This window comes from Drosophila kikkawai, chromosome 3R (genome assembly GCF_030179895.1).
Source record: "Drosophila kikkawai strain 14028-0561.14 chromosome 3R, DkikHiC1v2, whole genome shotgun sequence".
Classification (NCBI taxonomy): Eukaryota; Metazoa; Arthropoda; class Insecta; order Diptera; family Drosophilidae; genus Drosophila; species Drosophila kikkawai.
In genome coordinates, this window is record NC_091731.1 from 33,323,825 (window position 1) to 34,432,900 (window position 1,109,076).

At 40.6% G+C, this 1,109,076-nt stretch overlaps 140 protein-coding genes, 3 long non-coding RNA genes and 7 other non-coding genes across 224 annotated transcripts in view; 89 read left to right on the forward strand and 61 right to left on the reverse strand.

The window, feature by feature from the left end:
- The first annotated feature begins 11,709 nt into the window (after positions 1 to 11,709).
- LOC108073692 (uncharacterized) lies at positions 11,710 to 12,637 on the forward strand. 2 transcript variants are annotated; one of them, XM_017165425.3, is made up of 2 exons: positions 11,710 to 11,992; positions 12,067 to 12,637. In XM_017165425.3, the coding sequence occupies exons 1-2, from the start codon at positions 11,834 to 11,836 to the stop codon at positions 12,487 to 12,489; spliced, it is 582 nt and encodes a 193-aa protein (XP_017020914.1). In that variant the 5' UTR covers positions 11,710 to 11,833; the 3' UTR covers positions 12,490 to 12,637. The 2 variants fall into 2 exon arrangements, with proteins under 2 accessions (XP_017020914.1, XP_017020913.1); XM_017165424.3 differs by having other exon boundaries at positions 11,711 to 12,637.
- Positions 12,638 to 12,808: 171 nt separating this feature from the next.
- Positions 12,809 to 15,371, forward strand: PH4alphaPV (prolyl-4-hydroxylase-alpha PV). The gene is made up of 8 exons (XM_017165427.3): positions 12,809 to 13,356; positions 13,420 to 13,722; positions 13,784 to 13,971; positions 14,028 to 14,164; positions 14,330 to 14,788; positions 14,851 to 14,907; positions 14,977 to 15,142; positions 15,203 to 15,371. The coding sequence occupies exons 1-8, from the start codon at positions 13,172 to 13,174 to the stop codon at positions 15,265 to 15,267; spliced, it is 1,560 nt and encodes a 519-aa protein (XP_017020916.1). The 5' UTR covers positions 12,809 to 13,171; the 3' UTR covers positions 15,268 to 15,371.
- Positions 15,372 to 15,468: 97 nt separating this feature from the next.
- Positions 15,469 to 17,741, forward strand: LOC108073655 (prolyl 4-hydroxylase subunit alpha-2). Of its 3 annotated transcripts, XM_017165382.3 has the most exons (8): positions 15,469 to 15,594; positions 15,658 to 15,886; positions 15,944 to 16,246; positions 16,307 to 16,494; positions 16,552 to 17,075; positions 17,128 to 17,256; positions 17,320 to 17,485; positions 17,548 to 17,741. In XM_017165382.3, the coding sequence occupies exons 2-8, from the start codon at positions 15,693 to 15,695 to the stop codon at positions 17,634 to 17,636; spliced, it is 1,593 nt and encodes a 530-aa protein (XP_017020871.1). In that variant the 5' UTR covers positions 15,469 to 15,594; positions 15,658 to 15,692; the 3' UTR covers positions 17,637 to 17,741. The 3 variants fall into 3 exon arrangements, with proteins under 3 accessions (XP_017020871.1, XP_070142884.1, XP_070142883.1); XM_070286783.1 differs by lacking the exon at positions 15,469 to 15,594 and having other exon boundaries at positions 15,607 to 15,886; positions 17,203 to 17,256; XM_070286782.1 differs by lacking the exon at positions 15,469 to 15,594 and having other exon boundaries at positions 15,608 to 15,886.
- Positions 17,742 to 17,795: 54 nt separating this feature from the next.
- Positions 17,796 to 20,165, forward strand: LOC138927830 (prolyl 4-hydroxylase subunit alpha-2-like). Of its 2 annotated transcripts, XM_017165408.3 has the most exons (7): positions 17,796 to 18,001; positions 18,059 to 18,361; positions 18,414 to 18,601; positions 18,659 to 19,182; positions 19,237 to 19,365; positions 19,425 to 19,590; positions 19,653 to 20,165. In XM_017165408.3, the coding sequence occupies exons 1-7, from the start codon at positions 17,799 to 17,801 to the stop codon at positions 19,739 to 19,741; spliced, it is 1,602 nt and encodes a 533-aa protein (XP_017020897.1). In that variant the 5' UTR covers positions 17,796 to 17,798; the 3' UTR covers positions 19,742 to 20,165. The 2 variants fall into 2 exon arrangements, with proteins under 2 accessions (XP_017020897.1, XP_070142882.1); XM_070286781.1 differs by lacking the exon at positions 19,653 to 20,165 and having other exon boundaries at positions 19,256 to 19,365; positions 19,425 to 19,565.
- Positions 20,166 to 35,475: 15,310 nt separating this feature from the next.
- On the forward strand, positions 35,476 to 38,023 carry LOC108073669 (uncharacterized). Its single transcript, XM_017165395.3, has 2 exons — positions 35,476 to 35,744; positions 35,807 to 38,023. The coding sequence occupies exons 1-2, from the start codon at positions 35,622 to 35,624 to the stop codon at positions 37,802 to 37,804; spliced, it is 2,121 nt and encodes a 706-aa protein (XP_017020884.1). The 5' UTR covers positions 35,476 to 35,621; the 3' UTR covers positions 37,805 to 38,023.
- Positions 38,024 to 60,729: 22,706 nt separating this feature from the next.
- LOC108073689 (prolyl 4-hydroxylase subunit alpha-1-like) lies at positions 60,730 to 62,728 on the reverse strand. Its single transcript, XM_017165421.3, has 7 exons — positions 62,517 to 62,728; positions 62,305 to 62,456; positions 62,091 to 62,241; positions 61,845 to 62,032; positions 61,173 to 61,792; positions 60,931 to 61,099; positions 60,730 to 60,875 (listed from the first exon to the last, which is right to left on the reverse strand). The coding sequence occupies exons 1-7, from the start codon at positions 62,711 to 62,713 to the stop codon at positions 60,793 to 60,795; spliced, it is 1,560 nt and encodes a 519-aa protein (XP_017020910.2). The 5' UTR covers positions 62,714 to 62,728; the 3' UTR covers positions 60,730 to 60,792.
- Positions 62,729 to 62,854: 126 nt separating this feature from the next.
- On the reverse strand, positions 62,855 to 64,926 carry PH4alphaNE3 (prolyl-4-hydroxylase-alpha NE3). Its single transcript, XM_017165381.3, has 7 exons — positions 64,724 to 64,926; positions 64,460 to 64,611; positions 64,250 to 64,400; positions 63,989 to 64,185; positions 63,311 to 63,933; positions 63,065 to 63,233; positions 62,855 to 63,011 (listed from the first exon to the last, which is right to left on the reverse strand). Exons 1-7 carry the CDS (start codon positions 64,909 to 64,911, stop codon positions 62,929 to 62,931), a joined length of 1,563 nt encoding a protein of 520 aa, XP_017020870.2. The 5' UTR covers positions 64,912 to 64,926; the 3' UTR covers positions 62,855 to 62,928.
- Positions 64,927 to 65,092: 166 nt separating this feature from the next.
- LOC121501886 (prolyl 4-hydroxylase subunit alpha-1) lies at positions 65,093 to 66,989 on the reverse strand. Its single transcript, XM_041774413.2, has 7 exons — positions 66,804 to 66,989; positions 66,453 to 66,746; positions 66,200 to 66,399; positions 65,600 to 66,141; positions 65,484 to 65,540; positions 65,276 to 65,420; positions 65,093 to 65,206 (listed from the first exon to the last, which is right to left on the reverse strand). The coding sequence occupies exons 1-7, from the start codon at positions 66,971 to 66,973 to the stop codon at positions 65,175 to 65,177; spliced, it is 1,440 nt and encodes a 479-aa protein (XP_041630347.2). The 5' UTR covers positions 66,974 to 66,989; the 3' UTR covers positions 65,093 to 65,174.
- Positions 66,990 to 67,557: 568 nt separating this feature from the next.
- On the forward strand, positions 67,558 to 76,390 carry LOC108073724 (phosphoribosyl pyrophosphate synthase-associated protein 2). Of its 8 annotated transcripts, none has more exons than XM_017165478.2 (8): positions 67,558 to 67,673; positions 73,447 to 73,683; positions 73,738 to 74,026; positions 74,087 to 74,253; positions 75,366 to 75,422; positions 75,694 to 75,811; positions 75,873 to 76,019; positions 76,089 to 76,390. In XM_017165478.2, exons 2-8 carry the CDS (start codon positions 73,487 to 73,489, stop codon positions 76,245 to 76,247), a joined length of 1,134 nt encoding a protein of 377 aa, XP_017020967.1. In that variant the 5' UTR covers positions 67,558 to 67,673; positions 73,447 to 73,486; the 3' UTR covers positions 76,248 to 76,390. The 8 variants fall into 8 exon arrangements, with proteins under 8 accessions (XP_017020967.1, XP_017020959.1, XP_017020964.1 ...); XM_017165470.3 differs by having other exon boundaries at positions 67,583 to 67,879; XM_017165477.3 differs by lacking the exon at positions 67,558 to 67,673 and adding an exon at positions 68,442 to 68,661.
- LOC108073725 (cytosolic carboxypeptidase 6) lies at positions 69,132 to 71,979 on the reverse strand. The gene is made up of 5 exons (XM_017165480.3): positions 71,919 to 71,979; positions 71,047 to 71,612; positions 70,610 to 70,984; positions 69,905 to 70,268; positions 69,132 to 69,832 (listed from the first exon to the last, which is right to left on the reverse strand). The coding sequence occupies exons 1-5, from the start codon at positions 71,977 to 71,979 to the stop codon at positions 69,228 to 69,230; spliced, it is 1,971 nt and encodes a 656-aa protein (XP_017020969.1). The 3' UTR covers positions 69,132 to 69,227.
- A 6,359-nt stretch (positions 76,391 to 82,749) lies between the features above and the next one.
- On the forward strand, positions 82,750 to 86,362 carry LOC108073751 (sodium-independent sulfate anion transporter). The gene is made up of 4 exons (XM_017165519.2): positions 82,750 to 84,074; positions 84,877 to 85,179; positions 85,242 to 85,387; positions 85,552 to 86,362. Exons 1-4 carry the CDS (start codon positions 82,943 to 82,945, stop codon positions 85,882 to 85,884), a joined length of 1,914 nt encoding a protein of 637 aa, XP_017021008.1. The 5' UTR covers positions 82,750 to 82,942; the 3' UTR covers positions 85,885 to 86,362.
- Positions 86,363 to 89,832: 3,470 nt separating this feature from the next.
- Rpt6R (Regulatory particle triple-A ATPase 6-related) lies at positions 89,833 to 91,365 on the forward strand. The gene is made up of 3 exons (XM_017165491.3): positions 89,833 to 89,988; positions 90,046 to 90,205; positions 90,266 to 91,365. The coding sequence occupies exons 2-3, from the start codon at positions 90,046 to 90,048 to the stop codon at positions 91,315 to 91,317; spliced, it is 1,212 nt and encodes a 403-aa protein (XP_017020980.1). The 5' UTR covers positions 89,833 to 89,988; the 3' UTR covers positions 91,318 to 91,365.
- Positions 91,364 to 94,237, reverse strand: LOC108073731 (sodium-independent sulfate anion transporter). The gene is made up of 3 exons (XM_017165490.3): positions 93,592 to 94,237; positions 92,079 to 93,168; positions 91,364 to 92,015 (listed from the first exon to the last, which is right to left on the reverse strand). The coding sequence occupies exons 1-3, from the start codon at positions 93,961 to 93,963 to the stop codon at positions 91,441 to 91,443; spliced, it is 2,037 nt and encodes a 678-aa protein (XP_017020979.1). The 5' UTR covers positions 93,964 to 94,237; the 3' UTR covers positions 91,364 to 91,440.
- A 796-nt stretch (positions 94,238 to 95,033) lies between these two features.
- Positions 95,034 to 151,203, reverse strand: tmod (tropomodulin). Of its 15 annotated transcripts, none has more exons than XM_070287042.1 (9): positions 151,048 to 151,203; positions 150,131 to 150,564; positions 102,663 to 102,815; positions 102,079 to 102,591; positions 101,764 to 102,015; positions 101,555 to 101,702; positions 100,165 to 100,450; positions 97,602 to 97,855; positions 96,816 to 97,224 (listed from the first exon to the last, which is right to left on the reverse strand). In XM_070287042.1, the coding sequence occupies exons 2-8, from the start codon at positions 150,368 to 150,370 to the stop codon at positions 97,849 to 97,851; spliced, it is 1,599 nt and encodes a 532-aa protein (XP_070143143.1). In that variant the 5' UTR covers positions 150,371 to 150,564; positions 151,048 to 151,203; the 3' UTR covers positions 96,816 to 97,224; positions 97,602 to 97,848. The 15 variants fall into 15 exon arrangements, with proteins under 15 accessions (XP_070143155.1, XP_070143150.1, XP_070143143.1 ...); XM_070287045.1 differs by lacking the exon at positions 100,165 to 100,450 and adding an exon at positions 98,776 to 99,308 and having other exon boundaries at positions 151,048 to 151,200; XM_070287046.1 differs by lacking the exons at positions 97,602 to 97,855; positions 100,165 to 100,450 and adding an exon at positions 98,776 to 99,308 and having other exon boundaries at positions 151,048 to 151,200.
- On the forward strand, positions 118,482 to 123,908 carry LOC108073714 (uncharacterized). The gene is made up of 2 exons (XM_017165457.2): positions 118,482 to 118,727; positions 122,763 to 123,908. Exon 2 carries the CDS (start codon positions 122,989 to 122,991, stop codon positions 123,130 to 123,132), a length of 144 nt encoding a protein of 47 aa, XP_017020946.1. The 5' UTR covers positions 118,482 to 118,727; positions 122,763 to 122,988; the 3' UTR covers positions 123,133 to 123,908.
- A 6,806-nt stretch (positions 151,204 to 158,009) lies between the features above and the next one.
- Positions 158,010 to 169,826, forward strand: jdp (DnaJ domain-containing protein). Of its 2 annotated transcripts, none has more exons than XM_017165504.3 (5): positions 158,010 to 158,117; positions 159,086 to 159,224; positions 162,863 to 162,964; positions 166,961 to 167,116; positions 168,255 to 169,826. In XM_017165504.3, the coding sequence occupies exons 2-5, from the start codon at positions 159,138 to 159,140 to the stop codon at positions 168,507 to 168,509; spliced, it is 600 nt and encodes a 199-aa protein (XP_017020993.1). In that variant the 5' UTR covers positions 158,010 to 158,117; positions 159,086 to 159,137; the 3' UTR covers positions 168,510 to 169,826. The 2 variants fall into 2 exon arrangements, with proteins under 2 accessions (XP_017020993.1, XP_017020994.1); XM_017165505.3 differs by having other exon boundaries at positions 166,961 to 167,077.
- LOC108073740 (prolyl 4-hydroxylase subunit alpha-2) lies at positions 169,808 to 172,356 on the reverse strand. Its single transcript, XM_017165503.3, has 9 exons — positions 171,980 to 172,356; positions 171,773 to 171,924; positions 171,550 to 171,706; positions 171,164 to 171,491; positions 170,623 to 171,099; positions 170,468 to 170,530; positions 170,302 to 170,377; positions 170,145 to 170,234; positions 169,808 to 170,086 (listed from the first exon to the last, which is right to left on the reverse strand). The coding sequence occupies exons 1-9, from the start codon at positions 172,159 to 172,161 to the stop codon at positions 169,938 to 169,940; spliced, it is 1,674 nt and encodes a 557-aa protein (XP_017020992.1). The 5' UTR covers positions 172,162 to 172,356; the 3' UTR covers positions 169,808 to 169,937.
- Positions 172,357 to 172,523: 167 nt separating this feature from the next.
- Positions 172,524 to 174,597, forward strand: LOC108073687 (prolyl 4-hydroxylase subunit alpha-1-like). Of its 2 annotated transcripts, none has more exons than XM_017165416.3 (8): positions 172,524 to 172,741; positions 172,798 to 172,952; positions 173,004 to 173,154; positions 173,211 to 173,410; positions 173,468 to 174,063; positions 174,115 to 174,162; positions 174,224 to 174,389; positions 174,449 to 174,597. In XM_017165416.3, the coding sequence occupies exons 1-8, from the start codon at positions 172,542 to 172,544 to the stop codon at positions 174,511 to 174,513; spliced, it is 1,581 nt and encodes a 526-aa protein (XP_017020905.1). In that variant the 5' UTR covers positions 172,524 to 172,541; the 3' UTR covers positions 174,514 to 174,597. The 2 variants fall into 2 exon arrangements, with proteins under 2 accessions (XP_017020905.1, XP_017020908.1); XM_017165419.3 differs by having other exon boundaries at positions 173,013 to 173,154.
- An 89-nt stretch (positions 174,598 to 174,686) lies between these two features.
- On the forward strand, positions 174,687 to 176,798 carry LOC108073686 (prolyl 4-hydroxylase subunit alpha-1-like). The gene is made up of 8 exons (XM_017165415.3): positions 174,687 to 174,918; positions 174,975 to 175,126; positions 175,179 to 175,329; positions 175,394 to 175,596; positions 175,657 to 176,249; positions 176,308 to 176,355; positions 176,418 to 176,583; positions 176,636 to 176,798. Exons 1-8 carry the CDS (start codon positions 174,710 to 174,712, stop codon positions 176,728 to 176,730), a joined length of 1,617 nt encoding a protein of 538 aa, XP_017020904.1. The 5' UTR covers positions 174,687 to 174,709; the 3' UTR covers positions 176,731 to 176,798.
- A 242-nt stretch (positions 176,799 to 177,040) lies between these two features.
- PH4alphaSG1 (prolyl-4-hydroxylase-alpha SG1) lies at positions 177,041 to 179,033 on the forward strand. Its single transcript, XM_017165392.2, has 6 exons — positions 177,041 to 177,298; positions 177,357 to 178,032; positions 178,089 to 178,538; positions 178,595 to 178,642; positions 178,706 to 178,871; positions 178,936 to 179,033. Exons 1-6 carry the CDS (start codon positions 177,117 to 177,119, stop codon positions 179,031 to 179,033), a joined length of 1,620 nt encoding a protein of 539 aa, XP_017020881.1. The 5' UTR covers positions 177,041 to 177,116.
- A 514-nt stretch (positions 179,034 to 179,547) lies between these two features.
- LOC108073667 (prolyl 4-hydroxylase subunit alpha-1) lies at positions 179,548 to 182,555 on the forward strand. The gene is made up of 6 exons (XM_070286263.1): positions 179,548 to 180,038; positions 180,118 to 180,308; positions 180,370 to 180,531; positions 180,830 to 181,278; positions 181,347 to 181,545; positions 182,106 to 182,555. Exons 1-6 carry the CDS (start codon positions 179,548 to 179,550, stop codon positions 182,126 to 182,128), a joined length of 1,515 nt encoding a protein of 504 aa, XP_070142364.1. The 3' UTR covers positions 182,129 to 182,555.
- An 827-nt stretch (positions 182,556 to 183,382) lies between these two features.
- On the forward strand, positions 183,383 to 187,973 carry PH4alphaNE1 (prolyl-4-hydroxylase-alpha NE1). 3 transcript variants are annotated; one of them, XM_070287096.1, is made up of 9 exons: positions 183,387 to 183,466; positions 183,539 to 183,984; positions 184,976 to 185,130; positions 185,240 to 185,387; positions 185,901 to 186,106; positions 186,174 to 186,325; positions 186,674 to 187,183; positions 187,239 to 187,404; positions 187,851 to 187,973. In XM_070287096.1, exons 2-9 carry the CDS (start codon positions 183,806 to 183,808, stop codon positions 187,949 to 187,951), a joined length of 1,617 nt encoding a protein of 538 aa, XP_070143197.1. In that variant the 5' UTR covers positions 183,387 to 183,466; positions 183,539 to 183,805; the 3' UTR covers positions 187,952 to 187,973. The 3 variants fall into 3 exon arrangements, with proteins under 3 accessions (XP_017020912.1, XP_070143197.1, XP_070143198.1); XM_017165423.3 differs by having other exon boundaries at positions 183,383 to 183,984; XM_070287097.1 differs by lacking the exons at positions 183,387 to 183,466; positions 183,539 to 183,984; positions 184,976 to 185,130 and having other exon boundaries at positions 185,246 to 185,387; positions 185,888 to 186,106.
- A 2,290-nt stretch (positions 187,974 to 190,263) lies between these two features.
- Positions 190,264 to 195,285, forward strand: PH4alphaMP (prolyl-4-hydroxylase-alpha MP). Its single transcript, XM_017165437.2, has 6 exons — positions 190,264 to 190,444; positions 192,707 to 192,861; positions 192,926 to 193,082; positions 193,918 to 194,770; positions 194,836 to 195,001; positions 195,058 to 195,285. The coding sequence occupies exons 1-6, from the start codon at positions 190,272 to 190,274 to the stop codon at positions 195,156 to 195,158; spliced, it is 1,605 nt and encodes a 534-aa protein (XP_017020926.1). The 5' UTR covers positions 190,264 to 190,271; the 3' UTR covers positions 195,159 to 195,285.
- PH4alphaSG2 (prolyl-4-hydroxylase-alpha SG2) lies at positions 195,180 to 197,095 on the reverse strand. Its single transcript, XM_070286933.1, has 5 exons — positions 196,885 to 197,095; positions 196,667 to 196,830; positions 195,636 to 196,612; positions 195,412 to 195,577; positions 195,180 to 195,319 (listed from the first exon to the last, which is right to left on the reverse strand). The coding sequence occupies exons 1-5, from the start codon at positions 197,070 to 197,072 to the stop codon at positions 195,219 to 195,221; spliced, it is 1,596 nt and encodes a 531-aa protein (XP_070143034.1). The 5' UTR covers positions 197,073 to 197,095; the 3' UTR covers positions 195,180 to 195,218.
- Positions 197,096 to 197,554: 459 nt separating this feature from the next.
- LOC108073664 (serine protease 1-like) lies at positions 197,555 to 198,447 on the reverse strand. Its single transcript, XM_017165389.3, has one exon. The coding sequence runs from the start codon at positions 198,435 to 198,437 to the stop codon at positions 197,625 to 197,627; it is 813 nt and encodes a 270-aa protein (XP_017020878.1). The 5' UTR covers positions 198,438 to 198,447; the 3' UTR covers positions 197,555 to 197,624.
- A 1,851-nt stretch (positions 198,448 to 200,298) lies between these two features.
- Positions 200,299 to 201,194, forward strand: LOC108073665 (serine protease 1-like). The gene has a single exon (XM_017165391.1). The coding sequence runs from the start codon at positions 200,312 to 200,314 to the stop codon at positions 201,122 to 201,124; it is 813 nt and encodes a 270-aa protein (XP_017020880.1). The 5' UTR covers positions 200,299 to 200,311; the 3' UTR covers positions 201,125 to 201,194.
- Positions 201,195 to 201,281: 87 nt separating this feature from the next.
- Positions 201,282 to 223,378, reverse strand: PH4alphaEFB (prolyl 4-hydroxylase subunit alpha-1). Its single transcript, XM_017165464.3, has 9 exons — positions 223,011 to 223,378; positions 212,000 to 212,209; positions 205,340 to 205,648; positions 205,062 to 205,249; positions 202,996 to 203,165; positions 202,434 to 202,916; positions 202,289 to 202,354; positions 201,700 to 201,865; positions 201,282 to 201,640 (listed from the first exon to the last, which is right to left on the reverse strand). The coding sequence occupies exons 2-9, from the start codon at positions 212,194 to 212,196 to the stop codon at positions 201,555 to 201,557; spliced, it is 1,665 nt and encodes a 554-aa protein (XP_017020953.1). The 5' UTR covers positions 212,197 to 212,209; positions 223,011 to 223,378; the 3' UTR covers positions 201,282 to 201,554.
- On the reverse strand, positions 206,106 to 208,298 carry spdo (sanpodo). The gene is made up of 2 exons (XM_017165463.3): positions 206,677 to 208,298; positions 206,106 to 206,614 (listed from the first exon to the last, which is right to left on the reverse strand). The coding sequence occupies exons 1-2, from the start codon at positions 208,054 to 208,056 to the stop codon at positions 206,279 to 206,281; spliced, it is 1,716 nt and encodes a 571-aa protein (XP_017020952.1). The 5' UTR covers positions 208,057 to 208,298; the 3' UTR covers positions 206,106 to 206,278.
- On the reverse strand, positions 212,927 to 213,935 carry LOC138928870 (uncharacterized). The gene is made up of 4 exons (XR_011445274.1): positions 213,779 to 213,935; positions 213,274 to 213,330; positions 213,142 to 213,202; positions 212,927 to 213,053 (listed from the first exon to the last, which is right to left on the reverse strand). It is a non-coding gene; the product is annotated as an uncharacterized lncRNA (long non-coding RNA).
- Positions 223,379 to 223,928: 550 nt separating the features above from the next.
- CDase (neutral ceramidase) lies at positions 223,929 to 230,203 on the reverse strand. 2 transcript variants are annotated; one of them, XM_017165484.1, is made up of 6 exons: positions 230,101 to 230,203; positions 226,369 to 226,523; positions 225,987 to 226,310; positions 225,043 to 225,924; positions 224,373 to 224,980; positions 223,929 to 224,304 (listed from the first exon to the last, which is right to left on the reverse strand). In XM_017165484.1, the coding sequence occupies exons 2-6, from the start codon at positions 226,495 to 226,497 to the stop codon at positions 224,121 to 224,123; spliced, it is 2,127 nt and encodes a 708-aa protein (XP_017020973.1). In that variant the 5' UTR covers positions 226,498 to 226,523; positions 230,101 to 230,203; the 3' UTR covers positions 223,929 to 224,120. The 2 variants fall into 2 exon arrangements, with proteins under 2 accessions (XP_017020973.1, XP_017020974.1); XM_017165485.2 differs by lacking the exon at positions 230,101 to 230,203 and adding an exon at positions 228,616 to 229,329.
- A 724-nt stretch (positions 230,204 to 230,927) lies between these two features.
- Positions 230,928 to 231,792, forward strand: LOC108073699 (uncharacterized). Of its 3 annotated transcripts, none has more exons than XM_017165434.3 (2): positions 230,928 to 231,150; positions 231,304 to 231,792. In XM_017165434.3, exon 2 carries the CDS (start codon positions 231,329 to 231,331, stop codon positions 231,701 to 231,703), a length of 375 nt encoding a protein of 124 aa, XP_017020923.1. In that variant the 5' UTR covers positions 230,928 to 231,150; positions 231,304 to 231,328; the 3' UTR covers positions 231,704 to 231,792. The 3 variants fall into 3 exon arrangements, with proteins under 3 accessions (XP_017020923.1, XP_017020921.1, XP_017020922.1); XM_017165432.3 differs by having other exon boundaries at positions 230,930 to 231,134; positions 231,201 to 231,790; XM_017165433.3 differs by having other exon boundaries at positions 230,930 to 231,134; positions 231,304 to 231,790.
- Positions 231,793 to 231,877: 85 nt separating this feature from the next.
- Positions 231,878 to 234,684, forward strand: LOC108073750 (STAM-binding protein-like A). The gene is made up of 5 exons (XM_017165518.3): positions 231,878 to 232,259; positions 232,397 to 232,939; positions 233,434 to 233,749; positions 233,817 to 233,929; positions 233,996 to 234,684. Exons 1-5 carry the CDS (start codon positions 232,144 to 232,146, stop codon positions 234,159 to 234,161), a joined length of 1,254 nt encoding a protein of 417 aa, XP_017021007.1. The 5' UTR covers positions 231,878 to 232,143; the 3' UTR covers positions 234,162 to 234,684.
- Positions 234,685 to 237,554: 2,870 nt separating this feature from the next.
- On the forward strand, positions 237,555 to 246,138 carry aralar1 (calcium-binding mitochondrial carrier protein aralar1). Of its 4 annotated transcripts, XM_070286670.1 has the most exons (11): positions 241,201 to 241,372; positions 241,843 to 241,995; positions 242,694 to 242,856; positions 242,922 to 243,013; positions 243,086 to 243,280; positions 243,345 to 243,568; positions 243,971 to 244,006; positions 244,182 to 244,348; positions 244,405 to 244,523; positions 244,591 to 245,200; positions 245,263 to 246,138. In XM_070286670.1, exons 1-11 carry the CDS (start codon positions 241,346 to 241,348, stop codon positions 245,565 to 245,567), a joined length of 2,091 nt encoding a protein of 696 aa, XP_070142771.1. In that variant the 5' UTR covers positions 241,201 to 241,345; the 3' UTR covers positions 245,568 to 246,138. The 4 variants fall into 4 exon arrangements, with proteins under 4 accessions (XP_017020971.1, XP_070142771.1, XP_017020970.1 ...); XM_017165482.3 differs by lacking the exons at positions 241,201 to 241,372; positions 243,971 to 244,006 and adding an exon at positions 237,555 to 237,943; XM_017165481.3 differs by lacking the exon at positions 243,971 to 244,006 and having other exon boundaries at positions 241,202 to 241,372.
- Positions 246,139 to 246,788: 650 nt separating this feature from the next.
- On the forward strand, positions 246,789 to 247,665 carry Osi23 (DUF1676 domain-containing protein Osi23). Its single transcript, XM_017165442.1, has 3 exons — positions 246,789 to 247,200; positions 247,258 to 247,460; positions 247,522 to 247,665. The coding sequence occupies exons 1-3, from the start codon at positions 246,789 to 246,791 to the stop codon at positions 247,663 to 247,665; spliced, it is 759 nt and encodes a 252-aa protein (XP_017020931.1).
- A 680-nt stretch (positions 247,666 to 248,345) lies between these two features.
- On the forward strand, positions 248,346 to 262,567 carry LOC108073744 (corticotropin-releasing factor-binding protein). The gene is made up of 7 exons (XM_017165507.3): positions 248,346 to 248,713; positions 254,564 to 254,639; positions 261,168 to 261,481; positions 261,545 to 261,651; positions 261,715 to 261,833; positions 261,900 to 262,063; positions 262,124 to 262,567. The coding sequence occupies exons 1-7, from the start codon at positions 248,663 to 248,665 to the stop codon at positions 262,364 to 262,366; spliced, it is 1,074 nt and encodes a 357-aa protein (XP_017020996.1). The 5' UTR covers positions 248,346 to 248,662; the 3' UTR covers positions 262,367 to 262,567.
- Positions 262,568 to 262,596: 29 nt separating this feature from the next.
- On the reverse strand, positions 262,597 to 265,963 carry LOC108073743 (sphingomyelin phosphodiesterase 1). The gene is made up of 4 exons (XM_017165506.2): positions 265,837 to 265,963; positions 264,742 to 265,633; positions 262,951 to 263,818; positions 262,597 to 262,883 (listed from the first exon to the last, which is right to left on the reverse strand). The coding sequence occupies exons 1-4, from the start codon at positions 265,961 to 265,963 to the stop codon at positions 262,767 to 262,769; spliced, it is 2,004 nt and encodes a 667-aa protein (XP_017020995.1). The 3' UTR covers positions 262,597 to 262,766.
- Positions 265,964 to 266,639: 676 nt separating this feature from the next.
- LOC108073671 (sphingomyelin phosphodiesterase) lies at positions 266,640 to 269,118 on the reverse strand. Its single transcript, XM_017165397.2, has 4 exons — positions 268,094 to 269,118; positions 267,307 to 268,027; positions 266,939 to 267,088; positions 266,640 to 266,871 (listed from the first exon to the last, which is right to left on the reverse strand). The coding sequence occupies exons 1-4, from the start codon at positions 269,116 to 269,118 to the stop codon at positions 266,737 to 266,739; spliced, it is 2,031 nt and encodes a 676-aa protein (XP_017020886.1). The 3' UTR covers positions 266,640 to 266,736.
- An 830-nt stretch (positions 269,119 to 269,948) lies between these two features.
- On the forward strand, positions 269,949 to 272,496 carry LOC108073730 (RING finger protein 37). Its single transcript, XM_017165489.3, has 2 exons — positions 269,949 to 271,031; positions 271,084 to 272,496. Exons 1-2 carry the CDS (start codon positions 270,309 to 270,311, stop codon positions 271,870 to 271,872), a joined length of 1,512 nt encoding a protein of 503 aa, XP_017020978.1. The 5' UTR covers positions 269,949 to 270,308; the 3' UTR covers positions 271,873 to 272,496.
- LOC108073698 (transcription initiation factor IIA subunit 1-like) lies at positions 272,497 to 273,495 on the reverse strand. Its single transcript, XM_017165431.3, has 2 exons — positions 273,373 to 273,495; positions 272,497 to 273,292 (listed from the first exon to the last, which is right to left on the reverse strand). The coding sequence occupies exon 2, from the start codon at positions 273,283 to 273,285 to the stop codon at positions 272,626 to 272,628; it is 660 nt and encodes a 219-aa protein (XP_017020920.1). The 5' UTR covers positions 273,286 to 273,292; positions 273,373 to 273,495; the 3' UTR covers positions 272,497 to 272,625.
- Positions 273,496 to 273,695: 200 nt separating this feature from the next.
- LOC108073675 (uncharacterized) lies at positions 273,696 to 274,513 on the forward strand. Its single transcript, XM_017165402.3, has one exon. It carries the CDS (start codon positions 273,834 to 273,836, stop codon positions 274,482 to 274,484), a length of 651 nt encoding a protein of 216 aa, XP_017020891.1. The 5' UTR covers positions 273,696 to 273,833; the 3' UTR covers positions 274,485 to 274,513.
- mRpS18C (mitochondrial ribosomal protein S18C) lies at positions 274,507 to 275,148 on the reverse strand. The gene is made up of 2 exons (XM_017165403.3): positions 275,013 to 275,148; positions 274,507 to 274,956 (listed from the first exon to the last, which is right to left on the reverse strand). The coding sequence occupies exons 1-2, from the start codon at positions 275,044 to 275,046 to the stop codon at positions 274,577 to 274,579; spliced, it is 414 nt and encodes a 137-aa protein (XP_017020892.1). The 5' UTR covers positions 275,047 to 275,148; the 3' UTR covers positions 274,507 to 274,576.
- A 5-nt stretch (positions 275,149 to 275,153) lies between these two features.
- On the forward strand, positions 275,154 to 281,390 carry LOC108073745 (thyroid transcription factor 1-associated protein 26). 3 transcript variants are annotated; one of them, XR_005991361.2, is made up of 4 exons: positions 275,154 to 275,367; positions 275,429 to 275,662; positions 280,628 to 281,009; positions 281,079 to 281,390. XR_005991361.2 is itself a non-coding variant. In XM_070286362.1 (3 exons), the coding sequence occupies exons 1-2, from the start codon at positions 275,242 to 275,244 to the stop codon at positions 275,660 to 275,662; spliced, it is 360 nt and encodes a 119-aa protein (XP_070142463.1). In that variant the 5' UTR covers positions 275,154 to 275,241; the 3' UTR covers positions 277,390 to 277,531. The 3 variants fall into 3 exon arrangements, 2 of the variants coding, with proteins under 2 accessions (XP_070142463.1, XP_017021000.1); XM_070286362.1 differs by lacking the exons at positions 280,628 to 281,009; positions 281,079 to 281,390 and adding an exon at positions 277,390 to 277,531; XM_017165511.3 differs by lacking the exons at positions 280,628 to 281,009; positions 281,079 to 281,390 and having other exon boundaries at positions 275,155 to 275,367; positions 275,429 to 275,833.
- On the forward strand, positions 277,603 to 278,012 carry LOC138928762 (uncharacterized). Its single transcript, XM_070286363.1, has 2 exons — positions 277,603 to 277,758; positions 277,816 to 278,012. The coding sequence occupies exons 1-2, from the start codon at positions 277,617 to 277,619 to the stop codon at positions 277,830 to 277,832; spliced, it is 159 nt and encodes a 52-aa protein (XP_070142464.1). The 5' UTR covers positions 277,603 to 277,616; the 3' UTR covers positions 277,833 to 278,012.
- Positions 281,391 to 304,503: 23,113 nt separating the features above from the next.
- On the reverse strand, positions 304,504 to 306,503 carry Fer2LCH (Ferritin 2 light chain homologue). The gene is made up of 3 exons (XM_017165465.3): positions 306,348 to 306,503; positions 305,920 to 306,048; positions 304,504 to 305,441 (listed from the first exon to the last, which is right to left on the reverse strand). Exons 2-3 carry the CDS (start codon positions 306,032 to 306,034, stop codon positions 304,876 to 304,878), a joined length of 681 nt encoding a protein of 226 aa, XP_017020954.1. The 5' UTR covers positions 306,035 to 306,048; positions 306,348 to 306,503; the 3' UTR covers positions 304,504 to 304,875.
- Positions 306,504 to 307,446: 943 nt separating this feature from the next.
- On the forward strand, positions 307,447 to 309,870 carry Fer1HCH (Ferritin 1 heavy chain homologue). Of its 5 annotated transcripts, none has more exons than XM_070286727.1 (5): positions 307,447 to 307,581; positions 307,805 to 307,895; positions 308,493 to 308,600; positions 308,755 to 309,032; positions 309,100 to 309,870. In XM_070286727.1, the coding sequence occupies exons 2-5, from the start codon at positions 307,829 to 307,831 to the stop codon at positions 309,373 to 309,375; spliced, it is 729 nt and encodes a 242-aa protein (XP_070142828.1). In that variant the 5' UTR covers positions 307,447 to 307,581; positions 307,805 to 307,828; the 3' UTR covers positions 309,376 to 309,870. The 5 variants fall into 5 exon arrangements, with proteins under 5 accessions (XP_070142828.1, XP_017020956.1, XP_070142827.1 ...); XM_070286726.1 differs by having other exon boundaries at positions 307,479 to 307,677; XM_017165467.3 differs by lacking the exon at positions 308,493 to 308,600 and having other exon boundaries at positions 307,453 to 307,581.
- Positions 309,871 to 326,964: 17,094 nt separating this feature from the next.
- On the reverse strand, positions 326,965 to 420,576 carry LOC108073711 (hdc homolog, cell cycle regulator). The gene is made up of 6 exons (XM_017165446.3): positions 418,105 to 420,576; positions 380,933 to 381,029; positions 331,275 to 331,463; positions 329,434 to 329,522; positions 329,224 to 329,323; positions 326,965 to 328,983 (listed from the first exon to the last, which is right to left on the reverse strand). The coding sequence occupies exons 1-6, from the start codon at positions 419,340 to 419,342 to the stop codon at positions 328,798 to 328,800; spliced, it is 1,899 nt and encodes a 632-aa protein (XP_017020935.1). The 5' UTR covers positions 419,343 to 420,576; the 3' UTR covers positions 326,965 to 328,797.
- Positions 327,511 to 328,796, reverse strand: LOC138928736 (headcase protein-like). Its single transcript, XM_070286264.1, has 2 exons — positions 328,787 to 328,796; positions 327,511 to 328,694 (listed from the first exon to the last, which is right to left on the reverse strand). The coding sequence occupies exons 1-2, from the start codon at positions 328,794 to 328,796 to the stop codon at positions 327,511 to 327,513; spliced, it is 1,194 nt and encodes a 397-aa protein (XP_070142365.1).
- LOC108073712 (uncharacterized) lies at positions 383,309 to 385,776 on the forward strand. 6 transcript variants are annotated; one of them, XM_070286305.1, is made up of 5 exons: positions 383,309 to 383,435; positions 384,827 to 385,112; positions 385,188 to 385,270; positions 385,325 to 385,460; positions 385,518 to 385,776. In XM_070286305.1, exons 2-5 carry the CDS (start codon positions 384,992 to 384,994, stop codon positions 385,619 to 385,621), a joined length of 444 nt encoding a protein of 147 aa, XP_070142406.1. In that variant the 5' UTR covers positions 383,309 to 383,435; positions 384,827 to 384,991; the 3' UTR covers positions 385,622 to 385,776. The 6 variants fall into 6 exon arrangements, 5 of the variants coding, with proteins under 5 accessions (XP_070142406.1, XP_070142408.1, XP_070142407.1 ...); XR_011445084.1 differs by having other exon boundaries at positions 383,314 to 383,435; positions 384,827 to 385,122; positions 385,328 to 385,460; XM_070286307.1 differs by having other exon boundaries at positions 383,316 to 383,435; positions 384,827 to 385,122.
- Positions 420,577 to 445,350: 24,774 nt separating the features above from the next.
- On the forward strand, positions 445,351 to 446,190 carry LOC108073652 (phenoloxidase-activating factor 2-like). The gene has a single exon (XM_017165378.1). It carries the CDS (start codon positions 445,351 to 445,353, stop codon positions 446,188 to 446,190), a length of 840 nt encoding a protein of 279 aa, XP_017020867.1.
- Positions 446,191 to 450,574: 4,384 nt separating this feature from the next.
- LOC108073701 (uncharacterized) lies at positions 450,575 to 452,179 on the reverse strand. Its single transcript, XM_017165435.2, has 7 exons — positions 452,071 to 452,179; positions 451,925 to 452,005; positions 451,761 to 451,820; positions 451,142 to 451,318; positions 450,978 to 451,076; positions 450,802 to 450,867; positions 450,575 to 450,735 (listed from the first exon to the last, which is right to left on the reverse strand). The coding sequence occupies exons 1-6, from the start codon at positions 452,155 to 452,157 to the stop codon at positions 450,817 to 450,819; spliced, it is 555 nt and encodes a 184-aa protein (XP_017020924.1). The 5' UTR covers positions 452,158 to 452,179; the 3' UTR covers positions 450,575 to 450,735; positions 450,802 to 450,816.
- A 292-nt stretch (positions 452,180 to 452,471) lies between these two features.
- Positions 452,472 to 454,611, reverse strand: LOC108073684 (uncharacterized). Of its 2 annotated transcripts, XM_017165410.3 has the most exons (6): positions 454,506 to 454,611; positions 454,328 to 454,450; positions 454,166 to 454,267; positions 454,051 to 454,098; positions 453,968 to 453,988; positions 452,472 to 453,907 (listed from the first exon to the last, which is right to left on the reverse strand). In XM_017165410.3, the coding sequence occupies exons 1-6, from the start codon at positions 454,584 to 454,586 to the stop codon at positions 452,564 to 452,566; spliced, it is 1,719 nt and encodes a 572-aa protein (XP_017020899.3). In that variant the 5' UTR covers positions 454,587 to 454,611; the 3' UTR covers positions 452,472 to 452,563. The 2 variants fall into 2 exon arrangements, with proteins under 2 accessions (XP_017020899.3, XP_017020900.3); XM_017165411.3 differs by lacking the exon at positions 453,968 to 453,988.
- A 2,225-nt stretch (positions 454,612 to 456,836) lies between these two features.
- TRNAL-UAG (transfer RNA leucine (anticodon UAG)) lies at positions 456,837 to 456,916 on the forward strand. The gene has a single exon. It is a non-coding gene; the product is annotated as a tRNA-Leu (tRNA).
- Positions 456,917 to 457,855: 939 nt separating this feature from the next.
- TRNAL-UAG (transfer RNA leucine (anticodon UAG)) lies at positions 457,856 to 457,935 on the forward strand. The gene has a single exon. It is a non-coding gene; the product is annotated as a tRNA-Leu (tRNA).
- A 1,428-nt stretch (positions 457,936 to 459,363) lies between these two features.
- On the forward strand, positions 459,364 to 469,901 carry LOC138928811 (serine protease 7). Of its 2 annotated transcripts, none has more exons than XM_070286880.1 (3): positions 459,364 to 459,490; positions 467,142 to 467,751; positions 469,167 to 469,901. In XM_070286880.1, exons 1-3 carry the CDS (start codon positions 459,427 to 459,429, stop codon positions 469,759 to 469,761), a joined length of 1,269 nt encoding a protein of 422 aa, XP_070142981.1. In that variant the 5' UTR covers positions 459,364 to 459,426; the 3' UTR covers positions 469,762 to 469,901. The 2 variants fall into 2 exon arrangements, with proteins under 2 accessions (XP_070142981.1, XP_070142982.1); XM_070286881.1 differs by lacking the exon at positions 459,364 to 459,490 and adding an exon at positions 466,324 to 466,862.
- A 1,484-nt stretch (positions 469,902 to 471,385) lies between these two features.
- Positions 471,386 to 473,659, forward strand: LOC108085838 (CLIP domain-containing serine protease B8). The gene is made up of 4 exons (XM_041774452.2): positions 471,386 to 471,983; positions 472,043 to 472,139; positions 472,216 to 472,514; positions 472,995 to 473,659. Exons 1-4 carry the CDS (start codon positions 471,470 to 471,472, stop codon positions 473,372 to 473,374), a joined length of 1,290 nt encoding a protein of 429 aa, XP_041630386.2. The 5' UTR covers positions 471,386 to 471,469; the 3' UTR covers positions 473,375 to 473,659.
- Positions 473,660 to 474,513: 854 nt separating this feature from the next.
- LOC108085837 (uncharacterized) lies at positions 474,514 to 477,417 on the forward strand. Of its 2 annotated transcripts, none has more exons than XR_011445234.1 (4): positions 474,514 to 474,623; positions 476,142 to 476,778; positions 476,980 to 477,126; positions 477,188 to 477,417. It is a non-coding gene; the product is annotated as an uncharacterized lncRNA (long non-coding RNA). The 2 variants fall into 2 exon arrangements; XR_011445233.1 differs by having other exon boundaries at positions 474,518 to 475,276.
- Positions 477,418 to 500,563: 23,146 nt separating this feature from the next.
- LOC108085849 (cecropin-C) lies at positions 500,564 to 500,994 on the reverse strand. The gene is made up of 2 exons (XM_017182606.3): positions 500,834 to 500,994; positions 500,564 to 500,766 (listed from the first exon to the last, which is right to left on the reverse strand). The coding sequence occupies exons 1-2, from the start codon at positions 500,930 to 500,932 to the stop codon at positions 500,674 to 500,676; spliced, it is 192 nt and encodes a 63-aa protein (XP_017038095.1). The 5' UTR covers positions 500,933 to 500,994; the 3' UTR covers positions 500,564 to 500,673.
- A 3,294-nt stretch (positions 500,995 to 504,288) lies between these two features.
- LOC108085865 (cecropin-B-like) lies at positions 504,289 to 504,725 on the forward strand. Its single transcript, XM_017182623.3, has 2 exons — positions 504,289 to 504,458; positions 504,516 to 504,725. The coding sequence occupies exons 1-2, from the start codon at positions 504,360 to 504,362 to the stop codon at positions 504,609 to 504,611; spliced, it is 195 nt and encodes a 64-aa protein (XP_017038112.1). The 5' UTR covers positions 504,289 to 504,359; the 3' UTR covers positions 504,612 to 504,725.
- Positions 504,726 to 505,413: 688 nt separating this feature from the next.
- Positions 505,414 to 505,830, reverse strand: LOC108085845 (cecropin-A2-like). Its single transcript, XM_017182603.2, has 2 exons — positions 505,660 to 505,830; positions 505,414 to 505,601 (listed from the first exon to the last, which is right to left on the reverse strand). Exons 1-2 carry the CDS (start codon positions 505,756 to 505,758, stop codon positions 505,509 to 505,511), a joined length of 192 nt encoding a protein of 63 aa, XP_017038092.1. The 5' UTR covers positions 505,759 to 505,830; the 3' UTR covers positions 505,414 to 505,508.
- A 1,251-nt stretch (positions 505,831 to 507,081) lies between these two features.
- On the reverse strand, positions 507,082 to 507,513 carry LOC108085848 (cecropin-A2-like). Its single transcript, XM_017182605.3, has 2 exons — positions 507,338 to 507,513; positions 507,082 to 507,279 (listed from the first exon to the last, which is right to left on the reverse strand). The coding sequence occupies exons 1-2, from the start codon at positions 507,434 to 507,436 to the stop codon at positions 507,187 to 507,189; spliced, it is 192 nt and encodes a 63-aa protein (XP_017038094.1). The 5' UTR covers positions 507,437 to 507,513; the 3' UTR covers positions 507,082 to 507,186.
- Positions 507,514 to 508,609: 1,096 nt separating this feature from the next.
- Positions 508,610 to 509,028, reverse strand: LOC108085846 (cecropin-A1). The gene is made up of 2 exons (XM_017182604.3): positions 508,853 to 509,028; positions 508,610 to 508,795 (listed from the first exon to the last, which is right to left on the reverse strand). Exons 1-2 carry the CDS (start codon positions 508,949 to 508,951, stop codon positions 508,703 to 508,705), a joined length of 192 nt encoding a protein of 63 aa, XP_017038093.1. The 5' UTR covers positions 508,952 to 509,028; the 3' UTR covers positions 508,610 to 508,702.
- Positions 509,029 to 509,626: 598 nt separating this feature from the next.
- RpS7 (ribosomal protein S7) lies at positions 509,627 to 512,170 on the forward strand. Its single transcript, XM_017182675.3, has 4 exons — positions 509,627 to 509,776; positions 510,030 to 510,197; positions 510,260 to 510,592; positions 511,943 to 512,170. Exons 2-4 carry the CDS (start codon positions 510,030 to 510,032, stop codon positions 512,024 to 512,026), a joined length of 585 nt encoding a protein of 194 aa, XP_017038164.1. The 5' UTR covers positions 509,627 to 509,776; the 3' UTR covers positions 512,027 to 512,170.
- Positions 510,801 to 510,942, forward strand: LOC121501943 (small nucleolar RNA psi18S-1377). Its single transcript, XR_005990747.1, has one exon. It is a non-coding gene; the product is annotated as a small nucleolar RNA psi18S-1377 (small nucleolar RNA).
- LOC121501946 (small nucleolar RNA psi18S-1377) lies at positions 511,034 to 511,174 on the forward strand. The gene has a single exon (XR_005990750.1). It is a non-coding gene; the product is annotated as a small nucleolar RNA psi18S-1377 (small nucleolar RNA).
- Positions 511,205 to 511,349, forward strand: LOC121501942 (small nucleolar RNA psi18S-1377). The gene has a single exon (XR_005990746.1). It is a non-coding gene; the product is annotated as a small nucleolar RNA psi18S-1377 (small nucleolar RNA).
- LOC121501941 (small nucleolar RNA psi18S-1377) lies at positions 511,377 to 511,523 on the forward strand. Its single transcript, XR_005990745.1, has one exon. It is a non-coding gene; the product is annotated as a small nucleolar RNA psi18S-1377 (small nucleolar RNA).
- On the forward strand, positions 511,564 to 511,702 carry LOC121501945 (small nucleolar RNA psi18S-1377). Its single transcript, XR_005990749.1, has one exon. It is a non-coding gene; the product is annotated as a small nucleolar RNA psi18S-1377 (small nucleolar RNA).
- Positions 512,171 to 516,617: 4,447 nt separating the features above from the next.
- LOC108085871 (acyl-CoA Delta-9 desaturase) lies at positions 516,618 to 524,450 on the forward strand. The gene is made up of 6 exons (XM_017182629.2): positions 516,618 to 516,762; positions 521,711 to 522,112; positions 523,060 to 523,190; positions 523,261 to 523,652; positions 523,712 to 523,887; positions 523,948 to 524,450. Exons 2-6 carry the CDS (start codon positions 521,719 to 521,721, stop codon positions 524,109 to 524,111), a joined length of 1,257 nt encoding a protein of 418 aa, XP_017038118.1. The 5' UTR covers positions 516,618 to 516,762; positions 521,711 to 521,718; the 3' UTR covers positions 524,112 to 524,450.
- A 113-nt stretch (positions 524,451 to 524,563) lies between these two features.
- Positions 524,564 to 526,033, forward strand: LOC108085872 (acyl-CoA Delta-9 desaturase). The gene is made up of 4 exons (XM_017182631.3): positions 524,564 to 524,805; positions 524,892 to 525,022; positions 525,131 to 525,336; positions 525,392 to 526,033. The coding sequence occupies exons 1-4, from the start codon at positions 524,640 to 524,642 to the stop codon at positions 525,891 to 525,893; spliced, it is 1,005 nt and encodes a 334-aa protein (XP_017038120.1). The 5' UTR covers positions 524,564 to 524,639; the 3' UTR covers positions 525,894 to 526,033.
- A 4,534-nt stretch (positions 526,034 to 530,567) lies between these two features.
- Positions 530,568 to 536,937, forward strand: LOC108085870 (acyl-CoA Delta-9 desaturase). Its single transcript, XM_017182628.3, has 4 exons — positions 530,568 to 531,329; positions 534,402 to 534,532; positions 535,098 to 535,489; positions 536,072 to 536,937. The coding sequence occupies exons 1-4, from the start codon at positions 530,903 to 530,905 to the stop codon at positions 536,505 to 536,507; spliced, it is 1,386 nt and encodes a 461-aa protein (XP_017038117.1). The 5' UTR covers positions 530,568 to 530,902; the 3' UTR covers positions 536,508 to 536,937.
- A 4,853-nt stretch (positions 536,938 to 541,790) lies between these two features.
- Positions 541,791 to 543,093, reverse strand: Bet5 (blocked early in transport 5). Its single transcript, XM_017182611.3, has 3 exons — positions 542,879 to 543,093; positions 542,681 to 542,823; positions 541,791 to 542,562 (listed from the first exon to the last, which is right to left on the reverse strand). The coding sequence occupies exons 1-3, from the start codon at positions 542,975 to 542,977 to the stop codon at positions 542,367 to 542,369; spliced, it is 438 nt and encodes a 145-aa protein (XP_017038100.1). The 5' UTR covers positions 542,978 to 543,093; the 3' UTR covers positions 541,791 to 542,366.
- A 438-nt stretch (positions 543,094 to 543,531) lies between these two features.
- Positions 543,532 to 545,442, reverse strand: LOC108085852 (uncharacterized). The gene is made up of 3 exons (XM_017182610.3): positions 545,116 to 545,442; positions 543,929 to 545,057; positions 543,532 to 543,854 (listed from the first exon to the last, which is right to left on the reverse strand). Exons 1-3 carry the CDS (start codon positions 545,332 to 545,334, stop codon positions 543,781 to 543,783), a joined length of 1,422 nt encoding a protein of 473 aa, XP_017038099.1. The 5' UTR covers positions 545,335 to 545,442; the 3' UTR covers positions 543,532 to 543,780.
- Positions 545,443 to 545,529: 87 nt separating this feature from the next.
- On the forward strand, positions 545,530 to 547,177 carry LOC108085843 (pyridoxal phosphate homeostasis protein). Its single transcript, XM_017182601.3, has 6 exons — positions 545,530 to 545,716; positions 545,786 to 545,882; positions 545,947 to 546,159; positions 546,233 to 546,380; positions 546,436 to 546,677; positions 546,740 to 547,177. Exons 2-6 carry the CDS (start codon positions 545,790 to 545,792, stop codon positions 546,806 to 546,808), a joined length of 765 nt encoding a protein of 254 aa, XP_017038090.1. The 5' UTR covers positions 545,530 to 545,716; positions 545,786 to 545,789; the 3' UTR covers positions 546,809 to 547,177.
- Positions 547,178 to 548,811: 1,634 nt separating this feature from the next.
- Positions 548,812 to 551,135, forward strand: Mlc2 (myosin light chain 2). The gene is made up of 3 exons (XM_017182674.3): positions 548,812 to 548,939; positions 549,717 to 549,959; positions 550,159 to 551,135. Exons 1-3 carry the CDS (start codon positions 548,937 to 548,939, stop codon positions 550,579 to 550,581), a joined length of 669 nt encoding a protein of 222 aa, XP_017038163.1. The 5' UTR covers positions 548,812 to 548,936; the 3' UTR covers positions 550,582 to 551,135.
- A 1,414-nt stretch (positions 551,136 to 552,549) lies between these two features.
- Positions 552,550 to 557,929, forward strand: Rsod (Related to Sod; the record flags this gene model as incomplete). Its single annotated transcript, XM_070286365.1, is given in 11 exon segments — positions 552,550 to 552,708; positions 552,711 to 552,807; positions 553,751 to 554,663; positions 554,727 to 555,279; positions 555,338 to 555,994; positions 556,056 to 556,339; positions 556,394 to 556,715; positions 556,774 to 556,855; positions 556,918 to 557,110; positions 557,171 to 557,451; positions 557,515 to 557,929. Coding segments are annotated over 11 exon segments (3,651 nt in total), but the record flags the coding sequence as incomplete, so codon positions are not given.
- A 118-nt stretch (positions 557,930 to 558,047) lies between these two features.
- On the forward strand, positions 558,048 to 560,290 carry VhaAC45RP (VhaAC45-related protein). Of its 2 annotated transcripts, XM_017182664.3 has the most exons (3): positions 558,048 to 558,505; positions 558,815 to 559,620; positions 559,665 to 560,290. In XM_017182664.3, the coding sequence occupies exons 1-3, from the start codon at positions 558,179 to 558,181 to the stop codon at positions 559,813 to 559,815; spliced, it is 1,284 nt and encodes a 427-aa protein (XP_017038153.1). In that variant the 5' UTR covers positions 558,048 to 558,178; the 3' UTR covers positions 559,816 to 560,290. The 2 variants fall into 2 exon arrangements, with proteins under 2 accessions (XP_017038153.1, XP_017038152.1); XM_017182663.3 differs by having other exon boundaries at positions 558,815 to 559,887.
- A 4,923-nt stretch (positions 560,291 to 565,213) lies between these two features.
- Positions 565,214 to 573,053, forward strand: LOC108085917 (uncharacterized). The gene is made up of 7 exons (XM_017182691.3): positions 565,214 to 565,789; positions 569,570 to 569,648; positions 569,804 to 570,139; positions 570,224 to 570,997; positions 571,271 to 571,400; positions 572,538 to 572,862; positions 572,923 to 573,053. Exons 2-7 carry the CDS (start codon positions 569,626 to 569,628, stop codon positions 573,051 to 573,053), a joined length of 1,719 nt encoding a protein of 572 aa, XP_017038180.1. The 5' UTR covers positions 565,214 to 565,789; positions 569,570 to 569,625.
- A 51-nt stretch (positions 573,054 to 573,104) lies between these two features.
- LOC108085918 (B-cell linker protein) lies at positions 573,105 to 574,105 on the reverse strand. 2 transcript variants are annotated; one of them, XM_070287329.1, is made up of 2 exons: positions 573,673 to 574,105; positions 573,105 to 573,518 (listed from the first exon to the last, which is right to left on the reverse strand). In XM_070287329.1, exons 1-2 carry the CDS (start codon positions 573,890 to 573,892, stop codon positions 573,145 to 573,147), a joined length of 594 nt encoding a protein of 197 aa, XP_070143430.1. In that variant the 5' UTR covers positions 573,893 to 574,105; the 3' UTR covers positions 573,105 to 573,144. The 2 variants fall into 2 exon arrangements, with proteins under 2 accessions (XP_070143430.1, XP_017038182.1); XM_017182693.3 differs by having other exon boundaries at positions 573,105 to 573,521; positions 573,673 to 574,097.
- Positions 574,106 to 577,496: 3,391 nt separating this feature from the next.
- Positions 577,497 to 592,641, forward strand: AdoR (Adenosine receptor). 2 transcript variants are annotated; one of them, XM_017182599.3, is made up of 5 exons: positions 577,497 to 577,922; positions 588,746 to 589,537; positions 590,470 to 590,681; positions 590,746 to 591,241; positions 591,309 to 592,641. In XM_017182599.3, exons 2-5 carry the CDS (start codon positions 589,063 to 589,065, stop codon positions 592,439 to 592,441), a joined length of 2,316 nt encoding a protein of 771 aa, XP_017038088.1. In that variant the 5' UTR covers positions 577,497 to 577,922; positions 588,746 to 589,062; the 3' UTR covers positions 592,442 to 592,641. The 2 variants fall into 2 exon arrangements, with proteins under 2 accessions (XP_017038088.1, XP_017038089.1); XM_017182600.3 differs by having other exon boundaries at positions 590,746 to 591,235.
- Positions 592,642 to 596,372: 3,731 nt separating this feature from the next.
- Tpi (triose phosphate isomerase) lies at positions 596,373 to 597,956 on the forward strand. Of its 2 annotated transcripts, none has more exons than XM_017182626.3 (3): positions 596,373 to 596,678; positions 596,845 to 597,438; positions 597,500 to 597,956. In XM_017182626.3, exons 1-3 carry the CDS (start codon positions 596,430 to 596,432, stop codon positions 597,704 to 597,706), a joined length of 1,050 nt encoding a protein of 349 aa, XP_017038115.1. In that variant the 5' UTR covers positions 596,373 to 596,429; the 3' UTR covers positions 597,707 to 597,956. The 2 variants fall into 2 exon arrangements, with proteins under 2 accessions (XP_017038115.1, XP_017038116.1); XM_017182627.3 differs by having other exon boundaries at positions 596,376 to 596,709.
- A 536-nt stretch (positions 597,957 to 598,492) lies between these two features.
- On the forward strand, positions 598,493 to 601,542 carry LOC108085919 (uncharacterized). 2 transcript variants are annotated; one of them, XM_070287569.1, is made up of 3 exons: positions 598,493 to 599,067; positions 599,121 to 600,380; positions 600,445 to 600,757. In XM_070287569.1, exons 1-3 carry the CDS (start codon positions 598,634 to 598,636, stop codon positions 600,617 to 600,619), a joined length of 1,869 nt encoding a protein of 622 aa, XP_070143670.1. In that variant the 5' UTR covers positions 598,493 to 598,633; the 3' UTR covers positions 600,620 to 600,757. The 2 variants fall into 2 exon arrangements, with proteins under 2 accessions (XP_070143670.1, XP_017038183.1); XM_017182694.3 differs by having other exon boundaries at positions 598,495 to 599,067; positions 600,429 to 601,542.
- Positions 601,543 to 601,876: 334 nt separating this feature from the next.
- On the forward strand, positions 601,877 to 605,353 carry Ppi1 (Protein phosphatase 1c interacting protein 1). The gene is made up of 4 exons (XM_017182686.3): positions 601,877 to 602,569; positions 602,631 to 602,793; positions 602,848 to 603,073; positions 603,135 to 605,353. The coding sequence occupies exons 1-4, from the start codon at positions 602,044 to 602,046 to the stop codon at positions 605,235 to 605,237; spliced, it is 3,018 nt and encodes a 1,005-aa protein (XP_017038175.1). The 5' UTR covers positions 601,877 to 602,043; the 3' UTR covers positions 605,238 to 605,353.
- An 869-nt stretch (positions 605,354 to 606,222) lies between these two features.
- LOC108085864 (uncharacterized) lies at positions 606,223 to 607,173 on the forward strand. Its single transcript, XM_017182622.1, has 3 exons — positions 606,223 to 606,733; positions 606,793 to 606,934; positions 607,005 to 607,173. The coding sequence occupies exons 1-3, from the start codon at positions 606,223 to 606,225 to the stop codon at positions 607,171 to 607,173; spliced, it is 822 nt and encodes a 273-aa protein (XP_017038111.1).
- Positions 607,174 to 607,861: 688 nt separating this feature from the next.
- On the forward strand, positions 607,862 to 608,879 carry LOC108085863 (uncharacterized). Its single transcript, XM_017182621.1, has 3 exons — positions 607,862 to 608,119; positions 608,167 to 608,476; positions 608,539 to 608,879. The coding sequence occupies exons 1-3, from the start codon at positions 607,862 to 607,864 to the stop codon at positions 608,877 to 608,879; spliced, it is 909 nt and encodes a 302-aa protein (XP_017038110.1).
- Positions 608,880 to 609,353: 474 nt separating this feature from the next.
- On the reverse strand, positions 609,354 to 679,376 carry sima (HIF-1 transcription factor component sima). Of its 2 annotated transcripts, none has more exons than XM_017182624.3 (12): positions 678,509 to 679,376; positions 668,646 to 668,833; positions 668,359 to 668,588; positions 668,073 to 668,294; positions 667,790 to 667,956; positions 667,545 to 667,651; positions 652,284 to 652,425; positions 629,081 to 629,823; positions 623,265 to 623,749; positions 622,432 to 623,194; positions 620,443 to 621,110; positions 609,354 to 610,964 (listed from the first exon to the last, which is right to left on the reverse strand). In XM_017182624.3, exons 1-12 carry the CDS (start codon positions 678,682 to 678,684, stop codon positions 610,329 to 610,331), a joined length of 4,527 nt encoding a protein of 1,508 aa, XP_017038113.1. In that variant the 5' UTR covers positions 678,685 to 679,376; the 3' UTR covers positions 609,354 to 610,328. The 2 variants fall into 2 exon arrangements, with proteins under 2 accessions (XP_017038113.1, XP_070142397.1); XM_070286296.1 differs by lacking the exon at positions 678,509 to 679,376 and adding an exon at positions 673,051 to 673,535.
- Positions 665,087 to 667,648, forward strand: LOC108085867 (uncharacterized). Its single transcript, XR_011445081.1, has 3 exons — positions 665,087 to 665,221; positions 665,344 to 667,460; positions 667,523 to 667,648. It is a non-coding gene; the product is annotated as an uncharacterized lncRNA (long non-coding RNA).
- A 178-nt stretch (positions 679,377 to 679,554) lies between the features above and the next one.
- On the reverse strand, positions 679,555 to 680,146 carry LOC108085879 (mitochondrial intermembrane space import and assembly protein 40). Its single transcript, XM_017182640.2, has one exon. It carries the CDS (start codon positions 680,144 to 680,146, stop codon positions 679,676 to 679,678), a length of 471 nt encoding a protein of 156 aa, XP_017038129.1. The 3' UTR covers positions 679,555 to 679,675.
- A 4-nt stretch (positions 680,147 to 680,150) lies between these two features.
- Rpp14a (Ribonuclease P/MRP subunit p14 a) lies at positions 680,151 to 680,696 on the reverse strand. Its single transcript, XM_017182641.3, has 2 exons — positions 680,555 to 680,696; positions 680,151 to 680,454 (listed from the first exon to the last, which is right to left on the reverse strand). The coding sequence occupies exons 1-2, from the start codon at positions 680,584 to 680,586 to the stop codon at positions 680,151 to 680,153; spliced, it is 336 nt and encodes a 111-aa protein (XP_017038130.1). The 5' UTR covers positions 680,587 to 680,696.
- A 113-nt stretch (positions 680,697 to 680,809) lies between these two features.
- On the reverse strand, positions 680,810 to 681,803 carry Rpp14b (Ribonuclease P/MRP subunit p14 b). Of its 3 annotated transcripts, none has more exons than XM_070286297.1 (4): positions 681,667 to 681,803; positions 681,379 to 681,474; positions 680,996 to 681,299; positions 680,810 to 680,930 (listed from the first exon to the last, which is right to left on the reverse strand). In XM_070286297.1, exons 2-3 carry the CDS (start codon positions 681,408 to 681,410, stop codon positions 680,999 to 681,001), a joined length of 333 nt encoding a protein of 110 aa, XP_070142398.1. In that variant the 5' UTR covers positions 681,411 to 681,474; positions 681,667 to 681,803; the 3' UTR covers positions 680,810 to 680,930; positions 680,996 to 680,998. The 3 variants fall into 3 exon arrangements, with proteins under 3 accessions (XP_070142398.1, XP_017038133.1, XP_017038132.1); XM_017182644.3 differs by lacking the exon at positions 681,667 to 681,803 and adding an exon at positions 681,613 to 681,631; XM_017182643.3 differs by lacking the exon at positions 680,810 to 680,930 and having other exon boundaries at positions 680,971 to 681,299.
- On the forward strand, positions 681,749 to 683,015 carry spn-A (RAD51 recombinase homolog spn-A). Its single transcript, XM_017182637.3, has 3 exons — positions 681,749 to 681,888; positions 681,947 to 682,503; positions 682,561 to 683,015. The coding sequence occupies exons 1-3, from the start codon at positions 681,811 to 681,813 to the stop codon at positions 682,940 to 682,942; spliced, it is 1,017 nt and encodes a 338-aa protein (XP_017038126.1). The 5' UTR covers positions 681,749 to 681,810; the 3' UTR covers positions 682,943 to 683,015.
- Jasper (JIL-1 anchoring and stabilizing protein) lies at positions 682,988 to 685,293 on the reverse strand. The gene is made up of 3 exons (XM_017182636.3): positions 684,349 to 685,293; positions 683,419 to 684,219; positions 682,988 to 683,353 (listed from the first exon to the last, which is right to left on the reverse strand). Exons 1-2 carry the CDS (start codon positions 685,063 to 685,065, stop codon positions 683,461 to 683,463), a joined length of 1,476 nt encoding a protein of 491 aa, XP_017038125.2. The 5' UTR covers positions 685,066 to 685,293; the 3' UTR covers positions 682,988 to 683,353; positions 683,419 to 683,460.
- Positions 685,294 to 685,803: 510 nt separating this feature from the next.
- LOC108085878 (dual specificity protein phosphatase 18) lies at positions 685,804 to 690,138 on the forward strand. The gene is made up of 2 exons (XM_017182639.3): positions 685,804 to 686,107; positions 689,392 to 690,138. The coding sequence occupies exons 1-2, from the start codon at positions 686,025 to 686,027 to the stop codon at positions 689,981 to 689,983; spliced, it is 675 nt and encodes a 224-aa protein (XP_017038128.1). The 5' UTR covers positions 685,804 to 686,024; the 3' UTR covers positions 689,984 to 690,138.
- Positions 690,116 to 691,919, reverse strand: LOC108085876 (mitochondrial nicotinamide adenine dinucleotide transporter SLC25A51). Its single transcript, XM_017182638.2, has 3 exons — positions 691,172 to 691,919; positions 690,975 to 691,104; positions 690,116 to 690,911 (listed from the first exon to the last, which is right to left on the reverse strand). The coding sequence occupies exons 1-3, from the start codon at positions 691,693 to 691,695 to the stop codon at positions 690,594 to 690,596; spliced, it is 972 nt and encodes a 323-aa protein (XP_017038127.1). The 5' UTR covers positions 691,696 to 691,919; the 3' UTR covers positions 690,116 to 690,593.
- A 405-nt stretch (positions 691,920 to 692,324) lies between these two features.
- On the forward strand, positions 692,325 to 694,247 carry Sirt6 (sirtuin 6). Of its 2 annotated transcripts, none has more exons than XM_017182673.3 (2): positions 692,325 to 693,406; positions 694,112 to 694,247. In XM_017182673.3, the coding sequence occupies exons 1-2, from the start codon at positions 692,439 to 692,441 to the stop codon at positions 694,158 to 694,160; spliced, it is 1,017 nt and encodes a 338-aa protein (XP_017038162.2). In that variant the 5' UTR covers positions 692,325 to 692,438; the 3' UTR covers positions 694,161 to 694,247. The 2 variants fall into 2 exon arrangements, with proteins under 2 accessions (XP_017038162.2, XP_070143141.1); XM_070287040.1 differs by lacking the exon at positions 694,112 to 694,247 and adding an exon at positions 693,929 to 694,033 and having other exon boundaries at positions 692,325 to 693,332.
- LOC108085903 (glycine dehydrogenase (decarboxylating), mitochondrial) lies at positions 693,868 to 697,418 on the reverse strand. The gene is made up of 6 exons (XM_017182672.2): positions 697,204 to 697,418; positions 697,040 to 697,118; positions 696,297 to 696,823; positions 695,502 to 696,235; positions 694,110 to 695,439; positions 693,868 to 694,050 (listed from the first exon to the last, which is right to left on the reverse strand). Exons 1-6 carry the CDS (start codon positions 697,378 to 697,380, stop codon positions 693,940 to 693,942), a joined length of 2,958 nt encoding a protein of 985 aa, XP_017038161.1. The 5' UTR covers positions 697,381 to 697,418; the 3' UTR covers positions 693,868 to 693,939.
- Positions 697,419 to 697,578: 160 nt separating this feature from the next.
- Positions 697,579 to 719,015, reverse strand: LOC108085910 (microtubule-associated protein futsch). 5 transcript variants are annotated; one of them, XM_017182683.3, is made up of 11 exons: positions 718,810 to 719,014; positions 718,426 to 718,757; positions 709,024 to 709,412; positions 708,743 to 708,868; positions 708,538 to 708,657; positions 707,874 to 708,265; positions 707,098 to 707,298; positions 700,701 to 707,037; positions 700,545 to 700,628; positions 699,969 to 700,487; positions 697,579 to 698,065 (listed from the first exon to the last, which is right to left on the reverse strand). In XM_017182683.3, the coding sequence occupies exons 1-11, from the start codon at positions 718,812 to 718,814 to the stop codon at positions 697,925 to 697,927; spliced, it is 8,646 nt and encodes a 2,881-aa protein (XP_017038172.2). In that variant the 5' UTR covers positions 718,815 to 719,014; the 3' UTR covers positions 697,579 to 697,924. The 5 variants fall into 5 exon arrangements, with proteins under 5 accessions (XP_017038172.2, XP_017038171.2, XP_017038170.2 ...); XM_017182682.3 differs by having other exon boundaries at positions 700,545 to 707,037; XM_017182681.3 differs by lacking the exon at positions 697,579 to 698,065 and having other exon boundaries at positions 698,937 to 700,487; positions 718,810 to 719,015.
- A 120-nt stretch (positions 719,016 to 719,135) lies between these two features.
- Positions 719,136 to 719,809, reverse strand: LOC108085887 (piercer of microtubule wall 1 protein). Its single transcript, XM_017182650.3, has 2 exons — positions 719,561 to 719,809; positions 719,136 to 719,493 (listed from the first exon to the last, which is right to left on the reverse strand). Exons 1-2 carry the CDS (start codon positions 719,697 to 719,699, stop codon positions 719,288 to 719,290), a joined length of 345 nt encoding a protein of 114 aa, XP_017038139.1. The 5' UTR covers positions 719,700 to 719,809; the 3' UTR covers positions 719,136 to 719,287.
- A 51-nt stretch (positions 719,810 to 719,860) lies between these two features.
- On the forward strand, positions 719,861 to 721,013 carry LOC108085886 (multiple coagulation factor deficiency protein 2 homolog). Its single transcript, XM_017182649.3, has 4 exons — positions 719,861 to 720,129; positions 720,281 to 720,368; positions 720,424 to 720,565; positions 720,719 to 721,013. Exons 1-4 carry the CDS (start codon positions 719,972 to 719,974, stop codon positions 720,844 to 720,846), a joined length of 516 nt encoding a protein of 171 aa, XP_017038138.1. The 5' UTR covers positions 719,861 to 719,971; the 3' UTR covers positions 720,847 to 721,013.
- A 16-nt stretch (positions 721,014 to 721,029) lies between these two features.
- Positions 721,030 to 722,037, reverse strand: LOC108085884 (uncharacterized). The gene is made up of 3 exons (XM_017182647.3): positions 721,701 to 722,037; positions 721,272 to 721,582; positions 721,030 to 721,205 (listed from the first exon to the last, which is right to left on the reverse strand). The coding sequence occupies exons 1-3, from the start codon at positions 721,992 to 721,994 to the stop codon at positions 721,085 to 721,087; spliced, it is 726 nt and encodes a 241-aa protein (XP_017038136.1). The 5' UTR covers positions 721,995 to 722,037; the 3' UTR covers positions 721,030 to 721,084.
- A 1,149-nt stretch (positions 722,038 to 723,186) lies between these two features.
- Positions 723,187 to 727,286, reverse strand: LOC138928825 (synapsin-like). Its single transcript, XM_070286931.1, has 3 exons — positions 726,910 to 727,286; positions 726,633 to 726,854; positions 723,187 to 724,851 (listed from the first exon to the last, which is right to left on the reverse strand). The coding sequence occupies exons 1-3, from the start codon at positions 727,271 to 727,273 to the stop codon at positions 724,493 to 724,495; spliced, it is 945 nt and encodes a 314-aa protein (XP_070143032.1). The 5' UTR covers positions 727,274 to 727,286; the 3' UTR covers positions 723,187 to 724,492.
- Positions 727,287 to 727,681: 395 nt separating this feature from the next.
- Positions 727,682 to 732,290, reverse strand: LOC138928737 (synapsin-like). Its single transcript, XM_070286265.1, has 5 exons — positions 732,270 to 732,290; positions 730,209 to 730,426; positions 729,831 to 729,927; positions 728,196 to 728,363; positions 727,682 to 728,131 (listed from the first exon to the last, which is right to left on the reverse strand). Exons 1-5 carry the CDS (start codon positions 732,288 to 732,290, stop codon positions 727,682 to 727,684), a joined length of 954 nt encoding a protein of 317 aa, XP_070142366.1.
- Positions 732,291 to 732,714: 424 nt separating this feature from the next.
- On the forward strand, positions 732,715 to 744,108 carry Timp (Tissue inhibitor of metalloproteases). Its single transcript, XM_017182648.2, has 5 exons — positions 732,715 to 732,939; positions 742,499 to 742,685; positions 742,760 to 742,845; positions 742,959 to 743,177; positions 743,242 to 744,108. The coding sequence occupies exons 2-5, from the start codon at positions 742,553 to 742,555 to the stop codon at positions 743,434 to 743,436; spliced, it is 633 nt and encodes a 210-aa protein (XP_017038137.1). The 5' UTR covers positions 732,715 to 732,939; positions 742,499 to 742,552; the 3' UTR covers positions 743,437 to 744,108.
- LOC108085883 (synapsin) lies at positions 743,603 to 752,031 on the reverse strand. The gene is made up of 8 exons (XM_017182646.3): positions 751,982 to 752,031; positions 748,691 to 748,848; positions 746,968 to 747,044; positions 746,365 to 746,699; positions 745,557 to 745,720; positions 745,409 to 745,480; positions 743,791 to 743,934; positions 743,603 to 743,722 (listed from the first exon to the last, which is right to left on the reverse strand). The coding sequence occupies exons 4-8, from the start codon at positions 746,573 to 746,575 to the stop codon at positions 743,603 to 743,605; spliced, it is 711 nt and encodes a 236-aa protein (XP_017038135.2). The 5' UTR covers positions 746,576 to 746,699; positions 746,968 to 747,044; positions 748,691 to 748,848; positions 751,982 to 752,031.
- Positions 752,032 to 753,241: 1,210 nt separating this feature from the next.
- Positions 753,242 to 774,439, forward strand: LOC108085915 (uncharacterized). The gene is made up of 11 exons (XM_017182687.3): positions 753,242 to 753,368; positions 755,026 to 755,152; positions 765,756 to 766,016; positions 770,256 to 770,362; positions 771,959 to 772,068; positions 772,158 to 772,236; positions 772,360 to 772,457; positions 772,523 to 772,714; positions 772,778 to 772,920; positions 773,010 to 773,155; positions 773,733 to 774,439. The coding sequence occupies exons 2-11, from the start codon at positions 755,075 to 755,077 to the stop codon at positions 773,845 to 773,847; spliced, it is 1,329 nt and encodes a 442-aa protein (XP_017038176.1). The 5' UTR covers positions 753,242 to 753,368; positions 755,026 to 755,074; the 3' UTR covers positions 773,848 to 774,439.
- Positions 774,440 to 775,453: 1,014 nt separating this feature from the next.
- On the forward strand, positions 775,454 to 785,550 carry Best1 (Bestrophin 1). 3 transcript variants are annotated; one of them, XM_017182667.2, is made up of 7 exons: positions 775,454 to 775,863; positions 779,112 to 779,345; positions 780,422 to 780,532; positions 781,063 to 781,819; positions 781,881 to 782,294; positions 783,191 to 783,851; positions 784,760 to 785,550. In XM_017182667.2, the coding sequence occupies exons 2-7, from the start codon at positions 779,275 to 779,277 to the stop codon at positions 785,071 to 785,073; spliced, it is 2,328 nt and encodes a 775-aa protein (XP_017038156.1). In that variant the 5' UTR covers positions 775,454 to 775,863; positions 779,112 to 779,274; the 3' UTR covers positions 785,074 to 785,550. The 3 variants fall into 3 exon arrangements, with proteins under 3 accessions (XP_017038156.1, XP_017038158.1, XP_070142832.1); XM_017182669.2 differs by having other exon boundaries at positions 781,881 to 782,123; XM_070286731.1 differs by lacking the exons at positions 775,454 to 775,863; positions 779,112 to 779,345 and adding an exon at positions 779,723 to 780,367.
- A 321-nt stretch (positions 785,551 to 785,871) lies between these two features.
- Positions 785,872 to 787,864, forward strand: LOC108085902 (zinc finger protein weckle). Its single transcript, XM_017182671.3, has 4 exons — positions 785,872 to 786,133; positions 786,190 to 787,200; positions 787,261 to 787,610; positions 787,673 to 787,864. The coding sequence occupies exons 1-4, from the start codon at positions 785,960 to 785,962 to the stop codon at positions 787,827 to 787,829; spliced, it is 1,692 nt and encodes a 563-aa protein (XP_017038160.1). The 5' UTR covers positions 785,872 to 785,959; the 3' UTR covers positions 787,830 to 787,864.
- Invadolysin (leishmanolysin-like peptidase, invadolysin) lies at positions 787,850 to 808,998 on the reverse strand. The gene is made up of 9 exons (XM_017182670.2): positions 808,202 to 808,998; positions 792,855 to 793,006; positions 791,113 to 791,143; positions 790,958 to 791,040; positions 790,751 to 790,862; positions 790,038 to 790,423; positions 789,566 to 789,979; positions 789,210 to 789,502; positions 787,850 to 789,145 (listed from the first exon to the last, which is right to left on the reverse strand). Exons 1-9 carry the CDS (start codon positions 808,343 to 808,345, stop codon positions 788,688 to 788,690), a joined length of 2,073 nt encoding a protein of 690 aa, XP_017038159.1. The 5' UTR covers positions 808,346 to 808,998; the 3' UTR covers positions 787,850 to 788,687.
- LOC108085835 (uncharacterized) lies at positions 795,670 to 796,396 on the forward strand. The gene is given in 4 exon segments (XM_070287187.1): positions 795,670 to 795,732; positions 795,790 to 795,930; positions 795,996 to 796,172; positions 796,238 to 796,396. Coding segments are annotated over 4 exon segments (540 nt in total).
- On the forward strand, positions 796,890 to 797,600 carry LOC108085834 (uncharacterized). Its single transcript, XM_017182592.1, has 4 exons — positions 796,890 to 796,940; positions 797,001 to 797,147; positions 797,206 to 797,382; positions 797,442 to 797,600. The coding sequence occupies exons 1-4, from the start codon at positions 796,890 to 796,892 to the stop codon at positions 797,598 to 797,600; spliced, it is 534 nt and encodes a 177-aa protein (XP_017038081.1).
- On the forward strand, positions 797,801 to 798,652 carry LOC108085833 (uncharacterized). The gene is made up of 4 exons (XM_017182591.1): positions 797,801 to 797,863; positions 798,053 to 798,199; positions 798,258 to 798,434; positions 798,494 to 798,652. Exons 1-4 carry the CDS (start codon positions 797,801 to 797,803, stop codon positions 798,650 to 798,652), a joined length of 546 nt encoding a protein of 181 aa, XP_017038080.1.
- Positions 808,999 to 809,837: 839 nt separating the features above from the next.
- Meltrin (meltrin) lies at positions 809,838 to 847,017 on the forward strand. Its single transcript, XM_017182645.3, has 8 exons — positions 809,838 to 810,634; positions 838,190 to 838,311; positions 839,076 to 839,279; positions 839,496 to 839,647; positions 840,361 to 840,691; positions 840,756 to 842,115; positions 842,186 to 842,315; positions 844,067 to 847,017. The coding sequence occupies exons 1-8, from the start codon at positions 810,529 to 810,531 to the stop codon at positions 845,835 to 845,837; spliced, it is 4,176 nt and encodes a 1,391-aa protein (XP_017038134.1). The 5' UTR covers positions 809,838 to 810,528; the 3' UTR covers positions 845,838 to 847,017.
- A 625-nt stretch (positions 847,018 to 847,642) lies between these two features.
- On the forward strand, positions 847,643 to 849,528 carry Rad17 (Rad17 checkpoint clamp loader component). The gene is made up of 4 exons (XM_017182676.2): positions 847,643 to 847,710; positions 847,769 to 848,448; positions 848,516 to 848,979; positions 849,042 to 849,528. Exons 1-4 carry the CDS (start codon positions 847,696 to 847,698, stop codon positions 849,491 to 849,493), a joined length of 1,611 nt encoding a protein of 536 aa, XP_017038165.1. The 5' UTR covers positions 847,643 to 847,695; the 3' UTR covers positions 849,494 to 849,528.
- A 56-nt stretch (positions 849,529 to 849,584) lies between these two features.
- Positions 849,585 to 851,282, reverse strand: Hexim (Hexamethylene bisacetamide inducible). Its single transcript, XM_017182677.2, has 3 exons — positions 851,123 to 851,282; positions 850,394 to 850,951; positions 849,585 to 850,336 (listed from the first exon to the last, which is right to left on the reverse strand). The coding sequence occupies exons 1-3, from the start codon at positions 851,142 to 851,144 to the stop codon at positions 849,840 to 849,842; spliced, it is 1,077 nt and encodes a 358-aa protein (XP_017038166.1). The 5' UTR covers positions 851,145 to 851,282; the 3' UTR covers positions 849,585 to 849,839.
- A 286-nt stretch (positions 851,283 to 851,568) lies between these two features.
- LOC108085844 (serine protease easter) lies at positions 851,569 to 853,476 on the reverse strand. Its single transcript, XM_017182602.3, has 4 exons — positions 853,228 to 853,476; positions 852,997 to 853,169; positions 852,426 to 852,573; positions 851,569 to 852,361 (listed from the first exon to the last, which is right to left on the reverse strand). The coding sequence occupies exons 1-4, from the start codon at positions 853,292 to 853,294 to the stop codon at positions 851,661 to 851,663; spliced, it is 1,089 nt and encodes a 362-aa protein (XP_017038091.1). The 5' UTR covers positions 853,295 to 853,476; the 3' UTR covers positions 851,569 to 851,660.
- An 865-nt stretch (positions 853,477 to 854,341) lies between these two features.
- On the forward strand, positions 854,342 to 868,074 carry Nf1 (neurofibromin 1). Of its 3 annotated transcripts, none has more exons than XM_017182635.2 (18): positions 854,342 to 854,500; positions 854,741 to 854,884; positions 855,007 to 855,391; positions 855,452 to 855,593; positions 855,654 to 856,241; positions 856,305 to 856,626; positions 856,681 to 857,233; positions 857,294 to 857,831; positions 858,698 to 860,289; positions 860,359 to 860,965; positions 861,022 to 863,377; positions 863,432 to 863,689; positions 863,751 to 863,846; positions 864,370 to 864,459; positions 864,708 to 864,910; positions 864,996 to 865,182; positions 865,269 to 865,434; positions 866,904 to 868,074. In XM_017182635.2, exons 1-18 carry the CDS (start codon positions 854,441 to 854,443, stop codon positions 866,909 to 866,911), a joined length of 8,295 nt encoding a protein of 2,764 aa, XP_017038124.1. In that variant the 5' UTR covers positions 854,342 to 854,440; the 3' UTR covers positions 866,912 to 868,074. The 3 variants fall into 3 exon arrangements, with proteins under 3 accessions (XP_017038124.1, XP_017038121.1, XP_017038123.1); XM_017182632.3 differs by lacking the exon at positions 866,904 to 868,074 and adding an exon at positions 865,549 to 865,691; XM_017182634.3 differs by lacking the exons at positions 864,370 to 864,459; positions 866,904 to 868,074 and adding an exon at positions 865,549 to 865,690.
- A 738-nt stretch (positions 868,075 to 868,812) lies between these two features.
- On the reverse strand, positions 868,813 to 870,757 carry LOC108085836 (uncharacterized). The gene is given in 5 exon segments (XM_041774451.2): positions 868,813 to 868,944; positions 868,947 to 869,154; positions 869,524 to 869,572; positions 869,575 to 869,613; positions 870,742 to 870,757. Coding segments are annotated over 5 exon segments (444 nt in total).
- An 83-nt stretch (positions 870,758 to 870,840) lies between these two features.
- On the forward strand, positions 870,841 to 871,680 carry E(spl)mdelta-HLH (Enhancer of split mdelta, helix-loop-helix). Its single transcript, XM_017182615.3, has one exon. The coding sequence runs from the start codon at positions 870,851 to 870,853 to the stop codon at positions 871,382 to 871,384; it is 534 nt and encodes a 177-aa protein (XP_017038104.1). The 5' UTR covers positions 870,841 to 870,850; the 3' UTR covers positions 871,385 to 871,680.
- Positions 871,681 to 873,237: 1,557 nt separating this feature from the next.
- E(spl)mgamma-HLH (Enhancer of split mgamma, helix-loop-helix) lies at positions 873,238 to 873,915 on the forward strand. Its single transcript, XM_017182609.2, has one exon. The coding sequence runs from the start codon at positions 873,297 to 873,299 to the stop codon at positions 873,912 to 873,914; it is 618 nt and encodes a 205-aa protein (XP_017038098.1). The 5' UTR covers positions 873,238 to 873,296; the 3' UTR covers position 873,915.
- A 4,593-nt stretch (positions 873,916 to 878,508) lies between these two features.
- Positions 878,509 to 879,510, reverse strand: E(spl)mbeta-HLH (Enhancer of split mbeta, helix-loop-helix). The gene has a single exon (XM_017182597.3). It carries the CDS (start codon positions 879,394 to 879,396, stop codon positions 878,803 to 878,805), a length of 594 nt encoding a protein of 197 aa, XP_017038086.1. The 5' UTR covers positions 879,397 to 879,510; the 3' UTR covers positions 878,509 to 878,802.
- A 5,828-nt stretch (positions 879,511 to 885,338) lies between these two features.
- E(spl)malpha-BFM (Enhancer of split malpha, Bearded family member) lies at positions 885,339 to 885,977 on the forward strand. Its single transcript, XM_017182617.2, has one exon. It carries the CDS (start codon positions 885,400 to 885,402, stop codon positions 885,817 to 885,819), a length of 420 nt encoding a protein of 139 aa, XP_017038106.1. The 5' UTR covers positions 885,339 to 885,399; the 3' UTR covers positions 885,820 to 885,977.
- Positions 885,978 to 890,349: 4,372 nt separating this feature from the next.
- Kaz-m1 (Kazal-type protease inhibitor m1) lies at positions 890,350 to 891,091 on the forward strand. The gene is made up of 2 exons (XM_017182613.2): positions 890,350 to 890,655; positions 890,714 to 891,091. The coding sequence occupies exons 1-2, from the start codon at positions 890,445 to 890,447 to the stop codon at positions 890,971 to 890,973; spliced, it is 471 nt and encodes a 156-aa protein (XP_017038102.1). The 5' UTR covers positions 890,350 to 890,444; the 3' UTR covers positions 890,974 to 891,091.
- Positions 891,092 to 892,130: 1,039 nt separating this feature from the next.
- Positions 892,131 to 893,042, reverse strand: E(spl)m2-BFM (Enhancer of split m2, Bearded family member). Its single transcript, XM_017182612.3, has one exon. The coding sequence runs from the start codon at positions 892,946 to 892,948 to the stop codon at positions 892,274 to 892,276; it is 675 nt and encodes a 224-aa protein (XP_017038101.1). The 5' UTR covers positions 892,949 to 893,042; the 3' UTR covers positions 892,131 to 892,273.
- Positions 893,043 to 898,547: 5,505 nt separating this feature from the next.
- On the forward strand, positions 898,548 to 899,808 carry E(spl)m3-HLH (Enhancer of split m3, helix-loop-helix). Its single transcript, XM_017182596.2, has one exon. It carries the CDS (start codon positions 898,705 to 898,707, stop codon positions 899,386 to 899,388), a length of 684 nt encoding a protein of 227 aa, XP_017038085.1. The 5' UTR covers positions 898,548 to 898,704; the 3' UTR covers positions 899,389 to 899,808.
- Positions 899,809 to 900,922: 1,114 nt separating this feature from the next.
- On the reverse strand, positions 900,923 to 901,405 carry E(spl)m4-BFM (Enhancer of split m4, Bearded family member). Its single transcript, XM_017182620.3, has one exon. The coding sequence runs from the start codon at positions 901,376 to 901,378 to the stop codon at positions 900,923 to 900,925; it is 456 nt and encodes a 151-aa protein (XP_017038109.1). The 5' UTR covers positions 901,379 to 901,405.
- Positions 901,406 to 906,512: 5,107 nt separating this feature from the next.
- E(spl)m5-HLH (Enhancer of split m5, helix-loop-helix) lies at positions 906,513 to 907,385 on the reverse strand. Its single transcript, XM_017182614.3, has one exon. The coding sequence runs from the start codon at positions 907,211 to 907,213 to the stop codon at positions 906,656 to 906,658; it is 558 nt and encodes a 185-aa protein (XP_017038103.1). The 5' UTR covers positions 907,214 to 907,385; the 3' UTR covers positions 906,513 to 906,655.
- Positions 907,386 to 911,091: 3,706 nt separating this feature from the next.
- On the forward strand, positions 911,092 to 911,307 carry E(spl)m6-BFM (Enhancer of split m6, Bearded family member). Its single transcript, XM_070286343.1, has one exon. The coding sequence runs from the start codon at positions 911,092 to 911,094 to the stop codon at positions 911,305 to 911,307; it is 216 nt and encodes a 71-aa protein (XP_070142444.1).
- Positions 911,308 to 915,529: 4,222 nt separating this feature from the next.
- Positions 915,530 to 916,392, forward strand: E(spl)m7-HLH (Enhancer of split m7, helix-loop-helix). The gene has a single exon (XM_017182607.2). The coding sequence runs from the start codon at positions 915,617 to 915,619 to the stop codon at positions 916,175 to 916,177; it is 561 nt and encodes a 186-aa protein (XP_017038096.1). The 5' UTR covers positions 915,530 to 915,616; the 3' UTR covers positions 916,178 to 916,392.
- Positions 916,393 to 918,655: 2,263 nt separating this feature from the next.
- Positions 918,656 to 919,352, forward strand: E(spl)m8-HLH (Enhancer of split m8, helix-loop-helix). Its single transcript, XM_017182616.3, has one exon. It carries the CDS (start codon positions 918,736 to 918,738, stop codon positions 919,285 to 919,287), a length of 552 nt encoding a protein of 183 aa, XP_017038105.1. The 5' UTR covers positions 918,656 to 918,735; the 3' UTR covers positions 919,288 to 919,352.
- An 868-nt stretch (positions 919,353 to 920,220) lies between these two features.
- Positions 920,221 to 928,272, forward strand: gro (TLE family member transcriptional corepressor groucho). 3 transcript variants are annotated; one of them, XM_041775959.2, is made up of 13 exons: positions 920,221 to 920,371; positions 921,459 to 921,884; positions 921,998 to 922,092; positions 922,805 to 922,868; positions 922,929 to 923,111; positions 924,372 to 924,560; positions 924,612 to 924,710; positions 925,584 to 925,640; positions 925,790 to 925,966; positions 926,027 to 926,298; positions 926,378 to 927,051; positions 927,123 to 927,322; positions 927,392 to 928,272. In XM_041775959.2, exons 2-13 carry the CDS (start codon positions 921,849 to 921,851, stop codon positions 927,497 to 927,499), a joined length of 2,154 nt encoding a protein of 717 aa, XP_041631893.1. In that variant the 5' UTR covers positions 920,221 to 920,371; positions 921,459 to 921,848; the 3' UTR covers positions 927,500 to 928,272. The 3 variants fall into 3 exon arrangements, with proteins under 3 accessions (XP_041631893.1, XP_017038141.1, XP_017038140.1); XM_017182652.3 differs by having other exon boundaries at positions 920,222 to 920,371; positions 924,366 to 924,560; XM_017182651.3 differs by lacking the exon at positions 920,221 to 920,371 and adding an exon at positions 920,437 to 920,726 and having other exon boundaries at positions 924,366 to 924,560.
- Positions 928,273 to 929,362: 1,090 nt separating this feature from the next.
- Positions 929,363 to 931,886, reverse strand: Exo84 (exocyst 84). The gene is made up of 6 exons (XM_017182689.2): positions 931,735 to 931,886; positions 931,520 to 931,675; positions 931,125 to 931,455; positions 930,287 to 931,059; positions 929,699 to 930,228; positions 929,363 to 929,638 (listed from the first exon to the last, which is right to left on the reverse strand). The coding sequence occupies exons 1-6, from the start codon at positions 931,772 to 931,774 to the stop codon at positions 929,453 to 929,455; spliced, it is 2,016 nt and encodes a 671-aa protein (XP_017038178.1). The 5' UTR covers positions 931,775 to 931,886; the 3' UTR covers positions 929,363 to 929,452.
- A 309-nt stretch (positions 931,887 to 932,195) lies between these two features.
- On the forward strand, positions 932,196 to 933,947 carry LOC108085911 (protein groucho-like). Its single transcript, XM_017182684.3, has 5 exons — positions 932,196 to 932,449; positions 932,515 to 933,188; positions 933,260 to 933,459; positions 933,518 to 933,693; positions 933,876 to 933,947. The coding sequence occupies exons 1-4, from the start codon at positions 932,211 to 932,213 to the stop codon at positions 933,623 to 933,625; spliced, it is 1,221 nt and encodes a 406-aa protein (XP_017038173.1). The 5' UTR covers positions 932,196 to 932,210; the 3' UTR covers positions 933,626 to 933,693; positions 933,876 to 933,947.
- On the forward strand, positions 933,885 to 935,011 carry Vps2 (vacuolar protein sorting 2). Of its 2 annotated transcripts, XM_017182685.3 has the most exons (3): positions 933,885 to 933,947; positions 934,023 to 934,361; positions 934,417 to 935,011. In XM_017182685.3, the coding sequence occupies exons 2-3, from the start codon at positions 934,049 to 934,051 to the stop codon at positions 934,884 to 934,886; spliced, it is 783 nt and encodes a 260-aa protein (XP_017038174.1). In that variant the 5' UTR covers positions 933,885 to 933,947; positions 934,023 to 934,048; the 3' UTR covers positions 934,887 to 935,011. The 2 variants fall into 2 exon arrangements, with proteins under 2 accessions (XP_017038174.1, XP_041630497.1); XM_041774563.2 differs by lacking the exon at positions 933,885 to 933,947 and having other exon boundaries at positions 933,955 to 934,361.
- Positions 935,012 to 936,144: 1,133 nt separating this feature from the next.
- Positions 936,145 to 937,090, reverse strand: Cmpk (cytidine/uridine monophosphate kinase Dak1). Its single transcript, XM_017182656.3, has one exon. The coding sequence runs from the start codon at positions 937,021 to 937,023 to the stop codon at positions 936,265 to 936,267; it is 759 nt and encodes a 252-aa protein (XP_017038145.1). The 5' UTR covers positions 937,024 to 937,090; the 3' UTR covers positions 936,145 to 936,264.
- Positions 937,091 to 937,454: 364 nt separating this feature from the next.
- Positions 937,455 to 938,358, reverse strand: Sld5 (DNA replication complex GINS protein Sld5). The gene is made up of 3 exons (XM_017182657.3): positions 938,191 to 938,358; positions 937,675 to 938,128; positions 937,455 to 937,616 (listed from the first exon to the last, which is right to left on the reverse strand). Exons 1-3 carry the CDS (start codon positions 938,299 to 938,301, stop codon positions 937,495 to 937,497), a joined length of 687 nt encoding a protein of 228 aa, XP_017038146.1. The 5' UTR covers positions 938,302 to 938,358; the 3' UTR covers positions 937,455 to 937,494.
- Positions 938,359 to 938,429: 71 nt separating this feature from the next.
- Positions 938,430 to 939,126, forward strand: LOC108085894 (pre-rRNA-processing protein TSR2 homolog). The gene is made up of 2 exons (XM_017182659.2): positions 938,430 to 938,562; positions 938,621 to 939,126. The coding sequence occupies exons 1-2, from the start codon at positions 938,437 to 938,439 to the stop codon at positions 939,080 to 939,082; spliced, it is 588 nt and encodes a 195-aa protein (XP_017038148.1). The 5' UTR covers positions 938,430 to 938,436; the 3' UTR covers positions 939,083 to 939,126.
- PIG-P (phosphatidylinositol glycan anchor biosynthesis class P) lies at positions 939,102 to 939,593 on the reverse strand. The gene has a single exon (XM_017182660.2). It carries the CDS (start codon positions 939,591 to 939,593, stop codon positions 939,117 to 939,119), a length of 477 nt encoding a protein of 158 aa, XP_017038149.1. The 3' UTR covers positions 939,102 to 939,116.
- On the reverse strand, positions 939,559 to 940,057 carry Tcs6 (Threonyl-carbamoyl synthesis 6). The gene is made up of 2 exons (XM_017182661.3): positions 939,922 to 940,057; positions 939,559 to 939,862 (listed from the first exon to the last, which is right to left on the reverse strand). Exons 1-2 carry the CDS (start codon positions 939,951 to 939,953, stop codon positions 939,559 to 939,561), a joined length of 336 nt encoding a protein of 111 aa, XP_017038150.1. The 5' UTR covers positions 939,954 to 940,057.
- A 33-nt stretch (positions 940,058 to 940,090) lies between these two features.
- Trmt61 (tRNA methyltransferase 61) lies at positions 940,091 to 941,936 on the forward strand. Its single transcript, XM_017182655.3, has 3 exons — positions 940,091 to 940,349; positions 940,404 to 940,862; positions 941,569 to 941,936. The coding sequence occupies exons 1-3, from the start codon at positions 940,181 to 940,183 to the stop codon at positions 941,898 to 941,900; spliced, it is 960 nt and encodes a 319-aa protein (XP_017038144.1). The 5' UTR covers positions 940,091 to 940,180; the 3' UTR covers positions 941,901 to 941,936.
- Positions 941,898 to 944,004, reverse strand: LOC108085893 (uncharacterized). Its single transcript, XM_070286487.1, has 4 exons — positions 943,413 to 944,004; positions 942,688 to 943,352; positions 942,345 to 942,618; positions 941,898 to 942,287 (listed from the first exon to the last, which is right to left on the reverse strand). The coding sequence occupies exons 2-4, from the start codon at positions 943,100 to 943,102 to the stop codon at positions 941,951 to 941,953; spliced, it is 1,026 nt and encodes a 341-aa protein (XP_070142588.1). The 5' UTR covers positions 943,103 to 943,352; positions 943,413 to 944,004; the 3' UTR covers positions 941,898 to 941,950.
- A 14,261-nt stretch (positions 944,005 to 958,265) lies between these two features.
- Positions 958,266 to 981,093, reverse strand: dysf (neuronal PAS domain protein dysfusion). Of its 3 annotated transcripts, XM_017182598.3 has the most exons (11): positions 980,990 to 981,093; positions 978,789 to 979,182; positions 970,124 to 970,305; positions 967,087 to 967,157; positions 965,867 to 965,956; positions 963,289 to 963,603; positions 960,923 to 961,107; positions 960,750 to 960,856; positions 960,293 to 960,446; positions 958,838 to 960,135; positions 958,266 to 958,611 (listed from the first exon to the last, which is right to left on the reverse strand). In XM_017182598.3, the coding sequence occupies exons 2-11, from the start codon at positions 979,136 to 979,138 to the stop codon at positions 958,598 to 958,600; spliced, it is 2,766 nt and encodes a 921-aa protein (XP_017038087.1). In that variant the 5' UTR covers positions 979,139 to 979,182; positions 980,990 to 981,093; the 3' UTR covers positions 958,266 to 958,597. The 3 variants fall into 3 exon arrangements, with proteins under 3 accessions (XP_017038087.1, XP_070143440.1, XP_070143441.1); XM_070287339.1 differs by lacking the exons at positions 978,789 to 979,182; positions 980,990 to 981,093 and adding an exon at positions 975,311 to 975,554; XM_070287340.1 differs by lacking the exons at positions 978,789 to 979,182; positions 980,990 to 981,093 and adding an exon at positions 972,700 to 972,787.
- A 31,090-nt stretch (positions 981,094 to 1,012,183) lies between these two features.
- Positions 1,012,184 to 1,018,040, forward strand: Cipc (Clock interacting protein circadian). The gene is made up of 2 exons (XM_041774948.2): positions 1,012,184 to 1,012,364; positions 1,016,153 to 1,018,040. The coding sequence occupies exons 1-2, from the start codon at positions 1,012,184 to 1,012,186 to the stop codon at positions 1,016,785 to 1,016,787; spliced, it is 816 nt and encodes a 271-aa protein (XP_041630882.1). The 3' UTR covers positions 1,016,788 to 1,018,040.
- A 2,820-nt stretch (positions 1,018,041 to 1,020,860) lies between these two features.
- On the forward strand, positions 1,020,861 to 1,025,277 carry LOC108078788 (glucose dehydrogenase [FAD, quinone]). Its single transcript, XM_017172845.3, has 4 exons — positions 1,020,861 to 1,021,016; positions 1,023,079 to 1,024,287; positions 1,024,348 to 1,024,634; positions 1,024,702 to 1,025,277. Exons 2-4 carry the CDS (start codon positions 1,023,093 to 1,023,095, stop codon positions 1,025,068 to 1,025,070), a joined length of 1,851 nt encoding a protein of 616 aa, XP_017028334.1. The 5' UTR covers positions 1,020,861 to 1,021,016; positions 1,023,079 to 1,023,092; the 3' UTR covers positions 1,025,071 to 1,025,277.
- Positions 1,025,278 to 1,061,883: 36,606 nt separating this feature from the next.
- vrs (versager) lies at positions 1,061,884 to 1,063,182 on the reverse strand. The gene is made up of 2 exons (XM_017172874.3): positions 1,062,486 to 1,063,182; positions 1,061,884 to 1,062,432 (listed from the first exon to the last, which is right to left on the reverse strand). Exons 1-2 carry the CDS (start codon positions 1,062,996 to 1,062,998, stop codon positions 1,062,199 to 1,062,201), a joined length of 747 nt encoding a protein of 248 aa, XP_017028363.1. The 5' UTR covers positions 1,062,999 to 1,063,182; the 3' UTR covers positions 1,061,884 to 1,062,198.
- Positions 1,063,183 to 1,065,208: 2,026 nt separating this feature from the next.
- LOC108078848 (uncharacterized) lies at positions 1,065,209 to 1,083,405 on the forward strand. Of its 4 annotated transcripts, XR_011445144.1 has the most exons (8): positions 1,066,619 to 1,066,785; positions 1,067,210 to 1,067,370; positions 1,073,531 to 1,073,559; positions 1,081,932 to 1,082,103; positions 1,082,169 to 1,082,345; positions 1,082,410 to 1,082,524; positions 1,082,679 to 1,083,134; positions 1,083,194 to 1,083,405. XR_011445144.1 is itself a non-coding variant. In XM_017172946.2 (7 exons), the coding sequence occupies exons 4-7, from the start codon at positions 1,082,031 to 1,082,033 to the stop codon at positions 1,082,821 to 1,082,823; spliced, it is 510 nt and encodes a 169-aa protein (XP_017028435.1). In that variant the 5' UTR covers positions 1,066,619 to 1,066,785; positions 1,067,210 to 1,067,370; positions 1,073,531 to 1,073,559; positions 1,081,932 to 1,082,030; the 3' UTR covers positions 1,082,824 to 1,083,405. The 4 variants fall into 4 exon arrangements, 3 of the variants coding, with proteins under 3 accessions (XP_070142768.1, XP_017028435.1, XP_017028444.1); XM_017172946.2 differs by having other exon boundaries at positions 1,082,679 to 1,083,405; XM_070286667.1 differs by lacking the exons at positions 1,066,619 to 1,066,785; positions 1,067,210 to 1,067,370 and adding an exon at positions 1,065,209 to 1,065,405 and having other exon boundaries at positions 1,082,679 to 1,083,405.
- Positions 1,083,406 to 1,083,791: 386 nt separating this feature from the next.
- LOC108078864 (natterin-3) lies at positions 1,083,792 to 1,084,472 on the forward strand. The gene is made up of 2 exons (XM_017172976.3): positions 1,083,792 to 1,083,907; positions 1,083,980 to 1,084,472. Exons 1-2 carry the CDS (start codon positions 1,083,901 to 1,083,903, stop codon positions 1,084,417 to 1,084,419), a joined length of 447 nt encoding a protein of 148 aa, XP_017028465.1. The 5' UTR covers positions 1,083,792 to 1,083,900; the 3' UTR covers positions 1,084,420 to 1,084,472.
- Positions 1,084,473 to 1,085,314: 842 nt separating this feature from the next.
- LOC108078832 (protein HGH1 homolog) lies at positions 1,085,315 to 1,087,119 on the reverse strand. The gene is made up of 5 exons (XM_017172926.2): positions 1,086,955 to 1,087,119; positions 1,086,662 to 1,086,849; positions 1,086,094 to 1,086,597; positions 1,085,816 to 1,086,033; positions 1,085,315 to 1,085,757 (listed from the first exon to the last, which is right to left on the reverse strand). The coding sequence occupies exons 1-5, from the start codon at positions 1,087,037 to 1,087,039 to the stop codon at positions 1,085,646 to 1,085,648; spliced, it is 1,107 nt and encodes a 368-aa protein (XP_017028415.1). The 5' UTR covers positions 1,087,040 to 1,087,119; the 3' UTR covers positions 1,085,315 to 1,085,645.
- A 1,119-nt stretch (positions 1,087,120 to 1,088,238) lies between these two features.
- On the forward strand, positions 1,088,239 to 1,092,980 carry LOC121501843 (uncharacterized). The gene is made up of 8 exons (XM_041774331.2): positions 1,088,239 to 1,089,477; positions 1,089,534 to 1,090,171; positions 1,091,026 to 1,091,196; positions 1,091,263 to 1,091,832; positions 1,091,883 to 1,092,095; positions 1,092,166 to 1,092,441; positions 1,092,499 to 1,092,645; positions 1,092,699 to 1,092,980. Exons 1-8 carry the CDS (start codon positions 1,088,359 to 1,088,361, stop codon positions 1,092,835 to 1,092,837), a joined length of 3,273 nt encoding a protein of 1,090 aa, XP_041630265.2. The 5' UTR covers positions 1,088,239 to 1,088,358; the 3' UTR covers positions 1,092,838 to 1,092,980.
- Positions 1,092,981 to 1,095,143: 2,163 nt separating this feature from the next.
- Positions 1,095,144 to 1,096,238, reverse strand: LOC121501905 (uncharacterized). The gene is made up of 3 exons (XM_070286266.1): positions 1,096,185 to 1,096,238; positions 1,095,818 to 1,096,132; positions 1,095,144 to 1,095,758 (listed from the first exon to the last, which is right to left on the reverse strand). The coding sequence occupies exons 1-3, from the start codon at positions 1,096,236 to 1,096,238 to the stop codon at positions 1,095,144 to 1,095,146; spliced, it is 984 nt and encodes a 327-aa protein (XP_070142367.1).
- Positions 1,096,239 to 1,097,441: 1,203 nt separating this feature from the next.
- LOC108078807 (kallikrein-7-like) lies at positions 1,097,442 to 1,098,358 on the reverse strand. Its single transcript, XM_017172889.3, has one exon. It carries the CDS (start codon positions 1,098,321 to 1,098,323, stop codon positions 1,097,547 to 1,097,549), a length of 777 nt encoding a protein of 258 aa, XP_017028378.1. The 5' UTR covers positions 1,098,324 to 1,098,358; the 3' UTR covers positions 1,097,442 to 1,097,546.
- Positions 1,098,359 to 1,103,220: 4,862 nt separating this feature from the next.
- LOC108078816 (histone-lysine N-methyltransferase 2D) overlaps positions 1,103,221 to 1,109,076 on the forward strand; it is a 36,926-nt gene continuing 31,070 nt past the window's right edge. The window contains exon 1 of the mRNA XM_070287539.1: positions 1,103,221 to 1,103,377. The gene's annotated coding sequence lies outside the window, so the exon portion shown is untranslated. The remainder of the gene's footprint in view (positions 1,103,378 to 1,109,076) is intronic.

Below are 1,109,076 nucleotides of genomic sequence, written 5' to 3' on the forward strand. Positions count from 1 at the left end.
GTGGTTAGCCCAAAATGCCACATAATGAGGCGCACAAGTGCTGCCAAACACCGTTGAACATTGCCAGTCATTTGTCAACAGATGTGAACACAGACAGATCCCCCATATCCTTGCCACTATCCTTTCACGGCTGTGTGTGTGTGTGTGTGTCCTTGTGAGAGGCTGTTGAAAGCATCTAATTTGCTGTGAAGTGGCTTAAAATTCGGCCTTGACTAGCCACTAAGTGTGAATGTGAGCCGAAGTGAAAATTGTGTAAAGTTCTGGTGAGTCTTTAAGTAACGAAGGAATATTAAATGGAAATTAAATAGAAGAAGGTCATCCCAGAGCAATAAATTATTGGGAAAATGTACTAAAAGAGGCTTTAACTAAAGCACAAGAAACTTCTGCCAATATTTTTATATTACAAATAAATCTAATAAACAAACCACACTTTCCAAGACTGATTCCACCTGAATGTTATCCCTCTAATCCCTGTCATAATGTCCATAAAAATCCACACATTTCCCCTTAACATCAAATCGATTGCCAAACCAATTGCAGCTCAACTCGATGGGTTCACCCTCTCTTTCCCCATAAAAATCCTGGCTCCTCCTCTGCGGAAACTTTAAGCCAACTGACAAATGTGTCAAACGACATGTTCACATATGTTCCGCATCGATATTATCGACAGGCAACGAAAAAAAAAGCAGCCGAACTGAGGCAAACTTTGGCCAAACTTTGCTCCTGCTGCTGCAGTGTCACCTTTTCAATAAACTGGCCAGGACCTGGGCAAAAAAGGAGCGGAGCCAGGCGAGGCATTAATCCCACGACCGATGCGAGGATGCGCCGGCAGACAAAACGATTGGGCAACATCTGTCGCCCTCGACCTTTGTCTTTGTCCAGGGATGACGCCCCCAACTGTTGTAACGCTCCTGGTCCTGCTGCTATTCCCTGCAAAAACAAAAGCTGCAAAATGCCAATGGTCAGCAGAAATGCGCATAACTTTGAAAAGTTCACATGCTGGGCAGACAGGCGCAAGGACACATACCTTCCTGCCTTGCTGCGAAAAGGATTCGGAGGTGGTTGTCCTGATGGTGGTGGTGGTGGTGGCCATAGATAAACTTCGATGTGCCGTGCTAATGTTCACACATTTGGGACCAGAAAGGAGCAACTTTTGCAGGAGTTTAGCTACTCTTTCTCAGATCAGGTTAAAGAGATATTAAAAGGGGTTCCTTAAATCGAGTTAAATGTGTTTATAAATGTTATTATATTTTGTAGTTTATGAGAAAGATTCTATTAAAATATATATTAATTTTAAGAATATTTTCAGCTGTTGCTCTTAGTCAAAGTTACTCTCAGGAAGAGCATTGAGGTGAGGGAATTGCCAGGTTAACACCACATCGACTGGCTTATGAATTGCCGACTAACTTAAAGCCAATCCACCAGGGCCATCTGCTTATCGCCTCGTAACCACAGAGGGGTTACCTCCGCAATTACCTGCTTACAACAATATTAAAAGCCAGACAAGGTCCTTCCTTCCGCCACCTCATCATCGCAGCTCGCAAACTCCCTGACTGCCAACTCATCTCCTTTCAATTTTCCCTATCTCAGCGAGAGAATTTCTTGGCAAACTTTTTAATGTCGGCCACTAAAACGACGCATTAAATTATTATCTGCGAGATTATGAAATTTTTAACAGCAGGTAATAATCGTAGAGAATTTGTTAAGCAGACACCATCAGCCTGGCCCGGAGGGTTGGGCCAAATGAAAGACAAACATTGTGCCAAGTCCCCCGCGAAGGAGATGGAAACCCCGGATGCTTGGCTGAGCAACTTGAAAGGGCATAAATGAGACAGAGAATGTTGTAACCGTAGCAATTTCCATTCCCATTTCAACTCCTGGGTAACTGAGGTAATTCAAAAGTTTCTGCCAAGGCGGCTCACATTAAGTGGCGCCCCATCCAGTTCCACTTGGGGGTTGGGGTTCCTGTGTTTTCCTGGTTTTCCCGGCATGGAAATGACAGCGAGAGGTATTCACTTCAGACCAGCCAGCAATTAACTCTCTGCGGTGGTGAAAATGCTGGAGGAGCTATGGGTATGGGCTCTAAACTCGGAGATTCTCTGTTCTTCCTCAAAAAAAAAACAGAATGTGCAAGATACATTTGGTGACATTTCCTTTGCGGCAATTGGCAAATTGCTTTTACCTACGTGTGCAATTGTTTTTTTGCAACAGTTTTTTGGCCCTCGGCCCCCAATTACACAATTTACCTCCCTGACAGTCTAACCGAATGACATTTCTTATCACGTGTCACTGGGCCAGAGACTGTGGGAAGGGAAAAAGACTGGACCAATGAAAGGGATAAGACTAGAGATTACCCAGCTTAAAAATTGTAAAGTATCTTTTAAATACAATTGCAAAACTCGGTGTGCCAAAGTAAGCTTCCTTCTTGTTGAATTTCTTCTTGAATTTAAATTTCTATTTATTTATTTACTATATTGTCCTTGTTCCCATACCCTATATACCTTTCATCCTAAAAATAATACCCCTTAACCTTTCGTTACAATAAAACGCTGACATGTTGCAGGGGCCACAGTTGAGTTTCGACCGATTTAGAGTCCTGGCAATTTGCAACAACAGAGAACGCGGCCTGCAAGGACCCCCGAAGTAAAAAGTCCCTAGCCGCAAATGAACGCTTGTCCATCCTAGATTCCGAATCAGAGGAATTCGGGGGGAAAAACAAGGAGAAACCCCACTTTTGGGGGTTGCGTATGCAGCATTGACATGAAGTTAATGGATGTTTTATGACCGACTAACTTCGCCAACGATAAATCGGTTTTCCATGAGCCAGTAAATTGCGATTTGATTGTTTCTGTTGGACATGCAAACAATTTTCCTTTTGCTGTTCGACTCACTCTCACTCTGTCGATTGTGAAAATGAATGTGAAAAGGGAGCAATTTTCCCGGTGAAATTTTAGCTCTTTGATTAAAGGTTCTCTCCAGCTCTGACGGGAGAAAAAATAAAACTCAGGCAAAGATCAATGGCCGCCCACAAGTAAAATAAATCAAAGTCCCGAAAATTTATGAAAATTTATGCAAGTCCTGCCTTTCGCTTCGCTTTCGGCTTTTCGGTCAAGATTTGCATTGTCCAGCATTGGTCACCCCACGCCTCCTGGAAATATTGGTCCACTCCCCCTGAGGACCTCATCCCTCATTTCTGGACCGCCGCTCACCTTTTGTTGTAATACACACATCAAGTGGCAGCCGAATTTATGCAACATTTGGCTTTTGTTGTCCCTTACTTCTCGGGGGGAAAAGGGAACCCACTGTGACCGAAGAAAGAAATTCATATGATAATGCCTGAATGGGAATTTGTTTTGTCCATATTTTTTGCAGCTGTCTCGCTGACATTTTCCTTTCATAGGTAAATTTTGCGCTGTGATTTATGGGTCGCCGAGCAAACTGAAATGTTTATCCAACTTTAAGGGGCGAGCAGCGGCCTTCGTCGGTAATCGCCTTTTCAACATCAATTTATTTACTATTAATCCTTCACCTCTTTATCGTTGTGCCGAGACCCAAGGACTCAGGTCCTAAGTAGTCCCCAGTGTCCTGTTCTATTTGCTCTGTCCAGGCAATTAGATGTTTGCCTTCGTCTCACAGTTTGTTTCCTTTGGCGAGGTGAAATGAGTGAGCTCACGGCTATTGCCAATCGATTCGAGGCGAGTCCTTGGTCCTTTATTTTTCCCTCCTTCCTCTGTTACGTTACGCCCACAATCGAAACGTGTTCGCCATGGTTAGTTGCGTGTTAGCAGAGGAAAATCGAAGCAGCAGAAGGGATACCGGGGCCTGGGAAATCGACTTTGCTTTAATCTGGCTGCTTGTTTGACAAGCTCTTAACACTAATTGAAGACACAATCGAAGCACACTCCAGAAGCTGCTTCCTAACTCTTTTGTCTTCTGGCGGCCAACAAAAAATTCACTATGTTTTTGCCAGACTTCAAAAGGCTCAAAGGCGCGTGATTTATGCTGCATTTGCTTTGAGTTAGATCACAGAGAAACGCGAATCACTTGGCTGCTTTGCGTGCTTTCCGATAAATCAGTTCAATATGCATTATTCGAGTTAAGTGTGTCTTTAATAAAACACGGAGAAGAATATATTAAAAATTATAAATGAAGAGCCAGCTTTCTCAGTAATTTTAAAGGCTTTTAAAATAGATTTTAATAAACTATTATAAGTTCAGATTTATCTTATTCAAGTTTTAATATTTCTTTGGAAAATATGTAGGAAATTCAAACGAGTTCATTTAATAAATTGTTCCCGAGTGAAAAAATATGTTTTAAAATCTTCCAACAGCTTCGAGAAAAAACACACAAATTGACATCCGTTTTAAAAACTTTTCCTTACCTTTGTTCGCTCTTTTAAAGGTACAACTTCCTCTTCTGGCCGGGCAAATAAATTGCCTTGTGAACTTTATGAACTCACGCGGGATTAACTTGTACCTTTGATTGAATTTCTTTCACCGCCGCGACGAAGTTTCCACCGCAAACGTCTCAATCCGATAAAAGGCACTCTTCGCCAACTTTGCCTCCCAAAAAAGCGAATATTTTTGTGTGCGACTCGGCTAGGCTTGGTCCTGTCTGTGGAACAGATGCCAGACACCAGGGCAGAGCAGAGAGTCTCAAAGGAGCTGGCCAGGGGTAGCTCCAACTCTCAATCTCAGCAACGGGAATTAGTCGTTTCCGTTCAAGTGGCCCCGGCTAACAATTCCAAAATTTATGCCACCCAAAAGGAGACTGAGGCTGATTCTTGATTGTGCAATTGGGAGAAGTGAAAGGAAAGCACTGGGAAATAAAAATTAAAGAAGATTTAAACAGAAAAATTGATAGGTAAGGTAAGGTATTCTTTATTTATTCCTTAAAAAATCAAATAGCTTTATTTTCTTTATATTTTTAAGCTTCTTATTTAATTTTAAAAATTTCCCTTTTAAAGACATTTTTTCCCAGTGCAAATTCCACCTTTTCCTTGGGCTCAGCTTAAGTGGCTTGGAGGCCAACAATTGGTCGGGGACTTATTTCAATTAAGGCGCATTACGATCTTGGCTCTTTGGCTTTCAGCCTGGTCCACCGATTGGCTTTCGAGTCGCCGAATTTCGCAACCAAAGACTTGGGGGAGGTGGAAAGTTTTTCTGGTCTTCTGGCCAGGAATTCCATTAAAAAGTTTACGTTTAGGTGAGCTCGGTTTCGCTCTGCTCTAGGGGGAATATCAAATAGTTTTCGCCAGCGCGGCGAAAAGTAATTAAAATTCAAATAGCAGACAAACATTTACATTAGCGATTGTTGGTGGGATTTCCAAGGGATGGGGAGTAGGAGTGGTTGGAGGACTGGAGCAGATATATATATGGCAGTGTCTCGCTTTTGTTGATGGCTCTTTGTTTTGGCCTGGCGCCAGTCTGCGGCTCACAGTCTCCCAAGGTAAAAATCGACCGACTGAACAAGTTCAGTGTGTGGCTGAGTGGATGACTGATGGCTTTCGGCGGCTGCTGTCGACACTCCCTTCGGAAAAGTCACCCACCAAAAAGCCACCAACCCCATAAGTCCGTCCGCACATGTGAGATTATTAATATTGTATTTAATATCTGAGCACACGAGTTTTGTTTCAGCTTTCGCCTTTGTCTCCGAAGCCAAATGAAGAGCCTTTATTTCATACGGCCTGTATCTGTATGTGTATTTGTATTTCCCTTTCCTTTCAAGGAGTAGCAATGTGTGCGTGCCAGGAGCTATCTGTGGCTGCGTGTGCTCAGGTTTAATGACTACGTGAGTGCTTTCAGTTTGTTCAGACAACAGAAGGAATCTTTAAAGATTTTCACCCAAGTCGCGAGTTTATTAAGGGGGAATCTAGAAGTAAGAGTTTTTATCCTTAAAATTGAGTAACAGAATTTGTGGTTTAATCTACCCAAAAACCCAAATAAACTGCCGAAATGCGATCGTTCATCACAACATTCAATCAGGGTTGTGTTCCTCCTCCTTTGAGCATTTCATTTGGATTTCCAGCTTCCCCGTAAATCACTTTGAAACGGTGATCACGCCCATCTCTGCACTATCCTTGCATTTATGGGCCCGTGGTCAGTTTCCGTATTTCATTTCGCGGAAATTTCAATACCAAAAGCCGCCCACTAAGCGCCAAAGTTCAGCCAGCTGAACTCTCCAGGGCACAGCGTGCAATGTCCTCTCATCCTGATTTGGTCCTTCGCGTCATCGTCCTTCCATGCGCCACGTATGCAGAGCACGCGCTGATAACGTAAAGCAGGAGCGTTCCAAAAGGATGGGGAACCCCCGGAGCACAGCATGGACATAATTAATTTGAATCCTTTTTCCCGCTGCTGCTGCTGCTCCTCCTCGTCGCCGCCTTTTGCGGTCCTGTCTCTCTGTTTTGCTTTGCATTTTTTCGCGTTACTTTTGCGTGCAACCAAAAATTAATCAAGTGCTAGTTACGCGAACCGCGCAGTTTTTAATTAAAGCAGCATCAAAGCGAATCCCATTTTTTATTCGCGGTATAGTAAAATATTTTCATATAGGAAAATATCCTTTATGGATGCCTTAATACAGTGAAACAGAGAAAGAGAGAAAGAGAGTGTCAGAGCTCTTAAAGCTTAAAGCCTGACACTTGCTGAGGTGTTCGCCAAACGCCAAGGGCGAGCGACTGCAAAATCATAATACAAACCAATTTCATGCTGAATTAAACAGGAGTTGGAGGCTTTGGGGTCCTGCGAACAATAGTTGAAGTATCCTGTCAACAGGCGGCTAGCAATTACAACAACAACTGGCATCGCACAAAGGCAGCACGTGCATTTTGCGCTTTTTAACAAGGGGAATGCCACACACTTGGCCCTGGGCGAATCGAGCAGTCGCCACCACAAAACAGGCTTCTCTTTCCAGAGTTTTATTACAGGGTACTAGGGGTGATTAAGGCTATTGGAAATATTTTTTGGAATTATTTAAAATGCTTAAAGATTTCTTTAAGAGTGGACTAGCTTGAAAATTCTATCTAAAAACTCCGAATTTTTGTTCTTAGCTCCACAAAACCTTTGCAGACATACCGGTCTCCTCTAATTTTTTATAATATTTGTAGATTTTATAGATTTTAAATTTTCAGAGGTATCATCAGGCTCACTCCTCGAATTCTTGAAATTTCTTTCCTCTTTAGTTAAGAAAAACTTTAGCAGTCCTTGGATTATCACACGTAGACCAGTCTTTGGGGATGAGGCCGTGGCTAGCTGCTTTCTTTCAGATGAAATACACCTCAGGCACACCTCCAGACCAGAGTGTCCTGGCCTTTTCCACCGTTCGAACAAACGCAGCTGGGGCGACGTGTCTCGCATAATTTGCAGGCAAAGTGCACAACAATAGCTGCGCCCTCTGTCGCCTGGCATTAGCATTGCAAAGGGGTGGAGGGGGGGTGGAAAATCCAGAGGGGAGTATTAAGTTGTGACGCGTGAAATATTAGAAATTAAAAAACACATGACAAGCAATGTTGGCACTTTGATTTGTCTGCCAGCCGCAGACAATGTTGTTTTTTGCAAAGCAAAAACAATGAACAACCCCCAACCTGCACTTTTAATAATCATTTCGCAGGCGGAACAAGTAATTTCCAGGGGCGCTAAATAATGGGGGCGGGGGACTGTCTGCAGGCGCGGCCAATAAATTAGGAAACACCTGTTTTTAGCCGGCCAAGAGGCAACGTGGCGACAGATGTCTGCGAGGGAACGGGAGGACGTGGTGAATCGAAACTGTTTTCCTGGCTGTAATGAAAATATTATTCCGACTACATAATTTGTGGGGTTCCCCTGAACACGCACACCACACCCTCCCCGCCCTTAACCCCACCGTGGTCTTTGGGGTTTGCCTGTAATTTATGTTACTTTTTTCTGCTGCTACTTGGCCGCATTTCGCGGTTTTTTATTGCTACGTGAGGGGAGGGGAGAGGAACAGAGCAAAGGATATAGTACATCACATGGAGAAAAATGGAATGATGTCATTGTAGATATATAAAATCATCCAGGAGGAAGATAAGCTAAGAAAATAATATAATATATTTAGGAATTTTATATCAACTGACTTAAAATATCATTAAAAGATGGCCAAAAGAGAAATTTCTGTTGTAAGGTGTACGATTTTGTACCTTAGTTTTGGGCTTTAGCAAATTATGTATTTAAATTTTATGGCTTATCCATATCTTAAGCCTCATTCCCCATAGTGTCCAGTATTTCTCCAAGTGCAGAAAAAGAGAGGTATATAACGGACGGCAGAAAAAGGATGGGAAACAGGAGCAGACCACGCCATAATGTCGTCATGACAGACGCGGCCATAAAAGATAATTATGATTCCGGTAATAGGTTTTATTTTTCGCATGTACCTCTTTTGTTCATGGGCACAGGCTCCCAGTTCCCCATTCCCCCCTGTGTCCTGTTTCCCGTTACCCATTTCTCCTGCCCTTCGAAAACCCATTGCCAAAAGCCGAGGCTGTTGTTGTGTTAGTGGTTGCTATTGCTGTTGGCGGAGGTCCTGGCACAAAGGTCGACCTCGGTGGCTGTGTCGCCTCCATTCCGTCCGCACTTTGCTGTGTCTACATTTACTTTTCGGGTGACCAACGTGGCATAGAAATTATGCGCATTATACGCGTTGTGCTCCAGCGCCTCGCTAAAAAATTATATCCGCGGAATTATGCGAAACCCGGTGGAAAGCGAGGATGGACTAGTGGGAGATACAGGGAGATAGGGGATCACTTTTAACACAATCTTTTTGGTTAAACAACATTTGTAAAGAAAAATTAAGGCAGGGTAATTGGTAGAAAAACAAATTATATGAAATAACTTTACTTTGAAGTTGAGGGGTAATAAAATGATTAGCAACTCATTTGAGGATGTGGATATACTTAATTTAGGATTATTTATGGTTTCATCATACTTTTTTTTTTAATTTGTATTAAAATATTTCAACTATATCTATTTTTCTGACATATATTATACAGAGTCAACTTAAGCTCCCTTAAATCTATGTCCTCTATACTCTCTTCCTTTTGATAAATGGCAACCGATAAGCTTAAGATCCCTGTTACATTTTCAATTAGCAGCCCATCAAGGGGTAGCAATTTTCACACTAAGAACGGAGGAATCAATGCCGTGTTTGCTATTCTAATGAACTTGTCACGCTTATGAAGATTAATGCCACCTTGGCACAGCTCCCATTTGGCGGATTCGCAGTTTGAAATTTCCTCGGAACTCCCAGCAGTTTCTCAATCAAACTCGCTAACAAAGAGTAATTGTCCCAACATGATAATTGCTTTAATGACGAATGCAAAACGAGTCCTTGCCTCCGAATTTGATTAATGTGCTGCTGCCCCGGCAATTGACCCAGTTTCAATTAGAGGCGCAAGTGACAGGTCTCGAGTTATCCTGGCCAAACCCCAGGACACTCACTCGCCCATGCTGAGAGCTCAAACAAGGAAATGAGCTGGTTGGTGGGTGGGTGGTGAAGGGAAATAGGGAAATGACAGTCCTGTTGATGTCTAATGGAAAACGTGTGCGGGCATAAAAATGGCCGCTAAGAAAATGCATAAAAATGTGTGAGCACATGTGTGTGTCTATATGGAAGAAGAAGGACATGCAAGGACAAACGGAAGTCACACACACACGCTCGCTTATCGGAGCAAAGTAACTTTTCCGCAGCAAATGCCAAAGTCCATAAAATATTTTTACACACACACAAGATCTGGGAGATACTCCGGAATACTCTTCTAACTGGAGCAGGAGCCGAGTTTTGAATGGGGTCGGGGCATACCTACACGTAAAAGGAGCCGGGCAGCTGGAGCAGGATATCACTGAGGATATCTAAGGACTGTGGCGAAATTGTTTACACAAGTCATAAGCATTTTTTAGCGAGCCATCGCCTTGGACCTCCACGTTCTCTGTCTGTTTGCCAGTGTATAAAAGCCTCGGAATTTGCATAAACCTTTACTGAGGTCCACCTCCTTCTCCTTCTGCTACTTCTTCTCCTGCTCCTCCTCTGTTTGCCCAGCCCATTATGCCGGGGCTTCCCCCGTTACCATCAACCACTTGGAGGGAAAACTTTTGACAACTGCAATAATCATAACTGCAACCGCTCGACATTGATTTCGAATGGCAAAAGATTGGCGGGCGGGGGTGGTAGCATCATCCTCGACCAACCGACCGACCGACCGTTGGGCGCCATTAATGGGCCATTGTTTCACAAGTCGTTCCGAGTCCCGAATTCCAAATCCAAGTGTTTGAATTTCCGCTTGATTTGAGCTTAGTGGCCGGCCCATAAAGCATCGCGAAAACTTTCCTCAAAGTTTTTCGGCATTCCAAATGTTATGCCCGCAACGGATTTCATTGGGTCAGGCGGACGGAGACACCAATTGAAATTGATATCCAGCTCGGAAGGTGCCTCCATCACACCCCCGAAAATGCATTAAGTTCTGTGTGTTTAGGTGTTGTGATTAGTTGAGTCCGATGAGGGATGGAACAGGGAGTTTTTCTACAGGGTATTTATGGGATATACTAGGTGTAAGCATTAGCTTAAAATCTTAGACTAACATATTTGTTTATTATTATATATATTTAGGAGATGTGATCGATCAATGGGTATTAATATAACTTTAACTCTGGCAAATCTGAGGTATTCAGGAAGCAACTTCACGTGCGAGGAGCTAATGTCTATCAATGTCTGAAAGTAAATAGATTTTGTGGTCCTGACATTTTAGGTTAAACGATATTTTGTACCGTGACATGTTTGCCTGTCGCCGGAGTCGCTGATTTTGATCCATGCGCCGATGATTGATGACACTTAATTGATGAACATCCCCGTGCCTTCCTTTGATTTCTCTCCAGGACCTCCTCAAATGCTTAGAGCAAATATTTACTTTGTCTGGCTTAAAGTGCCTCCATGTCCGAGGGCAGCTTCAAGGGGGAGCCAGGGCCAGCAGCTGTTGACATTGGAGACAGTAAAGCTAAACCCTACCGGTCACGGATTCGTATTCGCATTCGGTCAGGAACCTGAACTGGCTGTCCTGGCTGGACATTTTCCAGGTCACAGGTGCTTTTGTTGTCCGCATTAGATTTGCCTTCCACAAATCTCCCGGTCCTGCCTGCCTGCCCGCCTGCATATGGTCTCATTGTTCGGCTGCCCTATGTCCATTTGGCTGTAAAATTTATTTCATTTGTCCAACAAACCCAAACCCGAGACCCGACCCCGCATAGGCATGACGCTGACAGTTTTATGGCAAAGTTAAGCCGATATCAACGGCAGGACATGCGAGTGTGACCGACCCAGCACCCCCCTCGGCCACAGGATGCTCCATAAAAGTGTAAAATTTAAAGCTCTTCCGCCTTTCTACCTTGGCTATATAAGCTACACAACAAGTGGGCTTCGTCGAACAAAGCGGTATTTAGGTTTTCCGCAAAAACCCTTTTCGCAGGATTCACAGGATTCACTCATGGCTGAAGCAGATAGCCTTGCGCCAGCAATTGTGCAGCAATGCGGATAAAGCAATTGTTATTAACAATATTTAATTTTTGGATTTTTTGCACTTTAAGGTTGAAATAAAGAGGTTGGAAATAAATATAGTTATTATTTGTAAATATTTTAAAGATCTTACATGATATTAAGAATAAGTTTATATTATTTTGTAGCAAATTTGAAAGCTATTTAGTCTTTCAGTTCCTTGTCAGCTCTAGCTCTAGTATTCAATAGTATTTAGTTATATTCCGTTTATAAACACCCTTAAAATTACAAATGGCATCCAGAAAATCGCTTTTCAATATACGAACGGCGCTCCGCCATGAGTCCAATACCGATTATATTGACGATATTGAAGAATATAGTTCCGGATCGTTGCGTCCAGTGCTCTTTGTGTTCTACACTCTGGAGACGGTGCTCAACATGCTCTGCATGGGCTTTCACGTCACCGGCTTCCAAGCCATCCAATTGGATCAGTTTGGTTGGGAGGAGCAGGCGATGGCCTCTTTTTACCTAGTCATATTCTATGTCTTTATGGCGCTTACCCTTTTCCAGAGCATCAACATCTGTACGGGCCACACCCCGACCATTACATTAGAATTGATTAAGACCAGCGCAGCGACCGTCGCCTTCTTGGCGGTATCCTTGGGAACGATGTGGGACGCCGAGCGGCAGTTCTATATGTTCGGTCACGATCCGGAACAGGAGCACAGCTCGACCAAGTATATCAACTATGAGCCGGTGCATCCGTTCTTCGTCTATATGCGCAGCCAGTCAATCTCCGCCTTGGCCTGTTCAGTGCTCTACTTGCTCCACACCTGCCTCATGTTCGATTACAAACTGACCCAGAAACGGTCGAATAGCGACGAGAGCTACATGCCCATTTCACTGTTTGTCTTTGGGCGCTGGGTGCACACCAAACTGGAGACATACGAGTGGTTCAAAGAGTTCTCCAGCAACGATTATATAAGGGTCTAGGTGAGGACTGCCACGATGGATAAAGCTAGAACAACCCATTTTATGTATTGATAAATGTCTCTAAATTTATAGTAGAAAAATTAGCATCTATTTTTGAATAATAATTAAAATAAATTAATACAAGTTAAGGTGAAATAATGACAAGACATGACTTATGCTCATTATCTGTAAGCTATAATTATAAAAGTCTCTTTTTCAAGGCCTTTACTTATCTCTTGGTATCTTTTCTTATGGCTATATCTGTCAAAAACTGTTAATAAAAGCATAAAATATACTCAAGAACAGCAAAGCTAAACTCTGACGAAGCATTCTCGCGTTGGTGGTTCCCCCAGGTGACCATTACCCACATTAGCTTACGATTCTTGGCGGTGGTCAGTGATCTCTCTGACCACGTTCTTTTCGATGACGCAGCTCTTTATGGGAGCACGTAGCCCCCCAAGCGCTCTATTTCAGTTCCGGTGCTCTTGGCTTAATTAAATCGCTGCGTGCCGCTATCAATGCGCCCCGCTTATCAGCGCCGAAAGCAAGCGGGCCAAGAATCATAATAATAATAGCGAAACAAGCCGAATATTTATCTCGGCCCGCAGTCAACCTGCCAACTTCGATTGGCAAGTGCTCCGTCAGTTGACGGTGGCACGTAGACCCAACCAGAAGCCCCAGTAGACACAAGAACCCAGCCAAGATGCGCTTCTCCCAGTGGCTGCTACCCTTGATGCTGCTTACCTACTCCTGCTCCGTGCTCGCCGAGGAGAGTCACTCCACCTCGGTGGCGGGAATGGTGAAGCTGCTCGAGGTGGAGGCCCAATTAATTGACAATCTCCTGGAATATGCCGACGAAATGGAGAGCAAACTAAAGATAGTGCGCAGGTGAGATAATTGTTGAAATGTTGGTTATTCCATTAATTACTAATTATATATTTTTCCCTTTAGGAGCATAGCCAGCATGTTGCAGGAGAATTTCAAGGCCCGCAGCTCCACGGAGGAGTATCTTTCCAATCCCCTGAACTCATTTTCCCTTATACGACGAATGAATAGTGACTGGACCGTGTGGCAGCTATATATGGAGGATCCAGTGGGTCTCAAGCAGGTGGACAAGATTCAAGAGCTAAGGGAACACATGCCCACCAGCACTGATGTGGAGGAGGCTGTGACCGCCTTGGATCGCATTCAGAGCACTTACGGCTTGAAGATAGCTGACATAGCCAATGGAAACCTAAATGGAAAACAATACAAGTAAGATAAATATTTAAAAAGTGTGAGAGCTTTGTTATCTATTCGTTTTTATATTTTCCAGTGTAAGCCTAACCATGCTGGACACCTATGCCTTGGGACAGATCCTTTTTGATCAAGGCAAGTATGTAGAAGCTGCTGGCTGGCTCTACCAAGCCATCATCACCATGGAGAAGTATACCCTAGCTGCTCCCATGGAGCTATCCAAGACCGAAGTGCGAAGTGTCTATGCCGAGACACTGTTGAAACTGAGTAAGTTGTATTAACTTGTCTGCCAAGTTCCAATTGTAATCGTAAAATCTCAACAGAACAGAACGCGGATGCTCTTAAAGTTATAAACATTGCACTGGCTGATAAGCCGCATGATATTAAACTATTGCTGAAGAAATCGGAAATAGAAACGCTGATAAGGACGGGAGCCAATGTAGCGCCGGAGAAACCAACGGTAGGTTGCCACTCACCTGGCTGGCTGATAAGGTCACCAGTCATTCAGATAGGGCTAAATTTAACTACAAGAAAAGCTACACGGAAAATAATAGTTGGGGTTTTTATATAGAAATATAAATGTATCATTCGATCTTTTATAATATTAAATTATTTTATATTTTAGACAGTAAGAACCGGCACACCAAATACCTACCAAATAGGCTGCCGAGGACAGTTTAAACAATCCGCAGATGCCCGACTTCACTGTCTCTACAACACCACCACCTCACCCTTTCTCATCCTGGCTCCCCTCAAAATGGAACTGGTGGGTCTGGATCCCTACATGGTGCTCTACCACGATGTGCTCTCCGCCAAGGAGATCGAAGAGATGCAGGACATGGCCACTCCGGGACTAAAGAGGGCTACCGTCTTCCAAGCAGCTTCCGGGCGCAATGAGGTTGTGAGGACCAGGACTTCCAAGGTGGCCTGGTTCCCAGACTCTTTTAGTCCTCTAACCCTTCGGTTGAATGCTCGTATAACCGATATGACTGGGTTCCAGCTCTATGGCTCCGAAATGCTGCAGCTGATGAACTATGGACTGGGTGGGCATTATGCCAATCACTACGACTTCTTCAATCAAACTGTGAGAAAAAACACAACTATTATTAATGAAAGTATTAATAAAAGTTTCTTTTTCTTTAAAAGGCAGCCGCAAATAAAACTGCTATTAGTGGCGATCGCATTGCCACGGTGCTCTTCTATGTAAGTAAAATATCAGGAAAGTTACATTCTATAGTTATTGATATTCCAAAACATTTATTTCCTTTCCAGCTAACAGATGTGGAGCAGGGCGGTGCCACTGTCTTTCCAAACATACAAAAGGCCGTCTTTCCCCAACGCGGATCTGCCATAATTTGGTACAATCTCAAGGACGATGGTGAGCCCAATATCAAAACCCTCCATGCCGCCTGCCCCGTTATAGTGGGTTCCAAATGGGGTAAGTAAAGCATTATTACTTTTCTCTCATACAAGTTAATGTAAATTTTATCTTAAATAGTTTGCAATAAATGGATCCGTGAGCGAGAACAGCTCTTCAGACGACCTTGCCTCAAAAGAAAGTAAATGTGATTCTCAATTAAAAAAGGTTTTTTCCAAGTGATACTTAACGCCCACAATGAAACTCAATAAAGTCAAACTAAAATCGATCAAACTGTCAATTAAAGTGGCGATAAGAACAATCAGAAGTCAATGTCAAGCATCACCTAGCTTGACTTTTTCCCAACCATTCATCATATTTATTTGAGGGAAATACCTGCCACATTCCACAATATCAGAGTTCTGATTCCCAAGCTTTTGGTTACATTTTTAGAATAGGTATTTCTGGGAGATAACAAAGTTATGTTGGGAAAAATTGAAAAAGAGAAGGCCCTCTATGAAACCATATTAAAGGTACAGCAAATCAAAACAAAAAGGCTCTAAGCAAGCCAGCATTTAAATTTTTTGACTAATTAGACTTGCCAGATTCAAGATTAGTAAGGAAACACGCAATGAATATCCAATGGATCCTACTGCCAGGTTTCTTCCTGGTCTTCCTCGCTCTGATTCAAGGGGAAGAGCAGAAATCTACCCACTCTTTGTCGGTTGTGACAATGGTACCACTTGTGAACCTAGAAGAGAAACTGATTGACAACCTTGAGGAATATGCCAAAGCCATGGATCACAAGCTACAGAATATACGCAGGTTTCTTTGGTGCTCCTGGCCGAAGTAAGATTTTGTTTAGTAATATTCAATTTTCAGAAACATACAAAAAATGAGAACAGAAAATAAGAAGGCCCAACTGGATGCCATAGGCTATCTATCCAATCCTCTGAATGGCTTTTCTCTCGTCAGGAGACTGCATCAGGATTGGGCTGGCTGGCGCCAGTACATGGAGCAGCCGGTGGGCGCTTCCAAAATAAGAAACTTGGATAACTTGCGGAGCAGGCTTCCCTGTAAAGAGGACCTGCATGATGCCTGTGAGGGACTAGTTCGTATTCAGGGCAACTATGAACTTAATATTACAGATATAATTCGTGGTAAGCTTCAAGGCAGGCAGCACAAGTGAGTGGGAGATTATATTCAATAATATATACTATGGTATATCTACTATCGTTCCTACAGTGCCAGCATGAGTGCCATTGATATCTTTGCTGTGGGTAATTATCTTTTAAACACATCTAGACCCGCTTCAGCTATTCAGTGGCTACAAGAGGTGGTTATTCACTCGCAGGAGTCATTTCTTCCCGCCGAGATTTCTGTCAAGGAAGTCGAGTTTCTTAAGCTCCTTGCCCTGGCCCACAAGGGGAATCGTAAATTGTTTTAGTTTTTCGCTGATGCTGATTATATAGTAAGCCCTGTTTTTGTAGAAAGCTTCCCGAATGCCCTGGCCTTGATGGAAAGTTGCCTTAAACTCAGACCCCACGATGCTGACCTAGTGCGAAAATGTCGCGAAATCGAAGAACTCATGGGAACACCTTTGAATGCTACATTGAAGGATGAAAAGAAATCATATTTATCACTGAAAGAAATGGCAATTGCCTGCAATGTCACCCTTAAGAATCCCGCCGGACTCCACTGTTTCTACAACTTTAACACCACTTCATTTCTCCGACTTGCCCCGCTCAAGGTGGAGCAGGTGGGACTGCATCCACAGGTGTTGCTCTACCACGAGGTGCTCAGCCCGCGCGAAATTACCTCGATAATTCGAATTGCCACACAGAGAATGAAAGTAGCGAAAACGACCAACAAGGTAAAGACTAATTCCAAGACACATTACCGAACTGCCAAGTACCATTGGATAGTTAAGGAGATGACTAAACTGGGTCGACGAATTAAAAGGCGAATAGGCGACATGACTGGTTTTGATCTCCAGAGTTCCGAGTCTTATCAGGTAAGCTATCGGTGAGTTTTATTAAAAATATCTGGAGAGCCTGTATTTAAAGGTAATCAACTATGCCATCGGTGGACACTATGGTCCACACTATGATTTCTTTAATTTCTCAACTGACCATTCCAAGAGGAAGAATGACTACAGGACTGGAGGGGATCGCATCGCCACAGTGCTTTTTTATGTGAGCTCTAAGATTGACCTTCTTTATGGTAATTAAAAGCTGAAAAATATTAACTCTCCACAGCTCTCCGACGTGGAGCAGGGTGGTGCCACAGCCTTTCCAACTGCACGTTATATCGTCTATCCCCGAGCTGGAACCGCTCTCTTTTGGCACAACCTGGACACGGAGGGAAACGGAGATCTCCTTTCAAGACACACTGCCTGCGCGGTGATTTCGGGCTCCAAGTGGGGTGAGTGCAGAGTCTGTGATTAACCCCAACGGATGACTATTTAACCCCCAATTTTGCTGCAGTGATGACCGAGTGGATAAGGGAACGAAGCCAGATATTTATCAGGCCCTGTTTGCCACGCAAAAATACAACCTCTCCCCGTCTGGGTTGAGGACCAAACGAGATCATAGACAAACAAATTTCCGGCATAATCACTCTGCACTCTTAACAGGAAACCCAACAAAATAAAAACAAAAAGACTCTTAGCAGGCCAGCATTTATATTTTTTGACTAATTAGACTGGCCAGATTCAAGATTTGTAAGGAAACACCCAATGAATCTCAAGTCTATCCTTCTGCCAGGTTTCTTCCTGGTTTCGCTGCACCTCCTCACTTTGATTCAGGGGGAAGAGCAGAAATCGACCAATTCTTTTTCGGTGGTGACAATGGTGCCACTTGTGAAACTAGAAAAAATACTAATTGACAACCTTGAGGAATATGCCAAAGCCATGGATCACAAGCTACAGATTATACGCAGGTTTCTTGGGTGCTCCTGGCCGAAGTAAGATTTTGTTTAGTAATTTTCAATTTTCAGAAACATACAAAAAATGAGAAGAGAAAATAAAAAGGCCCAACTGGATGCCATAGGCTATCTATCCAATCCTCTGAATGGCTTTTCTCTCGTCAGGAGACTGCATCAGGATTGGGTTGGCTGGCTCCAGTACATGGTGCAGCCAGTGGGCGCTTCCCAAATAAGAAACTTGAATTTTTGGCGGAGCAGGCTTCCCTGTAAAGAGGACCTGCATGATGCCTGTGAGGGATTAGTTCGCATTCAGGGCAACTATGAACTTAATATTACAGATATCATTCGTGGTAAGCTTCAAGGCAGGCAGCACAAGTGAGTGGAAGATTATATTCAATAAGATATACTATATATTTCGTTCCTACAGTGCCAGCATGAGTGCCACTGATATCTTTGCTGTGGGTAATTATCTTTTAAACACATCTAGACCCGCTTCAGCTATTCAGTGGCTACAAGAGGTGGCTATTCACTCGCAGGAGTCATTTCTTCCCGCCGAGATTTCTGTCAAGGCAGACGAGTTGCTTAAGCTCCTTGCCCTGGCCCACGAGCGGAATCGTAAATTGTTTTAGTTTTTCGGTGATGCTGATTATATAGTAAATTATATTTTTATAGAAAGCTTCCCGAATGCCTTGGTCTTGATGGAAAGTTGCCTTAAACTCAGACCCCACGATGCTGACCTAGTGCGAAAATGTCGCGAAATCGAAGAACTCATGGGATCACCTTTGAATGCTACATTGAAGGAAAAAAAGAAATCATATTTATCACTGAAAGAAATGGCAATTGCCTGCAATGCCACCCTCAAGAATCCCACCGGACTCCACTGTTTCTACAACTTTAACACCACATCATTCCTCCGCCTGGCCCCGCTCAAGGTGGAGCAGGTGGGACTGCATCCACAGGTGTTGCTCTACCACGAGGTACTCAGCCCGCGCGAAATTACCTCGATTATTCGCATTGCGCCACAGATAATGCAAGTAAAGACAACGACCACCATGAAAAAGACCAACTCTCAGACACATTACCGAACTGCCAAGTTCCAATGGATAGATAAGGAGATGAGTGAACTGGGTCGACGAATTAATAGGCGGATTGGCGACATGACTGGCTTTGATCTGCAGGATTCCGAGTCTTTTCAGGTGTGCTATTGGGGAGTTTTATAATAAAATAAGCTCGAAAGCATGTTGTTGCAGGTAATCAACTATGGCATAGGTGGACACTATATTCCACACTTTGATTTCTTCAACTTATCATCCGACCATTCCAAGAGGAATGAAGACTATATGATTGGAGGAGATCGTATCGCCACAGTGCTTTTTTATGTGAGCCTAAGATTGATCTTGTTTTTGGTAATTAGTTTAGAAATATTTACCGTACACAGCTCTCCGACGTGGAGCAGGGGGGAGCCACAGCCTTTCCAAATGCACGTTATATCGTCTATCCCCGAGCTGGAACCGCTCTCTTTTGGCACAACCTGGACACGGAGGGAAACATAGATCTCCTTTCAAGACACACTGCCTGCGCGGTGATTTCGGGCTCCAAGTGGGGTGAGTGCCGAGTCTGTGATTAACCCCAACGGATGACTATTTAACCCCCAATTTCGCGGCAGTGATGACCGAGTGGATAAGGGAACAAGCCCAGATGTTTATAAGGCCCTGTTTGCCACGGAAAAAGGCAACCTCTACCCGTCTGGGCTGAGAACTAAACGAGATCATAGACAAACAAATTTCCGGCATAATCACTCTGCACACTTAACGGGAAACCTAACCAGCTCAGCTTAAATTCTTTTTAAAATGCCAACACGGAAAGAATAAAGTGCTGAGTGGTTGATAGTCTGCCCGCTCATTGGGGGGCTAAGGACTGTGGACCTCTGCTCCAGGACCAAGGTAAAAACCAAAGGCCACCGCAGCCACATTTTAGCATACTCCTCCAGGCAGACCCACTCCCAGAATCCCGTCTCCTGGTGGCGTCTAGTGTCTGACACCGCGTACGTGATGTGCAACTTAATGTTTCAATTAGAGGTGAAGTGGCGCTTGAGCAGGGGCCATCGTTATCGTTTCCCTACACAGAGAGAAATTATTAATTATATTTTATAGAGCCTAAGCAAAGTCACAAACAATATGTGTATATTTGGGTTTTAATATAAGTATATTTAATAAACTTTTAATAAATCTATTTAGTTGTTATTATAGCTCAAAATAAACTAATTAATATAACCAATTATTAAATATTTCCTAGATTTTATTTATGCATTTTTTTAGTGTGTTTGTGACTCTGTGTTTGCCAAACTGGGATACGAGTATCTCTATCAGTCTGTGCACTTATCTGCTTTTAAAAACTTTTAATAATGAACTCTCGCTCACCGCCAAGCGACGTGTTGGTGTCAGACCTTTGGCCCTCTTTTTTTGACCCAGCTGACTCGGCAATTTGGCTGCCGGAAAAACTCGGATTTTCCAAACCCTAGTACCTATTCTGATGGTGTTATTTGCATGTTAGATGAGTCACTCTATCACCATTTTAATTAAAGTTATTTCAAAGTAAAAACTATATAAAAATAGAAACAAACTCACCTCAAAATCAATCCCAAGCTAAAGCAAAAAAAAAAAATATCCCTTAAGGTTAGCAACTCCTCTGCCTGACCGCCCAACACCTTTTAATAAAGCGAAATGTCAATAAATAAAAAATTGCCGACATATGCGAAAAGGTTCTGTTCGGGACCCCATCTACAACCAGGATTCGGCCACAAAGAGTTCACAATGACCTGCCTTATATTATTTTAACCAAAAATATAACCAAAGCGCATCTAAGACTGTCGTCTATAACCAAGACCCCGAAGGAGTTGTACCTAAAAACGAATTTCGATTTGATTGTGTGCACTTTACGGCGTGTCCTGGCCTCCTCACAGAGATGATTACATATGCGCAGACCAATAATTTTCCACACACCGGAGGGCGGGGTCAAAGGGAGAAAACGTATCTAACAAGGTTAAGAAATGTTCGAAGGCTGAGAACGCAGAGCATTGATTGTATAAATCTAGTAAAATGTTTTATATGCGCATCGAAGATGAATGTGAGGGATGTGGGTTGTGTGGGATGCGGCAAAGGGTTGGCCGCCCACATTTTGTGGTCAATGAAGGAAATATGATTTGGATTTTGTTACTTTGATTACACACATTACATGCGAAAAATGAAAAAGTAGCAGCCCAGGCCAGCCCAGGTCCGCCCTGTCCAGACAGACCAAAGGGGTCGGTCAGCCATCCCTGGGTTCGTTGTGTGTATAGAGCAACGTGTGTTAAATTTCAAGTTGCGGTCTGCCGTCGTAAAGCATTTGATGGGCCCCGAGTCTTCGCGCAGGAAATTGAGTTTTTCGAGCAGCTGCCACAGCCAAAAAAAAAAAAAAGAGAAGGAAAAAAGGCAGAGAAAGGAATTCATGTCTCTGCCTCACTCAGGGTCAGTTTGGGTAAATCGATAAATTTTACTTCGAGCTGCAAGCTAATTTAAATTTAAATCTTGATGTGCCACCGATCGCTCGATCAATCGATGGACCTGCCTTTCAACACCTTCACCGGCAAGGTGAGACATCTATTTATACCTGAGTCACAGTCACAGTAGGCAGAGCAGAGCCAATGCCCCCTACAGAACACTGGGGGAAAAGGGATATTGATTTTTAATTGAATTCTAATTTTTTTTAAATTATTTCAAGGCCTATTATACCACTTTAAAAATTTGAAGAAAGCAACCAAGGATTTTCTTGATGTTTAGATAAGAAAAACGAGAGACATGTTTACTCCTTCGCCTTATTGTAATCTGTAATCTTTTCCCACCGTGCAGATGTATCGCCTGATCGAAGGTGCTGACAGGTGCCAAGGCTTTGAGTACACCGAGTATGTTACATCGATCGACTCGTCGTTGGACTCACTCGGCAGCATCGATTGGCAGTTGGGCAACAAGCATAAATTGATTAAATGCCAGTGGATGCGCCCACGACAGACTCACAATCAATTACGGCAGGACGAATTTGACAGGGATATTTGAAGGAGCGGAGTGGAGTGAAGTGCAGGGGAGTGATTGCATAATCTGAACAGTTGCATGCAAATCGAAATCATCCCGGGACAGTCAGTTAGCCAGTGGAAATCAATGCCAAAGTTGATTTACGTGTGCGGACGCCAATTGTCCTCCGCTGGAGCGAAACAATTGCCAGTCCCCGGAGCCCCTTCTCTCATCCAGCCAATCCAGCTTTGGCCATATCGAAATGATTTGGGTTTCCACCCACCCCCTGGAACATGGAAGAGCCAATGACAAATGCAGCTAAACGAATTATGTCTAATGGCATTTCAGGTTGAAATGCGATTAAAATGCAATTTGAAATGCAAAACATTTCCCCTCCCGCCTCGATCCCTACTCGTCGTCGTCGTCGGCCGGCACTTTAAGAGTTTTCCCTGTCTGCATACTGAAAACTGCCTGGCTGTCAGCCAAAAGTTTCTATTCTGTTTTTGTGCTCTGTTGTGTTTTGTGTTGCGGTCATGTCTGGGATGCACTTGCTCCTCTGCGCCGGCTGGCACCTGGCTGACCATTAAGGGGCTGCGATAGATTGACTTCAAATGTCTTATAAAATCTTAAATCGCGCAGCCCAAAATTTATGTGGCCCCGTTGGACATTTAAAACTCCATTGGGCCTAGAACAATGTGGCCAAGAAGCCAAGACTTTTGGTAGAAAAGTGCAAGCATTTGCCGTCTGCCAAGAAATTTTCATAGAGCTTGGGGTACCTTTTGTCACCTCAGAGTTTAGGGGGACTCTACACAGAACGAAATATATTATAGTAAATATTAAAATAAAGATAATATTAAAATTAATAATAAAAGGAGAACCTTTCTTAACTTTTATATTATTTAAAAACAAATTGGGAAAGTCTTATTATTCTTATTATTATAAATTCAAGGTTATTTATTTTTAATCTTAAATTTATTAACTTTACATTTAATTTTGCTTTGTGCACTCTTTCAATTACACCTCACTTCATTTCACTATTCCTGCCTTTGCCGACGACAACGAAGCATAATTTATGCGTTGGCATTGGCCGGAGTCTGAGACTGGGACAGGGTATGGGTCTGGGTCTGGGAATAGGAGTGCGAATGGGAATGGGAATGGTACTGAGCAATGGAGCTGGTGTTGGATGCAGCAAAACCTGGCCATTGGACACATTGCTAGACAAGTGAACATGACAGCGGCTATGTCGGCGTCGTCTGCTTCGTTCCCTGGCTTTGTTCATCGTTGGAATTTCACGTGAAAAAAGTCGTAGCCGAGGCAAACGTAAAAATTATTTTAATTAAAGCAGAGGCAATAAAACAGGAATAGATTTTAGAGAAAGCCGAAGTCGAAATACTCTTCTAGAAAAATAAAGAGAAAATAAGAGGATCAATGTATTTATTTTAAAAGAAATATTGCAAGTTATTAAAAACTATCTAAAATCTACATATTAAATATTATATAAAAGGGTTTTAAGTCTACAATAATTTAAAAAATTCTGTAAAATTATCTAGCTAAATAAATATTTTAAATTTAATTTAAAGGAGTCTCTACCCCAGAAAGGGTATCAAAAGTAATGACTTTAGACATCGGACAATGGACGAGGTGTGCTCCAAGGGATAAATAAAAAGGAAAAGGAGGCGTGATCGGGGGGCGGCCATCTTCCTGCTCGATTTGCGCTCTGCATTTGTCATGATCTGTTTGTTTTGATGTATGGCCATGTGATTAATTTAGCCAGATCGCGGAGTTTGTCGCTCCATGTCGCATTGCCGTGATTTATTTCGCTCGATTTGCACTTTGTTAGCGAGCAAAACTCCTCGGCCGGCGCATATATATTTAAATTCATTTAACCAACTGCAGAAAAGCCAAGTAAATGCGAACGTAATGGCACACGTTTCTGCTGTCTGTTGGTGTCTCTGCCCCTTTTTCCCCGAAAGACATATTGATTACGCTTTTTATGGAGCCATCACCTGCCACTCGCCGACAAGTAATTTGCATATCCATGGACTCTCCCCGCAATAGGTAAAATCAAATCAAGGCAAATGCTCGCCGGCAGATGCGACACCTCGCAAGTATCTTTGTATCTGTATCTGAGTTCGCATCTGTATCTGTCTACCTACACACAATTCGATTTTATGTTTGCACACGCAGCAACAATTTCATTGTTTGCAAAATAATTGCAAACCTACCCAGCAGCTGCGTCCACAAATCCATCCACCTTCCCCCAAAAAAATAAGGCGGGGTATCTGGGTTTGGGTTTTGGGGAGTTGTTTGATAGCGAACAAAAAAAAAATAGAAGAAAAACCTCAACCAGGGATTTTCACTGGCAAATTGCTGGCGAAAAGTAGTCGTCCCAAACAATTAGCACGGAAACAAAGGATGAGCCAATATTTCGGTTTTTGGTTGATGGCCCTAAAAATGGATTATTGGCCAGTGAGCATAAATTCGGCAGTTGATGGAGGAGCCGTTGGCACACTCGATGCTGCAGCCGCAGCTTTCACCAACCGGAAGTCCACTCCATTTAATCCACGAATTTCGCGCCATTCGTGCTGGTCAGCCAGCAGCAGAGTGTGTGTGTGTGCAGAGTACCTCTTGTGAAAAGGGTATACAGGAATATTTTATTTATTAGTTTTAAAAAGAAGAAATAAAGGATATAAGTTGTCAACCTTTTCCTTATAAAAACGTACTTTTTTGTATAGAAAATTATGTTTAACAGGTTGATTAATGGGTAACCTTTAGTCTTATGAAACACACAAAAATCTCCTTTTTTTCTGTTGCTCATTTGAAAGTGCCTGCCGGAAGGGGGAGTGTCACAAAAAGGTACACCGCAAAATCCTGGAAGTACCAGCAAAAACCAAAAAACCAATAGTTGGCACTGGAAACGCTTCCGCTTTTTTGGGGCTTCCAACTGCAAACAGAGGCAAGTGTAGTTCAAACTCAAAAAACCTAGTTCGAAATCAATGGAAACTCACCAAAAACTAAGCTAAAGCCCCAATAAGAATAGTAATCCCCAAACAATACAAGCCACCTTAACAATTAAGCTTAATTTGAATAATCAAAAGCCAACAAACAAGAGGCAAACTTCGGGCGCGTGCTATAAAAACTTTGCCAGCCATCGAACCTGACAATAAATTTTGGAATTTTCGGGGGCGAAACAAAAACAAGGGCAACTAATGAAAGAGAGTCCGAGGGGTTGCTTTCTAAGAAACTTAATTGAAATAATTTCGGCAGGCGTTCCCCAGGAATCAAAGGGTTGGGCACAGAGTCCAAAGTTTTACGACAAACTGAGCAATCAAAGGGAATCGCCAGAAGGGGTAAGTCCTCCCGCCTGCAAGTTGGAGGATTTGGTTATACGAGTATGGGAATTACCTTTAATATGCGATAAACATCAGCAAAGTGAGGAACTCCGAGAGCTGTACACATGTAAATTCAAGTACTCTTCAAATCGTAGAATCCTCCTACGTTGAGGGCAAACTTTGGCAGACAACTCCTTGGAGCCTTTGGCTATTTGTGAGCCAAACTTTGTCCGCTTTAAATAGCAGCAGACGGCGCTCTCACCTCGCGGAGGAAACGCGTCGAAGCGCATCTCGTGAGCTAACGAATCGCCTGCAGGTTATTTGTTATATATACGCTACTTGTATCCTTCTACAGCTCATTAGAATTCATTATGAATTTACCAGGCAGCCACAGGAAATAAATCAAAAAAAGGAGGGGAAGGATGTCCAGACTGATAGGTAATCAACACCTGTTTCGGAAGGAAATTCAAAAAGAAAAATCTGTAAAATCCGAATCCTAAATTTAATCCTTAATTTTTGCTCAAATATTCCCTGATTTTCGTATAATTCTCCAACTGTCACAAGCATATCAATTATGTGAATCCTTCTCTCCCCAAAAGAATCTTAAAGACCTTCCAAAATTAGTCCATCAGGAAAACGAGTGCAGGAACAGCAGGACTCGCATGGCTTATTTAACTTAAACGTAACTCAAACAGGAAAAACACAAATAAAATAAAATAGAGCGGGGGGCCAGTGCCGAAAAAGTCTGTGGCAAAGTAAACGATTAAAATATGCACAACACGAGTAAACATATTTTCAAGAAGTAAATATCCTCGAGCAGCATTTTCGGAAGAAGAAAACCAAGCTCAGGAGCGCATGAAATGTATTTAAAATATGCCAAGTGGCAGACAGCCCCGTCTGCACTCCCCCCTCAAGGACTCGGGACACAAAACACGTAGCTGCAAAGCGACGACAGCGAAATTGGGAAAAGGAAACGGAGTCGGGCGGAGAAAAGATGAAGGACGAAAACGAAGACGATGGCGAAGAAACTGCACGTGGGCACAAAAGGCGCAAGGTAAATAAATATTGTAGCTGAGCAGGATGAGGATGAGGGGGGTGTTGGTCCTGAAAGGCTGCCTTTGCTCCTCTCACTCCCCTCACGTACTTTCCCGCTAAGATACTTACAAGGATTAAAGAGTCACTCAAGTTAAATGCATTGAAAATGAACCAAAAGGAGCGTAAAAATGTTGCGCACTCTGACGGAACTTGTTCACTTTCCAAGGAAGGAGGTGGGTGTGGAGTGTGTCCTGTAGGTGTGCGAGTATTTCTGGCAGTGGCTGTGCTATACTACAGCTACTTTCTTCTTGGCTCCTTGTGGCACTTTTAATTTTACTCACAGTTTATTCAATCTTCGGTAGCTTGAAGAGGGGTTTTCCCTGGCATTTTCGTATACTTTTCCTCACATTTTTTTTTTTGCAGCTCCTGAGTGGCAGTTGTTGATTTAGCGGTGTTTAAATTGAGTCGTATTAGTTGGATTAAGCCCGAGAGCTGCTTGAGGTTTGGGTTTAAGGCCAGTTAAAGCAAGGATGCCAGGGAAAGTAAAGCAGAAATTCTGTAAAGACCTAAATAAACCATTTAAAGAATTGTTTAAAAGCTCAAGACTGTTTTGTTTGTAAAGACATCATAGCTTACTAATAAAATACTTTTTAAATAATTTTAAATATTATAAAAGTTAGTTAAAAATATCACTTACTATTCCCATTTTAGAACCCTTTTCAATCCCTTTGAGAAAATCAGGTTTATTTCCCTCTTTGTCAGCGAGCCACAATTAATGGATTTTTATTGCCGTACATCATTCAAAAATTTGTCAATAGATTGGGCCAGACCGCAGCCCATTTAATATATATACACATATATATATATAAAGGGGTACGGTCGTAGGACCGCCCCACTGAATACCCACCTCTCGGGGGGATACTCCCTATAGGTATTTTATTATTTATCAGCCAGGCACGATCGAGGAGTGCCAGGGCCTGGCCGCTGTTTTATATTATAAAGGCAATATTTCTGTGAGCGAAACAATAAAGTCGCGCTGTCATTGATTTATTTGTCTGCCTCCGCGTGGCAACAATAAACTGTGACTGTGCAGCGAAATGCACTCGCACAATGCTGCACAATGGCCGCCACCTCAGCGGTGGTTCAAATGCAGGCAGGCAGGCAGGCAGGCGGTGGTGGGTTGGGGAAAAATCCAGGAAAAATCCAGGGGCAAGAGAAGGGTCTTTTGGGCTGCAGCGGTGTCGAGCCTCCAAACATAATTCATTTCCGCTCATTGTCAGCACGCCGATTTTTCGCATTGCATTTAAAATAAGCGAAGCCCTGAAAAAGAATCTCAAGTGTAAAAATACTCCCGAAAAAAAGTATATAAAAAAAAGCGAGTGCATTCAGCACAATGCAGGTAAATTGAGTGTGGATTTTGGGGCTTTGTTCTGGCCAAATTGGTTGACTGCAAAAAAAAAAAAAGAATCCAGCTCGACTCATTGAACAATTCGCCAGATTCAGCCCATACTCCAAGCACTGTCTCTCAGTTAAACCTCCCCCCTAAAAATAGTCCTGGACATTTGGGACTAAGCTCGACCGGGGATGACATAATTAAATCCTTGCAGTAATTAAATTCCCCAAAAAATCATTCCCCCACACAGCGGCAAACACACACAGAACCCTTCCAAAAACTACCTTAATTGCAGGCGATAAGCCAGAAGACGGGGCGCATACGTAATGCAAATTATTTTCAACATTTTCACATTTAATTGCAAAGCGGATAGGAAAATGTCTGGGTGGGAGGCGAACCGAAGGGACAACTCGGCACATTCATTAAGGCAACCCCAAGAGGGACGGGGGAATGGTCAAGTGTCCCGTGTCTCATGTCCAGTGTCCTGTGTCCCGTGTCCTTTATCCGAATATACACCAGCAGTCCGTGGAAAGGACAGTGGAATGCGGCATCCTCATACATGGCGTGCCAGCTGGAAATTAAGTTTTCGCATTTCCTACCTTTCTCGCCATATGGGACTTCGCTCTCTATTTCCACTTCGGACCTCGGACTTTGGACTTGAGTTGATAATCCAGCATAATGCGCTTTTATTTCGAATAATAATGTTGCTGTCGACATCGGTCCGGGCTCATTAAATGCCAGCGAGTCAACCCCAACGAAAAAAACAAACAAAAAATATTCATAGGAAACAAAAAAGAGCCAGTGGGATTCGCATAAAAGTTGCCAAGTCCCAAAAAGGTTTGTCCACCGCAAAATTGCTGCACGAGGTGTCAAAGTTCATTCCGTGGCTGGGAATTAATTCCTCTCACTCCCCCCTTGATTGCTTAAATTTTCCAGCAAATTAAGTAGGACTTTCCACATTTTAAAGCATATGTGTGTGTGTATATTTTCTGGAGGTGTGAATCCTTGGAATGCCTGTCGGCACCGAGATGACAAACGCAGTCGCATAAATTCCAACGAACCTCGGTTAACCGGAGCCGGGGGTGCCCACAATAAATCTCATGGAAAACGATTCCGGCATTTTTAGACCCAGAAAAGGAACACTGGCGGCGGCGCACACTTTTGGCTTCTTAACTTTTCAAGCTTGGCAAGCACAAAATTCTTGCGGCATTTGCTCAAAATAATTTATCATTTCCCCCAAAAATTCTGAATGAAATTTTCGGAGGGAAAACTACAACTACTCCGACTACCTTTTTGTGGCTTAAAGTTTGTGCCAACCGGTTTTTTTAATGGGCATTTAAAGTTTTTCGTGGGCAGGACGCCTTTTTCGTAATCGTAATTTGTCGAAAATTGTTGAAATTCCAGGAGCGAACCCCTGCCAGGTGGGTGGTGTGGGGGGGTGTGTGGGAATACCTCAACATTAAAATGCCATTAATGCATTTGCGTAATGTTTGAGCCCCCCTTTGCCACGCTTTTCCACTTTCCCGGGGCACACACCTCATTGAAAGCCCATTAAAGTGACTTATGGACCGATTCCTGTCCTCCTCGCCAGGGAGAAATGTACGTAAAAATTGCATTAAAAGCGTGGGCGGTGAACGGGCAACGAGGGTGCAACTGCATTTGTCTTATCAGCCAGGTTCGAGAGCCGGGTTTCGGTCCCCCTGTTACCATGGCCAGTCCTGGCAAATGGCAATGGCCACATTTGCCTGACCATAATGAGCGGCAATTACCGCATCGGCCGCAAATTTGCATTGCACACTGCGAAAAATGTTGCCTGAATGGTGGGTAGGAGAGGGCCAGCACAGTGCGAGTAAACATTGTGCAATCTTTTATCAACAGCAATAATAACAGGCAATGCAAATGCAAATGGGAAAACGGGAACGAGCAGGAAAATTCAGGGAAAAATGCAGGGAACTCGCAGGGTAAACGTAGGGAAAGGAGATATTTAATTGCGCCTACTTGAGCGTAAAGTAAAAATGGTAAAATTGAGAAAAGGTATTCAGGCGAAGGTTAATATTCGATAGGAGGAATTCGGGTTTTTGGAAATATATAAATATTAAGTCTTCTTATATTCATAAAATATTCTTTTGAACTTTCTGTACCTACATTATTTATATTCCATATTAAATATTTAATATTATTTTATTTTAAAATCAACTCCATCCATAGCTTAATTTAGCAATCCCTTCTAATTCGTTTATCAATTTGTCTAAGTTTCTGTTTTGCCACCACTTTCTCTTCCTCGACTTTGGCCAGCCCTTCCGGACACTTTCACTTTGCAGCCAGGCAGTCAGCCTCGAAAAAGGGAAACGGAAACATCTGCCAGAGTCCACTTCCAGATCCAGACCAAGCCCCAACCCTTGGTTACACTCCAAAGTAGTGCGGCACAAGTTTAGAGCTAAACAAACTCGACAACTCCAGAAACTGAAACTCAATTTTTCGCACAACAATGCGCTCATAATTACTACAGTCAGGCCGGACGATCGGGGAAAACAGGGGGATATATATACAGATGAAATCAAATCAGAAACTTTAAATCTTGAGGACGCCGCCTGGACGGGTCAGAGAACTCCGTCCTGCCATGTCTGCATCTCCTCCTAATACACGGGCTCATTCAATCGTCAGTTCCAGCAATTACACGCATTTTGCGCAATTTAAACCAAATGCTAACGACAGCCAACAACCGACAACCAACAGCCAGCAAACGACAGGCGGGCGACTTGTGACAACCTTTGCTGCACCTTGGACAGGAGGGATTTTTCGGAGGGGGGGGGGGGGGGGGGGGGGGGCAGGAAACTGGTCCAACGGTCAGGGTTCGAGCCAGGCAGCTAAGCGTTTGATGAACCACCAGTTAGAAATTGTTTAGAAAAGTCTTATAAATACGGAATACCCCGTAATCAGATTTCTCTTTTATAATTTAAGATACAAATTGATATTAAGTATTAAATAACTTATAAAACAGGTCAAATTATAATTTTAAAATTAGGAAATACGATTAATTGTTACTGCATTATCTTATTTATTAATGAGAATATACATAAAACTTATTCTTAATTCGAAATAAAAATGCAGTTAAGAACCAAATTTACCCTTTAACTTTGTTTCTTGTTAATTTTAAAAGATTTTAATGAAACCTCTCCCAAAAACCAATATACCCTTAACCCCTAGATGGCCAAGGGGCATAAAAAGTAGCATACTGTAAATCAAAAAGTAACTTGCCTGCCATACGGATGTCATCCGTTGCAGATCGTTCGAGCGCAAAATTTAACAATGACACAAACGCACACAAAGTTTGCTGTGGGCGGTGTTTGGTGGGTTGCTAGCTGGGTGTTGCCACATGCTCATCACCAGCCCCCACCTTCTCCCTGCCCCCTCAGTTCGTTCAGCACAAGATAATACCTAAACACACCTAAAAACCTACGGACAAGGGCTTTGGCTTTGGCTTTCGGCTTTCGGCCTTTTGGCAGCAACATGTTTGCCATAGGGGCCAGAGAGAGAGTGCGAGTTGCTCATGCAGAAGCTGTCATGTCCAGCACTCGGTACATCCCAGGGCAGGGAGGGTTAAATAGTGAGTTTAGAGGGTTAAGGGGAGGTGGCCAGGGTGGACCGTATACGGCAACACTTAAAAGTCACACGGGCGTGGCAAGTTAAATGAAATGCACAATTGATGTGGCCATTGTGCGTCTCCGCTGCCACTGTGTAGGTGATGTGAATGGTCCTTTTGGCGAAGGTCCTGCGAGTGACAGGATGTGCGTGTAGGCCAGCTGTACAACGGCAGAGGCCTTTGGGGGGAAACCAAGGAGCCAGACCAGGCATACCTGCTCCAGATGATAGCTGCTCGTTCCTTGGCTGGTTCAACTCTTTGTCAAATCAAGAAAAAACAGGGAGAAGCTGGAGCTCTGGCAACAGCTGTCGCTCTCTCACTTAACCCTTGGCCAAAAAAATAGAGGGTTAAGGGGAAGGCAATGTGGCAACAAGCAAAGTGTAAAAAATTTCAATCAATAACCGTAACGATAACATTGTCAGCAGGAACAGGGGACCCAGAAGTGAGAAGATGGGAGAGTCCTAGAAAAACACCTGGAATATTAGATACACTTCAAGGATTGGGTATAAAGGATATAGATTATTAAAATTATTAAATTAATTCCTAATCCTTTTCTAACTCGATTATTCTTAAATAGTTCGACCGCTTCATGATCCTCTATCTTGCCCAAAGATTCAGAAAATTATAAATAAATAGGCCCTCTTGCTTCAAATCAAGAATTTAACTCCCATTATCTACCTCCCTATAAACCTTAAATTCCTCAAACTTATACCAAAATCACTGATATAGCCAACACACCCCTCTAAACACACACACAACTCTCAAGTTCGTGCAACTCTTTTGGCGTACATTTGCAATAAATTTTGCCGCCTGTTGACAAGCCGCAAAGTATGCTTTAAAATGGCTAAACCCGTGTCTCCTGCAATCCTGCAGGACTCAGGTCGAAGGAGACGGAGCGGTTCAAAGGGGAGTAGCATTGGCAAACGCGATTTTTATCGCAATTCAATAGAGTTTCCGTTACATTACGCCGCCGTCCTTTGTCTCCAGCGAAACGGCGGAACTAACTGCGCCACATTTTGTATCCGTGCGACGTGTCAACGTGTATTGCTTCCGCTGGGATCCAGTTTCTCCTTCTCCTTCTCCATTTTCACCAGGAAAAGACACATCCTGTGAATGTTATTGCTTCTGGGTGTTTGTGTGTGTGTTCTGTGCACCTTGTGCCAGGAGGCCAAGACACGCCGGGAATGTTATTGAAATTTTACGTTGTCTGCGATTTCGTTTTTTTTTTGTCGGTGGATTTACATACATTTTTTGGCAGCTGATTTATGGCCTGATGTGTGCTGCTTAAAGAACTACTGAAAATGATGCAGAAAGGGAGTAATTAGGTTGAGCTCCTTATCTTTACCATAGAGTATTTCATAAGTTAAAGAAGTACTAACCTATGCTTCTTCAAGACTTCTTCAAGGGGTTGAGCTTGGCGTAATTAGCCTGCCACAAATGGGGTTCGTTAATATCCCCTTTCTCTAGCCGAAAAAAAAATCCATAAAAGGGGTTGACTGGATAAACTTTGTGCCTTCTTCTTTTATTTTTGTTTCAGCTCCCGGAAATTGAATTAACGTGCTCAGCCCCGCTGAAATGTCAATCCTGGAGACCACCTTGAGAGGCTCATTAGGATTCCGTTTCTGGCGGCAAAGTTATCTGCGCTTGTTTACCTTGAAATTAAAAATGCAAAGATTCCTTCAAGGATATTTCCTTTTCGGCAGCCTTTGGGCTTTCGGTGGCATCTGCAGCAGGCCAGTTGAATTATTTATGGCACTTGCCGAGGGAGAGCGGCGGCAGTCGAACAGAAACAGATTACAAGATTAAATTATTGTAACAAGAGCATTACGCAACTACTTTGCATAATTTACCGACCGCAGAAAGCAGGCAGCAAGCTGCGGCGGCAGAAATAAAAACATTCATCTTGGCCCTAAGTCGGTGCTCCTTGGCTCTGTGATAAAATATGTATACAATAAGGTAGAGTTCTCCTGCGAGCGAGACCCTTATTTCGTAGGTGACAGTCGGGGTCCCACGAGGCGTATACGTAACTTGCAGTGTTTACAACAATTTGTCACTTTTGCCTCTCAAGGACTCAAGGAGTTGGATGCCACAGAGCCAGACTCCTCAGGAATGCCTAATTTGCATTTTAATTTAATTTTTTCCATACCGCGAAATGTCAACAGACAGCGACTCGACTGCGAGTCACTTGCAGACATTTTCTCACCCTCTCGAAGGAGTCGTCGTCCTTCGTCTCCTTCACCGGTTTTTGTTTGTCTTTCGCTTTTTCTTGGCGCACTTTTAATTGAGCCCTGCATATGCATGAGCCTGCGGCAACTCAATTAAAGCGATGAAAAAGCTTTGAACTTCAGTCTTGAACTTTCCCCGGCGAAAAAACTCTTTGCGTGGCGAAAATCAATGCTCAAATGCCATCGATTGTCCGGCCATAAAACCAGGGATATTCTCTCGTAAAATAAAAAGTATAAACGGGAGCCGTAGACCGTAATCCGATCCAGGAGATACAGATAGCCGTCGCCTCGCTCCACTTGAGGTTGTAACATAAATTCAGCAGAAATTGTCGGGACCAACCAATCGTGCAACCGTTATTACCTGTTGACCTCCCTCCCGTGGTTCACTTCACAATGCCAGTCCTGGCGAGAGTCCTGGCCACTTGGCGACGGACGTGTTCCCACTGCGGCTGCATTCCGCTTCCGTCTGCGTCACGGCTCATAATTCTTTAAATTTATGAAGTGTAACCGGAGCAGAGTCTGGCTGAGTTTGGTCTGGTTTTGGTTAGGATTTAGCACAAAGACGGAGAGGGATGGGTACAGGGCCATCAAGGGGTTAAGCTTTGCATAGCCAGAGGTGGAAATGGAGACGAATGCAGCTTAGTTCTGATAAGATTCGTTGTTTAAATATTATATTTTTACCTTAAAAAAATTAAACAGACAAGTCAAAGCTTATCTCAGTTTAAATTTAAGCTCAAGTCCTTGTGAAGTCTGGTTCCTGTTTTTTGCCACCTTTTACCCCAACTTCCTTTTGGTTTGCCGCCTTCAGCTTTATCTTCATCACGTGACGACACTCACCTAATTTGAGAGCAGCTCTTAATCTACGCACAATGAGATAAATACCTTTTGTGGTGTCGGCGGTTAGCCCGTAAAAGCCTCCACCTTAACCCACGTCAGCCTTCCGTCGTTATCCCTGGGCTGTTACCGTTACCAAGGCACTTGGCACGCTCCCGAATTGCCACTTGAAGCAAATTGCCTGCGAGCGAAACTTTCGAGACTTTGGCACGAACATCTCGGCGTTTATTACCTGGGATTCCCCTTCCCCAAAGCTCGCTTATCCGAGGCTGTTAATGTATTAATTTGAATTCTTTATGAGCAGAGCAAGCAGGTTGCTGTTGTTCGGTTGGAAATACTTATGTTTGACATGGCAAATTTAGTGGAAAATTGCCGCATGTCGCAAGTCTGCATGCAAGTGAAAAGGCTACGTGACTTTGTTGGCAAATAAAAAGAACGGGGAGACAAATTGGCCAGTTTCTCGAGGAACTCAAAACCCCCCGAACAGCCAGAAATTTAAAAAACAAATCACACCTACAAGCGGCCAAGACAAATTTCCCCCCAAAAGTCCAAACGACCGGCTGGCCATACCTTAGTTGTGTTTGGCCGGGACTTGGGACAACCGAAAGTCCTGCCGGTAATGGAGTGGACTTTATTTGGGCGCCTTGTTTGCTGCTCCACGCTCGAATGCCCGAGTGGTCCGTACCTTTTGCGGCACGCTCCGGCGACGAGCGGCGCATTTGTCAGCCTCCGTCCGGATGTGGACTGTCACAGCTACGAACACGGACTGCCAAATGGATGAGGATTGCATGTGTTGTGCACTTGGAGAAATCTTTATGCTGGGACTCAAGGATAATAAATAAAGAATTTTGTGACATTTAAAAAGTGTTACCCTTTAGAAATATTTACAAAATCCCCAAACCTTCTTCTAGAAATAAATTTTTATATATTTTTCTTAGTTTTGTAGAAAAGCATGCCTTGCAAACACACTCATTTTAATCTGTCACTGGCTTTGGGTTCCCCAACACATTCTTTTACCTTGTATTCCATTCTATTACTTTACTCAACACAGCACACAAGTGAAACATTTCCTTAAACTATTTCACCGTTGAACACATAGAATATTTTATACTTGCAAATTTTACACAATGAACAACGAGTTCCGGCTGCAAATATCCAAACTTCTGGTTGTCCAAGAGGACTTGGACAGCCTGGGTGAGACATTCGAGTCGGCCTACAGCCTGGATGGGAAAAGCATTCTGCCGCCTCTGGTGGGTATTTCAATTAATTTTTATTATTTTAGTGGCTTAATAAATATATATTTAACACTCAGATGACCGACGTAAGACGACTGGAGATGCAGCAGCTGCGCCTGCGAGCCTTAACCAAAGAGGTGATCCTGAAGAGGAACAAGCTGAATGACGCAGAGAAGCAGCTGAAGCGCCTGATGCCACGCATGGTTAACGCCTCCACTAATACCGCACTGACTGAGAATCCCAATCCGAGTCCCAATCTTGATTCTATTCCTAATTCCAATACCGTTCCCGTTTCCACTTTTCCACTACCCATTTTCACACCTGCTCCCCTGATTGTGATGGGTCGCTTCCGGCAGGAACTGCAAAAATCGGAAACCGCTGTCTATGATCACAGCACAAAAGAGCTAGTAGAGATTGCTCCACCCAAGACGCTGCCCATTTCAACGGCAACCCAAGTGATTATTGAGGATGCACCGCAGCTAGCAGTGATCCTGCCTGTGGAGTTGGGTACCATGAAGTCCAGCTGGGTGCCCAAAACATTCTCCAGCACTACCATTGATCTGAGGGAACTGACCAGCCAGGAGCGATTGCCTGAGCGACCAGAGGTCTTTCCCAGCTCCAACCAGATCCCTGAAGCTTCTCCTAAGACTCCTGAACGTAAGTTTCGCAGCCAGATACCCGTATGGCGCCATCGAGCAACGGTCCTGCCCACGGTTCAGCCTCCGGAGGTTACTATAACGGCGTCAGGACATGGCTCCCTTCAAGAGCGGAACAGCATGAAGTCCGATAATGCCAATGAGAGGCGACGCAGCTATGGGGCCAAGGTGGCCTTAAAGCGCAATGAAATGACCAGGAAACGCGAGGAGCTAGCTAAATTAAAGCCACCACCAAGGACTACTAACTGCCAAGTCCCAAAGAGCATCAGGACTCCCATTAGACGAGTGGAAGTAGGGGAGTCTATGGTAGAGCAGCAGCGTTTTCGGGTTCAGGAATCGCCAAGGACTGATAACAATAATAACCAAGTTCCTAAAAGTATCAGAACTCCCATCAGGCGTGTGGAAGTAGGAGAATCTGCACTCGAGCAGCAACGTCTTCAAGTCCAGGAATCGCCGAAGACTGACAATAGTAACCAAGTAATCAAAAGTATCAGGACTCCCATCAGGCGTGTTGAAATGGTTTTTGAGAAGCCAGAGGTGGAACAGGAGAATACCTTTCAATCCCTTGATCAGCAGCCAATATCGACGAACACTTACAACAATCAAGTCCCAAAGAGCATTAGGACACCCATCAGGCGCGCGGAAGGAGGGGAGTCCAAGCTCGAGCAGCAGCGTCTCCAAATCCAGGAATTGTTGCGGACCAATAACAACAATGACCATGAACCTAAAAGCAATAGGACTCCCATTAGACGAGTGGAAGCCGAAGAATCTACGCTTGAGCAGCAGCATCTCCAAATCCAAGAATCGCCAGAGACTGATAATAACAATAACCACGTTTCCAAAAGCATTAGAACTCCCTTTAGGCGCGTTGAAGTAGTGGAATCTTCACTCGAGCAGCAGCGTCTCCAAATCCAGGAAACGCCAAAGACTGATGAAAATAATAGCAAAGTTCCCAAAAGTATAAGGACCCTCATTAGGCGTGTGAAAATGGGTTTCGAAAAGTCGGAGAAGGAACAGCAGGAGAGTCTCTGCCAATCACTTGATCTCCAGCAGACTTTCAACAATCAAGTTTCCAAGAGCCTCAGGATACCCATTAGCCGCGTAGACGGAGGAGAATCCCAGCACGATAAGCCTCTCCAAATCCAAGAATCGCCAGTGACTGATAATAACAATAACCAAATCAAAAGCATCAGGACTCCCATCAGGCGCATGGCAGCTGGAATCGATGAGCCAGAGCTGCTGAAGCAGATGCATCTCTTCCAGTCGCTGACCTCCCGCCAGAAGGCCGAACAGCAACGCCTCCAAGACCAATTGGAGCAACAGCAGCAGGGACTGATCGACCAGTTGGTCGGTCAACTAGCCCCCAGTGACAGTCAGGACACACCCAGCGAGGTAGTGGTGGATCCAGCGGATCAGTAGCCGATCCGCCTGCCCGATTCCCACCGTCAAATCAAAAATTCACCGTCGTTCATCGGGAAGTCAGAAATCAAACTCGGGGGACACATGATATTCAATGGACCGACCAGGATTTTAAATTTGTACACAGGATAAAATTTTGAATTCTGGGTCGGTCAGTGTTTTCAGTTTCGCCTACATTTTGGCACTAATCTCTGTAAATAAATATGATAAGTTTGGAAAGCGACGCGAGTGTCGGTATAACAGAAATAGTGTACAAATCGCAGGGATGTCAGAAAATAATAATTAATTGCCATTAAGAGTTTTGGTAATATTTTGTAAACATAACATTACAAATTCCATAATAAAAATTAACAAATTAGAGAAATGGTAGTTATTTAAATGAAATAGATCATTGCCTGATGTGGGAATACTTTTCCAGCCCAAAAGTGCATTTTAAGTGTCTGGAATTAGTCCTCGATTTGCGATTTTTTCATTATTTTTTGGGGCACGTGAGGCCCCGGTAGACTTATGGCATAATCCGCTGGTCCGCCGGTGGCCAAATATAGCGGGCACCGAGCGTCTCTAATTGCGCCCAACGTCTGCAACATTGCGCCACACAAGATGCCCCACTCCCGGAGGCGAATGCGAATCCGAACCGAATCCGGAGGTGGGGCCTCCTGCCCGGGCGTCTCACGATGATGATGTCTCTATAAGCACTGCCAGGCCGTGGTGAAAATTCGCTTGGGCCGTTTCACTTGGCGCGCCCATAACTCGGCGTGTTATTAAGTGTAAAAATTAAAATTTCATAAATTGTTATGCTTTATTTAGAGTGCGCCGAGCGCGGAAAGAAGGGAATTTCCCGCCTCTGCTTTTCCTGTTTTCCATCGCGATGTCGACGCGTGTGGCTCTTGTGTGTGATTTGCTCGCTTCGGAAGCTGGGCGATATTGAGACTTAAGTGGACATAATTAAAAGCACTTAAGAGTCGCCACAGATTGCACCAACTGAGATATATAGATGTGCGTCAGCCTGCTGACGGAATCGTGCATTGGATGTTGGCCAAATTTGCCAGGCAATTGGCAGATAGTGGAAAGATCACAGACAGGGCCGAGATAAGCGACTAAATTAAAGAGCTTTGTAGCAAGGATCCTGTGAACTAGTCTTAAATGGAAAGTAGGATGTTCTAAAGGGTTCTGAAAGATACCTTAAAATGAATTTGAATTTATTATTTCTTAAATTCAAAGATATTCAAGATTTATTCAACAAATCACCATACACTAATGACAAGTATATCCTTTCATCTCACCTCACTAAACTCCCATTCTCCCCACGCGTATGGATAATATCCACTCCCAAATGAAGTTGGAAATAGTTAAGCTCTAATCTCTTGTTTTTTCACTTGGCTAATCACACAAGAAATGAGGAAAACTTGAACGAGCTGGCAAAAATGCCATGGAAATCATTTCGCGCCTCCTTGCTCGCTGGCAGGGGTTTATTAAATGAAGTGCACATGAAACGGGCCTTTGGATTTCATGACTAGAATAAACATAATCAAAGTAATAACTCGAGCAGCTTTTCCACCCCCCCTGCTCCACCTTCTGGGAAACATGTGAAATTAATCTTGTTTATGTTTGTGGGGAAAAAGGAGGAACGAGGAGGCTTAAACTGAGGCAACCAAGAAAGTTTTCTCTAAAAGTTTTCGGTTGCCTTTTTGCGCAAGTTTTCTTTTCCAGGGGAGCAGTTGGGGTGAAAAGTTTTCAGTTTCGAGTGAAAATAAATAAAATCGAATGATTTCACTTTTGTTCGAGGCACGTAAATAGTTTTGCCTTGCCGCAGGGATAACCGTTCAAGTGCGAATGTGAAATTTAATTAAAATATTTTTGAGGCGTTTAAAAACGCAACCTAAAGGGTATACAAAATGGATGAAAAAATATTGTTTTAATAGAAAAAAACAGATATATATTAAAATACAATAAAAATCTAAAAAAGTTATATAAGATTTGTGTTTTAAATTCACAAATTCTCAAGTAAAATAAAAACCTTTTACCTCACTTTAAAGCTTAAACAATAAGAAAATACAATATACAATTCCGTATTATTTCCTTTCTCTGCAAATTTCCATATTTAAAATGCGATAAACAGGCGTGGCCTTCATATTTACCCTCTTGTGGGCGGTAGGTGTGTGCGATATATATGTCTTGTCTACCCTTATCTCGGCATAATCTGCTTATTCGGCAACATAAGTGAAAAGTTCTGTCAACAAAATGGAAATCAGGAAAAATTTGTTTGCCGTTTAAATTCGATTTTGATCCTATTTATCCAGTAAATTGCAGCAATTGAAAGGATTTGCCAAGGAGTCGCTGCTTGTTTGATTTTCAAATTACCTTTCGCCGGCAGTATATTGACTGATGTGTGTGTGCGTGAAAACACTTGTTAAAGCTGATCCAGGGCTTTAAGGAGCTGGCATACCATTGCCAACCCCCGGGGGATTTCCAGCTCCCCTGCTTTGGTGGAGATATTGAATTTCAATAGCTGCAGCTGCAGGAAATCACTTCCTGGCGACAAAGTAGACGAAATACGAATGGAAATCAGCCAGGACGATGGCCGGGGGGTGTGGTGGCGGAGAGCAAAAGCAAAAGGACGACGCGACAGTGGCCAAAGGAAAGAAATCCCCAAGTGCGGGTCAAAGAAAATAAAACTTTATGCAAATGCGCCACTTTGGCCGTAAAATGAAATAGTCCCCGGCCAAATTATACCTTGATGCCTGATGAGGAGCTCCATCCTCCTTGGTCCTGTGTCTGGGCCAATTGTCCTGGAATTGAAACAAAAGGGACTCCATTTCGATTTGTTTCCTCCCTCTCGTACAATTCCAAATCCTAGCTAGTTTGGGAACCCGAGCAGGTGACTTCAACTTGGCGAAACTTTTGCACTTTACAATTTACCTAGATTCGGCGGGGCATCGCTTTATTTTCCCCCCGGGGGGAAACTTTTCCGGCGACAATAAAATGTCAAACTTCATTCCGGAAGTTGTTACGGACACGTTGGCCGCCGTTTGCAGTCCGCCTTTTTGCTGCTGCTTTTTTGGCCACTCATTATTAATATTATTATTATAATTCCACAGGGTGGGCTTCCCACACCGACTTCCTCTCCATTTTTGACCGGAAACGGATGCTGTTATTAATTCACATGTCCGGTTAGCCATGTATGTGGGGGTGGACCCATCAGGTATATCTGGAGTAGGAGCAGCAGCAAGTCCTGCACTTCTTCTTTCTGTGCTGATTCCTAATTAAATTTGCCACTTTATTTGCTCTCCTTTCATTCGCTCTGAATCCGCCATTCCCTTTGCTCCTTGGCAGTGTTGTCTTAATTGTGTTTGTGCTACTCTATTTCATCCACTCGCCCCGCACAGACACTCACACAGAGAACTCATTTATGCCGCGCAGCTTCCTGCGTCTTGGTCCTGGACTTCAGGACTCTTGCTCCTAGTCTGAGGTGGCTGTTTGCGCTAAAATAATTGAATTAATAATTGCTGCGTGTGGTTTTCATGCTTTTCCAGCTAAGACAAGTAAGAATGCTAAGACGACCCAGATTGGGGGAGAACAACTAGGAAATACCTTAAAGAGAGGGAGAAATGATTGTGATTAAGGAGTTTTCAAACTCTCTTTTTAAACCCCTTACTATTTTAATATTGTTTAGAATATTTAAAGGCCTTTATTTTGAGGTTTTTTGATGCTCTAAGAAAATGTTTTAAAACATTCTAAAATATTAAGAATTAAAAAGGAAAACATTATGATTCTCCACTTGATATTGTTGGATTTTTATAAAACATTCTTACCTTTAAATTATCCAATCCAAATATATTTTTATCCTTAACCAATATACCCTAAAATCCTTAAATTCCAGGGTATGGAAAAAACCCAGAATGCTTAAGCCTGAGCTCAAGCCCGACGCCGAGTCGTGTGCAACTTTTATCTCCGGCAGCTCTTGGCGCTGTCTTTGCCCCCCATCCCCTCGCCCATCCTCCACAGAAACTTGCTCGGATGCCTTTACTTGCTCACTGATTTAATAAATTAACGTTAATTAGCTGTTGTGGTCGATGGCAGAGGAGGGGCAATGGGGAACTGGGTTAGCTCAAAAGACAATAATGCCAAGGATCCCGGCAACTTTCGTCCTGGCTGTACGTGATTTCCGTGGCTGTTCCTAGATTTAGACCGTAACCCCGCCAAAGTTCGATGTGTGAATTATGGGCTGTCAGAGCGGCGTCATCACGGTGTGCTATATAATTATATATATCCGCCGATAACTCACTAATGTAAATGCCTGACTAAGGAGAGCCTGTTTGTTTATGCCATTTTAATTAGCCGAAAAGTGGAAGGGCCCAGGATCAGGAGTATATTCAGGATTATTATTCCAGGAAGCCAGATTGAGTCGAGAGTCAACAGAATGAATTCATTTCCAACTTTTGGGCGGTCAAAGAATCCAATTAAAGTCACAGCGCCAGGGCCCCAGGCAGTGAGTGGTCTTTGGTCCTCGACAAATGCAATTGCAGGACAGCGTCAAAAGTGCGCCAAGGAAGTTGACCCGAGAGCCGGACAAAGTTGCTTGAGACATTCGCCTTCAGGGGCCGAGGACTCAAGGAGCTGGCCGGCATTTAAATTGAAATTAACATCCTGTCGGAGGATCCTCACATGCCACACACTAGCAGCAGATGTGTGTGCTCATTATACCAAAACCGGGCGAAGTCAAAGTCAAAGGCCGAAAGGAAAGAAAAGGAATCCAGAGGCTGGCAAAATGGCAAGAAGAAAAAAAAACGCAAAAGAAAACTTGCCAACAAGTGCTGGCCCAAAGGAAAAGCTGCCAAGCAAAGGCAGCCCAAGGAAAGTGTCAAGCAAACATCTGACTAAACAAACACTTGCACAAGCCTGCATTTGACACTGGAAAAAAATACAGGATTTTAAAATAGAAATTTTACAATTTCTTAGATTTTATAGACAATAAATCTCAGTATTTGAATTGAAATAATAATTATTAAGAATAATTAAATCCAATTTTTATTGATTTTACCATTAAAAATTCTCTCAATGTTCAATTTCCTGCACCCACACTCACTGCAAAAAATATACCCACATTTATTTTAGAGACAGCGACAGCGACACATACACACTCACTTTCACACACAGTGGTGTAATTAAGAGGCCATTGTTATTTCGCTGACAAAAGTGAAAGATCCTTGATGGATAACGGCCTGGCTGGCTGTGTTGTTGCTGTGTGTCGGTGTCTCATCCTTTTTTTTGGTTCGTTCCTTTGCCTGTTGACACTTCAAAGTGCGAATGTCTGTGTGTGCCCTGTGCTCTTTGATGTTATCAGCCATAGAGGAGTTCGCCTGCCACCGCCTCACATCATCCAACTTGACACATTATTCCCAATCTTGCAATTATTCTTACCTCAGCCTTTGACGACAGCAATTAAAAGTCCCTCATACACACACACACACACATACAAGCGGGCCTTGAAGGACTAATTTCTCCTGTGTGAGTTTATATGTGCTGATGTCTGCATAAATATTTAATGTGTTTGCCTTGTTAGTGGCGATATCACTTTATTCTGCGGAAGGATTAAATTAATGCCAAACGTGTGCGACAGCCCCCCAACCTTAACCCGCCAAAGCCCAACTCGCTGGTTGTTGTTTTAGGTATCGCAAACACACGCAGGATACACAGGACACGGCTAAGGGGTTAAGGCAACAGCAGCAGCAGGAGGAAGAGTCGTGGGGATTGTGTGAGTTTTAGTGGCTGGCGTAGGCAAACAGACAAGTGGAAACCGCTACTTACACTAGTTAGCTAATCAAATTAGTTTTATTAACACGTACGTACAACACAGTCACACACACGCAACACACATATGTGCCAGAGCTACGTGTTAATTGCCTGTTAAACTGTTTAATGCGTGAGTAAATTTACAGCTGCAAAAGTGTTGCCTGCTTTTCAGCGACAGATCCTGGAATTGAAATCGCCTATCTGTTGATATCTGCCAGCAAACGGGTTTGAAATAGGAATGTAAATTAAGTAGAAATACAAATTTTACTTGAATAAAATATTTTAAATATCAGCTAAGAAGCCTTACAAAAATGTATATTAACATCCCCATTTAGCATAAATCAAGCTTAGCCAAAACATAATCAGAGCACGCAGAAAATAAATCTTAGTACTTAACCCACTATGCTAGCAGCATTTAAATGAATTTTAAGTTATGCTGAGCATATCAATGTGCTTATTTCCACCAAGAATATGGTGAAAAGCATTCCCCTTTTTCCAATTTCCCCCCACAAAAACAAGTGTATGGCACACAAATGGCCAGTTAATTGGGCCGCTGACATCAGCAGCCGAAACCCGATGACTAGCCCAGCCTAAGCCCACAGACTTCTTCAATTACACGGACTGACCACCATAATTAATGCTAATAAATAATAAATTTACATATATAAATACGTCCCCGAAAAGCGAGGATGTGAGACGCAATCCGAGACATGCAGAGTGAAAGTGAAAGTCCTAGCCGGCATACAAATCTCCGTAATTAAGGGACTCCGGCGATGCCACTACTGTGATAACATGCAAAAGCGAAAGCGAAAGGAAACGGAAGCGTTTAATTAACTTGTTTTCTTCCGTCTGCCTCTCAAACTCGATTCATAGAGTATGCGAAGCGTATCGGGCAATTAGCCGGACCAAAGAAATCGAAAGGGAAATTGAAAGTGTGCGTATCATAAATTGCTGACCCACCACCAACCAAAGCCCCTCCACCGAAATCAGATAGAGCCCAAATTGCACTGACCAAGGCCTAAGAAAGAACCACAAAAACTTTTGCTCGTAAGAAAGTTCAAGTCGAAAATAAACCGCATCTCTCAAATGTCCAAATGCAACAGAGTTACACTCGCATCTAAGCGAATTGTTTCGGCCCTTTTGCTTCTGACAACTATTTTCGGTTGCACTGCCAAAGTTTTTCAATTAGACATGCCAAGGAAATCACTCAACAAAAGGGTAAAATTCGGGCATTCAAGCATTCATTTCAATCAATTTCAGTGTGTTTGTCAACCGTGAAGATAAGAAGAAAGTCTGCCAGCCGAATTAATTAGCATTCATTGCCTGCCCAATTGAGCTTGTAAATATTTCATTAATCGCCTGGCATTAATAAGAGTCCGCGTGATGGATGGCCCTGACCTTTTCGGTAAAGTGTGAGAGGAGCTGAGGAGGGTCCTGTGTGAAGCTCTTAGGAAGACACTTTGAGTATCTCCAAGGAAGACCCTACTTAACCTGCCCATTTCGCACATCTCCCCAGTTGGCCAACTTTTAATTTGCTCACATTCTCATTTGCGAGAACAAAGTCACTCCACAACAAAAGATGCCAATTTAATCTAGTCCCAGCTCCTGCTGGCCACATGGGACACTTGCTCGTAAAACCACTGGACAGGACTACAGGAAGGGAGCGAGCAGAGTGGAGCAGCCTGTGCACAGGAAATGACTTCAGTGCTGGGCCCTCTGTGTGTCTCCCTGTATGCCTGTGTGTAAGATGTTGGCGCCAGCAGGTAACTTCCGGCATAGTCAAATTGAAAATGGCTTCGCCTGGCCACAATCCCCAGCTTTTCCCAATGCCCATTTCCCAACCACTCCCCGGGGGATCCGGCCAGCTGCTCCACTTTGCTGTGGCCAGAGTGTAAAGTTGTCTGCACTCGCAAAGTGTGACAAATTAAATTAAAGCCAAAAAGCCCGTTCGAGGTAGTAGCTGTAATCGCTTAATGCCCACTCCCAATTAAGCTGCAGAAAGAGTTTCACTTCAGGGGAGTGGGAAAGTGGAGTAAAAGGAGTCCTTTAAGGTGGCTGTAGTCCTTTGAACACGTGAGTTCTTGAACTGCGACCGGCACTTGACTTATGACATTAGAGCGCAGACACAAATCTTTATGAGTCGCGCGCTCCTGCCAGGACATAAGTAAGAAAAACTACAGTTTCCACTTAGTCCAGAGACACACACACGCACGCACTCCTGCGAGGACTTGCTGCAAATGGCAGCTGCGAGTGGTCAGTGACAAAAACTCGAGGCATTTTACACTGGAGATAATTTCGAAAATAAATTTCAAGAATTTTTAATGTCTTTTATATATTTTATTAATTCAGTCTATGTTTTTGTGGCTGTCTTAATAACTTTTAAAAATCACGTAATGAATATATAATTAATTTCTCTCAGTGCCCTTCTAGGGCCAGTCAAGCAGCCAGACTGACGCATTGTTGTGGCCATAAGTCAGCGAGCGGACAACGGAAAAAAACCTGTGCAGTGAGTTGAAAATCTTAAAGATAAATAAAGACCGAAGGACTTTTCAGAGGATGTGGGAAAATCCCTGCCCGACCTTTGACCCCAAAAAGAACGGCAACCGCAAAAGGCAGCAAACAAACCAAAGACGGAGAATCCAGCGAGAAGATGATGAGCAGGACAGAGCGATTATGACGCTGCCGGCGCCCAGCGGAGCGCAACTGATGAAGCCCACTTAGAGGTGTCCCTGTTCCTCTACATTTTCCCTCCCCGTCTGCTTTTCCTGCTCATTTTCCCTCCACGGACAGTGGTCAGCAATGCCTGGCAACATTTGCCGTTGACAGAGTGCAGGAACATGAAGATGGAAAGCGAAGAGTAGAAAAAAAAGCATCCTAGAAGCAGCTGGGTGAGTCAGTGGGAGTGGGGGTACGTGTGTTGGGCTACTTGGGGTCGTCTGGACAAACATTACCCATCGTCGGACACCACCGGACATGACCAAATGAAAATGTGTAAGGCTGGCCCCTGGCGGCGTCGTCGTCGTCGTCGTCGTCGCTTTCGCCGCACAATTATTACTTCAACTTTTCATTTGGGTCTCTCCACTTTGCGGGCTTTTTGCCTGGGGTCTGGAGGTGCTGCTGGATCACAGGCAGGATGGCAGGATACTCCTGGCCATGGCTTGTAATTTCGCTTCCTGCGTCTCATTTTTCATATTTTACCGCTTTGAGTGCCATTTGGCAAACTGCAAGCTGGAAACGGCACTGGCGATGGCAACGGCGACTGACCAACAAGGTAAACAGACAATTTCTCAAGCGACTAATGCTCTGACTTATTGTTGAACTTAAAAGAAAGGCTTGGAGGGGGCGAGTATGAGGCATGTTCTGGTGCCAACAGACAAACCTCAAAGTGGACTTGGGAATGGGGAAAGGTGGGGTCAGGGAGAGGGTTTCAAGCTTTTGTAAAGGTTTTTTTCTCAGTTTAAAGGTAGCTTAAAAATTAGAGAAACCTGAAGTAAATATATACACATTGTATACAAATTAAATTATAATTAGTCATTAATTATTCTTAGGCTTTAAATTGCAAATTGAATTAATCACCTTTTAGTTAGATACTGAAATAAATTATTAAATAAAATAAATTTTAAGATGGGAAAGAACTTATAAGGAATATCATTTAAATTAAGTCAGTTGGCATTATGTTCAAATAAACCTAACAAAAATATTTCTTTAATTTATATTTAAATAAAAATAAATCTTTAAAAAATTATAGTAAAATCCCTGATAATTAACTTAGCATAAAAAATTAAATATTTTATAAATATATTTGTTTTTCACTGTCAAAATATTAATAATAATATTCCAAAAAGCTTTGAAGTCTACAGAAAGGCCAAGCCTCTTACTTAGATCAACCTTATACATTGATGATAGCTTGAGATATCTGTTTATGATGACCGCGTCGATTTCGATTCCACAAAGAAAAGAGTTCAATAGCTGGCGGAGCGATTGGAACTCCGAGTTCAATGTCAAATCGCTGACCTCTGCCAGAGGACGGCCAAAAAAAATGGGTGGCAACAGATTGCGCATACGACCTGTTGAAACAGTCGAAAGTCACAGTTGCAAACAAACGAAAAAAAGGCCCCCAGAGACCAGAATAAAAACGCAGCATTATAAACAAAAACTGCCTACGAGAAAGACAGAAAGAAAGCCAGAACGTAGGGTAAAAGCCGGCAAGAGGAGGCTGGGCCATAAAGAGCCTAGCAAAAGTACAGAATTTATGTGTATAAGTAAGCCACGAAGGTCATATTAAATTGCCATAAAGAGCTATCGATTTTATCTGCAACAATGAGCGAAGGAAAATCGCTGCGCACAAGAAAATGCTCCAGCATCCTAACGAGGACACTGACACCGCCGGGCGAACGGAAGGGACGCGTAGGGAGCAGGGAAAGCGAAGAAAAGAAACAAGAGGAAAATAAAGCAGCGGGCAGTCGAAAAAATCCATAAAGAGGCGCGTCTGTTGAGGGGGCCAAAGGAAAAGTTTTTTCCCACTGCTATTTTCTTACCCATCCTCATCTCCTACTATCCTACTATTTTACTATCTCCGGTTTTCCCTTTTCCACTGGCTAATTAGAAAAGTTTTCCCCTTTCCATCTGAGCGAGAGCTGAGCGCTCATAGGTGCGAGCAGCCGAGTCGCCATTTTTTAGCCCACGTGGCGTATGAGCGACGGAGACGGAGAACGCTGGTGTCACACCTACTTACCTACCACACGTAGCCAGGAGCTCGACCATTGGCTGGCATAAATCACAGTTACCCCCTGATCCCTCCCAGATTTCCCATCCTGACGAGCGGAGCACCTAACGCACTCGGAGAGACACACCTTCCGTTCGTTCAGGAGAGCACCAGGACCTGAAGCAGGAGCTAAAGCTGAAGCAGGAGCAGGAGCCGGTGCAGGGATGGGTTTTTAGTTAGCTCGAGTTCCCGGCGCACCTGCTCTCTCTCGTCTGTGTGTCTCGCTTTCTCTCTCTCTCCGCTGCCGCTGCTTTCTCATTTGTATTTACCTAAGACAGCAGTGGAAATAAAAAAGGAAAAGCTGGGAAAAAACCGAGTACCTAACGAGCGAAAGCTGCGCACCTAAAACCTGCGCTACACAAAAACTCCAGACGAGCTGAGAGCACCTCACCAGCACACACACACTCAAGCGGACACACATAAAGCGATGCTCACGCACACTGGGAAAACCGGAGGAAAAGCATAGGAAAAGGTGAAAGCCGAGCCACGAGACGAGACGAAATGAGAGGAGACGACGTTGACGAGCACACGACGACTATGGAAAATGACGATGACGTTGATGGAGGAAAATAAAGAAAACGAAATAGGCAACGGAAAAGCAGGAGGAGAATGCAGTGGAAAAGGGTGTGGAAAATAGGGAATATATAGGAGGTATAAGGTAATAAAAGAAGGCAGTAGAAATGTTCATAAAAGTATGAAAATCTCTATTAAATAATTGTCTAAACATTTAAGAGGGAATATTAGCTTTATGAGCTACACTTTGTTTTGAATTTTTAAGTGTATTTGGGAAATACATTTCGGGAAAAGCTTTTATATCATGTCTGATTTAAAAGGAAATTGCACAAATTTTTGTTTAATTTTAAAGCCTATTGCAAGAATGGAAAGCATTGATTTATATGCCATTTAAGAATAAAATTAAGATTTGTTAAATAAATTTCGCAGATTTCTAACTAAACAAGCATCTATTGTAAATAGTTTTATTTGGTTTATGGGTAAGTTAATATATTCTTTGATTTATTGTTTAACATTGTAGGTTTTAGCTCACTTATAAAATATATCTTAAATGCTAAATTAAACAGAAATTCCTTCTTAGCAAGCTTCTATGATTATAACGAAAGGGTTTTACACATTTAATATGCTATTTGACCTTAATCGCTTTCGCTACAACATAATTTCTTTTAGTTTTATGACCCTTTTGTATGAATAAATCACTAAGGCAACATTTTAGAGAGGAAAATCATTGCCTTAGCCGTCGGGAAAACCCATAGCTGGCCATAAAAGCACCCCTCCTCCCCTGTGCCCGTGGAAAACCCCCTCGAAGGTGCTTGGCTTTGGTTGGCTGCCAACATTTTCGTGCTCACCTTAAAAAGCGTAGGTAGGTCTCCCCCATAAGCCAGAGCGAGAGCGAGTGAGACAGCAGGACAGGCAACAACCTGGCTGTGATTGTGTATGTGTGTATCAGAGTATATTTCAGTATGTGTGAGAGCGAAGCAAACGAACGAAAAACGCACGACGAATAACAACTGTTACTTGCGGTTGAGGTTGCAGCTGGTACCGTTAGGGGGCGGGGGCGGTGTGCCAAGGGGGTGAGAGAGCGAGGTAGGTGCCCCCCGGTACAGGTGAAAGAGAGAGAGGTAGCAGCGCAGCTGGCACCTACAGCATGCCGCTCTCTTTCCCCAAGCAGGCGAGCACGACAACGACGACGACGATGGAGACCGAAGACGATGAGCCAACACCTAAAGCAGGTACATACCGACTTATATATACATGTACCCAGGGGGTGGGGGGCTCTGACGCAGGTAGATTGGTGGATGCGTAAGGTACATTATATATATCAGACTCAGACTCACGGAGCTTCCCAAGCACGTGTCGAGAATGCCTTGCTGCTACTCAGAGGTGTTTGCGGGGGGCACATGCGCAGTGTGGGAAGGCTCTCTTCTCCTGTTAACTCTTTACTGTTGGCTAACAGCAGGGGAAATGCAGCAGGGGCAACGTTAACAGAGATCTTTGGACGGTCGAGAAAATTCATAAATAATGTTAATTTATTTTAGCCACTGCAGCTGCGGCTGTCTTCGCCTAGCGAAGAGTGCTGACAGTTTTCCCAAGATATAGCCATAAAACACAACTCAGCCACACAGTTAAGGACATGCTCTGTGTGTGAGTGTGTGTGTGTGTTGTGGAGAGACATTGACCCACAAAGGAAATTAACATAATTGTTGATTCTTGCGTTTTATTGTCGAGTGCGTTCTCTGGCCTTGTCCTCGACTGAATCGATTTTGTGGAAAATATACAAAGGACCGAAAATCTGAAACTGATGATGTAGCAAAATAGCAGGGATCGTGGGAAATTAAAAGGGTCAACGGGAGCCCTTAAAAATAGGCAACATATGAAAAACAAAAGCAAGAACTTTTTCCTTTAAAAATTTATTTTAAAGTGGTTTTTAAATTTAACAAAGAATGTTAAGTCTTGATATTAATTTCTAAAATTTTCCAACCATTATATATTATATTTTTTCATATCTTAATATTAATAAACCTTAATATTTTCCTTTAGTTTCCTTCATTTGATTTAATATCCCCATTTTTCATAAATTTTAAAACTTCTCAAATTTGCTAGCATCTTTTGGGTAACCCTTAATTGAATTTTAATTTCCATTGATTGCACTTTTCGACCTTTGGCAGCCCCTTTTTCGCTGGGCAAACAAAAAAGTTGCGCATACGCCATGTTGCCCCCGAAAACAAGCCAACAAAATTTGCATTGTTTTCCCTTTTATTTTTACTCAGAGGTGGAGAGACCAAATGAACAGTGCCCGCAGTCGGGAAACTTTCCTCGCACTTTTCACGCTTCTTTTTAGGACCAGAGATGGAGCCAGCAACAGGAGCCACCGGACAGGACAGGACGGCAAAGGACTTTCCTTGTTGCTCTTTTGGCTGCTACAAATAACCGGCATCAACTTTAATCACCTGCTTAATTAAATCAGTTTCGTCCTGGCGCAGGTTGCCCAGCTCCAGCCCAGTCCTCTACCGGTCATTGTTCTGTTGTCCTGAGTCCTGGCTGCCTGCATAAATTATGTGCTGCATAATCACCTACAAGCGTACTTTTTAAGCTCCTGGCAAGTGTCCTTTGGCCTCCATCCTCTTCGCTCTGTGTTTTTGACCAGTTTTTATTATATTTTTTTTTGTTTTGGTCGCTGATGTCTGATAAAGTTCTTAAATCATTTACGTTTTCCTTGTCTTTTCTTTTGTTTTTCCCTCAATGTGGTTTTCATTTGCTTAATGTTTGCGTAGAGTTTTTATTTTATCATGAGTTTTAGATTTGGATTTATGTTTTTTAATTCTATTAGAGAGCCATTGTTGGAGGCGATGATTTTTAAGATATTCCAACTGGAAAGCTTAACGAGCTGTAAAAGGATTAAGAAAGGTGTAAATGTTTTTATGGAATGTAAAAAAGATATTTAGAAAAAGCAAGAAATATATTTATAAGAATTTCATCGCTCCACCATTATTATTTTATTTTCTCCCATATAAATTATCCTTCGATGTTTGTTCAATTCTGAACTGAACAACAAAAGCAATTAGCAGAGACACGAGGTTAATTGGTAACCCCCCGAAAATTCATTCCCCCAAATTCGCAGCTCCTCTCCTCCTGGTTAATGTAATGGACCGCAATTTACGTCAACTTAATACTCATTTCTGAGCAGGAGTTTGTTTGGCAGTGGCAAGGATGCTTTGCCAAGGATATGTGCTTGTGTATGAGAATGGGTGGTCCAAGGAGGTTGATTTGCTGCTCCATTTCTCGCACCACTCGCCCACGCCTAGGTAAGATTTATTAGAGGAATGGGGGAGACCACCAGGACTCGACTCGAAGGACCTCAAGTGAGCAACGCAATTTGGAGAAAGTATCGAGTTTCGCCCGCAAAACACTTTCACCATATGTGAGTGTGTGTGTGCGTAGTCCGTGTGTGTTCATCTCCTTTTTGATTTTTTCCCTGCTGCGGCTGCTGGACGTAGAAAAGTAAACAGAAGGTTAATGGATTTGACACACGGTTCCAAGGAAGCCACGGCACTTGGGCGTGAAATGGATATGCTTTCAGGCTACGCACACACACACAGGAGAACAGGACATGGGGGCGAGTGCCATGAAATTGGGTGGAAGACATTGTTTTGTTTATTCCCAGCACAAGTGAACTGTGCACGCAAAAATCCATAACAATTTCAGGGTCTTGGCTTTAAGCCATAAAGTTTTCATAACCTTTAGATGCAAAATAATTCTCAAATGAATTATTTATTTAGGATATGCTTGTGTTATCAAGTTTAATATTTTGTTGATATTAAATTCTAGCATATATTTGCAAGATCCTTAAATACCTTGTTACATTGGAGAATTTTACAACTTCAAAATAGAGCGACATTGCTGACATAACCTTGAATATCCTTCAGGAAACCAGCTTAAAATCTCGAGAAACCTTTAGATGTTTTAAAGCTTAATTTTAAAAGGTTAGTAAATATAAATAAATATAAACTCACCTCTTCGTCACTTCTAATTTCAATAGAGTAAAAGTATTTTAAGCAAAGATGCCAGAATTAAGGTCTTTCCCCGGCTGTGCTCGGAGTCCTGCTCCGTGCTTGTTTCAATATCAGCTTCCCGGAGTCATCACAACTCATATCAAAGGCTTCCAGCACCGATCGTGTTTGTAATGCAATCTCTTCCTGGCTTAGCTCCGGCCTCTGACAATTCAGTATGAAGGGTAGTATAACTATTATGCTGGCTAAGGTGACGACAGTCTGCTGCCAGAGTGACATTGGAACCAAGCATATAATCAAGGAAATTGCCAAGATCAGGACAGCAATTAGGTTGCGGTGGCGGGACCTTGATGAGCGATTCCCTGTCAGCACTTCTTGAAGGCGTTGCTCGAAGGCTTTGAGATCCTCATAAGGCAGCGATTCCATTTTAGGAAATTTCCGAAACTTTAACAAAAGCTGGAAGAATTTTACAGAATCTATACTCTTGTGAACATTCCCAGATATGGAATGGAGTTTCCTATCCTAGCCTTCTTTTGGGATTATGTAGAATATATAATGCCTCTTCTACTTAAATTTATATTATCCGATATTATTTGGTAGCTTTTCTTAAACTTAAGCTGCCTTGACTCTTTTTAAGCAACTTAAATTGGCTTTTTCCGCTTCTTTCCTTACTTTTGCCCCCCCTATTCGAAGTCCCATTGCAGGTCGTGTTTATTTAAACTTTCGCTGCACGTCCGCCGAGCCAGAAGCTGCAGGCTCAAAGTTCCAATCAGTCGGCCGCTGTCTGGCTGACAATTGGCCAGGACCTCCGCAGGACCCCTCGCTTCTCCACAGACTCCGGCATCCAATGCTCACTCCCCCATTGGCACGTGCTTGCCGAGGGGTTCGAAATAAGACGCAACAAAACTGCAACTGTTTACGGTGAATTTTGCGCAGTTTTTTGCGCCAATTTCACTTTCCGCCCCCACAAGCGTTCGAACGGAGCAAATAAATGCAGCCAGCGAATAAATCATGTGTGAAGGTGTCCTTAGCCACCGCAGGCAATCTGCGCCACTGACAGTTTTAATGCCGAATGAAGTCCTGGCTGCCCTCCCTCCTCCCAAGGTCTCTCGCACTTGTGGCATATGTGTGACGTTTCAATATCCTGTTGCGTGATTTTTATTTTCATATTTTTTTTTATATGGAGATTTTCCCCCCGTGTGCGTGCGAGTGTGTGTGTGTGTATTTTCCGGGGAGACAGGGAAAAATTGAGGATGCTACGTGAAAAGTCGCAAGTCACAAATCAAAATGCTCGCCATTGTACTGTGTTTGGCTTCGGTTTTTGGCTCCACTCGTCCTTGTTTTTGTTTTCGCATGTTTCGCCCCGTTTAGGCCTTTGAGCTGTCTACTTAGCAGGGTGTGAGTTTATGCTAGGGAGGGTTATACCTTCTATTAGGGACAGGGAAAGTCACGCCAGCAGCCAATAAATCAAAATCTGTATTGCCAGGGCCACCCAACCATAACTCGATTTTTATATCGCTCGGCGTTAGTTGTTGATTTTATGATTTATGTCACGGTGCTGGTGGGGGTTTTTTTTTTTTGCTTATCAAGGGGACAACATTCAGGATATAGTAAATAGAGAAAGTTAATAGAGGGAAAGTGTTTTAAAAGGGACATAATTGTGGACATCAAAATAAGAAGTTGGTTCTAAAGATACTTAAACTGTAAATAATGTTTGCACTTGAATTCGAAGCTTTATTTTACTTGATTTCAGATTTACTAGTCTTCAATTTTATTTAAAATTTTTTAAAATAACTAAATTCAACGTTAGACATCTCTAACTTATGATTCCCATACATTTTCAGCTCGCAAATCCTCCACACAACTTCCGCAATTTTCCGGCTACACCCTGACCCTTTCCCTTTGTATTTTCGCTTGCATTTTCCTCCCTCTCCCAATCCCCTTATTTAAGCTGAATTGTAATATCCATTTACTGCGGAGAGCTGGCAAAGTTTTCCAATACCATTTGCCATAATTCTGCTTTGCACATTGACACCTAACCGAAAGGCGTTCAATAAGAGCCAGAAGACAGGAAGCCAAAGCAGGACCCGGAGCCAGAGCCGAGGGTTGGCACTAAAAAATTGTGAAAAGCACTCGAAAGCTTGGACAAGACTTTTCCGACTTGGACATGGACACTTAACTGACAATGTCTGACCTTTTCGACGAAAAGTAAAAGCAGAATTTAAGCAAAAATCGTACAAAGACATAACAACATTTTTTTGATGTACAAATGTACGTATATGTAGAAAGGGGAAGGGGAGCCATGAAAAATGCTTACGTGATGTTTAAGTTTTGTGTGAAGGTCGCTGGTAGGTTAGAGAGAAAAGGAGCCACAAGGAGTTGGACAGGACAAGTCAGAGAACGCATTGTTGCATACAACTGGAAAAGCGAGGCAAGGAAAAGGGGTTTTGAAGCCGGCGCCTTTGTGTCACACACTCAGACTCCGGGAAGAGTTGCCGTCAAACTTAAAACTGTCAAAAAGTTGCTCCATCCATCCCTCTTATGTTTTTTAACTTCCATCTCTTTCTTCGTCGCTCTACCCTTCTCTTTCTTGGCCACTCTAACCGCCTCTGTCCCTACGTGAGGCGTCCACATTTTGGCTGGCTGTCAACAGCTGCTCCTCGGCACGCAGGCCGTAGTTCAATATTGATTCAACTTTTCTGGCCAACGACTACGGCGATTAAAAGCGCATTTAAAGGCGAAAAAGGTGGTGGTTTTTAGGGGGTTAAATCGGCGAGGGGGTTGAGTTGAGGGAGGATCCACCACAAGTTGCAGAAGAGGAGGCGCCATTGCAGCATCATCAAGTGGAAAAACCACACTGCTGCCTCAGGGGGTAACCTACCTAAAGGTATTAACCCTACGTTAAATTTATTTTAATAATTATTTAAAGGATATTAAGAAGTGATATATATTTTTTAAGGATTAAAAATGGAATAAATAAGTTAATACGTTTAAAGAAATATATATTTTGTAAAAAATACTTAAATTCTTTAGAAAGTAATTGGCTACAAGTCTTACTTCGAGATATTTTATTAACGTCTTTTGTATATTCCACTCTTACTATGTCGTATTTATCCCTTTAACCCACTTTCATACCCTATTATATTCCACCTTTAACCAAAGGGTTAAAGTAACCTCCATTCCTCCTCAAATCATCCCTAATCACCTTCACCTGCCCCACACCAATGCTCCGAATTGCCCCCAAGGACAAGCAAACAACAGCTGCCTGCAAGTGTGCTACAATAAACTGCACTGCAATAAGGTACAGTGGAGCCTACCTAAAAGAGGAAGCCATAAAAACACTCTCAGCAGCAGGACCTCCAACCAGGATGCACTGTTTTAAGTAAAGGAGAACGATGCTCCAGGGGTGCGAGTGTGTTTCATCCGCCGGTTGTTGCGTGTTTACGCAACGTAACCAAAGTCAAAACCTCGATTAGGATTCAATCTGCTGCTGCGGGGCCAGCAACACTGGCAACGTTGTTTGTCCTTGTTGTCCTGCCCCAGCTCCGCTCCACCAGATTGCTCCATGCATCTCCCTCCCAAAACCCACTTCATTTAACCCCACGCAGGTCAGGCAAAGTCAAACCGATTAAAACACACGCACGGGGACCGAGACAGACAGCAAGTCAGAATGTTGGGTAACTGAAATAAGGAATAGAAAATATCCTTTAAAATATGTTCAGATTAAATATTATTTATATAATAATTTAATAAATTAAAGTAAGTTCAATCCTGTCCTGAAAATTATATATTTCTAAATAAAACATCCTGCAAGTTAATACCTTACCTAGCATACCCTTTATTACCTTTCAAAATGAGTAACAGGACACAACAAGGACACAGCCGGGACCACAGCTTCATTGTCCGGCCCTGCCTTTGTGTCCACCTAGGTAGCCACTGCGTAGTCCACTCTGGAACTGGTTTGGTGTCCTGAAACTCCGGAGCGGTATTCTTCAAGGGGCAATTAACTGTTAAGCTTTCCAACAACAGCAGCAGCAAAAAAAGTGGAAAATCAGGCGCAAAAAAATAGTTGTCTCATCCGTGGGTCCGAGGGGGGAGTGCGGTATCGGAGGGATATATAGTATGCGGGGCTTGCATAGATTAGATTTCCACCATCACCCGGCCACGTCCCCTTTATGCTGGGATGCCCCTGTGCACTGGCGAAATATTTGCAGCTGCCGCAGCAACGGGGACCGCACAGTGGCGGCCATAAAAGAGCCATTAACGCCAGGAGCCAGGACCTGCCCCCAGTCCGCTTTCTATATATCCTGGTGGATATAATTTAAAGCGCTTTAATTCGGGGCGGTGAAAATGCTCAAGTGGAAACTGTCAGCCACATCAGCAGCGCATCCAATTGCCAATTAGCCAAGGTGCAAGAAAATCAAATTAAAAACCGCAGAAAACGGGGAAAAACCTAAGAAAAGCAGGAGGGTTTTATATTCTTTTTGTTTGCACTTGAATGGGTGTCCTTTTACCTTGAGAATGACATATATTTTTTGGACAGAACTCTAGAAACAAAAAATAGAAAGGAGAAGCAAAAACCACAAAAGAACACGAAACCAATTTTAGATTTTGGAAACGCAAAAAGGGAAAGTTTAAAATATCACACAAGTAAATACTCTACCTAAATATGGAATTTTAAGTTAAATTTAATTATAAATGGAATTAACATCACTCAGATTTATTAAACACTTGGCAACTTTAGTTAGTTTTGGTCTTAAAAATTCCATAAAAATTATTTAAAACAGAAAAAATCTTCATTATGTCATAAAAAATTCCCTTTAAAAAGGGTACAAGTAAAGAGCTGAAGAATCTTAGCCAGCACGAAGGACACTCATCAAGAAGCAAGGACAGGACCACGCCCACAGTCTTGAGCAAATTAATTTGCCGAGTGTCGACTGCAGCCCAAGGAGCCTTGAAACGAAGGCCACAACGAACGAAGGTGCATCAATGCGTTGAAAGTCTGGAAAGTATTTTACCTCCTTATTCTTCTTTGTGTTCCTCCCCCAATTCACCCCCTTTTCTCACCCATCCTCCTCCTCCGCCTGGCAAATCTTTCAGCGGAAATCTCAATCTGCGCTCGAGCAAATTGTTGTTTAAATAAAAATTTAAAGCAAATTGCTACGCGGAAGTAAATCGTTTTGTGGTAATGGCGGATAAAAAATGTAAGCCACAGCATATCAAATTACCCCCCCAGATGGAGAGATGGAACCAGATGACAAAGTGCGTCCTGAGAGCGGGGAGTGTAACAAGGTGTAGCCCAAAGTAAGTCAGCTCCTTGATAAGTGCCTGCCAAGTGGCGGTGGCTTGCCGGGGTGGATTTATCCCTGGATGCGGTTGACAGTCGCGTAGCGTTTTGATGCGATGCTGAAAAATTGTTGCTAATTTTTTAACAGTCAAAGGAGACGGAGTTCCGGAGTTTCAGAGTTCCGGCGAGAGATTGGAGCTGGGCATATCGCATTTCGACAGAGACGACGAGTGCAAATGGTTGGCATTTTAATTTTATTAGAACAGGAGCAACAAGCGGAAGGCGGATGAAAGGAAAGTCCTTTAAAGCGATTGCTGCCAGAGATTATGGGATGTAGATCTATCTCAGAGATTGCAAATGCTTTGCTTATGAGAAAAAAGTTATTTTGAATGACTTAATCGAATCAAAATGAATTGTAAATTAAACATGTGTGCAAATGTTTATTTTTAACTCTTTAAAAAGGATTTTAAAATACTTCAAGCATTAGATATATGAATATTTATGAGTCTAAAGTCAGAGGGCGTAAACAAATTTTAAATAATTTAGAGAAGAAGCTTTCTAAAGTTGCAAGATTCCTGGTTGATTTAAGGAATATTTGCTATAGAAGATTTATAAATAATCCATTTACTTAAAAATTTTTAAATTAAAATTATAATAATTTAGCCAAAAAATGTTTCTTGCTAAAATTATAACACCCTCAAAGGAGAATTAAAATTCAAATATTTATCCATCATTTTATATGATAATTTTTTTAGGAAAATTAAATTTAAAATTATTATAACTAAGTTAAAAAAGTATCAAATTCAATTCGGAAAGCTTTTCTGTGCTAGTTTTTACTAGGTAAACAAACCTGTATACAGAATTTTAAATTTTAAGAGATCAAAATTTTTGTTAAATTTTGGCAATTTTAATGATGTAACCCCTTATTAAATTTAAAAAAAAATTTATTAAATTTTTTTTTCTTTCTGAAATGGCTAGAAAGACTCGTCGGTTAATGCTGATCAAGAATATATATGATTTATAGGGTCGGAAATGATTCCTTTACTGCTTTGCAAGCTTCTGACTAAAATTATAATACCCTACAAGGGTATAAAAAATTAACGAAAAATCAGGATATTCAGACCGCTTTAAGCATTAAATACTTAAACTCAATATGGGCCAAAATCATATGCAGAAACTCCCCGGAAGTAACGAATGCACCTTTCACCACCGCCAACGACACAAGCTCATTGTCTTTTATTCAGCGATCCCCAACCGATTTCCCAATGCAATTTAAGCAGCCGCAGAAAAATGTTGCCAACATATTTTGCACAATGTTTTTCCTCTACGCACAAACACACACTCATAGAAACACACACGTAAGATACAGATGCGAACGCACATAGATACTCGAGAGCAGACAAGGCCAGACGAACGACTTGAGGGATTTTGCTGAAATGACATTTGGCTCCGCATGTGACAGCCTGTGCAGGAGGAGGTTGTGGCTGCAGATGGAGGACCAGGACGAGCAGGAGTGACTACAAGTACCGCAGGCAGCCGTTGGCATTGAAAAAAGCAATTTAAGTCAAGCACAGAGAGCAGCGAAGAGATGGGAATCACAGCCTAGAAATTAGCGATGGAAAGATGAGTAAAGGTGTAATTTTTAAAAGTTATTTAACTACTTAAATTAAAGAAAAAATTCAATATAAGTTCTATAAATAAGAAAGAATATTTTTAAAAGGCAAAGCAAAACCGATTACAAGCCAAATAAATTCTAGGACTTTTATTAAAGAATACCAGTTCTTTTCTTATTTTTCACACTTTAATTTTTAATTATTTTTAAGACTGAAAAGCTTTAAATTTTCTTTCTGCGTTTGTTAACAAAGTACCATCACAAAACGCACAGATAAATGCAATCAGGCAGAGGAGCAAACGCATGCCAATTGTTGCCTTCTTCCTGCTGCTGCCGCTCCTGGCCCATCACTCATCCGCAGGGTGGGTGTGTGTGTGCAAATTTTGATAAATTGCCGCCACTACCTTTCGGCTGGCACAGGAGCTAAAGAAGAAGGTACATATGTTGTCTGGCAGATGAAAGAACTCAATCCGAGAAGGTGAAATCAAGACAAATGCATTGCACTTCGCAAACGAAGACTTTTCCTAAAGAATGCACGCCGCCATCAATCTTAATTGAAAGCCAAGTCGGAAAAGTCGCTCCAGGAGCCATGGAATTGAAAAACTTTCCTCCTAGTGCTGAACACAAACAGGAAGCCGGCACAAACAATAAATCTGGCAAATTATTAGCAGCGCCAATCGAAATCGAAGTGCAAAACTTGCAGAGAAGTCTCGTAGGAATGGGGCTGAGGTCTCCAGCCAGGCGTGATAAATGGCAGCAAGAACCACCGGGAAGCTGCGAGGTGGAGTACTGGGGCTAATTGAATTTAATTGCCCACTTAATGGTGCAATGAGCTGCGGACCACTGCCAGGCAAGAAACTGAATCGCACTGCCAATCGAAGTTCAAGGTACGGAAAGCCGGAAAACTATCAAGAGATGGAGGAAAATCCAATAAATAAAGATGAGTAAGCTTCAGAAATAATTACATTTACTGGGTTTTGATGATTATTAGGGAAATTATTAATATAATTAAAAGAAATATGTACGGCTTCCCTCGCGGTAGGCAGGTTGGATAAACATCTGATTCAACTCTCGTATCCAAACAGTCATGACTGCAAGACAAGGAAAATGTAAGCCCAATTTTAAACAAATTCTCCATTTACCCACCAAATTTAAAGCCTTGAAAGACTGGACAAGCAGCATGGGTGGTGGGAAAGTCGAAATCGTGAGTTTCGCCTCTCAGATTATACCAGAACAGAACCTTTCCCCGCTCCGCCGGCACTTTTATATTTAAGTCGGTAAAAGCGGTGGCGCCGCCGTGTGGTGCATCATTTAGCTAAGGTTTTTACATCACAAAATAAATTAGCAAATTAGGAAAGATATTAAAAGATTTCCTAGCCAAAACTCACATAAAAGAGTGCAGTGGCAATTCGATCTCCATGACTTTCGATATCCGGAGCAGACCCGTTGAAGTAGTCGTGATGTGGACAGTAGTGAGCCCCGAATCCGTACTTGAGTAGCTGGATCTCATCGCTGTCGTCAACATTTAATCCGGTGATGTCTCGGATCTTATCATACAAATTATGGAAAGGCAAATCTGTCGAGTTCATGTCTTCTTCGTGTACCCATGTCCCCAATGCGGTGCGCGCAGGATGCTTAACTTGGCCTTCCTCTGGACTGAAAATATACGTGGGATTCAATCTCGGTTCTGCGAAGCGTATTATCTCCTCGGTTTTTTTCACTGAGATAACGTCATGATAAACTGTGATATAAGGATCCAGCGATATCTCCTCCATTTTGAGGGGAGCCAGGATCAGAAACGGCGAGGTGGTGTGGTTGTAGCGACAGTGGAGTCTCGAGGGACTCGAAACATGCGAGGATTGGCACAACTTTGAGTATTCCTCCGGCAGATGGGGTATGCCTTTTGGGGGATCACTGGAATAAGCCTTGAATAAGGCCAGGAGTGAAGTCTGATTCTCGGCTAGATCGGGATGTTTCTCTAGGACTTTGAGAGCTTCATTATCTTGTCCTGTGAATATCATTATCTAGAGAATTGATATAAGATCAGGGGAAAATCTTACCCAACACCGCCAGACTGCGTGCCAGCATCAAGGCCAAGTCCTTTGGATCCAAGCCCAATGTCTGAAATAAATTTGAGTCCAAATTAAACATCGAAGTGATGTATAACCACTGAGAGGCTTCGTTAATGAAACCCCACTTGAGGTAAAGTTTTCCAATCTCAAAGCAATCCAAAGCAGTTAGGGAGTTTCTAAAAAATAATGATCTTAATAATGTTACATAGCAGGATTTCCTTTTAAAAGGCTTACCTGTACTGTATGCCATCAATGAAACCGTGAGCCATATCCCAGGGCGTGGCATTGTAGGTCCTGGCCATTCGGAACATGGCCTGAGTGGCTTCATCGCCATCTGATTTCATGGGCAATTCTGGTAATGTCTCTTTGAGGAAATTGATTTGTTCTGCAATTGGAAAGCCGCTAGAGCTATTAATTTTTTTTTTGATTTAATTTCCAAGCCACTTACCTTCTCCCACTGGCTTTTGCATAAAGTCCTTCAGGTATTTCCAATCCTGATGCATGTGCCTGATGAGGGGAAAGCTGTTTAAAGGATTGGACAGATACTCCTCTTCCACACCCTTGGCTGTCTCCAGGGGCTGCCTAATTTCATCTACTATTCTTTAAAAGAAATATCTGAATATTATGGGAATAAAATATAATATCAAGTTTAATAAATACTTTCGTAACTTTGTGATTTTCTCTTCCAGTTTGTTTAGATATTCCTGAAGATTCTCAATCAGAACTTTATCCAATTTCATAAGATCCGTCTTAGCTTCATGAGAAATTAAGAGCTCCTTTGGCGAATTGTCCACATGTTGAGCTTCAGCAACCCAAAGGAGCAGCAAAAGAATGTGTATCTTTGCAAGTAAGAGCATTTTGAGACTGAGTAAATAAGATTGTAAATTGTATTGAGAAGCTTACTTAACAAGATTAAAAGCAGAAAACTGATTCGATTTGCTGTAGGGAAAAATAAATTAGCCAGACGAGTATAAATGAAAATATATTCACACTCTTTTGTTGTTGGAAGCAGCAGACAAATATTTATATTTCAGAAAATATTAAAACGTAAGGAGCTAAAAACTATAAAGTTTCAGTTAAAATGATGTCGGCTTCCTTGGCGGATGGTGGGTTGGATGAACATCTGATCCCACTCGTCTATCCAAGCGGTCATTACTGTAGGTAAGGAGGGTATTAGCCAAAAATTAAAGTCTTCTCCCATTACTCACCATATTTGAAGCCTTTGAAGACGGGACAGGCACCATGCAAGGTTTTCTCTTCGAAATCGTGCGTTTCTCCCTTCAGGTTATACCAGAAAAGGACCTTTCCTCGCTCGGCATTCACGTTGAGTTTTAAATCGGGAAAAATAGTAGCACCGCCATGTGGGGCATCATTAAGCTGAGAAAAGCAAATTTAATAATCAATTAATAAAAAAAAAAACAGAAAATTACAATAAAAATAATATTTAAACTCACATAAAAGAGAAGTGTGGCGATCCGATCGCCGTTTTTCTTGATGGATTTGTTTGATGTGTTGAAATAATCAAAATGTGGGGCATAATGAGCCCCGGATCCGTACTTAACCAGCTGCACCGCAAACAGATCCTCGACTTTAAGTCCGGATATATCCCGAATCTGTTGAGATATGTATCTCAATAATGGCCAATGGTGCCAACCCATTGAACGACGAGAAATCCAGGTACCCAAGGCTGTGCGTTCGCTGGACTTCACCTTACCCAATTTACTATCAAGGACATATGTGGCCTCTACACGAGGGTCCCCTAAGCGAATTATCTTCTTGGCTTTCTTCTCCGACAGAACGTCGTGATAGACTACAATGTAGGGGTCTAGTGAGAGCTCCTCCATCTTAAGGGGAGCCAGGATCAAAAAGGGCGAGGTGGTGCTGTTGTAGCGACAGTGGAGTCTAGAGGGACTCGAAACATGCGAGGATCGGCACAACTTTGAGTACTCTTCCGGCACGTACGGCCCCTGTTCACGTGGATAGTAGGACTGGTTCTGGTAAAGGGCTATTAGAGTAGCCGTGTTGTTTGCAATATCGGGCTGCTGCCTCAAAACATTTTCAGCTTCATTTGGCAGGCCTAAGGAAAGGAAGGTGTAAAGTATAACTTTTTCATATATAATGAAGAAACACACCCATTTCTACCAGACAGCGAGCCGTCATCAATACAGCGTCATTCACACGGTATCCCAAGACTTCCTGGGCATCCGCAAAATCCTCAAAGAGTGGGATGCTCGAAAACCATTTTAAGGCCTCCTCGGTTTGTTCCCACTGGAAGCAAAGTTTACCAATCTCAAAGAAATCCAGAGGGGTTAGAGGGGTCGTTGCGTCTCTGCAAAATAATTATCATGATTATTATGATTACATACACAGACTACTTATTTTTAGAGCACAACCCTAGGTCGACGCCATCGATGAGACCGTGAGCTATTTCCCAGGGAGTTGCATTGTAGGTCCTGGCTATGCGAAACATGGCTGTAGAGGCATCTTTGCTATCCTCCGATGTAGGCAATTCTGGTAATTTCTCTTTGAGGAAATCGATCTCAGCTGCAATTGGTAAGCACCTTGCACATTAGTTACTTAATTTAATTTTTTTTTAATTTTACCTTGTCCTACTGGTTTTTTCATAAACTCCTCCAGATAATGCCAGTCGTGATACATGTGCCGAATGAGGGGAAAGCTGTGCAAAGGATTGGACATATACTCCTCTTCCACACCTTTGGCAGCGTCCAGGGGTTGTCTGATTTCCCGAGCAAGACTTTAATAGAAAAATATTGGCTCTATTCATTAAATCCATTAAAAATGCATTAAGTTGTTAATTCTTGTTAATTCTCTTAAAGATTAAAAACTATATATTTGTGCTAGCTAACCTCTGTAGTTGTGTAATTTTCTCTTTTAGTTTGTCTGAATATTCCATTAAATTAGTGATCAGATCTTTATCCAGTTTCATGAGATCCTCTTTTGCTGTTTCCGAGATTAAAAACTCCTTGGGTTTCTCGGAGCCTTCAGCTCCTGAAAGGACCGCTAGAACTAGGTGGATACTTATGAGAAGCAACATCTTGAAACTAATTGAAATTTCTGGTAAATTGACTTGAGATATATAATTAAGGTAATTAAACTGTGACAAGAAATTCGTTACACCAAATCGAATTTTACGAGAGTTTAATGCATGGAGTTTTGTTTTATTTTGTTTTAAGAATAATATATTAAATTACTTCTAATATAAACACAAACAAAACTGCCATTTCAATAAGCTCAATATATTTCCACGAATGTATTTTAATTGCTTCTCTTTTAATACAATTTAAATATTAAACGTTCCTATTCATCATTAAGAACAAACTGGATCATAACTGAAAATAAAAATGGAAATTAAGTTAAAGCTGTGAAAAAATTACTGAAATATCATTTCTATCCCCCACCTAATCCACTGCCCACGACATTTGGACAAATTGTGGTGTCCAGCTGCATCTCATTTACGGAAAGCAAAACGTTTCCTCTTTTGGGTTGCACAAAAAGCTCGTAATTAGGCATGGTTATGGCACCGCCCTCAGGAACATCTCTCAACTGGAATTTTAAATATAAATTATTAAAATTAGTAGCTGAAGATTGCCTCTGAAAACCACTTACAAATATGATTGCCGTGGCCACCACATTCGTCTTTTCCATGACATTAAGATCGGGGAACTAAAAAAGAAACTTTTTAAAGATTCTTCTCCAAGAAAATTTTAAGAATATATAGAAACCTTCGTGGATTTCCGAAAAAGTTTAGAGATCTCCAGCGGTTTCAAGCTGTCGTTCTCCACAACAAAAGATCTATTCCATGTTTTAGTCATTCCCGTCATTTCCAGCACTCGGTCTCTGAGTCGCCCCATGGTGGGACTGTATCCATTGGATATGGAGCAGCCGGTGACTCCCTTTTCCAGGTGGAACTGATTTATAGGTGGGCACTGATTGTAGACCTTATCCACATGCCGGAGCTCTGTCTCGTAGACACTATTGGGATAAAGAACCGTGAACGGCTCTACCAACAGCTCGAAACGCAAAGGAGCCAGTTTCATAAAGTCCGAGCCCCAGTTTAAGACTTCACAAGCCAAGTTCCTCTGTGGGATCACATGACCGCGGCAGTGCCTCTCCAATTTGGTGGGTTTTGGCAAGGGATCGGGTACGGGATCCATGGGATCCCTCGTACTGGTCAACTCCCATTGGCCAATCTCGTCCATCAAGTGGACATTAAAAGGATTAAGATTGGAGGCTTGTTCATAGGTCTCTAGGAAGGCAGGACGATCTGTAAGGGATTATTTAGGGATTAGCTAAGATATTATCTATGATTAACTTTAACTTACTGAGCTTCAAGAGGGCTCTGGCCTGATCTCTGTACACTTGCCAGCGTGGAGCTCCCAGCAGGCCGTACAGATCACTGTACTCCGAAAGGGTGTAGTTTTCGGCTGTCACGCTAAGCCACTTGGCTGCTCCCAGGTAGTCCTCCTCCTCGTAACGCTCTAGTCCCAAGTGGTAGCAGTCCAGAGGAGAGAGATGCAAGGAGCTGGAAGGAAGAGGAGCTAAGATATCAGAAGATCTTAAATAATAGTATCCTACCTATTCCTCTCATTCTTAGCCACCAAATCACTGGGTTTATAGTCATAGAACTGGGTCAGATCATGCACATCTCTGGCCGCCTGCTTATAGGCCTCCTTCTCCGGTAACTGCGGCAGGAGACGCTCTAGATTCTCCACTGCCTCGGGGGCCACCGGCTTCTCCATGTACACCTGCCAGCTCACCCAGTCCTGGTGCATGTGTCGAATCAAGCGGAAGGCATTCAGCGGATTCGACAGATATAACTCCGGATCCTTGTTGGCCTCATTAATCTCCTCGGTGTATTCAGTAATGGATCTATGGGAAATGGTAATTTTTTGTTTAAAATTTAATAATTTAAACTTAAAAACTCACTCTTCTATGAGGTTTATTTTATCCTCCAGCTTGACGGCATATTTTTGCAGATTTTTGAGGAGTTCCTGTTCCAAAGCCATCATTTCTCGCACCTCCTTCTCATCCATGGCCTGGAAACAAGGACATCCCAGAATGAGGAGCAAAATAAGCGACTTGATTCCCCCAGCCATTATATTTAACTTAATTCTGGAAGTAGAACACCTGCTGGGAAATCTATTTATTTTTCACGGTTTAATGAGCGTAAATAATGCATTTGGCATGAATTTTGAACAGTGTAGAAGCCGCGAAAGCGCAAATGTTTGAAGATTGGGAAGCACTGTTGGCTTATGAACGCAAGCATGGGCAGCACTGGTGCGTTGCCAGACGATCTGGGACCGAAAAGTCTGGCAACGCTAATGTACGAGCTACCAGAGTTGCCAGACTCTTGATCCGAGCGACCAAATGTGCCAGATCGTCAATGCGTGGGCACCGGCGCTGCCAGACCTTTCGTGTATGCGGTTCGAGTATCAGATGTGGTTCGAGTATCGGGTGTGGATTTTTTAGGTGATCTGGCACTTTTGGTCGCTGGGACCGAAAAGTCTGGCAGCACTGTTAGCTGGGACCGAAAAGTCTGGCAACGCTGCGGCACGAACGACCAGCGTTGCCAGACTTTTGAGTCCCAGCGACCAAAAGTACCAGATCGGGAGATCTGAGTGTTTTCAATGTTTGAGTGTGCCCAGAAGCCGCAAAAGCGGAAATCTTCAATTTGGCAACACGCCAAGAAATGGTCCCTCTAAAGCAAACATCTGTTTTTTTTAATCCAATAAAAATAAAAATCTAATAAAATAAGGATTTCGTCGCAGTTTTCCGGCGAATTTCAATCGAAAAAGAGTAAATTGCGAAATCATTACTAGCTTTAAACAAGTGTGTGTGTTTGGGCTCTCTTCCTGTCCCTTTTGAACTCAATCTTTGAGCGTTTCTCTGCCGGTTCTACCAAAAAAAGACACAGAAAAGGTGTTAATTTCGAAATAAATCAATAAACGCCTGATAAATACAGTGAAATCTACCGAACTCAACATGCTGCTGCAGCGGAACAAGTAAAATATAATAAAAGCGGCCAATTTTTCGCTGTTTTCCCCCTATATTTCTGTGTTTTTATATGTATAATTTAATTAGTGTCTTGTGTGTGTGTGTGTGTGTTTGCTCCTTTTCCCACTGTATCCCTGTGTTTATCACCCATTTTCCCGTTTTCCACGTTTTTTTCCAGTGCCCACGAAGATTTTGGCCAGGTTGAGAGATTAAATGTTCAATTACACGTTCTGTTTGTCTAACCAATTTGTGTTGTTCAATTGCGTGCTAACGAGGCCCACACCACCCCCACCTCCCCCTTTTGCTGGAATTTGTGTTTGCATTTTATTTATAGCCCCAACGCCTTTGTTGTTGTTTTTCGCCGTTCTCGCACTTTGTTTTGTTCTCCATTTTCTAGTGCAGCTCTCTCTCTCTCTCTCTCTCACTCACTTTTCGCTCAAAAGCGGGAGAGAGCCAGAGAGAGTGCATATAAATCACTCATTTGAATTCGCCGTTCTCGCTTTGTTACTTCATCGCGCCCGTCCAGTTATCGCCGTGTGGCTTTTACGCCTTCTGTCTGTTTTGCGCTCCTCTCTGCCCACGACCATTCGCTTTTATTTATACGAAGAAATAACGTGAAAAAGTGCCGTCGCGGGGCTCCATATATTGATTCCGTGTTAATTGAAAGCGTTAATCAGTCCAGAAGCCAGCCTTTTCGGTCAGTCGCTCGCGAGTTCCGCTCTTATCAACACTTTTCGCGCGTGTTTCCCGTCGAGTGAGTGAGTTCTGTGAGTGGGAAAATCACGCAGAGGTATTTTCACCTATAGCCACTAAATACAGCTGATGTGGAGGTTATAGTTTACACGTATCGCGTCTGATAAGATAAAGGTGGCCCCGCAAATCCCGTTAATCACGCTGGAGTGCCGCGAGTGAGGGCCTCCCGCTCCCACTCACGTGTCGCCAGCACTCGCCTTCTTTGTTTGCTTGTTGTGGGTGTCGTCGTCTGCCCACTGTAAATAACCGCATTTATTTTGTGTGTGATATGCAAAGCTCACATGTCGCCAATTGAGCGCAGCTGGTTTTCTGGCTCACAGCCAAATTAAGAGCAAAAGGCAACAACAATGCCAGGGGCGAGATAAGCCAGCGGAACAACAACCCACTCACGCGGGGGGTTTCACTCAATCGCAAGACTTGTTGCCCAGCGTCGTGGAAAGAGGATGGAGGAAAGAGAGGTTAAAATAGTCTAATTAGGATACACAACGGGGAGTCCTTGCATTCTAATTGGGATACTTTCTTTTTATTAGAAAAACAAGCATGAAGCGTAGAAAAGACTGGATAATATCACTCTAATGGGCTCCTTATCAAAGGACACTTATTCTACCTCCGATCTGTTGCATCGAAGCTATTGGACTTCAGTTTCAGACTTCCTCTGGTCAGCTGATTCAGGTCAATGATGGAGAGATACGGCTTGGGAGGTACATTCACCGGCAAGGGAACCTCTATGGTGACCTGGGCAGCCGACTTCTTGCTCCTTCCTCCACCGTGGCCACCAGGTACTCCTCCTCCAGGATCACTCCCCGTTTTCATTGCCAATGCAAATGGCGAATACTGATCGTGAGCGGGATTCATGCAGGATCCAGCAGTGGCTGCTCTCCTGTAGTTACGATATCCACTAAAGCAACTGCTGCCCGGCGCCAAGGGACGAGTGGGCGAGAATCCTCCCTCATCCGAGGAGTTTCCTCCACCTCCAGAATCATAGCAGATACTGAGATTTGTGTAGGCAATGGGGGCATGGCAACGCGGCGTCTTAGGGCGTGGCTTGACCTCATAGCGTGTCTTGGAACGGGATCGGGAGTGATGGGCATGGCGGTTGCGCCCACGTCTCTTCCCTCGGACTTCTGTCACAATGGGCATGGGCAGGATGTTGATGAAGCGGTAGTACTGAAGCAGAGTCCTGGCCAGATTCCTGCCAACGCGGTAATCTTTAAAGGAAAGAGAGAATTTATAAGGAATTTTACTCTTTCTTATATTTCCTATCCAAAAGTCATACTCACATCCATCTTCGTTGTACAGGGAAATAGTCTTACCATCCTTGAGGTAGTGTCCTGCCATGGAAACCTCCAGAGTGTAGGCATTAACTGTGTCACTCAGTCTTTCGCAACTGAATCTCCGGATGCTGCCCGCCTTGCGCTCATCTGCATTGAACATGGTGTGATCCGCCACATAGTCTGGAGCATTGCTGGCAAAGAGTCGCGGGAAAACCAAATGCCGCTCGTATCTATAGACGTCTTCGTAGGTATTCCCATAGATAAAGCAGCCGTGCATGCTGCTGTTGGCATGCAAATCAATCACAAAATCAATCTGATAGGTCTGAAAAAAATATGGGGAAATTAGAAGAGGATCAACAATACTAAGCACCTTACAAGTACGCTCATAAAATATAAACCTTAATCGGAAGCTAGACTTCATATATCAACTTTACAAATTACCTGTCTATTTGATAACAAAATCTATCTATCTTTTCGACAATAATCTTTGATTTATTTTGAAAATATGCATCAAACGTCACAAGACGACTAGAAATGAAGAGTGCTATCAATGAATCACAGATTATATAGTAAATCAAACCAAAAAATGTGTCTAATTGATGACTAATTAGTATCAAACTGATAATAAGACCTTCAAATTTCTTTCTTTCAAACATTTTTAAAGCTTAATAGATTCTTGGAAGCTTAATAGATGGTACGACTTATACTCACATCTGAATTATCCAGTTCCTTTAGCATGCCCTTCACTGCATGCAATTCCGGCTGCGTGAACTCTGAACCAATGTGCCAGTTTCGATTCATATCCTGACCCATCAGATTACAGCGATTATTGCCGAGAAAGACCCCATCCGGATTCACCATGGGCACAATCTTGAAGACGAAATTATCCCTAAGGACGCCGGCAATGGGATGATTACCCACCAGGAACTCAATCAGACCCTGGCACACATGAGAGGCTGGAGCTTCGCTAGAATGCGACCGGCAAAGGATAACAATCACGCGGATAAAGCTACGGTCTAAGCGATTCGTGGAACGCTGCTTGTGGGTTACATGATCAATGGTCAGCAGGTCCACATTCCTATTTTGCTGGAATAATACAAAAGATTATGATTAATTTTAGCTTCAAGTTGGTTAATATCAATACTCACCAATGACTTAATGAGCACACATCGCGTGAACCTTTTATCCGCTCCTTGTCTAGCATCAATCACATTCAAATAGGACTGCAAGCGGGAGTAACTATATGGCCAGGCCAAGCAAAACTGGTACACATCCTCCTCCTTGTCAAAAATGAAGGCAAAACTCAGCACATAGTGACCCTGATGCATGGCCGATCGGTAAAAGAACACTTGTCGCTTGGGCAGACGCTGCCACTTGGGCCGGCTGGAGCTCTTTACGAGCGGCGTGAGTCCCGAGGCAAAGAGATTCCTGCTCTTGCTGATGTTTACAATGTTGAAGAGCACCCGCTGATCCTGTTTTACATTATCCACGGTAAAGTTGAACCAAAAGCGGAAGCGGGGATTGCAAGTATCGGGTCTTAGAAAGAGATCGTATTCGAATTCCCCTACTAGTTCAGCCTTGCCCAGATTCCCCGTTTCGAAGGCCGCATCGAAGCAGAGGTGACCTCTCTTGGCCTTACCGCTCTGACCTGGTGGACGGATGATAACCCTGGATACGTTGCCCAGACCACCTTCTCCATCGCTGTCTTCGCTATCTAAAAAGAAGAATTTAAACAAAGAGGGATTAAGCAAACTTTGTCCTTAAATAATAACACAAATCTACAATTTCTCTTCTAGTAAATTATTTATAAACAACCTGGACAAAAATAATTGAAAATCAAATTGATAAGAACTGAAAGTGAAATTACGCGATAGCTAAATATAAGATTGTGTTCTGTTGCAATAGTTTCCTAAGTTCTTGACCTTAGAAATTATAATCTACATTGACTATTTGATTATAAGTTCTTAACACTGTGCTTTTTAATCTCCTTAAACAGATCTTTCAGATCACTTTGTAGTACCATCTGAGCCGCGCTCGTACATGCTCGTATGCTGGAGCGGATCACAGGCAATTCCCAACATCTTGTGGCTTCTCCGCTAGTGCGTCTTTCTCGGGCAAAATTATACTTTCTTCTAATGCAACTCACCAGGCTGGAGTGGCCCTAATCCTTCTAGGTTTTCAATTCAGCTCAGCCTGTCATAACTTTCTTAGCCTGAGGTTAGGCGTAGCCTGTAGCCTGCTCCTCATCCCACCCAAGAAGCTATCTTTAAATCAGGGCCTCATTCTCCTCATCCTGATTGTTACCCTTCATGTGGCACATATGCGTGCCGCAAGTTTGCAATGCATTCGCTGCAACTGCCAACGCCTTCAGCTAGGCTTTGAGCAACTCGAGAAGTCAAATGTCTAAAATTGAATAGTCGCCTCGCGGTTGCGTCGGCCCCCTCAGACCAAGCCGAAGTTGAAAAGCCGGAGGCGAATGTCTTGGGGCTTGAAGGGTCTTGAAATAGCTTCATCAAATACTCTTACTTATCAAAGTATTACATTTGCTTGGAGGAATAGGATAAATAATAACTTTAGGTAGTTAATTTTAATGTCTTTTTGAACTCTGAAATAACTAAACCATAACTGTTCAAAAGTTAAGAAAATAACCCTTCGATGAAACTTATTTAATCAAATTTAAAGAGTATTCAAAATTGTCATATACTCATGCTATTTTCCATGATATTTTTTATCGCTGGCTCACATTTATGCCCATTTAACTTACCTGAGTCGCCCATGCCTTGGCTGAAGTGTTGACTGCCTCAATCCATGCACTTCTTCCGGTTTTGAGGCTGCTTCTCCTTGGAGTGGCGGCGTCGTTGGCTCAGTGACCCGGAGCAGGATCAAAAATAGAAATTCAATTAGCCAACACACGCCTCCTCCTTCTGGGTCGGCCGTCTTGGCCTTTCACTTTTCTCGAGGTAGTCGCGTGCGAGAGTTGGTTCGATCTGTATCTGCTAATCCTGGGCAGCAGCGGTCGCTTCTCGCCGCTTCCTCCGCGCCGACAGACTGCTGACTGCCTTGGAATCCGGGCTGCGGATTCCGGAACTGTGATTCTTCGCATGTTGGCACTTTGACGTTGCCACGCCACTCACGTGTGTCGCCCTGTCTATGTTTGGTCGATATTTCGCAGAAGTTTCCTTCGCGTTTCGTTCGCTTCGGCTGTGGTTTTACCATTCGCGGCGGGCACACACAGTTTCCACAAGCTGGGCAGCAACCGAGACGACGAAGGGCAGGACAACTAATTGCGTTTGCCGTTGGGGCTATTTGGTTCACTGGGGCTAATCGATACGTAACGTGGGAACCGTAACGACTGCGTGTGTGTGACTTTAATGGTTATGGCAAGCACCCCAACATCGCTTAACCCTAAACCCGAGTCCCCTTCAGGCTTAAAGCATGTCCAAACGCAGGTACCTAGCTATCTCATAACCCCCCAGTAAATGTTTTTGGTTTCTGTTTAAAATATCTTTAAGAATTCTGTAATTAATTCCGAATGTTATACCTTACAGACTAGGCAGCGTACGGCCACCGAAGCGTTGCAGGAGCGACATGGACAACATCTCCACCTCGGACATTGTCATTATCAATGGCAACTCGCATCCGGATCTGGCCAACATGGTGGCCGAGCGCATGGGCCTCAAGAATGGCGGCTGCTCCGTTTTCCACAAGTCCAATCGGGAGACCATTGTCGAGATCAGTGACTCCGTAAGAGGCAAGGACATTTACATTATCCAAACAGGCACTAAGTAAGAAGTAATTTAATAGTATATGAATTTTAAATGTAATATAACTTCTTTCAGGGATGCCAACAACAACATCATGGAGCTTCTAATCATGGCCTATGCCTGCAAGACCTCCTCGGCTCGTTCAATTGTCGGAGTAATTCCCTACTTGCCGTATTCCAAACAGTGCAAGATGCGCAAGCGTGGCTGCATTGTGTCCAAGCTGCTGGCCAAGATGATGTGCACCTCGGGCCTCACGCACATCATCACCATGGATCTGCATCAAAAGGAGATCCAGGGATTCTTTGACATACCGGTGGACAATCTGAGGGCATCGCCTTTTCTGCTCCAATACATTCAGGAGAGCGTAAGTACTTAAATTTAAATTTAATAAAAATTAATAATTATAAAAATATATCTTCTTTAGATTCCCGACTATCGCAACTCGGTGATTGTGGCCCGGAATCCTGGAGTGGCCAAAAAGGCCAACTCTTATGCGGAACGTTTGCGTCTCGGCCTGGCCGTCATCCATGGTGAACAGAAAGAGGCCGAAAGCGACGAGGTAGATGGTCGCTATTCTCCACCACCGACCAGGTGAGTTTCTATTTTATGATTTTGTAATTCCAACAGCAGGCCAACGCTGATGATCCTCTTCTTGAGTTCTCTTGAGTTCTTTAGTCGTGAGGATATTGTTTTGATTTCCAAGTCATGTTTTTTATATAATTTGCTGCCAGCTTTGTTTTGTTAGTTTTTTGTGCGTTTAAGGCTTCTTTTATGACTGAAGCTGCACTCATTTCGATTGATTGTCACTTTGCACTTACATAGATTTTGTTTCATTTGAATATCCTTGCAATTTGAGTCAGAAGCTTAAAAAGCAGTGAAGAAGCCATTTCCGACCCCATAAATCATATATATTCTTGATCAGCGTTAACAGGCGAGTCTTTCTAGACATGTCGGAGAAAATTTTTTTTTTTCAATTTTTTTTTTTCAAAATTTGATAAGGGGTTACATCGTCAAAATTCTCAAAAATCTTAATTTAAAAAAAATTTTTAATTAAGTATGCAGATCTATTAATCTTCTAAAAACTAACACAGAAATGCTTTCCGAATTGAATTTGATGCTTTTTTGGCTTAGTTATGATCAATTTTTGATTCGATATTATGTTCATATGACAAACTGCAAGTATATACAAATTTCGGCTTGCCGAAGTTAGTTTTCTTTCGTTTTTTTAACTTTATATCGTTCATACCTCGCTTTTTGAGTACTTAAATTATTTTTAATGCCTGAAAAACAAGAAAGTGCCGACCACTGTCTTAAATTATTAACTTATAAAGACTTTATAACATTGTTACATCTGCAACACATAGTAGTTATTTGAGTTTACAAAGTTTGTCTTATAAAAACGCACTTTCCCATTAAAGCTTGCTCATCGTTTTGTCATTTTTATCACTGCTTCTGTCCTGTGCCTTTTTGTTTGTACTTCACAGCCAAGGCAGAAAGACACTTTTGTAGATTTTCGAGCTGTTTTCCGCTAGTTATTATATTTCCGCTGTTATGTTTTAGCTCTTGTATTTATTTGTATGCTCCACTAAACTTGCCATAATAAAAACTCGACACTTGTTCGTGGTAATGTCAAAATTTTCAAAATCAAGCAAAGAAAACGAAAAAACAATCGAAATTTCTCTTTATTTTTGTGTTATATGCAGTGCGTATAGCAATTTATTAGGAAATTCAGTTGAAATGTGCTTACCAGCGATGCCTAGGTTCGTATTTTTTTAAACTATTGTTTCAATTTCAGTTAAATTTATGATTTTTAATCGAAAATGCCATTTGTACTTTTTCCCCCCGCCACCTCCCACAAACCCCACCCACCCACACGATTCTTCTCTTTTTTGGTTTACGATTACAATCCGAAATATACGAAATGCACCAACACCTTGCACCACATTGCACACCACTCGAACCACGATCCATGTGAAACTCTGCTGCCACACTAACCACTAGAAACTCTACTCCACAACACGCCCCGATCAGCAGCAGCAACAGGCAGCGCACCACCTCGGTGTCGGTGGGTGTGCCGGAGCATATTTGCAAGGTCAAGCCACCGCTGACCATAGTGGGAGATGTGAATGGACGCATTGCCATCATGGTGGTGAGTATAAGCTGGGATTTATCCAGATTTATGTGTAAACTAATCCCAAATTTAAATGCAGGATGACCTAATTGATGATGTCCAGGCCTTTGTGGCCGCCGCTGAAATGCTGAAGGAGAATGGAGCCTGCAAGATCTACGTGCTGGCCACGCACGGTCTGCTTAGCTCGGATGCACCGCGTCTGCTGGATGAGTCGCCCATCGATGAGGTGGGTTTTAAGAGTTCCTTTCTAGAAATATATATTCTATAATCTTATTTTTTCCTTAACTTCCCTTAGATCGTTGTAACCAATACCATTCCACATGAGATCCAGAAGCTGCAGTGCCACAAGATCAAAACGATCGACATCTCCATACTGATTGCCGAGGCCATTCGCCGCATTCACAACAAGGAGTCCATGTCCTATCTCTTCCGCAATGTCACGCTGGAGGATTGAGGAGCAGTTCCCTCCATCTACATACACACTCACACAGCCTCCCAGTTCATAGCTATTGATGAAGTCACAAAAAATAGTTGTTTATTTTGTTTGTTTTTCCCTTTGGAAACCATTTTTTGCTCAAATAAACGAATGATCCCACACACTGTAGCATACTTTTAGGGCTCCACTATAGAACACACCACACTACCCAACAAGTCGTTCGTTCATTGGCAAGCTAAACCCACTTACTTCTAGCTCGTAAGTCGTAAGATATGCCGAAACTTTGTTTAAAATAAAAGCTGAATGTACTCAAAAGAGTGGAAAGTTTTCGGTGCATCATAAAGGTGCTGTTGGGCAATTTATGGTTCCTTTAATTTATGGCAGTTCTTCAGCTGAGAGCCTCCTACCACCTAGCTAAAGTATCAACAAATCATCATGAGCAGGGCACTTGTACCCCTTAAGAAATTGCCATATTTGCATTCTGCATTAGCCTGACAGATGTCTCGCTTCGCTTTTTATTTGACAAATATTTTCGTTGCGGAAACGAGTGCATCCAAGAGAGATAAGATAGTGTTGCATCTCCGTGCCATTCCTCGTGACAAACTAAAAACTGGAGAATCCCGCTTAGACTAGGTATGTGTGCACAACTCAGACATAACATAAATCATGGTCCATTAATCAAGCAATCAAGATATGCCAGTACCTTATCTCCGCCCATATAGGGTGCCGAAGAGGGCAAATTTGCATTGCTAAATACCCGAGGAATGACTGAAGAATGCGGTTCTTGGCAGTGACGAGTCTGGAAAGGAACTTGGTCTCATTAAGACAATATTTGGGCTGGCCCAATGCCGTATATTTGTGAGGTCTCTGCCTAGGCCAAGTGCGATAAACCGGCGCCGTGTTTGCTCCCTGAAATCCAAACAGAAATCGTGTTTTATTGTTCTGCGTGACACTTACTGCCGCTGTTGCTGCTGCTGCTGCTTTACTATCGCAAACAATAATAACAACATATAATATAAAGCCCAGGTTATCCCACAAATCTCAGGCACCTGCCGACTGGGAAGCGACATAAACATGCAAATCAGGCCCTAGCCTCAACTCAGATCGAACGGGTATCTAGTTCCCATTTGAATTACCAGACTGACGGCGACTACAATGACGAGTCACGTGAAGCTGGCGCATTGCGCATACGCCATGTTAGCCCTGCTTTTGCTTTGGCGTGCATTGAACCGGCTTCCGTCAGGCGTTTATAGTAAGTCTATTAACAGTCCATCACTTGCAACTTTTAATGGAGTCTGTCGGCTCGATTGTTTTATCATTCCGTTGGCAATGCCAATTGTTTGTTTCTGATAAGTACAATTTGCTCTTTTTGTGTTTTTCCGCTTGTGTTTGCCTTTTTGTTTATCACTCCGAAAATTGATTTGTTAATTTACTCGGGCTTGTTGGCAACTCATTAGCACGACACTTTGGTGGGTCCATAAATTGATTGGCCCCAGTTTAGCACCTTTCCTCTTATTGTCTAATTTATAATGGGCCATAATCTGGATTGCACGCTTCCGCGGCTCCTGTTTTTATGTGGGTGTAATGTCCATAATGATTATTAGTTGCCCCGAGGGGGGGAATGATATAGATGTATATATCATTTGTTGAATATTCCGATGATTTGCGTTTTGTGTGGCAGAACGAATCAATTTCGCTTTGGGGGCGACAAAAACAAACTAGTCACACGACCTGGCCACTCCGCTTGTTGGTCATTTCAGAATTACCATTTTGATGATTTTGAATATGCTTTACATTTCAATAAGCGCCGTTAGGGGTACTCAGTAGAGAGGCGGAGAAATAATTCTTGGAATAGATATTTATTTTATTTGGTTTCTTTATAATTTATGTTTCGAATCATTTGAGTTTCTTTTCTAAGAAAATTGAATAATAAAATTTAAAAAAAATATACAGAAATGTTCACTTAACTTATTCTTATCTTCTATTAAATTTATTATTTGGATTATTAAACAATTTAATTTTAAAATAGAAAACAGATGAATAATTCTTTAAAAATATTTTTTTTTCTATACTCCCTATCATTTTTATTTAGATAAATTTATAAAACATCTAGAACAATACTCTATTAATATTTTATTATTGATTTTATCAAACAAACTACTTTTGATTTCCCCACAACTTTCGCCCAAGATAATGAGTACCCCTGATGTTTGTGTGGGTAAAAATATATACGATTTGCCAGATGCTCATTTGCTTTTGTATTTCTTTTTTTTCATATGAATATATATCTCTACATTTTGTTTTCTTCTGGCTCGGTCATGTGACCAAATTAATTCAGTTTCGTTGCCATTTCTGCGGTTATTGCCGTGATAAAAGTAACAACAAAAAACGAGCTTCTTTCCACAAAGCCCCACCTATCATCACCCCCGCCTCTGACCAACTCATCAACTCACCGGATCAAAGCGGTTTGGATCACGTGAGCCCGAAGACTACTGATGCCTCATTAAGACGGGGATTTTCAGGAGGGGCTCCTCTTCTTCTCAAACTCTTCTTGGTGGGATCAATCTGGGGTATCTGCCATTGAACTTGGTCCCTGACACGGATTCGCTTCCTCCTCCTGCACAGGCTGACCTCAGACGGGGCTCGTATATTCATTTCGATCATGATTTTGAATACCAGATCGACGGGTTTGAGTCACGTGAAGCCTTACGTAGGGGACTTTACACGCCTCAATGCAGTCCCCGCTTCTAGGGGGGATGGGATTAAAACGAGGCGGCGACTGATCGTCTTGCGTAATGTTTGGGATCTTATACAATTAACTGAATGCACAATTAACAGTTTTATTTGAGCGACGATTGTCATTCATTGCAATTGTTAAAGCTTAACTTTAACTTTGTTTACTTGCTTGCCTGTCAATGCAGTTTCAGATGTTGAGATACCAGAGGCACAGAGAGAAATGGGGGTAAAGTAAATTAAAACCAAAAATTTAAAGAGACTTTCTAGTAAAGATACTGCTTCAAGGATTCACTTAAATTTAATTATAATTTATTATGTTTTTTTGGGTTTAAAAACCTTAAAAAACATATATTTATAGCCTTAATTTTTCGGTGTACTTAAACACAGTTACCTACCTCTACGTGCTGTCCATATTTGATCATGAGGAGAACTGAGCCCAATGCATACAAATGGACATGCCTTTCCGACATGTGACCCTCAGGGAAAGATGGAGAGTTTCCCCTTATCAGACCTACCTTGAGAGATTTCACCGGCAAACAGATAACTGCCGAAATCTGGCCATGGCTTGAGGCTAATCTCACCCAAACTAGGCCGCCCACGCGCACCAAAGATTTATGCGGTCCACAGAAGGCATTTATTTGTTCCACCAAAAGACGACGATGTGATGATGGATGTGAAAAACAACCGCAGGGAGGGAAGAGAAGTTAAACATACAATTATCCGCACGCCAGCGAAATTAAAAGCAAATTAAATTTGCTCAAAATTATAATTGACTTGCTGGTGCTCGCTATGTACATTTAATTGTTGTCTAATGTGCTTGCCTCTCGTTACTCTCCCTCCCGCTGGGGATTTACGCTGCGTATGAGTAATGCAAATTGACCGCACAAGTGTTACATATATCCCTCAGCGACGACGGTGATTATGTGTCCGTCCGCCCAATCACCTGAACAAGTCAGCGACCTATAAATATTCATAACAAATGCCGCGAAAGTATCCCAGCAATGTGACTGGATCGGAGATCAGAGAGATCAATTGTTTTGGAGAATCGATACAGTCTACGATTGTGGTCAAAATAATATATCTTTGAAAAGCGGTGTTCCCTTTATAGGCTTATATTTCAGTTAACATCCACATTTACAAGTGATTTATATTCAATGGATGTCTATTTAAGGGTAATTTTATATAAGCATAGCATAGCTTTTCTTTCTGGTTTATTAATAAGGGAATAACTAACTTAATGACTATTCAAATCGTCTTAAAAATTTCCATTTAAATGATAATTCACCAGCTGAATAATAAATATTTAATACTCATAGTTTATGATTTAATGCTAAGTTTTTTCCCTCAGCTGTTGTATCAAAAATTCCCATAGAGAAGGGTGCTTGGAAGACTGCTTTAATCTAAGAAGAGAAAGGTGGGAGTCAAAGCATTTCCCTGTAAAATTCCATCCAGAGAAGGGCAACCAATCTTCGTTCACTTTGCCAAAGGTTGTCTGATTTTCATTAGTCTATTGGGATCGTAGTTCGTAACCTATTCTGCGCCATCGATCAGCCGCTTGACGCGTGTTTCCCATTTGGGAAGAGAGAGAGACTTGGACTTGGCAGTGGACTTGGTTGTGTGATTAATAGTTGGGCAGTATTTGAGCTGTGATTTGGGTAAGCTTCCAAACCAACTCAGCAGATGCCATGCATTCGGAGCGTGACGTCAAGGAAAACCCCGACGCACAAAAAAAAAACCCCCAGCCAGTTTGGGATTCTGCAGAATAAAGGCTTTGCATGCAAATGGGTCGATGTTGGGGGAATAAAAACCGCAACCAGAAAAACTCTGGCCCGATCAAAACAAGTCCGGAAACGCGGCTCGTTTCAGAGGGCTCTCTCGATTGTCTAAGGCAGGGGGAATTAAATATATTAAAAACTACAACACGTAATTGTTGGCTGACAGACAGATATGGACGGGCTAAGCGGTTAACAAACTGGTTAGAGGTGAGATGCCAAAATGGTAAATATCTGCAACTACTCAGCGGCGAAGTGGCGCTCTCGAGTCCCGGCAAATTCCGGCCATTATCACAGCCGTATAGTTGATTTATGGGTAACACTTTTCCAACTGATTTATATGCGCCCTGCTCCTATATGGCTGATTGATTTCCCGTCGATTGTCGCCAGGGGCTGTAAAGATAATGGGCTTCCAAAAAATTGGGTCTTTTGTTCGAGGAGAAATTTTCACTGCCTTCAAAATTAGTCTACATCACTTGGCCCCATCACTCATCCGTAGCGTTAATAAATATTAATACTATTCTGGCTAAGTGATAAAAAGCCTGAGAAATGTGCAAATCTCATGGGAAGATAAAATCAGTCCAACAAAAAAAACCTGTTGAGCCTGGCCTCCAAAGCTTAACAAGAAATCCAGGGTGTGAAAATCCAATCGATTAGCATGCAATAAAATATACATTTCTCAATTCGCATTGTTTTCCAATTTTATAATGGCTCTTCCCAAGCTTGGTGCCAGCACGTGCGGAAAAATCACCGCACAGCACTTTGCTGATTTTCCAAAGCAGAAAAGTAGCTGAGCTTGGAGAACGACTGGGGAAATACCCTACTTACCTCGATTAAATGATGTTAGAACATAATTTTTTTAATTAATTATACTTGATATTTTACACATTTCGAGGATAGCAGGAAATATACTTCATATGATATAAATTCATTGAAAATATTTCTCTTTAAAAATTAATATAAATTTTCTATGCAAGGATTAATTGTAGGTTAGCTATTATTATAAATATTGAAAAACTGTTAAAATTCTGTTCCATTAATAAACTAATTTTAATTACAGGATGGTTGATTGGTCTATATTTTGTATTTAACCCAGCAAATCAACTTATTGCCTGTCACTTACGAGATTTATAGCCATCTGAAGTCTAACTTGAACAAATAGGTTGCATCATACTATATTCATTAAAAATGCCATAAATAATTAAGTGTTAAAAGGGCAACAAAAATCTGCTAAAATACCTTGGAAAACACTAAAAACTAATTGAATATAAGACGCATATTAAATAATAAATACTTAAATATAACCTTTGTCATATCTTCCTTCTTTTTTCTGAAAAGTTTCCAATAGTATTAAAATTATAAAAATAATTTCATCAGGTTCAGAGTTTAAACCCAATTTAGACGTAAACATATTGGAGTCGTAGTTTCTTCTCTGCTTAAAAGCCTCCCACAAGGTGTTGTCTTACATGCTGGGCCTGTCCCCATGTTCATCCCACTTGGTAGGCTGCGTCATTTCCATTTCTTTTGGGCGGTTACACGACATGCCCGTCGCCAAGATGAAAAGCCCCGATCCGAACCGAGGTGAGGTTCGTAGAGAGCCGGTTTGGAACTCGCCAGAGAAAAAAAGCACTGAAAGAAAATTTCCAAACTAAAATAAAAATTATGAAATATAAATTTAGACCTATAATATGAAATAATATAGGTAAAAACATATTTTTCAGATGTAAAGTACTTAAAAGAGGAGTTCTATATACATTTTTGCTTAGTTAGGTCTCCTAGCTACACGTTATTTTCTTCTGTGCACCGAGAGAACTGTCTACCCAAGATGTCTCAGACATTGAAAGTCCCGAGAGCAGAGAGAGAGAGTCGCAGAGATAACGTAACGAAAGCCGGCGGATAGTCTCGAATGCGCTGCCAGCGTTTCGCGAATCGCGATCTGCGACCCACGACGCTGCCTATTTATAATCGGTTCCCCAGCAGGCGGGCGGTGTTAGTGCTGCTCTTTCCGCAGCTCCAAATCATTCCCGTAGTGGATGGCCACGCGATCGGTTCGGTTTTGGTATCGGTTACCCCCAAGAGACAGTCAGTGTCAGTGTCGTTACAGTGAGAGTGCCATGAAGCCTTAGAGGCGATTGCAAAAAAAAGAAAAATATATATAAGAAGAAATAATACAACCCAGAAAATTCCCTCAAACCAAGCCTTAAAATGCATCAACGCGTGGACAATGGCCACACAAACAGTGCCTTCAATGGCGGCTCCGAGGTGTCCTTGGACATACCCACCAACACGCTGTATCACACCTCGCGGGACTGCATCGTCCAGGAGGAGCAGGGGCCCAAGGAGAGCTGTCTGGAGGGCACCCAGAGCTGCTGCTCGAATCTCTGGTCCAATATCTTCCGCAAGAAGACGCTTTACAAGCGATTCCCCATTTTGGTGTGGCTGCCGCAGTACAAAAAGGATTATATATTCGGGGATATAGTGGCGGGCATATCGGTGGCCTTGACTGTGATTCCCCAGGCCTTGGCCTACGCCGGCATAGCGGGCTTGGATCTTCAATATGGCCTGTACGCCTGTTTCCTGGGCTGCTTCATTTACATCTTTATTGGATCCAGCAAGGATGTGCCTATTGGACCCACGGCCATATCGGCTTTGTTGTCCTTTCAAATCGCCGGAGGCAGCTGGCAAATGGCCACTTTACTCACATTCCTAACAGGACTCATTGAGATCCTGATGGGTGTCTTCCGGCTAGGATTCCTCATAGATTTCGTCTCGGGTCCCGTGGGAGCAGGCTTCACTAGTGCCGTGTCCTTGATCATCTTCAGTTCCCAGATGAAGGACTTTCTGGGCATCAAGACGAGTGGAAATACCTTCCTGCAGGTGTGGATTAGCATCGTTAATGATATACACAACATCAGCTGGCCGGACTTTATCCTGGGCCTCATCTGCATCACTCTGCTCCTGAGCCTGCGAGCCCTGGCCAGCTGCAGTCTGGGTCCCAAGGAGGGAAAGACCACATCCCAGAAACTGCTAACTGGAATTTTCTGGACAGTTGGAACTGCAAGGAATGCCCTCCTGGTTTGTGGCACCGCTGGCCTGGGCTACTGGCTATCTATGAGCGGCAAGGAGAATCTGGTCAGGACTGTGGGCTTTGTGCCCAAGGGAATGCCCTCCTTTCAGCCACCACCCTTCCACATGGATGCTGTGGTCAATGAGACCACCGGAGAGATCCTGCAGAATGCCCAGAGCTTCTGGGATATGGTCAGCACCTTGGGTTCGGGCCTCATTGTGGTGCCGCTGATTGCTCTCCTGGAAACCATGGCCGTGGTTCAAGCTTTTGGTGAGTTTTACTTTTGTTTTTTAAGAGCAGGGAAAACTTGGTTTGTTTTATATAAAAAAATTAAGGGGGTTTTTAACAAAAATGTGACTGTGATTCATCGTTTTGCATAAAAATGCTGCTTAAAACAGAGCGAAAAAATAACATGTTGATATCGGATATTTGGAGAGCTCGTAGTTCAAGTTTTGTTATCTATTTTTTATGACGCCTGCTGCCCCTAGTTCTAGTCAAATAAATAGTCGTAAATCTTAGCTTTAATCTTAAATAAAGCAAAGATTTAGCATATCAGTTTTGAATAGACTAAATGTTCTTACTTCCTTAATGACATAAGTGACATTAAATAATCTTATTTCTGAGTTGAATCACCTTTTTAAATTGCTTACTGCTAAAATATAATAATCTATATTTTTTTTAGCAACTTTGGCTATATACTTCATTCGGACATTTTTTTCTTCCAAAGGCAATTTTGGCTGGGAAATTTTGTTAAAATTTGAAAACATATTTTTTGTTAAGAATTTCTTCCTTAAATGATTTTCTTTAATTTCCTTTTTTCAATTTAAATGTCTTGACCCAACAAGCTAAGAAAATTAATAAAACGTGACGGCAGCTACACTTTCACATGATGAGTCTTAATTAATATAATAATATGGGAATCGATTCTTTAAAGAGAATTTGGTGTTTCGTCATAGTTCCATTAGAGTCATGCCATTACTCACATTATTTTGTTTGTCATTAAAAATTTGTGAATGCAACAATAGTATATTTACTAATTAATATTCCTTCACGAATAATTCCCCTCCTCCAGCTGACGGCAAACCCACGGACGCCACTCAGGAGCTTATAGCCTCAGGAGTCTGCAATGTGGCCAACTCCTTTGTCCAGGGTCTGCGGAGCAATGGAGGCGTGGCCAGGGGCGCCATCCTCAATGCCAGTGGTGTGAGGACACAGCTCTCCAATCTGTACACCAGCGTGATCGTGATCATTGCCCTGCTCTACCTTACGCCCTGCTTCTACTACATTCCCAAGGCGGCACTGGCCTCTATTATCATAGCGGCGGTGATCTTTATGGTCCAGTATCGAGTGATCAAGCCCATGTGGCACAGCAAAAGTGAGTTTGAGAAGGGTTTATCCTTGTAAAAGAGTTGGTAAAAATGTTACTTTCTTCACCAGAAACCGATCTCATTCCCGGCCTGGGCGCCTTCTTTGCCTGTTTGGTTTTGCCCCTGCAACTGGGCATCCTGGTGGGCATTGGCATCAATGTGGTCTTTATTCTCTATCAGGCTGCGAGGCCCAAGCTGCGCATTGAAACGCTGGCGGTAAGTAATCTTAGAAAATATAAAATCTACTCTATATTCTTGACTATATCATATGTCTAAAAGTATGCTATGCAGCAGCACAAACTAGGATATCGTATACTTTTAAAAATATTATTTCATAAGGGTAATATTTAATTATATTTTTAAATTTAACTTATTTACAGACCACCACAGGCCTGAAGTACCTGATGCTCACTCCCGATCGCTGCCTTATCTTCCCCTCAATGGAGTTTGTGCGCAAGGTGATCAACAAGCAGGGTCAAAAGTCCACTCTGCCCGTCGTCATCGACTGCACTCACATATATGGAGCGGACTTCACCGCCGCCAAGGTAATCTCCACCATGGTCATGGACTTTGAGCAGCGTCAGCAGCCGCTATTCTTCTACAACCTGCAGCCGCGTGTGGCGCAGGTCTTTGAGGGATTGAACAAGGATCTGGTAGTGATCTATGACATCCACACGCTGCACGCCAAGCTGGCGGAGAAGTCGACGATCTGATGAGTTCCGAGAAAGAGAGAGATCAACGCTGCAACCTCGTCGTCATGCGATAGATAGTCTTAGTCTTTTAGTCTCGCCCTAAGTCTCCGTGTCTAGTTTGTGTCGCTCTGTTTAGTAGGTGTCTTAGTTCGATCTTTGCCAGCCGAGGCCAGCGACTAAATTTCTGGTGAGCCTGCGCCCACGCTCATTGCCTTAGTTGAAGGTACCATTCCATGGGCTGGCGTTCATCTTAATTAGCATTTAAGTTGCGGCAATCTCCCACCAATCTATCCACCTTGTCCGCAGGTACAACACATATCTGCACATATTTATTTTGGCCTCTGTCGAAACGTTGTGAATTTCGCTGAGCGAAATATCAAAGACAGAGCCCCCTCCCACCCGTGAGTTTGCCGCTGTGCATAATAGTATTATTTACGATTAGCGAACGAAGAGTATTGACATAAGTACTTAAATAAATCATGTAAATATTAAGGAGTAACTGGGTCTAAATAACTTTTTATTGGCTTTGGAAAGGGTGAGTAATTGGTTTACTTAAGTGTATTCTTCATGAATTATTAGGAGGTATTTCATTAACAATATTTATAAAATTGTAACCTGCAAGTTTTTAGAAACTAAGGCTTCCCGAAGCTAGCCTCCTTTCTTGTTTAAAACTGAAAACATTTTTAATCTTAAGAAAATATTGATGAAATTAAAAATTTAATAAAAAAATACATCATTTCCAGGTTACTATGCCTCCCCTTGTCTTGGTGATTAGGGATTACTTGCCTGATGAGTTTATGGCATGGCTATTTTTGAGTCCCTGATTGCCTACTTCTTCTAAATAAAATATCTAATCAATTTTGCTATGATTTCGGGCCAACTTTCAACTTAAAATGTGTTTTAATCTGGCGCTTGGTGTGGGCAGTAAATCTTCAAGCTCCAAAACGAATCAAAACTGGACCAATCACTCTGGAGATAAGATTGTTTAAGGCAAATCTGAAAGGTTAAGCTTAATAAATAATTTTTATGGTGAAATTGGATTCGGAAATAAATAATAATGATGTATTACCATTTTGGGTACTCGTTAACTATTTCCCCGAAGTTCTCAAAAACCTTTTGCTTACATTATTAATCATCTTCTAGTTTAAAAATTTACAAAATTATTGCCAATATTGTATTTTTTTAGCTGACCTTAGTAATTTCATTATATAGATTGTTTTTGTATCTATTCATTAGGGAAAATACCTATATATATTTAACAACTAAAGGGAATTCAAACTTTTAAATCAAATGTGTTGTACATTTTCTTTTTAACATGTTTTTATACCCTTGCAGGGTATTATAATTTCAGTCAGAAGTTTGCGACGCGTCGCAGTGAAGGAGACGTTTCCGACCCTATAAAGTATATATATTCTTGATCAGCATCAACAGCCGAGTCGATCTAGCCATGTCCGTCTGTCCGTCTGTCTGTCTGTCCGTCTGTCCGTCTGTCTGTTTCTACGCAAACTAGTCCCTCAGTTTTAAAGCTATCTGAATGAAACTTTGCATATAGTCTTCTATATACTCTCACTGCTATATATGTCGGAACGGGCCGGATCGGACGACTATCATATAGCTGCCATACAAATGTTCGATAAATTTTTAGAAAAAAAATTATAACTTGGCGGTTTTTCAATATTTTTGTATCATTTTTGAGATATAGCCATTTTATATTATTCCAGCTCATTACGCATAGAAGGAGTCATTTCCGACCCTATAAACCATATATATTCTTGATCAGCATTAACAGGCGCATCGTTCTGGCCATATCCGGCAAAAAAAAATTTTTTATCAATTTTTTCAAAATTTTATAAGGGGTTACATCATTAAAATTCTCAAAATTTGATAAAATTTTGAATTTTTAACTAAGTTTGCAGATTTGTTAACCTTATAAAAACTAACATAACACCGCTTTCCGAAAGCAAATTAAGGCATTTTTGACAGAGTTATGCCTTTTTTAGTTTTTAATTTTCTGTTTTTCTCATTTCAATTACCGACTTTCCATCGTCATTGCCATCGCCATCGCTCATCAGTACCACCCACCCCGACCAAAAACCAAGGGAAAGGACCAACGACACAGCGATCCGCGAAGCACAAGTTCATCCTAGTCATCATTGTAATTGTTGATTGATGATCATCGGATCGGCAGTGGTGAAGCTGGAGGAGCAAGCAGGTGGGATGGCGGAGCTCAAGCGAATGGCAGTGGTCGGATCTTGGCTTCGGGCTAGCTGAAGCCCAGCAGGCGAAAAGTATTGGAATATTTATAACTACATTTTAAATGTGTAAATGTAATTGATGGTACACACAAATTTGAAGCAATAAAAAAATGGAAATCAATGAGAGATTGTGTGGTTTAAGCGGCATTTATTTGGGGGCCTTGGGATTGTTTGGGGAAAAATCTGTTAAAAGCCAAATGTAATTTTTTTTTAATTTTTAACATCATTTTCTGAATTTTTTTTCTAAATTTCTAAAAGTTTTCCTGAATTTTTAAAATTTTTTTTCTAACATTTTAACTTTTTTTTAGATTAAAAAATTTTTTTTTTAATTTTTAAAATTTTTTAAAATATTTTAACTACCAAATTTGAATTTGAATTTAACTGCCAAATTTGAATTTGAATTTAACGACGATCAGTTTCAGTGTGCCCAGGTGCAGTTGTAAAATAACACCTAAATTTGGATTCAAAAGGTTTGAGTCTCAGCTTACGTGCGCCAGCTCTTAAATGGTTCGAAACTTGGATTTTTTATAACAGTTTATACCAGTTTTCAGTTGCTTGCTGCTGATTTCTGTTCGCCTGTTACCCCAATTTGGGAAACGGGAAATTTGCATGGAAATGTTCGGAAATTTGGATGGGCTGCTGTAGGGATGTTGTTGTAAAAAGGTTGTTGTTGCCATCAAGCTGTTATTGTCTGCAACAAATAGGTATAAATGCATAAAATGAAATATAACAGTTTATACCAATTATTATTTTTGCCCAAAAGTTTTTATAACAGTTTATACCAGTTTTCAGTTGCTTGCTGCTGGTTTCTGTTCGCCTGTTACCCCTGTTTGGAAAGCGGCCAAATTGAATGAAAAATTTTGGTCACTTCCATCAGTGATGCTCATCTGGCTATATTTCAATATTAGGGGGCAATGAAATCGGACATAATGGCAGTGATGCTCATGTGCATTAGTGATGCCCATCTAGCTATTTTGCATTATTGGAACAAAATGGCATCTCACTACCTGCCAGTGATGCGCATCTAGCTATTTTGCATTAATGGGACAAAATGGCATCTCACTAACTGCCAGTGATGCTCATCTAGCTATTGCTATATTGGGAGGCTATAAAATCTCGGTTAATACCATCTAGCTATATTGCATTATTGGGACAAAATGGCATCTTATTAACTGCCAGTGATGCTCATCTAGCTATTTTGCATTATTGGGACAAAATGGCATCTCACTAACTGCCAGTGATGCTCATCTAGCTATTGCTATATTGGGAGGCTATAAAATCTCGGTTAATACTAGTGATGCTCATCTAGCTATATTGCATTATTGGGACAAAATGGCATCTCATTAACTGCCAGTGATGCTCATCTAGCTATTTTGCAATATTTTATGTTTCTTTCATTTGACACCGCTAGAATGCTCTTTTATTGAGCTTATTTAAATTATCCCACCCAAAAAAAAAAACGAATCCTCCTCATAACTCCTCCTCGTCCTAATCCTCCTTGCCAACGCTCTCTGTCTCGCCGTTTAGTGATCAAATTGCAATCTGCAAGGGTATACACACTTTGGCTGGCCAAAGTTAGCTTTCTTTCCTGTTTTTTAATTTATTTTGTTGTCAATAACGAACAAGAATACCGTAGATATCGCTACTGTATCTGCTCTACTATCGTACCTTTTTATTTTGAAACCAAGTTGGCAGTCATCTTTCCCAGCTTTCCGCCCCTATCGACACTGAATAAAAACTGTCGTGTCATCACAAAAGCTCAGTAGGCCAGCCCGCTTCAGTTCGTTTGAAAATAAAACAAAATTAGAGCCACAGAGCTTGAATTGAAAAATATTAAAAATTATTAACACCAACGAGTTCATAAGGAAAGGTAAGTAAAAATACAAGAGAATATTTCCTGAATTTATTTACCAGAATGAAACCTCAGATGAATATTGATGTGGGACTAACTGGCGGTGATGGAGATGCCGGTGCTGGATTCAATTCCTACTTTACACAGAAAATTTCTGAACTGCAGTATATAGTGTCGGAGCGCCAGAAGAATCTGCTCCGCCTGCAGGCTCAAAGAAATGAACTCAACTCCAAGGGTAAGAATAATCCCCAGCCTAGTACCCTCTCCTCAAGCTAACCCCCCACTTCATCCCTAGTTCGCTCCCTTCGTGAGGAACTGATGCTACTCCAAGAGCAGGGCAGCTACATTGGCGAGGTTGTGAAGCCCATGGACAAGAACAAAGTCCTGGTAAAGGTGCATCCCGAGGGAAAGTATGTGGTAGATGTGGACAAGAACATCAACATGAAGGACGTGACCCCCAGCAGTCGGGTGGCTCTCAGGAATGAGAGCTACACTATCCACAAAATCCTGCCCAACAAGGTGGATCCTCTAGTTTCCCTGATGCTGGTGGAAAAGGTTCCCGATTCCACCTACGAAATGGTGGGAGGCCTGGACAAACAGATCCAGGAGATCAAGGAGGTAATCGAGCTGCCGGTGAAGCACCCGGAACTGTTCGATGCCTTGGGCATAGCCCAGCCAAAGGGAGTGCTCCTTTACGGACCTCCTGGCACTGGGAAAACCCTCCTGGCCCGTGCCGTGGCTCATCATACTGAGTGCACTTTCATTCGGGTCTCGGGATCTGAGTTGGTGCAGAAATTCATTGGCGAGGGATCGCGTTTGGTAAGGGAGCTATTCGTGATGGCCAGGGAACATGCTCCCTCAATAATATTTATGGATGAGATCGATTCCATTGGTTCATCCCGCATGGAAACAGGAACCGGTGACTCTGAAGTGCAGCGCACCATGCTGGAGCTCCTTAACCAGCTTGATGGCTTTGAGGCCACCAAGAACATCAAGGTTATTATGGCCACCAATCGCATCGATGTCTTGGACAAGGCTCTGCTGCGTCCGGGTCGCATAGATCGCAAGATTGAGTTTCCACCACCAAACGATGAGGCGAGATTGGACATTCTACACATTCACTCGCGAAAAATGAACCTCACCCGGGGCATAGATATGCGCAAGATAGCCGAACTGATGCCGGGAGCATCTGGAGCTGAGGTCAAAGGGGTCTGCACTGAGGCAGGGATGTATGCTCTGAGGGAACGACGCGTTCATGTCACCCAAGAGGACTTTGAGATGGCCGTTTCCAAGGTGATGATGAAGGACTCTGAGAAGAATATGTCCATGAAGAAATTTTGGAAGTAATCACATAATTATAATCACAAAAAATAATAAACAAAGACTGACAGCATAGTTTTCAATCATTTTTCTTTAAAGTAAAATACAAGTAGATAACTTAGCTAACTTTAATCGCAGGCAAAATACAGACTAACTTCTGGCCAATGACAATGTGCTGGCCATGCTAACGCACTCACTAGTTCCATTACCCGACTCCACATGATCCAGGGAGTCCACAGACCTCGAAAGATCGGGCTCATCGGGCCGAAGTTCCTGATTCAGGGCATGAGTGTTATAGCACAGCACTAGCTTGGTGTTCAAACCCTCAAAGACACTGACCACACTCGGCTTGAGATTGAAGAATATGATCTTCTGGTGCCTGCGGCGGAAGTCTTCCACCATGGAGGCGATCACCTTGGCTGCTGTGAAGTCTGCTGCATAGATATATGTGCAATCGATGACCACCGGCTGGGTGGTTTTACTGCCCGACTTGAGCACCATATTCCTCACAAACTCCACGGAGGGAAAGATCAGACAGCGGTCGGGGGTGATCTTCACAAAGCGTATTCCCTGCTGGGTCTCCAACTGCTCCAGGGTGACCTTAGGACGCGCTGCATAGTATAGGATGAAGAGTAGGTTGACGCCAATGGCCACCATAATGCCAATTTCCAGGGGCAGCACCAAGCAGGTGATAAAGGCCAAGATGCCAGGGACTAAATCAGAGCCTGTAAAATATTTCTGCTTATTTGGAAAATTTATTTTTAATAAATAAGATGTTCTCTACTCACGTTTGCTGCGCCACATGGGTGTGACGACTTGGTATTGAACCTGGAAGATCACCGCCGATATGATAATAGCCGCCAGAACCGCCTTGGGAATGAACGCAAAGTATTCGGTGAGGAAGTTCAAAGCAAGGACCACAATGACACCGATGTATAGGTTGGACATATTGGTGCGACACCCGCTGGCATTATTCACAGCCGAACGGGCCAGGCCACCATTGCATCGGTATCCCGAGAAGAGTGAGGTGGCTATGTTGCCCACTCCGCAGGCAATCATTTCCTGGGTGATGTCGATCTGCTTTCCCTTAGCGAAGGCCTTGCAAACGGACATGGTTTCCAGGAGGGCCATCAGAGGAACAATCAGGAGTCCATAGCCCATGCTCTGCACCATTTCCAGGAAGTTCTGTCCAGGAACAGGTGGAATTCCCGCCGTCTCATTACCCGGCTGTGCCTCAATGGAAAAGGGTGGCAGAGAGGGAGTAGGCATCCCCTTGGGAATATTTCCTGTGAGTCGAAAAGGATTCGTTCCCTGGGCATCCAAGTGCATGGTGATCAGCGTGAACACAATCACAACGGAGGCATTCCTCGACGTGGACAAGAACTTGATAATCTGGTTGAAAACTCGCTGGAAACCATTTCTTTGAGACTCATCCTTGGGACCGATGGCGAGTTTTCCCATACTTCTCATGGCCAACAGCAGGAAAACGCATCCGAAACCCAGAACGGTGTCTGCCACTCGTACATTCTCGATATCCCGGAACATGCTGATCCAGGTGGCCAGAAAGGATCCGCCATCGCTCTTAACGCCCAGCATTGAACGCATTTGGGAGGTGGAAACGATCAGGGCCACGGCACTGGTGAATCCTGCACTCACTGGTCCCGATACGAACTCCACCAAACAGCCTAGTTTGAAGATGGCCATAAAGATCTCAATTATGCCGGTAAGAAAGGTCAGGAGCACGGATCGCTGCCAGGAGCCTTGGGCGAACTGGAAGGTCATCAGGGAGGCCACTGCTGTACTGCCAATGGTGCTGTCCTTGCAGGTGCCCAAAAGGACATAGACGAAGCAGCCCATAAAGGAGCCATAGAGACCGTACTGGAGAGGGGAAAAGTATGGAAATTTAAGGTCGCTTAGTAAATGTGTTTAATATTTTTATAGTTTTCAAATGTTCTAGATTTATTCTCTATTTATCCTTGCACTTTACTTTGAATATTTTTAGGACTTCGCTTAAAGTTCTTTATATTCTTTATATTTTTAACGTAATTCTCAAACTGTATCTTCCGAATAGCTGCTTCACCTGTCGCGCACTTAAGATCACTGATCAAGTTGTCACTTTTTACTTATCTCGGTGCTTTTCCACTTCCACCCACTTGCTAATTTTATGGGAAAACATTTGAGTTTCTTGATGAGCAATCAAAAATAAGGCGATGAATTACCGACTCAACTTCTACCAAAATTCACAAAAAAACCTCAATGATCTTTGAGAAAGATATATGGAAAATAAAGCCCTAAACTCACCTCTGGTGGCAGACCGACCACGCCCGAGTAGGCCAATCCCTGGGGTATAACGGTTAGACCCACTGTGAATCCGGCAATCAGATCGCCTATACAATCCCGGGAATTATAGTGCGGCAGCCAGGTGAGAAAGGGCAGTCGCCGCTTAAGGGTCTTCATCCGGAAAATACTCCGGGCATAGCGAGAGCAACAGGATGAGCCATCCGACGACTCCTTGGAGGCCTCCAGCTGCTCGAGACTCTTGCTCTTGGAGGTGCGATGGTCGGTGATTAGGATAAAGTCCGTGGAGGAGTTGCTGTCCTGAAACTGCGCCTCCAGGCTCTGACTGACCTCCGCCTGCTTGCGGAAGGTCACCTCGTTCTCCAGCGTGGACATTCTGGGCTTAGATCTCTGGTCGAACTGATGGGGCGGACACGTCGCAGCAACCTGATGCTCCAGAGTCTGCGTCACGCGCTCTTATCTCCGGATGCTGTTTGCCCAGACCTCGACGCGTGTCGTGTGTGGGAGCGGGATACAGGTTGTGTCTTTCAGTTATATCCACAGCGCCTCCATAAACACGGCGGCGGCAACTGCTGGCGACAATGACCAGGTAGCACCGAACCCTCCTGCCAGCCTTCTTAGCTCTTGGCCCCCTCGTTTGCCACCTGTCAACTGGCACAAGTGTCCCCGATTGATAATCGGAATTTTTCCATTAATCAGGCGCGATCTGTGGAGAATCGGTAATCGAGTGTGCACTACTTATTCACCATGAGCAAATATTGATGTTCACAGTTATCCATCCAGCAGTGATTAGAGCAGCCACAGCTTATTTCTGGGGGGTTAAGAGCTCCGAATAATAATCGAAAGTGATGAGAGTGGAGATGTTTTTTACGGTTTCGTTGATAATATCTGATATCTAAGGTGGCTACTGTATGTAATCTTTTCCTATCTTTTCTAGTTAAGTCAGATTAGCAGGCGGAAGGAAAGTCTTACTATTTTTAGATAATATAAATCTCTGGTTGAGGAAAGCAGTAATCGCAAGGTTTTCAATGTTAGAACTTGGGATCAAAGTCGAAAATGATAAAAATTAAATTAGATTTAGTTAGAGTTTAAGATTTTTCCTAAAGGATACTGATTTAGGGCATTGAAGATGATGAGAAACAGCTACGTATTTAAGAATTCTTCTTGTGAGATATCCAGAAATAGGTGCTTAATAATAAAAAATATTAAGAAGTAACGGAGATTCACTACTTCTCGGGAAAGGACGTCAGTCCATAAGTGGCTGGCTGTCTCTTTGACGTCAAACTTAAGAGTCATTCCATTCGTAATTTTACCTATCTGTTATAATTATTAAATTATTAATTAATAATTTAAATGATTCAGACTTCCCTTTCTTAAGTAACCCCACGTACTCCATAGTTTAAAAAATGTCCTTCCTCCAATAAATCAACGCATAAACTGTTAAATATTTTTTGTAGTTTTTGTATTTTTTTTTTTTGTTTTATTTAATTTTAAATGTTTTTACATGATTTTTAAAAATTGTATTTTAAAAGCATTGCATTATGTCATATATGTATATATATAAAGTAAGATATATATCATTTTACATTATACAATCGTTTGTTTCTCAGTTTTTTATGTTGTGTGTATGTTTAACCATAAGTTAAATTTATGTTTAAGCATTTCTTCATAATTCAATAGTAGCAGTAAATTGTTTCAGAGACCATGGCTATATATGTATCATATATATATAGTGTGTGTATATAAGTATTATGTGTATGTGGTGTGTGTATCATGTATCCTGTGCATTAAAACACGACTAAAACTAAAAGTTGTGTGTGAAACATTACCCCATCCAGGGGATAAAAACAAAGGACAGAATTCAGAATCGATTTAAAATAAAATAAAAGATAAATATAAAAATTATGAGCGCAGAGGGCGTGAAGCTGCAGCGTAAATGTGAAGAATTTGCTTAAGGAAAGAATTACTTTAGCTGCCGAAACACATACATATATCGTAGAAGAAAGTCGCGCGTGTGTGTGTGGGTGTGTGCGTGTGTGTATGACAATGAACATTCGCCTAAACTCGTAACAAACAAATGATTATATGCTTATATGGTGTGAACCGAACACAAAACTCAAATCGAAAATCATCAGCAATCTGAAGAACGCAACAAACACTGAACGAAAACAGTATGAACAATTATTGTTTCTTGTAGTTTTTTGGGGATAGATTATTTTGGGGACTCCAACAATGAATCCTACTATTGCCAGACGCCAATGGTGTAATTCCTGCTCAGATGTCCCATGCGACGCTGACGTCCAACTGTAAAATATACACAAGAAACAGGATTAGTAGGATATTCCAAATACAAATTAAACTTTTGCCAAGGGAAAACACCAAACAGTGAAGCAAACTATATCCCAAGACGTGGCATGACGCACAACAAGTTGAACACACTTGGCAGTGTCCGCACAGAGACGTCGCTGCCGCTGCTGTTTATTGACTTAAGACTAACCTAAGAGCTGGTAGCTAACAGCTAGACCGAGTCGCTAACCAGATTTCCCATTGCTTAAATATTTATCCCCCCAGTTAGGATCTATTTTCGGCCAATCTTGGCAAGAGCAGCGCTAAAATTGACACTCATCTGCTGACGGGGTCACCAAGGAATCTTAGGTGCTAACTTAAAATGCTTGAATGCATATCTGGCGATATTCAATAATGGCTTAAAGGTGATTGATTAAATTATGATAACAATAATGCAAGACAATTGAGGTTGGTGTTATATAATTGCACAAAATCGTATAATGTAATTTTAAAAAATTAAGTAAGCTGAGATTTTACACATTAGCAAATATCCAAATTATTTTTAAGAATTTTTTAAATTGATTTAAATGAACATAAACTTCCGCAAATCAAAGTTTGTATACCGATCTCTCATAAATAAGTTTAAAATCCCTTAATTATACCCCAAAGAAATATATAATAAAGTTTGTTTTTTTACAACTAAACTTTAAATTAAATAGTCTTAAATAAAACCTGATAAAAGTGTTTAAAATCTACCAAATGAAATATATTCTTACATAACTCCCCGCTCACTTTACCTTAAATTGTGAAATTCATAACATTGACGCATCAGCATCATACATCACCCCTTATGAATTAACTTAATTTATTTGCTTATTATTTAGCAAGAATTAAACATATACTTTACGTACTTCATGTCTCACACATGTCATTCTTCGGTGTTAGTTCACAGCTGGTTGTTTTTTTGGTGGATTGTTGGATTGGTTTGGGTAAGAAACATAGGTTGTTTTCAGTTTTTGGGGATATTAGACATATATCTGTTGTTGTTGCTGCTGCTATATAGATGTTCTTGGTGCTGTTCGTGGTGGTGTTGTGGTTTCTGGCTGTTGGTTTTTCTTTTGCTGGGTTTACTTGTTAATTCATTTAATTAATCGAGAGTTTTTGTACAAACAAACAAGCAAATTAACGCACACGCACACACATTTATTGATGGCTTTCTTTCTGCTTGATTGTTGTTGTTCTTGGGGTGGTGGCATGTTGTTGTTGTTGGTTGGTTGCTGCTATATTTCGCTTTTTTTTTATTATTTGTTTGTCTTTTTTATTTACGCTGGTTCAGGCGTTTCACACGTACTGGAGACGACACACAGAGAGCAAGGATCAAGGTGGGTTTTTGTTCGGAAGAAAAGAGAAACAATAAAACATTTGGCATTAGTCAAGTGGTGGCAACAAAGAGTGTGATATATTGAAAAAGGGATTCAACAACTTTAGTTTTTTGGGGTTAGTTAAAAGTCAAGTCAAGTCAATAATCAATCAACAGTAGCACAGGGTACAACATTCAATTCAAGATCCTCCCAGTTTCTGGGTTTTACTTGGGTTTAACTTTCAGTTAGCTGGAAGCTTTTTTGGGAAGAGGTATTAATCGGGGTTAGTTGGTGCAATTTTCTTTATTTTTTTCACAGCGGCAGATCCAAACAACAAGTACTTAGAGACAGAAGAGGGGTACCAACTGGTTGTTCATCTGCGCTACACATTTTTCTGGTTCGAAATGGGTATCTTTTGTTTTCATTTATAGATTTTTTGTGTAGATCTCATGGCTCTTCTTGTAGGTGGTGGTGCTGCTGCTGTTATTAGTTGGTGGTTGGTCTTATTGAATCATAAAATCTATGCTTGTTATGACGGTTTTCTGCTACTTTCGTTCTACTTTCAACACTCGGTTCTGGGGGGGTAGGACTCTCTTAGATCATACATCGCAGTTTAATTCCTATACACGAAGAGAACTTTATTAGAGCCGCTGGATATGCTCACTCCGGCACAGGTGTGTGTGTGTCTGAGGTGTGTGTTGTGGATCGTGTTCTGATCTGAATTACACAAAACATGCAAATGGTTTGTTGTTTTCGATGGAAACATGCCAAAAGGGTGTAAATAAAAGCAAAAACGTGCAATATGAATGGTTAAACTTAAACAATAAAAACAAAATAAATAAAATTACTTAATGAGGCACAACATAAACGGCAATTTTGGATGCTGGGTGCTTTGAGTGTTTATGGGGCTGATCAGTGGGGTAAGTAAATAACATAAGAAGGAAATTTAGCTTCGAAAAAACCGAAACTATTAAGAATACCCTTGCAAATAAAAAACAATTTATAAATTCAAATTGTTAAAATTATTCTTAAATACTTAAAGATATTAGGCTGAATTTTCCTATTAATTTATTAGCTCACAGAAGTTGTTGTGAATTTTAAGTCATCTAAAAAACGATTCATTTTAGTTTTAAAGTATATTTTAAGATATCTTTTTAAAAATGTAGTATGTAGTAAAACTTGTAACTGTACAATTATTCTTTTAAAAATTGTCATAGTATTTCTTAAAGATTTTGCAAGGGCATGGAAAAGATCTTTGTTTAGTTTACAGTCAGTGTGATCGATATTTTCGATATATGCATATCGATTTATGCAAACAATCAGCCAAATGCACTTTGAAGGCTCTAAACTCTAATCGCATCGGCGGAAGCTCATTATAATCTCTATATATATCGAAGCCATATATATAGCAGAGTGCTAAGTAGTTACTAGTTGGGAAACTTGGTTATTTTTTATTTTTTTGCTGGCAAAATTCTTGCAAGTTAGCAAAAGTTGAAGAAGAAGAACTGAAGGGGAGAATATCCGTAGAATTTATAGATACCTGTGTTAAGCGTTAGATATAATTATACACGTGACACGCCTAAAAACGATTTCTGCTGGATTATATAGAACACCACTCACTCTACACTTTATTCGTGTATTCGTGAGGGTGTTCGATCTGCGCTTTATCGATATGTTTTATTTGTTGTATCGATATGTTTTGGTATATGTATATTTAGTTAGATATTTTCACTTCGTTTCTGTTTGGGTTTCAGTTTGCTTCTTGCTTAGTTAAGTCTCTCTAGAGTATATAGATAGTTATGTGGCTAGCTCGGTGGCTGCGTTATTATCTTTAGCTTAAACTTGTGCTCCTGCTTCCTTCTTCCTTTCATATAGACATATTATATTATACACGTTCTTTCGTTGTTATGTGCTTATGTTTTTCTTCGGTTTCTTGGGTTTTAGATTACAAAACGCTTTTAAAAATGGTTTAGTTGCTTGCTTTTCTGGTCTGCGCTTATTGAATTCTTGTCGACTTTCTATGCAGATTATTGAAAAATCTGAACTGCAGTCGCAACTCAAGATCTTTTCTTACTGAAAACGAGACGAGAAACAGAGAAAGAAGGGGAAGAGAAAGAGAACAAAAGGTGATATAGACAGGACACAAAAGGAAATATAAATTATAATGACTGTTGGAAAAACTGATTTGCTGAATCGTTTGGCTGATGTCTTTTCTTTTTGGAGAGGGCTTTTCGTGTTGAGATAGAAAGATACAAAGATACAAAACACAGAGAGTGCTGCCATGAGTGTGTGTATGGCGTGTGGTGTGCGTGTGTGTGGGTTAATAGCACGCATCTGATCTGAATGATATAGGATCTTGAGGATATATTATATACAAGGTTCGATTTCAAATGGCAAAAAGCAGCTGACAACGACGACATGGAAAACAGATAATAACAAGGAGGTTTTTTTTTTGTGCTGGGAATCTGTTTCCGGTTTTTGCACAAATGAGAAAAGATATGGCCAAGATCTATCACCATTTAGGTTACTTTTCATAGCAAAATCAAGTGCAACTTTAAAGCTGATATTCTGACTTGATAAAAGATACTTTTGATTATAGTTTTAGTTTTCCTATGAAAAGTAATCATCTGAAATTGATATTCTTGTGGCTTTTGATCTCCTTTTTCATGTTGGGGTATGTACAAATTCTTGGTCTGCAAGATCGTGGGACTATGGCATCATCCAGAGTCCACGGGGTGTTCGGGCAACATCAACAACGACAACATCGAGGTTATGCAACCAATGAGACGGAAAGGGGAAAGGCGAGAGTGGTGACTGTCTGTACATGGCTCGAACTTGTGGTTTGCTGTGGCTCAGAGTGGTTCAGAGTGGCATTCTGTGGCTCCGGTGGTGGTGGTGTTGGTGGTCGTGTGGCACTCTTCTCACTCACGTGTGCGCTTGGTAGACCCCCTCATCGTCGTAGTTTGGTGTCACGGAGCGACTGCCCGGCACCACCATGTTGTCCGGGTCGAATTCCGGATCGAAGGCCTCGCCGCCGCCACGGATAACCATATTATCGGGATCCTCTTCCACTTCATAGTCCGCCGGCGGCTGCGGCGATGGTGATGGAGAGGGCGTGGTCGATCGGTGATAGGCCACCAGATCCCGCTCAATCTCCATGTTGCCGGGCAGGATTAGCTTCGGGAGATTGGGCTTGAGTTTCTGAACGCGGAAGACTGTTGTCGGTGTGTTTTTTTTTTGAGTTCGAGAGTTGAGTTTTGTTGCAAAATTTACAACACAAACAAGTGGATAATTGGTTAATGTTCTGCTTTTCTTAGGCTTGGAGTCACTATGATAATTACAAGAGACAAGAGAGAGAAAGAGAACGCAGGGAAGGCACAGAATATAACACAGCGGGATCTCTCCTAGAGCGAGATCCTGGCTCTATTCCAAGGGGGGTAACGCATGGGTTAGCTTTGACGTGGACATGGAAGAATGATATACGTAGAACTGAACCCACTTACAATATATAAAATGCATGTAAATTATAATGTATTCTTTTCTAAAATAACCACCTTAATCCTGTCTAAAATACATCTTATGATATGCCCAACCAGGTACGATAACGACAGGTGAGAACGAACGATAACGAAACGTGAAACTGGTGAACGATAACGAGAACGCAACGTAGGCTGGTGAGACGAGGTGAGAATGGAGCACGATGGGGTTAAGACTGAACTGGACAAATCTGGAGCGATGATGAGAGGCAGATGGAGGCGAAGAACGGATTACCTGGTTACCAGACACAAGATAGATACAGAGAATAGTGAGAGAAGAGGGGGATACAGGGAGAGACAACGACGAGGAGCTTGGTTACCCAACACGGGGCTCGCATTCAGATCTTCTTCTCAGCTCCAGCTCCAGTTCCAGCTTCGGAGGAGGCCTGGAGATTGCGCACAAGGCGCCCTGCAGGTGGCAAGTCATGAGTAACTGTATCGGCCGGTTGGCTCCAAGTGCGCGCCTTGATGAACTTCTCGAAGGCAGCCAGGCTTCTCACCCGCGAGGGTGATAGCTCCTTGGCTGCCCCGGAAGAAGTTGAAGCATGAGATGATGATGCTAGCTGTGACGATATGCAAGCAGTGGTGGTGGTGGTGGTGGTGATGACGCTCGACATACCTTGTTGCAATTCACCTAAACGCGTGGGTGAGGCAACACTCGGTCAATAAGAAGAATACCTAAGCCTAACGGGTAAAAGGTAAAGGAGGAGTGGAACGACGCAAAACCCACGCTGCTGATCACCGCTGCTGAGGATGCTGGCAAATCCTGAAAGGTCAACTTACTTCTGTCGATGTTGCGCTGCAAATGCGCGGCCACTCGGTGGCGGGCATCGTTGAACTCCAGGTGCAAGCCGAGGCGCAGCAGCGACGAGTTCTTCTCCACCAAGTCGGTGATCTCCATCTCGATCTTGTTGCCCAGCACCGCAGATCGCTGGGGAAAGGAGGTTAATATTAAAATATTAATTCACAAGTCAAGACTGCAGTTCACTCACCTGATTGGAGGCCCTGAACTCCTCAATGGTGTGGCACTTGAGCAGGGCTTGCACCAGCTTGACGATCACGGGCGGACTGATAAAGTTGGTCTCAACATTTAATACTCTCAGGGTTTTGCTCTTCTCAATGGCCTCGGCCAGCAGGAGGGCTGTCTTGTCGGTGAGGCCGACATTTGTCAGCGAGAGGACTTCCAGATGTTCGTTCTGAGGCAGTGCGGCAAACAGTTGTTCGAGCTTCTCGTCCGAGATGTTCTAAGCGGCAAAAGAAAACATTTTAAAATATATTTATGAAAATCTATAAATCCCAGTATTAACCTTAATGTTGTTCAAGTTGAGGTCAATCAGCTTGGAGTCATCGTCCTTGACCCGCTTGATGGACTCCTCCACATCTGTGCTGTTGGGCGGATCCATGGGGAAGAGTTTCTGCTGGGTGGACTTTGTGATGCCATCCCAGCCCAGGCCCACCGGCTGGCCCTTGTTGAGCAAGGAGGCGTGGTACTGGTCCTGGTTCATCATCGAGTGGAAGCCCAGAATGGCAGCCAAATCGATAATCTCCTCCTGCGTGGCATCGTTCAAGGCATGCTCATACTCCTCGCCCATATCGATGGCGATCTGTTCCTCGGCCTCAATCTCGCGGGCATCCCTTGGCGGTGGCACCCATTTCTTGCCGCGCACCTTACCCTGCACAAAAGGCTCGAATTCCGGCTCATCCGGGGTCTCGATAGCCTGCTTGTTGATGTGCTCGATTAGCTGTTTGCGGTTCAGCGGCCCGGTGGCTTCCTTGGTGCACTCGTAACCGCAGCGCTGATCTGGCGGCAGGAAGTTGTCCTTGAAAAGTAAGGGAAAAAAGGAATAAGTTGAAGCCTTTGAAATATAATATAGAAAAAGGGAGAACTTACATCGGGATCCACTTCTTTGGCCAGTATGGTTATCTCCTCGGGCGAGAGCTGGGCCAGCAGGCTCTCCACATCCACATCATCGTACTCACTCAGATCCTTGCCATATAGCTTGGCCGGAGTGGTGAGCGTTGTTGTCTTTGTGGTGGCTGAAGTCTGAAAAGGATAATTAAATAATTAATAAGAATATAAATTATAAATAAATTAAATTGTATAAAAATTAATTAATTTTCATATTCATAGTTAATTCTAGAGTTCAGAAAACACTTTTTAATATTCTAATTAAGCCAAATTTCAAGTTTAATTATATTCCATTTCCAGATTTTAATTCACCCCAATTAATTCCATATAAATCTAGCTTTAAGCTCTAACTTTTCCCAAAGAAAATGCCATGCTAGGATCAGTTAAGATTGCTGCCAAATCGCAGGGCAATCTTCCCACGCTTTGCTCTCCTTTTCCTTCAGGTAAAAGCCATTGTTTTCACTTTTCACTTGCTCCCTTTTTAACTTGACTTTTTGCAGAGAGCGAAAGTTCAGTGCTTATTTCAAGAGACTTAAGTTCAGGGGTCTTTTGAGTAATGGCTAAAACTAGAGATACTTTGAGATACTTAATGGTATTTTTCGCACATTTTTCTGTTTCAGACGGAGGCTCACAGGCGGCTGGGGGGCGCGGCGCTTGACCTTTGGCACCGGACGCAGCTTTATCTGCTGGAACTCGGCCACCGGCAGGGCACTCTCCATTTCTATTATTATTATTCTGGATCACAGAGATCGATATGGAATATGAAACGACGCAAAATATACGGCAAATCCAATTATGAATGCAGCGCGCGCGACGACCTGCAGTTTTAAGTTGCGACTCGAGAGACTTGGGACTGGGTCTGCGTTCCACCACCGACTGACTGGCGAGGCGCGAGAGACACGCCGAAACACCACTCCAGCCCGGGACCAGACCTGACTGCCAAGACCAGACCAGACCGCACCACCAGACCTCCGAATTGAGGCGAAGGCGCGACAACAGCAACCACATCGAAAGCAACAGCACAAGTCCACAGAAACCGAAACGGAAAATAAAAACAGAAACGGCAGCGAGAGTCGTGCAACATTTGCTGTGCTGCGAGACAGGCTGCAATCGCTCAGCCACTCGGTTAGTCATTCAGTCAGTTAGCCAGCCATTCAGGCAGGCAGTCAGTCAGTCAGTCAGTCAGGCAGGCAGGCGGTTCAAGCCAAGTTAAGTCGAGTCACTGAGCCAGTTGGCCCGAAGAGTTGGCAATGTAAATTAGGCACACAGAGAGAAATGTAAGCAAACGAAAAAGAAGACAATAATGAGGCAAGAATCAGTTAAATTTGATTATAAATAAAACTATCTTAGGCTTAAATAAATCATTAAAAAATGTTCAGCAATATTACAAATAATCTTCAAAAAAATATATAAAATAAATTAATTATTTCAATCAATTTCAATCATTTTTCTCTCTGCAAATGAAGGGGTTGGAGAGGGGCAGCCAACTGTGGCACGACTCCGCGGTGTAGTGTCTGCACTTAAGCGACTTCTTGCTGGGAAAAACGTTGTGCAACTTCTGCCAGATTTCAAATAAATAAGTCAACAAATTGTGGCCCATAAACAAGCCGAGCGGAAGTCAACGTAAAGCCACGAAATCGACATTAGTCTTGGGGTAAAAGCGTCTACGATTTGCATAAGATTGTAACAATTGTAACACGGCCAAGTGGAGGAGGAGTTCGACATGCAGGAGAGGTGGAGATGTTCTAGCTAAGCGTGACCGAGAAGAGTATTTAGTGCAATGGAAAAGAAATAAAAACTGGTTTCCCCGAGGGCAGAGTGCCAGGAACCGCGACGGACAGTGGCCATAAAAGCGGGGCTTAAACTCCACTTTGGCCGTTTACTTAAAGCTCTTCTTAACCGAAACCGGTTTTGGCCACAATAGGTACAGCTACCAAGTGCGAGTACTAGCAAAACAAACCCACAAATGGCCAAGTTTGGTCGCGCAGATGACGCTCCCCGATACGTGTCTCTGATGGATACAGCTACACACCAAGCTCCATGGCTAAATGCCAGCCACTGACCCACTTCCGAGTGGAGAGGAGCTTCTCGATCTTCCAGAGGAGCGGAGTGGTGCCAGCGATTATGTCAGCTTCTAACGTTCAAGTTGCAGCTTTAAACGCTTCGACTCGAGTGCTGACATTTCAATTGGGGCCAGCTTGATTCATCGCCTCCACAGAACAAACACCCTCGATGACAGGGCCAAACTCCGCTCAGTGTGCGACACTCGACTCTACTCCCCACTCTACTCTGCCCCAATCCAATCCCATCCAATCGAGCTGGAAGGCCTCTGGAGGTGGAGCAACTGTAAACTGTAGAATCATAAAAAGTAATTGCAAAAATAATTGAGTTCACGGCACTCCAGAGACACCTCGAAACGCTAGAGAGCAGAGCAAATAAATTCAAGTCAAAACAAGAAATTAAATACATATTTTAGCAAGTCGAAGTGGGGAATACACTTGGCAGAAACATTGCACTGTGAGAATATTCTATAAAACAAAGTAGAGAATGGTTAGAAATGGGGAAAACCCTGTACTTTGACTTTAGATAAATATTTAAAAATTATTACAAGAATAGCTAACTCGTATATATTATCAACTTCAAACCTAAATCCCACAAACTCGACCTCAAAGAGTACATGTAGCACCAATGAGACCTGTTCTTTAATGCAAAAGTCAGCCCACCATGCAAAAATCCACACATAAACAAGAAGCCGAAATGTATCTGTCAGATGCGAGTCGTCAAACACATTAAATACTGTTAACTGGCGTGCATCTGTCAGCTCTTACGGGGTCCCAAGCCAATTAGATGTTGTGATGAGCATAAACTGTAAGTCCCAAGTATCGGGGCAATAGAGTTGCAGGCCCATTAATTGCAACGGGCCTTGAAACGGTACAGAAACTAAAACTAACTTTGCTACGGATCGAGATTCTCAAGATTCAAGATTCTCGCCCACTTAGCCTGCAGGTTGCTGTCATTTCATTCCGTGCAATTACAAAGCAAGTGCCTTGTCAAGAGATAAGGTTGGCTCTGAAAGGCACAGACTTAATAGGAGGCAACTGCTTTGGCAATGGTCTTTGGTCTCGAGAACAGCTTTAGCTGCATTTGTTGTTCCAGAAGCACATCCAGAATTAGTTGAGTAATGCAAATAAGACTACGCATTCAAAGTGAGTGGTACTTTGCTGTAGGAAATTGAATTTGCACACTTGCTAAAATCTTCGATGCTTGCTCAGTTGAACATAATAACCAATAATTCAAAGCAGAACTTGTTGGTTATTCAATCTTTAGCAACAATAATTGATAAGTGAAGAGGAAGTCTTGTTTATTTATTAAATAAATCAAGAGGATGTTGGGGCAAAGATATTAAAGGAAGTGAGTTAACATCAGAAATGGTTTATTTATGTTTCACTAGACAATCATCAATTGGTGGTCATATTTTTTGGAATTCATTTAAATTAACAAAAACTTTGTTTTGTAAAAATGAGATTTACAAAGTAAAGAACACCTTAATCAAAATAATAACTATTAAAGTCATATTTCAAAAATATTTACTGCTCCAACTTGACTTTAATTTATAGTGGCTATAATTCAGTTTCAAATTTAATAGCTACTTGTATTTATTAATTATAGTCGGCCATTTGTCATGCCATTTAATTACAATTTAATCCAAGTGCCGAGCTCCCAATTCAAACTTCTAGCATTTTCTGGTATAACGCCTGAGGTAGAAATCCATTCAATTTCATTCTAACCATAAAATCCGCTTGAGGCACAACCCGAAACAGGAATAAATCAGGCTTAAGGCAACTTAGCGGCTCCTGCTGACCAAATGTGTGACCCAGTAAGTGAGACCGAAACATGTTTTTCGGTGATTTGCACAAATGTATCTTGTAGTTCGGTATCGCAGTTGTATCTGACGGATGGTCGCCGAATGCGAAATCGGTCAAGGTGCTTAGGCGATTTAATTAAGCGGCACACACAACACAACAATATAACACACAGCGACGATGGCAATGGTCACGTTTACGGCGAAAAATTTCACATTGCCCGCGGAGCGGAAAAACTGTAGAAAATCAACAGAAGCAGCAGAAGCGGCTAACAGCAGGCAAAGTGCATGAAAAGTTGGTCGGGCACGTCCCAAAACCAGGTAGCAGGGGAGAGAGAAATGGGTTCCGATTCCAGCCTCGGCTAATGACCAACGGCTGGTGGAAATGGGAGTGGGAAGCGGCGGGAAATTGCAACCCGCGAGGAAATCGTAGCAGGAAATTTCGAGCAAAGAAACGTTAATTACATTGCGACCAGGCCAGGCTCGCTTTTATGGCCATCCGACAATTAGTCGCGCGGAAAACCAGAAACCGAAGGTGAAAAGATGCGTCCAATGAAAATGAGCGTGGAGTGTGCCCAAGTTTCAAGTGAAAATGTCTCTCCGAGGAAAGATTATCTCTCATGTTGGGGGAAAAGTAACAATGGCAGTCTCATGGTTTTATGGAAATTTATTTAATCTTATTTTACGACACAAAAACAAACGACTAAACAAAATGAATTGTTCATCAAAAAGCATAACTTGTTGGGATATTAATAACTGTTTTGCTGCTTTATTAACATAATTTGATAATTGAAGACAAAAGAAATATAAAAAATTGCTTTTCATACTAAATAATAGCTCGTTCATTATGATAAAGAATATTAAATTCCCTAAAGCTGTGTATTTTAATAAAAAAAACTAGAATTCAGATTTATATTTTCCACTGACAATGCATTTCTCAAACCATTGATAAGCCTTTGCAAAACCATATAATATTATTCGTCTACCTTACGTTCCCTTTATTCCTGTGTGGAATTATATATGTTTTATTGCATTTTCCCTGGCACTCCCCAAAAGTGGCTGCCATATAAATCTGAAATATGCCAGGCCACTTTGGCAGCTATTTTTCGTAAGGCGAAAAAGAAGTTTTCCTTCTAAGCCAACTCCCAGCGTCAGTCAATTGCATATTCAGTGAACACGAATATGCTTTTTATATGGCAATATTTTATGCAATTTGCATGCCAGCAGCAGGCAGCTTAGGGTGAGCCAGGAGAGCGAAGCTAGAGGTCAGGGAGTCATCCCCCTGGAAAGTTGAGAACACAGTTGGTCAGTGGGCAAAGCAAAAGGGGGGGAAAATTGGCTTCTGGTCGAGTTACTATAGTATGTATTCTGGTTCTGCCTTTAGTCAGGCGTTTCAACTGCTGAAAACTGAGACGCCGATAGTTCCGCCTCAATGCTCTCGCATTTAAAACAAGTGGTGATGGTTGGGACAAGTGATTGGGTATGAAAATACCCTGGAATTTAGACACCGCTTTCTTGAGGAAGTTTTGTTGAGTATCAAATAAGGAATGATCAATAATCAGCCAATAACCTGATGTGAAACAACTGATAGTTAAACAAACAAAATTTATGTTAGTCGTCTAATCTGTAAACAATTAAAAAAAACATGATTTAGCAAATTTTAAGGAGAACAAATAAATATAAATATATCTCTCACAAAGCAAATATTTTCAGATATGCTGATCTATATTATTTCACAGTCTGGGATAGAGGCAAATATCTTTAAAAACGTTTATCTGAGAGCGCGTGATGACAGAAAATATTTATAGAATTGCCTTCACTTTTGCGATGGAAAATATACCATAAGAATAGTTAATCTAATATATAGTTTCAGAGATTCTGATAGCAGAATGTGTATAAAGAATTGTGCAAGAATTTATTTAAATATATAAAAATTCGCTGTTTTGGTATAATAATTTATATAATACAAACAAAACTCAATCAATAATTCAAACTCAATCAAAATAATTCAAAATTTCCCAGTTTATAATTAGAATATACCCCTAAATCATTATTATAAACAGGGTATAGACCGAAGCCAAGTGTCTGCCGCATCGTTGCAACCAGAAATCTCCGATATCAAAGCGGGATTGAGGCGGAAGAGTGGAGGAGAATCGTTGGATGAGGCGGATGGCCACCGGGGTGCTGGCAGAAACTGACAGTTGGCATGGCCATAGAAAACTTGGTGCAGTTGGCGGCAACTTTCCCGATCTAAATTGAATCGGCACATAATGCACAGATGTCGCTATGATGCTTTAGCGGAGGAGCATTAGGGGCATTCGGGGGCATCTCGTAGAGGAGAGCAAGAGCAATGCTGTTGCAGAGGAGAGAAAAAGTGAAATTTGAGTAGCAGACGCATTTAGACAAAATGAGAAACGTGCGTCGCATTCTCAGTTGGAGACTTGAGCCCCAATCATCAATAAGATGCCCAAATAAGCCAGTCAGCAGTAGAATCATAATAAATTATGGTCTGTCCCAGGTCCCTCCTGCTCTCTTCCCTCCCATGCTCCTCTGGAAGTACGCAAATTTATGTAGTTTACATTTGACTTAGAATTTTAAAAGTGCCTTTCTGGCCTGGGTCACGTTTTGGCAAATGTTTTTGCTCAGGAATGTTGTAAATAATAGGGCAGGCAAACCGAGGGGGGCGGAACCTTCGGGGTGTTATCTTTTGGGGGCGGGGTAATGTGACAAACTGTCAAGACAGACCGCCTCCGCCGCTGCCGTCGCTCAGTGAAAGTTGAGTGCCAGACAAATTAAGATGTAAATTAATTAAAAATTCATGTAAATTTTCCCACTTTTCTTTTACTCCTTTGCTGTTTTGTTTTTTTCTCCCTATTTCTCCCGATTTCCCTTTGAATGAGATGGGGTCTTTGACTTTAACCACTGGGAGCGGGCCATAATTAACATTTGTTTACACTCACTCCCTGGGAATAGTTTAAACAATCGGCAGCAAGTGCACCCACGAGTTCAGTGACCCATTCCCCACCCTCAGTGACCGCTGAATTAGAATTTCTGAGGTAATATTAGCGAAGTAAAAACCACAAAGTGTGGTAATCATTGCATGCCATTTTTGTCGCCATACATCACGCGATTTTTGGCGGATTTGAAAAACGCCACCGCCATAAATCTCACATTTCAGTGGGCGCGGCACAGCCATTGTGGCATGCAACACACAGTGGAGGAGGGAGGAGGGTGAGGTATATGTACATACATTACAAAGTCAGTTAGTCAGCATGTAATGGTAAAGAGTGGCAAAATTAAAATTGCTGATGATGTTCATTGTCTTATGTAAGACTTGAAATTCCCACACATGTAAAGCTGACTTTGGCTATTCATAAATCAGTTACAAGATGCGCTTAATTGAAATTCATCATTGTAATACATCTTAATAAAAGGCGTTTGATTTATTTTTAGCAGGTGCTTGGGAATACTTCAGGGAAACTGATTTATTACTTTATTTAAACAGCTTTTAATTCAAGTTATGTTTTATGCTTAAAAGATTTCTGTAGTAAAAATGTGTTAAGAATCTTAACTTAAGATGAATCAAGGTCTACTTCTTTCTACTTTAAAAGGATCTCAAGTCACTTTACTTGCTTTTATTAAATTGTATACATTTTTAAACTCCTTTCCCTTAACCGCATTTCTTTTTAAATTCCCCCACATACTTTACCCATGCCTTTCCATATAAATTTAAAGCTTTAATTTAATTCAATCTGAAGGATGGTCATCTTCTGCCTTCCGAATCGAACTCACCTGCAATTAAAAAGTGAGGAGAACAAAATGCATTATTAAGTGAAAGGGGAAAACTCTGGTCGTAAATAAAAAGGCAATGTCAGATTTATGTATATGGTAAGCAGATAAAAATGGCAGCTGAAAACTTTCCCAGAAAAATGAGGGAACAATATACAGCAGGACACAATGCTCTGGCGAGAGGCAGGTAATTACATGAAAGCCACGCAGAGAAAATTATGTGAAGAGATTAAATTTGTAAGATAAATTGGAGTGGAGTGGAATGGAGCGGAGGCCTTGTCTTGTCTTGTCAGTCACTTCCCTGGGAATCATAATATATATACTTTTTTGATGGCAGATTTCAGAGATACTTGTACAAGGGCGCATAAAATATATATATAAAAAAAACGGTTGCGGTAATAAATGAAAATTATGCAAAGTTTCAACCGAATGATGAAGTAATGCCCATCCAAGCCAGAAACGGTTAACGGAGCGTGTTATAAGGCCAGAGACACACAGACCCAGACCCAGACTACAGACTTTCATCCATCCTCCTATCTCCACAGGCTCCTGTCCCCGATGAGTAAGTGGAAATTTATGAAAATGCGTAATGCCAGGCGACTCGAAGCCAACACCAAGTAATAAATGTGGGCCGGTGGCCGCCTGGCAGCTGCACTTTTGGTTCCACTTCCTCGGAACTCCCAGAAGTTTTAAGCCAGCCAACCAGCCAGCCTCCGACGACAAACAAAACCCACAAGCTTGAGTTTTTTGTTCGTGGGGACGGGGCTTGTTAACAACCAAAATCTAAGTGGGCAACAACTTTTCCGTAACTTTTCGCCGACAGCAGTTTGGGTTACGGGCAGTCTTAAAAGCTTTAATCGTGTCACGGCATTAGGCGGTGAATATTATCAAGTTTACTTGGAAATATATATAAAATAGAATATAGTATATAGAACCCATTGGGTGCTAATTGAACAGAGCAGGTTGATTTCGCTTGGTTAAATGTGCTAAGTGCGTGGGCAAATAGAAATGAGAATCCCAGAGAATCGAGAAATCAAGAAGCCTTTGCTAAATATTTATTCTCGGTGCTTTAAACCGCGCCACAAGATTGTGTCATGGTTAAAATGTGTGTCATCTCTTTGAGTCTTCTATTTATAAGAACAGCAAGTACAGTAAGGTTCTTTATTGTAAGGCACTTATGGTAATATAATTTATTGCCTGATAAGCCATTCATAACAAGGTAAGTTCATTGATTTCATAAATACAAATACAAGGGTGAATTTATCAGTTAAATATTTATTGTTCTCCATTTGAGTTGATAATAATTTTCATTAAATGTTTCAGTGTTGATTTATTTTCTTGGAAATGATTTATTTACATTTTGTTTAAATATTAGCCTTATTGTATCTTTTATCAGTTGACCTTTTCTTGTTTGTTTAATACATTATGCCTTGATAAGGCAAACATTGTATTTCGCTACATTGTTTCATTGTATTTATTTAAGTATTTATTCCCCTATAAATTAGCACATAAATGGTGTAGTCTTAAGCCCCTTTTACAATACCGAAACGCACTGTAGATAAGCACTAGGTTGTGAATCTTATTTTTATGAGCCAAACAGGTTTAATCTTTTTTGTGTCGTTGCTTTGCTTGCAGCCACTGATGGTTTTGTCTTTCATCAATTTTCATGTGTTTGGCGTCAATTAAATGACGGAAATAAGCAATTTTATGTTGCCCGACATAGCCTTTTCTGTGATTTTTGTTTTTTCATCGTTTTTGCGTATTTTTCTCTGGTTTTTCATTCTATGCCCCTATTCCGGGGCTGAGAAAAAGCTTTTCATGTCTGCTTTGATGGCTGTCCATCTGTCCCACGAAAAGTAAACGGGAAAGCAGAGCAAAGGCGATTAATTACTCAGCTCAGCGATGTTAAATGCGCTTTTGACGCCCCCGCGGCAGTATTTCCGCTTAAATAACGAAGGAGGGGGTTCAAAGTGGGGCTAAAAGAGTGGTCCGAGTAAGGTAAATGGAGGATCAGAAAGAAATACCCCCAGTATTACCGGAGGGGCTCGGTTTAATTGAGGGCAAGCGAGAACTGGGGATTATCCCACGCGTTTAGGTGAAAGGCCATCATCTAGCCTACGTTCGAGAGGAAAACTTAATTAGGTGAATCAGAAATGATGCATAAGCCTCGTCGACCACAGGAAATTAGCCTTCTCTTTATGTCCAACTAAGCCTTTGGATTAAAATCCATACTTTGTAATTTGCGTTTTAATTAAATATGTTTCTCGGTCAACAGGCTTCAGGTAAATGTTAAGCCACAAGGCTTCCATGTTGACGTTTGATTTGTTGAAGAGTTTTTAGTTTGAGAAGTTAAATAGTATCTTAAGGGATTTGTGTTAAGTTTATTGATACTTTTTGAATATTTTCTGATTAAATTTTGACTAATAATTCTCCAACATTATATGGTCTAATAGTTATTAAGGATTGTGCTGATTGTCTTTTATTTAGAGGTCAAAATCATAATTATAATTAACAGACATTCTCCTTTTTTTGACTCTAAAATAACCAAAACGAACTCTTGAAATTTCAAGAGCTTAAAAATGAAATAATGAGGTAATTTCAAAATATAAACTAATATAAGCATATAGCATATATAGCCTAAGCATATCAAGGGAATTATTTTGCGATTAAAATAATGCCCTTCATCAAGTTATAGATTAAAGAGCCCTGATATTATGAGTAGTTTTCATGGCAATGGGTTTTATTTACAAAGGGTTTATCTTTCGACGAGGTGTACGTTCAAGCTGAGGAAGTCGATATCTTGTATCTTATAGAACGTCACTTTTGCCGGAAAGTGACTAACTCAATTTCGCCGATAAGGTCGCGAAATAGCGGTAAACGAGCACCGAACAGCTGTTTCAATCGCGATAAGCAAACCTGTGCCAAATCGAAACATTATGTAAAAATGCAAAATATGCCAAAAACTGAGACATAAATTGAGAAAAACAAAGAAAAAGAAAGCGGCGGGGCGATGATATAATAAAAGTGATTAAATTAATGAATCAGGCGACATGGGAGAATCAATAACTAGCGGGGGGTGGGGTGGAGGGGAGGTGAGGTGAAATGGGGTTGAAGTTGAATGTCAAAAAAATATATTTTTGATGACGAAGTGAAAGAGAGTACCAGAGAGAGCGAAGCCGAAAGAGAGCGCAAACTCCAGAATTTTAAAAACAGAGAGAACGCCAGCGGAGAGAGCCACAAAACTGACGTAATCGCATTGCTGGGGGAGAGAGAGGGAGAGGGATGGCGAGATAACGAGAAAGAGGGAGAGCGGACAAACAAAATAATTTAAGGAATGAAAAAAATGAAATCATTCAAGGCAAACCAGCGCCGCTGGAAAAAACATCAATGAAAAAACAATTTAAACACTTGAAGCCCAGCAGCAGCGGCAACAAGCGCTACTAACCTCCATTGTTGTTGTTTTTGTTGCTTTTGAGTGCTCTTAGTTCACCGTTAGCTTGTGTTTTTGTTGTTTCCACTATTCTTTGTTGCTGTTTTTTGTTGACACGCACGAGAATTCCCGTTTGTATTCCCCCAAACTTCTTTTGTTGTTTTCCTTGGGCGTGACACTCGAAAACTAGCCGGATTTTCACGGGTTTTTCTTGACAGAAAGTCGCGTGGTGTTTCTGGGAAACTCTTTTCACTGAGGAACACTACCCACTTGCAGCCAGTGCAATTGTAACTTAATGAATTGTTGCTAGTAAACGCTAAACTGACGGCGAACAAATTTAATTTCGAAGTGGCAAAAAAACGTAAACCGAGCTCAATAGTGTGACCAAACTGTTATCGGTATGAGCAAACAGCTATCGATAGCAGTGCTGCCAACTTGACTTTTTTTGGGACAAATCTGGCTTTTTTTGAAACTTTGTCCGTACAAATTTTGAAACATCTGTCCTAAAAACGATGCCTTTTTAGAATATTTGGTTAATGCACGTTGCCACAATTAAATCGTTCCTGGCACATATCTCCAACTGATGGGGCATATATAGCACGATAAACTGATTAAACCAAAAATATAGCGGAAAAGCTGTTTAAAAACTAATTTAAATAAAAAAAAAAAAATTGGTTGGTCCTGTTTTTTGAGTATTTTTATAAAAAATTTATCCTTTCTTTTGTCCTTTTTTGTTTAAATGGATCTCTCTTTTTTTGTGTTGGAGCACTGCCAACACTGACCGATAGGCTTTTTTGTGGCTATCGATATACATAACATTTAACTACTTTTAAGGTATGACCTTATTTTTGCTCAATTATTTTAAATTCTTGTATACTTAATCTTATTTAATTTATTTTTTTAATCGTTTAACCTGTTGTTGTGTTTTTTAAGCCAAGCTGTGCTATTTTTTAGTATTTTTTAAAGAAAGAAAAGTTTTGAAGCCGCTGATAATTAAAATATATTTCTAAAATCTTTCAACAATTTAGACTGGAGATCGCTATTTAAACTAAAATTAAGTAACAAATACTTTAAAATTAGCATATATTAAATTGGTAATCAAACCAAAGTACCAGAAAATATTAAAACTGGCTTAGAGAAAAAAACCAATTAACTAAATTAATAAACATAAATTTAAAGTAGGCAAAAGCCTTGACAAAATAAAACCAATTTAACCATAAACCTCAAACCTCTAAAATCTTCGAAATGACACATTTTCCATACGGGTAATTTTTATGGGCAAAACATAAAATGAAAATTATCCAACATGCATACGTCCATAAATCAACCTGCAAAGGTCCCAGGAATCCAGATGCGCCCATTTTCCGCGATGTCCTTCTGCCCTTTCCTGCCCCTTGTCCTGCATATCATTTTCATTTCGTTTTTATCAACTTTTCTTGTGTAATTTTTGAGCGAATTGCGTTAAATTAATTAGGGTAGTGGTAAGCGAGGGGCGAAAAGGGAAGACAACGAGGTGCAGACGAGGGAAAAACTTGTGCGGAATTTCCATAAACAACAATAACAGGAGACACTGCTGCATACTTTCAGAGAACAAAAAGACCGGTTGACTGCACAGAGAACAAATTAGAGTAATACGGAGACTTTAAAAGAAAAATAGTTTCAAAAATTGGACTAAAACCAATTTAAAATATTATTTGTTTTAATAAATAAAAGAACTTAAAAATTGAGTATTTAATTTATAAAGCATTATTTCTGTTGCATAAATTGTAGTTTAGAAATTTTCCTTTAGGAAAAACCCAAAAATAAATATTTACGAACAATTTTGAAAAAAAGAAATGATAATAACTAGTTGAGCTATTTTATATACATAAATATTTTACAATAATTAACAAGCCAATATTTCATTTAATCCAAAGCAAAGCTTACTCCATTTTAACAGAATAATGAAATTTACTCACATTAAACAATCTTAAATTTTATTCTAATTTTATTTCAGTGCCCTAAGAGGGGTCAGGGGGCTAGGTCGGGGTGCAAACGTGATTCGCAGACAAATAGAAGACGTCATAAAAATGCCATTGTAAGTAGTTGAGTTTTCCTTTTTTTTTTTTTTTTTGGCTTTTGCTGGCAGTTGTGACAGGCGGCACTGGCAGCTTCTGCTTTTGTAGTATTTGTTGCTGTTATCCTTGTAGCTATCCTTAATGCTGTTGGTGTTGTTGTTGCTGCTGGCAAATCGACAAAAGGCACGCAAAGGAGGCAGAAACTCATTTCACTTGTGTCGAAAAGATAAATGCGAAGCGCTTAAAAAAGCAATTACCGCATAAATTGCGCTACAACCCGGTATGCCCATTCCCATTCCCCCCAACCTGATACCCTCCCTCCCTCACCCCACTCCCTGTCATTTTCCGCCCCGAAACTACGCCCCTGGCCTTTATGCCTTTATGTGCACAGGATGCGGCGCATAAAACTTGCTACAAAAGACAAGTCCTTCCTCCTTTCGCGACTCAACAAACCGAACAAACAAACGAACAACAAATGTTGGCAACACGCGAAAAACATGCAAAATGCATTGAGATGGCAGAGGGTTTTGGGGTTTGGGGGAAATGGGAGTCCGGCTTAATTGAAAAATCAATAGTGGGCCTTCTCCCCACGCCACTCCATTCAGTCAGACGCCCACTAAACTCGCGTAAATCAAGTTAAAAATCGCAGCAATCAAAGCACCTGAAGCGCAATAAAAACTCATTAAAACGGGCCCTTACCAATAGGGGACAGCACGGGGTGGCTGCACTGGGGGAAAATGTTTACTAAATAAATATTTAGTAGCTTTATTTTATGGTTTATTTGAAGAGAAATCAATTTCTAAGATTTATTTAAAGACTTTGAGAGAAGGGACAACGTTTTCCCCTTCATTTGTAATAATTTTATTTATAAGTGTCAGGAAATCCTAAGGCATCCTATATTATTGTTATTTATTGCTAAATTATTGATAATTATTACTTATTCTCCGTGTATCAAAACAGCATCCCGTGACGATTGGGGGCCAGGTGTGGTGTCCGGACTCCGGACTCCCGGTTGGAGACACGGCCGTGCTCCGAAATTGGATTTGAACAAATTACAACACATCGATTTCTCATTAGGAGACGCGGATGGAGCCTTTGCCGGGGCAGAGGAAATCGGGCGGCAAATAAAAGGAAAGGAAAAGCAGCGAGAAAAGGGGGGCTGTTCCCACTGGATGCTGCGACATTTGATGGCGACAGAAATCACTTAAAGGGAAAATTTAATTGACTCGACGGCGGAAGTCAGCTGCCAATTTGTTGGCCATGCCAACACTGGCACCGGAAATTTCGTCGACTTCCTGATTTAAATAATAACAAACTGTGCCAATGTCTGCTCAGCCTGCTCAGCTTGCTCAGCCTTCGTTTTCCACCTCCTTTCAGACCTACTCCTCCAGTTTTCCGCCCTTGGCTTCCTGTAAGTCGAAAGTCTTGCTTGTCACGCCAACTGACGGCAACTCAGGGCCACCCCAGTCCCTCTGCTCCTGATGTATCTTTTTTGATGGTGGGGCCAAGAACATGATTGGCGTCATCAGCGATGGATCTGCAAAAGCGGCGGGGCAGTGGGAACTTGGGTGTCAACGTTGATTTTGGTCAGCGTTTGCCTGCCGGCTTAGTTGAGTGTCAATATTTGGGCGCCTCCTGTGCGTGGGGGCGGCGCTATATATCCTTGTAGGATGGATGGAGGGGGCGTGGCAATGGCAAATTAAAATGTTTGCCTTATGATGCGGCTGGAAATATAAACATGACAGGGCGGGCAGGAGGCGTAGACAAGAAAAATTGCGAATATGTGTGTACTTTGGGGTGGCGCACACAACCTGGCAGATCGATGGGAAATTCTGTAAAGGATTAGATGGCAAATCCCTCAGGGAGGTTTACTGGCTTATGGCAAGAGATTATCGAGAGTTATCAAAAATAATGGATATTTCCGGCAATTAGGTAATTAACTTATAAGCTGGGAATTACATTTAGGCTGTGAATTATAATTATTTATGAACTGTAGAGTGAAAGTAACTAAATATGGATATAAGTTAACAATATAATAATATTTAATGCACTTTTTATTTATTCTTTGTATATTTCTAGAACAAAATTTGCTGCTAAGATTTCAAAAAGAAAGTTAAAATAGTATAAAAAATATATTGCACTTTAATGTTTAATTTAATAAAAACAAAATATGTTATCCGGAATGGCAAAAATATTCTTTTTACATAAAAGACCAGTCTTTGTTCCCTTTATTTTAATACAAACAAAAGCAGTTCATGTTTCCTCTATAATTTTCTGTGAACTTCCTTTATTATAACCCATGAAAATCATCCACGTGAAACCCGTAATTTCGAACTGCAATTCCGATAAGAGATCATTCCGTTCCAAGCTAACTGCGATGCCTTCACCAACGATGTGCCAGGACGTGCAGTCCCCCCGTCCGTGCTTCCTCCTTGTTTCTGCCTGTTGACTGAGAACTCTTTGCATTTGTTGAACAACAATTTCCGGCACGAAAAGGACGAAAGCCGAACGAATCGTGGAAACGAAGCGCCAAAGCCGAAGCCAAGGCTCAACTGGTGAGATTCGCCCGAATCAGGACGAAGGACGAGCCACGAACGGCAGCAGCAGTAGCGGCGGCTATAAGAAGCGGCTTCCTATTAAAGCCAACCGGAGTCGCGCCAGCAACGTCGAACGGCAAACAACGCGACTTTCGCCAAAAATAAAAACCAGAATCGAAATTCAAACGACGAAATATCACGCATACGCCACGTAGAACCGAAAATATACAAGTGAAGTGAAGCTACCAAAAAAAAGAAAAAGAGAAACAAAAACAAAAGCCAAAAGAGGGGAAAAAGAGTTTACCGCCTGGGCTCGTTAGTGGAATTTTTTGCAGCCTTTTGGCCAGTTTACGAGCGGCTCAGCATAAATTGGTAACGTGTATATCCTCTTTTTTTTTTTTTGGGGGGCAATTGGGGATTTTTAGGGGGAGAAATGGCTCATAAAAGTGCGTGAGAGCGGAGTATTTGGCCATGAATGGAATCCAAGCGAAAAACCCATGAATGAAGCTGACAAAGTGACGGGAAAATGCGGGCAAAGGGAAAACTCTTCCCTGCTCCGCCAAGGTGATTTATGCCGCGAGTTTGTCTGGCATTGTTGCTTTAATTATATGACTTCTCGGAAGACAGGAGAGTATGAGTTGAAATCCAGAAAAGGATGCGAAACTTGCCGCTTTGATGTTATGGTAGCCAAGCACGCAGAAATGCAAATGGAAAGCCGCAGACAATTTTTGGACATGTGTGTGAATGTGTGTGTGTGCTAAGGACAACACAGCACCTTTTCGGGGGGACAACCGAAACACCGCAGGACATTTAACACTTCATTGACTTTTGTGGCCCCTTTGACTCGCTGACTGACTGACTGTCAACATTCCGGCGAAAGTTTCATTTGCATTTCGTGTGCGCCGTCACTGAAAATTAATGGCCGCAATGCCTTGGCAAGTTTTCTTCCCCTTCCCCCCGCCTGCCACTTTCCTGGGCCATTTTGTCCCCCCCATAATTTCATCCTCCTGCCGCCTGCCTGCCAATTTGTTTGGCTTCGAACTCTTTAATAAGTTTGCCAGGCGCCGCAAACTTTTGCCAGCAACAGCGAATTCTTGGCCCAACTCCTTTGACAGCCTTTTGACCCTTTTTGCACACTCACACACACCCGCACACACCCGCACACACGCACAGTGCGGCAGCACGTGTGTGGCCTAGAGTCCTGTGTGGGTGTTGCCATGGCCGTCTGATCCTGGGCTTTGACATCTAATTTATGAAGCGCTCTTAAATCCAAACGCACCAAGTTTTCGTTTCCGCTCCAACAGCAACAGGCTGCAAGCTCCTCTCCCTGGCGACCCATTTATTTAGAGGGTATCACGTAGTCGTTCGTTTTTATTTACAGCCGCTTTATACAGCTGGGGTCAGGATAATAGAAGTCACTTGTAGAAGTTTCACAAGAGGTATGCCGAGCAATAAAAAAGTTTCTTTTGCAAGTGTGTGAGAGTTTCCGTAGTAAAAAATAACAGAGTTCAAAGTTGGCAAATGAATAAAGAATTTTTTTTAAACAAATGTTTGACTCAACCTTGATTCTTTTGAATTTTAAGAAGGGGAATAGATGAAGATTTGAAATTAATTTAATTAGGAATGGAATTCTAAAAAAAAACAAGGATTTATAAAAATGTGTTCTAAATAGTTTGAAAAATATTTAGTAAAAGTTGAGATTATATATTTTAAAAATAAAAAAATATATTTTTATTTGTTTTTACGTGAATTTTGTTGTAAAAAGACTACAATAAACTTTAAAAGTAAAAAAAAAATTAAAATTAAATTATTATTATAACACTTTTTTGCTTTGAAACTTTGTTTTACTTAATAATCCTGTCATCCTGTCATGTGCAAATATAATTTTATTCACAATATTAATTTCCCTTTTTTTACTTTACGAAAAAAAAACTCTATTAAATTGCAGCTTGTTTTTATATAAATAGTTTAGTTGCCTCTAATAATTTGTCTCTAACTATGTGTAAGCTCTTTATTTTATTACTATTTCCTTTTATTTTTTTGCACACTGAGAGCTAAAAATAAACAGCTTAAGTGAAGAAAAAACCAAATCCCAGTTGGGGCTTTTGGCCATTTGCTAGCAACTCGCCTACTTATTTTCAGCATCCTCCCAAAAGCCCAACCCCCTTTTATTAGGCTTCTTTTTTGTTATTGTTGTATTGACCGTAAGTTATGTTGAAAAAGAGGCGTTAGTGCGGGGGCGTGGCAGCTGCGTCACATTCCTCAGATTGTTAGATTTGTTGCCCCGCCAAAAGAAACTTTTTTAATGAGTTTCATAATCTTTGATGCGCTTCGCTTTGTTTCTAGCCCGGCTTTCCCGCCTCCCCGCTTTCCAACAATTTTCCCTGCCTTTTTCCAAAAACTCGGCCTAATGATGTGCGAGCCGTGGAATGTGGCCTTTGAAAATTGTTTTTCCCCTGCTGAGAAGGAACCTAGCTAGGGGCTCGAGGGCCAAAAACTTATTCAGCGAGTGCTAGGGTCGCGATAAGCGTTTAATTGAATGCGAGGCGACCCCTGGCTTTTTACCGTGAGGAGTTCAGGGTTCAGGAGGGCGTGAAAAAAAAGCAGAAATTAATCCAAATCTAAATAGGATTCCTCTGCCTGATGTCCGTTTCAGGTCGTCGGATACCGGATGCCTGCTGATTGCAGTTGGCAGCTCGCTTTTTAATCCGTTGCAGCGTCGAGATGCAGCTAGCTGACCTCATCGCCCTCTTTTTTGTTAGTTGGAAACGCTTAACGGGGCTTACACTGGGAGAATAATATATGTAAATCACATACAATTTATTATAAACTGTAATAAGTAGAAATTCCTCCAGTTTCCAAATTAAAACATAATTGTAAACTCTTTTTAGATTCCTTTTTGAAATTAACAAAGAGTCTCCTTGGCTTAATCTGCATTGAAGGGATTTAGCTTTTCAGAGCTTGCTTAATTTTTTCCCCAACTGGCTTTCGTTTAAATTATTTACCCACTAATTGAGAGCCTTTCGAGTGGATTGAGCTGGAAGGAAGGCGGCCTCGGAGTGGAGTATGGAAATTCGAGGGGTCAGGTCGAGTGGCATGCATTTCGGTGCACTTGTAGCCCCGTGTGTGCCACGCCTCCTGCACCGTTAAATCCGGGAATCTAATTCCCTTTGTGGGTTGCTCAATCGTCACTCAGCTTAAATTTCATTTGTTTAATTTCCTTTTCCCCAAAACTGAGCGCTGGGCTTCACTCTTCTTGGCCAGCGTATAACATATTGGGCAACATGCAGAGCAAATGTGCAACAATGCACACAGAGGGGAACTGGAGAAAAGGGGCAAAAGAACATCTGCAGCATCTGGCAACATGGAATGCAATTGTGCAACATATCCGTGCTACTGTGGGCGTGCTCTGAATGGGCCCTTGGATCCCTTCGTCTTCGGCTGACGCGGCGTATGCGTAATTTGTGTTCTGTTCCCTGTGTCGCGAGACTTTCCTTTCCCCTTTTTCATCTTTTCTTTTTATGCTGGTGATAAAAAATCGTGGCGAGAAGTTTTTCATGTAGCCACAAGGCTTCTAGGGGGGGATAAATGGAAGATTCAGATTCGCTGGGGAGAAGGACACACAAGGCAGAAACCAGGCAACCGGGATTCCTCGCCGGCCAGAGATAATCCTTTGTCCAGGCTGCGTCTTTATCTCCTTCTCGGTCTGCTTGTGCTTGTGCTTCTGGCTCTGGTTTTCTTCATTTTTTTTCTTCTTTTTTTTGTAACCTTGTTGGCATAATTTTGATAAATCACTGCAGTGAATACGCCACATTAAATACATATTTCTTATTTTGATTCGTATTCCGTTGGGTTGGGGAGTCCATGAGTCTTTTATGGCTGTGTTGCCAGGGAAACTAGCTATTCAGTGGTGGAAATAAGCACTTGGGATAATAATTAACTTTATCTTGGGAATGTATCTAGTCTACAGGCAACTACTAGGTATTTTTAAGAACATTGTTTTTATGATACAAAGTCTTTAATAAGATTTTAATTCCTTATAAAATACCTTTTTCGTTATGGGGCTATCTTCAGAGCTGTCTTTCAACTTATTCAATTTATGTAAAGAAAAAATTTATAAAAAATATATAGACGATATTAAGATATTTTATCCTAGTTTCAAATGGGAATAAATACAATGAAAAGACCATACAATGTAACTGCTAAATAAATAATATTTAGGGTATTAGCAGTCTTCTTAACTTTCCTGATGTGTTTTCCTCTTGTTTGGAATTTTCTACATTTGCTGTTCGTTTTTTGCTGCCCTCGTGTGCGTGTTGGGGGGATATGAATAATCTGCACGTTATTTCCATCTGCTTTTCACTCACGTTTCCCCATCTCTTTGCGCTTTTCCGCCTTTCATTGCAGCTGGTCTCCGCGTATAATACCCCCAACTCCGTTTCCCCATTTCCCATTTGCACGGCCGTAATGAGGCAATGAGACGGGTAGCCGGAAAAGCCACGTCGGGAGAAGCGGCAACAGCGGCGCAGCCATGACATCTGGATCTGAATCGGGATCTGGAGTTTTCCGGAGTCTGGAGCTTTGGCCCCTGAACGAGTAAAGGAAACAGAGCGAGTGACAGAGAGAGAGAGCAATGCTGCGCGATATCTTTCTGTATTTAGTTCTAATCGTTTTATTTTGCTTCATTTTCATGGCGCAGTTAATCGTCAACGTTTACGCCTTCCAGCGCCAGCCGTCGCCCCAAAAAGCGGAGCGCAATGAAATTATATTTGTATAGAAAAGAGACAGCCGCTGGTATATATATACACTGAAAACAATTCACACACACATCATAAATGAATACAAGGAGAAAAAGTTTCAAAATAACAGCTAAATATACCGAGAATAATCAGACATAAATGCAAAGGCATTTATTTATTAATTAACCTTTGAAAAGAAAATACACCTTACATTTCATGAAAAAATAGGCAACAAATAACAAAACTATTTACCAAATATTAATTATTTTAAACTACAAAAATGAACAACAGTCAAAAGTTGCTAAGTAAACAAGAACTTGTATTTAAAAATCAAGTTTTTGTTCTCAACAGAAAATCAATACACAAATCAAAATAAACCATAAACAAAATAACTATCATATAAAAGTCATATTAAATGAGGTCTAGAGTCTTATGATTTTCGTTCAGTGTAACCAACTTAAGGACAGAAAAAAGTAGATATGAGTTGGTGGCCCAAATGAAGATGCTACAAAGGCAACGGCGGCTAGAAGTCAAGCCGCGGAGGTTTCTATTTAATAAGAAGAGGAACTCAACTGGGTTCAACTTTCAGTTGAGCGGGAAAAGTGGGAAAAGGCGTGGAAAATGACGGCGTGGAAAATGCGGGGGGAAAATGGGGCAGAAGCGGATATCAAAAAGAGGGGGTAGATCACTGCTGAAGGAAGATAAACCCTCGAAGAACTGTTAAACTAGGTTGCGCGCTAATTAGTAACGGTAGTCTTGGGAGTGCACAACATACACACATCACTACACACCTAGAACACACACAAAACACTGAGAGAAATTAACATCAAGAAATTCATAAATTCATGAAGTAATCTTTCATATCAAAGTGGCTTCCATGTTTATTAACTAGATTTTCCACCTTTTGAAAATTTAATTTTGTAGAATAATTAATTCTTAATAAATTAATTAAATTCTTAAATTCTCGTTATAACCATAACTCTTCCAAAAAAATATTTTAAAACATAGTTAGGTATGCTTTCACCCTTATAACCGTTTAAGCCACAAAATAATGTGATAAGCCTTTAATCATTTAAGCATTTATTAAGGCTAGTTAAACCTTTAAATTAATTATTTTTTCTTTTAAATTAAAATTTATAACATCTTTTAATATAATTTTCTTTAACTGCAAACACTTTGGCTGAGGCACCCGCAAAAGAAAGTTTTTCCAGCAACAATAAACCACCGGCGACACGTCGCCAAGGGAAAGACAAAGGAAAACCACTGAAAAATCCCCTGAAACAGCAGGGAGCTAAGGAATTCAGCGGAGTTGTCAGCGCCAAAGGATGCTCCGGAAAATGAGCGAATTAATTTCATAATTTTTTGCATTGGCAGTCGCTGCCACAGCCACAGCTCTTTGTTTGCCTTTCATTAATTTTTGTCTGAATTTTTCTACTGGATGAAAAAGTGTTGTTTTTGTTTTTCTCACATTATTTAAAATGAAATCTCTTACTCAGATTGCCAGAATATTGGACACATTGTTACAGTAATTGATTGAATGTGACACCGAGCAATTTTCATTAAGCTTCTAGCAATTTTCATTGCCTACTTTATGGCGCTGGCGGCAATCAAGGCTTTAATTCGGAAAAATTGAAAAAGTACTAAGGGCGTGGCAGCTGGCTATAGTTGCAGACACTTTGTTGTGTTGCTTTTTTTGTCTTTCAATTTTTGTTTTATTTTGTATTCTTGTATTTTTTTTGTATTGATTTCTAGCCGCACTCGAGGCCTTTTTGGGTTGCGTTTTGTTCACGGGTGTTTTTCTTTCTACTTGTACTTTGTTTTTTGGGTTTTTTCTTTTTGTTTTTGTGTTGTTTTGTCAGCTTTCATATTTTTCGGTTGTTTTTCATTTTGGCACGCCGCAGCGTTTTATTGTTTTCTTTTGAGCTGTTACTGCCGCTGTTGCAGGACTTCAGGACTCGAGTCCTCGAGTGGCAAACACACTTGAACACTTGACCCCGTTCGACGGCGAGCATTGAAACTTTACAATGGGCCGGGAAAATGCGAAAATGTTTATGGGAGGGGGGAGAAGGGCCGGAAAAGCGGGCGGAAAAACCCGGCGTATTTAACTCTTGCCGGGGCGGTTTAACTTGATTGCTGTCAGTGTGTCCAAATGGAAATTAAAGTTTCATCAAAACGCTCAAAGCTCTAAGCGGATGTGGGCCAAGTTTGCCTGAGAGTCTTTCGAGGGGCTTCGCTTAAATTTAAATTGAAGTTTAAACTGGAAACCATTACACCAACACCAACACCCACACAAAAGAACACATACACCGAAACACTGAAGAAGAATCAAAATGTATTAATCGAAAATTATAAAAGTTTTACATATAAAGAATCTACAATAGAGGAACATTTTACGAGTACGGTTATATACTCTACTATACATACTTAGATATATGATATATACATTCGAACAATAATAGAGTTAGTTAACGATTGATAAGTGCTAAGCAGCCCCCAAAATTGTATCGAACTTGTAGTTAGATCTGAACAATGAAATCGAAAGAAAATCGAAGGAAATTAAATAAACCAAATAAATGTTCTTTGGCAAAAAAAGAGAAGACTTGAATGAGTTTTATTTGGGAGGAGATGCAAGTTTTTACATCAGTTACCAAGATAACTAAGAGTATTTTCATTCAAATCCTCCAATTGTACAACTCGGATATTTTCACTTCAAATTTAGCAATAGTTTTATTTAATGTAAGAAGCTTTAATTCAATTTTGCCTTTGTTGTGAATTCAAATCACAGAAATACCTTGTCTAGTTCTCATAAATAACTCATTTAAATATTTAGAAAAATTGTATTAAACTAAGACAAATTACACCGAGTTAAAGTTGGCATAAAATTAAATCTTGAATAATTAACAAGAAGGTTTTGTGGAATGCTGCAACTCATTTGAAATGCAACCGAACCGCAGGATCATCTCGGATTCCCTCTCAGAATTTTATGCATTCACTTTCTGGCATTCATAATTGGGGTTGCTTGTCCCAGCCTCTTGTTTCGGTGTCTTTTAACCCCTTGGGCTATGCCATTTGGACGCATTGAGTGACCAGTCCATTAACGTTCCCATTTCGTATTTTTCTGTCCCCTTGAGGAAGTGTTAAATGGCATTTTGGGCAATTGGCATGAGAAGAAATGAATACATTATTTCAGCCATTTAGTTGAACGGAGGATGGGGTTGCAAAGGGGCAGCTAGCAAAAAGGGTGGAAATCGCCTGTCATGTCACTGGGTCCTCTGACAAAACTTTTGGCTCTCGGCCAGAATGCAAAAAAGAAAAGCTGCCTGGGGGAGCAGCCACCTCCCTCAATTTCTTCATTTTTCGCCAGCATGCAACAAGCTTGAGAAACCCCCCTGACATTTTCTTTGGGACTGCTGCTGCATTTTCTCTGTGCCACTGGGGCTTGTTTTTATTGCATGCCAAGATGTCTGAGCTTTCAGAAGAACAACGGACATGATGAGCAACAAAAACAGAAGCTGCGGGGAATGGAAAATGGATTTTTGTTATTGTTATTGCTGCTACTGTAGCTGGTCGGTCTCGTTTGCTGAATTTTATTGCATTACAATGAACAGCGCCTTGACCAAATTTGGTCAACAAATGAAACGAAATAAATGCGAAATTGTAGAGAGAAAATGTGCAGAGAAGAAAATGAATAGTATTTTAATATTTAACATTTAAAATCCATATAATAATTTAGTGAGAAAACATCTAATTTAAATTTTAATATAATTTTTGGAGCAACCAAGAAGTTACAATATTATTTTCAGATAAGTCCCTTAAAATAACCCTTAATTTATTCACTGTGCACATAAATAAGAAATTTATTTTAAAGCTTTAAATCTTGAATAAAATTGGATTGAAAACATATAGAGCTATCTGGCATCGGAAATCGCTTAAAACAGACCCGCCGACAGTCGATTTTTCACTTGGCATTGGCCGACAGCTGTCGAAGGTTCTGTGGAACCATTCATAAGTGACGTTATGGGTGAAAAAAAGTGGACAACAACTTTTGGTATTTATTTAATATTTATTTTATATTTATTTTGTGTTATTTGCCCACTTTGATCTGTGCTGTTGCGACAAGTTCTTTGCCAAAGTCATGTCAGCTGAGGAAAATGCGGAAAGTTCGCCGAGAGAGGGCGGAAACAAGAGAGAGTTGGGGGGAAAAAACGAGTCCTTGTTCCAACCAATTGACAAACGAAAATCAAAACTAATTAGACGCAAATTAATGAGCCATGCCACAACACAGCATCAGTGAGAAAATCAGCAGCCGCTGTCGGGCGAGGAAAAACAAATGTGATGAAAATGCGAAGTGAAAATGTGAGAAGCTGACAAACAATTTGGCAGCGGGGACAGCCCCTCCCTCCCCTCTTCCTGCCTACCTGCCACCCTCCCTGACCTTTGGATATTTTCTTAAAGAAAATAAAACAGCAAACAAAAGAGATTCATTGGTTATATTTCCCTTAAATTCGCAACTAAAGAGAAAATTCTCCAGAGAAGAAAATTACCAAGTGAGAGAGAGAAAAAATTATAATACAAAGACATATTCAAATATCTACAAAATCACACACACACACTCACACAATTTTATAGAAATACGAATGGACCACACGGCGTATGCGCAATTCGCTTTGGCAACGAGCCAACGCTCTATACTTGGAGATCAACGGAAAAAGTTGCTGATTTTTTGCCAGAAATTATTTATAACTGCTTGTTCATGCACAACCACACACACACACACACCCGCGTGGTGTAGATATAGGTACAAGTATCTGTGTGTTATTTTCGAACAGCTCGCTCTCTTCCCTATTTCTCAGCTGTGTTAACTTGGCCAACACTAAAAGGTTTGTGTATAGTTTGAAATATTTAAAATATTTCCCTATTATTAAGGAGTAGAAGGGAGTCAGGAAATATCTTACGATGAATGACCAACTTACTCAGAAAAGTTTAAAATCAAGAGTAGAATTTGTAGCTTAGCTTACCTGCAAAGAGAAGAGAAATGGTAAAGAGAATTTGTTGATTATTTATGATATTATAGATAAGTAGGTAAAATATATGTATAAAATATATATAAAATACCAACAAGAAATAAATAAATAATTCAAACGATAAGTAGCTATTAATCTATACCTAAAAATAGTTTAAATTGTGGAAAGTATACGTTCTACAAAATTAGAAATACCATAGTTAATTGAATAATTAAAATGATGGTAATAAAATGATTTATGCTAAACAGAAGTGATATAAAAAAGGGGAATTTGTGGTAATACATTTAAAGGTTTCTAAGTACAATGACATATTTAAATATATAATTAATCACTAGGATTAATTATACAAAATCTACAACATTTTCATTTAGAATAAAACGTAATTTGCTCGTAAAGGATTTATACAAAGCAAATAACTCTTGCAAATGAATACACATATACACTTTTAATGTCCCTGTATATTGCGCCTCTTTCTACTGTTTATTCAAATTAAACCAATTTATATTCAGCATATATAATGACATGGAAATATACGCAGAAAAGAAAACAATAACAGAGATGGCCATGTGAATAAACGCCAAAAAGCGCAATATTTACGAATGAAGTGACACATTATTGAAATGTTCAACAGAACATTTAGATATGAAGATTCAATTTAATAAAGCGGAAAATAATATTAATGCAAATTTATTCAATTTTCACTTCAGAACCTTGAGAACGTTTTTTATTATCTGATTTTTCTTTTATATTTTTATGTTGGCCCCAATTGAAAACCCCCTTCTGGGGGGTGGAAAAGGCCAAGCCAGCTCAAAGTCAATTAGCCTCTTGACTGAACCCTAATGATCCCGGCCCCTTTGTTGCCCCTTCTGACCAAGTTAATTGCGCAAAATGAGTGAAAAGCAGCTGCCGCCATGCGCCGAGCCACTTGAAGAACATCTAATTAATTTTATTGCATATATAAACATTTATATATTAGAGTCGGCAAATAAAACAAAATTGCCACGAAGGCTTCACATTATGGTTCTGGTTTGGATTTTCTCAGCACCCCTGTTTCACATGAGAAACAATCGTAAAATGCTTAATTAACGCTCACCTACATACGTATGAGGACGAGCAGGTGGAAAAGTGGAACAGGACTCTCTCACCCTCTCTGTGTGTGTGTTTTTTTTTTTTACCCAGGAAAAGTCGCATCAGTTTTAATTAAAAGATAAAAATTCCCTGTCCAACAGTTTACGAGGTGACTGCAAGGAGCTGAGTTTCCCGCACTTTTTTTCAGGGGAAAACGAGGAAAGCGGAGTGACATGTCTGGAGGGGGACGACGCGTCAAAACGCATAAAACGAAGAACAAGAAACTGTTAAAGAAATTAACACACACAGCAGCAGCCAGGGAGACAACGGGAACAACGGGAAATTCAAGCTAAAGTGGAAAACTGAGCCGCAAAAGGAAAGTGTGCGGGGAAAGGGACAGCCACTGGAGTAGCAGCTGGGAAAATGTTAGTAAGAAAACAAGTGGGAAGAGCGTAAAATACGAACTTAAAACGCCTTGTGCTAAATCAATTAAAAATTTAATTCAATAAAATATGCAAATGATTGTAAAATGCAACCGGGTGTTTAGGAAATTTCAAGCACCTACTGATGAGGATGACAATAGCTCTAAAGGAGATTGAAGTTTAAGGGATATAAAAAGGAAAACAGTACTCGACTTTAAAGGGAAAATAATAAAGTTTTTATCATAGAATTCAAGGACACTAAGGAATTTAACACCGGTTAAAAAAAACCCATTATTTAAGAACTAAAGAAGAAAATAAAATTATTTAATTTTATATTTATAAATTAAAAAAGAAAAGCTATCATCCCACAAAGATCATCATTTATAATCATAATAAATTATCATAATAACATATAAAAATACCTCTCACAATTTATTGCTAAATTTTAATATACAAAACTTATTATTGCATTTTTTGCTGTTCAAAAAGTAACTTCATTCACAAAAATCCCATTTAAAGTCTGTGATGGCTTGCCATATCGGTTATTTGTATCCTGCAACATTCTCATCCCGGATTTCAATGCTGCCACTTCTTTTGCGATTTCCTATTTACTGCACTTTTTTTTTAATGGCTCAAACTCCTAAATCGATCCGCAGACTGCATTGACTGCCCTGCACTACCATTTTCCTGATAAACTTCGCCTTGCTGGAGGAAAACCCGGAGATGAAAGCGAGGAATAAGGTGAAAAGCGAAGCATAGGCAAGGGGGACAAAAAAAAAGGAAGGAAAAGTCAAAGAGAGCGACAGAGCGGAAGTGTGTGTGTGGGGATTGCTGTTGCCGTTGTTATTGTTGTGCCTTGATTGCTGCCTGCCATGAAAACCTGCGGATAAAAAGTCAACTATTCGGGATGTACACCGAGAAAAAAAAATTAAAAAAATCGAAATTAATTGAAGAGAAAAATAAATGAAAAGGATAACATTAAAAGTGAAAGAATTATGTTGTTTGCTCATTTTTTCATAAAGAAAACTTAATATTTAATAAATTTTTAACTAAAAATTTCACTTAATATTAAGAGATAATTTTCTTAGAGTGTACTTATAAATGTTAGTCCGTTGGAATGCTCATATCGACGCATTTTCGCGAAAGTATCGTATGTCGAAAAATCCAATTTTACAGGAGAAGCTTTTTTGTGCTTTAATCTCTTAGGAAGCTCTATAGAAAAGACAAAATTGAAACTTAATTTTTATCGGAACTATAGGGTTTTCAGTTATAATATTTCACAGGGTAGTGAGACATTAGGTGCCCAACAATTTTGCATTAAAATCTCAATTTCGAAAAAAAGCGACATACGATACTTTCGCGAAAATGCGTCGATATATAGGACTGCTCTGTGCCAGCTGGAGTCAGTCGGAGAATGTTATTTTTGCTTTCATCCTTGCTTTTTTTATTTTTCCTCTGCTTTTCCTTTTTCCCATACTTTTCCTTTTTTTTGCTGATTTGAGAAAGGCAGTGCCAAAATGCCGTTGGGCAAAGGCAAAACAAGCAGGCCGAGCGCCAAACAATGAAAGGTGAATGAGGGGGTGTGTGATATTCTCTCCCCTGCACCCTCCAGGACCTCCATCTCGAGGACCCCCTTCTGAGAGGTAGGTGTGATAGCAAGAACACACACAAGAGTGTTGGTACATTAAGTGAAATGAAATCCTGTTAAGCGAAACAATGAAGCTATTAAAAAAAATATGTAAGCCACCATCCAACACCTCCCACATCTCCTCCTACATTTTCTACAAAAGTGTGCGTGTGTAAGTGTGTGTTTCTTGGGGGTGGATTATGTATGTATGTATGTAGGATTTTCCCTCTTCAATTTTCTGCATTTTATCCCTGAGCCAAGGTAAACCTCATAATATCGTTTAATAAATACTTTACAGCTTGATTGATTGCTCCTTCAGCATTTTGAATTCAGCAGCAGGAGCGACAGGTGCGCCAGGATCTCTTACATCTAAGTAGCTGTTGCATCCCCTGGAATTACCACAGCTACTCCTCCTCCTCCTCCTCCTCCTCTTACCGAACTCAAGAGTAATTTATGCGTCCAGACTTGAGCCCCGAAGGAAAGCAAGCGAAACCACCAGATTGGGTCCCATGTGGCTGACTACAATCAAAGTGGCAATTGTGGGCTGGCCCGTTCTCCGAGATTATCCCTCCTCGAATTCAGCGACCTGGAAATGCTTTCTCTCTTACTCCCCGTTTCAAGTTTGGAACCCTTTTAGTGGTCCAGCAGTTCCTGGTCCCCGGCCACTGCCCCTCCTTCTGTCCCGAAAGTATGTGCATACATTAGGGCGAGAACTTGGCTGTGCCTTCGATGGTGATTAATGTGTCTTGGTTTTTGTTTGTTTTCAGAGGCTCAGCCAAGCGCAAAAGAGCCACTAAATGTTTCAGTTAATTAGCTATCGATGAATAAACTAAAAGGAACATAAGGGACATGTGTGCTTTGGGGTTTTATAGAGTTTTTGATATCCTTTTAGGTGAAAAATGAATAAAAATGAATATTTTCTTGGTAATAAATAACAAGCAAACTCTCTATAAAGCTACAAATTTAATGTCTTTGTTTTTCTACACTTGTTTCCTATGTTTTTTTAATTTTCTTGTTAGCCTCACGAGCATGCAAAATCTTATAAAAAATAATGCAAAGACGAACTGTCGCTTGCTCAAAAAAACAGCGAAAAAAAGAAGAAAATATATCAACGATGAGTGGAACTTTCAATCCGTCGGGGCATTTGTCAGTTTGACAGGCGAGCGGGGGCGAGCGAACGACGAATTTCCCCAACGAATTTCCACCCAATTTTCCACTTTACGTAGTCGTACCTTGGTGGAGCGGGTTTTGCGCCACTGCGAGGTTTTCTTGGTTGTTGTCGTCGTGGTGGTGGTGCTCTCCTCCTCCAGCTCCTCCTCCATCTCGTCTCCCGCCTCTTTTCCTCCCGCCCCCTCGATGACGTCATTGTCCTTGGCAGTGTCTGCCATGGCGAAAGCGTGTGTGTGCTAAGTGTGTGTATGTTGTGCGGCCTGAGTGTGCTGTAATCCTTTTAGCCCCGAATACTTTGCATAAATGATTCTTTTTCTCTCACTTTTTGCTTCACAAATATTTTGCTATAATTTTCTTGAAAATTTCTCTTTTTCTTTTCCTTTTTTTTGGGTTTTGAGTGATTCACGAACGTCTTTTGCTCATTTTCACTGGAAACACATACGATTTTTCACTTCGATATCTGCGCAAAAATATTAATAAAATATTATTTATTATTTATTTATGTATTTTGACCACTGATTTGTTATGCTTTCCCTGTTTTCTTTTTTTTTTCGCTCTCTTTCTCCGGTGCAAATTTATGACTGCAGCTGCCCCGAAAAGTGAGAATTCTTGGCTATAATTAATTAAACCCGTTCACCAACAACAACTAGAACAACAAAAGCGATTGCTATAACAAAACGCTGAATTTCGAGTGCAAATTTGTGCGCCAAAGTTTTTGGCCGGCAATTAAATTCAGTAATTATTTGTAAATAAACGGCAATGGACGCAGATTTATGAACTTATAAATCCAACAGAGTGTGGGCCAGGGGGCTGAGAGGATAATCCATAAATTAAATACGAATTTGACATTCATGAATTATGGAGAAAGCTCTCAGCGGCCAAAATCCCTCTGGCGCTTTATCCTTTTTTCTTTGGCAACCATATTCGTGGGTTTGTTGAGTGAAAACTTTTGTCTATAATTAAGCAAATTACTTCCTCAATTTTGAAAAGAAATTTTCAAAAGTCAAATCGACAATCAGAAGAAAAGGGGACACTGAGAATTGTACTGTTTTTTGAAACGTTTAAAAAAATATTATATTTATGATCTTTGATATGTGATTTTTATTATTGAATTGCTTAATGATATTTTTCTTTCATTTATTTTTTCAATTAATAAATACAGCTTTATTATTTCAGAAAATCTCTCTAAGAGTTTCTAAAATCTTCCTTTTTTTTGTGAAATTCTCTTTGTAGATATTAAATATCTATTGCTTTCTTACAAATATTTAAAATATATTTTTATAAAGATAATAAAGCAAAAACTCTTTCCAAAAATCGTAAAAAAATATATTTTCTATATCAGATTGTGTCGTAAAAAAATATCCATAAAAATCACACGACCTTTATAATTATTTTCTGTGCATTTGTGATTCACCCAAAAAATGTAAAGCAAGAAAATGGGCTTTTGAAATCCAATTCACATCCCAGAAATTTAAATTTGAAAGCAATAATCCTTGGGGTTAAATTTGTTCACAGTTTCTGTGGTAAATATGTATCCTTTTTTGGTTTTGCCAAATTATTTTTGTTAGAATAAAAGAGAAGAAGTGGCTCAAAAATGCACAGTAAATGAAAAGTGAAATGAAAACTTGGCCGAGTGCGAAAAGTTTTTTGGAATTAAAATGTTTTGTGGCCATTGTTTTTATTTGGCTGCCATGTTAAATTCATGGCTATTGAAAGAGGTGTTTTTTCTGTATTTTAATTGTTGAAATTGTGTTCATCGGGTCTTAAATTTGTGTCAGTTTTTGTGGTGCGAAAAGTGTTTTATATCGGAATGGCATAATAATGCACTTTTATGGACCACAGCAGGCGTGAATGCCGTTGAATATCATATGTGTTTGCATTGGAATTGTATTGAATTTAGGTATCACTATAGATGCTGTTGTAGTTGTTGTAGTTGTTGTAGTATTTTGTTGTTGTGAGTGTTGTTTTGGCAGGTGTGTGCATTGAATTATTATTTGTTTGATTTCAGGTTTGCATGTTTCTGTGGCGTGTTGCACTTTTTGGTTTTTTGTGGCTCGGTTTTGTGTGTTATTTTTGCTTGTGTGCCTGTTTTTGTTTCGGCTTCGATTTTGCATTGATAGCGCGTGGCCGCCCGTGTCTCGCTTGTCAGGGGGTATTAGATGGCATTATTATTGGCTGGATCTGGCCGGATCTCTTGCATGCAAATTCTGAAGTGTGTGGAACAAAACATTTGGTCGGTCGCAGTTTTTCAGCCAGCCTCAGCCGCAGACGCGCGTCGAACGAACTGAGTTGGCTCGAAAAATTTTCACTGGTCGCCGCGGGCTGAAATAAGTGGAAAATTCAGCCGACAGGGGGCTGAGTGCGCGGGGGGAGGGAAAATGCGGGAAAATGAGAGCCAGCTAATAGAGCGGCGCACACAATCAACACTTAATGTGGCCGCGGGGAGCTGAAAAATTCCGCAATTCGCTCATCATCATCATCCACATCGTCGTCTGCAAAACTGAATAGCAAGAAGAACACACTCTCTTATGCTATATGTACACTTGTGTGTGTTGCCATTTTGCCTTCACTTTTTGCTTTTTTATCATTTATATTTTTTTATGCTTTTTGCGACCACCACTTGCCACCACCCTTTGGTGGCGGCTCTTGTCAACGGTGCGTATGCGTAACGATGCGATACGTATGCGTAATATGACAGTTTGTATTCAACATTCTCCTCTCTATCTGTCTCTCTTTCTCTTAATATTCGCGAACTTGGCAAAACAGGTGAACGCGTCAGGCGAACACGAAAAAGAAATTACGAAAAATGGTGAAAAATATTCGCACACTCAAAATATGTGATTTCCAAATCGAAATATTTGAGTTTTGGCCGCCTCGATCCCGGTGTGTGGATGCGACTGCCTTCGTTGGCCAACTGATTGGGGAATAACCCCGCTCAATCGAATCTTACTTCGCCGCCTTTGTTGACGCCTTTGTTTCGCGCGCTGATCACCTTTTGTTTTGAATATTTCTGTTAATCAGTCAACCTCCCCGGATTTCCCGTCGATTTTCCATCATCCTTGTCGCGTGCTTATTGCGTTTTCCTGGCTGGTTAATTTTAGACTAAAATTGTGGACAAATGGCGTAGTTTGTGCACTTTTGCACAAGATTCATCTCAGGCGAATCACGGAAGCCAACCAAAAAGCGCAACTCTTGCCAAATCTCTGCTAATGATTTGTTTGCTTTTAATTATACAAAAATTTTTATTTAATTTAAATTGCATTGATTGGGGTTTTTTTTTTGGGGCTAAGCTGAAAAGGTTGGTATCGTTGGGGAAGGTTTATCTCCGAAAATGAATCCCCAGCTGTCCTTTTACCCGTGTAATTAATTGTTTCAGCTTTCATTTTTTTTTTGTATTTTTCCCCCGGCCGAAAGTTTTCCTTTCTTTTCCCAACAAAGTTTCAGCGTCCCCCCCCTTCGGCCACGCCCCTCTGGGCGACTGCTGTTCCAGCTGGGGCATTAAAAATAAACAACAACAAACGATTTGTAGGCACAACGCCTGCTAAAAATAACGCGTTCTCGGATATTTCCACCCAAAAAAGCAAGAAAATAAAATATTATTTATAGCCCAAGGCGGCTGAACATGTGTATGGTGTGTGTGTGTTTGTGTATGCAGTGAATCAATATGCAGTGAAATGATTTTTGAATTTCCAATTCGTAGCTGGATTTGCAGCATGTTGATGTAAATATCGCAGATGCAGATGCAGCGCAAAAAAATCAGAGAGAATAAAATGCACTGGAAAAATATTTGACTTAAGGGGATATTGATTATAAATATTTAAAAAAATAAAATAAATATTACTAAATTGTTTAACATAAAAGAAAATTTTTTTTATAAACAGGTTCACTTATATCATTAAAAGAAACATAATAAAGCATTAAAATTATATTAATTTAACTTTTTTGACTTTTCGTTAATTAAAGAACTAAAAAATTGCTTAAAAATTACCTTTTATTTTAAATTTTAATATATACTTATATTAGGTGGCTTTTCAGACAGATTTTAGCTATGCAAATCCTGCCTTTTTATTCCTTTAGGTGCATAAAAAATACAAATCACGTAAAAATGGTAAAAATCAGGCTAGATAAATGACGAACATCAACTGGGGCTGTCAGTGAGCGAGGGGGGCGGATGGGAAAAGTGCTGAAAGCGTATGTAGTCTGGCTGCATTTTCCGCTCTCCCTGTTCCAATCGATGTTTACAAACAAAAGGCGGAAAATAAATGGGCGGCACAGGAAGGGAGTGAGGGTGACAACAGGCGCCAAAGGTTCGCGTTGAGGGCTTTAACCCCGCCGATGCAAAACGAAAAAAAAACTAGAGAAAGTGTAAAAATCACCTGCAAAAATCAAGGCAGTTTGAGAGCCACTGACGAGGTGAGTCAAGGTGAGTTTCTATTTTCTTGGCAGCACGCCGCCCACGTCCCACAGTCCACCACCTCCCCATTATCCACTCATGTCAGAAATGATCATTGACATTGTCGCGCTGAAGGTGTTCCACGCACACACACAGAGGAAAACTCGCACACAATTACAGAACGATAGAGGAAAACTCTCAGGTGTTTGCCGTAGAGCACTCTCTTCGACTTGCGATAATTGGCTCTTCTGCACGCACACACACCTGCTGCTTCTAACGAAACAGAAAAAGAGAGCTAAAGGTGAGCAAACTGTTGCTTCCTCTTTCTCCTTGGCCTCTTCTATTTTCTTCTATTTTCCCTCTATTTTCTTTTTATTTTTGGGTGTGCCTGTCTCACTCCCACCTGATTCACACTTTCAGCTGAGTGACCGCGTTGCTTTCAAGGTAAATCATTTTCAATTTCGGCGTGGAGAAGGTGAGTTCATCGAGGTGAACTTGGGTGAGTTTTGAATGGACTTTCTAAGATGGCCTTTGGCCTTTTTTTTAATAAATATTTTAGGAATTTTATCTTTAAAGTATAAACGATATATATTTTCTTATCTATATTATATTAAAGATTTTCCTCCTGAAAGTAAGGTAAACAAAACCAACTTAAAGGTAGCTAAAGTCTCACATCCAAATAAACCATAACTTAAGTCCAAATCAAATAAGTTGGCCTGTACTTAAATGAAAATAATGGTTATGGGGCCGAGAGAATCCCAGGATTTCCCTTGGCCCCCGACCAACCATCCGCCATTTATTCTGCACAATCTTGGAATGTTTGGCTCGCCTGACCATGTGCCTGTCTACGCCCCATAAATATTATTTAATTTTATATATATGTATGTTTCTTTCCAAGCCATTAAAATTATGTAGGTTATAATTTAAATAATCAAACAAAAAGATGAAGAGCCGAGGCAGAGAGAGGCGAAACATCAAATGGAAAGCAGAAAATGTTGCCGAAGAATTTCACCTCGTCTGGGGTCGCCCTCCCAAAACACAAAAAAAAAGAAGAAGGAAAAGCCTAGTATATATAGCTGAGAGAGCCGAGTGTTATGCGGAATATTTATAGATTTTGTTATTGTCAAAGTGTGTTGATGGGTCTTGGCCTGAACCGCGGAACACAGGGGGGAAATCGGACGAGTGGCCGAGCACAACAAGTTCAGGGATTATGAGCTTGGGCCCACAGAAGCCTATCAATGAATCAATTTTTGTGTAATGAGTAATAGCTTGAAAATGTTTTAAAAAATATCTTTGTCATATATAAAAAGTTCAACTTTTTGGCTATGTTTTTTTACTTTTAACAATTTAACCCCCAAACACGTGAAATATATTATAGGAATTAAAAAAAAGAGGGGGATTATGAAGAAAAGCATTTATATTTCAAGCATATTGTTATGTGTGTCTTGTAGATTTTTATTTTTTATATTTTCTAATAATTTTATTATGTTTTGGTGTTTTTTCTTTCAACTTAATTTTATTATTTCAGAATTAAATATCACATTTCTTTTTGTTAAGAAATTGAAAGAAACAACAAGTGGTCTGTAAAGATATTATAAGTATTTATCTTTATACTTTTATATAATATTTTTTTTGGGGAAAATTTAAGCTTAAAAATACTTTTAACTGAAATTATAATACCCTGAAAGGAATACAAATTTTAAATATTTGTATATTCCTGTAACTTTATTTTCAATTTCCCTTGTTGACTTCTTTGTTATAAATTGATTTCCATTTATATTGCTTTCACATAAATTACTCGTCTATAAATATCGTGATTGTTTGCCTGGGCCTTGGGTCCCACAGAAATATCCATCAGCCAACGGCTATCCTATAGATTCCATTAGAAATGTGCCCATAAAATGATCGTCAAACGATGACAGCCATAAAAGCGAGACAGAAATAGATAAATGGCAGGAGGAGGAGAGACAGGGACTTCAATTTGCATTTAACGATCTGTTCGAGTGGTTTCTTCTGCATTTCGTGTAGGAATCGTGTAAATTAATAATTTTCCTCACTTTTCCCGGGGTCTCAGCTAATGGGCAGTTGATTTATGGTCGTGGGATACACAGCCACGTGACATTTTTATGGATGTTCTGTGTCCTCTGGTTATGTGCATTTCTGATTGTGCCTAATAGTCTTCAGCCCATGGGCCGCCTATCAATCATACGCCCTGTTGGACGCATTTAAACTTTGAATAGAGGTTCGCATTTGCATTAGTTTGTAAATGTTTTAAATAATAAAACAGGAATATTAATTTTCTGTTATATTTTAAAGGCTGTTTTCAAGAAAGTTTTTAGTCATTAGCTTGATTTAGAGAACGCGTGCCGCATCAATCATACGCCCTGTTAAACGTTCGCAAGAAGTTCCCAGAATAAATTCTCCGAATCGATTTAGCAATCGAACTGCAGTTGTTCGCTTGTCGTGCTGCTTAAATGTCATCGCCCACTTCCGGGATCAGTGTTTCTTTGTGCCTGTTTTTCTTACAACCCCAGTCCATTTTCCCAACCCACTTTTCCCCCCTGGTCGCTGGCAGACAACTAATTAGAGAGGCACATGTGGCGATCAACTTCTCTGGGACTTGCAGTTGGTCGCGCATTTCAGCTTTATTTCGTTTCATTGATTTTTGTGTTCAATACACGGAAAACAAATTTTGAAATAAATATTTGAGGGGAATGCTTGTTATAATTATATAAAAAATGAAATTAAATTAAAACAACCTAAAAACCATTTACAAAGCTTCAACTATAGTCCTTTTAATTCTTAAATAACAATAAACTATATCATCTTATTCTTATAAATATAAACTTTACAGTGTACATTCTATGTATATTTCAGCCTGGCCGAACAAAAAACCATCTCATTGCAAAACCATCATCATCATTCGCTGCCAGCAACAACAATCGAATGCACTGCCAACAGAGAAAATCGTTTTAGAGAAAATAAATTGAAAATCTTTTGGAACATATTTTGTATGTTGTGATAGATTGCGAGCATTTTCAGCTGTTTGTCTGTCTGTCCCCCTTGTGTGTGTTTGTGTGTTGCCTGTTTCATGTGGGTGTTTTCAGTGTTTGTCTTGCCTGTTGCCATTTCCTTCGATTTCTATGCATATCCGCAGTATTCGCTGACTTGGCTTTGTTTGTTCTACTTGGAGGGAAAATGCAGGCGTCGATGGGAATCGGAGAATAAGGACTGAGAAGAGTCCTTTAGAGTCATAAAGTTCTATATATACACTTTCAAGAAATTGCTGCCTTAAACTTTAAGCTCCTCTTAAATTTTCAGTGTATACTTTTGGGAGCAAAGATGACACAAGTCACTGGATAAAATCACAAATGCAACATGCGATTGGAGGGGAAATTTTATTGAATTACACATAATCTGAAAAATTTGTGGTATTTAATGAAAATTAATTAAATTGATTTTCAATCAAAAGTAACCAATTGAAAAATTCGTTAATTATGGTCATTATGGGGCAGCTTTGAATATTTTTCCAGTGCTGAGTGAGTCTCATTGTTTTAATTATAGTTGCCACCAGGAAATAAGCTATTGAATTGTCAATCAATGAAATTATATTACAAATAAATTGGCTTTATTAATTCATTGCCATTAAATAATGTTAAATTAACAAGCGGCAATTATTCATTTGCTTATTATTATTAGGAGAACAAAAATAAAAAAGCTTTATTTTGTTAATTTTTGAATTAATAACCAAAGTAAGCTTAAGACGGCCTTAATTAAATAACTTTAACTTTAATTAATTGATTATCATTAAAAAAGAAGTCGTATTTTCTTTACTAAATCTTCAAAAGGTAAATATTTTTACAAGACTTTATAAGAGCATATTTTTTATCGTGTCCTCCCGTAAACGTTAGTTTCATGTTTTCCCACTCGCCTTTTGTTTTCCCAACGCCGCCTCGACCTCCCTATCTATTTTTCATGGCGCATTTTGATTGATTGCGCGAACGCTGTAAGCTGAACAAGACAATGGGGGAAATGGCGCTGGGAAATGATTTTCCGAAATATTCAAATCCCGGGCGACAAGGAATCCCGTGGCATTCGGGGGGACCGCATTCGTGACAGCTGCAGTGCCGTGGCTATAAAGTTTGATATTACGTGGGAAAATCTGGCCAATGTGTGGGAATGGCCACGGGAACTACCACAATCCGCAGTGACCGCCGAATGCATTTAATCAATCTAATGGACCCTCAGGTCCCCAGACCGCAGCCTTTCCCCCCGCGACAAAGGAGGAGGGACCCATCAAATTATCACCTCCTAATCTAAATCGCTTGTGGGGCGCACTAATTAAAGAAAAACCAAAGGTGGGAATGCAACAAAGATCTCAGTCTCTTTTTCTTACAAGAAAAAGAATGAGCAATGAAACGGAAGCAATCCAAGGAAATGGGCAGCACGGCGGAAAGTCGAGAAAAGTGCGGACCTAGAAATAAATATTTGTTTCATCAGCAAAATTGAAGGATGGAGGCAGTTCCGTGATTCAGTAAGAACACTGAACGGAATCAAATAAAATTGCTAATATATTGCGAAAGTGTAAGTAAATGCCATAAAATAGCTTTAAGTAAATAAAGATTGTATATTGGTTGGTCAGCTATCATGGGTCCGATTCTACAAGGTCTTTAAAGAATAAATTTGTGGTTTTATTTGTTGATATTACATTTTTAATTACATTAAAATGGAAGTAATCAAGATCTTGAGTCCTTCCTTTTTTACTTTAAATAATTCTGTACATTTTCTTTTAGTGTAAAGTCTGAGCTGCTTAAGCGATACACTAAAAGAGAGACCACAAACTGCTTAAGAAAATTGCTAATAAAGCAGCACAAAGTGCAAATAATAAAGCGAAGGAAAAGCCAGGGAGCGAAGGGAAAACCTGGGAAAGGAAAGGCAACAAAGGCCGAGGGCAGATAAAAAAAATGTGTGTCGATAGCAGTGAAGCTCAGAGAACAAGTAATAAAGGAAGAAAACTCCGACAACATTTATTTTTAAACATATTGAAAAGGCAAGAAAAAAGAAGCAGAAGCAGTTAACTAAAGGCATCGGTCGAGGCGAATGAAAACAATTTTATTAAGTGAAAAATACGAAGGCAGAAAATAACCCGCAGCCAAAATAAACAGACCAAAGCCAAGGCAGAAAAAGGGGGGAAAGCGAAGAAAAAATAAGAAAAGCGGGCAAATCACGGAAAGAGAGAGGAGGAAAGAGAGCCAAGCGAAGCAAAGTCCTTGGCAGTGGGAAATTTTGGGAGGAAAATCAACGGGTTGCCCCACCCCGAGGCAGCAAAAGTGGGCGGGAAAATCGGAGGATATCTGATTGAAAGATGCGTCGAGGCGTTGTGGTTGTTGTCGCTCTCGCGTTGTTGTTGTTATCGCTGTCGGTGTCGACTCACCTTGAACCACAACAACAACACCGCAACACGCAGAAACGCACGAAGCGCAACAAAGGGTACACATGAAAAAATATTAGCTATATATATATTTACATGTTTTAAAGATTCAAATTAAAATATTTTCAAATATTTGTAGGATAATTAAAGGAATTTCTAAATGTCTTCAGATTTGCTTAATATTTTTATAATATTAAATTAAGTAAGCCGATAAATGTAGTACAATAATAATACGAGAAAACTTTATTTATATATTCTTCAAGAAATTTCCTCTCTTGGCTTGCTATTTATTATTAAAAAACTTTCAAAATTTTCCATCACTTTAAAAATTATATCTTATTTTTCCCAGTGCAGATCAGACACAATTAAGTGCAGAAGAAAAACGGAAGCAGACGACAAAATTTTACGAGCCAAGCAGCAGCCCCCCGAAAAGTCTCAAACAGAGGGGGGATTTTCTCAGAGAGCAGCAGGTGACAAAAGCAGCGACGACTTCTTTACATAAAAGATTGACAAGTGATTTTCACACCTAAGTGGCAAGCGCAGGAAAACACACAAAAGCAGCAACAACAACCACAACAACAACAACAAGGTCGGGAAAGTTTTGAGTTGTTTCGGGGCTTCCCCTCTTCTCCTCCCCCTTGGATTATTTTTTGGAAAATTTGTTGGGAGGAAATTGTTTGGGGGCCATTGTTGGTGTGGCTCAGTTAGCTAAGTCGATAGATTTTCTCGCCCTCGGGCAGTTTTAATTTGTTGAGTGGCGGAGAGGAGGGAACCATTGGAAATGTTACAGAATTTTGATCGAATGATTGAGTGGGGAAAACTTTAAGAGTTTATCCCATAAAATGGGATACTAAGGAGCTTGGAGCTTGGAGGGAATGTGAGATGGAAAATTCATTAGATTAATACCTCTTTTCTAACTAAATTCACTTTGATTGATTGACCAGGTAACCTTTTTTTTATAAAGGTAATTTATAAGAGATGATGTTGGCACTTTATTAAGAATTGAGGTAAATGGAGATTAAATTGAAGAAACTAAATATACTAAAATTATATTTCCAAAAATTAAGAGGAAGATGAAAATATCCTCTATTATGAAAATACATACTTTTAAAAATATTAAAAATACAATATTCCATTTCCATTTTCCATTTGTCAACAGCATACGTTTCTAAGACAAATCCTTGAGAGCATTTTGTACTTTGTATTTTGCACTATAGTGTGCACAGTATATAAACCTCTCGAGTCCGGCCCTGTGCCCCCCTGATGAGCGACTTACCGCAGCGTCTGTGATGGCCATGACGACCGTTTGGCTTCCTGGTGGTTTTAGTTGGGTTCTATTGGGTGCTTCTCGGACCGGAGCAGGAGAGGGGAGAATTTGGGTCTAATCCGCTTTTGCCAAAATCGAAATTAACTTGAATGGGAAGCAATCTTGGCTATTGCGCAGATTTTCAATAGAAATTTCGTAGTTTTGCGATAAATGGTAGAATATGTTTGATATATATGTATATATATATATATATATTCTTTGGATCGCACTGGCACTGACACTTGCACACACACACACCCACACACACACGCGGGATCGCACGTCACAAACTACGCAATTTTCGAAAAGGCTGTGGTGGACCGAGGGGAGGTTGTATCCAAAACTAATCTATTTATTTGGCTTTAGCTGACCGGACTGATTCCATTTCATTCCAGCTGGCCATATAGAAGAGCTATAAATCAATAGTTTCGGTTCGATTGCTCCGCGACTGATTCGTCGGTGCGCGCTGGTTGGGTCTGCTTTGTTTTGGGGTTTTGCAATGCAACTGACTGCGAATGCGAAGCGAATCCGAATCAAAGTCGGAAGCTGCATCGAAATGCAATCAAAGTGCCAATTGACGTCGAGTGTCTGTTTGTGCCGCCAGCCGCCGACGACGAGCGATATTACCCGGCTATATATATATGAAGGAACACTGAGAGAAAGGTAGAGAGGTCTAAGGATCATGAGGGTTTCATTCCTTAAACTATTTGGGTAAAAATGTAAAAGTAGATATAAATTTGTTACTATATGTTGTATTATAAAACTAAAGTCTTTATTAAGGAGCAAATATTTCTTTAAAAACTTTAAAGTTAAGGCTGATTTTATACATACAATTAAATCTATGAATTTTATATTTTCCTAATGACTGCCTATATCTCTCAGGAAAGTCTAGAAGAAACTTTTCAAATTTTCTTCCCAGTGTATATAAAATATATACGTGTAGGGTTTAACTTTCGATTTCTATGCTGTTGACAAATTCCTGGCATTCTCGCTAATATTCCTCGCGAGCTCTTTGCTCAGGAATTCTTCTTTTTTTCCCCCAATTGATGGCAGCCATTGTCACGGCCAAGTGGCTGACTTTCGAGAGGGCCTCTTAATTCGGACTTATGGCCACTTGTCCCCAATTAAAGCCGGTTTCGTTTGAATATTAATGGGCACATTAACCGCAAATTGCAGCCAGACTGTAGTAATTACATTCGTTTATTTAAAGCCCACGAATACAAAAAAATATATATAGCATTCAATTAAACGTAAACGAAATACGATAACTGAATTAATTATATGAACAGCGTGATTGAATGAGAAATTCAATATAAAATTTATACAAGTTTTCTAAAATAATGTAAAAGATAATTTATATTTATGTTTGAAAATTAGTTTTCCAAAATTACATATTCGCTATGATTGAAGTTCCCATAGGAGCTATTGGTTATCAATAAAATTGCACATTTCCATGGAAATGGGTAATAAATTGGGCATAAAGGGGTGTGGATGGAATATTTAGAATTAAATAAGATTTCCCAAAACACAGCCCACCGAAAAACAAAGTCAAATCGAGAGCATGGCCGTGTGTCAATTTTCGGCCTGTGAAATTATGAACCGGATTAGGGGTCAGTGCCTGTTGGTTGCTCGTTAGTTTTTGGTCATCATCCAAATGGAAATGTGAATTTATGGGGCTTATTTATTTGCACTTCATGGAAGAGGGGCGAATATAGAGACCAGCAGATGATGATTCTGTGTAAACAAGCAGATGTCAGTGTGTTGCAATGCTTGAGCTGTTGTTAATTTATTACTGGATTTGGGTTGGCCAAATGTTTGTTCAGCTGAAGTAATTTGCAAATTGCGCTTGGCCAGCCAAAGAAACAATTGCCTGTGTATTCTGTGTATATTAATTGAAGGAAAATGTTAATAACCTGAGGCAAACAGCAGCATTAAAGCAGGCTTGATCCTTTAAATACTGGCAATTTTCAGCTAATTGGTTTGTTTCATTTGCATTTGAAACTTTCCCAAAGGAGCTCTGTTTGGTCTGAGATCCCTGTTGAAAAGTGCTAGGGAAAATCTGCAAAATTTCCTCATTGAATTGCCAAAACAGAACCGACATTGTTGAGAGCTTCAGCCCTTCGCATCCCCCCTTTTTTCCTTTTAAATTGGCTCTCGGCACGCAGAAAACTACGCAAAACATTTTGTAAATTGAATTTTATTTGTTGAGATTTTTGCGGCGCGCTCAAATGTAATTGAAATAAATTTTCAATAGAATATCCGCCCGAAGAGTGGCGGAAGCTTATGGCAGGCAATGAAATTATTTGTTTGTTATTCTAGCTGAGCTGTAACGCTCGGCCAATTCCGTCCAGGAGGAGCAGGAGTGGGGTTAAGATGCCTCAGCAATCGGCGAATTTCCGTTGCGGCAGGTCAAAGCATCCTAAGGAAAGGGGCGGCGTTTTTAGATTTTGGATCTGGATAAATAAATAAGGCAGAGTGTTTTAAAATTACATGAAATATGTGCCAGAGAGTAAAGAGAGAGAGAGAGAGCTCACATAGAGCATATAGCTCGGCGGCATAAATGGCACGTTCATCATACGCCCCGTGTACACAATTTGGCAGCTTTATTTATATACCCCAGCATGAATGTGGGATCGCTGCTAGCACATATCAACCACACACACAGCCACATCGCCTTATGTTTTCACGCAAAACGTTTGCTTTTCAATTATATAAACATATTTCGATTGTATTCAGTCAACGGCTGGGCTCTGTGTGTGCATTAAAATTATAAATTGTTTGAACAGCCAAAGGCACAAATAAATAAAACACAGCCAGCGCCGGGCACCATGGGCGAGGCGAGGCAAAGCGAAATGAAACGAAACGAAACGCCGACGAAATGAAAGCGAAGCGCATAAATAACTGACCAAATGTACTCGAAATTTGGAATAAATATGGGCGGTTTTGTGTTTTCTTTGAATTCATGGGTGGCTTTTAGGGTGCCGTTGGGGGTGGTGGAATCTCCTTGGGAACTGCAACAAGTGAATGGAAGCTAAGCGAGCATCAAAGGCCAAGAGACGCCTGACATTGAATCGTCTTGTTGTGTCACGCCTTTAAAAAAAAAATTCAACACAAATATCAAACAAACGGACATACACCTATGTGTATTGGATACACAGAAACAGTTTAAGGAAATTAATTTTGTAGAAAATATTTTGAATAATCATTTGCTCTTTAAAAAAGCTTAAAAGGTCTATCTCGTCACGATTTTCTTACTTTAAGTTAAGTATTTTTCATTTGTAACAATATTTAACATACTTAGCTTATAATAATAATTTATATATTTCTCCTAGTGTACAAATATTCAACCCATACAGACAGCCAGTATGTGAAACACACGTTTCAATGGCTGCCAGTGAGATATTTGTTTGGACTTGAAGAGGCGCCACCGCGTTGACAGCTGTCAATGAATGGGGGTGAAGGGCGTTAGGGAACCATTTTGCAGGAGGAGGAGGTGCGATGCAGGGGGTGGTAGTTTACGATGGGCGCTCAAGGGGTGGGATATTGCAGAGACAGCTGTCCCTGCTCTGATTAGAGCTGTGGTTTTCCACAGTTTTGCGGAATGCGCTGGCGAATTTGAAAACAAATTAATATCACAGCCAATACAATAAAAGGCAACGAGGGGAAATTACTGTGGTGTACGATACCGATTCGTGGCCAGGCTAATCGCACGGAAAAGCTCGGAAAATAGTTTTCCCATCATCCGTATGCGCAACTAAATCCTCTCTAAGCCGGGAGCGGGGATCTGGTCCCCCCTCATGGATTTCCAATTAATCTCTGTTCAATATTATGATGTCTAATCAACGGTATCCTGGACGGGACAGGACAGGAAAGCAAACCAACGACAATGGGACCCACGGTGGCCACAGGAAATTCCATTATCCATGTGAGTGGGTTGAGAGTTGGGTTGTCTTTGGTTTGCCGCCTGGTTATGTGAGTTTCCGGCTTGTTGCACAAATTAGCATGGCCCATTTGAGCTGGACTGCGAGCTGAGCAAAGATTTGCCTAAATATATCCTGATTTGGAAAGGATGATGAATAACAACTGAGGTCACCGACTGAACAGTACCCAGTTGTGTGTATTCTCTGTTTATTTATAGTTAATAAGTACTTACAGCTTATTTGTTTGAGTTTATGCAGCCCTTTTTATGACATATGAGGCGTATACGCTATATTGCATTACTCATACGCACTGATGTCTTTGTTAAATTTGATCAGAAAACAGTGGGAGCTAATTGAATTTCACTATGGAATTAATTTTGTAATTTTTTTGGCTATATTTTTTATCCCTGAACTCTACTGTCCCTTTGTTTAATGTTATTTCAAAACAGTGGGAGGTTATTTGATTTCCCTTTGATAAGATTTAAATTTTTTATATATTTTTTCCATAATATTTTATAAATTATGATTAACAATACAGCTGCAGCCACAAACATCTCACAAAAGGTAAAATACCCCATAGAAAACCATCGTGTAATGAGCGAATCAAATCGGCAAACAAACGGACAATGGTTAAATCAACTGTGAAATTTATGACAGTTTTCCGGGTAGTCCGAATTAAGGATAAAACGGGGCAAGGAGCTGGGTGTAAGGGGAAGCGGAACAACTGTGACTTTATTTAACTAATTTTGCATTTTCAATTCAAAGTCGACTTGGGTCACGTAGCCCTGCGGCTGGAACTTTGACCTGTTAAGCGCATAAAAATGACAAGAACGCTACGTGACTCATTAGCCGGGCTTTTGGCCAGGAAGAGCCAAAGCCAGAGCCGGCGGGCAAGAGAGAGTGAAAGTGGAAAGTTCGCCAGTCCGCCAGTTCATGGGTTCAGCATGTTAGCAGTTCACGAGTTTAGCAAACGGATCCGGACTTTGGCAACGCAATTAGTTCGGTAAGCTGCTCCAGGCGAAGCACACACGCATTCCATATGCCACGCACACATGGACGGACATATGTGTGTACACACATCCTTATCCTTATCCACGGGACCCTGGCTTACACAGCTCATGCGTTTTCATTTCCATTCCGGGCCCCATAAAAACGAGAAAAGGCCGAGCCGACCCCAAAAAGTAAATTGCAATGCAAATTTAATTTGGCTGCCATAAAACTCGACGAAAGAAAAAAAAGAAAAACAAAACCAGGGGGGAGGAGGGAGCCAGACAGTCGTAAAACAGCGGCAGCAGAGAAATCGAAGATTCCCGGGCAACAACAACAAAAACAAGAAGAGAGAGAGGAAAATGCGGCAGCAGCGGAGGAAACTGCATGCGTGGCTGCCGCGCCAAGCCGGAAATGCAATTTGTAATTTTGTGCAACGATTTGTGGCAATTAATTGCTGCACCACAACAGCACCCCGTGTGCCACTAAAACCCGCACCTTCTCCCCATCTTGAGAACGCGCCAGACCGCAAGACACGGAAACCTCAATATTTATTTTTTGTTATTTGTTACTTTTTTACATACGCACTCGCCTGCTAGCTGGCTTTTCTTTTTATTTTCCTGTTTTTCTGATACTTGTTTCTCTGCAGAAGACTTTGCATTTGTTGGCGGCACAGAATTTATTGCATTTCATTTTTTTGCAATTTCTCTCGTCTGTCGGCCGCTTTTTGTTGAGGATTTTTTGGCATCGAGTATTTAAGTGATTTCTGCTTAACAATATTTAAATTTTCGTTTTTTTTTATATTGCCCCGCAAATTGGAATCTTTTGTGATAATTTGCGCCGAAATCAAACAGCTGCAAAATTTGTTTTCTCCTATGTTTTTTTTTTGTGGGTTCTTTGCTTTTCTTTCGACGACGTCGCCTATAGAAAGTGTGGCCGAACCAGTGAGATTTATATATATCCGCTTATATGTCCGCCTATATCGGTGCTGCAGTGTGTGTGATGTATAATGTAGGGGGAAGATTTATAATATTCGTGGGACCGTATAAACAATTTGTTAAGACGCACATAGAGAAATGGCATTTGGTATAAATAATATAGCCAGAGTTCGCCATGTTTTGGCCAATTTCACAAGCAAAGAGATCGGTGTGTTGGATCCCTTTTTCAGAACATATAAATAATGATTAATAGTGTTTCATAAGAAGAGCGCCTCAAGGGTGAGAAGTTTTTGAAAAAGTCATTCTATACTTGGTTTCAATTATTTTATATATATATATTTATTTAAAACAAAAAATATTATTCGCATGTCACCAAGTCATTAATCAACCATCGTGCGGCAAATAATGATTATTCTGGTTGAGAATTTTTCAAAGTAAACTTCTTAAAATAAATATAAAGTTGGCAGAGGAAAATACAAGTCAAACAATGTTGCGATTATACTTATAGTTAAATTTATAGTTGTTTAATAAATTCCTTAAGAGAAACAAGTGGTAAACAAAAACACATTTTGGAAATATTTCATGTTTTGCAAAAACATATTGCTCATTTTGAAGGCTTTAAAAACATGATAAATAATATTTTTCTTATATAAATCTTTTTAAAGGGAATATTACATATAAAAAATATCTATTTTATAAACCCAACTTTAACTTAATGAAAGTTTTTATTGATAAGATGTAATTACTCACCTCAGTGATCTTCATGGTGCGTTTCACAGTTTTGCGGGTTACTTCGGTGGTCTCCTCCACGACATCCCCGTCCTCGTCGATGGTCTCGGTGACCATTTTCTCGGTCTCGCCGGGAATCACCTCCTCGGTATGTTCGGTGACCACGCTGGTCTTGCTCTCGGCATCAGCATCGGGTTTGGCTTCGGTTTCGGGCTTGGTCTCCTCGGCGGAGCCACCGAAAACATCCTCAATGTCCGACATGGTTCTGGCTTCGAATTCCTACACGATGCGATTGCAGTTTATCTTTTTTTCACTTTAGCTTTCTTCTTTTCCTTGGCGTTCTTGTGTGTTCACTTTCACTTGGTCCGTTCCACTGGATCCACTGATCACTGATCACAAACAATAACACATATAACACGCAGAAATGCTCGGTTTTTTCTTGCTTTTCTTGTGGCCTGAAAAAATGAACGAAATGAATGAATTTTTTTTTCTTTTGTATATTCCGTTGGGCTCTTGGCAGCCGCCGATTATTATATAAACAAGTGGAATTTCGCGGCGCGATCGCTTGTTAATAACTTGTAGAGCGCTGGATAATGGTTTAGTTATGTGGTTTCGGTTTTTTAGGAATCCTTTTAGGACTGTGCCCACGATCCTCTCGGTAACTGATTGATTTTTAAACTGAGAGGGAGACTGGTCGAATGGCGGCGACGAAAGGCACGATAACAACGAACAACGGATACGGAGAACGAATAACGGAATAATGGAACAACGGGGAGCAACGGGACAACGGAACAATGGGACAACGGAACAACGGATACCCCGTGCCGATGACAAAACACACCGAGAAGGCGAAACAAATTGAAATGGCAATCAAAAACGCATCACTTCAACTTGTTTCGCAAACAAATCCGGAATAATTACGGAATAACGGAACGCACACGAGGCGAATTACACGATCACACGGGTCTTCTGCTTTCTGTTTTCTGCTGTTTTAGCCGCTGCTTCTAATTCTGCTGCTTCTGCCGCCGCCTCTGCTGCTGGCTAGAATTATTCTGTCTGCCCACCGGAACAGAGCGAGATGGCCTGAGCCGGGCATGGTGAGGCAAGTGGCTGGGCGCAAGTGCAAGCGGGACGGCCAGAGATCCCCACTCTCACTTGCCGCTCTCATTCTCCACGCCGCCTCTCACTATCATCTCTCCACTCTCACTCGCTGCTCCCCAACAGCTGCGCCGCCTTTGCTCTGCTGACGTCTGCTCAGTTTTGAATTTTGAATGTTGATCTTCGTCGTGTTTCAAAACTTTTGTTGGTTTTTTTTTTTTTTTTGGTAATGTCTCTACATGGGGAAAAATATTTCAGGATCTAAGCATCACGTGTACGTTTCTCTTTTTTAATTCTACAAAAAGCATTCCCCTAAACTAGACCTTTCGCTTTTAATTTAAATATTAGTTTAAAAAAATTGTTAGATATTTCTCAGTGTACTTGTGCTGGTTGTTGGTGTTGTTCTTTCTTTGAGCAAATGTGAATGTGAATATGAATGCGATTGCGAATGAGTTCGCTCGCTAATTGTCCGCCTGTTGCAATTTCTCCTTTAGGCCAAGCGAGTGCAATTAGTGCGGCTGCCCGACGTCTGAGGCGCGTCAAATTTGAAACTCGTCACTTTCCGTACTTCTGCTCTTTGGACACATAGAATCTCCTTTCTCCCACCTCTCCACTCCGTACTCCCCAGGGCAACCCCACGCATACTCCAAGCTATTTTTGGGCATACGCCGTACAACAATAGCCCAGAATAGAGACGCAGCAATAAAGAGTAAATGGAGAGAGACATACTTATTGTTGATTTCGAGTGGAGTTATTTCTGACTCTTAACTAACTGCAAGTATTAAAACATATTTCAAATATACTTAGTTCTAGATAATAACACTAGCAAAACTACAAAATTGCGTATACGACTAGATGTACTGTAAATAGAAAAAATTGGTTTATTAAGATCCAAATTATCCAGTATCCGTTATCCATTAACAAAAATTGCTTAAATTTTTATTTAGTTTTCTAGAAAATAAGATTAAAAAAAAAACTGCTTTATGGGTTATAATATTACGTATACGACTTATTGTACAGTTATTGCAAAATAGGAATAGATATGGGACAAAATAATAATCCATCAGCTCAAAAATTAAATCAAAGACATTAATATTTAAAAACAAAGATATTTTACAGTATAATTTTTTAAATAAATATTTATAAATGAAAACAAGTTAATATATGGCGATATCTTTGTGTTTCAATTTAATACATACATCAATATCCTTCATAAAGACCTGTTTATTATTCAATAATTTCACCATCCATTGTTATTTACTCATTTTTCCAACAACGTCATGTCCAATAGACCCCTTTCGCCCGCTGCTACCCCGTGTAAGCAAACAACTCTGAATCGGTCAGAATATATTGGGCCGATCCGGCTGGCCATTTGGCCGGGCGGCATTTGGCGTTGTCTATTCCTTTATTCCTTTTTTTTTCATTTTGCCATTTCTTGCTTTTTTTTTTTGGTTTTTGCTCTTAGTCTTTATTTTCTTTTGGCGTTGCCGGCGTTCGACAGCTGAGCGGAGGCAGTGCATCGGATGGGATCCATCCACCATCGTAATAGTGCGGACCATCTGTCCTTTTTTTTTTGACAGAAATGTATTCTTCAATAAATTTATATTTCTAGTTTTGGACTAATACAAATACAGAATAAAATTAGAGAAAATTCTAGCAATATTTATTAAAAACGTACTTATATTCATAAGAAATAATAGGAAAATGTGACTGTCAATGTCGTTATTAACTTAAACTTTAAATACAAATGTATACTTAAATATAATATAATATTTTGTTTCTTTTCCTTTTATTTTCCTTTATGGATTTTTCCTTATTAGTTTCTGGATCCTTCCTGTTTTTAATAAAGTCTCTTGCCATCACTATATCACGTCAATCGATGCCCATACAGGGTGCCCTGAGGGGCATCTGTCGGTGTAAAGATCTCAAGTGATTTTGGCCTCTGCCTTCTGTCCGATTTCTGACTTTGTGCTGATTCTGATTTAGATTTTGATTAGCAAACGTCTTCAATTGCTGGCATTAGGTATTAGGGGTTCTTGATTTGACAGCGAATTGCGGACTTCCTGTATCGCAACGCGACTGCAAGATATATGAAAGACAAGTGTTTCGAGAAAAAACGCAATCCCCCCACAGAATGGTATATATTCCCCGGCGATCGCTGTGTAAACAAAGCGCCAAGCACACGCAAGACAAAATATATTCTAAAATTAATTTTCGAAAATGTCTTTTCAGCTCAGAGCAAACGCAGCGACATGATGCGGGACAAATGCCTGTATATAGATCCATCCAATGGATGTGTCTCTGATGAGCAAATGCAATTATGTGGCATAGCCAGGAGGGGTGGTGCTGGTGGATGCTGGGGGAATGTCAGGGGGAGGACTGCAGGAGGACTGAGAAGCCGGGTAATGAATAGAGTCACGAAATGGAGCAAGACCTTTCATTTTCCTCCTCTTGCATCGCAATGAGTGTGTTTGCATGTGGAAAACCACGATGATGACAGAGGAAGCCGCACAGAGAAAGCCAAAGGATAACATGAGATAATACAGGAGCCATACTAGCAAAGATACAGCAGGGCCTAGGAAAATATGTATTCTTAGTAAGTTTAAAGCTGAATTTATACTGCAACTATAATTTTAAATCTTTACTTCATGCATCTGCGTAAAGTTTACTATATTAAAATATCCTTTTATCGATAAATTCCATCCTCACAATATTTAAAATGTTAAAGTCTCCCTTTTGGTAAATATTTTTCATAAGGATGGCTATAATTTTTGCGCCATCTGTTGATGCACGCATACGGACGTCCCATAGCAGCTGCTCGTGATCCTTTCTGGCGTCGAGAAATCAACGCTCAAATATGATTAATAAGTAATTTCTTTGTCAACATCCGATGGAAGGGAACTGAGGGGATGGCTGGCATGACGACAGCGGCGATAACGAGAACGACAACGAGAACGGCAACGACGCCATGGAAATCTTTAATAAAATACATGCATAAATAAATTATAGGGCGAGGAAAACAAACCGGAGCAAGATGAACTGCGCCGGAATGAAAACGGAGGCGAACGGGTAATAAAACAAAGCGACAACGGCGGGGATACAAAGATGCGGGCACCATGGGGTTAAGGAGGATAAAAGAGGGGATATTGTGTGCAAGAGGGAGCAGAGCATGACCGCACTTCCATTTTCCCCACCCCACTTTTGCCGGCAGCTCCTTGGCCTTGTCGCTTCCCTGTTTATTTCACAGTTGTAAATTGCACAAAGTAAATGAAGTACTTTTTATTATAAGCCAACAAGCTAACGTGGCCTCCCTTGTACACAGACAAGAATATATATTAGGGAACTTACTGCAAGTAAAAGTAAGATAAAGAAGTTGAATTTAAAGATAATTTGGTATATAAGAAAGGGAAAATATATCTTAAAATATATATATATACCTTTTCTTTCAGTGAACCCTTCCCCCCTTGCTTTCCCCTCACCGTTGTTCTTTGAATGCGCTGTCGTTTTGCCAAGTGTCGTTGACTCGCGCTGACCTAGAGGGAAAATAAAGGCAGTGGAAAGGCCAGGGGGATGAGGAAAACGCAGCCCCGACTCCCATGCCAAGATTCATGTGTGTTTGTGTAGAACACAAAGATAATTCTGGGAAATGAAGAAAAGTTTTCGCTTCAGTCTCGATTTTCTCCGGCATGCAAAAAAGCGGAAGGCCCGAAAACGATTTCTGTCAACTTATGGAGAATTTTCATTGCCTGCCTGTCCATTAATTGAGCTGTCCAAGGGAGTGGGGTGGGAATATAGGGGGGAGGGTGAATGGAAAATGGGGAAAATGTGTAAAAGCAGCTGGCAATCGAGCATTGAAAAGTTCAGATTGCTTGCGCACCCACGAACACACACACTCGCCTGCTCATACTCAGCCACTCGAGTTGTTTGACTTGCGATTTTCCTTTTAAGTCGAGCGAAATGCAGTTAGCAGCAGCCGGGAAATGAAGGAGAAGACACAGACGCACACACAGCAGTTGCAGGGGAAACTAAAACGGAAACTGCAAATACGAGAGATTTCGCACAGCATACTTTTAGGTGAAGCTTGCCGGCAGGAAGCATCGGAATGTCCCTGATCTGGTAGCCAGCCCTGGTGTGGTATGCATAAATCTGCAGCACTGTTGGCTAAAGAATCTTTCGAAGCACTGTCTCTCGTTGCCTTCTCCGGCACAGGCCCCGCACACCACACCATACACCACCGCATTCACACACTCCCACAGAGAATGAGCAATTTCCCAGCAATTCTTTGGCCACTGCCAATGTTTGCCCTCGCAAGTATGCTGCGCAAAATATGTTCGCTTATCAGGATCCAAGTGGCTGCCGCCACTCACCACAGTCAGTGCACTGAGAGAAAAGGGAAGTGAGTATTAGAAATTATATAAGTCCGAAATAATCTTGGATGATTTTCATTAAATAGCAAATTCAAAAATACAATGGTTTAGGTTTTAAATTGGAAATAATTGTAATTGAAATTGGAATTGTATTTGTAATTTTTTTGTTTAAGATTTCAGACTCTAGGTCCACTTTTAGGCACACATTCAATTGATTTCAAATCCATGGCCGTTTTTATGGTTCCCATGTAAGTAATAAATACTACAATTTATGTGAAAAAAATTAAAAAAAAAATCTTTGGTGAATCTCCAACGCTTTTAGAAAGTTTTAAAATTTCTAAAAATACTATGAACACTGCACTGAAAAAAATGACAGTTGAAAATACAATTATAATTATTAATATTTTTAAAACTATTTACTATTATAATATTTAAAAGCTAAACCAATAAATATAATACATTTTTTTCCTTATTTTCAAAGCTTACAATCTTAGTGGAAAATTAAAAGCGGAATGGAGGAGAACATTGCAATTTCTGTGGCCAAAGGGGGTTTTATCAGCGGCTGCAGGCCCCTGAAGCCAAGCCAAGCCAAGTGAGCGGGTTGCTCCGGAATAGTTGGCCAAGTATCTGTTGTATCTATATCTGCGACCAGCAACTGTATCTGTATCTGCAGCCTTGCTGCGGGCTGTGCGGACAGTAAACAGTCGAAGCAGAAATGGAAATAAATAGTTGCCCTGCTCTTTTGTCTAATTAAAACGTTTCATTTCGTTCCAGCTCCATTTGTTGACGTCACACGCACAGCACAGTGTGTGTGTGTGGGTGTGTGTGTGAGAGTGTGCTCTTTGTGAGAGTGTGTGCGTTGGCAACCGTTAGGTGAAGGATGCACGAATATATCAAGGGCCAGCAAAGGATCTTTTGGGTCAGATTGGTGAATGCAAAAGCCAAATTTAATTTAAAATTAAATATATATATAAGAAATAGTTTTTAAAATTTATTTATAACTTTATTAAACATTTAAGGGATTCTAAAGTATTTTGTTTTTTATCTTTTGAAAATTTGTATATTTTAGGGAGACCCACATTTCATTGGCATTTTCAATATTTTTATATTATTTCTAAAACTATTTATACCAGATATCTTTTAGTCGATAAATTCCAAACTTACATTTCCGTAACTATTCACTTTTCCCCTCTCTTGCCCTCCATTCCGCTGTGTGCGTGACAGACAAACGCACGGGCGCACTTTTCTACTTTTCCACTTGGCCCCCCCCCCCTGCCCGCCAACAAGGGGAAAATGCCCCATCGTTAGCTGGTCAAACGGTTTCGTCTTCATTTGGTTCTGGCCCCTAGTTCCCGCTTCTGGTTTTTGGCCATGTTTTCCGTACTTACATACTCCTGTGCTGGGTCCTGGCTTCGCCATTATGATGATTTATGAACGGAAATCATTTTTCGTTGGCCAGAGAGTTGGGCGTTTTTTGTGGGTTTTTCCGAGTGGGAAAACTCACCCTATATAGGGGTGTGTGGGCGGTATTCGGTATTTGGTCTATATAGGCCACTCTGCCCGCAAATATGCAACAGTTTTCCAATTTCCCTTCACAGTCGGCTGCCTCTTTTAATTTGAAAACCAATGCTCAATGCTGCTTTTTGGGCTCGAAGTTCGATTTGACTTCATTGGCGGAAAAGTTTTGGCCGAGCAGCTGCTGGCCACAGATTGATGAGTTTGCTTTCTTTCTTTTTTTTCCGGGGTGGCGAATTAATTTCCCTTTAACAAAATCCTGAAACTTTGATAGCCAGCGTATAGACGAGAAAATAAACTCGTTTTTGAGTGGGGCAAGTGGAAGCAACAAGTGGCAGATATGTTGGCATAAGTTGGTGTTTTTATGGCAGTGGTTTTATGGCAAAAGCTTTTTCTGTAAAAAGTTTTCAAGTGAATAATCGGGACAGAAACCGAATGTTAAAATAGCTTAAAAGGCTTTCATTAACCCAAGAAAATTCGTGTATTTATTTTTTTTAACAAATTTTTAGTTAGCCTTTAGAAAAATTATTGATACAACCATAAACATATTAGAATATTCTTCTAAAACGAAATATTTTAAGTAAAGTTTATCAAGAAAGAATCTTTATAATAATAAAAATGTAATAGCTGTATGTTGCTTTTTTTTTTTAGTTTTAAGAGCTTAATAATGGCAAATTGTTATAATTTTTATAATATTTGCCGGCTTTTTTAGCTAAAGGGTTCAAAAAACCCCCTCTGAGTCAACTTCACAGGTGACACATCTCAAGCTGAGCCTCTCAGAAATTCCCCGATCAACCTGTTCTTCTTCCAATAAAAACCAAGTTTAAAGCTATCAAAAAGCTCTCTTGAAACTGGGGATTGGGAGGCTGTGAATGCTTTGCGAGAAACGGAACTTTTCCAAGCTCTTCCAGTGCGTGAAGCCGAAGTGGAAATACAACCGAATCGCGTTTCTCTCTGTTGCGACGCTGGCAGTTCGACTTGCGACGCGCTGCCAGAAACATCGTGAGCACCTCAAAATCAAAACCAAAGTAAATACCCTGTGGGAAAGTCTAAATATATACCCAGAGAGAGAGGGGGAGTATGTGTGAGAGAGAGAGTTCTGAGCCAAGTTTAAGTTTTGAGCGGGCGCTGTAATAAACAAAACAATAGTTCAACAGTTTGCTACTTTATCTCAAGTGTTAACAAAGAAAACGCCGAAACCTCCAAAGGAAAACAACAACAAGTGAAAGTGAAACCGCAGCAAAGCAAACGAAAAACAAAATAAAAAAAAAAACCTAAAAACCAAAACAAAACCAGATCTTTTCCAGCTGATTACTAAGCGATTTCAGTTTTGTGCATTTGTGATTATATATTTTTAGCAGCTAAGTGTTCCAAATCGAAGGTCACGCGATCCCCTCTTAGTTTGCCTTCATTTTTAAAGCAATTATAGCTTTAAAAATATAAAATATCAAGGAATAATAAAGCATATGAATTACTTAATTCATTAATAAATTATAAACCAAAAACTGCTTTTGGTGATAAGAGATTAAGTGGCTTGCTCTGTGTATTTTTAATGAAATTATTATTAAATCTGAAACAAAAAATGAAATAAATAATTAAAAGTGTATTTTGCTACCTAATAAATTAAACACATAATTTTGAAATAAAATTACCGAAAAATAACTCCCCTAAATAATAAATATAAATACAAACCTACCCAAGGCTTGACCTAGTTATTTTTGGTGCACTTTAAAAACAATTTGGAAAAAGATTAATACAAAAAATAATGACAATAATATGCCTTAAAAATATATGAAAATAACAAAAGAAAAAGATAAAAGGATTTTGTTAAAATTAATTTATTTTATTAACAAAAGAGATATTATTGTTTAATTGGTATAATTTATGCAAATTTGAAGGGAAATCTTGTAAATTGATAAATTTTGTTTAGCTTCAAAACAATAAAATTAATTACCACCCCTAAACCTGTGCAAAAAACTCCTTTTTTTTTATATAGAACTTATATATAGACATATTCCCGACTGATCCCAGGAGAGCAAACTGACGCAATGAGCGCCGTGGATGCCATAATCAATTACAAGCGCAGTCCCAACGAGGACTTTTACGCTCTGCTCCATTGCGACGAGACCTCGTCGGTAGGTATACCACTAATTATCCAGAAAAATCCTTTCATTGTCTACCGAAAATCCATGACCACCCACTATCATTTTACCGCCCCTTTCCGAGAGGGAGAGAGAGCTCTCCCAAGGTCACCACTTCGCCCATTTAACTTTGCTGCGAATTAAATTTGGAGCTAATCGAGTTGCGGCCTTCAAAAAATTGACACTAATGGAATTTGGGGATTTTGGGTTTACAGTTTTTTTTAGGTGACAAACGAGATGAGGTGCCTTAATTGTTTAGCTTCTAAATAAGACTTAAGTGGAAAGAATCTACTAAAGGTTGATTTAAGCAACATGAACCTTTTCCATAAATCTATAAAAAACCGCATAAAACACAAGGGGGAGAGTCTGTCACTGAGGGAAAATAGTATTGAATTCAATGAATATAGTTTATGTTTTGAAAATTAGCTTTGTTTCAAATTATTTCAGAGAAATAGTGTTCTGTTTCCTATTCATCTATATCTAGGATTGTATTTTTAAATGTTAAAGCAAATTTATATTTTTAAACTAGTACTTGTTTCTCACAGTTTCTTTCTAGAGGCGAAAGAGGTTTGCTTTGAGAATTAGTTTCAATTACCCAGTCAGGCATCGTAGATTGGCAGAATTGGCGTTGATCCGACGCTGCCGAGATGCAGTGCCGCCACCTTATGATAGCTGCAGCGCTTTCAATTCAAGTTCGTGGGCGGAAGGAGGACTCACAACCAAGTCAAAAACCAAGTCAGAGCCCAAGAATCCAGAGCCTAAGCCAGGCAATTGTTGGGTATTCCCCCCTACTCCCTGTCAGGGGGGAATTAACGAGCTCGGTTTGGCAGGCAATCTCGGGACGGCTTAATGGCATTTACCCATCAGCAGGCAGTCTCCGAGTCTCACGAGTCGTGAGTCCCTCGTCCCGACATTCATCTTGAGTTGTCACATTTTTGGGATCAGTGGCTGTCTCTATGGCAGGTGGGAAAATCCTGCTGTAATCAAATTTATTGGCCCGGAAAATGTTGGGAGCACCAGGACAAGGCAGACAATTTGGCGAGCTGTCGATTGCATCAGGCTGAGTGCGGAATTCTATTGAATTATGCAGGAGTAGGAGGACGTCTTGGCTCCTACGTCCTGCAAATCGATTTTGCTTGGGCATGTAAACATAATCAAATATTTACCCCAAGAGACTCGGGAAGGGATATATGCTAAGCATTATGACCGAGCCCTGATCACGTAGTTGCCCGGGGAGCTGGCATCCCTGAGCTCTGACTCTGACCCCATCATCCCTGAACTGAACCGTCTCTCCATGGCCGGCAATTATCTCGACTACTTGAGAAGGCAGCTCAGTCATTCCCATTCTCATGCAGATTAGTTGGCAGTTGTTCTCGGAGCTGAATTTGCATACGCAAGCCAAACAATCCAACTAAAGCAACTAGAGCTGGGCAGACTTCAAATGTTTTCGGGACTAATTTGCACAGATCTCATCAGATGCGATTCTGGGCCATTTTAATTGGCCGGGTGCAATCCGATGGGGGAATTAATTAATCGAGTGGAAATTGAAAATTGGTTCGATGGTGCAACTGCAATGCCAATTAATTGCTTCCATTGGATTGTATAACGCCAGTGGGTGTGATGTCAGTTGATGAAGGCAATAAATGGGTGAAATCAGAGGATAAATTTAAGTCTGGTTTGTAGTATAAACGAGGGAAATATAACTATAAATGTTACATTTTAAATTTCGAATGGAAGAAGGTTATCCATTGTTTTCTTAGATAAATATATAAATTCTTTAACTCTATTCAATATGTAAATAGATCTTAAAAGAACACATTAACGCCTACCTTTGTAATTAATTTTACCGCAGTTCCTAATTAAATATTCAATTTATGATAATTCCCAAAGTAAGCAAGAATCACGCTCTTATTCCATTAAGGATATCCACAGGAACAGGAACATAAAAACCCTCGAATGCGTGTAGAACAGATTCCATTTCTCTAATTATAGGAACACATTGTGTGTGTGTGGGTGTTTTCAGGTGAGTGGGATTTGTGCTCCCCTCATGCTTTCTCATTTGCTGCTGCAGCGGCTGCTTTGGCCGCGTACACGCTGTCGTATGAGTAATATTAATTGCTTTGAAATTAATTATACGCCCCGTTGCAGCAGGGTTAGCACCGCAAATGAAGCTGCTGCTGCTGCGAGCACGGCGCAATGAATGCAAGTAATCCACTTTGTATTTCTGGAAGACCTGGCAGCGCAGCCCAGAAAAATAAACGGAGGAAAATACATGAAATTCTTGCAACATCAAAGGAACACGTTTTAGAAAATGTCACACAGGGAAAAATAATAATAAAGTCTGGTTCGTTGTTCAAATTTTATTTTAAATTCAATTCTAGATTAAAAATATTATAAATATATACGAATATTATAATTATTTATTGAGGCAGAAATCTATTTTTCATGAGTAACCATGCCATTTCTGATCAAGTTTTTTCTCGGTCACCGTTGACCTAAATATGTTTGCTCCACGGCAGCTGTTGCTTTTTGACGTTTCCCCTTTGAACAATGGACTCGCCAAACGAATAGAATAAAATGGAGCCCATGCTGGTCAGTGCCTCCTGCTCTCTGCGGCTGCCTGCGTCCTTTGTGCGTCGACCGATGGTGCGCGAAAAGCCATTTCCATTTACAAGACAATAAACAAGCGGCTATTGTACAGTGGCAGCCACCGCACATCATTGCTCCCATCGCCATTGCCTCCATCATGGCCATCATTGTCATCTCCGGTCTCGTCCCGGGAACAGACCAAACTCAGATCGTCGCTGACGGCTGTCAACTTGTTGCTCCGGCCGAAAGGCACTCGGGCTTAATTAATTTCAATTGTTTGCCAAGTGTCAAGGACAGCGTCGAGTGAATTAATTTGGCAACATCATTCTAAACCCTCAAAGTTTTCACTTTTCTCGTGCAAGTTTTCACTTTTCTGTTGGTTAGTTTTTTGCCTTGCACAGTGGTTAGAAGTAAAGGTTGTTTAAAAATGTATTAAAAAGGTTTGGTAATATTTTTCAAGATTAAAACTAGACAAGGATTAACTTTACCAAACGTTGGATACTCTTTATTTATGATCTCTCCTGAAGAAACGTATAAATTGTAAGTAAGCTTGTTCAATATTTTCTTATTTTTCAACTGTAAAAATTGAGTTATTCTGACAGCTTAGCACCGACACCACTGCTCCTCGCCGCAATACAGCCAAAGAACGACAGCTTTTCTATTACTTTAAGTGGTACTCAACTGCGCACGAACGTCAGGTTTTAATGTTTGCTTATTGTTATTTTGTTATTCGCTCGGGATGTTGGTTGATGGGGAAAAGGAGGTGCTGTCATGATATCCTTGCCAGCTTGAGTTGCCTCCAATTTGCGGAGAGAAGCGTCTGCAGACGACAGGCTTTACCTAGAGTTGCGGTCTCCTCCCTCTGAAACAATATATATGTCTTGTTTGTCCCGTAAAAGAGCATTTTAAAAATTCATGCCACAAAATACTTAGTTAATTTGGCGGGCAAAGAGAATTCATCATCGCAATTCACTTAACTTGGCCAACTAATTTTCCTTTTTTTTTTTTTGCCTGCCACTTTTCATCTCTCTTGTTTCTTGCAGCTCGAGCAGATCCAGGCCGAGTATAAGGTCCTGGCCCTTCAGTATCATCCCGACAAGAACAGCGGCGACAAGGAGGCGGAGGCCAAGTTCCAGCAGCTAAAGGTGAGCTAAAAGCAATGAAAAAGCAGGGGAAACACGACCAAAAAGATCCAAGGGAAAAACAGGGTCCGAGATATAAAGAAAAGGCAAGCGTTTCGGCATTTTACATATTTAATGAAGTTTCCCGATGGGTGGCAGCTGGGGGCGTGGTGGCGGGGGGTCGATTGTAAATTTGACAGCCTGTGGGGCAATATGTTCGAGATGAAAGTTAACGGAGCTGTCTTAAAATTAAAAGACGTTTTAAACCTGATACTTATTCAGCTTAAAAGTTCTCTGGCAGGAGGAGGGAAACACTTACCTCCAGGCGGAATATATATCTCTGATATGTGAGAAGGATAAAAAGATAATTATCACAGGCACACACAATTGTCTTTTACGGAAATTTGAATGTAAGCTGCTTTCTGATTCACAGAAAAAACAAGATTGTGTCTAATTTACATCTAGATTAAAATGGAAATTGTTTTGAAATGCTTTTAGCAGAGGCAGTTGTCAGCAAACTGGATTTATGCAAACAACATTCTGAAAGGGATAATGCCCTAATCATAAAAAAGTCATTAATATGTTTTTACCCAGTAATAATTATTTACATTTAATCCTTGTCAAAATAAGCAATAGCTGTCGAGTCTGCTTGTTTATTTGTCAGTTTAATTTAAATTGAAGAAAAAAGGACTTCGAATCATGTATTTTATATAAAAGTTTTAAGTGAAAAACATATTTCCTAATAGTAATGAAAAATCCTTGTAATTGAAAGGATGGGATAATATAAAAAAGGGATATTTTATATGATAACAAAAGTAGTTTTCATATTAACTAGACTCCATCTTAATTACAAAATGTTTATACTTGAAAACAACCTTTTAAACGTTTTTAATTCAACTTATACAAATACCACAGTTAAATTTTACTATAAGAATTCTTTCTCTTCTTGTTGTTTAATTAAACTCAAGTTCACTTAGGAAAATTCAAGTGAATTCCCGCAAATTTCGAAACAAACAATTGCGTAAATTTGAGTTCAGCAAAAGTTTGTCTACTTTTCAAGGCCACTGAAATGGTTTCTGTTCGCGTTTAGTTCGAGTTGCAAACTTTATTGTTTCTTATCTCAATAAGTTAGTTTGATTTTGCCAAGAGCCTTCAGAGTCTCTCGATAGTTGCCATAATTAGCTGGCAACCCACTCAACCGAAAGCATCCATTCAGATTTCTGTCTGTCAGTTGCTAAAAGTTATACCCTACATTTTTCCTATACCTCTTTTTTTTTGTAATATTAAACAATACCCTCTGCACACACACACACACACATGTGCACTTAACCCACTTACATACACGCACCCCGGCCTCAAATTGAATTTTCCGTGCGACAAAGGAAAAACAAGGCGGCAATGATGAGATAAAATAAATTACCCATACAAAAAATATATTTTTTGAAAACGTTTATTGATTTTCCCCATGTCAAAGCCATTGGAGGGCGGGGGAAAAGGCGTGGCAGGACCTGACAACTCATTAATGTGTGTGTGTGTGTGGCTAAAAACAAAATCAAATTGATGAGTCGAGTCGGGATGCCAGAGGTAAAAGCAAGTGTGCGTCTGGTTAGGGGTTGATTTACCTCGACGATTGCTCATAGGAAATATGACAATAAAATTAGAATTTTTGGGAGGAAAGGTAACTTGATTATAATGGTTTTTAGCGTAGATAATAAGTGCCATTAGCTGCAGATTTTTTAATATTTTGGGAATTTAATTTACACTTGATTAAATGGCACAAGATGCTGTATAAAATTACAAAGCTTGTTTATTAAATTTCTGGAAATTCTTAAATCATTACTGAAGGTTCCAAAAAATCTAAAGTTCTTTTGTTAAACCAATAAAAATGTTATAAAAAAAAACTTAGAAACATTAGCATACTTCTCCTAAGACTTTAAAGGTTTTTCATAAACACACAAACTGATTTTTAAAGCGTTTCTCAGAAATTACTCCCCAAACCTATCGAAGTATCCTTCAGTTCATTGAAATTCCCCCAAGGTTGTTGTTATGCCATATTTTCTTTTCACTTTTCCCATTCCGCGAATTTTAAAACATACTGAAATAACAAAACCGAAAATTAAGGAGCGAATGGAGGCCCTCGTCCTTGAATATGCAAGAGGGTCGCAATCATTCATGCGCCTGTTCAGGAGCTCGCCACGGACGAGGAGCTGTCCGGTGGAGGAGTCGGAGTGCCGTACAATTTACGGCTCGTAAAATTGGACGTGCATGTGTGTGCCGAGCTCGTAAATATGTCCCGGAATAAGCAGGAATATGCGGCACAAGGGAAGCTTACCTTTATGGTTGGCCATAAAACAAAACTGGTGCCTTGTGGTGCCCATGAAGCGTTTAAAATGAAATGTCGAGATTGCTGCAAAAAAAAAGGCCAGAACAGATTCCTAGGGAAATTCCAAAGCATTCCGCACATTTCCCGAAGGAGTATGCAAATGAGGCGGACTTCATCATGAGCCTTCAGTTCGTAGAACCCACAACTAACAGCACAATTTGCAGTTGACAAGCTGCCAAGTCCCCTTCGTGCCTTCAAGAGATCCCGGACGTCTGCCTATCATGGTAATCAAAAGGAGTTTATCCTTTGCTGCCAGGATCGGAATCTGAAATTTCTTTGCTGATTCTTGTCAGAAGCAGAGGAGAGCTCCGGCAGTTGTTAATTGGGCCCGTTAAATATTTTCGGAAGGCAACCAAATGATTGCCCTAATTGAAGACAAACAAGCTGCCGGGCTCCAAGCTTTGGCTCCTTGGTTGAGTATAGAAGAAGGAGTGAGTCCTGTTTGCTGACCCACATAATCAGTGGGTAGTGAAATAATTGATTATCATGTAAACAGGGGCCCGAAAAGCAGCCCCAGAACAATAAAACAGCGGGCCAGTGATGGTGATGGAATCTCGGAGCGTCAATTGTGCATGTGTGTTTATGAGTGGGTGTCTGTCTAGCTGGGTTTTTTACACTGAAAGTAAAATATGTAATCAAGAAGGTACTATAAATATTAGCTGTATAGAGAGAGATAGAAAATATAATCTTATTTCGAAAAATAAATCGATAAATATAAGTAAATAAAATATATATTTTTGAAATGTTTATTCTATATAGATTTCAAGATATATTATAATAAGCGGAATTCATCGTAAATTAGTATAAATATTTTCCCTCAGTGTACGTTTTTATGTTTATTGAACACCCACCAAGCCTGTCGGTGCCTACCGCTGAGTGGGTGTGTTGGGTCTGGCCCTAAAAGTAGTCAAGATACATATCAAAATCACTTGAGCGCACAAATATGTGAGAGCCTCTCCACAGATGAGAGTGTGTGTGTCTGTGTGTGGGTGGGTGGGGGGTGGTGGTGAATGCCAATAAGTGTGCTATAGTAAAGCATAGTATGAAATTGATTAACATGCAGGCTCGACCAGGACGAGGCAAAAATTCAAAAGGAGGGACAGAGGAAAGGAACCTTAGGCATCCGAAACCTGTGCAGCTGTTGATTTTGCACTTGAGCAAATCCCAATCCTGACTTTCATGGGGCTTTTCAGCATTTATAAGATATGTATGTGTGTGTGTGTGTGCATGGGTGTTGAAAATGGGGTTCAGTTGTGTGTGTGTGCCCCTTTCATGTTTAGGCATCGAGGAAAATAGATTAAATTTTGCTCTTCTTTACACACATTCTGTGTTGAAAAATGAGACTTTAGACTGATTTTATTGCAATTTCCACAAAGAAAATATAAAGGAAAGGTACTTTAGAGGTTATATGCCATTGAAGTCAGCATGTAGTTTTTCTGGGAAAATATTTTCCAGCCGTTTAGAGTTCATACTTTTCCCAGAAAGAAAACGAGAGAGAAAACTCCTCAAAAATAAGCTTGTTTTTCAAATATAAAATTCATTTGGTCATTTTCTAGCTTATGTTTTCCTCTTGAAGTGCAAGATGCTTCTCCATTTTGGCAATAAATTTCTAAAATAACATATTTTCCTTCCTCCAGGAGGCCAAGGAGACGCTGTGCGATCCGGAGAAGAGGGCCATCTATGACAAGTGGCGCAACAGCGGCATCTCCATGAGCTACAAACAGTGGCTGGGCATGAAGGAGCATGTCGGTCAGGTGAGAAGATACACGATTGCCGAGAAAGTGGATAAAGAGGTATGCGAACGGGCCGGGAACTCAGCGAACCAGAGAAGTAGTGGTCCATCAGTCAGTCCCCCTTTTTTCACTAATTTTTTATACTCTCACCCCTAGTCCTTCGGGCTCCGATCCTTTTGTTTATACCCCCCTCCGACCCGCTGTCCTTTGCTTTGCCTTCATTTGTTTGTTTGCCTTCGTTGTCCGTGCAGCTAATGAAATTTGTAAGCCAAGCCGGAGTTTGTTTTTGTTGTAGCACAATTAACGCGATTATTCATTAACCGAAAACCCCCTCACTCCATGGCCAAGAGCCCTATGGTAATTTCCGTCGCTGCCCCCAAGCGGAAATTGTCGCCATCCATCAGCGGGCGGACATTGTCCGGCCTTTAAGGAGATTATGAACGCTCCAAATCCGCATTTGCATTTCCAATTTTCAGCTCGGACGCTCACCTGAAAGGTCACGGTGAATGAAAGCTTCTAGATCTCGAAGTTAGGAGCTTGAAATTAATAAAATATGAGGCATAGAAGTATAAACAGGGTCCGAAATGAATGACACTTTAAGTAGTTTCCTAGAGAAAGTATTCCTCAAAGATGAAAAAGTAATGAAAATAAGAAAATATCATACAATGTTTGCTCGAAGATGAACAAATAAACAAATTAAGAAAATAGCATCCAGTATTTTCCAATTGGCAACTTATAAAATTTTGTAGCACACTTAAAACAATTTGTATTTTATTTCCTCCTTTAACCCTTAGAATTTTGATATTTAAACAAATGTAACTTAAGTTTCCAAATTGCTAGCTCCTCTGCAACCATTTCACATATATCTTTGTTGCTTATATTTTTCTCAGTGTTTTTCCATCTCAAGTAGCTTGCATATAACAAAACACACAAATCAAAGAATTTCCCAGAAAATCTCTCTCTATAAGCCCGCTCCTGAGTGCCCGAAGAACTCCACGGAATGTAAACCCCTATTGAATGTGCCTCTTCATCCAACTCTAAGTGTGTGTCCAAATGTGTGTGTGTGTGTGTTTTGCATGCTCAAAGAGGACCAATGCAACCTTGTGAGCTAACTACTCCAACCGGAAAAGCCTTGGTTCTCGTAAACAGCAAAGATTTAATTTAATTAAATGGTTTTCTTAAACTCTACCCCCATAAGTCCATGCACTGGGTTACACCCAAGACCAAGGATCGCATGCTGCCAGAGGCCGGAGGAGCTGGAGGCGCAGGTCCTGGAGCTGGAGCCGGTTCAGGAGCAGGCTGCAGCAGCGGTGGCTTGACCGCAGCCTCGCCCAATCCCGCCCATCGGCGGGCCTCGGAGGGCGGAGCAGCCTTGTACTATGGCAGTCGCAAGGCCGAATGGGGCACCGAGAACACCGATGTGGCCAACAAGTTCCGCAACTACGAGATCTAAGGATCTAAGCAAGTTTCAATTTAAAGAGCACATCCCAAGTCAAACCAGGAGAGGAAGGGGGAGAAAAAAGCTATGCAATTATATCAAAATATTCAGAATTCAGACATTATCGATGTGAACTTAAGCGTTGCGAACTACTGAGCACAGATACTCGGATACACTCGTATTTAGATGTTTATAGGTGTACAAAAAAGATATATATATAAATATATATAGAGAAAAATGGTAATTAACTAACGTATATATATATTTATGACAAAGAAGAAACTGTAATTTCAATAAACAAAACCCTAAAAGCGGAGCGGCAAGAATTTTAAGTTGCAAATATTGCATAATTAGTCAAATTTTAAACGCATAAACACATATATAACATATATATATATTTATGTAATCAGTGTATTTGTATATCGATGTTTCAATGTACCAAAAACATGAATGTACTACCCCCAAGACAATCCCTTGGCCGGGGCTCCCCCGAAAGGGAGCTCCAAACAAACAAAACTAAGCTAACAACTGTAACTGAGCAACTAAACACTAAAAACTTATACTAAACTAGCGACAGTCTAGCCAAATCACCCACCAGCACACGAAACTAGAAAACGACGAGGGGATGATATCCACATTTAAGCGAATTTAAACCTTTATACATTTGCATAGTCAAAAGAAACTTTCACTCGGTGTCCTTTTTAAGCGTGCAACATGAATTGCGAAAAAATCTCCACAACTGAAACTATTTTATCTACCTGAAAAAAATATAATGAAAATCTACAAAAAAAGCGACAAAATATCAAAGAAAGAAATCAAAAAAAAAAAAAAAGAGAGAAGAAAACAGAAAGAAAATAAATTTATATAAATGTTTTGATGGATAGAGTGGTGAACTTTTCAACGTATATACAGAATAGCAGAGAATTATTGTCATTAATTATATCGTACTATTGAGATATTATGCGCAGAGCAGAGCAAATAATTACTACATAAATGTTGTTGCTGGACTTAAAGGCATTACTTATATATACATTACACATATGAATGTTTGTTTTAAGACATACTATATATTGAATTTATTCAAATACACACATATTGCGGATTGAGCAGACCAGACCCAGAGATCGGATCGGATCGGATCGAGGCATGGGAACAGCTGCAAGCCAAAGGCCAGATGATCCCGTAATCCCCTTTGGGGACCGGGGTCCCAGCTAGTACAACTAAAGTACACAATTAATTAGTGTTGATTCCAACTCAGCTGGCGATTGTTAAGAGAGGAAAATAAAGCAACATTTTGAAAGGGGTTTCCCATTCCTGGGGGAACCTCAGGTATTCAATTTGGTTTATTTTTTAAGAGGTTGAGAGTGGAAAAAGTGGTGAGTATTTATTTTATATTTAAACTTAATCTATAGCTAAAGGGTTATAACCTAAGCTAAGCTAACTCTATTCACTTGAAGCTTGACTATCATTAGCAGCTTCCTTTTCTCGATTTAAAATTTCCATAATCTGAGTCCGGGTGGCCAAGGAATCATCCCAGAGTTCGCAAGGACGAAGATCTGATTGAAAGGCTTCACGGAGCCAGCGATTTTGTACTATAAAATAGAGAAATTTAGTGTTTTTATGAAATGCAGATGTTTTTTAGAACCTCACCCCACTTGGAACCGGTGATTATGGGGCAGGCACCATGTTGGGTGCGCACATCACCCACTCCTGAGGCATGCAAATTGTGCCAAAAGACAGCTAAAAAAGTGGTATATTAATTTATATAAATGTAGTGGAAGGTAAATAAATAAAAGCACTGAAATACCTGAGTATTTTATTGGCTTCAAAAGTTTCTTCAGATACGTAAAGGCAGTCCCGCCACCTTGTGTCACATCGGAGAGCTATGAATGGTATAAAATTTATTGAGATATATTGAAATAATTCAAATTAAATTTAAAATTCCAAAGAATTTCCAAGTATTTTATACTTACATAAAACAGAACAGTAGCAATGCGGTTGCCGTGTTCGGGATTACTGATAATGCCGTTGTTTAACTGTTAAATAATAAAATATTACGACTTTAAATTTCTTTAAAGAGAAGCCGAATATCCTGTAAGTTTATAAAAAATCTCAATATATATCTTACGGTTATATGACTAAACCAGTCATAGTGCTCTCCGTAATGTCCTCCTATGCCGTAGTTGGCAAACTGATGATCCTCCGCGGATTTCATGCTCAAACCAGTCATATCCTCCACTCTCCTGTCTATGGTTTCCAGGACCTTATGCTCAGTCACGGGTATAAAGGAGGTCTGGCTGGTCCTTACATTGGACACTATACTCGAATTTAGACCAGAAACCTCGCCCCGTTTCAAAGTATTTCTGGTCAACTCCTTGATGATATCAATTTCGCTCTGGTAGATCACGTCGTGGTAGTGCACGATGAGTGGGTCGTGGTTGAGCTCCTCCACCTTGAAGGGAGCTATCCAAAGGAAAGGATGTGTCTCCATCATGTAGCCGCAACGCAGGTTTCGCAGCTCACGGGGTTCGGGCTGCCAATGGCCACTGCAGGTGAGGCAAAAGGCCTGGAACGGGGTTACCATATCACCTTCCTTGGGAATGGGCTGTAAATAAATATAAATTTTAAAATATTAAACAAATCTGGATGTACATTTTCTATATACCCACCCCATGCTCTTCAATTATTTTGGACTCATTGAGCGAAACCTTATCGCCTTGGGCCTCCAGGAAGCTTTCATAATTCCGTACATGCTCTTCACTGGCTGGCTGGATTTCCAAAAGCTCCTGGTAGGTCTCATTCATACCCTGGAAGTCACCCAATTCAGCCTTAGCTTGAACTAGCAGAGCCAAGATTTGTGGCATGAGTTCTTTGGACTTTTCTCCGCCAGTCAAGCGGTCACTGGCCTCCAGCAGCCAGGAGTGTGCCAGTCTAGGATGCTGATCCCTCAGGGCCAATCGAGCTATGTCTAAGCAGTGCTCGGAATCCAACTGGGTGCTAGGGAGGGTAAGAAGCTGAGTTTAGATTGTCTTGGAGAAATGCTTTCTACAATTACCCATAATCCACGCCATCTAGGATGCCATTGGCTAGATCCTTGGTCTTTAGCCTGTATACAAACTGCAGACGCAGGATACCATCGAGAGCTCCCTCCAGATCACCTTTGCCGGGCATCCAATTGCCATTTCTTAGCTTCTGGAGGCGACTTAAAGGTTCTGTGGAGATAAATGTAGACAATTTTGGTTAGTACATTACAAAGATAGTAGGGTAAGGTAACCCACTTTCTCCAGTAGACGCCTCCATTAGGTTCTCCACCCTCTGCCAATCCACGGTCAAGCGCTTGTTGAGCAAATATTTGTTTACCGGACTATCGAAGTACGCTGGACCCCACTCACGAGCCTCGTTGCGTTCACTCTCAAAGTCCCGGAGGGTTCTATAGAAAGCAATAAAACTCATTAGGTTATTTTATTAGATATCACACAACTTACTCTTTCAGAAAATCCAACTTCCGCTGGTTGTCATTAAGGAATCTCTGCATTTGCTGGAGCATTTTCTGTTCGTAGCCAAAGACCTTTGTCATCTCGTGTATCGACGAGAAGAACTCGGCCCCAGAAGCGGCTCTGAGGCCAAGTTGGAGCATTAAAACTAAAAACCATTGGCCCGGGAACATTTTTCCGACTGAGATCTGCTCTCGAGAGCTTTGAAATTACGACTGATCCCGCCATTTGACCCCTCAGAACATCACATTAGCCTAAGCTTATGGAAGTCAGGGGTTCTTGTGCTAACAGAAACCAGTTCTTGCACGCACCCAAAGAAAGTCCATACGCCGGGTTTATTATGCCGGCAACTGGTTTTTGCCTTGATAAAGAAAAATGTTTTGTTAAAAATTAATATGGGTAAAAGCTAACGCTACAAAATAGCTTTAAAATTGAAATTACAGCTAATAATTAAATTAGTAACACAGAGTGGAACTAATTTCTACAATGTATAAATGTAATTAGCCAGCAAGTTGTATTTGCCTTTTTAGTTTAGATTTTCTAGTGGTATAAAATGAACACATTACTCCTACTGTTCATGATCCTATTCTCCCTCAGCTCGATCCTGGGACAAGGGTTCGAAAATGACACTCGCAAACGCTTATCATGGTCTGTGGCCAATATGGATGAACTGCTTAAGTTGGAGGAAGAACTAGCTCTCAATCTGGAACATTATACAAATGAGCTTATTAAAAAATATAATACTATTTCGTGGTGAGTTAAGAAGATACTTGCCCTGGAATACTGTACCAGCTGTATAAGCCTTAAAGGGGTATAAGCATGATGGATGTGAGACACGTTTTCCAGTCGGAGATGGGACCGAAAAAGTTCTGGGAGAATCCCCTGAACAGTTACTCCCTCATTCGGCACATGGAGTCAGACTGGCATATGTGGCAGTTATATATGGAGAAGCCTGTGGGTCTGGGTTGGTATTACCTTTCTAAAGATTATTTCAGAAGCTGAAGTTACTTTGCAGAACAACTAGCTTTTCTGGAGTCTAAGAAACCCACAATGCCCCAATACCATGACTTTTATGACGCTGCTGAAGGGCTTAGAAGAACCCAATGGACTTACGATCTGTTGGCACAGGACATTTCTCAGGGTTTGCTAGATGGAGTGCAGTACAAGTAGGTGTTATAACAATTATCCTTACGGAATATCCTTTAAGAGAGTCTATATTCAGCTCCTCGCTGACAGCTCTCGATTGCTTTGACTTGGTTCAGCACCTCATCAATGGATCGCGCTGGTCAATTGCAATGCAATGGATTGAAGCAACTAAACTTGCTTTGGACAGGTCAGACCCTCAACCGGCGATTCAAATGCTGAGAGGAATAACGCCAGCGCTACTCTACAAAACTCTGGCAAAGGCTCAAGTGGAACAGGGTGAGTAAACAGGGAAACCGATTCTCAGAGATTTCTATTAAATAAGTTTTCATTTAGGAGAAGTGGACAAAGCCCTGAAGGCATACCAGCTTGCTTTAATCTACTCTCCCAAGGATGCGGAACTCAGGCAGGAGTTTTTCGATTTGGAACTAAAATCTTTAATAATGCCTGGAAACCATTCCGTAAAACCCGAGCAGAAGGATGACGGCGAGGACATCAAGTTGCCCTTCTGCTGCAGTGGCCAGTGTGACCTCCCCTCAAAGCTTCAGCTGTACTGTTGGTGGAACACCCAATCGCATCCCTTCCTTCGCCTGGCTCCCATCAAAACAGAGTTCTTGTCACTTGATCCCCATGTGGTCCTCCTCCATGATGTGGTTTCTGCGGCAGAGCGCACCCGTTTTCAAACGACTAGCAAAAAGGATCTGCTGCCATCTGGCACGGTCGATATTGAAACGGACACCTTGTTAAACGAACAAGATCGCACTTCCATGTCCCTGTGGTATGATGAGCATCCCAATGATACCAAAAGGCTCAATGTCCTCCTGCAAGATGCTACTGGTTTGGATATGGAATACTCGGAGTCGTACCAGGTTATGAATTATGGAATAGGCGGCCTCTTCGAGACCCACATGGACTCTCTGCTTAAAAATGAAGTAATAAGTACTAATTTAGCTTCAACTCTATGCTAATTGTTATCTTTTCAGGACCGATATAGAGGAATCCCAGATAGACTCGCTACTGTACTCTTTTATGTGAGATTATAGTTTTTGAATGGGGTACATCACCTAATTTGTAATTAATTATATTCCACAGCTGAGCGAAGTTCCGCAGGGTGGTGCCACCGTCTTTCCAGAACTAAATCTCACTGTCTTCCCCCAGCCTGGATCGGCTCTTTTTTGGTATAATACGGATAAAAAAGGCTACCAAAACACACAAACGTTGCATGCTGGATGTCCTGTCATCGTGGGTTCCAAATGGGGTTGGTAAACTCATAGTTGAGATTTGATTTTGGTTTATAAGTTTCTTTTATCCTTGCAGTCATGAGCAAGTGGATCGATGATCTGGGACAGGAGCTAAGAGCACCCTGCAAAGTCAGCGATTAGTTTTAAAAGTAGGGAAACTATGTACCTGAAGCAGAGTGGAAATATTCTAAAGAAATAATAAAATAAAATCTTTAAAAATTGTAATTCTTTTAATTGCTTGGGAAACGCCTTAATGCATAACTAATTACCACAACTATATAATTATATTTATTCAACTGAACACCCCATTTCAGCTTCAAAGTTAGACTAGCTTAGAATGCAGTTTTTTTGCTTTCTACTCGTCCTTATTTATTTTTTTAATCCTTGCCAGGGCCAACTGGTGGAGAACTATAACTTTACCCTGCCTAAGGGCTTTGCCAGATCTGTGATAAACATGGACGAGTTACTTCATTTGGAAGACGATCTAGCTTTCAACTTGGAGCAATACGTGGAAGCCCTGTCCCAGAAAGCCAACACTATACGGATGTGAGTCATTGTCTCAGGACTCCCTAGTATCCTAAATCTTTTAAATCCTCTCAAAGGGGAATCCAAGAGATGACGACCAGATACGAAGAGAGAATAGAGCCTGAACTAAATCCCGCTTGGAACCCCTTCAATTCTTACTCCCTCATCCGACACATGCAGGCGGACTGGATGATGTGGCAGCTGTATATGGAGAAGCCTGCGGGTCAGGGTTAGTATAGCCATAGAGTACCTTCTAGCATCGGTTAATTCCTTCCTCTCAGAGAATCTTGATTCACTCAACTCTAAGATGCTGGAGCTGCCGGAGCACAGTGACTTGAAAGATGCTGCTGAAGGAATCCGGAGGGCTCAAAAAATATACAATATGTCAGCCAGTGATGTAGCTAAAGGATTGCTTGATGGTGTACAGTACAAGTAGGTGATAATGGAGAATATCTTCGCTACTTAAAAATTAAAACTGAAAAATATATTCTACAAGTGCCTCGCTAACAGCTCGAGACTGTCTGGAAATGGGCCGTTATCTCATGAATCAAACGCGCTGGATCAAGGCCAAGGAGTGGATTACAGCTGGTATGCAGGCATTGACACGGATAGATGACCATCAGCCGGAGCTGCAAGAGTTAACGGGAACCAGCAAAGTGGAACTGCTCACGACTCTGGGCCAAGTTCTGGTCAAGTTGAGTAGGTGAAAAAGGCAACTACTTAGCCAAAGATCTTAAACCTTTCCCTTCAATTATCTAGATATGTCAGAGGCAGCCTTGCAAGCCTATCAAGCTGCCTTGAAGGAATCTCCCTACGATGCCAAGTTATTGCAGGAGTTTCGCCTGGCGGAGACGGAGCTTCTAACTAGGCCAGCGATCCATGATTCCAGTCAGGATGATATTCCGGATGCGCATGACTTGCCCAACTGCTGCAGCGGGCGCTGTGAGTTACCAAGGAAGCTCCGGCTCTACTGCCTGTACAATACCACGGCTTCCTCCTTCTTGCGACTTGCTCCCATCAAAATGGAGATACTCTCCCTCGATCCGTATATCGTGCTCTTCCATGACGTTGTTTCTCCCAGGAAAATGCAACGAATTCGTGCGGAAACCAAGCCGTACCTAATTCCGTCCACTACCTACAACCCCCATTTGAACGCCTACAGAGTTATCAATTCCCGCACATCCAAGTCGGTGTGGCTGGAGTGGGACATGAACAATGACACTAAGGAGCTCACGATCATGTTGGAAGATGCCACTTCACTGAACATAAACAGCTCGGAGATGTTCCAGGTGATGAACTATGGCGTGGGTGGTCTCTTCAACATCCATGCGGACTCCCTACTAACGGACGAGGTGCGTACTAGGTACTAGGTATTTTTGTTTAGAAATGACTAAAGAATCTCTCCCCTAGGAACGTTTCATTGGCCCCGCTGACAGAATAGCCACCGCACTATTCTACGTGGGTATATTGGTTATTTAAAGACAGCAAGTTATTCTGACTTTTTGATATCTTGTTTCTAGCTGAGCGATGTCCCGCAAGGCGGAGGAACTGTCTTCCCATATCTGAACCTCACCGTCTTTCCACAAGCTGGCTCGGTTCTATTCTGGTACAATCTGGATACGAGGGGCAATGAGGATCTATCTACCATACACGGGGGATGTCCCGTCATCGTTGGCTCCAAATGGGGTAAGTGGAGATATTTCTAATGACTTTAAAATATTTATTTCTTACTTTGCAGTCATGAGCAAGTGGATTTACGATATGGGACAGGAGTTTAGGAAGCCCTGCTATGATTTAGGCACTCCTCAAAACAAAGACTTTGGGACTTTTTAATTTATTGCTTTCATTGTCAATTTCTTTTAAATAAAATATTAAATTACATGCTAAAAAGAATATAAAAATTCCAATAAATATATTTTATAAATGATTTTAAAATGCAATCAAGCCTTGCAAGGTGATAATTATTATTAGTTAATATTTTAGTGGGATTATGTAAAGGTATTATTTCATTCCCATAATTATTTTGGACTTCAAGTGTGTATATCTCTTTGTCCGGATGCTCATCTAAGACACCTACTTTTCCATGCCAGAAAAATTCCGAAAAACCGACAACTGTGTCAATATTTACTTAGCTGCACATCTCGCAGACGAGCCGTCACCAAAGGCGGCTGGCTACCCGAAATTCAGAGCAGTAATAAAACAAACTCAGAGTAGAAACCATGTCCCGGTTAAAATTGTTTCTATCAACACTCTGCCTGAGTATATTTTTGACCTCAGTGAATGGTGACTACTACTCGGCCATCAGTGAGCTGGAGCGACTCCTCGATGTGGAGGCTTTCATCATAGAGAAGTTTGATGAATACCTAGAGAGAGCCCAGCAGGAACAGCAGGAAATTAAGAGGTATTAAATAATTGCATATTTTAAATTAAAAGGTTACTTATATAAAATTTCCTCAAAGGTTCCTTTCTCAAGTAGAGGAGCTGCAACAGAATCGAGGTGATCTCGAGGAGTATTTCGGCAATCCTCTCAATGCCTTCACAACCATTCGAAGGATGGTTCACGACTGGAAGTTTAATGTTTTTGATCACATTTTGGAAACAAACAACTTTGAGACCTACAAGACTGCTTTGAGTGAATCTTTGGAGAAGGTAAATTTCAAGGGACCCACAAAGGAAGATTTTAAGGGCGCCACTCGTGGTCTGCTTCGCCTGCAAAAAATCTATCAGCTGCCCACAGCTCAGCTGGCAGATGGATATCTATCTGGGGAAGAGAATCCTTTAAATGCCACCCTTAGTGCCAGTGATTGCCTGGAGGTGGGAAAGAATCTCTGCGAGGTGAAGGAGTATACCTATGGCTCCGAGTGGCTTTTGGAGGCCAGAAAGAGATTCCATGCTGAACCTTTGGACTTTATATCACCAAATGTGAGCGAGGTGGAGATTTTGGAGCACCTCTCGCCCGCCTTCAAAGGTTTGGGCAATCTTAAGCTAGCCCACAAGCTCAACAATGAGATACTGGATAAGGAACACACTCACGAAGAGGCTCTAAAGAGCAGGATTTTCTATGAAACTCAGCTAGCCAGAGAGCGAAGTGGAAAATCTACCAAGCCAGAGGTTGTGCCTCAAATATCGGAGAAGGTAAGGTTATAACTAGCAAACTTCTCCCAACATAAGTTAATTCCTTACTTTACCAGGAACTCAAGGAGAGCTTCCAGCTCTACACCCGCGTGTGTCGCGGTGAACTTCGTCCATCCCCTAGAAAACAGCGTAAACTCAGGTGTTATCTGAGTCACCAGAATGTGTCCTACTATCACCTTTCCCCGTTCAAGATAGAACAACTTAGCCTGGACCCTTATGTGGCCTACATCCATGATGTAATTTCCAAAAGCGAAATGGAACAGATCATGGAGCATGGCAAAGGAAGCATGGAGCGTTCCAGGGTGGGTCAATCGGAGAACGCCACCACCACAGAGATTCGCACCAGTCAGAATACCTGGCTCTGGTACGATGCAAATCCCTGGCTTTCAAAGATTAAGCAGCGCCTGGAGGACATCACAGGACTAAGCACAGAGAGTGCAGAGCCTCTGCAGTTGGTGAACTATGGCATTGGGGGTCAGTACGAGCCGCACTTTGACTTTACGGAGGTGAGTCCAGGGTATGTACTTTTGTAATTAATATTTAATAATATTATTTTTGACAGACTACCAAGGACTGGAAGGGTAATCGCTTGCTGACGGCTCTTTTCTATGTGAGTTTGTGGGCTTTTATTTGAAATATAAATGCATAATATATTTAAAAATTATATGTTTAGCTGAATGATGTTCCCCTGGGTGGTGCCACCGCCTTTCCCTTCCTTCACTTGGCGGTGCCTCCTGTTAAAGGCAGTCTCCTGGTCTGGTATAATCTACATCGTTCCCTGCACAAGGACTACCGCACAAAGCATGCTGGCTGTCCTGTCCTTCAAGGCTCCAAGTGGAGTAAGTAAAACTTATTTACAAATAAATATAAATAAATATTTAAGATTAATTATTTATTTTTCAGTTTGCAACGAGTGGTTCCATGAAGGTGGCCAGGAATTTAAGCGACCCTGCGGTCTCAGCAGCGATGAGGGAAAGTTCAAAGAGTTTGAGGAAAAATAACATGCCTTTGAATTCAATTACTATTGAAAAATATTAAATGTTTTGTACAAATACAGTAACTTAAAATAAGTAAATCTTTGAACCTTTAATATATTGAAACTTGAAACATTTTTCGATTAGTTTTAGCTTTTTGCTCAATTTATTCTAGTAAAATTCTTTCACAAATTCAAATACAAACACAAACATAAAATGCTGTTTTTTGACCTTAGAAATTCACCACACAAGTCAGAGAATATACATATGCTTATACCATATATTAGATAATATAAAAGACCTCTATTTTGTAATCGATTGACTAAAAAACCAGCTTTACAACTTTCTTCACATTAATTAACCTCTAGCCTCTTTTGCACCTCAGCTTCCAGGTCCACGATTCTAGGCCTCAGTTCAGCATCAACAACCAAGCCGGACAGTCGAAGATTCTCCGTTCAAACATTTAAATAAAAAATAATTTCTAGTCATTGACCTGAGTGAAAAAAAAAACCAAAGAAGAGACATCTTAGTAATTATGCAAATGACCAAGCTTGCCGGCTTCTTATGGCTCCTCCAGTTGCTGCTTCTGTGTTCTTTCGCTGGAGCTCATTCGGCGAGGGGAGAAGAGCAACTGGAGGCTCTGCTGGACACGGAGACTCAACTCATCAATGAGTTGCGTGACTACATAGAGCGAATGGAGCTTCAGCTGGAGGAGATTCGCAAAGAGACCGCAGAGATCGAGGAGATTCACAGCCAGGTGGCTGCTGATAATGTGGAGGAGCACATGGGCAATCCTCTCAACGTGCTCACCATCCTTAAGAGATTTGAGACTGTGTGGCCCAAGCTGGAGCAGCAGGCAAATGCCACAATCCAGCTGAGTCTACGTGAGGGACTTATCACCCAAGGAGAGCTAACCCTGCCCACCGAGGAGGAGTACGAAGAGTCTCTCAGCCACCTGCTGCACCTTCAGTCGGTTTACGAGCTGGAACCCGCCAGCCTCTCCCTGGGAGTGGTCAATGGCCTAAAGCTGGGGTAAGGCAATCCCGAAAATTAAAAAATGCCAGATGAAGCAACATTACAAAGCAATCAAAAATTGTTTGCATATTTATAGTTCCGCCATGTCCTGGGGCGACTGCCTGGAACTGGCTCGCGAGTCGGACTTCTCGGTGGCTCGGTTTTGGTTAGAAACTGCTCTGAACAAGCTGCCAGGCACCAGCGAAAACTCCACAGAGTCGCAGAGGGAGCGGGAGAGAGGACGAGTCAAGATTCTGGAAACGAAACTCAACATGGAATACCGCGCTGGTGGGTTTTATTCTTAGATAAAACGAATTTTCCTTAGACTAACCACTGTTACTTCTCGTAGGCGAACATTCCCGAGCCCTGGCAGCCGTGGAGGAGCTCATCCTGCTGCTGCCCAAGGACCAAGGTTACCAGAAGGCCAAGGCAAAGATTGAGCAGGCCATGGCCAACAAGGAGTTGCCCAAGGGCAAAAGACGAAAGTCGAAGAGGACAAAGACACAGGTAAGTGGCTGCAGAAGTTTCAGGGTAAGCTGATAGCTCTGAGCCGTGAAATGAAAAACATTCTGGGGCCGGAGGTGCTGCCATCCCAACAAATCATAGAAATTAGAGAGGGGGATTTAAAAAACGAAAGTCAAATGCTCTGACTTTTAAGACTTCGTTGGAAATTGTTTGATTTTTTACTCTAGTTTCTTATTATAATCTTTATACCCTCTTGTAGTGTATAAAAACAAATCTTTACACAAAAACATAATAGAAATAACTTGTAACCTCCCACCTAAACCTCCTTCATTCTCCACAGAAAGCCAAGTCAGCAGAGCAGCTGCTCATAGAAGAGCTCTGCCGCGGGGCAGCCCAGGAAGCCACCACAGGAAGCCGCCTCCATCAGTGCCAGCTGGCGAGGAATACTCCTTGGACGCTCTTGCAGCCCGCTAAGCTGGAGCCCCTGAGCTCAGACCCCCACATAGTTCTCCATCACGACGTGTTGACCGCAAAGCAAGCTGAGCAACTGATGGAACTCATGGATGAGGAGGAGGAGAGTGCAGCAAGTCGAGGAGTCAGCTACCAGCCCATGAAGTTATCCAAGTTGGCGCAGAAGAAGTTGAAGAGCGTTTACCGAAGGCTGGGTCTGAGTCACCAGGCCGGGGAATCACCGAATCCCTGGCAGGGACGTCGCCATGGCCACGGACACGCCACCGTGCTGGAGAAGGACTCAGAACTTGGCCGTGGCCATGCGGCACGTGGCATGCTGAGCGTACGTGGTTTTGGCCAACCTGCCTAATTAATTGACTAATGTGTCGCTAATTAAATTCCGTGGCTCAGTTGCAGGCACCCGGAATGGGCGGAGCCGTGGTCTTTCCCCAGCTGGAGCTCGGCGTGAATGTCCCACGTGGCGACCTACTGCTGTGGCATACACGCACCGCCGGCGGTTTGGGATTGGGATCCGCATCCGGACATGGATCCGAATGGGACTACCGCAGTCGCCAGGCAGTCTGTCCCGTGCTGCTGGGCGCACAATTGTGTGAGTATCGAAGCGGAGAGAGCGCGTGCCGGGATTCAGTTTTGTGGCCCAAAGCCACTTCTCATATCCCGCGTCATGCTTGACATGCGAACGTGTCTAAAGGATACCGTGTTATGGGGGAGATGTATAGAAAGAGGGGTATATTGGCCTAGATAATATTTGCATAAAATAAGGAAGAGAATGAGGGGATTTATTTTTTAAAAAATTATTTTAAAAGCATCAATGAATTTAGAGAAATAATCAAATATTTAGCAAATCATCAACATATTAATTAGAAAATTAGCTAAAATAATAGCTAAGCTTGAACTTTATAATTATAATTTAATAGATGGGGGAAATTTATTATTTAAATTTGAATTTATAGTTATCAAAGTAGATGTACAAGAATTCTTTATTTATTTAAAGCCTTTCAATTATTTTATGGAATCTTTTATATTCCTTTTTAAATTTTTAAACTTAGATAAAAGAATGTATTACTATCACAGGGTATCTCCTAGTCTGATAACCTCTTCACCGCTGTATTAATTTCCATTTTTTATTCATCTTAATTTCGAATGCAGCCGCGTGGACGGGACTCAGTTGACAGGACTCAAGCGATGGCAGCGAGGCGGAAGGACTCCGCTGATTTGCTGATGCATGTTACATATGCATTAATTGCCGCCGGGGGGACTTGAATAAAGTTGACCTTGTCATTTGATTAAAAATCAACCTTTTATGGCGCTGCCGAGTTAATTTTATTGCGTTATTGCCACTCGGGAGCTGGGAGTGGTCGGTGTGAATGGGCTGGATAAACAAAGGCCAGAAATGGGCGGCATTTCGGCTTGAATGGGCTCCATAATTGCAGGCCATCCGCGGTTTATTTGTTTTACCTGTTTTTCTCTCTCCGTGTGTTCTGTTTGTTGTTAAGAGGAAACCGCAAAACTGAGCCAAACACTACGCGGCCATAAAACAAGTGAGCCTGGCCTGGCCGCCTTTTGAAGTCGGTAAATCAGCGGAGATTGCGAATCAAAACAATGTGAGTTATGGTGGATGTGGCCGGGTAGCTCATTAACAAATCATTGCTCCAAATTGGCGGCCCGAGGGGATAGGTATCGGATCGGATCGGAATCGGAATCGCATCCATAAACATAAACAATGGTCTGTCAATAAGCAGCCGGGAGTCCATAAACCAATATGAAATGTCGCGCAACGAATTGGAAATGTTAATTGGCCATCGAAATGGGTGATATTTGCAGCGTTTTACAGCACTGATTAAGGCAGTGATGACTGGGGATATATATCGAGAGGAAAAGTTTGATTTGATATCGAAAAATATCGTTTTTTATAACGAAAATAATGTAATGATTGATTTATAGACATTTACAAAATCTAAGAAAATTCAGATAGCATTTACAAAACCATATTATCTACAAATATCAATGCGATATTAATTTAAAATTTAAATATATTTAATATTTGTGAATTTTTATAAAAAATTAATATTTAAACCATCTTCAGGACGTTCTACAGTTTATAGAAACACTACAGAAAAACCTTAAGTGTTGCACGAATCCCCCAAAGACCCTATATAAATCCATATAATTTTGTCTTTCAAAAATACTTTTTAAAATATTTTTTACCCAATATATTTAACGTAGATCAGAGAAAAAACTGCCATCACTGCCTGCTCATACTCACTTGATGGCCAAACTGCAGTCTTAAATATCAAACAGTTAACTGCCAATTAGCCCGTATTAATATGCTCGCCTGCTCTAATCCAAAACGTACAAAGACAATAGCCGAGACAATCCGATTTTCGGCTCCAATTCCGATTCTGATTCTGAGTCCGAAGCGAATTTAGAATTCGAAACAAGCTCGACCGATAAGCATCAGTAAATCAGCGCAAAACAAGCCATAAAACACGCCCGGCTCCGAGAAACCCGTACGAATGGTTCCTCTCTGCGACGGAACTTGCACAGAACTGGCTAATAAAACAGTTTTCTTCAAATCATAGGCCAACACCGCCAACTAGTTTCGTCTCCGCGCTGCGACTTTGCACACGCGAAATTAATTCTCGCCACAGCGGCCGCCGGTTTATACTCCGTCTCTCCGGGATGTCTCGGAGATTTCAGAGATCGATATAGAGATCTCCATGGTGACATTATGATTCCCCAAATCAGTTCGCCACGAGACGTGGCCAGCGGCGGACATAGAGTTCTCAAGAGATCAGAGCAAGGATTTCTACAATATAATTAATAATACGAGGGGATAGTGAAGAGCCATGTGGATACATATTCTAGTCCTGGGACTGGTGTCCTGTCTGGTTCAGGACTCATTGGCCTCGGATTACTTTTCCTCCATCACGGGCTTGGAGCAACTTCTAAACACAGAGGAGTATCTCATCAAGGAACTGAGGTCTAAGCTTAATGGAGTCAGGACATCATTGCAACAGTTGGAGGGGTGAGTAAAGGATGAGCTAAAGAAACGTATAAAATGAGGATTAAGAATTAAAAGTTGTCTTAGAAATCTTAACTTGAAATGTGAAATCTAATATAAACTATACATCGATATCTTCTATTATCAGAAGCTACAGATCTGGCTATCAATATTTTTCAAATGATTAATGGAATTTTAAATGTCTAAATCGACTTAAAACTGCAGGTAACCGGTATAAATTTTGTCTGTAGACAAATAGGAATCCCATTATCGGGCCAATTAAGTCTTTTGTGAACTTCTGATTGATATGCAGTCATAAAAATAAAGCATTTAGATAAAGAAATACAGTTAAAAATGTATTAAGATCCATCTGTTGGTAGCAATCTTTTAAAATTATAGATTTATTACTAGAGGATATGGAAGAGTCGAATCTCAGATCACAGGAACTATTGATAGTTTTGCCAGATCACGATATTTGAAACAATGCTAATTTAATTACAACCTATTGTCGTTAGCAAATCCATTAAAGTATTTTTTTTTATGACCCTTTCGAGAACTAGTTTATATAGTTTTTATATTTATGTTGTTGCCCCACGAGGTGCCAGACTTTATGTCTACTTTCGATGTGTGAACATGTCATGCTTGCGGTTTTAAATTGGTTTTTATCATGGATAGCCATCTGTCATTAATCTCGAGGTAGTTAGAGCATTATCCACTATCTTTCGATGGAAATTGACAGACAGTTTATTCTTCGATCGGGTTATCGGTTCCTAAGCTGTTTTCATGGCATTTCGCTTTCGTTTTATGCCATTTCGCTGGCGGTTTTGTTATCGCCGCGATCGTAAAAACTATTATGAATATAGAATCACACATAAATTAGAATTAATTAAGCCGAAATACGAGTATGCGCATGCAAAGTCAACTCCTATGACGACACAGCGCTAATAAATCGGCTAAACTGGTAGGCGGCACTAAACTCTAATCCGAAACTCGTTCAAAATGGTTCAATCCGCAGCGAGCTGTCCTCCATCGAGCAGGAGCACTCCCTGGCGGCTGCCGACACGGAGAACTACCTGACCAATCCGGTGAATGTGTATCGCCTGATGAAGCGCCTCCACACGGACTGGTTCCTCACAGAAGGACGTGTTCAGCAGATTGCCGAGGATCTAAGTGAGTTTGAATGAATCAGGAAACGCAAATAATAATTTTGGTTCCCTTTTATATTTACAAAAAACCAAAAATATCAACTTTTATCAATGGTTCCCCTTCCTTTTCGCAGCCTTCAATACCACCAAGGATTATGGATTGAGCTTTCCCAGCCAGGAGGATGTGGAGGGCGCTGCTTTGGCCCTGGTTCGCCTGCAGAGCACCTACAAGCTGGATGTGGCCCAAGTAGCCGCTGGCATTCTGAATGGCGTCAAATACGGGTGAGAAAGAATCCGGGGAAAGGGGAAGTGCGGGATATGCGGAATTGAAAATAGGAAACGGGTAACGGGATAGCGGAAGCGAATAAGCAATAACCAGCCAGGCTTAAAATATAGAGCTAGATGCCCTCTAATCCAGGCCAAACGAGGTCCCATCCTCCCCCAAAATTACCCCAATCGAATTTACTATACTTGGGAATAGGGTAACGGAGGCGTATACTTAATTTGTGGTCATATTTTTATAGCCTTTCTTGATATTTATTAATTCCTAAAACAAAAAAAAAAGCTGTTTTAAAAAAGTATTTCCGTTAAAATAAATTTATGAATTTTATGTTTAACGGTAGTTAATAAATTAACATAATTTATAACCATAAACGTCATTGACTGCTCTAATATTCAAACTAACAAAAAACGTATAAGCACAAACACTAAGAACTAATTATACACTTTATCATATTTTCAGAGTATTTTGTGGTCGATAAAATCTTCTCTAACTTTGACAGCCTTTATTTTTAGCTCGGACATGAGTTGGCAGGACTGCTTCGAGCTGGGTCAACAACTCTTTGAAATGGAGGACTACAACAACACCAGGATCTGGCTGAGGGAGTCCATGGACCGACTGCGACGCCATAGCAGCGCCGCCCACAGCCACGCCCCCTCTGGACCGGATACAGAGACCCTCAATAAAATGGAGGCAACAGCCAAGAGTTTGTTCCAACTGGGTGAGCATCTCGTGGGACAATATTCGTTTTAGCCTTTATGAAACCAACACTCACATGCGATTTTTAGGCGACTTTGACACGGCCTACGAGCTCAGCCAGCGAGTGCTCCAGTTCGATCCCAAGCGCATCCGGAACTGGCACTTGGGCGACAAGGGGGCGGCCCCTCCTTCAGAGGATTCCGAGGTGGCACTCCTGCCCAAGCACTCGGATTCGTATAGTGTAAGTTTAATATTTATGTTTTAATGGAAACTCCCATTCCTTAGACATGACAATGACTTGACTAAAACGAAGCATAATAAATAATACATTGTCTGCTCCCTGGCTCGTGCGTAACTGGTTGGAAATTCAAATCACAAATGTTTTATACTTTAGTTTGTAAATAAAAGAGAGCACTTCAGAAATTATGTGCATGGAAAATATTCTAGAAAATTCCCAACAAAACAATAATCCTTTTGTTTAAAACTAAATAATGAAAAAGTAAACTTTTCGCAACTAAACTTTTGCCGATTTTAATTTATAAAATATTCTAAATAAAACCAGAACTAATTATAATTTATATTTCCACAGCTGACCCACGAGTTTGCACACTACGAGAAGGTATGCCGGGGCGAGGTGAATCCCAGTCCGAAGCAGGAGCGCAGCTTGCGATGTCGTTTGAGCCAAGGATACCATCCCTACCGCTTGCTAGCACCACTAAAGCTGGAGGAGCACAGCTTGGATCCCTATGTCGTAACCTTTCACGACATGCTGAGTCCACAGAAGATCACTGAACTTCGGGAAATGGCTGTGCCCAGGATGCGTAGGTCCACCGTGAATCCCCTGCCTGGAAGTCAGAATAAGAAGTCCTCGTTCCGGGTGAGCAAGAACGCCTGGCTGGAGTACGAGTCCCATGAAACCATGGTCGGCATGCTACGAGATCTGAGGGAAGCCACCGGTTTGGATACCACTTTCTGCGAGCAGCTCCAAGTGGCCAACTATGGGGTGGGCGGTCACTATGAGCCGCACTGGGACTTCTTTCGGGACCCCGATCACTACCCGGCGGAGGAGGGCAACCGCATGGCCACAGCCATCTTTTATGTAAGCCGGAATTAGCCTAATCCTTTGTATGATTTACTGACAGTAATTATTTCAGCTCTCCGAGGTGGAGCAGGGCGGGGCCACGGCCTTTCCCTTCCTGGACTTTGCCGTGAAGCCGCAGCTGGGCAATGTCCTTTTTTGGTACAATCTACACAGGTCCCTGGACATGGACTACCGCACCAAGCATGCCGGCTGTCCGGTGCTCAAGGGCAGCAAGTGGAGTAAGTGGTTAAGGAAAGGGATTATTGGGTTATTAGTTTTGTCTTCTTTGGAAGAAGTTTAGCTGATTATTAATTGGTTTGTATTTGGCCATTATTTCTTTATTTGAAGCAGGGAAGTCCAAGCAATAGTAACTAATTTCGTTGAAATGTAACTGGAATTCCTTTTATTCAAATGGAAGCCTTTTTCTGTTATTCAACTACAGTTCAATCTGCAAGATGACCTATAAAATACAGAACTCACTTCACCATTTAAGTTAATTTTAAAATCACAGATAAATGAAGATAATTTTCCTTTCCCATCAATTCGTTTAAGGCTCTTCAGTCGAACTGCTTTTTAATTTAATTGTCAATTTACGAGTGACGCGAATTAATCCCTGGTGTCATCTCCACCTGCTGTCTGGTTAAGTCTTTGCAATTAACTTAATTATTTGACTTGATCTTTGCAGTTGGCAACGTTTGGATCCACGAGGTGACGCAGACCTTTGCGCGACCCTGCGACGTTTTCCGGGATCACGAGGTCTCGCTGGAGTACGAAATAATTAAATAAAGATTGTGATATTTTTAAGATACTATTCCATGTCTGTTTTATTTGGTTGCGTTTTTTTTTTTTTTTTTTCTTAGTTTTTAAATAGAAGGATATATATTAAAAATACTAGAATATGAACAATAAAAACCAAAATTTAATAAAATATTGCATTTATTATTATTTTTATACCCTTGCAGGGTATTATAATTTCAGTCAGAAGTTTGCAACGCAGTGAAGGAGACGTTTCCGACCCTATAAAGCATATATATTCTTGATCAGCATTAACATGCGAATCTTTCTAGACATGTCCGCAAGAAATCGATTTTTTGGCCATTTTTGCGAAGTTTGATCATTAGAATTAGCAAAAATGCCCAAAAATTTAGATTTCTTAAAATTTTAAATTTGGTATGCAGTTTTTTTAAATTAATAAAAACTAACACAAAACTGCTTTTCGAATCGAAATTAATGCATTTTTGGCTAAGTTATGATATATTTTAATTGTTACCTGCAAGGGTATACAAACTTTGGCTGGCCAAAGTTAGCTTTCTTTCTTGTTAAACCAGATTTTAATGTTAATAGAAAACATTTGAAATTTCGATGCTTTTTAAATAAAAATATATTCTAATAATAATTAAATATTAAATATAAAGTAATAAAGAAACTAAGAGCAATTTAAGATGTTATAGCAGCGATCTATATAGAGTCTGTAAAAGTTTTATATAATTAATACAATAGTTTTTAAAACAAATAATGCCACTAAACATTTTCAAAATATTTTTATAAATTTTTAAAATATTCATATTAAGGATTTCAATGTATTTTCTTGAATTAAACCTAACCTTAGCCAAATTTATATACAGAAATTTATTTAAGGGGTTATCCGGGTTTAGAACCACAAAAAAAGGCCTATTTTCCAGAATTTTTTTAAAAGATCCTATGACAATTTTGCAAATTTCATTTATTCCTCATTAATACATAATGTTTGAACTAAATTCTGTAAAATTTTGAACAAGAAATATTCACAAATGAGCCGTTGAGGGAGGGTTGAACTTAACCCTAAAAAAAATTATGTCCTTGCGGTAGGCAGGATTTCTCCGTCAATTTTTATTTGAAATCAAAAAACCAAAATTTTTCTGTTAGCTTATGTGTCTGGCTTGTCTCTGAACGAAGGATTTTTTAAAAAATTAAAAATTGAATTTTTGGGAGCGTTTTTCATGAAAAATGACACTTTTTACGTCAATTTTGGCCACATTTGGGGTTATAAAATTGGTTCTAATTGAAGATATAAAAAATCCTTCGTTCAGAGACAAGAAAAACATGTCTAGAAGAAGTGTGGAAAATCTGAAGTCGATCGGTCCAGTAGTTTTCGAGAAATCTTGACTACCGACTTCAAGAAAGTGGTTTCGAGAAAAACGCGTTTAAAGTTTTAATTGCCAGTTGTGACTCATACGACGCGCTGGGCTTTAAATTTCTCCCATTCCTACAGTTTTGCTTCGATCGACTTGAAATTTTCGGACAACATTCCTGACACTTTGTACTATTATATAAAAAAGTTTGAAAAAAATGCATTGTTTGAAATTTCAAAACCCGGATAACCCCTTAATCAATAGATGACGTTCTTAAAAGGTCCCACAACAAACTCAGTGGGTTAACAGCTTGAGCTTTGAGTGCCTTTTGAAACTCACTCAAAGACTCAAAACAAACTCGACGCTTTGCTTTAAGATGAGCTAAAAATCAAAAAGCCAGTTTCGTATTCATTTGCCGGCATTTCATTCATTTGCATAAAGAAGTTCACGGGCAAAGTTTGAGCGGGCGATTTGAATATTTTGTGAGTTCTGTGCTTTGTGAAGTGACAACTGGTGCGAGCAGCAAAGTGAAAGTAATTAGCGGGGGAAAATTCAGTCCGCCGGCTGGGAAAATTAGTTTTATTTCATGTTATAATGCGGGAATAATTCCAGGAATAATTGCTAGAACTTTGGGCCAAAGTAAATGTGCATACATAAAGTGAGTTGACTATGTGAGTTTATTGAACCCCACCTTCTTTGGTTGAGTACTCACTTTGGTGTGCCTATTCAGGCAGAACTTTGGCCCTCGAGGGCAGTTCTTTGACCAGAGATTCCGCTGGTTTTGATTTCTGCGCTAACAACTGCTCGATCGACACCCGCAGCACTCACACGCTCCCAGCGCCTCGAGCTTTTTACTTTTTTTTTCATTTTTTCTCGAGAAGATCGCTGGCAGATTGCCGATTTGGATTCAGTTTCTAACGAATCGCGGCGGCAAGAGCAAGCAAAGCCGCGGGTCGCGATCTGAGTTCAGGTGTCGTTTGTCGGTCAAGTGTGTGATGTTTTCTTTCAAGTGTGTCCTTTTTGTGGTGCTCCAGGCAGTGTCCTGCTGGGGGGAGTTCTTCAGCTCCACCTCGGGTCTGGAGAAGCTGTTTCAAACGGAGGTTGTACTCCTGGAAGAGCTGCAGAGTTATGTGAATGGAATTTATCAGCATGCAGAGGCCTTGCAGGGGTGAGAGGATTATTAAAGTGGAATTAGATATTCTAAAATATTTAGAAAATAATTTAAGAATTTTGTGAAAAATTACAGAAGAGAAATTTAAAATATATGTTATCATTGCTGAGTGTCCAAAAACGCTTTGTTTTACTTTAACTCTTCAAAGCTTTAAATGAAAATAACAAAAACAACTAAAAACAACTACAACTGCCGAATTAGTGGCTAATATTATCAGTATTTAAAAATGGCAAGCTGAAAAAATTAATAAATCTTAAAACTGGTTCCAAAATAATGTTAAATATAAGGTGAATAAACACATAAAAGAAAGAACAACACAGAAGAAATTCCGATATGAATGAAACACAAACTTAAACAATAAAATTCCAATTAATGTAAACTAAAGTCTGGTTTTCGGTTATAGCCAGATGTCAGAGAGTTGGAGCCCATATAAAAATGGAAAGTTTAAGTGGTTCTGACCAGGCCTACTAATCCCTAAGGCCTATGGCCAAAACTTAATAAGATGCAAATGAGATTCGCATTGGAATTCGCAGAGCCGCAATCCAATAAATTTCCCATTGGCAAATATATATTTTCCAATTGTCTGTCCGTCAGTCAAACCAAAAATAATACGAAAACAATTGACAGATGTCGCCGTGGCATCCGAATATGAATTTTTCATATCAAATGCGTGGAGGCGCCCACGTTAGTTGTGAATTAATTGCCAGCTCGGTGGGTGCTTGTTTATATTTTTTATTTATTTTTTTGGCTAATGAAAGTGTGGGGGAGATTAAATTCTAGTTAACTTCTGTTAACTTTTATTACAATTATGCAGATTTCTGAATGTTCTCCCTTAGTTACCTGACCGGTTGCAGCCACCATGAAAAGTGAATGGCGAATGGACTTTTTTATTGCTGCCCAACGATTTGTTGCCAAATGTGGCTGTGTTAATTCCCCAACAGATGCCATTTGTTTTGGTCTTCGATGCGATGCAATTTATTTTATGAACCGCTAATTTCTCCTTTTTCTGGGCTTGATTTATTCGCGCCGGTTATTATACTAATTAATGGCTCCTATAAAGCACAAATCGTTGGCAACATTTGGCGGCATTTCCTAAGTTTGCATTTCATTATCTGTGACAATCGATTGCTACCACCGTCCGATATCGCCTTTCGGGATCTTTTTTAAATCGACGACGCTTGGCAGGCGGTTTAATATTTTTGTTTTTGCTCAGCCATAAGTGTCATCGACTTGGCGGTTTCTAGAATTCTAAAATATGGTGCAATCATCGCCGCAGATATTTTGTTTATCATGCGCACTCGGCAAACCGGATCGTTCGGTCTCTAATAATATATAAAAACCGTTAACCGAATTGTAAAGTATATAATTTATACTGACCTGAGTCATCCGCCGGCGGGAACGGGTCTGATCTTTTAAGGCCGTGTAAGAAACAATTGAGTTTCTACGGAAGGCTCCTCTAAAGTGAAATAATGTAGATTTATTGGCCACAATTGCCGGCACTCAATCATTGGCACAATAAACTCGCAGACAATAGAGTTGAGCTGAAATTAGCAGGGTCTCGCTTCTAGATTCGGATTATGGCTACGCTCCCGAACTTAATGACTTCTAAATGAGCTGCAATGCAAGCGACAGGCGTTAAAATAAATGCGTTAATTATACAAAACAGGTAACCCGTCGATAACCCAGTGTTTTTTAAATACATTCCTGGGTATTTTTTAATTTTTATCACAATTTATTCCACCATAATTCTGAAAAACGATCGCAATCAGCAGGTGTTTTAGGCCACAAGGCACTGAAGATAAAGTTTGGGTATGGTTAAATGTTTTAAGAAACACTTTAGCATATAATTTTATTTTTACTAAATCACTTTCTTATATAAATATATTCCAATGAAACCTTTAAGCTGCATTACATTGCAATTTGTTTCAGAAACCTTATTAAATTTTGTCAAGTGTACCTTAACTTATAACCTGCTTGGCATATATATTAAAAGCTGCACACTCACAAGACAAATGTTGGCGACCAACCCCTTCAATTCGTGGTGTTGCTAATAATTTGTCTTAAAATTTGTCGTTCTTAAGAGATACCATTAATCGTTCTCCCTAGCTCAACTTTCATTCGGTATGAGTAGTAAAAACTAAATATAGTTGGACCAAACTAACCACTGTAATATATGCAAATCCCCTTAGCTATGCTGCTTTGCTTGGTGAATATGAGTCTGATTAATGAGAACTCTGTTCTGTTTACTTATGATCTTAGCGAGATCGATGCGATACGTGTGGAGCATCAGAGTGCCGCCGATGGAATCGATGACTACCTCAACAATCCGGTGAACGCGTTCCGCTTGATTAAGCGCCTCCACAGCGACTGGGAGACCTTCGAGGGCAGCGTTGCCTCGGATACGAGCAGAGCAGGTCAGTTGATTTTCGATTTTTGTAATAGAAAATTAATTATAAATCTATTAATTATACTTTGTAGACTATCTGGAAGCCATGGCTGGCCACAGGGCAAACCTGAGCTTCCCCTCAGGCGATGACTTTGTGGGTTCCGCCATCGCCTTGACCCGACTCCAGCAAACCTACCAGCTGGATGTGGCGGAGCTGGCCAGTGGCATTCTAAATGGCGTTAAATACGGGTGAGAATCGGTAGATCTATAAAATCTTTCTAATCTCTTTAAAAGGTGAAAAAATAAAATCAATTTATAATTTAAATACAAAACAGAATGGCGCAAAATGTATCACCCAAATAGCCAATAAACCTGGCCACGACCACTTAACCCATATAATATTGTCGACTTAATGGAACACCAGATAAAGTCATTAAAATCCTATAAACGAAATATAAAACAAATAAAAACATGGACTGACAAGTTTTGTATGTTTTTTTTAATAGAATGAATTATTCTGCGACTAACCTTATTCATAAAATTGTCACAACATTGTGTGAAAATGACTTGAGCAAGTACTAATAGTTAATTAGTAAGCTTATGTCTTAACAAAGCCATAATAAACTTTTTTAGCTTCCGGTTGCCAGGTAGTAAGGTGAATTTTTAGTTGACAAAAATTTAAATGAAAGTGAAAAGACATAAGTGTAAGAGGAAGTGACTTAATAAAATGATGAGTTGTGCTATTGTTTGTTTTAGTTACTGTTGAAATTCAGCCTCAATGATTTGATGTTATGATTGCACAAGTTGTTTATTAATTATTTATGTTTAAGCATGTAAACTCTGTGTATTTAATCCACTTATGAGAGCTTTCTATTACAAAATCAATAGGATTAAATCAGATCTCTTTGTTATTTAGTTTTCCCTTTCCTTAAGATTCAATATATAATTTATAATATTAATTTGCAAAGTGCATTTTATTTATTTATTTAATTCTTTAGTTAGTTATTGTTATTTAGTCAATAATAACATTTTAGCCATTCCAATTTACCTCACATAGTTATTCTTGTAATTTTCCTTTTTCCAGCACCGCCATGTCCTGGCAGGATTGCTTTGTCCTGGGCCAGCACCTGTATGCCCTGAGGGACTACAACCACACAGTGCCCTGGCTGCAGCAGTCGATGCAGTTGCTCGGGGAACAGACCTATGGCCAGGAGTCCGCCTCGCTGGACTTTATGGAGGCAGTGGTGGACTACCACCGGGAGATGGGTGCCCATGAAAGTGCTCTCGGCTTGGTGAACCACGTGCTCTCCGTGGAGCCCGACCAGAGGAGTCATCTGTTAGAGACGCGTCAGCAACTGGAGCAGCTTATCACTGATGGAGACAAGAATGGGCTCTTGCACCTGACAGCACGGCGACCCGGGGACTATCACGCCTCCCGGGAGTTTCGCCTCTACGAGCAGGTGTGTCGCGGCGAACTGAAACCCCAACCAGCTGCCCAGCGTAATCTCAGGTGTCGCCTGCGGAAAAGTCGCTCTGGTTACGTGCCCTTTAAGCTGGAGGAGCTGCACCTAGATCCACTGGTAGTGCAGCTACATCAGGTGGTGAGTGCCGAGGAAGCGGACTTTATGCAGCGCACAGCTAGGCCAAGGATCAAGCGTTCCACAGTGTATTCCCTCAACACCGGAGAGTCCACTGCCGCCGCCTTTCGCACCAGCCAGGGAGCCTCCTTCAACTATTCGAAGAACTCGGTCACTAAGCTTCTCCGCCGGCAGGTGGGAGACCTTTCAGGCCTGGACATGGACTATGCCGAGGATCTGCAGGTGGCCAACTATGGCATAGGTGGTCACTACGAGCCGCATTGGGACTGTTTCCCAGAAAATCACGTATACGACGAGGGGGACTACAAGGGGAACCGTATAGCAACGGCCATTTACTATGTGAGTTTGTTTTTGAAAAATAGAAATGAAAATAGAAGAATCTTGAAGTAATATTGGTTTTGCAGCTCTCCGATGTAGAGGCCGGTGGCGGCACTGCCTTTCCCTTTCTGCCCCTGCTGGTGACCCCGGAAAGAGGCAGCCTGCTCTTCTGGTACAACCTCCATCCCTCTGGAGATCATGACTACCGCACCAAGCATGCGGCCTGTCCGGTTCTGCAGGGCAGTAAGTGGAGTGAGTAAAACTTTAAGATCTCAAACAGATATTTCCTATAATTATGTATCCAATAGTTGCCAACGTTTGGATACGAGAACGTCATCAGGACAGAGTCAGGCCCTGCGATCTCCAGCGTAACCATGAAATCTCATTGCATTACAGGGACTTTGACTGAAACAGTAATCAAAAAACTACCACTCATTAAAGTAAGGTATTAATTTATTTAAAAAAGCATTCAAACTGAATCCCGGTAGGCCAGGGATTTGTAGCTATCGGAGGTGAGGTTACAGGGCCGCCGGAACTCCTGGTAACCGGAGTGCATCCAGATATTGCCAACTGCAGGAAGGAACACAAAGTGATAAATAAAATAAAATAAATATTTAAAAATAAAATAAAAACTAAGAACAAGTAAATCAAGATAAGCTTACTCCTCTTGGAGCCCACAATGACTGGGCAGCCGGCATGCAAGGTGCGCACATCCACGTCCAGGGAGCGATGCAGGTTGTGCCACATGACCAGGGCTCCCTTGACAGGCGGCAGGAACAAATTCAGCTTGGTAAACACAGTATAGCCTCCTTGTTCCACATCTGAGAGCTAAAAACAGAGAAGAAATCAAAGAAAAGAAGGTTTGAAATTTAGAGATTCCACTCACGTAAAACATGCTGGTGGAGATGCGATCTCCTAGGAAGTCCTTGGGCAGATTGACCTCAAAGTAATCCGGATGAGGCTCGTATTGCCCACCAACTCCATAGTTGGCCACCTGCATCCACTCCGCTCCGGCAATGTCCAGACCCGAAACGAATTGAATGATTCGGCTGATGGAGCCCATCACCGGACTGGTGTAGTTCAGCCACGTCTGCTGACTCACCCGGAGATCCTTTACGGTACGTGCTCCCTCAGTTCCGGCCACAGCGGATCTAATCATCTCCAGCTTGTCTGCCTCCTCGAAGATCGATAGAATCTGTTCGGAGTTAAGCATTCCGTGATAGACATTGATATCCGGATCCAGATGCACTGGCTCCACTTGCAGGGGTGCCAAGGTGTAGTAGGCGTGTCTTTTTCCATCTAGGAAACACTTTAATGGGTGACCAGTGCTCTCCTCGGACAACCTTCTGCCCTGACACAGTCTTGTGTAGTTGGCAGACCAGGAGTGGGTCTTCTCCTTGAGATTCTTTCCCGGTTCTCTGTTCTCCAGATACTTAAGTGTCTGTTGAGCAGTGTGATTGGGTAGAGGTTCTAAGATTCTATTGAGTAGATTTTCCGCCTTTTTGGGGTTACCCACTTCAAAGTTAGCCAACGCGGCGTACTCTCGAATGTCTGACATATAACGAGCGTGCTGTTCCTCATCTTCTTCCGGATTTCTTCTGAGGAGGGTAAAGGCCTCCTGCAGCCACTCCAGAGAGCGTCTATAGTCGCCAAGATCAAAGAGTTGGACTCCAATCTCATAGCATTCTCGCCACTCCAACACGGAATCGTATATATAGCCACCGATCTCGCCCTCAGCCAAGTGGGAGGTGGAGAGATTGTAAACATTTTGCAATCTGGCCAAGCCCTTGACTGCGCCCTGGAGCTCCAAGTGATTCGGATAGCCCAGGTCAGTGGTTACGGCCTCCAGAAATTGACGGAACTCTTAAGGGAAATTAAACCTAAGAGGTAAGTTTATCAAAATAATTTACAACCCACCTTCTTTGGGCTCATTGGCGACTATGGGTTCAAAGACCACTGCATCCCAGTCCTGGACCAGTCGCTTGATCAACCTAAAGGCGTGCAAAGGATGACCCAGATACTCATCCAGGTGAGCCTGCTCCATGGCCCACTCATGCTCCTCCTTGATTTGCTCCACATATCTAAAAAATAAACAAAATCAAACTCTATATCGTAGAGAAAATATATACTAGTACCTGATGTATAGCTCAAGTTGCTGCTGCTGCTGCTCCAAATACAAACGCGTGGCATTCAGTAACTCCTGTTCCACCTGCGCCAGATCCTGCATCCTATCCACCGATGAGTAGAACTCTCCCCCGACTGCTTCACTCCAAATTAGAAACGAAAAAGATGCCACAACCCAGAACCAACTTTGATGTGCCATTTCGGGCAAGGAGAGAACCGTAAACGACGGCTGACTGATGGATACTGCCTCGGGCAGAGCTACCACCCGCTTTCGAGGTGCGGATGGGGCCAAAAAGTATGATATTCCATTTAGGAACTGTCACGTATCCGAAAAAACGCTGTGCAAACAAAGATGCCAGTCGCAGGCACACACAAAGTGATGGAGACAAGTGCTGCCGCTGAGCAAACAACTCGTTCCCTCTCACTGGCTTGGCCCACACTTCGAGACGTGTGCAGATGGACACTTTTATAAAATTAATTCTGGAGTATATGGTATTTATAAAACTAAAGTAAACGAAATCATAAAGTGCCTTAAAACACGCTTCTTGTTCAGATACTCTGGCATACTTATTGGAAGAATAATCTTTAAGAAAATTAAAGAAATTCTAAAACTTCCTTTACTATCCATTGATTCATAGTACAATAACCTCTAGTTTTCTAATACCATTTGTTAAAAAACACTTGTTTATGCTTTACCAATTTATTTTAGAAAAACCCATAAAAAATATGGGCAACAAAACTTATATGTCGCTTAGTAGGAAATGCCGGTGTTGTCGCGGATCCAGTCCAGGTATCCAGTGACGCGGGTGAAGACAGCGGGGTGACCGGCCTGGCAGCCAGCTCCGGAGACGAAGGAGGTCACTCCAACCAGACGGTTACCGTCGTGTGTGACCAGGGGGCCACCGGAGTCACCGCCGCAGGTCGACTTGCCGCCCTCGGTGTTGATGCAGATCATGTAGTCGTGCAGGCTCCAGAAGCGGCTGCAGTCGCCCTGGGACATGATCTGGACATCCACAGCCTGGAGCCAGTCGGGCAACGGGCTGCCGTCGTAGGTGCCGCCCCATCCGGAGGCCACAGCCCAGTAGCCGGCGTAGCTGTTGTAGCGGTCGTTCCCACCGGGCAGCTCCACCTTGTTGACCAGGTGCCAGAAGTCCACGTGCGGGGTGCGGATCAGCGAGATGTCGTTGTGCAGGTTGCCGCTGTTGTAGTGGTGATGCTGGATGATGTCGCCGCTTCCAACCCAGTGGGTGTACTGGGGCTGGGTGCGGATGCTGGCGCCGTAGTTGATGGTCACGCCGCTGGCCCCATTGGTGCAGTGAGCAGCCGTCAGGACCCAGGTGTTGCCGATGATCGAGCCTCCGCACCACCAGTTGCCGTTACCGCTGAACAACAGGCCAACAATGTAGGGCACCTTGCCCTCGTAGGCCGGGTAGCCATTGGTGATGCGTCCCTGGATGTCCTTCACGGGCACCGGGGTCAGCTTCTCCTTCTGCTCGGGAGCACCGGGAGCCGGGATGGCGGAGGCACAGGCCACGGCCAGGGCGAGGAATACGAACAGCTTCATCTTGGGTAAGTCTTACAACTCATGGTTTTCCCCACAGGCAGCCGTCCTTTTATACCAAAAGTAGAGCCTTATCTATTGGGAGAGATTAGGTTGGCGGAATGTAAAGTTCGATGGGGCTGTATATTCTGGCCGAGTTTCGGGCGTGACAATCACGACGGTTGATAAGTTCGGTGCAAATGGGCTCTTTGCTAAAATTATGGCTTCTACTTGGCTATGAACAGATGTCTATGTACTTTGTAATGAGTTAAAGACCAGACATAGGACTTAGTAGGTCCTATAAATTATCATACCAATGGAAGTTACCTGAAATTTTCCTTAAAGAAAAAATAGTTCATAAAAGTTACCCAGTTGATAGTAATATAAGCTTATACAAGTTGGTAGCTGTTACCTTAAATATTCAAAGATAGACCAAGCATGGAATGCACTTTAAATGTAGATATTTAAAATCACCTCAAGGCCATATCTAATGAATAATTATAATAATAACGAACGATAATTTATGTGCAGTGGAATCATTTGCACTTAACTCTATAGGTCTGAGGATTGCAATAAAGATTATTTAGATTATAGATTGTTATACCAACCACCATGACACTTAAGTTTCGCCGTGAGAATTTTGTATCTAATCAATTTAAAAGAAAATACTACACGCCTACGATTCATGAAACCATTATCTAAACCAATCAGTTTGATTTACGCAGCATATCAGTTAAGATGTGCCATAAATATAAACCTATCTTAGTATACTTACTTTTAAATAAATTTAAGAGTTCGACATCGCCAGCTGATAACGGCTTTCATTCATTCTTTTTCGGTTTTTTGATATACCTTTGCCAAAAAAGGCTTCAGTATCAATATGAGATCTCTATCTAAACATAACTTTGATAGATTTTGGCAACGGTTTCCGCTGCAATATATTCTGAGGCTTTGAGGCAGCTTTACATCCAGACAATTCCTTTTAAGCTCTACTATTATTTATAGTTAATGAAATGATCCTTATAAGTATTCAATGCTGAACCAAACCCTATGTGTTTTCTCAGTCTGTCAAATGCAATAATGCTGGCCATTTTTTTTGCCGCCGTTCGCTCTTTTCCCTGCACTTTTCCGCCTCTCGGGCCAAATCGAGTTTCGTTAGTGCTGCAGAGGCCGCAGGATATTCACAGGACTCTGTAGCTGCAAACACTAAGCCGATTTGTATCCACTCACCCATGCAAACACACACAGATACTCACGCACACTGCAGCACTGGCCCATCGGCCCAAAGCTGATGCAGCCGAGCTCCACTTACCGCACTTGATGGATGAGCCCTCCGGCTGATGAATCGCCGCCCACTAATCGAACATCAGACCAGGCCCTGGACAGGAGAGATGGCCCATAGAGGAGGGGCTTCAATTTCGATTTCGCTGCAGTTTAAGCACGTCTGATATTTAATAATGTATTTGCTTTTCAGGCAAATAATTTTATTAATTTAACTGCGAAAAAAGGGTTATTTTATTTACCACAATTGGGTGTAAAGTTGGTTGAACTTATGCAATAATTTTGCTAGAATTTGGTATATATTTTATAACCAAATCCATTATCCTTTGAGAACATTTTTAAATAATATTAAAAGCTGAGTTCATGATGAAATGAAGAGAGACAAATTGCAGTCTAATTTAAATTTATAAATTCGTTATAAGTGTTACTTTTAATAATAAAGTCCACTCGACTTATCAGCCGACTTGATTGTCACGCCCGAAACTCGGCCAGAATATACAGCCCCATCGAACTTTTCATTCCGCCAACCTAATCTTCCCCCAAAGATAAGGCTCTGCTTTTGGTATAAAAGGACGGCTGCCTCTGGGGAAAACCATGAGTTGTAAGACTTACCCAAGATGAAGCTGTTCGTATTCCTCGCCCTGGCCGTGGCCTGTGCCTCCGCCATCCCGGCTCCCGGTGCTCCCGAGCAGAAGGAGAAGCTGACCCCGGTGCCCGTGAAGGACATCCAGGGACGCATCACCAATGGCTACCCGGCCTACGAGGGCAAGGTGCCCTACATTGTTGGCCTGTTGTTCAGCGGTAACGGCAACTGGTGGTGCGGAGGCTCGATCATCGGCAACACCTGGGTCCTGACGGCTGCTCACTGCACAAACGGGGCGAGCGGCGTGACCATCAACTACGGCGCCAGCATCCGCACCCAGCCCCAGTACACCCACTGGGTTGGAAGCGGCGACATCATCCAGCATCACCACTACAACAGCGGCAACCTGCACAACGACATCTCGCTGATCCGCACTCCGCACGTGGACTTCTGGCACCTGGTCAACAAGGTGGAGCTGCCCGGTGGCAACGACCGCTACAACAGCTACGCCGGCTACTGGGCTGTGGCCTCCGGATGGGGCGGCACCTACGACGGCAGCCCGTTGCCCGACTGGCTCCAGGCTGTCGATGTCCAGATCATGTCCCAGGGCGACTGCAGCCGCTTCTGGAGCCTGCACGACTACATGATCTGCATCAACACCGAGGGCGGCAAGTCGACCTGCGGCGGTGACTCCGGTGGCCCCCTGGTCACACACGACGGTAACCGTCTGGTTGGAGTGACCTCCTTCGGCTCCGGAGCTGGCTGCCAGGCCGGTCACCCCGCTGTCTTCACCCGCGTCACTGGATACCTGGACTGGATCCGCGACAACACTGGCATCTCCTACTAAGCGACATATGTAGATACTTTTCTACTATTTTCTTGGGATGTTTTCTTAAATAAAAGTTTAAAGCATAAAACATATTTGTTTGAATTTAATACTTATATATTTAGTTATTTTATTTTCATAGCACTTACCTCTCTATTGAAAAATAACTATGTATAAATACTTTTTTGATTTGCTTTCAATTGGGATTTTATTGCAATTTTTTCTACTATTTAAACTAGGTAAATATACAAAAGTAGATAAATTCCATACGTGTCTAAGATATAGCTAGGTAGAGTGGTAGAGTGGGCTCCTTGGAGGGGGAACCGATAAGTAAAAGAGATGCGGCCGCCTCCGGGCTGTGTTCTGTGTATTTACAATAGGAATTCGATGGCCGAGAGCAGAATGAGATTCCGCATTAAGATTCGTTGCATTGCACTAACTACTCCAAGGCCTAGATGGCAAACTCGCCGTGGTCCTCGTCCAGGGAGCAGGGTCTGCGGAACTCCTGGCCCCTCTCATGGATCCACTTGTTGGACACTATTTAAATAAATTAAATCATATAATAAATTAAATAAATAATTGATTTTAAGACTCACCCCACTTGGTTCCTGTGAGGACAGGACAAGCTGCATGACGGGTCCTCAGATCTCCCTCGCCATCTCTGTGCAGGTTCATCCAAAAGGCAGCCGTGCCCTTCTTGGGAAATAGAGCTGCATGGAGGGATGTGAAAACGGTGGCACCGCCCTGCTCCACATCACTCATCTAGAGCAAATATTTGAAAATAAATTATTTTGTTGAAGTTGACCAAGTAAATCGTAAACAACTTGCAACCCTTAAGACTTCCTTTAAATTCGTTTCTCTGCTAAATTCAGTTGAATGATTTCCAGCAAATGAAACTGCATTAGAAGGAAAACAACTTTTGTGTGAATGTTTTCCTTTTCAATGATATTCCCTCCACTCAGGGCTTTGAAAATGCTGAATGAAATGCCACAGAGTTACAGCCCACGCTTATTTCTATTTATAAACAAGCTCTCACTAATGATTTCTGTACCTGGCCAGTGGAAAAAGGAAACCTTATGGAACGTTATAAGCTCCGGCACAAAAGGGGCATGTGTCTCGGATTAGCTTGCGTTTTCCCCAATTATTCTTGGAGCACAAAAACTTGCAATTAAATGAAAAACTTACGTAGAACAAAACCGTGGCAATGCGGTTGCCCAGATTGAGACCCTCAAAGGCACGCTTCTCCTCTTTCTGAAAACAAAAATACCAAAATATAAAAATGAACCAATTAATTTAGAATGCAAAAATAATCCCCGAAGGCAGCACTCACCCGGGCAAAGTCAAAGTGCGGCTCGTAGTGACCTCCAATGCCGTAGTTTACCACCTGCAGTTCCTCGGCAGAGTCCATGTCCAGCCCGGTCATGTCCGCCGTGCGTTGCACCACAGTTCCTATGACAGAATCCTCCTGGGTCTTCAGCCAAGCTGACTTGCTGATTCTATAGTTGGCCGTCTCCAGAGCTCCTGTTATGGAATTCTGGACAGTGGCTCGTCGGAATCGAGGGCGGGCCATCCGCTTGATCAGCTCAATCTCGCTGTCGTACATGGCATCGTGGTAGATCACAATGTAAGGATCCAAGTGGGCCTCCTCCAGCTTCATGGGACCGATGCGCAGGAAGGGCACATTGTTGGTAACATAGCGACACCTCAGGGGTCGCAAATCCGTGGGAGAGGGCTTCAGTTCACCACGGCAGAGCATCTCATAGGCTTTTCTTTCTGTGATGTCGTACACCCCAGGATCACTCTTGGCCACGGGCTATCATAAATAAAATTGAAATATTAATTAATAATTTAAATTGAAAATTTTCTCCTTTTGAGGTACTAAAATATCTTACCAAGTCAGACTTGGGCATCTCGTCTGTACCATCGTCTCCCTTCATCTTCTTTAGCTGCTCTTGGTTGGCAATCTCCTTCTCGTAGAAACGCTTGTTGCCATTGGCCCGCTCATGATGGGGCAGCAGTTGGAGCAGCTCGTTGGTCATGGTCAAAGCGCTCTCTATATTACCTGAAGGTCAAGAAAAACATAAAAATGCATTTCAAAAATAAATAAATTAAATGGGGAAGAGGATAAGCTATTAATATTTAAAGTCCGGAATTTATAGGTAATTTTTCATTATTGAATATAAAAACTATCCAATTTTACCTTAATACTTTCCAGTACACCATCTATGAAATAATTCTCCAAAATTTATAACCAAATGCTTAACCTTTTTTTCAAATAATTCTCCTTTAATTAGCTCTTCATTAATTAACAAAAACTTTCTAAGATTCCCCAACTAAACCCCAAATTCCCCCATTAAAAGTAAAAACATTAGGACAAACTCTAACATTAAATGGGATAAAATGCTGGCATAAATATTTAAGCAGGACATCAGTAAAAAACTTATTTAAAGTCAAGAGTTTTCCACTGGGGCGACCCGCACAATTAATTCATCAGGTTTTGGTCTGGCTGGGGTTAAGGGCGATGAGGGTGGAAGGGGTTAAGGTTAAGTGTGATGCGCCACTAAATAAACATGACTCCGCCCGAAAGTATGCCACAGTTTCTTCTGCTGCCTGTGGTGAGTTTTCCACTTTGAAAGTTTCTCGTTTCACTTTTTTATGTTTTGTTTTTGTCGAGGCCATCGAGTCGATTGGATTGTTGGCAAACTTTGCAAGCTGCGCACTTATTTATTCATTTGTGTCCAGGACCAGGCGACCATTTATCCCTGGTCTCTGCTAATAAGTTAGACAGAGAAGTGGTAAAAACAAAGTAATGGGAAAATAGGAGGAAAATAGAAGGATAAATAGATATATATCTATGATACTTACATAGATATATAAAGGCTTAAGAGAAAGGTTTTTGTGTTTACCTTTCAATAGAAAATTATATTATTATTTTGTAAGACAACTGTATAAAATTGTATAACAAATATATGTTTATACAGAGCTGGTTTCACCTCTATTTTACCAATTTTTAAGGCAATATACCGCAACAAAAAAGGCACATTTCCCTGACATCACTGAAACCGAGCAACCTTCAGCTTTAACCTCCACATCGACCTCCACTTTTGAGTCCCTGTCGGCGACAGGAATTTAAATTTGCATCTCCCGACACATGTGTGCCATGATACGGTAAGGGGAAAGTGGGTCCTGGAGTGCGGAAAAGCCTGTCACTTTCCTCGAGGGCGGGCCCATTTGTGTTGTTTTTCCAGCACAATATGGCGACACTTCCACTCCGCCCATAAATCGTGTTTCCTCTTTACAAAAGTGGTAAGGAGCACCTCCCCCTGAGGCCACACACAGATACGAGTACGTGGGCTCTGAGACAACTCCTTGATGAACGCAATCCGGGGTAATAAGACGTTAATAAACCAGCCAGGGTCTAAGCCGTAGACGTGCTGATCCCGGCCAGCTCTCCGTTCTACGTGATTGCTTCTGGCCGACACTACCGGAGCAACATTGTCGCTTTGGCTGGCTGCAGATGGCCAACACTTTATCGCACTTAATGGAGGGCCCTCTGGAGGGACTCCACCTGGCCAGAGTCACCTGGCAGAAAGTGGCGGCAGAAGTGGTAGGAGGGCCACTGGCTGGGGACAGAGTGCAATTTCCTGCAGTCAAATGGACCTCGAAAGTGCCATGCAAACGAGCTGGCACAGAAACGAGAATGAACAGCAAAAACACTCTGAGAATTTAATTAGCAACACTTAAGGACAAGCTTCTACTTTCAAGATGGATTCTATGAAGTTTTAAAAAACTAACACCAAACAGATTAAATTGAATATAATTCATTTAAAGAATTATTAAATTCATAAAGAACTGGAAAATCGTTTGCTTATTTTCTTACAAATATTTCTTAAAGTGCAACAACCACTTTGGGGACAGATAGAAGTAAGCACAAATGGACAATGCCGCCTGCACTTACCCTCCTTGTAGGTGGAGAAGGCCAGGTACTCGAGGACCTCGGCCTTGGTGAAGCTTTGGGTGTGGTTGTGCGGCTCCTCCAGCATGCGGGCCATCGCCTCGTTCATCCAGAGGACCGTGTGATGGTAGTCGTGGTTCACGTACGATTGTCGCCCCAACTCGAAGCAATCGTCCGAGGACATCTCCGTGCTGCAGGATAGCAAATTGGTAAGTAAAAATCCCGGGGATTAAGCGACAGTTATCCAATTTCGAAGGTGTCTCATTTGGGCAAATACAAACCTGTACTGAATCCCATTGAGTTTGCCGCGTGCCACACTGGAGGTATCCAGCTGATAGGTGTCCTGCAGGCGGAGCAGCGCCACCGCCGCCCCATTGAGATCCTCGTCCGAGGGAAACTTGAGAACGTTGCGATACTGGGTGATGTTCTGCACGAACTCCGTGCCCACGTCATGCTCCATAAGGTTCTCCACCTGGCGCCAGTCGGTGGTCAGCCGCTTGGTCAGCAGATAAGCGTTAATGGGATTAGACACGTAGGCGGTAATATCGCTGGAGGCGTCCGCGTGCTCCCTTTGGTACTCGTCCATTTTGCTGGAAGGGATCACAAATGGAGGGAGGGAAAAGTTAGCAGACAGTTTACTAAGTGCTTTCCGCGAGCAGGCAAATTGCATTAAAGTTGGTCGAGGGGAAAGTCCAAGTTTGAAGCAAGAAACCGGCCAAGTCCTTGGGCAAAATCAATCCAGGACTCAGGCGAGTTCGGTAACTTGAGTGTTTATCAATAAGTGAGCAGAAAAACAATGAACTTAAGAGGGAAAAATAAGCTATGTTTTTACTTCACTTAAATAATACTTGACTTTTAAGCGAGTTTTTCTTTTCTAGCTGGGATATTGTTTTCAAAGTAATTTTTTAAATATCACCAGCAAGCTTCCCCCATAAGTTCCATACAAAATGGTAATCAAGTGCCTTTATTTAATTATTTTCCTTAAAAACTAAAGGTGAACAATAAGTTAGTAGCGTGTAAACATTCTACAAATAAAAAATATATAATTTAGCATTAAGTACAACCCACTTATTATGTACAGTCGTTAGCGGATGGTGATCTTCCTTGAATTACAAATCTAATACTTTGTTTTTTGGTCTTTTAGCCGTTCGGTGTGCCAAGTTTTTGTCGAATTACAACTAGTTACAGACTAAGTTTAAGTATCTACCAACTCCCACCGATTAAACCACATTCACGCGGTTATCTGGTGGAGGACGGTGGCACCACAACGTTCCCAGAACGCCCAAGCCAATAAAGAACATGGTGAAGGTGGAGAGTCCCAGAATAACTCCAGTGGTCACATCGTGGAGAGGTAGACCCGGGAAAGGGTCCAGCACAAGTATCACCAGCAATCCACATGACTTGAAGAGACAGAACACGGTTACCAGGATGTAGCCGGAGCTATAGCTTCGATTGGGCAGCCACTCGCAGTGACGCGACTTGAAGCCCAGAAAACCAAGTCCTATGCCGCAAAAGGAGGCCACCAGGCCAAACTGGAGATAAAAGGCCTTGCCAAACTGTAAAAAAACAAAGAGAGGTTACTAAAAGGACACTATTCCAGAGTATTTTCAGGACTTACGTGAGCTATCATGTAGATAGTGAGGCCCGCGTTCATAGTGCTGCCCAGGACGAGCATAAGGGAGACCACTGCCAGGGTGATGGTGGCATTGGCCAGCTTTTGCGTATACGTATTATTATTCTTTGATGGCTTTCCCTGGATGCTGCTCATGTCCTGCTCGAGCTCCCGCTCTTGCTCTTGAACCCTAGGACTGATGACGGCCATAGAGCGATCGGTCATCTGCAGAGAAGCCGGCGGCTTCACCGTCTCATAGTGGAGTCTCTGCGGCGACAAGCGATTCTGGCGAAGCGGCAAACTTGGCGGCGGTCCTGCCGCCAGCTGGCTCTGGTAGATCTGCTGGCTCTTATAAATCTCCAACCGACGCTCCAGCTGCAACTGTTCATGGTGGGCGGCATTTCGGGGCGTGGAATGAGCCAACCTTGGCGGTGGCTGCATCTTCCTAGGTGTGGTAAGAAGCTCATGAAGTGCCCTCGTTGCCGCCGCTGCATTCCTTTGCTGCGGCGTCGAGGTCCTGGCTGCAAACTGCTGACTTAACTCCGAGTTGCTCAGGCAGGTCTCCTGCTGCTGCTCCTGCTCCTCCGGATAGTCATCGTCATCTGCATCTGTGGGCACCACCGCATATCGATGAGCTCGACCGTTGTGCATCTGTATGATCTCTTGATTCTCATCCACCAGCTCCTCATCCTCCGCCGTGGGTACCATCTGATACCTCTGGTTGCTGTTTTTGTCCACAATTAGGAAAGTCTTGCTGCCAAAGTCGCTACTGAAGGCGCTCTTGAGCTGAGTTTGATTGGGATTTGGGTTGTTGTTATTATTCCTATTGCTCCTGGGCTTGATGGGTTGGTTAAGGTTAGGTGGCAAGCTGGCAAACTGGGTCTCCTGGTGGGGCTCCTCATGGAATGAGTGCGGTTCTTCTTGCTCCTCATGCAAGCCATGCCTGGAGCTATAGCAATTGAGGTTGTCCTGTGATCTAGCCAATCTTTGGGCCGCCTGACCTGGGACAATGGCATATCGGCCAGCTCGACTAGTATTGAGTTCTTCGAGAGGCACCAAAGCATAGCGGCCAGAGGAGGATGTCTGCTGATTGGCTGAATACAACTGAGGTTTGCCAGGATAAGGATATTTCTGCTGCTGCTGTTGAATTATATGTTGCTGTTGCTGCTGCAGCTGCTGCTGCGGTTTCCTGGCCACCGATCGCGTGGAGAGACTTCTTTGTATGCGCAAAGGACCTTCGCGAGGATCACGTGTGTTACGCGGCGGAGCTGGACCGAAATTTAGCTGCAAACTTCTGTTGTAAATGGACTCCACTTGGCCACTGGGCACGGGATAGAACTCGCTGTTCTGGCAAAAAGCCGGATTGGTGTAATTATGCTGCGACATGGTGAACGCACTGTACTGGCTACTTTTTTTAGGGGTTGATCTTGAGTTAGTTTCACTTGGGTAATGGGTTTTACTTTAAGATCTTGTCAAGAAACTTTATTAAATTCACTTTGGTATTTAATTTGTTACAGTAAATCTCTTGAAGAATCGATCTTAGCTAGCTTCCACTTGGTTGCTGCCTTTCTTTAAATATTTTTTATAACTTTTAAGGAGTGTTTCCACTCTCGCACAACCGCTCGCCTCGAGAACTGCGACTCAACTGAGCTGAGGAGCCGTTCCAGGTCGCAGCTCCTCGACTTCCTCCACTTCCTGCGCCGGCGTGCAGCCGAGTGGATCCTCCCTCCCCTCTGCCACAGCCACTACTCACTCATTTACTCGAACTTGTACATAAGACACCCGTACTTTGGTACAATGAACGACTGTGTTTGGCGCGTTCCATTAGGCCAGAAGTTGAGGAAACATCGAAACATCTGCTCCTGCGCGACGGCGGCGGCGGCCACTATGAGGGTTGAAACGCATACGGAGCTCCGAACTCAGACTCGAAATCAACCATCAAAAAGGCAGGAGCAGCCGGCTTTCCATTCGGTTCGCTTTATCAGCGTTTTTAATTCTTATTTACCAACTCATAACTGCAGAGCGATCCCTCCAGGGCTTTAGTTCTGTTTTGATACCACTTACAGGGGAATTAGAGGGTATGATGTATGGGGTTCATCAACTTTACTCATATACCTATATCATTATGTAAATCTAGGGGAGTTTTGTATATAAGGTAACACCTTATAACTATCAAAAAGGCCTTGAAATATTTCCATATAAAGGAAGCAGCACCTTTAAGGCTAAGGTAACTATTATAAAAATAAGAAATGTTGCCTTTTTCATTCATCTACTTTTTATAGAAATACCAGTTGCTTGCTATGAATATAAGAAAATATTATTCAGTATTTATTATCTGACTTTCATTCATAAAAATTTTAATAGAAACTTGATTAACATTTTTGATAATTTATAAAGTTTGTTAGAAGCACCTTTTGTTTGTTCTTAGCAAATATTGAATACATATCAGGCTTTTATTTTTTAAATTTTTTAAGCACATTTTAAGTGCATAGTTTCTGAACAGAACAAAACAGTTCAATTTAATATGCACATATTTAAAACATAAACAAGTCGTGTCATAAACTAGAGCTACCAAAATTTTAAGCATATCAAGTTTTTCCATTTAAGTTTAATTATGACAAAACATCTTCCACTTCTGGAGAATAAATGAATTTAAAAATAAATAAGTAAATAAATCACTTAAGACTAATATTTAACAATCTTAAATCAAGTCAGAAAGAAATTCCATGGAATCATTTCCATAAATATTTGAACAAGAAAGTAAATATAGAATCGTTATTAAATTTATTTTGGGAAATATGATAAGGAATTTTTTGGTATCATTATTAAATATTATTTTTCCAAGAAACTGTGGGGTTTAAATAAATATATCAAAATATAATGCCTTAAGTTTTTCTACAAAATCTTAATAAAATATTAAACTTTTTATAATAATATTTAACATATTCTTTTCTAAAAAACTTTCAAGATTTCTTTATAACTTTTCCCCGATTCTATGAAATCTATTTTAAATATTAAGAGAAAATTATAAAATTTATCTAGAATCAGGGGTATTTTATTGTCGTTCATAATCCCTATCAAAATTATACTTGTTCGCTTCTGTTGTTTGTGCACACACAAAAACCTTCCCTTGAGGGTCGCCACCCCTCCTGCTTTTCGTTGCTCAAGCGACCGTTACATTTTGTATTCGTAGGCCACCTCCATCCAGTTTCAGGTCCACATAGGAGTGTATATAGATCCACATCCCTGTCCCTATACCAATACCCAATTTCCCATTTTCCCATTTCCCGCATGCATATGCATATTCGCGGCAACATCCTTTTGAGTCCCCCGCAAATTGGAAGAGCGCGCGCGCCTGTGGTCCTTTGTCCCGCTGCGTTGGCCAATTTAATTGGCTTTTGGCCAGGAGTCCTATAGCCCAAGGCCAAAGGACAGACGCTGCTTGACCAGCGACCAAAACAAATCAAAGTTACGGGGAAACTGTTAAATGGATTAGCCGCAAATTGCAGTCACTACACAGAAAGAAAATGTTGATCAAAAATGAAGATTGGTCAAATTTTAAGAGGTCATAAAGATATAAGTCAGTAAAATTAAGGATTTAATAGAAATATTTGAAAATACAAAATCTTGCGATTTAAAATTAAATTTAGATTTTGTATATTTCAGAAGTCTTGTTTCCTTAATTTTTTTTTTGCGTGCATGCCAGCTGGCCAGTTGGAACATTTAAAGCCGCATTAAAATTTAAACTCCGGCAGACGGCACGCGACAAGGCGGCTCACAGGGACAGATGACGAGAGGCTGCATCCGAAGGATTCGCAGAGACAGAGACAGGCAGCACAGGGCAATGACAGCGCACAAGGATAACGAGACAGAGACGGCAAATGCGAATGCAAGCGAGTCAGTGTCAAAGACAGAGACAGAGACAGCAGGCACACAGCTGTCAGCTGTTTTGTGAGGATCCTGTCTCGTCCTTTGTTGCGGCAAAGGGACAGCCGGAGTAACAGCAACAGCTCGAGATATAGAGATACAGGAACCGCCGCAGAGCTGCCAGATACAAGATACAAGATAGATCCTGAGTGCGCCTGGCATTGTGGCATTATTTGATTAGGGGAGTTGTCGCACCGCATCCTGCAGCTCCTTTGAGTTCTGAGCTGTGAGCTCTGAGCTCCCCCATTTGTTTCCGCCGCCAGTTGCACATACATAGATCCCCTCGCACATAAGCAAAAGATATGTATCTGCAATCATCGGATACAGATACAGATACATATGTATGTATATGGTACTAGGTGCTACGTGCAACAGCTGCCACTCGCACGTGGCAAAGGCAATTACCCTGAATGCAGGCGGCTACCTGAACCCGAACCCATTTCCCGACTAGAAACATCTTGGCACCATTTGCATAGAAATTATTTATGCTAAATTAAAGAGCTTGGGGGACCGCCTAGAGCCAGTTTTATGGTACCTTTCGTGGGCCCTGCACACGATCAAAAATCAAGAGAGTCTTAACTTGCAATAAATCGTAGAGAAAGGTTTTATTCCGCTTTAGTTGTTCATGCTGCTTAACCTTAATTAATGCATAATTATGCCTGTGGTTTTTAAATCATAAAATTACAAGCCTACTAATTGTGATTTGGATTTTATAAGCAAGTTGTAAGCTAAGCCATTACTAGCCACGACTTTAAATTGGATTTTCTAGAACAAGAACTTCAATTACTATTTAATAACTTCAATAAACCTCTATCTTTAGTATTAACCACTCTTCTGCTTATTAAATTGAACATTTTAAAGGTAATATTTACATAAAAATGTATTTTTTAAACCCTAATTAAACCCAATTTTTATTTATTTCAACTTAATAAAGCTTGAAAAATATTAAATTAAAAGCTATAAACATTTTGTGCAAGCCTTGCTGCACCCGAGAGTTCCCAACGAAAAGGTCAAATTCATTAAACGTAATTAAATAGAAAGGAAACCTTTATTATCTAATGGTAAACTAATTAGTAATGGTATTTGGATTTGAGTTTTTTTTTTGTAAATAACAAAATATCCCAAAGCACAAATGGTAAATAATTACTTTGTATTGGCAAATAAAGGCATGTGCTTTAATGTTGTAAATTAAATTGTGATTTGCCAACAGATATTTCTTCATTTTGAATGTTTACAAATAATTTCAAATACAAATAAGTGGCTGTAAATGCAGTTTATCAATGCTTACTAAATAATTTATAAACACATAAGCTTTAATGCCTTAAATTGAGAACTTAAAAGGACAAAGCTCAAGGCTCAATTAATATTAATAATATAAAGTTCAAATTGAGTGCCAACTTACTTTTTGAGGAAATTCAGCTTGTTCTCCTGCACGCGTATGTAGCCCTCGAGGTTGGTAATCAGTACAGATTCAGTCTCAAGTAATTCCTCCATCTCCGCCAGGGCTGTGTACACCTCAGCTTCCACAGGCACGCCCACAAAAAGGAGGACGATGAGGAGGACTCCATAGGGATTCATCAGTCGCCAGTCTGCTGCCATTTTTTAAAGTCTCCTGAAAAGCATAAAAAACACGAAACCATAAGCCACAAAGTTCGTTACAACAATACGAGGGCATTAAATCTCCGACCATGTGTAAAGAAGAAGCTCTCTCTCTACCCAAGCTCACTGAACTCGAAATCGAAATTGAAATCCACTTTCATATTGATTAATATCGCTGCCAAATAATATCTTTTTAGTATTCCCCCAGCCAACGGCATAGGAACTGGGACAAGCTGTTGCTTGGGTTTTCGACAGTTTTGGCAATTTATTTTAATGAGCGCTTTTTAATTTGACCTGCCATCGAGCGATTGTTTTATGGCAATGACTTTACTGCGCTCGCAACGCGCTGACGACGACAATAAAACGGGTCCGAATTGTGGGACACCATCCACCCAGCCGGGAGATGCTCTTCAAAATGCAAGTATCTGTACACAGAAAAAATTATCGTGGGTAAATCCAACCATTTCGTGGGTTAAAAGGTAACAACCAAAATCTTGGGTTCCATGAACTGTACGCTGCAGTATAACGACGTAACGCGTTACGTAACATGTACTGCTCTACAGTACATGGAACCACGATTTTGCGGTTAAAAAGCGCCAAACCACGAAAATTGTGAAATACACTATTTTACTATTTTACTGTAGACTACCCCCGACTACAGTAATTGCAGTTCATATTACCACCAAAATAAAACCAAAAATTATTTTAAAATTTTAATAGTATTTTTTTAATTACTTATTCTTTAAAAATATTTACAGAGGGTCTTAATTAATAATATTTTTTTAATTACTTATTCTTTAAAAATATTTACAGAGGGTCTTAATTAATAATATTATGGACTTATATATATATATTTCCTATATGATGAATAAATAAATTAAATATTAAAATTGTAAATTTATTAATAAATAAATATTAAGTCAAATGATGATTATCAATACTCACAAATATATATTAGTCCATATTTCACATCCGAACTGGTACTTTTGTCTCGACTATAGCTTTTCTGAAATAAAAATTGATTTAAGTAAATTTGTTTATTAAAATTAATAGAAAACGGCCAAATATTTTACTTACATTTTGTTGATTCCATTTACATAGTTATGTTTTATAGTTACATGTGTATACTCTCACCTGAAAATAAAATAGAAAAGTATAAAAGATTTAATTATATATGTATATCATAATAAGATATAAAACAAACGGTTTTTGGATGTCAGTGCCAGCTATCTTGCTCGCACTCGCCTGAGATGGTTGCCATCGAAAGTCAACAAGAAGCCAAAAAATACATTTGCATGCATGTACATGTCCGCTGATCGCTATTTAAATTGTAAAATAAAGAGAGGCAATCAAAGATCAGTGCCAAATATAAGATTTTACATATATGCATATATGTACATATGTATATATTTTAATCTGTACACTAACTTTACTTTTAAAAGCGTTACTTCTTGCGATCAGCGGCGTACGTGTACTTGCATATGTACATACATACATATATGTATATGTATGCATAAATACATATACATACATATGTACATTCGCCAATTGCGGATCTTTAAATGATTGTTTGGGAACTTACCGAGAAATGTGGGCAATAAGTCTCTGAAATCCCACTCCTCCAGAAGAAGGAAGGTCAATATCACTCATAACTTTTACTTTTAACTTTTTCACTTCACTTTTCGCTGCACAACTTCTCGAAACCGACGCCGCTTTTTAAGTGTGCCCGAAATCGTTTTTTCAAGAAACGTTTGCAATATACTAGAAGTTTAGAAATATATACCAGAATTATACCAGAAAGTATTTTAGTGGGCAGAAAAAGTTATGGATTTTCATAAAATATTTAATAAACTTATAAAATGTTAATGTTACTTACCTTGGGAATGCAAAAATACATACACGATACCAAAGAAGATAAAGAAACACATAAAACTTTTTACGTAAAACCTACAGTATTTTGACTGCAGCTGACAGTCACGACAGTTCGCAAAGCCAACAACAAAAAACACACAGAATCTCGTACGTAAGGGTGACTGTAATTGACTGTCATATAAACTGTCGTGCAGTCACCAAATCCAACAACAAAATACATTGACAGTAGCTTCACTGTTATTCAACCAAAAGAAATTGTTCATTTAACCCACCAGAATTTTTTCTGTGTATAAATTTACTTTGCCAGCATCAATTTGCAATTTAATATTCCCCTAGATACACTAGGAGGAGAGATACTTTACTTTGCATCTCAATAAGTTAAAGAAGCTCTTGCTGAGTGCCTTAAAAATGCAAACTTTTTTACTATTTCTAAATTGAAAGAGAGCTAAATTTGTTATACATTGAAAACATGTGTCAACCATCTTCCTGAAATATGGAAAGACTTGTCTAAAAATTGATTCAGAACCACTTTTAGTTTGCTTTTCCTTTTCTTTACTAAATTCACCTAATAAAAATTGTAATTTAAATATCATTTAATATTATTACTCAGTTATAACCCTGTTCACCTCACAAAACCGCTTTTGCTTAGCTCCCTCATCGCCTGATGAAATATCTCCGTGAGACATAATATCCCCATGTTTATTCCAGCCAATGTACCTCCCATTTATCTCGACTGACAGGAACAGCATTTAAAACATTCGAGTTTAATTCCAGTTCCGTTTTTGTTCCAAAACGGTACAAACACATAGATTGTGGCTTAGTTAACGTGCCAATAAATTTTAATTGATATTAATTAGCGGCGCGCTGTTAATTCGCATCTTTAAGATAAACGCGCACCGCCTCGTTGTGTGGCACTCAATTTGCATACCGAAGAGGCTCGACTCCTGCTTTCCTCCCACAAAACGAGAAGGACCTGCCCAAAAGCCACAAGGTCAAATTAAGCCCGCCTGTCTGCCGTTGCTGATGTATGCTCTTCAAGGAACGAAATGGCTCTGAATAATTAATCGACACTAATTTATTTGGCAAAGTCAAGACTCTCGTACTTGAGAAGGTAATTGCTCACATTAATCAGTCACTCGGAAGATAAGATCTTTTATTAATAAGCAGCATTTTGGCCAACACTCTTGGCCAGAATTATGGATGCCCTGGGCGAGTGCGATTTATGTCGGCTAACATGTGTTAAGCGACAGCGGAGATGTCAGCAAATATTAAATAATCCCGCCCAGTTTAGTGGCCCAACCGGTTGGCCGCACTCGGAACTATTTGAATTTCCATTTTTACACTGAGAAAAACAAAAATCTTTAATAAGAAGAATTCAAAACCTAAAATAAACAATATATAAATATTATTTTCTTGATTTTCAGAAGTGTAAAGTCACCACAAAAGGGCTTTAACCTTTTATTTAGCTGCTCAATTATTCTAAAGATTTCTTGATATATGTCAAGAATAAATCATTGTCAAGTCAGTAACTTTTTCTCTCCATCCACTTGTATTTTCTCGCTGTGCTGGCAGTCGGATCAGAACCAGGGCAACTTTGTGCGGCGACTGCCATTAAATTTTACGATCCGGTCATTCAATTCCATTTAACTCATCAGCTTTTTTTCAATTTTGGCTTGTTCCACGTTTAGATAGATATGGGTAGATACTGACTAACTTGGCCCTGCATCTGTTTCTGTTGTGTGGATTAATTGGGGTTCAAAGAACTCCGTTAGATATGCAAATGTATCTCACAGATACGCGTGGCTGCAGCCCAGATCAGAACCGAAAGCGAACAGAAACCTTTCATTGTGAGCGATGACCAAACCTTTAACGGTAAATCAAATTCCCAGTCCCCAAGCAGAGTTACACAATCAAACTTATTGAAATGCAAATATTATTTCATCTGGAGAGGGAGCCTCCCCGTCTCTGCATTCGGTGCAAATGAGCAATGTTTGCTTTCCATAGGGTCATTGAACTCTGCGGGGCTATCGGTGAATCGCTTTATGCTCGCCATAAACTGTGGACCAAATATTTTGCATTAATTTGCAAGAATTCCGGAGTGCAATTTTGAATGTTTGCTGGAATGAGTTGCAGTTTTTATGCCAGAGAACTTTAAAATACCGGAAAAAGAAAGAACACCCATGCAGAAATTGCTGATATAGCGTGGGTTTAGTGGCGCTAGGTAGTGATTTTTAGCCAGAAATATTCAAAGTATTTATATGCTCTGTAGGTTTGTAAATTTCATTGCGAAAATACGTACTAAAATACATAATTATATACATTAAATCCTCTAAATCTTCTTAATAAGGCAATAAGTACCAATAGATTCATCAAAAGCATTTAAATTTCAAAACCTTTGTTTTAACATTCTTAAACAAACTCAACTTTAAAACATTTCTATAAAATCTCCATTTATTTTTAAGACTAATTAAGACAGTTGCCATAAGCCATCGCCTGTTGAAATAATCTCAACTATAACTGTCAGTATATTAGCCTTAATTTGACTGTATAATGTATAACATCTTTATGGTAATATTCGAAAAAAATTGAATGAATGTCAAAACATTAAATTCAATTTACTGCAATAAATGATGAAATTTACGAGTGGCAATCCCGCTTATGTAGTTAGCACATTACCCTGGTTCCCGAGACCATAAAAAAAAATGCAAATAAAACTACCTGAGCGTGTATTTAAATATACATATGTATGTATACTTTTCGTTGTTTTTGTTATATGCAGAAGCACCTGCCAAGTTGTCTGAACAATTCAACGCCATTCGACACTGGATTACTCACATTTCTGGTCAATCAAAATTGATGGGGCCCCCGGTAAAGTCGAAACACGAATCGAACGGGATATGCAAAATTTAATTCAATATTTAACAGGGAATGCACACAATAAATTGAGGTGTGACCACCGAAAAGGGGCTGTTGAAATGTCAGGCGGCTCTAATTACCATAGACAGGCTTTGGTGGTGTCCAGAAATTCAGAAATTCCGGGCCAGGACAAAGGCTGAAATTGGATTTCACATTTTACCAAACTTAATTGGCAGTAAATTGCAAACGGCAGTCGGGCGGCAAAGAGCTGTAAGTTGATATGGTTACGGAAATTAATGCATAACCGAGGAAAATTCGATTTCTGAGATTTCCCATGGCAAGAAGCCATTTATTTTCCTTTTGGCAGCATTTTCATCGCATCTTCTCCTGTTGGCTAGTTTGGCAAAACTAATCTCTCAATCAATTTTCATTCACGCCTCATCATCCTCGCCACCTGCCCAGCAGAGTTTTTGCGGTGCGATACGTAATGGTGTAATGGAATGGACTTTCATCATCAACGGATTGCATTTTCACAGATGCAACAAAACAGCAGGCAGAAAATGCTGGTTGCAAATGAAAACGAAAACCCACAGAGAATTGCCTGCCTCGAAAAAGCTGGCTCAGCAATTTTGGTTTGCGTGCTGCGCTTCATTTTCGAGTATTCTGGCCTTTATGCAAGCCTCTTCTTTTCCCGGCACTGCACTTTTCCCGAAAGAAAAGCCAAGAGGAAAAAGTTTTCAGCTTTTGTTCAGCAAAAATTTGTTATCTGGCGCTTGCCTGCAATTAAGTTATGAAATATTTTTTGTGCAAAACGCTGACTAAGCTCATTCCACGACCCACTGACTTACTGTAGAAAAAAAACAAAGAAGAGTAGGAAAACTACGGTTGGAGGGTTGGTTCGCCCGGATACGTAGATACGCAGATACTTTTGTTCAATGTGACAGGCGCACCAACATTACTCGCCACGTATCTGGCCAGTCAGCACCTGTTTCCCTGTTCACCTGTGTGCAGATGGGTGTCCTTGCTGTCACAGTAAAGTGAGTATAAAAAAGGACTGTCCAATGGTGACCTGGCTGAGTGTCATTTCCCAGTGATTTCCATAGAATGGTTGAGTTAACATCCTTTAAGTAAGTAAGGAATTTTCTGTGGCATACAGTCTCTTGTCCACTTTGCGGAGGCTTAACTGTGGTTCACCTGCCACCACCCATTTATCGTGAACATTTTCCTATTTCCCTGCTTCCTGACAGTCGTATTTTTCCCGACACTTTCGCTCAAATGAAACTGTCAACAGGCGGCACAAATTCTGTGAAATGCAACGGGACAATTTGAGCACACACGACATCATTATTCAGGTGCAAATGCTAAGGGTTACTATGCAGGTGCCTTCCCCGCCACCAAGAGGTGGTAGCTCCATTGGCTGAGCTTTGGCTTTAGTGGGCGTAAAGCGTTGGCAAGGCCGACTGCGCTCTGTCGTGACCCCCCACAATGTCGTTCATCAATTTTATGACCGGTCCGAGGGAGTTGAGGAAGCTTTGGCCATAGAGGCTGTGTGGCCAAAGCAACAGCGCGTAGATGGACGGGGCCAAAACCATAACTCAACCAACAGTAGTCAACACTGACATTTATGAGCCACCGAAAGCAGACACATAACTGTGCATCCACAGACAATTTGGAACTAAAACAAAGCTATGGGTAAAGCACTGAGAGAATTATGTTTAAAAAACCATTTATAAGAAAAGAAAAGTTAAAGTTTAAAGGTTTAAAAGCCTATAAATAATTACTTAAACGTAGATGAACTTTTTAAAGATTTTAAAGTATTTAAAATATTATTTATTATTATTTTAAATATTATTTATATTGAGCTTTAAGTGCACCCATATCACGTTTTGGTCAAGACTGACCACTCACACATCTTCAAATTATAAAACTTTAAATATGATTGAGCACTTTTTTGGAGGAAAGCCAGACATTTGTCTGATAACTGCAAGTCATTAACATTGTTTGCTGAATTAAGTTTGGCGTCTTCTTGAAAGTGTAAATAAGACATCCGTTGCAAAACAAGTTTCCTTAATGACGTTTAAATTAATCTTAGTTGGAGCAAATTCAAGTCTCTTAATGTATTATTTATCTTTAATGGAGACGGACGCTGACCAAATATTATGAATATTAAATGTGTTGTAGAAACACGTGACAAGATAAAGGGGTCTTTAATTAATAAGTTCCTGATGACAAAATGCATTTTAAAATTGTTTAAACAACCTAAAAAGCTTTAGCCAAATGTAGTGAAATAAAATAGTTGAATTTAAAAGTATTTAATCCATATATTCAGCAGAAAAATGGAATTTCCAAAGAAATCTTTAAGAAACTAGTTTACTTTAATTTATGAAGCAAGTCAAAAATCAATTCAATGGGTAGAACATTTTACTCTCTAAGCAAACATGATTATCAATTCATGTTTATTAATAGTTGAATTAATGAATGCATTTATATTAGGATTGTGTTATTCTTGGAATATAATAAAGACATTCTGTAGAAAAGGTTTAAAGTTCAAAGTTTATTATAAGAATATTTCTGTATAATTTAAAGTAATAATTAAAGAATTTATTATGTTGTGGCATTTTTATTTCTTTTTAATATTTGTTTAATAGGTGTTATTATCTTCACTATCTTTTTAAAGTCCCATTTGCTGAATACCAGTTGTATTGCAAAATTTAAATCGACGTATTTTTAGGTGGGAAGACTTCTTCTCTTCTTTTTAATTAATTGCATATTATTAATTTGGCTGGAGGATTATTAAGTGGGAATTAAAAGTGAATACATTTTAATTTTAGAAATAATTAAGCGGTGTTTAAAACAAAACAAAATATGATAAGAAATCTTTGAGAAGACAAATTGAATCTTTGAATATTTCCGAAACAAATTCCATTTCAATGCCAATAAAAATGCATAATATATAAATGTAGGTGTTGTCTGACTTAATTTAAATATTTTTAAGACAAAATTCCTACGAAAAAGAGAGGTATTTATTTCAACATTTCTAACCATTGTTTTTCTCAGTGCACCTGCTCTTTGTGATTTTGGCATTTGTCTTTTGGTGGAAATCGTGGAAATTGTTTAGGATTGTCGCCTCTTTGGGCCAGTTGGCGTTAATGTGGCACGAAGTCTGGGTCTGAGTCTGAGCCTGAAGTCTGGCAGCTGCTAAATGTCAGATATATACGACTAGCATCCCCGTCAACTGACCTTCCCCACACCAACTTCTGCTGGCTTTTTTTTCGCTGTATTTACTGTGACATTTGCCCATTTGGAATTCGCGATGGGTAAGGCTTCCTCTGACCCCCTTAAACCCCCTTTTAACCCCCGATTTCCATTAAATATGGCCAATTTGCGTGGCTTTAACCGTCAATCGAATGCATAATTAAAATCGCATCGAATCGTTGATTTCTTCGTTGGCACTGTAATTTGATTCCGAGTTTTGCCGACTTAATGGGTCTCGTTAGACGCGCCTCGACCATAAGCACTTCATCATCGTCATTTGCTTTAATATCATCATCGCAGGTGGAAAAAAACGGACTTAAAATAACACAAAAAAGAAAAGAAAAACAGTTCTAAGTGGGGAAAATCACAACGCTTCTGTCTAGTTAGCGGCAAATTATGCAAACAATTTGGTTAAGTGTAATCGAGTTGGCCAGAAGCGCGTGCCAGTTTCCAGGCCACATGTTGCAGTTGCTGCTCTCCGGGATTAATTCGATTTTTCCGCTAGCAAAAGTTCTTTCGACTTCGACTAGAACTTCCACTTCTGCTTTCTGCTGTCCCAGACATGCGACATTGGGGCATAAAGTTTTCAATTCTATAAGCGTTGATTTGATTGCCACAACTTTGTGAACCCCAAAGAGACCCAAGAAAGAAGTCACACTGGGAAAAAGAATGAATGAGTTAATTAGTTTCAAGCTGAGAAGATTATGAATGCCTTTTAGTGGAAGTAAAACCAAATTAACATAAGAGAAAATGGTTTCTAAGAAAAAGAGGTAGATATTAGGTAGATATTTCATCCATTTCTTTGCCCTAGTTTTTTCCCTGTGCATTCGCATTACGTATTCAGCAGGCAGGAAGGAAGGAAGGACTTGCGGAAAGAGTGATTCAAGTGCATTCAGCGAGTTTGCTAATTAGCAATGAATGACAAATGTACGCTGCTCACCCTCAACTCCTCCCAATGCCCCTTAAAACGCCGCCCCTGCCAATGCCAGACAGATGCCGTCATGAAGCGTGTGCACACATAAATTTTACAATTCACCTTGAAAATGTAAGCATAAACGTCGTCCCAGATGGAAATCGCAATCCAAAACCGGTCCAAAGTCTATGCTGAGAGCATCGTTAAAGCGAAAGATGAGCTGGGAAAATGCCAGGGGGAGGTGCCACGGGAGGTGTCTTCCCAACAAGGAAGTGGGTTAACTACCTAACCACACATTTAAAAAAATGTCTGGTAATTATTATTCCTCTTTTGAAATCTTTTAAGGTATCAGTTTCAGTATCCCCTTCTCCTATCTTTTTCATATTTATTTTTATTTAAAATAAAATCTATTTTAACCTCATTTCCTATCAATATTTCTCTCTGTGCTCTAAGCTCATCTATATCCACATCCATTTGATGGATTGTCATCACTTTCATCTCGGGATTCCTGTATCCATCACTGGTTTTGGCCTCCACCAGGCAGTGACTTTCGTTTTCAAATAAATACATCGACATCTCTATTGCCAACCGGTTGCCATTGCGCGGTTAATTAGCACACAAATATCAGCTAAAACGCTTGGCTCAAATTGGTTCAAATGTGTACAAAAAAAACCTAAAAACGCACAGAGGGTTGGCTAAATTATAAATTTCATAAATTAACACGGCTAAATCGTAAGTTAATTGAAGCTATTCAAGTAGCTGGCCGATGGTGTTTTGTTTAAAAAAGCGAAACAAACGCATTAATCATCCAAACCTGACTTTAATTGGAGAAATGCTTCCAATTAGATAAGCAATTTAAAGCGGGCAAAGTTGCTAAACAGGGTTTGTGACCTGGATAAAAGGGGGAAATTAGAAAAAGGATATAACCTTGGTATGTTCAAGGGATATATTAAAGGGATATAATCAACAAAAGGACTCCCTTATATTAAAAATGTATTAAAATATTCTTCATTCCTAAAAATGTTTATAAACATTGTACAATTTTAAAAATTCCCCTCACAAAAAGTCCTTGTTCTTTAATAGTTGGCAACTCACAAGGAGAACCAGTTCCACAACCCTATTCCAGCTCTGGTTCCACTCTCTGTCCTCTTAGGGGTTGATTACGGTGGCTTTCCAGCGAAAAGGAGCACCATAACAGAGAGCGGAAAGTGCAGACGAAACGCAACCAAAACAAATGCCGACAATTGACTACGTGACTAAAAACGAGGCAGCTTCCTCCTGACTGCTGACCCCCCTTTATATAAACACACACCCATAGAGAAACAACAAAAAATTAAACTATGCGTTCGTCAATGCCTACACAGACTTTTACGAGTCCAGATATTTAGAGGCTTATCGCCAGGCCGCTGGAGATGGAAATGGGGCGCTGCAGGGAGATGGATGGCAGAGAGAGGTCCAGCGGACAGCGGTCAATTGAAACGCCGACCATGTGGTGACAGATACAGATACAGCTCGCTCTCTCGCTCTGGCTCTCGCTGTCTGAATGAATGAAAAATCACAGAATATGTCACACAGCACAGCATTTCTCCCTAATCAAAATCGAATATTCAATTTAGTTTTGTCCCAGATTCTGTTATCAGTGCAAGGCGGAAGCGGGACAAATACACGTCAGCCCTAAGATGACATTCTAGAACAAATATTTAAAGCAGGAATTTCTCGAGTGAAATATATAAAAGTATCTTGAAAATACCATATTTTCAAATAAAGAATCTCAGGGCAAGTGTCTGCAGTTCAAGGAACCTCAAATGAGCCTCGGGGATATCCTATTTCTGCTTATCTGGCAGAAGTGAGCTCATGGGAACTTACAAAATTACACTATAATTCTTCTTCAAGTATCCATTAGATACTCTGAACCTACCCGATTTCCTTTGGTTTTTTCTTTGCTGAACTTGTTGCTGTGTGGAAAATCTCTGGTATTTGCCGCTGTGCAAAATCACCTGCGACGTTCTTTGTTTACAATTCCTTGAGAACACCGTGATTGCATCGCCCCGGAACGCACTGCGATTGCGTATCTCACAGATACAGACACGCACTTAACCTAGACAAAAACCACAACGTATATGCGCGTATCTCGGGGATGTATTTTCGGTACGGTCCTGTGTGAAAATTCTGGAACCTGTCTTCCCGTCTTTCCCCGTTTGATTTTCGAACCAAATTCCGAACAAATTTTCAAACCAAGAATCTCTGTTTGCATTAATTGCGTCCGCGCGCTGAGCAAATTGGAATGGAACTGATGTTGTTGCCGCTTCGTACGCCCGTAGATAAAGATACATTTCCAGAGAGACGCACTGGGCGAGAGTGAGAGAGCGAGAGTTTCTTTTCTGGTTTCTGTTTTGTATTGCTTTTCTACACGGCCTGTAGAGTGAGAGAGAAGGAGAGACAGAAACACACCTACACTTCAGGTTGGAGAGCCGCAGATACATTCCACAGTACACATACTGGCTGCTCTCTCAGCTGTGGACTCTGTTCGAACAGCTGTTGAAGGCGCGACTGTTGAAGTTGACTTGAAAGTATCTTATGGATTTATTTCATTTTTAAATCAAATTAGACTTTGAACATTAAAGAAAATATTTTAAAATTAGTTTAGAAAATCAGAAAAATTTATTATAAAATAAGAATCCTTATGCCTCCACGTATGTTCTAGAAAACATAAAGAAAATGTATCTGGACGTGAAAAAAATAAAGCAATTTTCCACACTACTGTAGCACACTTTTAGGCCTTTTTTTTAAGTGTTTAGACTTGATATATCTTATAATAAAATCAAAAACTTCAAAGTTTATTGTTAACAAAATTTGGCATCTTTTTTTATTCGCGTCTGCAAAAATAAAGCTTTTCCTTCGTCACTTACAAATGGTAAATAAATACATGGATTCAGTGTTGGTTTTTGTTTTCTTTTTCTGATGGGCCCGACAACTGTCTGGCCAGGAATATTTATAGGACAGCTCCTTCTATTGTGATGATCCAATCCTAATCCTCTTTGACTGTGAAGGAGTGCGTTAAGCCCTCATAAGGATACTTTCCGCCTAGGATGTACTTGTACTCGCCCGAGTGCCGGATGCGATACTCCCCAGGAAGCGTTTGCGGACTAATGTTCCAGTAGATATCCAGCTCGCTGAAGCCCAGGATCGTGTTGGTCCGGTGCCAGATCATTCTGAAAAGAATAAAGAGTAAATTAAGTTGTAGTTAAATATAATTTAAATCCCTTTCATCTCTACTCACTTCGTCTCCCAACTGGCGTCCGTGTAAGCCACCTTCCATCGATCCTCATTGATCTTGCGCTCGACGGTGAAGTAGGTCTTCTCGGTGAAGAGGTTGTTGCGCGGATTGCCGGAGATGTAGGTGACCTTGACGGTGTCATTGATGCCGTACTCCTTGTTGGGCTGTGACTTGACGTAACCAAAGTCCGTGTTGATGGGATGTCCGTCGAACAACACTCCCGTATTTAGGGACAGCATCACATCGTTCATGTACGGCGGACTTGGACCCGGTTCCACTGTCTGGTTATTCATCATGGCCTTGGTCAGACGCTCAAAGACGTCCATGTAGATGGAGTGGGTATGCGGGCCAAAGATCGTGGAAGCTGCCTCGTAGCGCTGCGCCTGGTACTCCTCCGGAGTCACCGTGTAGCTAGTATAGATGTTGGTCAGTCCGGCAATGATCACCTCGGTGTCCGTTCCCGTGGCAGAGGCAGCTGCTCCGATTTGATTGCGCAGTCGACGACCCGCCATGGTGGTGAACTCACAGGGCACGGCGGCAATGATCACATCACCAATCTTCAGGAGCTGGTCGGAGACAATCTTGGGCTGCCACTCGTAGGGGAAAGTAGCCTGGAAGTTCAAATTTTTATTAAAAATTATATTCCCCTTAGAGAATCCCTGGAATTACTCACCCTTCCGGTGGCCAAAAGGATTGGCTTGGGCGCATGGCATGCAATGTCCTCCTGCGAAGGTGCCGCTATAAAATCACGCACAAAGTTCCACATGGCATTGTCCGTGGTCGTTCCCTGCTCGAAGCTAAAGGCGCCGGGACCATCGGTGGTTCCCGCTGCAAAGCTGTAGCCCATGGCCGGCTGGCAACCACGCACCTTGTCGATCTTGCGGGACAGAGGATTGTAGGTGCTGCCATTGTAGTTGGGCATGTCCACGAACTGGTGGATGAAACGCACATCGCCGGTCACCTCCCGGTTCAGATAGAACTTGTCATCAGGATCAGCCGGTCGTCCGTTAATCAATCCCAAGGCGGCGTCGGCCAGCCTATTGCCCAGGATCTGGGTACTCTCGAACATATCCTTGCCGGGTCCGGAGGCGAAGCACTCGCCCTCGCCGGAAGGACAACGGGAAGTGAGTAAATCACATTCATTTCCAGAAATCGAGCACTTGGGACCCATTATATTGGGCGAGACATCACCCAGATTGGAGGAGCAGAAGGCGCCCACGAACTTTCCCTTGCCGGGCATCTTGTTGGGATTGTATTCCTTCTCCAGAACCAAAGCAGCATAGCCCACATTGTCGCTAGTCACCAGCTTGTTGGTGTTATTCATCGAGGTGGCGTGCACCGCATACCAGTTGAAGGCACCCAGCAGGTTGTTCTCCATGTCCATAAATCTCAGCTGGGTCAGCTGCTTGTCCGTGTCGTGGGCGTACTGTGCCCGCTCCTCGGCAGGATTCCGCAGGTAAGAGCTCGGTGAGCGGTTGATGTTTACATCATAAACGGTTCTCTTCGATAAAAAGATCCTGCCGTCCACCAGGTTGTCCGTGGCGCGCTTGATGCACTGCAGGAGGGGAATAGATTGGGTAAGTTTGGAAGAAGAACCTATATCAAGAATGCACTTACCAAATATATTCCCTGAGCCATCACTTCAAAGGTCTGAGGCACAAACCCAAGAATAGAGATATCGTAGAGCAGGTGCATCAGGAAGCCTCCAGGTGCTCCATGGGTGTGGGTGCCACTGATGGCCACGTTGTCCGTGTGGTAAATGTTACCATAGCGAGCCTGCAGGCGCTTCACCACCTCTCTCTTCAATCCATAGCCCATCATTCCGGCATCGGCGCTCACAAAGGCCACGCGGTTGCCGTCCTCATCCTCCACGACGAAGGCGCGGGCAAAGACGCGGGTGTGGATGCCACGGCCAACCTGCTTGATGTTGGCATAGCCCATCTGTGAGAAAAGAAGTGTTATTTCCTGATCTTATTACTTAAAATTTAAGGATACTCACAAAATTGATTTCCACTGGGGGTCCAGTGATGTCCGCTCGACCCACGCCCACTCTGTAGGATGCACTGGCCAAGCCGCAGAGCGAGGTCAGGGCCACAATAACCAACAGAGCAATCTTGCTAATGGCCATCTTTAGGTTAAACTCTTAACTTGGGTCTGTAAATAAAAGCAGAATGGTAAATAAATGTTTTTAACCTTAGGAAATTCATTTTAGAGTTTTTTTTTATTTAAGTAAAAAATTAAGCTTAATTTTATTTTCAATGAAAAATGTATAAACCGTGTTACACCCCAATTAAAACGTAACTATTCGTGACATTATTCAATTTTTTAGATTGATAGATAATGGTTTAGAACATTTTATGAAAATCTTGTTTATATGTGACACAGATTTTTAACAATTAAAAATGTTTAAAAATTACGTAAACAGGGGTTAGCTTCTAATTACAGTTCAAAATATAAATCGCCTGAGATTTGGAGTAAGATTATTAAATTTCATAAAGTATTAAATAAAATCTGGTGGCTTGTAATGCTCAATATATACCTTAAGGCGTTAATTAATGAATATATGCTTATTATTTTAGTTTTATTGGCACTGTATTAAAGCCAATTAGTTTGTTAAGCTGCTGTTAAATCGATAATCTGTCTGTAAATGGTTGTGAAAATTAGTAAGCCTAATTATGTTAATTTTATTTATTTGTACTTATAATTACAACCTTTTTAAACTGTCTCGTTGAGGTAAAAATTGCTACTAAACTTTCTTACAATATTTTCCTGAAACTCTGATTAAAATATAGTATATTTTATACTATATATACTTTGTATATTTATTATAAAACGAAATCTCTATACTACTGCGATTTAATGCATTCAGCGCTTTGTGCGTAGATTGCAAATATTGTCAACAGAACAAAGAATGAAGGGAATTGATATACTAAATGCTTTTCTTAACATTAATATATCTCTATTAATATTTCCCTTTAGTTCTGATCAATATAGAAACCAAAGAGATTACAGATTTAAAGTATCTGACAATCTCCTGCCTATTTCCACTCAATCGCTTTGGCAATCCGCACGTAGATTGCAAATATCTGCAACACAACAAGACTGGTGGTGACGAAAGTGATAATCGGCTGATGGACAGCTCAAAAGCTATCAACAGCGCTCCGCTTGGCCATCATCCATCTATCAATCGGCTGTGGACACATGCGAAATACCCCCCTCAAGTCACCTCGAATGGAAATGGGTCTGAGGTTCCGATTGGGTTTCGGATTTGGGGCGTTGTGTGACCTCCAGCAATAGCAATAACAATAACAAGACGAGAGTAACAATAACAATAGCAATAATAATAATAATAATAACAAAGCAAACAAGCTACCCGCAGTTGGGCGATCAGAGCCGGGGAATCTCTTATCAGACTCGTCTCTGTTTCGGTCTCCGGAACCGGTTTTTATCAGTTGCGAAAGCAAAGCGGCTTCTTCAGCGGCTCAATGGCTAGCTTACAACGTCGAGATTGTGGAAACGCAATAAATATTTAGATACTAACGATGTAATATGGTGAAGATATTTGAGCTATTGAAATTATTTATATTGGTTTGCTAATAGCAAGAGGTTAATTTTGAACAACTTGTTAATAATTTTTAGTAATTACAAAATAATTTTCAATTATAACAACTTAATTTTGTTAAGGTATTCTTTAACTTTCCTCTATATTCTTCATTTTAATTTAATCGTAACCTTGCTCAACAAATACTTTTATGTTCACCGCGAGTGTGTGTCTTGAAACGAAAAGTTGTGGGGTTTTCCGCCCCCCTCCCGATCTTCTTCCACGTCCACCTGTCTTCCCCTTTCTTTCCCTTTTGTCTTCAAGTCGCATTTCATGATGAATCGACTTCTTTTGTATGCAGACAGGGTTCCACATAGAACTCTCAGTGTTCCCGCAAAAGGCGTTAAATAGGAAATCGAGTGAGTAATTGCCTTGCATGTAAAGCAGCTTATGGTGATGCCCCCGCTCTGCACTCCTCCATAAGCCTCCTCGTAAACCATACAACATAGTAAAGCCCCGTGGTGGTCACACACCACACTTTGCATAATTTACACTCCACGGGGCTGACATTGAAAACGAAAATTAAATAAATATGCTCGCAGCTGCAGGGCCATCGCACAAGATACAGATACATTTACGCATGTGCGGATTTCCAGATACTCCAGATACTTTTGGGCTTTTGCTCGAAATGTAACGCACACTTACACGCCGAAAAATGACGAAAAGATACAGATGAGACTGGATATCCAGAGCAGAAAGTATCTCTTGGATACAGGCCGCCAAACGCTGATCGCCGGACAACAGAACGCGCCAATTGAGCGAATTACAGAAGATTTCGGTTGATGAGCCTTTTATACATACACTTTTCGCACTTTATACCGCCTATATTATATGATTTATACTATATACATTCCGCGGAGGTTGCCTGCACTGAGATATAGGGATGCGCGAACTCGTTTTTCGGAGGGTTATGCAACGGACTGCTCCTGGACACTACACGCGTCTCGACTCGGCCACACTTCAGAGCGCATGAAGCATGGAAATGGCCGGTTTAAACTTGGCCCGGCTGCCAATTATCGTTATAATTATTGTTATAATTACTGGCAGCTTATCACACGCTCGCTGGCCTTTTAATTAGTGCCAAATGGGGGCGATTATCCGTGCGGTTCATGTACAGCATTTGCAGTTGCAGTTTCGGCGCTTGTCGATGCCAAAAACCGATTTCAAAACACGCTGGGCCCCCTCTGTGGGTTTTTTTGTTGTTTTCCTCTTTTTATTCCACTTTATTTATCTTTCCACGAACGCGACCGACACTGTAGTTAGTTGTCCCCTCCCCGAAAACGAAACTATCTCAAAGTTTGAAACGAAACGAACCGCTCCGAGATCGAGATCCGTGAAACTGTCGCCTGCTCTGCGCCCAAGCTGGCACTCGACTGATCGACCAAACCAAACCGATTCCAACTCAATCCAGAGACCGAATCCGAGTCCGAATCCGAGCTCGGGGCTTCGGCTTTCGGCGTTTTGCATCTGTGAATGGTATGGTTTTTCGGCTCTTTGGTTTTTATTTATTTCATTTTATTTATATCTTTTTTTTTTTGTGGCTCTTTGGGGGCGTACGTGCGGTCAGTTGGTCAGTTGTACAGGCCGTCAGTCTCTCAATTGCTGTTTGTTCACACGAATCCGAGTTTGAAAAGTAATTCAGGAAAAACATGTGAGAATACAATTCGCAAACATGTTTTACTACAACACAAGACTAATATTTTTAGTATAGATCTAAGATATTTTTGGCAATCTTTTACCAAAAGCAAATAATTTTAACCAGGCTTATTAGTTTTGAAAATATATAAACCATTTTGGGGATTTTATTTTTGAATATCTCCGAACCTTTCTTAAAACCGACTATCATAGTTCTTAGCTATTTTTAACACCTCCTCTAAGGTTGTTCAATAATCGCACCTGCACTGTTTTTGTATGGTTTTGCCCCGATCTGCATGCCTTAAATAATCCAGCGATAGCTTATCATATCGTGGCATTAGTTTCCGCAGATCAGGGTTTGGATTGTGCCACTTAATGCCAAATATTGGAAAGTAAACAAGTGTGAACTTTGACCCCTGCAAACAGGAGATTATCTCTGATATTGCAATATTTGTACAGCTAATTAAATTGGTTGCTTTCTAGCATTAGGCTTACCACAAAAAATGTAGTATTTAGAAAAATACTCAGAGAACCAGGAGAAGTCGGGCCGACTTCCTTCACGATCGAGCCACGCGCTACGACTGAATGGGTGGCCAAAGATTCTCCACAACCAAATCGAACCGGCGCTGAGGGGTCTTTTCAGTAACCAGCCGATAATGGGGTAACTATCGCCTATTTTAAAGTGTATTACCTAGATTAGCCGTGTTTTAATTGCAGAGCGATATGGATAAGGATTAGGTACGTGCAATTGGAAGGGGCGAAATAACACTTTCTTCTACGATTTTTGCAACGTTTGACTAGAAAGCGTTAATTCATAAAATCTCTATAAAATGATTAACCTTCAATTCATCTTTAAAACACCAGTTAACTTATTTAACAGGTTGTATTTAATTTGTTGTTTTAATGAATTCATGGGTAACATATGTATGTATCTATGGAATTCAACCTATGCAAGTCTATACTTTATTATATTCGTACGACACGTGTAGTAAGTAGCCTTAATTCATTGCCAAAATGATAACACAACACTCGGCTAGGCGCTAAACAAAGCATTTTAACAAAAAAAAAATTAAATAATTACGCCAGAACGGATAAGACTCTGATTCGTAATCAATGAACCAGTATAACAGTACTACATTTGTTAATATTTTTATTAAAGACTGTAACGACGGTCGTACATATTTTTTAAGTTTTTATTTCTCTAGTTTTTATTTATTTATTAAAATATATAAATTTCATAAAAACAGACAGCCAACCTGTAACACATTAAATCTAGTAATCCTTGCTCTATATTCAAGCAATTTAGACAAGGAAAATATTTATATGTAATTTCATTAACCGACGAGAGTTTGAACTGAGCAGATCCAGTCTTCAATATTAAGCCAAAACCAGCTTATTTAAGAAAAACATTTGTTTTAGCAAAGTAGTGATATTTTTGTCATCTTTGTTTTACAGAAGAAATCTTCATTCGAAGCAAAGTTCTCGCGAACAAAAGAGAACAGATACTTTAATCAATAACGAAAAATCGGGTAATTTTGACTTATGGTATGATTCCTCTTATGTATAACATATTATATATTCTCTCTCGTCTATAGAAATATAGCAATATAGAAATTAAGCTAAATTTGGTCTCAGCCCTGCCTTTTTTTCTCTCCTTTTTGGCAAGTATTATTTTGCTTCCTTTAATTTTTATTTAAGGAAACTGAAAAGCTTAAAAAACAAGATGCCCACGAAGAATAAGAATAATGCGCATAAATCCCAGGTTTCGGTGCCGAAGTTGTCCCAACCCGAAATCGAATACGTAATCAACGACGTAGTCGCCAACGTTCGTCAAGATTTTTTGGATGATGGCCCCGGAGAGCAGGCCCTGCGGCTATTGTTGCACACTTGGTGCTCCAAGCTGATGGCCAGCCAGTTGCCTAATGATTCACAGGGCTCCAAGGAGAAGGATAAGAACTCTAACATAAGTCCTGGCTTGTCCAGCCTCTTCTTCGAAGTGAAACAGGAAGGGGACGAGGAGCCTGTCTATGGGTCAGACCATGAGCCGAAGAAAGGGGTCTTCATGGAGATGCCCCTTAAAAAGGACGAAGCAGAATAAGGCGCTGGGAAAGAAGAGCCTCCCCCTTGAATCACCTTCTCAGCTGTAATTATCCAGAATTAGTTTAATAAAACAATGTCAAAACAACGAAACAAATTCTTAATATATAAAGATTTTGTTACCCAAGTTTCTCTTCATTTTGAAAATTCAAATTTAACAATATCGATACCTCGATTTCATTTTCCAGCATCGACGTATCGTCTTTCCTCAGAACATCGATAGCGTGCTGTCGATAGTGACATCGATACCTTTGCAGCTGGCGAACATATGTTCGGGGAAGACGCCACCTGCGAACCTGCGAAATTATGAGTAATAAGCGAGAATCTTGCCAAATAACACAACAACAAAAGCCACGACAATAAGCGAGGACAGCGGAAAGCGAGGAGCACCTGGCACGAAGGCAATAAACTGGAGGAATCGGAAAACCAGCAAGGGAAGCCATGTCGAAGGCGGTGAACAACATGAGCATGGGAGTCGTGGAGCCCACGGAGCGGATGAAGCACCTTTCGCACTGTGGGAACCAAATCGAGGTGGACAAGAACTTGCCAGTTACGCGGTGAGTCCGGACTCGGAGGTCCTTCGCCTCCAGGGTCGCGCCAGGCTCAAGCTCGCCCAAGGCCGCCACAGCGACCTTGCCAAGCTCGAAGGCAACCCAATGTGTGTATATGCGTGTGTGTGTGTTTGTCCTTGCAGCTATTACCGCTCCGGCACCGAGATGCTGCGCATGGCGAACGTTTACCTGCGGGAGGGCAACCACGAGAATGCCTTCATCCTGTATTTGCGCTACATGACCCTCTTTATCGAGAAGATCCGCCAGCATCCGGACTACGGCAGCGTCAAGGCCGAGGTGCGTGACATTAACAAGAAGATCAAGGACGAGATCATGCCCACAACGGAAAAGCTGCGTGCCAAGCTCCTCACACACTACCAGCGGGAGTACGAGCAGTTCCTGGCTAGCAAGGAGGCGGAGCGTGTGCGTGAACTGGAGCGGGAACGGGAGCGAGAACGACAGCGTCAGAGGGAACGAGAGCAGGCCGCCGGTGTACCCTCTTTGATTCCAGCCAACCTGCATGTGCTTATTGACGAGAGCAACCAGCCAACGGCACCGGATCTGGGTTTGCTGGATCAGGTGGTCTATCCCAATGACTTCCCCACGGCCGCCAATAGGAGTCTGCCGGGTTCGGGGCTCCTGCTGCCAGCTGCCAACCACGATGCAGTTGCCGATAAGACAGCCAAGTGAGTACTTGAGGATTTTTATAAGGGATCTTAATTTGAATACACTCTTAAAAGCTCCAATTCTGTCACTAGATTCCATGAGTAACATAACCGCAAACTCTTTATATGGAAAATTCCATGACACAACCATTAGTAATTGAAATTCAATATGGTTCTTCAAGATCAAATTAACTTAGTAATCGATCGAAGTGTTTACTGGTGCTGAAATTTCTTCAAGTTTAATGTTTTTCTATTGGGGATATCCCAACAAACATGCACCCTTATTTAGCAGGCAAGGTTTCTGGTTTATCAGCCGATCGTTTTTATGTGCAGTCGTAAAAACCGATCCCTGCTTTGATTAAACCTGATAAGGCGACTGATAGAGCCATTAAACTGATAGTTGCCTTATCTTTGCGATTTCCCCCGATATTTTTAATATCAGTTTAAGTTTTAGAAGCTTAAAATTCAACTTATGCAAGTCCAATTTAAATCAATTTCAATCTAATTTCTTTCAGCTCCAAGCCCAGCTTCGATCGAAACCAAAAGCCGGCTTATAACCGCACGGACTCACTGCTGGCGGGTTCTTTACGTCTCGTCCACGTGCCTGGGGATACAATGGAGGTGTTCCTGAAGCTGGCCCTAGCCAATACCTCCAAAAACATTGAGACTTGCGGCGTGCTGGCAGGTCATCTGTCCCAGAACCAGTTGTACATCACACACATCATCACGCCGCAGCAGCAGGGAACTCCGGACAGCTGCAATACGATGCATGAGGAGCAGATATTCGATGTTCAGGATCAGATGCAACTGATTACTCTGGGATGGATACATGTAAGTAGTTTTTAACTTTAACAATTCATGAGATTTTTAATGTAATTTTTGCTGTAATACTTGGCAGACCCATCCCACCCAGACTGCATTTTTGTCCTCCGTCGACCTGCACACGCATTGTTCCTACCAGATGATGATGCCCGAGGCCCTGGCCATTGTGTGCGCCCCCAAGTACAACACGTGAGTCATCTTGGCCAACACTCTGACTCATTTCAGATATCACTTACTTATCTTTTCCCCTTGCAGCACTGGTTTCTTTATACTTACCCCTCACTATGGCCTGGATTACATTGCCCAATGCCGGCAGTCGGGCTTTCATCCGCATCCGAATGACCCGCCGCTGTTCATGGAGGCGCAGCACATCCGAATGGATGGGCAGGCCAAGATCAAGGTCATCGATCTGCGCAGATAGTCAGCGGATGGCTGTCCAAACAGTGATGTAACCAAGGAAATTACAGAGATTTAATAGGGCGACAGAGAGAGAAAGATAAACTATTTTCGGCAGAGAGTTGTATTTTTGCAAGCAGTTGATCCGAGCTGATCGTCTACACGTCACTTTATTAGCACTCGGCGGCATTTGTTGTTATTTATTGCGTTTCGGTCTATCCGTTCTTTTGCATTCTTTCACCTAAAAGGACCCAATGTGATTTTCAATTGTGGCTTACCGTTGCGTTCGTTACTATCTAAATATATTTAATATGTTAGGCACACACACACCAAACACACTCACTCGGACACAGGCACTTACACCTACATATGCGCAGCTTACAGTGCAAACTATACGGAATGCTCTCTGAAAAGCGAGCATTTTCATCTACGGCTTACTACTTGCAATAACCTGTTGTTCAAAGACAAGAATCATCATTGAAAAGCTATTATTAAAACTGTGTGCATGCTTACCTATTGTACTAAACCGAATAAATATTTATGACTAAGCGATGGTGTTTTGTGTGGAGTTTTAGAGGTTCTTAAGATTGTAGATGAGCTTCAGGAATGAATTCAAAAATCTGATAAAAATATTTATAATTTAACTAAAGGAATGGAATGGACTTAATTATACGATTTATTTCTATTTTATATTTTCTTATTCATTTTGAATATCAAGGAAACTTTTACCAGATGGCGCTGCGCATTTCCCGTCCCTTAGCTCAGCTGGGAAATTTCCCTTAGTAAAAGCTTTACTTGTTTTCTCTGTCCATGAACAGCTGTAATTTAAACAAGGTTAATTTTTTACAAAATAAATAAATATTCGTTTAAACAAATATTATTTCCTTTAATAAAACAAAAGTTTAGTCTATTCATTAGTTTAAAATCTATAAATTTTCCAGCTCAAGCAAAGTGCTCAACTCAGCATTTCCCTACTGCCTTAACATTTCCCATCACAACCACCTAATGGGCCTCTCCGCTGTTAAGTCATGTTTTCCATGTTGTCGCCCCCCAGTTTAGCGCGTTTTCTCGACTTGCATGGTTGGTCCTGTTCCGTTTTCAAGGTCCTGTTCCCAGTGCAGCAGCTGTCACCTCCATACACTCGTTGTCCAAAGGAACAGGAACCTAGTGTGTGTCCACATCCAAGTGTTAATTCAAAGGCCGAGTCGAGATAAGCGGAATTTTGTGCGTACAAATCGATAAAAGAGCAGCTCCTTGAAACGGCAACCCACCCCTGGTCTTACTTCCCACTGAACTTGAACTGCTGAAGGTGAAGCAAAAGCCAAAAGCCAGCGCCCCCACACACATCACCCACCCGGAGAGCCGCCCACCCGGATAATGCCAATGCACATCCCGTGTCCGGTTAATTGGATACCCGCCCTGCCAGTCGCCCGATGCCAAGAAGTAAGTGCACTTTCCGGAGCTTAGTCTTTGTGTATTACCCACCATATATGGGCCCTGCATCCCTCCGGCTGCATCAAGTGGCCGCCAGTTTACGACTTAATTACCACCGCCACCCCTTGGGGGGGGGCACCGCCTAGGCAGAGCTCAGAGCTCACCGAGGATTAGGGGCTCGCGTCTAAAAATAAGTTTGTGGCTGGTAAAAGGAACGCGAAGAGCAAAAGTGCCGACTGGCGGAAAAGTATAAACAGATGGAGCACCTTTGGTGGCTAATAGGGAGGGATATATTTTCCTTTATTAGGAAATTTCATGTTCATTAATTAGTTATTTGATATTTATGGAAGATGTTAGGTTTTAAAAACAGAATACACTAGTTTATGCTTTAAATTTATATTAAAAACACAACATAAGTTTAAGTACTTATTCATCCACCAACCCATATACCCTCATATATTATTTTCTAAATAAAATCTTGCCACCCAAGAGCCATTAATTATGCTGTCTTGGAAATGTTTTCCTTTGATCATGAATAGATTGCACTTGGCAAGGATATGACGAAGAGGACTTACACATAAACGAAAGGGTTCTCAATCGAAATGAGCCATGCTATAAAATGTTAAAAGCTGACAGAGCTTCCGGCCGCCATCGTCCATCACTCTGCAATAAAATAAAACTAAAAAACTAGTATTGTTAAGCGAGCGAAGCCCGGTGTGTGACAACGCGGAAGTGGAGGAGGTTTGTGCCTGTCGTGTCATAAAAAGGACACCCCAAGCCTTGACAGGACTAACAAGGGGAATGGGGTCCTGAACTGACATTTGGCTAACCTTCATGGCGACTCTCTCGCCAGCTGCTGGTTCGTGCAGAGTAGTTGGCTGCTCATGACTGCTGCTCGTAATTGTTCATTTTATTTAACGAACTCAAAGGATGGCGGTGTTGGCCTTGCTAAAATTTAATCCGCGGCGGCGGGGGTGTAGCAAGGGGCAGACGACATTCCGCTGACGATAATACACAATAACACAATTTTCTTGCCCCGCTCGGCTATTTTTAAACTCCCTAAACACGCTTTATTCACGTGCCCTCGCCAGCTGGCCAACGATGCGTATACGCAATGTCTCTGCGGTGTCTTCGCTGCTCTCTTTGCCTGCTGTCGTTGTGTCTCTCTGCAATGTGTCGCTGTGTGCTTTTATCTTGCAATTTTCCCCCAGCACGTGTTTACATTGTAAACAAAGCGGTGCCAGAGCAGCTGTGAATGAAATGCAACTACTGAGTTTCATAAATTTTCACACTGGGAAATCGTCAACCACTTGGCACGCTCGAAAATTGCGACCTTGCCAGCCATGCATGTGAATGAACAGACGTGGTTAGCATAGTAGAGGTTGGGATTGGGAATTTAAGGATTTTTCCTATTTGGGTTTTTTCTAAATATAATATTTTATTTAATAAAAAACTAGATTTCTTTAACTTAAACATTTTAAATTATACAAAATTAAGTCTTATTCCTATTCCATTGACCTCAGCTGTATGATTCCACCTTGAAACCACTTAGAATGAAATTACTTCCGCGAAGACATTGCACCTTATGATTCGCACTGCAGTTCTATTATCAAATGCGTTTTGTTTTGGCTTAGGAAAAAGCCCCGTCTGGCCAATATCACACCACCCTGTTTAGACCGGGTCTAAATATTTTCGCTGCTTTTACTACCACTGCTGGCATGTTAATTGTGAAATTGCAGTGCCAAGAAAAAGAAGAAAACAATAACAAACTGAAATGAGAATCACAATTAATATGAAACCGAAATGTAATCGCCAGCAGGCTTCTCTCTATTTATTATTTTCTCTCTCTCTCTGTAAATATCTCTATATTGCCGTCGACGTTGCTGCCTCAGTAACTGAAAGCGGGAAAAGCTCTCGACAAAAAGCGGAATCACAATTCAGAATGGAAAAGCAGCGCGTCGCCAGCGGATGACAGACAGGGAAAATCGTGAAACGCGCGCGTCCCTCAAAAAAAATAAACATTACGAATCGAATTCGAAATCGCCGAACTTGGCGCTAAATATAACCGGAAAACTGTCCATAATTTAAACTGTTAAATAAATAAATATAAATAATTAGAGAAATTCTATAACTTTCAAATGAAATATTAATAAAACGCGAGTGAATATCAAACTATAAGAAATCATAAACAAAGTATTACTATAAATACCCAAAACCTAGTGCCTAACCAAAGGTTAAACTGCCTGTTAAATAAGCCTTCAAGATAATCACCGATATCCACAGATAACGTTAACCTGTCTGAAGTTCGCGGCTTTCCAAGAGACTTTTCGATTGTGTTCTATCAAATTAGTGAATATGCCAGATAAGGATGAGGTAACGTTCGATTCAGGAAACTAATTAAATATTTGACTGATAACTGACAATTCAAGGAAGTGACTTTCATAATTAATGCCAATAAGGAGCGCGTTACGAAATAGTCGACAGATAAATATTTGATATCTCGACAAAGCTCGCAGGCCAAACAATTATATAAAGAAATAAAAGAATATAATTCCAAGTGAAAAGCTTTCAGAGCATCCAGCGATTCAACGGTATTCACCTTCCGTTCCACGGATTTGTCGCTCTGCTCACGACTTTGGAAAAGTCACCGCCATTATCTCAGGCCGAGTTTCTCCGTTCTCAGTTTCTCCGCTTGCAGTCTCCGATCGTTCCAGTTACCTTACCCCTTCTATATAATATCTCTCTGCTGGTGATCTCCCTCTCTCTTTCATGCTGGGATTCTCTCTAGTCCATTTGCTGTCGTCAATTAGCCAGCTGACTCTGGTCCCATGGCTCACCCGGCGTATACGTAATGTGTGTCCGCGGTGCAGCTGTTGCAAATTCCCAGCATATTCGTCCGGAATAAATAGTTTGCAGTTAGTAAAAACTTTACTCACATAATTCGAATGCCTTCTTATTTTGTCTCGAACATCCAGCTGTTCAGTTTTCCTCTACAACTTCGGTTAACGAGGAGAGGGGTGGCAAAAATTACCTCATCGCCACAGCCATAGCGATAATGAACTGCCGGTTTGACCTTGAGGGAAATTGCAAATAAAAACAAAACTTTACCGCTCGTGCAACAAATTTCCACAGAGCCAGAACACGGAAAGAAACGATATTCACTTTAAAATTTCATATAAATTATAACACGTTGGAAAGTATATTCGGTTTGTGGCTTAGATTTTTCCTGTGTACTCACAGACACAGATGCCGAGATATAGTAACAGTGACAAGCACGTGCCAGTCGCTGTAGGCGGGGAAAGCGGGGGGAACCCCTGCAACCTTTAACTGGAGAAAGGCAGGGCGACGACCATGGCCAAGAAGAACTCATTATGCAAATGCAACAAAGCAGAGGTCAGGAGAAAATGTAGGGGGAAATGAAGAAGGAGAAGGAGGAGTAAAAGCCAAACACAAACACAGTGACAGCAGAGACACAAAATCCAAGCAAACAAACAAACAAATCGCTGCTGTCTGCCGTCACACGGGGCGTATGTGTAACATTTTCCGCTTGTTGGCGCTGCCCGAATGAAAAGAGGAGCAAAAAATAAAAAAAAAACAAATTCTAGCTTGCATGAATTTATAAACATGCACAAGTACATACATTTGGGGCTTTTCAAGTTCAGTGTGCAACGGCAACAAATTGAATCCGGGGGCTTGGGCACAACTTCCTTTGATTACATTCCCAGCTCGGTCGGCTTGGATTGGATTGGATTATTTCACGCCCACTGAAGCTGTCGCAAGGCAATAGTGTTTTCTCGGAAAGTGTGACGAGGAAAATAAGCCTGACCTCAAGGGATTGTGTACACAAAATTATAAATTAAATCCTCTACGTTGCTCCTTTGTTTGAAAACAAATTAACATGCCCATATTTACTCTCTGCGAAATTACAAATTCACAAACCATTATTTATTCAATTTTTAAAGTAAATACATCCGAAATATTTGTATACCTATACTTAACAACTTTATTTCTTTAAAAAACAACAGTGAATGGGGAGAATTAATATGCAATGAATATTAATTAAAAGCATTGCTGACCTGGATTGTTATGCATTGTTAATTAAAACGCGCTTAAAAACATTATTCCAACATGGAAATTTAATTGCTTTTTCATGAGGACACAGTACGAACCAGGATAAATATAAATAATATATGCTCATCAAGTGTATAAATCAATTTTCAAGTTTTCATTGCTCTCAATAAATACTTGATGGCATCGCAAATTGTGCAGCAAATTGCCGGCAAACGAATTCGTTTATAGCCACTGCCAATCGATTGGATTGATAAAGGTCAATGCGACACTTTGACGGATCCAACAGACACTATAACACAATTAGGGGAAGTGGGAAAAGTCGAATAAATCTAATAAATTCAATAACTAAATGAAAACAATAGGAAGTAGCTTCGAATATGTATGATGACGCTGATAAATATTATTTTTCGTCAGTGTAACATACTTAAATTAAGCTGTATTGGGCCCTGTTTTATCTCGGCTTTCAATCCGAATTAATCTCCGTTAATGAAATGCCTTGTGCCAATTTGATAGCATATCAATCACTGTTTCCCTGTTTTACCTAGGGTATTAAGTTCAATCAAACCAGAACCTAATTACATATTTGCAGAATTTCACTGTTGGGGGCGCCATAAATGTATTATTTCTTCGCTGATTTTATTATGAAATCTGTTTTTGTTTTTCGCAATTTGCTTCGGCACAAAAACAAACCGAATCTGGGGGACGAGAGATGAGATGTGGAGGAGAACCCCCGGCAACCAAAAGAGAAAATTACAATTTCATCGCGTGCTAATCGAATTACGTCAATGGAGCAATTGATAAATGCGAGCGTTTGAGTCTCGCGCATTGAATATATTCAATATTTTTCATTGTATGCTATATTGTCATCGATGTTGAACTTGTTGTTGACGGAGCTGCTGACCTTTTGGCGATTGTTCAGGCGTAATTGTGCATCGAACCATCGAAGAGAACGAGTAAACAATGTATGACAAGATATGGGCCCATTAGATACTCGACTTTTCGATACCCGGTACTTGTATTCCCTTGATAATATTTGAATTTACAACATTGTATAAATAATTTCAGTCTTATCAGGCGCTTGGCAGGGGATGTAATAGTTAATACAAGTATTAAAATTTCATTAATTATAAAATAATATTATATTATATACAAAACATAAGAGTTTAAGATAATAGAAATTTTTCTAGTACTTTTCTTAGATTTTTCCTTATTGCAAATTTAAGAAGCCAAGATATATGGCCCCTTTTATTTATGACTCAACTTTTAATTTATTTTAAAAAGCTTGTTAAATGTTGTATTTAATAAGTAAACTTCCAATTTAAAGTAATTTATTACAATAAACTCATTTGAATATTTTAAGTACTTCAAACATTTAAAATACTTTGCATTTACCCCTTTTCCCTTCCACTGAAAGTTAAGAGAGACATTAGAAGAGAATCGGCAAGCTGACCCTCAAAATAAAAGTTTACGCTCTCGATCTTGCTCTTTCCGTTACTCTCAGCGGGCTCTCTGGCCCCACAGATAGTGGTGGTTCTGGGCTCTGCTCCCCACTGGCAGTTAATCGCGGAAAAAGAGACGGAACGGTTGCCTCTCGGGCGGTGTGGATTAGATCGGTTTGCATTGATGAGCTAATTAGATGCGCCAGCAATTGTTTGCGGAAACAGCAGCAGTAAACCAAAAGTAGCAGCCACCGAAAAAACAGCAATGCCTCTGAGCAAAAGTCTGCCAAATGTGAGTCAAAGCTTGGATTCTTGAGCGGCTGACACGTGTTGCTTTTGCACTCGAGAGCTTGAGCGGCAGAGATGGAAGAGTTTTAAAAAGAGAGTGGAACAGTGGCGGTGCTAGGGGGGTGGTTTTTTGAACCCCTAAAACTGGATATAAAATGAATTTGATTGTGAAAGTGAAATATATTAATCTAGTGATCAAAGAAACATTTTTAAATTTGTTTCAAGTCAAAATTTTAAATGTATTCAAAATTCCTTATAAAATTTTTAAAATAATTTCTATCAACTTATTTTTAGATAATAAACAAGCTTATTTTTATCCTTATTTCTCTCCGTCTATATTATGTTTTTAATGGGAGACCCCGCGAATTTCTTGCGGGCTCCAACCCTGAATTGAATGTGAGATTTCTTCAGTGTGTTGTAATTTCTTCTTTATCCACACATTTCATTCTCTCTTTGTTGTCTTTCTTTTTGCAGACTCCCTCGCTCTTGAAGCGTGCCGGCACGGACAAGCTGCGCGAGGTCTTCCTGAAGTACGCCTCTCTCCAGAAGAATGGGGAGCACTACATGACCAGCGAGGACTTTGTGCGCAAGTTTCTGGGTCTCTTTACGGAATCTGCATTTAACGACGTAAGTACGGCGGGAGCTCTGGCTGCACACGGGTCATTGCAAGGTTATTTAGCATAGTTCCTACGTCCGATAAGGCCGTATCTTATCGCCAGATACCAAACATAGCCACTGCCACTGCCACCCCATGGGCGCATAAATCAAATCCCTGGCTCCCAACTCTGAATCACGGCTGACCTTGACCCACCCGCGAAGCTAGAAATAAAGAACATAGAAATAACCCGCCGGCAATCACTTGACTGCCTCGTGCCCGCCGCAGCGCCAACGTCACAGATTCTATTTTAATGGTTCCGCTTATCAGGTTTATGGCCTGAGAACCGATTCGAACCCGATCGTAGATGCCCCCGCCGATGCCGCCAATGGAACTGATTCAATCAGGTGCCGAAGTCTGCGGGGGCAGTTTCTTTTACGGCCCCCGTTTATCTCCCCATTATAGGGTGACTACCGGTCTAATGTCCAATTAAATAATAAGATTAACCTTTTATTTAGGGGTAAAAATATCAAGAAAATAATAGCCAAGACATCGCCATTCATTTGTAAACTTTTAATCTGGTATTCTAATATCTTCATAACACTATTCCACTTCCGGGAGATCTTTTAATAGAAGTTAGACTTTACCTATCCATATCTTATCTTACCTTTCTTCAATACCATTTCGATCTTATTAAAATAATCCATAATTCCTCTTTCTCTCTTGACAGGAATCGGTCCGGCTCTTAGCTGGCATTGCTGATACCAGCAAGGATGGTCTCATCTCATTCTCTGAGTTCCAGGCCTTCGAGGGCCTGCTATGCAAACCCGATGCCCTCTACAGGACCGCCTTTCAGTTGTTCGATAGGAAGGGCAATGGCACCGTTTCATTTGGTAGGAAATAAACCCAAAATTCTTTACCATACATTGTAATTAATATATATATTCTTCATTCACAGCTGATTTTGCTGAAGTCGTACAAAAAACCGAACTGCACTCAAAGATACCTTTTAGCTTAGACGGACCCTTCATTAAGCGCTACTTTGGTGATGTGAGTGAGGAAAAATCACAATGTCAAATAGTACATAATTCTAATCTGTATTTTGCATTCCCCGCCTGGCAGAAGAAGCAACGCCTTATCAACTATGCTGAGTTCACGCAGCTACTCCACGACTTCCACGAGGAGCATGCAATGGAGGCCTTTCGCACCAGGGATCCAGCTGGCACTGGGTTCATCTCACCCTTGGACTTCCAGGACATAATCGTTAAGGTCAAGCGGCATTTACTGACCCCCGGCGTCAAGGATAACCTGGTTTCGGTAGCTATCTGATGGATATATTTGGGAAATCTTTTTTTCTAATGAGTTCTTTCCATTCCGCCAGGTCACCGAGGGTCACAAAGTGAGCTTCCCGTATTTCATGGCATTTACCTCGCTGCTGAACAACATGGAACTGATTAAGCAAGTCTACCTGCACGCCACCGAGGGCAGTCGCACGGATATGGTCACCAAGGACCAGATTCTCCAAGCCGCCCAGACCATGAGTCAGATCACGCCGCTGGAGGTCGATATTCTATTCGATCTCGCCGGTGCCGTCCACCAAGCAGGGTGAGTCCTTCAACATGGAGAGCCTAGGGATTTAGTGTTGCCAACTTGTGATTTGTGAAAAAAACGTAGATACATTTGCATTTCCTTTTAAATAGTTTTATAAATTGTGCAATTATCTTTTGCCTTAACAATACAGGAAAATGATATTTTATATTTCATTAATTATTAATTAGGTAGTGCAATAGAGATTCATAGTTTTTTTCCAATTTTATAAAGGTTAAATAATTAGCTAATTTATTATTCCGTACAAATTTCATCACTTACTTGGAGTTTTCCTTAAAATATTGTCTGATTTATCTCATGTTAACTGGCGCTTGTTTTGTATATTTTCTCTTTGTGTGTCTCCCTTTCTCATTTTCTCTCCGCTGCACTCGCAATTCTCATTCCTTTCTCCGCTGCCAGCTGGTGGAAGCGCAGGAGAAAGATAGCTCCAAATAGGCAAGTGATATTGTCCTTCCCCAGCCTGAGTTTTGCTTTGTTTTTGTTCGTTTATCGATCCACCTCCAAAGAATCCCCGCCCTGAACCTAACCCAGTTGGTGTCTCTTAGTTACTCCCTTTTCTTTATTTTTTAAAAATATTAATTAATTCTTTTGAAATCCCTCATTTCTGCAGCCGCATCGACTACAGTGACCTGAGCAACATCGCACCCGAGCACTATACCAAGCATATCACACCTCGTCTAGCCGATATCAAGGTGGTGGAGAGTGCGGCCAATCGGTCTGCCTTTATTCAGATCCTGGAGAGCTCCTACCGCTTCACCCTTGGCTCCTTTGCGGGCGGTAAGATTGCTACTGAGAGTCCTTGGACACATATTTATAATATCTTGTAACTCCAGCTGTGGGCGCCACCGTGGTCTATCCCATCGATCTCGTCAAGACTCGAATGCAGAACCAGCGAGCGGGCTCCTACATCGGTGAAGTGGCCTACAGGAACTCATGGGATTGCTTTAAGAAGGTAAGAACCAAAAGCTAGGCTTCAGAAATATAAAATTTCTAACTCTGTCCCATCTTCATCTTCCCAGGTTATCCGTCACGAAGGCGTCCTTGGCCTTTACCGAGGCCTGCTGCCCCAGCTGCTGGGTGTGGCGCCGGAGAAGGCCATCAAGCTGACGATGAACGATTTGGTGAGGGACAAGTTCACGGACAAAAAGGGCAACATTCCTACCTGGGCCGAGGTTCTGGCCGGAGGAGTTGCCGGTGGCTCACAGGTTGTGTTCACCAATCCTCTGGAGATTGTAAAGATTCGACTTCAAGTGGCCGGTGAGATTGCCAGCGGGTCCAAGATCAGAGCCTGGTCTGTGGTCAAGGAACTGGGACTCTTTGGTCTCTACAAGGGAGCCAGGGCCTGTTTGCTGCGTGATGTTCCCTTCTCGGCCATCTACTTCCCGACCTATGCCCACGTCAAGGCCATGATGGCCGACAAGGACGGCTACAATCACCCGCTTACCCTGCTGGCCGCCGGTGCCATTGCTGGTGTTCCAGCCGCCTCGCTCGTCACACCCGCCGACGTTATCAAGACCCGTCTTCAGGTGGTGGCCCGGTCTGGGCAGACAACATATACGGGGGTTTGGGATGCCACCAAGAAGATCATGGCCGAGGAAGGACCACGTGCCTTCTGGAAGGGAACGGCAGGTAAGCAGCAAGGAAGAAAAAATAGAATTAAAATATGTATTAATTGATGTCTCCCCGCTCAGCCCGTGTGTTCCGTTCGTCGCCACAGTTCGGTGTGACCTTGGTGACCTATGAGCTGCTGCAGCGCCTCTTCTACGTGGACTTTGGCGGCAGCCAGCCCAAGGGATCGGAGGCGCACAAGATTGCCAGTCCCATAGAGACGGCGGCGGCAAAGACCACCTTCGAGAACCTCGATCACATCGGCGGCTATCGAGCAGCAGTTCCGCTCCTGGCCGGCGTAGAGTCCAAGTTCGGCCTGTATCTGCCGCGTTTCGGCCGCGGAGTTGCCGCTGGAACACCCACGACGACGACGACGACTGGATCCTGATTATACTGGCGTCACCGCCTGCCCAGCGCTACGTAGTCGATGGGATGAGCAAAAGTAGCAGCGACCAGATGAGAGGGGATATATTTTTTGCTAGGACGCGTTTACACAAAATACACACAGAAGCACTGAGGATATTTCTAACAAGAATCGGATCAGGGATCAGGGATCTGGAGCAGCGCATAATCTATTGTACTATTGTATCTGAAAAGCAGGGACGAAAGCCACGGACCCTGCGGCAGCCGGCTCTGAGCAACTGTTTTTACCACACCCAAAAATAAATAAGCAGAAAATGATAATTGTAAAAGCTATTAAAAAATATAGAAACGATTTTAGCGGGTGCATCAATATATATTTAGGCAAGTGTAGAACTGTTTTTTGTAAACTTTGTTAACTAGTTTAAAGTCTAGAGCAACTACCAATCACACTGAACGTCAACTTTTGCACTCAATGGAACTATTAAAGCGTATACCTTCTAATCTTAGTACGAATTTGTTCAAAACAATTATCAAAGCAAAGGAAATGCAATGAATGACCTCTTAGCTAATAAATATTAAACAAATTTAAAAATAAACTTGGTTTTTTAAATGGAAAGAAATGAAAAAGACCACTTATCCTTAATTGAGGAGAAAGCATTTATGGATTTAAAATCTTTGAAATCGTAAGGGTTCATGCCTTCAAATAATTTCAATATTGTAGTTTTCTCATACCTCATTATCTTCCATAAATACCTATAATCTTTAACATCTTAAAAAGGAAATTAATCTCCGCTTTCGGTCTCAAACTAAGAGTTACCTTTACCCACTTTGTCTTGAACTAGTCCACCGGATTTTAGGATCCGCCCCCTTGAAAGCTGCTGGCCAGCTCAATCGAGCGTCTAATGCGTGGCCAACTGTCGACAACAAAGGGTCGAAACGGATTTGATTAGAATCGTGCGTTTGCAAATCGCTGTTGACATGTTAATTTGAGGCTCCAGCCCAGTTGCCTTTCTAGGTTGCCCAGACTCGGTTTCGAAGTCACCAACAACTAACCGTAGACCATGACCAATGTCAAAGCCAAGGCGAACCGTTAGAGATCCGAGAAGAGGCTTCCCACATCTGCCCTAATGACCGGGTGCACTGGACTGGAGATCGGTTTCCAATCACTGATCAGCGATGGACATAAAAAGTCCAAGACCCAGGCCGAAATTGATGCAGTTTCGTTTTGAAATTCGAAGGGAAAACAATGCAAGTGCAGTGCAGTCTGATTGTGTTTTTACTCGGAGCTTGCCTCCTGATCGATCAGTATGTGTCCGGAGAGAATAAAACATGGATACCCCATCTCAAGAAGTTGCAGAGAGATCTACAAGAGTGCTATCAGTCTGGTGTCAGCCAGAGTCTGTGGTCATGTTTCCGTTCGAGGAGTCTAAACATCTTTGAGGGTATTATGACGGCTCCAGAGATACCCATTTACGATGGAGTTCGTCTGGTGATTGCCTTAGATGCTGGCAATAATTCATCAAGTTCTGAAGATGAACGCAAGGATTTAAAGCATTTGACCTTCTTCGACCAATTGGCTGTGAGTCTGGCCAAGGGCTTGACCACTCACACACTTCAGGTGAACCTAGGAAAACTCACAGAGCGATATCTCAGCAGTGGTTCGTCCAAGATATCTTCCATTACTTTGAAAATATTATTATCAATATGTCTTTTAGAGACTTCCACCGCCGATCAAGTGGGTAGTGCTCGGGTGAGGCGTCATCGCTACAACATGATCATCACCATGATGTTTGGAGTCACCGCTTTGGGAGCCATCTTGGTGCCCATGGGCTTCCAGATGCTGTCCATAGTGAGCGGCAAGGCTCTATTGCTGGCCAAGATGGCTCTGTTACTGGCCTCTATAAATGGATTAAAGAGGGTAAATATTATTTTCTCATTCTCAATGATCTCTTTCTGAATATCTTACATTTTTGTCACAGGTTGCCAACAGTGGCCTTCACTATGGACTCTATCATGTGCCAGGGGAGCATTTGGGAGGCTACTATGACAGAGGGGATGTGAATCATCCCAGGAATGTGCCCATTCCAGTAGCTGTAGCCCCTTCCCTGGATATGGGGCTATAAAGAGAGGATAACTCTTCACTTTTAGATAGTTTGTTTGAATAAAAATTAAAATCTTGAATCAATTGATTAATTAAAATAAAAATCTTCAAAAGATTATTAAAAATTTTAGTCTTTGCTATTCTAAAATATTAATAAAAGTCCAAGCAATCTATGAGCAACACTTAAATGTCCACTTTGGAAATAAATAATATATGAGCCTTGTTCAATTAATATTATTTAAAATTGGGACTTAGTTCTTAATAAAATATATTTAGTTAGTTTTAGGATAGTTTAAATATAAAACCGCCTTTCCATTTAAAAAGTTTTCCCAAGAGCTTTTCCTTTTCCCTATCTACGCTGGCAATGCCTCAACATAAAACTCACCAGAAAAGCCAAGTATGGTGAAAATCAAAGCAGCGGCAAGTATTTCAAATTTCTTCAATGAAAATCAAATGAAAATAGAACCTTTCAAGAAAACAAATATATATGATAATGGAAAAAGATTCTAAACAAACTGCAGGAAAAACTTTATAAAACTTTACAAACAAAATGCTCGTCAATAGCTGATAGAAATACCTCACAAGAAAAGTGACAGGGCAAAACAATCAACTGAAAAACCCCCTTTCAGGACGACCGCCTGAGAGTGGCTATAAAAGGAAATGCGGCGCTGATAAGGGCCAACACTCGGTCGTTGTGCGGCAGCGTTGACGCATCGTCCTCGTCGTCGTCCTGCAACGGTTTCTTGGTTTCTTGGTTTTTTTCCCAAAAACAAATTAAAACGGTTTCCCCGGCGCCATTCAAGCCCGCATCAAGTATACGCAGAGTGTGCCTAATTCCACGCTCTAATGAAGTTATAGGGTGCGTGATTCCTGTGCTAATCTCTGGTCAGCCCAAGGATCAAAAGGAGTCGCTCCGGTTTTCGACGGTTAATTGAAAAGTAGCCTCCAGACTTTAGCTTAAAAATCAACCCGCGGGTAAAGGAAATTTTGTTTTTTGGTTCCAAGAATCGGAAGTCGCGATGAAGTTGGTCGTGTATCTTTATTTGTCCATGATTGTGCTGGGCGTTCAGGTGAGTCGGTGTTGAAATCTAAACATCCAAAAAGTTATTGAGATATATAAAGCTATAGAAGTGTATTCCAAGAAATCGTGTTTGTTTGCCGTGAATTTGAAATCAATGGGAAAGTTAATATACAACAAAAGAATTAAAATAAAATACATTTTGTTGCCAACTTTTGAAGATTTTTTCAACTTATTTCTATATTTTCAAATACCAGAAGTGACAACAATATTTTTATTAAATTAAATTAAAAAGAGGTGTCCAAAGTAATGCTTTAAAATCAGTATAAATTCATTTACCTTTGCAAAGAAAGAACCGTATTTTAAGTGATTTAAAATATTTTGCAAAATTCTGTGACATCCCTGTAACTTATATTTTATTAAACTTGGATTTGTATAAATTCCCCAACTAATACAATTTCTCTCCGTGTAAACCTAGGTGACAGGCACTCTCTTGTAACACGTTGTAATTCGATCAACAAGTTGGGTGCCAACTTTTGTTTCCATGTTTTTTTCTAATGACTTGATCTAATTTGTTCCGGCCGAGATTTTGGACCTGATTGATTGATTCTCGCTGTCGCAGTTATTGGTAAACTTTTGGCATCCCTGTCGGCCTGGTTGTTGTCTTAGGCTCGACCAGATTACCTTCATTAGACTCACGTTTCAGACCCGGCTAGTAATCAATGGAAGGCAGGCCAAGCGGGTCAGCGGGTCAAACTTTCGGCCGGCGCAAATGAATATTTAATTCGATTTGGTAATGGGGGATAATCGGGGGAAAAGTTTTCCCTGACATTTGGCTGCAGCGGAACATAAATAGAATTCGTGCTGACAAATTGGCTAATTATGATGGAGACCCTTTCCCCAAGTCAGATAAGATAGCAGCCGCCAAAAATAACCAATCGAATCCATCTTCTTTTTGGAAAAAAAGGGTTTTGCCAATATATAGGCGGTGGATTACACTGGGAAAAATGTATTTATTTGACTGGAAGTCGTGGAGTCTTAAATATACTTGATATTTGAAATATATACATTTGAGTATTTATAATTCGAAGTAATTTTTATATGTAAAACAGAATGCGCAAGTTCCCAAAACACAAAAAGCAACAAATTTTACGACTTTAATAAATTCCCCAACAGTGAAACCCGGAACCCTATAATATATGCCATAAAATATTATTTTAAATTTGTGTACATCAAGATGGCAAGCCACAAATAGAATCCATTTCCATATGACAGTACTCCGTGACGATGGGCGATTTGCGTTGTATTTCTATGCCCCCAGCATATCCAGCCAGCCATCCATCAATTGCAGTAGCTCTCGAACTGTTTGCTTAATGGCAACATTGTGGGCCAAGTCAAGAGGCCAGGAATCCACATCAATGGCCAAGGATAAATGTAAATTTCGCACCTGCCATTGAGGCTTGGTGGGCGTTTGGAAAACCCAATGAGAAAAACCCAAACGCAGACCATTCTCACCAGAGCAGGGCAATTGCAATGAAACTGCAACTCTGCAGGCGACACCCATTCTTTGTGTGGTCACTCACTCCGACATGGATGAGATTTTCCTACGATTTTGCCAGCGCTTTCCGCTGAGCTTTCCCCCCCGGCAACCTATCCGCTTCCTGCTCGATTTCCAGCAAGAGTCCTGCACTTGATGTGCGCTTAATGTTGACACCGACGCTTTGGCACTTTACAGCCATTTAAGCCGGGACATGACAGCCACACCCCTGCTGTCCCATTTCCGTCCGGCATTTCCCCTGTTCTTTCCGCTTATCCCGTCTCTGCCTTCGTCGCCATTGCTTATTTTGTACTCTGGCAACAACATGTGAGAACGACAACAATTAAACCATGAATGTCACCGGGTGCTTGGCTTCAGGGAAAAGAGTTTTCAACGGGGAAAAGGGGAATATAAGCTACTGACTCTAATTGTTGCAACCACAAATAGGGTCGTAAGGTGAAACTGTATCTCTAAGTGGGATATAGCGCTTTTATCCCTCTAATTTCCATGCATTTTCCTTTGCCAATCTGGAATATATAACCTGCAGAAGATAACTTTAGTGAACTTATGAAGAATGGTTCCGTAATTGAGTCTAGCAAGAAGGGCAGCCTCAACCACATGTCTTGATGAATTTTCTAGCATCGGTTATGGGTTTCCCCCCAAAAAATTTCCATAAATTGCCCTTCGTCATGTAACGACAGCAGCCGCGCGAAATTTATGCCGGTTATTCAATTCCGTCCTTACGGAACTCTCTCTCTCTTGCATAAATCTGCACTGCAATGTGTCTGTTCAATAAAGATCGAGGGGGCAGAAGTGGATGCCCCGGCATTTAGGGCAGAACTAATTTCCGTGCTGGAAATGCGGAGAAACGCCTGCTGCCATGGGTGTTAGATTCCCATATATCGAAATCGATTCGAGTTTGCCTTGCGTCAACTTTTTGGCCAAATTGCATTTTACAGTTCATTTGCGGTTGCGGGAAATTAATTAAATGATTAAAGCCAGAAAAACACACTCGCCCATCCCAGCTTCAGCAGGGTAACGGTGCGTATGCGTAATCGAATTCATTTGCGGCTTTCGTCGTTAATCCTCGGCTCTCCACTTGATGGCTATGAGCTCTGGCAATCGCCTGGCTTAACTTTTAATCGGAAAGTCGAGCCTGGGTTTGGTCTGGGGGTTGCCGCCACAAATGAAATGATTTGCTGATAAACCAGAATGAATATATAAAGGGGAAATATTAAAATAATTTGATTAATCAAGTTGATTTTTTCATAATTATCAACAGATAAATTTAAGCAATCCTTTCTGTCAATAATATATTTTATTATATATGGTAAAATCAACACTTGAGCCTTCGAATTCTTAAAGACTCAATAGGCAAAAAGTTAGTTGACAGTCCTCTTACCCCCTTAGAAGCTTATATTCTTGAGACTCCCTGGAGTCTCCTTTTTCCGCATAAGTCCTTCCGCTCGCTGTGCCTATTTGAAGGCGCTTCATTTGACTTCATTCCGACTTGGGCAATGCTTAGTTGGCAATATTCCTTTAGCATCCGGCATTATGCGCATATTTGAGCCATCATCACTCAGTTAGACAAATCCTTTCAGAAGGACTTTTTCGCTGGCTCGCTGAAATTTACGCTGGCCATAAAGGCGTCTAAATATTTGATGGTCGCAGCCATTCAATGGCAGCCTGTTGCTCCGCTGGACTCTGGCAAGTGCATCACTTATTCATGGCCCAGAAATATAGTGTCTTCCTTCTCCAGAGTCCTCTACTCCTCTCCGTTAAAGCTGTCCCCTTTGAAGCTGTCTCATAACTTAGTCATTCTGCCACCGACATTGCCCACTCCAGGGTGAAAGTGTTTGACGTGGCCCACGGATTACCAACGGATCTCCTGGCGCGATGCCGAAAGTCAATATTTACCTGGCCTCCCTCGAAAAAGGATAGCAATCTCGCCAGGTGCTTCCTGCCTACTGCCTCTTGTCGTAGGTGTCGCATTCATCGTGCGAGCGAACTTTTAATCAAGTCACAAATATTTTTGGCATCTTAATTCCCAGTGGCAGTGGCGTGCGAGGACCTGATTCGCATATCCCTGGCTAATTAGCGGCTTCCGGAGTGGCGCGTATAAAGGACGACCTTCAGGGATCATCCCATTCCAACAAAAACCTCTGACAATGAGTGTTGGTGGAACTGATTTACTCTGCCGACGAACAACAAGCTCATTAATCAATTTACGCAGCCTACGAGCCACCAAAATTATGAATGAACATTTATAAAAACGAACCAAAAACAACAACTAATTGAGTATTCAGACTTTTTAATTTTTAAGCGTTAAGAATTCAGGTCATGCTTGAAGAATCAAACAACAATTTATAATAAACACAAACAAAAATGTCAAACAAAAACACAGAACTTGAAGTAATTTGTGTATAAAAGAGCCATTAATCATGCCGGTAATTAAGCATTAAACAGGAAAGGTTTTCAAGTCAAGAATATATGCAGTTAAAGTGATTTAAATTCCATAATAAACCTTAAATTGTATAAGTATTTTAAAAAAGACTTGAAGACTTCAATATAATTTTTATTGTTTTTAAACTATTCATAAACTTTCTTTACTGAAATTACCTCTACTATTTTCCCACACTCGCTAAAAAACTAAGAAACAAAAAAGGAAAGGTCTATAAATAACCGACTTTATGAAAAGTTTCCACTTTTATTGTAACCATTCAATGGGAATGCTAATACAGGCCGCTCCTTTAGTGGCCAATGAGTGCAGGAATGCAAGTTACACACACACAAGTGAAAGGGAAAGGACCTCGGCTTAGGCGGCTTCTTCGCACGTTGCCGCTATTCCCAAGGGACTTTTTATTCTATTTCTGAACCACAAAGTTTTGAATGGCCAGGATCTCCGTGGCAACATTCGGATAGCTATCCATCCCTTTGGGACCTTTCGAGGGGAGCAGCTGGCGCATCCTGCGATTCGCTTTCCTTTCCTTTTTTTGTATTTGTAGTTTGACAAAGGACCTCCCACCCGACCACGCAACTGAAAATCCTGATGGCGGCATTGTGATTATGCAAATGAGGCAACGACAAGTGTGTTCAAAGGGATCATGTTTATTATTTATTTACTGCCTGTTGACAGTTTATCCAGCAGACTCGCTTGAATCTCGATTCCCTCGATTCTCTGTCGGATTGGCCGAAAGATTTGTGCGCTGTGACGTCAGACCGAGGGAAGGGATATTTCAGGACTGAGGCTTAAAGCTGCTTTGGCATAAACCGCCACTAATTGACAGTTCCATAACGCCCCGACGACTCGTTAAAGCCAAAGCTCGAGTGTTGCGCAAACAAATGTCCCAAAGGCCAAAAACTTTTTGGCCTTAACTCAATTATTTGAGCCCGCGGCCAAAACGCGTCACCATTTATCAATCTCCTGTGTCCCAGCGGGGGCTGTGTGGGGGTCCTCCTTGGACTTCCTGGCGATTTCAATTAACAGGAAAATTTGCAACACAAAAAAAAGGCCACCTCTAATCAATCATAAAGCGCCAAGAATCAGGGCGCGCAAGTAACAAAAAAAATTTGCTCAAGGTTGGAGGTCTCCTTTTTTAAAAACTTTTTAACTTTGCCCCCTCGCATTTGTCATGCTTAAAACTGGTCCTGGCGGCCCCTCAATTTATATATATTTCTATACAGTATCCATCTTGGCTGAGCACGTTCCGGGCGTCATCTGCTCGATTCTTGTTTATTGGAGAATCGTGTGTGGTAGTTTAATTAAAACTGGCCATTGTCCTTTGTCCCGACTGACCTCTTGTCCCCGTTTCCCCCATACCACAAGTCGAGTCCCCTGCAGTTGCATTGTGGGCCGTGTCCTAAGTGCCGCATTAGCAGGACCCCCAGCGGAGTACTTTCTTTGGTTACAACTGCAAAAAGTCGACAGATATTAGTCGCGGACATCCCGCTGATCCGCTTGGCCAGGACGTGCCTCCACCTCGGGTTTCGATGTCTGTCTATTGTGTCGGAGTGACTGAATGGGAATGGGCCAGGGATGACTGCTCCTGATCTGACTGCCAGTTGCAGTTGATTGTCACAGGGGAGGAAGCCTGCCGCTTTCACTCTTATGAAATGAGGTTTACAAAAACATTATATGAGAAAAGAATGTTTGAGTAACTTTATACAGTTAAAAAAGTTATATTAAACAAACTATTTCATTAAATTGTCACTCAAAAGCTATTTTAGGTAAGACAAACAACGTTTTCTAGGAAAATTGCAAGACTTTGGTTTTCTTCATGTGTTACCATGAAGTACTAACATTTTTTGTAATATTTTTAATATTTTCTTGAAGATCTTTAGCCATTTTTTCTTCTTCCCTTTCAGGCCTGGCCCAGTGTGAAGCGTTCTTTTGAAATATTTCCCAACCCGGCGGTGCCACACAATGTGCACACGGTCTCAGGTAAGCTGACACACACTCACCCGCACCTACGCAAAGGGAAACTTCTTGGAGTCAAGTGCCTTGGGGGTGCTGGGCCAGCTGGAAAATGCACTTTGGCGGTAGCGACAAGTTTAAAGCGCTTTCTAAAACCTTGTTTACTTGTCTCTCAAATTGATTTTTGCATAAGTTGGGAGTGAGCGCAGCTCGCTGAACCCCCAGGCGTATACGCAATTTATACAACCAGGCAACACGAATTTATTGCCCCATTAAAATTCAAATCAAAGTGTACTCCACCTAGCTCTATCCCATCTCCTTTGGCCATTCATCCATCACATAAGCGACCCAAACTGACCAAATGGAAAACATAAAGATTACCAATATGTAAATCTGTGGTCACTCAATGGCTACAACAAAACCCAGGGATTCCGGTGAATGTAAACTTAATAAATTTTATGGATGTTGGCCAGCAACTCGTGCCAACTTCAATTGAGTTAATCTACCCACCCTCCATCCACTTCCATTTTCATTTTCCCAAGGGAGAAGAGTCGTCAAAGCAACCGCATCCTTGCTACAGAGATAACGGAAAGTTGCATCAGGTGAAACATCAGTAATTCTGTGGCTATGCCAATTTATAATTGCTTTTATTTATAGTCAGGACAACAGCCTGGGAAAACTTGTGGACAGTGGGTGGCAATGGGTTTTCCGGGGGGGTTGGGTCAGCTCAATGACGTCACTTCCATAAATAGAAATTCCGTTTTTGAACAGCAAATGGAAAAGCACTCTAATCCGAGGGATTAATGAAGACTCTGCAGGAATACAAAAGAGCTTCGATTGTATTGATAAATTGCAGCCATAGACAAAGTATCTTTGGGGTGGCTGGTAAATCCTCCGCAAAAGGATCAATAAAAGTTTCTCCCACGAAGTAGAAAAACGCAGAAAATTCGGGGGTCGAAAAATGACGTCGGCGGAGTGCCCGTAGCATACATATATTGTCGCAGTCGATTCGGTACTAAACTTAGCTTAGCCTAAGGGCCCGCTGCCGGCCGAGAAGCCCAGCTTAACGGCGCGAGAGCGGGAGAGCGGGAGAACAGTGAACTAGAGCGGCGTAGCCGTCCCTAGAAGCGAGCGACGATCGGGAACACGGGAGCGTGCGATCGGTAATACCGAGGAGCGGAGAGCGGGCGAGCGTTGCTAAGCTGGGAGCGCTTAAGCTTTTGGACGCTCGGTGGCCAGAGGGGGAGCAGGGGCCTCCTGGCGTAAACATTCTCCCCCCCCTTGCAATCACTCGGGTTGCAATAAACCCGTACAGGACGATGGTATGGAGGGGCGTCAGAGCGCCGCGTAGATCGTTGATGCTGGAGCGACGAGGAGCGATGAAGGACGGATGAGTGCCAAGGAGAGGCGGATGATTGCCATGGAGAGGCGGGAACTTGTCGCAAGGAGCTTGCTGAACAAGGCGGAGGCGTCGAATGCCGTGACCAGGACGCATCACTGTGCGCTAGAAGACGTCGAACTTTCCGTAGCGGACGAACGTTGGCAGACTCGGCAATGGTAGGACTAAGAACCTCGAGTACGTCTGCCTTCCAGAGCGATCGCGGTGTGTGGAAGTGAAGCCCTCGTATGTGATCTGGATGAAAGAAGATGACATGGAGATGAGTGATGGTCAAGTAAATGCGAACTAGAAGTATGGGGGTGACCGATGCTGCGAGCGGAGTGGATGCTCTGGACGGTCATGCGGATGCAGGAGAGTGTGGTGGTGCTGATTGCACGTCTTGCATCGGTCACCGCTGCGGCAGGTTCCCTCGGAATGTTCGTGGGCCAAACAGTTGGAACAATAACGGTGGTCGAGAACCGCTCGGAGCCTCTTCTCAGCGCAGAGTTTGAGGAACTGTTGGCACTTCCGGAGCGGATGGTTCCCTTGGCAGACTCGGCATTGGTAGGATACAATACCTCGGGCACGTCTGCTCTTGCTGTCGTCGTACGGAACCCAGTACTTGGAGGAATCGGCGGACGTGGTCACTCGTGTGGAGAACGAGGAAATTCTTTGGGTGGGTGCAGGTCGAGGACTAGATGGAGTGGAGGGTCTTGGAACATTAGTAGTAGGACTCTCGCGGTGCAGCAGAGTGTGATGCCGGCTGTGGCACGTAAAGCAGGAATGGGCACTAGTACAGTCCCGCTGCTGGTGCCCTCGCGAAAAACAATTTAAGCAGAGTTGCTTTCTACGGATGAAGTCTGTCCGCTCATTGACATTCATGTCCAGGAAAAACGGACATATACGGATAGGGTGGTCCTCTCTGGAACATAGAATACACCTTCTCGGTGTTGGAGCCACCCTAACTTCGTGTGAATCGAGCCTACGCACCGGTGGATTAGCAGTTGATGACTTTGGCGGAAGATGCCCAGAGCCGCTAGGCCTGACGTCGTCGATGGCCTCCAAAGTGCGATGGCGCTCAGTCAGAAACGCGTCCAACTCCCGCCAGGTTGGAATTTCGGCCTTATTATGAATTGACTGCTCCCACAAGGAAAGCGTAATATTGGGAAGCTTCGAGGAGACCATATACACAAGAAGGCAGTCCCACGCCTCGACTTCAATAGAGGACATTTGTAACGCGGTCAAACAACTTTGAATTGTGCCTTGGAGCTCTTTTAGAGCGACTCCGGATTCTTGAGGAACAGCCTGGATGTTAAAAAGAAGCTTTAACTGACTGTTAACTAACAATCGCTTATTTTCAAAGCGGTCGGAAAGGCTTCTCCATGCTGAGACGAAACCCTCGTTGGTCAGAGGGGCCTTTGAAACGATTGCATGCGCATCGCCGCTTGTCTTCGAAAGTAGGTGGAACAACCTCTCCACAGGCGTAAGTCGGGAATTGTTAATGTAAATCGCCGTGAAGAGGTCCCGGAAGGTGGGCCACCGAAGGTAATCGCCTGTGAAGACCTCGGTGTCCACTGGTGGCAATCGACAACCCATGGACGGGGGTGTGAGCGCAGGGGCGGAAGCCTGAATGGACTGGGAGGTGGCCTTGTCGATAATTTCCTGCAGCTGTACAAGACACCTCGAATATACGGAGTAGCACTCACTGTACTTGGATTCAAGCTCAGTGGCGGTGGCTGTACTGTCGGAGGACACGGAAAGAAGATCGGAGCAGCTTTCATAGCTTTTCTCCACCTTGTCCCACAGGGCACGGATTTGGTCCCGATGGACTCTGCACATGCCAGGGGAAAATCTCTCAGTGTCAGAAGCGCTCGGAGTGTAAAGGTTAGCTTCGAATTGGCTAACACGGTCCGCCGTGGAAATGAACTTTCGGAGGGCGATGTCTAGTGCGGATTGCGCCATCTTGGAAACGTAATAAGTCTTGGCGAAGGAACGGGACTAGAAAGGACGGACTTGTCGCGTTTTTGCCCTTGGGTTGGCAGTGGCTTTTTGTTGTTTCCCGTAGACAAACTCAATTTCAAGATCAGCGGTTGTCGACTGACCTGAGCGAAGGATGCCTGATTCGAAGTGGAGCAGAGTCGGGAACCAAAACGTAGACCGTACTGTCCGTGACCGTGGTGGAGTAGGAAGCAGAGATGTCTATATATATTCCGTGGCTCGGAAGTGGAGCTTGTCTAAATTGGAAAATTAATTTATTAATTATAATCCGTAATAACAAAAAAAAATTGATTAATAATTAATGTCGGAAATAATTAATGTGAATTATTTAAGGACTTGCACGTAATTATTACGGAGCCGGAAAGGCGGAATTAAAATATAAACCTTGGCCTTGACTCGGGGGAAACTCACTGGGCTATGCCGTCGGCCAAGCAGTGCATAAGTGAGGCGCCTATGAGAGACGAAAGGCACAGAAACCGAAACAACAACAACAACAGCACGGCTGATGCGGCGGTTAGTGCGGGGGTCCGAAAACAACCATAAATCGAAGTTTGGTTTAAGAAAAGCCGTCGGCAAAACACAGCCTAAGTGAAGAGCTCAGGAGAGAGACCAAAACGGAACTCGAGGAACAACAACAAGAACAACACGTCTGCTGCGGCGGTTGTGTGGATGTGGAGACAAAATCTTGGTTATTTTTGTTATTGTTTGATGGTTATTTAATTCCTGTATGTAAGGCAGAAAATTTAAATACGTATGTAATTGTATGAGCATGCAAATATGTATGGAAAAGTTGTCTTTATTTTGTACAGTGGAAACCCGATAACGGAACTGCTGAGGGCGTACAAAAAATATTGAAGGCAGAAAATATATTTTGTACAGTGGAAACCCGATAACGGAACTGCTGAGGGCGTACAAAAAATATTGAAGGCAGAAAATATATTTTGTACAGTGGAAACCCGAGAACTGGACTGGAGTTGTGAGGGCGTACAAAAAATATTGGAGGCCGAAAATATATTTATATATTGGCATAAGTACAGTAGAGCGTCGAGAAGTGGACTGTATTATTTGAAGTTGAAGGAATTGTGTTCAAGAAAATATCGAGGCGGCGAGAAACACACAGTGACCGCATTATACATATGAGAATGAAATCTCGGGTAGGGGGCCGAATTCGGCAACACGAAATATTCACTGTAGAATTTTCACTGCCGCGGCGCTCGACTTGAAACACACGTTCACTTATTATATTATCCTTTTTAATATATTGGTCGGCTGAAGGTTGCGGATGTCAATTACCACTCTAAGTAAATGACCAACCAACTCGCGGAGTAATGCGCGCCGATTTACATATGTACGTATGTATGTGCGTATATCAAGACCGTTTTAGTCGTTGATGTACGGCCGAATATAGGGACGTATGTATGTACATATGTACGGAGAAATGTACAACGGGCCGAAGAAGTGGAAGAAAAAACGGAGATAATTATGCCGTTGCAGAAAGAAATGCAGGCAAATGGAAGTGGAGAAAATTAGCTTTGGAAATGATTTTTAAGCTGTCTAATTGCCGTGGTGTCGGAAAACTCGGACGAGGAGTTGACAAAAAATCGTCCGCAGGTTGAGCGAAATTTAAATTTCGGACAACTGTTGACGACCGGCAATTAGAGACGGGAGGGAACTTTTTACTTATCTTTTTCTGCGGCGGCACCACCAAAGCTGCTGGGAAAAAAGGATTCCAGGACGATATCCTTATCCGGCTCGAAGGACCATGTTCAGGAGTGGGGTGGCTGGTAAATCCTCCGCAAAAGGATCAATAAAAGTTTCTCCCACGAAGTAGAAAAACGCAGAAAATTCGGGGGTCGAAAAATGACGTCGGCGGAGTGCCCGTAGCATACATATATTGTCGCAGTCGATTCGGTACTAAACTTAGCTTAGCCTAAGGGCCCGCTGCCGGCCGAGAAGCCCAGCTTAACGGCGCGAGAGCGGGAGAGCGGGAGAACAGTGAACTAGAGCGGCGTAGCCGTCCCTAGAAGCGAGCGACGATCGGGAACACGGGAGCGTGCGATCGGTAATACCGAGGAGCGGAGAGCGGGCGAGCGTTGCTAAGCTGGGAGCGCTTAAGCTTTTGGACGCTCGGTGGCCAGAGGGGGAGCAGGGGCCTCCTGGCGTAAACAGCCAATAAAAAAAAGCAAATCAATTTAAGGTTTCCCCCGAAAATTCAGTGAAAAGAAAATCTGTTTAAAGGACAAAGAACTCAAGTATTTCCATTGCCACTTAGCAAGCCAACATAACTGAATATTTTATGATTTCACTTGTTAACCGCCGCCGGCACTCTGCTTATGATTATTAAATCATTAATGTTTAATAAATTATGAATAAGTAGTGCCATTTTAATTGTCAGACACCACAAGTAGAGATGTAAAAGCCCGAAAAAAGCAGCCACTGGAAAGCAATTAGCGAGTGTCATAAACAAATTGGCGCCAAGTGCCGCCAGAAGGAGTCTTGGGACCCCAACTGTCTTCTTGCTGTCCTTCCCAGGACCCAACCGAACAAATTCCCCTTCGAGGAATACACGTTCGTAGCCAACCCACACGAGTATGTGACATGCATGTCAAGAGCTTCACAAAAAGTAAGTCAAATAATAGTTTAATTGTTTTTCGGGCCCCGAGACGAGGTCATAAAAAGCCAACAACACACATCTGTATTCATATACGTATGAGTGGGGTGACCCGGCTAATAATGCTGGCCATAAATCAGCCAATGATGGCCGGGCATTAAGTGGATGCGCATGATAAATTAATTGTTGCCAGAAGCCAAAAGCTAGTAACAATCAAAGGGGATTTCAATCGCTCACTCCCTTAAGCCGCGCCCACTCCTGCAACTCCTTCAAATTGGCCAAGACAAATTGGTTTCAGATTCGGTGGGCCACTCAGTTTTGGAAGCTGGTTTTGAGACTGCGGGGCATCAACTGCATTTAAGACACAAAGAAAAAAATGTTATTTCAGTCGGGGATTACAGGAAATAAATAAGATTTCATTGACATCTACTTTGTTCTTGATAATTGCAACTCAAAATAAAACATATTACATTTAGAAAATGTATTTCAAGTCCGCAATTATCTCCCCCTTTTTCCCCCAGTGCAATGCCATTAACTCACACCCCCTTCAACTTCATCCCTTCCTTAGATTGCATGCATGTGGCCTCTGAGGCAGGTGACTACATCTTCAAGAAACTCAATCCCCTAAGTTCGGCGTTGAATCGAGAGGCTGCTCTGCTAGAACTGGAGGCGGCAGGAGCTGGCGCAGGGGCTGGGGCAGAAGCCAGAGCTGGCGTGTTGCCCGGAGTGGTTCCAGGCGAAGGAGCAGGAACAGGAGCAGATGTCCAGGAAGTGCCGAGCCCCGAGGTGTGTGGACTTTATGTGATTGGGGAGCCAGACACGATTGTCGAGATTACAATGAAGCACTATGATGTGAACTGCGAGACAGGAGCCCTAATGGCGGTAAGTGCTCGGAAATGTCCTTTAAATATCCCCGTCGAATGTAACCCGCTTTGGCTGCTACAGTTTGTGGATGGCTGGGAGCTGAATGGCGAGTACTTTCCGGGCATAAAAGATCACCATCGTCCGCTGGAGGAGCGTGTTTACGAGTTTTGCAACAACTACAGACAATGGTGGGTATCCTAAGCAGGTTGAAAGATATATTTTTATTGGGATTATCCTGTGTATTTATGCAGGCCCCGAGTCAGCAATAAGAAGTTCTTCCGCTCCAGCCAGAATGCTGCCCTGCTTCAGTACCGGATTCCTGCGCGCGGCTCCTTTGTGGCCAATGTGAAATTCCACAAGATCACACAGCGTAGGTTTTATCTATAATAATAATATTAATAAAATTATATTTTTAATAATTTTCTTTATCCTAAAGCTTGCAATGTATTGGTCCAGGATGTAGCTGCCATGTACAAGATGACCAACTTTGGCCAGGCCCGGAACTGCACCATCTCGGCGCTCTTTCCGGCAGTGGTCTCCCTGGCCAGTCTAAGGATCGGTGGCAAGAGCGTGAGGGCCCAGCAAAAGGTCAACTATGATGTGAGTATTCCTAGAAATTATAACCTTTTCCAGCTAATCTTCTTTATACATCTGAAACAGTGTCAAATGCCCAGTGATCGCTTGGAGATTGGCGGATCCGCTGGCCTGGATGCCTTGGGAATGGAGCAGGCCAGCGCCGTTTGTGGGGCCTCTAGCGAGCCGGGACCAGAGCAGGCCATCTTTTGCGGGGTGACCACCGTGCGCCTGGTATCCTCCGGCCGTTATCAGAACCAGGCGGCTCTTGTCCTGCGAAAAGCCGATGTGCAGGACCTGGACATTGCCACGCTCATGTGTGCGCTCTAAGCGGCGAGCGGGACGCGGTCCAAGTGTGTAAATGTTTGTAAAAAAAAAAGAAAACGACAGAAGATATAGATTCCAGCAATGAATCGCCGTCAAGCGGATGCGGAAGCCACCTCCCCGGACTCCATCGTAGTGCTTAAACTTAACTCTTAACTTAATCCAGCTAATTCGCAAAGTATTCGCTACCCGAGAGGCATCTTAGGTAATATATATATATACATGTATATCGAACATTCTGAGTGTTGACTACAAGAATCGAGTGTGTTTATTGTTCTTCGGGTTAATCATCTATATCTCTCTCCAAATCTCCGGGCTATGTTGTTTTATTGCTCGTTTTATGGCTCCATTGAGGTGCGATTATCGCCAGCGATTATGGGGGCTATGAATAGCTTGATGATAAGTCTTAGTTGAGAATTGCGGATGCAGTCAGCAGGGCCAACAGGGAGGCCAGGCTGAAGGCCTTTAGACCAGCGGCACCGCCTCCATTGTCATTGTCATCGGTTTTATCCTCATTTTCCAGCTAAAATTAAGAGAAAATAAGAAATTATCAAGGTAAAGTAATTACGAGAAGTATCTCTGATACTTACACTATCCGCCAGGATTTCCTGCAGCTCCTTGCAGCGGGTGCGCTCCTGGTAATTGCTGGTGGCAATCCTACAGATGGTCTTGCTTAGACAGGCGTCATCACAGCCCTCTGCTATCTTAGGATCGGAACTGGTGAACTTGTACCGCCGGAATTTACGTAGCAAATCAGGTTTCTCGGCCATTTGCACCAGCAGCTTATCGATGCCCGCTGGGCTCGTGTCCTCGGTAAACTCCTTGGTGAACTCGTACTCCAAAAACCACTCCGGCTGCTCATCGGGCTTCTCATTGGCAGCCGTCAGATTGAAGATGTACGTGCTATGCTCAACCACCTGCTTTCTCTTTGGATCCACTTCGTACACCCTGTAGTTGGGATTCGTATCCGAATAGGTGGTCAGGCTGCCGCCATTCCAGTTCACCACCGTGGCATAGCCTTCCTCGGAGTAGTGCAGATTCATCTCGTCCTTGTGAGTGTGTCCACTGAAGACGCCAGTCACGATGCCACTGAACCTGGTCAGCACTCGGTTGTACTCCTTCGACCAGCTGCTCCAGCAATCGCCGTCACCCGCGGGAATGTGTGCCAGGACATGGACCGTTTCACCAGACTGTTCTGCTGCGAGCAGGGTGTCATGGAACCACTGCAACTGCTCCTGGATCAGTGTGGCGTTGTAGTAGAGCCACCAGTTGTACAAGTAGCAATCCATGCTGTTCAAAGCTACGACACGGAAGTCTTTGCTGATTGGGACGGTGTAGTAGCCACCACGAAGGACAGTGGTCTCCGCCTCCGCAGGCAGCCACTTGGACCACAGGCTCCACACATGCTCGTACAGCCACTTGACGCTCAATTCGGTGGGTATTTCGTCGTTGCCAAAGCTGAAGGATACAGAAAATAAATAATAAAATAATTAAAAGCTATTAAAATATCTTCCAAATATTTGAAATAATTAATTGTAGTCATACAAATTTCGGAATTTCTCTTTGACGAAAGCCAGAAGCCATTAAAAAACAATTATGTGCTTAAAACCTATAAAATAACGAGTAGTTAGTGCCCCCCAATTTATTAGCTTTATCAGTAGATTAGTCTAGATAAAAGGTTATTAGTTTGTTACCTAAAGTTGTACCTATTACCAGTAGTGAATTGTAGGTAATAAGTCACTTTATGGAAGTGCGGTTTTGGGGGGCTATTGTGGGAAAAATTTACCATAAACTTTATGTTGGTGGGAAAATACAAAGGTTTATGTTTGTTAAACATTTTACGATATCTAAGAGATTAGAAAGAGTTCATATAATCGAAAAACAACAATTTAACTCATTAACAAGCTCGTTTAAAATTAGTTTCCTGCATTTTTGAGGAAGTTATTCCTTTAAAAATACTTAACTGCATTGTAGAAGAAGGTATTTCAAGGGAACTTGTTATGAAATTATTAAGTTTTAATAACTTTACTTTATATACCTCAAATATTTATAAGTTTTTTAGGATATCCTTCATATTAATAAGAGTTCTGTAGAGTTCGAAATTTATGTAACCTCTAATATATTTTCTATATTTTTGTTTACTTCCATTCTCCACCTTATTGTTCTTACTTTTAGTTCAAAAATAATATTTGCTCTATACTTCCCTCTCTCTGCCAAGTAAAATTACTTAAAATTACCACCAAACCACTTCTCCACCCCAGCAATTTCCACTCCAAATTTCTGTTACCAAAACTCAAGTCAATTTTGAACTCTGACCATTCTGGGTCATTCATTACCTTAATAATACGAGTGCGAAGGGTGTGCAAATTACGGGTACTCACACGTTCGTGGGATGTGGCTCGTGGTTGCCCAAACAGGGGTAGATGGGCGTGTTCGGGAAGTACTCCGCCAGGAGTCCATCGATTTCCGTCAGCATATCCAAGTTGCCCTGCTTGGTGGTGGACCAAACATTGTGGGGCGGCACATCGCCAGTGTGGTAGATCCAGTCAATCTTATGGTTATCCTTGGCATGCTGGAAGGCACTGTGAATGAGGTGAATGGGAGTGTCGCAGGCTCGATAGTCCGACCAGTAACCAGCTGCGGATGAAGAATCTGCTCCCTCGGCCAGAGGAGTTCGGCAGCACATGGGCTCATCGCATTCGGCATTGCTGCCGGCGGCGTACAGGGGATCATAGTGGATGTCGGTGAATTGGAGGATCACTAGATCCTCCGAGCTGCGAGCGGGTAGCTCAGAGTTGTGTTCCGTGGGGGAATCCCCCTGAATGGTTAAAGTTAAGTTGTACTCGTCCTGCTTCACCTGGCAAATGTTAATGGGCAGCATGCTACAGAATGACTGCGAATCGGCGGCTGTCTCGTTGAAGATGAAATCGAAGATGGGCCAATTGAGATCAAAGAGTCCCGAGCACACCTCCTGGGTGGAGATGCCAAAGTAATCGCAGACTCCCAGGGATAGCTTCTTGGCCTCCGCCTCACGCTGCGGACCACTCAGCTCTCCCTCGGTGAAGGTGCGGACCAAGACATTGACCGTGGATCGACACAGAGTGCACACAAAGAACTGATCGGCAGAGTTAAGGTCAGCCATGGACTCAGTAAATATGGCCTTCCTGCTGTGACTGTTTCGCAGATCATACCCTATTTGCTTTAGCCTATCCGTCTGGACTCCCGTACGGTGGTACTTCAGGTAGTCGCGGCTTATCTCTTCCGCTATGCTCACTGCCAAAATTCGAATAAAAAACCAATAAAGGATGTCAGTCAATCGAAGCTGTCAGTTAGGAGTTATCTCTGGCGACAAATCCAAACACTTTCGCCTTAGCGACTATCAAAGCCATTCACATATTGATATGGATTTTAATTCATAACAAAAGAGGTGACATTCGAACTTGGCTAATTTTAATCCTCAATCCTTCTTGACCCACCTGATTGCAACGCAGCCAGGCGCTCCTCCTTGGTTAGAGTATCAGGAACATTCGGCAGGCTAAAGGCTCTGCAGCCTACCAGCAGGAGAGCTAGTCCCCAGAGAGCTGTACTCCAGATCAACTTCATGACGGAACTGTGCCCTGGGCATAGATCGTGCCTCTACTTATAGCCTTCTTAATTACTATATCGCTATCAGAACAGCTGCTTATCGGAAGTGGAGATAGTGGAGAAGTGGTATAACGATACCAGCGGTCATCAGCCCATACTTATTTCGGATCAGGGGCAGATTTTACAGACCAGGCTAATCGGTGAAGGGTTGCGTTTATTGGGGTACCTTTAACAACACGATTTGGCAAAGCAAATCGCTTGAAATATCCCCCCGTAGGTCACCTGAGTTCAAGGTCCAGAAAGCTCTTGACTTACAAAATATAGAACCCCATTTTGATTTTAGAAGCAATTTTTCTCGCATCTAATTCCAAGAAATCAAAGTTATAAAACAATGTTAGTAATTAAGATTAAAATTACCTAGTATTTAATGAGTAATAACATAATTTACAACTCTATGAAATTTAAAGACAAATAAACTATTTCTTGCACGTGCTTACCATCCATCAGTACCCTTAACATTATCATCATCGCCACTGCCATGACCATATATATACATATGTACCATATTTTATGACCAGCACATACCATTTGACTAATTTGCGCTAATCGCCATTAGCCGATAATGCAATCACCTGGAAAACAAAGTCTATATATCACGAGATAACCCCCCGAAAATAATATACACAAGATTAACTTCGATAGGGATAAGCGCATACTTATATTGACCACTTGAGACTAGGCACCTTTTTCGGAATGGAATCCATTCCCATTATATAACTTAGGGGGTACAATTAGAAGCTAAGACGAATGGACAGGACCAAGGCCAGCAGAGAGCCGATGCTGAGCAGGCTCATTGTGGCTGCTCCGCCACCGTTGTCATCATCTCCACCATCTGGGGGTTCCGTGGTGGGATCTTCGTTGTCCAGCTGGAAAATGGTTTAAAATATAAATTAGTTTTATGGTTTTTTGGGATTTTGTGCAAGGCTAACTTACAGCAAAGAACAGCTTCTCGCGGAGCTCCTCGCAGCGTCCTCGCTGGTTGTTGATGGTGACAGCAGCCCGGCAAAGGGATCCTGCTAGGCAATTGCGATCGCAGCCTCCATTAACCTGGGGATCCGCAGAGGTCACACGGAAGCGCCAGTACTGGGGAAAAAAAATCAAAGATAAGAAAGTGACAGGAAATATTAACTTAACTTGTCATTAAGTAGATATTTCTTTTTAGATTATCTAGGTAGGTTTAGCAAGAACTAATTTCCTATCAAAAAGATAATATTACTTTCAGATTAATGTAACTTTAAATTGTCAAGAAAAAACTAAAAATTTAATATCTGGATTGACACTTAAGTATATATTCAACCTACCTTCCTCATCAAAGCGGGATTCTCGGCCAACTGGTCCAGCAGTTTGTCAATGCCAGCAGGACTCATATCCTCGGTGAACTCCTTGATAAACTCATACTCCAGGAACCACTCGGGCTGCTCATCCGGCTTCTCATTGGCGGCAGTCAGGTTGAAAATCCACGTCCAATGGTTGGTCACTTGGTAAGTGCTGGGATCCACGGCGTACTGCCTATAGTTAGGGTTCTTGTTGGAGTAGGTGGTGACAGCACCACCGTTCCAAGCCACAGAGGTGGCATGTCCCTCCTCCTCCGAATAGTAGACAAAGAGCTCGTCCTTGTGCGAGTGACCGGTAAAGATGCCGCTAATGGTGCCACTGAAACGCGTGATGCAGCGATTGAACTCGCGGGCCCAGACGGACCAGCAGGTACCATCTCCAGACGGGATGTGGGTCAGGATATGGACATACTCGCCGGCCTTCTCGGCGGCCAGAAGAGTATCATGGAACCACTGCAGCTGCGGGATCTTATCAGTGCCGCTGTGGTACAGCCAGAAGTTGTCCGTGTAGCAGTCGTTGCTGTTTAGAGCGATGACGCGGAAGCCCTGGCGCGGCGACACCGTGTAGTAGCCGCCCTTGAGGATCGTCTCCTTGGTCTCTGCCGGAAGCCACTTGGACCAGTCGTTGTACAGGTGCTCGTACAGCCACTTGGTGCTGATTCCATCGGGAACGCCCTCGGGACTGAAGCTGGAAATCAAGAATTTAGGGATGTTATTATTCTCCTAACTAGGTAGCTTTTTCATTGAAACTTACAGGTTCAAAGGATGAGGCTCGTGGTTTCCAATGCAAGGATAGACGGGAACATCACCGAAGGCCTCAGCGAGGCGCTGGCTCACCTTGGTCAGAACACCAGTGTTCTTTTCCACAGATGTGGCCCACACCATATGGTCCACAATGTCACCGGTCTGGTAGACAAAGTCGCACTTCGTATTGGCCACCGCGCTATCCAGAGCAGACTCGAAGGTATGCCAGGGCAAATCGCAGTCCCGGTAGTCACCCCAGGCACCAGCCGCCTCGCTAGTCCCCTGGGCGGTTTCTATGTGCCGCTGGCAGCACATAGGCTCCTCACAGGAGGCCAGACTGCCAGCCTGATACATGGGATCGTGATGAATGTCACTGAACTGGCAGATCCTTAAATCGGAGTCGCTGAAGCGAGGAGTGTCCGCCTTGGGACCGGTCAACGCCTCGCCAGTGCTGTCCACGGGCAAGGTCCAGTTGTAGTCGGGATTGGAGCCCGTGTTGCAGAAGTTGAACTCCATGAAGAGCGAGCAGAAGGTCTGGGAGTCGCTCTCCGAGTTGCGCAGGATGTACTCCACGGTGGGCTCATTGAAATCGATCAGGCCCTCGCAAACCTCGTCCGTCTGCATGTTCATCCGGCGGCAAAAGTCCATGGCAAACTGCTTCATCAGCACCGAGCTGTCGTCGCCATGCAGTTCCCCCTCCTCGTCACGAATTGTCCGGATGAAGACCCGCATCACAGCGCGGCAGGCTGTGCACACAAAGAAACTATCCCTGGGCTCCAGATCGATCATGTTCCGGGTGAAAATGTCCTTTTGGCTGTGAGACTTGGCCAGCTGCTTGGTCAGTTTCTGGAACTCCGGCGTCTCCACTCCTGTTTTCAGGAAGGTCACATACTCGTTGGCCAGGCGCTCGGCTATGTCGTCCGCAATGGCGGAAAGCACATGATCATCCAACTCAAAGTCCACCGGCACTCCAGGCAGATTCACGGCCGAGGCGGTGGCCAGGACGACCGCTAACAGGAGCACGATTCCCCTCATGATTTGCAGGGCAACTGGAGCACATCCACGCCCGGTGGGGCCACTTATAGCCTAAGCTTATCTAGCCACCAGCTGGCCGAATCCATTGACAAGAGCGGGAAAACCCACTCAAAGGAAGATTAGCCTAATCTTGTGGATTCCAATTCGGGTGGAACTATTATTTTCGGCTCAAGAAGTGGCCATAATCTGCCTCCGGTGGGGCTCGAAATTCAACATCGTAAAAACGAAAAGTTTGGCGACTCAGCACTACTTGACAAAGGTATAAACTCTGGGTTCAGAAGGGTCCCAATAAAAGTAACGGTGATTTTTGTGGTTTATTTGCTTTTTAAACAGAAATACAGGAAGGTCAAACTTTTAGAGGTAAATGCCCTTATCATAGCTTTATCATTTTTTGCCAATTTAGGTATGCAAAGATTAAAGCACTTAACATACTTAATCTAAAATATAATACACCACATGAATTACTTTTATGGAAGTTTTGTGGAACCTTTTGGGGGAGAGAAAGTAATGTTTACTATTTAGCAATAACATAAAGAAGTCCTTATATATTTGTTGTATTTATATTTCAAATAGTAGAATCCAAATACAACCGATATATAATCAATTCTTTATGTTATTCCTGAAAGGCTTTCTATTTTCCTAAATATTTCGTTATATATTTGCATATTTTGGCATTCATTTAAAATTTGCGCTAATGCTAACGGTGGTGTTCGATAATTGCTTCGTTATCGATGCTTGAGTGTGACCATGTGCCGATTAAAATAAATCCCCTCCATTATCTTCCGAATTTCAAGAACACATTCAAATTTTAAAAGCGGTCACATTGCCTCCTATTTGCATTTATTATTAAAAAAAAATAAGAATCAGCAGCACCGAGTGTCAAGTGCCAGCCGAAGTCCAGGACAGCAGGACCCGGATTGAGGCAGATTAGGTAGCAGCGGCGGCAGAGCACATCAAGGGCACTGCTACGACGCCAGGATAATCCCCGCAGGCCAACGACAGCAGGCAGCAGCTGAAACGCAACAACAAAAGACTCACTCACTCGCCAGTGACGCCATTTTCTGTGCGAATAAAGAGCAGGTGGGGCAACGGCATAAAACAGATACGAGAAACAGGAAGAGAGGCGGAGACAATAGCCACAGAGAGCGAGAGAACGCGGAAGCGAGTGTGGAGCGAGACAGACCGCGAGGATGAGCAGCCTGATCAATTTCCTGAACCCCAAGCTCAAGCCCTCCGTGGAGAGTGACGCCGTTTGCGAGGATGGCTTCACGGCGGCCAATCTCATCGCCGACGATGCCGAGCAGCTGGAGAGGGGCTTCATGTGCTTCGCCGTCTGCAAGCCGCCCGTTGAGGTTGTCTTCGACTTCCCCAAGGCCGTCGACATGAAGGTCATCAAGCTCTGGCCCTCCAGCGGGGCTCTGCGTTCCACGGCCTTCGAGCTGCATGGTCGCCATGATGGCATCTGGGAACGCGTGGCTTTTGTTAGGGACCTGGGACGTGGCGTGGACTCGGTGACCTTTTGCTACCAGAGCGACTACAACTCGCGGAGCAGCTCTAATGCCGCCGCCGCCACCGGGCAGCCGCAGAGCGAGAAGGTGTTCTTCTTTAAGTCTGCTCATAAGATCCTGGCCAGCACTAATAGTGTCAAGGTGGTTATTCGGGCCACCGAACGCTGTCCTCCGGTGCTGCGCAAGGTGCAAATGTGGGGTCTACCCGCTCGCTCGCTGGACAAGGCTGACAGGGAGCTGGTGAAGAGCATCTGGAGCGAGATTAGCGATCCCTATGGCCAGCGTGATGCCTCACATGGCAATACAGGACAGCGTTCGCCGCCCAGACATGTTCCAGAGCTGAGAGAGCAATCCTCGCTGTCCATACCCGAGGAATTCCTAGACTCCATCACCTGGGAGCTAATGGTAAAGAGAAATAGAGTAATTTTGGCCCCGCAATTAACCTTCTCCCTTCCAGATATTCCCCACCGTTTTGCCCTCCGGCAAGGTGGTGGACCAATCCACCATCGACAAGCACGCCGAGGAGGAGGCCAAGTGGGGCCGCCAGCCATCGGATCCATTCACTGGCCTCGAGTACAATGCCCAGCGCAAGGCCATTATTAACTTGGCACTAAAGGCCCGCATCGAAAAGTTCCTCATGGAGAACTCGGAGCACTTTAAGGCTGTGCCGCGTTCCCTGGGCTCTTCCCGGCTGCGTCGCCGCCACGCCTCGCAGTTCGCCAGCAGCATGTGTCAACCGGGTCAGATCAGTCCGGCAGCGGGCACATATTCAGCGCTGAGCAGTGCCTACAAGCAGCAGCAGCGCAAGAGCCGGGCCACTGCCACAGCCACCTCCTCATCGGCTTCGATCAGTGGATCACCGCACTCGCCGCCGGCGGCCAAGAGGGCGCGGCATAGCAACCATGGCACCACGGCCTGTGCCACCGTTACAGCCAGCAGCGCATCTACCTCGACCTCAACAACATCAACATCCACCATTGACCAGGCTATCCAGCAGGCCCTGCAGAAGATTACGCGCTTCAGTCAGGTGGCAGTGGCGGCCGCCCCTAGCGCCGGTTTGGAATCGTCAGCGGCAACCGACAACTGCATCAACTGCCGTAGCGCTCAGTTTGGCTACGAGATTCGCACCTGCCGTCATTTGGTCTGCCGGGAGTGTCTGGTTTTGCTATCGCGAGATCAGGTGTGCGTCTGCAAGGTCTCCTTCCGGGGCGCCGACGTGGAGCGGTACCATAAGCTGGATCCTTAATTCTTCGCCGGCCGCTCTTTTCATGATCGGCCCGCCCGATCGCTGCAATAAGCTCGGTTCGCCACCTCCCCCCATTTTGTTTCAGTTTGTAAGCCAGTCAATCGCTTTACTTTAGCTTATAGTCATATCAGGAGTCGGTCTGAGTCTGGAGTCGTCGCCGTAGAAGAAGCCAAATGTGTACACGCGAGTCGTTCCCGATGATTCGGAAGTATGTATCAGTATCAGGTCACGTTTAGTCATAGAGAACAGATTACGATTAGCATATAGAGAGGAGTCCGCGCCTAGTTTTTGTAGACACTTTATATACACACAGTTCCCGAGAGGAAAAAAGGGATCGTTCAGCGCGAGTTTATATATGTATTCATAACAATTATGCATAGAATAAAGAGCAACTACAAATATAAGTCTCATGTTCTTCTAAACAATTTGCAGTTTAAGTTTTCTTTACTCTTATGCGAAATTCCAAATTATGTTCGTTTTTTGCTTGTCTTTGAAGCAAATTGTCTTTAAATTGGTTACTTTAAGTTTATAAAGTTCTTTCTTATGTACTTTTTTCATCCATTTAACTAATGTACGATTTATTTCTTTAGCTATAAATAAAAACTAAAAATTTACAAACAAAAATATGTGAAAATATGCTTTTTTATTGTTTTTTCTTTCTAGAGATCTAAACTTCTTTGAGGGTTTTCTTAGAGAGATCTTGAAGTTCATACAAAAACAATATATAATTACATTTAAGAGTATCCTGCTCCTTTACCACACGGCATCTCCTTCAGCTTTCTTGAACACAAACTCCTTGCCGTGAATCTTCATCATGCCATCGCGGAAAATAAACTTCCACTTGTTGCGCGAACGGCTAACGACATCGTACTGGCAGGCCACCATGTTCTCAGTCTCGAACTTTTCCTCGATTGCTTCATCGTCGGTTAGATCGTCGCCGCTATTGAGTGGCTCCTCCTCGTCTTCCACCTCGGCCTCTGCCTCAGAGTTCTCTGCCTCATCGTCAGGATCGTCGGGATCATCAGGATCGTCACCTTCATCATCATAATCCAAATAGTTGTCGAAAGTTTCATCATCAGAGTCGTCGAGTGGCCCGTCTAGCTGCCTGGCCGTTCCCAGAGTCTTGGATTTCTCCTTTTTTGAGCGCTTGCTGGTGGAGCAGCAGGGCTCTTCATCTAAATCTTCGACCGCTTCTGGTGTTGGCGGAATTGCCGGTGACAGATCGATGGACTTGCTTTTCATCATCTTGGAGCGCCACATGTGCAGCATGCGCTGCAGGGCCTGTTCGCCGACTCCATCGTCCAGGAAGGCTTGTCGCATATTGGAGACTACGTCGTCGATGACGCGTTGGCAGAACCTGGGTACTACAGCCTGGGACTTGGGGACCTTGGCCTTCTTTTTGGAAGGAGCCATCTTAGTTCTTTTCGGTGAATTGAAATAGAGAAAAATGAATTGAAGAGTTTTTTAGCCTTGTCAAAAATAATGACTTTACAAAATTACCTTCTCGTGGGCTAATATCGAAGTCTGATACGTTCAGGTCAAGCAATCGGCGTTAAATGACAATTTTAAGTTATTTTATGTCAAAAGTTTTGGAAAAAAAAGCAAGGATTACTAGATTTTGCTTTAAATAACAGTACATTTTACGTTCCTAACACTAAATTTTCTTGGTTTTTAAAACACTTTAAAATTTTTGCACACTTGTAATATTCAATATATTTTTTAAAATTATTTTTACATATTTTAACTCAATTTTTACCAGTTAAAAAATTAATAAAAATAAAATATTTTAAACCTTTAAATTAAATTCAAATATTGGTGGCGCCCTCTAACGGCTTTTGCTAGCACAGACAGTGGGCTGCCAACTTGTTCCCTGCCCAGTCTGGCAGCTCTTCTCGACTTTCCGTGAACTTTTGTAAACATTTCAAAATACTCCGCAAATTTGGACATTTTCCGGCTTTAGCATGTCCGGGGATATGCATGCCACGCCCCAATCTGGCCGCAGACCGCGGTTGGGCCTGGGAAGACGGACCTGTCAATCCACGCCTCGCCTGCGACTCCAAGGAGAGGAACCATCAGTAAAAACACCCAAAAGTGAGAGTCTGAATACGCCGTCGACATTTCCGCTATCCTTGAGCGCACGCAGGATAGGATTGTCCAAAAACAGGACGGAGCTGACCAAGAAGAAGTTGGAGTTTGCTATGGTCCAGGAAATCAAGGAGAACAAGCCTTCGGTTAGTCAAGAAAAGGCGAAGAAAACGAACGAACCCAAGAAGAAAAATCAGCGCAGAGAAAAGGGCAACAAACAAGAGGACGAAAAAGGCAAGAACAAGGAAAAAGACCTGCCCGGAAAGCAGAAAGAGGAGGCGCCCAAGAAGCGGGAGCAAGATTCGCCCAACAAACTGCAACAGGAATCGCCCAAGAACTTGGAGCCCACTCAACCAAAGAGCAGCAAAATACTGGAGCTGCAAGGCGACATTGAAATCTGGCGCAAGGGATTCATAGCTTCCGTGGACGATCTACAAGCCATGGCAGAGCCTGGACTAACGAAAAGGGAACTCCTCACCCAGCTGGGCATTCCCCTCGAGATGCTGCGCTACCTGGAGGAGGATTAAAATAAACGTAGACTTTAAGAAATTTAAAATTAAGAAATTGTATTCCCTTCAAAACGAGGCGGAAAATATAAAAAAACAAACTTAAACACAAACTAGTACTTGTGCGGCCGTACAGGTCGCTCTGGGTCGAAGAGCTTGGGGTCCGCCAGGAAATCAAGGTCCTTGTGGTAGCCCGGCATCAGCAGGCACTGCTGGGCCCGCAATATGGCCTGTTCCACCTGCTCCTGGCGGCGCTTGCATAATCCGGTTATGTGCCGGCCATAGATGCGACCGGTGTACGGCGACTGGAACTGCGACAGCAGCTTCACATTCTTGTAGTGCGGCGCAATGTCGTGCTTGCACAGGATGCACTGCTGGGGGTCCTTTTCATAAGGATTCGTTATGTCAATGGGCAGGTCGGAGGTGTCGGCAGGCTGCGGCGGCTGCGAGTAAAAGCGACTGGTGGTCGCCAGCTGTTGTCTGGCCACTGCCACTGAAAGAAAGTGATATTACCCAACTGATATTTGTTTAATTTGTTGTTTAACTTACCATTTTGAGCTATAAATTTACCAATTTTAAGCATTTTAAAGTAAATTTGCAGGCAGAAAAAGAATAACAGACTGTCAGTGTTGGTAAATGCGGCCTGAAAACATGTGTTTTCTTATCGATATACTGGTATCGATAGTACTCCAGCACTAGACAACACTATAAAATCGATAACTTTGTTCTAAAAAACACATTATTTTGTTAATAATTGTATTTACTTTAATTTGTTAGAATGGCACCTGCTCGTGGCTCACAATCACAAGGCAAACCTGGCAGGAAACCAGCTAAAGGTCCTGGCAAGGTGGCACACAAGCAAAAACCCAATTTCAAGAGCAAAAACCAGCCAAAACCCAAGGCAGTAAGTAGGGGATCCATCAAGACCCTACTGTTTCATTATTAAGAATTCCCTAATTTTTTAGAATAAACCCAATAAACCCGAGATTCGCAGGAATAAGCGAAATGAAAAGATTGCCCAGGAGAGAGCAGAGCAGGAGAAGGTGCGGGCGGAGCGAGATGCCCGGGTAAAGGCCTACAAAAAGCAACGTTTGGAGAAGACCAAGGCGATCAGTAAGAAAACGCAGCGTGGACAACCGCTGATGAAGGATCGGATGCAGCTCCTGCTGAAACAGATCGAGGAGATGAAACGTCGCTAAGTGAGTGTCGCATTGTGGTCTACCTTGAACACCTGTACCTTCAATGGCTACTGATTGCAGTGCCTTGTATTTGTATGAAATGTCGTCCTATTCTCAAAATTACCTTGCATCAAGGTTGATTTTTATACCTTCAAATGTCGAGAATTAAAAAGTAGTAACTTAAAAAAACAACCCATCTATTGTCACATCTTTATTATAAAGGATAGAAGTAAGGGGTTCATACATATATCTATGAATATATCTATGTTATTTTAACCCACCTATAAACTTAATGATTCTGATACTTCTCCAGGATTTCGCCTACCTCTTGGGAGATTGGAAATATTTAGTTTTCCGCACACGCGCCCTGCACGAAAATTAAATCTAATGCAACCTGTAATAAATTCGCTTGTCGCGGGCTTCCGGTCGTGCGAATCAACCCTTTTTACTTTTCTTTTTCTTTTGCTATGCAAATTTACGCGGCAAATTGCCTTAGCGCCTTATCATTCTGCATCCTGCATCCTGCTAGCTGTACCTGCAGGAGTCACCCTCGTAGATCCTCGTGATTCCCTCGCGATTTAGCGCGAACAAAGCAATTTGCTTGACAGGCAGGCAGGCAAGCGCGCGATTCAATTTTCACCGAAATATTCGCAATAATAGTAAAGTTTTATGCTCATTCCGGTGGCACAACATCCGCTTCCGCACCCACTCCATAGAGCCTGGCCAAGAGGGGGGTTTCACTTGGGTCAACTCCAACCCCTTTTCCTATTTTTTTTGGAGTGACAATCAGCATGCGGTCTCATATCCGCTGAGAATGGTTCTGGGGGAAAGGCAAACAATACTTTCACTTGTGCGATATTGCAAAACTATTGGACCGCCCGCCTTCTCCTTAACCCGCTGCGCAACCCGTTGACACAAATCGCACTAAATCAAAAATTATACTTTGCACAAATACAGCGAGCGGGAGGATGCCGACGCGCAGGAAGTCGCTTGGCGATGGCCCTGTGGCCATAAATCTCATCTAGTCAAATATTGAATTACGCCGGATGAAGGCAGGGATGTGAGCCGGGAAAGGGTTCTCCTTCGATTCGCAGATCCAATTTAGTGGGTCAAAAGGATGATGTCCTTCCTCCCTTTTTGCTAGTAGTGTGTGACATTGCTTTGTTCTGTTTATTTAATAAAAAAAATTTGAAGTTATGAGTGCTCTCGAGGGTCGTTTATGTGTCGATAATGAATAGTTATGGCCGCTGACGCTGCTCCGAGGGCTGTGAGATCCCATTCGATGCGATTGTTAATGCTTTGTTTTGGGTCGCTTATAATGCAATTTATGCATGTTTATATACTCGAGTGGGGTGACAATGGGTTAAGGATGTGGCGTTTCAGCTGTTTTTCGGTCTTTTTCACACATCACTTTTGGTTTCATTGATGAAAACGAATGTGAAAGCAGCTGCAAGTTTATTATTGTTATGTAAATATTTATATTAAAAGGCGCTTAAAATATATTTAAAATGAATTTATTAATGTTTTATGGATAAAATTAAATAAAATTAAAAATCCATTGTTAATACGTAAATATTTATTATTTTAAGTAGGACTTTTGTTTTATCCATAAAACATAAATAAGAGTTCTTTGTGAAATATCTTAAAATCTATGAAAAGTTAGTACACCCCTTACCAAAATATTTTTTAATAATTTTGTATTAACTCCCAATTTACATATACGTTTTACGAATCTATAAAAACCATAGATGTCTCAGATAAGCAAAAAAAATACAACTAAATTGCCAAAGTACCAGCAATGATGGGCTTTTCCTGGGATTCACTGTGGGATTCACAAGTTCACCGGCGGCAAATCCAAGCTGATAACTGCTGCCAAGTGATGTCATTTAAATTCCGAGTCATCCTCAACAGAGACTCAGTCGTTGTTCTGCTCTAAGCTTAATAGCAAGACATCCGCTTTTATTTAACTATTAAAATGAAATACTTCAAGTTATGTTGGGTGCTGGTCATTGTGCTCTTAATGTGTTCGGAAGATGTCCTTGCGGCCCCAAAACGAAAGTCAAGGCCCAAGTTGGGAATCAAGCTGCCAAAAATCAACATAAATATTCATCACAATAGTAAGTTTTGAAATTGAATTTTGCTTAGAAGATTTATTTATGTTCGTTTTTCTTTAGATATTCACATTGGCTAGAGCTGGATTAACTTAATTCTATTAGGATTCAATGAATTAAAGGCAGTTTAGTGATAAATATTTATACCCCGCCGCATATGTACAAAGACATTCATTCATTAATTAATTATTAGTAAAGAAGTGTTTAAATAAATTGATAATATAGTGAAAAGTGCAAGATCAGTGCTTATTTAAAAATAATCTACTTACTTTGTTTTTATTTGTGATGCTGCTGAAATAATTTTCTATGATTAACGATGGAGTATTGAAGATGTTTTTGTTGAAAACGGTGTGTAAGAGCTTGTGAAACCAGTAAATTATTTATTGTTAAGCTAATCCTCCACCAAACTCAGTGTTAGTTCAAGTAAAAATATAATATTTCCCTATAGCTGTTTGAAATATATAAAAGCTTTGAATCATACAGCTAAAACTGCAGTTCCATGTGAAATATTTAATCATAAAAATCATAAAATTCATAAAAGTGGAATTTGTTATGGAAGAATTATTCAAGTGATTCGTTTTGTTTTCGTTTATGATGGTTTTGAACTTAATAAACATATTTTTAAAAATGCTTTCACAAGTTGCTAAACAATTCAAAATAATATAGAATTATTAAAAAATCCCCATGGATCATAAGATGTTTATGGCTAAACAAACGCAAATAATACAAATAATATTGACAGTCTCGCATTTGTTTGTGGTTTTAGTCTAGGTGATAAGACTTCTGGGAACATATTATTTTATTTATATTGGGTGATTCAACAGCTTTATAAATATTAAAAAAAAACAAGAAAGGAAACTAACTTCGGAAAGTCGAAATTTGCATACCCTAGCATACCCACTACATTAATCGATCATAACTAAGCCAAAAAAGCATAAAATTCAATTTGGAAAGATTTTCTATGCCAGTTTTTTATAGGTTAATAAATCTGCTTACTGAATTTTAAATTTCAAAAAATTAAAATTTTTTCAAATTTTTGAGAATTTTAATGATGTAACCCCTTATCAAATTTTCAAAAAAAATTGAAAAAAAAAATTTCTTTCCAATATGTCTAGAAAGATTCACCTGTTAATGCTGATCAAGAATATATATGGTTTATGGGGTCGGAAATGACTTTTTCATTGCTTTGCAAGCTTCAGACTGAAATTATAATGCCCTGGAAGGGTATAAAATCTAAGAAACATGTGTTTGAAATACTGAGATTTCCCCAAAACAAAACGTTATTAAACATTTATATTTTAATAATTTATTTAATAGCCTTCCTCCCACACCTTTATTTGAAATTCATATGTTTCAATGAAGACCTTCCCTAGGACTTTGTTTAAATTCCTCCGCCACATTTCTTGATTCCCTGAAATTCCCTGATTGTGTATAGCCAAAAGGAGCAATCTCAACCCTTCTTCTCACCCTGATGCGGACATGCGAAACTTTTGCATAACTCACTGGCTTTCCAATCTTGTTAACGATTCGGTATGCTAATTAAATTCCTGCCAATTCTCTGGCAAAGGAAAACAAGTGCCAAAAAGGGGGGAATTTTCACTTTCTCTAGAGAAAAAAAAAATCTGCTGTGAAATTAACACCCGAAGCCGAATGGCTGAGTCGGAGAGATTCGCTTTCACCGAACCGTAAAATGTTTTCCCCAAACATTTGCGACTTGATCCTGGAAAGGACCAACTTTTTGGCCGTGAATTTATGGCCAGTGGCGGAAGGGGGTTGATGCAGTTGCTCTCTTATCTGGCTGAAATATTAACGGTTTAGGCTTAATTACAAATGGCGACGCTGCCGGGCTCCCAAAATTAACTGCGACTTCTCTGAGGCGGAATGAGAGATTCTCGAGAAGATGGGGGGCCGTGGCGGGCGCCATTAGGGTAATTATTTACAACAATTTCAAATTTTACACATGGACGGACCGAAGCACAATAAAATGGCGCCACAAAATGTTTTGCATGCATTTTCCGTGTTCGTTTCGCTTCGGTTTTGGGGGTTCTGTTCTGTTTTTCAAGTGCTGCGGCTCATAAATTACAAAAGTGCGGGCTGTAAATCACGGGACTCCGCCTCATCCCAGACCTTAGATCACACCCCTTTCGTTTTCTGCATGTAAATTTTCAAAATTTTCAACAATTTGCAACACTCTTTATTTTGTTTTTTGGCAAACACGTGACCGTCACTGGTCGGGGGGGTAGTGTGAACACCAAGAGAACCCTTTGAGGGCTGTGCATAAATTTCAATTAAAATTGAAAAGCCATGAAAAATAAAAACCCCCCCGGAGGAGCACCACAGCAGCAGTGATAGCCATGAAAAGTTTTTCGAATGCAGTCAAGTCCGGGGTTGCTGGGGGGCGATTTTAATTGTGGACAGCCAGCAGGAGCAGGTGCAGGCATGCATGAAAGTGGCCCAGAGCCACCAGTTTTTCAATTAAAACTCGAAAATATTTCCAATAATTGCCGAATAAGTGAAACTTTGTCAAGGCACCCCCAACACCAGAGATCGTAAAAAAGGGGTTAAACATGCTTTCGAGGAATGCCAGGACTTTGGTGAGAGTATCAACTGCCAATAGTGGACACTTGGCGGAGGATTTAAGACTTTATTGAGTGAAAGAAGATGACCATCTGTTTAATAAATGTGATTTCGAGCATTTTGTAAATAATTCTTCAGCTTACAAAATATAATGACACGTGCAAACTATTTTAAATATAATTAAAATTCTTTTGAAATAATTTTAAAGTCATTTCCTAATACAAAAATAACAAATTTCTACTAAAATCCAACTAATAAATATTAGGAATTCCTTGGTTTTTTTGTATTTAAATTCCAGCTAATGTATACGATTTTATGATGCTATAAAAAATACAAAAAATACACAGATAAGCAGAAAATATATACAATAAAATCTTCGATTTCCATGGAATCCACTAGAGAATTCAATTCCATCTACAATCAAAGCTGATAACAGCTCCTATTTAAATAGCAAAGCAATCTCAACCAGAAAATCATTCGTCGCTCAACACTCAAATCGAAAGCTTTTTTTTATTTATTATAAAACAAAAACTATTAAAATGAATTACTTCAAATTCTGCTGGTCTCTCGCTGTTGTGGTCTACACCTGCTCGGAAGATCTACTTGCCTTGCCCAAGCGACGATCCAAGCAAAAAGGATCCAGGCTGTCAAAAAAATCAACATGAATATTAACCACAAAAGTAAGTTTTAAACTTAAATTCTGAAAAAAAAGAGCAATGATTTATTTATTTTTCTTTTCTTTTTTTTAGAAATTCACATTAATTAAGGCTGGATTCTATGGAGTCACCTCTTACATTTCTAATTAAATTAAATAATTTAATTAAAATATATTCACCGCCACAAATGTACAAATATTATGTCCATTAATTATTAACTATATTAGTAAACAGTATTATAATTAATTAATTAAATAGTCAAAAATGCAAAATCAATGCATACTTATATAATATATGATGTAGTTTTGGTTTTATTTGTGAAGTTGCTAAAGTGTTTGAATGAGATTTATCAATCTAGAGAAATTAAAGAAATTATGTATTTTTATAAATTTTACTTTCCATTAATTAATATATTTCATTCCAATAATATCTTACAATGTTTAAAACTTCAAGCAAAGAATCAATTCTCAAATCTAAAACACACTCAAAATAGTAGAAAATCTCCCCCTTTGTTCAGTGGCATATTTCACACCTCAGCAGATCGCAGTAAATCCGGAGGACTTGCCATCTATCATACTCTTCAGCCAGGACTCACTTCCGATACTCATCTGCAATCAGCTTTGGCTCCGGCAACGACAAATGTCAAAACTATAAGCTGACACTAAACCAATGCGGCACTTCAGCAGCCAGCGGTAAACGTTGAGGAGCAAACATCAAACACTAGACCAGGACAAAGACAAAGGGGGTTGCTGCTGCTGGTCACCCCAGTCCATTGTCCTGCCCTCAGAAATTGCTCTTTAACTTGCAACAGCGAGCGGCTAACAAGCGACGCGTGCCGCTTCCTGTTTTCACACGCAACCAAAGACTCGAGTACAGTTGCCTCCGTCGATGAAAGCTCCTGAAGGCGGAGCTGTACTTTTTTGACAAGCATGAATGTTATATAACCTCACAACGAGGCATGACATAATTCACTTCCTGCCGCATCATCATCGTGTCGGACCGCCCCTAACTCAGTTTAAAGTCGCATAACTCTCAAATTAAAGTGACCATGCGACAATTTTCAATTTCCACATTGTCCATAAATCAAATTGCGTTTACGATGAAAGTTAGCCAAGGGGCATCAGCGGGAAAATCGGGGCGGCACTACAACACACGCACATTGGGGTGAGGGTTCAAAAGCGTCAGCACTCGTACCTTTTGATGGGTTTATTGAAAAACTGTCCTGAATTTGTTGTCTACTCTGTACGAGAGGGGATAATAGTTATGGAATACAGTTGGAAAACAATAAAAGGGGAAGTAATCATTGAAAAACTATGGTTTTTAAACAGGAAGATGGACTATTATATTAAATTGTTTGTATTTGAAGGAACTCAGTACAAAATACAAACATAACTTAATTTAAAAACCTTACAAAAACCCAATCTAAAGATCTAAGCTCGACGATTTTAAAGGGTATTAAAAAATATTCCCAATCTCAAAAACTTTCCACTCCTCCATCCCCGTTTTATTTGTTTGTTTTCATGTTTTTGTTCCTTGTTTTTTGGGTGGTTTGGGTGTTGACACAGCAAAGATAAGGCCCAGAGTGAAGGTCCTGTGGTCCATGTGCCATGTGTGACAGTTATGAGCATCTGCGATTCAATTTAATCAGAACTGCTGGCAAATAGCCCCTGACTTTGCCTGTTTTTTGGGGCAAAAAACACAGCAAATAATCGCATTAGGACCTCTCAAGAGAAGCCCGGAGATGTTATACTCCATGTGTCAAAATTTTCGCATCGATAAGAGATCTAAGAACCGCACGCACATGTGTCAGAGCCAAACTGAAATGTGATTAGCCGGGCTTTCTGGTGGAAAGTTTTGAAATTCAATTTTTAAATTGGCCCACAACTGGTTGGGGTATTTTACTCCCCAAGGAACCACCCCGGAGACACCAAGAAAGGTTCATAAATTTGGCAAAAGTCTTAACATGTCAGCGACACTTTTCCCCAAACAAGGTCCAAACTTTATTCAAATGCCAGGAAGCAACAGGAAGAGCCTGGGAATGGGCTGCAATTCCAAGTTGGACTTTCTTAATGTCTACAAATTCCTGTCGGCAAATCCAATACAAAGCCCACTGACTTTGATTTATCACGGCGGGGTGTGGTATTTTTAATTTACAAGAGTCGGGAGTCCGGAGTCCTCCCTTCCTGCCAGCAGTTAACCCTTTGAGACTGCCTGTCTGCATAATTATGTCTCTGGGAACCGCAAATTTATGGACCTGCCAACGTCTTGCTCCTGAACTTTGGCTCTATCAAATGGGCTTTCTTGTAATTGGCTATGGTCTGGGTTTACTTTCTGGTTGGAATATGTCTAGTTCGGATCTTAAGTAGGTGGTTTGGTCAAGTGGCCAGTCTGGGACATGGTTGATTAATTTGTGGTGGGATTTTGAACACAAATTGGCAGCTGGGATATTGTTCTTTAAAATAAAATCACAAATGAGGCTTCTGAACCAATATTTTTATCTAACTAGATAGATAGTCTCGGAGATCCAAGTGTTCCAGAACCAAGTACACTCTCAACCTGCTTACTTTTAATCACTTCTTAATTTTTTCTTTCCCCCAACTTGACTAAATGAATTGCCGCCAAGACTTTTAGCATAAATTAACAATACCTTGTGGCCATATTTTACACAACTCTTGGGCGGAATTTATTGCTGAGCTCTGAAAGGAACACCCACTCCAGGGGAAAAACCACAAATGATGACTGCATCAAGTGAGGGAAAACCCCTGGGTAGGGGGAATGACAATGCTCGAGAGCAATGCCTGTAAAATTCTATGACTTCGTAACTAATTAGCGCAGCCCATAAAAACAATGAAGGCACCGCAGCAGCAACCCTCTGCGCTCAGCAAAGCCATCCTCCTCACCACTTTTCTAATGAAGTTTGACGTGCTGATGTGCGGTGACGTTGACGAGGATTTTCCAGCAGCGGAAAATTCGCAGTCAACAAGTGAAAGTCAGCCCGCGGTGATGATGATGATGATGTCGCTGTGACGGAGGAGGACTTTGTTGAGGAGCCATAAAATGCATTAAAATTAAAAACGTGTTAAAATGCTCAAGAACAACTTGCGTAATATTTTTAATGAGCTCTTAATGAGGACGTTTGACCAAATCAAGGAGCAAAAACCCGCGCACCGAAAATAATTTGCGTCTCATTTGCTCCCAAAAAAAAAAAAAATCGTAAATTATAAACAAATTTTTAATGAAAAAAAAAGTATATTTCTATCCGGCATATGCTGCGGATCTACGCCCTTCGATTCGAATCCGTATCTGTGTGTGACTTTTGTTGCTGCCCATAAATTATGTAAATTTCCATTCGAAATTCAAAATTAAAAAAAAAAAAAGCGACGAAAAAAACGCTGTCCTGCTGCTCTAATAAGGGTGAAGGGTCACGGAATACACAGCAAATGGCAAAGGGGCTGAGGGGGCGTGGCCAGTAAACATCATAAAAGTGAGAAATATGCCTCTTATTTTTGTATTTTGTAATTTGTTTTGTAATTCTGCGCCTTTTTGTTCTGAAATATGAGGAAAAAATTGCCACATTTACCCGGAAAAAAGGAATGGGTATCCAGGGGCAAATGGATTTTTTATTCGATTTCCCACCCCATCGTGGGAATCCCCGCTTTCCGGCGGGGGTTAACCTTTACTAAGTCTGGGATTTTGGTCCTTTCTATCCTTCACTAGCAACTGTACAAATTGGATGAGACAACCTGTGCAGGTTTAGAGCGGCAGCGGAACAGGGAAAAGATGCATAGATACGTAGTTACTTTTCGGTAACCGCGGCAGCTCACATAAATTAAGGAGGCAGCCAAGGATGTGCCGGGGGAGAGACATATGCAAAGGCGTGACTACGCCAACTCTCAGGTAAAATTTATCGGGGAAAACGGAAGCCAACACGAACGAGGGACACTCGACTGCAGGGTTGAGAAAAATGGGTTTTAGAATTACTTGTAGTTTAAGTACAAGTTTAAAAAAATGGGTTTTCTTATAAGGATTAATTGAATTTACTAAATTCTTTAAAGATAGTTCAAAAAAGATCTTAAAAGAAGTTGAAATAATATTGCTAACACTTGTAATATGTGAGAAATCCTTTAGAAATCCTCTATTATTTCCTTAATATTTCAACATCTAAAGAATAAAATAATAAACAGTTTGTAATTTTATCTAAAAGTTCAAATCATAATTTGTTTTCTCGTTTGCAATTTTCTCTAAAAATTCAAATCAGAATTTGTTTTAAAGTTACAAATAAATACCACAAACACTAACAACTATCCTTCTGAAAATCTCATATGTATTTATTACTTCCCTAAAATTTTCCTTAATTTTTGTTGTCCTGTGTAATTAACTAACGGCTGCTGTGCAAAAGTCGACTGCAAGTTCTTTTGTGGCTGCGCTTAATTTTTAATGCCTCGCCATGAAATTTATTGGGCCGCCACAAATTTGAGTTAATCTGCGAGCTGCCAGCGGGCTTAACAGACTCAGGACAGACTGTACGCCAAGTTGGGCAAAGGATTCCGGAAGTTATCAGGGGGTTCTTCAACAGGACACGCCACCAAAGGAGTGAGACTTTCATGAGGAGGAGAAGCTGCTTTGCGACAGTCTCATTTAAAGTCCCAACTGAAATCAGCGTTGATTTAATTTCAACTGTCAGGAGAGTTAAGGAGTTGAGGCGTTGTCCTGCCGGAAGGGGCGAGGTGCGATAAGTGCTTTTCAATGCCCAGTGAAACGTTGGTATCTGGACTTTTTTGCTACGCTCTGCATTCCTAGTGAGAGATTCCTCGACATGCCATCAATCAATTGGCTGGCTAACGAGTGGCATGTCCTGTGTCCCCATATGAGTCCTCCATAGAGGGATTCTAAATGAGAAAAAGAGGAAAAAAAACAAACCAGCCAGAGCACGTAATTTCGCTTTGTCCTGGCTGAGGTTTCCAACTCATTCAACTCTTCATTCCAATCATTGACAGTCGAGCAAGAGCGATGGGTTCAGGCAGGACTTGGAGGGGGTAGAACAGGAAACTTTCACTGTTTAACCTTTAAAATTATTCCTTTAAAAGAGTAAGAATATTATTATTAAAATAACTAATTCCTTGGTAAAGAACTTACCCCAAGACAACTTTAAATTGCGTCGCTTAGCCCAGGACACCATAAATATTTATTAATGAAATTAACTGAGCTCGCAAAATTCAAATTGAAATATCAACGCAACGTAATTAAAATTCATGGTGAACTCCTCTCAGAGGGTGGCCTTCTGGCATTTGCTGGGAGTACACCCCCAACGCTTAGCATGATGGACGAGCAGAAGAAGGGTTCTGGTTAAATTTTTTGGCCCATTTGCATATGTCTTGCCTCCGGAATGATAGCCTTAATTGGTGGCCATAACGCGTTGTGTGTGTGTGTGTGGTGTGGTTATCCGCGTGTGTGTGGTTAAGTGGTTTTTCTGGTTGCCTAAAAAGCAGAGAAGCATCCCCCTGCCCCCATATTATTTACTATCCCACACCTCAACCTGGAGTGACGTTCATTTTAATGAGCAACAAATTCAATTTCAACTTTCAAGCGCCTTTGTTCCCGAAAATTAATTCATTTGCAATTCATGGCTTTCAATTGCGATTGTTTGGCTCTTTCGGTGGGAGGGGTAACAGTGTCTCTCCAGGGATCTGAAATTATTTGGTTAGCTTAAATTTATGCAGCCGGGATCATGAGCGCTCCAACTCCCCCATTTTACAGACATAAATCAAACGTTTACTGGCAGCCGGAAATGCAAATCAAATGCAGGTTGTGTTAGAGTATATTTTTGTTACGACTTTTAGAGTTTGAAGTGAAGGATATACTGGAAAGTTCACTAAAAAATAATAATTTTTGCTTCAATTTTAGAAATATGAATAATATTACGAATAAGTGTTGAATTCTTTGAAGTTTTGATATTTTTTCTAGTAGATTATTTTATTAAAACAATGTTTGAATGAATTTATTCTTTTAATTGTTATATTACAAATATTTCTGTAAGTATAATAAGGTTTAAAATTGAACATTCATGAATGTAAAGTCTTGTAAATCCTGTTTTTTGTAGATCTGACCAATATTTTTCATGAGTATCCGTTTGCTGAACAAACTAAAAATGATCTAGTACATGACTAATCTCTTAGATTATTCCGGAAAAATTATATATTTAAGAAACCAATTCAAAATACCTTACAGATTTTCCCAAAGTGCATTTCACAGCCTGTCCAGCTTGGTTTTTTCTTCTCCTCTAATTTCTTTTCCAGCCTCTGGTTTTAAATGATGTGCTAATGCGATACAAGCCATGAAAATGGGAATGGTCTCTACAAACGAGGGTGCCACGAGGTGCTGAGGGTTGTCTCTTATTATCCTCGTATCTAAACCATTGTTAGAATACCAACAGCTGTCCTCGTAAATCAAAATTATGAGTTTTCAATGAAAGCTACGGCCGAATGGAAACTTTTAAACAGCCTTTCAATCGCCACATGATAGATGCGCAAATTTATAACTATTACTTACGCACGATTAAATCATACATAGGGGAAAAATCTTACAGTCTTTCTTCTCTGTCCCAAATTGCAGTCATTTGTTGGGCTTAAACCCTTTGCAAACACAAAAGCAAGAATGGAGCCTAATGAGGCAGCCATAAAAATAAAGAAAAACCGAAATGGAAACATCAAAATATGGCAGGGCTTTTAGTTCCCGTCGCCTGATAAATGGCCAAGACTTTCTTTGAGGGCGTGACGAAAATCCAATCAAGCCGGACAAATATTCAGGCTCAGCACTTTCGGCAGACACTGTTGTCCAAGGAAAAACTAATATAGAAATTAGGTGTGTAATGTGCTGAGCGAGCCCATAAATATTTTCCCTATTCTCGATTCGCATCGCCTATGGAATATTTGCAAAAATGTTTCTACAAGACTAAGCCCTCCCTTCGGGGAGGGTGACTTTAGTGTCCATTTCGAGTGTTTGGCCACATCTGACATTTGTCATCATGATTCGGCCATAAATACAAACTGCTCCGAACATAAATAAACATTTTTTGGGAATTATTTTTAGAGGTGGAGAAAGGAGTGGTGAGTTTGGGAGGGAAAGAGATTGGTCATCTTGCTGGGAATTGAGATTATAGAATTGCGGAAGGAAATATATCTTAAGATTATTTTACTTGAACTATTTAAACTTTGAATAGAAAGCCTTGTTCAATTTTAATTTAAGATTTCTGTTTAGTTTGGCAATTTATTTAACCCTTTAAAGGCATTTTAAATATTACCGAATCTACTTTAAAGCTTCTTCCCTATATTAACCAGCCCCTTGATCCCCAAGGAGTAATTTAAATTTAATGATGTCTTGGCTGCTATCCTCTTCCCAGGATCTTAACCTGCTCAGGCTTCGTCTGCCTTTGATGTGTGTGTGTTTTCTCTCTCTCTTGATGGCATATCAAATGTGGAACTATCGATGGATAATGTGCATATATTCCTTACGTACGCATCGCTCGCCTGGGCAAACAAACAAGTTAACGCAATTAAGAGTCCTTGCCAGGAAACTTAATTAAGGATGCCGCCGTCGCCGTCGCCGCCTGCCAAGAAATTTCAAAATTTGTCAATGGCAACCAGGCCATCAGGCAGCAGCCGCAAAAGGCAAACACATCAATCGCTGGGACAAAAACCTCCTTCCTTCCTCCTTCAAACTGGTCCTTGTAAGGATACGTGGAACTATTCTAATGCGGTTGGTGTTGCAATTAAATTAACATAAACTTCGGGACCAGCGAGGGCACGTTTTTCACTCTTTTTAGCCCAAATTTGTAGGCCTTAAAAGGGGTTGGGTTTGAGCTTTTGATTGGGGTGTGCGAGTGTGTGTGTGCTGGTATCCTCCCCTGGGTAAACTGAGAAAAACGGATTAAAAACTGAATAATATTATAAGCAAAATATTTTATGAAAATCCAGGCTTACATTTGAAGTTATTTGTATAAATTTCAATAAATTTACAAATATAGAGATTAAGAAAATGTTGAATATTTCCAAATTATAATTACAATTCTTTCTTTTTAATCAGGTAACTTTTCCTTTAATTTTAAGCCTTATTTCCCCATTTTTCTCCCTGTGCATTCACATGCAAATCGGTCCCTGAGAAGCCCCAATTTGATTGACGCCGCACAACGCGTTAATAACTTTAGCAACGCCTTTGTCCTGCGGCGGACTTTGATGATGACTACGATGATTATGCCACGCCGTATATGAGGTTAAGGATTGGGAATGGAAATGAGGTCGTCCTTTCTCGGGTTCCTTTGGCGATGACGCCACTATCAGCAATCACTATAATTGCATAGTTTATCCGCGTGTGTGTCTGTTTGCTTTTAATACTGCTGCGGCTGCTGCTCTATTTGTTTGCTATTTAAGTTTCCTTTCCCCATTTTTCCCCGCGTTGATAGTTTCCCGGCTGTCACGCAACCCAATTATTTCCTTCAAACACATGTAACTGTTAATTGGCAGAGCGTCTCCCGGGCATCCAGCGTGTCCTGGTGTTTGTCCTGGTGGGTGCGCCACTTCCCCGTCATAGTTTAGTTACGAATAGTTGTGCCCCGCAGCTAGAAACAGAGATTGCTTTCTCCCCCCCGGAAAGGGTTACGATTAGTTTGTGGGGGTCTTCTTAGTTTTCCACTTAATCCGTCTGCAGATGAAAAGTAAATAAAGAAAATCAAATCAAAATGGAACGCGATTGGGGAAAATTATAGTTATGAAATGAGCTTAGCCAAATTCCCCAAGCAATTTTATTGCTTTTTTCATTATAGGAGACTTTAATGCAGACTTTAATGCCTTTATCTTAGACTATATATATAGAAATATATTTTTTTAAATATATTGAAACCTTATTTTTAAGTAAAAGTCCTTCTATATAATAGATATCTTGGCACTCTAATTTCTTTTAAAATTATACTTAAATTGTTATAATTTCTTATATCTTATTCTCTCCTTAAAATCATATTTTTTCTACCTCTCACCCCTTTAAAACCAAACTTTAAATAAGCAATTGGGGACTCCCTGTGGAGAAAGCGTGGAAAAGAAAGCAAAACGCTTTCTCCCGTCGAAGCGTAAAAATGCTCAGATATCCCTGGCTTCCGACTCTTCCCTCTCCTCCGTCCTGATACTTGGCTGCATATGATTTATGACACAGACAGGCGGTTAAGACAGAGAGGAAAAAACAGAAGAAGAAGCGGACGCAACGCCAAAAGATTTACGAGTCCTTCACACACAGGATATTCGCCATCAAGCAACGCAGGAAGGGAATGCAAATCGCGCACGCATGAAGTGAGTTTTGGGAAAGGGGAATTGCCTGCTCGAGTCAGTTTAAAAACCAGCAAGGATAATGCCACAAATCGCTATACATAGCCTGACATGTTCTTTAAAAAGTTACAAAACTTTAAAGCCAATTGGGAGAGAAGAAGATTATCCTTGGCTATTTCACAGGCAATTTGCAGCTTATTTATATCTCTTTTTCTCTAGAAAATAAAGATAAGAGAACTAAGCTTGAATTGTCCTGGCTAATTGCCTCCTTCTTCATTCGAATCACATCTAATTTGCGTGGTCGTCAGAGACATCCATTAGGCATTATCGAAGGCCATAAAAATCGGAATGGGCCAGAGCCCAACTGTGGGGGGATGGCCCCAGGACATGCATCCTGTTGTCAGAGGCTATCAGAATCATAAAACTATCCGCCCGGCAAGTTCTTTGTCCGCTAATAGAGCTGCCTGGATCCTGTCGCGCTCTTTGCCAATTTCGTCCTTCCGTCGGAGGAAATCATTTCTGTTGTATCGAATCTTTTGTTGCTTCCTTTTCGGCTTTTTGTCTCTGCTCTTGCCAAACGGAAAGTCTGATTTCTGAGTGTCCTTAAGTGCAATAGTCGTCTGCCTTGACTTTCGAGCTGCCTTCGAGGAACTCCAAAACAAAAAAAAACAAAAAAATAGCTAGCATGCAGAGATTAGTGTCCACTGGCGATGGCATCTTTAAGGACAGCGACATCCTGGCAGATAAAAATACACACAACAAACAGAAAATAATACAAAAAACAAGGCAGACAAAACTCATTTAAGCTAAAAATAATAAACGTATAAAAAAGGTACACCCTTGACCTCACCCGATCCTTGATTCTGAAACCCGGGAATCCCCCCCGCGTTTCACGCTCCACTTGAAAGTGTCACAACAAGTAAACAATTCTGTAATGAGAGCTCTCCAGCGTTCTCGCTAATAACTCAGACCAGAATAAATGAGAAAATCAAATAAAAACAAGTTAAAACTTCCGTGAAAAGCGAGGAAATGAAACGAAAACAACAACAATTAGAAATCGGGGAAGAAAAAAAACCCTCCTTGTGCTCGCATTTTTAAGCAGTCGAGTAATTACACATTTAATTGCAATGGCCCAGGACTTCAGAAAGGGAGTTCAGGATAAAAATATGCCAAGAAAAAATTACTTAAAATTCAGACATAATGGAAACTGTTGAGAGAATTATGCTAATTTCATACAGAAGGCAACGCCCCGACATAGAGTCCTTTCCTGCTTCTTTTCCTGTTCCTTGTCCAGCTTTCCAACCATTACGTGTCCTGCCTGCTAAAGTAAAAAAAAGGAAGAAATGGTAGAAAAGTGTAGCTGAAAAGTGAAAGTTCGATTTATGCAGCTAAAAGAAAATTCACTTAGCTATGCAAAGTTGCCACCCAAAAAATGCTCCTTGATGTACGCACATTTTTGGTTCCATTTATTAGATTTCCTTGCAGCTTCCTGTTTGGCGAGTCCTGTATTTTCACCCCTCTCTACTTGTATTTTTCTAACGCGCATTTTGCCTGAATTTGTAATTAGCCCACGGGATTATCGAAGGCTAAGAGGGGGTAGCCCAGAGCCTGGGGTGAACAGGAGTCCTTATAAAACATTTGAGAAAAGGTCGTTTCACTAATTCAGCTGTTGATTAGTGGAAGGATTTTATAGGGTGATCATAGGGTTTACTAAAAATAATATTTGTTTTAGAAAAGGGATAGCTTATCCTATGAAATAAATATTTAAGATTAAGTCTAATCTATGAAGTAAATTCTAAAAAAATATTGGAAGCCTGAAAAACAATACTATTTTATGTTATAAAAGTCTTATTAAATATAATATTTATAAAAATTTTTAGAATATTTTAATCTAATTTTAAAGGTTGGAAACAACTTCCAGAGTATCCTTAAGTCCTTCTCTTTTCCTTCATTAATTAGGCTAAGCTTTCCTTTCGCTCATTGCACTTGATAGACTTTCGCCCCCCGGGCAGTTTGATTTGTGTAAACATTTTTAATTATGAATGCGCTGCGTTGTAATGACTTGGTATCTTTTGGGCCTCTGGAACCCCTCTTCCCTTCAAGATTTCATAGCCTCTGGACAGCCTCCTGACCAGTTGGCGGTTTCCCACGTTGGGCTTATCGGCATCCGCCAGATATACGACCAGAATTAAATGATTAATAAAAGTTATCGTTATAGGGAAAGGAAGGAAGCGAGTCAAATTTGTTGCCAAACAAGGCAGATATACACTGCGCGTCACCAGATTAGCGCCCCCCTTGGTGCTCGCGTTTGAAGTAAAATATTATCAAAACTATTAAAGATTGAACTGTACAATTATTATCCAATATAATTCGATTAATTCTCTAAATAAAAACATATATTAGAAGGCAGTTGGTATTTGCATAGAATTGTATTAAATTAAAAACTAAAGAAACAGGTTTATTTGGAAGAAAAAACTGCGTCATCAGATTAGCGCCCTCAAAATATAAATTTAAATATCTTTCTTAACTTGCTGAGCACAGCAACCATTTTTTTTTTGCTGTTAAATTAATCATTTTTCTTCAATTTGACATACAATATGGGCAGAGGAGCAATCTTATCTTGGGAGGAAAAATCGAAAATCGAAGCGTTCAATGAATGTGGACTTTCTCTTCACAAAATCGCCGAAAAAACGGGAAGACATCGCAAAACCATTGCACATTTTCTTTAAAATAAGGAAAGCTATGGAAAAAATTACAAAGGAGGTAATAACAGTGTTGTTAGTTCAGCAGATTGCAGAGCTATACTCCGAGAGGCGTCCAACTCCCACGACTCGACCGCCAAAATAATAGAAAAAACTGGTGTTAAGGCAAGAAAATCGACTGTTTTAAGGGTGATCAAGAATGCCGACCATTTAAAGAGGCTAAAACTGAAAAAAAAAGCCACCTCTTAACCAAGTGCGAAAAGAAATCCGCCTAAAGTTTGCTCGAACGCATATGACATGGTCCAATGAGTGGCATAACGTCATATTTTCAGACGAAAAAAAATTTAACCTGAGGGTCCTGACGGATATAATTACTATTTCCAGGATTTACGCAAGGAAGAGCATCATCTGGATCGCTTACATAGCCGGGTTGGAGGAGTAATGGTATGGGGAGCCATATCCTATTAAATATCCCAAAGATGAACGCGGAAAATTACAATTGCGTTCTAAAAACTGCATTTCCCGTTTTTAAAACCTTATTTGGAAATCTCAAATGGCATTTTCAGCACGACAATGCCCCAATCCACACAGCCACGACCGTAAAAGCATGGATTCAAAAGGAAAATGTCAGTGTCCTGGAGTGGCCCCCATACTCCCCAGACCTGAACATAATAGAAAACGTCTTGGGATGGTTAGCTAGGAAGGTGTACGAGGCTGGCAAGCAATATGCTACCAAGAAGGATTTAATTCACAGTATAAAACAGGCCTGGACAACAATAACGTTGGAATATCTCAAAAACATGTATGACTCTCTCCCCAATCGAGTTTGTGAAGTCCTTGTAAACAAGGGAGGGACAACCCATTATTAAATTTCCTTAAAAATGCTTAAACTTAATCATAAAATTGTTAAAGATAGTATTTTGTAAGAACTTCATCAAAAAAAGTTATGTTAATGTAGGTGGCGCTAATCTGATGACGCAGTTTTTTCTTCCAAATAAACCTGTTTCTTTAGTTTTTAATTTAATACAATTCTATGCAAATACCAACTGCCTTCTAATATATGTTTTTATTTAGAGAATTAATCGAATTATATTGGATAATAATTGTACAGTTCAATCTTTAATAGTTTTGATAATATTTCACATCAAACGCGAACACCAAGGGGGGCGCTAATCTGGTGACGCGCAGTGTATATCCACGGTGACAATATTAATTTCTGGCTGAAACTGCGCATTAACAATTTTTGTGGCCTTTACTCTGTGAATTCCTTGGAAGGCTGCCGGGTCACGCCCCCCATTCAAATTGTGGCATAAACATGCAGAATCCTCTTGCATTTATGACACCGATGCGCGTGTCCCGGCCATAAGGCCATGGATCAAATTGTATAATATTAATTTCTAATTGCATAAATTTTGCCTCGTTACAGGGCATCCTTCTTCGCGTTTGCCTCGTTCTCCTTAGAATTTTTCCATTTACGATTCTGGGCCGGATCATAAAAATTAAAGCGCTTCAAGGTGTTTGAGTTCGCTTTGGGTTTAGGTTTAGGTTTCGTGATGTGTTTTTATTTGCCGGTCGCTGTGCCGCTCAAATAAAAATAAAAGCACCCATCAAATGTCGAGTTAAAATGTTTTATTATTTCACTTTATGCCCATCAAACGACGTGAGTTCGACCAGGAGAACACAAACAGAGACAGGATGTGGCTGGGATGGGATGAGAGGTCCCGAAGACAATTGCCAAATGGTTTATTGTTTTTGCGGCTGCTCTGCGAAGCGTTGATAAGTCCACCGATTTTGGTTGTGTGTTTGATGATGTCGCTGCTGGATAAACAGGGGTTTCTCCCTTAGCCCCTTGGGGCAATATATTTTTTTGAAATTGTTATTAAAATCGCAATGCGATAAGATGCCAAGCTGAAGGGGGAGTGCATTGTATCTTTTGGCAATTATTTCGATTTGCTGCGCTTGACTGGGAAATGTAACTGAATCTGCCAGTTCCACTGGATTTATTAATATTTTTTATTGAATTGCATTCATGGAGAAATTGTTGTGGTTATTTGCATTTTGGTTTAGAAATATTTGTTTATTTTTTAGTGAAAAAAGGGCACTACAAAGTCAATAGGATTTTTTGAGAATTCATTAAATTAAAAGCAACACCAGTTTACTTATTTTAGCGATATTAACATAATGTATTTAATATAAATATATCATAATTTTAGTTCTTCTAAGATTATTTCCTTCTAAATAATATAAAATAATAAATTTATTACCTTACCAAGACATCACGCTCTCAAACAATACAACTTAAACCTCAATTTTCATTTATTTTATTGATTTATTGGGATTGCAACAGTGTTGCGGCTTTTCTTTATTTATTTTAGTTATTTCACTGGCATGGAAAATGTTATTTTATACCGACTGATACGTGACAACCTGCGTTTCTAGACAACACTCACCTTCGCTCGACGTCGTCAATCGAACCGCGAATCACTAAATGCCCTGATTAATCCACTTCAAACACGAAGGCAATGCAGTCGCATACGTGAAAAGTTAGCTGCCGAAATGAAACAGTGACTGGGCTGGAGATACACTCCCCCCGTATCGCTACGTGCGCTACCGGCTGATTGCATTTACGTGTTCTCACCTGTGTCACCCTTATAGAGGCAGCCACTGCTCCACCCAGTCTGTGTCTAATGTGTAGGAGAACATTCGCATGCAATGCATTCGAGGGCAGACCACAGCACGCGGCTAGCCCGCCAAGTTGCAACTTAAACCCCCCTAAACTTCTCATCAAAACCCACTGAAAATCTAGAAAAACAACGAATAAAACCCCCCTTGGAACCCCCCTTAGAACCTCCCTTAGAACCACCTTAGTACCCACCTTTAGAACCACCTTAGTACCCACCTTTATAACCCTCCTTAGCACCTGAAACGTGGCAAACTTTGGCTAATCAGATGCAGTTGTAATTACAAAACTCCAGCGCTGAGAGCTCTGAAAGTAACGAGCTTAGGTTTCAACAGGGGATACCTGACTACCAAGACGAGTTAGTACTTTTAGGGAATAAAGCTTAGAAAGTGGTAAGCAAAGATTACACATTTTAATTAGACTTCTTAAGAGTTTTTCTGTTGAACTTAAATATATAATTTCCTATTAGGAAACATGAATTAATTAGTTATTTTATACCTCTTTGATACCATTTTAAAACCCTCCATCTAAAAGTATCTAAATCTCTGTAGAATCAAATATCCCCTTCCACAAATCGAACCTTTATTGGGTGTCCACATATCGCGAATTTCAGTAAACTAATGTTGGGAACTATGTATCTAATGGCTTTCCAGGAGGAGCTATCTCCGAATTGGAATCTCTGAAACACATATAGTGGTTGAAAAAGTGAGAGGAGTGAAAAGCAAACCCAGAATAGGACAGAGACAGCGGCACGTCGGGAATTCTAGACTTTGACTTTGGGCAAAGTTTAAGTAAATCTGCTTATCTTGTTGGAAAGTTTCGCTGTACGTGCCGCCGTCGCGTCGCGGTTGTGGAGCCAGTGCACCCACTCAGACCACTCTAAGCCTACACAGAAAAAAAAATATTATGTACAAATTGGGGTCAACTTAATGTAATTACATACAAAAAGATGAAATAAATATAACTAAGATCAAATTAATATTTTCCTTAGACAAAAAATAATATTTTTAAATTACATTTGATAAAATAATTATAAAATATTTCTAAATGATTTCTGAACATTTTTTTCTGTGTAAAATCTACCCCCTACCGTAATTCCCCTTCACCTAAAACTGGCCATGGAATGCAGAGTTGTCATAACGTTGACAAAGTCTGACACGTTGGCTTTGGGCCTGGTCAAAATGCTGGAAATCCGGACTCCTATCGCAAAGGTCGCTGTCAATCAGCCAAGTTTGTGGCCTTGGTTTAAAAGGGGAGGGATTTGGCAATGACAGTGGGCGTCGTCATATGTATACATATGTGCTGAATGCCCACTGTTGCCAGGCGTCTCCGACGAGTGAGAATTAATTGGAATTCCAGCTTGCCCGAACCCGAAATCCTTGGTAATGTCCTAGCTAACCCCAAATGGTTTGATCCTTGGCTGCTTGAGTGCCGGAATGATTTGCATGTGTGTTTGCTTACGAGACAGGATAATGGCCTGTCGACAAACGCATTCAGGTGGAGGCATGGCCAGAGGAATGGGTGTGATTAAGACAGCTTCGAAGGACATCAATATGGGAGTTTGTCCATTCCAAATTGTTGTTAACCTCTAAAGTTACTTAAACTGTTTTAAAATGTTTCTATATATAGGTTTAAATAATTTAAACCAATTTAATTTAATAAATTCCTTAAATTGTCTCTCTCAACGCCTTTCAGCGACTTTGGCCTAAAGCAATTCAACTCATCGCAGGCCATTCCTCTTGGCTGAAACTCTTTAAAAGCATCTGGCGGTGCCCTTGTGCTCTATCCCGGGATCAACATCCTGCTCCACCATCCTATTTGCAGGACTCTGCACCCATTACTGTTCCCTGGCCAAGTGCAAGTGCATGGCCCAATTTATGGTTAAATGCTAATTTTGGCCATGTCCTCGCACAAAGCGCGAATTGCTCGATTTCCTGGACGTTGAGCAGGAGGAGCTGTACTCCACTTTGTGGACTACTCCTCTTTGGAGTCCGTTGCGGGCCAGTGGCTGCAATAACTCTCGTCTGCCAGATGGCTCCGAGCTGGAAGCTCCGGTATCCCGACCATGGAATACAGGATCCGGGCAACTTTGTGGCTCCCGGTAATCCTTGTTGCCGTTGTTGTACTCCGTCTCCGGCGTAGCCATTAATGCCCACAAAAACGAGGCAGGACACCAGAGGAGGACAAAAAAAAAGATGCTATTATCTTTTTAAATTGTCTGCCAGGCGGCGGCGTTGGAGGAAAAGCAGCAGCAGCAACAACAGAAGCCACAGCAACATCAGTGTCAGCGGCAACATCAGCAGTCCAGTCGAGTGGCAGCCACAGCAACAGGGAGCAAAACACTGGAAATAAAATTTAAAAGAAAATATTATAATATTTTGTAAACTTATAAAGTTGTAAAAGTTGTCTAGAAGACATTAATTTGTATATAGAAAATTTCCATAAATAAAAAACAATGCTAATTTCAAAGTTATTATTAAATTCTCTTTAATTCTGTATACAATTTTTTCTCCGAGTGCATTAGCTTTGAAAAATATGGATTAAAATGTTGCCAGTGGAAAAGGCTGTAGGAAAAGTGAGGAAAACAGCGTAGGAGGAGGTTCCCTGTGTGGCTGCCGCGTTAACTTGATTTTTTAAGTGCCTCTCCGGCGCATTATGAACACGGCCCAGCCGATTACGGCTTCCCATTTTTCTCAGCATTATAATTTTTTCTTTTTTTCTTTTCATTTTTTGTCCCGCCTTTCGTTTCTGCTCATGCATACGAAATTAATGGCGATACCAGGATACGGAGGATGTGCAGAGGAATCGGGAGGAGGCTGCTGCCCGGAGAAGCGTTTATGGCTTACAGCGAGTTAATCGCGCTGTCATCATCCGTCGCTCGTTTGTCCAACTTTGCGGCAATTGTCGGAATCGCAATCGCAATTGTGTGTAGCCCAGTGTTTGGGGCACTTGAAGTAAGCGGCTTACGAGGCTCAAATGCCATTCCACTGGCTCTCAGAGATGTCCTGGCAGCAGGATGTTTATGAAACTTGAGACTTCAGACTTAAGGGGTATTTATAAAATACTTTTCATTGGGATCGAGTAACTATATACCCATTTATAGGGTATAACAGAAAGATATATTATATTTCATTACACAAAAAATAGAAAAGAACCTAAACACGACTTAAAATCTGCCCAAAAATAGGACATATTTCTGGCTTTGCCTGCTGATTTCCACCTTGCATACTTCTAGGCACCTCTCCAAGAGATTTCAAATCACATACCTATTTTTCCAGATTGAACAGATTTAACTAAATAAGAAATGTATTGAAGTCAAAATGCACTCAAGTGACTTTCACTCCCGACTTCCTGTTGATTTCTGTTAATTTTTAATCAACTGCTTACTGCCCGGCAGCACGTTCCACCCGAAATTCCACTAAGTGGGTGTGGCAAGGTCATAAAAACTGATTTTAATGCCCAGCCGAAACTATGGGGCAGTTCCCACCCCACCCACACTCTTCCGTATCCGCTGCTGCGTCTTTGTCTTTTACAACCTTTTGTCAGTCGTTAATTTTTATGTTTATAGCGCAAATTCTCGCCTTGCTGCACACACACACGCTCACTGAATTTTCAAAACCGCAAAATGGCGAGCCAATTGATGGGCGAGGGGGTGGATATTCGTGGTGGGGGGGACGAGGACATCGACGTCGTTCAAGGTAGTTAAAACAATAACAATTAGCTGCAAGCCAAGAGTCGTTGGCCACACGCAGAAATTAATTAGCGAGCAAAGGCGCCGCTTTTCGAGGTTAGATCGAGTCCCAAATTGAGGTTAGGTTGGCGGGGGGAGTGAGGTTAGGTTGGAGGGGAAAGTGAGGTTAGGTTGCAACAACTAAATCGGAAAAATTAAAGTTAAATTATTGTGCTGACTGGACACAGAATTCGGTGGAGTACTGGTTGGAAAATCTAATCAAACTAGTGAAAACTTTCGACCGGAAAAATTGCACACTGAAAGTTTGTCCGCCTCTTCAGAGAAACTTTTTCTCCTGCTTTCTCTCTCTCTCCTTCTCTGTCTATCTCTTTCCCGAATAATTGCCAAAATGGAAAGCCAAAACTTAAACAAAAACGCAGACGGTAATGAAATTTTGATAAACTTTTTCCAGCCACTCGACCTGAAACAATGAAAATAGTGAAAGAGAGAGCTACATATTGGCAGGATAGAATAGAGTGAGCGGAAGATAAGTGCAATTTGAACAGACAAATCAAAGCAAATTATGATTTATTGAATTTTAATTTAGTGCCGGTGCAGAAAATTTCCCATAAATATTTGAGAAAGCACCGCCGCCCGAAGCCAGAATCAGAATCAGAATTTACGCTCATTGCCAAGTTTGTGGGCTGTATTTTCAGCAACCCTCGGCTGGGGTGGCAACCCTCTGCTGGCACAAGTACAGTCGCCCCGCAGCTTTTTAGCTCTGCGCGTGCCTGACTCACGCATTATTCACAAATTTGGGGTGCAGCTGCCAGGAGTCGGATTCTGGATGGGTGTCCTGGGTGTGGGTTAGGCCCAAGGATTCGCCAATTGTGCGTGTGCGTATGCAAATTTGCCGGCCACATGTCATTTCTGACCATTTCCGCCCGAGGGATAAGCTCAAAAGGCACAAAGAAAAACTAAACAAAATATGCTAAAGAACTTCCGGAAGTGAAGATTAAAATACCCTAAAATATGGGTTACTTTTATTATGTAAAAATATTTAAAAAAAAGGATTTGTAATTAAGATGTATTTGTAATTGTCTTACGTAAATCTGAGTAAAAGAAGATCAAAATATTATGTACAGTATATAAAATCAAAAGGGATTAAAATATTACCTTTAAATATTTTCTAAAATATGCAAAGTACTTTTTGCCAGGGTATTAAAAACAACAATTACAATAGCAACCCCTTTTTTGGCGACTAAATATCAGGGTTGGCTCGCCCTTCGCAATGGGGTGCGATTTGCGAACTTCTTTTTTTTTGCAACTTGTTTTTACCCACTGACCTTGAAAAGTGAATTCATGCAAATTGAGCAGCTGAAAAATCAACAAAAACGGTCCATGGGGTGGTTGCGGATCGGGATCAGGTTGCTCGTGTCCTGGACATCCCATCCATACATCCATTCCCCCTGTGGAAACCTCAGCGAAATTGCGCAAAATTTCATTATTTAGTAACAGGGGAAAATAATAATAACAACAACATCAAGGGGGCGGAACTCGCTCGCTTATCACTTTTGCTGTTTCGCTTATCGCGAATTTCCACATGGAAATCCATTAGTCAATCCCCTGTCGCATTTTCCATATTTGTTTGCTTGTAAGGTAAGAGGTTTACCTCACCACTCGATTGCCTGGCTAATCGAGCATTCCCCTAGGAAATTTCTCCCTTTTTTCTCAAGAAGGTTGAACAAATTGCCCCGAGACCTATCGATTTCAATAGAATTTAACTCAACTCCATATGCAAATTGCTATATTACACACAATCTGCTAAACAGGTAAGGGTTTATTCGTATTTTATTGTATTTATTTCAAGGGAAAAGTATGACAGATTTGTGTTGTTTAATCTTTCAAAGGTATTTATTATTACCCTTAATTTTCTGTATAAGGTAATATTTCTTATTCTAGTCAAACAAAATCACAACGTCTTACTTTTAACTTTGTATAAGAACTAACCAATTGTATTGTTTGCTCATACTTACCAACAAATTATTAACACAAAAACCCTCTATATTATTTGTTTTAAACGCAAGTCGTGTGCACAATTATCTCTCCATCACAACAACTATATAAAAAGCTGATTAGATTACAGACTAAATTATAGAACACAATCAATACCCAATTAATATATTAGACAAACAACCAAAAATATAATTAATTAAATAATTTGTCAGAGGAAGGCGTGTCCTTTTTAACACATTTCCCTATTTCCCAAGGTTATCCATTAAAGTACTTTTCAAATATGTATTTTTTGACTGTTGATGAAAAGATGTGCAAGTGCACTCAACCCGGGAACAATTTGTTAATGAAAAATAGCGAATAATTCCGCTGGATGCTGTATCCTTGGCCCTGTCTGCCTTTGCCAGCGAAAAAACAGGGACAGGAAAAACAAAGGACAGGAGACAAGAAGACTTTTCATTAAAATTGCACAGCCAGGATGGGTGGTACATATATAGGGATTTCTAGGTAGGTGTGGGGCAGAGGTAAAGGATTATTTATTATGGGGATCCTGGCGGAAGCTGTCGGCGCAGCTGCCTTTCACTGGCTGCAAATGGCAATGCAATAAAACGAAATTAAATTGCTATTTTGCATACATATTATGTGTGTCCCGCATGTCCTGGACACGCACACACTCTGCACACTCGACTTATATTCATAGTTGTCTGGATGGCTGGCTGGCTGAGCTACGAACAATAACCGAAAATATCCCGAATCCTTTGACAACATCTGGCCTCCACAAATAGTTTTTAACCCCCACCACCACCCGTCCATATCATTGAGAATGTAACCTCAACCCTTTTGTAATTGCTTGAATGCTTTTATTAAAATGCATAAATTAATAGAATTTTGGGCCAAAGAGACGACACCTTTTTATGGCCGCCATTTAGGGCATGTGTGGAATCGTTTTGGGGGTAACCAGTTTTTCGGGCAAAATCCTCATAATTTGTGCGATGGCTTATGGCCAAACAATTACAAACGACAAAGTTAAGATCCTCGCCAAATGCACCACAAATGACCGCAATTAGACACCCTTCGCGAATGAAGGGTACAATGTACAGTGAGAAAAAAAAACTATAATTTATAATGTATAAAATTATAAAAGTGTTATTTATTTTAGGAAATGGGAAATTTATTTTAATATATTAATTAATGAATAAAATTAAATATCAGAGAAGCCGAATTTCCTAATTTCGGTAAAGGAAAAGTTCAATAAAGATAGAAAAATAACTGCGGTAAAAATATTAAAAAAAACCAATTTAATTCCTATTATTGGTAAACATATTTACTATTTTTTTAAAGAAGATTATTACTATATTAATAATATTTATTTAATTCTAATAAAAAAAAAATTCCATATATTCCTAGCCTTTTTTTTCTCCTTGTGCTCCAAGCATAAAGAGTCTCATTGAGGCCGCTTTCATCCGCAAATCAGGGCAATTAATATTAAGTGGATTATTACTTAATGACCACAGCACACACTCGGAGACACTGGTCCGCTTAGAAGAACCCCAGCAGCAGCCATATCATATCAACTCCAATCTCATTCCGTCCTAACTGTTATGATCCCGAAGAGGAGTTTTCCCCTTATGGCCGTCATATTCTAATTACACGAAAGCACGCAGTTATTACACGGATTCGCCTTTCGCTGCAGTTACGGATTCTGCGATTTGATGACCCCTGACCCCATCCCGTTGAGTAGTTATAGGCGGCATTAAAATGGCAAATTGACGTTCATTTCACGTGCTAGTGGACCGTATCCGGATGTGCGGAGTCCTCATTGAATGGGCGTCGCTAATTGATAAATTGCCCAGATGCGTGGCTTGGATCCATAGAGTAGGTGGAACCACTTGGAATAAATTGGAGTGTATATTCATACATAACATACGGATGTGTGTATTAATATTTCTTTAGAAATAAATATAAGAATTATGTGACAATTAAATAACTAAGAGATTTAAATTATTGTTGGATTGCTGTTGGATTTACAGAAATTTAGGTAAATATTGTACATTTTAGGGGTAAACATGATGATGAAAATGATTTTGTTTTTAATAACGTTTTAATATTGAACTTTTTATTAATAAATTACTTATAAAACCCTCATATTTTTGTTTTCTTAGCAATATACATAATCAGGAGTCCCCTCCATAAAAAAAACTGATAAGAAAAATGCGATGCAGCTTCTGGGGACTACAAAAATCATCTGAAAAGTCAAAGATTGCCTTGCCTTACGTAACAATGTGACACTGGGACTTTAACGTCCACGTCATCGGATGTTTCATACTTAGTCAACGGGTGTCCAAGATGGCGCCCAGACCCCACTCAGCCGGAACTGCTCCGGACGAAGCAGAAAAAGCCGTGTGTAGCAGACAGTGATAAGCCCACTCTGGAAGTAGGCATGATTCCATTCGTGACGTGGACTCTCTCTTGGAGTAGCAACTAGTTCAGGAAAAGTGGCCTTTTACTATCTGCCAGAGGAGCGTGTCAATGATAAGATTGTCGGGGTTCCTTCAAACATCGAAGATTCCCTACAGAAATAACGTTTTGGTCTCAATGATTTCATATTCTCCGCGATCGATTAAAGATGTAAACCAACCCCAGAGTAGAGTTATCAGGAAAAGGCGACATGAAAAACCATTTCTAGAGAAATATATTAATTTATTTTAAGTAGACAGTAAACATTTTCTAAGAATTTACTTTAGCTGTTAGACCCAAATTTATTGCATGAAACTACTCTCCCTATCCAGACTTCCTTCTACAGTAGTTTCCGACTCTTCAAAATGTATTTAAAAACAACCCTCTTCAAATTAGTAAACGAAATCCCTTACACTAACTGAAAGAACCCTCTGAAACGATTAAAAACACCCGTATTGATATCGCAAAACTGGGTAGTTTTTAAAGAATTTCTGCGATTATAAGCGGCATTGTTCCATGTAACAATCGTATCCAAAGTACACTAGCCAGCTGAGTGCTATCAGCATTCAAAGAAAGAAAAAACGCAAACAGACGCCCCACAATGAGGATAGCTAGAGCCCGCAGAGATCCAGTTCCGAGCTGAAAACCCAAACCGAACCTTATCGAAGAGGCATAAACAATCTGCTGTTTTTGTAGTTGACATTTAGTCACTTTGTTGTGTCTGTTTATTTGTTCACGCGGTAACGTACATGGCTAAAGATACATTTGCTGGGGCGAACTTGCTAACTTATTTATGATAACATTATCACAATCTCTGGTGTGCTGCTGGTTGGTAAATCAAGGTGAGCTCCGCATGGGTGTATGTGGTAAATCATTCATTTGGCTGCTTTGATAATGCTGCTGCTGCACTGCGATTTATTGGTGAACAAACCAAGGAAACAATTAATTTATAAACGATCGCAAGTACGCGATTTTCGCGGGTTGATGAGAGCAATTTTTAGAAAGGGAAGGAAGGGGAATATTATTGTATGAAGGAGGAGACAGTGCCTCGACTGATTTACTGCTTCTGCAAGTACTCGTCGAACAGGTAGACGGACAGGGATGGGTCCTGCACCTTCATCAGCTTGGCCAGGTCGTTGGCATATCCGGAAAGCGTGCGCACAGTATCGGCCTGCTTGGACAGGAAGTTCTCCTCCATGTAGTGAGCCAGCTCGGGATCATGCTCGTCACGGGCCTGGTGGGTGGCGCGGGTGTGAACGTGGGTGGCTCCAACGGCCAGTTGCTTCTCGTTATCCAGAGCCAAAGCCAGGGAGTGCAGTTCATCGACCTCCAGAGTGGGACGCTTGGTGAGAACGGAGGCCGGAGACTCGTGGCGAGTGTTGAAGTCCACAACGCCGCCGCGCTTGGTGATCTGCTTGATCAAAGCAATGCTGTCATCGAAGGAGCGGTCGGACAATCCCTGGTACAGCTTCTGGAAGCCGGGGCGGTTCTTCTGGTACGAGTTGAAGTGGGTGGCCAGCAGCAGGTAGTCGTAGGACTTGGTCAACTGGGAGTTGATGTAGGCCTGCACCTCGGGCTCCACATGGTCAACGCCGGCAAAGCGGGCATTACAGATGGAGTTGGCTATAGGAAAACACATACAAAATAATCGACATTACAATCTATTAATCTACAAACGGGGGAAACCACACTAGAAGGTTTTTTTTGTGTAAGCGAGTATTTTTGGGGTCGATTCATATTTAAACAGCAACAAAATCTTGTAACGTAATCAAATAATAAAACTTGCTTGGGAATGTTTTAGTAAAGCATATAGGATATTTATCATTATTTTGGATCTAAACTTGTTATTATTGAAACAATTAAATTAAAAGGAAATAATTCTCAAATGTGCATATCAAAAAATGTTACTTTAAATAACTATACAAAAAATGTAGAAGTTCTAAAAACATTTACTGCATTTTTCACTTACTTTTGCCTGTGAAAAAGCCCGTGAGCGCTTGTTTTTATTATTGAACAAAGATACAAAAACAACAACGCATAAACACAATTTAAATTCTCTTCACACATGCTCTTTTTCACTGCGAGCGCACTTTGTACTCACCGGAGAAGGTCGACGAAGAGCAGGCGGTAACCACGTTATTCTGGCAGAACTCTTCGTTTGCCGAGGCAAGAGAGCCGAGGCTCGCAATTAGAGCGAGTGCGACGAACAATTTCATTTTGATTGATTTTACTGCAAAATCGAAATGCAAAACGAAATTGAAATTAGTTTCACAATAATATAGAATATCTGACAAAGGAAAAAACAGCCACTTTTGTTATTATTTGCTGTGGAATTTTCCCTTTTGCGTCGCAAGGTTTTCTTGAATTTTCTGGCTCTCTCTTTGTTATTTCTTGTCAACAAAACCACCACCAGCGCAATGTTTTTGTTTTTCAATATTTATTTTTGTGTATATTGTATTTTCCAGGTACTTTTTTCGAGGTTCCTTGTTCTCCGCACCGCCTAACTAGCTAGTAACTGACTAAACTCACTTTAGTTGTCTGCTTTGGTTTCGCTTTCTGCGCCGTTTTTGTGTGCTGCTTGGTGGAATTCAAAATTTCAACTGCTGTTTATAGCGCCGCGCTCGTCTCTTTCTATGCGATCGATACGGCGCGTGTGAGTGTGCGTGTGGCGAGAGAGTGCATGGGTATTTTGCGCTCAGCTCGGTTGGGGATTTCGCTGTCATTCAAACATGGCTCTGGCAATATGGCCGCTGTGGTGTTGTTTTTGTAGCCTCCAGTGGGAGAGTGACTCACAACAGGGTTGCCAACGAGTGCAAAAAATGGCCACTGGACTCTGAAATGCACTTTGTGGGTGCGTGTGTTTCAAGGGTTTTTTAAGATAACTATCAGCTGAAGTGGGCGGATATGATTGTTTTTATTGCTTAATATTAATAATACTTTGCTAAAAATAATTGGTTATTTGGATGTGCACAATATTCTGCAAAAGAGTGTCAAGAAATTTTTCCGATTTGCAGTTTGGGAGTTTGGTGACCAGTTTTTAGACTTTACTATTTTAATCATAATATAAACTTGTAACAAATACATAAATTCCAAGATTTATAACATAATTTATATGGTTCGATTTCACCAAATCATACAACTGTTATGTAATTGCATAGTTCATTCCAGCGTTTATCCCCCTTATCAAGTGTCATTTTTAGTGACACCTAGAAAGCGCCGTCGCCATATTCAGTCAGTAGTTATCAACCATTCTGATTGATCCCCCGCCGAACGTGACAAATCAAGTCGGCAGAAAAAGAATTAAATTGTCAAGTGGAAATCAAAGGCAAATTAAACCGCCTGGCAACCCATGACGTGTTGCTCTCGGCCCTTAGCTCTCCCGCACACAACCAAAACAAAAACAAAGAACAGCTGACGCAGTGCGAGAAGAGCGGCCATATTGCATTTGAGGGCATTATCTGACTAGGAAACCCGACTTTCCCCAGTAAAACAGACCACATTGAGGACGTGTGTATTAAATTAAGGCGTCTATCATAGGGAATATTCAATTATCAGCCATTTAACCACACAAAGAATCGACGACATGTTGGAAAGATAACTGCACACTCTCCCACTCACACACAGGCGGGCGGCCAAACGAGAGCGAGAGCGAGCGTTTAAAAGTGTTTTGTGCGCCGCTTTTTCACACAGTTCGCATTCAAGTTCCACATAACGAACAAAGCAAGCAATCGCTCCGATCCGAGAAGATTACGCTGTCAAGAAGGTACTGGAAGCCATTAGGAATCAGCATTCAGAATAATCCCAATCAAAGCCCATCAAATTGAAGCAGGCGTCGCCTTCTGCGCCAGTGTGTGTAAAGGCAGCTAAATTCGATAAAGAGAGGCCTATTTAACATTGTCTCCCACAACGAGTCGCCTCATTCTCATTCGTTCGTGCACCAAGCAAAACACTCAAGTGACAAATTTGTTCTGTGATTTTGTGTAAAGACTTCCAACTCCCGACGAACAAAGATGGTGAAATTAATCGCTAGCCTGTTCCTGCTGGCCGTGGTGGCCCAGGCCTACGGAGACTTCAAGTGTGAGTACTATTATTAACCGAATTTACAAGTTCCAAACAAAACAAAGGCAGGTCAGCGGAAAAAAACAAAGTATATTTCGACGCAATACGCAAAGAGCTAGAAACGCAGTTGTAAACTGAGAGACGAGTGGCCGAAGAGAGCATGCGCCGCTCTTAAGTTCTCTTCGGTGCTCGGCCAAACCTGATATTTCACAAGTTGTTATTAAAATAAACTCATTTGCTTCCGTTACGCGTTTGGGAAATGGAAACCAGTTTTAATAATCAGTTTCCATAAATCAAATATTACGCGAATTTTGCTTTCGTTTCGATAAGCAAGTCCATTGTCACACTTCCAAGTCCGCTTCAAGCTCTTTGCACACGGCTTGAACTGTGTGAAAGAGAGACTGCTTTTGCACACGGCACGAAACCCAAACAAATCCCGTTACTATGGCGGCCAGAGAGCTGCGCACGGTACCAAACTGCAGTGAGAGAGTAGGAGAGTGAGAAACTGCAGTTTGCACACGTTCTGCTTGTTCTAGAATAGCGGTATTTCAAGCGCAATTTCCAAGTTTTATGCAATACTCCCCTTTCTTAAATAATCCCTCCCCCTTCCCCCAGCCAAGCCAAAAAGCAAAAGTGTGGTGAGAGAGCTAGGAAACGAGGCCGCAAAGCAAAGGCAAAATCCAAATCCAAACCATGTCGAAGGTCAAGATCAGGGGTGCAAAGGTTTTTAAAACAACGAAAGTTCCACATGTGTGGTTTTAGAAGTCGAATTTTTTGCAACTCCCCGAAACAAAATTAAAAGTTTTGAGTTGAAAAAGTTAGACTAATCAATTGTTTCCACCCATAACTAATCAACCCTTCACTTAATCCTTTACAGGCTCCCTGGAGGTGCCCGAGATCACAAAGGATTGGATTGACATGAAGGATGGCTGCATCAAGGGTATGCGTCATCAGATCCAGGAGGAGATCAATGCCTCCTACCAGTACTTGGCCATGGCCGCCTACTTCTCCCGCGACACCGTCAACCGCCCCGGATTTGCTGAGCACTTCTTCAAGGCCGCCAGGGAGGAGCGCGAGCACGGCTCCAAGCTGGTCGAATATCTGTCCATGCGTGGCCAGCTGACCGAGGGAGTGAGCGACCTGATTACTGTTCCGGTAAGTTCATTGATCTCCTGAAATTCTGAATCGCAGCAAGCTAATTGCGGTGAATCTCCTCGTGCAGACTGTGGCCAAGCAGGAGTGGACCGATGGTGCCAGCGCCCTGCAGGATGCCCTTGATCTGGAGATCAAGGTGACCAAGTCCATCCGCAAGCTGATCCAGACCTGCGAGGGCAAGCCCTACAACCACTATCACCTGGTGGATTACCTTACCGGCGTTTACCTGGAGGAGCAGCTCCACGGACAGCGCGAGCTGGCCGGCAAGCTCACCACCCTCAAGAAGATGCTGTCCTCGCACGGCGAGCTTGGCGAGTTCCTGTTCGACAAGAACATGGAGTAATTTGGAGGAGATGAGGGAGCAGCCCCAGTCACGCTTCAAAATTATCAGACAGTCGACATCAAATAGTGTTCTGTTATCTGTTATCCGAGAGAGCCTTCCCCGAGGGTCCGTCATTATAAATCACCAGCACGTTGAAAAGCCGCGGTTTCGCACTCTTTGACTGGCCAATAAATTAACCGTTCGACTGCGATCCCAAAAAATAACCAGCACATCAAAATTCCACGTCTGTTCTCTCTTGTTTCTTATCGTCGCACGCGAGGAGTACTATATTTTAAGTTCTTCAAGTTGTGATTTTCCATAGACCTCGGGCGGGGGCTCAGCATTATGCAATCGCCGAGATTACGCCTAGTTTTAAGCGGCGCCCATGGAGGCATCATATATGCATAGGGAGACACTCAAGCACAACCCATACAATACATCCAAATATCTTTATATTTTTCTGTCAATTAGACGAGCTAAATCTTAAATAAATAAAGAATACTTGTAAACAATAAATATTGGTGATTTTATTATTGGGGATTTTCTTGTTTCAGATGGGATGGAGGGAGATTTGGGAAAGATGAGTTGAATAATAGTTTAATTTTCGGAGGAACATATTTATTTTTTTAAGAGTTTAATTAATTCAAGGAAGAATTTTATAACTTTTTTTTAACAGCTATCTTGTGTACTTTTTGAGGGTTATCTAATCAAATAGTAAGGTTATCAAAGGTTTAAGAACTGATACTATCGGTGGACAAACCTTGCTGAGAATGCTTGATATTTATGGGAGTCTTATCAAATAGAAGACCCTTGATATTAAAATATAACACTGATTTAATTTTTAAAAATATAAGTAAGTCATAAGATACTGTCTGACGTAAAGAGATTAAAAACATACTTAAAACTCTTAATCATTAACCAAACTAAAATCTAGTAAAGTAGCAGCTATCGGATATTAATTTGTCTCTGGGGATTTCTCAAATAGAAGCTGATCATATGATACCGTAAATCAATTGATGCACTTTGTACTTAAGATCTACAGAGGGCTAATTTTTGCTTTCTCTCCATAGAAAATCCGCTTCAAGTAATCCCCTTCTGTTAGCCGATTAACCCTTTATTGTCCCATGACAATGCACTTGATGAGCCGTATCTGGGATCACGTCCCGCCTGTCCATCAGTGGACAGTGTCTAATGGTTCGTTCGCATCGCATATTCCGTTTGATAAACTTGAGCATCTTCGTACCAACTTCCATTATTGACCCTTTCATGTAGCCACCTCGCACTAACCCCCTTATGTTCCTGAGTCCTTCACCCCGCTTCCCAGTTTAATCTGATTTGAAAACACAAAAAGCCAACCATAAAGAGGAAGTTAAGGCGGTGATGGAAAATACACAGGGGAAAATTATGTATAAGAAATAGAAAAAAAAGGTAAAAATCCTAAGTATTATTGGATTTTTTGTTTAGAAAAGAATTTTAAACATAAAACATATATGTACGTGGGCGGGAATAACTAACCCCTTATTTCCCTCACTGTAAGATTCACAGATGGACTACAAAAGTACAAAGAATAATTCATAAGTCACTTGTAAAAATGTCCACAACCACCCACTGCATCCTATCCCCTCATCCCTGCCCGAGGCTAATGTGTGGGCAGGCTTCACCCTTTCGTTGCGCCGACCATGTCCATGGCCATGTCGATTCCAGTGATTGACAGGACATGCCATGCATTGAATTATGATAAATTGTGGCAACTGTCAAATGGCTACGGCTGGGGTTTCCTGCCCTCCACCCTGATTTTGCTACCGGAGCGTGACCAGAGTGAATGGGTTAGTGACTGGCATTTTAAACAATTTCATAAGCTAATATTTGAGCAGATGTCCTTGTTGGTTGCGGGTTTAAAATTGCATCAATCGGCTTCGACAATGGGCCGCAAATTTTTTGATAGGCGCCGCAAATATTTAAGCGCAATTCGTTCAACTACTGACCAGGGGAGGGGATGGTTTTTTCTTTCGCAAGGAGAGGGAGTCTGTGGGTGTGGTGTGTGCGGCATACAAATGGACCATGACACTCGGACCGACCGACTATCAATCTTGGCCAGTTTTGCCTCGAAAACTTTTGTTCATGGCCCTCGACCAATTTGACAATGATTTTTATTGCATTTTTTTGGGTATATATCTTCTTTTTTTACGCGTTAGAGTACCCTGTGGTGTCTGGGAAAGATAGGTAGTTTTGTTCTTTAAAAAATTCATATTTTTACCTTACCCTTGTAGGGTTTTAACTTTAAACAACGTGAAGGAGACATTTCCGACCCTATAAATCATATATATTCTTGATCAGCATCAACAGCGGAATCGATCTGACAGGCCAGCTAGAACAAATTTTTTTTTTAATTTTTCCAAAATTTTATAAGGGGTTGTTACATCATTAAAATTTTCAAAAATTAAACAAAATTCTGAAATGTTTAAAAATTAATATTAAGTATGCAGATTTGTTAAGCTTATAAAAATTAGCACAAAAAAACTTTCCGAATTGAAATTAATGCATTTTTGGCTGAATTATTATCGATTTTCGATCGGTATCTTACTATATAGTAAACTGCAAGGGTATACAAACTTCGGCTACTAGAAGTTAAATTTCTTTCTTCTTATTTATTACTTATACTTAGTAAGCTTGCAATTTGTTATGCTAAAGTGAAATGTAATTTTTACTTAATTTTTAATATTATTAATATTACTTATATTATGATATACAACTTTACGGGGTACTTTTTAGTCGACAGCTTTTACTTAATCCCTAGTCCTTGTAATTTTAGTTTGTGTACAAAGATAACCAGCCAATTTGGTATTGAAATATTCGGGGCAGAGACGTGCGAGTGATTCATCCTGCGCATATGTATCTCACAGATAAAAGTTCCTGCACGCTTATCTCGCTGACAGTTGTCCTGCTCCTCGTTCGTTGACAAATTTGCAACGCCGGGGCCAGGACAATAAGCATGAAAATGAAAATGAGAGATGTCAGCTTGAGCTCGAGGATCCGAGCTAACCGAACCTAACTGAACAGAACTGAACTGAGCTGAACTGAACCTCACCAAACTGGTTTTGACTTCAAGTGGCGGTGGCAGGACTGAGCGCCGCATGACATTTGCCGCCTGCCGTCGGGCCATGATTTATATACGTAAAGGTCTTTTGTCTTTCCACTTTCCGCTCATTTTCCACTTTCTCCGCGTGTTTGCTGTTCTCACCATAAATCTTTGGGCGTCCATTGAGAAGCGACAGGCATAGCCCCCGGGAAATCGTTTGGAACTGGTCGAGGGATCAGGAACTATGATCAAAAGGGTTAATAATAATTTTTAACAATTTTCAAAATTAAAAAAGAATATTCTAAACCCATTAACACATGGAAAATTCAACAACAAATTCTGTAAACCTTATAATTTCCCCCCTAAAATATGATAACCTCCTGGTTAATCTGCCTCAACTCATTGATTATGTTTAACCAACTCCTTAGCTGGAGTTGGAGTTGAACATCTGAGGTCCTTGCACTTTCCTTGGCTGGCAAAAGCAAACATCCAGCCATCCTTTACCTGCTCCTATTCTCCGTCTTGGCTTCACTTTCCCCAACTCTCGCTCTCGATGAAGTTGTACTATCTATCTCCTAGAGATGTACGCCACTTGAGGCTGCATCAAGCAAATGATTAAAATTCAACAAACATCGGGCAGGAAGATTCGAGGAGGAGCAACCAACCGGAGAACCATTGTCGCTCTAGGATTTCCATCTTTGGCTTGCAGCGTTATTGAAATGTCTTAGCAGCTGTCCAAACATACACCACTCCACACGCCCTGCCCATCCGATCCTTACAGGTCCTGCGGAGCAGAAAGTGGGGAGTGGGCAAAAAAGGGTTCTGCTGATTTAGCATATTGACTCCTTGCCAAGGAGCGAACTTATACAAGATTTATGCGCCCGACGCACGCCAGGCGACAGTCGAGATAAAAGGATTCGTATAACTCACGCCCAGGACGATGAGGATGGTTACACAGGGAGAAAATATGAAACCAGAAATTGGTATAGAGTGCTTGAATTTTTTATTTAAGATTAGTTTAAAGGATTATTAAATTATATTCTTGAGATATTCCATTAAAAATGTTAGCTTAAAATATTTTTAAAATGTATTCTAGCTAATACTTTTTTCTCTCTGCATTCAAAAAAAGATTTAAAAGGGAAGGGCAGTGCAATAAATTGGATTTGCATATTAGCACACTACGAGAAAGGGTTGGGGGCAATGGAGAGGTGTCTCTGCACCCTTTGGCATCTCAGGGAATTCCAAAGCAAGGACTCGGGGTGACCACTGACCTTGCATTCCGGGGGATGAGAATGCGTCCGGCCATTAGGCAGAGCATCTTAAGTACGAAATCTTTTGCCTAAATTGGGAATAAATCATTAAAAATATGTACCAAAAGGAGGAAACCCCTTGAGCTGTTTGCCGAAAGGGTTTGCAACAATTTCCAGAATCTGTGGCATTCACATGTGGACGGATGGGATTTCATTGGGGGTTGCGTCGTTATGGGCTTGTAATTCCCTTTGATTTATAAAGATAACGACACCAGTGTGTGTGTCGTGTCGTGTTTAATTTGCAGCCCACCTTCTACTCACACTCTTGCCATTAACATAAATCCTGGACGCCACAGGACTCCCGGTTTCTCGTTGGTCAGAAATATGACTTATGTGTCCCGGCCGCAAAGTTTTGTAATTATGCATGCCGACCGCCCCAGACATATTACTTTCGATATAGTTCGCTGCTCTTTGTCTTAGTTAGGAATCTTCAAAGGCCACCCAGGAGGGAGGAGGGTTGACATTTTTTAACTGACCACTTTCATTGGCACAAGGGAGCCGCCGCCGAGCAGCCAGAAAGTTTTGTGCCACAAACTTTGGCTTGACATCATGGCCTGAGATAAGGATAAACTCCTGTTCCCAGCACTGAAAATAAAGGAGAGTAATCATGGATAACATTTATATTTAAAAGTATTTTTATATATTTTAAGTAGATGATTTCTTGGAAAATATATTTATCATAGCCTTGCTGTTTAATTTTTTAAAGAGTTTTTGATTTTAAACTTTGGTTCTTTTTACCAAAAACCTTTTTAACCATTTTTTTATCAGTGCATTAATGCTATCCTTTGCCTGTTGTGTTTATTGTCTGTCCTTACTACTTTTTATAACCCCGAACCCGAACAGTTCAATGGCCACAAGTATCAACTATGAATTTCCCCAGAGGGTCATTCCATGGCGAACTTGGTGCACTCAGGTTGGTCGGGTTCGGGATCGGGATCGAGATTGGGCGCCCCCGTCTCTATTCAGTTGGGAGGCCAGTCGAATAAAAAGCTGATTTGCATGCTCCTCCGCTGGCATTAAAACTAAAGAGCAGCATCAGCATCAGCATAAGCGGGTGCAGGAACCAAAAAAGGACCTGCAACGTGTGAGGTTAAATAGATTTCGTGTCCTGGCTGGGGCTTGTGTGTCTGCCTGACGCGCAGTTATGCCGCAGACATGGCTCGCTTTTGATTTAAGCGCATTGTTTGCGTTAAATATTTGCCATGCCGGCCACGCAGAGCCACGTTCCCTGTTACCCAGTCCTAGTCCCATTCCGCGTCCCTAGCGCTGTCCCAGCATATCCTGTGGCCAGGACTCCAGGACCCAGGGCTAAAGCCAGAGAGCCACAGCTGCAACCAAGAGCCCAGGGCTGAACGGCAGCATAGTAAACCACCAAGTCCCATTTTCTCATCCACCACGTTGGCAGCTTGACATGGGGCACTCGAGAAGGAAACGTTTATACAGTTAAAGAAAAAAGGAGAACCAAGTGGTGAAATTTTTTGTATTAGAAAATGTGTTCCATTTATGATTTCTAAAGTTTCTTTTTCAGGTTGTTTAAGTTTTAAACCTATAAAATTTCCTGCAGTGCACCTGCATTGTTAATCGAGCGAAGGAGCCCCAAGGAGTCTCCTCCTTCTATTGGCCAAACGCTCATCTGCGGGCTAAGAAGCGAGCAATCCTCGCCTCGTGTTTGATTTCCGCTTTCAGCTCCTTGGCTCGCCGAGCACACACACACACACACATTCTTCGGGCATCGTCCTTCAGGCACTGCCGGCAAACAGCTTAAACTTCACACGCAGACATGTCTGCGTGAAAGTGGAAAAGTGGGTGGTGCCACCGCCGGGTAGGAATGAACTTCAGGAGGCTTCAGGGGGAGGGGCAGCTGCCTCGGAAGACGCATGAAGTGCATTAGTTGCAATTGAATTTGTACATTGTATGTGCCAGACTCCGTTCGAGTGCAATTTTGTTGCCGCACTGAAATTGGATTCCATATTGCCACTCAGCGAACAGCGAATAGCGAACATGGTGCAGCTGCGGCTTAGCCAAAGACCGCCTCAAACCCATCTCCATCCCCATCAGCTTTAGTTAATTAGAAAGCCAGGCAGGTACACTTTGTGGCTGGCTTGGAAGACGCTAATTGAACTGCCACAGCTGGACCTAAACTCCAATTATCGGCTAAAGGAATTGAGCCCGGATTTACCGATTTACCACCCTTGAAACCAAAGTGATTTAGTCCACAAAGGGGGCACTTTCTGGTTGCAATATGTCAATCAAAGTCATTCACTTGCTAAAAGGGAAACCTAAAGTTCATAAAAATAATGCAGAATTCCCCTCTAATACTTACGCAAATATTAAACAATCCAAAAACAAAGTAAACAAATTCGATAGCTTTGGGTTCTTGATGATTATAAGCGACAATGGTCGCGCTTTATTGAAAGTTTCTTTGGGTTCTTTGAGAGTCTGCTGGATCGAGATCCAACCCGATCGCTTATACAAAATATATATATATATATATTTTTAGGTATATATAATTAGAAGTGTTATCGATTCATAAGGTAGTACATAGTAAATGTTACATATTCCGTATATTATTAGTTTATTATTATTATTTTTATAAGTAGAGACAAATACGCATATCATGAGTGATTTATGTATGAATGTGTTAAGTGCTAAATGTGGGGAGTACAATATATGTTTTTGTGTATGTTTGTGAGTGTGTCTAGAATTATCCTTTTTACTTTATTTTTATTTTTTTCGTATTTTTTTTTTTTTAGTTTTTTTAATTTGATGATTTAATATGCCAATGATGAATGTGGATGAATGTGGATGAGGGTGTGATTGTGTGGGTGTGTGTTTTGTGTGTGTGTGCTAGTGCTAGCTTAGAGAGAGGCTGGCAAATGATTATTGCTGCTGTTATCGATAAACGATATTCGATAAGCGTCTACTGGATTGCATTCTCCAAGTTAAATATTAGTTTTACACAAGTTATTTTGGTAAGCCTTTTTTGGTTTTGGGTTTCGGTTGGTTTTTTCGGAAGCAAAGTTGGGCTGAAACTATGGATCGAACAGAATTCGCGATGTGTTCCTCAGACTCTGCCTGCCTATCGACACCAATCGATCGATATTTGTATATCGATCATCTTTCCATTCAACTTTGTTTCGATAAAAGATCCTCTCACAATAAAAACAATTTGTACTTTCGAAAAGGGGGAGGGGCGCTTTTGCTTTTGCTTCTGCTTTTTACTTATGCTTTGACTTTCTTCTCTACGGCTTCGCTTTCTTCTTAGCTTTCTCCGCTCTCTGCCTTCTGCCTTCTGCTTTCTTCGTTTGATTCGCTAGGATTTGTTTAGGGTTATCTTTTTTTGCATTTTCGTTACATTTTGTGTAGGATGCAGGAGTGCTGAGGTTCATGTTTTTGTATCTTTCAATGTTACTTTGTAATTTCTCTCCGCTGGCTCGACACTTTGTATATTTGCTTTAGTTTCAACAAGGAAATCAAAGGATGCTCGCTTTTAGTAAGAGATACATTAAATATTCATATTCGATTTGTTTGCTTGTTTAACGCAAAATCCAAAATGGAGGAGTGCCAATAGGACGGGGAAAATGGCGTTTCGGATACTGATTTCTTCCTAAGATCCTTCGTCTTACACTAACCCTGTCCTGCCGGCACATTTGTCTATTTTTGTTTAGCAAGTATTTGTTTGATTTCTTTACAAATGTAATTGTATTTTTTTGTGTTTTTTTTTTATAACTTTTTGTATTTTGTTTTTGTTCAGGTCCAAAATCAAATTTGACTAATTCAAGGAATTAAAGTTTCATTGCATCTAAATAAGGTAAAGTGTACTTTGTTTAATTATTATTATCTTATTATTTGCATAAATTTCCTTTTCAATAATAGAAACGAAACAAAAAACTTAAACAAAATTCCACTATGGCTCCTCTAATCCTTTTCGTGCTCTTTCGACTCTTTGGCTCGCTCTGGGAAGTAGGAATGAAAAGATATTTCGATATTTATCGATAAATTATCGCTGTTTTTCCATTTCTACCTAAAAGATCTTGAATCTTGATTGAGCTTTCGAGTTGTGAAAGAGACGGAATTCTAGTTTAACTAAACAAACGGAATTTTAACACAAAATCCTGGGCACAATACATCCTGTGTTGTTTTGTTCCATGAAAGGAGATGGCGGGGGTGGTGGGCGTGTCCCTTTGCCGGGCGGGGCGTGGTCAACGCCTTTACCTGAGCAGCAGAAATTCATCTATGTGAGTAGACGCGACCACGCCCACGCCGCAGGATCTAGGATCCCGTCCCGCCTCCCCTAAAATTCATGAAGAACCAAAACCTCAACAGGATGTCCAGTGCCAGTGTGTGTGTGTGTGTTTGAGTGTGAGTGTTTGTGTACGTGTGAGTATGAGTATGAGTGTGTTATGGGTATGAAATACTTATAACGAAACATACAAGGATCAATCTCCAATAGATTATTAAATAGTACAATGAAAAACTTCATATACAATATATGCCATATATAATAGATACTCGATATACGATATACGATATACGATTTACGATATACGATACTCGTAATAATGCAATAATAATAGCCAAGATCAATATACGATAAAAGATATACATGTATAAAGTGCCTACATAAATGGTAACTCCCCTTGTTTCTATAGCGGCTCTTGAGCTGGGATTTCGATATTTTTTTTTTGTATTATCTTGGGGATTTCTGTGGGCGTGGCAGCTTCGATATTTGGCAGCGATTCTTGGTATGTATATATTGAGTATTTATATATAAATGCGGGGGCAGTACTCTATATAATATTTAATAATCGGTTGCTTGTTGTGGGGAATCGTTAAAAGTTTGCTTTAGTTTAAATTTAATTTAGTTACTCGTAGTTTATATGACTATTGGTTTAGTTCTTTTTAGTTGAGATGCATGCATTTTGATGTATTTGTGTATTTTGCTTAGGTATTACTTGGTATTTTGTTGTTGCCATTGTATAATAAATTGCTCTTGAATTTTACTATTAAAATTTCTCATAACTCGCCATTAAAAAAATGCTCGTTTCGTTTTTAAACTTGTTTCTTTTCTTTTTTTGTGGAGTGTATAAGTGATTTTCATAATATTTTCGTTAGTTTTGCTTTTGGTTTTTTTCGTCATTTAACATTTATATGTATATTTGTAAGAATTAAACTAGAAAAATTCTAATCTGAGGTAATTATTCCATTAATTTGTATTCGTGTGTGTGTGTGTGTGTAAGTGTGTTGTTTAAGAGAGTGAGTATAATGAATGCCCCCCTTGATCCTTTTTTTTTGGGTGTCCAAGGGGGGCTAGTTGGGAAGCGTGCTTAGCCTAGAGCTTAGAGTCCTATGCCTGAGAGTCCTTAGGGGACCCGAAGCGTTTCTACTTAGCGATTGGTTACCTTTTACTTTATTTTATTTTATTTTACTTTTCTTTCTTCGAAGCAGCCACAAAACTGTTTACATTTCTTTTGTTTTCAATTTTTTTGTTAGTTTTTTTTTTGGTTAATTTTGATTAAACTTAGGGGAATTTTATGCAGAACGCCAGATTGTGTGTATAAATTTTGTCACAGTTATGAGTGTGTTTTTTGAGTGTGTTGAAAAGTGGTTGATTGTTTTTGCTTTTGGAAACAACTAAACCTAAGCTTACCGAAGTACAATATCCAAAATAGAGACGATCGAATTCGATTCCTATGCGAATTTTACAAATTTCAAGCCAAAAAATATACCACATATGATTTCCTTAAATTTCATTTGATTTCAGATCATCATCTTTAATGCTCTCACAGTTGGTGTTCCTTATCCGAATCCAAATACAAGTATATATAACCTTAAGACTCTTTCGAACTTAATTGCTAAGCCAATGCTCACAGATGTTGAGTTTTTCCTTTGCTTTTCCAACGCCTTCTCATTTACTTCTTTTACTTAATCAATTTCAAATTCAAATTTAATTTCGATTTTGTAATTACGAATTAAATATCACATATCGGGGAGCTCTTTTCGAATCGGAAATCAAGTGAATCCAAATGCAAATTAAAGTGTGCAAAATGATTGTATCCTGATCTCAAAAACCCAAGTTATACATAAGTTATAATGCCAATGGGTGCTTATCAACTATTTTGTGGCTGTCCTGGGAGTATTCGAATCGAGTATGCCTTAGCCTAAATGAGTGCGAATCGATTTGATTTGGTGTTGTCTTCTTGCGCGTGACTAACTCTAAAATGGAATGCGATGATTCGAGTTGGGTCCTGAGTCCTGTGTCCTTAGACTGTGGCGATGTGTGTGTGCGTGTTTTTCTGTTGTGTATGACTGACGTGACTGGACATGAGATGGCATGACATGACATGGAGATGAATGATGGATGCTGTACATTAACTACACGTAATACGTATTCAAATTTACACTGCAAGTCCTTCATCTCTTCTGATTTCCTTCATTTCTTTTCTCTGCCCCACCTAGCTTCGATCTACAATCATCGATCCTTGGCTATCGATATCGATTACTGTCTTTTCTTATCCTTGTTTTTTGTTTTTTTTTTTTGGTTCTGCATCTGAGGTATTGTCGGGTGCTAAAGAGCCACACACTCGGCTACAAACGTTTCAACAATGAGGTAGAGAGTTCTGTTTGCTTTTGTTTGCTTCGTAGTTAGTCTCTGTGTTCGCTGGAAGTCCTTGAATTCTTCTTGATTAGTTCGCATACCTGAATTGCTTGGATGTTCTCTATAAATGTAGTACTTATTCCCCTACGGATACGGATCACGCTCTTTCTCTCTCTCTCTATATAGACGTATTGGAGATAACTCATCAGATTTCTTCTTCAGTCAGTCAGTCGCTGTTGCTCATCACAATTTCAAATATCGACACACACTCGCACAGGATCAGTCCTTCGGTTATCGGTTATCGGCTATCGCTAATGCTAACCCTAAATATATGTGTATATATATTTTTGTAATGAAGCTTAGCCTAAATCTAGTCTAGGGTAATACATGATCCTACAGAGAACAAAACACAACATCGAGGGTTACAAGTTAAAACGAACTGTGTGTGTGTGTGTGTAAGTGTGTGTGGGCACTGCTAAAACCTAAGTACAACACATAGACACGACTTGGACTGGTGACTTATAGCGAAATAAATATGGCAACGATTGTTCGACAATTCATACTCCATCAGCACAAGTGCGCCTCAAAAAAGATGTATAATATATATAGAGATATATTGTATATAGAGGGGGAAGGTTTATACATTACGGAAAGTAATATATAAACACTGCCGTGTGTTGTAGTGTAGTGTAGTTGTTTGTGTTTCCTATTTGTAAGCCTATATAACCTATTAGCTAAATCAAAAAAGCCCTGATAGGGGAATGAGATTTATGGGATTTTCGCGAGTTGGGGCTTCCGCAGTAATGATGGCTGCCTTGTGGGGCCTTCGCTCGTATTGCTTGCTCAACACTCCAGTTTTTACTCCTATGTAGTTATAGGGGCATCCCGGTATGGGGGACCTGATCAACCGACTGTTGGTCCACTTTAACCAGCGGTTCCGTACCACATCGTCGGCTCTCTGCACTCGCTATAATGCTTAATGCTACACGTACTCTATAGGGATAATTCCAATACAATAATATTCAATACAATACAATACCAATAATAGTAGCAATACGAATACGAATGTACGAATAATGCTCGCAAGTAAACCAAATTCGTTTCTAGCAAAACCTGTGCAAAATGCCGCAAATAAAGTCACCTACGGGGGGGGATTTCAATTTCCATTTCGATTGAAGATCGTAATATGTGTTTCTTCTTGACTCGTTACTCGTTACTCGTTACTCGTTATTTATATAAATACACTTAGTTGCTAAACAAGTAGTGCAGCCCTCTCAAGCGAACTTAGGTTTTGGGAATCATAAAACTGGGGGGGTAGGGATGTGTTTTATTAGTTTAGGAAGAATTACGAAGAATTGATTTAAGGTTTGTACTTTGGCATGAAATCTTCAACTTAACGAGAACAAACGTGAACAAAAATTCGACTACAACATTTTCGACCTTCCTCAAAATACATTTTCGCTTTCACTTTCACTTTGACTTTCTCCTTCTCTCTCAGCTGCTTTTCGGCGCTTTTCAAATTAAAATTCAACTAAGAAATTGATTTAGTGCTGGGGAAGGATAGACAGGTAACTCAGTAAGCAATCAAGTTTGCTAAAGATCAAAGAAAAGGGATTGGGATTGGGGCCTTAAAATTCAGGATAATCTCTGGGGGGGTTAAGTCGGTTCTAAGCTATCTGTTTAAGCTGCGATTAACATGTTCCTACGTCGAGTAATTATGTACTTCAGTGTCATTAAGATCCTATATTTGTGTGTGTGTAGATGTGACTAACTGAGGTAGCTGCTAAATGCTAAACTAAGTGGCGATCGGAGGAAACTGGATCTAGATCGGGATTGTTAGCCGATCGGTGAAGGTTTCAGTAAAGATCTCTTCTCTTCCGTAAAGATCCTTCTCCTAGTCGGCAGTTTGTCGTCCGGCATTTACTTTTTTCGTTATCCTTTAAAACATATTTTTATCGAGGTATTATCTCAATCAATACAGCAGTTTGCAAACCAAAAGAACCAAAACAGAAATCAAATAAAAATACAAAACGCAAATTATTAAAAATATTTCATTTAATCATTTGAAAATTCAACAAAAATTCAATATTAATTGTAGTAATAATAATAGCAGAAAGTAATGTAATTTTTGTCCTTTTCTTGTTTGTTTTTATGTAGTTTTTTTTTTTGTGTTTGTTTTTTATTGAAATACAATTAAATTTATTTAGTGGCCCGTTCACGTAGCACGATGAACGGAGTACGAATAATAATAATAATAAAAATCAACTAAAATATTCAACTAAATTACATTAAAAGTAGACATTCAAGTTGAATTGCCAAAATGTATATATATGTATGTGTGTGTGTGTGTAGGAGAGAGGGGTGGGTGGAGCGAGTGGGGAAAGTGGAAAGGGGGAGGGTTGGAGTCGGGTGTATAACATAAGAAGGTACAAAGTATACATATAATATATTACACATTACAAATTAGGCATAAACAAAAGTGTGCTAAGTGTGTGTATATTTAAGTTAAACAAAAATTACAATCAGGATCAATCAATCTATAAATTTTTAGTTTTTTTGGGAGTCTTGGAAGTGGGATAGAAAATTGGGAGGGGGTTTTCATTTTGGGAAATATTTGCTGCGCTGCTTTGGGGAAAATATCAAGAGGTTCGGAGGATCGCGGTTGTTGAAAGTGCCTAAACTTTACCAATTTGTACATTGCGTCATCAGATGATCTGAGAGAGCTCGGAGGGAGCCATCAAAAATTGGTTTTTAAGAATTTTGGTTAAAGTTTAAACATTTTACACGCTCAGTAACTAAAGATCGTTCGAAATAATACCACAAATCAAATCAAGTTTGCATATTTACGGTTTGAGGGGAAAAGCGAGCAAATATTTCATTTCATTTAACATAAAATATATATGTCTATATATATATAGAGTGTGTTTGTGTTTTGAAGAGTTCTCTCGAGTACAAAAAAATTATAAACTAAAACAAAAACTGCTTTAAATTGTTTATAAATTGATTACTTTAAACGTACATATTTTGTTTTTTTATTTCGCCTTGATTTATCATAGTTTAATATGCATTTAGAAAACATTGTTATTAGTTTGTTATTTGATTTATTTTTGTTATTTTCATTATTTGTTATTGATTTTTGCTAAGGAGGTAATATAAATTACATTTTAATGTGTTTTACTCTCGCTCTCGTTGCTGCTATCAACGCCTCGTCCTTGCCAATTCAGGACGCCTCTATTCACTCTATCTCTTCATTAAGAGTTAGTTTAGTTGTGATCGGAAGTCTGACTATTATTATTATTATTTATAATTATTACTGTTTCCAGGGGTCTCTGCTCTATATACTTTGCTTTTTCTTCTTGGTGGCTGAGGTGGGCATAAGTTTTGTTGTGGTTTATCGACTGCGCATCAATCCTAGCACATTTAACTAAAAACAAAAAACACTGAAAATCAAACTAAAACACGGGGGCTGACTTACGTAAGTAGTTGGTGGTGCGGCTTGCATAGAACTTATTACCAATTAAATATCTATATAACTATATATGCTGCTTGGGGGGGAGGTTTTTGTGTGTTATTTGTTGTGTCATGTTTTCCTTTTTGTGTGTGTGGTGTAAGGGGGTTGGGTTTCCTATAAAATAAGTTCATTTTCCTGCACACTTTCCTCTTCTTCTTCTCTAGTTAGATTAAAACCTTAAATTTAGACGAAAATTATATATAAATTGTGTGTGCCAAACTTATATTATATATAATCCTCTCAAGTAAATGCCAAAAAAGTGTCGCTTGTCGTTTAGTTTCTATCAAATTTAGGTTTAGGTTTAGGTTTAAGGTTTAAGGTTCATAGGTTATAGGTAACTTAATGGTAGCTCTATATAATTATTCATAACGAAGTCCTCTCGTTACTGGTAGGTTGAGTGTGTGTTTGTGTGTGTAAGCAAAAAAATCATTTTCTATCACTCAGTATTACGCCTTCTGAAAAACTTTTGTCCTTTAAATTAACTTTTATTAAATATTTGGTATGTAAATGGCGGCAAAACTAAATGCCCAAGAATATTAAAAAAAAAACAGAGGCGGCGGTTATTCATTACTATTATTTTTAATTGAAAAGAAAAGGCAGCACAGGCAGTCCTCGTAAATCCCTCAAAAAGTAGGTATTTCAAGCAGTTAAAACCCTCACCAAAAGTCACCAAATATGGGGTAAAAAGGGATAATTTTCAAGGGTTTTGGGACAGCATTCACAGATATTCGAAAAGGGTTTTTATTTTTAATTTTATTCCCACAAAAATTCCATGCAATGCATCGATCAAAAACACAGAAATCCAGTTAAAAATAAACGAAAAACTGAAAGAAAGACAAACTCGCTTATACTCTAAACGCATTCACAGTTGCTTTCGGTTTTTGGGGTTTTTAAATTTTTCTGAAAAATTTGTTCCTACCGAACAGCAATTCACAGGAATACAAAAAATACATTTTCAATGTTCACAGGGGCTGAGCAAATATCGGGGTTCACAGTTTTGGCTGTCTTCATAGAGGCAATTTTGGTCTCGGGGGGGGTTTTAGACATTTTCTGAAAATGTTTGTTTGCAAACGGGTTTTCACGAGGGAGAGGGGCCTGGCCTAGTCACAATTTGGATCAGGGTTTAGTTTTTAGAATTTTTTATAAAAATTTCGTTCGTTTCGAACACTCACAGTGAAGTTGGTTAAATGAGTTTTGGGTTTTCCCCACTAATAATTATTTTTTCGAAAGAAGAAAACCAATTGGGGGAAAATCCAAACACTCTTCTCACAGATGATTTGACGAAACTTACAGGGTTCTAAGCTTTAGGGTTCGTAGCGAACGCGATAGGGGGATTGGGGGAAATCTAACACAGTTTCTGCTGGTCTTTTTTCGGGTTAAACACTTTTCACAGGATAGAATATCAGGGGATTTTAGTTTTAATTTTATTAAAATTTCACAAGGTTCAAAATTGGGAAATTAGGAAAACAGAAGGAGCAAATTTTAGCACAGTTTTAGGTAGCCTTAACTGCATTTCACAGATGGAAATATATCAAAGGGGGTTTTATTTTCAATTTTATTCAAAGTTTCACAGAGAAAAGACAAGGATTTTACTTTTAATTTCATTAAAATTTTCACAGAATTTTAAAATGGAAAATCAGGAAAACAGAAAGTGGAAAATCTAACACAGTTTCTAGTGATTGGTTTTAAGGTTCAGGTGGCCTAAACTGCTTTTCACAGATGGGGATTTATCAAAGGGGGCTTTATTTTCAATTTTATTAAAATTTTACACAGACAAGACAAGGATTTTACTTTTAATTTCATTAAAATGTTCACATTTTTAAATACCAAAAATAAAAGAACAGAAGCTGGAAAATTTAACACAGTTTTTGGTGTTTGGTTTCAGGGTTTAGCTGGCCTAAACTGATTTTCACAGAAGGGGATCTTTAAATTTGGGTTTTTACTTTCAATTTTATTAAAAAACTTCACAGATTTTGAGAGAAGAAATTAAAATTTAGAAAATTTAGAATTTAGGTGGCCTAAACTCTCTTTCACAGATGAATATCAAGGGGGTTTTTATTTTCAATTTGATCAAAAACTTCACAGATACAAGAAAATACGGAAAAAAAAAACCAAATAGGGAAAAGCCTTATTGAAACACAGATTTTTGCTGATCAAAATTTAAAGTTTAGAAGGCCTAAACATACACAGAAAGGGGGACCAAAATTTTATTTTCAATTCAATTGAAATTTCACAAAGGTTCTGAATTTTTCAAGGGAAGTAAAGGGGGGGCAGGGATTTTTTCTCAGGGAATTTGGTGACTTTTCAATGCACGGAATATATAAACACAAAAAACAGGAAACATTGAACCGCTCTATATAAATTGTTTGGATGTTTTGCTTGCATACCATTTTTATTAAAAATTTAGAAAAATCGATCTTAAAACCTACTAAGCCTAAAACGACAGTGAGGAGTGCCAAGGACTCGCCACCATTTTAGAGATCCATCACATACGGCTGCTCTGCTTTGAAAGAACCCTAAGACGTACCTACATACACGAAGATCGAAGATCTATAACCTAAACCTTAAGCTTACTAATTAATGATCACGCTGCGCCGAAAGTTCTATATGTTTTTTATACTTTAATTTTTTTTTTTTTATATATTTTTCTTTGTTTTTTTTAGGACTTACAACATAGAGAGTGAGTGGGGGGTCGTGGGCGAGGGTCAAAGACTGCTTGAAATACCGAAGGGAAACACTAGAAGGGGTTGCATGTGCCGCCTCTGGCTGCTGTTTGTGGGTGTTGTTTTTTTCGGAGGACCTAACTGAACTGTGTGTAGGGTGTGTGTATGTGAAGAGAGAAACTTAAACGGCCTAGAGTTTGTGTTTTTTGTGTGTGTTTTGCTTACTAAAAACTAGGAATTAATTACCAATCGCTTAGGTAAAGATGTGCAACTTATCGTTTAGGTTGTTGTTGTTTGTTTTTTGTTAAATTTAGGGTTTATGTTTAATTTTACGTTTTTTTTTTTATTAAATTGTAGCAAATGTTTCGTATGTTTTTCCCATTTATCTCGCTTTACTCGTCTTCTCCTACTTCTACTCTGTATCATCTTTATCTCCCTTTTGCTTTTCGTTTCCTTTCTTTTTTTTGTGTGTTATTGAGCAGCACAGCAATTATCATGATTTGTTTAAACAATTTATAATGCCCTGCCTTCAATTTATGCTAAATAAAAGTGTTTCCCTCGTCGTGATGTAAATGTTTCTTTCGTCCTTACTACCTTCTACTTTTTTTTTTTGCTTTTACATTTCGCTTGGTTTTTCTTGTTTTTTTTTTGGTAAAATGTATAAAAAAATTTGATTTAAGGAATAAAAAAAATCATTGCTTTTGTTTTGCTTTCCTTTTTTTTTGGGGTAGATAGGTGTAGTTGGGTGAGTGTAAATAAAAAAAAATTCTAAATAAAAAAAAAACTCAACAAAAAAATAACAAGAAATTTGTTTTTAGTTTTGCATTGTTTTCTCTCGGTGTTACTGTTGTTGTTGTTGATGTGTGTGTGTTTTGTGGGTGTGTGTGGCTTGTACATAAAAAATCAAATGATTTTAAAAACTAAACACTTCTTTCCTGCTCTCGGGGCTCTTCTTGTTGTTGTTAAATTTTAGCTAAAAATAACAAATTGCGATCCTAGTTCATGTTGAGATAATCGTTGAACAGCTGCATACAAGCGGCGCCCCCGCCATTGGCCACTTCCGCCTCCTGGAACAGCTGATTGCCATACAGCGGTCGTCCCCAGATATTGGCCGCCTCGAGTAGCTCACCCGCCGAGGAGGAGGAATTCGAGCTGACATCAGAGGTATCGGTTTTGGCCTGCTGATCCTGATTGATATTCAGGTTGCACAGGAGATCGGTGAAGATGTCGTGACTGTTTAGATTGGTTCTGGCCACGGCTGCCTGCTGACCCGGCAGCTCCCAGATATTCGGTTTGCCATAATGCGAGGCACCGCTCCATCCATTGGAGGAGGAACTGGAACTGGTCAGCGAGGCTGTCGGCGAGGCGGCATGCGGCTGATGCGACTGTTGATGATGTGGCTGCTGTTGCTGTTGATTATGCTGCTGCTGCTGTTGTTGTTGATCCCTGAGTGTAGCCGCTGCTCCTTGGCTATTCCACAACATCATCTTGGAGGTGTCGTTGCCATGATTGCTTACGGTGGGACTGAGCGAGGGCTGTGATCCGCTTCCAGAAGAGCAGCCACTGCTGCTGCTGGAGCAGCCCCACAGGGCCGAAATGGCATCGCTTTGTCCCCAATTGGACTGCATCTTGTTGTTGTTGTTGTTGCCGCCAAGATTGCTGGCTGCTGCTGAATTATGGCTAATGATTAAGTTACTAATACTGCTGCTGCTGCTGATGCTATTTGCTGTTGTGTTGGTCAGTAGAAGGCTCTCGAGTCCTGGCCCTGGTCCAGGTACTTTCTGTGTTGCAAGTTGTCTTTGCTGCTGCTGCTGTTGCTGTTGCTGTTGCTGTTGATACTTGCTCATCGCATCTGCCATGGCCATCATGTTTATGGTTTTATTGGCCTGCTGTTGGTAGTTATTTCGCTGGAAAGTGGCGGCCACAGGCTGATGTGGCTGCTGCTGTGATTGATGCTGCTGTTGTGGCTGATGTTGCTGCTGAGTCTGATGTTGCTGCTGTGCTGGCTGCTGCTGCTGCTGTTGCTGCTGCTGCTGTCGCCCTTGCTGCTGATGTTGCTGGGCATGTGGATGTGCTCCTATCAAGTCCGGATTTATTTGCTGCTGCAGCGGCGCCGAATAATCAATGGCTGCATTGTACAACTGCTGCTTGGACTGCTTGGAGCTGGATCCGCTCGATGCTGTTCCGGATCCGGAGGCCGTTGAAGCGCCCTGGGCACTTGGCGCCTGAATGGCTGTGGCGCCTGTTGCTGTACCCACTGGCGACTCCAACGGGGCCTCATGTTATGCGAGCGTTGGCAACCGCGTCGATGGAATCGGCACGGGGTTCTTGGCATAGCAGAAGCTCAGAGGCTTCACAAAGTGCGTGTCCTGGGTGTTGCAATACGGACAGGTCACACCATGCGAGTAGTCACTGTAGAAGCTAAGACGCTGCTGCGGATGCATAAGCATCTTGAAGCAGTTATTGCACTGAAATTGGAGTAGAGAAGGGGAAATAGAGGGTGAAATTAAAGTAAAAGTAAAAATTAAGGGAATTTATGGTTTATAGTGTATTAAATACAAATTTAAGTGTGTAAAAAATATCAAAACTTTTACCATTTTGGACTTTTAAGTATCCCAAGAGCTTTACAAATATTTTATATTTTATAAACTTTATTTTTTATATTTTTTCTCTAATATAAAATGAATTTTCAGGTTTTAAAAACTCACCTTGAACCGCTCGGCGCAACAGGGCATGGCCGCAAAGATATCATAAGCATACATGGTGCCCAAGACCAAACTGGAGCCATCCCAAGGCTCCTTGCAGAATCTGTGTGTGTAGGAAATCGAAAAGAGGTAAAGAGGTAAGAGAATATATCATTCAAATGTCCATTTCCCATTTCCCCAAAACTCCTCCATCTTTTCCTGCGCGATCCTTACCTGCAATTGATGATGCGATTGCTAGAGGTTCCATCCAGGCAGCTCATGCAAACACAGGTCAAGTAGAGAGTGCGTCCCTCGTATTTCACCTGCAAAAACGTAGTCGAAGAAGCGGAAGCGTTGAAAAAGGTGCAGACAAAAGGATAAAAAGAGGGCAGGAACCAGCCGCATAATTCAAGCAGGAGCCTCGGGGTCTCAGACATACACACACCAACAATGAGAAATTATGGCAGGAAAAAGTATAAATTCTAAGACCCTGGAATACACTTTTTGAAAGTGTATTCCAGTGTTTTAAGTATAAGGTTAAAGTTTGTTTAAGAATTTAATAAATAAAACAATTATTCCAACTAAGAAATATTCCAGTTAAGGAAAGATTTCCGATTAAAATCAAACCTTAAGTTTATAGTTTAGACTTTTAAGGGTAAGGGTAAGAGGCTAGCAAAGTTTGTTATATAAAAAAACTATTCTTAAATTAAAATATTTCTTATAAAAGTCTTAAAATTGCCTATTTATATTTACTAACTATCACAAATTCCCCCTTTTAATACTAGTTTTTCTTGCATAAAGAAAATCCATATAAAACCCACAGCAAACACCACAATTTTTATTCAAAGAAACTGCCAAAGTTGATTTTTATTCTTTTTATTTTTGCCTAGTTAAATACCCTTACAAAAAAACCTTAAAAAAAAACTCCCTAAAGCAAATAAAACTGCCTTTTGTTAGGGTATCAGCTTTCTGATTTTCCACTTGTGTCAAAGGGCAAAGAATAGAGCAGAGGAGGAGGAGCTCAAAGACCAAAAGAATTGAGCGCATTCTTGCATGCCTGACAAAAGGCAAAGGGAGATGGAGCAGGAGCAGGAGTTTGAGTAGGAGCTGGAGTAAGATCTAGAGCTGGGGTACTAACTGCAGCTAGGAGGAGCCCTGCCATTGCGACGCGACATAATAATTTCAAATAAAATGCAAAATGCATAAACTTGTCCAAGAGACGAGACTGAAGCCGCCGCCGCCCACGAACAAAAAGGCCCGGAGAGAGCAGACCGAGTCCAAGTCAAAGTCAAAGGGAGGAGACCCACCAGAAAGGCACAAAAGAGCCAATTCCAAGAGCAGGCAGCAGCAGCGGCAGCTGGCAATGAATTATAAATCCAGGCTTAAATTAAAGCCCACAGAGGAGTTGCAGCAGTCGCAGTTGCACTCCCAGAACCCTGTCAGCCAGGGAAAGCAGGGAAAATAAGCCCATGAAAGCGTAGGTCGTGCGTGCAGTTCCCCCTTTTTCTTTCTTTTTTTTCTTTCTGTGCAGACAAAATGCAAAATACAAAATGTGCAATGTGCAGTTTTTCCAACTCTTCCCTGGCGTAATTACGACGACTTAAATGGGTCATAAATTGCGGGGACAGCAGACATCCCAAAGCCAATGGGAGTGGCGGTGGCAGTGGGAGTGGGAGTGGGGGTAAACGGAGAGACATGGGAAGGTGGAGCCACCAAGTCAAGGTGGAGCTCTCTGCAAGCTCGTCCCGCTAATTGCAGCTGAAAGTTCTTTAGGGGCCACGTGGGCGAGTGAAAGCGGAAAGAGGTTGCCACGCGAGTGGGAGTTTGGAGTGAGCACATTTGACGTTTTATAAATGATGAGGATAAACTGAAAACTATTTTTAAAATTTTCTAAAAATTATCTTTTATCTAATAAAATATTATAAATATAATTTACGAGATCAATATATAAAAAAATCAGCTTCTTTCATAATTTTTATTTTCATTTTTGAACTCAAAATATTTAAAAAAAATTATCCTGTTTTCTCCTCTTTTACAATTTCTTATATATTTCTCAGTGTAAATTCGTTACTCACCTCAATGCAGCCGCTGGAATGCTGCTTGGGACTGAGGAAAAAGGAGCCATCGACCAGGGGATAACGATCGAACACCAACAGCGGCTCCTCGCACAGAATGCAGGCCACGCGGCTCATCTGGGATTGGGCCAGGGAGGAGAGTATAAAGAGCCGGGTCTCATCATTGCCATGGTTGCCCTCGTCCTCGATCTGGAAAACAAAATTTAAAAAAATTATTAGCGTCAAGTCTAGGCAACTTAACTTAACCTAAAGGTAAAATATTTTGTATAACTATTTAAACTTCCCGGAAAAGTAATTTTTCAATATTATAATATATTATTTAAAGGTATTCCTTGTAAGAATCTTATAAGAACTTTACAATTCTTATATTTAAAAAAACTTTAAATAATTCTCCCATAAAACCCCCAACTCCTAAACCCCCAAAATAAAATATTTAAAATTCAAAATAAGCAAAAGTTCGTTACCCCGCCACATCTACTCCTCTAATAAAGAGCCACTGAACCACTGTGATGGTGTTCCCACTGCCGCGAGGTGTGTGTCCAATGAACATTTCCAATATATGTCTGCCGAGGGACTAAACGAAGCAACCAGCCAGCGTCTAAGCGCCAACAAATGAACCATAAAATCCAAACGTGCCGGCACAACAAACGAAATACAAAAAAAAAAAAAAAACAAGAGTCGAGGAGCTGCTTCTCCGTTGTCTAAGCCAAAGTGGCTAACACGTTGCCCAAATTGAATGCACACACACAGGACACAGGAGGACACAGAGGACCACAACCAGGTAACCATCTAAGCCAAGTTAAGTCAGCCAGCTAGCAGTCCAGGCCAATTCCCAAATCGATAATCAATATGGCGAGCCGGCGGCAGAGAAGCTCACACTCCAGTTGGCATATTCCAGCGGTGGGTGGTAGAGGTAATAAAGCCGTCAAAAAGGCAAAAAGGTGTTGAAAGGATCCACGAAATATGGCTAAGGTGGGAATAGTTTCAGGGGCCATCGCCGCCAATCAAAGCCAACTAACCCAATGATGAGGGAATACATATACATACCTATATATATTTGTGACTCTGTTTTGGGTAATTTGTGATGGTCCGACCGGCACCTGACCAGACGGAATAACAGCACTCAGACTTGAATTTTTGTATATGTGTAGAGAGTATTATATGGACAGGTGAATAATTTAGTGAGTGTAACGAAATTAAGGCCAAAGGACACGTAGAACCAATCAATTGCAGCTGAGGAATGTCTTTCTTTGGTAGAGCAAGTTTAATGCACTTTTAATATGCGAGCAGGAGAAGGGGGATTAGGAGGAGTTGGTTGGCCAAACATAAACCCCTAAATCCCCTTTGGCAAACTTGTGCTAATATTTGCTAAGAACTTTTACCCAGGCAAAGGATGACACTTTCTAGCACTCGGCAACAACAACTCTTGGCTAAAATAATCAACAAATTAATATTTGCACGGTGCCCAAGGCCCAGGCCCATTGCAATTGTCTTTCGCCTGTTTTGTTTGCCAACTTCTTGGGGGGACCAGCTCATAAATCTTGGCAACAATAAAATCAACTCGTAACAACAGAGATTCGATTAATGAATGTTTGCACTCGGTATTCACTCCTGCTTGGGTAAGCGATACGAGGCACAATTTTCACTCATTAAACAAAGGAGTCGGAGTCTGAGTCTCTGTCCTCGTCCTCGTTGGAAGGGTGAGTTGCTAAAGCAATTAAGTTGATTGCTCAAGGAGACCATGTTGATCCTGGCCTGGGTGTGAGTCTTGTGCTCGTCTGGGATTACGGACGATAACAGTATAACCCAGATAGGAGAGGCAACTGCAGCAATAATGCTTCTCTCCGCCGCCTGTATTGCCTTTTCTTACAGGGCCAAAAAAGGAGAAAAAATAAAGAAATACAAGAAATAATAAAGGAATGCAGACGCACATGTGTAGTACATTTCATCACAGTCCTGGCAGGGCTTTCTCTGGGTTTTTAATGCACGGAAAGAAATTTTAGAAAATTATATTTTGGAAAAAACAATTAAGAACAAAGAAAAAACGAAATTATTATTAATTTTTAGACCAAGAAAAGTAACCTCACCACTTTAACATTAATTTTTTTGTAACATCCTTGAATATTCCTTCTAAAAATTATTTCTTTAAAAATCTCCCCTTAGTTTATTTCTCTGTTTCTTGTCATAAATATTTCGCATCTTCATGTTCGCTACGTGACGATTTGCTAATTTCTCAAGCTCGAGTTCTCCACAATTCAGTTGAACTCGCGCCCCCGAAAAAGAGAATGAACTCAGGACTCACAGGACGCAAAGGATTGAGGAGGATTGAGGACTCTGTGTCTGTCCTGCTCTTCATAATTTATGAGAGTGGCGTGTGCAAAGTTTTTTGGCAAAAACCGCAGCAGCAAATTATAAGCATGAAATTATTATTGCCGAATTTCGAGATTATTGTTAGGAGAGAACAAAACTTTCCATGTACACGAGACACGACCCCGTAAAAGTCAAAAGTCGAAGTGCAATAAACTCCTAACCTAGCACACTCTCTCGAATGTATGCAGCAGGACCTCCAAGAGGACACAGCACTAATGAAGCCATTGAGTTGTCATTTCCTTTGGCATAAATCAGGCACCACTTCCTTTTCCGCGCGGCCATAAATATCAACAACAACAACAACAAACGCCCAAAAACTCTGTGAGCCACAAATCAAAAAGGTTTCTTTTTCACTTCCACGGCGGAGAGAAGGCGGCCACACCCCGAAAAATCCAAGACAGACAATGGGCCGAACCAGCAAACTACAATTCAATGCGAATTCAATTCTCGTTAGTTTCGGGTTCAAAGTGCCTTGGCTTTTCATAAACACATTAAATTAAATGGCATTTGTTTCCAGTTTGAGGATGGAGTAGGAGGAAGTCGCTGCTGTTAGTTAATCCATTAAAAATGCCAGCCATAAATATTTCACTTCAAGAATTTTCTTCCCTCCTCCCCCCAAAAGAAAAATGTCTCCATTTGCCATTTGCCACTCCTCTCTTGGCCCGCTGGCTTCCTTTAAGCTTTATGCCCGAAAGTTAATAAAACTGCTTAATATTCTCCAATTCGCCTTTGTGAGTTTTTGTCCCGCGCCGAGTGTTTGTGCAGACAGTGAGCAAACACACATGTTGAGCCTCCTTTCTCCTCCTCTTGCCCCCCTTTTTCACCTTTTTTGGTTACCTTTTTTAGAGGGAAAAATCCTCATTACTGTTCAGTGGGCGTTACTGCGGAGAAAAACTATTTTATTAACCCGGAAAAACTGTTTACCCGACCATCATTCTCAATTGTCAATTGTCTCAGGGCGTGCGTTGTGTGCTGTGTGTGTGGGGAAATTGAAAAATTGTCTGCTGTTTAAATGGTTTTTCCCCGTTTTCCTCTACATTTTCTACGTTTGTAGAAAACCTATGTAGGCGTTCTTCTATTTGCCAGAGAGACAAAAGAAATGGCAGAATAAATTTGAAAATTGTCATCGGGAAAAGCTGACAGCTACGTGGGCGTGGCGCGATGCTAGGTGCTTAATTTAAGCAGCAGAAATAAGTTTGCTGTCTACCAGCGAGACACTTTGATCAATGGGCCAGATGTGACCTGTGGATTAGGAGTTAAAGCCAATGACAACAAGCCACCGACAATGGCAACAATACTATTATATATACTCTATGACGGTACAAGAGTGCAGAACAAGACACTGACAATGAAATTGCAACCAGAGAGGCAGAGGGAAAATCCTCAGGAAGGGGCGCGGGCACTTTTATAAATGAAATGGAGTAATAATATTTTGTGACAACAAAATGCAGTCAAAGCTAGGGGAGAAAGCAGGAAATTATAGAAGGATTCGAATTTGAAATACCTTCTTTTTTAAATTTTTTTTTAAATTTCAAAATATAATATTTAATTATAATACATGTATTCGTAATTAAAGTTTAATATATTGGCATTTAAATTAAAGAATTAATCAAAATCAATATTTCTGACGGTTTTAGATCTTTTAAAATGGCGTTTAAAAGTATGCAATAATATGTCCAGATATAAAAAACCTTTTTAAGCACTTTTAAATCTCTAGAAATTGTTTTCTGTAATTCCCGATAATTTTTCAGGATAAAAAATATACTCTATAAGACTCATATTTTCTGTCACTCTCTTTTTCTCAAAACCCAACATACCCTATACTACTATTTCCTAAATCTTTCCAGAAAGAATAACACTGCATACCGCCAGGCGCAGCTGTGCAGGATTCTAAGAAGCACACCGACTCCTCGCCGGAATTAATATGGGGTTTGGGGAGGGCGCATTCACAGAAACGCCAACAACAATGCAGCAACAACCCAGGCAACACACAACTACTATACAGCAAACATGGCAGACAAACAAACATTTCAATAAATTCAAAAAGTACCAAGCCAGACAATGAAAACTGCACCGAAGCGTTGCGGGGGGAAAAACAAGCAAAAGGAGTGCCCGCCGCTGCCGGGTGCCAGTGCCAAGTCAAAGGGAAAAGCCTGTGGAAAGGCAGAGAGTGAGCAGCCAGCGTTGCACTCACAACAACTGTGAAGTGGCTTAAAAGCTTGTCCAGGGAAAATGAGGGGGTGCAACTCCTAAGAGGCAGCTGCTATTCGCATTGTTTTCCTTCCCCCCTTGTAAAATCTCATGTCATTTGCACTTAATTCAAATGCGCGACACAATTGCAAAATAAAAGTATATATAAAATAGAACCAAAAAAAAAGTAGAAAAGTTTACATGGGAAAGAAGAGCTTTGCATATCTAGTCGAGGTCGGGGTGGCTTGTGTCTGGGTTATAACTTCATTAGGCGCAAAATGTCGAAATGTTTTTGATAAGCTGCGTTCCTTTTCGCGGGTTCAAGAAACTTTTCTTTTAATGCCCGGCGACTAGAGTCGTGTGCCAAGTTTTTGATGTCCTTGTCCCTTGGCAAGAGATTCCCTTTCAGTTGAAGAGCCTTTGCTCGTCTCCGTCATTTTAATTCCTACTCATCCTTGATGTTTGCATTTTTTTGCATTTGCTTTTAGCCATTAGCTGAAATGCTCTTGGCCAAGACCAAAAAAACATAAGAGAAATATCCCTCTTCTGACCTTTAAATATCAATTTGCAAATAAATTGTATTTGCTGTTGTTGTTGTTGCTACTGACTGGACTTTCGGGACGCAGGACCCTGGACTTTGGGTCTCGTTATTTATCGTGCGTTCAATGTGCTATGGCATAATGGCTTTCTTCGATTGGCTAGAATGGAGAGAGCGAAAGAGCTTTATGTACAAAAACAAATGCAATTTCCAATTTCATTTTTTCTGCCAGCGCCTTGAAGTATGCTTTTGCCTTTTTTACACAGTTTATTGAACTGCATATCCCGCCGCGAGGCTCCTTTCCCTTTCGCTCTCTGCCCTTCTTCACTTTAAACTTTATTCCCGGGCATAACAATTATTTTTATATGAAAAGCAAATTTCAAAGGCATCACCCAGACATTCGCCAGACATTGATGGTTATTGGATCCTGTGTGTATCCACGCCTCCCGCATTTTCTGCGCTAAATAAGCAATTTAAATGCATTCGGTGGCCGTTAATAGTTTTATTACATTGCCTCTTGTTAAACTTAATTGTTTAATTATTTTTTAAGGCACTCCCTTTACTGTTCTGATCTTTTTTTTTGGAACTGCATTTTACGAAGTCACAGTACATTGCTTTGATTCGAACTTAATCCCCACAACATTAGCAGCCGAAAAACTAAACGAACTGTAAGCCATTTCCCGCGGGTAAGAAAAAGGGGACAGCTGCGAGTAGAACTTGGAGTGTATCCTCTTTGGTGTAATTTCTTCCACTTAACTTAATCCCCCCTGATGCTTTAAGGCAAGCAAACATATGTATCGCTCCAATTGGGAGGTGCTGCCAGCCAGCCATCCAGCCAGCTCTCGTGTTTATATAGCAGCAAACACTGGGGTTTCTATTTATTTTTCTTCGTTTGCTTGCTTGCTTGAGCTCTTATCAACTGGCATACGGTGCGTATGCGTTATGTGCCTTGCGAGACTGATTAACTTAATGAAATTTAACCCAGAGGCTTAAGAGGAGTATTTCAAATGTATTGAGGTATTAAATATATTATAAATATGGTTTAAATTTGAATATATTAATATATTAAATTATAATAAATATTGTTAAAAATGGAATTTATAAATCTATAATAAATATTGTTTAAAATGGGGTTATAAGAGAAAAGTAAGCTACATTTCTTCTTAAAAAATTTACATTTGAATACTTAAATTATTAAAATTATTCAGCTTTACTTTTTCATATCAAAAACGCATTTACAAAAGTAATAACATATTTGTCTATTACAAAAATGTTAAGTCATATCAAATTTACTTCAGTAAATGTTTAAAGAAAACTCCTAGAACAAATAGTTTTTGCATTTGCAATTACCTTAACAATTTCCTAGCCTTTTCTAGGGTTAAGTCCATTCCACAGTTCTTATCGAGTCCATGGATCAATGAACCTCAACCGAACTACACTTTTTTCCAGCTCCAGGCGGCGATAAGTGCTGTCAACAACAGAAATAGTCGGACGACAGGCCTCCATTTCGAAGTGCAACTAGTGACAGAGGGAGAGGGAAAAGCCAAAGGGGGGAAAAGTGAAGGAAAACAGATAAGAGTAGGGCCAAGTGGGAGTCAACAAACTAAGCAACAAACGGCTGCATTTACCCACCAATTGATCGCTTAAAAAGGAAAGGGGTGAGAGGAGGCCAGTTGAACCTAATTAAATTTGCCTTTTTGCAGGCTTTTTATTTTTTATTTTTTTCTTTACTATTTCTTTGTGCTTTTTTTTTTTGTTTCCTATTTATTTTTCATTTTCTCCTCTTTTGTTGGCTGTAATTTTTATCGCGCAGCAGTGAGAAATCGCTTGGAATGGAACTCTCATTTGGAGCATATCTTTATAATTGCCAAAAGCCAGAGCAAAAAAAAAAAAGAAGTATTCCAGAATAGTAAAATAGCAAATAAGAAAAGCAGAGCACAGAGACAGCCGTCTGCATTTTAATTACAATACAAAAGAGGAAAATGGCGTGGAAATTCTAACCTCAGGGAAAAGTTATAAGCTGGGTAAGAAAAAACCAACCAAAGAAGGCAAAGAGTTTGAGGAAAAACATGGGTTCCACTGGCCAAAGTTTGATTAAAACAAAAGAGACAGAAAACTTTTCGCTTTTTGGCCAAAAAGGACACTCGATAGGCAACTCGGAGAGAAACTTTTAAGAATGGCATTGCAAATGCAAGGAATCTCCTGCCTCTGTTTTTGGTGGAGAAAAACTTTAACATTTCCAGGTTAAAGGTTCAAAATAATATAATTAAAAAGCGGGGTTTTCGACTCCAAACAAAAGCAATTCGCAACAGCTCAAGTGAAGGCCAAAAAGGAAAAACTTGAGGGTTTGAGGGGGAGTTGGGAGCAACCATAAAAAACGCAGCCAGACGCAGACAATGAACGGAATCCTGCACACCGACACACACAAACAAGATACGCACATAATGAAAATGTCAAAATAAACACGACATTAAAAACCTCGAAAAACCTCCACACACACACAGAAGAATACGGGTAAGAACACACACACACAGTCAGGACAAACAGACAGACAGACGGAGGGAGACAGCAACAGAAGAAGCCACTGCACTCGACGCCGCTTTAAAGGCCAATAAATGACGAGGGTCCTTGTGGCTGCACCTCAATGAGGGCTTATTTGGCACTCCAAGGATCTGCAAACTGAATCCACTAGGGGAACACCAAAGGAATTGCTGAATTTAAATTTGTGAGGGCTTTTTCTTGGAGTTTATACTTATGACGTTATGGCACCGCTTTTTTAAACTCCTAAATAGTAATTATGAAAATAATATTTTGAATATATATTTATATTTTTTAAATATTTATTAAACATACAAAAATTCTACAAAAGTATCCTCAATTAGCTTTTTAGTTCCTAAGACCTATGACATTATGACACCGCTTTGATTTTTCCTTAATAACTTTTCTTAAATTAAGTAAATATTAATTAAAACAAATATTTACTTATACTGGTTCCCCCTAAGACCTCTAGTTCGTAGAATCTCATCTCTGTTTTTCCAAAACTCTTCCACATGTGCCACCATACTGATGATATGCTGATGATACCAAGTTTTCAGCGCTAATCACGTCACAAAAGAACAAAAACCAGAGACAATGCTCTCGGTTTCGGTTCCCCTTTTCTCCTCGCTATCCCCTACCTGCGGTTGAAACACTTTTGAAGGTGTCACTAACATCGCTAAGTAGCTTTGGCTGCTCCCAAGCTCTCCTTCAGCTCATTAGCATTTCTAATTAAGGAGCAGCTACAGTCTCGCATATGAGCCGCAAGGATAATGACACCTGCCACACTCAGACGGCGAAATGAGAAAGGGGATTATCATGAAATGGAAAGTGTGCTTCTTTTTACCCAGCATTTTCCAGCAATTTTCACAACTGGCCGTTGGCCATGTAAGCTGCATGTTTAACGGCAATTAGAGAGCACCGCCCACTTTTCCACAACACCCCCAAATATATATATACTAAATATATATATAAATTTATAAAAGAGAGAAAAGTGACCCAGACAGTGAGGGCGCGGCTGAGCTTCTATTAAAAGTGAAAACATTTACATTAATAATTAGCCAGCCAGGACCTCCCTCCGCCCACAGCTCCCCTCTTTTGTGTTGAAAACAGAGCACTTTGTTGGACACTAAAAACTTCATCAAGTACAGCGCACAAATTGCAATTAATCAGAAGGAGAAGAGAGTGTGATGAGGCAGGTCGTCCTCGGAAGTTGGGGTTAAAAAACTGCTCTCGTCCAAAGTTGACAGTTTAACTGACTAAACAAGGTGCGATAAGTGCTTGCTCAGACAGGGGAAAACAGCCAAGTTGAACAGCCAAAAACAGAAATCAGCGCAGGACAATGACCAAAAAAGGACCAGCAGCTGGAGTTAATGGTGGTGTCGAGGAGGAGACAGGACACAGGACGTAGCCAACTGGAGGAGGATCCAAGGAACAAGAACAACAGCAACAGCTGCTGTCAGCGCTCAGCGGAAAATGAAAATGATTTAAAGCACATGGTCAGGGACATGGACCTTCCAAAGAGATAGACTTGGAGAAAAAGTGCTTAAGAATTGTAAAGATAATATCCAGAAATACTTTATTTTATTTGAATTTTAAATAAAATATTTTGATATTTGTTTAAGTTTGAAAAAAGTAGTTTAAATTAAGGTAACCCTATTTTTCTATCAGTGCATTCCCATTCCATTTAGTTTTCCCTTAAATCTCTTTATTCATTCCTCGAAAAACTTTCGCTAGTTGGTTTGGGCCAAGCTTTTGTCGTGTCTTTTTCATTGGCTTAAAGTTCAAAGTGCAATCAGGGTAAATTTCTGAATTTTTCATTGCATATGTTTTTCACCCTTTTATTTTCCCCTGGCAACTCCATTTTGGGTAATCAAACTAATGAACCTCCGGAGCTGAGCTTGGAGTAGGGAAAAATGCTTACAAATTGCATTGGTCAGACATGTGAGAGGGTCAGTCGAGTTGAGGTTGCGTCCAGTTGAGCTGAGTGGAGTCCTTCGGGTGCTTGACTCCTTCATGAAAAAACAAAAATTCCTGTAGAGGCACCACCTGGCAACCAAAGGATACCTGCCTGGACACACACACACACAGGTTACCTCAGAAAAACACACAAGCAAACAGTTTTCAAACATCAACCGCAGAGTAATTAAATTGCAGGCGACTCGTCTGATGGTTTCTCTACTCTCTCCTCTTTTCTTTTTTTATATTTTTTTATTTACCAGGCTTGAGATTCACTTACAGGATTGAAGGACGAATTTTGAACTTGTCAAGGGGCACACATTTCAAGCACGCATGTCGAGACCGAAGGATAATTTCATTACATTCACACAAAATGAGAGAAGACACTCTGAGCATGAATCCCTTCTAAATGAATCCCGAAATAAATAAATAAAGCTCACACAAAAATTCAGCAAACAAAAATAACAAAAAATCCGACAGATACAAGAAAAGGGCGTAGGGGGCGTGACCGGTTCTTAATTAATTTTTGCAATCACCACTGAGACGGCTGCGATTTCCAATTCGACTTGAGCTGCTTATGGCTAATGAACAGAAAATAACAAAACAATACTTAGAGATCGAAGGAAGGAGAACAAAACGAAAAGGTAAGGAACAAATCAAAAACCAATAAAAGGCAATAATGCCAAGTACCGAGGAGACAAGTTCAATGCACTGCACTACCACTTCCCTGCCTCTCAAAGGCCCCTCCATCCTTTTGGCTATTTATTTAAAAGAAGCTTAGGATCAAAGGAGAGGAGCGCTCTGATAGCAAGGGCAGCGCATAAATTTTGCCAGCGTTGCAGAAATAAAAAGGAAATCCATTCAAGGATACAAAAACGCGTTAAGTGCGCCAAATAAAGAGAAAAAGCGTTTGCAACAAAAAAAAAAAATATATAAAAAAAAAGTCGCCGAACAGAGAAAGGATATGCCAAGCGATATTGCAAAGTTAAATCAATAAATAAAGCATCAAGCGGGGAGAGTGGTGCCCCATCAACGTCATTAAATCAATGCTGCCTGTCGTTGCCAGCAATAGATAACGACCAGGACAAATCGGAGGAGTTCCCACTGCCAGGATTCAGGATCCAGGAGGAGGCACACGAGACAATGACGGCAACGGCGACGACGATGGCAATGCAGCGAAAGTTTGCCAAGTGACATTAGCACAGAGCATGGACAGGGCAAGAGTGGAGTTCAGGATCCGAAGGTGGCCTAGAAGGAGCCACGGCAAAACACTTAAAATTCTACAGGAAAAATATACACTGATGAGAAAACTTGTAGAAAGCAATAAAATAAAACTAAAAATCTATAAAAGAGGGATAACACTTCTACATATTCTCAAGACTTCAAATATACAATTTGAATTTTATCTAATATAAAATAAAGTATAAATCTTTACTAACCTCTATCCTTAATTTCCCTTACATGTCCATATTATAATCCTTTTTTTCTGTCCCTGCAAGCCAGGAACCTTCAAAAAAGAAGACTTCCTTTGAAAGAAAATTCTCGCTGAACTTTAGGTTCCAACTTCTAAAGGAATGGGGGCCGTGACAAGTGGCGTCTGCCGAGAGTTGTTGTCAGACACAGCCCGCGACAATGCCAAAAACACAATTGGGGCGTGTCCACGATGCAGGTGGCAAGAGGGAGAAGGAAAATGGAAGATAGCCTGCCTGGCCAGGATCCTAGAATCCTTAAGCGATGCCAGCAAAAAGCCATCTCTGTCTTTCGCTCGAGACAAACTCAATTGTTTTTGTGCAGAGCCAAGGCAAATTTTTGATTGAAATGCAGACAAAAGAGAGATAATGAGGAGCGGAGAGGGTAAGGTATCCATCACTGAGCTCCTGATGGATTAGTTTAATGAAATTTAAGCGACCGAACAAACGACTAGGAGCTTCAAGTAGCTGGAATAGGATTATGTATGAACCCTAGAATGGTTCAAGAACAAGTATTACGAAGAGAAATACATTTTGTGGCATAAAATCTAACTTTAAAAAGATTAAATCCATTTTAATTAAATTAAATATCAATTATAGGCCATAACTAGACGTCTGACCAGGGCTAATCTTATTGATTTGCGGCACGAAACTTGTGTCCTTGATGGCGGAGAGGAAGTGAAATCCGGACTCGGAACCGAAAGCCCCGACAAACAAAATCGAAGCCAAGTTAAATCCGACAGCGGCACGTGACCGTAGGCAGCCAGCAGAGCGGAAATGTTTGTCTGCCAAGGCTTTTCGCCTGCTGCCTCACTCTCTGATTCTTTCTGGCCCCAGACACCAGACTAAGAAGAAGACAAAGACCAAGATATAGCCATGTAGATGGGCGATAAGGCGTCAAAGTGGCAACAAAGTCAATAAGCAAAATGTTTGTGGTGCACAAAATGTTTTCTGCCACAGCAGCCGCCGACGGCATTGAAATCCTTTAATTTGCTGTTAACGATAAGCCAACAAGGAGCAGGCTAAATATAGTATATAGTATATATCCCCCTCGATATGCAAAGGACTTTGGCCGAAAACTAGCTAGAAAACGAGCAGCGAATATTAAAACAAATAAGCCGGCACATAATGGACTGCCCCAGGATAGCTTCAGTGAGAAAGAGAGAGGGCCATACTAGACAGTGTCCTTCCTCTCACTCTCGATATTTTTGGGCAAAGCTCTTTTGCGACCCATGTCAAATAAGTTAAACAGACATGAAAGGCTCCTCCTCATCCTGGGCTGTCCCTACAAACCAAAGTCCGAAAAAAAAGAAAGTGGACACCAGGGAAAAAAGGGAAAGAGACAGTCTAGGGATGGTAGTACTTAAAGCGATATATACCTATCGTAAGGGTAAAGATTAGGGTATAATATTTTCAAGATAAATGGAATAAAATGTACATCAAAAGTATATCTTTAAAGCTAAAATATATAAAATTAATATTAATTTTATTATGACATATCAGAAAAGTCACTTTCTATCGATATTTTCGATATATATTTCGATATCAGCTTTATAAAATATTTTTCTAATTATTTTATTATTGCAATATATTTTAAGTAAACAATATTTATTTTGTTTATTTTTTTCATAATTTCAAAAAGTTAATTAATATTCGATTTTTATAGACCTGCGATATATTTTCGATATATTTCCCTTTTCTAAAAAAAACATCCCTAAGCGAAAGGGAAAGAGGGATTTTAGGAGAACCCAGTGAAGTTGGTCAATGACTCTACAAAGTCTGGCCCGCACCGAAATTGAAGTTGAAGATTTGCCAACAAACATACGAGGAGCAAATAACATAAAAATTAAACGAAATTTATTTACTTATGCGAGGCAACGGATGCGACTAATTGGTAGTGGCGACTTTGGGGGCTAAGTTAATGAAAAAATATGCATGTGAGGGACCGTATTTTTTTCCAGATTCAGGTAGAAACAGAAACTCCAGACTCCCGTCTCTCATCCAGTTCATGTGTGACCGACACGTTAAGTTCGTTGAACTTTACCTTTGGCTGGCCCGTCGTAAAAATCAATAGGCGGACCCCATGCCAGTTTTTAAAATACATTTTACATTTCGTCCGCCAGCGAAATGAGCATCAAAGGCACTTCAAACAGCATCATCGGCATGCGAAAATGTTTCGACAGCCGCTTATGAATGAATATATATATGTACATATATAAAGCCAAAGCCAACAAACACATACTCCACTCAAAAAAACTCAGCAGCAGACTCACTTGAAGTGCAAGTTTTCGGCAGACTGCGAGTCGATTTCTCCACCCATTTCAGGTTCAGGCAGCAGTTTCCCCTCCTGTTATCCCGCCCATCTTCAAGCTATTTAAAGGCATCTTTACGAGCCACGCGATGCTGAAAACGAAAAAAAAATCTGCAACTGCAAACGAAGGAAGCCATTAAAAACGCCTCATAATTTAACGAGTAAGCACGTTTGATTGAAGCAGAAAGGGAAATGCACTCGCCAAGATATAATAATCATGGCATCTTTACAATTCTAATAAGCGGTTCTTCAAATAAGGCATGCCTTTACCCCATTAAATTATAAAAGATCTCTGTTTACAATAATAACATCTAATTTGCCTACATTAAAACTATAAAGTAGTAGGAAGGAAACGATGAAAAGGCAGTTAGTTTTAAGAGCCTTAATTAAACAAAAGTCTTTAATTAACAGCAAACTAGTTAAACTTCCAAGGAAAGGAATATAATTTATAATTTTTAATAATTTTTTTTTTTAATTTGCCCATACAATGTATGATAACCTTTTGAGTTTCTCTATGACCAATGCCTGAAATCACCGAGACCTATAATTTTCCACTGAGCTTATAAATAATGTTTGGTATTTGGTTCCCCACTACTTTTATTTTTTATGGGCGTCATTCTGATTGCCTTTGTGCGATAAAAAGCTTGCCACACGCTCGTGCCCCAAAGCACTGGCAGCTGTTGGTAATTGAGTTGTTGCAACTGACAGAGTAAGACTTATCGCTGATCTGCAGCGATTTGCATTATTAATTAGCTACGATTTAGCGAAAATATTACGCATACGTCCCGTGGGCAGGCGCATCTTGAAGCTTAAGCCCCCTCTTGTGATGATAATGATAATTTTGCTCTTGGCCAAACACCATTCATCAGAAACAGAGAAAAGCAACAGCAGCTAGCAGCTAAGTAAACGCTCAAAGTGGTAGGTGTTGAACCCCCCGGGGGAAAATTGCACAACCTTTTTGCGGGGCTAGATAATGGAAAATGGAAAAGCGACGTTGCTGTTGCCGTCGCCGTTGAGCGTCGATTCAAATTTACAAAGTCAAACAAACAGGCGGCGGAAAAGTCAATGAACTGCCGCGCAGTTGTTGTCATTTGACTGGAAATTAATGCTGCTCGTGTGCATATTGGGAAAAGCTTTGCCTACTTTGCGGCTGTCCGGTCAAAATATCCGAAATTAAACAGCTTTTCTCTCCTCTCTCACACTCTCAGTGTTTTGTTGTTTCGGCCATATCGGCGGGCTTTATCTCCCCCTTTATTTTGTTTGTTCGCCTAATTATTGTCTTAGGTTAGTTAGTGTGGGCATGTGGGCTATAAAAATGCTAACTGAAAAATGCTGAAAGCAAAAGTGGGTGTTCTTTTTGCCTTTATGGCATGAAAAACCAGACAGAAATACAAATTTTTAATGGCGTGACATCATTACTCGTTTAATAGAGGTACTAATTATAATTATAGCCTGTTTGGTGATATTATGAAATCAATCTAATTATATCTAAATTTTTTTCTTTTTAAAATATGTAAAAGTGGATAATAATTCACACAAAATACTTTACGAAATATAGTTTTTCATCACTTGAATTCTTCTTTAAACATTTTACCATGTTTATTTTCTGTTTTGCCCGTTTGGGCATTTATTTAAAACATATTTTCATACAAACAACGGACCACATTGGGCAATAAAGAAAATTATGTGTACGCTATGCCATGACATATCTCTTGGACTTTTCTCTGTTTGGGGTCTCTGGCTTTCTTTCTGTTTTTTCATATGGTTCTTCTTTTTTTGGGGTCTTTATTTTTTGTAGTTTTGTGGTTCCTTTTGTCGGTTTCTGCCTTTTTTTCGAGAATTATTTAAGTGCCGCATATGCTGCTGGCTGGTTGGGCATTTTTGTTGGCATTTTGTCAAAGCGAAACATGTGCAAGCCATCTTTGAACTTGTTGTCTCTGTCGCTCGCCGTCATTAGAATGGATAATTGTGGAAGACGACCACTTGATTGACAGGCTTGACAAACGAAAGGAAACTAAATGTTCGAGGGGCCTTCTTTTTGAAACAGGGGTGGCAGGGGGCAAGACGACAGAGCAAAGCGGAGCGTGTGGCAGATGTCAACAAATGTTCGCATTTATGGTCAGGCTTCTCTGAGTCGCACCGCATTCTTGGCAGGAGAGCCAAGGCAGAGAGGCAGTCAGCCAGTCGCTTTGGTGCAACCAAATGGCAGATTAAATATCGTTTACATGAGAACCAAGACGGGCTACAGTGGGAGTTATGGGTATGGGATGGCAGTTAAGCTAGACATAAGGTTTCTTATTAGTTAAAAATATTGTGAATATTAGCCAATTATCTTAATAAGTCAATTAAGATTATTTTTGCCAAGCTTTTATGGTGACGTAAGCACTATTATTGTTTCTAAAGATTTCCTTAATTGTACCAATTTGATACCTAAATATTACGTATACGCCATGACTTCCCCGTTACTTATTTTTTTGACTCCACTGTGCAACTTTAATTCTAATTTGCATTCATCAGCGCAACAACTAATTGCACAATATCTATGCATGTGTGTGTGTGTGCGTGAGTGCGTTTGAGTGTTCGTGCGTTTTGTGCATTGTGCTATTTTCTCGATTTTTGCCGCTCTTTCCACTCACATTCGTGCACAGCACCAGTCTCAGCGCCGCTGCTGTCGACGTTGCAGTCGAAGCGAGGCGGGTTAGCGACCGCAAAACTATCTGACATTAGATTGCGATGGCGGCCAAACGACAACAGCCGACGTCGGCAGCGACAGAGTTAGAGGTAGAGGCAGAGGCAGAGGCAGCACAAAACTGCAACAGCAAAAAACACAGCTGAAATTGCAGCAACAATTGCATGTGTTGGCGTTCACTGTTTTTTTTCCCCCCTTGTGCCGGCTGTCACGTATGCACTCACGAGAATGAGTAAGAGAGAAAGGAGAAAGAGAGGGTGGAGAGTAAGATTGGAGAGTGCACAACAACAACTATGGGCGATTATGACACCGCACGATGCCAAAAAACTAAAACAGGGGGGCCTGTGGGGGAGGTAAAATGCAAGGAGAGCTCTCCAACTGTGGTTAACTGTGTTTTTCTTCTTTCTTCTTGCCAGAGTAATGATATTGCAATAGATTAACCCTTAAGGTGATGACCCAATTATAAATGAGTTAAGTATAACGATATAGATTATAGTTAAAAAGTGAAAACAAAATACTAAATAATATAAGGTACTTAGTACACATCTTCTTAATGAAATCTTTATTTCCCAATAAATAAATCGACGCACCAAACTCGTATACCCTTTAAATGTTTAGCGCGAAAAAAAAACATTCACTCAGCTTTGGCATTCGGCACTCGACATTTTTAGCAATTTTCGTCGCAACGGATCAAATAAAGCAACGAACAAGCATTTTATTTCTATTTAGTTTTTCGCGCGAATTTTAAGTGCAATTTCTTGTCGATTGGCAACAATGTTGCTCAACATTTTCTTATCGCGCCGGTGGCATCTTGTGCCCCCCCTCTCTATTTGGGGGGCGCGGGCGTTGAGGCCTTTTTGAGATTTTCCAGAGAGATTGTAGCGCTTGATTGACTGCGTGCCTTTGCAGCCGCAACAAATCAATTTAGCCAGCGCAAACAGAGGGAGATAGCGCGATAATAGAGCTTGGGGCACTCCCACTCTCCCCGCTGTTATACCTCTTTTTGCTGTCCCCCCGCCCCCCTTTACTGCCTTCTCTAGACCATCGCTGGGGAAAAACTCCACCTTGTACGATGGCCAAATTAAATGGCCAACAATTTATTGTCTGCAAATGCAGCGAAAATTGCAAAACATTTTGCCATTTGCCGCTTTTGGCGGCAGCAGCAACTGCACACACGGGCAACTTGCAACGAGAGACACTCAAGCAATGATACACGGAAATTAACAAATTTAAATGTATTAAAAATATTTAAAAAATATTTTCAAGAGTTTTCAGAGGTTTTTCAATTATTTGTACTAGTTTTTATACGTTGTCAGAGCGCGATTATCTACAAACATGTCACCTAAATCGCACTTGGGAATTTTAAGAACACTCTCAAATTTATTTAAAAATATGTCTCTTTCTCTCATTTATTTTTCAGTGCACTATTGACGCGGCGCGTTGGTGGCGCCTGTCGATGATCGCAAATTTGAAAATTGCCAGTTTGCTCGCTCTGCAGCACTCCACCCCGCTTCCCTGGTCTCTTGGCCAAATTTACAGCTTGTAAACGGTTTTGGATCGGTAGGGGGACCAAGAGGCGTGCATGTCTACCAGTCAACTAAGTGATTTGCCACAGGATACCCCGCCACAAGGCGGAAATGCTGAGGTATCAACGTCACCGAGAGCTGCTCCGCCCACTCGAGATCAACTCACGTTAACGTGGTGGTTGGTCGGCCTAAAAACAAATCTCTCATAATTTCGATTCCATTTCGATGTCTTTGATCTGCTGCCGAAGGTCTACGAGTGTGTTTGGTTTTGGTTGTATTATTTTTTATTTTTTGTTCCCAGTATCATTTTAGGCAGCTGCCCGTTATTAATTAACAGCTGTGCGCTTATTATGCAAATTAGCCGCAGATGGGAAACACAACGATTGTGTGGGTAAAAAAAGTATATAAATAACAGAAAAAAAAAATCGTACGAGCTGGTTTTGATTCATCGTTTTGTCTCCGACTGACTGCCGGTTTGAATACTCACGACTTGCAGTAAATATATAGAGTGTGATCTATATAGGAAGTTGGATAAAGACATATTACATACCTGCAAAGATTTCAAACCGATTTATCCTAATAACAAAGACCCTCTTCCAATTATGTTAAAACGTAAACTAAACATAAATAATAATTTACATTCCCTCCTAAAAGAACCCACAATATATAGCTGTCTCCCAAGACCAAGTCTCTCTATCAAATTACATCTTAAAGCAATAGCTGAAACCCACAAAAAGCGAATCTCCTTTTAAGGAATCTTCAGCAGAACAACCATGAAATTTATTTACCCATTAATTGTCAAGTTCTCCTGCCTTACCCCCTTTGCCTTCTTTTTTTTTAACAGAATTTATCAAGTCTATAATTCAGCATTAAATTATGCAGATTATCCATTCTGTGTGCCACATGCCACATGCATCATCTTCGGACAATGTCAACTGCAGCCGTTTCTATGCCCGCTTTGCCCCGACTAATGAAGAAATCCCGCACTCGAATTTATTTCGCAATCAATTTGACAAATGTGCGGAGCCTACATGGACCGATGGCCAGTAAAGATAGCCCGATAAAATGGCCAAGAGCCAACTGCCAACAGACAACAGCCAAGAGCCAGCCAGGCCAACCAAAAAGCCAGAGCTAGAGCTCTTGGGCATTTATAGGTCTAGGATCCCAAAAACAAGTAGCCAAGTGAGGTAAGCGTCGTAAACACACACATTTTGTGGCCAATTGTTGTGCCGTACAGTGCGAGACATAAATTTGCGATTCGCTTGCATCGACACGACGATCAGCTGGCCAAACACGGTCAAACATTTTTATGGCTGCCTCATAAATGTCAGCGAATGTCTAAATTAGAAGCGCTTTTTAGGGAATTGGTTGGACTTTTCGACATTGACCTAATTCTTTATGTAAAAACAGAAATATATAATAAAACACACAATAGTAAATTATGCAAATGTGTGTCTGATGGGTGAAAATTATAAAAGGCACTTAGAGAAAAATGTAGCAAGGAAGTTGCTAGAGAGATAGTTCTGAAACTCTCACAAAAAGTATAACAAATTAAGTACATTTCTAAGGAAAATATTGTTTTAAATTTCTCTGCCATTTTAACTTGATATTTTATAATTTTATTAGTTTTTTAATGCATTAAATAATTTCTTGTGCACACATCAACGTAGGTCCACACCATTTATTTGTGTCTTGTAATTAAATTGCATTTTGAGCGGCAAACCACCTCATTAAGGTCAAATTACAGTCAAGCCCCACTTTTGTCTGTCGTCCGATGTCCGTTGTCAGCGCACCTGTAATTATGCACAGCCACGCCCCCTTATAGCTGCCCTGCTTCCCCTCCCCCTCCCCTTGGAATATATGTGTATGTTTAAATCGCAATTAATTTACCCGCCGCCAGACATTTGCAACTTTTCAAGTACAAATGCTAAAAAGCCGAACATATAAAATGTACGTACACTTTGCTTCGCTTCGATCTGCCTCGATCTTTATATTCTATACTCTATATTCTCCGTGGGTGTCACATGTCGCCCAAGTCGTGACCGAAGTCAATGCTGCCAATAGATATCGAGCCATAGGTTTAAAAGCCGATAAATGCCCAGCCAAGTACATTGGAATGCCATAATGAGAACATTTAATTAGGAGTTGGGTAGGGTCCGGGAAAAACCACATTTTTAACTTAAAATAAGTTAAGAGATTTAAAGATTTTACAAGTAAACATTTGCCATTTGGCTGTACCAAAACAGGCTTACCCAAAAAATTATATAAAATTTGCTAAAAATAATAAGTTCCAAGCTTTTTTTCGTTATAATTCCCAAAGGGTTCTAGGTTTAACCCTTGATCAAATCAGAAAAATATTAATATACTGACTTTACAGACTGTTTTTTATTTAATATTTATTGTTTATTTAATTTAAATATTTAATTTAGAATTCTTACTGATCATTCTCGCCATAAAAATTTGCTATTTAAAATTTTTGTTTATGCATTTAACATTAAGTATTATTGTTTGTTCGTACCCCTTCATCCCCTCTGGATGCCACATCTCTTTCGGCTGCCTGTCGTTTGTTTGCCGCTGTTTGCCTTTGTTATTTATGCATTTTTGTCATGGACACTTCGCCGGCGGTTGTCGCCATCGCGCAGCTCGTCGGTCATTACCACGAAAACCTCGAGAGTACGTTGTAGTTGTTACCCCATCGATCCCCCCCGCAATGGCAAACATTTTTAATTGATTTTTGCATTTAAATGTTTGGTGTGAAAAGTGATGGAAATGCGACAACGGCAACGACAACGACGAACGCCGTTGACAAAAATGGCAAATGCAAATTGCCAACAAACTGTGAAGGACGATTTGCGTCTGAGTTTCGAGTATGAGTCTGATTTATTCATGAATAATTTTTCAGAGTGCGTGTTTTCGTTGCGGGGGTGATCATTGATCGCTCAGACAGCGATAATTGCCGGCTTTATCGCCGACGAGTGGAGGCGGGAAAATTGCGAACATGATAAATATGAATAATAATTGGCAGTTAATTATGACATTGCACGAAAAAAGCGTTCGAATTATACAGTGGAATTTTTCATAAGGTTCATGAGGTTTTTATAAAACAATTATAAAGTGAATACCATCAAAACTAAAAATTTTAAAATACATTTTGCAATCTGATATATCTATAAAAAGCTAAATTCATACTTGTACAACTGTAAATTTTAAGTTCTAACAGCAAAAACCATCCTTTTTAATTACTTCTGCCATTATTTTTGTGGCAGAATTGTTACTTCTGAGCAAGTGCAAAGTAAAAGCGCGCTAATGCTGTAATCTGCACAATCGACACTCATAATTAACACATTTAGCTAATAAGTTGGCGCAGACTAAACAACATTAATCACGGTTTAATGGCGAATTAATCAGACAAACAACTTGAGCTCGAGCTTCTGATTTCCCGCCCAGTTCCCGTCGTCCCCGTCCAAGAGTTCAAAACCTACGGCAGCCTGACAACTTTTATTGAAAGTTTGTGTTTCTTTTTGTTTTCCTCTTCTTCCTCTCCAATAACAATAAAATAAATCTTGGCCAAGAAAAAAAAAAAAACAAACAGATAAAAACAACAGCTGGCCATAAAGCAGCCCAACTAAGGCATTCGGCCCACTCGTTGTGGTTCAAAAAGGAGAGGGTAGAGGGTAGGGGGTTTTGGCTGTCTGTCGGAGACTGAAAACTCAGACAAGTGCCAAGTTAATTGCATTAAAACTGAAATAAAAAGCGAAGCTCAGATAGCAGAAATTATGAAGTGCAGGCAGCGGCGACACAAGCAATGTTTGTCTCGCTGCTGCCTGCAGTTGATTGAGGCGCATAATCAGCGGGAAAAGTGAGGAGAGGAAAAGCGGCGGGGCGGCGACAAGCGCATTAAGTTGTTAACAGCAAATATTTGCTTCATTTGCGCTATGATTGCAACAACAACAAGAACAACAACAAAAGCAACAACAAATAGCAACAGCTGCAGCAGTACTGCAATGTGCAACATCCGGTCAGCAACATCTTCTCTTGCAGCAGCTCCTCCCCCTCCCTCAAGTTGTTCTTCCTCTTCTTTCTGGTTCCCATTGAGCGATGCGATCATCATCGTCTCGGGCTATAAAAATATATTAATAGGAGGGAATTGATAGATAGGCGGCTAAAGTCAACCCAATATGGCACAGAGTATGTGCTTTCCCCTTTTACATCGTCCAAATATGGGACACATACTATTTTCTGTGGAATTTTACTGAGATCACTTGAAAATTGTAATTACTTTTTCTAGTATTTAAAGAAAAATTTATAATTTAATTTACTTACAAGATCCTACATTTTTTTTAAGTCTTTAAATAAATAAATATGTTAGCCATAAATAGTTATTCTTTTGTATAAAATGAACTAAAAATTTAATATTATAATATATTTTATGGCTTTTAATCAAATTTATTAAATATTTCCTTTAATTATATTAAAATTCCTTCTTTAATTACCTCAATTCTAAGATATTTAATTTTAAAAATTCTCTTTCCAATGAAAAACGTACAAATTTCCTGAGAAAACTATTTTGCAAATATATTTTAAGAATTTTTCACCCGAAAAGCACTCGACGCTAATTTTCATTCGCTGAAAATTCCTCGAGTGCAATTTCTTTTAGTGCAATTGCCGCTTGCGCAACTCTTGCAGTTTTTGTTTTTGCTCCGGCCTTTTTTTATAGTTTTTTCTTTAGTCAGTTGTTGCTTTTTTTTTATTTTTTGCCACATTTTCTTATCTATTAATAGTTGGGCGTGCTGCCAACGTCGCTGCCTCGGTCGGCGGCTGCAGTAGCTGAGCTGCCCACGCGGAGCGGTCAATAAACTTCGCGAATTGCGAATCGCGACACATGCAAATTGCAGTCAGCGCAAACAATTAGCAAAGCGGCAGCAACAGCAAAAACACGCAGAAAAAAAAACAGAGGCAAAAAAAAATAAGAGGGAGGAAAAATGGAAAAGCTCACATACACAGACTGTGAAACTCCGACCTATCGCACATTTTTTGCTATTGGGCAGTCGCCTCGTCAAATGTTTTTGTTGTGTTACGTTTTTCCTCAGCTTTTTTCGATGTGCGCAGCTATTATCAGTGAATGTGGGTAGAGTAGAAAGGGGAAAAGGGCGTAACAAATATATTTTCGTTACACAACTAAAGCAAAGTAGATAAATGTAGAGAAAAAAGAAATTATTTTAATATTACAAACTTTCTTATTTACTCAAATAAGACTTGAGAGACATGGCTCTGGCCTAACCTTTAACTATCCAAAAAAAATTTGGCATTTCTGTCGCTGCTTGCTCACCTCTGGCTACCTATATCTTTTGCTCCCACTATCTCTATTCATCTATCGCACTATCGCACTATTGCTCACCGCTCTTTGATAGCCATCTCTCTCTGCTACGCCAGCGTCGTGCATTGCACTCTTTTTGCTGCGCTGGCAGCGCTGCTCTATTGGCAAATCAAATAATGCAACAACAAATAAAACAAAACAACAACACTCGTCATCTGTTGCTGTTGTTTGTTGGTATTTTGTTGTTGTTGAATTTGACTAATTGCAATGAGAGAACAAGGCGAACACGAAAGTGTTGCTGTGTTGCTTTTGATCTTTTTCGTCGATAGTTGCTCTCTTTTTTTTTCATTTGCTCTTTTTTACTTGCTCTCTTTTCCAAGCCATTATTATTGTTTTTGCTATTGTTGCTTTTTATGTACAACATGCCGCTACAATTTGTAATTAGCCGCTGACTTTTAGTGTTTTTAATGTTTAATGCGCTCGCTGTACACATTAATTTGCATTGTTTCTGTTTATCTATTTGTTTTCATTTCATTTTGCTTTTTTTTTATATATAGCTGCTATCTCATTTACACAACGGATGTTTGGCATCGTTTTTTTTGTGTGTTTGTGTGTGTGTTTGGGGGAGCAAGAGATATGGCTAAAAATCTGGCACACCGAAAAAATTGTAAATTCGAATTTCCATTTCGATAAAAGTAACCGAAAAAGAAACAAAACGAACAAAAATATAAAACACACCGCGGGAAAATCATATAGTGAAGTCCCTAAAAAGTAGTTTAAATATCTTTTAAAACGAGTTTAAATGGTTAACACCACAAACACACTGAGGTTCTGATTAATGGATTTTGCTTTGTTAATTATTCTATTAAACGTTTCGTAATGAAGTCATCACCCAATCAATGGATAATTAAGCCATTACTAAAGTAAATAAATTGAGTTATGAACAAGAAAGGAAGCTAACTTCGGCACGCCGAAGTTTGTATACCCTTGCAGATTGGTTTCGATGTTTATATTATAGATTTAAATGCTGAAAAGACTCACAAAACAGTGTTTCATTACATTTTACCTATACTTATTATGTTTACAGTTTGACAGTTACAGTTTTACATTCCCAGCTTTACATATTTTATACATTTACCGATCGTTCTATGGCAGCTATAAGATATAGTTGTCCGATTTTTATGAAATTTATACCAAAATTCTAGAATAATAAAAAAAGCTTATATCTTAGAGTAGATAAACATACGTTGAAAAACAACGAAGCTATAATTTTTTTCCTATTAATTTCCCGATCGTTCCTATGGCAGCTATATCATATAGTCGTCCGATTTTAATAAAATTTTTACCAAAATTCAGAAATAATATATAATGGCCACATCTAAAATATGGTGCAAAAATATTGAAAAACAGCAAAGTTATAATTTTTTTTCGAAAAATATATCGTACATTTGTATGGCAGCTATATGATATAGTCGTCCGATCCGGCCCGTTCCGACATATATAGCAGTGAGAGCATATAGAAGACTATATGCAAAGTTTCATTCAGATAGCTTTAAAACTGAGGGACTAGTTTGCGTAGAAACAGACAGACAGACAGACGGACAGACGGACAGACAGACAGACGGACAGACGGACAGACAGACAGACGGACAGACGGACAGACGGACATGGCTAGATCGACTCGGCTGTTGATGCTGATCAAGAATATATATAGTTTATAGGGTCGGAAACGTCTCCTTCACTGCGTTGCAAACTTCTGACTGAAATTATAATACCCTGCAAGGGTATAAAAAGCTGAATCACTGGTACCGACTTTGGATCTCAGAGATAACAGAATATTTGCTTTTTTATTATGAGAAAATAATCATAGTGAATAAATAATGGTTAATATTTTGTTTTGTATATTTTATTAGTAGTTAAAATGAGAATTTACAATTAAAACTTTGTTCTGAAAACAGTTTAGTTTCAACCCAGATATATTGATTATATTAATCAAAATGGAGAAGGGCATATAATCTCAAGATCTCAAGATTTTTTAAAGATTCTTAACTCAAATTTGGTATCAGGGTTTATTTAGATGTTTTAAATATATATGAAAATTTTTAGATCAATCCATAGATTTTTAAAGAAAGAGTTATATTATAATGAGAGAGTTAATTTTGTTAGAATAGAATTGTATTTGTTTTAAGATAATTTATAATTCATTTAACAATCTATGTGTTTTCATTTAAATTATTTTCACACTCCTAGCTATAGCCTCAAGATCTCTAAAGATGGCAAAGATCAGCAAACAGCGATCTGTGAACACTGCACTTCGGATGCTGACGATGATGATTCTAGCTATCTGATCTGCTGGCTCGGCCAAGAGTCAATAGCACAAACAAACTATCGCAGATCGGAATACCATATATGTGTATACATCCATACATATATCCACGTCTACGTGTATAGTATTGTATATATTTTGTGTAAAGATATATAGGCAGGTAACGAACGCACGCCACCACGTCCATTTCATTGAATTGGAGCGATGAACTCGGGTATTTAGCTTTTGTGAGCGAAGGGGAAATGCAAAAACGCATTTTCCAAAGCAACAAAAACAAAAGCGAGTCAATTGTTTAACGATGTGGCTAGCTGGCACTCCCGTACAATAAAGTACTCTTTATAAATAAATGTAATTAGCACTGAGCACAATAATAATAACAATTATGCTAAGAACTTTTACGACTCAATTAAGTGAAACCCGAAAGATGCACAACAATAGAGGCGGTGGGGATAGCAGCACACATAATTATTATTATTATTGTTGTAGTTGTAGTTGTAGGTATGCATGGTTTTTAATGTGCAAAACAACATTAGCAACTGAGCCACATATGAAAACTGCATAAAAACCGAGGCTAAGTGGAATGTATCCGCCTTCACGCCCACGCCTCTGGCTGGGCGGAAAAACTTGAGGTTTTTATGTGCCCCAGACGAGGTTTATGGTTTTGTTTTTCGATCCCCAACCCTCACACAAACACACACAGACACAATACATGTGAATGCTGCATAAGTCACGTCCTGGGCCAAAACATAACCCACTGCCACTATATAGTATTTGCGGATCCGATCCGTTCATGAACAACAATCGCAAATGGCATCCGTCCGCGATTATTTATGGCCACTATTTCAAATTACACAAGCTCTAACATATGTGCGAGCCTATAGTGATATGTGCCCCACTGTACGGTTTGCACTGTATTGTACATATCATATAATAATAAGCAGCAGCAAATATATATTTGAGTCCGAGCAACCTTCAGGGTCTGGGGACTTGCCCCCCTTATCGAACTCGAACTTTGTTGCCGCCGCTTCGTTCCATTTGCTGATTTTATTTTTTGTTGTTCTGCTTATAATATATATATATTTTACCTATAATTTCAGAGGGTATATTGGGTTTAAAGGATATTATTCAAATTATAAATGTTTCGTTAAAATAGCTATTGAATATTTTTTAGAATGTATACGATTTTACAGTGCTGGAATCTCTTTATAAAACTGTGTTATCAAGAATTAGGTTAAAGAATTTCCATCCAGTTTTGGAATGAGCATTATTTAATACCCTCTCCAATAGATTACAAGATTTCAGATCAATATATAAATTATTAAAGTCAAGATCAGAAAAGGAAGTTGAGAGAAAATATGAACTACTTGTAAACCTAGCAAAGGAATAGGAACTACCCATTTTTCACATAATCTTAAATATTTATATAAAATATAAATTATATAGGGTATCTTATAGTCCCCACACTTTTCTCCATACAGACCACCGGCCAAGACTCGAGTCCGGCCACAGTCTCTGATTTACTTGAGCTTAAAAAAGCAATTTACTCGCATTTTTATTACTTATGGTAAATATTGTTGGGGATTTTATGGCACTCGCATCCTTGAGTAGCACGACGAGTTTTTGCTGATTGAACCTTATCGGCCCGAGCCACAATATCAGAGGGGGAGGAGAAGGGGTGGGAGTTTGAGGTCCCACCATCAACAAGTAGAAATAGCAACAAAATCCCCCCCAAGGAATTTGCAGTTTGGTTGCAAATTGGGTCGCATAAGGAGGGAAAAAGAGGAGTATCGGAGCAGGTATCGAGAGGGAGAGTGATTTCCATGGCGTATGTTTTGTACATTTTTATGTATATAATAAAATAAACAATGCCATGACGCAATTTGGCTCAATCCCCCTCCATTATAGTCTGAATTTTTATGCAAATTGAATTGTTAAAACAATAAACACAACAACAACAACTGCAAATAACATGGCTCTCTCTGTGTCTTTGATCATTTGCATCTCAATTGAACATTTTCAGCTAGAATTGGACTGGATTACAGTGCACTTCCCTAATGCGAATTTGACATGCAAACTGGCAAAAAAAATATATATTTAAAAAAAGTCAAACAGTGGATTTCCTAACAGAAAGTCTAAAAGAAAATTACAACCAAGGTTTAATAAATTATTTAATGTGAAAAACGTTTTCTGGTTGCAATAAATGTTAACCAATTTGATAACAAATCAAGCTTTTCACGTTTTCCATCAATTTCATTTATTTATAAGTAGCCTAGTTAAAAATAAATCATTTTGTATGCCATTACAGAACCAATTTTTATTGGTAATCATACTTAAAGTTTACATTTTAACTTAAATACCAATTTATTTATTAAGAAATTCGCCTTTTTCCATCTGCAGGCAATCTTTATTGGGTTAATGTCTCATTGTCTCCCGTCGCTGCAGACGATTCAATTTCAGCGATAAATAAAATGAAATTATAACAGATGCCAGACAAGGCTCCTTCGACCTTAAGGTGCCTTAACAAGACATATGTGTGTTGTGTCTCTTGTGACCAGGGCAATTGTTTGATTTATTTTCGGGCAGATAGAACACAACGAAAAAAATTTATAAGAATAAATACTTAAGAAGAAATGAGTTACAGGCCATGTAAAAATCTGCCAGCGATCTTCTTGCTGAAGATAGCAGAAAATTAGCTGGAAAAAGAAGAACCCCCAACGAAGACGAATGTGCCTACACGTGTCTTCGATGACCCAAATCCGATTAAGGGGCCCTATAAAAAATCTAGTCAACAAACTAAGCTAAACTAAACTAATTGCCAGAAAAGGGCCAACACACATCTATCTTGATTCTAAAGTTCCCAACTGGGGAGGCATTTTCTGATAAATTTCGAAATTAATTATGTCACATTATGTAATCTGATCAGCTTCGTTGCGGTTGCCGCCGCCGTTGCTGCCTGTTGTCAACGCATTTCCAAAAAAAAAATACATAAATTTCGACCCTTTTCAGAATAAAATCGGGGAAGGGGTGGCAGACAGATCAATGAACAATGGGAAATGCGAACTGGGATCCGAGCAAGAAGAAAAAAATATATATAAGAAAAACAACTACCTCACGAATTCCAGTTCCTCAGGTAGGAAATAATCCCAAGAGGCGGTTGCGATCAGATATTTGTGTGTTTTTAGAGGTGAGGAGCTGTGCACTGGGAAAGTGATAGGGATTTTTAAGAAATATATACGATTTTAAATCGGAGAAAAAGTAGTTAGTTCTCTGCAGCATCTTTATACACTTTATAGCTAGAACTAGTTGGGAATTTTAGTGCACTTATTGTGAAATTTAGTTTATTATTATTTTTCATTTTTAATTAAATGCAATAATAAAGCATATAATCATTTAAAACATTTAAAACTCTTCAACTCAATTTTCTTTTGGAACATTTTGCTTGCAGTGTTCCTGCCTTTGCCTGTCACATGGATTCAGATTCGGATTCCGCTACAGCTTCAGGATTTGGCTTTTGTCTTTGCTCTTTTCATTGAGTGAGCGAAGAAGAAGCCTTCCGAATTATACTGGAAATTTAAGACGAAAACCCGAACCAACCAACGAATTCAGAGCAGGTAACGACGGTAGGGGCAGCCAACGCCACCAGCAGCAGTCCTGGGCTATATAATTAAAGGCTGAATTACGATCCCCCCTCGGCAGACTTTTTGCGGTTATCAATGCAATGAGATTTCGGCAAAGATCGGATTTTTTGGTAGGCGTGCATTGTCAATGAGGTGGAGAAATCCACAAAAGGGGGATAATTAAAGGTAATATCATAAATATGCCTTTCATTTGGGGGAAAAAAAAAGTTTATTGCTGAAATTTGAGTTGCAAAAAAAAACTCTGCTTAAGAAAAATGAAAATGAGAGGAAATAATTCAACCCCTTCTCCCATAAAAACCCATTCAAAAGGATTAGGCATCGTTAAGGACATTATAAAAATATAATTCGAATTTATGGACAGCAATGATGTAGTAATAACTTCCCCTTAATAACACAAAAGCAGGAAAAGTGGGGTAAATCAAATGATTTTCCAGAGTATCTTTGTCTCTCCACTTTGGTTGGTTGGGAAAATCTAGTGGAAATAACTCACGCTCTCCTGCGTTTAATCCCCCCTCTAATGTTCTCTAAGCCCAAATTATGAGTCCGTTTTCCGGAGAGTAGAAAACCCTTTCACTTTTACCATTAAGCTATTGATAAATCAAATTTCCATATCCTCTAAAGAAAAAAAAAAGGGAAACACAATGCGAAAAGAGCTTAAAATTAATTGAAAATGTATCCTTTTCTTTGGACATAAAAGTAAAATTGCATAATTGGGCAAAATTTCGCTTTAAGCCAACGTAGAGTGTAATTTGTGCAACATTTAAGCTGTGAGTTTATGGCGACTCCCCCTTCATGGGCGAAATAATACGCTTTTAATTGCATTTTTAGCGCTTCTCAGCTGGAAACTACAATTTCAATGGCCCAAAACTGTTAAAGCCAAGTCTGCGCTGCTACCGTTGTAGTTGCTTTTTGTTTGGCTTTCATGCACTGCAGACTTTGTCTGGCCAATTTAAATCCATTTTGCATTTGCATAAAGCCAGCAGAGGGAAAGGGAAAGGTCCCAAAAAAAGCGGTTGGCCATTTTTACTTATTTCAACTGCAACGATTTCTGACTGGAATAAAGTATACATATACATTATATATATATAAAAAGAGGGGTAAAAGTCTGAGGTCTGGAGGTCTGAGGAAGTCTCCAAGGAAATGTTGTCGTTTGTGTCATTTGCATCGGAGCTTCCAGCACAGCACAAAATGCACTTTATCAACTACTTGCAATCTGGCAGAAGGATGTCCTGGCTGGCTTTCAGTTTGCCTTTTTTCTTCCTTCTCTTCCAAGCAGTAAAAGAAAAATGGCCAAAAATATGATTATTTGCGGCGATTTATTAGCCGCAATTTAAATTCATAATTCCAGAGAACTTTCGTGCTGCAGGAAAGCAGAATAACACTCAAGGAAGAAAAATAAAATAAAATAAAATATAAAGAGAAAAGTGGAAAATATTAAAGGAAACCGTTTGTTGTATGTATATATAGACAGGCTAATCCCGGAACGACGTCTGTCTGGGTCTGCAAACTGCAGCTTAGTCTCATAATTGGCAAAAACTGCACAAGCTGTGTGAGAGACATCGATTTGCAATTTCCATATATGGGAAAAAAGGGAGGAAAGTGTTTCCTGGCAATGTGCAACAGCAATTAGGCAAACTACTTGCAACACTTCTGCACAGTGCCAACTCGTGCGGCAATTAAAAACGAGTTGCCAGCAATTCAGACGTAACAAATTAAAGCAGACGCAGACAGGATCAACTGCAACTGCATGTGCATCCCCACAAAAGGGGTTGCAACCCCTGGTTATTTTTTTTTAAATATACAAAATATATGTTTCTTTGAAGTACAGTATGGGGAAGTACAGAAAAAATAGTTAACTAGGCTTATTAAAGGTAGAACATGTTTTAAATATTTAATTGAGAGCTCAAAAACTCAATAATCTAAAAAATATTCTCGATTCATGTTACATTTTTTGCTGCCAGAATTTAAGCACAAAAGATTCAGGCAGCTGGAAAAGGACTTTAACTTGATTTTGCTTTTGTTTTCTGCCTCTTGTTCACCCCGATTTGATGATCTTCTATTGTTTGCCTAGCCCATTTTTTTTTTTATTTCCAACCAGATCCTGACTTCTTGAATGATAGGTAAGGTTGGAAACAATGGGCAAAGGGCGGCATTCTTTAAGCAGGCTAAACCTGCGCAGTTGGAAATTGCGTCTTCGAATCAGAAAGAGTAAAAAAGGATATAAAAAAGAAATCCTTGTTAAATGCGCAGTTTACTTGAATTAAGATTGACACAAGCTTGTCGAATAGTGCGTAGTTTTGCCGCAGGCCTCTGAGTGACAGCTCCATAAAGGACTCGACACCGCAGATAAGCCAACAGGACGAAAACAATCGAATTGAGACGCAAATAGAGACCGACACTAAGCACCAGGATATTTTTTTAGGGAAAGGGAAGAAGAAAAGCAAAGGGGTAAATCCTAAATGGCAAAAGAAAAGGGGAGTCAAACGACGTGGTTTGTTCACCTTTTCAGCTTCAGCGAGCTGAGCAAACAAACAGCCACAGCTCTAGGGGCAAGGCAATAAAAGCATACAAATTCAGTCATTGTTGGCCATCGCAGCTAATAAAATTTGCTCCGTCAAAAAAAGCATAAAGCCAGCAGAAACAAAAACAGAAGCTGCATGTAAAAAACTTCAATAAGAAAGTGCAAGGTGAGTAGCTATGATGGGAATACTCTAACCAAGAAGGCGAGAAGTTCCTTATCTAAATCAATACAATTGTCGATCAGGCTCGAAGGACCAACTTTACAACTGAGAATTTTTATGTATTTTCATTTACCAACCTCAGATAATCTAATATCTATTAACAATAATTGAAACCAACTTCCTAAACCTACTTTTTACCTTTACAAAAACCCAAATACCCCTTAAAAAGTGTATAAAATAGACAACACGTCGTATGAGCGATAGCTGAAGGTACTCCTCTGGTAACAAATAGAAGAAACTGCTGGCTGGGCAACTAATAAAGTTTTTCACCTCCTCCCTCGGGGCGAGTTGGCCAAGTTAATGCAGCGGAACTTCGTTTCAGCCATTTCGCCGTGTTTTACAACTCTTTCAGTGCAAATGCACATTCGCCATGTGCTGTTGCTGTTGCTGCAGCAGAAGCGTGTTTATTAAGCGCATTTATGCGTTGTAAATAAAAAGCCAAAAAATTACGCGCTCAGGAAATTGCATTTCGCACCGAGAAGAGAGAGCAGTGAATAGTGACACAATTTGGTCTATAAAAGTTTTGAATGGCCGCAACGTGAGCAGACTACACCAAAGGTGTGCTGTATGTTGTGTACTTAACCCCCTGGGAACTATGGCTAATTTTACAACGTATCCATAAAAAATAGAAGAAATATGTATATGCTTCAGCTTTTGAGTCAAGTAATTTGCAGGCAATGAATTGTGGTCAAAAAATCATAAAGCCTATCTGATCTAGATACTGATTAATGTTTCTGTTGATGGCATTAAAATTAAGGAATGTTAAGTGAAAAACTAGGTGTAAATTAGAGAAAAACTAGAGAGAAACTAGTTTTAATATACTAAGTTATGGATAAATTGGTTATCTAAGAAGTAAATCTGGTTTTAGAGGTAGGCATAAAATCTGAAACTAAGGATAATAGGATTCATCTTTTCTTTTACAGGAAATATTTCCACTATTTCTCATCTTCTCTAGGTATATATTCATCTTGTTTTGACTCAAAACTATTGCAGACCAACCTACTCACCCGAGAATCATCTCCCTTACAAAACAAAAAGCGTTAACTCACCTGCAAAGAGAAAGAAAACATATGAAATTAATATCAATTAAAGAGGATTTGCTTGTTTTGTGTGGAAGGAAAATTAAAATTTAAATACACTTGCGTCCAGACACAGACACAGCCCACAAAAGGTCAGGCGAACAAACGAGCGGGAATAAAAACCAAAATAATGAATAAGAACGAACCCAAACGAAGCTCAGTGAAAGTTTTGTTTGCAAAAAGGACTTTCCCCAACAGACAACAGGCACATAAGCTCGTAACTAACATAAACTCTTTTTTTTTCTGCTATAAATGTTTTTGCCACGACGACGACGACCATCATCCATTCTCTGGTCTGTTCAGTGCCCATTTTGTCCCGACGGAGGAGGAGCAGCGGCAGGAGCACCTGCAGCATTTGGCCAGGATTCTTTGTCTGGGCGAGCGTCATAAATATCACATTTGTGGCAGACATACACACACCCATATGTATATGTGCATTAAAACCCATATATAGACGCCGGTATACGACTGCAAACTTTCGTTCGCATTGTGCTGCATAGAGCAAGGCGCATTTGCCGCATTTTATGAGGTGCAAATAAAAAGTTTGCCATAAAAATTGCCATAGACATGTGAACACAACTCAGGGAAAAAGCTTAGTGTACACAGAGAAAATAATGGGAACTGAAAAAGAGTATACTAAGAAAAACAGGTGATTTATTATTACAAAAAAAAAAAATCCTCGATTTCAAATCTTATTTTTCAAGTGTCTAAAAGTATGCAATGATTTTTGTAGAATGATAAAATGAATGAAAAATATATTAAAATATATTTCTTAAATTAATAAAGTATATTTATAGCCTTTAAACTTTATTTACTTGACTTATAGACTTGGTTTCTATTAGTTGGTTACCTTTTTCATAATATTTTTATGTCTACAAATTGGTAAACCATTTAATTTAAACTTTTATCGCAGTGTAAGAGGCTCATGGGGAGGCGGAGCAGCTAAACTAAGTAGAAAAATGCATGTCTGGCACACTGTGGAGTGTGTCTAACAAGCAATCGGAAACACGCCAAAGGAAGTCGAAAAACCCGCACCGCTCCCCCCTACTAAAAAGGGTGTTCGTTCTCTCCTCTTTTGCCCCGTCATTTCCGCGAGCTTTAAGCAAACTGAAGAGCTTTAATTAATTCTGGAAATGGTTAAGAAAAAAGGTAAAGCCAAGGCATGGGGGAAGCAAAAACGCACGTCAGGCACAGGTGCAATTTATATATTGTGCTCGCACTCTCTCTGGAACAAGCAGTGCTTGAAACAATAATCCTTGACAGAGGAGCGCAGAGCATTTATTATTGAACTATTCCACGGCCAAGTCAAGTGGAGTCACTGCTTCAGCTGGTGCTACGTGCTGAGGGAACTAAAAAGCCAGTAGACGGAAAATAAATTGGTAAGGGGAACCACCGCTTTGCGTGTGTCAACGACACATTCCCCCATTCCTCAATCTTTGTTAGAAACGAAATTGAAATTGATTTGCAAGTTGATCTCCGGCATATTAAATAAATAAAAAACTGAAATCAAGAACTGGCTTAAAACAAATTCACTTCACTTTTCCAGTATATTATTTCTTACATTATTTTTCCATCATGTTTATTTTATTAACAAAACGCCAGGCACATGTTGCTTGGCCACTGGTGAAATCTCTCGATTTAATTGCCAAAGTAAACAGAATGTAATTAGGGGAACAAAAGTTGGTCTGCAGTTGAGAGCAAATCGAATTAGTTTCGTTTACATTGGGGATTAGGTGTACTTAGTAGGGGAGAGCTTCAACTTCAACTGAGGATTGAGAGAGAGCAGGTGCCACATAAATGCTATTTTTCCTGAGTCCTTTCCAAGCGGAAGTGTGCAAAGAACTTAACTTCAACTTCAAAATCGAATTTTCCAGCAGCATTTTATCAGCGAAAGGTCAGACTACTTCTTTTTGTGTGTGTGAGTGGCACCTACAAATTTCTTATGCACACAAAACTAACAACAAAAATATATAGAAAAGGTAGGGGGGAGAGGTAAGCACTTGGCGAGTCTATGGCCCAGACACTTGAGTCGGGTCGAGCAGCTATAAAGGTGACAATAACTTAACGAGCAATGAACTCGGGTTCTTGTAGCTGCTGCCTGTTCTTGATGAGCGAATTGTAGTTGTTGTACACGGTAAGAAAAATTATATAAAATTATTTAACTATAAATACCATACTTGGAAAAGGTTTTAGTACTAAAAAAGGATTTTTAAAATATTTTTAAAAGTGAAAAACATTTTAAAATATTATAAAGATATTCAATTATTTAATTTCACATATTTTCATATTTTCTTTAATATTTTTAAAATATTTGGCTTATTCCTTTACATTTTTTTGTATTTTTTAACATAAAAGTTTCTTTTTTTCCAGTGCCTTTCTTTTTTGTAACAACTTCTGTTACCGGCGACGGTTTTGCAAGGAAGTGCCACTAAATTGTGGCAGATAACAACTACTAAAAGGTATGGCTGGCTGAAAAACATGGAAAACAGCATGTGGTCAGACCTGGACTTCTTCTCCAACCATTTCCCTTCCGTTTTTTTTCGTGCCCTTAAAGTACCAGGCTGTTGTTCAACTTGTTCCCTCTCTTTTTTTTTGTGTTGTTATCTTTGAAGGCAGCCAAAGTCTTCAATAGGAATCCCTATCCCTTGCCCGAAAAAAAAACAAGCAGCATTTTTATAGTATATGCTTCTTGGGGACAACAGTGCGTATGATGAATGGCAGTTGAACTACCTGAGCTCTCTCAGCTGTTGATTTGCACGTGTGAACTGAGCAGCATTGAAGCAGAGAAGAGAAGAGACAACGAACCCAAAACGAAAAGCAGGAGCCAAAGAAATGAGCTGCTGAAATGGCAATTTAAGTGACTGTCGAGTTGAAGTGAAGCATTGGAGGAGAAGAAGAACTGTTTGCCAGATGCCAGGATAAAAGCTCAAAGGCAAACAGGATACTCAAAAGACCCAAAAAACACCACAACAACAATGCGAAATATTGAAACACAAAAGGAGCAGTCAGCTAACCAACAAAGATGAACAGCAATAGGGGGTTACATTATAGCGGATTAAGAGGTACTTTAATATGTAAAATATTTTAAGTAAAATTAAAATAAATTGTTTAAATTATTTCACATAATATTTATAAACTACTAAATCCATAAGAAAAAGTAAAACATATTTATAAACCTGAAAAATCCTAATTTCCTTCTCATAAAATCCTTCAAAAACACCCAAAATAATACAAAACTTTCCCAGAACCTAGAAATATAGTTAAAACAAGACTAAAACCAACCCAGAATGAATCTTTAGGTTCACAGTCCAACACCTTTTCTCCTCTTCATCAGCCCCACAGAGATGGCATCTCTCCACAGCTCATTCCCCCATTCATTCATTCAGTCATTCATGATGGATGCACTTTCAGGTGAGAGGCACAAGCTGCAAATGCATCAAAGTGGAAGACGTCGCTCAAGTGGAAGAGCAGCGGCGGAAAACTCGTGGAAAACCCGTGCCACAGGCGGAAAGATGAGGGGCGCAAAAAAAAAAGTCATTAAAATCGCATAAAAGTGAGCCCAGGAAGAAGGAGGTCCAAACACGGGCTTTGACACGGTCGGTCACTGGCCAGAATGATTAATTGTTCTACCAGTCAAGAGTTACCCCATTCCGTTTATTTAAATTTTTTTCTCTCCGCAGTGACCTCCCTCCTCCCTTTTAATTTTTGTATCAAAAAGTCGTAAAATCTCCTCACCTCAATTTATATTAATGACAAAAATGTTTGACAAAATCATTAAACGCGCGCAAGCTTACAAAAAAAGAGAATAAATAATTATAAGCACCCCAAAAAAGGAATATTTAAATATTAAATAAAGAAAACGTTGCTTTTTTTCACATGTCCAATGCTTTTTTAATAACTTTTGTGGCCGCGAAATAAATGATTCAGTCTGAAATGTGAACTGCTCCCAGTCGCTCATTAATTTCCCGCATTTCGTTATGGGACAGGGGGAAAAACTCTGTTGAATATCATTGTTCTCCTTGTGTTTTTGTGTGAAAAATCATCTACGCTTTTTTTCCTAAAGTGTTTTTTAAAAACCGCAATGGCAATCTCCCCAAACATGAACATGAACCATTAATCATCGCCAAATGTAAGCGGCAAGCAAAAACCACAGGCGAAAATCTTGTCGCAAAAGGTTTTTATTTTATTTTCCATTTTCGGGGGAAATAACATATTTATATGCACCCGCAATCAAAAATATAAAAAGTGTATAAAACTCTCACTTTCTTTTCACTTAAATGAGTGCCCTCCTATGTGAGTCACCTACTCACTCACTCTTTTACTTGCAATTTTTCATTAAGCGAAATTAAACTGCAGACAGTGATGATTGGTGCGGGGCGAGGCGGGGTGGGGCGTGTAAGAAGTGCAAATAAAACGCAAACATTGAAAAATGAAAACTCAAATACAAAAACAGAAAATTGCCAAGCAGCCAAGAGGAACAAAAACTTGACATTAATCATTACAAGCGCAGACAAAGAGCAAGGCAAGCCAACTGAAAAGAAGATTGTCGCGTGTGTAGTTTTTTTTTTTTTTATTTTTTCTGTTAAGCATATGGTAGGGAAAAGGCTAAAAGGAAAATGAGGAAAATGATAATATGCAGTAGAAATAACTGTAAGATTACCAAGAATTAAGGAAACTCTAATTAGGCCTGGGAAAATAAAATCAGAAATCATTTAAAATAATTTAAAAATCTTTCAACAAAATAAATATTCTTTAAAAACATCTGTTAAACTAGTTTCGAGTCACGAGATTAATTTTAAATATTAATTATTTATTAATTATGCACAAATTCAGTTACCAAAAATAACCAACACTTAAAAAGTGTATTAAATTTGCATGGAAATAAAGTTTAATAATGCATGAGGCCATTAGGAAGCCATAAATTACCTTTAAATTTATAACTTTTCTTTAAATTCCATATTTAATATGGCCATAAATTCAAAAATATATAAAGATATTTAATTTATAAGCAAAAATCCAAATGGCAAACGCTAATTAAAAAGGGGAATTTCGCCAAAAAAGCCTGATTTTGTTACTCTTTTTCGCACAATTAAAATATCTTTCTCCCGAAAGCCAAAAGATTTCTGAAATTCCTAGACGCCGTCGGCACCCTCCCTCCCAAAAGCGAGTTATTCATGGGTCAGACCCAGTATCAAACTCATTGGGAATTCAGCGGCGCCTGCCGCCGTCGCCTCGTTCTCAACTTTATTTTTACGGGGACGTTAAGCGCAGCAATTCCAACGCCATAAAGTATGCCATAAAAAGCCAAGTATTTCAAAAATAGACAAGGATAGGCTCAAAAGGACGACAGCACGCCCCCCAAGGCGGCACGCCATTAGTCGCCACATTAGTCACGGGGGATTTTCGGAGGCGCGCACACAGAGTCATTTCCACGAAACTTTCTCAATTTTCCCTCCAGCAACAGCAGGAGCAGCTTTGAAGCCTCGCTGAAATATATGCAGCGGTCGGTCTCTACACTCTACACTCTGCAAAGGACATTAAACCCATGTTGTCGGCTCCTACAGGAAATTCCACGCAGGCGCCATAGGCAGCACATCGGCTCCTACACTTCGGAGCTCGAGCTTTTCCGCAGAGAGTGGAAAATGCCGAAGCCGGCCGGCTTTTTCTCTCTCTCTTTCGTGTTTTACCATGGCCATGGCCGTGACAATGGCCCTGGCATTGAAGTGCCATATGGTTGACCTCCTACTGCCGACCATTTTATGCTCTCTGAATGGTTGTCCTTGCACTTGCCCTTGCGTAGGCGCAGGATATCAAGGCTTCAATACGGCCACCCACATTTAGGCTCCCTCCCTGTTTCAGTGCTTTTTCTTTTCATGTTCTCGGGGGGTTTTTAAGGGGGGGGGAAAAAGGAAGCGAGCCTAAGGAAAAGGTGGGGGTGTGTTTTTAATGTTGATATTCATATTGTGAGAAAATATTGGCCATTAAATTGGTAGTAACTTTTGGCTAATAATATTGATGGGAAAATTATGGGGGAGGTAATTATAAGGTAAATAGAGGTCATAAGGATATTTAAATAAATGTTTAAATATATTATTGTATTTATGGAATTTAAAGAAATATTATTTAATGATAAGACAAAGCTTTTTCTTGAATTTTAATAGAATTGTAGCTTTTTTTATTTATTAAAATAAAATTTATATGCATTTTCATCCATTTTTTTTAGTTCTAAACATAGTTTACTTATTTCTTTTTTTTAATTAATATTTTTCCCATCTAATATCCTATTTATTCCCTAATAATTCAACTAATTTCTCTCTCTGTAAGGAGCCTCTGCTTTTGAATGTTAATAAACCTTTGCCTGCACACTCGAGGGCGTGCGCAGAGGCCTATACCTTCACCTCCACCCCCCACTCTTAAACCTAAGCTTTGCCGGGTGCTTTGACCTTGTCCTTGCACCTATCTCCTGACTGCCTACCGCCGCCACGCCCCCTTCCGCCTCCTGTGGGAGTTATTTGGCAAATGTGCGGCACGCAGACTTTCTGACCTCCCTCCGTCTCCGAAAAACAGTCTGACGCATTTATATATTATTCAAGGCGAAGGTCGAAACAGAAAATGTGGGGGCTTGTTTTTTTTTAGGAGGGTTTTCCCTCTGTATATATGCGTGGGAAAAATCTCAGTTTTTGGGGGAAAGAGCTTCAGCTTTAAGTGGGATTTTATGGCATTCGGGGTAGACACAATTTAATATCGAAGGAGAATAAAAAATAAATACGGTAAGGTGTCTGAACCTGCTGCACACACAGACAATAAATAGCCGGGGTCTTGGGCAATAAAAGTTGATATTCCTTTCCCTTTTTTGCCGTAAATATTTGATATTTAAATTTGGAATTTCGTTGGTATAAAGTCAAGAGAAGAGAGAGGGCGGGCGAGAGACGAGGCTTTGTCATAAAATTGATTGGTTTCCCTTCTGACCTTCCTTGGCAATGCTGCTCCTTGTCCATTTTCAGGTTCAAAGCGCATTTTCAGAGGTCTTTCTTCTTTCTTTTTAGCTTTTTGTTGTACGACAGGTGTTGGAATACGGACGAACTGCTCAACGAAGCGGAGTGGCAGTAAGAAAAAAAAATATATATATGTATATTTAAGGTATATGTAAAAAATAAAATAAAAACAACAATTGCTCAATTGAACGAGGTCAGTGGCTGGACGAAAGCAGGCAACACAAAAACTGATAAAAGGGAAAAGGAAAAGGGAAATGGAAGTGGAAATGGAGTTAAGTTCAGGCTACTGCTGCTGCCACTGCAACCAGCTGCTGTTATTAAAAAGTTTTCGCCTAATTGGCAACTTTGTAGACAGACGCCGAAAAACCGCCAAAAGAAGCATAAAAATTTGACCAAAAAATTTGATAAAGTCAGGCCAAGAGAAAATTAACAAGGAGAAGGGGGTTCTATGCTTAAAATGCTCTGAAATAGGTTTAAAAATATTTTAGAATTTATATATAGATTTTAAAATATTTAAAAATTATGTAGAAACTTGAAAAATTACCATAAAACCTTAGAGTATAATAATAACAACCATTTGCCGAACCAAAAATAAAATAAAAAACCCCCCAAAAGTCTAAAAATAAAAATCCACAAAGTGTAAATCGAAACCCCCCACGAAAACCCATTGAGGATGCAAGTCCTTGGCAAGTTCACTTGGATAATGGCCAACATAAAGTCAGCTTAAGAACCGTTATGACTGCAACACCACCAAAGTGAGCAGCAAATGTTGCAAGTTTAAGGGATAACAAAAAAAGCAAAAAATACGAGTTGGGAAGGGAGACACAATAGCCAACTTGTTCTCTCTTTGATTTTATGGCCAGAAATTGGTAATTTCAGCGCACATCGGATAAAACGAGATGAGGCGAACAAGGATAATGACGTTGTCCCTGTCGTGCTGCATGGGAATGGGCGATAAAAAGCATTTTCCCGGCTCAGAAGCAGCTCAGAAATATCGTTCGATTATTTGGCCATAAGCTAGAGCCAGTCAACGATCATAGAGGTTATCGTGGGGATTTTCTTTAAACGAAAAACTATCACTATAATTTAATATTTAAGGATTATCCCCCCCACAGAGATGACTTCACACCCTTCACCTAGTTAATTCATAAAATTTGTAAAGGCCCTGAATTCAACTGCAATTTAAGTGTTTTAAATGCATAATTAACGTTTTCCATTTACCTTTTGTTTATGCGCCAACTGGCCTTGTTGTTTTTGTTCGTCTGTTTTCGGTTTGTTTGTTGTCGTCGTCATGACAGCCGAAAAACATTAAATTTATTTTTGCATGCCCCCTCGAAAAAAATTACTTTGAATTTTTCAATGTGCAAGCTGCTACTGCTGCTGCTGCTGCAAACTAAACAAATTAAGCAATTTATTTTCATTAACACAAATAAAACTAAAGAAACATTAATTTGATGCCCTCAAGCGTGACCACGCCCCAAACGAAAAAAAATCAAAAAGAACGAGAGAAAAAGTTTTCAAACTTGAAGAAAATTTTAATTGAATTTCGCTCACACATATGTTGACATGGAAAACCAGCTAACAATTACGAGAGAAAAATGTAACATAAATCAAAGTCAAATGGGAAAACATCGAACAACATGGTACATTAAAACCCCCAGCAAAACTAAAGCTGAACTAAGGAGATTTATAGGCCCGAAATGGGGGTGATGTAGTAGTAGGTGTCTCGCATTCAGTCTGGCAACAAACTTGAGGGTGTAGAGCGGTTTTAGGAATTATGTCATCGCCAGCAATGAAATCGATTCAATTAAAATGTTTTTGCGAAGCTCAGAAGAGGGACGATTGCATTAGGGATGGGAAATGTATTGATAAATGAGTAATATATTAGGAGAGAGCATTTGAAAATGTTCAAATTAACTAAATTTTTCATTTTGGTGTGATCATTTATCGATAAAATCGATATTTTTATACATAAAATATCAGCTTTTTGGATATTTTCAGTTTTAAATGACATATAAGATATGGAAAACGATTATTTCATATTTCAAAATTATATTTTCATGTAGTTTATATATTATCCATCTTAATTTATCGAAAATATCGATATTTATTTATATCGTCAACTCGAATATTCAAATATTTCTTTATATTTCAAAACCTATTTTTATCTCGATAAAATTGTTCTTCTCGAAATGCATATCTATTAAATGAATCTGGTGCCTCCGAATTACAATAATTTTCAATAAGCTTTACTTGATTGATATTCCACAGCGCACAATTAGACTGCAGTTGCGCTTGGCTCTCGACATCTCTGACACTTGAAAACGCTCAACGACGACGAAGATGATGATGATGACTATAATGATAACGATGATTGCCGTGGTGATGATCGTCATTAGCATCGAGCAACGGACATTATGTCAGTCAGGCAGCTGTCATACAGCCAGTCAAAGTTGTCTGTTCCCCCAGCTCAATTGTCCGGGCTCGAAGGCAAACAATCCCCGAAATTCACTCAAACAAATGAAATAAAATAAAGTAAAATAATGTACATATAAATTACATTTCCAGACTGCAGACTGCACCTCATCCTCAACGGTTTCATTTTATTTCTCCCCCCCATACATTTGGCCAATTTCTCTCTCTTCAAGGCAAATGAAGCGTTAAAAAAAAAGAAGAGGAAAAGAAGCGAAAATAAAAAAAACGAAAAAACACCAAACAAAATTGCAACCCGTTGCGGTTCAGTGGCACAACGGCAGCTGCAATTGCAACTGCAACATACACGTCAGTACAACGAAAAATAATTCCAGGCCGAGCCTTAAAAATTTCAATTAACTTTCGAGCGAGAAAACAATGCCAGAGAAATGCGGAAAATTGTTGGCGAAAATAAGTGATAAATATATGAAATATTTTCGTACATCATAATGGCAAACGAAATGGATTTTAAATGTTAAGCAGAAAAGCCCTCAATGAATAATAAAATAAGAATTAAAGTCTGCGAAATGCATGAGTTTATAAACATATTTATTTTGTCAAAGTTAATTAAATTTACACAGATTAAATGGCGTAATCAGGTTGACAAATATTTAAATTACTCTTTTGTCTCTAACTAAAAAAGCCATTTAAATATAATATGTACTTATTTTCTGCCTCCATAGCTTAACGGAATTTTAGAAATGTATTTTAGACAAACAATCAATTAAGTTGAATTGAATAAATAAATATTTAAAATTAAAATTGACTAGGAAAACATATTGACAAATGTGATTAGATTAATTTTTAGTATCTGTGAAATTTGAAGTTCAAATTTTAAACTTTAGGGGCTTTTAAAACCATGCCATTAAATAAACTTGTGAGATTTAAGTGGAAGCTGAATTGAAATGTCAGTTAACTCATTGACCTTGCTGCACTTTTAGCCATTTAAACATTTTAAACATTTTCGATTTTTATGTTCATAAAGGCCTCGATTTGGACTTGGGGCTCCAACACCTCCATTGCTTAAGTAAACTGAGTACAGTAAATGCTCTTTAAATTGAACGTAAGATTTTTTTAATAATATTTAATACAATTTAAGGGTTAGCTTATACTTGAAACAATTGTTTAATATCTTTAAATATCTCTGAAAATATAAAGAAATTTAATTTTGATTGATTCCCTTCATCTAGCACTCACTGTACCTTATAAACAAAGCCACACTTTTGTTTTTATACACATATAGCATATGTCCATTTGTATTTGTACAACTTTTCGTGTGTGTGTGCGATAAATCTAAATGAAATCATAAAATTTGAGACGCGAGACAAAGTTGATGTTTTGTGGGTGTGAGATTAACTCAAGCGAAGAAAGAGACAAGAGATCAGGCGTATATATAGTATATATACACTGCTGATTTTCTCACTCGACTGTTATTGCTATTATTGTTGTCGATTGTAAACAAATGCTTAATTGTTGAATGCAAATGACGCTGACATTTTTTTGTTGTATTTTTTATTTAATTTTTGTGATCTCTGCAAGTGTGGGCAGACTTTCAAGTGTTTGTGTTATTTTTTTTAGGTTAAATAAATGTGCGTGTATGTACAAGTGTATGCGTGCTCGTTAACATCAAAAGTCAATGCATTTTAAATTTGTTTAATGCGCGCCTTTTTTAGCATTTGCGGTTGTAATTAACGCGACCAACGAGAGTTCACTGTGGTGTGAGGACTAGTGAAAAATAAAATACTAAGAAATATATAGAATGACTTTAAATAAATAAAAATTTGAAAATTTTCAAAATTTTACAGAACTTGTTCAACAATTTTTTTAATATTTTACACATTTTCATATACTATAATAATTTTTGTACATTTCCCATTTTTAGTTACTTTATTAAACTCTCGAATTCTTCACTCTAGATCTCCTTCCTTCGTTTTATTTTAATACAATTTCCTCCCCTTAGCTCCACTGTACATCTTACAGCCACAAAGAGCTAATCGATGTGATAAAAGTAAATACTCAATATGAGATGACAGGCAGGACAGAAGAACGCGGGACTTTTGTTGAGATGTCTCTTGGTTGGGCCCCACCTTTCCTCCCTACTTGGTTACCTGTTGCCCCTAATCCTCTCTGCTCCGCCAGGTTGACATTTGGTTTACGCTGTTTATGGCGGCAGAAAACCAAGGCAAGTTCAACAACATTTCAATGTCGGTCGCTGGGTCTACTACTACTGTGTGTCTTCTGTCTTCTCTCCACTCGGAGCCCCTCTCTTTCAATCATTCTCAATGTCTGTCAGGACATGTCTTCGTCTTAGTCTGTCCAAGGACGGCGCCGACATTATCCTGTGCCTGTCTCAGCCAGGCGGCAAAACTTAACGACGGGAAATGCGGGAAAATCACCTAAATATATACAGAAAGAGAAGTGGGATGGATGGAACGAGAGCGAAAGAGACATAACCGCAATAAGTTGATGAGAAAATTGAAATTAAATTTTCCCCACAAAATGCCATTCCAAATTGGCTACCGAAAAAGGACCTCTAAGCCGATTGGGTCAATGAACTGTGTTTGGGGATCAGAGACAAGACAAGACACAAATGCGGTTAATGTTGTAATAGGTGGGGTTTTGTAAGTTAACTAACTAAGTTTAGGTAAAGAAATGTGAATAATTAAGTTAGAATATGAATAAATTAAATAGTTTTGAATTTTATAAAGTCCTATTTAAAATATTTTTCATTAAGATTAAGGTTTGGCTGACCTGTTTTGAAGAAAACAAAATAAATAAGTCTCCTAAATAATACTGATATATATAAATACATCAATTATATCTTAAAATATTATAAAATCCCTTTCATTTCTCCTTTTAAAACCCACAATATGCTCCTGTAAATTTCCCCCTTACTGTATCTGCATCTTATGCTTATTAGAAATATGTTTTTGTCACTGCCTCGAAGGCATTTAATTAAGCTTAGCAACCGACAACCACGGGGGCCAAGAAACTTGGATAGAAATACATATACAAAAGCCAGCACAAACATAATTATTCATTTTCATTGCGCACTTTGGAGGCACTTGAGCAAATTTTGTGCAATTTGCACCACGCAAAAGTGCAGAAATTGAAATAAATGGTTGATAAGCAAAAGGGGTTGAGCAGACAGAGAGAGAGTGCTACAAATGGAGTGGAGTTGTGTGCTTGCAGCAGCCACTGCAGCAACGGTGTCTGCAACATGTTGCCATGACAATGACTGTCGACGTTTGGCGCCGTCTGGCAAAAACATACACATATACACACACCCGTGGATCAACTATATAGTATAGTATAAGTACAAACGCAGACAGACATACCACAATGCATATCAAATGCTTAAATGACAACAGCAACATCTCCGCCTCCGGCAGCAAAAGCATCAGCAATTGCACAGAAAAAAAAAATATTAAAAATATAGAAAAGGTTACTTTAATAGTAAACAGGTATATCGAAGTTATAATTATCGAAATATATCGAATTTAACGTAAAGTATTGTTATTAATCGGTAAATATTCGATAATTACTTATATAAATTTTATTTATACCACTTTATCGATAATAGTTAATCAATATATGAAGCAGAATAACCATTGAATGCCACAATATCGATTTATACATAAATTTTTGCCTTAAGTATCGAAGAAGTATCGATAGATTGATATTACTTCCCAGCCCTCTTTCATAAAAACCATTAAACATTGACCCTTGACATACAGAAAACACTAAAATTTTAGTTTCCTTTCCCTTTTCAGTATTTCTATTACAAAATTTACCCAAATTTCCTCTCTCTGCATTAGCCACATCAACGTGTGACAAAGCTCGGGGGGCCAAAAGCGGGTAATGTGGCGGGAAGGCAGCCCCGAAAGACAGTTACAATAAATGTCATGTTTAAGGCAGTCAAGCGACGTACATCAGTCCTCGAGAAGAAGGGACTGGATGGAACTGCCTGCCCAGGCAGTAGAATCAGCATCAACAGCAGCAGCAGCAGCAGCATCAGCCAAACTCCATCAGCAACATCCGCGCTCAATGGCAACAACTTTGGCAAACATGGCCCGAAGCAATGCCACCACTCGTACCTGAGTGGGCGTAGACAAGTCTGAGACGTAGAGAACTTGTGCATAAATTTACTGGCTTTAATAAAAATTTAAATCCGCATGGAATTTGTACTGCAATGTCCCGACTATATAGTGTTTGTTGTAGCATATGCCACACTTTTTTTATATTTTTATTGCTGCTCCTTTGAGCACGGCTTTTGTAGACTGCATAAATTTTTGGGCCTGTCCAGTGGCGCCCCATCAACTGAATTTTTTTGTTCACCATTCCAGTGGAATTTTCAGTTCAAAAAAAATTCGCTGACACTTGCAAAGAACGAACTGAAAACACTTTGGAGGCAGAGAATGTGCAGCCATCAATCTGTGGAAGTGTCGCCCCTTCAGAGTTCAGAAAAAATATAAATTGAAAGGAAATTAAGGAAACGAAACTTAGGATACTCTTTAATAAATATTTTCTAGATATCTTTTAAAAATATTATAAATGGTTTCCCATAAAGCAATAGTATCCATTATGTCCCAAGACTTCCTTTCAATCGAAAAACTATCTTCTAAAGAGTGTCAGCAAAAGCGGAAATCAAAAACCAATGAGAGTGCCTGACGTTCTTCTACTTTTACTTCTGACTTTGACAACAAACTCGGGAAAATTTCCGCCAACGAGTGCCAAAGGAAATGCCCTGTAATGTCAGTTGAAAATTGCGAGAAAATAATAAAAATAAATAAAGAATTATCTCAAAGGTTTAGAGGAACATTTATTTATTTCTATTCAAAATTGAAATTTCAGACTGCGATTGCAGACACAGACACAGGAATACAGACACCAACATGTGGCGTTTTGCTCATCAATCATTTATATAAAAAAACTTATTTTCTTGCTTAAAGTTTGCTCTGCAAAAGAATTCGCTTCGCCCGAAAGACAAAGATTGATTGGCATATAAAAACGGCACCCAAAATATAAGAAAACAGAGCAGATCTCTCAACTGAATCATTGGACACACCCCTTTGAATATAATATTAACAAGAAAATAAAAAAGGATTAAGGAAGAGATGAAACAATTAGCAGATGTGCGGACTGAGTCCGAATTGAAGTTCAATCCCCGGCGTTCTGTTAATCATAATTATGGTGCTCGTCTCTCTGCCTCTTTTTTTAGCATTTATTTTTTGACACAAATCCCTTGACGGCCGAAATGTCGACAGCTGATTGGAAGATAAGATGAGGGGGTTAGGGTTTGGGTTAACCCTCTCGAGTCTATGATATGCTGATTAAAAAATCAACCAAGCCAAAGGCAACAACCCTTTCGGGACTCATTGCTCAAATTGCTTGATGATTAACAAGTTGACTTGTGTTAATTATGACGAACAGAGAGAATCCAACCGGTTTTTCTTTCGATTTGATCCGCCTTGTTTGGCTTTGGGCTTAGGGAAAGCCTTGGGGCAAACAACCAGAGGAGCCAGAGGATAGTCCAATCGAAAAACTTTGAAAACTTTTCTTGCCTGCATTTTTCGTCTTCAGTTGTTCCAGTTCTTTAAGCCAACAAATCCTAGACAGAAAAGAATTTAATACGCCAACGCGTTGCCTTGGTTTTAGGTTTGAGGTTTCGGGTTCGAGTTTGGGTTCTCTGGATTCTCAATTCTGGGGTTGCATGGCATTTTGAATGGCATTAAATATTTATAAATTCAATACGAAATGCAATTCGGAATGCATGCCAAAAAGGAGCAGCACAAATGCTGGCAACAACAACAAACAGATTGAATTGTAAAGTTTTTAAAAGCAATTCGCTTGCCAGACAATGCTTTCTCACTCACACTCTCAGGCTTTTTCTCCTTGGGGGAGCAGCTGCAGCTACAGATAGAGATACAGATACATATACAGAGATACCAGCTACAATTTTGGCCACACGCAAAACATATTCAAAGTCCTGGGAGACAGGTGAGAAGGGCAGAGACAGTGCCTGCGAAAATCCCTCTCCCTTTCCGTCTGATACTTATGAAATATTCAGGGGCGCACTCCAAGGATTTCTGCATCTCTTGGATGCGAGTGCGTTATGATTTCATGAGTTCTGCTGACCAGAGAAGAGATCCGCCGCTCGACTCCACACAAAACCACAAAACGGAGAGCAGTTCGCCTTGGAGGAGGCTCGCTAATTGCCACTTGAAAACAATCCCCCGAAGCCCGAATAGTCGGGTTCAGACTGCGGCTTCAAAAGGGGTTTACACTCGGTTCATTTGGTTTGCTCGGTTCAATACACTCGCCGCCACAGCCACAGCCACAGATTCAGCTTCAACCGCAAACCCAATCATATCAATCGAAGCAACATTACACAAAGGAGCCTATATATAATCCATAACAATTGTGCAGTTTGAAGGGCTTAAGTAGGCATCCTCCTTCCTTCGAAATGCACAGAAAATAATGAGTGTATTTCTAGGAATTTTTCTAGAAATAGTTAGGGTTTATAAACAAGACTCGGGAATAAATTATTTAAATACTTAACGACCTCATTTTGTAATAGATTTATTGTTTGATATTTATTTTCAAGTGCTTTTCTTTTTTCAGTGAAAATCATTTTACACTTGAGCCCTCAATGATACCCCCTTTCTTATACTCAACACCCACGCCCCTGAAATTGCCTGCGTTGGCATTACACCAAGTGTAAACAGAAATCCAAAACAATTCCAAAGGGGATATATAAAATAAAGTAAAAAGAAAATAAGAGGAAAAATAAAAACGATTGAATGAGAGGCGGCAAGATTGAAAGATAAGCAGGCAGACCAAAGACTTTTTCCTCTTGATTGGCTTCCAATGCACTCATTCACAATCGATGATCCCAATACACCGAAAGAAATGAATAGGTAAGTTCATTTTAGACTTAAAAATAATTTAATTAATTTTAAATAAGATTAAGCAAAATTTGTTAATAAGAAAAAGCTAACCAAAACTCTTATTAATAATATCTTGACTATTTTATTTTGATTAAATATTTTTCACATCTGTCAAAAACTCTTATAAAGAAAACCTGACCTGTTTTCCCACTTCTCAGCTTATTTTCCTAGCTAAAACTGCTGCCTCTCATGTGACTGAAAAAACAGCTTAGACAATGAATATTTGTATTTTTCTTAGCTGCATTTTTAGATCGCTTCTTCCCAAGAATTCTAGCTCAGCCAGCCAGCCTCCAGAGCAGACCAGCTGGAAATTATCTAATCCAGTAAACAGTCCCTCCCCCATCTCCTCCCTCCTCCTAAGGCATATCCAATTGCAAGTTTGCCAAGTCAGGCAGATTTTTGTTTGTGTTTCCTTCCAAGAAAGCAAAGTCAGGCACAAACTTAGCGGTTTCTCAATGAGTGAATACTAATAAGCGGAGTAGCAGTGAATGAACATATATATATGCAAAGATATATATATATTCAAAGATATTTATTCATGGACATAACTCACCTTGACTTGATAAGAATTCAAACGAGTCTTTGGCAGCAAATTGAACGACGTAAAGTCCAGGCGACGTGAAAAGATCCCATTGCAGCCAGATGTGGAGCTAAAAGTAAAATAGACAGACAAGAAAAAATATATAAGTAAATATATCATAGAAAAAGATAGATAAGCGCAATATAAATACGAATGCGAATTCCATCTCACTCTAAATAAAAATGTAAATTCGATGACAGCTTGGAAATTGCATATGACAAGCGAGCGGAAATTCCTTGGAGCTCGAATTCAAGCCGGATGGCTTTGGTGATAAGGATTTCCCCACTCTAAAGTATAAATTGGCTCTAAGCCACGTAACATTTCGCCAGGGAGCTCTGACTAATCGAATATATAAACACGAGTAAAAATATGCATTATTATTACGTGACTTTTTAGTTTTATTTCGATAACAGAAACAGTGCACGCTCAATATAATGAGACAAGGTCTTCAACTAAAAATATTTTAGTTTCAAATTTATTTAAAGTCAAATTAATTTTTACTTAGAAATCATTGAAAAAGCAAAAGTAAACGCTATAATTCCCAAGAGGTTCAAGCTGTATACAGCTGGAAACTATTTAAAAAGTACATTAAAATGTAAAATTTAGTTTATTTTTAATATTTTAAAATATATTTTCATGCCATTTCCTTTGTTTACTTTTTGAATGTTTACCCACAATTTCTTTTTTCTTTTTCATAATCCATTTTCACAATCTCTCTGACGTCATTGCCCACATAAAGTAAAACGAAATTTGTTTAAATATCTTAAGAGCTTACGAACGAAAGCCAACGTACAAAATTATAAAATTAAAACAAATAAAATTTAATTTAATTCCGTCAAGCTGAGTTGCTTTATTTGTTGTTGTTTTTTTTCGGCACGGGGTGCTGAGAATTTTTGGTATTCTTTTTTTTTTTTTTTTTCTTGCTGCTTGTTACTGCCTACAGCCAAAGCAAATAAAGTTATCAACAATGCTCAATATAAAACAAAAACAAGAAAGGAAGCTAACTTCGGCACGCCGAAGTTTGTATACCCTTGCAGATTGGTTTTGAGGTTTATATTATAGATTTAAATGCTGAAAACACTCACAAAACAGAGTTTCATTACATGTTACCTATACTTATTATGTTTAAAGTTTGACAGTTACAGTTTTACATTTTCTCTACATCTACCGATCGGTTTATATGGCAGCTATATGATATAGTTGTCCGATTTTTATGAAATTTATACCATAATTCTAGAATAATAAAAAAAGCTTATATCTCAGAGTAGATAAACATACGTTGAAAAACAACGAAGCTATAATTTTTTTTCCTATTTATTTCTCGACCGTTCCTATGGCAGCTATATCATATAGTCGTCCGATTTTCATAAAATTTTTACCAAAATTCTGAAATAATATAAAACGGCCATATCTAAAAAATGGTGCAAAAATGTTGAAAAACAGCAAAGGTATAATTTTTTTTCGAAAAATATATCGAACATTTGTATGGCAGCTATATGATATAGTCGTCCGATCCGGCCCGTTCCGACATATATAGCAGTGAGAGCATATAGAAGACTATATGCAAAGTTTCATTCAGATAGCTTTAAAACTGAGGGACTAGTTTGCGTAGAAACAGACAGACAGACAGACGGACAGACGGACAGACAGACAGACGGACAGACGGACAGACAGACAGACGGACAGACGGACATGGCTAGATCGACTCGGCTGTTGATGCTGATCAAGAATATATATACTTTATAGGGTCGGAAATGTCTCCTTCACTGCGTTGCAAACTTCTGACTGAAATTATAATACCCTGCAAGGGTATAAAAAATACAAGAAAAAAATAAAAACAACAACGAAAAATATTAAGAAAACGAAAACGAAAGCAAACAGAAAATGTGCAAAAACGGCAATAAGAAAGAGAGTGAGAGAAGAAACTTCAAGAGACAAAACAGTCGAATTTATTTGTTGTCTCGGTCTCAGCTGACCTTGACATTGAATAGATTTTGTTTTGTGTTTCAGAGTCTCTCTTTTTTTTTTTTTGTCCAGCTTTTATTAGCATTTATTTTAATTTTAATTTTATTTCCACAACGCTCTCCCTGGCTCTTATCAACCCCGCAGGGGGGAGTGAGTGAGTGGGAGTGCCATTGGCTCATGTGTGGAATTTCAACTTATCTGCTTGAGTTTCGAATTATAAAAAAAGCAAGAAAAACCTTATCTGGTTGTGGGACTTGAACTCACTTTTTTTCTGTCATTAGAAATGCTATAACAATACGTTGTTTATTTACACCTTGGCTTCGATTATATAACGTAAACAAAGCAGACTGAATGTCTCGTCATAGCAGCTTTGTTCCCTTTTTTTCTTAAAATTAGTCATCGGTTTTTGCTAATCACCAAAACGGGGCGAAATTTGTAATTTATTTTTTTAAAGCAGCAATTACAGGCGGCGGTAAGGAAATTCAATTTGAAAAGGTTAATTAACCAAACCGTACGTACATTCCACCCACAAAATGGCCCCTCGTAACCTCAACCCCATCAATAATAATTTCGAGATTCTGCTAATTTGGGCAATATATGAATTTTAATTCGAATTTTATATTGCCAAGCCAGCAGCAGCAGCAGCTGGCCGAGCTCTTTATTGTTTGCTTATTGATCGGATCTCGCACTCCAGATCGAGATGTGCACGGCTAATGAATTTTAATGGCCCAAATGCGTTGGCCTTTCCGCCTCTGCCACCACCACTGCCTATTATTTTGGCCGGAACACGTGCGGGGGCCTTCTTTCTCGGACCTTCTTTCGATATTATAGAACGAATGCGATCTCGATTTTAACGATCGCAAAAGTACACTACCCTTCCTTATGCGGTTCACAATGTGATACAATAAAGTCAGCCATCGTATATGGTTTGTTTATGAAAAGAAATATTGTTTTTATGCACCTATTTAATTTGGGCATCGAATTTATGGAGCACAGAGTAATTATAAATTATTATCACATCTTAGACACTCGCATTTAATCGTTTTTTAATTGAGAAACTTGGTGAATGAGATTTTTAGTTGGTCTGAGGGTCAAGAAGTTAATCGATTAAATTATTGCATTTATCGGGTTTGTATATCGTTTATACTTTTTCAATATTTTTTTTGTAAATGTTGAAATATAACTCCGATATATCGATATCCATTTATTTATTTAATGGATTTTTTCCAGCAAAATTATCGAATTTTCTTATATATTATACGCACAAATTTTAAGTATTTATATTAATTATATTTATATACAAACTTTTCTATAAAATATCGATAAAGTTAGGGTATTAAATTATAAATTTGGTGTGGCATAATGAACAAATTTGTGTATTTAACCAGACAATCGTTTCAAGATCTTTCAACTGACTCACAAGTCGGATCCGCCTCCTGTCATCTCCATCTATATAGCGTATATATGCCTGTCTGTCATAGGAACAATCGATACTCATTGGTTTAGTGGGCTGTGCCCGCTCTTCCTGTCTGGACTTGAATGGAGTTCAACTGAAGTGCAGGGCCAGCCAGCTGGATATGTCCAAAACCGAAACTGAAGCCAAAGAATCAGAAACTCAGTCCGATTCCAAGTCCGATGAATGCTGTAATTTATAGGCGGCGTCGCTTCCGTCCGACGGCTGTCAAATTGAATGGGCCGAGTTGAGTTGAGTTGAGCACCCAAGACAAAGGCGTTTCGAATTAGAATACCAAACATTATCACATGTTCCGAGCAGCTGACTCTGACCTTGAAATGGTCGGAAAAAAAAAACCACAAACGAAAAGTGTTGTCGAATTGGCTCTTTGGTAGCCAAATATTGGGGGGTTTTAAATGAGAATATATTTTCTAAATATATTTTTGTAGATTCTTCCAGAAGCAAATATAATAAATATTCAAGAATATGGTGATTCGGATATTATTTTCCACTACTTGTGAAGAGCTGATGATGGTCTAAGGTCAAGTACTAATCATTTTCGGTTTTGTTAAGATCGTTTTGGGGGAGGCCTTCGTCCAGCTGTCAGTCGAGAGATGAAATGTCGGGGACGAAGGCTAAAGTCGTGCTGCTGCTGTGTAGACTTGCGAGCGGGATGTTTCTTCCTGGCGATCTTTGAAATGTTTACGGCGGTCCTTGGCTTAATGGTGGGCGAAGGTAAGCGGAGGTAAGCTCACCTATTGGATTCGATTATGCACTTTACTTGAGAAACCCTATATCTTCCATCTGCAGGGAGTCGTCTACTTTTGATCGGTCGTTTTGCCTATATGCTGCATTTAATTGGGTCCCTTTTTCTGCTGATGAGCTGTTTCTGGGTATGTGATCTGCCTTTTTGTGACTACTCTCTGATCCCCTTGCATATCCTGCAGCAGATCGAAATCCTGGTGGTCATCTATCTGGGAGCGAATATCTTTCACCTGATCTTCTGCACTGCCTTTCTCATTGACTATGCTTTGAGTTGCCATTTTTGCGTATTCGAAGTCATCCCTTCCTGTGTGACATTAGGTGAGTATTTTTTATTTTTGAATATAATTAAATATTTAATATTAATTTAGTTTCCAGCATTTACTTCTGGATGGTGGCATTTGCCTACTTGCGACGCCTTCAATGGATGCACAATCCCGAGATCGACGACTAGGACTATAGTTTTCTCTATATTCTTCTAGACTGTATTTACATTAGCTCTATTTTCTATTTGGTTTTGGCCTTAATTTCACACTAATTTGTACATTTTTGCCTTTAATGTCAAAAGACAAAGAAAACAACAAACGAAAATTGCAGACAAAAGAGCAAAGTTCCGCAAATTGTTTGTCCAAAGAAATATTTTGTATTCGCCTGAAGGAAAATCAAATGAATTGCAGCCAATCAGAACTGCAGAGAGGGAGTGAGAGAGAGATGAAGGGGAAAACTAAACTATTTTACTTCTTGGAACCCAATCACTTCATTCCCGGGCAATTTTCAATCACGTGCTAAGTGCTGCCAGACGGAAAAGAGTCGATTTGTCTGCCGCTGCTGCCACGTTAGCATGCAACGATTGTAGCTGAGGGGGGGGAAAGCTCGGAGGAAAAACTGGAGCTGATTTGTGTGCTGCATAATTTTCCGTGCCACAAAAATGGAGGGATTGTTTAGAGAGTACAGAGGGAAGAGGCCAACGGCAACCATCAAGTGGCAAACTATTTGCCCTATCACGTACAAATTAAAAATGTGAAATGTTTCAATTTCTGTCTCTCGGTCTTCTCTGTGCTTTGGCGATTGCCACACAGCCAAAGCAAATACAACAGCAATGAGCTGTTGTTCCACTACGAGTTCAATATTGTGGATCCCCTTTACCGGCCAATTCCTCGCCACCTCTGTATAAGGCCCCCTCTTCGTCGGTCGCCATCTCCATCGGTTTATGTAAATTCATTTGCGGTGACTTTGCTTTGGCGCCCAATTAGTTTAATTTATGCAAATACAGAGCGGGCCAGTGACAGTGCGCGGCAGAGGTGTAAGGCGTAATAGATGAGAAAACAAAAAATAGATCGATAACTAGTTTAATTTCAAAATGTATATAATTGATAATGTAATTTATCAACTTGGTAATTTCTATTTTCTAGGAAAATATTTCAAGCTGCAAGTTTCAATCGAAAGGTAATCGATTTTTTCGATTAATTATCGATTATTAAAAATATTGATTATAATCATTGTCTCATTTAATTATTATGAATAAAATATAATTAATTTACAAATTACATTTTATAACAATATCTGAAACAATTTTATCGAAATAAAACAAATGTTTAAAGTAATCGATAACCATCACATTAATATTTTTTAATATTTTAATTTCTTTCCCATCAAATTTCAAGACTGACTTTATACTTATGCTCCCCACTGCTTTATATCTGCTATTCATATTTCGAGGCTGCTAAAATTAGATTTGTCTCCAAGCAGCTGTCGTATGTTGATGATTTTCGATGTTTGTCGATATTTCTCTTTGGTCAAACTTCGCTCTGCTCTACTCCAATCTCCGATCTTTGATCTGATCTCATTTCTGTTATTTCTTCGACCCTCCGTTGGTTATCTCATCTGCATTTGAATGCAAATCAGACCTCAACTCTAAGTCAGTTTCTTCTTCCGATTGTTTTGGCCTCCAAGCAAATGGCATATAACTGCGATTTGCGAATCGCAATTAATCGGTGAATTAGAAAAAAAAAAGTTCTGGGCGCCGCCGCCACTTGTCGAATTTATTTATTTTTTCGACTTTATTTCCCAGTACCTGCCCGTGCGATTCCCCAGGCTCGCTTCCAACTGTCATAGAGATTTGTATTTTCGATAATTTGATTGCGATAGCTGTTATTTCGGCTGTGATGGGGGCCACACCTCTCTCAATAAATTAGACGCTGCCCAAAATGCGCAAATAAATGCAAAAATAATAATAATAATGCCAAAAGTAAATAGACGAGAGACGTACACAGTTTTCGTGCAATAGTCTCGTCTCACGTTTTTCCCATAAACAAAACTGGCTTTGGCTGTGGTGGTGGTGGTGGTGGGCCCCCAACACCTGAAATTCAATTTTAAATATATAAAAAATAAATAAATTTGGATATATTTCTTGGTTTTGGCGTTGCTTCTGGTTATTGATTAAGTCTGGCAATCCCATACCGCCCTTCCATTCGGTCACGCCCCTTCATTTGTTTCGCCTATCATTTGATTGAACTTTTCCCAAAGCGAAATGAAATCCGAAAAAAAGAAAAACTGCAGTAGGCCAAAACAAAGACAAAGACGAGATAAATCAATGCAAATAGGAGAGTGAGTGGTCATGGCAGGGAAAATAAAAAAAAACAACACTTGAAATGGCAAAGTTGGCACCTCAAGCGACGAATCAAACTCGAAATGGGTTTCCATCTTGCACTGAACTGAAAACCAAATCAAATCGAATCAAAAATATTATACTTTCATTTCTCTTTAGCCAAATTTTCTCCTTTTTGTTCAGGCATTGGGGTGTGGTTGATTTTTCATAATTTTCCCAGGCTTACAATACCAATAAACGCACCCGAAAAAAATAAATACAAAATGAAATAATAAATAAAAACATTTAAATCGAATTTTCCTTATCGGTATTTTGGGCAGCAAGAGAAGGAGGTAATGCATTTCCATGTTGCAGACATAAAAAAAAAATTACAAAATATATGAAATGTGATAGCTGGGTATATGCAATCTCGTCTGCAATGGAAATTAGATACAGTGGCCACTGCGAAAGATAGTCGAAATAAATAAAAAGGAAGCTTTAAAATTATCTATAAGGGTAGAGATAATTTTTAAAATTAAAAAACCCATAAAATATACAAAAAATAATATATCTTGAACTATTTTCATTAGACTTTGATCTCTATATTTTAAAATTAAGTTTTTAATTATTAAATTAACTCATTTTCTCCTATATTGACTACCAACTGTACTGCCATCTGATCTCAGCCAGAAAAAATAAAAATAAAAGTAGTAAAAAACTGACCGCATCGAGATGCAAGATCAGCAGCGGCGAGTGCATATTGATTAATGGATGCTAAATATTTAAAACATTTTCCAGACTGTGTTGTAGTTGTTTTTGTTGCTGCTGTGTAAAGCGAAACCATGAAAAGTTGCTGGCTGCTGTTATTAATTGTTGTAGTTTATGCCTTAAAACGGCAACCAGTTTAGCTGAATGACTATCGCATCTGTTCGATCTTAGTAAACGATCTCAAATTGCTGTGGAAAATGGAAACGAACTTTTAGCTTCAGTTAATTGCGCAAATTTAGCCAAGAGGCTCTGATTTAATCCATGGAAATAGCAAATGTTAATCATGTGGCTTGTGGGTTGTGTCTCTGTCTCTCTGGCACAAAAAGACAAACAGACAGACAGACGAACAAAACTCATTTCTTGCCACACATTCGCCGCCTTTGTTCCAAGTACGAAGCGGGCAAATTAATTAATAAAAAATACAAAGCGCGGGGGTAAAAGTAATGGAGAAAAAATGAAACAAATCGAAATAAGCATAAACAATGCTGAGCTAATTAAAGCAGCAGCAACACAGCCCAGCAGCAACAACAAATGCCAAGCCAGTCCGACCCACATCTAAATAAATGTTGAAAAATTAACAGAAAAAGGGGTATGCTCGATTATGGAAATACTTTTTAGTTGGAGTTTATAAATAAAACTATTTTTTGGGTGAACATTTAGTTACTCAATGTATTAAATAAAATATAATTAATAACTTTAAAGGGTTTAAAATATTTTTAGTAACATCTACAAATTGGTATATAGTTTAGAAAATTTAATAAAAACTAAATAAATAATAACTACTAAAAACCTAGTCACAAATCGACTTTACAATCGTGCTTACCTCTGGTTAGCTCTCCCACTTATTATAAAATAAAAACTGTTGCACTTGAAGCGCAACGTGAAAACATAAATCATGGCAAATATAAAAAAAGTCATTTTCCGAATCGAAATCCGCGCGCAAAAGGCCAACTTTGGCTGATGGGGTAAAAGGCGGCGGAGGGGCAGACAAGCCACGCATGAACTCGAACTGAACCTGACCTGAACTTTAAGCCCAGTAGCAATTGTCGGAGGAGGGCGTGTGCCCGTGCCAGCAGCCGACAGTTGCAAATAGCGAAGGGAAATTATCTGAGTGCACAGAGAATAATTTAGAATTTATTATGAAGGATGCGAGGGATTTATTAAACATGAAACAAAAGGGATTTTGAGTTTATAAATATTGTAAAAAATAGAAAAGAATTTAAAACAATAGAAGATATATAAATAATACAAATATAAATAGAAACCCTATATATATTCGTGTGACTTTAAGTTAATAGTTTCTCCAATTTTCCTATTTTCAAAATATAAATAATATTATTTTAAGTGTCTCACAATTTATTCGTGAATGTCACTAGAGTCAAATCAGGTTGATGAGCAATTGCATGGACACTCGCTGAAAGTAAACTAGTTCTCGAGCCTAGAGTCGCCCCAGAGGAGCAGCAGCAGCCTACATTCTGGGTGCGGTCTCCTTTCCAACACGAACTCAAACTTTAAGCCAAGTTAAGAGTGCAAGGAAAAGGCTTTAATGCTTTTTCGTAGCAGCAACAGAGAGTAGAGAGTGCAAGAAACCCATAAATTAGCCAAGAGTGCGCCTGCCGCCTGCCTTTGCCTTATCCGTGTGTGTGCGACGTGGTGGTGCTCCATCTGGGTTTGTGGTCAAATAAATAGAAAATTAGCCAGACATTGGCCAGCCAAGCAGCACAAGAAACGTACAAATAATGTGCTGGATGTTGCTGCAGCATAAAAGAGAGCAATAACAGGGCAAATAACACAACCAAAAACAACAACAACCTCGCACATTACCCAGCCAACCATTTCAATCGCGGAAGAGTCGCCTGCGACTCTTCTAGAAGATTAATTTGATCGCCTGCGACATCGCATTCTGATCGCTTTCCAATCTTCTGTTGGGAGAAAGTGTACCTACGAATGCGACTCTTCTAAGGGAGTCGCGGGGGGCTCTTCTGAAGGAGTCCCAGAGGAGTCTTATGGAAGACTCGCGGAAGAGTCTTGTGGAAGAGTCGCGGAAGAGTCTTGTGGAAGAGTCGCTGAAGTGTCGCCTTAAGAGAGTATAAGAGTTTTTAATTTCTTTTTTTTTTTGTTTTTTTAATTTTGTCATTCTTTATTTAATTTCATAATTTTTCTTCATTTCATTTTTCGACTTAACTAAGCTTAAATTTAACATATTTATTTTCTTTTCCTTCATTTTTAAGTTCTTTTTGTTTCTTATTTATTCTATCCTGCGCATGAACAAATCCAAAAGAATTCGGGAACTTTCTTAAACCTACACCTATACAAAAGAAAATTAAAATTAAATTAATTTCAATTATTTATTTTACTATTTTAAATAATACCTTTTATCGTTGAAAATACGTTTTGTATTTGTTCCTCGCCAAGTCAGTTTCATTATTTGTTTCACTTCTTTCACTTGTTTCACATGTTTCTTTTTTTTCACAAGGTTTAAAACGTTTTTGTGGCTCAGGATAAATAGCATCAAACATTCGCTTAATTGCCTTAGATTAGGAACTCATTTTAGTTCCAAAGAATATAAAACAAAAAACAAATAAATAAAACAAAAATCGTTTACCGAACAATTGAAAGTTACATACAGATCGACCGCAAAGACAAAAGATCGAAGTCAGACTAAATGAACACAGAAATATTGAAAGACGTTCGGTTGTTACTCCTATTCTCACTCAAATGTAATGCAATTTGTTTTTGTATAACTCTTTTGCTTTCGGACGCATTCTCTGCTTTGCATCTATGTACGGTACTTTAATCCCTCATTCCTTCATTTCCTAGTTTTTAACGCTAAAAAAATCGCCAAATAATCGCCCCCGCGATTCCCAGAAGACTCTTCTTGGGGATTTTCGTAAATTAGTCGTCCAGCAATCGCCAAAGCGACTCGCAGACGACTCTTTTTGGGGATTTTCGTAAATAAGTCATTCAACAATCGCCACCGCGATTCCCAGAAGACTCTTCTTCGGGATTCTCGAAAATTATATCACCAATGATCGCCACCGCGACTCGCAGAAGACTCTTCTTGGCGATTTTTGTAAATAAGTCCTCCAACAATCGCCAAAGCGACTCCCAGAAGACTCTTTCTGGCGACCGGCGATTCTAGAATCGCCAAATGGTTGGCAGGGAATTAGTTGCCATAAACTGAAGCATACATACATACATATAGACTACATATAGCCCCCAACCAAAACTGAAACTGAAACTGAAGCTAACCCAACGGCGGCAGAGGCAACAGCTCATTGCCGCTAATTAATTGCGAGCGGTCAGGCGGGCCCCACAAAGAGGTGTTTTGGCCAAGACGAACAGAGAGAGAGAGAGAGAGGGGAAGGGGAAGAGGGGAAGGTTTGATAGGGGATCCTATAAATTCACCAACGTCAGCAGCTGGCGGCCAGAAATTTAAGGCTCCTTTCAGCTGGAAGGAAAGGAAATCAAGACAAATTGAAGAAAGAGAAAATTCTTCTTAACGATTTGTTGGAATTCTTTAGATTTAAATAGAAAATGGTCATTAAGAGGGTCTTTAAAATTAAAAAATATATAATAGGAAAATAAATTTTAACACAATATAAATTTAAATAGTGAACAAAAAGTTTAAAAAGAATTAAATATTAAAAAGGTATTTAAAAAAAATATTTAAAATGTATTAAAAAAGTATCAATAATAACAGGACTTAAAAAAATAGTATCAAAAAAATAGTGTTAAAAAGTATATATTAAAAAAAGTATTAGCTGTTACAAAGAATATTGATAAAATTTAAGAATTTAGTGATTTTTATTAATTTTTTAATTTAATATTAATGTTATATATGTAATATTTGTACAAATCATAAAATAAATGCTAAATGCCTTAATTTTTTGTTTAGTAATATTTCAATTAAATATCTAAAATAAGTAGAGCATCTTAAAATATCTTGAAAATATTTCTTACTCTTATTATTTTCTTATTTTACCTCTTTAATATCTTTTTTAAATCTTACCTTATCTGTAACTAGTATGATTAAACCCTCGTCAGGCTAGGCTCCCTCATGACTCACGCAAGACTCAATAACTTGGAAATATTTTTTACGCTTGCGTGTTAATCGCAAACAAATTAAAACTAAAACACACACATACTAAAAATCCATATGAAAAAGAGGAGGGGACACATAGTACTATACACTCGACGTTGCTGTTAATGAAAATGCCACAAAATTCCCATAATGCATTTCGAGGCTGTGTGTCTAGGAGACAACTACGACTTCACGCTGTGCTGGGTCTACGACGGCGGCACTACGGAATAAAAAATACTACAAAAACCACACAGAGCAATAACAAAAAACTAGCTGTGAAAAGTCTCATTACTTTGGACAAATATGCAGTGTTAGTTGGCAAAAGAGTTGGGGGGCAAATGTGCAAAGTTGCCAAGTTTTTTTTTTTTTGCACAGCAACTAGACCGCAGCAGTTCGCGTGTTGCGGTGGCAAGTTCATAGACACAGGCTCTAGGCTATAGATACTACACTACACACTACACACGATATGTGTATATATGGAGCAGGCCAGGCGGCAACTGTGACTTGATCCCTTTTCATTTCACATGCCACACGCACAGTTTTTGCAATTAAAATGGATTTTGTAGCTCTCTTGCAACACATGTGGCTGTCCAGAGGCGTCAAATTAATTGCCACAACTTTTGCCAGAAACTAACATTTTATTTTTTATTTCGTATTCAAATTATTCAATAGAAGAAACCACACAGAAAAATGTCCACAAGATGGGGGGAGAAAACTGGCGACGGATCGATGAGGAACATGTGTAAGCCAGGCCCAGACATGGACACATTTGAATATTATTTCTGCTTTAATTAATGCCTGACTTTCTCAGGGTAAAACACATTTAATTACATTTAACCCAAGAACCTGCCAACATGTGCTGGGTGAACATTTACATATAAATATGGGTATGAAAGGAAATAGAGAACTTTAAGGATCAATATTTGGGGAATATAGTAAAGTTATTTAGCTTCAAATCAATTTAAAACCCAAGAAATGTATACTAAATCCTCCCTTTTGCTAAAAATCTCTTTAAAAGATACTCTGTTTACCTTTCGCAGAATTTATGATTAATAAATATTTGTCTAACTCAAACAAAGTTGAAGAACAAACATTGGGAATACCTCTGAGACTCCCATGCGTAAGACAGGTGAGAAGATCATCTCTGGGTAAATATCAACCAGGGGAAGGTCGTACTTCAAGCATAAAAGAAGCCCAGAGACAGCCTCCGATCTAAAGTATATAGTATCTTTAAGTAACGTGTCTGTATCTATCTCTGCTTTTGCTCAAGACAAATTGACCTGTCAGCTGCGGCTCTTTTTGAGCCGCGCAAACTTCCTCTATAAATCAATGTATTTTTTCGGTGCCTTTGGATGCCTGGGACCAACCCATTCGACCAGCAAGTGCAAATAGCTGAGAAATATTCAAAAATAATTGGAAACATGTCCAACGACGACTGAGACTTAGCCGAAAAAATCTCATCGCGAGTGCTCACATTAATTCTAATTGGCAATATTTTTTCAGCGCTCTGTTGATTTTCGTTTCATTTGTTACTTTTTTGTGTATGTCTGTCTAGTCGAACTATTTCTTTGGTGAGCCGATAGACAAAGGCACGATTCGAGGTGATTTGAACTCCACCCATTTTATTCCACAATTTTCAACGTTTTCTGTAACTGACACTTGACATGCCGGGCTACGAGAGGGGCGGGAATTGAGGACTCTAAATGAATGCACTCGCTTGATTTATGCATTCAATTAGGCGGCGGCGGACCGGCCACAGTGCGTATGAAAAAAAAATCAAAATAAACCAGAAAATATTACGAAACTTTAAAATTCTTTACTACAAATAATAAAGTATAAGCAATGGCACTCTATGATTATTAAATAAAAAATTATCCATGTCATAAACTTACGAAAAATATATGGTGGGTATTATAAATAATTATATGTATATAGTTAAGAGGCTAACAAAAAGTTAATAATGTTTGTTTAGAGTTCCTTATCTTTAAATAATAATAATAATAATTTTAAAAATATTCCAAAACACTTGAAATGTCTATAAAGTGTTTTTTTAAATATCTTGTATATTTTCCTTGAATTATGTTTTTATTTTTAAGGAGAAACTATAATTATGTTTAACTATTTGAAGTTGTTGAACAAATTGTAATCATAATAAAGTTAAATAACGATATATTTAAAATTATAATTGCCTAGCGAAGGTAAACTATGTAACATAAAATTGTATTATAATCTTTTTTTTTCACTTTAATTTATTTTTATTTTTATTGAATAATACGAAATATTGTAAAATATTTACAACTAGTAATCACTAAACTATAAATCGTAGTTTTAAAGAGTTAGCGCCCCTAAAATTTGAATTACCATTAATCAATAGGCAAAACGTTAAAAAAAATATTTAAAAAATGTGTGCCTAGTTATCCAATCATGTTTCGCACTTATGTTTTGTAACAACATTTTTGTATAATTTTAATTTTCTTCTTGACGCTGTAGCTGTTGGCAAACAATATCATTGCTGGCCAGTGGCATTGTTATTATTGTGGCCGCGTCTGGCTTATTTATGGCCGCCAAGCTTAGGCTTAGATTTTTAATTAATTCAAGGCTTTTACGGCGCGAGCACACACACAGACACCGAGTACTTTATTGCCCCTGCCCCTGCCGTCTTTCGCATAATTGTGTAATTGTTGTCTGTGGTCAACAAAGTCCTCCTTCCACCCCCCTGTTGAGTCATCACCTCCACTCATCGCCACCATTGCCGGCGCTATTTGTTTTTCGTGGGCGTTGGCGAGAAAATTCTTTTGCGGAAAAACTACTGACCCGTTGCCGTTGTTCTAAAAGCCAGAAAATGTCAGCACCGCGAGGGTTAAATGCTGGAAATTCCCCCTTTTGAAGAGGGATCAGAGTGCATTACCTGCCAGATTGCAATTAAAATTCATTAGCAAGCAGCGGACACAGGTAAAAATAAAACAATAGTCAAGTTCCGAGTTCCAAAATTAGTCAAGTCACAAGGCAATGGCAATTCACGTTAACGACACGGCAGCCCACATGGCAGCATAATTAGACCAAAACCAAACACGTTAGCCAACTACAAAGGCAGCTCTGCCGCACTTTTTTTACACCACAAACAAACAAACTCACACCTGTATTCTGTGATAACTTTGATGGGGTAGAAAATATAAAATAGAAGGGGACAAACACCATCAACCACCATCAAACCTGACCGCAAAATACTGAGGGATACATCCTCGACTGCTGTTGATTGAAGACCCAAAAACTACCGCGCTATACCCCTATGGCAAAGGTGAAACGCACAGGTGCCTTAAAGTAAGTTTTCTTAAATAGTTGTGTCTTTAAAAAATGAAATCCCAGACCACCCAAGTCGCTGCTGGTATTTTTGCTACAAAAAAATATATTATAATATTTCCTACCAGCCAAAAAGTTCTCATAAACTCTGTAAATTAAATATAAGCCTAAAAAAATCAATTTAAAATATAAAACCCCTTTAAAAATATTTCTTATAAATTAAATCCATTTATTTAAAATAAAAATGTAATCCTAAATAATTTAATTTCTTATTTAAACCTCAAATTAACGCTTCACCTGAATTAAATGATAACGGACTTACTTTTACATGATCATTAATAAAAGAAATTTTAAACAAGAAGCCAGAAAAAAAAACCCTAGATGTGGTACATAAGATATCTTTATAGTACAACCAACTTTCTATCTAAATTATAACCACCTTTTTTTCAAAAGAGCACAAAAAACCCAGCAAATTTCGTATGAAATATGCTCGGTGAAAAAAAGGGAGAAAAAGGGGGAAGTGAGACAACAGAAAGGGACAAGGGCCGAAATGTGTTGAGACCACAACATGTTAAGTGTTATTTATGCGGTCGGAAGATTTCTTATTAAGATAGGGCTAGACTAAGGTCTCCTTTACCTGTTTAAGGGCCATAACAAATGTGCTGGGACTTATGACAACAAAAGGGGTTATATACAAAAACAAAATCTCCAAGAAATTTGCCTTTAAAATATAAAAAAAAAGTCAAAGAATGTTAGAAAAACAAAGTAATTCCCTTAGGGAATTGCGGAAATCTTGCCTCGAATCGAGAGTGACATAAGCTATAAGCGAGGCAGGAACTCAATGAACATTTCCGAGTGCACTCACATTAAGCATACGCCGGGTTTGCCAGCAACAGCGATAAGAAAACAAACCCAGTGGGTGCTGTGAAAAAGATAAGGCTCAATAAGAAAGACCGATATTTAATAAATAATAACGAATATAAGAAAAGCAATAATTAAATGGCGCACCGCTTGACATGACTAATTAGACAAGCATATAGAGATCTTGGTTATTAAGCACTAAGGCGTCAATGCCCATGTATTATTTTATATTCTATTCAAGACCACCAGACAATGTCATCATCATCATCACCACCACTAACAATCATTAAGTTCAGGGTGTAAAAATAGATCTCTTTCTATATATTTCTATCTCAATGCACAGTCCATAAATTACTAAGCGTTTAATTGTTATTCAAAGCAACTAGAATATTTTTTGTAATTACTGCAATATTCAATTAAGCCCATCTACATACGTCGTGCCTCAGCGCGAACACTATATTCCGATCCATTTGCCATCGTTCAACGATCGAATCAATATGTGTAGTGACATTTCATTAATTACAGTTAATTTGTGACTATCTTGGGCATGAAAATGAGAGAATAAATGCATTGACATCACAAGGAAAATATAAATAAAATTAAATGTTTATGGGTTATAGGGAAATATATGATTTATAAGGGAAGATGAAAGATTGATGTTGGTTTTAATTTAATAAAAAAAAAGTATTAGCAAATTGGTAAATGTAATTTTAATTAAAATATTTAAATATAAATAATATATATTTTTATATTTATTTCTGTTCACAATAAGGCACTCATTTAGGGCAGTGAATCATTCGGTATCGTTCGATTAAAGCTTCTGTTGTTGTTTTGTTGCTGTGTTTTTATTGCTACTTTTGCCTTTTTACTGTTAGAGCGACGACAAGTTGACTTAAAAGTGCATTGCAATTTCCAGCTAAATGCACCAGTAACAACAGCAACAATAACAACAACAATAATAATAGTATGATGTCAGCAATTCAGAGCTGTATCAATAAAGCAAAGGAGAAAGAGAAAGAGCACCGCCGCACACACACACTCTCATTGTGTGGGCGAGAAGCTTAATTTGGTATCATTTAAAGCCGAGCGAAGGAGACAGACAGACAAAAACAACAGCAAAAATGATACAAAAGAAAATGTATATTTTTGTGCTAAGTAATTTACAATAATTGTTGTTAACGATGACGTTCGCGTTGCTGTTGCGTCGCAAAGGCAATTTAAATGCAAATAATTTGTGTAAGAAATTTACATAGTTTTAAATTTGAATATAATTACACAAATTAGATGGCCACAATTGCCTCAAAGCAGCGAAACAAAAAAAAAAGGAAAGAGGCGAAAAAGCAAAAGCATAAAACAAAAGCCCACGCCCACAATTGCCCACTTGTTGTGAGCTTTCTACTTCCATACACATTTTAAAATTAATTTTGCAACAATCACACACAGCAAGCGAGCGAAAGACAGAAGCGAAAAACAACAAAAAATTACAAACGAGGTTCAACAAACGCAAAATTGTGCAAAAGCAACAAAAGGCAAACAACAAAAGTAACAACCACACAACTAGGCAATTGTTTAAGTAACTTGTAACAGTAGCAAAAACGAATTTATTTTGCCATTGCAGCAGCACGTCAGATGGATGAGAAGAAGCAGCAGCAGCAGCAGAAGAAGAAGGTGACGCAAACAGTGGGAAAAATGGGAAAAATAATGGTCAAATTTTATTTATATTAAAATAAGTAAAAACAATTAAAAAAAAAATACAAAAATTAAATATAAAAAAACTAAATGAATAAATAAAATAAAAAATACGATATACCTAAATTATAAAAAAAAATAATAATAATATACCTGAAGTGTTAAAAACAATTACAACAATATACAAAAAATCAATAACAAAACAAAAAAACCTTCTAAGTTATAATTGATTTAAAATATATTTTTAAACTGCAAGTCATGTTTAAGTAATTATTATTATTTAAAATGATATTAGACAATTGATAACTTTGTAACCACTGTTCAAGTGCTACCGATCGCTAACGCCAGGGGGCGCTCCTAATGAAGATGATATGGCAAAAATAAAGAAAAAAAATTATTTAAAAAAAAGCGAATACAGGTAATAGAAAAATAACGGTCGTTGGCAGCTGCCAACTCAAAAAAAAGGAGGGCGTGGCAGCCAGGGAAAGAGATGCCTACAACAAGATTGCACTCAAACTGAAACTATAACTTAAAATTGAAAGCGAATTCGCTTTCCATTTCAGCTTCGTTGCAGTTTGGAAATCCAATTTTTTTCAGGGTGACAGGTGCCTAAAAAAATCCAACAAAAAAAATTATAATTAAAAAACTTAAGTTTCATTTCGAGGAGAGCTTTTTTTGTTCTCACGCCCAGAGGGACAAAAAAAAAAATATAAAACAAAGAAAAACTTCCAAAACGCGCCCGAAATTTTAAACACATTTTATTTGCTATTATTATGTGGATTTTTGGGGGGATTTTGTGCTTTTGTTTGGCTTTTTTCGCTTTTATATATATTTTTTGTTCACCCACTTACCGCAGGAAACGTGCCAAGATCGGAGGTGCCTCCCCCCTTAACCCTTTAAAAATAAACAAAATTAATATGCAATTAATCGCGCATCACAAAGGAACATGCTGCCAATACAAACACATGGTTAAAAAAAAAATCAACAAAAAATACAAACAATTGCTGTACGTGCACATGTCGCTCCAAGGAGGGGTAGAAGGCACGATAAGCATCGGCTGAAAAGTCACCTACTCACAGCCAAAAAAAATACAAAACAAAAAACCAAATTGAAGCAGGCCAAAATAAACGAAAATCAGAGGGGAGGAGCTGAAGAGCCGCACCCTGAAATGTGTCAAAGATCAACTGACAAAAATCGTCAGACAACGACGATGGCAATAAACAAGAAACAAATGTTGCACACAGCCAGAAAAATAAAATAAAAATAAATAAATAATCAAAAAACTTTAACATTTTGAATTTTTAAGAGTTAAATTTTAAAGCAAATTTGTTCAAAAATTAAAAAATAAACCCTATAATTATTATTTAAAGCTTTATTAATATAACTTTACTTTTGTTTAAATAAAAATTTTCTTCAGTGTACCAAAGACATATGGAAAAGAGCAGGAAATAAACCGACAGCAAAATGCAATTGAAAACGAAACTGCAAAAATCAAGAGAGAAAACCAAAACCAAAACCAAAACTTTGCGCCGTGAGAATATTAATTTTGAAATCGGCAAAAATAAAAAAAATACAACTTTTTTCGTATCTTTATCTCATGTGAACAATCTGTACTTTTCTTTTCAGGTCGTAGGCGTAGCCAAAGGTTAACCCAAGTGACCAGAGGACGGCGCCAGGAATGGAAAGAGCAAAGCAAACCAAGTGAATACAAAGCGAATCCATTGATCGAGGGCAAACAAATAGCAAGTCCAGAACAATTGTCAATATAATTTCCCATTAATGGCTAGCTAATGAAAGGGTCCTCTTTCTTTGGCTGAATGCGAAATCTTGTAAACGAAAGTCAAAGTTTAAGTCCTGATAAGGCATCGATTTCGATTCCAATATTTGTCCAAGTGCCAGCTGCAAGCAAGCTAAATAAAAAAAAATATACATAAAAATGATAAAGCCCGGCCCCTTTCCTTTGTTCAACTCCTCAGTTTCTTATCAATTCTCCAACGCACAAGCCTTGAGCCTGAAAACTTTGCTATATACACACAGCTGCGGTTCAATTAATATATTCCCAAGACGCTATTTGTAAAATACTCGATAACATACCGTCATATTAGTAATTTGAAATCCCTACAATTTTTGGAATTTTTTAAGTGTTTATTTTTCTGTTGTTCAATTTTTTTGTGTACATTTTTTAATGTTTTTCTTTAGTGTTCTATTTGTTATATTTATTCTTTGGCTGATCATTTTTTTAGTATTTATTTCTTTAGTAGTATTCGTTTTCTTAGTGTTAACCCTTTTAATGTTCACTTTCCTAGGGTTCATTTCTCTTGTGTTCATTTCTCAGGTGTTCATTTTTCTGCAGGTAATTTTTTGTCAATTTATTCACCTTCACCAATATGTCATTAACCAAAGCATACATATATTATTGATATCACTTGTAAAGAAAAGGCAGAAGCTTTCATTTCTTAAGAATTATTTAAATATCAAGTTAGTAAGGCTACAATTTTCACCCCAATCGTGTCCATATATATGCAGGCATCAGCAATATATATAGCAATGACAGCTGATCTTTTCAAGTGACCCACTTAGCGTGTGTTTGCATATCGGCCAGCCAACACACACTTTCCTTTTCACAGCCCTCAAACCAACAAACAAACCAGTGGGGAAACAATGCAACTCTTTTGTGGCCACGAACTTTAAGTTTGTTTCATAAATATTTGCAGCAATCTGAGAGACTGAAAACCGAAAATAAAAACTAAACAATTTTCGGCTTGACTTTTTTCAGGGGCTTTATTTTATTTCTTTTTTTTTTTTGCATTTTTTTAAGGGGGCTGTATTTTCGGTCTGTATTTTTAGAAAGTGCGTGCGTAATTGAAGTTTTAGTCGCTTGGCAAATAAATTGCCACAGTCAAGTCAATAAATTAAGCAAAAGCAGGCGGACGCAAACCCAAAGCAGCGACGGCGGCAGAGACTGCAATTGCAGTTGCAACAACAATTGCTTTTGAGGCGAATGAACGCGCAATGCAACGCTCTGTTGGCGCTGACTGCGACGTTGACGTCGCTGCCGGCAATGCACTTTGCCAAGGACAGATCCATTGAAAAACGGCGAAGCAGCCGAGAGGCTGTTGCAACGGATCTCTGTTGGTTTACACAGAGAGAAAAAGTTATGACATCATAAAAAAATAGGGAAAAAAATTATATTTAAAAAAGTTATTTAAGAGGTAATTTCGATTAAAAAATATATGAAAAATTGAATAATTAGCATTGTTTCTATTATAAAAAAGCATATCAAACTTAAAGCCTAAAAAGAAAGGGCAAAAAAATAAGATGACAAGTATTTTTTTGTATTTGTAACTATAGGTTGTAATATTTTTTTTCTATTTGTATCTTATTTTTATAATATTTTCATTATAATATATCTTTTTTGCTGTGTTATAGGGAGGTACTATTATCTTTCTCAGTGTAATGGGTATGCGTGTAATTTATAAATATAATTAATAGAATTACACGGCATACGCGCGCAATATTGACACTGATATTGTGCTTGAAGTCTCCTCTTCTTTCACATAGTCGTAGTCGTAGTTTAATGCCCGATGAAACAAAGGTCCCAAGGCTGCAAAAGCAAAAGCAACAATCGCAGCAAACAGAAAAAAAAAAACAATACAAAAAAAAAAACACCAGTAATACAAGGAACAAAAGCCAGGAAAACCAAACATATGGATGGGCTCAGGCGGTGGAGTACAAGATTGGGAAACAATTTTTTTAAGACAGTGTTTACTTTTAAGAAAATTAAATAAATTTATAAACAGATAAGTATTACTTAAATATATAAGAACGAAATAACCTTTACATAATTGGATAAATTTATAAATATATTTCTTTTATAAAATCAAGTCATCTCTTAAGAAGCTCCACTGTACTTTAAAGTGGTTGGAAATAGAGAACTATTGACGGTACACCACTAAATCCCAATGCTTTGTTTTCGTTCTTTATTCATTCAGGGCACGTTCAAGGCTTCCCTACCACCGCCGTCACACCAACTGGCTTATCTAGTTGGATTTTTCCCTATACACTTGCCGCCACAGGTTATTTGCTAACTAGAAATTGACAGCTAAAATGGGATAGATTGAAACGAGCAGAAAGAGGTGGCTCCTCCCAAACTCTACTTCTACGTCTTTTGTATATTTATGAAATACAAAATTTTATTTCAATTACAGTGCATTTCTTTTTTATCTGCAACATTTCAATCAATATGCAAATGGCTATGAAAATTGAAAGTTTTTTTTGTATTTTTCTTTCGAGTTTTTCGTCAACTTGTTTGGATGGTTAATTAAAAGTCATAAATTGTCGCCTAATGCAATGTGCATATTTCATAAAAATTTGCACATTTTGTTGTACTTTTTCTTTGGGTGTGTAAGCTTTTCTGGGCGGTAAAGTGGGCGTGTCGGCGTGCGTAAAGTGCATTTACCTCTGACTGCAGTAAAGAGAGAAAAAAAAATAAAATAATAAATATACAACCGGCGTGTGATTGACTTTGATCAAATGCGTGGCACGTTTTTTTGTGCAATAGCTTTGTATTTTGGTCTGAGAAAAAAATATATATAGAGAGAGAGAAGGAGAGAAGGTAAGAGAGTTGGCTACGCACAAAATGTGTTGTTTTTTTACGCTCAGCAACTCGTTTCAAACGCGTTTTTCTATGGCCAATTTCAGCGATCAAGCGGATCGGGCGTATGAGTAATATTTCTGAGTGGGGCCACCAGCAGCAAGTTAATTAAATGCAATAACCGAAGCAATGTAATGTAAGAACTTTTACAAGGAAATCGTTGAATCATCAATTGTTGGAAATTGTTAGAAAAATTATAAATATATAAAAAAGGCATTTTTAAAAATATATAAAAAACCCAAAAAGGTTTCCAGAACAAAAAAAAAATGTAATAAACAGAACTCATATCTAAAATTCAGGAATTTATGACCTCTTCAAAAATTAACACTATTATTTGTTCAAAAAAAAACCAGTAAAAATCCAAATGAAATCAACAGTTTGAAAAAACTAGGAAATACCATTTGAAATACACAAAAAAACATATCATAAAGATAGGAATTTATTAATTTATAAAAGCATTTAACATACTGTTATAAAAAAATCTAATAAAATAAACAACAACCAGTATTAACATTTAAAAACCACTCAAACCAAAATAAAAACAAAAACACTTTGAAATAAAAACAAAAAAACACAGAAATTAAAGTCCCAAATTGAAATTAAAATTGCATTCTCATGTCTCTGGATGAATCGCCGTACAGCAAGTTGTGTGTATTTTTTATTTTATTTCATTTTATTTTATTTGTGCTTTTGACATTTTTGTTTGTGTTTATTTGTTGATATTTTTTTTGTTATTTCGCTGAGCTCTTACGAATTTGGCAACTGCAAGTCAAATTTAATTTGACAGGCCGCGTAATGAACGTAAAAAAAAAAAACAGAAAAAGCCAAAAACTGAAAACTGAAAACTGAAAAATGGCAGCTGGCAGCCAAGTGGCCAAAAACAAAGCTTTTTATGGCCACAAAACCGAATTTGAGCTTTGACTTTTATTTTCGCTATATACGATTTGGATTTTCTCAAATGTTTTTCCATTGGCAAAATGCAAATGAGTGAGCAATAGAGAGAGATAGAGAGAGAGAGAGGATGGGATGACAGCCCGAAATTAATGACGTCAATAAACAATTATTGAATAATTGAAATTGAGTTCGGACGTGGGGCAAATTGATTTGTGGATGCAACTGCATAATAGCCACAAAACTGTAATCATAAACACGGCAAAAGGATGATAATAGTTGAGGAAAAGTTGGGGAGGGTAGAAAGGAAAGCAGAGAAAAACCCAGACAGTCGAAAGGCAAAGCAAACAAAGCGGAAAATGTTGACAAAACATGGAAAACAGCAAAGGGAAAACAATAGAGGATGGAAAGTTCGAGTCAAGTGATAGAACTGGGAAATAGCTAGTATTTTTTAACAGTTTAAACAAAATATAATTATTAAAAGAATAGACTTAACGCCTAAAACATGACTTAAATTCAATCTCTTTTTCGTTTTTAAATTCCTGATATTTAATTTAATATTAAATTTAATAAATAATACAAATAATCTCCCAAAAAACAATATACCCCTTTTAATCCAACTTTACCACGTATACTATATAAAAAGAGTTGCGGGCTAAATTGAAAAATAAAAGTTACGTATTAGCCAGACGACTGTGGGGGAGTAGGGCTGCTAGATGAAGGAGGGGTTTTGGCCATAAAGTTGGATGAATGAAATGTCTGGCTGCCATTCCGAGTTGCCCCGGCAGAAGTTGAGTGGTTTTCCAGGAGGGACGACAGTTGATCGGGTAATTAGCGTGTCTGACCTTCTGCCAGTCCGCAACTCCACCCCATTTCCTCTCTCCCCTATAAATCACAATGCGACAAAAGGAGTGGGAGGAGTAGGCGGCCACTTGATACCAGGCTCTCGGAAAGTGTCTGCCAAGATGGCGCCAGGATAATGCCGTTCAAGCAGCGAGAAATGGAAATTGATTGTCGGCATTTAAATATTTTATCGATTGAGAGGAGACGCAGCTTAAGGGACACACAAAGGCTAGTGTAAAGCCTCAACAAATTGGAACATAAAGTCGCCTATAATTACTCTTGGCAGATGTTTATTTTTAAAGAAAATATATACAAGAAAATCTTAAAAAACAAGCACATCGTGCAGAAAAAATCCATAATAATAACGTAGCCAAAGTCCAAGGTAAAGAAAGATAACCCAAGAAATAAATAAGGATAAGAAGAAAAACCTCATGCTGTGAGGAGAAGCCTTAGAAAAGAAAGAATGACAAAAAATAAACATCAGCTTCAGAAGGCTTAAAGTCAAGTGCTTTCCTCTTACACTTAAAAAAATATAAAATATACATAAGTAGGGTAGAAACTTCACCAAACTTCACTATACATTTTTCAATATTTCTTTAAGAAAACTTCACTCCTGCTGCATGCTTTCAATATACTTGAAAAATGTATTCAATTAAAAAAGTTTTCACTTGCAACACGCCGGCACCCAGGAGCTTCTCCTTCCCCCATCCCTTCCCTGCTTGTCAAATGAGCCAAAAAGGGGTGTGGGTTAAAGGATGAGAAGGCCATGGCAACCACATTGCGGTTGCTTCTGTCTGCGGCCCAAACTCCCTTTTTGTCTGCGCGCCTGCTTAGCATGTAAATAATGTGCACGAAATTATGAATGCAGCTAATTAGCAAGGCAGCAGCAGACGACGACGGCGACGAGGAGGCAGAGTCCTGGCCAAAAGCACCTCGAGCCCATGCTCCTTGGAGTTACGCTTTTGTTAGCCATCTTCTTGTTGCAAGCTGCTGCTGCACAGAGAGAAAATGGATTACCAAAAGGGGTTGTAAATTTCTTATTAGATGAGAAAATAAGCTGGTATCCTAACCATCTTTATAAGAATGGTTCTTTAAAACCTTTTTTCATAAAATTAATATATTTTTAACTAATAAAATCTTAAATCCCAACTATAATCCTATATATTTCTCTCAATGAATATATATATTCATTATGTCATTGAACTGTTAAACTGCGCTTAAACGCTAGCCGCTTGTTTTTTTGTTTATGACGCCACGGGGAGCGTTTAACTTAAAGTGCCGACAAATAATTCAGGGAGTTCAGAAGAGAAAACACACCCTCTCCTCCTGATTCCACACTCCCACCTGGCCATAAACCTTAAGTTCTGCACTTGCCACTTGCCGCGATTTATGGCCTCTGCACTTGAGATGAAGAAAATCGCATCTTATTCCAGGTAGCTTCACTTACCTGCAAGGAAAAGAGAAAAATATATATATTTTGGGATTAGTTTAAAATTAATGGAAGGCTAAAGTTAAGGATAGTTATGTGAGTTTTTAGTGGCTATAAAAATAATAAAATTAGAGTCGTGTTTAAAAATACTTTAAGGGGAATTATTTATATTTTATGGCTAGTTCCTTTGATTTTGTATATTTTTACCTCTTAAAAACCCTGAGAAAATTCTTTATATATTTTTTCTTTAAGCTTTCTGTTTATTTTGTCCTTCATTAATTCACCTTGCTTAAAGGTAATTAAAAAATAAACAAAATAAAATCAGACAAGCCTGAAGATCCCGTTTTGTTCTGAAACTTGTTAATAGCCTAGGCCTTGACAAGTTCAAGTAATGATAAGAAATAAATAAAATTAAAAAAAGAACTGGATGTCAGGCTGCCCAGCAGATGCTACCTTAAGATTAACTTCAACTCCAACTTGGCAACGGACTCTTTTCAAGGCTTTTGTTGTTGGTTGCCTGAATTTACGTTTAAACATTTTTCGCTCTTTTTCCTTGGTTTCATTGTACAACAATTTTATCGCGTGCATAAACAAGATGCGGGACAGCAACGAGAAAAAAAAAAGATATTTATATATAAAAAACGAAACGAAGTCAACTCCACACTGAATATCAGGTTTACTACAAAGTCATGCAACACGGTCATGGTGTCTCCGTCTCTTTTTTACTTTTCTACCCATCTCACCCGCACCTTTTTCTTACTGAGATCACCCCGTCAGTTGAATGCTGCAAATTATTGCAGGACATTTGCCCGAATGGCCAAAGGGTAAACAATTTTTTGCATTTATTTATTTTACAGCAACAGGCAAAGAAGGTTAAACAGCAACAACAAAGGAAAGTGAAGAAGATAAACATTGTGGGTTATGAAGGAGGTCTTGAGATATTGAATACTCTTACGCAAATATAATTTTTTTAAGGAAATCTAATTGTAAGACATGGTATTATTATTATATAAAATTTTAATTTATTTTTTATTTATACCAGAATGATCTGAAATTTTATATTATAATGTATTTAGCAGAAACTTAGTTGATTTAAAAATTTTAGGCAGATATCTTAGGAGATCTACGAAATAATAGACTTTAAAACGTAATAGAACAGTGTGATATCATCTTAAATAAAAATTTTATAAAGAGAACTTCAATCTTTTCATCTAGTTGTATACTCTTTTAAAGAGTATTAACATCAATTTCAACAGCAAACCGAAAGAAACTCGTACATCAACTGCAAAGAGCATGTGCAAAAGAAAAAAAAAAAATAAAATAAAAGACGAAGATGCTGCAGTATTATCTTTCACAGCAATTACAAAAGCATCGACAGCTACAGCGATATTATAAAATATTCAGGGCTTTCGATTTTCCAGGTCAGCAATGGAAACAGGAACGAGGACACGGAGAGTAACCATTGAAGGCGAGAACAGTAAATATTTATTTATAGGCATTTTTTTTTCTTGCAGCTTTTAAAAGTGTCACTTTCTTTTGCTTTTTGTAAATTTCTTCCATTTTTGAATTTATGTATTTTTATTGATTTAAATCTCAGGCAAATGCAGTTTTTTTATTGCACTCACATTTTTAATAAAACGAAACGAAAGTAAAGTTGATCGAAGCAACGGTCATATCATCGATAAAATGCCCCGATCTCGGCGCTTTTTCCCCCCGTTTCCCAATAAATGTTGCATTTTTATTATCATTTGCTGGTTGGCGCTGTCATCAGGTGGAGAGTAGAAGGGAAAAGGAGTTGCACTCGAAAGTGAAAGTTAACTTTTTAAGGCAACACAAAAATCGAAACAAAAAAAAAAGATTACTTGGGTTAACACACATGTGTGTGTTTGTATCTTTCGTTGCTCTCTTTCGGACCCCGTCTTCGGGAGCCCAATTTTTGTTGATTAGTATTTTGTTTTTTTTCTTTCTTTTTTTTTTGGTTTAATTGAATCAGCGACAACATTTTGCCCGTTTAAGGTTGGACACACACTGTTGTAGTTGCCTCGTTCCCGCTCTCCCTGCAACATTTAACATTTAATTTTAATTGCCGCTGGCGCCGCCTGCCCAAGTTCAATAAACTTGTCTAAGTCGATGCTGCTGCTGCTGCTGCTGATGTGGCATGCTGCAATAGATACGTTGCAATTTTCACATGTGCAACGAGCCTTTCAGCAATTGCCGCCGCCACACAATGAAATAGAGCCATTGGCCCCCCTTCCATCATCACCAACAACCGATCCGCTTCGATCATCGGATATCAAAAAGCAGCGATCGTTGCCCCAAGTTGCATGTTGTACACACACATTACTTCTATATATATCTTTGTGTTATTGTTAATTACAAATATCGGTGATTGGGTTGCTCCTCGGCAACAGTGCACAATATTAAACACAGAAATAATGGCGTGAGAAAGTTTTGTGGCTCTGTGGGAGTATGTGGATCCCGATACTGATCCCTCGGATGGGGTTAGGGGAATATCTCTGGGGATCTGGAGTTGATTGGGAGATTGGATATTAAGAAGAGCTAAGGAATTTATTAATTAGAATTACATTATATTTAAGGGAACTTACATTTTCAATAGTTTATATCAGATTTTTGAGGGGTTTTCGAAGTAGTTCTGATATAACTTATTACAAAAATCTTAAATAATTTCCTAGTACTGTATTTCCAGTAAAAATATCATTATTATGCCAAACTTCCTTCCTTTTCTTCTTTCTCTTCACCTTTTTCCCCATTTTTTTACTGCTTTTTATGGGCCACAGGAAATGAATTTCGTGTGATTATCCTGCAATTAGCTTAATTCCTTTCCACACTCTCTCTCCCGGTTTTTTGTGTTCTTCCTTTCCTTGCATTTTCTCCCCATTTCCCTTTTTTTGTTTCAAGATTTTTATTTTAAGCGAATTTTGTTCCTTTTTTTTTGTGGCTTTTGCTAATGATCTGTCACGCCCCGGGGCGAAACGCATAAAAATGCATTTGGTGTCGTCGCCTCCGAAATAAATGGGGGCAAAAAAAAAACACGAAAACAAAAATAAAAACCAAAATGGGGATGGGAATAAGGATGAAGCTGGAGAGAGAAAACCTACAAAAATGCATTTATTTATTTGCGGCGGTTTGATCGTAAAAATAATTTGCTTTTATTGCCCAAAACGGGGCAAATGATGTTGCCGCCGTCGATGCTGTTGCATGCACCCAAAAAAGGGGAAACTTTAATGCGTTTTATGTCCTCGTCATGCTGCTGCAAAGTCGGTACTTTTGCTGGCTCCACATTTTTTTTATATTTTTCCCTTTATTATTTTTTTCGGACCGCAGCAAATCCGAAAATCAACACCAACATTGCTCGCCTCAAGCTCGAATTTTATATTTATTTTCTTTAACCGAGAGAGCCATTGACATTTGCCGGACCGCCCAAGCACTTATTCAATTAAACAAAACGCAATTGTTGTTAACACGAAACCAACACGGCCTCGCCCCGTCTCTTTCGATTAGTATGTGCCCCCAAGCCCATCACCATCATCTCTGTGTGGCATATTGTCCCTATCCAAAGTCATGAAGCGTCAAATTGTTATGGCCAAAAGATGGAAAAGATACAAATGGCAACGGTTATCGCACAACAAGCGCAATCAGTCGTGTCGCAGGATAGAGATAGAGCTAGAAATAGTATACTATATAAAAGAGGTCGCTCCTGACACAGACAACAAACAAACAACAGACAAAACTATGGGGGCGGGGTAAGCACTTGGCTGAGTGCAACTAAATAGATATTATATAAGCATAAAGAATATGTTTGCCTTCAGCTACGCATCCAAACACCAAAAAAATATAAGCTCCTAGCTACTTGAAAAACTGTTACAAAAAATTTTGAGACCTTTGAAATATCCTTGAATTTTACAAGAAAAATAAGAAACTACTTAAATTGTTATGAAATTGTATTGATAAACGTATCATAAGCCATTTTAGTCACATTTAAAATTATACATTTGTATATTTATTAATATAGGAATTATCAACATTTGAAAGTATTATAATAGAACCTTAGATGTCTTTGAAACCCGGCTATAAATAGATGTTATATATTTTTAAGCTCAGAAGATTGTGTCTAAACAGTTTGCCAAAATATTATACAATCCTTAAGATGATATCCAAGTTTCCTCTTCAACCATTCATCACCACATGTTCTCTGTAAGATTACAGGGTATCACCAAATGGGAGAATGAGAACTAAACAAGCTAATAATCATAAAACCAAATGACTTTGAACGACGTCGAAACGTTCTCGCCGCTTGTTGTCCTTTGACAGGATGCAGGATGAAGCTAAAGAAGAGGAAACTGCAAAGAAGGCAGGCGAAGCGTAGACAAACCCAAAACCGAGACGGTTGAAGCGTGAAAAAAATGAAAAGGGAAGGCGGGGCAGCTGGTGGAGGAGAATCATCAACATTATCGTCAGGGAAATGGCGGCAGAGTGACGATTAAAATTTAAGCTTCATTTGTTGCTCTTGTCTGACTTCTTTTCGTGGCTGGAAAAGCTGGATGCCGGGGGAAGGCTGTGCGGAAAATAGGAGAGATTGCGGTGTTACCAAGGATTTTCCATGGTTAAGTAAAGGGAACTGTGATTGAGTAGGTGTCAAATGTTGAATGGGGCAACGAAAAATGGAAAGGGTTCAAAATGTTGCAAAAACTGCCAGACTGTCAATTTTCCATTTCTCCTTGCCCGTCCCGTCCCTCCCATTTTTATCTAGCTCCCTCACGAAATGAAAATTGCAACTAATAAACAAATAAACAAGGAATACAGAAAAGGAGTGAAGGGAAGGAGGAGGAACTGCAAGCGACACAAATTGCAAAATGCAACATATCACAGAGTTCCGAGGGCACCACCACCACCACTACCGCCACGCCCACAAAAGACTGAATGCATTTGCAATCAGATTGAATGGGGAAAATCAAGGGGATTCCCCGCTCCCATTACGGAGGGAGAAAGTGGGGACAGGGTCAGGGTTCAGGGGCAGCAGACAGACACAGCCAAATGTGGAATCGTTTTAATGGATATCAAATAGGAAACAAAACAAACATTCCCACACAAATACAGTGGCAGTGCCTGCCTGCAAATGCATAAAGTGCACTGTGCGAAAAGTCTACTAGGTTTACCTCAAACACAATCATTATATTTAAAGAGTGTTAATATGTTAATATTTTGAAGTCATTAATAATTTTATTTTAAAAAATTTCCTATTAATATATTACAATTTTCTGTATAATATTTATGCAATCCCAATTACTCTACACTTTTATTTCCAGTAGCCTCCAATAGGAGCCCAACTGCGCCAGGCTGTTCCAATCAGAACTCCAACTGGGCAAAAGAGAGAGTAAGGAAAAGGGGGGAAAAAGGAGCAGGACGACTGCAGTTTTGTTTCATTTGCACAAACATTTCATGTTTTGTGTTCGTTCCTGTGTTCTGTTTTTTTTTTCTGTTTTACTTTTCGCTTTTCAACGTGTTCATCCACGCCCGCCCCATTTCCGCCTCGTCCTCTTCTTTTCACTCCTTTTTCCTTGCTCTTTCATTGCGCCAGGCTCGTTTTTACTGTTGCCACTCTTTTTTTTTACACTTTTTTTTTGCACGTTGCGTTTTATTTTTGTGTCTGGCAGCTGCTCGCCAGCCAGCAAGAACAACAACAACAATATTGATTGCAATTTCAGCCTGCAGTGGATAAAAGGCGAGGGGGTTCGAAATGGGGGTAAAAGAGAGCGGAAAGAGAGTTGGGGCCCGGTTCTCATTCTCATTCTCATTTGGCTGAATGGCCCAACACAAAAGCCTAAAAGCACACACACACACACATAAAGATGCACCGACAGAGGAGGCGGCAGACAGATAAACACGGCACAAACACACTTACAGACACACTCGCACAAAGCTTGGCTTATGAACCAGCAAAAACAACAACAGAGGACATCATGCTGGCAATATATCGAGGAAGCAGGGCGAGAGCAAGCAGTGGGCACAAACAGGGAAGCAGTGCACTGCGAGGAAAGGATAACGGAGGAAAAGGATAATACATGAGGAAGCAGGAAGGCTCTTTAAAAAAATATATTTTTTAAAATTAACGATTGGAATACCTTCATAAAATAATTTTTTTTTTAGAATTACAAAATTATATCTATTTTCACAATGTGTATATTTTTTCGCCAGTGTAGATTTAAGTTCTGCCCAAGAGTGAGCGAGAACGACAAAAAGTGAGAAAGAGAAGGAACCGAAACTGCTGAGCCAACGAAGCCTTTAAAGTTGGCAAAAAGCCTGCGGACGGGTGCCTGCACATGTGTGTGTGTGTGTGAGTGCATGTGGATACGGATGTGGGTGGCAAATGCAGGAGAAGGAAGAAGCAGAAAGAACGGAAGAGGCGGAGATGGAGTTGCCCTGGCATTGTCTGTTGGCAATGAAAATACGACAATAATGACGTCGAGGCAACTTTCCGCCAGGCGAGAAAGAGAAGGTAACGTGCCTCGTACGATAGGCGCCCACTGCACTACTCCTGTGTATGTGTGCACAGTGGGTGTGTGGATGTGCCAACAGCTGCAATGCATCAGATATGATGACATAGTAATGGGTTTCATAGAGTTCAGGAGGTGTACACTTAATATTGTTTTTTATCCAATTCTTGCTATCTTGAAAACATGTAATTCTTTTAAATTAAAAGGTATTTTCAATTAAATTACAATATAAAAAATGTATAATGAGCTTTACTGATTATAAACAGTAAACCAAAATGGCAACATGTAGTCCCTTCCATCATTAGGCTTACTAAAACCTGTTAAAAGGAGTGTTCTTAAAATTCCCAAGTACGAATTCAGACCCTCAGCAAATCATAACGAAGAGGCATGAGGAAACAAGTGTAGACTATAGCCTGAAGAATTTTCTTTACGGTAGAATTTCTATTCCCCACTGTAAGCATATACCTGGATATGCATATGTTTATTTAAGTTTCAGTGTGCGTATCGTTTTGGCAAAGATTTCATTAATAGCTCTTGTGGTTTCGAAAGGGGAACTTAGGAGGGAAATCGAGTAAGCAATGCATACTTGATTTGATACCCAACAAAAGGTGAGCTCTCTCCCCTGGAGGTACTCCCTTTGTGGCCTCCCCGCACAACATACTTTTTCACCAGGTTTTTGCTTTTCCCTCGACTACATCTCCCTATATGTATGCATACATACTCTGATATTTCCATTTCTGCCCACACATCGTTATGCGCTTTAATTTGCAAATGGTTTTGCAGATTTGGTTGCGGTTACAAATTTTGTGTGCGGGGGAGTCTCTGTCTCTACGGCGCTATAGTGGTAGCCCGCAGTGATGGAACTACTCAGCATGGCCGGCGACTATTTGTATTGTTTGAAAAGAACAAAAAGTGTCAGAAGCGGCGCTGCTACTTTTAATGTTTCCTCAATTTGACTGCCAAAAAAAAGGTCGTTAATTGCTCTCTGCCTCTCAGTTGCCCATCCCCCTCGAAGGTCTTTTATGGACCGTGTATATATTACACGGAAAATAACTATTAAGTACTAAATATTTACATCGAAATAATATATACAAATTCCTTACTTCCTTATTTCTTTCTTGTATAAAGGTAGGTTTAAAAGTTATTACATATGATTAGTATAATTAAAAAGCATCTACAAATATTAAAATTACTTTAAACTTTTTTTCTCTGCATCGCTGTAAGCCAAATGTATGCATATAGCCATCGAGATCCAAGTCGCACCATTTCATTTCATGCTCCGCTGCACGTCTACATGCGTCTTTTGTTTATTTATCACCGCGCCGAGCAATAAGTGAAACCCTAACCCCACACAGAGTATATGCCCAGGCTATATTCCACATCCAATACGGATGGATGATATGTGCCCCCCAAACAACATCGAAAACAATGGCGAGAACATCGGCAGAAACAAACAGAAATCGTAATCGACATGGCTGTAATGGGGGTTCCGCGTTAATAAAAATTTTACAGTGCAGAAATTTATGCTTCAAGTCTAGACGACAGTTTTTGGAACGTGCTCAATTAGTTGCACAGTTGTGCGGTGGCTTTTACGGAGTGCGGGGAGCAGAGGGAGGGGGCGATGGAAAATAACGAGAAAAACAAAAGCAGAATTTAAATGAAATTTTTGCCATGCCTCACGACTATAATTCAATCATATTTACTACTGAGTAGAAACCCGCGCAGTTTCAAAGATAAACTATGCACCGATATGGGGATATACTATGGACATCTTTGCATATTTCAACACCTCTCACTCGCACTTTTCTAGCAAATAGTATCCAACAAAAAGAGTCGTGCGAAAGTTGTTAATTTTCGTTTTAGTTTTGTTTTTGTATTTTTCACACTCACCACAGGGGGGAGTGGCATATTTGTCTGACGATCTGAAAACAAATATTACGCAATTTTTGGCTAGCGACTAGGAAATACTTTACTTGAGATATTTCCGACTCAGTTAAAAAGTCAGAAACTTCTCATTACTATGTATTATATCATAATAAACATAAAGATATAACTGAAATACCAAAATAAATTTTACAGTTTACTATTTAGTTATTAAATATAAATCATAGCTTGTATATTTCATATAAAAATACAATTTTTTGCTAAGAAATATTTAAAATGCCCAAAAGAATTCCATAAATTACTATTTGAAAAGGAATTTCACAATTTTACTGTTCCTTATCTAGTCGTTATTTACCCCATTGCACGGTTTAACTATTCGGTTAGTCACACCCTTTTTAGCCCCCCGTTGTTCGGGGTAAATGCAAATGTTAATACGCTGTCAGTGTTGTTACTTTGTTGTTATTACGGTTTCTAGTTGGAAATTGCAATTTTTAGTTTTTGTTGTTATTGTCTCTATGTTTCTATTCTTGGCGTGCCTTTCGCAATTTATTTGCAGTTGTGCGCGGGATATTTCGAACGTTCGGGAAAGTAACATATTGCGCCATAATTTGGAGATGGGGCGCGAAAAAATACAAATAATAGGAAATAATTATGGAAACCAGTATGTATAGACTTTTTAATACCCTTTACTTATGTAAAATATGTTTTTAATGTAGTTTACAATATTTTGTTTTGATTATATTGTTCCAACTTGTATTGGTATTTTTATTAAAAAATCTTATCCTTTTAATATGTTTCAAAAATATATTTATATACCCTTTTTCTTCAAAAGCATGGGGTATAGACAGAGGGAGGGCACCCTGCTCCTGAGATTTTGGGCCTATGGATTAGGAAATGTGCAGACAGACTGACAGACAGAGAGAGAGAGAGAGGCCGCGCAGGAAGAGCTTTCTGCAAATATAAAAAAAAAGTTCGGGAAGAGGCAGGCAAAACAAAAACAAACTTCCGCCTCATCCACCCACCGAAAATGAATACATAAAATGTGTCTTAACCTTGACATTGAACAGCAAAAAACACACTCACACACACAAAATGTGCCGGCAAAACAAGTTAAAAGAGTAAAAGAGATGCACAGAGCAGGAATTCATTCATTAAACAGAGACATAGCTATAAATTTAAAGGGAAAGGCAAGAATTCAACTTTTTTTAAATCAGCAAAGTTTGTTTACCAACACAATAACAATAACAATAAAACAATAAGTACAGTGCAAAATTTAAATAAAATAAAAATGGGCCGCGTGTGGCGCTAAAAATAAACACCAGTAAATGCAAACAAAACAAGAAATAAACAAGAAAAAAAAAACAAAAAACCAAAAAAAAAAAGAGCGATAAACAATTTTATGGACGTTTATTTTTGAATTAAACACAAATCATCACAGAAATTTGCTGATAAGCGGGAAGGAATTGCAGACCAAAGAGGAGCGAAAATTGCAGGCAAAATAAAACGAGAATAAAAAAGAGAAAGAGTGAGCAAAAAATAGAGCTTAAGACCGATCAAAGAGAGTGAAAACACACGCAAAAAAAAAAGTAACGCAAATATCGTGGCCTTGAAAAGTGGGCAAAAACAGAAACACACAAATAAAAGCAAAGCAAGAGCAAGAGAGAGCGCAAAAAACCAGAAGAATGAATGGAATTATGCCATAAAAGGCAAAACAAAGTTCTCAGCTTAGAAGAAAAGAGCGAAGAACGCGGCATAAAAAAGAGGGGTTGAGATTCTTATAAATAAAAAAAAACCTGAAGATCGCGTTCAAAACAACAAAAACGACCACAAAAAAAACGATCTAATTCCTTTTCGTGTTTTTTTCTTATGCTCTGTCTTTTTTATCGGGAAATCCAGAGATATACCGAAATAAATAATATTTTTTTTTGGCGCCGCTTGGAAACGGAAATATTAATGTTTTCAGGCATCTTAAATAAATAAGAGGAAACAAGAAACAGAAGAAAAACATGTGTCTGAATTCCAGATGATACATATGGATGGATCTGTTGCTATATGGCAGCAAATAAATTTTAATAATTTCCATTTTTTATGATTTATGTCTCACAAAAACAAAAAGAAAGAAAATTACAAATAAAAGTGGAGAAGAAAGAACGAACGAAAAACTGACATGGATAAAAGTGAAACTTTTTCACCAAGAAATATCAGAAAGAAAAAAGATACAATATTCCAAAAGAAGATATCAAAGAGGATTTCAGAAAAGGGAGACGACAGACAGCCTGTCTCTTGTCTTACTGCTAATTTACTGGAACAACAAAATAAAATTATCAACTTCCTTAAGTGAAATTGTTTGCCAATTTTTTCATTTATAAAGCGCATTTTATGTTTAAATTTTTCTGCAAATATTCGACTGCAGCTGTTCAGCCAGCGAATTAGTCAAAGGAAACAGAAACATCAAGGTTATTATATAATATATAGACGTTGGAGCCCGGCAAACGAACGAAAAATGGGCAAACAAATGCCTCAATTGTTGATAACACTCAGCAACACGATAATGGAATGAGAAAATATCAATCTAGTATCGAAGTGGGATTTTTAAGGAATTTTATAAAACCTCAGAGGTCGTAAAGAATTATTATAGGAGTAAAAAAAAGCTTACTTTCAGAAATAAAATTACAAGAACTTGATATGTTTATCTTAAAATCTTATAAATATTAAAAAGTATCTCCAATTTTACTTTATTCATTTATTTATAATTAAAATACTGTGGAATATTTGCACCTTTTATTTCTTCGCTATTTTCCCAAAAGTTTTCTGAACAAATGTAATAATTTTCGCTTTTAACAAGAACTTAATTTCCAGCGAAACTTATTGCAAGAACTGTTTTTACCCCTGGGCTTGCCTTGCCGTTCAGTGTAATTGATAAAAGTTTTGTGAATAAATATTGAAATTGCTGATGTGCGCCCCCCGACGACCACATGTTGGGGAATTTCGCCACACACATTTCATTCTTCTTTGTGTTGCCCCTTGGCCTCTTTTCTCTACTTTTTTTTTACATTTGTATAGCAAAACTTAAGAATATCAGTTTTGGCAATCAATTTTCTCTGAATTTTATTTTCTGTTATATTGATTTTTATCAAAAAAAAAATTTAATAAAATATATTTCGCTTGGGAATGTACCTTTTAATCAGCAAATTTAGTGATAAATATATTTTGAATTTTTTTTATAAATGGAAAATTACTTTAAGAACGACAACATTAATTTTTAGATGAGGGATACATAGAAATTGTATTAAAAATAAACCCCAATAAGAATAATATTTTCGCCACATTTAAAAAACGTTTTTAAGCGAATTTAATTTTAAATATTCCTACAAAAACTAACCGAAACTCGGCTTTAATTTTACTTTTTTCTAAAATTGTTTTTAAGGCTTATAATATTCAAAAATATTTTTGAACTCACCGCACTCTCTCTGAATACAGTTCAACCTCCTTGTTTTTCTGCTGCTGCACAAGTTGCTGCTGCTCGTAACTGGCCAATGGCTTGAAGTTGCTGATGTTGGCCAAAGCCCTTATGGGGAACTGTTGCTGCTGCTGCTGTGGCTGCTGGGGAGCGATCAGTAGGTTCTTGGATAGACCCAGTCCGTTTTGCATGAGCAGAGACTGTTGCTGCTGCTGCTGCTGTAGAAGCTGTTGCACCGGGGAAACGGATATCTCGCCGCTGGACTGCGAGGCCGAGGGCGACGTGGAGCCACTTCCGGCGCCACTAGAGGATAGACTGCCGGCACGAGCTCGTAAATCCAAGCCGAGGACATTATTCGGATTGAGGATGTTGCTCAGAGTGGCCACTACGCTGGGCTGGAGTAGATCCGAAGAGTTGGAGTTGTTGTTGGTGGCACTGCCATTATTGCCACTATTATGCGGCAATCCAGAGCCTATAACTCCCACATTGGGATTGGGAGTAATGCCGCCATAACTGTTGCCGTTATTCTGACTCAGTGGCGTCTTGGTGTTACTACCTCCAGCTCCTGCTCCTCCGCCGCCGCCTCCAGCTCCGCCGTTGTTGTTGTTGTTACGATTTCGCTTTTTCTTGGCCTTCTTCTTGTCATCGTCCTCGCTGAGGTTGCCATTGATGGAGCCCCTGTTAGTACCACCGTTTAGGTAGATCAGGGAATTATTTGCAGCCGAGGGAGCCACCCAGTCGAGGTCCTTGCGCAGCTGTCCCCGTCCACACTTGCAGCTGCAGGCCTTGTGGACCAGTTCGTAGCCCTTCTTGGTCCACAGATGCTGCAACCGCTGCCTTTCCGACCAGGATCTGGCCCTGCCATTGGACTTTAGAGTCTGCAGGACTCCCGCCTCCCAGAGTTCGAAGCACTCGCGATGCATATACTGCCCGGCCGAACAGTTCTCGTTGTTGCACAGAACTCGGATGCAGTCCGCCAATGAGATCTCGTTGAGGGCAATCAGTGAGTCCAGCTTGCGGCAGTCGCCGCTGGGCAGACAGCACCGTACGACGCCGCCTCCTCCGTTTCCAGAGCCCTGCATGGGCGCCATTAGAACGGAACCGGAAGTGGAGTTCTCTGAGTAAAACTGCAGCAGTTGCTGCTGCTGCTGATGCTGCTGCGTATGCTGGTGCTGCGTGTGCTGCTGCGTGTTGCTATTGCCACTGCTGCTAATATTACTGTTGCGACGCGGCGCCATAAATTCCCTTGGTTTTCCTCAAAATATCAAGATGCACGCAGGTTTTTTAATTTTATTTTTGTTTTTGTTTTTTTAGCAAAAATCGTACTTTTCTCAAGAGAATAAAAGCTCAATTTCTTTTGCGGATCAGCATTTTGCTATTGGGAATTTATATCTCAAAATATTGCTTGGAAATTTCCGATTTGATTTGTTGTTGTCGGCGTTCTATAAATGCTTGCAGATTTTTATATTTATTTATTGAATGTTTCCAGTGTTTTATTTATAGTGAATTTATTTTTGTATGGAGCTTGAAATTTGGAGGTTTATTTTCGTTGGTTTCTTGTATTTTTCGCGAAGTTTCAGTTATTTGTTGATTTTGCGTTGGAAATGCTCGTTATTTTTAGTTATTTATTTTTGTAAGATTTATCGGGCCAAATTTTCCATTACTTTCTGTTAGATTGTTTTTAGTTGTAGATTTTCTGAACAATTGTCGGAAATTTCTTGTATAAATGCTTAAAAATTTTGCGTGGTCGAGATTTTTTGTTGTTGTCGGAATTGTAAATTTTACTTTTTTGTATGTCGTTGATTGTATTTTAAATTGCTTGATTTTTTATATTGCTTATTATTATTTTTTTATCATACACCTCTTAGCCGTGTGTATAAAAAATATTTCCAAAAAAGAATTTGCGATTTGTTGTCTCGCGTTTTTTACGTTTTGCAGTCTATTTTTGTGGTTTTCCTGAGCTGAGTTTATTATTGTGGTTGTTTTTGTAGAACGTTAAGTATCAAAAATTGTCTATTGTTTATCTTCTTTGCTTCTTTTCTCTTGCTCTCTTCTACACACGCGGCGCCATGTTCGGCAATTCTTCACATCTTGCTTTGCTTCGTTGCTTTTGTTTTTGTCGTCGCCCGCTTTACCGTTTGTTTTCGCCGGCAAGAAAAGGGAAACCGGGAGAAGGAATAATGCAAAAATTGCCGACAGATGAATTGCAGACCGTTGTACTATTATTATGCTTTATGGATTTATTTAATTTTATTTGTCAACACAACCAGGATGTTATTTATTCGGCGAACAGTATTACAGGCTCAGCATAAAACACACCTCTACACACATCCAGTAACATCCAAGCTGTCCGAAAGCGAATAAACTTTACATATAAAATTTAAATGGAAAGCAAAATGAGTTTTGTTTTCTGATGTTTTCCTTCTTGGAAATTCACGAATTTTCCGCGGCACAACCGCTTTCGTTGGCTGAATTTTTTGAACTGTTTCCTTTTCTCTTTTCGTTTCTCTGCCTCTGCTTTGCTGCCTCGTTCCGTTCGTTCCAACTTCGAGCTGCGAAGCCGACGTCGACGCCAGCGCCAGCTGAGACTGCAAAGGCGACCGCACCGCTCTGCTGGCATTGGCAGCGCGTTCGGAGTTTTCCAACGTTGTTTTCCTTGGATTCCCTCGCTGTTTTTTCGGGGGTTGGTGGGTGGTGGTTGGCTGGTTTTCACTTTCCACCACCACCGCCAACCATCGCTTTTCATTTGACGTTCGAAAAAGAATGATTTTGGCGCTAAAAAGGGAAAATGGTACGGGAAAATGGGGAAAATTGGGGTGGTATGTGGGGGAGGGAGGTTATTTTGGAATATATGTTTTATGTTATGATATTTTTAAAAAATAACTCCATTTGTGATATATTCAGGAGGAAAATTTTTGCTTTTATTATAAATATTTTTACAAAATATTGTTTACAAAAATTTACTTTCTTGTGTTAGTTTCTTGTATATTTTGCTGAATTATTTTGATTACTAATTATTAATAATTAATTAAAGTAAGATGATAATGTTTAATTAAGGTTACTTCAATATTTTTTTTTATATTTAAAACGCAGTGATAAAGAAAAAAAACACTTTAAAGTTTAGGGGTATAAAATTTAGTTTAAAAAATGTCTCAAAATATCTTAACCAATCATTTTTACTAGTTTTCCCAGCATTTTCTTGCGACTTACACTTTTAAAATTCACTTTCGTTGCGGTTCGAAGCTGGCTCGAAGCGTGTTCGCCGCCAATCGTTTCCCCTCGAACGTGCTCGACCGCGGAGAGGCAGAACATCGAACAGGTTTGAGTTCGGTCACGCTGTCAAACGGTCGTGCTTGTGTGTGTGAATGAGAGAGCTTGTGCGAAAAACCGGCAAAGTAAGCAATATGGAAACAGGGTTGCCGAGTGCCTTGAATTTGCAGCGCACTTTTGCTTTCCTTGGCTAATCTCTTAATGCCACTGGAATAACTGTGCTTGCCATCTCTCTCTTCCCCGCCACTCTGGACCATCTGTCTCTGTCACACTCCAGTACATAATTCCTTATGTGCAGTCACATTTCGAGTGCGTGTGCATGAAACGCCATGCGAATGCCGGTAATAAAAGAGGCATTAAAAAAATACTCAAAGCAAAGACACAAAGAATGGGCAATATGAAATGAAGGTTAGATCAATGCGAAATACCCTTTAAAGATTAAACTTAATGGAGTTTAATAGATTAGTTTTTGAAAAAATATAATATTTAAAAAATCATGTACAATGCTTTAAAGTTTTAGTAAAATAATATTACGAAATACAGAGTAGGGTATTATTGTCTCTGTCAATATTGAATTAATTTTGTACGTAGAGCCTTTTATTGTATCCTCGTCAGGCTTCATGTACTTGTTTCCCACTCTCCCTCCCTCCTTTTATCATTCTCTCTGACTCCTTCCCTCTCTACTTCCCTCTTTCATGACTCCCTTTTTATATAAAATTCCCGCTGCGCGTGTTGCAAAAAAAAAAAATGCGAAACCGAATGGGAAGAAGCAGTGAAATAAGGGCACGTGTAGAAGAACAAGGGAAAAGGAGGTGGAACGCGGATTGGAACTAAACAATTCCAGATGAGAATTTCTTATAGGACTCGCAGGATCTAGGGTACCTTTTCTTTCAGGCGATGTGGCGCAAAGTCAAGGTCCAATTGCACTTATTTTGCGAGTCAAACTGCGCAGTTTCCAGCACTCCTTTTCGACCTGCCACGAAAAAGAAGAGAACAAGGAGGAGCACAAAAAAATAGGGTTAGTGATGAAGAGGGAAGAGAGGGAGTGGGAATAGCAGGGATCTCTGATATAATAATTAAGTCAGGTAGGCAGCCATTGCGTAATAAGATCATGCACATGTGTGCGTATGTTTGTTTGTTGTTCTAGCTAAAAGGATCGAAGTGGTAGAAAGAAAGAAAGGAAAAAACAATGAAGACCGAGAGGGAAGGCAGAGAACAAAGGAGAAGCCTGAACTAGTTTGTTCTTGTTGTTATTGTCATCTCAAGGATTTCGCTTTTGTGTTCCATTCCCGCTCTGACCTAATTTTAATGACCAATGCATAACGAAAAAAATAATAATAATAAGAAAGAGGCGGAGGAAACAGAAGAAGAAGCACAGAAGACCTGATGGCATGTGTGTGCGGTGGAAAGGGAAGAAATGTGTAGAGGAGGCGGTAAGAAAATGGAAGGAGAAATTCAGAGAGCCTTGGGCAAAAAGCTGAGCTCATAATTCTTCGGCGACACGCATCAAGTTAAATTTTGCATAATTAATGGCAGCTCTGGCAACGCCTCAAGGGTGACAGGGCTGCAGAGCACTGAAAGAAGTGCAAGTTGATAAAAGCTTTAAAAAAAAAGAGGTGGTCACTCTTTGAGTAGCCATAGTATTAAATAAGTTGTATTTCGTTATTATAAATATTTATATGAATTTACAATATTATCATTATATTATTATTAAAAAAAACTTTAGTTACAATTTTTTAAACTACTAAAACTTTCTAAAAACCTAATAAAATCATAAAAAAATATGTTTATGTAATCAAGCTTTAATGATGACTTTGGGCTTTCCAAACAATTTGCGTGTTTCTTGGGCTTCCTGTTATTTGAGTTCAAAACCAGGGTGTGAAAGTGTGTTCCTCGAAGGAACTCTGCGGTGGCGTAAGAAAATCCACAAGATATATCACACGGATGGTTCTAGATCCCCCCAACCTTCACTAACGTTTTAACCATCCGACCATTTATTTAGACCTCTCGTTCTGGCCTCGGTCGAGTCCTGAGGGTGTGTCGGGCAGATGTGTTCAACGCCAGCCCTAAACTCCTCCATTTCGTACCACTTCCTCACCATTCCCGAAAATTTTCTCTGACAGAGCAGGGCATTATTTGTAATTACTCATACTCCCGCATCTATCCAATCGGAAGCAACTTTGAAACCCAAAATAGGGTTTGAAATTCAACTGCCATGGCAACATGCCAAACCCAAGCCCCGTATAACTTTGTATATAACGGTAAACATAATGCTTGTATATATTGAAAATATATGTAGACATAAAAGAGACATAAAGAGGGAGAGAGTTGTGTGTTTTTCTGGCATCGCGTCGAAGGGTGTCGTAATTTCGTTTCGTTGCCAAAAATAACCCAAACTCCATTTTGTCCAAGCTTGCCGAAGGATGATGATGGAGCAGCAGCAGAAGAGCCCACAGGACTCTTTCTTCCCTTTCTCCTCTCAGGATATGGGTCTGATTCATGCTGCTTTGCTTACATAAGCGAAATGAAGTCAGCATTCGCCCTATAGACATACATATTTTCATTTAACGAAAAGGATATCATACACTCGCATCGAATTGGAATGATTTTTTGAATTCACGTAAATGTTGATTTCCCAAAAACAAATTCTTGGGACTAAAAAGACTATTGTTATATTACCTTTATGTTTACTAATTCATTCAAGGAACATATTATTTTCTTAATTTAAAATATACAAAGCAATAAATATGTATTTTTTTTATTTAGTTTTTTGTTTTTTAATCAGTTTTTTTTATTTTCATATTTTTTGTCGTCCTATGGAGTTCCATTTGTTCCCCCACAAATATTTTTAGGAGAGTCGGTGTACGCATTGTTCCCTCCCACTTTGCTTTGTATCCCGTATCCCTGTATTCCTGTTTTCCTCCTGTATCCTCCTTTTTGTGTGGACCCTTCTCAGTGGCGCCAAGTGAAAGTGAGCGAGACAGCAAATCCATGCTGAAATTTCATTTGTCCTTTTGTGGCAGCAACCACAAGGATATTTCTGGAAGGAGTGGGTGTGGTGAGCGGAGAAGAGCCGAAAAGTACGGATGACGACGAGGCGCACGCACTTTTTGGCTCAGCATTTTCGGGGGTATTTTTTATGTCGGTATACTCACACACATACGAAATAATACTTTTGTACATAAGTAATAAACATACAGGGTGTTCCACATTGCATGTTTCATTAATTTCAGCTAAGTCCCTAAAAGGAGTGAGAGACTCCGCCCACCAGACTCAAAAAATAATATATTTAGCAGGTAAGAGAGTACAGGTAAGCAGAAAAATAAATAATGAATAAAGGAAATGCTGGAAAATGGACATGTTCTGAGGAAAAATGGAGAAAAGTTAGTAAAATGGCGTGTGAGCTGAAAAGCCGAAATTTTCCTATTGAAAACAATTAAATTTTTTCAAGGCAATCTATTTTCTTTTTATTTGCTATTCCCTGCTTGCCAAATGACCAAACTGACTCCCTCAAAAAGTGCTATATGACCAAGTTTGATAAGCTGACCAATACACATGTAAATGCATAATGCAATATTTGCTAACACGCTGACCTTCAACATTGAATTAAAGGAAGGAGTGAGAGAGACTGGAGTGAGTTAAGAGAGGCAAAGAAACAGACCCAGGCAGCGAAAAAAAAGCAGACGAAAAGGAAGTGGCGGACTGACGGAGAGCTAAAAATATGCAACCATGCAGCACACACACACGCACACAGCCAAACAAGTCGCCGAACCACTAATACAAACGCAAATCGTGCGATTTTATAACATGAAATTGAAATTTGCTGCATGAAAACGAAATTTGCAACATGCCGAAAACGAAACGCAGCCGCTGCACGGCGTCGCAGTCGACGCTCGAGTTGGAGTTGCAACGAAGATGCTCTTTGGTTGGAAAGAGGGAGCGGGAGCTGCGCGCGCATTAGAATCGCTTGCAACAGCGACGTCGCCGTCGGCAGCGCTGCCCGTACTTCGGTTTTCAAGTGCAAGGTGCTTACCATCCCACCCCCGTCCTCGCCCTTTGCTCCACCACCACCACGTTCGAGTTTTTCAAGTTCCAAGGGCAACTGCAGCGGCAGCGCAGCAACTGCGCTTGGAAGGCGTCGGCAGAGGAGCGGCAGAAGAGCAGGTTCTGGAACTTCTCTCCACTTCACTCTCTCGGTGTCTGTTTCTCTCTCTATTCTGCAGACCTTGAAAGCAGCTTTCGCACACAATTGCAGTCCTTTGCTCTTCTTCTGTCAGCAACTCCTACACAAGAAAATAAGGATTAATACATATGTAATTAAAATTAGGTGTTGTTGTGTATAAAATATATGTTCTTCTGTGACTAGTTATGGGATTTGATCCTTGAAATCTTGATTACCTTTGCTATTGATTATTAGTTTTTATTAGTTTTAATTAAAAACTTAGAATCAGCTTTTCCGGCTTGTTTTCCAATGTTGGAAGATAATGAATGTGACTTGTATGGATACAAGTGTAGAACAGGCTTTATCGTCTTCTTCTACTCTGACTTCATCAAACTTTTAACAATTCTCTTGCACTGCCCACTTTTTGACATTTCGCCCACTTTATCCTGTTCTTCCGGTTTTTGTTTTGCCCGCTTTCCTGTTTTGGAACCGCAATCCTGCCCCGCAAAAGTCCATCTTCCAATCGGCCGTATTCCTCTTCCCCTTCGATCCCCCATTCCCCTGGAGATTCGCTTATGTAACGCCCCGAAACGTGTTTGCAGCTTGGGGCTTTGTGACGACATTCTATGTATCGAAATTGAATGAAATTTCTCTTCGTTTTGGATTTTTTTTTACAAAAGCATAGCAAAATATCGAATGGTGAGAGATGTTTTCACAAGGGGAAAACGTGGACAAAGTTCTAACATATTTTTATGGAACTCCTTTGGGGGCCCTTAGGTCCTCACCTTTTTTCACATCTTTTATTATTCAAGTTAAAGTACGATATTTATTTTGTCTTGTTTTATCAGAATATGATTTATATGAAGAATTTAATTTGTAGTATACATTTGGGGATTTATTTTTCACTTTCGCTTTGAAATGAATTAAAATATTTCGGACACTTCCACAACAATGCTATTTATTTAAATTAATGAAGTAAAACAAACATAATTCTCAATAAATTCATGTTTTTTAACAGATTTCAGATAACAGATTTCAGATAACAGATTTCAGATAAAAATAAAATATTCCAATTCTTCCTTGAACCCCTGAATGGGTAAAAAAATGAATAAACATTTGATAAGGTTATTTTATATTATTTTACAATTTGTTTTCTTATTTTATTAAAATCTTTCATAAAATATACCATTCTTTATCAACACATTTCATTCAATTGATTTTCCCATCTAACCATTTTGTTTTGCACTCCCTTTTTGACATTGGCAGGAACAAATGAGTCATTTGTTTTCCTTTTTTCGCAACTGCTGTCCTGTTGTCCTGCCGTTCTTCTTCCCTCTTTCCTCTCTCTTGCACTCTCCCCGTTTCAACTTTGCCATTATCTATGCCAACGTTTTCCTGTTGGCCCAAACTCCTGTGCCTCGCCTGTGTGTGTGTGTTTTTTGCAAACTCCAACAAAACACGTGGTATCAAATGCTGGCCGAAAAGCCGTGGGCCATAAATAAACCTCAATCCTGGAAACCCTGGAAACTTCGACTCCCAACTCCATCACTCCTCCTGCCCACTCTCCCAAAACAGGCAACAACAAAAGGCACCAGCTTCGCTTGAGTGGAAGCGAGCGAGGAATACAAGTCAAACTCCCATCGCACTCACTCTCACTTCTGTGGGTGCCATGGGGCCCCCACTTCCCAAGCTCCCTCCCACTCCCCAACTTATCTCCCACTCCTTTCGCTCTCGTTCGCTCTCAGCGCAGCCGCCGTACAAAAACACCACCAAAGGCAATCGACAACTCCGCCTTGTCTGCTCCTCTCCTCACTCCCACTCTTTTTTCCTTTACCCCTCTCGCTTGCTCCTCTTGCGAACATTTTTGCGCGTGTCGCTCTCTCGACTCGCAAACTCCAAAAGGAGCGAGGGAGAGTGAGATGGAGAGCAGCAGAGAACTTTCCATGTTCTTGATCGTGAATTTTCTATGCTACTGGGCCTTGAAACCTTGAAAAATTGTTGTGGTGGAGCGAAGGGGATGGGGAGTGGGCTGGCAGTGGAGATGTGAAAAAGGGGGAGAGTGGGAGCGAGACCGGGGGGAGTTTGGCGCAGCATTTGCCGCATTACGTCAGTGCGTCAAAAGGAAACTGCTGTCTCTGCTCCACTCTTTCCTCTTGTTCTCGCTCCTTTGGAGCTGGGAGTTTCTATTTGTTAGTGTGTGTGCGTGTGGAGAACTTTGCTGTACACTCGCGGCACAGAAAATAGCTTTTCATTAAAGTTAATGCAAAACTAGTTAACAACTAGAAAAGGTAGCTTTTGGAAACACTAATTTATAATATTTTTAAATCATATAAATTTTACTAAAATATTTATTGCAGTTTCCGTAATAATTTTTAAGGAATATTATTATTTCATATTTTTCTCTTTTTAATTACTCCTTCTATGATCACCACTGTAGGTGTATGGATATTCCTTATTGTGTGGGTGTGCTTATATTTGCACATGGAACATTTTTCCATTTTCCTAGGCCGGTTTTTTTTGCATTATTTTCCGCCTCTTGAGTTTCCTTTTCATCGCATTCATCTGGCTTCGCTTGAAACTCTCCAGCTCCCTTCTGCCCATCTCTCCCACCCAATTTTCTTTTCTATGTTCTGTGTGGAGTTTTTCCAGAAGTTTTGTGAACATTCTCTTCCTTAACCGAGGTCGTGTTTCTGTGTGTGTGTGTTTGGTTGGTGGGAGGGGAGTGGTAGAAGGCGGAGATGTAGAAAGATATGGAAAAGAGTAAAAGTGGGAGGCACAAGGTGTTCCATGTTGAGACTCTACACTCCACTTCCACTCTCTTTTCGTTTCCCCTGCTATCACTCTTTTCATCGAATTTTTTTGTTGGGATTTTTCTGTTTATCGGCTTGTTAGTGCACTTGGAGAAAATATATCAAGTACTTTAAGAAGCTGCAATTTGAATACTCTTGATTAAAAAGTAGTTAATAAATAAAAATATATACACATTAAAATAAATATTTTTGTATCTAAAAATGCAATTAAGGGTTATTAAATGTTGTCACACAGATAGGATTTTTTTTGGTGCATGTTCCTAGCATTCTGAATCTGTTTATTTTTACTGCGCACTTTGTTAGCCGATTTTGTTGCGTAGATTTTCTCTTTGTAACAGCACAAACATATTTTATGTCCATATTTATGCTCATATTTATGTTCGTATTTATTTCTGTGGTCGTCCGAGTGACTCATAAAAGTTCTTTGGGAGGCGGGAACTATGGTATTTATGGAATGGAGTGACTCTAATGCTTAGTCAAAGGTTTTTCCAAAGATTTTTACACGCCTTAATAAAGTTGGAAATGGGCAACATGGGCATTAAATCGGAAAAGAAAAAAGCTGCGCTCAGGGGAAAAAGTAAATAACACGGGGCCAATTGCCATTGCAACTTCAGGAATTCACTTTCAACGATTTTTATGTTTTAAAGTTTTAGAAATGGTAATATTTTCCATATTCTACGATTTCTACTTAGTCATATTTTAATACAAATTAGCTAGGGTTTGGTTTTGATTGCATAAAAACCACAGATACTTTTATATCTGTATCTCAATAGGTATGTATATATTTTTTTTATTTTAATTGTATTTCTAAAGTTTTCTCATTCATTCCTGAAGTCCAATCATAATATAAACTCCATCACCTCTGCCACCGTTATTAACTACCCCTTCTTCCATTGCAAAATTTATAGAAATTTGTTCTGTGCCACGTCATTCGCTTGGCTGCTTTTCCTTTGTTTTTCCGCTTTTCGTTTTTTTAATATTTTTTTTTGCCGCTTTTTGCGAATGAAAATGAAAGTTCTGGCAAATACAAATACACACTGGAGCAACCCCCAAAACACACACTCACAAGTGTACATGACACAGACACGGAGACATGGCATGTGGTTGTATACAGAAAGAGCTCCACAAAATATTGGAGCTCCTCCCATCAGGAAATTACCACTCCTCCGCCTCTGCTTAAAATTTCATTTATTTTTATTTTTGGTCATTTATTATGGCAATTTTAAATTTTGCGCTAGGGCCCCAGCATTGCTTCTTTCATCTCTGGTGTGTGCGTGTGTGCAGTCTGCGACATGAATATCAGGCCAGCTGGCGTCACAGCGGTTTAGCAGGTTAATTACATGAGACCAGACCACACCTCCCGAACTCCCTCATTTCCCACACCGACTTGCAACAAGTCTGGATGAAAATGGAGGTTTTAAGACTTGTAGATTCTCACTTTTTTTTATATTTTCAAGATTTATTTATCAAAAATAATTATCATCAAAAGGATTCCTTAGAAAATCATGCTTTAAACTTAGAAAGTTTACTTTATTTTTTTGTTTAGATATAAATCGATTATTTAAAGGAAAAGAAATCAATAAATATAGAATTTAAATAAATTAAAGTTACAATTTATAAAAAAAAACAGCTAAAGCTAATTGATAGATTTTCTAATTCATTAAAATTTCAATTATTAACCGAAATACCCTAAAATAATTTTCGATAAATTCGATATTCATATCAATAATGTATATCGACCTTTATTTTCATCAATTACGGGGTATAAAATAGGCATTGTGACTTCACTTGACTTCGTTTTGGCAACCGACTCTCACTCAAGCCCAGTTCCATTGTCATGCAATTCCATTTGTGGCAAAAAAGCGATGCAGAAGTTATATTAAAAAAAAATCGGGCAGTTGGACCTTTGTTGCACTTTCCACAAAAATCGCGTCATGCGATTTTTTTTTTCGTTTGTTGTTATTCGCCTGCGGACCGTTACATCCGCTCTCGTGGGGGGAAAATTGTGACAATTGGAATCGGAATTGGATTAATGCGCCTCGCTTGGTCAAAAGTTTCACCAACGAACTCAGCCCCCTTAAAACTCCTCCTCCTGCTAAAGTTTTTGCATGTCTGTTTAACCCTTCTGGGTGCAATTAGACCATGACCATCATCGATGCACGGAAAAAAGAGGGGGATAATAAAAAAAAAAAAATTGTACTAAAAATCCTGACTCTTGAAATCTTTAAAATTAATTAAAAGGGGTTTTTGATGATGGTTAGGTTGAAAATCTTATCCTAAAAAGCTAAGAAGCTTGATTATTTTGTATAATATAACAATAAAAATATTAAAAAATAATATTTTAACAATTACGATTTGTAGATATTAATCTAAATCATTCTAAATTCTCTTAATTTTTCAGTAAAAAATAAAAATATTTATGCACATTTTCTCCTAGTTTTCTTTAACGTGTCTTTAAATTATCTAAAGCAGACTTTCCCACAGGATTCCAATTACCCCTTTTATTATTTAGTTCAGACTTTGGAATTGCCTCAATTGTGGACTTACGTAATTTGTGGAGCTCCCCCCCCCCCAACATGTCAAAGAAAAGAATCATATAAATCAACACATCCGCTCAAGTTCCAGGAACCGCCCATTTCAGAAGGCCCCGTCTATTTCATTATAAAATGAAAACCAAATTGTTGCTATTCAGTTTGTAGAAGAGAGAGAATCTTCCCCATGGGGGAACCGAAACCGAAACCGAAGACTGTCAGAGTGCGTAACTACTACGCATTTGCCAGGCGGATTGGATCGGAGTGGATTGGAGTGGTTCTGGGATGTGGGATGCGAATGGAGGAGCCCCAAATGGCAGGCAGGCAAAAATTTTCGGGGGCATAAATCACATTCACATGGTAAATGGTAACGGTTATTGGTTTCTTAGAATAGGAAATACTCTTTAGAGAATAGAAATAAAGAAAATATTTATTATATTAAGATTAGAGAGGGGGGATAGACATAAGTATTAAAAAGAGAGAAGTCTAGAAAGACAAGTTTCCTTTTATTTATATTTTAACTTGTGATAAGTATAATCTTCTGATATTTTTTTAAATTTATATAAATTTCAGAATATATCAGAAAAAGGGCATTAAGAATTCCTTGTAAAATTCAGAAATATCTTCTTGGTTTTATCAGATCTCTGAGCCTACGATCCGGTATATCGAAGTATGTGAAAAATATGCCTTCCTTGGGAAGCCCTTGAAAAAAACATCTGCTTAATCAAAAGCTAGAAGATCCAAGCACAGCCGAAAGATACAAAAAAAAAAAAGCTTAAAAAGCGGAGACATTGTAGTAAATTAACAAATTAAAATGGACCGAGCTCAAGATCTCAGCGAACTTTGCTACGCACATATTGGAAATCTTTTTTCGGTGCGTTTGGTACCGTTTTTTATTCGTTTTTTTCTTTTCTTTTTTATGAATCTATTAATTTTCTACGACCATAGATTTTGTGCGCCTAAAGCAATCAAAGTGCCGCCTATAAAATAGGGGAGCGGGAACCAAAAAATTTGCGTGTGCCCCGAAAATTTGTGACTGCTCAGATGTTTAGAGGGATAGAAGGGTCAAGGCTTGACATCTATAAAACTATTAAAAAACTAAGCGAGTTAGAAATGTTTTCCTAGAACTTGAATCATTTGATTGGCTAAACTGAAATAGGAAAGCAGTACAAATAATCTGGATTTTATAATGATTTTATTTTTTATTAATTTTTATTTCTATTTTCTATATAGTTTTTTGTTCAGAAACATGAAATTTTCATATTTTAAATTAGAATTAGTAATAAATAAGAAAACTTCTTCCTTTCAGAGTTTAAAATAAATATGAATAAAACTTAAATTTATTTTTAGATATGCCTTATTACTAAATTTCTCTCTTTTAAAAGCATTAATTCGCTGTAATTTATTCATAGTATTTCCTTATTTTCATCAGTTATATAATTAATTTCACATTTATTAATTTATTTTTTCAACCTTTAAGCTTCCCGGTCGCCAAGTCAATTGTGAGTCATTAATTTTTAACTTTTTGGTTGCCAACTCATTGAATTTTTCCAACGAAAATGCTAAATTCATTAGCTGAGCTTGTGCGAAAAATGCATATATAGTTTGTAAATACATACATATGTACTTGCAGCACCCAAAACGGTGCAACGAATCAACTGGAAAAGGTGGAAATTGGCTAACGAGGCAGCAACGACCAGCAGCGGGTTGAATGGCCCACAATCTGTTGGCCGGGTTGTGTAAATGAGTGTTGGTTGTTGGGCTAGGTGGGGGCCTCAATTGGCCCAGAGCAAACAATGGCCACTTCGTTAGCCGCTTATCAATGGCAAAACATAACTGGGAAAGAGGGAAAAGAGTCGCAGAACATGAGGAGTTCTATATACCGAAAGCCAGCTGCAACAACAAATTATCTTTTGACAAATTGTTTGGTGTCAAAGCCTGGGGAATTGATGGGCCGTTGGATGGACATGGGTTTCTACACAGATAGAAAATATTATAGATAATTTAAAATATAGCTATTGATGAAAAATATAAAATATTATAGTATAATACAATATTCATGTAAATAAATCAGTAAAATGTATTCGCAACTCAATGTTATGGATTTATATATTTTAAAGATTTATTTTTATTAAGTTTATGAATTTTTAGCTCTATTTTAGACTGATTTTTCCGCAGTGCACTTATGGGGCGCAACAGGGCGTGGCCCTCGATGGCTAATCAGTTGGCAAACCAACTCGTCCGGCTATTAGCTAATAATAGGAGAGTCACAAGGAGGCGAGCAATACATTTCCCCCGGCCGGTTGAGGTGTTTAAACTTTTTCATGGCCAAACCCATGGCGAATGCAATTGCAGTTTGCAGTTGCAACAATTGCAGAAAGAAAAATAAAAACTCTAGAGGCCTTACATAGACGAAACCCGGCTAACAAAGTAAGCGATAAGCCAAAAGAGAATGCTGGCCCAAACAAAAGGCATGAAAAGTGAAACAAATGGCAGTGTCAACGTTGCCAATTGAGTCGTTTGGCGAACCGAACACACTCCACACACACCATACTCCTCCTCTAGTATAGGACCCATCTCCACCCGCAGCCTTGGACTTGACGATGGGCTTTGTCGCCGTCTAGGTTTCAAGGCCCGGCACCAGCAATCCCTTGCGGATTTGCCCTTCGCACCGCACTCTTTGACTCCCAAGTCATATGCAAATGCCTTGCAGCAAAGAGACTGAGGGCCTAGGCAACAACATCTCCAGCACCAGCAGAAGTATCAGAAACAGCACCACCAATACCACCACCACCCAAGCAACCATGCAACCATGCGGCCGGGCACTCAGACAACCGAACACTCATAGGCCACAGCCCACACGACTCCCCACAACAAAAGGCCGACAGTGAAGTCAAGCTTTAAAGGAAACATTCTGCATAGAATCCAGAAAAGAGAAAGATATTTTCCTTATTTTAAGCATGATTTTCAGGAAGACTTTTCTTACCAAGATCCTATAATATAATCTTCAGAATCCAATCTTTCTCTTGATAATTTCCTTAAAAATTCACTTTTTCCTTAGAGAGTTTTCCCTGTACTTCAAGTATGCATGGGTCTTTGGCTGTGCGGATTCTAAAGTTAACCGCATGACGAATCACTTCGCATAAATTGAAACGCTACGTTGCATGCACCGCGTCTGGTTAGAGAAAAGAGGCCCGGAAAAGGGGGGTTGACAGAGGGGCCATATAGAAAGGAACAGCCAGAAGACAGGGTAGTGGAGGTGCCTCTGGGGAGATTTGTAGCTGTGGCGGCTCCTTCGGCGAAATGTGCGTCGCCGTCGCCTCATAATTCTTCAAATGCGTGTGGTGGGTCTCAGGGGGTTGGTAAGAGGGTTGTGGGGGGCAAGGGCAACAGGGCAGTACACAAAAAGAAAATTTCTTAAACAATACAATTATATTTTACTAAAATAAATTTAGAATATAAGAGATTCTAACAAAAATGTAGAATAAATATGAATTCGCGTATCCTATTGTATCCTGGAAGTCACTGCTCGGGCGCCATTGTTAATAAGTCATTACTCCTATTTTTATATATTTCAGGGATGCATTTTATCCTTTAAAGATATATTTCTTCCCAGTGCAAAAAGGGAGTTCAAAAGAGGGGGAACCCAGGCACAAAACTGACGCGTTGATGAAAGCCCCCATATCTCCGTCTCTGTCTCGGTGGCTGTCGGCATAGGCCATCGTCGTTGCAGTCGCAGCTCGTTAAATCGAGCGGCAGACCCCCTCTGCCCCCTCTGTGGCACCACGCCCATGGGGCTTAACCCGCAACTGCTAACAATTTATTTGCGTGCATGCTAATTACGCATACATTCACTCACTTGCTGTGAGTGTGTATATGTGTGTGCCTTTACTTATCAAGATAACTATGATAATTCGTTCTCGACTTTTCCCTTGTGCAAAAAAAAAAAAGAGTTGCAGGTCTTAACCCTAGAAAGGGAAAAGCTTTCATGAATGAATTGTTCTCCAAGAGGTTCCTTTTGTCAAGGAACTCAGAGATGTTAATCGATGGAAAAGCGTTACATTTGAGATAATTAGGAGTTTATGTTTAAACATAACATATTAAAATAAGTATTTATTTTAAAGTGTACAATGTTTTTAATCAAAATTCCAGAATTATGACTCTTTTTATTTTAATCTTAAAATTATTTAAATACTACTAAATTCAAGTTTTTTTACCCTTTATTTCCTTATTCTCCATTAAATATAATCTGATTTAAATGTCAATTAAAATTCTTTATTTCCCCCTCCGGTCCATTTCTTGTTTAAATTATTTAAATCATCTCAATTTCACGTACTTCTCGGCTGCTTCATTTTCTGTCATCTGCTGCTACCTTTTCGAAGGTACATGTATAATTATTTCTGTCTCTTGCGGTTTTGTCTTTTACGTGGATTTCTGCATTTCTGTTTCTCTGCTTTTGCGGATTTTACCTTCACACCGTTTTGTCATCGAGTGGAGTGCTCTTGAAATGCGCCAGCAATTGCAATGGCAAGGAAAGTTGCATGATAATTTGCAACTCGTTAAAGTATTACTCACATCTCTCCCCTTAGTTTTTTTGAGTTTCTCTCATTTTTCCCCCATTTCTCCATATTTTTCCCATTTCTCCCTATTTTCCCCACATTTATCCCTATTTTCTCAGTGATTATTTAACCTTTTCTCTTAGTTGCTGAAGCACGCACTGGCCATAAAAAGGGTTTACCTTTCCAGTTGCAACAGTCGCAGTCACAGACGAGTAGTTCATATATCCATACTTTAATTGGATTAAAAATTGCTCGACTGGGCTTGGTTTTGGTGCACTGAAAATAATGTGATTCGGTTTAAAATAATAATTTAAGAAAACAAAAAATTATAATGAGGTTAATATTTAGGTATTTACATTAGAGTTTTGGCAATATAAAAATAGAAATGGAAATGCTTTGAGAAGCTTTGAACAACCATTAATATTTAAAAGTTAAAATTTAAATATATTGCATCGAGTTTAAGATCAGACCAGATCATTCTTAAAGTCATTAGTATAATACAATAAATAACCACTTGACTACACAGTCTTCTTTAGTTAACATATTACTAGTTTAATGTCAAAACCAGTTGGGAATTATAAGGTACAAGTGGCACTGGAGGAAGTACTTGAAAACTATGTTCAAAATTGTAACTTTAACATTAATAACTTCCAGAAAATCCAAAGTTTTTTATAATATTTATAGTTTCTCAATTTTTTTTCTGTGTATCTTTGAGCCTTTTGGGAGTGAGAAGTGAAGCTGGCTTGGGTCGTTGTCTCTTTATTGTCATAGGAGCAGCCGACTTGTCTAACAATCTCTACTCGAAGCGGAGTGAGACCCCGACCCAGACCGTGGATTGAGAGACAAGCCCGTCGTCGTCGTCGTCGTCTGGGGCTGGGTACAACTTTATTATCTAACTTGAGCGACATGTCGATACGGATTAGGGTCACACGTATCGCCGAGCAAATGCAAAGCCGACAATTGGGATTACGAGCGAGTGTAAGTTGCCGCCCCAGCTGCACCTACCTTAAAAAAAGAACTCTGAAAATGGTTAGAAAATAAAACCCGGGCCTCTATCTGAATTTATCTTCGGTGCATCCGGTGCAGGGTTTTGCATTCATCATAGGAGCTGCAGCGCGGTGGAGAAGTGGGGGACTCCTTCTGCTCGGTTCTGCTGGCGTGGGCCGAGAACCGACCAAGTGCCATTGTCTGGGCCCTTTTTAATGAACCCTTGAACTTGACACGGCCGCCAGCCGGCTCCATGTTGCATTGTCTGGCCGGACATAAACAATAATTAATGTGCAGCAGTGTCTTGGGGGCAAGAGCAGTGCCAAAAGGCCATGACCAAAAATGCAGGCAACCACAGGGATCCGGAGGAGAATCAGACCAAAAACCAGAAACAGGAACATACGAATCACACTAAGAAAATGATTTATAAATTTATAACTTTATTTATTTTAATATAAATTAATAAAATTGTATTTAAATCAAAATGTATGTGATTTTTAGGCCTTTTTAAGTTAGAGAAAAGTTTAATATATATTAAAAGTCTCTATATAGTTCTAGTCTTTATTATAATTATGGTTTTAACATATTTTCCTAATTTATTTATTAAGCTTACACATTTTTTTAAAGTGTGTGTGGCTTTGCCTTAACTTTGAAGTTAAAGCCGGTGCAAGGGAACCCTCTTTTTTCCCTTTTTCGAGTGGGTCAGTGGTTAGTTGGGGCACCTTTCGATGGGGACTGCTGACTTTGGTTTCCCAGATTTTTGGCAGTCCTCGGTCCTTCAAGCATTAGAGAAATTGCACACTTCAAATTTATGCCCAAAGGGGAAAAGGGAGAATCGGGAAACAGGAATATCTTCCATCTTGCATCTTTAATTTTGAGTGGTTTGTGTCGTGTCATGGCAGGCGAGGACATAAAATAAAAACATTTTGCGCCTGCCAAAGAGGATCAGGTATTTGGTTTTAACCCTAGAAAGATTTCAAGGTGATTTTAGCGATATATTAATTGTAAAATATATTAGAATGTTCTTATCTTTTGAGAACTTGTTAGACGACCACAGTAAGACTTTTATTGAAGACCTAACTACTTTCATTTTTCGAAATTCTTAATCATATTCCCAACCCATTTATTGAAAGCTTTTTCCTAGGGTTAATACTCTTTTCTTGATAGCCAAAAAGGAAGTTCTGCTTTTCATTTTCGTTTGCCATTTGCCGCTGTTGCCTGACTTCGGGCCAAGTGAGATTTGCCAGTTTCTCGGAGCCATTTTCAAGGCCAGGCCGAGCAAATGCAATTTCAAGTGCGGCCGCGCTCCCACGAAAGGAGATGAAAAGGCCAGAAAAGGCCCGGAAAAAATACAGGGGGGAGGCGGAACGGGTGGCAGGAAGGGGATATGCGGGCAGGAAGACGTTCTTATTTTTATACTTTAATGCCTTGGCGTATCTGTCGACACCAAGTAAAAGCAACTAGCAGAAAACCAGCAACATTCACATTGCAACTTCGTGCACCGCGTGTAAATATTGCCCCAAAGAGGGGGCAGGGTAGGGTTAAGGCAACACCAGGAAAGGGTTAAGGGAACGGGGGGCAAGACAACGACGACATTTAGTGCTAACAATGTTTGTTCTGGCCCAGGCGTCGTGCCAAGGCATCCCGAACTCCGCGGACCAAACTGCACAGTGTCTAAGGTTGTATCTATTTGCTGAAGATCTTCTAGATTTTTTGTGGTCACCGAATTTGAACTTGGGAATTTTTTGAAATTTAAGGATTTCTACTCTTTAATTACGTATTAAAGATTAAGATGAAGAGGTAATCAAAGCAACATTAGTAGGTAAAAAATGTAAATTATATCTATTGATTGACTCCTGAGAAAGATCACGAAAAGAGCATGAAACTAGGGAAATTTATCGATAAAAAGTCCGATAGATAAATATGAAGTTGAATTTAATTAAATATAATAAAATATTTAAACATTGTTAACAAAAAACATACCATAAACTATTTATATTGTTGGAAAAATATCTATATTTTTTTCCCACACAATATAAATTTATCGCACATATATCGTTTTGTTATAATATCGATTTTTGTATTGCTCTTTCTCTCAACTATCGATCAGTAATTTATTAAATTTAATATACAAATTCCTAAACTTGTAAACCACTGTACACTGCTCTGGCTGTTTACTTTTGCACACCGCCTTTGTGCTGATCCCGCGACCAAAGGAAGCAAGGGACCATCTCTCACATAGTGAAGCCAGGAGGGAGAAACGTGTACCATGGAGCTGAAAGACAGAGCGACAGAGAGGCCAGCCCTTTGGCTGTCGCTTGGGCTGTTTCAAGGTTTTGTGGTGGGGGGACCGCCCTCATCTCGGAGGCCTCGCTGGGGCTGTCTGTCGTACTTGTCTGCCGCGAAGTTCCCGGCATGCCGGCCGCACATTTCGATGTCATTGAGGATCGCAGCGGAGAAGCTGGAGTTGTTGCAGGCAGGCAGGCAGCGGCGATTGCATGACTGATGAATAGTTGCCCCGGGATTGGATGGGATTGGATTGGACGATGGGACGGTGGACTGTGGACGATGGGGATGGGGAGCTATAGCTATAGCCCCTTGCTGCAATTGTGTGTTAATTGGGGCGGGTGTGAACCGAATGGGATGCTGTGCTGTTTCCAGTGGCTCTGTAGGGGGAATAAAATAATGAAAATTATCCTTATTAAATGTCTGCGATCATAAATCATATTTATGGCAATTGAAAGGCGCGTTAAATGCGAGCCTAACCCCTTCCCCCCAAAAGGTTGCACCATAAATTCTAAAAACTAATTTCCAAAAGGCAACCCTTTGAACTTGCTATTGGACCTTGAACCACCCCTGAGGGGACCATAACCAAATTAGCCCACTTTTGTTGTATGATTTTTTCTACAAATTTTTCCCCGATTTTTCGCTGTTATTTTTCGTGGCATTTTTAAATTGAATTTTAATTTCCTCGGGAAGCCATAGGAAAAGCCTGGCAGCTAATTTAAATTGAGACACATGCAGGCGCCAAATAATTAAAAGAGCCCCTTTTTCTTTTCGTTTTCTTTGTCCAGTTTTTTTGTTGTTGTATATTTTTTTCGCATTTGTTATATTTTTTCGTGCAACTGTTGGTCCTGAAGTCGGAAAAACCCCTTGCTTTGCCCATGATGCAGTACATTTTCCACATGAAATAACCACAAAAAAGTGAAACTCTTTTTTTCGCATTGGAAATGGGTTAAATTTAATTGCTTTTGTCATTTTGATTTGCATTTTGCCCCGTAAGCAATTTGCTTGTGGGCGGGGATCGGCGGACAAAACGTTCCCCAGAGTGTCGTCCATCAAGGGGAGTCTTTGTTGCTGCCGCCGGAGAAAAAAAAAGTCGAAGAAGAAGTCGTTTCTCAAAAATTTATTTATATTTTGTTTTTTTTTTTGTTCCGGCCTCGCAGCATAATTAGTAAAAGTAGCGGGGAAGGGTTAAAGGTGGCCGTTGTCAGCACGGAATCGGAGGCCATAAGTTTTACTTGGGGATTTTGTTGCTGGCCTTTGATTTATCGAAGGTCGCTGTCGGGGATCCCGAGGTCCTTCGTTATCTGCCACTGCAGGCGAACCCTGAAATTGGGCTCTCTTTTTCGAACAGAAAACACATAAAAACATTATTGTTTGCTTCGATCCATGGTTGAAAAACAAACAGTCTGATTCTTCTGAGTTCGCGGAAATGGCGTTTTTGTAAATGCACAGAGAGAAAGCTATATTTCATAAAATTGTTTAAAACAAATTAATGAATAATATAATATATGAGGTGTCAAAAATTAAGATACAACATTTCTTATTGTAAAAAACAGAATTAATACTGAATTTGATAGTTAAAAATGTTTATTGCATACTTTTAAGCGCATTTATCAGAGTTTTGAAAATCTTAAGTGATTTTAAGAACATTTTATTTATAAAAAATGTTTATTACCATAAAATATATATTTTGTATTACTTTCAATACTTAAACAAAATTGAAATTGAAATTTTTATAATTTTTGTGTAAATGTTGAAGTTTCTCTCAAGTGGTTTTCGAAACCATGTCGTTATTTAAGGCCATCGATGATTCAAACAGAGCTCAGCCAGAACTTGACACTTATTTTATATTATTTTTTTTGGGGCTTGGACATTGTGTCACCATAAAATGAAAACCACATGCTTAGAGGAAAGGAACAAAAACTAGAGGGGATCTCTATACCGATCCCCGATCGCGTGACAAAAACAGAACATTTAAATGGCATTCGTTGGGGAGAGATTTATAAGGCCAGAAGCAAGTGTAAATATTTGGAATAAATCATTCGAGAATGTCGGCGGGGCGAGGACTCCAATTAGCGGACGTCGAGAATTCCATTTTCCCATTGCAGTTCATCAGTTGCTGACGACGACCCCACACCGCCCACAGGGGCCCAGGGCCATCATATTCTCTGGTTTGTACATATATCTTTGAGTTAAGATCTAAATACCCCGACGTACTATTTATAACGCAATCACGCAAAGGCTGGGAGGATCCTCCGCTGGCAGGGAGGATGGAGGATGAGATCTCAGCTGGAGTCGGAACGTGATCCCGAGCCGATAGCCCCATCACGATTCGCGATTAATCAGCCGGCAGCTGGAGAGGAGAGCTCATCATGGCTGAGAAATCACTTTTCATTACAATCGGTATGGGTAGAGGTTTAAAGGGAGTTTGGGTTAAGTTTGGAGTACAATATTTTATAGTATTTTTAAAGATGGTTAAAAGTAATAAAAATTAATAAAGAAAATATAAAAATTATATGTACTTCTAATAAATAATGCTTAATAACCTCTTAATCGTTTCATATAGATTAAATTTTGATTTCAAGATGAGTTTATAAATATATTTTACTACCTTTAATAAATGAAATAATAAAAAAAACTCCTTGAATAGATTTTCACAGCTTTCCTTAAACTTTTACTATGATCTTTTAATAGTATTGTTGTAGAATTTGGGTACCCCTTAGTCTACACAAAAAATTCTCTGCCAGATTGCAACAAAGTTGCATCCCGATGGAGTCGGTTAGGCTGTCTGTCGTGGCGGGGAAGTTGTAGAAGGGTTAAATAATTAAATGCCCATTGTGCGGTGGCTTTAAAAAAAAAAAAAGGTGGAAAATCGTATATGAAGGAAAGACGAGGGCGAGCAACTATTCTATCCGCACATGCCGGCAGTCCGAGAAACCTCCTGCCTTACTTTAATTTCAGCTCCTTGTGACACACATAGATGCACATGCCATTTACTACTTACTATATGTAGTGCAGAGATCATGATGATGATGATGATGATGATGATGATGGTCGGGATGGGGGTCTACCTACTGACACCGACTGTGGGCTACAATTGTGTCTTCTGCTTCATTCCGCCGCGATGCCCTCCCTCCTGGCATATACCCATCCCTCCAAAAAGCCCCTTTAATACCCCTGAAATCCTCCTGGGTCCCTCCTCTATCGCATTCTCCCTTTCAACGATCGTTGTGCAATCAGTGGAGCATTAAGTGCGATCGCCTTCGCTTTTGGCTGCTTCTTCTACAGATGTGGGTATTACAATATATATTCTAGGATGCCTAGGTTAATCTTATTTGTATATTATTTTGGGAGTTTACCAACCTTCAGGATGCTTAAGGCATTTCTATTGAGGTATTACCAACTTTAAGAATGTTCCTATAAAATATCGTATCGAAAATATCGTAAACGTTCTATTCTATGATTTTTTAAAAATCGAAAAATATTGAATTTTAAACTTTAAAAAGTCGATACTATCGAAAAATAACCTGAAAATGTTTCTTAATTTTTGTAGTATCTTTTTAAGATTAATACATAAATTAAGTTATACATATCAAACATACATAGTATCGATTTATCGCACATGTTTCGATATATTAAAATACAGAAACTTATATCGATTTAAATAAATAATATTACAGAATTTATTAATAACAAGGGTATAAATATGCAAATAAATAAATGTGTTTCAAATTAAATGTGTGTTTAGATACTAAAATTACAGTAAAAATTGTCTTATGCTATTATTATCGATAAAATTCGATATATACAAACTTTCTGACCATCTGTACTTGCTGCACCGATTTATTGATCTATAAATCTAACCATAAATCGATCTATTAGTAATTTATATATAGTTTTTAATTTTTTTTTAATGTTCCTACTAGTCCAACCACATCTGTATCCTCGCGTTCAGCTGCCTGTTCCATTTTTATGCTGTGGCACGTAAAGCTGGAACATTCGTTCGCATCGGTTGGATCGCCAGAGATCGGTGTACAATGTTGGGTACATAGCCCGGTTGCCTTGCTATATAAGGCTATACAGTATGTGGAGTGGAATTCTGCGCCAGTGTGACGGGGGAATCTGCAAAGTTGGCGCTGTTGTTGGGCACTAAATAAAAGCGAAACTTGTTTGCAATTTTTTATTTTTATTTTTTTCAGTACCCCTTTCAGTACGTCGCCCATTGTTCTGCTCCGGCTGTCTGCTGGTTTGGGGCCTTGAATGGGATCCTATCCTGCCTCTCAAACTTGAACTTGCCTCGATGTGGTTGTGTGTGTTTATGTGTGTTTTTGCGAGGAGTGGGGATAGAAATGAGTCTTTAGCCGTCTCTTTCGATTGTCAGTTGGGGTATGTACAGTTGGAAAAACAATATATGTAGTATCAGATAAGAAAATCCTTAAATTGTTCAAATATATATTTTGGAACTTGGAAGTATTAGTCTACAGATTTTTAAGGCACTTCTGTAACCTTAAATATTTCATTATATTTTCCTTAAATATATACTTTTTTTATTAAGTGACATTTAGGGATGACTTGATATCTATATATCGATATATTTTCGATAACAGAACAATATTTATATTTCGATATATAGGGTTGGTATCCTCCTTAACCGCAAAAAACCATTCTTGTTTTGTTATATTTGTGTCTATTGTAATAGATATTTAAAAAATATATATTTTATTTATTATTGATATTTTTTCTTCGTGTACTCCCCCTTTATTGACCCCTTCACCCCCTCTTTCTCGCGAATATCTGCTTCTGCGGTTTCTTTCGGTTTGCCTGCTTTTTTCAGTCTTCTTCGCTGCTTTCTGTTTCTGTTTCTTCGATGATATCATGGCTCTCTGTTACCGAGTGTGTGTGTGTGTGTGGCAGTCAGACAGTTGCTACTTCACTTTTTGCGAATCTTCTTCTTATGTTCTCTTCTCTGCGTTTTTTTGTGCAACATTATCTCTTTATCAGTTGACAGAGAAGACCTTGAGACGCCTGGCTGCCCATTAAGAATCGCTGCTTAGAAGGGGTCCCAAAAGAGTGAAACAAAAAGGAGAACAGGAAGCTGTGTCTCCCCAAAAAGAAAATGAAAAAAAAATTTGATAAATTAAATCAGTTTTATCCAGTACCAACTGCACTTGCCCTTGTTCTTGGCTAAAGGTCCGAAAGCCAAAAGGAAACCCCAAAAAAGCAGACACCAAATTATAATTATAATAACCATGATGATAATGAACCATGCCCACTGTTTTTTCGGGGGTTTTCGGGGGAAGCTTGCCCAGGTGAAACAGGTTGAGCGACCACAAAAAAAAATTATAAGAAAAAACAAGAAAAGGTGCATTCAAAACATAGTAAAAATGCGCCTTTGTATATCTGCACTGAAATAAGAAAAATGTATTTTAACTAAAGTATTTTTTGCCTCTAAAAATAAAATAATGGTAAAATTAAATTAGAGTAGAGATGCCAAAATATATATCCTGCATCGATTATTGCGGCGATAAATAAATCGACATTATGCGATATTTGTGCGATAAATCGATATTGAATTTTGTTTTGTTAAACTGTACCAACGATAAGCTTAGACTTAGTTTCAACAAAAATTTTAGGAATTGAATATAAAAAGAATATATATAATTTAGTTTGGACGATGTTTGAAATATTATCGGTAAAAAAAATATATTATGTATTATTCTGCAATTTTTTTTTTCGATTATGTCGATATTTTTTAATATTTGAAAATTGTAATGTAAAGGTTTTTAGCTAAGTAACTAAATATCATATCATATCATAAATTTTTATAAGAAAAGGTGAATTTGTTGCAAGGTTATTTAAATATCTGTCTTTAAAATATTTTTAAAAATTTAAGTTTTCAGTGTAAATTTATATACATATTATATATATGTATTCCACCATTTGCACACACTTGACATTTACTCATATTTTGTACATTTTTGGTCATATTTTTTTATGACAACGACAATTTGACAGGCAGACGACCAAAACCGCCAGGAAGGGGAGACGAGAAGTGCAAGCAAACGGAGCATAAAACAAAATTATAATAATTATCGAAACTTTTGTTTATGAGAAACATCAGGAGCTGCCTGAAGTTTAATATGTGTCTGTACATTCCAAATGTGTGAATACATGTGTAGAGGACGTGGATCCAATTTACTTAATTTTATGATCTTTCCGAGAGAAAACGATTTGAAAATATATTTTTTTAAATACGTTAAATTCGGGAATGAATATTTGACTATATATATATTCTTTTTTCTTTTGCTATTTAGAAAAGTCCAGTTTTGTTTTTTATGTTTCCTATTAACTCAATGTGTGTATATATATTTTAGTGGTTATTTTTATTATAATTATTACAATACATATTTATATAAATATATTTATATAATTTCTGTAAAGAAAACTATTAAATAAATAATCAAGCAAAGCTTATTTCTTGGTAGATGGCTTTAAAAAAAATCAATAAAAGTCAAGTTCTTTGGAAATGACAAAATAAATATATAAATTTGTCTAATCAATTCAAATATTTCGTTAATGAGTCTTGCTATAAATACTGTGAGTTATTCACAGTCGTTCCAGTCTTTTTCTAAGCGTTTAAAATGTTACAGTTTCGGGGATTAGTTTTGATTCTGTGTCTGGTCCTGGCCTCCTCCTGTGTCCAGGCCGGGGATTTTGGCATCGTCCCGGATGACAGGACTTCCAAGTCTCCTTGGCTGGTGTCTGTGAAAGAAAGTTGCGGTTCATCAATAGGCGGCGGATCCCTGATCTCCAAGTTTGTGGTGCTCACTTCCTGGGTAGTTATTGCATACCGTAATGCCAGCGAGCTCGTAGTGCGCATTGAAAATAGTCCTTCGTTGATGGAAGTGAGAGTCAGGTCGGTTGTGCGACATCCCAACTTTAATGTGACTACGGGGGTCAACAACCTGGGCTTATTGATCCTTAAAAAATCCATTGAATTTAACAACAAAATTGCTCCCATCAATCTGGCGGCAAGATCTTCAATGAGGATCTTGGACCTCTCTAGCTGCTTTGCCGAAAGTTCCTACAAGAAGACATTGCCGCTGCCGGTGGTGCAGACCGCGACCTGTGAGCAGGAGCTGCGACGATGGCTTGTCTTCTCCTTTCCGCTCGATGACAGCCTGTTGTGTGCCGGCGGTAGAATCGGAATCTGGGAAAGTGGCTATCCACTCGTATGTCCTTTGGCCAGCGAACCCTCGAGGTTCCAGCAGGTGGGCATTATTAACTGGCACCGCAACAGCGGAGACAACTCGACTTTCGATGTCTACACCAATGTGGTACGGCTTAGTGGCTGGATTTTCCGAAAAGTCATACAGCATTCATACGTTGAGGATCCGGAAGGAAATGAAGAGGAAATCAAGTGTCCAGATGGAGAGATCGCCGATTTTTTTTATTTCGGTCGAAGAGAGCGAGCCAACTAATGGAGCTGTTCCTGAGGGACCGGAACCTGAGGTTGCGAAAGCTTTCCCTTTAATTCTCCATAATTAGCCAAGTTAATATTGTGAACATTTAAAAAATATATACAAATTTGTGTATAATTAAAATATATTTGGTGTGGCTTACAATAACTCGGCTTAAGCGTATTTCTGCCTGTCATTGGATCTTTCTCTGATGAGTATACGAATAATCCTTTCGAATCCATTAATCAAGAGCAGCAGCACTCTCTTTGCAACATTTTCTGGCGAGTTCTGTTGAGTCCACAATTGAAATGAATTTTTTTTTTTCCACACTTCATTTTCATTTATTCTGTGTCATGCTCTATCATCATTAAAACGTCCAAATCGCTTCCTTTGTGCCTCTATTTTTCGGCAACAATTTGCTTATCTTGATTTAACATCAACAGGCGTAGACACGAGAGGGTACAGGTGACCGAATGGAGGGGGGTTTTTTTTTTGGTGGCAAGTTGGAAGTCACTTGAGCGTGTTTCCTTTTGACCGCCGGTGGGTTATTTCGGTGTTTTAACGTTTGCACTGTGAGCCATAGCCCCTCCCCTCTTTCCACCTGCAGCATTTTCACACTCACTTCATTTAATTTAATTTGTGCACATTTTTTTCGGCTGCCCCGACGAGGTACAAACACTGTAAACTGATATGACCCTAATGATGTCGATCCCCCAACACAGTTTTTTGGGTCTTTGGGGTCCTAGAGGTGTTTCTATGTGTTTGGTACACAAGGAAAATTGTTTAATAAATTTGTTTGATTATTGAAATAATATTTTTTTTTCTTAAAAAATTCATAAATATTATTCTTTAACCTTTATTTAGGTTTACTCTGTGTTGATTTATTATAAACAAAATTTTAAAAAAATTCTAAAAATATAAAAAACCAAAAATAGTTTTCTATTAAAATTCTGTATATTTTTAATTAATTTTTTTTTTATATAAATTATTTTTTAACAATTCTATGAGAAACATTAAACCAAAATCTAAAAAGCGTTTTTAAAATTTAACATAGACATTTTTTCTTAATGTTAGTTTTAAAACAATTCCTTTTTCATTGTGTACCTAAGGTGTGCCTAAGCATTAATTAATTTTAATGAAGCTGTTGCTTTGATGTGTGTGCGTGTGAAGTGTCGCAAATTATAGACAAAGGCCCCCCAAAAAGTTTTTATCTTGAGTGACGGCTGACAGTTTGAAATGGTGACGATTAATGCTGCAGTTAGAAATCGGAGACGTGGACGCGCATCGATAGTTTTGTCCCAAAACCGACTCGAATCTCCCTGGAGGATCTGGCATAGGGATCGGGATTTGGTTTTGCTTTTGCTTTTGGTCAAGTGCCTGTGCTTTGAGAATCGATAAGACAACCTTTGGCTTCACTGGCTGAAAACCCAAACGAAGGGGGGTGAGTGATACGACGACGTAATCGAAAACCAGTTTTGCGGCTGGAAGAAAATGTATGTATATATGTTTGCCATAGGGATTTCTCCTGTCCTGCGAGTGTGCAGTGTGTATGATGTATGTATTTATTATGTACTTCGAAGAGTGGTTTGGCAACCCTTTTTGACACACAAACACCATTGCAGTTCCCCTCCGATATATGCAGTTTTATTTTTTATTTAACGATGCACATATGCCTGTTTAGATGGTGCACATGCAGCTTTTTTTTTTATTATTGCTGCGTTGGAATCACGCCGCTGTTGCATGTTGCATGATGCATGTGCTGCGTGCCCCTTGCGAGGCAAAGCAGGGTGATTCGTCCTGTGGGAGTTGAATATTTTAAATTATTTTATTTATTTTTTAAAAGGATTTGCTTAGAAAATATTACAAAAATTGAAAATTCAGAAAATGCCTTTTGAAAAAGCTTAAGATACATAAATATAGAAATATAGATTAAAAATATTAAATGAATATATAAAAAATAGATAGATAATATACAAAAATGTTTAAAATATTAGATCTTTCATACGTTATAGCTTCCTACATGAAGAACTTATCATATAAAAAGGTAATTTTTGGCAAGAAAAATTTACTTTTGAAGTTTGAAATATTTTATACATTTTAGTTATAATAAATACAAATAAAATGGTTAATAAATGTAAGTAAAAATTGTATTTCTTCTTCAAAATAATATAATTTTAGACAACATATCGCTTTATAATTTATTTATATATCTTAAATATAATAATATGAAAATTCAGTTAGTTATAAAGAAAATATATGTTGTTTTTATATAAGAATAAAAAGCTGTTAGGGGCTCGGCAACATCCTAAAAATACATAATAAAAAATACATTAAAATCTATATTATATATATTTACAAAATATAATTTAATTTTAATATTTTCCCAACAACTTTTAAACAATAAACGTATGTATATTATATATTACTAATTCTTCATAATCTTTGTTTCATTTTCAATGTCGTCTTGAGGCACCCTAGTAGCTCCACTTGGGACTTTGCTTTATATATAACTCGATTTATGTGTATATATTTGTACATACACTCTGACAGACTTTGTACATACATTGTTTATGCAATTCTCGTGACTCCTTTTGGTTCTGTTTTCCGCTCGTTGTGGTTTTTATTGTTGTTGCCCATTTATATTCGCTTGGCTTTTTGCAGCTCTTCTTTGCTGCTGCTGCTGCTGCTGCTGCCTGCCTGCCTGCTGTTATTGTTTATTCCGCTTTGGCTGCATTACCCCCCCGGCCGCTCCTCCGGCTGTCCGACTGTCTGATGCTCCTTAGACCTTGACCACTAACATAGAAACTGGCCGAAACCGGTCGGCGGAGCCAGCACGATTTGCACATTTTCGCTGTCCTGTTGGCAAAGAGCGTTTTTTTTACTACCACACTCCCCCCCCCGGATGGAGTTGGCCCCTTTGTCCCAACTGAGCTAAGTGCATGTTTGGCATAGGTACAGATGTCGGGAGAAAAATAGTACCAAATCAGGTGAATTTAAATAGTTGATATTTTAAATTTTTTATTTAAGTACAATTTAAAATTTTTTAATATTTTTTATCAGTAGAAAATAGTAGAAAATTGACTAGAATAATTTGTGTAGACCTTTTAACAAGACTTTACTTTAGTATTTGTGTATTATATACATTTCTTTGAGGTCTTCCAGCTGTCAAACCGCCAATTAATGGCCGAAACACTGGCGGCCAAACTTGACTGACAAAGAGTGTCACAAATTATTAAAGCGATTTCTATTATCATATTTATACCCTTTTCATTTGGGGGGTGTTTTAATGGAGACTATAATTAGGCAGACATGGTTGGGTATAAAGTTACACTGAAATTGAATAATATTTTAATGTAAATAAAAGTTAAAGAATTAAGTTAAAGTTTATATATAAAAAATAAGCAGAGAAAGTGGCTAAAGTGATTCTAGAACATTTTTAAGGGTTAGTATTTACATTGTTGAAACTAAAATCTTAAAAGTTTTAGATATATTAACCATAAAATATATATTTTATTTAATAATTTATAGATATTTACAATAAGATGTAGTTACAATATTTTATTTTTTATATTTAGTCAGAAGGGTATTCAAAGCTCCCCTTTCTAGGTTATTTTCCGACCCGAATATTCATCTATTTTAATATTTATTCAACTAGTGGCCGGGTCGCACGCACCTCAGTTGGTCAGGCAGTCATGTTTTGTGGGTGGGGATTACGGACTGTGCATTTTAATTGATGCGGGATTATGGGTGCCACGGCGTTGGGAGGCAACCCTTTGGTTGGCCGAAATTAATTACCAAAATGTTTGTTAATTTTCATAATTACAGGTCTCTCTGGCGTCGTGCAAGCCGTGAGTCGTGAGGGTGACCACAAAGATCTTTTTGAAAACGGAGGCGTTGGCGGGAGGAAGAATTGAAATTTCCCGCTCGATAAAGCAACTTAATGGAGGGTGCTGGATACAATGCTTGTCTTCCGGAGTAGGGGCTCCCCCATATACCTTTACTCACTCCCCGCCGGATGACCTAATTCCAGAGGACCGGGGGAACAAAACAACAACCTACTTGTCATAATAAAAATTATACAAAAGCCACCATGTGTGTGTATGGCGCTTCCTACTTCTCCTGCTGGCTTTTATTTGTAAATTTTTTTGGGTAACTTGATCCCCTAATGTTGTTGGCAATCACGTGTTCCGATTTCGTATCATTTGACCCCTTTTCCATTCCATCCATCCATCCCTGGATATATAAGATCTCGGTCTTTGAGCAGATGCACGCATTTTTGAACTGGAACTCGACCTTGCCTATGGTTCTTAAATTTCAAAACAACCCAAAACAAACCCAACTAATTGATGCCCAACTTGTTGATGAACTCTGTGCCCAAATTGGAACACAAAGGAAGCCCACTCAGTTAAGTTTTTTAAGCGATTGAATATTTATTTGTTAATTGAACTGCTTGAAAGTTGTTTAGGGGGGAATCTTAAGCTTTATTTATCAGATCAGCAGCAGTTTTGGGGAGCCACTAACAGCCAGATCCAGCCCAGGGTAGCATTCAACTTCTTTGTATAAAGCCTAAGAAAATTATAAGGTAATTGTTATTTTTTTTGTAATATTATTTTATTTAGTATTTAAACTTACAGAAAGACAGAGAAATTACATTTGTTCAACGGCCTTCATTTGGGTTCCCACATTGGCAATGGAATTCTATAAGGATTTTAAATTAAATTAGAACATGACATGATTAGAAAGTACTATTATAATCTGTAAAAACTTTTACAAAATATATTATTTCTCTTTGAAAAATAAAGACTTACACCCAGCGCCTGAAGTCCATTTCCGATGCCATTCAAGACATCGCCAAGAACATTAGAAGAACCAAACTGTACATTACTTTCCGCAGTGGTAATAGAGGTCTACGAAAACAGTTTATAAATATATAATAAATTACAAAAAATAATAAATCCTACTCTTTACTTACAGCCAAGTCCACCAAGGCATTACCCAAATCGCTGAGTATATCCGCAGTGGTATTTGTAGAAATAGATTCCGTCTTTGAGGCACCAACAGCAACCTCCAGTTGAAGCAGGAACTTTTGTCCAGCCACAGCAACATCGGTCACATTGCCCATTAACTCGCCCAGGGAAGCAGCTGAGATCTGTTGGGCCACCAGAAGGATAGCGAAAATTGTGAAAATTTTAATAGACACCATGTTCTTTCCTTTGTTTCTAACAATAAAATACTGAATTTTTTCGGTTGCCTTCGCTGAATTTATAGGGGCCAAACATTATCTCTAAGGTTATGTGGGAGCTACAATATTACTATATAATTTTGTAGTTGACTTGAGTGATTAATGATTCCAAATCGAAGTGCTGGACTTTTTGATACTGATTGATCAGGCAAATTTGCTGTTTCCAGGAATATGTGGTTTGTACGTTATCTATAGGCTTATAAAATATATAATAAACAGACCACTATGCTTTTGAAATATTTAAAATATTCTGTTGCTGTTAAAATTTGTGTTTTATCTTAAAATTTTTAGGGGTTTCTACTATTAAGAAAGTCTTTGAGTATTTTTAATCTTTAAATTTATAACTTACAGAAATAGTTTTAGACTCCGAAACGGGCTTCTTTTGAACACTCAGACTGGTAATAGCATTCTGCAAGGAATATGTAATATAATATATATTAATATTTATTATAATATAAGATATATACATAAATATATAAACTAATAAAAAATAAATACAATTATATGACTTACTGCTAAATCTCCCAGCCCAGTGCCAACTCCACCCAGGACATCGCCCAACAGATTTCTGGCTTCAGGTTGGACATAGTCATTCTGTACATATAAAAATATAACATTTAAGAAAATAACATATAAAAAATATATTTTTAAATATTTACCTCCGACTGATCAATGAGAGGACTCGCTCTGGCCTGTTGGCTCACCAGGACGATTACGAAAATGGCTAAGACTTTTAAGGACTGCATTTTGGTTACTTTTCGTGCTGCCAATAACAACAACTGAATCATTTGGGTTGACACAGCTGCAATTTATAGCCCAACCTTATCTCTAAGACTATGTGGGAGTTTTTGATATCAGTGGTTCTTTGACGCAGCCAATAAAAACAAATCAGACTTGAGTACTTAATAATTCCAAATTGATTGGCGGCGTTTACTGTTTCTGATTGATCAGTTACTTTAAGTTTGGGTAATTCTCACCTTATCTCAAGCCTCAAGAGGGTTCTTATCTAGGGCAACCATAAATAAATTCTGTCAAATGTTCGGTAGTTTAAACAATTCGCTTTTGAAGATTTGCTCGTTAATTTGCTCGCTTTTTATTTGATTAAATAATTTATAAAGTGATTAATAAATGGCTCTCCTTTTCGGGTTCACTCTAAAGCAAGTTGGTAATTGAGTGGACCACGTTTTGGGCAGCATTAGCAGCATCGCCAGCAATATTGCCAGCGGCATTGGCGACATCACCAGCAGCATTTGCGGCATTTCCAGCAATATTACCAGCAGCATTGGCAGCAGATCCGGCGATATCTCCACCAGCATTGGCAACGCCTCCAAGGATATTGCCGAGAGCACTGCCTATATCTCCAGCAACATGGCCCGCATCATTTGCAACATTACCGGCAGCGTTGGCAGCAGATCCTGCTACGTTGCTAGCAACATTGGCAGCGGAACTAGCAACATTACTGGCAGCATTTGCAGCGGAACTAGCAACATTACCGGCAGCACTGGCCACATCATGAGCGGCATTGGCAGCAGATCCTGCTACGGAACTAGCAACATTTCCAGCAGCACTGGCTACATTGTGAGCAGCGTTGGCAGCAGATCCTGCTACGTTACTGGCAGCATTGGCAGCTGAACTAGCAACATTTCCGGCAGCATTTGCAGCGGAACTAGCAACATTTCCAGCAGCACTGGCCACATCATGAGCGGCATTGGCAGCAGATCCTGCTACGGAACTAGCAACATTTCCAGCAGCACTGGCTACATTGTGAGCAGCGTTGGCAGCAGATCCTGCTACGTTACTGGCAGCATAGGCAGCTGAACTAGCAACATTTCCGGCAGCATTTGCAGCGGAACTAGCAGCATTAGCAGCTGATCCTGCCACGGAACTGGCAACATTTCCAGCAGCACTGGCTACATTGTGAGCAGCGTTGGCAGCAGATCCTGCTACGTTACTGGCAGCATTGGCAGCTGAACTAGCAACATTTCCGGCAGCATTTGCAGCGGAACTAGCAACATTACCGGCAGCACTGGCCACATCATGAGCGGCATTGGCAGCAGATCCTGCTACGGAACTAGCAACATTTCCAGCAGCACTGGCTACATTGTGAGCAGCGTTGGCAGCAGATCCTGCTACGTTACTGGCAGCATTGGCAGCTGAACTAGCAACATTTCCGGCAGCATTTGCAGCGGAACTAGCAACATTTCCAGCAGCACTGGCTACATCGTGAGCTGCACTGGCTGCTGATCCTGCGACGCTACTGGCAGCATTGGCCGCGGAACTAGCAACATTTCCAGCAGCACTGGCCACATCATGAGCTGCACTGGCTGCTGATCCTGCGACGCTACTGGCAGCATTGGCTGCGGAACTGGCAATCTTATCAGCTGCCTTGACAACATTTCCGGAAACTTGAGATGCACTGCCATCGCTGCAGACACAAGCACAGGTAGCCTCAGTACCTGTTGTGGCCTTGGTAACAGTTTTGTCAGTCGTGGATTTCTGAAATACGTAATTAAAATTAGTTTGATAATTATTAAATGTTTAAATAGTTTGACTAACCGTAAGCAGAGCAAAGGAAGACTGAAATCAAGAGAATATTGAAGAAATGAATGAGTGAAATAATTTAAATTTACCTAACTTACAGAGTTTTGTTTTTTCGTAGAGCTAATTTCCTGACTCAGTGCGCTTTCCTAAAAATAAAAGTTGATTTATATTGTTTTGACAATATTAATAAATAAATTATTTAAAAAGACTTACCGCTTCCTGAGAGAGTTCATGTCCAAAGTTGATGGCACTATTGGAGGCTTCCTGTCCAAATTTGGTTAGCTCTGAACTGACTTCCTTGCTGGCTGCCTCTTCCTATTAAAAAATAAATAATTGGTGACTAAAAAATGTCTTAAAATATATTCCTTAACCTACCGCTTCCTGGGAAAGTTCATGACCTAAATTGATGGCGCTGTTGGAGGCCTCGTGTCCAAATAGAGTGCCCTCATCCCCTAGTTCATGCCCAAACTCGGAGGCATCCTGACCAATTTCGTTGGCCTAAGGTGGGATAATTATATCATATTCATATGAAGATCCCTTATAATTCTCTTACAAGGCTGTTAAGTACGCTTTTGGCACTGGTTTGTCCTAGCAAGGCAATCGCCAACAACAGACTGACTACTATTAATTTCATGTTTGAATATCGAACTAAAGAATTTATCGAGTTTTGCATGCCTTATATACCCACTAGATAGCACTTTCATTTTTATCTAAGGTTCAAAGTTCTTATCTAAGACCCACTTAGTGATCGATCCATTCTAAACTCTTAAATATTGTTAACAAGTCGGAAGGAAAGTACGCAAAAAATAAAAGATAAAAACAAGAATGTCTCATTTCGTGCGTCTGGCTTGCTATCTTAAAAGTGTCTGGTATTTGATCAAATACCTGTCATTGGCTTTATTTTGCTTACATGATAATTATTTTTATAATTAGTTTGCCCTTCAAAAAATTCAAGTTCAATTACCAATATTTACCTAAACATTCCACTTGATTTAATTATTATAGTATTCATTTAAATCTGTTTATGACTGATAACAAATTATGTTCCCCACTTTATAATAGGTTGTGACCACTTTTTCTTATCATTCTTTGCTTTATTTTGGGTTTATTTATTTGTTTATTGAATGAATAATCAAAAAGTGTTATTTTTATTACCTGTGAGTTAACATATTGGCTTGGTATTGGAGGTAAACAAAACAATATCTAGATAAATTTGCCTTAGCGTGAATAATCTTTATATGGGTTTGACTCTTTATAGGGCTGATATCTTAAATTTTTATTCAAGGATTTTCTGCGATTTTCGTTACCGTTAAAATTAAAATTGATGAAATAGTTTTTTCCCTTTTTCCTCCAGGTTAATGGTTTTTCTTGGTTGTCAGAATATTCATTGTGAGGGCCATAGTTTTGTTTAAACGGCATTTTGTTCTGGTTGCTGTGACCTACGCCCGTTAAAGTATCCTGGTAGTGGTCAAACACTTTTCTTTTCTGATTTCTCTGACCTCCGCCTGTTAAAATATTCTGGTGGGAGTTATAGTTTGGTTTAAACTCTTTTTTTCTTCGATATCTCTGACCTCCGCCCGTTAAAGTATTCTGGTGGGGGTCATAGTTTGGTTTAAACATTTGTTTCTGATATCTCCGACCTCCATAGTGGTGAACATAGTTTGGTTTAAACACCATATCTTGCTCGTTGCTCTGATCTTCGCCCGTTAAAGACACCTAAGATGGAAGAGAGTACAGGTTAATTAGTTCCGTTCAAATATTTTTTTAAAAATGTTTTGCTCACAAATTGATCCTCGAGTTTCTCAGCATTCCGTTCGCTAATTCTCATATTTTCTTCTACATAGTTTTCATTAAAAACTCCTTGACCCTCAAATTGTGGAACAAAGATGAGTACCAGGAAAATATTTGCTATCCAAGAGGCTGTCATTGTTCTGCTGATTTAAAGTAACTAAAGTTGAAAATGACTTGCTATAGGTTGCAATCTAATCCACTTAATCGCCAATTCTTCACAGTTTCGCTCCGTAGAATCATTTCCTTGCATCGCTTGAATCTTAGAATCACATAACTTTACCATATTTGCTTCGATTCTGAATCAAGTCATCGCTTTATGGCGTTTTTTATGCAGCCCGCCAGCAATTTGATAGATTTTTGCATAAAATGGTTCCCAGCACTTCCGTTACGTGACATTTCGCCTAATGTAAACAAGTTATAAAACGCTCGTAAAAAGGCCAAAGCGAAAGCGAAACTATGACCACATAAAAATGCCATAAAATCTGTAGCTTCTGCTACCGTTCTGTATACAAATATCGTTTTTTACGTCGTTTGCGAAATGCTAAAATCGTAAACCGACAAAAGTGCGGGCTGCGACCTCAAGAAGAGGGGTCAAATGCCAAGGGACAGGGGAAGTTTGCCTGTCAAAAGGTGTCCCAAATCGTTGTGGAAGCAACCCCCCCAATACTCATTATCGCAAAATCAAAATGTGTTTGTCAATGAATTAGAATCGCTTCGATGGCCCTGCCGCTCGTAAAGTACTATTGTTACAGCCTTTTTTTTTGCGAATTTTACTACTGCCAGCTACGCAATTTCTAAAATAATATTTTAGTCAGCGAAAAAATGCACTTCCTTATATTGTTTGTTTCCTATTAAGAATTATTTTAACTAAAAGTGAAATTAAAATAAATAAATTAAGTTTACAACATTGCGCCCAAGCAAAGACTACAGTATTTAGCTGACTACTATTTTCTACTTTTTCTACTACAGTTTACGTTTGAGCCACGGGAATACTGCTCCTGAAAACCACCCCAAAATTATGCCAAGCAAACGCCCACCCTATGACTCGTGGTGAGCTGCCTTCAAAGTGCGCATTTGACACAAACTGCCATGAGGCAGCGTGGCCGAGCGGTCTAAGGCGCTGGTTTTAGGCACCAGTCCGAAAGGGCGTGGGTTCGAATCCCACCGCTGTCAATGTTGATTATTTTTTGGCAATTAAATTAAGTTTTTATATTTTTTTTATAAATATATTCGTTGTTGTTCATAAAAACAAAAATTTCTTTATAATTTCTGGAATTCAAATTGAAGTCTGTATTCTTTATATCTTTTAAAAAATTAATTAATTAATTAAATCAAGATTTTTTTGTTGTTCTAATTAATAAAAAATGGTATTAAATATTATTTTATAAATTTATTTTTTTACGATCCGCTAATGTTACATATAGTTTTAGGGATTTGAATTGAAATCAGAGTTGGTTAAGAATATTTTCTTATATATAAATATGTACATATTACTTGTTATATAAGGTATAATTTATATGAGTAATGAAATCAAAATTGTTACGAAATATTTTATTATTTATATTACAATTTGTTTATATTAAAAAAGTGCTAGTAACTCCGAAATAAATAAACACATTTTAATAAATAAAGAATGTGGTTCGTGTACCAAATTAAATTGACATTTTGATAAATTACACAAGTCTGAAAATATTATACTTTATTACTGCGATCTTAAATAATATATTTATATATTTTTTTGCTAAAGCTCTCATTTTATACAGACAATCGTTATAATAACACATGTCATGTGCTATTTATTTTATTTTTCTTCATTTGTTAAACTGTAAGTTCTTATGTTCTTAATTATGTTCTTAATTTTGTTAAAAAATCAACTAATCTGTCTTAAGTTTAAGCATTTATGAGCACACAAAAGATTTAACAAACCTTCTACGCCTTCCCAAAGATTAAATGCTGTGTTCTTTGTTGGGAAAATGGGACTGGCATGAGTGTGGTAATTACACACGTACTACTTGTTATCGCCTAAAAATAGAATCGTACCGATTTTAGAATATTATTCAATTTTGTTGTTGTCGCAGTCGTTAGGAACCTTCTGTCTCGATGGCGCCAGACGGCAGCGTGGCCGAGCGGTCTAAGGCGCTGGTTTTAGGCACCAGTCCGAAAGGGCGTGGGTTCGAATCCCACCGCTGTCACAGAGGGGGTGTGATTACCCTTTTCCCTTTTTTTCTCATTTAGCAGCTGGATGCTGCGTCGTTTTCTCCCTCTTTTTTAAAGAAACATATTCCACGCCTAATTGGACATAGCGGAATGGGATAAAAGCCGCGACTCCGCGACCCGGGGTCTCTTTTTCCCATTTTCCCCTGACACAAAGACCCCGTTTATCTGGTGCTGACATTTTCCGCGTGCTGCCTTTCAACTTTAACCATTTTACCCCTTTTGCGGTAACATGTTGATCCCTCGAAATGCCAGGAAATTAAAGGGTTTGCCCTGCCAGGCCAGACTTTGAAATCAAATGGATAAAAGTATCAAATGTCCGAATTGTAAATAGTATCCCGTGGATATTTCCGGAGGCGCCCACTGACTCTTTAATACCGCAAAGATGGTAGCTAACAGATATGTATGGAAATAACCGAAATCCAAGCTCATTTACAAGGTATGGAAATATTTTCCAGAACGCATTAGAAACTGGTTTACATAGATGACACCCGGACTGAACTGAACTGAGCCTCGTTAGCTGGTAAATCACACAACGGCAGCGTCCCGGGGAATGACAGAGTTCGTTCTGCCACTTGATTTTTGCATTATATACTATATATAATTTTATAAAGTTAACAAATCTGATTTGCGTGTGCACAGGATTCTTGCAGATGATGCATCGCAAAATATGGGCAAACCCCTTTTGAGTTTAGCAATGTCAAGTGCCTGGTAATTGTTACTACCCCTGAATTAGTGACGACATAACTAAGTCGTGCTCATTAAGAACATTTATGGCAAGCCAGTTGGATGAGTAAGCTTTGAATTGGTCTAGTTCCTAGTTGGAAAATAGGACGGATATTGCAATTCCATGTGAATAATATTTATTGCCTAGAAAATGAGATTGTTAATTTGTATATAAATATATATTTATAATGATTAAGTCCCCAAGACCCTTAAGAAGTTCTTTTTTATTATCAAGCTCATATAGATCAGGTTTATCATATAGATCAGGTTTATCTGTAATAAAATCCATATTGACTCACCTATATCAACATGATCTCTGGTCAAATTCCATTTCATAATTGACAAATATATATGACACCCTCTGAAATTCCTAACCAACGTCATTGAAGATCTTGGACATCCTAAGTTCATTGCACTCTTTAATAACATATATATTTCTATGTTTTTCGTAGCATAATTTTTGGTTAGAAAAGCCTTCGGTGTCACCCAGTGACACGCATCTTTCAGATACTCTAGTGATCCACCGGTAAACAGTCTAACCGCAGAGTGGAGAACAGTGGCGCTCCGTTGATAAACCCGATCCGAGAGATCGGTTCTCGAGAGTGAGAGAAGTCCCAAGCTGGCGGCTATAAAAAGCTCGGCTCAACTCCAGGTATCGCACAGTCCGCTGGAAACCATTGAACTCGCGAGTGAATAAATACGAATAAAATACTTATTAAGAAAACGCAAAAATATCTGCAAAAATGAAAGTGTTTGCGGCGGTTTTTCTTGGCATTCTCTGCATTGCCCACGAGGCCAGAGCCCAGTGTAAGTGTAAAAAAAAATCCCAAAAATTGTGGGAAATTGCCCAAGTGCGAGGATGTCAAGTGCCCGGTTCTAATTGAGCCGGTTGGACCAGTTGGAATACGGGGGGAACACTGCACGAGTTATGTACAGATCCACTTCATTCCCAGTCCATAATACACAAACAAAACCAATTAGCCAGACAGTTCAAGAGTTATTGGACTCTATAAATGTAAAGTAAGCAATTTCGCGACACGAGTTAATAAACTCTTGTAAGCATCCGGTTTCGCAACCGTGACCTAATTTCATTGCCCTTTAGTAAACAATTTCGCGACATGAGTTATTAAACTCCTATATGCTTCCGGGTTCATAACGAAACCACCGCAGATAGAATAAGTCTAATCAGCATGTTTCGCAATCATATAGAATAAGCTAAATCATAATTCAAGTTAAGTACACCAACACCAACCAATTGTAACCCAAATGTAAAACCCTTTAAATACGACTTTTTGAATAAAGACAAATCAGTTATAATTCGCCACTGAAAAACTAAACGTCGTGTTCGTATTTAATTTTTTATTAAAACCCGTCCCGCAGTACAAAATTGGCGCAGCCGGTAGGATTCTTTTTTTATTAAAAAGGATCCAGTGATCGAACCGAATAAATAAATAAATTTAAACAAACGGAGAAACGGAAAATAAAAAAATTTTTTAAACTTACAAACGGCCGACAAAAACCAGTGCAGTGAAATAACTCACAAAGTGCAACTACAAATAAGTTGCCAAGGAATCCCAGGAAGATCAACTAAAAATCAGTTGACAAGGACTTAGAAGGAGTTTGACTAAAAATAAGTAGACTTCTAAAGCCAAGGAATTCCAGGAAGCTCAACTAAAAATAAGTTGACAAGGACGTCGAGGGAGTTCAACTAAAAATAAGTGGACTTCTAAGTCAAGCTAAAATTGACCCAACACCCAAGACGGCATCAAGAAGACGGAACCGAGCGAATAAATACGACGAGGCAAGAATGGCACAGGAAAACCCCCGTATGCCACAGGCAGACCTACTGGAGCAACTAGCAATCAGGGAACGGCAGTTGGAGCAACTCCAACAAGCCTATGTACAACTACAAAATAACCCTGCCAACTATGCCCAACAAGGAAGGCTGTTCAAAACTATAAACCATCTGGCGACGTTCACAGGAACAGGGGACATCTCGATTAACTCCTTCTTCAGCAGCGTCGAGTATCTGCTCCAATCCATCGAAGATCCGGAACTGAAACGAGAAGCCACCAGGACCATATTCTACAGGACGATTCAAGGACAAGCGAAGGATGTAGTAATAAACGTACCGGAACCCGACAACTGGGAGCTAATCAAGGCGACATTAAAACTACGTTACCGACCAGATACAGAACCACACCAAATCTACCGAAGAATCTGTGACCTGAGAGTGAACACGGTGAGCGAACTAGCAGTGGAGTTACAGAATATTAAATATAAAACTGATGAATTAATAGTCTACCATAAGCAAGACAACTTTATAGATTTAAGTAATGTAGAAAGCTTGCTAGTAAATGCAGCTAAAGAAATAACTCAGGGTACATTACTAGACAAAATATACGAAGAAAGAGGATTAGGAGAAATTTTAAAAATAATGATGCTACGTAGATACGAAAACAGTTGTATCAGATTCCAATATAGGAAAGGCAGGCCAAACCGAAACAATCTAGAGACAGGGACTTCCAACAAAAATCAGGGAAACAATAATCAACAGCAACATTTTAGAAATTTTAATACCCAACAAAATAATCAGATTAATCAACAACAAAATTATAGGAATTTTAATCAACAAAATCAACAAAATTCCAGAAATCAAGATGGGAATCAAAATCAAAGGAACTTACAACAGAATTACAGAAATAATAATTCAGGCCAATTTAGGCAAAACAATGCTCAACAAAATATACGAAGTAATAACTCAGGACAGAGTAGGCAGCAACCAAACTATCAGCAATCAGGTTCACACCAAACTAGGCAGTACAGGCCAGGAAATGTAGAACCGATGGAAATTGACAATTTAGAGACCGACCAAAATAGAACAAACGACGACTCTTACGATACCAAAGACTCAAACTATCAGTGCGACCAACAGGCAGAGGTGAATAATACAGTTTTTTTTACGAAACAGCCTCGGAATACCTACCACTAATAGAATTAAACATAAATAATGAAAAGTATATTGCATTAATAGATACAGGAGCCACTTTAAGTCTGGTAAATGACCAACTCAATGACTACCCAAAAAGAAAATTAAACAGACCAATACCTTACAGTACCATAAATAGCAAAGACGTTATAGAACACGAAATTCATACAACAGCACCAAAAGAATTCAATTTACCAGGTAACGCGAGGGTTCGATGGAAAGTAGCCCCACTTACAGGAAGGAAATATAATTTCATTATAGGAATAGACCTATTAAATTTTTTAAACGCCTACATTAATTTGGAACAAAGAACTTTAACGCTAAATCATAAAGAAAATTCAATAATAAATAACCCTTATCAATACAAAGAAGTGTGTACTTTAGAAAGTAACGAAGGAAACCTTGATAGTTTAAAACTTGATCATTTAAATAAAGAAGAACGAAAAGAGATCGAAATTATTATACAAAGGTTTAGTAAATTATTTTTTAAAGAGGGAGACATATTGACAAGTACGACAGAAATAGAACATGAGATACGGACAACCACGGACGAACAATTAAATTCAAAACTATACAGGTATCCACCTCAACATGAAGAAGAAGTAAGGAGACAAATTAAAGAAATGACAGAACAGGGTATAATAAGGAAAAGTAATTCAAGATATTCAAGCCCCTTAATAGTGATACCGAAAAAAATCGACAATTCAGGTAAAAGGAAGTATCGAATAGTAATTGACTATAGAAAGCTAAACGAAATCACGATAGATGACAAGTTTCCGATCCCAAATATCGAATCAATTTTGGACAAACTTGGAAGAGCTCAATATTTTACAACGTTAGATTTAGCCAAAGGCTACCATCAAATTTTAGTTAAAGAGGAAGATAGAAAGAAAACAGCCTTTGTAACGCCACACGGCTTATATGAGTTTATAAGAATGCCATTCGGGTTAAAAAATGCCCCAGCCACATTCCAGAGACTTATGAACGAAATTTTGAGAGACCACATAAATAAAAAATGTGTCGTTTATCTAGATGATATACTAATTTTCAGCACATCGCTGCAAGAACACATTCAGACAATCAAAGAAATTTTCAAAATTTTGGAAGAGAAAAATCTAAAGATCCAGATAGATAAATGCAATTTTATGAAAAGGGAAACAGAATTTCTTGGGCATATCTTGACAAAGGAAGGAATTAAACCCAATCCCAATAAAATAGCTATTATAGAAAAATTAGTACTACCACGGACAGAAAAACAGATAAAAAGTTTCCTAGGTATAACTGGATATTACAGAAAGTTTATTAAGGATTATGCTAAAGTAGCGCAACCTATAACAAAATATTTAAAGAAAAATGTGAAAATAAACCCAAAAGATCCAACTTATGTAGAAGCATTTGAAAAATTAAAACATATGATCAGTTCACACCCCATACTTAGATTTCCCAATTTTGAGAAAACATTTACACTTACGACTGATGCGTCGAATTATGCAATAGGTGCGGTACTATCACAAGAGGGCCACCCAATTTGTTTTGCATCCAGAACACTTAATACGCATGAAAGAAATTATTCAGCTACCGATAAAGAATTTTTGGCAATCCTTTGGAGCGTAAATTATCTTAGACCGTATTTGTATGGAAGGAAATTTAAGATACTGACAGATCATCAGCCTATAAAATTTTTGCATTCGAAACATAAAGGGAAAGATATCTCACCTAGACATCAAAGATGGTTATTAAAACTAGGAGAATACCAATTCGAGATTGACTACTTAAAAGGAAAGGAAAATAGAGTAGCCGATTTCTTGAGCAGACTCGATGACAATGACTACCTCATTCAGAACAAAAATGACACACTGGACGAAAAAAACGATAACATGTCAGAAATAAATATAATAGCAAACTTAGAAGACAAAGAAGATAATTCATCAAACGCGACAATACACTCAGCCGAAGAAAACCTTCACAATCATTTTTTCATAAAGGAGGAAATAGTTAATAAATACAGAACACAAATAATAATTACAAATTGTAAAACAGAAGAATTTAAAACCATAAAAGATAAAAGAATAATTTTTATAGCTAAACATGATTTTCCAACGATGGGAGAGATTTTTAAGAAATATATAGGCAAAGGAAGAATTGGAATTTACTCGTATCTACCATACCACGAATACAATATAGTACAGGAAAAATTAATAGAAATGTTTTCAAATGACAAACAAATAGAATTCATTAAATGCACGCTTAGAGCTCAAGACATGGAATCCGAAACAGAAGCAGTCAAACAAATATCGTTTTATCATGTAAAAGAAAGTATGCATTCAGGCATTCAGGAAACATACAACCAATTAAAAAGTAGAATATACTATCCAAAATTACTAGAGTTGGTGCAAATGGTTATTAACCAATGTGATTTGTGCAAAGAAATAAAATACGACAGAAATCCTATAAAGAACAAATTCAAAAAAACCGAAACTCCATCAGATAAGAATCAAATTATTCATATAGACACATACGTAGTAAGAAATACACATTTCTTAACAATTATAGACAAATTTACCAAGTTCGCAGCAGCATATTCACTAAATGATCGAAATCATATGACCATAGTAGAACAACTAGAAGAACATTTCACAAAGCTAGGTAAACCAGATAAAATCATAGCTGACAACGAATTCAATTCGATCAGAATTAAAGAATTATTAATGCAAGAAGGAATAGAATTACATCTAACTAAACCAAATAGTCACACGGGAAATTCTGACATAGAAAGGCTACACAATTCATTAGCAGAAAAACTTAGGGTAACACTAAAAACAGAAACATCAAACATGACAATAAAACAGTTATTGCAAAAGGCAATTAGAAATTACAATGACAGATATCACTCTACAATCAAATGCACTCCCAACGAAGCTCAGAATAATAAAGTAGAATTGACAAAAATTAAAGAAAATATTGAAAATGCTAAGGAGAAAATGTTAGAAAAGAACAATTTCAACAGGGAAAACTACGAAGAAAAACGAGAAGAAGGATTTATAAAAAACTACAAGGCAGTCAGACACAAAGAAGTTCCAAAATATAAAAAGGCAAAACTTAAAGGTATTGACCCAAAGAATATTAAACGAGCTTACAAATTTACAGAAAACGCTGATGACGACAATATTAATACTATTAACAATAACGACAATATCAGGAACATTGACGACTCAACAGATACTTGACCAAGACGGATACGCACTAATAGATATAAAAGACCAAGCTATAGTAACGACTACAGACATAATAGTTCACATAATTAATTTAAAAGACATTGACGACACGTTAGGTGATCTAGAAACCAACATACAAATGTTAAAAAACGACAACAAACATATATTAGAGACACAACTAACAGAGACAAAACATAAACTATACACATTATATGGAAATCATACACGTAAAAGAAGAGGACTGGTTAACGCAGTAGGCAGTGGAGCAAAATGGTTGTTTGGAACAATGGACGAAGAAGACAGAAAAGTTATAGAAAATCACTTATCTAATTTCAAGGAAAACATGCAAGAAACCAATGAGTTAGTAAACAAACAAATTTATATTAACACATACTTCAACGACACAATCAGTCACATAAGGTATCTAATCCAATCAGACAGGAGAGCTATAGAAAGTCAGTTAAGTTCAATTAACAAATATGAAAATACAAGAAATCAGGAGAACCTATATTATGACCAACAAATAAAAATTCAATTAATAAGAAATAAAATAGAACATTTACAAGACAACGTTGCATCCGCCAGATACAATATCTTACACCCCAGCATATTGACAGATATTGAGATCACAAAATATAATATAAATTTCAACAAACTAAATAATCTCAAGCTAGCTACAGCAGTTTTGAAAAATAATCTATTAATATTCGCTATCGAAATTCCTACAAACTTTATTACAATAAAAACCCAACAAATAATTCCCGTACCTAATTATGAACATTTTGAAATAGATCACAAGTCCGAAGTTATATTTAAATATAAAAACATTACATACACATACGAAAGTAATAAAAAATTAAAAGAAATGAAAAACAGCAAGCATTGTATAATTAAAAACAATTGTAAACTAATAAAAAGTAAAGAGATGGAAATAATAGAACTAGACGAGGAAACCATAGTAATAAATAATGCGAATAACGAAACATTATATCAAAATTGTAACAACAAAACAATACAAATTGTAAATAACACCTTAATACATTTTGTAAATTGTACAATAGGTATAGATAATAATTATTTTACCAACACTGTCGAAGAAGAAAATGAAAAAATATTATTCGAAAAAAAGGAACAAATCCAAAATTTTACAAAACAAATTACATTTGAAAGCATATTAGAAAACAATAAAATAAACTGGGTAAACATTAAACAATTAAAGACACACAAAGATATCATCTACTCCTTTAATGCCGCTGTAATTGTATTAATAATCATATTAATAACCCTGATTGTATTAAAACACAAAAAAATCAAAGTTCAACTGAACAGTAATAGAATTCAGGAGAATTCTTTTCTAAAGGGGGGAGAAGTTATGTACAGATCCACTTCATTCCCAGTCCATAATACACAAACAAAACCAATTAGCCAGACAGTTCAAGAGTTATTGGACTCTATAAATGTAAAGTAAGCAATTTCGCGACACGAGTTAATAAACTCTTGTAAGCATCCGGTTTCGCAACCGTGACCTAATTTCATTGCCCTTTAGTAAACAATTTCGCGACATGAGTTATTAAACTCCTATATGCTTCCGGGTTCATAACGAAACCACCGCAGATAGAATAAGTCTAATCAGCATGTTTCGCAATCATATAGAATAAGCTAAATCATAATTCAAGTTAAGTACACCAACACCAACCAATTGTAACCCAAATGTAAAACCCTTTAAATACGACTTTTTGAATAAAGACAAATCAGTTATAATTCGCCACTGAAAAACTAAACGTCGTGTTCGTATTTAATTTTTTATTAAAACCCGTCCCGCAGTACAAAATTCACGCGCCAAGCTCCAAGTGGGCAGTGCCCGGTGGTCAAGAGATTTGTGGTCACGATGAGTGACTGCACTTGAAAGTTTATTTTAAAAAAACCCAGAGTGTGGAAAATTGCAGTGACAATTAACAGATACTTTGTAAAAAATGTACAGGAAGTTGCATTCATGATTTAAGTATAATTAAGTAATATGTGAAATAATAATAATTAATGTTTTACAATTTAAATTTAAAGTCAAACCTAATTAATTAACAACTTTTTGTCGAGTGTGTCATAATCAATCTAAAAGATACAAGCCACCTGGCTCTGCCTAACCGCAAGAATGTCAGAACAGTGAAGGCGCGTGCATTTCGGGGCATCCCCTGGGGATCTGGTTCTTCAGCTTCTACCTCCTTTAATCTATTTTTATTTTTATATATTTCTGCAGATACACGTTGCTTGAATCCCAACCAGCGAAGTGGCTTCTGTGTGCACATCAAGCAGTGCCAGACGCTGTACTCCGTGCTCCAGCAGGACCGATTAACCGATTCGGAGAAGCAATTCATCAAGAACTCAGCCTGTGGCATGGGAGCGGATAAGCAACCTTTTGTCTGCTGCACTCAGGATACTGGATATACCAGAAGGACACAGAGATTGACACCTTCCTTCCCTGACTACGATGGTTTTGGTGGAGACTGGGAGGAGGAGCGTTCCACTAGGTTTACCTTTCCCAATCAACAAGTCAGTCGACCCTGGAGCTTTGGCCAGCAGCAGGCCAGCGATAGGAGCTCCGTTCAGACTTCCACTTTCAATGGAGCCGATGGCTCTAGATTGCTGCCCCAGCCCCCCAATTGTGGGGGTGTGGCCATTAAGAACCGGATCTATGATGGCGAAGATGCTGACCTCAATGAGTTTCCTTGGATGGTTCTGCTGGAGTATCGTCGACGCACTGGAAATGGTTTGGCCACCAGTTGTTCAGGATCGCTGATCAATCAGCGTTATGTTCTCACGGCTGCCCATTGTCTGACGGGAAGGATCGAAAGGGAAATTGGAGCGCTGTGAGTATAGAAAAGATGCAATATAATATAGGTTTAGGGATATAGGGATTTATATTATTATTATTGCTTAACAAAAGTATTTTTCAAAGATACAATTGGCCAATCTATATCTATGTGATCTTTGAATGATTTTGTCCAGATTTTATTAACCAAAAATCAAGTCACAAACAATTTATCTTGGTAAATTTCCATTATCTTTCAAAAGATCCCTAAGAACCCTGAAATATCTGATTAATTGCAACATTTCTTTTAAGCCCCAAGGGGGTTTTCTGTTTTGCATATATATATTTATTTTAACCACAATTCCAGAGTTCCCTAAGTTCACCTCAAAGGGGGTTCACCTCCTGGTGCCAGCCTTTGTGCCAGACTTCTTTGACACATCCCAAAAGATTCTGACACTTTAAGTGGGGAATTTTACTGGCTATCTCTTGTGTAAACATAAACATCTTTCTTTTTTGAGATCCAAAGCCAAACATGACCATATTGTTAATGATTTGTTGATGTTTGTGACAGTAGCATTAGGGGGATTTTTACAACCGATCTTCCACATATCGATTCATGAATGGAAACCAATGCTATAGGTGAATCAAGTTTTAGTATTACGATCTTATCGTGACTACTCTCCAATCCAGTTTCGTTGTGACGGCGAAAGTGGCTTATTCACGCTTATTGGCCCGATATTTCCACGAACCAGGCTGCCTTCTCCGGCTAAATCAGTTAACGAGGCCAAAGGGATCCCCAAGCTGAGTTAGACGCTTGTTTCAAGAATATTCATTAGAGACGGCTACAAAACCAGATTCGAGGTGTTTTGCCTCTGGTTAGCGTAGCTCCGATGATTCACTATCATATATCTCTCTGTGGGTTCTCGATTTCGGCGTTGGCCAAGCACCAATTAGCAGGCTAATTCTAGTGTTTAATTGTCGGCGTTTAAATGCTCATTCATTGAGTTTTGCTCCGCTCCGTTTATGAGTGGTATTTGGGGTATAAGGGTATATTGGTTTCAGGGAAGGTTGTGTAACAGGTGTAAGTTTATTTTCCAGGTTTATTTAATACAAATTTTAATATCAAGAGGTACACCATAATGAATAACTTATCGATATATTCGATAGTTATCGATTTTGTTAGATTTTTTATGATGAAATCGAAATATTATATTTTTAATTTTTTTTGAGGATACATTTTTAGTCAACATTTTTTAGATAATTTATTGGTATTATCAATACTTAATTGCTTGATTTCTATAGATATAAAATTGTTAATTAATCGATAATAGAATCGATATATTTTCAATCTTGACCTTTTAATATTTGTTAGGAATTTAATGAAATTTTCATTAAAAATATATACCCCCTATAATGCCAGGTATTTCATAGTCGTGACGTCTTATTATAATCTTTTTCTTTAAATTTTTCCAGTGCCTCTGTGAGACTGGGTGAGCATGACACACGTACCGCCGTGGACTGTCCCCCTGGCGGTGGCGGTTGCTCCCCGGAGGCCCAGCGTCTGGGCTTCGAGGAGATCCGGGTTCACGAGAGATACACGGAGAAGTCGAAGAACCAAATCCATGACATTGGTCTAATTCGCTTGGAGCGTAATGTGCGATACACGGACAGCATTCGACCCATTTGCCTGCCCTCGTCTGTGGGTCCGGAAATGCGCCAGTCTGGTCAGTCTTTTACGGTGGCCGGCTGGGGTCGCACCCTGAAGATGGCCCGGAGTCCCATCAAGCAGAAAGTGGAGGTCAACTATGTGGAGCCGGCAAAGTGTCGTCAGCGATTCTCACAGATCAAAATTGCTGTTGAGTCCACACAACTCTGTGCCGGCGGACAGTTTGGACAGGATAGCTGTGATGGAGACTCCGGTGGACCATTGATGCGATTCCGAGGGGATTCTTGGGTCCTGGAGGGCATCGTGTCCTTTGGCTACAAGTGTGGTCTGAAGGACTGGCCCGGAGTTTATACAAACGTTGCTGCCTACGATATCTGGATCAAGCAGAATGTGAGGGCTTAGAAAATGATTTCTTTTCCTGGGTTGAAAACTCAAAATGTGATTTTTATTGTTACAATTTAGTTAGGTAATTAATTTAGTTAGTTTAGATTATAATATTATTATAATAAAATTTGCCAATAAAGTACTTTATTAAAATGAGATTTCTTTGAATTTTATGACTTACAAAAATTAAACATTCTGTAAAGTTTTGGTGAAAATAAAAATATGGATATGTAAGTTGTCAACGTCATCATTTCTTATTTAAGAAATAAGAGAAGAATGCAGATTTCTTAACAGAGAATTTATTTGTATTATTGGCATGCTTTCACTTATCATAAAAATTATTAAAATATAACCACAAAAACTGAGAAAACCCAAAGATTAAACGTTGAAGCTTTCCTTTACCTGCTCAACGTTCGCTTTCAATATACATATATTAAAAACATTTTACATATTATTTAATTTATATTTAGCACACTTTTAAATATGAATATGTATGTAAATATTTTGTTTATTAAAAAATTTCCATTAATATTAAACACAAATATAGGTCAGGCAGAACTTGAAACAAGTAGAATGCTAATTGCAGCCGAGATGATTAAGAATAAATGAATATAAAGTTTAAACAAAATAATAACAGATGTTTTTTATACAATATACAATTCTTAATTTATTTCACAAGATCTTTAAATAACATAATTGAAATCTGGTTTCTGTTTAGACTTTTAACCCCTAGAAACTTTAGTTTTCAATTCAACCCACTAAAGTGATTGACCTGTTCGGACCTTTGACCTTTGGATTTCCCAGCAGACTCCGCCGAGTGCGACACCTCGAACAATCTCGCCAGCCAATGACATTGCCACCGCGCTTTAATTGGCGGCTTTTATGGCCGCAGAAACCACAAGAAAACTTCCGGTATTGGCAGGTGTCTTTTGTTGTTCCGTGGACTTTGGACAAAACTTAAATTGTGAGTGAGCTTTTTTCAGGGGATTTAAGACGCCTAAAAGTGTTGTACGAAAATATAAAAAAATTATTAAATAATTTATAATTTATAAGAATTGGGAATCTATAAGCATATAAATCCTTTACAGAGAAGCAAACTTCTAAATTTTCAAAACTAAAATCGTAGGAAAATATTCTTTAGAAATATAAAAGCAGGAAATTTGTTTAAAAACCTATATCTTCCCTTGGGAATTTTTTAAAATTTCTTAAGACATCAAAATTAAGCACAGTGGCACATTTCAAAACCCGGCCGAAAAGTTGGCAATACTTTTGAGCCAAAACCGGCACATCGTCACTCTCTCATCTTCAACGAAAGTGAAACCAGCTGGCCAGCTGAGTTACCTCGATTATGCAATATATTATAACCGGACCGTCCGGCCGATCGTTCGACCTGCCGACTGCACTTTTGGACTCGTTTCTTCTGTCGGCCTGAAACTGAGCTCTGCTGTGGCGCTGAAATGGGGCGGGGGCGGTGTCACCTGTTGACACCTGAGCGTAGCTACGGAGCCGGCTCTTCGGCTGATCGGCTCTTCCGACCTATCCGATCTTTTCGGGGTCTTCGGCTTTGAGTTCGGCTATTTTATATTTATGTTTTTTTATTTTTTTGGCACTCTGCTCACACGAACTGAGTTGCCATTCAGTTTCGATTCGTACGCCTTGGCCGCCGCTTCATCTCGTGGATACTGTATCTGCAGATAGTATCTATATCTTATATATACATATATCAATGCAGTTTAGTTCGGTTCTTCAATTATGGATTTTCTTGGGCTTTTGTTTCTTGGCGCTGGCTGAGATGGGTCACCAACAGTGCGATATTCCCAATGAATCAAAGAGGGGCATCTGCCTGGAGGTCAGTAAGTGTGCGGCATATCTGCAGGTGAGAAATGCCACCAATTTGCCGGCGGAGAAGGTGAACTTCCTCAAGAAGGTTCAGTGTGAAATGGAGCAACGAGTGGGAGATATTGAAAGTTCGTACGAGTCACTGGTGTGCTGCCCAGCCAATGGCCAGGATTATCTATTTCCTGTGCTGCAATTCTCCAAGTTCGAGTACCGGCGATTTCTGGATGTCACTTCTCGTTTTAAGCGTAAAAAGCTAAAGCGTCGTATACAAACTGTAGAGCCCAGCTCTGGGTTTAATCTGCTCAACGAGTGCGGCAAGCAGGTGACAAATAGGATCTATGGCGGGGAGATAGCTGAACTTGATGAGTATCCCTGGCTGGCGTTACTAGTCTACAATTCAAGTAAGTTTAAGAAAAGCTTTATTATATATAATATATAATATATAAACTCCTCATACCAGATGACTATGGCTGCAGTGGAGCCTTGATTGATGATCGTCATATCCTCACAGCCGCCCATTGTGTCCAAGGCGAAGGTGTGCGTGAGAGACGGGGACTGTAAGTAGCTTTAAATATAAAATTCTTAAAAATATAACCCATAAAATATCCTTTAAAAATCTCTTATAACCCTTAGAAAACATGTTCGTTTGGGTGAATTTAATGTTAAAACGGAGCCGGATTGCATTGAGGAACCAAATTATTTAAGCTGTGCCGATGCCGCCTTGGACATTGGCTATGAGACAATCCATGTTCATCCGGAGTACAAGGAATTCTCCAACTATAAATACAATGATATAGCCATTATTCGTTTGAAACATCCCGTATCCTTTACGCATTTTGTAATGCCCATATGTCTGCCCAATAAGACGGAGCCTTTGACCTTGGCCGAGGGTCAGATGTTCTCAGTTTCTGGTTGGGGAAGAACGGATCTGTGTGAGTATTAAATTTATTAAAAAATTCTTTAAAAATGTAAGAACAAGTAACCCTTCATTTTTAAGATCTACTTAAGTTTTAAGTTCCTTTTTTAATAGTACAAACAATATTCTGTCTCTATTTGTTTTGATTTCGTTAGAACAATGTCAGCTTGATTATATAAAACAGGAAAATATCTTTGGTATCATAATATTTACCACTTTTTAACTTCCCATAAAACAAAATTTGGATTTTCCACTTTGAGACTTGTTTTGTTTTCATTAAAATCATTTCGTGGTCTTGTTTAAATACAAAGTCTTCGCAGACAAAGAGAATACATACGTCAATCTTCTCAAGTTTGTCAAAGGTAAATACTAAAAATTCTTTGCCATTAGAATAACTTGGAACTAATGTTTGTTGATTAAGTTCAAGTAAAGTTTAATATAAGAATATATATTTCAAATCTAAACTATATATTTAAATTTTATTCTTAATTTTCAGTCAACAAATACTTCATCAACATCCATAGTCCCATCAAGCTGAAGCTGCGCATTCCTTATGTCTCCAATGAGAACTGCACCAAGATTCTGGAGGCCTTTGGTGTGCGTTTGGGGCCCAAGCAGATCTGTGCCGGCGGTGAGTTCGCCAAGGATACTTGTGCTGGGGACTCGGGAGGTCCTTTGATGTACTTTGATCGGCTGCACTCACGTTGGGTGGCCCATGGAGTGGTCAGCTATGGATTCACCCAGTGCGGAATGGCCGGAAAGCCGGCGGTGTACACGAATGTGGCCGAGTACACAGACTGGATTGAGGGCGTTGTCCAGATGGATAAGTCTAAAAACCAACAGACGCAATCCCTGCAACAGCCACAGCTGTCTTGACGTCAGATTTCTATATTTCCATATTTTTGTCGGGGGGGAAGAACAATCGGCGCCTAATTGAAATGGGCGGGGCAGCTGTTCTGATCCGATATTCAGATCTATTTGCATCCCGTCCATATTTGTACATATTTTGCTAATTACCTAACAGCCATCAACTATTTGGTTAAGCGTGTGAGTGAGAGTGAGTGCGGAATGCGAGTGATACCCAGAGAGTGCCAGTGTGTGGAAGCTAACAAAAGTCTGAAAAACATGTTTCTATTTAAATAAACTACTGAATTATTTACACGCTCTATGGAGTTTTTATTAGCGAGTCGGCTGGAAACAAGGAAAAACTGCAGTTGAGTCACGGAAATTATGCATTTTTCATGGGTGAATACAATTTTCCAGGGAACTAGTCATCGATTAGTGATTTATAAGGGTTTTAGAAATTGTTTAATATTAAATAAGTTTCTAGGAATAATAATGAGGTTTTAAAACTGTTATATACATATATTTTATTAAGTAAAAATAATATTATAAGGAAGTAAATTCTAAAGTAAATAAATAATTTCAAGATTAAATTTAAATTTCTTTAACCACAATCCACAGTAAAATATTAAGTGCTTATTTAAAATATTTCCGGATTATTTAATCACAATTTCAAGAACGTTATTTTCTGTTTATTATATTTCTATTTATTTATGTTCTTTTTAATTTTGAATTAAAGTATAAAATATTTCCTTTACTATAGTAGTTTCATTGTATACCTATATTAAACAATTATTTAAATATTTAAATTAAAATAGAATATATATTTTAAATATATATGTGCTCTAAAATATAAATTAATATATAAAAATATTGCCATATTAGATTATAACCCAGAACTTTTAGATCTGATACTCATACTGATGTCTAAATCGATTCGCCTGTTGATGTTGAAATCAAGAATTTACATACTTTATGTAGCTCTCTTCTTCCTGTTTACAGTTTGAACTAAGCTTTACATATTTTTTTTTATAATTTAAAAACAATTCCTTTATCAAATCATACATTTTTTCTTCAAGTGCATCCATTGAGACTTTATCGATCGATGGCTTTTGTGATCATCACCATCAGCTGTTTCGCTGTTGGCCAGTCGTCTCCGCCAGCTGGTCAAACCCGCTAGTGCAGTCCAAACTGCGATCAGGTTGATGTCGTCATTGATTGCCACACTTTGCTTTCACCCGCCATTCGCGTGCACTCGAAAACGTGGCCGAAAATAAAAATGGTCAAGTGATGCAATGGCTGCCAAAAGCCAGTTGACACAATAAAAAATAAACACAAACCCAAAATGAATCCAAATCGTATGCCAAAATCGATGCCAGGCCATTCATCAGGTCTCCTCCAAAAAAAAATCCAAAAATCAAAAGAATACAAAAAACTACGAAAAAATACATATCCGAAAATAGTCAGGCTCCCAATCCGCGCGAGCCATTTGTATGCGATGCGCAGGTGTTGTGTCCGATCGCCAGTGGGCCACTGGCCAAAATTGGCCAAAAACCAAGTGGAAAACGGTTAAGAGCACGGTGGCTCACGGTGCGTCATGCAGTGAAAGTGAACTTGACTCTCCTGACTCTTGTCTCTGACTCTGGCTTTGATTTAATGCCCACGGTGATTACTATATGATATATGATATATGCGTGCATTAATATTCATGATGTTTATCAGCTGGCAAAGCTCGAAAAAAAGGCAGATACAAGACTCTGAGGCGCCAGAGCAGTCAGAGATATATTTATATATATATTTATATGCTTGTGCAGCTCATTATCGGGCTTTTGGCGATTTTTGCTTAACCTTGAACCACATACACATAGATATGGAAATTGGCAAACATGAATGACATTGAAAGGCAGACGGAGTGTTACTCAGGAATCAGTTATGGTCAGTATATCTTTGATAACCGGTTTGGTTTTTTTTTACCACGAAAACCCTCTCAATGAAGTCAAGCTTTAGATTTTCAATTGATGGGTGGTCTTGGGGAATATTAGGGATAAATTGGGGAATAAATTTGTTTATAAATATCAGATGAATTGTAGATAATGTAGAGTTCTTCAAGTTTCTCAATACAGACTCTTATATCGCAACATAAAATGAGATATCTGTTTAGTTTGACAAATATTAATTCCCTTGTTTTTTAGGCAATATCTTTTCTCTCTTTCAATATCTAATTATAAGTACAAATTGCAGAGCTTAAAAAAAAATAAAAATCCCATTAATAAATAAGATTGGTATTTAACAACCTTATTAAAGACCCCAAAAGGTAATTTCACATCTGCTGTCCTATCAATTCAAGTGTCAATCAAAACGTTGGCCACCGCAAAAGCCTAGCATTTATTTTCCATTTTTTTTTTTTTTTTCATTAATGGGCGGCGTAATTCGGTTATGACCACGCCCATCTGGCAATTATAAAGTCAATTTGAGCTACTTTCCAGGGGCCAAAGTACAAAAAGGGGAAAAGTCCTCTAATCAATTTACTGGCAACCCCCCCTGAACTCGAGGTCGAGTTTTCAGTGAAGAGTTTTATGTTTGCCTTTGCCTTTCAGTTTGATAATTGCATTGTGCACTGGGCTTTGTGAAAAGTTTGTTTTTTCAAATTGGGAAATTAGAAGGCAGACCAGGAAATTAGCCATATGGCCAAGCCAAACTGGAAACCCTTCGTTTCCAGGTGGGTTTTCCTTCTAACTTTTGTTTTTCGCCGCCTTGTTTTTCCCTTTATGACACTGGCAATTGCATTTCCATTTCGCAGCTGAGACCCTCAACTATAAAACTTTATCGACTTGTTAACTGAGCGACGTATCAATAAATGCCAACGTGCCACACAGACGTTGACATGCCATTAAACGCGTCCTCAGAACAGGACATATCCTGGGTCCTTTTTGCTATTTTTGCATGGCGGTAGGAGGGTTGACAGAGGGTTGAGCCGTGTAACATTTGGGCCAAATTGTTGTATAAACTCAATGAAATTAAAATGCGAAAAAAGAGGAGGGAATTTGCGAGTGTATATACAAATAAATGTGAAATAAAAATGGCAAAGTATCCGGAGATCGCTTTCATTAGTTAATGGAATGGATTGTCCGCAGAGGCAAGAAATTACGCAAATGTCAGAGAGTCGATTTTACTTCCTCTTATCACTCCGAGTGTCATTATGTAGCAGAAAAATGCGCACTGAGACTAGGGAAATGAGGGAGCATCACTATCGGAACTGCAGTCTCGGAATATGCGTTCTTAGTGAGCTTCAGGCAGAGTCTTTCCTATCAAACCCGAAGTGCAGCTCGAGGGAAACGGTCAGAATGAAAAGCCACTACTACTCCCACGGGCTAATGCTGTTTATATTCAGCGGATTGTGTTTTTTACTCAATGGAGGGGAAGTGGATTCTACCAGGGTAAGTGACTATCTTAAAATTTAAATGAATTTAAAATTATTTTTGAAAGAAGAAAGAAAATTGCCAAAATTGCTATTTTTGAAGATAATGTAAAGCTTTATTCTAAGAAATATATATTTCTAAACATTTACTGCAGTCTAGATTAAACTTTAAGCTAAAATAAATAATATATAAATGATATATATGCATATTTTTATATAGGAAACTGTCTACAACACCAGGGAATCCCAAAATCGTATGCCATTTCGAAGAATAGTTAACTGCAAAAGCTCGGAATCTGCAGAACATCTTCCAGTAAGCAAAGACAGCCCATCTACAACACCAAGTCTTTTAAATATTTTATTTGAGGTATGTATTTATTTATGGTTTTCTGAAATAAATCCTAAAATTCTTAAATCGGTTTATGTAGGAGGATTATAATTCCACAAGAAGCCGTTTATACAGGTCTGGATTAACAGGAGCTATTCGAAAGAATCACTTGGGACAGCCTATTGTAAGACGTCAATGGAGAAGGAATCGTAAAAATAATAATAATAAGATTAAATAATGGATTTTTAAGGTACTTTAAAATCTTTTCTTAAGAGTACATAAATAAATAAGTTTGTATTAATATAAATAACTAGCTGGTAAGATTTACAAAAACGTTTAAATAAAATATATTAAGAAATATATAAAAAAATATATAAATAAAATATATAAAAAAAATGTAAAGAGCGAAATTTGTTTATAAAGAAATAATTGTATTTTTGCCAATTGCTTTTTATAATATTCTTATCAGAAACTTTAAGATTTAGACATTATTTACTTAGAGATGAGCACTACTATCTGCTTAGAGAAAGCAGCTTGTTTTTGCTTTTTTATATTCTTTTTTTTATATCAGAATGTCAGTTAAAGTTAAAGGAAGAATATAGAAAGTTGTTAAAATATATGATACTATTTCAAGTATTTATTTATTAATAAAAAATAAATATCATTATACAAATTAAAGAAATGTAAAAATAATAAATAATTCTAGGCAACTTAAAAATATACCTAAAAAATATTGTAGAAAATATTTTATTACTTTAAATAATTAATTCATAAATGCAATACATTTTTTTAATACATACTTTGTCTAGTAGTTCTAGGCAACTTTAAAATATCCTTTTAAAATGTTTTAGAACTTTTTTTATACTTGTAACACTTACTTCTTAAATCTAGTATTTCTTTTTTTTTTAATACTTGCTCATTCTACACTTAAAGTTAATTAAAATCCCCACAAGTATGCAAAATAATATCAAAAAAAAAAAAATTGTATAAGACCCACGACTGTACCAAGTTCCAGTAATAATAGAGTCATTTCATGCACGTGGCCACTAAATTAAACATAAATAATAAACTGAGACCAAAACTCAAGATCCTTCACATGCCAGCCCCATAATCGTTCCATAATGGAAAAACTGTCGCGATAATAATCATCGTCCTTGTACCTTTTTCCAGAGCAATAATCGCGCACGTGAGGCGAGCCTCATAATGACTTTCGTTTTATGCGAAAATTATTATTTCGGAAATTTGCATAGGGCCAAAGGGCAAAGCAACCCCCAAGAAAATCGCGCACTTCAACACGCGTGCTCAATATTTATTAAAAATTAGCAACAAGCTGTTGAAAAATCAGAGAACAACAAATACAAATTATTGCAAAATCAAGCAGACGTTCAGCTGTTGGTGATTTCCTTCCGTTTTTATAATTTTATTTAGAATTTTAAGGAGAAGGAGATGTTAATGAATTGGGGAGGAGGGGATTTAGGATTATTAAACTACATTCTCTCTATTAAAAGGGTCTATAATTCTCTATATAGGAAGTGTAAATTAGAAAGAAAATATATAGAATTTTCCACTGGTATTCCTAATATGGTATGCCTATAGTTTCATTATTCTTCTTACAAATTAAGCTTTAAAATGTATAGAAAAAAATTATTACAAATTAGAGAAAATCGTTCAAATTTAGCTCTGAAGAACGTAAACTTTATAAACTACCCACAAGTCGAAAACTTTAACTTTTCCTTAGGCTTAAATGATTTTTTATATAGGGCACTGTGTCAGGTTGCAGGTCAGAGCCCGGGGGCACCTCAGAGGTCGCGTAACAAAGGAATATTTAATTCCAATTACACAAAAGGGCAGCACATCTGCATACTCTTTCTCGTATAAAACTTAATTATAAGCATTTCGTAACTTTTTTTTTTCTAATTGAACTTTTCAGCCGCGCAGAGCAAACAAACCACCGCCCTAGGACTTTCAACAGGACCTTCTTTCGGTGGGTGTGGCTAAGCAAACAGCGACATATGTGAGTGTCAGAAGGTATGGGCAGGGGGTGGTGGTGGCCTTAACAAGCCGTTCGTGACTGTACCGAGATGACAAATTCGTGTCATTTTGCGCTGGGAAATAAATAAATAAGGTGAGCACAGCAGCGGCAATGTCACACATGAGGGTATGGGAAAACACTTGCAGGATTCCCAAGGACTCGAGTGGTTTTTTCCAACTCTCCTTTTTTTTTTTTTGTATGTAGCGAAACTTGAAGGACAGTTTTTGCACATTAGCACGCAGCACTTGAGATAATGCGGTGAATTGGGAAACACTTGTAGGAAAATAAAAGACGAAGGACCTCTTGAGCCTGTCAGTCAGACACTCTTTTCCCCGCATCGCAACAGATTTGGAAAGTCAAATACAATTTGATAGCCGTAAAAGACCAGTTAACGAGGAAGGAGAAAGGTCTGCCGCAGGCGGTTGGAAAACTTCAGACACAAAACCCACCAAATTGGACCACATGCGGACCTTACATCGTCCTTATATCCCGACAACCCACCAACTATGCAAATAACATTAATTGTTTCGCCAAACAAAGCGAATGCAAAACAATAATCATGGAAATGGGAAAACGAGGAAATGGAAACGATACAATTTGGATTTCGAACTGATGTTGGAAATTTATAATGCCCATAACCCTAACTCCGGGCAGTCTCCGCTAAGCGGAAGCGATTCGTTTAAATTTGATATGGGATATGGGATGTGGGACAGGACAAAAGTACGCGAAGGACTGTACTTCTCGATGGCAGGACCAACCCCATAAAGCGTTTTTCGGGCTCAGGGGTGGGAGACAATGGCGAATACATCAAACACCAACAACCCCGGCGAATTTTTGGGTTACGAGGTGAAAATCCCCCGGCTCCGGAGGCTCAGCCTCAGTTTCAGTTGAAACCTTCTTTAAGATGTTTTTTGTAGAGCCCTCGAAGGCTAAGAATACACTGGGAAATTAGGTTTTTGAAAGGTATTTTTGACATATTTAATAAACGTACATTTTTTAGGTTTTAAAAATGGGTTTTCTTTAACAAAAAATGCAGACAAGGAAAAGGTCAAAAAGCAAAACATAAGTTACTTTGTGTTTCTTGAAACAAAATCTTAAAAATTGTATATTTAACTTTTCTTTTAACTTTTCTTTCAGTGCTTCTTCAAGTTTTCTTTTAATCGCTCCCAGCGAATGCTGAACAATGCGAGGCAACCTCTGCCATTTTCCATTTCCATCTCCAAACTCCCCTTTCGAATTTCCATCTCCAGTGACTTTTCCCTCTTCACGGCCTGAGCCTGTGTGTGTGTTACAGTCCAGCGATTTGCATATGAATGAACGTAATAAGGCAGGGCACGCAAATTAAAAGTAAGCAGGAGCACCCAACTCCAACTCCAACTCCATCTCCAGCTCAGCATCTGAATCTGAATTCGAATCCTCACAAAAGAAAGGCACATGTGGAGTATCAGAAAGTGCTGCCTGGGTTGTAACTGGTAATGAAACATTCCACGAGTGCGGAATTAATAGGAATGATTTGTCTTTTGTTGTTGCCGCGAGAAGGATTCTCTTCAAATTGCATTCGAATGTTTAATTGAGCGGAAGCAGGAGGTTCCTATCGAGAGACACCGAGGAAAGGGGATATAACAATATAGGATATGCTTGATAAGGCAATACATTTTCCAAGGATTCGACAATATGCAATTTAGGGTACTTGAATGTAAAGGAAAGAGAGTTTTACTTGAGTTTACCGAAGGTGAAAGGTAGGGAAAATGTGCATGAGAAAGGGGTTCTTTAATTCCATTTCAAAACAAATAAATATAAGGTAACAAGGGGAAACATTATACAAGTAAGTGAGTTTATGATGTTTATTATTTGAATTTATGAATTTAGCTACCTTCCTTTAGGTAGGTTTTATTTTTTATTAAAATCTAGAAAACATATTATGTATCTCAAGTATCTTAAATTTCTGTTATGTATCTTTAGATCCTTATTTCATTAATTTAAAAATTATATTCAAGTTCAAAAAACACTAAGTAAGCTCCCTTTAAGTTGTTCCCTGGAGAGTGTCACTCTAGAACACGTTCAATTAAACTAAAACCCATCAAGTTGGACTAAATTAAGTCTTCCTAATGATGAACCCATCGCACAGAAAAAGGTCTTAAGGTCCTAGTACCCTAATTGCCAGAGAACTACTCACACTCTGAACTGTTACTAATCAAGTTCCATTTTCCACTCACGCCATTCCCTTGATTGACTCCAATTATCGGATAGGTTTTTCCTTTCCGTCAGATGCAGGGCTACAGACTACTTACTATACATATCAATGGCCATGCACGAATGCTAAAGAAGGAAATTACTTAAATCGAAATTACGCCGCATTAGAGAAGGGTCCTGTCTATGGTCCAAGTCCTGGCACGACATCAACATTGAAATTTAATCAAGTCCGGTTTTTCCGGCCAAACGATGTTGATTTTTTTATTATGCTAAAGCGTACAAGCGATCTGACCAAGGGTCTTTTCTTTCTCTCTTCCGTCTTGCCGGAAAATCGAGGGGCAGAGCAGGGCAGAGTCCTTGCACGCATGGAGTTCATTGATTAACGATTTCCAACAAAGGAGAGTTTTCTTCTCCCCCCCGGGGGAAATGCAGGACACGCACACACACATAATCAAAAAATTAAAATCTCTTTATGTTTTTATGCGCGCTGATTGAATGGTTCCATTGTTGTTATTGCCGGACAGTTTGATGTGCCATTGATGGACTCCACTAATCGTTAGAGGCAGCTCTTTTGGCATTTTCCTAGCTGAAATTTAAGTAGTTTCTCTATTATAACCTAGCTGGTTTTTCCAGGCTGCCATCACTCTTGGTCACCCCTCTGTGTAGCCTTCATTTCCGATCCCTGGTCATCGCCAGTCGAGTGTAATGGATACAAGCGATGAGCAGGACCAGACCACCGACCACCGACCACCAGTGAAACATTATCCTTTTTTGTGCGGCCAGCCGCGGGGCAGCGGGAAAAACCAGCGTAAAAGCAAATGGAAATTGTTGCTCTTGCTTCGCCTTTTGTGTGGCTTCACTTTCACATGTGTGGCAGAAAATTCCCTGGTCGCAGTTTTCCCAGGTAGCATTTAATTAAGCCTCAGTGCTGCGAGCTTCCAGCTAATCTCTAATCAGGTTATTAGCAGACTTTCCAGCGCTTCCCTTTGAGGTTCCTTTTTCCTCTTTTGATTCCCTAATTGGGGGTGAGTGTGTGTGGAATGGGAATGTCACACCTCATATCCTTGAAAAGACAAGAGAAAGGTGGTCTGACGGGTTTGAGGTCTTTGAAGTGGCCAAGGAACAAAAGCTGGCACAGTGGAAAGTTAGGGGGTTTTCACGTTTAAAATATGTAAATTCTTAAATTTCAAGGAGTCAAGGGATACACTTTTAAGTACTGCTAATTTTGTTAGATTTTTATTTAAAGGCTCTTAAAGTTTTTTAATTATTTCAAAAATAAGTACAAAATATCTTAGAAAATTCAGATACTTCTTCCCTGATTGATCCTGGTAAGAAAATGGAAAGTGCTTTCCTAAGAGCCTCAAAGTATCACTCCAAGAATCCAATAAGCCGCCCCAGGGCCAAGACAATGGCGCGCCAACGACTCTGACAATCATCGGGAATGATGAGGATGATGACTAAGCAATGTCCACCCTCGGGGAAAAGTCGTTACCCCCGCTTCCCGATTTCCCTTTTATTGCAATTTGCGAAAATTTACTGGCAGAGAAAGTGAAAGGAGCCCAGGACTATGCGTTATTTGATTACGAAATGCAAGGGGAAAACTAGTATTCACGAGTCAATAATGATAAACATAAACCCAACAGATTGTGAGTACCATGGAGTGCTGACATCTGATGCCGCAGGACGCGCAAGGACCCCCCCAGTGGACCTTGAGCCAGGGCATTAATTGCCAAAATTAAATTTATTTCCTTCATTAATACATGTTAGCCACCAGGCCAGTGTAGATGTCAAGTAATCAAGCGCATCCTGTGCCGGATATAGGATACATTTGAATGACAGCCGAGGTTTGACATTTGCAGCATGTCATGTTGCTTATTAAAAGCATAAATAAGTCCAAGTGGATATAGTTGAATGACAGCAAAGAGGGGAAGCAAGTACTAAGGGTAACCACCCTTAATAGTAGTAACATTTACGCCAAAAGGCTTGACCAGAGAAACCCTATATAAATACAGGAACCCAGGTACACTGGTTCTCGTAAAATTCCAATCAATTTGCCACAAAGAAAATGTCCAAGGACAATTTGAGCTGGACAATGGCCACAAATCACTGTGGAAATCACTGTGGAAATTTGTACAAATCTCTCTTACGGAAATGTGCCGACAGATAAACAGTTTTTCTTATGGTTTCCCTTGTCAAAATGTTCCATTTTCCAACTTATGTTCGTGTCGTTAATCAATTAACTTTGAGCCAGTTTCCCTTACAGACTGGACACGCCTCTTCGCTCTCTCTCTAAGGCTACTCCCCTCTTCATGGCTGACCACTTCAATATGTCAAACATATCAAGCCCACAAATCAAACGCACAGTTGGACTTAAAGCCAGACAAAAGATGTTGTCCGAGCAAATATTGAAAAGTGAAAAGTTTATATGCTGCCAATATGCGACTCCTTGTGGTCCTTTCATCCTTGATTTATGTCGCAAATTTCTATAATTTATGGTTGCTTAATAAAAGGGGAAGGAAATGGATGTGTGATATGAGTCGAATTGTTGGTACTTATTAGGGGGAAAATTTTATAAATATTATTTGAAAAAACTTTTAGAAATTATTGAAAAATAGAGTTTTGGGAGGAAGTTTAAAAAATACTTTCCAAGTAACTAGAAATAAACTATATTTAATTTCTTATATTATATATTATTTCTTAAGCTTCTTCCTTTTCTTTAAGGTCTTAAATGGCATACTCTGAATACCCTATAAACCACACAGACTCTTTACCCTGTTCAAGTGCTTGCTGGTTATGGTTTTGATAGATTTCTTTGTGGCTAAAACTGCAATGATTGAAAGTTGTAATTTGCAGAAGCCTTTCTAGTTAAACTGGATTATATTTATACCTCCTCCCCTTAGACTCCCCCCCTGACAATTAGAAGGATACTCCCCAGCACGCACTTGATTAGCAAATGAAATGTGCAAGTCAACGGAATGGATGACGATGACGATTCCATGCCTGATTAATTCGCCTGCCAGTAATCAACTGGTTGCCGGGGGGCCCCAGGACCAAGGACCAATCTGTGGCCAGCCCTAAAAGCCGTTTTGTGGTCACACACGCATCTCATCTTCAGGACCCTTCTGCGGTTTTTCGTACGTAATCCCATCTCGGGATGACCAAACCGACTGACCAAGATGAAGGGGTGGTGGTGTGAGTCGTAGGACATGGAAAGGGCGTTCTGGCGTTATGTAATCCGAAGCCGTCGTTTTCATTTATTACTAAACTACAGGACCTGGTAGCCGACCCTTACCCTTTTCCGTTTCCCCGGGAAACTTAGACTGATTGAGCCTGAGTGATGGCAACAGTTGGCATGATTGAATGCCTTTCGCCCCCGGAGAATTTCATTTTCAATCCTCTGGCCAAAATATATCATCGCCTTGGCAATGACGAATACCCCTTAAATTAGCCCCCAGTAATTCCCAGTAATTAGGAGCAGTTTTCTGTCTTTTTCGCAGCTCCTTGGCATTAGTCACGGCACCTTAAAATTCCATTTCACACAAATGGCCCATTTCCATGCACTTGGCACTCTATAATAATGAAATTATGAGTGCTTATGACCGTTCAGAGACCGAAACCCTTTTTGAAACTTTGAGAGACTCCCTCGCAGATGGTGTCTTGATCCGGAGAGCTACTTCCTTTGTCGGGGTCAGACGACAACGACAACGATGGCCACCATTAGTCTGCTGGCTCGTCTTCGTCTACGGACAACAAGGAATCCATTTCCGATATTGGGTGATAAAATTTTATGAATGTAATTTGCAGCGATTTGTTGCGTCGTCTAGAGCCACCCAGCTCGAAGGGGTTGTCATTGCCAAATTGTTATTGACAACATGACGGGCGAGTCGTAAATACTTATCTAAATATACATCTATGAATGTAATGTGTAATGTGCCATCTATCGAATGGACTTTTGCATTTTTCCCTAAATAATTGAAAGCATTTTGCCTCAAGAGAGAGAGAGAGAGAGGTTCGGAATGGTCTTCTTTCGTTAAAAGTTTTCTTGACATTTCTTTCTTGGCAAAAGTTCAGATGTTCAGATGCTTGAAAGATTAGAAGCAAATTAGCCACAAGTTCACTTGGAAAATGCAGACAGCACACAAAGGCCTGGGGAGTCTGTACTGAATTTCAATTGGAAAGTATGGAGAACTTTTACACAATCTGTCTTGTATTTGATTGGAGTGAAGTGCAAGGAAATATTTAAGGAAATAGAGGAAAGTTTAGCATACATATTACTGCTTATTACTTAAACTAACCCCTAAACTAATTCCCAAAAATCAAAAACCTCTTTCCTGTCAAATCAACTGTGCGCTTTCCTCAATTACCATTTGCTAATTTCCAACCGATAACCTTAATGCTTCCCAATAATAATTCATAATTATCTAAATGTGTTTTGGTTTTTCCTGCTTTCACTGAGCGCTTCCTGCCACGCCCACCAAAACGGAAGTCCTTCTGCATGATAAATGACGTCACCTTGTGTCAGCCAACTATTTAGCATAGAAAGCACATAAAATCATAAACAGGCCGCATAAATAACCACATTAAAAAATCGAGAACAATGGTTAAGGGTAAGGGAAAGCGGGAAATTGTGAGAAAATAGTGAAAATGTGCAAATTAGAAGGCAAACCGTGGAGAAGTTCAGTTTTATGGGCCATTTTAAAGTGGGGAAAGTGGGTGGAGGTTAGCTCATCTGCACGCATGTGTCCTGATTTATGAGAGCATATTTGTGATAAATGCGCAGGATTTGAAGGATTTCGCACAAATTACAATAAACGAAGCTAAGGAGAGTGTCCTGCATCCTCGAGAATCCCCCCAGTTTCTTCTATGGATTTTCCCATATGCGCATAATATTCTCAAAGTAAAAAATTCGCAATTTGATTTATTGGCTGACTTAGTCAGCGGGAAAATTCACCAGGGAAAGGGAGAGAACGTGCTCTGGCGAATGTTTTTGCAACTGAAATTGATTTACTTTGATTTTTTAGGATTTTGCATTTTAAATTGAGGGTTGCAGGGTTGCTGGTATTAGCCAACAACAACAACAAATGAGAATGGAAACCCAGGATCGATGTCAATTGGTGACGTCTTTTTGGCGCTTTTGTTTTGCCATCGCTGCCAATTTATTTTCAATATCACCGAGTGAAGTGGTGTGCGTCGAGCACTAAGCAGCCATAATACCCATTGCATTATGCGGCCCGGATGACAGGGCCACTCCATCCAGTAAAGGACACACGCGGCCTGCACGCAATTTTAAATGGATTTATTGATACGCTCCGGCAGCCACAACAACAGCAGCAGCAGCCAGGATCAGGAAATCGGAGGGGGTTACATGTTTGCAAACATGTTTTGGCAGCGGCTATTTTTCAATTGTCACCAAAAAGGACGATGGCGAATTAACCCATCAAAAAGGGTCCTAGATCCTGGGAAAGTCTCTCTACCTCTCCCTCTCTATCTCTCTGTGTATTGCTCAGTTGATTATGCGCATCATTTGCGAATTTTGATTTTAATAGAGAGAGACTGAGATACAGGACACCGAAATTGAATTTTGATTAGTTTTTAGCACGCGACACGGAGCAAGGGTCCTTTGATTGATTCCCATTATTTGTCAGCGCTGTCAGGATGTGGTTGCATCCAACGGTTCCATTTTGGGTGCTTCTTCATTTTTTATTTAGATTTTTTTCTTTTCTCAGGGAAAGCCAATTTGTCCGCTGCCAACTTATGCAAATTGCCACGTAATTGATATACTTTTTTTTCCAACTTCTCTAATTTTTAAATTATTCCACTTTTATGCGGTAAATTGGCTCGGAATCGGTGGCGGAAAATTTTCATTTTCCCTGTTGTGCTTTCCCACTTGAGAGTTAAATTGGATAAATTTGTTTTTAATGGCCATGGCATAATGAAGTTTTTCTTTCTTCTTTAATTAAATCAGGGTCTTTCGAGGATCGAACCTAAATGATGGTAAAAATCAACACACTTTAAATATTTCTTAAGAAAATTTAAGCAAGGAAAATGGTTTCCTTTTGGGTAAAGCACACATGTAAGTATCCTGTGAATGTTAACAAACCAATCTAAGGACAACGACTACGACCCTTCTTTTCATATGCATAGCTCATAAATGACCGAGCAGGGAAAATTTAATGGACCTCAACCTCAGGTTGAGGCAGCAAATTTCCAAAAAGGACACTCTCAGAAAGGAACTCACCGACAACATGTAATAAATAATAAATAATATTTCTCATAAATAATTGCTTCCCCTTGTGAGCTCCGCTCTTGCTCTCCCTTCCTTTGACTGGCGCCCCGACGACGAGGAAAAAATAAAAATATGTTAACTAATCACCGTAGGAAAGGATTTTTATGGGTTTTCATTTCCGCACATAATCGACTTATCCCAGGATTTTTTGCGAGGGCCAGTCAAGGGGAAAAACCAAAGGCGGATATGTGGGGGTCCTGTGGAAGGAAATCTTTCACATTCGAGGTGATATATGTCAGTTTGGTGAAATTGTCGCCGTAGAAAAATGTCATTTCCTTAGTTTTCCTTTCGAAATTCAACGGAAATGAGCGGCCATCGGGCGGGTCTACTACTTATATATATATAGTATAGTATGGCATAAACCATAAACAATCTCATTCCGGGTTTTGTGAAGTGGCCCAAAACTTTTGACACAAGCAAATCAAGTGAAAGTCGCCAGGGCAATAAAAACTGCAGGGGGTTTGGTTTAGTTTATCTCGCTTCGCATATTTATGGTTATTGAGCCAGTGGGTCCGATATGGTGGGTTTGGCAATTACAGCGGCTTAATGACTCGAAGAGACTTCTCCTTGAAGGTTGCCCAGGATATGGGGTATGGAAGCCAAGAAGCTGGCCAAAAAGGGCAACCAAGGCAACCGTGGCGGACGGATGTCACCAGCAGGGCTCTTGAGTAGCCTCCTTGAAGGTGTCCTGCACGTAATTAGAATCCTGAGACGCAATGCATGCCGATATTCCTACAGATTTTAAATGACAACACCGCGGTGGTCTCAGCTATACACTCGGAAAAATAAAGATTTAAATTGAAATTTAAATTGAAATAAATTTAAAGGATCTTCTTAAAAGTTTTGTAAGGTTTCTTCCTTTAAAAATTCAAATTAAATGTTTAATAATTAAGTCTAAGCTTAGTATTTTCCTCAGTGAACTTCCCTTGAAAGTCCTGCCTTTGAGTGGCACTCGTCAGTGACCTGCGAGGTGGAATAACCAACGAAAGAATAAAAAACGCACAAAGGAAAAACGCCACAGGACACTGGCTGAGGGCAGGCGCTGCTCTTGAGCTTTATCAATTGGCACACACCATGGCGACACGACCTCGAGGACTCCCGTTCGAGGCTAATTGTAAATTCAGGATTCTTTTTCCTTCCGGCCTGCTGCATTGAAATTTGACTAACGCGCGAGGCCAGAGAAATTTATTGCGTTCCCTTCTTGATAATGACATAATATTTTACGCTTCGACAGAGAGTCGAGGGGAGTTGAATTTTATTTAAATTTTATTTGTGTGTGTGTATGGCATTGGCTACACATTTCCATTAATTTTAAGTGCTTACAGTAGTAGCTGTGGGGGATATATATATTCCCCCCGGTCCATTGTATTCAGTCGCCTTTTGTGGCAAACTGTATCTGTATCTGCATCTGCATAATGTTATTGTTATTGACTTTTTGCGCGAGACCACGCCGCTCAATCATAATCATAATCAATTGTTGAGCAGCGTCTTACCTGCTGGAATCCTTATCGCCAGCTGCCATTTGCATAATGGAAAAGTTTCTGTTTTCGTTTCGCTTCTGTCAGAAGTGGACACACTTTTGTGGCAGCCATTTCAGGGAAATGGGATTCAATCTAATTCAATTGGTGAACGATAAACAAGTTTTATTTGGAATATACAGAGGCAGAAATGGGAAATAAATGTAATAAAATAAATAAGCAGTGAATATTATTTATTTTAAATATGTATGTTATTATTAGATATAATTTAGACTTTTAACCAAGTTAAAAAAGTTAACATTACTAATATTCTGATCTGTTTTGGTAATATTATGGAAATTAAAGAATTTAAATTAAAAATGTATTTAAAAAGGGGTTTGTTTTCTTTCTTTAAATTTATTATACTTGAAATTGTTTCTAAAATTGCCATAGTTTGCAATTTCTTTTTTAAAAAAGTGCCAATAAATAGGCTATATTTTGACTTAGAATGTTTTATTGCATACTTTTATGAGCATTTTCAAGAGATTTTAAATCGCAATTCTTTATATTTATCCTGAAATATTATTTAAAATCCATAAAATGTATAAAAATTATTTTCACTGCAATCTTAAGGCCACTAAAAGCTTCCTCAGGCGGTTTAGAACCAGCAAAAGGATATCCCAGAAGTTGATTTGTCAATGCCATCACGATAAGAGTCCGCCAGAGATAAACCGCTTGAAAAATCAAAGATTTGCACAACAAATAAAATTTGGCAACATGTTTACCGTTCGCCTTAAGAGGCCGCAAATAGAAGGACCACAAGGATTCAGTCAACGTGGCCACGTGAGCTGAAAGCAGAATCTTCAAAGGCCGCGGCCAAGATAGGCAAACAAAACTGAGTGAAATGCGCAAAATTGCGACCTTAATTTGCCAAAGTAAATACGAAATAAAAGAAAGAGAGACGCTGGGTGAAAGGATTTCCAAATCTAATTTCCAATTTTGATGGCGGAAACCGCCAAAGCGAACAAATAGCGAAGGCTGGGGGAACCCCTTTTTCGAGCGTCCCCTTTTTTTTCTGTGGAAAATTTACATGCCATGGCCACGCACTCGCTGGAAGACACACATGCATATTATTTGCAAATTAGCCCAGATGGAGAAGGAGTAGGATGAGGGCCACGGGATGCTCTTCACATGCCAAATGGAACCAATAAAGCGTAAAGCACGCAGGCGACGTCGCCGGTCTCTGGTCGCCAAACACCAGCCACGGCTCAATGGGCCTGATTGTTGTCCTGATTCCTGCCAGGATCCCACTCCTTTTGAAGCTCCTGGTCTCCGCGCTGGGATGTCATTTTGTCAAACGCATTGCAGAGCCGCTGGCCCGAGGGTAGGATAAAAGGTTGCCCGCAATGAAAGGGGTTGTGTGGCGATGCTGCCCTCGTATTGTTTACTTTAAAGTTTGCAAAATTTGTTTTTTTTTTTCGCAAATACCCTGGGATTTTAGGCAAGGGATGGGTTAGTTTTAAGCAGGCGATGGGGTTTTCAAAGGTTTATTTAACAATTTAATTGTTAAGCTTTTTAGATTGTTGAAAGTCTATTTTGGTAAAATTAAACGAAGAAATTTGTATAAATATTTAATTTTAACAATAGAACAGTTAAATAGCAATACCTTAGGTTATATCCTTAACATTATTACATAAAATATGAATTATATAATACAATTTAGTAGGTATCCCTTAATCCTTATATTCCCCATTGATAGGCCCAATTTTTTTCATTTATTTCTCCCGCTTTTGTCCTTTGCCCGGTTTCTGCGGCAACCGCACGTCGTTTCATTAAAGGGTTTGGCCTCCGGGAGAAGGAGGACTACTATCTGGTACCGCGCAGACTGACATTGGCCCTGTTTGACATGTGTGGCACACGTTTTGAGGTATTTCTGCTTCGATTGGCCCGAATGGGCTGTGCTCCAGTCTCGGCCAAAGGGAAATGATGAAAGAAGAAAGACCCTGTAAGCCATTTGCATGGCCCCCTTCGTCACTTTTTGTACTCAACTGTACCTCTCAGCTTGATTGTTTTTGACTTTCACCACTTGCTGTTCTTCTTTGACAAGCGGTCATAAAAATTATTAATGAATTATGTTAACACCGAAATGAATAATCTCTACTTGGAACCAATAAAGAATATACAAAAAAAAAAACATATCAAATTTCGATTGCGTGCGGAGGCCGAAAACAAATCATTAATCTTCGAAATGTTGCCATTTCTGTGGTTAAAATTAATTTCGAAGTAGAGTACAAGAAGCCTCGGGGAGCGAAACAACATTAAAAACTACTAAACAGTTGCAGACACAACAGCCCCCAATGGGGGTTCCTTTCTTTCCTTTTTTTTTTAGGAGAGGAACCCTTGAGCCTGTGGCTGACACATGCGGAGCTTCGTTTTTTATTTTCCCGGCTGCGAGACAGAAAAAAACTTTCACACATTGTGTTGTGTGTGGATTGAGGATGTGTAGCGAAAGCGCCGCGGGATATTTTTTTGCACCCCGCCCCTGAGCTTGGCCACACCCCCCGCCTCCTCCTCAACGGCGTGAAAACGCACACATTACGAGGGGCTGGGGTTCCTGCTAAGGGTGTGTGTGGGGTAGCACTCCAAAACGGTTTCCTTTTTTTAAGTCTTTGAAAGAAGGGTTTGCTTGAAGTTTAAAATTTTTTAAATTTAAATTTAGTGCTTTGCGAAGTGAGTTATTTTTTTACGAATTTTTTTTAGGATTTTATTCAAACTCTTGATATTTAAAATCATTAAGGTGTTTGTGAAATATATTTTAAAAATGTTTTTTAATATTCCAAAGTCTTAAAATTTAACTAAATATATTTCTGTAAAATATTTTAAGCCCTTAACTGATATATACAAATATTTACTAATAAATTTCTTTAAAAATAAATCCCTATAAAATCTTTATAATATATTTCCTAAACAAAACTAATTTTTCTCCTTAAATTTCCTTAAATTCCCAACTTTCTAATTTATTTTCCGAGTGTCTTATACCCTTTTGTTGTGCTGTAAAAAACGATTTGCGGCGATTTGTGTCATGTGTGTGAGACGATGACGCCGCCGTTCGAGGAAAAAAAGGGATCGGAAAACTCAGGACGACGGCGGGTGCCGTGTCATCGGCTATGGCATCGATACTTTGTCAGACGTGTAAATTACATGGCGCATTCCACATGCCAAATTCCGCGTTTCAATCTCACTCCCAAATTTGAAATTCACATGCAAATTTCCACCAAGAAGGCGGATGAAAAGCCCGCAACGAGGACGACGACGACGACATCATCATCATTATTCAAAGGACTCCATGCGGCAGGGAAATCCCAAAGGGTTCACAAGGCAGGATGAACGCGTGCATGAGCGGCAAACTACTTTAAATTTCAACCAATTTCAAATGACTTCTTGTCACACATGTGTGGATTACAAGGAGGAGTGTTATCCCATATAGGAATTGCTATTTCGCATTGCATCGTTAGTGCAAATCGCATCATCATCGCGTCGCTCGTCGCCTGTTTTGATTGATGTTGGACGGTTGTAAGTCCCCGAACCAATACCAAATCCTGCCACCCAGATTCCCCTTGATCTCCGTGCGGTTTGACTCCTTGGTTTAAACTTCAGCAGAGGGAAACTCACTTTGCATCCGCGTTCATATTTCGTAATTTTTCACAGGGAATCTTTCTCGTTTTCCCATTTGACGCGTTGATTTATCGCGGGAGCAAAAAGGGGTGAGGCTTTTGAGGGGGTTAAGGCTCTGACAGCTGTGACTTGTTTATAAGGGTTAAGCTGTTTCAATTTCACTCAGTTATTAGGTTAGATAAAGGCGGTAATGATAAGGTTGTGACAGGCCTGACACACTCCGCGATATGGAAAATAATAAGCAGAGATTTTCTTTTTCGAAAAATGTATTTATATGAAATGAAATATTTACTAACTGAAAATGGATTTAAAAAGTATCTTCAAAAAATGTTTAAACATTTTAAAATATTTTTTTAAATATATAAAATGTGTGTTAAAAAATAATAGATTTTTAAATAAATTAAGACTAGGCTTGAAGGCTTTCTGAAACGTTTTAAATTGTATTTCGATAGTGAGAGGCCTGAGTCCTGTCCAAAAGCTTGATCCTTTTTAAAAATGGGGTGTAGTTGTACAACTGTTTAACTTGTGTGCAATGACCACATGACCAGATAAAAAAAACAGCATCTGAAATTGCCCACTCATGCGGGACAATTGGACAGGACCAGCCCAATGCCGCGACCCGCTTGACCAGTCATTTGTCAAATTTGACAGTTGCCAGCGAGCTGGTGGCCATCCTGGACAGCTGGCCAACCTGTTCTGTTCTGAGCTGTTTGAGGTTGCAAGCTCATGCGACAAATGCGACTTTAAATTCAATGTTCAACACACACACACACAATGACTTTCAATTAGACAGCCCGGGGATGGTGTGACAGGGGATAATACTTTCTCCGGCTGGTCAAGTGGTCAACGGTCTGTTAATTGGCTAACACGCTTTTGGAAAAACAAGGAGGCGCGCAAGGGTTGAAGGTTGTCATGGGGACAATGATGATGATGATGATGATGCTGGCAAACTTCAAAACGCATTTTACGCTCGTTAGGTCCTGTTTGGAAGTTTTCAATTTAAAAGGGTTCGCAGGACATTTGCTGCTGGTCATTTAGGGTATTGCCTGTCCCCGTTTAATCAACGTATTCATGAGTTCTTGAACGAGTACAGTTGTGCCTTTGAGAAGCAGGAAGAGATTCTCCAACTCATTCGATGCGAATCAGTGTGTTAACACAAAGTGCAAATCTGATTTGCCTTAACTTGCCATTTTTCAAGCTGTCACTAGCACTCACGACCAACTTCCGTCCCCTTCGTCTTCCAGAGTCTCGCCCTCAGTTCACGAACTTCTCATGACACAATGAAGATACGGACAAACATATTGACAGCTCGTTGCCATTTAGCGAAATGTTTAAATAAAAATTTGCATTCATTTAGAGCGAATGCGAAAGGAGAAGCCAGAAGGAAGTTTTACTTTTGTCAGGGTTGTGTGAGTTGGCGGTTTTAAAGCTATTTTTAAATGGATTTTTCTTTTAACTGTAGATGGATTTATGAATTTATTATCTAGAAATGTTTTATAAAGCTTTAAAATATAAAAAATAATATATTTTTAATTAGTAATTTCATTTTTTAATAGGTTTATAATTTGGTGGGTAAGATTGTTCATTTTGGGGTTCATCCATTCATCTTGATGGTTGATTTCTTCATTTTGGTATTAATTTATTAATTTTAAAATTTTATTTTGTTATTCATGAGTTCAATGCTAGACTCATCTTTAAAATTAACGTTCATTCGTTCATTTTAAGTTTAATTGTAATTAAAACAACTTTTTATTTGTTTATTTTGGAGTTCATTTATTCATTTTGATGGTTAATATATTCATTTTAAGACTTATTTATTCCTTATTGCGTTCGTTTATTTAAGTTTATGTGTTATTTTGGGATTCATTCATTTTATAAAAATCGTAGCTAGATTCTTTTTGTAATTTCATATATATTTTCCTATCCCCAAATGCCATCACTGTTATATATACCCTCCATAAACTGCCATTGGCGCCAATCAGCAACACGTCAAAAGTAACAGGCTCTTCAAGACACTTACCGACTTCGGGGAATCCCCTGCTCGACATATGTTCCAGTCAACTTCCTTTTGCGAATTTATAAAAATTGCAAATGTCGCGGCAACAACAATGGCGGGGAGGATGCGGTGGATGGGTGAGAAAGTGTCCTGGCGTGACAGAAATGATTTGGGCGTTGATGTCATCAGCATCAGCATCAAAATTTAGACTCAGCGATTGTAAAAATTAATGATGTTTTTTCCCGCTAAATAGTTGGGCTGGGAACCAGGGCACATGTGCGACTGACTGACGAAAACCTGGGGGACTTTCCATATCCGTTTGCAATTTTTAAGCCCTGTGCAAAGTGTTTTCTTTGGCTTTTCTTTGTCCATTTTGGAACTGGCGCGTAAATTGACACGACTTTGCTTTCTTTCTCCCTTTTTCCCCTTCTGCCTCGTTATGCTAATGTCCTTTGGCCCGTGAAAAAAAGTAAAAAAAAAGAGTTTTGATTAATGATGCCACTGGATGACGCAAAGCCGCCACAGCTGCCCACCTTAGCCGACTTCCGAAATTGTTATTAAAAAATATATGTATTATAAAGTCGATTTGTGAGAGCTCTCCGCTTTCAGAGGGTAAGTCCGGGCCTCAAGTTACGCTACTTTACTCTTTCAATATTTAATCAATGCTGAGAGCAAACAGACCAAAGATGGGAAACCGAACCTTAATCAAAAAATCAAACAATTGACATTCAATATGGTCTAATTTTTTACGCTGCCATTAAACAAATTATTGGGGAAGCTGTTCCCGAGATGAAAAACCAAAAACGAAACCAAGTCCTGCCAGGACATTTTCCCCAGAGGACGGCAACGACAACATATCAATAAAGCAAACAACAGGCAGGACAAACAATGTGAAGTGGATGGGCAGATGATGGGCAAAGAAAGCGTAAACTGAGACCTAGATTGGTAGGTAATTGAAAAATGCGAATGAAACTCTATATATAGAGCAGGAGTCATCGAATAATTGGGGTCCATTCGGAGCGGGCACGACTGTACCTAGGGTAAGACTGTACCTGGCTCTGACAGCAGCATAAAGAGTGGAGAATAATCGCAGCAAATTTGGTGTAAAATGAGGCAGAAATGTTGGGAAAATTTGGAGAAAATTCACTGCAAGATTCACGCATAATTAAGTGCACTCAAAAGGTGGCCAAACAATACACTCGCCCTCTGGAGGCACTGAGAGAAATTTATATAAAATACTAATATATTATTTTTTTAAGCAAAATTCAAATATTTTTAAAAGCTAAAGCTTTATTTTTGTATAATGCTTTTTTAATAGTGTTAAGTTACCTTTATCTAGAATCTAAATCATTCCTTTTTCCCCCAGTGCCCTCTCAACTATAACCAGACCAGCAAAGGACTCAACACAGGACCAGAACAGGACAAGAGTTCACATTTACATAATGCTCGGCCGAAGGGAAGAGGATTTATGTGTGCCACTTGAGTGCCGCAAATTAATTCAAATGAAATTCGTCCAGAACTTAATCCTCCAGATCTATTGTTCGTCCTGGACGACCGTTGGTTCGTTGTCCCTGTTTTTGGCCGACTAATTTCCTGCAATTGCGACACCTAGAAATCGCTTTTTCTTTTCTTTGATTTGCGCTAATCGCCAAAGTGTCACCGACCGAGCGTCCGACCGGCAGAACCTGGTGTTTGCCTCATTTCCGCATTTAATCCTGGCCGAAAAAAAGAAAAATATCCTCCATTGTTAGAAGGGAAAACCCAGAAAATCCACATCCTGCGAGATGACAGAAATCAGAGCAAAACTAATTTCCCGTTAATGAGGGTCGCTCGCCCTGTTGCGTTTGCAACCATTTTCCTTCGTTTTTTTTTATTAAGAAATTTTCCCACTCACACATGCGTCTCATTAATAATTTTTTCGCCACTCCGCTGCCAGGAATCGAGATTAATTTACGCCTCGCCAGAATCTGACGTGTGCCTGTCAGACGGAAATGTCCCTTTCGGGCCGAGCGCCTTCATTTCTTTTATCTTTTATCTCCGCATTGAGGCCATGGGATTTGGAAGGAGGTCCTGGCTGCTGGAAGAAGGAGCTGCTGAGGCGTCAAATTGTTATTAATTGAAAGTCAAAAGATTTTGCGTGCGAAGCCAGTTTTAATTGGATTGTTCGTTTATTATCTTGGCGGGAATTAATTAATGAAAATTGTTTCAGAGGAAATTTGTTCTAAATATTGTGGTTAGAAATGTTCTTAAGAAGTTAGAGCATAGGAAATAAATAACTAAAATATAATCAACATTTTATAAATAGATATTTTATTACAGATTTATTTTTTCTTGACTCTGTTAATGTAGTTACTCAGTTGAAATTATTATGTTTGCCCTTTTATTTAGCTTTTTCCCATAAATCCTTTTACAACCCTTTAACTGATATTTATTACCATTCAGCTTGTAAAAGTAGTTTGTAATTTATAGCTGTAAGCTTTCAGATTTTTAGAGACATTCTGCTCATTAACTACGATTGTAAATTAAAATTATATGAGTTAACATTCCAAAAAGGGGAAAAGTTGTATAAAAACTGAAGCAGTTTTCATGAAAAAAAGTTGTTTAAAATGTTGAAAAAGTATAGATTTCCACTTTCAACTTTTATCCTTCAAATTTTTTCCTCTAAAAAATTCCTAATAATATTTTTAATAAAAAACCCCGTGAGTCCATAAGGTCAGCCAGTTGTGACGCATTTCATTGTGGAGGCAACACCTCCTTTCCTTAAATTCAACTTCAACCATCCATTGATTTCATTCATATTCATATTCCTAAGTGGAATTCCTGGCACTGCTGTGTCCTATCTATCCTCACGCGATCTGATCGGAAAGGATCTCATTGGCACTCAGTCGCCTGGAAGCTGGCAACAATTGAATAGATTTTATTGCCCCGGGAAAAGTTATGCGCTGACAGGACCTCGGTTCAATGGCAAGGACTCAGGATGCACAACACAATAAAAAATGCCTACATGAGAGATGTCGTCGTTGGGACAAACAATTTCATTTCGTTTTTGTCCTCAAAAAGGCACCCAAAAGCGCTGCCATTGTTGTTAGCCTGTTTATTAAATTGTTCGAAAGGGGTGAGGGGTTAAGGGTGACACACACACACATCCAAAGAGGGGGTCACATCCCGAGCCAGTTCCAGGGTCCACCTTTGTTAATCGTCAAGCTGGCAATAAATCTTGTCCAAGGGCAAGGGATTCCCAAATTGCGTATGAGATGTAATTCCCGACATCACATTTTCCCGGCAAACTCTATATTCTCTCTCTCGTATTTATTTGCGGCATAGACAACGAGTGCAAAAAGGGAGTTTGGGGGAAAATATTTCATAAATTGAATTGTTTTGCATTGTTCTCGCCCCGGCAAGAGCTGCTCTTGTTTCGCTTTGCTCCACAAAACCAAATAAAAAATAGAAAACCATCCAATATGGATGCTGGTGTGTGCTCATGTGTGTCTCGTTTCTGTCTATCTGTGTGATTTATAACGCGTTTAGAATGCCGTCTGAGTACTGGAAATGGAATCAAAGCGACTGTCTCGATAGAGGACCTTCACTCTGATTGCATTGCCGAGTTGATGATGATGAGAAAGTGAACTAACAAGCTGTGAAATCAATGTATTTATTTATTTTTCTTTTTAGCTTAAAGTATTTTGAACTTGATTTACATTTTCACAATATTTAATATTATATTTATAAAGAAAAATTAAAAAATCAAACTACCATGACATACACGGCCTTTAAGGCATAAAGGCTTTGCATACTTTGAGGCGCAAGGACAATTTTTTCTTAGTAAATCTGATATAAGTTCTTTATTTTTGTAAGAATAGTTTTTATTGTACTATTCTTAAATTTATAAGAGGTACATTTAAACATTTAAAGCACTTTTTAACTATAATGACAGTTCAACTTTCAGTTATTTTCCTTGTAAAATTCCAAGAAAGTTCGTCTTAAATTAGTTACATTCTTAAAGTCTTTAAAAATTATTTTTTAAATCTATTTTCCTTTGATATAAATATAATATTTTCTTAGAAATATTTTAAACTTGACACTCAACCTTCCCTATCATATCTTGCACTCAAAATTAAGTACATTTTCATTTCTTACGCTCCCTGACATTACTATAAAAAAATACCCCCCACACACAGATTATGACATTTTAAATATGATAAATTGTCGCACAGAGAAAAGGCAGTAAAACCATCCTCAAGCAGAAAGTGAAACCACAATTTACTTTTCAAATAGGACTGAGAAAATGGTTGACTGCATTTGACACTCGCCTGGCAACGCCCCTTTTTCCCCCCGCCCAACTTTAAACTCCCCTCGAAGGCGAATTGAATTTAAATTTGCTGATTATGCTGTTAGTAGTGCAAATAATGGTTATATTGAGCCATAAAAGAAATTAAGTCAAACATTATTCTTTGCACTCGAGTGGCCCATCTGCGTGTAATATTTTTTAAAACAACTTTCACCACCTTTGAACTCGCTTAGCAAATATTATTGATACATCGGCGGCTTCTCAATGGCTTGTAAACGATTTCTGAAGAGGAGAGAGGAGGAGGAGTGGGATTTCAAGAGGGGGAAGCCTAGCAGGGTGCCAGTCATATAGTATATATTCCCCTATTAGAAGCTGCGACGCACATTACAATTTTTACCAACAGATTCTCGAGTGCTGTTCGAGGGGCTTACGCATGATTTTTCCGGGATTTGTGCTTATGAAATTTTCAAATTTTACAATCTCCGCGCAACGGGCGGGCGGTAAAAGCCAGTCTCCTTTTTATGTAATTTCAAAATGATTATTACTGCGAGAGGAAATCAATGCATAAATTACAAAATACAGCCGACAGACAAAAGCTGATCTTTATTGTTATTCAAATCATTTGGCAGCTGCCAAGGTGGCTTCCGCGTCACAATCTCCTCCTACTCCGCCCTGAGTTGGATTTTCGAATGATAATGATTGACTGGCGGCAGAACGAAGGATGATGCCATTCTAATCTGTCAATAATTCAGACCATGTGCTCTGGCTTTTAGCGCTTTTCAGCCGGAGGCGTCGAGTTCCTCGATTGGCGGCCCAAGCTGTCGATTTCCCAGGCGAGTTGGCCTAATCCGATGGAGATGCCATGTAATTAGGCCTCAGCCAAAGGGCGACAACGGAAGTGTCTTTAAATTTGATTTGGATGCGGTTTTTTAAAATCGAATTTCAAAGAAAATTTAAAAGCCTTGAAATAGGAAGAAAACTAACGAATAAAATCTTATAAAATTCACATCAGAATGTATATCAATAAATCTTTAATTTAAATTACAAAAAATACTTTCAAAAACTCTAATTTTCAAGTAGTTTGATCCTCCGAGAATATTTCAATCTCATTACCCCCACTCTCTATGTTTTCTTTTCGCGAAAACTTGTATAATCATTTTCACAAGGAGCTCCGATAATTTAATGTAAACTCTGCGGTCACGTGTCGCGACCTCCGCTCATGTAAGTAAATCAAAGCAAATTACCAGCCGAACACACAAAACACAACACACACACAGCACACATGGGCCAAGGGCAAAGACCCATTTCAACTTCAACTTCCGCCCCAGAAAAGGTTCATTCTCACAAGTGTTTTGACATTTAAACGCGTTTTGTGCCCCTGAAATGACCACCAACAAGAGGTGGACCCGTAGAGCACAAGGTCTATGGCCCAGGGGAGCCCTTACACTTGCCGCCAGCCCGGGAAAACTGTGGGAAAACCCATAATGCAACATCCACCCTGGGAAAGTGTAATCAAGCCCAATAAAAAAATAGAAGACACATATGTAAATTACGGGGTTGTAAATTCTAACATGGTTTATTTCTATGTGATTGCAAATAAATAAGTGTTTATAATTAAGCAGGTTATCCTAGGAGAGTTCTCTCAAGGATATTTCATCCTCAACCTCTGGCAGTGGCTGCCACATTGGCGGCCTGTTGAGCAATTCCCAGGGCTTGGATGGTGGCATCACGAGTGTGCTGTCCAATGCGTTCCTGAAATTATAAAACGGTGGTAAGTTTAAGTAATCAAATATATTTTATTAAAAAAATTTCAACTTACAATCCTCTTGCCAAGCTTCTTAAGCCAACCTGCCTCCGACTGGCCCAAGCTAATGGCCAGGATGAGGGCCACAAAAACGAAGATCTTGTTGAAGTTCATGATGGATATTATTCCTGAATTATTGGAAGCACTAAAGCTGTGGATATGGCTGTTGGCTGTGGGAACAGAAAGCGACTGATGACTGGACTTGGAAGAGACAGCGCTTTTATAGCAAAGACAATGCCTGATGATACGAAGGGGATTTTTCTTGCCTACATAATGGAAAATATAAAAAGTGGATCCCCAGCTAAATAATAAAGAAGACTTTCTTCGGTTATCTGTTTGAGCAGCTGCCAATAAATATATAGATTTAATAGACATCAAATTATGGATTGAGAAAAGTTAGAAAGGTTGAAATAGGAAAATGTTATTACTTGAAAAATATTAGTTAAAATTATTACTAAAATTTCAAAATTTAAAAAATATCATTCAAGTCAAAGTGCCAGAGTAAAGCAGCTTTCTCAACTCCTGACTAATTTTTATTACAAGTTTAAGCTATTTTTTCAATAAAACCAATCTTAAATACATAATGAACTAAATTTCAAACTAACCTTCCGTTTCATTAATTTTAAATAACCATTAAAACTATAAACTTATAAACTGTAAAAACCAGATTAAACCACTGCCGCAACTGTACTTGATCCTTTAAGAGGGGGATGGATGGCCTCGGGCATCGACACATAATAATATACAACCACCACCACATAAATGTAACTTTAATTTCAACCATAAAAAACCAACAAGAAGAGGGGCAGACAATAGACTCGCAGCAAAGACAACAAATGAATTAAATCAGCAGGGAGACAGAAAACACATATATTTTTTGGGGGTGCAGGAGTCGGGTAAATAGAGACTAGAAAGCACCGAGGATGATATGCGCCTTGTCAGGATATGCCACTAATTTCCTTAACAAGTAAAAACGCTTTATTCATCTTGGGGCCCTGACTTTGCCTCGTTGTTGCTCCTTTCCGGTTCTGTTGCCCTTGCAAAATGTAAATAAAATCGCTCGAATTAACCGCTGAGTGACAGCTACAAGTGGCAGCCGGAGACACACAAAAACCAGGAGGGAGCGAGTCCTGCGTCATAACAGCCAGGACGAGACCACATCCTCAGCTTTAGACTCATTCTCATACCCGTTCTTGAGCTCATCCTTGGGTATTAAGTTGATAGAGCCCACAGGAGCGTGAGTAAGTCAGTAAATGCCGCAACTGGTACTGGAAAGATGCTCAACTACTCAACTACAAAAAGTAGAGGGAGCAGGAAGCTTGTACTCTATCAGGGAGAGCTATAAATTATCTTAGGTTTCAGGGATAGGTTAACTTTTATTTTACAAATTTTAGATGGGTATTTGGGGGTATTAAAAAAGCCTGTCTATAGTCTAGTTTATAGTTTGTAAAATATAAAATATATTTCATATATTTTTACTACCCTTTAAAGGTAAAACCCCAGCAGAATATGACTAATCCAGTAAACAGGCTTTCCCTGAAACCTAAATTCCCGCCTCTGATTGATTACCCAAAGCCAAGACCACCTGGAGACAATGCCTGAGCGCTCAATGTTTGAGCATCTTGGCCTTGCCTTGCCCTGCAGATAGGGAAGTAATCAGCAGATGGGGGAACTTTTTCCCTGGGATTCACAAATTGATAAACGAGAGAGCTGCTGATAAAGAAACTGCTACATATATAAAAAAATATGTATATACAGCAAATAAATAGCCAGAAGAAAGAATCAGGTTTGCCTTCCGCTCAGCCCTCAAGCTTGATCGATCACTTGAATCATAATGACAAAGCGTCATCGGATCTATATGACTTGAGTGCGGGTTCCCATTTCTGTGGGATCACTGGGATCACTCAGTTCTGTGCTTTTTTTGTTTACAGAAACAAAATTCACACGAGAGAAATTCCATTCATAAAACTAAGTTGTAGTAAAACTTATCTTATCGTTATAGTTGTATATTTTTTATTACAAGTATTACAAGTCCTAATTAAGCAAAGATCACCCAAGGGACTTTTCTTAACGAAGACAGTCCATTGATAGTTGCCAGCTGTTGACTAACATTTCTCCAAGTCATTAATTAAGTCTAGTTCGAGGTATTGCGTATGTGTCAGTAGATCGGAAGCTCAATTCTACGGATCGTTCAACCCATTGAGTAATTCGCATTTGTTGTGTTTTGCTTTTTGTTTTTGCTTTTCTGTTTTTTTATGGGGGAAGCCGAGTCAAACGTGTTTGCTGATTAATTCATTTCGCTTGCCGCTCGAATGTTTGGCGTTATTTCCCGGACTTTTTATGGGTTAAGGGGTATTTTTTTTTGTTCTTTGCTTTGTTGCGCACCCAAAAACTATTTAAATTAATTATGTTTGAATCAGGAGATTATAGACAAATGTGGTTTACTTTATGGTAATGTCAAAGCCATGTTGACAAAGGGGATTTCTTGAGTTCAGGAAATTGCAAAGTTCTTGGTTGCTATGTTCTATAATTTTAAAGATTTTGGGTTTACTTTCAATTATTATATGCTAGCTTAATAAAATAAAATATTGTTTTTGTTAGCAAAGACTTAAGAGAACAACTTAACTAAAGAGCTTTGCTAAATATGAATTTGTATTTGTAATCAATTTTCCCCTTTATTTTAATAGTTAAGGATATTATATTTTCAAATCTGCGAATTCCCAGTATAATCCCGACAAAGATTTTAATAATGTAAAAGTTTACAATACAATTTGTGGTTTATTCCTTTATTAAAAAAAAGTGCAAGTTGTTGACCCTTGTGTATAGCCTTTGTTGTGTGATACTTAAGCTGCTGATAACCGAACTAATAATAAACTGAATTATATAGAAAAACCATCCAGACAGAATCCTTGAGTGTTGTTGATAAGCCAACGAAGGGTGGAGAAAGAATTGGCATCTTGACTTTTATTGATTAAGTTGAGGAATGCTCAACAGGAGAAGTACTCATGAAAAACGTTTGGTCAAAATAATTTACATATTTCTAAAAATTTTAAAGATATATATGTGAAAAAAGTAGTTTGTTCTTTTATTTATTACTTTGTTTTATTTAATATTTATTATATTTATATAGAACCATGTAAAAAATATAAAGTCAGAGCTTTATAATCTTAAAAACTTGCATTCGTATTACGACTTATATCTAGATCCGAATATATTGATATTATTCCAAAATATTGCAAATATTTTATTATAATTTTGAGTGACTTACATCGTAAGACATTGAATTCTTTAATTACTTTGGAAACACCAAGTACCAGCATCCTATCTATGACTCTTCCAACTCTATCTGCTGAACTTTAGTCCCAGCAAATAAAAAAAAAAAATCTCCAACCTTGCAGCATCTCAGTATCTCTTCCTGCTGGCTTCCTATATAAGCTTAATCCCTTTGAGCTTCGAGCATCAGTCGTTCAGTTCTTACTGCAACAGCATCAGCTTTCATTTAAAATCCAGAAAAAAAAAACAAAACCAATTCCATCTCACCATGAACTTTAACATGATCTTTGTATTTGTCGCCCTCATCCTGGCCATCAGCTTGGGACAGTCCGAGGCTGGTTTGTTTGGTAAGATTGGCGAGACATTTGTAAGTATATTATTTAAAATATTTTAAGAATTATAATTAATATGATTTTCTCTATAGGATCTCATTCCCGAAAGCATTTTGAATATCAAAACCCAGGTCCTCTCAGGTGGCCAGAAGGAAGTTGCTAATGTGGCAGCCACAGCCCGCGTTTAAAGTCGAAAAGTCGAACATTATAGGGCTCCAGCACCTGATCAGACTGCCCTAGTTATTTCATTTTTATAAAATCAAAAAATTTAAGCAAATAAAACAAGCAAAAATATTTCTGTACATCTTTGTTTTAATATTTTTTTTTTAATGTTTTGGAGATACAAGACATAAATGTTTGAAAAAATTATTATTTAGTTAGTAGAAATTATAAATTTTTGGTTTTCTTTAAAGGAAATTTGAAAATCTTAATATTTAAATAAATAATATTTCCCAATTAAGTCTACAACTTCATTACAAAATTAAAAAAAATATATATATATCAATTTTAATTTCTCTTAAAATCGAAACAATGACTGAGACAAGAGCATATCAAAGCCAAATATTAAAATTTTCAACGCTTGTTTATATTATATTCTCAACTTACTTTCGCTTAAATACAATAAAAATAAAATAAATAGTATTTAGTTGGTCATTTTATTAAAATAAAAAAGCACAAAAGGTTGATAGTTCTGAGCGAAGAGCCTTTTACTTTTAAACATTCGCAACTTTGTTATATTAAAAGTTGAATGATTTTAATAAACATAAAATAAGAAACAGTTTCTTATTTCTTTTCATATTTCTAGGGATTTCCTAAATTTTTTAATTTTCCTAATAAATTTCAAATGTATTTTAAAGAAGAATGTTTTAGATATCAAACAATTTACCTAATTTTTGTATTGCTTTTGGATAAACCGTTTTGGTAAACAAGGATTGTATACCCTTTAGTAGAATATTTTGATTAATTTAATAATTTAACTTCATTAAAATGTTTTCAGTTAAAATACATTTTTATTTTTGACAGTTAAATAATAAGTTATTTAAATAAAATAAATAAGTTAATTGTATAAATTGTATATTCATAAATTATCCTCTGGCAGTAGCTGCAACATTGGCGGCCTGTTGAGCGATTCCCAGACCCTGGATAGTGGCATCCCGAGTGTGCTGGCCAACGCGTTCCTGAGGAGAAGGATGTCTATTAGTTTAAATACAAAATATTTTGTAAGGAAAAACTTACCAGTTTCTTCCCAATCTTCTTCAGCCAACCAGCCTCAGACTGTCCCAAGCAGATGGCCATAATGAGGGCGACAAAAACGAAGATCTGATTGAAGTTCATGATGATATAGCTGGATTAATCCTGGTTTTGAAGGAGTTTCGAAGTGATCCTTTTGATATTGCTGTGCAGTGAGTACTGAACGACTGATGCTGGAATAGTAAGGAGCTACAGCTTTTATAGCTGAACTGAAACATAGCTCGAAAGGCAAAGGCAGATAAGAAATGATCGGGGATTTTTCCCTAAAAAAGAACACGAGAGGAGCCCAATTCATTAGGAATCACACTAAATAAATCCATATCAAGATTTAGGGGGTTTATATTCTTTTGATTAAGGGGAAACACTCTCAATTTTCTGAGAAGTCGACCTATTTTGTTGTTAATGTCTTGAACTTAGAGAAGGAATTTAGTAGCTACCATACAAAACAATGTTTAATATTTAAGAATTTTGTTTAAAAGTCGACATTGTATGAATATATATATAACTATGTTGAAATGTTAAATTATAACGACTTAATTAACCCCTAAAACATGCTAAGAATTAAATTTGAGCTTGTGATAACTTTATGAATGTTAATGGTTATCCCCATTTTTATACCCTTGCAGGGTATTATAATTTCAGTCAGAAGTTTGCAACGCAGTGAAGGAGACGTTTCCGACCCTATAAAGTATATATATTCTTGATCAGCATCAACAGGGGAATCTTTCGAGATATGTCAGGACGAAATCAATTTTTTTGCCATTTTTGCAAAATTTTATAAGGGGTTACATCATTAAAATTTTTGATTTTGATAATAAATTGAATTTTCAAAATTTTTAAATGAAGTATGCAAACTTATTAACTGTAGAAAATCTTGCACAGAACAGTTTTCCGATTTAAAATTAATGCTCTTTTGGCCGAGTTATGATATTTTTAATTTAAAAAAAATCAAGAAGTTTTTTAATATAAAAAATCAGATTTTATAATACAAAATAATATTTTTCTAAGTCAAGGAATCATTTCCGACCCCATAAACCATATATATTCTTAATCAGCATCAACAGGGGAATCTTTCTAGACATGTCCGGAAGAAATCGATTTTTTGGCCATTTTTGCAAAATTTTATAAGGGGTTACATCATTAAAATTAGCAAAAATGCCCAAAAATGTTGATTTCTTAAAATTTTAAATTTGGTATGCAGTTTTTTTAAATTAATAAAAACTAACACAAAACTGCTTTCCGAATCGAAATTAATGCATTTTTGGCTTAGTTATGATATATTTTAATTGTTACCTAAAAGGGTATACAAACTTTGGCTGGCCAAAGTTAGCTTTCTTTCTTGTTAATATAATACAATAAATATTATATTTAAGTTCATAAAACAAATAATTTAAAAAAGCAAATATATTATGTTCATTTAAGTGTTTTTTTATTAACCAGGTTCAATGCATTTATCAAATTAAAATAAATAAGTTTTCTTAAAAATAGTTATAAATATATTCAGGATCATTTTTAGCCTCTGGTTGTGGCGGCAACATTAGCTGCCTGTTGAGCGATTCCCAGACCTTGGATGGTGGCATCCCGAGTGTGCTGGCCAACACGTTCCTATAGGGAAAGTATTCGTTATTTCCAGTAATAAAATTCAGGATTTTAAGGAACTTACAATTTTCTTGCCAATCTTCTTCAGCCAACCAGCCTCGGACTGTCCCAAGCAGATGGCCATAATAAGGGCGACGAGAACGAAGATCTGTTTGAAGTTCATGGTGAGATTTCTTGTTTTTTTTTCCTGGGAAATAGGCTTAAGCTGATGCTTTTGATATTTCTGTTGCAGTGGGAACTGAACGACTGATGATTGAGATAGAAAGGGCTCAGGCTTTTATAGGCAAACAGACAACCTGTAGACAGCGTAGAGATAAGGCACAAACGGGGATTTTTGCACAGAAAAAGTACACGAGAGGAAACAAATCTGCTTGGTATCAGTTTTTACAACTGTGACCATTTTCAGACTTTGGGGGTTTTCTTATTAATTTATTATATTTTATAATTTATTTATTGACAAGACTGAGCTGTATAAAGTAGCTTTATTTTATGGGTTAGAATCAATTTTAAATCGTATCTTAAAATTATTCTAGTATAACTTTCTGAGTTAAAACTAAGCGAAAAAAAATGAATAAATAGTTAAATATAAGTAAACTAAATAGTGTGAACATTAAATTCAAGACAATTGTCTAAACTAAGCGAAGATATATTTTATAAAACTAAAATTGTATATGATTTAGTTTCGAAATAAACTATTTTTTAGTGGTCAAAATATAGTTTCCAAAATGTAGGGGAGAGTGGGGATAGGTGAACCACTTTTTTTTATTAACATTATTATGTCTGAACAATTCGACGTAAGGGTCTGCTGTATATAGAAATCTATCCCCGTGGTTCACCTATCCCCACTCTCCCCTATAATATGTATGTTCAATTTTAAAGAAAATAATACGTAATTTAATTATTTGTTTTAATTAACGTAAACACATTCATGGACAAATTTTAGTCATATTAGCCTGCATAAGCATATTTTCATTAGTTTTGGATCATTTAAATCCTTTTTTGCACCTCTGGCCTTTGCAAGGATATTCTGTTTGCAAGATCAAAATAATATTTATAAAAGAAACAAATTATATTGGTTAAAGTAATCAGATTACAAAATAAAATATTGGCTTCTTGAAAAAAGATTTCCGTACCCAACTTGTACAGTTTGGTTTTGGTTCAAGGGTTTTTTAAATTAAAGATTGTAGATTTTAAAATACTTATTTTGTGTACTTGTTTATTTTATATTCTTGGGCTAAACAAAGTAACTAAACAAATTTCTTTGAGACTTTTGATTGAAAATTCCCAAATTCCCACTTGAGTTAAGCCTTTTAAATAATAGAAAAATAATAGCAAATTACATTTTCATACGTTTTATTAATTTATGTTTAAATAAAATAAATAAGGTTTTAAATATAGGTAGTTGTAGTCGGATGATCAGTGCTTGAATTCAGCCTCTGGCAGTGGCGGCAACATTAGCAGCCTGCTGAGCGATTCCCAGACCCTGGATTGTGGCATCCCGAGTGTGCTGGCCAACGCGTTCCTATAAGGAAAATCATATTAATTATAATTCTTAAAATATTTTAAATATTAAACTTACAATTTTCTTGCCAATCTTCTTCAGCCAGCCAGCCTCCGACTGTCCCACAGTAATGGCCAGGATGAGGGCGACGAAAACGAAGATCTTGTAGAAGTTCATGGTGGTTTTATTTAATTTATTGTTCAGTTAAAAAATAGCAAAATTAGCTGAAGCTGCTGAGTGCCTGTTGAGTGACTGATGATTAAGTCCAGAGAGACAACAGCTTTTATAGGTGAAAAGACAGACAACCGAAAGCGCTGCCGATAAGGTTTCAAAGGGGATTTTACTCTTAAAAAAGTACACCGGCTCTAAATCAGATTGTGGCAGGGAATCATATTCCGAGAGCTCCAAGATGGATTATATTTATAAGGGGATCTACACGAGTTTACCATAGATTTATCAACAAATTACCAGTAAAATAAAAATAGTTTAAAGAATAATACATTTACTTGTTGAATTTTAATACACTTATTTTAAATTAATTTGTTTAAATTGATTTATTTAGTCACTAAGAAGTACAAAATAAATCAGAAAATACTATAAATGTTTATAGCAAAGTTTTGCACCTTTTTTTGTTCAAGTAATCAACCTTTATCAAGTTTCTTTACCATCTTTTATCAATAATCGATAAGCTATTGATGGCACTAAAACTATCGATACGATAGTGTATCGATGTTTTGACAGTTTCTAGAGACTCGACGAGCTGAATTTATTGCCACTGCAAAATTGAAAGTAACTTAGAAAGATGAAATTTTGGCTGTAATTTATGTAAATATTTTCTGTTTAATTTTGAGAAAAACTTTCTTCCTTTTCCCCCGTTCTTTCCTATCGCATTGCTAAAAACCAATCGATAGTCCTGCTCTTATCGATAGCGCAATCGATATTTTGACAGCTCGGGGCTGTCACTTTCAGCGACTTCCTTTCCTGTCAAAATAGTCGACAAAGGTGGTACTTTTTCTTTAAGCGACGCCGAAAAATGGACGAAAACCGCGATAAACACAGCGCAGTGCTGCTAAATAATAAGTCAGAAAGTTAAAGTAATGAATAACAATGGAGATATTAATTGCGGCCCGGCGAGATGCTGGCGGAATAAGGCCGATTGCCGGCGATTTGTTGGCGGCGGCTGCGTTGTGCGAAAGCGGTTTTCGTGTTGAATTGTGTTTGTACCCTGTACTGACCTGCGTTGGTGCCCTTGCAGATGGCTATCGGCTCCAAGATTATCAAGCCCGGCGGCGCAGATCCCGATGACTTTGAGAAGTCCATCGCCCAGGCCCTGGTGGAACTCGAGGCCAACAGCGACCTGAAGCCCTACCTGCGGGACCTGCACATTACCCGTGCTCGCGAGATTGAGTTCGGCAGCAAGAAGGTATGTTTGCATAGCTGGCATTTACCCATTAACTCACACGTTTCCCTCCCTCTTACCCGCAGGCCGTCATCATCTACGTGCCCATTCCACAGCAGAAGGTGTTCCAGAAGATTCAGATCATCCTGGTTCGCGAGCTGGAGAAGAAGTTCTCTGGAAAGCACGTCGTTGTGATTGGCGAGCGCAAGATCCTGCCCAAGCCAACGCGCAAGGCCCGCAATCCCCTCAAGCAGAAGCGCCCGCGCTCTCGCACCCTGACGGCCGTCTATGACGCCATCTTGGAGGATCTGGTCTTCCCCGCTGAGATTGTGGGCAAGCGCATCCGCGTCAAGCTGGATGGCTCCCAGTTGGTCAAGGTGCACCTGGACAAGAACCAGCAGACCACCATCGAACACAAAGTGAGTTCTTGACTCAAGTAATTGGAATACGGAAGAGTGCATCGTGTTGGTTAGGTTGTTCCCTCGATATTTGCCCTCCTCTGCCATGGAGGGTAATCTTCGCCAGGGGACGCAGATTAGTTAGGGCCAATAACTCGTTATTGCAGGCATTAAGAAGCCTTTGCAGTCCTGCATCTCCAAATATTGGCCACATTTTGGTCACATTCAACCGTTCTTGTGTTATTTGCTGGTTGATTTTAACCAAAACCAGTGATTGTCAAACAGAACGCATATAAATCAGGCAACTAATCACTCCATAATGTTGAGCCGACTATCCAGGGCTTCAGCATTACTAAATGTATGCCACAACTGAAACATATTTTGATGGAGGTTATTGAAATAACATTTATAAAGGAATTTATAGGGTTTACAATTGTCTATACAAGTAAGATTTTGTTAATACCGTTTTTGTGTTATTTGCTGGTTGTTATAACCAAACCCAGTGATTGTCAAACTAAACGTAGACCAAAGGCAGCTAATCACTCCATAATGTTTATTCTACTTAAGCCAGGAATTGAGCATTACTAAATGTATGCCACAAGCATAAATCTGTTTTATATAAAGGTCTTTTCAACGTTCTTGTGTTATTTGCTGGGTGTTTTTTTATAAACCAGTGATTGTCAAACAGAACGCATAATAAACCCAGAAAACTAATCACTCCATAATGATGGGTCCATTTTAACCAGGACCACTTCATTACTAACTGTTCGCTACAGTTTTGAAATCTTTAAAATGAATATTTTCACCGTTCTTGTGTTATTTGCTGGTTGTTTTTTTTATAAACCAGCGATTGTCAAACAGAACGCATAGTAAGCAAAGGCAGCTAAATCACTCCACAATGTTGAGCCGTCATTAACCAGGGCTGCTGCATTACTAAATGCTTGCCACATTTTCTTAAAAATATAAATTTCAGAAATTATAACTATATAGTTACGTTCTTGTGTTATTTGCTGGTTGTTTTCTATAAACCAGTGATTGTCAAACAGAACGCAAACCAAAGCAACTAATCACTCCATAATGGTGCGTCCAATTTAGCCAGGACTACATCGTTACTAAATGTATGCAACATTCTTATATATAAACTCAAAAACCAATACACGATACACTTTCTATACCGCCTTTTTGCCTCCCAAGCACTGTTTTGTTCTGGTGGCTTGGGACTTCCTATATCGGCGGCAGATTAATCCAGCTTTCCGTACGCCATCTTCGCTGTAGTTTTCCTGCTGCAGTGGAGGTCACGGCAGCTGTACACCTAAAAAACTTATACCCAAATCTGAAAACTAATCTATTGCATTTTGTTTCTTCTACCAGGTTGACACCTTCACCTCGGTCTACAAGAAGCTGACTGGCCGTGACGTTACCTTCGAATTCCCCGACAACTACCTGAATGTCTAAGAGCGGGTTCTCGTAACGAATGTCGCGAGTGGGTTCGTTGGTTCATCTGGGAAAGTCACTGCGCTTCTGTTGTGCAGAAGATATGGGTTTTTTAAATGAGCTAGAGAGCGTAACGTGAATAAACATTAAACATTTAAAAAATAAGCTTACAATTCCAATTAAGTCAACTCGCTGTTGTGTTGTAATTAATCAGCGCTAAAAGGGAGGGGATTAAGTTCGATTTGTAATCCTCTGCCAAGCAGTTATCCTGCAGGGACAGCCATAAAAGGGGGGATTACACGGTTGACTGAGGTATCCTTTTAATGCCATGCTGTGTTTGATCATCCTCCTTAATTAAAAAGTTGGCGCCGTATGCTTTTTAATGGATTTGAATTGTAATTTCGAACAAGACCACTTCCTCTGATTAAAGAAGTCACACATGTGCCAAAAGGGGTTCATTTTGTGGCTATGTATTATACGAAAGAGCATCTCATTAGCATGTGTAGCCTTAATAACTGGCATTTTAGGATTTGGTTATATTACACGCATTGTGCGTTTTAAGAATCACATGCGTGATTAGGGGGTGGTAACCCTTTGAAGGGGTGTGAATTTCATGGTTATCATTACCCCATGGTTTTGGCTGAATTATGGTTCGAGGAAAACAGCTTTTGGTGGTACCCGAAACACCCTGTAGAAGAGCTTTTGCAGCGCCACATTTGAATTATTCATGATGATAAGGGAGGTTTATGTGGAAATATGCTTAAATTCGATTTTATAAATTCTTAAATTTGTTAAAAAATTGTTTAAACCTTATTAAAAAAGAAAATAAGTAATAACCAGGCACGGTTAGCTGAAAATTTTAGTTTTTCCTTTAAAAAAAGGGTATTTAACAATTTTATTTAATATTTTTAAAATACGATTTAAATTTAAATTTGTAGTACTTAAAAGGCAAGGCTTTTATACTAAAATATGGCCTTACATATCAAGGGGATCTCAATGGAAAACTGTCTTTTTAATAAACTACAATAGTTAGATAATCAATTTACAAATTTTTAAAATCGCATACTGAGTAAATATATCTTAACTCACATTATTTCTATATTAGATTTAGATTTTTAATTTACACTTTTAATTTAAAAGAATCTTTGCTTCGTTCGCTTGTTTTATTTCCATCACAATCAAGTCAGTAATGTCATCCCTTTGCCTACCAATCAGATAAGTTCAAATTCCCTCCTTTGTTTAACCACAATTATTTTTGGTTTATTTACGACATTAGTGCATTCCTGGTCCGTTTAAGCTGTCCAAGCCGATTGATTGCACTTTTGAAATTCAATTAGAAGCAACCGCGAAATCACGCAATTCAACAATTCCGAAATGCTACACGAGTTGATGGCAAACAAAGGAAACTAACCAACTAAACTAACGAAAGTTGGGAGTGAGGATTTGTGGGTCAAAGAAACTTCAACTGACAGGGACATGAACATGGGAATGAACACGGACTGGGCTTTAAGTTCGGGAAATATAGAAAAACTTTGTGGCCACAACAAGGATTCGAGTCCATGTCGATTTCGATTTCGGACAATTTTGTCGATGTTGTGGTCTCTGGCCTGTTGTTTTGTCTAGGGATTTCCCAATGGGAGGTGGTGTTACAAGGGGGCGTGGTTCCACGGGCGAGACAGGTGGTTCGTTGACAAGTTTGGGGTGCCGGCTATCGGCAATTCTATCTAAATGACCCCGCCGGGTCATCTATTATTGATGGTGCCTAATTGTGCGCGATTCGAGACGAATGGTTATCATTAAGGGTGGCATTTTGGGTGCTTGAGTGTGGGTGTCTGGAGTAGTGCGTCCTTGTCGCTTCCCTCGAATGCGTAAGGCCGTCTTGGGCAACTCCATTCCACGCTCTAATTAAAACGCTGCCCACACACTTCCACAAGTGGCCATGGAGGGCACTTTGTATGTAGATTTTATTTGACATGTTCTTGGCGAAAAATGTTTATGACAGTCGCCGCTCGATTCCCACCATATCCTGTTTGGGGTGGAGTGGGCAGCAGGATTTGGGAATGGGTGACCCTCTCCCAAATTATTATGTCATCCCCTGCCAACGCTGACGAAGACGACGATTTTCTGAGTCACGTTGGAACTTAAAGTTTTTCAGCGGATTCTTGGGGTTCCAGTCAAGCGATAATCACAATCTGGCAAGTATATTGAGTATAAGAATTAACCAAAGAGTTGCACTTTTAGTTATCGTTAAATTAGTCAGACATATATAGCTGGGTAACTACATATGTATATTCATAATTTAGAAATTGTTAATCATGGGGGAACCGTTTTCAAGTTCATAATCGAGTTCTTAAATTCAAAGTAAGCGATAATTGCGAGCAGGTTTAAGTGGGAATTAAATAAGTCGCCGAAATAACTTTATTTCGTTATAAAGTCAATTTCTTTTCAACCATCATGATTATGTTCCCCGAATACGTATCTGTTTCCTAAGCATACAAAAAAATTAGTCCAAGAAATTAGTTAGATATATATTTTTTTGTATACATATGCCTTGCTACTGATAGGATTGTAGATCATGATTATAGGTCACTAATACCTATCAGACTTGAAACGTGGTTAACAGTTATTACTTGCACTTGGAAAAAGTGCGATAGGTTGTCTAGGTATATTAATAACAATTTCATCTTTTTTCCATTGATAAAAAAAATAACAATTTAAACTGTATTAATAGGGGTTAAATATTTATTTTTCTCTCGCCTTGCTGCTATTTGCAGAGTGGCTATGGGCTTATCAGTTTATCGACTCGGTTGCGTACATTTAATTCCAGGAGTAGGATTCGGAGGGGGATCCACCTAATCAGCACGAGACTGTTCTGGGGCGGTTAAAAATGCCTCTCCACGATGACTGCCCTCGGCCAGACGGTGGCTGATAAGGCCCCCGATAAACCAAATATTATATATAGAGCAGCCAGTAACTACCAAGCTTCGTGTGTGAGCGTCTGTTGGATGATCGCATAAGTATTGCTACTCGGAATGTCTTGGCTCGCCGCTGCTGCTGTCTCTGCCTGAATGAGTTTTCTATATTTATCCAGAGCTAACGTTACATCATTTCTCACACCGCAGAGTTGTTTTTTTTTTTTTCTGAAAGCAAACAATAAATTTTGAAAAATTACTGGAAAGCTAGAGAGATGATATGTTATGGAAGAGAGATCGAGAGAGCTAATTTCAAAGCATGTTCGGGTTATCAGACCCCATGAAAATTTAAATTGCTTCGGCGATAAAGACAAACATTTGGTTTCCGCTTTTAGAATTCGGTTCCAAAAGAGCATAGTTCCAGACCATAATGCTCGCGCTCTCATATGTATTTACTATCTCTTTAAACAACAGGAAAAATCTCCCACCAACGCAAACAGAAAAACAGATAAAAGCGACCCAGCGATAATGATGCTATTGGCAGCAAATAATCAAGGGGAAGAAGCAACAAACAAATTGAGTAACAAGACCAAGAGAGAGGGAGATAAAAATACGGGTTTCTCTCTGGGAAAGTCGGCTAGCAGGTAAGAAAATTGAGCGACTGGGAACTTGGCCGATATTTACAGCTCTGGGATCTCACGCGATGACGAAATAAGTGCCCCACTCGCGGCCCACTACTCGTATACGTGTTGTGTGTTGCCCACCATACCATCATTGAGTATACAACCCGTTGCCGGCTTCAGTTCACGACTGTTGCTGCTCTGCCGGCGTCTGCGTAAGCGTCAGCAGCGACGCTGACGTCAACGCCAATAGCTCTGCCGCGAAACGACACCCACTTCTCAGTGGGATACTCTTTTTTAATTTAGATTCTGCTGGGTTTTATTACTTTAAGAATGTCTCATAAAAATGTAAGGGATTTATTGGGAAATTAAAAGGAGGAAATTATGAGTATATACAGAAATAACTACAAAAGAGATTAAATTAATGAATAATTTATTAGGAAAATACATTTAGACTTTACATTTAATATGCTTAAAGAAAATAAGTTCATAAAGGTGAAATCGAAATGATAATAAAACGAAATAGAATCAATGTCTTTATAAAATGTATAATTCAAAATTTATTATAATTATTTATTAGTAATTATATTTCTAAACCTATGTATTGTCATATACTAGTGGCATTGTACTCTAGTTTATTTAAACCTCGTAATTCCTTGCCAGGGCATCACTTAGTCGCCTATACCCTATAGTTTTCCCCTTGAAGGTTTCTCTTTTCGGAGCGGCAGCATTGACTTTGAACCGCGCGTGTTGTTGCTGTAATGTTTACGGAATGTGTGAGCACAACAGAGAATGGTAAACAGTGCGGTGGCCCCAAAGGGGGGATGGCGAGGCAGACGAACAGGGCGGCAAGACAGAATGGTAGATAATAACTGTAGACGCAGCTGCGGAGCACGCAGCCAAGCGACAACAAATAAAATACAAATACAAATTGGATAGTCTGCGTCTCGGTTGACGTCGCTGCCGGCAATAGTTCTGGGTGCCGCCAAAGGCAGTGACGTTGACGCCGGCGGCGACGTTGGCAGAGGGCACGCTCTTGGATGTAAATGTCGACCGTTTGCGGCGGGCGGCGTTAGTCACTTGAGTTCGTTCGCCTGGTCAACAACAGCAGAGAAAGAGGGACAGAAGAGTGAGAGTATCGCGAGGAATCCCGGCGCATCCCGAGAATCCGTAACCCGAAGTTCCACAGTTCCAAAGTTCCGTGAATCCCAGTAATCCAGCAAAAGTACGTCTCCCAAAAAAGTGATCTTTAAAGTAACTTTAAGGGGAATATGTGCCTCAAATTAGTTGATAAAACACTACTTTTTTCAAAAACTATTAGGGTGTTCTTTGAAAAGTTTAAATCGGTCGATCGTGCTTTATTCCAAGTTATTTATAATGAGAAAAATGTAGAATATTGTGATGTTGTGTAGATATTTGTGCTAACAACTTTAAAATTCCCTCCTTATTATAGAATTTGATTATAGTAAAACATATTTTCCAGAGTTTAAAATCATTTCTATTTACTTATTTTTACTTATTTACTTGAGTTTGATCTTTTACAAACAGTTCAAGGCCAAAGCCAAGATCACAACGAGAATCTCTAACTAATAGATTCCCTTAAAAACCGCATCTTAAAACCTGACGTCATGGAGCATAATATAATTAATCAGACACGCCTTCTCAGTAGTATTACAACTACTAGTTCCAATTCCCAGCTCCCCCTTTTCAAAACACGCTGCTCACATGCAAATTGTAACCCAATTGTTTGCTCATTTCTGTCATTACCGGCGTCGATTAGGGGACGGGTTTGGGGGCTGTCGGCCGGCTTCAGTGGGAGTCAACAGAGCGAATAACATGCACACCACCACCATTCAACCATTCTACCTCTGGATCCCAGAACCACCTTCGAAGCCACCACCCCCAGGTGTTGGCTCTAGGACTGTATACACATTATTATCCCTCACGATTTGATTGCCGCGACACGCGTTGACCCACATCAATAAGCCGACCAAAACAGACTGACTAACTCCGCCTTCCCCGGACTAAAAGGGGGTTTTCCAGAACCCTAGAACACTTTATAAATTGGGAAAATTCAAGGAATTAGTGGCAAACGAATAGTACATAAATGGGTAGCAATATTTAATTAGGGGATATATTTAGTGAAATTAATTTAAATTAAAATTAATAAGCTCATTATTTTTAAACGCTTTTGTTGAACTAATCACAAAAAATAGGGATTTAATAACCCAGAATATTTAACGAAACAGTTTTTTGCTCTTTAAAATTTTATAATAATATTATTAAAGTTTCTATGATTTTATTTAGATGATTATAATTTTTTTTTTCAATTTATTACTCTTTACTCTATGAAACTAAGAATCATTTTAAAACCATTGCTCTTGCCCCACTGTGCAAAATGCAATTTTCCCTTAAACAAATTTACATTGTAAATCGAAGCGTAGTTTCAAATATAAAACGAATTTAATTAAACAATATTCCAATTAAAAAAAAAAAACCGAATTGCCAACCTAAACTAAATTTTCCGAATCAGGTTAATGTTCAATTTCTCCTCATTGCCAAGTCAATAAACAAAATGCCAAGAGGGGTTCCCATAACCAATAACCCCACACACAATCTTGCTAGTTCAGCGGAATCCCTTATCGGCACCCTTTTAGCAAGAAATAAACATTAAACATAGCATTAAAGTACTGCGAAAAAGTCTCTGAAAATACTATATAAAAATATTTCAAACCATTAAATATAACACAAGATTTTGCGAGACATTTATTATGGTATTTTGTATTTTTGTTGTCGTTTGGAATGATTTAATACTCTTTGAAATACATCACAATATTTTCAGAATTATTCTTTAGTGTGAAACTCACATAATCTTTTCCTCAGTGTAATTATAGTTAGCTAGGCGATCTGGTCTGAATTATTTCTAGATAGCGAGTGCCTTCAATTACCCCACGACCGTTAAAAATGCTACAATTAAAGTTGCCAGCTGGGGAACAGGGCAACAAGTGGCAATACTTGATCTCTCGCCTTTTGCGGGAAATCTGTGAGGCTTTCCTCTCCGTCGCTCTCCCAAAAGCAGCCCATCTATATATTGTGGAAAATTTCCAATAAAATTCGGCATTTTGGCTTTAAAATCGGATCGGTCGGGGAGTGACGATATAGAAGCATAGTCGGTGATAGGCGACGTGCGAGCCATCAGGCAATTAGCCATGTCTAGGAGGGTTTAGAAAGCAGGGAGGTATTCGGGAACATACCCAGAACTTTTCGATGGGCGGTCAACTTTATCGCTGCTGGCACTGCAAACTAGAAATAAAAACACTCCACAGCGAACGGGGCGAATGCCAATAAAATAGTGGCTATGTGACGGGGGGGAGCGACGGCTGCTCTTATTGTTTATTATTATTTATTATTGGGGCGAAATAGATTGTTGCAGTGCGTTGCCAAGTTGCCATAAACACTGGGGAAAATGTTTGTGTTTTTATTTAAATAAAAGCCAAGATAAATTTTAAGGGGAATACAAGATCAACAAGCAAACAAATATCTTTAAAAGAGCTTAGATAAATATGAAATAAGTTTAATAATATTTTTTAACCGAGAACAATTAAACCTTTACTTTGAGTTCTCTGTTATATAGAGAACCCCTAGTTTTGAAGTGTTTTTTCGAGTGGTTTCCTCCAAATTTTGGAAATTAGGCAAATGGCCGGGAAGTGGCCTCCGAATATGGAATTTAATTTATGCATGCTCCAGTCGCGTGCTCAGACCCAATGAAAATGTTGATCTATTCTTGTGGCAGCGTTCGTCAAGAAGTCTGTTCAGATATTCCATATACCTCCTGATACATATACCATTCATATATGTAGATAGTTCCCCCCATCAAATTAGCCTGCGTGGCTACATTTTCTAATTAAATGGGAAATGCGAATGCAAAGCGGGGCGTGTTTTGTCTACCCCGTCTGGTGTGGTCGCTTTTTTTTATCAATATGTAAATTGTGATTCCAACGATTTCCCCGCCAATCTTATCTCCGCCAGACTTACGTAAGGGAAGCGATTCGTCGACACTACCAATTACTCATGGGCCATGGAACACCTGAAGGGGTCAGACAGAAAGTGAATCACGATGGCAATAATCGTTCTCGAGTATTTGCAATAGCTGATAGCCTCTTATCAACCATGTTAGCCCCCAAAAACTTTGAATGAATCAAGTGGCGGGGGCAGAGGGGGGGTCAAACAAGAAGAAGATGAAATGGAAAATGTGTGCCAGGTGTGCAGTGCTTATCAGCGAGGCAATATAAACCCACTGGTCGCACACGCACGAGGTATGGTTCGGATCGACCACCTTCCCCCAGACCGAGAATTTCCGAAAATTATAGGAAACGTTCTGCGGGAGCGTCGGCGTCTATACCTAGTGTTCTTCGAGTCCAAAGGTATATGGCTTTCTTGGCGGGGAGTGTGACACAATAAAATCAAAGGCTACAATTTTATTTTATGATTGTATACGATAAATATTTGCGCCAAACAAACAGTTGAATTTCTTTGCCCTGAAACAATAACTGCCATCATAAGAGAGATAGCTTCCAGATACTAAATAAAATAATTTATAAAATTATTAAAATCTTAAATGATTCAAGTATCATTTAAGATTAGGCAACAGCCTGATCTCCCCTTAAATGTAAATCTACAGAGTAGTCCCAAGGCATATTACCTTCGTTTATCACTCTCATAAAATCAAAAATCAAAAGCTCTGGCATGTTTAGTTTTCTCATCCACCTTAAGCTGTTTATACATATTTAAATTTCTATACCACAGAGATCATCACTGTATATTTTCCGTATAACCAATGCTATATTAGCCTCTGTTAAATGATTTAGTTTGAGAGTAACCAGACAATAACACTATTAAGTTGTGAGGGGAATTTGAAATAGGTCTTTAGATTCAAAACTAAATTCATATTATTATTTAATTTGTTTCTTTTATTTATTGTATAATACTTATCCCTAAAAAAACCTCCAGACACAGAACAATTCATTTTTATTAAGGGGTATTTCATGGTCAAAAAGCCACTTTATGGATCTTATTTGTTATGTTTTATGGTTAGTGGTAGTAGAGTTGGAGGTGGCGTTGAGATAAGAGAACTGTGGGGCAATTGGTTGTACGAGATTACGGGTTGCCTAGCCAAAATCCCAGCCACTTGGATAGTGCTAATGACTAGACAGAATCCTACATTTTGCCACTCGAGTATCAGACTATTCAGCCGGGAATAACTTCCAAATAAGCAGATAGATGCCCACCTGCGTGCACCTGCAGATGACTCACCATGTTTTCTATGGCGGCCTTAATGATGTAGTGTAGCTCTATTTGTTTTTTACCAGATAGTGCGAACTTGCAGATCGGTGATTGCAACACGGCACTCGCAGGCAGGCGATAAGCCACGATGCGGTATTGGCCCTGACTCTGCCGGTAAGCTTTAAGCATATATATGTTTGTCTATGGTGTACAAATATATATCTGTTAATATCCAGAGCAAACCCTTTTCGCGCCGTGGGCGTGGCACGTGAGGCTGGCAACAGTTTTCACACCAATTACAGTCGAAACTCTCTGAAAAGGCTGCTAATAGTGCGCGGTTATAGCCGTCCTAAACTTCAATTAGCAAGTCTCTGAGGATTTGCTTTGGGCTTTGATTGCACAGCGAGAAAAGTTCTGGTGTTTAAAATGGGCTTTTGCCAACAATAACTAGTCTCAGATGATTGTTGATCTGCAAATATTTACAAAATGAAACACTATTAGACCTGGATTGTTTACTTTGGTTTTGGTAAAAAAATGTTATATTCTTGAAGAGCTTGTTTAGGGAGACCTAAGTCTTAAGACAAGGAAAAGCTTAGCCACTGCTTACAGCTAAAAACTAAACAAATTAATTTGCTAATCATACCCCAAAGGGCAACCCTGCGTATGAGTGATATACCTTAATAATAATTGTGGAATTTTTAAACTATTTTTATATTGTTGTAATAACTTTTTTGTAAACCACAAAACTTTTGCATCTTTTGTCAATTATTTTCTTTATAAGAATTCTGGATTCTTTAAGGGGGATCACACTTTATTTTTAATAAATAATGGCTAGACTTGCTAACCTTAAAAAACAAATAATACTAAACCCCATAACAATCCATTCACAGACCTCGCCATGTGCCTTTCATCACCCATCCCCGGCCAGACTCAGCCACAGGCTGTTGGACATTGCAATGGCTCTTGCACCCTGGACAGAAACGGCAACCGCAGCACCACCACCAGCGTAGCCAACGGAGGAGAGCTTAAGCACAGAGGCAAGCACACCACCACAGACCTAGACGACGACAATTTAGGCTACAAGGAGGCGAATGCCGTCTACAAGGAGAATGCCATTGAGACGGCCAAGTTGCAGGAGGAGCAGGAACAAAAGTCAAAGGAGGTAGAGGAGGAGGAGGAGTACCGGCCACAGATCAGATGGCCGGATCTGGGTGCCCAGACCTTCCTGCATGTCGGCGCTCTTTATGGAGTGTACCTGCTGTTCTACGCAAAATTCTACACATTCCTCTGGGGTGAGTGTCCACTGTTTTGTCCATTGAATGCCCCCCTAATTAACATCTGGGGGAGGTAAATGGTGTACAGCCCCCTAGGCGGTAATTGCATCTGCCAACATGCAAACAGGGTTCAGATACGCGACTAGACTAGATATTTTGTAACTAACGCCTGTGTCTCTTAACTGGGCCAGTTTAAATTAGTTGTCATTAGTTTGAACAAGTCACTAGGGGCTGATGTAATCGATGGATATTGCATGGAGATTTTTAGAGGATAAAACAGGGGTACAATATATATTAATGGTTGTTGAAAATGGGGATAATATAGGGTTAAAATATTACTTATACTTGTAGGAATAGAAAATCATTTAAGTTAACTATTAGAATTTATATTTGTATATAGTAAAAGTCTTTTACAAAGTAACAAAGCCTTTTGGTTCAATGAAATCATAATCTATTACGAAGAAAAACCAAAGTCTTTCCAAATTTTCTATATTATTATATTTCTATATTATATTTCGGGTCATAGATGACACACTTTAGACTTAAGGTTTCGTAATAGATAAACAACCTCAGGTTATATGCATATTTGTTTGCCGGGCTCTGAACTTTGACCGGTGACAATTTTCAATTGAAGTTAACGAACGCCTCAATTGCTTTTGGCTCGTTCCAATTTCGAATAGTGATCGAGGCGGGACAGATTTCCCCGCGGGAGGCGTCCCAAATGGGCCACCTCGAAGAAACGGAGAGCGGAGAGCACAGAACTGGGAATAGATAGATATATTTAGAGCCCGGCGTTGTGTCATCCGCTGAGCAAATCAAGCGAGAAGCGTCACCAGTGCCAACTATTTGAATGGCCATATATATAAAAGCGTTCAGATGTATGTGAATATACATATGTATGTTTGGGATTGTTGTTTGTTTGTTTAGACAATGACAACTGACTGTTGGCTGTTTTTTTCTATCAGTTGTGGTCACCGTTTGGGTCTCCGGAATCGGCATTACGGCAGGAGCCCATCGTCTGTGGTCGCACAAGTCATACACAGCCTCGCTGCCTTTGAGAATTCTGTTGGCCTTTGCCTTCTCCATTGCTGGTCAGGTGAGTTTTATCTTTTACAAAATCCATTAAATTGTTTTCAATTAATTAAAAATATATTTTGTATTTGTAGAGAGATGCCTACACCTGGGCCTTGGACCACAGGATACACCACAAGTTCGCTGAGACGGATGCTGATCCGCACAATGCCAAGAGAGGCTTCTTTTTTGCCCATGTGGGCTGGCTATTTCTCACCCCACATCCCAAAGTGGTGGCCAAGCGCAAGGTCATTGACATGTCCGATTTGGAGGCCGATGCCGTGTGCATGTTCCAGCGCAAATATTACATACCCCTCTTTGCCCTCTGTTCCATCATTTTGCCGGTGGCTGTGCCCTGGTACTTCTGGAACGAGGACCTCTTTATGTCCTTCTGGATCAACTTTAACATGCGCTTTACTTGGACACTCAACGTGGCCTTCTTTGTGAACAGTGTGGCGCATATGTACGGCAACAAGCCCTACGACAAGTAAGAGTGATCACTTTGTGGTTAATAAAAATATCTAATAAAAATGTATTATTTTCCAGGAACATCATGTCCGTTGAGGCACCCATCGTCTCCCTGCTGGCCATGGGAGAGGGATGGCACAACTATCACCACGTCTTCCCCTGGGACTACAAGACGGGCGAGTTCGGCAACTACAGCCTCAACATTACCACTGGCTTCATTGACTTTTGCGCCTGGCTGGGCCTGGCCAAAGGAAGTAAGTTCTAGCCTTAATCCCTTGAAGAAACCCAACTGATTTTATTCTTAATTTCTATAGGGAAATCGGTATCTCAGGACATGGTTATCAGGCGAGCTGAAAAGTGCGGCGATGGCACTCGCTTCTTGAGCGATGATTTCGCCCACAAAGACTCAGTGTGGGGCTTCGGGGACAAGGACATTCCCTGCGAGGACCTCGTGGAACTGGCCAAGATGCAAAACTGAGCCAGTGTATCAGCCTGTGGTTTCATAGTATTAAGTTTGTAGCAGCACCACAAGTCGCCAAGCCATGCATGCCTTATAACCCATTTACCCATATACCCATGCCCATCCCCATCCCGGATCACTAGGATCCTTGTATTGTAAGCCGGAAATAAGAGGCGTCATCAAGTACCGAATGGATATTATATTGGGGGATGTGATTTATTTAACTAAACCTGCTTTTGAGATAAACTCCATTCGGTATTGCGTTGATACCCCTTGTTTTCGGTGGTGGGACGCTGGTCCCCCCCTTCGTTGCTTTCGTTACTTACCTGCGGGTCAATAAACTATGTTTTATATTAACCCACCTTTTAATTGAAACACTGCCGAGGTCCATGCATATGCAATTAACCTTTTTTGTTGTATGTAAAATCCGTACTTTCGCCTCATTGGATTTTGTAATTACGGCGGGGTTTTAGTAGACTCTAAACCGCCGTGGAAGTCGGTACGATTGCGATTAAGGACTACGAACTGGAATAAAGGATATCAAAAATGGAGCAGACTAAGGTTAAGGAGCAGAATCAAACCGGGGACTCTTCCCATAAGAAGCGCGATGCCATCTGGCCATTGGTTCTGTTTTATATCCACATGAATATCCTCGGTGTCTATGGGATCTATGTACTGCTGACCAGCGCTTCGTGGGCCACGATTCTGTTTAGTGAGTTCGCCGGGTTAATCAGCTCCATGTGCAGCTTAACAATTGGATTTTCGGCTGACCTTGTGGCCTCCAAATTTTTTCTGCAGCTGCTCTACTCACCCTTCTGGGCACCATGGGCGTTACAGTGGGTGTTCACCGTTTATGGGCGCACAGGACCTTCACGGCCTCCAAACCTTTAAGGGTTTTTCTTATGCTGTGCCAGTCCACAGCCGGTCAGGTTAGTTATTACCACTACGCCTCTGGGAAAAAGCTTTTAGTTGCTCTTAGCTAAGACATAAACCTAATCGGTTAAACTTTATATTTTGGTTTATTTGTTTCGTTTCAGGGCTCCATCTACAGTGTGGTGCAGGCCCATAGACTACACCATGCCAAGTTCCAGCAGGATGAGGATCCTTTCTACAGCAAGCATAGCTTTATGTATGCCCAGGTGCGAGGCGGCCTGCTGAAGTACTCGCCCCAGCAGGAAGAGCTACTCAAGGATATTGATATGTCTGATTTGGAGAACGATGCTATTGTGATGTTTCAGAAGCGGTGGGTAGACCTTCTATTCTATTAACTTAATCTGTACATTATCCTTTTCTTACAGTTTCTATGTTCTGCTATACATCTTCCTCAACGTACTGCTCTCGGTCAACACACCTTTCCAGTACTTTGGTGACTCCATTTCCTCGTCCATGTTTGTGGGCTTCTGGCTGCGTAGCCTTATTGTAATCAACCTGGGTAACCTGGTTCATTCCTCCCACTTCATCTGGAGCATCCACAAGGGCTTTAAGCCCACGGACTCGAACAGCATTTTCCTGATCACCAAGAGCTACTGGCCGCAGTACCATTACCTGCTTCCCCGGGATTATCAGAGCGGCGAGTTTGGAGACTATGCCTCGGGTATTGGTTCGGCTATGATCCGTGTGTTTGCCGCCCTCGATTGGGCCAAGGATCTGAAGACTATAGGATCCGTGGTGGTGCGTCAAGGACTTACAAAGGCAGTGGAAACGGGTCGACCGATAGTCGAGTGCATTGAGGAGGAGGTGCAGTTGGAGGAGAATGCGCTGCCCACCAATCATTTTCTTAATCGAGAGAAGTTTATGTAAAATATGTTGACATAAAGTAAGGGTATATTAAGCCTTATTTCAAGTTTCAAGTTTGCAAATGTTTATTTTATTTGTATATTATATTTTATTATAGAAATAATGAATTTCTAGTTGCTTGTTCTTTTAAGAGCTTAATTTAACTATCTTGCTTAGGGTATTTTTCTTTAATTTAGTTTATGTTTATTCGCATATTGCACAATTCGTCATCTACTAAGATGAAGCGACAAATGGCCGTCGTAAAAATAAATTAACCGCCAACAAATAAGGGGGGAGGGGTTCGGTGTAGAGTAAACTGAGGGCCTAATTATTGGACAGCATAAAAACTCGGTAAACAGAGGTGCAGTTCGAACTTCGTGGTTTTTTTTCGTGGGCTTCACCTGCCAAAGGGGGAACTGGAATTGGTAGTGGAAGTGGGAGGCCTGCGAGTGGGCGTGGCGGGATGCACATGGCGGGGCCTGCGGGTTTCCCAACACTAAACAAACAAGCTTACAAATCACAGGTCGGCCTAATTATGCATTTCCATTTATGCACAGCAAAAAAAATAGTGGGACTGATCTTACAGCAAATTTATAATGATTACAAATTATGATTTACGATAAAGTTGCAAAGTTTTTACGGGTTTTTTTTTTATCATATTTGTATATTTATATGTTTTTCAAAATTAACCTTGGATCAAAATCGTAAAAGCTTGAAATGCGAACTTATAAGATTAAAATAAATAATTAGATAGTCATAACTGATCAATAGTTTTGAGGTGGTGAAAGGACTATAGCTCAAGAGATTGAATTTATAATCAAAAATGTATATAAATAAGTAATAGATTTATTAGTTTATAATTAGAGATAAATTTATATCTAAAACCAGACAATGAATATAGTTTTCCCTACCCTTTTCTTTTCCTTATTCCATTTTCTTTTAGTGTATCTCTCCAATTCAATTTCGAACCCAAAATTCGAGTTCACCGCCTCTATCTATTTCGGATTGTTTACAAATGCCAATTGGTTTGGCAATCGCTTCGTTTGCTTTCCCATGATCGGTTGGGTTTCGGGATCCAATGTGGAAGTGGACATACCTATGGGCGGCATCGTCAGGTGCTTTTCGCCGGTTTAATGGGTTGCGCCTGATGATTTTATTACCCATACGCAATGTGTGCCCAGTGGCTGTGTCGCTGATTGATACGTCAATATTGACACCGCACTCAGTGCCCCAGTGCCTGCCCAGAAGCCTTTTTATCCAGCCCACCCCTTCGCAAACCCTAAGTTTTGCTCATTAAACTTGGTTTAGGCAAACTGCACGCCTGACTTGGATCACATCGATCGATGCTAAAGACTCTGGGTCTCGGGCCATTCTAATAACTCCGCCCCGCTAACACCTCGTAATACTGGCGGGGTCTGAGCATTTCACACTCAACGCAACTCCACTGACTCACATTCGAGGCGGCCACTTGTACCAATTCCTAATGACCCCAGCTCTCTGAAGTGATTACTAATGAATTTGCCTGCTAAAAGCTGGTACACTTGAAACATTTTTATGACCTAAAAAATAGATTTATTGGGAAGGGAAAAGGTACTTCATCTTTTTTGGTTAATTAATTTAAGGGTTTAATTCAAGGTATATTAATTCCATTTTTTACTTACGAAAGTCTTACAAAGAAAGAAGAATACCATCAATTGAAAGGATTTCGGAACCTCTCGTCCAATACCAGTTGGGAATTATAATTAATTCAAGGAAGTTCTAGGTTATATCTTGTAATCCCTATCCCTTAAGTTGTTACCTATATTTTCATTATATTTTTAATATTTACCTGAATAATAACTTTTCTAGCAATTGATTCCCTGACTTTCTGCCAGTGTATCCCTATTCACTTCACCGCCATTTGTGCTGTGGCAGATTCGAGATCTGAGATCTGTGATCCGCTCCGCTCTGTGGCAAATTGCAGTCGCGTCGCGTTCTGCGCTTTGTTTAGTGTTAATTTGTTTTCCATAAGCCGACTGAGCGACAGTTGAAGGTTGCACAAATACGTGAAGTACGCAAAATCGCTGTTGACTAGACGGCTTGTGAAATACTATGGCTATGTCTATGACTGTGGCTACCACATGGCCCAATGCCCAAGCCCGGGTTCGATTCGGACAGGTGTGTGTATTGGATGCTGAGGGGTCATACCAGACCCTGCTGAATTTGGTAAAAAGAGCCAACAATTCACGGACTAATCGATGGCAAATTGAAGTCTCTTGCGCATGAATGGCAGCCTTTTGAGCGTGCGGCCAAGAACAGTGGAACGGGGAAGCAAATTGGGCTTAAAAGATATTTATATATGAGTACTGAATAATAGAGTGCTGGCTTTGTTCGGGGAACTTTTTTCGGTCAGAACCCTGAAGCAGCCGCCAGCTCATATAAAACGCTGACGGTGCGAAAAGAGAGAAGCTGCGCAATATATCAAAGTGGTTTCCAATGGCTTCGAGTTTTGGGCTGTTTGTTTATAAACAAAGCATACTCCGGACAATTTCCAAGCGTTTTTCTGTGCCTTTTGCATAATTGGCTAATGGCCGGTGCTTACAACATCAGCACCTCATCAACAGCATCTTGCAGATACATACCTTCACAGTTCAACGCCATTCATCTATCTGTTCACACACTCTAACAAAAAAGTGCTTTAAAATAGATTAAAAATTTTAAAAATGTAAATACAATTTCAAACAATATAGGTAAGAATTCTGGCAATTTTAAAAATATTTCATATATGAAAAAAGTTCTAAAAACCATGCCTTAAATTTTGGATTTCATTTGGTTTATCCAGTATTTCCACTTTTTCAAAAAGTAAAAACATCTTTTATTATAGTACATTTTCATTTCAGAAAGAAATAAATTTTTGTAGTGCATTCACAGTGGGTCCAGATCAAAGGGTTCGGGTCGCGTGACACTCTGAATGTCCGCAGATTTGGATACGGATGGCAGTTTGGTTTTTTGGGGGATTGGGGAGCTGTAAACACACATTTTACGATGGGGCCAGGGCCAGGGCTTCCTTTTGGCCGGCGGTTTTATTTCGCCGCGGGTTCGCTGCTTTTGCTTTTGGATTTAATTAAGTTCGGTTTCTGTTTCTGTCGCCGCGGTTACATAAAGAGAAAGCAACTCTCGTCTTCAGTGGGTCTCCGGTCTGGAGTCTCTCGTCTCCACTACCCGTTCCCCACTCTTTCAGTCTCCAGTCTTTGGCTTTTTTTTTTTTTGGGGTTTTCGGCTGCTGAACTTCATGATCATCGAACGGCTTTTGACTTTGGTCAACACCACGCACACACTCACACCCGGAGATGAGTGGAAGCCCAGTTAAGCGATGATGACTGGAATCGATTTTTGTTGTTGTGATTTTTCAATAAATATCTTGGGCTTGCAAAAGGAGAGATTGTGGGTATGCAAATGGGCAGCAGAATGGCAGAATCCGCTGACTGCGTTTGAAAAAGAAATCGCCGGAATTAAAAGGTGTGTGTAGAGTCTCATTTAAATCTAGAATATAACGGGAATATGGTGGGTCTTAGGGCCTTGACAACAGTAGATCAAGATTGCTAATTTGTAGCTTTACCAATTGGCATGTTGAAAACTGATAAGCAAATCTTAATTCGAATTGGCAAATGTAATTAGAAGCGCCAGAGCTTCACTGATTGGAAAACTTGGATGAGTAATGGACAAGGAGTGCCGGCAGACTTCTTGGCGGTCACCTCGGTGGCGCAGCGATGGTCAAGTCGAGCTGGAAAGGTGCGAGGTGCGAGAATCAACATACATATTTTATTACAAATATGAGGGCAGACTTCATGGTACTGTGTAAGTTGAAGATGGAATAAGCTTTAAAGACTTTAAAGAATTTAAAGAACTCTTTTGTCTAATGCCTTGTAGCAATAAAGGACCAAGATAAATTATTTGAAATATAAATATAAAATAATATCTAAAACCAGTCTTTTGATATTGATAATATCATATCATATCATTATCTAAGGCTTAAGACCCCTTAATTTCCCTATATACCTAAACCAGTCCCAAGAGGTCTTATATCATTGATCTGTTGTCTTAAAAGTCCATTCAAATCCCCAATTAAATTTAATTTGAGGAAGTAAAATAGTGTTCTTCGCGTAACACCGCCCTGAGATTATTTATAGGGAAAGCAGCATGAAAATTACGACTGTTTAAGCCATAACACAAGTGAATGTGGCCATTCCCCCGGGTCTCTTTCCTAAGCCTCGAGTGTGACTTGAGTGTACCTAGGGAGACAAAGTTTGACCTACTGATGCATGACACCCAAAGCCCCGCACATTTCGCGTAAATTCGAGGTAGCGCCTCGACTGCGCTGCTGATTCTGCGACCAAGTGGAGCCGAAGTGGGGAGCCGAGGCTTTATGCTAAAGCCGAAGCTGGAACCGAAGTTGGAGCCGAAGATCGATGGCAGTTACAGGTGGTTGGTCGTGTGTAGAGTCTCCATGTGTGTGTGTGGTGGCATAATCTTGGCCTTCTTGCCTGTTGTCTCTCCATTTCTTTCTTCGCCTTACCTTTGTGCGTCGGAACTCCGTCGTCAGTCAGTCGGTCAATCAGTCAGCTAGTCTCTGTCTCTGCCGCAGTCGCTGTCTGCTTCGGCGCAGCTGCTTGCAGCTCTGCCCAGGTGAGCGGCCATAGGTAGGAACTTACGCTTTTGGCTACGATCATTTGTCTACGGAACGGCGCCGCGTTAAGTTCGTTAGACGCGAAAAAAAACCCAAGGCAAGCGCTCCCTTGACAGGAAAGCCCTCGAATCGACTCGATCCCGCGACAGTGTGTCTGAAAGAAAGCAAAAACTCCGCCAGAGACAGACTCCAAGCCCAAGGCTCACCAGCCAGCCAAGTACTCCGGCAATTAAGGCCTCTTGTGCGGTGTGTGAGTGTGTCAAGCTGTGAAGAAAGTTCGGAGTGTGCGCGCGGCATTACGAAACGCCGTTTCCGCCGGCAAAAGCCAAGCCCAGCGAGAGCCCAATAGTCCACGGAAGCCATCGAAATGGGTCACCTGTCCACTTCGGAGCGAGTTTGCAGCAAGACGCCGGTCATACCGGGCGATGCTAGTCCTCCGCCGCTCCTGGCCAGGCGCTCCAAGCTCCAGGCCAATGGCGATGCCCAGCAGGTGCGTCGCGGTGAGGACTCCTCCCCGGAGCTGCCGCCTCGCCCGAAATTCGCTCCACCCCGTCAGGACTCTCAGTCCTCGCGCGGCGTCATACCCAAGGATATCGTTGATCACGTGCCCAAGGATAAGATAAATCTCCAGGAGTATACCCGCACCTTTGTGGGCGATCGCGTCTTTGGCATCCAGTTCAAGGCCCCCCTCAAGTGGGACAAAGTCATCCAGATCTCGCTGCTTCATCTGGCGGCATTAGTTTGTCTGTTCACCTATCCGCTGCGCGAGCTCAACATTTATACCACCATATGGTGTAAGTATATCGAATCTATCGGGGTCATACGTGGTGTGGTCCGACCATCGTCCAACTCCAAACCCCATTCATCCCATCCGGCATTGCGTAATGTGGCTCACTCTCTCTTTCTATCAACTCAAGACCCGGGAAAAAGGTGGATGGGGGAATGGTGTGAAAACAAAGAGTCATCTCTGATCGATGCTGACCACTGAAATAAGACACTGAAAGAAATTAATGTTGTTTTTTACATCAGTTAGATTGTCTTGGGTTTGGTTTTAGTTTTATTAAAATTTAATTAAAAGGATTCATTAGAAGTTATTTGGGATTTCGGATGATTATAAATTCTTAAAGAAAAAATGAAACAATATCAATCTGAAATAGTTATATATATTTTCTCTGAGTGTTTCTGGTTTGTGGATGGTGTCGCTGATGATGATGATGTTGTCTTTACGGCCTCCACTCCCCTTCAGAGTGTTGCCCCAACAATTATTTGCAATTTAACGCGCCCTGCGCCCAAAAGCCCCTTTGGCGTTTTATTTCTTTGGGCCATTACAAAACGCGTCCCCTTGTTATTGCCTTTAATTGATTACTGCTTAACAAGTTGCTCTACCGTGTACTCTACCCCTTATTTCCTCAGCTGCCCTTCAGCTTCTGCTTTTTGTTAAAAGTCTGGGTGTTGAAATCTCTTTCATTGGCTATAGCGAGTCGCGAGTCTTCAGCTTTCTGTGCTTTCGGCTGGCATGCAATTTCAGTCTCAGCACAAAAATTTGACTGACACAGGTGGATTTCAATAAAAAAAAACTAAAATAATAATAATAATAAAAACAACAAAACGTGCTGGGCACAAATACGCGGCCAAGAGAGCAAGAAAGAGCGCGAAATGGAAACAAGAATCGCTTGACACAAATTTATTTAGGTCTTCGACAGTTCAGCCCCACTGTATTTGAACCTCGAACTTAATAGTCAGCCTTGGTGGCTAGAAATTTCGGGGATCTTCTATGGAAATAGGTTCTATGATTAGAAATATTTTCTATAAATTTTTAAAAACTTCTATCAAATATCTAGAGCTAGTAATCATTAGTCATTCTTCACCTAAGAACACTATTTAATTTTGATCTCGATTTTGCTTAAAAATCTGCTTCTTGGAACCCTTTAACTAACTTAAATTTCATGTTGATTTTAATCAATAAATTTATCTTGTTCCCCATTGAAATCCAAAATTGTTGGCTTAAAGATTTCGTAGATTATTAAGCTGTACCTATCCCCTTCTTGCCATAACTCCGAGTACTTGTTCCAAAGTCAAAGATTTCGTAAGATGATTTATCCGCTCGGTAAACACTGACTCGATTTATGAGCACTACACATGCGAGCAGGGCAAAGCAAAAAAATAAGTTGACATTGAAAAGAGCCGTCTCTGGTGGAATGGGGATCCTCCGTAACCGATTTCGTTTTCATTGGAATTACCAGAGCATACGATGCTGATGCTGGGGTACTTGGGTACTTCCCTCTTAATGGCAGCACAGCGAAAAATGCCTTAATACCTAGTCATTTTCAATATTTATTGCGCATTGTGCGGTCGGGACAGGTTCTGAATAATACAACAAAAAAAAAGGGCGAAATACCAGGAGTATCCTTGCAATAAACGATGTCCCTATTTGGGGCGTCGAAACTCGTAAATATTTTGGCAAATTGCCCGGCGAACGTGCAACGCCTAAAGATGCTGCCTGGGAATTATAATCTTTTTCCCGGTTTTGTAAATGGCGAAAATTGTCGTGCTTCGCCCCAAGATATTGATTAAATTCGACAGACTTCAAGGGAGAGAAAAAAGGCCGCCGCCAAAAGGGGACTTACATAAGAGCGTTAACATTGGGCGCTAATGAAGCTGGCCAAAAAATAAGCTAAGTCGAGACAAAGTCAACGCACCTTATTTTAGACTCAGGGACACATATTTGTTGTTTTGTCTATTTTCTAGTCGTGGGATCAATATAGGAATATGTAATGCAGCTAAGCGATTATTCAGCGATCTGCAAGTCAACTCAAAATCTAATTTCGGTGGAAATAACAAAAGAAGACTGTGAAATAGCCTGAACTTGAACCTTGCATGGGCCTGAACGCTGCACTGCATTTGAAATTCAAATATTTAAACAGGAGATTCCAATAACAACCGAAAAATATTCAAATGCAGTTGCAATAGAGTTTAAACAACGACCGGAAACAATGCATATTTTATATAAATTAGAGGAGAAACCAAGTAAGGTAACAAGAGAGCTACTTTGATTTGTAATTTACTAAACAAATGTCACAAATGTTACAGATATTTCTAAAATTAGTTAAATAAATACCAAACCCCCTTCTTTAAATGACCGATAAATCGATCTTTGATCTACAATTCACTCCAAAATCTTTGGTAACACCCATTTGTGGTCATACCAATGTTAAGTTTGATCATTTCCGCACTCTGTTGGCCTTTAATTGTTATTATTTTTATTATATTTTTTTGGTAAGGCGGAACTGGTTTCTGTCGCAACGTGTGGTGGAGGTTAATCTTTCCACCAATCAATCGATCGATGAAATTCCCATTCAGAGAAATCGTTAATAGTTCATTAGTGGGGATGCCGAAATGTGCGAGGCTGGGGAGTATAGCTCCTCTTCGATTAGGTGACGCGGAAAGCAGCCCCTCTCACAGGTGTAATGATGCTGGAATCATTACTTCTAATTGTCCCAAACAATTAACCGATTCAATGGGATGGGGTGACAATGGCATTTTGCATATTCTAATTGAGGAACTAATGGCAGAGTCTGGACTGGGTGATTCGGGTGATTCGCATATTTCTGATGATTGCCGGAATCGTGATCAGTCATTCACCGGAGATCAAATAGTTCCCCCTAAACATTAGACCTTGTGCGGTATCTTGGTTGTCTCTCTTTTATACTCCATTTGTTTGTCGGCGGAATTAGCACCCAGCCTCGAATAGCTCAATTTGCGGAAATGTAATTTCGGGTTTTTCATCTCGCATCCAATTAGCACGCAAGACACACTTTATAGCCCAGCAGCACTTACAATTATATATATTTTTGACTCTTCTTCAGCATTCTTCGTTGGCGGCGTGGCCGGTTTTGGAGTTACGGCCGGAGCCCACAGATTCTGGACCCATCGCAGCTACAAGGCCAACCCGGTGCTGCGATCCATTCTGATGGTCTGCTACTGTGTGGCCGGACAGGTGAGAGTCAATTTGATTTATATTCAGGGATCGCGAATGCCACCACCTGCAGACTCGTCCGCAATTTGCCAATTCATTTGACGCGCCACCTTCGGTTTGGTTTTATTTTTTTTGTCTCTCCGGTGTTTTTTTTTTCGGGTCTGTAATGCAATTAACATTAATTGCATCATTAACTATAACAACTTAATGCCTGTCGCCGCTGACAAACTGTAAAAATTGACAATTCAAACTACTCGTGGCAGCGCCGGCGGTTGGCAAAAGTCTTGCCTTTGTGTTCGAGTATCTCGCAGATACATTTGTCTTATTTAATGGCCGCAGCGATTAAGCGCAGCGGCTTAGACTCTGACTGGGAAAGATACAGTACAATGCGAGCACTGAGCGACTGAGCGACCTGAAGATTAAGAGGAACTATCAAATTTAATGACGTGTTAAATGAGCCCCGTTGACCCACAAAAAGGCACAGTCTCTGGGAGATTCGGAAGCTCCCAGAGGCGTCTCTTTATGCACTGGGGAAAATTAAGTGCAATCTTAACTGGGAAAACTAATCCCTTGTATTTCCTTTCAGAATACTTTGTACGACTGGGTGCGTGATCATCGAGTCCACCACAAGTACTCGGAGACGGATGCAGATCCGCATAATGCCAACCGTGGCTTCTTCTTTGCCCATGTGGGCTGGCTGATGATGCTCAAGCATCCGGATGTGCTACGTCGTGGTCGTCAAATTGACATGACCGATATTCTGGCTGATCCCGTGATACGTTTCCATCAGAAGTACTTTATACCATTGAAGACCTTTTTCTGCTTTATCCTGCCCACCGTGATCCCGGTCTACTGCTGGGGTGAGACCTGGGCGCTGGCCTTCATCCAGCAGTGTCTTTTCCGTTACGTGAGCAGCCTGAACTTTACGTGGTCGGTGAACAGCGCCGCCCACATGTGGGGATCCCGTCCATATGACAAGTGAGTATACGGAACTTTGGAGTTTGTAAAATATAAATATTATGCCAATAAGATGCTGACATGACATGGGTATTGTAAGCATGTATTTAGGTCGGTGAATGCAGGTCATTGTTTACATACCTTAATGGGTAGTATAGGTCAGTCTTTGGCACTACTTTTCTCATGGTTTTTATAGTATTTTTTAAACATTTCGATGACCTTGCTTAATAAGAAAAAGTCACATGTTTTAACACCTTCGAAATAGCTTATAAATAAAATAAGTTGATGAGAAAGACAAAAAGTTTCAAGAAAACTAAAAAATCTAGCTTAAATATGTCAGTTAATAGTATATTACATGAAATATTATGATATTTCTAATGTAATTTAAAGGTTTTTTCTTGTAATTATAAACAAGCAAAATTTAGTTTAAAGTCAGCCTCTCACAAAAACCTGTATTTGATTTATGTACGAGTATCTATGTATGACGCTATAATTTTATGTTTATAGTCTTGAAATGAATTTAGACTTGTGAAAGAGGGTTTTATTGTTTATATAATCAATTTGGGAAGATAAATCCAACTGATTTGCTCTTCTCCTCCTCAGGCGTATCATGCCCAGCGAGAACATCTACGTCTCCGTGTTGGCCATGGGTGAGGGTTGGCACAACTATCACCACGTCTTCCCCTGGGACTACAAAGCAGCTGAGCTGGGCAACTACACCGTCAACTTCACCACCATGGTGCTGGATGCCTTCCACAAGCTAGGCTGGGCCTGGAACATGAAGCAGCCGTCCAAGGAGCTAGTGCGTCGCACTCTCGAAAAGTATGGCGATGGAACGCATGCCTCTCAGGAGGGCAAGGATGGCAAAGATCCTGCCCAGGTGGCAGCCACCCAAATGGTGGGCCACTTCCACTATGCCGAGGTCCCCGATCCAGAGCTGGAGTACGATGCCGAGTCCAGCAGCACGGAGAGCGCCAAGCTGGATGAGAACGAAAACGAGGGCGAGCGGATGAAGAAGTCCAAGTCAAAGTGCGCCTAGGGATCGCAACTGTTATCGAGGGAGGGAGGGAGGATCGTCACTTAATCTTGCATCTATGTATCTGGACAACACCAGAGGGCGGGACATAGTCGATAATCGTTTTTTTAAATTAAACCTATACTATTTCTATCATTATCACTATCTATATCACACAGCACCGCAACGGTTAACACTCAGCAGACACGACACGACACTCACACTCACAGTCAGACACACACTCACTCATTCCAATATCGTCATTTCTGTAGGTTTAGGTATTTAGCAGCTTAGCACGGTACGACATAAGTTTAAGACACACACAAATTTGAATATAAAAACGACCACAAAATAGGCTCTTCGTCCCACAAAAAAAAATTCAAAAAACAAAAACGGCGAGACAAATAAATAAAAACAAAATAAATATTTACAAATAAAAATAAATATGAAAAAAAAGCCAAATTGCATTTCAATTAACTTATGATGAGTATCTGGGGAATATGTCTATGTGACATTGACAAATATCCACGAAGGAAATCTTCCATTCAAACCAAAAGATGATGTATATTTGGAGGAAATGTTTTCATGAAGCCTCGTTATATATTAAATAAATATTATTTATACATTTTTTGCATATGGCTCTCTGAATAATTGGTGTCAAGTGAAGTAGTTTAAAAATAAATCCAGCAGGTAGTGAGTGACTCATAAAAAATATAATTTAAAATTCCCCGTTTTTACCGAGAAATGATTCTGTTATTGTTTTTCTTTAGCAAATTATGTGCGACTTACAAAAATATTCAACAAACGATAGTTGAAGTATCAATTCCATTCCATTAAGTTGTTTAAACTATGTATTTCTTAGAAGTTTCTTAAGTTGTTTTTACTTTCTTAAGTATATGAGTATATTTGACATGTTTTTTAGAAGTAATAACTAAAATATCTTTTAATAGTTATGGCTCTCAAATGTTTATAAATAGAAAAATGACAATCTGACTATTTAAATATAGATTTTGTTGTACAATTTATAGTTTCTTATACAAGCCAACTGATTTACAGGTAAACAATACCTTTTTCTTTATAAAAAGGTAACGCTACCCACAATAGCAGCCCCAATAAACGTAAATTGTGCCAAAATAAATATGTATCTTAGTGGTTAGAGAAAAGATGGTAACTAAAGCGGGAAAAGGCCGCTTTGTGAATGTATCTCAGCAGGTATAATATCCATGAGATGATACTCCCACGTGGATTACAATTCACAGAAGTTAGTTAGCCAAGATCCATAAAAAATCTGTGGGACTTGCCTTTCACCCACCTAATCATTTGACCCTATTTACTTTCGGGGCTGTGACGAACTTAAATGCAAATTTAAATTAAAATGGGAAATGGAAATGGTAAAGGCTAATGCAATCGTCATTACCATCGCCATTATCTGTCATCTAAGTCACTATTATCACATCTTTGTGGGCAGAGGATGTGGACGTGGTGAAGTTAGCATCTGCTCAAAGGCGCCAACTGGTTTAACTTTGGACTACGTGACCATAGGAGCATCCAAAGCAGAGATCACGACTTTGTACAGTCGCAGGAACAGAGGCAAGGAACCTCGCTACTAGACGCTGGTAATTATAATCGTTCCTTAATCGATTTGCCACCACCACCACCACCTGTCCCTTGGCTCCTCCAATGGGACAGGCCTACGTGCGCTTGGCACGTACACTCCAAGCAGAACGAGAACCTTGAAAAGGTTCAAGCCTCCACGAATTCAAGGGGAATTCCTGGAGCATTCCACAACCAAGTGGAGGGGAGTTCCCGCTGATCATAAAAATTCATGACTCCTACTTTACTTTGTCTTTATGGGTTTCCTTAACAGACAAAAAAAGCATGTTAATTTTTTAGTTTATATTTAAATTGCAAGTTGAATTTTTCCGGAAATTGTTTCCTGATTGATGGGAGGAAGAATGAGTTTAAAATAAAGACATGTTTTATATAGAGGTGGTAACTGTGTCGCTTAAAAAATGTATACAATAAAAGGAACTTAAAGTAGACCTTCAAAATATTTAACATAGGACAAGTTATTAGTTATTTTTTGATTTCTTAAAACTTAAAATTTACTTTCTGTGTACCCTGACTAGCCGCCACTTGTATTACGAGAAGGTCAAGTGCTTTGCCAATATCAACAGTTTCAGCCAGTGAATGACCAAAAAACGCCCCGACCTGATCGTGTCATCGTCATCTCATTAAGGCACCCGTGCCCATGTGACAGTCATCGTCACCTAATTGGTGACGACCCAGTGGACACCAAACGAGCCCACCATTCAGGCTATTCTTGTGGGCCTAGTTAATTGAAGGTTGCCTCATATGGTATATGGTATCAAGTTTACATCAAGACTTTGGATAGTCACTCAATGGAAAAGATGAACGATGCTTGAGTGAAACTCAGTCGGGCCTTAAAGATAAATAAAAACCCTTGAAGGTAAGTTGGTTTTTTTTGGTTTTGATTGTTTTAAGTAAGATTAATTCGAGTTTTATTTAGTTATTATAGGTAAAGAAACGAAATAATTTAAGGTACTAAACCAAACTTCCTGTTTTAAATACAAGCTTCTTCCTTTATACAAATATTTCTGCTATTTTAGAAGTTACTACACCCACTTTTAACAATTTTAAATCTCTTTAAAAATATCTACTTAACTCTAAATGCGATAACTAATACTCTTGGTTAGTTGATTTTGGCCAGCAAGTATTAATTAATGCTGCCATTTCTATGGAGGGGCGAAGGCAGATTTTTCGCGAATTATAATTAACTTGTGGGAAATAATTGCATGGAAAACTTTAATGAATGGAAAAATGAACTTTGTTCAACAATCATGTTGTTATGAAGACTTAATCATTTTGTTAGATCAAAGTTAAACAAGTGTTTATTCAGATTAAAGTAACTGAAGTAAATTAATGTATTTAGAAAAGAAAGGGAAATTCTACGAATTATATTATATCTAAAATATATAAAACACGCATTAAATTATAATATTTCTAATATACATATATAAACCACATATCTACCCAACTTTCGTTTATTAACCCTTCTGCTTAGCTTAGTTTTTTTTAGCTGAAACTTCTTCCATTTATCACACAGAATATGGAGGTCTCGAAGCATACGGAATGATGTAGATTTGTAGATTAACATTTTCTGTAAATAGTAAAAATCAAAGAGCTTAGAAACCTAAGCAAATTATAAAAAGAAAGATATGCAAACTTAAGCATATATAAAACGTAAATCAGTTTTATTATCAAAATCTAACTATGCTAATGCTTAACTTTAAAATATTTAATGGCATCCTATTTAACATTCCGGTATTAATTAGTTTTTTTGTGAGCCAGAAGGGCATTCACCATATTGTGATATTTGTCCCTTGGTTGTAAAAACTGTTGACCCGCTCAGAACTCTTGATTTCTTGGCCAAAGATTAATGCGAAATATTTGGGATTGCTTTTCTAACATTTCCCCTAATTTGGCTCAGCAAAACAGCTAAATTTGGCTGGCAAATGTTAGGCCTACAAATTTGCATAATATCTAAACCCCGCATATGGTTTATGGTGGATCAGGTCCGCCTCCGGTCAACCGAAGGGCCTTGACTGGTTCAGATAGCCACGGGCAGTGGCATGTGGGTGGGCTTGGTCCGCCAACCGGAGGTGTCATCTCCTAAGATCTGCCGCACGTTGCTTTTTCTTTTCGATGAAAAAAAGTGGTAAATACCCGCCACAATTGCTCGTTAAGAGTTTTAATTACGCGCGGGAAAAGGTTGCAGCGGTCGTAAAGCAATCAAGATAGCGGTCATTTAATGACGTGACCGGGCGACAATTTCCAATTTTCAGGCAGCACTGCCCAGCAAACCGTTAATACAACTAACCTTGCTGCGATCTACGATGGAAGTTTGGTGACGAAAACCGAAAAACCAAAAAAAAAAAAACATACTTCGAGTGGCCCGAAATTTGCGTAACTTTTGCGAATGAAAACAGAAAGCTCAAATCTCCGGAGTCGCCGCTTTCCTAAGCTAATTGGAAGCTGAAGCGATGTCATCGAAGAAATAGACAAAATATACACAGTACAAAATATTGTAAAGAAATGAGGATGAATTGGGTTTTACTATAGGGAAATATAAATATGATTTTAATAATAGAAAAGATAGGTTCAAAATTGTAGAGATACAAATTTAGGAAGATATTTTCTTTAATAAATTTTTATTAATAATAATATCTACTTAACTTTATTCCCTGTGCATTGCTCACCTTTATACTTCAAAGGCTTTTACCTATACCTACACCTGTGATCGAGGCAGCCTCTCTGGCGACTTCGGAACTGGTATCCATAAGATACCCATCTACGAGGCGGAGAGTATCTATGCAATTGCGAGTGCCGATTTTGAAAGGGCGCCAGGGGTGTTGCAACCTGTGCGTGCGTTCGTTCGGGTTTTTCTCGGCTCCAAAGCGACCCATCATTAGCTTGATATTTGATTTATTTGTGCTGTGCTGCTGCTGCTGCTGGGGGACTGGGCGTATTTTTGGCTTTGAAATTGATTTCTTCGATCGCGGAGAAAAGAAACCGCTTTGTGGTTCCATTTTTATTGTCTCGCCAGCGGCTTTTGCAATGGAACGGCCTGCGGCGGACGGAGCTGTTGAAACTCGTTTTTAAAATTCGTCAAAGACAATGCGAAGAGTGAAAAAAAGAGCGCTAAAACCTACAAAACATATTTAGTTCAAATGTCTTGTGACTTGCACAAAAAATTTTTGAATAAGTGAGACATCGGGCAAGCATATATGTAGTAGGAAAGAGCCTTTACAGAGCGGTATCTCTCCATATTTTGTGGATTTTGAGCCCGCTCATGCTGATCCGCCGACCAGAGCCAAAGCGACTGGTTTCGACTGCCAGCAGCAGCAGCAGCGTCGACATCGGCTTCACGTGCTGCTCTGCTCCCCCGATTATGGATGCATTCTGCAAATCATTTTCCACAGCCGCCAAAATGAATAGTTGCGAAAACCCTTGACGATGCGGCGAGCCCAAATGGCCCGGCAGGCAAAATTGGTGGTTACACGGGGAGAAATGGGATTCGCCATGCTTCGAGGTCGGTTTAGGGTATTTTTTTAAGATCTTTATCATATTGTTATGAACTTGCCAATTTCGTATGAGGTCATAATAGTTTTATCAGCAAATATTTAATTTGATTTTGGGAGATATCTCCAATTAGCTTGAATACATAAATTGGAGGATATAGTTTTGATTTTGTATAACATAAATTAGTTATTATGATGGGAAAGATATAGGATTTAGATAATTTAAGATGTAAGATTAAACAAAATTGACAAAATTGTGTTATTTTATGGTATTTAATTCATTAAGCAATCTTTTGAAAAGTACCTCGTTTAAATTAATTAGAATTTAAAAATAAACCCTTTGTATGTCAAATTTTCGATTCGTGTAACCACTTGTACCTGCAGCAACACCCGCTCAGATTTTCAGAGTCTTTCCGTCAAAGTTTATCAGCTTTTGGAGCTTGTTGCTGCAACCGCTTTGACATTTGTCCCCCTTTGTCAGCGGACAGCCGGTGAGTGGACATCGGTCGTCAGCCTGACACCGGACAGTGAAAAACAAAGCAGCAGACCTTGCGCAATTCCCAGGCAAGTTTTTTGGTCCAAGCTTGGCGCAGCAGCAGCAGACATTTCTTATAAGTGCACACAATTTCCGGCCTCGCGAGGCGTGTGCATTGCGGCAAAGTTATTTGCAAATTCAGAGCTAATGACATAGACCTTTCAGAGTTTTTAGAGTTTTTGGAATTTGCATAGTATTTTCGCTTGGCAATTTGCCTTTGTGTTTAGGAATATGAGCTTAAAGCTATTATATATTGCGAATGCCAAAGATGGGCGACTGCCTGACGAACTCGTCCAACTTGGACTGGAATAGTTCCGAGGTGACCACCGTGCCGGGCGTCCACAGTGGATCGCGTACCACAAACTCCACCCACACTTTGGAGTACAGCTGCTGTAGCAGCTCCTTTACATTGATGGCTGTGGTATCGGTGTTGAGAACGAATCTGGAAGGAAGGGGAAGAAAATTTAGTTAGATGTCTTTTTAACAGACAAATTAATATAATGCAGAAATCTTTTAATGATTTTTGGAGTAAAGTTCCATGTGATTCCCCCCACACTTACTTCAAACCCGAAGGAGTTTCTAGGTAATGTAGGGCGTAGCGATTTGTTTTGTAGTAGAGAAATCCTTCACGCGGATCGTGTGGCGATATCTTGCTCACAAAGGACTTGATGGAGAACAGCATTCCATAGGTGAGTTTGGCCTCCTGGAAATTACTTTTATTAGTTTATTTTAAGATACATTTAAAGATACTTTCTCACCTCCTCCCGGGTTATGCCAGACTTCTTGGTGCGATTCCATTCGGCGTAGTGCAACAGGGTTCCATACTTGTCGAATATGTACAGATTGAAGATGGTCATCTTGTGGTAGCCAAGCGAAATGGCATTGGTTTGGTTTTCTTATATTATTTATCAAATTTAATACGTTTTTTCATTCACTTTTCCCTGCAAAACAAAAACATTCAGTCGGTGGACCTGCCAACTTGCTTTATTGTTCTTCTAAAAAAATACCTTAAACAGCTGATGGCAGGCGTTAGGCTATTTACGCAGGGTTGCCTTTTAAGGGAGTTTTTAAATTTTAATTTAAAATATTTATAATTTTCTATAATTAAAAATATTTGGTAAAACCATTTTTCAATTATATGTTTTAAACTTGCTTCTAAAAAGTATTTAAATAACAATTTTTTAAATTAAAAAAACATGACAAAATTTGTTTAAATAAATAAAAATTCCATAAAATAAAATGATATAAAATTGTATTTAAGTAATAAGAATACAATGTTCAAAATAAGCTTATTTTATTATCGACCTTGCCGCACTAGAAAATAAATAAAATAAAAATTAAATTAAATTTAAAAAGCCTTAATTAAAGGTTACTTTTATATAGGAAAATCTGAATTTAAAGGCCTTAAAACTTGTTTAAACAACACCCAAAATTTTATTTGGTTATTGGTTATTATGTTTTCACAGAAATTTGGCTAAAAGCTTTTCACAGAAATTAGTTTGGGCTTAAGATTCTTTGATTAATACACAAGGCATTGAATGAGGTTTCATTTGGTCCTTATTTGTATTTAAAAGCAACAGCCGTTTATCTTCTGTTTTTTAGTTTGCTTTTCATTTCGTTTTCTTTCCAATTTTTAGTAATTTTTTGGGCTTTTACGGATCTACTTTATGGAAGGGCTGGGGCTGGTCTTGCGATCGCGCCTGTTCTTGTTAGAACCCTCCTTTGGCGGGTTACCTGTTAATAAATTAAACAAAATTTATAATTTTAATTCATTTAAATTAATAAGTAAAATAAATCCCATAACTCACTTGATTTGATGTTCCTGTGAGGCTCCCGTCGATCATTGCGCTTGAAGCTGGCCACAAAGTTCTCCTGCTGGGTGAGCATTGCCCCCTCGGAGGTGGGATGACCGCTACTGGCCCCCAATCGACGGGCTTGGAAGTCACGGTTCTCCATTCTCAGCCGCTCGTAGTGATCGTCCGGATACTGGCGACGAATTACTCCTGAACGGGTGTTGTTGTTGAGGCTGCGACGGTTTTTAGTGGGACGATTGTCGTCGGAGCTGGCAATCACCCGATGTGGCTGCTGCCGCTGCTCATCCACACGGCGCCCCTGGGCAGGATACGGACGCTCTGGCGAACGCCTGTACTTGGCTTCGCCAGCACCGTGGACACGGTCCGGGCGTCGCGACTCACCGCCTTCTTGGGGACGTGAGCTTTTCGATCTCCTCCGGGACTCAGTCGCTCCAGCGGCCATATTCAGCCATCTTGGGGAATCGTTGGTGTGGCTTGTGATCTTGGGAACCCTGCGGTAGCCCAACTCGGCACTGGTGATGGTCGGCAATCTACGGGATTCCTCCTTGTGCGTTTTCCTAGACTCCCCACTTGTGATATTGGGCAAACGCTTCAGATCCTCACTCGTGATGGTGGGCAGTCGCCGGATGTCTACTGCGCCACTGGTGATTTTCGGGATGCGCAAGACATTAGGGGTGCGCTTGGCCTCATGACTCGCGCCCTGAGCACTTCGTCTGGAGGAGTGATGTTCCCGTTCTCGTTCCTTATCCGTATTAGTAGGTCTCCAGTAGTGCCGATGCTCCCTGCGGTGCTTCCCCGCCTCCAGCGTCTCCTTTTGTGACTCCGGACCCCGAGATCCCCGGAAACCGGTCTCCATTCCCAGTAGCGGCGAACCCACCTGTAGATTGGCGCTCTGAAACATTTTGTTGCTGTCCTGCAGCATTGGCACCAGCATTCTGGCTGGTTCAGTCAGCAAGTCGCCGGTGTACCTTCTGGAAGGGTTCACAATATACTCTCCCGTACCGGTGCTCTCCTCGCCATCTGAATATGTAAAGGGCGGCAGGTTGACATAGGTGCGGACATTTCGGCACATTTTTTTGCCCCTGTACCCCAGTTCAGCGATGCCAGGGAAGTAATTTTCCCACTGCAGGTAGCAAAAATTAGAAATGCTTAAAAAAAAAGAGGATCAAAGGATCACTTGCCAGGTAAAATATGCTGTAGGCCAGGACGATGGCTAGCAGCAGAATGGCAGCAAACTTTGTGAACTGCAACAGGACGACCACGAGCAGGCCCAGCAACACCTCCGTATGCTGCACCCCAAGAAAGTCGAGGCTCTGCCGGATCTCGGAGATACGCAGCCTGGCCAGCTGCCCGGCGGCAGAGTTCAGGGTATCGCAGGCGCACCGTATGGCGTCAGCCATTTCGTAGATTTAGGATAAGGCGTCTATGTAAAGCCCAGTGCTGGTGGCATTTTAACCAAAACAGGTGTCATAAATGCTAAAAATTGGGTAGGACTGACAGGCTAGGAAAAGGTAGTGGAAAAGTATTTTTTATTTTTATTTATTTCTAATTTGTCGTTGTATTTTGTAAACCTTTAATCACATTTTAAAGATAAACATGGTTTTACCTGGCAAAATTTGAATTCTAAGCTTTCGATATGTTATCGATAGTAATAACAGTCAATTAGAAAAACAGAAACATCGATGTTTGCGTGTGACCAGATGCAAAAAAACCCTCAATACAGCGAACAGCTGATTTGGATAAGTTTGTTTTCTTTTTTTAAGGCCGCAATTCCCCTTATCTGTAAGTTACTATAATTTCCTGTTATCTGGGTTTATATATACACCGACTTGATCGTTAAACCCTTTACAGTTAAATGCTTAGACGCACAATGGCCGAATTTGACGTAAAAGCAGGCCTGCAGCACGTGTTGAAGCGCATTGATGAGGTGCTCCTGCAGCGTCCAAAGGTTAGAGTCCCCAGAATCCCTTTCCTGGTGATCATAGTAGTGAAAGTTGCTATCTTTTCAACAGGAAATACAATCGGCAAAGCCCTTGCTGGTGGCTGTAAGCAAAACAAAGCCTGCGGAAGCTGTTATCGAGGCTTATGAAGCCGGACAAAGGGACTTTGGCGAGAACTATGTGCAGGAGCTGGAGGAGAAGAGCCGGCATCCGGACATCCTAGCCAAGTGTCCCGACATCAGGTGGCATTTTATAGGTCACATGCAGAGCAATAAGATCAACAAGGTCTGGCGTTGCTGAGATAAGATACCAAAGAGAAAGCTTCAATGCAAATTCCCCCCTTACCACCCCTCTACAGGTGCTATCGGTCCCCAATCTGCGTATGATCCAAACCGTGGAAAGCGAAAAACTGGCCAACAAGCTGGATGCAGCCTGGTCCAAGCAGCTGCCACCTCCTGAGCAGCCCCTACAGGTGCTCATCCAGATCAATACCAGCGGAGAAGATGGTGAGTATTGTTGTTTTCCTGCTGAAACTACTTACAAATAACCATAAACTTGCAGTCAAGAGCGGAATCGAGGCCAAGGATGCGCCTGCTCTTTACCAGTACATCAGGAACAACCTGAAGCACCTGCAGCTGCTGGGCATCATGACCATCGGAGCCTTTGGCTTTGACTACAGCACTGGGCCCAATCCGGATTTTGTGTCGCTGATGCAGGTGCATCGTTCCATCTGCGAGGCGCACTCCTTGCCCGCAGACTCGGTGCTCGTCTCCATGGGCATGTCCAACGACTACGACAAGGCGGTAAGTGAGCCTCCGTTGTTGACGTGGATCAAACCCCTCTAAAATCTGAACTATTCCCTTAGATTGAAATGGGCAGCACGGTGGTGCGCGTTGGCTCATCTATTTTCGGCCATCGGGCGGCCAAGGCGTGAGGAGATGGGGCCGGAATGCGTTGTGGACGCCGAATACAGTTGTTTCCCAATGACGTCCGACCAATCGACCGACCTCCCTTGTATGTGAGCAGCCTCCAAGTTCGCCGTGTATCAGGTGGAGACTTCTAATGTTGTGTATACCCAGAGAAACGCACATAGTAAATCCGTAAATGATGATTTGGCGTTTAAATTTAGAAACTCATGAGATAAACAAATGTTATGTGTAGGCTGTTATTATTATGTATGTATGTATATTCCCCTCTTCGATTGTTAACCTCTCTCCATAAACAAAGCTTCCAAAGTGTCAGAGGCCCATTAATTATTCCCAGATACTTGCTGCACCTTGGAAAAACTGAATACTCTTACATATATGCCGCAGTTTTCATTAATTTTAACATTCCTTTGACTCGTATTTTGCACTTTGTTCTATTTATACTTTCGCATACATTCAATGCTACATAATTGCGTATTAGATTGTGGGCAGTGTTCTTCTATATATATTGAGGTTTTTTCTTTTTTGTTTTGCTTGGCCCGAGGCCAAAATGTCGCCTGGTTATGTGCCAAAAATTGCATTGCCAAGAGAGTTTTTCACTAGAAAATCACTTTCAATGGAGCACGAAGAAGAAACATCAGCGGAAAAATCGATTTTCATTATGTCTGATCGATGAATTATGAAAGCCTTCACGCGGGGATCCCACTATTAATTGATATATTTTCCGTTTGATTTTCATTAATTGAAAAAACCTTCATTAATTATGTCATTAGCCAAGATGGAAATAGTTTGAAATGAAGCCAAATAAGGATGCGGTTGGGTTACCATTAATAATTTTAAATATTTCGGTGAGGGAAAGGACCTTAAAAATATTTGATTTTCAGCAGACAACCTCTAGATAAATGTATAATTCTATAAAAGCCCATATAATATATAGAGAATATTTGGTAACAGCTAATAATAGAGATTATTTTGTTATGTTACAAATGACGAACGCTTCAGATTTAATAATCCGATGTGTCATGGCAATTAAATAGTATTTTAGATATAATTTGAAGGACTTTTTCAGCCTAAAAGAAGTCTGGAATTCTTAAAAATATATAAGAAAAACCCCAAAAGGTACAAATAATAATTTTAAACAATTTTAAAGTTCAGCTGATCATTTAAAAAGTGAATATTAAAAAGTCTACCCATTGTTATGCAATGTCCAGGCCATCGGTCGCATATATGTAGATAAAGTCAGATGTTTATTGTACATTTGTTGCCGAAATAACTCTGGTCCAATATCGGGTTCGTTGGATATTTATGCGCCACGAAATCCGCCCGATCTCTGTGTATATATGCCAGAGATCTATAGATTTGGAATTCTCGCCGCTCTTCATATTGCACAATGTGCGAGGCACATTTCGAAAACAGAAAAAGAAACGCAAAATGCGAGGCAAAACATCGAGTATATAGGCATGAATAGATATATATATGTTATGTGTGGGATCTGGGATATATGTATGCATGTACTGCCAAGGGAAATGTAGGTGATTTCAGCGCAAGAGGACACCTTTGGGGAGGTGGCTTCAAGAGAAACCAAAACAAAACAAAATGTGAACCAAGACAGGGGGAAATGTATCCATCCATCCATCCATCCCACAAAACAGAGAGTGCGATCCGAACACCTAGCGGATCCCGAGCCGAATCGAACCGAATGGCACCGAAATAAATTCCGAACATATGTATAGGCTTCTGCTGCTGGCCCAAGAGCCAAAGCCAAAGCATTTCTCCGTCGTTATAATTAGATTTTTGATTAGAGCAGCGCCCCCCGATGAGTAAACCGCTCGGATACAGCTCTTATGGCCTATAGCCGTAGCGGCTATATGGCTATAGATTCCCCCTGTGCCCCGCCGATCGCCTGGGCGGACCTCGCCTTGCAGATACTAAAAAAGGCAGCACGAATATTGCGGATACAGATACGCGAATGGCGGCCGAAGATACCCGAAGCATCGCCGAACGGTGGCCCAAGGTGGAAGAAGCAGAGCGGCGCCGAGTTCTTAAAACATCATTGTCTTGGCGATAAAATCAGCCAGAGATTCAGTGTGCTCTGACCGCTCGACTCGATTAGACAACACATCAAAGTTCAGCACCATGGTAAGGACTCGTCTTTGGAGTACACACACCAGAACACCCGAACAGAACCGAACCGAGGACCTGGATATATGCAGCAAGGATACGCCCGTCCAACGTCCATTAGTGCAGTGAATCATATGCATTTTGAGATCTCAGAGATTAAGACATAATTCCGAAATGAATTGAAGTGAATCCTTAAAGTACAACTCCATGGTGACCTCGCTCACCTTCTCGTGTGAATAGTGTGAATATATAGAATCTATAAATGGATCGATCCGAGTGTTACGCGTCAGTAACGTAATCCGATATCCGTTGCGGGGAGCAAGCGAGACGGCGAGTGGCGCACACGGCGGCGAGCTTACGTAACAAGCGTCCGGTTTATTAATAGCCAAAGTGGAAAATTTTCTCGCCCCAGATACATTATAAATTTTCCTGCCTTCTAATTGGAGAACTTTCGAATGGATAACTTTAAATTGGAGATTCTTGCAATGAAGGAAACTCCAAGGAGATTAGATCCTAGATATGGATTATTGTCGATTCTTCTTTGGAGATCTTATAAAATACTTCAAGATAAAGATCTAAATAGGCATATCCTTACAGCTGATACTATCAATGGTTAGCCACCAGTCAGAGAACTTCCAATTAGATATCCTGACTACACGAACAGAAGAAGCCTTAGCAATGAAAGACCTTCAGACCTACTGACCCCAGACTTCTGGACCCTTGACCTGAGTTCCATTAAACCTTAAAACCCAATTGATTCCTAATCCTTTTTCCCCTTTTTTTTTGTTGCCACAGGCCGATGAGAAGAAGAAGGTTAAGAAGAAGAAGACCAAGGAAGAGGGTGGTACTTCAGAAACCGCTTCTGAGGCCGCATCTGAGGCAGCAACCCCGGCACCAGCCGCAACTCCTGCCCCGGCCGCCTCCGCCACTGGTTCGAAGAGAGCGTCGGGCGGTTCTCGGGGCTCCAGGAAGTCGAAGCGCGCTGGCTCCTCGGTCTTCTCTGTGTTCTCGCAGAAGCAGATCGCCGAGTTCAAGGAGGTGAGTGTTGGCAGACCACCCAAGACATTTCATCCTCCCATTTCATTCCACTCCACTCCGATCCAAACTCCCAACTCCAACAACATTCCCATCCCCAACCCCCCCATTGGCATCTATCACATCTTGTCAACGACCAAGTCACCAACCCACTCTCTCTTTCTCTCTCTCTCTCTCTCTATCTGAACGAACGAATGATCAGGCCTTCCAACTAATGGATGCCGACAAGGACGGTATTATTGGCAAGAACGATCTGCGCGCTGCCTTCGACTCCGTCGGCAAGATCGCCAACGACAAGGAGTTGGACCAAATGTTGGGCGAGGCCTCGGGTCCCATCAACTTCACCCAGTTGCTGACCCTGTTCGCCAACCGCATGGCAACCTCCGGTGCCAACGATGAAGACGATGTTGTTATTGCTGCCTTCAAAACATTCGATAACGATGGTCTCATCGACGGTGACAAATTCCGCGATATGCTCATGAACTTCGGTGACAAGTTCACCATGAAGGAGGTTGATGATGCCTACGATCAGATGGTGATCGACGACAAGAACCAGATCGACACCGGCGCCCTGATCGAGATGCTCACCGGCAAGGGTGACGAGGAGGAGGAGGAGGCCGCCTAAGGCAACCGTTCACATCCTAACTTCTAACTCAACATCCATATTACAGCCAGAAACCAATATCAGAAACGTTAAAATCAATCAGTCAAATCAGTAATAATAAACGTAATTAAAAGAAATGCTCGTTTACATATGTAGATTCTCAGTATCTTGTAATCTCTCTTTTGTTAACCATCGACATCGACACCGATACCGATCCGATTCAAGATCAATCGAACAACACAACAACATCCTGATCACTGATCACTGAACAACTGAACAACTGAACAACTGAACAACTGAAACTTCTTCAACAACACCTTTGGTAGCGATCAACAAGCAAGCAAGACCAACTCGTAGCCATTTACCATGTATCTGTCCATCATAGTTAGGGATACCTATTTACGATCACGTTCAATGTCACAGCACTAACAGCACTGAAACTGAAACTGAACTGACGCGTAGTTTTCTAGTTGATTTACTGTTAAATTTTACACGTAAAATTTATAAAACAAAAATGCAAAATCTATTTTATTTAAAACACCTATAAAATCAACAAAAAAACTTAAAAACAACAACCAAGCAATGTCTATTTTTATCGCTGTCCGTTGAAGAAACCGCAGAGAGATGACGAGATCGAGATCGAGGATCGAGGATCGAGGATGATGATGATGAGGTGGAGGAGATGATAATGATGATGTAGGGAGGAATGATGACGAATATGGATGCGATTATGATTATGAATATGATGATGATGAACAGGAGGAGGACAAAGATGATGATTAGTGGGTAGCTAGGTCGAGTTCGTTAGGCCTGCTCTCACGACGTTTTTGAATTGAATTTGAATTTGAATTTTGAACATGAACAATTTGTTTAGCGAGTTTTGTGAGTTTTGATGTTTTTCGTTCGATTTCGTTGATTCTCGCAGGACCAGGAGAGAGAGAGGCAAAACCTATATAAACTATATATATGTATATTAACTGAGAGCCAATTATATATATCCTTCTATAAACACTAAATATTTTTATCGTTATGCATATCTATCGTTCGTTACTCAGTTTCAATTTCAATATCAATTATCAATTATCAACTATGAGTTATCAATATTATTGCAAGTTATCGAGAGTTAGGCTAAAATAACAGAGAAACATTAAGTTCATTCACTGTAATGTTTTATGCGAATTTACATAACTAAATGACTTAACTTAATCACCAACCACCACCACAACATCTTTCTGCTTATGAACTATCAGCGTTATAAACAAACAAACAAACCAAGAACCCAATTATGATATCTGAAATATGAAGAAACGATCAAAACAACCAACCAACCCCAGTGTTTCTAGTTAAATAACTTCGAGGAGGAACCAACTCCGCCCTGGGATTTGGCGGGGCGGAGGCCAGGATTTGTCATCTGGTAGTTTTATTTTTGGGGCTCTCCCTATCGAGGGCCCAGACCATGAACCACTAGTACCTAGGCTGATCCGAGGATCAGGACACTAACACTCGACACGAGCACACATCATTACACACTCTAGACACACACTATCATACACTCTAAACACAACAAATGTTGTTAAATGCGAATCGAATCTTTACTTCAGTATAAATTAAGCTACACACACACACACATAAGGCAAGATGAGAAGAATCTAAAAAATTTTTAACCCGGTCAGAAATATTAACAAAACAAATTAAAAAAAAAAAACAAACAAGTATACAAAGAAAACAAAAAAAGATAAAAAAAAGGAAGAAAACTAAGAACTGTTTTTATACAACTTAATTAAATGATGATCATACAATGACGAAGTCTTGAAATAAAGCATAAGCGAGTCGTCTTGATAAAAAACACAGATCCACTTGAGTTTGACTTGTGGGGGACTTTGGGGGAACTTCGGGGGGCTTTACATGACTCAGCTGAGCTGTGCCGACAGGCCAAAACAAAACCGCTGATAAAGCAGGCGGACAAAGAGAACTGAAGTGCAGTAACTCCCCACACCCAGCCGAGTCGATGGCTTGGCCAAAAGCAAAGCCGAAACCTTCGAGCGACCAGTTTCCAGTCGAGTTTCGGAGCGCACGCATGCGCTCTACCATGTGAAAGTCCGCCACGATTGCCACATCTACCTGGCAGTTACTATTCGTTCGGGAAATCAGGGTTATTCCGGGAAGGGAAAACCAGAAGTATGGCTCAAGTTCGACACCTTTTGTGGTTCATTTCCGCCTGCTATATTGCATCATGTTCGAGTGGCGGTAAGTAGCTGGGAATCGATACCATTGTATGCAAATCTTTAGAGTCTGCGACACTTTTGCGCTGAAGAAATCGAAAGTACGAGTATCTCAGAGCTGTATCTCACCACACTCTTGAATGCACAGAAGAAAATTGGGTACACATTTTATTTATTTAGAAACAACAGACAAAGAAAGAGCAAGGAACATGCTATAAACTTTAAGACTTGTATTTAGATATAGAAAATTACTTCTTAACATTCTTAAGTGTTTAATATTTATGCAGTTTAATTTATAAATAATTAGTAAGTTATATATAGGTTTTCTTGTAGTAATTAGGTACAGGGAGGGGTTCCTTCATCAGACATCATTGTAACTTTGCAGGGTATTCCAATTTTAGTCGGAAGCTTGAAACACAGTGAAGGAGTCATTTCCGACCCTATAAATCATATATATTCTTGATCAGCATCAACAGGCGAGTATTTCAAGCCATGTGGGAGAGAAAAAAAAATGTTACAATTTTTTTTAAAATTTTATAAGGGGTTACATCATTAAAATTTCCAAAAATCAACAAAAATTCTAATTTCTTAAAATTTAAAATTTAGTATGCAGATTTGTTAACCTTATAAAAACTAACTCAGAACAGTTTTCCGAATTGAATTTAAGCCATTTTTGGCTTTGTTATAGATTTTTTAGTTTGTGATTTTCTCAAAAATTATATAAAATATTTAACAATTTTATTAAAATTATATAAGGTGTTGAAAATTTAAACAAATTTGTCAGAAAAGGTGAAAATAAGGAAAACATTTTTAAATATATTTAAAATTTTACATTATTTAAATTGTCATACAAAATGTTTTTATAATTTCTTTCTCTGCTTCTTTTATGATTTCCCACCACACTCGCTCTCTGCTCGTTCACCCGATGGATCGATCACTCTCACTCTCCGTGGCTTGGGATTCCCCAGCTGATGCCCAGCATCTGATCGCTTACATCTCGCAGCGCGGTCTGCATGGAGAGATTACGTTTCGGCAGTTAAATGCCACCACGGTGGAGATCAAGGCCAATCTAGAGGCCACTCTGCAGTATCCCGACCAGGTTTGGAGTTGGGCTGTTCGCCGGTTCCCCGTGGACTATTCCAATACGGATGCCGATGAGCGCTGCGAACTGAGTCGCCTGGGTGGCCAGGTCTTGAGTTTCGATGAAGATCTGGAGTATCTGGTGCTGCCGGGCAATGAGACCTCAACGTGGGAGCGCAACATGCAGTTGATCGGGGATCGGGGGATCTGGGGCAAGTCCCTGGTGCTCACGGAGGTCAATTCGAATGTCCGCATCTGCGCCACCATTACCACAATTCAGAGTTCCGTAGAGCACATGGCTGAAGCGCGCTTCAATACTCCCGTCGCTGGATCTGTTCACTTTCGCTGGCTAGCTCCTGCGGAGGGAGCCAGTGGGGATACGCTGATATACTCAGATTTGTATCACATCAGAGAGCAGCCAGCGCCGCTGGAGGGAAGCGGCAATGCGGAGGGATCCTTCACCCAGCATCACTGGAAAATCTTCGTGACGGACATCTTCAAGCACGATCATCACCGCACCGAGGACAACTGCAACTTCCTGCAGCTGGTCTTCGATCCACAAGGAGGTGGTTCTGGTCAGGGAATTGGTGACCTGGATGCACGTCTGGGCAGGATTGGAGTGGCCAAGAATGCTTTGCGGTCGCCACAGCGCAGTGTTTTTAGAGATGCTCAGCTAGCGCTGCTGCCCTCGGATCTTACCATTCCCCACAGGACTCTGTACTTGGTGCTTTTTGATAACCAACATCCGGATACGTACCTGGCCTGCACCAAAATCCGTCACGTTCAACCGTTGACGTACAAGTGAGTGGTATCCATCCTTGTCCTTAGATATTGCTTTCTAATGTATGTATCTTTTAAATCCAGGACCTTTATCAACTCGGGAGGTGTCAAGGGAGAAGTCACATTCACGCAGCGCTCCAAGTTTGATCCCACCTTTCTCAACTTCACCCTGGGAGCTCCTCTTTCCCAGCATGTGAGCCGCAAGTTCGCTGAAGATGTGGCCGCCTTCCGGATCCACAGCCTGCCGCCGGTGCCGAACCGCATGGGTCACGACGACTATTGCTGGACCACCGGGGAGATGCACAATCCCCGCGAGGTGACCGAAAACATTCCGCCTCCGGGTTACGGAACCCAGGAGCAGTATCCCATTGGCGATCTTTCTGGGAAGCTACAGGGTCGCAACAAAGGCTACTGGCACCAGTATGTCTTGCCCGGAACCAGCTCCGAGCTGAATGGTCTCTACTGGGATGTCTTCTTGCCACTTCAAGGTCGGCACAGTATAGATCAGAGGAGCCTGGTCATCTATACCTTCAACCGCACGGATGTGAACAAGATCACCCAGAACATATGGGGCTGCTCCAGTCTGGGACAGTATCAGCGGAATGGAATCTATCAGCAGAACATGGTCACGGCCCAGGTGAGGAATATTAATTTACTTAAAGGGAATAACTTTACGATTATTCTTCCTTTGTTAGGTTCTCTTCCGTTATCCAGTTGTGGGCCGAGTGATCTTCAGGCAGGCGGCGGAGCAGCCCTGGCAGGACACCACTGTGCTCTTTGAGTACCTTATCCAGGCAGATGGATCCACGCAGAACACTACCTCCGATCATCGTTGGGCCATCCACAGCAGTGCTCCTGGAAAGGACTTTTACGACTGGCAGCAGAGGTGTCTCTCTGCTGGACCCGTGTACAATCCCTTCCGCGTGGACTGGGGCAATCGCAGTGCCGATGACTTCTGCCAAGCCAACTTACCAGCCATGTGCCGCATGGGAGCAATGGATGCCAGGCTGGGCACGCTTACGATCGCCGGAGGCAGACGGGTTGCTCAGAAAATAAGCAGAAGGATGTTTGTGGATGGTAACCTTCCGCTCTCGGGACGTCACAGTATACTGGGCAAGTCGCTGGTCCTATACGAGGATAATGGCCCCAAGGCACGTGGGGAAAGGCTGGCCTGTTCCGCGGTCATTGGACACTTTCGCCGGAAGGTGGTGGCCAAGGAGTGGTATGCCAATGGAGATCCTCTGACGGTCAGCGGAAGGGTTGAGATTACCCAACAGTCGGAATACGATATTAGCAATGTGGAAGTGCAGTTCAAGGGGCTGCAGGATAACACGGGCTATCATATACATAGGGTAAGGGATCTAAATCCTTTTTGGTTTCTTGTTTATATATCTAAAATCTTTCTTATTACAGACACCTGTAGAGGCCAATTTGGCTTTTCCCTGTGAGGCTTCCACTCTGTATGGAGTGTGGAACCCCTTCGAGGTCAGTCCCAAGTCAGCGCCACCTTCCAAGCGGGGCACTACCGATCAGTACGAGATGGGTGATCTGAGTGGCAAGTTCGGGGACCTCAAGGGCGTTACCCACTTTGAGGATTCCTACAACGACACTCATCTGCCGCTGTTCGGCTACAACAGCATCATAGGACGATCTGTGATCATACAAAAGAGGCAAAAGAATGCCCGATGGGCTTGCAGGTGGGTTAACCCCATTTCTCCACAAGATCCCCTTCACTACACTAATCTTTGCAGCACTTTGGAGCGTGGCTACAGTCCCAGTGAGGCCAGGGAACTTAGGGCCATTGCCTCTTTCCATCATCCCACGGGCTATGCCTATGGCTACATCAAAATGACGCAGCTGATCCACAACGATGGCAGCCAGTCGGAGACGGTGATTGAGGTGAAGCTGCGGCATCCAGGCAAGAATGATCGCAACTCTACACAGAACCACAATTGGCAGATCTTTGTGAATCCAGTGGGCGTGGATGCGGCTGTAAAACCCACCAATACCAGATGTGTGGCTGGAGGTTATGTGTGGAATCCTTACTATACTCAGTTGGCAGATCCACTTAATGTGAGTTTACTGAAGTCAACAATTACAGATCGTTTCTATTAGGATCTTCCTTTTCTAGCTGGATCTCTATGAGCAGGAATGCGGTCCTGATAATCCTCTGCGCTGCTATGTGGGCGATGTGGGAGCTCGCTTAGGAACCATAGGAAAGTGATCTTTGATTTATCCACAAATCATTATCAATATTATTATCATTATTCCTCTGTAGATCTTGGAGGAGAACGTGTGGTCTTCACCGATTCGAATTTCCCTCTTGAGTCTCCTGTGGGTGCCATCGGCCGCTCCATTGTAATATTTGGACCCGATCACTCCCATGAACGCTTTGCCTGTGCCAACATAGAGCCCGATCACAATGTCATCAAGTACATCAATCTTCAGAAGCCGCCTCGCTTTGTGGTGTAAGTAACTAACCTACCAAGTATCTCCTTTATTAATATCATACAAATTCCCCAAATTAGTGCCCAATTTCTGGAGGAGCTGCGTTCCGTGATGGGTATCCCAGAATGGATGTTGGATGTGGATGCTCGCAAGACAAAAGAACTGCATGGCGGTGCCTGCATTCAAATGATCATTCACTTCAAGGGTCCCTTGGCTCATCGCCTGGAGCTGGATATGTCCCGATTGGTAGCAGCTGGAAGATTGGAGTCACCTAGTCTCTTCATTCCGGGTTATGTGAACCAAAAGCGCAAGGCGACCATCTCGTATCGCACCTGTGGAGTGAGGGATACCAATGAGAAGCGTGAGTTGTTTGTTGGTTTTATTATTTAATATCAATTAACTTATTTTTATATTTTTAAAACAGGCACCAAGAAGTTCAAGGGTGGCTTTTACTCCTCAAGCTTAGCTCCAACTGAACCAAAGCCCTTTGTATTAGCAATTGTAGTCATTGGCCTAGCCCTTAGGTTTTTGTAAATAGAAGGAATATTGAAACTGAATTGAAATATTTTTTAAAATTAATCAGTTAAAAGAATCCCCATATTTACTCATTATACAATTAATACTCAACTTGATCTAAAAATGTTAGTCATTAGTTTAGCATCTAGATGTCTGTAAATTTGAGAAATTATTATTTAATAATTTTTGTAAATATTTCATCAATATATTTACTTATGTAAACTGTATAGTAATTATTATTGAGATATTAGTATTAAAGAATATACCCCTTTAAAATATTCAAGTCAATATCATATTAACGTCTTTTGAAAAGACGTTACCTTAAAATACATGGAAAACTGACCTACAATATGTTAGCATTTCCCTATTTCCCATACATAATCCACCACCACTGTTCGCCTTTCGAGACCCACCACCACTTCTTGTTTATTTCTGCGCATGTGTCTCCCAAATCGAATTTTCAACGCATACATATTTACTCGTAAATTCCACTCCAACCCGGACAACTGGCAGTCGAAGGTGATAGAGAATCGCGTTGAGACGTATTTTTTTAACATAACACATCCCCGAGAATGAGATACATTCTCTGTTTAATTGGGCTTTGCCTGGCCATCGGCAGCTGCACTGCGTCCATCAGTGGACCGTTTATCCTGTGGGGTCACCCTAAGGTATCCGGTCTGCAGTCAGAGGCCTTGGTGGACTCCAACAGCAGGGAACTGCCGCTGACGCAACTCTTCGCAGAGGCCAGGGCCATTGTGTTGTTTGTGCGGAACTCTACCAGTCGATTGGAGGGCACCAAGTATCCCATGTTCGAGAACCTCGTCAAGAGCGGTGCCTGGACATATTTGCCTCAGCGGAGATTGGCCGCAGAGCCTTTTGGAAGCAATTCGCACATTCAGGTGAGTGACCAAACATAGAGAAAAATGGATACAGAAAATAATGTTTATATATAAATTCATAGGCTATTATAAATATTAAAAGTCGAATACATATATGATGGTTTTCATCTGAGATGAGATAGAAATCTTAAGAGTATTTCTTGAGAAATTAGTTAATATTTTGATAATCTGAAGAATGTGCAAATTAAAAAATTTATTGTATAGCTATTTATGGCTTCACCTTTTCCAAAAGGGAACCCTCTAAGATTTTCTGTAATCCATTACCTCTTAAAAAAATCAATACACCTCTAACCCAATTTCTCTGCGCAGGTCGTGAGCCTCTCGGGACGCGGCGAAGACGACGACGCCAAGATCCTCACAGCTTACAACGAGGCCCTGGCCACGTATGGACGAGGCGAGGTTCTAGGTATCCTGGCCAGCCGCGAGGAGGAGGCCCACTTCCTGAGCAAACGTGAGGCAGCTGCCGCAGAAGGAGGAGCCGAAGAGGCAAAGCCAAAGACGGAGGGACCCGAGGAAACCGAGGCCAGCTTCATCTACATAGCCGAGGGAAATAAAGCAGTTCTCAGCCTCTATGGGCCGCTGGAGCTGCGACTGAGCAACGAGACTCTTCGCCTGGTGGAGCACATCAAGCAGATCACCTTTGATGACCAGCGCCAGAAGGGCTACGGCAGGCTGAGCATCACCTTCATGCCTTCGGGAGAGAAGTGCACACTGCGCTTCAAGTTCTCGCTGGTTCGTGGCTCTTGGACACTGCGCAACGTGGAAGTGGAGTACAGGGAGCTGAAGAGTGTGCTTGTGGCCCGCGGCGATGAGTACTCCCTGCCCTCGGCACCGGTTGGGTTCTCCTATCGCTGCTCCGCCGAGAACACTACCTTCACGAATCCAATAAGGAACGAGACCATCCAGAGCCTGTTGCTCAGCGACTTCCAGGTAGAGCCGTGGCTGAATGGACGCACCAAGTTCGGCGAGGTCTACGACTGTGTGGGCTTCGTTTCGGCCCCCATTTTGGCGGGTTTGTTTGTGGTGACCCTGCTCCTGGGCATCCTGGGACTAGGCATCTCCGCCATGCTCAGCATGCACACGCCCAACAGATTCGAGAGCACGCGCAGCAAGCAGTTGACCTTTACAATTCAGGAGTAAGGGGGAGGAAAGGAATAAGTTCATCTGGAGGAGCCACTGCCATGTTCGTCCAGATCACCTATGTGGCGTTCAAGCCTCTGGCTTTGTTTACCCTGGCCATTGAGCTCTTCCTCATTCATCTGTTGTTTGTGCTCATCGTGCTATACGTTTATGTGCTTTGGTATTACTGACATCAAGTGAAGATTGTAATCCTATGCATAGAGTAATCGAGGATAAAACAATAAACATTATAAAAGTATAAATGTTGGTTATTAACAGCAATTGTGGTGTTACTGATAAACCTGAACATGATATAAAATACACACTAAAGACACAAAGATATTCATAACTTATTCCAGTGTATAGTTATATTAAAACACCTCTTTTGTCTGTCAGAACTATTCAATAACAAAAATTATATCCCATTATAACCGAACTCTTAAAAGTTGTCAACAACAAAATGTTAAACTTCATGAACTTCATATATAAATAATAAATATTCAGCCGATTGTGTAAACGATTTCAGCGAGAATACAAATTCATTTAAAATTTGTCTGCAAAAACCATGATAAAACTTATTATAAAAAAGATTATTTACTTAATCTGGCCTCTTCAAGTGAATGAGATATGGCACCAATAAAGCTTCATTCAACTTCATTCACTTTACTTATCGAGTGTTTCACTTGGGAAAAGGGCATTAAAAAGTATAGTAAAAATATATAAGGTGTGCCTTAGATTTCTCATTCTAACATTAAAATATTTAAATATAACATTTTAAACTTTACCAAAACTATATTTTCTTTTTAAGTAAAGCCAATCTGTTAGATTCCCATGCCAAAGTTCAGCCCACAAGAAAAAGTGAAAAGCATTGAAATTCTGCGCAGACTGCCAAAAAAGGATGACTTAAGCTTGTCTGGAAATTCTGGTTATCTCGACGGCGGTGTCTCACTTTTATTTATTTATTTTTTTTTATTCAATTTGCCACACACTATACCCCCTTCTAACCGAACGGCAGCTCACTTTCATTGGTCTCACAGCGGCAATGCGCGCAATTAAGCCGCGTTCACCGATAGAGATGCGTGCGAAGGCTGGGTTTTTACACTGAAAGGAAATAGTAGGAAGTAATGAGTAATGAAAATTTAAAAAAAGATAATCAATTTATCTTTTTGGAGTAATACAGAGGCTTAAAATGCTTCATAAAAGAGGGTAAAGGTTTTACTCTTAATTACAAAAACTAATTTACTTTAAACTTAACTTGATTTATCGAATATTTTTGATAGGAATTTGTACTACATACTGCTGTCGTCTTAGCTTGCTATTTAGTTACTAAATATTTTGTATCTGTACAAAAGTATCTGTATCTTTTTTGACTGGACCCCGACCAAGCCCAGTCTGCTCGCTGCAGCCTCTCTTATTTATGCATCATTAAGTCACGCCAATGGCTCGTTTGAGCCACTTTGGTTTGTTTTGCGTGTGCGTTTGTCCAGTCGGGGTTTTGGGTTTTGGTTTTTTGGGTTCGAATTCGGTTTCTACGACTGACACTCGACAAGGGGACAGTCGTCGGAGTCGCTGCTGGCTGTGGGCCACCCACTTTTCTCCACAGATTTTCCAAATACAAATTTTTGGTGTGTGTGCGATCCCCGGAGAGAAGAAGCGAGAGGAGATTGCGATCGGGGCACTCACCATATTGGCCATATTGCTGGACCCGCGGAAGTGGGTCGCCTTTCGGTCGATTGCGTTCACTTTTTTCCTGAGCGGCTCTTTACTTTTACTGTCAACCGAACGTGCCCCAAGTTGCAAGCAGTTCACTGACTCGCCCCAAACACAGAGATGGCAAGAGAGAGAGTGAGAGTCCCGTCCCGCACCTGATTCTGTAATAAGAATCGCGATCGAGCGGCCAAGCTGGCAAAAGTTTGTGAAAGTTGCTGCCAAACGGGCTGTCCAGGAGCCGGGCATATCAGCCACATGATGTGCAAAGCTAAAGAGACGATGCACTTAGAGAAATTTAAACTATAGGGGCTTACTTTAATCTAAATATATGTGAAATTTCTTAAGGGAATACTCTACCCTTTATGCTATTATTAATAACTTAACATAAATTGTTAAATTTTTACAATTATATAAACTCAACCTACCAAAACTATTATCTTTTCCTTCAGTGCATTGGGAATATCAACCGGTATTGGCTTAATTTCTCCCTCACTCAGCATCCATCCAAGTGATGAGTTTAAGCTTTAATTGCCACTTGCTGTTCGTAACCACAACTCTTAAGAAAAGGGAGACAAATCTTTGCACTTTCCTCCTCTAAGGGCCTTATATAAGAACCCAATCCACACACATAATGCGGCATGAAATTGAATTATTTTCACGGAAGCTGGACGTGAGAGACCCAAGTCGCGGATGCTCCACAATGGATTGGTCTTTGGAGTGGGGATTAATCAATTCAAAAGGGCTGCAAGCAGCGGAAATGGGCTTTGTATCTGTAACTCTGAATGTATCTCCGCATGTATCTGCGACGAGTGCACTGATGTTTATCTGCAAGATTCGTGCACTTGGCGGCGCATTGGTAGGTGATGAAATTCATGAGGATTACGAGTGCATCGTGGGATGAACTGGGGGTCTGCCCTCTATAGATGATTCCCCGCAGATTGACCAACTTCTCCTGCTGTCGGCAGCTTGAAATATGTTTCTTGTCATGGCTAGGAAATCGGGTCAAGCGATCAATCCAAACGATCGGCGGCACTCACTGAAAGTGGCAGTCATCCCGAGTCACTTAGGAGAGTCTGCAGTTTGCAATTTGCAGTTTGCAACCAGCAGCTAGCTAGTTGTGGGCCTCATAATTACTCCGCTCAATATTTGTGTTAAGTTTTACGATTATTGCCACATTTTTCCAGCGAAAGAGAAATCGCCAATTGGCAGGATTGGCAGATGTCTCAGCAGGGGGAAAAGCAGTCGAGGCATAAACTCAGTTGCCTCAGACCTGACAAATGTCGCAGTCCAAGTGAGTGCACTCTAAAAATATGGGATTCCTTGAAGGAAAATGGTTTATGAGCTGGGAAAATTAAAGACATTCAAAGATTGACAGTTTTCAGGCAAGTTTTAGAGTTATGTATGTCGAAGCTCAGGACATTATTTAATGTATTACTAAGACCACTTTATCACTTTTTTCCAGTGTAACTAACGCAGTGAAAAGTGCGCAGGCGCAGCTCTGGAGCACTCGAAACGAAATGAAAAAGCGAAAAATCAAAAGGCAAAGAGCCACATCAAATTGGCGACATTTCGCACACAAACATGAGGATCCATGGAGCTTTGGATCCATGCAACGGAGGAGCAGCCATCAAGCATCGAGCCAACACCATGAAACATTAAATATTGGCCACTGGCGACAATCCGATGCGTTTAGTAAATCAAAGCGTTAATTACTTGATTTGGTAAGCGGTTTCCCAATGCGCCAAAAAGCCCCCGAGTTTGCTTGTTTTTCTAGCGTTTCGTTTAACAATTTTCCCGCAAATATTTGCACACCTGTCTGACTGACTGACTACCTGTGCTGTTGCTGCTGCTGCGTTGGCGAAAAGTGAAATGCGCGTTTAGAAAGGAAAAGGAAGATTTGCTCTGGGAATATTCGAGATATAGATGTTAGCCCGGTTCGCTCCATTACCAGAGACCTTGACTTATTAACACCTGATTTCTAGCGGCTTGGATTACGGCTTGGATAAGTACAGCAGCAGCAGCACCGGAGATGTGTATTTTATTTTATGGCCGTGTCGCAAGCTTAACGCCCTGTTAAGCCGGCTAAATGCAAATGCCGCACACAGACCTGCCGCAAATAAATGGGCTCAATTCCATCCAAAGCATCCACATCTAGCATACGTAGTACCACTCACCTTTGGTGGGAGCTCGTTAATTGCTCCGCTTTGGTTACAGTTTGTGGAGCGTCTTCCAATTGCGCGCAACACGTGAAGGTGTCGCAATTTTCGGGCTCTCGCAGTCTCGGCTCTACTCTATATGCAAGCGATATGGAGATCCGCAGATAGACCATTTGCTCCGAGGCCGAATCTTTTGGCCAAGGCGCTGGCAATGGGCTCCAATCAGTGCCACTCGATCTCGGTTTAGTTCATCTTCCCTCAGCGGAACACGGAAAATAATTTACACATTTTGTGATAATCTAGTTGAGGGACTTTTTGATTAAGTGGGAAAATATAGAGAGATTTCTGGCAAGGTAATTTTATTTAATTAGGTTTAAAATTAATATAAAAGCCTAGTATATTAAGATAAAAAATCTAATTAAATACTAAATTATGTTGTCAATTCTTTGGAGCTTAAATTAAATAATGAAATAGCAAAAATATAAATGAAATTTAAAATAACTTGAGAACTAGATGAAGTTCCTGTTAGAAATCAACAAAATCGTAATAAAAGTATTCAAAATTATTTGAAAAATGTTATAAATTAAGCTTAGCTAATTAAATATCTATTTAATATTAAAAAATTTTCCTCTGTGCATGCCAAACGATTGGGAGTGGATTCAACACCAGCTCGCTTTTGTTTCAGCCAACATTTTTCACCGTTTGCCACCGGTGAAATTAATCCGCCTCTGGCATTGGGTAATTAAGCTAATTAGCTGAGACTGGGCTGGAACCAAAGTGCAGCCCACCCAAACGGTATGCAAAATTGAAGCCGAAACACTGACGAGGCCTTTCTCACAGTTGCATCATACCAAGAGTCATAAGTCGGTGGATTAAAGATTCTAAATTTGGCCATAGTTTTTTTTTTTTTTTTTTTGGGAACTTTTTCTTAGGCCAACCACCAGTAGAAAACTTGCTTTAAATGCGATTTCTTCCCCAACTTGCTGCGGCCAAAACCGCACACACTAACCCAAATTCCCCAGCTTCAACTCCAAGTTGAGGCCGTATCCGAATCCAAATCCGAGTCCCATGATGTAGAGCCCCCCGCAGAGGCGTCCATTATTGCAATTAAACTAACAATCGGTAAATGGCAGCAAAGCAGCTGCATCTTGGCTTGCACTTTCCGCTGCCAGTGCCTTAACTTGGCCAAAAACAAACAAACATCGGCTATTAGTTGGCTCAATTCAAATCGGCCGCCGGGCGGTGGAAACAGCTGCTGCTGTCTTTGTTACACTGTGATAAATAATGGGTAAGTATATAATATGAACTTTGGTTGTTGGAAGTAAAGCTGTAACAAGCCTTAAAGACACTCCTAATTTTTAAAGTAATTTTTTCAATCTTTTCCGCAGAATTCTTAACAGATTTTGTATATTAATATTTTTTTAAATAAAGTAATTTGTTTACCTTTTTTCTTGCAGTGTCCATCTCAACTTTTCCAGCCCGCTTTAGTGGCAGTCTTAATCTCGGTGGGGTTTAGTGGAGCTCCCAGCTCCATGGCTCTCTGTTGCCGCCTTGATCTTTGCTCTGTGGACTTCGAGTCGCGCGAAGAGTGTGCGCGCCTGCGCAGCACTCTAGCTCTCTCTTTCAACGCCAGTAAGCCGCTCTCTTTCGCTCCCGCTTGAATTCAAACAGAGCTGCAGCTGCCGCTTTGGTCATGACATTCGTTCAGTCGGTTTTGGACTTTTACTGCGATCGGTAGTGCTCCTCCGGATGGTTTTTCTTTTGATTTTCCTCAAATATTTTTTCGCGCGTGCTTGAACGGTAAACCACGAAATAGTGAGAAGAATTTAAAGAGTGAAGGGGACAGAGACCGAAAGAGACAGACTCTGAGGAATTTCCCGTGGCATTTGCACTCCACAAATGTTGGATGAGTTAATGAAGTGCAAAAATGTTTGTAGACGAGCTTGTCAAATGGAAATTGCCAGCCTGAACACGTAAAAAAAAAAACACGAAGGCACCGTCAACGCTTTGATTTGCGGTTGCATTCTGCAAGATACAAGCTCAAGCTCAAGCTAAAAGATACAAGATACAAGATACAAGTACAAGTACAATCTTAAGAAACCCCAAAGACGGTATTTGACCCTGTCGCTTTCGGCAGCCAAGTGAAAATTGCACAGCAGCAGTTGGGGAAAACGGGCAACCAAGACTTTTCCGGTGTCAAGTGAGAAGAAGACCTGGTGATTCCTCTCCTGCGGATCAGATCTCGGATCTTGGATTAGTGGCACACTTACCCACAACCAGCACTGCTGGTAAAAACCATGTAAGTGGCACGAAAACAACGTCTTGTGTGGGTGCCAACCAAGTGTAGCACCAATAGAGTTGAACGCTCCAAAGATGAAAACATTACCAGAAAACTTCACATGTTTAGTGGGAAGCCAAGCGCATAATAAGTAACTTTCCTCCAGCCGTTGAGCTTCTTCATAAGATACTTATGGTGTGATTAAAAATATGTTATTATGGAGATTGCTCGAGTTAATGGAGACTATCTTTGTAGGGGGCTTGAAACAATCACACCTTTTTCTTGTTAAAAAGAAGTAAATATACAATTAATATACATTTTAAAACAATTTATTAAAACATTTGCAGTCCTGAACATTTAATAAGTTACTAAAATTTAAGATACTCTTGTTATCAAGTGAAGTTACTATAAGATTCATCTATAAAAGTTAAACCAAATGTCGAACAATGAACTCTAAAGTTATACAAATATTATGCCACACCCCGGGAAAAGCTATAAAGAAAGACATCTTAATAACCACTGGCCAATGCTCACTATGTCATCCAAATGGCGTCGTTAATTAATTTTCTTTTCTAACCATCTAATTAGTGCCTATATCCGAAATTTCTTGCCATAAACCTGCGTTGACTGCTCCCCAAACAAGCCAAGATTCCGCGCATAATTAGATACTTTCCTCAAATCGGATGCTTAGTCTCTCATTATGGCTGCTTAGTCAAGGGTCGGGCTGTGCTAATTTATGCAGATTGTTCCAAGATCTTTCCCAGAAACGGAGCTAGTGACTCCAGCAGGCGACGCGTCGCCAATTAGCTGCCAAGCAGCTTGCAACCTGGCCATAAAACAACCAGACTCTACTCGCGGCAGTTCCTTTTCTAATTGAATGAATGAAATTAACCTAGTTTCGGGCTCAAGTTGTTCCCATCATAATTGAGGTGCTACTCCGAAAAAAAAGCCGAAAAAAGTTAATATGAATTAGATTGTGGCCTGGCGAGCTGTCAAACTTTGATGGGCGGCCAAGACTTTGGCCCAGAGCCCTGGGACCTAAGTAGGTCTCCAGTCAACTTCGAGGGCACCGCCTGCGGGGTCTTAGCCGCGAACTATTTGTGCTTTATGATGGAATCAATCAATGGGACTAGAATGGATATGGTAATTTCCACGAAGATCTCCGCACCTGGGAACTGAAAGAGGGCCGTTCTTCCCTTTGTGGATGGACGATGGTCAGGTAACTGTTAGGGAACGTTCCGCAAACAAGTTTCTTTGCAGAACTTGTGCGTTGTTCGCCTAACGACAATAAATTCGCGCCGCTTTGTCTCGCCTGGATTTTGAGGTCAACTTGATTGGGTCGCTTCGCTCTCTTTGATTAACGGCTTCCTTTTTGCCCATCTAGTGTTGTTATTCTTTTGGCAGTCTGCCCGCTAATTGCCACAGGTACGCAGGTGTCCGGGAGAGATAGTAATGAAACCCCAGCAGGCCCCAGATGCGAGTATCCAAGTTAGTTGATCGCAATCAAATCTTAATGGCAGCCGCACGCCATCTATGGGCTCTGTAAGTCCGACATCATCCCGAGCTCGTTATGAAAACCATTATGACAGAGCCAGAAATCAGGGAACAAGGTACGGGAAATGCGAACTAAAAAGGGGTCTAGACTAGGGAATACTTGGTACTAAAACACATTTTATATGGCAAAGAATAAAAGTATTTTAAGCTAAAATAAAGTAGATCCCTTAAAACTTGCTAAATGTTATATAAATTCTATAAAATCCTCTTTTTCTAGTCACGGTTTTGTTAAGACTTTAAAGTAATACAGGATTACCTTTCAAAATTTCTCCCCAATATACCCTTAAGAGGTATCAAATTGAGGCAAAATCAAGGCCCCTCTCTCGATTGCAAGCAGAGCACGGGGTCGCGGCAATTAGAAGTTTGTTGGCCTGCGAAAATCTACGGACTATCGCAGAGCCCAGCAACTTCATAACGAATTGCTGTAATAACAATAGTGGCGGGGCAGCGGCAGCCTGATGTTTGTCTTCTGGCCAGCACAACAAATCATTTCACATCGCCGCATTTCTATTTTCGCTGGGTTCATTAAACCAACTGAGACCAAAGATACAGATACAGATACATCTAGGGATGGCGATGAAGATACTTCATACACAGATAGAGATACACTCGGGTGTTCTGGCGTTCTGCGGCGACAAGTTTGGCTTCCGTTCTCAGCGCCCGCTCGTTTGTCACCGGCTTACATAACACACACACCGCACTGGTTTCCCTCTTAGCCCTTTTTTATTTCGGTTTTTGTTGTGGTGCGATGTGAGTTTCTGATGTGAGCCAACGAAGCGCATCCCGAGTGTCATGGCCACGTTTCTATGGCTTTCCCAGCCACCACCAGCAGATGGCATCTTTCAATTTGTCGCCCGTGTGCTCATAATTGTCGGGTAATATCACCATTTCCCTTTTGTGTCCGTCATGTCTGGAGATTCTCTTGGATTCTCGGTTACTTGCCACATGAGCTCAGCGGAATGCTGCGCATCTTTGTTTATCTCTCGGATTTCGCACGTTGCATGCGCTGGGAAAGATTGCGATTTGCGGCGATCACCGGCTGAGCTGATCCTTTCTGCTGTTTTGGCAACACGTACGCAGATTTGATCTCTTTCCCACAGTGCCACGCCCAGTGGTACAGTGGAGCATTCATTTCCAGCGGACACACCTTCCGCTGCCTGTGGCTAACGGTAACGGCACTTACAAGTATTGCCAAAGCGCACTTAGGCACTTGGTTACCTTCAATTAAGGCGTCTACCTGTCCGTTAAGCCGGTCCGCAATGCACGGCGTCTGACCTTTGCCGCGTTGGGTCACTGTCACCTCCGGCTCCGAGTCTGGGGCCTTTTAGCTGGAAGTACAACTTGGAGAGAGGGGCAGACACTCGGACAAGCTTTATTAATTGAAGTTTTTAATGAAAAACTATTACAGAGGCAGAGAAAGAAATTGTTGTGTTTAATCATAATATATATTTAAAGTTTATAAATAGAAATATACATTAATATTTATAATTGTTATGGATCTTAAAGAAAAAAGTTCCAAAAAAACAAGCTAAGAAGATATTTGAAATAATTTAAAAATATTTAAAACTAATGAAAAGGGTTCTTTAAAAAATATCATATAAAATTAATTATTAATTTTATAACTTTAAGAGTTTAAATTATCAATATTGTATAGGTATTTTCTCTCTCTGCAGACATATGAGTAGTTCTATATACCTAATCGCCGCTGTGGTCGGCTGCTTTTCTGCGCTTTTCGGCTGGTTGGTAAATATTTTATGTGCTCCTCCGCTCGATTCTCGGGAAGACAAACACGGTCCGCTCTTTTCGGTTCGGGTTGGTTGCTCTAGTGTCCATTTCCCGGATTCCGAGGGGAGGCAATAACCCTGCAGGTGTCCAGACATCCAACTTAAAATTTCTTTTAAACTTTGTTTATTTATTTGTTTCCCCCAAACATTAATGGAAAAGCATTATGTTTAAAAGGCATTTTCTTAGGGCCCCAAGAAATAGCTGAAATACGTGGCGGGGCCTCTAAGGAAAGCTGCCTTTTTAAAAACATTTTCCTAGTTGTCATTTCTGAGTTGGAAGCTCCCACCAACCTGTGGCATTGTATCTATACACATAGATATCTCGGGCTATGCGTGGCGCCTTAACTTATGATGGTGTTGTTGCTGCGGTGAAAGTGCAATTGTTTTGTGCGCGAATTCTTGCCAAAGAGATTTCCTATTTGTTATTAATCGTGGCATTGTGTCTGGCTGTTTTTTTTTTCAGACCCCAAACTCCCCCACTGACTGGTGACTGGAGCCCACATAGAGCCCCGCATAGCCATGGAGCCCACGCCCAATATGCTGTAAGCAGTCCCACTGAACCCGCATCTGCATCTCTCAGTCTCCGCATCCGCATCTGCATCTCTCAGTCTTCGCATCCGCATTTGCATCTGCATCTGTACAAAGCCATTCCATTAACCCACAACCGAGTAAACTGTGTAACCCGAGTAACCTGCAGGAAGCAGATCTTGCTGAAGAACCACCAGGACGCCATCCTCCTTTCGCAGGGCATCCAGCCATCGCCGCCCTTGTCTATTTGCAGTGCTTCCATGGCGGACAGCAGGGAACGGATTAGGGGACCTTCGCGGGATGGCCGGGAGTTCCTCACTAGTCCCAGGCAGGTCCTACGCCGCCTGATGCTCCTCTCGGAGGGCAGGCAGTACAGAGAGGCTGCCGGAGTGGTGGGGCGATTGGGTCCCTCGGTTCTAAGATCTGTTATAGCCGAGCTGCCTTTGGATCTCCTGCTGGAGCATCTGCCTCACAGTGCCTATTTGCTGGAGTCGTTTTTTACCAGGTAAGATAACAGGGAATATTTTCTACTCTGGGAATGCTCTTTTTCCCCTTTTTCTTATCCTTGAATCTTATTCTCTCCCTCCAGATTAACCACCCTGAACACCACTCCCAAGCCGGAGGTGCCCAGCGAAACCGTGGCCTGGCAGCTGGTGCGCCTGTTTGCCAATCCCCACGAATCTGGGCTGCGTCAGCGCTGCACTCGACTGCTCCAGGCTCTGGCCCAGTATGAGCCCGCTCTCCGGCAAACTGTAAGAGATCGCCGGCGAAGCTTTGACAATGCAGTGCAGGGTCTCGGAGTCCATGGACTCACCACCGATGCCTCTGGCCAGCTCATATCCCTGCATGTGGCTCTAAAAACGGAGTTGCAGCGCCATGTCGACACCTACAAGATGGCCATTCACAAGTTGGAGGAGCTGAGCATGGTGACTGTGAACCAGGATCCTGCCCACTCCTCCCACCAGCGTCTATTGGCCATTAATTACGGGGACATCCAACAGCGACTGATTGACAACAAGACCCTGCTCACGATGCTGGATAAGCCGGCGCTGAAGCAGCTCCACACGCTGGTGGAGAACTTGAGCACGCGAGTGGAGAATGACAAGGAGGTGTTGTCCTGCGTGGGTCAAGTGCGTCGCTTGGATTCACAGGCTCTGGTAGAGAAGCGTCCTGCGGCCGGCCTACTGATGAACTTCTCCCGCGGCTGCGAGGTGGTGCTCCATATGATGGGTCCCGAGGGTGGCCCACCAGGCTCACTGTCTGGTTCAATATCCATGGGCAAGGCCACGCCACCGGGAGGAGCCAGTGGAAGCAGCTGCAGCGATGGCTATCACTCTGATGATTCGGGCAGTGATGATGGGAGGTGAGCAATTGATTTATGTTTCAAGATTTATATTTCATGTTTAACAAGACTGTTTACAAACCCAATTATCATTCCCAAAACCTGGTTCTAACACTTGACCTGCTTTGAACAAGGTGGAACACCCACATCATAGTCTCAGCCAAAAAAAAATAACTCGAGACCGCAGCCAACTCTCACTTGCTGGCATCCCACGTTCCAATCTGTTCCTCATCTTTGGCTTCTCATCTCTCACTTTTCAATTCTCATATATGTTTCTCTCACTTTTCTCCACAGCGAAATGGTGTCGCTCTATCGGAGTCTCTACGTCGAGAACCGAGCGGACGCACTGGAGGCGTTGGACAGTCTGCCGCAGATAAAACATGCGCACAGCCTCAAGGGGAAGATACTCTTCTCGATGATTGTGGTGAGTCCGAGTTACTTGAGGTTCAAGATGAGATCTACGGCCCGAGGCCTACATAATGAACCGAAAAACATTTCGAGATTAACTCGATCGGGAGAAATTAGTGCCAATTGCATGTCAGACAATCTTTTCTCTTGTCTTGCGAAGATTAATAAATTTCTAATTGGGTGTGTCTCAAAAACATTTTTTATGTCAATTATAGGGTTTTTATGAGTTTGATTTTTATTTGTGTTGTGAGTTTATTGAATGAAGTTGGGGATAGGCCTTTAAAAAATATTTTAAGATCAAATCAAAACTAGAGAAAATATTGTAAATTTCTTGACAAGAGAAGAGGTGTCTTTGTAATATTCATTTTGGAAAAATGGGTTTCATTTATTAGGCTATTAGTGCCAATTTCCTGTCAAGTTTGTCAGGTGTTTTCAATGGCTATTTAAGTTAAAGAAGCTTTGGTCATAAAGAAGTTTAAATCTTATGGTTTTTAAATGGGACAATCGCGTGTTATAACCATTTAGCAATTCTATAGCTGTCACTATTTCAATGCAAAAATTTCTCTACACGACCCTTTATGCAAATGAGTTCAAAGAATGCCTATTCTTGAGACTACTGACAATAAATCATGTAAAAAGAATTTGTATTTTTACTGTTAAAGTTAGATCAAGGCAGCCCACAAAAGATTACTTTCAATTTTCAAGTGCTTGGCCATCAATTACCAAGACCAAAGCCGTGGGCCATGAAGCTTCAGATCCTGTCAGACCGCAAATTGCCGTTGCAAAATATCAATTTTGGCCAGATCGCAATCGCGCTTAGAGGATGATTAGGCGTTGTGGAAGCGAAAAGCGAGGGAAAGTGGAGCGCCGCAGGGTGCCAGAAATTACGTAGGCACTTGAGATTATAGCTGATCGAACCACTTTCGATCGGAGAGATGAATGACACTTTCCCAGAAAAGAAAAGTAAAGAAAACTTGGGCAAAGATGACTAAAATATCTCAATTTTGACAGTAAAGAGATATAAATGCAATGATGTACAAATATTTAATTATAAAACATTACTTGGGAATTAGAGAAACACATTTTATATATTCTTTAAGATCACTTTAATTCAATTATTTCCTGGAAATCATTGTACATTTTCCCCACTTAGCTCTCCTTCCGCCTGTGCCACGGTATGCGGGAGCGCAAGGTGCTAGAGGTGCGACGCGTCTTGAACTGCTCTTTGGAGGGCAGTAGTGAGACCACCTTGGCCCTGGACAGATCCGTGCGCCAGCATCTCCATGAGACCGCCGATAGCTTTCCTCTGGGCGAGATCGAGCGATCGGTGTTCAACCAGGTGCTATCCACGCTGCACGAGTACCCCTGCCTGGAGTCCTGTCCCCCGCTGACGCACTACGTCAGTGCCTGTGTGCGTCTGGCGTGGCGGATGATCAACCAGAAGTCGCCCTACTACCTGGACATGGACTTTAACCTCGGTGGGTGTTTGATGGTATTTTAAACCTAAGCTTATGGCTAAATATCAAACTTAATCCTAGGTTTTCTACGTCCCGAGAAACACGAGCGGCATCCCCAAGCGGACCGGCGTTCGGATCTGATCAAGGCCTTCCTTTGGCCCGCTTTGATGCAGAACAATCAATGTGCCTTCAAGGCGGTGGTGGCCACCTGAGGATCCAGATTAACTCTATTTGTACATACTCCCGCGTCTCTTACCCAATAAAGATTTAACCCCTAAACTCCTGAAGTTTTTGTGACCCAAACTAAGCGTAACTAATGGGACTTAGACGGATGCACTGGCTCACGCTCTTGTTGGTGCACAGCAGCGGGTGTTCCGAGTAAAATTCCACTATTTCGGAGGGGGAACCGAAGTACCGCTCTCCGGACTTTCGCTGGCCAATGGCATAGCGCTGTCTCCTGTCCAGCTGTCGGACAAACAGGTGGTAGTACTGGTCCGAGGCCCAAATGCTGACTATGTAACGGATGCACTGATCGGCTGCCTTGAAGGGACGAACCAGGCAGGAGCCATCCTCCCTGCCTTGGAGCATTCGTTCCGCAGTGGCTCGATCCACGGTGAAGTAGTACTGCTCCGTTTCCACATGCCGCTCCTCGATCTCCGTGTAGGTGGCATCATCATCTTCTAAAAGGATAAGAAATCATTAAAATATCTTAAAGGTACAAGTAATAACCGTTTAAGAAACGTTTTTCCTTTGTCAACTCTCAGCTGTTGCCTGAATGTTTATTGTTTTGAAAGTGATCGGCGAGAGAGATCTCGATCGGCTAGAACTCACCCACAATGACGTAATCTTGCTGGCGCTGATCGTCATCAGTGCTGGAAACCCGTTCCACAGCGGCAACGTCACCTTCGCCTTCGCCGGCCTGTCGCTGATAACCGGCACAACAGCCGCACATGACCATCGATCTCAGCCGCAACTCCATCAGACTGTCCAGCATCCGGAGCAGCAGATTATGCAGAACCGTCCAATAGACACGTGCACACCAACAGCACATGATGTCGAGGTATCTATCAGCTTATCTCCGAGGCCCTGGATTACTTAGATCGGTGGAGCCGCCGCTCCCCGGCGCACATCTTTCGCAGGCGCGCCTAGTTCAAGACTGAATACCAGAACCCACAGCCCAGAACTCGGAACTCAGCGCTCAGAACCCGAAACTGATCAGAAGCCGAGGCAAACTGGCGCTGCGTCTTAATTAAAATGTGCTTAGTGTGCGCTTGTGGGGCTCAAAATGTCCATATGTAAATGCCATCCAGATATGATATGGATATGGATATGGCTGGCAAAAAAAAATATACAAAGTTAAAAACTGCACTTTCAATAGGGGATATTGTTGGGGACCCGCGAAGTAACCGAATACTCAAAGTGCATGGCTGGGGAGTGCAGCCAAGTGCATACCGTTTCCGACTCGCAACTTTGGTTCCCATACACGACAAGAAAACTTGCCTATATACTTTTTATATAAATACAAAATAAATTTCTATAAAAAAAAATTAAAATTCAAAAAAAAATTTAATAAAAATATCACAGATAAGTTTATTTCAAATCGAAAGACTAGTAATTCCTTTGAATTCTTTTGTGCAAAAATATTTAATTACTTCAAAATTGTAAGGCTTTTTTCCAGTGTATAAATTGTGACAATTAATAAACGTTTTGCACCCGTGCTCGAGTCTCCCCTTCCTTCAGTATTTATTGCTGCTTATCTCCGTTTCTCTACTCTGTAGAATTCATTGAATGTGCCTGCAATTTTCGGAGGGGAGAGGAGCTTATATCACATTACTGTTGCTGCTACATAACCGAGACGATTTGGAGCCGAGTGGTTAACATATGGTTTTTTGGGGTGAAGCCTGCCTTATAGTTTGTTTACATAGGCAGAAATAAGGAAATTACTTTATATAAATTCTAGGTTGAACTAAAATGTGCAACATTTTAAATTAATAATCAACCTGCGAAAGTACCAAACTAAGAGATGCATCTTTAAAATAAATATCAAGGGTATTACCTTTTCAGGGTACTATAATTTCAATTAGAAGCTAGTAAAGCAATGAAGAAGTCATTTCCGACCCTATAAATCATATATATTCTTGTCCATATTTTTTTTTTTTTTTTCAAAATTTGATAAGGGGTACCATCATTAAAATTCTCAAAAATTGGCTAAAAATTGAATTTTAAAAAAACCTAAATTTAGTATGCAGATTTATAAACCTTATAAAAACTAACTTAAAAAAGCAATCTGAATTGAATTTAAAGCATTTTTGACTAAGTTATAGATTTTTTAAGTTTTGAAGTTTCCAAAAATTAGAATTTTCCTATAACATACATTAACGGATCGTTCCTAAGACACTTATATTTTATAAAGCTAGATAAAGATACTTTTTAAGCCAATGAAATTCAACAAAGATACAAAAGCTATCTGACGGATAGCTAGCCTGGACACCAACCACTATTTTTCAGATATTTTTCACCACACAAACATGTGGTGAAAGCTGCACTGAGCAATATTTTTATTTGATTCCTCCGTCTCTTTCCTTCCGTTGCCCATTTCCCTCGCACAGACTTTTTGAAATTCTAAAAATTCAAAAGCAATTAAATTTGATGCCGTAAATTGTGCGATTTGACGTCTTTTGAAGCGATTGCAGGCAAATCTCCTTATGGATCGCAGCAGGGACGTGCCAATGGACACCGAATGGCCAGCACGTGGGGCATATGCTTAAGTCAGTGGGTGCGTTTAAATCTGACAAATCCGGCCAGTGACTAGTGGAAGCGATTACAGTAAGCATTGGTTATGAGGGAAATATTTACAGAAGCAGCAAGTGATTTCAGTTAGTTCTGAATTCAAAAGAATAAATAAGGGTAAAGTTGAGTTTTAAAATCTATCTTGTAATGAGTTTTATTTATTCTTTTATGTACTTTAATTTTAAAATATATTTTTAAAAGGAATCAGGTGCAGCAGCGTTATTAGACTTGGCAATGTTTTATTTTAATTTATTTATTTTTATTTTAATTATTTACAATTTATTTTAATTACAAATAGCTTAAAATACAAGATTTTTTAAGTTTAACTAGAAGTTAATTATTCATAAAAATACAGAATTTATTTTACTTGGAAATCCCAATTTAAAATAAACAATTATTTATAATATAGACAACTTTTCATCAGATTTATGGGACGTTAACAAATCACCTAAAAAAAATCTCATAATTACATCTTTACTTCTGAATTATGGGACGACTACAAATAACAAGTAGCTTTAAAAAATTCTAAAAAAGTAACCACCAAAGTGATATTTGCATACGAGAAACGACTGTCCACTTGGGCGATATCTACGGTATCTTAGATTTTTCGATTTTATAACGTATACGCCGCATGGGCTGCAGCAAGCATGGCAGATACTGCTCTTCCCTGGGTTTGTTTGCACATTAAAAGCAGTGACTATTTGCTTAGCAGTAGACAAACATCTCTGCACGCTGGTCACGTGCGCCAAATGTCAATAAAGCGATATATTCCCGCCGATTCTGATGAGAGAGGCGGCAGGGGGGGCATTAATAACAATACTCGAACAATACGATCGCACTTCGCGGAACAGTAGCGAAGTGGCTGCGGCCACAATAACAATAATAACAACGGGCAATTAATATGCGGCAAACAAATTTGATGAACTGCTAACAAGCGGCCGCTGATGGAAGCCCAGGGATGCCGAGGGCGGGCCAGGGGGTTTATAGAGATGACAGACCATAAAGCAACAAAGTCGCACAAATTGATTTTTGGCCAAACGATTATTTTTTGGGGGTTGCGTGCTCTTGGGCACATCCGCCTGGAACTGCCTGAAGTGCCGTTCGCGTTCCCTTCACCACCCCGCCGATGCCAAGGATCAACCAGCTGGCCATCAATTTCAATGAATCGATTGATTGAGAGCATCGTCAATTCTTGCGGGCAGTCAAATTCATTTGTTGGTCAAAGAACCGAAAGTGCCCGGAAAATATTTATCACGCATTTCGGTTTACGTCTCAATTGTAGAGAAAGTTGGGTTGAGGAAAATAGAAACACTTGTAGAAGCTAGGTTTTTCAAGGGGTTCCTAATTTAAATTACTTTTAAAATGTAAATTTAAATTTGTATTTATTTATTTAATATATTTTTAAGCAACCAGACTTAAATTAAGTCACTAAATCAGTTTAGAGAACTTCTACAATTTTAAAATAAATATTTTTGATCAAATATAAATTTTATTATAATATTTCTATTAATTTCTCCCCCATTGTACATGTCCCTGGAATCCTACAGAAAATTTTACAGAGGTCAGAAACGGAAAAAAATAGAAGCACAATCTCGGCGGCGACCATAAGTCATAAGAATAAAAGCGGGCATATTTTATTTTAGCCATTTTATGATTATTTCCGGACGGAGAAGGGAAAGCCGTAGAACTGCCGGCCCAAAACTCACCACAATTCACCAGGCCTTTCCACCCACCACACTCAACAGGCGTCCGTGGTGGGAGGTTCGGGGGCTTGGCGACCCGAACCCAAAGACCCCGAGCCGAACCCGTAGGCGAAGCCGCCTTGCCTTGGTCCGTGCGAAGCGTTCGCGCATTTTGCCGTCGAGCGTTGGCCAGCTCGGTGGAATTCCGCACATCCGCAGATCCGCCCTCGAAATCGCAGACTCGAAACGGAATCGAAATCGAATCGAACATCGAATTTGAATTAAGTTTCTCCCTCGGGTGCCATACAAAAATTAATAAACAAATTAAAATCCAGTGCGAACCGATATGCGAGTGGAGTGCTAGTGTTGTGTGTGCTTTGTCTCAATGAAATGCCAAACTAAATAAAAAATAAATAAGAAATAAAAGTTTTCCATCCGCTCTTTTATGGCGAACCGAAAAAAGTGTCAATTTAATTAGCATCTCGGCGGTCGAAATAATTTGAAGAGATATCGGAGGCCGAACAGGTGATTGGAACCTCGGATTGGATTCGCAACTGCTACCTGTGGCTCCTCCTTCTCACACTCTCATCGATCCTCGTCCAATTCCAGGTAACTACATTGTGTGTTGGCCCAAACAATTTGCACTGTGCTCCGCTGGCCGCTCTAAATAATTAATTGTTTATGCCTAAATATTTATTTATGCGAACAACATATGCTAGACTCCCGAAAAAAAATCAATAAAATTCAGACTCTTATGTTTATGCTGACCGCAGAAATTAACTGAAAAGAAAACCATAAAATTTGGACCAACTAAATATTTGCCCTGTTGCCTTCCACCTGTTGCTCGTATCGCATGTCCTGCTGATTGGCTAATTGATGGCCAACACTTCCGCCTACCATTTGGCCATTTATCTAGTACAGCTATATACATCAGGCTGTATATTCCTAGTCACCCTTGACCCTGTCAGCGGGCTGTCCATTGAATCATCCTGAACAAACAAATTAGCGCAATGAGTGCATCAATAAACAAAGTTCACCTGTTGCCCTCCCACTGACTAATACCCCAAAATCCAAAAAAGACAACATTTTGAGAAACGTGCATCTTATAGTTTGCAGCCTCTGAATTATGGCTGATTTTATTTTGGAATAACCTGCGAAGCGAAACAAAAGAAAATAAAGCTAAATGAACCGAACCGAACCGAACTGAACTGAACAGAACCGAGCGAGTGAACATCAAAAGCGCTTGCTTTATCGCAACGGGGAGGTACTATACTATATGGTACTATATCTATCTATCTATCAGATGCACACGGCGCTTGTAACCGCAATTCGCATGGTCTCCTCAGCGATTCCCCCACGCCCTTCGCACTGCCGCGACCTCTGCCAGTCGCCGGTGCTCTTGATTGCGCCTTTGTGTATAAATTAATTAAATTAAAAGTTTCCGGTTAAGCCTCCAAATGCCGACAATTGCATTCGGAATGGCATAAGACACAATGCCCCCACAATGCTGAATGCACTTGAAGGAGCAGCCCCACGATAATCGCACCCCTTTCGAGAAACTTTCACTTGAATCTCAATTTGCAATAGTGCAAACAAGAGGCACGCATGTGTGTGATGCAAATATCGAGTGAATTTATTTATTATTAAATACAAACAGTATGCTGATATGTTCTCGGGGTTTCCCTGGTTTCAACAGGCTGTTTGATTGCGACGCGCCTTCCTTATCACAAAACTTAAGCTGGTCCAATGAACTGGCCTCATCAGCCACCAGGGAGGCAAATTACCCAGTTTCATTTCGATGAAGCGATAAATATTACAAGCACAATAATGCTGTTCAAAAATGGTAGTGCCCATTAGCTTTGTCATTTATTTAAATTGAATTCTGGGTGGTTAATGGAGGGTTAATGTTTGAACAGAGCCAAAATATTATAAATGTCTAATAAAAATTCATACAAATTAATATCTAAATCTAATAAAAATCTATATACATATCTAGTAATAATACAACACTGATAACTTTAATGATGGTTGGATCTGAATTTGTAATTAGCTTTTTGTTTATACAGAAGTTGTATATTGTTGATCAACTTTTACAGATTTTAATAAACATAATAATAATAATGGAATCAATAAGCGCCTTGAACATAAATAAACTCAAAATCTGACTTAAAATTCCCCTAGTAAACTCTGTAAAATTCTAAAAAAAAAACCAAACATTTCATTCCATTATTTAGCATGTATTTATTTATAAATTTCCATCTTGTAATATCCTGTACAACACAAATAACTTTCAGTGTAGCCAAGTGTATATTTCTGGCACGTTTCACTGGCCTTAGGCTCCCTGTGGCTCCCTCTATTTGACTCGCTACCTTTTCCCTGGACAACCCTTTATCCCGCTGGGAAACGTGTGCAGTGAGTCAAGAAAGTCATAGCCAGAGATAGATTCATTGGCCTCCTCTTAGTCCTCCTGCCTGGCACCGCCTGGCACCCCAATTGCTTCTATAAATATTCGGGGGACAGCAGCAGCCGCATCAATAAGCTCTCAGCACTTGCCAAAATCCAAAACCGCGACGCTGGCGATTTCCACACACAACAACACCGAGCAAAGTCAACAGGCCAAATCTGATTTCAATTCGATTATCCGAATTTAAAGTAAGTCACGCAGTGGCAAACACTCACCGATTTTAGCGGGATTATGTATATATATGAGCGTAAGTGGGTTGCGGCTGGGAATTAACATTCAATTAGAAGATAATCGCACGCTAATTCCCCCAGCAAACTGGGCCCGAAAGACGTGGCCCGAAAGTGTCGCAGATTTACGGATACACGGCCACGCCCCTAACGTTAAGAAAGCCTGTAACTCGTGTGTCCTTGAAAGTGCCTGCAGTTAATGTGCAGTCGACCTTCACGCCAACTAAAGACCAATTGTCAATATTTTGACAGGGCCCCATGTCAAAACGGGGTGTTGCGCCGCCGCCAGAGGGGGTGGCCAGAGGTGATGAATATGCTGGCGACATATTGCAAATCCCAGTGGATGAGTTCGACCCACGTGTGAGCGGACGGGCGGTGTTCGGGTGTGGGCGTGTCCCTCCTAATGTTGACATCACTTGGCCATTTAATGGCAGCCTTTATGGAGGGCTTTTACAACCTGATGATAAAACGTCCGAGTGATGTGAACTCAACTGAACCGGCGAGCAGTGAAGTGAAGCCAAGAGCCCTTGAGTGGACTCCAATTGGCGGCCAATTTAGCGCTTCTTGTGGAGACTTTAGTGGGTTCACTGAGGAAAATAAGAGAACTATAATAGTTGAAGGAGTTGTAAGTTGGGGATATATTAAAAGAGATACCCAAGAACAAATATATTATTTTTAAAAGCTATAAAATATTTGTTTCTTAGTATCTTCTTGTTTTGTTGTATATTAAATTTATATTAAATATTAAATTTCATTTTTCTTAAAATTTCTCTCTGTGCCCTCGCATTATTATTCGATGCTCCACACCCATGTCCTTTCATCCGGCAATCGCCATCGCATTGTCCTCGTATGGTTCCCCAGTCATATTGTTGTAACCCCTCAATTACATTTATCCTGCCATGAATTGACGAAGGATTCGTGCAACAGTTGCGGGGCTATTGGATAAATGAAAACGAAACCCAGGGACCTCCCCCGGTTGCTGGAAACATATTCCAATTGCATTAAATTTGCATTGATCAGAGGACGTCGTCCTTTTTCATTTGCCAGAGCGAATAAACTTTAATATTGCATTCACAGTTTTCCCCGAGTTGGATTAGTTCTTTTCGAAGTGGATCAGAGTGGATTGTGCCCCCCTTCCGCATCGGCCATTCGCTGCTTCATCCTCCCCAAAATAAGAAATTATTATAAGTATATTTCAGAATTTTACATAATACCAAAATAGAACCGAGTGTCGAGGCATGATTCAGGGCCAGCACGTGATGAGAGAGGGAATCAGGGGAAAAGGCAGAGGTGACGATGGAACTAGGAATGACAAAATAATATTGTATGGATGGAGAGTGAGAAATTTTGATATAAAAATTGATGGAAACTGAGAGAAATTGTATTTTTTGTTATTATTTTGATTAATTTAAGATTTATTTAAAATCAATAAAGGTAAATTGTGTATTTTATACATCTTTATTCGTTTTAGAAAATTACATATTAAATATTAATATTTTCATTATCAAATATATACATTTTTAGCCTTATATTTGACATATCTTAGACCAACGAAATTCTTACTTTTTCAATACGAACTAACTTAAAGATTTTTTAAAATATTCCCTCATCCCTAGTTTGTTCTGTGCAAATATTACACTCGAAAGTCACCATGAAAATTCACATTAATTGCGGCTCGGATTCAGGTTCAGTCAGCTGGTCAGATATGGCATTTGTCTGCCTGCATAATTAACAAGTTGAGGCGCTCACTCTGCATTAATTATGCTCGAATTGAATTTGGCGAGGAGAGCATATACACACACACACACACAGTCGTTGCAAGTGATAATTCCCCCTTTTGGCACCCTGAAGCGCCCCGGGAGACCGGTATATTCTCTGTTGATTTATGCCATTAGACTCCCAGGCAGCAAAGATCTGCCTCTAATTGATGACTCAAGTTGAATCCAACCAGACCAAGTAATGTTTTTCTGTTAAATTTGTTTTTATACAAACACTCAGCTAAAGTGGGATAGCAGATGCATATTTTAAATTGTTTTGCTATCGTAAAAATCAAATTAGAGTTCTATTTATTATGGAGATTATTTCGTACAAAAATAAGAGCCTCAGCAACAAGTGTGATTATGACGAAATATTTATATTTGAGCTATGAAATACATTCCTATATTTGTGCCAGAACCAATCTATCCAATAATATCCCATTATCCCATTGATCACATCTCCATCCGGTGGCTGGTTGGGTAGCTTTAGCCATGGCCATGGCCTACCTGCTCAGTTGCACGTCGGCACGCGACAATCCTTTCGGCCAACGTCACATTCCACCAAAAACGGTCGAATGCCAATGGAAAGCAAATCGGAACGCAATAAATTTTTATAACTGCGCATCCCTAAACGACAAAAACGTTGTTGTTAATGCCTTTTCGGTGAACGGTTCGGTGGACAGAAGCTGAGATCGTTTAAATGCAAATGCCCCTGACATTAAAAAGTATTCTTAATGGCGCTCGCCGGGAGGTGGCACGCAGCCTGCATTAATTTACTTGTGCAACTTTGTGGTATGGCCCGTGGACAATGCGAATCACATCCGCCGGAAATGAGCAACTTCTGTCCGAGGTGGCTAAGCCGGCTTCGAGTTGCTCCCGACCAAAGTTATTAAGTTTCAACAAAGTGCGGGAAGTTGTTGTTTCGAGTTCCTCTTTCAGGCTCTCTATCGGGATAATGGATGGCCCCGATGGTCACGTCCCCGGGCACTCCTAATGAACAGCTCCACACATCATTAGCGGCGGCCTACGGCCAGCGAGCGGCTCCTCCTGTGACTCCGGTTACAGGCCATTGAGAATGGGGGGGTAGCCAGTAGGAGGTCAGCGTTTTCGGGCAGTGTAATTAAATTTAACTGCCGGCCATGATGGAGACAAAAAACTTTCCAGCAAAGCTGACAAGTGGCTGAAAGAACTACGTTCCAGGATTCAGGATCCTTCCAACCTTGGCAAGGATAATGCGCCATTAACACCCATGCGAATGCCTTACCGACTCGGTCTCCCATGACACTCAACCCGCTCCGGGGTAACCCCTTTCAATGGCATTCGGAATGCAGAGCTGACAGGACATAAGCTTCCGAGCATAGAGACAGGTACACTCACAAAATTAATGACCTTAAAGATAAGAAAATGTAACAAACTTATGAGAATTAAATTTAGAAAGTAGAAAACTACATTTAACTAAAGAAAATTAACCATTTTGTAGGACATACTTAAGGCTTTAGAGATTCCTAGTTTCTAATTATTTTAAATAGTTCTGTTGTAATTCTAAAACTTCCCCAAAACAACGCTTATTCAAGTGTAGACCTGACTGCTGCGCAAATCCTCTTGAGGTTCGTGGGGTCAGGAGGTCGAAGCGAAACGGACAACTGGCCAGGACCAGTCAGCCGGCAATTGTAACGAGCTGCGTGTCATTGCGCCAAAATCAACAGAAATGCAAACGACGAAACGATGTGTGCTGTCGCCCGTCGCCACATACATATACACGAGAATGTGGACGGGGGTGGATGCTGTCCATGTCCATGTCCACCCCTGAGAAAAATAAAAGAGGGTCACCGCCTCGCGTCCTGGCCTGTTGACAATGAAATGCCAATCTGCCAAGCTTTGGGAAGCGCGGGAGTGGCCAGGACTGGTGTAGAACAAGCAAACATCAATAGAATCTTTATTGGGTCCATAAATATTTGTTCTCCACCTCTGGGGAGCCGGCCTCTTGTTCAACTCGTTTTTTTGCAGATTTTCACCCTTTAAAGCGGCATTATGCAAAGCCATGGATTTCCCTTCATTCTTCGACTTTTGTCCTTGGCAGCGGACGTCTTAAGCCGCTTTAAAACTTTGGCCACTCCGCTGGGAGAGCGGGCATCTGATGGATGCGACTGCTGACTCTTTGTGACTCTTCAAGCGTAAGCCGAATTCAATCAGAGGACCTCTTAATAGGCCACCAGCAAGGCAGGCAAAGCAAACAAGCCATTTCCATTGCCGAAAAGGCAAAGCGGAATGGGGTGGCGACTGGCTTTTCGGGGTAGCTCCTTTATGGTTTCCACTGAAATAGAAAATTAAATTAAGATGGCAGCTGGCGCTGGGTAGGAGGGGCAGCATCTGGGGAATACGGGGCGTATGAAATATTACGCATACGCAGCATGGCACGGCCATGATTACTATAATGCCTAGTATTGTGAAATATATGTCGAAATGGAAATGGAGGCCAGAGCTGTGGCTCCAGCTTGATTGATTCGACTGTCCACTGTCCCCAGTCCCCGGATGAGAAATAATTGGGAGACAGCCTGGGACCTGGCCCCGAAAAAATGCCTCGAAAACAAGGCACACAGATAACAAACTCATAACATTTAATTACGCACAATTTACTCATATGTTTACACCTCCCAAAAAAAAAGCCTAGATAAGCGTTTGGTCAAAGCTGATCTCGCAGTTCTAGCTGCTTCGTTAGCGATTGCTCACCTGGCAGGTGCAGGGGCAGAAGGCAGGGCACTATAACTATTGCTGTCACTGTGACTGTCATTGTGATTGGTGTTTGTCACTGGGAAATGTGGTAGCCGCCGGACTTTACTCGTGTCGCTGCCATATAACTCTTAGGCCGATTGGCGATTGTCAACTGTCGAATTGGGAGTCATCCTGCCGCCCAACTTCTCCTCGCACAGTGGGTTAAAAAGATATATTATAAATATAATAAGATACTAAACAACAAAAATTTAACTAAGAAATTTTATCTACAAGATATTTACCTATTGTTTCAATCATGTTTCCTAAGCCTTGGCACATATATTTAACAAATAATTATTATTGCGCCACTGTGACCCATACTGACTGGTGATTATTCACCCGGGACTTTTGCTAGTCCAGCGTATTTACTTGTATCTGCCAGACCGCCACCCGTCCCCTCTTGGCTCCTTTTAACAGAGTTATCTATCAACGTGCCAGCGCCTGACATGGGAACCTCGTCACTTGTTCAAGGGAGACAATGTAGGACCTGTCCGCTGGGTAAAACTATAACTATTACTCAGCCACTATTGAGCTATTTCAAGAAGTCAAGTTAATACACAGGAAATCGTATTGCAAAGATCCCGCTTAACGATTTCCGATACGTATTTCAATAGCTGATGCAATGGAAAGAGCCTGCACGTGATGCCAACGTGCCTTGTGAAATGGTAATGCAATCCTCGCCAGAATCGGGCAATCGAACAGGGCAGTAATGCCCCGGAATCCGATATTGGCCATCCTGATAAGCTACCTGTGACGCGTGAGGACTTGAGCTATTTATTGTTTGATTCCAGCGACTGTAGATATCGGTAGGATATATTTATATTTAGCTTTATGTCGGGCAGTTTCATTCACAACTGGATAGAGGTGGTTTTTGTTGATTTCCCAGTTGAGGTTTTTATATAATATTAAGTCTAATCACTTCATGATGTACCAAGAGATGTATCCATTAATCGAATCGATTGTTTATTGCCATTCTAGCTGACTCCTCTGATGAATTTGCCTCCATTTAGAAGGATTCTCAATTACGCCAGATCCATGCAAAGTGCAATGAAACCAGCAAGAAGTTTTCCCCAATTAATTTGCCGGCTTTCAAAGGCAGAAAAGAATGGCGTATCATTGTAGGGACTGTGTGCATCTCTAGCTCCTCGTTTTGCCGTAATTAAACGTGTGAAGCGAAGCCGGATGACCACGCACAAAAAACGCAACGAAGACAAATGGCCTGAGGGAAAAAATACATAAAGAATAAAGTGGAGAGCCCGCTTAAAGTTCAGGCAGCCGCAGGAAGATTTAGTTTTTGCCTCATTCCGGATACATTTGAATCCGAGCCAGCAGCAGCAGCTGGAGAACGTGTTTACTGCCAGTTCACAGCTATCGGCAACTCAACTTTTTCAGAGCATGCACGGAGTCTGGGTTCTTGGTCCTTGGACCTAGTGTTCCTTATCACCGCCGTCATTTTTCAGCACCCTCGCACAGATAGCGTCGTGTAATAGAAACGCACTTTATCTGCTGGCAAGCAGCTCAAATAGCACTCACACTGCAAACAAATAGCACTGAGTTCATAGATTAAAATATATAATTATTAAAAAAGTTTACTTAATAAAATAGGATGACTTACAAGCTAATAAATATCTTTAAAAAGTAGTCTAGAGTAACTTAATTAATTAATTACTGAGATTTTGTTTTAACAAATTAGTTTCTTCAAATATTTTTCTTAGTGTTTAAGCAAAAAAGAGGGGAAAAAACCAAACGCGTGCAGTGCCGATGCATCCAGCTGGAAACTCTTTTCTGGCTGTTATTCCTTGGCCAAGGCCAGCAATGTGGCCAATTCGATGGCGACATGGTAATAAACTTAATGCCAACTGATTTTGACAGCCCTTGTACACACTGGCTGTAGAGGGAGAGATAGGATTAGGCAGCGTAAAAGCCTGGCTTTGGGGAAAACTCTTTCTCATAACCTTCTTTCCCTGAGCCTGACAAATGCGCGAAAAGTTTGAACACTTCTTTTTTTTTTGAGGACGACGGGGCGTATGAGTTATGTGATCTGCAAAGGAGCACGGGGATTGGGATTGCCTTGAACTGGAGCAAGCTGCTTATGCTTGGGCTACTTAAATCTACCATCGATTGCGATTCCCAGTCACGTATGCCATAACTTGTCCTAGAGAGCGATTCAAATTATGAACGCGTTAGAGCCTCAGTCGTGGCTCGTGATTGAGCTACGGCTTGTCATTGGCAGCGTGTCATAATGAATTCGCCAAATGAATTCGAAGCAACTATAGATACACTGGAAGAAATGGGGTTAATAAAGCACAGAGTTGTTTGTAGAATTAAATAGAATTTTAGGTATAAAGTAAATACAAGTAAATAACCGCTTAAACCTATAAATATATTTACAAATATTTATATATTTCTTTTCTAAGTGTTTTCTAACTTTATAAACATATTTTTTCTCTGTGCATCCCATAAGATGGTAGGTGTCAGGTGCATTGACCAGTAGTCTCTTGTTCTCTCCTTTTGTTTTCTTGGGGACAACACTTTGGAATTGGCCTCACGCAGCCCTTGGCCACGATCACTAATTGCGTTTGCCAAATTAATTAAATCGGGCAATCGTTGAGCCATTTGTTGATTGAGTTTTTAACTGAAATGGGGGAATGGAAGTGGGAATGGAATTGGAATTGGAAATGGAAATGCAAATGTCGCTTTCGCTGCCTGTTGCGCCCCTTGCGATTGAATTAATTAGGCAAAAGGCAATTAAGCGAATCGACCAGCTCCTGGTGAATGTCGACCCGCGACCCAGCACGCGATTTCAGTCCTCCGGGAGACACCTCCCCTCACTGCCTCTTTCTCTTTCTCTCTCCCGCAACTCCTTTTTTTATATACATAAATTCCATTGCCAATAAGTTGGGCAATAAGTGGGTGTCTCCCATAAGGGCTGGCTAAATAACGGCGTTAATTCGTCAAGCCCTTTCCCCCACTCGAGCTTAACTACCGGGGCGCACTAAGTGCTCTCCGTTGATGAAGTACAATAACCACCCACCCTATTAACCGCCCCATCCCTGGCCGCTGCCTTTCACTTTTCCACTTTTCACTTGATGAATCGCAAGGTGGTTAGCTTGTAAGCTGGGAAAAGTGGCAAAGTAGCGGCAGCTAGGCAAGGTGGGCCAATTAAATGGAAAACGTTTTCATGTCCCGCGAATTGTTGTCGTGGCTTGATGGATGCACTCTTGCCGCCAAAACACTCGATTGAGCAGTCAGCCAGTCAGTTCTCCCTGCATCGCCCTGCTTCATAGCCCATTTCCCATTACCCATTTTCCATTTTCCGATCCAACTTCTGGCTCTGAATGACGGCTTCCGGCTGGCAACCGCGAGTGCCCAGCGAGCCATTCACACGCTCTTTTGATATCTCGCCGCGACTTCCTGCAGGACAAATCCCAGAGCCTGCCTCAGGCACCTCGCTCTCCGCTCGAGTTTGGTGCAAACAACAGATATCCTTTAGACAATGCACTGGAATTAATTGCTGTATCTATCAAAAACAAAGTCAAAACTTTCTACAAACTGAAAGAAATTATTTATAAATTTTAAGAATGCTAGGAAAAATATCTTTCCTCTTGGGAAAAATGTTAAATGTTTCTTAAACTATTTTCTAGTTTAAATTGCTTCAAAATTTTGTTCCCAGTGCAGGATGTTCTCTTATTTATGGAACGTCTGTTTCTGTGTTGTTCTCTCTTTCATTTTTGCTACATTTTTATTATGTTCCGCAGCACAGACGTTCGATTGTCTGGCAATTGATTGCGTTGCTGGCTGGACTTGTTTGCCTTTAGAGCTTGGTATTTGCTGTCAATCTGATAACTGCGTTTACCCGTGGAGTTGTGGGTATAGATACCCATACCCATCACCATAAACCCTTGGATGTTGTAACATTTTTCAATGTAATCCTTGAGCATTCTCGAAGAGACCTCTACAATTGATAGGCCACACACACGGAATAATAGACTCGAGGACACTCTCCGATTATCTAGGGTACAACATAGTTGGGTTAGTGGCTTTTTTGTTGTTTCGCCGCCTTATCGATATCGATGTATATTTTGGCAAATATTTATCAATTTATTACACTAAAAAATTGCTACAATTAAGCGAGTGTGTGTTGTTGTGTGTGTGACAAACGTGCCGAACGATGATTAAGTTTTCCCTTTTATTTATATACGCTTTTTCCAGCTAAATACAACACGCTGCCCATGTGACAACAATAAATACAGGAACAGAGAGAGAGTACAGAAAGCACACAGCAAAACAGAGAAAGCGAAAGCGAAGCGGCTGAAGGAGCGACCGCAGGGCGGTGGACATGGCGTATACGCAATGTGTTATTACTATCGCTGCTACTGCCACGGCCACCTCGAGTCAATTAAGAAATTCACACGCCAGCGGACACTGTAATTGAAACCCGCAACCGTCCATACCCACCTCTTCTCCACTATATTTTGCTACCCTAGAATACTCGATTGCAGAGGTTATCCTCTGAAGTACCTCCGAAAATGTCCGCCTTTCGCTACTTCTCCATCACGGACTTTACGTTCAATGGACCACTGCCGCCGCTGCACGCCGCCGCCACCGCGAGCCGGGAGGCCAAGGAGTCGGACAGCCCCAGCTCCGAGCTGAATATACCCTACACCGTCTTCGAGGTCCTTGTGGCCATTGTTAGTATCATTGGCAACGTTCTGGTGATCATCGTCTTCCGGCGCGAGCGGAAACTGCGACGGCGCACCAACTACTATATCGTGTCGCTGGCCATGGCCGACTTTCTGGTGGGCAGCCTGGGCATACCCTTCGCCATCCTGGCCTCACTGGGGCTGCCGCGGAACCTGCACGCCTGCCTCTTCACCTGCTCGCTGCTGGTGGTTCTGTGCACCATCTCCATCTTCTGTCTGGTGGCCGTCTCCGTGGACCGATACTGGGCCATTTTGTATCCGATGGCTTACTCCAGGAATGTGAGGACACGCACGGCAATAGGTGAGTGTGGGAGTTAAGGGAGATTCTGGGGCGTGAGGATCGCTTTTAAAGGTTTGAAAAATAAAGAAAAGGGAGGCTCAAAGTTGGTTCTTTGCACAATAAACCTCCTTGGCCATGTATTTCCTCTTTTGTCGGGATATTGTCAAAGTATTCAGGCCTTTTGCTGTCCATTGTTTTGCATTTCGCCATTGTTGCTGAGCTGCTAATGACTCTGGATGGCTAATATACGGCACATTGTTTCTTGCTCGCTTCTATTGGCCATGTTTGAGTTGTGGCTTGGCCAAGACAAAGGCCTGCAATTGAACAGATGGCAGCTATAGTAAGCTGGCCGAGAAATAGTCCATAAAAAAGCCCTTTAATATTTTAAATACAAAAGAATCATTTAGAAGAACAGAATGTATCACAGAAATTAAAGTTAAAAGTAATTATGATAAAGCTAAAATTATAAATTTATAAACTTGAAAATGATTTCAGTTTTTAATTACTTTACTTCTTCAAGCTATTAATAACTATATCGCTTTCTCTAAGTTTTTTTCTTAAGGAATCATTACTTTATATGTATATTTATGTAATTCTTTAGAACTAAATTATATTAAGATGCAGTTCAATAACCCTTAAAGGTTACAAATTATAGTTCCCCCGCGATTTGTAGCATTTCAGAGAAGTATTAGTAGCACAAATATGCTTCCAACTGCTGCTTCAGACCATGAGTGATTAAGAGACACATTATGTCCGTCATTTGCTACCCAGTTCCCTTTTGGCTTCGGTTCAATAAAAGTTAAGTTAGAGCTCAGCGAAGGAGAGGGATTGCTGCAATCTGCTCATATGACGTCCAGGGGAAGCTCCTTTACTCCCTTTTGACAGGCTTCGGTCAGTTGGTGGCCTCCGATGAACCCTTGTCCTTCATCTCTCTCTCTCTCTCCTCGTTGCAGTCATCATCTCGATGTGCTGGGTGGCCGGGACGATAGTAGGCTTCCTGCCCCTCTTCGGCTGGCATGCCAATGTGGGAGACAACCAGGAGTGTCTGTTTGTTGAGGTGATGGACTACGACTACCTCGTCTTTCTATACTTTGCCACGATCATCACTCCGGCGCTCCTGATGCTGGCCTTTTACACGCACATTTACAGGGTCATTATCAAGCAGGTGAGTCTTGGGTATGCCTCAAAAGAGCTACATATATTATATATCTTTCCTCTTTCTTCTCTAGGTCCGTCAGATCGTGACCATGAACCCCGCCTCGGATCTCAGTCGTCGCTCCTCGGCGGCGGCCGTACAGGTGACCACTGCAGGTAGGGGCGGCCATGCGGGCACAATGCTTCGAGTGTTGGGTGCTGCCAGAAAGCGGGACGTAAAGGCCACCCAGAACCTGTCCATCATTGTGCTGTTCTTTATGATCTGCTGGATACCGCTGTATACGATCAACTGCATCAAAGCCTTCTGTCCGCAATGCTACGTGCACCCAAAGCTAACTCTGTTCTGCATCATCCTTACGCATCTAAACTCGGCGGTGAATCCGGTTCTGTATGCCTATCACCTGAAGGATTTTAGGGCGGCTCTTAAGAACCTTCTGCTGCGGATGATGGGCGTGGATATCGACCAGCAGGCGGAGGCCATACACCGCTTTTCAATGGCCAGCCAGCACCGCCTGCAGTCCATGGACTCCAATATGCGCTCCACGCAGCCGCGCCTCTATGTGGGTGAGTGTGAGTGCGCGTTGTCCTGCTGGATGCTCTGCCAGTCTCTCTAATTTGGTTTTCCATACCCTTGCAGATTCACCCATCTGGCTGAGGCAGCAGCAGGAGGCGCTCAAGAACTCGCAGCTCCTGCCCAAGTGCGGTGTCGTCTCTCCGTGTTTTAATAACATCAACCAAACGGTGGCCGCTGTGGCCTCAGTGACCACGGAAATCGAGCGGGAGATGTGGAACATTGTGGAGGCCTCCAGTGGCGCCGAGGTGGGCGAGACCAGCTATGAGTTTCCCTCGCCAGCTCCCGTCTCGCAGCGCAGCAGCAGCTCTACGGCCCCGCCGGCTCCTACTCCTGCTCCCCCCTCTGGTCATCCTGTGAAGCCCTCTATTCCGTCCGCCTCGTATGACAACCATAACTATAGCTTCAGCCAGGATGAGGAGGAGAACGATGACGACGATGACGATCTGGAATTCGAGGATGTCTTTGTGCCAGCCAGCTCTGTTCCTAATCCCCCACAAACTGGCATCGATCCCGTAGAGCTGCGTCGCTCCTTGGCCTTGGTGATGCGAGAGAAACTACGCTCAGATGACACGGACTCCCGAATGCCAGAGAGAAGTCTGCAAGAGCTGTCCACTGAAACGGAGACCAGGGATAGACCCCTTTCCATCCAGACCTCACCTACGAATGGTCCCCTACCGGCTTTGCTAAGGGCCAAGCTCTTCGCCGGCAACTCCAATAGCGCCCACTGCCTGCCGGCAGCCTCCAGTCCTGCCGCCCAGGAAGGTGCGGGAGTCTTTGTCATAGACAGCGAGGCGAATCCTGGAGCCCAAACTGGTCACAAGCCCAAGTACCGCAAAGGCACGGCCATGACGAGGAGCTGCCTGAAGAAGAGCAGGTCGTGTAACTGCAATGCCAGTACTCCGGGGGCCAAGGGATCTGGAAGCAATCCCAGCGAGCAGCGGGAACAGCACCATCACCATCATCCGCCTCCTCCTCCGCCGGAGAACTTTTTCAGTCCTCTGCGATCGGTGGGCACCTTCATGCAGCATTCCAACCTGTTCCACTTTCTCCAGCCACACGCCCACACACGGGCTGCCTCATCCACGGCCTCCTCCTCGGCCTCCACACCCACACCCTCTCCGCCGCCCGCTGTCCAGGAGGAGTCGGTGCTGACCACCTCCTCGCCATCCCTGCTGGCGACCAGAGCAGAAAGTTGACCTCCAATTGAGGAGGTGGAGGAGGACACTCACCAGGTGGAGAAGGAGACGGGTCAGGACAAGAAAGGATGAGGAAATACTCGCAAGTCAAAGCTTTTACGTTAAGTACTTCCCAGCTCTCATTAGCTCTCTCTGTCGAATTAGGTAAACAGTTGTCAAATTCCATCGGATCTAGATCAATTAGTTGGGTAGTAACACACACAAAAACACACATTCTATCAAGGAAGTCACGGAAATCGCTGAGGATTTTAAAAACACCTGATATGGTGCTAGTAAATTTGTAACAAAATCATTTTATTAGACATTCTTTTGAGTGTTTTTAAACCCTTTACGATTTCTGCTACGCTTTTCCCTTACATGTGTTGAGATTAGAAGTTACGAGCATTTATTTTGGCGTTTCTATGGTGTAGTTAATTATATTATATGTACATAATGTTTAATGTTGTTAGAGTACCTTAGTGCGTACTGTATGTGCTGTTACTGTTACTGTGTGCCGTACATATGTTTATGTCTGCTTATGTATACCTGAACGTCTGTGAAAAGCAAGTTAAGCCATGCGACATGAATTTCATATGAAGTTAAATAAAGCGATTAAACAAGAATGTAAACAAAAAGGAAAAAGAAATTGTTTGATTTGTTCTAATGATATAAAGGGGATGAGGGTTTAGTATTTGTAATTACAATTATGGGACATTGTTTATAAAGAAATAATGTACATAACTCTATATCATACCCTAATATACGACGTTTTCATAAGTTATGGCTTTTCAAGGATGTCTTATAAGAGTCTAGACTTTAAAAATGATTTGTTTTAATAAGGTAAAATAGGTAATTTAACACTTAACCAAAAAGGAAACTAACTTCGGGACGTCGAAACTTGTATACCCTTACAATTTGCCATGTCAAAAATCAAACATAACTAAGCCAAAAATGCATTAATTTCGATTCGGAAAGCTGTTCTGAGTTAGTTTCTATAAGGTTAATAAATCTGCATTCTTAATTCAGAGTTTTTTTAAATTTAATTTTTGGTCAATTTTTTAGAATTTTAATGATGGTACCCCTTATCAAATTTTGGAAAAATGGTCCAATTTTTTTCTTCCCAACATGTCTAGAAAGATTTGCCTGTTGATGCTGATCAATAATATATATGGTTTATGGGGTTGGAAATGATTGCTTCACTTAATAAAATCAATTTCCTTTCAAGAAGACCGGAAATATTAAATATTTTTAAACGGATAATTTCCATATTTTTTATGATCATTTTGGGTAAAATCAAAGTTTAAAAATATCATAACTAAGCCAAAATAGCATCAAAAATCAATTCTGTAAGCATTTCTATGCTAGTTTTTTCTAGCTTAAGAAATCTGCATATTAAACTTTAAATTAAAAAAAATTGAATTTTTGGTCGATATTTGAGAATTTTAATGATGGTACCCCTTATCAAATTTTGGAAAAATGGGTCAAATTTTTTTTTCTTCCCAACATGTCTAGAAAGATTTGCCTGTTGATGCTGATCAATAATATATATGGTTTATGGGGTTGGAAATGACTCCTTCACTGACTAAAATCATTATACCCTTCAACTAGACCGGAAATATTTAATTCTTTCTGGGTATTTATCTATATTTTTATACCATAATTTTTTGATAAATCAAAGTTTAAAAAACCAAAACTAAATTTAAAAAACCTCAAATTCAATTCAGAAAGCTTTCTTAGTTCGTTTTTTTGAAGGTACGCCGAAGTTTGTATACCCTTGCAGATATTATTTTATTACATTTTAACTATACTTATTAATTCATGAAAATCGGACAACTATATCATATAGGTGTCATATAAACGATCGATAGATGTAGAGAAAATGTAAAGCTGGGAATGCAAAACTGTAACTGTCAAACTGTAAACATAATAAGTATAGGTAAAATGTAATGAAATAATATCTGCAAGGGTATACAAACTTCGGCGTGCCGAAGTTAGCTTCCTTTCTTGTTTTTATTTAAAGCTGAAATAAATAATAAACCTTAAAATGAGGAGGATGCGGTTTTTTTTTGGGTGGGATAATTTAAACAGGCTCAATAGAAGGGCTTCCTTGCGGTGGAAAATTAAAGAAGAAACATCAAAGCAAAATAGCTAGATGAGCATCATTGACAGTTGGTGAGATGCCATTTTGTCCCATTAATGCAATGTAGCTAGATGAGCATCACTGACAGTTAATGAGAAATAAATTCAAATAATGCAAAATAGCTAGATGAGCATCACTGGCAGCTAGTGAGATGCAATTTTCTACCAATAATGCAAAAAATAGCTAGATGAGCATCACTGATGCACATGAGCATCACTGCCATTAAGCCCAACTTTATTGCCCCCCAATATTGAAATATAGCCAGATGAGCATCACTGATGGAAGTGAGCATCACTGATGGAAGTGAGCATCACTGATGGAAGTGAGCATCACTGATGGAAGCGAGCATCACTGATGGAAGTGAGCATCACTGATGGAAGTGAGCATCACTGATGGAAGTGAGCATCCCTGATGAAAGTGAGCATCACTGATGGAAGTGAGCAAAAATTTCCATTCAATTTGGCCGTTTCCCAAACTGGGGTAACAGGCGAACAGAAACCAGCAGCAAGCAACTGAAAAATGGTATAAACTGTTATAAAAACTTTTGGGCAAAAATAATAATTGGTATAAACTGTTATATTTCATTTTATGCATTTATACCTATTTGTTGCCGACAACAACAGCTTATGGCAACAACATCCTTTTTACAACAACATCCCTACAGCAGCCCATACAAATTTCCGAACATTTCCATGCAAATTGCCCGTTTCCCAAATTGGGGTAACAGGCGAACAGAAACCAGCAGCAAGCAACTGAAAACTGGTATAAACTGTTATAAAAACTTTGGGCCACGAAAAACGTGCCAGTGTGACCATATTGTAAATTTTGTCCAAGTTTCAAACCATTTCGGAGCCGGCGCACGTTAGCGGAGACTCAAACCTTTTGAATCCAAATTTAGGATTTATTTTACAACTGCACCTGGGCACACTGAAACTGATCGTCGTTAAATTCAATTTCAAATTTGGCAGTTAAATTCAAATTCAAATTTGGCAGTTAAAATATTCAAAAAAATTTTAAAAAATCTTAAAAAAAACTTAAATAAATATAAAAAATCTGAAAAAAGTGTTAAAAATTCAGAAAAAAATGTTAAAAATTTAGAAAAATTTTAAAAATTTAGAAAAATTGTAAAACATCCGAAAAAAATGTTTAAAATTCAGAAAATAATTTAGATTTTGCTTTTAAAATAATTAGATTTCTCCCCAAACGATCGCAAATAAATGCCGCCTTTACCAAAAAAATTGCACATTGATTTCACCATCTTTAATTGATTCATATTTGTGTGTTCTATCAATTACATTTACATATTTAAATTGCATTTATAAATATTTTAATTGTCTACGCCTGCTGCAGGCTTTCATGTAGCCCGGAGCCAAGATCCAATCACCGTCCTCTACTGCCATCCGGTTGAGATCTGTCCAGCCATCTGCTCGCTCCTCCAGCTTCATCTCTAAATCCTAAAATCCTAAAATTATATAAAATTACGTTATAGGGTGGGAAAGGTCTCCATCACTTTCTTTCTTTTCAATATTAATTATAATACCTCTAGATTATTTTTGTATTTTCTAATTGTATTTTATTATTATTTTCCTTAAATTATTAAATGTATCTAAGAGATACAAAAAAGTATCTTTTATAGTATCTTTACTTTTTTGCAAAGGGGTGGCAAGCCTGCTTCGCCAAAAAAGCTCTTCCAAAGCTTACTGGAAGCAACGACAAAACCTCTCCATTGAGAACCACCCCCACCGGGTTCAAGCATCGACTGAAATACATTTTTGAAAATCCTAGCAAGCCGCTTATATAATGTTACTTTTAATGCCAACCGAATATACTTGGGAATGCTCAGGTAGATATCGGGAATTGTGAAATGCGATGCATTCAAAACTGGTACCCAAAGTCTACATTCAGAGTGTCCGTTGCATCCCAACCCATTACCACAGTCATTACCATTACCATTACTTCCTACGCTCGTGCAGCATGGACGCGAACCAACCGTCCGTGAGCGGTGTGACGGCGGACGTGCTGAAGGCCGTCGTTTCGCAAGCTCTGCTGGGCAAGTTCACAGCTGTTTTCCCAAAGCTCTTCAAGTGCCAGTGGAAGACGTACGAAGGTCAGAAGAAGGTTAGTACATCATCAGCAGACGGACTTCGAGGTGGGTGTGTGCCGGGCCGTGCCTGGCCGGGATTTCAGGGGACTTTCTGGCCCAAAGTTGGCTGCGAGTCTCCAGTCATTCGTAGCCCAACAGTTCCAGACCCAAACTCACTTTCATCCGTATCTTCTCCGGCAGTTCTTTGCCAATTTCAGCACCGAAAACATCATCACCGCCAGCAACAGCAACAACATGAGTGGCCGCAAATTCTGTGTGGGAGGCAACTGGAAGATGAACGGCGACCAGAAGTCCATTGCCGACATCTGCAAGACCCTGTCGGGAGCCGCCCTGGACCCCAACACCGAGGTGGTCATCGGCTGCCCGTCCATCTACCTGATGTACGCCCGCAATCTGCTGCCCTGCGAGCTGGGTCTGGCTGGCCAGAATGCCTACAAGGTGGCCAAGGGTGCCTTCACCGGCGAGATTTCGCCCGCCATGTTGAAGGACATCGGTGCCGATTGGGTCATCCTCGGCCACTCGGAGCGTCGCGCCATCTTCAAGGAGTCGGACGAGCTGATTGCCGAGAAGGCTGAGCATGCCCTGGCCGAGGGACTCAAGGTGATTGCCTGCATTGGCGAGACCCTGCAGGAGCGTGAGGCTGGCAAGACCAACGAGGTGGTGGCCCGCCAGATGTGCGCCTATGCCCAGAAGATCAAGGACTGGAAGAACGTGGTGGTGGCCTACGAGCCCGTCTGGGCCATTGGCACTGGCAAGACCGCCACTCCCGATCAGGTAGGTTTATAGACCTCCTCTTTGCTTCCCTTACTTACTTATTAATCTCTTCTTTTTCCAGGCCCAAGAGGTTCATGCCTTCCTGCGCCAGTGGCTGATTGACAACATCTCCAAGGAGGTCTCCGCCAGCCTGCGCATCCAGTATGGTGGCTCTGTGACCGCTGCCAATGCCAAGGAGCTGGCCAAGAAGCCCGACATTGATGGCTTCCTTGTGGGCGGTGCCTCCCTGAAGCCCGAATTTGTGGACATTATCAATGCCAGGCAATAAGCGCGAACTTCGATCTCCGATGAGCCACCGAACGCAGCTGGAAAGGATCTGAAATTAGGAGTCCTTTCGTAAATAGCATTACGCACACACCTCAACGCCACCAGGAGTGCAGTTCAAAATCCCTAGTTACCTTTGCGAGAAAAAAAGCTACACTTACATCCCTGTTGTTAAACGTATAGTCGTATATTGTGTACATCTTAAATTATTCTGGCAATAATTACACGCTACTCATTTACTCATAGACCAAAAATTTAAACCAAGAATTTTATTCTCTCGAGAATTATGTATGTTTTTGCTGAAGCTATTTATAGTGAAAGTGGCGGGTATATAGACAAGTGTCACCTGTGTGGACCTTAAACGGGGCTCGGCTATTACTTAATTTCTGATAACAAGTATTGATAATCGCAATCAAAACATACTGACCTCTTGAGCTGTAGAGGGTTTCAGAGAGAGGCAAGACTATATAGAAAGGCCTGAAGTACATAAGTTTAAGAGAACATATATTAATTTGTTTGTTTAATTATTCAAACTTAAGCAGATAACATTAATTGCGATAAGAAGGAAGGAAGAGATTTTTCTTATCTTGAATTGGATTTTTTAAAATTTTTGAGATAAGTCATACATGTTAATGTTCAAGTGAAAGTGTTGAGATTGAAAAACCTTCCTTAAACCTTTTTCTACTAAAAACTAATTCGAATTAAAATATATATCATAACCTTTACCTTTAAAGATCCAAGTAACCTCTGCCTATTCTATCTTTTAACCCCTCAGTTTAAGTTTCATTGTTTCCAATTTATAGTCTTAAACGTCCCCGCTCTTCTTTTGACTGGAGTTTTTATATATTAAAACAAATTTTAGCCAGTTTTAGCCAAATCCTTAGATAAGTAAAGAAAATTCGTAAATTTATTTTAAAACTTGTTGTTCAAAATGAAGAAAAACTACTTCTTCGACGCCATACTGGTGTCTTCCACGTTGCCGAATGCCGACTTCATGCGGGATACCATGAGAGCGGATGGGGGTCGTATCTATAGCATACGTCTATTTGACGACTTTGAGGATCTGCCCATCGATCGGTTGTTCGTGGAGGAGTTCCCTCCGGGACCAGCTTTGGCTCGGTTCACGGCAAGTCCCTGCGAACTGATCGGCTCACTAACCACCAGGGGCGTCTGTGTGGGTCTCACGGAGAACAATGAGCAGATTGCCGCTGGAAATTTCATGCTGGGACCTCCCATCCTGCGCCAGCTGACGGAATCTGCCTTCTCGGTGACGCAGAACATCACGGTGGAGCTGTTCGAGGGCAAAAACTCAAAGTGCGTTGTTGAGCTCATCGTGAAGATCAGCTCCTCCGATCCAGATATTAAGTGAGTAGTATGAAGTTGGGTTTCTTGCTTGCCTAACTCTTGATCCCCACCAGCCAAATCCTGGTACCATTCGGCAACTATGACGTGTGTCGACCCGCGGAGCGAGACATAAGCAAGAGGGACATCATCTTCACTTTGGGTCGCTCGGGTAAATGTGGCACTAGCGCCTGCATCACGGACGAGCGACTGATGTCGCATGCCGGGGCGCCCAACCCTTGTCCTCATGCGCCCACTGAGGGTGCGGAGGCCAAGGGAGGTGCCGCCTCTAGTTGCGGTTGTTTTGTGGCTGGCATGGAAGCACCGAATGCGGCTGAGGAGGCGAAGGAAAAGGAGCGGACTGCCCTGAAGCAGCTCATCGAGGAGCTGGGTCTGGACAAAGTCAAGGTGCCCAAGCCTCCACGAACATTCGAAAAGTCACGTCGTTGGCATACCTCCACTTCGAGCCTTACTCCGAATACCACCTCCACATGCCATCCCAACGAGTTCGGTCCGGAGACTGCACCCAGGAAGAGGAAGGCTCTCTCGTTGACCGCATCAATGGAGCAGCAGGCACGTCGCAGGATCCTGGGCCCGTATCCCGTCGCAGAGCCGGAACTGAAAAACGAGCCCTATAAGCCGCCACATCTCTGCCCGCTCTGCAAGTCGGACATCAGTTGGCTGCCCAAGATCTCGGCCTGTCCATATTGTGGCTACAAGACCTTCGAAATCATCGCCTCTAGCGAGGATCCCTACGATATGACGACCACGGCACAGCAACTGTTGCAGGATTGTCTGCGCAAGGAGGTTTGTGAGAGAGACTCCTTCGCAGGAATGGTGGATCAAAATGACAAAATAGGCGACGGATCTGATAAACTCTCCCAGCATGATGATCCCAATATACCAAACCGGTGCCTTTGCATATCCGGCCAGCCCTGTGCCCGCTGTCGCATTCGCACGCTCTGCGAAAACTACGTCAAGAACAACGAGGTTAAGCAGCCGCCGTTGCCCCAGGCCCAAGCTGGGTCCAAGGACCATTCCCAGCCTGTTCAAGGAAAGGAGCCAAAGCGGAAGAAGTCCACTACCTCACAGCGACATTCTCAGCTGGTATCCATCTTCACGGAGATGAGGAACATGTATGACCCGAAGAACGGCACCGCCGACAAGGCAGACGATCAGGCCATGTGCGAGGCTATCTGCCACGGCACCAAGACTTCCAAGGCCAGGAGAAAGGCCAGAAAGGAGTTGCAGAAGGCGCTCAAGGAGATAGACAAGGCATACCCCAGCCCGCCCAAGAAGCGTGTCAAGAAGCGCGTACAGCGACCCAAATCCAAGTGGTGAGTAAAAATTACCTAGTGACCTGAGTGACCTGTTTTACCCCACAGCTACACCTTCCTGAAGGTGCACAAGCGACCATCGAATCCCCGGATTGGGCACACGGACTGCATCTCGGATGGCGCCTGCTCCGGCTACTGCAAGGTACCCTGCCACATGGGCTGGATGTGGACCAAGAGTGAGATGGCGCGCTACAAGTCCTGGCGACCTGGAGCCATTGCCAAGCCCATTCGCCAGATGATGGCCTACTTCCTGCGCGACTATCCGGCGGACAACATCTGTCTTTCACGCTACCACTACCGTTGGAGGGGCAAGGGCAGTAAGGAAAAGCCCGAGGAGGAGCCGCTGGTGCAGCATCCTATGCTGCAAATCAGTCGCAGGGGCGACGAGTACATCATCACTCTGCGCCCTTTGAAAGATCCCAAATCTCTGTCGGTCAGTGCCAATCCGTTTGCGGACATGAAGCCGGTGGTCTTCCGCATCACCAAGGATCCCATGGCTGTGGCGCTAAGGGAATTGAGAGAGTTCCTGCGGGATAGTGGCTTTGCTCCCTGCACCTGTGGCCGGCCCCTGGCCAACTGCTTCTGCCGGACTCACATCGATAAGAAGCGCATTCAGTACGAAGTGGATCAGCAATGTAGCCGCCGCGGTTTGTCCTTCAACTCCGACACCTTTACGTACTCGGCCGAGAGCGATGGCGACGACAGCGATCGGGAGTACGAGTTCGGGGTAACTCCACCAGTCGCAGTCATCAAGCCGGAGCGCCAGCCAAGACCGGACAGGACCAATACGGAGACGCAGTACCTGGAGGAGGACTGGGCCTCACCCTCGGTGTATCCGCATCCGGCCAGCATGCTCGTCCAGTACGATGCCTGTGTGATGGCCGAGCGCAAGAAGAAGTTCAATTGGCTCTACGGCAAGGGCAACGTCCATGCGGAACCCAAGAAGCCAATCATGAAGAATAAGTCCACCAAGCCGGCCAAGAAGAAGCTGCCCTTCCGCAACGCTGGCGGCTTTGATGATCCGCGTCGCTTTGATCCCCCACCGCTAAATAGGCCGTGGAAAAAGAACGCCACAGGGCGGTAGAGTTAGAAACTAACTTACCAAGTGTTTTACTTAATGGACCTTATAATAAAAATAAAATCAGTTTTAGTGAAATGTAAACATTGGGTTTTTATTATGGGGTTAGGTAGGGGAGATTAGAAATAAGTACTATATTAGCTAAAGATATATCTTTAAAATTGTCAGAAATTTAAAATTCAGTGTGCCGATTTAATAGGCTTATAGTTTTTATAATTTTTTGGCTTAGTTAAGATCGATTTCCAATTCAAAACCCTGATCCTATTGCAAAATGCAAGGGTATAGAAGTTCCTGCTACCCTAAGTTAGTGTTCTTTCTCATTTTATTTTCGTTACAGCTTAAAAATAACCAATTTAGGATGCCATGAGATGGTCTTCGCCTCCACTTTCCGATTGTCACTGGCCAACTCCTCATTCTCTATTGAAAGTTCAGGTCGATCGCTTCAGGCTCTCAGGCCTGGTAAAAATTTAACATATTTTTGTATGTGAATTGTCGTGGATTTGCTCGCAGGTGCATTTTTTTTTTCAAATTTATTGTGCAAGCAAATTTTTTGGTTTCGTGAACGACCCGGTTTCCTGATTCAAAATGTGCGAAGCCGTTGATCCAAAGTCCAAGCCGGCGGAGAAGCCACGGGAGGAGCTGATGGACTGGAATGCCTACTACAAGAACCGTGGGCTGATCAGCACCCGGCTGGGCAGTAAGAAGGCAGAGTATATGCACTGCTCCACCGATATAACGCCGGAGAAGAAGGGCACTGGCCCCTCTTGCTGCTGTTCCTCTTGCCCCGTCAAGGATCGCTCGAACTACATACCAAAATGTCCGGGTCCCGGGCAGAAGGGCAAGCCCAATCGGGAATACATGAGATGTTTTGCCACCAATATGGTGGTCCTCAGGCTGGACATGCCTGGCTGGGAGTTCGAGTGCAGGGATCGACTGAAACTCAAGGCCAACGTCTGTAGAAAAGTCAAGCTATGTCTGGATGCCAGTCGCATCAACGTCAACGAACTGCCGGCGGAGGTCATGAAGACCTTCCAGATGGAGCCAGAGTGCCTGGCGAGGCAGCTAGACGAGGGCATTGGCATCTCCCTGGTTTACATGGGCAAGGAGATAGGTGAGTGCGAGTCCAGTTGAGTGGTATCCGCAGGTCCATACTCCGACCTAATCCCGTCCAGGTCGCGGCTGCTACGAGGTGCCCAAAGCTGTGATCAACCGCATGGTCAACCAGTTCGATGAAATCGTGCACGACGCCAACATAGAGCTCACCTGCCGCTGCTGCACCGTGGGTCTGGTCCACATCCGCTTCTCCATGATCATGCGCTGCCAGACCCTCAAAGAGTAAGTAGCGCCACGCGGGCCTGATCCTTGAATGCGATCCCTGAACCCCAATAGAGTTGCGGTCGAACGTTTGGCGGGCGGCCAAGAATGGGGATGTGGTTTGGCGGAGCGGAAACGGAAGGCAAAGGACAGTAACGTGAATCCGCAGGACCTTGCGTTCATGGCGGAGGGCAGCTACACATCCTCCTCCTCTCTCGATCCCTGTGCAGGATTCCTGCCCAGCGACATGGATATCCCTTCAATGAGCAGCCTGGAAGAGAATGTCCACCACAGCTCTCAGGTAAGATTAATGTACCCTGATGGATCCTTGATCCATTTCTATTGCCATTGATCTCCCGCAGGATCCGCAGCCGCAACTGATCGACATGGCGGGGCCCTTTCCCGTTTACTCCTGTCCTAAAGGGGATGATGTCTACCAAGATGTTACCATCGAGCCACCGGCTGGACCCTCTGCCCAGTTCTCGCCGGAGCAGCAACACTTTCTAGGCGATGGATCCACCAACCGTTTAGGCCAGAAGCTGTCGTCGCCGAAGCTGCTCCAGATGCACATTAGCGGCACTCGCACCTGCATACTCTGCGGTGAGGACGTGTCCTGGTTGCCCAAAGTGGCTGCCTGTCCTTACTGCGGCTACAAGGCCGTTCCAGAGTTTAAGGAGCGCGAATACGACGAGAATGCCACCGCCCGGCAGATCCTGCTTGATCACCTCGAGAACCCAGTGGAGGAACTCAGCTTTGATCTTGGGTCAGTGGAGGGATGTTCTGGCGATGGAGGCCTGGATTATGGCACCACCTCCGAGGCCTTTGAGGCTGTAGTGCGGGAATACCAGGCCCTGAAGCGCAGCATCCGCCAATCCCAAACCAAGGCCTGCGAGTCGGTGACCCAGAAACAGACCAATATGGCAGTGTCCGGAGATCAGCTGCAGGGCAAGTCCCGACCACAGGACCTGGTCAAGATCTTTGCCGAGCTGAAAGAACTGTTCAAGGTAAATGAAGTGCAGGATGAAAGGCAGAATATGCAGGAGATCTGCAAGGAGGCCTGCAAACTGGCCAAGGGCAAAAAGAGCAAGAGTCGCTTAGCTGAGGCAGCGAGCAAAACTAACGCGGTACCCTCGGAACCCAAGGATGCCTGCGAAGTGCCCAAGAAAAAGAAAAGGCGAAGGACTATAAAGAGGTCCACCAAGTCCAGGTACTACTCGATGTACTCTCCCCAGAACAGGATCAAAATAAGGCAGGATAGCATTCCCCCGGACGAGAGGGTGCCCGCTCACATGGGCTGGCTGTGGACTGCTCATCCGTTGGCCTCCAAGCCCGGCTGGCGACCTGGAGCCATCCGCCGCTCCATACGCCAACTGATGTGCTACTTTCTCAAGGATTATCCCTTGGACACCATCCCTGTCTCCAAGTACATGTCCTACTACAACCATAAGAAGCCACCGACCTTGACACCAGTTGGGACCTGTGAAGATCTCGTCCAGGTGCCTACGCTGCACATCGAGAAGAAACATGATGTTTACACCATCACCCTCCGGCCGCTGAAGAACGGGGACACGCTGGCCCGCTCCGCCAATCCGTACTTGGACATGAAGCCCGTACAATTTCGGATCGTAAAGGACCCGCTTATGAAGGAGCTGCGCGACATGAAGCGTTGCCTCAAGAACATGGGCTTCAGCAAGTGCACCTGCCACAAGCCGGTCATGCACTGCTATTGCCGCAGTTTTGTGGACAAGAAGCTCTTGGTCCAACGCATCCGGGAGGAGTGCGAGCGCCGTCACATCGATCCCTGCGAGGACGACCTGGTGTTGTCAGAGACCTCGGATAGCGAGGCGGAGTTTGAATTCGGGGTCACGCCACCTGCTGGCCTGATGCGTCCCGATCGGTTCAAGAGCAGCCACATCAAGCACACTGAGACGCAGTACGACGAGTCCGACTGGGCAATGCCCAGTCAGTTTCCACATCCGCCCCATCCCGAGGTTCAGTATGCCAGCTGTGTGATGGGCGAGCGGAAGAAGCCCTTCAATTGGGTCTATGGCAAAGGCGTTATCCAGGAGGAGCCCAAGCCGCCCAAGATGCGCAATATCCCCAAAAAGGGAAAGAAAAAGAAGGTTGAGCCGGGACGCGTGGCCGGAGGATTCGCGGGGCATGAATACCAGGACTCTAGCATCTACAGTCGGCTAAACAACAACTCTCCACCGAGGCGATTGATAACTCCGGAAAACCTTGTGCCGCCCAACTACTCCACGGACTCTGAGCTGCCGCTGAGTGGCGAGCACATGCGTCGCCTGGACCAGGCAGCCTATCCACCGACGGCCCCGCAACGCCGGGAGCCCTGGGCCCTGGAATTGGAGAAGGAGCGGCAGCGGAGAAGGGTCAAGCGAAGAGCCAAGAAGCTGGTCCGGTTCGATCCCAGCATTGGACCTCACTCCTCAGACAGCTATGATCCTTAGGGTCGTTCAATTATCCACATCTCCTTTTTAATGGTTTTAGCCCATTAAACACAATATTCCATTAATCTGTAGTAACCGCATAAAATTACAAGTTTTTTATAAAAGATATGGAATAATTTCTGGTAGTTTTTGGGGGTTTTCTAATTGGAATTGAATATTAAAAGTCTTTAATTTATAGTTTCAAATAACAAACAACTCCCATTGAAGACTTAACCCATCATCAAGGCTTTAAAAATCATTACTTTGCTTACCTCACCTTACAAAGACCTTTAATAGTTTACAAATCTTAACTGCAATATGCAAATCTTTGCTCACTAATAGTCTCATTGAGGTCGTTACTCCAAGCCCGGTTTGTTTATCTAACCTTAACACTTTAACACACATTTACCGGCTTAAATTGCAGCCGAAATGGGTGGTACTACCAAGGAAGTCTCAAAAAGATAATTCCCAGGGGCCCTTGCTCAATCCCGATTTGTTTATCTAACCTTTGTCGCTTAGCTGGTGACATAACTGCTTCACTTCATGGCATATGCTGAATTTTCCGGTCCATAGTCAACCACAAATGTCTTTCTAATAAGGCGACTTTGCGAGGGATTGAATGTTCACCGAAAGACTGCTGACGTTGCGGACTGCTGCTCTTGCTTTATCAGCAGCACAATCTGCGATAATTTAAATCTGTTGAATCACTTCTTTAAATTTGCTTTCTTTCCTTATCATTTGCACAAATCACTTATCGTTATTCAATAAATCGCTGCCCATTTTCCATTTTCCGTTTGCCATTTTCCAACCCGAATTGCAATCCGCGAAGCGTTAAAGTCGCTGCCGAGACTCAAAGTCTCCAAGTTTCGGGCTAAATGAATATCATATCTTGATTGCCAGAGCGTGGGCCATGTAATTCCCACTCGACGACTCCAGGGGAGCTTACAAAGCGAGCTTGGCGCTTTGGAGCGCGGCTCAGACGCATTCCAACTGCTCGGGTGTCAGCATGTGCGGATTGGTGCGGATCTTGTGCCTGCTGGGAATAATGGCTCTACTTCTGCCGCTGGGCTACCATGGTGAAAGCGTCGAGGGAGGCGACCTATTAGACCCGGCTTATGGAGACTTTTACGGGAATGCCAGTGCCCCCAGGTTGCTGCGATTCCGTGACTTTGAGCCCAGGGAGCCTAGAAATGTGGCCTATTCTTTGGTGGAGGATCCACTGCCAGGAGTAGAACGCGAGGGTCGCGGCTTCCATTTCCATGCTAGCGGCGAGGACGTGAGTGTGGAGCTGGAGTTTATTGTTCCATTCGTGAAGGTGCCTGTAAAGAGGAGCATGAACCTGGCCCGAGATGCGGTCCAGAGTATTCTCAATCTGCGAACGGGAGCTATTCTGAATACAGCTGTGGTGGTGGCCGCTGGAGCGGTTATAGCAGCTGTAGTGCGTCTGCTCCTGGCTCCCCTGGTGATCACCTCGCTGGGCAATGGTTATGGCTACAAATCGGATAACAGCAGGGGCAGTAAGTAGTTGGAACTCAGGTGACTTGAAGTGCATTTCAATTGGTTTCCTCTTGGATAGTGCGTCGACTTACCGATGTGGTGGAGTCCCAACTGGAAGAGCACAATATCGACATGACTGTCTGTGTCCAGCAACTCATCTGCCAGTATCTGCAAAGGAATTTGACTTCTGGTTATGCCAGGGTTCTCAATGTGTTGGCCAGGTAAGATAAGCTTTCCTTAAATATTTATTAATTCAAAAAATATTAATCTTGATCTTTATTATATTTTCAGCTCTTCCTGGCTGCCCTCTTCTGTGCAAGGAACAGCAGTCTTCCAGGCCATTCAATCTTCGAGAAGCAGTCGCAGTTGTTTCCAAACATATCGCAGCTGTCGATGGCCCAAACGCTTAAATTGGACGTCGGGATCTCTGCCGCAAATACTAAAGTTCTTTAATGGATAATAATACCTAGACTTTTATTATTATGATTACACTTATTAATTTATTTAATTTTATAAACCCATATTTTTTATATTAATAAAAAATTACCTGACATTATTGAATCCATTATCAGTAGTATCGCTATTTTCTTATGTAAACACAGTGCCGGAAAATTGGATTAAATGCCGCCACTTCTCCCCAATTAGAGAAGGTAGTCTAGTATGGCATCTTCCGCTTTCATCCAAAGCTCTGCCGGCTCCTCCTCCGGCTAATCGTTTTCGCACCTCCCAACCACTGGTTATGTCACACTCGCCACTTTGTTGCATTTTGTGGCTCACGACAAGAGTGGGAACCGAATTTTAAGTGTTCCCAGTCCAGGAGCAGCCAAGCGGGAACTGAAAAATACACAGAAAACAAAGGTGTATGTACTCAGAGAGTGATTTATAACATTTTTTAAGAAATATGCTTTTAATATTATTAAATAATAATATAAACTTAATACATACATTTAGCTTAAACAACGGAAAAGTAAGGACAACTTACTATATTATTTTCTTACTCAACTTACCGCTTATTTCTTCCAGTGCATAGGTAACCCAACGAAGCAGAGCGTCGGCATTGGATGAAAGGTCTACTAGTGACATCGCCTGGGAAATTCGGAGTCAGATACCCACCAGCAACGGAAGGCATCGGACCTATCAGCGGGAAAATGAAGCTGTACTACCTAACCTGCGCTCTCCTGGCCAGCTTTGCCGTCATTTGGGCCGGCAGTGGCGAAGAGAAGTCGGAGGCAAAGAAAGGATCATATAAGCTACCCAGGCCACAGCACCTGAAGCAGAATCATCATGGCCAGGGTTTCAAGCTGCTGTCCTTCGATGCCATAGGCAAGAACATCGCCTTGGGCCTGGATTATCTGGTGCCCTTTCTGGAAGTTCCTGTCAAGCGAAAGCGGAATGCTCCACCCAAGGTAGGTGAAAAGATCTGTAAAATATTCCATAATCACCTTTTTTTTAGCCCCTTGTTATAGTCAATTCTGCTGCCGTTCTTAGCTGTGGCCTGGTGGTTGCAGGAGGACTCCTAGTTGGTCATCTAATTCGCAGCATGGGACTAGAGGCAATCACGGGAGATGATCACAAGCCCATACTGGGAAATGTTTCCAGTAACAATACCAAGTCTTCGGAGGAAGAGGACACATCCACATCATCCTCTACTCTGAGTGCTAACAATGCCACCTATCGAGGAATATTCGAAGAAGAGCTAAGCCTGCCCAGGATCTTTGACAACTTTAAGCTGATATATCGTAACGAAACTGGAGATCGTGTGGGTGAGTTAAAAACCATAATAATTATTATTTTATTTTGCATTTCATTATATTTCCTCCCTTAGCTACCAGTCTTCCCAATATTCTGGGCACCATTGAACACTCTTTTCTAAATAACGATGTAGATTTGTCAGTTTGTCTGCTGAAATCCATTTGCTCTGTGACCCGCAGCGCTGGGGATAAAGTCCTTCAGGGTCAGGCCTCGGATATAGAGCACCTGCTGGATGGGGCCACTAGTTGGTCCTGGCTGCTGGCCTGGCTGGAGCAGTCGGCCTTCCGGGAAGCCATCGATGCAGGCAAGGTAATATCCCCGCAACACTGCAGCATCAAGTATCCGCAGTGCAAGTGGGCTGTTCCGGAGGAGGAAATCATAGAGCTATTTCGTAAAAATGTGCAGTTTAAGTAAGGTTTATTTTTTAACAAAAAACTAAATAAAATAAGATAACAAATTTATTTTATTTACATTTTATTGTTGGGATAAATGAATAGGAATAGGAAATTTTAAGACATCAGGCTCTATATGTAATGTATTTAATTTTGGAAACATTTTTAAATAATTTTTAAAAATAAATAAAAACTTTATAACTTTTTAAAAATAAACACTTACATTTATCTGAGTTACTAATTTAATTTTTTACATTTTACCTAGCCATGTTACTTACCCATTAAAAAATGTTCGTGTCTTGGCTAAAGGCGAGGGGCCAATTCGCCGCACACGGCGAAATTATATTTAATATACAAATTTTGCCTTAAAATTGTATATTCTCTGTCCATATGGCCATCAAAAAATATATCTTAAATCCCTGAAAAATCCCAAAAAATTTCCACCCATTAACAACAAACACCAACAGATTTTTTCTGCATGCAACTTTCATTGAAATGAATTTGTATATTTTTATTTAGCCAATTAATATTTATAAAATAAAAACAAAGTTGAATAAACACTGAACATTGATTGAATTTGGATTAGAGCAAGCAAACAATTCGTTTTGTATGATGCGGCGCCTTAAACAGAGAACTAAAAACTAATTTACATCAAGAATCAAGGTAACTGAGGGAAACATTACGAAAAATTAAAAATTGAGAGATAAATGGTAAAGAAATCGACACAAAAAGTTATTAATTAATTGATAGAGAAATGCACAAGGTATATAAGAATCGGGTCAAGATGTTTACTTAGTTCCAAGTTATTAAAGTTAAAGTATTGTGTAATTTGAAAACATTGAAAATAATGACTTAAATAACTAAATATTACATAAATGTATATATATATTTTTTTGTGTTTTTTCTTCTTTTTTTTTGTTTCCTTTCTAGTAATTATATTTACTTGTAAAACATGTTCAAAAACTCTTCTCTTTTTTTGTCGTCACAGCTTTGGCGCTTGAAAGTTATGAAAACGGGAATACAACCATCACCAAAAAACTTCTTTGAGCCTTCTTCTAGCGGAAAAACCATGAACGTTTTTTTCTTTTTTTTTTTTGAAATTTTAAATTTTTTTCGTTTACGTAGTTTTAGTTTTTTTCGACTGGTATTTGCTCCTTTTCCTTCTTTTTTTTCTGTGTAAAAACTAAACTATATAAGTGTATATTATTCATCGTCTGTTCTAGGCAGTTAACATGGCTACAAAACTATTCAAGTGTGATTAAACCCTTCCTGTTTGTAAATGTGTGTCGGTTAGCTTGGGGACTGGGAACTGGCCTGGGGATGGGGTCCTGACGGTTGCAAGGCTCAAAATCAATCTTTTGGTTAGCTTCCTTCTTTGATTCTCAGTTTAATTTCAATTTCCCCTCGAAAAATGCCATCGTTTTAGAAATGCAGTGCATGCCAGTGGGATCAAGGGATCCGTTGCCGTCTCCTAGGCTATCTCCGGCCAGCCCAGGACCTGCTCCAGCTGGTTATCGCTGAACTCGAAGCCGCCTTCGCCCATGATGTAGTCATCGTTGCACAGATCCATCATGGCTGGGGTGTGCAGCAGGGGATTGCTGCTGTCCAAAAAGGATATCGATGTCTTCCTGCTGGGCGCATTGCTACAGGATCCAGCTTCAAGCTCTTCATCTCCGGTCTGCACCGGGGACGACGATGGCACCACAGCATCTAGTGGTGGCGGAGGCTCACTGGCGGCCCTCGACTCCATGGCGATCCTCTTGCGCGACGAACCGGAAGGTAACCCTTCTACCAGACTGTTCTCATCGATGCCACTGTCGCTAGAGGCATCCGTATCGCAGCCTGTTAGGCCGGGAGGCACCGAGTCATCCAGGGAGACCACTGACCCGGTCTCACAGTCAACTCCACCGCCTCCGCCGGCATCGGAGCCACCGAAAACCGGCGACAGCTGGAAATTGGTGCCGCTGATCAGGGGATTGTGATGATAGTTCCTCAGCACCGCCGACGTGGAGGTGTGACAGTGCAGAGGCAGGCCGTACTTGCCCAGGCCAAGGGTCTGCGCCTCCAGGGAGTTGTCATCGATCATCATGGGCTCGGATTCGCTAACCTGATTTTTGGGGGTGGAAAAGGAGAGAAGAGAAAAGGGGAGATGAATTAGGAATATTTCAAAAGTTTATAAGGAAAAAGGAAAAAAGAGGGTCAGAAAAAGCTTTAATTATTAGTTTTTTAGATTTTGAAAAATATATAAAATTCTATATTTATTTATATCTAGAATTTTCTGTAATATCCTCTTTAAACCTTAATGAATCACAAACAGGAAGCACCACACAGCTGAAAATACATTCCTTAAATTACACAACAAATTGTCTTAAATAAATGGATCGATTTACATAATAGTCCTGACTTAATCTTAACTTATTGGCATTCATTATGAATGACCTACAATTGAAATTACAATTAAGTTTTAAGTACAGCAATCAGAGCATAAATTAAATTAAATTAACCAATTTGCTGCTTAATTACTCCCCGAATCCCCGTGGCAAGCCAGTGGAGTCCCCGAAGTGCGTAACTCCTGAACTGTCTCCCCTTTGGTATTTCCCTATTTCTATGCAAATGCTTGGCTATTAACTCGATGAAACCTGTGGGTGGCTTTAGATCCTACCGAAAATTGAGCGGAAAAACGCGTCTAAGCCGGTGTCATGAAAATGTTTAAAGTCACCAAAGACACACACTGTGCTTAAGCCTCCAAGTCCCTGTGGAAATGCCCCGGGAAGGCAATAGCAGCAGGAAGCTCTCAAGCCAAACCAAAGTCCACCCAAAAAAAAAAAGAAGGGGGCAAGGCAGGCCGCAATAAATCATATTTTAATGATGGCTGGGAATGGGTCCTGCTGCTCCTTCTTCTCGTTGAAACAGAATCCAGCGGCGGGACATTATTATGCTTTGGATTTCGGATTGACACAAAGAATGCCCCGCCTCCACTTTCGCTTTCGTTGTGGCCACCAGCCACCAGTCACCAGTCCGTTCCCATTTCCAATTCCGCCCAGACATACTGACAGGAAGTGGTGGGGAATACATCAGATTCGATGGGCAGACTGGCAGCTTGCAATGTTATTTTTTGGGCAGAGAAAAAACGAACAGTATCCTAATATTATCAGGAATCTTTCGTTATCATTGATTTGCCATTAAAATGATTGTATTTTTTGCTAAAAGGAAAATGTATAAATACGTTAAAATCTCTAAAGAGAAACTTACATTTTGAATACATTAAAAAGGAATATATTTTGTAATTAAAGTCTGAAACTTTTCCTCAGTGCAAATCATCGACAGCTGCCCAAAAATATCAACCCAACGGGTGTGAAGATGTGTCCTTTGGGCAAGAGTTCAAGTGCAGTCTGGTGAACCCTCTGTTTGCAATGCTTTCATCGCGATATTCCCACTCTCCGCCTGCCTGCAACTACGGCTAATTGCAGCAATTAGGAGACAACGAAAGCGAAAGTGCTGTAAGATGAGCAATGATGGATACATAAACAAACAAAACCTAACCCAAGTAGAACAAAGAAAGTAAAAGTACCAGTAACAGAGCTAAGGATGCTGTGTGAACTCGCTCCTCAGGGCATATTACATATCCTCATTGTACGAAAAAAAAAGAAAACCTAAAAGCTGACAGGGCGTATGCGTAACGAAATGGTGAAAAATTCCTGTGGCACGCGCATTGCCCCCTCAGGGCATCGATGTAGCCGCCGTGTAATAGGTTTATTGTTTGATATATTATAGGCTCTGCCCGCCTGGACATATTCTTCCAACCAATATGCTCTAATAAATTATTAAAGGCAATTGCTGCCACGCAAAACAAAACTATTAGATAAAGGCAACCGGCAGGCAGCAGGTCTTCCGGAAATGCCAAGGCATTACAATAATTGGCAGTCGTCCTACGACTCCTCCGTCACTTTGATGTCTTAGTCCTGGTATTAGTCTTTATGGCGGCTTTCCTTCCTGCCTTCTGCTGAGTTAGCTTGCCTCGGTTCCGTTTAAAGCCGTCTAATTGGATTTTTCCTTTTTTATGGCATCGCATTTCATCGACACCCCAACGCCTAGGCTCACGTGCCACGCCCACGGACTCACGAAAGTCCAATAGAAAAACAAAAGCAATTAAAGCGAAACTTTGCTTTCACTTTCACAGCCAAGTTTCTGCAGAAAAATCTGCTGTCACCGCATAATAAAAGCAAAAGTAGACAACAAATGTGCTTAAGGACCAGTGCTTGCTCCAAGGACCTCCTCCACTCTACAGTAACGTACTTCTCTTTTTCCTTTTAAATTCGACACTCGTTGCGCAACGACTTCAGGGAATACGCAATTGCTGCGGGCAGCAAAGGATTGGCATTGCGTAATCAGATGAAACTGAAATTGAAATTGAAAATTGAAACAGGTTTCCGAAATCAATAAGCAACAAACTTGAATAACTCAACCAGGCAGGACGTCAAGGAGACAACGTGACGTATACGTAATGCAATTGTCGCCAGGCATATTTTCATTTAGGAAAAGAAAAAACAAAAGAGGGCAATAAACGAAAAGAAAACCTTGGAAATTGGAAAACTTGAGTAGCAGATTTTTGTATACCCTTTCAAAACACTTTCAGCCTTGTCCTTTATCCCTAAGAAACCTTAATCAACTCATGTTTTAAATCTATATTTATACCCTTGCAGGGTATTATAATTTCAGTCAGAAGTTTGCAACGCAGTGAAGGAGACGTTTCCGACCCTATAAAGTATATATATTCTTGATCAGCATCAACAGCCGAGTCGATCTAGCCATGTCCGTCTGTCCGTCTGTCTGTCTGTCCGTCTGTCCGTCTGTCTGTCTGTCCGTCTGTCCGTCTGTCTGTCTGTCTGTTTCTACGCAAACTAGTCCCTCAGTTTTAAAGCTATCTGAATGAAACTTTGCATATAGTCTTCTATATGCTCTCACTGCTATATATGTCGGAACGGGCCGGATCGGACGACTATATCATATAGCTGCCATACAAATGTTTGATAAATTTTTAGAAAAAAAAGTATAACTTGGCTGTTTTTCAATATTTTTGCATCATTTTTGAGATATAGCCATTTTATATTATTCCAGAATTTTGGTAAAAATTTTATGAAAATCGGACGACTATATGATATAGCTGCCATAGGAACGATCGAGAAATTAATAGAAATAAAATTATAGCTTCGTTGTTTTTCAACGCATTTTTATTTACTCTGAGATATACGTTTTTTTTATTATTCTAGAATTTTGGTATAAATTTCATAAAAATCGGACAACTATATCTTATAGCTGCCATAGAAGCGATCGGTAAATGTATAAAATATATAAAGCTGAGAATGTAAAACTGTAACTGTCAAACTGTAAACATAATAAGTATAGGTAAAATGTAATGAAACTCTGTTTTGTGAGTGTTTTCAGCATTTAAATCTATAAAATAAACATCAAAACCAATCTGCAAGGGTATACAAACTTCGGCGTGCCGAAGTTAGCTTCCTTTCTTGTTTTTCTATATTTTTTCGTTAAAATTTTTGTGTTAAAATCTTGGAAAATCAAAGTTTAAAAATGCCATAACTAAGTCAAAAAAGCTTTAATTTTAGTTTGGAAAACAGTTCTGTGCTAGTTTTAAGTTTTAAGAAATCAAAATTTTTTCGATTTTTAGGAATTTTAATGATGTAACCCCTTATAAAATTTTGAAAAAAAAAATTACCAAAAATTTTTTTTCTGCAAAACATATCCAGATCGACTCAGTTTTTAATGCTGATTAAGAATATATATGATTTATAGGGTCGGAAATGACTCCTTCACTGCTTTGCAAGCTTCGGACTAAAATTAGATACCCTGCAAGGGTTTAAAAACATCGAAATTAAATAAAAAATTCAAATAAATAGCACATTTCGAACTCGCAAACAGCACCCTTTGCTCGCACAACCTTTTCCTAGAGTATCAAAAAAGATAATGCGCAGGTTTCAGGCTACATAAAGTAGGTAGAAGCTGGCGCGGAATTTAATTTCGTCACAGCGCTCGTGTGTGACGCAAATTCGTCATTTATTTACAGGCGAAACGAAGCGAAAGATTTAAATTTGTGTTCCCCGAAAAGTGAAACGAAATTCTCAAGATAAGGACGAAAGTTATTCTGGTGTATGTGTGTGTGTGCTCGGCATACTTAAGTGCTCGAACAGAAGAGGACAGGACAATAAGGAATCTGGGGATCTATATACACAAAAGTTTCGCTGGCAACTTGATTAGCTGGCAGCAGCATCATTTATTCCAATCAAAAGATTTTAATAAATTGCCAGTCAGTCGAAGGCAAATACAATGGCGAATGGAGATTAATCAATTCCCAGGCCGGCCTGTCAATACAAATATGCTCGAGGGCCCAATGTATGCACATAAATCGAGGAGGAAAAGTTGTAAACAGAGCAGGAACACGAGCAGAAAGACGTCTCCTCCTCTCACACTCCTATATAAATCCGCCAAAAGAAAACACACACAATTTCCCCAATCCTAAAAGTTAATATCTTATCTGGCTGGATCGACGTGGGTTCCAATTCGGCTTTATTTATGGTTTTATTGGATTTACTAAAATATTTATTAAAAGTTTATTAAAATACTTTATAATCCACAGATATCATATCATATCATATGCCATATCGTATCGTACGTACTACATTCGCATGTATATGTATAAGTTGCTTGACATCTTGTATATAATATATATATTTTTATTTATTTATTTATGTATATAGGTGTATATATGTATAATATTGCATACTTTGCGGCGTTTACACACTAGTTTGCCTTACATAGCTCATCGATTCGATAGCATTCGAGTCTAATTCAAGGCTAGTTTCTTCGCTCTACGCATTCAAATTACGCTAACATCTTGTGGGGACTTGGAGGTATTCTCGGTGTTGTGTAGTGTGTGGAGTGTTTGTGATGCTGGGTAGTGGCATAAGCAGCTTAGCTCACAAATAATTGCTGCAAATTAACCAACGGAGAAAGGTTCAGGATTGGTTGGCAGGCCAAATAAAAGTAATGCCCCATGAAAGTGACTCTCTGGCAAATGACAAATGAGCCCCGAGGCGGGGTCCTGTTCAAAGGTTACACTTGTAGACACAACTGTGCGACCTGTTGATTCCGGCAATCATAATATAATTTTGCATAATGCCAGCACAATTAATCAGGGCGAAACAAGTCGAGTGAGTGAGTCACAGGGCTCGGAATGAACTTGAAATTGACTGGAGAGGCAGCCGGCTCGGGGGATGACTCTCAGGTCCTGGGATTAGGAACATTAATCAAAATCAGCCGGCCGCCAAATCAATTGCAACGGAGCACAAAGTGCTTGTCACCTTCGCCTTGACTTCTCCTTTGAGTTATGAAGATGAGTTGGCCAAAATCGGGGGTTTATATTATTGTAAACGGATATGTCGTGTGTCGGTGTCGGTCGTCTTCATATATTTGCTAGTCGGGGAAAATTACAGCTAATAAAGTTGCACAATAAATCTGTATGACTGCTGCTTGACTTAATCTTTCACAAAATTTCACTAAATTTACTTTACTTTTCGTTTGTCGTTACTTTACTGAAGCTTTCTCCGAGGTATTGGTTATCTCTGCTGACGCACATAAGTAGGCTATAAAAATTACACAACATTTAGTTTAGTTTTACTTTAGTTTAGTTTAATTTACTTGCTCTAGACTGGCGCTAGCTTTAATTTAGGCTTAGCTTTAGTTTTGCTTTAGATTTAGCTCTAGTTTAGTTTAATTCATTGCTATAAATGCGAGACACACACAACAAGAATTTTGGAGGTAGTAAAAAACGCTCGTTATCAAAGGGGTTTTCGCGCACAACATTCACTAAGGGTGTATTGAACTATCAAAAGTCGGAATAGAGGCATATGTTTTTTTTTTTTTTGCTTTAGGATAGAGGTATATGTATGTATATTTTAGTTAATGTTATATGTATACACGAGGTATGTAAGTAAGCGGCGCAGAGACAGTGAGTCCCCGCGACCTACACGATCGTACTTATGCATGTACTGAGGTATATGTGGTATATTTGTGGTATTGTATGTACTTTCTGTTCGATTCTCGTTCTCGGTTTGATATATAATCCGTTCCCGATTTTGCACTCCGTCGCGATAAAGCTACCCATTATCTCTTCCCCTCACTCCCAACGCTCTCTGTCATACGTAAACACGCGAAAAACTTGAACTAAATGTGATGATTGGGATCCGTGTGATACGAAGTCTAATACCAAGTCGTTATCGTTATCGATATCGTTATTGTTACTGTTTATCTGTCTATCGTTAGTCGATTCGAATTTGCGTTAATACTATTATCGATATCGTATATAGCTAAATATTAGGCCAATTACTCACTAAACTAGTTTAAGTTTAGTTAAAGCCACATCGATTAATTTTTGAGAGTTGTCGTCTGGTGTTTTTCCGTATCCTTCTTCCATATACTATATATCCTGTCTGCTATTTACATCCCTGCTTAGATGCTATCTATAAGTTCCGCGCTATGTGTATATAATTTTTTCAGAGTTTTCGGCTCGCAGTCTTTTCGGGCTATATATTTATTTAATTATTCGAGTATTCTCACGTCCCCCTCCGTGGATCTGGAGCTCTGGCTAAATGATTATCGAGAGGAATATATATGCTAAGTCTGTCTAGTTAGTGACTACGATTACTAACTCGAGGATTGCTTGTCAATTTGCTAACAGTATAATTTTCTAAAATGGGTTTGGTTTTTTGTTTTATGTTGCTTTTCTATTTGGCCTTCGTTTTTGAGGTTGAGGTTCCTATATAGTTTTGTTGTCTGATCCGGAGGTAGTATCGGTTTCAGTTTTATCTTTCGTTTATGCCACACACGAGGTAGATGCGGTTTCCGATCTGATTCTGCTATGAATTTTTCTATTGGTCCAAAGAAGCTTTGTCCTGGGCACAAAATAAAAGCAGGTAAAATGTAGGAAACTCGGGAAAACTCAGATGAAAGAGGAAATAACAAAGTAAATAAAGTAAGTGATGCATAGCGGGGGCCCCTAAGTAGGCAGCAAATATTTGGCCACGTACACACATGTGTCGCCCGAGAATAATGCAAATTGGGGTTCCCAAGAAGCTGCAGCCAATTACGGCGATTCATTAATGCAGGGGGGAACTTTTGGACGGAGGACCACGGACACCGGAAAAGTGCCAGCCGTGACGCAAAGTTTGGTTCTTTTTTGGCCCCAGAGTGGGAAGCTCGTGTAGGCCATAAAACCGTCGGAGCACAAACCCGGGACTCTCGACTCTCGAGTATATAAGAGACACGTGCCGTGCCGCACACAACAAAAGAGAGTCTCGCTCTTTGGCCCAAGTGAAAGTCAAAGTGAGAGTGAAAGTGGAAATGGAAGTCGTAACCGAGAGCGAAGAGCGTCAGCTGTGCGCAGCGGAAAGGAAATAAAACTGGCAAAGGGATAGACCCTGGGTGGGTGGCTGTTGGGTTTTAGAACGTTTACCCAAGCCAAGTCGTTGGAGGTGCAAAATCAATACTCAAGCTAGAATGCGGCACGCGCTGCCTCCGGAATGTCAAAAGAGGAGGAAGGAGTAGGAGTAGGCCCAAGGAGCAGGCAGTAGGAATCCCACTCAATGGCCTGGCTAAAGTAGTGTCAATAGTGGGCGCTTTCGGGCATTTTAAATTCCCTTTTCCACCCTAAATAGGAGCTTAAGTTGCGTGTAAATTTGTTTGCCAGCTGGATATTTATGATTTTTGGATCCCTTTCGGTGCCATCGATGTGCGTCAGACACGCAAAAGTTAATTAAGCTGCCAGGCTTCAGCCACACACAACACCCACACAACCGCCCGCACCTTGTATGTAGGTCAGTACACGATGAAAAATCAATATGAGCCTTTGAAATATTCAAGGGAACACAAATCATACAAGGATACAAAATTCAAAACAAAACACAGCAATAGATAATGTTTTTCGGATTTTCTTTTTCTCTCATTCTTTTTTTTTTTCGTCTTCGGAAAGTGTATGTACTTTTCCGTCGTTTAAAAGTAAACTAAGGCTAATAAAAAAACAAAAACAAAAGTAACTACAAACTAAATTAAAAACGAAAAACTAATAAGAATCGAAAAAGCAGCTGCTATAATGCCAGGTTAAAGCTTCAGTGGCGACCCGAGGTTTTGTTCTATATACGCACTATGTATCTATGACTATGTCTAGGTTTTATATCTCTATATAATATATAATATATAAGTGTGCGGATAGAGAACGCTCACCGCCACGAGGATTGTTCTTTAATTGCTAATAGTTGCTCTATGTATATGTGTATGTGTGTGTTTATAGTTTTGACTCTTCACTAGAAATTAGTGTGCTTAGTTTTTGTCTAGCTTAAAGTGTTGATTTTCTTTTTCTCTTATAGGGATTTCTTCCGTTTAATTTCTTTCTCGTTTTTTTTTTGTACCTTCAGCGCTCGCATTTCGGTTTTCTCAATTTTGCTACACTTTCGTTCACAAATTTGGGACAATTTACATGGTTTTCTTTGGAACATAAAGGCCGAAACTGAACTCGAAACAAACGCATCATCCTTGCTGTCTTTGAATATTATTTAAAATCCGTAGATATCCTTGCTGCAGTGCCGCTTCTCCTCAGTCAAAGCTTACACATCTAACAAATTGCTCGAATAAGTTAACAGAAATCAAGGGGCTAAGGAAAGTAAACCTGATGATGGGAAACTCAATCAATCGATCAATCAACAAAAGCAAATGTTATCACAGTAAAAAAAACTTAAAGTTGCCATATTTTGAATTTGTTTTTCTTTTTTTAGTTTTTTCTTTATATAGTTTACAATTTTATTGCAATCGTTCTCTGATTCTCGCGTCTCTAAACTACGCTGTGATGCTCTACTAATCCTACCGCTCCTGGTTTTTATGTACAACAGAATTAATTGCTCAACAGAACAGAAGATTTAACAACATGCTGCTTAGGCTTACGGCTATGGCTTAGGGTCAAACTTAAAAAGAAATCAACAAATTGCGCCAAGCTACAAACTTAAGATTACGCTCCTCGATCGTCGATCGGATCGGTCAGCACTATTTTAAATAGTCTACGAAATTTATAATTTTAAAGTCCATCTCTTACACGTCTAGACTAGGAGCTATCCGCTATATATACTATAACTAACGACTATCGAGACTACGTCCTAGGCTTTAGGGACTACAGAAAACGGACTAAAACTAGGCCCGCCGCCGCCTTCCTCTCGCAGCGGGAGGAGGTTGCTCTGTTGGTTACACTTTACAGCTTACAATATATATTTATATATATAGTTTTGATGTTCAGTTATATAAAATCGATCCATTTACAAAAGACAAATTGTAGAAATGGGCTTGTCCAAGCAATCTTTCGCTTAACCTAACAATCCTTGGTTGGTTTGGGTTAATCATAGCCGGCTGTGGGGTGCTTCCATTAGCTAATTGAGAGGCGGGTGGTGAAGGTCTTCTCTTGCTAGAGTCTAGACCTTGGCCAGCTGCTTCTTGGGCCGCATGGGCACAATGCAGTAGCCGGCACTTACATCGCGTCCGCTGACCAGCAGGTTCTTCAGCACTGAGTTGGATTGCTGTTGCTGCTGCTGCTGTTGCTGCTGCTTCTGCTGCTTGCTCTCCGCCGACTGTTGCTGCCAGCGTTCGCTTCCCGCCCGCTTGGTGGCCTGATTCTGCTGCACCTGATCCTTGCCTATGAGCTGCTGTAGAAGCTGCGGCGACTGCACATCCAGGCAGATGGTTCCGCTCTTCAGGCGCTTCGACTCTACTGGGTTTCCAGCTCCTCCTGTCGCACTGTTTAGGTGTCGCTTGTTTCCATGCTGCTGCTGCTGCTGGGGTAGCATAAGCTTTCCCACACGCTGCTGCTGCTGCTGTTGCTGCGTCGTTGCTGGTTTGCTTTCCACCAAACGAATGGTGGCCTTGGTGGTTACCGGCGCAATGCTGGCTCCGTTCAAGATCTTTAAAGCGGGCTGCTGCAGCTGCTCCTGCTGCTGCTGCTGCTGCATTAATCCCTTGTTGTTCTGAATCGTAATCAATGGCACGGCATTCAGTATGATGTTCTGCTGCTGCTGTTGTAGTTGCTGTTGTTGCTGCAGCAACTGAATCGTGGTTACCTTGCAGGGAGCAGGCGAAGCCGTAGGACTTACTGGAGCCTCGGCCACGTGCATCTGCAGCAGATCCCAGCAATCCAGATTTGTAGCTACAAAAAAAAGAAACAAAACCAAGAAAAGTTAGTAAGGTGAAAAACATTCCTAAACCTTGTCGAAATATGCTAGCTAATCCTCAGAATTTATCGAATCAAAAATCTGGCTAAAATTAATTCCTTTGCCCATGACATTGGTGCTAATTTAAAACAATAACACAAACATTTCTTTTATTTTCGCACATAAATAAATTCTATATAGCCACGGGCAACAGTATCTATATCCTTAGCTTTGTATCTATACGTTGAGTATACCTTAACTGCCGGCTGGTGTGTGCGACATAAATCAGCGGGGATTTCACAGAAGGTGGAAAACTATTGGAAAATTCTAAAAAGGCCTTAGGCCTAGGCATCTGTCAATGGAAGCAGGCGAGGGGTACCGCCTGTCATATATCCCCCGGCACTTGCAGTCAATACAATTGACAGGGCCAGTGCCCGATTTCTGTCATTGCGCCAGTGCCAGGCATCAATCACAACATCACAGGGAACGTGCGGTGACATGTGTCAAAGGTAAGAGAGCAATGTGTGAAAATTACGCAAAAAACTGGAGGGGTAAACGAAAGCGAAAACGTTGTTGGAAAACTTGAACCCACATCAATTAGCTCTCCCGCAGTTCCCGTTCCTAAAACCAAGAGTGACATCTTCCGCGACACGCAACCGAAAATTCAGAAATTCTTTTTTTGGTTCTCCCTCTATTTTTACATGTAGGCGTTGGAGTGGCAGCGTGTGCGTGTGCGTTGGCAGCATATCATAAAAAATACAGCAAGTTTCCACCGCGGGTATGGATATTTTTAGTACCGCGCTCTGCCCATAAAATTAGGCCTCTCCGAAAAATGCAGGAGAATATATTGTGTGGAATATATGTATATTTTCAAAAGCATAATTAGCGCCCAAAAGGGAGGAAGGGCAGAGGGGATAAGTCCCCTAGAGGCGGCGGTAAATCAATCTATTCATGTTTTTTTTTTGTTGAATCTATTAAAATTCAAGAGTCGTAAAATGTTCACAAATAATTAGTTTGAAATGTCAGTCAATGGAGGCGATTTTCTGTTTTTATCACTGAAAAATTTCCAAGTAGTCTTTATAATTTTCTACAACTCTTTAAATAAACACAAAAACAAATATTTGATTGACTAAATTTTCCAAATGATAAGCTGCTTATTTATGTGTATCTCATAAACTTTTCTATGATTCTTTTAACACTTTAGCTCTCGCAATTTAGCTGTTAATTTACTTTTCTATATTAATTAATTGTAAACCCTTTTAATCCCTGCATATTTTAACGCTTTCTCCTTATATTTATCCTCCCTTTAATACTTACAATCCTTGCTGTAGTCATTCTCAAATGCTTCCTCCATGGAATGACACAAACTGGGTGCCATGGGCACTTCATATTTCTCCTTTTTGCACTCGATGCTGAGGCTCAGCAACTGCTGCTGCTGTTGTTGTTGTTGCTGCTGGCGCTGCTGCTGCTGCTGATCCTCCTGCAACTGCAACTCCTGCTGCAACTGCTGGAAACTGCGGAAATCATTGTTGCCCTGCTGCTGCTGCAGCCTTTCGTTGCACTCCTCCGCCACAGTCACACCACTGCCTCCCAGAATCGAAAGGGTTCCATTTCCGGATCCACACAACAAGGCTGCCAGTTCGCTCGAATCGGTGGAGAAGACTGGCGCCTGCTGCTGGTGTTGCTGTTGCACAGGCGATGGCGATAACGAAGACACTGTCGATGCAGGCGAAGAGCACAGAGAGTTGGAGAAATGCTGCTGCTGCTGCTGAAGGACACCACCCGCCGACTGCTGCTGCTGTTGCTGCTGCTGTTGGTAGCCACTATTGCTGGCGTACTGCTGGTGATGCTGCTGTTGCAGCTGCTGCAATTGCTGCTGCATGGCATCAATCTCCTTGGGCACCATGGTTTGCAGATCCTCTGGGGGACACCACATGAGATCCGTCTCCGTGAGCAGGGGCATGTCGTCGCCCATTGGGATATAGGGAGCACGCATTCCAAAGTCCACAAAGGAGAAATCATCCTCCTGGGTCAGCGAGGTGGGGCTGCACAGCGATGGCAGACTGCTGTCCTCGGGACTCTGCAATGGAAAGAGATGAAAACGGATTAGTTAGTCAAGGAATAGACACAAATTCTCATCTTAAACCCACCTTTGAAGTGATGCTGGGCGAGTGCAGGTGTTGGGAGCAGCTCGTGTCGTTCGACTCCTCGCGGTAGTTGAACAGCGGATCAATGTTGCTGCTGCTGTTGCTGTTGTCGTGGTGCTGGGGGTGATGTTGTTGCTGCTGCTGGTTGTGTTGTTGCTGCTGCTGCTGTTGCTGGCTGGGATTGAGGGACTGAGTGACCGCTGCCGGATTGGGATTGGGTGTGAGCGGGCTGAGCGGACTGGTGGCATAACTGTTGCTGGGACTGCTGCTGGCAGCCGAATTGCTGCTGCTGCTGTTGGGACTCTGATAGTGCTGGCCACTGGCCGTCGTGGAGCAGGTGGTCGAGTCCAGGGAGTTGATGTCGTCGGGCAGCAGGCAAGAGCCCATAAGGCCCACCAGCATGTCGCTAAACGGTGTCATCTCGTCCAGCTGAATGCAGGCGGTGGAGGCCAGGTGATGGGACAGATCGTCAGGTTCCTCCTTAAGCACTGAAAGTGACAAGAGTAAAAGGAGATGCAGTTAGTGGCGGTTTCACCTAGTTCGCAATGGGGTGCTAGATCTCAATTCGCTTTTTCGACCACGTTCACTGCCACTGTTAATTAACTGCTCCGAATGGAACCCTTGGCTTGTGCTGCCGAATTTTCAATTATCGCTCGACGGAGTCGCCTCTAATTGACAGCTCTCAATTGAATCTAATTGAACGCAACGCGCTTCCCTCGTGAAATTAGTCGCTCCAATTGCGTCCGCCCTGGAATCGAAGCAGAGCCATGATTTTTATGGCTATGGCCGGGGTCGGGGACTCATTATTCAGCATTTTGGAAAAGCGCCTATTGACGTACGCGGAATAAATGCAAGCGAAGCAGGCGAAAACAAACATTCTGGAAACGGGAACCCGAGAGGTTGGCTATTTTTATAGACTTGAATAACCAAAGGGGCGAGTCGAGTGCATCGCCGGAGGCCTATGGCAGTCACCCCAGATCAGGTGCAATACGGCTTATCAGTCGGGGTCTTGAACCCGGGGGCGATCTCCCCAGCTGATTCCACCCGGGATGCACGTCATCTGAGCCGATAGTCAGGCATTCCTAAAGCTCTCAACTATCGCGGGCTCATCTCATACCCAACCCATTCCATACCGATCCCAGCCCATTCCCGTCATGGGGTAAGCTATACTATATGGTATGCTAATAAAACTGGTCCCAACCGCCTCTGTGTGCCGACTATTAAGTTGCAAAATGGAAATGAAAAACTAACTAAAGCGCCAGAGACTCGACCGCAGGCCAAATAGAATTTGAAATGCAAGTCCAAGTTCGTGCGAGTGCATTGTTTGCTTTGGCTCAACCGCTTACTTCTATCAAAGAGTCATATACAAACGGATAAATCCCAACTGCAGCAACTGCCACCGGCAGCCATATAAGCCATAAAGTGGAAATAGATTCTCTGAGGTCTCTCTACTCCAGCCTACACATGTCTCAATTAATGAATATTTTAGAGAGATCAATTTAATTTAATTCAATGTCTCAGCTATTCAACCAATTAAGTATGAATCAGTTTAGTGTGTTCAAAGTCGTTTTACGATTTATCAAGGAAGTATCCTAATTTTAGCCTAGTTTTTTATGAGAAAATAAAACTAAATCCTCGCTATATTTTTATAGCATTTTTCCCCACAGTACAGGAACATATTCCTATTACATTTTCATGGCAGAAGCAATAAAGATGAGATTAGCGGTATATAAGGGATTTGCACAGCTTGTAGCTGCCACAGCTCCCTCTCCCTGACATCTGGCTTGCTCTTGTGGTCGTTGCATTCGACACAAACAAATTAATTAACAATGCACGCCCAAAGGTCTTACCTCGTCTCTGAGTCCTCCCTACCGGCCCCCCTCCCTATCCCGGCAGTGTGACTTGTAATTATGGCACTCGAGTGCTACTCAACGATACCGAACCTTTTTTTTTTGCGGAAAAAACAACAGAAATTATGGCGCATGATAATATAACACACTCAGCGCCTATTGGGGGTCTATCTATATCTAAGCCTATCGGAATCGAGTGCATTTTATGAGATGTTGGCAAAGTGTTTCCATATATTACAGCTCATCGAATGTGTTGTTTTTCGCCAAAGTGCAAGGCCGGGAATTGCATTTAGCGGCCAACTGGCTAACTGGGCCTACACGCAAGGCTAATACACAACAGCTGTAGTTTTACTGGGACTTTAACAACACCCAGTCACCCAGTGATCCAGTCACCCAGAAACAGGGTGCTAAAGGTGGCATATTTTCAGGTTTATTTTAATAAAATATATTAAAGTTCCCAGCTGAATTTAGCTTAAAGAAGCGTCTATCACGTCAACTTTTTTAAGGATAAATAAACATTACCTCCACTGGGAGACATTTCTAATCAAATATGGTGATATTGAATCGTATTTTTCTTCCTATTTCAAAACAAATATATATTTTTCTCAAATCCCATAACATTTTGCTCTGTGCAAAACCTCTGAGGTCGCTCGTGAGCCGCTTGTGAAAGGCATCTCTGTCTGCACTTGAGCCACATTCGGTGCACTTGAGGCGTGTGTATTCGAAAGTTTTCGAGGGAACAGGTTGCCACATTAGCACACACACACACACACACATCGAAATTCATGCTCAACGCGTGACTACTAGGGATCTTGGGCCAGCTGGAAGAACAACCCAGGCGAAAACTGCTTCAATTTAAATAAATTTATGTCATCATCTGCAATTGAAGAGGACGGCGACGGCAACGGCAACGACAACGCTTCGTGCTCGTGATGTGACGTAGTTCCAAATCAAAATCGGAATATGTAAACAACCAAGACGACGCAGAACGGACACGGGCACTTAAGTACCCGGAGAAGATCAGAGAGACAAAACGGGGACAGAGCGTGCATGATGGGCTGCTCCCTGATGAAGCTATATAGCTTTATGTAAGAGCCGAAAAAAATATTGACAATTTACACAGAGCAGCCAGACTCCGGTCCGGACTTGGACTCATCATATCAGCGCTGAACTTGAACTCGGGCGATTAGAAGAGAATTCATTCAACCAATCATCCGTCCGTCTGTTTTTTCTATTATTATTTGTGCTGCTGGTCGTGATGGGCGTGCTTATCACGCGTGCTAATCACGATAGGAGTGCGTTCCCTTGCCTCAACTTCGAACCCAAGCATAATTGCCACTGACTATATTCCCATTAAACCCGTAATGTATCGGGCCCAGTAACCAATTGATATTTATGACCAAGAGTTTTCCTGCCTGCCGCTGTTATCGTTACAAAAATATTAGCTTTTGTAGATTGCGGGCGGATAGCACAACAGCATAGGGTAATTACAGTGGGGCCTTTGTTTTTGTTTGTCAACGGGTTACTTCTGTTTGACCATCCCCACTCCCATTCTCAGTCTCCAGGCCCAAACAGCGATTATCTGTATCTGTGCTGTAACGCCTTGAGAACGCGAGTATCTGTATCTGACAGGCGGCAATCGAAGCGATCGAGTGTTACAACTGATTAGGCTAACGAATGGAATATTTGAAATGTTGGGAAAAATACCGCAGCAGCAAGCGAGGTGACAAGAATTACATAAAAATTCGGTCTACTCATCGCCCAACCAAGAGGGGCTCCCTCCCTCCGCAGAGGCGCAACCGAACCAATTCAAGAAGTGGCGTTGTTTCCCTGTTTATTTACGTTCCACGCAACGAAAATAAATATAGACGCGGTGGGTAAGAATAGGAAAAAGTAAAGTATCTATAAAAAAAAAAAGTGTCCGCCGAGTCTGTAAATGTATCTGTGTCTGCAGGCAGCGCAAAATGTCAACAGAAAGAGGCCGTACTGAAAGCGAGAGCGATTAGGGGCTGCAGGGCCACTTGACAAGAGTTAAGGGGGGCGGTCTCGGGAAGTGGAAGGTGTCATGAGGCATTTCGAAAATACCCATTCCCATTGCCTGCCAGAATTCAGAAATTCAAAATGGGCGGGGTGCTGGAAGGGGGCCGGGACACATGCGAGACAGCTCCGTTTGATCCATGGCCGGACCTTGGCACACGCGCCAAAATTCCTCTCTCTGCCGCTCGCCGCTTTTCACTCTTTTCGGTCCCTCATCACTTAGCATATTAATTGGCTCAAGTTAATATTCATATTTCTGCTTTTTTGTCACCAGGCAGCAACGGCGGCAGCCGGACAACGGAAAAATTCTCTTGCTCGTGAAGAAAAGAAAATAAAAAACATTTCAAATAACCATATATTTGAATAGAGAAAGAAAGAAAGACCAAAACAATCGATGACGAATTTTGGAACAAGTTAATTAAATCATATGATTTTCTAAGGAAATGTATGTAATTTTTTTTTTTATTATTATTATTATTTTTTAAGAGAGAAAAACAACAAATGCTATTCATTATCAAATGCGGAAAATGGCAAAAGCACTTTAAATACAGTTCGTAGTCTCATTTAAAAATTAAAACAAAACCTTTAGACTCTAATCTAATTAATTTAGTGCAGACTATCATTTATTTGCTATTTAGTTTTAATCAATTCCTGTTTAACATAACTGTCAATTTAACAAAGAAATCTGTTACCTAAAAAATATACAACCATCAAGTAGAAAACGTTTTTATAACATTTTATAACCCTGCGTATACTCAACCCATCAATACACCACTTTGCTGTCCCATATATTAAACGATTCCATAACCAACATATTTAGTTAAAAATAAAACTATATAAAAAAAACACATTCAAACTCTAATCTAGGCAATAAACGATCCCCTGGGGTTCCATGTAATACACTGCGTATGCGTAATGCCGGCAAAATGTGACATAAGATGCCGGCGCAATTGCATCGGCAACCGGCTTGCGGTTAAGTACGGATGGGAATCCGCCCCTTCCAACACCCCAAACCGTATATAGCCTCCTATATGTATATATAGCCCCTTATATATGAGCACGTTTATATATTATGCACTTATCAGGCGAGCGCTTTGAACATTGTTTACTAATGCAGTTTTTGAGCGGAAGGTAGGAGGGGCAATCATTTACTTTTGCGAACTGCAAATAAATAGTTTTATTTGCGCAAATTGCGGCCACAGATAAGCGGCACCGAACTGACGATCGCCTGAATGACTGACCAACGAGCGGAGCTGAATGACCAACTGATTGCCAGACTGACAGACTGAGCGACTGACCAACTGAGTGACTGACTGACCAATCAAATCGCAGTGCCCAGAATTACGACAATGCGTCAAATCACATCAAATACCGCGCGCGTCACTAAGTTCGCTGCCTTTGGTTGTTGTTTATTTTTGCATAGAATTTATAAACAAGACAACTACAACTGCATATGCATATGTATGAACAGTTGGAATTGTTGGTGTATTCGTTGGTGTAAATACTTTGGGACTATAGGTGAGTATTGTTGACGTTTATACGCTGACTTTAGCCTTGAACGCAGCACTGCACCTGATGCACCTCACACAGAAAACTACTGCAAAGTGGTTTGCGAAATCTTTCCTTTTTTTTCTATTATTTCTACACAACTTATCAGCTGATTGTGGAATAACGCCCTCCCTAACAACCAAACGAATTGAGTTATATATATATCGCTGACATCTATAATGATGGCTTTTAAGTCTATTGATTTGATAAAATTGATAAAGCTAGTATAAGGATTATTAACATCAGTCAATTGTTTTTGTAAAGACATTGTTGTAAATTAATCAGAAATGTATACATTTTTTTTAGTTCCCCATCTATTGAATTTTTTAGATCTTTGAAGCACCCCTGAGTTATAAGAAATTTGTAGGGAAATATTCTACTTACTTGTTAAGCCTCGTCCATCGTCAGCAAACAGCGAACAGAATCCTTTATTCATATCTTGAGCCGGTTGTGGGTTCTGTGTGGTGTGTTGCTGCTGCTGTTGATGTTGCTGGTTGCTTGAGGAGATAATCGCTGCCGTGGCGGTTGTTGTTGGCGGCAGTGTGGGCTCCACTGGGAGCTGTGGCTTCTTGCCAAGGAGGACAAGAGTCGATGATGGTGGTGGAGTCAAGGGTGGAGCTGGGCTGGGGCGGAAGACCGAAGCGGTCACCGACTTGGGGCGTTTCTCCTCGAGACGCAGACCGCCGCTAGTGCCGCTAAGCAGCGTTGCGGTGATGGTACGCGGTCCTGGCGAGTGGTTTTCCCGCTTGATCAGCAGCTCCGCTTGCAGGATCTGCTTGAGGGGATTGCTCTCGGGGAGCTGTCTTATCTGGGCTGCAGCAGTGGTGGCAGTCGTTACAGTTGCCGGTGGGTTTGCAGTTATTATTTTGGTTTCTGGTAGTTCCAAAGGAGTTTCCTCGTTCTTTTTCTCCGGTTCCTGTTCCAGTTCTAGTTCTGGTTCTAGTTTATCCTCAAGCTCTAGGGGAACAGCTGCCTCGATGGGTTCCTGGTTGGCTGGTTTGAGCTCGGTTACGGCCGGCTTTTCTGGGTCCTGCTCAGTTTCAGCTGGTTGTTGGTGTTGTTCCTTTTGCTCACTTGCCGCCGTTTGTTGAGCGAGTGAGTATATCTCATGTTTGTTCTCAAGATTACTGCAAGGCACAAAACGCGATTCGAATGGGTTTAATTGGGATGCTTATTGGTTCGGTAACTTATTCGCGTTGCACTCGTTTGTTACACCACGGCGAGAAAAGCGATTCGCGGGATTCGTGTCGTATTCAAAAGTATCTGAACATTGTTTATGCACACAATATATCTCGAAGAGAAAAAACCAACAAATATACGGCTCTCTCCTCAAGTAAACAGCAGCCACAACTGCTTGGCACTTGTTCTGGGTTAGTAATTACGAATTAGGCAGACTTAATTAACTCTAAGGGTCCCCTAATGAGCCGAATCGAGCTGGAATTTCCTAGGATCTACTAGAAATTTACTGTACCTCTCTTTACACCGTACAATTAATATTAATACAATCAAAAAAATTATTAAATCTTCTGGTTTTGGTACACCCATTACCTACTTTTAGAGTTGTTACTGTTAATATGATGTGTTTTTTTAAAGCAGTTTTTAAAAATTGTGAAAATTCATATTTCTAATATCCCACTTCCTTTGAAATCCGGTTAATCAAGCAAACAAAAAATTCTAAACATATGTTAGAAATTATCAAAGATTGTAAATGTTTGCTGTGTACAATTATGGCAGGTAAAAGTCCAAACTATTGTGGTCAAACGTGATTTAACGACAATACTCATTTTGGATTTAGCGACTTCTGGGCAATTTCCTACATTTCACAATAACTATAGGAAAATTTTGGGACTGGCGATAAGTCACGTTTCCCCAATGCCACAGTGAATGGCACACCGATGGAGGAGAATCACCGTCGCCAATGCCTTATCAATTATCCAGCGGGGCATCGGACGCCGTGTTTTTGCTCACCCGAGCCGAGTGATAGATAGCACGGCATTAGGTGGGTGTGTCCCAACAAGGCAATAACAAGAAACACACAAGAGCACCCCAGACCCAGATTGATAAGCCCCAGTGTCCCGGTGTAATCAGTAATCCAATGAAGCTACGAAATCCGGAGAGAAGCAGCGCGTCAGAGGAGCCCGGCAACTGGGGAATAGCTGTGGAGCAGTTGCTCCGCTCTCCGATAAGATACGAGCAAGCGATCGGCCGACACAGCCAGATCTACAACGGAGACTCCGGCTCCGTCTCCGGACGGACTGCTGCTACAATTTGCACGGCCGTAAAAAGTGTGCATGCGAGAAGCGAGTGATATTTGGTATAAATATCAAGCAGAGGGCGCGTGAAGCCCCCGTGGGGCCCCCGTGAAACCCCCGTGGAATGTAGTGCGGCGACTGATCTGGCGATAAAGGCGCCATCGCACGATACCGAGGGCTATATTTGTGCCCCGGCCTCGAGTGCTGGACATGATGAGGCGTAATATCACCAGCGCACCAAAACAAACAGACGAGTATTATTTATAATTTCCAGTCAACTCGAGCGGAGCGATTTTTGGGGGCTCGTCCCTCTGGTGAAATAGCCCAAGAACTCGGTGCTGGCGTAGTTCCAGAAGTACCAAACAGGGGCGGGAATTTCGAGTCATGTGCGAGTGTCATTGAAGTGAAGGGTCTGTCTTTGATGGGAAATCTAACGATCTGGCAGATACTCCATTTAAAAGGTGACCAGCCCACTTTTGGGCGGACGAAGGTCTCAATGTCACAACACGTCAAAGGTGTTGCGCAATGGGCCTGGATTTGATTAGGACAAACACGAACTGTATGGAAGGCCTATGGCAGGCAAACACACCCACCTGGCCAAACACACACGCGTCCAAAGCCGGAAGGCAACTGAGTGGACAACAAAAGATACAAATACTAATGCGGCAAGCCGGGAAGCACATATAGTAGTAGTAGCCTAGTACACTTAAATAATTGCTTCATCTTCATTGTTGAGCTCGCCAATTGTGGGGGTCTGGCTCTCTGTTCCCTCTGTCTGGTCTGACACGGGCCAGTTGCAACCAGTTCGAACCGCCCACCGGTGATCGGTTCGGTTCTTTTCGGTCGGTCAGGCCTCCTCCTCAGTTTTTAGGAGGCTTACATCACATTATTAATTAAAAGACCCAAAAAGTCGATAGTAAAGGGGTATAGCAATGGTTGAAACGATAGGAAACGAGATAGAATCCATCACTTAAAGATCTGTCATAACAAAAAAGCACTAGCAAGAAAAAAATATTACTTATTATGCCACCTTAAAAAGTTAAAAATATTTAATGTGGCTAACAAATTTTTCTAACTATGAACCTTTCAAAATAAACAGCTTTTAAAATAATTTATTAGAATCTTTTTTGTTAAATCATGAAATACTTCCGGGCCCACATTTCTCTTTCATTCATTTTTATCTAAAATCTTGGACATTTTTCAATTACACTTGATTTGTTTTAAGCTTACAGTAAATTTTCTAGGTTTATGGGAATAGAAAACGGAAATTCCATTAAATTTAAAACACTTAAAGTGAGTTTGAAGAATCTTTTAAGAAAAATCCAGTGTCTATTATTGCAACCGCTGGTGTGTGTAAACTGCACTAGTAACAAACACTCAAACAGGAGTGTTGATGAAGCTCTGAAATGTTCGAGAAGTTTCTGCCACTGACAAGAGAAACAGATAGAAACTGCACTTGCGATCTTTTCCCCAAACTCTTGAACTGTGCAACTCAAGTGTGGATCGTGTGTGTGGATCGTGGATCGTGAATCGTGACTTATGGAGTGCGACGCCGAAGTGCGAAGTCAGCAGCGCTGCCGCCGATCGCCTGATGTGTTGCCGCGCCCCTCTTCCACTCTTTACGGCCCTGCGCCCTTTCCCACTGATTTTCGCAAATGCACAAATTAATTACCGAGCGAAACTAAACAAGCTGCAAGCTGCAGTTGAGAAAAAAAAAAAAAAAAGTAAATAAATAAAAATAAACACAGTAGAAAAACTAAAAGCACAGTTCAAGTTTTCAATATTAACGAATTTTTTGTGGGAATTTAGTTACGTTTTTCTTGTTTCTGATTTCTTTTTTTAACTAAGAAATTATATGTAATTAAATTAATTACATCGTGTTTTTCAAAAGGTTTCTTAAAGACATTTGGCAATATCACAATATCAATTTGGAACAGGGTCGTACGTATACTTAATTTTTGTTTTAAATTTTGAATTTATCCCATTTTTACGTTTTGATTTTAAAGGTTTTGGTTTAGTAAATTCATCTGCTTTTAATTTCTTATTGTGTAACAAATTGCGTCGAAGAACGGAAGACAGAAGAAGAGATAAGAGAAATCAGCGACCATAAAAAGAGAGGAACAAAACAAGCAGACGACAACAAACACAAAGTGCCTGAAACAAAAAAAAGAAACAACAAAAGCCCGAGAGGCTGTAAATTTGCTCTTCTTTTGCTCCTCTTCTTTCAATTGCAGAGCAATAACGGGTACACTGCTCCCCCTCGCCGGCACAATCCTCCTGCCACCCCCCAAAAATAGCAGTAATTGCTTTCGCCTGTGTCTGTGTGTCTGTGCAGTAAATTGAATGAACGAAAAAAACAGTATAAAAGATGATCAAAAAGGAACCCAGAATTGTGCGCTGCTCCATGTTTACTGAGAGTTGTGTAATCGGGTGAACACTACAAGAAAATTTATAAATGCAATTACACGCACTCTTTAGCATAAATTAATTGCCATAAACAAATGCAAATGCGCTGGTCGATTTTATGTAATGCAAATTTGCAATTGCAATGTGGCGAAAACGAGTCGAAGAAGAATGGGGAGATAGAGAGAGCGGAGAGATTATTTTTGTTTTTGGACAACGCATGCAGAATGCAATTCTGCAGTCGGCGTTGCAGTTGCAGCGCCGTTGCAGCGCAGCAGCCGCAGTTTGCAGGTTAGGAACGAGTGTTGTGTAAAACTTGTCCCATCTTTTGTTTTACTCTCTTGTTCTTGATTCCTCTGCTGTTATTTATTGTGGCATATTTTCATTTTATCCGGCGATCAATTATGATTATTGTTATTATTTCGTTCGCGAGCGAGTGCTTTTCTAGCCGCGTGTAACAAACTTTTGCACACTTTTCTAATGATTGGATTCAGTTTTGTGTTTTTATTTTTTTTATTTTAGCTGATTTTGATAATCGCTCAAACACACGCACACATGCAGCGACCGATTAAAATAGCAATTATATGTGTTTTAAATTATATATTCGCCTGACCAAGTGAGTGTGTGTGTTCCACGCATAATAAAGTTTATTTTTGTCAATTTGTTGTTTGTGTCGTATTTTTGTTTTTTTGACTATTTATTCTTTTTTTTTTCTTCTTAATTTTTTTGAACACGATCACACAAATACAAAAACTCTACACTTGACGTTTTTATGTAATTTATTAAATTAACTTTCGTGTTGCGATGATGACAATCGTTTTACCTTTTGAACTTGTTACTTGTTTTTTGCAGTATTTACAGTTTAGTTAGGTTTTTTATTTTCAATTCTCGCTTTTATTTAATTTTCGCGACTTCGACTCGACTCGACGGCAGCTGGCGAAGTAAAACAAAACGGCAATCGGCGATTGTTTTTAAGCGCGACGATCGGAGAGGCTAGAGGCGAGATAGCAACGGCGGCGACAGAGTTTAGTTAATAGTTTTTTTTTTTTTTTTGTGTTTAGTGCGCCTCTCTCTGTTTCTTTTTATTGTTTTTCGGGCTTCAGTTTAAAGTTTTTTTCGGGGCAGTGCACGGAAAAAGTGAAGTGAGCGCTGCGATTGCTGAGAGACGAATGAGTGGAACGCCAGCGCAGGAATAACGGCGAGGCTTTTTTCGACGCGACGCCAAGAGCTCCAAGAGAGCCAGCGTGCGGTTCTGAGTGGAAGAGAGCGTAACGCCGGCGCACTACAGCTTGAGTGCTTTTCGCTTGAGTCATCTCTGCGTATGAGTGATTTTTTTTTGTCGCATAAGCGAAATATGCGACGACGATTTATTATTGTTTTTATGCCAAACAAATCAGCTGAGCGGAGCGCCACTCACTCTCCCACCAAAAGATGAGTGGAACGCATACCTATATTTAAGTAGGCCTAATCTGGTTTTCTCTTTATAATTCCTCAACTAAGCATTAAACGTTGAACCTCGTCAGCTGATTAGCCGGTGATAACGGCCGTTGCCAATGTCCAGGTATTTCTGTTACTATTTCCATTGCGTCACAGGCGCCTGGGAGTATGCCAGAAATTATCAACAAAAATAAGGAAAAACGGAAAAGGAAAGCGAGGAAAAGTCGTAAATGAGGGAAAACAGACGAATATCGACCTCAAAGAAGTCGTAAAAAAAAAAAAAGAAATAGCCACCGAAAATATCCATGTTTATCAGTCAGAAACAAGAACTTATTGCTTTTCCAATTTCCCATACAGTAAGCATTCGCTAAGAGTTGACAACTGAGGGACTTTTATAATTCTGAAGGGGTATTCACTGTACACAGGAAAAAAGTGGGGATATTTGACAAATATTTAGTTGTATTTAAGACATTTCAAACTAGTACCAAGTTTTTCACTATAATTCCCAACTGGTTTAAGGTATGGAAAATATGAAAAAGAAATGAGGAATGGCTCTACCCTGAAACCATTTGATAAATAATTTAAATTTACAGACAAAATTTCATAATAAATAAATTTCTTGAATGCTGGCAATTTGAGTAAGTAAATTATCCTTATGAAAGTTTATTTTTCGCTCTCTGCACAGCTAGGACATAATCCTATATTTCACAAATATGAGCTGGCATTGCCCAGAGTCGACATTCGCTAATTTCGCCATAAAACTAAAGCCATTGCGTGATGGGCATAAAAAAGGACACACGAATACACACGCACTTACACAGAGGCAGGCAGCGGGAAAAATAATAGGCCTGAAAGGACGAACACGAGCCGAAAAAGAGAAAGAGAGGGTGAGCACGAGAGCGTGAGAGAGTGAGACAAGACACGAGCTGAGTATTTGCAGAATTTTACGATTTTGCCTTGAAAACGAAATAAAGCGTTTAAGTGTGTAGGTGAGCCAGAGTGCGTAAGTGGGTGTAGGTGTGTGTGTGTGTTTTTTGTTTTCTCACTTTCGAGTGCATCAAATTTACACAACTCTCTGATGAAATCTCGTGAGCCTCTTCGTTAAAAGCTCACTTAAAAATGTCAGGGAAACAAGGAGGGGGAGATTTTTCCGGCTGTGTGGATGGAATAAAGGTGATATTTCCACCTCCCTACACGCCCACACTTGCCACTTGGAAATGTCAGAATGTGCGACGACCCAAACCAGAGCAAACAAATCCGAAAAGCGGCAAACACACGAAAATTAAAGTCGGAACGAGGGAATATAAATTCAAAATGTTTATGCAGTTTCGGTTGCTGCTAGCGACGACAACGACGACGACGACAGAAATAAATTCAAATTATATTCGGGCCAAACATTCTCCACAGCGAAATTAACAATAAATAATTGGAGGCTGAAGCAGATGCGAAAAAGCAACAAATTACTGCACATTGCCAACATTAAAAGATGTTGCTTAGTATAAATTCTCAAGATTTTCGCCTGCGGGATTTGCTGATGTTTCTTAGATTAACCTGAGATTGAATTTATATTTTATTTTGAGACAGAAAATACAAAGAAATTAAAATCTTTTGAATAATCTTCAAAAACATAATCTAAAATAATACAAAATATATTAAAAAATTATACAATTTATTTATTTAATTAATTCAAACCAATAACAGCCTTAAAATCTTCAATTTAATCCTTTTCAGAAGCTATCTTTCTGCGGTTAAATGGAATGCTGTTTGACATCTCGAATTCCCGTGCCCATTCAATCCATTAGCGACTCTTTGATGAATCGATTATTATTTATCTCGTTGACTGGACAAGATCGAGCAGTTATCACCTTGTCAGCACACCGCCACACATTTCCTGCATCTTTAATGGGAATATTTCGCGAATCCAAAGCAAACATACAGCAGTGGAAATTGTTTTAAAAATAAACTCAAAGTGTGCCAAAAGCAAACAAGACAACAGGGAACAGGGAGAAAAGAAAAACCGGACGAAGAAGACATCTCTAGCTGGCTGGAAAGGAATTTTCACCCCTTTTGAGTTTATTTCGGGATGATGCTGCATCTATCTAGGGGATTTTTCGGTGGAAGGAATGGAAATATATAAAAACTGGATGCCACCATACCGCAGACAAGCTGAAATGCGCTCAGAGCACTTCACGTTTACTTTGGCCACAATACAAATCAACTGTCGGACTTCAATCACATTAAAAGCATGCGGCCAGGAACTCTGTGCAATATATGACCCAAATAAATCAGGCGGCGTCCAGATAAACCGGTCTGCATACCATCATGCTCTGGAATATATGTATATAGTATTATATAGAGTACTCCCCACAATATGCACTCGATTGTCAGATCGCAAAGTGCCGCATCATGCTAGCTCGTCGTCACACGCCATGACAAGCCCCCAAAAAGTTGTAAAAAAAAAAAAAAAAATGTATAAGAAAGGCGACTGACTGCTAGAAGTTACTCGTAAGAATAACAACCCAACAACACCAACCCATTTGTATTTATATTGTATTTTTTCTTGTTTGTGACTCAAGACAATGACGCAGGGATTGGGCAAATCGGTGCCTTATCTCTGCTGGAATTTGAACGCAAAATATAATTACTAAGTTACCAGGGAACTCGCTTATCTTGTGGATTATATATATTTAAGTCAATAGGGGAGAGCCTCATTGATTTTGGATTTACACAGATACTCTCTAAGAGAATCATTCAAAAAACAAAACTTAATTGTATTTGAAGTCATTGTACCCTTTTTTTTAAATTCTTAAATTATGTTATCGATAAGGAAATCTTAAATAATTTAAAGAAAGCATTCAATAAATATAAATTGGGTTAACAGCTAATTAGATAATAAAGTTCACACAATACTAATATTAATTCAGCTTATTACAAGTTTTATAATTTTATAAATATTTTAAAATCCATTTATTTAATACACAGAAAACAGCTCATTTCCAAGAGTCATTGTAAAGCGATGAAAAATCATACGCAATGTATATATAATTTTCAGAATAGTGAATCAAGCTTATTGAAAACTGAAAAACTGTTTAAACTCAGTATATAATCTATGAATAAAACCATGAATGTTTTATTACCCATCTGAAAAAGGCAATGTTTGGCTCGCAAATTTCATGAAAGTAAATTCAAATCTTTAGTCAATTTTTGTACAGAAAGTTAAGTGCTATTAAAATGCTATTTAATTACCAATTTTTAAAGCTTTCCATGACAAGAATACTGTGTGAATTTTCCTAATGGTCCCCTGTAAAAATGCATCCGGCAATTAAATAGAAACCTACTTGACTTTTGTGCGCACATATAGATATATGTAGATATATAATAGATACATATAGTGTATGCCCACATCTAAAACCATGTCCATATCGAGAGCATCGAGTGAGTAAATCATTTTGCGCAGTTGCAAATCGGTCAGATACGCCTTTTTCCCCGTTGACCCCCATATTTTCCACACCTCTGAAATGCACGGCATCTGGAGAATTATTTCATAAGTTCCGCCGTCAGTTACAGGCCATTGTTGTTGTTGTTGTTGTTTTGGCTGCTGCCACGTAATTCTGCCAACAATTTGCGAAACATGCTCAATAAGCGTCGAACTCGTGAAATCGAAAGGGGCGACGCTGTTCCACTCACGTCGTGTCTAACAGATACTAAGATACGTAGATACATAGATACATACAGGCGAGGTTAAAATAATAGCTTGAAGTTTATGCTATTTATATAATACGGTTTTATACAATAATTCTTAAGAATTAATATATTAAAAATACTGTAATTGAAAAACGTAATATTTAAAAAAAATATATATATTAAATACTTTAAATATTATGCAAGATCACTCCTATTCTTCTAACCATCACTGTAACCCATAGACTCTATATGAGTCGGCAGGTGGAAACGCTTTTGGAATTCCACAGAAATGCCCCCGGTTGATTGTGGGTCTTGGTCTGGGGATAGTCTGGTCTGGGGATTTCGTTTTTGGCTTTTCAATCTGGCATACGTGCCAAGCCGAGCATAAAACCCACTCTAATATCGCTCAAGAGAGCACCGAGTTGAGTGTTTTGACGATCAATGAGGGTTGGGATCGAAAGAGTTGGGAGAGAGGAGTGCTTTGGATCGGGCGGGGAAAAAAAGTGCAAATACAGCAGCGGAGACGACGACGGCTGTTTCTCCGTTCTCCAAGTGCTTTGGTGCCCGTGTGCCGGCCGGCATCTGGTGGAACTGGTTTCTTCTTTGCACAGAAAAAAGCTAAAAAATAATAAAAACAAAAACAACAAATCGAAAACGAGAAAAAAGTCGGCGAAAAAAGATTTGGCAATGCAGACGGGGAACATATGATGATAAGGCGGACACGTAAAGAGGGAGAGAGTGGGCCGCAGAAAAAGACCGAAAATGAAGAAAAAATACAGGCAGAGAGACATAAAACAAATCAAGTTTTGTGTGCAAGTTTGGTAAAAAAAAAAAAAATAAAACAGAACAAAAATCACACAATGAGGAATGACGAGGCATGAGCAGATGAGAGTGAAGTTCTTCCAATGAATTGGTAGTTATATTCCCCTATCTTCCCATGTCCTTTTTTATCCTATTTGTTCACTTCCTTTTGTGACTTGAGCTTCCTGTGACTTGCCTCCTTTGAGGATGTTAGATAATCGCTCTGATAAATTATCAATCAGTGTTATCAAAAAGTCTTTGGCCAACAGGTGCCTTTGGAAGGCCAAGAAGTGAGGTATATTTGGGAATACTAAAGGAAAGTAGGTGCGTTTAATTAAGCTTGAATAAAGAAGATGTGATTTTTGTATATTAAACAATTAGGAAAGTAACTTGTAAAGATCCTTCTTCTTTTGAACATTATAATACTCATATTCAAAACAAACATATATTTCCCACAGTGTACACTCTACCACATCCATTAATGGGTTAGTAAGTACATTATAAATGGGCCATGAGTTGACCAGCAGCTAATTGCGGATTGGGGGGCCCAGAGATAAGATTATCAAAGTTGACGCAAATCGATCGGAAATTCGAGGGAGGCAATGGGAATTGGATAATCCACGATTTACGAGCCACCGAATCAACAGCGAATCAAAGGCCAAATCTTAGCTCGACCAATATTGATTTATCCTTTGCGATAAGCCAGAAGGTTTTTATGTTTTCCTTCTTTTTTTTTCTTGCTGGACAGCTACGACACGCCACTCAAGTGTTGACAACTCTCGGTGAAATTTGTGGAACAGGAGGAGACAGCTGGCTATTATATATCACACTTTTTGTGTGTGTGTCCTTAGCCAACAAAAAGCCAAAATATCCTCAGCGTCCTGCTGTCTCGTATCCGTGGTATCTGAATCTGTATCTGTATCTGTAAACCCAGCCTGCGCGGTGCTGAGTGTTTATCTAAGCGCCAAGCAATAAAGCCAACAAAAGGTACAAAAGCCACCGACAAAAAAAGTATAAATAGTGGCAAGAAGAGTGAGGAATCGGATGAGTTATAGCCGAGATACAGATACACACGACGATAATGATGAATGTTGTGTGCGAAATAGTGAGAACACAAATAAACAATTATCATCTGTTTGCGGAGCGCAGAGCAAAAACTGGCAAACCCTCTAAACGGGAGATTGATATGGATATATATATTGTCGTTGTGCACAGAAAAGAAATATGACACATTTTTGTATGAGGTTACAACAGCAATACGTTAGCGTATAAGATATCAGATATCTAGAGAACTTTGCATTTTTGTAGACTTTTTTATAGTTTAACATTTTCTCTAAAAAAAAATCTTTATAAAGGGATGCCTCTAGCATCAATGTTTTTCCATTGATTTAAATTCATAAATAAACATCTTTGTTAATTTCTCCCTGTGTACTTTGCATTTGTTTAATGCTTGCTGTCTGTCTGTCCATTTTTTTGCACCATGATGAGATGGTATCGCCGTCTAATAATTGTGAAAATAACAAAATTTGTGTCACACGTTTTGAAGCATTCTCCGGTAGCAACAGATTGTCATGTGCTTACTCGGCTTTTTTTGTATATTATATTTTTTTGTTTTTTTGGTTTAATTTCAACAAATTAGCGACATAATGAAACGCTTAATTAAAATAACAAGCTACCGCAAGAGCAACAAAGTCCAGACAGCTGACACGCAACAACAACAGCAATAACAATAATAATAATAAGTTAAAACAACATTTATTCTAAACAATTTGGCGTGGCATGATTGATGGCTGGCATGACGGAGATGACGATGATGATGGGTATTCCTCTACTGCGAATCGTTCATAAAAAGGCCAAAACGCAGCAATTGAAATGGCGGCGGTCGAGGAAATTGGCCCCATCAGTGCAGAGCTGCCCTCGAAACGAAGTCATCAAAGGAAAGCCATTTCCATTTTCATTTTCATTCACTCATTTATTTATTCATTCGGTTAGTTAGCCAGTGAGAAGACTAGTAGAACGCCATTGATTGCCGGCCTTCCTGTGGGCGGTTTTCTAGGGGGGAGGTCTGTCACGAATTAATATCAAACTCGCCGGGTCTGCTGTCCAAACAATGTCTGGCCAAAATAAAATAGAGTCCACTAATAATGACCAAATGGCACGCGATGTTCGAAAAAAGTGCACATAATCGGAGTTTTGGGAGTGTTTCGGCTGCTCAAGTTCTATTATGTATGATGGTATAGAATATACGATATGGTTAATTACATTTTAAATACATAAAAAACTTCTTTTTAAGTAATAAAAACCTCAAACTAACTCAAGTATCCCATAGAAATCGATTTCCATTTCAGATTCCTTGTCCAAATCCTATTATCTCTCCAAAAACTCTCATAAAAACTTCTCATAAAATTCTAAAAAAAAAAAAATCCCTCATATCCCAACAGATTCCACATCTGTCAAACTGATTTATGCTGGGCATTATGGGGCCAGAAATATAAATCTAGTTTGGGGCCCGGAAAATTAATAAACTTGCTCGCAAATTGATAAAAAGAAAACGGCCTAAAAAAAAAGGACAATGGTTTGGCCAACGGGAAAAAGACAGGAAGGAAAGGAAAAACAAATAAAAAAAGAGGAGTCAAATGTGAGGGTCCTGCAGGATATAACAGAGGCGTGGCATCCATCAAAAGTCACTCAGGAACATGTGTATCGAGACTTGTTCCAGCCTCTTGCCCATTTTCTCTTCCATTCTCCACTCTCTTTCTCTAGTTTTCCCCGGTTTCTCTGTGATAGAATCAGCCCACGTGCCTCGCTTTTCCCCCCCAATTTCCCTGCATCATTTTCATCGTTCTGCATGTGACCAAAATGGTATTCCTCTTTTCTTTTCTTTTTTTTATTTCGACTATTTTGGAAATTCTCATGCCACGCGCTGTTTAAACGCCACCCACTTCTATTTCCAATCGGATTTCTCACTGCACCGAAACAAATTTTCATTTAAGCAAGTTTTTAATAATATTTATTAATAATTTAAATATATTTATTAGCCAAGTTTTTGGTATATGAAATAATTTCTATAAAAATGAGAAAGGAAAAAGAGTAGGCTTATTTTTATACACTTTATAGCTAGATGAAATTGATCTTATTTTTTTCGGTGTGTGCACACGCTGGCCGCATGAAAGCGACAGTGAAAATGAAAATGAAAATGGCTTTCAACATCGACAAGACCGCGAACCATTCGAATCAATCTAGACACGGCGACAAAATTCATGTGACTCGCGATCTACTTTATATAATTGATATACGGTTCTAGGATACCCTGTAGAAATGAAATCAAAGAAAGATTTAAATCTTTATGTTTTAGATGCACGAAAAACTCTATAAAAATGAACTAAAATGTTAAAATGTTAAATAAATTGATTCTATAAATGCTGATTATCTTTATAACAAATAATAATATACATATTGTGACTCTTCCACCTTTCCTCTAAGTTAGTCAAACAATTTCTATTAATACAGGGTACCACATCCACATGAAAATAGACCTCTCGCCCAACCTATTCCACTTGATTCCGTGCGATTCGCCCCGAGGCTTTGTGTAAACAATTTTTTATTGAATTAGACGATGAAACAGAGCGGAATAGGATGGAAAAAAAGTAGAATGGAATGGGTTGGTTGTTTGTCACCACACAAACAAACAGGCACACACTCATGAGATTCTAGCGAATATTAAAATAATATTAGATTTAAAGCGAATTGCGTGGGATATCCCCGCGCTATCCTCATCTACAACAGGTCACATGTTGCAAGTGGAGCAAGAAGCAGAGCAAAGTGGCGAAATAAATAAAAGAATTAATGAAAGAAAAAGAAAATGTCCCCAAGATTTATGCTTCCCCCTGATCCGATTATAGTCAAGCGGTTTGTCGCCCGATGTCGAGCACGGCAAATTATCATTAATATAAATAGCTAGATCGTCCGGAATTTGTTTATATGCTCTACACCAAGCTCTCTGTAAAATCTTTTCTCATTAATTTTCCTGAATTTTAGGCCTTGGCATTGCTCCAGCTCACGTAGACCAGAGAAGAGAGCGGGAAAAAAGAGCTGACCTTCCATCGGGAGGGGGGATGGAAAATATATCTAGAGTTGTCAAAAAAAATATCAAAGCATTTTTTCAAAAATAGTTTCATTAACTAAGGTCATAGACTCCTTGTTTAGCTTTGGCATCAAAGTGGTTTGAATTGAAATTAAAACGAAAAAAATTAAAAATTAAAATACCCTGCAAGGGTCATAGATATACCTTACCTACTCTTTACAGCTTGTTTACTTACAAAGCCAATTTATAAAAATATTTTGCAATGTCTAACTCTCACACTGAGTCTCTTACTCCAATTTCTTCAGTTCTCTCTATATCGAGTCACTGTTTGTCTTGTTTATTGTCTTCGACAGCGGCTTGTGTCAACTTCGGGACCAAGTTCTTTAGTTTTATGCCTAGTTGGCGTGTTTTCCCCGCCATCCCTGCGCCTTTTTGTCTGCTTTCAGGGCCGACGCTTTGACGCCCCAAGAATGCCAAAAAACATTTCCATTCTGATAACTTGCTTCGGTCTCTGAGCTCTCCGGGTTTTCTCCATCTTCCTCCTCGCTTGCGTAATTTGCAATTACGATGGGAACTTTTACCGCCACTCTGGCTTTTTTGGTCCCCAAAACTCCAGCCTTCGGGGCTTCTGTACTCGAATATTTGTCAGCCGTTTGCGCCCCAAATTATGCAATGCCAAATGTTTGTGCGCGATAAGATGTTTGTCTCCGTCCCACACCGAGTTTCTATCCTGCTTTATCGGCCGTGCTCCCGTTTTTACTTTCGCCATTTCTTTCAAGGTAAATTTTACGTTTTTTGAGATTTAAAATCTGTAGAGCTTTGTGTAATTTAATAATATTTTATAGTATTTTTTAGTTAAATAAATTATGGAAATACATTACGTATACGTATTAAAATATTACGTATACGTATACAAATATTACGTATAGTCCTAAAATGGTTATAAACATACATATTTGTACATAAAATGATACTGATTTTACCGAAAAGCTAAAACAGTATTAGTATTCACTTTGTAACTCTTATCGAACATAAAATCGATATATTTATCAAGCTTTTATATCGCATTTTTATTTTAGTGCTATTATCGATTCTCGTGGAATTTAAATTGTCTCTCTTCAAGGCAAATCAAGGACTCTTAATCAATATTAAAATCACAAAATCACAAAAGTAAGTGAAAATGAGAAAAACGGCCTCTTAAAACTCCCACACTTTGCCAAATCTCCATTTCTTTGTTCTTTTATTGTCCAACAAAAAATAAATAAATACAAAAAAAAATGGAGCAGGAGGAAGTTAAAGGCAACAACAAAGGGCACCGCCACCTGGAGACAATTTGGCAGATAGCCGAGTTACCTGCAATCGCTCGCCATTTTGCTTAACGGTACACGTGCCGCCCCCGCTCAAAAAAAAAAAGGCAAAGGTTTTCACACCTCCACAGATTTCGGCCGCTCAGCTGTTTTGTGATTTTCTGGTGCAAGCAGGAACTTGTTACCCACGCCCCGGGAATATGGCACCGATTCACTCAATTTGCGGCCTACTTTTAGGCGTAAAAGAGCGAAATTCCAGCCAAAAGGCCTCTCTCATTACTTCTCTTGTATCTCTCTTACATATTGCTAGAACGCAATTTCTCTTGAGCATGCGGCCTACGAGAGACCTTGAACTCGAAATTTTTTTTTTGTTATTCCTGCCGCACCGTGCCGAGCACTTTCACTTTCGTTATGTAATCCTCTGGGGAGTGAAAGAGCGAGAAAGAGCGAGAGCCGGAGAGACCGTAAGAGAGCACGCTCATTTAGGCTCGTGCAATGGCATGGAAAATGAGCAAAACTTTCACTTTCACCAGTCAACGACACACAGAGAGAGAAAAGAATAATATATATATATATATGAGAGAAAGCCAGCCAGAACGTTTAGGGTACAGAAAAAAAAGGCAAACACAAATGCGACGCAAAATATTTGCAGGAACAACAAAACATATGATGATTTTGTTGTTTATTCTCCACCAGATCCTTCCTTTATACTCCTCTGTTTTCCCTGTTAAATCGAAGTGCCATAAAAAGCTCAGCGAACAAACAAATAAATTTTGTAATGGCGTCGGGAGGTGAGGCGAAATTGATTTGCCTTTTGCTTAGATTTTATTGTCCGACAAATGTCAGGGACAGCCCCCGAAAAAGTATGCTAGGTAATTGTCACATCATAAGCGTGCAAAAGGGGGGCCTGGTGCAGAGAGCTTAGTGAGGGGGGCGGTGGCATGGCACGTGTATTTATAGCTGTAGTGGAGTGGAGTAGAGAGGGGATTTCCCTCTGACCGAAGGAGCCTAAAAATATGCCACAAAAAAGGGTGTTTAGTACACAGGGAATTACAAGGACTTCTTCTAAATTAATATTTCTGGGTTAAGAGGGATTTGTGTTCAACATAATGAAAATTTGAATAAAAATATAATAATATCAATGCTAATTTTATACCATTTTCTAGATGATTTCCAACCAAAAAAGGTTCAAAATACAACCTTGACTTAAAGTACTATTCTCTACAATATTCTAAGAAATATTGAAGTTCCCATAGCCCTGTATAATGGCTGGGCATCCCTGATATCCAAATGAAGAGATATTTTCCCCCAGTGCATGCAAAAAAAGTGGGCAAACAAAGTATGAAATCTAACAGGATTGAGCGCTTAGAGGAGCTGCCGGCAGGGAAAAGGCAAATGGGCCGCATGAATAATGCTGATGGTTATGGCCGACGTCTACGCTGCTGCCTTGGCCAACTTTAAAATTATGGAAAAAGAAAATACATTTCTTGAGCTAAATTACGCAATTTGCTGGCCGGACGGAGGAATACGGATACGTATTGCGTATACGTAGTAGCCTGCCAGGACCAGGTGGAAGCGGAAATAAACAGGTAAGCACACGCGTGCACACACAAGGAAGGAGACACGCGTTCAGTTCGTTGACTTACGCTTGGGGGGAACAAAAAAGTGGAACCCCCCGAAGGCTCACCACCCCACGGGGGAAAGCCACTTTTCTTCGGCCCATTCTCGCTCATCTTTGTACCTTCACCACGCTCCTCGTCCTTACGCATTTTTTCGTTAAGTGTCAATTACATTGACGTTTATTCAAATATGCAACGCACGGCCAGGGAAAGCTCAACATTTTGGTGGAAGGAAGGAAGGAAGGGAAAGCCATTCTGATACGTATACAAAGGCCAAGAGGAAAAGTTCGGCAACAGCCTTCCGCGTGCGTTTCCCTTGCCGAAAAAGTCACCTCTTTGCGTGTGAAAAAGCCTTCAAGTTGGTAACATTTTGTGATTTTGGGCGGATTTATCGGGTTTTATTGTGCGTATCACACAAGGCCTTGCCGTTGCCGTTGCCGTTGCCGTTGCTTTTGCCTTGGCATTTGCCGCAGATATATGTTAATATGGTAATCCAGCACTTTTTCCCCCTCCATTCACAGCAGGCCACAAGCGAGCAGCACTCCATCAACTTTTAAAGCCTGCTCTTAAAGCGGCTTCCAATCAAATTATGAACTGCTCTCTCTCTCGCCCAAGTTGGGATGCAAATTTGAGGCCATCAATAAAGGCTTACAGCAGAGATGAAAGTTTCCATTTCTGGGAACAAAGGACAGTAATAATTTAGCCAGGATCATATTTAAAATAAATTTCCTTAAACGAAGCTAAGCCAGTTTCATATTTTAAAAGGTCATAAAAATGTTAATACAAGAATTTAAAATTTATTAAATGTCCAGCAGGCTTTTTTTTTAAGCTTTAAAATGATTATGCTTTAGATTTAAAATTTAAGCTTGATTTTTTTCTGTGTTTTGCTACACGATAACGTTGAAGATCCATTTTTGATGCTGGCAAATTTACAACGTTTACGTTTCGTTTGTCCGATATCCGAAAAAAAGAAGAGCGAAAAGCCAACGCAAATTTTATGCCAAGCATAAAACCGTTTTCATGTGCAATCAAACCAAACTCTTCGTAAAAAGCCAGAACGAAGCGTGCAAAATAAATAAGAAGAGCTCAAGATGCTGTCCTATCAGCGGCAGCAACAAGCCAATCAAAATGCAATTTCCACTCGTGCACAGGACATAATTTAACGACACACATGCGGGGGCTGTATAACCAGCAATGGCCCGCCCACTCGCTTTTCCTTGGCTTTCCCTACTTTCCATCAAGGTACAAATAATAAATATGCAAACAAGTTGATTCAGCGGGCTCAGCTGTGACTATGAATTTGTCATTTGGTTTGCGCATCAGCAACATCAGCATCAGCAGAGGCAAAAGCTACGAAGAAGGAATGAAATGAAAATATTTATACAAATAATAGCTGAGCGACACACGTTGGGTATACGCAATGTTGACGTTGATGGGGTCACAGCCCACATATAAAGATAAAGATAAAGAACGAGCAACTTCATCAAAACAGAATCAGCTGCAAGGCTCTCAGTGATAAGCAAACAATTGCCCCAAGGATCTGAAAAAAAAAAAAAAAGGAACTCATCCTTAAGCTGGTTTTCGCCCAAATTAAATTCGTCAGCAGAGAAAGAGAGATTCGGGGAGAGAAAAATCCTGTAAAGCTTCGTCTCGCCCTCGCACACTCCCCTGACGAATTTGATGGGCTTACATGTGTGTAAAATGTTTTTTTCCCTCTACTCCGCTTTTAAGGGCATCCCTTGAGTGTTGCCAGTTTCCAGTAAAAGTGTTGCCCCATTCACAGTTAATTATTGTGACGTCCCGTCCACTTGAGTCCGCCGGAAATCAACAAACATTTCCGCTCAACATTTCGGCAGTTGCAGGAAAAAAGGAAACATTAGCATAATAAATTGGCCCAGCCTGGTTTATCGGAGGCAAGTGAATAACTTCATCGCTTAGCCGCATTAATAACGCGGCTTTAATAAGGACTTGGCCAAAGAATTCCCCATCGAACTGGTGCTGACTACGTGACCAGATAACTAAGCCTTATCAGTGGGTGGAAAGGCGGAGGGGAAAAATATATAGAAAAGACCGTTATTCTTCATTCCGAGGCACACACAGAAAAAGAAAAGAAATATTTTTAAAATGAGAACTTGAAGTAAAATTTTGTTTACTCCTTAGAAAGGTTAATAGTTCTCCAACATGCTCTTTCATTACTCTAAAATTTTACAATTATTAATGTCATTTAATATCAGTTTATTAAGATTTCTCCCTGTGCAGTCATTTTGTTGACTCCCAAGTATAGTTGTCCCACCCATTCCCACTCCCTTGCTAGCTTCTACAACACATCTATCCTATTGTAACAGCCTTTAGGTAATTGTGTGGCCATAAATCTCTCCTTTGGCTTACTGCACTGACTCTCCGGGGCAATTTAACGCCTGTCCGGGTGTAGCTGCCAAATACCATTCCGAAGAGAGACACCCAGACGGAGTTGGGATACCGGAATGGGCATAGATGTGCAGGTGCGGATTGAGTGGAAAATCGATCCAAGGCAATTAAGGTCAACGGGGAGAGTAAAAAAAAAAGGTGAAACTGCCCTTCAACTTTTTCAATTAGCCAGGTGACCAAAGTTATCGCTCGGAAGAAATCAAAAGAATCAAAATTACGGCCACGCAAACAGCAAACCCTAGAAAACAGAAAAAGGTTAAGCAGAGAAAAGGGAGGGAAAACTTGGAGAGGGAGAGGGAAACCTTATATAAACATAGAGATGCCTTTCCCCCAGGCCAGAGAAGCCGTCAATAATCCCGATTAGAGCATGTGTATATGAAATATTTATGCTGCGGCTTGGCAAATGGAATTCCCTGCCAAAAAAGGTCGTTCGAAATAAAAGCATGAATAATGGAGGACAAGGGATGCGATGCCAAATACAAAGGATCACTCTGTAATTTGCTTTTTAAAGTCATCGAGGCGATTCGCAGTTCATTTTATGGCAGGTCGGGCAATCATAATGAAACCAGTTTTATTGCTCCAAAATATGCAACACGTTTTCGGCACTGGAATAATTTTTATACCCGAGACACAACCTCATCTCGCCTTCCTTGCTGGCTCTTAATTTATTGTTTTAATTTTTAGTCTTCGCCCGGCCACAAAATGGCGTCCTAAGCCCAGGGAAACCCGGGAAAACTTTCAGGGAAAGTGTTAAGAACTCGTGTAAATTCCATTAGGGCTAAAAAGTTTCGGGGGGAGCAGCAGGCAGAAAGGACTCCAGCCGAAGGCTCTGTCAAGTGCGATAAATCAAGGAAAGCAAGCAGCATCTACAAGACAAAAAAGGCCAGGCAACAGAGTGAGCGAAATTTGGTAATTAAAAGCAACGCGTGGCCGGAATTATGCAAGGCAGGCTATAAAAATGCAAATTTCCCCGGCTTAAAGCCTGGTTGGTACATCAACTAATCAATGTTAATTGGATTGGCGTGGGAAATTTGCAAAGTTATTTGGCGCTTTTCTTCTTGGCTTCTCGCAAAAAAATGTAAGAATCTATAAATATGCAGCGGCAATTACGCATCTGAAACAGATTGCTGCACCGCTCTCAAAGATAAGCGACCTTGAGCCAGCTGCCAACTGAGTGACAATCTCATTAGGGGAGAGAGGAAAAGTATACAATTTGCTGATCTAATCCGTTTGCTTTGTGTTTAGGGAAAAATTTAATAATTCTGATACTTTGTTTTGATATCAAGGTAGGAAAAGTCTTAGGTAGGGAAGTAGTAGGGAAATCTTTCTATTTTGATATTTCCTTTTTAAAAATCTATCTAAATTTAAAATTTAAAGAGATTATCTGGGTAATCTCTAGAAACTACAATCTTTCTAATAGTTATTCTTGGAATCTTCTGTATGGAAATTATTTGTAAGTGTTAGTTATCACACTTTTGTTACGTTTTAAAACAAAAAACTGTTATCAGAGAGTTATAAATCAGGCCAAGAGTAGAGTAAACCCCAACAACGTCTATATAACAAGTGAGAGAATTGAAAAAAGGTAAACAAAGTTCAAAGAGATTCTGTAGAGTTGGCACTGTGACAAAGGCGCTCTCTCTCTCTCTGTTTCTCTGCTTGTGTAATATTGTTTTTATTCAATTAGGCAAAAGGAAATTACAAAAGCAGCAACTACAAAGCAATACATTTGTTGTCATTTAAATGCACACGAGTGGAAATGGGATAGCAAATGCTAGGCAGAAAATAGTCGACTTACGGAGACACTTTTATGAAAGATAGAGAAATCTTCAAGAAATATGAATACAAATTTAGTTTAAAAATATTTTACGTTATTTATTTAATGTTAAATTATACTACCCTTAACATATTTTAGAATATAAACTCATCTTTCAAGTTTAATATCTATTAAAGAATTGTATTTCCATAGTTACCCGTACACCCTCATTTTGCTTTATAAATAATAATATAATGCTCTTCTTTCGCTCCCTCTCTCTTTTTTTTATCGGGACCTTTACGCATTGCGTAGTTACACAATCGATTTGTAAGAAGTTTAATCAAGAATTGAACAATTGAATCAAGTTGATTGACGCAGTTAAAAGAACACCAGAGAGGAATATATGTATGGGGGAGGCTAATCACATGTTGTGTGAATTAAAAGCAAATTGCCAGCATTCATTTGCACCGCATCAGTGCACTCGTCATCATGTGCGGGCGAAGGGGGGGTACAAAGAGTACACATAAAGAAATTGCATTGAATTTCAAAACTTTAAGCATCTGTGTACCATTTTATACCTAAATGCTCACAATGATTCAGATTTTTAGTGTAAAAGAAAATAGAGTTAACGTGAAATTTACTTTTTAAAATACTGGAAACTGAACTTTTCTTATAGAAAAAAATATTAAATCCTCAAAATGTTCTCTCTGTGCATAAAAACGAAGGCATGTCGTAAACGAAAATACATTTTAGCCAAGTGAAAGTGTGGTGGCTGACGATGCTGATTCCCATGAGCTAGTGAATTAACGAATTTATATGAAAACCGACACGAGGCTCTAACCACACACAAAAAACGGGTTACAATTAAAAATGAATTTGTACTTTTTTGGTAAAACAATCAAATAAGCTCATCCCCGAAAAAAAAAAAGCAAGTAGGATGTACCAGAACCAGTCTCATTCATTACTTTTTTACTGTTCAGGCAAGTGTGAAATTCAAACAAAATAACAAAAATAAACAAAAACAATGCACAAATATTTGCTCATACACGCTTAATTCAAGTAAATACAAATTCGTGAGGGGTACTTACCAGTCGAGCTGAAAAAGAGGAGCTTGATTGGGGGAGGAAAGAGGAGGTGGCCCGAGTGTCATCATCTACATTGTTAATTTATTATTCATTGTTGACCCGCACGTGGACACACGCAATGTTCATAAAAATAAATGGTATTATAGAGCAAACACGAATGGAAAAAGACCCGAGAGAAAACAGAAAGAAATATCGAATCGATTATGAATATGGAAATTTAAAGGAAAATTCAATTGCGGGATGCTAATTTGGTGGCTGTTATCAAATGGAAAAGGAGAAAAATCTGGGCCAAAGCCCAAACCAATCGTTGGTGACAATTCAATAAATGACGGATTAGAAAACCAAATCGATGCGAAGGAGAGAAGAAAATCTTACATAAAGCACCAACTGAGGCGCAGAATTCTTTATGCAAATGTCGAGCACACGCAGCACACCCTCAACCTCCCACTCTTCCGGCCACCCAACCCCATTTCAAGGCAGTACAAATATTTTCAATGAGAGGGAGAGGAGAAATTAAATTCGGTCGATTAATAATGGGTAGGAAAAAAGAATATGAAGAGAATTTCACTTTCCGCTTAGCAGCTTAATTAAAAGATAAAATGTAATGAGCAAATATCCGGCATTGTTTCCCCCAAAAATCCCACCCTTATTCCAGCTCAATTCGGACTCTTTGGGACCCCCATCATTATTCTACGGTTAGTATTAAGGAAAATATATGAACTGCAAATGACTCACCTTATCACGTAGTTAACGCAAACGACGCTCTGTGGCTTTAATTTATCATAGACGATCGTGGCCTGGCTAACAATCCAGCAATAGCCGCCATATTTTCCCAGAAATCGGTAGCGACAGGTCTCGCCCTGTCCCTTGCTCAGCACTGCAAAGATATGGGTGAAAAAAATATATAATTTAGTCAAAAAGCCTTCAAGAAAATGTGGTTCAAGTTCTGGTTTTAACTATAGGGTTCGCGCTCTTGGCAGGGAAATCAAATTACAATCGGATATTAACCGCAACCGAGACAAAAACAATAAATAAAATCTCTGGTTTACCAGAAACCGCCCACTAAATGTGTCATAATCGGAGCACGCGGCTCTTGACATAGATACAACCTCAAACATTGAGAGATTGGGAGATCTTTTGTCTTAAAAGATGGCCTGAGAGTATCATTATGGTAACCAGTTGGGAGTATTTAGCCCACTTTGAACAAGGATACACAGAGAAAATATTAATTAAACGATAAAAATAGCATTAATATAATATAGTTATTAAATTCCCTATTTAAATATCATTCTGCACTTTAAGAACATATTTTAAATCATTATAAAATCCTATTAAAAATTAAGCAAGCTTAAGAAAACAAAACTGTAACCATTATTTCCATATTTAAATTCTACCCCAGTGTATCTCTGAGCTGGTTGGCAAATTGTCAAGTCTCAAATTACGGCGCCGAAAGCGCTCGGGCATAAAAATTAAATAATAGCAGCTCGCTGCGTGGCAAGCGAAGGCCAAAAAATGTGGGTGTGGCACGAGGGTCTTAGGCATTTGATTGAGACTTTGCCTGCTCCTAGACAGAGGGAAAGAGATAGGGGGGGAAAGGAAAACGTTGCCAAGTAATTTAGCTCAACGAGGACGCCACATAAACTCGATTTTAATTAAAAGCGCCTCCTAAAAAAAAAAGAAACGAGCGAACGGAATAAAATAAATATAAAGGACCAACCACACACACACACACACACAGAGCTGAAAGCCAAGGTAAAAGCTTTTATCTGTGTTTTTGTGATGGCGACGACTTGGCCCCAAAATCATTTCAATCAAATTTTTATGGACGCCACTGGCAGCGACAAGAACATTAAATAAATGATGAAAATTCATAGGAATTTTGGTAAAGCAATTGAAATTCATGGATGCCTTCCCAAAACCCTGGTCCAGCAAATCTGGATTACCCCAATTGCATGTGGTCACAGGTGGAAGAAACAGGGTCATATAACGTTAAGGACATCAAAATAAATTTGCATAAAGTAAGCCAAGCATTAATTGAATTACTTAACTTTGCAAGTGCCAGGCGACCTTTGCAGCAATTAAACCACAAATGGCAATAACAGAGGGTTTCATAAATATAAGTCACTAAGCTTATGTCAACTTAAGATGTTGAGTAATGTTATATGGTCTATAAAATAATGCTTAAGGTCGTAAACTACAAAAATATGTTTAGGAGATTATTGTATTGTTAAAGAAACTAATAGAAAGTAATACATTTGGAAATAATCTAACGAAACGCACTGTAGCCTAGGTTCTTTCATTTATTCATTCAGTTAATTCGAAATCAGCAGCAGAAAATTAGTTTTTCTTTCTCATTTCTGGGTTGGCTTAGAGTGGTCATGTATTCCAACTTTAACAAAGAGAAAATAGCGAGCAAACGAGGCGGGGTAATTATGCGGGGTCATTAATAAGACAACATCTAAAAGGCCGTGCCGAAATTCCGAGACTCTGGTGACAGCTCAGCGAGATTGATGCCAGCATGACAGCATACATATGTGAAGGCTGGCGTCAAATCCTGTCCCTAGAAAGTATGCTATACAAAAAAGCCGTGGAATGTCTGGCTTAGAGTTGTCAGGAAGGGCTTTAAAAATAGCTTCAGATATGTTTAATTAAGATTTTGAAGACTTAATATATACAAATTATTTACATTTAAATATTTATAGTACTATTTATGAATATTTTTCTATAAAATACATTTTTCTTTCTTTGACAAACTTAAAAATCTTATTTAAACCACTCAAAACTTCAGCTAGAATACAACTAAGCTCACAACACCGAGACTCCAAGCTCAGACGATTGCCATTTGGCAGTGTTTATGTGGAATTAGCAAAGTGAGCAGACAGAAAAGCAGCAAAAGCAGCAGTAGGAAAAGCAGGAAAAGCAACTGCAGCCACCGGCAGCTGCAGCAGTGAACTTGATTTGCCCTTAGCCAAGGACTTTTCCCGGACTTTTGCCCGGAATTTGAGCTTGAGCTTGAGACGGAAAAATATTAAAATATCTACGCGCGGCAGCAAAGATCATTTATCAGCAATTTTTTAGCAGCATTCCTTGGCTGCTGCCAGTTTTGCAGCCATTTCAGCTTCCACAATTTATGAACACGAATGCAATCCGCTTTTCGCATGGCAATGGCAATGGCCATGGCAGTGGAATTGCCAGGACATGGCAGGAAGAGAGAAGCTGCCTGGTTGGCTGGCCATTTGTACAAATAATCAAACAGAGCAAGAGGATGCAGGATGAGCCCAGACTCGACTCTATTTCGAGTCGAATGCAAGACAAACATCAAAACCGCATTCAAGGTTATGTATCAAGCTGGTTGAGCAAGCACGGATGCTGAGGATTCGAAGGATGTCGGATGCACACAGGATGCACACACACAATGCGTGCTCAGACACGCTCGAGTACACGAGCAAATCCTCGCAGCAACACAACAGTAAATCATCATCAACGCAGTGCACGAACCGAGAGTTGCCAAAAGGAAGGACCAGGAATAGGAATCGGAACAGGAACAGGTGCAGCGACTCCTAAATAAGGAGAATCCTTTTCCTGATCAGTTTAGGATTTACACAAATCAAATATTTGTGAGCTATAAAAATGTTATATATTTTATAAAATGTCATAAATTGTTAAAAACAACCTAAATAACTTAAAAAATGGTACTTTATAAGGAAAATATATATATCTATATTTAACTTGTAATTTAATAGCATCTCTTAACCCCTTTTGGCCAGTAGTTACTGTAGCCCATTCGTTTACTCGCCTTGATTGCTTGACCAGGGTCCATGGCACACAGTGGGCAGTGGGGGTTAACTCAAGGATGGATCGAGAAATCACATTGGCACAAGTGGATAAGGAAATAAATGTTTGGCTTTGGCTGCCCAAGGATGTGCGCATAAATCAAGGATTTGTTTGCGGATTCTTTTGCCGCACAAAGGTAGTTGACTTGGAGCGTCTTAAATTTAGACGTAGCACTGACCTTTTGGCCTTCGCTTAGGGCAGCCATTCAGCCAGCCACGTGGCGTATACGTAATCTGTCCTAATTGAATTAAGCCGTGACATAATCCCCCGATCCACAAGGCACCTAGCTTAAAGTCAATATGTGCTGGGAATTTATGCAAATTTTACTCTCTATTTTATATATATATTTAATTTTTTTTTTTCCTGAAAGATACTCCCCTTCTTCTAGTCGCTTGCCAGTCGTGTGGAAAATTGCATTTCACTACCTTTTCTTTGGCTGCCAAGACGGGACATTACCGGGGATTGCAAATCCCAGTTAGTGGCCAACGACTTGAAAGGGTTTTCCTCGGGCATAATGCAAACTTAGTGCCAAGTCAAGCCATATTCCAACTCTTAAAGCTGGTCATTACAACTCTACAACAGCGCTGCCTGCAGTGCCCATAAATGGGTTAATGAATGTTACAGGACTTCGTTTCATCTAAAGGAAAACTTCTACTCGAGGGCCAAGAATAGGCCAAGTTCTGTGGTTTAAGAGGGAATATTTCATGAGCTTATTTTGGGGGGGACGGAAACCCAGGGACCACAAACACACACATGTGTGGCAGCTGGCCAGAGAAAGAAAGGACATTTTGTGTTTTCCTTGGACCGCCCGGAGCGAGGAAAGTCGACAAGTTTGTCGGGTTCGATGGAGCCCATTAAAAACTACTCAAAATGTCAGCAGGACCATAAACCACACGGGGGGATGTGCGAAAAGCAGGACCACAAAATGTAACAAATTTGCTTAATCTGCCGCCCGAAATATTCTGACATAGAAGACCGTTCGTAACGTTTTTTTACCTTTCTTTTTGCACAGAAAGAAATAAGGTTATTGAAAAAAAAATCTGATAAGTTTCAGAACAATTTCCTGAGTAACAAATTCGCAGTCATTACCAGAAAAATCTTGTACTTTTTTTCTTGTGTGACTAGAAAGTAAATGTAAAATTTCTAGAGGAAAACGCGACTGAAAAGACAGGAAAAATCGTAAAAGAAAACCAGAGAGAAGGCAACAACGGAAGCGGCAAAAAAGTTAATTGAAAACAAAAGTCAAAGAATTTGCATATTTATTTGCAGCCTCAGACATCGTTTTCTCGACTTGCCTCTGCCTTGCCTGCCACAAAAGTCAATATTTATTTATGCGTGCGGAAAATTTAAATGATTTAAAAGCTGACGAAGCAGAAGAAAAACTAAAGTGCAGTCGGGAGAGTAAAAGCGAAGATTTTCAGCGCCCGCCTTTCCTTGTGAGATTTTCTTTGTTTTGCATTAATTAGAATTTAACAAAAATAAATGCTCGGTAATTGCAAACTTTCTCCCTTTCGCGGCCCAACCGCCATTTAAGTTGCCTGAGATTCCGCCCATTATGCTCATTAATTCCATTCGCGCCAGGTGAAAATATACATCCCCCGCCCCACCGCCTGTCTTCATTTAATTAACTCAATTTGAGCGTACGGAAAGACATCATCAAGACATCAAGAGGGAGAACTAAGATTGAGAACTGCCTCCAGGTGTTGGATACATATATATGTATATGTATCCTGTGATACATGAGGAAGGAGTTAAGGGGAAGCTACCAATTTCCGCTCCTTCCTTTGGACTGTTCAAACAATTAAGTGCTGATGCTTGGCAGTTTTTTTCGTTACTTTTTTTTCGTGTTTGAGGAGCGGCAGCTGCAACTTTATTAAGCAAAATTTAATGGCGGTAGCTTTTTCCTACTTGTCTTTCCCCTCGAACTATGTCGCTCCCCTGAACTCCTGTCGTTTTTCATTAGCGCCACCAACTGACTTGCAACAATTGTTGCACACAAACAACAAAATCTCGCCAACTTTGGCTGCAATATTTTTCTTTTCTTTTCGTTTCCTCCTCTTTTTTTTTGCCGCTTCATGTTGAACAATTAGTTTGCCAACTCCGGCGGACGGACGCCTCTACGGCCGGACTTGCCGCTGCTGTTCTGTTGTGTCCATTTGCCAAACGTCTAATTGGACTTGCTAAAGATTTCTACAGAGATTTGGGGCAAGTTTTTTCATTTGTTCCGTTCTTTTTCTCCCAGCTCAAATGGTGGCTAATAATTCAGTGGAGAATGCTGCAGGGTGGGGGAACATTTGAGGGTTTCTCCCTCAAATCCTCTACTCTACTTAATTTTGTTTGGCTTTATTAATAATTTCAGAAAAGAATGGGGCTTTCGTTCATAATGGAATTACTTTCTTCAGTGGACAGGCAACCAATCAATACTGAAAGGGTCTCAAATCTTTTTCAGGCGGCATATTTGACAATGACCGGTGTTGTCAATCTTGGCTATTTTCTAGATAAATCCGAGTAAATTTTAAAATAATTATAAATATATAAGAGATTTAATTTCCTATTATATAATTTTATTTAAAAAATATGTTTTTTAATGTTATAAAATTATAAAAAGACAAAAACTATTAAATTTAAGAAAGAAATTCACCAGAAATTGAGTACTAGTCATTCTTTCTCGACTCAACTGCTTGCCATCACTGATTGTTTATTGATTGATAACCAATAAATTCTGGCAAAGAGAAGCCAGAAAGCCGAAAAGTATGCAACACTCTCGAGGTAAAGTGCTGCGGCCCATAAAAACTCGCGAGGAGAACACAAAATTTGATGGTGCGTCTAAATGCACCACAAAATAAGACCGAGACGGGAAATAGTTTAAAAGAAAAGACAGAGCTAGAGGGAAATGGAGAGCAGAGTGTTGCTTAAATGTCAATCTATCTGTCTGACTGTCAATTGCAGCAGCAACAGCAGCAGCGGCGACGACGACGTCGGCAGCGGCTAAATGCGTTGAAGGAAAATTTCATTTGCAGATATCGTGCTGTCATTTAATAAACGAAATGTGAGACAGAGACGGGCAGCCGGCGAAAAGAGACGGCCACAGACACACAGACAGACGAACGCAGCGATGCAGTAACAGATATCGGCAACACTTTCCCACAAACACAGTAAAGAGAGAACGAGAACTCGCACACATGTAAAGGAAGTGCGGCAGACTGTAGAAAAAACCAAAATGCTGAGCGACAGGCGGCGGTTAAAGGAAAGGCGAAGAGAGGGGACCGACCATTCCAGAAGCCAAAGAGAATGGGAGGAGAGAGGGACCTCACAGCGGGACATTCGCGTAGGTGAATGCACCCATTGTATAACTAAAACCATCGCCGAACACAGACAAGCTGCACAGATAGGCAAGAACACTGCGAAAATAGGGGGTTCGAATATTCTAAGATATTTATTCTTAAGCTTAAAAAAGTAACAAGAAAGAAAGCAAACTTCAGAAGGCTAATTGAGTGGATCAAAAACGATCAACGGAAATGACTCCTCCACTGACTAAAATCAATTAACCCTTCAAGAAGACCGGAAATATTTGAATTCTTCAACTCTTCATTGACTATATTTTTTTTCCCTTAGTGTATTCATGAATTTCAGAGTGTTCTCCTTGGGTGTGTGTATATGTATCCGCGAGTGAGTTTTCTGTAAATCCCGTTCGTCGCCAACTAAATGCCAATTTCAGAAAATGACGCGGAAAAAAGGAAGGCACACTGTGTTGCTGATACGCAATGCACAGCTCGAAGGGAGATGGCGAATGGCGAGCAAAGCCCGAGGCGCTTTCCTGATCCTCCTGTCCGCCATAAATAATTGACAATGACAGAGCGCCAAAAGACCAGAGCCAAAAACAACAAAATTTAAAATCATTTTCGTGTCAAACGACAGGCCAGAAATCAACGAGCAGCAGAAAAAAAAGCAGGTGGGAGTGTCGCCATCAATCTGTCAAAGATTTCCACCTTAAAAGTCAAAACTCCTTAACAAAATATGTGCGATTCCCTTGCTGGTTGCTGGAAATAATATGAAGGAAAATAAGAGACAGTTCGAGAAAAGTCCATTTACTTATTAAATATTATTGACATTACATTCATTAGGGAAAATAAATATATAGAAATAGACTTGAAGCCATAAACTTCCTCCTCCTGCCTTTAGTTAAAATTTATCCAATCCCCATAAACATTTACAGAGCCAGAAAACCATTAAAAATGGGTCTTACTCTAGAAAAGAAATAAGGACCCAATTACGCAATAAAAAAGTCATAAATATATTTCGATTGTGGCCAAAAAATGTGTCCCTCAGTGAGCGCTCCCACATCTTCAACAGAAATGGCAATGACCGGCCTCTCAAGGGTTTCCAAGAAAAACCAGCAAATTAAGCCAAAAAACCGAAATTGATATTGATGGAAACAGAGTGGGACTTGGGCATAATTTCAACATGCTGACCTGTCACTGCTGCCCACGGCCCATGGCAAAGGTTCCCGGACAGCAGTCAACACTTTATTAGAGTCCTTCGACGACGACGACAAGAAGCCGGAATTCTCCTGCCAAAGACCGCAAATATTTTGCCAGTTTACACGACTTATTTAGCAGTGGCGGATCAAAGGGGGTTCCCCTAAAGTCACAAGCGTCCTTTGATTGATTGAGCAGAGCCCCGGGGACCGAGGGACCCAAGTGAAAAAACAAGCCAAGAAAAGGAAAGCTCAAGTCAAAAGGTTTTTTGTTAAGCAAATTGTGGCTGGCATTGTGAAAGGCTTTCCCTGAGAGTTGGGAGAAAAGGAAGCAGAGGCCTGACATTTTGTATTCGATTGTGAAGGGATTTGTAAGGGGATTTCAAATGTGCAGGGAGAGAGAGAAAAAGGGGGGAGTTTGCAATACAGTGTGGTCAACGATAAACTAAACATGACAGCTATGGAAAGTTACACTAATTTGACTAAATATTTCTCCTAACTTCGAATGAGATCTACAAGGATTTAATATGAAATTTTATAAGCCGGTTTGGAACTAGACCTAATTGGGATTTTTTATAAAATGCAAACAGTACACAAAATGGCTTTCTTTTTTACTCGAGTTCCACTGTATCTTCCTCCCTGAAAACTGTTGCATAGTTTCAGGCTCATCACTTCTTTATCGATAAGAATTTCGCATGCAATTTCTGCTTCTTTCTTTCATTCCTACTTTTTTTTCTCGCTTGCCTAAGCACATTTATTCGTTTTGTCTGACAACCTTTTGGCAAAGGAGAGGAGTGTGGTGAGGTGGGGAAAATTGGGAATGACTATCATCAGCACCCACACAGAAGAAAAGCTCAGTGCAAGGAAAATCTCCGCCCGGCAGCCAAAAACATAAAACTTTGCACATTCATTGGGTTTGCTTTTGCAAGTCTTTTGGTTTTTTTCTCTCTTTTTTGTTGAGACAGTTTTGCAGTAGCAGGAAAATTGTGCGCTTTTTTAATTTAATGAAAATTTTCCACTTGGTCGATTGACATTTTCTCTGTTCTTTGTCGCACCTACTACCTCCCGCCAAATTGTGGGTGTTGCAAGCAAAGTTTCCTCTGAGGTTTTGGCAAATAAACACACAAATTTACTTAGCTGCTGGTGGGTGGGAAAATTTTCGGTGGAAAAGGCATCGCTGCATACTCTGCGGCGGCTGGCGCGCAACTTTTATCATTTTGCCTTTGTTTGGAGCGTGTAATCAAATGCATATTTGCATGCCACTCTTTCCCCCGGTAGCCCTGCAGCGAACTCCTTAAGCTTTTTGCCTTTTGTATAATTTTCTGCAAGACTTGCGAAAAACTTGCAAAGGCGGCAAAAGTTTCCTCCCATTTAAGCGCACAGAAGTATACAATACGAGGCCCCCGATAAAGGGAACATCGAATGCACACTGATGGAAAATACTTAATTTTAGGGAGAAGTTTGAATATTTAAGGATATGAGATATATATTAGCAAGAGTTTGCAGATGTCTTAATTAAAAAACTTAATTTGAAAAATTAAAAATACTTCACTAATTTGATATTTATATTTATGATATTATCAGGTTAAGGTTTCTTACTTAATGAGGCGTGTTTTTAAAATATTCCCTAAAATATTGAAGAACTCTTGAAATGTTTAAACTTTTGCCATTAAGACCAGTGTGCACTATAAGAGGGCTAAGATCAAGAAGGGATGCAAAAGCGATTGAGGCGACTATAAACTCAATTAGCCAGCCCCCCGGACTCTGGATGACGGCCATAAAAGTGTTGAAGGAATCGAAATGAACTTGGGCAAATGTCATTAGGGAAACTGGCAGGGGAGAAAAGGCGTTGCATGCGCACATTAAATGTTATTAACGCATTTCGCCTTTGTTGCTGCAGTTCAATAGAATGGTTATCTAATTTGAGATGAAAAGCTAGAGGAAATTGTTGCCACATTTGTGTGTGGAACGAGAGATCATCATTCCCCAACATTGTGACGTGACAATTGACTGGAACACGTAGCGGAAAATTCTGCAAATCGTTGTGCAGGTTTAAAGCGCGAAATCCTTCAGCGAAAACTGCCTGAAGGTACGAAAAGTGCAGCAGCATTTACATTCATCATCATAAGTCACTGCCCGGACACAAATGAAATGAAATATTTGCCAAGGTGCAAGAGATAGTCCAGGATACTACTACTACTGGTTTTTGGAAACCTGGAGAGAGTAGGTGGTGGCTTCGCCAAATAGAGCCATTGAGCTAAGCCGGCGGAGGAGCAACACAACAAAATGCATCCTCCGGGAATCGGGATCCCGGGGCTGAGCAGGAATTTTCACTTCCCCCAACTAATGGCATCCTCTGCAGGACTACTCGCTGGATGCAGCGCGGCACTCACGTAGAGGAGCTGCTGCTACTCCGGCATATTTAATAAACTCTCGCAAATTAAGCGGCAGCGCGGAGAGGGCGCCATAAATCAACAGGTAAGAGGTGAGCGTGCGTCCACCTGGGAGAAGGCTACTTCCTCCAACCAAAAGGTTGCAGTTCATTAACATTAGTAGCCAGCCAGCGGAATTTCAGAGGCAGAAAGGGGCAAGGACCTTTGCCAAATAGAGATTAGTTTCGAACCCTTTGGCGGTGCAAAAATAAATATTTGTTTAGAATTACTTTCTGAAATTTGAGATATAATTAATGCCTTTTAATTTTGAAACTTAAATAATATAAAACTCTTGACGACTTTAAGAAACTAAATGCTCATCTCAAAAAAGGATTCACTAACTTAGAAGGTTAAAAACCTTAAGCCTATGTAGCCAAGTGATGATGGATATCCACCAAGCTCAAGTTTTAAGCCACCTGTTGGACAGGACAGACTGCAGCTTGGAAAGTAATTTATTTGGCAGCTCTCAAAGGAAGTTGCCAGCAGTTCCTGTTCAAACTTCAAGTCAGCCACATCCGGCGCAACTTTAAGCCGCATTTCCGCTCATGCAATTTTAATTTGTCAAATGCAAGAGAGAGAGAGACGCGACGCGAAGGATGCCGGGGATGCGGACGATGCTAAAATTAACTGGAAAATTTTACAATCCTGGCGAGGCAGGATTACGAAGCAGGCAGCAGGAGTCAGTACGCTGCCGAAATGAGGATGCCGTCGAGCCACTCGAATTGGACCATTAGTTTCGACGGCATTAGTTTGGCGCTTTCATGGCCCAGACGATGCGAATAAATAAGAGACGAGCAGCGGGACGCAGATGGAGTTGGAAATGGATGTAGCTGTAGATATGGAGAAAGGATAGGGAGCTGGGAGCTAGAAACTAGGAGTTCCCAGGAGCACGAATGGACCACCGTCGATCCCCTGGTGGACTTATGCATGTAATAAAATGCGGCGGCGTCGGCATCGGCAAACTGCAACAACCCGTGCCCAGCCACGCCCCCAAAACGCCACTTTTGCCGCGAACTAAATTTAAGTGCATTAACATAAAGCGGTTTCAAGACAGTGGTATGGAATATGAATGAAGTAGCTTAGAAAATTCAATTAAACTAGGCACTTTGAGCCCTCAGATTTAGAGTTTTCCCTTTGATACAGAGTTTTCCTTGAATTATATTCAAAAAAAATTATTAAGCTTCCAAAATGTTGTTTATTAAAACTACAATTTCTTCTTGAATTATCAATTCAGAATTATCAAAAATCTCAACCACAGTGCATGACAGCCCGAACAAGATAAATAAACTTTTGGCGAGGCAACTGGTCTGAGTTCTCCTCAAAAAAGGAGGCGAGGTATCCTAAAAAGAGGGAGAGAGCTTCAGGGTGGAACCGCTCTGATGAGTGCAACGACTTTGGCAGCAGCGTTAAGCGTCAGCATCATCGACACTTTCGGCAGGAAGCGCTGGCGGGCCGGGCTCAGACATACCATATAGAACGTATAGTTTAGTTCAGGACATGGCCAGGAAGCGCTCGTCTGGCTGGGAGTGAAATCCCTCGAGCTGTGGCTGGATGTGTGTGTGTGGCCCCGGGTGTGTGTGAGACATTAACAGACTCGTAAACTGGCAGTTGCTTGTTATGTTGATTACACAAGCAGCTGAGAGCGTGGGAGAAAATAGAAATAAAGTTGCACTTGAAAACTGCAAATGCTAAGCAGCATTTAAGGTGTTATTAAACAGCTTCTAAATAAACATAATCTTAATATTTAAAAAATTTAAGGACTCAAATGGAAACCCAAAGAAGTTAAAGTCATAAATCAACAAATGTAGACATCAACTGATAGCTTAAGGACAGGAAAAGGATTAATCTATCAACGATCATTTTTGATTTAATCTTGATCATAAAACTTTGTATTGTTTTAAAGCCTATTTAGTAATACTGCTTTTACTTAACGTTTTAAAGTCACCTCGCGTAGGCTAGCCCCTAAAAAGTATGCAACACTTGGCGCCACGCCCCCCCACGCGTACGTGCCTGTCAGGGATCACACCAGCTCCTTGTTGCCTTATTCCCTGCCGAGAAACAAGTGTCAGCTGCCCTTTAGAAGAGCCGCGAAGGAAACACAACCAGAAACAGAAACTCTAACTGAAAACTGAAAACGGAAAATGGGAAACTAACAACAAACAAGCAGTAGCAGGAACAGGAGCAGGGGGAAAGCAGGAAAGGAAGTTGGCTTGTGGCAAGAGTTGAAAGTTGAATGTCTGGCAAATGCCGCGGCAATGCCCCCGAATGCAAGTCAGTGCAAAATGCAATTCCCACCCTCGCCATTGCATTGAATTTTCCAAGGGAAACTTTTCACACGCAGCCAAGACCAAATCTGCCAAAGCCACTTTTCGGTATTGTTTTTTGTTGCTTTTCACAAATTTATTGCCACACTCTTGGGCTCCCCACCTACTCCCTTCACAGAGAAACCGATCCTGGGCTTTATCTCTCCGCTGTCTGTCTGTCAGAGGATATTTATCTGGCACGTTAAGTTTACTTTTGCCCTACCCCTACCCCCATCGCCTTGAATCCACATATTTTTCCAGTGCTTTTCCCCCCCGAATTCGTTTCATAATTTTTCGCCTCGCGGCCAAATTGTCGTCTTTATTTGCAGCATGGAAATGCTGCTGCTCGAACGCAATTTCCCAGCTACATTTCCATTTCCATTCCATCGAGCTGCAGGAAAATGGTAAACGCTGCGCCCTTTGTGAGATTTTCCCCGCATGACATTTGCGATTTTCCGCACATTTTGTACTTTATTGAACTGTTTGTCACATGACGTTTAGTATTTTGCGAGCTGCGCCAGCTGCAGGCAAAAATGCTCGCAGATATACTCGCTCACATGAGTACAGTGTAAATTTGAAGGGAAAACTACTAGTAGAAGGACCTTTAAAAAAGGAACTTTCATTAAGGTAAATTCTCTGTAATTGTTGAGATGTTATTTAAAGATGAAAACATGTTAATAACACTCTAGTTTCTAATTTTAATAAATAAAATAAGAATACAGCTCTACAAATTCCCCATATTCCCACAGTTTACTGTCATTGGCTGCCCATCATCATCATTGAATTTTCATAAACGAAAAAAGGGGTGTTTTGATGGAGCCTTTAAAAAGGGGGACCACCGACCGACCGACCAAACGACCGACCGCCAGCTGACCCCCTTATTACTAAGCCATGTAAACTTGATGAAAATCAAATGGAAATAAAAACGGACAGCACTCATAAACAATAATATGGCGAGTGCAGGCAAGCAGCAGCTTTCAAGGAAAACTTTCAAGAATCCAGAGAAAAACGCGAAGCACACAACTTAATAAAAACAAAAATGTATGAAATACTTTTACGACTTTCGAAGACATTTTTACAACTTGCTGGCAAGTTTTGCTAACGATATGCGAGATGCAGCGAAAGAGGAGACTCCGCCAGCCGGACAGGATAGGAGGCAGCTGCATTCCGGGGGACCGCGTCCTGGTCAAATGGATACGTCGCATCATAAAACCGAAAGTCATTTCGCACAGAACGTGTCTACAGCAAAGTCATGGGAACGGGAAATGTCCGGCCAAGAAGCCAAAGTCATCGCAGCCAATAATAATTCCAATTGTAGTGCAGTGACAATTTTCCGTCTATTCTGTCCATCGTTGCTCCTTGGCTGCAAGGAAGGAGATGCTCTCTTTTGGGCACTTTTGGGTACAATGTACCCCGAACAATGGTCAGCAGAAGAGCAACAGCAGCAGCAGCGGAGTTTTTATTGCCCCAAGCTCTGGCATTTTAAGTGCAGAAAGCCAACGAAGCAGCAGCAGCATCGGCAGTGGCAACATTATTTGGTCAATGTAGACGACATGACGCGGCCATTAAGAGCAACAAATAAGCAAACAATAACTAGGAACCGCGCCCAGGATGAGCTTGGGAGAAATTAAGAAAAATGCTTAAGATGGCTGAGAAAACGGAAGGCTTCCCATCCTTTTGATAATTTGACTTGTCTTTACACAGTAAGAAAAACTGAATGGATATCATGTGTTTTGAAAAGAAAATTCCGATAAAATATCGAACAAAATGTATCGGATGAAGTGTAAAATATCGAAAAATTTCGTACTCTACGTTTAATGATTATCAAAATATATTAGAACATTTTATTCTATTCTATTTTCTATTAACCCGAATTTTCTTATCAATAAAACCTTCAGTATAATGAGCCTCAACCTTGCATTCCTGTACTAAAATATTTTTTTTAAAGCTAACTAGCTATTATCTAGAAATTTAAGTCACTAGAAGTTGCCATTAATTATCTACCTAAGCATATGTCAAATGAACATGAAAATAAGGCTCTTTAGTGGATAATTCTGTTAATCAGTTAAAAGAATGTTGAATATTCCCGCTTAAAATATTCATACACAAATTAATCACAAGCAATTACTGCTTGCCAAAATCGATAAACAAAAAGTTAATATCAATATCAACGCCAATGATTAATAATAATATTTATATTTGAACGATAAATACTTTTTTATGCAAACTGACTTGATAAACCCTGTAACATTTCGTTCTCTGTGGGCAGACACATTTATCTATCGATCGAGTTGGATATTTCGGGTGCGATAAAGATACTTTTGGCTTATGAAAATTGATTGCAAATGAGCAGGCGGGCTTTGGCTGCGACTTCGATTGCTAAGCAAGATGACATAGCTGGATTAAATAGATTCGGGCAGAAAAGAATGTGCTACGAACAAATAAACAAGGCTACACGCTACTAGGAAGTATAATTGAATCACCAATAAAAACTTCTTGATAAATTAAATGATAAAGATATGAAAAAAAAAGACTAGATAGAGCTGAACTGAGATTTCAGCTGTCTCGCTGCTGCCCTGACCAATTCATTCAGTTTCGCAAAAGCTAATTAGCAACTAAAGTGAAATTAAAGCAGAGCCAAGTCAAGCCAACGACTAATGGTCTTTGTGTTGCCGGCCCTTTGGGAGGAGAAAAGAGCGGAAGGAAGGTGCTACAACTAATTAAATGCAATAAGCTATGGCAACTGCTGGACGTGAACAGGAGCCGGGACAGGTTCCGCCGGACGAGTGACAACTTTGTTTTGATGTGCCGGGACTCTTCCGGCATCCAGCGACAACCCCGAGCGTGTTTTAATTTGCACATTAAAGTAATTAGTTTAGCATTAGTTAGCTGCAGTTTGTTTTAATGAGTCGCGAGTTTTTTTCGTAGGGACTACGGACAGCTCACTCACCGCTCTTGAAGGTGGCCATAAGGCGTTCGGAATCAGCTCCATGTTGGCAGACAAATAAAGATGTATCGAGCAAATCGCTGGGCGAGTAACCCAACAAGCCATGCATCCTGAAATATCAAAAATAAAAAGAGTTAGCAAGTGTTGACAGACTGTAAAAGCTATGCTCCAAATTCTAATTTAATTTCAACTTAAAATTGCAAAAGAAAATTTAAATCGGAGCACAACTAATTCAATATGAATCCTACTTGTCATCCACATAGGTGAAACGCATATCCAGCGAGTGCTTGGTAAGGAACGTGCTGGTTCCCAAAGGTATCTCAATGTTTGAGGGATGGGGTATGGGTCTTCCCACGGCGATCAGCAGGCGTTCGCCCTTGGCATTGATCACCAAGTGTCCGGTAATGTGAATGACCTATAAGTAGTACAAGTATAAGTGGTGATACGATAGAAAGCAAGCAGCAATCATAATAATAACAAAGTAAACAAGGTTTATTGTTATTATTTTGATTACAAATGATTACAAATCACCTTGTAGGAGGCGCTCTTGATGTTAATGCTGCGTCCACGATTGGTCAGGGTGCACTTTAAGCGCACAAACAAGTCCCTGTGATGGGTGGTAACCCCAGCATCCTGCAGCTGCTCATCCTTGACCTTGGCGGCAATCTCCCGCTTGAGGCTAAGGGCCTCCTTGATCTCGGCGTGATCGCACTGATGCGAGTACTCCCAGATCTGTTGGCCAAGAGTGTCGATCTGTAGAAGATCAGGAAAGAAGTTATTAATATAGATTTATTTTTTAGTAATTAAAAATACTTACTTTGGTGATGCCCAGATACTCGACCACATTCTCAGTGACATAGGTAATATCTCCCTCGTGGGACAGTACCAGCAAAAAACCATCCATGGTCTGCTTCAAAAGCTGACTGGCTTCGGCTCCATTGAGCCAATCCTCGCTACCAATTTCCAGCTTGGGCTTGACTTCCTGCTGCTGCTCTTCCACAGCATCAATGTCCTGCTTAATGTCATTGCATTCGCGCAAACTGGGAACTAAAGGAAATTCATAAGTAAACTTAATTAAATTTCTATAAAAATTAAATTACTTACCAAACTGCAGCATCTCGCGAATCTTTAAAAACGCAATGGTTATCCTCATCACAGAGGCCTTGTCCAGTTGGTTGACATCGTCAGTTTTCAGGGGCAGAGCCTGCGAGAGTTCCATGAAAATCTCAGTTTCCTTAGAGCGACGACACCTGGCCGCATCTCTGGATTTTTCCTTGCGCTTCTCATTGTTCCTGCAAAGATCATGGACAAATTTGTATTATTTGCTGAGATCACGTAGGCAGGCCAATGTTCAGAGGCAGAAAAGGGAGGGAATACGAGGGAGGCTGGCAGAAATATGCGTGCATTTCAATTGCACTTTCATTCCCGTTTCATTGCTTTTGATTCAATTCACGCGGCCAAAGCCAGCAATTTTCCAATTAAATGAGCACCGCCTGCAATTTTCGCGTTTGCTGCCCGGCCAAGCGAAAAAAAAAATAGAAGCGAACAAGCGAAGGCGATCAACACGGCGCCAAAGTTCATGGCAGCTATGTATTTAAGAAGGCTTTCTATGTATTATTACAGGGATATTTAAGATAGTGAATTAATTAATGAATGATTGTTATTACAAAATCAAAAAATAGGCTACTCTTCCGCCTATACCCAACTTCGACCTGATAGAAGTATTTCCAATGCCAATCTGTCCAGCTAGTGAAAGCAATATCACTTCCTGCTGAAGAAATTGATAAACAATGTCAAGTAAAAGGCTGTCTTCTTCACCTTCGTTCTCCTAAGGAATATTTTGCATAAATCCATTATTCATTATACATTGTCTGTGAGGATCCTGACCTACAACGGCGCCCCCCTTGGGAAAGCTGTCTGAAGAGCTGTCCGAAGAGGGCCCCCGGGGGGCTTTGGATAGTTTATAATGTCAGCTTTTGGGTTCCGAGAATAGCCAAGCAGTCACACGTTCGCCTGATAAAGTTCGCCTTGGCACCAATATTAATATCTATAATACAAAGTTGAAGACATTTTGGAAATTTCGGAATATTATGCCTGGCGAGACGATTGACGAAACTCCTCACCTGCACCACCTGCCCCGATGAGTTGGCAATTAGCGTCTTTGCAGAGTTGTGAGTAAGCCCCATTAAAGCCCGGGGGATTCGACTCGTTTCGATATTGGCGACAAGTTTTAATCGCTAAACAAGCAAAGAACTAATTCGCATACGCTTCTGCGGCAGAGCACTGACCTCACACACATACAGACACTATCAATTTATATATACGTAAGTATATATTTTGGGAAATTCTAAGAAAAGACGAATGACCCTCCCTCGGGAACGGAGGAAAAGTATAGAAAGTTTGCCAAGAAAATCTCGTGAGCAGCCACACATGTGATGGAAACTAATTCGGAAATTTATGCAGCAAGCTATAATATTTTATTTATTATTGAAATAGAGGGCAAACTTGTATAATCCGTGGGACACGCCACTTTTTGCACGTACTATACTGGGCTTGGGTTGACATAAAATCGCCAACTCTGCATTAATCGTCAGGTGTTTTTCGTTGCTGAAAATTCGCATGGCAACCGCAAACTAAAATTCAAAGCATTTTTATATAGATTTTTTCAAGACCTAAGTATCACCTGTCAACAAAGGATATCGGACGAACAAAGGGGCAGACTATCAGCCGCCTCAGACAGGGGAATCTGGACTCTTTTGAGTGATGTTTACGTCAGTCCAAAGGCTGTCCAATAAAGGCTTAAAAATACCCCTTTGGGAAAGGGTATTTCAGTTAAATCAAATTGTAACTCACAATCACTTTACTGATTGCTGTATAATTAAATAAAGTGTGAAATTGCCAATCAAACTATAAATGCTTGCTTGAATAGTTGCATCAAGTATGTGCCACTGACAAGTTTACAAATTACATAGCAGACCAGTTGAACGGCCGCACTCAACCATTAGAGGTTGATTTATAAAATTATTATTATTAAAAACACAACTATTAGAGGTTGATTTATAATAGTATTATATTAAATACAGGGTGAGGAATTTAAATGATATTTGTACCACATATATAAGCTTTTAATTAAGAAAATCTAAAAATAAATATCAGAAGTTTTTAATCTCTAAAATGAAGCATTATAATTTAACCAGGAACCCCATGTTCTTGTTAAAAAAAGAACAAAGCTTTGGCTTTTGGTTTCACATTTTTCCAACAAGCAAACAAAGCGAGAAAGAACCATACATTGGGATAATAATAATAATATCACAGAAAGAAACCGAGATAAGGGGGGTTTTCATTGTCAATCAAGACTGAATCGACTGATTGATAGAAACCAAGCAAACGTTTGAAAACAGAACTCAAAAGGCGGAATGCAGCCAGCCAGCCAGCCGCTTAGATAACTTACATACATAGTATTGTATTATTTCACCCGCTATATATACAATATATAATCATAGTGCACACAATAACAATCTTAAAGTTTGTGTTTATATATAAACCCATGTGCATTCATAAGTAATGTTTGTGCACAGAAATACGATAATCAGCGACGGGCCATAGAAAGCGGCTTAGAGCGGCTTTGATTGCATGCTAATGGCCTGCTTAAATGGAGTGATCGAGGGGTTTTATTTTTTATTTTTTTTTTTTTTTTTTTTTTAGCCAGGGGATGTGCGATCGGGCCATTGTCTGTTCATTAGAACAGAAGCTACACAACTATGGCTTGTTAAATATTCTGGCGGTGCCAGCAGAATTGCCTTGTTATTGGCCAGCAGCTGCCGTTGTTGTTGGTAAGTATTTCCGCTCCGAAGCGCAGCTCAGACTTTGGCCAAAATCCAAGTCAGAAACTGCATAAATTTGGCTAAACAATAAAACATTGGAAATTTCTTTAAATAAAAATATATATAATTTTGTATACCCGTTTAGGAGCCACTTTCATCCTTTCGTTTGTTTGGTTTGTTAACTTTCAACCCCAAAATTTTGATATCAAATCAAATCGAAGTTAACAACAAATCTAGGCACTGATTAAAACCAAAAACAATAGGTATTTAAGGCGCCAGATAACGCAACTTTATAAATTAAACAATGATTAAATAAAAATATTCTAGGATTACTTCACATCAAGACTTATTTTCTTATTTTTTTCTCGCTCTTTATACCTATAATATAAACCTATAAAAGGACTTCTTTTCAAAAGCAACAAAGAATGTTTCCCCAGTGCAGATAAACCCCAAAATAAACCTTGCCACGATTCCATCACGTGGACAGCTTTCACAGCTTATCCCTCAGACACCTTAGGATGCTGACCTGCCTCCGGAATTTCGAAACTCTTAGCCAAATGCGCCGTATCTCCGGGGCGCGATATCAGCGAAAACATTTGAGATACGTCTCAAGGTGTTAATGCCAAGTTCATGGGGCAGTAAATCAGGGGTCAGGGATGTTTGGTTTGGCCCAACATAAATCTGGGCGGGGGAGTCTTTGGGGTTTGGACTTTCTTGCGGAGCGTGTGCGTCAGTTTAGCTTTGACTCTCATTAGCATGGAAATGGGCAGTCGCAAATTTGGCATAAACGTGTGCAAAACGTAAATAAAACGCAAACCTGGCGACCATTAAGTTTCCGTGCACGTTGCATGCTAAGTTTTTTGTCGGACAAGGAAGCCGGCGAAAGGGGGGACCGTAATCTGCGTCAATCGTTAGGGAATCGCTTGTTGATCAATACGTATTTATTCAATACTCCAGGAGACCTTTGTCGGCCGCGCCACGTGAAGATAAACCTCTGGGAAATACCCAACATAAAGTCATCGTTGTCAGATAACAATTACACAACCGAACGACAGCCAAACAATTTTAAACTTTTATAAACAATATTGGGGCCATTAGGAAATCAAAAAGAGAGCGAAAGTCTATTTCAGAGCGGCCGATATATGATAAAAAAGAAAAGAAAAGGGTATTTTTGCTGGGGGAAACCCAGAGAACCTTGACTCATTCAAGTCCCCCACCTCTCTCCCACTCACTCCTATCTGCCTCTGCGTATCTAAATATTATTATAAAAAACGATCCACAAATAAGCATAGATAACAGCCCTGGCGTTTACTTTGGCTTTTGGCAACGGGCTTTACAAAACCAGGCACAACCAATTTCAACAGGTGAAAAAATATAGTGAAAATAGGGGAATAGAATTCTTGAAAATTATTTAAATGGGTTTAACATGGGAATATTTAGAACACATAAGAGGCTTAGGCTTGGTAAAAAGGACGTTAAATTGGAAAATTGTTTGGAAATTATAAGGAACTTTTTTAGAACTTGTTCCAGGATCTTTTTAAATTATTTAGCTTATGAAACATTTTAATACGTTGTTTCAATAAACACGCAATATTAAAACAAAGTAAACCTTTTATAAACCTTTGTTTGTTTGCTTTATAAACTCGACAGAAATTACGCAGCAGAGTTTCCTTAGTTGCACTCACATAAAGTCCTCGATGTCCACGAATTGGGAGAACTGGCAAGGTTGGGTGTTGGTGGGCGCGTAGCCGTAGCAATAAGCATAGCTCCAAGGTCGGGTCTCCCGGCATGGTGTTGCCACGGACAGAAGGCTGCCCCGTTGGCCATAGAAGGCCTCCTGCTGGGGGTGCTGCTGATAGGGATGGTAGCGATGCATTCCATAGGAGGCATTGGGCCCCAAAATGGCGCCCACAAAGGGTCGGGGGTTGGGTTGGGGTGGAGTCTGGTAAAAGGCTCCATTGTTAAAGTTCACAGAGGGTTCATTGATAGGAGCACGACCGTAGGCTGAGACTGAGCCATGGTTTAGCTGCTGATGCTGTTGCTGTTGCGGTTTCAGATCACTTTCGTAGAACCCGGAGTTGGAGGTCAGATCGTCGCCGTAGAAGGAACTGTCGCCGGGACAGGAAAAATCACAGGTATCCCAGGAATTAAACATTGCTTGCGCCGTTTCTTTCGCTGGAATCCGGCTAAGCCCATCGATGATGGCCACACACACGCGTCCCGATAACAGCTGATAACTTGGCTATTTAGTACGAGCAACTTGAAAGTAACAGAACAAGACGTCCGGGAGTTCGAGCCGTAAATGCGCGAAAGGTTCCATGGGTTTGAGGCCATCATATTTATACCCGGACAGCCAGCAACCAGCTATCAGGCACCATAGGGAACCATAGGAATCGCAAAGAGCGAAGAGAGCCGGAGAGCCAGACATTAACGTCAGATTCGTGGACTATCATCGGACAAGTTTGCCTGCCTATCCGGACAAGTGCGCTCCGTAGCGGAGCGATAAGATAATGGCCCGGGTCCGGGCCCAGAGTCGAAAACATTCAGGCCGCAGGGAGCTAACGCTTCGGTACGGCCCAATCGGGGGCGATAACGGCCGGTACCTATATGAGTGGCAGATTCAAATTAGATGTATATAAATTATGTCAGTGCGCTCCACTTCAGCCGATAATTATGGCGAATCGCATAGCATACTTTGCAGCTCTTCGCCAAATAGCTGCACGTCCTGGACTAATTTTCCGGTCATTTCCATTACCCACCAACTGCAGTGCACGTATAAATGCAGATTATAAATTATAGATATATATCTAACAATGGAAAAGGTTGGTAACTTCATCAAACAGAAGTCTTAATACCCTTGTAGCTATAGAGCATCTTTTATATTTTAAAATATCGACTTTAGGTTGAAATATTTTAACAAAATCAAATTTAGAAAATAATCATTTCGGGAGATCTTTTTAAAGTATTCCATCATCTTACGTGCCTTAAAATAAATAAAGTAATCAGCCATATTTCTTTCCCCAAAATAAAAATACCCTGTGCAAGAGCAAACTACTATTTTGATGACTAAATATTTTCGCCACCAACCTCTGAGATTTCCCCGATAAGAACTATAGCATAACAGTTAAATATTTAGATTAGTTGGCAAACAGGCGAGGAAAGTGAAATGAGATAACAGCGCGGAACAGAAGCGCTAGCTTCCCATCCAGAAGGTAATAAAAACCACAATGTAATCAGCTCGAGGAAAGAAACTGAGGCGATGGACAGCCGGGGTCAAGTTAAAATGTCAGCAAATGGAAGATGATAACCTCTTTGTTTGCCTTTTTATGCTACAAACGTCTGTCTATCTGAGGAGGCTCTTTATAGAAACCCTTTTTTTTTTTGCGGAAATTTTAAAATAATAATAACAGACAAAACTTTGAAGATTACTTATTTATTATATTTCTTTATTTTGATCTTGGCATTTTGCTTAGCTACAAGATACTCCCAACAAAAATGATCACTGTAACCGTCAGATCTTTTTGGCGCCATTTTATTTTACAAAAATATATTTTTAACTAAAGGCAGCCATAAATTTCCACTTTCTCTGCAAAAACAAAAATAAGTAAGAATCATAATTTACGCCAGATGGGATGCGATGCATATAGGGCCCATCATCATACTGAATGACTGAACCAGATTCGGAAGCTGCGTTGCCCTCGGTCTGCCTCTCTTCCTATAACTATATCTGTCTCTGTTGCTGCATCCCGTTCAATTCGATGCACAAGGAAAAACAGTTTATCGTTTAAGCTCTTTAAAAATTATAAATATATTTTGTAATATTTATTAATAATTATTCTAAAATATTAAAAAAAATCAAAGAAAATTTCCAAATAAATTCAGTATCCATATAACACTTTTTTTTATTTAAAAGAATACTACATTTCTTTAATAGCTTAATTTTTTACACTGTACTACAGCAGCAAAACAAAAATTTGTGTATGAAAATAAAGAGGAAGGCAAGAAGAAAACCAACAATACATAACTCCACAAGCCTAATATACAATACAATGCCAGCTCTCTTTCTTTCTGCCTCTCTGCCTCAATCTCTTTCTCTGTCACTCCCTTCAAAAATCCCTCCCCCTTGGGCGTTTCACACCTCCCCCCGTGTCGTCACATTTTTAGTTCGATTGCGCAAAAAGTAGGTCGTCGTGGCCAGACAACAAAAACAAACACAACAACAACAACATCAAGGCATATCATTTAAATAATTTACACACATGTAAGTATGTGTGCGTGTATGTAAGCGTGTTTGTTTTCGTTGGTATTGAAATAAATTTATAGTGCGAGTTTTTGTTTTTTCGTTATTTAATTTTTTTTATAGTTTTATTCATCGACTTCTGTGTGTTTTTTTCCTTGTTTTTCAGAATACCTTGGCACAGGTTCGACAGAGCAAAAAAAAAACTAATTTAAAAACAAACTATAAGTTTAACTGTCTGTAATAATTTACTTTTATAATACTGTTTAATAATTTACTGTTTAGGATCAGGGAGTTTTTAGCGAAAATAGGGTTTTTATTTTACTAGAAAAATGTGCGATTGTTAGATTTCAACTTCTTTATCATATTAAAATTTTAAATATATTTAAAAATATTTAAAGTTTAAATAATTTCAAAAATTAATATATGTAAAACATAAATTTTACAATTTAATTTCTCAATATTTTTATTTAACCATTTACTTTTTTTTCTCTGCAAAACTTTCCCTAAAGCTGGTCAATTTCACATTTTAGCCTAGTCGAAATCAATTGTTTACAGTGCTCACAAAAATATTTTGGAACCAGTTCGAGGTAAATGGGGAAAACTACCGCCAATAGTCAGTCGGTTAGTGGGTCTAATCGAAGTCAAATCGCTTGAAAATGGTTATAGAACCGCTTTTCAGCTTTTCGGCTATTAAACACATTGGCTTTATGGCTGTCACGTAGGCCAAAGCAAAGCATAGTTTCATTCCAATGTAAATGTCTTAAATTAAAACGTAAAAAAAACACAGTTTATGGTTTTATAAAACAAATAAATTTTGGGTTTTAAAAGGGGCGTAAGCAAAAATAAAAACGGAATCGAAAACAGAAGGAAAACAAAACAAAGCTGATAAAACGAAGCAAGAGGAATACAAAAAACTGGTTGCTTTTGGACTTAAGGGGAGCAACATAACAGGTTTTCCTTACTTTTTTTAATACGATTTTTCCCTCATTTAAAAATAACCCACAGTGCGTATGAAAACAGAAGAACAATGGAGTGGGCTAAAAATAAATCCAAGCCAAGGGGGCTTGGCCTTAATAACAGAGGACATGAACCCTTGAAGGATACAACTTCAAGGCGCGCAACAAGTGATTTGGATTGTGCACTTGCCTTCAATTGGTTTTTCTCAGATAAGGTTAACTTGTTTGGATTATTGTTAAGAAAGTTGTGATATGAAAAATATTAGTTTACTTATACATCAGGGGTTGGCCATACAGATATGCTTTTGGCAAGCCAAATCAAGGATGCAGATGCAGTGATCATCAGTGATCATAATACTGAAATATCCCTGAGCTTGCTTGTCCCACGCGTTTACCACTGATAAATATTTTAAAACCAAGGACTATCAAAAACATTGTTTTATACTTTCTTTGCAAGTGTTGTAAATAGTTGTCTACTCGTGTTACCTCTTTAATATTATATTCCATTGCGGAAACCCCAATGTGCATATGCAAACGGAGCGATTTCAGTTTTTTTTTTATTGCCAACTTGTCTTGACTTTTGTCTTTGAATCGCTGAAGGTCGTGGGTCTCGGTCGTTGCGTTCTCCGTCTCCGTCACAAGTTTGTATAATTACGGCGAATGCAAAAATTAGTTGAACGCGTGATTAATGATTGGCTTTTCGATATTTTCTATTCCCCCATTTGCTAGCTCTCCCTCTCTCTTTCTTCTCGTCTTTTTCGTCAGCCAGTGACGCCCATAAAGGGAAGCTAATGAAATCAAGCGCGGAATAAATTTAGTCAAAGAAAATCAAATAGATCCAGGAAAGGCTTTATGGTAATTATACTATATTTTCAGAATTGAAAAAGCGCTAGACTGGAATGATTAATATAGCAGGAAATAACCCACATCATTAGGGACTTGACACGAGTCTTCAAAAAGTTAAAAATCCTGAAAAGAAAAGCACCTTAGAAATGCAATCGAGGCGCCTAGAAAAATCTGAAGCGACTCGGAATACTTGTTGAAAACAAATTCCTCTCTAGGTAACGAGTTCATGAGTAAAGCTAGACACAAACAGTATGCAAATAACCTAGCGAATTTATAAACAAATGCTTCTGGAAAATTTTGATAAGTTTTTAATGGTAAAGTTGGATTAGGAATAGGAAATTATCCTAAAATGACAAGAAAAACATGGAATCACTATACGAAATATCTGATATTTTATGCCAAGATTAGGATGAACATTGGAATCTTAAATAGATAAGGCAAACCATCAGATAATGTTATTCTTTATCAATGATCCTTGAAGAATAAAGGTATGTATACCAGTTTTCAGAAGAAAATATCTGATACAAACATACATATGTGAGCTAAGAAAGTATTATAAGAATATGTTTCGGAAATTATAACATGTACCATGTATTAAGCTTCGTAATGAAAGCGCCAAATATAAGGCATAATATCCATAATCTAGCGCTCTCTTTAGATGATCATATGATCAATTAGGAACATTAACTACAATCTGTTTGACAAAAAAGAATGATATAATGCCCATAAGAGTGAAAAGCTTAGAAACCTCGCCTATTTGTTAGGCATATTATCTAAAAGCTGACAATAACTCAAAAGGATTGTTTACAAACATTATGGGCAATCCTTTTGGCGTTAAGTACGTTCCATTGATGATCCCACAGCTTGGGAAAAGTACGAAATACGAGACCTAGAAATTAGAGAAGACACGCAGAAAAGCGCGATAGCAACAAAAGCCGCTTCGCCGCAGCAGCAGCAGCAGCAGTAGAAGCAGTAGCGAAGAGGAGGCAGAAAAAGAAAGCAAACGCTTATGCAATAGGCAAAAAAGCAATTGATCTAAAATATATTCGAGGGATCGCAATGGATATGGTCACAGTGTAATTTGGGTTGCATTCCACTCACCTTCGTTTCTCCTTTGGCTTTCCGCTGGCCGTGAGATTGGATTTGGAGGCCGAGGAATCGGAGGAAACAGGAGAGGCCGATGATGAGGCCGAGGAAGATGTTGAGGTGGATGCAGCAGCCGCCAGTTGCTTCTGCTTCTCGGCTGCCGCATCGATTGTATCAATTAACGAAACCATTTTGTCGCCGGAGATCAAAATGCAGCAGCATTCAAAGATCTGTCGATGTGGAGGGTTTCCGCTTTGTTTTTGTTGTTTTTTTTTCACTTGTTTTCGCTTTTCCTTATCGCGAGTTTTTCCAGCACTTTTTGAGACTCTTCGTTGCTGTTGTTGTTTTTGTTTTATATTAATAATCGCTGTTACTTTATTTTCGTTATTATTAAAGAAAACTATGCGCTGTGCGCTTGTATTGCGTCGTGGTTGCGTTAGTATTGGTAGCACACTCTCGCACTCACACTCACTAGCACACACACAGACACAGCCAGCGTGTTTTTCCTATTAAACTTGTTGTTACTTGTATTATTTAACCACTAATTCGCCTTTTAATATTATGCCTTTTACGCTGGTTAACTATAATATTTCTGATCACGGCGTACAAGGTTATTTAGTAGTCGTCGATGTCGATTGTGTTGTTGTTTTTGTTGTGGTTGTAGTCTCAACTGGCCAATTGCACTTTGGTTTATTCGATATTTCGTTTGTTTTGTTATTGCACTTTAAAGTTCTGCACGGACTTGGTGTCGAACTCGCGTTTTAGCATCTCACAAACGCGATTTATCAGCACTATATGCATTTTACAATGCGCCTACAGCATTTTTTCGTCACGAAATATTATTTTTTACGTTCTTTCCTCTCGCTTGCTTCGTAAACAGTGTGGCAGCATGCGCCCGAAAATACCGCGGTCAGGTACTAGCGCGTAGCGAAAATACCAAAAATGCATTGGGAATGGTAAATTAATACGAAAAAACAGACTACACTGAGAAATAAGATGGATATTTTTACTTTTCATATTGATAACAGATAAGAAAGTAAACAAAACATAAAGTCACGATATTTAAGGTATGTATGATAAGTGGCTTTTTGGCCCACAACTATGACAAGCTTTATTTATTTTTTACGAAGTCACACCTAACTCTTATCATTAAGTAAGTTCAACAAGACAGATCTTCTTATTCTAGGACTTGGCCACCACCGAGGTGTTCTTGAGGGCCACCTCGTCATCGGTGGCTTCAGGAGCGCCCACGTTCGCCAGCGGATCTGCATCGCCAGCTGCACCCGCGTCCAAAGCGTCACCCAGGGCATCGTCATCGTCATCATCGGCGCCGCCGGATTTGTTATATACGGTGGGGTACATTTGGAAGCAGTCGCGCATCTTTGTGAAGGCCTCGTAACAGTCGGAGCCCTTGGGATCGGCCTTGCTGTACTGGAAGCAGGAGAAGGCCTCGCGGAAATCAACACCGCAGGGTCCGGTGGCCATGCCTCCTAGGCACGGGCAACTCCAGTTGATGTTTCCGTCTTTGGTGATCACACCCTCCGGCTGTTCCGGCGCCGGCAACTCGATTTTGCTAGGCGTGGCATGGTCATCCTTGGTGACAAAGATCACCTTGTCCTTGCCGAACTCCTTGCAGAACGAGAAGGAGGACATCTTTCTATATAAATGCTATGACTTCCTCCTCTGAATCCTCGAAATCAATCCGCTTGGGGGATGTGCTGAGCACTTGGAAATGGCAGGGCACCTCCTGGTAGTAACCAATCAAAGATAATGCAATGCGGACGCGTTGCAGGAAGTTCTCGGGCACCCGGAACACGGAACGCTGCTGCGAGGCGCTGAATTTCACAATCTTCACAGAGGTCTGGCCACCAATTTCCCCAAAAACACTCGCCAGGGAATTGAGAATGCAGCCGCAGAGGAAGACGGGCGTCAATGTTACCGACTCTGGATCACGGAGTTTTCTGGGGAAGGGAGAAAAACACAGGTATTAGCTTTACATCATCTTCGGCCTTTGGCGGCACGTGCGCACGTGTTGGAATTGACTTGAGTTTCCGCACTCACAGCTTCACGTCCAGATATTGGTAACCACTCATGCTTTGGTCACAGCTCCAAGTCTCCCGTAGGGCTGAGCGGGTCAAATTTTCTGCCGAAGCTTCGGGAAGTCCTCAAAAATGCCGGTCAGTGTGTATTTTTATGTAATTTCTCCCTTTTCACTGTTTCTTTCTGGCTTCGGAACAGCTGGGCCAAATCGGAGATGCCAAGTTGGCTATTTCACGCTAAAAGTGCTGAGTCGGTATTTTTAAATCCAAAATTACACTCAGAACAAAAATATGTAATTTTATAATTTTTACTTTAAAAAAAAACCCAGTTTATTTAAATTAATTTTGGCAATGAAATATTTTTCTTTGTGAATTTTCAAGTATTTGTAATGCTGAAACTAAAATATTAATTTAAACGAACGTTGACAGATTTGAAAATTGAAATTAAAACGCATGTATTTACATTCTAAAAGCAGCTGGTTATATCATTTTCACCAACTTTTTCAAAGTCTAGCATTGTCTTGGACGTTTCAAGGACTTCAAAATGACAGGGATTTTGCTGATAATGACCTATTAGTGGAATGGAAATTCGCGTCATTTCATAAAATTCCTCCGGGACCCGGAAAATAATACGTTGTTGGAGGGCACAAAATTTTACAATCTCGAGGACTGGTTTATCCTCACAAAAGAAGCTTTCCATAGCATCGAGAAGGCAGTTGCGAAAGAGGGCTGGAGTCAATACCACGTTATCCGGGTCTCGTAGTTTTCTAAGAAATATGAAAGGGTAAAATTAAAAATATATAAATAATTTAAGATATAAAAATGCATGTTTTACGAGCTACTTACAATTTAATGTCGAAATTGTGATACTGGCTCATGGCGATCGGCTGTCCTCACAGGTATTGTTTTAAGTGTAGCGACGTTGGTTGAAAGATGCACTTTCTGTTCGAATGGAAAATAAAAAAGGGTTGTAATTATTTAAGCGAAATCAAATTGAAGATTATAGAATTATAAAAGACGAGGAAAATAAGAAAAATAACGAATTTCCTTTAAAAGTTTGGTAGCGCCAATGATATTAACCCTTATGCGCGGCTTAAGTGTGGCCAGCTGCCTTGGATGTAAAAATCCTCTCACCTACTAGCCTCTGCGTTTTTGCAACTACGGTCCGTCTCCGGTGGCTGGCGGCAATCTTTTATGAAATTTCTGAATAACTTTCAAAACGGGGAATTTTAAGGGCAAACTCGAACTAATCCCAAAAGTCAAACTTTGCAACTGTCAATGGAGAAGCTGTCAAACGTCGAGGCGTCGGCGACGGAGGAGGAGGAGGGGGGACCTCTGAACGTTACCAAGTTAATAGTGAGCGTCGATCACTGATCGAGATGATGGCACCTTTTCTTATCGACGCAATTTCCAGGGCGGCAGCATCACGGCCAAGGACATCCGGCTGCTGCAGCAGGCCAGCCTGCACACCGTGGAGGCGGTGGCCAATGCCACAAAGAAGCAGTTGATGGCCATCCCAGGACTGGGCGGCGGCAAGGTCGAGCAGATCATCACGGAGGCGAACAAACTGGTACCACTGGGCTTTCTCAGTGCTCGCACCTTTCACCAGATGCGAGCGGATGTAGTGCAACTGACCACTGGCTCCAAGGAACTGGACAAGCTCCTAGGCGGTGGCATTGAGACGGGTTCCATTACGGAGATCTTTGGCGAGTTCCGTTGTGGCAAGACGCAGATCTGCCATACGCTGGCCGTCACCTGCCAGCTGCCCATCAGCCAGAAGGGCGGCGAGGGCAAGTGCTTGTATATTGATACGGAGAACACCTTCCGCCCAGAGCGGTTGTCGGCCATCGCTCAGCGTTACAAGCTCAATGAGGCCGAGGTACTGGACAATGTGGCCTGTTCAAGGGCCTACAACTCGGACCAGCAGACGCGGCTTATACAGATGGCAGCGGGCATGCTCTTTGAATCGAGGTGGGTTAGACTTTTAACCGAAAACGGAAAACATGTCTAGAAAAACTTCAATTTCAGATACGCCGTCGTCATAGTGGATAGTGCCATGGCTCTCTACCGATCGGATTATATAGGACGAGGCGAGTTGGCCGCTCGCCAGAATCATTTGGGCTTATTCCTGCGCATGCTGCAACGGCTGGCGGATGAGTTTGGCGTGGCCGTGGTCATTACCAATCAGGTGACTGCCTCGCTGGACGGCGGCCCAGGCATGTTTGCGGGAGACGCCAAGAAACCAATCGGAGGACACATAATGGCGCACTCCTCCACCACGCGACTATATCTGCGCAAAGGCAAGGGCGAGACGCGAATATGTAAGATATATGATTCACCCTGTCTGCCGGAATCGGAGGCAATGTTTGCCATCCTACCGGATGGTATAGGAGATGCCAAGGAAAATTGATTTCTAGCATTATTTAGTATTTAAGAAAGTAAAATATTTATAAAATAAAGGGTTTACGAATGCAGCTTCACTGCACATTTGTGTATTTATTGTTTATTCTAACCGAAGATTAATTGAAAACAAATGAAAACGATAGCTTCAATTAGATTATTTACCATCTCTGGTTGAATTCATTATTAATCATTGAACTTCTATGCACACATATGCTAAATATATATGTATGTACGGTTTAAAGGAAGCTGAAATATAACTACTTATTGATGTACAAGAGCGTAGATATGCTACTGGTATCCACACGGTATTCAGAGTAAGTAAACTGCATTAAACTTAATCCTAGAAAGTAAGCAATTAGCACTCGTCGTCGGGAGCTTTTTGGGGCTAGGATGCCCGGATCTTTACGCTTAGATCTAACTGAAAAATAAAATATGGAATTAAAAAACCAAAGTCCGATGCTATTTTCCTTATTTTCTGCTTACCAGTTGGACTTGCAGATCTTGTCCAAAAAAAACACTGATAATCTATTTTTGAGCCGCTTCCGCGGCGGCGCCTTCTTTGGCCTCAACCAGATTGTTGTAGCCACGCTCGTTCATACCCACTCGCAGGTTCTCATTCATATTCTTCGTGTACGTCTTGTAGATTTTCACCTTCTCACAAAACTCTATCCAGAAGTTGTCCTCGTATTCATTTTCCGAATTGAACAGCGACTTAAAGCCGTCATATATGGAGGCGGAAACTTTGCGTATGATCTGAGCCTTCTCCTTGAACTCCACCTCGTCGCAGAGGTCCATTTTCCAGAGTTCCAAGTTGCCAACATAGCGACGCAGGCGTCGCATTATGTCCACACACTCGGGATTGCGTAACAACATCAACTTGTTGAGCTCCACATCCTTGAACATCTCCAGAATCTCTAGGCACTTGCCCACATTGGCTCGCCGCAAGCCCAAGCATTCGCGCAGCTGCTGGGAGAGCTGGATGAAGTCACGTTCACTAAACAGTGCATCCTCATGATCAATTAGCTCCTCAATAAACCGCATGGCCTCCTGCTTCGGTATCTCGCTGCGTGCCGGCTCCACAATAATGCGTTCTGGCATGGATTCTGGCTCAATTTGACCACTCTCCAGCTTCACCTTTAGCTCCATGGCTTCTAAGCGTGACTTCTCTAACCAGGCCTGCTCGGCGGCGGCACTCTCAAAGATCTCCGGCTTGTTGTAGTTGAGATCAATGCCCAGGCACTTGGCCGTCGGCAGGTATACCATCAGCATGTCGTTCTGGATGTTCTGTGGAGTTGGAAGGGAAAATTGTAGATGAGTTTAATGCCTTCGAGATCTTATTAGGATATTTTTATTGTCCTAGGTCGCTTATGATATAGGAGAACCTTCAAGTTTTTCCCATAGATATTTACTCACATTTACTGGCCTGGAGCGCTTCTGGATGGGAGTTACAGCTGCTGTCGGTTTCGATTTCTTAACCGACTTCTGACGGTTGGTGGCGCCAGCAGCTGGTGTAGCAGGCGAGGCCGTTGCAGAGGCGGCATTGGGTGTTGCATTCAATCCCTCCGGCGGCACCCGACGCTTTGGCGGCGGCGGAGCATCGGCAGAACCCGAGGCATCCGGCACGGCTGCCGCATCAGTGTCGCCGTCCACATGGCGTGGAGGTGCCTTGCTCTTGCGGGAACCTCCTGGTGTCTTTTTGGGTTTTTCGCCTCCGACAGTTGCAGCGGAAGCAGAAGTCTCTGGCTTGGTTACCTCTTCGGACTTCTTGGCGGGAGCCGGGGTCTCGGAGCCAGCGGTGGCGGCGGCGGGGGTAGAGGCTCCCTCTTCGGCGGCGGACAAATCGATAGGTGCCGAGTCCTCGCCGCTCAAAGCACTTTCGATCTGGTCGATGGCGTCGCTGAATTTGGCGCGCTTCATATTCTTGTCTGTGGCAAACTTTTCCTTGTTGTCCACGTAGGAGAATAGATCCTCCAACTTGATATTGGCCGTCTCGCCCGTGCCATAGAAGTAAACATTGTACTTCTTGTTGTTGTACTTGGTGATCTTTGCCGGCCACGCGGGATAGCCCTTGACCTTGGCGAACACCAGGTCGCCGATGCTGAAGGACTTGCCAGCCTTTTCTTTTCCCATTGCAGTCGAATTGACTTTTAGATCCTGGATTGAAGAATTTTTAACCAATTTTGTGGCGTCTGCTTTCCTCTCCCGCTTCTCTTCTTCTTTAGTGTGGCCAACTCCCCGCGTTTTACGTGTGGCTGGCAGTTGTTGTTGTTGGTTGATGTTATCGATAAATTACAATCGAAATCGAAGCCGTTAAAATCGCTTCTTTCAAATTTCTTTCGAATTTGACAAATTAAATTTAAAAGTTGTATGAGTTTGAAGTTTCCTTGCTTTTCAGGAGAAATTTCTGGAAGAAATGGAAATAAGAATGACTTCTAGAGTAAAAAACTGTGGTTCTTGGCTTAAAAACTTAATTCATTTATAGGTCAATTTTTTTGATTGTGCTTAAATTTTTATTATTTTTTTCAACAATCGCAGAAAATTATACCTGTAAAATCAATATATATCACAGAAAAATATATTTGTAAAACCAATTATATTATTTTTATTTAATTTCTTTTTAATTAAATTATTTCCTTTTTTCTTTTTTTTTTCTTCTTTTAAGAATTATATTAAATTGATATGTCCTGGTTCACTTATTTTACTTACTTACTGTTTAGGAAATTGGCAATGCTCACACAGGTGGATGTTGTTCGTTGGCAGTGGATTTTTCACCTCAATTTTCACCCACACAACACCTTTACGCACCTCGGCATAATACCCAACTCACCACATCAACTATAAAATGTTTTTTTTGAAAGCATTTCGGTTCGCTGTCGCTCAGTCGTCGCTGGTTTGCCAAAAAGAATAGAATCACATTTCCCTCGGCAAAAAACCCGAGGAACTTCAGTTTGTTTACCGAACCACCGATTGGCGGAGATCAAGCGGAAAATAGTATATATTTGTGTTTTCCGTCTGGAATCTGAGGAATTTGTTTATTGCGGAGCGTAAATACTTAATTAAGTGGCGCGAATTCCGAGCGTAACGTAAACATGCAGGAGTTGATAGTTGGAGGCGGAGGCATCCGAATCCCCTATGATGATAATGAGAATGTCGAGAACGAGAATCGCCAAAAGTGAGTCATTTGCACGCATAATATATAGTATATAGAATTATATAGTACACCTTTACCATTTTGTTCTTGCCTAATGTGTTTTGCGGTGGGCATTTACGCCCCGTTTTAGTTAGTGGCAATCATTAATGGTTTAGTCAAGGTCGCACGGTGATGTCACCTATCCCGAACCTTTGTGACGATAGCTTGACGTGACCAAAACATAGTTAATTAGAGTAATGGTTTCAGTTTACTAAGCTTTATACAATTACATGGCCTGACATCATTGTAAACTGTAGAATTTTATAGATTCGCAACCTTTAAAACGTAGAAAGCCAATAAACTGATAATTCCAGCAGCTTAAGTTGACAGTTTTTTGTTAAAAAGTAAAATATTCTGACAATATACAGAAAAGCTGTATAATTTATGATAAAGTCGCTGTTAGCATCAATTAATAAAAGCTGTCAGAGATTTGGGGAAAAGCATATTGGTAATTTTGAACATAAATCGTCAGAAAATATATTCGATTTTGAAAAATATTCAAAGGAATTTGTATTTTATATTCAATGATATTTTTCATATTTTTAAAATTTAGGATAGGATAGGATAAACTAATAGCAAAACACACATATATTCTAATAGCTTTCTATAGCTTCTTTTTATGCACAATAGTTCAAAGTCCAAAAACCCCAACATATGCACCCAATTTGGCCACATGCGTTTTTCAAAACCAATGTGTTTTTTGAACTAAATTCCATTCTGAATTCCAACGTATTTACATATAAGTATTTCTTGTTGTGTGTGCATATTTCAAGCATGGCCCGCTTTTTCGCAATTGTCCCATTTTATACAACGCGGAAATCATGTCGGAACTGTATGTTTTACATTCGAAATAAAATGCAAAAAATATATGTATTCATTAAAATAATTCTTGGGTCCTCTGGCGCATTCTTGGCATTCTTTATCGGAGGCCCTGACTCTGACAATTGAATTCAAGGACACCATAATTGCTAAAATGAAATTAGTCATTTTTCATTTTGCGCAACTGAGGCAGGTCTGTCTACAAGTCCGTCAAAAAATTTTTGGCAGTCGAAATAATAATAAATAAAATGTGTGTGCGCCCCTGAGGTAATATTTAAAATATTGGTAGTAGAATATCATTATTTTGTTTTGCAAATTACAGTATAAACGCAGGATTTATAAATTTATAAGCATGGGAGTATCCACTGTCTTTTTTCGCGCCATTCCATTAACCTAGTTCCCCCCACAACATCATCATGTGATTGACAATGCAAAACTATTCCCGCCCAGAGACAAGGACTTGGAATTCATCCATTATACAGTGGATACATAAATAATGGTTGTGGAATTTCAAAAAAAACATCACAATTTGTTTTTGGTTTTTATTTTTGCATTTAGCAATAATAAAAAAGATAGAAACAAAATCATTGTGTCGTCCATAAATGCGGGCGGTGTGAAATATTTTAATTTCACTTATTTTCAAATCAAAAACATTTCTGCGCCGATGCCACTGGCTGGGGTCTAGTGAAAGTGACCGATGATTAATTTTGGCAACTTGCCAGCGGAATTCATGATTATTATTTAATGACGACGCAAAGTCGCCGTAAACATATAATAAAACCAAAAAGACATATATTTTCCTGTGTGACACACACAGGAGAACGTAATACTCTTACAGGGATATAGCAGACGTAATCAAGTTTAGTAAAATAATATTTATTTACAGCCAAACTGTTGTTAATAAATAAACTTTGGGTTATAAATAATCTTTGTTTTGAATACCACAAAAGATTTCTAGGACCAAAGACGAGGAATATCCAGAGAAATTATAGATGATATTTATTCTAAATATTTTTAAATATTTTGCTTAAAATTTCTTTTTTTAAATACTATAATCCAAATTTTATATATATTCTCAACATTTCCCTTAGATATTTCCTTTCAAAATTAAATTTAAATATTTTTGAGACATTATTATAGCGTATAATTGTTTCGTTTTTAAAATAAATTCAGTGTTTAATTTTACATTTACATTCCTAAGTGTCAGCCTCTTTGGAGAGTGCTGAAAAGAGGCGGAAAGGTGCCAAAGGAGGGGTCTTAGCCACCTCCATTTGATCTCTGTTGACAAGGGGCATTGACAGCGGGAGAGGGTGGTGGGTTGATGGATGAGGCGAATTAAAGCCAGATGTCATGTCTCTATTTTTTAATTATTTTGATGTAACCATATATAGGAGCAAGGGGAATATATCCATCTTAAATTGGGCAAATAAATATGGGATTATATGGGATAAATGTTGACTGACAGCTTTGGAAATATGGCTTGTTTACTTGGCATTATTCCATTTAATTCGATTTTCATTATAGAATATTTGATTATAATATTGTAGAATTCTGAAAATAACATTTTGTTTGCTCTTAAATTGTAATTTAAACACTCCAAAGCCATAGATAATGTGCGATTTCAGATACGTAAAATCTTTGTTTATCCATTCACCAAACACCATTATAGATCAATTCTATTTTCATATCGCATCCATTTATTATACACTCGGCGAAACTAATTATAAACAACATTTTTGAGGTGTACAGATACAAATTCGTATATATGTATGTGCAGATATGTGGCATATGTTTATTGTTTGTACGTTGCCTACGCAGCGCTAAAAAACCATGACGTCGCCTGATAAATACGTAGGATCTGTTGGGACTCTCGGTGGGAATGGAATGGGGCTGGTCCGCTGGCTGGGTGATGTGTTTGCCTTAGCTTCCATTCACAAAATTACCCTGCCCAATGGTGGGCTGTTTCATGTTGAGAGCTTTAGCAGTACTACGCAAAAAAATACACGAATACCTGCCATTTGTTTATGCGATATTTGTTGTTTGGCTTAACACCAAATGTTCATGCATACGTTCTCCTTTGTTCCCCTGAGAAATGTTCTTATTTTATTGGTTTTTTCAACCCACTCATTAAAATATATTAAATTTCCTTTAGTATCCAGCCGAAAAAGTACGCAGTATTTTTAACAAAAATATAAAAATATGAAAAGGAAAGAACCGAAATAGAATTTAGACAGTTAAGCTAGAAAAAATAATATAATAAATAAAATATAAATGGCATTAATAGCTGTATTTAGTATACAAATAATTTGTTTATGCTTTTTTTCAAGTAATTTATGAAGATAATTAAGTTGTTACAATTTTTAAATTAAATTTATAATTTTAGGGTAAAGTTTAGTGGTAAAAATATATTATATTATTAATTATATATTACTTTTCTTATTTTCCAGCAAACTGAGTCCTGAGAATCACACACCTTATCCCGGCCTGTCCCGTCTCACTCCTTCCCTGATCCTTTGCGGAGCTGCAGCGGTGGTGCCCGCCTACATGGACAAACTGGGCGTAAGCTGCGTCATCAATGTGGCTCCCGAGCTGCCAGATACACCACTATCCAGTGAGCGAAGTCCAGTGTACTTGCGCATCAATGCCCAGGATCGATCAGAGGTGGACTTGTCCAAGCATTTTGATGAGGTGGCCGACTTGATAGAGGAAGTGCGTCTCAGTGGAGGCTGTTCCTTGATCCACTGCGTGGCTGGAGTGAGTCGATCGGCCAGTTTGTGCCTGGCCTACCTGATGAAGCATGCGGGAATGAGCCTGCGCGAGGCCTACAAGCACGTCCAGTCTATAAGGCCGCAGGTTCGCCCAAACTCAGGCTTCTTCCAGCAGCTCAGGCGCTACGAGCAGGAGTTACGTGGCAGCAGCTCCGTGGAAATGGTTTACTTTGCTTCCTTGGACAAGGAAATACCCGACATACTGGAGCCCGAGTACAGAGCCATGGAGGACTTCTATCAGCGTTACCGCAGCTCACTCAAGAAGCGCTAGGTCACTCACCACACTCTACCCCTCTAATCTTACTTGTGATACTCGTTTCCTACCACCTAGACTGTAGATTAGCTCTTAGAAAGATAACAAATGCTGAAAAACTCACTCTATAAAGTGAAAACTAATGTATGATTAAACTTTGAATTACAAATACACTTTTATTTTAGTTTGTTTTCTTTATGTTTTATCAGAACATTGAATTTACAGCGTAAAGTATTCAGTTATTAGTAATTTCAATGAATCACAAAGTCATCAGCGGCGAACAAACAACACAATTCCATTATATTGTACTGTATCTAGTAAGTATTATTTACAACAAGACGTTATAGTAGCTAACTAAACCGTAAACTCGTAGATTTGGGTTCCAATAAATGCTCTCGTTTAAGTCCCTAGAAAACTTTGGCATTCGATGGGACAATAGAATCGATATACAGATATGGGGGATGGAGGATGTGTGTGTGTATGTACATTAAACACCTAGAATTCAGCACCTTAATAGCATCTCGACACGAGCAACTTAGACTTAGACTTAACCCAAAATGAAAATTGGCTAGCTAAAAGAAGGCTTATGTGTGTGTGCTTAACTAGAACCACCTTAGGTTTCCTCCACTTACTTCGTAGTCAGCGACATTTGCGGCGGCTGTTGGTGCATCAGCTTCTTCAGGTTCTCGTAGGCTGTGTTCATAATGCCCCAGCTAATGAAAGAGCGGCCTGTATTAAAGGCGCATCCCCTATAAAAGTGGCCAATGCGGCAATCCCGTTCTCTATAAATCCTCTTGGCTGCCTGCCAGCTGCCCTCCGAACGCTGGCCCATGTCGCTTTGCAGCGACACCTTGATCACGTTAAGCGGGTAGAAAATTGTGCTGATACTGGCACCGATTACGGCGCCGGCAATGAACTCCTGGGCCGTGCGACTGGACACGGATTTCTGTGTAGGAAAATGAAACGTATTAAAAACTCTTCAAATTGAAATATGACAATAAATACTCACCCTCTTTGGCAGTCTTGCACTGGCCTCTTCTCTGAGCACAAAAAAGAAAGCATTGGACAGGCCATTGCGCCAAAATACTGGTTCTATTCCCCTGTATAGTTCCCGGTAACCATGATGGGTTACCACATACCTAACAGATGATAAGATTAAGTATTAACTTTCACATTCATAAGCTAAAAAGTAAGGCAAACACTCACCTGAATGCATTCGGTGTGTTGGAAAAGTGCTGGTGAAACTTGGAGTCCGCCAGCAGGGTCTGCACACGCTCAAAGGGCAGGAGTATGGACTCGGCACTGCCCGCCACCACGCCGGCAATTACCTTGGCCCCATAATCATTCAGCCTGTAGTCCTCCACCAGGTAACGCCGCGTGCCATCAAACACGCCAAACATAATGGATAGAGAGATGGTTTTCTGGGCCAGCGGAGGCAACATTCCTCGATAGAGGAAACCCAAACCCTCGTGCCGCAGCTGGGCAAAGGCCGAGGTAATGGGCACGCCGTGCAGCATCTGCCGGAAGATCATCTTGTAGATGGGATAGGTGGCGGCGATGTTGACGAAGGCTGCGCCGCAACCGCAGGCGAACTCCTCCCACTGGAAAGCGCCAAAGAAGCGCTCTGAGAAGACGTTGGCACGCCGGGAAGTCGGCGGTCCCAGCCATTTTGTTGCTGTCGCTGTGGGAGTGTTTCCGGCTGTGGACTCCGCTTCGCCCTCGTCATCCATGTTGCTAAAGTTGCTGCTCTACTCTGCTGCTGCTGCTGCTGGTGCTGTTGTGTGGAGAAGTGGGCATTTGTCCGTCACCGCGATACCATCGTCCACAGTGGTAACACCCGCACACTCTCTCACACTTGTTTCGCGCTCTGCCAGGTTTGTTTTGATCACATCGAGTTGGAGTTTTAATTATATAATGATGAAGAACCACGGTACCAGAGTGGCCGGAACAGCTGTGCCAATGTTACCAAATAACTTCAACAAATATACTAAAATATTATTAAATAATACCAGAAAATATACTAAAAGGAAAGAGCTTAAAAAGAGGGAACTATATTTTAATTAAATTTATTTATGCATTAAAAAAAACCCAAAGTAATTATTATTTTAATAAGCATAATTAAAATATTTATTTTCTTACAAAATTAAAAAAATTAGACAAGACCTAAAATATAATTTAATACATACATTATTTATGAAGAAAGGTAACAGTTAAATAAAATGTTAAACAAAAAAATGTATACAAATTCTTGTAAAAAATAAATTACGAGATATTTGGTTGACTTAATCATTTACCAAAAGTACAATCCGCGAGGCTAGTGTAAAGGTAAGCTCTCCTTAGTATTTTTCACCTCCCCCGATATGGTCACACTAAAATAACAATAAACATCCATGGACCGCAAGAAAACGTAAACAAAACAATATTTTAGGCAAAAATATTGCATTTTTTAAGAAAATCAAAATTAAAACCCGGCATGAGCTGTAACTACGCGGAAGGACTATCAGCCTACGACGACAAGGGAGTCCTAGGAGCTCCCGAGACCTTCGACAGCGACGATATAGTGACCGAAAAATGCAAGGAACTGGTAGAATTAATCAAGAAATCCGGTCATGTGGTACTCCATACAGGAGCTGGTATTAGTACCTCTGCGGGAATACCTGATTTCCGGGGACCCAAAGGTGTTTGGACGCTGGAGGAGAAGGGCGAAAAGCCGGACTTCAATGTGTCTTTCGACGAGGCGAAACCCACCAAGACGCACATGGCGATTATAGCCCTGCTGGAGAGTGGCTTTGTGCAGTATGTGGTGTCCCAAAACATTGACGGATTGCACCTGAAATCTGGACTGGATAGAAGATTCCTCTCGGAGTTACATGGCAATATTTACATAGAGCAGTGTAAAAAGTGCCGGCGCCAGTTTGTGAGATCCACAGCTGTGGAAACTGTGGGCCAGAAATCTCTAGATCGTCCTTGCAAGTCTTCCCTGGAGAGTCAAGGACGCAGCTGCAGATCGGGTATACTCCACGATAACGTTTTGGATTGGGAACATGATCTACCGGAGAAGGATCTGGAAATGGGTTTGATGCACTCCACCATTGCGGATTTGAACATAGCCCTAGGAACCACTCTGCAAATCGTTCCAAGCGGCGATCTTCCTCTGAAAAACCTCAAACGGGGTGGTAAATTTGTGATTTGTAATTTGCAGCCCACAAAACATGACAAAAAGGCCAACTTGATCATCTCCAGCTATGTGGATGTGGTTTTGTCCAAGGTCTGCAAGCTGCTGGGCGTGGAAATTCCAGAATATTCAGACACAACTGATCCCACAAAGCTTCCAAGTCCGAATGAGTGGACCATACCTATGAACGAGGTGAATAACTTTCATAAACATTACAAGAGTCGCGTGAAAGAGTCGAAAATTGAGTCGAAAGCTAAGAAAACAAAGTATGTTTAAGGAAAGAGATTATTATATACAACAAAATTAATTTAAATTGAATCTAAAAATATTCTCAAAATTTTAATTCCTTAAATAACCTCAAAATACTGCCTTGCATGTTTTTAGAAACGCTTTAAAATGATTTTAAACCTCTGACAAGGTTAGGAGTATACCTTAATTCCTAAAATACCTCCTACATTTATGTTTAAATCTCTCGAAGTATTTGTAAATGTTTATTTAACTCATGGAAATAAACCTTAGTTAATTTTTAAAAACAAATGACCACCACTTTGTGTTTAAAATAAAATAATTCAAGTAATGTTTAAGTTTATGTTTGTAATGCGGAATTTGTAAACTTTAAATTGCATTTATTATAATAGTAAATGTAAAATGTATTTAATTGTTTAGTTTAACTACTTTCCCTTAAATTTCCTTTGTAAAAAAAGTAAACTTTGATAAATACAAAAGGTACTTTAGTTGTTTTTATTAAAAATTAAGTGTAAACAGATGGTTTTTAACATTTTCCTTAGGTCTAAACTCCTTACAAATCAGGCAATATGGGCGGACAGGTGCAAACGAGATGCTTGTCACCATAGGCATCATCGATTCTGCCCACAGTGGGCCAGATTTTGGCATCAGGCTTAACAAAGATCTGTAAAAAAATAAATTAAATTATTTAAATTAAATTATTTTAAAATTATTTCAACTCACAGCTGGGAAGGCAGCCTGCTCTCGTGTATAAGGCCGATCCCACTTGTCTGAGATGACCTGGGCCTGGGTGTGTGGTGACATCTTCAAAGGATTCACTGCCTTGTCCATGCGTCCTGCCTCGATCTCGGCTATCTCCTCTCGAATCGAAATCATGGCATCACAGAACCGATCCAGCTCTTCCTTATCCTCCGACTCCGTGGGCTCAATCATCAGCGTTCCGGCCACAGGCCAGGACATTGTGGGAGCATGGAAACCATAGTCCATCAGTCGCTTGGCCACATCCACAGCCTCGATGTTGGCCGATTTCTTCAGGTCGCGTATGTCCAAAATAAACTCGTGGGCCACCAGCTGCGAGTTGGGTGCCTTGTAGAGCGTCTTGTAGTGCTGCTCCAGCCGCTTGGACATGTAGTTAGCGTTCAGGATGGCCACTTGGGTGGCTCTCTTCAGGCCTCGGCTGCCCATAAGCTTGATGTAGGACCAGGAGATGGGCAGGATGGCGGAGCTGCCGAAGGGTGCGGCAGAGACCACGCCAAAGCTGTGCTCCTCGCTGCTCAGCGGACTCACCACAGGATGTCCTGGCAGATACGGAGCCAAGTGAGACTTGACGCCAATGGGACCCATTCCAGGACCACCGCCGCCGTGGGGAATACAGAAGGTCTTGTGCAGGTTAAGATGGGACACATCACTGCCGTAATCTCCGGGCCGGCACAAGCCCACCTGAGCATTCATATTGGCACCATCCAGGTAGACCTGGCCTCCATGCTTGTGGATCAGCGTGCAGATATCTGCCACCGTTTCTTCAAAGACGCCCATGGTGGACGGATAGGTGATCATCAGGCAGGACAGTTCATTGGCATGCTCCTCGGCCTTTGCTCTCAGATGGGCCATGTCAATGGAGCCATTCGACAAGATCCTAATGGGTTCCACCTTCATGCCTGCCATTTGGGCAGAGGCTGGGTTCGTGCCGTGGGCGGAAATGGGGATCAGACAGATATTTCTGTGTCCCTCGTTTCGGTGCTCATGGTAACTCCTAATGGCCCTCAATCCGGCATACTCTCCTTGTGCTCCTGAGTTGGGCTGGAAGGAGATCCTGTCGTAGCCCGTAATCTCACACAGATCACGCTCTAGTTCATTGAACATCTGATGGAATCCCTGGGCTTGCTCTACAGGAGCAAAGGGATGAATGTCGGTAAAGTGGCGGAAGGAGCAGGGCATCATCTCCGTGGTGGAGTTGAGCTTCATGGTGCAAGAGCCCAGGGGAATCATGGAGTGCACCAGAGAGATGTCCTTGTTCTCCAGTTTCTTCATATAGCGCACCATGCGGGACTCGCTGGAGGATGAAGAAGGTATCATTAATATCCCTTCCTTATATCATCCCTATACTAATCTCACCTGTGATAGCTCTGGAAAATGGGATGCTGCAGGTATGCAGAAGTACGCAGGAACTTGGAGTTTTCAATGGAATTTTTGAGAACATCGCGACGTGCCAGCAACTGCTCCACCGTAGCCTCCGCCTTGAACACCCACAGCAGATCATCCACATCCGCCACACTGACAGTTTCATCGAGAGCCACGCCGACTGTGCCATCTTCCAGGTACCTCAAATTAATGCGCTTGTGCTCGGCGCGCTCTTTAAGATCCTCCAGAGACTGGTTTCCAGCCAGTTTAATATGTAAAGTGTCAAAGAAGTTCTTGTTGATCACTTCGTGGCCTGCACCCAGTAGTCCCGTTTGCAGGGTCAGCGTAAAGTGGTGGATGCGATTAGCCATGGCCTTCAGACCCTCTGGTCCATGGTAGATGGCGTACATGGCCGACATATTGGCCAAAAGAGCTTGAGCCGTGCAAATGTTGCTCGTAGCCTTGTCCCTGCGGATGTGCTGCTCGCGTGTCTGGAGGGCCAGGCGATAGGCATCATTACCGTCCATGTCCCGGGTCACGCCGATCATGCGACCTGGCATCAGGCGTACCAGGCTCTGTTTGCAGGCAAAGAATCCAGCATGGGGGCCACCATAACCCAGGGGAACTCCCAGACGCTGAGAGGTCCCCACGGCAATGTCTGCTCCAAATTCCGCCGGAGGACGAAGCAGGGTCAGGGAGAGAAGATCGGTGGCTACCACCACAAGGGTCTACAGAGAAGAAACAGATTAAAATCCATCTTTTGTAAAGCTTTCCTTATGCAAAACCCACTCCGTTCTTTTTGGCCAATGCAGCAATGTCCTCAAAGTCCTTGACATCACCATAGGTATCCGGATACTGGAGCAGAATACCGGCCAGCTCACGACTGGGCAGATCCGCCTGCTCAATGGGTCCCACCACAATCTCCAGCTCGAGAGCTTCGGCTCTCGTCTTCACCACCGAAAGAGTCTGGGGATGTACTCTGTTGGAGAGGTATAGCTTCTTCCTCTTGTTGTGACGCGTGGCCAGGCACATGGCCTCGGCGGCAGCAGTTCCCTCATCCAAAAGCGAAGCATTGGCCACATCCAGACCCGTGAGATCGGATACCAAAGTCTGATAGTTCAGCAGAGACTCCAATCGGCCTTGGGCAATTTCCGGTTGGTAAGGTGTATACTGCGTGGTCCAGCCCGGATTCTCAAACATATTCCGGACAATGGTGTGCGGCACATGGCAGTTGTGGTAGCCCATACCGATGTAGGAGCGCCACAGCTGATTCTTCAGGGAGATGTCGCGGATACGACGGATTAGCTCGTGCTCGTCTGCGGGAGAGAGGGGAGTAAGAGGGAAGTGAAAAGTTGTTGTCAGCCAGACGAAGAAGATCAAGTCGGGGCGGCCACAACAGCGATAAGGAGGCGGGAGACCTCGATGAACCCGGCTTATCACCGCCTGCGAACACGCCAGGGGGTCCGTTGCCTCACCGACTGTTTTTTTTTTTTTTTCTAGCTATTTTGGGATTATAAAATAACACTACTTACTCAGGGGTTTGTCCAGGTCGAGTTCCCTCTTCAGTTGAATGCTCTGGGGCACAGCCTTCTCGGTGAGCTCAGCCAGGGACTAAAGGTTAACAATGAAGGTGTGATAGGTTGATACCTTTCCTTCTTTTCATCATAATTATAATGTTAAAATATCCTTATCCTACCTTAAACCCCAAGGTGTCCAGCATTGCCACAACATCCGTTTTCCGGGGTCCAATATGGCGACTGGGAAAATCGGATTTGGTGGGGAATAGCACCTCCTCCACGGGCGTGGTGGCCAGATAGCGGTGTCCACATCTCAGCAGCAGGCTCTGGCTGCTCCTTCCCAAGAATCGTTGCATGTTTAAGCGGTTTTCCAAAAGGCACGTCCACGCCACGCGGATTTCAATCAGTGACTGATTTCAAAGCTGGACAGATTCTCCCATTTCGAGGTGATAAGACTACCCACTGATCTCGGCTTATCAGTGAGTCTAGTCTCTCTCTCTCTTCCAAGCGATGGAAAAATTCAACCCTCCCTTATTATACAGACCACAAAAAAATTGTTTTTAAATATTTTCGTTTTATTTCAAAACTTAAAACTCTTCAACAATTTGTAATAAAAATATGTTTACTATTTTGTTTTAACTTTTTACCAATTCGTTAGTTTGTTGTGTTCTCAAATATCAATAACAAAAATTGTTTACAAAAACTTGTCAACAAGAGTAACAAAAAAAAATATTTAGAACTAAACTGGATTAACGAAATTTAAGAGAGAACATTATTTGGGATTAAAGTTATGCGTAAATAGTATATCAACTGAAGCCGTTATCGTCTTTTTGCCTACTTAACAATTGCATTTTGGTAGTTATTGTGGAAACTCGCCGATTTTGAATCGAAATACACTTGTCATAAAATTTTCCTAAGCGTTTTGATTAACTTTCGGGTCCTCTGCCTCGCCTGATATCTGTTTCTATAGCCACTATCCTTCGGGGTTACTTGCTTATTCGTTATCGTAAACGTGTCATTTGCATAATTGAAATTCAACAACTGCAATCGGGGTATATAACTAAATGTAATTTATATATATAATATATCGTTCAATTCGTATAGGTACACATACATATATCTGCGTGTCTGCGTGTATATTTAACAATGTTTTTCTGGTAAACTAATTTTACGGCTCTCGTGTCAGTCAGTTAACGTAATTTGATTAATTATTAGGTTTAGCTTCCTCGACTAACTCGGCCCCGAAAAATGCACTGAGAGAATTTTACACCGTAGCATAGTGTACATTATATCTGGTTGTGTAATTGGGTTGGCTAGTGTGTAAACCGTGTAAATTGATTATTTAATATTAAGGAAAAGTTTGTAAGTATAATTCAGGAATTAGAGCTAAACTTTGTGGTTAACGCTGAAAAAAGATGTTGGAATAACAATCTGCCCGATTCACATATTTGTTTTCTTGGTTACAGTTTCGATAGATATATATATATAGATGTATATATATTGTATAAAAATCTTTGCTAAGTTATGATCAGTTGAGTTGCCGGTGCTGTCAATGTAGATGAGGTAAGTTGCAAGAAGCCAAAATGGTTTGGTGCAAGAAGAGTAAATATCCGATTCGCAAGGAGTGTATATATATTAATAGAGATATATATTTAGTTGTGTTGGTATTTGTTGCCTAAAACTGTGTATTATAGTTAGTATATATATATATTGCTTACTGAGCATTAAGTATATTGAGAGAGAAGACTTTCTAAAATTAAGTTGAGTGAGCTAAATATAAAAGAAGTGAAGAATTAGGTAACTTTAGGCTTTAACCAGTTGGGAATTTTAATCATATACATATACTTAATACATATTTAATTTAAATAATAATAATTTTAGAAAACACCTTTTCTCTCAGTATATTAATTTTTGAGCTTGATTTCGAGTAACGTCATTTGAAAAATGTGTTTTTGTTTCTGAAAGTTTCTGCTTTGTGATGTTTATGGACAACCTTTGGTTAACGACTGATGTGGATTCCTTATTTCTTCTCCTGTTCCTTGTCAAAATTGGAAACGAAGGTGCGATTGAACTGAAACGGAGCCAGGGGAGAGGCACTTACAGCACCCAGGGAACTGCTGGCCAGTGGTTCCCTCAGTGTGAACGACATCATGGGATTGTAGACCCCCGTGGAAGTGGTGAGCGAACTAGTGCTCGCCGAGCACGTTGTTATGGGATCACTCAGGCGAGAAGTAAAGGAGCTGCTGAAATTGTACGGCACATAGGAGGATGTGGTGGTGGTGGTGGTTAAGGATGAGGCTGAAGTAGTGGTAGCAGTGGCAGCAGAGCGAAGATCAGAGGAGGAGGTGACCCGCGAATAGGGATAGTTGCTGCTGGTGGGCAGCGAAAAGGAGGTGCCTGCATAGCTGCTGGACATGAGTGAGTTTGTGGCGGTGGCAGTGGTGCAGGATGGGGCTGAGGTGGTGCTGAATTCCCCATAACTCCTGGCCGGAACCGAGGGCGAAGCCACCGGCGACCGGCTGTTGGGACGGGAATGGGTCCGCTCGATCTGCTTTTCGGTGAGGAAACGATCATAGAAGGTGGAGGTCACGGTGGTGTGGCGGATCTCCAGCTTGCCGGGCTGATAGACGGGGGCGGATGAGCCGGTGGCAGCCGATGGGCCGCGGGGTTCGTACGGCTGGCGATAGGGTGACACGGGCCGGGGGAAACTGTCCTGGACTGGATCTGTGTGGTGTTGGTGTTGTCGTGTGGCTGTGCTGCGGGACTCGTAGGGGTGGCTCAACGGGGTGCGACAGGCCGAGCGTCGGGCGTCGTCCGCGTACTTGGCGCAGGTCTCTTCTAGTTGTCTATCTACTTTGTGGTTAAACCCGGTTAAACTACTCCCGCTACTTAGTTCGCTACGATTATCGGCTGAATAATTTGGCAACAAGTTATCACGTCTTACCCTACTGCTCTCCCGCTCCCGTTCCCGCTCGCGTTCCCTTCGCTCGCGCTCCTCCTCTTCCTCCTCGAGGCGCCTCCTTCTCGGCGAGAGATCCCTGCTCATGTCCCGATGCGATCGGTAGTGCAGGGGACTCGTGTCCCGAGCCGAGCTGCCAAGCGGACTCCTTCGGGATTCCGCGGAGCCCAGAGACCTGTGCTCCGAGGTGATCCTTATGGAGGGGGCATAGTCACCGGATGCTCGGTGGATGCTCCTGCCACGGCTCTCGCTGCGGCTCAGACTCCGGCTGAGACTTAGGTCCTCCAGGGAGCTCTTCTTGCTGGCAAAGTGCAGGGAGTCCGAGAAGAGCGAGTCGATGTAGCGCTGGCACTTCTCCTTCTGGTAGGGAGGAGGCTTCTCCTCGCACAGGTTGTCGATGGACTTGATCGAGTTCTTGATCGAGCTCAGGCGGTCGTTGATGTTCTCTCCAGTTCGCAGTGGTACGCCGGTGTGGGTCCCAGTTCGGGTGATCGGAGAAGTCTCCTGGAATGCATTAAATTTAATCAGATTATTTTAATCCCAAAGATGCGGCAAACTCACCCTCATGAGGCGACTACCCAGGGCATCCAGACCCTCCGAGCTGCTGGCGTAGCTGCGAGTGGCCGATGGCTGATCTGCAAGAGTCTTCTTAAGAATACGTTGGAGAATTATAGCATTCTCCGCTAAACAGTCCAAAGCTTCATTAGTTCTGCCCACCATTCGATCGCTGGTCTGGCGCGACTTGGACCTGGGCGCCTCCTCAAAGTGGTCCTCGTCCTCGTCTTCGTCCTGGAAGCGTATCACCTTGGGGCTGGTGGGGCGGTAATAGGTGGTGGTCGTATTGGAGGTGGCCTCATCGTAATCGTCACGACGCAGGGCTGACTTGGGCGTGGTGGCGCCATGACGGCGGGGACTCTGCTCCCGGGACTTGGCTGCTCGGAACTCCTCGAAAGAGAGCGAGGGCGATATCACGTCCTTCAGCTTTTGATTGAATGCCCGGTAATCCTTCTGGGTCTTGAAGTCGAACGTGTGCTCCTGCTCCAGGATGCGCATGCGCTCCTCCAGTTCCGCGGCAGTGGGTGGCTCTGGTCGGCCAGGTGAGCTGACCAATCGTTCCAGATTGTGCACCGGTGTCCTGGGCTTCTGCTCATCCCTCATCTTCTGGCGTTTCATGTCTTCGATGGTAGGCGAACGGGAACGGGGCTTGGAGCGAGCCTTAGCCGGAGACTTGAGTTTTCCGTCGAGCACCCGTATCCTGTGCTCCAGCTCCCCAGTTGAGGGTATCGCACTGTCATCTGGACTCGGGTCGAGGAGTATTTCGAGTGGATGAATGGGCGGCTTTCTGTTGGGATCGTTCATGCGCTTGGCCAGGTTCTCCTTAGACTTGGATCTTACCAAGTCGAGCACTCGGTACTTGTACTCCAGGTCATCAGAGATGGGCAAGTCATTGGGATGCGGCTTGCGGCGGGCTGGGGAGGTGTAGGGACTCCGCTTGGACTTCCTTTCCGGCGAGCGGGTTGGCGAGGAGTAAGGCGTTTTCTCGCGCTGCCTCGAGGGCGAAGTATAAGGTGACTTGGTGGCAGCTTTACGGGAAGGCGATGTGTAGGGAGATTTAGTGGCCACTTTCCTTGAGGGCGAAGTATATGGGGATTTAGTGGCCGCCTTGCGTCCAGGACTGCGTGAGCGATCCCTAGCTCTAGCAGTTTCCTCCTCCTTGGTGGGGGCTTCTTCGGGTTGAGTTTCCTCATCATCCAAGCCCCTGCCTTCACACAGCTCCAAATACTTGTTCAAATCCTTCTCATGGGACAGGGAGTATTGCAGCTTAATCTTACGTTCAATCTCCACCAGCCGTTGTTCTACATCGATCTTTTCCACGTCCTCGAGCAGCTTGATCTGCCGTTCCAGGGAGCGGAAGCGTGCCTCCAATTCTTTGGTGGATGGCAGGTAGGCTGTTTTTCTTTTCAAGTGATGCTTCACCGGATTCGGTCCCCAATCGTAGTCCTCTTCGGGCTCCTTAGGCTCTGTTTTGTCTTCCTTAACAGCCTCCTCGGGATTATCTTCCTCCGGCTTGCCGCTTGTAAAGTCTTCGATTTGCTTGGTGAGATCACTGATGGCTTGAACTTGTTCCGCCTGCTCGGTACTTGGTTTGCTATCCGCTCTTATAAGACGACCATCCTCGGACTTGATGAGGTTTCGATCGCTCAGCTGCTTTTCTAGTGCCTGGAAAAGTCCCTCCAGCTCCTCGGTGTTGGCTCTCGTCAATCTCCTTACTCTGGAAGCTCGGGGTTCGTTGTCCATAAGGAGTACCACTGTTTTGTTGTTGGGATCCATGGGTCCCAGATCACTTGCATTGATAACCATTTTGTCTGGTACTTCTTTTGGTGCAGAGGAGTCTTTGGAGGTTTCTTTGGGTTTCTCTGGCAGTTGCTTGATTGTTTCTTTGCTGGCGGAGGCGGTTTCTTTTGCCTTGATTGTTTCAGCCTTTGGATTATCCTGTTTCATGTTGGTCGAAGCAGAATCCTTGGATAGGGGTTCCTCTGTTTTGGGAATTTCTTTCTTATTTTCAGGGACTTTCTGGGAGGAAACTTCTTTTGTTTTAGAGATATCTTTTGAGGGTTTTTCCTCTTTAGTTTGCTTAGGTTTCGTTTCAGAGGACCCTTCTTTGGTGGTGGAAACTTTGTCTTCCTTTTTAGTAACCTCTTCTTTTTTGTCTTTAATGATAGGCTCTGGTTTTTCCTCCGTGACAGTTTTCTCAATCACTTTCTCTACTTTCGGAGATTTATCTGTAACCACTTCCTTGGCTCGAGCTTGGGCTTTCTCCTCATTTTCCAGAGTCTTGGTTTCCTTGGCCATTTCGGGTTTAATTTGAGTCTTGGCAGGCTCCTCGACCTTTTGGGTTTCATCGCTTTTTACATGCTGATTGTGGCAGTTCTTTTCCTGCTTTTTGCAGGCCTCGCTTTCCTCTGGCTGGGGGACTTCATTTTCTGGAATATGAGAGCCATTTTTAGCCCGCTCCTCCAGCAGTTGCTGCTCCAAGAGCTCTAGGCGCCGCGTAAGATCCTCGGTTGTGGGCTTGGACTCGGCTTTCGGCTGCTTGGGTTCACCACTGTCCTTGTTGAGCAGCATCTTTATATTGATGCTTATGTTGATGGGCTTGTGGGCATCCACTTCCTCCAGCTCACCAATGTTCTGGGTGTACCTAACCAGCTCCTTGCCGGTGGCGTCGATAGTTTCCGTGCTCAGTCTTCGAGGACTGCCACCGCTGTCATCGCTTTGGGGAGCTGCTGCGATTCTCTCCCGATCCCGTATCGTCTCGAGCAGTTTGAGACTGTTCTCGCTTAGCTGCTTTTCCAGAGCCAGGACACGCTGCTCTAGTAATCCTTCGACCACGGCCCTGGCCTGGCGGGAGGTGGTCGGCATTTCATCGGGCGAGGGTGAATGCTTGACCTTCGATGCAACTTCGGAATCACTTGCACAGCGCTGCTTGTAGAACTTCGCGTAGAGTTGCCTCTCCAGGAACTGTACTCGGTTCTCGAGATCGGCCCGGGAGGGCAGATCAGAGAACCGACGCACCATGCGCTGCTGCCATTGTTCTTGGTTTGTCGCTCTGTAGTAAGCCGTGTTTGCAGGTGCTTCCGAGGTCTCATCGCCCATGGGCGTGGGTCGTTGCAATAGCTTTCGCTGCCTCCTTTCCGGATTGATCTCGCTGGGCTTAAGGTTCTCCTCCCCTGGGGATTGGCCGCGCATCTTCCGCTGCAGCTCCTCGATCAGAGCCTGCTGCTGGTGGAGCACGGGTGCAGGCAGAATGGGCAGCTCCTTCGGTGGAGGAGGCGGTGGCGGTGGCTCAGGAATGTGCGCTTCAATGGCCACGTCCACGTGCTTGGGTTGTGTCTGGGCCTTGGGTTTTTTCTCCCCGCCCTGCAGTGCCTCAAAGCGGCTCTCCAGATCCTCTGTGGATGGTGGCGGCTTCTTTTCTTCATCCGCGGAGTCTGAGATCACCTCCTGTTCAATCCGCTCCAGAGCCTCGTTTACCGTCTCGTTGGGAGTGGAGAAATGGTTCTTGCTGCTCATGCGACGCTTCAGGGTCTCGTAGCGCTTCTCCAAGTCCTCTGTGGAAGGCGGTTCAGAGGCCCTTCGCTTGTTCAGGTCACTTTGCTGGCTCTGGCTTGGTTCTAGCTCTTCTGATTGGATTACTTTCTTCTCTGGGGTTTTCTCTGACTGATCTTTAGGCTCAACTTTCGTTTGCTCCTTTACCAAAGCTGTGTTCACCTCTTTGATCTTGTCATCGAAGGATTTCATCGACTTTTGTACTTTTTCATCCTGTTGAACTTCTTGTGACTTTTGGGTCTTGGCTATGGACTTAGGTGGCTCAACCTGCTCTAAATTAGTGGTGCTCAGCTGCTTTTCCAGGGCATTAAAGCGCTTTTCCAGTTCTTCTGTGGAAGGTGGAGATTTTCGCGGTGTCTTGGCGGGCTCCTCTTTCTTAGTTTCTTCCGAATCTTTGGTGTTTTTAACATTTTCAGATTCAGTTTTATTGGTGGACTTTTCCGGTTTGGATTGTACTTTTTTTTGGTCTTCAACTTTTTTAGGTTCTGTCTTCTTAGGGCTTTCTTTTTCAGCAGGTATTTCAGGATCAACCTGAGTGGATTCAGTTTCCTTATTGACTTTAACTTTTGATGGAACCCCTTCTTCAATAGTTTCCTTTTTGGTTGATTGAGTTTCCGAATGTTTGGTATCCGTTTTTAAGTCAGAGCTTTCTTTTCCCTTTTGCTTTGGTGACACAACTGGCTTTGTTTTACTTTTCGGAGCTGGCTCTTCTGTTGGGGATGAAGCTTTCTCTTCAGGTTCTTCTCGAGTACTTTCTTTATGCTCTTTTGAGGCTTTCTTTTCGGACTCTTGTGGTTTGCTCTCCTGCTCGGTAGACTCTTCATCGGGTGGCTCCTTTTTGGCCTTGACTGGGCTGCTCTTCTGCACACTCATCTTACGTTCGAGGGCATTGAAGCGATCTTCGAGCTCAGCCGTGGAGGGCAATTTTTTAAGGCGTGGCTGGTCGGTTTTTCTGTCTTCACTGGCCTTTTCTTTGGATTCGCTGGCTTCAGTTTTTGAGCTCTCCTGGACTTCAGATTCCAGCTCCTCCGATTTGTGCAGCTTACTGGTTTTCTCGCTGTCCTTTTGCTCTTTGGAGCTGCCACTGCCACTGGGCTGTTCGTCGTCCTTGAGATCAATGGGAGACTTGGCTGTCGATTCGCTGGAACTCAATTGTTTGGTTAAGGCATTGAAGCGGGTCTCGAGATCGGCGGTGGAGGGAATGCGTTCGAATTTTTCTGGATGTTCGGAGTCGATTTCCACGAGTTCCTTACGCTGCTTGTCGGCACTTAGTTGCTTCTCCAGTGTGTTGAAGCGTTCCTCCAAGGCGGCGGTGCTGGGTATGTACTTGGATGGCCGCTCCGCCGTTGGCTGATCCTGGCTGATCCTCCGTTCTAGGGCCTGGTAACGCTCCTCGATCTCAATGGTCGACGAACGGGTCAGTGTCTTGCGACGGGGATCTCTCCTTTTACGGGCGGCACTACTCAAGCTGCTGGCTGTGGGAGGTGGTGGCTTGAAGTCTACTCTTTCCTCTATCGTCATGCTCAGCAGCTCCTTGTAGTCGTCCTTATTCTCACCTGGAATGTTGTCGTCGCGGATCTGAGGCACTTTGCCAGCTCCAGGAAGGGGATTATCCTCTGGGTTCATGGGAAGTGGCGGCAATGCTTGGTAGTCCCCATCCGCACTGTGACCCTCAACCTTTTCTCGTTCTTCCAGGTACGTGACGCTGGTCTCCGATTCCTCCTCGTTTAGGGAATAGGAGAGCTCCAGTTTGTTGGGTCGCTCGACGCTGTTGACCCTCTCGAAATACTGATTGGTCACCCCGCTATCACTCACATCGAAAGGCTTTTGCTTTTGCTCCTCCAGCAAATCTTCTTCAGAGCCACTCTTCTCCTTGAAGGTGGGTATGGGACTAATGGGTGTCAAGACGGGAATCTCTGGAAGTTCTGTGCCCTCGGAACCCGATTGAATAGCCAAGGGCTCTAGCTTGTAGCTGACGAAATCAAGTTCTTTCTCGAAGGCAAAGCGATCGCTTTCAGTGGCACTATCCTCCGCTAACTCAGTATCCTCCTTTACAGGTGGATCCTTCTCATCGCCACTATCAGTGCCCATTAGTATGAAGGGAATCTCTTGGCTGCTGGGTGCCCAGGACTTGGGTCGTTGTCTTTCCAGGCTCGCATCCCTAGAGCCACTCAATTGCTTCTGCTCCTTGAGTTTTCGGCCGAGCTTGGCCTTGTGCTTGGGACTCTTCTCGATTGACTTGGGATCATCGTCATCGCAGAGGCTGGTATCCGTGCTGGAGCCACCTCCTCCACTACCGCCTCCGACTTCCTGCTCTCCATCGCTATCCTCGCTGTACGAGGAGCTGTCGCTCTTGCCGAAGCGAGTGCGCAGTTTTTGGGTTTTAATGGAGCTAACGTCGACACCCTCCCGCATCATGGCAGCTCGATCCGCCTTGATCTCCTTCCAGGTCAGGCTGTCACGGCGTCTTCTGCTCGAATCCGTGTCTCGCCAGAGAAGGGTCTCGCCGCGGCGCAGCTGCTTCTCCGCCGCCGGCTTGGTATGGAGCACTGCGGGTAGCGAAGGCTTACGAGCTGGTGGAATGGCGCCCAAGGGAGCTCCAACTCTCTTGCCCTTGTTGGTCACGATGGCTGGTCGACCGAGTAGCAGTTGATTCACAGGCACCGCTGGCTGGGAGCTGTTCCCGGGACCTGATCCCTGTCGCGCAGCCGTAGAGCAGGCAGTGGTTAGGATGACATGAGCCTGCTTCTGGCGTTCCCTCAGCCGATCGTATTGCTTTTTCAGCAGGGAAATATCCAGTGCCAGACGATCCTTTTGCTCCGCCGGCTGCTTGCCAGCCGCCGCTGCAGGACCAACAGATCCACGTCTGCCCCAGTTTAAGCCCCAAACGGTGGCCACCGCCATGCGCTCTTCATCCGAGTGCGTATCCTCGTCGTCGTAGTAGAGCCTACAGAGGGGTAGGTGGAGTTATTAGTTAAAGATTAGAATGAGGTTTAAGAATACTCACTGCAATCCCTGCTTGTGACGCAATGGGGCAATGTTGTACAGGTGTTTGTCCCTTAGCTGTCGCAGATCCGCAATCGGTCCCAGCTTTACCACTCGTTCGATTAGGCCATTGGAGTCCACGAGATGCCCATTAAGCAGCTCACTGGAGTAGGAACCCATTTTGCCATAAAACTCGTCCGCGGAACGAACGCTGAGAACGCGCCTGAAAAGGGGTTAAGAATAAAGCTGGGTTACTCCTACTACATCATCATCATTATAGTGTTTTTAAAGCTCTGATTTCCCCAGCTAACCCTTGTCCTTGACCTCCCCTAAAACCCATTTCTGTAGTAGTTTACATTTCTACACATAGTTCAATGTCTTTCGCTTGCATTTCCCGCAAGCCTTGTTGATATTTGCAAAACTTGTTTTCCCACAGAGCCATAAAAAGCACCACCACGAACGTCTGAACATAAAAATCCTTGTGGGCCAAGGAGTGAGGGAAATGGCTAAATTGCATTTGCAAGAGAAAAACTCTTGCCAAAATTTTAGCAGCAACCTTGACACAAATTCACGCCTGCCACTGCGGCAGGGACCGCCCACAAAAGACCCAACCAAGAGCACTTGCCATGCCGCCTGGATGCACTTAGATAACGTAATAGTTTCGCATTCAATTGTAATTGAGATGCCACCGTAATTGCATTAAGTGTGGTTCTTTATCACTCATACGCAGTGGTGTCTGCGTCGATTTTATATTAAATCTAATTAAAATCAAATAATACTAAGTAAATATATACTCACTCTTCAAGCAAACTCCAAAGGACAAGAGCTGTTCGCAGTAGCACATCACTTCCCTCGATGAGGACCAAGTCCCACACTCGCAGCACACAGGACATGGGCAGGCAGGTGCAGAACATGGTGAGAAACCACTGCATGGTAAACACATTGGTCAGCGGCGGCTCAAAGGCATTCTCTACGGGTCCCTGAAGCCGCTGCAGGTGCTTCGCCAAACGGGGCAATCGGGTCTGCATCAGTTCCCGGAAAACGCCCATGTCCGCCTGCAGGCCGCCCATTGAGCCATAGAAGTAGCCCGTGGGCAGTACGCCCTCCACCAGATAGATCATGACCTTCATGGACTCCTCCTCCTCCTTGTCCATCACCTGCAGTATCAAGGCGCCCAGCATGTTGAAGCCCTGCGAGGAAGAGGCAAGGATAATGTTTAACCTTTTGAAGAGCAGAAAGCAGCAGGTCAGTGATGTGGTTTTAAGATTTTTAATGAATGATTTTTATGGTTATTTTTAGCTTTGAAGTATTTAAATGGGGAGACTAAGTAAATAATAATTACTTTACTTTTATTTATATAAATTATAAATATTTATCTGACTCTTTAGTCTGTATCTCTTTTTTAAAGCCACTTTTTACAACACTGCTGGAGCACACAAAGACTGTTTACGGAGGCACTCACCTGGCAATAGCCCACCTCCGGGTTGTAGCGCGCATAGCCAAGCAAAATGCGCTTCAGCTTGGCCTGGTTGATGGAGCCCGCGGGGCCGGTGCACAGATTCGAGCCAGTCCGGTGCAGATCCTAAACGGAAAGGGGAAGGGAGAGTGGAATCATTAAGCATTCTCTAGGGGGCGACAGCTCTTTGGTTCGTGACTGCAGCTCTCACCTTGACGATTTGGATGCCCAGCTCCTCATCGTCCTCGCGCCACTCCTCGCAAAAGCACTTCTCCCGCTGCTGGGCCCAGTCCACGTTCTTCGACTTGAGATACTTGTCCGCCAGCGAGAGCCACAACTGAGGAAGGTATCGAAGGTATTAGTAACCAAAGAAAAAAATTTCCAATTAAATTCAATGTGTTTTGTGATAGTTTTATCTTTAAACTAAATATTTTGCCTGTCAGTTTACTGAATCAGATTCCAAAGCTTTCTCTAATCCCCGTAAAATCTCACCTTGCGTCGGAACTCGGGCGGTGTGCCTCCGGGCAGGCGGGCCACCAGCTTCATGGCATGCAGCCACTGGTTGTAATCCGAGGCAGCTTCATCGTCGGCGGCAGTGGCAGCGGCTGCGGAGGCGGAGGCAGATCCGGACCCAGAGGCGGTGGCACTCGGGTTGACCTCGTGTCCTCCGCCGTTGCGGGCCAGCATGCTGCCGAAGGCTCGGGGGCTGGGGCTTCTATTGTTGCTGCCGGGGGAGGTGGTGCTGGGGCCGAGGGTGGTGCTCCGTGTGGTGATGGTGGGCGAGGTTAGGCGGGCGGAGCTACTGCTGCTGCTGCTGCTGCTGGCAATGGCTTTCTGTGGCGGTGGTGAGAGGCTAAAACGCATTTTAGGCTGTGCATCGTCTGCAAGAGTTAAGCAAAAATCTTATATAGCATACTTTGGGGCGGCGGGGCGGTATTATTCGATATGGATATATCTAGGTTAGGATCTCGGCCCTGGGCTGCTGTATCCTTTAGCACTTACAATATCCGTGCAGTATGCAAACTTTACATATATATAAGTTACAGAGTTAGTTAGTTAGTTAGTTAGTTGGTTAGTTTTAAGAGCGCGCAAAAGAGAGAAGAAGAAAGAATACAAAAGATATATGTATATATATATAAATTGGATATTCAAATATTGGTATAGCTTAGACACTTAATCAATCAAGTGCTCTGATCCAGATGGTTGCGAGAGATGGGGGTTTCTTGAGAGATTGAGATTGAGAGAGACGAAAACAATGGAGCATGCGATGCATTTGGTGCCTCGACGTCTTCGGAAAAGCGCGGGGAAAAACCAAAGTCAAGCCAAAGCGACACTGCTTCTCTGTGTTAAATTGACCATGACATTTATATCACTCGACAGAGTCATGTGTGTATGTGAAGTGCGGGCGAGGATGTTTACGTAAGTGTGTATGTCCTGAAATGCCAAACGAATGCGACTTGTTGTACAACATAGTTAGCTGCCGAGATCCTCGTCTCGCTATGCTGACATCCCGACACGAGAACAATATCCTCCTGGCTCAACTTTATCGCCTTCTAGGCTGGAGACAGCCTGCCTTCAGGCACATCCTTCCACATGTCGCCCACACACTTGGCACCAGAGATGCCATCAAAAAGTAAAAAAAATAAGGGAATTATTTATGAAAGAATAACAGGCACTACTTCTAAGAAACAATGGTATTTATAAGCATAAAAATATACAAAGCTTTTAAATAATATTAATAATATTTTCTTCTAAGCAAACATAAATCTTAAGATCAAACTTACAAATCTCGATTAAATATGTTTTCTGTAAGGTTTCCTTCAAGGAAAAGCTGGACAATCTGCCACAACTCACTCACAACACTAAAGGTCAAGTTAATATAGAAAATATGATGTCTCTGGCTGGGTTTATGATAGCAGCATAAATTCAGATTGCGTTCAGGCGGCAGCGGTTTAAGTTTTCTCCCTCCCCCCCCCCGAATCAATATTTTTCCGATTTTTTCCCAGCTTTTCGCTTGGCTTTCCGAGAGCTGCGCATTTGAATGCTCTCGTGTGGCCCATAGCCCAGCTCGCTTTATGGCTGATAATTTGATTTCCGTTTTTTATTTTTTGTACTTCCATTGCGTGTTTCAAGCTTATCAAGCGAAACGTGAGTCAAATTTTAAAGCTTAAAATCTGTTTTTTCCACCCGATATTCTGGGATAAAAATGGAAAAAATTGGGCATGGGCTTGAGCTATGTATGTATGGGAAAATAAAATTTGCTTTTTCTTAGGAATTCCTTGGGAAATTGGTGTAATTGTTTGCGTTGAATGTTGAAGGCTGCGTATGCGAGGAATTAATGTGAAGCCCCAAGAATGGGCAGTCAAATTTTTTTGCAAATTAAATTTGCAGACGGAAAAAAGCCTCTTTTTGTGATTGCTTTTACAGTGGAGCATCTTTGAATTTAACTTTTTATTGCAAAAAAGGGTTAAAAAAAGATTTAGGAAGAGGTTTTCCATAATAAATAATGCCCAACTATACTTAAAATAATAAAAAGTCAATGGGTAAACCCAAGAAAATATGTTTTCTTTCCGGGAATAGACTGTTTTTGCCTTTCCGTTTGATTTCCCTTAGCTACATCGATTAAAGGATGTTTATGTTGGGATACTTTCAACTGTATTTGCCCGCATGATTGCTTGGAATTCTTATTTACTTGCCTTGGCATCGCTTATTTACATACTTATGCAAATCCTCACATATTCCTTCCTATGTCTAGATGTGCGTGTGTGTGTGCTTTGCCCAAGATGTTTTGGTCCTTCGAAGGCATTTGCGTAATGAAGAGGCAGTTGGAAATTGCCTTTTGCTGAAAGTTAAAGCTAAGCAAACATTGCCTTGTTTACTCCCAGGAAATTGGAGAGAAGATCCTGGGTGAGAGAGGCAGAGATGGTGAGCCTCTTGAGCCAGGACTCGGCAGCCAGACCTGGGGGCTAATGAAATACTAATTGCACCGACTCTCTTATGTAATGGGGCCCCTAACTTCGCACCAATTAGGCGCCGGACGTAAAGCATTCTTTATGACCGTAGGAAGGACTACCGTCGCGCGGGACTCATATTTATTTTTTTTATTATTTATTTCCCGCACAGTCCAAGTGCATTTTCCATGAGAGATTTATGTGCGACTGACAATGGGAAGCCCCTCTTTTTCCTTATTGTGTGCAAGTGAGTGTAATTATTTTAAATGCTCCTCGGGCTGCCCCAAGGACGCAGTAGTGTGTATATGCCTGCCTGTGAGCGTGTCAAGGCTCGCATTTTGGCCAACTGTTTGGGCCTTGACCAAATCTAAACTTTGAGCCAGCATCACGTGCGTGCTGCCCGTGTGCGATGTATGCTTGTGCGCCCTGTGTGTGTGTGTGTACTCAACAAAGAAAACACGTAAAGCCCGAAAGTTGGTTTAATGAGCCGAAAAAATATGGGTCCTGTCAGCTATTTATATAGGTGGACAAAAAGGAAAAAAGAAGGACGGCATGTTGATGGTTATGGCCCTGGCGGAAAATCATTCTTAAATCAAGAATATGGTCCCTAGAGAAATATTACCAAGAGCAGCGAGGTGGCAAAAGTCTTAGAAATATGAGAGACTTTAAGAGGAAAATATATATTATCTTATTCTACAGTTATTTATATTTGCTGGCTAAAGAAATTGCTGAAAAATATATGTTTATGTAGTAAAACAATTAATATTCTTATCTTTCCCACCTAAAATCCTACTTAAATTCTTAATTTAAACATAAACTGCAACTTAAGCCATGTTTTATCATTTTATGCAAACATCTCCAGCATAATCTTAAACCAGAAACGTTGTCCTAAAGTTTTTATTGTACCCTAACTCTCCTTTGAAGCGAAACCGACGCAAAACATTTTTAGTACGCCAGACTTCAGCTTAACTTAAGTTCTGCGTCCCTTTTTATTTGCCACCTTTTTCGCCGTTCAAAGGAGATTTTCCTGACTTTATGTAATGCCCATGTCCCCCTATTCAGGCGCCTGAAAGAGGAGTCGTACTCAAAGAGTATTTATCCCACGGGATGGCATGACCCCAAAAACGAGGGGCGTCCGACTGTCTGGGATGTCCTGGAGGCAGCATGGCCACTGCAGTCTCCAATGCGCAGGCACGTTCAGGGCCATTAGTGTCAATTCGGGTGGCGGGAAGCTGCTAATGAATTCCCAAACGTCAGCCAGGATAATATATTTAATCCTGGTGGCTGGTTCATTAAACTATTGCAATGCTTAACCCAAATGATTATCGGCTTAGCGATTGCAATTCGCTTTTATCACGCGGCACCCAGACAAAAAGTCCTTCAGCATGCGATTATGCAAAAGGACGAGACGAGAAAATGGGGCGAAAAAAAATATAAAAAGGGGATTTGCGAAGCGCTGCTTTTGATGGCTCACATAACGGCTCCCCAAGGAAGAATCCTGTTGCTGCTGCATTTTTCGCAATCTCAACACGTGTTGTCCTGCGTTTAACTTTGATTAAATTTTTTTGATTGCCCAAAAGCAGCATTACTCATACGCCACGTGGGTCCGCTTGCAAAACGAGGGAACGAGCGAACGAGCGAGGGTCCTGCCACACGCAAAGCCAATCAATTTGCATCAGAGGAATGAGATCCCTGTCAATTCCAATAAGCCCGGCTCTCAAAACTTAAGTGAACAGTGTGTCCTGCCAAAAGCAAGCTGGTTTTCTTCTTTTTTATTTCCATTTTCCGCTCAATTTTTCCTGCTGCTGCAGCTACAGAAGTTTGATAAGGGATCTCTGTGCCGGTGACAGGCAACTTGGTCGTTCTTATTTGGCATTCTTTAAAACTTTTAGGGAAATGAGTTTCTTACCCAATTCAGAGCTGGTAGTTGAATTTCCATGAAGAGCCAAGCTCATTATGGGCTTGCCATTGGTTAAGCCTGAAATCTCTTTCAATCAACTTCAAGGTGAATGCAACAATTTCTGCTCACAAAAAGTCGTTTTGTTTGGGCTTAAGTTTTCCATTTGGGGGATTTACTTGATCTGACATTATGTTTAATGATTAAATGGTAAGTAAAGAATTAAGGTTTTAATGTAGGGCAGATAAATTTTTGTTTTTTAAAGGTTAAAGAATGTTTTTATCATAATAATATGGGAATTATAAACCTTTGCTTTTACTTGTATGATAATTAAGAGCATAATTGAGCCTTAAATTGGCCTTTTAACAAAGATATTATTATTATTCTTATGTGAAATATTAAATATTATTTCGAAAGCCTAAATAAAATATGAAAATTTCATAATCTTACTGCTTAATCGACTGAAATAAATGCTACATTAGTTTTTTAAGAGTTCTACTACAAACACTAACAGTCTCTCTTCTCCTTCAGATTTCCCTAACTTCCCAGCTTAGAAGATTATATTATCATCCCCTCGAACTAAGCGACTACCCACAGAAACCCTCACAACTGGCACACATGTGTGCACCTGTCGAATGTCCTGGCACCTTTTCATACTTCTCGCCCACTCGACACTCGTGTCACTTTGCATCGCCATAACTAACCTCGTTCACTCGGTGAAAAGCAAACTGCGACGCAGTAATTACAACTTGATGGGGATATGTGGGAGGTGCTTTTGGAATTTTGAAGGCAGAAAATAAAGAAAAATCGTATCAGAAAGCAAAACAGGAAGCACGGCAAACAAAAACACCGACACGTACACGCTCACAGGCAGAAAGGCAGGCAACACGCGTGTGTTTAGTGAAGGCAGCAGAGCGTAAAATGATTGCTGAAAAGGTGGCAAAAAAAAACATCAGGGAAGACAACAGCAACAACAACTTGGCCAACATGCAACAGATGTGTGTGTGTGTGTGATGTGCGTGGGGTGAGAGGTCATAGGACAACGATTATCGAAAAAGTACAACTAAAAACACAGAACAGCAGCAGCAGCAGCAGCGGAAAATTCAAATAAAGTCTGTGCACTGCCCCCGGGTATGAATAAATGGGTTAAATGGAAAGGGGCGTGGCATGCCTCTGACATGGCGAAATGGAAATTTATGCCCGGCAAAAAGGGGAACCGAAGCCCTTGCCCTACGAAAATGCAAATGTTAATTACAGGCGGCCGCCAAAATTAGAACTGTGCGCGTTTAGCATGAGTAATATGTACGAGTTAATGCCTCGATGTGTTTGTGGGTGGCAGGGGTGCCCCTAGGGCGGACCTTAGTTGAAAGGGTAAAATTCTAAAGACCATTTAAAAGTTTGTATAAAATTCAGCTAAAAATAATTTTAATCCTTGTATAAATTTGTTAAAAGAAATGTATGAAACTAATGGTCTAGAAATGAATTAAGTATGAAAAGGTATATCACGCATACGCAGTGTTGACCAAAGACTATTTACTGTAGTTAAAAACCTATTTAAGAGAGTTTAAATTCTGTCATAAATAGCTTAACTTGATTTTTTATTTAAATATCTGCTTTAAAATATTAAAATTCAGTTAAGAAATGGTTACTTTAGCAGAGTCTTTCTGCTCAAAGCTCCTTTGACCTTTTCAAAGGTTTAAACTACCAACTTCCTAAATTATAAATAAATATTCTCCAACATTTCCACAGAAAAAGCCATGAGATAACTAACCATTTTAAGTGGAAATTTAATTTAAAAATGGTTCCAGAAAATTTCTCGTTTATTTAGGTCCGCCCCAGCATTAGGATGTGTGCTCAACGAATATTGTATGAAATATGCAGCAGCTTTTCGCTTCAATTTCTTTTGCATAAATTACCTTTTCGTTGTTATTTGGTTGGTTTTTATCGTTGTTAAATAAATAAGGCGAAGAAAGAGAAAGACATAGAGAGAAGGCAAGAGTTAAGGCTTTGTTTAAAAACGAGCAAACAGATCGAAGAAGGCAAAGCAAAGTCGCTATGTTTTTTTTTTGTTGTTTGCTTTGAGTTGCGCTAAAAAACACAATAGTTAAAGTACATCGATCGGAGACATGGGAAGTATGTTAATATATATATAAATATACACACACCAAGAGACAAACAGAGAGAGACATAGGGTGGGTGTTAGCTGAGGTGTGTGCGACTTGGCATAGTTACCCATGTTAAGTTAACGTGCGCCTGACGGTATGCTATGCTTTCTGCCAGTAGTTGCCTGTAGTTATTGGTAGTTTTTTCTTGTTGTGGGGATTCTCTATTTATGGTTTTACATTTTTGCTTTTACGCTGTACTTGTTGTTGCTGTAGTAGTAGTAGTAGTAGTATCAGTTGTAGTAGTAGTTGTTGCTGTGGCCTATTGTATTATTTACACAAGATTTACATATAATGCACAGAGATACACTTACACATAGGCATGCACAGAAATATATATATATATAGGTGTATAGACGTATGAGATTATTGAGCTATTTGCATAGGTAGTTGTATCATGCTGAAGTTATATAAGACTCAGACACACACAGAGACAAACACCCCAGACTCGGCTGTCATTGAAAACTATTTTCTTTGCCTCGCAGAGGAACTCAGAAAACATTCACCAACAACACTCGCACGAATTCGCATACAAAAATGGGGGAAAACCTTGACAACTAAGAACTGCAGACCCAGTTCTCAAAGCTTGGCCAGGTGACTGCTGACTTGGATGGGGGAAAAAACACAGAAAAAACGGACACTAAAAACCGTCTTAGGGGTGCAGTCAGAGAAAAAGAGTTCAGCTATTAAACGAAGTAGATAAATTTTACTGAGTAATTTATGAGATTTTCTATGAAGCTTAAACTGTAAAATAAAATTATTAAAATTATAAAAAATTGGTTTTTAGAGGCAATAAATATTTTTTGAAATAAATATAATATTAAAATACCACAGAAACTGGTATAATATTTTTAGTGTCCTCTTTTTATTGTAAAAATCTTCATTTAATGGAAAAGTGGAACCTCTTCATAGATTTTTAAATTCTTTATAAATTTTAAATTTTAAATATATATCTAAATTAAATTTCTTTTGTTTTTTTCTCCCCGTATAACCATGCCATTGTACAACTTGTGTGTGGCACTCATCGATTGCCCGCCTTACTGGCCACTGTCTTGACCCACTTTTGTTGCTACGCTTGCGTTTACGTTCTTGCCAAGTAATTACCTGTGAGCCGGAATTCGCATTTTAAAATTTCATAGCATTTCATAGCATTGGAATGTATTAATTCTGCAGGAGCAGAGTCCTCTCTACACTGACAGGTCTTAGCAGCTCTAATGCCTCAGGATTGTGGCCTTGGGTTTTCGGTGGAGGAAAGGTAAACAGAGCTTGAAGCTCCACGTGGCATTTAATTAAGACCGGAGGAGCTCAGCAATAGAAAATGGAAACAGAACTTGTGGTATTTGTAATGCGGTTATTAATCGAGGGATGAGCTCAAAGTTTCTTTCAAGTTTGCCTTCATTAAGTCGGTTTTATATAGTCTATCTACGACCAACTGCTGCATAACGGATTGCCGTGGTTTGGCCCAGATATATGGATTAAAGCCGTGCGCGGCCTTCAACTCTTCCGTTTTGGTCTTTTTTTTTTTGTGGGACATTCTTTGTAGTTATGCAATCCACAATCAACTACGGCTCATGGTTTTTTTTGTTGTATTTTTTTGTAGCCAAACAAAAAGCCAGTTTGTGGGCCTTTTTGCAGGGCGAGTGTGAGAGTGAGTGTGAGAGGCGTGACATGAATCACACTCAGAATCGCATTCTGAACAACAATGGCCAAGAGTCACCTCACATGGATGTGTGTGTGAAATATAAATCGGAGGCTAGGAGGGGCACAAAATGGCGCGCCAGGTTGCAGTTTTAATGAAATTTTCGATTGCATGCTTTTAGGCACAGTGCCTCCCGAGTTTTTAATTGCATTCGTTCGATCGATAAAATTGCATTATTCAATTACCCGAAGGGGAATTCAATTAGGCGGCTGACTGCCACTGCCTTCCCGCTAGTTATGTTAAATAATAAATAAATAGAGTTTCTGCGGCGAATAAGTGAAATGATAAATAAATAAATACATGCTGAACGGTGGCACGCTACATTTTCCCATTTTTGCACGCGCTTCTTTTTTATTTTTATGGCTCTTGTTTGGTTACCACCATTGGTATTTTGGTCTGGGAATATCAAGGGTAACACACACACACCCCCCACGCACACACACACACCCCTAGAGATATAGAGACAACGTTAGAAGAGAGAGGCAGAGGAGAGATACAAAAACATAGATAAGACTGGCTAAAATGCTCGTGGAGGCCAACCTACACACGCTTGTTATTTCAAACCGCTGGCACACACACACACACGCACACTCATACACTGCCACAAGCACCCACACTTGCTTAGATATTTTTTATAAATTTTTTTTTGTACATTTTCTTGGTATTTCTGGCCCCGTCTGTGTCGTCATCAACTCAACCTCCTGAGCTTCACCTGCCCACACCAATACACACACAAACACACACACACAGGACACAACAAAGTTCATTCAATAAAAGACAAACACACACACACACACATACATGCACGTTGCGTGACGCTAGCGAGGATTTTTTCAGCGTTCAGCGTAGAGCTTTTCTTGGCTTTTCCGCCTTCCGAGTTCCGCACTTCACGATCCACACAGCTGAGAGTTCCGCACTTGACTGAGGACTGCGGCAGCTCCGGCTATAAGGCAACCGAGCCCCCCAGCTGTCAGTCTGGAGTCTGCGCAGTCCCCAGTCTGAATCCTCCCACTCACGCACACTTTGACATTTGATGTACTCGAAAAAATTAAGGGTTATAAAGAAATATTTGTCTTTTTTAGAGAATACTTTTTATGAAGTTTAACTAACTTTAGCTTTAACCTGAAGTAAATTTGTAACCACCTTAAAAATTTGATCTTAGCTTAAATCTCAGCTTGTTCTCACCACTCTCCACGACGAGCACAGCGGTAACGAATTCACAAAGCACCTCCTGATGGCGTTGCAAGCGATCCCTGGCTAACAGGACTCTTTCCAGCAGGTAACCGATCATCAGGATCTCCACCTTGAGAATGGCACACACATCGATGAGCTTGCGCACACTCAGGCGCTCCAAGGTGGACCGATTGCCGGTCATGCCGCTAACCATACGAGCCAGTTGTCCCTTCTGCTCCTTCGGACTCTGCAGATCCTTGCTGCAGTGTTGCCTAATCTGGGCCAACTGTTCCTGCCGGCCGTAGATCTCGCACAGCAATGCATCGAGTAGCTTCTTGTTTTCACTGGGAACAGCCCTCAGAGCTCAGTACTTATCGAACTTATGCTAATGCTCACCTCATTTCGGCTACTTGCAGATAAGACTCGGCGGTGGGTGCACTTGATTTACTTTAAATTTAAACATTTGCATTGAAATCGTGTTTTATGGTGTCTTTATGCTTGTTATTTTTTTGGTAAACGCAGAAAACTTAACGAAGAACTTGAAAAAACATAATAATCAGAGCAGGGAGACAGTTGTGCGTAGTAGTTTACATTTTATACTGATTAATATTTATAAGAGTGCTTTATGCAGGTAAAAGTTTCAAGGGAAATACCTCAAAGTATATATTCCCTTTTAAAATTATTATTAAAATTAAACACAACTTTTTGAATTTTTTAAGTGTTTTTAATTTTTATTCATTAATTTGTTTTTGCAGCTGCTTTTTGTGTTGGGCGAAGTTTTGGAAGAGAATATTTCACTTGTTGACCAGCAAAAAATTTGAAAATTGCATAGAAACCCATAAAATTGAGTGTAAACCATGAAGATTCCATGGGCTCAATAGAAAGTGCGATCGATGTGGGTGTTGAGGGAGAAATTGCGATACATGCCGAAGCGGGCCACTTCGTTGGAGAAAGTCTGGGGCAGCGGATAGTAGCGTTTGGGTATGGTATATGCATTGGGTGCATAGTAACCGTACTCCGAGTTGCAGGTGCGGTACATGGTATTGGAGTCCGTCTCCACGCCATAGCCCTTGAAGGCATCTAGAAAAGATAATAGAATAATTATTACAAGACCTTCTTTAGGCTAAATTCCAAAGGATTTACTCACAGGGACACTTGATATCCTCCCGCTTGTGCAGATTCTCATAGAGCTTGGCTGTCCTCACCACCGGCTTGCGTTTCTGGAACTTGGCAAACTCAATCTGAGGATTGAAGGTCTCAAACTCATCGCAATATTGTTCGCACATTTTTGGAAATTTAACAAATATTTAAACGCGTCGTGTTGTTTTTGGGGTCTACAGATCCGATACCAATTTAACTTTGGCTACTTCTTATTGAACAAACTTTTGGCACTTGCCGCCGAGGTTGCTAAGTTGTTTGAATTTTGACAACTCCAGCGCCTGCGCATTGCAAAACCGCTTTGACACTGACAGTTGGGGTCTGGCCAAAACCCACCCCGCAAAAGAAAAATACACAAATAACCAATTCAACACACAACACTTGGGTTTTGTTTTTCGGAATGTACAGGATGTGCAATTTCTCGAATCTATTGAACTTTATCATCTGCATTGCCAGCTTTAGCCAGAGCTTTGATGGCATTTTGGCGGTGAAAAGGGGTCCACATCATCCCAGGGGCGAGACCCGGAGAGTGGACCAGCATCTTACCCATGAGGAGCAGTGAGTTCGGGGGGGTCATTGAGACTTTATTAATTTGATTGTGGAAAAAAATTTTAAACTAAGTATCTTTGGAGAGCAATTAAGAGGAATTTCTTAAAACTTTATATATCTTTTGAATTTTAATAAAATAATATAAACACTTATCTTTCAGTCGCATTGATGATGACCTGAGGGACATGGGTGTTCAGGCCAGCCTGGAGGATATGAGCGAGGAGGAAAAGATATTCTACATGTTCAAGGTGAGTAAATTGCACTTTTAAAAGTAAATTCTATAGAGTCTATTTCCAACTTTAGGCCCATGACAATGATAATAACAATGCACTCGATGGCCTAGAGATGATTCAGTCTGCCATGCATCACAACTATGACTACTTCAAGAATAGCGAAAGGGATGAATACTTGCAAAATGCCACTGATGAGTTGGAACACTTTATAGGTAAACAATTTGTAACTTATCTAATCTGTAGAAAGTCAAAGAAAGATTTTAAAATAAAAATTCAGAAGCTTACCTTATTTGAATAATTTTAAAAGTCCAGTGAAACCCTTTAACTCTTTTTTATTACTAAATAAAGTTTTATTTCACCCACAGAGGCCATTGACAAATTTTTACTTATCGCCGATGACAACAACGATGGGCTGCTGCACTACCCGGAATTCGTAAAGGCCATAACCGGTGGCAAGGAGCAGCTGAATGTGGACCGTAACATCCTCCGCTAATCCTCTGACAGAATCTAAACTGGATTAGCAGTCAAAGGGCAACCAAAGTAGACACAATAATAGACATAGCTTAGTTAAAATATTTAGCAACTAATCTGATTTCCATGCTGAACCATTTGAGACTGTACACCACGAGCAGCTAACCGAGCACTAACCTGCACTTTGTTTTGTACTACAACTTAATGATTTAATATACATTTTAATTGATACATAAATAGTGTTTTGGTTTGAAGTAAGATCAGAGCATTCCATCGCACTTGTAGGTGGTATTGCAGTTGTCTCCCCGATAGCCATTGTGGGCGGATTTCTCCATCAAGACTATGAGATCTAAATATCGGGGTTTCTCTACAGGTGCCGAGCTGGAATTTAAATTATTTATTATTTATTATTATTATAATAATAAAAAATATTTTAAATTTTCTTACCCTTGAATTAGCTCAGTTAGTCCCAGCAAATGTCGTCCTGCCCTTGCATAAGCATAGGCTGCATTGGGACAGGCGCAAGATGCTGCTTGGAGGCACTCATCTTTGCCTGTTCCTTTGGCAGCTAGAAATCCTGTAATCAGATAATCATCTCCAGGGTTTAGACCCAGGGAATAGTCATAGCCTCCTCCTGCAGAACGTCCATAACCATTGCCATAACCAGTCCAGTGTCCAGCTCCCAGCATGCCAGCCGTAAAGATGAGCACTTTCAGTAAAATTATAATCAGCAGATTGGTTAGATTCAGACTGAGGACCTGTGGGAGGAAAAAGGTTATCAATATTTAAAAATTGTTTAAAAATTCCCTTATAGAATATTAAACACACTTTCGAACTGAATTTTAGGTATACAACATTCCACAACCCTTCACCTACTTGACTGTTTCCTGCAGACCGATGTAGCAGCTCCTTGGCCACTTGGATGACCACATGGCCTGCGGTGCCGCCCAGCATGCTGTGGGCATTCCTCAGCCAGGAGAAGGGTTTTTCCGTGACTACGATTTCTTCCCCATCCAGTTCCTCTTCCCCACTGATGTTGTTGCTCATAGTGTCATTATCCGAATCCAAGTCATAGGATTGCAGCTGATAACTGGCTGCCTTGGAAAGATGCAGGAAACTAAAGAAAACCAAGAAAGCAACGATGGTGTAATCCCAGCCTGGTTGTGGCATCTTGTAGATCGCGTGTGTCTGCAGCGAATGTGTCGTGTTTGAAGACTACTTTAAGCCCTGAAAAATACCCTCCTTTTATATGTCCGTAGCCCAGATGGCTAATAATTCCGCCATATAGCAGGTAGTCGAGCAGATCAGCGGCAGGTATAAGCACATTATATGGGCAGGCCTCGTTGCTCTGGAAAAGCGGATCAGAGACAGAGCTAGTGAGAGTGTTTTTCCTGGTGTCATCAGCCTAAGATTGCCGGCGTCGTCGTTTTTCCGCTAGAAGGATTTCCCACTAATGTCAATGCTAACTCGATTCCGCAGGTAAATGCACGCGAAATTGTGCGTAGAGTGGAAAACAATTTTAGTCTTTGCTTTTGTATCAATCATCAACTCATTTATTGTTACTTTGGTTTTGGTTTTGGGATTTGCTTAGCCATTGCTGTTCATTGGAGTAATTTATAGTACTTGTATGTATATATATATAGATTTGCAGTAAATTTTGTGAGTAGCAAATGGGGTTTATTTTTGGTTTCGGGTAAACGTTTTCTTCTGGAGTCTTTTGGGGTACGGGGGGAAGGTGAATCAATTACAGACAACATATAAATACATATATCTTCGCTATACTTTCACAATAATACGAGTATTTATTTTGTATATTTTGCAACAGATTAGAAGTCGTGTAAGTTATATGCTTTATGCTTGAGTATTTCGTTTGAATTTCAATTTACGTTTTCAGCACTTTCATTACATTTGGTTTCACTTGATGTACGATATAGTTATGGGGTGTGTGTGGGAGCCGTGGGGTCGAGTGCCATGATATATGTGTGTGTGTATGCTCGATTGATGCCCGTATTTATTTCCGTTTTGTTCTACATTTTTGTCGTTATAAATATATGTATATGTTTATAAAACATTTGTGAATATGTGCCAGTTCGATTAAAATGATGATGTTTACGATTACGAAAGTACGCGTAGCCAAAGAGTCACTTATAACTTACATATATATTTAATATATAAATATTTTTAGAGAGAGAGAGAGATGGTAGGATGATATAGCATGAAGGGGAAAATATCATTGTATAGTTGTAAATTTGTTTAGGTTAAAATATTTGTAGCTACAATCGAAGAGAACGTAACAAGTATTTATCTGCTTTAAAATTCTCTACCTCAGTAATTAGTTAGTTGATTAAAAGAGAAGTGGAAGTATACAACCCAATCGTAACTATATTTTCCTCAAATATATATAACATATGTAAAATTGTCTATTGCTCTAAATAATGCTCAAACATGTGCGTAACAGAAGAACATTCATTCAAACATTTGTGGCTAAATCATAGAGTAAGCTATTGTGTATACTTTGAATGTTTAATATGACTTCGTTGTCGCTTGCAACATTTATAAATATTTATTTATTTATGTATATATATATTATCTAAGTATTCGTCAATATCATTCCGTTCTCAAACCGCTTCCTGTACCGACTAAGCCGCGTTTATAGATCGCCATATTCGAATATGTTTGGTTCGTTATTCAGCCTAGGTTAACATTGCTTGTCGTGGTTGGTACTCTGCCATGTCTCTCATATACTCGTCTCCCGCATCTTCTTTATCGTTTTGAATGCTTGTAAACATTAACTGCTAATACATCATAATAATAATCATAATATTTGTGTTAATAAACATTTAATTTGTGTGTGAGTAGCTTTGTAGTCGTGTGTTTCCGTGTGTGTCTGGTATGTAACATTTGCTCATAGTAATTCCCGAATACATATATAGTTCGTTAACCGATTTATCCATTATAATTATGTTCGCATATAGATTAGTATTAAACATTCGCCCGTTTGTTATACTCTGCGCATATTGTCTTTAATTTTATATAGTATTAGGATTTTTTATACGTGTCTCATGTTGGTTTTTATATATAACAAATTCATTAATATTTGGATTTATTTAAAAGTTCTCCCATGTCAACATGTAATATACGCTTGCGAATATTTTGTCTCAATTTAATATGTTGGTATATAATTCAATATTCTTCTCAATAATATATGTGTATGTATACTTTCTTATTTTTGGAAAATCTTTCAAAATGCCTTCAAGTATGTGTAATTAAATAGGTTCCTCCTTCTGCCAGATTCCCATCTTCTATATATCATGCTGCAAAACCAGTCAAGTCATCGGTTAAGTCATTATCTAATGGGCCTTGCATTATTGTGTTGCTTTGGTGGTTATATTTATAGATTAGTAGTGTTCTACAGTGTCTACATAGCATTATCTGCTGATGAGGGTGAGTATCCTTATGGCTTAGATGAGGGAATAGGGATAGTCGATGGTCAAAAGAATAGTAACTAAATGAATGAGCGAGTGTGTGGATGCTTAGTGTTCATCATTCCCATGAAACCAGGAAACTTCAGAGGCAGAAAATAGATAGTTTTCCGTAGTTTGCTTGTGGTGTATAGTGTGTGTGTTATGTTTTGTGAGTGACTGGTGATACCTCCTCTACTCTTCCCTTCACTTCAAGTCCAATTCATCATCATCCTCCCTATTGGCACTCCAGCGCTTGGTATGCGATCCAATGCTGCTCACACTGCCGGAATCGCTAAAGTCGCTGAATGCTGCATTCTGAATGCCATCGTAGATCTTATATCCTCCGGCTCCGGATCCATTGCCGGAACCCACTCCGCTGGAGCTCATGCTCATGCTCTTGGCTGCCCCAAAGCGATCGGTCTTGTAGTTGGAGGGCGGCCCTCCAAAGATCATGTCGGCATCTGAGATGGATCCCGCTGCCCGGGTGTATTTACCATTGCCATAAGAGGCTGGCGTGGTCTTGCTATCCCCAAAAATCAGGTCCAGATCCGACTGCTTGGAGGCTGCAAGAATCGGGTTAAGAAATTAGTTAGGGAACGAATGAGTTTAGGGGGACAAGGGTGCACATCAATTTGGCGTGGGTGCAGTTTCTTTGGCACTTATCATTAGCACTACGTGAGCCAATAATGGAGCTTTACTTTTAGGTATGCAGGAGACGATCAAAGGGGGTAAGTACTATTATTAATAAATAATTAAAGTAGCCTCTTCGATCGTCTCCTTGTATTTTGATTCTTGACTTTGGTGATGGAGGATGAGCAAAATAAGCGTTACCAAAAACCAAGCTTTATCAATGTGTTTAGTGAATGAAAATGCCAACTGATTTGCAAGGTTTAACCCTCTTTTCCGGACTGATTGATAACTTTTTTTTTTTAGCGGGGAAAGGCTCATCTTTTTTGATAACTCTACATTTACTGCTATACACACACGCACACACAGACGCACTAAAACTGAAAAATGGTTGCACTAGTATTACTAAGGAAATTTTGATTTTTTTTTTATACTAAAAGCTTGGATTACTCTTGTGGTGTTATATTTTCTGGATTTTCTGGTTGTTTGTTGTTGTTTCTCTTGTTTCACTGGTTGCGTGCCCAAAAAGCCAGAACTGAACTCAGGTTTGCGGTGCACTCTAGCGAGTGTGTACTGTACTGTACTGTACTTCTGTTTGTATATATATTAGACTTCTGCATGAGTGTACTCATTTGTAGCATAACAGATCTGTACAGTAGTGTAGAGTTCTTAAAAATACTGCACCCAATCCTTTCTGTACAGTATGCTCTATAGGCCAGAAGTAGATAGCACAACACTTTTAGTGTGCCCACTTTACGTGAGTGCAGTATATGGTTGTACCCTTCGGGAGTGAGTACTATATTTGCTGTACAGCTTGTTAGTTGTACAACTTGTTAGTTGTATGTGTACAACTGTGCAGATGAGTTCAGTATTCTTCAATAAGTGCATAAAAATGGTACATAAAATAATGTTTCTCCATTCTAATATTAAAAATTTAAATATAAATTCTTTAATAAAATAAAATTCTTTATAAGAAATGCATAGTACACACGAGAACTCTATATGTGTGCATGTACCAGTCATGAAGTTTCACTCACTGTACAATAAGTCAACTGCACACCAAAACACTGTACAGTGCCTTGACTACTACACACCATTTTTGCTGTACTCATAAACAGCTGTACAACTATGGAATGAGTGAGAAAACTGTCTGTCAAAACAGAAAATACTACCCTACTCACTCACACCCAAGTATACTGTGCAGTAAAAAGTGTGTTCCCGTTTCTAGAATAAGTGATTCATTTGTCATTTTGGATGCATTCATGCAGAAGTCTAATATATATATAGTATTTATTTCGAGTGTGTGTCTGTGTGTGTGCAGGCAAGCGTTTTAGCATCGCTGGAGGAGACTTACAAACACTTGAGCGGCTCGCATGTCGTATACGTAATATTTGGCTTACTCACTGAGCTTGGAGAAAACCCGAGCTAGGAAAATCAAAAGCAGTTAGGCTAAATCATGAACACATGTATAACTCCTAATTGGTTCTCGTTACTTTTTTTTGTTTGGCTAACACTTTGACACGGCTGCCTACTTGGCTAGCTAGGGATTAATCGATTACACTTAGTTGGTCTCTAAATATTCATATATGGGGGTGTAGCTGATTAATAATGAGATTAAATGGCATGATATTATATATATATATGGTATAGATATATATCCTCTAGGTCTTTCGCAGCGTCAGGCTGACCAGCAGTACGCCCACGGCTAGATAATTACCATTGCTCTCGGATCGCGAGTACGAGGGCCGGGTGTACGAGGGCAAATCGCTGGGATTGTTCAGGCCGCCATCCTGCGAGGCAATCGAGTTGGAGTCGTAGCCGGAGGTGTCTCCGGGCAAACCGGTGGTGGTCACCGCAGCCGGTGCACTGTACACGCTGGCCGAGCGCATGCCAATGGCCGATCTCCAGTCATTGGTGGTGACCGAGGTGGTAATGGTACCTTAAGAATCCAATTATTTAATTACAAAATTTTTAATTTCAAGGATATTTCTTACCTGTTACAGGAGCTATGGTTCCTGCTCCTGCACTATTGCTAATATTGGTAATGGCCGTAATGCCACTGGCCTCTCCAGCCTCCGTGGCCGTGGCTCCTGTGTTCGTGGTGTTTGTGTCCATGCGCGTGATGGTCTCCACCGAAGTGCTGCTGCCATAGTTGCCATAGCTGGTCTTGTCCTTACTCAAAGAACTGCTGAAGCTGTTCCTATAGCCACTGGAGCTGTTGGCATTGCTCACATGGCTCACATGACTGGGTGGCGGCGGTGGTGGACCCGCCGGCGGTGGTGGACCCGCCGGCGGTGGCGGGGACTTGATGGGATTGCCATTCCGATTGATGCGCGATGAGATGGAGGAGGACGACATCGAGGATGAGGAGGATGCTGTATTGATGCTGGCTCCACTAGCCGACTTGTGCGGCTCCTTGTCAAAGGGATTGACCCGTTCTTGGGGCTCAAAGTTGGTCACCGGCTGATAACCGGCTCCAGCTCCGGCGCTATCTGTATTCGTATCCGTAGTTTTTGTACCGCTATCCGAAACGCTGCTGCTGTTAATGGCCGGCGGAGCAGCTGGTGGCTCCTGAGTGGGCTGGGTGGAGATCACTGCCCCACCGCTGCTGCCGCCACCGCTGGCGAACGAGAACTGCTTGCCCAGGAAGGAGCCACTGAAGCCGCCGCCACTGCTTCCCGGTCCGGCGCTGCTGGGCACACTGCCCGGCCCGCTGCCGCTGCTCGTCTCGCTGGCCGTTCTGCCGCGCTTCTTGTTAGCGATTTCCTACATGTCCCCGAATATCCCCGCAAAGGTCTTCCTCAGGTTCTTCATGGTATCCTCGGCGTCCTCCACAACCGAGCTCTGGGTCTGTGCCGGCGCTGGCCGCTGTCCTGGCGCCCGGGACACCGAGGAGATGCTCGAGGCCTGCGAAGTCTGCGAATCGCGACGCACTCCACCCACTGTGCTGGGTCCTGTTCCTGTCGAGGAAGAGGGCTCCTCCGGCAGCTCTGAGATGCTGCTGCGGCTGCTCAACCGCCCAATCGAACCCACGGCCGGTGAGGTGCGCTCCGGAATTGGTGGAGGTCCACCCATGGGCGCCGGTCGTGGGCCAGCCGGTAGCGGCGGAGTGGGTGCCATGCCCTCGTCCGTGGGACTCTCGGCCCGCGAGGAGACCGAAGAGCGGGAGGGCAGCTTGCCGGGTCCGGTCTGGGCCATGCTGGGGCGGCAGACGTTCTGAAAAAGTTAATGAGTCATATAAGAATATATCTAATGAATTTCCCTAGAGATTTCCACCCACCTGCATGCGACCTGAAACCAGATCTGCAATCTGCCTACGATCCTCCTCCTGAGTGTCTCCGATCAGGGCAAAAGTGCTGTCGCAGGCACTGATGATGTACTCGCGTCCATCCTTGGCCACCACAACGGAGAGACCACACACCTCCATGCCGCCAAAGAGCTCGGATATCTGAAATGGAAACCAGCGAGCATTATTATCCGATTAGAGCTCCAACTGAGTCATGACCCCAAAATGTGTTTTCGATTGCAGTTTGCAGTTTGCATTTTGCAATTGCAGGCGCAGTCACTCAGTCGCTCAGACGGGAACCAACGGGCTCAAACATTTCTGTGTGGGCTTCGCCTGTACAGCCGCTGCTGCCGGTTTTAATTACACAGTTTGTTTTGATTAAAGCTAATGCTAACGCTAATGTCGATGCTGATTCCGATTCCGACTTGCCCAGAAAAGCGCTGACGTCGACGCGCAACGTTGACGAAACACCCACTTATCAGGGCACTCAAAAAAAAATGTGTTTGTCAGATATTAAAAGGAAAATGTAGTAAGTATTTTAAATAGACATTACAACTTTTGATTTAGGTTTTCTACATTTTAAAAATATGTTTTTCCTTTGATAAATTATTTAAATAATATTTAAATGAAAAGTAAATTATAACACAAACATGGTATATGCGGAGGAACTTTGAAATGTAAATAATATTAATCATAGATTTTTTTTTTCAATTTATTTACACCATAATAAATTCTTAAACTTTCCAATGGCTCCCCTTTATGAATGAATCTGAGTTTTAAATTTATTTTCCGAAAGCTTCAACAAACATTAATTGTAACAAATTGCAGTGTCATTCTTTCAGCGAAAAATCAAATCGTTTTTCTCGGCATGTAACTCAAGCCTCCCGTCGTCAGTCTCTCTTATCTAACGAATGAATGAGAAATATTTCAGCGGCAGCAAAGTGCAATTAATTAATGCACATTGTAGTGTCGCTTATGCCACCATGTGACTCAGAGTAACCACTCAAAGGAAGTTGAACTGATGGCAGTTATGAGGCCTTGATAAAATGCCAAAACTGATGGGGTTACCGTGTTTCCGAATGCTTTGCACTTCATTTGGAAATGGCAATTATGAGGCGCCCATTGCCAGGAATTGTTTTGTGGGCGAGAGAGAGAGGAAATCCCGTTACCTCATCGCTCAAATCCGATTTGCATATTCATGAGAGCTTTAATTAAAGCTGTGCCGCCGCCGCCGCCACTCGAGGGCACTGACTGAGGACTGACGTCAGTCGGCTATGATTTCTGGTCTACGGCTTATGGTTCTCCTCCGCGTCTCCTTATGCTATGGAAGGCCCCTCGGGGATAATCGCAGCCAGGCCGAAATCAAAATTGTGCACCCAAAATGCCGCAAATAATTTAAAGGCGATTTTCCTTAGCCATATTGATTGGCCAAATTTGATAAATGCGACGGGCGAGAGAGGTTGTTGGGCTTGGGAATGGTTTTCCCCTGACTTGGCTTAGAATGTTGAAGGTAGTAACGGTATTGTGAGTGGGTCTTGGAATTGTGTCAGCCTTAAAGTTAAATTTAAATATAAATATACTTTTCCCTGTTTTTTGTTTTTAAGTATCTCTGAGTGTTTATTTACTTACCTCATCCACCCAGCTTTTGTACTTCTCGGTTAAGGTGATTTGCTCTAGCATGGCTGAGCCTTGATTGGTCTTCCAATTCCCAGTGATGGATTTGCGCCTATTCAGGATTAAAAAGCGAAAGCATAATGAGTACCATAAATTAAATGTAGATAATAAGATGAAGGAAGAGACAGAGGGAGATCTTTGAACCCTTCGCCACATTTTGGCCGGCAAACAATGAACTCTTGGGATAATTGCCAATTGCCAGGCGGCCGCTTTTGTCTGCTGACAGTTTCATTCGAAATGGAAATCAAACTCAAGGTCGGACCACTCTCGACTTTATCCCCACCAATTCCCATCCGCATTGCTGTCTGCGGTTGGCTGTCTGCGGTCACTTACATAAATGCCTTGTAGTTGTTGCCAATCTTCTGGATGTGCACACTGAACTTGGCATCGATGTAGGGCTCGATGGTGCAATAACAATGCGAATCGTTGCCGGCACCGCTCACCAGTCCGGCAGCATCTTGCAGGGCGCTCTGGTTCTCCAGCCGGGCGGTGGCCACTCCGCCGTGGCAATGTCCAGCCTTCAGCACGCTGGGGAACTTTGTGAACTGGAACTGCAAAAAGCACGGAGAAAAAATTATATTTCATATATATTTTTAAGGAAAGAAAGGAAGCAAATAAATTTTAAGAGCCTAGAAGCTCAGCTCAAATTATTTTCCAGTACTTGGTTACATGAATTAAACCCTGATTTATATTATCCAACTTGGAAAATATATTTCAAATATTTTTAATTCATTTATCCAACCTTTTTTCTGCGTGATAAATGCAAGAGACGGAGGCAATCTCAATCAGCATCTCGCTGTCTGATTTGCATTCTATAAATTACAATACATCGATGATGGCACTCAAGCTCTTTAGGTTTTTAAATTTATTTTTTTTGCAATTTTATTTGCTGCGGAAATCAGGGGTACTGATTATTACGAATCCATTGGATAAGTGCCAAAACCACTTTGTGTTTCCTCTGTGTTTTGTTTTTGGTCGACTTCCAATCACGAATCTGGCCATGGAAATTTCTCTTTGATTTTCCTGACCATTTCCCAGAATTCCAACGTTAGTCAGCCTGTGTACTATATTTATTCAAAATTCATTCCACTTTATTAATGGTGTATGCAAAATTGCTATTAAATATGTAAAGCTGCCAGGCCCTGTTCACATTTTATTGATGTAACAACCGTCTGGCTCATGGCTTATTATAGTATTTAAACATGTAAATCGACAAATGATTACCCGTGTTAATCATCTCTCCCAGAGCCCTCATATTTAAACAGCTGATAAATCACAAGCACAAACACATGGGTCTTATGTCGTTTATTCAATCAAAATAAAAACAAGAATTCAGAAAGCAACAGAGGAAAACCATAACAAACCATGACGCAGCCCGAAGAATTGTCGCAATTGCCGACGAGAGACAAGAGATCGTGATGACAGAATAACACACAGTCGAGTGAGAGAGAATTTCTCAATGAAATATCAACGATGGATGTGGGTTCAGACTTACTATACTATATAATATATATGTATGTATGAGCGGTGAGACGTCACACCCCCGCATAGCGGGCATTCTTGGAAGCTGCTACGTATTCCGCTTGAGTGGCCGCCGTCTAGGGGCCTGATCGGTCTCCTCCTGGTATTATATCAGCCAACTTAAAATATGCACTGTGACGCATCCGTAACGCCCTGCAGCGGGTGGCTGCAAAAAAGGGGGCAGGGGTTATGGACTGAGTTGTGCTCCGGTTGAGTGAGCGATATACGAGTGCAAAGAGGAAGGGCACTGAGAGAATGTGCAAGTTAAGTGAGCTTTAAATAAAGTAGTTCTTTACAATTGTAGGTTTTTAAATTAGTTTATGTGCAATTAATGTTTATACTTTGTTGTAAATTTTTTAGATAATTTTTTGAGGTGGATGAGACAATTATATGTCTTAAGAAAAGGTGCCTAGTCCTAACTCTTGGGTGCCTAAAGCATTCTGCTTGTTCTCAGACTCGACCCATAGGTGTTAAGAAGCTAAAAACTAAGGAAAAAGATACCTTCTCCATATTTTCTATTCTCTAAAAACATTACAACAAAAATTTTTAATTTAATCATTGGTTAAATAAACCTTAAATGAAAGAATTACATTTTTTTCTGAATTTTTTAACTATTTTTAAAGGTATCTTTACTTCTTCCTCTCTTCTCTCAATCTCAATTTTATTTTCCCAAACGTTTTTTATTTATATTAAATATTCCTACATTTTCTCCCTGTGCACATCTCCGTTTCGCTGGCGTTAGCCGGCAGCATGGATAGTATGCAGATTATGGCAACGTGCTGTAGGTGGAGCATGGAGTATGAAGCATGACATGACCAGTGCGGGAGCCGGGAGCAGCACGTGTGTGCGCCACATGGTCGTGGGCTATCTCACAGGGGAATAGGAAGTGGTCATAGGAAGTCGACTGCGCAGAGGCAACATAAGCTAAATTATTAGTTGATTTGCGGCCTGACAGATGCGCTATTTTCTGTGGTTTCGTGCGGCGATCTCTCTTTAGCATTTAGTTGTGGCGCCATGTATCTACGAGATACTCTCGTACTTTTATGCTCTCGGCATAAACCAGACCCGTGCACGCAATTAATAAAGCTGCCAAGGTAAAATAATGCACAGAAAAATGCAATCGCCCAGCGTTTCACTCACTTTCCACTCATTTGTGGGGGAATTTATGGGGGTTTTGATCGGCCGACCGACCGAGCGATCGAGTGGAAGCACTCAAAGTCTCAAGACCCGAGCAACTTGAGTGAATTCACTAGCCGTTCGTTCGTTTTCCGATTTCGTTTCGGGTTCGTACCTCTTCACTTCAAACTTGGCGATTCAGTGCAGAACCGCAAGCGCAACGAGCTGGAAGAAATCAATTGTCGACGGAGAAGAAATAAAAACGCGATCGGGAAGCCTATATAAGATCAAGTGCAGTCGATTTATGCGAGTGCCAGTGAAATTACATTCCCGAATTTAAATATCATTTCTGTGCCATCGGGTTCAAGTGTCCAAACAGCCCAGGAAGTGTACATACTTTAACTCACTAAGGAGATATTGAAAAAAGGTAAAAATACAGAATTGTGTTTAATATTTATAGAATTTGTTGTACTCAAAATTAAGTGAAATATTTTAAAAATGCTGAATGAAAGCCTTTAACTTTAGAATATTTTCAAGACCTTAAAATTAGTGTTTATTCTTTTCTTATAAAAAAAAATTAAATTATTTGCCATTCCTAAAATATTTAAAATTAATTTTTATAAAAGTTATGAAGTGATAAATGAATATAAATGATTTTCTATTTAGGTTCTTCTTGAAATAGGTTCTAGTTGAAATATTTCTACTTCTCCTCATTTTACTGTCTTTTATAGGCCCAAAAAGAACACATTTTCCACCCAAACAAGTAGCTTCAAGTGATTTAAAAATACCGTGCTCTGTTTATTTAGTTTTATTCTAACTTTGAAAGTTGTTTGTAGCAAAACTATTGGCATTTAGAAGCCTCAAATCGAAGGTATGCAAAACGCGCGACACAGGCGCGACATGCGCGCGTTTTTCGGGCTATTTAAAACGCGCGCGCGGGGAAAAACTTTTTATTTCGTTTTCATATGTGACGATGCTGACACAGCGACACAGTTTTCCAACCCAGAACTCACACACCCACAAAGCTGCCTCTATTTATTTGCGTTTATTTATAATTTGTTTTTATTTGCCTGTTTGGAGCTAGCCGAGTTTTCTTCTTGCGCCTCTCGATTCGTCTTAATAGTTTTTAATGTCGCCAATTTGTAAACAAACTGCAGCCATTAAAAAAAATATACACAAGTTGACTGGTTGTGCAATCGTAAAGCCCGTGCCCGGTCATATCAGTGATATATAGTAACTATAAATATACATATGTAATATTTGCTGGATGTCAAGGAAAGTTCTGGCCGAGTGGGAGGTATTTCCATATTACGTATACGTCATGTGTGTTTTGGCATTGGGCATTTAATTTCTAAAAATATGAGCAAAAACACATTAAATGTATTGGCTTTTGCCTGTTTTTCGTTGAAATACATAAACCTATAAAATATTTATAAGCGAATTCCCAAAGGGGAAGAAAAAACGGTGGGAGCCGCCACGGGGGAAATGCGTGAAAATGCATTTCAAGTGCTTTTCCATTCCCCCTTTTCCTTTTGCTTTGTTGCTTTCCATGACATTGTTTCGCATGGATATTCATAATTTTTCCTTCATTTGACTTTGGCTTTACTGTTGGCTTTCCAGTTGTTTGTGTGCGACATTTAAATGAGCTTGTATTTGTATTGCTTTTCTGGGAAATGTTCGGCAAATTGCTGTGCTGACTTTTATTTTCACAGCATTATCAGTTGGATAGTATGGAGGTGGTAGTAAGGGGGTGTAATTCGAGGGTATTTCTAGGGTATTTTAATGGCTTTTTGAAACTATTTTAGGGCACTTAAGATGTTTTTATTGTAACAAAATAATGTTGTTTTTAAACTGATTTATTCTATTTATCTTAGATAATATAAGCTCTTAATATAGCATAGAAAAACCCTTTTTTTAGGGGAAATGTTTCGGAATTTCTGTCATACAATTATTCTCTTTATAATAAATAGTTTAAGCTCTTTAAATTTCTATGATTTTCTTTATTTTATTTTATATTTCGTGCTACTTTCCTTGCCGATTTTTATGTTCAATTTTCCATTGTACATATCACCATATGGCGCCTAAAATAAAACCCATAACCACAATAGCTCATTGTCTGAAAGCCAAAACCCGGTTACCTATTTCAACAATTCCGAGAATGTAAATTCGATCAATGCGGTGGCTGCTCTACTAAGATTTCGCGCTAAGCCCAGCCACAGCCACAGCCCCGTAAAAGCCGCACAAAGTCGGTAAATAAAATTGTCACAACGAATGATTGCGATTGTATTTGTGACTTTTCCCTCGCACATCATTCAATTTGCCATATTCGGCCAGACGCAGGCTTTTAAAGCCCCCAAAAAAAAGTAAGTTGCCTTATACGGCCAACGCTACAGATACTTGGCATGTACAGATACATTTGTTTGGGATTGTTTATTCGGACGACACACCCACTGCTGGCTGGCTGGCTGGCTCATCCCCAGCACAATCATAATTTTTGCTGTGCAAATCTTGCAATTAAATATTATTGTACAATTAAGCAGAAATCGGCGACAAAGAGTCTTTGGTATTCCTGTCCATTAATAACATTTCTCCCTCGTCTTTATTATTTTTATTTGCCCGCTTTTTTTCCACCCTGCTGCAGTTGTGGTTATTGCGTAAATTTCTCAAGTCAGGCGGCAATTTATCGACAATAATTTCTTTTGAGACAGCAAGTTCCCCGGAGGTTCCTTCAAGTTCCTCCAAGTTCCTCGAGTTTCTCGGGTTCCTCCAAGTTCCTCGATTTGTGTGTGGGCCACGGGCCTTCAATTTGTCCGATTGTGTCACTTGGCGGGGCTGTCCTTTCCTTAATTTCCTCGACAAGATCTGTCACCCGGCGCGACTTGAATGGAGCGTGGAATGCAGAAATAAATCATTCGAGTTGACGAAATCTCTTTAATATTTAATTAAACTGTCAGGCGTTGCTATTTGAACATTTTATTGATTTTAATGCAAATTTTGCAATTTGATAATGAAAAGTCGGCCCACACTGAAGTCCATTGTATTCAGACCCCACATAGGTTATTTGCAAATAAGAGTACTATACATATGTTTGTTTATTTTGTCGTGGCATATGAACATTCCCAGAGTATTGGGGTTGAGCTCATTAAAAATGTATATTTTTATGGCCAAGTAACTGCAATGTGAGGCGACCCTGGGTCCGAGACGGCCGATGGCAAGGCTTCAGACCCTTGGATTCTTTCTTTAACCCATTTAAAGTCACTGAGAAAATAATATAAAACACTGAAGTAGGGAATAATCCTGAGATTATGACTTTATAAATATGTTCTTTTACTTTTAGAATTATTAAGAAAATTAAATACAACATTTATTTTGAAATTTTTACTGTTTAAAGCGCACAAATGGTTTTAATATTCTTGTATCCTCAAAGTTTATCCTCATGTAAATGTGTCCCCTTTTTACCCATATTTTTTCCCAGTTCAGGACCTTTGTTTACCCTCAGCCACATTAGCATTTTTAATTGAATCTTTCGTTACGCATCCTGGGCAATTTTATTTTTTCGTTTTGTTTATTTTCTCAAGACGCCGCCGCAAGACGATTTGTGTCATAAATTGCTTCGCTTTTTAATTTTTGAAGAGAGAAACCCTAAATGTGAGCCTGCGGAACGTGACGAATTTGGGTAGAAACTGTTTCGGTTTGGATTTTGCAAATTATTATTGTTTATTTTTCATGAGATGAGGACGAAGACCTCGACCCGGCGAGTGCATCGAGTGGCCAATAGCTGCGTAAGACTTTATTTTCGGCATAATGATGCCATCGCTCAGAAGCAGCCAAGAACCGCTGCTGGCATACTTGAGCATTGCATGAATTAATGAGGCGTAAGCCATAAACATTCCAAGCATAGTTGTCTGCCAGCCGGCTTTTCGGATTCGGTTTCGTCACCTTACACCTGAATGGAGCTGTCAACCGCTGAGCGAATGCATCTCGCTGGGTAACTCAATTAGAAGGGCACTCGGAGAAAATGTTGTATCTGATTGTAGAAGAAAATAAACTGGAAAAATTCCACTAGAATTATAATTTACAAGTCTCAGTAACATTAGTTCTAGGGAAAACAGTCTAGAAACGTGATATTTTTCACAACTTATACAAGCATCTCATTTAAATAAATAAAAGTAAGTTGTTATTTTAACTAATTTACATTCTTCTACAATAGTTTATAGTTTTATTTCGGTCTGTCAATAAAAGTAATTACACTTTTGTTGAATATTTTCACCCAGTGCATCTCTACTTCTTATCAACTCAAATTCCAACGTTTAACTATGTATATTCCACTGGCTTTGGTGTGTCACAGGTGTCGCTGAGTGCATGTAAATGCCAATACCTGGTATGTTTATCTCATCTGAGCTGGGTTGGCAATACAGCAAACACTCGGAGGTCAAAGAGCAAGCTGCGGCATTAATCAAAATACGGGAACCTCTTTGTTTGGGCCGCCTTTGCCAGAGCATTGATCATGCTGATTATGGTTATGGCAATTCCCATTGCCCATTGCAAGATCGTGACTTTGATATTTCTCCTTAATTTTCTTCCATTGTTGAAAAGGCAGCCGCCACCAAAGACAGAAATGCCGCTGGCCAAAGAAAGTTTTCCAGCAACGTTATGAAAATTGGCAAAACAAAAAAAAGTAGTAAAGGAAAAGCCCAAGTTCAACATGCAAGCCAGCTCTCATGGCATGTTTTCCCAGCAAATATATTTACTTAATTTAATTGAGAGATACTGTGTATATCTGGGGTTCTAGCTGATAAGCAGATTCTATATTTTATACAGATTCCCTAGAAATTTATACGGAATATTTGCCAAATCAGTTACGTATTGAATACTGCGCAGTTCGATCCCATTACGAACCCATTCCCGACTGTTTAGAAAGTCAATCAGCAATAACAAACAGACAGAAACGAATTGCCACAAAAGGTAATATCGAAAAGTAAATGACCGCTGAAAAAAAAGAGACATAGCATAATGTCATTCGACCCGAATTTCGATTACTCAGTACTTGTACTTCTACTTGTACTTTCTTTAAATATTTATTTTGTTACTAAGAAGATTTACATCAGCTTTTTAAAAGTATTTAAAGTGAATTTACAAGTAAATAGTAAGATTAAAATATGAATTTCAAATTAATTAAATTATAAATTAATATGTGTTAATAATTTATTTAACTATTTAAATATGTACAAATTCTCTTGGAATTTCTTACGAATTTTTATCTTTACTAAAACCAAAATATTTTAAGTATTAAAAAAGCTTTATCCTAGTGTATCTTTTACCTATTCTGTTTTAAAATATAAAAGTTCATATCTTCTATTATTTTTAAACAAATAAAAGTCTCATTATCTTAACTCCTCGAACTACTTACTTCACTTTATAGTTAACTGTCACAGTCTTAACAATTTGCATGTCTATTTGCACAAAGTCAATAGAATCATTGCTATCTAAAACTGAAAACAAAGCTAGAAATATATATGTGAGTTGACCCAATTGGGCACAAAACGCTAATTAGGTTTGAATGTGGTATGCTGGAAAATAAACATAAATCACTATCCAATTACTGAATGGAAAAACGCTGACAAAGCACTGGAGAGCTTCGAACTGGAGAAGTGTGATCCATCGAAAGGCGATCCGAGAGCCAAGCTAATTAGACACAATTTTTATGCCCACTTCGGAGGCGCAAAATATATAAGGCCTCGTAAATCGGAGAGCGTGCAGTGCAATATAAGCGGAAGATCCGAAAGCTATAAATACGATTTTATGTCGAATGCATTCTCCCCTCTGGCATACTGTTTTTCAGTTTTGTGGTGGGCAGAGTGGTGTCAATACTTTCGGGTGTCCGGACACACATTACGCGGCATTAGCAGCCATTAATGGGCCCAATTAAGTGCTCATAAAGCAAAACTCTCTATGGATAAGTAGCGTTGGCCGGGGCACTTCACAGATTTTCCACTTTCGGAAAATGCCAAAACAGCAACAACCAAAATCGCATTAATTATGTGGCTTTAACCAACGAGCCACGACCACCCAAAAAACCCAAAAACAAACAAAAAATGTATATAAACGGAGTGTAGCCAAAACCCAGCTCAGCCCAAAGCGCTTTAGAGCTGCTTTAGTTTGAAAGCCCGAAAATCCTTTATTTTTGTAGCTCACTTTCTTGCTTTTATATTTGCTGGTCTGCGGTGGCCTTTTTCATGTCTGACCTTAGCCAATCCTTTTGAATTCACCTGGGAAATCTCTTGGGTCTCGGCTTTTTACTTGTCTGCTTGTCTGGCCAAGTGTTAATCATAAAATTTGCATAATTCAAAATTGCTGATGCTTTTGGCAATGATTTCATGAATTTCATGAGGGCACGTTGCCGTAATTCAAGCATATAAATTGTAAACAATGAGAGTTGTCATGGCAACTTGACAAGGGAATGACTAAATTGGGTTATTTGCCAAGAAATTTAGGGAAAATTATAGAAGGGAGGGAACCAAGTTCTTAAGAAATTATATATATTTGTATATATTAGTCATAAAATATATACTTTAACTTTTGGTTTAGAATAAATATATACATATAAAATATATTTCAATCAATGGTATAGCATTTATGAAATATTTGTCATTGATTTTACATAAATGAGTAATGAGAGACATGTTTTTGTTTATACTTTGTTTATTTTGTATTCAATAGAATCGTTGTTCAATATTTTACGACAAATAAAATCCAAAAATATTACAGAAAATAGAAGGAAATGTATGAAAATATTTAACATTATTACCCATAAAAACGAAATTAACAAAAAGAAAACCAAAGTTTATTTAAAGGTTGTTAATAATTATAGTATTTTCAAGCTTATGGTGCCACATGTTATCATAAAATTCTTAGAAATAGAGAAAAAATAACACAAATTAAATTATTATATATATCACCAGACATATATTCCTCCTAAACGCAAAACTATCAAAGAAAATTATTAATTTGCAGTGCAAACAGTTGTCAAATTCCAGGAATTTCAATGTGTTTAATCATTTAACAGGTTCCTATTTTTAGCATTCTCCTTTAAATAATTTTTTAAATATTTAAAAACCTACTATATACCATTTTCCACTTAGTTATACATTTTTCCTCAGCTTGTCAACATTCTTAAAGTGGCCCTCGACCCGGGTAGAAATCAATGCTAATTGAACTCGAGCTCGATATTTGACTCAATATCTTTCGAAATTGTTTGCCCTTATTGTTGCTGTTGGCGGTGGCCCGCATAATTGGATGGCAGTCGCTCAAAATTGAAGGCAGTGTCAAGTGTCAACATCGATGATGGTGACGACATAAAGACTTCAGAGCGGCGGCGGCCAAGAGCAGCCGACAAGTGTGTCACATAGACGAGGCGTGAAGTGACGTCGAATGCAGCACGTTTGTTTTTTTCGGGGGTGGAGTGGGGTGGACGACAGCCGTGTGTGCCATAATATATAACATTTAATTGACATATGCTGCGCTTGTCAACAAACACGGCAGCATTTCCCTTTTTCCCTCAGACAGGAAAACTGTATACAAAACAACGCTGACAGCCTGCCCCTGCATTTTTCGAGGCTTTGGGCAGCTTTAAACTATGCCTGCCTGATATATCACCACGCTAATTGTGCATTCAGACATGTGTGCATATATAAATAAGGCGACTTGGACCGTCTCAGATGAAATCGTGCGAATTTTCAAACGCCTCTGAAACGCTTTTCTTGCTGCCAATTGGCTCTCGAGTTGATTTATCTGCTAAACGTTGATGACGTTTCCCCGCTAGTGTGTGTGTGTGTGAGTGTGTGCCAGTTTTTTGTTGCTCCTTGGCCGGCTGGTTGTTTGTTTGTTTTTTATTTATCTTTTTTTTTTTCGTTTTCCCCTCGTGTTGTTTTTGTTGTTGCTAGTTGCTGAGTTGTCGGCCTGTTTGTTAAACAAATCCGCGCCGTTAATTGCCGGGCAAAGTGTCACAGCAAAAGACAGGAAAACAAGGGGAGCTGCTTTTCTTCTTCGAAGAGAAATTCTCCCATGACATTACGACACTGTTTTTCTGTTCCTCGTACTTAAATATTTGATTGGATTTAAGGAAAAATGTTGAAAATATATGCGTAGTTAACCAAACTAAAGAGAGAAAGAATGAATATTATTATATTATAAATCAGTAGCTATCTAACTAGTTAATTCAACAAAAACTAAACAATAATTAACCTGAAATTGAACTTAGATAGCCTAAGCATTGTATCTCGTGGATGACCACGCAATGTAGACACATTGAGTCCTACAAAATTTATTGTAATATTAGAGATACTTTAAACTAAACAGTCACAGGAGCTCCCTTAACTCTGAACCTAATGAGAGATTTAATACACTTATTTTTACTCCCTTCAAAAGATAAGTTAATGCTAAATTAATAAATTTATTATTTATATCAGGGGTAATGACATTAAGACTCTACTCAAGTCCAAGAAGCCTTTATGAATATATTTTCACAGAGAGAAAAATACCTGGATATGAAAGCAATACAATATTTCTTAGATTAGTTATAATTGTTAAATAGAAAATTAATATAAAAGAAATAATGAGCTCTTAGTTGGAATATATCTCTTGTCTTGCTGTTTGTCACAGATACTTTCTCCTTTATTCAAGCATAAATAATTCAAATCAATAATATTTCATTTTAATGCTTCAATATTTCAAAATAAATGCTTAAAGTAGACAAATTTGGAAGATTTAGTATCTAACTCTATCTAAAAAACAAATAGAAACACCCTGATAGTTATCATATCAATTTGAATTGAGCACTTCTTCAGAAACATGCTCTCAATATTAAAAAGACTCATTTTCCCCAGTGTGTGTTCCAGTTTAACCCATTAGTCAGCGCGTCTGCTTGTCTGGCCGCCACTTGGACTGCCACTTAATAAATAGTTTGATGCATTACTCCTGCCCGCTATGCTTGCATTCAATCAATAGCCAGCGACCCCGCCACCCAAGACCTCTCCCCACTTGCTCCGACCATGTTGGTGCGTATGTTTTCCAGTGGCTTTTCCGCAAAATGCTTTTAATTCAATTTTATTTCAATTTAATTGCCACATTGCTGCCGCCACCGGGTTCGCTGTGTGTGTGCATCCAACAGAGCAGATAGGCTGGCAGGCATATGGTTATAGGAATGGAACCTGCCTATCTGCGTCGATCAGTTCGACAGCACAGCAAAGGCAGAGCTGCAGCTGATTACTTGCCCCAGCCACTCTCGATATTATACAATATTTCTGCGCTACTATAGAGTCTACACATATATATAGTAGCGAGTGCATCTATATCCAGCGTGTGGTATCGGATCGATGTGCAGCGGTTTTGTAATGGATTTCAATTCGATTTGTGCGTCTCAAGTTTTCTATGAATTTCCCATAAACAATTTTCAATTGAAATGCTTTGGCAATTGAACTACTTTTGTGAGATTTATGCATTCTAAATTGGCTGCTTTTGGCATAAGACTGAAATGAAATATAGACGAAAGCAAAAGCTGAAGCAGAAGCAGAAGCTGAAGCATCATCTCTGGCTTTATCCCAATCCAATTTAGCAGGAATAAATAAATAAAGTGGAAAATGTCTCTCTCATAACGCTCTTGATGTTCCCGGCTTGTGCGTGCCGTTGCGTTCATGTTTGTGACAGAAGGCGCGATTAATTGCTGTCATACAGGGCGTATGTGTAATATATTATATGCATAATTGAACAGTGGATTGATGGCTGGCTGGCTGGCTGAGAAGCTGGCCTCCATTGATAAGCACATTGAATGACATAAGTGAGACGGGCATAATTAATCTCCCAGTGACCTTCAGGTCCCTTACTCCCTCCCTTCGTCCATTATATAGCCTCCGATTTTCCCATTAAAACATTGTCGTCGCCGTAAAAAGTAATCACACAATTTTCTCAATTTTCCTCTCCCGTTACAGTAATCTCGGAGACCCACTGGCGGCGACATAAAGTCACTTTATCTGCTCGCAGCCATGGATTTTAGAAAGCATTTGGGTTTATTGACGCTCGTCCTGGTCGCTGTCCTTGCGTTTTACGGGCGCCCAGCGGACGCCTGCTCCTGCTATCCCGCCCATCCCCAGACGCATTTCTGCCAGGCAGACTACGGTGAGTTATTTCATATACATAGGGGGAGAATCCCTGCGAGAATTCAATAAATAAATGCCAACGCTTTCCGACAGTTGTGCAGCTGCGCGTCCTTCGCAAATCAGACACCATCGAGCCGGGCAAATCCACTTACAAAGTGCAACTCAAGCGCACCTACAAGGTAAACAGCAGCTGACATTGTCACTTGTTATACACAAAAAAAAAAACAGATTCCCAAGGGTTTTTATATTAACTTTCTTCGAGTGAACATGTAAACTAAGATCTGTACTTTAGGCTACTCCCGAGGCGCGGCGTATGCTGCGTGATGGACGCCTGGCCACACCTCTCGCGGACTCCATGTGCGGAATGAAGCTGGACATTGGAAAGGTGTATATTATAGCCGGAAAGATGCCGGCGCTTAACGTTTGCCACTACGTCAAGGAGTACACCAAGATGACCAAGACAGAGCGCCATGGCTTCAGCGGCGGCTATGCCAAGAGTTGCAGTTGCACAGTGAGTTTTGGGTTAAAGCTACCCATTTCAATTTCCTATTAAATTCTGGATTCTAAACCTTCAGGTGACTCCTTGCTTCCGTGATGATTGCCTGAGGGGACCGAACTACGCGGACGAGTGCAGGTGGTCGCCGCGCGCCAAATGTGAGACGGATTTCAGTGCCTGCATGCCGCACAAGATTAATACGAAGCACGGCATCGTTTCCCGTTGCCACTGGCGACGCACACAGCTCTACAGAAAGTGTAGGAGCGACCCATAAATATCACGGGAATCCCCCTTTAAATCCGCTCCCTCCCTTGTTACGCTACCCCGTTTCTCTCTGTCCAGAGCTTTAATACGTACGTTATGCCTAATGTGTTATTTATTAATTGATGCTTTTGAAAATGTAACCGGCTCCGAGCAGCTACTTAATTAGTGTCTAGCCTTTAATGTTCACTTACCAAATCGCGTGGATTGGGGAAGAACGTCTGTTCGATCAGCGGGAAGCCGTCGCGTCCCAGGCGCCGCTGCAACTGCAACAAGTGCGAGAACACCCAGGGTTTGTCCTGAAAAGAAATTCAAAAATAAAACCCTGGATAAACCCTTGACACATTTAAAATCTCCAAAACCTTACCTGGAACTGGTAGATCGAGTGCAGCGAGTTGATGCTGGGCACTCCGCCGTACTTCAGGCCCAGGATCGTGGAGCGGAAGTCGCTGGATCCGTCACGCGGCGGCTGGCGAATCAACACAAAGTCCGGCCGGAAGGAGCGCGCCACCTGGTTTTGTTGTTTTTTTTCGGTGTGATATTCCAAACAAAAATTTAAGGGATAATTAATAAACAGAGAAACTCACTTAGATTGTAGAATGCAAAACGCTTGAAACACGTTTTTTTTGTAATTTTTTTAAACGATAAATTCATGAATACAACAAATAAAAATAAATATTTAGAAGTGGAGATTTTTTCTTTGGGAAACACGAAATTTTACATTTTTCTGATACCTTTAATGTATATATTTTTATTTATTTTTTCTACTAATATTCTAGGAAGATTTTGAAATAAAATTAAGACCAAAGTACATTTTATGCTATGATGAACTGGCGCCACCTAGGTCTGGTTAAGCGCACAATACAGGCGGTGTACATTTTTTGCAGCATACTATCAGGCACTGCATAAAATGTTCGAAAATGGATTCCTTTTAATTAAACAACAAAATAATTAAAAACTATAAAATTTTTTAAAAATTCAGGAAGGTTTGCAAAGAATAAATTGAAAATTCTATGCTTAAAATCGTTTGATAACTAAACAAAGTAAATTCAAGATCTTAAGTAAATCTTCTTCGTTTTCCCACATAGCTTTTTAAGGAGCCACAAAAATCCAATTAACTGCTATAACTTTTTATAACCCAAGTAAAATATTTATAGAAACCTTAAAGAACAAGGTTCTTGGCCTATTTCCTCTGTAAACTTTACTTATACAGCATTAAATTTCTTTATATATTTATTATATTTCAAAAGTCTCTATCCTTAATCCATGTGGCGTCTAATTTCCTGGCCAACACAAGTGTGTCGCTTCGGTTGCGTATTTTTTGTAGAGCTACAAGTGTCTTTTATGGCCACTGATACACGCAAATGCAATGACAGCATCGTAAAGTCAACAAAACGACTTGAAATAAACAAGTGGAATTGGAGCGCCAGAGTGTCGAGCTCAGAGCTACGCAAATAGGGAAAAATGGGGAAAATGGAAAGCGGTCAAAGGCTGTTGATAGACTGTTGTGCCAAAGCCTAAGTGTTCCTTGGGTGGTGGACTAAGCACGCCCTGCTGGCCACCTAAAGTCCTCTTCCTACCATTCCATGTCCTTTGACGAGAGTCCCCTTCAATGTCTCTATTACTCTGCAGAGTGCAGGAGGACAATAAAAGCCCCGGAGCAGATAGCTCGGACACTGCCATTGCACTAATTAAGCGCAAACAACCCAGGTGGGGGCACTGCAAAAAACTGTTATTCATAAAAAAAGGATGGCTCCTAATTAAGACATAACATGTTGGCTGTAAAAATGATAATTTTGGGCCTCAGATCAGGTAATTCTGTTTAAATATTAGTCTGACTTTAAAAGGTAAATATTTACTTAGGATTATAAATTAGTTTTTGAAGAAGTAATAAAATTATAAATTTAATTTATATTTTTTCAAGTATTTCTTCAAGCTTTCTCTATTTTTAATAAGTTTTCTTTCCAGTGCCTAACATAACTCACCCGAGTGCCACTCCGATAGGCAGCCATGGTGACAACCGGTCCAGTGTCCGCGCTGGAGACCACCGTAATGTCCTGCCAAGGGACAACAGTAATTAGCCCGATTACCGGATGAGGAATGCTAAGAGTATGTGTGTAGGTAGGTACTTACCCTGAACTCGGCCTGCTCCACTCGGATGTCGAAGTCACCGTGCAGTCGCCTGCCGCGGAAATACTTGGACCAGTCCGTGTTCTGGTCATCGAGCACCAGCAGAGTGAAGTACTTGTCCTTGTTGAAGGTCGGAGCCCGCTGTGTGGCGCTCTGGACCGCAGCTCCTGTTTTATTATTTTTGTGTGGGGAAAGATGTCAGTCGAGACCATGTCCAGAAGCTAAAAGTTAATCCCTACACTCAGAAAATAAGTGCTCTTTTTGCCACAGGAAAAGTATTTATACTGATCACCAAATTTCTTTAAATCGAGCAAGTAATACTGGGTTTCAAAATGTTTTAAGATTTATTTAATATTATTTTTCAAGTGTCTTTGAACATGTTTTAGAGATTTTTAAGATATATATCTTTTTATTGAAGGAATTTCATTTTTTTTTAGAGTTGGATATATTTTTGGAAAGTAAAAGGTATGAACCTTTCGATTTTATACTTTTCCTTAACTTAATATATGTTACAGGAGCTAAAGGAGATTATTATTATTCATTTAAATGGAAATTTGATAATAGAAAACATCAGTTTCTGATCTCTTTAACTACTATTTATTACCTGCGGAACAATCAAATAATTTAATTATTAAATTCTACTCTACTTGAGTGACAAATAATGTGAATACCATGAAGATACAAAATTCCAATCTCAAAGAACACATGACTTGGAATGATTTAATGATTCCTAAAGAGTCTGCTTGTATGACTAGTATAGTATTTGTTCTGAGTGTAGGTGATTCCCCCCTAAACGCATTCCATTTCGTACCCAATATGGAGGCGCCCTGATCCCGGGCTGCGCCGGTCAAGCTTTGAACCCGCTGCAACAGAGACTCGCGCGACTTGGCCGGACTGGTCGGAGCACTCACTCCTCGCGGCGGAGCTGGTGCGGCCGTGGTCGGGGCCTTGCCGGCTCCAAAGCTCAGCGAGAGCTCCGGAGCGGCTCCAGAGGGTTGACCCGGAGCCGGGGGCGGTGGCATGTTCGGCGGACCACCGCTGGCCGCTGGCGGCTTTGTTGGCTGATCCTGGATGGGACGAGCCGCCGGCGGAAGGCTGTTGGGATCGACATCGTCTACCTCGGAAGACAAGTCTCCCGAGCTGAATCTGTTAGTAGTTGGGCGTGTGTGTGTGTGTAGTGTGTGTTCATGGTGTGGGTTTCATTTCCCGGACAAGTAAAGAGGTCACAGTGTGCGGTGCAGGAGGGTGAGGAGAGAGTTAAACAAATGGAGGGCGACACAGAGATCCGCCGGAGAGAAAAGATAGAGAAGGGCGAGAGAAATAGACGAACATATGAAATTTCAAATTAGTCTCGTTCAACTGGGGCCCCCGCTCTCTCTTTCGAGGGGGGCACTTCCTTTTTTAAGGTCTTTACCTTCTCTTCAGGAAATTAACATTGGAAGTGAAGCTCGATTTGAACGACGAGAAATTCAGGGTGCTGCTTTTAGGCTCCTTTTGAAGAAACATTAAACAGAAACACAGAGAGTAGAGTTAACGCTTAGCTAGAGTGCTTTCAATTTTGGGCATTCATTTGGCAAATACCAGAATTCACAGTGCATAGACATTAAGGCATACATATGTAGTAAGTTAAAGCGTCACATAAACATAAAATAAGGCATTCTCGGCAGATATATAACATATATACTATGTATGTAAGTCCAGCTATCTAACCCAATTCCCGTACCCTTTAGCTAATGGGATTCGGTGCTGTGGTCAGCAATGTTCACCTAGGGCAAAAGTTCTCCCTTTGATCCTGAACTTTCTCTAATTGAGTTAGCAGCGTTTGGCCCTCGGGGCGTATGCGCAATGTGGTCACTTCGAATGTGCATTTTCACAGTGAAAGATGGTAAAAATCGTAAAAAACATTACCGTCAGACGGACGGTAATGTACTGAAGTGGGTGGAAAACTCATTTCAAATTTCATATGTCCAACTGGTTTAATGATTAGTAAATTTGCATTTAATGTTGATTCGTTTACGAATCCCCTCTGTACATTATTTCACTTACAAAACTGCCCGGAAGGCAGAGTAAATGTGTTCGGTAGACCGTGAGATGGCAAAAGTTGCATTTTGCGGTTAGAAAAATGTCGTGAGATTGTGTGCAGCGGACGGAGATAGAGAGGTAGTCGAGAGTTAAGTGAAAACTAAAATTCCATTAAAAAATTTGCAATTAAGGTGGCTTAAACTGAGCTTTAATTAAAATAAGCATCACGAACGGGACATAAAAATAAATGGCATGAGGACAAAAGTAAGCTGATGGCAACAGGTGTACGAAACAAGGACACTAAAGGACAATGGCCATTCGATGGTATTTCGCAAAAGCTGCCAAAAGAGAACAGGGGAAATACACTGAAGATAAACTGGGGGAGTTTTAAGGCTCTTTTGAAGAGGTTTTAAGGAACTGGAATATAATATATATTTATTTAATATTTCTTTTAGAAGCTTTGCCAATTTTAAATGTATTTCTTTAGGAAAAAAGTCCTTAAAGTCCAAGCTCTTTGTGATTTAGGTGGCTTTTTTAGTGAGCCTTTTATATGACCAAGAGCCTTTTGTGTGGCACAAAACGTCAGAAATCAATTGGCAAAGATTGGGGCGGTGGCCTCCGAGGAAAACCCTGGTGCTTGGTGCTTGGTGCTCCTTACTCGGGCCATGTCAACAGTGTCAAACACTTGTGGCCAAAAAAACGGCGTTGTGCGTTTTGTATTTATTGTCGTGGCCCGCAGGCCTTTAGGCACTGCCAGTGCCACTTGAAACTTTTCAGTTTCCCCCTCTCTATATAGTATTATTATAACGGCGTTCGGTTTAGTCCCCAGCAAACACACAAGCGTAAAACCGACCGCCTGCGGGGCTATTTGTGTTTATGCGAAAAGGTTCGTGGGCCAAAAGTGGGAAAACAAAAGATGGAAAACTGAAAAGCAATTTGTTGATGAAAGCGAAGCCAGGCGTCGGCCTAATATACAGTATGTGTGTGGATGATGACGATGATGATGTGTGTGTGGCATATGTATTTTAGAGTGATATAATTGGGTGCCAGAGCCAAGCTGTGGTGAGTGAGCAGTAGCAGATGGATCCCAGATCTCGCTCTGGGAACAGTCTTACCGGTGGCGGGGCGCAGATTCGCCCACACCCTGCAGTTGCGATGGCGCTAATATTGACAGAGGTCGACAATTAAGTCGAGCAGTTGGCCTCCGTTACGCTTTTGGGGGTCTCCTGTGGTCCAACACAGAGTCGAAGGTCTATTTGGGCGCGATTTAAATCTGTAACAAAAGATAAGAGGATTATGTTCAGTCAACAAATAAATCAGCAAGCGGAAGAAACCTTTCTTCAAAGGTCTAGAAAAGGGAAAGGAAATGGCATAAAAAGGATTCATTTAATATTAGAAAACGGCTTCTTCTTTTCTAGGAAATACAAATTGTTTTTACATTTGTTTCTTAGGCAGAAATTTTAAGCCAATAAATAGCTTTCAAGATAATGCAAAATCATTATTTTTAATGAATTCTCAAGGACCTAAGCTATGCCATTCAATTAAAATTCATTATTTCTGCAAATATCCTTTTTTTCTATGCCAAACTTTAAGTAGGAAACCCTTTTATTCAGCTTCTTTCAGTTTTGTAACTTTTGGCCAAAAAGTTGTGCAAAAAAACTAAAGGAAAGACAGAAAGCAAATCAACTGGGACAGCTATCAGGCAAAAGGATGTCCAGCCAAGTGGACGAGTGGATGGATGAATGACTGAGCGACTGAATGACTGAATGAATGAAAGGACTGAGGAGGAGGCATCCCGAGGGACAGGAGCTGGGATGTCGCCTTTGTGGCTGCCAAACATTGTTTTTGGTTCATTGCACTGGCAGTGGCCGCTAACTAGGACAAAGCACACACAAACACGGATAGGGACACGGGCACGAACACATCCCCAGGCACGAAAGGACGCCGACCGAAACAAATCTCGAACACTTGCCACAAAATGTTGCATGTAAATAGCCGGCGTCCCTGGCACTGTGTAAATAACACCTAAACAAATCAGCAGGCCTAACCTTTTTTCTGTCCGTTCGTGTGCTTTCCCTTTTTATTTTTGTGGCCCCAGCTAAGTGCGGGAAAATTGCGTTAATGGGTCCCCGAGGGCCACGCGGCATACGAAATGCTGATTCACTTATCATAACTAAAATATTCAAGGCAGCGCAGGGTAGCCTACTTTCTTGCAGTGCCTCCGATTTGCGTGCTCCTCCGCCTCGGTTGGGATGCACATAAATTGAAGTTCATTACAAAGTCGAAACTATTAAAATTCGGCTATCAAAATCGCTTAGATTTTGGCCCAGCTTATGACATAAGCGCTCGTAATGAGTTATTGTGGCTAAGCATATTACGTATACGCAGAGGACGCCGCGCTGTCTGCGACGCCCCCACAAACACAAACACACACACACACACACGCGAACACCGGATCCTGGAGGCGGCAAAGGTTTCGTCTCTCGAGAGGATTTGCCCGAAGCTGTGTGTGAAGGCTGCACTTGCCACCAGGGACCGAGACAGGTCTGACATTTGGCATTTTCCTCTTCGCTCGGCCGAAATGTCAGAGTTCAGCGGCAAAGTGAACAGTCGAAGGAAATGAAATGCTAACTCGCAATCCACCGACTGACAAGTCTAACCAGAGCATATAGTAATCGATTTTAATATTGATGGCCCCGATTGTTTGTTTTCCCTACCAAAAATAGCAATAATAAAACTTATTCGGGCAACGTTGGCGTTGGGGCCAACCAACCGAAACTTTAAGCCTTATTAAATTATCCTCCTGCTTGGGCCTTGTTAGTTGCCAAATTAAGTTGGGCAGGCCCCATCAAATTTTCGGCTTTTCTTGCATAATTTATAAGCTTCTAAAGTCGGGTTACAGAGGAAGCTGTGAGGGAGGGAAGATTCGGTGGTTGGAATTTGTAATGTAATAAAGAATTTGTTATTAATAAACTTGGTTTATTTTTTCTATTTAAATAAAAATAAAATCACAGGACTAAATATTGATTTCCTTAACTAAAAACTAAAGTTTCTTATTGGTTTTCTTTACTGAGAGTCTCCTGTACTTTGTGGGTTTGTCAGTGAAACTGATTTGCGGAATACTTTTATACAACAACCTCGCTCTTCGTGTGTGCGAAAAGTTTTTGAATTAATAATCACAGTAACGTGTTGAGGGTCTCGGCAGTCGGTGCCTCGTTTTCTCACAGTTCTTGAATTCCTGCCGACTCCCGTTTCCCTGTTTTTTTCTGTGAGCCCGCAACTTTTTGGCCAGCACAAATCTGTGCCGGAAAAAGTTTATAGCCCGGCTTAACCCCTGCCTCGTGGGTGGTTTTGGGTTCGTTCTCGGTCTCGGGTTCCCTAGTTCAACTCACTGCGAACCACAATCCATCAACGTCAGTGGCAAATTAAAGTTCCTCTTTTTATGGCAGCTTAAGCAGTTGCACTGACTGTCAACTGGTTATATAAACTGCAGTGCAATAGAGGGGTTAAAAAACGGAGGAAACTCCAGCCGGAGAGTTGCAGCACCTGAAGCCACATTTAACCCATTTTCCAGTGGCATTTCCTTTTGAGGGAGCTTTGTGCTGACAAGTGCGTTGGCTCGTCATAAAACAGGGCTTAATGTCTTCTCGATGGTAATTAAAAAAGGCAACCATTCGAGACTAAACTGTGGCTCTAACTCAGGGAAAAGAAAGAAAGTTGTGGTTTCTTTTGATTGGGGTCAATGACTTGTCTTTGAAAATAAAGAACAGACAGTCTGGAGTCTTGGGACTTTTTATATTCTTAATATAATAGATGTTTCATGTTTGAATTCAAGTCTTTTCTTGGCTTTTCCTTGAATTCCAGGAACTCTTCTAGTCCCTTTTTTAGGAAGTTTTTATTCTTCTGCCTCAGGAAAATCAAGAAAACTAACCAAAACCCAAACCAAAGCCTCAGTGAAAACAATTTACCGTTGGATACTTCAGGGCGGTCGGTGGAAAATAGTTTCGCCACGACTTTTGCTGTGTGCATCTTGGATTTTTAATTAATTTTTACCAACCAATTAGCAGTATCAAAACCGCTACTCAGAACTGTTTGCCAAGCGACCGCCCGTTGGCAGTGGGTTTGTGGGTTAGCAGGTTGCCCTGGAACCTAGAATCACCAGCCACCCCCATGGAACACCATGCTCATCCCTCCCCCCTCTTGAGAACGCTTTAATCGCCTGCTAAGTCGCGCTCTTTGTTTTACTTGTAATTCAATAAAGCGCTGGAGGAGGTTCTCTATCCTCGGGGTCTCGGTTCGGTTCAGTTTTGTTGTTACGGCGTCTGTCTGCGGCGCTTATCACGTACCAGCACACACACACCCGCACACACACACACACACACTGGTAAAAACACACAGACACTCACACGCACACCGACTAGCTGATACAGAAATTCTTATATATTTTTTTCCTTTTAGCCGTGTTTCGATTTTTCTTTTTCAGCACTTTTTTCGTTTACCAAGAAAGCAAGAAATCCTTGGGAATTTTCCTGCCAAAAGCGCGTTTAAATCCTTGTAAGCGATGCCTTTCGATGACCAAAAGTGAACACAAACTTGCAGTTTAGATAATTTTTGTGATTTAAGCTAGGCGAATCGAAAGGAGAGCTAAAGGATTTTATTTTTTTGACTGAACTATTAACGACGGTGATGAAATTTTCACTGAGCGAGTTGGCTTTTTGGCCAAGAGTTTCCCACCAAAAGGAATGCGAGTGCAAAGGCATGTGGACAGAGAGAGAGAGAGAGAGAGAGAGTGAGTAAAGTAAGAGAGAAAGAAAGGGAGATTTGGAGAGAGAGAGAACCAAAATAAGTTAATTGTTTATAAGGACTAAACTTGAATAATGTATTGAAATTGACTACATAAGTATAAATATGTTTAAATAGTCGAAGACTCTATTAAAACTCTTGTTTTATTTAGGTTTTCATTGATAATTTCAAAAATATACCGTTATTTATGTCACGTTTTCCAACACTGACTACTCTCTTGAAATGGTTGACACCCCTTTGGGGGCACTGCGCATGCGTGGGCTGAGAGAAACCTGCGGGCGTATCGATTCATTGAAGTCTGCGTTACGCTACAAATGCTAACAACCACCGCTACACATGCACTGAGAGAAATTATTAGCACTTAAGAACAAGATAAAGGCTTGTCAGAAAGTGAATGATACATTTTTGTTAATTAAAATATGATTTAAAATAATTTAAACATTTATTGAATATAAAATTTAAATTTAATATATTATTAAAGGTTTTTGTTTGCTTTTAAAATTATTATTTCGCTTCTCTTATTCTTAATGAACCAAAAAAAATTAATTATAATATTTTTAAATTATATTTTCCTCAGTGTTTACTCCTCTAAAGGTTTATTTTTATCAGCAAGCGTGTCGAAGTGATAAAAATAGAGAGAACAACTGGGCCAATAAACCCGGAGAGCCTTCTTTACGAGCCAAAGCCATGGCTTTAAGTACTATTTCCGGCGATATGGCAGCGCTCTTGTTGGCCCGAAAAAGGCAGCAAAGCGTAAATGGCCAAAACACGAAGATGTGGCCAAAAGGGGCCGCAAGAAAATAAAGAGAGAAAAAAAAGCAAAACAAGCTGCCCACTAAAGCTTGGCTTAGAGCCGTTTCCGTCTCTGCGATTCAGTTGCCAACAAACTCTCGAGCCGTCAACGTGTCCAGCGGAAAGTTAAAAGCCAAATATCATTTGGACTTTGTGTTTTACGCGTTTCAAAAGCCAGAATTTCAGTGCGGAGTGCAGGTAGCTGACTAATAGCAAATAAAAAACAACTTTTCTAAACACACAAAACACATTAAACAAACGCCCCGATCGACAATAAGTAAACAATAAGCTGTTGCGTAAAACTTGTTTTCACGTGTTGCTCACACGTCTGCTCAGCAAAGAGCACAAAATTTATAAACTTTCAGAGCAGCAGAGTGTACAAAAACTAACTAAATAAATAAATAACTTTTAATAATACAAAATTACTGCTGATTATGGCCAACTTCATGCAAATCAAGTCAACTAAGTGTGTTTTATAGTTAAACTCCAAAAAAGTATATATTTTTTTAGTGGCTGGAATTTGCGCGAATTTGCGAGCAACATTCAGTTTTTCTCGCTGCTCTTCGGGTAACTCTCTTTGGATAACTTTTTACTCTCTTAGTTCAAGCAGATCTCGGTAGCCAAGCTGTTTTTTATTAACTAATAAAAATGACTAACTTTTTGCTAAAAGCTTTGGCACGACTGCAATATTGCACACAGATGCTGCTGCTGCATATGAAATCATTTAATTTATGAATGAGAATGGGAAAGACTATAACTTGTCTGTAGATATGTCTTTATTAATATTTAAAAATATCAGCTAGTAAAAGTAAGCTTAAATTTTTTTCTATTTTAAAAGGTTTTAGATTTTTATACATTTATTTTCAGTGCCATAAAATCTTTTTTTATACGTTTGTTCTCGTTCAGAAGTGCGTATGTGGGCGTGTCAAGCATTTCCGCTTGAGTTTGTGGCTAGAAAAGCGAAATAAATCAAATATGTGGGCCGTAAATAACTTCTGTCCGGAATAAATTAAGCTCAAACTCTATTAATTGCACATGTTCAGCATTGATTTTAATCTAAACTTTAATTTAATTCAAAGTCCAGCTAAAAAAAGGTTTAGCATTGATTTTAAACTAAGCCAAAATAATTCGCAATCTGGGATAACAAATGACACCTTTCAATATTGATTAGCTGCGGATTTGTAGCTTTAATGTCACATTTCGAGCAAATGACGTAAGTCTGGCTTTCGGTGCTTTTTTGTCCGGCAAAACAAACATATATATATATATATTTTGTTTTTCAAGCAAACTCGTTTGCGGCATTCCAACTCATTGTTTCATTTGAAGCGATTTGCGAAACCCTTTTTTCCGTCTAAGCCCGCGGCGCATTCGTCTTGATTTCGAAGTTTATTGGACGCGGTTCAATCGGGTCGGGGTCGCCTCGAAAACGAAATCACAGTACGTGAGAATCGGATGCGTTGCCCCAGATTGGAGGTTAAAGAGTTAATCAGATAAAAAAAGGGGCATATTAAAAGATTAGAAATCCGCTGTCCCGCTGCACTTGTGTCACGTTTGCGTACTTCAAAATTCCTAGAAAGTTATGGCCCTGGAAATCTTGAAATCATCTCAAATGGCTTAGAAAAATGCAGCTGCCGCGATGAAAACGAGGTGATAAATAACTTAGAGAAGCTCTAGGGGTTAGCTTTTTGTTCTCCGTACTCACTTTGAGTCACTGGAATGGATGAGTAACTTGGAAGGAATGGATACAAATAAAATACATTTGACTTGACAGCTGCGTGAGCTGCATGAAGTGGGCTATAATCAGGGCCAGACAATTGCTCAATTGGCTGATAAGTGTGTAAATGGGTAATTGCAGCTGCCCGAAAAGGATACGGCCCAAACGAAAGACTTAGGAAGCGAACGCGATGACGAAAGGCCAGAGCCCAGAAAGCCAGGGAAAATGGCTCCTGCCCATGCTGCTGCTGCTGTTCACTGCTGGACAGGTAAGTGAAAGATAATTAGACCACTTTCTGGATGTCCGGAATACCCGGACATTTCACTTTTCATTTGCATACAATAATGTTCTCTCTTTGCGGCCATAAAAACGAGGTTAACTGCCTGCCGGCCCGGCCCGGCCTGGCCCTACTTACTACTGGCTTCTATTTCCCTGACTTTGGTCTCAGGTCGCCGCGCTGTGCATTTTCCACGGCAATTTTCCAAGGCAGACAAATTAATGAACTCCACATCGACTGCAGCTGGGCCACTAGTTTATCAATAGCAATAACTCAGCGGGCTTAGTGCCCCCTGCCTTCGCTGGGTCTCACTCCGAATGTGCCACTGACCGATATCTTAACTTTTACCCAACTGCGACTGCCCAGTGCCCCCCCCTATAAATTGGTCCATTGTTCGTGAGCGCTTCAGGAATGCCTTTGCTCTTGGGCTTTCGGTTTTTTGGGGTTTTAGTTCTAATTTGATTTGGTTCGATTTCAGTTTTTCTCTATGAAATGGCACAAATCCATCATGGTGAGAGTTGTGCTAGGGCTTGGCATCATTTTGGAATTTAGTTCAAGTCTCGAGGGGATTTTTCTTGGGGTTTTGACGTCGTCAGTGCTTCTAGGAAACCAGGCTAGATTTATGTTTATATATATTCCGGAAAATCACTGGAAATATATTATTAAATATATTTTTACTGGATTTGATCTATTGACTTATGTTTGCCACAAAGAAAACTGCAAAGCACTCAGAAAACCCCTTCCAGTAAGCCTTCTTCAACCTCTTGACCATTTTATTGATTTCCTGACAATTTGTTTGGACATTTCCATACATTTTTTTGAATATCCCGCCCTTGTGTGCGCCCACTCCTGGTGCGGACCTGATAACGGGTCTATTGAACTATCCGTCGAAGTCAGCGGCCGACGAAGAATGACATCATAAGATGCCGGGCTTTATGGGCGTGGGTGCTGAAATTCGCTCTTTGGGCTTGGCTTAAAACAAAAAACACAAAAAAAAAGAGAATCTCAAGTACAGAAAAAACGCAGACAGGCGGCCAAGTTAGTTGGCTTTTGGTTAATGCAAAACTCACAAAACCTTGAAGTGTACGTAAAAGCAACGGCAAACAAAACGCAGTCAGTCTCTTGGTTAATTATCATCCCAAGTCGCATATAATGATGATAATGATAATGATGATGATGATGATATAAGTCTGGCCAAAAGGCAGACGAAAATACATGTGTAAGCTGTTGTTTGTGCGAAAGTAAATCTCTCAGCAAGTGTGTGTGCGTGTTAAGAGTGTGTAAAATTGAAACTTACTAAAGTTGGCTTACGGTACTCTGCCAGCCCGCTTTTCACACTCATTAAACAATAAATGAACTAGCGCCTTTTACGCTGTGTTTTTCAGTTACTCCACAAAGGTTGTTAACACTCAGGCAAAGACCAGAAGCCAAACATTTGCATTTTATTTATATTCAGCGAAGGTATCAAGTTTTTTGACTGGGCAAAATAATAACCAAAGTCGAGGAGTGACAAATTCAAATTTGTTTCCTTAGATTACTTCTGAAAATATAATAAATGAAGACCTTTCCTGATCTTAAGAAATAAATTCAGAAATTAACTGAACTTTTTGCACTTTAAAAACCTTTAAAAGTCAACCCCCTTTTCACACTCATTTATCAATAAACTTAAGCTTTTTCGGTGGGTTTTTGGTGTTTATTACCAAGCCCAGAAGCGAATCTTGTCAATCGATTAATATTCCCGCCATACCCTCCACTTGACATAGAGATGCCCAAAACAAGTCGATGGTTAACTCACTTTAATCGATGTGACGCCTTATTTCGCTTTTAAATATTTACTTGCACATTAGCTTGGTGCGAGTAGTTGTTATTTATTGTTTGTTTTTGTCATTGCCATGTTTTTGTTGTTACGGGCCATTAAAATCAGTTTCAATGTCACCGCATACCAACAGAAATCTGTATATATATACAGACAGAAAAACACGCTGAAAGCGAACGAAATATGCTAATTCTCGAAGCCATCCGATTCAATATGAATATATGGCAATCCATACGTATATCTGTTTATAATGAGCGAGCCATGTCGTCATGGCTCGGCCAGCAGCCATATACGACAATGCGAGCAGCCCACCAAGTAAAAAATTTATACAAAATAAGAGAAATAAAAGCAAAACAACAAACAAGAATCTGGCTTTTAGTATTTGGCGGGGGAATGGCGACCACAGGTAGCTTGTGTTGCGGTCAAAAGCTGTGAGGATTAACCCGAGCTTTGAGCTAAGTGCTCTAAATTTAAGAGTCTAGAAGCCAAACATACTCAGGCAAATTAAGGAAATATGATCCTTGAGTTATTATAAAGACTAAACTTTAAAAAACTGAGGTTAAAAGTTGGAAGAATATTAAATAAATGAAACTGTGAAGAATAAACTCACTTAACACTTAAGCAACTTAAAGTTTTGATATGTTTTATTTACTTTAAATCTTCAATTCATCTTTAAAATGTTTTCAGTTAACAAATTAGAACTCTAGACATAACCTGCTCTAGAAACAACACCCAAAAAAATCGAAGCACTCGAAAAAAACTCTTGCCTGGAGCAGAGAAACTTGAGCTACCCACTTGCTATATAGTATTCCCCCTGCGAGGGTATCAAAATAAACCGCAAAGCCATTCTTGACTGACAAGCACGTGCTCCATCACGACCGCTGCCAAAAGGCAATTGAAGTGCCCCACACTGGTCTTAAGCCCCTACCCCTAACTGCTGCGGTGGCCATAAAAACACATGGAATGCCTATGAATATGTACTCAAAAATATGATTCATTGTTTACTTTGACTTGGTTGCATATATTTTATTTCTAAGAACTTGAGATGAGCCAGCGGGTAGCACATAGTAACTGCTGAGAGAGAGAGAGAGAGATGGGGGTCTTGAGCTGCTAAACAAAAGACTTAGACAACGAACTCGTTGATTGTCTTGACCATTTCATTGAAATTCTTAAAGTTCTTGTTTATGATTCCGTATTTAGTTTTTGTTACCTCGTTTAAGAGTCTGTGTGCTAACGGTTTCATGCCAGATACAGTTGGTCGGGTTGGCTTTATCAAAAAGAGCTGGGGATTTATTTGCCGCCTGATAACCGCAGAATGCCAGAATGCATATTGGTTTTAAGTCGGGCTACAAAGCTATTATGCTCTAATTAACAGAAAATATGAGCAGCCCGAAGATGGTTACAAAGTGACCACAAATGCAATGACCGGGTGCAGTAGAGATGGAGGCTGGTCGGGACCTGCAGAGAAGAAAATAAAGAGTTAATTGAGTTAAAATTTTATGTTAAAATATTTTCAATACATTAAAAAATAAATTCGTTTTAAGCTTAGGTAATTTAAAATTTGGAAAACATTGATTTAATCTTCAAATTTTAGTATCTAATATTATTAGAGATTAAAATAATATTTCTTCAGTCCAAATAGTTTATTTTAATTTCCAAAATAAAGATAATAAAAGTTTAGCACGTAAAATGATTATATTTACTAAACCTCATAGGTTTGATATTTTTACAATATTTTTTTGTATGTGTTTGTGGCTTGGGGTTGTCCATAAACTGGCAACTGACGACTAGCAACTGGCAACTAAAGACTGGCGACCGGGGCAATTAGAAGAGCAACCAGTTTGGTCACTGCACGCAACGCCAGATCACAGCACTGGGTTAGTAGTATCGTCGTCTGGTGGATGATGTCTGGACAGGAAGCCGCTGCCATTGCCGTTCTCGTTGGCCGAATGGATGGCCATTAGATCGAGTGTGCGCAGTTAGATTCCATGGTTAGAACTCTTGGGGAGCGCCGGCAGCCAGGAGATGGCCAACAAAAATAGCATGTTTATGTCAACATCAAAACATTTGGCCACGCAAAGGTGTGCTGCTAGAGCAGTGAAGGCACCTTGAATTTATTTTTCCAAGGTGTGTCCTTTAGAAAAATATCTGTAAAATTTATATTTTTCTCTTGAAGGTTCTTAGATTTTTGCCATAACTTTTATCCTTTATTATTATTTGCTTTGGTCGAGCTTTTATACATTTTTCCCATATATTGCTGGTTTTATTGCAGGCGCTGGAAACTAGTCCGATGAGATCAAAGCCAAGCGGATTGGCATATCCGAGCCACTGAGTTGGCGCAATTTAACGCCGCACTGATCTTGCACTGTGCGAATTATTTCGCTCAATGCTGTGCGAGTTGGTGTAGCGTGAAATTCATTAAAATTTATGCAAAAGTGTTTGGCATATTGGGTCATCGGCGGTCGCCGGAGAAAGTTCTTTCTTTTGTTTGACTTTGGCTTTGGTTAGCACATTTCGTTATTTGATTAACTTGCATTGTTCACCTGCAGCCCGGTTTTATTTTGTATTTTTTCTAGATTTTTAGTTCTCCCGTCAGTCGTCGTCAGTCGACAAAAAACAATTTAGCAATTGTTTCTACCTTTGTTTTTCTGCTCCAGCTTTGGGGCCGGTGGGTAAAAGTAGGTTTTATTCGAAACTAATGGGAAAAACAATTTCCCCCACTCGCTGCACCGCGGCCTGTCATTGAGGCTTAGGCCCGGAAAGTCGCTTCGGGTAATTTTCCAACTCAGTATGGAGCCCAGTTTGCTTTCAAATTCTGTCCGAGATGATGCGCATGGAAAGTGCACATTTATGAAAATTGCAGACACACCGAGGGCTCTTTTTGTTTTGCTTTTTGGGCTGCTGGGAACTGATGCTCTATGGAATCGCTTTTTCGTGAAGCTAAAAAAAAAATACAGAAAATGTCTTTTGGCAGCAATTAAGGCGATGGTCAAAGAAAGTGTGACAACTTTGGAGGTAACTTGGCATCACGATAAGCAATTGTTTCAATCAAACAAATAATGACTAAGGGGGGCTAAATCAACTCGAAATGGAAAATGAAAGCCAAGTCTTGGAAATCATGTTAATGTTTTGAAATTTTTATAAATTTTAAAGAAGAATTTAAACCTAAATGGAAAGAAAAATAATTAAATAAAGAAGATTAAAATTCAATTCAATCAAAAACCTTTCAAGCCCAGTTTACCCCTTGAAAAGTCTAAAAGACTTTAAAAGGAAACTTTTAAAAGGCCTGCAATCCACCTAAATACCAAATAAAAGAAAGCTTTAAATTAATGAAGATGCACTGTAATTTCTGTAATTATCAAAAAAGATTTTGAGATCAAAAGTAGCTTAAAATTCTTACAAGAAAATTATCAGATTAACCTCGAGTTTAAATTAGAATTTTTCGATTGAGGGAGACCTTTTCCCTAACCTCCCAAAGAAGGCTAATTCAATTAAAGAAAACTTTCAAAACATGACCGGCCCTTGTAAGCCTTAAGGGGGGATATACATGTAAACCAAAATTTTTGGGCCAAATTTTTTTTTTGCTTTAAAATATAGTTTATTACTTAAAGAATATACTATATAAGTTTCATTATAAAATGCCAACTCTAAGTGCCTCAAATCAAGTATGTACGCAAGGTATACAAGTGTAAACGTGAGCGCATCAAAAACTTTAAACGTCTTTTTCTCAGCTTTAAATTCTTGAATTTTTACCTATGCTCTGGACACGATTCACAAAAAACTATGTAACATATCGGAGTGAATCAAAAATTATTATGATCAGCATGAAATTATCTTCTATTTGAACCTACATGGTTGTTATAAAACTGAGTATTACTATTTTTTAAGAGGGTGGGAAGTGAAAACTGATCACCTGAAAATGGCTTTTTTTCCTTCAAATCAAAATTTAATTTTTTTGTCTTGATTTCCTTTTGGTTTTTTAGGTTCAAATAGAAGATACAGGTGTAATGAATACAAAAAAATTTAGTTTACGGATTTCGGGCAGGAATTACGAGCTCTATCGTGTCCATAGCACGGCAACTCAAAGCTCGAGGCGCTACGGAATATGTTCCATAAATCCGCCATTTTGTAAAATATTGTTTATAACTAATTTTTTTTATCATTTCTGATTCTTCTTTTAAATATATCCAAAGTTTCACGACGATTGCTTGACTATTTCTTATAAAAAAATTCTCGAAAAATGGCCAAATTTTGACCGCTTACATGTATATCCCCCCTTAAGAATAGAAAGTACTTAGCATAATTTCCATGATGGTCAAAGCGAAACTCATTAAAAGTAGCTGCTGTTTCTTGGATTCTTCGGACATCGATAAATAAGCAACATAAATAACCAACAGCGAGCACCGTTTCGGAATGTTGTTCAGCAATATTTTTTGAAGAAGCTACCATACAAAAGCTTCTCTATTGAGAGGCCTTTCAACAAAAGGCTAGGCTAGGCCAGACCCATGATTTTTGGTGGCAAGGGAGCCCGCGGACGGACAAGTGCTTATTATTATTATTATATTAGTGCTACGACAGCGTTTCATTATGAGCCGCACAATTGACCCGCCGACTGGAGGCAGGTTCAGGTGGCAGATGGGTCGCCGTGGAACGTGCAGAGCCGCTGACAGGGTCCCAAATCCAAAAGGTGGGGCCAGGCAGGTACACTTAGGGAAAATGTAGAAAAGAAAAAAAGAATTTTAAGGCTAAAAATGCTAGGCAAAACAAGTGGAAATTGTATTTTAAAATGAAAGCTATAAGACCCCCAAAATATATTATTAAAATCTCCCTAGAAAGTTTATCTAGTTTCCATTCTTTTGTGGTTTTTGTTAGATTTTCCTTAAGTGTAACTGGGCAGAGGTAAAGCCCATGGACGTGCCATGGAATTAGCGCGTCAGAACATCAATGGAAAAAGCGCGCCGGCAATTGAAATTTAATTGAAGCCACGGCGACATTAATTGCCGGCTGCTTTTCTTCCTATTATTTTTTTTTCTCTCAAGGAAAGACCTCGACTTCGCCTTCGATTTGGACTCCAACTTCGTGGTTGTTTATCTCTGGACCCTAGGAAGATAAAACCGTTGGAAAACCCTTTCAGCTGTCACTCGGCTGGCCGCTAGCATTATATAATCAGGCAAAGCTCGGAACGGGTTTGGCCGCGTCCGTTGTCAGCTTCATTAAGCTTTTCGCCCAGGCGAAGCTCCACTGGAAACTGTGTGTCCAAAAAGCCAGCCTCAGCCCGGTCTCCAGCCTCGACCATAAATACGCTCCCATCTGGCGGTACTGTATAGTATGTTAAGCCAAGTTAAACGGCAATTTATGCGCTGCCAGCGAAAATACCGTGACAATTTGCAATCAGCAACAGTCGGAGCTGGACCCAAACTCACGGGCTCTTGGCCATCTGAGAGCCTGGCCCGGCTCAGTCCGGCTCCGACTTTATGTTATAATTTAGCCAGAGCTGAGCTTTATTGCCCGAGCGCCACATAGCGGAAATTCAAATGCACACGAAATATGTTTAAGAGCGGCCGACAGTGGTCAACTTTGAGTTGGCTCTTAAATATTTTCATTAAATTAAGAGTTTGCCATCTTAAGACAATATTTTCTCAGGCTGTCGATAAAGAAAATAGTTTAAAATAAGAGGAAAGTAAGGTATGAGATGTAGAGGATGCCTTTAATATCTCATTTTCTTATAGTTAATCTCAAATATTTGTTGACCACAGTGCAGCTCCGCTCCTTTTGTTATTCGCTGGTTTTTGGTTTTTCGCTTCTAATCCCAACTTGCTGCACATGCTTTTGGCATATGTTTGCCAATCTATTTTGGCCAACTATGCGCAGCTGCAGCAAAAGGCTCCCTGGCGATCGTATCGCTCAACTAAAACCCCCCAAAAAAAATAATAATAAAATCGGCGCGGGCTCTTGCGAAATATTTAAGTAAAGGCCCAATCGGGCACATAAAGGTAACACACCCAGACTGGCTGGCAGCGTACAGTAAATTGAGTGGAATTAGCCGTAGACATAAATCACAATCACATTTAATTGCCCAGCAGAAAGAGGTGATCAAATTTTAGTTACCAATTCGGCATGGGAAGCTGCGGCACTTGCCATATGCATGGATATTTTAAGGGAAGTCAAAAACCTTTTAGCTTCTTTACAAGATTTTAATGGCCCTAAATTAAATTCAATAAAACCTCACCATAAATCCCATTGTGGCTTTATGCTACTCCATATAACATTGCCTTTGGCTAAATTTCCCAGGCCTCCAAGTCTCATTTTTCACTTAAGCTCTTGCAGTTTTGTCATTCCTAAGCAGATAATTGCCTGCAAAAAACAAAAAAAATGCCAGGGAAACAGTCAGAGAACGAGGCAAACAAGTTGGCCTTCCTGTACTAATTGCCCACGTCACTTGGCTTAATAGTTAAACAGCTTAAATGCGGCGGGGCGAACACTTTTGGTTTATGGCCTGACCCCTTGCAGCCATATAAATCACCATTCATTCCATTGCGAGCTCCCCTTAATGATCCTGCCCAAGTCCAGCTCGGGTTCTGTCTCCAGCTGCGTTTGGATTTTTTTGCTAAGGTTGTGCAGCCAGCTAATTTTTTGCAACATTTTAAATATTAATAAAAGGAAAAACTACACAAGACTTGGCCATAAATATCGTATGTAAAATACATAATTCAAGATATGGGTGAAGTGGAAGTAATATTCTTTTTTTAAGGTTGAAACTGAAACAGCTTTTTCTTGCAAAACCCTCATCACTGGCTGGAATTTTTTTTGAATAATCACTCGAGACATTAGCTGCAGTGTCCTGCGGGGAAAATCCATCAAGCTGCGAGCTGCAACTTCGACTCCGATTCCGATTCCGACCAGCCGAAACTCATTGGCCATGGCGTGACTGGCAGCGCAAGTGTCTAATTGTGTTTGGGTTTCCATTTTTCCATTTTGTTAGCGGGGACCAGCCACAATCAGAGCGTGTTGCATAATACAATGGCCAAATGCTGTACGAATAAGTACGATTTGTGTATCTCTTTTTATATTGTTTTATTTTTTTTTTTAGCAGCAGTCTGCTATTTTAACAAGCCGCCGCACATTCGAAACGATAGTGAAACGAGCATGCAAAAAGTATTTTAATTGACTGCCGCACTGCAGTTGGCGAGAAAACAGAAACGGAAAAAAAATGCAAAAATCCATGCAAAACAATTGCCTTTTGGCGGAGCGACAAATTGTCATGGGAGTTGCTGGAGTTGCAGCTCCCAGCTGCAGGCTCCCAGCTCCATGTGACCCTCGCGGCGCATTGAACTCCCGATCGGTGCGGCGGAGATCCGTCGCAGGCCTTTCATTGTCTCCAATCTTGGATTAAAGTGGCCGGCGCATTGAGATGCAATAAATTGCTGATGGCATGCAAAGTGGATGTTCTAGTTGAAAGCCATAGAAAGTGGCACACTGGCCAACATGTTTTTGGCACTGTCAGCGCTTCCACCGTCCAACATCCAACTGGGTCACCTGGCTGCATTTCACCTGATGCACAGTAGCCGCCGCCGCAGCGGAGGAGGAGCTGGCCGAGCTCGATCGAGCGCGAAATTAATTGCTTCAATGACTGAACAAAATTTCATATCATATTTTTTGGTTTCGGGGTCGCTAAAGGGTGGACTTGCTGCTGCTGCCGTTGCTGCTGATGCTTTTTGAAAGTAAATATAAATCAAAGGCCTTTCGCCTTGGACAGGCTCTCTAAGGTGGAATACCCCAAGGGCCGGTGAAACGTGAGCCGAGTTGGACCACAAAAGGCGGCGTCTGGGCGATTGTCATGACATGACTTACTTAACTTTGGCGGGGCTTATCTAGCGCCTACACTCGAAGAATTGTCATGATTCGTTTCTAGACTTTATTAGAAATTTTAATAAATTTATTTGTCAAGAAATGAGGTATATTGGCCCGTTTCTGTACACAGAAAATAAGTTTGTGTCTTAAGTCTTTCGTTTTTCAATTTCTTATTCATATTTAAAAGCTAATTTGGTATCTTAAACTTATTTTAAGATATAAATTGGGACTTATAAATTGTAATTTAAATACAAAATGATGACCCAACTATTTACTAGTCTACATATACCGTGAGAAAAAGTCTTCGAAATAGATTAATAAAGTGAATCCCAAAATAGTTTCAAAATATTTCCAAGAATTTCTTAGGGGTTTTTAGAGGCCATTGTGTAACTTTAAGTGTATCAACTTCGTTCTCGGCAACTGCCGTGCCGTTCCCTAACGTTCTTGTGGCTCTGAAGCTGGAGCACAAATTCAATTATCACGACGGAGCGACAGCGGACCAAGTCGAGCTGGCCAATAAATTATCTTAGAGCCAAATGCCTTTGACAGTGCGCTGTAAGCCGAGAGCTGAAAGCCGAGAACTGACCCAAAACGTGCAGAACTTTGGCAGCTGTGTTGGCCCAAAGTTCTTCTCTGGGCAATCTCCGGGTCCAGAGCGCTGCCTTTGCCTTTTCTGCAATTAATTGCCACTACGGCCCGGACCCGGGACCGGGCTCGGTCTCGGGCTCTTTGGCTTCCCATTTAAAATTAATTTGAATTTTCCTCTTTGGCTGCTGTTTTCACTGTTTGTCCAATGAGTTGGCATTAATTTGCGAACCCATGTTTTTTTTGGTTGGTGCGTTCCCAGGGTCCAGAAATCGGGTCAAAGTTATTAACCGAAGAAGCTTCGCATAGTTTAACGCTTTTCGCATTTCGTATTCATTGCAGGTCACCACACAGGAACCGCCAGCGGCGCCGGGAGAGTTTGCTCCCCATGTCACCGCCACTTGCAAGGCGGGCACAATGAACATCAAGGTCAAGATGAGCTCCGGCTACACGGGCGCCGTTCATGTCCGGGACTATCGCACGCCCGGCTGCATGGCCATGGGCGATGGCAGCGACTCGGTGGCCTTCAGCCTGAATCTCTGGGCCAAGCAGGGCGCCAGCGACTACTGCGGCATCCTGGTCAGCAACGTGAGTGGAAGCAATGTAAGCATAACCCCCAGCGCTTTTCTAATCGAATTAATAAATTAACCCTGGCATAAAGTTGATGTTGAAAGGTGGAGAAAATTTAAGAAATCAGGAGGAGATGAGTGTTAGTTAGGGAATCGAAATGGGATTATTTCTTTAGAGATTTATATATTATATTATATTTTTAGTTAGACAACAATTGAGCTCCGTAAAATTATCTCAATTTGGAAGATAATCATAATGTATTTCCCTGAGAGACATTCTCTACACTTAATGCTAGAACATACACAAAATTACTGCAAAGAACATACGAATTTTAGAATTTAATTGAGTGCGAAATTATAAAGGAGACTGGAAGCACACTTATCCAGCTTTATCCGGTCTTGCCACCCAGTTACTCACGCAGCCAGCAAGTTCGTGTCTTAAGTCTTTCGTTTACCGCCGACCGCTTGACAAATGGCAAATTAATTTTGTCAGCCAGGCGACTGTAGTTTGCAAATTACCACCAAAATTCAGGCAGTCAACAAGAGAAGAAAGAAAAAGCCACCAACTGTGAACTATGAGGCAATCGCAGGCAGCTGGAAAACTGCCGACCCGAGACAGCATTCAGGGGCCACAGAACGAAGACTGGAAACTGCAGATGAAAGACTGAAACCTAGAGTCTGCTGAAAGACCTGAGTCTGAGACCTTGTCTGGCTAAAAAGGGCACGCATGCGCATAAATTTAAGCCCGCCTATCGGCCGTGTACTTGAGTCTTGGCCCCAAATCAACGCAAATCAGCAAACGGCCAGGGGAAACGATGGACTGGTCGGTCGGCTGGCTCGTCTATATAGTAACGATGGCAATAAAAATCAAGTTTAATCCTACGTGCATCACAGGCGTTGACAGGCAGCGACTGCAATTCCGTGTGGGTCTGGCCCTGGCTCCGGCACTCACTCACTCTGATCCGGCTTGGCTTTTCCACACGCACTCAGAACAAAGCCAGACAAAAGGCAAATCGCATTAGCCATAGTCATAGTCCAAGTCAGACTCATCCCGTCCTCAGTACCAGTCCCGGTGCGTGGAAATGCAAATTATCCAGAGGGCTGGACGCCAGATGCTTATAAGTACAAGCACATACAACATTATTAATTGCAATGTCAAATCCCACCGACCGCACCCTGTATTCCAATTTTGTTGCCTTTTGCCCTGCCTTGGATCCAGAAATCTAGAGCCCAGCTTCAGGGTCTGAACTTCCTCTCGCAAAACAAAAAAAAAGGGGAGGTCCCCCATAAAATTAAATCACGCTTATCGCAACTGCGGCTGGGATTTTATTTTTATATGAACACAAACACGCATATAGATAGCTGTTTATATATAAGGTCGTACAGTAAAAGGTCGGAAGAGTCAACTTTTTAAATGAGAAAATATAAATGAATTTATAGAAAGGAACAAAAGTTAACTTGAAATAATATTTACGAATCTTAAACTGAAAGGTTAAAGATTAAAGTACTGTAGATCATATTTAGCCTATTTTTTTAAATTATTTTCTTGAGGTTCCTCGAATTCTTAAGTTCCTTCCTGCCATCCTTTACTGTACCTTAATGTTTGTTGGCTTTTCTGGCTGGGAGTGCCCTGGCAGCTCGCGCCGGCGTCTAGTTTCAACTGCAGACTGCTGATTTCACATGCCCAGACACGGCTTTCCACGCTTCGGCTTTGACAGCATTCCAAGCCGTTGTCGAGGCTGTGATGTGGCTTAAATCCGAGTGGGCCATTGTTGTGGCTAGTGCGTGGAATTTGTGTCAAAAGAATGTTTTTGTGCGGCGGCAATTTTGATTCTATTTCTTCTCGCTTGGCGAATATTTTGCGAGCGACTTTAATTGCTTGCAAAATGCCTTTAGGCCAGCGACATTGCTGCTGGTCTGACCTTGGCCAGTTGAATGCAGACTGCAGACTGCAGTCTAAAGTCTCGGCCACTTTCGCCCTTGTTGATCCCACTCTGGCCAAAAAGCAAAACCTCGGCCTGCTAGCAGCTGGCAGAGCATGAAATTGGCGCTGACAATGGCCAAGACGCCCAGCTATTTTTACATAAAGTTCAAGACGCTTTGCGGCTGCTGCTGGCGTACTTGAACTTATTTCTTATTACCAGCACCATTATTGTTATTACTTTGAGTGGGTTTGCTTTGGCTGCCATAATCTGGCTTTGCTTTGGTTCTTTGCCCCAGCACCATTATATATATTTAAATGTTAATTGCAAATGCAATGGCCGGAGATAGAAATAGAGATGTAGGCAGAGAGGACCCAAGGCAATTTGCCATCAGGCAATTTCAACACATTTTAGCTAGGTAATGGGGAGTTACTCTTACACTGGGGAAATACAAAGTTAAAGAACATAAATTATAGATTAAGAAAAGTTCTAGTGTTCTAGGAGTAAAGTATATACTCTTAGCTAGATCTTTTCAAAGTCTTGCTAAAACAATATTTAAAATTTAAAAGAATAGGTTTTCAATAGAAGAATATAAAACTAGAGGAAATATATAGTTTGGCAAGGCTCTACATTAGGTTTTAAGAGAGCCTCTTTCTAGAATCTAAGATTTCCTCTGTGTGCATCAACTTTGAAATCAACTTTGCCATTTTCTTTTGGCTTTTGATAATAAGTTGATAATGAGCTCATCCGCTGCGGCATGCAACTGCGTGATGCATGAGTTGGCCAGCAGATTGTGACATCATTGCTGTTGGCCAACAGTCCCGCGATTCCATCCATTGGATGCCAGGTATTTATAACTGCTGCGATATGTTGTGTTTATTTGCTAACCGCTTCAACTAAGCCCCTGACCAGACACTAATCAAGCAGGCCCATTCATCGGCTCTGCTGGCCACATTTAATACCGCAAACATGTGGAGGCGTGGACCATTAAACCAATAACAGCGAGATAAAATAATAAAATAATAATAATATATATATTTATACCTAACCATTGACACAGAGCAAACTGGTTTGACTGGCAGCTGGTGGAAAATGTAAGCGATGTAAGCAAGCCACACAGAAGTGACAAAGAAACTTGTACTTTTTGTACATCTTTTTATGGAAAGCTGTTCGCTGTGTTCGATGGCAATTGCGATTGCGGGTCAAGGCCAATCGATATATAAATATAATATAGGAACGATCAGTAGTTAGTATTACAAAATATCTTAGTCGGGTTGCTTAGGCAAACACAGTTAGATAATCGCAATTACCGCTGAAAAATCTTGGCCAGCGAAGCGCAGAGATTCTTGGAAACGCCTTCCTCCATCTGCAGTCACATACCGCTGCACAATCCACTATCCGCAATCCGCAGCTGCATCTGCAGATGATATTCAAAATGAGCTTAAAAATAATTACCGAAAACCATGATAGCCATAATGGCTTGAGCATAATCAAGCAGCCGGCGGCAAAAGGAAGGAAAAGCAAATAGAGGGAAAAGCGAGGAAAGGCAAGAGCCAAGGAGCTGGAGGCGAAGAAAATAAACAACTTGAAAATGCGTCACACTTGGCGGCATTTTGCATTTCCTAGTTGTGCGATTGCATCATGTGACAATTAACATGCCACAAGTGCAAGTTGCAGCCATGGTCGCGGGGCAGCCACTTACACTTGAAGGAAATGCGTTAGGAATTATATTAAATGGGTGTAAGGGGCTAAAAATAAATTTTAAAAAATGAAGTAATATTTTTAAAACAATTTAGGGGGGTTTTTTTATAACTTTAAGGACTTTAAAAGTTTGGAAAAAATAGGCTAATATAAGGTTTCTACACATTATAAGTTTTGTGAATATTTTTTATATTTAAAAAATTAAATTAAACTTTATATATAATTTTTTCAAGTGATTTAACTTCACTTTAGTAATTTCATGGTAAATTATGTGTGTTCTAAGCTTGTCAGAATTAATTGGTTTATTTTTCAAGGAATATATTTATTTCTTTTGCAACCTCAGATGCAGTCATTAACAACTTATCAGACTCATAAAAAAGAAGTATATTTCAATTCCATAAATAGATATTTAATCCCAGAACAGTTTTTCTCCAAGTGCTAACAGTCGGCCTCGATCCTTTGCTCCTGTTTTATGGCCAATGCCTGAGCTGGTCTAAGCATAAATTGGAACCTAACTCGGGCTTTTCCAACCAATCAACATTAACGTCATGGGCATAAACTTTTAATAACCGGCAATTAAACGGTGATCTCCCCCTAAAAACCGCATCTCTTAACCCTTTCCTCCTCCTTTTGATTTCCATCCCCCGCAGCGAACCGAGGAGCGTTCCATTCAGCTGGCCGTGCGTGTGCACAAGACTCTGGAGCTGGCGGACGATAAGTTTTATGTGATTACCTGTGGCAAATCGGGCTTTGCGCGGTAAGTTACCTACACAGGAAAATATATTTTACTACGAATTAGAGTCTATTTAGTTTTAATTGTTATTAAAATCAAGGGAATATGCTAACATCTTTCTGAAAATTGGTTTATAAAACCAAATAGACATCGTTGAAATCACTTTAGAAGAATATATTATTTCCTTAGAACAAGTTGACTATTTTAAATATCATTTTGAGACCATGAAGATGTTATATTTTATGGTAGTAATATTAATAACAAGTTGATCTTATATAAAAAAAAGGTTCTCCCTTATATAGACCTGATCCATACTCCACTTTTCTTGATGTGCAATGCGAATCCAAATCCAAATGCGACTGCGACTGCGGATGCTTAGGCTGTCTAGACAATTGCACTTAAGTTCTTCTTAAGTTTCGACGGTAATTTTTTGGTCAGGCTTCCGTCAGTCCAAAGTGCTTGCCAATTTTAGGTGCCGGGCCGAGAACAAATGGACCCGCAGAGCAAATTGTGCTGACCAGCGATGGTTTTATGGATGCATGTAGGTGTTGCTCTGCCATTGTTCGCGTTTCGCTCTATCAAGGCCATTGAGCTCTTGGCCACAATTCGATTCTTTCACTCAATCACCTCATTTGTGCGGGCAAATCAGCACCAACAAAAAAAAGCTACACCCAAAGTAGGAAATTCCCAAAAAAAAAGTAGAATAATCAACAAAATTTTTAGTGCTCGCTTGGCAGCAGTTCAATTAACGGTAAACGTCTGGAGAGGGCCTCGATAATCATCTTGAGGTGAACGAAAAACAATTTAATTTACCTTCTCGCCTCGCGGCTCATTTGCATAATGCCAATGACTCCGCTCAACTCTTAGACTTGCGACTTACGCAAGTATTTCCCAAAGTAAACCCCATAGCGTCAATACGTATAAAAAACAAAAACCAACCTCGGTTGAGAGATGGGAAATAAAAATGGCATTAAAAACGGTTTTCCAAAAGCGATGCGCTCTGTTAAGCCCGGAAAAAAGCAAAGAAATTGTTAACAGAATATGTGTAGTAAACGCAAACATTAAAATCGTGCCAGTCGGTGTACAAGGCGAACAACAAATAGTTTTAGATATTTTGCCCACATGTACAGTGAACACATTCAGTGCACAGTGGAGCTAGACATTAAAGTATCACAAGTAGTTCAGTGACAGGCTTAAAATATGCTTTTTAGTGTCACTTGTATATGATTTTTATATGGCAAACATTATTTTTATGTCTCTAAATATATTTAAATATTCATTAAATTTCTTTATAATTATATTCAAAACTTTTCCTTTACTTCAATAAATTTTTATGAACTGTAAATTAAATGTTCTACAACTTTTTATTACCATTTTTTTGCAATCTCTTGTTGTTTTCCCACCCATCTGGCCCACAAAAGCAACTGTCTATAGCGCAATGACCGACAATTGCAGTTGCATAATTTGCGATTGCAAAGTTGGCAAAGCCCAAAGCTTTTGGCTCTATTGGTTATGCTTTTAATTAGCCCCTGGCGCATGGTGTAATTACAGAGCATAATTTGCACCGTTAGTAGCCAGCCCTCTCATGTTCGAACCCTCTTCTTGCTACCTCTTTTCCAGCGATGACAATGCCCATGTGGTGCTCAAGTTCCTGGAGAATGATCATCGGGTGCGTGAGACGGTCTATGGCCACCAGTACAAGATCCGCGCCGAGTTCTCCAAGCCAAACGGTGGGTAGTCTTGGCCCTTGGGCAATGCTTTCTAACTTGGTAGTTAACGCTATTCTCTATACCCTGCTATTACCATTTCCAATCATCAGATACCTATGGCCTGCGAGTGGGTAACTGCTTTGCCTTTGACAAGAAGAACAGGACCCAAAAGCTCACCGATGATAGCGGGTAAGTGGAAATACTATTTATGGGTCTTTAGAACTTGAATTACAATTTAAACACTTGACTTGGATAATAAAGAAAAGTTACAGATATGTAAATGTAAGCTTACACTTTGTTGTTCCCCTCTAGCTGCCCCTATGACACGAATATCATCAGTCGCTTTGTGCCCACAGCAGATGGACGAGCTGCCGAAGCGGTGCTTAGATCGATGTTCAAGTTTCCCGAGGGTATTTCCATCAAATCCTCGCCTGAGGCACCAAGACTCTAACTTCTTCTTCGACTTTCTCTCTAGGATCCGAGGTGCATCTGCAGTGCGATGTGATCCAGTGCTATGGTCGCTGCGTGGAGATCGATGACTGCAATGATGTGGCATTGGCTGGATTTGGCAAGGGCACCAATGGACCCAGAAAGTTCGGTCCCAACGAGGAGGGCTCCAGCCTGGCCGGAACCACGGTCTTTGTGCTCGATCCCAACGAGGCCAGATGTGAGTTTTGGCGCTGAAGTGTTTGTGTTATTTATGATATTTTAACTATCTGTATCTGAGCAGTGATCTCGGGCAATTGCGAGGATGGCATCCGACCCAGTTGGCTGCTGTGGCTGACCATTACCTTGGGTGTACTCTTCCTGATCATGCTGCTGATGAACATCTTCCTTTGCACCGCCATGAGCTGCAGTTGTGCTAACACAGAGGTAATAAATACTGAAACCCAAAAGGAAACATAAAACTATGCTACCTATTTAATGTTTCGAATAAATCTAAACGAATTAAATTTTTACAGATAATCGAGAAGGAGCCATCCATCATCGAGGAGTACGATCCGTATCGCAGTTGGCATGGCAGTCAGTATGGTTCGCGGTATTCGCTGCACGGCAGGGATGCCCACAAGGGATACACCAGCGGTGGCTCCACGATACACTCAAATAGGTCTGATAGATATTAAGATGCCTCTACAAAACACAAAAAAAAACGTAAAAAACCTACAGAAAACACACACACACGACACAACTCTATTCTACACCTCAAAATGCATCTATTTTCTGGTAGCTGCGGAGCCACACACACAATACAAAAGCATGCCAACAAAGTATCTTATATCTGCGTATCTCTATGTATCGTATATATATATTTATATATATCTGCCCAGCTGGACAACACAACCGATCACAAAAACAGAAAAAAAAATTCAAAAAAACCATAGAATGAACAACCATTTCGTGCCTAGTAACTGCAACTGTAATTAACCGATAGTAACTTGCATTTGTCTACCGGTAATCACTAACTCTCTCCCTCCCACTAAACCTATGCTACAGCGACTATAATTTCCAGCCTGCCCATACTTAAATTAAATTACAAAAAAAAAAAAGAAAACAAGAAAAGACAATCGGATGACTAACCGCCAATTTGAAAGAGTTGCTAACCAATCTGTCTTGACTCCCACTATCTGCAATTTGAAATTGTTTTTTATTGTATTAAATCCAACCTTATCCAACGTACTTCGAAGGTCAATGCCAATCGATAACGATAACGATTATGCCATCGTGCATTCGCGTCCAGGCTCTAGACATTCCACGTTACACGGACAGCGCGCCCATCGGGGACCGCCCAGTAATATTTGAACAGATCCCAATAGGAACGATAGGAACGCGACAATAATGAACGCTAATTCTTTAAGTTAGATTAAGTAAAGCAGGGGGTGTCAAGGAAATTGCTAGAAATTAAAAAAAGAGCACCTTAAAGGGTGTCTATTTCTAGCCATTTCTGTGATACCCCCCGCATACATATATGTATGTCCCCCTTTCCCATCTCTCGAACTTGAGTCTCAAATGTACATAACTAAGTGAAAATTCTCGCCCTGCCCTGCAAGTTTTCCAAATTTCTCCAAAACGAACGTTAGAGATGATGATGCCGCTGTAAAATACTAAACTAAACGTACTAAAGTTCTCTTTGCCTAATTGTAATTGAACAACTTAACATAAGTCATTAGTCTGTCATAAGTGCGAACGAATGTGTATTAGTGAAATGTTTCAACTACTTGTAACTTGTAAAAATATAAACAAAAAGCAGGCCAACAAAATTAATTTAAATTAAAAGCTACAGTATAGTCTAAAATGTTAAGAAGCAAACATTTGGCAAATGCGTTAAACGTACGAATTGTAATTAATTATAAATTTAATGATTTAATTTAATAAAAAAAAACTAAAAAGAAAATATTTAAGATTTTTATTATTGTTCTTTTTCATTTTTGAAAGGGGTAGAGAAAATATTACAAATAAAATATTTAAAAAAAAATTAAAAAATTGGGAGAACCTAAGAAATTTCTAAAGCTTAATTTATCTGGTTGCGGTGGTGTTTTTAAACTCTCATAGAATTGTTTATTTAAAATTTATTTCTATTAAATCAAAAAGAAGAATTTAAAAGTACCTTTTCAAAACATTTTTTGTGTTCAACTTGTCGAATACGTAATATGCATTGACTTATTTATGAATTGCTTTTCTTTAAATTTACCCAAATAAAATACTTATCACAAATTGGACATATGGTATATTTTAGTCAAAATATTCAATCAAAACATAGTTCAAATGTTTACCATGAGTAAGAGTAAGTACCAACAAAATGTATCTAGGAGAGACTGCATAAATTTGATTAATTACTACAATTATTGTATGGATTATGTATATTTTTAAATATTTTTTATTAAATATATTTCTTAAATATATAATTTAAATTTTAAACATTACCATTTCTATTCAAACCTTCCTCAAGCGCATTCAATGAAATAAAAGGCAGCTTGAATAACACGTGTGCCTGAAAGTATGCAATAGTTTTTCAAAATTCAGGTACTAGCGCAGCACAAGAGCCAAGGTGCACCGTCAGGCGCTCATAATAAACTAAAAATAAATGTGCAAATACAAATAAATTACAATCTGAGCGTAAATATGGAATATAATTATTTTGAAAAGGTTTTTATTAATTAATTTTATATATTATGCTTTATGATTCATCCGTTTTTTTTAATAAACAAGAGTGAGTAAGTACTTCCGGAGCGTCGGCGCCCACCCTTGTTCACTTCAAATCCCGCCCTGCGCTCGGCTTATCTTCCCCGCTCTCCGGCAACGAGTTTTTCGCTCTTTTCGGCTCTCTCCCTTCCGTGGGATTCGCACTCGCTTTCAGCACAGCTGTCGTTGCATGATTTTCGCAGTCTCAGTTTCAAATTCACAGTCGTTGAGCGCGGAAGTGGCAAAGGAGCCAAAGGAAAAACCCACACAGACAACGCGATTTTTGTTGAATGGCCGCTGTGTGTGCTTGTTTGTGTTTGTGTTGTTCGGCTAGTGTCTATGTAATCGCGCAAAGAAGTTCGGCGGCAGCGACTGTGTAAAATAGTGAAGCATAAAGGCCAAGCGAAGAAAACACATAAAACCAAAACAACAAAGTTCCCCTTATTCTTCAGAGTGTGTGTGTTTTCGGCTGTTATAGTGTTAGTGTTCCTTGTTTATTTCTGTTATATCTTGGCCCTTCCTCGTCTACCTTTTTGCTACCTGTGAATTGGTTAACTTTGTTGTTGCAGCGGCTTGCGTGCCGTCATTAAAGCGAGTTAAAACCAAAACAACATGCTCGAATATTAGTCGGCAAATGTAAGTACCAGCGTGAGTGTGGGTGTAAATGCAAATGTAAGAGTAAGTGTAAGTGACCGTGGCGCGATTTAATAACAATGCACCGTTGGGAATTACAAACTAAAATCACTCTCAAACGCGTGACTCGCGACTTCAAAATCGATAGGAACTCCCGAAATTCGCCAGCGTTGAAAAAACACAATGCTGCCCTTAAAAAACAAACACTATACAGTAGCGGTCAAAATAATAGTTTCAAGTGTCAGAAAGCCAGAATAAACATTTTTGTTTTTTTTTGTGTTTAAATTTTATATATGTGTTGATGTGTGTGGGATATCTTATCGCAATTTCTACAATAAAATAGTACTTTTTATCAAAACGTTGGCTTTTTATAAGTTTGTTGTCAAAACAATGTTTGTGATCCATCATTAAAGCGCCGTTTTTAATTTTAAAAGAAAATAGAATCACATTTAATTAGTTGAATTACTTAATTTTCTTGATGTTTTTAAGATGTAATTATTTTTTTACTAGCTTTAAGTAGTTTTGTTTAATAACTCTCATAAATACAGTGCTTGAAACAAAGTTTTTTACATTGACTTTAATTTATATTTCATTTTTCTTTTTAAAATATTAGCATTTTTTTTACCGCTGCTGTTAAAACCCAGATATGATATATGTATCATAAACAGTGACTCATTCGATTTGACTTTGCAAGTGCAATCTCTACGCAAATTAACTTTGGTGACCAAAAGGAAGCTATTTATAAGTCTAAAGATAAGAGACTATTGTCATGCGGAAGAAATCATTAGTCAAATCGAGAATGAATTATGATTTCCTATATAACCTTTAACCCCTTAAGTAATTAATTAAATTATAGAGTCCTCAACATAATAAAAATAAATATTAAATGCGCACTTTCTAGTTAAAAAGTTAAAGTGAAATACAAAAGAATACAATAATCTTTTCCCACATCAACTATTTCCTTTATTTCCCTCTCGAAATGTTGAGAATTTTCATAAAATGCAATGTGCTCTCAGTCGAGAATAAATTTAAATTTAGCCACGCGCCTTTCTGGCCCACTGACAACTCTCGAGATTCGCCGGCCGAATGTTCAGTAAAAATGTCATTAACCTCGCGGGCCATTTGAATTCGAATGTTGTCGCCAATGTTGAGACAGTGTAACGAATATTGAATATTATGCTAATGACACGAGATAACAATAAATGACATACGCACTCATATCTGTTTACATGACCGAGATATTTGTCTTTGTAGGTCAGCAATGTTGAAAGTTAGCTGTGCAAATATGATTAACCATAAAGTGAAATGCATTATAAAAGCAATAAGAAGAGGTCAGTTCTGCTGAATTGATAAGTTTGTTCAATGAATAGTATTGACAAAGAGAAAAGGAAAATGTCAGAGGATTGTTTATCACTTCGAGTGCCACTTTGTGGTGATGAAATATCGTAAAGGGTTCAGCAGGGGAATGTCAAGATCCCAGCTCAGGGTGCAAAGATTTTGGAACAAGAAAACAATAAATAATGATTCTCCTTTGTTGCTTTTTCGCGAAAGCAAATTGATTTACAGCGTTTCATATAAACAGCAGGGGTCAGTCAAACAGAACAACTGAAGAAAAAGTATAAATTCTACTATGAAGTCTTTTAAGTCTTTTATTTCTTTAAGTACTTGTAATTCTTTTATAAAAATCCATTTTTGAGCTATCATTATAAACTTATCATACAAAATTCTTATATATTTATATCTAAAATTGCGACGACAACTGTTTTACTTGCTTCTTATGTGTGATAAATAAGCTTGTTTGTTTTATACGCTCTATACATATATCCAGTTTAAAGTCTCGTTCTTATCGCATTTTCACTGTGTTTACCCAACACTTAAAACGCTCTCTCTGTTATATACTATTCCAATTTTAAGTTACATATAAATCAACAAACCTAGTTATTATTTAAATCGTTTGAAAAAAAATTAGTAAGCCCTCAAAAGCGATAAGTTACCTTGGTTGTTGCCTAATGAACTTCTGAGTACTACGTCACTGCATTGTTTTTTTGTTATTTTAATGGGTCTCATGAGCCGTACAAAAAATAAACAAAAAACCTAATACACACAATATACATTATATACGATCGGTTTTAAGCTCAACATACCTAACGTACCCCTGTAAACTAAAGCAACCGAAATAAATGATGTCATATTGGTCGAACCAAAATGGCCGGGATCACATGGCACAGAGTCGGATCGGCTGGGTCTTGGTAATATAATTTGAGCTCGACTCGGAGTCGAGTTCGTGGTGTGATTTTTGATCATTAGCTCACCGGTTCGCAGAAATTCTCGCATTTTTTGTAGTCTCTTTTATTACGGAAATTCATCAGTGTACATGGGAGATATATAGACATAATACACTGGAATAAATATCAAGATTAAATGGGTTATTTTACAGATTATTCTTAGGGAAATATTAAATTTAAAAGAATAATGCGTAACCTTTTTGTGGAAATTATTTATGGATTGTTTAAAAATAAAACAGAATAATATAAAATTTATTTCAGAAACAGAGAGTCTCGATAACATTATGAATCAGTATAATTTATGAAACTTTTCTCATAATTAAAATACCCTCAATAATATTTATAATTTAATTTTCATTTTACATGAGTAAATCATTCTTCTAGTGTACATTTTTCCTTAGACAATGAGCTCATCTTAGCTAAAGTCCCCTTTTATATAATGTATTTCCCTTACTTTGCCCACCAAAAATACCCACTAGTCAATAGATGTGGCATTCAAAGTTTAACTTTGAGTTTGTTTGGTTAATTGGTATCTAATCGCTGGAGGCTGACCCCCGGAGACACCTCTCGAAATCAAATGGAGACACCGCCCCACTCAGAAACGAGCTGACTTTGACATCGCCCACACGCAAACTTGAGCGATTCTCTCAGCTCAGAGCAAATATACTCGTAGTTATAGATATATATCTGAACATGCATTGGGGGTTTTTGTGTGGCATCGGCTATATAAATTGCTGCAATTAATATAATCAGCCCCGATGCTGTTGCATTTCTGTAAAATGTTAAATGCATTTCAATTGTTTTCCGCTACCTTCACTTCTCTAGTATTATTGTCGCATTTCTAATTGTGAAAAATACCGATTTTTAAATTTTAAATTGCATTTTTTTTGTGACGTTGTCAGCAATTCCTGGTACCACAATGAGTAATTACATAACATACCGCTGCTTTATCTCATTTCATTTCAGGCAAAGAGTTGAACTCTCTCATTTTCGACAAAAAACAAGAAACAGAGATGTGCAGACGCGATAAGACAGTCGAAAAAGAACAATCTCGGTTATAAGAGAGGAGGGAAGAGTGCTATAAAACCAACTAAATTTCGAGGAGAAGGTATCAAGAGTCAGTGGAAAAATGACAATAACGTATACCGGTGAAGTGGCCACTTGCCGCGGCTTTGGCTGTTTTCTCAAATTGCTGCTCAGGTGAGTGAAGTGGAGTGATGAGGTCTTATGTACTTCAGTCAGTTATTATTTATATATAGAAATACAGTGCGAAATTGTTAGCTAGTTTGCTAATTATAGAGCATTGACACACTTTGGACAATTGGATGGATATGGGATATGGATAGAGTCGCGAGGCACAATTGCGGCAAATGCAAATTACAGAACTTTTCCACTTTCATTGAAATAGTACAAACTGCACTGCAATTGCCACGGGGATAAACCCCCTTTCCCCGACTCTCGTTTACTACGATAGAGTATGTAATCTAGACCCCGTGTAGTCATAACTCTGACATCTGTCACGGCTTGTTGTCTGAATTATAATTTAATAATGAGACACCCGTGGGTTTAGTTTTCCCCCACGCTTTTCCCATTCATTGCTGATAATAAACTGTATTGTTATGACCAAAACGTAGTCAATGGACTGCCAACTAAATATTTTGATGATCTAATTAACCGCTGTCCATATCACCAAGAGTTTAATTGGCGTAGGGAATCTCCCGTCATGATTCACGTGCTCTTCTTCATAAGGCCACATTTAAAATTTCCAAAAAACCATAAAATATTGTTTTTGTTTGGTCATGCGAGGAACCTTTTCTTGGTGCCAAGATACCGTACAATTGTACCTTTATTCGGGTGATAAGCTGTATAAATATCGTCTGGACGTCTTGTCAAGCTGGCTAATAATGTGGAGGCTCTGCTAAATATGCTTTATGACGATTTGTGTCAACAACAAGTGGCCAAAAATTATCGGCTCCCATATCACCGGGAAAATTCGCCGTGACGTTGCCAATCATAATTCTACGATTTCCAGTTGAAGCTAATGTATCATCCTCAGACACAGTGCCGCTATAATCAAGGGAAACCGAACAGAGTCAAGTGGGGATCTGGAACGAAGCTATATAGTGGCAAATATTATTGCTTGATAAGGGCCTCTAGCCTGTATGCTGATTAGCTTGACGTGTACGGTCTATTTCTGTAGGCTGATGTATCAGATAGCAAGGGTATTAATATCAGCAGTTTAAAACTTACTAAACTTTATAACAAACTATTTTCAGATGGCGCGGAAGTATTTACAAGCTGGTCTGGCTGGATCTTTTGGCCTTTCTTATCATTTACTATGCAATAAATATGGTCTATCGTTTTGGTCTAAATCCAGGTCAAAAAGAGTAAGTATTAAGGAAGTTCCATTGGTGATCAGAAGAAAAAGGTTTATTAAAAAGTATTGCATTTGTAAAGATGACCTGGGAAATTCTGATTTAAAGTTTTAAATATTTTATAATATTTTTTAAACGAAATGCTCTTAGCCTTGAACTCTGTCAGATTTAAATGGCTTATCTTAAAACAACCTTTACAATTTTAATGTCAAGTTAAATGTATTTTTATAAATATAATAGATAAAGGAGACAGCAAATAAAGCTGTTGTTACCTAAGCTTGTATGTTTGTCTAAAACTTATCGGTTTATTTAATTTAATAATGAACATTTAACAAGAAAAGTATGACCTCAAAGCGTTTGATTATTTGTTCTGGCCAATTAGAACCCTTGAATCACAATCCCAACAACAATCTAACGAAAGGTGTTAATGAAATAAGTTAATAAAAAAGTTTCTGAAGAGATTTCTCCTTTGATAATTGTATTTTTAAAATCTTTATTAAATTTTATTTAGAATTTCTCTAACTTGTATTTTCTTTTTCCAGAACTTTTGAGGCCATTGTTCAGTACTGCGATAGTTATAGAGAACTCATTCCCCTGTCCTTTGTCCTGGGTTTCTATGTATCCATTGTGATGACCCGCTGGTGGAACCAGTATACCTCCATTCCTTGGCCCGATCCCATTGCCGTGTTCGTCAGCTCCAATGTTCATGGCCAGGATGAGCGAGGACGTGTGATGCGACGAACAATTATGCGATATGTCTGTCTCTGCCTCACCATGGTTCTGGCCAATGTATCACCCAGGGTGAAAAAACGTTTTCCTGGACTCAGTAATCTCGTAGAGGCGGGTCTCCTCAATGACAACGAAAAGACTATCATAGAGGCGATGAACAAATCCTTTCCCAGACCCTCGAAGCACTGGTTGCCCATCGTCTGGGCTGCTAGCATCATCACCAGGGCCAGGAAAGAGGGACGCATCCGAGATGATTTCGCTGTGAAGACCATTATCGATGAGCTGAACAAGTTCCGGGGTCAGTGTGGACTTCTCATAAGCTACGACACGATTAGTGTCCCGCTTGTCTACACCCAGGTGGTGACCCTGGCAGTGTACTCCTACTTCCTGACCTGCTGCATGGGCCAGCAGTGGACCGATGGCAAGGTGGTGGGCAACACCACCTACCTCAACAAGGTGGATCTCTACTTTCCGGTGTTCACCACGCTGCAGTTCTTCTTCTACATGGGATGGCTCAAGGTGGCCGAGTCGCTGATTAATCCCTTTGGCGAGGATGATGATGATTTTGAGGTAGGTCCTGGATTAAGCAATGCTTTTAAATAATATTTAAATATTTATAAAATGTAAACAGGTCAACTGGATGGTGGATCGCAATCTGCAAGTCTCCTACCTGATCGTCGATGAGATGCACCACGACCATCCAGAGCTGCTGAAGGATCAGTACTGGGACGAGGTGTTCCCCAACGAGCTGCCCTACACAATCGCTGCCGAGCGGTTCCGTGAGAATCATCCGGAACCGTCCACCGCCAAGATCGAGGTGCCGAAGAATGCCGCCATGCCCTCGACCATGTCGTCTGTTCGCATCGATGAAATGGTTGGTAATGCTAATGGCGCCACTGCCGCCGCCGCTGCCGCTCCGGACACGAAGGTCCCGCTAGCGGGTGTGGGTCAAGTTCCCGGCCAGGCCTCTGGCCAGGTTCCGGTTCCGGGTTCGGATCAGCAGTCCGTTACCTATGACTTTCCCAAGGGCTCGCCAGACGAGGAGGTTAGAATCAGAACGTTGGCCGCATTTCCTAGCGTTACGAAGCATTGGCACCCGACTCTCAATTGGTTAACCAAAGTCATCATCTCTCAACCAGCGACCTAAACCAAGTTCAAAATTAATCCAAATTTAAATCAAAAGTTTCTAACCTCTTTTCTCGTTTGTACTTGAAAGAACATTGCATTTGTGGCATCACAGTTCGCTCATTGGCATTCTGAATCACAAACGGTGCTTGGTAGTTATAAAACTATAATTTAGATGTACAGAGTGTCTAAAAATATAAATATTCTATATATAAATGTAAGGAGCAGGCACAGTGGGAGCTCTATTTATCTTTGTTTTATTTTAAGTTTTATTATAAAAGTATTCCCTATTTTTAGACCTTTGTATATGTTACGCTCAACTGTTACCTTTGAGTGATAGATAATCCTTTTAACACAAACCTTTTCCATACTATAATTATATTATAATTATAAGGTAAAGGTATCTTGATAATTCTTCATTTTATTTTTTATTTTTATCTATTATTTATATAATTTAAAAGTTTAAAAACCTATTTAGGATCACTTTGATCATATTTCATTATATTTTCCTTTCGAGTAAACACTGTGCCTGTTGTCCTCCCTGTAACCATATATTAAGAACGGTGTTTGTGTCTCTCTATGCTTTAAGAATATGCCTACTAACTTTTGATTCTAACTGTCTAAAAGATCTGTCTACAGCCTCAAGCCTCTCTAACAGCACCTTGCACTGCACGACTTTCAAACGCTTTCTGCTGCACTGAACCTAGAGCACTGAATGGTTTCAAGAGTAATCCAAGCACAGCGGACTTAAAATTATAATCTTTAAAAAACTTGATAAATTTTAAGCTAATGTAAACATTTTTTAACCCAACTCAGGCCGACGATGCCAGTGGCATTCACTTCTCAGCTGGCAATGGAAAAATGCGTTTGGGCTCCTCGCCTTCGCTGGTTAGCGTTTCGGGCACCTTGTCTCGGGTTAACACAGTGGCTTCAGCTCTCAAGAGATTCCTGAGTCGCGATGATAGCAGGCCAGGATCGGCCACGCCCAGTGAGGACCAGAAACCCTACAAATTTCCAGCCAGCGCCAGTTCGGCAAGTCTTTCGGGAGTGGCTGGATCTGCCACATCGGCGGGTAAACCAGCTGGTAGCATGCGGATAACCCATCAAGTTATCGAGGAGGTGGATGAGCAGGCCACCATCACCTCGATGAGGGCCAATGAGCCGCGGCCCAATGTTATGGATATATTTGCATCATCCTCGGGAGCTGGAGCAGCGCCTTCAGGGCCATTGCAGCCACCGCCCGCTCACTCGGAACCGGTGGACATTCCGGCACGTCCGCCCAGCTACAATCGTGCCCAGTCCCAGTACGAGCCCACTCTGTTCCCGCCCGGTGGAGTGGATACCCTGCTGAGTACTTCGGCGCCTGCAGGAGGCAGTCCCTCGCTTCTATCCAATGCTGCAACGGCGCCCAGCTCGCCGGTGGGCGACAGCTCCAAGTCCCTGTACGATCCCCAGAAGGCGGCCAGCCGGGAGACGGGTAAGTTAATGGTTCCATTACGTTGGAATGCCCGCCCGCTTCTTAAGAAAAAACAAACAACTCATTTTTAACAATTGTGTATCTTCATTTTCAACAAATTTCGGGAACTTTTAAAGAGAGGCCCGATGCACCGCAGGTTTTCAGGTGGTTCGTCACGCCCGGTAAAGTTCACATCCATTGATTGGCCCTATTAACTTGTTCGAATACTTTAGCTTGCTCTACTACGTAATCGTTGCTGGTTATATTCCCCCTCTCGTTTCAATATTATTTTCATTTTCTATTTTTTTCAACAGGTGTGCTGGATTTTTCTCACATAGTTTAGAATTTTCTATTGTAAAGTTCAGTTGGTAAATGATTTATATAGCAAAAATAGGAAGCCTTTGTTTATATATTTACAGACTACTGTAATTATTTTCATTATGGTATATGATTTATAGTTAACCTTTCTCTTTAAATATCTGTTGCTTAATTTATGTAGATTTATTTATTATATTTTAGTTTATATATTATTATTTTTCCAGAAGTTAGCTTACTTATTTGTTTTTATACTATTTTGGCAAGTGAGAAACCTAAAGCACACCTGGTTTTATATATTAATTTTTAATTATTTTTCATTATTTTGTATTAGTAAACAATTGGCATGTGCTTACTGAAAGTGCTGCCCAAAGTTTAAAGTACTAACCCCGGCTTAGCGTTACATAAACTGAATAATTATGAACTACGTAAGACGAACCCAGTAAAGTTTTCTGGGTAGCCAAAAAAAAAACCCCCCGTAACTCCAAATTCATATTGGTTCCCCCCGCCTAGCATTTAGTCCCTTAGACGTTTGCACGTTGCGTATTTCCCCCATTGATTTTTCTTTTTATTTATAAAAACAATTCCTAATCTCATATTGTATGTGTTTGCAGTGGAAAATATGGATTTGAGGGCTTCAAACGATTTGCTAAACCAGGCCCAGGCGGCCGTGGAGCCCGAAGACGAGGGCGATGACTTCGAGAAGCTGAAGGCGGCCCGAGAGAAGGAGAAGCTGATGCGCCAGCAAAAGAATCTGGCTCGCACCATCAGCACCGCCCCAGGTGTAGAGGTGCCCATGATCCCAGTGGCCGTGGCAGTGCCTCCGGCAACAGTGCCGTCCGTTCCCTCCAGTGCCGATCTCCTGGGAGGCGGGGAACTGCTGCCCAGCTCCACCATGAAGTCGGAGGATGCCGTCAATGGCAGTTGAACACACCTAGTATTTTGATTCGTACCCTTCCCTAGGCTAAGTCTAGTGCATTATTTAATTGTTTAATTAATTAATTACCTAAGCTGCTAAGCTAATACCAATACCTATATATACCATATACGCAGAATATGTGTAACAACGGACAGTCTAAGATGAATGCTCATAACGTCTCAACGAGCTTGAGTGAGAAAGAAGGACCTAATTAACGCAGTTAATAACACAAATACTAAAATCTAAGTAGAAAGTTATTTAAATTTTACAAATATAAGTTCTTTTTTGTTAAATGGCTAAGTGACTTGGATTTGATTTCTCATGGCCTGGTTTTCCTGGATATTGTGATCATGATTTTATATTCTGGTCTAAAGAAACCGGCATTCTAAGGAACTTGTTTAGAAATTATAAATTTATTGTGACTAAATAAAGAATTGATGGCGTTAAGCAAAATATAAATGAAAATAAAACAAAAACTAAAAGGAATCTGGGGATGTATTTATTTTTCTTATATTTTATTTTAGTTGTAGAATTTTGATTTTAAAAATTTTATCTTATAAGTTTTTGCTTTTAATTAATTTTTTAGTTAAAGGAAAATTGTTTAAAAATTTAAAATGGGTCTCAAAATATTTCCTTGCATTTTAAAAACTTAAAAATTATTTGATAAATTAATAAATTAATAAATAAATTAATAAAATTAAAGAAGTAAAATATTATAATATCAAAATCATAAATAAAACTGTTTGTTAAGGAACTACCCCTTAGTGAACCGGAACCAGCGTTGACAGCCACCATCCCTGCTTGCTTCCGGCCTTCGCCAGCCCTGGTCTTCTTGCAAAAGCAGAGTTGTCCATCAAAACAAACCAAAAAGTGATTTTTTAAATGATTTTTAAACATGACGACGTGCCTCTCGGAAACAGAGGCCACCAACGTATTTATTTGGCAGCGATGGTGTCGCCTGTGCGCCAAGGATCATCCCCAGAACCGAAATGTGTACTCCCAGGCGGCTGAATCTCAGTCCTGGACGAATATGCTGGCCATGACCATAGGAAAATACTTTTGGGTTGATGTAATTATTATTTGTTTACAACATAAACTGTGCTCCAAGTAAACCAAACATTCCAGATCAAACAGGTGGATGAGCTGAGCAATCACCTGTGTGTTGAATGCTTCACCATGATGGAGAGCCTCATGGAATTCTCGGAGAGAGTGCGAAGAGTCCAAACGCTTTTCAACAGACTGCAGACGGCCACAAAACCGGGAGCTTCAGTGGACTATGAGGAACTGCGACAAGATTGCGGCTTGGTGGACAACGACTGGAAGCACTTGATGTCCCGGGACACAAAAAGGATTCCTCTAAAGGAAACAGTAGAAGAAATAGTGGAAGAAGTTCCAGGTGAAGATGCCTTTTTAGAGGGAACAGTAGAAATTATAGAGGAAGAGCTGCAAACTGTAGAGGAGGAGGTGGAGCTGCAGGAGGCCCCCGATTGCATAGAGGAAGTGAAGCACATACCCGAGGAGGAATTCGATGAGGAGTCTGAAATAATTGAGGAAAACTACAACATTGAAGCCTACGAAGAAACCGCACAAGAGCAAGAATCTCAGGAAATACTCCAAAAAACAGAACTCAAAGCTAAACTCAGCCAGGAGACACAGGAAGCAGATGAAGAAGAAAACTTCTCCACCGAGAATCTCGCAGAGGAAGACGACGAGCCCGCCATCTACAAGTGCAGCATCTGCAGCAAACCCTACAAGAAGCCAAAGGCTTATAAGCGACACATGCTGGAAGTGCACAACGTGATGCCCGCGGATCTGCCCAAGCTGGAGTGCAATCAATGCGGCATAGAGTTTCCCACAAACAGCCAACTCCACATCCACTATCGCTCTCATTTGCCCGCCAAACTCAAGGCGGACAACTCCTGTCCACACTGCGAGAAACGATTCACCACGCCGGGCACACTTAAGCGGCACATTGAGGGCGTTCACAAGGGCATCAAGCCCTTTGTGTGTGACCTCTGCGGCAAGGGCTTCAAGTACATCACAGGACTCAAGGATCACAAGCTGGTCCACACCGACGAGTGTCCCTTTGAGTGCCCCGACTGTCACAGACGCTTTAAGAATAAGGCGAGATTAAAGGTAAGTAAAGAAGTAACCTGAAAATGCTACTTTTCTGAATCAAATCCCAACCTTTTCCAGATCCATTCAGATACGCACAGTGCCAACATCTACAAGTGCAACATATGCGGCATGAAGCTCAAGACCCGGCGTACCTTTAACAAACACAAATTGGTACACTCAGACGAACGGCAGTATAAATGCGATGTCTGCGGTTCGTCCTTCAAGAGAAGCAAAACCTTGAAGGCGCATCTCATCCTGCATACAGGCATCCGGCCGTACAAGTGCAACTTTTGCGGCAGGGAATTCTCCAATGGCTCTAACTGCAGATCGCACAAGCGACAGGCACATCCCAAGGAGCTGGCCGAAGAGGAATCACGAGGGGTTTCACGCTCCACACTGCTGCCCATGCTGGAGGAACTGACCAAGGCGTAGGTTTAACAGATCCTTCTAAGAACTTAGATTAGATTAGTAAATCCTTTTTTCTTCACAGTTCCAAGCTCATAAAGACACCTGCCAAGCCCAGCAAAACGAAGGGCAGTGTGCCAAAAGCTTCGTCTAAAAAGTTTCCGTTAGCCACAGAATCTTCCACCAAGGACACCGAAGGCGCCATTCTCTATGAAATAGTCGAGGAGCTGGATTACCCCTAAGTATTTCAATAAAAAGACACTTTAGTTTACAAGTATTAATTCTTGGTTTATTCACAATTCAAGTTTATTTCTTAAGAATACATTTTGAGGGCTGAGTTTTGGAAATCTTAAATGCTCGAGTTAGGCAGCGGGTAGACGAAAAAACCAAATGAAACTTAGGCAAAACTATATCGAATACATAAATCACAAGGCAATCAACGAATTTCGAAAACCATATTCATAATAAATAACAAAGTTTTTTAACAATTGTCCCAAATAGACTTTGGAATGTATTCAAGAAACTAAGATGCTCTTTAAAGCGTTTAGTTTGGAATTAAAGATTTCCGACTTACAAAAAAATACGAGAAAAATCCGCTGGGCACACTTAACAAAGATCACATATTGGGGGGATGGACCACATACGATTACGTTTACATAGCTACAAGTTTGGTAAGATGGGTCGATTTATAAGGAAGCAAAAAATTGGAAAGAAAAGATACAAAATACAAGTTATCTATGATATTTGAGCAATATTTGGGAACTTTCATCTTAATTATTTAGTTATAAACACTGGAACAATATAAATTTTAATAGAAAGATAGAAAGTAATCATGAAGCCTCAGCAAATTCCTACACATTTAAATTTAAATCTGTGGGTTTCTTGATAAAATATACATTTTTTGTTTGAAAATTAGTTCGAGTATCCACGATTCTTTGCTAAAACCGACCCTATCGTATGCTGGGAGTATTATTACACTTAAGACCGACCTACATTTAGACAAGTTGAGCTTATATCTTACAGCTAAAATGTACAAATTTCACTAAATACACCGAGAGAGCGAAGCGAGTAAATCTGCACACTGTCTCCCCCGAGTGAGCCTAACTGAGCCCACGTTGCAGGAGCAGGAAAGCAGCTGCGCTGATTATTATGGCCACGGAACTGGACAACTCGCTGGCCGCTGCACAGGCGAGGCTATCGCGGGGATACTTGTTGAGCGGATCGGGCTCCTCGCCCGGTCGACACTGCTTGCCCTGGGCAGCAAACTGCGCACCGCAGAGCTCGTGGCAGGGCGGGCACATGATGGCGCCCTTGTGCAGCCACCCATTGGCAGCTATCCTAATAGACAGCTTTTGCCCAGGGAAGGAGCACTTGTAGCTGTAGTTGCCCACCAAGATGTGGAGTCTGCCATCGAAGCAGTCGTACTTGTAGCAGCCGCTGCCCCAGTGCTGCCACTCGCGGGTTTGGTGGCAAGAGCGCTCCTCCCACATGGATTCGCTATGGTCGAAGCACTTGGCGCCATCGCCGTAGCTCTCCAGAGCAAAGTTCTTCTCGGGCTCTGGAAAGGAAATTCAGGAAAGAGTTAGCAAAAGTAGTTCCAGTTTCTTAAGTTCACCTCTTACTTGGATTATTCTCTGTGAAACGACAGTGGGAGCCCCTTACTATCACGTTCTTGCTGCGCCAGGTAAACTCCTGTATATAAGGACAATGATCCGCCAGGGAGACAGATCCACCATAGAAGCCTTCCTCACCATCCTTTACATGATTCAGGCTGTCAAAGTTCTGGTAGCTCTTGGGCAGCTCGAACTCATGACGTATAAGATTGCACAAGGCCACCGAGTTGCGGTCATCGGTGCACTCGGTCTGTAGGGGATCCTGCTTGACCTTCGAGCAGAATGGATGTATAGAGCGTCCCCTTTAACAGATAAACATTATAAAATGTAGATTTCAACATAACAACACACTTTCTCTTGCTCACCTGGCATGATTCATCTGTATCCAGTCCTTGCAGCTGCGCATGGCAAACGCACAGCCCAGATTCCTGCCCCAGGTTAGCGGTGTGGCCATGGAATAGTTGGCCCTATACCAGCCAGAGTCCTCCATCAAAGCCAGGGTGATGCGCGAGAAAACCGGCGACTGTGTGTGAGTGCCAGTCATGGCCTCGTTCTCGAGTATGCGCTTCTCCCAGTGGGTCAGGGCAGTGCCCTCGCCACCCTGATCCTCTAGCTCGGCGCCCTCCAGCTTCTCGCAGCCAAAATGGGCACGAACCTCGGCCACCACGCGAGGCGTGACCATCATGTCCACCACCTTGTTGACATGGCCGCCACGCACAGACCAGTTCTCCCGCACCACCTTGCGAATGGTGTCGTTGCTCCACTGATGGATCTGTAATCTGAAAGGAGATAGAATTAATTTCAGGTAAAATATTCCATCAAAAAGGCTTCTCTCACTTTTCATTCAGGTACGGTTTGCCTGTATCCGACTTTCTGGGCGTCCGGGGCTTGCCTTCATCATCCCTGAAAAAGGCGTACAGGCTAACGGAGAAGCCCAAGGCATGAAGAATCTCATGCTTGACGGTGGAGATCAGAGTCTGCAGCTCCTGCGGCTTGGTGCTTATGCTCTCCGGACACAGATTGGCATGTCCTGCAATTGGACGATCCAGTGCCGCCTCCTGTTGACAATGGGCCGCATAGGCCACCGTCAGGCCCTTGAAGCAACGCTGCGTCTGCCTGGCGGATACATAGAACACGAAATCTGCGTTCTCTATACCATCTCCAGGCTGCGTATTGCTATCGATCCTGCAGTTCTGACCAGTGGCATTGCAGACGCGACAGACCTAAACAAATTTTGAGTAAAAGAATAAAGAAAATATTATGTTATTCCTATTAAAACTATATTTTTTCAAGTGTCTTGTAGGCCACCAAATATACCACAAGTAAGTGTGGCAATTGCTCTCTTTTTTATGCTTAAACCCGTTTAAAACTCAACGAATAATTTATTTAAGCAGCAGGTATTTTGTTCAAGGTCTTTCTTGTAAATAATAGTTATTATAAATTGGTTGCCACAAGAGTTTTCCCCCAAGAATGTCTGCTCAATTATGTTGTGCATAGCAAATTTAAATATTAATTGGGGTTCTGGGGACACCTGGGCCGGGGATACTTACATCCAAGTGCTCGTTGGGAACCTGGACCTCGCCGCACATGGTCGTCGCCTTGCAGTGGTCGATGCAGTGGGTGTGGCCGTTCTTAACGTAAACCTGGGTGCTGTCGCATTTCCTGGAAACCGTAGCAGATTGCAAAACATATGAATAATTTAATACATTTTCGGTGTGCTGTTGTCTTTTGTGCAGGAACTCGAACCCAGAACCCACCTATTGAGGCGAATAACGCCCTTGGTCTCCCGCACCATGAGGGCCTGTTCCCAGAACTGCACGGCCTCCGGCAGCACGGTGTCCTGTAAAAGTGGGTGAACGGGTTAAATAAAATTCTTCAGCTCGGCTTCCAGGTATTATTAATGTCAACTCACATTTATTAAATTAAATTTCTCCTCTTCAAGTCTGCACAGCAGGTGGTTAGCCATGGAAAAAATAGGAAAATAGTTGTTTATTAATTCTGGGAATTTTCAGAGCAAAAGGATTGGTGTCAAAACATCTCAAAAGCATCTGTAGGAGGCATGTTTACTAAAGGTAAATTGCAAATTCCGGCAAAATCTGGCGAGCTGTGGCTTTGGTTTTTCATTTAAAAAGAAACCTTGGCAACTAAATTAATTTACGTGTTTTTTCTATTACTGTTTTCCGGTGTTTATAACTGGATTTATGGGTTTGCTTTATTACTTTGTTTGCGATTTATATGGTTTCTGAAAGATGAATTTTAAAACAGAGAAATATGTTGCTAAACATTACAAAGAACTTTAAGATAAAGTTTAAGCTTCAGTTTAAATCTGAATTCAACCGTAAATAAACAATTTTTAAGAGTTACATGAATGAATATGTGTTTTACGGGTGAATTTATGGGATGAATGCATGAGTTTACTTCGTTTTTCATGCTTGGATTCAGGGGTGAATAACATTTATGGGTTAATAATGGGCTTTCACAGCTAATTTGCATTAACAATTAATTCAGGGCGTTAACAAAAATACAGATAGCAAGCTTTCTTTTCTTTTACAAAGACTTCAGCTCTTTTTATATTAACAAAAACCCAAAAATCCTTTGAATTTACTCCTTAACAAGAAATGAAACTATCTTTAGGAAGCCGAAATTTTTCAGAAATTTTCGAAGTAACCCCTTATACTCTGCTGAAATGACTCCTTCACTGCTTTCAAAAGTATAAAAACTAATATTCCACATTTATAAAAATGTCTTAACCAATGTTAACCTTAAACTCATAATCCAATTACGAAGGCAAAGTAAGGAAGTAAAATCTCTTAACAAATTTGGCTTACAACTTTACACATCATTGTCACTAGATATTTGTTAACAACTGTCCACTTCGCGTAGCAGCTAATTGTGGGCCTGTTAGCACCTGTTTGAGTCACTTATTTGCGGCTGAATTATTCATCGCAACGAAACGATACTGAAACCCAAAATTAAAGCCAAGTGTAGCCAAGTGTGTAGAGTCAACTCTACGCTTTCCTGCTGACCTTGCCCGCTGCCAATCGATCGCGTGGATCGAGCGGATTCCGGAGCTCAACCACTGGCCATGTGAACGAAGCAATCGGTGGGGCTGGAACTTGGTCTGGGGACTGGGACTGTGACTGGGGATAACCTTAGGAGACACCTCGGCCCACTGTGTTGGTTTTTTTTTTATTGGGACAAATTGCGCACAAATACACCGCGCACACCTCAAACCAATTTTGGACCCAAAAGTGTTGTTACTCAACGACAGAGCGGCGGTAACGGTGCATGGCCAAATGGCCAAAACGGTTCGGAGAGTGAGCTGTTTCTCGCTTGTGCGCGGCTTTATGTTAACTTGACATTCGGCCAAGTCAAATTGTAAACTGTTTTTCTGTCTGCTTGGCTGGCTGCCATTAAAGTGCAATTAAAGCCAATTTTTTGTCGAGCTAGAGCAGGGATTTACACTAAGAAAAACTGGGAAATAGTAGTTACCTTATCTGTGGCTTAAAATATTTTATGTTGTAGCCTTTTAAAAGGGCATCTGCCCTTGCCTGGGTTTTGTTTATTATAAATTAATTTTAATATATTTTAGAACTTATTTAATTTACTTTTCAGAGTGTTTATATGTCTGACTACAACTGTAATTCCACTCACCTGTAAACGGAATCGTCGTACACCAGGAGAATGCGCAGCGGCTGCTCGGCGGCAACGCTGCGCCGGCGCACGCTATGCCTGGCTGAGTCCGTATCTCCAGCGACGGCGTCATCATCGCCATCAGCCAGTTGGATGCGCACGCCATGGACGACCTATAAAACGGAAGATGGCCAGATGATGAGATATTTATAGTAGATAGTTAAGGCAAGGCAAGGAAAGGCTAAGGAAAGGGAGAGTGTGAGCGGTGTAGAAATCAAGAAATCACTCAGCGGAGCTTAAACGAAAGCGAAATTGTTCGTTGTTAACTATTAAATGACGACATCTAGTCAGACAAAGGCCACACAAAAAGTAACATAAAAAGGCAGCTACACGACGGTAATTGGTCCGTACAAATTGCAGGGAAATTAATTTTAAATTGCCCCCCAAAATGTCGAACGATTGGCACATCCAAATGTCAATGATTTGCGCGGCCCAAGCTTATTATTTTGTTTTATTTTTTTGGGGGGTTTTTGGGTTTTAATTCAACCCATTGTTTTGTGCCTCGCATTGTGCAATGTGTGCCAATTATTAGGAATAAATTAGATGTCTTCGTTGAATATGCATGGCGGCCTTTGGGATGCTGCACAGATAGATAGATAGCTGATCTGATGACAGTCAGACAGACAGACGACAGAGAGACTGAGCACTTGACACTCATCAGCATAAATTTGTCATCGACGTCGCGACGTCTCAACATCTCGGAGATGATACGCTCAAGTGCGGATAAAATATGCTAAAAATATGCTGCCAAATACACTTATCAACTGTGTACATTAGAGGTTGTCTGTCCCGCCCCTTTTTAAGGACAGAAAATGGTCGTAAAAGGCTCTTTCCAGGGTTTGCAGTGCTGTCAAATTAGCTACTCAAATTGGTCAATTTTAAAGGCAGTAATTGCAGATAATTTCTGGGATATTTTGGATATCTTATTATAAGAAATATTCTGTCAATATATCTAAATACTTTATTTGATTGTTGCTTCTATTTAAGTCTAACTAACTTAAGCTTTTTTTTGCTGAATACCTAAAAGGGCAACACTGCTGGAAAGGTAATGGTCTTTCCATAAAAGCGAAAGCACAAGACAAGTATCTTTAGGGCTGAAAAAATAAACAGCAGCCATGAAAAGAGTGTACCTATGCTACATATATTTATATCAAAGGCCAGACAGCTTCGACAAAAGGCAATGGAAATGATAATAAAGCTAATTTGCACACAAGAACTGAATTGGCAGACAGCTTAGTCGCCTTAATTGATGGAGCACCACCATGTGTCCCTGCTTCGCCTCGAAGGCGATGTCGTGGGAAGTGGTTGTCGAGGTGTTCTCACTCTGTAACACTGCCGGCTAAATGGCAATTCAAGACACCTGCACGAACGAACCCGGTGTAAAAATTCCTATTTATCCAAGAACAACAATAGTTGTGGCAATCGCTTGATCTGACAAAAGAGTTTGGCATTGAAATGAGCTGAGCAAACAGCGGCGTGGCGGTGGTTCCAGTGCCACTCCAAGCCTCGAGATTTATCTTGAATCCCCATCATCAAAGTCATCGAAGCTCTAATGACTTGGGATCAGCACTGCACTGGGAAACAGTAACATGACATGACAATATCGATTTTTCATTTTCAAGACGTCATTGTTTACTTTTAAAACCATATTTGTCAAGTAAATTGATACCCAAAAATTATTTTGGGCTTACTAAAATAATATTGTAATTAAGAGGCTGAAGCTTAATTAAATTTGTGCCTGAAAAATTTAATTAAAAAACTTCAAAGCCTCTTGATCTTTGTTAAGATTAACCTCTTGTCATTAGGCTTCTTATCACGTGCTTGGCCAATGTGCCATATCATTTCCGAGATGTCATCCCCTCTGGGACAACGCCCAGCCAGTGCGATAAGTAATCTTAGCTCAGGCCATCAAAGAGTCGTATCTCCCTAAGCCGGCAATAATCGTGACAACGACCCTCGAAAAAAAACTGAATAAGCAACATAATGTACGATCTTCACATTGATCGTGCCCAACTTGGAGCAGCATGATCCCCCTTGGAGCATAGCCCGCCCCTCCTCTGCGGTCGAGTGCATTGAAAAAAGCGTTTGAAAAACCGCACAAATTACAAATCATCTGCGAAACGTTTGGCAGGTGAAAGATGATGACGCACAATGGTATTTAGACGGGCAGGCAGGCAGCTCGATGCGTTTGCTGTCATTGGCGGAGGATTGGTGTCTTATGGAGGAGGGGGATACTGTATGGCGGTGTCAATATCTCTGCGGCATTAATGCAACCCAAATGCATCGAGATGCGAACCGTTAAACACTGACTGCATTCATTAATGGACCCGATACTTTTACAATGGCCAACTCTGACATTTATGGCAGCATCATTAGTCACGAAAAATGCAGTTAATTGATTTTTTAATGACTTATTCGGTGGCTAAAAAAAAAATTTGGGACTTGGGGGATTTAATTATGAATAAACCAGGGAAACCTCCGAGATTTCGTAAGCCTAATTAAATTTAGCAACGCTTGCAATATACAAGATCTTGCAAGCTAAAAATAAAATCTATAAATATGTAAATTAAAAGTTTAATATAGATTCTAAATTATTTTGAATGATATAGAATCTATTTCTACCGTTTTAACTTTGATTTCAATATTTAAAAAATTGATACTGTTTGTTAAATGCTCGTGTCTTTTATAATTTGGACTATTAAAAACATATTTGGTACTCAACTAGCATGTCTCATCGTTTAAATATAAGCTAAAAATCGCAGTTTAAAACGGTAGAATGAACAGGTGGCAACGTTTTTACTTCTACCTGCGCTGTCTGAATAACATAGGTTATAACCATGTGGGTCTAAATGTAATATCATTGAGGAATTCAGAGTAAAAACCATACCGTTTCAAGGGTTCCTACAAATTCAATTCCCTGAGATGTGATCTCTATGCTCCCGGACTGGCTGACATCAAGCAGTGTCTCATCAAGGCCATCGATCGAAAGCACAATATGATAAACATTGAAGCTTTCTTAAATAAAAGCATTTCAGAGGTATTTTGAAAATCTAAAATAAACATTTTGTACATCTTTCCAAGTGTTAATATTGCATTTTGCAGTAAACTATTCATTTTAAAATAGTTAAACGAGAGAGCGGCGGTTGGCATCCGTTTATGTACGACATGACCGTGGACATTTGCAAATTCTTCAGGAACCCCAGGAAGTTCTTCGTTCCCAATTTTCTATATACGTTTTTAAAGCCATTCACAAATGTCAATCACACCTGTCCATATTTGGTGAGTCGCTCTGTGTTGTGAATTGCCTTTCGATAATAAATTATTTCATTGCCATTTTATTGAAGGCCGGCACTGAGATGCGTCTTTGGCAATGGACCCCAGACGAAGATGGAGTCTTGGCCAAACTGCCAGTGGATCATGGGCAATATGGTTTACACACCACTTGGTTCATCAACAAGAGCTCGGCAATGCAAATCAATGGTTCTGTTTTATTTTTCAAGTGACTCTTAAACTATATTATATTTTATGAATATTAAATCAGTTTAATTCAATTCAAAAAATGTCATTAATTGGGTTAATCATAATTAAAAAGCAATTACAAAGCCTTTAAAAGCAATTAGGGAACTGCACTGAAATATCTGACTTTGGGCTTACAGACCAACATTTCGATTTTAAGCGGAATGATGAGCAGGTCGCAGCGGATATATTTATATTTATTTTGGGTGAATACATTTGGCTTTAAACAAGTGAGTAAGCTTTCATAGAGTTTGAAGTTTTTTTTAAGAGAAAATGTGTAAAAGAAAAGTAGTCTGATGTGTCATTAAAATCAATTTCTTTGATTTATTGTTATATAAAATCAGAGCTGCCTTCAAATTCCAAATCAAAAATAAATAACCATTTATTATGTCATCACAAATTATAAACAATTAAAACGAAATTAACAAACTAAACTATCATGGATTACGAAGGCACCATATTTTAGTAATAAAGAAAGTCATGATCAGCTCGCTGGCTATATTTTTAAGTCTAGTTTGGCTGAATAACCATGTAGGAAAAATATCTAAAGAAAACAATTACATTTACGTTTAAAACTACCTTTCTCCCAAGGTCAACGGTTCATATAAATTTAATGCCCTGGTTTGTGATCTTCGTGCCCCGGAATTTGGCATCATCAAGCAGTGCAACATCAAGGCCATCGATCGAAAGCACAATATGATCAATATTGAAGCCATTTTAAATAAAACCATATCGGAGGTGATTAAAGATCAGTAAAAAACTATTTTCTTTATATAAAAACTAATCTGATTTCTAGTTTTCGATTCGTTTCATAATGGTTAAGCGGGAAAGTGGCGGCTGGCATCCATTTATGTACGACATGACTGTGGATATTTGCAAATTCTTTAGGAATCCCAGAAAGTTTTTTATTCCCAATTTGATATATTCATTTATGAAGTCTTTTACCAATGTCAATCACAGCTGCCCATATAAGGTATGTAGAGTATAGTATATTTATTATATAGTATATTAAATAATTTATTACATTTTTAGGCTGGCGCAGATTTGAGTCTTTTGCATTGGACCCCGGATGAAAACGGAGTTATAGCCAAGTTTCCGGTAGATCATGGACAATATGGCCTACAGACCACTTGGTACGTCAACAAAATTAGTGCGTTACAAATAAATGGCTCTGTTTTGTTTTTCAAGTGACTTTGGCTGTTGGAGTTCAGTATGCTTTAAATAAAATATTTTGATGAATATTATGTTAAATTTGAAAAAATAATATCTATGTTTAAATCATCATTTAAAATCAATTATAATTATAATTATTTAAAAGTAATCAGGGTACTGCTTTGAAATGGCTTACACTGGCCTTACTACAAACCAACATTTCGGTTTTAAACGGAAGGATGACTAGGTCGCAGCGGATATATTTATATTTATTTTGGTTAATTGCATTTGGCTTTATTCAAGTAAGTAAGCTTTCACAGAATAAATAAATAAAAATATTTATTTGATTTAAAAATTAATTATCAATAGCGAAATTAACAAACTGAACTATCACAAAATCTAGTAATAAAGAAAACCATTATCAGATCAGATCTGATAAATATTTACTTTTAAAAATCAAAACTAAGGATTAAAACTATATTTTTTTCCAGGTCAACGGTTCATACAAATTTAATGCCCTGGTTTGTGATCTTCGTGCCCCCGAATTGGGCATCATCAAGCAGTGCAACATCAAGGCAATAGATAGAAAGCACAATATGATCAATATTGAAGCTTTGTTTAATAAAACCATATCGGAGGTGATTGAAGATCAGTAAAAAACTATTTTCTTTATATAAAAACTAATCTGAATTCTAGTTTTCGATTCATTTCATAATGGTTAAGCGTGAAAGTGGCGGCTGGCATCCATTTATGTACAACATATCGATGGATATTTGCAAGTTCTTTAGGAATCCTAGGAAGTTTTTTATTCCCAATTTGATATATTCATTTATGAAGTCTTTTACCAATGTCAATCACAGCTGCCCATATAAGGTATGTAGAGTATAGTATATTTATTATATAGTATATTAAATAATTTATTACATTTTTAGGCTGGCGCTGATTTAAGTCTTTTGAATTGGACCCCGGATGAAGACGGAGTTATAGCCAAGTTTCCGGTAGATCATGGACAATATGGCCTACAGACCACTTGGTACATCAACAAAATTGTTGCAATAAAAATTAATGGCTCTGTTTTGTTTTTCAAGTGATTTACATACTATTTGCATTGATTCTTTAAACAAATTGAAATTAATAAAATAATAAAAGTGGGCACTGGGGTAAAATGTATTTTATTAAATATTTCTTATATCACATGAAAATATAAGCACACTCTTTTTTGTACATTAACCACAACAAAACCCTAAATTTCAAAGGCTCTATAAGGACTTTTAAACTAATTTTCAACTAAAAAGTAAAAGTTTAAATGAAAATTTGCATTTGGAGGAATCCAAAGAATAAATCCCCTATAACAATTGATGACATCACTGCCCTGGATGGACATGATCCAGTTTACCATATTTTTTGGCCACACTTTCTAACCATGCCGGCGGCATGCACATGGGCTGGCTTATTCAATCGCTGATAAGACGTAATGCCCAACCGGCTTGCATACTAACACAGATTCAAGCGGGGGCTAACAAATTTTTTTCGGTTTGTGGGCCACACATTCGAGCGTGTCCAGCGTTTTGGCCATGCGACTCACGTTTAAGGCAGAAACGGTAACAATTCGAAGAGGCCAAAACGCGAAAAAGCGCAAAACCGTCCAAAGAAAAGCGAGGAGGAGAAATGTTTTGCTGTTGGCCACAGTTGGTTGCGCCTGCGCCCGCCTGATCACTACCTCCCGTATTTACTTTTAAAGCAAACAAATAAGTGGTAGCAAAAAAAATAAGCGAAACTGTGCTGGCTATTTTGGCTTAAAAAATAAGTTAAAATCTTTGATAAAAATATTAAAAATTAGATGAAGGTAGCTTTTAAGCAAGGGTATTTAAGGGAAAAAACTTGTAAAATTCCTGCTTAAATTTATTTAAATTTTATTGTAAATAAAGCTGGTGTTATTTTCTCAAATAAGCTCAAACCTAGCTGAATTGGTAACACTTCAAGCCACGCATATTGACTGGTATTACGAAGTGCCAACGCGTTTGGCTTGGTTTGGTTCGGTTTGTCCAGTTGCGCATGCTAATTTGGGCGCGGGAATCGATCATCGACGGCGGTTGAGTAATTATTTACGAGTGTCTCTTGCTCGGAGGCAGTCACTCCATTCATTCCGTCCGTCAGTCGCATTTCTGCGTCTTCATGTCAGTCTTTTACACTCTCTTCCGCACAACAATGTTGCACAGAAAATAAAAAACATAATTAATTTATGGTTGGGAAAATTTCAAGTATAAAATCAAGATTGTAAAATCGGAAACAGACAGTTACAGAAAAAATATAAAATATGTTTATGATGATTTTGATTTGAAGGTAGAGTCATAATCAAAATACAAAATAATTAACACTATTTTGTACATTTTTTATTAGGATAATGAAGAAATAAATCGGGTTTGAATGTCAATAATTATTTTGAAAAACAAATCTGGTTATAATTCAAAACATATTTGATTTTCTGTTATTTTGATTCAATGACCTCATGAATATTTATAAGCTTTAAATCAAAACCAAAGCATTGCTGAATTTAAATTTGATAACACGATTAATTGATTTATATTCCTAAAATATATAATGATCCTATAATGTATAGGATCATTATATATTCATTTTCATCATTTATATTCCTAAAATATATAATGATCCTATAATTTATAGGATCAATTATATCAATTATATCAATTATATCAATTAATCGTGTTATCAAATTTAAATTCAGCAATGCTTTGGTTTTGATTTAAAGCTTATAAATATTCATGAGGTCATTGAATCAAAATAACAAAGGAATTTGCATGATGTTGTATTGTGTTGATATTAAATAATATAATCAGCCCTGTTTCTTTTTTGAATAACCTAATTTAAGATTAGCAAATAATGATTTCTTTGACCTTGACATTACAGTTTTGGTATAACCAGATTTTTAAAATATTAATAATCAATTTTTAAAAATTATATGCATACTGAAAGCATTGGCATAAGGCAGAAATATTTGCTTTAAATTTACATGATTTTAAAGAAATAAATACTATATAAATTCCCTCATATTTCAGTGTATTTTTTGAGTGCTTCCCAGCTGACTGTCACCTGCGTTCAACGCTCTCTTAAGTTCGGCAGATCAATCGAAGTCGCTGCTTTCAATCGAGCGTTTGCTTTGGGGCTTTCACTTTCCTTTGGGGCCGCCACTCTCACTCTTGGATTCTCTGGAGCCGCTCTGCTGCTCTTTTCAATCTCCTCTTTGCTCTTATTCATTATTATTTTTTGTATTTTTGTTGTAATATTTAGTGAGCCGGGTTTTGCCGATGGCTATTTTACATGCTGAGCCACTTTTGTAGAGCTTTATTGGCTCTCCATCTGTTTGTGACTCATCTGTTTGCTGAATACTGATTATTTTTACTCAATTCGTTCGTTACCTCACAGTTTGACCGCAAAATCAACGAAAAAAAGGAGGCTGTGTATATTACCTAATTGAAAATATGAACAACTGCAGCTAATCTGAGGCACTTGAGCAGCACTAGATCTAGCCCGGAATCAGGCCGGGATCAGCCGGAAAATCATGAGCTATTCAAGTGACACAATTTACGCCGCAAAACTCAGATGTATTCAATTGGCATGGTGGCAGTCTAGTAAATTGAATAATTGCATTAACTGGAACTAAAAGTGTCACAAATAGAGCTGGCAATAAAATGGTGAAATTCCAGCAATTTAATGTTTCGCTGGAAAATTCCCATTAATTTATTTTTAAATTATTTAATCTGTACCACAGAGTGAGTTTCTCAGTTAATAATAAATTATAAAGAAATAAAGTGAAGAAATGCTATTTTTAGTAAGAATAAAATGTTTTTAAATGATTGTGCATGAAGTCTTCTGATAAATGAATAAATTATAAGCTTATAAATGTTTAATTAAACGTTTAGGGAATTTCACAGAATTTATTATTACTAAACTAAACACCTTGTAAAATTCCTAGAATTCACACTTGCAGAAAATCCCTTAATGCAATTTAAGCCAGCCAAGCATCCCACGTGCCTTTCCATAAATAAATCATTAAAAATAGAAAAGCCAAGCTAAATAATTAATTTATTTGTATAAACAAGGGCTCATAATACACAAGTACATATGCTTTACTTCAGAGAGTAAGACAATGCCTAATTAGTTTGTAATTGAATTAAGACCCACACGTTCTGTTCAGGCCATTGAATTTGGAATCTGCAAGTGGCACGTTTTACTTCATGACAGTGAAATGTTATTCCAATTTGCAGTTGAAGATGCCAAAGATTGAAAACAAAAGCAGTGGTATGAACTAGGGGAGAATGAAACACTTTAAAAGTTTATAGCAAAATTTTAAAAATTATTTTAACAGTATAAATAATATTTCTCAGTTAACTTAATTGGAAAAAGAAACGTTTAGGCTTGATTTGTTAACTACCAAATTTATATAATAATACATAAAACCTATTACTATTAGGTACCTATCATTATCACCATAAATTTAGTCTTTAAAATAGTCTGCCTTATTTTTAAGCTATTGTTATTAAGGGCCAAAGATGATCCACTGTGCCAAGTACACAAGTCTTAAAGGGCTTATGCAAGGACCCCGCCCACTTCCACTTTAACCCATAAGCTCTTCCTGATGAAGACACTTGTTTGCTCTCTCGCTGGACTGGCTGCCTGGCCAGTTGCCGGACTTTTGTTTCAAAAGCGTTTCGTTTAATGGCCCTGAAGCGGCATTCGTCAGCCAGCCAACGTTGCGTTGCGTTGCGGCTCTCGGATAAACGTGTTTCCTCGAACTTGCAGCGGAGATAAATTCCAGATTTTTGCTAGCCGGCTGATATGTCTAGCCATTTGTCTATTTGCGGTGATTACCTCCGCTACGTAGTTGGCACTGGTGGGTAGCCATGGCAACTACTCTTACTTCGCATATTAGCTAGCTAGCTACCTGCTGCTGTTGCTTTCAGCATTTTTAATTGAATGGAAAGACTGAAGGCAGCTGCAACTGCTTTAGTTATGAACGAGCTGCTGGTCGTATTACTCACTTTCTAGTAATAAATGACACAGTAAACATTTACAAAGTGCCCGGCTTTTTGATTTAAGGGGGGATATACATGTAAACCAAACTTTTTTTGGGAATTTTTTTTTTTTGTTTAAAAAATAGTTTATTACTTAAAGAATATACTGTGTAAGTTTCATCATCGAATTCCAACTTTAAGTGCCTCAAATCAAGTATGAACGCAAGGTATACAAGTGTAAACGTGGGCGCATCAAAAACTTTAAACGTCTTTTTCTCAGCTTTAAATTCTTGCATTTCTACCTATGCTATGGACACGATTCACAAAAAACTACGTAACATATCGGAGTGAATCAAATTTTATTATGATCAGCATGAAATTATCTTCTATTTGAACCTACATGGTTGTTATAAAACTGAGTATTACTATTTTTTAAGAGGGTGGGAAGTGAAAACTGATCACCTCAAAATGGCATTTTTTCCTTCAAATTAAAATTTAATTTTTTTGTCTTGATTTATTTTTGGTTTTTTAGGTTCAAATAGAAGATACAGGTGTAATGAATAGAAAAAAATTTAGTTTACGGATTTTGGACAGGAATTACGAGCTCTATCGTGTCCATAGCACGGCAACTCAAAGCTCGAGGCGCTACGGCATATGTTCCATAACTCCGCCATTTTGTAAAATATTGTTTATAACTAATTTTTTTTATCATCTCTGATTCTACTTTTAACTATATCCAAAGTTTCACGACGATTGCTTGACTATTTCTTATAAAAAAAAATTCACGAAAAATGGCCAAATTTTGACCGCTTACATGTATATCCCCCCTTAAGAACATCACAAACTTAAATGATTTTCTTAAAATGAAAGTTTCCCTTTAAAAATTAGAGTTGCATTTAAATAAAGTTAGTTTTTTGTACAATTATAATAATTATAATGACCATCTAGGATTTCCCAAAACTCTGTTGTTGTTATTTATTGTTAAATTTTAATTGCTTAGTAGGAAACCCATGGTTGTTTTTAATTTAACTTTTTAATTGCTGATTCGTTCAATGGAAATTCAATACAATCGTGATGCTGCAATCAAATCGCTAAACATAAATCTAATATTTCAGGTAATTCTTTGAATGCCACAGCAGTGAAATCAAATTTTAAATTGTATGTAAATTAGCTTTTCGGAGGAATATCTGTACTTGACAGGCTGCAACTGAAGCTGCGTAACTGAAACTGCGTAATTCGCCAATTACACTTGCAATCCAATCAATGGGGTTGTCAGTCACAAAATTATCCACCTTCGCAATTTTTACTGAAGAAAAAAAAACCGGAAAATCCTCCGCCGATTCCCATTTCCCTTTTTCATTCCGAATTTTTCTTCCTTGCAAAGAAAAATGCTTCAAAGTCTTGTGAATGGCTTCTTTGTTGGCTCTGTCGCAACTTTTATATATATATTTTTTTATTTTTTCTACCTAGCAACTTGTTTGTTCAAAGTTTTGTTCCTCAAGTTGATAAATATTTAATCGTGAGGAATGGATGGGGGGCTCAAATGCTGTGGCATGGATAGACGGCTATCCACTTAAAATGTAAATGGAAATACATGTTTGCAAAACAAATCGCTGATATGAATGCATTTGCATTTCGCGTAAAAGGTTCCCATCGGGTGGTTGCAGCCCCAGGGATTATGATTTGATTTGACTTGCCACTGAAGAACAATGATTTGAGACTATTGAAATGTTGCAATCGCCGAGGCATTGGTAAAGATATGAAGAAATCTATATTTATAAAAAAAAAAATAATCTAAAGAATATTACAATGATTGCAGTGCAAATGGTAATAATGATTATTTTTAGTGTAATTGGTTTAGCGATAATTTTTCACCAAAAACTAGTTGAAACAGCAAGGAAAATGAAATAGAACTGGCACTATCAGAAATTATTTCCTTATTACATCATAAAGCTATGAATAATAATAGTTCTATATAATTTCTATATAATTTTAGGTCATGTAATAAGGAAATAACTATAAAAAGTCTATACATTAATTACAAATTCTAATATGTAAGCCACCTGCTTGTTATTAACAATAAATTAAAACCAACCTTATTTTTCTCCTGAATTTTTTGGATTGGCCTTATTCCAACTTTTTAATTTGCCAATTTTTTGCTAGAACAAAACACCTTTAAACCTTTCATAGAAAATCCGCTTAACAGCAGGGAGCAAAAGCGTAATTAGAGTAAAAAATTAATTTACGCTTTTAAAAAGCTTGAACGAAAATCTGTTGTAATTTTAGAGTGCCCTTCAGTTGCGCGTTCATCTGATAAGTACAGTCTGTAAAGTTTTATATTATTTAAAAGTATGCAAACAATTTTGTATATAATAATTCTTACCAAATTGTTTCTTAATTTTCAATGCCGGACATCCCTACTTACGATTAGCACCCATTTAAAGCTATCAACAATTTCGGGGATCTCAACGAATTTCCTTTTGTTATTTTTAAGTGCCCTTTGGACCTGCGTTTATCCGCTTATCATCCGGTCAGTACAGTCCGCGACATCGCTGTCAGTCCCGGGGAACACGCACACAGGCAACGTGACAAATGATTCAATTCGGAGCTCTTTTTACACATTACTTTTTCGTTGCTTTCTTCAATTTATATAAGTCTAATTAGAATTGAGTGCCCCCGGCTTCAACTGGACCGGTATCTGCGGGGGATTTTAGAGGTTACCAGGGTGCAAATCGGTCACTGGACTCTGCCCACATTTATTTACTCATTTATCCCGTCTGTTTGCGACAGGATGAGTTCGAGGGAGGCGGGCGCAACAGAAATTTATCCTCGAAATGGAGACACAATCTGGCGGATTGTTTTCATGTCTCTGTTTTTGTTTTTGCATTTACAACAGTTTAAGTTACAGATAATTCAATTAATTACACGCCAGGCGACCTCGACAGCATCGTTAGCTATCGACAGACAGTCGCTGAATTAATTTTCCCCTGCCTCCCAGAGTTCACTTTTACTTGCGGAAGAAGGGGGAAAACCAAAGTGGTTACTCGCTAATTAAGACTCTCTGGCTGAACGCAGTTTATCCACGATTTTAAGGGCGTTTAATTATTCGTGAAGTAGGAGATAATGTACAATGTGTGCACCTTAAAAGGTTTTTAACTTTATTATTCTGTCTGAAAGAGCAAACAAATATTTAAAAAAAAACCCCATTGATTAAAAGAGTTTCCTAGTTCACAGAATACATCTCTAAAGGTGAAGAAATTATTTTTCCTCTGCGAAATAGTAACAAATTGAAAGTTAACCTAAGGATGACAAGTATCTGGTTTCCCAGAAACATAATTTTCCCCACATTTTCCAAGAAGAGAAATTAATCAAATTCTTACAATAACAAGTTTCCACAAGCAGTAACATCTCAAGGACAGAAAGTTTCTTGATTCTCCGAATTAAAAGTGTCCTGAAAGGAACGTTTATAAATTGAAAAACATTTTTCCTTCAACGAAAGTTGACTTTGTGGAAATTGTAACTACGCCGGGGAACAACTGTACCGCCACTCGGCAGTAATCATGTAAATTCCCCCCTTTTTTGCGCAATTGACTGCGACCTTTATTTGTGGCGACGCGCCAATTAAAATGCCGTTGATTGGAAAGCAGCAAGATGTAAGAAAAATCCCCCCCCGGCAAACCCGGCGAAAACACAAAACCAGTAATGTCAAGTAAGACAAAGTGAGAACGGAGCAACAAGTTGGCGGACAGTGTCTGACATTAAACCTTAACTAGACCAGTGTGTATCGTGGTGGCTGCAGGTGGAGGCGGTTTGGTAACCACTGGTTGCCAGTTGTCTGTTGCCTGTTGGCAGTTGCCTGTTACCAGGTAATACCCATCGGCAGCACAGCACCACCACCGACCGACCACATTGCATAGACTGAATCCGAGGCGGAATCTTGAATGCGCATATGATTATCCGGTGGAATTAGTCAATAAGCTGCGGTTGCCATTGCCTCGTTATTGTTTCTGTTTCTGATTCAATTTCAGTTTCCATTTCAGTTTCTGTTTCTTGCTTTTTCATGAGAACGGCAATTTCCAGTGCTCAGTGCCCTAATTCCGCCCTAATTAGGCCGTTCTACGTAAGCACCAATCAATTATAAATTTCCTGTGAAGCCAGGACCAATTAGGAGCTTTCTCTAATGAGCACAGAGGACACAAATACAGAAGGGACAAGGACCTGAAACCAAAAATTCCATCAGTTCTGACGCTGTACTAAAGTGTTGCTCCCAAAGATGGATTTTGTGTTGCTCTAACAGGTGTTTCTATGTGAGCCCAGAGGGTGTTTTACAAATAAAATCATGTTACATTTAATTAGGTGTATTTCCAGGGATATTTAGCTTAACTTTCTAATGGCCGAAGATGTACAGTCTAATATAAAATTAATATTAATCCATAAAACTGTTTTAAAATGTTTCCAACTTGCCAAAAAGAACTAAAGCTTTTTATTATCTGCATTTATACTCTCCGAAAATGTGCAAACTTAAATTTTACAACATTTAAAACAAATAATAAATTAAAATAAATTTCGAGCTAACCTTTTCAATAGTTAAATTAGCGAAACAAGTAAATAAAACAACTAAAATAAGTAAGAAAAGCCTTTCATCTCGTTACTTATTTATTATTTTCCTGAATGAAATGACGGCTAAAACTTGTAAACAAAAATCAATTTTCGGAAATAGTTGCTAAAATGCCCTTAAATTATTTTGTATATGTAAAAAGTTAAAGGATCTGATGTTTTCAGAATTTATTTTTAAAGCCACGTCAAAGCGTCTTTTTGCGACATTATTAAACTATTTAATGAAGCCTTGATGAATATTGAAACGCTTTTTGATAAAGATTTATATTCTCTTACTATATATTATATTTTCTGCCTTCTATTGAAAGTATATTTTAACATTTTGTGGCTTCAATGTTCGATGAAAGATGTAGGGTTTCAAGAACAAAGGCCATTCATAAAAATATAATAAAACACATTTCCGGCATTCCAAATCTTGATTGAATTTGCTGCGGTTAATCCCTTTATAAAAATCGATTTGCTGAAAATAGTTGCGGTTGCGATTGTGATTGCGATACATTTATATATTAATTTGCCAGGTGACTAAAGGTCTTGACATTTTGGCATCGCCATCTCTCCAGGTCCTGAAATAGCCTTTTCCCAGATTTGTTTTTGTTTGGCAATTCGTTTGTTGTTGTTGCCAAGCAACATACGTATATGGAACACATAAACTAACTGGAAACGTAGCAAGTAGAAGTCTTTATACTCTACTTTTTATATTTAAATAATTCATTTTTAAGGCAGATATGGGATATAATTGTAGAAATCTGTCGAAAGTTAAGGTTTTGAAGTGATTTTAAATATTTAAAAAATATTTTAAGGGGTTAAATATATTTTATAGGCTTCCCTAAACACTCATAAGCTAAATTCTCACTCTATTAGCTGTAATTAGATCTAAGAGACTAGATCGACTTGTCTGGTGATCCTGATCAATAAGCAAAAAGGGCATATTTATATATAAACACATTCACATCGTGCTGGATTCGTGCACTGATGGACTCCGGGACTCACCTCATGGGCCTTGGGATGCTGGTGCTGACAGTTGTGAGCGGTGGCCGAAACGACGAGCCAAAAGCAGATGCCAAGGGCCGCCAGGAATTTGGCCATGTTGAGCGGGGAAACCAACGCAGGTGGTGGTGGTGGGCTTTTGGCCATATTACGTTTGCTAATTACACGGTATAACAGAGCATGGTTATGAGTTTTTGCCAAAACAGATTGTTGGTACAGACGAAAAACTCTGATTTGTTTGTTTCTTTATTTCCAGTGGTACATTCTTTGTTTACTTTCGCGCTGTTTGCTCTTGTTTGCCTTTGTTTGCTTTGTCAATTAACTCGCGCGAAACCGGCTCGAATCCCTCTCACACACACACACAGGTACGCTCACACCAACACTCAGGCGGTGGACTACTTTTTGTTTGTTGCTGTTTCTATTTCTTTTTCGGGTGGGTGTGTCCGCCAATCTTAGCCCACGCCAAAGCCTACAACAACAACAACAACACAAGCGAACCCAAACATAAACACCAAACCCAAAACACCAATCGAAAACTGCAAGTATCGCGGGGTAAATGTCAAATTCTCATGAACTCATGAGTGCATTCTGGCAGGGATTGCGAGTCGCCGGCACGTTCACATCCTTTTCGACACAATGGACACCAAATATCCGGGATATTTGTGGGTTTTCATTCACAAAAACGATGCCGAAAACACTCGCGAATTAGGGGTGTGCGATGTGCGGCGATTGGGGAGGGGGGGTGGACAACAAACGGTGAAAAATAACGCAGATAACGCGGCGTCTTTGCTTTCGAACAATTTTTTTTTTCGAACTCGAATTTGTATCTTGCACCCGTATTTATAGGTTTAGATACAATCCGAAGAGAGCCGACGGATGCCGAATGCATCCGAAAGATAATCAGCTGACCTGAAGTTGCGCTGGCCAACACTAATTTCAGAGGATTGCGCGCTTTGCAACACGCAGCGATAGGTTTGCGATAGGTTTGCTTGAGTTTTCCAATACTTTTGACCGTTGTACACACTGCATTAATCGCAGCATATTTAAATTATATTGATAATTTTCACTATAGTTAAATATATTAAATTAAATAATTAAATAAAATATTTCTATTTAAAACAAGTTTTACGGACATTCTGAAATTTTAAAATGTGTAAAACCCACACATTGGTTAGGTTTCAGCTATTGAACAATTATAGATAATTATAAATAAAAAAACAAATTTTTTTAAGAAATGCCAAACATAAAGCAAATTTAAAATCATATTAAATAAGCCAAAAATGTTTATGAAACATTAACAAATGAATTATTTATTTAATACTATATTTTAGCTGAGCAAATTGTTTTTTTTTTTGGCAATTAGAGTTTCTTAAAACATAATTTCTTTCGCTTTTCTTACTTGAGTAAAAATTATGCATTTGTATTTAAAAACAAAATTAAAAGGAATAAGTTTAAAAATTCCGTTACTCGAATCTGGGCGACCAGAGGTTGTAGTATCAGATGTGATTAGCGTATCAGGTTTGGTTCGAATATCAGGTGTGGATTTTTTAGGTGATAATTTCAACAATTTGGTATTTTTTAGGGGAAGAGCCAGATTTTCATCTTGTTCCACCTTGTTTTGAAACTTGCACCAGAACCCGTTCGGACGTGTTGGCGCTTGCCCGTCGAAAATCGAAATCGAAACACAGCTGGCCAGAGCGACGCGGTGCTGCTGCTCTCTGTGTGCGTGTGACTTGTGCGTGTGTGTGTGCTGGCGTTTACAGCGATTGTGTTAAATAAATTGAATTAAAGGCCCCCGAAAATAAATGCAAAACTGGCCACGCTTTAAATTGAGTTTGTGCCCCACTATTAATGTATGCCAAGTGATAAGGGGGAGAGACGCCACGGAAATCTACGAAAAATTCCAATAGGAAGAGCCAACAAAAAGTTCTGCACAACACAGTGAGAGAGTGGGGCGGGCGAAAAGAGAGAGACGAGATAGCAAAACAGAACACAAAGCCGTTATAATATCAGCAGTTTCGGCACTATTTGTTGCTATTTGTTTATTGTTTATTAACGCGTGTGATTTTGTTGTTTTGATCGGCCGTCGTACAAGTTGTTGTTGTGATAACAACCGGTGTTTTTCGGTGCAACTCCCCCTCCCCCCGCCAAGCATCCTGTTTGTGTAAAGCGGGAAGAAAATATCTCTTGGAACACACAAAAAATGCAGCAGGAAGTGTGATGTCACCGCATTGGCCCCACGCTCCAGCAACAACAACATTAAGATCTACAATTATCAGCAACAAAAGCAAATATCGCCCCACAGCAACAGAAACAGCAACAGCAACAAGATGAAGATGCAGTTGCACTTTGTGCGTTTGTTGTTGCCACCGCTGCTGCTCCTGCTGCTGCTCAACACATGTTTGCAAAACATTCAGACGGCGGAAGCGTCAAAAGGTGAGTTTTGTGCAGGGAAAAACTATGCTTTTCCGGGGGGAAAACTTCACTTTTTTAATTCAAGAAACTTTTGTGATTTACATTAGCACCCAACGAAGATGTAATTTGTTCTACCAACTTCTCGTAACAAACCCAAAAATGAGTTAAATTTTATAATAAATATTTATTATAAATGTTATTGTATTATGTTTTAAAATGTTTAGGTCTCAGATTAAGGTGAAAATTAAGTTTTTAAAGCTATTTTTACATTTGTTATAGTACAAAAAAGATTTATGACAGCAATAAAACTAAAACTAGTTCCCTATTATTTTTGTTATTAATAAATTCCCTATTTTGTGACAGATGGCAATCATTTTAGTGGTTCTTCAATTGGAAGCGATATCTAAAAACAAAAAAAAAATATAGCCAGATGCCAACACCAAACATTATCTGTAAATATGCATAATTATATTGGGATGTCCCCAGAGAATTCTAATAAAATGAGGGTTATTTTTTGTTTATGTAAATTCAGTTGATATGATTTTCCACATAGCGGCTAATAATGCTACTAAAAGTTTAACAAACTTAAATAATATTGTACATAAAGTACAATTAATTCAGGTATTTTGCTTTTTTTTCTGCTCACAATTTTAATTCTGGTTAGTTTTTTGCAACTTTAATCAAGTTTGTTGTCTAATCAAGTTCACTAAAACACCGACACACAAGTACCGTGGATAGAATAGAAAAAGCTCAGCACAAGAATGTGTTAACTTTATTTGGCCAGAATAGATAACACAATTTGGGCTAGGTGTTGGTCATATAAATTGTGAGAATCAGTTCGATAAACTACTACCGGTTAGTGATTCACTCGAAATGCTCTTAAAAGCTTTAACCATTAACTTTACATTATCTAAATGCTAATGGGGTTTCCCTGCAAGTTAATGATTTGTTTTAAAACGTGATACTGGGTAAATTGTAATTTAATAATATTTTAGCTTTCGTTAATAATTTCAGTGACATTGATTTATTTAAGTTTTATTGCAAGAGTCTTCAATTATTGTTAGAGACATTTTAGGCCAGCAATTATTCACTTTAGAAAAACACACTCAATTGTCTTTAATAATTACAAGGTAAAAACAATAACTAAAGATATTAGTTTTGTTGTAGAAATGTACTTTTACAATGACTCATAGGAAATTACTAAGCCGAAAGTTAGTGGCGAAATTGATTAGATGTCTTGATAAGTATAATAACGTTAAGTGTACCTTTTTCATTGATTAACTTAATAATTATATCTTAGATATTTCTAAAAATATTTCTAAAATAATTCTAAAATAAAAGGACTCATTTTGGCAACCTCAGACTAGAATGTTTTTCCTTAATAATTGATGTTATTTATTAATTACTCCCTTCAAGTAATAAATCCGTTTAAACTCGATTTTAAACCACAGTGCCCACTCCCATTGGCGGCCCCCTTTACACCCGTCTCGCATTTGTTAAACTCTCGCCCCGTCGTTGAACAACCTTGAAAAACCAGCTTCTCTATTTTGTTGATTTTGTCGAAGTGGCTGGCAGCTACTTCTACTACAACTCTGTTGTTGCAGGGCCTCGAATAGAGAGATTATGGATGGGCGACTGCGACATCTCCCTGGATTCCCACCTCAGCCCCTTGGCGGTGGCCACTTGGTTATCTGCAGAGTAGTTTTCGCTTTGTCTTGTCCATTTGCGGGGCGCCTGGCTATTGGCAGTTTGGGCGTTTGGTTTGGCTTATCTGACAGTGAGTGTTGTGGCTTTATCAAAATCTCACGTAGTGCCGAGATAGAGAGGCGCCCCTATGCAAATCCGTTGATTGCCTTCACTCACGTAGCGCTAACCAAACGCAAATGATTCGTTTGGCCCTTGCCGCCGACCAGAAAAAAGCGAAAAAATAACAACCGAAAAAGTGGCAAAAGTAAAAATCGATTTTAAATGCAGTGGCGTGCTTAACTTTTACTCTCATTGTGGCAGATTTATCCGGCACAGGTAAAAACTTTCTTCTTCGGCGTGTCTTGCCCCCACAAAAGGCCACTTTGTGGGTCTCAATTTGTTCCAACACTTCTTGTACTGTTCGCTCTTCTTTTCTTTTTTGTGCTGTTTAATGAATTTATTTTTTACGATTTTCATTGTCATCAATTCAAGCCCGAAAAGGTCAGCGCCTTAAGTGCACACTCCAACCCGAACTCGGTTCTGGCCAACTCTTCTTTTGGCAACTCGTTTCTTGTTCGCGGTTAGGCTGTTGCCATTGTTTGATTTTTTTTTTGTGTTGCCAACTGCTGGCGTTTTCCTTCCTCTATATGTATTTGTAGCTTAACAATTTTTTTATGTCATTTGCGCAATTATATGGCCAAATAGCAACCTCAGTCAGTGGTCGAAACGGTTGAAAAGTAAGCGGCTAGGTGAGGTAACGCTCGTTACTCACAAATGAGTAGGAGGTTCGGTAGATAATTGTCAAACAAAAATATTGCAATTAACTATAGTTTTTGGCCACATAAAAGTGGGTATTATTTTTTGAAAGCCAGATAACGGAGAAATATAACTAGATTTACAAAATACCTTTACAATTATGGTTTTTAGGCACAATTCCTATTCTTATCATACAATATATAAGATTATTTGAATAAAATATGACAAAATAAATACATAAAGATACATCATACATAAAAATTCATGTATTTAAAAAAAAAAACTTCTTAACCTTCTTTATATTATAGAACAAAAATTAAGAGTTAAATTAGTGTTCTCATTTCCGGTATACTTCCACCTTCTCTGTGTCTTTCATTGACAATTTCCCTTCGTTTCATTAACCTTCTTGAGACAGCAAGAGTTTCTGCAAAAAAAAAAAAAACACGCCTTCAAAACAGAGTCAGAGACCAGTCCGTCTGTGTTTTCTTTATCACGCCCTTTGTTTACCCATGTGGCACTAAGTTGAGCAATTTACCATTAAACATTATCACAAACACAAGGTAAGACAGGAGAAGCATCATTAATATGCGGCATTGTTGCGGCCTTAAATGGGCTTGGCTAAGAGCGTGGGAGCCGGCTCAACTTGGCCAGAATGACACTCCATCAGAATGCAGTTGCCAGGCATTTTCTCTAGTCCAAGTTAGTAGCGTCAGCTCAAGTGGTCATCGGACTTAATTGAGCCTCAACTCAATTTACAGAATTTACAGAACCCACAGAAACCGAAATGAACTGAAGAAGCTCTTTTCAAGCTCTTCTTGATTGAGTCAGGTCAAAAGAATTTAAATGGAACGAGCTTCTGCTTCTCTATTTTATTTCTCTACATTTCTCTCTATAGTCTCTGATTCTCCAGTTCTCCACTCGTAACGGAAGCCTCTGAGCATGCATATATTAGTAGTCTTTCTCCTGGTCTCGGGGACTCTGAATTGAACGACATTTGCATAAATTGCGTCGCCTCATAGAACGTGTTTAGAGAGCTTGACAAAAGGGTATATAGACTCCAGGAAATCAACTTAAGAATGAAGGTGGAGGAGAGCCAACCCTCCAGCAATTAAGAAATAATAGATGAATGAGGCAAAATGTCAATATATCAAGTAGTTGAAAAGGAAGGCAACGCAAAATGCCGCGAAAGTTCCATTTAGGCCGCCACAAAAAGAAGGAAAAGTGGTTGATTTCGTTTCTTTATCTTGATAAACTCTATAAAAATAAATCGATATTATTTAAATTGATAGAATTTTCATGTTAAATATAAAGCAGCAGCAAAAAATGCATAGCTGAATTAAATATAGATTTATTATTTAATTTTTAAACGTTTTTTAACTCCTCATTTATCCTTCTATAATAAAAATTATATAATATAAACGGTTCATAGCTAAGCAAACTTGATTTTGCCCTTTCTTCCAGCTGAATAATTTAGATAGAAATCAATATAAATTGATTCGCCTTGAACTGAGAGGGTCATTATCATATAATTGTTGCAGAAAAAGGACACGTGCGCCGTGACAAAGTCCTGATTCACTTTTGACCTGGACACGTGCTCGGAATTCCCCTCGATTATGGGAAGTAATAATATTACTTTGGTGAGGGGTTGCATCCCCGTGCAGGTTACGTGTACCAAGCATTGCGGAGATTAAGCCTAAATTAAAGCCAGTTTAATTGCACCACAAAAGCCGTCGGAGGGTGGTGCACCAAATAACTTTTGTATTTGTATTTACACCACTCGCGAGACGAAAACTGAAACAAAAGTGCGCCGAGGGCAGCTCATGTTATTTATGACTCTATTTCCCTAGTTAAGCCAGGGTGAGTTCACCAGACAACCCCGGAAAAAGTATGTCCTTAATGCATTAGTCATCAAGTTGGGTGAGCCGAGGAGTAAGAGCAATCCAAAAGGGGCAGGGCACCCTGTACACTAAGGCAGTGGAAGAATGCCCCAAGAAAGCACTTGAACAACTTTGTTTATGCCAGCAGCCAAAGGAAATCACGTTTGTTTGCGGCAGCAGCAGCAGCAGCAATTTCCTCTAAACAAGCACCCAAACAAATAACAAAGAAATGCCAGCCGTGGGAGATGAAATGCATTTGAAGTACACCGAAAAAAGAAATATAGAGCATTTTAGAATATAAATAAATACAAATTTGATTTTTTAGAAATTTAAAACACAACAAATTAGCAAAGAGTTTCATGTTTTTAAGTGCTTAAATTAAATAAAAAATTGTTTGCTTTAAAATAATTTTAGAAATATTATATATTATATAAATATATATTAGACAATATAATAAATATTTTGAAATATAAAAATACCCTTATAGAATCTTGAAAAAAATATATTTTTGAGAAAGTAGTAGTTAGCCCTTATCAAATTCTAAAAATATTAAAATGCAATATATAAACATAGAGCTTTTAAATTTTCTCCATTAAATCTCAAGGCAAGCCCCTTTTTTCTCCCTGTGCATTCAGTCAGGCATCAATTGTGCCTGCTTTTGTTGTTGTTATCGCTTGTGCAATGCCAATGCAACGCTTGATTGGGAAATTGAGGAGGGAAAATCAACGGGCAACGGGGGGATATAAACGTGAAGGCTGAGGTGAAGGAAAAGAAGAGCTCTGGCGGCACAAGGTAAGCCCTCTGGATGATTAATCAAAATAAAAGAAATGAGTCGAGTGGAGAGCAGAGATGCGGTTCAGAGGACAGTGAAAGGCCAAAAGCAATCAAGTGAATAAATAATCATAAAAGCGGAGGACAAATCGAGCTCAGGGGATCTTAATGGAAAATAGCACTCTGTAGCTCACTCTCTGTTCCGTTTCTGTTTTGGTTAATTTATGCATAGAGCTATTGGGATTTTTGTTGTGCACTGACTAGCATCAGTAATGGGATGCGACAACAACAATAACAACAAGCAGTGGCAAAAATATTCGCAACGGAAATGCGACAACACACCAGAGTGATTCTGGGAGGGAGCTATGGGAATGAACACTAAGAAAAAAAGTGACTAACAAGTTTTAAAAAGAAAATTATACCACAAAAAATTTAAATATTTAATGGGAACAAATAATGGAAGGAAAAAAATATACCAAAAGGTTTTGTTAGGAGATCACCTAAAATTCTCAAACAAGAATTTGTTAAAGTGCAAATGTTCAGAATCGATCAACAAATATCACTTTAATTTGTACTAAACCCTACTTTTATTATTCCCAGTGCAGGCAGCAAGCTGAAACCTCTTCCTGGTTATGGTCAGTGGGTTTGGTCCGGATACGGATTCAGATTGGGATTCGGGGTTCGTTTCGTGGCTGGACAGTTGCTAATTTACCATCATTGCGAGTCACTCAGAAACTCTACTAGTGTTGCAGTTGCAGTTATGGAGTATTTTGCCATCCCATGGGAGCGACGCACTGGGAATCACTCATGCAATTCGTTCGGAACGTAGAGATTTCCCCCAACACCTCTCTGGCCCTCTCCTTCTGGACTGCGTAGGTGTGTGCGCTTATTTTGAAAACTAAACAGAGGAGAAGGAGAAGAGCTGTATTGTGGCGACATCCACTACTGTGATGACGTCGCTTTTTCAGGTTCACTGAACTGAAAAATACCGAATTCTGTTTACGTTTCGTTATATGTAAGTTTTTCTCTCGTTTTTTTTACAAAAGTTTGTACAAGCTTTGGTTGCTCCCCCGGTAAATACGTTTTATTTGTTTGCATTGCGAGGGAGAAGGGTCTGTTTTTTTGGTACCTAATTATTTACACTATTATAAATTACGGTCCACAAAGCTTTGTAGAACCAGAGAGATTTTTTTGTAGGTGTCAGAAATGGGTTTAGGTGTTGATAAAAATAAACCTGGTTGCAGTTGTGCCTGATTAAAACGGTTTAATTGCTTTTCAAGTATTTGGAAATCCCTTTGAAAGACTCCCTAATATTAGAGGAAGATTATATCTTGTATTTTAGTTAGTCATTTAACAATGTCTTAAGTTATAACAAATATTACAATAATATATATATTTTGAAAAATAAATCTCAAGATTTCTTTATAAAAAACTTCGTATTCCTAGTGACTTGTTTATTAGTCATAAAATCGTAGGAATTCTTTCCATTCTCCATTCTCATTAAAATTCTCATTAAAATTGCATATCTATTATTAATTATAAAGAAAAGAACAATATTAAATAGATTTCAAAAGACCTCTTATCTTTTCCACATATTTGCAATGACTCAGTTTTTAATGGTCTAAAAGCAAAACTATTTTGCAGTCAATGAACTAAGCTTTATCGCCAGGGTGGGCCAGGGTAAATTCCTTACTTTTCTCCCATCAAAAGTGTGCTAGGTCAGGGAAATGTTGTCGCTTTATGTTTGGAATATGTTAAATGCTGGAGGTAAACCTCAAAAAGAAACTAAAAAAAACTTAACCCAAAATGTTTGACACATAAACACATAAACGAAAAAAGAAATAAAACAGCGTCAGCCAAGAGCTAATTGAATTAACATGCCGGCGCTAATATGTTGTATTTCGCTCTCGATTCTCTGGATTGTTTTTTTATTTTTATCTCAAGACTTTTTCGTGTGTCATGACGACTGCCGCGTTACACATTTCGGATTCCGGCAGCATCTTAAATTTTGTTTTATTTTACATTTTCATTCGGTGCCTGGCGAGAAATTCTAGACGATTTATCTGGGAGCGATAAGCAGATGGAGACGTCGCCTCTTTGCTACTTAATATACGTTATACTTTATATACTTTATATTGAGAGCAGAGCCAACGAACCATAAAGTAGCCCCCGTCGGTCAAGACGTATCTGAGCAGACAAAGCCCGAAAGATTAGAGCAACTGCTCCTCCTCTCCTTCAGCTGAGTGGCTGCCATTGTTCGGAGGCGTTAATTAATAAAGATGAAAAACAAAGAGGAAAGAAAATATGACAAGAGGAAAACAGAATGCATTGAAAGCTTTCGATACCCTACCTTCTCTTCAGAGATAATAACCTTCAATTTGCTTAGATTAAAACTCTCCTTAATATATTATTTGAAGAAAAAATACGCTTAGAATAGGAAACAAACTTTGAACTCCACTTTTCTTTGACATTTAAAATTTTTAACTTTTCTTATACATAAGTCATTTAATAATCTAACAAATGTTTGGTTATTCGCTGAATGATATTAAATTAATTAAAAATAATATAGAACTCGCTTAATTTATTTGTTTTGTGATTAAACTTATCGTAAACTTACTTTTTGTAAGAAAATCAAAAGAAAAACCAAACAAAGAAAAAGGGTAAATACGGAACAGAGTACCCAAGAGACCCGAGAGTCCATAAATTAATGACTTAATGAACAGACTTTATCGACACATACTTTTTAAAGTATTTTTAAAATTGTTTTCTCTCCGTTTTCCACTCTCAACTGGCCCTGTTTGTGCGGTCATAAGTAATAGTTTATACCTTGTTACCTAAGCCCCTGTGGCACTTGGCACGTGTATGAATTTTCTCTTTGTCGGTCACTCATTAACTGACATTAGTTAATTGCCGTTATGCAAAGCTCTGGAGTTTAAAGAGAAGCTAAAGAGAAACACTTTTTCTTGCTCTACTTGAGAAGTATATTTTATCGGGGTGTAATTTTCCCCTTGCACACACTCCATTCCCAGAATACTTGCAATAAAACTTTATTTTTATTAAAGCTTCAGCACGATATATCCGCCGGATGTGGCTCTATGCACTCCGTATGTGGTTACGTACGACCAAGTACGCAAGTACTTGCCTCTCATCAGGCACTCGACGTGCTGATAAAACACTATTTAACATCAAGGGAGCTTATTTATATAAATTATTCTTGAAGAATTTATGACATTAGGGTCGATTACATGTATGTGTTCAGCATGGTAGAGCATTGAGTGCGAGATCTAGGAAGGGAAAGTCGGTTATTGGGGGAAAGTCGGCTATTGTTTCTGGTCTATTAGGCAAGCAAATGGAAAGTCAATGTAGGAGCTGTGCTGTTTTGTATTTTGATTATTAAATAATCGATTGGTAAAAGAATATATTCTATATTTGATATGGATTATACCTAATATAACATCTGTGTAATCCTTGAAGAGTTAACCCCTCCACTTACACCCCTTTTATAATTCCACACGTGGCTTTATTCCCCATTGTATCCTTTACCTAAACAAATGTGGCAATCCATGACTCATTGGGCTTACCATTCACCCACAGAAACCAGCACCTTGAGCACGCTACCTTATTGTGGCTAACCCCACTAACTTGAATACTATATATTCAAAGTTTTAATAAAGACGCACAGTACACGTGCACTGAGTCAGCTGACAAAGTATCTGCGACTATAGAAAACACAAATGAATCACATGAAACTGTGACGCTGTGCATCGATTTGTAGACCTTTGTATTGTTTTCATTTTCTGAATTTATTAGTTAACTGCTGAATCGGCGATTCGAATGCTACTGTCATTCTTCCCAGTAAATTTGATTCGTTGCGCTGGGCAATTAAATCGGAATTACATAAAATGCCAATTACGCGTTGCAATTCCATCGACGCCTCGGTGGAGCGTGGAGCGTGGCCAAGAGGGTATGTAGAGCGTGTCCATGTGTCGTCCACTGCTAAGACTTCTCTCTTCTCGCCGGCTCTACCAATTCTTGCTGATCCGCTCCAATTTCCTGCCCCCAAGTCGCTCCCATTTTTGCAAATTGCATCGATTCCGCGGGCCTGCAGTTGTCGATAACGAGGCAAACGAAATATTTCTGCAACGACAAGCTGTCTCGGGGTCTCTCTTTCAATATGTACACGGTGAAAAAAATAATAGTTTCAGAAGGATTTTATTTTAATATAAAATAAATTGTACTTTTCTAATGTTTAATAATTCTTTAAGGATTTAAAATGCGGCCTGAATTTACTTTATAATGCTTTTAAAGTATTATTTAGGTTTCAATGGCGTTTTTTCTTGTATTTTATATATTTAGACACATTTTTTCTTACTGTTTACTATCCATACCCATATATTCCTTTGAAGAACCCCCACAGATTGTTTGTTATTTCGTGCATAATTGCTGGCACTGAATTTTCGGTTAGCTTGGCAGATTGAACAGTAGACAAATTGTCGATTTGGAATTCGAATTGGCAGTTGAACAAACACAAACAAACAAAGTGACACAATGTTTGTCCTGCGGCTCGTTGACTTGCCTCTGTGCATTTGCCATTAAACAAATGCCGGCATTATATACGTTTTATGGCATTCCCACTCCAATAAGCTTATCCAACTGTCGTAAAAAAATGTAGAAATGTTTCAAAAGAACAATTACCTTGCTTGTATTTATAAAGAGAATATTTTAAAAATCTGGGATTTCCCATTAATGAGACTGGGAATGGGTTTAATAATCGAATCATTTTGGGTTATTGAAAAGTATAATATTGTTTCTAAGAATTATTTCTGACTATTTATCTGTAAGATTTTTCAAAAAAAAAATCATGATTCATTTAAAACTGAAAAAATATGTACCTGTATGGGAAATATTTATAATTTGTATTATTTATTTAGATTATTATACATATATATATTTCTTTTGAAACCTATTTACCATCACAAAAACACTTCTTCACCTAGTCAACCAAGTATCTTTAAGATACTGCTAGCTGAACTAATAAATCTATAAAATGCCTGCTTCTTGTTTGGTATTCAGGGCAAACTTCCTGTATCTCGAGTGCCTGGAAAATAAGCTTAATTTGAACAAATTTTCCCCATCTAGATAATCGCTTTAATTACACTCTAGAACAAGGCATCAGTTACAAAGTCGAAGTATCTGGGAAATGCGTGCGGGCATCTGATGGATGCAAATTCCGAGCTGCTGCTGTTGACAAATCAAGCTTAGACAGACACAATTGCGCGCAGCATGAAATCTAATAAACAGCTCAGAAAATTGCTCAACTCAATTGGGTCAACGAGGTGACGAGAGGGCTTCTGCTGCTGTCTGTATCTGCCCCCAGGGTTCATTGACAAAGATTCATCAGAGAAAACAATATATTTTTTACGTATATAAGGGCATTTCCAAAGAAGTTTTCATACGAAGAAATCGTAAGAGTAAAGAGTATATTTCGCAGTAATTATAATTTTTATGGCTTGTTTTTGGCTGGCATAATTTTCATGATTTCAATAAAATTTCAAGAACATTTTGCAACTTGTGTCCCCCGCAAACACTCATATGATTCTCTTGCCACCTCTTCTGTATCTGAATCTCATTCATAGGGCGTAGTGTCGTCTCATCATCTTATTAGCATGACAGCGAATGTGGCGCTTCGTGGAACTGGCTGGTGAATCATTTTGGCTACAATTCTCGCAAAAAAAAAAAAGCATTATGGACCAAACTGGTCAGTCCAGTCCGATCGAGAATCAAGATCGCGATGGAGGGAATTCATTTAAAATATTATTTTCTTCCATTTTTGCCAAGCGCCAGCCAGTCCGAGAGACTCAAGTGATCGTGTGCATGTTCTTTCAACTTTTAGCGGGATTAATTAAGCAAAAGAAATAAGGTTAACCCAATTAGCTTCAATTACCTCCGCGGCCAAGTCATCACATCATCTGTGCTTTGTTGGAGGGAGCACTTCCGTCTCTCAACGTAATGGTCATGCAATTTTCCCCGGTGATCTTTGAGAGCTTTACGGTTTGGTTTTCCTCGGACTCACACTTTCCGCTCGTCATGGTCTTTGGCCTTCCAACAAGAAAGCTTTCAGCGAAAAGAAAGTTTCATTGATTTTGTAGATTCCATTTTTTACTTGATTTTCTTGCTTAGATTTCACTTTTATGATTTGTTTAGTACAGGCCGAAAATAGCTTAATTGGTTTGGATTCTTTTTACAGAGAAAAGTGTACTAGGAATTTTGAATTTATTTTTCTTTTGCAGGTTAGCAAGACGGTTGAGGTTTCATGTGGGTTAATGTTGTTCGTCATTTGATATTTTTCGGACACTGGCCGTCCTTGACTGTGCTTTTGCTGTGTGCTCAAGAGGGGAAACTTGAGTCTTAAGGCGTTGGATTTCGCTAAACTTAACCCTCATGAAAGGCCTTGCTCACTGTCTTACTTCAATGTTTGCCACTTTTTTTGCAGTTCTGGGAATTCCTTGAGCATTGATAAGCATACTGTAAAATGGAGCATCTTTTATGCTATATTTATTTTACATTTAAAATGTATTTTATACTTTTTACAGCCTTATAAAAAATGAACAAGTTAAAATAATGTTCTTGGTATATCAATCTTAAGACTTTAAAGAAAATTCTTGGATTTTTCTTTGCAGCAACAGCTGTTGCCTTTCTGTGTCCTTGGTTTTTCACGGAGTTCTAGGAAAAGTGTAGATACTGTATATTTCTGTATGTATATGCGGGTCCTTGTTTCTTGTCTGCAATTAATTTCCAACCATATTCTCGGCTATCGATTGTGTCAAAACAAAAACAAAAAACACGAGGAAAACAACATCCTAAACGGGCGTTAATTTATGCGTCCTTGAGGGAAGCCGCACCCTTCGTCTTGGTGAACGATAAGGGCCCCGATGCAGTTACCAGTTTATCTCCCAGATACATTTACCACGAATTTCTTGAGTGCAGCTCAAATTTGCTTTTCTCGTGTGTAGTAAGCCTTTAATGAGTGGTGTCCTTGCACAAGTTGCAACAGGGGTTACATGTCCGTGACATGCCCCACATGACCCATTGTTCTTGTTATTTTCTTCGTTGTTTTCTTTCCTTGCTATTTGTTGTTGCTATTGACGTTGCAGGAAATTTTCACCAGTGAACGGGGAGTGAAAAATTTGCATATAAGCGAGTTCTTTTCAAGGTGTGTTTCAATGCAGTGAAAGAAAAATGTATTTTAGGGATTTTATAATATAAAATTTAATTTTATAGAATTTTTAAGACCTCACTGGAGTTTATTCAGGCTTTCCTAGTTGTTTATTTTAGTTTAAATTTTCTCTTTAATTTCTTTGCATTTTGATTTTAATTTTTCCAAGTGTACCTTTCAAAAGTGGGTGTGGGGCGTTGTCTGGATATTTTAGTTTGCAAGTGTTTTCATTTGAGGAATTCTCAGCTTTTATTCGTTGCATTAAGCACAAGCTTGCAGCACTTACGCCCCCCGAGTTTATTACACTTTTCTGCTATGCGAATTCTCTCCTTTTCATTTAGTATTTCTTTTTTTTATATCGCATTTTATTTTTCTGTGTCGCGCTTTTAATTTATTGCGTTTCCAGTGGGAGGAAGGCTGCAGACGGGACGCCGCCCCTCGTTACCCGTTTAATCTTGGTCTTTAATTAATGTTTCACTACGCTCCTTGGCTCCTTGTCAGTCCTTCGGTCCGTTTGGGTTAATTAAAGCAAACGCATTGCCGTAATTAGCAATTATATGGCCGTAAATACAGAAGAAACCCATCAACTGGACATTCGGATCCGGCATTTCTTTTGTGCAGCTCCTGTTATGACAGATTCCATTGGAGCAAGCAATTAGTTGGACGCTTGACTTTCGCGATTTCAGGTCTTTCTTTTCAGCTTTTTTTTCCCCCCCTCTTGAAAAATGAAAAATATATAAAAGAGCAAATCAATTAAATTCGTTCAGTGAACCCGTTTCCGAACGCCTTTTTTGGAGCTTGTCTGTCTGTCTGCCCGCCCAACCGGATAAACTCTAATGGCTGTGGATGTCCAAACTCATATTTTTATGACGAAAATAAGGCAAAACAAAAATCCAAGCCATGACAATTAATTGGCAAGAGTTGATTTTCCTATAACCACACACGCCTGGCCGAACCTGAATGTGAAATTGTGTTTGGCCACAAACAAGGCGAAAATTTCACAAATTTTCAGCTGCCATGAAACATTTATTTATTATTTATACTGTTTAATAGAGTGAGACGCAATGAATACCATATCGGTATCGTTTTTTGTGCCATAGTTTTCTATTTATAGGAACTTTATGGGATATGGCCAAGTGTTGAATAAATCAAATGAAAGAAAATCTGATTGAAAAATTCTGTTTGTGGAAATTAAAGGAATGTTATCTATGTTATTTATCAGTTCTATGAATTTTTCTTAATTTATTATTCAAGAAATTAGTAAAGTTTTACATTTTTATAGGTATAATTTCACACTTTCTTAGTAATCTTCATTATTTTGTGGGATTCAAAATGCTCCTACTTGTTTTTCCCTTTAAATTATAAGCAATCGCATATGATTAATCACTTTAAACCACATTTTTAATTTAATTTGCATAAAAATGCATATCAACTATATCTTTATGGTATGTACACCTAAGCCATTTTGAAGGTCAAACTCATACAAGGCAGAAAACCTTCCATTCAACAGTTTTTTTTTTTTGCTCGTCTTTTGCATGTGGGCCTCAAAAGCACGAAAAATAAATAACATCATTAAAATAAATTTGCTTTCATTTTTTTGTGCCTGTTCTTTGCTTTAATATAAAGAGAATTGTTTGCTCTTTCAATTTGGGCAGTGGGCTCCACAGGCATGTATCTTTTTTGCCCGTCCTATCTGTATCTTTTTAGGGGAATGAACATATTCCTGAGGCTGGGTATGCTCCTGCTGTTGTTAATGCTGTTTTTTGTTGTTATTTTGCTTTACCCAAAGTTAATTGGCAAAAATTTTGCTCTTCCCATTGGCGACCGCAAAACTCAACGACCTTGAAAAGTTGTCTGTCGTTTTGTGGCTGGGAGGAGTGTGGGGTTTTCAGTTGCTATGAAAATGGTGAATGTGAAACCCAAACACCGCCCAAACTTGCCTCGAAAATATGTTCAACCGAAACCACTTTTCCGCTATGCGATAAATGATATCGATTTCACTTGAAGCTAAACAACAAGAAATTGTGGGCATTAATTGCTGTGGTGACACAAGTGAGCGAGGCAATACTAAAAATAATAACTGAAAATGTTGAAAAACGAATGGAATTCTAAAGGAGATTAGTTAAAAGTATTGTAAAAACTTTAAAATTATTTTTTTGGTTTCAAAATTCCTGTTTTCTGTTCTTTTAAACATTAAATATTATTTTTTCTTAAATTTTTTAAGATTTATATTATAAAAAAACTCTTAAAAATTGTTAAACTATACCTAAAATATTTTTCCTTCAGTGATTTTCCCCCAAAAACCCAACTACACATCTCAACTTGTTTCTCACATTTGTTGTCTTTTGGTTAAAACCCGAGGAGGGGAATCTGAAACAGAGACAGAGAGAGCTGTTTGACTCCATTTGTATGATTTATTTGAAACGCGTGTGCGTCTCGATTTTGATGGATCTTGGGAAAGTTGCAACAGGCCGTTGTACAGACTTCATTTTCTCGCCGCGGCGCCGCACCATAAGTGCTTATTAATCATAAGTGCAGTTGCCTGTCTGCCGCCTCTTAATCCTTTTCCTGAATGCTAATTTAATAATAATTTCTTTCCTTTGTTCTTTTGCAGGTAAGCCATCATCACATAAAACCGAACTTCCTGCTGTGAACAGAAGGGAAACCGTGTACGAAAGTCTTAAAGTGACTCACAGCCCACAGCAGATGGTAATCGCCCTCTTGGCCTCTTGCCCTTTTATTTTATTTTAACATAGACATTAAAAAGTTTGCAAAATCTTGGGAATAAGTGCTATATAGGAAATTTAGGTCGGCCAACGGGAACACACCCAAATTATAATGTCAGACAGAAGCAAACTACAAGAACCCTTATCAAAAATATAATCTGTTGTTTAGTCTGGCTTAGTCTATGTACAACTGAAATTTATGGGCAGTAGAAAAATTTGAATTTAATGGGACTTCTTTAAATACTCTTTTTAATATGATTTTTTAAAAGAAATATAAAGTTTTTCCCACAATTTATAGCAAAAAAACCATTCGGAAATATTTGAAATAAACCTTTTTTATATTACTAAACCTTTTTGAATTAAAAGAGTATTTTATTACTTTTAATAAAAAACAAACCACTACTTTAGCCTGAATAGAGTAAACTTATTTCCCATATAAAAACCAACCTTGGCAAGGGTAACCAAAAACAGTTAGCGAAATGAAAATGGCCAAATTGTTTTCTGGCCTGAATTGAGTCGTCATCAGCATAATTATTTTTGCTTTTCTAGGTGATATTGTGCCAGTTGTTGTGGTTGTTGTTGCACTTTTTGCCTGTCATTTGGCATTATTGCCTTTTGTTTTGGCTTAAACAGCTGTTAGTCATGATATGGCATATGGTTCTTATTTGTTTTTTATATTTCCCCTTTCTACACCTACACTTTACTTGTATTTACCACGAACATCTAAATGAAGAAGGTAGAAATTAAAAAATTTTTTTTGGGGTTTACCCATTTTTGCCGTTTTCATAAATCTTATCTGTGAGTACGAGTGCCAAATAAACCAAGTTTGACATGAGAAAAATCAATAAACAAGTATTGTGCTGATATACGCATATATGAATGTGTAAATATATATACATTTGAGTATATAAGGTCGTCCTTTAGCTCACAAATATTTGCAAATTTTCTTTTTGAGTCTCTTCTTTTTTTAGGATATTGAACTTTTGTTGGGGTAACTTTTATGGTGGAAAGTTTGGCCTTGTGCTTAAGTTTTATATGAGTTCGTTGACTTTTCTTTAATATACTCAATAGAAGAAGCCTCGAGAACGACATGAATAAACGTATAATAAGACACTTGAGCATTAATTCTAATTCAAAACTTGTTCAAAGTTTGCAAAGCATATGAATATGAAATATTAAATATGATGGCCATATATTCTGCTACCTAGAGCTTCATAAAAGATGAATTTCCCCAATTTAATTTAAATTTTATGGGATTAATAACAAATTCAAGTATTTCTTTCTTCTCTAAATGTTTTTAATAATAAAAAGTAAAATTGCATAAGGTACCATTCTGGTTTAACAACTTCAACAAATTCGCCGGGCCCAAATCTGGACGTGCTTTTACCAAAAATGGTCAAGGCCAAGCCATGAGTTAATAGCCAAAACTCGTTGGCAAAATTTTAATGAACTGGAAATGTTTGACACGGCCAGAAATGGAGTGACATGCTCCATTCTTGGACCACCCCATAACACACTGGACAGTCCCCGAGATGAATTCTTAATGTAAAACAATGTGAATCATGATTTAAAGTTGGAAACAATATTTTCCATTTTACTGGAAAAGTTTTCCTAGGCGCAAGTAAAAAAAAATGAACCGGAATGAGCCAGCGTTTGTGCTTAGTTTTCATACTAGTTTTTGGCACATAACTCAGTTTCTGGCCAAGGTTTCGGATGTGACCTAGTTCTGAGCCTGTGACTATGTGGCAGTGGCTGAGGGAAAAGTAAGGGTAATTATTCCCTGTGGAAAATGAAAACCAAGTAGCCGTAACATAGTGGTAATTAACATGAAAGGCGGAACAGGAAGACCAGCATTAGCCACAAAAAAGGCAGAGGACGATTGATCCACAGGACAATGACCAAGTTCTCTTCTCTATGCAGTTTCCAATATGCAACCAAAAACCTCCTCCTTTTGTGTTTTTTAGTGTGTTTTGTTCCCTGAGAATTTTATTCTTTCTCCTTCCGTTTTTTTTTTTATGCAAACAATTCCCTGTTCCCAGAGCCTCAGGCAAAGGGAATTCCATGGAAGCGGGTGCGTTGTTCAAGGATCATTGACCACATAAAAATCCGTTATGGCCACAGGAGAAAAAAATAAAGGGAAACACCAAGCAATGCCAACCTTCTTGTCCCCATGCATTTTATTCCCTTTTTTGGCCCGGCCAGCAATCTGCAATTGCTTGCCAATGTTGGCAATCAGCAGAAGTAGCCAGCTTTTACTTTGGTGCGGGCCAAGTTCTCTTAAGAGAAGTATATATATATACATATACATATGTATGTGTAGAACCAAAGGGTCGGGTTGCCACAACTCCTACAATATAAAGAAGGAGGGACCAAGTGCAACTGCAGTCCAAAAATGGCCAGAACAATGTTTATGTTCACATTCTCTCTCCTCGCATTGTGCGTAAAGTTGCAGCTAAAAATGGCCAGAAGAGAGAAAAAGTTACAGCCAAAGAGGAAAAATACCCAACAGATGGGGAAATGCATGTAAAAGTGCAACAAAATTGTGACCACAAAAATAGTTTGATCAGAGAGGAGACTGTAATATGAATTTTCAGTCTAGAAATTACCACTTTGTTTATGTTTTTTGGTATAAATAGGTCAACATTTGACAATATAAATATTTTTTATATTTAATCTTGTAAAATTTGTAAGCATTTCAACGAAAATCTGGTTAAAAATCTAATAAATAAAAGAAAAATAAATAAACGAAAGTATCTACCAAAGAAAATCGTTATTAAACTTCTAACAAACTTTACCTGTATTAATTCAAAAAATAATTATCTTCCCATGTTTACTTCTTAGAAATAAACCCAACATAACTTATACTTGATCACGAAAATATTTACAATTTAATTGGTTTATTTATCTTAGATATATCTCAAATGTTTATAAGAAACCTTGTGGCAAGATTGCAAGGCATTGATTCAGCAAAAACCATCGATTATTACTAGAAATTTTGTGCTGAATGAGCTCAATGACTTCTCAATGTTTATTGGCTATAAATAGACCAAACAAATCTGAAAAGTTAATGGTCTATATCTGCTACACTTCAAGTGAGATGTTGCCAAAGACTTTTGAAAATGTTGCTGCAACTTGAAATTATAGCTAAAGGGTAGAGAACGGAGGGCTGTCATTCGGTTTGGCGCCAGCTGATATAAATCAAGCCGGCAGCTGGCCATTGTTGTTTGCATACAAACACTGCACAATATATATTGTGCACTGGTGAAACAGCTCAATTGAGATTTATTTCAGCAATCACTCTGTCAGTCAGTCGGTCAGCAACATCATCATCATGATTGGCGGGCGTCATTATGGTCGTAAAGCAGTCGGAGATTTTATTCATTGGATTTCCTATATACTCGCACTTCATCTACAGCTGGCGACAGCCATAGATGTTGTAAATCTCACAGATGCTTTATGAAAAGGCGATAAGGAATGATACAAAGAGAGACAAAGAGGTGTAACCAGGAAGCAAAGTGAGAATGAAGCAATTTACTATATAGAAAATATTCAATAATTAATTGCTTTTTATAACAAAGAAAAAACTAGGACCTAGTTTCTTGAAAGTAAACAACAGACTAACTCTCTTGTGATCCAGTTACAAAAAAGAATATATATGTCTGTTATAACTATCTTGTTTACATCACATTTTTATCTATACATTGAAAGCCATTCAAGAAGGTAAAGTACGTATCTTCAATGGATTTAGAGCTATCTATCCCCCCACTTTCAAAACAAACCATACAACTGTTGATTTAGTATCGTATTCCAATTACGGTAAAGCTAAGTTTCCACCGACTTGTTGACCTTTTTGTCCGTCTGCCGCCTTAAATGCCAACCATTTCTCTATGCACTTTTATGATTTAATGACGGTGCCAAGACCGGTAAATGATATCTGCGCAATTGCCAACAAGTTGCACTCCGTTATTATTATTATTATTATTTTTCCTTTTTTGGTGTTATCAGCGAGCCATACCTGCGTCAGGTTGTTGCCTTTTTTATGAGCCAGAGCTGTGGCATAAAACAACACGGTCCGATAATAAAGTTGACAATTTTAATGCCCAAGTAAACAGTGTCTGATGAGGGCGAGCTATACGGAGGGGTTGGATTTTAGAGATGGGTAAATAATCGAAATCCTTTGGCAAAGAAGGATTTGTGCAAGGAACCTATTGGTGGTACCTGGGTGCTGCTGATGAGAATCAACCACAGCGGGTGTGAAATTTAACGGATTAGCTAAAGGTGTCTGTCTACCTGAATTTGACGGCAGTCCTTACACTTGGCAAAGAAAAGAAAACTGGATTTTAGAAAAAGGACATTTGCCACCAAACATAATTTATCAACTTTGTTCAGCTTTTCCTGAGTGTACATATATCGATTCCCGTGTACACACTGCACTTGTGCCGCTGGGTTTTCCCCTAGATAATCTTGAGCAGGAACAGATGCCATGCTGGGCAAAGTCACAAAGGGAATTTTAAGCCATGGGTGGTCCCTCACCTTCGCAGACACTTGCCAAATCTGTCGAATTTAAAGAAGTGTTTGCCCCTGTGTATGCTAACTGCCGCCCTCCGGAGCTCAGGGTGTTAATTGCCCAGATCCTTGACCTTGGTCCAGCTAAAGCGTAGGAGGAAAAACGGGAAGGACAGAAGAATGGAGGTCCTTGTCATTGAAGTGCCTCCAATGAAATTCCCCGCCCGCTGTGCTGCACTCGAAATGTAAACGCTGAATCTTTGCTTTGTTTTACTCGCCGTTGCACATGGCCAGTGTTGACCTGGCCAGAAATGGTTCTGACCACCTGGCGTTCTATTGTCTGACCCTGTCAGATGGCAGGTGCAAGCCCCGGGACTCATGATCTTTATCAAAATCATAGAAAAGATGCCTCCATGATTTTGCACAATGCAGATTATTGCATTTATCAGAGTTTATTTATCCGGGGGAAGTTTTCCCGCTTGGCGGAAGGTTTTTCACATAAAAAAGGGAGGGTGCAACTGATTTACCTCAGTGATGTGCGGAAATAAATGCAATGATTGACAAGCGAAGCTAAGATGATGGCAGACTCAATGAAAACTGGGACAAAAGAGCTCAAAAATGTATGGTAAAAAAGGTAATGAATGAAGAGCATAAACTGCAAGGCATATTTCCTGTCTTTTATTCATTTAAAAACTCGAAATTAATAAAACCCATTCAGTAAACACTGTTATTATTTATAAGCACGTTCATGAAAAATTCTTAAACAATGTACTCTTTTGTTATACACAAATTATTAGGTCACAAACACGAAATTTAACAATAGAATACTCGTATTTATTGTATAAAATTTGGTTTAACAATTGGCACGTTTTAGCATATGAGTACATTCTTTTCGTTTAAACTTTTTAAATATTTAAAGTGTATTTAATTTCCGTTTGCTATAAAAGCCAATTGCTACTGAAATCAATTTCCTATTTGTTTCAATCAAGACAGACCCCTTAACCCACTAAACACCGAACGCAAGCAGCGGCACAGTGGCGTACATAGGAATAAGGTCACGTCTGCTTAGCGTGCATCTTCAGCGTTTTCTTTAGACACTGCAGCGGCCTGTCAGCAAGTACAGGAGTATTGATTTATATAAATTGCCGCTTTGAGAGCATAATTTATGCACAACGCCAGCCAAATCCTGTCAGCAATTAATTTCCACCAACTGAGGGGGAGACACAAGACAGGAAAAGTAAAAAATAAAAACAAACTGCATTGAAAGTGCAACAAAAATAAAGCAGACGGTCTGCGAGTGGAGCCTGGGGTCTTCGATATTATTTATAGAAAGTATATTCGGGAAAAGAGAGCTAACATTTCCTTTGTGCGCTCTTTTGATTTTCCATTCAGATGTCTTGGTATTTTATGGCAGATCAGTGTCCGTTTTATGGCCTTCTAATGAAGGGATCTTCTCCTTGAATAATGAAGTTGAAATCGTCTTTAACTGACAGGTGCCCAGTTGCTTCAACTGGACCTCACACAGTCTCAACAGAACGAAAGAAACTGAAAGTCATGGGGATGATTGGAAATAAAAAAGGGCTCCAACTTCAACTTCGCTTTGTTTAATTTGATCGGATACGAGATCTAGAGTTACCTGTCTGGCGCCTTCCTCTTTTTGTTTTCCCAAATCTGACAGCAGAGATGTGGAGATCGAGAAAAAGAGAATGGTGAATCCTTCTACAGGGAGAGAAAAATGAGGTTTACAAAGGAAAATAATTAAAAATTTAAGTTTAAGGCTTATGAAAAAATATTTAAAATTTTGTAAAGCTCTTAGCAAGTCTATAAAATCATTTTCAAAATATTTGGCATAAGCATTTCACTAAAAGAATGACATTTAGAAGTTTACTTAACACTTTAAAAATGTTCTTAAAAATTATAAGTATCTAACTTTTCTGTTTTCCCTCAAAAAGATCAACCTTTTCTTAAGAAAATACCTCATGTTCTCCTGAGAAATTAAAATAGATTTTAATTTTGTAAAATGTACTCTGAGCATACTTAATTTCCTCAAGTGCATATTCATCTACAGGCCAAGCCCACTTCTGCTCCGGCCGCTTGTCAGTTGCTCAAGTGCTTTTCACGCCCCGGAATAAAAAGCCGGCAATGGGATATGGAATAAAATGGGAATAAAACCAACTCGAACAAAGCGGCTTTTGTGGCCTGCCCTGGTCCCCCATCATCCATCAGGCAACCTCATCCTCATCCTCATTCTCATCCCCATCCTCATGCTTAAGTTCCATTCCCCGGACCTCCTTTGTCCTTTTCCCCGAGTCGCGGACTCAAGTTACAATTTGATTTCTGATTCCGTTTGGTCGTGTCTGCAGTTGCTTGTTTTCGTTTCGTTTGGTTTTTGGTTTTGGTTTCGTGCCCTGACCAAAGTTTTATTTTTACTCAAGTAGTTGGGGGAGTGTGTGGAGCCGAGGGCAGCTTATAAATAATTCAGCCGATGCCCTTACCATACTATACTCTTCTATATGCAAGCCCCAGGAGCAAGTAGCTGCAGGCCAAAAACCAAAAACAGATGCCTGAAGCTAGAATTGAACTCTGACAAGAGTCAACCATACATATGTGCACCAAGGAAAAATTATAATAAAATATTAAGTTATGTCTTAAAAATAAAAATTAAAGAAAGTACAAATATTTAACCAAAAAAAAATTTTTTCTGGTGATAAATAATCTCTCTAAATTAATTTATTTATTTTGAAAATTTTCTTGTAGTTGTTATAATACCTATTTAATTTTTTCCAAGTGCATTTATAATATATACAAAATATGCAAAGGAAGCCTGCTTCTCGGCCATGTCTCGCTGGGATTCTCACCTGCACTGAAATCCATCAGGTGAGACGTGAGCCACATGCAAAGGTTAATGCTATATTAGAATCTCCTGAGAAGTTAAAGCTAAATTAAATTGATTCTTAGTGATTGTCTTACTTAGGAAATATATACAAACTCTTGGAGTTTCCAAAGATTTTCACCCTGAAGAACCCTGACTCACCGATGCTTATCTCCCGTTCCAGAGCTTTGAGCTGCACTTGCGCAGTTTTATCTTACTTTAACCCAGATTTAGGCAATGTTCGTGTCTGGATTTTGGATTGCGTGGCTTGTTGCATTTGTTGACTGGGCACAGAATTTGCGGCCTTTTTGTCAGGTGAAAATTAAGGTGAAAGGCGGTTTTTGCCAGCTACTGTTTGGTGTTCAGTGCGGAATAGAGAGATTTACTTTCGGATTTGCCTCATTTGGTAGATGGGTGGATAAGCGATGATTTGTATTCATAAAGAGCTGCTTTAGATGGTTAGCTGAAGATATACCATACTTAATGTGTTGAAAGTTTAAAACTTTTCGGTGAGGTATAAGATGATTTTATGCTTTACTTAACTACACTCCTGGGAATACATGTATCTTGGTGTTGAGATAAGAAACAAATTCAATTTTAGGCTGAATTTTATTGCTATTTTTATGACTATTAAATCGATTTTCTGGTTGATTTATAAGGAACAAATATATGTCTGTAGAGCAAAGTCTTGTTAAGAAAACAAGAATGTTTCCTGATTTAAAATATATATTTTTATGACATTTTTAAACAATTTAAAGGCTTATAAACTAAGCATATAATAGCAATGCTTGCTTTATAGTTCCTTTACCCATAAACATGTCTATACAATCCATATAAATTATTTGAATTTCCTTTTAAAAGTTTTCTTTAAATACTCTTCCATTAAGGCCTGGGCAAACTGTTTTCAATTTAGAACCCCTCTCTCTTTAAAAAACCCAAACAATTTAATTAAATTGTGACGAGTGTGTGTGTGTGTGTAGGCTTGTGGTGTCGTCTTGGCTTCAATTGAGTTTGGCTTTTGTTTTGTCGGAGGGGGTTTGTTTTGAATTTCTCCAACATTTAATTTCGTTTGCGCGCAACAACCAAAAAAACAATTGAATATTTTTTTATTATTCAATTATACTCAAGCGGAGGCAGTAAATGCATTTTTGGTGGGGGCACAGAGGAAAGACCTACGTATGCATTTCCAATTTGTATTCTACTGCAGTGCCAGGCCCCAAAAAAAAATTGAAAGCCAAGTTCCAGGCCCAAAACCGACTCCAAATCCATATCCCCAATCGACGTCATCGTCTCCTCGCCTTGTTTATCAAGTAGGCGGAGGCACACAGGCAGTTCGGTTCGATTCGGTTCGATTGGATTCGATTTTCGATTTGGTAGAGGAATGCATTTCCCATTTTCCTTTACCAAAATGTGTAGGGAAAACTCCGCCCTTCAAGCAGCACTAATCTGTTTATGGCAGCGAGATTCTATTAATATTTTTCCTTTCGGGGGCCCCGTTAAAGTGTTGGAAGTTTTATGATCAGAGCCCAGTGGAAACTTTGCCCAAATTGACTTTGGCATATCGCTCGGTCATAATTTAAAATATTTAAATGCTTCTGGCTATGATTGAAGAATGCAATCACCCGACGGCCACTTGAGAAGGTTTCACATTTTTCATCATTCAAATGGATGGATTTTCTGTCCCCCATTCTATTTCCATTTCAATGTGAAGTTCATTGTAAAGTACAATATATATCCATTGGTTTCATTTGGCGGGACTGAAATTCATATTTTAATGGCAGGCCAGCAGTTATTAATAAATTTTGTATTGCCTCCGTTGATTGTTATATGGAAATGGTTTCATCCAGCGAGGGTGGAAGAGGGAAGATTCTATTTATTAGCTAAGGGAGACCCCTTGGTGTGTGACAAGTGACAAATGCAGAGAAGATATAAAATTAAATGTGTGAGCCGAAATCAAAATCAGTTTGAAGCCTGCGGGTCTCTCTTTTTCTTTGTATTTTGCCAGCAGCCCCCCCGTTGAAGATTCAAACAAACAAACCCCGTGGGCAAGTCCAAACAAACAGTGTTTATGGCACCCATACCGGCACATCCTTGCAAGCATCCACTTCATCATCGTCATCATCAGCATCGACATATGGGAACATCAAAGTACGCGACGACATCAGTTCGTCAAAAAAGATGAGACGCGCGGCTTCGGGTTCTAATTTGTTCCTTATTGCAGTCTGCAGAATCTATCATCACTTCATGACCCGCGCGGTGATGGACAGACAGACGACCCCGTTTACCCTCGATTCGGAAATCCTACCATATGTTTGCCTCAGGCTCAAGACGCCGACTTGACTCGGTTTCAGCCTGCGATAATTTCCCCTTTTGTTGGAAAATGCAGTGGGAAAAATATCTTATAAATTTGCAGGCCAAAGGAATTTATAGAATATGGTATGATAACTAGACAAATTCTCTTTGTTGCTTAAAATTCCCAAATGGTTTAAGCAAACATTTTTATAATAAGTAAGCTCTCTCCTAAAAGATCTCTCTTTTATCAGGAAAGAAAATATTCCTGAAAACGTATTCCTCTATTTATTTAGAAAAAGGTAACCTATAATTTTGTTTAATCTAATGATTTTTTGATTTTTTTTTTCTCAGTGTCATATGCGATAATTTCCCGTTGTCTAGCGTTATCTACGTGTGGGTGCTTGTGTTATGTTCTAGTTTTAATGAGTTTCCACTCGACGGAGTATTTCAGGACAATAGTCCTTGAGGCGCCTGCTGGCGCCAGTTGCCCAACAATCTGTTGTGTCCTGGATTCTCGGATTGCCTGCAGACATGCATCCTTGTGCATCTTTTATCGCTGTTTTTGCAGCTGCTTATCAGCCGGGAAATTCGACACCTACTTGGCAGATTCGTGTTTACAACTTGAGGTTCTTTCTTGAAATAAAGTTCCACACATGAGAGGGAAAAACTTATTGAAGCATGGAAAGAGGCCTGACCCCTGGACTGGCAGAGCAACTCATTAGTCATTTCAGCCAATCAATCACTCAAGTTTGCTTTGGGTTAATTGTTTTCCGTAAACAATAAGCCAGAAATACCACGACCAAGCCCCCTTTCGCACATGGAGATAGGAGTCCAACAGATGGGAGAAGGAAAATTTGGGTCGATGGGAATTTTCATTAGTTCGAGACAGTCATTAGCTCGATTTTATGATGTCTCACCCATTAAGTAGTTTTTCCCCCATTCACACCCCCCATTTTCTCTTGGTCTTGGAATTTCTTTTAATTTCCAATTTTGCGTGAAAAACCCCAAAGTAAACAAATCAACCAGCCAGGCGTAAATAAGTGTGTGCAAAAACACAAGATTGTTTATTTTTCGTATATTAAATAAATCCATCAATCTTAGTTGCCGAATTAGTACTGATACCTTTATAGTTTTATGGAAAGAATGGTGGCAAAAGTATAGCCCACCTTGTTCTATATATTTTATTGCACGTGATCCATCAATTAGCTATATATAGAAAGGTTGGAATTAATGCCCCTACATTTTAGGCTTTCACTTTGGTTCTTTTCTTCCAAATAAAGCCCCTTGTTATTATGTTATTTATAATCTACACGTGTTAGTCACCTAATAAATGGGTTAAAGGCAATACGTATTTGGCTTTCAAGTTGGAAATTTAAGTAATAAATTATTAATAATTTAATATTCCACTCTTTCGCTCTTTCGTTGATCAAAATGGAGAATAAACCAGGTCGATAAATCGCCTGAGGCTTTCCGGAAAGACTTCAGTTCCTTGCTGTTTTCGCAAAAGAAGTCAAAAAGCCTCCTTTATTCCCAAAGAGACAGCTGCAAGCAAGAAGGAGAAATCCGCTTTACAACAAAGCAAAGAAAAAATAAAAAATATAAATAAAAAAAACATATTTTTATATATAAACACGCTCTCTCTCTGAACAACTTGGCGGCCTCTTCATGATTTTGCGTTAAACGGCGGGTGTGGTACAAAAATAAATACAACAGAATCTTGTGTTTTTTTTATACTCTTTTAGCATTTTGTGACGCGTTGCGTCGTGTAAAACAAAAAGCCCTGACGCGTGTGACATTTGGCGCTGGAGAGTGACTTTTGAGCAAGAGTTTCTCGGTCGCAAAAAGGGGAGAAGCTGGAAAACTGAAATGCTTTTTCGAGGGAGAAAAACAGAGGGAGTTACTGGGGGGCTGCTCGGGTTTATTGTTTTCTCGTGTTGGCCGCAGGAGTGGAGTGATTGTGCCTCCGGGGTCTGCGTGTCCACTTTTCAACTTGTACATACAAACAGTTGGGGTTAAGATAATAGGTCCGAAACCTTGACTTTAATATAGTAAAAACGTTTGAGAAAAGTTACTGTAAACTTATATTATTTAAAATTACAAATATAATTTTGGAATATTTTTAACGAAAGTATTACTTATCGATGGAGTTTTAAAAACATTAATTTGAGGCTCAAAAGTATGCTACAAAATTTTCAATATTTTGTTTTGAATTAATTATATAGTTTAATTATCTAATTATCCCTTTAGATAATATATTTTGATTAATTCCTTATAAAATATTTTAAATATTACATTTTAAAGACCTATTTGAATGACCCCATCTGTATCCTTGCCCTGCATGCAAGTGCGAAACGCAGCTGTATCTGCGAGATACTGAGACCTGCCAGGGTTGTCAGACATCTGGGCCGTCTGGCGGGTCGCATTAATTAGACGTGTTTTGTGCGAGATGTGCTTGTCCAAAAGTCTGGCCCCGTATCTATACGATATTATTTATGAACCTGCTAATTTTAGCCCTGCCCCTGGCCTGAAAAGGCTCCTATTGGTCCTCAGCGAGACTGAGTATGAGTGATGCTGCTTCTAGCCTTATCAGAGTATCTCAACAGGCCCGGCAACATGTTAGGTGATTATCAGAGAAGCAGAAACATTCACTTTGCCTTAATTTCGGGCTCAAGTTGTCGGCAATTTGGATGCCTGGCGGCGTTGACTTTAAGCCTATTAGACACACCGCCACAGCACCGCAACAAAAGCTTTGTTCAGCGGGGGAATCTACATAGGTGCGGCGACCCATTGCCTTGTACCGCAAAGTATTTTGTAATTAACAGCATTTACAACACCTTAATGAATGTCTCCTTGTTTCCTCTCCTCCCGTTGCAGCACACACCGTTACTGCTAAGCATTCTCCTGCCCTCGACGAGTTCTCAACTCACACTGTGATACGTCCCCAGGTGCAACATGGACGCACCAAGCGCAGCCTGCCAACCACTCTGGACGCCACCGTAAGTAGATAAGGAAAATATTTAATTATTTGGGATTAATTATAGGCATACTTCGGGAAATTTATGAAAAAGCTGTTCTTGGTAAAGATTTCAGTATTTTAATTAGGAAATTTGGCAAGAAAGTCTCGCCCGTTACCGCTGTTCAAGAAGATATTTATGGGGTCGAAAATGACCCCTTCACTGCTTTCCAAGCTTCTGACTTAAATTATAAAACCGTGTAAGGGTATAACAAAATTACAAATACAGCTTAATTTACCTTAAACCACAAACAAGCTGGCATTATCCATAAATCATGTAAATGTAATTTCTGCAATAGTTGGCCATAAATTTGCCATGTTATTTCACACATTTATGCTGCTGTAGATAATGAGTAAAGCCCCCACTTAAAATTCGTTACAAAATTACTCAGATATTTGGAACATTTTCAACAATTTTCACCCCCACAGGACGGTAAGGTAATTAAAATTAACCCGAAAATAAAGTCACGAAAAATTGCGCGAAATTCGTTGCATGCCACGGGGGCGCTGACAAAAAGCCAAGCCCCCTTTTAATTAGTTCCAACAAGCATCCACCCCACAAAAACACACATGTACATGTGAGGGGTGGGATTTGGGGTGGAATGCCAGTTAACCCCTGCGGCCAGCAGGACATTACACATTCGCACCTCGACTCGCCCACAATTTGCATGCGAAAATGAAATAAAATTGGGACTGAAAATGGCTTAATCCCCCGTTAACGCTATCTCTGGCTTTGCTCTTTTCCAGGACGGCCTTCACACGCCGCACATCAGCCTGAGCTACACCCATGAGGGCAGGCGAGTGACCATCGACCTGCAGCGAAATGATCGCCTGCTGCCGGAGCACCACTTCCTGCGCTATCAGAACTCGAGCAGAGCGGCTACTGGGGGTAAAGGCGGCGACGTTGTCCGCAACTTTACCAAGACTGAGGTTGATTTATGCCACTATCAGGTACGTTACAAGAGTCCTTTAAAGCACAGAGAAAAAAAGTAAATACTTAAGGATAACTTACAAATTATTTATTATTACAACAACTAAATTTAAAGCTTTTTTAAACAAATAAATATTTTTAAAATGTTATATTTGATTGTAAAGTTTATTTGAAATTTTCCTTACATTTTTTTCGTGTTATAATTTCTATTTCCATTTGGTTAACTTTCCCTCCAGGGACACATTCGTGGCCAACCGGACTCTGTGGTGGCCCTCTCCACCTGCGATGGTGCCTTGGATGGCATCGTCTTCGATGGACAGCACACCTACTTTATCCATCCCCATGTGGACAGCACGGGGCGACTGCAGGATGACCACTATCTGTTCAGGTGAGTTGCAGGTTTATTTTTTTTTTAGCAACTTAAATTGGTTTAGCAGAAGTGTGCAAAAGGTAGAAGAGGATAGGGCCCAGGGTATATTAATTACTGGGCTAATTTTGTTAGCTTTAGAGTGGCAGTTTAAGCATAAGTAACAAGACTTTAAACCTTTGTAATCTTACTAAACGATTATAAAGGTGCAAGTTAAAACAGAGGTAGGAAATTTATTTATATATATATTATAACAAAAGTTATAAGCTATTTCTTTAATAATCAAATTTAGTCTCAAGGTCTTAAAGTTATTAAAAATATTCCCTAATTGAATTTGCATTTCTTTACATCGATCTATACGTAATATATCCCATTTATATATCTTACCACCGCTTATCTAATCGCGTTTTTTCACCCTAAAAAAAGTATATATATTCTTTGCTCACTTGTCATAAATGTTTGCGGTTGATAGCCGCACGGGGGTCAGTTTTGGCTAGCCAAATGTTTACCTATTTGCAGGCCATAAATATTTGCCTTTTGTTTCGGAAATATTTGCCCAAGGCCCGAAACCAAACCCGTAGCCAAACCAGAACCAGAACGAGACCCAAAAACCCATAACCAAAATGCTCTCATTCATTATGTTTATGTGGTGCCAGCGCCACTTCCGTTATTAATTCCTTTTGTGGGCCACGGAAATATCAAATTACCTTCGATTTGTTCTTGTTTTTTTACAGACAGGCGGACATGGTCCCAACGAATGCCACCTGTGGCTACGAAAGCCATAATCATGACCAGAATGAAGAAGCGGCGGTAACCAATGGAATTGGGGAGAGTCCTTTACTGCCACACCGCCTGGATGGCGGTGAATTCCAACGCAACCTGCTCCGGAAGCGGCGCCAGGCAGACGACAGCAGTCAACTGATCCGGGGTCCGTACAATGCCAACAAATACTCCAGCTATGTGGAGTTGGTCATCGTGGTGGACAACAAGGTGTACAAGCACTTCCAGGAGAGCGCCAAGAAGGTGCACCAGCACTGCAAGAATCTGGCTAATATTATAAATTCGGTAAGATTTTCCATTAAAAGGATCCCCCAAGATCAAGGCTTATTTCCTTTACTTCCTCCTCAAGCTCTACGTTCCCCTTAACATCTTTGTGGCTCTGGTGGGGGTGGTTATATGGAACGAATCGAACGAGATAGAGTTCTCCAGCGATGGCGATGTAACCCTGCGCAACTTCCTCAACTACCGAAGCACCAAACTGGTGGTGGATCATCCCAACGACAATGCCCAGCTGCTGACCAAAGAAACCTTTGCCGGCGGCGTCGTAGGCAAGGCTCTAAAGGGTCCCATTTGCACATACGAGTACTCCGGCGGCGTGAGCATGCAACACAGTCCCAACACTGCCATGGTGGCCACTACGATGGCTCACGAGATGGGTCATAACTTTGGCATGGAGCACGATTCCCCCGACTGCAACTGTCCAGACGAAAAGTGTGTGATGGCTGCCTCGAGTACCTCGGTGGTGCCTGTAAGCTGGAGCAGCTGCAGCATTGACCAGCTCACGATAGCCTTCTCGCGCGGCATGAACTACTGTTTGAGGAACAAGCCGGAGAGGCTCTTCGAGTCCCCCACCTGCGGCAATGGCTTCGTGGAGCCCGGGGAGCAGTGCGACTGCGGGTTGCCCAAACACTGCACGAATGCCTGCTGCAATGCCGAGACCTGCATGCTGCACTCCAATGCCTCCTGTGCCACTGGAGAGTGCTGTGATTTGGCCACCTGCCGTCCCAAAATGGCGGGCAGTGCCTGCCGAGAGGCGGAGAACGAATGCGATTTGCCGGAATACTGCACCGGAGAGTCTGAGTACTGTCCATCGGATGTGTTCCGCCGCGACACGGAGCCCTGCGATGGGGGTCAGGCCTACTGTTATCATGGCAATTGCCGCTCCCACTCGAATCAGTGCCGAACTCTGTGGGGACCCACTGGGGACAACTCGGAGCATTGCTATGACAAGAACACCCTTGGCTCAAGGCTGGGCAACTGTGGCTATAATCGATTGAACAAGACCTATGTGAGCTGCCCTGCGGAGCATGTCAACTGTGGCATGCTGCACTGCATCCACTTGAACGAACGCCTGGAATTTGGTATGGAATCGGCGGCTGTGCTCTCCCATTCCTACATCAGTCACGACCGCAAGATTGTGGCCTGTCGCACGGCCCTGGTGGACCTGGGACTGCAGACCACCGATCCTGGCCTGGCGCCGAATGGAGCCAAGTGCGGCGACGACAAGATGTGCGTGGACCAGCGCTGCCTGCCAGTGGCTACGGTGCGCCAGAAGGGCATGGGTACGCCCTGTCCAGAGGATTGCAATGGGAATGGCATATGCAACAGTCGCGGGCATTGCCACTGCGATGTAGGATTCGGCGGCGAGTCGTGCTCCAGAGCGGGATCTGGAGGCTCCCCAGACAGTGGACCAGCCACGGATCCAAATGGTAAGCAAAGGGTTTTTCTTAAGATTAATTTGATTGAAACAACCTTGATTTCTCTTCGATTTTCTACTAGGCTCCGTTGGTCTCAAGCGATTCTTGTACGTGCTCTTCTTCTTCGTCCTGCCCGTGGTGTTAATCTGTTGGTTCCTCTTCAACTGCTACAAGAAGGGCTTGTTTGAACGCGGAAAACTGGCGGATAATATGTATGTATCGACATCCTCCTTCAGCAGCAGCAGCGGCTCGAAGGGGAGCAGCAACAGCAGCCCCGACAGCAGCAGCAGCCTCACTACCCCACTAGCATCCACCCTGCCACCTAATGCACCACCCAACACCTCACCCACTAAAACTGTCCCGGTTACGGTTCCGGCTCCGGCCACCATTACTAACATACACTCTACCCTGCCGCGCCACAAGTCCAACCCAGATGCAGTGCATCATGTCCACATTCAGCCGCCCAGCGTGCCCAAGAGCAAGAGCAGTCACGAGGTGAGGCGCAAGCTCTCCGCCATAACCACGCAAGTGGTGGACCTTCGTGGCTTGTGCTCCAGCTCTTCAAGCTCATCCACCTCAAAGAACAACAACACCGAGTCACTAAACAACAACAACAACAGCACACTGAGCGTGCGGCGCAAGCTGGACATAACGGCTCCACGGCTGCATGCCACCACGAATCCACTGGCCCTCACCGAGGGCGCCCAGTTCATACAGAGCGACCCCGCGAGGTGTGCCACCAACCAAACTAATACACAAACATAACCACAAAAGCTACAGTGAACGCTGCCTTAAACTGCCCCACAATACTCTGCATGATACTAAGCTTGGCCACTGGCTTTTTTCTATCCTTGCAGGGTTTTTATATATTTTGAGGAATTTTAATGAGCCTTAGATTTTATTTTATAGAATAGCAAACATTTAATGAGATATTAAGGGAACTTGATATATTCTTTGAAATTATTTTCAGAATATATTAAAAAACGTTCGTTTATGATATTAAAAACGATAGTTTTGTGGGTTTCAAGCGGACAAAACGCCTGTTTCAGGCTCTTAAACGATAATAACGATACTCGTTCGCTATTCTTCAGTTTGCGCGTCAGATTTTTAACATTTAGCGATACTATTTAATATTTTTAGCGGATATTTTTCGAATTCATTCTCACTAAGTCCGTTTTTTTGTCTGCTAGGTATTACATTGATTTTATCTAAATTATTTAAAATGATTATAAATTCAAGCTGAAATATATATATTTAGTTTTTTACAAAACGAAAAAGATTGTGGTAACTAAAAATCTCCAAAAGCTCAAGGATAATTATTTACATAGTTAAAATTACAAAAATATCTAGAAAAGGAACTATAATGATTTTTGAAAAAGGGGTTTGTAAATTTGTAAGGTATACAATTTTTAAAGTCTTCCTACTTATAAAACTTTTGTATTTAAGAATTTACTCAATTCAAACCTTTTTAATCTAGAGAGAGATAACAAGTTACTCAATCCAAACCTTTTTAGTCAAGAGAGAGATAACAAGTTAGGTACCAAAATTCAGGAATAATACCTGCAAGGATATTCCCCCAATTTCGTTGTTTCCGATTACAACTTTTTTTTCATTCCTAACCCAAGATACCCTTTTTTGCATGTTTTAAACAACCATAATAAACCCCACCAACTTTTTACTAACTCAGCCTTAATTTGTGTTTTGTTTCCTAGTTGTATAAGATCCTTGTTTTATGTGTTGTGCTTTCAATAAATGTTTACTGTTTTAATTGCTTATGGGTGTTGGCTTTATGTTTGTATTTGTCTTGCTATTTTGGAATGTTTCTTTACTATCGCCTAGCACTGGTTTTGGTTTTATGCACGATTACACTATCCTTGGTATGTTACACGAACTAGCACTTTAAACTTTCCCTCTTCATTCCCTTTGCTTCCCAACTAATCTCATTAATTCCATGTCCTTGCAGCTCGAAACCCTCGGGAGGCAGCAAAGTCATCACCACGCGTACCAATCAAAATGGCAGTGGTCCACCTCCCGGAAATGGAGGACTACTCAAGTCCACGCCCAGCAGCACCGATGACATGGATGCCGCCCTGCTGAAACAGCCCACTAGTGATGCAGTGGGTCCTGCGGGACTGTTTGGAAAATTCGAGGGCTTCACCCTGCGTCCGCTGAATGATGCCACCTCACCGGGCAGCAATTACAGCGGTCCGAATGTGGCCTTTGTGCAGCCCACAGTGCAGCAGGATACAGGACCACAACGAATGGCACCACCACCTCCAGCAGGAGCAGTCAAGTCAGGTGCAGTGCCAGTTCATGCGCCCAAGCCAGAGGCCACCTGGGTCAGGCCGGCGCCAGCCCTGCCACCCCCAAATCCTGGCTCCACGGCGCGACCCATTATCTCGCCACCCACCTTGGATTCGAGCACATTAACCATGGTGCCGCTCAAGGGCAGTGCAGACGAGGATCTTTCGCCTACGCGATCCGCGCCAGCTCCGCCAGTACCCCTGCATATGGATCCCAAGCTGAATGTCAAGAGGGACGGCACCATCCGACGCTTTGCCTCGTTCCTCAAGAAGGAGGAGAAGCCGCCGCTGAAGGAGAAGACCTACATTGATCGGGAGAGGCTGCGCACCCTGGAGATATCCGCCCCGATGCCCGTGCCCGCTGCACCCCAAACGGAGTCCTCCAACTCCGATTCGGAGACCACGCCACGCGAAGAGGAGACCCAGAATCTAGTGAAGCGCGCCCAGTCCATGCGATCGCCCACGAAAAAGACGCCACTCCAAAGCTTTGGCTCTATGCGTTCGCCACCGGGATTACCGCGTCCCAAAAGCGGTCAGGTGAACAGCAGTGGCACCTCCAGACCCAAGTCGCCACCACCAAGACCGCCACCGGTAACGATCAAGAAAACCAATTCCATTGGATCCACGGGCTACCAGAGACCGGTGTCCACGGCCCAGAGATCCGTGGAGAATACCTACGACGACTGCGAGTTTGTGGAGGAGGAGGTTCGGGCCTCCAACGATGATATATACTCCGTGATTGATGAGATTCCGCCGGCGGCCCAGACCCTCAAGCGGAGCGATCTGGTGGCCAATCGGGCGAGCAATGGCAGCGACATGGGATTACTCAACGAGATAGTTAACGAGCTGGAGAAGATCAATGGAGATTCCATATATTCGGGGAAACCAGTAGCCACAGGAGTTGCAGCTCCAGCTGATCCCCCAAAGAGTCCCCAACGACCGGCGCCACCCAAGCCGGCGAGCAGTGTCCTGGAGGAAAAAGCAGCCGCTGCTACCACATATCATCGCCCGCCGCCAGTCAATGCACCGGTGGCTCGGGTCAAGCCCACACTGGCGGAGAAAACACAGCCTCCGAGTATGTCCAGCTTCAAGCCGCCGGCAGGAACCGGTGGAACCATCCAGCCAGCGCCAACTGTTGTCCAGGACAAGCGGAGCAGCAGCGGCAGCGTTAACGGAGTAGCCTCCCGACCCAAGTCGTTTCTGAAAAGCACAGCGAAAACACTGCCCAATGGTACGGCGGGAGCGGCGGCCACGACTGCACCCTCGGCCACCATACAAAAACCGAAGCCGCTCTCGGCCAAGCCATCGTTCAGCGGCGGAGGAGGAGTCCTGGGCAAGCGGACAACGCCGCCCACAGTAAAGACGGTAACGGCAACGCCGCCAAAGTCCAATATAGCATCGCTGACACAGCGATTCGAGCAGAGCAAGTAGACTAAGGAAAAGACCGAGGAAGGGGGGGAAGAAGGGATAAGGAGCTAGACCAAGGGCATGGGCAGGAAATGTAGATTGGATGAGAAAGGAAGAGAAGATTCTTTTCCTCAACTGAAATTATTACTATTTTATTTATTATTCCAAATTTATATACTTATTTGACACCATTTATTTTATATTTTATTTTGAATTATTTTAAATTGTACATGAAATAGCTTAAAATCCACAAATTTATTAATTTTTAAATCCTTAAAAATTTGGCCTGCGGCCTAAAAAAACATGTTTTTTATTCTTTCCTCAAAATTAATATATTTATATTTATTTTTTAGTTTAACAAAGGACAACATATTTGTATGTATATACGCTTAGTAATACTCTTAATTTAAGACTTAAAATATAATTAAAATTAACCAGAAATCTTTATTTTTAAATTTATTATTTGTAAACAAAAACATTCACTATGTTTAAATAAGAGGTTCTAATATGAAAAGGCTTTAAAAAACCTTCTTGAAATGAATTTTAATTTAATTTCTTTAAAACAAAATTAATTTCTAGCCACATTGTGATTTTAGGCCCATGTCCTTGGCTTTGCTCCGCTCCATTTCGACTTTTGAGTTAGTTTTTAGTTAATATAACGATCAAAAAAATTTAATTTTGGCACTGACTATGCCTGAGACTACGACTGCGTCGTCCCTGATATTCATTCCTTTACCGATCGATGTGTCCCACTAGTTAGACGTTAAGGCTTTGCTTAACCCCTGTGCTAAGTATGAATGTATCTCAATTTGTTAATCTTAGAGCGCATTTTAATTTAGAGCCTAGCGTTAGCCGAGTATTTTATATGTGTATCTATAATCCTGTATCTATTACTCCGACAGTAGTCCATGTATTTATGTATATGCAATATGCTTTTGTAAATAAAAACCAAAGATGTTCAATTGTCACAGCAAATGCGCCGCCCCTCTCGAGGCAATCAATTATAAAGTGTTGTACAGCTGGGATATTGATGATTTATGAATAAAAATAGTACGAGAATTCGATGCATTAGCGAAATCAATTTTAAATGTCTAAATGTTGCAAAGAAAAACTACGTTGTATGCCCCTAAATATTTAAGAACGATATCGAAATGTGTATAGAGCCCAAGTTATGTTAATGAAATATAAGTTTAACTAAATTCAAGGAGAGTGTGTTTCGTATTTGTGGGGGGAAAATTATATTTGGGGAGAATAAAGTTTAAAAAACATTTTTTAACAAAAAGTTTATAATTAAAAGTACACATACATTTTGGTTTTTGGGGGAAAAAATTAGTAATTTTTGTGGGGAAAGTAGATTTAAACAAGAAAGAAAGCTAACTTTGGCCAGCCAAAGTTTGTATACCCTTGCAGGTAACAATTAAAATATATCATAACTAAGCCAATAATGGATTAATTTCGATTCGGAAAGCAGTTTTGTGTTAGTTTTTATTAATTTAAAAAAACTGCATACCAAATTTAAAATTTTAAGAAATCAAAATTTTTGGCCATTTTTGCTAATTTTAATGATGTTACCCCTTATAAAATTTCGCAAAAATGGCCAAAAAATAGATTTCATCCGTACATGTCTAGAAAGATTCCCCTGTTCATGCTGATCAAGAATATATATGGTTTATAGGGTCGGAAACGTCTCCTTCACTGCGTTGCAAACTTCTGACTGAAATTATAATAGCCTGCAATGGTATAATACATATAATACAATAAATATAGTTCAAATTTGGCGCTTCAATTTATCGAACTATCGATTTTTAGGAGCCATTTTTAATAACACAAAAAATCACCACCTGGTAACACTGCAAAACAAGAAGAAGAGCAAAATCTAAAAATGAGCGCACGAAAGGTAAACAATTTGAATTTACTGGCTTTTAAAGGTAAATAACAAAGAATTAACTGCACAGAAAACCTGGGCCAGGAGCGCCTTCAGCGAGATGAGCCTTTCGGTCAGTCCAGCCACCACAGAAGCCACTCCCGTCAAGCGGAGCAGAACTTCATCCTATACGACAACAACAACCCGAGTTTCCAGGTCTCAAACTGGAAAATCGACGCCAACAGCAAAACCCTTGGTGGAGGAGGACTCCGTGGATCTGACTGTTCTCTCTGATAAGGAGGAGGATTCCCAGGGACCCCCACCGGAAGTCAAGGAAAACTGGATGGACAGCTTTGCTCCAACAACCAGCGAGGACTTGGCAGTTCATCCCAAAAAGATTGCAGAACTTCGCGATTGGCTGCGACACTGCGTAGCCGTTGGCAAAAAGTTCCCCGCCCAAATGTGTCTGCTCACGGGACCCACAGGCGCCGGCAAGACAGCCACGCTGCGTGTCCTGGCCAAGGAGTTCGGCTACCAGGTGCAGGAATGGATCAATCCCGTCGACTGTGAGGTGGTCAATGCTTTGGGTGATCAAGTCAGCGGCAATGCCTATGTGGGTTCACACTTGGAGGCTTTCAAGAGCTTTCTGCTGCGCGCCTCGCGGTATAAATCGCTGCTGGAATCTCAGAATAAGAGACTGCTGCTTGTAGAGGACTTTCCCAATGTTTTGCTTGACGAGAAACAGGATGTCAACTTTGAGGAGTTGCTGGAGTGAGAAGCCTAACTTAGAAAAACTATGGAATAAGAGAAGTTTATGTATACTCCCTTTCCCTTCCAGTGAATACTCTTCGTATGGCAAATCCCCCTTGGTGTTCATTGTGGCCGATTCCAAGTCTCGTGGCCTGAACATCAGCTACCGTCTGTTTCCGGACCAACTAAAGGCAAAACATCGCATAGAGCACATTAGCTTTAATGCCATTGCCTCTACGATTATGCAAAAGTCTATGAAAGCCTTCTGTTCCGTGATGCAGCAGCCGCAGAACAAGGCCCTGTACAAGCTACCCTCGTCCTCTGTTGTGGACTCAATAGTTGTGGGCGCCCAGGGTGATGTACGTAATGCGCTGATCAATCTGCATCTCAGCTCCTTGAAGGGCGTGGCCAATATGCCCACCAAGAAACTTGACATAAGCGTGGCCAGCAAGGGTCGCAAGAAGAAGGCCACGCAGAGTACCCTAAAATCGATTGGAAGAGATGAATCCATTACCCTGATGCATGCCTTGGGTCGCGTTCTCAATCCCAAGTGTAAGTGGGATTTCCCTTCCTCAAATTTCTTCCTTAATCTTTGATTTTTTTTTTTTTTTCAGTTAATGATCAGAAAATGCTGCTGCACAGCCCCGAGGAATTAACCGAATCCTTTAGCACGGAGCCCAGAAACTTTGTTAACTTTGTGCATGCCAATTATCTGCCACATTTCAAGGACATCGAGGAGGTGGTATCTGCCATAGATGACTTGGGCCTGGCCGATGCCCTGCTCAACGAGTATCGTGAAGGTGCTGTGAGTGTAACGGGTTTGAATATTGCCATTCGTGGTGTAATGCTGGCCAACAGTGCCCCTGTCAGCGGTTGGATGCCAGTCAAGGGGCCAAAGCGTATAAACATCAAGTCGCTGGCCACTTTGGCGGAACAGAAACTGGTCGGTGTGGGATATGCTGGCATTTCCAGGACACACTATGCCACTGAATACAGTTCGTTTGTGAAAAGCATAGCCAGCAGGCTTTCGGAGGTTAATTCAAGCCAAAGTATGGAATTAAATTAGAAAAAATTAAATATAAAAAATTTGCTGAAAGTGTATTTAAAGAGAGTGATCTTAGAATTAAGAGTAAACCTTCAAGAAACAACAATCATAATTCACGATTCAACATTTTATTAACCTACAAATCGAGTTTTCATTATATAAAAAAATTCCATTAAAATCAGTAACGCGTCGGAGATAATGAACTTATGATTGGTATGCAGATGAAGGGATATCCAAACAATTGAAGCGCTCACAGATGATGTCTTAAAAACTAAACAGGGGATTTCTCTCTGATTCCATATATGTATGTCTGTTGCCACCACAATTTGGAGTGTTCTATGTACAAGGAGCAAATGTATCCACTTGCTTACTTAACCGCTGCATCGGCGGTGCCCTGTTTGGCCACATCACTAGAGTTATCCTCGTCCTCGTCCATTTGATTGCTGCTGTCCAACAGGCGCTGGCGCTCCTCCTCGTTGGCATGCCCATTTAAGTGAATCGGGGAACGGGAACGGGAGCGAGAACGACTGCGTTCATGGCCGCGCTCGGCATGCCCATTGGCAATGTTCAAACCAGCCACGCCCATCTCGTGCCCATCACTGCTCGACGAGGAGGATGTACTGGAAGTGGTGCTCGATGTTGTGCTGCTGCTATCGCTCTCGCTATCCTCGCTGGAGGAGTCCATGGGCGTGGGCTGAGGGGGCTGCTGGGGTGGCTGTTGTCTGGCCTGCAGCTCGACGGCCGAGCTGGGTGTGGGGGCCACCGCCGAGGGCGGAGAGGCAGCGGCGGCAGCAGCAGCAGCACCAACCGCTGGACCTGGTGTCGATCCTGTGGAGCAAGAGCGCAGGAAGTGGGAACGCAAAACTGTAAAGGAAATAAATATCAATATTTAGTTTAATAATGGGAATAATCGAGACTCACATTGATTCTCCCGCGTCAGCTGGCGCATCTTCTCCTCCTGAGCTCGAATCTTGACGCTAAACTCGTTGGATGTGTTCTGAGCCTTGGAGTAGCGGTCTTCGATCTGCAGGCACTCCTGGATTAGCTCCTGCTTGTTCATCGTCTCCAAGCGCTCCAGTCGCGCCCGCTCGTAGACATTGGAGAACTCCTTGGAGAGAAAGAGATCCTGATCCTCCGTCTGCGAATTGAAGCAGTTGTCATCGGAGTCGTCCTTGTTCAGGTCGGACATGTGCTCCTCCATCAGGAAGCGATTGGTGTTGTACGGCACGAGCAGCGACCGGGAGCGGACCAGTTTGGTGCGGCTGTTCGGACGCGGATGGGGATGCCCCTCGGCATCCGTTGGCATATCTAGCTTCCACTGGGGAAACTGATTCTTGGTCTTCTTCGGCAGGAGCTTGGATTTTTTGCCGCGGCGATGCTTTCGCTTGGGCATTCCTGATCCTACGCCGCCGCCGCTGCCTCCTCCTCCACTACCAGCGCCTCCTCCACCATCCAAAGGCCGCTGCTTGGAGTTGTTTTCTGAAAAAAATAAAAAAAAGGATATGCAATTTTAAATTTCAAACTAAAAACGGCCGCCAACTTCCCGAAATGCAACTCTGACGAACGCTTTTCGCGAAAAAAAAACAGTCCAATAGTCAGTCGCCATTTGTCTTGCTTTTTTTTCATCGCCCCTTAATTCCCGATTTTTACCTGTTTTTACCGCCTCTGCCATGTTGCCAGCTCAATTTATAGTTGCACAAACACTTGAGGTCCACTTGAAGCGCAAATTTCAGGTTCTGAACTTATTTTCAAGCTTGAGAAATTTGTTCTAAGCCAAATCTGAGGAAGTGTGGACAGGCACAAGTTTGAATTTCAGCCTGGCGTTATTGGGGAAGGTACAGACTTCAGACGGTCACTCTAGCCCTCGATAACGATAATATATCTGGGGTATTCCTCGTTTAAAAACTGGAATTGGTTTTTGAACTAGTTGAAATATAAAATAATAATAAAAACTTAGTAAGAAATTATTAACTTATATTTAAATTCCAAAGGGTATGATTTCCTGAAGCTTAATTCTAAACCAATGTCTTTGTTATTTCGTCTGAAATATTTATAATAAATAGTTGTGCTGTAAAGATCTTAAAAAACTAAAAATATAAGCTTAATCACAATCAAATCTCTTTATTTTTACAACAAAATGTATAAAATTTTTCTCTTAAAACAAAAAAAAGATATAAGTATGCCTCTGTTATTCCCTCAAGCTGTCGTGTATCCATTCGATGAAGGAGGCCACCCTTGTGTAGACATCCGGCCAGTCAGGATTCGGACATGGCACCGGTCCGAAGGATACCAAACCGCCCAGAAGATAGGCATCGTTTTTGAAAAGCATCAACGGTCCCCCGGAGTTGCCATGACACTCCTTCGAGCTAACAAAGCCGCAGAGCTGCGAGGCCTGAATGCTCAGCTTATGGGCCGAGTACTTAAGATGACAGTCTGCTATGGAGCTAATGGTCACAAAGTTCTTACGCATGCGCGGCGAGGTTTTGGCGAGCCAACCAGCCTGCTCCGTGACCAGACCCTCCAGCTCGTCCGCACGCAGTTGCTTGTTGGGCAGACAGATCGGCATCACATAGTCATTGAGCTTCGCAGGAGTGGCCAGGCGAATGAGGGCTATGTCGTTGACCTGACTAAGGTTGGAGCTATTGTACAGGGGATGCGACACGGCCTCCTCCACGTCAATGTCCTGGTAAGCCGGAGCACAGTCCGCCTTTTGGGTGTCCTCGTGGAACTGGCAGTCAGGATTAGTGCTGGTATCCCATTCACCCAGACGCACTGCGGTTATCCTTAGATTATTTGTCGTGGCTTGCACCACACAGTGGGCGGCAGTCAGAACATATCGCTCACTGATAAGCACTCCTCCACAGCCATGGATCTTCTCCCCGTTGGATGCTATGAGAGAGAGAGTGGAGGGTTTTACTGAGCCGTCTGATAATGGCAGAGACGAAAGACTCACCCTTCGTATACTCGATGAGAGCCAGCCAGGGAAACTCCCTGATCCGCGTTTCGGTGTCGTTGGAACGTTGCCACCGAGCTGCGCCACAATCAGTGGGCAGCAGGGGATGCGTCAAGGCCCCCAAACCAGCGGTGCTTGGACAGCAGACCTGGGAAGAAACAGGAAATGAGTTGTAAAATAATTTAAATATATTTTATAAGGATAATAATAATGAATTAGTTTAAGAGAAGTTTTAGAAGTTCAACTATTAATTTATTTACTAATCTAAATCACATCTAATCTAAAGCTTTTCTCAACTTTTCAATTATTACTTATAAAACACTTAAGAACGCCTGGGGAATCTTCCCGCTTTTGTTTAAACGTAGTTTTGTTGACATATATAAACTGATTAGATCACTTAAAACCAAAAGCTTCAGCTGCTATCTCTCCCGCATTTAAAAGACTCAATGAAAGTGAAAACCAGAACACAGACCGGGAAAAAACCAAGCTTTTTGGTCCAAGTCCTCAACGGAGTTGGACTTGAACTCAGGTGTCTTTCCAGTGAGTCACAATCGAGTGTTTTAGTACCTACCAACACATCCTTGCCCCGCTGACCGCACTGATTCTCCCGCAGTAGGCTACGGTCGCTGGCAGTTGGATTCCCAGAGGTCAAGATTCTCATAAAGTAATCGCACTCCCTGATCGAGATGCAGTTGCCTGTGATCCTGCCATTCTGCAGCTTGGACACGCAGTTTAGTTGTTGAGCTGGAAGTTCATTGCCAGACTTGTTTACGTCTCTGAATACCCAATTCCGTGCACTCACCACTCGCGCCCAATGTCAGCAGCAGCAGGCAGCTGCCAACAACAAGTACAGCTGGAAAACTTCCCATGCCGGACCGGATCGATCAGATATAGCGACTGGCGACGACGGAGACGTTGGGACAGTATCGAGCGAGGGAACGAATGAGACTGCGGCTGCGATCGAGACTAATGGGCAAGTTAGGCCCGATGATTACCGGGAGAGTGAGTAGTAGCTCTCCGATTTTGATTCTGATTCAGTTTCAGAGATAGATTGAGATTTAGAGCTGGAGGGAGCCGGGTCCAGATAACATAATCAAAGTTGAGCAACCGAAAAGTGTATTAGCTTAGTGTTTTTTTTTTTTTAATATTCCCATTGATTGTTTTAATCCCACGGGTTAGATTGTTACGATTAAGAAAGCTATAGTATACTATAGTAAGGTGTTCTCGACTGTGAGACACCCGGTAACCCGCGCTTAAGGGGAAATAAGTTTCTCTTTGCTACATTTCTTTAAACAAGTTTTTAAATAAAAGTTATAAAAAGAATGAAGAGATAAAATTATTTTAAAAATATTAATTCCTCCCATCACCTAATGGGCTTGACCACATTTTTCAAATCTTCTTACTTTACAGAGAAGATAGAAATGAAGTCCTGGCTTTAATTTTTATTTAATAAAAAAATACAAATTTAAAAAGAAATATAAATATATAAATATATTTTAAAGAATCAAACAATTAGGCTTAAAAATAAATAAATATAATAAAGTCTTAAATTCAAAAAGAAACACACAATAAATGTTTATAGATATAGTTTTTTAAATACGAATTTTTAAAGGTTATTATTATTTTTTTTAAATCATAATAATATACATGATTTTAAAGTTTAAACTTACTCCTTATGGTATCCTTGAAAGAAGGAGCACCTAAATTTAAAAAAAATGGCTTTTATAAAGTTAAAGTTTGGGTTGACGAGAAAGTCAGGGAACATGTAATGGGTTTTCAAGTAAATTGGGAAAAGTAAAAGGACAAAAGTCCTTCTGCCGGCAAACTCATTTGCCATCTCTCTCTTTCTCTCAAAAGGCGAAAATATCGATGTATCGATGTAGCGCCTACTTTACTAAAATCGATTGCACCGATAACAAGAGCAACATCAATGTTGTTGCACCTCTAGAGGTTCCTTTTTTTATTTACAAAAATGCAGTGAAAAGTGGGCGAAAACAAGTGAAAAAACACAAAAAATGGCCACCCAAAAGCCAGGCGAGTGGGCAAGTGCCCTTTTGGCCCGCTTCGAGGATCAGGCAAGTGTTTTCCGGACGCTTTTCCGGTGCTGCGTCTCGCGGAGCCCTAGCGAAAAAATGTACCTGCTGCTCGGCCACCATCCCGCACCGCCCCTCATCCACACTTGGTCGTGTTGTTTTGGGGAACTGCGTGGGCGCAGAGGTGGTGTGGAGGCAGGTGGGGAGGGGTGGTGGCGTTCCCAGCATGAATGAAATGGAAATAATCAATCAAATGCGTTGTCTCTGTGTGTGTCTTTGCAGCTGCCAAACCGAATTGGAGCCTACGGCACGCAGGCGAGGATGAGCCAGGACCAACTGGTGGCCTGTTTAATACACATTTCGCGGTACCGTTTCTCTCTGGTCATCTCCGGGCTGACCAAGATGCTGCAGCGCGTCAATGAAGCGGTGAGTAGATTGTAAACAAAGTCAGGCTAAAAGAGATTTTACTTTAAACTCGAAAACTTGTATGAATTAGGACATTTTAAATGATTTTAAAATCTAATTAAACTTTTCATAACCCTTTTTAGGCCCTCCAAAATCGCCATGAGCCGGAACGTTGTTACTTCGAGTCCCTGGTCATTATACTGACCACCCTGGAGCGCTGCTTGACCAACCAAACCAAGGACACCGCACGTTTTGAGGAGGCCATGAATGTTAAGCTCCTGCTGCGCGAAATCTCCCAGTTTGTGGACGTACAAAGCGATAGTAATCCGAATGCTGCCCAGCTCAAGGCTTTGGCCTCGAAGGTGCTTTTCGCGCTATCCCAGAACCACTTCTCGGCGGTGTTTAATCGCATCTCGGCTAGGATACAAGAGTTGACATCCTGCTCCGAGGAGAATCCGGACTACAATGACATCGAACTCATACAGCACATCGACATGGACATGATAAAGCTGACCAAGCTGCTGCAAGGTAGAGCAAATTAGTGTTTTTACCTTAATTATTATAATATTACCTTCATTATTCCTTTAGAAACCATCACAAAGTTTCGTTCCAAACGTGCGCCGCCTTTGATTTTGCTTTACTCGCTGGAGAAGGCCATTTGGAACTGGATTGAGTACCATCCGCAGGAGTTCCAGGACCTGCAAAGGGGCACCAATAGGGATATATCCACGTAGGATTAGGAATTTAATTTTAAAACTATCCAAATAACAACGATCCTTCCTTCCTTCAGCTGCTGGGAACCCCTTATGGACTTTGTGGAGTACTTCAAGTCGGAGAACAAGAAAAGCAAGACTTTGGTGTGGCCCTTGCAGATGCTGTTGCTCATACTGAATCCCTCTTGCCTGGAGGCCACTGTCAACGAGCTGCAGCAGTCAGAAAAGGAGAAGGAAAAGGAGAAAGTTCCCTCCAAGTCCGCTCAGTCCACCTCCAGGGACAAGGACTTTTCGGCCAAGCAGTTCATCGAGAGCATCAAGCGAGGTTTGGGCCAGCATTCGCCCTCCAAGCAGGTCACCGAGTCCTCGGCCATAGCCTGCGTCAAGCTCTGCAAGGCCTCCACGTACATCAACATCACCGACTCGAATAATGTCGTTTTCAAGCTGGTCCAGTACTTTATCAACGACCTCAAGGCTTTGCTCTTCAATCCGGCCAAGCCCTTCTCCCGAGGACAGGGCTATAACTTTGCAGACATTGAGCTGATGATTGACTGTTGGGTGTCCTGTTTCCGCATCAATCCGCATAACATTGAGGCATTGAAAGTGTGCCTGAATCTGTCCTCGCCGCAGGCTTACCACTTTGTGATTGTGTGCTCTTTGTTAAGGTGAGTAACAATGCCTGAAATAGTATTCAATATATTTAATAAGAATACTTTAATCCCTTCCAGACTGGCTCACATCTATGTAGACTTTCGCCTGCAGAACAAGAATCCTTTTCGGATTGTCAACCAACCTAGGTTATCCTGGTGGCCTCAGACAGATGTGGTTCACTATCGTTCTGCGGAGCTGCGGGCTCTGTTCACGGACACGCTCAACAAGGCCACCCAGGGCTATATAGCCCACACTCCCCTGCGCTACATCACCTCCCTAACGCTCAAGTCCAAGGACACCCAGAAGGGTTTAACGCGGGCCGAAGAGGGTCCTGCCCACAAGATGCTATTGCTGTTGCTTGTCCGTCTAATCCATGCAGATCCCACGCTTTTGCTAAACGTAAGATTTGCATCATTTAAAGCTTAAACTCTACTAAACTCTACTCTTTTTCAGACCCAGGGAAAGGTGGCCCACGAGGTGCAGAGTTCCACGCTGGAGCTCATAAACGGTCTCGTGAGTCTGGTTCACCAAACCACCATGCCCGATGTGGCCCAAGAGGCCATGGAGGCTCTTCTGGCTTTGCATGCACCGGAAAAGATTGAAGTCTGGAATCCAGAGGCCCCCATCAACACTTTTTGGGACGTTAGTTCCCAGGTGCTGTTCTCCATCTCGCAGAAACTTATCCAGCATCAGATAGCCAACTACACGGATGTTTTAAAGTGGCTGCGCGAGATCCTGATCTGCAGGAATACCTTCCTCCAGCGGCACAAAGACTACGCCCATGTGGGCAGCCAAATTGCCATTTGCAAGCAGGCCCACATCAAAATGGAGGTGGTCTTCTTTATGTATCTATGGAGCGTTGACTTGGATGCAGTGCTGACCTCGCTTTCGTGTTTTGGGCTGCTTTGCGAGGAGGCGGAGATCTGCTGCAGCTCCGATGAGCTGACAGTGGGCTTTATAATGCCGAATTATCACATCTATCAGGAGCTGGCACAATTGTCCTCATGTAAGTTGAATTTTTAAGAATTAATTTTAAATAAATTTATCATTTTATTTAACTTTTTAGCTGCCACGGATACTAGAATATGCTTCTTTGACAACACCCATGGCAATGTCCTCAGCCGACTTACTTTGCAGAAACGCATAATGACTTTACTGCGCAAGATCGAGCACTGCGTCCATGGTGTCCAGCCTGCCTGGGAGGAGACCTTCCGCAACTGGGAGGTTTCCAGCAAGGTCCTGCAAACCTATCCCAAGTGCAAGGGCGAGGATGCCCAGGCGGAGGTCTTTCATCGAGGAATGGGCAAGCGAAGAGCTAGTCATCAAAGCTCAGAGCATGATTTGGAAGAGCAGATCAACGAGTGGGCCAATATGACCTGGTTTCTGCTGGCTCTGGGCGGCGTCTGCCTGCACAAGCGTAGTAGCAGCCGGCAAATGCTGCTTCAGCAATCCCAAAACAATGCCTCTTTAGGATCCTTGGCTCAAAACTCTCTGTACTCCAGCTCTACCAGTTCCGGGCATGGTTCCCTGCATCCCAGCACTGTGTCTTTGTCCACCATACCGCCAGCGCCGCCTCAAGATGTTAGCTACTGTCCTGTGACTCAGTGAGTTCTTTGAAAAACTCATCCTACCTTTTTTATACCCTTGCAGGGTATTATAATTTCAGTCAGAAGTTTGCAACGCAGTGAAGGAGACGTTTCCGACCCTATAAAGTATATATATTCTTGATCAGCATCAACAGCCGAGTCGATCTAGCCATGTCCGTCTGTCCGTCTGTCCATCTGTCCGTCTGTCCGTCTGTCTGTTTCTACGCAAACTAGTCCCTCAGTTTTAAAGCTATCTGAATGAAACTTTGCATAGAGTCTTCTATATACTCTCACTGCTATATATGTCGGAACGGGCCGGATCGGACGACTATATCATATAGCTCCCATACAAATGTTCGATAAATTTTTAGAAAAAAAATTATAACTTGGCTGTTTTTCAATATTTTTGCATCATTTTTAAGATATAGCCATTTTATATTATTACAGAATTTTGGTAAAAATTTTATGAAAATCGGACGACTATATCTTATAGCTGCCATAGGAACGATCGGAAAATGAATAGGAAAAAAATTATAACTTCGTTGTTTTTCAACATATTCTTATCTACTTTTAGATATAAGCTTCTTTTATTATTTCAGAATTTTGGTAAAAATTTTATGAAAATCGGACAGCTATATGATAGCTGTCATATAAACGATCTGTAAATGTGGAGAAAATGTAAAGCTGGGAATGTAAAACTGTAACTGTCAAACTGTAAACATAATAAGTATAGGTAAAATGTAATGAAACTCTGTTTTGTGAGTGTTTTCAGCATTTAAATTTATAATATAAACATCAAAACCAATCTGCAAGGGTATACAAACTTCGGTGTGCCGAAGTTAGCTTCCTTTCTTGTTTTAATATAAATATTTCCCTAAAAATAGATTCATTGGCCAACTGTTGCGTCTGCTGGTCTGCAGCAATGAGAAAATCGGCCTCAATATCCAAAAGAACGTCAAGGAGCTTGTGGGCGAGGAGATGTCCACCCAGCTGTTTCCCATACTCTTCGACCAAATACGCGCCATCGTGGAAAAGTTCTTTGATCAGCAGGGCCAGGTCAATGTCAATGTCACGGACATCAACACGCAGTTCATCGAGCACACAATCTACATAATGAAGTCTATCCTGGATCCCAAGGCCAGCAAGGATCCCAACAACGAGCAGCCCTCGCCCTCAGAGCACCTGGGTGTCACCAGCATCGAGGGCATGATGCTGGGCATCGTTCGGTATGTCCGACATCTGGACATGACCGTCTATGCCATAAGGATCAAGACCAAGCTCTGCCAGCTGGTGGAGGTGATGATGAAGCGGCGCGATGATCTTGCCTTTCGCCAGGAGATGAAGTTCCGCAACAAGTTGGTGGAATACCTGACCGACTGGGTGATGGGCACCTCGCATCAGATAGCGCCGCCCAGCTCTGCGGATGCTTCTATACTGACCAACACATCGCTTATCTTTCGGGATCTGGATCAGGCCTGCATGGAGGCAGTGGCCGCTCTGCTGAGGGGTCTGCCACTCCAGCCGGAGGAATCTGATAGGGGAGATTTGATGGATGCCAAGAGTGCTTTGTTCTTGAAGTACTTTACCTTGTTTATGAATCTCCTGAATGACTGCATCGACAGCTCCGAGGCGGAAAAGGAGATGAACAATACCCCTTTGCTGCCACCAAGACCTAGAATGGCAGCTGGCAAGTTGACGGCGCTCAGGAATGCCACCATCCAGGCCATGTCCAATCTTTTGGGTGCCAATATAGACTCGGGTTTGATGCACTCCATCGATCTGGGCTACAACCCGGATTTGCAGACCCGGGCTGCCTTCATGGAGGTCCTTACACAAATCCTGCAGCAGGGAACCGAATTTGACACTTTGGCGGAGACTGTCCTAGCGGATCGCTTCGAGCAACTGGTCCAGCTGGTCACCATGATCAGCGACAAGGGTGAACTGCCCATAGCCATGGCTCTGGCCAATGTGGTGACCACCTCGCAGATGGATGAACTGGCCAGGGTTCTTGTCACGCTCTTTGATGCCAAGCATCTGCTGTCGCCTTTACTGTGGAACATGTTCTACCGCGAGGTGGAAGTCTCCGACTGCATGCAGACCCTCTTCCGTGGAAATTCGCTGGGCAGCAAGATCATGGCTTTTTGCTTCAAGATCTATGGAGCAAGTTACTTGCAAATGCTGCTGGAGCCGCTGATTCGTCCTTTGCTGGACGAGCAGGAGGAGACTTGCTTCGAGGTGGATCCAGCCAGGCTGGATCCCAGCGAGGACATTGAACAGCATCGCAATAACCTAATAGCGCTCACCCAAAAGGTTTTCGATGCCATTATCAACTCTTCGGATCGTTTTCCTCCGCAGCTGCGCTCCATGTGCCACTGCCTGTACCAGGTGCTGAGCAAACGCTTCCCGAATCTTCTGCAGAATAACATAGGGGCCGTGGGCACTGTGATCTTTCTGCGCTTCATCAATCCCGCCATAGGTGAGAGGTTATAAGTTCTTCTTAAAATTTTAATTTACTTTTGCAAAACCCATTTTCCTTTTTTCACAGTTTCCCCCCAAGAGCTGGGAATCGTGGACAAACAGGTGCACAGCTCGGCCAAGCGGGGTCTTATGCTGATGTCCAAAATCCTGCAGAACATTGCCAACCATGTGGAGTTCTCCAAGGAGCAGCACATGCTGTGCTTCAATGATTTCCTGCGCGATCATTTCGAGGCCGGTAGAAGGTTCTTTATACAGATTGCCTCGGATTGCGAGACGGTGGACCAGACCTCGCACAGTATGAGCTTTATTTCGGATGCCAATGTTTTGGCCCTGCATCGATTGCTGTGGACACACCAGGAGAAAATCGGCGACTACTTGTCCAGCAGCAGAGACCACAAGGCCGTGGGCAGGCGGCCCTTCGACAAGATGGCCACCTTGCTGGCCTACCTGGGTCCGCCAGAGCACAAGCCCGTGGACTCGCACATGATGTTTAGCTCGTATGCACGCTGGAGCTCCATTGATATGTCTTCCACAAACTTTGAGGAGATCATGGTCAAGCATCAAATGCACGAGAAGGAGGAGTTCAAGACTTTGAAGTCGATGAACATATTCTACCAGGCGGGGACCAGCAAGTCGGGATATCCCGTGTTCTACTACATAGCCAGGAGATACAAGTAAGTAAAAGAAGAAAGAGCTTGGTAGGGGATATATTATAAACCTCCTTTTCCAGGATTGGTGAAACCAATGGAGACCTGCTCATCTACCATGTCATCCTCACACTAAAGCCCTTCTGCCACTCGCCCTTCGAGGTGGTTATTGACTTCACACACACCTGCTCGGATAACCGCTTCCGCACAGAGTTCCTGCAAAAGTGGTTCTATGTCCTGCCCACGGTGGCCTACGAAAACGTCCATGCGGTTTACATTTACAACTGCAACTCGTGGGTGCGTGAGTACACCAAGTTCCATGATCGCATTCTGGCTCCCTTGAAGGGAAATCGCAAGTTATTGTTTTTGGAGTCGCCCAATAAGCTCACGGATTTCATAGATGCCGAGCAACAGAAGCTGCCGGGTGCCACGCTCTCCTTGGACGAGGATCTCAAGGTGTTTAGCAATGCCCTCAAGCTGAGTCACAAGGACACCAAGGTGGCTATTAAGGTGGGTCCCACAGCTTTGCAGATTACTTCCGCTGAGAAAACCAAAGTCCTGGCCCACTCGGTGCTCCTAAACGATGTCTATTACGCCTCGGAAATTGAGGAAGTGTGCCTGGTGGACGACAACCAGTTCACGCTGTCGATAACCAACGAGAGTGGTCAGCTCAGCTTTATACACAACGACTGCGATAATATTGTCCAGGCTATAATCCACATCCGAAATCGCTGGGAGCTCAGTCAACCGGATTCCGTAACAGTGCACCAGAAGATACGACCCAAGGATGTGCCCGGAACTCTGTTAAATATGGCTCTACTTAATCTGGGCTCTTGTGACCCGAATCTGAGGACCGCTGCCTACAATTTGCTGTGCGCCCTGACAGCCACTTTTGACCTGAAGATCGAGGGGCAGCTTTTGGAGACGCAGGGTCTGTGCATACCCTCCAACAATACCATCTTTATCAAGTCGGTGAGCGAGAAGCTGGCCACCAATGAGCCGCATCTAACCCTGGAGTTCCTTGAAGAGTCCATCCAGGGCTTCCAGCGTAGCACCATCGAGCTGAAGCACTTGTGCCTGGAGTACATGACGCCCTGGCTAAAGAATCTCGTCAAGTTTTGCAAGTCCAATGATGACTCCAAGAAGCTCAAGGTCTCCCAGATCCTAGACAAGCTCATTAATCTCACCATTGATCAGAAAGAAATGTATCCCTCGGTGCAGGCGAAGATTTGGGGCTCTATTGGCCAGATCCCAGAGCTCATTGACATGGTTTTGGATAACTTTTTGCATAAATCCATTACCTATGGCCTGGGGTCGCCCCAGGTAGAGATCATGGCTGATACAGCTGTGGCTCTTGCCTCGGCCAATGTCCAGCTGGTGTCCAAGAAGGTCATCACTAGGATGTGTCGCGTCATGGACAAGTCCTGCACGAATCCCACTCAGTATCTGGAGCAGCACATGATGTGGGACGATATTGCCATCCTGGGACGCTATCTGCTCATGTTGTCCTTCAACAATTGCCTGGATGTGGCCACCTCGGTGCCCTACCTCTTCCACACTATTACCTTCCTGGTCTGCTCGGGATCGCTTTCCATGCGAGCCTCCACCCATGGTTTGGTGATCAACATCATCCACTCGCTGTGCACCTGCACAAATCCCTCGTTTTCGGAGGAGGCACAGCGCGTGCTCCGACTTTCGCTGGATGAGTTTTCCCTGCCCAAGTTTTATTTGCTTTTCGGCATCAGCAAGGTCAAGTCGGCAGCAGTCACAGCCTTCCGCTCTAGCTGCCGTCATCCCACTGATAAGTGGCTCGGAAATGAGAGGGTCACGCAGCCTCTGCCTGCTGATCGCGAGCGCCTGTCCCTGCCCTCGCTGGAGGTTATAACGGATGCCCTTCTCGAGATCATGGAGGCCTGCATGCGCGACGTTCCCGACTGCGAATGGCTGCACACCTGGACCTCTCTGGCCCGCAGCTTCGCCTTTTGCTACAATCCTGCCCTGCAGCCAAGGGCTTTGATAGTCTACGGCTGCATCAGCAAAAGTGTGACCGACCACGAGGTGAAGCAGTTGCTGCGTATCCTGGTCAAGGCTTTGGAATCGTTCAACGATTTGATTCTAATCGAGGCTTTGGTCATGTGCCTGACGCGTATCCAACCGCTGCTGCGACCAGAGTCGCCCATCCATCGGGCTCTCTTCTGGGTGGCCATTTCTGTACTCCAGCTGGACGAGATTACCCTGTACGGAGCAGGTTTGGCCCTGCTGGAACAGAACCTTCACACCCTCAAGTCGCAGGGATGCTTTGACAAGAAGGAAACCATAGCCGAGGTGATGATGAAGACGCGCGAGAAGCTGGAATGGCACTTTAAGCAGCTGGATCATGCCGTGGGTTTGTCCTTCCGCAGCAACTTCCACTTTGCCCTGGTTGGGCATCTGATCAAGGTAAGCCGGGGAGGGTTTTGTTTTATAACAAAATATCAAAGTTATTTTTATTAGGGTTTCCGGCATCCCACACCCACCACGGTTTCTCGCACCTCACGAGTGCTGACCATGCTTTTGGGCATCATAGCCAAGCCGCTGCATCGGGACAAGTTTGAGGTGACACCGGATAGTGTGGCCTATCTGACGGCTCTGGTGGCTGTTTCCGAGGAAGTCCGCTCCCGCTGCCATGTTAAGCATGCCCTGCCCCGCTGGCCAGCCGATCTAAGCGGCAGTGTGGAGAATGGGGAAGCTTCCAACGGAGGAGTGCAGGCAGTAAGCTCTGGAGTTACTAAAAAACCATAAAAAAGTGGGCTAAATATTAACCTACCCTTAGATTGGCCAGCCCCTGTCGCGTAGGCAAAAGAGTTGGGACATCCTGGACCAGTCTGCCTTGCAGTTTGCCCGACAGCACAAGGTTCCTACTCTTCAGGTAAGTTTTTTGGGATAAACTGAGCTGAGCTAAGCCACCACTTACCCACTTGTTTGAAATTCGCTGTACAAAAGTTGTTATAACCATCTGCTATAGTAACTTTTGGCTATCTATTTGAGTTGATATACTATATCCCAGCCTATATACTCCACCTACTGTGATCAATCAGCCTTTTGCATAACTAATAATCGTTCAATGACTTTTCTTTTCTCTTTTTATGTTTGATTTGAATATGAAATATGAAAAATATGAAAACCTTGCAAACATATGTCACAATGTATACTCGTAATACATCTATCTGCCTGCCGACTCTTACATCTAATTGGTGCTTGTAACTCTCCTCCATATTAACTAAATGTATTTATGAACAACTATATTAAATATATAAACTATAAACTACCATTTCTATTACAACTACTACGCATGAATATTGTCATTTGATTTACGTTTGATTTGGTTATCGAAATCCCCCGCTACAACACTCTGCCAACACCACGAACATATCACATCAAAACATCCGTAGAACGCGCGAGTTCTGTTCAAGACTCAACGCTCTTTCTCGGTGCCAACGACCAAAGATCCGAACAATGCCACCGGCATCGAAGAACGTCAGGTACTGCTCTACAAAACTTATCTCTCTCTTAGCTTATTCCCCCCACTAACTCAAAGTTGCAAGTCTTTACAAGATTGCTACTAAAATTTAGTCTAAGCTAACATCAATGTTGCGCTCTGCATGGCACATCTCTTGCATTTCTCGTAGTTTTTTCATCTTCACTAGTAATTTTCAGTCCATATCTATGTGTTTTTAAAGTCTGGTTTAGTGTAATTTAATTAACAAATTCATAAAATATATTTAAACAGGAACGCGGCTCGCGTTCTTCGGTGTCCAACGAGTCGAATGTGCTGCTCGATCCCGAAGTCTTGCCCGATTTGTCCATACAGGCGCTGGTTCTAACAGTTCTAGCCACTCTGGTCAAGTACTCCTCGGATGAGGGTGAAACGCGTGTCCTGTATCAGTATTTGGCTGAGGGTTCGGTGGTGTTTCCCAAGGTGTTTCCAGTCATGTGAGTTTCTATCAAGGATCGTAACTCTTAACTAATTAACTGACTAACTCTAACTCTTAACTAATTATTAAATTCCTTTATTTAGCCACTCCCTGCTGGATCAGAAGATCAACAATATTTTGTCAGTGTCACACGATCAGGTAGTGCTCAACTCGGTGCAAAATATTATACAAAATATGTTGGCCAGTGAGGATCCCTCCCAGCAGCAGCTGCACTTTTTGCAGAGCTGTGGTTTTGGAGGCCTTTGGCGTTTTGCGGGGCCCTTTACCAAGGTGGGTGTTTATATATTTATCATAATTATTAACTATTTTTCCAATAAAACCGACCCAAATTTCATAAACAAAATCTATATTTCCAGTACAACATGATGGGTGAATCCTCTGAGCTTTTCGTAAACTGCTTGGAGGCCATGGTCGAGACCTGTTTGCCTGGCGATGAATCGGCGCCAGTGCCACCATCGCCGCGTCCTTATAATCTGAGTTCCAGCCTGAGCAGCCTGACCTTGGGCTCACCCACGGACAAGGGTAAGTAGCTGGTGGTAGTTAAACCGTAGACCCTAGACCCCATTAATATGGCATTGCTTAACCTTAGCGCAAACTTAATCTCTCTTTATATATCACACCAATTGCGTTATATAGCATTCTCATCGGAATCATTAGATTTTTATGACAATTGCCCGGGCAGCGTCAGCAGCCTGCGACGCGCCTCACACAGCAAATCACGCGCCAAACATCGAATTAACGACAGTCCATCACATTGAACGATCCACGACTAAAGACAAAAAAAATAATATAAAATATAAAAAACAGATAAAAGACAATTGAATAGCTGAGAGACAGCAGCACAACACCAAGATTGGAACCAAAATATGTATTTTGTAGTTATCTAAGCTATTCAAAACGACAAAACGAAAGCAAAATTAACTATGCAAATTGTTAAACACAAACCAAAAACTAAAAAAACAAAACCAATGCCACAAATCAATGCACTTTATCGTACACTTATTAGCGAATTAATATTCTAAACTTTGAGAATCGTATTGACAGTGTACCTGGTTCCTTGAAGCATTTATAACATATTCTCGAAACTAAATGCACCCCGAGTAGCGTATTATAGTAGTGTTGCCCGTATATGTATTTGTTCAATGCTTACTTACACCTTTCCTTTACAAACAATGGTGAAAATGTTAAAAGAACAAAAATAAACCAAAGTCCAAAGAATGACATGATGATTGGTACAGAAAACTTAAATATTTTGCATAAATTGTAAAAGAAATCCAATAAACACATACAAAATATTAAAAATGCATGGAAATTAGGAGGGGAAGAAAATATGATGTATTGATACCGTGTCGATATTTGACTAAAAGTCTTATATTCATTTTTTATCAATTCAAAAAATCGATATTCTGTTTGATATATTCAACAAATTTAAGTGTCTAATGCAGCCTTTTTGTTTGGTTTGCAATTTAAATAATATAGATATATTAACGATAAATTCGATATTTTTCGATATTTTAAATTTCAGTTTATCGAATTCGAAAATATTTATGATTGTTTATATTTATCGACCTGCGCTTGTTTGTTTTACAATTTTTTATAAAATTAATATTTTAACTTTATGTCCAATATTTATATTTCGATATATCAGACTTCGATATCCGATAATTAAGTCGATTATCATATCGAACTCTTCCCCTCAACAATGTACCTAAATGCATTTTAATAAATTGAAAAATTAATTAATATAAAAACAATTCAATTCCCAGTAGCTTCTTAGATTAGACTAGAACTCACAAGAGAACACACACAGAAAGTGTAACCAGATTTCTTTATTTTTTACACAAGCAACTTAATTTTGATACCAGCAATTAGATAATTTTATTAAGAAAATAAGTAAGCTGCTTCAACGCTTTGTGGCCCAGATTTTTAATTTCCCACCCAATTTCTCCCTTTCCCCCGATGTGTTTATGCAACTTTTGTCTTACTTTCAGCTGCATGAATAACAACAACAAACCCACGCACTAGACGTACCACACTAATCGCAAAAGTAATGCGTTTCCTAAATCTGTTTAAAAAGTGCTTTTAGAGACAGTGAAAACCCCCACAGAGAGTCGTACAAAGTCATAGAGTATATATATATGTATCTACAGTGGTAATTGTATAGAATGTCCAGCAGAGCGAGCAGAGGAAGTGAACGCCAAGATCGATAAATGTAAAAAGTGATTGTATATATGTGTATGTGTAGAGAGGAAGCGATCGAGAAGGATGCTGTGGGCCGAAGGTTAAAGACAGAACCGCTGAGAATAAAGAGATATCGAACGAAATATTTTTTAACGAATAACGATTGTACATTTTAAAGAGATTGTAATCCGCCATTAATAGTAAGCACTTACGTACACCAAGTCCACCAGTTCCTGAGCAGACGATGACCACGCGAAACGGAGTTAACCCAGAGAGCAAGCACAACGCATGAACATATATATATAAAACTGAGATCAAACTATCGAACAGAGGAATAACCAAAAAGCTTTAAGAAGGCGGCAAGCCTCCATTGATTTGTATTATAAAATAATCTCCCCGGTATCAGATGGCATTTATTTTTCCTATAATTATGTTTTTTTTTATACATTCTCATCCTTCATTTTGATTTTACTAATTTATTTTTCATTAGCTCATAGCCTCCAAGAAAATTTAAAAAAAAAAACACCAAAAATTAATCTACTATTGTTAAGCTGAAATACGACACAAAGTCCGCTTTAAATATAGTTTAAGTTTAGGCACCATCCAACAGGTTTTTAATCGAAATACAGTTGATAAGCGAACAGAAACGAAAATTCAGAGATTACGAATGTTACACATATGTACCTCTTATTAAGGAAAACGCAACAAATTAGTACATTTACTTTTTAGCACAAGAGAACACATTTTTTTTTTGTAATAAAAAACTAGATGAGCAAAACCTAACCAGTTACTTTGCATTATTAATCTAAATGTATATGTGTGTGTTGCTAAATGTGTATTAAACGAATATATGTATCTTTGTATATTAGAGCCATTTGAAGATATTTATGAAGTGTTAATGTCTTAAATTTATCAATGTACAAGAATATCGAACAAATTAATATACTTTCAATAAAAATGTTTACATGAATCGAAAATATAGATTGAGAGTTTGATTTGGGTTGGGGATAGGCTTATATATATGAATACACTAGTGAAAATTGCAGGTTAAACGTATATTTTATGTATAATAAATAGTGATTTATTATAGAAATTACAGCCAGGTTGGGATTTGTTTTCTTCGTAGGCAAATATTTCAGAATTAAATATCTTTACTACTATTTTGCTGACTGATCCTTTGCTGTTTTAGCTTTCGATGATCCTTCCACTCTCTTGAGATTGCGAAAACAAATCATGTGCTCTTATAATTTTGATGTTATTGGGAGCAACCCATGTACACTAAATCTTAATAGTCCTCATATGTCTGGTCTTAGACTTTATCATCAAAGATATTAAATTAAAGAAGACTTAAAAATCAACCCAACTCTAAAAAAATGAAATGATTCATCACTGCTACAAGCTTATCCCCCTTTTGAAATCTTGTTTTCCTTCCTTGCAATTTAAATCTTTGTTTTTGCATATGGTTGTCGTCTTCCTTCAGTCATCTTGAGAGACCCATATCAAAACAGTTGCACCGCTGATGATCTCAGAAACCTCCCCCACGACGAATACAAAAAACTGAAAACGAAATGTAAGAAATCAGTGCCATCAGATGTCAACGATGTCGTTGCTGGTGCCGTCTCTGGTTCTGTTTGTTAACTTCTCGATTTCATGGATGCGATTGCAGCGACCCAGACCCTAACCTGGCTCACTCACTCACCCTCGGGCAGGTGGATTTCGTCAATAGCCCAATCCCAAAACCCTGAACCCCAGACCCTGTTTCGCCAAATGCGCCAAACAAGTGTCACAGCTGACCGAGCTGAGCAGCGACCGGGAGCAGCAGGAGTGAGGCACAATCCCAATACTTGTGGGAAAATGCCTCCAGTCAACTTTCTCACGATGCACATCCACCGAGCGACCCGGCAGAGCACCGGCTGCCAGTTGCTAGCTGCTTGCCTGGGTGGTGTGTGGTGCTCGCTGTGGTGGTGGTTGCTGCTGCTCCGTGTCCGCAAGTGTAACGCAATGTCGCCCAAAGAGGAAATGAGGTCTGTGTGACTGTGCGCCAAAAGGGAAGAGCAGGCACTGGGAGAAACAATTTAGTGTAAAATGGGTAAACATATAAGTTGACTAAGGATATTATAATGCAGATTTTTATCTTGGTTTTTAATAAATTAACTTAAGGATCCTTTTTTAATATTTTTGAATGAATATTTTAACAATTGTTGGAATTTACAGAGCCAATTTATAGACCTCTTAGAATTTTGTTAAATAAAATAAGGATACAAACCAAGGATACAAATTTTCAAATAATATATTAAAATAATAAATAAATTATTATTCTAGGATATCTACATATATTTTCTTCTTGTTTTTATGAAGATTAATTAAAAATTACTGTAATATCTTTCCGCTCTGTGTACTTGTTGCACGCATACAGCTAGGGACACACACCCATGTGCAACAATGCCATCGCCATCGCAGTCTCGACAAGATTGGCTCTTGGCTTAAGTGAGGACGGCACGCATGGGGCACGGCTCTCTCCTCGCAAGCGGAGAGCGTGTGCGAAGAGCTGGGAGCAGGCAGGTCGAGGTCATGTCGCCGTCGCTCCCAAGCGATGTCGTGTGTGCGTGTGGTGCGCTGCTGGTGGTGGTGGTTGATTGCTCCGGCTCTTGTCTTTCCTGGCTCTTTCTCTTCTTTCCACGTCCTCCTTCTACTACTCCTCCTCTGTTTTCTCCACCGTCGCCGATGGTTGCGCAGGCGCACGGGGCAGCAGCATGAGGAAAAGAGACGCCGAGAGAGCGAGCGAGGGTCTTGCCTCGGGTGAAGATCCCAAGAACGTGTTATTGGGCCCTAGTCAATGCACTGGAAATAATTGTATATATATATATAGGGTATTAAAATTTCAGTTACATGTTAGAAACAAAGTGAAGGAGCTATTTCCGACCCTATAAATCATATATATTCTTGATCAGCATCAAAAGCCGAGTCGATCTAGCTATGTTTGGCCGAAAAAAAAATTTTTTAATTTTTTTCAAAATTTTATAAGGGGTTACATCGTTAAAATTGACCAAAATTGGCAAAAAATTGAATTTTTAAATAACTTAAATTCGATGTGCAGATTTATTACTCTTATAAAAACTAACCTAGAACAGCTTTCCGAATGGAATTTGAATCATTTTTGACTTAATTATAGAGTTTTTAAGTTTAAATTTTCCCCAAAAGTTACACAAAAAATTGAAACAATTTTTTATATTGTCAAAAACTGGCATTTTAATTTTAAATAAAATTAAATTCAGAATGCTTTCCGAATTAAAATGATGGCTATAGTTTAAGCATTTGAAAAACTTTTATTTGCCTAAAAAAATTATCTTCATATTTTATGATATTATTAAACCTTGATATATATTAAACCATATCTTATTCTCAGTGTAAAGAGAGTATCGTGGCGGCTTCCGCCCGATACAATTTGTTTTGAAGTTGCACACGTGCAGCGCCCCGACTGAATCTTGCCACAAGCAGAGAGTGACCCGATTGATGCTTCGTGGTGATCGCAGCTCGAGCTCGAACTCGGATTCCGTTGGCAGTGGCAGTGTCAGTTAGGGGAGGATTTCGCAAGTGTACGACACCGGCGACGAGACGCTGGTGCAGCTACAAAAAGGATCAGCTTACCTTGCGGCAAGATCATTTCTCAAGTGACTACCGTGCAGTGCGGAGCGGCAGCAGCAGCAACAGCTTTATTTAAAAAATTAACCAAACCGCTGAAATAGTAATAGACATCATGGCCGTGCAGGGTCAGAGATTTATGACCAAGACCCAACACTACCGGAAGGTGACCAAGCCTCTGCTGGAGCGCAAGAGACGTGCGCGGATGAACCTGTATCTGGACGAGCTAAAAGATCTCATTGTGGACACGATGGATGCGCAGGGTGAGCAGGTTAGCAAGCTGGAGAAGGCCGACATCCTGGAGCTCACCGTCAACTATCTGAAGGCGCAGCAGCAGCAGCGGGTGGCCAGTCCTCAGTCTCCTCCAGAATCACAGGTTAACCTTGACAAATTTCGGGCTGGATACACCCAGGCCGCCTACGAAGTCTCACACATATTCTCCACTGTGCCCGGCTTGGACCTCAAGTTCGGCACGCACCTGATGAAGCAGTTGGGTCACCAGCTCAAGGATATGAAGCAGGAGATGGAGATGGATGCGGAGGAGCCCGTCAACTTGTCAGAGCGCAAGTCAGAGGATCAACAAAAGCGCCCTTCATCGCCCCAGGCGGAAGAACCCCCCAACGGAGAGGATGTCTGGCGCCCCTGGTGAAGGTCCTGGTCGCAAAACTAAATAAACCCATTAAGAGAGCTTTACTACTCTGGATTCAGTTGATACTCATTAAGAAACGATCCAAGTTTTCCAAGGTCTAGTGTAAACATTTGCCTCAGTATCGTATTTAGATATATTCTATAGGAGTTGATAGTTGATATGATGTGATGTTCCTGTGATAGTTCTTAAGTTCGTATTTTGTATTTGATCTCCCCTAGGTTTAAGGATTTCATGTATTTAAATGATTATTTATTTTGAATTTATTTTGAACAACATTACAAAGAGCTTCCCCGCCGAGCTTCCACTTAGTTTTATCAAGGATCAATATTTTATATGCTTTACTTGCGCATCTATTGCCTGAATTTAATTAGAATAAGATATGAATACTTGAATAAAAGAATTTATATAAAACTGAATTTATAAAAAAGTATACTTTTTGTGAACTCAATATTTTGGGGTTGGAATGTAGGATATGGGAAAAATAGTTATCCATTTTCGTTATTAAAACATTGGTTTTATGCCTCTTTACATGGACTTAAAAAACAGATACTTTTTGGGTTTCCAATTGTCATAATCGTTGAAAACTATTTCCAATTTATTTCCAATTTAAATTTAAGTTCTGAAATCGAAACCGTTTTTTTGTAATAGCTTTCATAATTTTTTATTTCAATAAGACCTTAAATAACAATCCAAAAGTCACCCAAGATTTAATAAAAATTCTAAAAAATAGATTAACCTACTTAATTTTAGCAAGAATACACCCCATTTAGTATGCTTATCCTTCCTCCTTTTAGTTACTCCTTACAAGCTCCCACCCAATACGGCGGGATACCTATCTCATGTTACAAATCCCTGGCGTGCTCAACCCAACCGTCGATTACAAAGTCCTGGAACGCGAACAACTTACAGCCGAAAGTGTGTCCACCGCGAGCCATAAGCGGGCAGCGCTCCAGGAGCAGCATCGTTAGCCCCTTTTACATCGAAGATGGAGAGCCGAGGCAGAGGGTCAGGCAGAGGTAGAGATCCTGCCGGGTGAGGAGAATGAGAATGAAAGCCGAATGAACGCACATTAAGCACACTCGACGCACACGAGCAATGTTCCCACAGGATCATAACAGCCGACCAACAAGTGCAGGATGCCTCTGCCTCTGCCTCCGCCTCTGCCACAACTCGAACCCGATCCCGATGTCGATCCCTATGCCGATCCAATATGGAATGCCAACGGTAAACAGGAAGTTGTCGACGAATCGCAACGCCCGGTCCCCATTCCCCGGCCGAGGTCCTCGCTATCGTGGGAACTCCGAGTCCTCGTCCTCATCCTCATCCTTGTCCCCGATGAGACGGCATAATGCATAGCAGTTCATTATCCTTATTCCCCTCCCCAGCCCTACCCCTCTAGTCAAATCATAACACACAAATCTAGAAACGGCAGCTGTTCGCTCTGCAAATTCCCATGCTTATGCCCATGGCCATGCTCCGTTGGCTTTGCGGGCAGGTGAGCGAGTCGATGTGAGAAACCGAGGCGGAAAGTGTTTCCCACGATCCTGGCAGAGCGATCCTGCTCCCTTGGCCGCCGTTGATAAGGGTGCGCAGGGCAACAATAAGAAATCGCCTGAACAATAAGGAGCGGTCTCAAGGAGCGGAAGGGTCGCCGTCGCCGTCGTTGTCGTCGTCGAGCAACCCTCATGCCAGCACACGGAGCGTGTCTTTCGTCCCTTTTCCTCCGCATGCCGGCACACACACACGATCCTCGATCCCTTGGCCCTTTTTGGGGGTTGTTTTTGGTCCGCCTATAAAAGCCGGGCCACCGAAGGCCAGTCAACACACACCGTCTTCGGCCGTCAGAGCAGCAACAGCTCAAAGAACTTACACCAAATAAGAAATTAAAGAAGAAAAACCAAAACTACACAACATGTCGTCGCTACAAATGTCCGAGATGTCCAAGACCTACCAGTACCGCAAAGTGATGAAGCCCATGCTGGAGCGCAAGCGTCGTGCCAGGATCAACAAGTGCCTGGATGAGCTCAAGGACCTGATGGTGGCCACTCTGGAATCCGAGGGCGAGCACGTCACACGCCTGGAGAAGGCCGACATCCTGGAGCTGACCGTCACCCATTTGCAGAAGATGAAGCAGCAGCGCCAGCACAAAAAGGCCTCCGGCAACGAGAGCCTGAGTCCAGCGGAAGGATTCCGGTCCGGCTACATCCATGCCGTCAACGAGGTCTCCCGTTCACTCTCCCAGCTGCCCGGCATGAACGTCAGCCTGGGCACCCAGCTGATGACCCACCTGGGACAGCGCCTCAATCAGATCCAGCCCGCCGTCAAGGAGGTCCTGCCAGTGACTGCTCCGCTCTCCGTGCAGATTGCCAGCCGGGATGGCTACTCCGTGCCCATCTCTCCAGTGTCCAGCTACGCCGGCAGTCCCAACTCCAATGTCAGCTCGGCCAGCACCTCCCTGCTGACCACCATCGATGTGACCAAAATGGAGGACGACAGCGAGGACGAGGAGAACGTCTGGCGTCCCTGGTAAAGGGGATACCTCAGCCTGCAGATCGAGCGAAGGAGAGATTATAGAAAATACAAATCTTCCGAGTCGTTGGAATTCCCCAATCGACTCCCAACCTAGTTCTAAGTACACAAAAAACAGACAGCTTTAGACGAGGACGCGCAGTTCATGTGATAACTAAATAAATAATAAATTATATAGCTTAAATTGAATGATCACGACTTTTTTCTTGGCACTATTTACCGGTCATTCCAGTGACTCACTTGGAAGCTGTCATGCAAATTGCTTAGACACTCCCCAGGTCTCGGCAGTTCCCAATAATTCTATCGCCTGGCTGCGGTGTAGAACGGAAATGCTACAATCCAAATAGCACCTCTTTGTTGGGTTTTGTAACAATTCGATCGAACCAATGGATACCAATTCCCAATTCCCAATCCCAAACCCAATGCCAAACAAAAGAAAGCGAAAACAATGCCAAGGCCGAGGCAAGAAGAATTAGGTAAAAGAAGAACCCTGAGGAGGAGGAGGAGAAGCTACCGATGGACCCTGGCTGGCCCTCGAACACGTGTGCGGACAATAAGCGAAGGTAACTCAGAAAATTAGAGACTTATCTCAGCGTATCTAATCGAGTTACGACAATGTCGCTCAGACTTAGGAGAAAAGGCCGTAAAGAACAGAGGAGAGACAGGGTTCCGAAAAGGGATCGAGTCATCATTCATCCCGCATCCATCCTGATTTTTGGGTCGCTCTCCCCTGTGCTGTGATTCTCCCTGGCCACTCGGCTAGAAAATCGTGTGCACAATGGTCAAGGCGAGCTACGGGCACATAATTGCTTCGGATCAGGTAAATGAGTGCCTTGCCCTAGGGCAACCTTAAGATGGAGCTTGAGTCCGGGACAGGATATCGTTTTTTTTGTGTGCCATTTTTATGGGTTCTGCCTTGGGCTTCGGGGTATTTTTTTTGTATTCTCTTTTTTTTTTGGTTTTTGATTCGGCTCTGCTGACCCAGCATCATTTGGTTATCTGTGTGCGCCAAGACCAGTAGCCGATCCCCAGACGCCTCTGTCTTTAAAAACGACGGAGGGCATAACGAGGAAATTGTGGACGAGATCGGTATCGGGGTGACAGCAGCCTTGGCTCTAGGGATGGCTGTGTAATAAATTCAAAGGAATTGAATTTATAGAGATTTTTTTTCTTAGCTGATTAACAATCTGTTAACTTGTTAAGAGTGAATGTAGATTATCTTGTCGGATCTTTTTATTTAAGTGCTTTGCCTTAATTTTACATTTCCGCCCTAAGTATATATATTTTTTTGGAAACAGAAATTACATTGATCAACAGATTATACATATATTTAAAGCTTTAATTTGTCAACTTTATATAATTTTAAGAAGAAATCGAATATTTAAGAAGAACAATTCATCAGCAGTTACATTGTTTTAATTTGGATATATATTAAAAAAGGAGACTTTCAAACCTTAAAAAATTCAATAAATATTGCAACAAAAAAAGTCGTTTTGTTCGTTGAACTTTTGTGTTGTGCAAAAAGTGTTGGAACCTAATTAAATCTAATTTCGAATGACTTAAAGCAGGCACGTGTGTGCCCTCTGCATTCCCAATTGACATTGAAACTCTTCAATTCTATTAACAAGTTCTTAATTTAAATTACCAATTGAATTTTCTACTGCATTCTTTTCGGTGTGTCCGATTTTAGATTCCCTAAAATTACATATTAAAACCCCATTAAAACCCCCTCGAAAGTTTCTAAATGAAAATTTCTTCAAGGTCGCCTAACTGCCAGTGAAAACTTGTCACCCTTGAAAAGTGAAAGACAATCCCTAAAGGGGTCATGTCATGCCAAAATCTTAACTCAAGGCTTGTCCACTTCTTGATGATCTGATCACGCAGACAATAAGGGAGAAGCAACACACCAATCCGACCAGACCCAGTTACGACAATGGACAATAAGAAAAGCATGGCGAGGAATCGCATCGCACCCAAAATGCCAAAAGGAAATGCGGCACAAAAGATACTTAATCTTATAGGTAAACCCGATGAATGATGAACGAATGGCGGCGACGTAACCGAACCCCCGATCCGTCGATCCGGCGATCGAGCTCGAACGCAAGCCCAAGTCATTAAAAACTACAATACACAAACTGCATACGAATCACTCGAAGACCCTAAGAAAGGGTCTCTTAAGGAGAGGGGGAAGGGACGTCGCCGGAGACCGGGATACGGAGCCAGAAAAAAAAAAAAGAAATATCAGAAGCGAAGATCGTGAGAAAATGGTTTGGAACGTGGTTCTCACACGATCGACACACCTGCCCTTTTTTATGTGTGTGTGTGTTTGTGTGTGTGTGTAGCAGAGGACGAGAGGGGTTGGCTGTATTTTTACGAATTCAAGATACAAGACCACTTACGGGCAAGATCACGACCGACTCGAGCTGCTATGCTATGCCTGTGGATGTGGCTCTATACCTACACCCAAACCCGAACTCAGGCCATACCCACACAGCGTTCGACATGAAAGAGAAAAGCAGCGTGCGGTAAGTGTGTCTCACTGCTGACTTTTGTGCATTGGCCAACATTGTAATGACTGTGGACACACGATCGTTAAGAGCGCGCCGTGTGATCTGGACAGAAGGGGTTGGGTTGGGTCGGGAGCTGAAGCTGAAGCTGAAGAGCTTGAGGTTCGGATTGGACTCGGATTCGGCGCATGCGTCGCTGTTTTGTTGAACGAACTCAATTTAGTTGGTTTACGACCAAAAAGCAAGAGCGAGCGGGATGCAAGTGGAGATGGTTATGGCTATGGAGATCGGAGATTGGAGTGGGAGATGTGGTAGATCTGGTAGATGGACGCGGAGTTAGAGAGGGGGTCTCTGGGATGGCTCTGAAGCACACTTATATGGTGTGCTATTGACTCTGTAATATCTTTAATATGGGATGTTGTTACACTACATTGGCACACGCTCTGGCTGCCACTGGACGCGCTGCCTCTGTGTCTGTATGGGAATGGATGTTGCCGGACTTTGACTGAGACTGGAGTTTAAGGCACGAGTGTGTCCCATCCATTTCCATTCCCACCGCCGCGGCGGTCCGGTTTGCCGCCGCCTCTCCTTTATTAAGTGGTGGTCTTGCGCTCACTTTAATATCGCTGCATTAAACTTCGGACTTTGGCGGCAGCGTGTGGAGTATTATGACTGAAGTAGGTGGCCGGAGACCCGGTTCCCGCGGTGCCTCCGCCACACAGAGGTCATGTGATGGATGATGTGTGGCTCTACTGTACCTTGGGGGTTTACTGTGAGGAAAACAAGGTGATTTTGGGTAAGGTTCAGAAGCGGGAAATGGGTTAAGAAAGGATAATAAGTTGATCTTATAATTTTTTAATATTTTAATTATTATTTACCAATTACCAATTTAACAATTAAATTTCCTTTTAAGACTTGTCACTTTAGCTTTTTATCCTCCTCTACCAGACATTAGCTTGCTTTAAATTGGCCAGACAAGGCTAAAGTTTGCGCAGATAAAGTCTAAAAACGGACAAGTTCAATTGGAGACCCCGTCGTTCCGACTCGTAAACCAAGTCACCCAATTATCCGCCGGCTATTACCAAGGCTGCAGCTCTGCCAATCGAGACTCTACTCAGCTCGTGTCCAGTGATCGCTTTCCAAGTGCTCGATCACAAAATAGATCACCTATTTGAGCCAACTACCGTTGAGCCCTATAAATAGCCGTTTTGTAGCCCAAAAAAATATCAAAAAAATGGGTAAAGAAGAGCCACAAAAAACCCGAGGCGAGTCTCATGCCAAAGTTACGTGACTAATCACATTTCGCGAAGATTAACAGCAATCAGCGACGGCTTGAACGGTCCCAGACTCGCGGCGACCCGGTAAGTAGTCATCATCATAGTTGTCCACCAGACACAAAAGCGCTGAGCCGGGCCTCAAGTTCCGTAATCGAACCTCACTCAGAAACACGCATACTGGCCTGGACACATCTGAATGGAGTGGAGTTTTAAGTGGCGAGACGGTCGCGGTCGCGAGCTTAATTTGCAATGTCTGGCGGACCGTCTGACTGTCCGTCCGTCTCCGGCGCATGTGCCAAGCGGTCAAGCGCAGTTAAAGCTGTCAAAGCTTAAAGAAAACGAAAAAAAAACCACACAATGGCCACAATGCTGAGCCATTGACAGCGGAGCCGCGGTTCTCACACTCGCAGGCCTCATAATAAATGACGTTTCCTAGAACTGACTTTTTGCTTTATTTTTATTATTTAATTGCGACAGCGCCGGCGCAAAACTTCCCGCAGATATATGTTTGTCTGTGTACGTGCCCCCATGGAAGCCCCGATCCCCGCTAGCCCCACTTTGCGGGGCATAATGAGGCCAAGTCAGAGCCAGAGAGCCCAGACGATAGTCCGAGTGTGGGAAAATATTCAGCGACTTCCGGCTGTGGGCCGCCGCCGCGGAGTTTATCTCCAATTCGTTTCTTGTTTTATGGGATTTCTGGTTGCGGTTGGACGCCTACTAAGAGCTTGAGAACCCTCGGAGTAATCAGTGTAAACCCTAAATGAACTCTGGCTTAAAAAAGGAACTAAATAAGTGAAGGCTTTGGAATAGGTTTTGATTTTTAAAGATTTTTTATTTCTTATTTTGATTTCAGTTTTCAGTTTTGCATTTTCTTTAAGCAGCTTGAGCACTCTCTATAGCCGGAATTGAAGGCTCTGCTAGAGAGCACAGTCCAGGCTGCTGGGGGGAACCAATCCCGGCCAACAGCCAAGCTCTAGCTCCAAGGTGTGACGGTTCCAGCACCTCTTTGAAGATGACCCCCTTCACGGGACGGGGTGGCGTTTTGTAGAAGCCTTCCGCTCGAAGGCAATTCAGTTCCAGGTCCAGTTCGGACCGATAGCACCTTTCACCAGGGACGCCACATAGGTCCGGATGTAGAGCTGGCCTCGCTGGGCGCCGGACTGCAGGCACCGCTCTCCAGGCTGCCGCATTCCGAAGGCGGCGGTGTGACCATGGTTTGATCCTCAGCTTGAGCTTGAAGAGGCACTCCAATGGGCAGCGATGGCACCACCACTTGCAGGTAGTTGAGGCGATGGCCCAGGTGGCTCATCAGCTGAGTGCCCAAATCCACACTCACTCCGGGCACAGCGGCCAGCGTCTTGGAGACCTCGTTGGCTGCATGAACATAGCCAGCGCGGAAGCTCTCGGCAATGCTCAGCTTGGGATCGGCTCCAGCTGAGACTCCTCCACCGGCGGCAACACTGGACAGACGCAGCTGCTTCTGGGCTCGCAGTTTCTTCATGTGCTCCACGGTCAGCTCGAGGATGTCGGCCTTCTCCAGCCGTGTGATATGCTCGCCCTCCTGTGTGAGGCACTCCACCATGATGTCCTTCAGCTCGTCCAGGCACTTGTTGATACGCGCCCGACGCTTCCTCTCCAGCATGGGCTTCATCACCTTGCGGTACTGATAAGTCTTGGACATTTCCATCTCTAGCACCATGTCTCGCAGTCTCTTGATTCTCGATGCAAACTCGCGTAATCCACAGAAGTTATTGTATAGGAACAGGCAGACCTGTGTTCACGCAACGAAGTCAGAGCTTTGAATGAGTCGCTGCTGGCTCTGGGATCGGCTTTATATAGCCTCTGCCGTCCGGGGATCGCGGCATGAGTGCGAGCGAGACTGTCGTTTTGCCTCGTGCGCGGCCTGCCGCTGTTGCCAGCGGTGGTTTCCAATGGTGCCTGGTGATGGTGGTGGTGGTGGTGGTGGTGGCTTCTGTTTTTTTGTATGCTTTGCACACGCTGAGTGTACTGTGTGTGTGAGGGCAATAAAATGACTTGAGCCGAACCCCGCTGCTCCCTCTTCCGCTCTCACTCGCCCCTTATGTATGTGTTGTGATTGTTATACCGTGGGAAACTGTTTCGCAGCCGATTTCCACGACGACGATGACGACGACGACGGCTGGCCTGACTTCTTCTGATTGTGCATGCTTGGGGTCTTGTACGATCCCAGGTCTGTCCGCTGTCCCATGTCCGCCCCGCACGTCCCTCTCCCTCTCCCTCTCTCCTTCTCTTCGGGCACAGGCCGCCTTTAAGAGGTCTGTGCGACTCGGGATTCGAGATGCGATGCGATGCGATGCCACTCGGCAGCCGGGCGAGCACATGCCTTCCATCCATAACAAGATGTTTGCATTTCAATTCATTTGTATGGCTCGGGGTCCGGTCTTCGGTCTTCGGTCTTGGGTCTTGGGTCTTTTGGGCTTACCAGCGGAGAGTCTTTCGGGTCTGGGTCTGGGGTTTGCCATGTGCCTTCACCCTTTTGCAGTAGCTTATGGCACGCTGATAATTGTGGAATCGTCATCGGGCCAGCGTTGTTATTTCTTCTTTTTTAGCGCTTTATGGATCATTGATTGGATCGTGGTAGTCGTGGGTTTCGTGGGACGAGCATTACGCTTTTCGTTTACATGATTATTCTTGATTGTCGGTTCGGGGCTTTGGCTTTGGCTTAGGCTTTGGTCGGGGGGTTTTTGGATATTGGTTTGCTTTTCCTTTTGGGCTTTGGCTCTGGCTCTGGCTCTTGGCTCTTGACTGGTGTGAGAGTCGGGGCTTTTGGGTCGACGCTCGCTTCTATTTGTAGACAATTACCGGGCGCGGAATCGGTGGGAACCGATCGGAATCAGCTTGGACTTCGACTTTGGCTACGAGCGCTAGCACACGCTATGAACGCAGTGGCTCGTGGGGTCTACACGGTATATATTTAGCACATTGGCTATTATTATTTTTAGCGCTAAGTCCGTTCAGTGATTCATCAAGCTGAGAGAGAAAAGACTCATCCGCCGGCATCTGACACATCTTGAAGCAGCTCAGCTCAGCTCGGCTCAGGTTTCACTATATTTAATTAGAATGACGACGACGATGATGACGATGGGCAGCAGTGACACGAGCCCGGCTCATTGGCATACAAATAACAAAAGGCGGCTACATATAGCAAATAAAGACAAACACAAATAAGACAAATTAAGACTGCCCCTCGACGCATCCAAAATGAGCTACAGTTAGCGGAGACAAACGGCTATAACAATAAGCGGCCCAATACAATCAGTTAGCAACTTATCTAACCGAAACCGAAAACAAAACCGAAACCAAAACCAAACCGTTTTGTCAACTGGACTGGGAGACCGTTAATTTTTAAATGTCAGAAAGCTGAGTGCTCCGGAAATGTCTAATTGGATGTCATAGGTGGTCCTGTTTAGGAAAGTGTCAAGGGGTGGGAATTCTAGGGGAGGTTGGTGACACCTTTTAGGGGTGATATCGGGTAATATTTGCAATATTTCAGAACTATGGATTTTCTAATTGGATATTTATACGGAAATTACATTATTTTCCAACATAAGCAATAGGGATTTGAGATCCCTTAAGGAGGTGCCTGAAAGTATGCAATCAAAGCTTTCAGGACACTTCTTTAAAGAGATTTTCAAACACTAGAAGTTCTTTGTATCGTTTTTACCAAAGTCAACCTTCCAAATCCAAATTTTTTTCAAGAATAATTATATAAAACTATCTGGAAAATGAGAATAATATTTTCTTGATTTAAAAACCAATTTTATGGTAATATAATTGTATATAATTAACCAATTAGTAAGATTATTTTTGTGATCTATGATTTTCGAATACAATATTTTTTGAGGGAACTTTTTTCAACCATTATAATGCCTATACGGATTTATATATAATTTCTAAGCTTGACTACTTCTGAATCACTGCTGTAATTCGTATCATTAATGCCAATTGTCGTAATTAAGGAACCCAGTGGAGGGGCACGTGCCCTTAATAGATTAAATCAAGTGTAACAAACGGAAAATTGAATGCAAAAGCACAATCTGCTGGCTTTCTTAACTAATAATAGAACCCTATATAACTTATTTCTTAACGATGCAAATGCCACCAGCTGACTAATAAGGAAATGCCGCCAGCAGGAACTCTACTCCGCTCTGAAAGTGATTCATCCAGAAGTCGGTTCAGAATTACGCCAAGTTCTGCAACTCTCCTCATGTAGCGCATATCGCCCAGTCGCTTAAGACCAACTGGCATTTATACACCCAATCATCCAAAAACACATACACTCACTCAGCCGTATTCGTATATATCCGAAGACCTCATTTCTCTCGCTCGCTTTATTATTTCTCTGAGCTGCTGCCGCTGCTGTTGTTGCTGCTGCTGCTGTTGTTGCTGTTGCTTTTTGTTAAACAATTTTTTTATCGATGGCATACGCACGCGCGAATTTCAGTGCCCCCGCTGAGACAGGCGACCAACATTCGGGCCGCGATCGCCCCCGGGGGCCATTGTGGGGTTAAGAGGGGGGCGGCAGCTAGAGAGGCGGGTCGGTGAAGGGGCGGGACGGGAGCAGCAGCACGAGAGCGTGCAAAGCTCGAAGACCCAGAGTAGGAACAGTGAAAAAAATGTATGATATTTATAAGTTTGGGAGAATTAATATAAATTTTAAAAAGAAGAAATTGTTTAAATATTTAATTTTAATTATATTAAACATAGAACTCAGACCTTTAAGTGATGCAATTTTTCAATATTAATACTTTAAAAATAATAAAATAAATAAATAATAAAAAATAAACAAATTGTATGTTTAAACATTTAAAAATATTTTTGTAAGATTGCAGCTTAATTTATAAGTTCAGAAAAATATTTTTTAAAAATTTGAAATATGCCAAGAACTCTGCCTAAGCTTAAACTGAACTGCTTTGATATCTTTTGCTGATTCTAAATCACTTCAAAATACAAATTAAATAAAGTATAATTAATTTATTAACAATTAAAGCACCCAATTTGAATCTCAGTGTATCTGTAGCGTGTTGTTGAATTAATTTATATCCAACAGTGCGCTTTCAACTTTATTGCGCCGCGAAAAGCAGCCAGCCAAGTCAGCAGTCGTCGGTGCTCGGTGTTCGGAGCTCGGAGCTCCCCCCCCGCAAACCCACACAGTCCGTGGATACACCAGCTCACAGATACAGCACACACACACACACCAGGGCAGGCCGGACCGTGGGAAACAAACTCGTGCCAGTCGTTTCATTGCTGTCAAATAATATCTTGATGGGGATCAACTTGAAAAGATTGGTTGGGGCTTGGGCCCGGGTTCGGGCTCGAGCTCGGGCCGAGCTTGCCGTCTCTGTCGCCCTCCTCTGACGGTTGCCGCTGTTTAGGATGCGGTCGACGCTTTTGTTTTTTTTTTTTTACTTTTTACTCTTTTTTTTTTTTGTATTTTTTTTAGATCTCTTTTTTAATGCTTTACACATTTGTTCGTCATAGCCGAGCGTTAAGTATGTGTGTCCATGATGGGGACACTAAAAATAAAAGAGTTATAACTTCAAAGGGGTTACCTTGCGGTTCATAGATCATTGAGGGTCTTTTATAGTAATATTTATTTAATGTTTTCTTTAACTTTAACATTAAAAACTATACACAAAATAAAGCAAACAAGTATTTATTTCAAGGCAATTGTTGCTTTCTCGCACGTGCCTGCCTCGAGTTTGCATTAAATAACCCACATAAACGGCTATTGAACCCAAAATGTATGTGTTATTACACTTTTTAAGCATACATTATATATTAATAAACTGTATACTGATGGTTTCTCTCAGTGCAAACCAACTGGCATTGGCATCTCTTGTGGTGTATGTAAAGATCCAAAAAGCCAGAAACCAGTTTGCCATCCGCCAAAGCCAGTGGACTCTGCTCTGCGGCTGCTGGGATGCCGACACATACTCCATTCGGGAGATCACATGAAAGACCCGGCACACCTCCAACTGCAGCCTTGCAGCCTTATGGATGGATCCCCAGCCCCTTTTAACCAGCGGCTTGTGAATGGCTCCTCCGCCTGCTTTTATGCACTGTTTGTTGTGTGTACACACAACCAACTTGGGCACTTGGCACGTTGCCCATTATCTCGCGGCAACCGAGGATGAAGCTGTGGCAAGGGGCTTTTAGGCTTGTGAAGATTTCGAGTGCATATATCATATTACCACCACCACTACCACCAGCAAGCAGAGATGCACCATCATCATCATCATCGCAATTCCTGGAGCCTCCAGGCCCCCAGCCGGAGCTGTCAGTGGGCCCCTTGACGGGAGGCCTCTGCCTCTCGCTGGCAACGAGATCCCCCCAAAAGACTCCCACTTTAGATTCCGATTTCACATAAACACTGTGTCAGCTAGGCTTGGCGGGGGATCCATTAGTTGCGCAGATAAAAAGAGCCATTAAAAATGGGACGGGATCCCCCGATGTCCCCTAGGCATAGCTATAGTCATTCAAAGTATGCTCATATCTCCCCTAGCTCGCTTTGCACACACTTTATCCCCGGGCCTTATCGAGTAATCCTCGGCAACTTGAAAATCCTCCCTATCGCTCCACACTTTCAGCACACTTGGGCCGCAAGAAGGGAATTAATTAAAATATCTATAAGATTTTCTACACACACACACCCCTAGGGAGAGTTTTCCCAATAAAGGCCGAGGGAAGACAAGTGGCAAGGACCGTGTTTTATTGGTGGTGGTTTTGAGAACGATTCGAGCTCTGTGGGAAAGTTGGAAAGAAATCAAAACACCATAACAAGTGATTCGAGATGCCTATACAAATAGAAGACTCCAACCCCGTTCTGTTTCTCCCCCTTGGTCCCTTTTATATTCGAAACCAGAGACAGGACGAAATGTGTGGGAATGCGTGGGAATGGTTTTCAGTTTTCAGTTTTCTGTTTAATGTTTTTGGGTCTCGGGTCCCCTACCCGGCCTTTATGTTGATTGCCCATTAGGAATACAATTTGCAACTCCTTTTCCACAACGTGATCCCCTCGTTGATCCTGGGCTTCCTTCGGAGTCGTGAGAAATTTTACCAAGGAACACCTGCCCCTTTTGTCTGTGTGTGTGAGCCTGTATAGGATTTTTTGCTCCTCTCTCTGGGGATTTCTCGGCACTCGGCACTTGAATACGGTTTGGTTTCCGAAAATTTTGAGGCCAACGAAAATTGTTTCCCACACTCGACGGACAGTTGCAGTTTTTGCAGGGGTTTGTTTCCTTTAATGCACTCTCCCTCGCTCTTGGTCGCTACCTGCTCCCGATCTCGATCCCGAACCTTCTCCAGGAGCGTCGTATTTCAGGTTCTCCGCCCCGATTATCTCTGCTGTTCGAAGGGTGAGGGTCTTCAGGTCTTCGGTCGCCAGTCTTCTTTCCCTTTCCTCCTTGTGCCTTGTGCGGTGCGGTGCGTGTCTGTCGCAGGGGTCCGTTTCGCCCCTCTCTTTCTGGCCCGTCGCGGTTTCGAGTGCTCCGACATTTCGATGTTTCCCTTCCAGCGGCGCACAGGAAATGCATTTCGAGCCGGCCGGCTATAAAAGGCGAGTGGTTGTCGGTTGGGAAATCATTCTGACACCGTCAGCCTTTCAAGACACACACACGCACTTTAGCTCTACGCAGCTCAACTCAAAAAAATATTACCAAAAATGTGCCAACAAGTCGTCGTCGTGGCCACCACCAACAACAAGATGAAGACCAGCTACAGCATCAAGCAGGTCCTGCGCACACTCTTCAAGAAGCAACAGAAGCAGCAGCGCCAGCAGCCTCAGGGCTCGCTGGAGTCTCTGGAATCAGTTGACAATCTCCGCAACGCCCAGGTCGAGGAGGCATACTACGCCGAGATCGATGAGAACGCCGCCAACGAGAAGCTGGTCCAACTGGCCCACTCTCAGGAGTTCGAGCAAGACTCCGTCGAGGAGGAGGAGGAGGATGTCTATGTCCCCGTTCGCTTCGCCCGCACCACGGCTGGCACCTTCTTCTGGACCACCAATCTGCAGCCCGTTGCCAGCGTCGAGCCAGCTCTCTGCTACTCCATGCAGTTCCAGGATCGTTGGGCCCAGGCTTAAACACTACCATGCCTCAGCCATCGGTCTTCCTCCAGCTTTAAAAACACTCGACACTCATTGTGATAGCAGCAGCGGCTTTAACCCCCCATCTCAACGGCGATCCAGCGCTTCCATTAGCTAATAAGATATTGTGATAGAAAAAGAGAGCTTTAAAACAATCGTACAAAATACAAAAAACATGAAATATCAAAATCTAATTCAAACATCTTTGTAATTGGGAATGGGTCTTGGGGCATCTTGTTTCAGCACAAACAGAAATATCTTTGAATGGATATTTTATGACTCGAGAAAAGATTGCCTGGCATTCCATGTGAATGAATCTCTTGTTGTCGCACTCTAAATATTTTTCTCAAAGTCAACGTGACAGATAAGAGCCAACGCTCTCAGAGATCTTTCTAGTTATTTCTGGGATATGATAGAAGAAATAAAAACACTTGAATTACATCCCATATAAAAGCATTTTTATGACTGCCTCTAGAAACTGTGAGTAAGAGTTGCTTATTAGAAAGGAAATTCTTTTAAGGGTTTCTATTTGGAAATAATTATAGATTGTTTAAGGAAAATTCGTTGAATTATTTGATTTCTAAGTTAAAATTGTGAAAAATTTAAGGTTTATTTCGAAATTATTATTTATTTAAATACTATAAAGCTGGCTTTATATCCTTGGAATATTTTACAATGTGAAATTTGTATAATTTGGATAAGGGAATAATTATAATCCATTTGTATCTCTCAATGCAAATTTCTATTACATAAATTATGGACTTATAAATTTACTCATTATTCTAGCAACCCTTTGCTGCTTGTTATTTTTAAGAAGAAAAATAATCTGGGTATACTTTTAATAAAATTAAATGTCTTTTCATTAATACCCAAATATTTTAATATAATTTTAAACTCATACAATTTGAAAGGGAGTCATAAAATAACGTATTATCCAAATCGAAGTCCTTACAAATAAATTAAAATCTAGCCCATTGAATTTATTAAAGTCCCCTTTGATCTAGGTTGATCGCAATCAAAGAAATGGCCTTATAATTGACGCATTCACAATTAAAATACTGGGTCAGTGAAGAGTGGCGAAGAATAATTGCCACTCCAGCACATCCTGTAGAAAACCAGCCCAAGTGTTAGCCCCAAGAAAGTCCATTCTTTGGATGGCTACCTCCCAAAATGGACAACCTTGCGGACAGCCTTGGCTAGATGGCTAGAACACCGATAGGTGTGAGGAACGAGTGCCTGGAGAGATGGACCTGGGCGAGAGCCAAGTTGGCCCGTTGCCACGGCCTGTGTTATGGCTATCACCTTGGCCTAAGGCCGCCATCGCCACCTGTGCCTGGCCAAATATGGATGTCGTGCGCATAACTTCACGGCGCTCCTGGCCACGGACTGCGTCGGTCGTCGCATGTCGGACAACTTATTTATGAGCCGGAGCTCAGCCGAAGAGGGTGTGGAGAAAGCCGAGAAACAATGGGGAAAAGACCTTAGAACTTTGCTGGGATCTGAATCCCAACCGAAAACGCACAATTAAAATGCAACATGTAGACGTCAACACCTCGGAGACATCGAATCACATGCCAAGGCGTCTCGAGGCGGACGTTGGAATTGGGCATAAAAACAGTTGCCGCGAAAGATAATCGCCCCGCGGGATGGGCTAGGGAATCTCGGAATCACCAAGCAGGTCCCTCACACGATCCTCACTCCCCAGTCCTCACTCCTCGTCCCGCTCTATCAATCACAAACGCATTTCTCCTACACTAAAAATGCAAATTGATGTCGACAGCAGGAGAAGGAGTACCAAAAGAAGTTGGGAAAAGGAAAAAGCAAAGAAAAATAACAACAAGAATAACCAGAACAAGAAAGGAAGATGTCTTTGGTGGGTCGATTTTTCTATACCCTAAGATCAATCGATCGAATTGTAAAGACACATTTTACTAAGTCGAAAAAACACTAATTTTAATTCAGAAAGTTTGTCTGTGTTTGATTTTTGTGTGGGGTATTTTGTTAATAAATCGAATAAAATATACATAAATTGTTTAAGGGGGGGGGTAAGGTATTTAATTTTTTTTTTCGTAATTTTTTTTTTATTTTTTATTTTTAATGCCTAATATCTTAAGAATATTGTGTCCAAGTTTTACATCGATCATGGGAAAATTGACGAAGTTATGCAGAGTTGAACGAAGGTCGGTTGGTGTTAAATGCATGAGAATCACAAAGTTTAAAGCGCTCTCCTGAAAAATTCAATTTTTCAAATCGGTGTACACGATTACAGAAAAACTACTGGACCGATCGATTTGAAATTTGGCACACACATTCTTTAACTAATTCCTCAGGTATTCACGTCGGCCTTTTTTTAAATTTTAATTTTTATATATTTTTAAATTAAGAAATAAGGTTTTTTTTTTAGTCAAAAATCGGGGTTTTGACTTCAAATTTTGATAAAAAATAGGGAAAAAATTTTAAAAATAAAAACGCTTCGTGAATACCTCGGGACACTTATCCTTTAACGAATGAGGTATAATTTTTGTAGATCGGATGATCCTGTGGACTGTTAGGATGTACACCGCAAAACAACTTTTTTTGGAGGCGACTCGGGAGATTCCCTATAACTTCTCTACCTCTAAATATTTTTCAATACAAAATGTATCAAAAATTATTGAAATTTTGTGTTATTATATGGTATTTAATTCATTAAGCTAACTTTAGCCGTTCCGCCACAATAATTTAAAAATTTAAAAAGTGGCTTTTTTTGCACCGAATTAACCTTACCCCCCCCTTAAATAATACGAATATCAGCGATTTTAATGATCAAAACCCTTTACAATTTGGAAAAAGTATATAAAAATAATAATAATCCTATATCTAATATGATTTATTTGAAATAATTAGAAAATTTATAGGAAAGTGTAAATCATCCCAAAAAAGAAACAAAAATCCTTAAATGATGAACCCAAAGACCCTAAAACATTTTCAAAAAGATCCCTACCTATCTTATACCCTTTTGTAGAGAATAACAAAAAGTTCTGGTAGCGCCGTGACGTAAATTAAGTAGCAATATAAGTTTCTGTTAAATTGCCTTTGACAGCACATAATTAATTCCGTATGCAACGCGACGCTTGTCTGCACGAAAGAATTGAAAATTGGAAGAAAGAACCCATCATGGAATGCCGTTGATAATGCTGATGACACTGTTCATGCCGATGGTGATGATAGCATAGAGTCTGAGGAGGAGTTGGAGGAGCAGTCAGATAGGCATCTACATGGGCCGTGGCCGTGGCTCATTTGCATACCTGTGTACAGTGAGCCCCGTGCAGTTGAGAACCTGCCAACCCATTCCAACCTGATCCTGCGCCGAGCTGTCTTCGCCGTGGTTTGATGTTTGCTCTTGGCTTTTGGGTTTTTGGTTTGGGTTTTGGGCTGTGGTCATCGGTGGGTTTAATGGACGCGTGTGTACCCAATTCTCGACGACGACGACCGACGGAGCGGCCTTCGCGTGCGTGACGAGCATTCGCTCAGCGGTCATTGATTGGCCAGGCCAACACCAGTTGACTCGTTGGTCTTGGCCAGCTCTATGGAGGGCGCCGCACCGGTCGCAACAAGTGTGTGAACACCATTAAACGGTGATTAGGCCCGTCCGCCACCACGCTCCCTTGGCCATTGCCTCCTCCTCCTTCTTCGTAGCGAAGCGAAGCGGAGTGTGTGTGTGGCTTTCCGAGAGGCCTCAATTACCAACAGACCCGTTCCCGTACCCATATCCATGTCCATTCCCCATGGAGATTGGCGGTTGCGATGAACTGTTTAACAATGTGGGCGGCCAAGAATGTTGTAACCGAATTAGATCGAAGAAGTGTGTGGAAAGAGCCAAGATCATTTGTCAAAAATGTGCTAAGAGAGTGAAGGGAATTAGGGGATTTTTCTGTGAATGATATGTTAAGTAAACCAATTACATTCAAAGGAACAATGTTGAAAATTGATACAGATATCAAATTAATTAGCTAACGTAATGTTTGCCCAAATAATGTAATTCTTTCTCCAGAAAATTACTCAATTTTCCTTAAATTTGCCAAAATAAAGTAAACAAAAACTACGCAGTTCCTCAAAAGAGTTTAATCATCTCCAAAAAAAAGATATTACTTCAACTTGAAAATCTGTAAACAAAATTTATCTCGTTGTTAACCAAAACATTGATATCGAAAATAATACTTCCCCGATTTTATCAATACTACTTGTACTTGGAACTTTTCTTAGAGATACAAAAAACAAGATAGAAAAAAGACAAAGTTGATGTTGTGATAACCAAACTCTTCCCCAGATAGCAGACAAGGCAATTAGGCCAAGAAATTTAGTTAGTCACCCAAACAGAGAGCCAGCAAAGCGTAGAACTTTTTGGGCCACATAAACAAGTTTTTTGTTTGGTTCGCTGATAAGGAACCGGTGTTATCAGCACGCCGCAACTGATAAACTATCTATAGGTGAGTGAGAGTAGCTGCGGAGAGTCATAAAAATATATAAAAATCAATGGAACTTCAGACAGTCACGGCAATTGAAACCAATAGCTACTACAGAGCGAACGCCACGCGAAACTCTCCAAAGCAACCTAAATAAAAAACAATCAAACACTCAAAATGTTGAGCCAAACCTTAACCCTTTGCTGCCTGGTGCTGGTGGCCGCCGTTTCCGGCAACACAGTGTCCACAAACGACACAGCCTGTCCGCAGTTCTGTGCCTCCATCTACAAGCCCGTGTGCGCCACCGATGGCCAGAACTTCAAGGAATTCGCCAGCGACTGCAACCTCCTGTCCCACAACTGTCGCCGGGAGAGGAACAGCCTGCAGGGTGAGTCATAATTAATTACAAATTGTCCAAGAACTTCAATTAATATATCTTCCTTCAGCCTATGCCGCCACCGATGCCGCCTGGTGCAGCTCCGAGTTCGTGGAGAATCTCCACGAGAAGCTGGGTAGCTTCAAACTGGAGGTCCAGGAATGCTTTAAGCCCTGTTCGATGATCTACCAGCCGGTGTGCATCACCAATGGCAAATATCGTGCCGAGCTGCCCAACTCCTGCCTGCTGGAGAACTTCAACTGCGCCTTCCAGGTCTCCGGCGCCCAGGCCGCTGAGACATTCCGTGTCCTGCGCGACGATAAATGCTAAGGATGGGATCGAGGCGGAATACAATGCTGACCCTTCTATTGTTCAAAAATAGTCAGGCTATTGTCTGAAACGGAAATATATCCTAACGAATTTATGAGACACAAGGAAACGACTTGTTAATGAAGGTGTCGCAGTGGGAGGGAGTTGCGAAAGTGAAACGATTTTATGGCACGAGCAGTTGGGTTTTTTTCTTTGCAGTTAATTTGGCTTGTACACTGACTTTGGCAAAAGAAAAACGAAAGCAAAAGAAATAGGTCTGATAAGATTAGCATAGATTATAGGTTATAGGTATTCCGTCTACTAAGTCGACTTCCTGCAGAATGTTTTGAAATAAAAGTTAACAAAAAACTTGTATTAAAAGCTTAAAATAATCTCCAACCAGCTTTAATTGACTTGACACAGGATATACGCCTTGGAGTCATTGTCATTAAACTTACCTTTTTTATGTATAGCCTGTAAGCATCGATGTGACATCCTCTGGAAGATGACACCAGTTTGCAGCACATCTTCTTTTTATCGGTCTACCGAGTTGTCTTCTCAGGCCGTTCATCTGTCAAGCCTCATTAGGTTCCACTCATAACACTGCTTCCGTTATCCTTTGCTCTCATCTTCGTTCTTCCGTTATACGAGCGTTCACAGAGATCGAGTTCTCCTTCTTCTCCATGATCCTCAAATGATGATAAGGCGAAATAGAGGTGATCAAGTTCTTTTTACTGGCCTCCAGCCAAGGCTCTAACGATGATGGAAAAGCACTTACATTGTTGTATATCAAGCTCTAATAAGGAAAATCTTGATTTGGCTTTGTCATGTTGGATTTTATGATAATTAAATTGAATATAAAAGGAAGAGATATCTTTTGAAGAAGCTCAATAAAAATTCTTAAGATTCTTTAAGATTATCATAAAAATCTGTAAGGATCTAAAATATAATAATAATTAATGTTGCTTCCGTTTTCTAGACTCAAACTATATTTCCCATTAAGTAAACACCTTAAATCTGTAACTTTAAACAACTATATTCTCCTTTAACCCATATTAATTCCCCTTTGTAAACATTTCCCCTTCAATAAATAAATAATCTATCCAATTTCATGTTCTTTCCATTTAAATGGTTAAAAAATCAGTGTATATATTTTATTTTACATGCAAATTAGTATCACATTAACAAAGTAATTATATTGCGCTGGATAATAAATAGTTGAAATTACAATATCTAAGGGTATTATACCCTCTCTATGATTGAGATCTGTTAAGTTATATGAGTTCAGTGGGTGGGGTGTTGTGGGTGGAGTCAGTCCTCCTCAGCAGAGCGTTCCTGGCAACTGACTGAAGCTCTGGCAGAGCAGAGCATGCAGCAGATCGTCGTCCACTCTCTCCTGAGAATTGGTCCAGAAGAAGGTGCCATTATCCGTGCTGATGTACTGCAGCGGCAGCTGAAGATCCCACACAGAACTGGGCACCTGCGAGGGGGTGTTGCTGCTTTGAAGGTTGCTGCTGTTGATGTTGATGTTGCTGCTGCTGTTGTTGCTGCTGTTAGTGTGATGTGTGTGCTGGCAGTTGCGTCCATGCTGGCAGGCCCCACAGCTCCGGGCACTGACCTTCTCCACGTAGACACTGCTTATCAGGGTGGGCGTGTTGGGCGGCTGGGTGAGGGACACATCCTCCAGCTCCTCCTGGGGATGAGATTGTCTCAACTCCAAGCCGTACTTTTGTGTAGACTCCTCGGGTGCTGCTTTGCTCTCGTCTGTGATGAGCAACTCCAACTGGGGATGCTGCTGTTGCTGCTGTGTGTTGTTGAGATCCACGTTGTTGGGATGGGCCAAGGTCAGCTGGGCGGGTCGACCCTTGCCACCCACTGTCAGCAGACGTCGCAGTGGAAGCCAGACTTTGCGCATGCGTTTCGCAGGTGTCGCTGGCACCGCCGCTGGGCTGTTGCTGCCACTGTTGGCCGTCAGGTTTTTCGTATCCAGATACATGTTGATGCTAGAGCTTTGTGGCCAGCTTTTCCTGGTTCTTTCAATGGGTGTTTCTTTATGTACGAGTGCAGCGAGCGTTGCGTGTGCGCACCTCGCGAGACCTGCTCGATAACTGATGCTGCTGCGCCGGCGTCGCTCATATTTATATATGAGCCGCTGTCGCTGCGCTGCCGCTGGCCAGTCAAGAGTGAAATCGTACGCCGGCTGATCTCACGAGCGGCGGTAGTAACCAGCAACAGCAACAAGCAAGCACCGTACGAAATTTGAGTGCACTCTCACACACACCGGACCAAAGCCATGGCCGGGGGTGAGAGGTGAACCTTTTTATGTGCGCGTATTTCCCAAATAAATTCCAACAGGAATCCACAAGCTCCCCCCGCTTCTTGTTTCTGGTGTGTGTACTTTTCCCATGCACGTACAATCGACAAGGGCCGCTTGATGAGTTTTGGCTGCAGGTAGAAGAGAAGATGAAGACGACGCGGCTGCACAGTGGTAACAAATAGATGGAAGAGTAGGGAAAATATGACAATCGAATTGAGATCCAATTGTGGATGGTCTGAGGTACCTAAGCTGGAATTTCTATAGGACATAATGCGAATATTTGTCATTAATTTATACTTTTTTATCAATATCTTTTTAGGGGTAAATTTCATAATAAAATATCTTATGAAAGTTATTAAAGATATAATAATAAAATAAACAATTCATTGCTTTAAATTTAGTCAAGAATATAAACCAATCATAATTTTAAAATTATTATAAATAGTCTAAGTTTAGCAACACATATTGTTATACATTTTGAATAAATCACCCAAATCGAGGCAATGAGAATTAATATTAATTATATTTTGATATAAAAAACAGACAGTTAGTTAGTTAGATAGACAGATGGATAGATAGATAGAAAGATAGATAGATAGATAGATAGATAGATATATTAAAGATATATAGATTAAGAGATAGAAAAATAGATATATAAATATATATAGATACATAGATAGATAGAAATTCCTAATATATCAATTCCCCTTAATCCCAATCACCCAGAAACCCATTTAAAACCACTGTGCACATCGCCTGTTCCTCATTTATGCACGACTGACTTTGTTTTCACATTCACACGGTACCCAGAGCCCCGGAGCCGGAGCCCAGTAGTACTCGTCCATGGGTTGTTGTCCGGCCTGGGCTTCAGGGTTCGCTGTTCGCTGCTCGGGACTCCGGTTCAGGGGCAGGGGCAGGGGTGCCCAGTGCACCACAGGGCCGTAGTCACGAAGGGGCCGGGCCCTGGCAGCACCTGTTCCCTTCTGCGAGCGTGGGACTAAGACGCTGCGCATTTCCGTCCTGGGGAATTGAAGACAAAAACAGGCAAAGGCAAAGGCACAGGCGCAGGCGTCGCTGCTGTCGATGTCTTCGAGTGTGGGAAAGGGCTTATAAGAATTTCACTTGGTTTTCGGCTTTTTGGGCACTATTATTGTTGTTTCTGCTTCGGTTTCTGTTTCTGTTTCCCCTGCGAAGTGATTTTGTTTCGGGGCGAGCAGCTGTTATTGCTACTTGTTGGCCCGCTTGTTGTCATTTATAATCAAGGCTCGCAGCGACCGGCGCTGATAAGTTCATTTCGAGAGGAAACAGGGACTAGTCCCGCCAAGGGGATTATGACATGTTGTGGTTCACACGCTCGCTGGCAACTGGGATCTGGGAACGGGCTTGGGCCTGGGCCTGGGATGGTGTCTCGGTGTATGGAGGGGGATCTAATGAGGCCGTGACCTGATTCGGGCAGCAAGTCCTTGCTGGATTGCAGGTTCCCACACTGCACAACAATCGGAGTTAGCTGCCGCAACTAGTTAGGCCAGCTCTGCTACAAACCCGGTTTCGGTACATATTTTTCTTGATTTTTTTGTATATTTTATTTGTGGCCGAAACTCGTGCCAATCGCGTGTGCACCGCACGCTTGCGCCCAAGAGATCTCTAGCCTCGACTGCACTCCACTCCACACAGCCACTCGGCGGCCCGAAGCGGCTCTCTTGCCTTTGGCCGCTATTAATCTTGGCTGAAATCCCCCGCCATCACCCGCGCACTTTTGCCCCCAATCAGCGTCTAGGCTTTGAACTGCACGTTTGCTAAATTGAAAGCGACTGACTTGGCAACACACGGACAGCGTCTACGACTCCAACTCCAACTGCGAATCCGAATCCCAAACCAAGACCAACGATGCCAGCCTCAGCTGCGACTTCGACATCCAAGCTTGTGCCGGGGCTTGCGCCTTTTCAGCGACCAGACACTTTGAATAGTTAGGAGTTTATACACTGCTTTAAGGAGGGACTAATGGTTACAGGATGTGCTGGGGTTGTAGGATTAGGAGTATTGTGGGGTTTTTAAAAATTTAAATAATTTGATTTGTTAGCTAGAAATAAATATGTTGATAACATTTTGCTAGTTTAGAATCATATTTTAATTATGATTGAGAATGTTTAGCTACAATTATGACAATTATTCTATTAATAGGCTGAGTTCCCTTCCCTAAGAGCATCTCCTATTCGCTGCTTAGTGACCACTCAACATGAAATTTACCCATCGCCGACTATTTGGCTTTTAAGCTTTTGGTTCACACGGCCGGCGATGGCAACAAGTTTTTTCTTTTTTTTGTGCAAAACTATATACTATATAGACACGCGGACGGTCACATATGACAAGCAATTAGTGTGCATTGAGGTTAGTCGAAAATGGCTTTGCGGTTCGTCCGTGTCCGTGTGTCTGCGTCTGCGATGATTATTTTGCATATTCGCATTGCTCATACGCCACGTGTGCTGGCCAAGTTGAAAGTTGAGGAGGCATCTTGAAAGGCGAGCCATCGCAGCGAGATGCCTTGAGATGCTTAATTGTTGTGGCCACAGTGAGCAGTGAGCAGTGAGTAGTCAGCAGAAAACCGAGAGCCGAATGCCGAATGGCCGGCAAACGGCTAACGGAAGTCATGGCCAGAAGACAAACAAACAGAGCGATTCTGCAGCATCATGGGAAATGCTTAGCCAGGCAAAAAAGCAACAGTTTCAGCTCTGGCCACAACAACAAAAAATAACTTCGAGGCGTCCAACCACAAGTGTCATATTGCCGCCACGGCGATAAAGCCCCGCTCGAACGGCAGCTGGCTGCGAATAAAGAGCGACGCACATAAAAAACCAGGCAACATTTTATACACTCTGTGCTGACCAGTAGCCCTGAGATCAGCGAATTAAAAAATTTATATATGAGGCGGGGGAAAAACAAATCTTAGAACGACAACCGGATGTTCAAGTTTATGACGATTCCCCGGGTGGCAAAGGGTTGCTTTTCCTATGGGGTCTATTTATGCAAAAAAACAAAATTAAACAGAGTTTTTCGGAACCCCCAATGCGCCGAGATAGCGAAACTGTTACACTTAATCGATACGCTTCAACGAAAAGTCAAGCCAAAGCCAAAGCCATCATAGTGGTGGTGCACAGAGCGAAAAAGTCTGACAATATTGATTCAAAAGTATCATATTTTTTAATGCTAATAGCTGTTATTAGCTAAAAATTATAAAAATTAAGAATTATATCGACCTTTCTGTATAAAATGGAAAATCAATAAATGTTTGGATATTATTAAGAATTTTATTCATATTTTTAAACAATTTATACTTTGGCCCTAAGATGACTTTAGCCGAAAATCCTTATTTATATTTATGTAAAATAAAAGTATCTAAAAGTTAATAAGAAATAAAATAGCTTAAAAATGTATGCATAAATACAAATACGTCTTAAAGATTTATTTAAATATTTAAAAATATTATTTGTCTAAAATATATAAAAAATAAAACGTATCTTGAAAAAATAATAATGGAATCAGAATCGTCCTTCTTTTAGATCAAATCTTATTAATCTAATTACCTCCCTCCATGCCAATTAAATTTCTCTCAGTGCAGTTGTCGCAGTCATCATCATCAGCCAAGCATGCGACATAATTGCGCGAGTTAAGGCCCCTGTCCCCTCTTAACCCACTCCCCGGTCGCCCACTGCCCCCCTCATTGCTGGACTGAAAAGTCAACCCGCTTGAAATCAACCAGCAGCTACAGCAAGAGCACCAACAAAAGCAACAACAGCAAACAGCCGGAGCAGCAACAACATTTCAGCAATCCATCGGATCGCATCACAATCCAGCCATCCGTCCAACGTGTGGGAAACACACGACAAATCTGTTTCCCACGGTCTCGTAAAGTAGGCACCACACACACACACACACAGAGTGGTACCCTAGCTGGCACACTCGCACACACACCCCACAGTCACAGTCACACTCACAGTAGTCGGTGGTAGGCTCCCCCAAGTCTCCTTGTAGGTGCGAGCGAGCGGCAAATCGACTTCGACGAACGGCGAATGGGAGCCGAGCACTGTCATCATTGACAATAAGTATGACATGGGTGCGGGCAGCGGGGACCAGGCAGCAGGGGGCCCTAGAGAGAACGTCTGAGAGCCACGCGCAGTCGGTGAGAATGAGCTCCAATCCGAGTGGAGCACAGAGCTCCCTCTCTCTCTCTCTCTCTCTCTCTATGTGGCACTGCAATCAATTGAAGACGACGCGCGCCAGAGCACAGCCACAGGCTCAGTTACTTATACAGATGCAGAGACACTTGTAGCACGATCGCTCTCTGGGGCACAGTGGGGCAAGATTTTCAGGTTCAAATGAAATTTTAATGTTCAGAGGATAACATTGATATAAGTCTATAAATAGGGGTGATCTGTAATACGAAATTAAATAATAATTCCAGATATTCACAAAGGATATAAATCTATTTATTTCTGTATTCTTCATAGTCTACTTTTTGGGGAATACGCAAATAAGAAAAGGCCGCAAATCTCTATTTTATAAAAAAAACTCCAGAAGATAATGCCTGTATTTTATAAAAATATAAAACAAATACATTATATATTCCCTTTAATAAAATTGGCAAAACTGTTGGAGATCTATGAATAAATAAAAAAAAGCCTTATATCTGGATTCTAATAAAAATATTTAAATTATTTATTTAAAACATATAAAAATTGTAAGTCCATTTAGATTATATTTCTAAATGAGCGTTTATTCGATCGAAAGGTTTAATCGTCTTGATTTTAGGACTTCGTCTAATTCAGATCGCTTTTGTCAGAAGACTAGATTATTTAACCAGTGTGTTTACCTACCAATAGGACTTAAAGGTTTATACATACTGGAGTATTACAGAATTCAGACAAGATCTAATCGTTTCGATTTCAAATAATCAAATAATCAAAAGACCTATTGTATTGGAATTGCCTTACGTTATAACCAACCTGTACCCACTGTGCCTCCGCAGACGATCCAAATCCAACCCCAGTGCCTTGGCGGCTTACAGTAGCCTCTCTTAGTGCCGCTGCCGAGCGCCGCTACCGATCCGAGACCGAGTTCGGCTCGGGCCGAAGAGCCTGGGAACACGTGTGTGTGTGTGTGTGTGATCATGCGGGAGCTTTGTGGACGCGAGCGCTGCGATCCGGGAGAGTGGAGAGTGGCTGGCACACGGGTCGTATAAAAGTAGGGCTGGGAACTAGTTTGCCACTCATTTCGTAAAAGTGCCGCCTGTTGAACGCACCACAGTGCAGCAATCTCGTAGAAACCCATATGAAACCGACCGCAATCGGACGTGATAATGTGCCGTCGAGCGATCTAAGAAAGCCAAAAGAACAGTCCTTCGAAGAACCAAATTGAACCCGGGAAGCCGCCAACCGATCATGGTCATGGAGATGTCCAAGACGTATCAGTACCGCAAGGTGATGAAGCCCCTGCTGGAGCGCAAGCGCCGGGCCAGGATCAACAAGTGCCTGGACGATCTCAAGGACCTGATGGTGGAGTGCCTGCAGCAGGAGGGCGAGCATGTGACGCGACTGGAGAAGGCCGACATTCTGGAGCTGACCGTGGACCACATGCGAAAGCTGAAGCAGCGCGGTGGCCTCTCCCTGCAGGCAGTGGCCGGAGTTGCCGGAGGCACTAGCCCACCCAGCGCCACCAGCACCGCCCACGTGGAGTCCTTTCGCTCCGGCTACGTGCATGCCGCCGATCAGATTACCCAGGTCCTGCTACAGACCCAGCAAACTGATGAGATTGGCCGCAAGATTATGAAATTCCTCTCGACGCGACTAATCGAACTGCAGACGCAGTTACTCCAGCAGCAGCAACAGCAACAACAACATCAGCAGCAGCAGCAACAACAACAATCTCTGGGCCGCTTATCCTTTCCGCTGCTGGGTGGCTATGGACAGACTGCCGCCGCTGCTGCCGCCAGCTATAGTTGCTTCCTGACTGGCAAGGACGAACTGATCGATGTGACCTCCGTTGACGGGGCCGCAATGTCCGAGACGGCGTCGGTGAGCTCGCAGGAGTCCGGCGCCTCGGAGCCCGTCTGGAGGCCCTGGTAACGCCCTCTAGATCCTATCTTAGTATTACGACCGCAACCCAAAAATGGCTATTAACCGTTCAAGCAACAGGATCCGTTGTCTTCCAAAGTAAATCATAACAAACAAAGTACATTTGTGGTCGATTCGCTAATCGGCCTCAAATAGGTTTTGAAATACTTCTAGTTTTAGCTACGATAATTGTTTAATCTCAACTGTGATAAACCTAATGTACGATGATCGATCCAGTGAATGTTTTCGAGTGCGCAGATTTCCTACTTCAAACGTTTCCTAAGTTCATTAGTTGCGCTCTCTTAATTGTTTAGATGCCTATGTTAAGCTTTAAATAATTTATAAATGTTAATTTATGGTTACTTGTGGAGAAACAAATCAAAATATAAATAAATTAAAACTGAAATAAATCAAAAAAACTTGAAAAATTAATTACATTCTTTTCTTTCCTGGGAGGTGATGAATTACAGATTTATTTCAGATTTTTTTTTAAAGAAAAATGCTTAAATATATTTCTTAAAATATAATATAAAATTTAACAAAATTCTAATATATTTATGAATGAGCATATTCCGTCGGTAAAATGTAATTACTCCTGATATTTTTAATTTTTTAATTACTTTAAAATATATAACCCATTAAATCTTCGCCAATCAAAAACATAATCATATATTATATTAGATTACTTACCTTCTATTTACCTTCCATTTAATGACTTAATTACCCTTTAATTGTTAATTGGAAGCTGCTCCAGCCTCAATGTATGCAACAGTTTTGCGCCTTCACCCTGATTCATAAGCAGATCATCTAATTGGAGCTCGGGCCCGATTCCCAGCAATCTGATCGGCAATCAACGGATCCTCTCTCTACCTGCACGCACCGAAAACTGGTTGGAACTGCAGCCAAACAGCAACAGGCCAAACAACCCCCGATTATCTGTATCTTCCTACCTGCTGGCAGGTAAATTGATCAACAATAAGACCTGAGAAAAGGTTCAGGATCGAATCGGATTAGGGTCCCTGCTCGTTTTTCAAATGAGTCATGCCAATTAACAAAGGATCTCTCGCTGCCTATTTATTTCGTGTTGTGTTGTTGATTTGTAAAACGGAAAATAGTTGCCAGGAAATTCTGATTTATTCTCTATTGTTTTGGTTATAGTTTGTATTCTGAGAGAATGTTGAGTCAAATGTATCAGAATTTCTGTTGCGGTTGAAGTTCCCCAAATGAAAGGAAGCTGCCAATCACCAAGGGATTTCACTTCCCTTTAATTCCCATTAATTATTTTAATTGAGCTGAAAGGTTTTCAAGTAAAAATTGAAATAAAAAGCAATTGAAATTTCTTTTAAATTGTATATATATTTTGATTTGTGTTTTTTGTTTTTGTAAATGTTTAAAAATGTATCACAATTTTGTAAAGCTTGAGTTGATCGGCTTGCGTGTTAATTTTTGTGGAACGTTGTCAAAAATTAACGGAAGACGTTGTTTAAAGCTGGAGATCCCATGATGGAAGACATAGTTGCGAGTTGGAGTCGTTCTGGAGTTTCGCTTAGGCCTGAACCCAACGATCCTGGAACTGGGCGACGGCCACCTCGTTGGCGGTGCTGCAGCCAAGGGGCTCGACGAGATCGTTGTCGGCGGGCAGATCGGAGACGGCGGTCCAGAAGAAGGTGCCGTGAGCGGTGCGGACGAAGTGAACGGGCACGGTGGGCAGTTGCTCGAACTCGTAGTCTTCCATGTCGCAGGACTGGGAGAGACGCTCGTTGGCCTCGTTTTCGAAGGACTCGAGGGAGGCACACTCCAGCGAAGCGTTGCGGCTGTTCTCAATGGATTCGAGAGATTCCAGGGAGTTGGCCTTGATGGTGTTCTTGAGGTTCTGCTCCTCCTCCTGCTCGACCTGCTGCTGCTTGAAGATCTTCTGGAGCAGCTTCTTGACGCTGTAGGACAGCTTCTTGTTCGACTTGATGGTCATGGTGTTGGCGGTGTTGGTCTTGTTCTGGCACATTTTCGTGTAGATGAGATGTGGATGTTTACTGTACGAAGCGTTGAGCTCGAATGATGTCTGATCCTCCGAACTCGGGGCCTTTTATACCCGCAGGACGAGGGAGAAACCCGAGCCCAAGCAGGTCACAAAACACCGAGTGTGGGAAACTACAAGGATACGTGTTCAGAAAATCCTATACACAGTACGCAGCACAAGGCAGGGCAACAACAAAAACGGCAGGTGTGTTTTTCTGCCTTGTTCGAAAAAGGGACTGCATCGGCATTAACCTGCGTGCGTCGGAGTGTGACGGTATGTCTTGCCGCACTGCTCGCACCTGCTGGCGACTGGGGCAATTTTATCCTGCTGCAGGATCGTGAGAAACGAGACTTTCTACCAGTTCCCACAGTCTCGAAAGGATCCTTTTTGAAAAGGAGATTCGTTTTTTTTTCCTCCTTATTTTGTTGTCCCTCTTTTCTGCTGATCACTTTTGGTTTTTATGTGCACTTATCTTATCAAGGATATGTGCGTGTGAGGGGGACGCACGATGCTGGGGAACGGGGGGCGGGGAAAATCCCTTTTCCATTTCTCGAACACGTGTGCAGCTCGAGAACGTGGGAGAATATTTTCAATTTTCAACGCTCGAACGGAGGCAAACAATTAAGAGCTGCCCCGAACCGTACCCGAGGATCACATAGCTCAATAGGCAAACAATCTGACGATCCTCCGTCCCTCGACTCGAAGACTCCTCCTCGTTTAATGCGCTGTAATTTGAAATTTATCAAATTGTATGTGGAGGCGAGACGGGGCATAAATAATGGTCGGAGGGAGAGGGAGCAGTGCTGGAGCTGGAGGACAAGGATCGTCGACGAAGGAGTTGCTTTTAATTTCTGTTGCTGATGGCACACAATTAGCAGGGGACCAGCGCGTCTTATTGAGGGGCATTCTCTGCCTGTGCGATGAGTAAAAAAAGAAGAATACGTCAAGGAGGCGGAGGAGGACCACGAGGATCACGCTGGAGGAGCACACGCACAGCGAGCGTTTGTCCCTCTTTTTGTGGTTTCCTTTTTTTTTGTTGGGTCGGGATTGGACACGTGATGGCGCGTGAGGCGCTGAAGCCAAGACGGTTCCCAGGATCCCAGTGTGTTTTTTTATCTGCTCCTTTTTGGATATCTCTGGCGTACTTAATGGATTGTCCTTTGACTTGGCCATAAATATTTGGAACCCGGTGTGTGAGTTGGGACAAATTAAGCAGCGAGATCCTCTGAGCTCGGTGAGAAGTTGTAGGCTGGCGTTAACAGTTCGTCCTGGGTCCCCAGGATCTATTGATCCTTTGCTGAGGTGATGATGATTACTTGGTTGGCCTTTGTTGGATATGGGAGAGGGTTTGGTTATAGATTGGTGAGTTGAGATTCAGAGGTTGGGGGATAATTGCCACAGGGATCCTTGTATGGGTTTTTAATAATATAAAATTGAGATTCGATTATGAAAATGGAATAATATATCTTAAAGGGTCAAATAAAGAATATAAAATATAAATTAATCAATAGAGGGTTTAAAATAATTCTAATTAATTCATATTAGTAAGCAGATCCTATTTAATTTATTCCAATATTATTTTATTTTAGATTTTTATATCACAAAGCGAATAATTTTAATGACATTTTTCGTATAAAACTAAATACTTCTAGAAGAAAATATGTAAAAAGCAACTGAAGACGTTCTCGTATAAATTTTTAATTGTTTCAATAAGCCACTTTTCATTTGAACATTAATTTAAATTAGAGCTATGTTTAAGACTTATAAAATATAATATATAATATTTCCTTTTCTGATATCTTTATATATTTTTAATTTTCTTCAATTCCGATTAAGATATTTCCAGATACAAAGCTAACAAAGCCCATAGAACCCTGACCCATATATGGAATTAAGAGCTATAAAATCCAGGCACCACAAGGCCACAAAGTGGGTTTTGATTGAGAGGTAGAATATTTCTATAAAATCCCCTGGGTTTTATCTTCAATCTATTGAATATCCTTTGCTGGATCAACAGTACCAAATTATTGGATTACTTCTTGGAAATTGGCCCTTTATAGCCTTGGACATGTCGTCCGAACCCAAATCCAAACAAAAATCAGAGTCCGAGTCCCAATCCTAGCTCCGTTTTTCGGTTGACTCATGCTACCGCATTATTTGGACCTTATTATGCACGGATTGTGTCGATCTAATTGTGTTTTTGGTCCTGGATCTTTTCGGTTGACTCATTGCCCCCAGATTTCTCTGTTTTTTCTCGGGCTATGTTTTGTTTTGAATCTCTTTTTTTTCGTCTCGATTTTATTGTGTGCCCACGTGCAGGCCCAAAACAAATAAAAATAGTTAACCATTTCGGTTGGGAAACCAAACTAAGGCCCCGCTGGGGGTCCCTACATTTTTTTTCTGGTGGTGACTACTGTGGTGCCTTCCATTTCTCTCCGTGGCCTTTGTGCGAGTGTATCTTCCACGGAAATCTTTGGTTGGAACACGTGCACTGATTTCTTATCGCCAGACGATCACTTAAGGTCCCAAAACTGTAGATTAGCCCGACGCACACAAAAAAAAATTGGGATGCGAGAGAAAGAGAAAAATAAAATACAGTAAAAATAAAATCAACCTGACCCTGGCACTCCATTGTCTTTTCCCAATCCCAAAGGGGGTGGGTATGATCGTGTTTGTACACGTGACGACCTCGTTTCGCTCGCAGCAGGGTGTTACTGCTCGGAGAGCACGTCTCTCGGTCCACATCCACCCATCTGGTCATATGGTCATCCACCTACAGTTAGGGTCATATATATCTGTCCAAAAACACCGCAACGTGAGCAACTTGCGAACGTGAACATTTCACACATTTCACACATTTGCGGCGATTTGCAGCGGGAAAAGCCCCATGGCATCGATCATTGAGGTCGTTTCGTTACCACTCCTCCTCCTAGCTCGAAAAAAATTCCGCAGGTCCGGTTACACAGGACACGGGACTTTCCACACCCGCGAGGATGCGGACGAGAGGATGTGCTAACTGCCCGAATCTGTTACGGTATTTCCGTTTACATTTTCCGTGGTCAGCAGCGTGAACATCAAACGAGGCGTGCGAAAAATTCCGTTGAACGTAAAACGAGATGAGACGAACCTCTCTTGAGCTATGTGGATGGAATGAGGCAGAGGATGAGCCTCAGATATGGGACAGAAATAGGAGGAGCTCCGATTTGGGATGAGCTAGATGACTAGGATGAGCCACAGTCTTCTAGAGCGTCACATGTGTCGAACAGTTAACATAACAATAACTGAGCTATACTCTTTTTAAAATATTTATTAAATCGAACTTTGGGTGCCCTTTAAAAATTATAAATAAAATAACTTCGGAATGATTTCATTTACCAGTTTAAAGCTTTTTCTTTTAATTAATTTTAATGTAAACTTTAAAGAAAATAAATCGAATACCTCAAAGATTAATAATATAAATGAATATTTATATTATTTGTTTAGTGCACAATGTAATAAATATTATATCTAGTACCTGTATATCATATATCATATATATTACAAATTCTATTACCTAAACTGTCCTGCAAAGCCTCCCCAAATATTCCCAACTACAGGGTATTTGGGCATAACTAAAATTTAAATATGATCTATTCGACCCTCGTGGCGGTTTCTTTGGTTTTATAATTACAAAATAACACAGACAGTAATAAGTGTGGTGATACAACACACATGTGGGGTCCTTTTAGTCATCGAATTACACAGAGGGACGACAGTGCCTGCACTTGACACAAGACAGCGAGGCATTTAAAAAAGTCTTTTATGTTCGGTTTTATTTTTTAGTTTACAAATTAGTAAGTGCCATGGCCCGAATATACATATGCGGGAGGCCAGTTCCACGAATTTGAATATCGTGTTGGTTTAGGATATCCTTGGTACATTTCTCAATGATCAGGATCCCGTTGCTCGATCACCCGTCCCCGCCCATCACTCAACGCGCACGTGCAACGGACAAAAGGGGTTGTAATTGAGGGCTAACTGGATGGTCGGGGAACCTCCCCGGTTGAAAATAATACAATGGTGATATGTGAGTCTGTCCAGGGGTTCGGGGAGTATGCAGATTCGTTGACACCCAGCAACACGTGCACCACAGTGTTAAGCTGTTGATCGAGGCGTAGACAGGTCTCAGTTTTTCCTTTTCTTTTTTGTTATTTTTTTGTCTCCGCCACTCGGGGGCGTCGCTGGCCAGGGGTTTGTCTGGCTTTAAGACCCGGGACCTCCTACTTGGACCCGGGGGAGGACGAGAGCTCCGCCGAGGAGGTCTCAGCTGTGGTGTCACGCACAGAGCGGACTTTGTTTGGATCTTCCATCAGGTGGGGGAGGAATGGCTAATGTGAGCCTTTTACACTTGAAACGGGGTAATTATTCCAACGAATTGAGTTGCACTGCAAGGGGTAAGTAATCTTTCAAATTCCAAGCAAGCCGAGCAGGAATCTTTGTGGAAGATAATTAGGCTTGTATATATACATATTTATATAGAGAGAAGTACAAGGAATTTTGACTATTGTATCCACACAGCTAATTAGAAATATTTATGTACGACAAATTTATATTTTTGTTTCATCTTATGCTATATTCTTGTTTTGAGACTGAGTCGAGTTCCTAATTGGAAGACGTCAATGATTTTTATTAGTTATTAACAATTTTCTCAGGATCCATATACCCTATTTTATTATATATTTAATTCATTGCCAAATACATTTTAATGCTTTATTTTATAGTATATAAGCAGATTTAAAGACTTTATATTAAATAACACAAAAAAGCCTTCCAAATTGAAATTTATGCAGTTTTGGTTTAGTTTTGATCAATTTTAGATTGCAAACAATCTTCGGCTACCCGAAGTTAGATTCTTTCTTGTTTTTTTTAATTTGTAAATTAATTTCTAATTTTCCTATAGGTCATGTCTCATAATGTCAAAATCTGAAAAGGTTTACTAAAAAATATAACCCATCTAAGTTGCTTGCCAAATAATCAAGTCAAGGTATTTAGTTTTCTTGTATAATGTTTTTATTTATTACTATTAAAGCTTGAGTGTTTTTTTTATAGTCTAAATCTTATTAAACTAATAAAGCTGGAGGCGTGCTTATGTCCTAGGTAAAGCTGTTATCACAGTGTTAACGATTCAATTGGAAGACATGATTCGTTGTTGAAAAAGTTGCTGATGGAAGACAGGATTTGGAGTTGCTGCTGCTGATGTTGTTGCTGCAGGTCGAGGATGATTTACCAGGGGCGCCACATGCTGCTGGACTGGGCAGGTTTGGGGCTGGCGGCGGCCTCGGATTCCTCGGTGTCGCTGTGATAGCCCGAGGAGGCGGGACTGATGGGACGGGAGGCGGTCTCCAATTGGGATGTGGATGCGGTTGCGGAAGCTGACTGCTGATCGGCCTGCAGCATGCGCTGGAACTCAACGCCCAGGTGCGTCATCACCGTTTTGCCCACGTCGACGCTCATGGCTGGGGTGCAGGCCATCACACGGGAGATTTCGCTGACGGCGTTCATGTAGCCGTTCTTGAAGCTGTCCATCGGCAGAGGGGCCACTGGCGCTTGTTGGGCCACGACCTGTTTGCGCATGAAGACCAGGGCGGCCTCCAGCATCTCGGCTTTGTCCAGGCGCAGGATGGCGTCGTCGCCCTGGAACTCGGCCACAAGTGTCTTCAGTGTGTCCAGGCACTTGTTCATGCGGGCACGTCGCTGGCGCTCCATCAGGGGCTTCTTCACCTTCAGATAGTGCTGAGTCTTCGACACGAATGTAGTCTCGTTGCTGTTTTGAGGAGCCATTTTTATTTTATTTCGTTTGGGTTCGTTCTGGGGAACTGAGCGAGCTGTGGATGTGTGTGGACTGATTGCAGGATGCTGCTCGAATGATGCTGGGTTCGACGGCTGCACCGGCTTTTATACCCGCAGCGAGAAGGTCCTTACTGGAGGACCTGCTACCTGCGGGCACCGTGGAGAGATCTGGAAATCTTATTGCTGTGCGTGCGTGGGAAAGGAAATCGTTTGGCTGTAGTTTTTTGGGTCTCTTCTTGGGTCCTTTGTGTGCGTTTTGCTCCTTTCAATTGTCTAGCCAAGGAGTAGGAGGAGGAGGAGTGTGTGTCCTGGTCCTGGATCCTTTGTAGCTGCAATTAAACCGTAAAATGCTGGCCAAGACGTGAGAACGTGATCCAGGGAATAGGAGTCTGGGCTCAGACCCAATTGTCTGCGACAAACTGATTCGGTTTGGGCCAACAAATGAAAATCAAACTGGGTAAAATTGGTAATTGTAATTGTCTTGTTTGTGGCTTACTGATCCTTGGCTCGTTGAGAGGAGAACGAAGTAGCACTTGGTACCTACTTATATATATAGTTTCCAATCATTTTAGAATTAGAAAATTATCATAAATTTATGGTAAAATATATATATAAAATATATATTATAAGAATTTATATATATTTAATTTGGAAAGGATTCTCATATATATACATCAATGCAAGGTTCAAAAAAAGGCTCAAGCATTTTTAAAGTGTCTAAGAAAAACATTATTTTGATTCCCATAATCACATTAGTTCTTAACCCCGATATGACTTTTCAAATTAACGCTACCCGTTCTTTGGGATAAAAACTATTTAATCTTGAGTTGCCTACAAACAAGCACTCGAATCCTTTTTTTCTAAATGGATATCCCTTCTTAGCACATAAATCCTGGCCTGATATTAAAGAACAACCCTTAATGGTAACCCCAATTCCCATTCCAGATCCAATTCGAGTCCCGAGAAAGTGGATAGATTGGAGGGGTCTTCAGGGGTCCCTCTTGGTTTGTGTTTTGCTCGATTTTCATATCGTGAGAACCGCTCGAGACGCGTCGTGTGTTTCCCACGCGATGTGCACACCTGCCATTTAAGACGCTTATATGGTTACGATTACAAACACTCACACAGTGCCAGAAGACACCAATACCGGGGCACTCGGCAACACAGAAGCAACAACCAGATGAGGGCACTCCACTCCACTCCGTCGGCTGTCTGCTGTCGGCACACATTTATTGCGCCGGCGCGACGCTTATTATCAGCCCAAGTAGCAATCGTCGTGTGACTGACTGCCGACTGGCTGACTGACTGACTGAATGACTGGCTGACTGATGGGCCAACTGACTTGACTGACCTACGGATTGACGTCCCGACTGATTGCCGGCTGCTTTACTTTAGTTTTTCACTCTTGTCGCCGTCATTGACGATTGTTTAATTTAAATTGCCGGCTACCAGTCTGTGGGCTTAATGAGTATAAGCCAAGAAACACGGCAAGAAATTGCCACAAATTTGTGGTGATCATCATTACGCCAAGCTGCCTTTCCTATAATCAGTCCCTTAAGGTTTCAGGTTAATCCAATGAAGGGTTTTTAAGTAGCCTTAACATAAGTAAAAGGATCCTCTGTTGTTTTTATTTAGAAGGTTGCCTTTATCTTTAATTAAAATATTATAATAAAAATACTAGAAAATTTCTCTCCGTGCAGCGTCTACCCGATTCCGTGGAACTTGTACGCAATAGTTATTTGTAGTTTACGACATGGGCTAATTGAACGAACGCACCCGCAGAAGAAGTTTAACGAGCACTCTGTCATTGATTGGAGTTCCGAGGGCTTCCAAGGGGAGTCGGCAGTCGGTGTCCAAATTGGAGTTAAAGCCAGAGTCCCTGGCTCTCGGCTTGTCAATGGGCAATCAAAACATTAATGGGTCCCGCGACAAGGTGAGTGAGAATCCCCAGTAGCCGGCTGACAGCTTGGAGTGATCGCTAGCCTCGGCTCGGATGGATGGTTGGATATCAGTGATCCATTCGGTTGAGTGATCACTCGAATTATGTTGCCAACAGCAGCGGGAGATGGGGGACCAATCCTTTGAGGGATTTATGTATGCCCGACCACCAGTTTGTTTGTCAGGTAAATGTCGCGGGCAAATGTTTGTCCAGCTATAAATTAGCCGCACGATAAGTGGACAATTGTTGCGAGACATTAGCAACAAGCCAACGATCCATGAGATGCTTAGAATAACTCAGAGTTAGCTTAAAGACGAATGCCCACTTCCTGGTGTTAATGTAGATGTTTCTATCTAAAGAACCTCATGGGAAAATACTTGTAAAATATGCTTGGGAGAGGGGCAACTTTGTACTTTCCATTTTTATTTTAACAAGAACCGATGTCATTTTTAGTTTCTTGTTTAAATATAAATATAGGAATATTACTTTTGAAGACCTTAAGTTCCCACGAAAAAGTGTAAATTAAAGTTAATTAGAGTTACATATAAATTAAACCAAAATCTATACTTTAATTCGATTGAAATGTATTCGATATCAAGATATCAAGTTCTTCAATACCAAAGCCTCTAAGCAATTGCCCTTTATGGTAATTTCCTCATTAAGGATCAGGGACGAGCCTATCTACATACCTTTTCAATGACTCCCCTTTCACTTTTCCAAAGAGTACGCTAAAATATATCCAGGTAACTCCTGCATACGCTGATCTATTTTTCATAAACTGTTTTCTAATTGAAACAATCATTTCTTTTCACTCAACCGACTACCCCAACGAAAAACCCACCCAGTGAGACCCCTATTCACTTTGCATTCAATTACCTTTGACTCTGGGAATGTAATCAACCTCAAAACACACTTCATACACAGCTCGTGCCAAGAACCAACCCTCCTTGCCCACCAAACCAACCCAACCCCTCCCTGTTTGGGAGGCAAACACTCCACATTATGATCCCAGATAAATGCAATTCAATTAAAAGTCTATCAAAGAGGACACCTTGCGGACGGGAGTCGTGTGATGTCCAAGCACGTGACTAGCCCACGTCCAATCAGAGGAGCAGCAGCACTTGTCGCTGGCCACGCGTTCGCCAGCCGCCGAGCTTTTTTCCAGGCCGCCCAAAAGCAAATATCAATCAGGTGGAAAGCGATTGAGCAACGGACGCGTGACCCGGCGGCGGGCGAAGCAATTAAGCAAAGTTGAACCAACTCGGCTTTCGCCCAGCAGCAGCAGAGGCAGCGGCAGCAGCAAGTGCAATATGTGTCAAAAGGGGCAACAGCAGCAGCAACCATAAATATAAGGCCAGGAACAACCACCACCATCGCCACTGAGACAACGAAGTGAGCGGGGCTGTGGCCTAAATTGCAAACAGCTGCCACTCGAACCGTGGGATACTTTTTCCCCTAGTCACAAAAAAACGAGATGCTCGCAGGATAGGGGAAGGCAGACACACAGCCCGGGCCGGGCCCTTCATCGAACCTTATCCATGGGAACCACAACTGCTCAGCGCTCTCAATATTTACTCTGCATTGAAACAGAAAAAAACAACGAGGACGATGAGCAGCAGGAGGTGGGGGAGAAGGAGTACGCCAGGAGTGGGGGGTAAACGAGATTATCCTGCACGTGTTGAGCTTGCTTCGAAAGCGTGGCTGGCGCGGGATGAAGCTGCCGCTGCCGCTGCTGCTCCTGCGCAGAGTTTGCACATGTGGCAGGCACATGTGGCACTTGTTGTGTTCCAATGGGTGGTTGGTGGTTTTTTGGGTGGTGGCTATCCTCCCATCCAGGCTATAAAAGCCAGACACTTGCTGCCAGACCACAACAGTTGAAATTTGCCACTCAAAGCGTTGAGAACTCTGAAAGTGAAACCCAAAGAAAACCATGTCGAAAGTTAAGAATTTATTCGCCAAAATGCTGCAGCGCCTTGGCAAAAGCAGCAGCTCGCATAGCGACAGTCAGCGATACGACAGTCTGGAGGAGATTGCACAGAACCAGGCCAACGAGCGGATGCTGATGGCCACGCAGGCTGGGATGGAGGAGCACTTGGTTATTTGCCTGGAGACGGCAGCGGGCAGCTTCTATTGGCACTCGCAGTAGCAGCTACGGCAGGAGGAGCAACAGCAACAGGAGGAGCAGCAGCAACAGCAGAAGGAGAAGCAGCAACAGCAGGAGCAGAAGCATCAACACCTCTGAAAGCAACAGCCACAGCTCTGAGAGATGATATATTAGAAGAGGCTGCTAAGGAAAGGATGGTAGCTAGAGCAGCAACTTTAATTTCAACTGGAGCAGCATCAACAACTGTATTCATGCAGCATCCAGCACCCACAACAGCAGCTCAAGGATTGTTGGTATCCACAGCAGGATGTTCGCCAGAAGCAACTACATCGTTCAATAATATCCCAAAAACTCAACAAGAAATAAAGAAAACAGGAGCTACAAGAAACCAAAGCTCCCTCAAGCTATCAGCATCTTCAAAAACCAAATAATTGCAACAGTGTCACCAGAAGAAACAGTTTCCAACAATCACAGAATCAGCAACATCCCAAGGCAACCGTAAACAAAAGTCATTTCTATCTCAGCAAAAAACCGGTAGTTGAATGAATGAATAAGACTCCACATATCTTTCGATGAATGAATGGAGCTGCGAATCGAATCGAGTTGCGTGCCAGCTACAAAGAACAAGCATCCAACTAGGATCTTCCGCCAGCCTCTCCAGTTGGAAAAACTCGATAGGTGTTAATTAAAAGCCATAATAAATACGTTTGTGATATGCACTCAAGCTTAGTTAGTCTAGAATAAATGTTAATTAGCTTATAAGGGTACTAAATATATTTACAAAAAAATGATAATTGAAATTATTACTGTCTTGTTATTGGGTACTTGGCATTCAGGAAAATCTAGCCAATTGGATTCTGATTAGGTGAAATATCAACAAATGGAGGTCTTTAGACATTTGTTAAGTGGCTTACAATCTTTAATTAGTTATATTGTTAACTGATTGGTTATTGTTATGGGCGGTTAGCCATTAAAATTATGGTAGGTCTGGGAAATAATAATGTTACAATTAACAATAGCAATTCTCCAAAATATTAACTATAAAACATTATTAAAAGGTAAGCAAAATAAATATGGAGCTTTGGCAACTAAATGAAATCGAAAACGAATATATTTCAATCAAATAATAACATAAAATATATTAATTTAAATATTTTTCAGAATTTTTAAAATACCTTAAAAATATTTTAAATAAAAAAAAGAGTTTTTTTAACTTTTTAAATTTTAAAATTTTTTATTAACTTTTTTAGAATTTAATAATATTTTATATATTTAATTTATGAATTTTAAACCATTTAAATAAATTTAAATGAACCCATAAATATACCAAGCTCTTAAAAAAAATTATAAAATTATTCTCCCAAATGGAAATCAAAGCTCAACCCGCATATCCGGGCATCCAGGCTAATCGCAGCCCTGTCATTCCGCACAAAATGATAATAATTTCCTGTCGCAGATTCTCCTCAAGCTCCACATGCTAAAAAAAAAAAAACAACAAATTGCAACGTTTTTTATTCGCATTGCATTTCATTCGGTTTTATTGCGCATGCGTGGCAAGCTTCTGCCAGGCTGGGCCCTTTGCGCTTTATTTATTTATTTTTTACATTTATTTTTTGTGCTGCTGCTGCTGCTGCTGCTGCGTGCGTCAGTCGCGCGTTTGGCGTGCCAGGCATGCGCACACATATTCAATTACACGGCAGCAACATCCAATGCAGCAACTACAGCCAACAACAACAACAGCGATTAAAGCGTTGCATTGACAATAAGCCAACCCCGTTGCGTGCCCCTATTAAATAAAAAAAAAAAAATACAGAATTACAACAACAAAAAACCGAGCTGGCCATGTGCAGCTCAAAAAATTTTCTCACACTCGCCAGAAAATTGTAACGGCCAGCGCACACTCTCGGCACACCATCTTCCCTCTCGCGTTGCTCCGCTCTCCCTCTGGCGCGCACACTTCCTGCCAGCGTTCCTATATTGTTTATATAGTTAACGAATGCGATACATTTAATCTTTAGTGTGTGTCAATTTGCCGTACAGTCATTTAGTTTGCATGTCCCTCGTCGATCGACCATCGAACCATCCCTTTTTTTTCCCATTTTTCCAGTCCCAGGTCCCACGATGATGATGTCCCCGGCAATACGGCAATACGTGCCCAGGAATACGAATGCAAGAGTATATGTATGCCACTTAGCGATCCCCGTTGCCAGATCCCTGATCCCGAGCCCAAGTGTTCAACAGAAGCTACAATTCAGCATTCATAATTGACAACGAAGGAGGGGGGCCAGAGGGCCAGAGAGCGAGGCCCACGACTGACAAGGAAAAAAATTAAATAAAATAAAGGGCAGGTGGTAGTTTTTTCACCACTACCCGTGACTCGCACTCGCACAGCTCGGTCAGATTTACACTGGTTCTAGGACACTCCGAAATGGGATGAAAATGTTTTTAAGGGAATGATATGAATGTTTGAAGGGTAAAGGAAGAAATTAATATTTTTACTTAAATAAAAATGTAACCATACACAATTTTTAAGTCTCTTCCTTTTTTGTAAGTTTCAAATTTGCTTAAACTGAGGACTAACCTGCTGAGAACACCTTCCACAAATTTTCTAAACCTTCAACATCTGTTGTAAAAAAATTCCTAAAATAAGTTCCTGTAATTATACCGCCTTAACCTTCGCATACCCAACGTTTTTCCAAAATTCAGGTTCCCACACAGCCGGAAAATTAACCGTAGCAAGTAGAAAACAGGCAACCAAAAATCCGTAAGGAATAAAGTACAAAACCTGCGTGAAACACCTTCCACAAAACTCCACACAGTTCAACCATATACGCCTCGAAATCCCACGAACAGCAAGGACCTAAAATTTCTTTTCCCACAACAGTTTCTAAAATAAACCGTAGCAAGTAGAAAACAGCCCATAAAATATCCGTAAGGTACAACCAAGGCAAACCTGCAAGAAATGCCTCACACAAAACTCCTGAAAATGCACACATTTTCGACTAGAAAAACCGCATTTACAGGATACCAAAAACTCATGTTCACACGTTTCCCAAGAGAGCTTCGAAAATTATCCACAGCAAGTAGAGAACAGGACATGAAAATCCGTAAGGTACAAGGTATAAAACCTGCATCCTTCATGAATGTCCTTAAATTGCACACCTTGGAAAAACCGTAAACTTAGGTTCCCACGATCGCCAAGAGATAAAATTTACAAACTAACCGTAGCAAGTACCGGGACACGAAGCGTATAATCCTTGGTCCGTAGTTTGCACGTAGTTTGGAAAGGCCGTAAAAACTTAATTGAAACAGGACCAACCGAAAATTCCCCGCATGTGTTGCAATGGTTTGGCCCACTGTGCCATGTGCACAAGGGCTCGAAACTCAGTGCTCGGAGCTCCGAGCTAGGGACTCGGGACTCGCACACGGGACTACCTCCGATTATAACTTATAACACCAACGAGCGAGAAAAATCTTGTGGGAAACTTGAGGGCAAAGTGTTTCCCACGATTCGAATGTCAGTGGAAAGGAAAACAGAGAAGCAGCATGTGCAACCACCGTGGCCCTACCACCACCACAACTACAACTGCACCATCGCATCATCATCCCCTGCCAAGAGTGAGGCACACCAAACAGTTGAGGACAAGATATTAGGTTTTATTTTTTGGGTTTTTAAGCATTTTATTATTTAACTATTTTTTTAGATTTAAGTAAAATAGTAAATTATCTTTTCTGATACTTTGTTCTTGAGTTTATATATTTATTAAGCCTTACATAATTTTAAATAACATTTGCTCATAAAATAAGTTTCAAAAATAAATATTCTGAAAACGTTAAGTAGTTCTTTTCGGTTAAGTTTTTTGAGCCATTACCATCCGCCAAATATTCTCAATGTATATTTCCATTTTAAAATATATTTAAAAACTAAAAGATATATATTTTAATGACATATATAATTTATTTTATAAAATTTTCAGAATATAAAATCCTAATATTTCCAACCTACTTCTTTGACACTGTCTGTAGCCCAAACTTGTTTGTTTGTGAAGAAAAACCCACCACCGAAACTCCAGGCAAGAGGATCGTGTCCCAGTGACTGAGTAATTTGCTCGGCAGGTGGTGGCCACTCGGAGCTCTCTGCCGTCTCTCCAGCTCTCTGGTCGCTCTCTGGTAGCGTGCGCTGAGCACGAGACGCTCTCGCAGCGGCACGTGCAGCTATAAAAGCGGCGGTAACCGGAGACGAGGCAAACACTTCCAACTCAAACGTCGTGCAGTTCACATCTCAGGAGTAACTTTTCCAACGAGTTCTTCGCAAGTTAACTACAAAACCAATCACAAAAACCTCATCACAATGGCCACCAAATACGAGATGTCCAAGACCTACCAGTACCGCAAGGTCATGAAGCCTCTGCTGGAGAGGAAGCGCCGCGCCAGGATCAACAAGTGCCTGGACGAGCTTAAGGATCTGATGGCCGAGTGCGTGGCCCAGACCGGCGATGCCAAGTTCGAGAAGGCCGACATTCTGGAGGTCACCGTGCAGCATCTGAGGAAGCTCAAGGAGTCCAAAGTGCAGCCAAAAGCTAATTCCGAGCAGAGCTTCCGCGCCGGCTACATTCGGGCAGCCAACGAGGTCTCCCGCGCCCTAGCCTCCCTGCCGCGAGTGGATGTGGCCTTTGGCACCACTCTGATGACCCATCTGGGCATGCGCCTCAACCAGTTGGAACAGCCCATGGAACAGGCTTTGGCCGTTAACGCTCCACTATCCATCATCTGCGGCTCCGGCTCCAGCTCCAGCGCCAACTCCAGTGCCAGCTCCTGCTCCTCCATCAGCCCCGTATCCAGCGGCTATGCCAGCGACAACGAGTCCCTGCTGCAGATCAGCAGCCCCGGACAGATGTGGCGCCCCTGGTAAACGTCCAGCACGAGATCCAGACACAAATCCCCCTTCGGGCAATCGCGCAATGGAACTGCAGCTTTAGAAAATGCTTTACAATGATCCTCATTTATTTGTTACGTTACCAAGTTTTAGGTTTCTAAGTTAAGTCTGTGATAGGGCACGCTTTATACACTTTTGTCTGAACTCAATCGAGCAGAAGTCTGTTTTAATTCTACTTTTTTACAAATGTTTACCAGCTAAGAGATCTCAGAAACACACTAAGAAAATATACAAAACGAAAAAGAAATTAAATATAAAATGAAATATGAAAAGAAATTTACTTGACATCTTCTTATTTTGGGGGAAAATTCTTTTACAGGTATTAAGAAACACCAATAGGTCACAAATGGTATAGATCCTATTTCTAATAGGACAAGGTACTTATAGTAAACTCTCATAAAATAACTTTCTCATATAATAAACTCTCAGTTTAAGCTAGAAAACTTCTTAAAATTATTGCAAATTTAGTCTCCTCGGAGTTCTTAATAATTTAATGCCAAGTTTATAATAAAATATACACATTTATATGGAATTTTTAAGTAATAATGTTCTCCATTACTGAGCCTTGAATTGGAAACCCAAGTAAATATAAAAGAACTTAAGCTTGCAAATTTAATATTTAATATCCTGGCCTTCTTGAAAATTATATTCATTATGTTACAACCCATCATTATTTTAAACGAGCTAAATTAAAAGTAACAAGATAAAAAATAATAAGACAACATGATGCCTTAATGGGTAGTCAATTTTAATGTAATGCTGGCTTTATTAATATCAAACGACTACATCGTGCAGACCATTAATTAGGCTTTTGTTTTGAATCTATAAAACGCTTTAAATTCGAATTAACTTCCCTAATTAAATATATGTATAGATAGATATATGAAAGTACAGATACACATGTATATGAAAGTCAATTTGGGAAGTAATGAGAGCATTCAGCAGAAGGTCTAAAGAGTTTGTTCCTGTTTAACTCTTATTATCGGCTTACAGCATTCAAATACATTTGGATATTGCCTGCTTATTATAAAAAAAAAGCGATTAAGTTTAATAATGGATAATATTATAATAATAATCTAATAAATCATAAATTACTACTTAGGGGAAGCTCAGGTAAGACATATATATACCCCATAGGCAATCAATTCAAAATGAGACCTAACTTATATATCTTCGCTTCCTTTTGTCTACTTGAGAGGGTCATCCCGAAATTACAATCCAATAAGTCTCATTAAGGTGATATATCAGGGGGAGACCATAACCCAACCCAAAGGTAAACCTCTTCTTAAATCATTCTGAGATGTGCGAACATCCCCTGCGGGTACAAAAAGATCAATCAAATATTACTAAAACACCAATTAAAAGGCAATTAGTGGAGTTGTATAAGGAGATGTGCATATCCCAGGTAGGGACAAGGGACACTCGAACCGCCCTTCAGTAACTACACATCCCTTGTCTATTTTGAATAAGTCCATAAGGTATTGCCACCTCATACAAAGCAATCAGGGGGGTTCAATGGGAGGAACAAGCCCATCTCACGTGTATGTTGGCATTCCAGCACAAGCCTCACCCGGGGCCACAAGCACTCAACCTCAGCCACGAGCTGGGCACGCGGGGCACACTTCCTGCGCCCGTCCAACCCACCGTCCGACCTCGTCCCCCTGCCAGCCACCCGACGGCAGAGAGTGATCACGATTGAACAACAACAGCCAAGACGACCCAGCACGAAGCCAATATGCCACATCCACTAATTGTGTCCAATAAACACTCGTCAAGGGGCAGTGTGGGAACGGAAAGCGGAGACAGGAGTTCGGAGATCGTAGCCGAGAGTAGGGGCATTATGCCATCATCGTCTGCAGGCATTGATGAAACAATAAGCGAGTAGATGGCACGGCAGGATAACAATGCCAGAGCGGCCCACGCACAACCAGATATCCCTGAACCGCACACAATCCCCCCCACCACTCCAATTCCCTCGCCAGACTCCGACTCGGATCGGCTCTCACTCCATCGCTCCAGCGACAGGATGAGGCAGTGAAGTATGCATTAAGGATAATAACACCGGCCCAGAAAGCAATGCGAACAAGGGCCAGCCAAAAACAGCGACAGCTGCAAAAATGTGCCCTGATCCTTAAACTCGAAAAAAAAAAATGAGAAGCGGAGCGGAGCGAAGCATGTGGCCAAAAGGGAAAACAAACGAGAAAAAATTGTGTGAGAAACTTACTTTCAGCTCGGTTCCCACGCCACGAGCCACAAGGATTGTCCTCCGTCCTCCGAAGCGTGTTGCAGCTGTTCCTTCCGACAGAGACGGCCTGCTTCAGAGCCTCCCCTGTGCGCGACAGAGAGGGCACTAAGGTGCGTACAGGAGGGTGGATTTCAGGGCACCGGGGAGAGCTATAAAAAGGACGGCCTGCTCGGAGCAAGGTATCACTCACGATTCCGCCAGCAACAAGGCAACACAACGCAAGCAATTCGTTGCGAGAAGATATTTCAAATATTTTAAATATTACGTATTACTCGAACATCAACCAAAAATGGAATACACCAGCAAGACCCTGATCTACCAGAAGGTGAAGAAGCCCCTGCTGGAACGCCAGCGACGGGCCCGCATCAACAAGTGCCTGGACACCCTGAAGACACTTGTCGCCGAGCTGCGCGGCGACGATGGCATCCTGCGCATGGACAAGGCCGAGATGCTCGAGTCGGCGGTGATCTTTATGCGCCAGCAGAAGACCCAGAAGAAGACAGTCGAAGAGCCCGCTGCCGCCCTGCCCCTGGATGGCTTCAAGAACGGCTACATGAACGCCGTCAACGAGGTGTCACGCGTCATGGCCTCCACACCTGGAATGAGCGTCGACCTGGGCAAATCGGTGATGACTCACCTTGGCCGCATCTACAAGAACCTGCAGCAGTTCCACGAGGCCCAGACCACCACCACCACCAACGGCGACCTTCACATCCCGATGGACTGCTCTGCCGACAAGGCGCCCCTCAGCCCTGCCTCATCCGGTTATCACAGCGACTGCGACAGCCCCGCCCCCTCACCGCTGCCACTGGAAGGCGAGAAACTATGGCGCCCCTGGTAAAGTGGCAGTAGAGGTGGAGTGGGAAGTGAAGAGAAGGATCATCCAACAACGCAACTGTGATAGCTCAACTGTGATGGCAACAAAATAGCAAAATGAAAACCAATTAGCAAAAAATATAAAAAGAAATACAAACAAATTGAAAACGAAAATCAAAACAGCTTACTTATTTGGGTTCTTGGGGTGGGAGATTTTTCCTTTCAGCATTTCTTTCAGATTTCAGACTAGGACACTTTATTGATATTTATCAATTGTTCTAAATCGAATCATTTCTGAAATTTGTTACAATTGGTATAGACCTAATTGTAATGTAAAATCCCAATTAACTCATAATTAAAAATAAAGAATTTTTTTAATGTATTAGTTAAAAATAAAGTAAATAAAATAATAAATTTCAAAAAAAAATTCAATCGTTTAAATTATAAAAAATGAACATATCTTATTTATTAGAACAAACTATTATTTTTATAATGATTATATTATATATTTTATAAAAGATAATACTTTATGCAAAGGTTACTATTTTATTAACATGGCATTTAGCTTAATTGTACACTAAAATAAAAGATAAAAATTTCAAGACACTCTAGATATTTTTCATTATAATTCTCTATAATTTCTGAAGGCTTAAATTAAATAATTATAATCTAATACAAGAATATATATTTATAATTTTTAAAAATATTAAACAATTTACTAAAGTGATACGTTATCAATAGGTTGGCGCGCTTTTGCATTTTTGAAAATGTATTTTTAGTCCTATACCGCATCTGGGCACACTAAAACACTCGAGATACTTAGTCCGGCAGCACGACGAGACGAGAAGACAGAGCTCAAGGCGTTGCCGGACTCTTCGGTCCGAGCGCCTCAGTGTGACCAGCTGCCGCGGCGGATGAAATCCACCCCTTTTCCGACGAATTTCGGCATAATAAACGGAAGCAGAGAATAGTGTTAGAAAATCTGAAAAACGACGCGGTCGTGTCGAAGGAAAATAGGAAATTATAAATAGAAACGGGCAGTGCCGAGGCCCCCAAACCCCCGCAAGCGCCGGATGCCCCCGCCAGCAAGGAAATACAGTGCGATTGAGGTGAAAATCCGCGTGCAAAATTGTTGCAAAAATATTGAGGCGAGAACGCCATTTACAAGCCGCGTTTGCTGCGAGCGAGTGCGCGTGTAGTAGAACCCTTCGCCGGAGAGAGAGAGTGTACTGTTTGTGTGTGTGAGAGAGCGAGAGAGCGCCGCCGCCAAAGCTGCCCAACACATACACGCCGTGTCAGACACTTCGCGGTCGGTCGGCTAAAAGGCAATTTTATACGGGCGAAAAGTTGTAAAAAAAAGCATTACCACTATTAAATAAATTTCGGTTGGCTGCGAAAATAGTGCGAGAGCAAACGGTCGCGCAGAGCGACCCATAAAACGTGCTAATCCGGGGCATAAAACTGGTACTGCCATTATCTCGCTTTTTTTAATTGCTTTTGTTTATTTTTTGTATAGGACACAGTATAATTTTTCTTTTGCGCTGTGCCCGTGTCGGTGTGCGTGTGTGTGTGTGATTTGGCCACTCGCTGGTTTCTATGTATGTGGCCGTATCTCCGAGCAGTGTTGCCGCCCTCGGCTCGAAAACATTAAATACACTCTGCCTATAATTTAAAAAATTGTAAATCAGTTGAGCTTGCAGTTAACAACTTAAAAAACGCCTACTAATGGTAAACAATGGGCTGGACCAAATAGATTCAACGTGATTAGATACAGTTCGGTGTTTTGGCCAGGCCAGCATGGCAACCCTGTTTAATTGCAGTCTGTCTGTATATGTTCGTATGTTGTTTGTGCGGAGTGTGCTGTCTTTAGCAAAGAAAAGTGCTATATTTTCCACGAATAAATCCCGCCCTGGCCAGTGCAATAATTCGCATAAGCCCGCCGATCGGCCCCGAAAATCGAACTGTGATTTTGCGTAACAATTTCGGAGGCCACATGCAACTGTGCGCTTGATTTTTCGGCGGTAAACACTCACACTCGTACCCTCGCTCCCGTTTTTGCGGTGGTGTGCGTGTGTCTCGCTGGCTCGGCCATTGCCGTGTGCGTGTATTAGTGTGTGCGTGCGTGCGAACGTATCGAAAAAATGGTGCAAAAATATGAAAAAGCATAACTAAGCAAATGTAAAATTCCATTCGCAGGATATGCAAAATGCGAAATAGCCCGTACAAAACCGCCATGGAGTTCCACTAAGTGCCGGTAGTTCGGAAGCGTTCCGCCCGCAGATCAGAAAAGTAATCAAAAAGAGAGCAGCACACTGCCATCGAAAATATAAGAAAAGAAAAAAAAAACAAGAGCAATAAAACGCTGGCAAAAGAGGAAGTTCCGAAACGCTCGAGAAGAGTTTTCAGTGTGCGACAATAACCGGAAGGAAGGAGGGAAGGGAAGGCGGCCGGTGAAGAAGGCGGAGGAGAAGCAGCAGGAGCACGACGAGGACTTCCGCTCATCCGGGAAAACGGTGGAAACTGCTGCACTGGCTCCGAAATCCACCTCGGAACTATTACCAGCCGGCAACATAGTAGAATAACAACATGTATCCCTCACCGGTGCGTCACCCCGCCGCCGGGGTAAGTTCACCACACAGTCCGGTATCTTGACCCTGTGCCCGCTAATCATGTGTGTCTCTCTCTCTCTATGTCTCCCCCACCCCACGTGTCCACCTACCCACGCATTCCAATAGGGACCACCACCTCAGGGCCCAATTAAGTTCACCATCGCCGACACATTGGAACGCATCAAGGAGGAGTTCAACTTCCTGCAGGCGCAGTACCACAGGCAAGTATCCTGCATGGGGACAGTTCCCAGGCCCAAGACCCCAGAGTGCCGCCAAGCCTCATATAATTTCCCTCAATTATTATGTTTGGATTTTAATTAAAAGAACCTGATCGTTGTAGAGCCTAGTGATAAATAGGCTTTAAAGTTATTACACTTAAGCAGATTATAGATCTGATTTAATCAAATTAATTTAATGGTTCCACAGAAAATGTTATCAATTAAATCAGTCCAAGGAATACGATAAAATACTGTTAAATTTTTGTAAGAACAGAATTTCCAAGATATTTAAAATTATATCCAATTATTTCACTTATTGTAAAGGCAATTTAAAATAGTTTTTCAAAATGGAACACAAAGCCTAAGAACCATTTGAAACCATTAAAATCCCTTGAAGCCCACCTTATTGGCCTTACTGAAAACAAAAAAATCACATTCAAAACCTTTCCGAGCCTTCGCTGTACCAAGGCAGTACCCTACGAGTTTGTAGCAGTGTGAGTGTGGATGCTGCGTCTGCGTTTTGCGAAAAGTAAAACAAAAAGCTGAGCAAACCGGTTTGGCGCGCCATATGCGCCGCTGTCATAGGATTAACCTGCGCCGAAGCCGCCGCTTCATGCTCCATGCTCCAAGCTCCATGATCGCCGCTTCCTTGCGTTCAGTTCGCTTCCGTCGCCCAACTAATTTGCCCGTTGATCATTTTTCCTGTGAATTTCAGCATCAAATTGGAGTGCGAGAAGCTGTCGAACGAGAAGACGGAGATGCAGCGCCATTATGTTATGGTAAGTCGTCATGATCCTCAAATTATCAGAGCTTCTTAGCTAATGTTTTGCCCTTGGCAGTACTACGAGATGTCCTATGGCCTTAACGTGGAGATGCACAAGCAGACCGAGATCGCCAAGCGGCTGAACACACTGATCAACCAGCTACTTCCATTCCTACAGGCCGACCACCAGCAGCAGGTGCTGCAGGCGGTGGAGCGGGCGAAGCAGGTGACCATGCAGGAGCTCAACCTGATCATTGGGGTAAGTGAATAGAGGACGAATGGATTGGTGGATGGTCAATGATGGATTCCTCAACAACAGCAGCAGTAAGAATAGAAGATGGGGATGTAGGGGAATTCGGGAAACTTTAAATTTATTACATCATATTTAAAAGAATCACAGAAATCGTATAGAAGTTAATTTTTATTAGAGTTTTATTAACGTATCTCTTAGAAAGCTTAAATTTTTCAACGATTATGATTTATCTTCTAAATGGATTTGAATATAGGAAAGTGAATTGATTCAGATTTTTAAAAATGTGTGTGATTCCCTTTGTTATGATTAAGTGGCGACCACTTTCCGTTCGCGTTTTCGGGCAACATTTGATTTGAGTTTGTTTTTTCTACTTCCTAATTTGTTATGATTTCGCATTCGACCACTCTAAAATCCAAACAACGTTCTGCAGCATCAGCAGCAACATGGAATACAGCAACTTTTAGTAAGTTTGTTTCGTTGCAATTCATTTTCTTATTTTTGTTTGTTTACTGTTGCCGTCTGCCGCTGCATCCGCCGAATGTGCCACTGCCACAACAACTACTGCTCCAGTGCCGCCTCACAATAATCTTTCCCTTGTTCCAACTTTCTGATTGTCCATATTTTTATTTATTTATTTATTTTTTTTAATAACGCTTCAAATGCCGCCAAATTGTTGTTGCTGTTCCTATTAACGTTAGATGGTCTTCCCGCGATATATTTTAGTCATAAGAGCGGAAGTTGATTAAGGAGTGATACTTACGGTTCAGATGAAGTTTTTTTTTATACCTATTATACAATATATTTGATAAACAAAATTTATATATATTTTAATTATATTTCTGTAGACTTTCTGAGTACTTTCGATCCTAACTTAAAATGTTGATATCTATTTTCAATAATTTAAATATTCATTTTAATGCCAGGAATTTATTAAAATCAAATAATATTTAAAGACCTTAGTGATTGGGTCTTCAAAAACTTTAATTTTCAAAAGTCAAATACAAATATTTGATAAATTTTTCATGAACCTCTGACGAAAGGAAATACTTTAAGCTTTCGAAAACAACGGGTTTCTATTTATAGGCAAAATATGGTTTCGATAAAGATATAGACCATTTAGTGTTAATGTTGTTGTTGTTTACACACAAACATACACATTCCAAATGCTTTCATTTTTCTCACAAAGCACGATGTTAATTTTAAAAAAGCCACAGCCCACTCGCACGCCTGAATTAATAAGATCTCATGGTTCCATTGCAGCAACAGATCCACGCCCAGCAGGTGCCGGGCGGACCGCCACAGCCGATGGGTGCATTAAATCCATTTGGCGCCCTGGGCGCCACCATGGGTCTGCCACACGGACCGCAGGGTCTCCTGAACAAACCGCCCGAGCACCACAGGCCGGACATCAAGCCCACGGGTCTGGAGGGACCAGCAGCCGCTGAGGAGCGATTGGTAAGTAAAAGTGTTGCCACATTCGATCCCCTTTTAATGCTGATGTTGTAGCGCAATTCGGTTTCGCCGGCTGATCGTGAGAAGTACCGCACACGCTCGCCCCTGGACATTGAGAATGACTCGAAGCGTCTAAAAAATGAGAAACTGCAAGTGAGTATTTCGAGCTTTTGTTGGTATTAGCATAACGTCGGTAGTATCATCCATCCATCATCGATAACTACTGTCATCTCTCACCTCATCTCATCTAAGCTAAGCTGTTGCTGTCTCTCAACTCACCAAAAAAAAAAAAAAATAAATATATATAACTAAATCGTAGTCTATCTATCATTTTTGTAGTCGTTGTCTAATTCTGCTAACACCTTCCAAACTCATGCTAAACAAAATGTGTACTGCTAATTTATAAGAGACAAGCTAGAGAGCAACAAAATAATAACTAACAAAAAAAATCACGATTTAAGAGGCCGGATCCCTGTTTTACACTTGCCCTGAGTTTGATAGGTATTTTGTTTGTCTAAAAATTAAAATATTAATCAGATAACCCGCAAACATTTAAAGATAGAACCTTTCTTTCCGGGTTTTCAAGAGAAATAAATACGTTGAGACCATGGTTGTTCTAGTATTTCTTATAAAGTCACTTAAGATCAAAAGAATTAAGCTTTTAAATTTTTAAGGAATTAAATTAATTCCCCAAAAGACACTAATAATTAATTAAACATAAATTTTGCTATATTTTACTGCAAATAATTAATAATAATAATTATATAAAATACATGTAATTTCACAAATAATATTACTTATATTTTGAAATTCTTATTTCATTACAAATTCCAGAAATTATAAAATATATAGTTAGAGATTTAACGAAAATAAGTCCAACCTTAGGCAGGCCTGAATAAGTTATAATTGTTGTTGTGATTGTTATGGTTGTTGTTGCTATTGTTATTGCTTACTGTTGTTCTTTGTGGGTTTTTGTATAAATTTTGATTTATATTGTTTTTGTATTTTTTTCAAAATTATTTCCAGGACGATGAAGGCGAGAAAAGCGATCAAGATTTAGTCGTAGATGTTGCAAATGAAATGGTGAGTTGAGTGTCGGCCCAGATTCAATGCAACCATTCCCGAATTCCCCTTAAAAAAAAAAATTTTAAAGATCAAAGCCTCACCCTACCCCAGTTTCTTACCAATTTTCAATTAACAAACCAACATTTTTCCGTGTTTGTGCCTTTCAGGAATCCCACTCACCGCGCCCCAACGGCGAGCATGTGTCCATGGAGGTGCGCGATCGGGAAAGCCTAAATGGCGAACGCCTGGAGAAGCCCAGCAGTAGTGGCATCAAACAGGAACGTCCGCCCTCACGCTCCGGCTCCAGTTCGTCACGTTCCACACCCAGCCTCAAGACAAAAGATGTAAGCTTTAATTGAATAGCAATGAAAATATGGATATTAAATTTGAATTCACTACCTTAGATGGAGAAGCCGGGCACACCGGGCGCCAAGGCACGCACACCGACACCCAACGCTGCCGCTCCGGCGCCGGGCGTTAATCCTAAACAAATGATGCCGCAGGGACCACCGCCAGCCGGCTATCCGGGGGCACCGTATCAGCGACCGGCCGATCCCTACCAGCGTCCACCGTCGGATCCAGCCTATGGACGACCGCCACCAATGCCGTACGATCCACACTCACATGTGCGAACCAATGGCATTCCACATCCCTCGGCCCTGACGGGTGGAAAGCCGTAAGTGTTTTTCCTGTTAAAATAATTCTTTCCTTTTATAATAATAATAATTTTTAATGTTCAATTTTACTCTTTTCAGTGCATACTCTTTCCATATGAACGGTGAGGGTAGCCTACAGCCGGTGCCGTTTCCGCCGGACGCGTTGGTCGGTGTTGGTATCCCCAGGCACGCCCGTCAGATCAACACACTGTCGCACGGAGAAGTTGTCTGTGCGGTAACCATCTCCAATCCCACAAAATACGTTTACACGGGCGGCAAGGGCTGCGTGAAGGTGTGGGATATCTCGCAGCCGGGCAACAAGAATCCAGTCAGCCAGTTGGATTGCCTGCAGCGCGACAACTACATACGCTCGGTGAAGCTACTGCCCGACGGACGTACGTTGATCGTGGGCGGAGAGGCCTCTAACCTGTCCATCTGGGACCTGGCCAGCCCAACGCCACGCATCAAGGCCGAACTGACCTCGGCGGCGCCTGCCTGCTACGCCCTGGCCATTAGCCCAGACTCGAAGGTGTGCTTCTCATGCTGCAGCGATGGCAACATTGCCGTGTGGGACCTGCACAACGAAATCCTGGTCCGCCAGTTCCAGGGCCACACCGACGGCGCCTCGTGCATTGACATCAGTCCGGATGGCTCCAGGCTGTGGACGGGCGGCTTGGACAACACGGTGCGCTCCTGGGATCTGCGCGAGGGTCGCCAGCTGCAGCAGCACGACTTTAGCTCTCAAATATTCTCGCTCGGCTACTGTCCCACAGGTAATAAGAGAACTTCTGATGAAAAGTACTCAAAGGAATCCTATTCTAACGCTATTTAATTCACTTTTCAGGCGACTGGCTGGCTGTGGGTATGGAGAACTCGCACGTTGAGGTGCTGCACGCATCGAAACCGGACAAGTATCAACTGCATCTGCACGAGAGCTGCGTTCTGTCGCTGCGTTTTGCCGCCTGCGGCAAATGGTTTGTTTCCACCGGCAAAGACAACCTGCTTAACGCATGGCGAACACCCTACGGTGCCAGCATATTCCAGGTGAGTTTGAATAACCTTTTTTTTTCCAAGTGAAAGTCAGACCCTAATCCGTTATCTTTGTGGTTTCAGTCGAAGGAAACATCATCCGTACTTAGCTGCGACATATCAACTGACGACAAATACATTGTGACGGGCTCGGGCGATAAGAAGGCTACTGTCTACGAAGTTATTTATTAAATCCACAAAACCAAGCAGTTTTTTCATTTTGTAATAAGCTCGTATAGTTTTTATTACAACAACAGAAGCAAAAAAACAATTAACTACAACAAACAAAATGTTCGAAATCATGCAAATAATATAAAACAACAAAAAAAATAAACATCTACAGAAGGCAGCAGTAGCAACGCATCAAAAAGCGAAGCAAAAATGAAAATTCTATAATATATATATATACAAAAAGGAAAAACTAAAATTTTAAGCGTACTTTTAGCTACTAAGCCTAAGCTAAGTCCAATAAAAAAAAAGAGAAACCAACAACAAACCAAGTTGAACACACAAATTGCAAGAAAAGAAAACACTTAAAAAAAAAGAGAGAACAAGAAAGAAAAATAAAATTGATGATGAACGAGAGTGTGTTGTAAAAGAAACAAAAACAGTCGGCGATACCTACCTACGTTCATCTTGACATAAAAAACAAATAGAAGGATAAGTGCGCAGGGTCTGCCTGGATTATAGTCATTGCAAAAGCATGAGCGTTGAGATTATGATTACCAGCTGAGCGAACGAAGGAGTTTGAGGTGATGCGAGTGCTTTTAGTTTGTTTTGTGTGAGCGTTTTTTGTAATTTAGCTAGCTGAGAGTCGTCGTCGGACAGCGAATGCAACAACAACAAATGTAATTTTTAAGTTGTCAGTTTCCTTACCTCCCCCTCTCCCCCCACAAACACACACACATTTGCATAAAAGAAGGTATATATATATAAATATAAATGAATATACTTAGTAAGCATTTTAGTTAAGAGTTTTACATTATAAATTAAACACAGAACAAGCCACCCACACACACACACACTCCCCACCCCCATACATTCTCGCATTCTTGGGGGATCATAGAGCTCGAGCAGTCGGCTTCAGCTTGTTTGTAATTTGAAAATACGATGTAATGAGAGAGGAAACAACCTTTGTGTGAATCAAACTCTTTAGAACCAACTGTAAAATCCTATATTTTGTGCAGCTAAAAAAACAACAACCACAACAAAAGCCGCATCGACAAGCGAGAAAAATAGAACACAGCTAAATTGTTTAGTGTTTAGAGTATATATATATATGGAAACGAATCGATTTATATACAAAATATATATATATAATGCGAATGGCGAAATTGTAATAAGCAAGAGATAGAGTGCAGCACACGCTTCGATTTTTAATTTTACAAATATTATTATTGTGGTTATATATGTATATAATTATATTATAAATAATTGAAGCAAAACGAGAAAATAAAAAATTATATGTAATCGAAAGTAAAGCTTGGGACTACTTTTGTAAGAGAGTGCGGGGGTTATGGTTTTCAACTTTTGTTGTAATTTTGTTTTTATGAAATGTCCAATATCTTGGGAATATTTTGTCAAAGTTTCACACCAATCAGAGAAAAATTAACAAAGTTATGCAAAGTTGAACGTTTAAAGTTTAAAGCGCTCTCTTATACCAATTCGTTGTACTCTATAACTCAAAATGTACTGGACCAATTGTTTTGAAATTTGGTACATGACTTCTTTAACCAATTCTACAAACTTTTTTTAATTTGCAATTTTATAATATTTTTTAACAAATTAACTTAATTTTTTTACTCAAAATTAGGGATTTTGACTTCCAATTTCAATATAAAATCAGGAAAAAATTAAAAATATTCAAACGCCATGTGAGTACTTTGGCTCACTAATGCTTTAACGAATGCATTCTATTTTTTTGATATCGGATGATTTTTTGGGATGTAAACCGAAAAACCATCTGTTTTTGGAAGACACTTCGAAGATTCCCTATAACTCCTGTAAAGATTTAAAGATTTCTCAGTAAAAAATTAACACATAATTGTTTAAATGTTGGGTTATTATATAATATTTAATTAAATAAGCTAACTTTAGACGTTTCGCCACAAAATTTTATTTAAAATTAACCAAACTCCATCCCCATTAAAAGACATCTGTGGTATAGACACTGCGCTGGCGTGGCAGTGGAGCGCCCTGCTGTCGGGACATCTTGGTGTGCAGTTCGCGCAATCCTTCGCACTGGCGACCCGAGATCTGACGGAACTTGTCGATGGCAATGGGCAGGAGGTTATCCACCAGAAAGATCTTGTTTTTCATTACAAAGTTGGGCTTTAAAAAGAGGGGAAAATTTAAAATATGTTAAGAGACTTTAAGGAAGGATCGACTTACATCCACTGCCATGTCGCTGGGTGGCTTCAGCGAATGCTGGGCAATGAATAGCTCCTTCAGCAACAGTTCCAGACTCTGCAATAGGGTCTCGCACTTGGCCAGACAGCCGCAGTATTCGGTGAGCTGCAGGAAATGGCGAATAAAAACCACCGTGGATTGGGTGAGGTTCATCCAGGTATCTCCTGTGGCCTGGGCCCGAACATCAATGCCCAATACATCCAACTCTAGGAAAAGGCGCTTTAGATTCGACTTGGTCTGCAGGTTATACGGCTGCCAGCTCTCCTCCGTCCGGCCAACGGAATCCAAAAGTCGCTCCTTGGACTCCTCGATCAGGGACTCGAGGGTAGTGCGCAGCAGACCCTCCAGGTGATAGCTTATGTCCAGCCCAATCTCAGTGAGCTTTGTCGAGGGCTTGCGCACTCGCTCCACGCACTTGGCCACCGCCTCCAGTGAAGTGCCTTTGGTGAGATAGTGTTTGATTAGCTGGCTGGCAAAATACTGTAGCTCGGCGTTGCACCAGACCACGAGAGCTGCAAACATGAGTTTAAATCAATTAAATTTAATTAGCAAAGGTTGGCAGCAACTCACCACTGACACAAGCCGGCTGTTGCTCAAAGGCTGTTAGGAAATCGCAGGCCACCTGCGTTAGATCACAGAAGAACAGCTCCGATATATCCGCATTATTCCTACGCGCCTCCCGCTGTGCCACCCGCAAACTCACGGCGCACACCTTCAGCAGAGTGGCGCTCGCTTGGCGATAGCGTCCCATCTCCACCAGGATCTTCAGTGGCCGCTTGGCGGCCCGCAAAGCTATTTGCAGATTACGATTGTGGCTGTTGGACAGCTCCTTGAGCAGCACATTGATCAGCTTCAGCTCCTGCTGCTTCACCTTGCCCTCAATGATGCCCGCTTGTGGCACCTTTTTCCTGCTCTCAGTTCTCATAAATTCCTGGGATCGCTTGATCAGCTCCTGGGCGTCCTCGAAGTGACGCTGAGCCACCAGGGTTTGGATCTCCTCGCTAGCCGTGCTCAGCCACTCGGGTGTCTCATCCTCCAGGGATTTGGGCTCTCCAGGACTCTGAGGTGCGGTTTCCTTCTCGGGCGTAGCAGCCTTGGACTGCTGCTTGGCGCGCGTTGGCGGCTGTGGAGCTTGACCCTTCTTCGGCTTCTTTTGCTGGTCAAAGCGAAAGGCTTCCTCGAGTTTTTCGATCCACTCGGTTTTACCTGCAGCCGTGATGCTCTGGTATATCTTGGATCCATCGGGTGTGATAATATTTATGGCATTTTTAACGCCATCCAAGTCCTTGATGTTGATCACGGCTATTTTCTTGGGATCGTACTCGGTGAGAAAGTCCAGGCGTCTAAGTTAAATAAAAATATAATTAATATTTAAGCTGGAGGGAGAATTTCCTATGTAGAAACCCACTTATCATGCTTCACTTTGCACACAATTAGGACATCGTTGAACAGGAAGAAGAACACCCGCTGGATGGGTCGGTAATCGTTGCCATCCAACTCGATCAGGGCGCCCTCGTTGAGGAAGGTCTTCCCCTCCAGATTGCCATTGAAGCCCTGCACCATTTCCTTTACAGCCCTGGTGGCATGACTGTTTTCCACATCATCCGCTGCCGCACTGCTCTCCGCCTCCACACTGTCCGCCTTAAGGTGGCTGGAGGTCTTTCCATCCGTCATGGTGCCCAGAATGTTGCGCTGCTCGATCAGAATGTGGGATAACTGGTACATTTCCGACTCCAGATCTGTGGGGGAGGTTTACATATAACTCTTGGAAAGCACATATGTTTATTGGGGGGCGTAACCTACGCGATATCTCCTTGGCAGTCTGGATAAACTCCATGTAGTTTTTCTTGCATGTTTGCTTGAGCGTTGCGGCCGTGGTTTCGTTGTAAGCCTCGATTTCCTTCTTCCGCTGCTGCAAATCGCTGCCGCCCACGCATTCCCGGGTCAGCTCCTTGGTGTCTGTATCGAAATCAGATGATAAACGAGGGAACACACCTTAATTAATAGCCAAAACTTGCATTTATCAACGCTAAAGTTAAAATCGTCGAACTCCTTCATGGCCGCGTTTCCTGCTGAATGGCCGCAAATGGCTGGGAGGGAATGACATTCCCAAGGAAACGCGGCCAAAGAAGTCGTTATCAGAAATGGGATGTTCTCACTAGTTTGCTTTGATCAAAATATTTGATAACGGTACGAGTTAAAAATAGGAAATTGCTCATGATGTCTAAGATTTTCTGTAAAAATATTTGTAGGCAAATAAATTATATACATAAGTAACCCTATATTTTTCTTTTAGACATTATATAGCTATCTTATAAGAGCATTTTGGATAGTATGCAATCCACACCATTGACCCATAATCTATAGATTAGGAGCACCCAGCTCTTGTGTGTGTGTGTGTTGTTATGATTGATAAGTAATCTTCAAGTAATTCATTTCAATTCTTATCTATAATTGTTGTATTCAGATCGAACATTCAAAAAAATCCAGAAAAATGGACAGACTTTTCAGTCCCGACGAGATGCTGCGTAGAAAACAGAGAACGCTTAATACAGCTATGCGGGATCTGGATCTTGCGGCCGATCCCTCGCAGAGCGTTAATTCTAAACAAATAATTTCGCAGGGAGCACCTGCAACCGGCCATCGGGGGAGAGTGTATAGGCTGCCCACGTACTACAGACGACGACCATCAAAGCGAATATGTCCAAACCAACGACAAACAGATGGAAAACCGTAAGTGTTTTTGGTAAATAAAAACTGTTAAAATAATACAATATACTATATTTTCCCCACTGCAGTGGGTACTCTTTTTATACCAATGATGAGGGTAGCCTACAGCCGGTGCCGTTTCCGCCGGATGCGTTGGTCGGTGTTGGTATCCCCAGGCACGCCCGTCAGATCAACACACTGTCGCACGGAGAAGTTGTCTGTGCGGTCACCATCTCCAATCCCACAAAATACATTTACACGGGCGGCAAGGGGTGCGTGAAGGTGTGGGATATCTCGCAGCCGGGCAACAAGAATCCAGTCAGCCAGTTGGATTGCCTGCAGCGCGACAACTACATCCGCTCGGTGAAGCTACTGCCCGACGGACGCACGTTGATTGTGGGCGGCGAGGCCTCTAACCTGTCCATCTGGGACCTGGCCAGCCCAACGCCACGCATCAAGGCCGAACTGACCTCGGCGGCGCCTGCCTGCTACGCCCTGGCCATTAGCCCAGACTCGAAGGTGTGCTTCTCATGCTGCAGCGATGGCAACATTGCCGTGTGGGATCTGCACAACGAAATCCTGGTCCGTCAGTTCCAGGGCCACACCGACGGCGCCTCGTGCATTGACATCAGTCCGGATGGCTCCAGGCTGTGGACGGGAGGCTTGGACAATACGGTGCGCTCCTGGGATCTGCGCGAGGGTCGCCAGCTGCAGCAGCACGACTTTAGCTCTCAAATATTCTCGCTCGGCTACTGTCCCACAGGTAATAAGAGAACTTCTGATGAAAAGTACTCAAAGGAATCCTATTCTAACGCTATTTAATTCACTTTTCAGGCGACTGGCTGGCTGTGGGTATGGAGAACTCGCACGTTGAGGTGCTGCACGCATCGAAACCGGACAAGTATCAACTGCATCTGCACGAGAGCTGCGTTCTGTCGCTGCGCTTTGCCGCCTGCGGCAAATGGTTTGTTTCCACCGGCAAAGACAACCTGCTTAACGCATGGCGAACACCTTACGGTGCCAGCATATTCCAGGTGAGCTGAAATTCATTTAAAACTTTGCAAATTAAAACCTCTCTCTTAAATATTTTAGGCGAAGGAAACCTCATCCGTACTTAGCTGCGACATATCCACTGATGGCAAATATATTGTGACGGGTTCAAACGATAAGAAGGCTAGTGTCTACAAAGTCAGTTATTAAATCCATAAAATCCATACAATAATAATATTGTGAAATTGATATAAAGCAACGCCATTAATAGTAAAAAAGTAAGTTTAAAATGTATTTACAAATATATTAATAATAATACATGAAAATGAATCAAAATTTCCGTTGATATGGGTGTAACGGTATCTTTATTCAAATTACCTGTTTCTTGATTTCCACCTGTTGTTATTGAAATTTAAAATACATGCAGTGTGAACGCTATAATAAAATGTACCGGTCACAGCTTCTTCTTTTAAGGCCACCATTCGCCTGTAAGCGCGGACACACCTCCGCCACCTTACAATCACGCACCCTGGTAACTTATTGTTTTGGTTGATGAGTAATCTTTGAGTAACTCCGTCATTCCTTATCCCTCAATCGTCGTAATTAGAACAAACAGCAAAGAAACGAAGAAAAATGGACTGGCTTTTCGGCAAGAAGATCAGCCCGGATGAGATGCTGCGCAAGAACCAGCGGGCGCTGAACAAGGCGATGCGAGATCTGGACCGCGAGCGGATGAAAATGGAGCAGCAGGAGAAAAAGATCATTGCCGACATCAAGAAAATGGCCAAGGAGGGGCAGATGGACGCCGTGAAGATCATGGCGAAGGATTTGGTGCGAACGCGCCGCTACGCCAAGAAGTTCATGCTGATGAAGGCCAACATCCAGGCGGTGTCCCTCAAAATCCAGACGCTCAAGTCGCAGAACACAATGGCACAGGCTATGAAGGGTGGGTGGATCACCTGATTATTTAACTTTTCATACTGAATCCCCTTTTTTTTTAGGCGTGACCAAGGCCATGCAGAACATGAACCGCCAGCTGAATCTCCCGCAAATCCAGAAGATCCTGCAGGACTTTGAGAAGCAGTCTGAAATGATGGACATGAAGGAGGAGATGATAAACGATGCCATCGATGACGCCATGGAGGATGAGGGCGATGAGGAGGAAACGGATGCTGTGGTTTCCCAGGTGCTAGATGAACTAGGCTTGCAGCTGGGAGAACAGCTGGGCGATCTTCCTTCCGCTTCCGGATCACTATCCATAGCCGGCGGTGCCGGTGCTCAGAAGGCCCAGACTGCTGTGGCAGCTGGCGGAATAGGTGGTGGAGGATCAGGCGGAGGCGGCGGCGGCGGTGGGTCTGGAGGTGGCGGTGGAGCCGGTGCCGGGGCTGCAGGCGGCAGTGGCGCCTCCTCGCCCATGTCCGATGCAGATGCGGATCTGCAGGCGCGCCTGGACAACCTTCGCAGGGACTAAGCTACTTCTAAGAAAAACCTCCTGCCCATTTTATATAAGAGCCACCCTCCCCCCCGTTTGTATCTCCCCGAAAGCGAATGTTATATTAAACCGAAAATGCTTGCTTTCCATGCGTGTTCGAAAAATCGATGAGTAATTACCGCTAACGAGGTGTGATGGGTCAGTGTTATAGGTCAATCTTCTTACTTGTTTCTTCTTTTTAGGAATGTGTTTGCTACATCAAAACTAATGGTTGTGTTTAATGGTGTTTTAAAATGTATTTTATTTATGTTAATTTGTATTATTCCAAATTGTAAACCACAATTACATGTAGAAACAAGAAAGGAAGCTAACTTCGGCACGCCGAAGTTTGTATACCCTTGCAGATATTATTTCATTACATTTTACCTATACTTATTATGTTTACAGTTTGACAGTTACAGTTTTGCATTCCCAGCTTTACATTTTGTATACATCTACGGATCGGTTTATATGGCAGCTATATGATATAGATGTCCGATTTTTTTGAAATTTATACCAAAATTCTAGAATAATAAAATAAGCTTATACGTTGAAAAACAACGAATCTATAATTTTTTTTCTATTAATTTCCCGATCGTTCCTATGGCAGCTATATGATATAGTCGTCCGATTTTCATAAAATTTTTACCAAAATTCTAAAATAATATAAAATGGTCATATCTAAAAAATGGTGTAAAAATGTTGAAAAACAGCAAAGTTATAATTTTTTTTCTAAAAATATATCGAACATTTGTATGGCAGCTATATGATATAGTCGTCCGATCCGGCCAGTTCCGACATATATAGCAGTGAGAGCATATAAAAGACTATATGCAAAGTTTCATTGAGATAGCTTTAAAACTGAGGGACTAGTTTGCGTAGAAACGGACAGACGGACGGACATACGGACAGACGGACAGACGGACGGACAGACGGACAGACGGACATGGCTAGATCGACTCGGCTGTTGATGCTGATCAAGAATATATATACTTTATAGGGTCGAAAACGTCTCCTTCACCGCGTTGCAAACTTCTGACTGAAATTATAATACCCTGCAAGGGTATAAAAACAGAAGCTGACATAGTTTTGCTTTAAAATTTGTTGAAACATTTTGAAATTATAGTTTTTAGGAATCAACTTAGGACCCTTTTTGTATTACTTAGATACCTGCTCAAAAAACTATACCTTTCACCGTATTTGTGTATACTTCTCCTGTATATACACAAACATCCGATAAAAAAACATAAACTTCTCCTTTTACTAGTAACAAGCGTATATATATATTTGGAGGGGTACAAATGAAAATTTAAGAGATAACACTACACACAGAACCGGAAGTAAGCCAAATGACCGGAAGTAATTGACATAGCCTAGATTAGAAACCGCTGGCCAGGAACACACGCTCCACCTCACCAAAAACATTGTCTGCATCTGGACTGGCATCGATTCGCTTCACCTGGCCGGCGGCTTCAAAGAATTTGATGATCGGCAGAGAGTCGTTGTTGTACGTCTGGATGCGCTTTTTTAGGCTCTCCATGTTGTCATCGGACCGACCAGAGCCGCTCTGTCCTCGGCCCAAGCATCGCTGGACGCACACATCCTCGCCGCAGTCGAAAAACAGGACAAACTGCATATCCACCTTCTCGGACATCTGGCGGTTCCAGCCGTCCAGATTATCCTGATTCCTGGGGAAACCATCAATGAGGAAACGCGACTTGCCCGACGCCTTCATGGCGTTTTCCAGCAGCGAACACGTGACCTCGACGGGAACGATTTTGCCATTGCGGATATAGTCCTCGATCAGCATGCCGAATTCGGAGCCCTCGCGCGAACGCTCCTCTCGCAGCAGGTCGCCAGCGGACAAATGGGTGAACTGGAAGCGGTCCACGATCTTGGAGCATTGCGTGCCCTTTCCGGCTCCCGGTCCACCCAAAACGAACACAACCTTTGGCTTCTCAACGCTCATGTTTCCGTATTTGCTAGGTGGTTGATGGTTACGGCTGGAGGTGGAGGTGGTTATGTGCCTGCTGCCCTTGGAATGTCGCAATAGCTGCTGCGTCAGCGTGAATCCTCTAGGCCCGCAATCGATGGACACTGTAACTCCTCTGGCCGCTTGTGCTAAAGCCCGCCACATTGACGACTGGGCTAATTGATTCCGTGGTTTGTGTGTATAGCTGGAAAATGAGGTGGTGTGGCACAAGCGCAGCTGTTCTTCCAGCGGGAATTGACCAACACTGGTCGCTGCCAAGATACTTAGTAAGTGCGAGAGGAACGGCAATAGAATTTGTTGACTAACCCTTAGATGATGTAAGGGGTTTTAAGTTCCTATTTATAATTAAACGAGTTGAAATTTTTTAAATATTTAATTATTAACAATTTTGTGCTGCGCGTCTTTTGTTCTAAATTTTAATCCTAAAATATATTAATATTAAAATAGAAATAAAATCATCTCGCATAAGGGTTAAGGTTCGAGAAAAATGAATCTGCAGGCAACGGATTTGAATGGCATTTCAAAGATCTATTTATAAAAAATTCAATTTTAACATGATTAATAAACCATTAATATTTTTTGTATACTTCATTATCATTATTTATTAACATAATATTAAATTAACTGCGCCTGATTGTTATGTATCAAGTCAGCCACTAGTTGGTAGGGTATAATGTGCTGGGAGCCCGCCGCCATGTCCACCTCCTCGTCATCGACACCCACGATCACAGCGGGCACTAAATCAAGATTAAAGGATTAATAAAGCAGATTATAAAACCATTAAACTGTACTCACCCGCCACATTGGCCTTGAGGAAGACATGGCTCATCAGGTTGGGGGTGACAATACGCTGCTCCGCCTCTCCTCTCTGCTGGTTGGGCATATACTGGGTGGCCACTTTGTGAAAGTACTCGTCCACATTACTGGCGAATTCCTGGGCGAACTTGGTCTCCTCCGGCGACAGTCGCTTGTCGTCCGGTTCGCGAGCCTCCTCCTGGTTGAGTATGTGCTGAGTGTAGGTCTCTATCTTCTGGAGGCGACACCGCAGATAGCTGGCCATAATGTAGCGGACGCGTTCCAGCTCCATGCCATGCACCACGGCCCGGAAATCGTTCTTGTCCAGGTCGCGCATCTGCTCCTCCATATGGGCGACCTGGGAGACCATCAGCTCCAGCATGTCCGCCTGGCTGGGGAGGATTTCGGGGGCGCACATCTCGTTGATCCAGGCGGTCTCCAGGATCTCCAGGACCTTTGGGATGCAGGGAATGCAACAGGTTACTACCTTCTTTTTTTGCTGGATTGGGGGCTCACCTTTTGCGCTGTTATTTGTTCCAGGTCGTCATCATCCTCCTCCTCAAACGCAGCCCCGTCACTCTCCGCATTTTCCATCTGGGTTTCCGGCACCTCTTCTATATCGGACATGGTTTTAGGGACTTTTGTTTACTTCTTTATTTTGCTGCAGTTTTTGGCGCAATGACTTTATGACATTTTCGAACACTGGTTTCAGTACTTGAATGTTCTTTACACTCCCTATACAGCACTGGAACAGCACATGCGATGGCGGCCGCACAACAAACCGAGTTCCAAAAGAATTTTCGCCTGATTGTTGAAAAGATCTTCAACCACTGGCAGAATCTCCGGCTGGCCGTGGAGCATGGCATGGGCGGGCGCAATGGCCAGCAGGTGAGTCTTTCCTCCCACTCAAAAAGGGTAAATTTACCTTGTACGAACCGCTTGGCAGGTGGCCATAGAAATCATGGACTACACCTATCAGTACTGCGTGGCCAATGAAAACATCACCCAGGGCGAGCTGCAGGAGGTTCTGGAGGAGCTGATGGACCAGGAGTTCAACACGCTCTGTGACGACAACTCCATTCCAGAGATTTGCAGGAATCTACTCCGCTACAAGCAGCTGGCCCAGCAGAATCAGTATCCACAGATCGAGGCCGAGCTGAGTAAACTTCCAGCCGGCAAGGAGTGGCTGCGTCCGGATGTGAAGATCACATACACCCCTGTGGAAGGCGACTCCTCCTCCGACGACGATGATGATGACATGGAGGATGATGACGAGGACGAAGATGATGATATGGAGGAGGAGGCGCCTTCTAGCAGCGGACGAATGACCCGTTCGCAGGCCCGCAAACAAAAGGCTGAGGAATTCGTGGAACCCGAGGATGGTTGGACCACCGTGCGGAGAAAATGAATTTGTTTATAAATTAAACAGCTGTTAGTTTTTTTTAGTTGTAATACGCTGTATTTACTTCCTGGAGGTCCAAGAAGCGCAGTGGTGCGATGGGGGCACGCGTTACTGGCTGGTGCTGCGTCCGGCAGATATTACAGTTCACGGGAGAAGGGATCTCCTGCTTTGACTTCGGAGTCTTGTTCTTTTTTTGCAACTGTGACCAGGATGTGAACTTGGTTCCCTTGGGAAGAGCCAGTTTGGGATCTACCACAGAAGCAATGTCGTCCACATTCACTGTCATGGAGAGGTTGATGGCCGGATATATAAGGAAAGCGAAGAACCAGGCAAACACCAGCACCAGAAAGGGAATAAAAACGGCGAAATATTTATCCGGCAGATAGGAATGCAGACCGAACTCGAAGGGCAACAGAGCCCAGGCCACGTAGATGATGAACAGGACCGTAAATAGCATGTAGAAGGCGAAGCCGTAGATCGCCCTATGCGGAGTCGGAGCCGGACTGTGTTCCGGCATTGTCGTCGTTGTTCCCCCGGACTGCTGTGTCTCCTTTGGACTCGCCGAACTGCTTGATGGTGTCCTGGCAGAGGAGCAGGCTCTCGAAGAAGGAGGTGATTGCTGTTCGCAGGTTCTTCACTTGGTCAGCTTGGAATGTGACCACCAGGACGTCGCCATCCAGGCTGAGGGTCTTCTTGACGAAATTCCGGCGTGGCTCCTGGTCAACACTCAGCACTCTGTAGGCGATTTCAGCGAGCCGCGGCGTCTCGAATGGCACTCTTATTGTGCTGTTAGGTGAAGGACAGATTAGGTAGATGTCATTTGTCTAAAATGTTGATAAACTTACGATTCATTTGGTTTATTTGTTATTTGTGGCATTATTAAACTTTAAATGTTTTGCTTATTTCATTCTTTAAATAAGGAAAGGATTTCTGCACAAACTTAAGCTGGGCACACTGAAACGTTTAAGAAACTTTTATAAACTGTTTTAAAAGTGCGCTATCGGCTGTTATATCTCCCATCTCTACTTATAACTGCCATCTCTATTCCCCAACACGCGCTTATTTTGTAAATAAACGACTTTTTCGCAGTTTTTCGTAAAAATAATGAGTTTTCTGAAACCCAAGACTCACATCGAGAAGGGGGATGTGGTGATACTGTATCTGAGCGTTAGCTCCATGCACGCCATAGAGGCGGTGCCGGAGATAGTCAACAAGAAGGGCGAGACCATACCGCACATCTTCCAGACCAACTATGGCTCCCTGAAAGTGGAAAGTTAGTTAAAGTTATCAAGTTTTTAGCCCTTTCTGACACTCACCTCCATTACAGATATCATTGGCGTGGAGTACGGCAGCCGCGTGGAGCTCTCTAAGGGCTGGGCCCATGTCCTGCAGCCTACGCCGGAACTGTGGACCCAAACGCTGCCGCATCGCACGCAGATTATCTACACGCCGGACATCAGTATGATCCTGCACCAACTGGAGGTGCGTCCAGGTGCGGTGGTCATTGAATCGGGCACGGGTTCGGGCTCCCTGTCCCACTACTTCCTGCGCGCCCTCAAGCCCACTGGCCACCTGCACACCTTCGATTTCCACGAGTCTCGAGCGGATCAGGCACGCGATGAGTTCCGGCGACATGGGCTTGCCGACTTCGTCACCGTCTATCACCGGGATGTGTGCAATCTGGGCTTCACCGAGGAACTGGACGGCCAGGCTGATGCGGTGTTCTTGGATCTGCCCGCACCGGATTTGGCGGTGCCGCATGCCTTCAAGGCGTTAAAGCTGTCGGGTGAGTAGCCAACATCGCGTTGACAACAAGTTGTCAGCGCCCTTTCGCCGGGACAATCGGGCATGCGAGCCTAGCTCGTCGGTCATCAGTGTTGGGAAGGGTACTTTTGGTTATATTAGAGTTGGGTACAAGAAATGTACGAAGAATCCCATTTAAAGGTACCATTGAGCTTAGGTACAAGTTTTGTGGTACCTACTTTGGGCTTTACTTTATTTTATCTCTGGTTAAATATGATTCTTAAGAAGTACCTAACAATAAGTACCTAACAATACCATCGCTGTCGGTCACTCAGTCAGTGATCCATCCAGCTAGCCAAAGATCCAGTCAGCTAGTCAGTCGAGCTGCCATTTCACCCAGTTTGACATTGAATGAGCCCGCTTTTGACACTTGATGTGGCCAAAGGCAGGCTGACCGGGCGAGTTTGTCATTAGGCGGATGGGAACTTAAATTGTCCAACAGGTTTGTACCGGACCTAAGGTACAATGAAACGGCAGGCAAATTAAACAGGATTTAGGGGAACCCATTGAATATTATAATTTAAATATAAACAAAATACATATCAAAAAAATTTTAGCTTTTAAACGGAACCATCTGCCCCATGAGTGGGCTATAAAAACACTTGAATATATTGAGAGCATGATATTCTTAAATCTCAATCCGCCAAACTCTTGTAAACCTGAATTTCTCTTCCTCTCCGCACCCACAGGCGGTCGTTTCTGTTCGTTCTCGCCCTGCATCGAGCAGTCGCAGCGCTGCATTCAGGAGCTGACGAAGCTGGGCTTCAACGAGATCGTCTCCATGGAGGTGCTGCAGCAGGAGAGCGTGGTCAAGACCCGCACTCTGCCCGTCATCGATCTGGAGTTCCTCAAGCTTCCCAAATCGGAAGAGACAACGACGACTACAGCAGCAAATGCCGAGGAGAGCAAAGCGCCCAAAGAGGTGAAGAAGTACCTGACCTCTAGCAATCCCCAAGTGCTGCCCGGTCACACGGGGTTCCTTACCTTCGCCACGTTGCCACCGAATATACCCAAGGTCTGATGGTGAATAAAGTTGCATTTATTTTTATTACTCGTACCCGATTTCCATCATCATTCGTCGTATGAGTAGGAGTAGGAGAACTCCTCGAAAAACTTGCGCTCGCTGGTCTTTACAGAGCCACAGTGGTAGCAGCGTTGCTGCTTGGCCACCTCCTGGGTCTTGCGGTTCCAGGACTTTCTTTCCGGCGCCCAAGGTGTACGCTGCTCGGGTATGGCCACTTCGGTGCGTTCCGGATTGCCACTGCATGTAGGGCAACGACCAACGACATTAGGTTTGGGCAGCATGCCGTAGATGAGGGGCCCCGGCGGCTGCTTGCCGTAGATGGTAACAATTTCAGGGAGGCTGGAGTACGGGCGGGTGGGAAAGAGTTTCTCGCGATTGAGAAAACTATAAGAAAGAAAGGGATATATATTTATGGCACGATAAGTGAAGGATCCTACTCACTTGGGCCTCGGCTCCAGCCAGAGGTTGTTGATGCGCTTGGTGCGCATGATGTCGCCCAGCTTCTGCAGCAGCCTTAGGTTCTCTCGCTCGATTTGCTGCTGGCGCTCCCGCTCGACCTGCTGTTTCTTCCACTTGCGCTGAACGTGCTCGTGGGCACGCGGCGTATGGGTGTCGATGGCTGGGCGGGCGGACATGACCTTCTCGCGGTGCTGAGCATATCGCAGCTGCTCCCACGGCTGCTGCAGTAATTTGTCGCGGCGAGAGATCATCTCTTCTTCGGTGGTTGTTTCGATGGATAAGTGTGAATGGACTAGCGGTTTTTTTTTTTCTACACTTGATTCACCTGTATGTGTTTGCCAAGGCAAACAAACAAGCGGTGTGTGCGTCGCGTCCATAACAACCTTGCCAGGACAACGGACACTCGTCGTCGCCTCGTCGAATGTTGCACCATCATGCTGTGGGATTAAGTTCAACAGCCCACAGGAACGGCAGCCTAGGCGGCGGCCGCTTTGCTCAGCTGCTGTCCTGTCCGCCGAGTTGTCCATCCGATCCGCGCGCAGAGTGACATCTCCAGTGACTTGACTTGCAAATTTGCGGCCCAAGGAAGAGTGCCCCCAAGCACAGTTGTTACATAATTCTGGGCTGCTGCTTGTTAGGTCCCCGGATTTCTGTGTAGTAGCCGCTCCTCGAACTCGGGGACTTGGTGTGGCGGCAAAAGTTCCTTTCTTCTTTTTCAGCCGCTGCCGCTGCCTGCTCATATGTCAACCGGCAACTAGATGCTGCCGGCAACTTGTTGCCGCTACCACTGCCACTGCCGCCGTTCTAAATACTCCTCGTTTAGTGTTTTGATGGATGTTAAGTGCCAGCCTCATATTGGATTCAATCATTTTGCATTGATCGAAAAGGGGTTCTTGGTAATCGTTGAGCTTAGTTTCTTTCCTATTGCCAAGTACTTGGGGGGTTTACTGATTCAGCGGTCGATAATTGTTCTTTTTCTAGTTTGATTAGCTTTAATAATATCATATAAAATATATATAAGATAAATATAAAACAACCTGCTTTACAAACCTTGTGAATTTGTTTTTATTTATTTAAAAAATCCCCCCAAAACTGACTCATCCTATAGATCATAGATATATAGACTCTCAGCAATCACTCAAATATATATTATTTGTTTATTTCCCCCTCCCAGGCACTTGCAATTCCCATCGATCCTGTCAAAGAAACAAACTCGGCGCAATTGTTCTCGTTTGAAGTTGATTAGCCCCCCGTTGTTGCTTACAAAATGTATCTATTGTGTTTGCTTGCAACATGGCTAGTGGCAACATGTTGCCCAGGTGCGTGAGTCGGCAGTATTGGCCCGATATTGGGGGGAATTAAAGGGTCCACGCCGCATTATTGGCCAGTTAATTGGAAGATCCGTAATTTGATACCGACAATGGCAACGTGTTGCTTATCACAGCTCACCTTGTTATGCGGCGGCCCCAAACGAATTATCTTGTTTGATGAATCGACAACTGTATCGAATTTTCACCATGCAGCTCCGCGGGGGAGTCGGATCGAAGTCGATGTCGAAGCCTTTGGGTCTCCGGCGCTTTTCGGTTGTGGCTGCTTTTCACCTTTTGGCCGAAAAAATGCCTGTTGCCCCATCCGCTTGACTCCCCACTAAACACCTGCTTAGTTGTGCATAAATTTCATTTGGAAATGATTATTTTTATTGAAATTTTTTTTTTTGCTGTAAAATGGCACATAATTGTGCCGGCCTGGCTCTGTGGTCTCAGCATCGGGGCATTGCCATATCGTCGCTGTGTGTGTGTGTGTATTAGAGGGTGCAGCCTTACACCCGCCAGCTATATGGCCAGTTTCTCACCTTTAGAAGCCGGCCCCAAAGTTTCAAAAGCTCGTGGCGAGCGGGGGACGAGCGAGAAATTGATGGCAGCCAGTGCCTCACTTGGGGATTGCTTTGCTTGGTGAAATGGTGAATACTCTTTTAAGAATAAAAAAGGTATAATTAAATTTTCTAAGAAATTAAAAATTGTATTTTAAACGTAATTTTTAGAGTAGCCGCATTTACAATCTTAAAATTGATTTAAACATAATTTAATTTAGTCCTTTTTAGCTTCAATAAATATTAAATATTTTTAAAAATATGTGAATATTTCTGGTTAGAGTATAAACTATCAAATCTTAAATATTTAACTTTGAAATATAAATACAAAATCAAGTAGTAAACAAAACCTATCATAACTTACTTTAACTATTAAGTTTTGTAGAGCTAAATATTTTATATTTACCTCTAAATATCTTGCTCATTGTCATAAAATTCTCTAGCAAGCATCAATTTACAAATTGACCCTTTTTTGAGGCAGTGAACCCTTTTGTTTTTGGTCTAGCACTCTCGCATATCATACAAAGTGTATACACAGACAATACTTGGGGTCCTGTCCATTTATTACATGAGCCGGCAACAACAGCAACAACTGCAGAAAGTCAGTTGAAAACTGCGATTTGCTGTCAGCTAATAATAATAATTTCGATATTGAAAATACGTTTTCTTAGTTAGGTACGACACTAAACGATTTCGCCCAGTCGTCGGCGGTGCAGCAGTGCTAAAAGTCAGGCAAAGGCAACCCGGGACAGCAACAACTGCAGTCAGTAACAACCAACAGATGCACTGAAAAAAAATATAATTAAAATATACAAATAAGGGAGAAATTAAATAAATAGTTATAGAGTTTAAAGTATAAGTAGAAAATATAGAATATTCAAGGATAATCTCAGAAATTGTAATTTTTGATACTAAAGAATATGAAGATCTGGACTAAGCTCTATAGGTAACATTAAGTTTTGGTTTTAAAAACTATTTATTAGTTAGTTAATTTATTATTAAAAAACTGCTTAGTACGCCATACAAGTTTTTGAAATATATTTTCCCTAAATACCATCTAATTGTGATGAAGTTCATTCACCTAAAGAAACCATAATGGGATAGTAATGTTGGTTTTCAGGAGTTAAATTTAGCTTGCGTTTCTTTTCCACAAGTAAAATTATCTATCAACTACCCTTATATTTCATTATATTAATGTTTAAACATTTTAAAAAGAATAGCAATATTTTTTCTTAGTGCACAACTTGACCGTTGGTGGGGGCGTGCTATTTGCTGCCGCTGCTTCTTCTCTCGTACCCTTTGCGGACAGGTGGTGTGTGGTGTCGATGTTGGCCGCTGGATCCTCCGACTGCTGGCTGTGCTGTGCCCGTTGGTGTTCAATATGAGCCACAATTGAGGCATTTAATCGAGCATCTCTTAACACGCCTTGGAATGTTGACTTATTATTGGCCCAGGCAGGCGGACATACTAACGGACGGACAGTTGGACTCGAACTTCCCTCCTCGTATCTGTATCTTTTGGCGCGACTGGTACTGCGACTGGGCGCGCGAGAGTGTATCTGTGTGGCTGTGGTCCGCAGTTTGGTGTCCGGAGTACCGGAGTCCCGGGCCTGGAGTGTCTTGCGTCGGTGTCAGGAGTCTGTAGTTACCTCACAGTAAAAGCGTTTATCATCATTAGACTCAATCTAAAGACGTTTTTGGCCGGGGTTATCATGTTGATTATGTTGTGTGAAAACAAATTACATTTTTTCCCGTCCCCTCTCACTTTAACACCAGACCAGCCAGCCAGTCGTCGACCATGGTTCTTTTTGCTGCTGGCTAATTACGAAGATGATCGCTGATTTCAATTGTGCTTATTGACAAACCAATTGGGATAATGTTTTCTTAGTGAAAGGAAAGCCTTTTCCTAGCGACCCGTGAGAAAAAAACTATAAAGTCTAGCCACAGCACAGAAAATATTTCCAATTTGCTAATGGCAATAATTGTTTATACAACAATACTTTGGTATAATTTGTTTTCTATTTTTTTCTGTTTTTTAGTTGCCAAGCACAGCTGTGTTCTATATAGTTGTTGCTGTTGTTGTTGCCAAAGTTGTTGCAAGTGGCATTGCCTGCAGCTGCAACAACAATAGCAATAAACGCGGCACCAGCAGTGGAAACAACAGCAAGAATAACTGCTTTAGCAAGGTTAAGTTTGGCCCTGACTCTGCCTGAAATAACTGGCTAACAAAGTTTAGATTTTTGTATGTCGAAAAATGTTTAAAATTAGTATTCTTACTTCTTACTAATATTTAAAATTTGTTCAAAATGATAAGAGAAATTTAAGAAGTTTTTTAATGTTATTAAACATTGATTTATCCATTTATTATTAGTTTATTTTATATTTATTTTATTTCTAATCATTGCACTTCAGATATAATTCGTTTTTTCTATGACATCCCCTTTGCTAAAGTCCCCATTTCTTGCAGGCCAGTGTAGTTCATTTGTCGTGGCGTGGTAAACCGAAAACTGCAACTCCAATAAACATTTTATGCACTTTTAAATGCAATGCATTATTGTAGTTGCACCGATAACGTTATAATTTTTTTTTGTTTGTTGCTTTTGCCTGGTTGTTTAGATTTGTGCCACACACAGGCCTTGGCCAAAACCAATACAGAGGCATCCAGGGTCAATGTCACACCTTGACTCGTTATAGCCAATATATATATATGTATATAGAGTTTTTAGCCGACTTTTTGTCACAATTTATTGCATACGGGGCTGGAGTCGTGTATGTCGGTGGTCGCCGTTGCCGTTTTCAGTTTAAATTTTTATTTATTTTAGCTGAATCTGTGTGTGGCTTGGCCATTTTATCTTGTCAACGCAATCGTCTATGAGTATTTCTTTTTAATTAATTAACAACAATCGCATGGGTGTCAATGGCAGGCCTTATAGTGTGGCATACTTAGCTCCCATGAAATCCGATTTTATTGGCTAATGAATGCTGAAAGTGAGTGCTGGGGGGAAAAATGCCACTGCAGTGTTTTTTTTGGTTTCCGAATGCACAGCAAGTTTCTCCGGACAACTCGGAGTTATGCCGCAGCTACAACTCAACAGGTATGCAGTGCCAATCAATAAACTTTCGCAAGAAGAGAAAAGCCAAGCCGCGGGGAATTCGATTCTTGGGGTTCCATGAGAACTAATTGAGCCATTTTGAGGTCTATGATAATCGTTTTTGATGCAGCAGCAGCTGCAGCAACCACTGCAGCAATCCCAGCAAAGCCAACGCCTTCGCAGTTTCCAAGAGTCCGACCATGTCAACTTCACATGCACAGAGATAAATGGGGATCTAGTCAACTTACTTATATACGTTTTATATTATTTATAATTTTAAATATTTCTTAAAGGTTTCTTTTATTCTTAAAAGGGTTTCTATCAGTACAATAATTTGTATTTAAATTCTAAATTTTATTCTCTCTAAATAAACTAAGGAAATACACTCTATTTCCTCTCCGTGTTCAATAAAATTAAAGTTTTGTTTATGAATGGAATTACACGACGACATTTAGATGGCCCAAAGAGCAGCTAAGCCGGGCCAACGCAGCTGGAAACCGAGAGGCCGACGACGACTCGGCTCAGATTCACAGACACTTCATCTAAATGTCAGGCCATATCTAGCGACACTCGCAACACTCGGATTCGCACTAGCCACGGATCGGGATCGGAAACGGGGGACTGAGCCGACTTGGACACATCTCCTGGTCTCCGGCTAGCTGGCTGGCTGGCGGCTTGCTTTGGCGGCTGCTTTAACCAAATCAATTGAGCCGCCTTCCCCCATAAACGAGCCAAAACAAATGACTCCGACTTGCCACGAGGGGCTGCTCCGCTCAGCACTGCTGCTCCGGTGTGCTCTGCTCTGGGACCCGGGGCAGCACAAGATCATTAGTATAATTTAAGTAAATTAAACGCAGCGATTAGGTTCGGGATGCAGAAAGAAAAGCCAGCGGACAGGCTGAGCTGCAAACGGCACCAAGTATTCCCCAATCGTCCAGCCGAACGTCCGCTTCGTTGTCGGCGAAATGCTTGTGTTTATTTAAATTTATTGTAACATTTTCGTTGGCGATTTCAATTTGTAAAACAAGCGAGCAAACAAGCTGTTAAAATATAATGATTGGCACCACAGTCCGTGCCAGATCTGGTCGCGGGGACTGTGAAGCTCCGCGTCCACCATCCCAGATGTAGGTTAAACTGGCCGCATATGCTTATCGACGATTCCCGGGAGATGCTTAAAGCGAATTTATGCGGCGTTTAGGCATTGTCCAGGCCAATGCATTTTCGCTTTATGATTGCCATGAGCACTCGAATGCATAAACCATTTGGCATTGAAAACTATCGGTTAGCATACATTGTGTTGTGTTATTTTTTTTTTTTCAAGTTTTTTCTTATTTTTCAAGAAGTCGCGCTGGCTTTTTCCCACACAGACAATGGGCCACAAAGCGGCGACAACGTCGGAGTCTGGCCCAGGTCGGGTCTCCAGTCTCGGATCTTGGAAATCTCCTCCGCACCGCCGCGTGCATTGAGAGAGGAGCGCTGCTGCTGCAACTGCAACAAAAGCTGGCAAGGAGCCAGACAGTATTACAAGAGCGGAGCTGCGCGGAACAATGCCAAATGCAGGCAGTTCAATTGAATACAGTGGGTTGCAAATTTGGGTATTTACGATTAGTCAACTCTTCGACCAACTCATTTAGTTTTTATTAACTTTAAATAACTGTTAAGTATCTACGAAAAATAATCATTAAACGGTTTAACTTTCAGTGATTACTTTTATGATAAAATAAATACTTAAATACTTTCACTTGCTCTTTTCTTACAACCACTGTGCCTTGGCAATTGACAAAAGCCCCAAGTACTTGGGGCAACAACAACAACCCCTTTGGTGAAAAGAACAAAACGCGAGTAACAAACAAATAAACAGTCAGTAGAGTCAGACACAAACAGCAATTCATATTTGCTCTGATTTATATGGCGTCTAGAAGTTTTCCATTTTTATTATGTATCATTATTATTATGATTTTTTCCCAGGCCAAAAGGCTGAGGAGAGCACAGACTCGGTTTTCTGCTGTTGCTGCTGCTGCTGCTGCTGCTGGCCCCGACTGGCTTTCTGGCTTTCTGGCTGGCTGGTGTAATCAATCAGCACAAGGAGCTGGCTGGAACTGTGGAACGGCAGTCCTTGTGGTCTGGTTTCTCTCTTTCTCCCGCAAGTTGGGCGAAAATTAATGTTCTTTAATTTGCAAGTTTGTGTCCTAAGTCTTTCGTTTCGGCTTGCCACACACAGGCAGAAGTAAAGCGGGGAGGAGTGGCCTTTGAGTGCTTTGCTCTTGTTGTTGTTGTTCCTCAGAAATGTCATTAAAGCGCCACACAGAGATCTTGGTGTGCCTGGGTGTGCGAGTGCTTTTTTTGATCTCCCCTGAGCCAATGTCAATTGGCGGCATCGCCCGCCGATCGCTGAGACAACAGGGAGAAAGAGAGAGCGAGGAAGATCTGCATAGCTTGATATTCTAATTGCTGAAATTGTTTGCCACAGAGACAAGTGTGTCTGTGTGTGAGCCCTGGGACAGCCATGCCCAATGAATAATCATCGAAATCCGTTCGTTGACAAAAAGGAAAACAACAGAAAAGGCACTCAGAAAAAAGGGGAACTACTAATAATCAAGTATTTGGAAATTAAATTTGAATTGAGATAGCAAAAGCAGCATTGAGATAACCAGAAAAATTTAGAAAATGTATTATGAAAAAGAAAAGTTTTAGCTTAATTAGGAATATAATTATTAAGGAAAGAAAAACTGAATATTAAGAATTAAATTTCATTATTTAAAACTCTAAACAAACTCTCTCTAGAACGTACTTTAATTTAAGAATTTAATTAGATTTTTTCCGTGTACAGGAATGATATGCCTTTGCTACATGGCCCTGTGTCTCCTGCCTCTTTTGGTGGTCCCTGCCTCATTGGCCTCCTCATTGTGTCGCACTGATCCAAATCGCATCAAATTTTTCGCTGCACTCGTTTTCAGCTCAGTTTTCTTGTTCCCCTCGGATTTCTTTTATTTTCTTGTTGTATTTTTTCCCTTGCTGGCTGTGTCTGGTGGCCTCTTCCTCGCTGGGTCTCTCGGGCTTTTCAATCAGATATGAAAGCTGGAGCGCGTCTTCGCCGTTGTTGTCGCAACGCAACGCTCTTTTTTTTTTTGGGCCTTTGACTTGATTTTCTTAATTAAATTTCTTTTTTTTTTGTAGCTACGCTGCTGCCAAGGCTATTCGCGATCCCCCAGATCCTGCCGATGATGATAATGATGGGGGTGTAGGTGGAGATGGGGATGATGTGTGTGTTTATAAGTCGAATGTTGTTGGCTCAGCTCGCTGATTTGTGGCCCTTGATAGGCAGCCGGCGTTGTTGCCGCAGTTAACACACTCCCACAATTTTGAAGCCGGCCTAAAGTGCATTCACAAATTTTTTTTTGGCAATACAGCCTCAGAATCAGAATCAGCTTCTTCCGCGGCACAATCTTAGGAGCCATTACGTGCACTGGTCGCTCAACAACAAGAACTTGAACCTCATTAACCCATCAGCCCCGAAAACAATTTGACCCGGGCTCAACTCCAGCGTACTTCAGCATACCCAAAGCCAGCCACCACCATCCCAGTCTGGGCCAAGACTTGAATTCAGGCTTCCACTTGGGCCGATGCCAACATCATTTACATCATCATTCACAATAAAATAAAAGTGCACACGCCCACTTAAAAGGGCCCCATAAATTGTATGGAATAATCAGTTTCAACATAATTTATTGTAATTTACGAGTGTCGGCCAAACGGGCCATCGTGTATATATATAGAAATATTTATATATATATATATATTTTTATGCACTGACATTGCCAGAAGAGGAGTCGCCGTTGGTTTTTTATAGAGCAGCTAAATGCTACAAATGAAAATCCTAAACGAAACATTGAAAGCATCTTGATAAGAGCCCAAGAAACGGCAGGCGAACATTTTCAGCTGAAGGAGAGCCAAAGTTGAAGCTGAACTCGAGTTGGGCTCAAGCTAAACTTAAAGTTAAAGCCAAAGTCGAAGTCGAAATCGATGGCGATTTGAAGCAGAGCGTGCAAACACCTTGGAAGCTCCATATTTCATTGCCTAATAATATTTTTTGTGGGCTTTGCCTCATGTACAGCAGAAGTCGCAATGAAAGTTATAGGGAAAAATATAGTTTTGAATGGGAGATCTAATAAAAATCATATAAAAATAATAAACACTTCTTATTGCTCAATTAAAATTATTATTATAATTCAATTAATTAAACTAATCTAAACAAAGTTTCAATAAACTGATTTAAGTGAATTTTTAAAGAAATCTTCACATATTCCCCAGTATTTTGACTGCAGTTGTTATTACGATTTTCCTTTATAACTCCAACTTACATATTCAGCTTCTCCAGTTGAACCTTTTGTAATTGAAACTATTGTTTCTGGTCCAGCTCACTTATTTCCCCCAGCGCTTTATATCAATCACTCAATAAAAACTCAACGATCAATCAATTTCAACCGGAGACCGCGAGGAGGATGCAGATTCCCATCAAAGCCTGGGCTTTTGTTTGGCAACCCATCCGAATACCATTTCCAATCAGAATTGAAACGTCAGTGGATAATAAACTTCAGGTGTCAGTGCAATCTCCGCTTGACAAACTGACAGTCCGAATATCCTTATATCCTATATATATATATAGCTATTATCGCCACTTGGCAATCATTCAAAGTTTCGCTGGCGACTGTATCTGTATCTCTATTTTTACTTTTTCCGATTTCATTTTCAGATATCAACGGATATCTGTGGGTTTTTGCCTGCGATTGTGAGGCTCATTATGGGAGTGGGTATTTTTATAAGGCGGCGGGACACAAAAAGGTTTTTGCTATTGGAAATTTTCACTTTGTTGGTGCGACGTAACAACCTTGGGCTTGTGAAAGGGAAACTTTAATTGTCAGACAATTGGAAAAGCCCAATTAAATTGATTGTTTAAGTGGAAATTATTAGGAAATACTTCTGTGGTTTGTTTGAATGTATTTATAGATTTATTTATATTTAATAAAAACATGATAGTACTTATTTTAAAGTATTTAACATTCTCTTAGATGTATCCTATCAACTAAACTCGTACCAATTACATTTTTAAGCTCTCCAAAAAAACTCTACCAAAACTTCATTTAAACATCACGCAAATAGCTGGTAATTTGTCTAAGCGGCCAAAAAGGAATAGAGCCAAGTTGGAGAACGGTAAAGCTAACATTTTCCCCTTGTATCTCAGCTGACAGATCACTTTGCTTGAAGTATTGGCAAATATTTGTTTGTTTACTTTGATTAAATTTTGCCGTCTAAAGCGCTTTCATTTCGCAATTACTCAGCGGGCGTAATATATCTGTAGGATGTTCGTTCCAATGTTGGCTGTAATTTCTGCAAGTTCAAAGTGCTTAGTAGAGTCTTCGAAGAGTTCGAAGTGATGGATACACAGGAGGAAAAAATAGAGTGGTTTAAGAACTGAATTTTAGGTTTAGAATTCGAGATTCATAGGTAAATCAAATATTTAATAATAATTTAGGGGTGTATTTTCTAAAAACAGATCAAAAGTTCATATAATTTAATTCAAATATTTTCTTTGTTGTTTTCTTTATATTTTCCTCTCTGCAGGAATCTTGGTCTGATGCCCGCTAATTTGCCACTGAGTGGATGACTTGACTGGGGAGTTACCTTTGCGTTGACCGGGTCGCCGCTCATCTTCCCAGCGTAATTTAAACTAAATCGGTTCGCTGAGAGATCCCTGGCCTGGCCTGGCCTGGCTTGGCTTGGCTTGGCCTGGGCCTGGGCCAGGCTAACACGTACACGGAGACACACACACACGCAGGCGGTGGGAGCCCGTTGCATGTGCAAAAAGCTGGAGCCCCGTCTGTCCTTCTCCGTCTCCTCGTAATAATCAATTATTTCTGTGTAATTTATGGTAATGTTCAGTCATGATGGATTGACTGCTCTAATGTCGCTCTAAATCTTTGTAGCTCGCTTGCCGGAGTACGTAGTGCGATCCTACCGGAGCTGAAGCCGAAAACCAAAGCCACAGCCAATGCTGCAGCCAAAACCCAAACTCAAAGCAAACCAGAGCAACCAGCCAGACGCGCGGATCGGAGCAGATCAGGCCGGGGCAGGTGCAATTGCTCAGCGTGGAGAGATGTTTCTGCGTCTCCCACTAAAGGCCCGACTGTCTGCCAAACAGCCGAACTGCAACCAGCCGGGCAGGTCGTTGGACAATGGGGAATATTATAAAATATTTTCAAGGGATTTTGGGTTATGGAAAAATAAAGAATATCTAAGGAAGTTTATAAGAATAATTTTATTTCAATATTAATATAATAAAATAGATAATAATAATAGATAATAAAATATAAGATATATTTAAAGTAAAATGCCTCTTCATCCCATTGTACAAGTTCGCTTCCCTACTTCCGCCAGCGCCCCCCGCCGCTGTACACCTAGCCTTGCCCCACAGAGGTAATATGTAGCATATGTTTTCGTAAGTTTTTTCTTGTATTTTGTTTAATGGCAGCTTAGATTACACGGGACTGCAATGGGCAGGTGGTGGGGTGGGATGGTAAGAGGGTTTCGCATGTTGGCCGCAGCTTCCAAAGGGGATTCTCCTCCTCCTCCTCTCCCTCTCTATCTTCTTGTAACTTATGTTTAAAATTGCTCTGTGATTTTCGTGGCGAAATTAATGTTAAATAAGCTTTTAGTTTATGTCCCGCCACAGCGTTGATCAATTTCTCAGTCACCTGGTCCGCACTCATCTTCCTTGCTTTTTTGCTGCCTCTTTTTTTGCCCCTTCTAAGCCTGGTTCCTTGCAATGGTGTGTGTTTGTGTTGGCCGTTGTTAGTTGGCTTTCTGCCTTGTTTATGTGTAAATTATGCTTGTACACATTTTATCCACAATTGTGTATAAATTATAGACGAATTATTATGTTTGCTGTTTGGTTGTGGCGCAGCTTACATATTAATATAGCACCAAAAAGCCGCCTTCTAACATTTGAAATTCAAACGAAGGTAAGTGGGTTTTGAACTAAAGTTGAACTAAGATTTTAGCTAAGAAGGAAACTATATTATATAGAAATTCGTGTATTTAAAGTAGGTTACAGGATTTTTAGGGGTGCAATATAGTTTAAATTCATTTTAGTTTATTTAGTTAAATATTAAAATATTATTTTAGGTTATTATAATACTAAATACTAGTTAACATAAAAGAAAATAAATCTAATTAGAGCCGGTAAACATTTTTCTCTCTTATTTTTAAGACAAATATGCTCTGCAGCCTCCTTTGTAGGACATCCTAATGGACAGCCCTCCTTGGGGCTCTTGTTATTTTAGTTACGATATTCGCAAATGGCTCTTGGTGAAGGCGGAGCGGAATATATTTGGCTTTAAAGAGTGTATGGGCATTAGTTCCAATGGCAATTGCTGTGAACTGCATAAAAATGATTTGGCATGCAGTGGCAGAGAGCGAAGACAATGCGCAGACCCCCGAAAGGCCCTCAAGGGACTGCTTAGTACACAGAAAAATAATAACTAAAATAGGAATAAAATTATATAAAAAAATATTTAGAGTATCTAAGCCGTTTCCATTTTCTGACGTGTACTTATACAAAAATATTAAAATGATATTAAAATTCTTTTTTGTTTTATTAAACATTTACCTTCTTCAGTGCAGGTTGTTGTGGGTTAAGAGCTTCAAGTTTCGCTTTGCAGGAAGTAACATAAATGGTTAGGGCCTGGGAAAGAGCGATAGAACCAGGCCTTTATACATACCTAGGGGATCCTTTTGGCTGTCCGTGGTGTTATGCAAATACCTGGGGAGCATCATCGCCACCAGCATCAGCTTGAGGCAGATCCAGGCTCCTAGCTGCAAGGCACCACCCTGTGTGCAGCACAATGGCTACCGTGCGCGTGCAACAGAACACGTACAAAACAGCAGCTGTTTAACATTTATTTGCCTATTTATTAATTTCATGTAACATTTTTTCCTAGGAAAAGTTCCACAATGCGAAATCAAAGCCAAAAGGCAACAAGCTCGACGCATTCTCTTGACGCCAGGCAGTCGCCTCAGATAGGTTCGGTCTCGGATTCGGGTCCGGGTTCAGTTCCAGGGTCTGTGCAATGTCCAAGCTCCCAACTCCAGCCGGGGCCAACTGTTTTTTTTTTTAGCCAAGACAATAAGCCACGAGCCCGGGGGGGAAACTTCGGGAGGGACTCTTTGCCATACTTCTCCCACTATTAGACTCGGCCTGCTCTCTGCTGCTGCTGTGGCAGTGGCTGCTGCGTCTTTTTGCTGCCACAAAAAGTGTCGTGACCCCAGCCAAGGCATTGCATATGGCCGGGATTGTGGGAGGCTTTAAAGGCTCTGAAGCCTCTGGAGGCTCAGCAGGATGGAGGAGATCCAAGGGGGACAGTGGTACAAAAATTACATGTTGTTCCTGTTGAAATGTTTTGTTTTGTTTGCACAGCATTCCCATTGTCGTCGACGTTTATTTATAAATTTCTTTGCGTTGTTTACCTTTTTAAAATACACTTTCAAATGGAGTCCCTTGATCAAGTTGATGGTTAAGTTTAAGGATCAAAAGTACTGAGGAAATTATTATAATATTTTTATATATAGGTTCTTATTTATCTATAATTTATAATTCAAAAAAGCATTTAAGTTAATTAACTTATTTTTATTCAAAATAAAAATCTATAGAGATAAAAATGTATCGTCAGAAATAATTTTATACTTTTTAGTCTTCAAAATATAAATTAAATCATTATTTAAAACAAGATTCACTTTTAAACATAAAATAAAATAGCCAAGCTTCAGCCATTCCTTATAACTTTCAATTTTAATCTCTTTTGAAAGAGTACATAAAATTCGCTAATATATATCCTCAGCCATGACCACGGGTCTTTTATGTGATTTTAGCCTTTTGGCTAATATTAAAAGCCTAAAGGAAATATGTAACAGTCCTCGTGCTGCTCCTGCAGCCTCAGCCAGGAGTCGTCTCTGGCCGGTCGTTGTCGCTTACATAAGCATCTCTTCTGGCTAGGACAAAGGAAATGCAAAAATGCCAAAAATCGCACAACTCAAAAAAATCGTAAAAAAAAAACAAACAAAAAAAGGAAAACAGAAATACAGAAAACGCAAACGCGAGTAACTTGCACACAAAACGATTCTGGCACCCATGAAGAGCACCGGTGACCGATGGATGGCAGGGGAAGGATCGGTTAAGGAGGATCATCGGAATCGGCCTGGGCGGGTGGCGATCGTGGCACATTTGCATACAATGAGGCCAGGACTGCGGCCCAAACGGACACACACACAAACACACATAGACAGGCTCAATCTCCAGCCGAATTCGAATCCCAAGTCCAAAACCCAAGCCCCCCAACCCGAGCTCCTTCCCCAGCGCGTTATCTGCGACTGTGACCTACACCAATATTTCTGAGAATGCTGCTGTTGGCCGACGTCGTCGCCTGTAAGTGTGTCGTCGTCGTCCAGTCCCAGGTCTCCATCTCCATCGAAAGCCCAGACTTACACAGAGAAAAATGAATGAATATCCATGGGATATTATTTTTTAAGCAATAAAATAATATCGTCAAGGAGTAAGTCTTTCTTTAGGTTCGCTAAATTAATATACACTAAAAAGGGGTTTGAATTTTCCTCCAAAGAATTGATTTAAAATCTGAAAAATATCTTTACTTTATATCAAACCTGTATTATATTTTTTCTTAGTGCACTTTTTGGATCCCCATAGCCAGTCAGTATCTCAGACGACCGACGACGAGGAGTCATTCAATCGCGCCAGCTGCGGCGTCTACATCGTCAGCGTTCCGTTCCGTTCAGTTTAGTTTTTTTTTTCTCCCCTCTTGGTTTTTTTTGTTTGCTTTGTTTTTGGTTTTTGTACGTTATTTTGTTGGCCATTCTACTTACAATATTTGTTGGATATCACCAAAAGATCTCGGCAACAGCAGCAGCAGCAGCCGCAGCCGAAAAAAGGAGCCACAGCCTCCTCCTCGAGTGGGTCTGTGTGTGAAATCCCACTGAACGTCTGGCGTCTGTTCTGCGTCGTCGCTGGGGTTTCATCGGCGGTCCGTCGTCACCATGAAGTGGTGTACTCGTACTTGTACTCGTACTCGGACCCATACTCATACTTGCAGTTTGAAATTGAAAATGTCTATGAATGTCTCTATGGTGTGGGGAGTGGGAGTGGCTTTCAGGGGCTTTGGATTTTTCTGGGCGAAAGCGAAAGATTCGGATTCGGCGGCTGGTTCAGAGTGCAAGGCATTAATGGACCCAAAAAGAAAATCATGACATTTTCCCAGAGCTTTTCGCCTATTATGGTAATCGAATTTTCTACCCCTTGTGATCACTGATCGAATGCTAAATTGCTGAGATTTTCAGTTTGTTTATGATATGTTCAGGGATTTGTTTTAAGTTTTAAGTTATTAAAGGTTAAATAAGAGTTTTTAAACACTTGAATAAAATGGATAATACAGTTTTAAAACTCAGATTAGATTTTATAAGAATTGTTAATGGTTAAAAGCGTAAAAGGTTTACTGTCTTGAATTAATATCAGATGAACATATGTATATGTTTCTTTATAGATTAGTAAATATTTATTCATATATTCGAATAATTTCCATAATCCCAATTCCTTTCCCAAAGCTTCATCATTTTAAATAAACACTTCCAGTTTAAACGAAAATACTTTACAAGTTTGTTTATTCAATAAGCAAAATACGACAGCATAGTAATAAATATGTATATAAATAAATGTTTAATAAATAAAATATAATAATTAACCTAAATAGTCTATATGTATGCATATAGTTGCAATGTTACGAATACAAGATATAAAAATACTCGTAAAAACTTTAAGCGCGCGCCATAAAAATAACGCTAATAAAGACCCTACAACTAATAGAGCTCTCTTGGCTTTTTTATTTTTCGCATTTTTCACTTCAGTTTCCATTTATCGCAAAACTAATTTCCAAGTGCTACTCGGAAATACATATATATATTTTTAAGTGTTGGTTTTTTCCAGATTGCACGTACAAAAAGTTGAATGGTTGAAAACGTAAGGGCTCCAGGCTTAAATTAGTTGTTATATCGAGAAATGAATGTGTTATAGCGTTGTGTTTTCTTCGTTAGATAAAAATAATTTAAACGCTAAGATGACAAGTGGCAATTAATTTAAGTGTGATTATCACCTGGCCGCCGTGGCAGGCCGCTCCGCTCCAAACTCTGGGAATTTCCAAGCTTTGCTGGCCTCTAATTTTTGGGATCTGCAAAGAACGAGGAGGACGGGCATTAGGGGGGGCATTAGTATAAGCGTGGCATGTGGCTGGCGGAAGCTTATAGCTTATCAATAATTAAGATATCTTTTACTAGTATTCGGCTTTGTTTTGACTCTGGTGGAGGCCTTAATTACTTAGCGGCCGAGTGCCAATTGGCCGCTTCTGAAAATCGTGCCAATCAAAAAGAAACGCAGGAAAATAAAAACGTACTAACCTCCATCCTCAACCGGTTCCCCGGCATCCCCATGGCCCGTGGCCACTGGTATCGGTATCGGAATGGGTATCGACAGGGGTATCGATATGGGTATTGGCGGCGGCTGCACTACTACCACCCCCATACCCCGATCCGTCGTGGAGGAGCCCCCCTCCAGGGAGTTCTCCGCACGCCCGTGGTGAAGTGCTAAGTGCTGATGCTGCTGCTGCTGCTGATGGAGATGTGACTGCTGCTGGGATAGTTGCTGCTGCTGCTGTTGGACCAGATGCTGTTGCAGCAGAGGATTCTGATGTCCCTGGCTCTGGCTCAGGTGCTGGGAGAGATGCTGGTGATGATCACCCGAGGGCGGCCACTGCTGGTAGGTCACCGGCACCAGGGGATCGGACATCCACTCAAAGCTGAAGGCGGGTCCCATGCTCCCATGGGTGCCCAGTCCGCTATTATGGGGCGTGGCACTGGTGGGTGTGGGCGGCGTTGTGGTGATGCAAGGACTCAGCTCGTGCGAGGACCCAAAGCTATCCAGCGAGGCCTTCTGTGCCGATTCTGACCACGGCGGACTGGGGTTCCACTGCTCAATAAAGTCAGCAGGATCTGGCGGCAGCGTCTTGTTGGGCAGCCGTGGTCTTGTCGGCACTATTGTGGCATAGATGACAGAGGCATCGGAGCTACTGGCCACCGCCGAGGAGGATGTGGCATAGGCGGCCGCCGGATGGGAGTGCAGGGCGTAGCAGTCCGGCTCTGGGGTAATCGCCGCTGCTGGAGAACGCTCCGCGTGCAGGTACAGTGGCTCCAGCTTCCTTGCTCTCTTCTTTGGTGGCGGAGGCGTTGCGGACTTGGACACAGGTGGGTTGGGAGTACTGGCGGCATTCGGAGGGCTCACCTGACTGTTCACCTGACTGTAGTCCACGGGCTCTTGAAAACTGAACAGCGGCTGATCCTCCTTGATCTCTATGCCCGCCTCCGCATGATACACGCCCGTGCCGTAGGTTCCCATGTGCGGATGATGATGGTAGGCAGCCGCTGGATGGTGATGATGATGATGATGGTGCGGATGTGAATGAGGGTGGTGGGCATGATGGTGACTTCCAAAGGTACCGCTTATGCCAAGGCTAGGCGTGGCACCACCCGGCGTGGACGGCGGATGCGATGAGTGGGGGCTGTAGTAACCACCACTGGAGGGGGTGCCAGGTGGCACGCGAATACCGCTGTCCAGGGGCATGCCAAACTGTATCTTCGACTGGACGGTATAGTAGTGATACAGCCAGGAGTTGGCCAGCATTATAGAAGCCTCGCGATCGCTAAGGGAGAAGGTAAATCAAGGAAGTCAAGGGTTAAATTTATGCAGAAAGGGCTTTCAGATATTTTAAATAATTCAAAGAAAGCATAGAATTTAGTTTATTAACCAAATTTATATTTTTAATAATTAAAAAGTGGTTGAAATATTAACAAACTTACTTAAGCACTTGATTGGTGCATACAATGACAGGCTGCTGGGTGGAATCGGGACTGTCTCGCACCTGTAGAACCACATGAACCCAGGTATACTCGCCACTAGAGCGCTGCATTCGCACTAAAAGAATACAACTGCGATCCTGTTCTGATTGTGTGACTGTTAACAAAGAAAAACAAATACGAATAAGTTACAAATTAAGGTTCTTTCGCATTTAATTTATTTCAATTTAAATTAAATTCATTAGGCGACTTCAAAGGAAAACTGGTTTAAAGAATACAAAACTAGAAGTTTAGATATTTATTTAATTCACTTGGAAAAAAACCTGGATAAAAATTCAAAAATGAATACCAGCATATCCAGATTTTTAACAACTAATTAAGACAAGAAACCATATTAATTTACTTTATTCCCTCAAGTAAACTTTATCAAAAATATAATAATTACTTTACCCATACTTACTTAGCCTGTGCTTATTCTGCGCCTCCCTCAGATTCTCACTGTGAATCAGATTGTACCAGGAGGTGCCCTGTAACGTGCTCTTGTCGTAGCCCAAGTGAAACTCGCCACTGAAAGCAATATATATAATGCACATAGATATAATTAAGTTAATATGGGATATTAATACTACTCACTTCTTGTCGATGTGGGCTATTTTCATGTCCATCGAGTGGATCGTGGTGAAGACATTGGTGGCACCTTGCACCACACACTCCCTGGTCTCGGGCATGGCGATCGGAGTGCAGGTGGCCAGAAAGACGGGCTCGTTGCGACTGCAGAGCGGCAGGTATGACAAATAGTGACCCTGGACCAGGACAACCTGCAAGGCACAGAAAGAGGAGTGGAATCCAATGAGCTTTGTTCGCAGATTTTGTACATGGGCTCCCACGAAAATTGGCGCCCAACGTGGGGACAGTTGGGAGTAGTATGTGGTTAGTATGTATTATGGCCATTTTTGGGCCGGCATGCCGGCATAGACTCGCATAGACATTTTACTCTGATTCCATAATTTAAAAAAGGCAATCACAGAAATGTTTGTATGCCAACTCCTCCACAGAGACACACCAGGCAGTCTCAGGCTGGTCTGAAACCTAGAGACGGAGCCGTAGTCGGAGTTGGAGCTGGAGCCATTGTCTCCCAATTAAAACGTGCCTGCATTTATTTCGTCCCAACTTCAATTGCATTTTCGAGGCTTATGGGGTGCTGCTGGCGCAGCTTCTTCTGCTTAAATGCAAATGCAGCCCGACGATCCTGATACCGACTTCCAATCCGCCCGATCCCCCAAAAAAACCCGTCGGATGACGCAGACGCCACAGTCGTTTTGTGGGGTTTATTCTTTTTTTTTTTTTTGGTAAATGAGACGACCTTAGGCTGGGGAGCAGGCGCCACTGCTGGCGCTGTCGCCGTCTCTTCTTGTTTTTTTTTTTCTCTTCTGACTTTATTCGGGCCTTTTGTCTATGGGACTCGGTCGTCGTCGTCTGGCATACGGGGGTACTAGCTCTGAACTATGCCTGACCTCATTCATAATTATTTATTGGTCCATTTTTATTGCATATTAACGAGTGCCGGCCTGGGAGTGAATGTGCTTGGATTTGGCCCGGCTCTGGGCCCGACTGGGTCCGTGGGTTATCGCCAGTTCAGTTCATGTGGCTCTTAAGCCAAGGCACCACACTCGACTCGGATTAGATTAGGTACTTGAGCTGTGAGCAAGGCTGAGAATGGATTTGAAAGGCGGTATTTTACCGAAGCTATTTTTTAAATATTTTTTAAATATATGCAAAGACTATGAAAGATTTTATTATAGAATTTTGAAAGATTCTAGAAAGATTTCTAAGAGGGTATTACGTTTCTTTAAGTTTTTTTTATATAATTTTAAGCATTCTTTAGCATAACTTTAAACCTCTTTTTACTTCTGGTTTTTCCTTCTGCCTGTGAAAAATCTTCCAGCTGGCACTTCCTGCACCTTAACTGCCAACACTCAACTTAATTAAAAACGTTTCAGCCAACTGTCAACGCCTGGCCTTATCTCCATAATTCCGCTCGCTGCACATCTGTGCAAAAGAGGCAACAAAAAAATGGACGCGACGCGGATCGTCAGAGATATGAATAAAAGTGAAGCGACCGCCCACCACAATGTGCACGGTAGCAGCTCCAACGACCATGTGTCCCCGTCCCCAAACCCTGCCCCAGTCATTCCCAAAACGGGTAAGTGCTGATGCTGCTGCTGCTGCTGCCACAGCCAACGCGCGACTCAACACGTTGACAGATTTGGTCTTGTCTTGTTCAACCTGCGGCCGAGATGGCTGAGAAGAAGAGCGGCCAACTCTGACAACTTCATATGGTTGCCTCGTTTTATTCACATCATCATCAACTCAGGCTCAGTCGCAGTCTTCGGCTCAGTCACCGTCTCAGAGGCGGCCAATCAGAGCAGACTGTGGCACCCACCCGTTTCCCATCAACTGTCATCGTTTGTCAGCTTATGGAAACCCGGCTCGTTGCCAAGATGTATGACCAGTTGGCCGCCGGCATGCCGGCTCAAACGCATGGTGGAGCGACTTCTGCTCTAAGCCAAACCCGCAACTCCATCTCCATCTCCATTTCCATTTTCCCTACCTTCATGCATAATTCATGCCAGAGCAAGATGTCGAAGCTGGAGCTCAGACAGTGGAGCCTGCGGAGTGGTAAAGTGTTACACGCAACACGCTTCCCAGGTGATTCATTCATCAATTTCTGTCAGAGACTTACACGCGCTTACTCATCCGCACACAGACATGCACAGAGCGAAAAAAGTGGGTTATAGGAGAAGGTTTAAACTTAATTGGGTTAAGTCCCTGCCAGTTACTAAAGTATTTAAACTTTTGAAAACTGAATATATGGGCTGAGGAAGTCTTGTATTTATTTAAAGAATTTTTTATATATTTTACTAGCAAATAAGTGATATATAAATTGATTTATATTATAAAAATATATCTTCTTTCTTCTCAGTGCATCCAAGACTCACCTTTTGATCGCCGAAACGCATTTGCCGTCGCGCATTGCGACTAACATTCATGCGACAGAGGAACATGCGATGCTCGCCCTCGAGACTGGAGGCGCCACCACCAGCACCAGTACCAGCAGCACCTCCACCAGCAGCAGCTCCACCGCCGGCGCTGCCATTGCTGGACGTTGAGTCGCCGGCACCACCGTTGTTGCCCGTTTGACTGGGGCCACCTGGCTGCGGCGGCACGTTCCGATTTAGCTCCGCCTGGATGGTTGCGTGATCCTGTTTGTCAATGATATCGTAAACGGAGTCACCATGTATCAGCAGATCCTCCTGTATAACGAGAATGGCAGAGGGGACACATGGTTAACAAGGGATTACAACGGTCAGCAAATAGTTTGGGCATTACAATTACGATATAAACAAGTGTCTAAAAATACTTATTTGACCTTTAAACTATTTTATATATTATTTTTAACTTTTAAAATATAACCTTTACTTTATCATAATCCTGTTTAATGAAAATCCTGTGAATTTAAACACTTTCCCCTGTACATTTAATTTCAATTAGTCAGTCGATTGCCTTAATTTGTTAATGATGTGTCAGCCGGCTGCTGTTGTTTTTATTTGTAATTTTTTTTATTGGCTTTCGCACGCTCATCGGCGATGTTTGTTGCCAATTGCCTGCTGGCCGTTTATGTCATGAGCTTTTATTATTGTTGACAATTATGGCCACGGATAGGAGATCTGACCAAAAGAGAGAGATGAGGAGAGAGCAAGCCGAAACTAACCAAGCGATCGGCCAATTTATAATGGCAGGCAGCCGTTGTGGTTGTAATTTATTTATGGCCACTGTCGCTACATGACACATGACAATGGCAACTTGTTATGGGAATATGCAAAAATCGAATTCGAATTATGATGCCCAACAACAGCGGCAAACAGCATCGGCAAAAGCAAAAGCAAAAGCAGCAACAGCATTTACAATGTGGCCAAGATCTATTGACATTTTTGGCAGTTTGTTAATTAACTTGGTCGGTGGCTGTGGCTGCCGGTTTCTCAGCTTTTCCCGCCGCTAACTAACTCAGAGCCTTGCCACAAATTAAAAGGTTGGGCAGTCCACTTTTGGGCCCTGTCCATGTGCACACCAATTGCAATTCCGCTGTTGCTATTGTGCCCGTGTCCGCGCCCGTGCCCGTAATTATGCCAACACATGGCATACGAGCGAATTTATGAACTCCACTGACCATTTAGCTTAGTGGCTGCCAGTCCCACTCCCACTCCAAGTACCAGCCTCCTCCGAACTCCTGATAAGGCCCGGCACAAAGGCCAAAAGGCTGTCAAATGTCATGGTTTTTTGTGTGTGCCCCTGTCCCGCTTTTGGCTTGTTCTTGTCTAACTTATTGACTTGGAGCGGGGGCAGTGCAACATTTAGTTGATATGAAAGGTTGTCTGGTCGAATAAAAAAATATACAAAAATAACAAGTGGAGGAGGGTTTCCTTTTCGATCAAGGTTTTAGTTCGTTCTGGCCAAAAAACTATTACCCACATTTTTGGGATCACACAGGCCAGTCTCTGATTTATGGCATAATTTTCGTTGCACATACGCCCCGTTGCCCTCGTTGCAGTCGAAGACTGGAAGAGCCCGACAATCACCTGGGCTTTAATCTCGCGTACCTTTGTCAATGTCGGTTCTACCATGTGTTATATATGTGGAGCGGAGATATGTCACATGTGCTCGCTCGGGTCGCTTAGATTTATTTAAAAACGTTGGTTCAAATGCAAAGTGAAAGGCCATAGATACACTGAGAAAATATTGATAAATAAATGCTTTGAATGATTTTAGAACCTTTGAATTGAATATGAAATATATTATGAATAAATGAACAAAGGAAAAAATACTTGAAAGAAAGAATCGATTTTTAAATAAAGTACAAATTTAAGATTTCAAATACTATTTTAAAATAATTAAATTTTTACTAAATAGTAAAATTTCTAAGCATTTTAAAATTGAATGTTTCTGATTTCTTAACATATGTCCCTGTGTAGATATATCATAGTCTTGCATATATATAAATGTATATATATTCCGACATGTATAACCTTGCTATTTAAGCGGCATAAACGTGCAATAAACAAAGCTTGAAACACAAACAGCAAAATCGAGCAGAGGTTTTTAAGGAACCAAACCAGCCAACGGACGGATTTATATAAGCTCAATGAATCGGGCCCCGTGTGTCGCTCTTTGGGCTCTTTAGACAGTTGCTAACTTGTCAACGGGAGCAGCAACAACATCAGCTAGCAACTAGCAACTAGTACAGCACAAAAAGTGCAACAAATATGTTGCTGCTGCTGTTGTGCCGATGTTGCTGCTGTGCTAATGTTGCTGCAGCACTAATGTTGCTGCTGCTGCTGCTGCTGGGAGACTATGACATGCTCTGACGACGACAGGCATCGTCGTTTGCTTGTTGTCGCTTGTCAGAGATTTGTATCAACGGTTGTAACAATTCCGGCCCGCCGAAAAACCAAAAATCCAAACTACAAACTAAAACTTTCGCAAAATGGCCCAAAAGAAGTCAAAGTCAGAGAGTCTTACCATGGAATGGCCCAAGTACTCGGCCGCATTATCCGATATATAGAGCAATTTGCCATTCTGTGTGAGCATCATCAAAAAGCCGGAGAGTGCCTGAAAATAAAAATAAGTGTGTGAATACAGGGTGCTTGGGTTGAAATAAAATAAACTTAAAATTATTCTCAAACCAAACCTCATTTTCCTTACTTAGAATTTGGATAAAGAAAACATTGCCTCTGTGTACATATTTACCATAGAAACCCAAACAATTTACTGTCATTTATTGATCCTCCGTGATTGAGACCAATTTATCTATAACTGTAATACAATTTAAAGTACCCATGTTAATAGCCGGCTACTTATGGGAAAGAGCCTTATCATGCCTCCGGGTAACTTCTCGCTTAACACCCTCTATTTGAAAAAGCATAAATTGAATCTTGTGTTGAAAATGCAAATTCATTTTCGCGTCTCTGCACTAATAAATTGTTAGCCCAAAGCCCAGAGACCGGAGACGAGAGTCCGGAGACTGGAGAGCCAAAAGCCCGGCCAAAACCCACGTTGACAACTGGCAACAGTATTTAATTCAGTCACGAGTGTGCACAGGTATGTAGATCAATCTCGGCCGACTGGAGCAGTCAGTGCCAGGCAGGCAGCTTGACTGACTACCGACTACTGTCTGGTAGATGGTGGCTAGTGGCTGGTAGCTGGTGGCTGGTGGCTAGTAACTGCTCTCTTGCAAATCTCTGGCTTTCCCGGGCATTTATTGTTATTCGGCTTCCTCTTCTCGCTTTCGGCAAAAGGCGCAGCAAGTGGCGGCGAGCAAAACGATTTCTGACTTATGATATGGCCGGCTTTTGTGCCATTAATAGAGTTGTTTTCCCGGGAACTTTCGGTTGAGTTGTCACCGAGATTGCTTTTGCTTAAAATGAGTTGTTTCTTTTGGTTCCGAATCGAAATGTCATCGCAAATGGAAGACAGGCGGCCACAAGCTATACTCTAAATGAACTCAGATAGGCCAATCGGATTCCTAATTACGCTCTGATTGAATATGAATTGTACACTATGAAAAAATAGTGACAGGATAGGGAAATAGTAATGGTAATAAAATATAAGTACCTGGAATTTTAAAGATTTATATAAACCATAAAGATGTATCTCTAACTTTACTATTAAATTTAAAGAGTAATTGTATATATATTTTTATAGTGTAGATTCTATTTCCCGGGAAATCCATATCCGCTTACCTTTGAGAAGCCAATATTTGGTGTTGCTGTCTGGTGGTGTAGATGATGCATCGCATTGTGACGTTTAAAAACTGCAACGAGAGGAAAGACGTTAAACGGATTCTTTGAAAATAATGCTAATTAAGTTAATTGACCTTTTGTAAGCTGCGCAGGCGCGGCCTGCCCAAGCTGGGGAGAGCTCATCCACTAAGTGGATATATGAGTACGTATTGAGTATTTTCCCATGGCTGCAATTTGTATGCAAAAGCCTGGCTAATTAAAAAACTATCTGTTAATAATAGACTCGGACTTGGGCTCCGTCTCCTGCCCTGTCTCACTCGGTGACGCCAATTGTTAGATGCATTTGATAGTTAATTCATTGATTATATTCTACATACAATGAGGCGGCGATGTTTGTCGCTTCGCAAAAACAAGTGAATCACAAAAAGAAAATGTGTCATTGTCAGTGGAGACCAGGCAGCAGCAGCAGCAACGAACAGAGCAACATCAGGCTGCAATCTCCAAGTGCAATTGCTGTTTTGCAGCTGCATTTCAGGCGGCATCAAGATCAATTATTTTTAAAACACTACGAGATACTCCCGCACCTGGCAAACAAAACAAAACAAAAAAACCGAGAAGAAACGGCCGCAAAATCAGCATCAGGCCACAATCACAGAGGCAACAGCAACAGCAACTGCAACAGCAGCAGCAGCCACTGCAACTGGTAATTTCATTGAACTTGAACGGAAAGGCCATGAATGCAGTCAGATTTTCGCTGGGCCTTAATATTACCCACTGCACTATCCGGGCAAAATACTCAGAAATCCGTTTTGCCAAGAAGTCTCTGTCGTCAGCGTACCTGATTCAGCCAAAATAAAAATAAAAGGGGAGTGGCCCAAAGCGCTCAATGCTTTTCCACTTAGCCGCAATGCACAAGGGCAAGGGAATGTTGTCGGTACTACTTTGCCAGTACATAACCCTGACAATGGAATGCTTAAATTATTGACTTTATTAATTAAGCATTAAAATAATGGGATTTTTTTTTAATTTTAAAAATATTTGTACTAAGCATAAAAGGCTTAAAAAATCAAAATAGCTGTTAAACAATCAAGACAAATTCTTGATTTCTGTAAATTGTATTAAATTTAAGTATACTTTTCCCTTTAAAAATAGAATCTATTAATTATATATATATATATTAATTATATTATATTTATGTAGTAAGCAAACAACATTTGTTTTTTGGTTTATTTTAAAAGATTTATAGACTGTTGTAAGGTTTAAGGAAAACTACTCAAAGACTCAATTTCCATTTAATTTTATTCAGTAATTTAATCTTTTGGAATTGCAAATGATATTCTAATAATATTTATAACCAATAGATAAACAAAACGGTATGATCACCTTGAACTACAGCCAAAAACTATTTTTAATCCGTGACCACTTCACAACTTCTGTGAGATTCGCTAGCAAACACTACAATACTAAATACCAATTATACGGTCCTCGATCTGAATGTGATTCAAGCCGCCGGGGATCTCGGGATCTTGCATACCAAGAACCCCCGTTCATTGTATTGAAAACTCAATTTCGCTTTATAAATATGTATTTCATTAATCGCGACTATCTGCGGAGTGCCACACCCACACAGAAAACTCAGACGGAGAGCAAACGAATCCATTGAACTTGCAGATAAAAAGCGATTTCGATGGCGTGCCAATATTAACACAATTTGTGATTATAAATGCTTTTAAACGGTGCAATGACAATGAGCAACAACAAAAACGGCACACAGCACACCCAAATAACCGAAAGATACAGATACAATACTGATACGATGCCGACAATTTCTCACACTTAGAGAGCAGCTCTCTGCCGCTGAGATACATAGATGGCTGAGAGTTGGGGGATGGGAAAAGAAGCAGTACTTAAGTTTAATTTTTTGCAATTTGTAGAACACATAAATCGCACATTTTGATTTATCGCAATATTTATAGCAGTGCCAGGCAGACGCTCGTTGTTACCATTGCAATTGTGAAATTGCCCTGGCAAACCGCATAGAGTTGCGAGGTTGGAGGAGTCTGGCCTGGTGTGGTGGATCTGCGATAGTTTCACATGGGGCTTCCTTCGGCTTCGCCTCGTTTCTGTCCGCGATGCGAGCCGAGAGTTAAGAGTTCCCGGCTCTCGGCCGGTGTGTTATCTATGGGCCTATGTACCGCACAACGCTAATTTGAAAAACAATTTTCGTAATTATCCACAAAAAAAAGAAAAAACAAAATATACAACGAAAAGAAAAATAGGTAAGTAAAGAGCGAACGATCTTGTTCGGTTGCGCGTTGACCTGCGCGCCTGCGCATTAAAGGAGGATGGGATTGGGACCTCTGGGGACCGGGGACCGATCCGATTCCGATGGGTCCGAGAGGGGCCCCCAGCGGCAATTTTGGCCCGCCTGGGTGCGTGCCTAGACGCTTTGGCAATTACTTGGCCAAAAACAATTTTAGCCAGCGGACGGGGTTTCGGGGGGAAATCGGGAATGGCATAGCTCCGGGGGGATTCGAGAGGCGAGTGATAGAGGGACACTCCGACATATGAATGATGTTGGTTTAAAGCAAAGCGAAGCCGTGCGCATAGCGGTTTTTCATTTCGACTTGAACGAAACACTGGGAAAAAATCTAGTAACAAAATTGGGAAGCTTTCTATAAAAAGTAATGTAAATAATTTAATTATAAATCTTTAAAGCTGTTATATAAAAATATATTTTTCTAAAAAATCCTTTTCCTAATTCATCTTCCAGAGCTACTTTTCTTCAAGTTTATCCTTCCGAATGTCTTGTTTTCCCCTGACAAATACCATTTCCCAAGTGCAGTCGGCGGTGGGTCCGACTCCAAGTCCGGAGTCCTCCACTCAGCAGTCTCAATCTTCGCGGCTGCGCACAATCACAATCTCGGAGCGCTCATGACTCATGCATATTCAATCAACGTGCGCCAATTATCAGCATGCATATATGCAACGGATCGCCCGGGCTAGGCAGCGATTGGGTTGCGGATAGTGGACTCACCTTGCTGGAAGTAGTTGGCTTTCCGCACATAGACGCAGACCAGCGCCATCAGCTGGAGCTGCGAAAGACGCTGGCGGGTGGACTGGGGCAGGGGCAGCAGATCCCTCAGATTGGCTATCTCCGCGTTTATGAGATCGCGTCGCATCTTGGAGGCTCCCTTTGTCGACTTGTTGGCATCGAATCTGCAATGTGGGGTAAGAATGGTAAACGTAGTGCAACAATTAGAATATATAAGGCACAGGCACAGCTTAATAACTAGCAAATATACGGTAACCTAACATAGTAGATACGTTCTGGCCGCCAGGCCTGGCATGTGTTTTCACAGCCGCCTACTCGGGTGTGTGTGTTTGCCTGGCTTTGGGGCTTATTAACCCATTGCGGGCGTAGTAAATGTCAGTTGAGGAATTTCTCAAATGCTTAGCAGCACTTTAATGGTCTTGGAATAAAATAAATACATTTCCATTCACATTTTAACTCGGATTTTTAGCCAGTTTTGAGAGATAATAAAAGTAGAGGTATTTTTTAGATACAAATTTTAAGGTGCAAGAATGTGGTTTTAAAATGTCTTAATTAAACATGGTTAAGTGGTTCTAAAATTTACTTCTTCTAAATTTAATATAAATAATATCTTTAAACAAAAATAAAAGAAAATAAGTAAGTGGTTTCCCCCAACTTCACCTTTATACCCAATATTTATTGACTTTTAGCAATTGGCTTTTCAAACCGCTGACCACAATGGGTTAAGGATGGCTCGCACATACCGAAGCGCGATGCTCGATGCATAAATAACTCATCGCACATTTAAAAATCATACAACATGCAGCGGTATGTGGCTGTAGTTGCAGCGGTGGTGCAGTTGTTGCCGTGGTTGATGTGGGGCACACTTGCCACATGCCTTGTGCGGAAAAATTGTGCAAGTAGGTTGGTCAGTTCGATTCGCTGGTCGATGGTTGTTCATTATACACTGGGAAAAGCGATGGTACAATAAGCCAAGAAGTTATTTTGTGCGTCTAAATAAATTTAAACACAAATACAAGCAACTAATTACATTTTATTAGAAAGAAAGCGAATAATTTTTCTCTAAATGTTTTTAAAATCTTAATATAAATTTATAAAGACTTTTTCTTAGGCTTACCAATGGTTCTACTTTTTAAATATAAATTTTTTTAATATTTCCTTAATATGTTGCTTTCTCTATAATAATTTCTCTAGTTTCTAATATTCTTGTATTTGTATTTTTTCTCTTGTTTAATGTAACTCCCCTAATTTTCTCTCACTGCATTTGTTGTTGCTGGTTTTGGGCAAGCGGCGAGCGGCACAAACGTTTAGCAAAACTGTCCGTGTGTACTTTTGTGAGCATATTATTTACAAGGTTGAATTCATAAATCATAAATTTGTCTTTTTATGCAGCGGCGGCGGCGGCGCATGCGGCGTATGAGTATTTTTTTTTTTTTATATTTATGCTGACGTTCGAGCGTCCATTGTTGCTGTTGTTGGGGCAGTTGCTGTTGCTGGGGTATTATTTTGCAAGCCTCTTTGATAAATATTGGTAATATTGTTGTAATAACAGCAAGTGCCCGCGCCTTTTTGGCTTTCTCGTCTCGACTGTCTGCCATTTTGCCGCTGTTATTGCCTCTAAATGGCCATGTTAACATTTAAAACAATCTCACTGCGTTCGCGTCTGCATCCAAGTGTGAGTGTTGCATGCTACAAGCACTACAGAAATAATAAAAACACACAATCGACAACCAAATCGAACGCCATCCACAGCTTGGGGGCCATGCGGATCGCTTCGTTCGCCTTCTGGCTTTGAAATATATAGTGGCCAGAACGCCAAGTTGGTTACGTTGCCACCACTTGGCCATAATAGAACAGAACCTCGCTAGGCCAGAGAATTCACTTGGAATTGAGTGGTCGACGAGGGTCTCCAGCTCGCACACAAAACGGCGAACTCGGGCGCATTTAAGTCAAGGTGATTTGTACAATTAAAATGAATATTGATTTAAAGGCTGAGATTGTAAGACGCTCACCAGCTGACGCTGACCAGCACCAGGTGACACTTCAGGGGTGAAGGGATAAATGTGTGGGCTATGGTGAAGGGTTTATAGCCAAAAAAAAAAGGAACAAACTATCAAAGCCACATGTTAGGAATGACAGAAAAATATTCATTTATCGAAAGTTAATCGATAGAAAGAGAATAAAATAATATATTGATACTTTACAGATATTACGGTGTTTTGGAAAAGGGTTTACTGAACAATAAGAAGGAAAAAACTAGACTAGAACCTTTTATGGAGGACAATAAATTTTGATATATCGATGCTGCAACGATATGTTCGATAAAATCGATATTTAAACGTTAAATCCAATATTTTTAGATAATTTAGATTTCAATTAATAGTAGTCTACGATATTTTCTAAATATTTTTAAGCGCGGTATTTTTCTATCTATATAAATAAATCCCTAACTCATATAATATTTTCTCAGACGATAAACAACCAATTTTTTGATTTCTTATACTACAAATAAATATTTTTTTATTTCCAAATTAAAAGTTTCAAAGCTTTATAATCACCTATTGCTTTATGCCCGATCGATATCTCCCCAAAGACCAACTTTGGTCATTCCCACCTCCATGCTCGAAGCCATCCTCCCACGCGGTCGGCTGGGAACGTTCCTCTCCCAATTAGCTACTTAAAAATGTCAAAAGCCTCCTCTGCGATCTGCTATCTGGCTGGCTATTTGTGGCATAATTAATAAGTTTCTCAAATATTTATCATAAACAAGATGCCAGTGGCTCGGGCGATAATATGATAATGCCATCATCCTTTCGTAATGCATGCCCAAAAAAAAAAAAATACAACAAAATAAGAAAATAAAAATCCAAAAAACGTGTTAATGGGAAGAGATTTATCAGGAGGCGAGTGTAGCGGGTGGAGAGTGGGCCGGACCCCGCCGAACCCCTTGTGTGTGTAATCTACATCAAAATTTATCTGAGTGAGCCAGACATGTCAGCATTTCTTAATATATCTATCGCTACCTTGAAATCTGCACTAAGTAGCACCAACTACTGTACAAGTTGTTGTTGCTAATTAAAAGCATAAACACGATTCTTAGCGAGGCGTTGTGGGATCATCCAGTCCAGCCAGTGGCCACTGTGGTGGCTGGTGGCTCCAGGAGCGACATGCTTAATCTGCAGCTGGGGATCCACTGGCGCAGTCAAGGAGATCTTAATCAAGCCGGGTCCAGCAGACGGTTACCAAAGGTACTTGGCCCTCAACTAGATAAATATATATGTATATATAGTAAACGTACTGAACTTAACGTGCTCCACAGAAATTAGGCACAAATCTTGTTGGCTCAGATTCCTTCGATGATCTCAATGCCAATCGTCGTCTCCCGATTCCCCACTAATTAGCACATAAACCGGAGAAGAAACATAATGCCAAACTATTAACTTAAATGGATTTTAAATGCGCATCTATGGGGCTGTCTCAGATCCTTCGCTTTCGCTAGTGATTTTTATGGAGAGCCCTGAGAGCGCCATCGTAAAAATGTGGGCAGCGTATAAATCACAAGACCAGTGAACTTCTCAATCTACCCCAGGTGAACTCCACCCGCGAAGGCTACACTGGGGGAAATCTACGAATTTTTGATGAATTTAAAATCCTTAAATTTGATATTTTTAGAAAACCATTTATCTTAGACTATTCTAAACTTTTCTTTAGGGAAATGTAATTCTCTAGAAATATTTTCAATATGATTTACCCTGGAATTCCTTTAAATTATTGGTTTCAGTGCACGTATCAATCCAAAGTCGAGTTTTAATATGCATCAGGGGCGTCAGTCGGATTGGAGGAGCCCCACCGTCCGGTGGAATCCACTCCCAGAACTGGCCAGAGAGACTCCCAGACTCAGTCAGTCAATACCAATTGCAGGCCAAGAGAAACACGAAATTTGCGCAAATTTTTATTGCACTTTTTCCTGGAGCGTCTTGTCTTCTCTCCTCCTGACTTGACTTGTGCGAATTGTCTAGTCTTTGGCTGGAGATTTACCCCTCCCTCCGCGACTCCTTTCTCCTTTCTAGCACTGTGTTAGCCTGTGTGTGTGTAATTTGGGCGAGTTTATTTGCCATATTCCCACGATATAGTTCGGCCTGGCCAGGGCTATTGGGCTTGCGGGCAGCTCTAATGATTTCTGGCCACTCCGCTCCGGCCCGCCCTTCAACTGCACCGATTTGCAGCATCTCTTGGGCGCGCAAAAAAATAGTGCAAAACGGCGTATAATGAATGCCAGACCTCTCAAACTGATGGGCAGTTCTCCCTCCAAGCCCGGAGTCGGACTTTGGGTAACCCTAAACCCAGGCTGAACCCACACCGAGCGAGGTCTGCGAGAGAGTTCGAGGCAAATTAATTGCCCCGGCGCCGCACAATGCTTTCCATTCTTTGGACCTTTCGAGGATCTGCGTGTGTTTCTCGGAATTTTTTTGCGGCAAACACTTGTTTTGTCTGCAGGACTTCGCGGGTGCCTTATTGTATTCCGCGTAAGTCGGTGGCAGTAATCGATACCTTTGCCGCCGCATACTGGCTCTGGCACACACACCTACAGATTAGCATCGGGGCGACGTTTAGCACAGAAAAAAAGAGTTTGTAAAAAAAGTGTTCGAAGAGAGGGGAGTATAAAAAAACGGCACAGAATGTTGGCCATCTAATAACCATGGGGTGCTGCTGCGGCCTTTAGCCAAATTATATGCCGGGACATAGGTAAAAGGTAGGAGAGGCGGCCTCAGGTGAGCGAGGAGTGTCGAGCGCGCAGGAGCGGTGTCTTGCTAGTCTTTAAGGCTATATAGTTGGATGGATAGGAGAGGTGGATACGCAATAACCATTACATTTGTATAGTCTGTGAACAGACATTATATAGATTATATATTTAAATTCTCGTTAAAATCTAAAGGGGGATAAATATGGCAGGGGAATATTACCTAAGTATTGGTATTTAAAGGATGATATATCTTATAAAATATTATAAATAAAGTATATTTATGCCACCTAAAGATACCAAAGATGAACCATTCCCAGAATACTATTTACACTCGCCTTAATCCTCCACAATCTTCAAAAGAAACCCCTCTCAAATCTATATCCTTAAGCCATCCTTCAATTATCTCAATCAATTAGCCGACTTACGAGTCTCTGTGTCCGTAAATCGCAGCCATATAATTTACTGCTCTCAAAAGCCCATAAAGTAGTCTGGCGGGCAGCTACTGTGTTTATTTTGACGCATCGCATATATATTTCAAAAGGCCGGGCCACGCCACCACGAAAATGCAGGGGGATCGAGAGAACCCAATACCGAAAACCGCATCGACCGCAGCTGAGAAATGAAATCGAGCTGGCACCGCCGTCTTGTATGTTTGATTGGAATCTTAGCCACAATTTAATGATGGACTGCCAAAAGCACACTTCGATGATTGGGTCTTGGACATCGTCATTTGCTCGAAGTGAACAGGGGGTACAGGGGGAAGCTGGAGAGGCGAAGATGCTGGAGAAGTAGGGAATCTGCTGCTGTTGCCACCGACGCCGCCGCATAATTTTTCATATTTTTATGATTTGTTGCTACCGGGTACTAAACCCGTTTCTTTTGCCTGATTTTTCTGTAGCTTAATGCTGCATTTTGTTTCTTTTTTTTTTCGAGCCTAACCATGGAGAGCGGCTACCGTTGCTGCATTTGCTTTCGATTATCTTAATTTGCGTGCGAAACTGAGTTTTTTCCTCCTGCAAGCGTAAGCCAAACCCCAAATTGTGTGTGTACGGAAATTTTCCCATGACTTGGTTCTTGGTCTCTCGGTCTCAGTCTTGGGTTCGATCCTGGTCTGTATACTTTTGTGCCCGGCGGTGGCTTGGCCAGAAATTACCCCAACCAGGGGTCTCAGCTACAGTTTCAGCTTCAGCTCCAGCTACAGCTCTCCATTGGCCGGGATTGATGGCTGGGCTACTGAGACGGCTGTTGCACTTTACCGTCAGGCAATTAGCACAGGGATGCCGCAACTAAATAATTTGGTAAGCCCCGGGCTTTGGTTCCTCCATCTCCGCTGCAGTCCCGCGGCGGAGGTGGCGCACTTATTTGCCCAGCACTACAAAGTCGTCCGGGGACACGAGAGATGATGGTGTGCTTGGATTTGGTTTTGGAATGCCCAAAATCCGTTTCGACGCGCGTCACCAAATATTGATTTAAGAAATTAGATGACGGAAGTCAGTCACTGTGAGAAAATTAATGAAAAGGAAATTTGGGAAGGTCTAGAGATCTTAACCTTGATATTCAAACTGTTTTTAGATATTTTTTTAGACTAAATTTATTGAAATTTATAACGAATAATCAGAAATATGTAAAATATTATTTTCTAAATCAAATATAAATCTTTTTAGCAATTAAATTAAATTAAAAATCTCTTGCCCCAGTGTATTGACCACATGGTGATCTGGTGCATCGCCTCCACTGCACCAATGGCCAAGTTGGGTAAATAGCTTTGCCGGGCCATCTCAACTCTCAGCTTGGCTGATCGCTTTTCTCGTGAAATGTGTTAATGAAATTAGCAGCATAAAATTGCTGCCACCGCCGGAGCTCTCTGCAGTGTTACAGATACAGATACTCGGACGAAATTGTATCTGTCCGCGCGGCATGCTAATTACCAAAATTAACACCAACGGAGCAGGCCCAAATGCAAACACACAGAAGCAAAACTCAAACAGAATCCGTACGCAACGGTTTCGGCTAGTTTCACTCGACAAAAATGCATCTTACAAATGTATCTTTGGGTCCGAAGAGAAGTATCTTTGGCTTTGACTCTGACTTTTCCTTGGCTTTGGATGGTTGACTTCCTTTTTTCTAGTATTTCTTTTTTTGCTGGTGGAGTGTGTGGTGCCACCAGGTTTGTTGACTCTACGGCCGAATGTGTTAAAAACAACAAACGCCGGGTTTTCTTCGGGTTTAATTAGTGTCATTTATTATTTAGAGCATATTGATATAGTTTTCGTTGTTTAACGGTTGTTTGTTTCAGTGCGAGGCGTGTTGTTGGCACTTCTCGTTGGCGCATGGAAAATATTTATAGAAATCCGACGGATTTTTACTACCATTACAAATTGTGCGGAGAAGCGCGTGCTTGGTCGTGCGAACAATGAAATTTTTTTCTGATATTTCTTTTTTGGGAGCAAAGAAAAAAGTTTGAAACTTTATTTTGTGACTGGGAATTCCAAAAATTTCGTATGCTAATTGATAGTTTCATGGGTCACGTAAAATTCAGATGAATGAACTGAAATGAGCTGGTGATATACGAGGAGCTTTTAGTTATCCGGTTTTGTTATTTACTTAAAATAAATCTTTGTTAACTTTAGCTATATTCCTTTAATTAAGCTTCCGAATAAACTATTCAATTAAATTGGTTGCCAATTGAGAGTCTTTGTCTCAGGCTTATCAACAAGTTAATGACTTGGCCCGGTTGCTACTACAAAATGCTCTAATTTTAAATGGGTATCGCTTCATTCAGCCTCTAGAAAATGACACCCACCCAAATATATAAAAGGAACAAAAAAAAGCTAGAGAACCAGGCAACACCTACCCAAGAATCTCCCACACAAAGGCTGGGGATTTTTCCACCTAAAGGAGGGAAGGAAAAAAAAGAACAACAGGAAAAATCTCAACAGACAAAGAACGAGCCATCAACAACATCACACGTGAGTTTTACACATTTCAGAAGCAACGGCAGCCAGGAGATGTGCCTAACTTGGCTGGCATCTCCCGTGTCTGCGGATCCACTGGCGACTGAAGATCGGCGGTGGTTCCCGTCCGTTCCAGTGGTGTGGAGACGCCTTTTTTGGACCCAACGACGCCGTCGTCGTCGTCGTGGACGTCCGATTGCCAACGTGGTAATGTCAATCGCACTGTGCGGGTTTAACTTATGGCAAAACATTTGAAGCACTAATTAATTGGAGCTAAATAAAATGGCACAGCATCGGCAGTCAGCCAGCTCCAGCTTAAGCTCCGGAGCGAATTTTGCGCGTTTTTTGGCTCCTCGCGAATTGGCGCTGGGGGTACGCAGACCGACCGGAGAGATTACGAGGGCCAGATAACTGCGAACTACAAGTTGCCAATACAAGAGGCCATTAAAACCGGCAGCAGGAGCAGCAGCACCAAAGCACGGAGAGAAATAAGCACAGACCACTTATTACCGGGTCTTGGAGGCGATTTTATAACACAAATGATTTTTAGATTTAAAAGCGAAATAGAAGAGGTAATCTAAAGAAAATTCTGCTTATATAAACTTCAAACATTATTTCTCAGTAAAAATTAATTAAGAATTTCAACTCAGATTTTCGTACAGTGCATTCACAGAAGAAGAACCAACCGAAAAAAAAACAAAAGCAGTGAAAATCCATGCGAATCAAAACACAACGACGACGAAGAAATGGAAAGGAGTCTGGGCTGAGAGAATGGGCCAAGAGGAGTTCCGCTGCTGCCAAATGCGAACTTGGCCTCGTATTTCAAATCCGAATTGACAAATATCGAAGCGTGCGAAACAAATTGAAATTAAAACTTTGCATGTTTGCGCAGTTTTCCCCGGGGAAGATAAGCCACTCCGGAGACGGAGTGTTGGCGCTAAGAACTCACCTTGTAAACATGCCGGCTGTCTGTTGCTGTTGCTGCTGCTGCTGCTGGGCCGTTGTGTGTTGCTGCTGCTGCGTCGACTGTTGCTGCTGCATGTGCTGCTGTTGCTGCTGCTGCGACAATGTTGCTGGTGCCTCGAGTGCCTGAAAGTTATGATGCGTATGCATTTGGTGCTGCAAGTGATGTTGCTGCTGCTGCAGGTGCTGTTGCTGCTGCTGCTGTTGCTGCAATTGCAGGACATGGTGATGCAGATGTTGCTGCTGCTGCTGCTGCTGGTGGGGATGCTGCTGATGGGTGATGGGCGGAGTGGCTGCCGTCACCTTGTCTAGGCCACGTTTATTATCCGCATACATTTCGTGGCGATGTGTCGCACGTTCGCAAATATTTAAACGCAATTCTAAAAGCAGAAATGACAACGCGTTTTCTGGTATGAGTCTCGGATTGTCACGGTTATTTGGGCAAAAAATAACGATAATATCAATCAATATGTAGATCTTAATGAAAGTCTGCAGACTCGTATTTTTTTCGCTTTGCTAATGAAATGAAACAACAATTGCTGATTAGGCTGCTCGGATCAGAAAGTACATATAGTCCATGGAAATAGTCCATGTTATTGTCTGAATTGTTCAAAGTCTGGGGCACAAAAAGCGTATTTTGAAGGCGATTGACTCCGAGGAACTGATTTGTATTGTTATTGCCTATTTGAACAATTGTTACGCTTCGCTCTCGGAGTATCCCAAATGCCCTCTGATGATTTGGCGCTTTTTATGGAGATATATTTGTGTGTACCTTTTCGATTGCATAAGGAGCCGGTTGAAAATGATTTATGGCATTTGACTGGCTTTTCGGTCTTGGTCCCCCGATGCCGGATAAGTAACTAGGGGTTAATGAAATGTCTTACAACACAAATACTAAACACTCCTTGGGTTAAGATCTGTGTTGATCACATTTGAAACTCGTTAAGTCTTAAATAATGATCAATCAATTTAAGATTTCGCTTCGAAGAACTGGCTAGAGCTTATAAATGTTTTCTTTTCAAAGGGAAATCTACAGATCGATGGGTAAACAAATTGGTGTTAGATTTATTGAAATGCCTAAGCTCACTTATTATAGTGGAAGTCCTTCGATTTGGATTTTGTTTGTATAGAAAATTTATTTACTCTGAAAGCGAATTAAAAAATGCTGAAAATTGGATCGAACATGCAGTTAAATAAATTATAAACAAGCCACATGTCAAGTTAAAAGGTTTCACAATCAGTTTCTAATAGTCTTTAATTTTAGAAAATTATTAAAATTAATCCAAATCAAATATTAATATTTTGTATATACAAAAACATAACTAATGAAATTAGAATTAAATTTTTAAGGAAAATATATTATAATCTTAGGCAAGGATTCCTTTTTGAAGATTAAAAAGCATATTGTTTAAGAATCTTGTTCATTTAAAAATCTATTAGACCAAATAATTTATGTAGAAATATTTAAAACAGTGACCTACAAATTAGTTTTCCCCAATTTTTACTCTTTTCTTCTGCAGCTTCTCCTGTTAAAAAAAAAAAAACCATAACATCCCACTATCACTTTCGTTAAACTCCAACTCAAACACAGCACATTTCCAGGGCACTTGGGCTGGCGCCAAGAAAAATCTCAAAAATCTTCAGATTCTGGGTTCTACATACTACCCCCGGATCGGCGGAAAGTGCAACAATTGAAATTAGTTTTGTTAAGTGAATTTCAAATTTCCATCTCGAGTGCGCGTATTCACTACCGTCTGTGGGGTTAGCATCTTGGGCTGGCTTTTGGCTTTTGGGTTTTCAGTGTTCGGTTTTCGGTTTGGGGTCTTTGTTGCAACTCATTGTCAAGTGAACTCATATATATACGAAATTTGTTCGAGTTGACGTTTGGAGTGTCATCGAGTCGATGCTTGAATTTGTTTGGAGTTGTTTGCATAGGGACCACCAAAAGTCATTGAATGAAATGAAGAACTCCGCAGATATATCTCATTGTACGACTGTGTTTCGATTCGAGTCTTGGCTTGCCTGTCTTTTTGGCTTTTGCTCGCCTTTTTGAGTATTTTGTTGTTTGATTTCTATCAAAGTTAATAATGAAATTGGTAAATTATGATTTGATTTTGGGTGCGAGTGCGATTGCGAGTGCGGGTGGGGGAGAGCGCATGCGCAGCGTAGACCTTGGTCCCAACTTACCTCTCTCAGCTCGAAAGATTCAATTTGTGATATCCATTGGGTTATAGAGCCAGCAGCTTTGGCATAATAATAATTATTTCATAATTTACTTCAATCATCCACAATGTTTGACACTTGCTCAATGGCTTCTATTTACTTTATTTATTTAAATTTATTTCTTAGGGTTTGAATTATTTACTAATAACATTAGAGCCCATTCGAGGTTTCTATTGCACAATATTTGCTTTTATTATTTTGTATTCTTTACATATGTATTCATAGAATCATTGCATATTCAACAACACTTTGCTTTGATCAAGATTTATGGGGTTTCTTCTGCGAGAAAAGCTGAGATGGCTCAGAATTTGCAAATCAAATGGCCCGAATGACGCACTACGTAAACGTTGGTTGACTTGGATTTTTTTTTGTTTAGCTAAATATACCGACGGCTTTTACAGGCGGCCTTTTGAAAATCCGTTCCGTTTCCGATCGAATAAGTCGACGAAATCACACAAGAACCTCGGAGCCTCGGATCGGGGGCCACACAACCGTGTTGAATGCGCGCGTGCACCTTTCTGTGCGGATCACCGGAGCGACACAGAAGCGGCAAAGGCAAACTTGATTTCGAAACAGGTAAGGCGGCTTTCGTTCAGTTCGCAGCTCGGATCGGGCCAAGATCCCTCGCTCCGATCTCCACATGCCCCCAGTCCCCCAGTCTCTAGTGCCCCCCGGTACCCAGCTGGGCTCTGAACGTCCCTGTTTAGCATTGGGCTCACCCAATGAGGTTTTCGGTTGTACACTGGCACAATAAAGTGGTTGGAAGTTAATTATTATTAAGTGGAAAATAATGAAAAATAAGAGATTGGGGGAGATGGGGATTGTGTCCTTTAAGCTTCCCTCATGACTGTTGAAATTGTTTTATTTAAAGCACAAAGGCTTGGGTACCGGGTATTTCATTGTCTCAACGGTTACTTTATTACTTTTTTTTATTATATTCAAATTAATACTAATAAAACAAATATTATAAATTACAAAAATTATAAACAACTTTTATTTTTTGTTAATAAAGTAAATTATAAGTTCTTATTTCTATTCTCAACTTAAATATTTCCAATTTTATAGGATCTAGAATGTTTTACTATCATATTTATAAACAAATGTACATGCTTAAAATGTTTCAAAATAATTTAATTAAAATTCTTGCATTTTTAGTTATTTATAATAAAAATCTTATATATTTCCTCAAGTGTATTTACCCCGCTCATAATCGGTTGCTCACAAACAAGCCAACACACACTCAAACCGTCTTGGCCAACTGACCAATACAGGCAGCGAAGCGATCATTTTGTAAACGCCTTCTTCCACACACAATCAACAGGTTAAGAGACGCACACTCTCACACACCGGCGGACTGTTGCCGGTTTTTCGCTACCCACTCAGCTGTAAATCTATTCAAATTAGCCATAAATCAATTAAGGCCGATAAATGCTATAATAAAACAGTCAATGGGGGGGAAATACAGATATAATCTGTGAATATTTTACATAACCACTGTTTAAGTGCGGACTGAAGCTTAGTCAGAGCTAAGTTTAAGCCAATAACTATCTTTCCGATACGTTGGCAACTCTACTCATTTGTTTGGTTAACACTCACTTGGCGTGGTGTCTGTGTGTGCGTTCGAGTGTGTGTGGGCCGGTTTATGTGTGTGCTATACTGGTTTTTGATTGGTTGCCGCTGGCAATGCTCGTTTAAAATCTATTTACAATTTTTTTTCTCTCCTTCTCTTTGCTTTGTTTTGGCCTTAGTAGTGTTTTGTGGTCAACGCAAAAGGCGGCTTAAACGGTGCGAGCCAATAGAAATCTGATTTTTCCAGATTTTTTCTTTATTTTCCTTTTTGATTTTGCGTGCATGTGTGCAAGCGAGTGTGTGTGTGGTGGGTCTTAGTGACTCGCTTTAATTGCCTTCGATTAGCCGCAACTGGAATGTGGGAATGGAGATTGATTGCTTGTATTTTGCGGAAAATGTGGAGCATTTTTATCACGATTGGTTAAAGAAATGCATGAAATATAGGGCTCTGGATTGGATTTAGTTAATTTTTTATTATTAAGTTAAAGGTTAAGTTAAGCCTCCAGGAACGGAGACTATTTTTTGGATTTAAATACACTGTTTAATATCATATTAAGTTTAGTCTTAATGTTTTTCTAACAACAAAGATCAGAAATTAATTCTGTAAATGTTAAGCTTTCTTTTTCAATACTTTTCAGCACGCAAAAATACGTTCTTTAAAAATTTTAAAAATCATTTATTTTCAACTTATTTTTGTAAGTTTCCTGCATATTTTAGGGAATTTATTGGCCTGGCCTAAATAGCCCTATAAATCACGACTTTCGCCCCCAGAAGCCGGCACACTTAACATCAAATTGCTGTCAATGACTGGGAAACAGGACTCGTGTCTCTTTTTTTTTGGGTTTTTTTTTTTTTTTTCAACTCTTGGCTTAGAATTTCAGCTATGGGACATGGAAGGAAATTACCATTTAACGAAGCGAAGCATAAACAAGTCGTGCGTTATATGCAATGAATATTCGATTAGCCCAAAGAGTTCCCAATCGAATCGATTTGAAGAGGTGTAAGACAGCAAGAGGCTAACAATTGCATACAAATTAATATATTTAATTGCCAAAAGCTGCTCAATTGGGAACGGTATAACATTTTAGGACATTTTGGATAAATTTGTGATAAATTTTAATTATTTCCTTTGATTGAAAGATTAGCTAAAGTACAAAAAAACATATTTTATAATAATTTATAAACTTAGATAAAGTGCAATAATAAATTTACCAGGATAAATAAATAAAATATTTATTTAAAAGCATATAAATGCACTAATATCACACATATATTTTTTAATGTTGATATTTATCTAAATTTTAAATGTTTACAAATATTCCTACATATTGTTATGGGAAAACCTATAAATAAATGACAATAAAATTCCCTCAAAATTAGAAAAAAAAAACATATTTAAATACCCATACTAACCGCTAATGATGACTCATTTGCCCTTGGCCTCAGCATTTATCAAGTCGTAGTTAAGACTTGCGGTCTAACTTTTGAACTCTTGCCGGTCGCGTGGCTGGGGTAAGGAACGAGTCACCCGATGCCACATTCAGTTGCACTTTTGGATGACTCAAACACGTCTCCACTATCGGTAGACAGCTTGAATATTAACTAGGAAGAAAGGTTGTGGAGTGTTAGAACCCTCATCGAAAGGTTTTTTGGGGCCAGATACTCGACTTAGGCGGAAGTCAGGCAGTCAGTCAGTCGGGCACGCGCCTAGTTGTAAGCCTTTGATTTGGCCGATTGGCACAAGATCGGGCCATATAATTGCTGGAAGTGTTAGGCTTATACAGTCGAACTGTTCACCAGAGAAGGAAATTTTTATTATATTATAATGATCATATTAAAAAATAAATTAAAATAAAAATGTAATGAATTTAGGCTTCTAAGAATTAATTCTTTTATATATAATTTATAAATATTTTTTTATGCAGTTTTAATTGGTAATTTTTTTCTTCAAAATCTGTTTTTTAAGCTCAATATATTATAAGAATTTTAAATGAAATAAAAAATTGAAACAAAATAAACTGTTACACATCTGTATAACCTTTCAAGATTCCTTTTTTCTCCCCCAACATTGCTCCACTTTGTTTAAATTCCATTCGAGGCCTCTTTCCTTTGTTTCTTCCTTATTAATTTGGCCCAGAGCAATCCCACGCCTATAAAACGTAAGCGAGACCCCAGCACGAGTCAAATGTCGTATTTCATTAGACTCGGCTCATGTTAACGCAGCTTGGTTCCTCTCTTCGATATTAGCCCCAACAGGCGACCCGAAACCAATATTCCAGACCCAAGTGCACTCTGCCAATAGAATTGTAAACACATTACGAAAAAAAAAGAAAAACAAAAACAAAAAGGAAAAGAGGGAGAGAAAATCCAGAATTGAATTACATGAAAATGCTCAGTGCGTTTGCGGAAAGGAAATCGTACAAACTGGTCATGAAAAATGCATCACTTGACCGGCCGCAGACCATAAAACGTTTGCATCCAGACGACGACGACGACGGCGAGGATGGCGACGACAACTTGGACAGAGCCTGGACCTGGCCAGAACTTGGCTTATGAACTGTGGCTCCATGAGACTGATCCTGTTCCCGGTCGGGTGATGAAAATGTACGACTTTGGCTGGAGGCGCTAAGTGAGCTTACAGAAAATATTTCACTTTTTATGGTGATGCGGATGGGTTAGAGTATTTTCAACTATTTGTAGATCAAGCTGTAGATCAACAAGCCAATAAAGTAATACTTAAAAATATCTTTTAAAAATTAATAAATGTATACAAATTATATTTTTGAAAGAGCAAAGGTTATCGTTTTTAATCTGTAAAAATGAGATTAAGATAGCTAAATATTTTTTGTTCTTAAAAATGTATCCCCAACTATCTCAGCTTTAACCCTAAATTAATTTTGGTTTTTTAAAAGATATAATATTGTATTAACCTAGTTGATAATCTTCTATAATCCTAGACATAGAGTATTAAACATTGAGGTCCAATGACTACCATCGATTCCTTTTATTTAGTTACAGTTCCACACACACCCAAAGAAAGCGAGTACGACGATACCCAAGCAGACGCCCCGGGGTGGCTGTGGACTTGGCCAAGACAATCCTCCTCCGACGACGATGATCATGACGATGACGATGACGACGATGGTGGTGCACCATGGTGACGACGACCAGCCGTCTAGGTGGTGCTAGCCTCTTGAGGCAGTGGTGGTGGTGGTGGTGGTGCCCCGGCCCACTCTGAAATCAATCGATTCGACATTATTATTAATTTTTCATAACTTCTGCGGCGGCCAGCGCCTGGCGGCCCTCTGTGTGCATTATGGCGCCCTGGAACCCCGGCTCCATGGCCATGTGAAACTAATCTATTTGTGCGGCAAAAAGGGCCGCCTGCTCGAGCTCCGATCAGCCGCATCCCCTGAGCACTAAGAAAAATTGGGATTATATTGAAGAAGTAAGAAAAAATTAGTTTCTAAATAACAACAAATATATTTTATTGTTTAACATATAATCTTATGGTATCTAGTGTTCCGAAAGAGCTCTACTATATCTTATAGGTATAAAGTTATCTGAGTTCTGTACAAGAAGATATATCAATATTTCTATAGCCCTAATTATGGTTTAAGTTTTGAAACTTTAGACACAACGCAAATATACCTTTATAGATTTTAATTAATTTCTGTAATATACAAATTATTTTAATATTTAAGAACTTGGCTAAAACTTATCATAATTTACAAATAATTTTATGATTTGAAGGATTGTTAATATTTTAATTTTAGAAATGATCTCAGGTAATATTTTTTAAAACCAACAATCACTCTCTTAATTTATTTCATAATTCTTTTAGTCCCTTCTTTCTCCCAGTGCAGTCGACGGAGGCTGGCTAGCTGGGAGTGCAAAGCGTGTTATCTGCTATCGCTGCGCTTTGATCTTTCACCGCTTCTGCTTTGCATAATAAATTCGCCATCGATGAAAAGCAACTTGCAACCCGATGCACTGCAGCGCAATGGGGCTTACGCTGGGATTTCCCCGGCAATTTGTTTGCCTTTTGGCCATCGGGCCGTTTAATTCGATTGCCAGCGCGATTTCGGCTTCGCCTTAACCATTTTATTACAATAGCATAATTTTTTACTATGCTTAATGAGTTCTGCTTTGATTAGTTTTTCGCATTGTTGTTGCCCCGGAATCGCCTCCTTTGCCGGATTTTAGATTCGCTGCCGGCCAAATTGATGTTTGTTGGGTGTCTCCTCAGTCTGAGCCACCAGTGTCTGAGGGGGGACGGGAGGAGGCGACTATTGCGGCTTAATGATTTCAGCTGGTTTCAGATTTCAATGTTGTTAGCATTGCTTATTGAAATGTTTTAATTTAGCAACTGACTTTTATGCGGCCCGTTGGCATTTGGCAATTATGTGGCTATATTTGCTCTTTTGGTTTTTATTTTAACAAGTTAAGTAGGATTAGGGTGATATATAGGGGATTTAGATAAATACTGGCTATACAAAGTCTTTCTTGAGAATTAATAATAGAAGTCATGAAATAATTAAGGAAAATTATCTATTTTTTAGTTCGATTTATTTTTATTGCTATGATTTTTAGAAGACTTTTTATTAAGAAGAGTTATAAAGCTCCTCTAAGCATCCTAGGATTTACTGTTACTGATTTTTTAAGTTTAATAACAATGTTTAAGTCTGAAATATTTTACATTTAAATTTTATATTATATTGTACTTTCTGATTTCAATTTCCCGCCATGCACTGCTTGCCTTTAAATAAAGCTTAAAGCTTCTGAGCTCACAATCTACAACGCAACTATGAGTTTGAATACCTGGCCTTTGAAAGCTTTTCTACTGCTTGCTTTTACCTTTAGCCCGCTTTTTTGACATTAAATTATTTTTTGGAATTTTCTTGCACTTTTGCAGAAATAAATAGAAAAACATACATATTTTTAAAATTTTTTTATTTCTAGATTTTCAAAGTAAAATGGTAATATTTATATAGTTGCGAAAAGAGCAACTTGAAGTCGCTTAATGAAATCTTTAGTTTTGTCTTTATTAAGACTTTATTATTAAGACTCTATTTATAGCAAACTCTGACGCATTTGCTGTTTAATGCGATCTTGTATAAATTAGTTTATAAAAAATTGTGAGACACTAAGCAACAGAATTTTAGATTACTAGTTGAATATGATCTTATAACATTTTGAAATTATGTTTTTATATTTACAAAAATTTAATAGTAATGATAAGATATATCTTAACTGTTACATTTTATTATTATTCATTTAATTAAATATTATTTATATTATATTATATATAACAGTGATGAAAATGAGGTGTTTCCTTACTAAATTTTATTTTCTATATTTTTGTATGTGGTCAAAATTCCCAGAAATACATATTAATTCATTTTAAACAATTATACATTTCAAGTCTATTACGTTTATCACTTAACTTTTACAATAATTTATTTTCGGACTAAACTTCTACAAATTGTATTCCAAAAATCTCGAAACAATTTTATAGTTCAACTCATCCAAAATTATGAATGAAATATACAAAAATACACTTTAAAATCCATTTTTGTTGCCATGTGTTTTAGGGGCTGCAGGTGCGTACATTGTTTTTCTTTTGCCAGGCGCTATCAAATTGTCGGTATCAGCGAGAATTATGTGTGTTTGTGTATGGGCTGCTGGGGGCCATCGGCTTTAGCTTTCGCATTGGCCCCCACGCATGGTGTCTCGGCATTTTGCTCTCCTTAACGAGGCGCGTGGCTTGTTTTTATTTCCTCCCGTTTCCCCCAGCCTGCATATAGAGCACAGCATACCTATATATAATGCAAATATTTATATGCAAATTAACTCACCGCCGTATTTTTGGCAAGTTTTTCTGCTTGTACGGGAGAGAGGCCTTGACATTGGGCATGTGTGAGGGAAGCTCTGTGAGGAAAAAAAAGAATAATTAAAATAAAAATACAAATGAGATAAAGGGAGTAGTAACACACTGAATTTGAGTGATTCGAATATGAGATATCTGGTACTTCATTTGTTATCAAATGATTTGTAATAAAACTGCACAGGCTGCACGGATTGTTGTTAATATAAACCTTTTAATAAAGTTAAAGTCCTTTATCCTTAGAATCAAGCACAAAAAGTTTATTGTTTATGTTACAAATATTTCTTAAAATATAATAACAGCAAAACACCCTTATACCCCACAAGTAAAGGGTATATAACTCGGACACATGCCGGGAAAAAACCGGCAAAAAAAATATACAGCAAAATAAAAAAAATAATGATCAAGTACGCTGACTACCGAGCGATCGGCGCATGTGACTCTTATTGTTATTGTTATTGTTACACACACACGATAGCTCACAAATACGGGCAAAGCTGCCGCAAATTCGAAAAGCTGATATGCCTAAAAATAAAACATCTCCCGGCATGAGTATCGTATCAATTGATAACCGCTTTTGCTGAGTAATTCTCTTCCCAAGAATTTGCGACACAAAACAAACACATTTTTTTTTGGCAAGCATGATCATTTACACTACAAACAAATATTGTTGACAAATAAATGTATTAATTTTCACTTGAAATACTGTAAAGATTTCTTAAATAATAATAAATTGGGAAGAAAAGATAAACGCATTTTAACCATAAAATTGTGAAAAAAAATCAATTATAATTCCCAAATGGTTCTAAATAAGAAGATAATGAGTTTTGTCAACTTTCTTATATATTTATATATTTATTTCAAGTGTTCCCTACTTGTTCTTAAAGTCACCATGAAATCTTTTAATTAATCATCTTATATTTTATAGTTCAAGAAGACCTAGTCCCCCACATAAAACTGCATTATCAAGACTTTTAATGTTTTCAAAGTCTAAGATTATTTTCTTACGAGGTTAGTTTATTTTTGTGCCTACTTTATCAGTTGTTATTTTCTTGGCCGCCTGACCGACTCGTGTTCTTTGGGCTAAATTTGGCATTAGATTTGAGTACGCACTTCCATTTTACGGCCATTTATGTGGGCAGGACAAGCCGATATGGCGATATTAAGCGTACTCAGGGCACAGTGCTGTGTGGGGTTCTCTGGGCTGGGACTCCCATTGCATTGACGCAAAAGCTTGGCACGCCCCTGCGCTTCGGATGGCAATTAAATGACACTTTTGCCGGCAAATAAAATGGGTGAATAAATGGGTGGCCTTTGGCGGTTCAAATTGTTGGTGGCGCGGAAAAGCAACAACCAAGAGACAGAGAGAGAGGAAAAAAAATGCAAATGGCCGGCAGACATGTGCGTGTGTCTCTGTGTGAGTGTGTGCCATTATGGTCGTGTTCCTTTTGTTTTACGCGCTTACACGTGTCGGCAATTGAAATAGAAAAGCGTCTACACGCCGCAACAGACACCCACGAGAGCCCATTAAAATCACACATACGCCTCGTATGATACGAATCGAGGTGGAGCAGGAGGAGGGGGAATCGGAAGCGGCAAAGGAGCTGCAGCTACGACGACTCATGTGTTATGCTAATTTCGCTTTTTATTGTTCACTGCTCGCCTTTTGCTGCCATCTTCGTCAGAAGCAGACGATTAAAACGAAACAGGAAATCAGCCATCGCCCCGTTTACCGTTAGTTTTGCTGGCAGAGACGCCGACCGAGGCGGCAACTGAGGCAGCGACCGAACAGCAGAGGCTGCTGACAAAAGCCAAAGGCCATTGAATTGCCTTTTCATTACGACAGAAAGGCCGGGCTTGGATATATACAGTGGGACTTGAGGAAGATGAACACATTAAAGGTTTAGATAGGAGCTACTTTTAAACTCACTTCCCCTAAGTAATTAATTTTTAAATATACAAAATTCTTACGAAACCTTTATAACACAATCAAAATCATGTAATACAATTTGTTACTTTCCTTTCCAGCATAAAAAATAAGTTTACATAAATAAAAGTACTATATTTGCTGTAATTTATCATAGATCACTAACTTGACTTAAATGTCTCACTTAATATGTACCATAAAACAACTTCCCTGATTAATAATGAAAAAAAAACAACTAATTTTATAGTTTATTTACACAAGTGTTTTTGCCTTGTTCTCTTATTAAGTAACAAATTACTTATTTTCCTCGAAATAGTTAATGTTTTTAGTTACGGAATTCCGCCTGTATATACATATATCCATCCACCCGTCAGCGCAAACACGGCCAAGCAACTCATTGAAACTCACACAAACAGGCGCTGGCAAGGGAGAGGAAGCGAAAGCAATCGGCCGTAACAAAATTTCCGACACGTGCGACAAAATTGCCTTCCGAGGGGGGATGGCCGGGTCGGGGTCGAGTCGGGATGCCTGCGAGGCGTGGGGTTGGTGCCCGAGGGCCCCAGTTTAGGCAACCAGAAAGGCAAAAAACCAAAACAAACTCAACCCCGACAGCAGTGGGTTACCTTCGCCTGGGGTTTCCCTAATTTCTGGCAGTGTGCGTGCTCTTGAATGTTGCTGAAACATTGTTGCTGAAACATTTCCGTTGCTGTTGGCGGAGATGCGTTGGCGACTTTGAAAATTGAGCGTTGAATGTGTGTCAATGGTTCTTCTGTGCGGATCTATAAATAGTTTTTATTTTGATGAATGCTCAGACATGAGCATGTGCAAATAAAAGTCAAGTCTAGGCCCCATTGGAATTATATTCCGCCGATAAGGAGAGCGATAAAGCTTAGCGGATTAATTTGCGTGCACAAGTTAGTTTGTTAATTAGTGACTAATCAGCTGAAATGTGGAATACTAATCGGCATAGTAAGTTCTGTTTAATTTAGAATATGGAACCTTTAGTTTTAACACTAAATGGAACATTTAGGAAATATATTAATTGAAAATATAGATTTAGAAAAATAAATAAAATGGTTAAGCACTTAAAACATTTAATTTAGAACGCATCAAGTTAATACACTTAAAAACTACATTTATGTGATTCGAATAAATAATTTTTAAATTAAAATATACATACATAATTATACAGCAATAGCTTGTTATACAAATATTTTGTTAAAAATTGCTAAAATATAAAATAAAATTATATTTTCGGAAAGTTCTTTTGGTTTTCTTTTTGTAGGTTATTAAACTAGTTACCAATATACAAAAATAAATACAATTTTAAAAATTAAGTAAGTTTTTCAGTTTTTCCAAGATTGTACTTATTATATTTTATGTTTATTTTAAAGACATATTTAAATATATATGACATTTGCAATAATTCGGGTAATTATCATTAGAAGGATCCAAAAACGCCTTAAACATGAGCATTCCCTAAATAAATATTTATAGATAACATTTTTGTGGGGAAAACAAAGTTAAAATAAATATTAATATATCTGCATATCAATCTTTATTAATTGTTGAATTTCAGAAAAATAATTATAGAAAAATAATAAAATAGTATTTGTTTAAACTCATAACCCTCCTAAACAAGCAAATCCAAGTTACATTCTCAGCATCATCGTTGGCCACTATCGCTTCGCCACATTTGTGGGGTGCACGGCACTGTTGGCGACTGCTGAGCTGCCGTTAAAACGTCGGTCGGTCGACGGGTCGCGTTCATTCTGCTTTGGGCGGTCGAAGCGTTCGCAACTCGGGCAAAAAACTGGAAGAGCGGCGCGCGTACCGGGAGTTTCGAGAGAGCAACACGCCGAGTTCGCATATCGGCTATCGGCATATCCGTGTTTGTTGTTTGCCAGCGCGTGTGTTCGCTGGTGTGCCTGTGTGTGTGTCTGTGTGAAAGAGTGCCGCAGTGTGTGTGCACTTTGTGCTTGCCGTAACCGTTGTCGTTGTTGTTGTGCGACGGCCACACGCGCAACGAAAGCGAAAGTTTTGTTTGGCGCGCGTGTTGCCATTGGCGTCTATGAATTTGCACACACACGTCCCGCCGCCGAGAATAGATTAAAAGCGTGCGAAAACAAATATAAATAAATATAAATACAACATCAAGATAAAGCGGAAAAATAATGCTCATTATTTCCAATGAGAGTGCATTAAATTAAGGGTATCTAGCGGAAAACCAAAGTCAGCGCCAAACATCCCCCACACGCCAGACGCCAGCATTATCCTCGGTAAGTCCCATCGCTCGGGAAAAGGTTTTGGCCATAAATCTCCGGGCATTAGCGTTTAGCATTTGCCAACATTTCGTGTGCCACACGTGCCGCGCGGCAGCATAATAAAAAAAAAAAAAAAATTGCACTTGACAGGCGACTTCCGATGCTGAAAGCTCTCCTCCTCGCAACTAGAGATGTTGCCTCGGATTTCCCGGCCTCCCCTTGAACCAATTTTGGTTTTTTTTTTTCGCCTCGCCTCACCTTCTGAAGGACGAATTTAGGTCAGGATCCATGGGCTTCATGAGATGACGCATACCATGGATGCCCTTTGGCATTTTGTTCGCTGCAGGGAGCTGCAAGTTGCAACTTTCGACTGCAGTGCCACGGCGGGTCACATGGCGTATGCGCACTATTGATTTCTTAAGCTCACTCAAAAACCAAACAAATGTGTGTGGGTTTTAAAGCTCAAAGTTAGAAAAAGTAAACAAATTAGGGAAATAAATAAAGGGCAAGAGGGACAGCAGCTTAACCATATGTGAACAAGTCTCTGCGATATCTGATGCAATTCACAATAAAGTCATGAAAAGGGTTTACCAAGAATTTTGAGATAAAAAAAATATTATTATCATTAGTTCGGGTTTCAATATTTCACTATTTTGAAAAATCAATTGACTTGAAACGTTTTCGGCAAGACGAAATAAGTTTCTCTTAGGAAATTAAATAAAATTTTGTTTTTTAAGTACCTTTTGACCCCTAAAACAAAACCACGAAGTATAAAGTTTAAATAAAGATTTTAGGCCCTAATAAATGTCTTAATAATTAATATCTCAAAATCTTTGGGGATTTCCAATGTTTACGTGTAGTTTTGCCATCATTTAACCTTTGTACTCAACAAAAGAAAATACATTTTGATCGTGTGTTACCATTAAGCCATTTCTTTATTTGCTCGCCATCGAATTCTCAGAAATAAGATAAAAAATATAACTTCCTTCCTCCATGGCCAGACACCTTAATGGCTATTTTGTTTTTTTGTTTCCAGACCTGAAAACGAAGCGTGTGAAATATCTGAACAAAACGACATTCGAGGTTTCGGTCTTCTCAAAGAAAAACGAATAGAGAAGTTTGGGGGGTTTTTCTGGGCCATTTTTTTTTTGCAGCTGCCTTTTTTTATGAAGTGCTAAAGAGAAGCGATGGCTCAGCTAAAGCGAATCAAGCTGTGACTTTTACAATCGCCAGCTGTTTGTTTACTTATTTACTTACTGGGAAACCAATGCAGTTGTTTAACTAAGACTTTCTGCTTGACAAGCTATAGGATAAAATAAGAGACCGACTTTGAGTATTGAATTATTACTTAAAGAAAATCTTACTATATAGAAAGTTGTCACAAAAAGCTAACAAATTCTGCGGAATGTATGTACCATATATCCTTAAAAACATACATTTTTGTAAGCAACACCTTTAAAGCTGTGTATTTCATTTTAATAAATGTACACATGTGTCATAGGTGCGTGCCAAAATATTACACTTCCGCCGGCAAAATATGTCTAACGCCTTCGGTGTCCCTTCGTTTTTGTATCCTAAAGGCCAACAGGAAGTTGCCATATATGTGGCATACGTGGCCATTATAATGTACAGGTGGCGATGCCCCCGACCATATCTCTTCTATATCTATATCTGCGATAGGTAACTCTTGCGCGTGTTCGGGAGGCCGCTCCATTCATGACACCCCATGACGCCCATAATCGTAGATTTATCATTTTTGCTCGAACGCGCGCGTTGCGCATTACAACAACAAACAAAATAGCAACCCAAAAAAAAACAACAAATATGAGCCCATCCGATATATAAATATAAACAAACAACAACGAGAGCAGCAGAAAAAAAAGCTGATATGCGGATCGGCAGAGACGTCGACGGCGACGCCAGCTTTGAACTCGAATGTGGAGAAACAGGAGCGCGCGCAGCTTGGCCGGCGCAACACGTGCGTCGTTAATTCAATATAAAAAAAAAAATAAAACAAAAAATACACACACACAAAGTATACACACAAAAAAAAAAAAAAAAACAAGAGCAGCTCGACCATTTTCTCTAGGCCGCCGCGAGTGTGGGAAGGAGGGAGATAGTAGCATAAAAGTTCATTAACGGCATGTGAGCTTTCCTTTGTGTGTGTGAGCCATTGTTTCTGCCCGGCTCTCTCGTGGCTTGTGCTTGAGCTTAAGGCGGGGGGGAGAAAGGAGCAGGGTGAGAGCGGCTTTTATCGCTCTTCACTCTGCCGCACTCTACGCCTGGATGCACTGCGAAAAACTTTTGAGAAAAGCAAGTGTATAGAAGCTTGGCTTTGCATTATTCTAAAATGTTTCCTTAGGGTTGTGAATGAATAAATTATAATAAAAATAATAATAATAATAATGTAACATTTCAAAGATCTAAAAAAATATTAATTAAAATTGGCTATTAGGTTTTTTTATTTTATTCTTCACAGTTAAATATTTTTTTCACAGTGACTTGCACGAGTTTATTGTTTTCTCTTGGCTTCGCCCTTGCCTGTTCGCTGTGCTCGTGTCTATGAAATTATCGCCAAGTGGGCTACGACGTCGACAGAGACGCCGACAGCGACTGCGATTGAATGACAAAGTCTTCTTTGTTTTTGTCTGTGCTTCTTTTTTTCGTTTTTAATTTATGCAGGCAACTACAAAATTAATTCTCTTTTTCGCCGTGGCTTTTGGTCATGTCGTTTGGCGTCGGTCTTCGGTCGCACGTGTGCGGCACTTTCCGCTTGTGTGAGTAGGGTGGGCGCGCGTGTGTGTGTGTGTGATTGCTGCTGGGAGACTCTACTATGTGTGTGGGGGGGCATTATTTTAAACTGTAGCATCTGAAAATGCTAACGGCTTCTGTGAGGGCCCCATGAATGCCAAATGTGAAACACGAGACGCAACAATAACAATAAAAAATTGCCTAATTTCTATGGTATAATTAATTCGGCTAATGGCTTATTAAGAGGATCACGCTGTGGGATCCATTGAGATTTATTCAAATCCCAGAGAATAAATTAACCGTTTCCGGAAGGAAATTAATGTGTATTAATAGAACAAAGTATTTTTAGAAAGTTCTGCTTGGGCAAGGGAAATGGAACTATTAAATTTTGTAAGTTTTTGGTTGCTTAAAAAAGGTTTTAGGAGAAATTAGAATTTAAAATTAATATAAGTATAAAATATTCTACTTATGTTATAATTTTTTAGATATTAAAGATTTCTTTAAAAGTATTTAATTGGTATATCAGCTACCATGAGTGTTCTCAAACCAAAAGGTAAACACTTGAACTTGCCTATTTGGCATACGTGTCGTATACGCAATATTTATATTTTTAATTGATTTGAATGGAAATTCCCCTTGTAGTAGTACGCTATGTGATATAACTATAGTATTTGCTGTTCGGTTATTAAAATGACAGACAATTAAATTCAACCCCAGCCAAGGCTCAACAAGGCAGAAAGATAAATGGGATTTCTCATCATTTATTATTCTCAACACAAAGTTGAAATTTCACGTCAAAAATTATTAGCATAAAAACTTGCTCAGGGGATAATTGATTCAATTTTTAAAAAACATATTATTTTATTTACTTTTTCATATAAAAAATACTATTAAACTTTTCAATTAAAGGTTGATTTTAAAATTATTTCTTAAACCCTTAGTTGTCCTTCTTAGATAAACTTTGATTTTCTATGTAAAAAAAGAAATACCATTTCCCCTTAATATAAATTTGAAGTTGTTTTAGGTTTTTTCCAGGTGCTTTATTTATTTGTCCCTGTGTAGTAGCTACCACTCCGAGGTTGGCTCTTACATCGCCCTACATCATCTGTTTGCACTTGGCCATGTTGGGCAAACACTTGGCCAGCTGCCGGGCCATATAGCTAATTGCTGACCCAATAACGAGAGACACACGACGCCTTAATAAATATAAATACAAATACATACAAATGTAACTGTGAGCGAACTGTGAGTGAGTGCACGCGCACGGGGTTGCCGATGTGTTGGCGGGGCAGGCGGAAATACTTGTTTAAGGGAAATTAAACCGAATTTCCCCATCCCCGATTTGTGTGTGCATCTGTATTGCCCCTTCATAAATGAGCCACACGTGCGGCTAAGACAAGCAATATGGTATCCATTGTCTCTATATTTTTTTCTCCCATTTTATGACCACATTAGCGAATTATATTTCACTGCCATTCAAAGCGTAGAGACAGCGACTAGGCAAACATAAATTAAACAAAGGCGGGGCGGTAAGCTCGGGGGGATTGGCCAACACGCGCCGCTTCTGGTTTCTGTTCGCACTCGTCTTCTGGACAAAAAAAAACAAATATATATATTTTTTTATATGTATATTATTTCGCAGTTCTTTGGGGGATGCCCCACGGCTGGCTACTGTCAGTGAACTGTTTTGGCCATTCGGCGACTCTTTTGTAATGCCAACTCGAAGCCCAGTTAGTCGGCTATCTTGAAAGAGTCGTTCTCTCTGACTCACTTGTGTTGGGAAGCCACGAGCGAATAACTCTCCATTGTCTACAGTCAACACACAATTTACATTTGTTTAAAAATCATAATCTCTTGCCCCTGGGATACTGGCTTCCAGGAAAACCATAATCAACAATGTTTTCCTAGGAAATATGAAGGCGATTGTGATGGCAGTAACCGTTTCTTATGTATGATTTTCGCAGAAACAAATGAGACCTTGACCTACTGAGTCAGAAATGTTGATTACAATCTGAATTTGTTACTTTTTTAAACGTTTACTGTTTAATCATTAAAACTTTAATGACTTCATAAGCATCAAATATTTATAAAGTACTCCAAAAAGCCATGTTCTTAGATGTTTGGCTATACTATGTTCCTCCCCTGAGGTATTACGAAATGTTAACCAGAACCATTTATCATCACACTTTGCGGTTATTAACCGATAATAAATTATTGCATTCCATATTGGGATTATATTTAATTGGCTTTATTTTATTGCCAGAAATACAGACAGAAAATGAAAAAGCGATAATTGCTAAGGCTTATCAGCGATATTCGATTAGCTATTAATAAAGTTAATTGTATTTGAGCTTCCTATATAAATGATCACAATTGAACATGTTTCTTTATTAAATTTTGTGACTCAGCGTAAAATATTTAATTAAATTGTATTAGAAATGGTAACTAAAAATATGTATTTCATATATATAATTAGAAATCAAAATACACGTGCCTGCTGAAAGTCATTAATTAATGGTAAATGTTGCCCATAACATTTTTATGATGTGCCAATGAAACAAACGAGCCTGGCAGAATTATTGCTGACAAAATGTCAAACACTCAAATATACTTGAAAGTCAAAATTTATGTTCGCAAATCATTAAATTCATTCGAATTCGAAGACAACAATGAACTGGCTCCACTTCTGCTCTGCCCACGATCCAATTAGCCGCAACAATCGAAGCCAATAAAAGGTGTATGGCATAATAAAAGCCAAGATATTCATTCCGACGGAATGAAACTGAAATTTGAAACACTCTCTAATGCCATTTCGATATGCAAAAGATCTATTAATTAGTGACGCACGACATGTATCAATCACATTTGCGTTTTATGCTATATGTCTTTTGGGGGATCTGGTTTCGCCTTGTGGGCTTGACAATCAAAAGTTTTATTAAGGCTTTAGGCATTCAGACGTTTAGCTAATTAGACTGTTGATTAATTTACGTGTGGTTGGAGTGCGGAACATAAAAACAAAGGAATTAATGTCTATTTTTCTGTTAGAGATGTTGAAAAATGCGATCAACTTATGCTTTGTTTTTGGACAGCATTCTTTGTTTAAAGTTGATGGACTTTTATGTGAATACTGCTGTCTGATTTATAGTTTCGGTTTAGATTTTTGGGTTTTTTATTAATGGGTAAATTTTTGGTTTATTTAGAATTTAAAAGGCATAACAAAGTTTTTCTTAGAACTTATGAATGTTTTTTTTTTGGTTTTTGTATGCTATTTTTTTGAGAAGTGCAAGTGTATAACTCCCTATTCATAGAGAAAGAGATTTTGTGGGAATCGAGCCAGTGTGGCAACTCGATAAGTTTTATCGCCCACATTTTTCAAACAACCGGGCTGTTAAAGTTACGATCCTGCCAAATCGCTAATATGCGATAGGACCTAAAAAAGACCACAAAAATTCGCGAACAGGATTTTTGCAAGCCACGGTCACATTGGATCCCCTCACTTCCGTTCTCTTTCTCACAAGGCGTCCCCGAGTTCGGATTAATTTTTGTCGATCCTAAATCCGCAAGCATCGTGTCGATCCGACAGTATTTGTTAAAGCGAATCATACCCATATTAAGTAAATTTAGTGCTCTAACGTATATTGGTAAGCTTGTGTGAATAATCGATCGCCGGAGTGCTAATTTTGCCTTTTCAAAACAGCGTCAGCCGTATCGGCAGAGTCGTCCAAGCGACCGGCATTGTTTTTGCCAGCAATTGTCCACCACGTGAGGTGGCAGTCATTTGTGGCATTCATCGTTGGCATTGTCTGTGGCTTCTCAGCGGGATCAACGCCACGTGTCATCGGAGCATTCGCACGCACAGCGTGGGGCTGCGCTTCCCATTTCGGCGGCCATACACGTGCCGATTGCGGTGATCCTCGATTTGGATTTTCTTTACCGCCTCGCTAACGTGTCACCGTTCCCTCACACGGCGCGCATATTGGATCGCCGTTCCCTCACACGGTGCACATATTGGATCACCGTGCTTTTCTTCGGCGCACCTATTGGATCGCCGTGTGTCTTTTTCGTGGCCACATCGTTCTTTGCCACATCGCCGTGCATCTTTGCCACATCGCGTGCGCTCTGCCGCATCCACACCTTGGCGGGCTGGTCTCGTTCCGCTCACGCCTCACGCAAGGGATTGCGGCCATCCCTGTCGCACATAGTGCGTGTCATCTTCATCAGCGCGAACGACGGAAGTAGCATTACATATCCGTATTGAGAGCTGGTGGCTGATCCGGCCCACACTCTGCTCCAGGAGCGGATAAACATGAATGATAGTGTCTAAAATATAATTAATTTTGCATATAGGAGCTTTTGATTTAAGAATTCGTACTTATAAACCTTTTCGGTCGTAATTTAGCAATTTTTTTTTGGGAGATTTGGCAATTATAATATCGTTTTGTCCCTCAAATAACTTAAAACACATACAGCTACACATCACCAGTCATCAGGCCTGCTGACGTCGATGGAGAAAGCGTGAGTACGGCCTAGCCGCAAAACAACAAAATAAAACTGAACCCATCCTTATAATTTCGCCAAGACTTCTGAAATAGTTTGCACATCTTAATTAATTAATTGATTCAAAAGAATATTAATAAGTTAATCTATTTAATGTAAAGTAAAAAAGGAAAAAGCGTTCTTTCTTATCTTAAATTTTATTTCCTTTCATTGGATCTAAAACAAACTGACTCAATAAGAGGTCTCGTAACGTAAATAACGTAAACTTAGGCTTAAGGATTAGATTTAGGAAAATGTCTTTCAATATTATCTCAGCCTGCAATTATATGACTTTGAAAATGAACTAATTTGATATCTTGTTGGGCACCTAAGGGGATGTAGAGCATTGGTTGTATAAGGGTGGAGCCTGAATGGACTTCACAGGTTGGGAGGGTTTAGATTGAGGCCAATAACATCGGAGCCTCATCTTCAATAGGTACACTTCCTTCGTCTGATTCATATTATTTACCATATCCCCAGCTAGAGTATCTCTGTCTACAATATTAGTTATGTAGCACCATTGTTCATGTCAACACAAAACCCACGCCCATTTTCCCTGAGCCTGCCGAGCAGAAAAAGTAGACAGAGCGTGTTGAGGTGGACAACGCTCGGTGAGTGTGTTTGTTACATAATTAATTGGCGCCCAAACGTTAAGGCCAGCCCGATGCCTGATTAGGCACCTGTCGTTTGACAGCCGAGCTTCCCGTTAATATTCAAACCATCCACTTCTAGTTTCCGTTTAGTATTTCAAATTCTGTCCTGGAATTGATGGCATCTGGATAGGTTCGGAGCCATACCGGAGGAAACGTAATACTTTTAACTGTTTTTTTTCTATCAGTTCGGTAATAATCGAACATTATAGTTAAAAGAACATTCCAATTTGAGTAATTGATTCCTTGGAATTATAGTTCTGATTCAAAGTCGGTTCTATACCAGGATTTCAATATTCAAACACTACCTTCTTATCAGTTAGGATCGAGATTTTATCTGGCTGGATAGATTCGGCTAGTTACTCTTCTAATTGGTAAGACAAAATAAATTGATATTTATTTTACTACCCTTTATTTACATTCCGTTTACAACATTTGTACCTATTGAATGACACAACCAATTGCTATACTACCCAGGGTAAGACCTAAACTGCATTTCTCATTTATCGTATATCGTATTCATCTCGAACGACCAGTTTGTTTTCGTTATATCGTATCTTATCTTATCTTACCGTATCTCATTTCGTTTTTTTGTTTTATATTTCGAAAAGCGTCAAAAATGTTGACACACAGCAATGAAAATTTAGTAGATCTTCAGACTGATGAGTCTGCAAATTGCATCATCTGCAACGGACCAGTGTGTAATCTGGATTTACTTGAAGCCCGTTGCAAGCATTCTTTCCACAAGCTTTGCCTTGACAATTATAGCAAGAACAACGACAAATGCCCCAGGTGTGGCCAAACTTTCTCTCAACCCGAGGTAGGACCTCATTCGGCTCCTCTTAGTAGATCTCAGGGACACAAGGTACAGACACGTTCAGCGTCGCGAAATGCGGCAAAGCAAAACGGTGGTTCTGAGCAAAATTCACTGCAGGAAATTCGTAGCGAGGGTAACTCAGACTCGAGGGTGGTAACGGAAGATCACGTGGAAAAATTGATTCAGAAGTCAATGCAGACCTTCCAAGCTAACATGCTGCAGTCAGTTACAGAACAAATAACTTTGGCGTTCACACAATTGAATAGGTCCACATTTGCCAATAATGGACAAGGTGAGCCGCAGCGAGATTTCAGTCGAGACGGTTCCGATGCCAACTCAGATCGAAACAACATTCAACAGGCTAGGAATTCACCAGATTTTCGCAGTGATCGAAGTGATCTCTCTCTGGATCGACCAGACAGAATTTCGAATATTATATCCAATTGGCGTATTAAATTTAGTGGTTCAGCTAACGACATTGCTATAGAAGATTTTATTTACCGTGTCAATTGCCTCACTTCACAATGCCTGAACGGCAACTTTGAACTTCTCTCCCATTTTGCTAACTTACTGTTCGCAGGCCCTGCATTAGCCTTTTACTGGCGCGTTCATAGATCGGCAGATAACATGAATTGGAACTTGCTTTGCAGGCGTTTAAAGGAAAGATATCAAGATCAGAGATCTGATCGTGAGATTAAATGTGCCATGCGTAGACGCAAACAGGGTAACACGGAAAATTTTGATGACTTTTTGGATGCAATGCTTTCCATCGCAGATTCCCTTCGTGAACCAATGCAGGACAGTGAAATTGCGGTAGAAGTTCGTCATAATCTCAGACCGGAGATCAAGCACGAATTATTGCACATTGACACCCCAAACTTAGCAACATTGCGAAAGGAGTGTCACAGGCACGAAGAATTCTTTCTTAACACCCGAATGAAGCCCATTCAACGTTCGAACCCAAGCAAGCGTTTCGTTAACGCAATTCTGCAGGAAGAAGATTCAGAATCTCAGTCGGAGGAAGAACGTGAGGTCGAGGATGAAATTTGTGTAGTTAAGACGGCTGAGAAAATTAAGTGCTGGAACTGTGAGGAAACAGGCCACAGTTACCACAATTGCCTTAAACCTCGTCGTATTTTTTGTTATGGTTGTGGAACACCGGAGGTGTATAAGCCCAACTGTGCAAAATGTAATTCGGTTTCGGAAAACCCCAAGAAGGACATTCGTTACGCGAAGAAAACGGATGTCCGCCGCTAGCTTCGAAAATACCAACAGAACCAGATTTTGTGGCAAATGATGTTCATTCCATTTTGCCTACCTTTCAACCAGACATATCAGAAACCAAACCTTTTAACCCATACCATTTGCGGGTACAGGAGTACGCAAAGCGTAGATCCCAAATTTTGCAAGCTAATCCTGTTTATCGTCGCAAACAGCGATCTTCACGGCGAATTCGTAAATTTTGGACTCGTAAGCGATCATTAAATCGTTTTATGATTTCCTCAATCGCACAAAACAAAAGCGATATTCGGCCTTTTACAAACATAGAAATATTTGGTCAACCGTATTTAGCTCTCTTGGACAGTGGCGCCAACAAAAGCGTTATAGGTGGTGAGCTAGCAAAACAAATAATTTCAGCTAAGCCGTTTAATAAATTTAAATCGGTAGTGAGAACCGCTGATGGGCAATCGCAATATGTTGCAGGCACGATACACATTCCCCTGACTTATAACTCAATTAGTGACAACTTTGAATTCCTGATAGTACCTTCGATAAAGCATGAAGTTATATGCGGAATGGATTTTTGGCAAAATTTTGGCATTTCGATCAAGCAAACAGTTGCGATCAACGAAATTAACTGTGAACCGGAAGAACACTCGAATAATGTGAGATTGTCCGATTTACAAAAATCAAAATTGCAGAAAGTAATAGACTTTTTTCCATCATTCGAGAACGAGGGCTTAGGATTAACTAGGTTGTTAGAGCACAATATCGACACATCCAATGCAAAGGCAATAAAGCAACGATTCTATCCACTTTCACCAGCTAAAGAAAAACTTTTATGTGAAGAAATCGACCGCATGATTAAAATGGATGTCATCGAAGAGGCTCCTTCATCGCCTTGGTCTTCTCCAGTTATCTTGCACATCAAGCCTGGCAAGGTACGATTTTGTCTCGATGCAAGGAAATTGAATGCAGTCACGGTGAAGGACGCATACCCCATCCCTATAATGGATGGATTGCTGAGTCGACTTCCACCCGTACACTGCATATCCAAAATTGACCTCAAAGATGCCTTTTGGCAGATCTGTTTAGATCAAGAATCTCGTGCCAAAACTGCTTTTACCGTTCCGAATCGTCCGCTATATCAATTCAAGAGGATGCCTTTTGGATTGTCAAACGCTCCACAAACCATGTGCCGATTAATGGACTTGGTTATTCCCTATCAATTAAAATCGCATGTGTTAGTCTACCTCGATGACCTGCTTGTTTTGTCAAACAACTTCGAAGAACATCTTCTGCATTTATCCGAAGTAGCTACCCAATTGCGTAAGGCTGGATTAACAATAAACGTTCAGAAAAGTCAATTCTGCCTGAAAACTGTAGACTACCTTGGTTACCTGGTGGGTGAAGGTACTCTTCAAATAAATCCAAACAAAATCGCAGCCGTGAGCGAATTTCCGGTTCCGAAGACCCAAAAACAGCTCCGAAGATTTCTTGGTATGACTGGTTGGTACCAGCGGTTCATATCCAACTATTCCACAGTCATTTTCCATCTGACGGAACAACTACGTGGCAAAACACTAAGTTGGAACGATAATGCCCAAGAAGCTTTCGAAAACATCAAGGCCAAGTTATGCTCTGCTCCTTGCCTTGTTCATCCCAATTACGACAAACCATTCATTTTGCAGTGTGATGCTTCACTACATGGAGTGGGTGCAGTTCTAGCTCAATGCGACGATTCCGGTTGTGAGCGTCCCATAGCGTTCATGTCCAAAAAGCTAAACAAAGCCCAGCGTAACTATACAGTTACGGAACTCGAATGCATGGCTGTAGTGTTAGCAATTAAAAAGTTCAGAATGTACATTGACGGTCATAGCTTTAAGGTAGTAACCGATCACTCAAGTCTTCGATGGCTAATGAACCAATCGGATCTAAGCGGTAGATTGGCAAGATGGGCTATCAAGCTACAGGGTTTTTCTTTCCAAATCGAACATCGCAAAGGAACCGAAAATGTGGTGGCAGATGCTTTGTCTCGATCGTTCGAAGAGATTGACATCTCTGCAATAGACCTTGAAATTTATCCCGAAATTGACCTATCATCAAGCGCTTTTCAATCGGAAGAGTACTCCGCTCTCAGAGACAAATTCAAATCTCTGAAATCACCGGATTTCAAAGTCATAGATGAGTTCATCTATCATCGTGCAACGTTCCCCAATTCTTATGACGTTTCACCAGACGATTGCTGGAAACTTTTCGTTCCTGAGTCGTTGCGTCAAAGTGTAATTAGTTCGGCTCACGACCAACCAACATCTGCTCATTGTGGAATGGCCAAATGCCTAGAGCGTATCAGACGACGTTTCTATTGGCCAAACATGGTTATCAACGTTCGTGATTACATTCGAAATTGCGAAACATGCCAGACCACAAAATATCCTACCCATTCTTTAAAACCACCAATGGGAGCACAAGTGCAAAGTGAAAGGATATTCCAAAGACTTTATCTCGATTTTATAGGGCCATTTCCGCGCTCCAATTCCGGCAATATTGGAATATTGATTATTCTTGATCACTTTTCCAAATTCACCTTTCTAAAAGCAGTGAAAAAGTTTACGGCTAAAGTGGTCATCAATATATTGCGCGATGAAATATTTTCATGCTTTGGTGTACCCGAAACAGTCGTCAGTGATAACGGAACTCAATTTAAAAGCCGTGATTTCTCTGACTTCCTTTCGAAATATGGCGTTCGTCATATGTTTACTGGTGCCTATGCTCCACAATCCAACAGTGCTGAGAGAGTCAACCGTTCAATCAATGCTGCTTTAAGAGCATATATTCGCACCGACCAACGCGAATGGGACACATTTCTCAGTAGCATCAACTGCTCTCTTCGTAACTCGATTCACCAATCCATCGGTTTATCGCCTTATCATGTTGTTTTTGGTCAACACATGATATCCCACGGTCATGACTACAAACTGCTGCGTAAACTAAACCTTCTTGCAGAAGGCGAAGTAAGCCTGACAAAAACTGACGAATTCCAAAGGATTCGTTCTAACATCGGCAAACATTTGAATAAGGCTTATGAGGCAAACCAAAAGTCTTACAATCTTCGAACAAGACCCCGTTCTTTTGAGGTTGGCCAAGAAGTAGTCAAAAGGAATTTTGTACTTAGCAACGCAGCAAAGGATTTTAATGCGAAACTCGCTCCTGTAGGTATCAAGGCCCGAGTGAAGGCAAGAATTGGACAGTCAATTTACCTCTTAGAGGACATGAACGGAAAGGAACTGGGTAGATTTCATGCCAAGGATATCTGGTGATTGCTCTTGATTCCTTTTTCAGCTTTTATTGTTAATCACAGGGACTAAAAATCAAAGCTGTGGTTGTGGGAATCGAGCCAGTGTGGCAACTCGATAAGTTTTATCGCCCACATTTTTCAAACAACCGGGCTGTTAAAGTTACGATCCTGCCAAATCGCTAATATGCGATAGGACCTAAAAAAGACCACAAAAATTCGCGAACAGGATTTTTGCAAGCCACGGTCACATTGGATCCCCTCACTTCCGTTCTCTTTCTCACAAGGCGTCCCCGAGTTCGGATTAATTTTTGTCGATCCTAAATCCGCAAGCATCGTGTCGATCCGACAGTATTTGTTAAAGCGAATCATACCCATATTAAGTAAATTTAGTGCTCTAACGTATATTGGTAAGCTTGTGTGAATAATCGATCGCCGGAGTGCTAATTTTGCCTTTTCAAAACAGCGTCAGCCGTATCGGCAGAGTCGTCCAAGCGACCGGCATTGTTTTTGCCAGCAATTGTCCACCACGTGAGGTGGCAGTCATTTGTGGCATTCATCGTTGGCATTGTCTGTGGCTTCTCAGCGGGATCAACGCCACGTGTCATCGGAGCATTCGCACGCACAGCGTGGGGCTGCGCTTCCCATTTCGGCGGCCATACACGTGCCGATTGCGGTGATCCTCGATTTGGATTTTCTTTACCGCCTCGCTAACGTGTCACCGTTCCCTCACACGGCGCGCATATTGGATCGCCGTTCCCTCACACGGTGCACATATTGGATCACCGTGCTTTTCTTCGGCGCACCTATTGGATCGCCGTGTGTCTTTTTCGTGGCCACATCGTTCTTTGCCACATCGCCGTGCATCTTTGCCACATCGCGTGCGCTCTGCCGCATCCACACCTTGGCGGGCTGGTCTCGTTCCGCTCACGCCTCACGCAAGGGATTGCGGCCATCCCTGTCGCACATAGTGCGTGTCATCTTCATCAGCGCGAACGACGGAAGTAGCATTACATATCCGTATTGAGAGCTGGTGGCTGATCCGGCCCACACTCTGCTCCAGGAGCGGATAAACATGAATGATAGTGTCTAAAATATAATTAATTTTGCATATAGGAGCTTTTGATTTAAGAATTCGTACTTATAAACCTTTTCGGTCGTAATTTAGCAATTTTTTTTTGGGAGATTTGGCAATTATAATATCGTTTTGTCCCTCAAATAACTTAAAACACATACAGCTACACATCACCAGTCATCAGGCCTGCTGACGTCGATGGAGAAAGCGTGAGTACGGCCTAGCCGCAAAACAACAAAATAAAACTGAACCCATCCTTATAATTTCGCCAAGACTTCTGAAATAGTTTGCACATCTTAATTAATTAATTGATTCAAAAGAATATTAATAAGTTAATCTATTTAATGTAAAGTAAAAAAGGAAAAAGCGTTCTTTCTTATCTTAAATTTTATTTCCTTTCATTGGATCTAAAACAAACTGACTCAATAAGAGGTCTCGTAACGTAAATAACGTAAACTTAGGCTTAAGGATTAGATTTAGGAAAATGTCTTTCAATATTATCTCAGCCTGCAATTATATGACTTTGAAAATGAACTAATTTGATATCTTGTTGGGCACCTAAGGGGATGTAGAGCATTGGTTGTATAAGGGTGGAGCCTGAATGGACTTCACAGGTTGGGAGGGTTTAGATTGAGGCCAATAACATCGGAGCCTCATCTTCAATAGGTACACTTCCTTCGTCTGATTCATATTATTTACCATATCCCCAGCTAGAGTATCTCTGTCTACAATATTAGTTATGTAGCACCATTGTTCATGTCAACACAAAACCCACGCCCATTTTCCCTGAGCCTGCCGAGCAGAAAAAGTAGACAGAGCGTGTTGAGGTGGACAACGCTCGGTGAGTGTGTTTGTTACAATTTCATACTTTTTTTTTGTATAATATAAAGAAGAAAACAGATAGACTAGCTAAAGATTAAGTGAGGATTATTGGCTAGCTTGTCTTGAGCTGAAATCTCTGCTCGATGGCTAATAAAATCCCCAACAATGGTCTGCCTCTGCCTCTTAAGTGTGTGGTGTTTTTTTTTTGCTGTTCCGGGTCGTTGTTTTATCTCTGTCATTTCTTGGTTGTTATTGAATTCCTCTTATCGAGAAGTCATAATTTGGCACACGTGTGTCTCATTTAATGTTTTCGGCTTTTATTTGCTTTCCTCGCCTGCCATCGTAAACTCTTATGGCCTTTCGGCGGCTTCAATTAGACAACCGAAATTTCATCGCCATCATTGGCAGTTCTGTCTCGATCTGATCTATTGGACATGCTAATGCTAATCTCTGGACCTTGTCTAGACCGCTCTTAGCAAGTGTGTGGTGGAAAAAACACTGCAAAAAAGTCGAAGGAAAAAAGCTGTCACAGATGGCAAGCCCACTTTTGACACGTTTCCTCTACCCAGACCCAAGCGTATCTAAATACAATTATGACGCATGTTGATTGCCTATTTTAGTTGTTGTTGCCCTGTTTCATTAGGTCTTACCTGATATTTTTTGTTGCTATCTTTTACTTGTATTTTGCTGTTGCTGCCTGACTTCCAGGCGCATGTGCTGAGATAAGAAGGAAAATTAGCACTTTGACTTTGTGGTAGAATGGCTTGCCCATGGGGCAACATGAGCAGTTTTGCACTAAGCGCAAACAAGTAATGGAATATAAATTCAATTAACGAATACAATATGCCCTGGAAAGTGACAGCATTAAAGTCTTGGATTTTTAATGAATTTAAAGCAGAAATATTGGGAGATTTTAAAGTGCATTTAGCACCTCAATGGTTGAGATTGAAACAAGTAAATAAAAAATGTAAGTAGATTTGTCATTAAATATATTTTTATTTTTAATATTAATATTAATTATACAACTAAATATAGAATAAATAAGCTTTATAAATATTTTAAGCACTTTAAATACTTACAAAATTAAGAAATGCTTGCAAATCTCCTGTATAAACCTTATTAATTCCTCCATATGCCCTTTTCCCAAACCTATAGAGTATTGCCTAAACAAAAACGCAAATCGCAAGCAAACACAGACCCATGTAAACAATAAATCTAAGAAATAGTCATAAAAATACACATGCAGCGGAAAGTTTTATTTGTTGACTATAGAGAGATGGGATTTCTGTTTGCCAGCGGCGGCGTCTTTAAAAATTTTGCGGCGCGTGTATAGTTGTTAGATAAGGTTGAGAAATGAATGGAATGTCCATTAGAGATTACACGAAGTCGAAGGCAAGGCCAGGGGCGTGACGTTAATTAAAAAGGAAAAGGAAAATTTAATACGAGCCACTAAACTGACAATATTAAGTATACGCCCTGAAGGACGACGCCAGCGACTCACAGACTTCTGGCTAAGTTGCTTCGAGCACTTTTCATATAATTAATAGCCAGAATCATTGGGGTTATGAATATTTCAAGACCACTTTCGGCTTATGCAGCAGCAGGCGACAGATGATGGAAGCCAACATTTAGAAAAACGAGACCCCAGTGCAATTTAAAACGTTTTCCGAGCACACTCAGAAAGGCCAGACACGACGGCTATAGCCAGACATACATGAATGCTCATATGCACAGGAGGAAATTGTTGCTTATTTATATTAAGTATTTTGTAAATTGAGATATATTTCACTTAAAATATTCATAAAGATGTCTAAATGTGTGGAAAGTCTTATAAAATCTAAGAAATTATATGTGATGAATTTTTTCAACTTCAACTCGAACGTTTTTCTCCGTGTACACATGTCTGCTGTGCTGTCTGAGGGAGTGCCTTAGCTCATGTTAGGGAACAAAGCGAGGTATTGTAGTGCCCGCGGCGTTTAGCATTACACATGACAAATAAACTTCAAAATATTATATGTACGTTTCTGCAAATAATAAAGAACGAGATTGAGTTCCTTGAACTCATATTTCTTGTTGACAATATTTTGTCTTTGTGATGTGGCCGCCGGTCACAATTGTCTGCCCCAACAATTTGCCAAAAACGAAAGAAAAAAAAACCGAAAACACGAAGAAAAGAAGAGAAAATCAAATTTCCCTTCCGTTCCGGTGGCGTGTGAAAAGTCATTGGCATAAGCAGATTCCTTTGTTTCGCCTTAGTTTCTGCTTTGTCTTACTTCTCGCTTTTGACAGCCGACAACATTGCGTGTGTTTTGTTTTACTCTCTGTTGTCGTGTTTTTTTTTGTGGCGTGTCATGTTGAACAATTATTGGCTAATTTGTAGGCACGCAGCGGGAAATCTCATCACAGGGGATTGATTGACTTGACCTCCGACCGGTGGCAACAGCAGCGGCATCGGGGGGTCAGATCTACAGGTGTTTGTGCGGAGCGAGAAACGTGTCTCAAATTGTTGCTCCACCGTCGTCCCCCATTTGAGCCTTAAGTCTGCTCTATGCTTTGAGTGTTGTACACTTCCCGATGTCTTGGCTTTTCTCCTCTAGGAAGAGGTCCCCTTCACCCCTCACAGGACATTTCCTTATCCTCTGGTTCACCGACCGACCCTATTCGCTTTAGGCCCGCACGCGCCGCATTAAATTTGCCACTGGGGCAATTCGTTGAGGCTTAGTATTTGTTACGCACATTTCGGTCTTTTGTTACAGACATTTCCCAGTCTCCGCTTAAGGGACAAGCGGTTGGGACAATTACACGTGAAACAATTTATTGTATCCCTTTTTATAGTACGAAATAGGGAAGTAAACTTATTTTTACAAGATTAAATTAGGGAACTACTTAAAATGTGCACATAAGGGTTGTGAGTTCTAGTCTAAGATTAAGTTTTTCTAAAGTATGTATTTATTTTTAATAAATATTTTCTCTGTGTACTATTGCCCGCCTCGTTTCGGATCAGGCTTGGAGTCTTTAACTATAAGGCATAAATAATGAAATGTAATTTCAGCGCAATATTGGCGCATTGACATCGACCTGAAAGTAAGGGACGTGATGGCGGTCGGGGCTGGCAATCTTCTTAACCGCCCACAAGTATTTTAAATATTGCGGGTAGCAGCTAGAGGGTACAGGGTTGGAGGTCTAAAAACTGGTAACGGGGGACAGGTTGGTAAAATGCCGTCAAGGGCCGCAAACATTTCATCATCGTCGCGAGCGCTTTTACCAAATGTAATTACACTCAAGAGATACACGTGCCGTCAACAGCCTCTCCTTGCTCTTCGTCTGTTTGGGCGTTTTTCAATTTGAATTTAACTGCCGTCAGGCGGGACTCATCCCCTGAGCTCCCCAGCTCCTCCTGCTTCTCGTGCTCCTCCTCCTCTGATGAACATTTTAGAAATTTCGCGTGCCCGCCAAAATGCTTTCCCATCAATATTCTGTCCAACCCCGGGAAGCCCATTCCCGCCAGTCACTTTAAGTTTGTTTACCTTTGGCCGATGGTCGTTAGCCAGGATTTGGAGCACGCTTAATGAGCTTGGGTCCGGGGCTACGGTGCGTCATCTTGAGTTTCGTTTCGGTGCCAAGTCCCACGCTCACGATGCCGCTTTGAAATGTCAACCCGAGATTGGACTTGGGACTCTGAACTTTGGACTATCGCTGGCCAAGCGCTGATTGTTTGCCACGAGTGATTTATGTAGTTATAATGGATTAGAGGCTGTGATCCGGCTCGGTTTGGTTTTCCAGAAGTGAACGAGGCTTGATTGGTAAATCTTCTTAAGAGGATAAGAAAAACCCAGTGATTCTAAAGAAATTTTAATTTAATTCACTTAATGTTCAAAAGAAAAGTGTGATTGTACAATTCTTTGATTATAACTACGTCACTGGCAGCTGATTTCCTACATAACTCTACCCTCCATATCTCTAGAATTTATAAAGCGAATAATACAATGTTAGCCAACTTCCGCTGAGTGTTCTTATCGCCACCAAAATAAACACAATTTACGACCCGCCATATCCTCTGTTGAAATGTGCTCTGAATTCTGCAAGAGAATCACTGCAACTGGCGAACAAAAAACCAAACAATACCAAAGTTAAACGAACTCGTACGAATTTTATGATTTAATTTTATTTTGATTACTGTCCGGCGCGTGCAGTTCGTGGGGTTATTAAGGCACGCAGGCCGTTTAATCAATTAATCAATTTGACGGCGGCGGCTAATTAATTCCTTGCCTGTATTTGCATTTTCTTTGCAGTGCTAACTTTTTGCTGCCAGAGAAAGGAATAGAAAGAAGGCTCCCTGAAAAGATGACACCCACCATATGTTCGGATAAGAAGCAGCTGCGAGAGACGCGGCGACATCATGGCGTGGCCACAGTCACCACATCATCCGCCGCCGCAACCACCGCATCCTCGTCATCATCGTCCTCATCCTCAGCCTCGACATCTGCAGCTGCTGCCACACAAGTCAGCTCGGTGCTTGCCTATGGTGAGTAAACAGCCGGTTAAGAAGGCGTAGTTAAGAACAGATAGAGAAAAAGCTACATCTTTAAGAATTATTTAGTTTAGTTTAATTTGATATAAAAGAAGTATGAATATATACAATATAATATATAGAATGGATATATATTTATAAACATTTTTTTTAAATTTATTTAAGCAACATATTGTGTAAGGTCCCTTTGCTCAGTGCCCTCAGGCTTGACGACTGCTGTCGAGCTTGTGGTGGGCGCACGAGGCGTATACGTAACATTGCCTTATACATTCATTGCAATCTACGCTTTTGTCTTTTTTTTTGTTTTTTTATTTATTTTATTTTTGCTACCCTTCATTGTCAAAATCCCCTGCTGATTTGCTGATGCGACTGTTGTGCTCACGTTACTCGGTCATGTTTAATTAATTTATGTAAACTGGGCCACCCACCTCCGGCCAGTATCTCTGGGTTGTGAGTGCTGTGACTGTTCTGAGCTCGGTTCTCATTTCTCACTTCCTCATTGTCTTTTATAATTGTGGTCACAGCAATAGGTCTCAGACCTACAGATGTTGTTTTCTATAATTATTGTTTCTGTGCTTAAAAAGCCTCTTATTAAATGTTTCTAATCAAATTTACCAAGAAAATTGTAGTGTAAAATTGTACTTACATTCAAGATAAAGTTAGCTATTTTTATATTTATCAAAGTCCCTCTTGGGTATTACTATTGCGACCACAGCTGTACGATAGAGAGCTCGCATGCACGTGCCTTGTGCGATGGGTCGCATTGGGATTTTCACGTGTTGGCCTCCATGCTGCCGCCTTGGTGCTATACAGCTGCTGATGTCGCTGCTGCATTGAGGGCACGCGAGTTTGGGGTTATGCCACAAGAACTCAACAATTTGCGTCAGCAATTGGCTCCAGCTGCTCTTCCGCCTGCGTTGTTGCTGTTAGGTAAGACAGACTCGAGTGGCAAATCTGGCTGACACGTTTATATAAGCGATCTAATGCCGCATGACTGGCAACGAAAAGGAAATGGATATATTCTGAGTGACGAATGAGCTTGCTCAAGGAAGAGAGTTTATTAAGAAACTAATAATAATTAATGTTTATTACTTTTTAAGTAGGAGAACTTATTCAAAATGCTAGGAAATTAATAGAAACCACTAAGATATATAGTTAAATTTCTCAATACTTTAATTTTAACAGATTTAGTGCTTCTAGCTAGAATAAATATTTCAATTTATATAAATAATTAGGTAAGACAAGCAAATGGGTTTGGAAACGAACTAAGTAAGGGTTAAGATTCTCTTTCGTAATGAAAAAACATTAAGAAAAGAAATAAAATAAGTGAAAGTCTTGGAATATATTCAATTAGTATTTAAAAGGTTTGAAATTAAGTTAAATTAAGTTAATTGTTTAGTTATGAGTAATCGAGAAAGTCTTTAGTTCTTTAAGCTCTTCTTTCCCTCTCATATACGGCCAAACCCAGCCCCATCGGATGATGTTCACTTATTACTCATTAGCCAAGTGTTATTGTTCGAATATTTACCTAGATTTTTTCCAAGAAATATATTTCACAATTTAACGAAACCAAAAACGGTGAGCGGAGGGAGGAAGAGGAGAGGAACCCTACATAAGTGTGTGTGGCATAACCTCCGCACGTTTTTGTTGCTGCTGTGCCACTTTTGCTGGGTTTATTTACATGTTTTGCACATTTGCTCCGCTTGCTTTTAGCCAACTTTGCTCTTTTTTTTTTTCCTTTTGCTTCTGCTGCCGAGTTTATTGGTGCCATATTCAATGTGAATTCATTGAAAGCACTGCTGCTGCTGTTGCTGGTGTTGTTGCCATTTTATTTGTGCTCGTTGTTGCCTGCTAATTTCCAGCAACACATAAAAATAAACCTAAAGAAATACACCGACACACATCTAAATCAAAAATGGGTGTGACGAGGCCACGTGCGAGCCCCTTGCGATTTCACCTCCCCCTAGCCCCCACCTCTGCCCCTTTTCCATTTTCCTCCGGCGACAGCTTTCTCAGGGGGCTGGAATGTTGGCCAATGCCCTCGCCCTCTGGCTTGTATTTTTTAGGCATTTAAAATTTTATTTTCAAGCTTCACCGGTGACTAATTCACCGGGAACGGAACGAGGCACGTGCAGTCCCACTCACTCCATTACTCACCATCTCCATCAATGACGAGGCCGAAACCAGCTCAATAAGTAGCAGCAAAAAAAAAAGCGATACATTTTTAAAGGAAGCAGAAATATGCCGAGAAAGAAACATTAATTTTTAAAGTTATAACAGGAATATATTGTAATATAACTTGTAAAATATTTAGTTTATTAATATTTTTTTTTGAGCAAAGCATTTTTATTTTTAGATTTACGTAACCACTTTATTTACGTATTTATTTAAAGTTTTTGTCTACCTTCTGGAAACTGCAAGTTAAAGCCATAACAACAACTATGTATGACAGGTACATGTGCCTTCGACTGGCAGTTAAAAGAAAGCTGTAAAAATATACATTCATAGAATAACTGACATTAAATATAACAATGTAAGCAATTAGATGTATTTATGGCAAGGCATCGAGGCGGGGAAACTTCCGGGTTTTAGCTGAATGTTCAACAGGGCGTATACTTAATATTCTAAGGCAGCCATAACAAGGGCTTAATGGAAAAGTATCTACATCTATCCCATACGACGTGTATTAAAATAAACCGAAGTCATTTTCCATATGTTCTATAATACATTCTCAATAGGCGCCAGCAAAAGGTGTTATCTAATGGGTAAGGCTGCGTATACGTAATGCCCTTGTCCCCTGAGTTGCACTCTCACGTTGCACTGCACTGGGCTCTGCTGGCCCTGCTGTTGGCGCAATCAGTTCCGTACCGCTACGAGGGAGCCAGGGTTGTGCACTGCCATGTGCAGCGGTAAGGCGTCATGACCCTGACCATAGACACAGTTGCTGAAAACAGCGATTGGAAAATAGTATTTGCTCAATGCACTGGTGTGTGTGTGTGTGTAGGGAAATTGTAGATAGTGTGCCTGTGCACTGGGACAAAAGTAAAAGTACAGTAAGTTTTTCCATAGTTTTACTTTTCTATTATTTGTAATGTATTTTTAAGTATAAGAAACTGAGATATTTAACACTATACAATTCATTAGAAAGCGATTTAAGCTCATCTAAATTATATTTACATTCTTTATAATGGATTTAATTAGAAAGTACAAACAAATTGTATTAATTTATGCTGATAGATAAGCGCCTACTCTATTGAAGGATCTAAAATATTTTTAAAATCGAAAATCACCTTCAAATGTTTTCTTTTAAAAATTAATAACCCTATTTGATTCAATTTAAATATAATTTTTGTAAAGTGTGGCCTCATTGTCGTGACATCCACCAGCTGATAGTTGCAAATGAGCGTTACAAAAGTGTTGGGACTGCGAATTGATGCGAAACGCGTAGTCAACACCTAAACGATTGGCCGTGGTGCCGGTCACGTTTTGGGCCCACACGCGATTCCAATAAGACTCTATATATATATGTATATATGTATAAATTAAAACGTAACGGCATGGTCATAGACTGAGAAATCCATTGACAACCAAGTAATTAGCACTTGCACTTTGGGCACTGCAAAATGCTTAGCTGTCACTTTTGTTTTTTTTAAAGAAAATACGTTTTTTTTAATCAATAAATAAAAAAAAAATTTTAACTCAATATTCTTCAGTTTTAACCCACTGTAACCTCTTTAAGATCTACATTTGCCCTACTAAATACCTTCCATTGTTCTTTGCAGTGGCCAAAGGTTCGATGAACCCCTCGAGTCGCCGTCGCCCGATGAGACTGCAACGAAGACTGCCACACTTCTCCGCCCGCCAGGCGGCCTCCTCCTCAACGGACACCAGCAGCGGGGTGGAGACAGAGGTGGAGATGGACTCCTCGGTGCACCGGATGCATCTGGACGAGGATAGCTACTCGGCCGCCAGGATCCAGTACCATCAGCAGCAGCAGCAGCAGCAACATTCCAGCAGCGACAGCAACATCAAGACAGTATTACAGCCAAACTCCTTCAGCAGCAAACACAACAGATCGGCGGCAGCGGCAGTGAAGCTATGCGAGGAGGTGCCCACCGAAGAGGAGGACGATGATGGCGGTGACAGTGGCTATGGGTACAGCCAGGAGCCGGTCAAGGGGCTCCACCTGCAGCAGCACTATCATCACCACAATAGCGACGGTCTGCTGTCCATTGCCATCAAGACCATCAAGCTGGTGCAACGCAACAAGCTTCTCCAGAAGCGGCTGACCCAGCTGCAGCTGGAGACCTCGGAGTTCATTGCCTCCGTGTTGGCCAATCCGGAGAACCGTCAATTCCGCGAGAAGATTGCACCCAAGGCGGAGGCTAAAGTCAGCAATGTACTGCTGCGCCACTAGGAGGGCGAAAAAAAGAGAAACCGAAACAATTTAGGCCATTTTCTGGACGTGTTGGAGTGTTAAAACTATTGCAATTCCATATTTAAACTTATTAGATAACCAAAAACCTTTAATTTATTTTATTTTTTGGTTTGCCAACACAGCGCAACATGGCAACATGTTTTAGCAACATTTTAAGGTTCCAAAAGAAATATGTTGCCTACTTGTGGGCTGCTAATGTAAAATGTATAATGTGTGGGGTGTATATAGGTTTATACATATTGTACACCTGCAAATGTTATCTATTAAATTAATTATTAATATAAATTAATAATAATTTTAAATTCTATATAAAAACAACAGCAAAAGTGATATGATGAAGGGGAATATTATTATTCCCATAATTTAAAATCATTCAAAATTCATAACCTCATCATATTTTTATTTTACATATGATTTTGTTAGGTATTTCAAATTACTTAAAGAAGATAGGTTTCTTCTTTAAAAAAAATATTATTAAAAAATATATTATTTAGCACTTCAACACGTCTAGAAACTATAAAAAAAAACATACATCTGGGCCCTTTGTTTTGAGCAATTCGTACTGATTAACTTTATTAAAAAAGAAAATGCATCAAAGTTTAACAATTTAAATATACAAAATAAACAAAAATCGCTATGCTAACATTTACAACCATAAAACTATATTTATAAAAATCCCAAAAAAGTCCAAAAGTGTATCTTTATCTGTAGTCGCTAAGTACATTTTATGTTTTACAGTTTTTACACTCAAGAAAATTAATTTATACTATATATTAAACTATTACAATACATGTATAAATATATCTAGAAAAACAACCAGGCATAATCAATGAAATCCTACGACGCTTTCGCTTTTTACAAACAAATAGTTCTAGTGAAACTTGATTGATATGCAAAGCAATTGGTTAAAATACAGAAATAAAACGATAAGGAAACCACTATACGTAATTGAACGTCGGTATTAGCTAATTAACCGATTTCCCTCAATATATACTAGATATGTGTATGCTTAGGTAAATGGAAACAACTATCAAAATGCTAAGCAACGCAAATCAAAGCAAAACCAAATTGAAAACTAACGAAAAGCAAATCTTTCCAATTCTTATACTACCTTTAGTCCAACTCAACTTAATTGACATTTTCCATGTAACCTAACTTAGAAGGATATCAAAAAACAACATCAAGAACTCGCAACAAATGATTTCATCAATAAAATTAGTTACAAAATTAAACATTTTTGAAGCTTACTTACTTCCCCTCTAGATATAAAATGACACGCCATCCGAATAAGGCAAACAAGTCATGGCTAAGTGAGTACTTTGGTCGTGTCAATAACACCCAATCAATGCGTTCAAAGACCGTCTCGGTCTGTACAGACAGACAGATCTGACATGGAGTCTGTCATCGAGACAGTCACGAAGAGCCGAGGATGTTCCGAAAAATGCTCGGAAATTGGTTAAATTGTTAAATATAATAAAATATTTACAGAAAGGAGAATAGAATTGAAATAATAGAGCAGAAATATATTGATTAATGGAGTGTTTATTTCGTTGCTTCTTTAAAGTTTATTTATTTAATCTCTTTAAAACAATTGTAAAAACCTTTTAAAAGATTTCCAGAACACCCCCTTATTGTTAGATGGGCTGTAATGCATCTCCGCACGATACGCAGCAAATTATTCAGCAATTGTTTCAAGTTCATTCAATTAAGACCGGCCTCCTTAGCCCTGCTAAGACCTTTTGAGTGCCATTCAGCAGTTGGATTGTGATTATGACGATGGTGCCCACACCCTTGTCAGCACGTCTTGCCAAGTATTACTTGTTTTTTGGCCACACACTTGACACTCAATTCCAGATCTCGGGCCGTATTATTCGTAATCATAATTTTACCGAAACGCTTTTTGACGTTGGTCAATCCCCGAGCGGCGCTTATGGCTTTGTGCGGCTATTATTATTGTTAGTTTACAGGCATTATATTGTTTTATTGAGCTTTTTTACGCACTCCGGTCACGTCTTCATCTGTTCGAGACACGTGATTTATGGGCGCCCAGTCAGTTATGCTTGCGGGGGATTCATGCACTCGAGAAAGACCCGGCCCACTTGACACTGAAGAGGTTTTATTACCCGGCAAACGGTGCAGAAACTGTTGCGGCCTGAACTTGATTTGTGTTGTGTATTTTGATGCCGTGATTTGGATTTGTATTTAGTAATTTGTATTATTTGATATCCGTCTGGACAGCCGCCGTTTTGCCATCTCCTCGGTGTTTTGTGGCTGCCTGCCAACCGTTAAATCGCTAACAAAATCTGTTGTGTGTTGTGTAAAATTCGGATCGCCGAGCTGGTTACCTTGGCAAGGTCGTTGCGGGGATTGTTTGTCCATGCGATTAAGGTTTGTAAAATAAATTAGAGGTGAGTCAGCTGGAGTGGCCTATAAATAACAATTCGCACTGACACCAATGCCGCAAGCTATGAATACGCTGCACTTGCATCGTCTGTTTGTTTGGGCTAATTTTCGCACTCCATAGTGACATTGCCAGCCACTTGAGAGCTAAGCTAATGTGTAATAACGAGTATGTAAATTGCAATGCATTTGGCAAACAATTTATGCATTAGACTGTGCTAATTAAAATAAGGATTCAGGGTCATATAGAGTTAAATACGACTTAAAATGAAGACTTGATGGAAATTTTAGCTTGAAAGATTGTTAATTAAAAGTGTACTTGAAATATTAGTAAAAATTCTAAGGCCACAATTATTTTTGTAGGTATTTTTGAGTTAGGAAATGTATATATTTTGCTATACAAAAATATTTTAAAATATTACCTTTATGTATTACAAAATATACTATATTTTTGCAGTCTCATTTTATGCTCTGGGCGGCACTATCACTTCGGGGAAAACCACCGCGATTATCCATTTTTTGGACTTTTTGTTCGGCAGTTAAAATTTAATTAGCCAGCCGCATTGTCTTCGGCCTTTGATCTTTAATAAATTATCAGCTCTCGAATTAAGTGGGCCCAAGCACTTTATGGCACATAGAAACAAAATTGCCAAGATACTACTCACTCACTCACTCACTCGCATTTAATAGTTGCCGAGTCACTCGCAAAGTGAATATGCATAAAAGAGCTGGGCAAATAGACCACTGAAAAATGCATTCAAACCTATTTGTTTGGATTGTATCTATAAAAAGATAGACGATATACACGACTCGTACTCAAGGTCAGCTCAGTCGGTGAGCGATTCACCGAAATTGCCAAAAACTAGAGAGATATAGATATAGAGTTGGTTGTGAAAGTATCCGCGAAATCGGGCGAGCAGCTAGAGCCGAAATCTGTTAATGAAACGATTTCGGACGGACGTCGTTCGTATGCAAATGAGCCGGGTCACCCAGCCATTTGTAATCCGCTGAATGCCATCTTAATGATCTCTTCGGTGCTCGTGTAACCCAAACGATCTGGCTGGGTGATGAAGGTCATCTGTGAATCCGGAAAAGCGTCACTCGGAGGCCTCGGCTGACATTGAACTTCAGCCAGAAGTCCAATGACTTGATCCATTGTAGTCCCATTAAATCGGACATCGCGGCAAACAGCGGAAGCACTTTAATTTAACCCACTTGAGCGCGTTCGCACCTCGGCGCTAATAAGTCAGCGACAAATCGATGATCATCGGAGTCTCCAATCCGATTTGATTACAACGAACGAGGAGGGGTGCTAATGCTAATCATCATATGCAGCAAATTCCCCAAAAATAGCCCATAAAAATCCGAAAAAAATAAAACGCTGATGGCGATCGGCAAATAAAAATTTGCAAGTTCACCCGATGAACTTGAAAAAGATGGTCCACTGCGCGAGAAATATCTTGTGGACTCGGCAACTGATTCGTGTTCGTTGGAACGTAGCCCGGCAGCTACCTGTGTTGATACCTTTTCGTTGTAGTTGTGGTTGTTACCTGCCTTTTTTGACTGTGGCTTTTTTCACTACGGCTTTGTGTGTAGCTTGCCTAGGCTTCAACGTTGCAAGCCGGCCAGCGACGATTCATTTAAGCGCCGGACATCAGCGGGCGCGCATGCGCGGATCTAGTTTAAAGTTAATAAATAAAATTGAATAATACAAAAATAAAATAAAAATAATAATACAATAAAAACCAAACATTTTAAGGAGTATCTCCCAAGTGATTACGAGCAGAAATTTTTATTCAGAGCATTTCGTAAGTGCATTCTATCGGCAAACGTGTTTAGAATTTCACAAGAGGATTTACGACCATTTGCAGTCCAGTGTGTGTGTGTGTGTATTTTTGTGTGTGTGTGCTCAAATCTGGTCACATGACGTTAACTATTTGCAGTAAATTGCTCTTTTTAAGAACTAGTTGACAGCCAAAAAACATATTCAGTTAAGGCGTTTGGCTAATGAAATTCATCAAGTGCTGTGCCCCAAAGTTGAACTACTTAAACACTGTTTGAATTTAATTACTTTGTTAAGATATTTGAAGCTACTTAGTTTGTGAATTTATGAGTAATAATAACGTATTTTTATTTATTTATTTATGTAAATATTTTTTAAATAGGATGTACTTTAATACAAAGTGTTTACGTTCTATGTTTATTTAAAACTCGTTTAGTGAAAATGGAAATGTTATGATATTTTTAATTAGATGTTCTTTTGTGTATATAAAAAATTTGAATAAACTCGAAACAGTAGAAAAACGCTTGACTAAAAGTAAATGTATATGGAAAATGTATGCATCAAAAAAGGTAGAACTAGGTCTCCAAATTAGATGTTTATAATTACCTTTCTTGTACGTTTTCAAAAATATTTTATTGCTTTGAATTTGATAAATATAAATGTGAAAATTGATCTTATATTCTTTCCAACTTATCTTAATAAAAATATATTAATTTTTCAGTAATTATAAAGCTTATACATTTCAAAATGTTATATACATATTCCTCTTTTAAGTGATCTATATCTTCCAACTTCAAAATGCCATAAAATGAAGTTATCACGTTTATGGGCCTGGTGATTTTCTCAAAGATATTTCTTGTAAGCACTTCAACCTCTCGGCTATAAGCCCTGTTAATGGGCCAGTCACAGCATTGGACATGGACACAATTAAGACTGGGGTAGCGCATTTGGCCAACTTGATGCCATTGTAATCGAGATCTTCAAGCCGCACGTCGCAGCCAATTAAGCCCGGTTTAATGACCCGCATTGAGTGAAATCGAGTCGATAACCAGAACTTTAATGAATGCAACGCCCTTCGGAGGGCGGAACCGTGAGGGAAACCAGCATGACTTACGGCATACACTATGGTAGTTCTGTAAGCGCAGTAACGTGGCCAATCGAGTATGGCCAGCGGCAAGGCCAAGGCTATGGGCTGATAGAACCTCAGAAATGGTATCTCTTAGTTACCCAGGGTGTATCCGTTGGATCGTCGAACCAGTTTTCAAGCTCGGCTACTGTATTGACTCAACCGCAAAAGTGCTCTACTCAATTGGGGTTAATTGAAATGATTTATTAACATTTGTGCAATTTTTGTCGGCCCAAATTGAACGATTTGCATAAGAAAACATTTTGGCGCCCACAATTTTAAGTAATTTTACTCCGATTTTTTTTTCATGTATATATACTTTTTGCATTTTTTGCTGGCCTTACAGATGTTGTTGGGATATGGACATCCGCGTGCGGTTTATGGGTCAACGCTTAAATATTTGCTGCGTCTCTGCGATCGATTTATTTTGGTTTTTTTTATATTTTTGCAATGTTTGCTTTGATTTGGTTTCTTCTTCATTTTGGTTTTGTTTTGATCACGAACCGGTTAGCTAGCATTAACTTTATTTCGCTCCTTTTGCAAAGTCATTATTTTTATTGGCTCTTTCGATTTTCTGGCCGTCTTGTAACCCCAAAAACCTGCTGAACTTGAGCTCAAAACGCGTTCGGGACGATCTTAGCTCGTTGGGGCGTGAATATATACCTTTTAGAACTTAAAAGTGGCGAAAGTGAAATCGGTTTCAAGGTTGCTGCAATTCGCATGCAGCTGTTAATTGAGAATTCTGGATTACCCTTGAAATATTTACCTGAAAATTAACAAAAGTCACCTAAAGGCGTAGATTGTGTTCTGGTTCTGGGTTCTTTATTTGTTTTTCTGGAATTTTTCTGGAACGAAAAAATAAATTCTTATTAATTAGGAACTCTGTCTTTATACTAAAAATCAATTTGTAGTCATTACTAGATCATGTTTTATAAATAATTTATATTTCTCACCTTCACAGACTAACTGAGCAAAATGAGACTCCTTGGAGTGCTGGCTCTCTGCCTGAGCTTCCTGCAGTTCACCCGCTCCCAATTGCTAGTGGACTTGGCCCGTGATTTTGAGACCTCTCTGCTGAAGACTCGCATTCCGGACACCACTCGCTTCTTGCCCGAGTACGACTTCATCATAGTGGGCGCCGGCAGTGGTGGCTGTGTGCTGGCCAATCGTCTGAGCGAGATTACCTCGGCCAGTGTCCTGCTCCTGGAGGCTGGCGATCAGGAGACCTTCATCAGCGATGTGCCACTGACAGCCGCCCTCACCCAGATGACCCGCTACAACTGGGGCTACAAGGCGGAACCCACACCGAACGCCTGTCAGGGACTGAAGGAAGGCAGGTGTAATTGGCCCAAAGGGCGTGGAGTTGGTGGCACTAGTCTCATCAACTTTATGCTATACACCCGAGGACATCGCAGGGACTATGATGAATGGGCGGCGGCCAATAATTCGGGTTGGTCCTATGACGAGGTGCTGCCTTACTTCAGGAAATCCGAGAGGATTGGTATCCCTGAGCTATACAAGTCGCCGTATCATGGTCGCAATGGTCCCCTTGATGTCCAGTACACGGATTACAGGTCGCAGCTGCTGAAGGCCTTCTTGAAATCGGGCAGGGATATGGGTTACGATATTACTGATCCCAATGGCGAGCATCTGATGGGTTTCGCCAGATCCCAAGCCACCATAAGGAATGGCAGGCGCTGCAGCACCAGCAAGGCCTTCATCCAGCCGGTGGCGCATAGGAAAAATCTGCACGTCTCCATGAAGAGCTGGGTCACCAAGCTGATCATTGATCCTCGCACCAAAACCGCCACCGGAGTGGAGTTCACAAAGCAGCGCCAGCGTTTCGTGGTGCGGGCCAGAAAGGAGGTGATTCTGTCCGCTGGAACCATTGCCAGTCCGCAGTTGCTGATGCTGTCTGGTGTGGGTCCAGCGGATCATCTAAGGGAGCATAATATCTCTGTGGTGCAGGATCTGCCGGTGGGCCACAACCTACAGGATCACATAACCCTCAATGGACTGGTCTTTGTTGTGAACGACTCAACGGTGAATGATGCTAGGCTGCTAAATCCCTCGGACATCTTTCGGTACATCTTCGCTGGCCAAGGACCCTACACTATTCCAGGAGGAGCCGAGGCCTTTGCCTTTGTTCGGACTCCTAGCTCGAGCTTTGGTGAGGAAAATTATTAAGAAATAATTGGAAAATAGTTTGCTAATAAAGATTCCCCCACAGCCAAGGACTATCCGGATATGGAGCTGGTTTTGGGCGCTGGATCCCTGAGCGGTGATCGCTTTGGCACCATGCGTAATCTGCTGGGCATAACGGATGAGTTCTACGACACCATGTTTGGGGATTTGCAGAACAAAGAGACCTTTGGCCTGGTGCCAGTGCTCCTGCGACCCAAGAGTCGTGGTCGCATTTCCCTACGCAGTCGAAATCCCTTCCACTGGCCCAAAATGGAGCCCAATTTCATGCAGCATCCGGATGATGTTAGGGCCATGATTGAGGGCATTGAAATGGTGAAAATTTGTTTAGAATTTATTATACCTCCAGGAATCTTAATAACTATTTAAATGTCCTTACCAGATTCTTCAGTTGGCCCGATCCAAGCCAATGGTCAAGATGGGCACTCGCTTCCATGCTCGTCCCTTTCCCGGCTGCGAGCACTTGAAATTCGCCAGCGAGGGGTACTGGCGTTGCTGCCTTCGCAGATATGGATCGAGTTTGCAGCATCAGTCAGGCACCTGCAAGATGGGACCCTCCGAGGACCCTACCTCGGTGGTGGACTCCCAGCTAAGGGTTCATGGTATCCGGGGTCTTCGCGTTGTGGACGCCTCTGTGATGCCTAATGTTCCCGCTGGCCACACCAATGCCATTGTGATAATGATTGCCGAAAAGGCATCGGATATGATCAAGGATGCGTGGCGCATGAGGACGACTCCTCTGACACCCTAAATCTATCATTAAGCTTATTATTTATTGTATAGCTGTCGCCCCAAGTCATTAGGCTAAGTCTGCATGTGATAAAGTTAAGCTAGTTATAGTTTGTTCTACGGCTTGAAAGTTGGGTTACTTTTTCAACGATTTTTCTACTTGTGATTGGTGACAGAAATGAATTTGTGTTCAATGTACTGAAGTGTTTTACTAATATTTAACAAAATAAATTAAATACAAATAATTTCAATTAATTTTTGTATGAAAATAGAGACAAATATTTCTTAAAATTCGAACTAGGCGCCTTCTTTAAAAGCTGGCAAAAGCTGGGCATCTGTTTCTTAGCAGCCAGACTTTGTTTTTGGCTACTGAAAGCTTTTTGAAAAACACACTAAGGTTACCAAACTCTTGGAAAATAATTTAAAGTAAGTATGAATTTTACTTTTTTTAATATTATTTTTTTATAAAATATTTCCATACTCTCTTAATATTTTAAATAATCTTCAAATTAATCTCTTTAAATATCAAAATTACGTTAATGGCGGCGCCACTTTTTTTTTACATAAAATATGTACATAGATGGCGTCTTTAACGTATTTCAAGCATTACGTTCTTGTAACGTTTTTTCGTTAGGAAAACTACATTTTGACTTGGACAGAATGTTGAAATATCTGCTGTTTGCCAGCAGCTAACTTTAAGTTGCCGTCTGGTGCAGCCAAAATAAACAATGTCACGCACAGGCATTTTTGTGTGTTCACAAGAGACCGAGTTAGATGGTAATGCCAAAGGCTTTGCGTGCCCCGTTGAGGATTGTTTTTAATGACCGCTCGCCGGGTAATTGCTGACCCCGCTTCCCCTGTGCAGCGGAGGCAAAGGCGTTGCGTTTTAGAGGTTCCTTAACCCGGCAATAAAATTAACCCACTTTGTCTGGCCCGCGTGCGTATGAGTGCTCTTATGTGGGGCCCACGGCCACGTAGCGAATGAGCAATAAGTTTAATTAAATATTAAAATCCTAGGCTAAAGGGTTCTACTAAAAATAGGTTAACGAAAAACGGGAGCTGCTTTTAATATCTTTAAACTGGACTTAAGTTTCATCTTTAAAGAATATTTAAATCGAAAACAAACCCTTGAGGGTCTTACATTTTCTAAAAGTCTTCAATTGTTTCTGCAATATAGGAAACCCTTTAAATCAAAAGGATTTTATGCTGGCATTCTTCAATAAAATATTCAAAGGGATGCCACAATATGAAGACCAGAATGGCCTTTTGTATCGACTTACGGACATTACTTAAATACCTTCGCTGGAATTATTGAATGTAGGTGGGTGCGTATACGTAATATATTGCGTATACGTAATTTCAGGAAAAATATTTATGCTGATGTCTGTCGATGTCATGTTTGGATCCCGCATCCAAATTACACTGATGCCGATGACCAAAACATAGTTCAATGGCGCGACATTGTTGGGCTTAGATTCGCAATTCACGGTGCAGCCACAAAAACAATCCAATTACCCGCTCGGTTCAGTGCAGCTTTCGTGCTAATTGCTTTGCAAAACACTGGGGTAAATAATGAAAATGGAATGTGCACGAAAGTGGGCTTTGATTGCTGGTATTTTACGATTCAGTGCGGGTAATTGGAAAGTCAGTAATGTATTGGGTAGTAAAGTGACCCATTTAATTCACCTTTTCTCCTGGGGGGGAAACTTTTCAGTCAACAAATGGTTTTTATCTTTTCTTTCTTAGCTTACGCTTTTGTAGGGGAAAGAAAAACGGATGTCACTCAAGTGGAGCGACTTAAAGATAAGGGGAAAATGATGCTCCATTTCAGTCTGGCTTAAAATGCAAAGCAGCTCATTGGGTTTTTCTTCCCATCCTTCAGCGTTGATTTAATTAGGAATCTTATGACGTGCGAAGGCGACGGAATACCAAATGGGTCATAGGATACCATGCTCCGTGGACTGTGCAATCAGGGCAGATATATCTGCAGTCTGTTGCGTGTTTGCTTGCAACTGTGCCACCTTTTCCCAGAAGCAAAGCATTTTATTTTATTTGACTTTCCACATGCTTCACTGACTGCCAGACGAGTCAAAAGAGTCTCAAGGGGACTAAGGTCTTTATTGATTATGTGTTAAAAGGTATCTTTTACTTTATTTAATCGATGAAGAATATGTAAATATAACTATAGTACAAATTTAAAATACTTCATAAATATTTATTCACGAAGAAAAAATGAACTCGATGGGCCAAGCTTAACCGCTGCCGTAAACTTTCTTAGTTCTTAAAAAACTTTAGCCACATTCTAAACTATCTGCCCCTTTCTTATTTTATCCAAGGCTTATTTGCCAAAGAGCTTGAAGCACTCGGAGAATGCAGCGGAAACTGTGAAGAGTTGTAAAGTTCGCTACAAAAAAATTAAAAGCGTCCAGGGAAGACTCAAGCACCCGGCAGCCAAGGAATACGATAATGAAAATGGATACAACGTTCAGGTTTAGTACTTACTTTAAAAATGTTCTTGCCACAGGAAAGGAAAACTTTAGCTTGTAGAGAAAAAAAAAGGAAATTGGCGGAAAGTTTTGTTGCTTTTGTGTGCAAATATTTAGCACGGAAATTGCACTGGCAAGCGGAGTTGCAGTCCTTGAACAGAAACCAAAAAGGATCCCGGTGCGATAATTAAATTCACACAAAGGCGAAACGAAACTTTCGAAAGTGTTTCGAAATGCAACGACTAATTGTACCAAAGTGTAATGAATAGCAAAAGATTTTTCAATTTGTCACAACTAAATGGTTGAATTACTTAAAAGACTTTTGCTTTGGCCAAAGTTCTCACTCATCAAATGAGTGAAACTTTTTCCAACTTCCTGCAGGGAAAGTTCTACTCTCGATTCCAGGAACATATGTCGGTGTCAATGCCAACGGAATTTCGTCGAGTTTACGAGGCAATTCAAGTTAAAGTCATTTGGCAAAGTACACGTCAAGCCGGTAAGTGCTCGAAAAATATGGCAGCCTAGGCCAGAAGGGCGTTATAATTTATGGTAAGCCAATAAAAATAATTGAAAAGCATTAATGCCACGCAGCCTGCCAGCGCGCTGGTTAATGGCGAGCATTGAACTCGAACAGAGCCCGGAGAGTTTTGGCTCAGAAATGTCCTTGTCTGGCTGAAACAAAGGCCTCTACGTCGCTCTCCGTGTGCCTTCATCGATTTCTGGGGAAGTGAAATCGGAGCTGGCACTAACCGGGCTACTGGAATATTCAAGTAATGGCTTGCAATAAAAAAGGAGTCGTAAAAAGCGGAGAGAGAGCAGCACCAGACCAAGTCAAAGTTGAAGGAGGCCTGGACTGCTCGTGTGAAAGGTTTGAAATAAATAAAATATTAGATGCGGAAACTGCTGTATATATTGATTTGCCATAAAGTCCGTGGTAGGTATAATGTTGAAAAATAAAAACAAATTTGTTACGACTCCCCTAATGTTGACAGCACAAAGTTCTAAGACGGAGCTATAAATCCTTCTTCACACTAGAGCAGATGGCTAACTTTTTAACTTCAAAGGACCTTTAATATTTTCAATTTTCATATTTAGATCAAGATTTTTCCATAATTCCTTTAAATAATCTAGGGTAACAACCGTCTTAAATCACTCACTTGTCATACAGTTTAAAGAAAATTTTTTGCCTTGGATAATGGTCTCCGAGAAGAGCTCAAAGTTTTTTTTGGATCAACTTCTATGGGGATCACATCTAAACCCCTTTGGCCTATCGATGTGACAGGCACTTCGACATGAGGCCAGTAGAGTGACAAACAATTTGCCGTTCTGGGCAATGTTTTTGCTCCTCTTCTGGCCACATCAAAGAACAAACCGCTGGGGCAAAAAACTTTGATTGAAAGGCCAACCAAGGGGGCGAACTGTTTGGCTAAAACAAACTTGCTGATTGAGTGATTGGCCAGAGTTTGCTGCTTTCAAATTTGAGTGCAATGAAATTGATTTAACTTAAGGCTGGAAAAGTCTTTCTTAAAACTCTTAAACCTAAGTCAGAAAGTGCCTAAAAAATAGCAATTAACTAATTAAAATTGCTTGTGAAGGCAGCCAAAAAGAAAAAAAGGATGCCAGGCAACTTAATCTAATTTATGAATGCAAAAGCTTTTAGGACCTTAGCCCATTTTAAGCAAAGCTGTTGGCTTTCATCTCTCTTTAGCCAAAATAAACTCTCAAAATATCACATTAAAGCAGAGTCAGCAAATTGTGGCATCGGAATCTAGGCCATAAATCAAAACCCATATATTATGACATCCACTGTCTACATTTTTTGTTGTATATTATTGCCGAGTTTTAACCGAGCTAATGCAGCAATACCCTCGAGTATCCTGAGAAGGGATTTTCCCGCCTACATATTTTCAGAGCTTTTAATGGTTTAATTTATTAACTTCGTAAAAATAAAAGTGTGAGTCTGGGATTACATTTGAATTATTTATGACGGCTGTGTGGGGGGGATATAAATGCCAGAAACCCAGTGAACATACGATTTGCTCGAGGGCCTCGTGTGTGTCTGTGTGATTAACATCGCTCCGAATCTGACTCGTTTAGCCAATTAGCGATCCCATTGCCCGAATTAATAGCCAGACAGGCATTCGTCATGTGGAAAATTGCTCAATACTACTACCATATCATGGCCATCAACAAATTTCCCTGACGGTGCGTATATAATGCAGTATAAATGGTAATTTCCTGCTTTAATTCGTCCCGGGTGTCCATATTTGCAATTTGGTCTGCTGCCAATTTGGCCAGTGATTCTGGCCAAAATAATTTATGGCTAATTCAATGCCAACTCCGTCTATATGTGCCTGTTGCTAGAGTTAAATGAATGTCGGAAATATATGGCAAACTTTAGTGGCTTCTCTTAATTAAAATGTTTGGAACATCTAGACAAATTTAAAGTTAGAAGTATATTTTATTATGTGGCTTCTTAGTTATCTAAAGTTAAGCTGGTTAGGCTTTAAAACTCATTATACTCATTTATATTGAATAAATTTGAAGGCTAATTAATTCATATTGAATATTCATTCGTACCGCTTTGGTCCTGATTAAATATTTAACATAAAAAAACATTTAAGGCCTACACATCCCAAGGCCACCCTCTGGTTTTCCAGCTGCTAACATGGGTGGCCAAAATCAAATATTTGCTTGCCGTGTTTTAAATTAGGAATTTCGGCTGCATGTTTACGGCTACCACAACTCACAGCTCACGGACACGTGCCCGAATCCCATCCCGATTTCTATTCCGGTTCGGTCTCATTTGGGACCAGGTGGCGTTAACCCTTGTAGTCCTTTGTTGACTCGTCGCTGGGCGCCTTTTCATTAATTTTCAGATGCAAATGCAGCGCTTTTGGTAGAGGTTTTTGGTTGCCCCAAAAATGGAGACCCACATCCTTACCTTTTTTACCTTTCATCACCGAAATACGTTTGTTGACAGTCCTCTAAAAGGGGGTTGGGATTACAAAGGAACTGCTGAAATTTATTTGCTTAATAGGTTTGTTGGCTAAGCTAAGAAGAGTTCTTAACAGAAATTATTTGTTTTAATTGATATTTAAATTGAAAGTAAAACTGTAGCTATTTAAACTCTTTCGTTTGTCAGTTTGTGGGGTTCACTGCCTGCTTTAAGCCATTTTGTTGCCTGTTTTGACTATTGACGTTGCCACGCATAATTACGCAGCCGAAAAGCGCATCGGAAAATTGCCAAATAGCATTGGGAAATGGAATGGAAATGGCGGGAAACTGACTTGCAAATAAGCGAATCGTTTGAAAATCAAGCGACCAGATAAAGTGCGGGCTTAACTAGGTGGAAAGCCTAATTTATTTGCCAAATAAAGTTGTATAATATATTTTCGATGACTATATACTTTTGCTTACTTTATGCAAGAATTATTTAGATATTAATGATACTCTTTTTCTTTAATATTTAATTTAATTCACACATAAAGTTAAGTACACCTGCATTTAATTACACAAGTCTCATGATTTACTGATTCAATTACAGACATTTCAACTGATTCAAGACTTAATCTGGCCAATTAGTGTGTCAACAGCAGTGTCTCTCCAGTGGACACAGGTAAATGCGACAATAACTGCCTGCTGCAAGGAGCAGAGAGAGGCCAGTGAGGTCGTAAATAATCTCGGAAGGGAAAAAATATTCCGCCTCATGTTCGGTGTAGACCCTTGAGCCTGCTTCGAACATGCATTAGCCATAAATATTTTGACGCTCTCTGTGTGTGCCGGCATCCTAATTACATTTTAATGCCCCAACATTTGGCAGATTTTATGCGAATCGGTAACGAGGTCCTTATGCCCTGTCACAATGATGATGTGCTAGCACTTTGCTCAGCAAAAACTTCCAGATAGCTCTGAAGAGCCAGTAGCCAAAATGTAAATGTCACCAGATGCCTGAGGTTATTTTTTAAACCTGTCGCAACACTTCCTCTCCCCAACAACTCAATCAATTTGTGCCGACTTAACAATCAATAAATGAAAGCGAGTCGTGTTCGGGGATTGCCTCGGATCAGTTAAGAGCACGATTGCCCGCAGCAACCCAATCAGCGAAAGTAAAAGCAAAGTGCTGTTAAATTATGAAACTTCCCCAGGACTCGCATACAAATGAGGTGCAAATATATATATCTTTGAGTTGAAAGGGAAATTCGACAGCGGAATTAGTTAAGTTCACTTTACACAAGTCCCGGAAAGTGTTTTTAAAGTTTCGGCATGAATTAAAGAAAAACTTGTAACCACAGGGCTGCAATTAAATATGCAAATTAAAGTTGAATCGAATGAGAATTCGCGAAAATGGCAGCCTGTGAATGCTAATTCGCTTCCATAAATTAAAACAACAACCGCAAGGTACGTCAGCATTTTAATCAAAGAGGCAACATTTTCCATTTAGTTGAGTGGAAAATATATTTGCATTTTATTAACCCACACACACGGAGCGAACTTAAGGTTGCAAGTGACTGAAAAAGCCATGTATACTTTAATTATACGATAATATATTTATACAACCAATTAAATTGAAATTATTGAAGTGTGTCAGGTTTCAATCAGCTTTTTAACTTATCAAAATGGCTTCTATTAGCAAATTCTGCGAAAAGTCAAACTCGAGTATCAAGTTTCTGGCTTGTACCACAGGCATGCAAATTAATTATACGCCCTGTTGGCACAGTGACGTTCCACAGTGTCTGACTTCGCTCGGCTCGTATTACTTACTCTGTTTGCGTAATAATTTTACGTGGCCCGCAGCATCCGTAAATTGGCAAGGGCAGGGATGTTTCAGTTATGCAAATGTTAGCCATTAGGAGCTGCAGGCTGTTTGCCTGTTTGGCTTTCATTTTAAATGTCATCAAGCTGCAGCAGTTTTTAAAGCAATTAATAACTTTAAATATTCCTTAAATATACCCGATTTATATATATAATATACCCCGCTCTAAAATTCTAGGATTACTTTATTAGTTTGTTCTTGGTTGAAAATAGAATCCCAGTCAATCAAAAATTGGTAAAAAATTAAAGTCATCTCCATATTTTTTATAAAATTTTCTCAGCCGACCCAAATACGCTTCGCTTGTTTTGCGTTTATCATTTTCTACCATTTTTATTTGGCTTTATTCCCGGCCGAAGCCCGACAGTATCCTTTGGAGCCTGTTGTCTGACCCACTCCACCAGGATATTCAAACAGAGGCGCTGTCAACAGCCCCGAGGCCTGGGGCTCTTCAAGGGATACTGACTGCGGCAATGCGAGCGTGGGTCTTTAAGGCAGAAAGACCTAAGATTTTAGAGGCTGGTATGCGCTTGAATATTGCCTGAGAATATTTCCCTAAAGGACACAAAAATATTTGTCAAAATCAGACACAAAATTGAATGACCGCCTCTAGCCTGAGGTTATTTCCCGTTTATTGCCAACTGTTCAAATCAATTTCAACTAGCTTGTTAGCTTGACACGAATTAAATTATAATAAATTAAAATATATTTATAAATTCCTTAAAAATATAAATAAAAGTAGCCTTCATTTAAGCCAAAAATGATGAGCTGGCTTGAATGAATATTTCATTAATTTCAGATAGAAATATTTACAAGTCCCGTCATCGGGGGGCACTCTGCCAGGGCCTCGAATTGATTTATTAGAGGCTCAACTTTGGCTCAGACAATGATAATCTGCGCATAATATGGAATTTCCCTTCAGAGAAGGGGCCCAATGATTAAGCACTAAACAATTGATGGTATCAGCCGAGCTGCCTTCGCTTTCTTGACAAGGGTTCACGATGTCGGAGTCAAGGGCAAATCGGGATATAGACAAAATTTGTAGCTAGAATTTAGAATGGGGTGCTTTTTCTTCAAGACTATAATTCAATGAACGTTAAGAAATTTATTTAAGAATTTCTTTTAAATTTATTTAGTTAATTTAATAAAATTAAATAATTATCAAAATGATTTAATCAAATGAAAATATTATTCATTGCATTGAGTGACTGAAATTAAGACATTAATTTACCTTTAACCGAGGAGAAGGATGCAGCTTGCGTTTTCCCCTCTTGGTAACTGAAATTTCCTCGGCATCCTGGCGGTCGTAAATCAACAATGCGACATTTTGGTTGCCAGCAATTTTGCAGAACCGCAAAGGTATTCCTTTGTTGAGCCCTAGGGGTATTCCCAAGTGATATATTAATTGCTTGGAATATTAAGTGATTTTACCAATTAAGAGTTGATACTTCTGGAAAACATAAGGTTTTATTTGTATTAAAAAATATGCATTTAAATATTTCTTTTTACCAAAATTATGTTAAATCCAAATTATGTTAATCACAAAAGTTGATGAGAGCGCTTGCCTCATGATTGTTTGTGTTTTATTTGCGGATAAAATGCCAAGTTTCGCTGCTTACTGTCACTCATTTTCGCTGAACAAATATGCAAACATTGTGGAAATCCGTACACATGCTTCCTGCCAGCTTATGCGAAATGTGTCTGAGTTGGCTCGTCTGAAAAGTGTTGGGTTTAGCTTGGGGTATGAGGGGATTTTGCAAATGATAATGTTATTTTTTTTATATATATGTGAATCGAAAAAGTCGTTTACACTTCATTGCACAAATAATTTCTTGGTATTATACCAAGAAGTGAGGCTGTCGTAATAAATTTCTGAAAGTGGAAAGGTATTCCTGTCAGTTGGCATTATCCTTTGGGAAAGAAACTATCTACATCCCATGTCTTTGGTTATCAAACAAAGACCTTTCAGCCAAACTTGTGAAAAAAAACTTTATAGATATAAGTTGAAAAGATACATAGCCTTGCTTATTTCTCCAAGAACTCTTGTATTTTTCGTCCAGTTAAGGGAAAGCACATCTTTCTATATTGCTTAAATCCCACTTAAAGTTAGGTTAGTGATAAAATATTGAATATGCATTGTTTATGTCAGAGAAAAAAGGGACACGAATTGATTTAAATCAGAAGCGAAGCAAAACTTGAGCATGATTTTCTGCGAAATTGTCAAACTTGTGAATGTCTGGCATACAAATGAAGCGACAAACAGCTTCCTCTTGGCAAATGTCCTGTTAGCAGCCAATAAGGCGTGGCCCTTCAAAAAAGGGAATCCATTGTAATGCCTCATTATGCCGAGAGTACAGTCTGGCCGGGACTTTTATTGTGCCTCGTGATGGTGGCAACATCTGGCCAAAGGACTTTGCCGCACAATGTGCCTGTAATTGTGGCGGAAACGGTTGAATGGAAATGGGATATGGAATATGGAGTATGCTCTTGGCTTCGATCCAGCTGGCACCCAACCGAAAATTGCGGTAACGGTTGAAACTAACATCGAACCATTTTAATATTTAAAATATCATTTAACTTTACCCAAATAGAACACTCCAGGTGAATGGAGTTGTGCCCAGCTGAATAATTTAGTAGTCTTCCTATTCGGGATATCTTTTTGAAGTGTTTACTTACGAAGCCTTTAAAGCAGGTTATAAAATATATATTTTATTATTACTCTATGTACGTCTCTTTAAGCCCTGATAAATTATTAGAATTTCTTTCAAGATATTTAATAAAAACTTACTTTCCCAGATTACTTTTTAAAATTGGGCTTCCAAGAATTATGAATAAATTCTGATTCAACGGCTTCATTAATTATGCATTCGATTTATTTACTCATCGTCGCGGGACAACAATAAAAGCTGAGCTGTGCCGAGAACGAGGAGACAGACAAGCAGGAAAAACATGAAAATAAGTTAAATTAATTCTCACGTTGTTAACCTCCTCGCAAGAAGGACGAACTGGAGACTGCCGCAGAGCACAAAGCAGATTAGGGTGCCCTGACCTCAAGGAGCAAAGGAGGACGTGCCTGGGCTCCCACGAGGCTAATGACAACGACAGCAAGGACATTCTCGGTTGTCATTTTTTGGGGCATTGTGATTTTGATTTGTAATGGACTGTTGCTGATCCTCTTCAGATTTCGCCTAATCCCAGCTTATTCCGCTTATGCAAATTATCACTAGCTCGCGACTTGTGCCACTTAATTGTGGATAATGGAGACCTTTCAGCCATAAAAAATAAGTCCAGATTAAAGCTGTCCAATTGCTGGCCATGTTGGTCTAGCTCTGGACTTGAGTGAAACACAATTTGTTATGTGTCCGACCCGAAAGGTTCTCATATCCAATCTGACACTGATCAATGATGTCAATTTTTCACCTGCAGAAGGGAAAGCGAGGTGGAAACACGCATTTCCCAGTGGGAGTTTGGTTTGGGGGGAAATTACTCGGGAAGAGAATAAAGAGCAAAAGGGTGCAATGAACAAGGTACTTTATTGAGGAAAAGGTAACCAGTTTTTGTATAGATTATTTTTAAACTAAAGAAAGGCTGATAAATAGCTTAAAGAAATATACAAAAAAGCTAGATTTCATGTAAGTTATAGTCCAAATGATAAATATTTCTGTATAAATTTACCAAAAATTATACAGTCCCTTCAACCAGTAGGTATACACCACCTTATGTTCATTTTCTCTCCTGCAAACATAACTCAACTGCCGGTTGTTGAAATGTTGTGACATTAGATGGTGTTTTGGACAATTAACAGCCATAACATTTGCAAAAGCCTTGAAACAGTTGACTGGCAAAAGTTTCAACATAAACTGGCAAAGGCATAAATTTCAGGGCTCAGTCCTTAGGCTGAAAGGACAACAGTCACAGGACGCAACGAACAGCCTCCAACTTGTACCCGCACTCGGGGGATATGCATTCCTTCGGCCTGTCTTGACACTGAGCAATGTGAGCAAGTGTCGGGCCAAGGAACAAGGACATTATCGCCAGGGGCCTCATCCTCCTCCTTCTCCTTCTCCTCAAGGATTTGGCATGCAGGCAGCTGCTCCTTTTGGATCTGGGCGATAGACATTCCAGAGAACTATCGCTGAAATCAGTGTGGCTCCCGGCCACACAGAAGGCACCCACCTTTGTCGGCTTGTCTCTTGTCTGCTGCCTGTTTGTTAATGCTGATGACAACCCAAGTCGGTTGCGCTCCTGTCAGCATCTACTTGACATATTCAGTGACGCTTTGTCCTGCCATCCGTCTGTCCGTTTTTGGTGTGTCTGTGGTCATATCGCCACAGACATATGTCAGACCGAGTTTGAGTGACTGAAGCCCAGAGTCACACGTGGTCTCGTATCCACAGATGGCGGCACATGTTTGTCACGGATCGCAGATAACATATTTATGAGGCCAAGTAAACATTTAATTTTAATATAAAAGTGGCAAATGGGTTACCCGGTAAATTAGGGAATAAGGGAAGGAAATTATTTAGGGTAATTATGAGAAATTTTAAGTTTTGGAAAAGCAAAAATAAAAATATATAAGTCATAGATTTATTTAATTTTTAAATATTTTATGTTTAAGCTTACTTTTGCTTAAACAAAATCAAGTTAGTTTTGACTTAATTGATGATTGATATGTAATATACAATTTTATTATATTTTAATGTGGAAATAAAAATACTTGTCTATTTGAATTTTCCTTATTTTCGTTTACATTGTAAGTTCCTGGCACCATGACCGGGTTAAATGTGTTTTTATTTATTTGTAGGATTTCCTGCGCAGACTCCGTATCCGACTCACTCGGCAGCACTGCCTCTGCCTCAGTCGCTGCCTCTGCCTCAGTCGACGAGCAACAGACTTCTATAGTTGCCTGATCCGATGTTACTATACCTCAGTAGACATGCGGCTATTGAAGTCGAAACAGCTGACAAGGACACAGAAAAACATACATGAAAATATGCTTAGGATTCTTACGAAGATGAGCTGGAATATTCCCTTAATATTTTATATCCTTTAAATACTTAAATGCTGATTGAAATCCTTTTTATATTTATGATAATTGTAATATATAATATTAAATTTAAAATAGAAACCTATCTCAACTGTTCATGGCTCTTTTCTTGTCAAATAATTACACACACATTTAGGCGTCATAAAACCGCAATTGGTTGAAATATTCAACAAATGACAGCTTACAAAATTTGAAACATTTTCCTCACTTTTTTCCTGCCAGAATCAATTTGCAGTTTCCGCTTTTTCGATTTGCCAAAAAAAACAAGACAGATATGGTTTTTACTCGGAATTAAAATTGTATGCGGTGCAGTTTAACATAAAATCGTAATATTTTTTGCATATTTTATAGAAATAAGAGTGGCAAAAAATGTTTGGACAAACCGCTGGAATGTTAGCTATAAATAAAATGTTTTATGATAAAATAAATATCAATAATTCCTATCATATTTCTATATCATGACTATTAAAGAGATATAATTATGAAACAATTTCAGTAATTCCAGATTTATTTACACATTTTCGTTAGAAAACAAATCATTATATTTAAGCCTTATTTTCTCTCTTAATCGAATGTGACGTTTTAATAATACAAAAACCTTTTCCTTACTTTACATAAAATCCCACATATATCAGTCGCTTCCACTCTGTCCTTGCACTCCGCAAAAATGACTCGTCGACTTTTGTCATTCGTGACGTGGCGGGGTCCTAGATATTTGATAGCGCTGAAAATGCCAACTAGACGGCGACAACCCCACAAATGTTAACGTCAACACCCTCCCACCTTTTGGCGTCATCATCATTAACAACGGGAACCCGGCAAAGGTGTGGCCGGGAACACAGCGCTGATTTGCCACATTTTAGCTCAATCGTTCGGGCTCAAGGAGCCAGTGCAGTCCCGGATCCTGACTTGCTCCTTGCTCCTAGCTCTTTACTTCTGGTTCCTGGAGCAGCTGCTCGAGTCTGGGCCATAATGATGATGTTGCTGCTGTTGGAGAAAAGCAAGGAAAAACCGGGGGAAGGCAGTGGGTGGGACAACAACTCAGGCTGCCTTGACATGCACACACAAACAAAAGCACATTTCTCAGTGTCACGACATGAGGGCATGAAGGAATGCAGAGGGCGTTTGTTGTATTGTGCCGCTGTCATTGCGTCAGTTTGTCATTCTCCCGGTCCATCTGCTTCAACTTCCTTGGGCCAGGCACTGGCACTTGCTCTTGCATTTACGTATTTGTTCTGCCACGTCATCTGATTTCAGTTCTGTCTTTATCTTTGACCTCACACCAGATGCCAGATGGTGAAATGTCTCACTGAAAGCTTAGGAAAAGGATATATAACTTGTAATTAATTCAATTTTGAGAATTTTCTCGCACTTCCTTATCAATTTAAATTCCCTATTTAATCCTTTTTTGTGCCTGACAGCTTCTATTTCCGCAAGACCATCAATACTTCAAATTAAATTAGTTTTTCCTTTTATATCCGTTAATTTAATCGGGAAATTCAGTGGAAAACGGTATCATTGCTGCCCAGCTAACCGCAAAAGCCTTTACCCTTTAGCCCATTTACAATCCTTTGCCCGCAACAGGAGCCACTGCGTTCACAGGTATTACGGACTAGACCAAAAACGTGTTTATCATTTTAACAGCAATTTGAGGATTGATGGTGAACGCTTCAAAGTGCAAAACAATTTCCCCAGCCCGAAGACCCAAACCCCATTCGCCGCCGCAAAATAGATTTCGAAATTGAAACGAACGCAGGGAAACAAAAAAACAGAGCCAAAGGCAAGTGGCAGGTTTTCTCGCTCCCTTCAGCCTTAAAAAGGATTTCCATGCTGAATGTGCGAGTTTGTTCTGTTTCTTGGCAGCAATTGGATTTCCATGTTTCCACATTGTTTGCGCCACTCAGGTGAGAAATTGACATCATTGATCGGTGTCAGATTGAATATGAAAATGTTTCGAGGGCGGCTGCCACATAACAAATTGAATTGCATAGATGGGATTTCTAGTGGTTTTCTTTCCGTTGCGCATTTCAATTTAAGTCCTACCCAACGGTTTTTGTATTTGGACTGACAGATGGCAGGGCAATCGAAGACAACAGGTTGTAATAGCTTAAATAAATTGCATTTCAGCTGTAATAAAGAGTGTTACCTACTACTTGTAATAGAGTTTTTTCTGATAAAAGGTTGAAGTCTGAAGATTTCTTTCTTTTTATTTAATTTTCTAACTTCTTATTCCTTGAAACTCTCACTTCTTTTCCTTATTAAAGACTTAAATATCATAGAAACTCTCATTTAAAGACTAGTTGCTACGCTGACTTGTATCTTTCTTCTTTGTTCATTTTCACTTTCTTTTTCTGGGAAAGCAAGTAAATTAGAATTTCGCCTTGCTTCTCTAGGAGAATTTATGGCTCTTGGTCCAATACACACACACAAACACACTCGTTCGACTTGCAAGGAGTTGGCGGCGGCTTATGCTGTCCTTGGGACCACGCGGCGTATGCGCAACCACCGCGATTTTTGCGTCTGATGAAAATGTGTGCATACGTGGCGCCTTAAGCTCCTGGGCGAACGGAAAATTAGCATTCGCTGGCTGCCCGTATCCGCCCAGCTGCACTTTAATTTGCATACTTGATGGCAGCGACTTGTAGTGATCCCGGAACATCTCCGCTATATTCCTATATTTTCCTGGTGCGGCTTAGCACCTTCACGGTACAGCCTTCGATACATCCCTTCCGCTCCGAGGACACGCTCAAGAAATATGCAAAGTACTTTAGCTGACAGGATACCCCGGGCATATCCCTCTATTGTTATTGTCGCATGATGAATTATTCAGACGCCGAGGCTTGTGTGCTCTCCATGGTAAATGGTAAATGGTGTTTTAAATATTTAAACAGATCCACGATAATGGCCACGCCAAGAACTATTTTTATGTGCCACTTTGTGGACAAGACGGAGGCGAACTTTTTAACTTTCAAACTTGGCTTTTGGAAATATTACCAGGGGTAATAAAAGTCAACATATTTTAGAGTCTTTTGTGATACTAAAAATGATATTCTAAGGCATTCTTCTTAAAGCTTTCTTTCACCTAAGTAAATATCTTACCCAAATTCCATTTACTTTGGTCAATGCCCAGTATTGGGTTCATTGTGTACGAATCTTATTGATGTAAGAGCGTACTGGTATGTGGCTATCATTACTCAAAGGCTTGGACACTCTGTTTAGGGCATCTTGTCCGGCACGTATTGTAATATATGACCGGGAAGTGGGACCCTGAATGCCGCCAGATGACCATCTGGCACAGTGCCATTATTAATGATGCAATTGACATGACCCGTGGCGGAGTGGTCAAGAGATATGTCCTCACATCAAAGGCAACTAGTTACGAATTGTCTGTCAATGGGAAAAGTATGTATATTTATTTAGGAAATTACATTTGGTGATATCTACTAACAGTGATTTTTAAAAGAACATTTTTCCGAGTTCTCAAAGAAATTGTATGTATTTTTAATGAGGAGTAACTAATCCCTTGTAATTCTTATAAATATATGGAAAAAATCAGTTTAATTTGTTGAACAAGTTATCATTTAGTCTAAAAAATAATAAGTAAATTTCACTGGGTATCTCATAGTCTTTCCACTAAAATATACTTCTATTCGAACTGCTTTTCTAACCTTTTTCGATTGTATATTTCTTTGTTTTTGTGTCATTCCTTTGTCTGGTATTCCACAGGTTTTCCTTTCGAACTTTTGCTTTGACAATGTTTGCTTTGTTAATAGATTTTCCTTTCTCTCTTGCTGTTGCCCCTCCGGGTCCTGTGACTTTTCTCTCGGGCGACCAATTCAATAAGAATTTAGTACGTGTTGCTGGTCCCAATCGATGTCTGTTGCCTCGAATGTCCTTGCATCGTTTGCCTTCAGGCCAAGCCTTGTTCTCATCACGAATATTGGGCAGTCATTACTGTTTGCCTTTGTAATATGTTTGGCTAATGGAAACACTGGAGAGGCGGCTAATAAGATCACACATGTGACTATTAACTGGCCCTTAATGGAGTGGCCCAAACTCGATTGGCAGCATGCTAAATATTTGCTTCTTCTGATGAAAGTAATCTCCCAGCTACAACCCTTTATGCATACATATATCTCCGATATCTGGGCGATATGAAGTGGGCCAGTTTTCCGGGTCATAGCCTTCGCCGGAGGGCGTAAAATTGTACATGCAGGACATCAATTCAATTTGTCGGACCTGGGGACAAAAAAAAAAGTAAAGTCGGGCAAAGTAATAAATTTACAAGGAGGTCGAGATGGTGGAAAATCGAGAAAAACAGCAAGAGCAAGAGCGGGAAATGAGCTGCAGCTTAGATAAGTGAGGCTGTTAACACTTATTTGGGGCAGGGGGGCTGGCAGGAGCCCCGCATAAATTGTAACAGGATTAAAACGGTGTCGAAGCTGCTGTAGTGTTATTTTTGCTTGAAAAAAACCCCTAACTCTGCTCGGTGAAAGGCAAACATAAACATGCCGGCGAGGCTAAAGTTGTTTTGCTCAGAGTTGGCAACAGACTTTTCCCTTCGTGTTCGTTTCTTGCCAACGGAAATATCAACAAGCCGGGCAAACAAGATGAGCGGCAAACGGAAAAGCGGAAAAGCCAAGATATTGCTCGCCGATAAGAAGTTGCTGCATTTTCCAACGACGTGCAGAATGACGTGTTTGCTTGACATTGTTGTTTCCGTTACGTAAACCAGATGTACAGGTGTTTAACACGAGCCAAGCCATGTCATTTTTCAGTGTGAGAGTTTTGCCACAGTTCAGAAATGTGAAAGCAAGGACCTAAAAATGATGGATAATGTTAATAGGGAACAGGAACAGTCTTTTCTGCTTGAAAAAGGCTTTAAGCAAACTTAAACTAGCTTTCCTCCTTGAAAACTATTTTCTTTTCAAATACTTTGCTTCATTTTTCTTGCTCTTTACTTAAACCTAAAGCCTATAGAAAGCCTTTACCAAGCAGAGCCAGTCACTTAGCCAGGCTCTAATTGGCTGCCATTATCTTTTTGCCAGGTTTGTCAAGCGGCCACTTCCGCTTGTCGCCAATTCCCGGCACGTTCTCTCCATAAAGCTCAAGCTTCGTAAGCCAATGGTGGAGTGTTTATAATTGAAATCGAAGGACGGGGAAGGCCGGAAGTAGAGCCGAAAGGAGTTTCGCCCAGCAAGGATATAAAGCGATTTGACTGGGTGACAACTTAATTTCCTTCTTCTTCACGCTTTCAGCCAGTTGCTGGCCCGGACAAGGTGAATCGGTGTCTAAATTGCCAACATTAACACGGCCCAGAACAATGTCGTAAGACTTTTATAATTTACTGTCTTTGATTTATCTTATTTGCTTGTGCAGGCTGTGCGAAGAACTCATTAGAGATGAAAAATTGTTGACAAATAATGACTGAGACAGGTAACCAGGACGAAGGAGACATCTGACCTGTGGTCGCCATAAATATTTTGCAAGAAATTTTCGCAAAAATACCTCATAAGCAGGTGTTACGAAAAGGGGTCGATGAAATATTGCTACTACCTTCGCATAATTTCCTCAGAAAAAGGAAAAGCCCGGGAAAATGCTCTGGGGAAATGGCGGCGGAAAAAGGAAGTTGGCAGGCTGGCTTACAAAATTTGCATTGTGCAGATTGCTTCCGTCGGTGGGGATGTGGATTTTGTGTATCTTCGGTATATCACATGCCCGCGGGTTCTTATCTTTTATTTTAGGCTCATTTTTCACAGCTCTCCGGGTGGTTTTTCGCAGCGCACATGAAAGGATTTAAATTGTTTCTGAAATGAAAATGAGCTAACGAATCTATCATCTCTTTGTGGGGGCCACCTAATTTGCAAAAGGTTGCGTCATTACTTACCCTGGCTTTTTCCGAACTTTCCTATTCGCCAGTGGGTCATTAATTTGCGTCTGAAAAATACAGATTTTAATTGACTTGTGCCAGCCTGGTCTTTGTCTGGTTTAATTTGCCTCTATTCCTTGCCTTATTTATGCCTATATTGTTTTTAGCTAACAATATTTTTATACCCTTGCTGGGTTTTATAATTTTAGTCAGACCCCATAAATAATATATATATTTTTGATCAAAATTAACATTGAAATTAATGCATTTTTGGCTTACTTATGATTTATTTTTGATTCGATGCCATGAGCTTATGGCAAACTGCAAGGGTATTCAAATTTCTGCTTTCCAAAGTAAGTTTTCCTTCTTGTTTTGTATACATATAAAATTATTTCCAATGAGTCACGAAATGCTTACAATGAACTTAATTAAGTGCAAGAAATTCGAAACGTAAACAAAAGTCTTTGAATTGCTTATGAATCAGAAAATTCTACCTTATATTTGCGTTGTATTTAATTTCCATGGGTATAAAGCCTAGACAATTGTTTTGAAAATAAAAAACAAATAAGAGAGAATTTAGAAATAAAACGAAAAGTCGGAGAACATTTTTAAATAACCTTTGACAGTAAAAATGTAGATAAAACATTTACTCTGCTTAAATAAATTCACCAGGAAAGGAAATGAGTCCCATTTTAATTCGGTTTCTGTTTATATTGGAAACTGTTTGCTTTTCCTGCTCAGGTGTTTTAAGAGCATATGAAACCGCCCCGATAAATATAATTTAAACAACATTTATGGTGCGGCTTGTGGTGCAAAATTTGCACTCTGAATCATGGATTTGTTAATTATTATTTGTTTATTTTTATTTAAAATTGTTTAAGATTATGAGAGGAATTTTCGACCCTAAATCATTTTAAAAATATATTTTTAATTGTTTTAAAAATAAAGAAATTATTTATTTCTTCATCTCAATTAACTTAATGTGATAAATCTTTTTAGCTCAAATATTTTCTAATTAAATAATCCGTAAATTCTCTTCAAGACTCAAATTGACCATATTTAAACTGACTTAATTTCTGCTACAAAATATTACTGGGCAGTTATTTAAAATGCAAATGGCTTAGAACCAAATGCCAGCCAAGTGGGATGGTGAGATTCTCTGGCCACAGAATCTCGGTCGAAAGTGCAGCTGCTTTCCACTTCATCGGCTTGGTTTCCAGGGCAATATTGTGGCTGCTAACTATAATATATAGTTGTCGGGTAAAAGTATAGCCTGTGTCGTAAATTGCCTTGCACATTTATACACTTGGAAAAATGCTTAATAGAATAATTGTCTAATTTACAAATATTCCCATATATAAAACTGCATTTAAAATCCTTTTAGGTATTAAAAATTGACTTCTAAATTTCCTTAAACATTTTTTTAGATCCCAATTTGTTTGTCCTGCTATGCATAAATTCCCTTTCCCTCCATCAAGTTATCCTACTGAAAGGCATTTAATTGCTTACATTTATACCGCTCTGGTGCATCTTTTGGCATTTGCCAGCTTCCTATTGGTTATCCGTTGTGCAGGCCTGCTAGGAAATTGCCATGAAATTGCTACAAAGCCTGGTTAAAACCGTTTCTATTTGCTCGGAATGCAGAATATTTGTTGGCAACGGTTGAGCTGACATCTGCACTTATTGGATTACACAAATTGAGTTGAAAGCAGCCGAGATACTTGATTTCCATATTAGTAACATATTTTATTTGCCAGACAAAATATAGATTTTTTTAACAAAAAGATTATAGGTGATGAATGAAAACATTCTCCCTCTTTCTGAATATTTATTAACTTTCTGGTTTAATGCTTAGTAATCTCCTTACTTCCGTTTTCTTCATTTCAAGAGACAAAGACTCTTTGTCCAAAGGTACAAATATTGTCGAACATAACTTAATTAATTAAAATGAAAGTTCCGAAGCCAGCTCATCGCTCTCCCCTCCATCCGTTGGTTTTATACTTTTTGTCAATTAGCTGAAAACCGCAGCTGAAGAAGCCAAGGCAACCGAGTGGGCGAAACAAACAACGGCGGACAGCGGCAAGCGATGGGAAAGCTGCGGAAAATGGGATGGGGAAAATTCATTAATTTACTTGACCAACAGGCAGAAGAGCAAAGTAAACCGTCCGGGAAAACATAACAATTAAATGTGCTTTCTAAGCCGGGAATTTAAGCAGGTGAGAAGGTGGCGAATGTGTGTGTTCGGGTTGGTATTAAAAGGGCTTCAAGTACACCTGCCCGTAGCTCCTTTTGCCACTGAAGCATGAGAGCCGGAAAATGATCATCCATTCACTGACAGCATAGGAAGAGAGAGACTCCATCTAGGTCAGTACAATTGCGAGTGACATTGAGGGTCATTGAAAGGTATACACACCTGCAGCGGGTGAAGTCTTGGGCATCTTAAAAGCCTCAAGATGTGGAGCAGGAATGCTATCAGAATGCTAGTTGAAACGTTTCAAACTTTAAGTGTAAAGCTGATTAGGAACATTTCCTTTTCCGCTCAATGTATGACAATAAGTTAAGAGCAAGAAATGCTACTATTTTAACTTCCTGTTCATCTTGTTACCATATTTTTATAGGGCTTTATAGAGCCTTTAAGTATTTTAGATACTTAACTTTATTTAACAAGAACCAGAAGTTTAATAAGATTTTAAAGTTCGCCTTTTTTTTTAATTTTAAAGCCAAATTTACTATTGCAGCTGCAGCCACTCGCCATGTCTGCTGCGAAATAATTAAATTCCCATGAAAAGCGAGAACACAGCCAAACTTTTCTAATCGAATTGCGGATGCAATGCGGCATGCCAAAGTATGTGTAAAATGTAATCGCTTTAGAAACACCATGTAATGGCGTCTTAATTAGGAAAGTGGCCAGATTGCACAGAATAATTCAATATATTTTTAGAGGGTGTAAGGGATGAAAAAAGATAAAACGTGTCCTTGCCACAGTTACAAATTAGTTTAAAAGTTTCTTTTAGCTTAACAAAAACCTAAAATGTTACTGCACAAAGAAAATTGTTTTAGTTTAGTTTAAAACTCTTCTTATAGAGTTTTTGTGGAAGCCAATAAACATGTTTTAGTAAAAAAGGTTCTGAATTTTGTAGAGAAACTTCCATGCTAGATATTTCCTTTCAAATGTTTCAGATTATATTAAATTTTAAAAAGTAAATTTATCATACGTTTATCTTTTTCAGGTACCTATGTATATATACAAGTATTAAGACTAATTGCATATTTTTCCCCCATTAATTCTGAATGTGTTTTCCTTACCTCTGACATAGAAAGAAACCAGTCAAATGTTTCCCAGAAGAATTTCCTATTTTCCGAAATAATTGAGTAGATTTATGTATACGCAGTAATCAACACATGGAACAGGCATCTCATTGTCTGGAATTTCCATCAGATTCATACTCTTTTAGGTAATTATATACTGAATTAATGAAACCTATCGATGAATTAAATATGTATTTGGCTTGCAATTTTAATTAATTTATTATCAAGGGGTTTCATGGTCCTTGGTTTTCCAAATTCTTTTCATCTTCCATTTTTTGTTACAACCTTTGGGACTGACACACCTGTTTACATATACCTGGATTTTTAATTAATTTTCGGGTACCATTCACAAACAGAACCCCAATGTGTTTCAGTTTCATTTGGGAGAACAGGTGAACAGGTTTAAACCTTGTAAATCCCTGGGTTGACTGTTTACTCGTCGCTCTTTTTTTATTGATTCTTTCTGTTTTTTTGGTAAGTTTTGTGACATTTAATTAAAAGCTGTTTGAAAATTTGTGCATAACACTTTTCTCAGCTTCACTCTCTTTAATTTTTAACAATATTTCAACTAGGTTTTAACTTCCTTGTCTTAATTCATTTTTTTTAAGCAGGAGTAAAGCTAGCTAATATTTTAACTGTCAAGTTAAATTATTGTTTATCATAAATATTACCCAAAAAATAGCCCAAGAATCCCATTGACAAGTGACCCAAGTACTCTTACAAAGATAAGGATTGTCCCCATTATTTTCACACAAAATATCACTTGTCATTTGGTTGATTGATATGATATTGATTGAGAGACTGAAAGCAAGTAGCTACGATTCAAATCTAGCTATTTGCCTTTTGTTGACTTCTTAAAATCAAATAAATTTTTGAGCTTGTTGTTACAGAGACTAGAGTTTGCTTTGTTATCACATCAGCAAATTGATTATACGCTCTGTTGGTCCTGTGACAATTTGCACTCACTCGCCGACGGAAGACAGAGGACACATTACACAGTACCACCCACTGCCCGTCTGGTTTCTCTGACAATTTGACGTTGCCCGCAGCAAATGGAAAATGGAAAGCCGAGAATGGGAAATGTGGGTGGAAAGTGTCAGTAAGGGAAATGTTTTCCCTTAAATGCTGAGGGCTACTTGTTTACTTTGTTTAATTTGGACTATTAAAATACTATATAACATCAAAAGGCTAAAGATATTTTTTATATATTTTAAACTAAAAAGTAAGACTGTTTTTTAATTAAATTAATTTATTACATGCACCTGTATGGAGGTAATAAAGAGACACAGCTGTGAAGAAAGCATTGATCATACTTTATCTTAATTAATTTCTTGTTCATAAAGTATGTTAAAAAATACTCTTGTCAAAAGTGGTAATCATTTTCAAGCCTCTTTAATTTTTTTCGGCGCCTGTTTCTGCTTATTTCAAGTAAGATCTTTGTTATATTAATTTAATTTTCGGGCTTCGTTTTATTATCGGATAAAAGGAAGCCGAGTGGTAGAGCTTCCTCTCCATTGTCAAGGCAACGCTTGTGACAAAGCGAAAAATGTGATAATAAAGTGCTGCCCCACACAGAAGCATTGTTCCAGCCTTGAAGTGAGTCGAAACGAACAATTAAATGCTATTAACATTGTGTACATCCCTGTCCCTGACCAGACATAATTCCTAAAAATTATCTCAAGTCTGATGCCAAAACCAACAGCCTGCAGCGCACATTAAAGTGAAAGATGTATTTCAAGTTTTCTCTGACCATAAATTACAGAAAGTTGTTGAATCTGTCAGTTTACCTAATGGTTGGTCGTAATTTCTTTATCTTAATTGGTAGGGAAAATAACTTACAGGATATAAAAAGGAGAGACTGGAGACTGGAGGTGAAGTAGCAGAGAATCTAGCTGCAACCACGCTGAGTATCATCCAGGAAAACTGGTCTTGTGTGATGTTTTTATTTACCATTTATACTAAGTAATATTACCTGTTTAATTATTATTCAAAACTTCAATTGTGTACAAATTTTTAGAAGACCCAAGAGTTTACCCAAAGGTGCAAAGCTTCTTCATGTGGTTTCCTCCTCTTGAAATTCTCAACCAAAACAACAAGTTAAACCAACCGAAAAGATTAAATGAAAAACATAAGGCCAAAAGGGAAGACTGAGACGGATAAAGAGCACACTTCATGCTAACCAAACAATCCAATTAATTTTATGTTCTTGCCACATGTTGGGAGCTCTTCTCGGGTATTCTCAAATGGCAACGTGTAAACTTGAGCTAATTAATGCGCCTGCTCAAAAATGCTCGACCATATGTGTGCGTGAGGAAATTAAAATTTCACCGGGAATTTTCGAAAATGATGTCTAAGCACTTAAGTAGGTGTTTAGGGGGACTCAGTGGAGGGGGGATAACGAAAAACTTGAAAGCCTAATGTGAATGTGTTCGAGGTGAGGGGGTGTGAGCGGGTGTGCCAAGACAAAGTTTGTCCCTTGTCACCTGCGAGCCTCTGGATGAGGTTTTGTTTTGCATATTTATTCCAACATTGTGTATCTCTTGTACAGCGCTTGAGTTGGAAATTGTTTTGGGTACGGAAAAGCTCATCTAATTATGATAATCTCCTCACACTTCCCCAGTGAGATAAGCTGTGTGCCACATAATTGTATTTTACACTAGCTAGGTATACTACATAATCCAAACATATTATATAATCCACAAAGTTAATATATAAAGTAGTTTGGTTTCATGTTTATGATGCGTTGGGTCTTATGGCAATTCTGTTACAAAATTTTAACCAATTTTAAGTTTTGACATTCTACTTTAAATTGGCAAAACCACTTGTATTTCATAAGAAATTCGTTTTTAACAATCATTCAAAGAAAACTTTTAGAACTCGTAACGAACCAATGAAGCTTTCAAACTACAATTCTTAATTTGTTGAGTTCACTTGTTGAGGATGCACAAGGATCTTTTTGTTAGCCTCAAACAATTAGTTTGAGCAAACTAAGGAGTTACAAGTGTAACAAACAATAACAATTTTCAGGAAAAGTATAAAGTTTGAAAGCAGTCAATTATAGATTTTAAATATAGATTTTTCTTTCTAATGGCTAAAGAATCCCTTCTGAAATCAAGCTACTCCTTCCATATTTGTAATAAATTTTCTCCGCCATTTATATACACACCCATAAAAATATATATAAATAAAAAGCTTGTCATCCTGTGAAAATATTTCACTCAATTTAAGGAGTCAAACGCTCCCGATAACAGCATGCCAAAATGTTCATATGCGCAATTTTACACTTTTACCTCGCCCTTCAGACACGTTATATTCGTCGACATCTGTCGGTTGTGGAATGGCGTCTGATAGTCGAGGGCGCTGAAAATGTCAACTATAGCTGCCAGACAGGAACATATTCCGTGACATCAACATTTGCAAGGACGATACCGTGAAGGGAGTACCGCTGACAATCAGAAGAGTTTCCACACCTTGGCAGTTTTACCTTTTCAGCTCTATTTTTGCAAAAAAAACCACAAAAAGAAAAACTCCAATTCTGTCTGAGGCTAAACGTTTTGCACTTTTTGCAGATTTTTTATTAGTAATGTGGAAAATGTTTTATTTTCTGACACATTGCATAATGTGAAGACAGCTTGAAGCGTTTTGTGTTGCTGTCATTGCGTCAGTTTGTCATTCTTTCTTGTTTTTTCAAAGCTGAACTTTTAATAAGGACATTTCTTTCAACAACTTGCAGGTGAAGAATGGGTTTCAAAAGGTGAAGTGAAAATATAAAGCAAATGAAATTAATAAGAAACATATCATAATCCTAAAAAAACCTTTCTTTTGCAATCCGTTCCTTTTTATACTTTTTTGAACAAGGTTTTTTATTTCTTTATTTCAAATTGTTCATATCTCTATTTCAGATTCTGTGGAGGAAGTAAATCAGAATTTCGACGTGCTTGGCTATGAAAATGTATGGCTTTTGTCTCACACAAGCTATGCCTGAATGGATGGAGTTGACGGCTTATGTTGGCCCTGGGACCACAGGGCGTATGAGCAGTAATCCCGAATGTTCCATTTGATGAAAGTTTTGGCATATATTGAGGATGCCTTTTGTACCAAAATTAGGATTCACTGCCTCAATTTCCCCAGCTGCACTTCAATTTACATTCTTGGCGGCGTCTTGCAGTTAAACCGTAAAATGTGGCAAGAATATTTTATTGCAATGACTTTACCATATTCTTTAAACTTTTTGTAGATTTTTAAATGATAAATTCTATGATATTTAAAAGCATATTAAAGTGATTAAACCTATTATAACATAAATAATATACTCTTGGCAGTCTTTTTAAAATAATTATTACCTTAATAAAACGCTTTATTTTCAAACTCAACAAGCTGTTGCCACAGTCACGAATAGTAATAATAGTTTGATAACCACTTGAGCAATTTATTCGAAGAACGCCTTATTGGCTGCATTATAGCTTTGACAATATTCGAAAAACTTTTAACCTCCTTAAGACTCCAGACAAAAAATATTTAACATACCACATGTGTGTTTTGAGTACAATGAATTTTACCCAAAACACTAGTTTATGCTTCGTCTCACGAATATTCTGTGGCCTACTTGGAGGAAGTTCATCCTGCATGTTCCGGTCATTACTCAAAGACGCACACACACACACACACTAGAGGCAGGATCCTTGGGGCACGTACAGTAATATATGGCCGGACATCAGGCGGTATAGAGGCCGGAGCCATCTGGCGCATTGTCATTATTAATGGTGCAATTGACATGCTTCCTAAGAGGGGCCAATGACCTAGCCCAGAACATTTGGTAGCTCTGGAAAAATTACATTTCATTTGCTTAATTAAGGAACTATTATTCTTAAAGAAAACAAAACATTTCAGTAAAGAATGGAGAAAACATCCGAATAGTCTGCAAGGAAGGCTGGAAAATAGTACCAGTGGAAGGATATTCTGCTAAGGAAATAAAGTCTTGAAATTTGCAGTCACTTAATATTTAGTTTTTAAGAACCTTAAACCTTCCACTTGCCTTTGCTCTATTTTTGTTTAACATTTCGTTGGCCTTTTTTGTGGGCCCCGCCCACTGTCTGATGCGTTTATTGCCCGCGAAATCGGTCGTGTCGCCGACAACAAAGAGGGTTGGACCAGACAGAGCCCCCAACTATACTGTATATTATAGTGTATAGTATATGCCGCGGGGTATAAATTCGTAGAGGGTCTCTGTGTGGGTTGAATGGCCTTAACTCGCAGCAGCGGTAATTGAATAGGGAAAAAGTGGCATAAACTCGCCCTTTGGTGTCTCGAGTTTTCTGTTCGCTTGCTCATCGTGACCCAATTCCCGTGACAGGCTATCGATTTTCAGCCAATCAATGACAACAAGTGCAAATGAATAGAGCAGGCTTGACCCTTTTGAATCCTTTTCTTGATCTCTGCCACCGAAGTCTTGTTGTGGCTATAATTATGAAGGCAGAGTCCCTCATGGACTCTGAAAATATATAAATTACACAATAATAACTATTTTTTTCCCACTTCATGTTAGTCTAGCTCAATTTGGGGTCAACTAACTGGACCAACACCCGCCTAAGCACTTCAAAATGAGCAAAATAAGCTGCCACTGTAGGAGCTTGGTCAGCTCATTAATTTTACTCAACCGAAAATGAATAATGATGCCAGACGAGTGGTAGTACTTGTGTGTTGAGTCAAAAGTCCCTTCCAGGCGGCGAGGGCGAAAGTGTCTGGGGGGAAACAGTTTCACAGGATATTCGTACAGGATATTTTACTGGCCATGCTCTTGGGCTTGATTGTTCACCATTTTGGCAGCTGTTGCTTGTTGTTCGGTTAGTTTGCAGTAGCTTGCTGGTGTTTGCTCAAAGGAGCTGCAAGTGAAATATTTTTATTTTCGACAAACTCTTTCCCTAAACTGGTGCAGCCTTCGTCCTGTCACCATCACAGAGAAGGGGTCTCGATTACAAAAGTTGCAAAATTCGTTGTTCGTTTATGCTTTGCGCTCTGTTTGTTTATGCCTCTCTGGCTGAGTTTTATGTTTTGCCACAGTTCTGTTTTGCTTTGCCCCCCGGAGGAAAGTTTTTACGGTCAGTCGTCGGGGCTTGCTTTATGAATTCTGGGTTGATTTGGTTTGCTCTGCTCCCTGTTCCACTCGACCTACTACTCTGCATTTTATCAGGTTTCTAGAAATGTTTATTCTGACAGAATTTAAAACTCTGGGCTTAAATTGTTGTCTGGGTTAATATGCATTTAAGCTTAGTGTGGCCAAAGGCAGGCACAATAGCAAAATGAGCAGCTCCCAAGAAGTATCGTAGGTGACCAGATTCTGCGGGCTTCGTGGAAATAAGTTCTTTTGCGAGATGGTCTAGGACTACTTACAAGATAAATTCATTCTCCCGTTTCTAGATCCAAGATCATGTTCAAGGCCTGCCGATAGCTGGGCATCTGCTCATTGAAATCCAACTGGTTTAAATGAGCAGGTTAACATGATCTTGGACCTGGAACCGGAGAACGAGCTGTAAATGAATTCATATTGTATGTAGTCCTCGTGCACATCGCAGAAGAACTCATTTCCCCGAAGCCCGCAGAACCAGGTCTTGGATTTGGAATCAGAGCACGAGCTCAAATACTCTGTTTCAGTCCGTTATGATGAAGCTTGCTCTTCAGGGAATGCTTTGGTTGTGTTTGCAAACTTAAGTGGAAGACTGATATTTATTTTAACATAAATCTCAATATGCACTTTTGAATTTTACCATATTTGTTAAATAAAATAAAATAAATAAAATAAAATAAAGTATGTAAAAAGGGAAGTGTTTGGAGTAGGCCGAGAGCCTGAGAGTGACAGCAGGAAAGTAGGAGCGGGGAGAAAAAGATTCATAATTAGTTGCTTCTTAAGAAGTTCGAAAACTGGGCCTGTAGATCGAATGTGGCCATCAACACAGACAAGTGTGCGGTGGTCACATTCACCCTGAGGAGAGGCACATGTCCAGGTGTCTTTCTGCACGGTCAGCTCCTGCCACAACACGTGGAGTACACCTACCTGCGACTGGTTCTGGACAAGAGGCTGACGTTCTGCTCCCACGTCAAGCAGACTAGGGCCAAGCTGCAAAACACTGCCAGGCGCGTAAGCTGATGAACAGGCCCGAAGTCAAAGCTGAGTCTGAAGTGCAAGACTCGCCTCTACCAGTCCCTGCTGGCTCCGATCTGGAAGTACGGAGTGGCTGTTTATGGCACAGCAGCCAGAACACACCTGCGAAGGATCCAGGCCTTCCAGTCCAAGTTCCTTAGGCGTATCACTAACGCCGAGTGGTACATAAGGAACCTGGACATACGGGGAGAGCTAACTTGCAAAGTTCTAAAAACAAATATAATATCCGAAAACTATTATAATAAAACTTAACATAAGAGGGCTAACAACCATCTCACAAGTATATAAAATAAAATAAATAAATATAATAAACCACCTGCCACGCTTGTACATGTGAGCTCCATTTATTACCAAAGGCCTTTCCCATAAATGACAACCTACAGTAGATTTTCAGCTAAGGAAACCAAAACAAAATAAATAAAATAAATAAATCAAAGGTAAATAAAATTAAATAAAAAGAATACTTCAACAAAATAGGACACAGCCTCAGAAAACGGCTACGAAGGATCAACACCTGCTAAACATAATTCAGAAAAAAAAATTAGGTAATTAAAATATAAACCAAAAATAAGAAACAAAACTAAAATAAAAGTAGACTTGAATGAAAATAAAAATAAAATAAAAACCAGAGTATATCCGAAGGCAGTCCTAATGCCTTGACTGCTGGCTGAATAATAATTTGCTTTTTTTAAATACCAAGTATAAGTAAAAATATTTTAGCATGGCCTACTATAAGGCTTTCACTTAGGAAATACTAAAATTAAAAACAATATACAATTATAAGGCAACCCTGAGTAATTCTTATGAAAAATGTGTTGGTAAAATAGTGGCATTTATACAGAGTTGTAGCTTTTCTTTTATTTGCAAAAAGAATGCTTGTGTTCTTCTCTTAAAAATGGAAAAATAATTAAAATTTCCTTGTGCCTATTCATCGATTTGAACTGCGCTTCTTTAGAGGTACAAACTCGTTAATAACAACGTCAATCATCAGCGCCTGCCAACCCACTTCCTGGTGCTTTTCATTCACTTTATTCAAGGCAAAAAATAAAATGAATTTTGTGTCCGTGGTGGCTGGTTTTATTAACTAAAATGTGTTTATACATTATTCATGCACACGGGACACAAAGGAAGAAAAAATCATGCCGCTTTTGTTGAGCTCGACATTTTTGTACACTTTTATGGCTAACCGCAAAAGCATTGTAAATTGAAATTATATGAAATTGATTAATTTGCCGCATTTTTGATTATGCGGTGGAAATTATGTTGTGGCTATAAACGCTTATAATACATAAAAAAAACCTTCATCATTCTGAAAATAAATACAGAATAAATTAAAAGATTTTTAAAGTGAAGCAAACGAAACAAAAATGTAATTTAAAGACATGAAAAGCAGCAAAGCTGTGAAAATTTACGCTCTTAACTTTTTGTGGTCGCAAAAAACGAGACTCAAGTGGTTAGCAGCCCGAAATGTGTAAAAGTTTAACGACCTCGTCCTTAAAGATGCCAAAATGCCTGAAAAATAACCCGGGAAATGGAAAGCGGCAATACAGGCATTTGTACTTCTCTTAACAAGTAATAAATTGCGAGCTTTATGCAGCACACTTTACGCAGGACATAAAAGGACTAAAGTAATGTAAATTACTTGTCATATTCCGCGATATGTGACACCTTGAAATCAATAAATTCCTCTTTGATATACGAGAAATATAAAATCAAACCCCTTTCGGGAGGGGACAAAGTTCAAACATCAAAACACCAATCGATTATGCAATATTTATTTTTATTTCACCCGCACAGCAGCGGTCCCGCCCTGTTAACAGATGCCCCTTTGTATTATTTATTTCAAACCTTTCGCATATCCGGTGTTCCGTCACCGAAAACTTCCGGTTGGGTTTTTTGTTTGTCATTTGTATATTCCTCTTTGGGTTTTTATATGCCTTTTTGGTTTTTATTGCGTGCCTTCAGTGCTTCAATAAGCTGTGTGCTATTACCTTTGTTTATTGTGCACTGAAATAAATAAGATTTAGTGTTATGGGTAAACATGGGTAAATATTAAATTTGAGAATGTGTTTTAGTCAAAAAATAAACTATATTTAGTTTTAAAATGCCTGTATTCAGATAAATTTCTGTTGTATTAATAAAATGCAAAAAGTTTTTAAAGAACACTCCTTTTCTTGTAGTGTAACTCCTTCTATTTCTTTACCTTCTGTATCAAAAACCATTACAAATATGAGCACAATGATTTTATTACTGCAAAAAGCATGAAACATATCCTGCTTGCTTGCAATTATTTGCATTTATTTATCATAAATTCTTGAGGCCTTGGTATCGAATTTTCTCGCTTGACATTACTTTTTTTCCCTTAATTTTCCTTATCAAGCTTTTTCTTTCACTAGACTCGAGTTGACTTGCTTTTGACACCGTTGCTTATTGAAAAACTTTGACTACTTGAAGCATCTCAAGGCGAAGGCTTTACTTAATGGCAACAACTTTTTGCATTTTCAACAGCGTTTTAATATTTCCACCACAAGTTCTTGGGGAAAAAAAGTTGAGCAAGTTCATTATTTGTTAGCACAACGACTTAATTATTTTTACATCTATGCTTTAAGACAAAGTGAATCATGGGTTGTTTAAAGTGTTATTTATATTATTTTGGTCTTTGCTCTTTGACTTGAAGCACTCTAGAATTAATCGGCCACCCGGGCTTATGTTAATGAACAAAAGCTCTTATGAACAAAGAGACAAATACAATTAAGTTAATTACAAAGAAACTTCCGGCGACCACGAAAACACCGCTTTCTTAGAAGCTTTTATAATCTTTGTCAATTAGCTGAGGACCTCATTGAATAAGTTGAAGAAGCCTTAAAAGCAACGAAAAAGAAAGTCCATTAATTTTATAAAAACAAATTGGAAAGGCTAAATAAATTCGGCTTTTTAATGTGTTTATTCAAAGACAAAAAGAAAGAAGAATGTCTTGAATAAAGTTTAATTTTCAGAGGACAAAAACCCATCAATATTCATACAATCGCTCACTATCAAACCTTTTATTCAATTTAATAAAACTCCCTTCCCTTTTTTTTAATTATAAATTTATTTATTAAAACCGCTTTTATCCATTCTCCGGACATTCAATCCGCTTTGCAGTTGTCATGGCCAGCCAGCGTGGCTACATGAATTTTATATATATTTTTTTTCAACCGATATGTGAGCGGGGTACTGGCGTGTGCCGGGATTATAAAGATTAAGTGACTTGGCTTTCAAGTGGCGCATCGATTGAAAAGCTTAAACCATCCCGGTGGCCGCAGGAAAATGGCTTAAATGCTTAACTGATGGTGAGCATGGCAATAAGCCCCACTACAAATGTCGCCACTTCTGGGAGCGGATCCCATCGGCCTAAGGACATAAATAGATGACCATTCCCGGTGACCAATTCCCCGTTGCGTTGCGTGTGTCTCTTACATTTCGGAAAACTTCAGGGGGGAAAAAGGTTCCCAGAAAAATAGCAGAGCATGGCCCATAAATAGTGGGGGTCATTAGAAGCTAATTGGCCTTGAAAGCTTGTACCCTGGGAACTTGGAAAATAATAAGTATAGGGCAGCATGAAATTTAAATGCAAAGTTGCGTTTTTTTTTCAGCTTCATTGATTTTATGGGGAGGTAATACATACATATATCTCTTTTTATTTTGTAGTTAAAACTATATAACTATGGAAACGATTAGAACTTGAAATATATTTGAATTGTTTGACAGCCAAATAACAATAGAAAACGCTGACAATTTTAAATAAACTGTAAACATTGCTCTGCATTAGTTGACTTTGGTCCTGCGGCAAAAGTTTTCAGCTGTTTCGTGGAATGAGAAGTTGGCCCCACTGCCCACCTTGTTGCCTTCTTGACTGATTCTATTGTGGCCGGATGCAAAAGCCACAGCAAAGCCTCAGAATTAAGTAAGTACTGGCAAAAGAGCCAAAGCCACAGAAGCAGCTTCAACTGCACATTGATGGTCGTTATGCAAGGACAATGGCCACCGCCTCGACTCCTGCCGAGACTTAAGGGATATATATACATGTAGTAAATATAATGGGACAATACTGCATATTGAAGGCTGGCAAACAGACTGAACAAAAGGTGAGCATCAATGTGCTGAAGATGAAGATGGCATCCACTTCCGTTTCCGCCCAGCAGTGTAATTGAATGGCATTTCCGCTGTTTGGCTCACAGCCAGAGAAATGAAGCCAAAGGATTTCTAAAGGATGTGCCTGGCAGCACCTTCGCCTGCTTAGTGTCCAATTTGGAAATAGATGAAAATGCGGCACGAAATTATAGGACTGTCAGCCAATTCAATGCGGATACAAATATGTTAGTTATTTAGGCATTTTTTAAGAATTATTTTGAAGTATTCATTCATAAAAAGTAAATATTCCGAACATTATACTTTCTTTCTTTAAAAAAAAAAGAAAGCTATATTCCCAAAGAACGCGAGAAGAAAGTTTGTTGCTTCTTCGTGCAAATATTTAACACGGAAATTGCATTTGCTGTAACACCAGCCCCGAAAAAGCACTCTTGATGCTCATGCTGTGATAATTAAATTGCCACAAAAAGTGAGGAGGAAACTTTTCAAATAGAGTTGCGGTTGCAATGCGGCACGCCAAATAATGAGAAATTGCTCAACATGGTAAGAAACAAGACCCTTCTGATGCTGGTTTTTCAAAGAAAGTAACAACAAAATGTTCTGTAGAGCAACTAAAATAAAACTGCTTTAAATTTAATTTTTAAGCTATCAAAATTATAAATTGAAAGAGTATTTCATATTAGATAAAATGAGTTCATTGCTTCCCAAGCCATTGTGATGGCTAATATGTGAAACAGATTTTCCATTTTATGGCTAAACCCAAAATTGGCTTTTAAAATATCACGTATACGCATATCTGCTAATGGGGGGCCTGGTCCTAAGCCAAGGCCATAAATCAAAGACCATAAATTGTGTTATCCCTGGCAAGTATATACTTTTATTATTGACGTTGAGCGGAGCTGAGCCGACAAGTCCCTTGAGACACTCTCTCATCCTTTTTGGCTTGTACAGTTCACAAATTCCAAGTACTCGCATCACTCAAATTCCCACACGCGTAATGGCTGAGTTTATTAACTCGATTAAATAATGGGAATCTGGAGTTTCTTCTGGTATTATTTATGGCCATTGCTGGCAGTTATAACAGGTTAATAATAAATGTCAGTGTCTGCCGCAGGGCAGGGTATTTGTATGTGATTTGCAGTGGATTCCAAACCGTTTAGCCAATTAGCTAAATAAATATTGGAACTATGCCACAAAATATGCCATCGACATGTGGAATATTGATGAAAGCCAGTGGGGATTTTAAAACGAAATTATAAGATTAATATTTAAGAGGCGTTAAACTAATTTAAGGATCTTTTCAGTTAGGATTTTGGCTTTGTTTACACAACTTTTTGTACTTCCTTCTCACCCCTTTTGTTATTTTTATGCTATGTCGGCAACTTTCAATTATAAACACTCTGAAATTGGCTTAGTGAGTGCTGCACTTTATGGCCAGGACGTGCGGAGAGATTGGCAGTTGGTGAAAGTGGCAGCAAAGCCACTGAGACGCGGCGAAAGGAGTTTTTTTTTGGGGATCCAGTGGCTGGAGTGGAAACCAATCAAGTGGGTTTCTGTGTGGGATGTGCGATGAATCTTAAAGTTGGTTAAGAACCATAACAAATGTGAAATTTGGTTGACTTGGGTTCCTATTTAAAATTACAGTTAATATTTACCTGTTGTCTATATTAAAAGCCCTTAAAAATAATAAAACTAATGAAGGATACATTTTTTAATGAACTTCCCCTCTAACCAACTGTTAGCAATTTTTAACATTTTCACTTGGCTTTCCGCCCAAAAATCATTCAATGTCTGCTGGGCCATTTGTATGTCAATTTCGCCCCAAGCTCTTTGCACGGGCAACAGCCAATTAAACGATGGAGGAAGTGTCCAAATGGGCCAGCCGGAGGACTATATTCAGTGGCTCTTTTAGGCCGACTTAGAGCGGGTTTTAGCCGTTGTCGTTGGCACGCACAATTACGTGGGCGAAAAGCGCATCACGGAAATGGGAGACTGGAGTCTGGCGGATGGGAAAATTGCATTGCAGGCAGTCAGGAAAAGCTGACAACTGGCTAAATGGACCGTTGCGATGGGCAAACAAACAGATAGACTTGCTTGCCATCCCCCAGGATCTGCGTATGAGCGATTTTGGGGGGAAGCGGAAGTGGCAGTGTGAAGGAGGGAGAAGGTATAGGGCTTTGACATCACGTGCTAAGCATTCTGGCGATTGTCCAACGGAATTGCTTGGCAAAGTGCAGTCAATAAAGCCACGCAAAGGTATTATTCAGTTGCCAACAATTGCAATTCTTGCACAAAAAAAAAGCACACAAAGCCATGAGCTGCGATTTATCTGCACCCTCGAGTTTATACAACAAAAATATATATAAATGGGGCATGCAACAGATTTGCCAAATTAGATTTACTTCGGCGCTTCATTCCAAAGGTAAACTTGCAATTTTGCACGCCATTTGCTCCTCAAGTCTGTTTGCGAAATGCATTCGTTGCTTATCGCCGATCATCATGCACTTTAGCTACTAGGTTTTCTTGGATTTTTAAAAGGCGCTGTTTAAGTTGGTTTAAATTTAAAGGAGACTTAAACATGTTGTAACTTTTTACTATGCTATAGGAAATACCTTTTAAATATTCTTCACAATTTTAAAAGATTTATTTCCTTTCTAACGATGTCAACAGCTATCTTGTTACTTACCTGATATATGGACAAGCAGATTGCAAAGTCCTTATTCCCCAGAAGCCGCACCTAAACCCATATGAAAGCCTGAGCCAATATCAAAAGCTGCCTGTCACATTCAAAAAGCCCCAATCCTGCCATTCATCGCCTTCAAGGACCAAAGCAAGAAAGAAGCTCTGACAAAAAGCATAAAGTCATGGTACAATTGGATTTGTGATTGCCGTGAAAGGTTTTCATATTCAATCTCACACAGATCAATAATGTCAATTTGTCACCTGAACCGCAACAAGCAAAATCGAACAAAAATAAGCACAAAATACAGATGTATATCTGCAAAAAAAAGAATAATTGGAAAACGAGAAAGATTAACTTGACGAAATACAGAATAAATAAGAGCCTAGATATTTTATTTCCTCATATTTCTTTAGTATGCATTTTAAACAACATTTATCCATCATTTTGGTAAAGTATTCTTCTTTTTATATATTTTTTAACATTTTCCAACTCATCTGCTTAACCATTCAGCCCTGTCACATGTAACTTTCCTCGGCTAATTCATCTGGATGTGTTTCTGTGGGACGCCAGATGTAATTCGTAATGGGAATAAGGAATGTGCATGGGGGCGCAAAAACAAAGAAATAATAAAAAAGCATAATAATGAATACGAGAATGGGACAAAACAAAAAGAAGACCAAGAACGTACAGGGGTGACATTAGCATACAAGAAATGACAATGAAGGGGAATTCCAGGACGAGGGGAAAGGCTGAATTCTGCGGAGCGAGGACGCAACTCCGACGGGCCAAGGCATTTTCAAATGCCATGGGTTAGTTCGCCCCGCATTACGTATACGCAGTGTGCACACAAAAAATTACGAATAGTCACGTAGCAAAAGTAAATTCAACCCTCCTCATTTTAGCGTTTGTACTCGTCTACTATGTGTGTGTGCGTCTGTGTGCATATGGGCGACGCTTGTCAGCCATTTTAATAATTGTTGGGGCAATTCTCTGCTACTAAACCCGTCGCCCATTTACTTGTGGTCGGTCAGTTGAAATGTGCCCCAGGCACTGGCCGCACCAAAAAGGAGAAAAAGTAAAAAGCTGGTCATAAACTTTCAACTCGCTGAAATGTATGAATTGCAGAGTGGAGTGAATATTAGAATTCAACAGTTGCACATGCAAATAGCTCACAATGCCCACATATTTGCTTTTAATTTGCATGTCATGCATATTTCGCATAGAAGTCAAGGAGGTAAGAGTGGCGGGGAATTCATAAAAATTCCTTGATAGTTTGGTAACTTTGTTTCACAGAAATTAAATCAATATATGCTTGTGTAGAAAATGTCAAAGAAAAAGTTTGATGTGAGAACCACTTTGAAAACAATTTCGCTTGTTTTTTATTTTCTGATCTACAACCAATTGAAACAGATGAGCCTGACAACAGCCTGAAGCCTCGAGGGAAATTTGGGAACTAGGAACATGGCGAGTCGAGATTTAAAGTTTGATCAGAGCTTGGCTGTTTGTAATTATAATTGTTGCTACTTTTTTTAAACGTCAACAGGCTTGACTGGAACTGCGTAACCGATTCTAAGTCCGTCAGAAAACTGAGATTTTATTGCTCCCGTTCAGCGTGATTTTAAACATTTTCGCAAGTTCCCGTTTCTTACTTTATTATTTTAATATTTCCTCTGTATTCATACCATGTAAAGGGCGGTCCATCATATATAGGTTCTCACATATAATGTCCGGTGCGTTTCCAGGAGATGTTTCAGTTTTGACAGTACCAGGTTTTGGTCTCACTACTCGTGGCTTTCTCTGAATTTGGCGGTTTTTTGCTTTAAGCAAAATCTTGCGAACACCGGCTATTTCGTTTACAGTCAAGGAGTCGTTGCAACGCTCACCAGCCTATACAAATTAAGGTAGGTTTAACAAATATAAGATAAACAGTGGATAGTTACCTCTTTCTTTACAGAGCGTAGTCCCTGGAATGCGCGATTCAGAGCGTATTGGGATGAACCGAGTCGTCTAATCAAGCCAAGCTCTGATTGGGTTTTCAAAACTTCCAGAACGACGTTGTCTAGATTGTTTACAGGTTTCGTTCTACGAATCGTTTTTTTCACACGCTCCTGTATCTCTCCAACCGACACAATATCGTTTCCAGCTTGTTGGAGGAACTCAAGGGCTTTGAGGACGTGGCGGTTGACTTTCTTCGAATGGAGTCCTGGAAATCCAAATGCCATTGTATACACAGAGGATCCTTTTCGTGTTATGATTCCCAACTCTGTCTGGCGTTTCAAAGAGTCAATCACCACATCCTCCAAGTTTTCTACATGCTTGGTGTATCGAAGTGAATGCTTCACTCGGTCTTGTATTGCAGCAATGGACACAAGATCAGTTCGGGAAGTTTGAAGGAAGTCGATGGCTTTTAGAACGTGTCTGTTAATTTTTTTAGGTACCTTGAACGGTTCCATGTCTTTTTTTTGAGAAAATTTATATAACTACAACTTTAATTTAATGTTTTATTTAATTTATAAAATTTAATACGTAAACCAAAGATAACTAATATATAAAATACTTTCACGTTCAAAAAATTGTCCAAAATAGTATTACAAGTACAACCAATATGGTTGAGTTCAGCTGAAATTGTGATAAATTAACCAAACGAGAACATGACACAGGCTAGGAAGTTGTGAAAAGCCTACTGGAATAGGAGCATAAATAAGGTTGCTCTGTTTTGTTTAAAATTATAACAATTTTGTATTCCCACCACAAGCCCATTAAATTATCTGGTTGAAAACTTCGTACGTGGGGCAATTAAAATTTTCCAGAAATCCAATGAAAATTCTGCCTAAGCACTTAAGTAGGTGTTCAAGTGCCCAAAGGGAAACCCAACACCAAAAGTTGATGTTTAATCCTGATGTGTGGTGGCTGCTAAGACCAAGTTTGTCTCCTGTCACCTGTGGGATTTTCCAAGGGTTCCGGAAGTGGGAAACTCCTGATGCCTGTGGGCATCGTTTTCACTGTGCAAATATTTAAGGATTGTGGAAATCCCCGGCACACGTTATCCGTCAGCTTATCTGACAGGTTTTCAGTTTTGAATTTTGAATTTTTTGGGGCTGAGTGGGCTGCTCATCTAATTATGTTAATCGCCGCACGTTCAAGTAAAGTGCTCAATGAATTGAGGGGAGATTGCCTAAACAAGTTTCTGTGGTAACACATAAAGGCAATATATGACAAGTAGGGGTAGTAAAGAACACTGAGAAAATCTAAATTTAAATATTTGGTTTTAAAACACTAATCTTCTTTTTTTTAATTCAAAAACATACTTTGTATATAGCTTTAAAAATCACTTTTACGAGATTTATACCCCTTCTTTAGTTTTCAAATTTTGTTAACTGTATTTGTTAACTCATATGTTAAGAAAACTTAATGAAAATTTATATCGCAACGGCACTTTACGAGGGCATTCACTCTCCAAAGGCGCAGTGCGCCAATAATTTCTCTTTATTATTTCAAGAATTGGTTGTACAGCGACTGGGGAAAATCAGAAGAAATGAAAAAAATATATATGTCAGTGCGCATTATACTTTACGGTATTTTCTTTGCGGCAGACTTGGCCCCGTCCCCGGAAAATGGCAGACGACAGGGAATAAATGTTGGCTGTGGACTGGCAGGGATTACTCATCAAACCAAGTGCAGTCAGTCCGAAGCCACCAAGAGACCGTCATTTACTTTTCTTTAACATTTTTCTTTTTCCCATTTTACCTGGCTAAGAGTGTGTCTTTTATTATTTAAAGGCTTTATTTTAAGTGTGACAGCAAAAAGTGTCTTGGGGGAATTTCAATATTCAGAAGGCTTAGTTTTAAAATTCATTTAAAAAATAAAACAATAGATTTACCACCTTAAATAGAATTTAAATATTTTTCGCATATTAAAGTGTTCTGCAGAGTCCATTAAATAAAAGGTTTAGCATACGACCGCACTTGCATGTTACAAACGTTGAACTGGGCCACCAACGTGGCTACAACGTTACCCAACTGCCGCCACAGGATGTGTGAATCCCGGTGTGAAAGGATCAGGAAGGGGAAATATAGTGGCTAGTATTTTTGCATGTTCAACAGACTTTTTAGGGGCATAAGCAATGACATTAAACTAACAATTTCTACCATTAAAAAATATATTAAAATATATTATTAAGTATCTTAAATATATTTTACTTTAAAAAATATTCGTCAAAATATGTTTAAAACATATATATATAATAAAAGAAGGTTAGACCTTTTCAATATGCTAAACAAACTTAATTACTATGAATTTTTAATAGAGAAATTGATGTCTCGCTCAGGTCCTTTTTGTATAAAAAATTTCCATTTTCTGGCACAAAATAGTGTGTTCCAAAACTCTCTAGTGCAACTCCAAGTTTACCCTGAAAAGTTCAACTTAAAAACGGAAGCCAATATGGAACAGGAGCAAAAAATACATATATAAAATGCAGCAAGAGACATAAACAAACAACAACAGCGCAGCAACAATTTGCCAACTTTTGTAATTGCCCAGAGACGAAAGAGACAGCTGCCTGGGCAGGGAAAGTCACCCCAGACAAGCTGAAATGAAAAATTCTAACAGTTTGCTTGGAGTTTCCTCTGTGTTTTTATTTCGGCAGAAGCGTTGAAAATAAAAAGAAAATTCAGTAGCAGCCAGAAGGCAGCAATCAGGAAAAGGCGACAGGGACAACATACAGGCACACTCAAAGTGTCCTGCCACATTTTCATTCCTGGGAAGTCAGTGTGTGTGTAAGAGTGCAAGCAAAGGAAAAGCTTGTTGTGGCTTTAAATGCAGATTTCTAACTTGACCACGTACAAGTTTTATATTTCATGTGTGAGTTGCTCCCTCAAAGTCCCACTCATTATTCATCTCCGGTTGAGCAGAATTAATGATCCTGGCAGACCGCTAGACCACTTTACACTGTTGTAAAGTTTTGCCGCAGAAAGAACTCTTTTTGTGTTTGCCCTCAAGTAGTATTATTAAGTGAACTTTAGCCTTAATCAAGTCAAACAACCTGCAGAGCAATATTTATTAGAACAAAATAACTAAAATCTAAGCTAGAAATGTATAATTTTTAGACAACCCTGCTGAATTTGAGTCTTTTTTCATTTGAACACAAAATATTTTTCACAATGAAACTATTCGTTGGCTCTTCCTTGCTCTTGTTTTACTCACCACAATGTAAACAGCCAAATTTATAAATAGAAGAGCGAAAACAAAGCAAACGGCCAACGAATTCCAGGCTAAACAATGCACGAAAATTAAAAATATAAACAGTGCACTCAATTAAGTACGAGAATGTAGTCCAATGAATTGAACATTTTGTGGCGGCTCGTGCGATTTCCGTTAGTACCTGGGTTAATATTGAGATCATTTTGCCAAATTCTTTAGCATTGAGGTTTGTGTATTAAGAAGGCTGCTGAAAAAATAGGAAAATCGGATAGATACCTTTCATAGCATACAAATTCAATAGGAAAACCTAAAATTATTAATACCTATTACCAAGTTTATATTCTTGCGAGGACGTTGTTCTTTAATTAGTTATTTTGTACTTCAGTTTGTAATTAGTTCTTCATTCTGATGTAAGTTATTGTTTTGTGTTTAAATATGGAAAATCTTTTGCTCTTCTTTTTTGTACTTCAAGTTTTCTAGGCTTAAAGGGTATTACTTCTATTTGCTTAAAACTGAGAAAAGGTGTTTTAGGACCCTCTATACCGTGTATCTTCCATTCCAGCACACTTTACTCTACCCTCTTTCCTTCTTCTCCATGAAAACAAAATATATCTTAGCCTGAAGAAAGTGATGTCTTAAAGCTGACATTATAATTGCATTTGGCTCTTAGTGAGCTCTGTCACAATAAAGAGCCTTCTTTAAGGCACACGCCCCTGAGTACGGGTTAAGTTTGTTTTCATTTTCACGGCGTATTTCCTGCGCAGACTCCGCGATTGTCCGACTTATTCGGCAGCGCAGTTGACGTCGCTGTCTCCGTCAACGTCGCAGCCGGCGCACTCCGTCCGACGAGTAGACAGTTCTCATGCGGCTTTCATCGGGACCGCAACGCAACGTTAGGCAGCGGAACGGGATATAGCCAATCGGATATATGTGAAACTACGTAAAGGGCCAGAACACGGCGGCACGTGGGTGTGAAAAAAAAGAAAAGAAAAGCGGGCAACAATCGCCATTACAATTACAACTACAATAAGCAGCGACGTGGTAATAAATGTTTGTAAAAATAAAAGAAAACCGAAAGTAATGGAATTAAGTGTGTGAGAGTGCATTTGCGTGTTTTCGCGGTACAAAAAAACGAAAAGCAAAGCATACATTTTCATAATTACTTAGGTTCCAAGGAGCGTAAATAATTAAAACAATAGTAATTTCAGTTGGGAAAAAAAAACCCAAGGACTTGGGGAAATTATTTTCTTTGTATATCATTATACTTGTAATGCTTTAGCTTTAAATGAAAAATAACTATTTAGAAACTTGCATAAATTAAAAAAAATATATATCAAGTCTTCCTTTACTTTACCCAGTTTTTGATTCCAATTTATCTTCAAATTTTAATGAGATTCCCCGAGTAGAAGGAAGTCAAGTGGACGGTTTCCAATTATAATCAACAGTTTTTTTGCGTTACCTGCAGCTGTGGGTGATTTCAATTAAAGCTACCTACCATCAACGTCTTAAAAGTGGAGTGGATTCGAGCGTTTATTATTGCCTTCATCTAAAAAGAACCAGCTGACGCCCGGGGAAAAAGCATGCCCATCAATTATACGATTTAATCACCATAAACGAAAGATTGAAGTGAGTACTTAAGATGCTTGGAATTTGATGAAATGCTGTGCCAGAAATATCTCAACCGTTTCCCAGGCACAGATTTTGTGTAATTATATTAGATAGATTAAGATTTGGAACGTGCTGAGAATTATTTAATTAGGTTAAGCCCAGGCTACGATAGAAAATTCCCAAAATCATCCATCTGAAGCAACCAATTACTTTATGCTGGCAGGGAAAGTTTCTACTGGTTACTGGTTACGGCCTGTAATTTTGTTAACAAACTTTTCCGTTTATCAATTAAGCCAAGTTCACTGGTATTTCTAAAATACGTAGCCTCTCTTATATCCAGTCAATATGACATATATAATTTGCTGGCAATTCATCAGCGAATTTCTCATGTTTTGTTTACCTTTGGCAATGCAATTTGTTTGGAAAGTAAAGGAAAGTGCATGAACGCACACGGAAAAAAGATATAAAGCGGCAATAAACAATAAAAATAAAACAATAAAAACGAAACCCGAAAGACTCAACAAAATAGCCTGGAAAAGCAGGCAACATTATCGTAGCAGTGCCAACGGGCGGGATGGAAAGGTAGTCGCATAAATGGCGAAATAACGAGGGCAAAGGCGACAATGAAAGGGATGAGGATGAAAGGACATACGGAAAAAATGTACACTCGAAAAAAAAAACCTTTGAAAAATAGGATTTTATAGAGTCACCTACAAGTTAGACTTTATAATGTTGCAGTAAACTTAACAGATTGAACACCTTTTAAATTAAATATTAAATAAATAAAATATTCAGTTAAATAATCTCTTTATTTAATTTAAAAATATTTAGAAAAAGATGGACTTTTGAACATGAGTTCTTAAGATTTTAGAAATATTTTTACTCAGCAATTGTTTATCACAAAATAGAGGGGTTGTTCATACCTATTAAAATATTACAAAAATTATAACTAATTTTATTAAGTAAAGCTAAATTATTTCTTCAAGTGCATGGGGAAACTGAAGGAGCGCTAAAGCCTTCACAAATGTCGTGCGTTAGTGTTGCGGCTGGGCCATTTAGTTGGTACCGGCGTCACATTACGTATACGCAATGTGCACGAAAATTACCAGCAGTCACGTACCAAAGCAAATTCCAACTCCGCACTTTTACTACACACGACTGAGTGTGCACGTGTGTGTGTGTGTGTGTGTGTGTATTAGTAGGGGTGTGCGGAGTGTGCGTGGGGCTTATCAACCATCATAATAATTGTTTCAGGCAATTTTCCTGCCAAGTCTGGCCAAGGTCCCTTCGCGTCCATTCCGACATTCGACAGGAATAATTACACACACATTTGGCTGTCATAAAAACCAAATTTGTTGAAATGTTAAACTGAAATGACAGCACAAAACATTTATAACATTCTGTGTATTTTGGATATCCAACAATCGTTTGTTTTTCGATGTCAGCTTGCATGTCAGTTTTGGAGTCTCTCTCTCTGGCGAAACAAGAAATGTTTTCTGTATTTATTTAGAATTCAATTTGCATTAGACTCATCATGCAGTTTTTACTATAGTGTCGTAGATCATTTACCTAAAAGAGCAACAAAATAATGTAAACATTTTGAGTGGAAAAAGATTAAAATAAATTGTTTTACAGTCATCAGTGACAGGTATTCATAAAATATTGCCACACCAATAATCAAATATTCATTTTTATAATAAAAAAGGGATTTTTTACTTTGTCTGTATAAAAAAAATGTGATGTTTTGATTGAGCTGAAAATAAAATCAATTTATATAGATAAAAATCACCTTTTTTTATTGGGCCATTTAATGGAAAAAAATACATTTTGATTAGGTTGTTAATTTTTCATAAATATCAATTTTGATTTTGATTTAATTATCGTTGATCAGGGATCTTTTTGAGCGACTGTATTTCTAGACAACAAATAAATTCTTCTCAGAAAAGTTTACTTTACAGATCAATAGTAAGCTTTTCTGAGTTTATAAGATTTTTAATTTATTTAAATTGTAGAATATCTTAAACTCACTAAAATATTTGTTTCTTTTCAACTTGAACTCCAAGTCGAGGTGGATGTCAAACTTAATCAAATTGTGAGCCGTCAATCTGCATTCGAGTTTTCCTTTTTTCCAACTGTTTTATCCATAAATCTGCCAAAGGCCTGCGGCTAAGCAGCAAACTTGTTTCCATATTCCTGCTGAAAAACTCATGCATATAATTTTGCTTTGTTATATTTCATTTTGCAACTCGATTCAAGTTTTCATCTTGGCCATAATAAAATTTGAATTTCATAAAACCGGCAAAGGCAAACAAACAGTCAAATGTGGTGGTGGCTTTGTTTTCTTCCTTTTTTTTTCCATTTTCCATTTTCCTTTTCCCCCTTGCCTTCTCTTTCGCGCTGTGTAGGGAAGCAAATACGAATTTCGTGCTTGGCTAGGAAAATTTATGGCTATTGGTTTCACACAAAGAAAAACATGCATGAGACGCCCGAGTTGGCGGCTTATGTTGTCCTTGGGAACACGCGACGTATGCGCAACAAACGCGAAATATTCCCTTCGATGAAAGTGCTTTCCAGGAAAGCAACGCCTTTAATTTGGGGAAAAGTTAAAATTAGCAAGTGACTTTTGGCTGTACTTTAATATACATAATTACATGTTTCAGAGACTATCTTTGGAGTAAGCACTGTAGCTGGCGGGATATTTCTATTATTTTTGTTGCTTTCTAAAATATTCAGTTGACTTGGCTTTACCGCTCAACAGTGAATGATATTTTAAATATTAAAATGGTTGTGTGCCGCAAATAAAAAATTCCACAGCTATTTTTATAACCCACGTTGAAGCCAAGAAGGGCGTACACTCGGACTCGGCTATTTTCACCGCAGTTTACCTCTCGACGAAGGACTCGAGAGCCCACCAGCTGTTGCAACAATCACGAATTGTAATAAAAGTTTGTGTCTGCTTCCCACAGATACAACTTTTTTACAAGGTATTGTACTCAGGGTACGCCTTATTGGCTGCTAAGGGGACAGTTTCTTGCCGCAAAGAGAGCCATCTGAGGACCCTGGATATAAACGGAGTATTTTCTTTTGTTCAAAACCTTAAAGAAATCTAGATCTTTAATGTCCAAAGGTGACAGTCACAATGTTTTTCCGGTTATTTTGCAATGCAAAACACGTCTTTACTACAACACTCTTGCTAGCCGGAAATGGAGAGTAAGAAAATCCAGTCTGTGGTGGTCAGCCCACTTCGCTTTCCTACTTTTTCAGTTTATTATCTGTAAATCTCACGATACGAGTGCGAGTGCGAGCCATTACTCAAAAAAAAAACCACACACAGTTATCCTTGGAATCCTTGTTTGCTCGTTAGAGCCATTAGAGTACGTGATATGTGCGGACATCATCAGTTGGAATCGGAATTGGAATGGCCAGATGGCCATATGGCGCACTGTCATTATTAATGATGCAATTGACATGAGCTGTCGAGAGAGGAAATTGAAGTGATTTGGTTTTTTCAACTGGCAAAAATAGAAAGAAATATAAAGAAAATGGTATTGAGATTACCAGGCACTCTCCCCTCTTTACTTTTTTATTTTACATTTTTTTAAGGCTTTTACGCTTTATTTTCTATTCATTTGCCCTACTACTGCCACTTTTCCTGAGTAATTTTCCTTTGCCTTACTTTGTTTTGGTTCTAAAGCTTGACTCTTTTGTCTTTCACATTCCCCTTTTATCTGGCCAACTCAAGAGACTTTGCCTTCGGTCATCCAATTCAATAAGGTACGTGTTCTTTGAGGTCAATCGATTATGGTTTCACCCTTTTGCCTTTTTCAGCTTTTTTTACTCTGCAGCCAAAAGCCAGAGAACTTTTGATTTGATTCCATAATTCGTTGAAATTGGATAAGGTTTGAACTGGAGGCCTTTTCCTTTTAGTTTGTTGAACAACGTTATTAAATAATATTTTGAATCGATCTTTTGATCCTTTGATCCCTTAAATATATTTGTTATTTTTAAATAAATGTAACCCCGCATAGGCAGAGTTCAACACTTATTTTCCCATATTTCTCTCACTGCATATAAGGCAAAAAAAATCAGTTTGAAGTATGAAATTCCCAAGCGTTCGATGGCTGACCTGCAGCCGATAAAGCTCTCATCTGCAAATTCTCCGATTCGCCAGCTTTTGGGCCCCCCAAGGCAAACATCACGTATACGCAGTGGTGTTTGTTCGCTGCCAGCGGAATACATTGTACGTCCTCGTCGCTGTCCTGATGCGTCCTTTGCCCGCGTAATTGTGCGTGCCAGCGACAACAAAGAGGCCAAAATCAGACAGGTCCTGCGAAATCCTTTCCTCCTTTTTTTCCCCGCCGTCTAGCACAGAAATTGGCCAACGACTACTGTGCGGGTGGAAGGATCTTTAACGGGACACTGGTAATTGAATATTGAGAATGTGGTATAAGCCCTTTCATTACAAGCTAGCTGGGCGACCCAGTTTCCATGTAATCATATCGATTTCCACCCAATCAATGACAACAAGTGCGAACAAATCGACAATTTCAGACCCTTTTATTCCTTGTTTGATCCCTGCACTGTTTGCTTGACTGTTATTGATAGCTTCTTCTGGCTGTATTTCATTCAATCATCGTCGGACTTGTGTTTGTCTCAAACAAACTAATTCAAATACAAAATTTATTTGAATTACTATAGTAGAAGAATTTCTATACTAGCTAATGATGAATTTATATTTGGATTTACATCTTGACAGAGTTTATTTTATAGAAAAAATATCCTAAGAAATTATATTTCGCTAGGTATTTCCCTTTAAAAATATATCCTTAGCAATTCAACTTGGTGACAACCTCATTTCCTGTCATCTATTAAGTCTGGCAAGGACAAGAAAAAATGCCAGCTTAAGTTGCGAACATTAATGCCTAAATGAACAAGGTTGTTTAGTAGCATTCCGTCATTTAAATAAAGTATTTGACATTCATTTATCGCATTCTTCCTCAGTTTGCGTGTGGGCACTGGAAGTGGCTCATTAGAGATGCAAAATTGTTGACAAATGAAGAGTTTACAGTGAATTCAAGTGGCACGCCAGGAAGAGAGTACGGAAAATAAAAGCAAAGCAGTATGGAAATGAGTAAATGTTGCCTTAGGAAAAGTTACCTCTAATTTAAATATACAAAGAAAACTATAGCTTAAGATAACAAGGCTTCTGCTTTCCCTAGAAAAATAGAAGAGGGTAAAAGTGTTTATTTACAATTTTGCATTGTGTAGATTGCTTCCGTTTTGAGCGGAAATTATTTGTGTTTCATCCTTGGAGGATACAAGACAGACACTCCATTCTTCCTGAAATACAAAATGATTAATTTAAGTTTTAAAGGAGGAAAAAATATTTTTCCAGGAATTAAATTTTCCCAAAGTAAGACAGTAACTTTAAGAAAGCAACGAACAAAGTTTTTTCTTTCAGTTCTCTGGCTCTTGAAGCCTTAATGAATTTGAGCTTGAATAATTATGCAAAATGAATGTTTTTATTGGACTGTTCTTGTGCCTGCTGACTAATTTATTCCGCTCACTTTGGCGTTGACGCCTTCTTGCCTTTGTTCTTTTTATACCCTTGCAGGGTATTATAATTTCAGTCAGAAGTTTGCAACGCAGTGAAGGAGACCTTTCCGACCCTATAAAGTATATATATTCTTGATCAGCATCAACAGGGGAATCTTTCTAGACATGTCCGGAAAAAATCGATTTTTTGGCCATTTTTGCAAAATTTTATAAGGGGTTACATCATTAAAATTAGCAGAAATGGCCAAAAATTTTGATTTCTTAAAATTTTAAATTTGGTATGCAGTTTTTTTAAATTAATAAAAACTAACACAAAACGGCTTTCCGAATCGAAATTAATGCATTTTTGGCTTATTTATGATATATTTTAATTTTAACCTGCGAGGGTATACAAACTTTGGCTGGCCAAAGTTAGCTTTCTTTCTTGTTTTGTTTTGTATTTAAAGTGTTTTTCTTTGCTTTCATTAAAAAAAAATGGTATATAGTATAGCCTGTTTTTCGCAGGAATCCTTCAAAGGTTTGCTAGGAAAACTAAATAAGTGCTGATTGTTATACAAATTAAAAAAATAAATATAAAATATACACATAAATATATATATATATATTTCTTTTTTCTCTTCAGATAACTAAAGGACAAATAAAACTGCTTAGGTAAATATTATTAATACATTACATATAACATTTTTATTTTATTTTATAGTATATACATCCTTCACACACATCCATCTCCACTTTTATGACTTAATTCATAGCGGAAATTCATTTCAATGCATTCCTTTGGTTCAGATTTAAGCCCCCATATTGCTCTTCATCTCCGAGCTACGAAATAAACCCAATTTCCTCCTTTTCCCCCAACCGTATTTGGAAATCTGCACATCCTGTTCCATTGCAACGTGAGCTTCCCTGTTGGCAGCCTTTTAATCAAACTTTGTCGGGTATCAGGAGTCACAGAGTTGAAGAGTAGAAGAGGTGGAGGGGTAGCAGGAGGAAGGACACTGACTGAAGGATCCACTTTTGCTGTGGCCGCAAACTTTCTGCCACAAGTTGCCTTGTCTATCGCAGCGACTCTGCTGCTCCCAATGGCTGAAAGGTGCACAATCAGCCAAAAATGACAGCCGACCAGGTCGAGCGGGGTCAACCTCGGGTCCCAAGTGAGCCTTAGAGCCCACTCTCTGCGCAACGATTAAAGCCATATTTTCATGGAATCGCTTAACAACAATGCCAATCATCCAATGGCCGTTGCTCCCTTTTGGCCTTTGTTAACGCTGCATAACGAAAATTAAATAACCGTGCTCGGCTTTTATTAACTAAAGTGTATTTTTGCCTCTGATGGGTTTTGCATAATGCACACACAAAAGAGGAAAAAATTATCCTGCTTTTGTTGAGTCCACTTTTATATGCGACGTATATTGAAATTATGTACGCACAGCAGCTTTGTGTATGAAAATTATATGAATTTTATTAATTTACCACATTTTTGATGATGTGGCTGAAATTATTTTTTGTCAGCCGTAAATTACATGTAATTTCTGGTTTAATTCTGGGTAATAATGAGTTTGTACCGAAAAAAGAAATTAATATTTTGATTTAATGTGAGATAAAGTCGGGAAACCCTGGAAATATATTCAGTTAAGCATTCAAACTGGTTTAGTGGGTTAAAAATTAACTAAAAATCTATTAAAGACCGACTTAACTTAGTTTATTTATGTAGTATATACTCACAGGAATACCCCTTATTGTTTTCCTTAGTCAGCAAATCAATATACTCCTATATACAGAATATCAAAAAACATACTAATTCAGAGTCGTAACCCGTTGAGTATCAGGAGTCAAAACATCAATCGCCTGCACAATACTTATTTTTATTTTACCCGCAAAGCGGACAACGTCAACTGATGTTTTATTTATGTCAAACCTTTCGTACAGCTGGAGGCCTCAACTTCCTGGTTTTTCCTTGCCGTTTTCCGTTGTTTTTTATGCCTCGCCTTGGTTTTTTATTGCGTGCCGTCAATCCCTCAATAAACTCCTTGGCCCCATACCTTTTGTTGTTTGCGGTGGCTTCGATTTTATTTCGATTTTGTGGCGTTGGCGTTGCCTGCCATTTTGCCAGCGGAAGAGGACGTCGACATGGTTGGGTTCATTACTCCAAGTTCCGTTGCTGTTGATTTTCAATTATTTTTATTGACTTAAGTTATAATGCACTGTGGCCTTGGCAGCCATTTTTTTGTGATTACACTTGCCTTGGCTTTTCTCTTCTTTTTTCCCAAGCCAAGCTTACCACATTTGTGTAGTTTTTCCGCCTTTTCATGGTGCGTTTGACTGAATCCACTTGGCTTGTTTTTGGCATGACCGCTTATTGAAAAACTTTGCACCCGCCTGGCCCAAGAACAAGTTCTTAAGTCGAAAGTTTTCCTTAAATGGCAACAACTTTTTGCATTTTCAGCAGCAGTTTTATAATTTCATGCTGTTTTCACCCGGGGGCGGCGGTAAAAAAGTGTTTCGCAAGTTCATTATTTGTTCGGAGCACGCCTTAATTATTTTAGCATTTTCGCACGAAGACAAATTGAATTGTCTGCTACGGTATGAATATTTCCATTCCGGCAGTTCATTTTCAAGGAAAAGACTGTAAGAGATTTAAATAATTAATGGAAGTTTTTAGTAGTTCAGCTGTGAGCTGCTTTTAGCTGTGAGTTGCTTATTTGTGTTAAAATTATGTTACTTCCGATGGAAATCTTTAAAATTCTTAAAGCGGATAACATAGAAATTTCCTAGAAATAAGTGAACTTATCCTTTTTATCCTTAAATCACACTATGGCAATTACTTGGCTCTTATTTAATGATGAAAATTGCAGTTTTTCCCACTAAAGAAAAGCCTCAGAAAAGATATAAGTAGCATATAACCACCATGAAAGGTTCTTTTCATTAGACTTTGGACTGGAGTTACGCCGCCTGAAAAGGCTACTCCGCCGCGAAGGATTTTTTTTTTACTATGGCGAAGAGAATTTGCAACTATTCAGAGTTGCCAGTTGCATACTTTGCGGCGTTCCCTAAAGTTTGTTTGCAAAATGTAGAGAAAAAATACAATTTTTCTGTGCCGCTTGGCTATCTCAAATTAAAATAAATATGCACTGAAATAAAATGTTAAAAATACGAATAGGGACAGAAGGAATGAACTCTTGCGGCTTAGTTTGTGGTTTTCTAGTTTTTTTATCCCTTGAACTCTTGGCCACAAAATGTCTGCAGTTCTGCAGTCTGAATGCACTTTGTGTGATGAGAAAGCCGTCTCTCTATCTGATGGTACATTATCTACTTATTATTCTCATTTTTTCCTTATGATATCCTATGAACTAGTTCATGAATTAAGTATGAACAATTACACACGTTTTAAGAGATAATTACCCAAGGAAAAGGGTTTGACATTAGCTTGACTTTCTCATATTTCTAAAGTCAAGTGTGTAAATTAGTAAATTAGCAGAAATTAGATATACTAATGGTCTTGCAGTTATTTGGAATTCCAAATTTCTGAGATTAAAATGCTTGTTAGAGCTGCCAAGAATTTTCTTGCCCAGAAAGCAATCCCATTTAGTGGAACCACCTTCTCAGGGCTGGTAGTTTTAAGGTCAGCCAGACATACATACAAGCCATTTGGTAGCCACAGAACTGCCAAGCCCTCAGAGCCCACTTTGAGTGCCTTAATATCTCTGTGAAAAATTTAAATTCACCCATTTACAGAATTGTTTTTTCCGGTCAGAGGAGCAGCATTAATTAACTGAACTTAACACGACGGTATGTGGATTGTGGATGTGGCCCAGAGGTGTCTGAATAAAATGAATTGCCGGTTGGTTAGACCGAATTACTTTCTGTTTTTCGCTCCGAAAGTTTCCCTTTTTCTCAGGGCTTCGTGAGACAGCTCACTCAGTTATTCAATATGTCATTCCGTCATGCCGGCACACACACACACAAACACACTCAACTTTAAATTGAGTTTCTTCGGCAGAAGTTTGCAGCAGACAGCGGGGAGGAGCAGATACCGAGATAGTAGTCGTACCCGCCAGGAGTTTGAGTTTGATAGAGAACTTTTCCTTTTGGCCTCGGTCCGTCGTGCTTTGTGCAATGTGTTGATTGCTATTTTGTTATTCATGGAATTGCTTAAAAATTTAGATTGCCAAGTAACTTATAAACTTCAATTCGTCGTCTTGGGTGCTTTTCCGCTATTTGTTTCTAACTGCAAATCTGAAAAGCGGATTAAGCGTGTTTTTCTTTGGTCAATGGGAGGTAATAACTTGAAAAAAGACAGAGTTCCGACCTGGTGGAGCTTTTAAAAATATTAAAAAAATATAATACAAACTGAAGACTAGCTTGAAAGAAGAGCAGCAAGTGGCTTGGAGATACTCTTAACCACCTGGACAGGATTTAAACCTGTTGACTGCTTCCTTTGACCACTCAACCGTGTGAGCATCGAAAAAAAAAGGTGTCTGAGACCACAAAAGAGCCTCGATGTTGCCTGCTCAACCAATTGCGGTCGAGAGTCATTGAACACTGCATAGACAGACACACGCCGTAGCTATGATGAAGAAGGTCCTGTATAGTATACCTCGAATCGATGTCAACGACTTTTATTACAATACCATCACGCCCACAATTTGCCAAGGAAAACAGCGAGGGGTGGAAATATGGAAACCGGGCTAAGCTATTTTGCATGCAAAAAGAGAAAAATATAAAACAGCTTGCCTGCAGTCTGTGGCCTTTTCCACTTATCTTGAGACGCTCTTATTAAAGTGGCAATTGGTCTCAATTCACTGACTTGGACAGCTTGAAATGTGGCCAGGGACTGAAGCTATATTAAATTAATTTTCAGGAATTTAATAGGCAGCCAGAGAATGGTTAGAGAGGTAATACAAGTTATGGAAATTAGAGAAATAATTTAAATAAAGTTAACACTTTTTGTGATCAACTAAATTTCATTTATATTTGAGTTTTCCAATTAATAAAGCTTAATTTAGACTGCAACTCGAAATTCTTATATTAAAAATGAATACAAATGAAACATTTTAATGAAATTGATTGCTTCCATCCCCTTGGTAATTGATTCGATCCGCATTTGTGGTGTCACATTTCGACTGCCTGGCTTCCTGAATATACAACATATATTTCCGCACATGTAACAAGATTTAATTCCCCAAACCAGAAAGCACACATTTTTAAATTGGCTTCCACATATGTAGTTCCCATTGATTGAAAAGCTTAAAACAAAAATAGCCAAAACACTTAAGCGACGGTGGGCATGGCAATAAGCTCCCATTGAGAATGTCTCAAATGTGGTCCCACAGTGTCATGTGATGTGGGACCCATATCACTAGTAAGCTCCCTTTGACCCGAACATAAATCGACATTTATTCCGGCTACCGATTTGCCATCGCCTTGCGTGCGTCCCAGACATTTCTACGGCTAAAAGGTTCTACGGGAAACGCACGGCGCATAAATAGTGGAGGTCGTTAGGAGTTAATTGGCCTTGAAGGCACGTACCCTGAAATTATGAGCAACGAGCTGCATAAAACTTAAGCGCTGCCATCTTGGTCCTGGTCAGCGTTTACAAATATTTGCCCACTTAATTGATTCAATTTGCATGCTGAGTAGTTTTCGGTCCAAAAATGCCATTAAGTAAACAAGTCAACAATTTTTAATGAAATTTTCCTGAGGCCTGATGAGTTTTCACCCTCAGGGTGTAAATTTTAGTGAAAAATCAAGGAAAACATGACATTAGGGCGACCATAACATTATCTTTTATTTCTGTAATTTGGAAAAATATATATTTAAACTTAAAGAGTGTAATTTTTCCTCTAAAATCAGCTTAGATCCAACTTTTATTGCCAGATTGTTAGGGTTATGACATGCTCTGCCATTGCCACTGCACCATTCCCAGCTAACTGCAGTTGCGAATTGCAAATGCGACTCTCAGTTTTCCCATCCCCGCGAAAATTGCACTAACGCTGCAGTTATGCAAATTTAACCCAAATGAGACTTTCCCTGCGAATGTGTGTGTGTGTGTGTGCGATGCGTGAAATTAATTTCTCCCTCGAGAGAACCAGGTACAACCGAATTAAAGGTGAGCTCCCGTTCGGCTGGATGAAAGCCGTGTGTTAGCTTTTGGGGTCAGGGCACGCCGCAAGGTATGCAATGGCAGATTACAAAGTTTATTTCGGGGAAAGTACAATTCTTTTTTTTTGGTCAGTAATAACAATGAATTAATAGCCCTGTGGCTGTTCTGGGAAGTTAGAGAATAAGCCATAAGGAAGCCAAAAAGAGTTTAAAATATGTAGAGGGTCATGTTAGCTTCTTGATAAATATTATAGTATTATTGGATAAATTATGAATGATTTGGAAAAGAGTTGATGTAGTACAATCCTTTCCCAACTTCTCGTAAAGACCTTCCCTTAGGCTAATTCCAAGAAAGTCTATATATGTGCTCCCAGGATAATAAATAATGACACCCTTTCAAAAAGGCTGCATAAATCCCATTCTTCATAAAACCCTCACTGGGCGGAATGTGTTAGCGATTGATTATTGCCTAATCGCAAATGGGAAGCCCTTACTCACAGTCTACCATCATGATAAATCATTTCAAACAGAGACAAAAAACCTACCCCACAACATGCAGGGCCTCCATAGGTAGTGGGTATTTCCATCCTACGCCTCAAAAATTCCCCCTAGGTGTTGGCCGCCCAATCAAAGCTGACCCTGGGCCTAATGAGGTCCACACTCCACTCCTCGTCCTACCCGGCACTGCTGCCATTTACAGGCAGATTAAGAAATTAATGGCCTACAATTGAGCGGGCTACTTTGTCAAGGGAGAAGATTCGGGGATAACTTTGCCTTCATTTTTCATTTTTAATGTTCGCCACGGGCAAAGTTGGGTCCATGAATACGCGATTAGGTTGCACAAACTTTATTAAAAATGCCGACAATCCACGAAGTCGAGTCGGGGAGATTTCAATTTCGCAGCGGAGACTAATTTAATGTCCTGCCAAAGGAGAAAGGCCACATTGAGGGCTTTTAATTGTTCGCCCGTACACATTCGCACGGGGGGCGCTCGCCCCCTTTATTGACTGCCCCTTTGGCTTTGTCATAAAACTTTTGTGGCAGCAGCTGGCCAAGGAAGTTGACGGCTGTTCGCCTGGCTGCCTTCGTGGCTGATTCGATTGTGGCCCAGTCAAAGCGACAAAATTAAGTAAGTACGGCCAAGGAGCACGGGCCAAAGGATGCTCTCCTTCCACGAAACGCGGATGGATGGTCGTTAAACGGGGACAATGGCCACATCGACTCCTGGCTGGAAGTGAGAGACAATGCCCTGTTTCGACACAGAGAAAAATGCAGTCAAACAGGTTATAAGAATATTTTTGATACCTCTCTACTACTCTACTGACTTTTCTCTCCGTGTACTTGTATTTATGGGGCACAGACCGAGAGGATAGTGATGCATATTGAACGCTGGCAACACAATGAACAAAAGGTAAACTTCATTTGGCCCAAAGACAAGGAGCGGGGCAAATGGCTGAGGTTGGGGCTGGGGGAGACCAGCTTCCGTTTCCGTCAACACTGCCAGTGGATGCCGTTTCCGGCCAACTTGGCTTTCAGCCAGGGTAATATGGCTCGGAAAGGGGAATGGGAAAATGTGTTTGGCAGCTCGTTCGACTGCTTAGTGGCTAATTTGCAAATAGATGAAAATGCGCCACACAATTATAGCTCTGGCAGCAGCCTCGATGCTGATTGGAACTCTTGGGATTTAATTATAAATTTCTTCACCACCTCCACCAGCTCCACCGTGTCACACGGCCGCCTGACTTTATTAGCTTTGTTACTGTGTTGCTCACCTCTCGGCCTCCGTTTAATAAGGAAACGTAATTACATTAGCAGAGCCCATCTGACACACAAGTGACAGGAGTTCGACGGGATAGGCCAAAATGTCTGCGGGCAAATGTCTGACTGCCACACCCACAAAACCCGACACTCGACTCACACACCCTCAAAACACTCAAAATCGCATAATTAATGCACACCGCTTGCGGTGGCCCGGAACGTTGCACATACGCCCCGTGGGCCACACGAAAAGTGTGTGGCCGTGCCATAATTTGCCATAAATATTGATCCAAAGGCTATGCATATCGAGCGTCAGTGCAGTTCCAGCAATGATAATATTTATCTGTCATGATGACAGATTCGTTAGCATAGCGGCCGCCTGGAAAAAGAGATTGATGGAATTATTGCAGCTGTCAGGGAAATTCCTCTTCGACTTTTCCACTTTGTGTTCTTTAAAGCCGCAATGGGTCACGCCCAAAATCGCTTTAAGCCCCACGCTCTGGCCCCATAAATTGTGTTTCTCGAGCTTAGCTACAGTTTCAGTCCGTAAGTCAGAATCATTTGTCATAATTCGAGTTGCCCCAGGCCCAGAGCGGACCCCAAAATAAAACAAAAAAAAAAGCCAAAGAAAAACACAACCCCCCGAAAAAGTTGACCCAACAACACCTTGGGCCAACGAAGTGGCCATTAAAAGTGCCAACAACAAACAGGCAACAGAAATCGACAGGGGAACCGGGAACAACTCGGGGAGCACATGGCCAATATTCGACACGAAAATCGACTGAAAAGCAATTATTTACACTTCGGCAATAAAAATATGGAACAAAAAAAAAACTGGAAACATGAAACAGAAACAGACCGTGGGCGGCATTGTGTCAAAAGTGCGTTCTGCAATTTATTACCTTTAATTTTTCTTGGCCGAGTGTCCTGTCCCTCCGCCAGGGCTCCTTTGTCATATTTTTGTCTGGAATTGCATTTCTGCGGATTGTGGATATAATTTTTATGGCCATTGCCTTCGTTTATACTTTTCGTTTCGTTTCAACTTTTTTATGGGCTCTCGAGAACGCTGAGCCGGAGATTTTCAGCGGGAAATCGAAAAACTTTTTAAGCTTCTTCAATTCACTTGTTAATTTTAATCCCTTTCGCCGGTTTCCCTCCCCTTGCAGAGACCGCACCGCCGCCTGAGAGGAAGCCCGTGGAATGTCCGCAATCGGTCAACCAGTGAGTCCTGCGAGTCCTGTGTGAGTGCCGAGTGAGATTGAAAGATGGCGGCGGCCAGTTCAATTATCGAATCCATAGCCATTTTGGCCCTGCTGCTCGGATTTTTGATTCGAAGTGGTGAGTGGAAAAGCTGAAAGCTGTATTTTTTAAATTTTCAATAATTAATTGATTTCGCTCTTTAGGCTACTGCATAGACTGCTTCAAGTGCGTTTCCTACAATGGCGCCAACAAGGCCTGCGACGATCCGTTCCACAACAACTACTCCACGGCCATCCTCGAGTCGCCCTGCATGGGCGGTAGGAAGGGGCGGGACGGCCTATTTCCGGCCACTGCCTGCATCAAGATCGCCGGCTATTATGGTAAGTGGAGTGATGGATGGACTCCTTCTTCATCTTCGTCCTTCTAATTTCCATTTATCTGCAGATGAAACCGGGGAGACGATAACGGTGAGGGGCTGCGCCCTGGACAGTGGCACCCTGACCACCGACACCGAGATCATAAGAATGTCGCACTGCGGAAAATTCTACTACGATGACAAGTGAGAATTTAGAATATTGTAGGAGACTTTACGCAAGGAGAAATCAATCAATATTTTTTTTATTATTTCCAATTGCATCACTTGTTACCCTAATATTTTCCCCTGTGTATCAAAACCATAACTTAGCATTAACAGAGTCATTTCCCTGCCGCAGATATGTGCACGGCTGCCTGCAGAGCTGCAGCGATGCGGATGCCTGCAACTCGGCCAGGAGGCCCGGCCAGAATCCCCTGGATCTGGAGGCACTGATGCGGCACCTGCTCAGCCTGGCGGTGCTCCTGGTGGCCACCGCCAGGTAACAGTACCAGTGAGTGGAGCTACGGGAGCTATGAGGCAGCGAGAAGGCATTTAATTCGACTCGGCTGCTAGGGAATGGGAATCCTTATCTTTTGGCGACTCTCCTCCTCTACGAATCTCTCTCGCACCTAACAGTAAACGCACCCGACAGCCAGGACACGCTCAACACCCACACAATCTTACGAACACACTCACACACCCAACATTATGGAATTCATCAAGCAATTATGTGATTTATAAATGAATACTTAACAACTATCTAACAATAATTGATGAACGCGAACGAAACTATTTAGATGCTAAGCATTCGAGAGTAAAAAATCAAAGGAAACGTGCAACCTAAATTCAAATTCTAATTGCAATTATTTTTAGCTTCTAAGGAACAGAACCTAGACTTTAAATGCTGTCGCCGCAAGAGTGTTTTTCGAATTATATATACCGATGCGTTTTACCCCGACAGAAATAAGTATATTTGTTGCCTCTCTAGACAAAAGTATTGTACATATACAACAATTTAAATTTAAATTTCTTTCACGAATGCTGAATTTTGGGCAAATTATAAATTATAAATAGTTATGTGTAAATGAATTAGTGGGTTAAATTAGCAAACGAAAACTGCGAGTCAAGGGAAGGAGGAAAAAGTTATCTCAAAGGTTTACCCTTGAATGTTAAGGATTCATTCACAAATTTAAGTACAAAAGAATGTCATTTCTATTTTTATAAATTTCTATCAAGAAAGATAAGTATCCCTACTTGGAATTAAAACTATTGTCTCAAGTGTTTTCCAAGTCTTAATAATTTTCCCTTCTAAAAGAAATATTGTTTAAAATTTTTAAGGCCCCCCATTCCGGACCTGCCTAAGCTTTAAATCAAGCCATAAATGTCGGTCATAAATGACACCATTCTCAACTCTATAAACTTCTGTATGTCTGCAACTACTAATACTTGCCGCCGCTGTTGAATCACCGACTGATTGGTTATCTGGTCTCGCCCGGATAACCGATAAGGTGAACAGTATCGCCGGGCCAAGTACCGGCTATGATCAGACTAGCTTAGTACATTCTAGCAGCTCTAAAGACATGGACGGTAAGCCCCAGGCGCACTCCTTTGTTCCGATGGAACCTTTCGATTAAAGCGAACACTTCCCCTCCCCTGTAGGTAACAATTGGCTCCACTTCAGTCACGGCGCTATCCCCCAGGAAGCAGTTGTGGCTGGCCACGATTCCGATGGCGACACCATCTTCATTGGCCGGGCTTTCTACTGCAACGACTTGCTGCCGGCCAAGATTATTCCCAACAAGGGAAAGGCATATGTGGCCTATGCCAACCAGGAGGTGGAGCTGGAGAACTACGAAGTCCTGAGCGGCTCCAACTACGTGTGGCTGTCGGCGGAGAATGGCGAAGTTCCGCCCGGAGCTGTGCGTGTGGGCCAGAATGTCGATGGAGAGGCGCTGTATGCCGGAAGGGGCTATCATGCCGGCAGCCTGACTGTGGGCAAGGTTCATCCCTCCCACGGCTGCCTGTACATTCCCTACGATTCTGAGGAGGTGAAAATCTTTGCCTACGAGGTGCTGTCGCGTCGCATGGAGGCGAGATAAATGCTCCGGTTACTGCCTGTTAATCACAAATAAATTCAACACTTTTTATAAAAGCTCGTGGGATCTAATCGGTTTTTAGCTGGCCATAAAACTTTACTATCTCAGTGGTTATTCTAAATGATTGTCGAGGTGTTTTTGGTTCTATATATAAGTAAACATTTCTTGAAATAACATAACAAGCTTCCCCGAGTACCTTTAAATCGCAGTTTTCGATCAACGCCCAATTATGCAGGAAACAGTTCTAAGTTAACAAAACCAAAAATAATGTTGAAGTAAAGCCACTCTCATTAACGACTAGGTTCTAAACTCGCTAACTTACACGTAGCCTAATTATATAATTGTAAAGTCTAACTAAATTTTGATACGGAGACGAAGGCGGAGAACCAATAGGACCAAACTAAACAAAGGCTAGGGAAACGACGGCAATAGATTTTGATAAACGCAAAACGAACATCTCGATGATGTTTTCGTCCTTCAGTTGGAATTGTTCGTGTTTAGTCTTTACTTTTAAAACATTTTTCGGACTAAGCGAGCTTGCAATGGTTTCCGCAAATGAAAAATCAACAACTATGTATAAACAAATGGAGGAGTTTTGATAAAATCGAATGAATATAAATATGATATTCAGATGGTTCACATTTTTCTCTCTGCTGAAATCGCTTGCTTGCAAACGTTAACTAAACGCAAACTAATCAAAAGCAAACCACTCAATACGCACCTATTAAAACCTTGATAAAAACAAGATGCGTAACGCTATACGATTTAACGTTATGCATCTTGTTATTACAAGCTCTTTAAACCCACTATTGGCCAACAAAGAAGGCATCTTATTCTCAACTCACAAACACACAATGAACGACCAAGCAAAGTTTGTAAAAAAGAACACAAGAGTACATTAAACGTTTCATGGCAAGCCAGTTGCTAAGCATTTTTGAAGGCAAATGTATCTAGCACTTAAGGAGAACTTTATATATATACAATTGTGGTGGATTAACGGTAATTAGATAAACTAGATAACGACGCTACTTGAACTAATCAAATTTAATTGAAAATCGAAATTGTTTCTCTTGCATTTAAATGCGTGCATATGACCTTTTCTAGAGCAACACTTTTGGGCAACTGAAACTATCATCATTTCTGAATAAAAAACTGCATACATATATTGAAAGTTCTACGAGTTTCACTAAAATTAGGCGTATTTACAAACAAGAATGGGGAAGAGTCCTTTAATCCAGCAAAGTCTTTACATATTCGGCATCCTCCTGCACGAATTTCTCGGCCTGATCTGCCGGCACTTCAACGGTTTTGTAGTTGTCCAGGCCTATCTCTTCCTCTTTCCTGAAATTAAAGATGATCTTAGTTATGGGTGTCTTAAAGGTTAATGAAAGTCACAAACTTGATCAGGATGTCCACCACATTCTCGCAGGCCAGCAGGCAGTCGCTGTCCCTGCCCACCTTGGCCTCCCACTTGTGGAACTCCCGCAGAATCTCGTAGGTGCCCTTGGCCCTCAGGATCTCCCGGCTGCGACGAGTGGAGCATAGTTGCAGCAGGCACTCCAGAAGCATTTTTCGTAGGTCGGGGTCCTCTTCGCGGGTCTTGCTCTCCGGCAGATACTGCAAGGGCAAGCAAAAATATATATCCCAAAAAATCTCTAGTAAATTAAAGCTACTCACCTGCAGTTCAATGGGCAGCTTGTCGTTGTCCTCGTCGCTAAACTCCTCAGGCCCGCACAGTGGCTGCAGTATGGCCACCAGGATGCTGTCCTGTTCGTTGAGAATAACATCGTGATAGACCGCATCGAAGCAGACGTTTTTCAGAATGCCAATGGTGCCACCGCGTCGGACAACGCTACCCTCAAAGGAAGCAAAGGGCAGCAGCTTCTCCAGCAGCTTGTAACGGTTGTGGCAGCACAGCTCCCTGCCCCGCGGCACCTGCATCAGATTGCAGAAGACGGGCGCCAGGTAGTGCAGCTTGCACTTTTTCTTGTTGTAGTCCAGCTGAGCAAAGGCCTTGGCCAGGCGTGGCAGTGTCTGATCACCGCGCTCCAAGATGTCTAGAATTTCGTGAACCAGCGACTCGACGCGCGTTAGATTGCTGAGAACCATGCTCCAGGGATCCGCCAGAACGGACTGCTCGTCTGCTATAGCCTTGGCGGCCACGTCCACGATGGGAAATGTCTGGGAAAGGTATTAATAGTTATGCTAAAGGCTGCTCCTTGTCTTGAAGATTATTAAAACCCACTGGTTGCACTTGTTTGGCCAGTCGGAACACCTGAACGGCACCCTCCTCCTCGGCGGTCAAGTTAATCAAACTCAGCACTGCGTCCTTGGCCACAGTGGGGTTTTCGTCGTAGGTAAGGCCGAAAATGGCCATTAGCATTTCGTCCAGCGAAAGTATGGCTGATTTGCCCTCCGCGCTGCCAGTTAAACCTTAAAAATTAAGAAAAATAACAATAAATATTGCCGCGTGACGTCACAGGTGCCCACAACAAACGCACGTGCATGCAGGTGCTTTTTGTTTTCTTTAAAACTTACCTAAAACATGTGTCAGCGCCACTGCCTTGAGGTCCAGACGTTGATTGGGTTGCATAAACTGTACTAGTTCTTTTACGGTGTCCATTTTAAGCGTTTTTATTGCTAAATTTACGAATTTGTTTTTATTTTGCGGCGCGATTAGAGATGCCTTACTTACAACTTATCAGTGCTGGCAGTTTGGCGATTTATAGCTAATTCTAGGCAAATTTAGCTATCTGGTACTTTTGGTCGCTCGGACCGAAAAGTCTGGCAGCGCTGGTAGCTCGTGCAGCAGCGACCAACGTTGCCAGACTGTCAGTGAACGAGTACAAAAGCTAGTGTTGTATAGCAACAAGTTTGCCACACGCAACATTCACGTAACCCAACAAACAAAATTATGTTTGAAGCCTTGCAGATCATTTTCGACTTTATAAACCTGATATAACCCTAATCAGTATCAGTATCGACAGGCAAGTTGATCTGATATGCTAGATAGAAAACAAATTTTACTTATTTTTTTTTATAAGAGCTTACATAATAAATATTTTCTAAAATTCTAAATCGATGATCAGCGTTGTCAACAATACTAAAATAATAACAACTTTTAATCTAGACAAATTGTGGTGCTTAAAACTAATAGATGCCATAATAAAATTTTTAAAACAAGTAAAACATCAGTAACATAACACCGACACTGGGACAGACAGCCGATTTTTGTACGAAAATTCAAAATTTTTATTAAAACCAAATCTCTTTTTAAAAAAATAAATATTAACTATTAAAATAAACATTTTAAATTTAAAATAAAAATATTACTTTATTATTACAAAATAAGTTACTCTGTAAGAATTGTCTTCTATTATATTTATATTCATTTATTTTATTTTAATGATTAAAACATATACAGTGTATTTATGAGATATTGTATATAAATATTTTAAAGATACGTATCCTTGCTAGTGCAAATTATTAAAATTATAACGAGCTTAAAGTATTTGTTAAGCCTACTCATGGGCAAAGATCTCACTCAAGTCCTTGTCTCACAGTAAATATTGCTTATATGCTCAAGCTACAGTGATTATGCTATATTATTTCAAATTATATAACTAAATTTCCAATTTCTGTCAATATCTCAAGCAATTAAATATTTTTAAACTGCAAATATAGTAATAATGGCATATAATGGGTATATACTGTACTTTTAAAAGGGGAAACGGAAATGCTCCTAAAGCTAAAGTTTCACAGAAGGAAACAACTAACAGAGTTTCATGTCGATTACACTGGGAATCGAATAATCGATGTATGCCTATCGTTCGCGCAGAATTCTTTTGTCATTTGTAAAGCACGTTTTTCGGGGAAACCCGAATAAAAGATTCCTTTTCCGACCGAGCGACGAGTTTGATCAGAACAGAAACGTCTTCAACCATGGACTTCAACGCGGAAATTCAGTGTCTACAGCGAGGAGTAGCCGAGCGGGATGAGTTACTCTGCGAGCTGGTGGAGATTCTCCGGGACCACGAGCCTGGCTTAAAGCGCGTGCTTCAGAGCATTTACACCCTGGTGCAGGACAACCTGCTATGCAGCACCCAACTTGTGCACAAGGTAATCTTGGCTGTGATCTCTGGCAGCCAGGAAGAGGCATCCGAGCGCCGCCGCCTGCTGGCCAGAGCCCTCGTCTGCGTCCAGCTGCAGCTGCGCAGAATCCCTGCCGACGACGGCGCGCTCGTGTTGCAGGAACTCCTAGCCAGGGCTTCGGATGATGTTCATCCATATGCGGGCCAGATTTTGGAACACCTGTTCAGTGACTTTGTGCGTGTGCTGGGAGCAGACTGTTTCCTGCGTCTGCTGGACGCCACTCGAACCATTTTGCTGTCAAAGGAGCCACAGGATCGGAAGTCATCCTACTTTCTCATCAGCAAGATCCAAAGGATGTGTGAAATTGATGGAGAGCATAGCGAAGCCTTGCTAAATGGTTTGCAGTGCAGTGCCCAGCAGTGGATCGCTTTTGCGGTCATCGTGTCAGTCTTGGAAGAGCAGGATCCAAACCTGATTGGGGGTACACTCGAGACGCAGCTACCCCAGCTGCAGCTGATGTGCAGCGATCTCGGAGAGCGTTGGCTGGCATGGCTAAGAACCATTTGCATTAGACTCCTGCAGGAGGACAGAGTCCAGGTGCTCCGCAAAACCCTGGAATACTTTCTGAGCCACCTGAGTGTAGAGCACCTCTGCCGCTTAGGCCTGCTGCCCGAGTTCCTGATGGCCACCAACAGAAGCCAGTTGTTTAATTATGAGGATGACAACTGCCTCAACGAAGAGCAGGTGAAGCAGTTTGTGGCGAAGGGCAATGTGGAACTCCTCCTGGAGGCACTGGTGGTAGTTTCTTGGGAGAACGTTCCTCTGCTCGTCTGGATTCTCAGTTTAAAATCTGAACAAGTGGAGAGTGTTCCTAAGGAGCTGTTTATTAAGCTGTGTCTTAAAGTTCAGACCATCGACAACAGTCTTCTTCAAAACGGAGCTCGAATTCATTTAATGTTGATATTCAAGGTACAACATTTTAATTGCGTTAGTTTAAGGACAATGATATCACCTTTTAATTTCAGGACACAATCGACTGTTTCTCTTTGAGGGATTACATGGTCTGCATGGAATCGTTGTTTAACAAGGGGGATCCATTGCGTGACTCCCAGCGATTACAAGATAAAATCGCAAACTGCACAGATTTTGAGGAGCATATAGACTGCTTTAACCAGAGATCCTTTGACATTTTTTTCCGTTATATTATTTTTGATAATTGGCAACCAAGTCTTTCACATACTTTATGCTCGAAAATGGGAAATCTTCCCAAACATAAACATGGCTTTTTGCGCTTTGTGTTTATTACTAAACACGATAAATTATTCACCAACTTTTATCGGAAGTTTTACAACGTGGACACATCGTTGCTTCAAACGGGAAAGAGTCTCGAGGAGATTCAAGTGCACTTGCTGGACAGGCTGGACTGCCAAACTGACGAGGAGACATCCTTCCTGAAGGCACGATGCGTGGACCTCTTCACTTTGAACTTGGATTCATGGGGCCAGTTGGAGGAACTAAACTTAGATCCCCTGGAGCTGATGGAACAAGGAACATATGATACCATTTTTGCTTTAGCACGCTTATTGAAATCACATCGGAAACGAGTTACGGACGAGACGGTATTGCCAGCTCTGATGTCGCGTATTAAATTTGAAGATGATCTGTAAGCTATTACCTTATAAACCGGTTTTTATACCCTTGCAGGGTATTATAATTTCAGTCAGAAGTTTGCAACGCAGTGAAGGAGACGTTTCCGACCCTATAAAGTATATATATTCTTGATCAGCATCAACAGCCGAGTCGATCTAGCCATGTCCGTCTGTCCGTCCGTCTGTCCGTTTCTACGCAAACTAGTCCCTCAGTTTTAAAGCTATCTGAATGAAACTTTGCATAGAGTCTTCTATATACTCTCACTGCTATATATGTCGGAACGGGCCGGATCGGACGACTATATCATATAGCTCTCATACAAATGTTCGATAAATTTTTAGAAACAAATTATAACATGGCTGTTTTTCAATATTTTTGCATCTTTTTTGAGATATAGCCATTTTATATTATTCCAGAATTTTGGTAAAAATTTTATGAAAATCGGACGACTATATCTTATAGCTGCCATATGAACGATCGGAAAATGAATAGGAAAAAAATTATAACTTCGTTGTTTTTCAACATATTCTGATTTACTTTTAGAAATATATAATATAATATAAACATCAAAACCAATATATTTCAGAATTTTGGTACAAATTTTATGAAAATCGGACAATCATATAGCTGCCATACAAACGATCGGTAAATGTAGAGAAAATGTAGAGCTGGGAATGTAAAACTGTAACTGTCAAACTGTAAACATAATAAGTATAGGTAAAATGTAATGAAACTCTGTTTTGTGAGTGTTTTCAGCATTTAAATTTATAATATAAACATCAAAACCAATCTGCAAGGGTATACAAACTTCGGTGTGCCGAAGTTAGCTTCCTTTCTTGTTTTTATAATCATTGAATTTTTCCTCAGTAAAAATGTTGTGGACTACGCATACAAGAATTTAACCGAAGAAGAATTTGAAAGCGTCACTATTAATATCATTATACAAAAGAAAAGTGTTTGCTTACCAGACGAAAAACTAAGTATTTCCCTGTTTCTGAAACTGCTGCTATATGGAGAACCCACCACAGGAATGGCACGGTGAGTTAGCTGAAATTTCTTAAATTTTCTAAGTCAACTTGGTGACAATTTTAACCATTCTCCTAGCATTGAGGAAGCTTATGCATACAACACCTTGCATTTCGTCGAATCATCTGCAGGAGTTCGATATAATACTTTATTGCATTTAGAAGAGTATACAAATTATCAAATGAAATCTCAAGTGTTCAAAGAACTTCTAAGAATTAACGGAAAGCTGTCCATAGAGCATCCCCAGTACACTGAAAACTCCAAAGTGCACAGGCAAAAGATGCGAATTGCCTCTGCTTTGATTGAACTTCGCCGCTATTGCGATGATCCAAAATCTTTGGAGACTTTATTGTTGCCCAACGATCAGCTCGGGATAAACATTATGCACGAGTTCCTGGTAGGCGATTGTGTGAAAAACATCGATTGGGCGTTGGATGCATTACCAAATTTGGAGCCAAGGCAACAGGAATCATATCTCTCCATCGCTTATATTTTCATTTCTAAAAATTTGGAAAAACTTAACAAAAAGAACAAATTATCTGAAATATTTTCGCTTCTTCTACCGTTCATAATGGGATCCACTCGTTCCACGCGCATTCTCGCTCAATTGATCCTCCATAAATTAGCAGTCAAGTGTAAAGAAAAAAGGTAACGGATAGCACAATTCTGATTCAATATTATAACTTTTTTATTTAAAGTTTTTGTATTCACCTCGCCGAAGTCCTGGTACAAAAAGTAGAAAAGTCGTTGGGGGAAAAGCTTCCCGACCTTCAAAGTGATCCTCGGCTTTGGCTCGCAGAATTAACCATGGATTATGATATGTCAGACTGTATTTTGTACATAACAAATCCGCCCTTCGATGAAATCGGTACTCGTTTCAGTAGTTCCACTCATGGACGACAATATAACAGGTGTGTTTTCTTTTTCTTTGTTAACTTTATACTTCTAATCCATCTCTTTTCTAATCTGTGTGTATTATAGATTCAAAAAGATTGGTCAAGCATTTGCTGCAAGCAAATTGGCATCATCCGGGGAAGTCGCACCTCCTCAAACCCGTTCCGAAGGACTCACACTCCCTCCCACGGATGCTAACAATTCAGGCAAGGCCGCTGGTCTGGAACTTATATTAGTGGCTTCTCTTCTTGGCGGGGAAATCAATTTCCCAGCACTGAGGCGCACCTGCGAGAAGTTTGGATTTCATTCTCTGGTTGTAGCCGATGAATCACATTTGGCGGAGGCTAGTTCTGGCAATTTAAGGTAGGAAAAATAATTGTAAATCCTTTTCTTAATTATTATTATTGTTGATTATTTCAGCATCGTTAAGGTAAAGTCAGAAAACCTTGTGGAATTTATTCTGGCAAAGCAGGCCGAGGGTTATAAAGCTGTTAGTTCCAAAGGATCTGCAGGCACACCCAAATTCGACCATTTCGAGTTTCCAAAGAAGTGTATACTGGTGTTGGGGTGAGTTCTAAGCAATAATTCGAAGACGGAAATTTCAAAAGTATGTTTTTCAGGCACGAAAATAATGGAATACCTATTAACGTGGCGGGAGTGCTGGACTATGTTGTGGAGATTCCGCAATTCGGCTTTCTGGATACAAATTTTGGAGCATCACTGCTTATTTGGGAGTTTTTCAAACAGCATTGTGCCTAGGCTTTTACACTTACACTTACCTGCTGCACAGTGAAGGCAGATACAATATTAATTACGCTTTTCAAAGTAAATATCTAAAGTTTCTTTTCCTTATTAAAATCTAAGCTACATTAAAAATCAAAATAAAATGTATACTGTAATAATGCTGCTGGTAATTCTTACTATATGCATGATATATGGGTGGAAATTTAAACTACCATTTGATATAATCTATGATAGTTATAATAAAGTTTATAGAAAACATAATTAGGCACCCCGATATATTAACGTCAATTGATTAGCGTGGAAATTGAATGGCGGAAAAGAATATAATAGGATTTTGTTTATTATTAAATTAAGTTTTAATACATCAATAAGTAAACTGTTTTTTATATTTTGCTACTAAGATCCTATTTTATTTAAAAGAAGGGATTTACTTTTAATTTCAACAAGACAAACTGAAATAAATTGTGGTTTGAGGTACAACATATCCTCCTGCGGTGTCAGTCCGATCATAATCCGTCCCGATATGGCGGCAATGCTTCTCGTCCCCGACAGGCTACTCCACTGTTACTTAATCCTTGTTGCACTAGAATATTATCAGAAATAAAATTTGAATTAAATAAAAAACAATAAAGAAAGCTAACTTTGACCAGCCAAAGTTTGTATACCCTTGCAGGTAACATTTAAAATATATCATAACTAAGCCAAAAATGTATTATAAAATCGGATTTTTTATATTAAAAAACTTCTTGATTTTTTTTTTAAATTAAAAATATCATAACTCGGCCAAAAGAGCATTAATTTTAAATCGGAAAACTGTTCTGTGCAAGATTTTCTACAGTTAATAAATCTGCATACTTCATTTAAATTTTGAAATTTTGAAAATTCAATTTTTTATCAAAATCAAAAATTTTAATGATGTAACCCCTTATGAAATTTTGCAAAAATGGCAAAAAAATCGATTTCTTCCTGACATATCTAAAAAGATTCCCCTGTTGATGCTGATCAAGAATATATATGGTTTATGGGGTCGAAAATGATTCCTTCACTAAGCAAAATATTATTTTGTATTATAAAATCTGATTTTTTATATTAAAAAACTTCTTGATTATTTTAAAATTAACAAGAAAGGAAGCTAACTTCGGCATGCCGTTGCAGATTCACTGCGTTGCAAACTTCTGACTGAAATTATAATACCCTGCAAGGGTATAAAAACATAGCCGTCTCGTGGATATTGCAGATGTATTCATGTACATGCTTTAAATGATTTAAAAATTAATTCTAAATATATACAAAGTTCAGGAATGTCAGTAAAGAACTGACATTTAGCAGGAGCTGCGCAGCAAGCACTTTATGAAAATTCTGATCGAATTCGAGTCATATTCAACTCTCCTTTCTGATTAAAAAAAGCATATATGCGCTCATTTTCTGATCATAAATGATGCTGTCTTCGGGAGAAATTGGACCCCTAGCCGCGACACTTCTGGAAGAGTCGTTTCCGACTTCTTTTTCTCCCAAGAGAGGACTCTTTTTTGAGTCATATTTTAATCGAATCGGAAATGGCTAATCGTTCCCAAAAGGAGCCCGAAAAGGCTCTGGCCACATTAAATGGCAAATTCCGCCTAAACGTTGGTCACACTTAAACTCTCCAGGGCCTTATATAACACGAGCCCATGGCCTTGGGAGCTCATTCGGTTTCGGCCGGCGATCGGAAAAGGACTCCGGAGGAGCAGTGGTAAGGAACCAACCATGGACCGGATAAGGTGTATTTTGGTAAATCGATATTGGAGGACCTTAAGGCCTCCACAAATTTCTCGTTATTATAAAATAATAACGAACAAAATTCTGTTTGCAATTATAAAATTAAACAATAATTTTTTAATATTTATAATATTATTGTGTTGTTTACCCACTGCTTGCCGTGCCCTCGGGTACAAATGCGTTGGTGCCCTGCCATTTGTTGTGCGGTCTTCGTCATACTGGTACTGGTAACTCGCTTCGTTGCTCTCTTTTTCGTGCCGAAATAACGTAGTAGATTTGTTGCATTCCAGCATGTATATGCAACACATGCAACTTTTCCTACGCCTCGAAGGCGTCTCCTGCAGGAGCCGCAATGCTCCCCCAGTGCGGGCTCCTCCTGCTGTTCGGCCTCGTCGTGGTTCAGAGCCAGGGTCTCGTCTATGTCGAGATCATCTTCGAACTCCGTCTCACGGAAAATTCTCTTAGGAACGTTCATTTTCGCGCGAGTTTTCGTTTTCCTAAAAACGGCTGAAGTCGCCAAAAAAGCCAAAATTCGCCGAATGCCTTTAATAATAATAATTGGTTTACTTCCTTATAAATATGCATATATTTATTACTTCGACAGATCTAGGTCCAGCTTTTTCAGCATGCTGAGGAGGCAAACCACTCTCCTCAGCAGCTGGTGGATCTCTAGGAGCCTTGCTTTTAGTTTGGGCTCGGCCATTAGGGCGTCTGCTATGGCTACAGCCGTCTCTGTGGACAGTTTGCGGCCCATGCTCTCCACGCTTCGTTGTTGCACTCCCTGAAGTGGAACTGTCCAGCACTGCGAACCGCTGGGCCACCACCCGTTCCACCTCCTTTATTTCGAAAAGGATCCTTCTCCTGGCGGCGGCTGGGATGGAGTCGGTCATGGCGCGGATGGTGGCGAACTTTTCGGCTCCGTTATTTTGGCGGAACACCGCGTGCTTGTGGACCGCCTGGAGGACGACATCAACGTAGCCCATGTTGGTGTCCATCCTCTTGAAGAGGTGGTGGAGGTCCACAAGCACGGGGTACCCCGCCTCCACAAGGAGGGCATTGTTCGTTCCTTCGTCTGCAACGATGGCCAGCAGGTGGTCCTCGATGCCCAGGCCTCGGAGTTCGTTGACCACTGCCAGCAAGCATTCCAACACCTCCCGAGCATCGAACTGTCTGTTTTTCTGGACAAACAAGGAAATTAGGCTACATTAGGCTTTGTTGTGAATAAGTACATACTTACGGTTTTCGTGTACACCACCTTCTTTAAGGAGCCGTCCTCCGTGGTGGCCAGTATGAGCACGATGTGTGCTGCGACAGGCTGCAATAACATGTATAGCCACGGTCCACCGATAAGGGAGGATATACGGGTACTCATCGTCTTTAGGAATATAACGTCGATCATTAGGAAGAAGCACCTGTCGGTGGACGCAGATTTCAGGGTCTCCAAAGCCGGCCTGTTTATGAACAGCCCACTCGGCCTGTGGGGGTTGTCGACCACGGGCAGGTGGCGGAGCACCTCCTGGGGCAGGTGTGGCGCATCAAACTGTTTATTTTTCTAGAGAAAAGGGCAATTGGCTATATTAGGCTTTGTGTGGATATGTACTAACAGTTTTCGTGTAGACCACCTTCTTCATGGAGCCGTTCTCCGTGGTGGCCAGCATGATCACGATATGTGCCGTGATAGGCAGAATATATATACATAAATGTGTATAAGGGATATAGGGTATATGATATAGATAATAATCAAGCAGCGTTTTTCCAGTTGGAAGCTTGAGTGTTACCGCATTTTTTTCCGCTGACCGATGTGGCGGATGATGAACGCCGGTTTGGACGTCTCGGCCTCCGAGCTAGCCTTTGATATGGCTTCCAGCCGTGGTCGACGTTCTCTAGCTTAATCGTGTTCGCCTCTGAAAAGTCCCGAGTGCCCTGTACTTTCTCTCGAGCGCTTTTAAATACTGTTCCAGTATTCCGCGGTAGAAGCCCCTTGCTCGATGTCTGGTTTGGGGTTTGTTTTTAAATCGTCTAAGAAATTTTTTAGCACTATATCTACAATCGAAAATCTTCGTGACATTGTGCATATTAAATGCAAGTAGTCCGGAAGCATGGGAAGGGATAGGACTTTCTTGCTCCGCGTGTTCAGTATATATTGGTCACTTACTACCGCCATCATATCTTGATAGACCTTGAGGCACTTCCCGGCTTGTCCAAATTAAAATCTTTATGAAATCTCTCAAGATTATCGAAAATAAGCACAATTGCATAATTTTGCGTTAAAGCTTTCCGGAAATTATCTAAAGGCAGTGTTTACAAAGGCAAATTTGGGGTTTTCCCTAAAAATCTAGACGTCAAAAAACCCCCAAATCCAAGGAGAACGCCCTGATTCGCTAGAAATCGGTATTTTTTCTAAATATATTCTCGATTCCGACCCATATTGGATATATATTTTTGATCAGCCTACACAGCCAAGGTGATAAACCTCTATTCAATGAATATTTTTCTAAAACTTTTATATTTAGTTGTTTTTTGTACGACAAAAAAATAGGCCGAGAATATTAGCGTTTGAAAAAATCCGCCGCTCGGCGAGGCTGCCGGCAGAACTTATGCTTGAATCAGTTTTCCACTGACAAAAGCTGGTGTTGTATCGCAACTAGCTTGCTACACGCAACATTCACGTAACCCAACAAACAATATTCTAAATCGAACTAAATTAAATTCTATATGTAATATGCTGATTTTTTAAGCTATTAAAAACTAGAGAAAAAAGATTTGCGAGCGGAAAGTATTTTTTTTTTTCTTTGTTACAATCGATTTTCTTTTCTGACTCATTAGCTTATTGCAAACTGAAAGGGTAAACAACCTTTGGATATTCTTCTTAAAATTATATTTTCAAGTTTTAAATATTTATTTGCAATGTAAATCAAATTATTGAAAATACATCAAATCAGCAATGTAGTTCATATACAGACTAGCTATCTGTTCATCTTCGAGCGCTTGGACACCTTATTTTCGCTACTGATTACCTTTTGGACGAACTCCCTGGCCCTGTAGAGATCGGTGAGGATGCCGGGCAGCTTTTTCTGGCAGGTGGACGGGCTTCCGGCCACGATGCCGCACAGCTCCTCGCCAGCGCTCACCGGACAGCCCGCCTCGAACATGCAAGTCTCGGTCCTGGTAAACTCTTGGCCACAGGCCACCGTTATTGACAGGAGGTTCTCGTACTGTGATGCACATTCCTTCGTGTCCATGATGCTGATCGTCGCGACTTGCACCTCCTTGCCGCAGGCCACCACCTCTACAGTATCGTTGAGGGACATGGGCTTGCTGCAGAGCCGTGCAAAGTCGTTGCGACTGCCACTCAAACGGGCGCTCAGCTGGACGACGGCCACGTCCATGTGGGTGCTTTGCCACATCTTCGGTACGTAAATGGCGCTTACGCCGACGAAGGGGGGCTCCTCCGGCTCCTCCTTGAGGAGCTGCACTCTTAGGGCGCTCAGATCCAAGCGATACCGATGCAGGCAGTTGGCCGAGGTCACAGCGTACAGGGCACTGATGTAGGCCGCCCCGCAGACAAAGTCGTTTCCCTTCATGATCCTAAGTACCCAGTGGCTTACATGCCCGCCCGTGGTCCTACGGAAGCGGCCAATGTTATTGGTCCTTACCGGCGATTGCACCTGGAGGCTGCCAGCGGCGAGTCCGGCATTCGTGAGAATAAACGGAAGCCATAAGACTAAGCTTTGGACCTTCATCGGAGGACTAGTTCTTTGTGAATTAAAAAGTATACTGATTGCCCGATTGTATATAGGAAATTATCAAAGAAAGGGGTGACGAAACCATTTCACACTATTTAAAGCGTAAAATTTAAAAATTTAAGTTTCAGACTTTTTAACATAAAATAAATAAAACTAGAAAGGAGGCCGAAGCTTATATACCAGAAGATCATAACTAAGTCAAAAAGGCAGTAATTTTCATTCGAAAAGATTTTCTCTTTCATTCATTAAAAAACCCGTGAATAAATATAATTTATCTTAATAATATCCTCGATAATTTTAGTATTATTTTCGAGTATATTTGACACTCACTCTTGATCGATTTGATATTTTAGGAAGGCAGAGGTAAAACCTGCTCATTTCGTTGCCAAAATAAAGTCCCCCAAAACTGTAATATCCATATTATTTTTAGGCTCTCAACCCTTTCTGAACGATACAGTGCGTAAGTGCCTGAAGTAAGTCAGAGATTCGTTGTGATGTCATTCGAAGAGGCAGTCATTGTCTCCGCGGGAATCGTGTTTTCGCACAATAAATTTCGGGTTTTATTAATTCTTAAATGGTGATCGAAGATGATAAACGAGCATAAATTAAATTAAGCTGGTTAAGTTACGTTTAATTGCGATTTGCTCTTCTTTTAAGGAAATTTTCCACCAGTCATTTAACATTTTTCACCAAGATATGGTAAGTCAACAAAAATTCCAAAACTGAGCAAATAGTATTATTTCAAATGAAATCAACATTTAAATTCATGGGGTTTTATTTTATTTCAGGTTATTTTTTTTTTAATTAAATGGTGACTAATATGTAATAAATGTAAATATATCAGAAGTTCATTTATACCATAAAAGGTTAGTAATATAAATATAGGTATCTAATGCAACATTAAACTGGTAAAAACAAAGTCTGCGGTTAATTATTTATTTATAATCATCGTAAAACTGAGTAAATCAAACAGAAACTGTGACTGATCGGTCAAGTTTGGTGCTCTTATGCAATCGCTCTTGACGCGAGCACTTGAACTCTTAATGCTAATCATCAGTTTTTTAACCCAAAAGTCAACCAATCACTGTGGGAATTCCATAAAAATGAGTTGCTTTTAAAATCATGAATAAATATAAATATAATAAGAATATATTAATAATTTTAAATTCATTTTTAATTAATAATTTCTTTGGGTTTATTTTAAGCGACTCATTTTTTTTTCTCGGTGCAAATCCAAAAAACCCGCTGAACTGACGCGCTGATGACATCATAAGCGGGTTTGGGGGAACTTGGGATTCTCGGCCCACTTGCGCACATGCATTTGTGCCCGCCTAGCGGTACTTTCAACCCCAAAAATAACAACCCACTGAAGCGGAGGCTGGGCTGGGTTATTATTTCGGGAACTGCGTAATTTGGGTTTCAAGTACAAAAACCGGACACTGAACCCGGTCGACGACATCGACGACCAGCGGACTTCCTGAACGTAGGGCTCGCTGTGGTTTGGCCTGGGCAGCTCTTCCTCTTCCGGCTAATGGTCGATGTCCAGTGGATCACGTAGGCCACTTTGGCAATAGGGTCTCCCCTGGGATCGGTTCCCAGCAACCCCAAGAATTGGCAATCCGGCCACGCATTCATCGCAGCCGTAAGTGCGCACCCAACGAAGTCACCGATTGTAATGCCCATCATGAGGCGGAGTGGTTCGCACGCACAGGTCCAGCGACTTAGTCACATACTCCGGTGCCCGATGCCTGCTGAAAGCCCGGTACTCGGAGCCCCATAAACATAATGCGGCGGCTATCGGTGCCGAAAGTCCCTGCCCGGCATGCCAAATGAGGCCAAGAGCGTGTGCGCGGCCCGCTTCTGACGTTACCTATTTAATATATCAAGTGAAGACGCAAACTATAACACTAGAAAGACCAAAGGGGGTTTTTGTTAATCTTTATTAATCATTTAAAATTAAAAGTAAATACATAAAAAATAATATATATTTAATGCATATATTTATTAAAATAAAACCGCAGGTTAAAGGTTAAAGTTTAAAGAATAAATAACTGAATGGCATAATCATTTATTCACTTTACCTACTTTCTATTATTTTTCTAAAGGAACTGCAATAAATTTATAGCCATTAAAATAATAAACAAAGTCAATTAATTGCATTAGCCACATTCAAAGCTTAATTAATCAACAATGAGAATAGTTCCAGGAACTTAGAAATTTGCTCCAGATGCCATATAAAAATAACCTACTTCCAGGAAACCTAATTTAAACGGCAAATAAATATCTTACATACTTGATATTATTTTGTTTTTATATTTAATTTAAACAGAAAAAAGCACAAATAAATTCAAGCTGTTATTGGAGTGTTAAAGTCTCAGACAAAACCGCATTGCGCTCTGAATACAAATCACTTCTGATTTCGACCAATTCATAAGCTCTTTATGTTTTGCTTCGATTTCAATTGGCAACAACTTCCTTCTTAAAGCGGGTTTTTTTCCTGGCGACAATAGTGTCTTTTTGAAACTAAAAAACTCCCGCATTTTAAATGATTTCCATGGAAATAGCATTTACCATTGCGACAGTGACATCAACAACAATAAAAAAGGAGAATGTGGCTCCCAGGCAAGAAAAGCAATAATTCTTGCTTATCTAAGGGGGCGATGGTGGGGTGGGAGAAATGTGTTGCATCTGATATCCTTGTTGATGGTATTACTATTGTCCTGCAATTGCATTGCACAAAGTATACAATGTACTGAAGGTATGCAGGAAGGGAAGGGATACAAATGAGAAAAAAATGCTGCAAAAAAAGTAGATCCTTGTCTGGGGTAACTCGAGATGGTTACTGATCTCGCAAAAGGACATCTGTTGCTCTCAGGAGATACAGCAGACACTTCAGGAAGCGATGAAAAAACATCTTCAGGAGGGAGGAAGATCCTCGGGCAGACAGATCGGAAGCAGAGATGACGTTGATGTCTGGATCCGGACTCTGGGTTCATTGATCAGTGTAACGATCTTCCTTTGATCTTGGGTTACAGTTTGGAAGGGAGTTATTCTCTCTGTTCTTCCTTAATATTTGCTTACCTTACTCTACAACTTGAACTCTTTACTTATTGATCAGTGAAATTGATCTTCCTTTCATCTTGAGTTTCAGGTGGGTGTTTCTGCTCTTCTTGTTTCGTTTATTTTTAAGTTTATCTATCTGCTGGACTTGTTGGTTTCGCATGAACTTTTTTGAAGTTAAGTTCCTCTCTCTTTTTATAAAAACAATAATCTTAAGCTAGACCCCTTGTGGTTTCGAGTTCCCATCAGCAATGTTTCCTTCCGTTTTCCGCCAACTTTCAGGCCTAGTCCCCCTTTTCTACCTGAGTTCATCTATCAAAACTAATGAGTTTCCTGTTGCTGATGTCTGAATCCTGAGCTCGGGACCAACTCTAACGAATGCAGGTTAATAACTTAACGGACTGGCTGCTGGCTGCTGGGTAACCCGATATCCGCATCGCCACAATGTAGGTGCTTGACCCGATTTCGTTGGGATAAAAAGCACTTTTATGGCGGCGAAGGATAAGGGGAGTGCAGCCTGAAATCGAGACTTTTATGAGATCCCGGCCGATGATGCTGTTGCCAATGTGGCCAACTGACCTTTTCAACTCGCCCGCCTTTTTAGGGTCTCTTATGGCTACCGATGCTAATGACCGGGGTGAACTCTGACATGCGATAGTCGTTTGCAGTGTGCCACAAACCGAGTTGCACTTCCAGGGCTCCCCTGGACTCCTTAAACCCAATTAAAGGCGGCGTTACCTAACCCAATAACTAACCTCTTGCGCCACTTCTGCCCAAATACTCCCCACCGGCAGAAGTTTCCGTTGCCTAGCCGCAACATCGAACCGGGTTCGCTTCGAGCCCAGATCGCGCAGGAAGTCTAGGGGGTGGGTCTGGTGCTTACCAGGGGTTGTTGTGTTGTGTTGCGGTAGTCTTTGGCATTTGTTGTGCTCCACGTGTAATGAATAACCTGAGGAGGTGTGGCTATGCCTCCCCGGAGGCATTGAATGACACACTGAATATCCTGGAACAAAGAGTCCTTTCTTGGTGACTCTCCTCTCTCCTCTTCTAGGAATGTTACGCCTTTTGCCTTATCACGATTATCGCCAATGCCAAGAAATCGATGTGCATCCAATAAGTTTTCGTCTAATTTTAAAAGTTTTCGCCAGCAGGGTCCTTGTAGCTTCCTGCCGCTGCAAGTTTCCGCTTTCATTAGCATGAAGACGCCGCAAACTTGTCTCGGCGAAAGTTTCTCCTGCGGGCCAGAGATACAAACAACAAGTGTCGAGAACTTACATCACTCGAGCGGAAACTGCCAAAAAAGCGACCCATTCATGTTGTGTTTACCACCCAATTTGGCCAGAGCAAGGAGCTTCCAACTCGAACCTGTGTGCAGGAAGTTGGCCAGGCCAAGGGGCTCAGAAAAAAAACGTGGCCAGAACGAAACAGTTTCGCAACGAACTCTGAACGTAGCAGACGAAGCGCAGAGCTGCCGCATCGAGTATAAAGAACCATATCTTAGTCCGAGTCTGAGTCTGAGTTTGAGTTTGAGTCTGAGCCTGGGGCCCCGAGTCCTGACTCCCGACTCCCGATACTTGTCCCGAGGCGTCGATATGGCAACGGGGCCAACAGGAGCAGCAGCAGCAGCAGGACAGGGGCGGCTGCGTGTCCTCGTTCCAGGAGCTCGGCTGCCGCTCGGCTCGATCCGATGCCATTCGGCCCCGGTTTCGGTTACGGTTTCGGCTTCGGTTCGGTTTCAGTTTCGGCTTTCGACGCGCTGCACTCGCTGCGACCAGAGTTTTGAAGTTCCCGCTGGCCAAGTTTCGAATCAGTTGCCGCCGACTTGTTGTGTCATTTGCATATAAACGTCACGGCCTGCATATCGATCAATGCACCAGTTATCGGGTCGCCATCGGGACCTTGCCATTTACCCAAAGATCAATTAGTGCCGCTCGATAGTTCGATCTTCGCGAAACTTTGTGCTTTTCGAGTGTAATTAACAAAATAACTGAGTGAGTAGTTTTCATTTTTTTCCATTCAATTTTTTTGGGTCACTTTGGCGGTTTTACCTGTCGCGCTGAAACTTTGGCGAAATTATTTAAAAGTTTGTGTGCCACGAAATTAAATTCAATCAACAATGTTCGCTAGTTGGTGGGGCGTGAAATTTGCAAAATAAAAAACTACTTTTTATAGATTTTAATTAGTGAAGCGTTAACCTGCCATGAAAAATGTGTTAGCTTTAAGTCCTGGCTTTCATTTAAAGGTATTTTAGTGAAAAAGTTTGAAAATGAAGCGTGCATTAAATTTTTAATGAGTGAGAGTTAATAATAAATAGGAAAAGCAATTGTTAATTAAACCCAGAACTATGGAATATTTTTTATAAAATGACTCTCAAATGAAAATTTAAATTATTTCACTGAGGTTTAACTAATTTCGTTTCATTATAATTAAACAAAGTGGTATTTATTCAATTAAATTTAATAAAAACAAACAGTTTACATTTTTTTAAAATTTAATTATAATAATTTATTTTCAAAAACAAATTCACCTGACTAATGCCCACCATTAATACTCATTTTGTGAATGTAAATTACATGAAATCAAATTTAAATGATTTCAATTACCACGCTGTGGAAAATTTGCTCACCTGATAATCCGATACGGAACGCGCGGAAAAGCTACCTGGAAAAGCAGACAATCTGCTTAAGCAGATTTATTCTCCCGGATTCCGTGGCATTCCTTTTGCAGAGACGAAACTGTCGCTGATTTGATTACCAAAGAAGCAACGAGCAGAAGGAGCCAATGAGATGAAAGGGACTCTGCGCGCGAGCACGGATGCCATGAAATTTTAATTTAACTTACTGCCTTCTACGCAGTTTGTGAGGCTCCCTTCCCGGTTTCGGGCGAGCCAAAGCCAAACATTAACATTACGTGCTGTGGCATCAAACTAAAAACAAGGACAATGCAATTTTATAGCCCCATTTGGTGGCGGCCGGGTCTTGTGAGTAATTTGAATGATTTGCCAGGATCAGCAAAGCCAGACGGTGGAAAAAGAAAATCTAAAAATAAGGCAGGGGCCTGTTTTATATAGTCATTTACACAGAGGAACAGGGAAGATCTTTAAGGATTTCTTTTGGAATTAAGTTCATTAAGAATTCTTTATGAAGTTTTGTTTATTACAATAAATAAAGCAGGTATAATTCTTAAAATAAACATTATTTAAATAATTAAGCTTTGTTTTGATCTAAATTGTTTTCCTCCGTGTAGTACACATTTTTTTTTTACTGTTCTTCTTGTTGCTTACATTCAATTAGGCAAACGCACGAACCGAGAAAAGGGGGATCCCCCTCTGCAGAATAGTCCTTTTCCTCCTGTGTCTGTGTGTTTGTTTAATTGTACATTACGTATACGCCACATTTGACGCATTGTGGCTGCTGCTGTTTTGTGGCTTGTATATTTTAATTAGCGCCTCACAAAATATATTCGCTCGTGTTGCTGCTGCTCATTTGTTTGTTTCCCAGACTTTGTTTGTTTGTATTTTGCGTCCCGCTTTTATGGTTAACATTAGTCGAAAATTGTCGCATGTATTTTTACTGGCCTATTACTGGGGCCGTTTAATGGCTGGAAATGAACACATTGTAAACGACAAATTATCCGACCGAGAAGGTGATAAGCCAGCAGCATCAGCATCAGGACCAGTAACAATTACAGTTGCATTTAGTGGCCCTAAAAGTTGCGCATTCATTGGCCCGGCGGTATGCAAATTTATCTATTACATCAGCCGCAAAAACAATAGCCAAGTCGGAGTCTGGCAATTAAAGGCTAGATATGGAAATGTGATAAAACTACACAGAAAGTGAGAGGCTATTTGCAAATTAAATAAATGTGAATTGCGATAGAGTGATTCTCTTTTAATCACTCGAGTAATATTGAGAGCATTTCTTATATTTATTAAAAGGCAAAAAACTTGTGTGCTCCCCGCATAATTACATTAAAATATTGTTTCTGCTTGAACTAACTTGCCAGACAAACCGAGGAGATGAACTTGTAAACAAGCGCCACAGACTGCTGGCCAGACATACCTACTCACCTACTATAATATATACAAAACATATAACCGAAAAGCAACCCAAAACCAAATACCCAGCAACCCAGCTCCCATTGAGAGCTTTCAGTCTTTTGGCTTTGTGTCAAACTGTCACTTCCCAACAATTACGACTCTGTGAACTTCTTTGTGCCCTGGCCTGTACCTTTTTTTCTTTTCGGGTCTGCCTTTTAATGAGCCAAAAATATCAAAATGAAATACGGCAGAGGCAAAAGCGTCCTGGCGCCCTGGACAAACATTGCATTTGGTTGTTGCTCTGCGATTTTCACGCTTGTATGGTTTTCTTTTTTTGAGAACGCCCATCTTGTTCTGGGGCCTTCACCTTCACCGGTTGCGTTCGGGCCATAAAATATTTAAGGACCTCTGAATGCACTCACACATTTATGAAAGTGTAAATATTTAATGACGAATGCCCTCTGTTTCATAGTCAGATTTTCAAAGGTGGTGCTCCACGGTTGCCTGGGTGGCCGGGCTCTAGGCTGTGGGTTCTAACCGGAAATGTTTTACACATCGCCACACTTAGGAGCACACATGTGCACGGAGAGAAAATGTATTAGATTGCTTAAAAATCTATGAAATTATAAGTAATGTATTAAATATAGAATACAATTGGGGAATTTTGGAAACAAACTAATTTGAATTGATTGAAAAATAACTTGTTTGCCTGCAAATATTCAAATCTTAAGCGATTTAAATATAATTTTTTTTATACACAATTTTGGTTAAGTATTAGAACCACTTTTTCTCTCAGTTCAGCTGCAGAAAGGAAAGGGCAATGTCTGCTCTGGTCCTGCCGGCTCTTTTGTGGCCCGTTAGCGGTTTTACGTTACATGCGGCGTATGCGTAATGTCTGACTTTTACTTCCCTGGCAGGCAAACAGGCCAACAGCCAAATGGCCCAGCATGCATTATTAACTGGCCTTTGTCCACCCCTGTTCCTTCTGCTTTTTGAACTCCATTAGTGGGTGCATGGCGGACGTGACATATTTCATAACGAATTATGCGCCGCCTAATTAAATTTGTTGATGAATGAAAGTCGCGCTCTGCCGCCTGAGAGAAGGATAACTACGGGACGCAGGACGCTTCTTAATCAACTCACGCAGCAACCGTCGAAGAAATAAAGCGGAAACGGAAATGGGAAAAGGGAGCAATGGAGTCACAGCAGGAGGAGTTAAGGCAAAAGACAGGACAAGCGCAAGTAATGAAAGCCATTAAAAATGGCGGCGGCTTAACTGGAAAATCGATAGCCAAGTCACAGGAGCGAAAGGCGTGAAAAGCGAAAAGAAATAGAATGCAGGTGAACCATATAACTATATAAATGTGTGTGTGTGCCAGGACTCCACCCAGTTTTATTCACTTTTTATAGTTATCATACACACAGAGAGAGAGAGAGACGGAAGGTCGCCTTGAGAATTCCTGGAAAATAACCGCGTTCAGCAAAAGGGGTACGGCCACCTGCATGTACCCGTATTATTATTGATATTATACCAGGGAATATATATGCGCAGATATATATATTTAGCCCGGCTGGATGATATAACCGGCGCATCGTATGCGGAAATGAAGACATTTACCAGGTGCATATGTGAATTAATGGCCTCGACGACAAAAAGACACCAAGCGGGCCGACAATTCCCTACGATTAGCTGACACGCGAATTGAGGCAAGTTAAGCCAAAGTCAAAGTCGGGGGGAGGCAGGTCAGTGGAGCAGGCGCACGAGATATATATTTATGGCCATAACTCATACGTACGCCCCGTACGGAGCCGTTGATTTCGCTCAGTCATCGGGCATGAATAATGTCTGCTAATGTGTCGCCAGGGAATGGCTAATTAAAGTGCTCGGATAGATCACGTTCCGTGCTAAACAAATAGCTTGCCGACTGCCCAGACTTAAATTTAGTCATCAATTATATTGTATTAACTCGTTTTAGTTAAAAACTTGACTTATGACACAGAAATTATGGGGGGTTTGGTTCTTAATAATTTCATTCGCTCAATTTTAGTCATTAGTTTAAATGACTTATTTTAATACCACTGAAATAAGAGTTATGACGACGTCTATTTGAGAGGTTTTTGCAACCATTGGACCCTTTCTACCTTTCCTATTCAGTAAGATATTTTTGGCTACTGTGTTTGGGCTTAATCTTTTGTTACAACTTTGTTTTGTTATTGGAAGGTAAAACCTTTTGACTAACTGCCTCATATGTTATCTCACCGGCTCGTTATTTATATTCATTACTGCTGATTGGCTTACATCCTTCGTTGACCTCTTCTCGTCATCCTTTTTATACAATCAATTCCTGCAAGTTTATCCCCTTTTCCCTGTGCTGGCAGGGGAGTTATTTTTCAATGCTAATCCCGCAGCACCTGCGACATGTCCACGCGCATTCCAATTGTGTCACTTTGGCTTACCCAACGACCCTATCACAGGGACACCAGCTGCTCTTGGTGCCCGCTTAACTCGGAGCCCCTAACCCTTAACCCGCCATCCTTAACCCACAACAGTGGCACGACCTCTGCCAGCTACCGGGTAACATCAATCGAACCTGAGAACTCAGCAAACACATCGCGATTGAAAGTGCAAGGCAGAAGTGCATTAAAAATTCATTAGATGTGCGCCAGAGCCAACGCAGGCAGTACATACACTGCAAGAAAACCAAGTGAAATCCTTAAACAAGCAGAAAAAAATAAAGAAATACTTATCACTTTCATTTCGCATGGTAATTGGAGAGTTATTAGATTTTCCCATATAATTCACTTTCTACCAAAATTAAAATCAACTTGTAGACTTCTTTTTGGTGTACTTTTACCCATCACACATTTATTGGGCAAAAAGTGGCCGAGAAAACAAAAACATTTAATTTACAGAGAGCCTCGCCGTCGTCTGGCAATGTGACGACGCCCCATGGAGCCTGGAGACCAGAAACAAGGCGCCTCTAATTGGCACAAATTTTCAATGCGCCCCGTGATCACGCCCTGTCCACGGTCAGTGGGTGGTGAATCGCCACCCACTCAGACACCCCTACCAGAAGGAAGAGGTGGAGGAGACGAAGACCTCACCCCTGGTGCGGTATTTTAATGCCAGGCACGTAGACGGGCGCACTAATGGAATTAAACAAATTACTTTATGGTCTGCGCCAGCGGCGGCAGGAAATGTAAATTTCAGCGCGGACACGACCACTCCGGGTCGGAGAACGGACATCCAATTCAATCCGGACCAGATCTGAAGCTGGACCTGGAGCTTGAGCACCTGGAGATCTGCCACTGCCGCTGCCGTTGCAGTCCCATCTGGGCATGCAATTTTCGAAACTAAACTAGTTTGCACCCCGGGCACTTGGTCGGTACGTGATGTTGTCGTGTTGGTTTTCCCTCTGTTTTCCTTTGCCTTTCCTTTTCCTTTTTATGGTGCTCAGGCGAATGTCCTGACAATCGCTAAGTTCATGCCAAGCTGCTGCTCTTGAACCTTATGCCAACTGTGCGGACAACTGTGGCAAATAATTGCATGGCGAACGAACACTCTCGCCTCTCAAGGTTCACTGACATTTGCCCGAGCGCTCAATTTGATTAAGTGCACGAGAGGCTTGGGGGGGTGGCTGAAGCCGAGGC

Coding starts and splice junctions, on each gene's coding strand:
- LOC108073692 (XM_017165424.3), top strand. CDS start 11,788: ATGGCATCCAGAAAATCGCTTTTCAATATACGAACGGCGCTCCGCCAT.
- PH4alphaPV (XM_017165427.3), top strand. CDS start 13,172: ATGCGCTTCTCCCAGTGGCTGCTACCCTTGATGCTGCTTACCTACTCC. Junction 14,165..14,329: donor TAGCGCCGGAGAAACCAACG/GTAGGTTGCCAC, acceptor TTTATATTTTAG/ACAGTAAGAACCGGCACACC. Junction 14,908..14,976: donor TTGCCACGGTGCTCTTCTAT/GTAAGTAAAATA, acceptor TTTCCTTTCCAG/CTAACAGATGTGGAGCAGGG.
- LOC108073655 (XM_017165382.3), top strand. CDS start 15,693: ATGAATATCCAATGGATCCTACTGCCAGGTTTCTTCCTGGTCTTCCTC. Junction 15,887..15,943: donor AAGCTACAGAATATACGCAG/GTTTCTTTGGTG, acceptor TTCAATTTTCAG/AAACATACAAAAAATGAGAA. Junction 16,247..16,306: donor CTTCAAGGCAGGCAGCACAA/GTGAGTGGGAGA, acceptor TCGTTCCTACAG/TGCCAGCATGAGTGCCATTG.
- LOC138927830 (XM_017165408.3), top strand. CDS start 17,799: ATGAATCTCAAGTCTATCCTTCTGCCAGGTTTCTTCCTGGTTTCGCTG. Junction 18,002..18,058: donor AAGCTACAGATTATACGCAG/GTTTCTTGGGTG, acceptor TTCAATTTTCAG/AAACATACAAAAAATGAGAA. Junction 19,183..19,236: donor AGGATTCCGAGTCTTTTCAG/GTGTGCTATTGG, acceptor ATGTTGTTGCAG/GTAATCAACTATGGCATAGG.
- LOC108073669 (XM_017165395.3), top strand. CDS start 35,622: ATGAACAACGAGTTCCGGCTGCAAATATCCAAACTTCTGGTTGTCCAA. Junction 35,745..35,806: donor AAAGCATTCTGCCGCCTCTG/GTGGGTATTTCA, acceptor TTTAACACTCAG/ATGACCGACGTAAGACGACT.
- LOC108073689 (XM_017165421.3), bottom strand. CDS start 62,713: ATGCTCTTACTTGCAAAGATACACATTCTTTTGCTGCTCCTTTGGGTT. Junction 62,457..62,516: donor AAAATCACAAAGTTACGAAA/GTATTTATTAAA, acceptor TTTCTTTTAAAG/AATAGTAGATGAAATTAGGC. Junction 62,033..62,090: donor ATTGATGGCATACAGTACAG/GTAAGCCTTTTA, acceptor ATTATTTTTTAG/AAACTCCCTAACTGCTTTGG.
- PH4alphaNE3 (XM_017165381.3), bottom strand. CDS start 64,911: ATGTTGCTTCTCATAAGTATCCACCTAGTTCTAGCGGTCCTTTCAGGA. Junction 64,401..64,459: donor GAAAAAACCAGTAGGACAAG/GTAAAATTAAAA, acceptor TACCAATTGCAG/CTGAGATCGATTTCCTCAAA. Junction 63,934..63,988: donor TCGCTGTCTGGTAGAAATGG/GTGTGTTTCTTC, acceptor TCCTTTCCTTAG/GCCTGCCAAATGAAGCTGAA.
- LOC121501886 (XM_041774413.2), bottom strand. CDS start 66,973: ATGGCTGGGGGAATCAAGTCGCTTATTTTGCTCCTCATTCTGGGATGT. Junction 66,142..66,199: donor CAGAGCCCTCTTGAAGCTCA/GTAAGTTAAAGT, acceptor AATCCCTTACAG/ATCGTCCTGCCTTCCTAGAG. Junction 65,421..65,483: donor TGGCCACGGCAATCATATTT/GTAAGTGGTTTT, acceptor TTAAAATTCCAG/TTGAGAGATGTTCCTGAGGG.
- LOC108073724 (XM_017165470.3), top strand. CDS start 67,860: ATGCTGCTGCAGCGGAACAA. Junction 75,423..75,693: donor TGCTTACCAGCGATGCCTAG/GTTCGTATTTTT, acceptor CGCCCCGATCAG/CAGCAGCAACAGGCAGCGCA. Junction 75,812..75,872: donor GACGCATTGCCATCATGGTG/GTGAGTATAAGC, acceptor ATTTAAATGCAG/GATGACCTAATTGATGATGT.
- LOC108073725 (XM_017165480.3), bottom strand. CDS start 71,979: ATGTTGGGAATTGCCTGTGATCCGCTCCAGCATACGAGCATGTACGAG. Junction 70,985..71,046: donor GTGTGCTCATTAAGTCATTG/GTGAGTATTGAT, acceptor GTATTATTCCAG/CAAAATAGGAATGTGGACCT. Junction 69,833..69,904: donor CCTGTACAACGAAGATGGAT/GTGAGTATGACT, acceptor TTTCCTTTAAAG/ATTACCGCGTTGGCAGGAAT.
- LOC108073751 (XM_017165519.2), top strand. CDS start 82,943: ATGCATCAACGCGTGGACAATGGCCACACAAACAGTGCCTTCAATGGC. Junction 84,075..84,876: donor GGCCGTGGTTCAAGCTTTTG/GTGAGTTTTACT, acceptor CCCCTCCTCCAG/CTGACGGCAAACCCACGGAC. Junction 85,180..85,241: donor GCCCATGTGGCACAGCAAAA/GTGAGTTTGAGA, acceptor TTTCTTCACCAG/AAACCGATCTCATTCCCGGC.
- Rpt6R (XM_017165491.3), top strand. CDS start 90,046: ATGAATATTGATGTGGGACTAACTGGCGGTGATGGAGATGCCGGTGCT. Junction 90,206..90,265: donor AAATGAACTCAACTCCAAGG/GTAAGAATAATC, acceptor CTTCATCCCTAG/TTCGCTCCCTTCGTGAGGAA.
- LOC108073731 (XM_017165490.3), bottom strand. CDS start 93,963: ATGTCCACGCTGGAGAACGAGGTGACCTTCCGCAAGCAGGCGGAGGTC. Junction 93,169..93,591: donor TGGTCGGTCTGCCACCAGAG/GTGAGTTTAGGG, acceptor TCCCCTCTCCAG/TACGGTCTCTATGGCTCCTT. Junction 92,016..92,078: donor ACCCATGTGGCGCAGCAAAC/GTGAGTAGAGAA, acceptor AATATTTTACAG/GCTCTGATTTAGTCCCTGGC.
- LOC108073714 (XM_017165457.2), top strand. CDS start 122,989: ATGCTGCGCGATATCTTTCTGTATTTAGTTCTAATCGTTTTATTTTGC.
- tmod (XM_070287054.1), bottom strand. CDS start 150,370: ATGTCGGACATTGAGGATGTTTTCGGTGGCTCCGCCGAGGAGACCAAG. Junction 102,816..150,130: donor GCACCATGAAGATCACTGAG/GTGAGTAATTAC, acceptor TATCCTTTTCAG/ACTTCAGCCACCACAAAGAC. Junction 101,703..101,763: donor AGTTCAGGGCCTCCAATCAG/GTGAGTGAACTG, acceptor TCCTTTCCCCAG/CGATCTGCGGTGCTGGGCAA.
- jdp (XM_017165504.3), top strand. CDS start 159,138: ATGAGCGCCGTGGATGCCATAATCAATTACAAGCGCAGTCCCAACGAG. Junction 159,225..162,862: donor ATTGCGACGAGACCTCGTCG/GTAGGTATACCA, acceptor TGTTTCTTGCAG/CTCGAGCAGATCCAGGCCGA. Junction 167,117..168,254: donor CCGAGAAAGTGGATAAAGAG/GTATGCGAACGG, acceptor TACCCCCATAAG/TCCATGCACTGGGTTACACC.
- LOC108073740 (XM_017165503.3), bottom strand. CDS start 172,161: ATGTTCCCGGGCCAATGGTTTTTAGTTTTAATGCTCCAACTTGGCCTC. Junction 171,925..171,979: donor AAGTTGGATTTTCTGAAAGA/GTAAGTTGTGTG, acceptor TGCTTTCTATAG/AACCCTCCGGGACTTTGAGA. Junction 171,707..171,772: donor GGAGGCGTCTACTGGAGAAA/GTGGGTTACCTT, acceptor TTATCTCCACAG/AACCTTTAAGTCGCCTCCAG.
- LOC108073687 (XM_017165416.3), top strand. CDS start 172,542: ATGAACACATTACTCCTACTGTTCATGATCCTATTCTCCCTCAGCTCG. Junction 172,953..173,003: donor GGAGAAGCCTGTGGGTCTGG/GTTGGTATTACC, acceptor GTTACTTTGCAG/AACAACTAGCTTTTCTGGAG. Junction 173,411..173,467: donor AAAGGCTCAAGTGGAACAGG/GTGAGTAAACAG, acceptor GTTTTCATTTAG/GAGAAGTGGACAAAGCCCTG.
- LOC108073686 (XM_017165415.3), top strand. CDS start 174,710: ATGCAGTTTTTTTGCTTTCTACTCGTCCTTATTTATTTTTTTAATCCT. Junction 175,597..175,656: donor CCAAGTTCTGGTCAAGTTGA/GTAGGTGAAAAA, acceptor TCAATTATCTAG/ATATGTCAGAGGCAGCCTTG. Junction 176,584..176,635: donor CATCGTTGGCTCCAAATGGG/GTAAGTGGAGAT, acceptor CTTACTTTGCAG/TCATGAGCAAGTGGATTTAC.
- PH4alphaSG1 (XM_017165392.2), top strand. CDS start 177,117: ATGTCCCGGTTAAAATTGTTTCTATCAACACTCTGCCTGAGTATATTT. Junction 177,299..177,356: donor GAACAGCAGGAAATTAAGAG/GTATTAAATAAT, acceptor ATTTCCTCAAAG/GTTCCTTTCTCAAGTAGAGG. Junction 178,872..178,935: donor CCTTCAAGGCTCCAAGTGGA/GTAAGTAAAACT, acceptor TTTATTTTTCAG/TTTGCAACGAGTGGTTCCAT.
- LOC108073667 (XM_070286263.1), top strand. CDS start 179,548: ATGACCAAGCTTGCCGGCTTCTTATGGCTCCTCCAGTTGCTGCTTCTG. Junction 180,039..180,117: donor GTCAATGGCCTAAAGCTGGG/GTAAGGCAATCC, acceptor GCATATTTATAG/TTCCGCCATGTCCTGGGGCG. Junction 180,532..180,829: donor GAGGACAAAGACACAGGTAA/GTGGCTGCAGAA, acceptor CTCCACAGAAAG/CCAAGTCAGCAGAGCAGCTG.
- PH4alphaNE1 (XM_017165423.3), top strand. CDS start 183,806: ATGTGGATACATATTCTAGTCCTGGGACTGGTGTCCTGTCTGGTTCAG. Junction 183,985..184,975: donor TCATTGCAACAGTTGGAGGG/GTGAGTAAAGGA, acceptor TTCAATCCGCAG/CGAGCTGTCCTCCATCGAGC. Junction 185,131..185,239: donor GCAGATTGCCGAGGATCTAA/GTGAGTTTGAAT, acceptor TCCTTTTCGCAG/CCTTCAATACCACCAAGGAT.
- PH4alphaMP (XM_017165437.2), top strand. CDS start 190,272: ATGTTTTCTTTCAAGTGTGTCCTTTTTGTGGTGCTCCAGGCAGTGTCC. Junction 193,083..193,917: donor CTAAATGGCGTTAAATACGG/GTGAGAATCGGT, acceptor TCCTTTTTCCAG/CACCGCCATGTCCTGGCAGG. Junction 194,771..194,835: donor TAGCAACGGCCATTTACTAT/GTGAGTTTGTTT, acceptor TTGGTTTTGCAG/CTCTCCGATGTAGAGGCCGG.
- PH4alphaSG2 (XM_070286933.1), bottom strand. CDS start 197,072: ATGGCACATCAAAGTTGGTTCTGGGTTGTGGCATCTTTTTCGTTTCTA. Junction 196,831..196,884: donor CAACTTGAGCTATACATCAG/GTACTAGTATAT, acceptor TTTATTTTTTAG/ATATGTGGAGCAAATCAAGG. Junction 195,320..195,411: donor CATTGTGGGCTCCAAGAGGA/GTAAGCTTATCT, acceptor TCCTTCCTGCAG/TTGGCAATATCTGGATGCAC.
- LOC108073664 (XM_017165389.3), bottom strand. CDS start 198,437: ATGAAGCTGTTCGTATTCCTCGCCCTGGCCGTGGCCTGTGCCTCCGCC.
- LOC108073665 (XM_017165391.1), top strand. CDS start 200,312: ATGAAGCTGTTCGTATTCCTCGCCCTGGCCGTGGCCTGTGCCTCCGCC.
- spdo (XM_017165463.3), bottom strand. CDS start 208,056: ATGTCGCAGCATAATTACACCAATCCGGCTTTTTGCCAGAACAGCGAG. Junction 206,615..206,676: donor CTATCTACATGATAGCTCAC/GTAAGTCCTGAA, acceptor GTTTTTTTACAG/TTTGGCAAGGCCTTTTATCT.
- PH4alphaEFB (XM_017165464.3), bottom strand. CDS start 212,196: ATGGCAGCAGACTGGCGACTGATGAATCCCTATGGAGTCCTCCTCATC. Junction 205,649..211,999: donor AAGCTGAATTTCCTCAAAAA/GTAAGTTGGCAC, acceptor GATCCCTTCCAG/CAAAATGGACGAGTACCAAA. Junction 201,641..201,699: donor CCTCACAGGAACCAAGTGGG/GTGAGTCTTAAA, acceptor TTATTTAAATAG/TGTCCAACAAGTGGATCCAT.
- CDase (XM_017165484.1), bottom strand. CDS start 226,497: ATGGCCATTAGCAAGATTGCTCTGTTGGTTATTGTGGCCCTGACCTCG. Junction 224,981..225,042: donor TCCTTTTGGCCACCGGAAGG/GTGAGTAATTCC, acceptor TTGAACTTCCAG/GCTACTTTCCCCTACGAGTG. Junction 224,305..224,372: donor GACGCCAGTTGGGAGACGAA/GTGAGTAGAGAT, acceptor TATTCTTTTCAG/AATGATCTGGCACCGGACCA.
- LOC108073699 (XM_017165434.3), top strand. CDS start 231,329: ATGCCCACGAAGAATAAGAATAATGCGCATAAATCCCAGGTTTCGGTG.
- LOC108073750 (XM_017165518.3), top strand. CDS start 232,144: ATGTCGAAGGCGGTGAACAACATGAGCATGGGAGTCGTGGAGCCCACG. Junction 232,260..232,396: donor AAGAACTTGCCAGTTACGCG/GTGAGTCCGGAC, acceptor TTGTCCTTGCAG/CTATTACCGCTCCGGCACCG. Junction 233,930..233,995: donor TGCGCCCCCAAGTACAACAC/GTGAGTCATCTT, acceptor TTCCCCTTGCAG/CACTGGTTTCTTTATACTTA.
- aralar1 (XM_070286670.1), top strand. CDS start 241,346: ATGCCTCTGAGCAAAAGTCTGCCAAAT. Junction 244,349..244,404: donor CCTTGGCTCCTTTGCGGGCG/GTAAGATTGCTA, acceptor TTGTAACTCCAG/CTGTGGGCGCCACCGTGGTC. Junction 244,524..244,590: donor CATGGGATTGCTTTAAGAAG/GTAAGAACCAAA, acceptor TCATCTTCCCAG/GTTATCCGTCACGAAGGCGT.
- Osi23 (XM_017165442.1), top strand. CDS start 246,789: ATGCAAGTGCAGTGCAGTCTGATTGTGTTTTTACTCGGAGCTTGCCTC. Junction 247,201..247,257: donor AGAGCGATATCTCAGCAGTG/GTTCGTCCAAGA, acceptor TATGTCTTTTAG/AGACTTCCACCGCCGATCAA. Junction 247,461..247,521: donor CTATAAATGGATTAAAGAGG/GTAAATATTATT, acceptor TTTTTGTCACAG/GTTGCCAACAGTGGCCTTCA.
- LOC108073744 (XM_017165507.3), top strand. CDS start 248,663: ATGAAGTTGGTCGTGTATCTTTATTTGTCCATGATTGTGCTGGGCGTT. Junction 248,714..254,563: donor TGATTGTGCTGGGCGTTCAG/GTGAGTCGGTGT, acceptor CTTCCCTTTCAG/GCCTGGCCCAGTGTGAAGCG. Junction 254,640..261,167: donor CAATGTGCACACGGTCTCAG/GTAAGCTGACAC, acceptor TCCCTTCCTTAG/ATTGCATGCATGTGGCCTCT.
- LOC108073743 (XM_017165506.2), bottom strand. CDS start 265,963: ATGAAGTTGATCTGGAGTACAGCTCTCTGGGGACTAGCTCTCCTGCTG. Junction 265,634..265,836: donor CCTGGCTGCGTTGCAATCAG/GTGGGTCAAGAA, acceptor GAATTTTGGCAG/TGAGCATAGCGGAAGAGATA. Junction 262,884..262,950: donor AGGAAATCCTGGCGGATAGT/GTAAGTATCAGA, acceptor TCTTAATTTTAG/CTGGAAAATGAGGATAAAAC.
- LOC108073671 (XM_017165397.2), bottom strand. CDS start 269,118: ATGAGGGGAATCGTGCTCCTGTTAGCGGTCGTCCTGGCCACCGCCTCG. Junction 267,089..267,306: donor ATCCCGCTTTGATGAGGAAG/GTAGGTTGAATA, acceptor TTTTTTCCCCAG/TACTGGCGCTTCCGTGTGAC. Junction 266,872..266,938: donor GCGAGAAGCTGTTCTTTGCT/GTAAGTTAGCCT, acceptor ACCATTTTCCAG/CTGGACAACGAAGATCCCAC.
- LOC108073730 (XM_017165489.3), top strand. CDS start 270,309: ATGAGCAGCCTGATCAATTTCCTGAACCCCAAGCTCAAGCCCTCCGTG. Junction 271,032..271,083: donor CCATCACCTGGGAGCTAATG/GTAAAGAGAAAT, acceptor TCTCCCTTCCAG/ATATTCCCCACCGTTTTGCC.
- LOC108073698 (XM_017165431.3), bottom strand. CDS start 273,285: ATGGCTCCTTCCAAAAAGAAGGCCAAGGTCCCCAAGTCCCAGGCTGTA.
- LOC108073675 (XM_017165402.3), top strand. CDS start 273,834: ATGTCCGGGGATATGCATGCCACGCCCCAATCTGGCCGCAGACCGCGG.
- mRpS18C (XM_017165403.3), bottom strand. CDS start 275,046: ATGCTTAAAATTGGTAAATTTATAGCTCAAAATG. Junction 274,957..275,012: donor TAAATTTATAGCTCAAAATG/GTAAGTTAAACA, acceptor ACTTTCTTTCAG/TGGCAGTGGCCAGACAACAG.
- LOC108073745 (XM_070286362.1), top strand. CDS start 275,242: ATGGCACCTGCTCGTGGCTCACAATCACAAGGCAAACCTGGCAGGAAA. Junction 275,368..275,428: donor ACCAGCCAAAACCCAAGGCA/GTAAGTAGGGGA, acceptor CTAATTTTTTAG/AATAAACCCAATAAACCCGA.
- LOC138928762 (XM_070286363.1), top strand. CDS start 277,617: ATGAAATACTTCAAGTTATGTTGGGTGCTGGTCATTGTGCTCTTAATG.
- Fer2LCH (XM_017165465.3), bottom strand. CDS start 306,034: ATGAAATTGTTCGTCGCACTCGCTCTAATTGCGAGCCTCGGCTCTCTT. Junction 305,442..305,919: donor CTCTTCGTCGACCTTCTCCG/GTGAGTACAAAG, acceptor GTTTTCCTATAG/CCAACTCCATCTGTAATGCC.
- Fer1HCH (XM_070286727.1), top strand. CDS start 307,829: ATGGTGAAATTAATCGCTAGCCTGTTCCTGCTGGCCGTGGTGGCCCAG. Junction 307,896..308,492: donor GGCCTACGGAGACTTCAAGT/GTGAGTACTATT, acceptor CCCTTCCCCCAG/CCAAGCCAAAAAGCAAAAGT. Junction 308,601..308,754: donor TCAAGATCAGGGGTGCAAAG/GTTTTTAAAACA, acceptor AATCCTTTACAG/GCTCCCTGGAGGTGCCCGAG.
- LOC108073712 (XM_070286305.1), top strand. CDS start 384,992: ATGAAATGTCGGGGACGAAGGCTAAAGTCGTGCTGCTGCTGTGTAGAC. Junction 385,113..385,187: donor TGGCTTAATGGTGGGCGAAG/GTAAGCGGAGGT, acceptor TTCCATCTGCAG/GGAGTCGTCTACTTTTGATC. Junction 385,461..385,517: donor CCCTTCCTGTGTGACATTAG/GTGAGTATTTTT, acceptor TTTAGTTTCCAG/CATTTACTTCTGGATGGTGG.
- LOC108073711 (XM_017165446.3), bottom strand. CDS start 419,342: ATGGCGCCGCGTCGCAACAGTAATATTAGCAGCAGTGGCAATAGCAAC. Junction 329,523..331,274: donor ATTCCAGCGGCTGCATTGAG/GTGAGTAACGAA, acceptor ACGTTTTTGCAG/GTGAAATACGAGGGACGCAC. Junction 329,324..329,433: donor AATCGCATCATCAATTGCAG/GTAAGGATCGCG, acceptor CTACACACACAG/ATTCTGCAAGGAGCCTTGGG.
- LOC108073652 (XM_017165378.1), top strand. CDS start 445,351: ATGTTACAGTTTCGGGGATTAGTTTTGATTCTGTGTCTGGTCCTGGCC.
- LOC108073701 (XM_017165435.2), bottom strand. CDS start 452,157: ATGCAGTCCTTAAAAGTCTTAGCCATTTTCGTAATCGTCCTGGTGAGC. Junction 451,077..451,141: donor ATGCCTTGGTGGACTTGGCT/GTAAGTAAAGAG, acceptor CTGTTTTCGTAG/ACCTCTATTACCACTGCGGA. Junction 450,868..450,977: donor ATGGACTTCAGGCGCTGGGT/GTAAGTCTTTAT, acceptor AAATCCTTATAG/AATTCCATTGCCAATGTGGG.
- LOC108073684 (XM_017165410.3), bottom strand. CDS start 454,586: ATGAAATTAATAGTAGTCAGTCTGTTGTTGGCGATTGCCTTGCTAGGA. Junction 454,268..454,327: donor ATGAACTTTCCCAGGAAGCG/GTAGGTTAAGGA, acceptor ATTTTTTAATAG/GAAGAGGCAGCCAGCAAGGA. Junction 454,099..454,165: donor ATGAACTCTCTCAGGAAGCG/GTAAGTCTTTTT, acceptor TTTTATTTTTAG/GAAAGCGCACTGAGTCAGGA.
- LOC138928811 (XM_070286880.1), top strand. CDS start 459,427: ATGAAAGTGTTTGCGGCGGTTTTTCTTGGCATTCTCTGCATTGCCCAC. Junction 459,491..467,141: donor CCACGAGGCCAGAGCCCAGT/GTAAGTGTAAAA, acceptor ATATTTCTGCAG/ATACACGTTGCTTGAATCCC. Junction 467,752..469,166: donor GAAAGGGAAATTGGAGCGCT/GTGAGTATAGAA, acceptor AAATTTTTCCAG/TGCCTCTGTGAGACTGGGTG.
- LOC108085838 (XM_041774452.2), top strand. CDS start 471,470: ATGCAGTTTAGTTCGGTTCTTCAATTATGGATTTTCTTGGGCTTTTGT. Junction 471,984..472,042: donor GTTACTAGTCTACAATTCAA/GTAAGTTTAAGA, acceptor TCCTCATACCAG/ATGACTATGGCTGCAGTGGA. Junction 472,140..472,215: donor GTGCGTGAGAGACGGGGACT/GTAAGTAGCTTT, acceptor TATAACCCTTAG/AAAACATGTTCGTTTGGGTG.
- LOC108085849 (XM_017182606.3), bottom strand. CDS start 500,932: ATGAACTTCAACAAGATCTTCGTTTTTGTGGCCCTCATCCTGGCCATT. Junction 500,767..500,833: donor AGAAGCTTGGCAAGAGGATT/GTAAGTTGAAAT, acceptor TTATAATTTCAG/GAACGCATTGGACAGCACAC.
- LOC108085865 (XM_017182623.3), top strand. CDS start 504,360: ATGAACTTTAACATGATCTTTGTATTTGTCGCCCTCATCCTGGCCATC. Junction 504,459..504,515: donor GTAAGATTGGCGAGACATTT/GTAAGTATATTA, acceptor TTTTCTCTATAG/GATCTCATTCCCGAAAGCAT.
- LOC108085845 (XM_017182603.2), bottom strand. CDS start 505,758: ATGAACTTCAATCAGATCTTCGTTTTTGTCGCCCTCATTATGGCCATC. Junction 505,602..505,659: donor AGAAGATTGGGAAGAAACTG/GTAAGTTTTTCC, acceptor CCTTCTCCTCAG/GAACGCGTTGGCCAGCACAC.
- LOC108085848 (XM_017182605.3), bottom strand. CDS start 507,436: ATGAACTTCAAACAGATCTTCGTTCTCGTCGCCCTTATTATGGCCATC. Junction 507,280..507,337: donor AGAAGATTGGCAAGAAAATT/GTAAGTTCCTTA, acceptor CTTTCCCTATAG/GAACGTGTTGGCCAGCACAC.
- LOC108085846 (XM_017182604.3), bottom strand. CDS start 508,951: ATGAACTTCTACAAGATCTTCGTTTTCGTCGCCCTCATCCTGGCCATT. Junction 508,796..508,852: donor AGAAGATTGGCAAGAAAATT/GTAAGTTTAATA, acceptor TTTTCCTTATAG/GAACGCGTTGGCCAGCACAC.
- RpS7 (XM_017182675.3), top strand. CDS start 510,030: ATGGCTATCGGCTCCAAGATTATCAAGCCCGGCGGCGCAGATCCCGAT. Junction 510,198..510,259: donor TTGAGTTCGGCAGCAAGAAG/GTATGTTTGCAT, acceptor TCTTACCCGCAG/GCCGTCATCATCTACGTGCC. Junction 510,593..511,942: donor AGACCACCATCGAACACAAA/GTGAGTTCTTGA, acceptor TTCTTCTACCAG/GTTGACACCTTCACCTCGGT.
- LOC108085871 (XM_017182629.2), top strand. CDS start 521,719: ATGTGCCTTTCATCACCCATCCCCGGCCAGACTCAGCCACAGGCTGTT. Junction 522,113..523,059: donor ATTCTACACATTCCTCTGGG/GTGAGTGTCCAC, acceptor TTTTTCTATCAG/TTGTGGTCACCGTTTGGGTC. Junction 523,191..523,260: donor CCTTCTCCATTGCTGGTCAG/GTGAGTTTTATC, acceptor TTGTATTTGTAG/AGAGATGCCTACACCTGGGC.
- LOC108085872 (XM_017182631.3), top strand. CDS start 524,640: ATGGAGCAGACTAAGGTTAAGGAGCAGAATCAAACCGGGGACTCTTCC. Junction 524,806..524,891: donor GTGGGCCACGATTCTGTTTA/GTGAGTTCGCCG, acceptor TTTTTTCTGCAG/CTGCTCTACTCACCCTTCTG. Junction 525,023..525,130: donor GCCAGTCCACAGCCGGTCAG/GTTAGTTATTAC, acceptor GTTTCGTTTCAG/GGCTCCATCTACAGTGTGGT.
- LOC108085870 (XM_017182628.3), top strand. CDS start 530,903: ATGGGTCACCTGTCCACTTCGGAGCGAGTTTGCAGCAAGACGCCGGTC. Junction 531,330..534,401: donor CATTTATACCACCATATGGT/GTAAGTATATCG, acceptor ACTCTTCTTCAG/CATTCTTCGTTGGCGGCGTG. Junction 534,533..535,097: donor GCTACTGTGTGGCCGGACAG/GTGAGAGTCAAT, acceptor ATTTCCTTTCAG/AATACTTTGTACGACTGGGT.
- Bet5 (XM_017182611.3), bottom strand. CDS start 542,977: ATGACCATCTTCAATCTGTACATATTCGACAAGTATGGAACCCTGTTG. Junction 542,824..542,878: donor CTGGCATAACCCGGGAGGAG/GTGAGAAAGTAT, acceptor AGTAATTTCCAG/GAGGCCAAACTCACCTATGG. Junction 542,563..542,680: donor GAAACTCCTTCGGGTTTGAA/GTAAGTGTGGGG, acceptor CCTTCCTTCCAG/ATTCGTTCTCAACACCGATA.
- LOC108085852 (XM_017182610.3), bottom strand. CDS start 545,334: ATGGCTGACGCCATACGGTGCGCCTGCGATACCCTGAACTCTGCCGCC. Junction 545,058..545,115: donor CCTACAGCATATTTTACCTG/GCAAGTGATCCT, acceptor TGCTACCTGCAG/TGGGAAAATTACTTCCCTGG. Junction 543,855..543,928: donor TCACAGGAACATCAAATCAA/GTGAGTTATGGG, acceptor ATTTATTAACAG/GTAACCCGCCAAAGGAGGGT.
- LOC108085843 (XM_017182601.3), top strand. CDS start 545,790: ATGCTTAGACGCACAATGGCCGAATTTGACGTAAAAGCAGGCCTGCAG. Junction 546,381..546,435: donor CAATACCAGCGGAGAAGATG/GTGAGTATTGTT, acceptor ATAAACTTGCAG/TCAAGAGCGGAATCGAGGCC. Junction 546,678..546,739: donor CCAACGACTACGACAAGGCG/GTAAGTGAGCCT, acceptor CTATTCCCTTAG/ATTGAAATGGGCAGCACGGT.
- Mlc2 (XM_017182674.3), top strand. Junction 549,960..550,158: donor AGATCGCCGAGTTCAAGGAG/GTGAGTGTTGGC, acceptor ACGAATGATCAG/GCCTTCCAACTAATGGATGC.
- VhaAC45RP (XM_017182664.3), top strand. CDS start 558,179: ATGAGATACATTCTCTGTTTAATTGGGCTTTGCCTGGCCATCGGCAGC. Junction 558,506..558,814: donor GAAGCAATTCGCACATTCAG/GTGAGTGACCAA, acceptor TTCTCTGCGCAG/GTCGTGAGCCTCTCGGGACG. Junction 559,621..559,664: donor GAGAGCACGCGCAGCAAGCA/GTTGACCTTTAC, acceptor GAAAGGAATAAG/TTCATCTGGAGGAGCCACTG.
- LOC108085917 (XM_017182691.3), top strand. CDS start 569,626: ATGGAGCCCACGCCCAATATGCT. Junction 570,998..571,270: donor TCGGGCAGTGATGATGGGAG/GTGAGCAATTGA, acceptor TTTTCTCCACAG/CGAAATGGTGTCGCTCTATC. Junction 571,401..572,537: donor TACTCTTCTCGATGATTGTG/GTGAGTCCGAGT, acceptor TTCCCCACTTAG/CTCTCCTTCCGCCTGTGCCA.
- LOC108085918 (XM_017182693.3), bottom strand. CDS start 573,892: ATGTGCTGTTGGTGTGCACGTGTCTATTGGACGGTTCTGCATAATCTG. Junction 573,522..573,672: donor GCAAGATTACGTCATTGTGG/GTGAGTTCTAGC, acceptor TTATCCTTTTAG/AAGATGATGATGCCACCTAC.
- AdoR (XM_017182599.3), top strand. CDS start 589,063: ATGTCCGCCTTTCGCTACTTCTCCATCACGGACTTTACGTTCAATGGA. Junction 589,538..590,469: donor GAGGACACGCACGGCAATAG/GTGAGTGTGGGA, acceptor TCCTCGTTGCAG/TCATCATCTCGATGTGCTGG. Junction 590,682..590,745: donor ACAGGGTCATTATCAAGCAG/GTGAGTCTTGGG, acceptor TTTCTTCTCTAG/GTCCGTCAGATCGTGACCAT.
- Tpi (XM_017182626.3), top strand. CDS start 596,430: ATGCATTCAAAACTGGTACCCAAAGTCTACATTCAGAGTGTCCGTTGC. Junction 596,679..596,844: donor CGTACGAAGGTCAGAAGAAG/GTTAGTACATCA, acceptor CTTCTCCGGCAG/TTCTTTGCCAATTTCAGCAC. Junction 597,439..597,499: donor AGACCGCCACTCCCGATCAG/GTAGGTTTATAG, acceptor TTCTTTTTCCAG/GCCCAAGAGGTTCATGCCTT.
- LOC108085919 (XM_017182694.3), top strand. CDS start 598,634: ATGAAGAAAAACTACTTCTTCGACGCCATACTGGTGTCTTCCACGTTG. Junction 599,068..599,120: donor TCCTCCGATCCAGATATTAA/GTGAGTAGTATG, acceptor GATCCCCACCAG/CCAAATCCTGGTACCATTCG. Junction 600,381..600,428: donor CAGCGACCCAAATCCAAGTG/GTGAGTAAAAAT, acceptor TTTACCCCACAG/CTACACCTTCCTGAAGGTGC.
- Ppi1 (XM_017182686.3), top strand. CDS start 602,044: ATGTGCGAAGCCGTTGATCCAAAGTCCAAGCCGGCGGAGAAGCCACGG. Junction 602,570..602,630: donor TTACATGGGCAAGGAGATAG/GTGAGTGCGAGT, acceptor AATCCCGTCCAG/GTCGCGGCTGCTACGAGGTG. Junction 603,074..603,134: donor ATGTCCACCACAGCTCTCAG/GTAAGATTAATG, acceptor GATCTCCCGCAG/GATCCGCAGCCGCAACTGAT.
- LOC108085864 (XM_017182622.1), top strand. CDS start 606,223: ATGTGCGGATTGGTGCGGATCTTGTGCCTGCTGGGAATAATGGCTCTA. Junction 606,734..606,792: donor ATCGGATAACAGCAGGGGCA/GTAAGTAGTTGG, acceptor CCTCTTGGATAG/TGCGTCGACTTACCGATGTG. Junction 606,935..607,004: donor GTTCTCAATGTGTTGGCCAG/GTAAGATAAGCT, acceptor TTATATTTTCAG/CTCTTCCTGGCTGCCCTCTT.
- LOC108085863 (XM_017182621.1), top strand. CDS start 607,862: ATGAAGCTGTACTACCTAACCTGCGCTCTCCTGGCCAGCTTTGCCGTC. Junction 608,120..608,166: donor AGCGGAATGCTCCACCCAAG/GTAGGTGAAAAG, acceptor CCTTTTTTTTAG/CCCCTTGTTATAGTCAATTC. Junction 608,477..608,538: donor CGAAACTGGAGATCGTGTGG/GTGAGTTAAAAA, acceptor TTCCTCCCTTAG/CTACCAGTCTTCCCAATATT.
- sima (XM_070286296.1), bottom strand. CDS start 673,520: ATGTTTAATTCCTGGGATACCTGTGATTTTTCCTGTCCCGGCGACAGT. Junction 667,957..668,072: donor TCAAGAGCGCCTCCTACAAG/GTGATTTGTAAT, acceptor TACTACTTATAG/GTCATTCACATTACCGGACA. Junction 621,111..622,431: donor GAATGACTACAGCAAGGATT/GTAAGTATTAAA, acceptor TTTTTTTTGTAG/CTACAAATCTGGATTGCTGG.
- LOC108085879 (XM_017182640.2), bottom strand. CDS start 680,146: ATGTCCTCCTTCTCGTTCTGCAAGGAGTTCGGCAAGGACAAGGTGATC.
- Rpp14a (XM_017182641.3), bottom strand. CDS start 680,586: ATGAGTGGTTACCAATATCTGGACGTGAAGCT. Junction 680,455..680,554: donor CAATATCTGGACGTGAAGCT/GTGAGTGCGGAA, acceptor TCCCTTCCCCAG/AAAACTCCGTGATCCAGAGT.
- Rpp14b (XM_070286297.1), bottom strand. CDS start 681,410: ATGAGCCAGTATCACAATTTCGACATTAAATT. Junction 681,300..681,378: donor CACAATTTCGACATTAAATT/GTAAGTAGCTCG, acceptor CATATTTCTTAG/AAAACTACGAGACCCGGATA.
- spn-A (XM_017182637.3), top strand. CDS start 681,811: ATGGAGAAGCTGTCAAACGTCGAGGCGTCGGCGACGGAGGAGGAGGAG. Junction 681,889..681,946: donor TGAACGTTACCAAGTTAATA/GTGAGCGTCGAT, acceptor CGCAATTTCCAG/GGCGGCAGCATCACGGCCAA. Junction 682,504..682,560: donor GGCATGCTCTTTGAATCGAG/GTGGGTTAGACT, acceptor CTTCAATTTCAG/ATACGCCGTCGTCATAGTGG.
- Jasper (XM_017182636.3), bottom strand. CDS start 685,065: ATGGGAAAAGAAAAGGCTGGCAAGTCCTTCAGCATCGGCGACCTGGTG. Junction 684,220..684,348: donor AGCGCTCCAGGCCAGTAAAT/GTGAGTAAATAT, acceptor CCAACTCCACAG/AACATCCAGAACGACATGCT.
- LOC108085878 (XM_017182639.3), top strand. CDS start 686,025: ATGCAGGAGTTGATAGTTGGAGGCGGAGGCATCCGAATCCCCTATGAT. Junction 686,108..689,391: donor GAGAACGAGAATCGCCAAAA/GTGAGTCATTTG, acceptor CTTATTTTCCAG/CAAACTGAGTCCTGAGAATC.
- LOC108085876 (XM_017182638.2), bottom strand. CDS start 691,695: ATGGATGACGAGGGCGAAGCGGAGTCCACAGCCGGAAACACTCCCACA. Junction 691,105..691,171: donor AACACACCGAATGCATTCAG/GTGAGTGTTTGC, acceptor ATCATCTGTTAG/GTATGTGGTAACCCATCATG. Junction 690,912..690,974: donor GTGCAAGACTGCCAAAGAGG/GTGAGTATTTAT, acceptor TTTCCTACACAG/AAATCCGTGTCCAGTCGCAC.
- Sirt6 (XM_017182673.3), top strand. CDS start 692,439: ATGAGCTGTAACTACGCGGAAGGACTATCAGCCTACGACGACAAGGGA. Junction 693,407..694,111: donor TCGAAAGCTAAGAAAACAAA/GTATGTTTAAGG, acceptor TTCAACTCACAG/CTGGGAAGGCAGCCTGCTCT.
- LOC108085903 (XM_017182672.2), bottom strand. CDS start 697,380: ATGCAACGATTCTTGGGAAGGAGCAGCCAGAGCCTGCTGCTGAGATGT. Junction 697,119..697,203: donor TGGACACCTTGGGGTTTAAG/GTAGGATAAGGA, acceptor GTTAACCTTTAG/TCCCTGGCTGAGCTCACCGA. Junction 696,236..696,296: donor CATTGGCCAAAAAGAACGGA/GTGGGTTTTGCA, acceptor TCTTCTCTGTAG/ACCCTTGTGGTGGTAGCCAC.
- LOC108085910 (XM_017182679.3), bottom strand. Junction 709,413..718,425: donor TGTGCTCGTCGTGGAGAGTG/GTGAGAACAAGC, acceptor TAACTCTTGCAG/ACGATGCACAGCCTAAAATG. Junction 707,038..707,097: donor CGTCACAAGCAGGGATTGCA/GTGAGTATTCTT, acceptor ACCCCTCTGTAG/GCTCTACTACGACGACGAGG.
- LOC108085887 (XM_017182650.3), bottom strand. CDS start 719,699: ATGTGCGAACAATATTGCGATGAGTTTGAGACCTTCAATCCTCAGATT. Junction 719,494..719,560: donor GGAGGATATCAAGTGTCCCT/GTGAGTAAATCC, acceptor TATCTTTTCTAG/ATGCCTTCAAGGGCTATGGC.
- LOC108085886 (XM_017182649.3), top strand. CDS start 719,972: ATGTACAGGATGTGCAATTTCTCGAATCTATTGAACTTTATCATCTGC. Junction 720,130..720,280: donor CATCTTACCCATGAGGAGCA/GTGAGTTCGGGG, acceptor CTTATCTTTCAG/TCGCATTGATGATGACCTGA. Junction 720,566..720,718: donor TGAGTTGGAACACTTTATAG/GTAAACAATTTG, acceptor TTTCACCCACAG/AGGCCATTGACAAATTTTTA.
- LOC108085884 (XM_017182647.3), bottom strand. CDS start 721,994: ATGCCACAACCAGGCTGGGATTACACCATCGTTGCTTTCTTGGTTTTC. Junction 721,583..721,700: donor GGTCTGCAGGAAACAGTCAA/GTAGGTGAAGGG, acceptor TTCCTCCCACAG/GTCCTCAGTCTGAATCTAAC. Junction 721,206..721,271: donor CTAACTGAGCTAATTCAAGG/GTAAGAAAATTT, acceptor TTTAAATTCCAG/CTCGGCACCTGTAGAGAAAC.
- LOC138928825 (XM_070286931.1), bottom strand. CDS start 727,273: ATGTCGTCCTCCTCCATCTCATCGCGCATCAATCGGAATGGCAATCCC. Junction 726,855..726,909: donor AACCATAGCTCCTGTAACAG/GTAAGAAATATC, acceptor TGGATTCTTAAG/GTACCATTACCACCTCGGTC. Junction 724,852..726,632: donor CTCGCGATCCGAGAGCAATG/GTAATTATCTAG, acceptor CGATTCTTGCAG/CCTCCAAGCAGTCGGATCTG.
- LOC138928737 (XM_070286265.1), bottom strand. CDS start 732,290: ATGACCACTTCCTATTCCCCT. Junction 730,427..732,269: donor TGACCACTTCCTATTCCCCT/GTGAGATAGCCC, acceptor TGCTTTTTGCAG/TTCCAGTTCACAAAGTTCCC. Junction 729,928..730,208: donor AACAACTACAAGGCATTTAT/GTAAGTGACCGC, acceptor AATCCTGAATAG/GCGCAAATCCATCACTGGGA.
- Timp (XM_017182648.2), top strand. CDS start 742,553: ATGGATTTTAGAAAGCATTTGGGTTTATTGACGCTCGTCCTGGTCGCT. Junction 742,686..742,759: donor TTTCTGCCAGGCAGACTACG/GTGAGTTATTTC, acceptor GCTTTCCGACAG/TTGTGCAGCTGCGCGTCCTT. Junction 743,178..743,241: donor CCAAGAGTTGCAGTTGCACA/GTGAGTTTTGGG, acceptor CTAAACCTTCAG/GTGACTCCTTGCTTCCGTGA.
- LOC108085883 (XM_017182646.3), bottom strand. CDS start 746,575: ATGCCACCGCCCCCGGCTCCGGGTCAACCCTCTGGAGCCGCTCCGGAG. Junction 745,721..746,364: donor TCAGGGCGCCTCCATATTGG/GTACGAAATGGA, acceptor ATAATAAAACAG/GAGCTGCGGTCCAGAGCGCC. Junction 743,723..743,790: donor ACTCGATCTACCAGTTCCAG/GTAAGGTTTTGG, acceptor ATTTCTTTTCAG/GACAAACCCTGGGTGTTCTC.
- LOC108085915 (XM_017182687.3), top strand. CDS start 755,075: ATGACGAAAGGCCAGAGCCCAGAAAGCCAGGGAAAATGGCTCCTGCCC. Junction 766,017..770,255: donor GCAACGTGAGTGGAAGCAAT/GTAAGCATAACC, acceptor CATCCCCCGCAG/CGAACCGAGGAGCGTTCCAT. Junction 772,237..772,359: donor AAGCTCACCGATGATAGCGG/GTAAGTGGAAAT, acceptor GTTCCCCTCTAG/CTGCCCCTATGACACGAATA.
- Best1 (XM_017182667.2), top strand. CDS start 779,275: ATGACAATAACGTATACCGGTGAAGTGGCCACTTGCCGCGGCTTTGGC. Junction 782,295..783,190: donor AGGGCTCGCCAGACGAGGAG/GTTAGAATCAGA, acceptor AACCCAACTCAG/GCCGACGATGCCAGTGGCAT. Junction 783,852..784,759: donor GGCGGCCAGCCGGGAGACGG/GTAAGTTAATGG, acceptor ATGTGTTTGCAG/TGGAAAATATGGATTTGAGG.
- LOC108085902 (XM_017182671.3), top strand. CDS start 785,960: ATGACGACGTGCCTCTCGGAAACAGAGGCCACCAACGTATTTATTTGG. Junction 786,134..786,189: donor GAAAATACTTTTGGGTTGAT/GTAATTATTATT, acceptor CAAACATTCCAG/ATCAAACAGGTGGATGAGCT. Junction 787,611..787,672: donor CTGGAGGAACTGACCAAGGC/GTAGGTTTAACA, acceptor TTTTCTTCACAG/TTCCAAGCTCATAAAGACAC.
- LOC108085834 (XM_017182592.1), top strand. CDS start 796,890: ATGATCAGCTCGCTGGCTATATTTTTAAGTCTAGTTTGGCTGAATAAC. Junction 796,941..797,000: donor TAGTTTGGCTGAATAACCAT/GTAGGAAAAATA, acceptor CTTTCTCCCAAG/GTCAACGGTTCATATAAATT. Junction 797,148..797,205: donor TAAATAAAACCATATCGGAG/GTGATTAAAGAT, acceptor TCTGATTTCTAG/TTTTCGATTCGTTTCATAAT.
- LOC108085833 (XM_017182591.1), top strand. CDS start 797,801: ATGACTAGGTCGCAGCGGATATATTTATATTTATTTTGGTTAATTGCA. Junction 797,864..798,052: donor TTGCATTTGGCTTTATTCAA/GTAAGTAAGCTT, acceptor ATTTTTTTCCAG/GTCAACGGTTCATACAAATT. Junction 798,200..798,257: donor TTAATAAAACCATATCGGAG/GTGATTGAAGAT, acceptor TCTGAATTCTAG/TTTTCGATTCATTTCATAAT.
- Invadolysin (XM_017182670.2), bottom strand. CDS start 808,345: ATGGCCAAAAGCCCACCACCACCACCTGCGTTGGTTTCCCCGCTCAAC. Junction 790,424..790,750: donor TTCCCAACGAGCACTTGGAT/GTAAGTATCCCC, acceptor AAATTTGTTTAG/GTCTGTCGCGTCTGCAATGC. Junction 789,980..790,037: donor AAACCGTACCTGAATGAAAA/GTGAGAGAAGCC, acceptor ATCTCCTTTCAG/ATTACAGATCCATCAGTGGA.
- Meltrin (XM_017182645.3), top strand. CDS start 810,529: ATGAAGATGCAGTTGCACTTTGTGCGTTTGTTGTTGCCACCGCTGCTG. Junction 838,312..839,075: donor CAACCACTCTGGACGCCACC/GTAAGTAGATAA, acceptor GCTCTTTTCCAG/GACGGCCTTCACACGCCGCA. Junction 842,316..844,066: donor GGAAAACTGGCGGATAATAT/GTATGTATCGAC, acceptor ATGTCCTTGCAG/CTCGAAACCCTCGGGAGGCA.
- Rad17 (XM_017182676.2), top strand. Junction 848,449..848,515: donor AACTTTGAGGAGTTGCTGGA/GTGAGAAGCCTA, acceptor TTTCCCTTCCAG/TGAATACTCTTCGTATGGCA. Junction 848,980..849,041: donor TCGCGTTCTCAATCCCAAGT/GTAAGTGGGATT, acceptor TTTTTTTTTCAG/TTAATGATCAGAAAATGCTG.
- Hexim (XM_017182677.2), bottom strand. CDS start 851,144: ATGGCAGAGGCGGTAAAAACAG. Junction 850,952..851,122: donor GGCAGAGGCGGTAAAAACAG/GTAAAAATCGGG, acceptor TATTTTTTTCAG/AAAACAACTCCAAGCAGCGG. Junction 850,337..850,393: donor GCTGACGCGGGAGAATCAAT/GTGAGTCTCGAT, acceptor TTTCCTTTACAG/TTTTGCGTTCCCACTTCCTG.
- LOC108085844 (XM_017182602.3), bottom strand. CDS start 853,294: ATGGGAAGTTTTCCAGCTGTACTTGTTGTTGGCAGCTGCCTGCTGCTG. Junction 852,574..852,996: donor AGCGGGGCAAGGATGTGTTG/GTAGGTACTAAA, acceptor GTTTCTTCCCAG/GTCTGCTGTCCAAGCACCGC. Junction 852,362..852,425: donor TCTCATCGAGTATACGAAGG/GTGAGTCTTTCG, acceptor TCTCTCTCATAG/CATCCAACGGGGAGAAGATC.
- Nf1 (XM_017182632.3), top strand. CDS start 854,441: ATGGCCACCCAAAAGCCAGGCGAGTGGGCAAGTGCCCTTTTGGCCCGC. Junction 857,234..857,293: donor GCTGGCACAATTGTCCTCAT/GTAAGTTGAATT, acceptor TTAACTTTTTAG/CTGCCACGGATACTAGAATA. Junction 865,435..865,548: donor GGGCTCACCCACGGACAAGG/GTAAGTAGCTGG, acceptor TGCGTTATATAG/CATTCTCATCGGAATCATTA.
- Kaz-m1 (XM_017182613.2), top strand. CDS start 890,445: ATGTTGAGCCAAACCTTAACCCTTTGCTGCCTGGTGCTGGTGGCCGCC. Junction 890,656..890,713: donor GGAGAGGAACAGCCTGCAGG/GTGAGTCATAAT, acceptor ATCTTCCTTCAG/CCTATGCCGCCACCGATGCC.
- gro (XM_017182652.3), top strand. CDS start 921,849: ATGTATCCCTCACCGGTGCGTCACCCCGCCGCCGGG. Junction 923,112..924,365: donor AGCTCAACCTGATCATTGGG/GTAAGTGAATAG, acceptor GTTCCATTGCAG/CAACAGATCCACGCCCAGCA. Junction 924,711..925,583: donor TAAAAAATGAGAAACTGCAA/GTGAGTATTTCG, acceptor AATTATTTCCAG/GACGATGAAGGCGAGAAAAG.
- Exo84 (XM_017182689.2), bottom strand. CDS start 931,774: ATGAAGGAGTTCGACGATTTTAACTTTAGCGTTGATAAAT. Junction 931,060..931,124: donor TGCAAAGTGAAGCATGATAA/GTGGGTTTCTAC, acceptor TATTTAACTTAG/ACGCCTGGACTTTCTCACCG. Junction 930,229..930,286: donor ACAGCCGGCTTGTGTCAGTG/GTGAGTTGCTGC, acceptor TCATGTTTGCAG/CTCTCGTGGTCTGGTGCAAC.
- LOC108085911 (XM_017182684.3), top strand. CDS start 932,211: ATGGACAGACTTTTCAGTCCCGACGAGATGCTGCGTAGAAAACAGAGA. Junction 932,450..932,514: donor CGACAAACAGATGGAAAACC/GTAAGTGTTTTT, acceptor TCCCCACTGCAG/TGGGTACTCTTTTTATACCA. Junction 933,189..933,259: donor GCTCGGCTACTGTCCCACAG/GTAATAAGAGAA, acceptor TTCACTTTTCAG/GCGACTGGCTGGCTGTGGGT.
- Vps2 (XM_017182685.3), top strand. CDS start 934,049: ATGGACTGGCTTTTCGGCAAGAAGATCAGCCCGGATGAGATGCTGCGC. Junction 934,362..934,416: donor AATGGCACAGGCTATGAAGG/GTGGGTGGATCA, acceptor CTTTTTTTTTAG/GCGTGACCAAGGCCATGCAG.
- Cmpk (XM_017182656.3), bottom strand. CDS start 937,023: ATGTGGCGGGCTTTAGCACAAGCGGCCAGAGGAGTTACAGTGTCCATC.
- Sld5 (XM_017182657.3), bottom strand. CDS start 938,301: ATGTCCGATATAGAAGAGGTGCCGGAAACCCAGATGGAAAATGCGGAG. Junction 938,129..938,190: donor AACAAATAACAGCGCAAAAG/GTGAGCCCCCAA, acceptor TGCATCCCAAAG/GTCCTGGAGATCCTGGAGAC. Junction 937,617..937,674: donor CCTCAAGGCCAATGTGGCGG/GTGAGTACAGTT, acceptor ATCTTGATTTAG/TGCCCGCTGTGATCGTGGGT.
- LOC108085894 (XM_017182659.2), top strand. CDS start 938,437: ATGGCGGCCGCACAACAAACCGAGTTCCAAAAGAATTTTCGCCTGATT. Junction 938,563..938,620: donor GCGGGCGCAATGGCCAGCAG/GTGAGTCTTTCC, acceptor ACCGCTTGGCAG/GTGGCCATAGAAATCATGGA.
- PIG-P (XM_017182660.2), bottom strand. CDS start 939,593: ATGCCGGAACACAGTCCGGCTCCGACTCCGCATAGGGCGATCTACGGC.
- Tcs6 (XM_017182661.3), bottom strand. CDS start 939,953: ATGCCACAAATAACAAATAAACCAAATGAATC. Junction 939,863..939,921: donor ACAAATAAACCAAATGAATC/GTAAGTTTATCA, acceptor TTCACCTAACAG/CACAATAAGAGTGCCATTCG.
- Trmt61 (XM_017182655.3), top strand. CDS start 940,181: ATGAGTTTTCTGAAACCCAAGACTCACATCGAGAAGGGGGATGTGGTG. Junction 940,350..940,403: donor TGGCTCCCTGAAAGTGGAAA/GTTAGTTAAAGT, acceptor CCTCCATTACAG/ATATCATTGGCGTGGAGTAC. Junction 940,863..941,568: donor CAAGGCGTTAAAGCTGTCGG/GTGAGTAGCCAA, acceptor CCGCACCCACAG/GCGGTCGTTTCTGTTCGTTC.
- LOC108085893 (XM_070286487.1), bottom strand. CDS start 943,102: ATGAGCAGGCAGCGGCAGCGGCTGAAAAAGAAGAAAGGAACTTTTGCC. Junction 942,619..942,687: donor GCCTTGGCAAACACATACAG/GTGAATCAAGTG, acceptor CAACCACCGAAG/AAGAGATGATCTCTCGCCGC. Junction 942,288..942,344: donor TGGCTGGAGCCGAGGCCCAA/GTGAGTAGGATC, acceptor TCTTTCTTATAG/TTTTCTCAATCGCGAGAAAC.
- dysf (XM_017182598.3), bottom strand. CDS start 979,138: ATGTATGCGGATAATAAACGTGGCCTAGACAAGGTGACGGCAGCCACT. Junction 970,306..978,788: donor ACAGCCGGCATGTTTACAAG/GTGAGTTCTTAG, acceptor CCCACATTGCAG/ATTCGATGCCAACAAGTCGA. Junction 960,136..960,292: donor TGCACCAATCAAGTGCTTAA/GTAAGTTTGTTA, acceptor CTTCTCCCTTAG/CGATCGCGAGGCTTCTATAA.
- Cipc (XM_041774948.2), top strand. CDS start 1,012,184: ATGACACCCACCATATGTTCGGATAAGAAGCAGCTGCGAGAGACGCGG. Junction 1,012,365..1,016,152: donor CAGCTCGGTGCTTGCCTATG/GTGAGTAAACAG, acceptor TGTTCTTTGCAG/TGGCCAAAGGTTCGATGAAC.
- LOC108078788 (XM_017172845.3), top strand. CDS start 1,023,093: ATGAGACTCCTTGGAGTGCTGGCTCTCTGCCTGAGCTTCCTGCAGTTC. Junction 1,024,288..1,024,347: donor GACTCCTAGCTCGAGCTTTG/GTGAGGAAAATT, acceptor ATTCCCCCACAG/CCAAGGACTATCCGGATATG. Junction 1,024,635..1,024,701: donor TGATTGAGGGCATTGAAATG/GTGAAAATTTGT, acceptor TGTCCTTACCAG/ATTCTTCAGTTGGCCCGATC.
- vrs (XM_017172874.3), bottom strand. CDS start 1,062,998: ATGGAACCGTTCAAGGTACCTAAAAAAATTAACAGACACGTTCTAAAA. Junction 1,062,433..1,062,485: donor TACGCTCTGTAAAGAAAGAG/GTAACTATCCAC, acceptor TAATTTGTATAG/GCTGGTGAGCGTTGCAACGA.
- LOC108078848 (XM_070286667.1), top strand. CDS start 1,082,031: ATGGCGGCGGCCAGTTCAATTATCGAATCCATAGCCATTTTGGCCCTG. Junction 1,082,104..1,082,168: donor CGGATTTTTGATTCGAAGTG/GTGAGTGGAAAA, acceptor TTCGCTCTTTAG/GCTACTGCATAGACTGCTTC. Junction 1,082,525..1,082,678: donor AAATTCTACTACGATGACAA/GTGAGAATTTAG, acceptor TCCCTGCCGCAG/ATATGTGCACGGCTGCCTGC.
- LOC108078832 (XM_017172926.2), bottom strand. CDS start 1,087,039: ATGGACACCGTAAAAGAACTAGTACAGTTTATGCAACCCAATCAACGT. Junction 1,086,850..1,086,954: donor GGCGCTGACACATGTTTTAG/GTAAGTTTTAAA, acceptor TTAATTTTTAAG/GTTTAACTGGCAGCGCGGAG. Junction 1,085,758..1,085,815: donor GTGGTGGACATCCTGATCAA/GTTTGTGACTTT, acceptor CTTTAATTTCAG/GAAAGAGGAAGAGATAGGCC.
- LOC121501843 (XM_041774331.2), top strand. CDS start 1,088,359: ATGGACTTCAACGCGGAAATTCAGTGTCTACAGCGAGGAGTAGCCGAG. Junction 1,092,442..1,092,498: donor GCTAGTTCTGGCAATTTAAG/GTAGGAAAAATA, acceptor TGATTATTTCAG/CATCGTTAAGGTAAAGTCAG. Junction 1,092,646..1,092,698: donor AAGTGTATACTGGTGTTGGG/GTGAGTTCTAAG, acceptor TATGTTTTTCAG/GCACGAAAATAATGGAATAC.
- LOC121501905 (XM_070286266.1), bottom strand. CDS start 1,096,238: ATGCTGGCCACCACGGAGAACGGCTCCATGAAGAAGGTGGTCTACACG. Junction 1,096,133..1,096,184: donor AGGTGGTCTACACGAAAACT/GTTAGTACATAT, acceptor CCTTTTCTCTAG/AAAAATAAACAGTTTGATGC. Junction 1,095,759..1,095,817: donor AGGTGGTGTACACGAAAACC/GTAAGTATGTAC, acceptor TTGTTTGTCCAG/AAAAACAGACAGTTCGATGC.
- LOC108078807 (XM_017172889.3), bottom strand. CDS start 1,098,323: ATGAAGGTCCAAAGCTTAGTCTTATGGCTTCCGTTTATTCTCACGAAT.